The sequence below is a fragment of the Globicephala melas genome, chromosome 14 (genome assembly GCF_963455315.2).
Source record: "Globicephala melas chromosome 14, mGloMel1.2, whole genome shotgun sequence".
NCBI classification, from domain to species: Eukaryota; Metazoa; Chordata; class Mammalia; order Artiodactyla; family Delphinidae; genus Globicephala; species Globicephala melas.
The window spans coordinates 8,959,642-10,103,821 of NC_083327.1; the positions used below are offsets into that span (position 1 = coordinate 8,959,642).

General features: G+C 42.3%; 9 protein-coding genes, 1 long non-coding RNA gene and 1 pseudogene across 64 annotated transcripts in view; 6 read left to right on the top strand and 5 right to left on the bottom strand.

Annotated features, from left to right (window-relative positions):
- The window catches only part of RIMS1 (regulating synaptic membrane exocytosis 1), a 474,220-nt gene extending 430,734 nt beyond the window's left edge, over positions 1–43,486 (top strand). For 49 of the 50 annotated variants that reach the window (XM_060283406.1, XM_060283407.1, XM_060283403.1 and 46 more), the window contains 5 exons: positions 32,364–32,502; positions 34,924–35,036; positions 38,920–39,021; positions 39,753–39,892; positions 41,148–43,486. In XM_060283406.1, coding sequence (XP_060139389.1) covers positions 32,364–32,502; positions 34,924–35,036; positions 38,920–39,021; positions 39,753–39,892; positions 41,148–41,366 — 713 coding nt within the window. In that variant the 3' untranslated portion in view covers positions 41,367–43,486. Of the gene's footprint in view, positions 1–8,893; positions 9,009–32,363; positions 32,503–34,923; positions 35,037–38,919; positions 39,022–39,752; positions 39,893–41,147 lie in introns of those variants that run through there. The other variant, XM_060283428.1, reaches the window with a different exon arrangement.
- Positions 43,487–201,636: 158,150 nt separating this feature from the next.
- Positions 201,637–288,461, bottom strand: LOC138842312 (uncharacterized). Its single transcript, XR_011376688.1, has 3 exons — positions 288,322–288,461; positions 265,153–265,251; positions 201,637–201,844 (listed from the first exon to the last, which is right to left on the bottom strand). It is a non-coding gene; the product is annotated as an uncharacterized lncRNA (long non-coding RNA).
- On the top strand, positions 287,977–867,793 carry KCNQ5 (potassium voltage-gated channel subfamily Q member 5). Its single transcript, XM_060283602.1, has 14 exons — positions 287,977–288,377; positions 665,394–665,484; positions 716,905–717,031; positions 759,559–759,734; positions 760,000–760,125; positions 770,588–770,698; positions 776,399–776,494; positions 785,871–785,965; positions 790,328–790,354; positions 806,168–806,388; positions 842,503–842,611; positions 858,513–858,644; positions 860,997–861,123; positions 863,607–867,793. Exons 1-14 carry the CDS (start codon positions 287,977–287,979, stop codon positions 864,435–864,437), a joined length of 2,670 nt encoding a protein of 889 aa, XP_060139585.1. The 3' UTR covers positions 864,438–867,793.
- A 37,009-nt stretch (positions 867,794–904,802) lies between these two features.
- DPPA5 (developmental pluripotency associated 5) lies at positions 904,803–905,142 on the bottom strand. Its single transcript, XM_030859515.2, has 2 exons — positions 905,031–905,142; positions 904,803–904,957 (listed from the first exon to the last, which is right to left on the bottom strand). Exons 1-2 carry the CDS (start codon positions 905,140–905,142, stop codon positions 904,803–904,805), a joined length of 267 nt encoding a protein of 88 aa, XP_030715375.1.
- An 18,159-nt stretch (positions 905,143–923,301) lies between these two features.
- On the top strand, positions 923,302–924,875 carry KHDC3L (KH domain containing 3 like, subcortical maternal complex member). The gene is made up of 3 exons (XM_060283965.1): positions 923,302–923,511; positions 923,663–923,842; positions 924,112–924,875. The coding sequence occupies exons 1-3, from the start codon at positions 923,343–923,345 to the stop codon at positions 924,873–924,875; spliced, it is 1,113 nt and encodes a 370-aa protein (XP_060139948.1). The 5' UTR covers positions 923,302–923,342.
- An 8,996-nt stretch (positions 924,876–933,871) lies between these two features.
- On the bottom strand, positions 933,872–934,823 carry OOEP (oocyte expressed protein). Its single transcript, XM_030859289.2, has 3 exons — positions 934,661–934,823; positions 934,287–934,466; positions 933,872–933,951 (listed from the first exon to the last, which is right to left on the bottom strand). The coding sequence occupies exons 1-3, from the start codon at positions 934,821–934,823 to the stop codon at positions 933,872–933,874; spliced, it is 423 nt and encodes a 140-aa protein (XP_030715149.2).
- A 27,409-nt stretch (positions 934,824–962,232) lies between these two features.
- DDX43 (DEAD-box helicase 43) lies at positions 962,233–977,189 on the top strand. 5 transcript variants are annotated; one of them, XM_030859292.2, is made up of 17 exons: positions 962,233–962,695; positions 964,550–964,605; positions 964,895–965,021; positions 965,829–965,954; positions 967,315–967,396; positions 968,352–968,508; positions 968,737–968,855; positions 969,453–969,554; positions 969,931–970,072; positions 970,620–970,720; positions 971,798–971,885; positions 972,546–972,673; positions 972,875–972,984; positions 973,672–973,810; positions 975,182–975,269; positions 975,797–975,952; positions 976,878–977,189. In XM_030859292.2, exons 1-16 carry the CDS (start codon positions 962,233–962,235, stop codon positions 975,911–975,913), a joined length of 2,145 nt encoding a protein of 714 aa, XP_030715152.1. In that variant the 3' UTR covers positions 975,914–975,952; positions 976,878–977,189. The 5 variants fall into 5 exon arrangements, with proteins under 5 accessions (XP_030715152.1, XP_060139803.1, XP_060139804.1 ...); XM_060283820.1 differs by lacking the exons at positions 971,798–971,885; positions 972,875–972,984; positions 973,672–973,810; ... (1 more) ...; positions 975,797–975,952; positions 976,878–977,189 and adding an exon at positions 971,269–971,343 and having other exon boundaries at positions 972,546–972,620; XM_060283821.1 differs by lacking the exons at positions 971,798–971,885; positions 972,546–972,673; positions 972,875–972,984; ... (2 more) ...; positions 975,797–975,952; positions 976,878–977,189 and adding an exon at positions 970,960–971,747.
- Positions 977,190–1,009,918: 32,729 nt separating this feature from the next.
- CGAS (cyclic GMP-AMP synthase) lies at positions 1,009,919–1,034,511 on the bottom strand. 2 transcript variants are annotated; one of them, XR_011376689.1, is made up of 6 exons: positions 1,033,849–1,034,500; positions 1,029,507–1,029,726; positions 1,028,066–1,028,308; positions 1,020,879–1,020,981; positions 1,017,309–1,017,990; positions 1,009,919–1,010,009 (listed from the first exon to the last, which is right to left on the bottom strand). XR_011376689.1 is itself a non-coding variant. In XM_030859303.3 (5 exons), exons 1-5 carry the CDS (start codon positions 1,034,470–1,034,472, stop codon positions 1,017,639–1,017,641), a joined length of 1,542 nt encoding a protein of 513 aa, XP_030715163.1. In that variant the 5' UTR covers positions 1,034,473–1,034,511; the 3' UTR covers positions 1,016,739–1,017,638. The 2 variants fall into 2 exon arrangements, 1 of the variants encoding a protein (XP_030715163.1); XM_030859303.3 differs by lacking the exon at positions 1,009,919–1,010,009 and having other exon boundaries at positions 1,016,739–1,017,990; positions 1,033,849–1,034,511.
- A 6,041-nt stretch (positions 1,034,512–1,040,552) lies between these two features.
- On the top strand, positions 1,040,553–1,061,952 carry MTO1 (mitochondrial tRNA translation optimization 1). The gene is made up of 12 exons (XM_030859299.2): positions 1,040,553–1,040,860; positions 1,043,725–1,043,924; positions 1,044,005–1,044,122; positions 1,047,951–1,048,240; positions 1,050,839–1,050,951; positions 1,051,050–1,051,240; positions 1,051,473–1,051,603; positions 1,052,460–1,052,664; positions 1,052,746–1,052,917; positions 1,056,062–1,056,180; positions 1,059,371–1,059,531; positions 1,061,160–1,061,952. Exons 1-12 carry the CDS (start codon positions 1,040,644–1,040,646, stop codon positions 1,061,319–1,061,321), a joined length of 2,079 nt encoding a protein of 692 aa, XP_030715159.2. The 5' UTR covers positions 1,040,553–1,040,643; the 3' UTR covers positions 1,061,322–1,061,952.
- On the top strand, positions 1,044,174–1,046,614 carry LOC115854767 (cyclin-dependent kinase 2-associated protein 1 pseudogene; annotated as a pseudogene).
- A 22,421-nt stretch (positions 1,061,953–1,084,373) lies between the features above and the next one.
- EEF1A1 (eukaryotic translation elongation factor 1 alpha 1) lies at positions 1,084,374–1,087,825 on the bottom strand. The gene is made up of 8 exons (XM_030859305.2): positions 1,087,670–1,087,825; positions 1,086,644–1,086,821; positions 1,086,180–1,086,359; positions 1,085,763–1,086,059; positions 1,085,535–1,085,685; positions 1,085,190–1,085,446; positions 1,084,870–1,085,104; positions 1,084,374–1,084,782 (listed from the first exon to the last, which is right to left on the bottom strand). Exons 2-8 carry the CDS (start codon positions 1,086,785–1,086,787, stop codon positions 1,084,658–1,084,660), a joined length of 1,389 nt encoding a protein of 462 aa, XP_030715165.1. The 5' UTR covers positions 1,086,788–1,086,821; positions 1,087,670–1,087,825; the 3' UTR covers positions 1,084,374–1,084,657.
- Between the last annotated feature and the right edge of the window lie 56,355 nt (positions 1,087,826–1,144,180).

Here is a 1,144,180-nt window from a genome sequence, read left to right on the forward strand (position 1 = left end):
AAGAGCATTCTTCTCTAAATTCCATGCTTATTCCCTGCCTTCAGATATCCTCTAAAACACTGCTTACATTCCCCGGGATCACTAGCCAGGATCTGAAGGCCAGATGTCCATACCTGGGTGTTAAACAGCAGAGGTTTTCAGTGCAGTCCATGGCTGCAGAGCAAAGCACAACTAACTGGACAGCAGGGGTGACAAGCTGGAGACCTCATCTAGCACCGCAATCTGACGGTCAGAGCTAACAGTAATTCACCCTGAGCCAGTTTGGCCTGTAGCCTAAGGACTACAGATCTTTTCCACAGATCTTCCTGAGAAAAGACTTCTATTTGCCCTCCTGGTTCTAAGCAAGTCTCAAAGACTTTCATCCAAACCTCCTTTACTTGAGTTTTAAGCGTATGTACTATTCAACACTTAGCATTTCCGTAAACCTGGAACTAAATATGCTAATAACTGTCCCAGGTATAATGCCACGGAATCCCACAGTCATTCCGCTAAAGGTTTTGTTGATTTTTTTCCTAAGCACAAAAATATATTGAGTCAGATTATTTGCAGAGATTGGGAAAAGAAAAAAGCAAACCGTTAGTGGTTTTTTTCCCTTCGTGGCTCACTCTTGTGCAGCCCTAACCTTCACACATCATTCATTGACTCCCCCAAATGCAGCCACTTCTGGTTGGAGAGATGCATTTGCAAGGGGTCACCCCCTTGGGTAACAGCACAGCAAGTTACCAAAGCGGGAGCTGGATCTGCGCAACTACAGGAACGTAATTTGTCCTTCATAGAAATGAGTGAAGTTAGGGCTAGGGTTAGGAAAAAAAGTGCTAATACTGATGAAAAGAAGCATAGGCTTCAGAAAATATAATAATTCAACACAGTATAATTAAAGACGGTGTCTGATGGGTGAGGTGGATTGATGAAAGTGATGGAGAGATGTTTACAGTTCTGGGGCAACCGTCATTGTCTCACAAACACTCCACTGAGTGTTTCTAATGCAAAGTAACATTGTATGTTGGCATGAGAACTGAAAGAAATACTTAGAAGGGGCTGCTGAGATCCCACAATTTCTGATTAGCCCAGGCTGCTTTGCTAAATTCAGGAGAAATTCTTGTTTGCAAAATATTAAACTTACCTAGAGATTATATGGGGACAGATAAAGGAAACATTATTTAAATGTAATTTCCTGCTATATGAACACAGAAGAAGGGGCCGTTAAGTTTGCGAGGGAAAAGTATAGGTTTGGGGCTTCCCTGGTGGTGCAGTGGTTGAGAGTCCGCCTGCCAATGCAGGGTACACGGGTTTGTGCCCCGGTCCGGGAAGATCCCACATGCTGCGGAGCGGCTGGGCCCGTGAGCCATGGCTGCTGAGCCTGCGCGTCCGGAGCCTGTGCTCCGCAACAGGAGAGGCCACAACAGTGAGAGGCCCGCATACCGCAAAAAAAAGAAAGGAAAAGCATAGGTTTTGAAATACTTAAGTTCTAATGAAAGGAAAATGTTAGGATAAAAAGATGGAGAGGGAATGTCCTTAATAGAGCTTGGTTCTGGCAGGAGGGGGCAGCGTCTAATCGGACAAGAGGAGAGACCCTTTGCCTTGTGGGAGGAGAGAAGGAGGGAAAAGGTAGATGTGGAGGTTGAGAGGCCCGTGACCTTCTGGTCCATCATGCTTCTCGTACACACCTGCCTGTGTGCTGTCTACATAGATGTCTTCAGATAACACGATAACTGCCTCTCAGGGTGGATAACCCAGCCTCGGCCATTAATACCAGACCAGATGGTACATCTTCAGTGTAATATGTCACTTAAGGCATTTAAGAAGCCACCTAAGTCAGGATCCCCACCTCCCATTCATCTGTGTTCTGTGAGCCTCGTCTCAGTAGAAAACAATTCACCTTATTTTTGTAAATAATGACCTTTCCAAATATTACCTGGACAGTTAGGCACATCTTCAATGGCCCTCCTTAATACTGAGCGTTTCAAGTAGTAACATAAATGGCAAAGTGTATTAAATTAACGTTTAGCACCCATGGAGTCACCAAAACCTTTCGAGGACACGGAAGTTAATCATTATATTTTGACTTGCATTTCTTCTAATTCATGTGTAAAATAACAAAGGTTACCCGTCTAGGTGACAAGAATTTTCCTTCAAGGGTCATGTGAAATACATAATGCTCATGAGACATTAATTACAAAGGCAAAGTACTGCCCAAGGTTGGGTTTCAAATATATGTTCTTGTGTTTTTAAAGTAATCTTTTTCCCACAGGTACATATCTGAAAAATTATTGTTAAAAATCATGAAAATGACCAAACATTAAAAAAAAAAATAATTAGTTTTACCCAACTTTCTGGAAGCATCTTGTATTTTCTGTATTCAGCCTTACATGAGAGACTTTTAATGTGCAATCATTTTCATGGACTTTTAACAGAAGTTGTATAAAATTTATCGGGTAGGCATGTTAGCTTTAATGGGGGTGACTTGGTTGGCGAAAACAGAAAAATCTACACATCAGAGTTTTGTTGACTCTTCAAATTCAAATGTTACAGTCCTTCCAGATTCCTAAGCAGTGGGTTAGCAGTTCCTGCTCACTCACTGACCTGCTCTCCTGCATTTCACCCCGCCCCTCACCACACCTTCAAAGCAGCAAGTAACATCTAGCCTTCCTCCTATTCTAATTGTTGTCAAATAATGGGTTAGAAACACCCTTTCAATAATCGCAATTAATGCTAATTTGAAGTTGCCTTTTGTGTAAGCTTCATTTATGTTATATTTTATCACCTAGCTTCTGACCAGAGCACTGTCTTTATCTTCCTGATGAAATAGGCTTCCTGTTAAAAACTGTTCTCAAGCATATACGGAAATGTTACTAGTCAAAGTCCTTATTTGTGAGAAAACACAGAGGGTTGGCAGTACAATGTTATTCCATGTAAAAATCCATAAATACCAAGTTATTATTAATATAATAGCTACTTGCCTTTTAGGTATCAGATCCTGCCCTAGGTAGTTTACATATATCATTTCTACTTCTTCCAGAAAACCAAGCTGTTTCCGCTTTACACAAGAGAAAACTTAAACAACTTAGCAAAAATTATAGCAGTGGTAGTGTTAGGATTTAAATGTAGGTTTGTGTAGTCTTAAGAAGAAAATGTGTGTGTGTGTGTGTGTGTATCTAAAGATACGAGAAAAGGCAGTGTTTTTTTGTGTGTGTACAGTTTTTCTTAGGTACTGAATAAACCCATAAAATGGGTTCTAATCACAAATGACTCTATTTCCTGTAGGTGTGAACTTAATAGCATTTATAGTAGATTATGTTTCCTGGCCTTAGAAATCCTCATCAATGGTAGTTTTTTTCAAAATTATTTGGAAACCTCCTATAATTATTCTCAGGATTTGGATCATGAGATCATCTTATAAATGAAAGAAAAATTTAGGGAGGTCTCTTTTGCAGAGTAATAACTTTTTGAGTAGTCTACTGGTAGGGGCAGTGTATTCGTTTCTTTTTGCTGCTGTAACAAATGACCACAGATTCGTGGCTTAAAACAACAGAAGTATATTATCTTGCGGTTCTGGAGGTCAGAAGTCCAAAATGAGTCAAGATGTGGGCAGGGCTGGGTTCCTTGTGGAGGCTCCAGGGGAGAATCCACTTCCTTGCCACCCAGAACCAGAGGGCTGCTGTCACTCCTTCACTCGCAGCCCTCTTCCATCTTTAAAGTCATCACGTCACTCTTACTCTGACCTGCATCTCTCTTCCTCTCCTAAGGACCCTTAGGATTATACTCCCCTCCACCCTGAAGATCCAGGATAAACTCCTTATTTTAAGGTCAGTTGATTAGCAAACAATTCTATCTGCAACCATAATTCCTCCTTGCCAGGTAGTGTAGCATATGTTCTAGAGATTAGGACGCAAACATCTTTTGGGGGATGAGGGGAGCATTATTCTGCTTACCATAGGCATATTTAGATTTTGTAGGGTCTGAAGATAATGGAAAGCCTTTTTAAGAAAAAAAATGAGCAAACAAAATTACAAATGCAAATTGGACACTAAAGCACCTACTTATGTATAATGAGAAAAAAAAGTGACGCCACATACAGACTTTTTAAAAAAGCAAACGGCATAAATATGTACCAAATTTAACCCACACTAATTTTATCCTCAGTTATGTTATATATCCATATATCAAACAAAACAGCTGCATGATAAAAATTCCTCATTCAAAACTTCCATTTGTTTGGGGTAAATTAAAAATAAATAGGTAGTTGCCAAATTTATGTCTTCCAAGTTGGGTTTCTAACCAATTTTTTATTCATTTTTATTCGTGTCATTTTTTTTCCCATCAGTTTAATTGTCCAATTCCTCATGTTCTGAGAGAGATGACACAAAGAATATGGAATTTGGGGCCAGAAGACCTTGCATCACTGGTTTGTTTATTCGTTCGTTCAGAATATATTTATTCAGCATCTAGCGTGTGGCAGGCACTGTGCTGAACTCAGAGAATGCATCATAAGCAGAATAGATCCCTCGGGATCTTACAGTGTAACAGAGAGACAGACACAGAAGGTCATCTCAAGCACGTTAGGTGTTAGGAAGGGTTGTAGGGCCCCGGGAGAGCCCTGCAAGGGGGGCTGACCTGGGCTGGAGGCAGTGAGGTTTCCTCCAGGACCTGAGGGACGAGATGGGTGGTCCAGGCGGTGGGGGGGGGGGGGGGCGGGGGCGGGCAGAGCAGAGGAAGGAGATTTCAGAAAAAGAAATATTATGGGTAAAGACCTGCGATGGGAAAGCTGATGGGGATTTTGAGGAGGTGAAAAGTCAGGAGCCTATAGTCTAGGGAGAAAGGGAGAGAGTGGTGTGAGACCCTTCCTGAGAGCAGGTTGGGGCCAGGTCCGATGGGGCCTCGGGACCACGCTTACGATCTTGGTTTCGTCTTAAATGCAGCAGGATACCATGGAAGGGTTTTAAACAAAGATGGGGAACGATCTGATTAGCGGATTGAAAGCTTTTCCTGTTTATTTGGAGCATGGGACCAGGAAGGGGGAAAAGGCAAGGGTAGATGCAAGAATATGAGTTAAGATAAAGGCAAGTATTTGGATTTGAAATAAAAACTTATTAACTAGCCCCTCCTCTTCGAAAGGATTCTGATATATATATGCCTTTTCATCGACAGTGACTCCCTCTTTTAAGAAGTTACTCATTAAGCACTATTTAAGACACACAAAAAAGGTAGAAAGCGTATGATTGGTTGCTTTTATGCTGAGAGACACATTTACAGTTGCTTTCTTTGACCAGGTGTTTGCATTTGATTTCTAATTGTATAATGAACACAGTTTCCTTAAATACAGGCATTTGAGGCATCAAGGAACTGGTTAAGGGGATAACTGGGGAGTTAGAAAGTTCCTTAAATGGCGCTAGGCCTTCTTTAGCTGATTGTGAAGGTTATCTGATTTAGGGCTTGCTGTCGGTGTGGGGCGGAGCCTCGTCATACAGCCCTCCCCCGCCCCACCCCCGCGTTGCGGTGAGACTTGCGGTCACAGGGGCTCCCGGCACCTCCGCACCAGCTTCCAAGGAAACGCACCCTCTCATCAGGCGTTGACTTCTCCCCTCCAGGCGTCTCCCCTCCTGGTTGCAGCCTGGCTGCAGGCCAACCCCTGTCCCTGTTCCTACGAATATACCTCAATTCTGGAGCCCCTATTTTTTTGCCCTAAGATTGCCAGAGCCATCGTTTATGTTTTCTGTGTGGTCTGTGCATATCTTTAACTTTGTCTCACTCTAGTTTCCCTTCTGATCTAGTTTCTACTTCTGTTTGCTAACATTAGGACAAGGAAACAGACCATGGGCATATAGTTCTCGGTTGACGGAAGTATACTTATACCTTTAGAAACAGTCAGGATGGACAGCCGTACAAGAACGTCCACGCTGTGAAAGAGGATGAATACCTGAAGGAAACTGCACCATATGTGCATTTGTCACACGCTGTCTGTGGAAGGCTGGTCTTTCATGGTTTACGTCAAGTAAAACTTACGTTATTCTAATGGTTATAAAATACTGATCAGTCGGCTAAGAAAAAAATTTCCACATTTTTCAAACATCGGCTAAACCACATATCTCTCCGGCCTTGAAAAATAAAGTAAGCTTGTCTTTGTCAGCCGTGCAGGTTGGGCTTCCCTGAAGGCGGACCCTGATACAAAGGTTTGAGTGCAGGTAGTTTATTGAGGTGATCCCAGGGCAACGAGACAGGAAAAGGAAGTCAGTATAAGGTGTGTTATTTGGTAGATGAGTGCCCTAAGCAACGGGGGCTCCATCCCATTGGGATTCTATGGGAGACAGCATAGCGGCGTCTCCCCGAGGGAGAAGCTGGCATTTATCCAGCAAGTCCCACTCAACATCAACAGGGCGCTGCTTCCAGGGTCCTCAGCTTCCTGGCACTTGAGGCCTCTTTTCCACATGGGGGTCCCACAGTCAGAGCCCCTGCAGAGAGTCACGGGTCCTGCAGGGAGAAGGCATCCTTGCAGACGGGAACAGGGAGGGCCAAGGGGCCGGAGGCAAGGCTCCCACAGCACCTGCTCCTGTGGCTTCCTCCCGGGGTCTCCCCTCAGGGTTGCAGGAAGGGCGCCCGGCCTGTGGGTTCCTGCGGCACCAGCACAGGCAGAGGTGGGCAGCTGTACCAGCCGCAAGCTCGGTGAGGTCACCTCCCCTGGTCCTGGTTCGCCCAGACATGCAGGTCTGCTCCTGGAGGCCCCTCCTCTTCCTCCGCTCTCCGTGCCTTCCGTTCTCCGTTGGGGCTCAGGCCCGACTTCACTCTTGACCTTCCGGCTTTGTCCAGAACATTCCACACAGGCAAGCCTCCCCCTCTGTCGGCCCCCTCCACGTGCCGCCGTGATGCATGCTGAGTTTTCAGTAAGGCTCTTGCCCACCCATTTCCAAACCCCTTTGGTTACTTTTCTCTGTAGTCCTCATGTTGGCTCTCACGGGGAACGCATCTTATTAAAGAGATCCTCCAAACAGACGCATTGTGCTGTCAAAAGTCAAATGACTTCCTATCATTCCTTTGAGGGCAGCTGCACTTGATCAGAGGGATCGAGGTCTCATGGCGGGATCTCAGGGGGTCACGCGGGGGCTGCCATCCCCACCCCGTTAAGAACATCCAAAGGAAAGAAAATAGCAGCCTGAGGGCTTCCACGCTGGTTGTGAAAGACTGCCCACGTGCCATTTTATATGTGAAAGCACGCTTATAATCTTGTCCCTTTTCCGTTACTCTGGCCCCGAGACAACTGCTTCGGTTGTGCCGACAGAAGTGCACAAATGTTTCCTCGTGCAAGAGACCCAGGTACATACCTCAGGGCCCGGGAGGCAGATGCACAGAGCCGTCAGGCTAGACTCTTGAGTTCCGCGGGCTTCCCTTCTTCGCCGTTTCCACCCCTTGTAACTTGAACAACCGTGTGAATGAAATTCCAAAATATCACGTGGAACTGGTTTCAGGCAGGGTTAGTTGAATTTAACTTGTTATTGCTCTGCTTCTTACATATGTTTGTGGACTATGTAATTTATCATCCAGGCTGAATATCTTTGAGAGTGAAAAGGGAACGTTATTAATAATACGCCACAACAGCAGGTGCAAACCAGGACTGTCCTGAGTTACCGGCAAGTATGATCACCCGACGACCTCTCACCTATTCATGCTCATTTTGGAAGCAAGGAGGGACCATAGGAAGAAACACGGTCGGGGTGAAATACAAAACAGGCAGCTACATACAGTCCATTTCGTATTTATTACTCATAAAATACAATAAACTTTTTGCCTACTAAGTAGTGTTAAGATATTATAGGAATTATATAATTGGGGCCACTGCCTGTAACAACAGTATTTTTAAAATGTTTTTGTTTGGTTATTTTTGACAACTTACTCCTCACTCCGAAATGGTTCTGCTAAAAAAAAAAAAAAATCATATTTTTCAAATAAAGGTTTTTTTCCTACCCCAAGAAACCAAACATGATGGTGGTAAAATGGTTCTGTTCCTGCCATTTTTCCTTCCTCATGAACAGGGCTTAAGGAGCCACTTAGGTTTAAAGCATGGGAGGCTTAGTTGGAATTTGCTTTTGTTTGGAGGTTTGGTTTCGCCGGTGGTGGTAGTTTTCCCATATACTAACTGCTACCGAAGTCCAGAGCCCGAGTTCTCATACTTGTAAAATACAGCAACCCCAGCAATACCGGCCAGTTATGACGAGGGTTAATGCAAATGTGTGTAAAGCACTGAGCCTCGGGCCCCGTGTGTAAAAAAATGCTCGGCAGAAGTCGGGCCCTTTTCCTTTTCTGAGCTTTACCGTCTCCCTTGCCCTGGCGCAGTCTCCTGGCAGGGGGATGGGCTGCAGAGGAAGCAAAGGAAACCTCTGAGTGCGTCTGGAAGGGGATGATTTTGACAGCTTTAGTGTATTACACATGTATTACAAGTGCGGGAACAGGGCAAGACACCCATGTGAGACCTTCCTCTTGCCCCTGCAAAAGCGCTTTCAAGAGGTCTACCCTGGAAATCATCTGTTAGCCCTGAGCTTAACTTCTCCAGTATTTCTTACATAACCAGGGAAGCGACACGCTATTTCATAAAGTAAGCAACAGCTCTTCATTTCATTTGACTTAAATATGTCTTCATTATATAGTTTGCTTAAAATTTTGTGACTGTGAGGCAGCTTTCCCGTTGTGACAATTTAGCAGTTTTTCAAATTTATGAGATGACGCAGAGCAAGTTTACTGAGTGATTTTTCACTTCGTGGTCGTATAATATAATAGGTTCTGGAAAAAACACTCTTGGCAGAAGCAATTTAATCATCCTGTGTGTGTGTGAGCGGGAGGGGCGGGGGTGGGGAAGGAGAGACAGAGAGAGAGACAGAGAGAAAGTAGAGCTTCCCAGAGCTCCGATCTTCCTTCCCAAGGCAGCACAAGTTACTTAAACGAAGTCAGAGCTTCTTTGGCTTCAGTTTTCCTCTGAGAACAACTTAATGCTGATTCTTCATTTTTTCAAGATACACGAGGTAAGTGTGTGTTCTGTATCTGAATTTACTAAGTCCTAAGAGGAGTTTGTTAGTTAATGTACAGCGTCTCAGAAAACTAAAACCAAAAGCCAAATTCCTGTTTGTCTGAAGCTTTCAAAACCGTGTGAACAGTTTGCAAACAAAGGTAGTATTATACTTGAGATTACTAACAATTGAATGAAAAAGAAAAAACGTGAAAATGATGTGGCGGATGAAGTACTTATAGAAGGATGTTGCTACTATAGGTATATGTATAAAATTCTAAGGTCCAAATATGATAAACTTTAAACCTAGGCTTACAGGATTTTAAAGCTGGATTTAAAATTGGGCGGTGCTTCAACTCAAACATACCTCTTCGTGTTATCACAAAATTATCTTTTTCTTTAAAGCAATTTCATTTGTGTTTAAAATTGCATCAGCTGTTCTGCATATCACAGAACCCTTTTACACACAATGAAATACTACTTTTATATGGACATTTATTTTTGGAAATGTACAAGTATATTTTCATTACCTTTTGAAATTATATATCATATAAGGCTCCAAAAATTTTGCCTTTCATGTGTTCTAGTCAGGCAAGGACCAGAGAAATGTAACTTGTTTGTGGGAATAACTTCTGATGACTCTTACCAACTGTGTTATTTAAGATAGTTTGTACTTTTTGTCCTAAGACTACCTATTTATGAAGTTCGTTCTCAGCAGTATTTCAGAGAAACTAATTAAATTCTCAAATAATAAGTATGTTTTAACTATCTTTAGATTAGAAGAAAACATACATGTTGAGAATGTAAGGAAATTTCAAAAATAGCCTCATTTTGTGCTTTCAGATAATTCACGTGGAGAATTATAGTATGGTAATTTTTTTTCCTAATTCATTTTCTTATTCACTCATATGCTGATGTCACAAAAGGTCTGGCTGAAATTGCAAGTATAGTATTGTCATCATGAGAGCTGCGTCAAAGCCATTCTGAGAACCCTCTGGAAAAGAGCAGTCTTATTTATATATATTCAAAAACAGTCCTGTTCTCCAAAGACTAAGCGTATAATCTGTGTGGTGAAATCAACACTTGGAACTTTCTTTCTTCCTTCTTTCTAAAAAAAAAAACAAAAGAAAACATAAAAAATCATAATCTGATGGAGGACGCTTGCATATGAAGGGTTTTATACCTTAGCAAAGAAAAGTCTTCGCCACAGTGTTTCTGTTTTGTTTACATGTTTATTTTATATTCTGAGTAACACATGGGACTAATTCCTAATTTTAGTTCCAATTAACACTTAACTTCAGAAGCATGGCTTGTCCATGGAAAGAAGGCATAAATATGCTTAGGATGGCTGTAATACGTCGTAATTTATATCTTTCCCTCCCCTAATTCCCAATTTAGTTGAAGTCATTTGTCTCAAAAGCAATCTTAGCATCTGTTTGATTTCACATCATCCTCACCTTCAAGCAACTGAGTGAAACATCTTCTTGTTTCTTATCTCTGCTTATTATTAATGGGCAGCAAGACATTATTTTTCTACCCAAGTAAAAAAGTGTATTTGTTTTCTTCACACTTTAAACTTGGTGTAAGACCAACAGTACAGGATCAGTGTGGTCTGGAATATTTCTTTATCTGATTGGCCAATTATTAGGAACCGCTCTGGGCTTCTGTGAAGGTGTGTAGTCAATGCTCTGAGCTTTAGTTTCTAAGATTCAGTCAGCAATTCACTCGTTAAACATTTTTGCAAGAAAGCCGTGTCTCACAAAGCACTCTGACCAGGAGAATGCTGAGGGGAGAGATTCGGATAAAAAATGACCTGTAAATGAAGGATTTTATTAAAAGTCCATCACATTCATCTAAGTGTTTTCATAGAGCAATTCATAGTCAATTACCAATTAACTTCTAAGGAACCCATTAATCCAGGAATCGAAAGAGCAGTGTCACTGCAACTTAGGCTGGTCTGACCTGGTTGTAGACGGAGATGCTTGAGGCTGAATTAAAGGGCTGGCAGGGGAAGCCGGCAGGGCGAGGGGTGTACCCCAGGTAGGTGGGGCTGTGAGAAGCTTGGAGGCAGGAAATGTCAGCTCATAAATCAGGAACAGGCTGGAAGCCTGGCTGGAGCAGAAGGTTGCCATCAGGGAATCAAGAGAGGCAAATACGGCAGAGCTGGTGGGGATAAAACATGGGAACACGGGCCAGTAACATGGGAGCCGGAGACTGACATCTTTATGAAAGTTAGTCTGCTGTGGTTGTACAAACCCAACTGAAATGACAAGAATCTCAACATGACGAGATTAACTGAAGCAAGATGGAAGGAACAGGTAGGGGTGATAGAAGGTAACACTAGCAAAGATAACCACGTTGGATCTTGGAAAAACGGCAGTCCCTTTAGCAGAAATGGGAAATCAGTAGAGAAGACCACTGGGGATCTGTAAACTTCTACCAGTCAGGGTTGAACCGGAGCAGCAAAATCTGTTGGAGACATATATTAAGAGATTTATTACCAGGAGTTGGTATATAGTATGTGATCGTGGGGCACGTCTGAAATCCACAGGGCAGCCCCAGGAAGGGCAGGGTGGCCGCGAGCCCTGGCTGAAGCTACGGCCCACACATGGGGCATCTCCATCAGGGCAGCCTCACTTCTGCTCTCAAAGCCTTTAAATCACCCAGATTATCTGAAATGGTCTCCCTTATACAAGTCAACTGATTATGGACTCTAATCACACCTACGAGATACCTTCACAGCAACACCTACATGTGTGTTGGATTGAACGACCAGGGACTATAGCCTAGCCAAGGTGACACATCATAAAAGCAACAGAAACTTCCAACATGTTATGAACTCCAAGAGGCTGGTAGGATTCCTTAGGTGAAAATGGGCAGAAATATATTGGAAATTCAGGAGAGATGCTGAGATTGGAGAAATCACGACAGGAGTTACCCACATAGGGATGATATATCCATGTCAGTCAAGAGAGTTTGGGAGCTCCTTGGAGGAGGCTGGAAACTTCCACATCAAAGATGAATTCTTGGGAGAAACCATTTTTAAGGGGCAAAAGAAAGAAGAGATGACTAAAAGATACAAAGAAAAAAAAAAAAAGGTGAGATTAAGAGCTAGGAAGAGAACCATAGTAGCACATGGCCTTGGCTGTCCATCTCTTTGCTATACTTTATTACTAATTTCCCAAGGTTTCCAGTGAGTCAGGGAACACTGTAGTTCCCTGATTTCGGCCTGTATTGGGGGATCTTGCTGCCAGAGATCCAAACAGAATTTGCACTGAGAAAAGGCCAGTGTTTTTTACTGTGAACTTTGAAAGTACAGTTTTGAAATAAGATAAAACATTCCGGATGGTAGGTATTACAGACATAACGAATCAGGTGCATATTCCAGACAATGAAGAATTAGAGGCACAGCTGTTCTGATACTTAGTGGAGAGGCTTCCGGGGGACCCTCACCCCACAGTCCTGAATACCTTGTGCCTTGCTGATCTGTCCAGCAGTTTCTTTAACCTTCAATGTACAGCTCAGGCATCTCCTCCTCTGTGGGAAGTTCCTTAACTCACCTCGAAAGGGATGTTAAGTCTGTCCTTTGTCCTGTCACTCACGTGGGCATAATTACACTTCTTATCCTGCTGAATTAGAATCGCTGGTATGTCTTCCTCCCCCACCAGATGGCAAGCTCCTTTCAATTTTGAGTCCACAGTCCGCTAAGGATGCCATTTAAGTGTCAACATATATTTGGGAAATGAAGTGTGGCCAGGTATGCACGTATGTGAGAGAACAGTGTGTAGAAGGCAGACAGTTCGTGGAAGGAGAAACTTTGAGAGTCCCATGGTTTAAAGAGCAAAATTAAAGAGAAGAAGAGGAGAGAAAGTGAAAGGCAGGGATGCTGCCAAGGTGAGGGAGGGGCACCATGGTCCCCAGAAGAGGAGGACAAGGGCGTTGGCAGAGATCAGGATGGAGTCGGAAGAGAGGAAGGGTAGGAGAAATCGGTCTTCCCAGGAAAGTGGAAGACAAATGGATGTGAGGGAAAATGTGCCTTCTTCTAACTAAGAAGAGGGCATTTTTCCTGATGTGAAAAACTTGAAATTTTTAAGCTATATTGGTCAATTTAACTTTGATCTAAAACAGTTAAAGAGCTTGTAACAATGAAAGCTGCTGGTCCTTTCCTTTGTCTTTTCCTGTGTGTGTGTGTGTGTGTGTGTGTGTGTGTGTGTGTGTGTGCGTGATCTGAGGGTCTAGTAGTTCTTACACATTTTGTTTAATTGATATTTCACCTGCGTTTCCCCCCAGCCATATGCTCTCCTACTGTCGGTTACAAATCCTAGTAAGTCAAAACATGGTTCCCTCATCAACAAATTGAAAATATTTTGCAAATAGTGGAATTCTTTGTGAATATAATTATTATGCCCTAGGTTGCAAGAAAACCAGAAAAATGGCTTTCCGTTTCAACATTGTATTGCAGTGCCCTTGGAGGAAAATATAAAGGTTGAAGAGAAGTATCTCATTCAACAATTGAAATTGCTGGTCTCTGTTTCCACGGTATTTAACTTTTACAAAATCAGACGTCATTTCTCATCAGAATTGTTTGTTTATTTGTGAGATAATTGTCTTCACCGCTGCCTTCCAAAGTTTCATCTTTTTCAATTTTTTTTGTTTTTGCCTTTAACTTAGCAAAAAGTAGATGAAGTTTTCAAATCTATAAAAGTGGTGTTTTTCTCAGATTGATTTAGAACTTGACTTCTTATTCTGTTTCAAAAAATGTGAATTTGCTGGTTTGCAGAGAAATACAGCTGAAATCAACTTACCAAGCATTTAGGGTACCAGGGACATACAGTACTTCTCTCCTTTTGTACTTCTTTAGAGGTAATTTCAAGAAGCATTATTGAGAGCCTTTTACTATAGTATTTCAGAATTAGATTTGCAAGCAAAATCCTCTCAGAACTGCAGAACGGAGAGCCATCTCTCTGGACCTTGTCTAATCTGCAGTGATTGGGTTCCTGTTCACTATATATGGCTGCACCCAGGTGGCACCATCTGTTAGGTAACAATTTATTGTAGCACAGATGTTGAAGTCTCTGGAGGTTGGACTTGGCCTGTTAAAGGGTGAATAAATGGAGTGTGACAGTGTCTGCTCTTTCTGAAACAAACAATCCACTCATTGTCTCACTGCTTTCATGATGAAACTTTTTCTTTCTTTGCAAAATGGGAATTGAAGTTTTATCTACAGTAAAGGCCAGACAGAGAGAGTTTGCAGCAGAAGATTCAGGCTCTAATCTTCACTGTGGCATTAGAAGCTGTGTGACCCCAGCGAAGGATTACTTACCGTACCTTGGATTCTTTGAACAAAGAGTTTAGATGAGATCACGTATTTTTAAAGTGCCGGTGCTAAGTTTCAGGTCTATTCTGTTCTAAAATGGACCAGTTTAATCCACCTGTCGTACCCATTTCAGGATTTCAGCTCAGTGTTTATTTTTAGTATTCTTTTAATCCTCATTTCTGTGGACTGAAAATAAATAAGTATTGCCAAAAAGAAATTATTGTACTGCTTTCATATCACATAAGCCTCAAGATATATTAAGAAAAATATTTAATATTCTTATAAATTTACTTCTGCTCTAGTGAAAAAATGTCAGGTTTGCTTTCAGTTACATCAGGGTGTTTTCCTTCTGGAAAAGAGTTACAGCTCTACAATCTTGGCCATGTCTATCTGCTCCCACCTGACGAGGTGTAATGTCTCAGTCGATTTGAGCTACTATAATAAAAACACTGTAGGGGCTTCCCTGGTGGCGCAGTGGTTGAGAGTCCGCCTGCCGATGCAGGGGACACGGGTTCGTGCCCCAGTCCGGGAAGATCCCACATGCCGCGAAGCGGCTGGTCCCGTGAGCCATGGCCGCTGAGCCTGCACGTCCGGAGCCTATGCTCTGCAACGGGAGAGGCCACAACAGTGAGAGGCCCACGTACTGCAAAAAAAAAAAAAAAAACACTGTAGACTGGGTGGCTTGCAAACGACAGAAACTTACTTCTCACAGCTCTGGAGGCTGGAAGTCCATGGTCAGGGCACCAGCATTGTCTGCTTCCTGGTTCATAGATGGCCATCTTTTTGCTGTAACCTCACACGGTAGAAGGAGCAATCAGGCATTTGGGGGGCTCTGTTGTAAGGGCACTGACCCCATTCATGAGGGCTGCACCTTCATGACCTAATCCCCCCCCAAAAGCCCCATCTTCAAGTCCCACCACACTGTAGGTTTCAATATATGAACTGGGGAGCTGGGAGACACTTTCAGTCTATATATGCAGCTAAACCAAAATCAAACGTTTTTGTCGTTACCACCTAATGCTTCTCTAACTCGTTAAACTATCAGGACCGTCATCATTTTACAACCAAGTTAAGGACAATGCTTTGAGAATAATAAGCAATATCAGGAAACATGAGAGGCAAATAGGAATTGACTTTGTTAAGGATGTCAAATTAGTGTCAATAGTATGTGTGTAACTCCTATCCCTCATTTGGTTAACATTTTCACTCAACGCTTAGATGTCCGCTGAGGCACATTTGTTATTTGCCCACAGAATCTTTTTTTTTTAAGATTTATTTTTTTATTTTTATTCTTATTTTTTTATTCTTGGCTGCATCAGGTCTTATTTGCGGCACGCGGGCTTCTCTCTAATGGTGGCGCACAGGCTCCAGAGCACACGGGCTCTGCAGTTGGCGGCTCGCAGGCTCTCTAGTGGAGGCGCACGAGCTCAGTAGTTGTGGCGCACAGGCTCTCTAGTTGAGGTGCGCAGAGTCGGTAGTTGCGGCACGCGTGCCTAGTTGCTCTGCGGCACGTGGGATCTTAGTTCCCTGACCAGGGTTCAAACCCGCGTCCCCTGCGCTGCGAGGTGGATTCTTTACCACTGGACCACCGGGGAAGTCCCACCCACAGAATCTTTAAATACTGCTTGACAGAGTTCAGTTAACTCCTTATATGCCTTAAGAGATAGGCAACACCATAGTGTAGATTGCTGAGCCTTGGTCACCAGAGTTTCCCGTCATCAGCACACATTTTAGGCTTTTATCCTATTGTATGTTTCAAGTTCTTGTTCACCTAATTTTCTAAAGATGGATGGTAGAAGGGTAAAAATTAAAGACCCCAAATTTTTAATATTCTGATTTACCAATTTTTCTATCCAACAGGCATTTTCCTTTTATTTCCTAAGGGTTTTCTCTTGCTCTTTGGATGTACAACTTTATGTTTTATTTAACACTTATACTTTTTTTTAATTGAAGTATAGTTGATTTACAGTGTTGTGTTAATTTCTGCTGTACAGCAAAGTGATTCGGTTATACACATATATTATACATTCTTTTCCATGTTCTTTTCCATTATGGTTTATCACAGGCTATTGAATATAGTTCCCTGTGCTATACAGTAGGACCTTGTTGTTTATCCATCCTATACGTAATGGTTTGCATCTGCTAATCCCAACCTCCCAATCCATCCCTCCCCCACCCCCCTCCCCCTTGGCAACCACAAGTCTGTTCTCTACATCTGTGAGTCTGTTTCTGTTTTGTAGATAGGTTCATTTGTGTCGTATTTTAGATTCCACACATAAGTGATATCATATGGTATTTATTTAACACATTTTAACCACAGTCAGGAGAGAAGCCGCCAGCCAGCAGGTTCTCAAACGGCCCACGTTGACCCTTTTGTACATAAGCGATGTCCCTGTCACTCGTGGACTCTCTCCATCACTGGGGCACAGCCAGCCCCCAGATTACTCCCAAGACCTGTGTGGCCAGGCCTCCAATTACCACTGTTTACTTAACTTGCCCATTTTGCCGCTTGTTTTGTTCATCCTCTTGGGCATGGTTTGATCTCCGTGCCAGCCTGAAATGAAATTGTCAGAGCGCTTTGCTTTACAGAGACCAGCTGCTCAGAATCCGCCGTGCTGATGGCCACCCTCACTCTTGTGGTCTCTTTTGCCCCAGGAAAAGTGGTCTCTCTTCTCTGTCTCCCTCTGCCCTCTCCCACTCAACAATGCACTCTCCTCTTTCCACTCAGAATCTGCAATTGTTCTCTTGAATCAACTTAACTCCTTCTATGCCTACTAGTAATCTTGATATATTTTACTTCCTCTTAAAGCATAAATTACCTTTCTGATCACTCAGTAAATAGATATAACTACTTTTTAAAAAAATGTTATGCCCATCCTCTAGAACAGGCGTTAGAAATTAAGCTGATGAACTAATTTGTACAGTCAGATATAGTTAGTAAACAGAAATCCAAATAAGCCTCCAATTATGATATAACAAACTGAAGTGAAACATTTCCAGATGATAATATTTGGGGAGATTACAGCCACCTTCAGCAGTTCTTACTTTCTCCAGCTGATTTTGCTTCTCCTGCAATGGCACACACAATCTCCATTGTTTGTATGCAGGTCTCCGTGGTAGTGGGATAACGTCTGGGTAGGATAGGGCAGTGAGTACGGGTCGTTTTATAGCTAAGTTACCACCTGTGTGAGATTTCTGCACCGTTTTCTGTCTGCTGACACCCTGGAAGTTTGCCAGTGAACATGTTTGTAATCTTTGCTACTGAATTGAAAGTATCCCATGGACCAGTGAAGTTCTGAATGTCCTTATTAACAAAACGAAAACTGGATTATTTTTAAAAGCTACCAATAGGAAAGAGGTCTCTCTGACAACCTGTGTTTCTTACCTCTTAATTTTATAAATGCGAAAGAAAAGAGAGGGCTGTTAGCGCCTCTGAATTAACTTTCTCCTGAAAATTTTAGGGTTAAAATAAAAGACAACAATTTCCAAATTTATAGCTTCAAGAAGATTGATCCCAGTGCCTCCGTTTTCTTTGGACTCTCTGCTTAATCAGATCTTAGCAAATAACGCTTTCACATACTATTAAAACTCTGTAGAGAAATAGCCAAGTATATGAGGATCGTAAACCAGACATCACAGTATGTGCCAGCACATCCCGTTTTATTCTGCGAAGTGTAAATTCTGCTGCCCTGCTCTTACGCCACCCGTTTCCGTGAGGAATGTTCCCTCTGGGTCTATAGTGTCCCAACATTGTGGAGATCACCAACCAGAGGGACAGAGCAGCGAGTCTTCAGAGAGATGCACACCCAGTGATTACTATCTGTAGTAACTGTTGTGATGCACCTCTCCTCCTTACTTCCCCCCTCCTAAGGTTCCTGAACTGATGGGATGGAAAACCTCGAAAGAGAACAGGATGCTGTGACTCCCACAGACCTCCCCTGGGGGTTTATCATCAAAATTTATCGGAAGTGTTCCAGAGTCTGATCAAAACTCTGTATAAAAATACCCAGCAGGGGCTTCCCTGGTGGCGCAGTGGTTGAGAATCTGCCTGCCAATGCAGGGGACATGGGTTCGAGCCCTGGTCTGGGAAGATCCCACATGCTGCGGAGCAACTGGGCCCATGAGCCACAACTGCTGAGCCTGCGCGTCTGGAGCCTGTGCTCTGCAACAAAAGAAGCCGTGATAGTGAGAGGCCCGCGCACCGCGATGAAGAGTGGCCCCCGCTTGCCACAACTAGAGAAAGCCCTCGCACAGAAACGAAGACCCAACACAGCCAAAACTAAATTAATTAATTAATTAATTAAAAAAAAACTCACTCACTTTAAAAAAGAAAAAAAATACCCAGCAGATTTTTTTCTAATAATAATCCTTCACATGAATCAAAGAAAGGTTTTCCTTGTATTATGAAGTGTGAGACGGTTTTATCCGTGAGAGACTCTAGGCTTGGGCCTGATCAAGAAACAGAAGCCCACATACCCTAAGTCACTTAAAAATTGTAAACAAAGCTAACAAAGTGCTCAATAAAAGGTCTTTTAGTTTCCTACTGACAAAAAGATCTTTGTAATGACCAAGGAGGTCAAGTTTCAATTTAGAATTCTGACTGTGCAGAGTTCTGGGCTTGGCGGTGGCTCATCTCCTGCTGGGACCTCCACCCACCCCTTCTGTTCCCACCCGTTGGCCCTGCCCTGCACCCACCTGGACTTTGGGGCATCCACATTGGTGGTGCTGTCCATCCTTAGGAGGCTGGACCCCAGAAAGATACATGGGCTGGCCCCGGATGTGGGCTCGGGGCCATCTGGGTAGGAAATTCTAGGCTCCCAAGGATCTGGAGGCTTAGTGTGGAAGGGGGCACGTGGGCAGGTGGGTGGGCACATCCTCTTGATCCCCGAGGAGGGAAAGACTCCATCCTCTGTGAAGGAGCAGGGCCATAGGAGGGACTGAGCGGGACCCTGGAAAGCACAAATGGAGGATTTAAGGGTCCTACTGAGATGACCTTTTCTTAGTGCCTAGAATATCATAGGTTGCACTTAACTGTACTGATTAACTCATTTTGTAATTTGATCTTTGTCAAAGTTTGTTGGATATGCAGACCCTTTATATCCATCCCATCTGGTAGGAAATCACGGCTTGTGCCCCTGCGATAAATGTGCATAACTAAGAAGGTGGGAGGGAACCACAGACTCCTCTTCACGTGAACTTTGCCTTTAAGAGCTAGTTAAACCCATTTTATTCTGTCCCGTTTCTCTGGACAGTATTCATTCCTTCCTTTCAGTAATTGTCTTGTAAGTTGTTCTGAGTTTATATGTCCCTCCCTCTGTACAGAGATGCACAGACACATGTGCTGCCTGATTTTCCGCTGTGGGTTGGGAAGGTCGTAAGCCTGAACACAATTAATTCCTGCTCTGTGGCCGGTTCAAGCTACACTGAGTCCCCAGATAAGAAACTACCCAATTGGCCCATCACCCACTATTTAGGGTGCCTGATGCTCCGACCTTGAGTCAACCTGGGGCCCTCTCCATCAGTGGTGCCTGGTTACATAGGACAAGTCTCCCCGAGATCAGCTGTACCCCTGGCTCCGACTCTCTCAAGAATTCCCACCTGTCTCTTTAAGTTGCCCCGCTGGGTCTCTGAAATTCCTGAAAAGAATCTCAAATGTGCCACGTAGCCCATATTTCAAATCAGACTATCCCGATGTTGATGAAAATCCATCCAATTGGTTGGAAGGAACGTGGTGAAAGCTGGGAACCTACTTTGTTTTATACAATATAGAAAAAAATTTACTCATGTCCTTTGTGATCTCAAACTCTCTTTTCTGCCCATAGTAACTAGTGCAGTGAGGTCATTGCCACACTATAATTAGGAACTTCGAATATTAAGCTACTAGGAAAGGACCCCTCTATGTATTGTATCCTGCAGAGTACCTGACACAATGATGATATTAACATTATGTATTGCTAGATTCTCCCCCTCTAACCCCACATTCTCTGAAACAACACAGAGAAGAAAATTCCCTACTAACTCTCTTGTTAGAAGAGGAGCCTTATTTGTCTAAATAGGAGACTGTCAAGGGTCGATTCAGTAATTCAAGTCTCAGATCTAAAGTTAGAGAATTGAGCATACTCTTCACAAAACTACTGTTTTATCTTTTTTCAAATCCACACTGATTTTATTTAGAATACTATGTACTATGGTACAGGATAGGCTGCTGTAATAAGACACCTACAAATAGAGTGGCTTAATCAAGACCCTCATGTAATAGTGCCGGTGCACCATCCCATCTGGGGCTGGCCCAGGCTCTGCCAGCTTCAACACGTGCTCCCATACTGACTTTCAAAGTGGCTGCTGCAGCTCCTACCATCATATCCCCATGGAGAAGGGAGAAGGGAAGGGAAATGCGGCCAGGCCTTACCTGGGAGGACGGGGGAAGTTCTATCACTGGAGAGAAGGGTAAGGATGGATACTTGGGGCATGAAGAGTCTCTGTGACATGTTGCCACTTACTTATGCTTCATTCTAAAGAGCATTTTGAGTTAAATATGTGAAAGATACAGAAAGCTGTGCTTTGAGTTGAACACGGGGAATTAGAGTCATTCAGCTTGGAGACCTAATCTATGCCAAATACCTTGAGGTCTTACAGGGTAAGAGTAAGTAACTTCAATAGTGCTGGGAACCGACCCTAGAGCTTTACCTGATCGTCTCATTTACTGCCCAAGACAATCCCCCCATTTCATAGAGGAGGAAAGGGAGACACCGAGAGACTAAGTAAGCCGCCTACAGGCTCAGAACTAATACGGGGTGGGGCTGGGACCTGAATCCAGATGGTCTGACTCCAGAGCTGCCCCTCAAACCATTTCCGATCCAACCAACGTGGAGTGTATTAGGCTGCCTTTGGAAACTGGAAGAGAGGAAAGATTCCCTAAATAGTAGTACCTTGAGTTTAAACTTCTGTTTTTTTGAGGAAAAACCTGAAACATGCAATAAAACATTTGCTTTTTAGTAGGTTTCAGCCTGAAGTATTGTTGTATTTTTACAGTCAGGATGGCAGACAGTTAAGTAGCTATTCTAGGTTTACACTCAATAAGTAAAATCCAGCTTCAATTAAAGTGTTAATTTAGAACAAAGAAGAGTTAAAAAATGGATTTGATCTAAATGTGATGTATTTTACTCCTGGGCAAATAAATCTGAGGCTTTATTTTCTAAGCATCAAATTGGTTTTTTTGGGGTTTGGTTTGGTTTTGGTATTTTTTGTCTAGGAGGACTTTTACTGTATTTGCTCATTCTTTGTTTTTAATTTTTATTTTATATTGGAGTATAGTTGATTTATGTTGTGTTATTTCAGGTGTAGAGCGAATTGATTCAGTTATACGTATACATATATCTCTATTCTGTTTCAGATTCTTTTCCCATTTAGGTTGTTACAGAATATTGAGTAGAGTTCCCTGTGCTATACAGTAGGTCCTTGTTGGTTATCTATTTTATACACAGTAGTGTGTACAAGTCCATCCCAACCTCCTAATTTATCGCTCCCCACCTTTCCCCTTTGGTAACCATAAGTTTGCTTTCTATGACTGTGGGTCTATTTCTGTTTTGTATATAAGTTCATTTGTATCGTTTTTTTAGATTCCACGCTTAAGTGATACCATATGGTACTTGTCTTTCTCTGTCTGACTTATTCACTTAATATGATCATCTCTAGGTCCATCCGTGTCGCTGCAAATGGCATTATTTCATTCTTTTGTATGGCTGAGTAGTATTCCATTGTGTACATGTGCCACATCTGCTTTATCCATTCATCTGTCGATGGACATTTAGATTGTTTCCATGTCTTGGCTATTGTACATAGTTCTGCAATGAACATAGGGTTGCATGTATCTTTCTAAATTATAGTTTTATCTGAATATATGCCCAGGAGTGAGATTGCTGGATCATATGGTAGCTCTATTTTCAGTTTTTTAAGGAACCTCCAGAATGTTCTCCATAGGGGCTATAGCAATTTACCTTCCCACCAACAGTGTAGGAGGGTTCCCTTTTCTCCACATCCTCTCCAGCGTTTATTGTTTATAGACTTTTTGATGATGACCATTCTGACTGGTGTGAGGTGATACCTCATTGTAGTTTTGTTTTTTTTGTGTTTTTTTTGCGGTACACGGGCCTCTCACTGCTGTGGCCTCTCCTGTTGCGGAGCACAGGCTCCGGACGTGCAGGCTCAGCGGCCATGGCTCACGGGCCCAGCCGCTCTGCGGCATGTGGGATCCTCCCAGACCGGGGCACGAACCCGTGTCCCCTGCATCGGCAAGTGGACTCTCAACCACTGTGCCACCAGGGAAGCCCCTCAGTGTAGTTTTGATTTGCATTTCTCTAATAACTAGTGAGTGATGTTGAGCATCTTTTCAGGTGCTTCTTGGCCATCTGTATGTCTCCTTTGGAGAAATGTCTATTTAGATCTTCTGCCCATTTTTTGGTTGGGTTGTTTGTTTGATGTTGAGCTGCATGACCTGTTGGTATATTTTGGAGATTAATCCCTCGTCAGTCGCAAATAAATTTGAGGCCTTATTTTCTGAACATTGAGTTGTTAATAAACAATTTAGGCATATCCATGTAATACTTCAGACCAGGGGCCCCCAAGCCCCGGGCCACGGACCAGTACCGGTCCACGGCCTGGTAGGAACCGGGCCGCACAGCAGGAGTTCAGCAGCGGGCAGGCGAGAGAAGCTTCATCTGCTGCTCCCCATGGCTCCCCATTGCTGCCAGTACCGCCTGAACCGACCCCAACCCCCGTGGAAAAATTGTCTTCCATGAAACCGGTCCCTGGTGCCGAAAAGGTCAGGGACCGCTGCTTCAGATCACTTTTTAATCAAGACAAGCTGCAGTAAGTCCATCCCGGTACTGGGGGCTTAATCTCATCCTCAGACAAATTAGGTGATTATGTATCCCCAGGCGCTTTAACTTGTATTTAAATCATCACATTTATCGAACAAGAAGATGACCTTATACAGTATCCACTCCCTAGATGTATTGGTTTGCTCGGGCTGCCATAATGAAATATCACAGACTGGGTGGTTCAAATAACAGAAATTTATACTCTCACGGTTCTAGGGGCTGGACGTCCAGGATCAAGGTGCGGTGTCCCCTGAGGCCTCTCTCCTCAGTTTGCAGGTGGCCGCCGTCTTGCTGCCTTTGGGCGTCGTGGCCTCTCTGTGCGTCCTGATCTCTCCTTGTAAGGACACCAGTCACGTGGGATTACGGCCTCCTTAGGGGGCTGATTTTAACTTAATCACCTCTTTGAAGGTCGTATCTCCAAACACAGTCGTCCTGTAAGGAGCTGAGGGTTAGGACTTCAACCTATGAATTGGGGGCAGGGGGTGGGAAGTGGGATGCAGTTCAGTCCAGGCCACGGACACACTTTGGGAAAATGGAGGCTGTAACACCAAGCGGTTTGCAGCAGTGAGGTGTCCAGCACGTGAATGCTCCTCCCTGACGCTTCTGGCCAGAACAGGATGGGGGGCAGGTGGTGTGTTTCTGTGACTGTCCACCTCTTTACCTAAATATTTGGGGGCAGCCTTATTAAATTTAATATGCAGATTATTTAAAAGCCCATCTTGGACTTGGTGTTGCTCACGTTTTCACCAGCTGAGCAAGAGGAAAGGCTGAGGTCGCAGTAGCGAATGTTTTCCTGGAAAGCTCAGTATGGTGAGTGGAGTAAGCAGGTCTGACGGCAGGTGTTCTGGGCAGTCAGAACGATGCGGGCTTCTCACCAGAGAACAGCTGTTAGCCACAGATGGGCTGGAAAGCAAAGGTCAGTGATCAGCACGGACCAGCCCCTTTTCTAAAGCCATATCTGCAGAGAACTTAAGGTGTGTGGCGGCAAAGGAAACACCTTGCCTCTTTCGGGTTATGGGAATGGAATAAGGGAGCTTGGCTACATCACTGGGAAAGACTGGAAGAATTCTGAAAATCTCATCAAGGGCACTTATTCCATCCATCTCACAAAAAGATTCTGAACCATCCTATTTTTAGCTTTTTGAGCACTGTGTATCTTTCATTATAAACCTCTTTGGAAAATGGGAAGAGGAAAGAGAAACAGTAGACGTTATGGCTTGTAGCATTAAACGGGAGAATGAATGAGGGAAACCATAAAAGTCCAAGAACCCTCATGCGATGTTCTAAAAATATTCTTCAGACCTATGAAACTTTTACAAGTTGTACTTATCTTGCGTGGGATGAAATATAATCAAGAACCTTGGCCCAGCACAAAAGGAACATTTTTGTTTGTTTGTTTAAAAATTACCCAAAAACCCTACTATGGCACTGTTGGAACCGACTGCCTAATAAAACTTTCCGACTATGTGGACACTGAAAGCATCTGACACCAACAGAATTGCTGGGTCTTTTCTTGTAAAGAATGGTCTCTGGAGATCTGTGGTGTGTTGTACATAATACAAAGTACACACAGCTGTGTGTGGTTAATGCTGGCACTGGGAGGACCAAGACCTCGAGGTCAATAAGAATCCGTACGAATATAACATCAATACTCATATAACAGCCGCCCCAATGGTACCTAACCATGCATCCTGAGAGCATCAGGTCGGAGGCCACGTGAGGGCCTCCCGGACTGCACCCACCACTCACTGAACTCGGGTCAACCTGAAAATGCATCCCTCTCAAGGACCTTTACATATGCTGCTCTCTTGGCCTGAAATATAAATCCCCCTTCACCATCGGCATGGAGTTAAAATTTCCGTTGAAAATCCCTTGGATTCCAACCTGCAGTGTCTCAGGGAGTCCAGTCCTGTCAGTCGGATTGTTTTGCTGCTGCTTTGTCTGCACAGCAGATGAAGTAGTTGGTTTGTGTTTAGGCAGCCGATTTTAGAGCTCATCATAAACTCTGGAATTCTCCCCAGGAACTGAAATAAAGTGAAGGAAGAGAACGTCTGCATTTCTCACCTCCTGATTCTGCTAGGTTATGTGCTCATCCAGTGGCAGAGCAAGCCGCAGACACCCCTCACAGTTTAGACTGTTCTCTTTCTTGCCCTCTCCTCCTCTCTCTGTATTATTGGGTTTACGTAAGGTAAATACCTAAAGCCAAATAGATACAAAATAAATCCTCCGTGTTGCACTTACACTGAATCACAATTAAACATGTACTTGCCAGTCGCTCCTACGAGGCCGCGAGCTGCTTGGAATCAGGGCCTCTTTCCTCTCCACGTTTATATACACAGCACTGGCCCGAAGCGCTCAGGAAACGGTTCCTTGAATCAGTCAATAAAGGAGTGAATGAACAAAACATATCAGATTATCCACAACAACTTTTCTGTTAAAAATAACTGAATTTTGTCACTGTACGTATAAAAAAGTAAATCTTATCTCTGATCTCATTTGTTACTTTCAGGGTCACCAGAAGGTGACACTTACTCTGTAGGTTTCTCTGTGTGACTTGACAGAACATTATTACTTTTACCTTTTGGACTCCAGTTGTTTAATCCATTAGGTGGTATTCTTTTACTGATTCTTCCAGTTGATGGATGGAATTGACTATTCGTTTGGCATTAGAGACCGCTCTGACTGAAAGATGATTTATCGGACATGATCTATCTTTATCCACCTCTCCAACCAATAATATTAGACCCGGAACTGTTGTGTTTCATCCTGGGCATTTGTCGATTCCCCCCTGCATAGAAACAAGCTCTGATACCACACGACTTACAAAATGGACAACCTGCTCTCATCCTATGTGACTCTCCAGATACTGTCTCTCAATGACTGCAAACCTTTTGGAAACGGGCCAGGCACTGCTCTGCAGTCTCATCTCTCGCCCTGTCTTCTAATTGATGCTTCCCCTCAGGCCCCCAGGCCCCCTCGAAATCAGCGATACCCATGGAGGCAGGCACCGCCATCGTGTCTGTGTGTCTGCTCCGTACTGAAGTTCTAAGTAGTAATCGAGCCTTAATGATTTTACTTCCTGTAACATTTCACTCTTCTAATTTGCGCACCGCGACACGTACCTCTTTTTCTCCGAACCTTAAAAGGTCTTCCCTTGGAGACCCCTTAGCAGCCTTGATTTTCTTCTAGACCTTTAAATGTGGATGTACCCCGGGCTCCGCTGTGCTGCCTCCCTGTTAAACACTGGCGCCTCAGGTCTTTATCCCACCTGCATGCCCATGCCGGTGCGTCCTGTCTGTCTGCTGCCTCCCAACCTCTCCAGCCTTGAGCTGACTCTTGTGCCTGGACTTGCACATCTTCTTCCTGCTTTACTGTCCGCGCCGCTATCTCGGGGACCCCCCATCCCGCGAACGTCCACCAGAGAACTCAGAATTTCGACCCCCTACAACGAGTTCCTCTCCCTTTCCAGTAAGTGGCACCGTCATCCAACTAGTTATCCTAACCGAAAACCTAGACGCTCGTGATTGTTCCAGTTTTCCTGGACCAAAGCGCGCTCGGGCTGTCAGCTCCACCGCAGGACAAGCTCAAAGCCCCTCCCCGCGTATCACTGCGGCTCCCCCAGCCGCGACCGCGACCGCCGTGTTCTCTCTCCTTAGGTAGGAAAGCTTCCCCGTCCCCTGCTTCTTCCACTCCTACTCTTGCAGTTCATTCCCACACAGCAGCTCGAGCGGCCCTTGGAGAAGGGAGATCAGACCGTGACCCTCGCCTTGGTTTCGCGTCACGGTCAGCGCAGAGTCCCCGCGGCCGCCCACGGGGCTGCTCCGCCAGCCTCTTCCCCGCCAGCCTCTCCCCGCGCACGTCTCAGACCCGCCAGGGGAGGTCAGGCCCTCCTCAGGGTCCGCCTCTTACTCCTCTGCCTGGAATATCCTTCCTTCAGACCCTTGCACGGCGGCCTCCTTTTCTACAAGTGGCCTCCCCCGCCCAGCTGATCAAAAGGAATTCACTGGACTGAGACCGGCTCTTCTTTATTTTTTTATGATGATTACCAGTATCTAAAATTATCATTTTTAAAACGATAATTTATATTATTAAGTTATATTAATTTATGCTATCTTTATTTTTTAATTGAAGTATAGTTGATTTACAATATCATGTCAGTTTCAGGTGTACAGCAGAGTGATTCAGTTATACATATACCTATCTATCTATATACCTATTTATTCTTTTTCAGATTCTTTTCCATGATAGGTTATTACAAGATACTGAGTAGAGTTCCCTGTGCTATACAGTAGGTCCTTGGTGTTTATCTATTTTATATATAGTAGTGTGTATATGTTACTCCCAAACTCCTGATTTATCCCTCCCCCTTCCCCCTTTGGCAACCCTAAGTTTGCTTTCTATGTCTGTGAGTCTATTTTTGTTTTGTAAATGAGTTCATTTGTATCTTTTTTGTCAGAGTCCACATGTAAGTGATGTCATGTGATATTTGTCGAAAATTATCATGTTACCCGACCTGTTTCAGTTATTTATGGTATGTGATATCCTGTCTTATTACTGGCGTAGCTCCAACACCTAGAACGATGCCTGTTAGATTATAGGCCCTTGGTGCTTAATGAGCATTTATAGAATGAATTAATAAGTCAATAAGTTGTTTCTAAATGTAGCATCTCTAAATATGAAAAGGGAGAGTTCATATATAAATAGGACACATTTTGGAACACTCTGTGAGAGAAAATCTGCTCTTCTAAAGCATGTGTAAAATACTTACCCCCAATAATTGGATTTTACTAATTTTTGTGTGTTTGTGAATGTACAAGTTTTCTAATCCTTTTGTTCTTTGTATAGTACTTAGGACAGAAGTTTCAGGTCAAAGGTTTCATGACATCATTTGAGAGCAAACTTCATGTCTTTATCTGGTTAATGATTCTTCAGTGGATACAAGTAATTATTAAATACTGGTGGTATCTTGAACAGACATAACAGTATTTTCTAATATTTAATGGTTTAATACATTATATTGGTATTATATTATAATTATATATTATATTTATAATATAATATAATATATATATATAAAATACATATAATATAATATTATATATTATATTATAATACATTATATTGGTATTAAAAATGACATATGTAACATATTTAATGGTTTAATACATTATATTGGTATTAAAAATGACATATGTAACATATTATATATGCTATAATTATAGGGAGATGAATACAAATAATTATATACACTTGTATAGAATATATGTGATTCTAACAATGTTTTCAGATGAACTTGTAAGCCCTTATGAAAATGTATACATGAAAATATCTGTGTAGCTAAACTATTGCTCTGTTTGTAAAATGAATCAGATCAGACGCTGTGTTATCCTAAACTGTGGTATAATGGAATGATCACAAGACTGTGGTTCAGAACATCAGGTTTCTCATCCAGCTTCTGGGCTAACGAGGGGCATGCTGAACAAGCCTTTGTTCCCACTAGAATGTAAGCTCCATCAGGCAGAGGTTCGTGTCGGTTGTGATCACTGCTGTATCACCAGCGTCCAGAAAAGGCAAGGACCAGTGCAAGTGCTGGACAGATATTTGCTGCATGAATTATACTTCTCCAAACGTACAGTTTCCACATCTATATAACAATGTTCCTTCCAGCCCTTACATTCCGGATAATAAGAGAGCCCTTGGAATATAAATCAGACAGATTCATGGCTGGAATTGTTTCCCCAGCTGTTACCCGGGCCTTCTACAATTGTCTAGTGCATCAGAGCTCTTGTGATGCATATCTATTAACATGAGTAAGACGAGAGGTAACGGCCCATGATTGCCATCTTCAGAAGGACTAAAACAAAAACGTTAAAATGAAAAACTATTACTCAAATCCACAAAATTAAATAAGTATAAAAGAAAGTGCAGTAACCGACCTCTTAAATGATGGTTTTGCAAAGTGTGTAGCACTTACATTTTGAAAGCTAGGAAGGTTTAAAACTGCTGTAAGGATTCGGGAACACCCTGTAGATACACCTTTCTTTGAGAAAACTTGATATCGCCATTAAAAATACAAATTGATAAAGAACTCTTCACTTTTAAATTTTTTCTTTTCATTCATTGAACACGTATGTCATGACAACCACGTGTAACAGGTGCTAGGAAATGCAGGAGAGGCCAGGCTCTGACAGCCTCTCCCCACCATCTGGATGGCCAGGCACACAGAGCCTCCTGGCCGGACTCAGAACCAGCACCAGAAACACTGCAGAGGAAACCTGAGGACTGGGGGCTGCTGACCAGACAGCGGCCCCTCCTGACCATCGTCACTCAGCCTCCCCAGTACAGCCACCAGGACCAACCCAGCCGTGGGGGCCACCATCCAGTCCCTTCACGTCCTCCAGACCGATGCTTGATGAGACCTTGACCCCCTTTTTAATAAAACCATTGCTGCTCTGCCCCCGACACTCTCCATCCCCCTTCTCCTGCCTATTTTTATCTGTAGCACAGATTACCAGGCTTATTACGTATATTTGTTGATTTGATCATTGCCTTGCTTGTATACACACACATATGTAAGCTCCATGACGGCAGAAAACCTGTCACTCATCAGTATATACCCAGCACCTAGAACAGTGTGGGACACCTGGTTGGTGCTTAGTAAATATTTGTTGGATGGATGGATGCATGGATGGGTAAATAAATGAACAACTGAATGAACAGATACTCTAACCTGAACCCCTTGCAGCTGATTCTCTTAACTGTTTCTCTCCAGTTTTCAGTATTCCCCCACCATATAGATTTAAAATTTGCCCTCATTTTTCTAGCTGTCAACCTCATGATTTTCCATAGAATTTGGTGTTCTGCCCTCGTTTATTGCCTCAGGCTGCCTGGGGTAAACATTTTTCACGATTCTAGTTGGCTCACTTGGGTCGTACGCCCTGGGAGCTTGCCCCTTCCCCTCAGGTGGGGTGCGGCCAATATGCACGCAGGGATGGAATATTGCTCTACACGGTGACTTCATACAGGAGCTACATGTAAGAAGGAGGCACAGGATACACATAAATAAACACGCAAACTAAGCTAAACAGCACCCAGAGTGGCCAAAGGTGAAGTCCCTGCCTCGAGGAAGTGTACAGATTCTACAGTGACACGTCCAGTGAGCAACACAGAGACCAGAAAGAGGACAGGTGGAGAGTCCAGAGCCATAGGCGAGAAAATGGGTACGTCCATGGGAAGGTTGCTGCAAGGTTTCTAAACGGCAAGTTAGAAACAGTTAATAAGATCAAACAGATTCCTACCCATTCACTAGCATTTCGATTTCTAAAAATGTACTCTATAAAGACTCCTGTAACCACTGGAAACATCCCAAATGCTCATCAGTAAAGAGATGGTTTAATTGTGATGCCACATAACCATACAATGAAACAGTACCATCTTTAAAAGAATATAGACCTGTTCGTATTGTATAATTGTGTTTAGTGGGATGAGAAAATGCACTTTCTTGTGAGAGCTGTGACTCATACCACTGTTCGAGATACTAAGGATAACGGTGAGGGATATTCCCCACGTCCCCCTCCTTGTAGAAATTAATTTCAAATTGGTGAAACAACAACAAACAAACAAATGAAGCTTTACTAGCAGACGGAGCAGCGTCATGAAGAAATATAAAGTGTGGCAAGGGGATAAAGGGGATGAGGATAAGAAAAAGTCTCCCTGAGGAGGTGATGTTGGAGCAGAGCCCTGAATAAACAAGAAAATCAGAAGGACAGACTCGGGGCAAAGCACCCAGAAGCAGCATGCTTGGGGTGTCCAAGCAAATGCAAGGAAGGCAGCGTTGAGGAAAGGACAGTGACCACGTGGGATGGGGGAGGGAAGGTCTGAGAGGCAACCAGGGACCCGATCATATGCATTTTGGAGCCATGATAACAGTTTGGACTTTCTTTTAATTTTGATTGATAAACCATCAGAAGATCTTGAGAAGGGAGTGACATGTTCCAATTTACGCAGCATGGCTGTTATATAGAGAATATTCCACATTGAGTCCATAGGATATAAGCCACGACATCTTTTGTTAGACAATTTACAAAAGTGTTGCAGTGACCCAAAATGAGAGGAAAACGTTCAGTTTTCATACAGTTTATTTAGGAATGTTTTTAGGCATCTTCTTCACAGGGGTTTTATGAGGACTGAAAAGGTTATATGTATACACATATGTATGTATTTTATGGATGTGGTTATGTACATAGAGCATGTTTCATATATCATTCATGGGTATTAAATGATACTATGTGAAAATAAAATGGAAAGAAAACGAGAAATGCATATAGAATGTGTAGGTAGAAAAAGCATGGCAGGTTGTAAAAGTCTAACGGTTTGTCTAACCTTTCGATATTGCTCTAATCAAATAAATGTTTTAGAATTCCATATCCTTGCTATGAATAGTATACTGGCTCGTGCATTTCAAAGGGGCTCAAGAAAGTTGCTCTGAACTTAGAGTTTATCAAGGAAATAATCAGCCAGTATGATTCACAGTGCAAAAAGAGAGACAGCCCAAAACTGCTGTCAGAAGGCTACAGCTGGGTCGAAAGGCCACGCATAGCTGCGAAGCCTGGAATTAAGATAGTACCTGTTCTGCCTACATAGGTTACCTCTGTGTCATGTCAGATGAGATCGTCTATGTTACGGTGTTGCAAAAATCTTTAAATAAAGTGCTGCTTTTTTTTTCTTTGTGAGGACTGGCAGTACCAACACAGCGGTATTTTTCACGCTGAGTTCCAAGTGCCTCTTCTCTTTTAAAGGACATGGTCCATTCATTTAGGTTTGTCGCTATGCAGTTGGAGCATCCCTGATTAGGAGAAACGTGTTAGGTTCCACAGAACAGTTCGTGCAAAATCCAGTTTTTCACTGAAGTTGACAACTTCAGCAGCAGTAGTACAAGGAGTGCATTTTGCCTCATTGGGATACAGACAGCTGGTCTGCCTTCCACTGCTCCCCCCTTGTCCAAAGCATCCTTTGGCAAAGAGATTTAATTAATCAGAGTATTCTCTTGGACACTACTTTTCTGCGTAGATTTTTAATTATATGCATAATTAACTATCGTACTTGCGGAATCAATCGATATTCAGGGGGAATCGTCTAAAACAAACTTAGAGTTTCTTTTACTCTCTCCTGTCAGAGTCAGGCCACAAGAAGTTAAAAAGCACCATCCAGAGAAGCACAGAGACGGGCATGGCAGTCGAGATGAGAAAGATGGTGAGGCAGCCGAGCCGGGAGTCTACGGACGGCAGCATCAACAGTTACAGCTCCGAGGGAAAGTAAGAGACTTCTGCACACCCACGTGGCCCGGGGCCAAGGGTCCTGCAGTCACAGGGCAGTCAACAAGGCCGCCAGGGTGATCCTGCAGCTTCCTTATACAGCCAGGAGGTCAACCATCCATTTGAAAACAGCCTGACCTCTTTGGATAATACACACACACACACACACACACACACACACACACACACACACACACGGACACACCTCTGCCCCTGGTCACACAGACATTTCAAAGGGATGAAGAAATGGGCGGGTGAACGTGAATAAACTGACCATGACCGGATGTTTATTGTAGAAATGCCACATTGAATGGATTCTTTCATATGGGAAATTCATTGTCTGGCCCAGTTACCAAAATCTGAATTAAAACTTAGAGGTGTGGAACTAATTGCCCGTATTCCTACTTTTCTCCAGACTATTTTGGGCTCTAAGTTGTTGTAAGTCTAACGTTCTCATAATAGCAACTTCAAACTTCTTGTTTTTAAAACATCACAAATTCATTTTTACCTTAGGAAAAAAGGCCCAGGAGCTATCTGCTTCATTATTTTTCTGATTAAAGAATTTTAGTTAATCCTGAAATTAATTAATTTTGAAAAAATATAACTAGAATTTTGTTTTGGTTACTTGACATGATTTTTACCATTTCATCTAGATCTTGCACAAAACCTGCATTTTCCGGTGCTTGAGAATTTTTCTGGTAAAATTGAACTTTTACTAAGATGATAGATAACAAGTAATTAGTATCCTACGGTGGGTTACTTGGGGATTGACCATGTACAAGTTTTCCGTAATTATTTATTACCATTCAAATATCTTTTACTAATTAATATTAACGATTTATTTTACTTTACTGGCATTTTTCTATTCTGTTCAGAAAATGAAGCACATTCTGCCAAGTTAATGTTCATGCTAGGCTTTCCCATTCCTAAAACTAGTGAATCCCTTTATCTGCTCCAATGAGTGATATGCGTCCTCCCAGCAAGATACAGCCAAGAACAAAAATCAGCAGGCATGATGTTATGTAGTTAAACTTGCTGACAAAGTACCAATATTTGCTGAAGTATTATGAAGCAATCTACAACTAGAAAACTAGAGACACTATTTTCGGATATAAAAATTAACGAATCTAGATTGGGATTGACATATACACACTACTGTATATGCAATAGATAACTAATAAGGACCTACTGTATAGCACAGGGAACTCTACTCAATACTCTGTAATGGCCTATATGGGAAAAGAATCTTAAAAAGAGTGGATATACGTGTATGTATAACTGATCCACTTTGCTGTACACCTGAAACTAACACAACATTGTAAATCAACTCTACTCCAATAAAAATTTTAAAAAAGTAAAAATTAACAAACCTAATAATATTTACCATGAATAAGCCACTTAACCTCTCATAGATTTATTTTATAGTCTCTAGATGGGATAATAATTAATACCCTAATTCCTTTGATTGTGAAGAAATAATATGTGTGAAAGCACACTGGAAACAATCAATCCTTATAGAAACCTGTTTATTCAAAAAAATACTTATTGAAGTCCAACTATGTAACAAGCCTGGTTCTTGTTACCCAGGAGATGTCAGTAAACAAGAGCACAGTCACTACTCTGGGAGAGCCTGTAGCCTGGGGCTCCAAGCAGTCCTGGTGTTGTGAGAAATAGACCTACGTTAACCAATTCATTTCCATTTGAATTAAATAAAAATCTCAGGTAATATGAAATTTTAATTCTTTCAAAAATGAAGAAATTAAACATTTTGATTTGTAAATAAGAATTTGTACTATGCTATATTCAAGAAATTATTAGCCATTTCTTAACATTTAGCATTAATGTTACTTAATGCTCATGAGCAATTATTTATGTATTAGTTCATGACATAAAATTTTGCACCTCGTATCTTACGTCAGTGATACATTTACATAGGGATTTGTATTTGTAAAGTGTGCAGAAAAATTACTACATTAAAAACTATGACTGAGCTCTCCTGAATAGAACATCAGGTCTTTTTTTAAACTTTTTATTTTTTATTGGAGTATAGTTGATTAACAATGTTGTGTTAGTTTCAGGTGAACTTAGGGAGGGAGGCAGGGGAGGGATAACTGGTAATTTGGGATTGACACGTACACACTGCTATATTTAAAATGGATAACCAGCAAGGACCTACTATATAGCACAGGGAACTCTGCTCAATACTATGTAACGACATCAGGTCTTAAATTGATAGTTTAGACCTTTTCGCAATCAGTGCTGGGCTTCGTGGGCTTGGTTCAGAGGAAATACAAAGAATCAGTAAGTAAACCGATTGCCTAAGTACTGTTTGATTCATGACCAGAACTCGTCATCTAATGGAAGCTAATGAAAAGAATTCTAGAAGATCTAATGTCTTGATTTTTGTCCTTTTGGTAATAGCTTAATATTTCCTGGAGTGAGACTAGGAGCGGATAGTCAATTCAGTGATTTTCTCGATGGACTGGGACCCGCCCAGCTTGTTGGCCGCCAAACCCTCGCCACCCCTGCAATGGGTAAGAATAATTTTTTTCTGTAGTTAAACTGATGTTTCATGCTTGATAAGATCATCTAAAGTAACATAATAAAAAATAATAATAATATAATAAAGTAGCATAATAGTAATACAAGAGAGAAGCAACATTTTAGCTCAGGTGTTGCTGGTTTCAAATGACTATTCTAATTTCTAATGCATTTTTCTAACTTGAGATATGCAAAGTGAATAAAGTTAGTCATTAATCTCTGAATTATCAAAATTCTTTTAAGACAGAGAGTCTACAGTAAGTCCAAATGTAGGAGAAGGGTAGAATTTTATAGCACGGAAAAAACGATGGATTATTCAATCAAGGAGATTGGCATAAGTGTCTAGCTATGCAAAAAAATATTAATGAAATTACCTCCCTACTTCAGAACTTAAAAAAAATAATGCTTGGGGGGCTTCCCTGGTGGCGCGGTGGTTGAGAATCTGCCTGCCAGTGTAGGGGACACAGGTTCGAGCCCTGGTCCGGGAAGATTCCACATGCCGCAGAGCAGCTAAGCCCATGCGCCACAACTACTGAGCCTGCGCTCTACAGCCCGCAAGCCACAACTACCGAAACCTGCGTGCCTATAGCCCGTGCTCTGCAACAAGAGAAGCCACCGCAATGAGAAGCCCGCGCACCGCAACGGGGAGTAGCCCCTGCTCGCCGCAACTAGAGAAAGCCCGCGCGCAGCAACGAAGACCCAACGCAGCCGAAAACAAATTAATTAATTTTTTAAAAAATTTGGACTCAATTGTAAAGGAGAAACGGGGTGTAGAAAGACACTGGAAAATACTGAAAATCGCTTAAATTAATGTTTCTATACTCTTGGAGTGGGAAAGAACTTCCAGACCAAAGCCAGATAAACGTCTACGAGCAAAATATGCCATATGTAAAGTTTAAAAAGATGATAAATGGAGAAAATTGTATGCAACATGTGAGATAGGTATTTCCTGAAGAACATGAGATTCCAGCTTGAAAGAACCCATAGAGTAGTCAGCAAAACGCATGAGAATAGGCCAACACAAAGACATCATCGAGAGATTTTACAGCACCAGAGGTTGATACAACACCCCAAACACCCCACAAGTTTCCTAAGAGGAAAAATAATTTTATGCGGACTATCAAAGCTCTGCTTCTCATTGGACTCTTCAATAATAATACTGGGGGCTTCCCTGGTGGCGCAGTGGTTGAGAGTCCAACCTGCCGATGCAGGGGACACGGTTCGTGCCCCGGTCTGGGAAGATCCCACATGCCGTGGAGCGGCTGGGCCCGTGAGCCATGGCCGCTGAGCCTGCGCGTCCGGAGCCTGTGCTCCTCAACAGGAGAGGCCACAGCTGTGAGAGGCCCACGTACCGCAAAAAAAATAAATTAATAATAATAATAATAATAATACTGGAATCCAGAAGATGAGCATGGCCTTCGAAATTCTGGGTAACAATTGATTTCCAATGGAGACTAAAATTGCCAGTCAAATCATCAAGTAAGTATGAGGCTAGAATAAACACATATTCAGACAGGAATGGCCTCAAAACATTTTCCTTATACCCAACATTGCTCGGAAAGCTATTGGAGGATATACTTCAACAACATGAACTAAGTGAATGTACAAATTGTGAACGAAAAAAGAGGAATATGACATCCAGTAAATAAATGCTTCCACACAAGAGAGCAATGGGTGGGATACCCAGGACGGTAGTGAAGGAAAATGTAATAAAACAGCTGCAACGGGCTTTATAAGCAACCTGTCCAAGCTGTATCGATAGCATGTCAGATTCATAAGACAGAATCTATAGAACATCTGATATACTTGATTTTATGGAAGAGATAAACAACCAGGAGAGAGTAAGGGGTTGAATCAGTGATACATCCATAAAAATGTCAGCAAGGGCTTTTTAAAAGACACTTAGTGGGTGTAGGAAAGAAGAAGAGAGTCTAAGAAATGAGAAGTAATCATGGTACTCCAGTTCACTCGGCTACAAATAATGTTGCCTAATCATAATATAAATATTAATATTGGGAGAAGAGGATGACAGAAAATGTCAAGTATATGGTGGGGGTAGGAAGCAGTGAGAGAGAGCAAAATTGGGGGTCAATAATGATATCTAAAACTGAAGAAAAAAGGAAAATATATGTACGGTATTTAGAGATAGGGATGCAAATGCCAAAAAGTAAAAAATAAATCAGTTAAAATACTGAGAATTTTGAAAACAGTGACCTTTGGAAGGCAAGAGGTTGAGAGAAAGGCCGGGAATATTTTATACTAATAACAAGTCTTAGAGAACAGTTTGACTCTTTAAACTATGTGTGTATGTGATTAAAACAAAAACAAAAACCCAAGAGTCCAGGAGCTAAGGTCTGAAACAGAATTATTATAAACAATAAACGATAAGCTGATAAACAATTCAGAACCACAGCATTGATCAATGGACCAGGCAAGTAAAAGGAGTTCACAACTGAGAAAGTAGAGATGATTCAACCAACTAAAAACAATTTAGAGGGCTTCCCTGGTGGCGCAGTCGTTGAGAGTCCGCCTGCCAATGCAGCGGACGCGGGTTCGTGCCCCGGTCCGCGAAGATCCCACATGCCACGGAGCGGCTGGGCCCGTGAGCCATGGCCGCTGAGCCTGCGCGTCAGGAGCCTGTGCTCCGCAACGGGAGAGGCCACAACAGTGAGAGGTCCGCGCAAAAAGCAAAAACAAAAAAAACAACAACTTAGAAATAATTATATTTAACGTTTTCGGGGATAAAGTATCGTATCGTTCAGAAAAAGTTGAGCATCTTATAAAAATAGGTAAAGGACATAAACAGGCAATACAAAAGAAGGAATAAAAATTGAAAATATTTAGAAATATGTTCAACCTCCCTAATAATCAAAGAAATTCTACTTATAACTTTTTGAATGTCAGATTGGCAAAAAGTAGGCATGTTGCTCATAACAGTATTAGTGGGCTGTGGGAAATGGGAAAGACAGATTCTTCTGGTCACAGTACAAACTGGCACAACCTTTCTAAAGGATGTTGGCAGTATACATGGCATTTTTAAATGTCCATTCAATTAGACCTAACAATTTAAAATCTGGGAATTTATGCTCAAGAAATGCAAAAATGCTCAAGGGTGCAAAAATTCTTTATAAAGCTGTTCATTCTAATGCTGCTTATGATGACAGCAATGTAGATAACCTGTATTTCCATCCAGAGGGATCTGGTTAAATAGGTAATGACATGCCCATTCAGTGGTTCATACAGTCAATAAATTGAGGCTATATGGTCATGGTGGATAGATAGATAGATATATAGATAGATACATAGATACATAGATGCATAGATAGATACATAGATACACGTATAGTTAGAGAGATAGAGATGGTTAGATTGACACATAGATATAGTGATAGAGAGATAAAGAAAGAAGGAAGGGAGGGAGGGAGGGAGGGAGGGAGGAAAGGAAGGGAAGAAGGAGGAAAGAATGAATGAACTTGTGAAATTGCTATGATATTTACCAAAACATTAATGGAGGTTTTCTCTAGATAATGGAAACACAGATAATTGTACTTCTTATTAAGAAGTATTATATAATAGATGACATAAAGGATAAGAAATCTTATTAGAGTACAAGAATCACTTAAATGCTTCAGTATTGTTGCAGTTAAGTAATTTGTAAACCAGTATGAGACTCCCGTAAGTTAGATCAGCACCAGAAAAATGAAGAGAAACATTTCAAAACCTGATTTGGAGGTAGGGAAAGAAAATGGTATAGGGGAGCTCAAAATATTAGTTATTTATGAAGATCATGAAATTTGGAGTCTCTTATGGACCTCTATTTTTTTAACTGCATGTGACTGCAAAGAAGCTGAAACATTTTGCTCCCTCCACTCACAGGTGATATACAAATTGGAATGGAGGATAAAAAAGGCCAATTAGAAGTTGAAGTGATTAGAGCACGAAGCCTCACGCAAAAGCCTGGATCCAAATCCACACCTGGTAAGGAGCGGTGTTGCCGTTTGGACAAGAGAGTCTCACATGGGCAAAAACTCAAAACGTTGGCTGCATTTGAATTTCACATGCTCTATTTTTTCATTATCTGATTGATTAACAAGGCAGCTTTTCTATGTTCTTTCATGTGGATCGAAAAAAGCGGATCTCCGGAGCCTGTGCTCCGCGGCGGGAGGGGCCACAGCGGTGAGAGGCCCGCATACCGCAAAAAAAAAGGAACAACAAAGAAAAGCGGATCATAAAAGTGGATCTGGGCTTTCCTTGCACAGTTACTCTGTCAGGAAATATTAGGAAGAGTCTTGTTGTATTAAGACAAAGTTTAGTTATGATGGCTTCTTAGCTGTGTCAGTTTTATTTTTTTTCTGCCCATTTATAAATGCGGGATAAAAATTCAGTTCTAATCACAGAAAGGATGAGCTTTTAGATATAAAATGTGCTTTAAGATATAAACCTGTTTTGTATTGCCAGCCATAAACCAAGTCAGTCAGAATCTTAGGATAACTTTGCATGCATTTACTTCAAAAGAGGAAAATGGCGTTAGTGGTAACATATGGGTTTTAAGGGATAGAATTTATGGAACACTGAAAATTTTAAATGGTTTAAACAATCAATGGGAAACTTTCAACAAGCATCTCTATTTGTCTAAGGAAGCATTCTCTAATAAAAACAATTTAACTTGAAGGATTAACTTCTTATCTGTTAATGTTACCTTTGTTCAGCTCCATACGTCAAAGTGTATCTTTTGGAGAACGGGGCCTGCATAGCCAAAAAGAAGACAAGAATTGCACGAAAGACCCTTGACCCCTTGTATCAACAGTCCCTGGTTTTTGACGAAAGTCCACAGGGTAAAGTCCTTCAGGTCAGTCATAGCTGGTTTGACTTTTTGCACTGTAACAGGCCCATTATCCATATCAACATTGAAGAGCTGGTCCAACAGGAAGAGAATAAAGTCCAAATTGTTCATTTACAATATAAGTAATATATACTATCAAAAATATCTTTTGGTTCTAATGGAAAACAAGATTTTAGTTTTCACTCTCCTTTTCTTCCTTCTCTCCATCCTCTCCTTTTACTTCTGCTCTATTTCCCATCCATTTCCTCTCCTAGGTAGATAGATAAATAGATGATAGATAGATAGATAGATAATTGATAGATAGATAATCAGGACAACCAATGCCAATACTAGTTCATTGAGTGAGACATGGGATTCAAAGAGGAAGAAAGGAAAGGACCAGAAAACATTCAGGACGGGTTGAATGTCAGGTACATTGTTAGGTGCTTCCTTTTCTAAATGTTCTGACTCCAATTATTCCCATTTTAACGATTATGTCTGAGGGTCACAGAGATTAAATAACTTGGCAAGGTTACTCAGTAAATTGTAAAGGGAAGATTCACCATCCCTGCCTGTGGAAAGCAGTTGAGTGAGTTCATTTGGGAACCTCCACTGGGGATTAAAGGGTTGGAAACAGAACCTGGAGCAAGTGTAATGGAAATCTTACCTGACACCAAAAGGAGACAGAAGGTGGTAATTGTCAGTGAGATCACTGACTTATTAACCTTCTGATCAAGTCAGCATTGTCAGGCAAGTCCTCAAGGGCACCAGCTTACAATTATTGTTCAACTTGCCCCTTCACTAACAAGTCCATAATCTAAAAGAAATTTAACGAATATTCTCATCCTTTGCTCATACTCCACCACCCACGCACCCCATGGTACAGGGAGTTGGGTTGTTTCGCCCTCCTAGCTTGCACACATGTTCATTTGTATATCTGTGTGACCCTGCACTTTGCTTACTAGATCGTAGTTGCTAAAGACGGTTTTGAATTTATATATACATAAACTTGCGTATTTATTTTTAACATGGTTTATGTAGACAATACCCTCACTGACCAGGGAAACGTGATTTGCGTTCCATCACATCTAAAAATCCTGGTGAAGTGTCTCTCGGAGTACCTGAAGGATAGTACCTTTTCATTACTATACCTCCTTGGTCTTAGTTATATTCACTTCCCCCGCTTCCCTCACTGGCTCACTTTTACAGAATAGTTTGCTTTAAACTGTTCACACATGAAGGAGAGAAGCTCAGGCTTTACTGCAGTTGTCTGTCTCTGCAGGTGATTGTCTGGGGAGACTACGGCAGGATGGATCACAAATGCTTTATGGGCGTGGCCCAGATCTTGTTGGAGGAACTGGATCTTTCCAGCATGGTCATCGGCTGGTACAAGCTCTTCCCCCCGTCATCACTGGTTGAACCCACGCTCACCCCCCTGACCCGCCGGGCTTCCCAATCATCTCTGGAAAGTTCCACCGGCCCCCCCTGCATCCGGTCCTAATGAACTCACACCAGTAAGACTCTACCTTCAGGTTAATAATCTGAACCAAGATATTTCATGATCGAAAGAATGGTTGGAGACAGACAATCAACTTGTGTTTTGCTGGTAGTCGTGTTTCAATAATACGTCCCTATCGTTGTTTAAAACCTGGCTTCACATGACAGAACAGGGCAGTTATCAAATACAGGAAGTCAACGTGCTAGTGAGAATCACTGATGCTTCTGACAAATGAGAGAGGGGAAACTGCAAATTCACACACACACACACACACACACACACACACACACACATACATCCCAAATTGAACTGGAAACTCTCACTCTGTGAAAAGCTGTATTGTACCGGTTTTTTGCACAAACCACAAGCAGTGTTATTTCCCTGGGGTTGACAAGTTTTGTTTATTTGTGTGTTGTTTGTTGATTTCGTTTTCTTGATTTGTTTCGGTTTGGTTTTCACTGTATTTGTTATTTCCACTCGTGTTTGGCTGTGTCACGACAGACAGGCCTAGTGATATTTACAGAGACCCTTCCTTTCTTTTTCCAAAAGCACCAAAAAAAAAGGGCTGAAGCAGTCTCTGTGGCATCTCCTCAGAGTGTGTACAACAAGACAAGATGAGGCCAATGCAGGGTTTCACTAGCTTTCGCTTTATGATCCTTCAAGGTTTTATGTGTAGAAACCCAGAAAACAAAACGTTATCTTCCAAAAACAAACAACCACAGCATCACTTTTTTTGAATGAAGCGCATATCTGTTTGCATTCTAAAACATTAATTTATGTTTTCCACTGTTTTGCATGGAATACTTTTACAGAACCGAGCCTGCAGCTAGTGCTAGGAGCTAAACTAACAGCATCAGGGTACCTTGGAAACACTCCTGGTAATGCCTTTTCCTTCCTGACATCCAAAAAAAAAAAAAAAAAAACAAGACAAGTGTATGCTCATGTGTACAAACCATATGTTTGACTTCCCAAAATGGTGACTAGAAATGGACTTGAGCCTCAGACACTTTAAGCAATGCCCGGGCTCCTCAGCCATGTCTCAGTGTAGACATACCACCTGTCCCGGAAAGAGCATGATATGGGCTGTTGATATTCCACTGGAAATTCCAGTCAAAATATTCTGCACTAAACGAATGTTTTTTATCCAATTTTAATTTACATTTCTTTGAGATCGATGCAAGCACAAAGCTTGATTTTTTTAATGCAAAGTATCTTACTTTTGGGGGGGCGGCGGGAAATGAAACAAAGTCCAATTTCAATTTGCATTTTCTTCATCTGAGTTTTTCTCGGCCTTGAATTCCCTTGTGACCTTCTGTATATGTGCTACCAACTGCAGGCTCTGCAGGTGCGTTGAGATCTTCTCCCTCCTTTTATGGGTCCCTCCACTTTTGTGATTTCACAGATAGAGCAGCATGACTTGGAACTGTTCAAAGCTGCATGCACGTTTTGTAAAAAAAAAAAAAAAAAAGAAAAGAAAAGAAAGAAAGAAAAAGCGGAGAAAAGAAACAAAAGGTTATTTAATAATGTATGTTAGTTCCACATAGGCCAGCTTGTATGTTGCATGTACTTGTACAGTTTGCTTGTTAATTACTCTACTGAAATAACCAAGAAATCTAAGCCATCCATTTTTTGTTATAGACATTTTACAGGTTTCAGCCAGACTCAGTATGTGAGTCGGGAGTGAAATGTCTATAGATGGACTTTATTTTTTACCCTCTGGAAAACGTGATGTAGTATGGACCAAATTCCTTCTAATAAATATTTTGGTGTAGACTCCTCCTGTGGGGCTGTAACACATGTAGACACTGTGTACACATAGATTTTAATCCATAGACATACTGCCTGCACCAAGTGAATTATTTATTATTTACACACGCCAGAACGACCTGCCCATCGTTCCCAGGGCACAGATTGACCACTGGTCACCATGCTGAGCAGGAAGGACTGAAGCATTGGTGTACTTCTACTAGATTCCGTTCTGTCTTAGTGGCCAACAATCAACTGATTCTAATTGGGTAGTATCTTTCTATTTTGACCACTTGTCTTAACACTCCCCTGTGCTTTTAAATGAACTTCCAACTCATGTATGTAAACATGTTTAATAAAATTTACTTTTCATGTCAGTCGGCAGCCATCTGTGTTCTGTGTTTTGCCAGATATTCATTGTGGGTTCTACGGGGCAAGACGGGGCGCCAGATCGCAGGAAGGGAGGTGGGGTTTGTCATCTGCTGGGGACACTTGACTTGTCACCACACCGTTTGTGTCTTAATCTCCGGCTCAATGGGTACTTTGCATCACGTACAAGTTTTCACTTTGTCAGCTTGTCTAAGTGAGCACGTGACTATACTTCTGAAAAGTGGCATTATTAAAAACAATAAATCTCAGTAAGAATCAAATGGAAGGTCGTTTTTCTGCTGCTGTTTAAGTGTGCTGTTGTCCAATTGCCAAATCATTTCAAGTACGATGCAACACATCAAAAGCATTAATTCCTGCATCTCTCGTGGAAGTGTCTGGTTCCTCTTTCCGTCGGTTCCATCTGGACCCCTGACCGATTTGTAGAACTTTGCCTTAGAGTTGGTCAACTTAACCAACCAAGCAATTCGTTAAATCGTCTTCAACAGAATCTTAGGGAAAAAAATATATCTTCAAAGATAATAGGTGAGTCTCCAGAAGTAATATGTTAAAGAAAAATTATTGACTTTCTTAATTTAATTTCATGATATTTTCTTTTCTTCCCCCAAAATGTGTTCCTATATGATGCTAAACCTGGCCTCTGTATACCTACACCTAATTAAATCTCAGAGACAGAGTTTTGAGTGAAAGAGGAAAGAATAGCTTTATTGCTTTGCCAGGCAAAGGGGGGCCACAGTGTGCTAATGCCCTCAAAACTGTGTGTCCTGCCCTGGAGTGGGTAGTGAGTGCTCAAGGAGCAGGGCGTGGTCAGCTCATGGACATTCTTTTGATTGGTTGGTGGTGAGGTAATCGGGAGTCGGCATCATTAACCTTCTGGTTCCAACTGGTCTGGGGTCTACGTGCTTATGGGCAGGGTACAGTTAACTTCTCCCATCTGTTGGGGGTTTTGGTATCTGCAAAACAGCATAAAGACATTGTTATGTGTATCCCTTGAGGGGAACCAGGACCCTGCCCCAAGGCTGCACTATTGTTTCCTGACTACTCCTCCTGTGTCTCTGCATCCCCTCCCTTCCCTGATTAGCAACTGTTTGAACCTGCCCGTTGGAACTCAGGGAAGGTTCTGGAGGCTGAATGAAGCCTATTTCCTGTAATCAAGAAACGGGGGACACAGGAAGGCTTGTGTGCCCGGAAAGGCTTTTGTGCCTAGGGTCCTGCTCAGTCTCATATATTTCATCACCATCACCATCACCCTCACAACACTTGGTGCTCACTGATTTCATGTTGCATTCCTGTAAAATAACTGTTGTGATCTAGTCGACACATTCTAGGAGACCTTAAATTTTTATAGACCACATGGGCTTTACCTTTGTAAAGCAGAGTAAACACAACTAAATCGAAATCAAATTTGAGGCAATCAGCTGCTTAAAGTTTTTTAAACAGTTGACTGAATTTTACCCTTTCAAGTCCGCCATTTGCTTGGTCTAAAAGTCGTGGAGTTATCTGTGAGGCTGGGTCAACAGGAGACAAAAACAGCTTATCAGTTCATTGTACAACACACTGTCAGAGTGGAGCTGTTGAACGCACCAGCAGTCAGACGGCACAGGCTGGAGGCCGGCAGGGGCTGCCACCGAAAGAGAAGGCAGCTGAAGGTGGCTCGAGAATTCTTCTGTCTAGACAAGCACAGAAACAGAAACTGCTCTTCACGTCACACAGGTTTGCACGGCGTTATGATTTCAGGGCCTGCATGATGGAGAGGAAGTAACCGGAAGGACAGTCATTTTGCTAACTCCTCAGGGTTTCTTGCCGACTCTGACAACTTAATTTCTGGAAATCCCAGCCCGAGATATGTGATCTGATTTTACTTAACCAACAGTATTAATGACTTTGTTGTGTGCTAGATATTAAGTAAGTACTTGGGATATAAAACTAAAAACAAAATGGATCCTGTCTTAAAGGACCCCCCTGTCTACTAAGAGTGATCATTACCTAAAGAAATAATTACAATGACATATATTTGATTTGCATACAAAGGGCTACGGGATTCCAGTTAATTCTCACAATAGCCCTATGAGTTAAGTATTCTTATGACCCCTATGTCACATAAAGGATCTGCAGCGTGGACCTGTAGCTAAGGTGCAGGTCCAAGTTTGCAGTGCGGGTCAAGTGATGGAGCTGGAATAGGCACCATGGTCTGCTGACTCAACACTCGGCATCCTGCCTATGTGCTCACAGCTGAGCTCGACCTTCAAGAGCAGAGAGTCCACTAGATGGGAAAGGACGGCAACCCAAAGCATTCTCCCACCTCAAGGCGGGAGTAAAGGAATGAACAGAGGTGTCTTTGGCTGAGTCCCAGACCCATCCTTGGGTTCCAAGGCAACATTGTCTTGGGGACCCTCCCCAACTGTCCTCAGGCCCAGTGCAGCGACTGTACCCCTCAGTTCTGCATCAGTCACAAAAATCTGCATCTTGGGGTTGAATTCGGGCCCATGGAGCTGTCGAGTCCTCCCAGACTCAGTCCACACACCCTCTAAGTTATTTGCTTCCAAAGGAGATTCCATGGTCATCCGCTACATGTAGAGTGCCCTCTCTTCAGAGGCAGCCAGTGGTCATCTGTCTGCTCTGCAGCCCCCATGCCCAACCTGTGCTGCCACCCCGAGTCTCCTCGGGAACCTCTCAACAGGGCACAACAGACAAGTCTTCACATCTGTGAAAACCAGAGGAGAGCAAGTCCAGGCCACCATGTAATGACATTTTTAGTAATTGGTCCCATGCAGGTTACTCTAAGCTCATAGCTTGGGACAAAGTCTTAGGAGTCGTGTGTGCTTTGGTTTTAATTGCCACAAAGAGATGCTCTGGGGTCACTGGATCCAATTACTGCTCAAATTTTTTCCTTCATCCCATCAGCTCCCAAAATGTGAAATGTTAGCCCACACACACCCACCATGGGTGTATGTCAGACGATCTCTGATAACATGGGTTAGTTCTTCGCTACTAAGAGAACCCTTCACTACTATATAGACCCTCCAGTTTATCCCACCCTCCCTCCATCACCAGACTTCAAAAATGGTCTTTTCGGTCCTTCTTCCAATACCTCACCTTCTGCTCATTCATGACCCCAATGTAAGGCTGTCAGATCAAAATACAAGGTACCTACGTTAATTTGAATTTCATACAAACAATGACTAATTAGAGCTAAATATCATTTTAAAATTAGTTTTTGTTTATCAGAAACTCAACGTCAACTCGGGGGGCTTCCCTGGTGGCGCAGTGGTTAAGAATCCGCCTGCCAATTCAGGGGACACGGGTTCGAGCCCTGGTCTGGGAAGATCCCACATGCTGCGGAGCAACTAAGCCTGTGCACCACAACTACAGAACCTGCGCCCTAGAGCCCGCGAGCCACAACTACTGAACCCACATGCCACAACTACTGAAGCCTGCGCGCCTAGAGCCCATGCTCCACAACAAGAGAAGCCACCACGATAAGAAGCCCGTGCACTGCAACAAAGAGTAGCCCCCGCTCACCGCAACTAGAGAAAGCCCACGCACAGCAACAAAGACCCAACACAGCCATAAATAAATAAATAAGTTTATTTTTAAAAAGTCGACTTGGCATCCTATATTTTTTATTTGCTAAATCTGGCAAGTCTACCTCTATTGCTGGGTGGTTTGTGCCCCCACCACTTTGCTGAAATGCTCTCCTAAATGTTACCTAACCACAAACACATCCAACAGCCTTTCCTCAGGGTAGGTATTGACCCTCTCTGCATCTACTATTGAACACCTCCTTCTTGGAAGGAAGTCTCATTGTCCTAGTTCTCCAACTTGAAGACTGGATTTTCTGTCCTATTTCTCCCTCCTCCTGAAAGGATCACACACTCAGACCTGCCACCGTGTTTTTTCCAGCCCCTCACAGTAGAGAAGGATGAGAAGAAACATCTTTGGGCCACTGACTTGGGCTTGGCCAGATGACTTGCTTCTTTTTATAAAATTTATTTTATTGAAGTATAGTTGATTTACACTGATGTGTTAATTTCTGCTGTATAACAAAGTGATATATATATGTATATATATACACACATACATAGTAGTTGTGGCTCACGGGCTCGGTAGTTGTGGTGCACGGGCTTAGTTGCTCTGCGGCATGTGGGATCTTCCCAGACCAGGGATCAAACCCGTGTCCCCTTCATTGGCAGGAGGATTCTTAACCAGTGTGCCACCAGGGAAATATATATATATATATAACTGAATATATATATGTATATATGTATATGTATATATGCATTCTTTATTCTTTTCCAATATGGTTTGTCACAGGATATTGAATAGATTTCCCTGTGCTATACAGTAGGACCTTGTTGTTTATCTATTCCCTGTATAATAGTTTGCATCTGCTAATCCCAAACTCCCAATCCTTCCCTCCCCCGCTCCCCTCCCCACTGGAAACCACAAGTCTCTTCAATATGTCTGTAACTCTATTTCTGTTTTGTAAATAAGTTCATTTGCGTCATTTGTTAGATTCCACATATAAGTGATATCATATGATATTTGTCTTTCTCTGTCTGACTTACTTCACCTAGTATGATCATCTCTAGGTCCATCCATGTTGCTGCAAATGGCATTATTTCATTATTTTTTATGGCTAAGCAATAGTCCATTGTATACATATATAACACATCTTCTTTATCCATTCTTCTGTTGAAGGACATGTAGGTTGCTTCTATGCAGATGACTTGCTCCTGTGTTAGTCGGTGAGTTAGTTGGTTAGTTCCCTAACAGGGAATGTTAGTGAGTGTGACACAGCTGAGGCCATTCTCCAAGGGAGGGGCTTTCTGCAAGTGGGCACTGCTCGTTCAACCTGGTCCTTGAATGAAAGTCACGTGGAGCAGACCTGCACCCACCTCCCAGACTGAAACAGAGCTGCTCCCAGATCTGTGCACAATAAAAAGTGTTCTTGTCAGCCACAAAGATTTAGAGGTTGCTTGTTATGCAGCATTGTTACAGGAAAATCCATTACAGCATCCTTTACTGGGTCCTCTTCATCAGCATTCACTATGTATAGCTATTGTGTTGGACGCTGAGTACGGCACAGAGTTGAACAAGACACAGATTCCGTAACAATCCTTGATGTTGTTTATTCCACAATTGTATGACTTTTTTTCTCTATTTCTGCCCTCTTTCCAGGATCTAATATACTCCCAGATTTCAGTTACTGCCTCTGTGTTCATCTTAGCACAGCCGTTTCTACAGTTCACAGGTCTGACTTCCAGACTGTTTGCAGGATATCTTTTTTATTTTTTGGCTGCATTGGGTCTTCATTGCTGTGCGCGGGCTTTCTCTAGTTGTGGTGAGCAGGGGCTACTCTTCGTTGCGGTGCATGGGCTTCTCACTGCGGTGGCTTCTCTTGTTGGGGAGCATAGGCTCTAGGTGTGTGGGCTTCAGTAGTTGTAGCACGTGGGCTCAGTAGTTGTGGCATGCAGTCTCAGTAGTTGTGGCACACGGGCTTAGTTGCTCTGCAGCATGTGGGATCTTCCCGGACCAGGGATAGAACCCGTGTCCCCTGCATTGGCAGGCACATTTTAACCGCTATGACACCAGGGAAATCCCAGGGTATCTCCTAATGACTCAGTATCACAAACTGAACACATCTCAAGCAAAAATGTGATCACATACCCCTAAAGCCATGTGATTTCTGTTGGCATCACCTTTCCCAGGTTTCTGATATTAGATTTAGTATTGATATTGATGGTACAGGGAGTGAGAAATAGTTAATGAATAAAGTTCATGAGGAGTTGGAAGAGGATGGGGTTCATGTACACCTTATACGTTCAACAAATTTTTACTGAGCATTTTCCACCAGGTACCTTTCCAAGTAACCAACCACATGATGTTAAAGAAAATGAAACAGAGCCCTGACCTAAAGGAACCTATAGTCTAGGAGGGAACTAAGATAGTAATCAAATGATAGCTCACGTATAAAATGGCAAATTATAATTAATGCTATAAAGGAAAACTATATAAATATAAAAAACATAGGGCTTCCCTGGTGGCGCAGTGGTTGAGAGTCCGCCTGCCGATGCAGGGGACGCGGGTTCGTGCCCCGGTCCGGGAAGATCCCACATGCCGCAGAGCGGCTGGGCCCGTGAGCCATGGCGGCTGAGCCTGCGCGTCCGGAGCCTGTGCTCCACAACGGGAGAGGCCACAGCAGTGAGAGGCCCGCGTACTGCAAAAAAAATAAAATAAAATAAAATAAAATGGTATAAAAATATGAAATGGGTATCTTGCCCGTTCTTGTGGCTGAACTGTGAAGGTTTTCAAGGAGAAGCAAAGTTTCAGTTGAGACCCACACAGAGGGAGGAATGAGATGTTCTAGGCAGAGGACATGTGTGCAGAAGTCAGAGACAGGAGAGAACCTGGCACATTCTGCGAATGGAAGGAGGCCCCTGTGAGTGAAATGCAGAGAAGAAGAAGCTGCCAGGTGGGCAGGGCAGGTCATGCAGAGTTCCCTTCAGCCTCATGGAAAACCCAGAGGGGTTTATAAGGCTTACCACAGAGCTGCCTTCATTAACAGCGTACGCTATCTGACCTCCTCCTTGGTGCTCGACACATTTAGGTAAATGTGTTAGTTGGGGGAGGGTAACTATGGTAAAGAGTGGACCCCAAATGTACAACAGAAATTGACCCCTTCCTGGGCAGAAATACTGGGAGAGTGAGCAGGTGACCACAGGATTTGGGGACCCAGGTTGGTGGATGCCCAGGAATTGTGCACACGGGACCTTGAAGGCTCCCTGGAAATTGGCCCACTGCACAATGTGAGTGGGAAAAGCCATGGGAGAGTGCATGAAGGTCCGAAGGGGCACATGGCTTCCAATTCTATTCCATCCGCTAGAATTCGGTCACACGGCCTCTCCCAATTGCAGGAGAGGCTGTGAGTGATGGGAAATAGAAGAGCAAGGGCTTTGATGAGCAGCTCAAGGGCTCTGTCCCAGGGAATGAGTGAATACACGGAGGTCAAAGCAGACTCTGTACCCACACTAGAGTCTGTGGGTTTGAGCTCTTTCCTTTTGGTTTCAGCAGCATGACTGGCCCACTTGACACAGTTGGAAGACATCCTGAGGACAGGACGACCATCCTATGACACATACGTCATCTGTTTGAGAAACACCCAGCTTGGGAATTACTGGTCCCAAGACATTCTCTCTTTCCTTCAACAGGATCCAAGCAACGGGATCCACATTTAACCAGGTGGTCAGTATTTTCAGCTGTTCTGGTAAGTTCTGTTCTTTAGGAATAAGCTTTCTTGGGCAAAGGCAGGTTGCTTGGGCCCAGTGGGTACTGGGCCAAGCAGCACGTGAGGATGACCTAACCCACTGTAGACGGACCACTGCCCGGAACCAGCAGTCGGCTTGCTACCCTTCATGCAAACACCATCCCAGTTGCCTCCTAACTGAGATGTCAAACGGGCTAAGGTCCTGGGTCAGAATGCTTTGGGATGGAATGATTGATAGAAAGCTGAAAAGGCACATACCAAAAAAGGGGATCTGCAGACTCACATGAGTGAAAAGTCTACAGGTTGACCTGGTTTCCGGGACAGGCTGGAGTTAGTGTATAAGAGATACACCAGAACCTGGTCTCCATCTTCTAATGGTGATTCCTCTCTGCTGGCCTCGTGCTCACATAGGCACTTCCAAGGTACAGCAGCTGCTGGCGGTCCCAGACTCACAAATCATAACTTAGCAACCTCAGAGGATAAAGCACATGGGATGGGATGTCTCCCCATCCTCCCAGCAAAATGCCAGGCTTGACCCTTGTGGACCAGCTTGAGCCATTGCCTGACACTGAGCCAATATCTCTGGCCAAGGAGATGAAACACAGATGGACAGGCTTGCATCAGGAGTCCCACCCAGAATCCAGAGACTCTGACAGTCCAACCAACTACACGGTGCCCCGAGACCAATCCAGATACTATTTGAAGGAGAAAGATGCTGGGAAGTTCTGTCTGCTCTAGACCCGTTTTCCTCTTCTCTCAAAACCTGGGGCAGTTGGGACAAGAGTTCTCAAGGCCAACCACACCCAGTCACACCCACCTCTCTCCAAGGACACCCATCTTTCCCCATCTTCCAAATTAAGGAGTCCTTCTCTGGTACCTTGAATATTCTAAGATGCCCGGCTAGAATTTTGATGGATATGCTATTGTAAAAATATCAATAGCAATTGATTTATTTTTATTTATACAAGAACTTCTAAGACTAAGTTAATAATTTCCTTTGTCCCCACATCTGGGAATGCCTGAAACTGGGGAAGCTGCCCTCACCACCAAGTTGTATTAAGAGTGGAATAAATAAACATGCTATAAAGAACATATCTGTTCAATGGAATAATGACACCACCTGGAATGACACCACCAATTTCCAGGTTCATAGCATTATTTTGGAGATTGAGGTAAGTAGTAAATATTAAATTCTTAGGGCCAAATCTGAATTCATAGTAAATAGCCAATAAATTTTAGCAGTTATAATTATTATGCATCCTTTCACCAAAGTCACCACTGTTTTCTTTCCCCAACCCTGGACCAGGCCGAGTCTGGACTTCTTTGAGATGCTGGATCTTGTTTCCTCTTTCTCTCCAGGTGCTTTATTCCTGCACTGATTTCCCAATCATATGTCTCCACAAGACACGGCCACAGCCTTTCTGACCAGCTTGTGTTTCATTATCTCTTCATTCCTCTAGATTTTCAAGTTCTATCAACACATAAAGTAAAATCCCAAGAAACTGCACGCCCAGATCACACGAACTTGTTCCTGCCATCGTGTTCACTCCACCATAAATTCACTAAGTTTTTCCCTAATGCTTTGCCTTTAGTTTTTATTAAATGTTAATTAAAAATTCTTCTCACATTGACTGTGCATTTTTGTCGAAATATTTTCCAATACGTCACTCCGTATCTTTCTTTGGCAAATAGATGCGCAGGATATTTTTGTTTGTGTGTTCTACACTTTATCATCTTGTGTCTGCAGATTTTTCTTCTGTGGATTACGCTTCTTTCTACCACAGGTTTCTTAACCATGTGTATGCGTTGGACCCCTGCGGTGGCTGGTGAAGCTTAGTGATTGCCTCAGAATTATGTTAAACACATTTAAAAAATACATAGACAATTAGAGGCAGGAAAAAAAAAGTAGAGGCACAGTATTTTCTCACCCAGGTTCACAGACCTCCTGATTTCCTTCTGGGACACTGGGGGCATCATATAACCCATCATCGGGTCCCCGTTCGCCCCAGTGACCCAGAGCACCACAGGACAACTACACTCTCACATCACATAGTACAGCTCATGGCTAATATGTTGATTTTTTCTTTCTCTTTAGGCCTTATTCCAATAACGTTATAATGAAATGGCTGGTAAAACTCTTTGTAAATTCTCTTGCAATTACTCAAGGATAAAAACAATGACATGAACTAGTCCTTCAGCGACGGGCGCATTGAAAGTTCACAAAACCGAGATGGCAGAAGGAATGGGTGCAGGACGGCCAAGAATCACATGTTCTCCTGGGTCACTGTTTCTCGGGCTGTGAAAACACCATCTCCCTTTTGATAAGCGAAACGTTCTCCTCCAACACTGCTGCAGTCACAACACTCCAGGGGCAGTAGACCCCGACAGAGCTCTTTCTTCAGTTGAGATAGTAAATTCTATACTTTTTTGTTGCCTCTAGCCAAGAGTTTTATTGCCTGCTGTTCTCTACCTTGTATTCCAAAAACAATACTTCTGCTTTGTTTGGTTTGCTTTTGCTTTTCCTTTATCTAATTGCATCGCCACATCAAAGACGCTGCTTTAATTTCTCAAATGATGCATACCAGTAGGGAGATTTCTACACTGGAAATGGAACAATCGGCTCATTAAAACTGCAGGGACAACCAAGATGAACCAATATTCCTATTTAAACATCGTCTGTAATTATTACAAGTGTATAATTTTAGATTATAAACCGATTTAAACTCTATAAACCCACCACCACTATTTCTAGCAGGTGGCCTATTGGAGCCTTCTCCTGGGAGATTTCGTGTTCTTCGGATGCAGTGAAGCCTGTGGTCAAATTCTCTCCCAATCTGTTCTTCTGTAACTGTGGAAATTCCCTGATGATGTAAAGCAACGTGTACCTGTCCAGAGAGAAAGAGGAGCTTTGAGAGCTAAAAGGGAAATTGAGGGGGAATTTCCTAGAAAGAGTGAGGATACAAAGAGGAACTTGCCCCTAGTAGCAGGGATTCCTGAACAATTCCAGGAGAGAGCAGTAGCTCATCAGCGGTCAGACTAGGCCCCAGAGTCAAAGGCGGGGCCCTTTCACTGTTCAGTTCTCCTTTTCTCCTCTAATCTTAGAATTGAGTTGCTCAAAATCTTCTGACGGGTCACTGAGATTTAAAGGAAATGGTTCTGAAGAGGCTGTTCCCTGGATTATACAATACTTTCCCTTACTCTCCTTCTCTCTCCTCCAGTTTAATCATCTCCCAACTTCAGATTCAACTTTTAGAAGTCTGAGGTGGGACCTCAGATTATGGATGTCTAACAAACTCCCAGGCAGGACCTGCTGGGTCATTTGAAAGGCTCAGTGCAAAATAAAAATGCAGGGACCCTTGTTAAAAAATCATTGAGAATTTCAAGATGGCGTCAGCAGTGGACTATGCCAATCACCAGGCCCTTCCAAGTGCAGCGCCCACGTGACTGCCCAGGTCCACGCCCTCCTGCGAGGCCAGCCCCAACTCTCGATGTTGCAGGGGTAGGTGGAGCTCACTCTGAGGAGAAAGGTGTGAGAAAGCAGAACCTTGTGGTTGGCCTTCCTTTCCACGGGTAAAACTGGTCATGACTTTTCAGCCATTTAGATCTCTGATTCATTTGATTGAAATTGGTAAATAGATATCCCTGGAGCAATGCTGTAGGAATTCTCCCCCCCCCCACCCACTTTGGATCTCTCTCTCTCTCTCTCTCTCTCTCTCTCTCTCTTTTGCTGAAGTATAGTTGATTTTCAATTTTGTGTTAATTACTGCTGTACAGCAAAGTGATTCAGTTATACATAGACACTGTTTTCTTTATATTTTTTCCATTATGGTTTATCCCAGGATATTGAATATAATTCCCTGTGCTGTACAGTAGGACCTTGTCGTTTATCCAGTCTACATATAATAGTTTACATCTGCTAATCCCAACCTCCCGATTCATCCCTCCCCCAACCCTTGGCAACCATAAGTCTGTTCTCTATGTCCGTGGAACACTTTCTCTTGACAAGAGCTTTTCGTGTGATGTTCTAGAGTACGAAGGAACAGTCTCTGAGCTTGTCTGCAGGTATTGGTGGAAAAGGTAGAAGGCCCCAAAGCTTCACCCTTGCTCCAGCCGGAGCTCTGAGCTTTCACCTGCCCGGGAATCTCACTGTAGGCTGGAGGGGGAACTGGCACAGGTCCGTCAGGAAAGTTCCACTGTTGTGAAGTGAGGTGGGGGCCGAGAGAGAGAGAGAGAGAGAGAGAGAGAGATTCTTTTAATCTAATGGCAGCCACGCAGCAAATATTTCTGAGCCAGGTAGATTCCATTTCCAAGGAAATCAGGCCATCAAAGCCCTAGCTGTTGGAGTGTTAAACAAGCACTCAAAAGTTCCAGCCGTTTAGGGAGAGGTGACTCTCAGTGCCAAATGTCACAGAAGACACAGAGCAGGCAGAGGAGGTATTAGCGAGGCTCTGACCCTCATCCTCTCCCCAGCCCAGGTGCCTGCCTGCTGGCTACCACTGCAGCAGAGGGCTGGTAAAGGATTGGAAAGGTAAACTAGCACCTCCAGGGGTATGTTTCACCTCCGGGGAGGCCGCGCGGTGTTTGTGAATTTCCACAGCCTTAATAACAGGCAAACAGACGTCGTATTATATAGTTCTTCTCAGTATTCAGTTTCAGATAGCACCCTGTCCTCCTGGCTAAAAGCTCAAGGTTATAAACAAGGATTTCAGTCTCCAGTCCAGAGCCTGCATCCCTGCCCCTGGATCAGAGCCAGAGCCAGCCCAGTGGGTGTGCTGGAGCATCCCAGCCACACGATGGCAGTGGTACTGCACAGCTCAGGGAGGTCTCCAGGTTGGAGGACCGCCTACGGTTACTTAAGACGCTGCGCGGGTCTCAGGAAGATTCGGACCAGGGCGAGCTAGATCTTAAGGTTAAGGACAAAACCTGTGGGGAAACAGCCTTTTTGAAAGTAAAAAAATATTTGAGAGTAAAAACATTTGCTGACGATAAACAGGCCCAAAGCTTTTCCCTGTTCATCTCCATCAAGAAGTAATCAAGACGCTGCACTCTTGAAACAAACACAATATTGTAAATCAACTACACTTCAATTCTTAAAAATTATTGAAATAAAAGAGCCATGTTGCAATGGAACCAATTTAAAAAAAAAAAAAAACAGAAGAAGTAATCAAGAGGTCCTATTTTGTTGAATGAATTCTGGGTTGTGAGTCCCCTTCCCTGAGGGTACGGCAAGCTCGTTTTATATCTGCAAACGTGTCTGGACAGAGAATATCATTTCCATGTATTGAATTGTTAAGTTGTCCTGTCCCCAGGGTTGGGCCCACCATGGTCCCCGAGGTCACCATGTGGACCTCCAAGCTGAGGCCCAGAGCCTGGGACACCAGGACGGGGCAGCCCGGGGACAGGTCCCCAAGGCTGGACCACTTTGACCCTGGGGCTGTGCATCGGCTTCCCAGGGAGACCCCAGCAGATTGCCACCACCTCCGTGGCTCAAAGTAACAAAAATGTATTGTTCTACAGTCCTGGAGGCCAGAACTCTGAAATCACAGTGTGGGCAGGGCCACGCTCCCCGCAAAGGCTCTAGGGGAGGCTCCGTCCTGCCCCTTCCTAATCCTGTGGCCTCTGGGCCCCCTTGACTCCTGAGAGCATCACCCCGTCCTCTGCTTCCGTCTTCATGTGCCTTTCCTCCCAGGGTCCCTCTGCATCTTCTCCTTTTCTGTATCTTAGAAGGACACTCGTCACTAGACTTAGGGCCCACCCTAATCAGGATGGACCTCATCTGGAGACCCTGACCCCAATTAAACCTACAAAAACTCTTCTCTTCTGAATCAGATCACCTTCTGAGGTTCCGGGTGGGCTTTTATGTTGGGAGAAGGGTACAGCTTGCAACTCACTACAGCCTGGAGGCGGGTTATTCCCTGACATCTCTCTACCCTCACTAGAATTATGGAATTTCAGTCAAGCTGGACAGCAGCCAGTAAATACTGGGCCAAGGCAACAAACTTGACTGTGAGTTTGGGACTTTGAGGGATAAAGAAACCCCCCTCCCCAGAGACGTCTCTATGACCCCCCACTGTGATGTATGAAATACCTTCCTGGTAACCTAAGCCCACTTAGGTTTAGAGCATCTCAATATTGTGTGTGTGTGTGTGTGTGTGTGTGTGTGTGTGTTTAATAGCAGCCATAATACTGATCTTCTCATTTATATACAAATACTATAATAATGACCAACATAATAGCGACAAAAATATCCTATTTGGATTAGTCTTTTGTGGCAAAAAGGTGTGAACATTTGTATCTGGAATCTCATTGGTTATGTGTCCCTGGGCAGAACAATTGGACTAATTCCACCTACGCTGCTACCTAAGAGGCACATACGTGAAAACGCTTTTTTGACAACACTGCAGGATGAAAGGCGAGCTTTCCTTTCTCGTCCACTTTCGCAGCGTGAACAGGAACAGGTGTGGTCATGTGTACGCAGACACGGAGGCTGAACTCTGGCTCCTGTGAGTCCGGCATCACCGGAGAACTTGCCAGAGACGCAGATCCTCCGGTGCCACCCCAGACTGATGACACCAGCACCGGCTGTTTAACAAGCTCCCTGGGCGATTCCTACAGACACGAGGGCTTTGGGAAGTCCTGCTCTAGATGGTCCCTGTGTGGTAAGTTGCATATACTACGACAGGGACCCTCAATCTTTTTCTCGCCATTAGGGGCTGGCTCTTTAAGGACACCCCAGTCATGAGCAGTGATGGGGGTCACCCTTGTCACTGACAATCCCCCTCAGCCAGAGCATGAACCGCAGCCGTGACACCTGGCTTGGACATCAGTGCTTGGGTTCAGCTTTGATTACTGTGGAAGACCGATGGGGTACTGATGGAGAAACACAGAATATTCTATGATCTTCACCCCAGCACTTTAGTGTGACATTTTCACAGGCAACTGAAAGAGTAACTGCCAGGGTGTGTCAAGGGCATTGCTTGGTGTGCAAGGTGTGTCAAGGGCATTGATTAAAATTAAAAAAAAGGAGAGAAAATGAAAGAAAGAAAGAGAAAAAGAAAAAAGGAGAGAAAACGAAAGAAAGAAAGAGAAAAAGAAAAAGAAAGGAAAGAAAAAGAAAGAAAGAAAGAAAGAAAGAAAAAGAAAGAAAGAAAGGAAGGAAGAAAGAAAGGGAGGGAGGGAGAAGGAAAGGAAGGAGGAAGCAAAGAAAAGAAAAGGGAAGAGAAGAAAAGAAGAGGCCAAAAGAGCCCTTTGGAGAAGCCCTTATGGAACAATGTGAATAACCATGCTGTTCCTTTCAATAGCGTGAGGCCGGGCTCTGAAAGCATTCCTGCTCTGATGTGCTCAGATGGAAGGGGCTCTACAGACACAAAGTGCTGGCAGCTGCGCTGGCAGTGTTGCAGGAGAACGTGTCTCCAGGGTGGTCTCTTAGTCTCTCAAAGCAGAAAGCAAGCTGACACTCCCGCAGGGTTTCACTTGGTCCCACTGTGGCTTGGCGAGCTCTATGGCTGGACCCTGGTTGCCAAGGAAACTGCTGCAAGCGAGATGGGGCAGCCCAGGTTCTTGGTTGATGGGTTGAGCTGAGAACAGATTTCACGTAAAAGACATGTATTTCGAGTGACCCAGGGTGATAGCAAATTATGGCCAATGAAAGGGAATCGTGCCCATCTTCTGTCCCAGCAGACCTCATTAGGACAGGGAGGGAAGTAGCCTTCTCAGGAGCCATAAACAGGACAGAGAATCCTCAGGTCTGGACATACGTGCTCCATGGGGAGCCACCGTCTTAGCCAGACGTGAAGTCTTCCCATTCTTCCGCAGGCAAACCTGGGAACACACAGACGAGAGTAGCCTCAGATCACATCTTTGCCTTGTCTTGGCATGATGCTCATGAAGGACCACAGAGACACTGTCTTGCCGTCTTCTTCTTTTGGAGGGGCTCAGGATTTGGATCCGCTTTTTTTTTTTTTTTTTGGTGGTACACGGGCCCTCACTGTTGTGGCCTCTCCCGTTGCGGAGCACGGGCTCCGGACGCACAGGCTCAGTGGCCATGGCTCACGGGCCCAGCCGCTCCGCGGCACGTGGGATCCTCCCGGACCGGGGCACGAACCCGCGTCCCCTGCATCGGCAGGCGGGCTCTCAACCACTGCGCCACCAGGGAAGCCCTGGATCCGCTCTTTATTTGTCTTGCTGACCGCACATCTGTGAGCTCTTCTTGACTGCCCCCAAATATAATTAGTTTTCCCTCTGTGCTCCCAAGTACAATATTCCAGCCTTCATGATCACATTTCACTGTAACTATTTTGGGTCGACTCCTTTGACCAGTCAAGTAATTTCCTGAAGGTCAAGGAGGATGCTTATTTCTCTATTCTGAGTGTCTGGCAGAGTGAGTTCTCAATCTTTATATGAATGAATTACCCTCTCTCAGTTTAGGCTGAGAATAGGGCCAGCAAGCACAGCTAAACAATGATGAGTTTTTCAGAAAACCTCAGTGAAGCAGGAACAAAACAATCATCATATGGAAGGCTTACTAGTTGCCAGGACTTTATATCATTATTGCGTTGAATATTCATGTCCCCACCGATCCTGTAAGGTAGGTGTGGCTGCCTACACTTTTCGAAAAGGAAACAACCTCTGCGACTAAACAAGTAACTTAGATGTACATCCCAACTAGGCAATTCCTGAGCTGGGTTTGTACCCAGGTCCACCTGATGTAAAGCAGTATTCTCAGCCATTATGCCAGACTGTTCAGGGTCTCATGACAAGTCATTTGGGGCCTCTCAGATGGCCTTCTCCAGAGGGCAAGATGCAGACCGCGGGTGGTGGTGAAACCATCCTGGGTGAGAGGGCATGAGCTCAGACTCAACTGAGAACAGGTGATGTGTGATCACTAACCCAGCACCGTTACAGACAAGGCACAGTGGAGGGAAATCCACACTGCAGGAATCACTAACTTTGGAGTTATTGCAAGTGAACACTGTTCTTTAGATCCCCCACACCCAAACTGAGGGACCCAATATTCCTTTCCTAAAAGGATTACGGTGAGAATTACATTAGACGATACATGCAGATATGCTTAGTACAATTTACAACATATAATAGGTGCTCAACGAGTTATTTTTATCATCTTTATTATCAACACATCATACTAATTCTTGAGCTTACTTTTATTATAAAAAGTGGGGATTTTTAAAGGCTTAAAGCAATGGTCCCCAACCTTTTTGGCACCAGGGACCGGTTTCATGGAAAACAATTTTTCCACAGACTGGGGCGGGGGGTGCTTTCGGGATGATTCAAGTGCATTACATTTACTGTGCACCTTATTTCTATTATTATTACATTGTAATATATAATTAAATCATTATACAACTCGCCCTAATGCAGACAGGAGGCGGAGCTCAGGCGGAAATGCGAGCTATAGGGAGCGGCTGTAAATACAGATGACGCTTCGCTGGCTCGCCTGTCCACCACTCACCTCCTGCCAAGTGGCCCGGACCCCTGGCTTAAAGAGCTGCTCAATTTTGAGTGTCACTGGAGTATCATTTCAAAATCACCCCTCCTTTAAAATCTTACAGAAGCTGGAAAGGTGCTCCCCGAGAGAAGAGGAAGGGTTCTGCCTGGTGAGCCAGCATTCTCATCACAGCCTGCCAACAAATCATTGTGGGATTTGCATCAGTCCTTCAACATCCTTTCCACATCTGTAAAAGGAAGTGGTCAGTGGGAAGAATGATTTGAGGAAGTGCTCTGAAAACTAAGAAGTACCGGGCTTCCTTGGTGGCGCAGTGGTTGAGAGTCCGCCTGCCGTTGCAGGGGACACGGGTTCGTGCCCCGGTCCGGGAAGATCCCACATGCCGCGGAGCGGCTGGGCCCGTGAGCCATGGCCGCTGAGCCTGCGCGTCCGGAGTCTGTGCTCCACAACGGGAGAGGCCACAACAGTGAGGGGCCCGCGCACCGCGATGAAGAGTGGCCCCCACTTGCCGCAACTAGAGAAAGCCCTCGCACAGAAACAAAGACCCAACACAGACAAAAAATTAATTAATTAATTATTTTTTAAAAAGCTTTAAAAACAAACAAACAAAACAAAACAAAACAAAAACTAAGAAGTACCACACAGAGGCTTTTAGTCCCTGTTCACCAGCTCAAATTCACAAAAAAAAATTTCCGTTTTTCTTCCCTATTTAATGTGGACAGGTGGGAAAACCTGTCGGATCTCCTCACCCTTCCACGTGCACCACCCCAGCTTGTCAGGGCCAGGAGAGGAGGAAAGCGCGCTTTCTTTGCACAAAACTCATTAAATAACAGCTTTTTTAAAGGACGCGGTCTTTGCTTTATATGTCTTGGTGGATTTGCTATTTCTGTAAATTCATTGTCACACACTAATCCATGTACCCCGTAAGTAGAAGACTCTGCACCAGGGAGAAGCCCTCTAAGTAATTTGATGGTCCAGACGCAGCCTCACCGGTCACTAGGCAACCACCAGCTGCCAATCAGCAGCCCCGCCGACTCCCGCGTCCCCGCCTCCTCCTTGGAGAAGGAGCCGCTTTGGTCCTTAGGACTTACGTGCTCACCGATGATGGACAGCTCCCCTTGCTAGCGTTCTTCAGCACCATCACTGTGCACTTTAATCGGGCGTATTGGTGACATCCCCAGAAAGCTAGTATTTTCTCCAACCCAGCGGTGGCCTCCTAGGGGCTTCTTTTTTTTTTTTTTTTTTTTTGCGGTACGCGGGCCTCTCACTTTTGTGGCCTCTCCCGTTGCGGAGCACAGGCTCCGGACGCACAGGCTCAGTGGCCATGGCTCATGGGCCCAGCCGCTCCGCGGCATGTGGGATCTTCCCGGACCGGGGCACGAACCCGTGTCCCCTGCATTGGCAGGCGGACTCTCAACCACTGCGCCACCAGGGAAGCCCCATCCTGGGGGCTTCTTGACTACCGCGGTTCCAGAGCTGGCAGGCCTGCACCCTATAGACTTTATGCGATTACGTTTGCTTTGCTCCCAATTTTGCTTGTTTGTTTGTTTGTTGCACACTGCAAAAAGATAATCTACTTACGGAAGAGTGATTTAAAGATATTACATTTTCTTTACAAACAGATGTAAGAACAGGGATTGTCCGCATTTAAAAAACTCTACACTTCAACTCTCCACTATTATTATTATCCATTGAATTTCCTGTATCAAAGGCAGGTCCCCCTTCTCCGCAGCCTGCATTTGACTCTGCAAACAAATTTCCATCCTTTCACCATCATCCCTGGTCGAGGCTCTCCTGAAAAGTCTCTGGGCACAAGCCATAGAGGGCAGGTTTTCGGCCTGCAATTAAAACCAGAACTAGAGATACCTCCCCGCATCCTGGCCCCACCAGGACCCCCTCCCTGTGCAGCTGGAGCACCACCATGCCACAGCACGTCCTGCTGTGGTGACAGCAGTGGGGTTCCCGAGCCCAGACCCTGTTCCTCGGTGAGGGGCTGCTTGTCCGCAGAAGAGGGAGCACCTCACAGCCTGAGGGTTGTGAGGAAACCAGTGGAGCCTTCCGAGGCCCACGTGGGCATCTGCCTGTGTGCCTCCCACCCTCTGAAGGTACAGAGGAGACCCGAGAGGGCCAGTCGGTTCCTAGGTGGCCTGGCCCAGAGATGGAGGTGGGGATTTCCTGCTGGTTGGTTGATGGGACCTTGGTAAATAGATGCATTTCAGCCCCAATATTCACTCACTTCACTCAGTTAATAACAGCCCTTTTCTTTGCAGTTTAGCTGGTTATTCAGACTATAGCCCCGCTTGAGATTCCTGCTGCTTTTCCATGGACAATTCCAGCAAGGCTGCCGTTACAGGCAGTGCAGTTTGAACGTGCTCAGCGCACCCGGCTGTCTAGCTTTGAACCAAACAAGCTCATCTTGGCTTAGTCAAAGGAGCCATAAGCGGAGACAGAGATGCAGTTGGAACTTTATATTTAGCATCGCATATGCTTAGGTCAAAAGCAGCCTTACAGAAAGCAGTGCCAGGAATCTGATTTAACTCCCTAAATGTGACTGAATCTGAAATTGCTAAAACTGGCAGGAACTCCTCGTTTTCTAGAGGAAGGAACGAGGGCTGGACAGGTGAAGTGATCTTCTCGAGCTCCTTGTTGGAGAAAGAGCCAGGACTATAGGACCAGCCATCCTGAAGCCCAGGGACAGCCTCCCTCCACTAGATCTCCCGGTTCAGACTCTTCACAGACCTTATCTCGTTTGAGCACATGCATGTTGTATTGATGTCTACACAGCAGTCTTAAGTGAAGATGGAAGCTTCCTGAACTGACTTTTTGATTCCCTTCCTCTGCCTCTGGAGAGATTCCATTTGGGGACCATTCTGGGAACGTGGAAATGCCAGGAGTCACATCTCCGTGTGCACAGAGGTAGCTTGGCTGCCTTCCTTCTCCTCAGTACGGGCTCAGGGATTTAGAGTGTTGTGAGCCAGCTCCGGGACCATTATTCAGTGACAGCCACACAGAGGAAAAAGACAAAAAGGACAGCGCATGAGAGAGGTTCGTTTTGGAAGTCTTTGTTGCACATTCCTGGCTTTTGTTGACACGCAGAGGGATGAAGACGGAATGATAGAAACATGACTAAGCCGGAAGCCTGCTGACCTTCACGGGTGCAGTTCCTGCGGGTCCCTGCGTCTCAGGGTGGGTCGGAAGTGGGCGGGACCCCCGGGGAGGCAGCCAGGCCAGCATACCAGCACAGACCTGCGCCCAGCGTGGTAGGAGCATTGGAGCTCTGCACAGCCCGTGCCACGCTTGCGCAAGTCACCCACTCCCTCGGAACTCCTCTCCCAGGACGTGGGAGAGCTGAACCACATCAGGTTTTAAAACTTTATGATTACTGTTGTTACTATTATTATTATTACTCTTTGTAGAAGCAGCAGCCTGTCTTCCAAGGAAAGCAAAAGCCTCATCTGTAAAAGGGATCTTGTCAGAGGAGTGACTTTCTGGCTGTGGGTCCTCCCTGCTAGTCCCTGGAGCAGCCCCGCCCGCTCTGCGGGGCAGAGCCTGAGCAAAGGGCTGTCCTCTGAGGGGCTCCCGTTCCTCACCTTATTATTTCTGCTTCTGCGTAAATCTGTTCTCTGTGCCAAGTACCTTCTGACACGTCACCAGGAGGGCATCCAGACGGTCCCCAGAGTCAAAGTGAGCATTGCCATCCAGATGCCACTGAAAAGAAGACTCCCTGCCCCCAACCCAACTGGATGGTTTAAGAGCCATGGCTGAGAGGAAGAACTTAAGAAGATTTTGCTGTTGTTAGGTATAAAACGCCTCGGGATTTCTAAACAGCCATTTGCTGAAAGGCTACCCCTCTTAGTGACTACAAGATAGGAGGCACATGTAAGTTGACGTGACAGTCCCTTTTTTGTTTCTTTTGCGGTACGCGGGCCTCTCACTTTTGTGGCCCCTCCCGTTGCGGAGCACAGGCTCCGGACGCGCAGGCTCAGCGGCCATGGCTCACGGGCCCAGCCGCTCCGCGGCATGTGGGATCCTCCTGGACCGGGGCACGAACCCGCGTTCCCTGCATCGGCAGGCGGACTCCCAACCACTGCACCACCAGGGAAGCCCGACAGTCCCTTTTTTAATAAGAGTGATGTCGAATACCTCAGTTCATCTCTGGTCATTCCTGGTACCCGAGTTTCCCTAGGTCCTGTATCTTCTGTTGGGACCTGAAATTTCCCTGGTAGATGCCAGTCCCCGGCATCTTCCCCTCCAGCCTTTTTATTCTTGTCTTCTTTTTCTGCATCCGGTATGAAAAAAGTGGGGTCCTATATCATGAATATCATGATTTAATGTGACAAAGATTTTTCTCAGTTGTAATTGGTGGGGTAGTAACAGTGAGACTTCCCCAACCTCCATGGATTTCTCCCCATCTCAGTCTTTAAAATCTCAAATCCAGTAACTTGTCGATGCAAATTGTCAGCCATTTTCTGTAAACGCCCCCATCTTCCTCTCAGTGTCCTGCACCTCTGATGTTTATTACCCAAAATATGATTTTCACTGAATCCTAAGAGGCTTTACAAAACTACCACACATCACACTGTGTAATACATTTGTATTTTTTTCCTGAAATGTCTTGGGTACCATTGCCTTAAAATAATCTCAAACGCAAGCCAGGAGGGCGCTATGTGTGATTTCCCTGTTGTTTTAGAATCTTGGCTGAGTTTTCAGAAGGAAGCTGATAGGAGGGGTGTTAATTGCCTGCATATTCTAAGAGGAGATGCCAGAGCATTTAGGCAAAATTTGCAAAGTGGTAATTCAAAACACAGTTTGGCCACCTTTAACCCAACACTCCGCTTGTAGGGTATTTACCAAAAAAAAAAAAGAGACTGTGAGAAGGTTAGGAGTGAAGATTTTCTCTGGGGAGAGTAAGTAGAGTGCAGAGTGTCTCCTTTTGGGGTAAGAAAAGAGAGTTGGGTAGAGAGCTCCCAGGACCCGGTCCTGGGAGAAGCTGCCCCCCGGGCCCCAGGCTGGTTTGTAAGAAGCAAAAAAATGCAGGCCCTCAGTCTCCAGTTCTTACAGATGCTGCCATGCTTAGCTGGAGTGAGGGCCCAAAGGATGGGCATTTGACTCCTAGCTGAGGGGTCTGGGGTCTAGATCCCCTCCAGGCAGGGAGAACAGTGCCCTTGCAGAGTGAGCACTGGTCCTATTCTGGGTTTCTCTCCAGCCCAGCGAATGAATAAAAATTAACTGATCCTGAGTCACATTGACAAAGACTCTGCTCTGAGGTTCCCTCCAGGACTGAGGCATCCCTGGCAGAAGGAGACTTGGGGCACAGAGTTAGAGGGGCTTGAAGGTGGGAAGGGTGTTGTAAAGGGCCAACCAGAAATGGACCGCATCACTCGTCTGGGAATTAGGGCTGAGGGGGCAGGTGGGCAGGGAGGATTGGGATACACCCACCCTGTGGAGGGCACAACACTGGGTCACCACCCTCTCAGGTCCCTCAGCCTCTCACCAGCTCTCAGCACAGCCCTGGAACAGCGGGGAGCCACAGAAGGGAGGATTTAATGGAAACGGGAGAGAAACTGATCATGCCCCACTCTGCACCACAGATTTCTGAGCAAAAGTGAGAAGTTTTAATTGGGTGAGAGGTTGAAGTTTTGATATTAGACTGGACCAGAAGACTTTTTTAAAACTTATGGAATGCTCAACTTCACTAATTATTAGAGAAATGCAAATGAAAACTACAGTGAGGTATCACCTCACACCAGTCAGAATGGCCACCATCAAAAAGCCTATGAACAACAAATGCTGGAGAGGGTGTGGAGAAAAGGGAACCCTCTTGCATTGTTGGTGGGAATGTAAATTGATACAGTCACTATGGAGGACAGTATGGAGGTTCCTTAAAAAGCTAAAAATAAAAATAGCATAAGATCCAACAATCCCACGCCTGGACGTATATCCAGAAAAAAACATAGTTCGAAAAGATACATGCACCCCAATGTTCATTGCAGCACTATTTACCATAGCCAAGACATGGAAGCAACCTGAATGCCCATCCATCGACAGATGAATGGATAAAGAAGATGTGGTACATATATACAACGGAATATTACTCAGCCATAGAAAAGAATGAAATAATGCCATTTGCAGCAACATGGATGGATTTAGAGATTATCATACTAAGTGAAGTGAATCAGACAGAGAAAGGGAAATATCATATGATATAGCTTATATGTGGAATCTAAAAGGAAATGATACAAATGAACTTATTTACAAAACAGAAATAGACCCACAGACAGAAAACAAACTTATGGTTACCAAAGGGGAAACAGAGGGGAGGAATAAATTAGGAGTTTGGGATTAACATATACACACTACCATATATAAAATAGATAAACAACAAGAACCTACTGTACAGCACAGGGAACTCTACTCAATATTCTGTAATAACCTGTAAGGAAAAAGAATAGATACATATATACGTATAACTGAATCACTTTGCTGTACACCTGAAAATAACACAATATTGTAAATCAACTAGACTGCAATACAAATAATAAAAAGTAAAATAAAACTTATAGCAAATTTCAAACATACCCAAACAGAAAAGTATAATAAACTTTCACCCAGCACAAACGGTCATCATCTATTTATACCCGACCCACACCTGTCTGCATATTAAGTTGAGCCAAACCGTGCGTGACTATTTTCACACCTAAACGCAGTGACTCCATTCTGATGTTTGACCCCTGGTGGCTCCCAGGCCCACTCTTCCCTACCCAGCTTGTGCCCCAGCAGAAGCCAGTAAGGAAGCCTGGGTGCACATGTGTGATTGGACAGCCTCCGTAGATCTTCTGGTCTCTTTCAGGTATTAATCAGCAGTCTTAGATTTAGTGCTCTGTGGCCATCCCATTAAGGGAGGGATTGATCCCACACTCAACATTGGTTTGGGTGTCAAGACCGATGGTGCCACACTGGCACCCATGACCTTGGGTGACCTCGGCCTGCAGCGGCTTGAAGCAGGGTTTCAGTTCCCGGCCAGTGATTGAGGTCGGGTCGCAGCAGTGAGAGCACCGAATCCTAGCCACTAGACCTGTGGTCAGTGACAAGGCCCTGGCCCTATGGCTTTGCCAAAAAAGAATCTCCACAAAGACGGAAAGTAGTGAAACAAGAAAAAGAAGTACAGTACGTGTGGACAGACACACAGGCAGGTTCAGAGAGAGAGTCGCGACCTCGTGGCAGTTTGAATCACTTTTATGGAGCATTTCTTCCAGGTTTCCTTCGGCCAATCATTTTGATTTGTCTGGTTCTGAGTCCGTATTTGGTATAACTCAGGATCCTCCCATACGTGTGTGAGCCTCTCTTAGCCAAGACGGAGTCTACTGAAGAGGCCTATGGGTAGCTTAGCATCACTCCCCTTTTGACCTCCAAGAAGCCTTTCTGCGCATGTGCACTCGGGGAGGTCTCCTGACTTCGAGAATGAGGAATACGTGGTCTCTTATCTTCTATCTGGGCAGGGCCCAGCCTCCGCTCTCCATCAGTCCCTGGCAACAAAATCCAACCATTTGCCCCAGGGGCCCATCTGTGTCCTGCCTCACCCCGAGGCTGTGAAGAGGTTTATTTCTCACACGCTCACTCTGGGGAGAGCGTGGCAGCATCTGCTGTCCTGGAAGCGCCCAGCTACCTGAGGAACAAGTGTTTGGGTTTTGGCTGTAGCAGAGGTAGAGCCTGGGTGCGTGTCCCGCAGCCCACAGAGGCACCACACACCCAGGTATCACCTGGGGGTGTGCAGGGTTCCTGTGCTTCTCCTCCTGGCCGGCTGGGTCCTGAGCATGTGATCGGAGAGCTGAGAGTTGCTGCAGAAAGCGGTTCCTTCCAGCCCGCAGGGCTGTGCCAGGATGCAGAGGCCAGCAGTGGGATGGCATCTGGCCCAGGGCCGCTCTCACTGGGAATGTTAAATATACATCACAAGTTATAGCCCTTCACAGACGAGTTTCTAGGAATATTTTTGTTTTCTACTTTCATGACCGGTTCCTCCCTATGAACAGATGCTAGCCCTAACTGGCCCACAGGAGAATTAATTCAGCAAATCACCCAGCAACAATGTCAGACGTCTACCTCTGGCTTCTGCAGCTGGATAGGATCATTGTTTGCAATCCTAGGACTTTGGAATCAGCGCATCACCTGAGAAACTACTCAAAGTCCTGCTAGGTTTTGAAAGGAATACCACAAAATCTACTGAGGGAAATTGCTTCTCTCTGGATACTCAATGTACCGAAAATATCATAGGGCATAAACCTCTCAACCCCCAGTTTCCTTGTGGAATTTATCAGTTCTCAACGACTAAGTGCCCGTTCTGATGGGGTAAAAACAATGGTGTCGGAGCCAGGTTATAAGAACGAATGGTGTGTATGACTCCCCAGCTCTGTGTTCAGTTAGATCACATTGGAAGCTTGAAATCAGCTGTGGTGGGAGTGTTTACACCACGGAAATTGGCAAATGCTATAAGTCGGGGCTTTTTATAGAGCATACCGTCAGTTAAAGTAGAATGAAGATGGGGAAGGAAAGGAAACTTTGAAGATTTTCCTAATATGTGGCAAAACTGTATAACTTTTCAAGTAGAATGATTTGATTCTCCTCTCTCTTTCCTTAGCTCTCACTCGACTTATTTCCCTGCTTCTTCCATTTATGAGAACAAAGTTATGCATTGCAAAGCAGCTTCCTAATTCCAGGTTGGTGGAGGCAGTATGACCTCTGTTTTAAGAGCTTGGGCTCTGATCAGAATTCTAGCTCTGCATCTCTCTAACTGTCTGACAGTGGGAAATTTCATTAAGCTCGAAAACCTCAGGCTGCTTGTCAGAAAATATGGATAATAAGAGCTCTTATTTTATGGAGTTAGGATGAGAATTCAATAAGATAATGCCTGGTATATAGTGGGCATACATTAGATGTTTCTTTCGTAAATGTTGTATAAATGCCTGTAAATCATTTTGTCAGTCCCTGGCATAAACTAAATGCTTCATAAATGTTAAATAATATAAAATTAATTTCAATAACTTAGAATTACTCTCATTATTCATTCATTCATTTTCTTAATCTTTTTTCATATACATACCGGCCTCTCAAAATGTTATGGCAAGATCCATTTTTGAAAATATTTTGACTAGTCATTCAAAGATGAAACAATAGACATTTATTTCCCACCCAAACAAAAGTCCATTCACTGCTCAGACAAGCTGGAGGAATGGAGAGGCGAGCTTAGGGGTGGCAGGTGAGAGTTGGTGCACCCACCCAGGGCGGCTTGATATTCTGGGCGTACTGAGCATATTCTCAGGCAATAGTCATCAACCATCCCTTGGGCCTACAGCTTTATATATTTGGCAACATGACCTCTGAGCATGCTCATTGCAACACCCATTTTTATATTTGAATTTTAATTGTATCCAGACAAGCCACTAACAACTTTAGATCTTAAGGTATTGGATTATCTTAGAGATTAAAAAAAAAAAAAGATTTAACTAAAGACTACAACCCATTGCATATAAAATAACATTTTAAAAACCATGTTCTTATCTTTTGTTTTTCTAATAGACTTTGTTTTTCTGAGCAATTTTAGGCATACAGAAAAATTGAGCAGGTGTACAGAAAGTTCTCATGTGCCCCCTACCCCCTCACCTTTCCCAGGCTCAACTATTGGTAACGTCTTGCATTAGTGTGGTACGTTTGTTACAAGTGATGAGCCAATATTGATACATTATTATTAAGTAAAGTCTGTAGTTTACATTAGGGTTCATTTTTTGTGTTGTACATTCTACGGGTTCTGACAAAAGTACAATGACATGTACCTACCTTTACAGTATCACACAAAAGAGTTTCACTGCCCTAAAAATGGTCTTTGCTTCACCTATTCATCCCTCCCTCCCTCCCTCCTTCCCTGTGAAGCCCTGGCAGTCAGTGGTCTTTTTACTGTCTCCACAGTTTTGCCTTTTCCAGAATGTCACAGAGCCGGAATCATACAGAATGCAGCCTTTTCAAACTGGCTTCTTTCACTTAACAATACGCATTTAAGGTTCCTCCTTGCCCTTTGGCGGTGTGATTGCTAGTTTTTTAAAAATAGCTGAAAAAAAAAAAAAGAAAAAAATAGCTGAATAACATTCCATCATTCGAATGGACCCATGTGTTTATCCATTTACCTACTGAAACGCATATACCCATTGAAAGGCGTCTTTCAAATTTTGCCATGCTCATCTTTTAGAACTGAAATGCTAGGGTAAATGAAATGTCCTAAATTTCATTTGTTTACCTAATAGAACAGATTATTTGTTATTTCTTAATGTACAGGAGTGTGTAAAAGGAGTCATGAGTAGTCAAATAAACTGATATACAACTTTTCAGAAAAGAATGCAATCCGGCTTAAAATTGCATCATTTTAAATTTAAGTATCTATATATTTCCTTGAGTGTCTATCTTATCTGGTATTGAGGGTGGATTTATGCCTCCCTGTAAAACTTATTGGAGAGATTAATGGTAGCAATATCTGTTACAGAAAATAGAGACAATAACAGCTATTTGCTTTGGCTAAAAAGAAGGAATAATAGAAAGAAATTGCAAATTTACTGCACTAGCAGGCAGCTGTCAGAAGAAGCTATGCTTTCACATAGCAGTGAGTCTTTAGAAGCTGATAAATCATATTTAGGGCAGAGAGCATTTTCATAAGGAAAAGTCACCAGAATGAATGAGAGTCTATCCACATTTTCTTTATCTATTCATCTGTCGATGAACATTTAGTTTGCTTCCATGACCTGGCTATTGCAAATAGTGCTGCAATGAACATTGGGGTGCATGTGTCTTTTTCAATTATGGTTTTCTTTGGCTATTTGCCCAGTAGTGGGATTGCTGGGTCATACGGTAATTCTATTTTTAGTTTTTTAAAGAACCACCTTACTGTTCTCCATAGTGGCTGTATCAATTTACATTCCCACCAAAAGTGCAAGAGGGTTTCCTTTTCTCCACACCCTCCCCAGCATTTATTTTTTGTAGATTTTTTGTTGATGGCCATTCTGACTGGTGTGAGATGATATCACATTGCAGTTTTGATTTGCATTTCTCTAATGATTAATGATGTTGAGCATTCTTTCATGTGTTTATTGGCAATCTGTATATCTTCTTTGGAGAAATGTCTGTTTAGGTCTTCTGCCCACTTTTGGATTGGGTTGTTTGTTTTTTTGACATTGAGCTGCATGACCTGCTTGTAAATTTTGGAGATTAATCCTTTGTCACTTGTTTCATTTGCAAATACTTTATCCCATTCTGAGGACTGTCTTTTCATCTTGTTTATGGTTTCCTTTGCTGTGCAAAAGCTTTTAAGTTTCATTAGGTGCCATTTGTTTATTTTTGTTTTTATTTCCATTTCTCTAGAAGATGGGTCAAAAAGGATCCTGTTCTGATTTATGTCATAGACTGTTCTGCCTATGTTTTCCTATAAGAGTTTTATAGTGTCTGGCCTTACATTTAGGGATTTAATCCATTTTGAGCTTATTTTTATGTGTGGTGTTAGGGAGTGTTCTAATTTCATTCTTTTACATGTAGCTGTCCAGTTTCCCCAGCACCACTTATTGAAGAGGTTGTCTTTTCTCCATTGTATATTCTTACCTCCTTTATCAAAAATACAGTGACCATATGTGCATGGGCTTATCTCTGGGCTTTCTTTCCTGTTCCATTGATCTATATTTCTGCTTTTGTGCCATTACCATACCATCTTGATTACTGTAGCTTTGTAGTATAGTCTGAAGTCCAGGAGCCTGATTCCTCCAGCTCTGTATTTCTTTCTCAAGATTGCTTTGGCTATTCGGGATCTTTTGTGTTTCCATAAAAATTGTGAAATTTTTTGTTCTAGTACTCTGAAAAATGCCAGTGGTAGTTTGATAGGGATTGCATTGGATCTGTAGATTGCCTTGGGTAGTATAGGCATTTTCACAATGTTGATTCTTCCAATCCAAGAACATGGTATATCTCTCCATCTGTTTGTATCATCTTTAATTTCTTTCATCAGTGTCATAGTTTTCTGCATACAGGTCTTTTGTCTCGTTAGGAAGGTTTATTCCTAGGTATTTTATTCTTTTTGTTGCAATGGTAAATGAGAGTGTCTCCTTAATTTCTCTTTCAGAGTTTTCACCATTAGTGTATAGGAATGCAAGAGATTTCTATGCATTAATTTTGTATCCTACTACTTTACCAAATTCATTGATTAGCTCCAGTAGTTTTCTGGTAGCATCTTAAGGATTCTGTATGTATATTATCATGTCATCTGCAAACAGTGTGAGCTTTACTTATTCTTTTCCTATTGGGATTCCTTTCATTTCTTTTCCTTCTCTGATTGCTGTGGCTAAAACTTCCAAAAGTATGTTGAAAAATAGTGGTGAGAGTGGATATCCTTGTCTTGTTCCTGATCTTAGAGGAATTGGTTTCAGTTTTTCACCATTGAGTATGATGTTGGCTGTGGAGTTGTCACATGTGGCCTTTATTATGTTGAGGTAGGTCCACTCTATGACCACTTTCTGGAGAGTTTTTTTCATAAATGGGTGTTGAATTTTGTCAAAAGCTTTTTCTGCATCTATTGAGATGATCACATGGTTTTTCTCCTTCAATTTGTTAATATGGTGTATCACATTGATTGATTTGTGTATATTGAAGAATCCTTGCATTACTGGGATAAACCCCTCTTGATCATGGTGTATGATCCTTTCAATCTGTTGTTGGATTCTGTTTGCTAGTATTTTGTTGAGGGTTTTTGCATCTGTATTCATCCTTGATATTGGTCTGTAATTTTCTTTTTTTGTAGTATCTTTTTCTGGTTTGGTGTCAGGATGATGGTGGACTCTGAGAATGATTTTGGGAGTGTTCCCTCCTCTGCAATTTTTGGGAAGAGTTTGAGAAGGATGGGTGTTAGCTCTTCTCTAAATGTTTTATAGAATTCACCTGTGAAGCCATCTGGTCCTGGACTTCTGTTTTTTGGAAGATTTTTAATCACAGTTTCAATTTCATTACTTGTGATTGGTCTGTTCCTATTTTCTATTTCTTCCTAGTTCAGTCTTGGAAGGTTATACCTTTCTAAGAATTTGTCCATTTTTTCCAGGTTGTCCATCTTATTGGCATAGAATTGCTTGTAGTAGTCCCTTAGGATGCTTTGTATTTCTGCGCTGTCTGTTTTAACTTCTCCTTTTTCATTTCTAATTTTATTGATTTGAGTCCTCTCCCTCTTTTTCTTCATGAGTCTGGCTAAAGATTTATTGATCTTGTTTATCTTCTCAAAGGACCAGCTTTTAGTTTTATTGATCTTTGTTGTTATTTTCTTTGTTTCTATTTTATTTATTTCTGGTCTGATCTTTATGATTTCTTTCCTTCTACTAACTTTGGGTTTTTTTGTTCTTCTTTCTCTAATTGCTTTAGGTGTAAGGTTAGGTTGTTTATCTGAGATTTTTCTTGTTTGTTGAGGTAGGATTTTATTGCTATAAACTTCCCTCTTAGAACTGCTTTTGCTGCATCCCATAGGTTTTGGATCATCATGTTTTCATTGTCATTTGTCTCTAGGTATATTTTGATTTCCTCTTTGATTTCTTCAGTGATCTCTTGGTAATTTAGTAATGTATTGTTTAGCTTGCATGTGTTTGTGTTTTTTACGTTTTTTTCCCTGTAATTAATTTCTAATCTCACAGCGTTGTGGTCAGAAAAGATGCTTGATATGATTTCAATATCTTTAAATTTACCAAGGTTTGAATTGTGACCCAGGATGTGATCTATCCTGGAGAATGTTCCACGTGCACTTGTGAAGAAAGTGTAATCTGCTGTTATTGGATGGAATGTCCTATAAATGTCATTTAAACTATCTGGTCTACTGTGTCATTTAAAGCTTGTGTTTCCTTATTAATTTTCTGTTTCAATGATCTGTCCATTGGTGTAAGTGAGGTGTTAAAGTCCCCCACTATTATTTTGTTACTGTCGATTTCCTCTTTTATAGCTGTTAGCAGTTGCCTTATGTATTGAGGTGCTCCTATGTTGGGTGCATATATATTTATAATTGTTATATCTTCTTCTTGGATTGATCCCTTGATCATCATGTAGTGTCCTTCCTTGTCTCTTGTAACATTCTTTATTTTAAAGTCTATTTTATGTGATATGAGTATTGCTACTCCAGCTTTCTTTTGATTTCCATTTGCATGGAATATCTTTTTCTATCCCCTCACTTTCAGTCTGTATGTGTTCCTAGGTCTGAAGTGACTCTCTTATAGACAGCATATATATGGGTCTTCCTTTTGTATCCATTTAGTGAGCCTGTGTCTTTTGGTTGGAGCATTTAATCCATTCACATTTAAGGTCATTATCGGTATGTATGTTCCTAGTACCATTTTCTTTATTGTTTTGGGTTCGTTTTTGTAGGTTCTTTTCTTCTCTTGTGTTTCCCACTTAGAGAAGTTCCATTAGCATTTGCTTTAGAGCTGGTTTGGTGGTGCTGAATTCTCTTAGCTTTTGCTTGTCTGCAAAGCTTTTGATTTCTCTGTCGAATCTGAATGAGAGCCTTTCTGGGTAGAGTAATCTTGGTGTAGGTTTTTCCCTTTCATCACTTTAAATATATCATGCCACTCCCTTCTGGCATGTAGAGTTTCTGCTGAGAAATCAGCTGTTAACCTTACAGGAGTTCTCTTGTATGTTATTTGTTGTTTTTACTTTGTTGTTTTTAATAATTTTTCTTTGTCTTTACTATTTGTCAGTTTGATTACTCTGTGTCTTGGTGTGGTTTTCCTGGTGTTTATCCTGCCTGGGACACTCCACGCTTCCTAGACTTGGGTGGCTATTTCCTTTCCCATGTTAGGGAAGTTTTCGACTATAATCTCTTCATATATTTTTTCTGGTCCTTCCTCTCTCTCTTCTCCTTCTGGGATCCTTATAATGTGAATGTTGGTGCATTTAATGTTGTCCCAGAGGCCTCTTAGGCTGTTTTCATTTCTTTTCATTCTTTTTTCTTTATTCTGTTCCATGACAGTGAATTCCACCATTCTATCTTCAGGTCACTTATCTGTTCTGCCTCAGTTATTCTGCTATTGATTCCTTCTAGTGTATTTTTCATTTCATTTATTGTATTGTTCATGTCTGTTGTTTGTTCTTTAATTCTTCTAGGTGTTTATTCTTTAATACTTCCAAATCTCTTTTAAACATTTCTTGCTTCTTCTTGATCTTTGCCTCTATTCTTTTTATGAGGTCCTGGATCATCTTCACTATCATTATTCTGAATTCTTTTTCTGGAAGGTTGCCTATCTCCACTTCATTTAGTTGGTTTTCTGGGGTTTTATCCTGTTCCTTCATCTGGTACATAGCCCTCTGCCTTTTCATTTTGTCTGTCTTTCTGTGAATGTGGTTTTCATTCCACAGGCTGCAGGACTGTAATTCTTCTTGCTTCTGCTGTCTTCCCTCTGGTGGATGAGGCTATCTAAGAGTCTTGTGCAAGCTTCCTGATGGGAAGAACTGGTGGTGGGTAGAGCTGTGTGTTGCTCTGGTGGGCAGAGCTCAATAAAACTTTAATCTGCTTGTATGCTGATGGGTGGAGCTGAGTTCCCTCCCTGTTGCTTGTTTGGTCTGAGGTGACCCAGCACTGGAGCCTACCTGGCTCTTTGGTGGGGTTAATGGCAGACTCTGGGAGGGCTCATGGCAAGGAATACTTCCCAGAACTTCTTCTGCCAGTTTCCTTGTCCCCACGGTGAGCCACAGCTGGCCCCCAGCTCTGAAAGAGATCCTCCAACACTAACAGGTAGGTCGGTTTCAGTCTCCTATGGGGTCACTGCTCCTTCGCCCTGGGTCCTTATGTGCACACTACTTTGTGTGTGTCCTCCAAGAATGGAGTCTCTGTTTCCCCCAGTCCTGTCAAAGTCCTGCAATCCAATCCTGCTAACCTTCAAAGTCTGATTCTCTGGGAGTTCCTCCTCCCGTTGCCGGACTCCCAGGTTGGGAAGCCTGACGTGGGGCTCAGAACCTTCATTCCAGTGAGTGGACTTCTGTGGTATAATTGTTCTCTAGTCTGTGAGTCACCCACCCTTCGGTTATGGGATTTGATTTTATTGTGATTGCAACCCTCCTACCATCTAATTGTGGCTTCTCCATTGTCTTTGGATGTGGGGTATCTTTTTTGTTGAGTTCCAGTGTCTTCCTGTCAAAGATTGTTCAGCAGTTAGCTGTGATTCTGGTCGTCTCGCAAGAGGGAGTTGAATGGCATCATTCTTTCAAGAAATTTGTCCAAGAAGGACAGAGGTAGAATGGACTATATTACCTTGGTTTGTTTTTGCAACTAGTGAAAAAAGCAATACAAAAAAAAATTAGGAAAATACAGGGACGTATTAAAAGAATAGATTAGCTACAGACTTCAGAAGACATGGACATGACCATTTCACTGGTGAGGAAGAGATCTTCATAAAAAACTAAAAAAGAAAATAATTGATGGCAAGTCTTTGAAGAAACCAGTAGTCATAGTGAGGGATTTGTTCTAGAAAGAAAGAAAACACCCCTTTCTGTGACATGGGAAATGAGCAAGAAGGAAGTTGAGGGAACTTAGTTACTTTCACTAGCAAGTGGGTCCCAGGCCACCTTCCAGGAAAGACCAGGTGGGGGTTTGGAGAGAGTGGTAGGAAAAGGGAAAGTGATCTTTCTAAGGACAAGGAATCCAAAGCTACACAAAAGGCTCAGCTGAGATTGTAAATCATACATTTGTTGAAACTTTAATCTGAAAAGTTTTGAGATTTATTTTTTCTTATCTTCAGCAGGCTTCCCAAGCCTTCAAGCAGGAGGAGAAAAAGTAGATGGATGATTAATTCAGAACTGTGGCTTCACTTACGTGAGATAATAGAAAAAAAAAAAAATATATATATATATATATATATAATATCTGCCCCTTGTTCCTGACACAGAGATCCTGAGACCCTTGTAAATTCCTAACTGATAAGAACACTAAGAACATCTTTTGTTGCAATATTTGGTCTCCCCGGTTCCTGAGGTAGGGTTCCCAAATCCTCTCTAATTTCTTGGGAGATACGAGTGTCTTTTATTCTAACGAGGTGAATCTGGGTGGGCTCCTAGATGGCTCCTGGACGGTGATCTGTCATCAGAAAGACCAAAGCCACGATTAGAAGCTTGGAAATTTTAGCCGCACCCCCCATCCTCCAGAGACAGGAGGGGGGGCTGGAAGTAGAGTTAATAACTGATCATACCTCCATGAGGAAGCCTCTGTAAAATCCCAATAAAATGGGGTGTTGGGAGCTTCCAAGTTGGCGACCAAACCCCTGTACCAGGAGGGTGATGCATCCCATCTCCACGGGGACAGAAGCTCCTGCACTGGGGACCATCCCAGACCTGGCCCTTTGTATCACTTCATTGGGCTGTTCAATTTTATCACGTCCTTTAAACTGGTAGATGTAAGTAAGTGTTTCCCTGAGTTCTGTGAGCTCTTCTAGCAAATAATCTAATCCAAGGGGGAGGAGGTCATAGGAATCTCCAGTTTGTAGGGAAGTCGCAGTGGTGGGTAATCTGGGGACCTACTACTTGGGACTGGCATCTGAAGGGGGGCAGTGTTGAGGGACAGAGCTGTAACCGGTAGGACCTGCTGCTGCCTCCAGGTAGATGGTGTCAGGATTGAGTGAGATTTTTGGATACCCAGCTGGTGCCCCAACATCGCTAGGTGCACAGAAAAGACCCTACACTACACACCTAGCATCAGAAGTGCCGAGTGTGGCTGTCAGGAAGAAACACAACAGTAGTGGGGTTTCCTACACAACACACCGGGCAGACAGAAGCACACGTTGGTAAGACCTTGAGTCATTAGAAAGGACTCTTGAAATGGTCTGACCATAGTATATAAGCCATAAAGCGAAACCAATAAGGAATTGATCAATCAGAATTAGAGAGCAAACAAAGACCTAGAGGTTTAGTCAGTCAAAGAGCAGACATGGTGAAAGTAAATGAGACTGGGAGACAAGGAGGGTGTGGTTGCAGAGAGGAAGGTCACAGTTACTGTTTTTCATTTAATAATTCAAAGAAAATATTGATTCATAAGATAAAAGTAATTTGACTGAAAATGATCGTGTAACAGCTTCATCTATGGGATGGGTTTTTTCCTTTGGAAATTGAATTCTTCCAGGTTAGGGCAGGAGTTGGGGGCGAAGATGTGAAAATCCTTGCAGTGTGTGTAGTCAAGTGATTACAGTGTCTCTGACCAGGGAGGTGGAGCTGCACAAAGTGAGCCTGGATATAATTCATTTTTTTTAGAGCCATGTGGGAAAGCATGGATTCCAAAGAGGCAACTGAGAATAGCATAAATATCTTCAAGATGCTTTTAGGAGTGGGACAAGAAGAATACTGTTAAGAATACTGCTAAGTCAAAATACCCTCCTAATAAATATAATACTTTCAAATATGCTACTTTTTATAACTCAGAAGTTTCATCTTTAAGATACTGTCAACATTTGGAAAACAGAATAATAAGTAAAACAAGTCCTTAAATTTAACTATGAGGGTAATGGAAGGCTTACTATCTTGTGAGGAATCAGACCTATTTGGTGCTAAATTAGGAGGCCATCCTCTTTGTGGACAGAAAAGTCATCAGTTCCTGTATTGTTAACATTTTACGTTAACAATAGAAAAAATACCCTTAAAACTCCAGAAGGGTTGCCACCTAAGACTAGTGTACCTTTCCAAGTGACCTGGGGTTAGAGGCTGTTAAAAAAAACAAAAAGTAATGGAAGGCCCTCCAGAAACTATTAGTAAGAGCAGGTGGCTTTTTGCTTCCAGGAAGTCATCATTTCACTTGTCAGTGTCCTTGACATGCTTCTGTGAGCAGGGGCTTCGGGAAAGAATGACATTCTGGGCTTACAGGGCCAGCTCAAAACAGAACTTTTCTGGCCTCTGTTTCCAGTCAGGGAACAATTAACTAATGATTGCATTTATGAATGGTTATGTGTCATTATAAAATGTTCAAAATATTAGAGAATCCCTTGATAAATTGTCAAAATATTAGGAAGTCATTCTTCAGGAAAAAATTTAAAAACAGAAAATAACACCAAAATGCAAACAGAGGTTATCTCTGGGTTGAGGGGTTGCAGGTGCTCTTTTCTGTAGCTTCTAAATTCTCTCTCTTGTATAGAGGTAATGAACCCCAATCAACAGGTTCACTTCTGATGATTGACAACTTCTGATGCTAAATGTGGAGCATTCCTTTCGTAATCAGAAGGAAGCAATAAATGCTACTGAAATAAATAATAAAAATAAAAGATGAATTATGTACACAGAAAGTTGTTTCTAAGTTGCTAGATACAAAATTTGGAAAAATGCCCAAAAGAGAAAAATTTCTAATATTGGCGTTTTTCATCGGATTTGGAAAAATGAAATTATGTTAAAGAGAGCTCAAGGTTAGGTGTTTGGTCACCCCCTTACGGTCCCTCCTTCTCCCCCCAGGACCAACCCCAGTTGCTCCCATCCTCCAGCCACCTAGACCCCTGCAGCACTTAACTTAGCACTTAAGAATTCTGTGATATTAAAGATAAAGTGCTAATAAATCCACACTTTCCTTTACAAAATACACACACAGATGTGCACGCAGTACCAAGGCTCTAGGTTCTTCTTGCTAATTGCCTGCTGACAGTTGTCTCCAGAACCCTGGCCAGTTTAGGGTTCTCTCTGGGTTGAGAAGAAACTGAAGTCTGGGTACATCAAAGGCTGACTGAACACCTGCCCCTGAGGAGTCACCCATCAGCAGAGTCAACTCACTCAAGAGTGGGGAAAAGCATCCTTTTTGAGAGAAGCCTGAAGACGTGCCACTCTTTCTGCCTGGAGATTGTGGCATTAAGATATTTAGAAAAAGAAAACTCTGGCTTTGACAGCACCAATTAGAACGTTTCAAGAGCTTGCTCGGAGAGTAGCCAATTTGTAGGATGGGGTCACTCTTCCCAGGGGACTTGCTGAAATGCTTCCTCTGCCCTGGGCCACCCAAATACTAATCCTGTATAGACATACTTTTAACAATTTGACGTAAGAATTCATAGCTTTTTTTCATTCCAGAAGAACAGAGTGCCTTGCTGTTGTGTGCATATGTGTGTATGTTGTAAAGGAAAATTGTGGATTTGTTAAGCTTTCATCTTTAAAATCACTTTCCAACGCAGCAAGCAAGCCCTCATTGCTTGACAGGGACTCGGTATTTGGTTTTGTTGACCCAGGCAATGCGCAGAAAGGAGAATTAAAAACACTCTGAAGGTCTCGATTAATCTAGATCACCATGAAAGAAGAATATTTGATGGACAGTTTAAGAGAACAAAAGATGGTAGAAGGTACTTGACCTAAGAGGAACTTAGTTTGGAGACAGTGTTGTAGGGTAGAGAAGAGAAATTTCCCAACAGCTTGTTGGATCATAGGAGAGAGATGGGGAAAGAGACTTTGAGGTTATTTCCTGTGCGATATGAACAAAAACCCCTTGTGACAGTGGGTTCAGCCTCGGCAGTAGAGATGCACATTGCTTTTCAACTATTCTGGACTTCATACTTGTGTTTCTGTGACTGACACAGCATTGAACCTGTTGAACCTGGCTTTAAGGCTGCCTGTCTTTGTGCAGCTGACACCAAACCATCCACTGGGAAAGGCCTCCCAATAATCTGAATTACTACCCGAGCGAAGGTGTCACCCTACAGATAACGAGTGTCCTCACTTCCACTGAGAAGCAATTTTCCAACCGGGAGTTTCACCACGTGTGAATTTCCAGGGCAAATGCAACGGTGGAGATTCCTAAGCAAACGGAAGGGATGACATAGAGGTGGAGGCATCCTGACAGAAGGAGACAGAGGGGAGAGCTCCTCCCTGCCTCATAGGCAACTGAGTGTTCCTGAAAAGAGCAACTGCTTCCGAAGGCGCAGAAGGATGGAAAACAGGGAAAGTGCCGGCTTTCTGGGAAGGGACCAGGTTCTGCCTTGGTACAGTGAGTTCCACCCCTTAATTGTGCTTAATTGATCTTGATTCTCTCCTGCTGTCCCGCTGGCATCTTTCAATACTAACAGATAGTTAATTTCCACCTTTCATTTGGCTTTGTCCTTGGAAAAACTAGTTCACCCTTTCCCCTCATCTTTACTGGTGACCACTCAAGCCACGAGTGACACCGTCAGGTGCCCTCGTTCCTTGGCCCTGAGGGATGCGGTTCAGGAAGCAGCCCTTACAGTCTCCAACCCTGACCCCTAAATTACGTCCCTTCTTGCCCAGTCCCCCTACCACACAAAAGAAATCTGTGAATTTTTTACCTAAGTTAATTATTGACGTCCTGACCACAGATGAAGAGAGGATTCTTTTATTTCTCTACATCCAAATAAGTTATATAAAATTTTTTTCCTAAACTTCACCAACAGGGTTATACTTCTGTTTTTTTTCCCAGAAGATATACTGTTCTGATAAGAGTACCAGGGAATCACCAAAGGTAAGTACTAGCAAGAAGGGAATTTGGGCAAAAGACCCTTCCTCGAGGCCCTCAGCCCTGTCTGACAGAGAGAGAAGATAAATATTTCTAAATGAGGGATAAAATCCAATGAAAGTCATTCCGGAAGAGCCCCATATGGTGCACAAGACAGAAGGCTTGTGTGCTGAGCGAAGCACATAGATTCTGGAAATCAAACATGAAAGCCCCACAAAACAGGTCATCCCTCATAATCAGACTCCAAGACCACACTTCAATAAGCATGTCTGTTAAAAGCGAATTCAATTCTCACCTCAGCATGGATCATATTTGTGCTGTAGCTAAACGGCTTGGTCTGAAGAGTGATGTCATGGAGCATATGTTATTCAATTATAACAGCATCTTCTGATCTGAGCAAGAAATGAGATAGAGATGCACGTCTGAACTCACTTGGGAAGCATTTATATGCAACATTACTGCCCTGTACAAAGGCAGCTAGCATTGTCACAGGGTTGTAAACAATAGGTTCAGAAGTAGGAAAATAAATTTTCTTGCTTCTTCCAGGGTACGGTTTTTCTAACTTGGTCCTATTGACATATGGGGCTAGATAATTCTCTTTTTTTAAAAAAAAAAGACTTGATTTTTTAGAGCAGTTTTGAGTTCACAGCAAAACTGATCAGAAAGTACAAAGAGTTCCCATTTACCCCTTCCCTGCCATAATTCTTTTTCTGTAGGGAGCTGATGTATGCATTGTAAAATGTTTAGCATGGTCCCTGGCCTCTGGCCTCTAGATGCCCGTAGTATCCCCCAAATGTGAACAACACAAATGTCACTGGACATTGCCAAAGGTCTCCTGGTGGACAAATTCATCCTTGGTTGAAAACTACCGTTTCAGAGTTTGACCTTCCCCCTACAGGACAAATAGAAGCTAGATTCTGTCTTCAAGTGTCTTAAGAGGCATCATTTGAGCCCTGGTTGACTAAAACAGAAGAACGTGGCTAGATGTTTTATATTTATTTAATCTCTTCAGACGAAACAAACTGATTATAAATATTAGAGAAAGACAAGACAATTGGGTCGGGGAGAAATTATCGCAGGGAGGAGACCAGAGATGAGACTGCCTGCAGGAGTCATCGTGCGTTTCTCCAGCCTTGCATATTCACATGTGTGATACACTTAAAAGAATTCTTAAAGAATTAATTGGACTCGGGGTTCCAATTCACAGGAACAGAGCTCACAAGAGATTAGTAAACAGAGCAACCAGAACTATTTGTTAATTGGCAATGAGAAACATTCTGAAAAGAACGGAACATCACATTGGCTGTATCAGTCCCCTCCAGTAGCTTAGCTACAGTGGAAACTGAATTCCAGAGGGTGCCCAGTGAGCATGGAACCGAGACATGTAATCTGACAGTTTGAAGCCTCCGATGCCCATCTCCACACGGGGACCCTCCCCTTGCCCGGGCAGCTCTGGGCAGGGGCACGTCTGAGTCAGTGCTCCCAAGGCTGATGGGCCAAGGAAACGTCAGAGAAACGTGCTAAAACTCAGATCCATGGCTCCACTGCTAGAGATTATGATTTAGTGACACTGAGGTGGGGCCTGGTCACCAACGTTTTTAACAAGCACCCCAGGTGCTTGAGAAACACTGAACTGTGGTCACCTTTGTAACTGCCCTTCTGTCTCTGCTTCCGTAGGATTCTGCCCAGTCGTGCCCTGGTCAGCACAGTCTTTCACCCTGTTGACACCTTCACAGGTTGCAGTAAAGACGGCCAGCCTGGAAAACTCTCTCTCTGTAGGTGACAATCAAAATTTCAGTACAAATCCCTTATTTCCTTACCGGTAACAGAGAGCAGCAGGTGGGGACAGCACAGCCTCAGCCCCAGGTGACACCTCACGAACTAAAAATTGTTCTCCATAAAATATTGTGTTTTTGTTTGTTTGTTTTGCGGTACGCGGGCCTCTCACTGCTGTGGCCTCTCCCGTTGCGGAGCACAGGCTCCGGACGTACAGGCTCAGCGGCCATGGCTCACGGGCCCAGCCGCTCCGCGGCATGTGGGATCTTCCCGGACCGCGGCACGAACCCGTGTCCCCTGCATCGGCAGGCGGACTCTCAACCACTGCGCCACCAGGGAAGCCCCATAAAATATTGTTGAAGGCAATTCACTTGAAGGAAGGACATTCCTCTCTCTTAAGCAGATTGAGACTTTTCTGTTGTTGGTTTCAGGTTATTGGTTTTAGTGATATTACAAACGGGAGAGCAGATCTTCCATGCTGGGTCGCGGGCATCTCCACTTCTCTCCCAGGCCCCCAGTTACTAAACAAAAAGCTCTGTTTCTCATATTAAAAACCCATCTGTTCATTCGCTCTAGAAACATTTATTGAATGTTTATGGCGGGGCAGCGGCAATTTTCAGGTTTCGAGACATAAAATGAGTTGTAGGCCTAGGACCAGGAGGGAGCAGAGAAGTGAGCACAGGGTCTCTGGGTGCCAGGAGGGAGTAAGACGTGGGTTAGGAGGTGGGGGGAGGGGCAGGGCTACTCAGAGCACGTGACAGCTGAGCCGAACGGAGTGGTGGAGAGACGCTCACAGCAGAGCAGGGAAAGACAGCACGCCAAGGAAGGAGAGGCCCCTGCGAGGACAAAGCTGAGTGAGGGAGCCCGGTGCTTCCTGAGACCCCCAGGTACTGGTTTGGCTGGAGCGTGGATGCACCAGGGATGTGGGATAGAATGGCGTGGGTAAGCAGAAGCCACCCATCAAGGATCTTGTACAGAATACTGAGGACGTTTGACTCTGTGTGACAGTGAGGACGTGAGTCCTTAGGTGCTTTTAAGCAGAGGAAGAGGACATGATCCAGTTCATGTTTCAGAGCACTCTCCCTGTGGCCAGGAAGAGGTTTCGGAGTGAGAGACTTGAGCAGGGTTGAAAGTTTGTCATGTGTCGGAGAGCACAGGCAAGGGGAAGACACAGGATCACCTAGGGGTGTTGAAACTATTGCTGCAGGTTTTTAAAAGTTTAAATGCTTTGAACAATCCATTTGTTTGGGGGACTTTTTCTGGCAGTGTGCAGAAGTCCAGCTGTATAGCACAGAAAGATGGTGGGTGAATTAATTCACGGTTGTCACACGTAACTTTTGTTTAAATCGTGGCGGTGAGAATTTGTAGGTTTAAAGAAGAGATGTGGTAGAAGAGGTGATGGAAGGAAAGAAGGGGGAGGGTCTGATCTACGAGGGCTTCATGAATTTGAAGTTAAAGTGCTGGGGAAATAGGCTGTGATAGAGGAGTACTGAAGAGCAACTCTGTACAGGCAGAACAATTCCAGCTGACAAGTCAAAACTGTGTATGACCTTCACGGGAAATCCACGCGGTAGGGACATTTTTGGGTAACTTCCTAATCCACTACTCACCGCCTTCCTTCTCCTACCCCTGAAGCTACAGTGAATAGGATGCAGGACCCTGTTTTCACAGTGCTCATACTGTGGAACCATCGACTAACTGGACCCATCAGTGTCTCACTCCTGAAGACGTAAAATCAGAGTGTCACAGTTTCGCTTGCACTGCGGTGCTGTGGTGTGTCGTCATCTTTGCCAGTATCATCTAGTTCAGCAGAGAGAGCTGATTGAGAGAGAGACAGAGAGAGTGAAAACAGAACTGACAGCCCTTATCGCCACGAGACGGAAACTCCGTTTTTCCCAATGGCCCTCCAGTTCTCAGCCTATTTCCTTGGATGTCTTTTTTACAATTGGTTTTGTGAGCTGGTCCTGAATAATATCATTCCTTAAGAAAAAAAAGGCTCACCCACACTCATAAATTAAGCAGTTCATATCTAAACATTATTCACTCATGGGATTGGCTGAAGTGTTACCATTCAGTACAGGTTCAAGGGTCTGGGAATTCAGTCCCCCTCTGGACAGTCCCTTCCTAACAATTTTACCCTTTATGTAAAGGGCAGAGTGAAGCTTTAGCTGTCTATGTCACAGCCATCTACATCGTCTGCTCCAGGACGTGGAGAAAAAAATGAAAGAAAAGGTACAGAAAATAGAGAAAAAGTAGTCTCATATTCATTTAGAAAGGAATAGGAATTGGAACCATCTTTTTGAAGGACAGTTTGGCAACATCTTATAAACATTTCTTTTTTATTCTTTATTTTTTTATTTTAATTTTTTGGGGGTTTGGGGGCCTCTCACTGTTGCGGTCTCTCCCATTGCGGAGCACAGGCTCTGGACGCGCAGGCTCAGCGGCCATGGCTCACGGGCCCAGCCGCCTCGCGGCACGTGGGATCTTTCCGGACCCAGGCACGAACCCCTGTCCCCTGCATCGGCAGGCAGACTCTCAACCACTGTGCCACCAGGGAAGCCCAGATGTGTGACTCTTTTATTTTGCAATGAGAAGCTTGTACATCTCAATCTCCTCACCTAATTCTTTCCTCTCCCTACCTGCATCCTTTCCGGCAAAAAACTTTTGGTTCTCTGTATCTATAAATGTTTCTGTTTTGTTATATTTGTTCATTTGTTTTGTATTTTAGATTCCACAGATAAGTGAAATAATACAGTGTTTGTCTTTCTCTGTCTGACTTATTTCACTTAGTATAATACCCTCTAGGTTCATCCATGTTTCCAAAGATAGCAAGATTTCATTCTATTTTTATGGCTGAATAATATTCCATTTTATATGTATATGTATAACTTCTTTATCTGTACATATCTGTTGATGGCCATTTAGGTTGCTTCTATATCTTGGCTATTTTAAAGAATGCTGCAATGAACATAGAGGTGCATCTATCTCTTCTAATTAATGTTTTCCTTCTCTTTGGATAAATACTCAGGATTGGAATTGCTGGACCTTGAGGTCATTCTTTTATAATTTTTGAGGACCCCCCCCATACTATTCTCCATAGTGGCTGAACCAATTTACATTCCCACCAACAGGGCACAGGGCTCCCTTTTCTCCACATCCTCACCAACACTTGTTATCTCTTGTCTTTTTGGTAATAGTCCTACTGACAGTGGTGAGGTGATATCTCATTGTGGTTTTGATTTGCATTTCCCTGATGACTGGCAATGTTGAACATCTTTTCATGTGCCTGTTGGCCATCTGTATGTCATCTTTGTAAAAACGTCTATTCAGGGGCTTCCCTGGTGGCGCAGTGGTTGAGAGTCCGCCTGCCGATGCAGGGGCCACGGGTTTGTGCCCCGGTCCGGGAGGATCCCACATGCCGCGGAGCGGCTGGGCCTGTGAGCCATAGCCACTGAGCCTGTGCGTCCGGAGCCTGTGCTCCGCAACGGGAGAGGCCACAACAGTGAGAGGCCCGCGTACCGCAAAAAAAAAAGAAGAAAAAGAAAAACGTCTATTCAGATCCTGTACCCATTTTTTAATCAGGTTTTTTGTTTTCTTGATGTTGAGCTTGCATGAATTCTTTGTATAACTTGGATATTAACCCTTTATCAGGTATACTGTTTACAAATATCTTCTCTCAGTAAGTGGCTTTTTCAGTTTGTTGATACTATCCTTTGCTGCACAAAAGCTTTCTAGGTTGATGTAGTCCTTTTTTCTTTTTTTTTGCTTTTGCTTCCCTTGCCTGAGGAGACACATGCAAAAAAATATTACTAAGATGAATGTCAAAGAGCTTACTACCAATGTTTTCTTCTACGAATTTTATGGTTTGGGGTCTTACATTTAAGTCTTTAACTCACTTTGAATTTGTTTTTGTGCATGGTATGAGAGAGTAATCCAGTTTGGTTCTTCTGCACTTAGCTCTTCACTTTTCCCAATAGTATTTATTGAAGAGACTGTCTTCCCCATTATATATTCTTGCCTCCTTTGTCATAGATTAATTCTCATATAAGTGTGGATTCATTTCTGGAATCTCTATTCTGTTCCATTGATCTATGTGTCTCTTAGTGCAAGTACCATACGGTTTTGATTGCTGTATTTTGAAGTCATGGAGTGTGATACCTCCAGCTTTGTTCTTTTTCAAGATTGTTTTGGCTAACTGAGTCTTTTTGTATTTCCTCAGCAAATTTGTTTTCTATTTAAATTTTAGAATTATTTGTTCTAGTTCTGCGGAAAACATCATTGATGTACTGATGGGGATTGCCTTTGGCAGTACGATCATTTTAACAATATTGATTCTTCCCATCCATGAGCATGATATATCTTTCCAAATCTTTCTTTTGTCTTCAATTTCTTTCATAAGTGTCTTATAGTTTTCCAATTATATGTCTTTGCCTCCTTATTTAGAGTTACTCCTAGGTATTGTATTCTATTTGATGCAATTGAAAATGGGATTGCTTCCTTAATTTCTCTTCCTGATAGTTGTTTGTTAGTGTATAGGAATACAACAGATTTCTGTATATTAATTTTGTATCCTTAAAATTCACTGATGAATTCTAATACTTTTTTGATGGTGCCTTTAGAATCTGTGTATAGTATCATGTAATATGCAAATAGTGACAATTTTACTCCTGCTTTCCAATTTGGATTCCTTTTATTTCTTATTCTTGTCTGATTGCTGTGGTTAGGACTTCCAACACTACGTCAGTCTCCAAAGACTGAACCAGGAAGAAATAAAAAATATAAATGGATAAATTACCAGTAATAAAATTGAATCAGTAATAAAACAACTACCAATAAACAATTGTCCAGTACCAGGTGGCTTCACAGGTGAATTGTACCAAATATTTAGAGAAGAGTTAACACCTATCCTTTTCAAACTATTCCAAAATATTTCAGAGAAAAGAATGCTTCCAAACTCATTCTAAGATGCCAGAATCACCCTGATACCAAAACAAGACAATGATATCACAGAAAAAGAAAATTACAAGACAATATCACTGATGAACATAGATGTAAAAATCCTCAGCAAAATATTAGCAAACTAAATTCAACAATACATTAAAAGGATCATACACCACGTGTGGACACAGGTGGGGAAGGGAAGGGTGGGATGAATTGGGAGATTAAGTTTGACATAAATAAACTACTATGTGTAAAATAGGAAAAAAAAAAAAAAAGGATCATACACCATGATCAAGTGGGATTTATACCAGGGATGCAACAATGGTTCAATAGCCACACTCGATCAATGTGACACACAACGTTATCAAATTGAAGAATAAAAACCATATGGTCATCTCAGTAGATGCAGAAAAAGCTTTTGACAAAATTCAACATCTTTTTATGGTAAAAACTCTTCAGAAAGTGGGTATAGAGGGAACATACCTCAACATAATAAAGGTCATGTATGACAAACCCACAGCTAACATCATACTCAATGGTGAAAAGCTGAAGGCATTTTCTCTAAGATCAGGAACAAGACAAGGATGTCCACTCTTGCCACTTTTATTCAACATAGTTTTGGAAGTCCTAGCCTCAGCAATCAGACAAGAAAAAGAGATAAAAACAATCTAAATTGGAAAAGAAGAAGTAAAACTGTCCCTGTTTGCAGATGATGATACTATACATAGAAAATCTTAAAGATGCCACCAGGAGACTACTAGAACTCATCAATGGATTCAAGAAATTTGCAGGATACAAAATTAATATACAGAAAACTGTTGCATTTCTATATACTAACAACAAACTATCAGAAAGAGAAATTAAGGAAACAATCCCATTTACCATTTCATCAAAAAGAATAAAACACATAGGAATAAACCTACCTAAAGAGGTAAAAGACCTGTACTCTGAAAACTATAAGATAGTAATGAAAGAAATTGAAGACAACACAAACATTTGGAAAGGTATACTGTGTTCTTGGATTGGAAGAATCAATATTGTTAAAGGGACCATATTGCCTAAGGCAATCTACAGATTCAATGCAATCCCTGACAAATTACCAATGGCATTTTTCACAGAACCAGAAAAAAATAATTTTAAAATTTTTATAGAAACACAAAAGACCCTGAATATCCAAAATGATATTAAGAAAGAAGAACAGAGCTGGAGGAATCATGTTCCCTGACTTCAGATTATACTACAAAGCTACAGTCATCAAAACATAGAGTACTGGCACAAAAACAGAAATATAGATCAATGGGACAGGATAGAATGCCCAGAAATAAATTCACATACTTATGGTAAATTAATCTATGACAAAGGAGGCAAGAATATACAATAGAAAAAAAGACAGTCTCATCAATAAATGGCGCTGGGAAAACTGGACAGCTACATGTAAAAGAATGAAATTAGGACATTCTCTAATACCATATACAAAAATAAACTCAAAATGGATTAAAGAACTAAATGTAAGACTGGAAACCATAAAACTCCTAGAGGAAACACAGTTAAGACACCATTTGACATATATCATAGAAATATTTTTTGGGGATCTGTCTCCTAAAGCAAAGGAAATAAAAGCAAAAACAAACAAATGAGACCTAATTAAACTTAAAAGCTTTTGTACAGCAAAGGAAACCATCAACAAAATGAAAGACAATCTACTGAATGGGAGAAAATATTTACAAATGACATGATTGTTAAGGGGTTAATATCCCAAATAAATAGCTAGTACAACTCATCATCTAAAAAACCAAAAACCCAATTTAAAGAACAGGCAGAAGAACTTTATAGACATTTTTCCAAAAAGGACATGCAGATGGCCAACAGGCACATGAAAATATGCTCAACCTCACTAATCACCAGGGAAATGCAAATCAAAACAACAGTGTCACACCTGTCACAATGACTATTATCAAAAAGAACACAAATAACCATAATTGGCAAGGATGGAGAGAAAAGGGAACTCTTGTACACTGGCGGTGGGAATGTAAACTGGTGCAGACACTGTGGAAAACAGTATGGAGGTCTCTCAGAAAACTAAAAATAGAGCTACCATATGACCCAGCAATTCCATTTCAGGACATACATCTGAAAAAAGCAATAACTCTAATTCAAAAAGATACATGCACCCCAATGTTCACAGAGGCACTATTTAAAATAGCCAAGATGTAGAAGCAACCCAAGTATCCACTGACAGATGAATGGATAAAGGAGATGTGGTACATATATACAATGGAATACTACTCAGCCATAAAAAGGATAAAATTTTGCCATTTACAACAATGTGGACGGACCCGGGGGGTATTATGCTTAGTGAAATAAGTCAAACAGAGATAGATAAATACTGTATGTTGTCACTTATGAATGGAATCTAAAAAATAAAACAAATGAATGGGTATAACAAAACAGAAACAGAATCACAGACATAGAAAACAAACTAGTGGTTACCAGTGGTGAGAGGGATGGGGGTGGGGCAAGATAGGGGTAGGGATTAAGAGGTACAAACTAGTATGTATAAAATAAATAAGCTATAAAGAGATACTGTACAACACAGAGAATGTAGCCAATATTTTATAATAAATTTAAATGGAGTATAATCTATAAAAATATTGAATCACTCTGTTGCACACCTGAAACTAATATAACTAATATAATATCAACTGTACTGCAATTAAAAAAAAAGATTTTAAAAAAAGAAGTCTACAGTTTCTTTAGGTAGACCTGACTTAGGGCCACTAAATTTGATTTTTGACCAGCAGATACAGAGGGGTTAGTTCCCATGTTTTTCTCCCACAGACATCTCTTGCAGGAAACAACTGGTAATTTGTTTTAAAAAATAATTTTCAGCTTTCTTATGTTGCATCTCATTTAGCACTAGTCTCACCTTGTACCTTCATTCTGACTTTACGCAAAACATACTGGACTTTACAATGAATGTGCTTGTCTAACCTGCACTGAATTTTTCACCATGTGGCCCTTTTCCAATCACGGCTTCACAATAAGAAGTCCTCAAAGCTTTTGCTTGAACAATGGCCAAACTCAAATCACTGATTTTCATCCTGAAACCATACACTAAACATCCTTCCTTCTTGGGCCCATATTTACAAAGAAATACAAATGTGTGAAGATCAATAGTTGTAATTCAGTTATTGTCAAAGATCAGTTCTTTTGTACTATTTTAAAGCACTGAGAATAGTTTTCTTTAATTTACTTTCCTGTCCAGATGAGTATTGCCTTTGTAAGTGGTCTCATAGGAAATGCATTTAGACTTAGTTCAAAGATGCATCCAATGATCAATAAGAACGTCAGTCCACAACTTTATAGTATAGATAAACTCCCTCAGTAAAACGTATTTCCTCCTCTTTCATTCACTTTGCTCCTTCCCTGCTCTGCATTTCCAGGGCCCCCCTGGTGGCACTAGAAGGGAGCTGTTGACCAGGCAGAGGTCAGGTCATCAGGTAAGTCTGGGGAAAGGGCCCTCTGAGGAGGTTTGACTACATCTCTGCTGGTTGCTAGCCTGAGACTAAAATGTTAATTGTGATTTGGGGAAGGAGGCTTAGTTCACACTAATCCTTCCTGGATTTTCCAATTTCTCCACGTTCACAAAAATTAGTGTTTAAATTGTCTTTTCTAAGAGAACTCAAATTTTGTTAAAAATTTAAAGAAATCAGAGGCTTCTGGGTAAGGCAAGATCCAGAAAAATCAGACTATTTTAGCCAATAGCTCATACATTTTCATGATGTAACAAGATCATGAAAGTTCAGTGTTCCTACCCTAGGTTACCATTTTTTCTTTTTTTTTAACAGCAGGAAGTACTCATCAGCTAAGGAAGATGCGATTCTTATTTTCTCAGTTGGCCTTTGTACGAATCCATAAAAATGTACCCCGTTTCTATGGTTCCCATCTTATTCCCAACTCTTGCTTCTCCCTCTGTCTCTGTTCTCTATTCCCTCTGCCTGATCTTACTTAAACTGATATTATAGGCCTGCAGCCCCACACATCAAACTTGTTTATTCTAATGGAAACTTGAATTGGTGACTGTCATTTGCTCTCAGTCTTATTATAAGTGAAATTGATTCTGGATTTCTAAATTTCTCCTCCTACAAAGGGCGATCTTAGATCTCTAGTCTTTTATATGTTATTGCTCTGTCCGATGGCCTTTTTAAAGATTTGTAGACTTTTACAGTAAATCTCTTACTGCTCACTTAAATGTGATGGTTATGTGTTTAATCATTAATGGTTATACCAAGCAATCTCATGTGTATGTAAGATACGTATGTCTTATATACATATTTAAAACAAACAAACAAGCCGTTCCACCCATGTTTGACTGTGTAGCTTAGAGGGTTTGTGTTTAGAGTTCAATCTCCCAGCATCAAGCTAAACTGGAAATTCACAATCCTACTACTCTTCCTCCCTCTTCTATTAACTTGTGCTGCTTTTTAATTTTTTTTAATTTCTCTGAGTTTCAGTTTCTCCCTCTGGGAAATCAAGGATATTCAACTAACTAGTTCACAATGTTCCTTCTAACTCCAAAATTCTTCTTACTTTGTTAATAAATCGGCGTATTTTCCTTGATACAAACATCTTTAGAATCCCCACAGAGAACTAATCCAGAGGATGTGCTAATATTGTGATTCATTACCCAAGTCATTTCTCTAAGCACTGGTTTTCACATAGGCAGAATGAGATGATTTTTAGACCCATTTAAGGCCCATGATGCTGCTACACACATGACAGATTCTTGTTGCCATTTCCATTTAGGATTTTTTTTTACTAGAGACAAATTTATATGTTTTCTGTTGTCAGAAACTGAAAACTCCAGAACCCTAGCACACTTCTTGGCTATAAGAAAGCTTACACTCAGATTCATTGTCCAAATGTCACAATATGCTCAATGCTGTGTCCAAAGAAAGCATCTATTCCCTTTCAAATGGATTTGTTCTCTGTTGTCCTCAAATGCCTTACTTGGATAGTTGTAATTCGAAGGTGTGAGCAGAACGCAAGACTTCAATTCACAGTAGAATCTTCAATTTCGTGCTGATACATTTTCAGGTTCTTGGTTACAAATTAACCGACTCTCTTCCCAGTCTCTTGGGACATTGGAAAAGCGGACAAATTATCCAGAGACTGTAGTGGTTTATGCAAGAATCACCTGCTCACCTGTGCACTAATGGAACTGCTTTGCATAAGCAGATCCTGTTCCCTGAGGCTACACAGTTTCCAATCTTCTATACCCCAGGGGACATTACCAGCGCTGCAGAAGTGCCTCTGTTCTCAGGCTGAGAACTACAGGTACTTGGTTCCTTTCTATCTCAGAGGACTTCCTTCTGGGCACAGGATTATGGTGTTTTCTCATCAAGCCATAGCAGCCACATACAAGGTTAATAGTGCCCTGAAGATGTACAGTGCACAACCTGTACAACTGTCAACAGCTGCCTTGTGGAGTTGTTGGGGAGAAAATATTTTCCTCTAACTCTAGGTCTGGCTGGTCTGAGGATTAATTTACATGAGATAGATTAACATATGTGTACATGGGAGAGACTCAGGAAGACTGAGCAACTGGCTAAAAAGTCTGAAACCCTCCCCTTAAATACCATCTTCAGCTAAAGACAAAAGAGGATGTTGCCGGGAGGGGTTTGGAATTTCAGAGGCAATTCACATGGAGATGGAAAAGCACATGTTTGCTGGGACAGCAGAGACCCTGGGACACAGAGTGGCCTCTGATCGCTAAGCCCCTCTGGTCCCCCCCACACACCCTATTCTTTGATGGCATCTCCATCCCAGGTGATGGTACCTCCATCCCAGGTGATAGCACTATTCCTTTATCCAAATTCTTCCTGTAGCTAAGGGGTAGGTAAAGAGAGATTTACTGAGTCTTCCGTTTCTTAAAAATAATCAGCCTAAATTAATCCTCATGCCCAAAAGACACATTTTGGGCTGCCAGATTCTGCTCCTCCACGGTCCTGCCTTTGAAACTTCTCCAAGAAGTCTCACAGTCCAGAAGCTGAGTTGGTAGATTGTTCCAGCTCATTAAACCAGTCTCATAGTCCTGACAATGAGTCAGCCCTGTTAAGTTCATTTCAGGAGGCTGTGAGGCAGGTGGTCTTCCAAAGTTTGGCCTGTGAGGTGCAAGCAATTAAGTTTTAATATGAGCCATTTCTATGGAGATGAAAGAAAAACAACAGTTATTGATCGGAGCAAATTATAACGCAGTGTCTGAGAGCTGCCAGTTGAGAACGTTTCTAGGTGTCAGCCTTGAAGCATCTTGAGATGGAGCGAGGACAGAAAGTGACAATCTGACAGATTTTCTTGGTTTGTAGTTTTAATGTCTCTGACGATGTCATCAGTGTGGAGGTAAGCTTTCTGAGTGGCTTACACAGCAATAGGCCCAAAGACTGTCTAACGTGGGCTATTGTGGTGATCCCTCTTAAGTTTGTATCAAGTTGTTCAGCTCCAGTTTTGAGGGCTTCAGGGGAAGGAAGCTTTAGTTTTCAACGATTCCAAATCGAAAGTGGGAGAAAAGTTGGAAACGTTGGTTTGGAGAGCTATAGCTAAATATTTTAGGAAAATAGAAAAATTCAGGGTTCAGTGCAGTTTACAGGTGGAAAAGCAAAACCTCAAAGAAAATTAACAGAACTAAAATCTAGTATCTATGATTGTGTATTATAGTTTCCACTGAAACACAATTTTTCCCTCTAAAAGTACACTTATTTTTACCAAAGATAGCCAAATTAAGGCTAATTTGTTTGCCAAATAAGTGTAGTTTCAGTAAAATTGGCCTGATTATTTGCATAAGGCCAGCAAGAATAGTGATTGACCTTAAAGGCTTTTTAAAATCTGCTTTGCTGGAACTTTTCATAAGGAACCTCCAGATTGAATTTTAAAAGTCTCTTGAGGCCAGGAAGCCAAAGCAAAGACTTACCATCAGACTTGCCTGTAATAACTATAGATTTAGGTGAATTCCTCTCCTCTTGAGATCCTCCCAAATATCCTGAGGTTTCTGCACCTACCAGGAAGTGACCTTCCTTACTCACCTGGTAGGGCTGCTGGGAACCCTGTAAGCAATGTACCTGCCTGTTTTTCCAAGGGGCAATATTGCTGCATAAGGTCAATCTTATTTCCTTAAAGCTGTCTGGTCATATCTGAGTCTATGCACATCCTCAAATATGACATTCCAGTCAAAGCCTTGGTAATGTAACCAATGTTTGCAACTGTGTTCTGTTACAAGAACAAATTCTTAGCGAACTTATGTAAATAGCTATATGGCCATGAAAATAATAATACATACTAAGAGTTTCCAAATACTGGAGGGATCAGGTAGGGAGAAAAAGATAAATGTTTCAGTTCTGCTTACAAAGGTATAATTTACCAAATTGCTGTAGGTCATAGTCTAAGAGGAAAGATTTCCTTATATCTGGAAAATAAGGATTAAAAAGTAATATTTCAGCCAAAAGTCATAAAAATTAATATCATATTCATCAATTCATTCAGTCCCATGTACAATAATTAATTCTTGTTGATCTTGATTTTTTTTTCTTGGCTGGACCACGTGGCTTGTGGGATCTTGGTTCCCTGACCAGGGATGGAACCCAAGCCCTCAGCAGTGAAAGTGCAGAGCATTAGCTACTGGACTGCCAGGGAATTTCTGATCTTCATCTTTTGTTAGCAGTTTATGAAGCCAACAGTTTTTTCATTAGAGTTCTGTAATTTCTTACCCAGTTCAGTGGTATAATCTGAAAGTTATCAGAAACCTATATTTATCAAAAAGTCTTTTCTGTGAATCTTCTTGAAGGTAAACATTTTTGCAAAAGCATGAGATTAAAACAGTAACTGTCTATAAATGACAAAGACTTAAAATGGCCTGGTTAAAGATCTGATTCATTATAATACAATTGACCTGGAAATTTTGTTATTTCCGTGACACACAGCATTATAAGATAATAACTAGAATTATGACTGATAACATTATACTAAGACATACCCGCATTTTATGAATTTTATATAATTTCCAGAGCATTTATATTAAAAACATTTACCCATACAATATAGCCCAGGAAGGTTTATCATTATTCATTTGACAATGCTTACCATGTAATTTAATACACCAAATAAACCTAATTTGATTAATAATGCTCTCTTATAAGGAAAGAAAACATATCTTTTCAAGTGTTCTAGGGGCTGTCTGGAAAATCCCAAACTTAGTTCCAGGTCAATAAGACTTCATTTAAAATTTGATTTGGGGGAAGTTTGTCAAAAATACCAAAAAGGTCTTAAAACACTTGGTCAAATAAGAACATAGGTCACTGAAAAACAATTTACCCAAAACGTCAAAGACTTCACAGGCAAATACAGAAGGTTTAATAGTTGTAAAAAGCCACAGCTCTTTCAATATTGAAAAGGTTCTGTTTAAGCATTCAAAGACCGATAAAAACAACATAGGAAATTATTTTGATCGAACATAATCGCTCCCTGATGTTTTTAGGCAGACTACTAAAGGTAGAGAAAAACCTTTTACTATTTCTTTACAAGCACAGATTTCTGTCTTTTTAACAGAGAGAAAACCAAATTCTAATTTTGCACCAACTTACTTTGATATTAAAATTCATTCACTTAAATTCCTTTCGATCTTAACCAGCTTAAGCATGCATAAAACACTTTTCTCAAGGTTTCTTTTTGACGAAACTTCTACAACATTCTATTTCCATTTCAGTGTATCCCTTGTCCTTTTCTTTTTTTCCCATTCTTGAAATAACCAGCCTTATTTTAGGCAAGATCATTTTCATTTCCCTCAACAAAATTGTATCTCCATTTCTCATATCTTTCTTACCCAAAAATACAACTTACTTTTCTTACATACAGAGATGTCTTTCATATAATTTTCAGTAGCTTTAATCACATATATTAATTATAAATCTTAACCCCTAGAAACCTTAACTAAGAAGTAAACAACTGTGAAATGTCTTTTACTTTAGCATTTTATGGCTTGGCAAATTTACAAATACATTTTATAATTCTAGAGACATACACTACTTCCTACTATAATCTTTCAATAAAGCACAAGACATATTTACTAATAAACCCAAATTTACCTTTACTTTGTAATAGGAAGCTAAAAGCAGATATACCTGTGTTTAGTAATTAATCTTTCACCATTATGTTTTATTTGGAAATCATCTAGACATTCAATAAATTTACTTTATAATTTAACTCATCTTAGCAAAACTTTAAGGTTTCTAGTAACCAAAAATATTTCGACAGCTATTTTTAAGAACACATAAACCATAACACATAATAAACATTTGTAAGTTTACCTAAAACCCTTTTATCGTATATCTATTTGCTCTTAACAATTGTTTATATAACCTATGAAAACTTCATGAGACATTAGACAAAGTCAACCATCATCTCCAGCTATTTCTTCTTCTTTTGTTGGCAAATTTTTGTAACAGATTACATGACTTCTAGTAAACTTAGATAGAATAAAAGTATTATACTTAATGCCGATAATTAAAGACTTTGTTTTAATTAAACTGAAAACCTTAAACTTGCTATTATTTATTAAAGATCACTCCTAGACCACATGGACTTGAAAAACATTTGGGTTACTGTCTATGATACTTCTGAGACTTAGAAATATTTATTTCATAAGCACTCTTTTTAAGCCAATTAAATTGAGTTACTTTACAAAGTGATTTTTATCAGTTCTGTCTGAAGGTAGAAAAAGGCCCTATGCGTAATGTACACAGACATACATACAGATGCAATCAGAGGTTTCATAGCTTTCATTTTAAGACCTTAGTCATGAATCAGGTATAAATATAACACCTATGTTATATAAAAGTCACTAGTTTATAAATAGTGGTTGGAATAAATTTAGTTTATCTGCTCAGATGGCCAAGGCTCTTTACTTTTGTGGAAAAAACCTTTTAAGATTTGTATTTGTCCTTGACAAATAATCTTAAGGAAGCTGTAGGCTAGATTTTGGGCAAGGGAGATTTTCCAGTAGTCTGTCCTGTTTTTAAAGGCATCTTTCCCTCCAATTTTTTCCCCCTGGTGTCAGGTTCTCCCAATTGTGTTAACTGGGCTCAGTCTCAGGAGACAGTGGGCTGTGTTTACATTTCTGATTTTGTAGATATTTGCAAGACAAAGACAGTTGTTTTTAATTCCCCAAAGAACTGGGCTGCTGCCTAAGCGATATCAAAAGTCTGTTTGCCCATCCAACTACATTTCCTTTAATATGCTTCTTTGTATCAGGGAGAAAGATTTCCAACTAAAATTGCAAACTGAAAGATTTCTATGTTCTAGAACTTCAGGGTTCAATTATCACACCTAAAAAAAATCTGCACGAGGCATTCAACAATGGCCCTTTGTTCAAGAGCACAATTCAATAGACCAATTCCCCCCAGGGGGCGAAAAGCCTCCGCCATCTCCCCTATTAGGCCTTGACTATCTGTCCCACATTCCGGGGGCTCAGGCAACCCTACTGGCTCCCCTTGGCAAGTTCAGTTAACATTGCCTGAAGGGCAGACTCCTGCACCCTGTTTGACAATTCCAGGAAGGGGGAACATTCCCAGTGACACACAATGTCCAATCCCTACAGTACAGTCAGGCAAAAGAGACACAACCACTTTACAAAAAGCGTGTTCAAATCCACCAGATGTCCTCCAAGCTTGCACCTCTAACCAGGACCCTAGGAACAAGCCTCCGTCTTACATACTGAGAAGGGGGAGCATTCCCAGCCAGACACAACCCCTAGGCCCACAAAATACTCAGGCAACACTGACCTAACCTTTTCACACAACACCTGCACAAACATTCCAACCTCTGTCATCCTCTCAACTTGCACTTTTCATTTTCTCAATCTAACTGCAGCCCAAGTCAGGGCCCCGCCAGTGGATTTTGGTACCACAGCTCATGCGGCTTCTGCCTCAAGCACTCCTGGAAATTCCTCCTCTTTACCCTTCAGCCATTTAACCCGCTCCTGTGAGAGAGGGCTTGGGTCCCCAGGGAGGGGTGGGGCCAAGGGACCCTTCTGTCAACTTTATCGTAATCCATTGGTCTCACTGCTGCTTCAAGTAAATTCCGGCCATGTTTCTCATTGCAATTTTTGCCTTCAGGCTTTTAAAATTTCTCCAAACTGGGGTAAATAGAGTGGACATTTTAGGGGCCCTTTCATGTTGGGGGACCACTGGGGCCCTTTCGGCCCACCCAAACTTAGGTAGTACTCTATTAAAACCTTTGTTTTTACCCCATCAGTGTCCATTTCATTCATCCCATGTCTTATTAACCAACTAGATATTTCCACCTGTAGAGATGAGTCCTGTGGCTCTTCCTTTCCTGATTCCTCTTTGTTCCACCTTTCAATACTCGCTTTATTTACCTTATTTCTTAATAAATTTTAAATTTCTTTAAAAATTTCCACCTGTTGGGAAGAGTCCCTTGACTTTCCCCTTGGCTTCTCCCCATTCTCTTGTTAGTTAACCTTTATTAGCATCTGTAAGACCCATGAGGGGAAGCAAACTTGATAATGTTCCCCATGTGGGACTCGAGGGACATTGTTCCAGCTAATGATTAAGAACTCTCCAGACAATAGGGGCTTCTTAGACAATGGGTGAATTTCCAGGATGTCCGGCCCCCTTCCGAGAAGGAGGGAGATAACAAAATGTAAAAAAGGTGTCTGTCAAAGACCAATCAGACAGCTGGGGAGAAGGAGGGAGATAACAAAATGTAAAAAAGGTGTCTGTCAAAGACCAATCAGGCAGCTGGGGACAAGTTCCCTCTCTGGTCCGAGCCTAAGCCGGGACCAATCAGCAGGAGAACACAACCAAATCTATAATTTACATACGGGGAAGTGGGAACCTATAAAACTGACATATTCGCGCCCAAAAGGGTTCCTTCTTCGACCTCCTGCATGAGGACCAAGGAACCCCGGTGCACCGGCCTTCAATAAACCTCTTGCGTTTTGCATTGACTTCCGATTCTTGTTGTTTCCTGGGCGAGTCGAAACTCCTAGGAGACCGCGCAGGTCTAACACCCAAACCATTCTTTAAACTAAGCAAGTTCTTCAGACTAGCTGTTATATTTCTTTGTATCCACCTTTTAATTTAGTCTTTCCATAAGTACCAATAAAACAGCTGTTGAGCCTGAGAGTTCTCTAAAAATTTACCAATTTAGAAGTTTTTCCAATTCAAAGGACCCATTATCTGGCCATTGGTGAGGATGGTAATAGTGAATCAAACCAATAAGCTTTTTTATGGCTTAACCAAGGATGCAAGAGGTATTTCACAAGAGAGTGCAAGGGATGCAGCCCTCACAAGATCCAGAAAGGTAACTCCCCCAAATAGCCTAAGAAAGCAAAGACCCTTGTTGCCCAGGCGTTAAGGATGGTGTAGTGCCAGCACTAACAATGCAAGGAAGGTTGAGATGACAAAGGCCCTTTATGGGACCGCTTATGACAAACTACGCCGAGCGTCGGCACAGCTCAGGTTGTTACCTGTGTTTCAGACCGACTGGCTACAGCTGCTTAGACTCCCAGCCTACTTGACTGACTGCCAAGTGCCCGCTGGAACACACACCTTTCTGATGGCAGAGACCACAGAGAATATCCTCCCTGGCCACAGAGTCAAGCTCTCGGGACGTAAGACAAGACAAATGACACAACAGACAGAGACAAAGAAAAACAGTGACCATCTCTGGGAGTAAAGGGATCACTAAGTCCACCAAATTTACCAGAGTTGCTAAGTCCAAGGAACCACCTTCAAAAATACTTTCTCCTGCTAAATCTAAATTTAGAAAAGAGAAGAGAAGGGAGGCTTTTGTAGGTCGTCCCAGGATCTCTGAGCCGCAGCAGCTTCAGGGTGAATACTGTGCAGCCAGGAAAGTTGAATTCTGCCAGCTGTGCCAACTGTTGGGGATGAAGACTTTCCCTCTGCCCTTCTGGGTTCTTCTCTCTGGTCTAAGAATTAAATTGACATGAGACAGATGAACAGGAGAAAATCAAACAAGAGTTTGATAACAGGTATACACGGGAGAATCCCAGGAAAACTGAGTAATCCCTCCAAATGGGCGAAGCCCTCTCGTTAAACACCGTCTTCAGCTAAAGACAAAGGAGGATGTTGCGGGTGCTAGTTTGGGACTCAGAGGGGAGAAGGGCAGTTCACACGGGGATGAGGAAGCGGGTGTTTCCTGGGCCAGAAGAGAAAAGGGACAGAGTGGACTCTGGTCTTCAGGTCTACTGAGTCTGTCTCCCGACGCCTGGCCCTTATTCCTTGGAGACATTTCTGATGACAGCTCTATTCTGGGAACAGAGCCTTTATGTAAATTCTTTGAGGCAATTAAGGTGTAGATTATAAAAAAGCAAAACCACAACTTCCTGAGTCTTCTGGTTCTTAAAGATGATCAGCCTAAATTACTCCTCACGCTAAAGAGACGCTTCGGGGGGCAGATTTTGCACTCTAGAGGTTGCTTCTCATAATCTGCTTCAGGAGAGCTCTTTTTGCTTCCCTCTTGTAGCTTTGATCAGTCCTGCACTAGTCAGACTCCAATAAATGTTCAGAAGTCTGTCTGTAACTAAGGAAACTCTTGATGTCTTTCAAAAATCACACAACAGATACCATTCCCTGAAAATAGTAACCACTTCATTTAGAACTACTGTCATTCCTGTATCTCTTATGAACACAGCAGCTAAAGAGAACAGCAACAATAAACTAGTGATGGTGACTTTTGAGAAACAGTTAAGAAAAAAAGAGATGTGTCAGCTTAAACTCAAGAATGTATTCAGGCACTGTTTATTTTTAAAATAGTTGTCTAAAATAAGTGTTATTCATTAAGTACTAGAAAAGTAGATATGGGTCCATTTTTTTCTACTGGAATTTCATTTAGTTTAGACTTCTAATTAAGCTGTGGAAAAGTCTCCAAGAAAGACGTAGGGATATCCATCTGATGCTTGCTAAAAAAGCAAATGAGACCTAAGAAGTTTTCAGACTCATAGGTGCTTCACCTCCAAGTCCTACAACAAGGGCTAAACTCACGGGCTGTAAATAACATTTGCTCAAATCTTTCAGGTTTCGAAAGTGCTTTTATTCTCTGCATTTATTTGTTTATATTTGCTATGTTCCAGTTTTAGGGAGAAGGGGTGCCCTATCACAGATCATGTTGACACTCGTCGGAGGTGGTCCCAGGCTGTACACATCTACTTTCCTTCTCTACTGCATCCAAACCTAAAGATGGTCAGCTGCTGTTGAAAACAGTGTCACAGCATACGAGGGTATCAAACAACCACACATCATTTAATCGTCTGGATTTAATAATTCTTTAACAGGCAGCAGTTTAAAAAAATAATTGCACGATTTAGAAAGAATTTCAATAGTAAGAGAATAAAAGAAGTTTTTAGCTGACCCCTGAGTTATTCATTACTTCCCAACTTCTTTCCTTAGAAAATAAAAATCTCGTAATGTTGTGTGAATATAAGCAAAGAGACCCACAACCTCTTATTGAAACTAGTTCACAGAAAGCCTGAATTGAAAAAGGTGGATGAGGTACTAACTTATTTCTTGAAGTTTGTCTGAGAATCTCATAGAAATTTTCCCCATACACAGAGTTTGTAGCTTTCCCATTCCTGAAGAATACCCAGTGTCGACTAAAAAATTGTTCACAAACTAAGTTGAGAGTAACGTTTTATTGGGCGGGAATTCCTAGGACTTCAAGCCTGGGAGGCAGCATCTCAAGTGACCCTGAGAGAACTGCCCCAAGGAGGTAAGGGAGTCAGAGCATCAGAAGATCACTGTTAATTAAAGAAAACCAGACCTCTCAAGTTAAGGAATTTAGGGGTTTTCCGTGTAAGGGAAGATGCAAGAGTCAGGGCTCACTGAAATTATTCCCTTGATATGCACCTCAGCTACCTGGGGCCAGTATCCTGTGCTTTCACATCCTGAGTTTCCTCAGGGCTCACCGTTGGGAGTGGCTGCAGTCTGATGGCTGCTAGATGGCAGGTATGCTTTCCTTCCTGAGTTTCTTTAGGTCTCACACATTCACGTCGGGGGGCTGCAATCGCTGATGACCCTGACGTCCTTGGTTTACTGATATGGCAGGAAATATTCCACTCCTCCCCAGCCTTCTCTACTCCTGGAGACACTCCCAGCATGCAAAATACATCTGCTTTCTGAGGAATTGCCCTATCCCCCTCACAAGAAGACCCACATTCGGCATTGCACCCTGCCTGGGTTTGTATCCTCACCCTCTCTCTGCCCTTCCATCTGCTTTAGTTGTCTTTACAGCACTTATCACTGCCTGACAAGATTTTAACTATTTCTTTCTTACCTGTCTTCCAAAGGAGAATGCAGACTCCAAGAGAGCATGGATTTTTGACTGCTTGGTCTGTTGCCATAAACTGCACACTTAGAGCAGTGCGGGGTACAGAGAAGTCACTCGATAAATACTTTTGGAATAAATGTATCAATACATTTTGGCAAATTCCACTAGTGAATTGTCTCTTATTCCGTTTTATTATATATCTAGGAAGAATCAGAATGCTAGCTGAGATTGGGACTGACATACATACACTAATATGTATAAAATGGATAACTAATAAGAACCTTAATCATAGGTAAGTATGTATAGGAAAAAGCATAGAGTATATGGGGTTCAGTACTGTCTGTGGTTTCAGACATCCACTGGGGGTCTAGGAACGTACGCCCCCGAGGATAAGGGGGACGACTGTATGCCTGCTATACACATGGGAAATACTCAGGAGAACCAAGTAACTCTGAAATGGCCCAAGCCCTCAATTAAATAGCACCACTAGCTAAAGACCAAAGGAGATGTGCAATGGGGGGCAGTTATGGGAGGTAACCAGGGAAAATGCTGTAAACAAGAGTGCGGTTGTTATGGGGATTTCCTTGCCTTCTCTCTTGATAAAAGTTTCTAGAGCCAACCTTCTCTTCCTGGTACAGAGAGAGAGACACCCTTACAAAGAGAGATTTCCCTTACCAATGTGAATGCCTCTTACAAAAGGGTAACTTTTACTTAGTTGTCAGAACTTCTCCTGTGTCTGCAGTTTCTTAAAAAATAACCAGCTTAAAATAATCCTAACGTGAAAGAGACACAACTGAGTGACATATTCTGCTCCCGTTCAAGGTTAAATTTGTCTATATACATATATATATATTTTTTATTGAACTATATTTGATTTGTAATGTGTTAGTTTCTAGTGTACAGCAAAGTGATTCTGTATTATATATACATATATATACTTTTTCATATTCTTTTCCATTATAGTTCATTATAAGATATTGATTATAGTTCCCTGTGCTATACAGTAGGACCTTGTTTTTTATCTATTTTATGTATAGTGATTTGTATCTGCTAATCCCAAACTCTTAATTTACCCCTCCTCCCCCTTTCCTCTTTGGTAACCATAAGTTTGTTTTCTATGTCTGTGGGTCTGTTTCTGTTTTGTAAATAACTTCATTTGTATCATTTTTTTTTTAGATTCCACATATAAGTGATCTACTGTGATATTTGTCTTTCTCTGTCTTACTTCATTTAGTATGATAATCTCTAGGTCCATCCATGTTTGCTGCAAATGGCATTATTTCATTCCTTTTTATGGCTGAGTAGTATTCTGTTGTCTATATGTACCACATCTTCTTTATCCATTCATCTGTCAGTGGACATTTAGGTTGTTTCCATGTCTTGGCTATTGTAAGCAGTGCTGCCTAGGGGTGCATGTGTCATCTTGAATTAAGGTTTTCACCAGATATACGCCCAGGAGTGGGATTGCTGGATCATATGGTAGCTCTATTTTTAGTTTTTTGAGGAACCTCCGTACTGTTTTCCACAGTGGCTGCACCAATTTACATTCCCACCAACAGTGTAGAAGGGTTCCATTTTCTCCACACCCTCTCCAGTGTTCACTGTTTGTAGACCTTTTGATCATGGCCATTCTATGCCCAGCTCTTGTTTTGTAAGGTTTTATAGGAACATATCCATGCCCATCACTTAGAAGGGGGTAGATAAAATTGTCATTATATGCAGATAACATGATATTATAGATAGAAAACCCCAAAGACTCCACACAAAAATTACAAGAACTGATAAACGAATTCAGCAAGGTAGCAGGATACAAGATTAACATACGAAAATCTGTTGCATTTCATTACACTAACAATAAAATATCAGAAAGAGAAAGTAAGAAAAAAATGCCTTTTAAAATCACATCTAAAAATATAAAATATTTAGGAATAAACTTGACCAATGAGCTGAAAGACTTATACACTGAGAACTATAAAACATCGATAAAGGGAATTGAAGATAATTTAAAGAAGTGGAAAGATATCCCATGCTCTTGGATTGGAAGAATTAATACTGTTAAAACGGCCATACTACCAAAAGCAATCTACAGAGTTAATGCAATCCCTATCAAATTACCCATGACATTTTTCACAGAACTAGAACAAATAATCCTAAAATTTATATGGAGCCATAAAATACCCAGAATTGCCAAAGCAATCCTGAGGAAAAAGAACAAAACTGAAAGCGTAACCTTCTCAGACTACAGTCATTAAAACAGTGTAGTACTGGAACAAAAACAGACATATGGATCAATGCAACAGAATAGAGAACACAGAAATAAACCCACCCACCTATGGTCAATTAATCTTTGACAAAGGAGGCAAGAATATACACTGGACAAAAGACAGTGTCTTCAGCAAGTGGTGCTGGAAAAGCTGGACAGCCGCATGTAAGTCAATGAAATTAGAACACTCCCTAACACCATACACAAAAACAAACTCCAAATGGCTTAAAGACTTAAACATAAGATATGATACCATAAAAGTCCTGGAAGAGAACATAGGCAAAACATTCTCTGATATAAATCGTACCAATGTTTTCTTAGGTCAGTCTCCCAAGGCAATAGAAATAAAACCAAAAAAAACATGGGACCTAATCAAACTTACAAGCTTTTACACAGCAAAGGAAACCAAAAACAAAATGAAAATACAACCTATCTATCTATCTATCTATACTTTTAAGGATAGTGCTTTTTGTATTTTCTTTAAGAAATTATTCTCTAAAGTCATGAAGATATTCTATATTATTTTGGGAAAGCTATTTTGTTTTGATTTTCATATTTATCATATATCATATATCTACATATCATATATCTATAGATAGATCTATCATATATCTACAATTTTTTGTGAATAATATAAGGTAGAAGGTCCAATATTTTTCCCATATAAACCCAATTGTTCTGACACCACTTATTGAAAATGTTGTCATTTCCAAGTGCTCTGAAGTGCCACTTTTATCATAAATCACGTGATCATATGTTTATGGGTCTGTTTCCAGGCTCTTTATTATATTCCATTCCTCTTTTATCTATCCTTATGCCAATTCCACACTTTTTTAATTGCTCTAGTTACTTAGTTCTGAATTGCTAGAACTGGGGTGGGGAGGGCATGTCTAAGCATTGAGAAGCCTGAAGCTTATACAGTTTTCTGCTCTTCTACTAGAAAAAAATCTAAAATTAGGCACGGAAGTAAATGAGAAAATAAACCACAACAAATTATAAACTTTTAATAGCTGGCAAATACCATAAACATCATGAAATCCAAAACCACTTAAGAGGTTTTTGTCTATATTTTTGGCTCTATATTCTTTTTTTGTGTGTGTGTGGTACGCGGGCCTCTCACTGTTGTGGCCTCTTCCGTCGCGGAGCACAGGCTCCGGACGCGCAGGCTCAGCGGCCATGGCTCACGGGCTCAGCCGCTCCGCGGCATGTGGGATCTTCCCGGACCGGGGCACGAACCCGTGTCCCCTGCATCGTCAGGCAGACTCTCAACCACTGCACCACCAAGGAAGCCCCAAAATTTATTTTTTATTTTCATGAATTTAGGAAAGTTTTCAACTCATTGTTACTTAAAAAGTAAATATTTTAGAATTTTTGTCAAATTTCAAAAACGTCCACCAAAATTTTTACATCTGGGTTACAGATATACTCACCATTTGTATACTGCTACAAGTTTGTGCCCTACAAGTGGAGGAACTTTGGTCATTTCTGCTTTGCGTGGTCCCCATAAAAAATGTATAGTGAACTTATGATTATACCCTGCATTGTCAGGTATATGCCTGAAACAAAAGAACTTCCGTTTCGATTTAATCATCAACGAGAACTGAATTCTCTTCTTCATGTTTTACACGTGTGTCATTGGGAAACTTTCCCACAGAGTAGCTTCAGGCACCAATTTTTCCATCTGATTTCTCCTCCTCCACCCACCAGGTATCACGAGACAAACCATGCTGTGATGTAGCCCCCAGTCTCACGCCTTCAGATCACATCACTGACCAGTTAGCACAGGGGCCTTCAGTGCATTCCTAGAAGCCGTTCTCCAGCTGAAGGCTAGCCCTTAAGTAACTACATATGGAAGTCACAGAGAGGTTCATACATATGCCACTACACTAATTTTAAATAGATCCCCAGCTTAACTCTTCTCATTCAAACCCCTCAAATGCCACAGCAATTCCAAAGCCAGCCCACATGAGTAGGTGTATAATGGAGGTTAATCTAGAGAGAAAAGACCTAGCAGTTAACCGTCTCTGGTTAAGTTACCTTACTTATGCATTTGACAGAGACATATAATCATGTGCACACAGTGTTAGGACAGCTCCAGGGGTCCTTCCACTTTGTTCTGCAGAATCTTTGTGTTACCCTTGACCTCTGCATTTTTGTATGAATTTAAATTCACTTTCTCTTGTTCCACAGAGATCTGTGTTGGGATTTGGATGAAGATTGCACTGAATTTATAAATCAATGTTGGAAGAGCTGACATCTTTACAATATTAAGCTCCCTGATCGATGCACATAATATATATCTCCATTTATTTCAGTCTTAAAATTTCACTAAAGTGTGTATGAATTTCTACAAAGAGGTCTTACACATAGCTTCCTAATTTCATTAATAGTTCATAATATTTTTATTAGAGCCATTTGGGCTTGAAGTTTTCTTTAAGGTAAAAAAAATTTTTATTACTATTTCTTTAATAGTTGTAGGGTTTTGGTTTTTCGGGTTTTGTTTTTTTGTGTGTGTCAGTTTTGGCAAGTTATATAAATTTTATTATCTTTTAACAGGACCAACTTTCGTCTCTCTTGATTCCCTCCGTTGTATGATTAGTTTATATTTCATGAATTTCCGCTCTTATCTTTTTTTCCCTCTTTTACTTTCCTTGGTTTAATTTGCTTTTCTTTCGACAACGTCTTGAGATGGTTGCTTACTTCACCTATTTTCATCATTTCTTTTCTAATAAATGTATTTTAAATAAAATATCCTCTAGGTAATGATTTACCAGGATTTCACAGGCTATGAAATCTTATATTTTCATCGTTCAATTTGAAATATGATTTAATCTATTCTGCTTTCTTCTTTGAACCATACATTATTTTCATGATTATTTCTTGAATTTCTAAGCATACGGATATGTCCTAGTTTCATGGTTGTTTTCCATTTCTAACATAATTGCCTTATGATGAGAAAACATAGTCTGTAATATTTCAATACTTTAAATGTGTTGAGACATACTTATAGCTAATATATGGTTAATTTTAGAGCCAATATATGGCTAATTTTTCTAAATATCAGTACGTGCTAGAAAAGACTGTGATTTCTGCAGTTAGTCATATAAAGTACCATGTAATACTAGCAAAGCAAAAAAAATCAAGTTACCCAAACAGAATTAGCAATTTCTCTTGTTCTTCCTTTGCTCTCTACATTCCTAGAATTTTTTAAAGCAGCTGTCGTGAGATAGCATAGAAATGGCCAATTGTGTTTGCATATGAGTTTTCCAGCATTGCTCTGCTGAGAGACACACAGCAGTGTGGTTATGCACAATTTTTGTTTTATTTTTTTTCCCATAAGCCAAGAGACAGCATATTTTTAGAGTTTCAATGTCAGTAAATAAATGATGCACCTGGGAAAGAAAAGTTTGCTGTTAGTAACACACCTACTAATCTAAAATGAATAACTTACACGTTCAATGCGGTTCCTTAGAAAGAAATCTCAAAGGGTAATATTTGAGATCACTAATTTTTTTAACCCGGGAATTCGTTTTTAGCTTAACACTCTTGTGAACAGAGTCAGTTTTACTTTTCACCTAACGTTCTAAAGAATCTTTTATAGGAAAAGTCATTTCATTGTGTATTAATAACATACATAGAATACAGTATCATCTAAACACTGGGGATGCCATATTAAAGGCAAGAAAATGAGACACCAAAGCACCCAAACACTGAATTTCCTGTGAATTTACGTAACCAGAAATGCCTAAGACCAGTTCCCATGACGGTGATTGATGTCCAGAGAGCAACAAGCATAGTGACAGGATATGTCTTGTGCATCTTGTTTTATGTTGCCCAAGCTCAGGTAGGAATCCCTGAAAGCAGCGGCTCCATTTTTTATTGTTTTCTATTATTTTGAATGAAAGGGCTGGAACAATATCCCCTGAGGATGGTGGTAGTAATCGGAGAGTGGGAACAAGGAAGCTGAGTGGAAATGACTCTTCCTATCCCTTCCCCGGTGGCTGTGCGACCTTGAACAGGAGACAACTTTTGTAGCCTCGTGTTTCTCATCTGTAAAGTTGGAAAAATCAGACAAACGTTCCAAGGTTCTGCTGAGAGTTATGTGTGAGCACTCCCGCACGTGACTATACAATGTACGCAGTCCTGTGTGCGTAGCGCTCTGAAGATGGGATCGTTTCTGTGATTATTAGATTCGTATTAGCTTCTGGGTGGGGCGCAGAACCTGACACATACGGGAGGACTTACTGGTATTAGGAGACAAATGGATCGAGGCTGTCAAATGCAGGCCTGAATCCTTAGGGCTGTTTCCCAAAAGCAACAATTTCCACTTAAATCTTTGGAAATGCGACTAGATGAAGCGCTTTTCAGACGACCAGGTCCACTCCAAGACACGAGTGGCTTTTACACAGAAAATAACAGGATAAGGAAAACAATATCCAAAGCCTCCTGGCAGATATCATCCTTTTCCGCTATGATTCATTTTACTGCAGGTACAGACGTCTCGGTGTCATTGTGTGGTCTGGTTCCTTTTAGACATCCTTTCCGATGGAAAGGAAAATGATCGTTTAGGTCTTCTCGGACAGAAAAATGCAGCTAACTTATTTATGAGTCTATTTTGTTCAACTCTTTTATTTATGATTCTATTTTGTAAGTGTATTTTTTTAAACTTTGTTCCGGAAAAATTAAAATATGGTTCTCCTTAACAGAAGGATTTGAGAAGGGAGTGCTTTCTGAATGCCACGAAGTAATTAATCGTGTTACTTAGGAAAAACCACCAAGTTGCCTCTCTCTGACATTCTACCATAGAAAAATGATTCATTTCATTGGCATATAGAAAGACATTGAATGCTAGAGCTGAACACATTTTACATGTATAACAACAGTTAATAAAATTGATTAAATTTTCAAAAATTAAATATAAAAAAGAAAAATGGATAACAATAATTTGTTTCTTCTTGAGGCAAAAAGAGGCAAAAAGACAAGGTTAATACAGTCATAATAGTAGCTGATAATTATTGATCACTACCTACGAGCCAATTACTAATCCAAGTACCCCACATGTAATTAATTATGTTTAACCCTCATTATAACCTCATATAGAATGGTCCCCATTGTCAGATGAGGAAAGGGGGGCACAGAGAGGTTAAGTAACTTGCCTAAAGTCACAGAACTGGTAAGTGGGATATTCAAACGCACACAGCCTGTCTCCGGAGCCCAGAGAACTTTGCTGCTTTTCTGGTGAAATGACAGCTCATCAGTTCTAATGCCCAATACCAGACAATTAGTGCATCCGCAGAGATGCAAAACTTTCAGTGTTGGAATCTCTCTGCTAAAGTTTGTTTAAGTATGGTCTGCTCCTCATGGCTTGGCTAAAGCTAGGTGTAGGCTTACTTTTCTCTTCTGACAAGTAAACCTGGCTCTTGGTAAACATCGTGACGCAGAGGGTAAACTTCAGTGTGGTCCATCCTCTGAGTTCTAAGGCTTTATTTCACATACTTTCTCGTAAGCTTTTTTCCTGCACGTTTTGGTTCAGACTGACTTGCCCACCTCTCAGCCCCCTGTCCACGTACCTGGAATCACCACAAAGCCAGGGCCCGCTGGGCTTCTGTTACTGAAGCCGGTTTGTCTTACGTGAAAACGCTGAGATGCTGAGGTTTGCAACAGAGAGAGGGTTTATTCACAAGGTCGCCGGGGGAAGGAGACAGGAGAACAAGTCTCAGGGTAGCCTCCCCAAGGCAAGGGGCTGGGGCATTTACGGGGTAACCAATAAAGAAGCAGGGCCTCCCGGGCGTGGGGAGCACGGGGGGGGGGGGGAAGGGGATTGGAAAAAGGTGCAGTAATCATCGTTCTGCCTCAGGCGTTAACTAAGCTACAGGCCTCTCCACGATCAAAAAGGCAGGTGCTTAGCGTGATCTGCAGGGGGCTTTCCGGCCCTCAGACGTCAAAGGGCCACCGCAGCAGACACTCACGCCGGCCCGATCGCAGGGTCGGTGGTCCCATCCAGTCGTAACCAGCTCAGCTTGAACTGGGCGTCCCTAACTCCAAGCTCCTAGAAAACACCTGGGGCTAACATCTTATTATTTAGGGTCCATGCCCCTTGGAGGACACGCAGATCCTAAAGCCGCCCGGATCAGTGATCTCACTAATCTTTACGCAGGGATTCCCCACGCCCACAGAAGCATCGCGCTTCAGCTGAAAACGGCGGGCACACGCGCCCGCCAAGCCGGGCAGAGGTGAAATGGATGCCACCTCACTTGAGTTTCGCTTCTGTCCCATCTCACATTCTGCTGTCAGCGTGACCTCTCTTGAGAAACAGGCAGCTTTATCGATTTCCATTTTCCTATCACAGAAAAGGAATGTATCCCTTCCTTCCCGGACCTCCTTTAGCGGATTCTGCCCTGACCTGCAACCTTGGCCTTGCATCTCTAGTTGGGCTAGGGTACCGCCCAGCACAGTTTTGCCTTTGCTTGTGCATTTATTTCAGTAAATATTTCATGAGCAGCTACTACGTACCAGGTGTAGAGCAAGCCCCTTGTCAGGAATGACTACCTCTCCGGGTCTATCCTCACCCATACTTCAAACTCCACTTATTCCATCCTTCCCACTAACGCTGCCTGGATTTTCCAGGACTCACGCTTCTTTATGAATTTAACTGTCTCCTCGATTAGGAAATAGCTAGATGCTCATAGGCTTTAGACCTCTGCATCCTTCCAAAGGACTTAACATGGTGCTAGGTAGATGCTAAGTGAGCAAAAAGTGCTTGTTAACAGAGGAACTTCAGTGCAGCCTTAGCCTTATAACAACTTCAATCCAGTGAAGGTCTCCAGCCGTTGCTTAGAGCATGCCGGTGGCTTGTTCGGAAACGGATGAATTATTGTTCCATCCGTGCAGATGTAAGTGGGAGACGTGAAGTCTCTTTGCTCTTTAAAAACGTATGGTGTTGACGTGTGTCTGAGGACAGCGGTGGTGGGATGAGGGGAGAGAAAGAATGTACTTTTCATCTTACACAGCCCGGTCCAAATCCCTTGGTTTTCTACCTTAGCATCTTTCCACCAGCACGAAACGGTTTCAACACATCCTGGTTTCCATTTCCCTGCGTTTTCTAATCACGGTTTTGCGTGTTCTTTATGTCAGAGCTAGGAATTAACCCAGCCCTCTGACCCTTGCCTTATACCTCGAGATCGACTTTCTACAATTCTTATTTTATGCTGGCCCAATCTAGCACTGTCCACACAGCGTTTCCTTCACCTATTTTGCAACCTCTTTAGCCATTTCCAGCACATGATCATCGTGAAAGGAGCCTGGCTTAACTCATTTAGTCAAAAGCCCACTTTATTCTTTTTACTTTGTAATTCAGTCCTCCGTGTGTCTTTTGCAGTACAATTGTGATGAATTTTCAATTGATTTTATATCTAATTTTATAACTGCCACTTCTACAACGTGGCAAGCTTTTTTCCCTTAACGTTAAAAACATCATTTCCGAAAGCAAGCTGTTCTGAAATCTGGCTTTTTCAGCAAACCGAACACCCACACGATAAAGACAGAATGACAGGAGTTAGAGGTGGAAAAGATGAATAAGGTCACCTTGCCTCATTTTTTAGCAAATACAGAGATGCGTGCACGGTGGTGCTTGAGTCTACATAACCTAGCATTTTAACTTTAGAAAATATTGCTGACGACCCTGCAGCCCCCCGCCCTTATACAGTCTCTTATCTATGGGTTTTGCTATTAGTTCACATTTTCTTTGAAATCAATTTTTATCTTTGTGATAGAATGTAAGTCTGATCGAGTCCAAGTTTATTTTGCCTTTTAAATGATAATAATAACTTTATTTTTACCCCCTCCCCCATTTTCAGGAGTAGCATCCTCCTCACCTATGGAAACAGACCACCTCAAAACCTTAATCATTTAAAATCACAGCAATCTCTTCTTCTTATTTCTCATTGTTTGTCAGGGAAACTGGGCTCAGCTAGGGGGTCCTTGTCCCAGGAACGGTATGCAGAAGCAAACACTTGGTGGTGGCAGCCGGCATCGTCTTAAAGGCTTTCTCACACACCTGGCTGTTGGCTGGAACCTTCGCTGGGCCTCCAGCCGGAATACCTACCTACACACGGTCCTATGGGGCGGCCTGGGCTTCCCTCCCAGTAGAGGCTGATCCCAAGGCAAACAGCCCAACACAACGGGGAGGCTGACTGCCCTTTATGGCTCAGCCTGTGAAGCATCATCTCACCAAACAGTCACAGAGGAGCGCCCAGGTGTAAGGACAGGGTGAAGAGTGGAGCACGTGCAGAAATCAACCTGCCTCTGGATGAGGACGACGGGATGAGAGGTTTGGGTACCACCATCTCCTTCCATGAGCAGTTACACAATCAACTGCTAATTCTAAATACAAAGTGGATCTGAAACTGCGAAGGACCCTGGGGGGCTCCTGGGCACGGAAACCTTTCAAACAGTTGCTAATCAGCAAAGGGAAGGGATGCAGAGACAAAGGAGGAGCCGCCAAGAAACAATAGTGCAGCCTTGGGGCAGGGTCCTGGTTCCCCAGCAAAGGATACACATAACAGTATCTTTGAGCTCTTCACAGACCTAAAACCCTCAGCAAACGGAAGATGAGCTACTTGATGAAGCATTCTTCATTCCAGAGAGAAGGTCATGGCTTGATAGACTCAAGACAGCAGCCCCACCCTTGAACCACTGCTGTAAAACTCCTCACCAAATCCCCCCAGGTTGGGACACAGTTCTTCAGTGCACAAGCCTGCTCTGTCCCCCTCTGCTTGGCAAAGCAATAAAATTATTCTTTTCTACTTCACCCAAAACTCTGTCTCTGAGATTCGATTCAGCACCGGTGCACAGAGGCCAAATTTTCGGCATCAGAGCGAGAATGAAAGATTTTGGCTTAGATACCAATTTCAGCTTCTTTTCACACCAAACCACACGCAGTGCTTGTAACAGATCTTGCAATGAGCAGGGTGCTTCACTCACTCTGTCTCAGTGTCCCCTGATCTCTGCCCCTAAGATAGTGGAAAAGATGAGAAGGAAGGGCTTGCTGTTTCCTAATCTGTACACCTGTCTCTGGTCAGTTGGTTCTCATCATATCTTCAGTGAGTCTGGGCTATTTCTCAACTCACTGTGTGACCTTGAGGGACAGCTCACTTCCCTGGTTAAATTGCCCCCAAGTTCTCTTTCAATTCTAATGTTTGGGAATTCTAACTTATATTTGCAGGTCAAAATCTATTTTCATCTGCTAATTAAATATCATTACCAGTATCACCAGATAATTATCTTAATTCACGTGCATGTGCTTAGTTTCTACCTTGAACCCCACGGAAAACCATGAAATCAATTCCTATCACATGCTCCCTTTTCACAAATAAAAGGATTATGTTTCTACTTGGAGTAGAGTTTATCTAAATGACACACATTATTTTTCCTCTCCCGTTATCCTAGAATAATGTATCAAGCCTCAGAAGTTTCTTTCCCGTGAAAATAATAATACTGCGCAAAGTGTCCTTACTAGGCTTGTTGAGAACCTCTTTCTTCATCGAACATGAATCTGTGGACATGACGAAGTGAAAAATCTGACACCCGTCAGAAGCATGGAACTCACTTGGGGATCTAGTGATGGGTGTGCAGGGTTTCTCACAGCACAGCAATCACCCTGTGGCTTTACAGGGAAACTCACAGCACAGCAGTCACCCTGTGGCTTTACAGCGAAACGTGAAACCCTAATCTCCAGAACGGCCGCTCAAGCTATTTGAACCAATGTCTGGCAGAGATGGCAAAGCACTGGTCTCCAGTGTCACTCATGGCTAATCTTTCATTACCTGGTGCAGTCACTCTGAATAAACTACATTGTTAAGTGTGGAGAAGATCTTCTCTTCCCCCAACAATCACAGGTTTCAGAGCTTAATTCACACGTTCCTCCATTTGCTTCAAACATTTCTTTATCCTCCCGATCAAGTGATTTACTCTATCTTGCTCTTAAGGAGATGATGCGCGGCCACAATTTTCCCTTTACCGTTTGGCTTGAAACCACCAAGGCCTTCTCCCAACTTTTCCACCATAAACTCTTCCCTCTAACAAATTTTTCTATTTACTCCTATGTCTGAATCCAAATTACAGTCATAGGTCAGTTCCTCTGTGAATGCCTCTGCTTGCATGCAGGGCTCTACTTAGAAGCCATGGACCAACATGGAACTAGATGTTGGGGACACGGCTCATCTTCCTTATCTCTGTTCTAGCAACAGTCTTGACTGTGCCCTCACTGACTCACGGGAGCCCCGCCACGGCTGGCTGAGGAGCTGTGCAGCCCGGGTTGAGGCCCAGGGCACTGTAGGGGCATCACCAGGAGACTGGAGAATGCAGACTGTCAAGTCTCTCCCTGAGCCACCCTGAGTCCGCTTCCGAGAGGGGGAACGTCAAGGGCTGTGCTGGCATCTCTCTCCATACACCAGCACTCCCGGTGAGGACAACATTTCTAAAGGCAGCTTGAAATTAGGGGACAGAAATGATCGCCACAGCCTCTTGTCCACGTCAGTGTTTGGAAAATGGTGGAACCATCACCCCATCAGCAAATCCTGTTTACTTAATGACTCATCCGGAAATATCTGGCCAAGGAAAGAAGGGGAAGGGATACAGCTGTCCTGACCTGATCAACGAGCTGTACAGGGAGGCCCCCCCAGGGCAGGCGGACCCCCGGGTCCCCCCACTGCAGCCCTAATGCTACTCTTCCCCTTGCTGGAAAAAGTCCTTATTGAGCAGCCCGTTAGGGAATATACGGAGGTTCCTCTCTTCTTACCTATCTCTTAAAGCAAAAATGCTATTTTCAACATAGAGAAAAAAAAGATCAAAAATTCATAAAAATCAGCTTGTTCTTATGCTTCTTTTCTGCCATCCCCTCAAAACCGTCTTTTTAAAAATAGCCAGTGAGAATCCATAAATGTAACTGGATTAAAGATATGTTCTTAAAATGTGCAGAGAATACTTAGAGTGTGAGGATATGCTGTCAAAAAGAAAAGAAATAGGCATGATTTCCCTAAGACACATGGTTAAAATAAAAACATGGAAAGAAAATTAGAGGAAAGACATACACACAGCCTATATTGATGCTAATAAAAACGAAAATCAAAAGCATATTGGAATACACAGATAGGTCTGGCGGATAGAGAATGGAAATGAAAGAGTATTTGAGCCTTGGGAGTTTGCATTGTTTCTTAGATGTGTGTGTATGTCAATACATATATGTATTGATACACATATATGTGTGAGCATCTGTGTGTGAATATAAATATATAATACATGTATAATTTTAAAATATTGAAATTGCGATCAATTGAAATCTAAAAAACAATGATACAAATGAACTTATTTACAAAACAGACTCACAGACATGGAAAACAAACTTACGGTTACCAAAGGGGAAAGGTGGTGGGGAGGGATAAATGAGGAGTTTGGGTTTAACATATACGCACTGCTATATATAAAATAGCTAATCAACAAGGACCTACTGCACCGCACAGGGAACTCTACTCAGTACTCTGTAATAACCTATGTGGGAAAAGAGTCTAAGAAGGAATAAATACATGTGTATGTATAACAGAATCTCTTTGCTGTACACCTGAAACTAACACAACATTGTAAAGCAACTCTACTCCAATATTAAATAAAAATTTTAAAACATATTGAAATTGAGTTGAAATTCTGATGTCTCTAATGTGACCTGAATTTTAAAGAACGGATATGGCATTGAGGTGGGACCGAAGCCAGTGACCTCCTCCTCTTGGAGCTCTGGGGTGAAGCAGCCTACCTCTCACCACCCTGAGAGACCCACCCAGGGTAACCTGCACCGGGGCTAATGAACACCTGTTCCTCAGGACCACAGATCCGGACTTGGCTTAGCTGGTGAGAGGCAGCCATGCTCGTGGCCAAACACACACACTCACAGACTGGAGCACACAAGCCAGTGATGTTGGTGGGTGATTCGGGGGGAGAGGATAAACCCACACATCATAAAAAGTCACAGAGCACTACTCTTCCTGGTACTAAGAACATGTTGGGCAAGCTACAAGATGACGTGATTAAGTACGGTATACCTTTTACTCTTTATATATATATATATTTATTTATTTTATTTATTTACTTTTGGCTGCATCGGGTCTTCATTGCTACACGCAGGCGTTCTCTAGCTGTGGCGAGCGGGGGGCTACTCTCCGTTGCAGTGCGCGGGCTTCTCATTGTGGTGGCTTCTCTTGTTGCAGAGCACGGGCTCTCAGCACGTGGGCCTCAGTAGTTGTGGTTCACAGGCTCGGTAGTTGTAGCACGTGGGCTCAGTAGTTGTGGCTCGTGAGCTCTAGAGCGCAGGCTCAGTAGTTGTGGCACACGGGCTTAGTTGCTCTGCGGCATGTGGGATCTTCCCGGACCAGGGCTCGAACCCGCATCCCCTGCATTGACAGGCGGATTCTTAACCACTGCGCCACCTGGGAGCCCTACCCTTTACCCTTAAAATGTCAAATTTGCCCAAGTCTGTGTTCTTGAATGGGTCTGCATATTTCTGTTTGGATGTAAAACAGTGGGCTACTGGATGTCTCAATGCTTATGTTAGGGTGTGGGGTGGAGAGCTTCTGACACGAGGTGATTAACCCAGAATGACAATTCTGATCACCCAGAAGTCAAATCAAAATTGACAAGATTTTATTAAATTTACTAAATAGCTGTACGTTTTGACCTCTGTCTACAAAATGACGTCCCATCAATTTTAAGATCCCAGCATCCTCTCTCGTGATGGCACACCGTCAGCCTCTTCAGAGGGTCCAACAGTGAGTCGTCAGCGTCTCCAGAAGGAGCCTGGCAGGAAAACAGCACTGGTCAGTTGGCTGCAGCTCTGGGTCAGCGGCTTCCAGCTGGTTCTCTGGCCCCAGCGCCCACACGTCCATCATTTTTGTCCATGAATTGTCCTGGAGACCCATAGGCATTGCTGACTGTGCTCGTGGTGAGGACACCATTGTACACACCAAAGCCCGATCTCTCTCCAGTTTCCCGAAGCTGCCGGTCTTGGGGTGTCGGAGTCACCTAGTTCTGTGAGGGAGGTGGACAAGAATGTGCTCACCTACCGTCTATCTTCCCATCCGCTGAGACGCAGCTCCCTGGAAACAGTTTCTGTCTGATGCCATTCTTTTCCCTCTGAAGAAAATGAATGTTTTTCTGCTCAGAGCCACAAAAGCAGTGCAATTTCCATTTCAGCTGTCGGCTTTCCCTTACCTTGGCCAAAACAAAACAAAGCAGCCTGACCCGCTCCACATCAAAAATTAAATAATAATAAAAAAAAGACAGCACTCTTTGATCTAAAAAAGTCTGGAGCAAAAGAGATTTCCAGTCTCTAGCTCCGATACAAAGTAACTGGAAGTTTTGAAATTACAGGGTTTGGGAATTTTTTTTTGTTTCATTTTCTACCAACCACCCACCTCCCCCACCAGAAGGTTCTTGGTTTAATTAAAGCTACTTACAAGGTAACGTGTACTTCTCTCCTCAGCAGCCTCTGATAACACATGGTCTTAAATGAAGACCTCAACCTTGGCAATGATGACGGTGAATTCTCAAATGATGATCCTTCCAAGGCTCTAGAAATCATGGCCCTTTGTTCTTACGTATGCTAAGTACCATGCCTGATGCTCTGAAACATGCAGACACCTATTCTCCATGGGCTTATAGCCTAGAAGAAAAGGGGGATGTATATTCACACGTGTGTGTATATGTGTGTGTGTGTGTGTCTGTGTGTGTGTAATTCCAAGACAATCTGTGAATAACCATGATTATCTAAGGTAAGAAGAGCTCACCTTTGAGTTTTTAAGACAAATTCTTGGAAGAGTTGAGTTTCGACTTAGGAGTTGAAAGATGATGACGCATTGCCGGGCAGCTGTATAGGGGACCGGCGCTGTGGGCAGCCCCGCGTCCGTCGATGGTCAGAGGCACGGATGCAGCCAGGGTGAAAGGATGGAGAGAAGGAATGTGGTGAAGGTCAAAGGCAGGTAACTGGGGTCATCAAATTATGAGACATTGAGCATCTGACTGAGATGTTTGAACTTTGTTCCTATTTAAGTGAATGCTGTTGAATTTTTGGAGTAAAGGAATAATAGATAATACAATAAAGATTTGAGTTTTAAGGAAAATATAAAACCTATGAGCTTCAAAAGTAACTGGCAACCTTAAAGTAGAGAAAATGGGACAGGACAACAGTATAGCATTTATTCCAATGTTAAAAACAAGGGATCCGTACCAGAGACACACAGCCTCTGGGGATTGCCACACAACACCCAACAGTAATGAGTATTGATAGGAAATGTGGACCCAACCTCGCTTAGCTCAGGGTCAAATATCAATTTATTGCATTCTTGGGAAGAAAGCAAAGATGAATGTTGTGTTGAATTACAGGAAGTTCAATGAATCACACTCAGAAAACAACTGCCTTGTTTTCTCCAAACAGTCTCATTGTTTATACTATAATAATAACAATCATGAACTGTGCTTGTAGGCTTCCGTATGGAATTGTCTTTAGATACCATTACCTTGAACCATACTATGGCAGTCTGGAAATATTTTCAAAATTGTTATCCCCTGGAATCTAGAAATATGCCTGATGACCGTTAACTGTGAGACCAGCTGAAGATGAAATGCATATTATTTTTTGCAGGGACGATTAGGCTAGCCATGCTGTAATCAAACTATCAGTCTTATATAGAGCCGCTCCTTTTCTGTGATGGTTTCATTACACGGCTAAGTCAGAAGGAAGATGCTATCAGTAAAAGGAAGAATCACTTCCCTTAAAATCAAAACCACTGGATGTGGGGATGCAGGAAGGGAGAAGTAGCTGATATATCCATAAGGAAAATGTCACTTCCTTACTGAATTATCAGGGCTATACTTAACTTCAGAAAGTTTAATTCCAAAGCCTCTTCATGATATTAATCTCTGGTTATAATCAGTAAACGTTGCTTAATGATAATTCAAGCAGTGGGCACTAGACATTCACATAGTTCAAGAGGTTGAAATGATTAAGGGTAGTTTCTTGATATTTTGCTGTTAGCACTCAGGGTTTTACTCGGTGTTCTTACAGCTTTTCCATGGGAAACAAACACATAGAGCTACAATGTTGTTTCACTGATGTCTCTGTAGAGCACACACTTTCTCTAATTGAAAGAAAGGTATTAGTAGCAGAGGTCAGCAAACTACAGCTCATGGACCAAAATTGGCCCGCTGCTGCCTGCTTATGTAAGGCCTACAACTAAGAATGGTTTTTATATTTTTTAAATGGTTGGTAAAAAATCAAAAGAAGAATAATATTCCATGACACGTAAAAATCATAAAACACTCAAATTTCAGTGTCCATAACTAAGGATTATTGGAACATAATCATGCCCGTTCATTTATGTGGCTGTTTTTAAGCTACAACAGCTGAGTTGAGAAGTTGAAACAGAGACCCAATGACCCACAATGGCAAAAATATTTATTATTTAGCCCTTTACAGAAAGAGTTAGCCGAACTCCAGTTTACGGCATTCCTGGAACAAAAATTTATATAAGAAAAATGGAAAGTCACTTTTTTGAAAGCCAACAAGTTTTTTTAAAAAAAATTGTAAGTATTTAACAAGAGAGTAAAAGTTGCCTTTAACAAGGTTTTGGTTTGTGGGACATCAGTGAGTTCTCACTCGAAGCTGAAAGTATGTGATTTTGAACCATGTGGAAAAATCCGGGGGGGGGGGGGCCAGTAAAATGATGCATGAAAGCACACAGTGTAGGCTTGAATCCCAGGGAGACTTGAGAAAACACAGCGAGCTACAGGAGGCTGGCCTGTTTGTGTTTCTTGCTGGCAGGCACGTGAAACCGAGTTATATATAGTGTCAGGCAGTGGCTAAATGCATGTTAGCTGCACAACCACCTTAGGAAAGAACCCGAACAGTTCTTAGGGGAAGGGAAGGGGGACAGAAAAGTCTCCCTTAAATGACCCAGAAGAGAAAAAAGCCAAAGTAGAAGGAGAACGTGATACATATTTGGAAACATGAGAGGGCGTGGCCGGCATCTAAGGGGAAAATTAACCAATTCTGAGGACCTAGCTGTCCCTCCAGAGGGTCACCGGCACAGCCAGGAGATGTTTAGGGGTTCCATCCTCTGATGGGGCACCTAGGCCCTCTCCAGCACACACAGCTTGTGTTTCCAGGGCCTGTTCAAGGCATTTCTCTGACAGAACTGGGAGCGCTCCATCCAGATAAGGACCAATTAACCACTGGAGCTCAGCTGACAGCACCCACCCCCGCTTAGGAAGCAGGAGAGGAGAGAGAAGCAACCTTCTGAGGTGTCTGTGTTTATCTTCTGTTTCCTACAGATCAAGAAAACAGAACCAGGCTAAATGGCTTCAGGCCTCCACGGCAGGTTGTGGGATTTACTGACATCACAGCTCGAATCAAATGAGAAAATCCGGACGCAGGGCCTCCTGGGGCATCTAGAGCCGAGGACCTTCACTGTGAGCACATTTTAATAGACGTCACTAGGATGCATCTTCTTTAGGTCACAGGACCAGCTCCGTGCGTCTGGACTCAGGCCGCGGACGTCCGGACCACGCGTCCGAGCATCGCAGCTGGCGGCACAGAATCAGAACGCGCCACTTTGGGGGACAACTGTTGCTCTGGGGCAGGCATCATCTTATTACATCCTCGGCATGGCCACTGGCTGTGTAACCACCTTAGCTTTGTGGCTGTTTTGATTTGATTGCCCTAATTTTTCCTTCAGTTCATCGAATTTGAGCAGCTGCTCCAAGGTCCACTCAGCCTTTTCCTGCTTTCAGCTCTCTTTGCATAAAGCTCCTTGTTTCCCAAGCATTGAAATAAGAAGTCTTTTCCTTTTGCTAAAAGAAGTAAATCGTTCTTAACTAACTGGGTGGGTTGAATCTGATAGATTTGATCCTACACTTGCCCTGGGTTGATTCTACCGTTATTCTGAGGTCTTGCGCTAGTTTTGCTGCCGTTTCCGGTAATGGAACAGGCAACATAGCGTAATTCAGCAATTTGCTTTTAGCTGCCGGTTACCTTTTCTCCAAGTGTAACCCCTCAAGTCTTCATCTCTCGCACACAGGCTCAGTTAGGACCTTCACTTCAACTCAGAACGTCATTGCATGAAGCAGTAATATTTTTAGCACTGTTGGAAAATTGACAATCACCACCTACAATGCTTTGAAGATGAAGAAGAAAGCGATAATGGGAAATGAAGTAAGTGCTTTTCATTGCAATCAATGAAAAGTACTGAGAACGCCAGTGTGTCTGACACTTGCAAACGTGAAGTTTGCAGGGAATACAGAGGAAGATTCTTTATCTACTGGGAACATTATATGAAGTGTACACGTATAAAGTGCTGGAGATGTATCAACTTTATTTTAGAAACAACACATAGAGAAGAGAATTTTAAAATTATTCCTCATTCTATTGCCTTGTGAACTCTAAAATAACACTTATCTAGAATCTACCACTTTAGCCAATGGATCAATACTGTGCTGACGGCTAAAAATGGAAGTACCTCTTTGTGGAACAAGGAAATACGAGGTATTCAGAAGGAGTCATTACCAAATCTCTTCAACTAATCAACTGGAAGTGGCAGACAGTGAGACTGTGTGACGGTTCCAACAAAGACAGAAGCAATGTCTAATGCGTGCTAATTGGTCTGTAAAATTATGACGGCTGACTTGTTATACGCAAGAACCCACAGGATTTGGACTAAAAGGGCCTGTGTGGTTTTGGACAAGTCACCTAAATTTCCCAAATCTTAGTTTACTAGGTTTTAAAAGCAGGTATAGAAATACTGGCCTCCGGAGTTTGAAAATGAGATAAATATGTACAAGGTATTTACATAAGGTCAATTTGTAAACTGGGGAGCAATTACATGAAAGAGATTTTTGTTCAACGGACTTTCTTCTGTCTGATGCCAATGTTACTGACATTGGCAACACTTTTTGTTTCTTGAGCACCTGTTATATGCTAGGCCCTCTGCTAAGGGCTCATAGCACACTTTTTCTAATCTTTAAGACAACCTTGAAAAATTAAATATTATTATTACTACTCTGACTATAGGACACATTTTCTAGGACCTTAGTTTCCATTTGTTGTACACATATACCTTCTTCACCTGCTGGGTTTAGATAAAGACCTAAATACTGAACCACCTCTTATTAAAAATCTTTTTATTTTTTAATTGAAGTATAGTTGAATTACAACGTTGTGTTAATTCATGCTCATCTTTTAAAAACTAGCTTCCGTGTCATCATGCCCCCCACGATGGGCCTAAGACCCATCCTCTTCACTCCTTTAGTGGCAATTCTTCTCTCTGTGAAAGTTTCGACAATTTTACAGACAACGAACGTGAGGTACATAAGGGCTTCTGGGAGGGAGAAAGAGAAAATCTTCTCAGTTTATACATATGACAAAAAAGCAGTGATCTGGGCTTCCCTGGTGGCGCAGTGGTTGAGCAGTACGCCTGCCGATGCAGGGGACGCGGGCTTGTGCCCCAGTCCGGGAAGGTCCCACATGCCGCGGAGCGGCTGGGCCCGTGAGCCATGGCCGCTGAGCCTGTGCATACGGAGCCTGTGCTCCGCAACGGGAGAGGCCACAACAGTGAGATGCCCGCGTACCTCGAAAAACAAACAAAAAAAAAGCAGTGATCTGAGGCTGGGTTAATGGTTAATTGTGGGTGTGAGGCTGAAAGAGGTTAATGTTACTATTCATTAAGGGGAAAACACCTGTCCCTTTAAAACTTTACCTCTTCCACTGTATTTTCTATTTGCTTTAGAATTGCAAGCGCAAGTGCTTCCCTCAGTGCTTTGCAGACTTAACTGTATAATTTTCTAGGTGAAAGGGACTCTTGCTGAATGACGGTGGAGGGATGGATGGAAGGAACGAGAGACAGTGACGCATCCCCTGTAGTGGTTCGGAAGCTGGGCTCAGGGCCCAGCTCCCAGGCCTGGCTTTGCCTCCACCCCCGGCCCAGATGTCACACTGGCTCTGGGGCAAGCCTACCTGTGCCTCACACTGCAGGCTTGTTCGGGAATCAAGCAGATGCTTAGTGGCTCTGGATTAAAACCCTTGTGCGTGTGTGTTTCTTCTTAAGTTGTCAGCCTTCAAAGACACTATGAGATATGTGGGGAAAATAGGAAATTAGTGAATGAGAAAATGAATCTCAACACAGATGCTCTTATTCTCATGCTGATAAATTACAGAGAAATTTCCCTGGCACGGTTCTGCTAAGCCCAGATCAGCTATTGTCATCAAGCCATCATTGAAGTAAGCAAGGCCCACTATGACCTTCATGGCCCCCAATAGCTTCTGCCTTTGCCTTTGACGGCCCCTTGTTCCATGATATACAATGTAAATATACATATAATTTTAGAACTGTGTCAGTATAGAGGTAAATATGTTAATGCTATGTACTGAACATTTTACTGGAAATAAAAAGTCATTTTTCCTTCTGATTTTAAAAGAAATAAAAACACTTTCATGGTCTCTTAAAGGTCTGGTGGGCTCTAGGCACTGTCTGCTGTGCATAATGGGTAAGTTGGTCCTGATATAATTTCCTTTTTAAATGATGAATTTCTATAACAGTGATCATAAATGATAATTCTCTCTTTCTCTCTCTCTTTCTCTGTCTCTCTCTCTCAAGCTGCTTTTATCACATTTTGACGTCAGGGTTACAATACCTTAATAAAAGTAATAGAGAATTTTCTTTCTATTTCTATGTTTGGGAATGAATTAAAGGTTGTAGGAATCATCTTTTCTTCAAATTAAAACCTGTCTATAAAATTGAGCCTAAATGTTTGAAGAAGAGGACGTTATTAAGCAATTTATTTTTGATCCTTTTTTGTTTACTAGTCTATTCTGTGTTTTTTCTTCTATGTAAGCCAATTTTCCTAGAAATTTTATCCATTGTACCAGTTTTTTTTTTAACATTCATCAGTCATTTATATATTTTATGTTCCCAAAACTTTTATCTGCTCTCAATCTGTGGTATTTGATAATTTTTATCCTTAAAGTTCATATGGTTTTCTTTCTCTTTTTCTTGATTTTCTGTGCCAAACAGCTGGCTATTTTAATCACTCTTTGAAGTGAAACCTTTGGGGTTTATTGATTAAATCTACAATTATGCCTTTTCCTAATTTTTATTTCTGCTTTTATCCTTAATATCCCTTTCCTCCCACTTTCCTTTGCTTTTATAAAAATAGTATCTTGGATTGAATACTTAGTTCATTTATTTTTATTCTTTATAAATTAATAATGAAATAATTTAAGTGATATATTTTCTTCTGATTTTAGTTTTGGCTACATGCTATAAGCTTTTTTTTTTAAATTTATTTTGTTTATTTATTTTTGGCTGCATTGGGTCTTCGTTGCTTCACGCAGGCTTTCTCTAGTTGCAGTGAGCTGGGGCTACTCTTCGTTGCGGTGCGCAGTCTTCTCATTGCGGTGGCTTCTCTTGTTGCGGAGCACGGGCTACAGGCATGAGGGCTTCAGTAGTTGTGGTGCATGGGCTCAGTAGTTGTGGCTTGCAGGGTCTAGAGTACAGCCTCAGTAGCTGTGGCACACGGGCTTCATTGCTCCATGGCATGTGGGATCTTCCTGGACCAGGGTTCGAACCTGTGTCCCCTGCAATGGAAGGTGGATTCTTAACCACTATGCCACTAGGGAAGCCCATGCTATAAGCTTTTGTACACAGTTTTTTCTTTGGTGATTTCTAAAAGGTCTTCTTCATTTTAATTTCCTCACAATCCAAGAATCGCTTAGCAGAATTCTTTTTAAAAAAAAAATTCTAGCTGACTGTTTTTGTCATAGTTAAATCTTTAAAAAAAAAAATTTCTTTTTCAAAGAAGACATAAATATGGCCAACCAGCATATGAAAAGATGCTCAACATCATTAATCATCAGGGAAATACAAGTCAAAACCACAGTGAGATATTACTTCTCACCAAACAGAATGGCCATTATCAAAAGGACAAGAAATAACAAGTGTCCACGACGATGTGGAGAAAAGGGAACCCTCCTGCATTGTTTATGGGAATGTAAATTGATTGCTGCCCCTATAGAAAACAGTATAGAGATTCTTCAAAAAATTAAAAATAAAACTACCATACGACCCAGCAATTCCACTCCTGGCTGTATTTCCAAAGAAAAGGAAAACACTAGTTCAAAAAGATACATGCACCCACTACGTTCACGGCAGCATTATTTACAATTGCCAAGATATGGAAACAACCTAAATGTCCATCAAAAGATGAGTGGATAAAAAAGATGTGGTATTTATGTACATTTACAATGGAATACTAGTCAGCCATAAAAGAAGAATGAAATCTTGCCATTTACAGCAACATGGATGGACCTTGAAGGTATTATGCTAAGTTAAGTAAGTCAGATAGAGAAAGATAAATACTGTATGATTTCACTTATATGTGGAATCTAAAAAACAAAACAAATGAAACTCACAGATACAGAGAACAGATTGGTGGTTGCTGGCCAAGGGTGAGGGTGGGCGTTGGGGGATGGGTGAAATGGGTGAAGGAGATCAAAAGACACAAACTTCCAGATATAAAATACACGGGAATGTAACGTACAGTGTGGTGACCATGGTCAATCATACTGTTGTACATATAATATTTGAAAGTTGCTCGGAGAGTAAGTATTAAATGTTTTGGCTTCCCTGGTGGTGCAGGGGTCAGGAATCCACCTGCCAATGCAGGGAACATGGGTTCAAGCCCTGGTCCAGGAAGATCCCACATGCAGCGGAGCAACTAAGCCCATGCACCACAACTACTGAGCCCATGAGCCACAACTACCTAGCCTGTGCTTTAGAGCCCATGAGCCACAACTACTGAGCCCATGAGCCACAACTACTGAGCCTGTGCCCTAGAGCCATGAGTCACAACTACTGACCCTGCATGCCACAAATACTGAGCCCATGTGTCACAGCTGCTGAGACTGAGTGCTGCAACTACTGAGCCCACCAGCCACAACTACTAAGCCTGTGTGCCACAACTACTGAGCCTGTGCTTTGGAGCCCATGAGCCACAACTACTGAGCCTGCACTCTAGAGCCCACCTGCCACAACTCCTGAAGCCCACAAGCTACAACTACTGAGCCCACATGCGACAACTACAGAGCTTGCACCCTAGAGCCCATGAGCCACAACTACTGACCCCACCTGCCACAACTACTGAGCCTGTGAGCCACAATTACTGAGCCTGCACACCTATAGTCTGTGCTCTGCAACAAGAGACGCCACCATAATGAGAAACCCATGCACCGCAACAAAGAGTAGCCCCCACTCGCTGCAGCTAGAGAAAGCCCGGGCACAGCAGCGAAGACCCAACACAGCCAAAAATAAATAGATAAATAAATGATTTTATTAAAAATAAAGTTCTTGAGCTTCTCTGGTGGCGCAGTGATTGAGAGTCTGCCTGCCGATGCAGGGGACACGGGTTCGTGCCCTGGTCCGGGAGGATCCCACATGCCGCGGAGCGGCTGGGCCCGTGAGCCATGGCCGATGAGCCTGCACATCTGGAGCCTGTGCTCCACAATGGGAGAGACCGCAGCAGTGAGAGGCCTGTGTACTGCAAAAAAAACCAAAAAACAAAAATAAATTTCTCATCACAAGAAAGTAATATTTTTGTAACTTCGTATAATGACAGATGAAAACTAGACTTACTGTAGCAATCATATATACAAATGTCAAATCATTATGCTGTGCACTTGAAACTAATATAATGTTGTATGTCAGTTATGCTTCAATAAGTAAATTAATCAATAAATTTCCATTTTCATTTCACCATGCTACAAATGTGGCCTGTACATTTTCTGCTTTGGAATTTACTCAGATTTTCTTCTGGACTAAGATTTTTTTTTTCTTTTTTTTTCTTTTTTTCTTTTACTACCTCATTGTAGTTTTGGTTTGCATTTCTCTAATGATTAGTGATGTTGAGCATCCTTTCATACGTTTGTTGGCAATCTGTATATCTTCTTTGGAGAAATATCTGTTTAGATCTTCTGCCCATTATTGGATTGGGTTGTTTGTTTTTTTGATATTGAGCTGCATGAGCTGCTTGTATATTTTGGAGATTAATCCTTTGTCAGTTGCTTTGTTTGCAAATATTTTCTCCCATTCTGAGGGTTGTTTTTTCATCTTATTTATGGTTTCCTTTGCTGTGCAAAATCTTTGAAGTTTCATTAGGTCACATTTGTTTATTTTTGTTTTTATTTCCATTTCTCTAGGTAGGCAGAAGACTCTATGACATAAATTACAGCAAGATCCTCTTTGACCCACCTCCTAGAGAAGTGGAGATACACTAATTTTAATTTGCTAAAATAATGCACAAAAATGTTATCTTGATTCCTGAATTATTTTGGTGCTCCCTAAATTTTGCATCACTCTAATCCCGGCCCTAGCCAAACGAGTAAAATGCAAACTTCCTGGCATAAGTTACTAAGCTTCTCAAAGCTGGCCCCAATTTACCTTTCTTGTTCTCCCTTTTGTGACTCTTCCTTAATCTTTCAAAATTCTGCTGAAGCTAAACAGCTATTAGTTTTATAAATTTATTTTTAATTGAGGTATGATTAACGTACCATCAAATTAATCCTTTAAAAGTATAAATCAGATTTTTAGCGTCTTCACAGATTTTTGCAACCATCACCACTCTACAATTCCAGACCATTTTCAGCACCCCAAAGAGAAACCCGAGAGCCATTAGCAGTCACTTTTCTTGGCAACCACTAATCTTCTTTCTGTGCTATAGATTTGCCTATTAAACAGTTTTTCTTTTGGCAAGATAAGTTCATCCTTGCCTCTGCCTTCAGCTGGAATGTTCTTCCCCTTTGCTTCTTTTTTTTCCCCTAATTTGTGGAACCAAATCTTACTCATCTCTTAAGACCCATATTAGATCTTACTAACTACCATTCTCTCTATCCTTGCACGCACGGCCCTTTTCATGCATCGCTACCAGGACACCTGTAACATTGTTCCACCATCTGTCTTTACTCAGTGGGGAGTTCTTTGAAAGTAGACTTAAAATGTAAGAACAATTTGTTCAGTTTTGTGTTTTCATATTCCCAGCATCCGCTCTCCTATTAAAATATGCTCATTTTATTTTACTCCTTTGGAAAACTACTTCTCCCACTCAAATTATTTGCCTCTGACAGAGCTCTCTCCTCGGTACTTTTCTGCCCACTCATGTTGGATGTGCATGAATCATAGTGCCCTATTGTCTTGGCTTCTGTTATGGGTTCAGACTTTGGCTACATGACCTAGTCAGAGCCAATCAGAACACTTCGTGGGAACTTTTCCATATTGGTAAGAAATAAGTCCTTTCTTTCCTCTTGGGTCAGATGCTATAGGGATGTGGCTTAGATGGTCCCTGAGTGTAGAGGTAATGAGACTAGCTTAACCAAGAGAAGCTGAGATAAGAGATAGAGGGAAAGGAGAGCCCTGAAAGCATCATCCAAGTCCCTAGAGAGAGAGATTAATGTCCAAGGCCAGCTCCCCCTCTTTCCTTATATCATGTGAACTATTCAACTCCTTTAGATAAACACGGTATTATGCTAGTTAACTACACTATTTTCTTATTCGTTTTCTAGGTACTTAGTATAGGTTGGCTTCCACATGACAGATACTCAATAGGTGATTGTTAATCCAATAGTTGATAATTGTACAGCTTCTTCTCTATAGTTGTATCCATCTTACCTAGCTTGAGGCTCCAGCGTCCGACAATTGATCCATTTCATACATTTTCCCCCTGTCTTCCCAAACCACAAATGTTTGGAGTCACCACTGGAAATGTGGCCCAAGATGGTACTTCTCCTACAAGTTCATTCCCAGACTAGTTTACTGGGATTAAATTAGGGGGGACAAAATCATATATCTGGGGCCTATTCAAGATTTACCACCTGTCTGACGTTTGGCATCTATCCTATCCTTTTCAACTATCCTTTGCTCAACTCATAACTTGAAAAGATAAGAAATGTCCTGGTGTGGAGATCAAGTATAACAGCCAGGAGCTAAATCAGACTCCACAATGGATCTGTTTCTTTGACTTTAACCTTTGCTTTTCGTTGCTTTTGTTATTATAATCATACCTAATGGCCTGCCTCAGGGAACCCTGCCTGCCTGTGAATGGCTGCAAGAAAAAAGAAACTAACACATCCCCTCCCCGAGGCTGGCCATTCAGGAGATGTTTTGCAAGACTGATGGCCCTTTTATTTTACTTCCTCACCACCTCTCCCTCTCTGATTCTGTAACAGAAACTGGCGTCCAGACCCCATAAGATGGTTTTTCAGAGACACGAGTCTGCCATCTTCTGGGTCTGCCGGCTTTCCAAATCAAGTGGTATTCCTTGTTTCAACACCTTGTCTCTGATTCACTGGCCTGTCATGCGGCGAGCAGGGTGAGCTTGGACTCGGTAACAAATCTGGCTTAGCCAGCCAGGAGTCTTGCTGTCGTGGCTAGCTGGCCCTGGTCAGGGAATATTGAACTAGTTCATTGAATTTGGTCTTGGTTTTGCGTGAGTCGATGCTAGAATTTGTTTGTGCCTTTTGTGTTGGAATTTCTCTGCATCTTTTGTATTTTGGTGTTATCAAACTTATAAAAACAGGAAATACTCCATCTATCCCGAAGGAGAGCCCTTTGCAGTGTATATTAAATGAGCAAAACATAGCTGTGAGCCTATGACTAAGAAAGACATGATATACTATTATAATAGCGTGTGGACCCAATATACGTTAGGATCAGAAGAACAATGGCCCCTGAATGGCTCACTCAATTATTATACGCCCTCGCAGTTAGAAGTGTTCTACTAAAGAGCAGAGAAAATAGATGAGATTCCATATGTGGGAGCATTTTACGCTATTGCATCAGGAGAAAAAGGAGTCGGAGGGCTGCCCCCTTACGGTGCAGCGGTCTGAAAGGAAACCCAAGGTGGAATCTGTTCTACAAGGGAAGAGGGAAAAAATGAGAGTAGGGACATGTTATTTGAAAACGTAACTCCCCTCCAACCTCTCCAGCTCCCCCAGTGGCCGAGCAGGCTGCCCCGGCAGCTGTTCCAACTGAGCCCCCCATGCGGCCATCATATTCATTGCTTCCTGTTTCCCCTACCCAAGGGGATCAAATAGAAGTTTCTATGGTAACCCCCGAGGCACAGGGACCTGGTTTAGTATCACCATCTAAGACCTGACAGGGCACCCAATTTGGACAGGAGTCACTTCTGAAGCAGGGCAATTTCCCTTGCCTCGATATCCTGTAAGAAGCCAGGGGACTCCCTTGGACTTGAGGCGTCTGATTCTGATTTCCCCACAGGAGCCCTGGGTAACATTGACTGAGGAACAAGTGGACTGATTTTCTAATAGATACGGGTAATCTTAAGAGGTTTGTAAATATTAAACAAAAGGGAGACAAAGTCATCCTAGGAGAAGCTTGCCCGTATCTTTTTTTTTTTTTTTTTTTGCGGTACGCGGGCCTCTCACTGCTGTGGCCTCTCCCGTTGCGGAGCATAGGCTCCGGACGCGCAGGCTCAGCGGCCATGGCTCACGGGCCCAGCCGCTCCGCGGCATGTGGGATCTTCCTGGACCGGGGCACGAACCCGTGTCCCCTGCATCGGCAGGCGGACTCTCAACCACTGCGCCACCAGGGAAGCCCCTTGCCCGTATCTTTGAGATACAAATGTCCTATCTGGTCTTCTCAGAAACCCTTACCTCTGCCATCTCTTTAAAACGCAAATTTTGAAAAAGGGAGTACAGTAATTTAAAACTTGACTTGTTTTCCATAATATTAGTAGAAAGGGTTTAGCCATCTAGACAAGTGAGCTTGATTTGTTCCATCTGCCAGAAACCCAACTTTAATCCAACCTCTTTTGTAAACGGATGGGTTTTTACATTGCTGTACCTGACTCAGGGCTGAAATTTTGAAATGAGAACTATAATGTCCCTCTGTGTGTTTGTATGTGTCTTTATCTTTGGATAACTTTGCAGAGGTTAATCTGTAAATGAGCTCTATTTCATTGGCTTAAAGAAAAGTAAGCACTTACTAACCAAACAATTCTAAATACACGAGAAATTAAGCTAAATGAGTTTCAGGTTCACGTGAACTGGGAAATATTTAATATTAAATTAATACCTGGTATTACTGTTTATGTTTGTTGCTCTAATTAATATAGACATGTCTTTAGAGCCATCAACATCTAGTACTTTCACTGCACCTAGGTTTAATAGAAGTTACATGAAATCTTGTTATATCTGTTGCAAACTTGTCAGCAAGAAAAATAACTTGATATGATGGAACTTTAAAGAAAATATAAATGAGATAAGAGTTTTTAGGTAAACTGTAAGAATAATTATGTTTTAAAAATCATCTAAAATAGTTTCTCCAGATTTTGGTAACTATTACTTGCCTCTTGGTTGTCACTAGAAATTAAGGTTTTTAAGAGTCGGGGATTCTAATTTAAATATATAATTAAAGCTACTGAAAATAATAAAACATTTCAGTATGGTAGAACGTGTGTTTTCAGTTAAGAAGGTATAAGGAATGAAATTACATTTTACTGAGAAAGTTTTGTATATGGTCAGGATTAACTAAATTTAGATTGAAGTTAACTAAGTAAATGGGTTTTGTTAAGTAAGCTAATAGGAGACTGGAATTTGATCTCTCTCTCTGTTAGAAGTGCTCCTTTTGATAACAGATTATATGAATTTCTGTGCCCTTAGGTGATCCGTATTTGTTTTCTTTTAACCATTTTGTGACTTTGGTTAAATGAATAAGTACTGTTTCACAGTGACCTATGATCCTGTTGTGTTTTAAAACCTTCTTGATAATTTTAACAAACTTCCCAAATATCAAAACCTGACTAGACCTTTTTAGCCTCCAGCTGATTCTGGGATGCTTGGAAGGAATATCTCTGAGACATCTCAGAGAGAGATGTCAAACTAAGTTTATCTGGTATGTTGAATTACTTCAAAAACATTGTCAAATAATTGGAGATGAAACTTAGATTATAGTGTATGGATAAATGTCATTTATATCGACATTCCAAAATTTATATGGAATCCCTAACATCTGATACGTCCTGATATGTTATCAATCATTATACTAGTTATTCTAAAATGTTATATTCAAGTTTCCTGCTAATTGCATTGTACTCAAATCTTTAAACATGCTATTTTAAGTTTCTTGTCCTGATGCTTTTACAAAATGAAGTCTTTTTCAAGAAGACTGATAAAAAGGAAATTTTTTAACAAATGTAAGTTTCTGATAGCCTTTAGGTGATATCACTGGAGTGGGTAACAAATGACAAAACTAATGGGAAATGTGATTATTTCATCCAGATCAACGGGAATTAATTACATGGGACTGAATGAACTGGTAAATATGATTTATAACTTAATGACTTTGGGAAATATATTAGCTTTAATCTTTGTTTTCCAGAAAAACCTTTTCTCTTACGCTATAATCTGCAATAAGTTGATAAAGTATGCCTTTGTAAACAAAGATGAAACATCTATCTTTTTCTCTCTACTTCATCCTGCCAGAATTTGTTGTCTCCAGCTGGCTCTCCTGTGGACTTGATATTATTCTAATCATTGTTTTAGTTTGTTCTTTATTTCCAAATTGTTTGTGCTCTGTGTCTCCCTGCTGCACTATGTCTTTGTCAGTGTTAACTAGCTACCTTACTTATATCCTGTATATTTTATAAGACTGTTGTCTCTTGCAGTACCCAGTGTGTAACCAGGCCTACAATAAAACTTCTATGGCTAAACATCTTAAAGAAATAGATCACATTTATAACATAAAATCATCGTAATAATGTGATTCTAGGTATGGGAAGAAGCAACAAGGGAAAATGTCTCCTGGATCATAATTAGACAGAGGATCCAGAGAATCTTTAATTATCAATAGGGCTTAATATGAAAATTAGCACCTCGAGTGGCATGTCAAGAATTTTCGCGTGAACTGGTATGAGCCTCCCAGCGCCGTGGGACAAAATTTGGTCATGAATTGTCTCCCAAATATTGGTGAAATTCCTGACCAAGAGGAGAGTCATCAGGGATTGCAGCCCTCCAGTGTGAGCTGGTGAACCCTGAGGAAACTCAGGAAGGAGAAGAATACCTGCCATCTAGCAGCCATCAGACTGCAGCCACTCCCTATGGCAAGCCCTGAGGAAACTCAGGATGTGAAAATACAGGATACAGGCCCCAGATAGCTGAGGTGCCTATCAAAGGAATGATTGCAGTGAGCCCAGACTCTCGCATCTTCCCATACATGGAAAATCGCTAAATTCCTTAACTTGAGATGTGGTCTTCTGGGCTTGAAGCCCTCAAAATTCCTGATAACTCTCAACTTTTAGGTTGTGAATATGTTTAAGTCTACAGGTGTAAAGCAGACACTTCCAAAGAGGAACAAAAGACAAATCTCAACGTTTGGGACACTGACACCGACGGCAGACACTCCCAGAAGGATCCCTCTGATGGAGCAGTTAGAACATTGTCACCCCTCTTTCCACATGATTGTGGAATGGGCATTGACAGTGGGGAAGTGTAAGAGGGAAGCGCCAATTTTCATTGCTTTTGTTATTATAATCATACATAATGGCCTGCCTCAGGGAACCCTGTCCACCTGTGAATGGCTGCAAGAAAGAAGAAATTAACACCGCCCCTCCCTGAGGCTGGTCATTCCAGGTGATATTTGCAAGACTGATGGCCCTTTTACATTACTTCCTTACCACCTCTTCCTCTCTGATTCTGTAAAAGAAACTGGCATCCAGACCCTGATAAGATGGTTTTTCGGAGACACTCGTCTGCCATCTTCTTGGTCTGCTGGCTTTCCAAATAAAGTCGTATTCCTTGCCCCAACACCTTGTCTCCGAGATTCATTGGCCTGTCTTGCGGCGAGCAGAGCGAGCTTGGACTCGGTGACACAACCTCTGGAAAGACTTTCCTTCACATGCCTCCTGCATCAGCCTCGGGGGCTGTCGGATGCCCCATGGTGGATGTCAAGTTCCATGACAGTCCGGACTCTTCACCCAAGTTATTATGTGGCTGGCACACTTCATTTTGCCTTTTGAGACTTTCAACTTGTTCACTTGAAAAATCAGCGTTCTGATCAAATAAGGCCTAAGACGTCTTCTATCACTGGCATGCCATGATTGCATGAATCTTTGCCATTAAAGATGTTTCCTCAAAAGGAGTTTGGTTGTGTGACAGCTATAAGACTCCAGCATTTCCAGTATCTGCAGATAAGGCCTGGTAATCATATTTGATGTTACAACATAGAGCATACACTCTGTCAGCACGTACCTCTTAAGAATTGTACTTTGTGTATCTTAAATATTACAACTAAGATACATTTCCAGATATAAAGATGTATATGTGGGTTGTGGCCCTAGACTTTGTTGTGGTCTAACTTTCATTTTTTTGGATGAAATTAAAAACACTTTGAATGGATAAAAGAAACTCTTGTGTACATTATAGTAAAACAATATTGACTAGAAAAGAAATCTCCTTTTCCTATAAATCTCCAGTTTGATATAAATAATTTGACCTCAAGAAAAATATTACTCAGTAAGTTGACGGGAATATTTTTGACAAATAAGAGGTTAAAATGGTGTATAAGGCACACATCAGCCTAGAATCATAATACTGGTGAATATTTTTGTTGTGCTTTGTGGATTTCAACTTCCTCTCTCTACTGTTAATATTACAACTGTGCCTTGAGAGTTTCTCGCATCTCTGGAAGCAGAATTCACTTTTTCTCCTTCTTCTGATTATGATGGAAGAGTGATTTATGAAGAAATATATAAAAAGAAGAAAAAATTTGTCCAAGTGTGATGTCCCAGGCATTCTCTTATCAATCACCTCATCTCATTTTCACACAGTCTTTCTATCCGTATTATTATATAATGAAAGAAACTGAAGCTCGGAAAAGATAACAGGCTGATAAATGGAAGAGAAAAAACTGAACTCTAGGTGTGTCTGACTTTACTGTATGTAACATATAATAAGATTCTAGAAGGAAATAGTAAAATGTCCTTTCCTTGTAATTAGGAAAGTGTGAACAGTTTGTAATATGATTTATAGAACATTTAGAAACCAATACCAGCTTCAAAATTGATTGCAAATCAATTTTTGTTTTTGTTTTTGCTTTTCACCCATAGTAACAGCTGCCATGCACTTACTGAGCTTCAGGCATTGTATAAAACATTATATGTGTATGACCTCATTCAATCCTTACAGAAACCCTGTGTAATAAGAACTATAATTATCACCGTTTCATAGATTTATATTTTAAGATTCTGAGAGGTTAAGTAATTTAATGTGCCCAAAGTGCCCTGTTAGTAAGTGAAAGAAGTGAACTTGAACCTCAAGGGCTTCCTGACGTAAAATTCTAAGCTTAATCACTGGACTATAAAGTCAGGTACTAGGCCAAATGGAGAACTACTTCTATGCTGGCCTTCTGCTAATGCATTGAGTAACTTCTTGTAATGATTTTATCTTCTCTTGGCCTTGGTTTTCTCCTCTGTAAGATTAGAAGGTAGAATGAGAACATTTTTTAAAAAAATAAATTTATTTTTGGATGTGTTGAGTCTTCGTTACTATGCATGGGCTCTCTCTAGTTGCGGCGATTGGGGGCTACTCTTTGTTGCAGTGGGCGGGCTCAGTAGTTGTGGCTCATGGGCTCTAGAGTGCAGGCTCAGTAGTTGTGGTGCACGGGCTTAGTTGCTCCACGGCATGTTGGATCTTCCCGGACCAGGGCTCGAACCCGTGTCCCCTGCATTGGCAGGCAGATTCTTAACCACTGTGCCACAAGGGAAGTCCCTAGAATGAGAACATTTTAAGAATTTCTTCCTCTTTTCAACATACAATGAGTTTCCTTGGCCCAAAACAATTCTCAAATGTACAGAAATCAAGTTATCCAGGCTTCTTCCATCTGACTTTTTTTTTAATTAAAAAAAAAAAAAAAAGACGCAGCCTACCATCTCTGAACTTGAGCCCCACGTGAACTTTTGATTTGGGAAACACCATTGGTTTCACTCTACCTACAAAATAAATGCTGATAGAATACTTTTCTCTCTCTATGAGCTATCCTCCTGAGCACATTTAAGGTGGGGTGGGGCTGGTCGTGTGATGAATTGGGAGATTGGGATTGACATATATACACTAATATGTGTAAAATAGGTAACTAATAAGAACCTGCTGTATAAAAAAATAAACAAAATTAAATTTTAATAAAAAGGATTAGTATGAGAGAGTGTAATGGTTTCTAGAAGAAGGACTTTGTTTTTTTTTTAATTAATTAATTTATTTTTGTAGTAGTATTCCATGGTATTAAATATACTACAATTTATTTACCTGTTCTACTGTTAATGAGTCTGTAGCTTATTTTTGGTTTTGTTTTGCTATTATGAATATACATTTATCTGTTCCCTGGCACACACATGCCACATTTTCTCTAGCATTTATACACGGAAGTGGGATCATTGGATTTTAGGACATGTGCGTTTCAACTCTACTAAGCTAGTTTGGTACCATTGATAGCTTAAATTTTTAAAATTAATTTATTATAAATATTTAACATCCTGGAGCATGAAAGAAGTCATAATCCTGTTGGACTGTAAAGTCTGGCTTACTGGCTGTACTTCCAACACAGCAAAAGAATACTGTGCTCAGTTAGACTTAAATGGCTTTAACCAAGATATTAGTAAAACCTACTCAAAGAGCAGGTTGTTACCTTCAGCTGGGCTACTGAAATAAGGAGAAATCGTCATTGCATAAAGACTAAAAGAAAATCAGCAGAGGAATCGATAAATGAAGAATACAGGAGACCATTCTGTTTCCAAAAAAATAACTTAGAAAGATGGGCAGTCTTGCTTCTTCTCTGTTACTATTGAGATATTTATGCTATTTCAGCCCCCTGAAGATGGTCAGCGTCCAGTGAATTCTAGATCAAGGAACGCAAGCTTACAAACCGGGAACAGCAAGTAAAGCATCTACACTGAGTCTGCTTCCCCATCCTTCTTGCCTGTGCCTCAGCCTTCCCCTCCCCTGCCACTTCCTTCTATTCCCCTGTAGTCGTCATGGATTCCAGGGATAACTCGCGTCACGCTCCTGGTGAAACTCCCTGAGAATTACAGTGCACAAGGGAAATACCGCAGAAGTTTCTAAGAAATTGACATCTTAAGGAGTATGTTCTTAGACATGTAAAAGGTAATACAGAGTTCACGTTCACTTCATGAGTTTAAACTTTTTTCCATTATGGAATCTCTTGGAAGTCATCCCAATGGCCCTCAGAAAGAAATGCCTGCGTGTCTCTCTTCAGTAAGTCTTTCCGTCCTGGACGGATGCCATGAACCTTGGTGGGCACTGAGCTATTCCTAGTGAGTGGTGACTCATGTGCACAAATACCATTGTCGTGGGCTAAATAAAGGGTAAAGAGCATCTCACACACCTATGGACAGTGGCTAATCCAAGTATGTAGATAACATTGTGATGAATGAAGGACAAAGGTATTTAACATCATACATTAATCCTACGTGGCTTTTTATCCTCTCAATCAATGGATATATAGATTTCAGCTATTATGGAAATGAGAAGACATTTTTGATATTAAAATTGTTTTTGAGATCTAAAAGTCTGGGAACTACTGCTGTGTAACATACATCTGCACCTCTAACATTATGTGTGCGTGTGTGTGTGTGTGTGTGTGTGTGTGTGTGCACATGCAAACTCACATGTACATATCTCTAGATATATTTTATAAAAATCCACATTGCCAGAGGATGGGAGGACATTAAGAAAAATTTTTCTGCAGAGATGTACCTTCCAGCCTTCTCTGAGACAGCATTTTAAATTATTAAACAGAATACTTAACATTTGTACTTGAATCTTGTTTGTAAACAGAAACATTAGAGTACGTCATCATTTAACAAGATTTCTCACACTGCAGATGGAACATAGCATCCATTTGAGTTGCATCTTTGTAAACATTATTTGTAAATCACTAAATACTTAATAGAAAGAGGACCAAAAAGCTGATTTGCTTAAATATGAATCAGAAAATAAAATGAAGCAACAATTGAATAGCAGTAAGTATCTTTCCTTATTTATTGTCCAGGTTTTGAAAAACTGAGGTTCATTTTTTTTTTTAATTTTGCCAATTCAGTTTTGTTTTTCAAAGACACACAATTTCTTCCAGACCAGAGAGTAATTATTAGCAGCCCTGAATATACATGTGGGTGCATTGATTTTCTCTTGATTTGAGAAAAAATTTCCTTGAGTGGAAGAGACTGATCTTTCCTACTTAGCGTAAAAATGACACCCCTCCTTACAATTCAATTTTATAATTAAACTCTCTGAAGAAAATAAAAATAAAAAGAATGATTCCTCACATAGCTAAGATTCAGCATAAGGATTTCTCTTGCTAACACCCCTCAAAGAACTAAATCACTAAACCGGCTTCTGACAGTGTTTTCATATTTAAAACAAAACATAAATGACAGTATTTTCATTACTGCTAATAATGCAACTATTGATGTCTAAATGTTTATACTCTGGAAAAATGTGAGACGAGAGCTTGACTGAATAAAACATGTGTTGATCACTGAAATAGATTTTTTTTTTAACTTATGAAACAATCAGCATCTAATATCTTATGTGGGGTTGCGTCTTCTCCCCTGATGATGCTTAGGAGAGAGAGAAAGAGTAAAAAACAATGTGAAGCAAATACAACAAGGAAAATGATAAAAAATGATAAATTAAAAACTCATAATTAGATGACCACGAGGTGCCTACTCTTGCTTGTATTTCTTCCCCCACAGGTGATTCAATAAATAGCGTCCCTGAGAGCATTCATGTAAGCAGTGTCTTGGCACCAGGGAATGGTAAATTTGGAACTGACCCCTGCAGTCGGTCCTGGCAGCCTTGCTAAACTGAGCAGTTCTTTGGTGTGAGTTGATGCACAGGAGATCGTGCTCAGGACAGATCATCCTTCATATCTGCTGTGCTTACAGATGTGAAAATATAGATACTGTAGCACATGAAGATGAATAACCCATGTGAAGTTCAAATCTATTCCTCCTTGAACAGAATTATTCCTTGCTTTTGCCCTTTGGTAGAAACTTTTCTCTTCCCACATGCAAACAAAATGTCGCCACGCAAAGACCTTGCTAATGAGAGTGAGTGCTTGCCGATGCTTGTTTGGAGAATGAGGGTGGTTTTTGTGGAAATGTCTGGAGTCCCTGGCAAGCCCTATCTGCTCATAAACAAGAGGCATCTACAAAGTCTGGTTCCTTGTAAAAGGATGGAACTGAGTCTTAGAGGGAACCACCCCAGAGGAGTTCATCTACTAGGAAAGACACAATTTCCTTTAGAGCAGACAGTTCCAGACAGTTAGCAATTATTTCTCATTTTGAGAGGACGATGGAAATCCATCTTTTCCTTCTAATGCTTGCACATTGCTTCCACGTTGCAGCAGGATCCCCTTGGCTACCAGATACCTACCTCACAAGAATTTTAGTCTTTCATCCACTAGAGTAAACCATTTTCTCCCCCAAAGCAAGAGGGTGTGTCTTTTTACACTTTCAAACTTTGCTTCTACCTTAAAGATCAACTTACTCAACCTGGATTTGATTAGGCATAAAACAGACTGAGAATGACAACGCTTTGCTTCTATTTCCCAAAAAAATGCATAAACAAGCAAGCACAGGCCACTAGCAAACCATTCCTAATATTCCTTGGCATTTGAGGTGTTTTCATTGTTTTTTTAAAATTAATTAATTAATTTATTTTTTGGCTGCATTTGGTCTTTGTTGCTGTGCGTGGGCCTTTTCTAGTTGCAGCGAGTGGAGTTCACTCCTCGTTGCGGTGTGTGGGGTTCTCACTGCAGTGGCCTCTCTCGCTGCAGAGCACGGGCTCCAGGTGCACAGGCTTCAGTAGTTGTGGCACACAGGCTCCATAGTTGTGGCTTACGGGCTCCAGAGTGCAGGCTCAGTAGTTGTGGTGCACAGGCTTAGTTGCTCCGTGGCATGTGGGATCTTCCCACACCAGGGCTCGAACCCATGCCCCCTGCACTGGCAGGCGGATTCCCTACCACTGCGCTGCTAGGGAAGTCCGAGGTGTTTTAGTTTTGACTTCTTTAAATGCATGTGGATTCATGGCATTGTAATTTAGGATTTGTCTGAATGTAGTGTTGAATTGCGCCATCTGCACGGCTAATTTTAGGTACAAGTCACTTGGTTCAGCTGAATGGTCTGGAGTAAAGAATTCTCTAATTAAAATTGACTCATGCTATAGAGTACATAACTCTCATGCAATGATAAAAACTATTTTTTCTTGGAAAAATAATTCTCCAAAGAAGCTATACCTAAAGTTACAGAAATTCTCCAAACCAAGGATGTGAAAGATCCAAGAAGTACCTTGCAAATATCAGAGGTCTCCTGAATGAATGAATATTTCATGTTTTCATGGTATAAATTCAGCTCCTGGTAGAAATTCTTGAAAGCACCAGTATTAGCACTCTGAGTTACAAGTGACAAAAAAACAAACAAACAAACAAACCACTTCATAAAGGATAAAAAAAACAAAGGGAATCCAATTCTTCACATGACTGAAGAGGTCGGGGAACAGGACGGTTTCAGGAATGTCTTGATGCCAACAAGACTCTTCCCTAGGTTCTTCCTCCCTGTGGATTCTTCCTCCATGTGGATTCTTCTTCCATGTGGATTCCTCTTCCATGTGGATTCCTCTTCCATGTGGATTCCCCTTCCATGTGGATTCTTCTTCCATGTGGATTCCTCTTCCATGTGGATTCTTCTTCCATGTGGATTCCTCTTCCACGTGGATTCTTCTTCCAGGTGGATACCTTTTCCATGGAAGTAAGATGTCTGCAGCATCTACAGCCTCATATCCTTCCAGCCTCAGGTCTAATGGAAAGATGACCTGTCCCTGTCTCAATATCCCAACTGAAAGTTACACTCTGTCTCATCACTGCCCATCCCTCTATCAATTACTGTGAGCAGGGGATTATGAGAACACAATGCACTGTTAGACTTGGGGCTCTGTCACCCTATGTTCCACTTTAGAGCTGAGGATGGAGGCCCATCTGGCCTAAAAGAATGAGGATGGGGGAAGAACCTTAAACTAAAACTAAAATTGGAGGCCCCTGTCATGAGGAGGATGGCCAATGGGGATACAAGCCCCACCCTCCCAGAACCCTTTGCCATCAGCTCATCTCCTACTGTTCCTTACGTGTCAAGGATGTTTAAAAACGCAGGGACTTCCCTAGCAGTCCAGTGGTTAAGACTCTGAGCTCCCAATGTAGGGGGTGTGGGTTCCATCCCTGGTCAGGGAACTAGGGTCCCACATGCCACACAGCCAAAAATTAAAAAAAAAAAAAATCATAAGTGGGGGGATAATTTTATAAGCTTAATAATTAGTACTCTAACACAATGTTTAAATTTTTAATATAATTATTAATTATATTGTACTCAGTATTAGCTATTTCTTAAGTGGGTTCTTTATATTAACATGCACAAGTTCTTGCAATTTTCATCCAGAATGCAGAATTCAGATTTCATTTTAGTCAATCTGAGGCAAAGGGTACTGTTAGGACATTTTACACGTGCATAGATGTAAACTAAGTCATTAAGCTCCTCCCTCCCTGTCAGGAAAGCATTTTCTGGTCCCGTGTTTAATTTGTTTTATTAAAGACCCCTCCAAAAAATAGGAAAAGCAAGCATTGATTAAAAACAACATGGCCTAGTAGTAGAGAATGCAGAAAAAGCATATTACTTGGTACAAACACTCCAAATAAAGTATAAAGACACTCATATTTAATATCATATTAAGTAGTAATTTTTCATGGCTGGAAGGACCACAGAGATCATTCAACCCTAAAACTTCTTAGTAAAGATGCTTTCTCAGTAAGCTAGTTGTCATTATTTTTCCCAGTTGGCAGGATGGCCAGGGAACATTCACATCAGCATATCCTGGGGCTGGTTCCATGAAGAACTCTCTGCTCCTCCAAGAGGACACCTGTGACCCCAGCTCAGCTGATTCCTTCCCAGGCTCCATTCATTCCAAGTGGCTTTGAGACCCTCCATGTTCCTAGCTCTGTGCCAGGTGCCGGGATACAAAGATGAATAGGATGACAGTGGCCCCTGACCACCTGGTGCTTCCAGCCCAGTGCAGGCGACAGACATCACTCATGTTATCACTCAAGTACATTCGTCAGTACAAAGTGTACTTCGTGTGGTAAAGGGAAGTTTCAGCATCCTGTGATAGGGTCTCAGGGCCTGTCCAGCCCAGCCCAGAGACTTAGGGAAGTTGCCTTTGAGCTGAGAGTAAGACAAGGATGAAAGTCTGGGCTGTACCACACGTTGAAGGCCCTCCCGTCTGGAACCCAGAGCACAGGGAAGGAAGTTCTGTAGGACCACATCATGCAGCAACGTGTAGACGGCAAGAATTTGTCTTTTTTTTTTTTTTTAAAGAGAAAGGATATGTTTTATTTAAAACACCAACGATTTACAGCCAAATAAATAGCTGAAGGAAAATTATGAAATACACTGCATATTATATTTAGCAATTTAGATTTAAAAATTTAAGATAATTAGAAGGATTTGAGTCTTTATTCTGAAGTTTTAAGCAAAGGGTGACAGAATCAGATTTGCATTTGGAAAATCACCCTGGCTAGTGTGCAGGGAACAGATTGGTGTCAAAATGATGGAGAACAGCGAGGAAGGTAGTAGGTCAGTCCAGGTGAGGGAGGACGATGGGGTGGTGGCCTGTTCTACTGGAGAGGAGAGGTCAGACAGATTTGAGAGAGATTTTGAATATAAAATTAAAAATACATGTTGGTTCTCACAGTTTGAAGAGTCACCGAATGCTGGGACGGTTTTTTTGCAGTGTGCTTTCTGAGAGGTCCAAAAACCGAACCCAGTTTCCCTAATGAGACTGAGTGAAGATGGCCACATCCCTGAAGTTCTTCACCATGTGTGGACGCTCCAGGAGCAGAGGTGCTCACACTCTGTAACTTTCTGGTCACTGCAAAAGCCTTTGGATTCCCAGCCCTGTTCATTCAAGTCACTTTGCTGCTGATTAACTCATAGACGTCTTCAAAATGTGAAAGCATCCAAAAACCCAGGGTGCCTGTGTGTCTGAAGATCTTTTGAGTCATATCGTAGTTTTTAAATATCCGTTCCTTAAATCCTTGCACCAGCCTGGTCTGGAGGACTTTACAGCTGAGCAAAGATAGCTGACCTCACATAACACGCTGTATGAGTATCGTTCCTTAAGTGGATACTGGGTCTTGAAATTAAACATTCACATTTAGACCAAAGTGATGCAGGCCTTCCATTCTTCCTCCACTTTCCCTTCCCCTCCCTGCTTCCAATGGTACCGGTGCTGCCAGGAATCTTCCTGCAGGCTGTTTTCTCTTTTTCCAAAGCAGAGGTTCCCAAACCACTGATGCCGGTCCTGAAATTTCCACCTTCAGGTCCAGATGCTCATATACTCGTTCAGCCAGGACATGTTCATCAGAGCCTATTCTATGCCAGCCCCTATTAAATATCTCCAAGAGAAGGTCCTCCAACAACTCTAATCCACATATCAGAAGTTAAATTGATCATCAGGCCGTGCCAAATATACCCCTTACTTGTGTTCACTGTCTCAGCGAAGGTTAACATAACCCACTTTGCTTTAGCTCCGCCAACGCCTACCCCCATCCCTCCCGCCCTTCACAGCCCAGTCACCAAGTACTCTTTCACATCCATCCCCTTTCCTGCCATCCTTCCCTGTCAGGACCTCTGTCCCTACCCTTGTCATTCCTAGTATAATAAGCTCACACCAAATCTCCCACTGCCAATCAATGTTTCCAATGCAAGCCGTCTATTATAAAGACTGATCCTGTCACTTCTGTGCCTGAAAGTCTCCAGGGCGATGTTTCCTCGTCTCCTTAGGATAAAATCCTGGCATCCCCGTATAGCAAACAGGACCCTTAGGACTGTGCTCCTTCGCCCTTTGGCTGCATCCCAGCATCCCCCCGGCAGAGCAGTCATGACTGATTCCTCATTCTGCAGTTTTACAACAAGGTCGAGTCCATGTACATGCTCTCTGTGCCTCCTGCTACTGCCCGTCACCCTCGTGGTCCTGTTCTAATATTACTTCTCTGCACAGAATCCTCGGGGTCAGGTCCACGTGTGCCCCTGTCATTCTACTTTGTCCATCAATTTACTAAGACATTCGGATCACCACTTGCTCTGATCCTGTGTCCTGTCTCTCTCTGTTTCCCACTCAACCCAACCTTCTGGAGCACAGACCTCTGATCCCCTAGGACGGACCACCATACGGGCAACGCAGTAAGTGACCAACCAGCACTTGCTGAACCAGGACTGGCGATTGTAATAAACTTAAAAATGATCAAGTGCTTTTGTGTGCTCAGTGCTTTAGCAAGTTCAGGAGAAATGCACACACACGCGCTAAGGAAAACAGAATTAGATCCTGAGTGAGACAAAGAACAGGTAAGTGTAAAAAGCTCAACTATGGGACGCCCTGAACAAAATGACTTTCAAGATATCTTTTTACACAATCAATAGTAAAAATACATTTTATATCACAAATTCTCCCCATCCAATCATGCTTAATAAAGAAATTTAAAATTTTACAAATATAATACTTCCTCTCACTATATAAGATGCCTTCTGACATTTTTTCTGTAACTCTTTCATTTTGTAAGTGTTGGCTCTAAGCCACTCCATTTATTTTATGACTCATTTTGGAAAATACTGCTTAGTATATTTACCATGTTTGATTTACACAGATTTTTATTCACCCAACTTCTGTAAATAATTAAGGCTGTATGTAAAAAGTAAATAAGTAATTTCTCTAATTTTTAGGGCTGCTTGAAACTCATCAATTTCCTTAACAGGAGATCCTCACTGCCAAAGCCACACTACTTCTTTTCTTTTTTTCATGAGATTCATATTTGTTTGTTTATTTATTTTTGGCTGTATTAGGTCTTCGTTGCTGTGCGTGGGCTTTCTCTAGCTGTGGTGAGCGGGGGCTACTCTTTGTTGCGGTGTGTGGGCTTCTCACTGCGGTGGCTTCTCTTGTTGTGGAGCACGGGCTCTAGACACGAGGGCTTCAGTAGTTGTGGCTCGCGGGCTAAGAGCACAGGCTCAGTAGTTGTGGCGCGTGAGCTTAGTTGCTCTGCGTTATGTGGGATCTTCCCGGACCAGCGCTCGAACCCATGTCCCCTGCATTGGCAAGTGGTTTCTCAACCACTGTGCCACCAGGGAAGTCCTACACTACTTTTTAGTGACGGCAAATAGCTTGTGATGAGAATATTTGGAGATATTTCACACACATTGAACTCAATGGAAGCGGGCTGAGACTTGAAGCAGGATTTGCCATCACCAGGTTGACATTTTCTGTCTTCTAGGTGGATTATAAACATTTTGAACCGTATTTCCTATTGTGAAAAGCTCTCTGATTGTTCTCCTTTTCTATTAGTGTGATTTATTTTTTTATTTGTTTCTTAACATGATACTTTAATGTAAAATACGATTATGGAAGTTTTCTTGAAATGAAGATAGTGATAGGAATCAATTCAACATTGATAGGAAGAATCATTCCAGAATATTATTCTGTTTTTTTCCTATTTTTAGACAACACTATTACTCGGAATAAATGACATATAGCTCTCCTATCAGCATGGTATTTGGTGAGGAAAGTTGCAATGTTTCTTCTTTAATCTTAAGAAACACGTATCTGCCAACCATTATGTTGCCTTGTGAAAACTAATAAATGTTACACTTCATATGTCAGCATTTCAGTTCCCAGTAAAGGAGAGTGTTCATTGTTTTCTAAATGAAAGAGCAAAAAATTGAGAAAGATAAAAAGATTTTGCCAGTGTTTCACTGTAGAAACCTTTTTCTCTTAAAAAAAACAACCTGTTACAAGAATTGTACCTGAAATGAGGATACGTGTCATTCTATATATGCCTTCATGACTAAATTGTGAATATTTTAAATTGAACGTTTGAAAAGCACACTTACATAAATAATTGTTTTGTTTTTAAATAACTTATATTTCAAAACAAGATTTAAGCTCTGTTGAGAAATTTGTCAAAATTAAATTTCTACCCTATCTTCCTGCTAAGTATAGTAGCACAGCTGCCATGAATTCAAAATCTGAATACAAAACTTTTTTTTTTTTTTTGCGGTACGCGGTCTCTCACTGTTGTGGCCTCTCCTGCTGCGGAGCACAGGTCCCGGACGCGCAGGCTCAGCAGCCATGGCTCCCGGGCCCAGCCACTCTGCGGCATGAACCCGTGTCCCCTGCATCGGCAGGCAGACTCTCAACCACTGCGCCACCAGGGTAGCCCTGAGTACACAACTTTTATAAGTGAGACTTAGAACACCATTTTCAACATATAGTATGGGGACCTCTTGATGTTTCGAGGCCATGCGTTTCCTCACTACATTTAGTGGTGATGCTATACCTCTGAAGGCTTGAGAGGAGGATAAAGAAGGAGGCTATGCGATTCCATATTCATGTAGGTATTGTTCTCTTTCAGGTGAATTAGAATTGTTTGCACAAAAAAATGTCAAAACTGTTTATTGGGAATTTTCCATATTGTTTTGTGGACCATAGGAGGGCAGCCCCCTGCCCAGGGTGGGCAGCGTCCAAGCAGGGGTGGAGCCTGCACAGGCCACTGTCCAATGAGGTGTAGTACCCGAGTGGGGGCGGGGATGTCTGGAGTGCAGTGACGAGGATGCTGCCGCGGCACTGGGACCTGTGAGTGGCTGGGCAGGGGACGGCGGTGCTGACAGCCCGGGCAGAGTAAGGAGGGCACCGGTGCAGGGAGATGGGGTGGCAGCGGTGATGATCACGGGTCACACAGAGGAGTCTGATCCAGTGGAGACTATGTCAGGGCTGGTGAGAGCCAGGTTTCTCCCTGTCAGAGGAGGGGGCACAAATATGGATAGGGAGAAGACGAGAATGAATCTTGCGGTGTGGCATCCAAATTGGAGATCTCGGCGTGAAGTCATATTTTCCAACATAGGTGACATAGAAATAGATGCAGAGGTAAATGTGTGTGTATCAGGGTTCTCCAGAGAAACAGAAGCAGTAAGATGTTCGTGTGTGTGTGCATGTGTGTGTGTGCATGCGTGTGTGTGTGTGTGTGTGGTTTACAGTAAGAAATCGGCTCAGGTGATTATGGAGGCTGGCAGGTCTCAGGACCAGCAGTTGGCCAGCTAGACCCTGGGAGAGCTGATGGTGTACTTCCCGTCTGGACATAGCAGGCTCAAGACTCAGGAAGAGCCGGGGTTTAGGTCTGAGTCCAAAGGCAGGAGAAACGGATGTCCCAGTTCAAAGGCAGTCAGACAGGAGGAGTTTCCCCTTGTTTGTGGGAAGGTTAGGGTTGTTCTATTCAGGTCTTCAACTGATTAGACGAGGCACCCACATTGCAGAGGGCAACCTGCTTTCCTCAGGGCACTGCTTCACGGGTTAATCTCACCTGAAACACCCAACACCTTCACAGACACACCCAGAATAATGTGTGACCAAGTGTCTGGGCACCCCATGGCCCGATCTCATTCACACATGGAATTAACCATCACAGTGTGTGTGTGCTTGTGTGTCTGTGTTTAAAATACCTACCACCCAGATCTTGGTTACTAAATAGTATTCTCCCTTGAAAGAGCTCCTTGGAGAAATGACTGAATCCATGGCTGGGCAGGGAAAGCATAAGATAATCCTGGACCATCTTGCTGTGCTGTAAACAAGTGCTGGAAGAATAGCGAAGGCACGTCAAAGGACACAGGGGCCAGCCTGAAAAGGCTCCCACTGGCCAAAACCAGGACGAAATAAGTAATAATAGCAACAGGCTATAACATCAAATAGAATAAGAATCCATGAGCCCATACTTACATAAATTAATTGAAAGTTTGTTGAGGCCACTCTCATACTTACATAATCTCAAAGTACATACACACTAAAGATGTAGTAATTACAAAGGGAAAATTGGTAATTTCTCATGGCGAATCCTGGCAGACAGCACTTTATACAAATGACTCACATTAATAGTCAATAGGACAAGTCAACTCAAGGACGCAACGAGACAAATGTAGCGCCACTTCTGGGGTGCTCCTGCAAGGCATAAAATGCGTATTCTGAATCTAATTATGAGGAAACACAAGACAACCCAAAATTCAGGGACATTCTACAAAATAGCTGACCTTTATCTTTGAAAGTGCCAAGGTCATGAGGTCAAGGAAATACCGAGGATCTGTCCCAAATTGAAGGAGAGTAAAGGGATATGACAACTAGATGCAACATGTGATTCTGACCTGAATCCTTTTCTCGTAAAAGACATGGTTTGATAAAATGTAAATGAGACCTGAGATTATACAGGAGTGGTATATTTATATTAATTTCCTGATGTGGGCGGTCTGTAGTAACGTAAGGTAATGTCTTCATTCGTAAGACACACTCATTGAAATACTTGGGGTGATGGAACCCCAGGTCATCAACTTACTCTTTGCTCTGTTCTTGCAGCTTTTCCCCATGTTTGAAATTGTTTCAAAATTTTATATATATATATATATATATATATATATATATATATATAATGGAACATTTTATTCCACCGGCAATCTGAAATATTGCTGGTTTCTTCGAGAATACAGTTCTTTGGCTATACTCCCTTAACCATTATGTCTGTTTACTTTGGAGCGAAAAGGCAGTAATTACTACAGTCTCACCTTATAAATTACTAGTTATTATTTTTTAAATCTGAAACAAATTCTTGGGTTTGGATTTTCATTATGCAAAACCTTATCGAGCTAGTCGTGGTACTTGAATACATGTAGTTGTGAGGGGACGGTCTCATCATTTTCCTCCTTGTGTTACCGAAAGTGGGGTCCAGCTGCTCGCCGCTCAAAAGCCAATAAAGAGGTAAAGTTGGTGGAAAGGAAAGTTTGCTTTATTTTGGATAACAGCAACCGGGGGGAGGGCAGGGCGGCGCAGGGCAGATGCCCGTCCAAAGGCCGACTCCCCTCACTGACAGCCAGTGGTCAAGAGCTTTTATAGGCGGAGGGAGGGGGCCGCATGCAGAAACAGCACAGGCAGCTCTGACCATCACCTTGAAATTGGTCATCGGTGGTCTGACCAGCGTCATCTTGATTGTTTTAAGCACAGTTAATCTTCAGTTCCAGGGTCAGTTTGTTCCCTTTCCTTGAGGCCAGTTCTCGGAATTGTGGCAGCTTGTGTCATGGCTCCAGTCTGGTCATCATGCAGTTAACTTCTTCCACCCAGTGGGGCTTCCAGTATCCATAAGACAGTTCCCAGGATATGGCTCAGAATATTCTCGATAGCCCTTGAGAAGGAACTAAAGGTCCTTGATTTTGCTTAATGACTAAACTTTATTATTTAGTCTTGTTGGACTGTTTCCCTTTGTTTCTGCACTTTCTCACTTCTCTGATTAAACTTATTCTTTGGCTAAAGTTTTTCCACAGAAAAAAGGCAGGCTGAGGGCATGGGAGGCAAGGACCATCGGGTCCTTCTCTGTTTCACTTGGATATCCCTCTTCTTTTTAGAAACTTTCCCACTGCCATTTCAGTGAAATTGCTTTAGCAGTTGTTCTCACCTATCTCTTTCTTTATTATTAAACTCTGAGGACACATCAGTCCTTGCTTGATGTCTCTGAAACTTTTATACCCTTGACCTCCATTTCCCTGAAACTCTCTTGTCACTGGCCTCTGTGACAGACCTCCTCAGCGCTGGCCTCTCCAGGAATTGCTTCTCCGTGGCATCCTTAGACTCCGTCCCTCCGATAGGCCCTGAAACGTCCATGCTCCTGAGACCTGTTCTCCTGTGTCATCTCATCCCGTAATGCACACCTTTCCTGACTGCCCCTTCAGTCTTGGTCACCACTGGCTTGCTGATGGGCTCGAGTCTCTCCTGAGGCCAGAGACCACGCCTGAGGACGACCTGAACGGCCCGCTGCCTGCTGGACACGCCCACATTCTGTCCCGCGAGCATCTCACAGTCTTTACATCATTAACGCCATCTCCCATCCCCCCGCTTAAATCCCCTCCACCAGGCTTGCTGCTCTGTTTATCCCTCCTGCAGTCAATCACATCACCATCTACCTAGGGGCCGATCGGCCAAGAGGATCTTTTGTAACTTTCTTATTATTTATCAAATCCATCCGTTTCTTTCTCTCCCCTCCCACCATCTCAGTTCAGACCACCGCTATCTCTTCTCTGGATTACAGCCTGAGTTGGTGTCCTGCACAGAAGGTTGGTTTTTGCCCTCCTCCAATGTGCCTACATGGTGATGCCATGTATGCAAGTGACAGTACCATCCTGCCAGGAAAATCCTCTGATCACAATATCCTCTGTTGTCTTGCCATTGTCTTTGGGCAGAAATGTGAACTTCTTAGCGGGATGTGAGCGGTCCTTCCCAATCCAGTCACCACTCACCCCTTCAGCTTCATCCTTCCTCACCCTCACCCTCTCATCAACGTTGTGCCCCTTGCTGCCCCATGACAAAGCCATACTTTACCCAACTACTGACTGGAACACGCTTCATGCCCCATTTCTTTTCTCTCATCGTCTGGTTAATTGTTGACCGTAACCAAGAGGCCCCAGGTGCTTCCCAACAGCCCCTCAGCCACTGGTTCCATCCTCAGAGTCCCGTGATTGTCCCGTCTTTCGATCAAAACACTTATCGCGCTGTATTCCTATGTTCTGTCTTTACCCTCGTAACCACAGTCAAGCTTCAAATCCTTCCGTACCTTCGCACAACTCTCAGAGTGAAATCCACTTCTTTCCTCTGGTTCTCGTAACTTCCCATTATCTGGCCCCTCTGCAAATGTCCCACGTCCCCAGTCCACTCCCTACCCACCCTCCCCCCCCAGTGTCCTCACGTGCCGCTGGCCCATGTTCACTTGGAGGTTGGCTTGCGTCATTTGTACCGACCTTAAATGTCATCTCAGCAGAGAGGCTCCCCAGACCACCGTACCTGCAGCAGCCCCTGCATCATCCTCTGCCCCATTTCAACTCTCGGCCTTGTACCCATCACTGCTGTTTATTTATCTTCTTTATTAATCTGTTTATTTCTTACCTGTGTGCCCCCGGCCAGAAGGTCAACTCCATGAGAGTACACACCTTGTCTGCTTTGTTTCTGTACATGTTCCTAATGCCAAGAAAAATGCCTCGATAGATAATTAGTGGAACGAATGACTCCCCTATAGGACTACAGGCTTCTTGACGACAGACTCTATCATCAGTCTCTGTTTATGTGACACCGTCCTTGGCGTATCAAAGGCAGGACTCTCCCTAATTCATTCAACAGATACTTGGGTTACCTGTGGATCCAAGCTCTGTGCAACCGATGCAAGTGGGCAAAACACAGTCCAGTGACAAAAACTCATCGTCTGACGGGAGAGACCCCAATTATGCAAATGCAGCCCAGTTTTCCCAAGTTGTCCAGCCTTCCAGAATCACCCTTCACTTTGATCACATGATATAAAATCATTCAAAAGCCCATGCCAAGTGAAATCCAGCAAGCACGCTGGTGTTGCTCAAAATCCACCAGGGGACAGGAGTGATTGGTTTCAGCAGTGCTTGGTCACCTCTTTGCTCTAATCCCTGCCCCACGTTCCACTCTCCACTTCCTACGGCTGCTGCCCTCTGTTCCCCGCAAGAGAATTTCCCTTCTTTCTTCCACCAAACACAAGCCTGCTGTACATTACTGATCTGTAATGAAGATTTGGGGATTTAAGTGGAAATTATAATTCAGAACAGAAAACGATCTACTATTAAATAGCAATTCCGAAACCTCACAGGCTTTTTTCCAACGACAAAGCTCTCACTCATCTTGGTCTTTTTTTCCCTTAATTCCCAGCCTGCCACTGTATTGCTAGACCCTATGTCCACCTACAAAGACCTTTCTCCCAGAAAATTCCCATTACTTTATTATCCAGAGCACTTAGCTTCCCCAGCATCTCACTTTTTCTCCTAAATAAGTCACCTAGGCCATCCACAGGGGGCCACGAATAGGTTTTCTTGAAGGAAAGAGCTGCCCACTCCCCTTGATGGGGGGTTGGCTCTGTTTAAACAGAGCGGAGCTATTACCTCCCACATTTTAGATAATGGACTTCTCTCAAAAATGCTTAAAATTACATTTAATTTGGGGTTAAACGTACTGCACGACTGACTCACTGACACTGTTCGGAATGAAGTCTTTAAGTCTTTCGGAAGAGTTGCCTTTCACGCGAATCTCTGCCACTTTGTACTCGTTGACTTGGAATTCTGACCAAAGTACAGACGTTTATCCCTATTCAGTTTCGTCTTATTATATTTGGCCCGTCGTTTCAAGCTGTCAGGATCTTCCAGGAGCTTGGTTCTGGCACGCAGCAAACTCACTCCCCTGCCAACTTTGTGTCAAATGCAACTTGCTGAACTGCGTTCTCTATCCTCTCAGAAGCCACCAGAAACGGCTGGTAGGCATGTGCTGTTCTGTTACAGGATTCCAAGAGCTAAAGAAGATGAAAATCACCAAATGAGTGAGACACATAAGGACAAATATCTTTAGGTGGAGAGTGAAGATCTCACGTTCAGGCGTGTGTCTCCCATTTCTCTAGATAATCCCATCACTACTCATCTTGAGGTGTAGGTTGTTCTGGGGGAGGGGACGAGACCGGGAGAGGGCAGCTGCCCTAAAACACGCTTTACTGCGGCAGGCAGGGCAGGGTGGTCTTGCATGGCTCTGGGGGGGAGCAGCCCCTGAAATTGTGCAGACTAGACTTCCCACCTGTCATCCCAGCCAAGGTCCCAGAGTGCGGAGAAACATTTAATTTACAGAAGGTGTCTTTACCAAAGTTTACCCCATCTGCCCGAGCTTGAGCTGTCAGATTACCACCTTCTTTTCTCTGCTGGCTGAAACCCCACCATTAAGCTCATTTCTCTAGGGATCCAAGACCACAGTTATTGAGGGAGAGTTCCAGGCACCAGAAATGATAATAGGGTCAACACACCTTCTTATTAAGAACCTAAACCAAAAAGGCCAGTTTATTCAATGCATTTTGCAATCTCCTGTGTCAGCCTCTGTATTATTTTCTTTGTTCTGCTTTTCCCATTTCCTTGCAGCTGGGTCCGTCAATACCATCATTGCCAAAAAAGCCAGGTTTGAAACCAATTCTGGCTTAGTTAGGTGTGTTGGGATCCTCTTGGCCACCCTGTATTCATGCATGCAATTAACTTGCTCTGTCCAAACCCGCTGGGCCGTGCTTTCTGGGGGTCTGGGTCGCTACCCTGTGTCAAAATCTCTGTTTCCCTGGACAGACGCCTAGGTGACCCCATAGCTGCAAGCCACAGTGCCCCCTCTCCTTCCCCACACCCATCGCTGTGACACCAGTGCTACTGAGCCTTGGAGGTTGTGTTCTCGGCTACAAAATTGTGTCTCTTCACCCATGCTGTTCTTATATAGATGTTTACTGGGTTGAATACACACAAATTCTCTTTTACATTTTAAATAGTAGGTAATTCATAGTTATTTGATGAATGAGTGAAAGAGCAGTAGCCACTGGGGGTTCAACACTCAGGAAGCCGTGATTAAATTAACTGAGCGGTTAATGGTCCTCACAGTGTGTGAATACTTGGGAGCTGGACAGAGGACAGCTCTGCTGGCCGGGGATCTGCAGTTCAGTTATGCCTCACCAGCTCTAAGCATTGCTTCACTTAACAGTCTAGTTGGCAAAATCATGGTTGACAAGTTCAGTGCCTAGTGAATACAGGGAATTCAAAGAAAAATAACAAAAGCGAGTTTTGGATTGACATGTACACACTGCTATATTTAAAATGCATAACCAACAAGGACTTACTGTATAGCACAGGGAACTCTGCTCAATATTATGTAACAAACTAAATGGGAAAAGCCTATGAAAAAGAATAGATACATGTGTATGTATAACTGGATCACTTTGCTGTCCGTCTGAAACTGTCACAACATTGTCAATCAACTATACTCCAATATAAAATTAAAAGTTTAAAAAATTCTTAAAATTAACAAAAATGTATTGTGTGTAGAAAACAAACTTATGGTTACCAAAGGGGATAGTGGAGGTTGGGTCTGAGGGAGGGGAGAGATAAATTAGGAGTTTGAGATTAGCCGCTACTCACTACTGTATATAAAATACATAAACAACAAGGTCCTACTGTATAGCACAGGGAACTATACCCAATATCTTGTAATAACCTATAATGGAAAAGAATCTGAAAAAATATACATATGTATAACTGAATCACTTTGCTGTATTCTTGAAAGTAACACAACATTGTAAATTAACTATACCTCAATTTTAAAAATTTTAAATTAAAAAAAAAAAAACCAATAGGGCTTCCCTGGTGGCGCAGTAGTTGAGAGTCCACCTACTGATGCAGGGGACACGGGTTCGTGCCCCGGTCCGGGAGGATCCCACATGCCGCGGAGCGGCTGGGCCCGTGAGCCATGGCCGCTGAGCCTGTGCATCCGGAGCCTGTGCTCCGCAACGGGAGAGGCCACAGCAGTGAGAGACCCACGTACCACAAAAAAAGAAAAACAAATACAATAAATAAATATGACATCCCACTGGGGGAAAAAATGTACCATGCGTGCATTTGCACGCACACACACACACACACACGTAAATTCTTAAAGGGCAGTAGCTCCAGAACACGCCAAGTTCTTTGCCACTCCTCTTGCTCCAGTATCGCTCTTTTCAGTATACAGAAACAAGCAGCTAAGGTCAACTCTTATGTTAACTTTATGCAAGGCAGGTTGTATCCCTTCTTAATGTTTTAAAATTTGACGCAACGACTTAAAATGTTTTAAAATGTCTAAGATGTGATTAAAAACAGTGGTTTTATTTTTGCATTGGCACTTTCCCTGAAGATGTTTTCACAAGTCCTATCTGCTCTTTCAATAACTGTATTTTTTAAATTAATTAATTAATTTATTTATTTTTGGCTGAGTTTGGTCTTTGTTGCTGGGGGCGGGCTTTCTCTAGTTAAGGTGCGCGGGCTTCTCACTGCGGTGGCTTCTCTTGTTGCAGAGCACTGGCTCTAGGCGCGCGGGCTCAGTAGTTGTGGCGCATGGGCTTCAGTAGTTGTATCATGTGGGCTCCAGAGCGCAAGCTCAGTAGTTGTGGCACACAGGCTTAGTTGCTCTGCAGCATGTGGGATCTTCCCAGACCAGGGCTCGAACCCGTGTCCTCTGCATTGGCAGGCAGATTCTTAACCACTGCATCACCAGGGAAGCCCCAATAAATGTATTTTAAGATGTTATTTGACATTACTATAGGCATTAGGAATACAGTAGTGAAAACATCCATAATTCCTACCTTCATACAGGTTATAAACTAGAGGGACAGGCAGAATAAACCTGCACCTAGGAAACATGTAGTTAAAGATACATTATATCTTATATCCAACAACCCCATTAAAATTTTATGAACCTGCTATTTAGAAAAAGAACAGGGGATGGGTCATAAAGAGATGAGAGATTTTAGCAAATTTATGGAATTGATAAAAGAGGTGGAGAACTATTAACTGGGAATTAGGTCAGAGGAACTCTCAAGCCTGGGATACACAGAGAAGCTTATAGCCTAAACTCATCTGTAATGCAGAATTCAGGTGATGCTTAGGACTGAAAAATGCTACTTTAAAAGCATTTGAAAGTAAAGCAAAGTGAGCAAAGTTAGGCATGAGGCTAAAACCAGGAGGGAGAATAGAAAGTCTGTATGTGGACCAGGGACTGCACCACACACCCATCTCCCCAGCCTCCACATGAAGTACACTCAGAAGCAGGCTTCTATCCACTGAGCAAAAGGGAATTTCTCTAAAGAGCTGAACAATACTATTAAAAACAGCTTATTTAAAAGAAACTTAGGGACTTCCCTGGTGGCGCAGTGGTTAAGAATCCGCCTGCCAATGCAGGGGACATGGGTTCCAGCCCTGGGCCGGGAAGATCCCACATGCCACGGAGCAACTAAGTCCGTGCGCCACAATTACTGAGCCTGTGCTCTAGAACCTGTGAGCCACAACTACTGAGTCCACATGCCAAACTATTGAAGCCCATGCACCTAAAGCCCATGCTCCGCAACAAGAGAAGCCACCACAATGAGATGCCCACTCGCCTCAACTAGAGAAAGCCTGCGCTCAGCAACAAAGACCCAACTCAGCCAAAAATAAATAAAACAAAAAAGAAAAGAAAAGAAACTTAATGTTGGGTTCCCACTCCCCTCTCCTGTCCCCTGCTCCATTACTCTAAAGTGATTGCCTGTCCACTAGCCCTGTCCACATACAGAGAGCTACCAATGAGCATTTTTACCAGCTTATTTGTAAAAAATAAACAACCAAGATGCACCAGAAGCCTGAAGAAAGCCTTCAATGTAAAAGAGGGACCAAAATAAACTAACATAAAAACCAACTTCAAAAAAAAGAGAAAACAACAAAATGCTGCTAACTGTTATTCTGAGAGATGCATAAAGAAATCACATCCACAAAACAAGAACAGGAAGTTACAAAAGGAGCAACCAGAGAATTAAAATGAGCTCTCACCTAGGAAATACTTTGCTGCTCACAATGTCACAGGTGGATTGAAAGGTAAAGATGAGGAATTCTCCCAGAACATACAGCAAACAAACAAACAAACAAAAACCCTAAATACCTAAAACCAAAATAAAAACAAAAAGACATGGGACTGAAGATGTGAGAGACAACAGAAGCATGGAGAAACAATCAAGACAGTTCAAACACCTGATTAATAGAATAGAATCTCTAGAGATAAAGAGCAAACTAGACAAGAGAAACTACCAAATAAACACTGAAGACAAACTTCCAGGGTTAAAAGATGCAAAGTCTCCAGGTGAAAGAAGCCACTGAATAACCAGAGCCGTGAATTAAAATAGACTACATCGGGATTCCTCCATTCTCACGTTTTGGAGCACCAATTACAAGGTTTTAAAACCCTCCAGAAAGAAAAAGTCTGCCCACGTTCAAAAGAGAGAAACGTGAACATGAGCTTTTTTTGTTTAGTTTTGTTCTTTTTCGTCAGCAACAGTGGCTACTGGAAGATATGGAAGCAATGTCCTGGGCACTCTGGGAGACAATTATTTTCAGCCTAGAGCTCTATAATATACAAGTCATATCAGACAGAATTTTTGTAAAATGTCAGGCATGTGAACAACAAGGAAAAGTCACCCTCCTAAACTGGCAGGTGAAGGAAGTCTGCAGACACCAGTTGTACTCAGGATCAGAGGACAAGTGCAGAGAGAATCAGAAGGTGTAGGGTGAGCATGTAGGTCTGTGTGAAGATAACTCTGAGATGTCCAACCGTGTGGAAGAGTTAAATCGCCACAGCGCATCCAGAGAGCCTGCTCAGCTTGTAAATGTCAGGCAGGACTGTTTGCTGGCTTGTGCATGAAATCTTAAGTAATAAAAACAGATTAGGCAGTAATTTGCCAAAAACATATACCATATGTATACACCATACACATAAATATGTATATATTTATACACATCATTTATTTGTACATCATTTTTATATATATGAACCATTTATAATATATATATTATAAATGTATGTATTATATATTTATAAGATATATACCCCATATAGATGTATTATATATGTATATAATATATGTATAATATATAATATATATGTACAGTATATATGTATAATATATGTGTATATATGTATATATATAATATATATATACCCTATATATATATCATATTTTTTTCATGCATAGGAAAATTCTGGAAGGTTATACACTAAAATTTAAATATTAGTGTTCCTCTCTGGAGTGCTTTTTTTAACATCTGAATTTCTCCCCTCCCCCCCAAAATGAACATATATTATTTTATGATAAAAATATAAAGAAGCATTTGGTTGTTGTCGTTTGATTTAAGTAACCTAAACCTGCTGTCTTTACTTCCTCATTTTTTTTTTTATTTACTCCTAAACCCTCTGTAATCTAGCTTCTATCCCCAAGTCTTCATAGGAGTTACTGTCCACTGAGGAGAAAAATGTCTTCTGAGTAGCAAAGGATGCCTTTCTCATTATTATTCCACCTTGCTGTGCTATTTGATATTATTAATTCCTCTCCTTGTCTTTAACCTCTCTCTCCGTCTCCTTTTGATGTGGCATCAAAAGCCTGATATCAAGCTGCCAACCTCATGTGTCTACATGGATGTGTGGAACTGGATTTATCTCGGTTTTATATACCACTTTCCCAGCCCAGAAATCTTCTCTTCATTTCTCCCTTGACTCATGCTATGTGAGTTCCATCTAGGATTCCTGACTCCCTGGGGTTGGCGTCCTCTCATCATTTCTACCCCTGTTGCTCGTATAGATCCTTTGATCAGTTACATCTCACTCACGTTATGCAATAAGTTCTATGTGATCTCCCAGCCTCCTGTCTTGGGTCTCTCCCCACAAACACACACACTGCCACCAGAGGGATCTTCCTAAAATGCCAACCTTCCCCTTTCATTCCCCTGCCTGCACTCATTTAATGTTTTCCAGTTGCCCTCAGTAAAAATCTTATCACATCAGAGGCTTTGGGGTTTGATCCTTTCTCTCCAGCAGAGACTCATAATTTTCCCCATTGCCTCCTAGACCCTAGATTTCTCTGTGAACACTTCTCCCCCAGAAAAGACCTCCTTCACCCGCTCCTTTATTCATCCTTCTGGAATTAGCTTGAGCACTTCCTCACGGAAGACTTCCAGAATCCCCTCAGCTTGTAATCTTGTGTACTCCTAAGTTTCTTGCATTAAATTGTGAAGTCTTAATAGAAGGAACTACATTTTTCATTTCTATTAGATTGTAAGAAATTGTTGTATTTAGGTCATATATTTTCTAGGTCATATATTAACAATTTCATGTAGCGATACATTCTAGCCCTTAACTTAATACCTGGCACTTAATGAATGTTAAATAATTTTTCTTTAAAATAATTTTTTGTTGAAAGAAAGAACGTATTTTACCAAGATTGTGTGTGGAGGAATTACTCTTGATGTCTGGGTTTGAGATTTATCCGCACAGTTTAGAAATTAAAAATAAAGGTTTCATTGGTATAGTATAAGATCAAATATTTCCTATTTTAAGACCAGAAACTAAACTGTCATTATTTAAGTCAGAAAAGTATATTACATTAATGATTCCAGCTCTGCTATTGTCTTTGAAACCCTATCACAAAATCCCCCTGACCCAAGAAAGAAATCAGTAGTTGGAACATGGGACATACTAAAAACCAAACTAAAATGCACTTAAGCTCTTAATATATAAATTACAAAGTATTTTTAAAGCATGAGTCACATGAAAAGACTTTTCATATGGAAAAGAGAAGTAGATTTACTGTTGAATATTCTGACATTTGCCTCCCCGTGGGTAATTTTCAGTTAACAGTATGTGGTAGAATCAAACACTTTTTCAGACGTTCTTGGCTTACATGGATGTTTAAAAGAAGGCTTCCTGCTGAATTGGAAATGACAAAAATATTGATTGAACACAGTGAAATCAACTGGACCTTTTAGTGTTTTATCTGTTTGTTTCCTACTAACTTTTGAATGCGTTGACTGATTTTGATCAAATTTGCTGCAATTCAATTTTTTATTGTTAATTTACAACGTTGTGTTTGTTTCAGATATACAGCGAAGTGATTCAGCTATACATACACACACACATATATATATATATATTCTTTTTCAGATTCTCTTCCATTATAGGTTATTACAAGTTATTGAATATAGTTCCTTGTGCTGTACAGTGAGCCCTTGTTGTTTACCTATTTCATATAGTAGTGTGTGTATGTTAATCCCAAACTCCTAATTTATCTTTCCTCTTTCCCCTTTGGTAACCATAAATTTGTTTTCTATGTCTGTGAGTCTGTTTCTGTTTTGTAAATAAGTTCATTTGTATCATCTTTTAGATTCCACATATAAGTGATATATGATATTTGTCTTTCTCTGTCTGACTTACTTCACTTAGTATGATCATCTGTAGGTCCATCCATGTCACAGCAAATGGCATTATTTTATTCTTTTTAATGGATGAGTAATATCCCATTATATATATACCACATCTTCTTAGACAAATCATCTGTTTCTATGTCTTGGCTATTGTAAATAGTGCTGTTATGAACATTGGGGGACATGTACCTTTTTGAATTAGAGTTTTCTCCAGATTTATGCCCAGGAGTGGGCTTGCTAGATCATATGATAGCTCTATTTTTAGGGGGGTTTTTTTAAAGGAAATTCCATACTGTTTTCCACAGTGGCTGCACTAATTTACATTCACACCAACAGCGTAGGAGGGTTCCCTTTTCTCCATACCCTCTCCAGCATTTATGATTTGTAGACTTTTTGATGATGGATATTCTGACTGGTGTGAGGTGATACCTCATTGTAGTTTTGATCTGAGTTTCTCTAATAATTAGTGATGTGGAGCATCTTTTCACGTGCCTGTTGGCCATCTGTATGTTTTCTTTGGAGAAGTGTCTATTTAGGTCTTCTGCTCATTTTTTGATTGGGTTGTTTTAACCAATTGTAATGAAATTTGAGTTGTTTCAAGATTTTGGCTACTAGAAATAAAGCTGCTGTAAACATTTGTTTAGAACTAAAGTTTTTTTGTGAACATAAGTTCTCAGTTCTCTGGGATAAATGCTCAAGAGTGCAATTATTAGATCATAAAGTATATGCATGTTTAGTTTTGTAAGAAATTTGTCAAATTATTTTCCAAAATAGTTGTACCATTTTTAATTCCCTCCAGCAATATATGAGTAATCCAGTTTCTCTACATCCTCATCCATATTTGGTGTTTTCACAGTACTATATTTTAGCCATTCTAATATTATATCTCATTATGGTTTTATCCATTAGGTGCCTGCAGGGTCTGAAGTGATATTGGTTTCATATCATGATATTGGTAATTTGTGTCCTTTTTGAAATATTTTTCTGGCTTGTTAATTTTATTGGTCTTTTCAGAGAATTGGCTTTCTGTTTCATCAATTTTCTGAATTGTTTTTTTGACTTTTAATTCCTTGGGAAGTCTGTTCTTGTTTAATTATTTCCTTCCTTATTCTTGCTTTGTGCTTATTTTTCTCTTATTTTTCTAGCTTCTTAATATAAAAACTTAAATTATTTATTTGAGACTGTTCTTATTTTCTAATGTAAGCATTTAATACTAGAAATTTGCATCTCAGCACTGTTTTAGCTGTGTCCCACAAATTCTGATATGTTAGGTTTTTCTCATTTTTATTCAGGTCAGTGTATTTTTATTTCCTTTGGGACTTCCTCTTTGACCCAGGAATCATTTAGAAGTGTGCTGCTTAGTTTCTAAGAGTTTAGATACATTTCTGTTATATGTTATTGATTCTATTTTTATTTCATTGTGGTCAGAGAATACATTTTGAATGTTTTTACTACTTTTAAATTTGATGAAGTTCATTTTATTACTCAGGATATGATGTATCATGGTAAATCTTCTGTGGGTTCTTGAAAGAATGTGAAATCTGCTGTTAGTGAAGTGTCTATAAATGTCAATTAAATTCTGTTGGATCATGGTGTTGTTGAGTTCTATATCCTTACTGATTTTCTCTCTAGTTATTCTACCAATTGTTAAAAAGGGGGTGCTGAAGTCTCTAACTATAATTACAGATTTTTTCTTTTATTTCTATTATTTTTTGCTTCACATATTTTTCAGCTCTGCTGTATGGTATATACACATTTAGGATTGCCAAGACTTTTTGGTAGATTTACACTTTATTATGTAATGATTGTCTCTGTCCCCGGTGATTTTCATTGCTCTAAATTATACTTTATCTGATATTTATATAGCCATTTACACTTTATTTTGATTGATGTTTGTGTATATCTTTTTCTGTTCTTTTACTTCCAACTTACTCATATTATTATATTTGAAGTGACTTTCTTGTAGATTGCATATAATTGTCATATTTTTCAATCCACTCTATCAACCTCTGTCTTTTAATTGATATATTTGTGTCCTTTACATTTAATATGATTATTGATATTTTAGAACTGGAGTCTGGCATTTTCTTTTTTGTATTCTATTTTTTCTCTCTGTTTTTCATTTTTCTGTTTTTCTTTTGCTGCCTTCCTAAGGGCTATTTTGAACATTCTTCAGATTATAATTTATCTATAGTATTTTGGAGTGTATTTATTTCTATATATTTCCTAGTGATTTATGTAGATAATAAACCATGCATGCATAACTTATCAGTCTATTAGTGTCATCATTTTACCAGTTCTAATAAAGTACAAAAATCTTACCTCCCTTCTGTCCCTTTATCTTCCCCCATTTATAAAATATTTGTCTTAAATATTTTCTTTTTGTACATTATATACATGCAATGTTATAAGCTTTGCTTCAATCATAAAATATAATTTAGAAAGAGAAAAAGAGAAAAAGAAAGGTCTATTGGATTTTTACTCTTTCTGGTTTTCTTTTTTCCTTTGTTCCAAGATTCCTTCTTTTATCATTTCCTTTCTGTTTAGAAAAATATCATTTAACCCTTCTTTTAGATTAGGTTTGTTGGCAACAAATTCTGTTAGCTTTTATTCATCTGAGAATATCTTGATTTCCCTTTCATTCTTTTTTTTTTTTTTTTTGCGGTACGCGGGCCTCTCACTGTTGTGACCTCTCCCGTTGTGGAGCACAGGCTCCGGATGCACAGGCTCAGAGGCCATGGCTCACGGGCCCAGCTGCTCTGTGGCATGTGGGATCTTCCCGGACCGAGGCATGAACCTGTGTCCCCTGCATCGGCAGGCAGACTCTCAAACACTGCGCCACCAAGGAAGCCCTCCCTTTCATTCTTGAAGGTTATTTTCACTGGATATATAATTCTGTGTTCCCATTTCTTTCTTTTAACAGTTGAGAAATATTGTCTCTCTTCCTATGGCTCCAAGGTTTCTGATGAGAAATTCACTGTTATTCAAATTGTTTTTTGCTTATAGGAAGTTTATTGTTTCTCTCTTGATGTTTTCTGGATTTTTTTTTCTTTGTCTTTAGTTTTCAGTAGTTTGATTATGTGTCTTGGCATGGGTTTCATTGAGTTTGTCCTGTTTGGCATTTTCTCAGCTTCTTGAATCTGTGAGTTTATGTCATTTGTCCAATTTGAGGTCATTTCATCCATTATTTATTTGAATACTTATAAATCCCACTCTCTTTGTCCTCTCCTTCTGGGACTCTGAGAGTACAAATGTCAGATCTTTTGTTACAGTTCCCACACATTTCTGAGATTTAGTTCATTTTTTTTCAGTCCATTTTCTCTCTGTTTCATGTATCAGGAAATCTATGTTGTTCTGTGTTCAAGTTATTTCCCCTGTCATCTCCTTTCAGCTGTAAGCCCATCAACTTATATTTATTTGGTTACTGTACCTTACAATTCTAAAATTTCTTTCTTTCTTTTTTTTTTTTGCAGTACACAGGCCTCTCACTGTTGTGGCCTCTCCCGTTGTGGAGCACAGCCTCCGGATGTGCAGGCTCAGCGGCCATGGCTCACAGGCCCAGACGCTCTGCAGCATGTGGGATCCTCCTGGACCAGGGCACGAACCTGTGTCCCCTGCATCGGCAGGCAGAGTCTCAACCACTGCACCACCAGGGAAGCCCTAAAATTTCTATTTGGTTCTTTTTTATATCTTTTTTTTTGTATGATTCCATTTATATGAAATATCCAAAATAGGCAAATTCATAGAGACAGAAAGTAGCTTAAATGTTGCCAAGGGCTGGGAAAAGGGGGAAATAGGTGTGACTAGAAATAGGTATTTTGGGGTGGTGAAAATGTTCCAGAATTAGTGATGAAGGTTGTACTACTTTGTGAATACCACTGAAGTATATAATTTATAAGGGTGAATTTTATGTGAATTATATCTCAATTAAAATTTTTTTCAAAGAATGTGATTTTAACAATAATTAAATTATCTCCACTGAAGACAGAAAGGCAGCACAATGGAAAAAGCATTGAATCAGATACCACATTTCTGCTACCAAGATCACTATGATGGCGAGTCAATCACTTAACATCTCTGGTCTTTACTGAGAACTTGTTAAATAAGGAGTTGGATTCATAGATGATCTCTAAAGTCTCCTTCAGTTCCACAGCTCATTGTTTATAAGTCTACACAAAAACTTAGAATTTGTACAAAACCACAACAGAGATAAGATACATACTCGTATGCTCCTTATTATACTTCCAGTATGGATAATGCCCTACAGCCTGAGGGGTGAGAGCACATCTTTGGAGCAACCAGATGTCCAAGCTGAAAGCCCTGCCTGGCATCTTTTTTATATCTTGTATTTAATTTTTTTTTGCAGAGTCTATTTGTTGAGACTTCCTATTTTTCAGTTATTTCAAGCTTGTTGAAATATTTTTAGGATGGCTGGTTTAAAATCCTTGTCATACAGTTCCAACCGTTGTTTCATCATCTTGGTGTTTTCATCTGTTGATTGTCTTTTCTCATTCAAGATAGGAATTTTCTATATCTAAGTATTACAGGTGATTTTGTATTGTATCTAGATACTTTGGTTACTATGTTATGAGACTCTGTAGATTATTTAAACCATCTGTTTTAGCAGGCCTCCTTTGACATCATGCCAATGGAAAAACGGAGGCACAGTTTCATTACCGCCAACCGGGATTGTGTTTCCCACTTAGCCGCCACAGTTGACCCTCCAGGGAAGGATGCCTTGTTGTTATTGGGTGAGTGTGGGACTGCAGGCTCACCACTAGCTTCTACTGACATCAGCCTAACCTGGGGGAGGAATGTCTCCCCCTGACATGGCCTCCACTGACACCGTGAGCATGGGGTGGGGTGGGCTTGTTAGCTTTGGGAAGGGAGGAAAGTTCTGGCTTCCCACTGCACCTTCACTGATTCTACCACAGAGGTGAAGGTGGTACAGCTTCACCAGGGTGGACATTTAGGCTCACCACTCTGTCTTTACTGTCAGGGGGCGGTTCAGTCACAGTTTTGTCCATGGTGTTTGGCTGCACTAAGGACAGAGGTTATTGTCTGAAAGTTTTCTGTGTTTCTAGGCTTCCCCTTTTCTTATCCTTTGGCTTGAGAGAGTAGGGTTTTCTTAGGACTTTTTTTTTTGTCTGCACCCATTGGTGTTCCCAGCACACAGTTAGGGTCGTGAGACAAAAAGAAAAGCCAGGGAACCTACTTGGCTTCTCTCCACCTTTCAGATTCATCCAGTGTTTGTTCAGTACATAATGTTAGGGTTTTAAACTTGACTTAGCAGAAGCAATATGGAGAAGTGTATTTACTTCACCTTGTCTTCAGAACTGGACCGAGTTTCTCTCAATATGGTTTTAAGTTGCATTTCTCTAATTGCTAATTATGTGTCTTACTTGACAGCTGCATATCCTCTTTGGTGAAATATCTGGTCATGTCTGCCATCCATTTTCTAATTGAATTATTTAGTTTTTTTTACTGTTAAATCCAGAGAGTTCTTTGCATAATCTAGACACAAGTCCTTTGTAGATATGTGGTTTGAAAATATTATTTCCCAGCCTGTAACTTGACTTTTTAACCTCTTAACAGACTCTTTCACAGAGCAAAAGTTTTAAAATTTGATGAAGGTAATTTTTTTTTACCAGCTTTGAATACGGAGACTTTGTTCCTGCAGCCACTTCTCTGAGAGCACTGCAACAATTGGAGGACTGTTAGCACCAGCGTGGGGCTCAGCCAGGGACCTCCAGTGCATTAGGCCATAAGTCTTTCCCTGTGGTTCCTGTGTACATGCTCTTGAAACACTTGCTCATAAAAGAATGAAGTAATGCCATTTGCAGTGATGTGGCTGGACCTAGAGATCGTCATACTGAGTGAAGTAAGTCAGACAGAGAAAGACAAATATCATATGATATCACTCGTATGTGGAACCTAAAAAAGAATATGATATGGATGAACTTATTTACAAACAGATATAGAGTCACAGGTGTAGAAAACAAACGTATGGGAAATGGGGGGAGGAATAAATTGGGAGACTGTGATTGACATATACACACGACTATATATAAAATAGATAACTAATAAGGACCTACTGTATAGCACAGGGAACTCTGCTCAATACTCTGTAATGGTCTATATGGGAAAAGAATCTAAAAAAGAGTGGATATGTGTATATGTACAACTGATTCACTTTGCTATACACCTGAAACTAACACAACATTGTAAATCAACTATACTCCAATAAAAATTGAAAAAGAAATAGTTGCTCATATTAATATTTAATTATTTTATGTGCAAGATCATGAGCATGGGACTACAAGGGCAATATTTATTGAATAATCTATTATAGAAAAATTAAGAATTTTTAAATTATTCAATAGTTGATTGTCAAGTAATCCTTCTTTTCTCTACTGAATAATAGGTACTATCTACTGATAAATAATATAATCTCTTTTGGGGGTTGTCTACCCTCTCTTGATAAGTGTAATTACACATTTTCTAGTAGTCACTTAAAAAAGTTTTTTTAAGGTGAAATTAATTTTTAAGATATGTTTTACTTACCCATTTTAGGTTCCCAAGAGAGAATAACAAGTTTGGTCTCATTTGTCCCAGTCTGAGTAAAATTTTTCATGCCATTTAGAATTGTTCATGTCATTTAGCAGGCAACTGCTCCTCTACGAGGTATCTGTCCTTAGGTCAGCTGCTACCTTTCAATCCAGCCACTGGAGAGGAAAATTTATTTCTGGGAAGGCTACACATTGCAAGATGTGTGACTCAGAACATATGCTTTTTTAAACCTAATGATACTTTCCATTGGAAATGGAGTTGTTAAGCTCAGATAAAGGGGAAATAAATCCATACGAATAGCTGTTATCTTTCAGGGTTCTACGTTCCATCACTGAGGGAACGAATTGATAAGGACTGTGATGTCCACCCTGCCAATTGCTTTATTTTATCGGATCGTTATACTCCCAATGGATGGAGAAAGAAGGCATTGATGGATTTGAGAATATGATTGATCTTTATCTTTAGTTTCCAGTAGATGCATATTTTTTACTAATTGCTTTTCATGAGACTTCAAGCAAGGTATTTCCCATCACCAACTCTCCTTCTGTCATTATTATCGTGCTCTTTTGTGTTGCTGTTTTACTGGTGAATCCAGCATCTCTCTGTATCCCAGCGTTGAACAACAACAAAATCTGTATGCAAGATTCTACACGAAATAAATTTGCCTCCACAAGCCAAGATCAAACTGGCCTATCAGAACAATAACCATAAAGTTTTCTTCATTTTACATCAGAAATTAAATTAGGACAAAAACCTAGAGGATGCTACCAAATTAAAATAGATTTGATTAATGGAAGTGTTTTATGGGGTTACAAAATCTATTTTATCCATTTTATGGAATTTGAAAATGAAACACAAGGTACAGTAGTGTCTCTGGGGATTATCATTGCTGTTTGTCTGCAGGGCTTCCTATTCATACTGGGTTTCTTCATCCCCAATGTCTGCAGACTAAGGTAGTCCACGTATATAACTGTCACACTTAAATATCAAATTTATTTAAGAATGATAATGAGATTAAGGCAATTATAAGAAATGTAACTTCTAAATACATGAATTTTAAACTTCGTAGAAACATTTTGCTACTTATAATTAATTAGCTTATTTAGAAGGAAAGAAGTAGGTGAGGGAGATTAAGAGGTCCAAACTTCCAGTTGCAAAACAAATAAGTGATGGGTATGAAATGTTCAGTGTGGGGAATATACTCAGTAACTATGTAATTTCTTTGTATGGTGACATATTGTAACTAAATTTATTGTGGTGATCATGTTGAAATGTATAGAAATACCAAATCACTATGTTATGTAAAAGGAACTAACACAATGTTCTAGGTCAATTATACTTCAAAAACAAACAAATACACTCATAGAAAAAGAGTTCAGATGTATAGTTACCAGAGGTGGGAGGTGACGGTGGGGGGGGAATTGGATGAAGGCATCAAAAGGTACAAACTTCCAGTTATAAGATGAATAAGTACTAGGGATGTAACGTACAACATAATAAAGATAATTAACACTGCTGTGTGTTATATATGAAAGTCATCAAGAGAGTAAACTCTAAGAGTTCTCAAAACAAGAAAAAAGGTTTTTCTATCTTGTTTCTTTAATGTTTTATCTGTATGACATGATGGATGTTTACTAAATTTACTGCGATAATCATTTCATGTTGTATGTAAGTCATCATTCTCTTAAATGTATACAGTATTGTACATCAATTATACCTTAATAAAACTAGAAGAAAAAAATTAATTAGCTTATTTTAAAATAAGATCCTGTTTTAGAGAACAATAGGTTGATAAAAAGCATCTAACAATATTACCCCATATTTGGCAGGATAAATACATCAAGAAATTGTTCTTATAAAGGCTAAAGTGGGGGACACAGCCAAGATGGTGGCGTGGGAAGACCCAGAGTTCACGTCTCCCCACAACTGGGGCACCTGCCAGGTGCTGGTAGGGGACCTCAATGCCCAAGGAGATGGGAGGAACCCCCAAGAGAACTGGTAGGACGTGGGGGAACTGAGAGGGAAGGAGAAGTTGAGGCCAGACAGGACCAGCACACCTGAGGGGTGGCTGGGAGGCGGGAGGGGTTCCCACACCTGAGGGACCCGCGGGGGAGCGTGCCCAGCGTTTCCCCTGGCCAGTCGGCCTGGAAACCTGCCCAGCTCTCAGGCTGGGTCCTATGCCCTCAGAAGCCCCCTCCAGCCGCATTGGTCCTGGTGGTGTAGGAGGGAGGGCAGGGGGAGAACAGGAGAGGCAGGTGGGAGGGGCCCTCTAGGACTGGAGGAGTGGGAGAGGAGCAGAAGGCATTTGCCCACCCACTCGGGGCCAGGAAGCCTGCTGGGCTCCCAGGCTGGGGCCCCCACCCTCTGAGACCAGGGGCATGCCTGGGGCCCTTCTATTCTGTTGAGCCTAAGTCCCACCCTCAACAACCCACCCCCCAGAGCCTTTTCCAGCCCTGTGTGTCTTACGCATAGTACCCGCCCACTGCCTAAACTGTGCCCCTGCTTAAGCCCCGCCCTTCTCAGCCAAAGTTTTTCCTGCCTTTTTTCTTCTTTTTTACTATTGTTGTTCTGTTTTAACTTCCAGTTGTTGTTTCACCTATATTTTTATATTTTCATCTATATTTTATAGGGGTTGGGCTGAAACTTCTACAGTGGGAGCTCCAAGTCAAAACCACTGGACTAACAGAGAACCTCAGACCCCAGGAAATATTCATCGGAGTGAGGTCTCATGGAGGTCCTCATCTCAGCACCAAGACCCAGCTCTACCCAACAGCCTACAAACTCCAGTGTTGGAAGCCTCAGGCCAAACAACCAGTAAGACAGGAACACAATCCCACTCATTAAAAAAAAAAAATGAGATGGCAAAAAAAATGTCACAGATGAAGGAGCAAGGTAAAAACCTACAAGACCAATTAAATGAAGAGGAAATAGGCAATCTACCTGAAAAAGAATTCAGAGTAATGATAGTAAAGATGATCCAGAATCTCAGAAATAGAATGGAGGCACAGATTGAGAAAATAAAAGAAATGCTTAACAAAGATCTAGAAATGAAAAATACACTAGAAGGAATCAATAACAGAATAACTAAGGCAGAAGAAATAGTAAGTAAGCTGGAAGACAGAATGGTGGAAATAACTGCCAAGGAGCAGAATAAAGAAAAAAGAATGAAAAGAATTGAAGACAATATTAGAGACTTCTGGGACAACACTAAATGCACCAACATTCGAATTATATTGTCCCAGAAGAAGAAGAGAAAAAGAAAGGGATTGAGAAAATATTTGAAGACTTTATAGTGGAAAACTTCCCAAACATGGGAAAGGAAATAGTCACCCAAGTCTAGGAAAGGGCAGAGAGTCCCATACAGGATGAACCCTAGGAGAAACACAAGACACATATTAATCAAAAGAATATAACTTAAATTCAAAGAAAAAGTATTAAAAGCAGCAAGGGAAAGCAAAATATAACATACAGAGGAATTCCCATAAGATTATCAGCTGATTTTTCAGCAGAAACTCTGCAGGTGGACTTCCCTGGAGGTGCAGTGGTTAAGAATGCACCTGCCAATGCAGGGGACACGAGTTTGAGCCCTGGTCTGGGAAGATCCCACATGCCATGGAGCAACTAAGCCCGTGTGCCACAACTAGTGGGCCTGTGCTCTAGAGTCCATGAGCCACAACTACTGAGCACGTGTGCCACAACTATTGAAGGCTGCACGCTCTAGGGCCCTTGCTCTGCAACAAGAGAAGCAACTGCAATGAGAAGCTCAAGCACCACAATGAAGAGTAGCCCCAGCTCACCACAACTAGAAAACGCCCGCGCACAGCAACGAAGACCCAACACAGCCAAAAATAAATAAATTAATTAATTAAAAAAATAAAACCAAAATGTTAAAAACAAAAAAAAAGAAAGAAACTCTGCAGGCCAGAAAGGAGTGGCAGGATATACTTAAAGTGATGAAAGAGAAAAGCCTACAACCAAGATTACTCTACACAGCAAGGACCTCATTCAGATTTTATGGAGAAATCAAAAGCTTTTCAGACAAGCAAAAGCTAAGAAAATTCAACACCACCAAACCAGCTACAACAAATGCTAAAGAAACTTCTCTAGGAGGGAAACACAAGAGAGGAAAGATCCACAAAAACAAACTCAATAACAATAACCTTGAATATAAATAGATTAAATGTCCCAACCAAAAGACACAGACTGGCTGAATGGATACAAAAATAAGATCCATATATATGCTGTCTACAAGAGACCCACTTCAGACCTAGGGACACATATAGACTGAAAGTGAGGGGTTGGAAAAAGATATTCCATGCAAATGGAAATCAAAAGAAAGCTGGAGTAGCAATACTCATATCAGATAAAATAGACTTTAAAATAAAGGATGTTACAAGAGACAAGGAAGGACACTACATAATGATCAAGGGAACAATCCAAGAAGAAGATATAACAATTATAAATATATATGCACCCAGCATAGGAACACCTCAATACATAAGGCAAATGCTAACAGCTATAAAAGAGGAAATTGACAATAACACGATAATAGTGGGGGGTCTTTAACACCTCACTTACACCAATGGACAGATCATCCAGACAGCAGATTAATAAGGAAACACAAGCTTTAAATGACACAATAGACCAGATAGATTTAATTGATATTTATAGGACATGACATATGAAAACAGCAGATTACACTTTCTTCTCAAGTGCACATGGAACATTCTCCAGGATAGATCACCTCTTGGGTCACAAATCAAGCCTTGTATCAAGCATCTTTTATGACCACAATGCTATGAGATTGGAAATCAATGACAGGAAGAAAACTGTAAAAAACACAAATACATGAAGGCTAAACAGTGTGCTACTAAATTACCAAGGAATCACTGAAGAAATCAAAGAAGAAATTAAAAAAATACATAGAAACAAATGATAATGACAACACCATGACCCAAAACCTATGGAATGCAGCAAAAGCAGTTCTAAGAGGGAAGTTCATAGCAATTCAATCTCACCTCAGGAAACAAGAAAAATCTCAAATAAACAATCTAACCCTACACCTAAAGCAACTAGAGAAAGAAGAGCAAAGAAAATCCAAAGTCAGTAGAAGGAAAGATATTGTAAGTATCAGAGCAGAAATAAATGAAATAGAAATGAAGACAACAATAGCAAAGATCAGTAAAACTAAAAGTTGGTTCTTTGAGAAGATAAAAAAAATTGATAAACCCTTAGCCAGTCTCATCAGAAAAAGAGGGAGAGGATGCAAATCAATAAAATTAGAAATGAAAAAGGACAAATCACAACTGACATTGCAGAAATACAAAGGATTATAAGACACTACTACAAACAACTATAAGCCAATAAAATGGACAACAATGAAGACATGGACAAATTCTTGGAAAGTTACAATTTTCCAAGACAGTATCAGGAAGAATTCGAAAATATAAACAGACCTATCACAAGAAATGAAATTGAAACTGTAATTAAAAATCTTCCAACAAATAAAATTCCAGGACCAGATGGCTTTACAGGTGAATTTTACCAAACATTTAGTGAAGAGCTAACACCCATCCTTCTCAAACTCTTCCAAAGAATTGCAGAGGGAGGAACACTCCCAAATTTGTTCTACGAAGCCACCATCACACTGATACCAAAACCAGAAAAAGATATCACAAAAAAAGAAAATCACAGTCCAATAACACTGATAAACATAGATGCAAAAATCCTAAACAAAATAGTAGCAAAAAGAAACCAACAACATATTCAAAGGATCATACACCATAATCAAGTGGGATTTACCCCAGGAATGCAAGGACTCTTCAATATACGCAAATCAATCAATGTATACAGCATATTAACAAATTAAGGAATAAAAACCATACGATCATCTTAATAGATGCAGAAAAAGCTTCTGACAAAATTCAACACCCATTTATGATAAAGCCTCTCCAGAAAGTGGGCATAGAGGGGACCTACCTCAACATAATAAGGCCATATATGACAAACCCACAGCCAACATCATACTCAATGGTGAAAAACTGAAAGCATTTCCTCTAAGATCAGGAACAAGACAAGGATGCCCACTCTCACCACTATTATTCAACATAGTTTTGGAAGTCCTAGCCACGGCAATGAAAGAAGAAAAAGAAATAAAAGGAATCCAAATTGGAAAAGAAGAAGTAAAACTGTCACTGTTTCCAGATGACATGATACTATACATAGAGAATCCTAAAGATGCCACCAGAAAACTACTAGAGCTAATCAATGAATTTGGTAAAGTTGCAGGATACAAAATTAATGCATAGAAATCTCTTGCATTCCAATACACCAATGATCAAAAATCTGAAAGAGAAATTAAGGAAACACTCCCATTTACCATTGCAACAAAAAGAATAAAATACCTAGGAATAAACCCACCTAGGGAGACAAAAGACCTGTATGCAGAAAACTATAAGACACTGATGAAAGAAATTAAAGATGATACCAACAGATGGAGAGATATACCATGTTCTTGGATTGGAAGAATCAATATTGTGAAAATGACTATACTACCCAAAGCACTCTACAGATTCAGTGCAATCCCTACCGAACTACCAATGGCATTCTTCACAGAATTAGAACAAAGATTTTTACAATTTGTATGGAAACACAAAAGATCCCGAATAGCCAAAGCAATCTTGAGACAGAAATACGGAGCTGGAGGAATCAGGCTTCCTGACCTCAGACTATACTACAAAGCTACAGTAATCAAGACAATATGGTACTGACACAAAAACAGAAATATAGATCATTAGTACAGGATAAAAAGCCCAGAAATAAACCCACGCACATATGGTCACCTAATTTACGACAAAGGAGGCAAGAACATACAATGGAGAAAAGACAGCTTCTTCAATAAGGGGTGCTGGGAAAACTGGACAGCTACATTTAAAAGAATGAAATTAGAACACTACCTATCACCATACACAAAAATACTCTTGGGGCTTCCCTGTTGGCGCAGCGGTTGAGAGTCTGCCTGCCGATGCAGCGGACACAGGTTCGTGCCCTGGTCCGGGAAGATCCCACATGCCGCGGAGCGGCTGGGCCCGTGAGCCATGGCCACTGAACCTGCACGTCCGGAGCCTGTGCTCTGCAATGGGAGAGGCCACAACAGTGGGAGGCCCACGTACTGCAAAAAAAAAAAAAAAAAAAAAAAACTCTTAAAATAGATTAAAGACTTAACTGTAAGACCAGACTATAAAACTCTTAGAGGAAAACATAGGAGAAACACTCTTTGACATAAACCACAGGAAGGTCTTTTTGGACCCACCTCCTATAGTAATGAAAATAAAAACAAAAATAAACCAATGGGATCTAATTAAACTTAAAAGCTTTTGCACAGCAAGGAAACCATAAACAAGACAAAAAGACAACCCTCAGAATGGGAGAAAATATTTGCAAATGAAACAATGGACAATGGATTAATCTCCAAAATATACAAACAACTCATGGAGCTCAATATCAAAACAACAAACAACCCAATTAAAAAGTGGGTGGAAGACCTAAATAGACATTTCACCAAAGAAGACATAGAAATGGCCAAGAGGCACATGAAAAGCTGCTCAACATCACTAATCATTAGAGAAATGCAGATCAAAACTGCAATGAGGTATCACCTCACATCGGTCAGAATGGCCATTATCAAAAAATCTACAAACAATAAATGCTGGAGATGGTGTGGAGTAAAGGGAACCCTCTTGCACTGTTGGTGGTAGTGTAAGTTGCTACAGCCACTATGGAGAACAGTATGGAGGTTCCTTAAAAAACTAAAAATAGAACTACCATATGACCCAGCATTCCCACTACTGGGCATATACCCTGAGAAAACCACAATTCAAAAAGATACATGCAACCCAATGTTCACTGCAATAGTATTTACAATAGCTAGGACATGGAAGCAACCTAAATGTCCATCAACAGATGAATGGATAAAGAAGATGTGGCACATATGTACAATGGAATATTACTCAGCCATCAAAAGGAATGAAATTGAGTTATTTGTAGTGAGGTAGATGGACTTAGATTCTTTCATACAGAGTGAAGAAAGTAGGAAAGAGAAAAACAAATACTGTATGCTAACACATATATATGGAATCAAAAAAAAAAAAGAAAGAAAAAGGTAATGATAATCCTAGTGGCAGGACAGGAATAAAGCCACAGATGTAGAGAATGGACTTAAGGAAATGGGGGACAGGGGAGGGGGAAGCTGGGGAGAAGTGAGTGTAGTATAGACATATATACACCACCAAATGTAAAATAGATAGCTAGTGGGAAGCAGCCTCATAGCACAGGGAGATCAGCTCAGTGCTTTGTGTCCACCTAGAGGGGCAGGAGAGGGAGGGTGGGAGGGAGGCTCAAGAGGGAGGGGATATGGGGATATGTGTATGCATATGGCTGATACACTTTGTTGTATGACAGAAACTAACATACTATTATGAAGCAATTATACTCCAATAAAGATGTATATAAAAAAAAAGAATGGAGTAAAAAAATTTTTTTAAGTAAAACAAGTTAGGAACCAATTACTATTCTTAGTATTCCATGAAAACAACAACAAAAAATATTTTTTAAAAAATTTGGATGGATGGATATCAAGCTCCAAAGTAATATTCTGTGTGTAACTTAAATACAAATGCTTTTAAAACTTGCAGTTTTACTGTAAAAAAAAAAAGTGAATAAATACCAAAGTAACAAATAAACCCATTGGATAGACTGTCTCAAAAGCTACAAGTGGGAGACAGAATTTAATGAAGTGATGAAAATGACTTCATAAGAGGGGGTATCAAAGAGTAAGAGGGATGCTCTTTCTTTTTAAAGAAATAATCTATGATTCTGAATTTACAAATAAGATGGTTAAAATTAAATCATAATTCATAATAATTAAGAATTAAACCATACCAGGAATACCCATCATCTTTAAATCAAATTATCAGCATTTGTAGGGGCAAATGAAAACTTAAATTGTAATGGGAAATAGAGATTCTTCTTAAGATACTGATGATTATTATAGTCTGCAATCTTCTCTAAAATACTACATTTTTTTCTTAAACTAAGGCAATAAAAATTTCTTCCAAACTGCTTTTAAAATTAAAATACACTGTCAAGTTCTAATATAAGACCTGGCTGGCTTTGGAGTCCAAGGGGCATCACCATCATTGACCTTCTTCTTTGAGCCAAGGGCACAGTGCCAGAAAAAATTCATAAAGGAGACATTTTTGAACAGAAGGCAAAGAAGGCACAACACATAAAAGAATGTGGAAATGTGATGGCTAATTTTATGTGTCAACATGACTTGGCCAGACAGCTGTTTTAACATGATTTCTGAGTATATCCATGATGGTATTAGCATTTGAATCAGTAACTGAGTAAAGCAGAGTGCCCCCTCCAATGTGGGTGGGCATCCTCCAGTCTGTTGAGGACCTGAATAGAACAGAAGGCGGAAGGAAGGAAATCCTTTCTCTCCTCCTGACCGCTGGAGCTGGGACCTCAATCTTCTCCTGCCCTTGGACCAGAAAGTATACCATTGGCTCTCCTCATTCTCAGACCGCAGACTCACACTGGAAATACCCACCACTGGCTTTCTGGGGTCTCCAGCTTGCAGACAGAAGACTGTGGGACTTGTCAGCTTCCATAATGGCAAATGCCAGTTCATTATAATAAATCAGTATCTCTTTCTCTCCTCTCTCTCTCTCTCTCTCTCTTTTCACACACACACTCACACATATATATCCTATTGGTTCTCTGGAGGACCCTGACTAATAAAATATCTATATAGCTTATAAAAAATTAATAACGACTATAATTAATGGTAACCATTAATATGGGACTTTTAGCTTCAAGGTCATTTCACAAAATCATTATATCTAAAGGATAATTTGATTCCTAAAGTAAAATCTTCTTTCTGTGAAATAATTTTCAACATACCCTCCAACGTCTAATATATCTACTGAGCATGATTTTGGGGGCAGATTGTACCTCTGGTAATTCAAATGTTTCTCTCTCTGGTTGTGGCTTCAAACTGTGTCTGCTGAGCTGTTCCTAATGCTTTCTCCAAATTACTAGCAAGAGTTAGAAAAAGACAACAATCACCATGGATAGCGGGACTGACAGGACTTTCAGATTAAGATGGTTGAGTAAAGGCCCCTTTTCTTTAAAAATCACCCCAAAACAACATAAGGTGGCCACCGTGCTGGTTTGTCCAGGACTGAAAGGTCTCCTGAGGCACTGAACTCTTCGTTGCTGAATCTGGGGCAGCGAGAGCAAAGCAGAACGACTGATTAAAGCAATTATACTCCAATAAAGATGTTAAAAAAAAAAAAAAAAGAAAGCAACAACTGTCACCACTACTCCCTCTGTGTGACGGGAGAAAGGAGGGAGAGACGGGGATGGACTCACAATGAGGAGACTGCTCAGACCCAGGTGGCTGCAGTGAGGTCATGGGAGAAGCAGGCTTCCCAGCAGAACCCCAGAAAGTGTCAGAATAAGGAACACCTGCGTCCCCAGAAAGCAGGTGTGGGAAAGGGGTTGAAAGCGCGAAAGAGCTGCCGTGTGTCCCCCGTCTCCTCCCGGCCATCAGACACTTCTTGTGACACTTGAACCGCTCTGAGCATCACGCACCTCCTTGCTCCAGCCGCTGTGAGGCATCGTCCACTCTACGTCAGCTCTGACCCACTTCAGGTGAGGGCAACCTCCCCGCGTCTCACCTTGTGCCAAAGCTCACATCCCTCACCTGCTGCCCTGGAGCCTCTCTGTGGACTCAGGGATGCAGGATGCTATGGGGGCTTGCTTGGTGCCCCCAACCTACGCAGACAGCCCAAACGGCAGGAAGGTTAAAAGAGTCAGGGAGGGGTAGAGATTGGGGTCACTTCTTTAATCAATAGGAGATTGAATAGGAAGCGGGGGTAAAGTCTCCCACCCGTCTCCACCTTGCCTGGATGGATGGCACTGAATCACAGTTTATGCAGCTGCAGACCCTGAACCAGAGGCTGGTCCCAGGAGACAGAGCATCAGTGGGTCACACGTCCTGTGGTCAGGTCACGGCAGCCCTCAAGCCCTGCCTTAAGCTCTGCTTTCTGGGCCCCCAAGCTTGCAGGCCACCCCAGCAGGAGGCAATGTTTCATTTTCTGGAGACAGTGAATCGAGAGGCTCTGGACCTGGAACCTTGAGGAACTGGGACAGAACCCGACCTCCAACTCACTGAAAGGAATATGGATCAAAAAGAATACAGAGTCGGGTCTGTTTTTTCAATGGGGACATCTCCAGTCTAAGTATGGAAGTGTTTCTAGTCTGGGAGCCAGTGACAGCAGAGGTCTGGGCCTCTCCCTACAGATGGGGGAGGGAGGGTCAACTCTTTCTAACTCAACGTCAAGGTCATCACCGGTAATTCTGGAAAGAGTTCTCTCAAGCTTCCCAGAGCTGAGATCATCTCTGCCGAAGTCTGGAGGGAAATCTGACAGACCTTCATTTGAAAGACGTGTTAAAGCTTGTCCGTCTCACCCGTGGTCAGAGAAAATGGTGACTTTCCAGAAAGTGAAATTTCTTATGTCCTGGTTTTTAAAAGGTGAACTAGAAATAAATGCCATAACGTATTTAAAAATAAAATAAACAGCGGCATGCAGGCCCCCCTGGATGCAACAGGTTGAGAGAATGAGGAACAAGGGGTCGGGACCGCGCAGCCCGGGCCACTGTGTCCCTAGGGGATCGTTTGGCCGCCAAGGGCCCGACCTCCCGCCTGAAGGACAGGACAGGACGGGCCGGGCCGCCCTTGGTGGGGAGCACAGCCTGCCCTCCGCCCTCCGCTGCTGCACATCTCAGAGCGCATCCCCCGGGGCCGGGGCCAGGTAGGGGTGGGAGAACTCCGGCTGCAAGAGGATGCTCACAGGCTCCCACTTCCACACACCTGGGAGCCCGGGGTCGGGGCTGATCAGGAGGCGGCATCCCCCCGAAGGCCCTCGGGGAGCGTTTCCGTCAGCTCTGGACCCGTCGCCAGGGCAGCCCGCACGAGGTGGTGATGTGCATTAGCCAGGACCGCCCAGCTTCTCCGTCTTCACACACGAAGGTGTGCCCGGACCTCAGGACCAGGAGCCACTTCTGAGTTGCTTCAAGACCTGAGCCCCCGCGAGGGCAGGGGGCAGGGGGCAGGGGGCGTGGAGCGTGGGAAATTAGGGAAGAATGGATAAATAAGGCCAGGCCTTTTGATAAAAGTAACCTGTCTCCCTCCGTATCCCATCCAGCGGAAGTGAGTAAAGTAGACGGTGGTCATCGGTTCATACTTTTTGTTCGACACTCTTTCATCCCGCACGGGAGGTGCGTGCTGGCTTAGGAGGCCCGGAGTGTTCAGGGACCCGGTACCATCCGCTGCTTCGGTGGCTCCGAAGTAGATGTACAGGGACTCGACTGCCCGCCCTACATGTGGCAGGAAGCCCAGGGTCTCTCCAGTCTCAGCCAAAGGTCTCTACTCCCTGAACTGTCCCCAGATCCGGCGGCCTACCCAGACCAGAAGGAGGTCTGTCCAGCATCCTTCCTCAAGGATGTCCTCAAGACAAGAGCCCTCTAGACTTTCAGGTGGCTGCTGCCCAGCCCTGTTGCTGCCACATACTGCATCAAACCCCTAAAACCCAAAAGATGCCCCTCCCCCTCGCCACGGAGCTTACTGTCTGGGGAGACACGTTCATTCTCCCTGAGGTAAGAAGGGAAAACCTTCCATACCTAAGAGACAGTCTCTAGGGAGTCACGAGTCCCAGGGGACTTCCCAGCTCGAAGCTGAGAAAAGCAACCCATGCCCCAGCAGTGAAAAAACAAACCCACGTTCAATCTTTTATCAGGTGATAAGTTACTTTTGTCTTTGCCTGGACTGCCGGCTACAGGCATTTTCCCCAGTGAATTTAACCAAAGACTTTATTTTCGGGCAAAACTGTGAATGTGAACGAGTTGTCCTGGCAATAGGCTTTTATCTTCCTAGGAATAGGTCAACAGAAGCATTTTGTGAGGGTGCATGTGCGTGCGGGGCACCGAAGGAGGTGCTGTGCGATGAGGAGATGGCAATGACTAACAGCAGCTAGAAAATATTTATGCAGAGGAATCTCGAGTCCTTGCGTCCTCTCCCCGGCACTTTCTTTAGCCTCTTGAAACAGTGGTAAAGGCAGTTAGGAAGAGGAAGCTATTGGTAACTAGGATATTGGAGAGCAGAACATGATGGAACGTGGCTTCTCAGAGGAATTGATTACTAACAAGCTTTAAGTTCTGTGTATTTCCGATAAGACTCCTAACACCCAAGCTTCTGTTCCACGTTATACGTAAGACATCTTGTGACGGCTTCACTTACCTCAGCAACCATACTTCACAAGAACCAGACAAGCTTTGGACTCAAAATATATCCCCCCTCTTAGAAGGGAGATTGCAAAGCTTGAATCATTTCCTATTAGATCATTTCTGTCTCACTAAGTATTTCTCACTTATTCAGCTCTCTAAGTTCTCAAGAAGCATTTTTATTTTTCCTCCCTCCTTTGGCTTTTCTTCCCATGTCAGTAGGAAATCCCACTCCCACACTTGTTCCCTTCTTTTCTGCGGGAGTAGAGAGCTCTAAAATTATTGCGTTGTGGCCGGCGGTGAGGTCTCTTCAACTTCTGATGAAACGCTGTTCGCAGAACTTAAGCCAGGGTCACAAAACATATAGTTTACAGACTCTTCCCTCATTTGTAAAGTTAACTTTTTACCTTTCAATACTCTGTTCCAAGTTGACCGTAGCTACCAAGAGTCAAAGAATGTGTGGAGAGTGAGGGGAGAGCTCTGAGGTCTGGCCCAGAAAAGTATAGGAGTGTTTCACATGCTAAAATATCTGTATGTATTTAGAGAGATGTAACTGTGCATTGCAAATGTCAAAGAAAGTTTATTTACACAGAAGGATTGTGGTCACTCACTAGATCAAAATTAGGAGAATGATCATTGGCAAAATTACATGAAAGGGGCTCTTTCACCTCAAACAGAGTTTAGCAATTACCTTTTTGCAGGCTCTCCACTTGAAGGATCTCCCAGAAATTCAGGATGGGAGGGCTTAAACGGTCCCCAGATATAACCACATCCCTGAAAATTAGATCTTTCGGCCTATTTCTAACCACCTCTAACAATGGAAAACGCCATTGCCAAACACTGCTTTTTTCCTTGGATTTGTGGGTTTCCTGGAGTAACTCAGTGCCTTTAAGTATAAACATATCAAATAAACACTACCCCCTCCTCATTATCTATAACGTTCCTCATAGTGAGCCAGTATTTTTATCCCTAAAACTTGGACCCGTGGGTTCCCGCTTTTCCTTCTTACATCACCCGGAAGAAATGGAATCCATCTCCTGTGTGCAAACAGTGTCCGCAAGGGCCACCCATCGTGGGTCCTCCCTCAAAGTCTTCATCTTGTTCTCCTACAACACGGGTTCTGATTTCTAGACGACTCGCTATTCCAGACACCTCCCACTGGACACCCTTCAGGAGGCTCTTGACCTCTCCTTGAACAGATGATTCCTGGTGAGGTCTAATCAACACAAAATCCAGCAAGACCACTTAGACACTTTCTGTAAACCCGGCCTAAACCCCCAGAGCTTTCTTAGCAAACACATCTGCTCGTCGTTCATTGAGCTCACAGTGGCTAAGCCATGTGCCCTCTAACCTAGAAACGTGTTACTTGACTTCCGAACCCGAGCACATAACTTTGCATTTAGACCTCTTACATGTCTTTACGTTCTATTTAAACGTTCTAGCCTTTAAAGTTATTTTTGATTCCTGCTTCTTTAGCCAATGCGTTATTTATTCTTCCTAATTTTTTAAATTTCTGAATTTGATTAATATGCCATCAGAAGATGCGTTTTTCTAAATCCATTTATTTAAACTGTTCCATAGAACAGGATGAAACAGAGTCTTTTGTCATGTCTCTACAGTAAACCTGGATTGAGATCAGTCCAGTAAACTTTCCATTCTCTTTTGGACATAGCCACTCTGGCCTCACCATTCCAGCCTGGGCTTCTGAAATAACCACCCCTCTCCACCGTTTCCTTGAAACATGGGAAGAAATAGGAACTTTTATCAACGCTACCGAGTTTTTATAGACACATCATCTCTTCTCCCGGGCCCTCAAAGCCATACAGACCTACACCCTGCAGGACACAGCCAGGATGTTTATTAATTACGAGTAGCTGGATGCATACCTATGGGCATTCTTTTTGTTCCGGCATCCTTTGCATCCTGTATATATATCATCCCAGCTGCCCTATACTCTGTACAGAAACAAAAACAGATGCTACATGTGTTTGACCCTAAACCAAATTCTGTGTGGTCTAAAGGGACAAAGTTAGAATCAATGAGTCCAAGTTTCAGGGAGAAAGATATTGGCTCACTATGGGGAATGATCACAGATCAGTTTCCTGGCTGAGGGGAGTGGCTATTTGACATATTCCTATTAAAAGGCACTGAGTTACCGCAGGGAAAGCACGGTTAAGCATCATCGCATTTCCTGTCTGCACCGTATCACTCCTAGCATCTACACCCTGTCCACGAAAACAAGCAAGGGTCTTCATCCCAGGTATTACCCTTCAAGCTGAGTGTGCAACCTGAATCCTTCAACACCAGGAATGCCCTCATACTCCAGAACTTTCTTTACTCCACACATCTCCGAACTGAGAGGATACAGCCCATGTCAAGTGTTCTGCTAAAAGCTGAGCCCAGTACTAAGTCGACCTTATATATGCACTTGAGTTAAGGGGCGAATGTCGACAGTAATGAAAACATCAGCTTGCCAATTAACATCTGCACTTTAACAAAAGGTGTCAATGCCTTAAACCGTATGGTATATGTTGTGGGTCTTTGGCAACCCTGTCAAGAAAGCAGCCGTGTTCCTCCACTGACATGCAAATCAGCCCCTAAATCATTACCGTCCCTGTGAAGCTGGAAGTGCTGACCCACATGTGCACGCTCCTCGCAAGTACGATTGATTACTATCTTTATTTCTATTTTACGTATTAACGATAAGCCCCATTAACCTCCCCTAGTTAGAATTAAATAGATGATTTTATTTTAAAAGGGGGAGGGGGAAATTGGGAGATTGGGATTGACACATACACACTACTATATATAAAATAGTTAACTAATAAGGACGTACTGTATAGCACAGGGAATTCTACTCAATACTCTGTAATGGTCTATATGGGAAAAGAATCTAAAAAAGAGTGGATATATGTATATGTATAACTGATTCGTTTTGCTGTACAACAGAAACTAACACAACATTGTCAATCAACTCTACTCCAGTAAAAATTAGTTTAAAAAAATAAAATAAGTTAGAAAATTTAAAAAATTAAAAATAAAGCCTGCCTGGTTAGTAAAGAGCTTTTACTCCAAAGTTCGGTTTTCTATATATTTAAAACATCTTCACAGTGAGAGGCCCGTGTACCGAAAAAAAAAAAAGAAAAAGAAAACAAAAAATCTCAGAAAGATTTCAGAAGCAATACCCCAAAACCAAGTATACACAAAAACAATAGTAACAATACCAATGTCACCAAGGCATCGCAACAAGCGGACCAGAATGTCAGCTTTCGTTATAAAAGATCGCAAACATCCCCACCCCCGAAAGCTGTAGCCCATCTTCACATTCAAATGTAATCACGTTTTTAAAACTGTCACAACAACATCTGTTCCCACAAAACAATTTACCAGATCTTGAGTGTTTTAGGATACTTTTCACCCATTTGAATCGGAATTAAGCTGGTTCCTACGTACGTAAACACAAATGCACATTTTTGGATTGCTTACAAGAGATTTCAGTCAAAAGTCCATTAATCTTTAAAAATTTTCTGGTGATCCCAGCAAGTTTAATAATAAAAGGGCTTGTTTTCAAGGGCTTATTAAAGAAAAATTATCATGAAACGTGGATAGCATCACAGTGTCGTAAGGATTTAGAAGGGATTTTGAAAGTCATCTTGCACTGTTAACCCCATAGGTTTAAGCCAGAGCTAATCTCAGAGAGATGAGAAGTCTTCCCTTCTGTGGAGGCTGACAGGAAAGATTTCATAAGCAAGAGCTTCCGTGGTGTGACATAATCTCCGTTATTTAATAAAGGTCCTAGTCACTGACCTGGATCGTAGCAACACTTCCTTTCTGCCACCCCTCGTGCTGGCTGTCCTAGTGCCAGGGGCACGTGGGGAAGCGGCTCCCTCCACCCTCCAGGGTGCACTGGAGGCTCCCCTTGCCTGAGCGTGGATTCAGCAGGGACCCCAGGGAAAGACAGAAGGGATCGGTACAGCTTTGTGTCCCAGAAGATTGTATGCGGGAGCTCCGTAGTCTCAGATGAGCCCCTGAGTGTGTCTCGGGGTGCTGACCTCTGCTCCCGCAGCCATCTTGTGGGAGGACAGAGCACGGATCATAGAATCGGACCCTGTGGGTTCCAATTATTAACTGGTTCCAATACCGGTTAACTCAGCGAGTCATATAAACTCTGTAAGTTTCTGTGTCCTCATTCAGAAACCGAGGATGATAAGCAGGTTGATGTGAGGCGTGAATCACAAGATGGATAAGACTTAACCCTTGAGTCACAGACTAGGGGTTTAAGCTGGACCCTCGGACTCTAAATCCCAGGCTTTCCCCCCTACCATGCAATCTCCGTTACGTGTAACCTTGAACAGCGCCAGGACGGGACAGAAGATAAAATAAATGGAGCGTCCCCGAGGAACCTTTAAACTAGTAGGTGAAATGCACCACTTATCAAGAACCAGCTTGGTCTAGTTCAGTCATTCTAGTGTAACGCGGGCAAAGCATCACCTCACCCACCACATAGGAGGGGAGCCTAAACCTCCAATGATGTGACTTCTCTCCTGACCCGCACAGTCACCGGTGGGTCAGACAGGACAGGCCACTGTATCCTGGACACGGGTCCAGAGAAGATCCCCGAGCTACTAAACATGAAACTGGGACCCCACCTCAAGTCTCTGGCTTCCAGGCTTCGAGCTCTTACAACTGCCTATTACCCACATTTCTTACCACAAATGATTTGCTTGAAGACTCACTTTACTTTCGTCGTAGCCACAGGGATCTGTACAGAGTGGGCTGACCTCGCTCAGTAAAATGGGTTCCTTGTGTTTCCCAGAGAGAGCATCCCTGGGGAAAATCATTTCTCCATCCCAAAGGGAGGAAAGCCTGCTGCTTTTCACGCCACCCAGGAGTTTCCGCAGGTCCTGACTTGACTCAATTAACATTGGCCTTTGTGTTGACGGCCATGGATTTGGCTGACAGTTTCCCAGCTGTGCAGCGCCAGCATCATCTGAGTCAGCATCCCGTACCACTGCGGTCTTGGCCCCAGCTAAGAATTACTGAAATAGTAATTATTCGGCTATGAGGCTTTCAGTATAGTTGGTGGAGTCTAGATCGCGCTGATCAATCTTTTTGCTTCTCTGTCTGTAGCTATTTGTCTTTACAGTACTGTGCCACCCTCAGGACTTTTTTTTATTACAAAAGAGTTGCCTATATAAAGATGTTGTAGGGCCTCCCTGGTGGCGCAGTGGTTGAGAGTCTGCCTGCCGGTGCAGGGGACGCGGTTCGTACCCCGGTCCGGGAAGATCCCACGTGCCGCTGAGCGGCTGGGCCCGTGAGCCATGGCCGCTGAGCCTGCGCGTCCGGAGCCTGTGCTCCGCAAAGGGAGAGGCCACAACAGTGAGAGGCCCGTGTACCGCAAAAAATAAAAAAAAAAAAAAAGATTTTGTAAACCTTGTAGAGGTGAATTTTGGTACAAAATCAGATTATCTTAGAGACATATGTTAAGAACATTCACAAGTGCATTTATTAATATTTGATGCACTTAAAAAACCAGAGTGAGGGTGGGTGGAAGCATCTGTGGTGAGATGAACATATGTAGCAACTTTGTTCATTGCTTGTTTGAGACTGTTGATCTGTCAATATATACACGGGGTAATTACTCAACTTGCAAGTGTTCAATCTGAGGGATCTGCTAAGAGAACTACAGTAAAGCAGAATAAGTTAGCTAGTATCCAATAAGAGAAACTATGAAAATGTATGGAGAAAGATGTTCCCAACTCCGTTTATAGTTACCCTTGTTCAACCGTGGAAGAAACCATGGATGTAAATTATTTTAGTCAACACGTAAGAAGTAGCAACAAGGGCATAAGGGAGAGATGATGTTTTCATTTCTTATGAAAAAGCCTTCTGATAAACTTTGATGCTAACCTCTAAATATTCCGTACACTGTGATGAGTTCTGCAAAGAAATGGAAAAAGCCATGAGAGTGCATTAAAAGCAGAATGAATGAGATATGGAAGCAAATGTTAGAAAGCAATCTGGGGCTTTTTTGGGGGAGGAAAAGCGATGTGTGTTTACTTAACATCACCTTTGCTTAACAAAACGCTGATATTGCAGCTGGCCTGAGGAATGCGCCTCCCTTGAAAGGCTGCATTTGGACTACAAGCTACCCAAGGTTTGGTTTTCAAATACAAACATAAACATACATGGCAACAATCCATATTCCGCCAACATTATTATATCAAGTTTCACTTTACGCCTAGATATTTTTAGAAAAAACCTATTTCTTTTGCCAAAACAGTATGGAGCGATTAGTTAATTACTTTTAAGCTTTATGTGTTCACCCAAAATGTGTCCCTTGTGCAAAGTATGTAATTTTCTAATAGAATGTGTGGCTACTTTTCAAGGTGCTCTATTAAGACAATTGCTCATGAAAACCCTTATTGGCTCTTTCCTCTTCACAAGGGGGAGGCAGTTAGAAGTTTACCACCACCAGATGGCGTGGGAAATGTATGCCCAGGCTGGGTAATGCTACTCTGACATCAAAGGAAAGAAGAGTTTCTAGAAGACTCTCTGAAAGTGGAGGAAGTGCTCATTCCACTTGTTTTGTTTCTTTTTTGCTGTTGTTGTTCCTTCCCTTGCTGTTTTTAAATTGGAGTATAGGGGCTTCCCTGGCGCCGTGGTTGAGAGCCTGCCTGACGATGCAGGGGACACGGGTTCGTGCCCCGGTCTGGGAAGATCCCGCGTGCCGCGGAGCGGCTGGGCCCGTGAGCCATGGCCGCTGAGCCTGCACGTCCGGAGCCCGTGCTCCACAACGGGAGAGGCCACAACAGTGAGAGGCCCGCGTACCACACACACACATAAACACACACACACACACACACACACACACACAAATATATATATATATATAAATTGGAGTATAGATGATTTACAATGTTGTGTTCGTTTCTGCTGTATAGCAAAGTGAATCAGTTAGACACATACATATATCCGCTCTTTTCTAGATTCTTTTCTGAGTGAAGTAAGTCAGACAGAGAAGGACAAATATTGTATTATATCACTTATATGTGGAATCTAAAAAAATGGTACAAATGAACTTATTTACAAAACAGAAATAGAGTCACAGGTGTAGAAAACAATCTTATCATAGAAAACCTGGGGGGAAAGGATAAACTGGGAGATTGGAATTGACATATACACACTACTATATATAATATAGATAATAAGGGCCTACTGTACAGCACAGGGAACTCTACTCAATACTCTGTAATGGCCTATATGGGAAAAGAATCTAAAAAAGAGTGGATATACGTATATGTATAATTGATTCACTTTGCCGTACACCTGAAACGAACACAACATTGTAAATCAACTATACTCCAATAAAAAAAAATTTTTAAGACATTTTAAGACATATCTGCACCCCCATAGTCATAGCAGTATATATATATATGTATATATATATGTGTATATACACACACATATATATATGTATATATATATATGTATATATATATGTGTATATACACACACACACACACACACTCACACACAAAATGAAATTTTATTCAGCCATAAAAAACTGAGAAACCATTTGTGACATGGATGGACCTTAAAGGCTTACGCTAAGTGAAACAAGTCAGACAGAGAAAGAGAAATACTGTATGATCTCATTTACATATGAAATCTAAAACAAACAAAAACCTCTCTGATATGGGTCTTATACAGGACAGCGTGCGGAAGCCACGTTTACCAGATTACCGCCCCTAAGTGAGGGCGGCAGCCGTGGCTTTTCAGCGGCACGCATCCGCGCCACGCCATCTGTCCTCCACGTGGAGGGTCCCACGGCAGCTCACAGCCGTGCCCTACTTGCTGTTGAACCTGCTGACCTCCTGTGCCACAGCCAGAAGTGAGGGAGGCTCCCCACTTCCGCTCCCAGCCGCGGGGCTTCTCTCCTCTGCAGCAGTGCTGTTCTGGCTCCCATGGTGGCCACAATGAGAGGCTCTGGGGACGCGACCCTGTGCCCCCCTGCCAGGGCTCTGCGGAGGCCCCTCCATCTCCACGTGTCACACTGCTGAGCGCTGGCTGCGTGCGGCCAGGCTGTCTTCCTCGGGTCGCTGACAGCTTGTGTGTGTCCCACGGGCAGGACCAGTGCTCTGGGGTAGAGTGTGGGCTTTGTCCCGGGGCTGCTCTGCTTCTCCTGGACGTAGGTTCCCATGCAATGCCTCCCCTCACGCTGTGGGAGTCATACCTCCTCTCTATTCCCAGGAGCTGGGGGGGACCCTCCTTCAACTCCGCCCTCGAAGTCTGAAGTTCTCATCCTGCCCCTGGAGATGATTTTCCATTACTCTAGGACTTCTTCCTACAGCTCAGCAGCATCATAATCTTAATTGTTTTTTATGTTTTTCTTGTGAATTTCTCTCTTTCATTGGAAACCTAACTAAGAGCCAGAAAGAAAAGTGAAGTTGATTCAGCACCCAAAGTATATAATACAGAAACAGAGCAGGACCCAATAATGGTCCTTGCCTCCCATGCCCTCCGCCTGCCTTTTGTCTGTGGAAAAACTTAAGCCAAAGAATAAGTGTAATCAGAGAAGTGAGAAAATGCAGAAGAAAAGGAAAACAGTCAAACCGGACAAAATAATGATAGTTTAGTCATTAAGCAAAGTCTGTGACCTTTAGTTCCTTCTCAAGGGCTATCGAGAATATTCTGAGCCATATCCTGGGAGCTGTCTTATGGATACTGGAAGCCCCAGGTGGAAGAAGTTAACTACATGAAGACCAGACTGGAGCCATGACACAAGCTGCCACAATTCCGAGAACTGGCCTCAAGGAAAGGGAACAAACTGACCCTGGAACTGAAGACTAACTGTGCTTAAAACAATCAAGATGACGCTGGTCAGACCACCGATGACCAATTTCAAGATGACTGTCAGAGCTGCCTGTGCTGTTTCTGCATGTGGCCCCCTCCCTCTGCCTGTGCACCCCTGAAACTCCCTTTTAAAAGCTCTTGCCCACTGCTTGTCAAGGGGGGTGCGAGTCGGCCTCTGGACATGAGTCCACCCTCTCCCCCAGTTGCCGGCCTCCAAAATAAAACAAACTTTCTTTTCCACCGACCTTGCCTCTCGAGCACCGGCATTAGAGCAGGGCGCAGCCCGGCGGGAAAGGAGCGAGGCCTGGGGATGAGTGGCACGGCGGTGCTTTCTTTAGTGTTGACAGCAAAGGCTCCAGAGCCCAGCTTAGAAGTGCTGTCTCAGATTCGCTTGGGCCCCAGAACTCATGTCTATCTTCCCTCTGCTCCCACGTTCAACCGAGTGACTCAAAAATCCTCCGGAAGCTGCAGCACAGACATCCCCCTCTATATTATAAGTGTGAAGCAATTACTTCTCTTGATCTTGCTGAAACCTCCCGTTGGTAGCCTGTGAGTGACTCAGTGTCCCTCAACATTCTGAATTTTAATGCTGTAGACAAGAGGAAGTTTCGTCAAGGTTCCTGAGTCTTCATCAGCTCTACTGCAGTGTACTGTGCTGACTTCGCTTATCGGCATGATCGGAGTTTGGGGTCCCTAGAGACTACGTCCCATGAAAATCACAATCGCCCTTTTCACCGCAGAATCACTGGTATGTTAGCTTAGCACCTGGCACCTAAGAGGCACTCGGTAAGTACTGAATGAATAAATGAAAGAATGCTTTTATTTGAAAAACCTGTATGTGTGAGTGAAGAAGGATGTAAAAGTACAATAAAATATTAAATATACTACAATGATGATCTCTGCTGAGACCTGACTACACAGTAATGTGCACGCCAGACACCTCAGTTTATCGTGTTTCCCCCAATACCGATCCACTTCTGAGTCACACTTCCCTGAATGTCATCATGTTCCCCTGTCCTGACTCACTTAGGCTCTCTCCTTCGTGCTCCCTCAGTACCTTGGTCTTAAGGCTTATAGTACCCAGCATGTACTCTATTCACCCATTTACTTACCTGAATCCCTCACTGGTCTGTATCCTTCTAGAGGGCAGGGTGTCCTACCTGTGTCGTATTCATCACTGTATTTGCAGCCCCCAGAAGACTGCCTCACTGCCTAGTATCTTGCAGGCTCTCAATTAATATTTGTTGACTGACTAAATGAACACTTGATCGACTCAAGTCTTTCAGGGTTTTAGCCCCCATTGAATTTTCTTGACGTTTATACCTTATACTGAGAGAGATTAGTCAAAATCACATGTAAACAAAAATGTGTGAGGAAAAAGGTCTATCTTTCCAGTAGTTTTAGACTCTTTAAATCACCCCTAAAGCAGTGGGCGGTGGAGTTGAGCACGTGTGTTTGTGTGTGAAAAGGGAGGAGAGCAGGACAGAGAACCGGCCTGAGCACAGGGACTGCACTTTGCTCCCGGACTGCAGGTTGTCTCTCAGGGGTGACAGCTCAGCTTCTGCCCAGTGAGATGTCAGGTCCTGTCAAGTGAGAGGTAGACCAGAGTGTCCCCTGCTTTAATGACAGCCCGCACTCTCCCTCGGGAAGCGTGTCCCCCGGACGAGCCCTGGGTAAGACGGCTCTCCAGCTCTTCAAGTGTGCTCACAGGGTTTAGCTATGTATGTTCTGAAAGAAAAATTCTCAATCCCCATAAAACTTACAAAGCAGCACTTCGATAGGAATTCTTTTTTTTAACTCTAACAGATTTTGTTTTCTACTACTTTATCACCTTTGTATTTTGCCTATGTGTTTGGAATCCCAGATGTCCTTTTGAGTTTAAAGACCATCCTTGGGAAAAAAGCTGATATCTCCATATGCCTCATGCCCTAAAAACCCTGCTGCTTGCAACTCAGCCAAACCATAGTCTGAAGCTTCTCCCAGAAGAGCTGCTAGGGCAGACTCAAAGAGAGCTCTGGAGAGCTGTCAAAATAGTGCAGTCATCTCATCTTGAGGTTCACTGAGGTGGTAAGCAAAAAAAAAAAGAAAAAAAGAAAAACCTGGACATGAAATTGCAAGGATGCCCCGTAATACCATGTTACAGAACAAGAAAGAGGATGGATAGACAAGAAGATGGAAGAAAGCAGGAGTTGGCCATTTTCTAAGTGAAGCAGCAGGTAGTTAAAGCTGAGGCTATAGAAATGGAGAGATCTCTGGAGGAGGATTTTGCTGTTTTCACTAACCACTAACATAGCTCAGGGCTTCATTACCCATCTCCAGCACCAGCTTGTGAACCCGGAGATCCACATGGCTCCGTCTCAGAGCAATGGTTTTTTTGGGGTTTTTTTGCGGTACGTGGGCCTCTCACTGTTGTGGCCTCTCCCGTTGCGGAGCACAGGCTGCGGACGCGCAGGCTCAGCGGCCATGGCTCACGGGCCCAGCCGCTCCGCAGCACGTGGGATCTTCCCGGACCAGAGCACGAACCCGAGTCCCCTGCATCGGCAGGCGGACTCTCAACCACTGCGCCACCAGGGAAGCCCTAATTTTAATTTTTATCCAAAGTCTTTACTCACATTTTTCTAAGACAATGAAAAGGATCCAGATATATAGGGTTAAAGTAGCATGCAGATCTTCCCCAGCTTGTGATGGGGTTATATCCTGATAAACCCATTGTAAGTTGAAAATATCATAAATTGAAATGCGTGCAATACATCTAACCTACTGAAGATCAGAGCTTAGCCTAGACTAGCTTAAATGTGCTCAGAACACCTACGTTAGCCTACAGTTGTGCAAAGATCATCTAACACAAAGCCCATTTTATAATGAACTGTTGAATATCTCATGTAATTTATTGAAGACCGTACTGAAAGTGAAAAACAGAATGGTTGTCTGGGTCTAGAATGGTTCTAAGTGTCTCAGTCATTTACCCTGTGACCACGTGGCTGATGGGAAGCTGCCCGGCATCACTAGAGAGTATGCACCACAAGCGCTGGCCCAGGAAAAGATCAAAATTCAAAGCTCGAAGTATGGTTTCCACTGAATGTGTATCGCTGTTGCACCATCATGAAGTCGAAAAATCGTAAGTCAAACCGTGGTTAAGCAGGGACCGTCCGTATTTAGATCCCACGTGTCCCCTGTGCTCTCCCGCACACCCTGCTGCACTGCTCCAGCTTCCCTCTTTAAATCCCCCCCAAATCCCTTTCCCTTTCCCTCTGTTCCCAGCCCCAGCCCACCTCTTGATCTTTGTAACCCTCTACTTTTCTTATCTCTCTATCTTCCCCTCCCTGTTAACTTTGTTATTTGTCACGTGATTCCAAAAAGCTGCCTGGGCATCTTCATATCATTTCTCAGGGACTGGAGGAAGGAGAGTCACTGGGGGGCAAAGCCAAAACTTCCCTTTGCAGGGAGATTGAAAAAGCAAGACTGGATTCAGAATTTTTGTCCTGTCATGACAACCCATCTCCCTGCCTTCAGTTTCTTCAGGGTTACGTGGTGCAGAAGGGGGAAGGGTGGTCAGGGAGAGGCAAGCTGAGGATTCCTCAGATGGCAGAGTAACCAAGCAGATGATGCTAACAGATGATGTAAGCATGGCCCCTGGTTCTCCAGTTCCCACCTGGGAGTGTAGACTAGAAGGATCCTGAGTGCTTGGCTCTCGGTCCTGGAACTATTGGAACCCAACACACTTCCTTTGTCTTTGCAAGTGTGAGCTTACATACTTTCTTTAGTAACCATCGCATTTCCTTCACAGTGGGTGATGGGTAGACTTTCCTGGTTTGCTTTCCAACATCATTAGGTAAAGTACTCCTAGATACTCTGAATCCAGCCTTGGATTTTCACTGCCTGGGTTGTTGGTAAGAGTGAGACTAGTCCACGATGTTGGTACCTTTCTCCCTATTTTTGCCTTAACTTGAATCTGCATAGTGGTATGGTCATCTATACCTTTGCATGTTGATCGTGTGTTGTGTATACGTGTGTGTGCATGTTTTAATCAGCATAAGAGTCTTGTAAATGTTTGCCTCAACAGTTTTTGATGATCACAGAACACTTCTGACTTGAACCTCTCTCTTCGGAGACCAGCACATTTGAACTTCAAAGCTGTAACTAGGCTTGCACCGCTCTCCAGCATGGGAGATTTGAAATCCTTGGACCCCTCGTTATCATTTCCAATGTCAAGTAAAAGTCTACACAGATACTTTAGACACATTCCCTGTACTCCTGAACATGTTATTAAGTTTTCTAAAGGTTGCAGACAGTTTTCTTTATGACCACCATGGTTTTTCACTGCAATCCTGGCATGTTTGTCAATAGGACACCAATTATTTTGGTGATTCCTATATTTTCAAAAACATCTTCTCTTCTATAAGGAAAACTTCTTCCCTCTGTGATGGTGTCTAAAATTTATGCTGTTCCCAACTTGTCAACTTCAGGACTACACATCAGGTTGGGTTTGATGTGATGATCACTTTAGATTTTTCACCCTACCATGTTCACACAAGGTCTCTCTTATTAATTAACCCCAAATCTCAATCCAGGATTCTATGTACGGATTATTTGTAATAAACTTACCCCACATCAAATATTAAGTATTCATTAGTTTTGTGAAGGCAATTGCTATGAAATGATATGTTTCTACAATTTGGGGGTAACACATACGCAACTGTGGAAAACAAGAAACCAAAAAAAATCACGTTAGAAAAAAAAGTCATCCTTAATAACACTAAGAACTTAAATAATGCTTATTATGCACCAGGGATGTATTTATCAACTTACTTAGCTCTCACAAATATCCTAGGAAATAGATGTAGGCATTTGTATGGTCCTAAAAGAAAAACAGAAAAACAAAACAACTTATGTTTTGAGGAATCACACACTAAACATAACAGAATTTATTGGAAAAACAGTGTTAGGACAGTCAAAATTCATGTACCATAGCACTATGTACCATAACACATAAGAGAAACATTAATTGGTATGCTCAGCGATGACTCTGACAGCTGGAAAGGCAGTTTGGAGTGGCTGGAGGCTCTCTCTGAGGTGGGAAATGCTGATGTGTGGGCACTGGCCATGCAGGTGAGCCTGTGGCCTTTAGAGTAGGCACAGGGGAAAGTGAAACCCACCAAGGGCCAAAGCCCATGCAAGACTGGAGCTGTACTGATGGCGTCAGCCTGGTGTTTTCTTTGTGAGTAGTTTTTTGGTTACTAATTCAATCTCTCTACTTTTTGTAGATTTATCCAATTTTTCTATTTCATTTGACTTAGAGATAGTTAGTGTCTTTTTGAATTTGTCTATTCCACTGAGGATGTCTAATTTTCTGCCATACAATTGTTCATACACTTGTATTCCTTTATCATCCCTTTTATTCTGGAAGATTAGTAGTAAATTCCCTAGCTCATTCCTGATTTTAGTAATTTGATCTCTTTTTTCTTTGTCATCTTAGCTAAAGATGTGTTAATTTTTATGATCTTTTAAAAAACACAAGTTTTGGTTTTATTGATTTTGTCTATCTCGATTTCATTTATTTTCACTCTAATCTTTATTATTTTCTTCTTTGGGTTTGTTTGGGTTTAATTTGCTTTTCATTTTCTAGTTTCTTTCAGGAGAAAATTGTTATTGATTTGAGTTCTTTCTTCCTTTTAATATAGAGATATATAGCTATTAATTTACCTCTGCACACTGCTTTTTCTGCATCTCATAAGTTTTGAAGCCAATCCATTAAAAGTGTTCTTTTTGTCCAGTACCTCTACTTGTCCAACCAAAAGAGTAGCAGCTGGTATTTATCTTTTCCTTTAAAGGCTCAGGAGTTAGCAGCTTTATAGATGAGGGCAGTCCTGACCATAAACCTGACTGCATTTTCACAGGACAGTAGAGTTAGGCTATCCCGTCCTGCCTTATATTCTGGCGCTTGCTTCTCTTCCTTACTAATAAATGCCCTTATGACACTTTTTTTCCAGAATAGGGCACTTTTGTCTGTATTAAAAACCTGTCAGGCAGATGTCCTTTCTCCTCAATGACTTTCTTATGTGTCTGGGAGCTCGTCTGCTGCCTCTTGGTCAGCAGAAGATGCTTCTCATGTTCTCTTGACATTTTTTAAACCAAACCTCTTCCTAAGATCATCAAACCATTCCCTGCTGACATTAAATCTCCAGCTTTAGTTCCTTCACCTTCCTTTTGCTTTAAGTTGTCATATAATGACCATGCTTTTTCTCAAATCATATTAGAGTCTACAGGTATGTCTTTCTTGTAGCAATTCTGCACTCACAGAAAAGCTGCATTTTCAATGAGAGATAAAAAGGTATTTGAAAAGAAGTGCAAACTTTTCACACCTGCCGGCATAGCTGCAGTGACAGCTTCATGAATTTCCTTTTCTTTTTTACACTGGTCCCTATGCTGAATTCATTTATTTTGAAATGGTGGCAACTGCGGCTGCAGACCTCAATCTACAGTCCATGTCAAGCAGTTCAACTTTTTCTTGTAATGTCGTGACTTTGCTTCTTGGGAGCCTGTCCAGCATCACTAGCAGCATTTCATATGGTCCCACGGTGTTATACCAGGTTCACGGTATTGCAATAAACACGATGAAAAATATGTAAGAACCATGAGAGATCACTTTTTATAGCAATACGCAGTTTACCGGAGAGAGGAGCTGCTCAAGTTGAGATGACGAGCGTCACGTGGTGTTTTAAGCAGGAACTCGAAACACCTGAGCTCAGCACAACAGCAACAGGAGAGGTCAAGAAATCCAGTGAAGTAAACAGTCACGGAAGCCATGGATGCTCTGAGCATTTTTCAACCCTCAGTGACCTAGAAGTGAGCCCCACACGTGGTGCTGGTGGCGAGGGGGGTGAACTTACGAGGCAACACTTAGCGTGGGTGTAAGAGGGACATTGGGGTTAGACAGCCTGTTACAGAGCCAGCAACACCTAGGCTTACAGGGTGAGCTACGTAAATAAACTTGCCTCCCAGAGATCTGGCTCTTGGTAGACAGGGGAAAAACTCCTTATGTGGGTTTGAAGACAAAATTCTCACTACTTATTTGTTTGAAAAAAAAAAAGAATTTAGTTTGAAGTGATCCTGAATTGGAGGATCCTTTTCATGTTTAACAAAAACAAACAAACCAAAAACTGAAAGTAAAAGAAAAGTAAACCGAAACTTTCCAGGAAAGAAAAACATTAAATGCAGACCTCAATGGATAAAAAAAAGTACCAACAAATAAGAACCCATGTTAAGAAAAAATGTACAAATAGATAAACAACAAAAACCAACTTAGGAGAAAAAAGAAATAATGGAACTATAAAATCAAGAATCAGAATGATTAGACACAAAAGATAAAATGAGCTTGTTTAGTATGTTTAGGGAAATTACATTTTCCAATAAAAGGATCCAGGATTCTATGGAGAAACTGCTGATTCTAGGACTAGGGCAGGGAATATACATATGATCCTGAAGTATCTTATAATGTCAGAATGTTAGGAAGTCCTCAAAAAAAAAAAAAAAAAAAATAGGGGGACTACCCTTGTGGTCCAGTCATTAAGACTACATGCTTCCACTGCAGGGGGTGTGGGTTCGATCCCTGGTTGGGGAACTAAGATCCTGCATGCCATGCAGCATGACCAAAAAAACCAAAATCCACCAAGATGATGGTGTCATGAGTTAAATAGTGTTCCTCTAAAATTCATGCTCACACAAGACCTAAGAATGTAACCTAATTTGTAATCCAAAAATACTTAAGAAGGTCATACTGGAATAGTTTGGGCCCTAAGTACAATGACTGGTGTCCTTACAAGAACAAAAGGTACAAAGAGACACGGAGAAGAAAAAGTTATATAAAGACAGAGACAAAATCGGGAGTGATGAGTCGACAAGCCAAGGCATGCCAAGGATTGCCAGCAACCATCAGTAGCTGGAAGAAACGAGGAGGATTGTTCCTTGCAGCCTTCAGAGGGAGCATGACCGTGCCGAAGCCTTAATTTCAAACCTCTTGCTTCCAGACCGTGAGAGAATACACTCTGTAGTTTCAAGCTCCCAAGTTTTTAGAACTTTCTTACAGCAGCTCTAGGAAACTAACACAAAAAGGACATCAAAGAGGCACAGAGAACTGAAAGAAACCCAACGGCCTAAACTAGAATATTTACACAATGAAACAGTATTGGATTATAACACAAAGTATAAAATATTCACAAGTCCACGCTAACATAAATAAGTGACTTAATAAATAAATACATGGGGAAAAGAGGCAAATCTTCCATGCAGAAGAATGTCAAACACTTTACCAGGAGCTGGAGCATGAGTCTCAATCCTTAATTAAATGCAAGCTATGCATAATGGTCTTATTTCAAAGAGTACAGTACGAGGGAGTATAACTTTACAGTGGAAAATCTGATAAACACTGCTTCAGCCAAGTAATCAAGCTCAACATTAACAATCATTAGTCGTGTTTATAGCATGTACCCTTGATATGGTGTGAAGAAAATGATGTTTTAATTCTGTGGTCTTCCTCTCAAGAACACATAGATCCAAGTCAAATCACGAGGAAAACATCAGACATATCCCAGTTGAGAGACGTTCCGCAAAATACCTGATCAGTACAGCTCAAAACTTTCACGGTCATCAAAAACAAGGAAAGTCTGAGAAAGAGTGATTTTTGTGCTTTATTACCTCCCCTTCCTTTGGGACTCTACTAGCGTGTGCATTAAAGCTACGTGATATTATTGCATAGGTCATTTTTCCTCTAATTTCTGCTCTGTGTCTCAGACTGTCATTTCTACTGCTCTAACTTCCAGTTTACTAACCCTATTTCTGCCATCTCTAATATGTTGTTACGCTCAACAGTGAACCTTTTCTCCTATGTTGAACTTTTCAGGTAGTGAATTTGCATTTGCTTCCTTTCTGTTTCCATCTCTCTGTGGAGATTTATTGTCTGTTCACTAGATTCCTCAGGGCTCTATTTTTCCTTTTGGTTCTTGAATAAGATTATTTTAAGTTCTTTAAAGTCGTCATCTCTAATTCTAACATCTGCACCATATTCGTCTTTTTCTATTGACTCCTTTCTCCCTTGACGATGAGCACATCTTCCTATTTCTTCACATACCTAATAATTTAAAAATTTTATACTGAACTTTGTGAAATACCTGTTGTAGAGACTGAATTCTATCGTTGGCTTCTGAAGAGTGTGGATTTTTTGTTTTAGGAGGCAGTTCACTCATCTGGACTCACACTGCAGCTATCTGGAGTAGCTGAAATTGCAGCTTCTGGCTCTTTAGTTTCCTTGTAATCGCTCTCATGCTTGCCTAATTCAGGTTCAGCCAAGGACTTGTATATGGCATCTTGTAGACTTTAGGGCTTCCACTCTGTAGACCCCTCCTTCCCAGCATGCACCCCACCCCCTCACTCTTCAATCATTATGGCAGAACCTCACTTCATCCATTGATTCTTCAGGTCAGCAAGACAGTGGTTTCAGTTCTAACTCCCTATCACTGTAGACTAGAAAAAAGCCATAAAAATGGGAATCTTTCCCAGATCTCTTTTTTTCAAAGATGATTCCCCTCAAGTTTCTACCTCCTAGTATCCTACTCCTGTGCCTTCAAATAATTGCTCTGTAAAGTAGCGTTTTGTACAGAGCTTATAATTGTGATCTGCAGTAGTGTCAGCCCAAATCACGATAATCCACCATTACCAGAAGCAGTACCTCTGCCTATTCATTTGTGATTATTTCTTTCTTTCTTTTTTTCTTTTTTGCGGTATGCGGGCCTCTCACTGTTGTGGCCTCTCCTGTTGTGGAGCACAGGCTCCGGACGTGCAGGCTCATAGGCCATGGCTCATGTGCCCAGCCGCTCCGCAGCATGTGAGATCTTCCCGGACCGGGGCACGAACCCGCGTCCCCTGCATTGGCAGGCGGACTCTCAACCACTGCACCACCAGGGAAGCCCTGTGATGATTTCTAAAGGACATTTTTTCTATTTTTATTTCCCTAAACATATTAAACAAACTCATTTTATCTTTTGTGCCTAATCATTCTGATTCTTGATTTTATAGTTCCATTATTTCTTTTTTCTCCTAAGTTGGTTTTTGTTGTTTATCTATTTGTACATTTTCTCTTAACATGGGTTCTTATTTGTTGGTACTTTTTTATCCATTGAGGTCTGCATTTCATGTTTTTCTTTCCTGGAAAGTTTCAGTTTACTTTTCTTTTACTTTCAGTTTTTGGTTTGTTTTTGTTAAACATGAAAAGGATCCTCCAATTCAGGATCACTTCAAACTAAATTCTTTTTTTTTTTCAAACAAATAAGTAGTGAGAATTTTGTCTTCAAACACACATAAAGAGTTTTTTCCCTGTCTACCAAGATCCAGATATCTGGGAGGCAAGTTTATTTACGTAGCTCACCCTGTAAGCCTGGGTGTCACACTTTAGGGATTCTGGCTCTGTAACAGGCTGTCTAACCCAAATGTCCCTCTTATACATGTGCTAAGCGTTGCCTCGTAAGTTCACCCCCCTCACCACCAGCACCATGTGTGGGGCTCACTTCTAGGTCGCTGAGGGTTGAAAGATGCTCGGAGCATCCATGGCTTCTGTGACTGCTTACCTCACTGGCTTTCTGCTTTACCATTTTTCTGTTTTTACTTTTCCTTTACTTTCTGGCTCATTCAGCTGAGAGTTTAGAATGATGTATTTTTTTAAACCCAGAATTTCAAGTGTTTGGTAGCTGAAGGATTATTTTAGGATAATTAATATACAGGGATGTCAGAAAGAGAGGTTTTTATTCTAATTTTACTTTATTTTCTTTTTTTTACAGTAGGTTTTTGTTAGTTAACTATTTAAAATACAGCAGTGGGTACATGTCAATCCCAAACTCCATGGCAGTCCAGTGGTTAGGATTCCATGCTTCCACTGCAAGGGGGCACAGGTTAAATCCCTGGTCAGGGAGCTAAGATCCTACAGCCAAAAAGAAAAAAATAAAGAAAAAACACAATCCATAATACAAAACATCGACAGTTTAGACTTTATTCTAATTTTAAATACATGCTATTTTGGAGTGCTTTATTTACATTTAATTTATTTACTTTTATCTTTAATCCATGTGTTGACAATGCTGTGAAAGAAAAATTGATTCTGCACATCAGGTGGGTCTTTTGGGGACTTTTTCAGTCTAGTGGCTTGTACACCACATAGAGCAGAAATTTTGCACTTTTGATGATACATTTCTATAGTTTCCCAGGCTGATGCTGGGTTTCATGGGTTTTTTTCTTAAGTGATAAAATGTGGTTGTCACCTATAATCATGTTACTGACTTTCTTAGAACTATGTTGGTAATACTACCTATCCACAAAAATTGATAAAATTAAGTAAGACTGTTAAGGGATTGAATTGTGTCTCATGAGCACTTCTGTTTCTAAGAATTTGTGAGTTTAGAGAGAGTTATGATCAGAAAACCATGATTCTCCTGCTTCACTTAAATGAAATTTTAGTAGTCATCTAATCCATTCATTTCAGTCAAGCAAAATGATAATAAAATTGTTTTTGTAGATTAGAATATATTCTGTTTAAAGGTTTCCAAAGAAAACCACAATTTCTTAAATTTTGTTACAGTATTTATCATCTCTAACTCTAAAAGAAAGCTTCTTTCTTCTACAAGCATGGCCTCAATCCCCTCTGTCCTAGCCTAGTCTGCTCCTTGGTTACCAAAGTTTTCTTCTGTCCTACCTGAAGAAAAATGCCAAAGGTATTTGTAAATATTTAGGAAAAAGTGAGAATAATTCCCTTTCCTATCTTTGACCATTAAAAATCAAAGTCACTGTAACTTTACAAGATAAGGATGGCACAGCTCTCTTGCTTCCTGCCACTCTCACAGAGGTTCCTCGTCACAGCAAAACCACCACATCTGCCCCACCTGGTCTTCCACATTTTTGAAGTAGCTTACTAAAATGTCTCTGAGAAAGAAAACAAGATAATCAAAATCCAACATTTTCTCTAGCCTGTAAATGCTACGGCGTTCTTTTATTTCCCCGGGTGGTTATGTTTAACACAGTACTTGATTCCAGCTATTAAATCACTTTTCAGTTCATTCTCCACTAGGCAAGTTGATCCTGTTCTTTTCATCTCTTCTCACAGATTCAACTTTCTTATCCTTTAATCATGTCATTTGTTTTTCTCTGAAATCTCTTCAAGATATGATCTTCATGCTCATCTCAAGATGAGTCATCATCACTGTCGCTTTGCATCTCAAGAAATAATACACCCACCCACCCCTCCCCCCCCCACATCTGCGTGGAAACATCCCAGTTGATATAGACTGAAGTTGTAGATGTTGCTAGACCTTTTAATTGTAGGTTCACTTACATATTTATAAATGTTCCAAAACCAAAGTTTTTCTGATACCCAAAGCCTTGATGTTTAAGATAACACTAAAGTGGAAATAGAATCATAGGTTGAATCTAGAAATTTACAGTTGATATATATATATATATATAAATATAATTTTTCTAAGTTGTGCCATATACTTTTTTGGTGGTTAAATACACACCACATAAAATTTGCCATTTTAAGAGTAAAATTCAATGGTATTTAGTACATTCAAAATGTTGTACAACCGTTACCGCTATATAGTTCCAGATATTTTTATCACCCCCAAAGGAAACCTGGTACCAATTCAGCAGTCTCTCCCTTCTCCCAGCCCCTGGCTACCACTAATCTGCTTTCTGTCTCTACAAATTTGCCTTTTCTGGGTATCTCATATAAGTAAAATCATATGTCCAGAATATGTAGCATTTTGTGTCTGGCTTCTTTCATTCAGCATCATGTTTTCAAGCTTCATTCATGTTGCAGAATGTATTAGTATTCCACTCCTTTTATGACTGAATAATACTTCACTGTATGGATTCAACACAGTTTTTCATCAATTCATTACTTGTTGACATTGTTGACATTTAGGTTTTTTCCACTTTTTGGCTATTACAAATAGTGCTGCCTTGAACATCCTTGTACAAGTGTTTGACCACATGTTCACATGTTTTAAACTCTTTGGGGAACTGCTGGGTCATATGGCAATTCTCTGTTTAAGTTATTGAGGAACTTCCAAACTTCCAGAGCAGCTGCCCATTTTACATTCCCACAAGAAATCCACAAGTGTTTCAATTTCTCCTCATATGCATCACCACTTCTTATTTTCCATTTTTTAATCATGGCTAGCTTAGTAGATCTAAAATGCTTTCTCATTGGGAATTGGATTTGCATTTACCTAATGACAATTGATGTAGAGCATCTTTCCAAATGTTGGCCATTCGTATATCCCTGTTAGAGGAATGTCTATTCAAGTCCTTGGTCCATTTTTAAATTGGGTTCTTTGTCCTTTGTTATTGGGTTGTAGGAGATCTTTACATGTACTAGACACCAGACACTCATCAGATATATGATTTGCAAATATTTTCTGTCACACTGTGAGTTGCCTTTTCACCCTCTTCACAGTGTATTTTGATGCACAAAATGTTTTCTTTTTGATAAAGTCCAATTTCTCCATTTTGCTATTGTTATTGCTACTGCTTTGGATGTCATATCTAAACATCTGTTACCAAGTCCAACATCACGATCAAGTCCTATTTTTCATTCTAAGAGTTTTATAGTGTTAGATCTTACACTTATAATTTTGATCCATCTCCTCCCTCTTGCATCTCCCTCCCACCCTCCCTATCCCAGACCTGTAGGTGGTCACATAGCACCGAGCTGATCTCCATGTGCTATGTGCTGATCTCCCTGTGCTATGCGACTGCTTCCCACTAGCTATCTATTTTACATTTGGTAGTGTATATATGTCCATGCCACTACCTCACATCATTCCCACTTACGCTTCCCCTCCCCAAGTCCTCAACTCCATTATCTATGTCTGCCTCTTTATTCCTGTCCTATACCTAGGTTCGTCAGCAACATTTTTTTTTTTTTTTAGATTCCATATATATGTGTTAGCATACGGTATTTGTTTTTCATTTTCTGACTTACTTCACTCTGTACGACAGACTCTAGGTCCATCCACCTCACTACAAATAACTCAATTTCGTTTCTTTTTATGGCTGAGTAATATTCCATTGTACATATGTGCCACATCTGCTTTATCCATTCCTCTGTCGAGACACTTAGGATGCTACAATGTCCTGGCTATTGTAAATACTACTGCAGTGAACATTGGGGTGCATGTATCTTTTTGAATTATGGTTTTCTCAGGATACATGTCCTACATGTCCAGTAGTGGGATTGCTGGGTCATATGGTAGCTCTATTTTTATTTTTTTAAGGAATCTTCATACTGTTGTCCATAGTGGCTGTATCAATTTACTTTCCCACAAAAAGTGCAAGAGGGTTCCCTTTCTCCACATTTTCGCCAGCATTTATTGTTTGTAGATTTTTTGATGATGGCCATTCTGACTGGTGTGAGGTGATACCTCATTGTAGTTTTGATTTGCATTTCTCTAATGATTAATGATGTTGAGCACTCTTTCATGTGTTTGTTGGCATTCTGTATATCTTCTTTGGAGAAATGTCTATTTAGGTCTTCTGCCCATTTTTGGATTAGCTGGTTTGTTTTTTTGATATTGAGCTGCATGAGTGGCTTGTAAATTTTGGAGATTACTCCTTTGTCAGTTTCATCACTTGCAAATATTTTCTCCCATTCTGAGGGCTGTCTTTTCATCTTGTTTATGGTTTCCTTTGCTGTGCAAAAGGTTTTAAGCTTCATTAGGTCCCATTGGTTTATTTTTGTTTTTAATTCCATTTCTCTAGGAGGTGGATCAAAAAGGATCTTGCTGTGATTTATGTCATAGAGTGTTCTGCCTATGTTTTCTTTTAAGAGTTTTATAGTGTCTGGCCTTACATTTAACTCTTTAATCCATTTTTAGTTTATTTTTGTGTATGGTGTTAGGGAGTGTTCTAATTTCATTCTTTTACATGTAGTTGTCCAGTTTTCCCAGCACCAATTACTGAAGAGGCTGTCTTTTCTCCATTGTCTATTCTTGCATCCTTTATCAAAAATAAGGTGACCATATGTGCGTGGATTTATCTCTGGGCTTTATATCTTGTTCCATTGATCTATATTTCTGTTTTTGTGCCAGTACCATACTGTCTTGATTACTGTAATTCTATAGTATAGTCTGAAGTCCGAGAGCCTCATTCCTCCAGCTCCGTATTTCTTTCCCAAGATTTAGCTATTTGGGGTCTTTTGTGTTTCCATACAAATTGTGAAATTTTTTGCCCTAGTTCTGTGAAAACTCCCATTGATAGTTTGATAGGTATTGCATTGAATCTGTAGACCACTTTGGATAGAATAGTCATTTTCACAATGTTGATTCTTCCAATCCAAGAACATGGTATATCTCTCCATCTGTTTGTATCATCTTTCATTTCTTTCATCAGTGTCTTATAGTTTTCCGCATACAGGACTTTTGTCTCGTTAGGTAAGTTTATTCCTAGGTATTTTATTCTTCTGTTGCAGTGGTAAATGGGAGTGTTTCCTTAATTTCTTTTTCAGATTTTTCATTATTAGTGCATAGGAATGCAAGAGATTTATGTGCATTCATTTTGTATCCTGCTACTTTACCAAATTCATTAAATAGCTCTAGTAGTTTTCTGGTAGCATCTTTAGGATTCTCTATCTATAGTATCCCATCATCTGCAAACACTGACAGCTTTACTCCTTCTTTTCTGATTTGGATTCCTTTTATTTTTCTTTCTTCTCTGATTGCTGTGGCTAAAACTTAGAAAACTATGTTGAATAATAGTGGTGAGAGTGGGCAACCTTGTCTTGTTCCTGATCTTAGTGGAAATGGTTTCAGTTTTTCACCATTGAGAACGATGTTGGCTGTGCGTTTGTCATATATGGCCTTTATTATGTTGAGGTAAGTTCCCTCTATGCCTACTTTCTGGAGGGATTTTATCATAAATGGGTGTTGAATTTTGTCAAAAGCTTTTTCTGCATCTATTGAGATGATCATGTGGTTTTTCTCCTTCAATTTGTTAATATGGTTCATCACATTGACTGATTTGCGTATATTGAAGAATCTTTGCATTCCTGGGATAAATCCCACTTCATCATGGTGTATGATCTTTTTAATGTGCTGTTGGCTTCTGTTTGCTGGTATTTTGTTGAGGATTTCTGCATCTATGTTCATCAGTAATATTGGTCTGTAGTTTTCTTTCCTTGTGACATCTCTGTCTCTTTTTGTTATCAGGGTGATGGTGGCCTCGTACAATGAGTTGGGGAGTGTTCCTCCCTCTGCTATATTTTGGAAGAGTTTGAGAAGGATTGGTGTTAGCTCTTTTCTAAACGTCTGATAGAATTCGACTGTGAAGCCATTTTGTCCTGGACTTTTGTTTGTTGGAAGATTTTTAATCACAGTCACAATTTCAGTGCTTGTGATTGGTCTGTTTATATTTTCTATTTCTTCCTGGTTCAGTCTTGGAAGTTTATGCTTTGGTAAGAATTTGTGCAGTTCTTCCTGGTTGTCCATTGTATTGGCATATAGTTGTTTGTAGTAATCTCTCATGATCCTTTGTATTTCTGCGGTGTCAGTTGTTACTTCTCTTTCTTCATTTCTAATTCTACTGATTTGAGTCTTCACCCTTCTTGATGAGTCTGACTAATGGTTTATCAATTTTGTTTATCTTCTCAAAGAACCAGCTTTTAGTTTTATTGATCTTTGCTATTGTTTCCTTCATTTCTTTTTCATTTATTTCTGATCTGATTTTTATGATTTCTTTCCGTCTGCTAACTTTGGGGTTTTTTTGTTCTTCTTTCTCTAATTGCTTTAGGTATAAGGTTAGGTTGTTTATTTGAGGTGTTTCTTGTTTCTTGAAATAGGATTGTATTGCTAAAAACTTCACACTTAGGACTGCTTTTGCTGCATCCCACATGTTTTGGGTCATCATGTTTTCATTGCCACTTATTTCTAGATAATTTTTTATTTCATTTTTGATTTCCTCAGTGATCGCTTGCTTATTAAGTTGTGTATTGTTTAGTCTCCATGTGTTAGTATTTTTTACAGATTTTTTTCCTGTAATTGATATCTAGTCTCATAGCATTGTGGTCGGAAAAGATACTTGATACGATTTCAATTTTCTTAAATTTACCAAGGCTTGATTTGTGACCCAAGATATGATCTATCCTGGAGAATGTTCCATGAGCACTTGAGAAGAAAGTGTATCCTGTTGTTTTGGGGTAGAATGTCCTATAAATGTCAATTAAGTCTATCTTGTTTAATGTATCATTTAAAGCTTGTGTTTCCTTATTTATTTTCATTTTGGATGATCTGTCCATTGGTGAAAGTGGGGTGTTAAAGTCCCCTACTATGAATGTGTTACTGTCGATTTCCCCTTTTATGGCTGTTACTATTTGCCTTATGTATTGAGGTGCTCCTATGTTGGGTGCATAAATAATTACAGTAGTTATATCTTCTTCTTGGATTGATCCCTTGATTATTATGTAGTGTCCTTCTTTGTCTCATGTAATAGTCTTTATTTTAAAGTCTATTTTGTCTGATATGAGCGTTGCTACTCCAGCATTCTTTTGATTTCCATTTGCATGTAATATCTTTTTCCATCTGTATGTGTCCCTAGGTCTGAAGTGGGTTTCTTGTAGACAGCATATATATGGTCTTTGTTTTGTATCCATTCAGCCAGTCTATGTCTTTTGGTTGGAGCATTTAATCCATTTACATTTGAGGTAATTATTGATATGTATGTTCCTATTACCATTTTCTTAATTGTTTTGGGTTTGTTATTGTAGGTCTTTTCCTTCTCTTGTGTTTCCTGCCTAGAGAAGTTCCTTTAGCATTTGTTGTAATGCTGGTTTGGTGGTGCTGAATCCTCTTAGCTTTTACTTGTCTGTAAAGGTTTTAATTTCTCTGTTGAATCTGAATGAAATCCTTGCTGAGTAATCTTGGTTGTAGGTTTTTCCCATTCATAACTTTAAATATGTCCTGCCACTCCCTTCTGGCTTGCAGAGTTTCTGCTGAAAGATCAGCTGTTAACCTTAAGGGGATTCCCTTCTATGTTATTTGTTGTTTTTCCTTTGCTGTTTTTAATATTTTTCTCTGTATTTAATTTTCTATAGTTTGATTAATATCTGTCTTGTCATGTTTCTCCTTGTATTTATCCTATCTGGGACTCTCTTTGCTTTCTGGACTTGATTAACTATTTCCTTTCTCATATTAGGGAAGTTTAAAACTATAATCTCTTCAAATACTTCCTCAGACACTTTCTTTTTCTCTTCTTCTTCTGGGACCCCTATAATTCAAATGTTCATGCATTTAATGTTGTCCCAGAAGTCTCTGAGACTGTCCTCAATTCTTTCCATTCTTTTTTTCTTTATTCTGCTCTGCGGTAGTTATTTCCACTATTAAATTCCAGGTCACTTATCCGTTCTTCTGCCTCAGTTATTCTGCTATTGATCCCTTCTAGAGTATTTTTAATTTCATTTATTGTGTTGTTCATCATTGTTTACTTGCTCTTTAGTTCTTCTCGTCCTTGTTAAACGTTTCTTGTATTTTCTCCATTCTATTTCCAAGATTTTGGATCATCTTTAGTATCATTATTCTGAATTCTTTTTCAGGTAGACTGCCTATTTCCTCTTCATTTGTTTAGTCTGGTGGGTTTTTACCTTACTCCTTCATCTGCTGCGTGTTTCTCTGTCTTCTCATTTTGCTTAACTTACTGTGTTTGGGGTCTCCTTTTCACAGGCTGCACGTTCGTAGTTCCTGTTGTTTTTGGTGTCTGCTCCCAGTGGCTAAGTTTGGTTCAGTGGGTTGTGTAGGCTTCCTGGTGGAGGCAACTAGTGCCTGTGTTCTGGTGGATGAGGCTGGATCCTGTCTCTCTGGTGGGCAGGTTCACGTCTGGTGGTGTGTTTTGGGGTGTCTGTGAGCTTATTATGATTTCAGGCAGCCTCTCTGTTAATGAGTGGGTTTGTGTTCCTGTCTTGCTAGTTTTTTGGCATAGGGTGTCCAGGACTGGAACTTGCTGGTCACTGAGTGGAGCTGGGTCTTAGCATTGAGATGGAAATCTCTGGGAGAGTTTTTGCTGTTTGATATTACATGGAGCTGGAAGGTTTCTGGTGGACCAATGTCCTGAACTCAGCTCTCCCACCTCAGAGGCACAGGCCTGATACCAAGCCAAGCACCAAGACCCTGTCAGCCACACAGCTCAGAAGAAAAGGTAGAAAAAGAGAAAGAAAGAAAAAAAGAGAAAGAAAGAAAGAAAGAAAGAAAGGAAGAAAAGACAGAAGGAAGGAAGGAAGGAAGGAAGGAAAAAAGAAAGAAAGAAAGAAAGAAAGAAAGAAAGAAAGAAAGAAAGAAAGAAAGAAAGAAAAAAGAAAGAAAAAAACAAGAAACATAGACAAGAAAGTTATTAAAATAAAAATAAATATAAAACATTAAAAAGTAATAAAGAAAGAAGAGGAAAAAAAAGGAAAGAATGAAGAGAGCAGCCAAAGTAAAAAACAAATCCATCAATGATAACAAGTGCTAAAAACTATACTAAAAATAAAGAAGAAAAACGTCCTAAACTCAGTTCTCCCACCTCAGAGGCACTGGCCTGTCACCTGGCTGGAGCACCAAGACCCTGTCAGCCACACAGCTCAGAAGAAAGGGAGAAAAAAGAGAAAGAAGGAAATAAAATAAAATAAAATAAAGATATTAAAATAAAAATAATTATTAAAAATAAAAATGTTAAAAATTTAAAAAAAGAAAAAAAAAAGAAAGCAACCAAACCAAAAAACAAATCTGCCAATGATAACAAGCGCTAAAACTATATAAAAGAAACAAACAAAAAAAACGGACAGACAGAACCTTAGGACAAATGTAAAAGCAAAGTTGTACATACAAAATCACACAAAGAAGGATACACATACACACTCACCAAAAGAGAAAAAGGAAATATATATATCAATATATCTATATAAAAAAAGGAAGGGAGCAATAAAATCAATAAACAAATCTACAAATGATAATAAACTCTAAATACTAAACTAAGATAAACAGAAAACCAGAAACAAATTAGATGCAGAAAGCAAACCCCAAGTCTAAAGTTGCTCCCAAAGTCCACCGCCTCAATTTTGGGATTAATTGTTGTCTACTCAGGTATTCCACAGATGCAGGGTTCATCATGTTGACTATGGAGATTCAATCCACTGCTCCTGAGGCTTCTGGGAGAGATTTCCCTTTCTCTTCTTTGTTCACACAGCTCCTGGGGTTCAGCTTTGGATTTGGCCCCGCCTCTGTGCGTATGTCTCCTGAGGGCGTCTGTTCTTCGCTCAGACAGGTCAGGGTTAAAGAAGTGGCTGATTAGGGGGCTCTGGCTCACTCAGGCCATAGGAAGAGAGGGGTACGGAATGTGGGGCGATACTGCAGTGGCAGTGGCTGGGTTGACATTGCATCAGCCTGATGCATGCTGTGTGTTCTTCCGGGGAAGTTGTCCCTGGATCATGGGACCCTGGCAGTGACGAGCTGCACAGGCTCCTGAGAGGGGAGGTGTGGATGTGACCTGTGCTTGCACACAGGCTTCTTGGTGGCCGCAGCTGCAGCCTTAGCATTTCATGCCCGTCTCTGGGGTCCACGCTGATAGCTGCGATTTGCGCCCGTCTGTGGAGCTCGTTTAGGCGGTGTTCTGAATCTCCTCTCCTTGCCCACCCCAAAACAATGGTCTCTTGTCTCTTAAGCAGGTCCAGACATTTTCCTGACTCCCTCGCAGCTAGCCATGGCGCACTAGCCCCGTTCAGGCTGTGTTCACACAGCCAACCCCAGTCCTGGGATCTTGGATCTGACCTCCGAAGCCCAAGCCTCAGCTCCAGCCACCGCCTGCCCCAGTGGGTGAGCAGACAAGGCTCTCAGGCTGGTGAGTCCTGGTTGGCAGCGATGCTCTGTGCGGGAATTTCTCCGCTTTACCCTCTGCACCCCTATTGCTACGCTCTCCTCCGTGGCTGGAAGCTTCCCCCCCGCCACCCCCATCTCAACCAGTGAAGGGGATTCCTAGTGTGTGGAAACTTTTCCTCCTTCACAGCTCCCTCCCAGAGGTGCAGGTCCCTTCCCTATTCTTTTGGCTCTATTTTTTCTTTTTTCTTTTGCCCTACCCAGGTATGTGGGGAGTTTCTTGCCTTTTGGGAGGTCTGAGGTCTTCTGCCAGTGTTCAGTAGGTGTTCTGTAGGAGTTGTTCCACATGTAGATGTATTTCTGATGCATTTGTGGGGAGGAAGGTCATCTCCACGTCTTACTCCTCCGCCATCTTGAAGGTCTCTCTGTTAATTTTTTATACGATGGGAGGTTCAGATCCAATTTCATTCTTTTCCATGTGAATATCCAGTTTTCAAAAAATCAAGTCTATTCCCTCCCTCACTGAAAGATGTTTGCACCACTGGCCAAAGATATGAGTGCTGATTTCTGAACTCTATTCTATTCCATTGATCCATATGTCTATCTTTATGCCAATACCAAACTCTTCTGATTACTGTAGTTTGTAATAAATATGGAAGTTGAGAAGTGTGAGCCTTCCAACTTTATTTTTTTTTTCGAGATTCATGTTCTCTGTGAAAAATTATAGTTTTACCTCTTCCTCTCTGAGCTGGATGCCTTTTATTTCTTTTTATTGCCTAATTGTTTGGGCTAGAACTTGCAGTATACTGTTGAATAGAAGTAGTAAAATCAGGCATTCTTGTCTTATTCTTGATTCTATAGGGAATGCCATCAATCTTTCATCATTGAGTATGATGTTAGCTGCTTTTTCCAAAAATTCTCTTTATTATTTGAATGTCTTTCTATTTTTGTTTGTGGTATATTTTACACATGAAATATTATTGGATTTTATCAAATGCTTTTCCGCAGCAATTAACAGTATCATGGGGTTTTTTTCTTCATTCTATTAACATGATACATCCCATCTATTGGTTTTCATATGTTGAAGCATCTTCGCATTCCTGGGATAAATCTCATATGGACTTTGTATATAATACTTTCAATACACTGCTGAATTCAGGATGCTAGTATTGTGTGGAGGATTGTGCATGTATATTTGTAAGAGATATTTGTCTATAGCTTTCTTTTCTTGTAACGTTTTTGGCTTTGTTGTCAAAGGAATGCTGTCCTCATAGAATGATTTACAAAGTGTTCCCTCCTCTTCTATTGTTTGGTGTCATTTCCTTTGTTCTTTTTTTTTTACCCCCTGATCCTCAGACCAGATCATTTCAATTGTCCTATCTTCAAGTTCAGAGGTTCTTTCTTCTGCCTACTCAAATCTGGTGTTGATATTCTCCAGTGAATTTTTCATTTTAGCTCTTATACTTTTGGTTCCTGGGTTTACATTTGTTTTTTTTTTAATAATTTCTCTTTATTGGTATTCTCTATTTGATGGTACATCATTCTCTTGTTTTCCTTTAGGTTTTTTTTTTTTTTTTTTTGCCCGTTGTTACATTTAGCTCTTTGTCTAGTAAGTCGTCCAATGTGTGGGCTTCCTCCAGGACAGTTTTTATTCATTTCATTGCTTGTGTGTGTGTGTGTGTGTGTGTGTGTGTAAATAGACCACACTTTCCTTTCTTGCCTCATAACTTTTGCTAACACCTTGACATTTTAAATATTATTATGTGGTAACTTTGGAATTCAGATTCCCCCTGCTTCCCAGATTTTCTTGTTGCAGTTTGTTGTGGGTTATAGTTGTTTGTTTAGTGACTTTTATAAACTATTTTTAGGAGACTAAATGCTTTGTTGAATGATCATTGGAGTCTCTAGATGCCTGGAGCAAAAAAAAAAAAAAAAAAATTCCCAGTCTCAGCAGCTGGGCTCTATGAGTTTGTTGGGACATGTCTTCAATACTTAGTCAAGCTGTTTACAATTCTGCCTTGCCCTTATTTTCCTACTTGTATCGTCTTGACTGCCAGCCACAGGTAAAATCTTATGGTCTGCTCAAGTTTTTTCCAAGGTTTCCAACCCTGAGCATAAGCATGGTCCATTGATCTCAATGTGGCAAAGAAATTTCTGAAGACAAAAGAGAAATGCCATAAGGGAAATATTGATAAATCTACTTCCAACTAACTATATCTATAATTTAGCCTTTGTGTATGAGTCTGAGATTTTTAACATAGATTGCACATCTCTCTATTATTAAACTTTCCATACAAATGAAAACTTATGGCCTGTACTGAAAATTATGGCCTGAAATAAAAAATAAAATTGCAGCATCAGAAAGGATAAATTCTAAATTTCCAGTGCAGGCTTGGCCTAAGGTGAAGAAGAGTTGTACGTATCAAGCCAAAGAATGATATTATACACTTTCATAATGATTATTTTAGAAGCATAGCAATTTGGCACCAGACTAGACATTGACTGATGTACTAAATTTTAAAAGCAATTAAGTGGATGAAACTAGAGTCTGTCATACACAGTGAAGTAAGTCAGAAAGAGAAAAACAAATATCATATATTAAGCCATATATATGGAATCTAGAAAAATGATAGTGATGAACATATTTGCAGGGCAGAAAAAGAGGCACAGACATAGAGAACGGACTTGTGGACATGGGGGGGAAGGTGAGGGTGGAACAAACTAAGAGTAGCATTGACATATACACTACCATATGTAAAAGAGATAGCTAGTGAGAAGTTGCTGAACAGGGAGCTCAGCTCAGTGCTCTGTGATGACCTAGAGGGGTGGTATGGGGGGTGGGATGGAGGTTCAAGAGGGAGGGGATATATGTACACATACAGCTGATTCACTTTGTTGTATAGCAGAAACTAACAATACATTGTAAAGCAAATATACTCAATTAAAAATAAATAAATAAATAAAATAGGAGGTAGAATGAAAAAAATAAAATAAAATAGATAACCAACAGGGACCTACTGTATAGCACAGGGAATTCTACTCGATATTTGTAATAACCTATATGAGAAAAGAATCTGAAAAAAAATGTGTATATGTATAACTGAATCACTATGCTGTACACCTGAAACCAACACAACATTATAAATCAACTATACTCCAATAAAATTAAAAATAAATAAATATATGAAACACTTGGAAAAAAAAAAAAAGAGCAAGTATGTCCACCCAGAGACACAAGGAAACTGGTGAGGATTATCTTGCTGACTTCAAGAAGGAAAAGAATTAGGCTTATATGTCACTAGCACAGTTTACTGCACAAAGGACACACTTTTGTGCATCAGAAAGAAGAAATGAATATTATAATAGCCCCAGTGCAGAAGTGGGACCAAAGAAACAGAAAATGAGTACCATCAACATTCTAACTATAACTCTCTTCAGCACACCTCTGATCACAGGGGTTTTTGTTTTTGTTTTGTTTGTTTTGTTTTGTTTCTGGCTTCTGGGCACAAAATTTAGAAATAAACATGATTTCTTTGCATCCTTGAGAACTAAGATCAGCACTGGATAGTTTTCTAGAAAGTGTTTAAACTCACTTCCGTAAAATCTGAAACAATTACGTAAAAATATATTTCTATACATTGCCACAAACTTCTAGAAGCATCGCTGGCTTGTAAAAAGGCATAAAAAATAAGCTTTTTATTATCTTTCTTAATCTTAAATGAATTACTGGTTTAATTAAAACAAAATTTTTAGAGCAAGACTCAAATCATCTATATAAAGCAATGTATTTCATGACCCCTAAGGATACCACATTACATTTGTGGTATTAACGTAACACTGTAAGAATGGTAATTAATATCAAATTAAATCCAAGATGGACACAGTAAATTCCCATTGACTTGAACTATTTCTTTAGATGTTTTTGAATGTGTCACCGCTGGAGATTTTCTGGCAATTACTGAAGAGTGCTGACACCTTGGAAGTTGAATCTCTTCCTCACATGTCTATACTGCTTTCCAATGATCTGAGAGTGATACAATTTTAACTGGAAGTCACAGGTGACAATGGAACAGAGCAGGACCCTATGGTCTTTGCCATCCATGTCCTCTGCCTGCCTTTTGTCTGTGGAAAAATTTTAGCCAAAGAATAAATTTAATCAGAGAAGTGAGAAAATACAGAAATAAAGGGAAACAGTCCAACAAGCCCAAATAATAATATTTTAGTCATTAAGCCAAGTCAAGGACCTTTAGTTCTACTCAAGAGCTATAGAGAATATTCTGAGCCACATCCTGTGAGCTATCATATGGATACTGAAACCCCCACCAGGAGGAAGAAGTTAACTACATGATGACCAGACTGTAGCCATGACATAAGCTGCCACAATTCCAAGAATTGGCCTCGAGGAAATGGGAAGAAACCAACCTTGGAACTAAAAACTAACTGTACTTAAAACAATCAAGATGACGGTGGTCAAACCACCGATGACCAATTTCAAGATGACTGTCAGAGCTGCCTGTGCTGTTTCTGCATGTGGCCCCCTCCCTCTTCCTATAAAAGCTCTTGCACACTGGTTGTCAGTGGGGGGAAGTTGGCCTTTGGACAGGAGTCTGCCCTGCCCCTGACCCTGGTTGCTGGCATCCAAAATAAAGCAAACTTTCCTTTCCACCAGCCTTGCCTCTTTATTGCCTTTAGAGCGGTGAGCAGCCAGACCCCTACTTCCAATAACAACGAGACTGAGGAGGAAGCTGGCTGAAGCAAACCAGACACCAACAGCTGTAAAATCAGAAACAAGATACCTTCACAAAGTGGCAACTGTCAGTGTACACAGGAATGCCACTTTTAAGGTGGAATTTTATTCAGGCCTAGTTTGAAAACCTCAGATTATTTAGCTATTCAACTGCTCAAGATGGTTAGTAACAAAGATAAAATTACAAAGAGGTTACAACTTTGCAAAAGGTATTTTCCATTTGTTTTGTTTGTATATGTTTTCAACAAATTTATTTTTGTTTGTTTTGCATTTGTCCTACAGCATTGAAAACAACAAGGGGCTCTTAAAACACTGTCACCCTGTGCTCAGCTCTCTGCAGGAAGCCGTCTCTTCTCTCTGCCTGGACTCTAGTTTTCACCAGGCTTCATTTGATGTGAGGAGGACCAGCAACTCTGGCTGAGGAGGGAGACTTCAAGAGTATTAGAAAACAACAACAGCAACAACATCCTAATGTCACAGATGCAGGATCAGGATGCGGAGCTTATAAAGGAACACCAGTACCCAGATAATACTGTGATCATCTATTTGATAGAGAAAGAAAATTAGTTCATTCAAATTCACTTTCACATAATCATAGAAGTCAGAGATCACTGAAGAATTCAAAGAGGAAATCAAAAAATACACAGAAACAAATGACAATGAAAACTTATTGACGAAGAAACCTATGGGATGCAGCAAAAGCAGTCCTAAGAGGGAAGTTTATAGCAATTCAATCCTACCTCAAGAAACAAGAAAAATCTCAAATAAACCACCTAACCGTACACCTAAAGCAATTAGAGGCAGAAGAACAAACAAAACCAAAAGTTAGTAGAAGGAAAGAAATCATAAAGATCAGAGCAAAAATAAATGAAATAGAAATGAAGAAAACAACAGCAAAGATCAATAAAACAAAATACTGGTTCTTTGAGAAAATAAACAAAATTGATAAACCTTTATCCAGAATCATCAAGAAAAATAAAAAGGGAGAGGACTCAAATCAATAAAATTAGAAATGAAAAAGGAGAAATTACAAATGACAGTGCAGAAATACAAAGGATTATAAGAGAGTACTACAAGAAACTATATGCCAATAAAATGGATAACCTGGAGGAAATGGACAAATTCTTAGAAAGGTATCATCTTCCAAGATTGAACCAGGAAGAAATAGAAAATAAGAACAGACCAATCACAAGTAATGAAATTGAAACTGTGATTAAAAATCTTCCAACAAACAAAAGTCCAGGACCAGATGGCTTCACAGGTGAATCTATCACACATTTAGAGAACAGCTAACACCCATCCTTCTCAAACTCTTCCAAAAATTTGCAGAGGAAGGACTACTTCTGGACTCATTCTTTGAGGCCACCATCACCCTGATACCAAAGCCAGACAAAGATATCACACAAAAAAATAAAATTACAGACCAATATCACTGATGAACATAGATGCAAAAATCCTCAGCAAAATACTAGCAAACAGAATACAGCAACACATTAAAAGGATCATACACAATGGTCAAGTGGGATTTATCCCAGGGATTCAAGGATTCTTCAACATAAGCAAATCAATCAATGTGATACACCATATTGACAAATTAAAAATAAAAATCATATAATCATCTCAATAGATGCAGAAAAAGCTTTTTACAAAATTCAACACCCATTTATGATAAAAGCTCTCCAGAACATGGGCATAGAGGGAACCTAATTCAGCATAATAAAGGCCATATATAACAAACCCACAGCAAACATCATTCTCAGTGGTGGAAAACTGAAAGCATTTCCTCTAAGATCAGGAACAAGACAAGGATGTCCACTCTTGCCACTATTATTCAACATAGATTTGGAAGTCCTAGCCACAGCAATCAGAAAAGGAAAAGAAATAAAAAGAATTGAAATTGGAAAAGAAGAAATAAAACTGTCACTGTTTGCAGATGACATGATACTATGATACATATGCATCCTAAAGATGCCACCAGAAAACTACTAGAGGTAATCAGTGAATTTGGTAAAGTTGCAGAATACAAAATTAATGCACAGCATTCTCTTGCATTCCTATATACTAACAACGAAAGATCAGAAAGAGAAATTAAGGAAACAATCCCATTTACCATTACAACAAAAAGAATAAAATACCTAGGACTAAACCTATCCAGTGAGGTAAACGACCTGTACACAGAAGCTATAAGACACTCTTGAAAGAAATCAAAGATGACACAAAGAGATCGAGAAATATACCATGATCTTGGATTGGAAGAATCAATATTGTGAAAATGACTATACTACCCAAAGCAATCTATGGATTTAATGCAATCTCTATCAAATTACCAATGGCATTTTTCACAGATTTAGAACAAAAATTTTACAATTTGTATGCAAACACAAAAGAACCCAAATAGCCAAAGCAATCTTGAGAAAGAAAAACGGAGCTGAAGGAATCAGGCTCCCTGACTTCAGACAATACTACAAAGCTACAGTAATCAAGACAATATGGTACTGGCACAAAAACAGAAATATAGATCAATGGAACAGGATAGAAAGCCCAGAGATAAACCCACACACCTATGGTCACCTAATCTATGACAAAGGAGGTAAGAATATACAATGGAGAAAAGACAGCCTCTTCAGTAAGTGGTGCTGGGAAAACTGGATAACTACATGTAAAAGAATGAAATTAGAACACTCCCTAACACCATACACAAAAATAAACTAAAAATGGATTAAAGAGTTAAATGTAAGGCCAGACACTATAAAACTCTTAGAGGAAAACATAGGCAGAACACTCTATGACATAAATCACAGCAAGATCCTTTTTGACCCACCTCCTAGAGAAATGGAAATAAAAACAAAAATTAAAAAATGGGACGTATTGAAACTTAAAAGCTTTTGCACAGCAAAGGAAACCATAAACAAGACAAAAAGACAACCCTCAGAATTGGAGAAAATATTTGCAAACAAAGCAATGGGCAAGGGATTAATCTCCAAAATATGCAAACAGCTCATGCAGCTAAATATCAAAAAAACAAACAACCCAATCAAAAAATGGGCAGAAGATCTAAATAGAAATTTCTTCAAAGAACACATACAGATGGCCAAGAGGCACATGAAAATCTGCTCAACATTGCTAATTACTAGAGAAATGCAGATGAAAATGCAGATGAAAAATGCAATGAGGTATCACCTCACACCAGTTAGAATGGGCCTCATCAAACCATCTACAAACAATAAATGCTGGAGAGGGTGTGGAGAAAAGGGAACCCTCGAACTGTTGGCAGGAATGTAAATTGATACAACCACTATAGAAAACTGTACGGAGGTTCCTTAAAAAACTAAAAATAGAACTACCATATGACCCAGGAATCCCACTACTGGGCATATACCCTGAGAATACCATAATTCAAAAAGACAAGTACACCCCAATGTTCACTGCAACACTATTTACAATAGCCAGGTCACGGAAACAAACTAAATGTCCATCGACAGATGAATGGATAAAGAAGTTTCAGTACATCTATACAATGGAACATTACTCAGCCATAAAAAAGAACGAAACTGTGTCCTTTGTAGAGGTGTGGATGGACCTAGAGTCTGTCATACAGAGTGAAATAAGTCAGAAAGAGAAAAACAAATATCGTATATTAACGCATATATGTGAAATCTAGAAAAATGGTACAGATGAACGTATTTGCAGGGCAGGAATAGAGACACAGATGGAGAAAATGGATGTATGGACACAGTGGCAGAAGAGGGGGTGGGATGAATTGGGAGATTGGGATTGACATATATATACTAGCATGTGTAAAACAGATCACTAGTGGGAACCTGCTGTATAGCGCAGGGAGCTCAGTTTGGCGCTTTGTGATGACTAGATGCATGGGATGGGGGGTTAAGAGGTTCAAGAAGGCGGGGATATATGTATACATATAGCTGATCACTTTGGCGTATAGCAGAAACTAACACAACATTGGAAAGCAACTATAACCCAATAATAATAATAAACCAGATCTGGTACTGTCAAGAAAAAAATCTATTTTTTGATGTTTTAGTACAAGTAGCAGGGATTTTTCCCAATGTTTTAAGTTTAAGTATAGTTGATTTCCAATGTTGTGTTAGTTTCAGGTGTACAGCAAAGTGATTCAGATGCATATACATATATCTATATATTCTTTTCCAGATTCTTTTCCCTTATACATTATTATAGGATACTGAGTATAGTTCCCTGTGCTATACAGTGGGTCCTTGTTGTTTATCTGTTTCATGTATAGTAGTGTGTATATTTTAATCCCAAACTCCTATTCTATCCCTCCCCCCACCTTTCCCTTTGGTTACCACAGATCTGTCCTCTCTCTGTGCATCGGTTTTTTTTTGTTAATAAGTTCATTTTTATAATTTTTTTTAGATTCCATGTATGTGATATCATATTATATTTGTCTTTGTCTGACTTACTTCACTTAATATAATAATCTCTAGGTCCATCCATGTTGCTGCAAATGGCATTATTTCACTCATTTTTTATGGCTGAGTGGTATTCCACTGTATGTATACCACATCTTCTTTATCTGTTCATCTGTTGATGGACATTTAGGTTGTTTCCATGTCTTGGCCATTGTATGTAGTGATTCTGTGAGCATAGCAGTGCGTATATCTTTTCGAATTTCTAATTTCGGTTTTGAGAAAGAAAGAGAAAGTGAGCACCTTAGAAAGACTCACAGAAGCTAAGCTTAATTTTTGGCTCTGAAACAAGGGGTTGCAGGATATCACATGTGAGCTGGCAGCATTGCTCACTAGGTTTGGTGTGATGAGGGATTAGAGTGATACCCGGAACAACTATGAGAGGGTAAATTTAGTGGGATTAACTCCAAATGAGTTGGACAAAACTCATAAGAAATGACCATGAGATGCTGTTAAAGGATGACCAACATCACTGGACCTTTCCTCCTGGTCTGTGGGAACAGAAATGAGTTGGATCTACTTAGAGCAAATGAGTATGTATCCAGCTTTTGCAAACAATATTAGATGCCATAAACAGAAACTATAACTAAACACCATGGGGAAAGAACAGAAGTCCTATCACATAGCCATCTTTTCAGCTATGTTAGCACCCGGAATAAGAGACCAGAGAAACCAAGAGCTGAATGAACCTTAGTGAGGTTCTGGATCATCACATTCTGGGTTACAGATAAGGAAACCGAGGTGCAGAGTGGCTGGTGAACCAAATTTATATGTGTGTGTGTGTACGCATGACAGCATATGCACGCACGCACACACACACACACACACACACACACACACACTCCTTGCCCTGATGCGAGCCCACAGTGTAGCCATCTTCAATCTGATAATCAAGCCCAGTGCAAAAGGTCTTTCAGCAGCAGCATTGTTTTCCCATCCAACACTGACAAACACAGCAGGCTGGGCTTATTAACACATACAGAAAACAGCAAAGTCAAATCTCTGTGAGAAAATGCATTGAAAATCCCCTGAAACGACCCACACAAAAACAACAGTGGTACTTACCTCAAAAGGGGTGGGGGTGAAGGGAGAAGAATCAGGGTGGTGGGCAGAGGCAATTTTAGCCTCATCTATAATGTTTTAAATTTAAAATCAAGTTTTAGAAATGGTGTTTTAGCAGACATATAAGTTAATCTTAGCATACCTACATATTCTTTTCGCTCTCTTAGATCTGTATTTTTTTAAATACTTAACATGGAGAACACACACCAGCATCTCCCCAATTCTAGTTGTATTATCCCAAATAACTATTTCTGAATAAGCATATCGAGTCAGTTATTCCCCCTGAAACTTTTCCCATAACCTCATGTGTATTTTTTTCTATCGAACTGATGGATTACTACATCACAAACCCCACAGAAGACTTTCTATGGTACCTACTTTCAAACCGGGCACCATATAATGGAAGTTACTGTCAATTAAAATTTTCTCTGAAACTTTTACGAACCACCAGGAAACTAAAATATTTATGAAGAAAGAGAGGAACAGAATTTCAGACATACAAAAATTTCATGAACATGTGCTAGAAGTAGACAAACCTAAGATATTAAACCATTGCTCCATCTAATTTAAACAGGCCTGTTCTAATTTGATGGGAATCAGTCTCGTCTATAGAGGCTAGCTTCCAATGCTGTCATGTTTCCCAAATTTGGGGCTCGAGTTCACATTTACATTTGATAATTTTGATATTTTGGACATACTGTAGACATCACAATCTAATCTAACGTGCATAGGCATGTAACAGAAGTCAAGGTTTAGACCTGGTAAGAAGCTTCAAAATCTTCTAACATAGCTTCTTCAGATGAGAAATAGAGAACCAGAATCGTGTGGTTATTGACTTATAATCGCTCAGCAAAGCACTCCCCTGGTGGTGCAGTGGTTAAGAATCTGCCTGCCAATGCAGGGGACACGGGTTCGAGCCCTGGTCCGGGGAGATCCCACATGCCACAGAGCAACTAAGCCCCTGCACCACAACTACTAAGCCACATACCACAACTACTGAAGCCTGCATGCCTAGAGCCCGTGCTCCGCAACATGAGAAGCCACCGCAATGAGAAGCCCGTGCACCCGCAATGAAGAGTAGCCCCTGCTCGCCGCGACTAGAGAAAGCCTTCCCAGGAGTCCATTAAGTGGTCTAAGGCACAGCTAAGCAGAAGCTTGCCTCTAATATAGAAATTTTAATATATTATTTTTCTGTTTAACTCACCTTGCTTTCTCTCAGTTAATATTCTGCATTGCTCAATGTTTCCAAACTACAGTTAAATCCCTAACACTGTTCCTTACAGATAGAGCAATATTAGAACAATTGGACTCTTGCCAATTCTCCCAACCACTTGTTTTGTAAAACTTTCTACTTTTTGCTCTCCTCCTGTGATTAAATCAAACCTAGGAAGTCCTACTGTGTAATTCCCCTTCATCTTGTATTGAAAAGTGCTCTCCCTCCTGAAATCTGATGGGCAACTGAAATTTTCAAACTGCCAAGAAACAGCATGGATTCCGGGGTTGGAAAGCAGACCACCTGTGTGCCAAACACCTGGGTGTAAAGACTGAAGTCTCAGGGCTTACCTGGTGGCGCAGTGGATGAGAGTCCACCTGCCAATGCAGGGGACATGGGTTCGTGCCCCAGTTCGGGAAGATCCCACATGCCACGGAGCGGCTGGGCCCGTGAGCCATGGCCGCTGAGCCTGTGCATCCGGAGCCTGTGCTCCGCAACAGGAGAGGCCACAACAGTGAGAGGCCTGCGTACCGCAAAAAAAAAAAAAGAATGAAGTCTCTCATTATTGATTCAAAGCATGCATATAAACTGGAGAACTCTGGAATGTGACCAGACAATACATCAGAAGGTGCTAATAAACTAGAGACTTCTCACGGTGAAGCAGACGTTGCTTCAGATTCTCTTCATTGCCCTTCTTTTCATCCTCTTATAGAGAGGGCTGTCAGATTTAGCAAATAAAAGCCCAAGATGTCCAGTCAAATTTGAATTTCAGAAAACTAAATAAATTTTTAGCGTATGTCACATGCAATATTTGGAACATACATATATCAAAAAAATCTTTGCAGTTCTTCTGAAATTCAAATTTAACTTAGTGTCCTGTGTCTTTTATCTGGCAACCCTGTTCGTATGCAAAATACCTTTGTGGTATCTCTGAAAATAATCTGGCCTTTCCTATGAGTTAATATGTGATTTTCACCAATTGGGGGAAAAGAGATTTTCAGATATCAGGCTGAACTTCTGATAAACTTTGCCTCGAGACATAACCAGGGACATTTTCCAGGCCCGGTGTGTGGGGTAGTCCACGAGTGCACAAACGTTTTCTTCTAGTGTCAGACAGCAAATATTTTAGGCTTTACAGGACATAGTCTCTGTAGTGTGAAAGCAGTCACAGACAACACATAAACAAGTGAGTATGGCTGTGTGTCAATAAGACTATTTACAAAACAGGTGTCAGGCCAGATCTGACCCACAAGATTCAGTTTTCCAACGCATGTCACATTTGAACTGGCCCTTCGCCAATATTCCAGAGACGTTCAATTTAACTTACTGGAAAATCAGTCCCACTAATTGGATATAGCTAGACTCTCCCAAATCAGAAAAATAGCATGATTGTTAAGAGAAATGGAAATCAAACTTGTGCACATACACTCCGAAAATCTGTACTATATCCCACTGCTATTGGAGGGAGAGAAGAATGATCACAGGACCAGCTGGGTTTGAAATACTAATTAGAACTAATTAAGGTTAGCACCTTATACCATTACCCAGGTCATAATTGAAAGAGACACTGTCATTTAGCCAAAGTACTACTTTTTTAAAATGAAATTAAAGAAAATATTTAAAAATGGGGGTGATGGCTGGTAATTCAAAGACAGAAAATTTAAACAAGAGAAGTAGCACTGAAGAAGGCATCTTGTTCCAAGGGCAGCTGAAAGACAGACACATAACAGGATACGGCTGCAGGACAAACCAGGAGACATGGGTCTTGAGTAGTTTCCATGACTCACTGCTCAGCCACAGAAACCAGAGAGGGGCAGACGGGTGCAAAGTGTAGACAAGGAAAGTGAATATGGCTGGGAGGAGGGGGACTGAAAGAGTCAAGGGGCAAGAGAGAGTGACGTGGAGTAATGGCTCAGAGAGATACCTTTCCTGGCGAGACTTGTGGAAAACAGAGACTCAGAGACTGGTTTTACTTGTGATCTCTTGCCAGCCGCTGCTTGTTTACAATCCAAGGGTTAAGTCAGACATGACGGTGTACCTGCCAATGACAGGAAAGCCTTTTTTCCAGTGTTTTGCTGTCCTAGGGTTCAGTCTTGTAAGAAAGACTCAGGCGTACGTTTAGAATCAATCATGCATGTGACAGCCAACCCTGTATTTCAGATCATCCCTGGGAACAAACGTTTCACTTGCTAAATTTGAGGCACAAAGAGATGCAAAGCAAATTGAGCGGAAAAGAGTCACTTTATTAAAAAAGTTTCTCTTTTCCTTTTCATCAGCATCAAAGCCCGAATCAACCTGTCACCACAGTAACTGTGGAAATGACTGAAACAAAGTAAAGAGGTTATTGTCATTGAATCGCTATTCTCATAGCAATAGGAATAGATCGTGTACAACAGAGAGCAAAGAACAGAATGAATTATGCATAAACACAGCACGTATTCCGAGAGAACTCTGAGTCCAGCTGATGCGTGTGCAGGCCTGCCAACAAAAATACCCAGGAGTCAGGATATCAGAAGTGACAAATATTTTCACTTTGTTAAAACTGGCTAATCTGTGAAATGAAACTGTCCCTCAGTGAGAATGCTAAGTTAGAGGAAATGGTCTAGGATGGCTTCATGCTGCTGCCTGGTTATTATCACAAAAACAGCAAACTAATTTTAACAAGATACAGTAAGTCCCCTACGTGTGAACCTTCAAGTTGCGAACTTTCAAAGATGTAAACGTGCATTGGCATGTCCAATCATGTAAGTTAGTTCATGTGTCTGGTGTACATTGGCACGTGCCTGCGTCCTCTACAAATGGTTGTGCTTTTGTGTACTTTACTGTACTGTACAGTAGTACGGTATCTTTACTTCAAGCCCAGGATGTCCGGAAAGAAGTGTCAAAGCAGCGGTGATGTAGCTGGTACTGCTAAGGAGCATTAGGAATTGGAGGCCCACAGAAAGGACAAAGAGAGACAAGAGGAAGAAGAAACTGAAGAACCAAAGTGATTCACAACGCAGGAAATGGCAGGGGATTTTCTTTATTTAAGGAGGCACTGCTAGTTTTTGAGGCACAGGACCCAAACATAGAACGGTACACGAAGGTTGCAGCAGCCGTTCAGAATGCAATCCAGTGCTACCATGTCATCTATGATGAGAAAAAAAGAGCTGCTACCCAGACATCACTGGATCATTTTTTTGAGAGGGTAGATAGAATTGAATCCAGCAAGGAACCAGAGCCTGTGCCATCCGTGAAAGTGAAAGTGCAGCTTGCCCTCCATCTCCTGTTGCTGACAACACTTCAGCTCTACCATCTCCCACCTCCTCTCCCTCCTCCAGTCAGTAACTCTTCTTGCCTGTTCACTCGATGCCAGCCCCTGTACGCCAGCTGGTGTACCGGACTACTGTACTTTTCAAGGGACTGTACTGTAAGATTAAAAATGTTTTCTTTATTTTTTGTTTGTTTTCTTATGTATTACTTATGTGAAAAGCATTATAAACCTATTAGAGTACAGTACTATCTAGCCGATTGTGCTAGTTTGGTACCTACGCTAACTTCGCTGGACTTACGAACACATTGGACTTGTGAATGTGCTCTGGGAACAGAACTCGTTCGTTTGTAGGGGACTTGCTGTAACGTACATACTCCCATCAAGTGAACTCAAAAAAAAAATTCAGCTCCTATGTGAGTATTTTGCATTTGTCACAATAAGGTGTATAAGAAAGTCTTTATTCTGATAAAGTCGCTAGATATCATCAAAGGCAAAATTTATCTTGCTGGAAGCATAATAAGTAATTTTTACTGAGCATTTTTAAATGCCAGGCACGGTGATAAGTGTTTTTATGTGTCTCACAACAACCCCGGGAAGAAGGCACTTTAGTATCTCTAGTTACATACGGAAAATTATGAGGGCCCGAAAGGCTAAGGAACTTCCTAAGGGACGCAGCTAAGACATGACAGGGCAGGTCCTGCACCCAGGCTGCCCACCGGAGGCCGGGGTCTTGGTCACTTCTCTGCCCTGATGGGTCCTCTGCATCCCCGGACGAATAGCAGGTCATCACCACAGTTGGCACAGCCAGGGTGGCCCTCATTCATTGCCATTGGTATCACCCAGGTTCTGTGCTAGGTGTTTCCCATTCGGGGTCACAAACATCGCTCATCTATTTGCTCAGGATGCTGGTTCCTGGACGGAGAGGTGATCTGCTCTGTCATCGACCACACTGGATTCCAGAGTCAATTTTGCTGATCTTACTGGCTGGGCAGAGGTGCCTTTGGTCCCTCTCCAGCCTGTGGGCAGCCTTCCAGAAGCCTGTTCTTTGGTTGTGAATATTCATTGAAGCCATTCTTGTTTCCTGATGGAATTAATCGTGGTGCAGGGACTCCTTAGGGCTGTTCCATTTAAAGTCTAGACCGCAAAGTAACAGCAGTGACACCTGGGAGCTTGCTGGAAAGGCAGCTTCTCGGTGCCCTCCCATCCCCCGCCTCAATCTATCAGTAGCTCTGGAATCTGCATTTTACCAAGATCCCCAGGGGAGTCGTAAGCACATGAAAACTGGAGAAACACCAGCTTTGGGGGCTTCCTCTGGCCATCAATTTTCCTTCTATTCAGAAGATTCACGGCTCTGTGTCGGGAGATCTTCCAGGACCCCAGGCGCAGGGCAGCCACTCTCCATCCCAGTGAACCAGAGTTTCCCTGGCTAGAGAGAGTAGAGAACAGTAGTAGCCACACTTGAAAATGCCTCTTCGTCACAGAAGTGTGTAAACTGTATGTTCTTCTGGGAGTCTCAGTTCTCCTCAGATTCCCAACAAAATCAATGACACAGAAGCTTCCCCCTGGGATCAGACCTGTCACAGCTCCATGTTACTTCTTGGCTCTAATGTGCTTCCTGCATAAAAGAACTCAAAGCTTTGCAAACAATTTCATTTGTACTCTTTTTTTCATTAATTAATTTATTTATTTTTGCTGTGTTGGGTCTTCGTTTCTGTGCGAGGGCTTTCTCTAGTTGTGGCGAGCCGGGGCCACTCTTCATTGCGGTGCACGGGCCTCTCACTATCGCGGCCTCTCTTGTTGCGGAGCACAGGCTCCAGATGCGCAGGCTCAGTAGTTGTGGCGCATGGGCCCAATTGCTCCATGGCATGTGGGATCCTCCCAGACCGGGGCTCGAACCTGTGTCCCCTGCATTAGCAGGCAGGTTCTCAACCACTGTGCCCCCAGGGAAGCCCCTGTACTTTTTTTTTTAGATTCCACATATAAGCAAAGCAAAGCAAAGCAAAGCAGGAACAGAGTCACAGATGTAGAAAACAAACATATGGTTACCAGGGGGTAAAGCAGGGGAGGGATAACTGGGAAGAATGGGATTGACATAAACACACTACTGTATACAAAATAGATAACTAAGTAAGAACCTACTGTAGCACAGGGAATTCTACTCAATACTCTCTAATGACCTATATGGGAAAAGAATCTAAAAGTGAGTGGATATATGTATATGTACAACTGATTCACTTTGCTGTACAGCAGAGACTAACCCAACATTGTAAATCAACTATACGCCAATCAAAAATAAAAATGAATACATTTTAAAAAATAAAATTAAAAAAAGGACTCAAAGCTGAGCCTGAAAGACCACGTAGAATTCAGTTCAGTGTAAGAGGGTGGGAGCCCTGGCAGCCAACACTGAGATTTCAGTGTCAGATCTCCCACCCATCCCTTTGCTTTATTCCTCACTGCCTCAGGGATCACCTTTCCTGGATGTTTATTTAATATCCAAGAGATTAATTGTGACTAAGTGCCTAGCAGCAGAGTCTTATCCTGTCAAAAAGAATTTATTGTCTGCTTAAAGGGATGCCTTGAGTGCATAGATTGCAGAAGGATAATACAAACAGAATCACCAATTAATTGTATTACAAGCTAGATGCAAGTTCTATTGAAACAGTCTGGAGGCCTTATTTATGAGGAAGCCCCAGCAAACAGCCCATGATAAAATACGAAAACTAAAGTTGAGTTTAATTGTCTAGAACAATGAAAATTGTTAGTGTAGATTTCCTTTAAAATTAATTTTCTTTCTATTTTTCATCTTGTACTAAAATTTTACCCCCATCCATCTATCTCCACATCTCACCTTCTCCTTGTCTATCTTCATATCTGCCACCCTATCCTTGAAGTTTTTACATCTCTCTCCCTGTGATCAAACAACTTATTTTAGATCTGGCCAGAGTCCCTTCAGAAGGTTTCAATCTGCACTCCAATCACCCAGAATTTAAATTCATTCTGCATCCGGGACAAAGCAAGAGTGAGAGACTTGTAGAGACAGACATGACATGATGTGAAGACAGATGTCAACCAAGTGTGGGTTAAGGAAAGACACATGTTGAGAGAGGGCAAAATTCAAGTGGGAGGGAGGTGAACCAATAAATACGTGAGCAGCCAATGGGTGATCAAGGAGAATAAAGACCTGCAAAAAGGACCACAGGGCTTTACAAGATCCAGATGGGAGACCCTCAACTAACAGTCTCGGTACCTGAAATTTAGCACTTATACTTACAGTCAACTTAATCATGTTATAAGTTAAATAGCATAATTATTTCACTTGTGAAAGCACTTGACTATTCCTTCAGGTAGAATGGTCAAAGTCATTGTTATGTCAAATTTTGAATTTAATATGTTTTTATTTTCTAATATGCTATTAACACCAGCAAAATTATTGCATATACTACACGTAGCTTTTCAAACAGCAAAAGTAAAGAAGTACTTTGGCAAATGGGGAGTATAGGATACATGGTCCATATGTAGTTTTCAGAAGCATCTTCTTCTTTTTTTTTTTTTTTTGCCATACGTGGGCCTCTCACTGTTGTGGCCTCTTCCGTTGCGGAGCACAGGCTCCGGACGCGCAGGCTCAGCGGCCATGGCTCACGGGCCCAGCCGCTCTGTGGCATGTGGGATCCTCCTGGACCGGGGCACGAACCCGTGTCCGCTGCATTGGCAGGCGAACTCTCAACCACTGCACCACCAGGGAAGCCCCAGAAGCATCTTCTTAACGGATGGGGGATCCAAACAGAAGCAGACCGTCCAGGGTGCAGTCGGCTCACTTGCTTAAAGGAATTTGCCATGGAAATCTCCATTTTGGCCACTGTGGGTATCTAAGCTTTTCTGATGTTTACCTCATTTTTTGAAAATGAAAATATACAAAGAAGCATAATTAATCTATTATTTAGGGATACTTACATACGTGGTAATAATATTCTTTAAAGGAAATATTTAATATTCTTTAAAGGAAATAAATAATATTCTTTAAAGGAAATAAATAATATTCTTTAAAGGAATTTTATGCTAAACATAAAATTCGGGATGAAAATTGCCTCCCAAAAAGGAAGGCAGTGGAAGGTCACTAAGGAAAACCACGGTGACCTTGGTAATGTTCTTGTTCTTAAACTGAGCGGTGAGTGTTCCTTGTACTACTAGCATCATACTTTATATGCTACATGTCTTCATATGCAGAGAACGTGGCATAATAAAAATTTTAAAGATCATCCAGAAATTTTGTTTTGCTGCCTCATAAATCCATAGAACGTGAATTCAGAAACACCCCAGTTATGAAAATTCACGTTTGAACACTAATTATGTGAGGGATTAAAGAAGGCTCACACCTTGATATGTTTTCCTAACTGAGTTGAAAGCGGAGAAGACATCCCTCAGACAAAGACACCAAGCAAGGGACACCCGGCCCTTCTGTCTCCTGGCTGTTCGTGAGCGTAAAAATGACAGTTTTGGTCCCAGGAATAATTCTAGCAATTTTTTCCTAGAGAAACTATAAGCTTTTCAGATAGGTCGCATGGGTTTTCTTAAATACTACTCCAGCTATGTGTTTTGGTCGGAATCAATGCCCAGATATGCCACAAGGGAGTTGAAGAACAAACTGAAATAAAGAATCTACTATAATTGTTTTTTAAATCTTTTGCCTTTTAAAAACTAAGCTTATGAGAATAATCAGGAAGTAATAAAGACTTGCTGAAGAGCACATTAGGTGTCTTAGGAAGCAAGATCCGGAAGGAGGAGGCGAATGTTTACCTCCCTGAATGACCAAGTCCTCTGAGCGCAGGCTCACTGTTAAGTCCTGGGCAATGGCTCTTCTCAGACTCTGCTGATGAATCAGAAGTAAACTTCATCAGTGTAGCAGATTAAATGAAAATGGAAAAACTAGCTAAGGGAATGTAGGATACAACCAGTATTCCAATGGTGGACCAAATCCAACACAGTATATTCAGTAAGAGTCTACGTAAAGTCCAACACTTACGTTTTAAACATATAGTAAGAAAGTACATGTGGAAAGTTACCAAAAATGATTTTGATCTCTGTCTCCATTAATGGAATTAAAGTGTCCAAAGGAAATGGGGTGATCATTTCCTACTCTGAATGGGTCATTCGGAAATTTTGCATTCATTGCTGAGTGCTGCATCTTAATGTTGAAAAAAACAACCAGGGTAATGAGCTGCCTTGAACCAACCTTGTAAACAGAACAATGGCTATCCACACCAAAGATGAGAAGACACGGGAAGGGAAGGCCAAAGTTCAACCATGTTTATATTTACTACAGGGACCCTCTTGAGAGTGAGAGTTACATTTGCACATTTTTATCTTTGAGGGCGAGGGCGGGGCCAAAGAAAGGAAGAATTATCTAATACTTATCTTCCCCAGAGATAATTAAACTGGGGCAGAATGCTATCAAGGAGACTCAAATATCTGATGTGGGATTATGTTAGATTGTTACTGAGTCCAAGCTCGCTCCTCTCACCACAGGACAGGCCAATGAATCGCAGACGAGGTGTTGACTTTATTCGGAAAGCCAGCAGACTGAGAAGATGGCAGACTAGTGTCTCTGATACACAATCTTATCGGGGGTTTGGATGTCAGTTTCTTTTATCTCCTCCCCCCATCCCACAGAGAGGGGGGAGGAGATGAGGAAGTAAAGTAAAAGGGCCTTCAGTCTTGCAAATGATCACCTGGAATTATTTGGGGGAGGGGATGTGTTAGTTTCTTCTTTCTTGCAGCCATCCGCAGGCGGGCTGGGTTCCCTGAGGCAGGGGATTAGGTGTGATTATAATAACAAAAGCAACAAAAAGCAAAGGCTAAAGTCAAAGAAACAGATGCAACACGGAATCAACCTGTTACAAGATTAATTTTAAGATTGCTTCCAAATCTAAAGACTGTGTGTGTATGTGATTTTAAATTTATGTATTTTCCCAATTAATACAATTTTTCAAAGATTTAAAAAAATGTATTAGTACAATAAAAATTTGACTTAAACCATAGCATAAAGGCAGAACTAAAGCCAGAATCAAGAGAGTCTAGAGGAACTGATGTTAAGAAAAAGATTAAACCAAGGAAACTTCAAGCACGGTGACCAAGACAGCCTTCACGTTCCCCTCAGCTTGGAAATTCAGAGCAGGCATCTTCCTGACTCTAGGCCTTGACCTCCTTTTCTGAGAGCATTTATTTTAGAAAACTTGTAGTCCTGAATTCTTTCTCTGCCCCTTTGAGATGTAAATCTCCTCCCAACCTCTCCCCAGGTTTACTCCCTCAGAATGTAGGTAGTAAAGGACCTGGGAGTCACCCCTTTGAAATGTACTCATTAGGAAAGAGCCCTGACTGATTTCCCAGTCTCTATGGGAAAAAAGGAGCCTGACTTGAGGGGCACCAATTAGCAAATGCAGATGCCATAGTCACAGAGATGAACACTTGCAAACTCAGGAATAACTCAATGTTACACACACCCCATTACTCAACCTCCCCCCTAACATCTTCCAGTGCTTTTCTACCAGCTCACCTGGCACTTAAAAAACACTCCTATGATATCACTTATGTGTGGAATCTAAAAAATAATAATAATACAAATGAACTTATTTACAAAACAGGAGTCACAGATGTAGAAAAAAACCTTAATGTTACCAGGGGATAAGGGGCAGGGGGATAAGTTAGGAGTTTGGGATTAACATATACACACTACTTTATATAAAATAGATAACCAACAAGGACCTACTGTACAGCACAGAGAACTTTACTCAGCATCTTGTAATAACCTGTAGGGGAAAAGAATCTAATAAAGAATATGTGTGGGGGGTGTGTGTGTGTGTGTATGAAACTGAATTACTTGGCTGTACACCTGAAACTAATACAACATTGTAAATCAACTATTTCAACAAAAAAAAAAGAGAAAATGAGTACCAAATATCTCAGTCTAAATAAAAAAAATTTTTTAAAAAAGAAAAAAAACCTCCTGCCTTTTGTTTCAGCAGAAATTAGTTCAGACTGAGTCTCCGCCACACTGAAATAGCCTTGAATAAAATCTTCCTTACCTGTTTCACTTGCTCCAGGACAAGTTTTGCTTTGACAATGGCAGCCAAGGTAAGACCCAAGAGTAGGAAGCCAGGAAAGAAACCAGGGGCTGTGCAGGTACCATCATCTGGTGAACGTTTCCAAATGCCTATCCACCCGTTGCCATGGCAAAGAATATAGTATTTATGGTCTCCCAGCACATACGGTGTGACCACAGGTGACTTTAATGCAGGGTAGAAAATGAACAGTGGCTTGAGATCCTATCAAGTTCTCTGAGGGAATCATAAATTTCTATGATTGGCACTGGAGACAAAAGGCCCAAGATGCATATGTAAAACTCCAACAAGAACAAGAACAAAGCAAAAAGCCTTTGACCCAGCTAACGCTGGGGCAACAGCCAATGACCAGGCTTAAGCAGGAGCAGGGTTGCTGAGTAGATGATGTGCAAAGAATGGGAGAGCCTGCCTCTCCTCATGTCTTGGTTATCATGGGGTCGCCAAGGGCTGTACTTTCTCTCTCTCTCTGCCTCTCGCATAAAGAGAAGAGCCTATATTTTGCGCATTGGTCAGTCATTCCATCGCTTAGACAAGCACACATCTGCTCTGGACTGGGCTCTACAGGAGGTCACAGAAGTAGTCCAGGTCCTGGCCTGGCCCCCAGAAGGACACCCAACATCCAGCTCCCTGGCCGGTTCCAGCCACAGTAGCAAGGACTTCAGAGTCGGGAAGAAGATGCCGTGGCACCCTCCACAGCTGTTCTTGTACTCAAATGCTCAGCAGCCTGGCTGCACTACACGAGATGATGTAAATACCGTGGAGAGAGAGAGAGCTGTCCCAGAGGGCCAGAGGAACCAGCGAGGTCAGCTGTGTGTGTTAAAGATACAACAAGAGCCGGTAATAGTACGGCATGTCACTGCACCCTTCTTATACGCCAATGAGGAGGATACTATTGCTATTTCCACTTCTCTAAGGAAACTGAAGTTCCCACATTTAGTGAGGCTGACATTTAAACTAACGCTGGTTCTAGAACCCATATTCTTATTAATGAATCCACTGGTTGTCAATTTTAGCTGAACATCAAAATCACCTGGAGTGCTATTTAAAATATCAATATCAAGGTCCCATTCCCAGAGATTCAGATTTAACTGGTTTGGCCTTAATTACTATTAAAAAATTTTAAATAAATCCTTCTGAAGGTGACTGCAATGCTGAGAACTCTGTCACTGAGCTATTCTGTTTCTCCTCCCGCCATTTCTGCGGTGGAAATAACAGCAGACCTCGATGCCAGCAGAGACAACGCTGGCTTTTCACCACGTCCCCGCTCTAACTCACCTCAGACAGTGGGAATCCGGCCTCCACACTCGTGGTCCACCCAGACTGCACCTGCTAAGGTCACCTGTTAACTCCTACCTGACACATCCACAGTCTTTTTTTTTTTTTTTTTTTTGCGGTACGCTCCGGACGCGCAGGCTCAACGGCCATGGCTCAAGGGCCCAGCCGCTCCGCGGCATGTGAGATCTTCCCGGACCGGGGCACGAACCCGTGTCCCCTGCATCGGCAGGCAGACTCTCAACCCCTGCGCCACCAGGGAAGCCCATCCACAGTCCTTTTAATGCTCATCTTCCTGCATCATTTGACACTGTGATTGGAGCATCGTGCTTGAAACTAGACCTCTTCCCCGTTTTGTAAAGCATGCTCTCTAACTGTCCTGCAGTGTCAGTGGATTTCCTTCTGCGGCTCACCCCTGTCCCCTTGGTGTTTCCCAGGGTCCCGTCTGGACCCTCTACCTTTCTCATGCGGCGGCTTTGCACTCTGCAGAGCTAGCTCGCCAACCCCGCCCCCGACATTATCAGCTATACCCCACCACCACCACCAAGAAAAACAAACTCATCCTTCCTGTCTCCATACGGTCTGTGTCCTGGGCCTCAGTTCCCTACGTCCAGCTGCGCGTTCCAAACGTCTCCGCATGCTTCATTGCAGATCCAGGATGCTGGACCGTGGGGGGGTTACAGCCCAGGGGCCTGGGGTCTTTCATGTCGCACAGGGCCTGTTGTATGCCTCGTGCAGGGGCTGGGTGGGCACTCAGTCCGCAGCTCCGAGGGGGAGATAAACCCATCATGCCTTCCAAGCACACCTCTTTAGATCTGAGGGCATTGTTCTGCTGATAGTGAGGAAAGCTTACCAAGAATAGCATTTTAATAGAATGTTAAGGGAACAGAAATCAAGAGAAGTGTATTCTGTCGGGTGTTTGCCTATTTCCAGGTACCAGGACTCAAGCCAAAGGAGAAATTGTTCAGACTCATGGTGATTTGCTATTTCTCACGTTTCTTTATCCTGACTCTTTGTACTGCTGGCTAGAACAAGTATACTCAGGTTTTCATCCTTTTTTTTCACTTCCAATATTTAAGTAAAGAAGTATAATTTGTCTCCCAGTTACTTAATTATATAAAGTTGATGTATTTTTCTGTTTTTTCTCATTTCTGAGATCACTTTTGTTAAAACACGCTGCCTCGATAAAGACAAATTGTTAGTTCTATGTCTCAGTGTTTGATAAAGTAATGTTCATTCATTTTACCCTGTAAGGTAATAATACTCTGAAGAAATCACTTTATTACTGGTTATTTTAAAATTGTATAGCATTATTCTGAATAGTTATGATACTGGCAATACTAGCAATAACAGTTAAGCTATTTTCTTTAATGAAATTTTTTATAATTTATAATGCCTATTACTATAGTGCCCATTTAAAATTTTTATCTCTAATACATGAGAACAGAAGAATATTATAGCATCCCATCCTTTATTTTACAAGAGTTACGATAGAGTAATAACTTAGAGGTACATACCTTGAGCCCCTGGTTCAATAGTCAAAGTCCAAATTTATATGAGTTACGAACCCAGAGGTGCTTGCTCCAAGTTAAGTGATAATTATCTGGGCAATGCTCCATTTCATTTGTAATAAAGTGCAAGTGCTATAAAGTCAAAAATCCAATTAGAAGGTTTGCATGTGTCGTCATTGCACTGCTGAACATATTAACTTTGTCAAATTAAAATAATCTCCCCAGTATTACACCTTTAAATCAATTTCTGTTATAATTTCCCTTTGCTCTCAGTTAATATGCATACTGTGAATACTGGACCCAAAAGCATTCCATAGATTCTCCCTTTTTGCTTCATGGATGTAACATAAAAAACATTATTTTCTCTGTGCTCCACATAAGACTTGGGGAAACTTGCCCATGAACACAGAGATCTTCAGGAATTATAATTTTTCATCTCTCACTTCAAGCATATCTCTAAACTGAAAACTTTAGATAAGATGGTTTTAGTCTAACTTGCATAGGAAAGTGTGAATCAAGAATTGGAACCTATTGCCTTTTTTCATACTAATCTTTTTTATAGACAATTGACAGGAATAAAAAGTCAAGCAGTTTCCACATACCACTCATGATATTCAGCTGGGTATGAAATAGATGAATTAAGGATGGATTTCACTTTCCTTCCAACATGGAACTAGGACCTACTCTGTAAAATAAAAAGCCTCATGAGAACTGTGACTGGCTGGTGTATTTCTGAGTAATAGTTTTAGGGAGGAACAGGATTTACCTATGAAAGAGTAGCTTTGGTCAATCCCAGGAGTCAGGCATTTGACGGATGCCCACGTGGCCTTCCATGACAAAAAATTTGCACTGACCACCAGGGAGTCAGCCAGACACTTTTTCCTGCAGCCTGTGGACCACAGACATGCAGATTGAGACAGAAACGCCCTGGCTGCCGGCACATGTTCTCTTAGTTATCCAGCAGGAATACTCAGCCAGAATCGACAGTTTCTGACCTCCATTCCCCATCTCACATTTCCCCAGCAGGGCAATTCGCAGTTATTAACAGTGGAGAAATCTTAGTTTGATAGAGACTCCAAAAATTAAAAACAAGAAAATAACTTAATCAGTGGGATCTTAAGGGTAGAGACCAGGAGTGTTTGTTTCTATGTGTGTAGGTTAGGATTTTGTAGTCACATGCCAAGAAAATGGGAAGTTGGAAGACAATCCTAGCAACTTCCCTGGTGGTCCAGGGGTAAAGAGTCCACCTTTCAATGCAGGGGACGCTGGTTCGATCCCTGGTTGGGGAACTAGGATCGCACATGCGGCTGGGGGGGGGGCGGGGGGACTAAGCCCGGGCACCACAACTACCGAGCCACGTACAGCAAACTACGGAGCCCACGCACCCCAGAGCCCATGCGCCACAACTAGAGAGAAGCCTGCATGCCACAACTAAGACCAAATGCAGCCAATATATACATAAATAAATAAATAAAGTCAACATTTAAAAAACAAAAACAAACAAAAAAAGACTATCCTATAGCTCTAAGCTAAAGGAGTGAGATGCTCCTGGATTATGAAACTGAATTTCAGGGATTGCTAGCATCTTACTTTTCACTGAGGGAAAAGAGGTATCTGGTGGTCTCCATCAGTTAAAAACACAGCAGCAAAGTAAGCACTCTGGAACCAGGTCTCTGCAGAGAGAGACGGAGCTTCCATGCTAAGCCCCTCCCTGTGTGCTTCCTTCTGGAAGTCAGGAACCAGGTAGGTCCGGGTGTCTTGATATTCTTTCTAGCACATCTCTTGTTCAAGGGAGACAGCATGCTGCAGTGGCTAAGAGCATGGATGAACTTTGGAATCAGACAGCATGGATCCCTTTCATAGCACATACTAACCAGGTGACCTCAGGATACTAACCAGGTGACCTCAGGAAGTTTATCCAACTTTACTAATCTTAATTGTTTTCCAACTATACAATGGAAATGATAATACCTAACTGTAAGAGCTGTTGACAGAACCAACTGGGATGTCCCGTGCAAAGGAAATATCGCCATGCTTACACTTAAGAAATACTCAAATGGCTGCTAGAGTGCAAGCATTTTTATATTCTCTGATGATTTTTGTACTCATTAGAAAGGGAGAGAAGAAATGAGTCCTTCTACCTGAACGTCCTGAGTTGTAGCTCCCTTTCTTCCAGTGCCAAGCATCTTTCTTGATTTATTTCTAATAATCAATTATACCATCTTGCAAGCTTGCAGATTTTTGTGAGTTGGCTCTCTTCATTTTTTCCCATTTCTTTCTGATATATTTTCTGTGGAATGAATTCCGTGGTCAAGGACCGCATCTGTAAAAGGTTTTCTAATTCTTTCAGAAGAACGACTAGCTTCCTCCCCTGTGTTCCCACTAAGAGCAGGGTATTTACTTGACTGTGTTTGGTTGGTGGTCCGTCTCTCTCCCTTGATACACAGAAGCTCCTCGAGGGCAGAGGCCGTGGCTACTTGTCCTTATTGAACTCAAGAGTGTGAAAAACAGCTTTAAAGTTCATGCTTTGGGAAAACAAATACTGAGAATCATTCTGGCCAGCAATGTCATTTGGCATTTGAAGAGCCACTGGGGATGGGACAGCACAGTCAGACATTCTGTGAGATTTTCTACCATAAATGCCACCGTGAAAAGTGACCAGGCATTTGGGAGCCCCCGAGAGCATCATATTTGAAGCTATTTGAAGCAACAGCTTAGGAGTGCTCTTTTAGGACTCATATCTGTTCTTGATACTTTGTTGTTCAAAGACTATGCACAGCAGAATGTAAAATATCAGGAAACGGTCTCTTAATCCTTTGCGCTCTTACTCTTTTCTCTTAAAAAATAAGATTAAAATATCTTTACTCTTTAAATATAATTAACTACTTAAGACTTCAATGATAATGGCAATATGTTCTTTGTTCATTTATAAAATTCTCAAGACACAGATATAAGTTAATCCAAAACTCAGCTTATATTTCTAAAATATAAGAAATAGGAAAACTGAATAATCACGTGAGGTCAGTGCCATTAGTGATAGCAAGTTGAGTATTAATTCACACTTGCAGGATGTGTAAAAAAATGTAACAAACTTTATCTTTTGTAAAACTCATTTTTAAAAAATTATTGGTGACCTTGCCACTCAATCTAATAAACACTTTGTTTACATAAATGGGATTTGGGGGGAAATGTTAAGAAAATAAAATACAATTAAGCAAATCAAATAACTATTTCAGGAAAGGTATATGTCATCTCTTCAGGTTTAGAGAGGAAAGATCACTCTACTCTCAAATGCAGCCTCTTACCAATACAAAAGCAACATAATCATACTAATAGAGCAGGTAAATAGTTGAAAAAGGAGAAGTTAGGGGAGCCACTGATTTCTCCATCTTATCCAACTACAACTTTCATACAAAACTTTAAATGAACCTACAAAGCACATTCCAGATTAAAATAAAAACTGAATTTTTACCAAAATGTATTCCACTATGACATAACAGAGGTGGAGCAAAATGTATCATTTGTCATTCTGAAGACTAATGACTTCCAAGTACGTGAATGTTTAAATACATTTTAACAGAAATAAAATTTCTGAAAATTATCATAAATTTTACTGTATTTAGAAGTACCTAACCAAGCCTCCTGTTAAAAACAAATAAATCAGTTGAAATATTTAGAGTGGAAATTTATACCCATTTCAGAGAAAATATCCTTATCTGCAATTCCTTGACCTGTGATTTCTTTCAAATTTATTGCAGGAAATTACATGCTTATCAGTCTAGTTTTTCTTCTTGAAAACAAAGACTGACTTTGGAACATTTAGAAAAATTAATTCTAAGTATTTCCATGGTATCTAAAATTCAACTATGAAGCTATATTTCAAACTAGCTTATAACACAATGCCTTCAACAACATTTCAAAAAGTATAACTTTATATTAAAAGTGTTATTTTGGCAACTTAAAAAATCTTTACAAGAACAAGAACAATGAATAGGAAACAGTAACAAATATGGTAGACATTAATCCAAGGGTATCAATAATCACTTTAAAAGTCAATGATCTAAATACAGCAATTAAAAGGCAGAAATTATCAGAGTGAATAAAAAAATAAAACTCAACAATATGTTGTCTACAAGAAACCAAATTTAAGTATAAAGACACATATAAATTAAAAGGAAAGAGATAGAGAAAGATATACCATGCAAACAGTAATCAAAAGAAAGTGAGAGTACCCATATGAATTTCAGGCAGAGCAGACTTCATAACAGGGAAAGTCATCAAGGATAAAGAGAGCATTACATAATGATAAAGAGTGAATACTTCAAGAAAACGTAACAATCCTTTGTGTATATGCACTTACCAACAAAGCATCAAAATACATGAGGCAAAACTGCAAGGAGATAGACGAATCCACTGTTACAGCTAGAGACTTTTAACACTCCTCTCTCAGAAATGGATGGATTCAGAGGGCATAAAATCAGAAATAACAGTTAACAGAACTATCAAGCAATCAGATAGCATAGACATCTATAGACAACTTCACCCAACAGCAGAATACATTCTTCTCAAGCTCACATAGAATATTTATCAAGATAGACCACATTCTGGGCCATAAATCACACCTTACACACCTAAAAGAATGAAATTCTACAACATTTCAGACCACAGTAAATTAAGCTAGAAATCAATAACAGAAAGATAGCTGGAGAATCCCCAAATACTTAGAGATTAAAAACATATTTAAGGGCTTCCCTGGTGGCACAGTGGTTGAGAGTCCGCCTGCCAATGCAGGGTACACGGGTTCATGCCCCGGTCCGGGAAGATCCCACATGCCGTGGAGCGGCTGGGCCCGTGAGCCATGGCCGCTGAGCCTGTGCTCTGCAACGGGAGAGGCCACAGCAGTGAGAGGCCCACGTACCGCAAAATAAATAAATAAATAAAATAAAATAAAAAACATACTTAAAAATAACACATGGTTCAAAGGAGAAATATCAAGAGAAATTTAAAAATATCTTGAGCAAAATGAAAGTAAAAATCAACTTACCAAATTTGTTAAATGAAGTGAAGCACTTACTTCAGAGGGAAATTTATAGCATTGAATACATGCAATAGGAAAAAAGAAAGACCTAAAATCAATAATCCAAGGTTCTACCTTAGGAAACTAGAAAAAGAAGAAATTAAATCCAAATTAAGCAAAAAAACAAAACAAAACAAAATAGTGCAGAAATCAATGAAATTGAAAACAAACAAATCGTTACATAAAATGAACAACAAAAAAGCTAGTTCTTTGGAAAGAGCAATAAAATTGATAAGCCTATAGCCAGACTGAGAAAAAAGAAGACAGAAATCATTTATATCAGACGTGAAAGAGTGAACAGCACTACAGATACCCTTGGCTTTAAAAAGATAACAAAGAGATGCTATGACCAACTCTATGCCCACAAATTTTACAACCTAGATGAAATGGAGCAATTCCTTGAATGACACAATCTGCTAAAACACACAAGAAGAAACAGACAACCTAAATATACCTATTAAAAAAATTGGATCAATAATTAATAATCTTCTGAAACAAAAAGCACCAGGCCAAGAAGGGTTGAATGCTACTGCTGAATTCTACCAAACATTTCAGGAAGAAATTATACCAATTTTCTTCAATCTCTTCCAGAAGATAGAAGCAGAGGGAATACTTCTTAACTCATTTCATAAAACCAGCATTACCCTAATACCAAAAGCAGACAAAGACATTGCAAGTAAACTACAGACAAATCTCTCTCATGAACATAGATGTAAAAACTTCAACAAAATATTAGAAAATCAAATCCAACAATGTATTAAAAAAATGATACACCACAAGAAAGTGAGATTTATTCCAGGTATGCAAGGCTGGTTCAACATTCAAAAATCAGTTAATGTAACATGTAACGTCAACAGGCTAAAGAAGAAAAATTACATCATCATATTAATAGATGCAGAAAAAAACATTTGACAAAATCCAACACCCACCCATGAGAAAAAGTCTCAGCAAATTAGGAATAGGGTGGAACCTCCTCAACTTGATAAAGAATATCTACAAAAAAACATCTACAAAAACCAGCTAACATTATGCTTATGATGAGAAACCCAAAGCTTCCTCACTAAGGTCAGGGACATAGAAGGGATGTCCTCTCTCACCACTGCTTTTCAACATCATACTGAAAGTCCTAGCTAATATAGTAGGACAAGAAAAGGAAATAAAAAGTACATAGATTGGGAAGGAAGAAATAAAACCCTTTTTTTAAAAATGCAGATGGTATAACCATCCATGTACAACATCTGAAAGAATCAATGACAACAACAAAATCATGGAACTAATAAGCAATTATAGCAAGGTGGCAAGATACAAAGCAAATATACAAAAGTCAATCACTTTCCTGTCTACCTCTAACGAACAGGGGGAATTTGAAATTAAAACACATTGCTATTTATATTAGCACTCAAAAAAATACCGAGGTATATTTCTAAAATATACAAGATCTATGTGAGGCAAACTACAAGGCTTAGAAGAAAGATGTCCAGGAAGAACTAAATAAATGGAGAGATACTCCATGTTCAGGGATAGAAAGTGAATGTTGTCAAGATGTCAGTTCTTCCCATCTTGATCTGTAGATGCACCAGAATCCCAGTCAAAATTCCAGCAAGTTATTTTGTGGATATTGACAAACTGATTCTAAAGTGTATATGGAGAATCAAAAGACAAACAATTGCCAACTCAGTACTGAAGGAGAAGAATCAGAGAACTGACACTACCCAACTTGAAGACTTGCTATAAAGCTACAAAGATCATTAGCAAAAGAATAGACAAACAGATCAATGGAACAGAATGTAAAGCCCAGAATAGACTACCATAAATATAGTCAACTGATCTTTGACAAAGGAGCAAGGATGGTCTTTTCAACAAATGTATGTTGGAACAGCTGGACAACCACATGCAAAAAAAAAAAAAAGAATCCAGACACAGATGTTACATCTTTCACAAAAATTAACTCAAAATGAATAATAAATCTAAATTTAAAATGTACAACTTTAAAACTCTTAGAAGATAATATAAAAGAAAATTGAGGTGACCTTGAGTATGGCAATGAGTTATTACAGATAAAACAGCAAACGCACAATCCATGAGAGAAGAAACTGGTAAGTTAAACTTCATTAAAATTCAAACCAAAAACAACCACACAAGACATTTTTCAGTAAGTGACTGGATAAGTAAACTGTGGTACATATAGACAATGAAATATTACTTAGTACTAAAAAGTAATGAGTTATCAAGCCAAGAAAAGACACAGGGGAAACCTCAATGCATATATTAAGTGAAAGAAATCAATCTGAAAAGACTACATTCTGTAGGATTCTAAATAACATTCTGGAAAAGGCAAAATGATGGAGACAGCAAAAGGATTAGTGGCTGTGGAGGGATAAATGGGGGGAGAGAGGAATGAACAGGTAGAGTACAGAGGAATTTTAGGCAGTGAAACAATTCTGTATGACAGTGGATACATGTCATTATACGTTTGTCAAAACCCACAGAATGCACACCACCAAGAGTGAATCTAATATATACTATAAACTTTGGGTGATAATGAGGTGCCAGTGTAGGTTCATCAATTGTGACAAGGGTACCACTGTGGTTCAGGATGTTGACAGTGGGGGCAGAGGGTATAAGGGACCTCTATGTACTTTCTGTTCATTTTGCTTTACCTTAAAACTGGACTAAAACACAAAGTTTATTAATTCAAAAAAATCTTTAAGTAATAATACCACTTATTCTCTGTAGACTAGTACTTAAGAATTGGAAATGTTATCAAAACAACTGTGGCAAAATTGAAAATAATGACTTTATTATATGTATACAAAATTGCTACTTATCATATAAGATGTGAACATTTTTTGTTCATGTTTCTCTTCCTTTAAATAATGTGCAGATTTTGTTATTCATGGACCATTGATAACTGTAAAATTGCTCTCTAGAGCTGCATATCTCACACTTATTTGAGCCCAAAACTATTTTTAAATTATGATGTATTGTCAGAACCCCAACAGGAACTCATTAATCTGTGAGCATTTCATATGTCTTCAGCACTGAAAATGTCACCATCATGTGGTAAAGGTCCAAGACTGGAAGGTGCTGCACAAGCAGAAGGTCAAGATTGGTCTTCCAGCACCAGAAATATGTGGATGCTGCCTCTGCTTTAACACACTGGTCAAACAGCCTGTGTCAGGCGCTTTCTTTTTGACTTCTTAATACTCTTGTGAATTCTTCTTAGAGTTAGATTCCAGAATAATGATAAAACAAATATATAAATATTTTAAAATTTTTCTAACATTTAAAAAAATGCAGCCAACACCAGCCCCAGGAAGACTGCAGTCCTGAAGCTTGCCATACCAGGACCCAGCCCACTGACCAGCAGGCCGGCACCAGCCACAGGAATGCCTGGGCCCCAGCCCTGCCCACCAGTGGACCAACACCAGCTTTGGGACACCCCAGACCTGGCAGCCAGCCATGTCAGGAACTGGCCCAATCCACCAGCAGGCTGACATTAGATCCATGACCCCCAGTCCACAAACCACCCACTCCAGAAACTGGCTCTGCCCACCAGTGGGCCAGCACTAGTCCTGGGACCCCCCTGGTTTCCCACAGCTAGTATCTTCATGACCCGGCCCCACCCACCAGTGGCCAGCAGCCTCCTCACAAGGCAGGGCCTGGCAACCAACTGGACTGGGGGACAGCCACACCTACCGGACCACCCACATAGTCAGCCCACCACACAGAAGGACCCACAGAGCTCACATAGGGGGCATCCCTGGAGCATACAGCTCTGGTGACCAGAGGGGAGTGCACTGCTGGGACATACAGGATGTCTCCTACATAAGGCCACTTCATCAAAGTAACCAAACTACCAGATACATAGAAATAAAAATTAGACAACAGAGGAATACGTTCAAAACTAAAGAATAAGATAAAACCCCAGATGAACTAAGTGAAGTGGATCTACCCAACAGAGAGTTCAAAGTAATGATCATAAAGATGTTCAAAGAACTTGGGAGAAGTATGAAGGAAGAGAGTGAGAAGTTATAAGTCTTCAACAAAGAGTTAGAAAATTTAAAAAAACAACCAAGCAAAGATGAAGAATACAATAACTGAAATGAAAAATACACTAGAAAGAATCAACAGTCAACTAAATGATACTGTGTTCCAGTGAGCTGGAAAACAGAGTAGTGGAAATCACTACTGCAGAACAGAAAAAAGAATGAAAAAAAAATGAGGACTGTTTAAGACACCTCTGGGACAACATCAAGCACACCAATATTCACATTATAGTGGTCCCAGAAGGAGAAGAGAGAGAGAAAGGGGCAGAGAACATATTTGAAGACATAACAGCTGAAAACTTCCTTAACCTGGAAGAGGAAACAGTCACCTAAGTCCAGGAAGCACAGAGAATCCCAAACAGGATCAACCCAAAGAGGATCACACTAAGACATATTATATTTAACATGGCAAAAATTAACGATAAAGAGAGAATATTAAAAGCAGCAAGGGAGAAGTAACACAGTATGTACAAAGGGAACTTCCATAAGGTTATCACCTGAATTTTCAGCAGAAACCGTGCAGGCCAGAAGGGAGTGGCATGATATATTGATATTTAAAGTGATGAAAGGAAAAACCTACAACCAAGAATACTCTACCCGGCAAGGCTCTCATTCAGATTGGATGGAGAGATCAAAAGTTTTACAGACAAGCAAAAGCTAAAAGAGTTCAGCACCACCAAATCAGCTTTACAACAAATGCTAAAGGAACTTATCTAAGTGAAAAAGAGAAGTTCACAACTAGAAACATGAAAATTACAAAAGTAAAAATCTCATTGGTAAAGGCAAATATACAGTAAAGGTAGTAAGTCAACCACATATAAAGCTAGTAGGGAGGTTAGAAGACAAAAGTGGTAAAATCATCTATATCCATAATATGTAGTTAAGGGATACAAAATCACAAAGATGTAAAATATGATGTCCAAAACATTAAACATGGGGTAGGGGAGTAGAAACGCAGGGTTATTAAAATCCATTCAAACTTAGACATCAGCAACTTAAAATAATCATAGATAGATATATACAGAGAGAAATAGATAGCCATGTACAGTGTGGGGAATATAGTCAATAACTATGTACTTTCATTGTATGGTGGTATATTGTAACTAGACTTCTCTTGGCGATTATTTTGAAATGTTATAGAAATATCAAATCACTGTGCTGTACCAATAACTAACATAGTGCTGTAGGTCAATTAGACTTCAAAAGCAAAGAAACAAGCAAACTCATAGAAAAAGAGATCAGACTTGTCTGCCCCAGAGGAAGAGAGTGGAGGTGGGGGAATTGGATGAAGGTGGTCAAAAGGTACAAACTTCCAGTTATAAGATAAATAAGTACTAGAAATGTAATGTACAACAAAATAAATATAATTAACACTGCTGTATGTTATATATGAAAGTTGTTAGGATAGTAAATCCTAAGAGCTCTCATCACAAGAAAAGTGCTTTTCCTATTTCTTTAATTTTGTATCTATGTGAGATGATAGATGTTCACTAAACTTACTGTGATAATCATTTCATGATGTATGTAAGTCAAATCATTATGCTGTACATCTTGAACTTACACAATGAATACTGACAGCATGTCAATTATACCTCAAAAAAAGTGAAAGGAAAAAAAACTGAATGCCTAGTGTATGAGAGGCCCTGTGTCCTGGGGTGTTCCAAGGAAAAAAATACATCTAAAAGGAAAGGTACTGTTAATATTTTTCCATAGAACACATAGAACTAGTTTTCTATGGAACAGGATTTGGAAAACTCTGTACTAGAAAATTATAACCTTCGGCACAAAGAAGAAATATTCTGTTGAAAGACCCTGAGTGAACAAACAGTATCTTCTTTCATCCTGACAAATGTCCGCAAGCATGTCTACAGAGGAGATTGCTAAGCTATAGGTTCATTTCTTCTTTTAACAGACACTGCTGGAAACAGGATGTATTATATTCCTTCAAAAGCAGGTGGTCTCCTGATAAACATATGCATGTTAGGGCTGGCAGAAACTATTAAACCTGTTGTTATGTAGGAAGCTTTCGGGCAGGAAAGAGCTCTCTTCAGCAGGCTCCCTTGTCTTGTCACTAACTTTAACCAGGCACCCCCATGCTCTACTCATCTCCTGCCCTAGTACACCTTTCAAATCTTTTGATCACACAATACCTTACCTAACCTGTTGGTTCTTTCAGTAGAACAAAGAAGTAGAAATGAAGAATAAGTAATTAACAGGTGACCAGATCTCTTCCTTAGCTTCCTGTTCAGTAATCTTGGGAACAAACTGTGTGATCGAGATAGAATCTAAAGAAAGAGCACAAGGAATCGACAAGCCTGTACACAAGCCTGAACACAGTGGTAGATGGCAACAACTCTGACCCCCCATCTCCATGATTAACTGAGATTACTTCCCCTTTTTTCCCTTTAAAAATCTTCATAGCTGAGCAGAATTTTCAGAGTTGGTCTTGCGACATGAGTCCACCTTCTCCCCAGATTGCCAGCATTCTGATTAAAAGCAACATTCCATTCTACCAACATCTGCCTCTCTCTTGGGTATTGATTTTCGAGCAGTGAGCAGCCGGACCTGAGTTCAGTAACACTTAAAGATAGAGAACCTTCAAGAAATGATGAGTATTAAATTCCGTTTGTGCTACAGTCTGATAAATGGCACTCTCAGGGAACTACAACCTGATCAACCAATGATTTCCTTCCTCCCTCTATACAATCATCCTGGAGGGAGTAGTTTCTCCACAAAGAAATGAGACAAGAACGACTTCCCATCTCTCCTTTACAGAAGGTGTCATATTTATTTTCATCTGTATTATATGTAAAATTAATTTGATTAAAATTTTCAATCAGCAGCAAAAAAGCACAAAAAGGTTTCATGACTGCTAGTTTTAGAAGGTATGGATGACAGAAGCCAAGGGGAATAACTAAGTACCACGACCACAGGTCATCCATAGAGACAGGGTGTAGGTTCACCAAAATGACCAGCTTTGTCTATCCATACCGCTGAAGTGTTGATTTTCTTAAGATGAAGTTTCAATTACTGAAAGAGAAGGACTAAAAAGTGATTTTCTTCCCATTGTATAATAAATACATTTCAAAACCCATTGCACCTTATGATTTTGGTATACATATGTGCTATTGATATAAAAAAAGTTTATATAAAAGTTACTTGTGGACAAAAAAAATAAAGTAATTTGCACTGTGGATACAAAAGAAATTACTCTGTAATAGAGGTTATTTTAAAAAGCAAAACACTGACTCAGAAACTTGCTTGGTTTTTATTTTCCATTGAAGACATTAGCTTAGTTCAGTTTTAACCTATGGCTTAGCTGTGCATTACCGGGCATCTAAAGATATCATAACTTAATCCAATTCTTCAATAAATATCAGTTTGCTAAAGAAAAGTACGAGGTAGAGAATAAGCATATAATTGCGACCAAAAAAAATTCCGCAGCACTACTTCGGAGGAAATCAGAGAAGGAAGGAACAAAATGAAATCATGGACAACAGATATTGCTTTGCCATCTATTGTATGAATCACCCTTTTTCTTGGAATATAAAAATTACACACATTGTAGTTTACGTTTACAAAGTGAAAACAAATGAATGTGTTTCATCTGACAATTAAAAAGTAATGGCTATGAGGGCTCACATGTCAGAAAGTATCACAATATTCTGATTCATGAAGAGGTTCCATATGGCATTACTTCTGTGTTTATTTTGAATCCTGTAATTTCTTCTGAACGGAGAGGACAGTGTTTGGAACTTGCAGATCTAGTGTGTAACTTTCTCGGGAAGGGCTCTGTTCAGTTAGTTAGCGTATCTTACTTTTCAGGCAATTCTGTGACCCTGAAGAGCAATTTAAGGAAGACCTCTGCTTTGCTAAGTGTTCTTAGTGCCATCTGCTGCATGCTCCCGGCTACTGTAGGGCGGCCACTCAGGTTAATAGGAGTTAATGAATCTACAAAGTGCCGACATCATATTTATCAATTTACAATCCACGTGTGGAAAGAAAACACAAGCTAACAGCATTCTGACATGGAAAATTCTTCTGAAACTGTCTTAGAAATAGTTAACAACAATGATTAGCTTTGTGATTCTTACACTAAAACTATGGCTTTAATGTACTCTATGTTTTAGACTTTAATGTACTCCTCTGTTTCAAAAGTTTAGGTATAATAATTTCACCTAATACTTATCAGTAGTATCAGCTTCAGCTCTTCTAAAGTGATGCTATTATTCACAGGGAACTATACTCAATATCTTATAATAACCTGTAATGGAAAAGAATTTTTAAAAGAATATATAGAGAGATAGATAAATATATGTATAAAACGGAATCACTTTGCTGTACATCTTAAATTAACACAACACTGTAGATCAACTATATTTCAATACAATTTCTAAGAAAATAAAGTGAAGCTATTATTATCTTTCAGCTTGCTCCTAGAAAGGTAAAAAATCTATTGTATTTGGAAGCAGCAAAGATCACTTAATGGCACTAATAATACAGTTTAGTGGGAAATGTTTGTATTGTTTGTTTTTAATTAAAGGGCTTAGTTTTTAGCTAAAAAATAAAATAGGACAGATATAGAGAGACATAAAAAAATAGTTGAGCCCATTATTCTGAAGAGTATTGCCAAAGATCCGTATTGATAGCTAATGGCTATCTAAGTGGAGGGAAGAGTCGGCTCGTGATCAGATCACCTTGTATACAACAGGGAAAGTCACACCCAAGTCACAGCCCTGAGACTCCTTAACCAACAACCCATTTGGAAGCGCGGTCTGTAACTCCTCTGAAAACTGGTACATACCACGTCACTAATTATAAACCTTTGATATTTTATTTTCTTACTTAGGTTGCCTTTTCCTGAACAAAATTCATCACCATGAGACATGCTGTGTGCTAGGGAGACTGCCAGGTAAGCCTGAGCTCCTGCAACAACTCCGGTTCCAGTCTGTCCCCTTCTTCTGACACCAGGGGTCCTGATGTCCTTCAGGTCCAGGGACATCTGCTGCCTGGAGCGGCTCCTTGATTTGGGGAATTCTTTTCCAGCCTCATCTTGCCTGGGGGGGCCTTCTTTGCATCACTTGCGATGGGCTTAGTAAGTGGTACATTTCAACCAGATTTTCACACTTGCTGTAAAGAGCATCATGAAACACCCCCTGTTGAGATAATGGCATAGCTCAACCTGCAGTCTTCGAGTTTATTACCTAAATTTGTGGGTTTAAAATGCCCAGAGAGGATTGCAACAGTCTTTGTCTCTCAAACTAACTGTCCTCAACAGTTACGCTGTTACAATCCCTTGAGTTCATCTTTCCTTTTATTCCAGAGAATTATGCCTTTCCTCCACTCTGTCTAAAGACTGTCCTCAGCTGGTGAATAATGAATCCAAGGATCCTGTTTCCTGGAGTGTTGTAAGATCATAGCCTCCTAAAATGTACACAAGCCACTTCCTCTGCGTTGGAAATGAGGCAGACTGTGTGCGAATGCAAAGTGTTTAATTATGTATAAAACAAATCACAGTTGCAAAATAATAAAGAAATTAGAAGCATTAGGGTAAAAGGCTGCAAGGACAAATATGATCAAAAGCTTGGCAGGCAATAACAAATATATCACAAAAGTACTTAGATTGTGAGGACTCTTGAAAGAAAGTGTCAGTTTATTATTTCTAAAAGCCAGTAGACTGGGATTGATTGAAGTCTTCCTTAATCACTATGAAAATAAAGTAATACAGTACTTCGATTTTCTTTTTTAGTCCCTGAGAATTTTAAACGTTATTCTGTGTACAGTAGAGACGGAAGGTCACAATGTTTAAAGTGAGCCTAGGTGTATCCTTCCTAGGAATCTTTCTCACATGCACCCCAAGATGATTAGGAAAAGAGCACTTCTTGGCCTAGAACACCTAGAAGATCTGCTCTAAGACTCCCCGTTTAATAGTGAATAAAACCATGAGATAGGTACTGTTGTTCTGTCCGTCATAAATCTCCCTTTTTCGTGGTTCGTCCAGTACCCAAATTTTTGTGCTCTCCTGACACCTCTTCTGGATCTAAGGGATCTGAGAAACCCATTCTCTCTACACTATAGTGCCTTGATGTGTTTCCTTTCATGGGAGGTTATACATTATAAGAACCCACCATGCAGGCAGGCTAATTAACCTGCAAAATCCCCGCATGCACAGAGTGAGACCGACCCCGACCGTAGCTGTGTGATGGGCCGGTTAGCTTATCTGTTATGGTTGGAAAGTGTTTGCTGCCCCTACGATTCATTCAGGTCTTTATTTGACATTATTTAACCCAGAATTGCTCAAGAGACAATAGTAGTGAAAATGGTGTTTGAACCCAAGTCCACTGGGGCTCCGAAATATATTCATTTTTCAGAGAACTACACCTACAAATATCAAGAGAGCTACGTAAAAATCAGGGTTAGACCCAGGGCATCTCGTGGGTTTCTGCCAATGACCTAGACTAACCAAGAATAAAACCCCAATATTTAGGTTTATATTTCCACCTTCAGTTTGATTTAATTCTTTAAAAATATCCCTTAACTCAGTCACCTGCCTTCTGTCCTGACATACTTACTTTCAGTCTGAATCAGGGTATATGTTATCCTAAAGCATTTTCTGTCAGCCTGTCTGGGCCGCAGTTTTACACGAAATTCAGTCTTTCCTTCCTGCTTCTCCCCATTTGCCTTCCCTCTTGGACTAACAACCCACATCGTCCTCCACGCCAACTTCTCCCTCGTATTTCTTTTCTACCTTTCAGAAGAGAGACGTCTGAAGACATTCCACAGAAGACAGAAAAGGTCGAGAAATAAATGTAGTTAAACCAATGAAGTGAATATAAGATGACATTTGCAGGGGAATAGGTTGGGACAATGAAACGGAAAAGAAATTCAGGATTTCCTGTGTTGGAGGAATGGAGCTGAGCATCTCTAGGCAATAGTGACTCAAAACAAAAAGCCTCCTGAAAACCAAACTGCTTCTGAGAGAGCCTTTCTTAGTGTTTTATCAAGCATAAAATGTCCAATAGCTATCAGTAGAAATGTGGAAAGGCACTCCTGCAGCCTTCTTGAATCCATGCTGTGTTCAAAGCCTAGGAATTAAATGTCAGATCTACCCCATAACAAAAGCAGACCCTCAGGGGTCTCCAGGAATGAGACTCGAGCCCTCAGAAGACAGGTGGGCAACCTCGTCCAGCTCCGCCATGAGTCTGCCACGGGGTAAACACCCTTCCCACTGAAGAACGTTCACACAGTCCTGTGCCTTGGGTGAGATCATCTGCGTGCTTTTTCTCCTCTCTGTTGTACTGGATCTTACTTTAGGATGGTATAACTGCTTTGCTTTCCTTTACCATTCATTTTTCTGATCGTAATGTTCCCTCTCTATGTTACAGAATACATTGGATCAGATTAATTTTCATCGTGTAAGAAGTAGCGTAGAAATATTCTTTCTGTTTTGTTTCATAATAACATTACACAATACAGTAGAACCACTTAAAAATGTAAGGAATGTTTCCCGATGTGCATGGCTGTAAAAGTCAGCATTCCTCCTCCTTCTACTGGAAAACGTAGAAAAGCAACCAAAACGTGAATCTATTTGTTAGTGAAACTAGGAGACAGATAAATTTCAGGCTCAACATACAAGTAAGGCTACAGAAAATTATTTCTACCAGCAGTGTATGAGAGCTCCAGTCCTTCTACCTGCGCAGCAACACCTGGCATCTTGGTGTGGTCAGGTTTTGTAATTTTCTCTCTCTGGATAGGTGTGTGGTTGTATTTTGCTGTGATCTTAATTTGTACATATCTAATGACCTGTGATGTTGAGCACCTTTTTATGTGCTTATTTGTCACCTGAATATTTTTGGTGAAGTGTCTGTTAAAAGATTCTACCCATTTTAAAATTGAGTTGTTTTTCTTTTATTGGGTTTTGAGAATTCAAACCTTGCCAATCTGTTGGTGAGCCCTGCGGGGGTAGTACTGTTATCTCATTATGATTTTAACCTACATTTCCCTGGTTGTAAATGAAGCCCAGCACTTTTTACAAAAGTTTATCGGCCTTTTGGACGACTTGTTTGGGCAAGTGCCTATTCATGTACTTCGCCCATTTTTTTTCTATTGGATCTTCTCCCTTTTATTGATTTGTATGAGCTCGTTGTATGTTATGAAGATGAGTCCTTTACCTGTCAGCAAATATTTCTTCCACTCTGGCTTGTCTTTTAGTCATTTTTATGGTACCTTTTGATGAGAAAATTTTGTAATTCTAAGATAGTCCTATTTTTTTATTTTTTCCATTTTGGCTGTGCTCTTTGTGTCTCATTTGAGAAACATTTCCCTTCCCAGATGCCATGAATATGTTATGCAAACATTTCCATCAACTTTATCATTGTGCCTCATCCACCTGTGAATGGTGTAAGTAGGGACCCACTTGCATATTTTCCCACCTAGATACCTATTACCACTTCCTGTACTGTTTATTTAAAAGATATGCTTTTGGAACTTCCCTAGTGGTACAGTGGTTAAGAATCCGCCGCCAATGCAGGGGACACGGGTTCGGACCCTGGTCCAGGATGATCCCACAGGCCACAGAGCAACTAAGCCCATGAGCCACTACTACTGAGCCTGCACTCTAGAGCCTGCGAGCCACAAATACTGAAGCCCGTGCACCTAGAGCCTATGCTCCACAACAAAAGAAGCCACCGCAGTGAGAAGCATGTGCACCGCAACAAAGAGTAGCCCCTGCTCGCCGCAACTAGAGAAAGCCTGCACGCAGCAACGAAGACCCAACGCAGCCATAAATTAATTAATTAATTAATTAATTAATTAAATTAAATAAAAAATAAAAGATATGCTTTCCCACTGCTCTGCACTGCTTAATCCTGTTTCCAGCCTCTCTCTTCTGTCCCACTGGGCTATCTTAATTATTCCACACAGTCTTAATGTTACTAAGTCTTGATATCCCATTGAGATATCTGATACCTTGTCATGTTTCACAAACTATCACTTACCATTTTGACTGCTTTTTATTCCCTTGTGTATCTCAAATCTTTCACCCAGGGTCATTTTTATTCTTATGAAATACATCCTTTAGAATTTAGTATAGCCTTGTGGGTGTTGACCACTTCCAAATTTTGTTTATCTAAAAATGTCTCTATTTTATTTCACCTTCATTTCAGAGGATAACTTCACCAGCTGTCTATCTATCTTAAAATGTTGACGATATTATTCTACTGACCCCTAGCATCCTTGGTTGCATTAAGGAGTGAGCTGGTGGTCAAGCTGCTGGGCTCTTTCTCGGAGGTAATCTACCTTTTCTTTCTCCTGTTGTGTTTGCCTTAGGTATTCTGCATTTTCATGATCATGTATCCAGGTGTGTGCTTCCTTTTTTATTCAAATTTTATTGAGATAATTGTAGATTCACGTGCAGTTGTAAGAAATAATACAGAGAGATCTCACTGTGCACTTTTCCTAGTTTTCCCCAATGTTAAAATTTTATAAAACTATAGTATAACAACAAGCAAATTAACGTTTGTACAATCCTCTGATCATATTCATATCTCTCCAGTTTTACCTGTACTTGTTTGCATATGTGTGTGTGTTTAGTTTTATATAGTGGTATCACATACACAAGTCTGTGTTTCCCTTACCCTAGCCAAGGTAAAGAATAGTCCCAATACCGAAAGGATCCTTCATGTTGCCTTTTTATAACCACTCCCACCTCCCTCCACAGCCTCCTGGGTCTAGAGGGAAAAACTACAAAAATCAATTCCAACCCGAGTTATTTGAGATCTTCTCCATCTATGTTCTGTGTTTCTTAGTGTGTCCTATGCATTCTCCATCTCCTTGTTTCTTCATGCTGCAATCCGGATAATTTATTCCTAACCGGTCTTCTAGCACACTAATTTTCTTTTCAGCTATTTCTATTCAGTTGTGAAATCTTTCCACTGAATTCTTAATTTTAGTTACAGTTTTAGGATGAGAAGATTGATTTGGGTTTTATAAAATCAGTGTCTTTCTTAAAATAATTTTTATTTCTTCTGCCCGTTGTTTTTCTATAGTGTTAGTTTGTAACCATAAGTTGTTTTATAATACATGTCTGTTCATCTAAATATCTGAATTCATTATAATCTCTTTCTAACGTCTACTTTATTTTGCTGGTTCGAATTTACGATATTTTCTTTTCGGGGTGTCTGATCATTGTATCTGAAAAAAAAATAATTGCAGGAATAATTCAAGGTCTCAAAAGATTTCACTCACTTTCATCAGGGTGTTGGGGGCTTTACGAAAGTGTCCTCTGCAGAGCCTGCGGGTTCTGGTAAGGGCTCCTTTCTTTCTGGGTCACACTTCCTCAGAGGGGATAGCTGTTTTCAGACTCTGCAGTTGGGTAGGAATTGATTTCTGAAGCCTGTCCTTTTGCCTCAGGAGGCTGCCAAAACCACAGCTCAGTTCCACAGCTGTTTCTTTCAATAGACAAATACCATCTGGGCAAAAGCAGCTTTTAGTTTTGAGCTTAACCCTCTGAATTTTCAGTTTCTCCTAGAGTTTGCCCAGGTAATTCTTCAATATCTTGTTAGCACTTTTATGCTTTTAGAAAAATTTTAAACATTTTACCCAGCTTTTTTTAGTTACCATTTCAGGATTTTGAGGGCCACCAGATATCATTAAAAGAATTTTTTTTTGAAATTTTGAGTCATGTTAATGTAATACCAATGTAGAAATTACACACGGGTGCACACACACACGCGCGTGTGCACACACACACGCATTATGGAAAGATTCCAAAGATGCACTTGTAGGGGTAGAAAGCTTTGGGAGAACTTTATCACAGCTCTCCATGCCGTAATACTCTGTAAAATCAGCCACACAACCATGGAGTCTGTGTTTTGTTATTTACTTTTGAGGTTTTTTAAAAAAAGATGTACAGATTGCCAAAACATCTTGGCACAAATACAACTAAAACACAGAATGGAGCATGGGGGTAGGGGAGAGCAGACTTATTTTCCATATTAATCATAAAAGTTCGTTTACTACTGAAAGTTTTTCAGGCAGTCGAATTTAAAATAGTGTATCAGTTGTCTTATCTTTAGTTTAAAAACTGTGCCTTCCAGTTAACTAAGAGGAAAGTATCATGACTGGTACTGCTATATTCAGTTGGCTTCAGTTGCCTGGTGAGCTCTGGAAAAGTCACTATGAATATAAGAAAGTATGTATAAGAATATAAGCAAGAAAGCTTGTACCTTGATCTACGATTAAGTGAAGGCACATCTCTACAAGGCGGCAGCAACTTCAAAAAGCAATAGCTTAGTGCCTCTCAGGTATGGCTCCTTGGTGAGCCATTATGCCTTAAGCAAAGGGTTATAGATTATAAGCTCCCTGAAGACAGAAACAATTAAAATAACACAAATAGAGACATAAGGACCTACATAAAACTGAAATTAAAACACCCAAGAGTTCCTCTTTAATAACCTGTAAAATAAAACAACAGTGGTGGGTAGTTCATAATATTGACAGAAAACAGTAAGATGTTTCTCACGTAAAAAGAATTATAGTTTAAATTAAGACAAAAGATGATATGGAATGTCTGTAAGTCAATCCCATTTCAGATTGTCTATAAGTGCAGCCCCAGACAGCAAATTCACTTAGTGATTGAGCTGTGCTTTATCCTCCAGGTATTTTAACCCTCTTCTTACAGCAATCTGAAGAAGGCAGAGAACAGTGATGATTTGCGTGCTGTCATTGCCCTGCTGTTCATCCCTTCTCCTGCCAAAATGGTTCTACACTGAGAAAACAAAGTTGAGAAGTTGCACCAGGGTTGACTTACTTAGAATCACATCTGCTCTGATAGGCCCTGGGATGTTCTCAGGTAACGTGAATGCCTTACAGGGAATGATTAGAAGAAGGTCTGCAGTTATCACATTACGAATGTGAGTTTGATGCACAGCACTTATTGAAGGTAGTCTTTTTCACGTATTTTCATTAAATATTGTGTAGATACCAAAAAAGAATAAAATACGTGTAAAGTACAAAAATAGCAATGCAACACTTGGACAAACACCTGTTTACCTGATATCGCTTTCTAGGTCTAAATGCTGGTCTCCAATCTCATCCCGTCTCCCGACCTCTCCGCTCTATCCCAAGTAACCATCACCATATTTTCTGCATCCTTCCTTTGCTTTTTAAAGTTGTCACCAAGTATATATATGCAAACGGCATACTGTTTACTTTAGTATCAATACTTCATATAAATGGAATTATCGAGTGTCTTGTTGAATTTGGCTTTTTTTGTTCCTGAGATTCATCCACGTCGGATATGGTTGTCAATTCACTTGTTTTCCTGTAGTTTACTAGTCCCTTGTACGAATATTCCACAATTTATTGATTCAGTCTACTATTGGGTTGTTTCCAGCTTTTTGCTGGTAACAAGCAGTGCTTCTAATAACGTTCTTGCCCACATTTCCTGGTAATCCGTGTGCACGTGGTTTTCAGGAATAGAGACGAGGGTGGAATGTATAGGTCCTGGGTATGGTGTATCTTCAACTCAGTTGGAAAACATCAAATAGTTTTGGTTTCAATGCACACCTCCTTCTACCACAGGGTCCTGCTGGCGCCATACTCAAGACCAAACATCGTGGTCTCACATTACAATTTTTTGCCAATCTAGTGGGTATGAATTGACTTCTCATTACAGTCTTAACTTCCATTTGCCTGAGTCTTAGTGAGGTTGAACATCTTATATTTTCTGGCTGCCTGTTTTTCTCAAGTGAAATGACTGTACTTTTTTCCCCTTTTTTTTCTTTTTGGCCCATTTTATTGGATTGTTTGTCTTTTTCCTGTTGATTTTTGTGGTTTCTTTATACGTCCTGAACTCTAATTCTTTGTCAGTTATATATATTGCAAGTATCTTCTGAATTTGGTTTGTCTTTTTAGTTAACTTATGGATATTTTGAGCAGAAGTTATTTAATGTATCCATTAATGCATTTGGGGCCTTGTTTTAGGAAGCCTTCCCTATTCTGTAAACGTAAAGATATTCTCCATCAGTACGACAACTGGAAATTATTTACGTGTTTCTGTTTAGGCCCAATTTTATTTTCACCATAGTTATCCCAATGCCTTTTCATTAAAAATCCATTTGTCTCCATTAATATAAAATGCCAACTTACCATCAATCAAGTTTATATATGTTTTATTTCTGTTTCTGGGCCCTCTCCTATTTTGTTCACTGGCTTGATTATTATAGTTTTATAATTATTCTTAACAATTTATCTCAGTAAGGCAAGTTTATTCTTTTCAGGAGTGTCTTAGCTATTTTGGACTTTTTGCCCTTCAATACAAATTTTAGAATCAGTTGGTTTGTTAAGTTCTATAACAATAAAATATACACAAACACAAACCAAAATTCGTCAGACGTTTTATTAGAATTGCGTTGAATTTACAGATTCACTAAAGGGAAAGTTTATTTTTTATGATGTTATATCTTCCACCCTATAAATATGGTGTTTCTTTCCATTTACTTAGGTCTTGCTTAATGCTGTTTGATTAGATTTTATAATTTTCTCAATGAATCTTTTGCACATTTTTTGATAATTCAGCCTTAAGTACTTAATTTTTATAATGTCACGGTAAAGGTTATATTTGTTTGATTCCATTTTCTAACTCTTTGTTGCTAATGTTTAGAGGTATGACTGAAGGTTTTCATTGCTATGTGTGTCCAGCAATCTTGCTAAATTTACTCAGTGATTCTTTAGAGGATTCTAAACACACACACACACACACACACACCCCCCAAACAAAAAACAAACAAAAAAATTATACCATCTGTGAAAAGCAAGAGATCCATTTTTTCTTTTTAAATTTTACATATTTTCTTGTCTTCCTTTGCTGTCCTGATAAAATGTAACTGTGGTGATAGAAGGAACCCTTTTCTCTGTCTTATCTTAAAAAGAATGCTTTCAAAGTTTTATCATTAGGTATTCTCTCCCCTGCTTTTGACAATACATCAAATTAGGAAAGTGTTTTGCTTTCACGTCTCAGTTCGATAAGCATTTTAACACAAAGCAATGTTTATCAAGTCCTTTATATCTTCAACCATTTATATCATTTTACATTTCTCCTTAATTTGTTAATATGGTATATTATTGAAGTTTATCTTCTGTTAAACCACCTTATATTTCTGAATCAACATAAATTTGTCAGATGTTAAGGTTTTAAAATCTATGTTCACAAGTTAGTTTGACCCATACTTTTCTTATAACGTCCAGGTTTTGAACTCAAGATCAGGAGAGCCACATGAAATGAACAGGGGATATTTCCTCTACTTCTATGCTTTAGAATAGTTTGTGTAAAGCTGGAATGAATTCAGCTGTTGAATGTTTGATGGAAATTAGAAATAAAATATTTGAGCCTTTTTGGGAAGGTACAGGGGAGGGGAGAGTTTTTAACTACTGATTCAATTTCTTAAGAGTGAAAATTCTATTTAGTTTTTGTCTCCCTATTTCTCTATAAGTTAAATTTATACTTTGAGAATTTGTTCACTTTATGTAATGTTTTACATTCATTAGAATAATATTTGAATATTAACTTATCATTCAAACTATACAGAGTATCTTGCTATACCCTTCCCCCCTTTTCATTGCTAATATTATTTTTTCACTTTTTTCTCCTTGCTTGTCAATTTTGTTATCTATTTCAAATAATCAATTTTGGGCTTTATTGATTCCCTCTATTGTATGTCTGTTTTCTTTCCATTGGTCCTCTATTATTTCCTGCCTATTTTTAGGAGGTGAATGCAGATTGTCTAATTTCTTAAGTTCATTTACTTTGAGGCTTTTCTATTTTCTAACATAATGACTTAAAGCTCTGTATGTCCTTCTAAGAACCACATCAGCTTCATCACGTTAGTTTGATATGCAGCATTTTCATTACCATTCAGTTCTCAGGACTTCCTAATTTTCATTATGAGCTCTTATTTGACCTATGATTTTTTAGAAATGTTAAATTTCCAGAAGTATGACTTTTGTCTTATCTTTTTGTTAATTATTTCTAACGTAGTCCCACTGTGGTCAGAGTATGTGTCCTGCGTAACCCCAGCCGTTTAAAGTTTGGTGAGTCTGGCTTTACAGCACAGTATGTGGTTAGTTTTGTGAAGGTTCTAAGTGCCCTTGAACAGATGAGCGTTTTGCAATTCACCCGTTAAGCTAAACCTGTTAATCATGTTATTCAGATCTTCTGTACACTCACTGATTTTATGTGCCTCATCTTTCAGTTACCAGATGAATGTGTTAAAATTTTCCAGTTCTGATAGTTGTATGTCTTTTCATCCTTTTCAGTTCATGCATATATAAAGACTGTATTATTAAGCAGATGTATACAGATTAAAATTCTTAAATCTTGCTGGTAAATTGAAACATTTCTCCACTTATAATTACCCTTTCATCTCTACTAGTGTTTTTTGTCCTAAAATCTATTTTGTCTGACGTTTAAAGAGTTATAGCTTTCTTTCAACTACTGCTTGCCCAATGTATCTTTATCCTACCCTGCATTTTCAGACTGTATCCTGAAGTTTCAGGTGTGTCTTTTATTTTTTAATCAAGAGTAAAAATTCTTGTCTTTTAAATGGATCTTTAATTTTTTTATACTGTTATATTCCTGCAAATAAAATTAGGCAAAAGTAATAATACAAAAACTGATGTCAATTTCCCCAGGCATCACTGAAACACTCTGAAACTCACTGTAACAAAGCACCAAAGATTTCTGCATTGTACAGAACATTTTAAACCCAATTTATCTAATTATTTAGTGCTTAATGATGTTAGTGAGTATGTTGTGTCTGCCGTGTGTTTATTCTGTGGAGTAGTGACGGCAAATTAACTTGACTTTCTATGCTTAATAATAAACATGCACTGTTACATAACTAAACAAAGAAATCATATGTTAAATATGGTAGGGATACTATCTAAATTGGATCTAGGTATTAGTGCCCCTAGGTAACCTACAGAAAGAAACAGAAGCTAAACCCTCAGGAAAATAACATTAGCAAGAGATTAGACATTATCAGGAAAACAGCTGAGATACTTCTGCAAGAACAGAAAAGCCTCTTTCCTGAACATACGCAGAACTTAACATTTTTGCTGATACATATGTGGCTATATCTTAGTTGGTTTTCATTTCAGATAGTACATTTTTGATAAAATATATGCAAGTCATTATTGCAAATACCGAACTACTGAGAGCTCAGACGTAAGGGATATTGATTTGTATTACTTCTACTGTCTTGTTTGGGTGCTTTCTATTTGTCCCATCTTATCTGTTTCTTTTTTGTTTGTTCGTTTTACCTTTTAAAAATATTGACTGGATGGTTTTCCTCACTCATTTTCCTCGCTGCAGATTTGAAAGTTAAACCTTCTACATCCATTCTTTTGTTGGTTATCTTAGCATTTCCAACCTGCCTACTTATCAAAATCTGAAATTATAATTTTCACTCTTTCTAAACAATGACCTTAATTAAGCCTTTAAATCTAATGATGTCTTTCTGACTTACATGTAATTATTATTGAATATCATAGCTCTACCGTTTTGAACCACAAAAGAAGTATTGTTTTGTGTTGTCTATGTTTATCCACATATTTACTACTTTCTTTGTCCTTTATTCCTCTTTACATCTTCCACGTGAAATTGGTTTCCTTTTGCCTGGAAGCCATCTTTTGAATTTCTTAAAGAATGTATCTTTTGTGACAAACTCTCTCACTTTTCTTCATCTGGCAATACTTTTTTCTTTCTTCAAAGTGATGTTAGCTCAGTATACAGTTCTAGATTGACAGATATTTTCTCTCATTCCACTGTTTTCTGGCTTCCACTGTTGTTGCTGAGAGGTCAGTTTTCAGCCTGATTATACTTTCCTTTTCTCTGGTAGTTTTTAAGATTTTTCTTTTAGTCTATGGCCTTCTGTGCTTTGAGCTAGATAATCTATGTGTTCATTTATTTTGTATTTACCTTGGATTCATGACCCTATAGATTGCTATTTTTCATCAGACTGGCAAATCCCTCAGTCTTTTTCTTTCTAAATGTTACCAGTACCTCATTCTTTGTCCTCTATTTCTAGAACTCCAAATATTTGAATTGTATTGGCATTTTTCACTCTATTCTGCCTGTCTCTTTTTTGTGTTATCTCTTCTCTTTTTCTCACTGTCCTACCGTAAGGATAAATTCCTCAGATCTATCACCTAGTTCATCATCATCTAGATAATCTCATAAAGTCTAATTTTCCATCAAACCTAGCCACTGGTTTATTTCAATATATATTTTTTTATGTCTGAAAGTTCTATGTATTCTTCTTCAAGTCTGCTTATTTAATTTTATAGCACTTTATATTTTAATCACCTTTTTTTAAATGTCTTTACTGGAGTATAATTGCTTTTTCATGTTGTGTTAGTTTCTACTGTATAATAAAGTGAATCAGCTATACGTATACATATATCCCCATATCTCCTCCCTCTTGAGTCTCCCTCCCACCCTCCCTATCCCACCCCTCTAGGTGGTCACAAAGCACCGAGCTGATCTCCCTGTGCTATGCAGCTACTTCCCACTAGCTATCTATTTTACATTTGGTAGTGTATATATGTCCATGCCACTCTCTCACTTTGTCCCAGCCTCCCCTTCCCTCGCTGTGTCCTCAAGTCCGCTTTCTACATCTGTGTCTTTATTCCTGCCCTCCGACTAGGTTCATCAGTACTGTTTTTTTAGATTCCATATATTTACTTTAGCATACGGTATTTTTCTCTTTCTGACTTACCTCATTCTGTATGACAGACTCTAGGTCCATCCACCTCATTACAAATAACTCAATTTCGTTTCTTTTTATGGCTGAGTAATATTCCATTGTATATATGTGCCATATCTTCTTTATCCATTCATTGGTCCATGGACACTTAGGTTGCTTCCATGTCCTGGCTATTGTAAATAGAGCTGCAGTGAACATTGTGGTACATGACTCTTTTTGAATTATGGTTTTCTCAGGGTATATGCCCAGGAGTGGGATTGCTGGGTCATATGGTAGTTCTATTTTTAGATTTTTAAGGAACCTCCATACTGTTCTCCATAGTGGCTGTATCAATTTACATTCCCACCAACAGTGCAGGAGGGTTCCCTTTTCTCCACACCCTCTCCAGCATTTATTCTTTGTAGATTTTTGATGATGGCCACTCTGACCGGTGTGAGGTGATACCTCACTGTGGTTTTGATTTGCATTTCCCTAATGATTAGTGATGTTGAGCATCTTTTCATGTATTTGTTGGCAATCTGTATATCTTCTTTGGAGAAATGTCTATTTAGGTCTTCTGCCCATCTTTGGATTGGGCTGTTTGCTTTTTTGATATTGAGCTATTTTACATTTTGGAGATTAATCCTTTGTCAGTTGCTTCATTTGCAAATATTTTTTCCCATTCTGAAGGTTGTCTTTTCATCTTGCTTATGGTTTCCTTTGTTGTTAATCACCTCTTTTTAAAAGCAAATATTCTAAGAATGCTAAACACAGCCATTTTATGGTCTGTCTGATACATTCAATATCTCGATGTTTTGTCCGTTTGATTCAGCTGTTTGTTTACTCTTTTTTTTTAAATTACTTTATTTATTTTTGGCTGTGTTGGGTCTTCGTTTCTGTGCGAGGGCTTTCTCTAGTTGCGGCTAGTGGGGGCCGCTCTTCATTGCGGTGCGCGGGCCTCTCACTGTCGCGGCCTCTCTTGTTGCGGAGCACAGGCTCCAGACGTGCAGGCTCAGTAGTTGTGGCTCACAGGCCCAGTTGCTCTGTGGCATGTGGGATCTTCCCGGGCCAGGGCTCAAACCCATGTCCCCTGCATTGGTAGGCAGATTCTCAACCACTGCGCCACCAGGGAAGCCCTGTTTGTTTACTCTTATGGTGCTTGTCTGTGTTGTCCCCTTTTCTTGTGTGTCTGCAGTTTTGACGATAAGCCCTGTTTTTCGACATGACATCTGCAAGTATTCCTTGAGGCCTTGGTGGTGGGTAGTATGTTTGCATTCGGTTCTTCTAGACTCACGAGGCCACCTTTATACTGAAATACTGCTGACAGCCATTTTGAACCACCCAGATGACAGGACTGCGGTCTGAAATGCTGTGTACTGGTTTGTTAAGAATTAATGGGAAAATCTTCTTTCCCACAAACCTAATGCCAGTTTCAAGACAGGTAATTTTCCTTCAATGTTCTTCCAATTCGCTTTGTAATTGAGGACTTAATGTGCTGCGGTTCTATGCAAGGAGAATCACCTAGGAGACCCCAACCTTGAGTAGGTTTGCTTCCTGACTTGACCTTCCCCCAACCTGACACCCTGTGAAACCTGAATTTCAAGTTCATTTAAATTTTACAAATATCTTCAGGGTGGTAGCTCCACTTACCTGTCAGAGTACACACTGTCATCAGGCTTTGGCCCTTGAGGGAGGCTGGATCAGGGTATATCTTCTTTCACCATGTCAGACACAGACATCAATAGCACATTTCCTTATTAGTCCCGTTAGTGTACATATGAGTGTGTGTGTAAAAATATCTGCTCTCTACTGTTCATTAAAAAGCCAGTAATTATCTAACACCTATGTCCGAGGGTAAGAGTAAGGTATTTTTATTTATTTAACTAACATTTTTGATCACCTACCATTTTCATTTTGTGTTGTTTCCGTTTTCATTGTCTCTCAAGAATATCTTTTCTGTGGAGCCTGGGACCCCTGACAGCACCATGTGGTGGTTTTTCCTTCTGGAAAGAAGATGAAATAAAACTCAGTTTCTTGTGACCTTTCCCAGAAGACAGAGAATATAAAATGTCATCAAATTCTCTGTTAAGTCTTCCTTTCTCTCTGTTTTTTGTTTGCTTATCTTTGAAATTATGTTTGCTCGTGATTTATGTTTCTATAAAATACTAGAGACAAACAAGCACCTCAGTGTCCCAAAGGAGATAAGAAACTTGTGTTTAGCTGTGACTAAAAGTGATAAAGGGAATGTGAAAACCCACCATTTTGGACCAATACCTCATTCTGGCTATGGAAACACAGCCCATGGGGGTTTAGAATAAAAAGTTTAAAAAGAAAAAAGAAAGAACATAGAGCAGGAGGGAGAGACTAAGCCTGTTTAGATCCATGTACTTGAACGTTTTCATATATTTACTTCAGTTTGGGAGCAGCTAAAAAACATATGAATCTGTATGACTGAGCAATGTTGGATTTGCTGGTTAACCACGTTCCTTTACAAGCAAAAAGTTTTTAATGAACAGATAAACATTTCAACATGTTGTAACTCTTAATATTTTTTCCTAAAGTACCTACTTTATTTCCCCTTAACAAACTAGAAGCACCCATAAGCTATCTAACATTGTCAGAGCACCAACAGGGTGCAGGGAAATTTGCATACGTTATATAATTTAATTCATCTACCAGCAACTCTTGTCTCCCATTTCGAAAGTGAGAAAAATGAGGAATGAAGAGATTAAATAATGTATCTAAGTTTACTTGTATGTTAAATAAAGTATGATTTAAGCTAATCCAGTAAACCTCTGACTTTTCCAGTTTAATTCATAACAGAAAAAAATCTAGCACAAGTTAAATCATTTGTATTTAAACCAAATATTGGAACACCGTTCAAGGAGTGTTAAAGAAATAGGAATACTTTATAATTCAAATTTGAGGAAGTTTTATTTTTCTTAAAGGAATTACTTGCTCTTCCACAGTGAGGAAACGTAAGGAGCTTAGTAGATCAGTGAAGGTGGAAATAAAGCTAATCTTTTAAAGGATCTATGTACCCATGTGTTTGTAACCAACTTGTATATGCATATGTGTATACATAAAAAAATAACTGCTACTTATAGAAAACATGTCTTTGATTAAGAAACGAGAGCCTAGAAACAAGCTTTGCCATAAAAAACAGGTACATTTATTCATGAATAACATGACAGTAAGAAAAGGCATTGTCACTTCATTCCTTCTGATATTTTCCCATCTGACAGATTTCTTTCTAACCCAGAGACCACTGTTATGCAAGAAAATTATTAGCCACTATAATACATTCATATATTATTAACTGAAGTAAAGAAATATTGTCAATTTGATGTAGCTTTTCTAAGGCTATGATTACCACAAGCAATGTAAATGTTTTTATTAAATTTCTCAAAAAAAAAGATGCCGTAACCCACAATGGAAATACTTGCTTTAAAATGGCACTTAGACCAAATGTCCGTGCTTGAATCGCTCATAAAATATCTCCAGGAAAGTGGTGAATGGTTAGCTGTAAACCATAGTTATTTTAATCTGCTTGTTCGCATTTTATCACCATGCTAACCTAAAGGGCTCTTGTGTAAATTTATGTGAAATTAGAGAAATCTTGAATAAATCTGTGGCATCATTTGAATGATCTATACTCAAATGCAACCAAGAAAGAACGTCTCACAGGGTCCGCAAAACCCTGAACCAATTGGCCATTCGTTTGTTCCACGGCTCTTTTTCTGTCTGTGGTAGAGGCAGAAAGATATGCTAATTTTTAGGTAAAAAGATAACTGTTGTTGCTCTAACCTTCTAGAATATTACTGAGCTAGACATGCTTATTTACCTATTGACTTTCTCTGGTATTGTAGACACTGAAATATTTTATTTTAAATGAGAAAATAGTTTTCCTGTGAATGTCTAGCATCATTTCCTCAGGTGCATACTAAAAACTAAAATTCTAAATATAGAACTATATGGTGCATAGAGCAACATATATTACCAGATGACAGCAAGAAAACCCCCCTTCCTCAGTGCCTTCAAAGGCTGGCTTAAAGGGTTTCTCTACAGTGAGGTTTCTCAACCTCAGCACTCTTGGCATTTGGGGAAGAATAACTCTGCTGTGGGGACTGTCCTGTGTGTTGTAGGTTATTTATCAGCATCCCTGGCCTCTACCCCCTGAACACCATAGCAACACCTCCCCACTGCCTCTCTCACCTGCCCTGTGCCCACCAAAAGTGTCTCTAGGTCTTGCAAATCCCCCTCAGGGGCAAAGTCACCACTGGTGTAAAAAATGCATAGAGGGGCTTCCCTGGTGGCGCAATGGTTCAGAATCCGCCTGCCAAGGCAGGGAACACGGGTTTGAGCCCTAGTCCGGGAAGATCCCACATGCCGCAGAGCAGCGAAGCCTATGCGCCACATGACTGAACCTCTGTTCTAGAGCCCACCAGCCACAACTACTGAGCCCGTGAGCCACAAGTACTGAAGCCTGTGCACCTAGAGCCCGTGCTCCGCAACAAGAGAAGCCACCACAATGAGAAGCTCACACACCGCAACCAAGAGCAGCCCCTGCTCGCCGCAACTAGAGAAAGCCCGTGCGCAGCAACGAAGACCCAGCGCAGCCAAAAATAAGTAAATAAATAAATGAGTAAAATTTAAAAAAAAGAGAATGCAAAGATGAATGCATAATTAAAGAGCATATTCGTTGGTCTTGGATTATCAAGTTCAGATAATTTTTCTATCATTCTATGTTATATACAGTTTTAGATCATCTTTCTATCATTCCATGTTATGTATAAAACTCTGGCCTAAAAAAGGTTTAAAGCTTTTGAAAAATTACAGTACACTGAAGGCTGCATTACACAGAGATAATAAGTGTTCTAGTGTTTTCACACATGTAGGCACTCAGTTAAGAGTTGTTGCATGAACTGATGCGTGGATGAGTGAATAAATTCTCACTAAGAGAATGAGATGGGGGTCTTCTCTAAACTCAGGTATTACTAGTCATAACCCAGCTGACCAAGGCCATGCTGAACACTGAGAGGCCCACCTAGGGGCCCTGGTGAGGAATTGTTCATTTAAGTCTCATGCCGTAGAGACACACAGTAGCAGACTATCATGTGTGTGTGTATATATATGTATATATATATATGTATACATATATATATATGTATTTGCTGCTATAGGTTCATTTTCAAAAGCTTAATCTGGACATTTGTGGGACAAGTTGCAGAGTAGAGGAACCTGAGCTCACCTCCTTTCATGAAAACACCAAAATCACACCTAACTGCTGAACAGCCATCGACAAAATAGACTAGAACCTACCCAAAAAATCTTCTACTTCCAAAGACAAAGAAAAAGTCAAGGAGACAGTAGGAGGGGTGCATTCATGATACAAAAGTCTAAACTGATTAAGGAGGTTGCTTATGTTTACTACCTTGCTAAAAATTTTTTTGTACTCATCAATGCATAGATGTTGAATTTTACTAAATTTTTAAAACATTTATTCTAGATGATATTATGATCTTTTTCTTTTTTTTTTTCTTTTTGCTGATGGAATAATTTACATGATCTACTTTTTTTTTTTTTTTTTTTTTTTTTTTTTTGCGGTACGCGGGCCTCTCACTGTTGTGGCCTCTCCCGTTGCGGAGCACAGGCTCCGGATGCACAGGCTCCAGACGCGCAGGCTCAGCGGCCGTGGTCCATGGGCCCAGCCGCTCCGCAGCATGTGGGATCTTCCCGGATCGGGGCACGAACCCGTGTCCCCTGCCTCGGCAGGCGGACTCTCAACCACTGTGCCACCAGGGAAGCCCCCAGAGGTTTTTTTTTGGTTTTATTTTTACATGATCTACTTTTTTTTTTAACCTTTTTTAATTGAAGTATAGTTGATGTACAATATTGTATGTTACAGGTGTACAATATAGTGATTCATAATTTTTAAAGTTTATACTCCATTTATAGTTATTATAAAATATTTGCTATATTCCCTGTGTTGTACAACATATCCTTGTAGCTTATTTATTTATTTAAATTTATTCATTTACTTATTTATTTGGCTGTTGGGTCTTCATTGCTGTGTGCAGGCTTTCTCTAGTTGTGGCAAGTGAGGGCTACTCTTGTTGCAGTGTGTGGGCTTCTTATTGCAGTGGCTTCTCTTACTATGGAGCACAGGCTCTAGGCACACGGGCTGCAGTAGTTGTGGCTCGTGGACTCTAGAGCGCAGGCTCAGTAGTTGCGGCACACGGGCTTAGTTGCTCCGCAGCATGTGGGATCTTCCTGGACCAGGGCTGGAACCTGTGTCCCCTGCATTGGCAGGTGGATTCTTAACGGCTGTGCCACCAGGGAAGTCCCTGTAGCTTATTTATTTTATACATAGTAGTTTGTATCTCTTAATCTCCTACCCCTATCTTGCCCCTCCCCACTGATAACCATTAGTTGTTCTCTATATCTGTGAGTCTGTTTCTTTTTTGTTATATTCACTAGTTTATTTTTTAGACTCTACATATAAGTGAGAGCATACAGTATTTGTCTTTCTCTGTCTGACTTATTTCATTTAGCATAATACCATCTAAGTCCATCCATGTTGCTGCAAATGGCAAAATTTCATTCTTTTTTATGGCTGAATAGTATTTCATTACAAATATATACATGTATATATATATAGTGTATATATATATATACACATATATATACTATTTATATAGTGTGTGTATATATATATATATATATATATATATATATACACAATTGTAAATGGTGCTGCAATGAACATTGGGATTCATGTATCTTTTTGAATTAGTGTTTTCATTCTTTTCTGTTATATACCCAGGAGTGGAATTGCTGGATCATATGGCAGTTCTATTTTTAGTTTTGTGAGAAACCTCCATATTGTTCTCCATAGTGGCTGCACCAATTTACATTCCCACCAACAGTGTATGAGGGTTCCCTTTTCTCCATATCTTCGCCAACATTTATTTGTGTTCTCTTTTTTGATGGCCATTCTGATAGGTATGAGGTGATATCTCATTGTGGTTTTGATTTGCATTTCCCTGATGATTAGCAATGTTGAGCTACTTTCAATGTGTCTGTTGGCCATGTGCATGGAGTCCTTGGAAAAATGTCTATTCATGTCTTCTGCCCATTTTTAATTGGGGTGTTTGTTTTTCTGATGCTGAGTTGTATGAGTTGTTTATATATGTTGGATATTTAGCCCTTATCAGTCATATCATTTGCAAATACTTTCTCCCATTCAGTAGGTTGTCTTTTCATTTTGCCGATGGTTTCCTTTGCTGTGCAAAAGCTTTTAAGTTTAATTAGGTCCCATTTGTTTATCTTTGCTTTTATTTCCTTTGCTTTAGGAGAAAGATCTGACTTAATTTTGAAGGCTAATACACCCTTGCATTTTTTAGTTTATCCCACTTGGTACTAATGTATGTATTTTTATATATGGCCATATTCATATAATAATATTTTTCTTAGAACATGTATATCTGTTTATGAAAGGGATGGTCTAAAATTTTATTTTAATAATCTGATGCAACTACGGTGTCGATTTTACACTGGATTCATAAAATAAATTGCAAAGTATTTTTTTAAAAATATGCCTTAAAGGAATGCTGTAGCCAAGACGACCCACAGGTTCCAGTGGGTGAGTGGGCAGGCAGCTGGCAATGCGGAGGTGGTAAACCGGTGACGGGATGCTTTTGAGACACAATGTCAAGACTTCAATTCCTGGAGAACAAAGCTGAGGTTTTCCCATGTCAGGATATTAATCAAGAGTGAAAGGAATTTAAGTATAGAAATGACTATGATCCACTTATCAGAGTTGAAGCCCTGGGTGGGCCCATAATCTTCCCTGTATTGCATAAGCAGATGGTTCTTGGTGGATTTATGTGCTGGTGGGCAATATTTTAAAGCACTGGATTGCAATTATATGAATACATATTTATATGTGTTTATATATACATACACTAAGCTACACACACACACACACAGAGTGATACTGTTGAATTTATAATATCCAAACTCAACACTCTGTGTCATCAGGGTATTCCTAACTACAGCTTGAGAAATAAAATTGGTTGTTCCAGGGAAGACGAGGGACTTTCTGCTGCTCCCGTTACCCTCATACACTCAATACAAAACATCCTGAAGACAGGCTCCAGAGAACCCTTGTAAAATGCATTCCTTTAAGAATACAGTGCAGGGACTCACAATCTGGAATCCATAAACTCCAGGTTTTATGAATTGTTTCAGAGAGTCTGTGAACCGTAGAGGTTGTAAGCAAAATTATAGGTATGCTTTTCAGGCTTTTTCTGAGACTTCCACCAAATTCTCAAACCTCTCTCATCCAGAAAAACTTCAGAATCATAAATTCACAGATATTCTAGAGTGATGAATTCAACAGCTATCATCAGACATCTAAAATGTCACATATTTTGTAGAGTGAAAGAATTAAACACCCATCACCACTTGAATATTGCTGTCAGAAGTATAATGATAGCCAAAGCTAAGTATGTTAAAAGTTTCCTTTGTTTAATTATATCTAGTCACCTTTAATAAAGTATTATTAAATAAAAAAAATGAATGCATAACCTGGTATATTATCAGATGTGGCTGCTTTCATTTGCTTTTTTTTTTTTTGGCAGTACGCGGGCCTCTCACTGCTCTGGCCTCTCCTGTTGCAGAGCACAGGCTCCGGACGCACAGGCTCAGCGGCCATGGCTCACGGGACCAGCCACTCCACGGCATGTGGGATCTTCCCGGACCGGGGCACGAACCCGTGTCCCCCGCATCAGCAGGCGGACCTCCAACCACTGTGCCACCAGGGAAGCCCTCATTTGCTTTTAAACTTCACAAACAGTTCACTGAAAGCTGTCATCTGCAAAACTTAAAAGTTTCACTTCTGGGTTATCTCAAGTTTTACCCAGAAAAACGGTATTTTTTTACAAGTTCATGTTTCTATTATGTTTATGTGTCTGTTAAATTTCAGTTAATGTTTAAAATTTCAGAAGCTAATGTTTCAGAAAATTCATTAGCTATTACTTTCAAATTGCAGGGTGAATCACGAACTGAACCTGAGGTAAGTCTTGCAGTGCACGATCATTAAGAGCAGTGGTCAGATTTACTGTCAGAGCCATGCTAAGGCCTTACATCAACTCTTTCATTTAACCCTCTCAAAAGCCCTGTGATGAGGATACAATTATCTCCACTTTCAACACGAAAGAAATGAAGACAGAGAAATTCAGTAACTCAGCCAAGAACCAGGATCCCATAACTTAGAAGTTTTTTCTGACTCCCAAATCCTAACCAGTTTAAAAGTAACTTATTGGCCATACAACTAGATACAAAATAGATAAGCAACAAGGACCTACTGCATAGCACAGGGAACTATACTTGGTATTCTGTAATAACTATAATGGAAGAGAATCTGAAATGGAATATATATATGACTGAGTCACTGTGCTGTACACTTGAAACTAACAAGACATTTAAATCAACTACACTTCAATTTTAAAAATTCAAATAAACAAACAAATAAAAGTCCTTCCAGCCTCTCACCCTCCAAAAAGTAATTTATTGCTAATTATTGGTCCACTTCTGATTCTCATCACCCAAAACAACATTGGGTCTTGTGGCCCCCAGTTTCTTCCTCATTTTAATCTTCTTATACAAATCAGGAAATATCTTCTTCCTTAAAACGATTGTCAACTTTGTCCCTCTTTTTCTCAAAATGCCTCAGTCTCACATAAATAACAAAACCAAAAATTTTGAAAAGGCACAAAGTAATAGTCCCTCTATTTCATTGACCTTTTATTGTATCTCATCAAAATTTTACACCATAGTAGCAAAAAACATTCAAAAAAAAAAAAAAAAAACTAAAACAACTTGGTTCCAATCCCACTTTCCCTTCTGTTTCGCAGGACACTTGCCTCTCACACGAATTAGCTCTTTTTACTTTCAAGATTCCTACACAAGGTCCAGTCTCTTCGTACACTTGGATCCTAACCCTCTCCACAATCCAGAGCATCCCAGCCACTAAGCTGCAGAATTCAGGATAGGTGGAACCTCAGGCCATCAGCTCTGGCTGTCCTTAGCCTCCCCCTACATCCCAGTGGGCAGTGACTCTTCCCATTTTGTAGCCACGACACAAAAAGTCAGCAAGCATGACCCTAAGTAGCCCAACAAACAGGAATTATCTTTAAAAATAATTTTAACAGCCTTTCTGTTAGTATAATTTTATCCAGAGGCCTCATATTAAAAAAGGGGAAAACAGGAGAGAGGGGGAAGATGGCAGAAGAGTAAGACGCGGAGATCACCTTCCTCCCCACAGATACACCAGAAATACAGCTACACGTGGAACAACTCCTACAGAACACCTACTGAACGCTGGCAGAAGACCTCAGACCTCCCAAAAGGCAAGAACCCCCCCCCCCCTCAGTACCTGGGTAGGGCAAAATAAAAAAGAATAAACAGAGACAAAAGAATAGGGACTGTACCTGCACCAGTGGGAGGGAGCCGTGAAGGAGGAAAGGTTTCCACACACTAGGAGCCCTTTTGCGGGCGGAGACAGTGGGTGGCGGAGGGGGGAAGCTTCGGAGCCACGGAGGAGAGCACAGCAACCGGGGTGCAAAGCGGAGAGATTCCCGCACAAAGGATCAGGGCCGACCGCCACTCACCAGCCCGAGAGGCTTGTCTGCTCACCCGCCGGGGCGGGAGGGGCTGGGAGCTGAGGCTCGGGCTTCGGTCGGAGCGCAGGGAGAGGACGGGTTGGCGGCATGAACACAGTCTGCAGGGGGTTAGTGCACCACGGCTGGCCGGGAGGGAGTCCGAGGAAAAGTCTGGAGCTGCCGAAGAGGCAAGAGGCTTTTTCTTCACTGTTTGTTTCCTGGTGCGCGAGGAGAGGGGATTAAGAACGCTGCTTAAAGGAGCTTCACAGACGGGCGCGAGCTGCGGCTAACAGCGTGGACCCCAGACACGGGCATGAGACGCTAAGGCTGCTGCTGCTGCCAACAAGAAGCCTGTGTGTGAGCACAGGTCACTCTCCACATCTCCCCTCCCGGGAGCCTGTGCAGCCCGCCACTGCCAGGGTCCCGGGATCCAGGGACAACTTCCCCAGGAGAACGCACGGTGCGCCTCAGGCTGGTACAACGTCATGCTGGCCTCTGCCGCCGCAGGCCCACCCCGCACTCCGTGCCCCTCCCTCTCCCCGGCCTGAGTGCGCCAGAGCCCCCGAATCAGCGGCGCCTTTAACCCCATCCTGTCTGAGCGAAGAACAGACGCCCTCCGGCGACCTACACGCAGAGGCGGGGCCAAATCCAAAGCTGAGCCCCGGGAGCTGTGAGAACAAAGAACAGAAAGGGAAATCTCTTCCAGCAGCCTCAGAAGCAGCGGATTAAAGCTCCACAATCAACTTGATGTACCTGCATCTGTGGAATACATGAATAGACAACGAATCATCCCAAATTGAGGAGGTGGACTTTGAGAGCAAGATTTATGATTTTTTCCCCTTTTCCTCTTTTTCTGAGTGTGTATGTGTATGCTTCTGTGTGAGATTTTGTCTGTATAGCTTTGCTTTCACCATGTGTCCTAGGGTTCTGTCCATCCATTGTTTTTTTTTTTTACTTAAAAATTTTTTTCTTAATAATTATTTTTTATTTTAATAACTATTTTATCTTACTTTCTTTTCTTTTCTTGTATCCTTTTTCTTTCTACTTTTTCTCCCTTTTATTCTGAGCCGTGTGGATGAAAGGTTCTTGGTGCTGCAGCCAGGAGTCAGTGCTGTGCCTCTGAGGTGGGAGAGCCAACTTCAGGACACTGGTACACAAGAGACCTCCCAGCTCCATGTAATATCAAATGGTGAAAATCTCCCAGAGATCTCCATCTCAACACGAACACCCAGCTTCACTCAATGACTAGCAAACTACAGTGCTGGACACCCTATGCCAAACAACTAGCAAGAAAGGAACATAACCCCACCTATAAGCAGAGAGGCTGCCTAAAATCATGATAAGTCCACAGACACCCCAAAACACACCACCAGATGTGGACCTGCCCAGCAGAAAGACAAGATCCAGCCTCATCCACCAGAACACAGGCACTAGTCCCCTCCACCAGGAAGCCTACACAACCCACTGAACCAACCGTAGCCACTGGGGGCAGATACCAAAAATAACGGGAACTAAGAACCTGCAGCCTGCAAAAAGGTGACCCCAAACACAGTAAGATAAGTAAAATGAGAAGACAGAAAAACACACAGCAGATGAAGGAGCAAGATAAAAACTCACCAGACCTAACAAATGAAGAGGAAATAGGCAGTCTACCTGAAAAAGAATTCAGAATAATAATAGTAAAGATGATCCAAAATCTTGGAAATAGAATAGAGAAAATGCAAGAAACATTTAATAAGAACCTCGAAGAACTAAAGAGGAAACAAGCAATGATGAACAACACAATAAATGAAATTAAAAATACTCTAGAAGGGATCAATAGCAGAATAACTGAGGCAGAAGAACGAATAAGTGACCTGGAAGATAAAATAGTGGAAATTACTACTGCAGAGCAGAATAAAGAAAAAAGAATGAAAGGAACTGAGGACAGTCTCAGAGACCTCTGGGACAACATTAAACGCACCAACATTCGAATTATAGGGGTTCCAGAAGAAGAAGAGAAAAAGAAAGGGACTGAGAAAATATTTGAAGAGATTATAGTTGAAAACATCCCTAATATGGGAAAGGAAATAGTTAATCAAGTCCAGGAAACACAGAGAGTCCCATACAGGATAAATCCAAGGAGAAACACGCAAAGACACATATTAATCAACCTATCAAAAATTAAATACAAAGAAAACATATTAAAAGCAGCAAGGGGAAAACAACAAATAACACACAAGGGAATCCCCATAAGGTTAACAGCTGATCTTTCAGCAGAAACTCTGCAATCCAGAAGGGAGTTGCAGGACATATTTAAAATGATGAAGGAGAAAAACCTACAACCAAGATTACTCTACCCAGCAAGGATCTCATTCAGATTTGATGGAGAAATTAAAACCTTTACAGACAAGGAGAAGCTGAGAGAGTTCACCACCACCAAACCAGCTTTACAACAAATGCTAAAGTAACTTCTCTAGGAAAGAAACACAAGAGAAGGAAAAGACCTACAATAACAAACCCGAAACAATTAAGAAAATGGGAATAGGAACACACATATCGATAATTACCTTAAATGTAAATGGATTAATTGCTCCCACCAAAAGACACAGAGTGGCTGAATGGATACAAAAACAAGACCCATATATATGCTGTCTACAAGAAACCCACTTCAGACCTAGGGACACATACAGACTGAAAGTGAGGGGATGGAAAAAGATATTACATGCAAATGGAAATCAAAAGAAAGCTGGAGTAGCAATTCTCATATCAGACAAAATAGACTTTAAAATAAAGACTATTACAAGAGACAAAGAAGGACAGTACAGGATGATCAAGGGATTGATCCAAGAAGAAGATATAACAATTGTAAATATTTATGTACCCAACATAGGAGCACCTCAATACATAAGGCAAATACTAACAGCCATAAAAGGGGAAATTGACAGTAACACATTCATAGTAGGGGACTTTAACACCCCACTTTCACCAATGGACAGATCATCCAAAATGAAAATAAATAAGGAAACACAAGCTTTAAATGATACATTAAACAAGATGGACTTAATTTTTATAGGACATTCCATCCAAAAACAACAGAATACAAATTTTTCTCAAGTACTCATGGAACATTCTCCAGGATAGATCATATCTTGGGTCACAAATCAAGCCTTGGTAAGTTTAAGAAAATTGAAATCGTATCAAGTATCTTTTCCAACCACAACGCTATGAGACTAGATAGCAATTACAGGAAGAGATCTGTAAAAAATACAAACAAATGGAGGCTAAACAATACACTACTTAATAACCAAGTGATCACTGAAGAAATCAAAGAGGAAATCAAAAAATACTTAGAAACAAATGACAATGGAGACACGATGACCCAAAACCTATGGGATGCAGCAAAAGCAGTTCTAAGAGGGAAGTTTATAGCAATACAATCCTACCTTAAGAAAGAGGAAACATCTCAAATAAACAACCTAACCTTGCACCTAAAGCAGTTAGAGAAAGAAGAACAAAATAACCCCAAAGTTAGCAGAAGGAAAGAAATCATAAAGATCAGATCAGAAATAAATGATAGAGAAATGAAGGAAACGATAGCAAAGATCAATAAAACTAAAAGCTGGTTCTTTGAGAAGATAAACAAAATTGATAAACCATTAGCCAGACTCATCAGAAAGAAAGGAGAAGACTCAAATTAATAGAAATAGAAATGAAAAAGGAGAAGTAACAACTGACACTGCAGAAATAAAAAAGATCATGAGAGATTACTATAAGCAACTCTATGCCAATAAAATGGACAACCTGGAAGAAATGGACACATTCTTAGAAAAACACAACCTTCTGAGGCTGAACCAGGAAGAAATAGAAAATATAAACAGACCAATCACAAGCACTGAAATTGAGACTGTGATTAAAATTCTTCCAACAAAAAAATCCAGGACCAGATGGCTTCACAGGTGAATTCTATCAAACATTTAGGGAAGAGCTAACACCTATCCTTCCCAAACTCTTCCAAAATATAACAGAGGGAGGAACACTCCCAAACTCATTCTACAAGGCCACCATCACCCTGATACCAAAACCAGACAAAGATGTCACAAAGAAAGAAAGCTCCAGGCCAATATCACTGATGAACATAGATGCAAAAATCCTTAAAAAAATACTAGGAAACAGAATCCAACTGCACATTAAAAGGATCATACACCATGATCAAGTGAGGTTTATCCCAGGAATGCAAGTATTTTTCAATATATGCAAATCAATCAACGTGATACACCATATTAACAAATTGAAGGAGAAAAACCATATGATCATCTTAACAGATGCAGAGAAAGCTTTCGACAAAATTCAACACCCATTTATGATAAAAACCCTCCAGAAAGTAGGCATAGAGGGAACTTACCTCAACATAATAAAGGCCATATATGACAAACCCACAGTCAGCATCATTCTCAATGGTGAAAAACTGAAACCATTTCAAAGATTAGGAACAAGACAAGGCTGTCCACTCTCACCACTATTATTCAACATACTTTTGGAAGTTTTAGCCACAGCAATCAGAGAAGAAAGAGAAATAAAAGGAATCCAAATCAGAAAAGAAGAAGTAAAATTGTCACTGTTTGCAGATGACATGATATTATACATACAGAATCCTAAACATGTTACCAGAAAACTACTAGAGCTAATCAACGAAGTTTGTAAAGTGACAGGATACAAAATTAATGCACAGAAATCTCTTGCATTCCTTTACACTAATGATGAAAAATCTGAAAGAGAAATTAAGGAAACACTCCCATTTACCACTGCAACAAAAAGAATAAAATACCTAGCAATAAATCTACGTAAGGAGACAAAAGACCTGTATGCAGAAAACTATAAAACACTGATGAAAGATGATACAAACAGATGGAGAGATATACCATGTTCTTGGATTGGAAGAATCAACATTGTGAAAATGTCTATACTACCCAAAGCAATCTACAAACTCAATGCAATCCCTATCAAACTACCACTGGCATTTTTCACAGAACTAGAACAAAAAATTTCACAATTTGTATGGAAACACAAAAGACCCCAAATAGTGAAAGCAATCTTGAGAAAGAAAAACAGAGCCGGAGGAATCAGGCTCCCTGACTTCAGGCTATACTACAAAGCTACAGTAACCAAGACAGTATGGTACTGGCACAAAAACAGAGACATAGATCAATGGAACCAGATATAATGCCCAGAGATAAACCTACGCACATACAGTCACCTCATTTTTTTTTTTTTTTTTTGTGGTACGTGGGCCTCTCACTGCTGTGGCCTCTCCCATTGCGGAGCACAGGCTCCAGACGCGCAGGCTCAGAGGCCATGGCTCACAGGCCCAGCTGCTCCGCGGCATGCGGGATCTTCCCGGACCAGGGCACGAACCCATGTCCCCTGCATCGGCAGGCGGACTCTCAACCACTGCGCCACCAGGGAAGCCCCAGTCACCTCATTTTTGATAAAGGAGACAAGAATATACAATGGAAAAAAGACAGCTTCTCCAATAAGTTGTGCTGGGAAAACTGGACAGCTACATGTAAAAGAATGAAATTAGAACACTCCCTAACACCATACACAAAAATAAACTCAAAATGGATTAAAGACCCAAATGTAAGGCCAGACACTATAAAACTCTTAGAGGAAAATATAGGCAGAACACTCTATGACATAAATCAGAGCAAGATGCTTTTTGACCCACGTCTTAGATAAACAGAAATAAAAACAAAAATAAACAAATGGAACCTAATGAAACTTAAAAGCTTTTGCCCAGCAAAGGAAACCCTCAAGAAGACAAAAAAAACAACCCTCAGAATGAGAGAAAATATTTGCAAATGAAGAAACTGACAAAGGATTCAGCTCCAAAATTTACAAGCAGCTCATGCAACTCAATATCAAAAACCAAACAACCCAATCCAAAAATGGTCAGAAGACCTAAATAGACATTTCTACAAAGAACATATACAGATTGCCAATAAACACATGAAAGGATGCTCAACATCACTAATCATTAGAGAAATGCAAATGAAAACTGCAATGAGGTATCACCTCACACCAGTCAGAATGGCCATCTTCAAAAACATCTACAAACAATAAATGCTGGAGAGGGTGTGGAGAAAAGGGAACCCTCCTGCACTTTTGGTGGGAATGTAAATTGATACAGCCACTATGGAGAACAGTATGGAGGTTCCTTAAAAATCTAAAAATAGAACTACCATATGACCCAGCAATCTCACTCCTGGGCATATACCCTGAGAAAACCATAATCCAAAAAGATATATGCAACCCAATGTTCACTGCAGTAGTATTTACAATAAACAGGACATGGAAGCAGCCTAAGTGTCCATCGATAGACGATTTGATAAAGAAGATGTGGCACATATGTACAATGGAATATTACTCAGCCATAAAAAGAAACGAAATTGAGTCATTTGTAGTGAGGTGGATAGACCTAGAGCCTGTCATATAGAGTAAAGTAAGTCAGAAAGAGAAAAACAAATACCGTATGCTAACACATATATATGGAATCTAAAAAAAAAAAAATTGGTTCTGAAGAACCCAGGGGCGGGACAGAGATAAAGACGCAGACGTAGAGAATGGACTTGAGGACACGGGGAGGGGGAAGGGGAAGCTGGAACGAAGTGATAGAGTGCCATGGACATATATACATTACCAAATGTAAAACAGATAGCTAGTGGGAAGCAGCCGCATAGCACAGGGAGATCAGCTGAGTGTTTTATGACCACCTAGAGGGGTGGGAGAGGGAGGGTGGGAGGGAGACGCAGGAGGGAGGAGATATGGGGATATAAATATACGTATAGCTGATTCACTTTGTTAGAAAGCAGGAACTGACCCACCATTGTAAAGCAATTTTATTCCAATAAATATGTTTAAAAAAATAGAAGAGGTCTTCCCTCGTGGCACAGTGGTTGAGAGTCCTCCTGCCGATACAGGGGACATGGGTTTGTGCCCCAGTCCGGGAAGATCCCACATGCCGCAGAGTAGCTGGGCCCGTGAGCCATGGCCGCTGGGCCTGCGCGTCCGGAGCCTGTGCTCCGCAACGGGAGAGGCCACAGCAGTGAGAGGCCCGCGTAACGCAAAAAAAAAAAAAAATAGAAGAAAAAAAAAGGGAGAAAAACAAATGTCTGGTTAAAACTCAAGGAACTTGGATGCCTGGACCCCTGCCATTTCCTGAGCTGTCTGAGAGATCCCAGGCATTCCCCATGGCCCTCGGCAGCACTGCCTGAAAACTGTGTTGAATATTTCACTGATATTAGAGATGCATGCATAGTTTTTCCTGAATGATCTGGTCAGTTCCACAGCCTTTCATTATAAATAAAATCAAAGAATAATGTATCATTTATCCAACATGCATCTTCCTTCCAGATAAAACTAAACATGAAAAATGTGTATGTGTTAAATTCAACTTTGGGGAAAATGTTAGAAATGAAAACGTGATAGTTTTTTTTTAAATTAAAAATGCTATAAAAGTACTGAGCAAAATCTGATGTTGTCCAAGTTGTCTGAGATCTCGCAGCTGGCAGTGAAATATTGTCAGTGTAATTGCAGCTCAGACTCAGACAGGGGACCTGTGAGCCTGGCTGCGACGGCCAGCCACTCAAGTGTCCTGAGTCAGCATCGTGTTATGTTATGTTCAGAACCTTCATCAAACCCAGAGCCTCTGCCTGCAGCGCCCTCTCTCCTCCCCTCCAGAATCATCGTCTTCACTACCTCACCTTTGAATTCCTTCCTGCCCACTCTGACTTGATTTTTCTTTCTACAGGAAATTCTGCAAGAAAGCAAAACCCAGTAACAACTTCTTCCAATGGCCTCCTGTGGCCAAATCCCAAATTCTTATTTCAACTGATCTCTGTTCAGCAGTTCCTTGTTGAAGCTTCTTTTGTGGCTGTCGAGGCAGTGGTCCTCGGTGGTCCTCAGTAATCATTCAGCCTCCTCTTCTCCTTCCTCCTTCCCAATCCTCAATGCTCAGGCTCCCACCTTCAGGCTGGGTCCTCATGCCTCTTCTTTTTTAAGCCAATCTATGTATTTTCCCAGGCAATCTGACCCCAAACCATCACTTCCATCATATATATGAAAGCATATATATATATATATATACACACACACACATATATATGCTGGTGGTTATATCTTTTATATGTGTATATACATATATATGCAGTTGATTCTCAAATTTGAATCCTAGCTCCCCCTTGAGCCGAGAGCCGTATACCCACTGGACGTTTCCACTGGGCTGTCTCAGCAGGCCGGCCATGCTCAACGTGAAGTTGAACTCACCATCTTCCCTTCCCCAGATGGCCGCGCCAGAGGGTCTCTCCTAGTTTACTCAGAGACTCAGGCCTGAAAACGGGAGGTTTTGCTCGACACCTGCCCAAGGATTGGCAGTCATCACCACTCTCCACAGACACATCATCTCTGAATCCCAGCCTGGAACAGTGTGTGCCCCGGATGGGTACTCAAGCCACGCTTTTTCTTTTTCTTTTTTTTTTCATTAAGCTGAACTAATATCAAGTGCTTTTCTGCAAGTGGAAATAGGAGCAAGTAGAGTTTCTTGCTTTACATTCTTCAGTGGCTCCCTGCTCAAGTCAGAACAAAAGCCTGAATTCTTGCTGAGACCCTCAGCCATGAAGCCATAGTCCCACCTTCAGAAGTGCCCTGGGCTCCTTGAGAATCCAACCACTTGCCATTCTCAATGTATGATCAGCTCTCAAGCCTTCACAGTTTTTCAAGTATTTTTTCTTTGAACACCCCACCCTGATGTCACCGAAATCCAGCTTTTCCTTAAGACTTAGCACAGCATTACATTCCTCAGGAAACGCTCTGCAGCTTCCCATAACGTCCTGTGCAAACCTCTGGGAACTCACCACGTCAGCATTACTTATTCATCTATCTCTCCCCCACCAGCCCAGGAACATAAGAATCGAGACATTTTTTCCTCTCTGTACCCACTCCAACTAGCACAGCACTAATGATTAATGATTGCTTGCTGCAGAGATGAATAGGTTTAGGGAGATTCATAAAGGATGCTTTCTTATTTCCTCTTTGAAAAACGTGATGGTAAAACGTGAGTGCCACTAGGGGGCACAGAATTATAACAGAATTTTCCCGTCCACTTGCTCAAAGGAGAGGTTTGCCTTCTGTATCAACCTCTTCACACAGTTTCTAAGTATATGTATCTGTAACTGTATTCAAATTATTTCCAGAAAGAAGTGTTTAAGCAATTGGCTTAAAGAAAAACAGTAGCGCTGCCGTACTAACGTCAGAAAAAAAAAAAAAAAAAAAGAACTCAGGCATAGCCAAGCACGATAAACAGGGTTTTGTGAATAAAACTGAAGGTAATGTTAGGAAAAAACTAAACATGTAAATACAGTTCCAAGACATTGATACTACACGATTTGGGACTGTTTTAAAATGTTGAATCCAAAAAAAGACTGTCTATGCGGGGAAGCCCTATTTCTGCAGGAAAAGTGAACAGGAATATTAAGTCTATTTCTGTGTTTAGAATAAAACCCCGAGTCCTGTTGTACAACAGCTACTAGAAACTTTCCAACACTTCTCTTCTGGTAAGAAAAACAGTCAAAATTATTAAGACAATAATAGGCTAAAGCTTTGTATTTCAAAAGTTAATATAGTTTCGTAGTTAAAAATCTGTTTTTTTTGTTTTTGTTTCTGTGGGTTTTGTTTGGTCCTGTTTTTGCATTAAATACCTGTAAGTTTGAATCCAGACTCAACTGCTTATTAGTTCTTAAAAATTATTAACTTGTTCACACCTCAGTTTTTTCCCTGTAAACTGGATATGACTGCAGTGCTCACCTAAGGGGCTGTTGTCAGAATCAAGTGAAATAATTCTTGGAAATCACAGGGCCTCGTGCACAGTAACCACGTGCTAAATATTTGCTATTATTTTGTTTTGACAATGGTGATTGACACATTATTTTAGTAATTCCTAGGAAAGTAAATTTTGATAGTTCCTGGGATGAAAATGGTGAGAATTTTTGAGCCCTTCCCACACTGTCTGGTCCCCGAGCAGCTTCTCTTCACACCTGCATCCACTCACACCTGTACCTTTTCTGCATCCCTGGGCAGAGGCTGTTCTGAAGGGGCCATCCCTCATCCACTGAAGGCAGGGCTGCTGTGTTAGAACCCTCACGTAGTCTGGCCAGGCTCTTACGATCTCTAATGTTGCCCTGTGTTCTCTAATTTCTACCTGTTGGTGAAACACATGGAGAATCTCAGCATCATGTCTCCTAGATGAGAATCCTCGATGGACTAAAAATGATATCCGTGGTACACAATGCTGATACATTTAAAATAATAAGAGGAAGTAAATGTATGTAGTGTATCAATGGTTATAATAAGATACCTGAGAAACACAATTATAGTCGCTATGCTTGTGGGTTTGGTGATGATCTGATAGGAGGGAAATAAAAGCTAAGGGAAAGGGTGGCATGGCTTAAAGGGCATTCCACTCAAGAGTTAGGGGACTTCGGTCCTTCCTCCAAAGGCCAACAGCCGAGTCTTGGACAAGTCGCTGAACAGCAGCCTACAGTGGGTTTCCATTTCTTCATCAGCTAATGTCCCTTTTGCTCTAAGCTTTGAGGATTCTATTGGTCATTACCATCTGGTTGATCCAGCAACTCACAGTGGGTGAAAGTGCATTCATATCTCTAAAAAGTAGCACTTCCATCAGTCACTAGATGATCAGAACCATGACAATGACTTGATGGGAGGTGTGTTGAAGTGGTAGCGCTGTGGCAGAGGGGGAACTGGCGGGGGGGGGCCCAGACAAGAAGGAAAGGGAGAGAGTCATGGGGTCACTGACATTCTGTGAAACCAGCTCTGCCTTAAAAGTCTTCCCTGGGCACGTCTAGCTCTTGTATAGAATTTTCCGTGTTACTATTTTAGAGTACCCTTCAGATGAAAAATATAATGGGATAGAAAACACATTGAAGTAAAATATTTCTAGGAACTATTTTCAGTTGAAACTATCTCCAGGTAGACTTCAGAGAATAAAAGTTTCCATGGTCATAAATTTCAGGCAGGCATCTTACAATGCGCTGAAAGCACTCCCATCTTCAAAGAATGGGGAGTGGACATCATTTCACATGCTCTATACTAGAAATAAACATTTGCTTTGAAAACGGTGGTCATCTTTTCCCCTTAACCTCTTTATAATGTTTTAATGTAATTATTATGGTTATGATATACACTACTATATTGTTTTACTCTTTGAGCTATATGCCACCCTCTCTTGTGATATTAGGTTTTAATATTTCAACAAAAAGAATGAAAGGCAGTTTCCTAGCAACATCTGTATTCAAAGGCACAAATAGAGAAAAAGCATGATCACAACACTCTGTTTTCCCCACAGTTAATTCTTGCCTTTTGAGGGGAGTTAGCTGGCAGTGAAGAAGCCAGGTCCACACAAAGAATCTGGGGTGAGAGGCCGTGCAGCCTCACGTGGCCTTTCCTTCCGAGCACGCGCAGGCCGGGTGTTAGGGTTTGTGGCTGAACCCCTCTTTCCCAAGGTAGCAAGCAGAGTCAGTGAAATACAACCGTATGCTCTTTTGTACATGTTCTATTAAAGATGCGGAACCAGCACTGGGGTGGGGCGGGGAAGAAGGGATACTAAACTGGGAAGCGGGGTTGTTGGGTTCCTAGTAACCCTCACACCAACCACCTGTGAGCGCTTGGTCCGGTCGACTCTGGGGTGTCTGGTCCTTCCCACCTCTAAACCGCTGCCGATGACCACCTTTGATGCTGTTTTAAAGTTTCATGCATTTCCTTCATCAACACCACGGCTTCACTAATATCATTGCCGCACCCCCGTCACCCCGCATCCCTGGGAGATCAGGCAACTGGCTCTTTTCCGCGAAACGTGTCCCGCCTTCCCGAACCTTCCTGCCTGCACGGTGGGCCCGGTGCACCCGTGAGATGGAAGGGACCTGACCTTCGTGGTGGGGCGGGGCAAAGTCTGCAAGAAGGAAAACCCGCTTGGTCAAGAGGACATGGTTTTCGTTCTCCTGCCTGCAGAAAAGCCAAGATGTTCGCGTTTAAAGCGTGCACACGACTCCTTTTACGCCTCTAGGGCTTTGACCCCGAAAGTCCCCGCGCAGAAACTCCGGGGAGGGGGGTGGTGTGGTGTGTCTAAATATAGCGACGGCCAACTCCCCGCCCTCGGCCGGGTCCTCGCGCGGCTCGGGGACGACAGCCTTCGCTCCAGGATGCGCTCTGCCTCGACCTGAACATCGGGCCACCGGGCGTCCCCCTCGCCCCTCCACGCGCGCGGGTGGGAAGTGAATTAGGGGACCGGAGAGCGACTCCGGGGGCCGGAGCTCAGCAGTCAAGTGGCGCCGCCGCCAGCTGCACGGAGCGCCGCGGGGAAGTGTCCGCCGCCGCCGCCAGGCTTGGGGACAAGGCGGGATGGAAGCGGGGTCCCGCCGGCGGCGTGGAGCCGGCGAGAGGGCCGCGCGAGCCTCACAGCGACAATAAAAGGAAGGGCAAAGCGTAGAGGTGCCGCGGCTGCCGAAGGCAGACGGGAGCTGCCGTGGGTGTGCGCCCAGAGCGGGGCCGGCAGAGCATCTCCCTCCGAGGGGCGGCGACAGCCGCCACCGGACTCGCGCCTCGACTTTAGGCTTCTGAAAGGGAGAGGCACTTGGACGCACTACCTCGGAAGCGTCTGCTCTGGCTTTGTGGTGGAACCCCAGTTCTTCCTTCAGTTTAACTTGTGATCCTTTCCTTCCTATTTGGGGGGCGGGGGGGAGGGATTCCTCTCTGTTGGAAGAAGTTCCCAAGCCCGGCTTCCTTTCGGCGTCCCCAGCTGACTGCGAGGTTGAGCGGCTTACGGTTTTTGACGCGGGCTCGCTGAAGGCCAGAGGCGCAGCCAGGGACCCCGCGGCCTCCCTCCTCCCCGCGGGCTGGGGGCTTGGGGGCGGCAGGAGATCCAGCCACTCGTCCCTCGCGACGCGTCTCTCACCGCGTAAGTGGCGGCAGACCGGGGTGGGGAGGGGACCCCGCGAAGCCGGTGTCCTGAGGCTCTCCATCCTCCAGGATTTTCCCCCCAACCTCTGGGGCCGCCGCCGCCACTGCCGAGACTCGGCCGTTGTATGACTATCTCGGACATAAATGAAAATTTCTTGACGGAGGGACCCGGTTTGTCCTCCCCTGCTTCGCGCGGCTGCCAGGCGCAGCTCGGGGCCGCTAGTTCACCGCGGAGGAGCCACTTTGGAGTTTTGACGCCCTCCCCACACTCCACCCCCGGGCTGGGAGGGATGTCCGGCTACTCTGGTCTGATGCCGGGATGGACAGTCACAGCCCGCCAGCCGGAGTGAGCGGCGGGGAGATGCCCGGTGGCCACCTCGCCGGCTCGGCGGCCGTGTCCTGCGGGTCAGCACCCTGAACGCGGGGACCCGAGCGCCCCCGCCCGGAGCCTCGGCCCGCGCGCCCGGGGACTGGCTGGTACCTGGAGGGAAGGGCCGGGCAGTTCCCGCGCACACCCCTCGCGGAAGGACGGCGGGACCAGCCCGCGCGGCGGCGTAGCGGCGGGAGGGAACGGCGCCTGCCTCTCCCGTCCCTCCTCCGGGCACAAGGCAGGCCGCACCTTCCGGACACCTCCAAAGCGCCGGGGAGAACACGCCGAACTCGGCCTCCGAGAGGGGCTTCGGGGCCCGGCCCCCTCTGGCGTGGGGAGCCCGGGGCCGGGCGTGCGCGCGGGGGAGCTCCCGTTCCAGCCCCGGGGGCGCTTCACCAGGAGGGAGTATCCGCCACGGGAACTGAGGGGCCGGAGAAGCCCTCTTGGAGTGACGCCCCCGACACGTCCTGATTACGCATTCGAAGCTATAGGCTGCTCGACCCCGGGACTCCTCCGTCTCGTCCGCGCGCCTTTCCGCCCCCGCTGCTTCCCCTCCCCCGGCGCGCAGGTCGAGGGCCGCCGGGCGCCCCGTCCGCCGCCGCCGCCTCCTCGAAAGCGGCCGGCGCGCATGAGGCCGCGGCCCCCGCCGGCGGCGCCCCCCTCGCGGTGCCCGCGGTGATGCCATGCCCCGCCAGCACGCGGGCGGAGAGGAGGGCGGCGCCGCCGGGCTCTGGGTGAGGAGCGGTGCGGCGGCGGCGGCGGCGGCGGGCTGGGGGCGCGCGGGCTGCGGCATGAAGGATGTGGAGTCGGGCCGGGCCAGGGCGCTGCTGAACTCGGCGGCCGCCGGGGGCGACGGGCTGCTGCTGCTGGGCACCCGCGCGGCCGCGCTGGGCGGCGGCGGCGGCGGCCTGCGGGAGAGCCGGCGGGGCAAGCAGGGCGCCCGGATGAGCCTGCTGGGGAAGCCGCTCTCCTACAGCAGCGGCCAGAGCTGCCGGCGTAACGTCAAGTACCGGCGGCTGCAGAACTACCTGTACAACGTGCTGGAGAGACCCCGCGGCTGGGCGTTCGTCTACCACGCTTTCGTGTGAGTACCCGCGCCCCCCGCCACCGCGGCGGCGGGGGCCCTCTTGCCTGGTCCCCCGGACGCCCGGCGCAGACGCCCTGGCCGGGCGCGCGCATGCACACACACACACGTACACACGCGCGCACACACGCGCACACACACTCGCGTGCGCACACGTGGTAGCTTTTATTTCTTTGCACGTGTTTAGGGTCTTCCTCCTAGAGCCTGCCAGCTCCCTGAGCCCCACCTCTCTCGCCTCTGCGGACGGAGCCTTCCCGTCGGCGCTCCTGCTGAGCCACCCGGCCGCTCTGGGCGCCCGGGGGTAGAGCCGGGCAGGCGCGGGACCCCGGCTGCGCGGATAATTGGGAGAGATTAGGTCCCGAAATACGTCCACTCCAACCGTGGGGGCGCCCGGGAGCTGGGCAAGGCTCAGGGAGGCGGAGCGCCCGCGTGAGGCTCGGGAGAGTGTGTTGGAAAGGTTAGGAGGTGATGGCGGGGTAGAGGCGGCGGGGAGAGGAGAGACGCAGGCCCGGGTCCTGGTCCCCGGGGCGGAGCTGGGGTGGGGGGGCTGCCGCTCGCGGCGGGGTGGTGGTGGGGAACAGCAGCTAGGTTTCCAGCGCGCCCGGAAACACGCCTCGCAGCTACCTCAACCGCCACTAACGGAAAGTCTGTCAGTGCACGTAGTCCTTCCTGCCACAGTGGTGGCCGAGGCCCAGAGGGGGCGAGCAGGGCCGGGCGAGGGGATGCTTCGCTCGGGCGTAGTAGCCGAGGCTGGCGGGGAGCCCGGCGCGCAGGGGCGCGGGCCGAGGTGCAGGGCCGGCGCGCCGCGCGGGACGGGCTCAGGCAGTGGGTGAAGCAGGCAGTGGTGGCTTGGAGTCAGAGCGTGTGTGTTAAGGCTTCACCATCTAGCAGAGGATGCTTAATGAGAAAATGATTGGAAGCAAATGTTTATTTTTCCCTTAGGCATTTGAAATCTTTCAGTGCGTTTGAAGTTTACTACTATTTTTCCCACAATGACCATTCATTCAGTCTCCTGTTAGACTTAGGTTTATGTGGACATTTTAAGGTAGTTTTTATGCCGTTACGCCATCATCTTTTCTTCTTCTTTTTCTCCTCTCTTTTTAGTTCCCCTTTTTTGCTTTTTTATGTTAAAATGAAATATAAAGACAGCAGCCATAGGAGGCCAGTGGAGAAAGTTTAAGGCACTCACTGACAGGTTCCTTGTTTCCTAGTAAAAAGATTTGCAACACGTGAATTAGGTATCTTTTAGAAATGAGGCGTGTCATCCAAACATAGCTCTCACCTGGGATGGAGGATTGGCTCCAGAAACATTTTTTGAAATAACGTGGATGAAGTGGCTGGTTTGGTAAATAGGTGAGCCTGGAATTTGACCACGTAGGAGTCAGGAAATTGGTGGAGTCTACAATCTGTGTGACTCTGGTGTCTGGAAAATTTTACCAGATTGATGTGAACTTGTAGCATGAGGTGGAATATTCCAGCCAACTTTCCATCTTACAGTGTACACAAGGAGGACGTTGTGTGGCATCATGATTACATCAAAAGGTATAATGTGTGTAAGATTCATGTTGCCTCAGATGTGGTTATTGCAGTAAATGCTAGGCTTAGAGAAACGCTACTGATACTTTTCACGTTCATGCCCTCTGAGTTGATATATAATGAATCCTATTACCTAATGAGCCTGAAAAATTATTCTGACCTGTCAGGATCCACTAAAACATTTAGCAATATGATTTGTGCTCAATTTGGCAGCAGAATATATACTGGATGGAAATTGGTTTCTTGTTTTTTTACACAAGAGTTTGCTCAGAACATTCATAGCTTTGATTTTACAATACGATGCTATTTAGCGGACTTAAATTTTGGTAATTTATGTATTGTATATTCAGAAAGGGTGAGAGACAACTTTGGTTGGTGTGTGTGCTTTGTATCTCCTAAGTGTTGCCCTTGAACATGAATGAGGACTTCTTGTAATGCAACGTGCTCTTTTCAATATGTTGGGGTCTAATAGGTTTTTCTGGCCTTACAGAATCTTAAATTTTTGACAAATCATTTTTGAAGAGGTTCAAGTTCGAATAATTCTCTACTCACCGGGCTTTATTGGTCAATCATTGTCTTTAGTGGTGGATACAAAATAAATTATGTGCTTGTCAATGCCACGTGCTGCTGTGAAGTTTTGCGTTACTGATTTCTAGAGCCTGAAACTGTAATGCTTGAGCGATCCGGTAGGGGTGCTAGACCCACATTAGCACAAAGACAGGAGCATCGGCACAACTACAGCTGATGCAGTAGCGGGGGACAGGCCATCTTTGGCAATTGCTACTTATGATTTTAAATAAGCTTTAGAGTAGCTGGATTTCACACGTTAGATTAATAAAGGAAAGTTACTTTGAGCTGTAAGTCTAACCAGACCATTAATAATAAAGGAAGTTATAAGAAAACCATTTCTAAAGCAGTGTAACTAACTCATTCTTTGCCAGCCTGGGAATCCCCAAATCTTACTTTAATAACAGGTTTTGTAGCACATTAAGGCTCTTGCCAAGAACAAGTGCACTGTGATTAATGAGGTACTTCAGGGACGGATTTACTTGGTCGACCCATGTTTCCTTGCCAAGAAGCAAGAAAAGTATGTTTAAAGTTATGTTTCAGGTGACGAAACATTTCTGTTAAATATGCAAACCCCATGATTATAATGGTATTTTAATGGTATACAATGTGGTTTCAAGTGTTTGTGTCCCAGCCCACTGATGAGATGGCTGGCAAGAACAAGAGATGGCCTGCTGCAAATCCTTTCTTCCAATCTTTATAAATCGGTGGAAATTAGGAGAGTCTGTTCTCCTCCCATTCTTTAGGATGTTCCCTGTTTTCAGCTGTCCTTCAGTTTAACGGAGGAGCTATTCACATATGAGGTGACATACTTCTTTGAATGTTGTTTGTCCATTTTTAATCCCTCATCTTTTTCGGGAAAAGCGTAGAGTAAATGGTGGTAATAGAAAAACACACGATGGGCTCCATATATAAATTCGCGCCGACGGAACAAATGTGTTTCCGAGAAACAGCAAAGGCAACAGTGTGGCAGACACACGTAACTCGCCACTGTGTCCGGTGCACCTCTGCCAGGCATAATGCCATGGAGCAGAATGTATATATGTTTTAAAGTAGAAGAAATCCTCCAGTCATCCAGGTTAGCAGCCCGGCAGTCATCCTCGATCCCTTCATTTTTCTCAGACTCGCTCCCGCTGTCCACCCAAACGATCGTTGAAGTCTGTGTGTTCATGCTATAAATATTTTTCAAATCCATTCCCTTCTCTCCTTTGCTACTGCTACCCTCTCTCTCTGTTTCTCCATCCATCCCCACTGGATTATTTATAATGGTCTCCGGCTTCTGTTCTCAGCCTTCCAGCTCTTTGCTCTGACACCACAGTGTTTTTCCCCAAATGCACATCTTATCATATCCCCTTGCCTCTAATCTTTCCATGACTCTCTACCATCTACTCATCTGTTTACTCATCCATCCATCTGCAAACATGTGAGTGTTCACGTGTGCTAATTCACAAATTCATAAGGCGAAGGCCTCCACTCTCAAGAAGGGAAAAGACTCCAGTGCAAGCCTGTGAACAGGACTGAAACGCTGCTGTTATAGACGTGAGTACAGAGTCATGTGGGAAAAGAGAAGGAAGTGGAGGTGAGAGCACAAACGTCGGCACAGGCTTTCGAGAGGAAGAGAGGTATGAGCTGAGCTTTGACAAATGACTAAATTTTCAAGTGTAAAAGCAAGGAGGGGATGAGCAACCTTGGTGGAGAAAATAGCTTAGGTAAAGACACTGGCACTGGAATCAACATGGTAATTCTGGGTACTGTGAGTATCTGCAGTATGGGCACGACCTCAGGAAAAGAGGGTAGAGCAAAAGGCACATGTGCCTGACCTTGGGTGGCTTCAGACGCCGGCCATGGAATCTAGTCTTTATCCTGTAGCTGGTACTGGTCAGTGAATGGTGATAATCAAGAGGGATGATGTCATCAGACGCGTATTTTGGGTAGACGTGTCTTTCCTTAGTTCGGTGAATGGATTGAAGGGTGCCAGATGGGACCAGTGTGGCCTGTGAGGAGATGACAGCAACTGTCCAAGTTTTCCACTCCTTCTTGTATTCTTTTATCCATAAATTCGTGCCACGATGTCTGTCGACTGTCTCCTTTGTGCCATGGACTGTTCTGGAAAGGTGAGAGACGATTGCCTGAGGAGCTTAGGCAGTAACCGTAGGGATGAGACGGAGGGATTTAGTTAGAGAGCAGTTACGTAGGTACATGCAGATTGTTTTCACCAGTCCCACGTGCGGTGTGAGAGAGACGACCCTGAGCTGGGTGATTTGGGGAATGGAAGTACCATTCACTAACATACGGCACAAAGGGCGAGTGGCATGCTTTCAGGGAACATAATGAGTTCCGACTTGCACTTGTTCAGTTTGAAACATTTGTCAGATGTTCAGGGAGAGAGCGTACGTGGTAAACACACAATAGTGAACCAGGTACGCACGGTCTCTCTCCATCGGGTCTTGGATCGGCAGCTAAAACGATGTCTGTTGCAAAGAGAGCAAAAATAAATAAAATGTATTTCAAAGAATGACTGCCTTTACAGATCGAGAGCAAAATCTAGATGTCTCGATTAGAGGTTCAGATTTGGAGGCTGCCAGCAGTTTTGTGCTGCTGAAAGCAATGAGTGGGACAAGTGAGGTAGCCCAGAGGTGCAGGGTGGGGTGAGAACGTGGCAGAGGACAGAGTGGGGACGCAGCTCTGTAAGAGATCACAGAAGGACCTGGGAAACCTCGACAGTGACCACAAGGCCACAGGGAAAAGCCAGGAGGCCTTCTCTTTATAAAAGCGAAGGCAGGAAGACGTGTGCAGGAAGGAGCTGCCGTCGGCATTTCCGGTGCTGCAGAAAGAACTAGAAGCGGTGTGTTAGGATTTCATTGGTTGGTGACGAAGGAGGTTCCCTGATGGCCTCTGCCGAAGCAGCAGCAGTGGGATGGTGTCATGACTGGGATTTCAGTGGGTTGAGGATGGCTGAGAGCTGGGACGGAGGGGACAGGAGTATAGATTAACTCCAGATTCCTTGGACCGGCTCAAAAGACCCCTCGTGACGTGGCCTCTGCCATGTTTCCTGTCTCATCTCTAATACACTCCTGAGCCCCAGCCTTGCTGAGCCCCCCATCCTGTATCTGCCGCCGGACACAGTATTTGCACACGCTCTTCTCTGGGGCTTTTCCCACCCCTTGCATTCTAGCTGCACAACTCCTACTGTCTCTTCAAAACACAATTCAAGGGTCGCCTCCTTTTGGGCACATCTCCCGCTGCCAGGATAATTTAGGTGCCTCTCATGTCCTCTCCCATAGGCCCCCGGGAACGACATTACCCTGGTGCTTGCCCCGCCTTACGGTCCTCGTGAGCCACTTGGTCTGTCTCTCCCACAGGAGGGTGAACTTCCTGTACAGAAATCCTCCTATTCATCTCTGAATCCCAAGCACCTAGCAAGGTGCCCTGTATGGAGCAGACCCTCCGTACATGCCTGCTGCACGAGTAGGTAAATCATTTTCCTTGGAAACCTTCCACACAGGAGTTGCAGAGTGAAGCAAAGCTGAAGGAATTACTGTCTTTTTGATTTGCTTAGAAGTAAGATACTGATGATTCATTTAGAAGAGGAGGGTATGGGCCCAGAAGCAGGAGATCTTTGCTTCCAACTTGCCCACTAATCCGCTTTGTGACTTGGAATAAGTTACTTCCCCCTCCTGGGTCTCCAAATCTTATCTGTGAAACAGGCACAGAGGTGTTTGTGATGCAGCCACAGTGATGGAGGCTACTGTGAAGGGTCTGAAATGTAATCGGAAGGGGAAGGAGTATTTGTAATTAGTGACCTGATCTCTTAATCCTTTCCCTTCCTCCGCCCCGAGCTGCAGGCCCACCTCCTAATTGTTCGCGTTAACTCCAAACTCCTGGGGGGGGGGGGTCAGTGGGCCACACATTAGCCAAGGGGGTCTTTCTAAGGAGTTAACCAGAGCACAGCACTCCCCTGTTGGACGAAGGATCTGCTGATTGCCGTCTCTACCCAGCTTCCTAGGGGCAGGGGCTGTCGTCTGGTTCTCTGCTGTATCACCAGCACCCAGCCCAGGGTCTGGCGTGTAGAAGATGTTCCATGCGTGCAAACTGATTCACACCCCTCATCCCCCCAAATACACTGCTGGTTTCCTGGTGGAAGATGGAATGAGACCCTCTTGGCCATTTCCTGTGTCAGCACTCAAACAGATGTGATGACCAACCTTATTATTTACATATATATTCTGTTCAGAGCTAAATCTCTGTCTATAGAAAGTGATGTCTGCATTTTATTTTCACTCCTTCAAAACCAATGATTTCCCTTAAATACAGACAGGCCTTCTACAAATTATACTGCTTTTTGCCCTGCTAGTCTAGGAACATAAAATGCTCCATATAAAATGCTCAAATCAATCTGTTTTCAGAAATTGAAGCAATGCTGTAGTATTTGAGGATCATATTCCAATTAGAGATGTTGAAAGTGTTAAAATCTTAGCACTGGGAACATTACGGCCTAAGAGAAATGACACATAAGAAAAAGATATTTCAAAATGGCATGAAGTCTTGATACAAGAACCACTATAAACAAGGAAGGTAGCCAGACGTCTTTTGATAATAGCTTGTGAAGAAGAGGTGTCCGTTTTAATTTTTAATTGCAAATGGCTATTTTGGCGACTGAGAGCACCAGCAGAGCGAGTCTTCGCCCAGCCCACTGCTGTGAAAGTGCTTGAAACGGCCCAATTGCTGGGCCGCCATAGCTTCTAGTTGTGTTTAACGACGGGTAGGTGTTTTCACTTCGATTTCCTTTTCCTTCAACCATTTCAAGGATGCTCTTTGAAGTTTTATTTGGTTTCAACCTGGTAGACAGATTGGCTACACGACTGCATTGTTTCATAATTTTTAAAATTCTTTGATGGCTCTCAGAGTTTTAGGTGATCCTTTTGATACTTTGTTATCAGTCTGTGGAAATAGTGAGTTTCCGAAATGTTACTGAGGTCATCTATGGATAAACTGAAAAATACTTTGGCTTTTTCCATTTTATATATCTGTAGTTCTCTCTCTATATATGCACACATGTATTCCGTACCTACTGTGTCCTAGCACAGAACTTGTTAGTGCAAATATTTATGTTTACCTTATTTTTGCTCCTCTAAAAGTAAATAAGACATTTGACTAGAATGCAATTGAAAATAAAAAGATCATATGGAGATTATATCATAACTTGAAAGATATTTAAATTTAACTGTGTATGAAGAAAACACTTTTGACAAACTTACTCATAGTCTTTGTTGCTTCCTTTTATAGTACCTGTGAGGTAATTCTAGAAACTCAGTTCCATCTTCAGTCAGTGGCAGGATCATCTTTTATAATTATCATGTTATAATTTCTCTCTTTTTTTCTCAACCATCAATTCAGATGAATACTTGACAGTCATTGTGTGTACCACTGAATGTTCTAGGTGCTGGTGGTGCAAAATGGGGAACCATGCTGGACCATGACCTCAGGAAAGGGCAACATGATTAGATTCGGATTCAGGTATCAACTTTACTGATTTCGTGACTGTGAGCAAGTTGCTTCCAATACCATCAACTTAACCTGTAAAACAGGAACAATAATATTACATCAGTGTATTGCGATATTTTATATGTATCTAATATATATGCTTATAATCCCAGTGAGCACATGGTCATTATTGAAACAGGAGAGAGATACAGAGGCAATGTGATGGAGGGAGGGACAGCTCTGTCCAGGTCCAGGATACTCTCCTGTAGGTGCTGGGCAGTTTTTGAATTTGGTGGGTTTAGGCAGGTGGTAATGTCATTGAATTTACATTGTAGATTGTCCAGTCTGCCAGCTTTAGGAATGATGGCTTAAAGGGGACAAAGGAGGTGGGAGATCCATTTCAAAACTGTGATTTCAACTGAGGCAAGAAATAATTAGGACTAGGACAGGGGGCAGTGGTAGCAAAGATGGAGAAGAAAATATGGCCCTGGTGGTGCAGTGGTTAAGAATCCGCCTGCCAATGCAGGGGACACGGGTTCGAGCCCTGGTCCGGGAAGATCCCACATGCCGCGGAGCAACTAAGCCCGTGCGCCACAACTACTGAGCCTGCGCTCTGGAGCCCGTGAGCCACAACTACTGAAGCCCCGGCGCCTAGAGCCCATGCTCTGCAACAAGAGAAGCCCGCGCACCACAACAAAGAGTAGCCCCCACTCGCCGCAACTAGAGGAAGCCCACGTGCAGCAACGAAGACCCAACACAGCCAAAAATGAATAAATTAAATAAATAAATTTAAAAAAAAGAGAAAATATGGTGATAGAGTTGCAATGTATTAGAGGGGTCAACGTGGAATCTGAAGCAGAAGGATGGATTTGCTGTTTCCTGGTTCCTGGTTTGGGTGGTGGGCTATGTAGTGGGGGCCATTAAATGAGATTGAGAATACAGGGGGGACAGCAGGCTGCAGGGGATGTTGGGGTGATAGATGAGTTTAGTCTGAAGATGCTGAGCCTTCGGTAACTGTGGGCTCCTCGCTATACACGTCTGGCAGTTGTGGATGAAGGTTTAAGAGACACGGAGGTACCGACAGCGCTTAAAATCACAAGGAGTGTGTGTAAAAGAGAGAGGGATGGAAACCTGGAGAATACTGACACGTAAGGGTGAGCAGAGAAAGGGGAATAAAATGGAGCAGACAGCGAGATGGAAGGAAACACTGGACAGAAGGATGGCCAGGAGGTCGTGGAAACCAAGGGTACTGAGAGAGTTTCAAGAAATAGTCCACTGTGAAATATAGGCAGTGGTTACCACTGGATCTGACGGCAGCATGGGAGGCGGCAGTGAAGGAAGCACTTAGGGCAGAAGCCAGGATGCTGTTCGCTGGGAAATGAATCGGAAGTGACGGGAGGAATCGGTGCGCGTGAGCCCTGTATTCAGTTAGTTTAGCGGGAATATTAACAAGAGAGACTGAACTCTAGCTTGAAGGAAACACAAGACTAAAGGGCAGAACAAGGGAGGGGAACTGGTAGGAAAGATGATTTATCATCAACGGTAGTCATTGTAATTATTGATTATATGCTGGACGTTGTTCTTGATGCGTTACACACGCTCAGTCTTTTAATCTCAGAACAGCCCTAAGAGGTGCTATTTAGGATCATCATCTCCTGTGGACAGACCAGGATGCTGAGGCAGGGTGAGGGTCAGTGATCTGGCCATGGTCAGCCAGCCACCGACTTAATGGCAGAACAGGGCTTTGAACCGGGCAGGTTGGCTGGCAGCCCGCGTTCTTAACCACTGTAATCACCACTATTGTGGACGATGCCTGTGGGCCCAGGGCCCCTCCAATTACATGGATGGCATCATTTAAAAACGGCTTTGGGGGTGTGGGGTGGGATGAATTGGGAGATTGGAATTGCCGTATATACACTTGATACTATGTATAAAATAGATAACTAATAAGAAACTATGGAATTGACGTATATACACTATTGATACTATGTATAAAATAGATAACTAATAAGAAACTACTATACAGCACAGGGAACTCTACTCAGTGCTCTGTGGTGACCTAAATGAGAAGGAAATCCAAAAAAGAGGAGATATATGTGTATGTACAGCTGATTCACTTTGTTGTACAGCAGAAACAAACACAACATTGTAAAGCAACTGTACGCCAATAAAAGTTAATTTAAAAACATAAATAAAAATTTTAAAATGCTTTAGGGTGTGGTATAGCTCTTAGCAAAATAGCATATGCACAATAAATATTGTTGAAAAAAATGAATGATGGTTAAAACCCCTTATAACTTAGTATCAGAGAATTACATGTAACTTAACAGTGTTAAGTACTATTAACAGTTTCTGTCTCCAAATTCTAACCAGCTCAAGTTTTAATTTTTCCATAAAGTTTCTCTTGATAGCGCTGGGTTATTTCCTTACTTTTATTTACCTCACAGAGCTTTTATTATTTGGACCATGTATTTTAGCCCTTAATTACATTCTTGCATTGCTTTCTAATTGGATCGTTTAACTAATTCTTCAAAAATAATTTGTGTCTAAAGAAACCAAAGCACCCTTTTTATTTGTATCTCCTATGGCATCAAGCCCAGATTTTTATCCTTTGTTTTTAATCAAAATTTACGTAGTCTATCGCTACCAGGGGGACTATTTGAATGCTATAACTTTTTAATTTTTTTCAAACAGGAATTTCCTTAAGTTCTACTAGTTTAAATTGTGGAGCAACTTATATTGAGGACCCAGATTGCTATAATAACTTCTTAATAACATTGCCTATAAACATTAAATTTTGAATTTATACTTTCACTGCAGAATGCCTAAGATTCATTTAAAATAGTTGCAGTTGCTTCATTTATGTTTCACAATGGCTGAATGTACCATAGAACCATTTGCTCCAAACTGATTTTACCGGATTTTCTTTCTTTAAACTAATAGAATACTCATGTTTTCTTCACACTAATATAAATATCTTCCATTTAGTCTCCATGCTTCCTTCTCTCCTCCCCCATACACATTTTTCCTGGATGTTTCTTCCTTACTTTCTCTCAATTGTCCCATCATCTTTCCCCCTAACTAAACTATTCCTAGTTTTTTTTTCCTTCCTCTCTGGGCATGTATATTTCTGAAATGAGTTTTCTCTTTATTTCTTTTTACCAGGTTGTGTAATTTGATTTCTCTTCCTCTTAAAGCTGTCTGCTCTTAATCAGGAGATGGGCTGACCCTGTAATTGCTTACAGGCTGCAAGAGTGTCCTGCATCAGCAGACCGGGCCACCTAATGTACACATTGCTCTGCAGTAATTCACTGAGGCCTCCAGAAAGATGCGGGGGTTAGAGAACCCTACTTTTCTGGGAGTTGTAGTTAGGCTCAGGTTTCTTAGGAGAAAAGAGAGTGAAGCCTTACAATTTCTCTGATGCTTTCTAATATCTACCTATTATTTCTGAAACCTGGCAGTACTCAGATATTCTGTGAATAACTTTTAAAAGATCATACTTTCCATTTTGGAAGTTGACTACTCTATATAGCTGAGAAAGAAATTATTTTTATTCCTGATGGAATTATTGTAGAAAAAAGCACAGTAGAGAAGTCAATATGTCTGTTGCGTAGAGTTAAATAGCAGGTAACTTAAAGTCATTCATCGCATGTCCATCAATAGATGGATGAAGGAGATGTGATACAAATATACGATGGAATATTACTCAGCCATAAAAAAGAACGAAATCTTGCCAGTTGTGACAACAAGGATGGACCTTGAGGACATTGTGTTGAGTGAAATAAGTCAGACAGAGAAAGACAAATACCACATGATCTCACTTATATGTGGAATCTAAACAGCAAAACAAGTGAACAAACAAAACAAAATAGAAACAGAATTATAGATACAGAGAGCAAACTGGTGGTTGCCAGAGGGAGTAGGGGGTTGGGTAAAATAGATGGGGGGGGTTAAAAGGGCACAAACCTTCAGTTATAAAATAAATCAGTCACAGGAATGTAATGTATGGGATGGAGAATATAGTCAATATATAGTCTATAACATGGTAATAATTCTGTCTGGTGACAGTTTCTAGACTCATCATGGTGCTTATTTCGTAATGTATTTGATTGTCAAATCGCCCTGCTTTACACCTGAAACTAACATAATATTGGATGTCAACTATACTTCCATAAAAAAATATTTATCATGTAGACTGTTTACAGTCGTTAGCAGATTCTTTTCTCAGTGAGCCAGGAAATAGATCTATAATTTGGCAACAGAGAGCTGCAGTTCTCCTGTTTAATTGGAGGTTAAAGCATGGACTCAAACTGCAAGTTGTCAGGGGAGTGCATAGGAGAGAGAAAACCACCTGTATTTTTTCCTAGTTGGAAATTTTTCCAAAGCGTAGGCTTTGGGAAAGCTATTCCCACAATCTTTTATGGAATAGGTACCAAGTTTAGGGCTCCCTTTTCTCTAAACCTGTTTCCCCTCATACCTGAACGAATCTGGGACTGGATGGGATTGAGAATTTGGGTTCTTCTCCCATGTTTGGGTCATCGAATACATTTCCCAGCTTTCTGAGTTGTACAGTTAAGACATAATTCTTCACTGTTTGTTCAATAACGTGACCTCATGCTATGTATAAGGACCTGAACTACACCAGAACTACAGAAACGGAACGGAAATAAGACACAGCCTATTCCTTCAAGGAATTTTTACTCCAGAAGGGTATGAGTTTACTGTTTACTGAGTTACAAAAACTACCTCTCTGAGTTGACAGGATGAAAGCAAAGGTTGGCCTTTCTCCAGAGACATTTAGCTACTGCTCCTATTAAAGGGATTTTCAGGGTAAAGTCTGATTACCGCATTACAGAGAACTGCTGACTGTCAGCTCTCTTGACCCCTTGGGAAACATGGAAGCTGGGTGCCCAGCTGCCCATGCAGGTGGGCATTCAGTTCAGTGCCTCCCACACAGAGACCAAACCCAGGAGTTCCCACTGATCACAGTAATTTCCAAAGAGCAGTAATTAAACTAGTTAAACTAAATGTTCTAGTTAATACAACATTCTGAGTATGTTTAATTTGCTCTCAAGTGTGTTTAAAAATAGAAAAGAAACCAGTGCTGCTTCATAGTACTTTGTTTGAGGATGTTATTTTTTTTCTCCCCAAAATGACTTACAAAAAATAATGCAAACCAAAAGTTTTTTTTTTTTTTAAATCAAATGAAATGCCTGTTTATCTTCAGTATATATGCTAAATTTATACTCTTGTTAACTTTATTTTAGTACATGGGGGAAGATATTACCATGGGGCCTGGAATTCATTCATTATTTCATTCATTCACTATTTGAGTGCCCACCTCATGTCATGTCCTTGGAACCCTTTGGAAACACTCTTTCCCATTTGATCGACTTTCTCCAGGCATGTGGGAAATGGCTCTTTTTCTTCAACCAGAGAGTGGCTCTTCAGAGTGAAGATAAAACCATTGAGTGTAAGAATGTATGTTCACTGCAGTCCTAAGGGTGCACTTGGCTATCTCCTTAAGACTACAGCCTAACCTTCAGATGTATTTCTGAACTAGATGGGCAGTCAGGTGACAGAATTACACGGTGACATTAAACTGGTTTTAAATTGACCGGAGCCAGATTATTAGATCCTCTAGTTCTGCTCTGCTCCATCAAATGGAAAAGGCGAGGAAGTTGGATTCAATACAAATGACTTTGGGGGAACTCATTTATAACCTTCAAGATAAGATCACGTGGACCTTGACGTCTGGAAGAAATGACAGTCAATCTGTTTAGGGGCAACATTATCTCCAAGCTTGAACATTCACATTGGCACCCAAGTTTTTTTCCGTAGAAGAAAATCAGATAAGTCCTTTAGATTCAGATCCACCAGAGAATAAATAGAAAGAGATTGTTGACAGTCAGCACAAAGGGACCAGCTAGGCACTGAGATGGCCCTGCAGACCTTCCAAAGGTAGGACAGGAGACACACGAGGAAAGGAAAAAGTAGGCAGGTCACATTTATGCCCATGGTGTTAACTTCTGCACGGTCACTCGGGCCACCAGTTTGGTGGGACCACGTTTCAGTTATTCTGTCTCTCAGTGGAAGGGACCGTAGTCAATCCACTGAAAGTGGAAGGTATCTTTAGCAGGAAAGATTCCCTTACATGGATCCAGAGCTTTTCCTCTAATGTTGGACCTGATGAGTTACTTTACAAATGACTGTTCCCAAACTAGTTGGGTCATGCTGTGGAGAGCTGTTTTTCAGAGCTCGTGGGTATGGAGTTTTATTCCAGGCTTTGGGGCAGGAAGTGGATAATACAGATAAATTTATAGGTGGCACCAAAGGAAGTGGCTTAGACAACCATAAACAAGAATAGTTAAGAAACTATCACATTGTGCCGGAGAAAACAGAATACTCATCTAATTCAAGGGTAGGTACCATAATTCACAATTGTCATTAATGAGGGAGCATTCTTTTTTCCTCCAAAAAAGGTGAAAGGCAATTACCCGAATTTTTTTCTGTTTGTCATTGGTCCAAAGTCCCTTTCCATGTTGCAGCCTTAATATAGATTTCCAAAGCGCGTGACAATACACTGGAGAGACCTAGTCACGTTAAATCTATCGTGTGTGTGTTTTTCATACTTGCTCGCAGAGCCGCATATGAAGCTGGTGGTTACGCCAGAGTTAGTGTCTGGGGGGTGGGGTGCAGGGGGGTGCAGCGACACAGCACCATGAGGGCCTGGCCTGGAGCATCAGCCATGGGACGGTGAAGGAGGGGAGGACAGCAGAGAGTTCAGAGGGAGAACCAGAGTTCCTAGCCCTGGATCGGCGTTTGATAGACAGAGAGATGAAAGAATCAGAGTTTTCATGGTTTCAAGCAAATGTGACTGTGACTAAGCAAAGATGCTCGATTCTGTTTTAGGGAGAGACGAGATGCACAGGTGAGCATATAACCTATTTGAGCTTTGGGAGAGGGAGGAGAGGGTCATTAGTTAGTGATGTAGAGGTGCTGGTGACAAAAAACCTGTTGGAGAAGAATGTAGGGAGAGAGGTTTAGGGAATACTGGCATTTGGGGAGAAAAGAGGAGAAAAGGGGCTTGTGAAAGAGACAGAGAAGGACTCGATACAGGGTAACACAGCATCCACAGGGGGACCAAGTCTCAAAGAAGGAGTGCAATGGGCTGAGAGTATTATAAAGAAAAGAAATGAAGCTCTGAACATTGGGGTGTATATGTCTTGTCTTTTTTCCCTCCTTTTTTTTCAAATTAATTAATTAATTAACGTATTTATTTTTGGCTGCGTTGGGTCTTCGTTGCTGCGCGCGGGCTTTCTCTAGTTGCAGCGAGCAGGGGCTACTCTTCGTTGCGGTGCGTGGGCTTCTCATTGTGGTGGCTTCTCTTGTTGTGGAACATGGACTCTAGATGCATGGGCTTCAGTAGTTGTGGCACGCGGGCTCAGTAGTTGTGGTTCGCGGGCTCTAGAGCGCAGGCTTAGTAGTTGTGGTGCACGGGCTTAGTTGCTCCTTGGCATGTGGGATCTTCCCGGACCAGGGCTCGAACCCGTGTACCCTACACTGGCAGGCGGATTCTTAACCACCGCGCCACCAGGGAAGCCCCGTATATGTCTTTTCTAATTAGTGATTTCCTTTCCTTTGGATATACGCCCAGGAGTGGAATTGCTGGATCATATGGTAGCTCTATTTTTAGTTTTTTGAGGACCCTCCCTACTGTTCTCCATAGTGGCTGCACCAATTTACGTTCCCAGCAACAGTGTAGGAGAGTTCCCTTTTCTCCACACCCTTGCCAACATTTATTATTTTGCTTGTCTTTTTGATGATGGCCGTTCTGACGGGTGTGAGGTGATATCTCGTGGTGGTTTCAGTTTGCATTTCTCTGATGGTTAGTGATGCTGAGCGTGTTTTCATGTGTCTGTTGGCCATCTGTATGTCTTCTTAGGAAACCTGTGTATTCAGGTCATCTGCCCATGTTTTAATTGGACTGTTTGTTTTTAGATATTGAATTATGTGAGCTCAGTATATACTTGGAATATTAACCCCTTATGAGACATATCATTTACAAATATCTTCTCCCGTTCAGTAGGTTGTCTTTTTGTTTTGTTGATGGTTTCCTTCACTATGCAAAAGCTTTTAAGTTTAATAGGTCCCATTTGGGTTGTTTTTTTTTTTTTTTTGCTTTTTTGCTTTTGTTTCCCTTGCCTGAGGAGACAAATCCAAAAAAATATTGCTAAGACTTATGTCAAAGAGTGTACTGCCTATGTTTTCTTCTAGGAGTTTTATTGTTTCCTGTGTTACATTTAGAGAGGCATGGACATACATACACTACCAAACGTAAGGTAGATAGCTAGTGGGAAGCAGCCGCATAGCACAGGGAGATCAGCTCCGTGCTTTGTGACCGCCTGGAGGGGTGGGATAGGGAGGGTGGGAGGGAGGGAGACGCAAGAGGGAAGAGATATGGGGACATATGTATATGTATAACTGCTTCACTTTGTTATAAAGCAGAAACTAACACACCATTGTAAAGCAATTATACTCCAATAAAGATGTAAAAAAGAAAATAACCTAAGTGTTCATGAACAGGTGAATGGATAAAGAAAATGTGATACACACCCACACACCCACACACACTGGAATATTACTCAGCCATAAAAAAGAATGAAATTTTGCCATTTGCAACAACATGGATTGATATGGAGGGTATTATGCTTAGTGAACTAAGTCCAAGAAAGACAAATACATTGTTTTGACTTTCATGTGGTATCTAAAAAAAAAGAATGAATATAACAAAACAGAAACAAACTCATTGATATGAGAACAAATTAGTGGTTACCAGTGGGGAGAGGGCCAGGGGGTGGGGGAAGGGCAAGAGATGGGCAAGAGATTAAGAGGTACAAACTACTGGGTATACAATAAGATTCAAAGATGTAACCTGCAGCACAGGGAATAGAGCCAATAGTTTACAATAACTTTACATTGAGTGTCATCTATAAAAATATTGAATCACTGTGTTGCACACCTGAAACCATTGATAATTAACATTGTAAATCAACTATGCTTCAATCTAATTACAAAATGCTGCTGACAAAAGTGTCTTAATTTCTTGAGGAAAAAAAGAGTAGCAATGAAGATGTAGATGTAAAAAGAGGCAGTGATGTAGACAAGCAGCATAGAGCAGGGGCGGCCAGAACCTGGAAAGGGGGGGCCCCCTAGGAGGGGACAGGTCTGCAGCCCCATGTGCTCCGAGGACATCTGCGTCACAGGGAAGAAATTGCGTCCTGGGAAAAGGGCCAAAGTAACCCAGCAACCAGGCAATGTGGAGCACAGCAGTCAGCATTCAGAAGGCATCCCGCAGGTGTAAGGGATGTCCTGAAGGTGTATCCTGAGAGATGGGGGTGCCCAGAGAGCCTCTGTGAGCAGACAGGGAAGTCTGGTGTGGGAGCAGCCTTGCAGTCCAAAGAGAGACACGGGTAAGTGCAAGGCAGTTCCAAAGAGTCTGTGATACAGCGCCGGCGCTGGGAGAGGAAGGAGAAGACAGACTGGACTGCGTAACTGACAATCAAATTGCTGCAGAGAGCGGGGGAACAGGAGATTAGGGAGCGACAGAGTACAACCAAGCGCTTCTTTATTTCTCCAGGCAGTTGGAGGACTGCACAAATATAAAAGCCTAGGGAAGGGCCCCCCAGGTGGAGAAAGGTGAAGGTGATTGAGAGGACCAAGACGCTGGAGGAAGAGAGCTAGGGATAGATGGTAAGTGAAGGTCTGGGATGGCGGCTTTGGGTGTGAGAAGCAAGCCCCAGGAGGTAGGTTAACAAGGTTTCTGGACAGCGACAAACGCCCTGATGCAGGTAGAAGGCTCTGCAGGTGACATTCTGAGGTCTCCCCGATGGTGGTACACAGGCGAGATTTAAAAGGCGTAGGGACCCTGACTCAGATCTGACAGCTGCCTCCCAGGTAAAGGGAAGGAGGGATGCTCTGGAAGTGACATGGTGACCTTGGGCAAGTCCCCGGCTTCTTGGGGCCGAAACACCTGGTAAATGTGGAAATGTGCAGGTGTGAAAGCACCTTGCTGTAACAGTAGGCACATGTAAAAACGTGTTTAATGAATAAATCAATGAACACATTACTTATTTTAAAGTAGCATTGTATTTGGTGCTAGGATTCCATACCAAGAGATTTACTGTTGTCTCTAGAAGCTCTCTGCATTGGAACAAAAAGATTTTTCTATAATCTCTCTCTTTTTGAATCTACAGAGAAAAGCACATTCTTAAAGCTTAAAGTTGGAAAGATTGTCAGGGACTACCGCTTTGACACATTGAGTAACAGGTTCACAGAGCTGCAAGGACCTTTGGTGACCTATTCCTACACTGTCCTTTCTTGGCTGGGAAAACTGTGGCTACAGAAAAGTCAAGTGACTTGTTCCACATCAAACACTGCCAGGGGCAGCCCCGGTGGCCGGGCCTCCCATCAGCCTTACTGAGATGACTTCGCGATCTGCCCTACGCTCCCTCTAGTGAAGGTTCTCTGAGGTTTTCATACGATGAGAAGTGGGGAGCGACAAATTAGGAGTGTGGGATTAACAGGTACACACCACTATATATAAAACAGATAACCAACAAGGACCTACTGTACAGCACAGAGAACTTTACTCAGCATCTTGTAATAACCTGTAGGGGAAAAGAATCTAATAAAGAATATGTGTGGGGGGTGAGTGTGTGTGTATGAAACTGAATTACTTGGCTGTACACCTGAAACTAACACAACATTGTAAAATCAAACATCAATAAAACGAAAACAAAAAAATAAGTAGTGACATTTCACATCCTATTGTTTGTTCAACACTTATATGAAGCAGATTCTTTTTTCCTTTAATACATTTATCTATTTTATTTTTGGCTGCGATGGGTCTTTGTTGCTGCACGTGGGCTTTCTCTGGTTGTGTGAAGCATATTCTTTTTTTTTAAACAGAGAACAGGAGTATTTATTTATTTTTAAATTTATTTATTTATTTTGGGCTGTGTTGGGCCTTCGTTTCTGTGCGAGGGCTTTCTCTAGTTGTGGCAAGCGGGGGCCAGTCTTCATCGCGGTGCGCGGGCCTCTCACTATCACGGCTTCTTTTGTTACGGAGCACAGGCTTCAGACGCGCAGGCTCAGTAATTGTGGCTCACGGGCCCAGCCGCTCCGCGGCACGCGGGATCTTCTCAGACCAGGGCTCGAACCCGTGTGCCCTGCATTAGCAGGCAGATTCTCAACCACTGCGCCACCAGGGAAGCTCGAAGCATATTCTTTTAAAAAGCAGTCTAGAACCTTTTCTCTCTGTATGTTAACAGAGAAAACATTCCTCTCTGTTACAAATTCCTAAAAGCCAGCAAAAGACATTATTTTGTGTGACTTTTCTTTCTTCTGAAGGAGTCAAATTCTGAAGCAGGGGTCTCTTTAGGGGTTAAAACATATATTGACTTGCTTTTCAAAGGCTCCAATGAATGGAGAGAGCAAATAAGAAACGAAGTAGTATTTAGCACCTTAGTATTAATATTCAGTAAACCACAGTTGCAACACTGTGGTTTCTTTCCAGATAGGAAGATTTTGTGAGAGAGAGCCCCAGAATTCGAGAGAGTGGGAGAAAGTACATGTAAACATTAGATGAGGACCCAAAAGCCCCTCTTTCATTCTGTGTCTCTGTCTCTCTGTCTGTCTGTCTCTGTCTCTCTCTCACAGACACAGACACACACACAGACAATCTAATTACACTTGATAAATTCATGAGGGGAAAGCAGATGTGTTCATCCAGAAATTCAGATGAGCTCACACATCTGCACATAGGTGCACCCAGCGCCCTGCTTGTATGCCCAGGAGGGCCTGGACCCGGACAGCCAGACCCAGGCAGGAGTAGCAGGGTGAGGTCACTCTCCTGAGGTCTGGAAATCCTTGCCCTGTCCATGGGGCGAGGCACATCTCCAGCTTTGCAAGCACCGTGTCTTCTTTTTTAATGTGAGTGGGTAAGATTAAGTTAAACTTGGTTTCCACCCTCCTGGTGTTTCTTGGTCCGTATCTAATATGCTTTTTATAGTTCATATTGTCATTAGAAAACGAATGGTTTCATTAGCGAATTCTGAGGGAGAGGAATTTGGGTGGGGTTTAAATCGCTGGCTTAAAGATAGCCATCTTTGCATGAGTCACATACCTACCTACCCTCACTGCAAGGTTGACGTGTCCTATTGGTGCTTCTTCAGACATCTTTTTAGCTAAGAGAATTCTGAGGCAGAGAAGTGACTTGGAGAAAATGAAGGGCTCTCATTTAATTTTACGAACAATTCTTTATGCCCTAAGTTACTCCCGTGATCTTTGAATACCTAGGACATCCTTTCTCGGGCGTCAGACCCCCTCCCTAGTGGTCCTGATGCAGAGCTGCTTCATGGACCGCCCAGCACAGCCAGCGGGGCATGGGGGGTGGGGACAGATGGAGAGGAGGGGCCATTCTCCTTGACACATGGCTGTTGCTTTTTTCCTTAGAGAAGAGGGTTGCTTTGCCGCCACAAAGCAAAGAGCACTTTACAAAGGCCTCCATTTGTACACAAATGCAAAGCACTTACCCTGGCCCTCAAATAAAGGGACCCTGCAGTTAATAAACTCTGACCGTCTGTATGAAAGAAAGTCTGATCCTGTGACATTTGTGAGACATCCTCACTCGTCAAGCCCACAGGCCACATCCACACCCCAGGTAGTGTTGTCAGTCTTTTAAAAAACTTTGATGGCTCCTAAATACGGCCCCAGTAGTTACGCGCTTGTTACAGAGGCCAGAATTTTCTTTCATTCAGAGATCTGTTCCTTTGCAAAGGTGTATGCGTAAGAATTTTCCCTGAAGCATTGTTTTGTTTTCCAAAAAGTACAGAAACAACTAGATAATCAATGATGGTAAACTTGTCCAAGGGAAAACTGTGCATCCTTTGAGGAGAAAGAAGGAAGTATGCATGACGTGGTTTCTAAAGTGAATTATTAGGTGAAAAAGAATCAAGGTATAACACACCATATGTAGTGTACACAAGATCCACTTTTGTAAATTAAACACACACACACACACACAGTAGATTCTCATTTTCCATGCTAGTTAGGGCCTATGAATTCGCTGCGAACACTGAATTAGCAAATACAGAATCATTGCTCCTAGCAGGAACAGGGGGATAGGCTCCTTGGAGTTTTTGGTCACATTTCCATCAACCGATCGATACATAACCTTGTTTTATGTGTGTTTCTGTTTAAAGACACATTATTTAAGATCCAGTGCATTCATTAACATTGATCTCATAGCCAATAGCACTGTAACTCCATCTGAATGAAGCTTACCTTACGTGTCTTTTCCCCTGGGAGTCACGTCACAGCTTTTTTGCACTTAACGCTGGACAGTGCTTCAGCGCTACAGTGGACCCATTTTAAACAGCAAAATCACACAAAGCACACAAATGCAAAAAATCATGACATTAAATAGACCCTGAGATGGACACTTGTTTACAATCTGAGCTGAAATCACAACGCGTACAATCGCCTTGTTCAGTGGCAGCTGGGAGCGTGGGCATTGGGAGGGAGACTAAATTTTTGGCCCCCATGTGCATGTCCGCAAATGACCGTGAATGCCCAGTGAGCATTGATGCTGGAGTTACAAATAACTTTCAGGGGCAGGCAGATCTGCAAACACAGAAAGTGTGAGTCATGAGAATCGGCAATATATGTATGCATACACACACCCCCATTTATGCGTGCGTACAAATAAAAGGATGAGAGCAGCTGCTCCCAGGAAGTGATCTGTTGAACAGCACGGGAGGTGCACCTTCTAGGGTCACACTCTCTGGCCCACGTGATTTTTTACTGTGTCCGTAACCCATACCTCCTTCTTCTGTGTCTTCTTCCCTGCTGTCCCACTTCCGCCACCCCGTTCTCTCAACGAGAAGTGTGTATTTTCTGAGGAGATCTACGGACAAGATCTTATTGGAGCTAAATTTATCATAATGAATACCCACTGAATCAGGCTCTTTGCAAAGTTGGTCAATATAATTTTGCAAATGAAGAGCGTTTTACAAATGCTGAGTGTGACACTCTGAATATGAGTCCTCTGGGTAATTTGTGTTACAGAATATTACCCATCTCCCTGCACCTTGGGAAGACTAGACTTCAGGGCACTTGAACTCGGCAAATACTCTTGCTTAAATTCTTACCTGGTTCTCATAATGGACGCTTAATAAGTAGGAAACAACTTGACTAATATTAAGGATGTAATGGCAGCTATCAAGTTGTATGTGACACACATGTGGAAATTCCCTTCAAGTAGATTCCAGTTTCTGTCTCTCCCCCCAACCTCGTTGGTGGCAGAAGAGGTGACAAGTCCCCAGGTTTGGTCTCCACCTTCCCCAGGATGTCCAGAACTCAAGAGCATCCTTTTCTGGCTTGTCCCAGCTCCTGTGCTTGGTTTCTTGGATTATTTTTGAAGGCTTGCCATTCATAACTTGTAACTTTAGAAAAGAGAGAAAAGCTTTAATTTTGTCTAATGTTTCCTTCCTTGCATATATCACAGTGTTCTTTTCTTTTACCACCTATGGAAAGCCTGACTAGAAAGTAACCTCCCTGAAAGACTTTCTTCCTAATTAATAAGGAGATTTTCACTTTCCCCCAGGTACTTCCTGTGATTTATTGTAACACTGGTTAAAAGCATGCTGAAGCTGAGCTGACAATGGGTAAAGAAAAAGATGTATAAGGCATGCACACATCCAATTATATTTGGGGTTCATTAGTATTAATGGTCTCCCGTGGGCTGTTACCCTCTGTCCATCGTTAGTTTGTAACCTAAAGTCATTCAAATTTCTGTGTAATTGGATTTCTGCCAGATGGATCGATTCCATCCATCACTGTATTTCTTCTCAAACATTGAGAATACTATCTTTTAAAAATGTTTGTATGCCTACACACGTATATAATCAAAATGTATAAAAACACCCCTCTGTTTGAAAAAAAAAGTTAACAGCCTTGTAAAGAACAACTTTGGCAACAAATGGTGAAGTTTATTTTAGAATAAACTTTGTTCATATGTGGACCTCTGAAAATCAAAATAGGAAGATTTATCCAGTGTTTATTTTTCTTACCAAATATGACAGTTACCCACAAGTAGAACAGGTTGTCGTTACTGCAGATCCTGTGTCTGTAAAACCACAGGTTTTTAGGAAGAAGCATTTGGGCACCTCGTGGTCTGCATCGTTTACAGCTGCATCTGTACCTAGGAGCCTTTGGTAAAATGAAATGGACCTTTTTGGATCAGAACCAGTGTGCTCCACTGGCCAAGGCTTTCTGGAGTTACTGAGGATGCTTCTGGCTGGGAACTCGCCGGGATCAAGTTCTCTGTGGTTGGTTTAGTGTCTTTGTCCTGTGAGTGTACATCGCAAGGTGATGCTGCCGTCCACGGTGAAGCGCGCACCCTCGGTGCTTTGCCCCATTTCCATATCACCATCCAGCCATGTCGGTGAGCACTGATGTATGAGCCGCCATGACCTTGTACACCTGAGTCACATTTGAAGGGGTTCTTCTTGTTTACTAGCCCTATAGATCTATAAATGACTACAGATAAATGACTTAGACTCCTCCAATGCACACAACCACCCAATTCTCTTCCTAAAAGCAGAGACCAGGTGCAGCACCAAAGCATCATCAGATGATGCCTTGGTGAGCATAGGCACAGGACAGTCAGATGCTGGTCCTGTCCTGTGGATCCAGGGACCATTGCCTGTTCCTATTCTGATTCTATATAAGGGATGTGGAGAGATGCCTCCCTCCTGAGACCACCATTCCTTAGGCCAGGGGTAGCACACCACAGGCCACATCCAGCCTGCTACCTGAATTTGTTTGTTTGTTTGTTTTTTTGTGGTACGCGGGCCTCTCACTGTTGTGGCCTCTCCCGTGGTGGAGCACAGGCTCCGGACGTGCAGGCTCAGCGGCCATGGCTCACGGGCCCAGCCGCTCCGTGGCATGTGGGATCTTCCTGGACCGGGGCACGAACCAGTGTACCCTGCATCGGCAGGCGGACTCTCAACCACTGTGCCGCCAGGGAAGCCCCTGAATTTTTTTTTTTATTGGAGTATAATTGATTTACAATGTTGTGTTAATTACAGATGTACAGCAAAGTGATTCAGTTATACATGCATATATATCTATTTTTTTCAGATTCTTTTCCCTTATAGGTTATTACAAAATATTGAGTTTTCTGTGCTATACAATAGGTCCTTGTTGGTTATCTGTTTTATATACAGTAGTGTGTACATGTCAATCCCAAACTTCTAATTTATCTTTCCCCTTTCCCCTTTGGTAACCATAAGTTTGTTTTCTATGTCTGTGGGTTTAGTTCTGTTTTGTACCGTAAGTTCATTTGTATCTTTTTTTGTTCAGATTCCACCTATGAGTGATATTGTATGATATTTGCCTTTCTCTGTCTGGCTTACTTTACTTAGTATGATAATCTCTAGGTCCATTCACGTTGCTGCACGTGGCATTATTTCACTGTTTTTATTGCTGAGTAATATTCCATTGTGTATATGTACCACATCTTCTTTATCCATTCATCTGTCAATGGACATTTATTTTTAAATTTTTTTCTATAAGTGAATTATAAGTGATTTTGTCTTTTTTAAAATTTATTTTATTTTTTAAAATTTATTTTGGGCTGTGTTGGGTCTTTGTTGCTGCACGCGGGCTTTCTCTAGTTGCAGTGAGCAGGGGCTACTCTTCGTTGCAGTACGCGGGCTTCTCATTGCGGTGGCTTCTCTTGTTGTGGAGCACAGGCTATTTGCACGTGGGCTTCAGTAGTTGTGGCACTGGGCCTCAGTAGTTGTGGCTCGCCGATTCGAGAGCGCAGGCTCAGTAGTTGTGGCACACGGGCTTAGTTGCTCTGTGGCATGTGGCATCTTCCCTGACCAGGGCTCGAACCCGTGTCCCCTGCATTGGCAGGTGGATTCTTAACCACTGCGCCACCAGGGAAGCCCCTGTCAGTGGACATTTAGGTGGCTTCCATGTCCTGGCTATTGTAAATAGTGCTGCAGTGAATACTGGGGTGCACGTATCTTTTCAAATTATGGTTTTCTCCAGATATATGCCCAGGAGAGGGATCGCAGGATCATACGGTAGCTCTATTTTTAGTTTTTTAAGGAACCTCCATACTGTTCTTCATAGTGGCTGCACCAGTTTACATTCCCACCAACAGTGTAGGAGGGTTCCCTTTTCTCTGCACCTTCTCCAGCATTTATTATTTATAGACTTTTTGGTGATGGCCATTCTGACTGGTGTGAGATCTGACCTGCGACCCATCTTTACAAACAAAGTCTTATCGGGGCACCGTCGTGCACATTTGCCTGTGTATTGTCCATGACTGTTTTCACTCTACATCAGCTGAGTTGAGTAGTCACAACAGTGACCTTATGGCCCACGAAACTGAAAACGTTTACACTCTGGCTTAGGCCAGAAAACCCTGTTTTCTATCACGTGTCCTTGCCTTGTTGTCAGGTGACTATGGAGACGGGGGATGAAAACAGACACATGGTGAGTCAGTTGTGAGTAGAGTTGAAATTGAAAGAATGCTCTTAGCTGGAGTTCAGGTCACAGCCAGGGGGAGTGCAAGGTGAAGGTATGGGGAAGCAGAAACCATGGGTTAAGGAAAAGAACATGGTCAGGAAACAGAGGGGCGTAGAACTGAGCCAGAGAAGGCAGAGATGCCAGGAGATGAGAGAGAGAATGACTATAGATCCCCGAGGCCGAGATTAGGTTGTTCTTCAAGCTCCCAGCGTCTCTGACAACTGTCCAGCCCATGTGTACAGGCACATAAGCCTCTTTGTCTCTGTATAAAGTCAAGGAGCTCTCCTTCCATTAAGAGAGGGACTAAAAGAGACCATTATGTGCTCATACAGCTCAACATAATAAAAACCCCAAATAACCCCATTAAAAAGTAGGCAGAAAAACTGAATAGACATTTTTCCAAATCGGGAATGCAGGTGGCCAGCAGGCAAAGGAAAAGATGCTCAGCATCACTAATCATTAGAGAAATGCAAATCAAAACTACCATGAGGTATCATCTCATACCTGTTAGAATGGCCATCATCAAAAAGTCTACAAATTACAAATGCTGGAGAGGGTGTGGAGAAAAGGGAACCCTCCTACACTGTTGATGGGAATGTAAACTGGTGCAGCCACTATGGAGAACAGCATGGAGGTTTCTCAAAAACTGAAAATAGAACTACCATATGACCCAGCAATTCTACTCCTGGGTATATATCCAAAAAAAAAAAAAAATCACACTAATTGGAAAAGGTACATGCACCCCAATGTTCAGAGCAACATTATTTACAATAGCCAAGACATGGAAACGACCTAAGTGGCCATCCACAGATGAATGGATAAAGAAGACATGAGATATATGTATGTGTGTGTGTGTGTATATATGTGTGTATATATATATATATATATATAAATGGAATACTACTCAGCCATAAAAAAGAAAGCGATTTTGCCATTTGCAGCAATATGGATGGACTTGGAGGACACTGTACTTAGTGAAATAAGTCAGACAAAGACAAATACTGTGCGATATCACTTATATATGGAATCTAAAAAATTCAGCAAGCAAACTAGAGAATATAATAAATGGAAGCAGGTTCACAGACGTCGAGAACAAACTAATGGTCACCAGTGGGGGGGTGGGCAATATAGGGGTGGGGAGGGGCAAGTACAAACCACTGGGTGTAAGACAGGCTCAAGGATGTATTGTACAACATGGGGAATAGAGCCAGTGTTTTAAAATAGCTATAAATGAAGTATAACCTTTGAAAATTGTTTGAGAATAAAAAATTTAGAAAAAGAGAGACCAGTGTGTGCTTGTCCATCATGAGGCAAATTTAATTCCCTTATTTCTCAGTTCCTATGCTGATAGATCCCCCCTTTAGGTCCCAGTATTGACAATAAGCACCAGTAAATTCGCTTGGGTGGAACAGTCGTGCGATGTAGTGGACGAGAACCGTGTTCACAGAAAACTGAAATGTAACGTCGTCTGCAGTGAAGATACCTCACACCTCATGACATTAACATTTCCCCTTTCATTTCATCAGTTTAGTCATTCTGTAAATATTGAGGACCTACTAAATATAAAGAACCTGTGAATGACAGTTTGATGGTTGAGAACCTGATGTAACAAGACCCACTCCCAGGGAACGTAATTACACAACCCTGTAAGCAGATTGGGCTGGGTACACCGACAACCGCCATATGGGGAGATCAGTGGTGATTAAAGTGATTGAGTCAGTATGTGTAGCAGACTCAGGACGCACTGACGCATGTGCCAGGCACCACAGGTACTGACCTGGGGGAGGCTGAGCCTTTGGCTTTGGAAAAACGGTCCTGCTGCCCGCAAGGAGGAGGAGTTGCTCCCTGCTTTAGAGACAGGGAAGCCGTCCTGCGGGTGAGCGTCCCTGGTGAGTCCGTAAAGGGAGGAGAGGGTAAATCGTACAATAGGCTTCCATCCAGTAGCTGAAAGAAGTGAACTAGAGCTACATGGGTCAGTACTGATGGATCTCAAATCTAATGAGCCAAAAATAAGGTGCAAAACATTCTTACAGTATGAGACCAACTCTATGGTATTTGAAAATATGGAGAGATAAATTAGGAGTTTAGGATTAACGTACACACACTACTGAACATAAAGTAGATGACCAACAAGGACCTGCTGTATAGCACAGGGAACTAGAGTCAGTATTTTGTAATAACCATAAGGGAAAAGAATCAGAAAAAAAAAACCCATGAAACCAATACTTATATATTGCTTAGCCTAGCATGCATATGTGGTGTGAATATATTTTTTAATGTTTAGAATTGATAGCTACCTGGATAGCTTGTAAATCTGGGGAAGGACGGAGGGAAATGGCATTGAAGAGGCATATGCTGGGTTTCAACTATACCTGAACATTTTAATTCTCCTTTAAAAAATCAAACAAACAAAAAGAACAAGTCCTAACCATGAAGGAAATACAGTAAAATGGATGTTGGGAACATGCACATTTATTTTATTAGTCTCAGACCTTTTCTTTTTGAAACATCTCAGAAGAGAAAAGGAGAAAAGCCCGAGTGTGTTTATAGCGAAAACGATTCCAAAGAAAGGAAGCCCGGATGGTTGCACTCAGGGCATCTCCCAGGCCGGGTGATGTAGATTAGGACCCAGTTTGAGCTGAGTTCCTCAGTTTTCTTATGTGCTGAATCGTACTAGTCGAGCGAGTGAAATTCGCTTTGTGATGGCGTGACAGCACCACGTCCTGTGGTCAGAGTTCATAAGTGAAGCCTGGAGGCGGCCGTATTTGAGCCCAGGCCCTGTGCAGCCCACAGGTGGGCAGCTGAGCACAGGCGGGCAGGGCACAGGGCTTCTGGGGACTCTGGCATGTACTAAGAGGCTAAGGTTCCAAACGTTTTGGGGCCAAGGCCTCTTCCAGATTATGAAAAAACTTATGAGGCATCTCCTTAGACAAACATGCACACGTGTGTACGTCCATAAACACATGATTGCATCCATTTCCAGACGCTCAGAGACCATGGCATCTGAGAACCTTGGTTAAGGACCTCATGGGTAGACACATTGCCTTGGATAAATTTGGTCAAATTCTCCAGCGAACACAACTGTGCTGCAGCTTCTGTAACGACACGGGACTCTGGACTGCAGACTCAGGAAAGGGTTTGTGCCACTAGGCGTTGACCTCGACACCCTGCTAACCGCCTTGGAGCACAAATGACCCATGCTCTGATTGTTCTGTGATGATTCTTGAACGGTTCTTTAAAGAATGAAGCTACCAGGCATAGGAAATTCCTCAGCTTGTCTGTCACCTCGTGTGCCACCTTGTGTGCAGTCATCTGGGTGGTATCATCCGGCTGAAGGATTGCATGGGAAAGCTAATTCAGATGACAAGCGCATTCTTGGCATCTAACTCTGACCACCAATGAAGAATGTGACTAAGGAATGACATTTTTAGTAAAAGGTCACAGACAGCGTGAACTTAACACATTTTTATTCACTAGGTGGCAAACAGAAATAAAATCTCAGAAACTGGGTTCATTGAATAAATATTGCAAGTGACGGATATATCCAAATATGATTAATACAAACAGTCTCTCATCCCAAGGGCTATGTTTTTTTTTCTGACTGTTACACATTTTAATTCATGATTTAAATACTTAATGACTCTTTTATAACATCCATTTCTCATTCTTCTGAAATAATATTTACATGATTGTTAGTTTGATTGGACAATTAAAATGCACTTAAGTGAGATATAAACTAAGTTTCTTTTTCTTGTCTTCTTTCTTAGACAATTCATCTAGTCATTGTTGTTCAAATACTTTAACCATTGTTTTCCTCTGAACTGGCTGACCAGCTACAGTATATAAAACCAGTGACTCAAGTCATCTATTTTGAAATAACCAGTATAAACAGGTGCAGTCTGGCTACACCACATTTTAAGCAACTGTCCAGCCAAATGAAATGCAAAAAGGAAAAAGAAAGGACTGCAAATACCTTGAAATGTGCGCTTCCAGCTGACTTTCAGAACAGGTCCACATTTATGTAGCTGTGTAAAAAGCAAGGAAAAGAAACCAGAAATTCCAGAATATTTTCAAACTGCCTTAGACATTTTGACACTGTACTATTTTTCTCTGCCAAGAGAATAAATGAGTGGTTTGCCCTCTGGGGGAAAAATCTATTTAGAAGAGAAAATATTTTAAATTCTTACTGTTACAGGGGAAAAAAACAGGAGTTCTTCGTAGTGGGGGGATGTTATATATGTGTTTGGGGGCACAGTGACATGTATTAATGTGGGGTCTTGTTTGCTTGTAGTTATTTTCTTTCTTCTTCCATTGATCACACATTTCTGTGATGAGTACTGGTCATAGGAATGTTCTGCCTTCACGTAGTTACGGTTTTAAGGAGGAACCCGAGGGAACAGCAGTGTGTTATGAGGGTGAAATAATCCCTCATAATCCCATGAGGAACAGAGGCCAAAGGCAGGACAGATTACGTTGTGAAGCATAGATTGTCCCTGGCGCGTGGAGGTGAAGGAAGAGGTGAGGCTTCTGCCTTCACAGAGCCTGTTTTCACACCTTTTGTCCGTATAGGTAATGGAGCTGCCCCCTCGCTGTGCTATAATTACCTGATTACCCTTTAATCTGCTCTGTAAAGTTCTCCAGAGTTGGAACAGTATTAATTCATCTCTGTTTCCTAGTGATTAGCACAGGGCCAGGTGCCTGGTGGGTACAAAATGCATGCTTTTTGTTTAATTGAATGAATGAAAGGATGGATGGATGTGTGCATGCATGGAAGGATGCTTTGTATTTAGAAAGAAATGTACTTGGGCTATGATTACTTCAGTGGAAAAGACAACACAGAAGAAAAAAATGCAATACATTGGGTGTGGTAGTACATAAAAATATTTTGACTTGGATTTTACAAATTATAAATTATTTCCCCCTATGCCTGGCCCTTCCAAAATTTCACACTCATACATACACCAGTATGCTTGTTAAATTGTTGGACTAAACTCTCCTTTGATTTTGAAGTATATTCCTTCATTGAGATGACAGTTTTTAACTAGTAAAGAAAGTTTTCCAATTAAAACCTGAATTTTGCCATGTGTACCTCAGTTATGTGAAAATAAACTGCTTAGTACATTGGAAAAAATCTTAATTCTGTTAAACTCTTTCAAATGGTATTACATACCAAAGCAGACACCTTTAAACTACCCATGGAGGAAAAATAAAATAGCTCTGGAGAAACAAGGACAGCAAGCAGACAGCTGGAATTTTGGGGAAATGTCTGCGGTATTTGGGTTTATTTTTAAGGGAAAGAAAAATTTTCCATCAAATTTTATAAGACAATAACATTAAAAAAAACTCATGCTCAATAAGAATCTTCATAATACTGGTGTAGAACTCAGATTATATTTTATTCATGAATTATAGGTTTTTTGGATGGAGGTGGATAGGGTAAGAAACAGGTTTTTATAAGCTTCTTCCATCCCCTTTAATTACCTTCTCATCCTACCTCAATGCATACACTCACATGGACACTCACATCATTTTGTTTTCATTTTTCATGGGACCCATGTGTCCACACCACCACACCAGACATAAATCGGGCAGCATTCCAGATTTTCACCAGGACATGAAAGGGAGATCACACAGAAAACATTCAGGAACGTAGGCAACTTGAAAAGTGCTTGAGACAGAAGCAAAAAACAAAGAAGGGACAAAGAGGCTTTCGAGTCTTGGGTCTTTTTTAGCTGATGTTTCAGAAGGTGAAGAAGTTTTAATGATGTGCTTCCTCAGCAGAGGGGGAGAATAACCCCTCTGAACCATTCTCTGTGCCTCGGAGCCCCGCTCTGTTTTTCTCTGTCCTTCTCCTCTAACCGCCCACCACTCCCTCCTGCACATCCCCACCGCTGCCAGCTCCAGAGCTCGTGGTCCCCTCAGCTGGAGCAGGATGGAGCTGAGCCCTGCCCTCTCCCCACCGGGTCTCAAGCGCGGCTTCAGGACGGGAAGAGGACTTGTCTACACTTGGGTCCTTCAGGCTTTCACCGATCCTGTCACAGCTCACCTCTCCCCTCACCCTGCCCATGGGAAGGCATGCTGATTAACATCAAAATTGCTGTATTCTATTACTCAGCCATAAAAAAGAATGAAATAATGCCATTTGCAGCAACATGGCTGGACCTAGAGATTATCATACTAAGTCAGACAGACATCACATGTTATCACTTGTATGTGGAATCTAAAATAGGACACAGGGCTTCCCTGGTGGCACAGTGGTTGAGAGTCCACCTGCCGATGCAGGGGACACGGGTTCATGACCCGGTCCGGGAGGATCCCACATGCCACGGAGCGGCTGGGCCCGTGAGCCACGGCCACTGAGCCGGCACGTCCGGAGCCTGTCCTCCGCAATGGGAGAGGCCACAGCAGTGAGAGGCCCGCGTAATGAAAAATAAATAAATAAGTAAAAATAAAAATAAAATAGGACACAAATGAACTTATCCATGAAACAGAAACAGACTCACTGACAGAGAACAGACTTGTGGTTGCCAAGGGGGTGGAGCTGGGGGAGGGATAGACAGGGAGTTTGGGGTTAGCAGATGCAAACTATTCTATAGAATGGATAAACAACAAGGTCATACTATACAGCACAAGGGAACTATTGGGTTGACTCAAAGGTTCATTTGGGTTTTCCTATAAGATGTTATGAAAACCCAAACGAACTTTTTGGCCAACCCAATATACTCAATATCCTGTGATAAACCATAATGGAAAAGAACATGAAAAAGAATGAATGAATGAATAAATAAATAATTGCTGTATTCTGTTTCAACCCTGAAAAGAGGCTCTATGCTAGGGATAAAAGAGCACAGTCCTAGTCAGAAAGCAGAGTTCAGTTCCGCTTCCCAGGATACTCTGAGTAGATCTTAAAGGGGGAGACCTCCAGCCCCGGTTCCCTCATCTGTGAGTTGAGGATGGTCAGGAGGACCTCGCCCAGTGTCTTGTGGCTCCAGGAACCAGTGCCTGGTCCCGGTGTCCCTCCCTCTGTGCTGGTACCCAGAGCTCCCAGCCCCCTGGCACCAGTCACAGGCATCACAGGTGATAAGAATCAGGGCAGTAAGTGCCCACTGGCATTTGTTTATTCCACGGGAGTAGTTTTAATTCGCTTCAAAAGAGAACCTCTCCCTTGGGTTTTCTTTGGCGGCCACACTTTCTGAAATATCCACGTCTTCAAGCCTTTGTGTCAGTATTTGGTAACCAGCCTGCAGGTTGTCAGAATCACTGGGAAAAGCCATTTACTGTGTCTCTTAGATACACTGAATGAGTCTCCTGCTGCTTCAGTTGTTGCTTTAAGGGACTCCCTTGGTTTGAGTATATTATCAGTGTCTGTTTACATAATTTCATCTTCATCTCTAACCGTGAATTTGTTTCATAGATGTTCATTTCTTTCAGTACTGTTTAGCGAGGAGAAGATAGTGGATGGTACCCAAAAGAGGAGCTTAAAAAAATGCCTTTTTTGCATTTTTACTGTATTTTGGCAAGCTTTATCAACTCTATTATTTTATAGCTGTGGTCATTATACTGCTTATTAAAAATAGTTATTTGGAATTACTGCATTAATGTCAATCTCTGAATAACATATTTGCAAATATGGCATTTTATTTTGCCAGTGCAAATATGTATAAATAACAATTCCTGTTGCTAAGTGTGCATATGAAAAGGGTAAGCTGGGACAAAGTGAGAGAGTGGCATGGACATATATACACTACCAAAACAAAATAGATAGCTAGTGGGAAGCAGCGGCATAGCACAGAGAGATCAGCCACCTAGAGGGGTGGGGTGGTGGGGGGAGGAAGATGCAGAGGGAGGGGATATGGGGATATGTGTATGTGTATAGCTGACTCACTTTGTTATACAGCAGAAGCTAACGCACCACTGTAAAGCAATTATAGTCCAATAAAGAAAGATATTAAAAAAAAAGTAAAAAAAAAAAACCCAGTTGGTTCTCTTGCTAAAGATAATTATTTATCCAAGTCAAGTGACATTATCTTAATAATTTTTTCAAGACAACTATTTCCAAATGTTTATTAGAGAAAATGTTCTAGGAAAAATAAAATTATAGATATGAACATATTTAACCATGTGTTGGAAACTTATATATACCTGGAAATCAGACGGTTTCATATACAATTACATGCACTTGTACTCGGTAAATATTTGAAAGACTGTTTTCTCATCTGTAAAATAGAACTAATAGTAGCATCTTCTCATTGAGCAACTTTGAAAATGAATAAAAAGACTGTATATAGAGCTCCACTCAGTGCGAGGCAGGTGGTAAGTATTTAGTCAATGGTAGATATTACGATTGAATTCATGCCATAAACAAAGCCTAGAATAATGCCTTAGGGATACAACAATAGGAATAATCAATATTTTAGATAGGGGGAGAAAGGAAGACAATAAACAGAGATGACTCCATGTTTTGGGACCATGTAATATAAAAATAGGGATAGAAGGAAATGAGGGTCTGGGACTGGGAGAGAAGAGGAAATACTGAGTTGTGTTTGGGATCTGTTGAGTTGGAAGTGATAGAAGGTCACTGCGGTGAAGATGCACTGTCACCGTCTCACGGATTGGACCAGAACTTTTAGGTTGTTGTCATTTACTTGTTTTTCCAAGAGTTGTATATTGGGAGCCAACTGTGTACTAGAGGCTGCACTTACAGGAGAAACCCGGGAGGGAAGTGTGTGAGTCTGTGAGTCAGTTTTCTGTGGGAGTGAGGGGTGAGGATGACTGTGCCAGGCGTGAAGAGTTGCTGGATGACAAACAGGGGAGCAGAAGTAAGTGGAGGGAACCTCCAAGGAAGCAGCGCAAGAGGCTGAAGATGCGTCGCGAGCACTGGGTGAGGGGAGGAGAGGGCTTCCAAGAACGACGTGTTCAGGAGCCTTACTTCTATTGGCATCGAATATGGTTTTTAGAGTTTAGGATCATCCTTGTAAGTTACAGTGATAGAAAGTGAAGCTGAAGATAGACTATTCTTGGCTTGTATCTACCATATTTACAGATGAAGAGGATTGCACGTGTCTACGTTCTGTAGTATGAAATCATTGTTTTCATGAAAGTGAAGGTATTGAAGCAGCTGTTCAGCGAACAGTGAAGGATGTGCTTTTGCCTGAATCCTGAACGTGCGTTGCTCAAAGGCTCGAAAATGCTCAGTTCTGCAATCTTCTGCGTCGTTTGTAGTAAACCAGATCTGTTTCCGTTAAATAATGCTTTCCATCTTTTGTTACGTGTCATAGCACAGGTTTTCTTTTAAAGGAAAAAAAAAAAGAAACCCAGATGTTCTGTCTCAGTGGCTGTGTGCAAACAGAAGAAGAAAGTGGGGGAAAGGTCTTCAGAATCCACTGTGAGGGACTATGTCTGATGTCTACAGGCCAACACCCCATCACCAAAGGAGCACTCTGATCCTGCTGGGTTCAGCTCAAAGCAACAAATCTGTACTGACCGCCCATTTCTGAGCAAACCACAAGCTCACAATCTTCAAGGGTGAGGAGACAATTATGTAAATAACCTTGACACATAGGAGAGCGTGTGGGTCACTATGAGACGTTTCCAAAGGACTGCAGGTTCTAAGGAGAAAAAGCCCACCTGGTTGAGGGCGAGGAAGAAAAGCCTCCTGGAGAAGGTGAATTCGAGGGAAGTGAAGAGCCAGGAACCATGTAAACAAGGAGTGGAGACAGGCTCGGTGCCCTGTGCTCCTGGGCGATGAGCGTCCTGTTGGCTGGAGGAGAACGGACATAAAAGTGGCAGCGCTAGGAGATTGGGTTGAACAGACGACGGGGGGCACTCCAAGTGCCAGTGTGCAGTGTGGGGAATTCCTGGCCCATTGTGGGGCAGTGAGGAGGCCTTGCTGGATCCTGAGCGGGGGAATGACGTTGCTGGAGCAGAGGTTTAAAGACTGACAGGTTGCAGTGCGTGCTGTGCTCTGCAGTGAAGACAGAGGGGCTGAAGGCAGCAGCTGGAACCTATGGTTGTAGCCTCACCGTCCGCAGAAGCCTGAACAGGAGGGAAGGAAAAGGGAAGGCCCTCCACGGGGTATTCCGAGATGCAGGCCGCTGGGAACATTTCCTGTGGGATTCCACAGAGCACACGTCTGCAGGGTTGTCTTCATTTTCCACTTTGCCCCCGGTTATTTGGTGCAGACAGAGCTGTGCTCTGATTTTGCACAGGGGAACCTTGGCTGTTGAAGACCTCTTTTGTTCTATATCAATGGGCTCTTCTCACCTTCTTGGGCCAGGAAAGTGGATCCTTAAGTTAAGTCAGTGGCTGCCTCTCGTCTGTGTGTCCTGGGTCCTCACATGGCCAAATTCCAGCAGGGGTTCAGGACCATAGAAGACAGTATGGTTGCCCCAGGAGCTTTAGAGATGCTTCTTCATTACCCTAGAAAGACAGCTGCTTCCCCTCGTCCACTGTGGCTTGGACATCGCATGTCTGCCCTCTGGGTTCAAGCCTCAGATACAGCTCTACCTGGTACTCCATCAGGAGCAACTGGTGTGCTTGAAAATGTATTGCTGTATTTATTTTTCATGAATCTCAGTCTCCTACTCAGTGAAGAGAATAATCTCTCTCAAAGAGCATTTTAGTTAGTGATATCCTATTATTTATTCACCTATTATATCTTTGCAATATTGAGATGTGTTTAATGCTACTTAAACTTTTAACACAAATAACTGTAAAACAAGAACCAGTGTGTAACCGAACCCATGTTTGGCTGCTTGCCACTCATAAGCCAACAGTTCAAGAGGCAAGTGTCAGTAGAGATGAAAGGTGCTTTAATCAGAAAAGCCGGCAGCCTGGGAGAAGGTGGACTCATGTCCTGAGACCAACTTTGAAGATTCTGCTCAGCAGTGACAGTTTGTAAAGGGAAAATGGGGGAAGAATTTCAATGAATCATGGAGGCAAGGGGTTGGGTTCTGCATTACTCTCCATTGTGTGCAGACTGGCTGACTCTTTTTCAGATGTTATCTTATCTGCGTGATCTGCCTGCAGGATTGCTAAGGGGGCTGTTAGGGGGTAGAGAACTAGCCATTCTTTAACTGCTTAATTCTTCATTCTTTCTTCTTTCAATCTTGAAAAAGAATCAACAGGTTAGACAAGGCATGGTGTACATTCAGGGGAGCGCAAGTCAGGAGTTAGTTTCAATCGCTTAGTGAGCTCATTCCTATAATTAGGTTCTTTTAAGGTTAGAGGGGAACGGAAATGAGCAAACAGAAAAGGGGCAAAAGAGCTGCTTTCAAACGATTAGGCAATTGTACTTGGCCTTGCTTTTCTCATCCTTTCACCTAATGAAAAGCAAATTTAGTTTTCTTCATTTATGAATCAAATGAACATCCTAGACTCATCTTCCTGACCTTCGTGCCCCATGAGGGATTCGCCACCATGCACGGTGGAGAGCACGGGATTTCTCCTCACTGGGCTCCTCGCAGCTCCAGCTTTGACTTGTCATCGTTATTCCCAGTGACTGACTGGCTGAATGAATAATTGCTATAAGTTCTTAGGGACGACAGCCAGCTGCCCATTTGAATTGTGGAGAGTTATTTTGGTGTTTCAATCTTGTAACTAAGCCATGATTAGTGTTCCTTGGGTGAACAGTTGAGATCTGGTGACTGAACTCTTTTTCCTGAGTATCGGCCACTTCCTGTGTTCTTACTCAAATATGCACGTTTCCTGATAGATGTTTCTTAGAATTGTGATTTTTTTTTTTTTTTACAGCCGTCTGTGGCTTTGAAAGAGTGTGAGATTTCCAGACATATTTAACACCATCCAGACAATGCCACAGTGTGTCATGCACACAGCTTAGTGATTATTCAGATCATTTAAGGGTTAAAAAAAAAATTCCTATTGAGGGAAAAATTAGTTTACCTTGTGGTTAACTGTCCACTTGGGATTGCCTTCTTTCTACTTGCCATCTCACATTTGAGTCTCAGTCCTAACAATATAATTTAATCAGCGGTGACTCCACATTGGAATCTTCAGCCCAGACCTCTTCTCCTGTTTATGTCGCTGTCTCCTTGGCCTCTCCACGTGGATGTGTGATGGGCATCGCTCCCTGAACATGTGCAAACCAGATTTCTGGTGGTCCTCATCCCAACCTGCACCTGCTGCATAAGCATTCCCATCCAGGTATCTCGCCACTTCAGACTCCGTCCTCATAATCACTCAGACAAAAGCAAAGAAGGACCCTCAGCAAACAAGCAAATAACCGCCTCCACGAAAAACAAAACCCCAAATCAACAATTTTAACTCTCGTGACTCTTCTTTTCCTCAAGCCCCAGGCCCTGTCGATGAGACAGTCCTTCCCAGTGTCTCTGGTGCCACTTGGTGCCACGGGCTTCATCCTCGAGCTGGGAGTTAATGCAGTGGCTGTTGGGGTACATTTTCCTCCTTCTGCTCCCGTCCCCTCCAGTCTGTTCTCAGCACTGGAGCTCAGGTGAACCTTTTAAAACCTGAGTTAGAGCGTGTGCTTCCTCTGTTGAAAACCCTCCAGTGACATCACTGCCACGTTGTGCACACGATTGTAATAACCGAAGCTAATCTGTGTTGATCACGTACTGTGTAGCCGGACCTGTGCGAAAGCATGCATGCCTGTTCTCACTTTATCCTGACCTCAATCTCTTATTATCACCACTGTCTTACCCGTGAGAAAACCGAGCTAAAGCAGGATGGAACCACTCTCTGAAGATCACTCGGATAGCGAGGGGGCGGAGCTCTGCTTTGCACTGAAGCAGTCAGATTCGGAGCACGGACACTAGAAAACAAAGCTCAGTCCTCTCATTCCTGGTAACCTCTTCGCGTGGCGTGTTTGTTATAAACAAGACTTATCTGATAATCCATTCTTATTGATGAAAAGCGCCAGCGATAACATGTGACACATTTTGAAGGGTAACTTTGTGATGAAGTTTCTTATCTTAGCACCCTGTTTATTTAAGAAGTACTCAGTGGCACTCTCAGTCACCACTCCGTGTTTCTCTTGACACTGATGGTGCCGGTGGTGTTGGTGTTTTGGTCTCTTGCTGAGCTACCCCTGCTGAGTTCTAACCTTTATATTGCAGTTTAGTCCTCATTGAAATTCTGCTATTAAGTTTGACTTTTTCACCATCCCTGTGTTTTTAAAATCATTGTTCATTAAGGTGAGAAGTGAGTGCAAGTGATGAATGCTGTTCTCAGAAAAACGCATGAATAAATTCCATTCTTTAATGGGTACTAGCAGGAACTAAAAGAAATGTAATTGTAGATAAAGAAGAATTTTAGTTCAGTTGGGTAGTGTTAGTGTTACTGTATCTTATCGGACTAATAATGATTGGAACCAAAATCATTATAACCTAAATATTGGCATATAATAAAAATCACCGTTAAAAATGTATTGGAGAGTCATTTCTTTGTGTGGGTGACAAAATTTTAGAATCACATCTGAATTTTTCCATGAAGTTTAAGCAAATGTAAATATCATCCACTACCCAGTTCTAATATATTTCTTCTTTTCCAGTATTTGTTAATGTAGCCATGTCTAAATGACCGTCCAAAGGAAGCTCATAATATGTAGTGAGACCTAACTCTCTTGCCAAGAACTAAGCCGCTAATATGTTCTTCAGTCCCTATAGTTTTAGAAACGCTTAAAATTCTGCATAATTAATATTTCTATTTAAATTATAATAGTCCCACATTGTGAATTTACTGAATTGAGTACAACATAAAATTGACATGATTATCCATCCTAATATACTTTCAAAACTTAATTTTCTTTAGTCTTACCGTGCAGGCTTATCAACTCATGTCGCATGATCACTGGTGCTCAATTATAAAATCAAAATAATACACAGTGAATGCTTGCCTTGAGCTACTATTCCTAAATTGAGAGTTACTCTTGGAAAAATACAAGTTAACCCACCAACCGTAATATTATCAAATTACCCTAACATAGTTCAAAGCACATGGATGATTTTTTTCCCATAGGAGTCAGTTTTTCTTTACATTCATTTCCCCTTTGTTTGGCTTTACGCTTTTGTTTTGATTCAGGCTGGGAAATCATTTTAATATTGTTCTGTATTCTTGATGACACATATACCATTTTGGATCACTAGTGTAGTGATCAGATGAGCTCTAGGGACAGAAAGGCTTGGGCTTAAAGTCTGGCCTGGTACTTAACGAGCTGTGTAGACTTTGGTATTTGGTCAAGTTATTTAATCTTCCTACTAGTACTCTTCATGGCTTCATGTCTGTAAGGCATGTAACAGACTGCTTGACACATACTCAGCCATTGTTTCTGGATTTCTCTCATTGTGGGCTAGAATAAGCTTCATGAGATGAAGGGTGGGCTGCTCCTACATCATGGGTTTATTTGTAGCCATCACATCACAGCACCTAACCCTGTAGAAGGGCCACATTCAGACCTGTCTTCCAATTTCTCTCCTATTTTGCGAGCAACGTTTATTATCACTTCTTTCCTCTCGGCACGTTGACATCTTGAACCTTGTGGTGCAGCAGAGAAGAATTATAACCAATAGGCACACTTGCTTTACTTGCAATTACTGTTTAATACTTTTCAATGATTAAAAGTGCCCCCCCCATGAAAAATAGATATTTATATTCCGGGAATAAGAGGAAAAGTCAATGAAATCATGTCCCCGCCCTGTGTAGAAATGTATCTGTAGTTTCTATTTTGTTCTTTATAGCCATTCAAGAAGGGTGGTGGCCATGTGATGACATAAGTAACTTTCATCTGGAATGTTTTTATTTATTGAAAGGCAGGTGTGGAGCAGCTACCAGGTAGATAACATTACACTAAGCCCATGAGAGACAAAAAAGAAATTAAAAATTAAATAATGTTCACAAATAATCACACTGATACAAGTGAGTGATCAAAAACTGAGGTTACCTCCTGGGAAAGGAGGTTTTTTTATACATATACCTAACGGGGTATTTTTCTCTTACCCATAGAAAGGGCTCATGGTGTCATTTAGCAAACACAGTGTTTTGGGCAACTTAAGAACTGGCATATGCTTCATCCTTTTAGATTGCCTTTTTATTGTTACTGTTTTGTCCAAACCACCCTAATGATTGGTACAAGAAAAGTAAACAAGGCTGCTTTGACAGCTAAAACCCATAAAAGTGATGATCTAGAATCATTGCCAAACTTCCTCTGAACTTGTAAAGGCATAGAGAGTAATACTGGTGAGTTTTCGTGTTGCTCTTTTATGAACCTGCCAAGAGGAAAGATGAGATATTTTAAAGGTCTTCCGGGAACTCATGCAGGTACAGTAGAGTTGCCTGATCATTAAAAGTCATGTTTCCAAGGAGGCTTAAAGTTTCATTTCATTAAGGTTTGTCATAAGATGTGAAGATCACCTACCGCGGTTATCGTCATACTTGGTATTTAGCGTAACGCACTTCTGGAGGGACGTGCTTTCGGGTCAGGGGTTTCAAACTATTCTTTCTTCTGTGTAGAAATGAGGGCTCTGGGCGGTGCTGAGGCTTCCCACCCGGAGCCTCTCTCCCCCTTCCTCTGCCCTCGTCCCCCCGTTCCCCATTCCAGGGTTTCTCGTCCACCCTCCTGGGCTGTCCCTTCTTCCGCAGTGGCTGCTCCGAGCGTGGAGGGGACTTTGACCCCCACCCAGAAAGTAGGGGACAGTTTTAGGAAGGCGAATCCATGGCCTTCAGGACCAGACACTTTGCTGACTTCAGTTCAAGCCCCACTCGTCCTATGCTCCTCCCTTCAGGCTGGCCCTGAAGCTCCTGCCCAAACTCCTTCTCCTCCAAGCAGGTCCTTGGAGGGCCCTCAGTAGTGAATAAGGCGGTGCAGTTTCTGTAGAATTCACTCTGTGGACATTTCTCCTCTGGTTTCAAAAGATCTAAGAGCACCCTCCTAGGAGGTCAGCCTTACATCATCACACCACAAAGTGGAATGAGAAGAAAGCCTCGTGCGTCGTCACCGCCCCTGACATTGGGGAAGCAGGGCAGGTGAGGGGTTGATCCAACAACGAGAAGCACATGGCAAGTAATGTTACACTTGTCCTCGTGTTACCTTGTATGGAGCTGACACAAAAGACCCAAATATATGTTGGTCTGTTACCTCGCACTCTAGAATTCATGGAAGAACACTTCTGATGTGGGGAAAAAAAAAGACAAAATGTCTACATTTTCCAAAGGGGTGTGTGTGTGTGTGTGTATATATATATATATATATAGAGAGAGAGAGAGAGAGAGAGAGAGAGAGAGAGAGAGAGAGGCGAGTTTATTGCAAAGCAAATGAACCTTGTTTCACAGTCCCTCACTCGCCCAGCCCCTTGCAAGCGTCTGAATTTAATTTCCCAATTTTATATTTATAATTTTGCATTCCTTTTCTCTCAAAGAGAGATCTATCTTTGGACCCACCTTATGGTCCTGTGATAAATTCTACCTCGTTCTTTAACGCAACCCTAGTCCAATGTGAAGAAACTCATTAAGAAATAAGCTCTGTGATTTGCTGAACAGCACAGGCTTGTCTCTGACACTCATAATCAGTGTCCTGAAACTGATGAAGTCTGGGGTTACCCTCCAGCAGCAGACTGAGCCGTCGGGCTCCCCCATCTCCGACGCCTTCAGCCACCTGCAGTGTTGGCCAGGGCTGGGAGTGGGACAGGAGTGCACGCTCTGAGGTCACACCCCTAGTTCCCTTACCCAACCTGAAGTTCTTAGGATGTCACACGTGTCTAAAATTAAGTGGAATTTCCTCAAAGTAATGTTCAGATTTGGGTTCTAAGGATGTAAGCCAAGAATAAGTCTGAAACCGGCCTACCATGTCAAAAAGATCTCAGATATAAGTTGCCGTGAAGAAATGAGAGTTCAGAGAAGTGAACTAATTCTGGGACTTTCCCACTAAGGTGCGGTGCTTTTAAAATGCATACTTCAGTTCGAAAATCAGGTTTTCTTGGGAATTCCCTAGCAGTACAGCGGTTAGGACTCAGCACCGAGTGTGTGGGTTCGATCTCTGGTCGGGAAACTAAGATCCCGCAAGCTGCCCGGCGTGGCCAAAAATAAAAAGAAAAGAAAATAAAGCCTTCTTTCAAAGGTACATCTTTTTCAGCTTTTATGGGGTGAAATACAAAATGTATCCTATAAAAATACAGCTCATATTCATGAAATGCAGTGTTAGTAGCTGTGTGGAAATCTGTGTGAGAGGCAAGGAGAATAAAATTAGAACTCAGGAATTGACAGGCTGAGAAAATAAAGGGATCACACCTTTGATTTAAGGCCATGAATCAAAATTGGAATACTGTGAATTAAGTAACTAAAAAAGAAATGAGGCTTGTTATTTAAAACTGTTACTTTCACTGTTACCATTAAATCTGTTTGTCGTTAATCTCATGAACCTCCCCTGAATTGCTAAAAGCGTGAAGTGGTTAGCAACATAGATATTTTATCAGTTAGGTAGACAGACTGTCGCTTACTCTATGCAAATATATTTTAGGATAAAAGCATCGTTTTTGAGAATAAAACAGAGCCTTTTAAAATATACAGCGAAGTCTTACCTATACATTTAAAAATGTTCCCCTTTTCACAAGATAGTATTCATATAGTACCTATTGCAACCATTAAAATGTTCAATTCTAAGATTGTAATTTGGGGACAGAATCCACTTGTGTAGTCTAATGTTTGCAAATTACCAGAGTCTAAGGCTGTGTTGTCATCATTTAGATCCACCCAAGAATTGCCAAGAATTTCTGGAAGGAGAGTCAGTAGCATCTTCGTAAGCCTGGAATTAGCTCAGTGTGGATTATTCATTCACATTGTAGATTGGCCATTACACAAGAATCCACCTTCAGAATCAGAGCTCCTCTGAGGCCTTTAGAAGCATGGTAACTCTGCCCAAAGCCATCGGGCGACCTCCTTCCTTTCCATTTCACTGTAGTTTTCATGGATAGCCCACCTTTTCAAATTTCCCCTTGTTTACCCTCATTGGTGCACATTATCAAGAGCTGTTTGTGGGAGGGTGGATACACTGAGCCAGGGCTTATGTATCCCCACCCCGTTGTCCTTGGGGTGACATCCCCAGGAGGCCATACCACTGGTGGATTATATCACAGGGAGCTATTTTCAGCCTGGCTGGAATTGTCTTCAGTCACTTAGTGAACCACATAAAGATTTCAGTCATCATTTGGCTTCTGGTCATGAATGAAACCCCAAACCTGCCACCCACCTTCCAAATTCCTCACTGCTCTTGGCTTCTAATGACTTCATCTTTGTTTCCGTAATCAAAATAAGAGGAAACAATTCCAAACCAGGAGTTCCGTAAACGGGGTCAGCCGTAGGAGTACAATAAACAATTTTACAGCTTCTGAGATGATTGCACCTCATATACGTGAGAATCTTCAATGATTTGATGAGATTATTTCCATGCTTTAAAAAATAAAATTAAATATCATTCATTTTTCAGAAGTTAATAAGGAAATAGAGCCATATATTATGAATCAAAGGCCTTTAATGTCATTATTTAAAAATTCCACCTCTAAACTTGTATTTATTAATTTGATCAGTCTATAAAGAGAGTATAACAAATGAAATAAATTTACTTATTGATTTGTGGGGAAGCCAAGCCTTAACTTCTTGATATTATCAAGTCATGAGTGTCAATGTTGTAAAACAGAATCATTTAAAAATGAAGGAGAATTTAATATTTTTCACCAAATTTAATAGGCTGATAAGTGATTTACTCTTATTTGGAATCAATTTAGATACATAAGTTTAAATTTTATTTATGCCTTTAAAAGTTATTTAATTTCTTTTTTTTTTACATCTTTATTAGAGTATAATTGCTTTACAATGGTGTGTTAGTTTCTGCTGTATAACAAAGTGAATCAGCTATACATATACATACATCCCCATATCTCTTCCCTCTTGCGTCTACCTCCCTCCCACCCTCCCTATCCCGCCCCTCCAGGTGGTCACAAAGCACCGAGCTGATCTCCCTGTGCTATGCGGCTGCTTCCCACCAGCTATCTACCTTACATTTGGTAGTGTATATATGTTCATGCCTCTCTCTCGCTTTGTCACAGCTTACCCTTCCCCCTCCCCATATCCTCAAGTCCATTCTCTAGTAGGTCTGTGTCTTTATTCCTGTCTTACCCCTATGTTCTTCATGACATTTTTTTTCTAAAATTCCATATATATGTGTTAGCATACGGTATTTGTCTTTCTCTTTCTGACTTACTTCACTCTGTGTTACAGACTCTAGGTCTATCCACCTCATTACAAATAGCTCAATTTTGTTTCTTATAATATTCCATTGTATATATGTGCCACATCTTCTTTATCCATTCATCTGATGATGGACACTTATGTTGTTTCCATCTCTGGGCTATTGTAAATAGAGCTGCAATGAACATTTTGGTACATTTTGGTACATGACTCTTTTTGAATTATGGTTTTCTCAGGGTATATGCCCAGCAGTGGGATTGCTGGGTCATATGGTAGTTCTATTTGTAGTTTTTTAAGGAACTTCCATACTGTTCTCCATAGTGGCTGTACCAATTCACATTCCCACCAGCAGTGCAAGAGTGTTCCCTTTTCTCCACACCCTCTCCAGCAGTTACTGTTTCTAGATTTTTTGATGATGGCCATTCTGACCGGTGTGAGATGATATCACATTGTAGTTTTGATTTGCATTTCTCTAATGATTAATGATGTTGAGCATTCTTTCATGTGTTTGTTGGCATTCTGTATATCTTCTTTGGAGAAATGTCTGTTTAGGTCTTCTGCCCATTTTTGGATTGGGTTGTTTGTTTTTTTGTTATTGAGCTGCATGAGCTGCTTATAAATTTTGGAGCTTAATCCTTTGTCCTTTGCTTCATTTGCAAATATTTTCTCCCATTCTGAGGGTTGTCTTTTGGTCTTGTTTATGGTTTCCTTTGCTGTGCAAAATCTTTGAAGTTTCATTAGGTCCCATTTGTTTATTTTTGTTTTTATTTCCATTTCTCTAGGAGGTGGGTCAAAAAGGATCTTGCTGTGATTTATGTCATAGAGTGTTCTACCTATGTTTTCCTCTAAGAGTTTGATAGTTTCTGGCCTTACATTTAGGTCTTTAATCCATGTTGAGCTTATTTTTGTGTATGGTGTTAGGGAGTGATCTAATCTCATACTTTTACATGTACCTGTCCAGTTTTCCCAGCACAACTTATTGAAGAGGCTGTCCTTTCTCCACTGTACATTCCTGCCTCCTTTATCAAAGATAAGTTGACCATATGTGTGTGGGTTTATCTCTGGGCTTTCTATCCTGTTCCATTAATCTATCTTTCTGTTTTTGTGCCAGTATCATACTGACTTGATTACTGTAGCTTTGTAGTATAGTCTGAAGTCAGGGAGCCTGATTCCTCCAGCTTCGTTTTTCATTCTCAAGATTGCTTTGGCTATTCGGGGTCTTTTGTGTTTCCATATAAATTGTGAAATTTTTTGTTCTAGTTCTGTGAAAAATGCCAGTGGTAGTTTGATAAGGATTGCATTGAATCTGTAGATTGCTTTGGGTAGTAGAGTCATTTTCACAATGTTGATTCTTCCAATCCAAGAACATGGCATATCTCTCCATCTGTTTGTATCATCTTTCATCAGTGTCTTATAGCTGCATACAGGTCTTTTGTCTCCCTAGGTAGGTTTATTCCTAGATATTTTATTTTTGTTGCAATGGTAAATGCGAGTGTTATCTTGATTTCGCTTTCAGATTTTTCATCATTAGTGTATAGGAATGCCAGAGATTTCTGTGCATTAATTTTGTATCCTGCTACTTTACCAAATTCATTGATTAGCTCTAGTAGTTTTCTGGTGGCATCTTTAAGATTCTCTATGTATAGTATCATGTCATCTGCAAACAGTGACAGCTTTACTCTTCTTTTCCGATTTGGATTCCTTTTATTTCCTTTTCTTCTCTGATTGCTGTGGCTAAAACTTCCAAAACTATGTTGAATAAGAGTGGTGTGAGTGGGCAACCTTGTCTTGTTCCTGATCTTAGTGGAAATGCTTTCAGTTTTTCACCATTGAGGACGATGTTGGCTGTGGGTTTGTCATATATGGCCTAAAATTATTTAATTTCTTTTACATAACAAAGTACTGAAATTATATGTGTGTATGAAATTGTTCTAAATATTTACAAAATATACTAGAAGGTGATCTGAAATATAGTTTATTAAATGTTAACATGAAAACATGAGACATACTTATTTTAATAATTAACTACAATAACTTCCTTATAATTATTTTATTATGAAATTTATGCTTAAACTTTTAAAATGCATTATTGTAAAATTCACAATAAAATAGCAGAAAGTCCAAAAAGAAAAGTATCAAGTAAAGTCGTAATATGATGGTGAACTAAATGTACAATTTTTAGGTTACTGTTTTCATCTTCCACAATTTTATGTTTCATTGTTTATAGATACACCACGATAAACATTTCTAAAATATTGACCAAGATCAATCACCAAACAGATCAATTAATAAAACTTTAAAAAGATGTGTGCTACCATAACATTAGCAAATATTCATTAAGAAACTAATGAAATACTGGTTTTTTTCAAAGAGGAAACAGCTAGTGGTGAGAAAGATGTCTGATGCCTTTTCTCCCCCTCTCCCTCCACCTGTTTTCAGTTGCGTTCACAACAAGCCTTCAGGCTAACTCAGCTCAAAAATGAGGTCCTACCATGAAACGGAGAGGAAAGGGGTGTGATGGGCTTGATCTATCAAATTAAAGCAGCCACCAAAGCTACTTACTCCTGGTATCTTTCCTCGCTCTGGACGTGGATGCCCATAAGCCCCTATTGTACTTGTGTTGAGCCCTTAGACCTTTTATTTGACTTGATCCCTTACTTCCATATGCAGGGAAACTCAGGCCTTTGCCTTTTGCGCCTCTGCAGAGGAATGCATTTGATCAGTTTGTTTTGAAGCTTGACAGATCAAAAGAATGAGGAAGATTTTGAATTACCATTAGGTGAACGCTACAGAAACAATTGTTTCTAGCAGGATCTGCCAATGGATGCTAAAAGGAGTAAATGAAAGTTGGAGGAGAAGCAGGATGTTTGAATAGTCTCAAAGTATTCCCCCCCCAAAAGGTATTAAAACGTAGTCACTTTATAGTGGAGAAACCCAGAAGACAGCACTTTAACCAAATGATCAAAGCTAACATCAGCAGTAATAAGATATATGTGTCATGTTTCCCAAAAGGATGCTAATCGGTCAGACTAAAATCACATATACTTGTATGATGGCTTTCCTGTTAATAATGCATAACTTCAATCTAACAAAAAGAAAGTATCGTAAAAACCCAACTCGAGGAATAGTCTACAAAAGAACTGACCAATAATCTTCAGAAGTTCCAAGGTCATGAAAGGGAAGGAAGAACTGTCCCAGCTTGAAGGGGGCTAGGAAGATAGAACAAGTAAATGCAATGTGGGATCTTCGTTTGGACCTGAAAAAGAATTAAGACATTAGAGGAAAAACTGGTGAAATTAAAAACAAAGAATCAAACAACTGCAGTTAATTTATACGAATGTACTAATATTAATTTCTTGGTTTTGATAAATGTGCTGTTTACATGGGACGCTGCCACTGAGGAGGCCGGGTGAAGGGTATAGAGGAACTCTGTGTACTATTTTTGCTTCTTCGTAAGTCTAGAACGAATGCAAAATCTTATAAGTTATTTTTTAAAAAGGAAACCTGACAGTTCACGTGAGTACAATTCAGTTGCAGGGACTAAACATAAGTACTGAGCACCCACTTTGTGCTGAGCACTGCAGAAGATAGGGTGATGGGTAAACACAGTTTCTTGGCTCAAGGAGTTATAGTTTGGTGAGAGCAATAAAGTAAATTAAGCAAGTGGCTTGAGAGCTGATACGGAAGAGGCAGAGATGATGGCCTTTTGGGGCTGCGTGTGTACGTGTGTGGGCGCAAGCGTGCGTGTGTGTGTGTGTGTGTGTGCGTGCGTGCACGCACGTGTGTTTGTCTGTTGGGCATGGTAGGTTTAGAAAAGCTTTCTGTAATAACATTTAGAACTTGAAGAGTAGGTTGAATATTGACAGAAGATAGAGAAGAAGGATTCCAGGCTCAGAGACCAGCATAAAGAATGGCAAGGAAGTGCAGGTACTTGGGACTAAGAGACGCCCCACTTGTGGAAGCAGAGAGTGTTCCTTGCGTTACTCCAGGCAGTTCCTGGCTGTGTTCATCAGCTCGGAAATCCCATAGGGTGAATAAAACCATAGAAATGAATTTTCTCACGGTTCTGGGGGCTGGAACTCCCAGATCAGGTGCTGGCCAGTCGGGTTCCTGGTGGGAGCCCTCTTCCTGGTTGGAGCTGGCCGTCTTCTCACTGAATTCTCAGGGCAGAGACCAGGGACTCCCTCCTGTCTCTTTTTTGGGGGAGAGGAGGAGAAGTAAAATTATCTTTATTTGCAGATGATATGATCTTTATTTTTAATTGAAGTATAGTAGATTTACAATGTTGTGTTAGTTTCAGGTATACAGCACAGTGATTCAGTTATACATACATATATATCCAGCTACACATACATATAATATATATGTTCTTTTTCAGATTATTTTCCCTTATAGGTTGTTACAAAATATTGAGTAGAGTTCCCTGTGCTCTACAGTAGGTCCTTGTTATTCATGTCTTTTATATATAGCAGTGTGTACAGGTTAATCCCAAACTCTTAATTTATCCCCCCTTTCCCCCTTGGTAATCATAAGTTTGTTTTCTATGTCTGTGGGTCTATGTCCATTTTGTAAATAAGTTCATTTGTATCATTTTTTTAGATTCCATATATAAGCGATAAACCATACGATATTTGTCTTTCTCTTTCTGACTTACTGCACTTAGTATGATAATCTCTAGGTCCATCCATGTTGCTACAAATGACATTATTTCATTCTTTTTTATGGCTGAGTAGTATTCCGTTGTATATACATACTGCATCTTCTTTATCCATTCATCTGTCGATGGACACTTAGGTTGCTTCCAAGTCTTCACTATTGTAACTGGTGCTGCAATAAAGACTTTAACTCTGCCAGATCAGGGCTGTACCTTTATGACCTTGTTTAACATTACTACCTCCATAGAGGCCCTGTCTTCAGATACAATCTGGGAGCTGGGGCTTCAACTTATGAATTTGGGGGGACACAAACATTCAGTCCATAACATTCCACCCCTGGCCCTCCCAAATTCATGTCCTTCTCTTATACAAAATACATTCATTCTGTCCCAACAGTCTCAAAAGTCTTCACTTGGACCGGAACCAACTTTTAAGTCTGAAATCCAAAGTCCCATCTATGTGTCGTCTAAGTCAGATGCGGGTAGGATTCAAAGTACAGTTCATCTGGAGGCAAAATTCCTCTCCAGCTGGAAACCTATCTGTCTCCCAACAGACACACCAGAAGTGCCACACCTCTAGTGTTTCCTTGGATAGGCTGAGAATTTTCCAAACCTCCAGATCTTTCTTTCCACCTAGCAGTTCTTTCTTCGGGTTCATCTCTCCTCTCACATTTTGCTATAAGTAATCAGAAGGATTCAAGCCACACCTTCAATACTTTGCGTAAAAATCTCTTCTGTTGGGCTTCCTTGGTGGCACAGTGGTTAAGAATCTGCCTGCCAATGCAGGGGTCACGGGTTCGAGCCCTGGTCCGGGAAGATCCCACGTGCCGCGGAGCAGCTAAGCCCGTGCGCCACAAGTACTGAAGCCCGTGCGCTAGAGCCTGTGCTCTGCAATGAGGGAAGCCACCGCAATGAGAAGCCCAAGCACAACAACGAAGAGTAGCCCCCGCTCGCCGCAACTAGAGAAAGTCCGAGCGCAGCAACAAAGACCCAACACAGCCAAAAATAAATAAATAAATATATAAAAAGAAAAAATCTCTTCTGTTAACTATCCAGCCTCATGAATCACAAATTCTACCTTTTCACAAAACACTAGTTTGTAGTTCAGCCGTGTTCTCTGCCGCTTTATAACAAGAGTGCCGTTTTTCTAGTTTCCAATAACCTGTCCCTCATTTCTGTCTGAGCTCTCACCACAGTGGCCTTTAACATCCAAATCTCCACCAACATTCTGTTCGTGATGATATGTATCCCCTAAGAAGATGAAAGCTTTCCTTCTAGCTCTCCTCTTTTCTTTCCGAGCTCCCACCAGAATTACCTTTAACACCACCGTTGTACCAACGGTCCATTGATGGCCATCATGAATTTCTCTAGCCTGCACTCAAAAACTCTTCCAGCCTCTACCTGTCACCCAGGTCCAAAGCTGCTTCCACATTTTTAGGTATTTGTTACAGTAGTACCCACTTCTGGGTCCAGGAATCTGTCTTAACAGATGTAAAGACCCTGTCTCCAAATACAGTCACGTTGGGGATGGGGTCTTCAGCAGATGAATTTAAGGGAGACACAATATTCAGTCCGCACAAGCGGACCATGTTTACGCTGAGAAAGCTGAGTGAGTCAGTGCTGAGAGGAGGAGGGATGCTGTGGAGTTTCAAGTGGAATCCACAGTGAGGTCCTGCAGGGCTGAGGCTTAGATGTGTTTACTGTCAGAATAGCCACAAGGGTTTCTCATAGTTTTGTCACCAGTGTTTAGATAGTCTCCGTAGCTGGGATTACTCGGCTGGTCTTGAACCTTATCTCCAGACCTCATACCTCTGTGTTCTTGAATTTTGTTTTCTGGAGAGACAAGATAATGACAGTGAACACATTTTTATTCATCCGTTTAGAATTGGGCTGCCTCTTGGGTTTAAATTTTCTAATATTATTTACTCAAGATATAGCATCAATTTCATACAATATGTAGTAATTTCCCCTTTCTACATAACAAAGTGTATGGGGATTATCAAAGTCACCATGACAACAAGCTTCCTCACAACCCCATCCATGCTGGCAGAGCATGTGGGCGCTCAGATCCTTAGCAGGAAATATTTCTTTGTGGTGATATATAAATATATAGATACAGACATATTTAGAGATATATACATTATAAACAGTATCAATATACGTATGTATACCTGTATAGTAGTAATTTTTTTAACAAAAGAAAGACCAGAGATTCCCTAAGAGTGTATCACAGGCTTTGGCATGAATAGGCAACCTAGCATTTTTAGAAATATAAAGTATAAGAGTTTAGGTGTCAGAAGTCCCATGTTTTAGGTCAGTCTTTGGCACTACGTGGCTGCACATTCTTTGGAAAGTGACAACCACCTGGGGCTTCGGTTTCCTCATCTGAGGAAAACAGGAGCAATACACCGTGCAAGACCTACCCTGCAGATTTGTCAGGGTCGGAACACATCCGGCCCAAGAGAGGGCTTTGCAAAGCATTACATTTATTTCCCTCACTATTTTATTTCTATAATAGGGATTATTTTCTGATATGTATTACTTTTTTGTTTCATAGTTAAAGGTAGTGAAAGTCTAGAGGTATTAGTATTACAGTCAAAAAGTCATAGGAGGGACTTCCCTGGTGGCGCAGTGGTTAAGAATCCACCTGCCAGTTCAGAGGACACGGGTTTGAGCCCTGGTCCGAGAAGATCCCACATGCCGCAGAGCAACTAAGCCCGTGTGCTGCAACTACTGAGCCTGCGCTCTAGAGCCCGTGAGCCACAACTACTGAGCCCACGTGCCGCAACTACTGAAGCCCGTGCACCTGGAGCCCGTGCTCCGTAACAAGAGAAGCCATCGCAGTGAGAAGCCCGCGCACCGCAACGAAGAGTAGCCCCCACTCACCACAACTAGAGAAAGCCTGTGTGCAGCAATGAAGACCCAACGCAGCCAAAAATAAATAATTTTTTTTAAAAAGTCATAGGAGTAAGAAAAAGCACTTGTGAAAAGGTTCAGTGATTTGTAGAGATTGTGCAGGAGGAAGGGAAGGCCAGTAGATAATCCAATAGTTGTCTCCAAGCAACAGTGAAAACTCCTCCAGGGCGTGGGTAACGGTGAGAATGGGGAAGTTAGGCATGAGTTATTTAGGCGAATTAAACAAAACAACCATGCAACAGTGAGAGTCACTGCAAAGTAGAACCAGCTTCCGGGAGGCTGTGGGACCGCTTTCGTGGCAGCTGTCCCATTGGCTGGGGACCCCTGACCTTGCCTTGGAGTCGGGGACCCAGATGCCCAGACCCAGGTCTCCCTTTGAGCTCGGGTTCTGTGTGCCTCCCTGTGAATCTCGGGTGTTGGGATAGTGAGCAAGGGGACTTCTGATTGTCCTGGTAAAGGTTGTTGACCTATAGAAAAATAAACCAACACGGAAAGTCACACGTTGAATACACAACACAGCAAGTGTATTTCCCTCCTTGAAAAATCAAATGTTCCGTTTTTCTTGTAAAATATTGGAAAGAATGTATTCAATGATGACAGTAAATAGTAAAACATACTTCTTTCCAAGGGAAGTTGTATTCATTTAAAGTGGTGGAGTTAGGGGAGAAGATGAGAAAAAGGGGCGGAGTGGGGCGGGGAGGGAGCCTGGAGGGGGCGGGGCTCAGGCAGAGGAGGGTCCAGCCTCGGGGAGGAGGGGTGGGTGAGGCTACTGTAGGCTTAGCGAAGGGCACACCTGCTGTCCATTTAGACTGTGGAAGTCAGCATTGCTAGCCTTTATCTTCTGCCTTTGAAAGCCGGTTAGCTGGTTAACGACTTCGTCCAGATGTTCAGCCCTCTGATTCCTTTATTTTGGGGCAATAACTCGAGAGGGCCACCTGAGTAGCCACTGGACATTATTTTCTGGACGGCAGAAGCAGTGACAAAGCAGTTTCATCTGCATGAGATCAAACCAGATGTTCACAAACCGGTTCTCCTCTTCAGCTGTAGGAAGAGCTTAACGTGAATCAGCTTTTTGTTTCTAGAATTTCTACCAGTCTTCATACAATATGTGACATGACAGGGATTGACCAATTATTTATTGTATTCTAATGAAACATTATCATATAAGCTAACTTTGAAGATGTGAACATTGACATGATGCAATGAATAGTAAGTGTCACTCCAGATCCTTTTTGGAAACAAGAGAAGGAAAATCTGTCTATCCATCTATGTATCTATGTAGCTGTATTTTCATATTTATATCTATCTATCTATCTATGTCTGCCTATCTATATTTATGTATCTATCCATCTATCTACCATCTCCAGTGTTTTCTTTTGTTTTTTAGGAGAGATTATTTTTTACCTATAATAATTAGAGTTAAATTTCTTAACTAGATGGGTTGAAGAATGGATTCATTCAAGAGATGCTAAACAGGGATCCTTAACAAGGTAGGAAGGAGGTGTGGCCAATTGTCTTTTGACAATCTAAGTAAGGCTTTGCTATCAACTAATTCCGGTCCTCCGCTTCACAGCATAGCACTATGTTTTTTATTGATCAGTGAGTAAATATGTGTGTGACTGTAGCCGCATGGATGCTTCTAGAGTTCTTTCTTTAAGTGATTGTTACATAAGGACTATTTTGTAGAACGTTCTCTCTGTGTTGCACTTTATATTGTTCACTGTGTAACACACCGTAGTTCAATCCTTAAAAAATCCAGTAATAATTTTTTGCTTTGCTCAGGTCTTTCTGAGACAAAAACCCAAACCCAAACTGAACAAACCTTTTAAAAGACTGTTAAGGACACATAAAGCTTGGTCATGAACTTATTTGTTAAATTTTCAAGTTAATTATACTTCTTATCCAAGGGCATTAAAAGAAATGATTAAATTGTCATCTGGTACACATATAAGCTTGAAAGTTTAATTCCCAGGGAGAATTGGAGAAAGAGATCTAAGTTGTATGAACTTATCTTGGAATTGAAGTAATATCTAGGTTAAAGCACTGTGCCTTTGATTCTGCCGTGGAAAGTCAGTCTTAGTCTGTGGTCCACTGATTCAATTCTCAGTTCAGGCCCTCGTGTCTGCTCCCACTTGGTCCTGCAGCTTTGCTTTCTACTCAGACAGACAGCGGCCATCTGACATTGACCATCGGTGGTTCAGATTGAGTGACTGGACAATGGAGAGAATTCCCAGTGAGGTAATGACTGTGAACTTTCCTGGCAGCTTCTGAAGGTCTGTGTCATACTTTTCTGGAATGACCCTCGGTGACATGCTGCCTTTGTGGAATTCATCTCCCTTGTTCCACCATAGATTCTTTAAAACCAAGCCGTAGGGTTTTATATTCCTGTAGCCTTATATTATCAATTTTCAGGGTGGTGATGTTATGAGATGATATCCGTGGCTTCAAATAATTGATCCACTTTAGAATTGAGGGAGTGAATCGCTGGACATTCTAACCTAGTTTACTAGGACAGTCTTTCCTTTGTTTTTAAAATATATCCAGTCTGAGCCTCTTATTGATTTTGAAACTGTGTTGCTCCTTATGTAACTGTTTACATAAATGGGAGCTACTATTATAGGATCTGATTTCATTAAACCTTAACAAAGACCCTCTGACTTTGGAGGTTACTGATGGGACCTGACTAACCTGCCTTGCTTTAGTCTATCCCATTTAGACTCCATGGAAAGGACTAGTTATTCCCTGCTCTTCTCTTGAGCCCAGAGACACCTCCGAGCCTATGAGCTAGAGATAGGAGAAGAGGGTCAGGGTGCAATACGTCCAAAATATGGAAAAGTGCCTCTCCCTCTTTTTTCCTGGATGGTTTAAATGTTGTTTTTCTCTCTCATGAATAATAGAATAAAAGTCCCATTATAAAGTATTTCACTCCATTATAAAATCAATTACACTGAGTCAGAGCACAGTCACAGATGATGTAGGAGGGACCAGCATATTTCTGTTTTATGTCAAGTCCAGGAAGCAGGTGGTTAACCATGTCCCTACTTTGCAAAGTGAATTTTGGAGTAAGCATCTCAGACTTTCCCAGATTAAAAAATAATATAAAGATGTCTGTGTGGCCGTGATAGAAAATAAGACTCTGGTAATTAGAAAGAAGCTTTGCTATTTCTTTCTTTATATTGCAGTTGTGATATTAATGGACCAGCATGACTTTTAAAAAAATTCTATCACTCAACTTAATATCCTGTTTTTGCGTCTTCCCATAAATTTGACATTTTCTGTAACATCTGAGTGAAATCTTTGTTATGCTAAATTTATCCCGATTCTTTATAAAATTCTGACTTTCCAAACCTCTTTATTTGGAGATGAAATTGATGTGTCTAAATCTTTCACTTTGTTTTCATTCAAAAGCCTGATGGAGAATCACATAGGACCACATGTGATTTAGGAGTTTATTTAGGAGTGACTAGGAGTTCTTGTTGGCCTAAATCCAAAGCAGTTATTGGATACCAGGGAGGGCTTAGGTCTTGGGTACAATTGCTTTTTGGTTAATTTGCGTGTGTGTGTGTGTGTGTGTCTGTGTCAGTGTGTCTGTGTTTCCATAACAAGCTTTGATATGTTTAAGGCTTCTCTCCTTGGGCTACCAAATCAAATTAGTTCAGTAACTGTAGTCTCGTTTGGTTTTGTCTCCCTAACAACGGGCCAGCCAAAACCTGGTTTTCGGGATCAAGTGCACACACGTCACACTAGACTCTGAAGCCTCCATGGCCCTGCTCCCCAGCTGTGGCGTGTGACAGGCCAGTGGGGTTCCTCACATCAGACGCATCAGTACCTGGTTTCCCATTCAGATGCTGCCCTCCAGAATCACCAGCACCAGCCTTCTGCTTTAAGATCCCCTGATAAGAGGCTCTCCAGGAATGGTACAGGTGGGATAGTCTCCAGAGAACTGGGGAGCCTCGGGAATGAGGATGTTTCTATTAGGATAACATCAAATAATTTTTTGGCACGGAGGCATTTTGTGGTAAAGATTCCTTGCTGTTTCTCACACCATGAACTTTTCTAAACGACTTGAATTTATATTGGACTGGGATCCGTGTCTGATGTCACAGAGGATCAATGTATCCAGCTGGAACGTTTTACTGATGCCTGTCTTGCCTTGACTAAACCTTACCTTGTCATTGAAACGCTTTCCTATTTTTTGTTCTGAAGACACAGCACGTTTCAGAATAAGGTTTAGAGGAGGGACCGGGTTTTAACCGTCGTTTGTATCTATGACACCCGGCACAGTACAAGGGAATTCAAGTGAAGAAGAAATTTATTCTGGGCACCTACCGTGTTGAAAACACAGTGGGTACCTAAGAGTGACTTGTAGACTTGCTATAAGGCTGCTGAACTGTAAGTCAGACACGGACACAGAAAGTGGGACGAGCAGCCTTGTTTGCCTCTTTCGTTTTTCATTACACGGATGGAGACCCATGTCTTCCTTAGGTGTTTTTTTTTTTTCTGGGTGGTTAGTAATTACTGCCATTGTCATGTGTGATGAGGCAGTGCTCAGGTAACAGCTATTCTGCGTAGAATCAGATGAACAAGATATTATGTTTGGCTTTGTTTATGGAAAAAAAAAGACCTTTTATGAAATTGTGTTAGCAAAAAGGATGAGTGGTTTCTTGGAATTACAATTTGAATTTTTGAGGGAAACAGAGGAAAGTGTCTCCCTGTAGGGCTGAATGGGTGGGTGTCCTTGCTTCTCTGGCTGAAATCTGGGGATTCTATCAGAAATGTCACTGGAATAAGAAATGGCCCTATAAAAGGGCATTAAGCAATGCTGAAAGCAAGATGAGGACGATGACGACAACACGTCAGCTCAGCCTGAACCCAGCACCATGTTAAGCGCTTTGAAGGTATCGTCACATTGAATTCTCTCAACCCTCTATCCCCATCCTCATTTCAGATGGAGAAACTGCGGACGAGAGAAATTAAGAGACTTTCTCAAGGGCATAAGTTGGGGCATCAGGATTCAAATCAGCCTGACGCCAGGGCTTGTCCTCTTAACACCAAGTCCCTGCACATTATATGTGAAACCTTGTGTTAGTGGTACCTCTAAACGCATTACAGTAAGAGCTAAAGGAAAAGGTGGGGGAGGGACGGAGTGGGAGTCTGGGGTTAGCAGATGCAAACTAGTATATAGAGAATGGATAAACAACAAGGTCCTACTGTACAGCACAGGGAACTCTATTCAATATCCTGGGATAAACCGTACTGGAAAAGAATATGAAAAAGAATGTGTGTATATGTATAACTGAATCACTTTGTGTACAGCAGAAATTAACACATTGTAAATCAACTATACTTCAAAAAAAAAAAAGAAAGAAAAAGGAGCAGCGATCATAATGTATGTGTACATTTTTAATGAAAATTACCTTTTTCTTCCTGTTTATCTGGAAATTTTCGTTGCATTAAGTTGCTAGAAGACTAAAATATAAAACTTGGCTTTTTCTCCACATGTGTGTGTGTGTGTGATGCTCCAGGAAGTGTTTAAGATGTCTTTGGAACAACATTTAATTTGTGAGATCTTTTTTATTATGTGCTCTATTAAGGAATTATTTCTCTCCCACTTTGGGTATGTTCCATATTTGATCTTCTGCTGTTTTCAGGGAGCTGCACAATATAATTCTTACTTAATTCCATCTTGACTCCACTTCATTCCAAAAACAACAACAAACAAAAAAGAAATGCAAGCACTTCTTTTATCCTATGAGAAGAGCCAATAAAAGGAAAGAATCGCCCAAGGCAATTTTTTTCAACATTTAAAATTGGCAGGAAATTTTGTTTATAAAACTATGGAGGCGAACTTGAGATTTACATACAAGGATTTCTAAACTTGTGTTGCTAATGCAATGTCACTGCAGAATTCACCGAACCTCACAAGGTAAGCTTGCAGTGAACATTTGCTTTGGAATATGACGACGATGACAGGGAAGAATTTTCTACGTAGAGTACTGAGATATAATTCACACACCACACGATTCATCCCTTTAAAGTATAAAATTCACTGGTTTTTAGTATATGCACGGAGTCGTACAACCATCATCACTATGTAATTCCAAAACATTTCTGTCATTCCAAAAAGAAACCTCACACACATTAGCAGTCACTCCCCACCCCTTCCACAACCACTGCAGCCCTGGGCCACCTCCAATCCACTTTCTCTCTCTGTGGGTTTGCTTATTCTAGACACTTAGCATAAATGGAATTATACAATATGTGGCCTTTTGTGCCTGCCTTCTTTTATTTGATACTGTTTTCAAGGTCCATCCGTGGTACGGCATGGTTAGTGCTTGATTCCTTTTTGTTGCCGAATAATATTCCACTGTATGGATAGACGTTTTATTGATCTATCAGTCAGTTGATGGATGTTTGCATCATATATGTCTTTCATACTTAAAATCTGAAGACTGGAGCCGGAATGCAATCCATGCTAGTTTCCAACTGGACAAGAATTAACACTCTTGTAACCAAATCACAGTCTAGGACAAGAAGATACCTTTAGAAAGAAAAACGCTGACTTCCATTATTCAGGCAGTAGAGAACAGGAGAATTTGTTCTCTTACGAAAACACCTCAGTAGGCTAATTTTGCTTTTCCTTACTTTGTCTGATGTTTGGTAGTATAAATTCGTTGGCTGGAACCCCCCCGAAAATCCACATTAACAAAAATATAGAGGAAATATATCTTTTAATTGTTGCGTACCAAATTAAGTCTGAAAATAATCAGTGTAGTATTATGAAACCAAGAGTAGAAATTAGCGTTATGTTCTCTTCATTGTCTCTGTTGGATTATTCCCAGATAACCCAAAAGGAAACATAAATTTCAATTTGTAGTGAGTTTCGTGATCCGATACTTTAAGTGGGTGTTTAGCAAGTGGCAATAGAAGAAAGAGCTCTAGACTACAATTACTTATTGCCAATCACAAGCTTCTAGAAATACCACTGACTAATTGTGTACCAAGGAGCTTGAATAAAAAAATGTGGACTGGCGGTGAAGCTTTGCTCATCCCGTTACTTGCTTCTGCGAAGCACGATGCGTGTGGAGTGAGCTGTGCAGTTATCACAGGTCTTCCAGGGAACACGCAGGTCCTGCGTGTTTGGGAATCCCCAGCATGAGGGGTGAGAAGCAGGCGTGAGGGCTTACTGGGTGACGGCACTTGTCTGTGACTAATACAACGATAAAATCACAAGGATGAGTCGTGATCACGGCAGCAGATACTTACGATCTGCTGGGTACTTCGCATCTATATTTGACCTCTCAACTTCCCAACCTCCAGAGTAGGTTTTAGGATCACCAATTTACAGGTGAGGAAGTGTGACACTGAAGAGTGGGGTGACTGTCCCTGTGTCCCGTGACTAATAAGTGATGGAGGCGGAATTCAGACACAGGCTGGACCAAATCCAAAGCCTGCCTCTTTGAACTGGTCAAAGAGGGGTAATTAATGTTTGATATTAAGACTATGTCACACACCCGTAATGTTGACGATAACATGGATCCCGTGGCCCAAGAGCTCCAGACATTGCATGTGTGCCGCAAATAAACCCGTCTCACCTGCTTGTGCCCTGGACCCTACACTCCTCTCTGTCATTCCTCCTGCTGTGACCTTAGGGTTTTCAGGACAAGGTTCAATAGACTTTTAATGAGATCAGCCTGTGAACCTTCCCCTTTCGATAACTTCAGTGCCCGCTTCTGACTTATATGAGTATCACCCTAAAATGCTTTCATTTTCCTCCGAGGAGTCTCTAAATGTACTCAGGACTTGCTCCTGGGTTGTCTTGGAGGAGGAAAGGAGTTTTCACCTGAAGGGAGAACTGAGAAACTCCTGGGGTTCTCCTGGGTTTGAGGGTTTCCTGGAGTAGCGGAAACTAATCCACTTCTTATGAGATCTTCAAATCTGACCCAACTTTCAAGTCCTTGGAGAAAAGAGCCTGATGGAGCTATTTCTGTACAAGGTCACATCCTAAAATATTTCTTTATATATATTTTCATGCTTAGCAATTCCGTTGGTAACATTGAAGGGGCTGGACCGATCCCTCCACAGCCAAGTCCTTTTGTCCAGCTCAGCGTTACTACTATTGTTAATTACATTGTCTCTAGGAAAGCCACACTTGCTGGCTCTCCACAGTTCCCTCTGGTGGCTGTTATGTCACATCCATCCCATTTCCTTGATTGATATTCTCTGCCTGAGCCTTGCAGACATTCCTTTCTGAAGGCCCCCAGAAGACCCAGTCTTCCAAACTTCTGGCTCTGCTATCTCTGATTCTCTGATCATTTCCAGTTTACAAAACAAGACTCGCCTTCTTTTTCTTTTGACACCAATATGCGACCCTCCTGGCTTCCTCCACCCTGCTCACCGCCCTTCCCTTCAGTGCCCCTGACGCTCTTGGCTGGGACAGTCCCTCCCTGGTACCTTGCCGCAGCCCCCAAAGTACTGCTCATAGACGGCCCCCTCCCCACTTTACTCTGTTCATTAAATTGTCTGTCTCTTTAAGGAACCATGAAAATAAGCTGTTTGAACTGATTCACACTGAGAGTGAATGACCCCTGGTACCTCTTACCTTGCTATTAGGAAAGGGGTGGGCTGGGAAGTACTTATGAATGCGGGTGATTCTTTAACTGGTGGGATGCCAGGGTGGTGAGGGCAAAGGGACTGTTGCGGGGATACTTCTGCTTATTTTTCACCCTTGGCAAAGAGAACAGAGTGGGAGGGAGAGGCCGTGGCCCCAGCTCCAGGAGGCTGTCGTTTCTGTGCTGCAGAAGGAGCTGACGGCTGCCCCACATCCACATGGCCCGCTCCGCCCCTCCTGAGTGTGCAGCCCCTCTAGGGACTGCTCTGCCCCCAACCGTATCTGACCCGGGACCTCACAGTGTCCACCTCGACCTGACGCAGCGGATGGAAGACGCTTGATTCTCTATGTTTGATGTGATTTGCATTCCAGTCTACAACCAGTTCCGTGGGGCGTCTTTCTCACAGCCTTGTAAGTGGGGAAATGAAGGGCAACTCGAGGTCGCACAGATGGAAAGTGCTAAAAGTGGTCCTCGCGCCGAAGCCAAGCCTTTGCCTCCAGACCTCCTCGGGCGTTCGGTACCCGCATCGTCAGAGAACTGTGGACAGAGGAATGGGAAATCCCCACACATCCCTTCCACTCCTGGACGCTGGTCTCCAGGGGAACCTTGACACAAGCTCCAGTGGGACGGGTACCCCTTTCCTCTCGCCCGGCTCATCTTAACAGGGCTTGGCTGTCTCTTAACTGCCCCCGGTTAGGCCGCCTGTGTACCTGCTTACCAGTTAACTTACCTAATTATGATGAGTAGAGTGACTATGTCAAAACATTCAGATTCACAGTGCCTGGAGTTTAGTTTTATAATTGTTCTTGACAACTAGCTTTTTGCTTTAAATTTTCTTTTACACATCCACATAAATCATCACTTTCATCCTCAGAGGAAACCTCACCAGTAAGATAGCTTTTAGTACTTTTATTTTACCAGTAATGCAACTGAGACTTAGGGAGTTTATGTCAACACACAGACTATGCAGATCTCAACTCCCGCAAGGCGGCTCCGCTCACGTGGTTCTCCCAGCCCCCGACCTCCAGCCCGTTGTGGACAAGTCTCACTCCTTGGTCAGGTCCAGGAGCTCTTGTTTTGTATCAGCAGAGACCACATCCCCCGCTCCCCCGACACCTGGAGTCCCTGACAGAGGAGACCCTGGCCCTTGCCCACGTTAAAGCACATCCACACAGTGGGCTGAGAGGCTGCGGTGACAAAGCATTTAGGTTTCTGCCCAACGTGTTACTTAATTCACCATGTTGCCTGGGAAACTCTGTCCGCTCTGACAGACAGTAAAAGCTTCCGGAAACTTTCATCGGGGTCTTTTTGAGCAGACCTGCCTCTGCCCCGGGCATCATTATCAGACTCCAGGCACCGTCTGTTCCTCGTCAACGTGGTGCTTTAAAACATTTCCCTCTGGGCTGCATTTCTTGGCATAGGACATTGTTCCTCCTCCATTCTGGTTGTTTATACATCAGGCCCAAACCAAATAAACACATAGAATGAAAAAGAAAACAGGGCAATAAAAAAGGATCGCAGAAATACCATCAAGAATGTCTTTTGCACAGCACAGAACCTTTCTGGAGCCATTTGGGACCTCCCGGGTGACTTGGGTCACGAAGGTCACTCTTTTAAGTTTTCTGTCTTCTCCATTGTCCAAGTCCGGATTGGGATCTGAGGGTCAACTCCAGCACGTTTTCTCTCTGCCCCTTCTCATCTGCTCTCCTTCCCATGTCTGGTTTGGGAACACAGGTGAAGATGCTGGTCAGAATTACACCTGAAAGAAGTGACAGGAGCCCTGTAACAGTGTGATGTTCCTCCTACATCTGTCATCCAATCTGTTATGAAAATTATGGTTAATTTTCGGCAACATTCAATACACTTGAAGTTTCTAGATAAGTTATCTGGGGATAAGTGAGGTATCATCACACATAACAAGTAAAGTACAAAAGTTTTCCAGAACACATTTAACGACATGCTTTCAAACCCTTTCTTAAAATTGCATTATACTTGTCTATTAAAATATTTACATTTTATTATATTTATCCATCTAACTTGTTTCAATGGTATACAACAGTGAAACTTACCTATGATTGAAAACAGGTGAGTTTTTAAAAATTTCAGCCTCTTGGCATATTTTCTCACTGTCCCTGAATTGCCAAAAATAGGAGCTTAGTAAATACTTATCACCTGCAGAAATATTTCATGTCAAAATAGATCACATGTAAAATGAAGACAATTCTTTAGAATGAGAGAAGCATTGCAGCAATAAAAAACAATGGAAGGGTTTTGACTATTAAAAATGTCACATTGAGTCATTAAACATCTTTTGCTCCTTCGAGGTTCTGGAAATTGGGAACTGAATTTTCTGACGGTCTCTTATACAGTTGGTTTTGCGGTTTAAAGTAAGCTTCACAGAGACAGCCCCTGGAGTCCCCTGGTTGGGATACAAACTTTGCAAATGTGTGGAGGTGTCTGATGTCAGCCATCGGGACAGAATGAGTGACAAGGAAGCAGTGGCCAGTGGGCCTCAAGTCAGGAGGCCGCTCCCCCGCCGATGGAGTTGGCCTTCACGCAGGAACAGCAGGACAGCGCGAAGAGATGCGCTTCAGTCTCAGACAACATCCCCGGGCTCCTCCAGGGCTCTCACAGACGTCACCGTTTATCACAAGGGAGGCCGGGTGAGGGCTCTGAGCGTCCACTCAGAAAGACCGCGAGCATCCTGGTGGGTGGAGGGCCGGTAGCAGCATCCTTGACCACAGAGTAAAACGCACTGCTATAGGTCCACACCATGAGACCGCGGTCTCCTTGGAGAGAGACACTTCAGAGGTGGCCAACTTTGCGGTAGCTCAGAAGTGGTGTTCAAATAAGAATTCAAAACCATATATGTACTCACGCTTACGAAGTATTGAGCAAACTGTGTGAATTATGTTAAGTTTTTTGTTATTGTTATTGAGGAAAAGTTCACATACGAGAAATGCACTACAATTCAGACATTACGTGGATTTTTTAAGTAGTTTAATTATATTTAGCTTTTTTAGTTGAAAACAACCATTTTTGCTCTATGAATACTGTTTTATTCTTTTTAAAATTTTTTTAAATTTTATTTTATTAAATAAAATAAATTTTTATTTAATAAAAATAAATTTTAAATTTTTTAATTTAAATTTTTTTTTAATTTTTAAAATTTTTTTAAATTTTATTTTATATTGGAGTATAGTTGATTTACCATAAAATTTTTTTAAATTTTATTTTATATTGGAGTATAGTTGATTTACCGTGTTGTCTTAGTTTCAGGTGTACAGCAATGTGATTCAGTTATACATGTACATATATCCACTCTTTTTCAGATTCTTTTCCCTCATAGGCCACTACAGAGTACTGAGGAGAGTTCCCTGTGCTATGCAGTAGGTCCTTGTTGATTATCTATTTCATGTATAGTAGTGTGTATATGTTAATCCCAAACTCCTAATTTATTCCTCCCCCCACCTTTCCCCTTTGGTAACCCTAAGTTTGGAAAACAACCATTTTTGATTCATCCTCGATGCTGAAGGAGAAATGAGAAACAAAACCAAACTCAATAGTAAGTTGACAGTATCTGCTTCAGTAACTGATTTAGCTTCTATTTCAAGGGTTATTAAGAGTTAAAAAGTACAAGATTAAATTTGCAGCATGTGAATTTCAGAATTTAGCTGGAAAAGCTTGCAAAAGTGGGAAAACCTGCTGTTTCTATGGAATCCTTTTGCCGTACAGAAATACACACTCTTAGGCTGATTAGTATAACTTCATCATGATAATCATGTTTACAAGTCGCTTCCCTAAATTTTGGACCTGCTTCCAATTCTATGCGCCTTAGTTCCCATTTGCTCCTTGCCTTATCTCCCTGCTAAACTGTGTTTCATAAAATATGCTTGCATCCTATTAAGGCTGTGAACAGACCACTAGTAAAATTTCTTGTCATACGTAGTTGCATTGAATCCACTTAAACAGTGTAAAACATTGATGTTAGCAATGACCAGGCGTCTTCCTCTTGCTAAAAAAGCCAAACAGCCTGAGGGTTTAGATTTCTTAAGCCACAATAATGGAAGTGTATTATTATTATTTTGCATGAAAATACAATTTTTTATCTTTTCATTCTTTGACTCATAAGAAGGATATATATTAACTATCATTTAGAGTACTATACATGAATTAGATATAAGGGGGCTTCAAAGAGTGAAAATTACATTTATCCCTTATTTTTCCTTAGTAGTAGGTAAACAGTTGTCATATATCAAATAGTGATTTGATAGTGATATCCAAAATCACTAGCTGTTCTATCATCGAATTTATTAGCCTAAACTAATAACAGAGAGCAAATTGGCTTTGCTTCTTAGCATAGGTTCTTGGAAGCTTGAACTCAATTTTAAAAGATCAGTAAATTCAACAGGAGTGTAGTTTCAGAGTACTTGACATACTATATCTGAAATGAATATGTATTCCTTTTACCTATCTCTCTGTTTGCCTTAGACTTGTGTCAATTATACGGTTTCTCTCCGTAATCTCAATAATAGTGAGATTTCAGGTTGGACTGTATAGTTCTATTTTTATAAGTATTGTTTAGAAACCAATGTCTAAACCCTGTGATTTATGAAATATTTGTGAACAAAACCCTCAGTGTCTTTGGAATGATCCAGATGAAAGAGGGGCTTGTACTGAGCGATTTGCCAGTTTGAGACCTGCCTTTCACAGTTGCTCTGCAGTTGACCCTTCAGTCTTATTTCGAGTCACCAGATGAAAATAAGGTTTCCCTTCAAGTGGTGGTTACTAAGGGCAACCGATACTGACGCGAAAAGATGAATACTCTACCTCCTTAGTATAAAGCCTACTTTGTGAGCTAAATAAAGACCTAAATTGCAAGGAAAGCACTCGCATAAATGTGAAATATCGGGGAAGGGATATAAAAGAGGAATTTGAGAGAGGTGAAAATCAGAAAGCGAATTCCTATCAGCACTTTCTTGGGCACCACCTGGCATTTTGGACAGATGTCCTCCCCTCCTGCGGGCTCTGCATTTCCTCCTTTATATCTAGAGAATCAGCATCGTTTGCTGGGGCAAGACTTCCGTTTGTAAGACAAACGTATGTCATTGGTTCTTAGTGGATTTTGAAAGAATGCAAAAGAGCTTCTGATGGAATTGCATAGGGCAGTATTTGTCAAGTTTTTTTTTAACATCTTTATTGGAGTATAATTGCTTTACAGTGGTGTGTCAGTTTCTGCAGTATAACAAAGTGAATCAGCTATACATATACATATATCCCCATATCCCCTCCCTCTTTCATCTCCCTCCCACCCTCCCTATCCCACCCCTCTAGGTGGTCACAAAGCACAGAGCTGATCTCCCTGTGCTATGCGGCTGCTTCTCACTAGCTATCTATTTTACATTTGGTAGTGTATATATGTCCATGCCACTCTCTCGCTTGGTCACAGCTTTTCCTTCCCTTCCCCATGTCCCCAAGTCCATTCTCTACATCTGTGTCTTTATTCCTGTCCTGCCCCTAGGTTTGTCAGAACGATTTTTTTTTTTAGATTCCATGTGTATGTGTTAGCATATGGTATTTGTTTTTCTCTTTCTGACTTACTTCACTCTGTATGACAGACTCTAGGTCCATCCACCTTGCTACAGATGACTCAATTTCGTTTCTTTTTATGGCTGAGTAATATTTCATTGTACATATGTGCCACATCTTCTTTATCCATTCATCTGTCGATGGACACTTAGGTTGCTTCCATGTCCTGGCTATTGTAAATAGTGCTGCAATGAACATTGTGGTACATGACTCTTTTTGAATTATGGTTTTCTCAGGGTATATGCCCAGTAGTGGGATTGCTGGGTCATATGGTAGTTCTATTTTTAGATTTTTAAGGAACCTCCATACTGTTCTCCATAGTGGTTGTATCAATTTACATTCCCACCAACAGTTGAAGAGGGTTCCCTTTTCTCCACACCCTCTCCAGCATTTATCGTTTGTAGATTTGTTTGATGATGGTCATTCTGATCAAGTTTTTAATCTTGTATCTTTGAGCACAAATAGCTTGCACCATTACAGTTGCTTTAAGTTATTTGGAAAATTGTTTCTGGAACATATTGGTTTAATGAGAGAGACTTCACAGGATATGTCTATAGCAGCATTCATAATTTCTTTGACCAGATTGTACTGGTTTAATATAGCCATTGCTATGATTGCAGAGAATCTTAAAGATGCCTCTTCATTGTATCCAAGGCATTGCTCGTCTTGAAGGATGCGTTTGTTACTCTATCAGCATCTGCTCCGTGCTAGGGGTCACAGATGGATTGGCAAAATGGACATAGAATCAAGAAGCGACAGATTAGTATACTATGAGCTATAATCAAGGCATGAACTAGATGCTGTAGGAATGCAGAAGGACTATTCACTGATTAAGTCGGATTTATCTTGTGGACGTGTGAGAAGCATCTTCCGGCTGCAGGTCACTTCCTTGATTATCAAGGCTCAACCAAGTGGTCTGTTTGTTTCTCTGCCTGTCTCTTTCCTTCCTCTCCACTTCTGGAACTAATTTGTTGGTTAAAGAAGATAACTAGGGAAGATTCTTCCTCCCAGAGTGGAGAGTCTAGAATTTGGGTTCCTCGACCCAAGATTCTGCAAATACATTCTACGTGAGCATGATGTTGTTGACATTTTCTAAGATGACAGATGAAGAGGGGACAGAGCTCTGTAGGCACAGCCAGGAACAGTCTCTGTTTCCTAAGACAGTCTGAACTTCAGATGAGTCTTTTTACCTGGGTAAGAACCTGCTTATCAGGCTTTATACCCTGACACAGTTGATCCTGTAAATATGGTCAACGTAGCAAAGACACAGAGGAATGAAGGAGCGCTGCTGAGTCCCTGCTGCAGTGTGGGGCAAGCTTTAGGGTGAGTGTCAGTAAGGATGGAGACTAGGAAGGAACATAAGGACACACTGTAGTGGCTTTGTCTGTGGGACTAGGATATTTGGACTTCGTCCACCAGGCAGAGGAGTCATCATATGTTTCAAGAGAAGAGGTGTGATCATTTTTTTAAAAGAGAATAATTCCAGTAGCAAGATGGGGAATGTATCGAGTTTGGGTTTTCAGGAGACAGACTGACTTGGAGGAATAAATGTACGTATTGCTAACTGACAGACAATAAAGCCGTGGATGGGAGGACAGAGGAAAAGCTGGTAGAATAGGAAGACGAATGGGAAGGAAGGAAGGAAGGAAGGACTCTTTAGAAGTGTCTGTGATTGGAGGTAAAGGAGGAACCTTGGGAAGGAGCGATGGGGAAGCTGAGAACCACGATGCTGTCTGGGAGCCGAGCGAGTAGACCGTTGAAGACAGAGGAGCCTCGAAGGGCACCAGATGCCGCCGAGAGCCAAGCAGGATGAAATTGCAGAAGTTCCAGTGGATTTGGCAACTGGAGGTCGTTTGAACCTTAGGGACGTTGGGTTCACTTCAAAAGGTCTCGTTTGTTAGAAACAAAACCTCGTTAGTAATGGAGAAAAGGATTTTCTGGGGGGGCAAGAGAGGGAACCTAACGGAGTAGAAGTTTTTCTCTGGAGGAAAAAAAGGAAGGATTCCAGGAAAATGAAACTGAACTGATGCCCGTCGAGGAAGCCCTCGTCATAGAATCATCACAGGATGCAGGTGCACTGGTGTTTACACTGCACGCCCTGGGCCAGGACACCACCTAACGAATTTCAGAGAGCTGAATATTTTAATTCCTTACATGGAATCCAAATTCTGAGCTAATAAGCAGGGGTTTTAAAACTAGGACCCCACAGATTTGCTTTGGAGAGAGACATTTATATTCACTGTTTGTAAGACTTTTCTTTCAACCTTTCTCAAAACCATAGTTATTCCATGATTGGTCCTTAATCTTGTGGGTGTCAGCTGGTGAGACCCAGGCCTCTGGTACCTCTGGCAGCCTGTCAGGGGCATTGTGGATGTCTCCACCTGCGATCTGAATATTGGCATCGCGGTTAGCAAAACCCGTGGCCTTCAGATGCCCCAATTCTTGCTGTGGTGGCCTTCAGTGAGGAAGGCTGAGCATAGGAGGAGTAGTCCAGTGCTTTTCTGCAGTGCCAGGGGGCAAAGCTTTATACTGTCTCTCTGCTGGATACTGTATACTCTATGCTATTAGTGCATCACAGTCAAAGAAGTCCTTTACAGTAGTCTTATTTAGGGTTCTCTGCTCTAAGAAATCTGGCATATTAAAACATGGGCTTGGACTTCCCTGGTGGTGCACTGGTTCAGAATCCGCCTGCCAATGCAGGGGACATGGGTTCGAGCCCTGGTCCGGGAAGATCCCACATGCCGTGGAGTAAATAAGCTCGTGCGCCACAACTACTGAGCCTGCGCTCTAGAGCCTGCGGGCTACGACTACTGAGCCCTAGCGCCACAACTACTGAGCCTAGAGCCCGTGCTCCACAGCAAGAGAAGCCACTGCAGTGAGAAGCCCGCGCACCGCAACAAAGAGTAGCCCCCGCCCGCCGCAAGTAGAGAAAAGCCCGCGCACAGCAACAAAGACCCAACTCAGCCAATAATAAATAAATGAATTAATTAATTAATTGAAAACAAAAAACAAAAAAAACCCATGGGCTTAAAAGAGAAGGATACCAGGATTTACAGTTATAAACATCTTTGCATAGGGACACTCATGGGATCTTAAGTATGATTCGATGTACCAACCTTATTTTCAATGCTTCAGTAACACATCTATTGCACAAGGAAGAAACGTACATCCATAGTTTGGAAGGTAGTAGTTTTAGCACTAATCAATTATTGACACTTCGGTCCACACATTAGTAACTGTGGTGATAAACTCCATTGAGGAAGAGCATAAGCAGGTTCCTACAGCCCCTTCCAAGCCGCAGAGTTGCATCAATCGTGGTTTCATTCTTCATTTTCACGTCTTGTCATATTCATCACTGGGAAGCTGATAGAATATTCTCTTCATTTTTCATTCTGTAAAATGAAAATGTTATAAATGTGGTGATCAAGCAGGGTTTAGTTGTGTGCGTTTAGTCCACTCAAGGACCACCGAGTGACCTTTTCCTTGTGAAACGGTATTTCAGAGTATTGATTCAGCAGCTCTATTAGGATGGTTGTTTTTACCGGCCGCACAGATATTCCCTCATTCCCTGGCTCTTGCCATTGAAGTGAAGAGGGAGCCAGTGGGATGCAGGGGGGTTGGGGAGGAAGGGCCATGTAGAGTAGTTAGCAGATCCAGTATAATTCATGAGGGTCACAGCTGTGTTTATTTCGGCGGCTTCTGCTGCTGAAATTTGGAATACAGATTCAAGGCTTATTCCTGGAAGAACATTTTTCTCTACACTATATGCAAAGAAAGCAGGTGAGGGCAGCAAAGCAAACTGTAATCCAAGATGAATTTCAGAATTGGAAAATTGAGAGGAAATTAGGAAGTGAGAAAGTTTTGCTCTAGTCTTCTTTGTGGTATGAAGTATTATCTATCAGATGACTGTGTCAGATTGAAACTAACAATGTCTGAAAATGAGGTCAGTGGTGAAATGCTAACAAACTGCTATTCAGAGTTTTGCAAATTGCTCCACTGGCCAAAAAGGCATCGAAACGATTCCTTTATTCATGATAGCTGAGGAAGACTTTGCTTAGCTCTTCTCTTGACCTCTCAAATGAATGATTTAGCTCAAATTTTTTCTTACTATGAGAGTTAAATTATCCTCCTCGGCTGCCTGTATCATCAAGGTCATTAGAAGACTGCCAAACCCCCGACTTCATTGTGAGCTGTATAAATATTACACTTGAAGAACAAATGATGATTTTGTTAATCTTGAGAATTTACAACTTGATGAGTTGAAGTTTTATTTAATATAAGAACCCTTTAGCCACTTAACTTTCATTCTCAGCCACTTAGTTTGGTTTATGTTGAGATGAAATGACTAATTTGACCTTTGGTTAATTTGAAAACTTAATGTAGAGTAGACTTGAGTACTCTCATACTGGGGTGCTCCTTGTTTCTTACACTGTTAGATTAAACTTCTGTGAGCAAAACAGTTAACATTTTTGAACCTGTGTTTCAGGCATCGTACTTTCTGTGCATCACACCTGATTTTTCATGCATCATTGATTATTCCTTATTCTGCTTCTTCATCTGTAAAGTGGAGGTAATAACTAGACCCATCTCAAAGCCTTGTTTGAGAATTAAGTAAGCTCATTTACATAAAGCACTTAGAACAGTAGAGTAAGCACTTGGTCAGTGTAAGATATTAAAATCAGCTATTTTGATAACCAAAACAGGCATATGAGATAAGCAGTATTATTACTGACATTTTTAAATGTGCTGGTCGCTCACACAGCAAGGAGCTGGCGAAGCTGAGAAGCAAACCCAGTCCCTTATCTGCATTCAAAGAGCTAAACAGCTACCGAATTCTTTTTTTACTGTAACATACTCCAAATTCTTCACACAAATCCTGCCTTGAATAACCTCATCACCGTCGTCACAGTCCTAGCTCTGCTCAGACCCATTCAGCCCTCTCCCATTCAAGTTTTTGTTTTCTTATTTTTTTAAATATTTATCTGATTTAGATGGAGTTTCTACTTTTAGAAGACAATATCTAATTCTGTGGTTCTCAACCACAGCTGTGTCATAGGTAATTTCACTCATTATAGTAAAAGAGTACAATAAAGAACTAAAGTTTACAAAACCCCAACTTTAGACCCTCTGATACAAACTCGGCTTGGTATAACCTCAAAAGATGCTACTCTAGGCCCACCCTTTTTTTTTTTACTTCTGAAAAGCAAATACCAAATATTTTGATATCAGTTTTGCAAATAAATATTATCCAGGAATTAATTTAACATGTGGTAGTTTTATAAATAGACAGTATTATAAATTCTATAGCTAAGAATTATTTTGTGTTTCATGCATACAGAAGGAAAAAAAGAGTATTATGGACTGGGTTTTTGATGTAGTCAACAAACTCTGGGTTACATCACTGTACATGAGTACTAAGAGAATGTTCAACTGTGTTAAATTATTCCTAGAGTAATTTAGAGCGTTAGAATTATAGACTCATTCAAAGCACATACAGTATTATTTTCTTGGCCGCTTTTCTTAATTTGTAGAACACTCTTCCGGAGAAAAGCCAATAATCACAAACTAATGCCTTTTCAATGAAGACACATTATGAGAGTGAGAGTGGGGTTGAGCAAAGGTAACATACTGGAATCTACGTAGCAGTGTGAAGCACCACTTGGACAAAAGGTAGAAGCCAAACGCAATCACCCGTTCATGTGGCTCAAGGAAAATAAAGGTGGGCATTCCTGAAGTACTGGCCAAGCTCACAGAAATACAGATTTCCTTTTTGCTTTTTAAAGGAGTACATAACAGGGTTTAGGAAACAGGTAGTTTCTGCAGGTGATAATAAAAAAGTATTAAGTTCCTGGAATGTTGCAATAGATAGCCATGGTTCACGTAGAGAAAGATGCGTTTTTGAATTTCAGGGAACAAAATCTCCCTTTGTTTTATCCCACCCTCTGTGGAAATACTTTAAGACTCAGTCCCAGGGCGGGGTGCAGTGTCAGGTAAGTTTGGCTGTCGTGGTCCCATGTCCTCAGCAAGTTACCCCTTCACGCAGAACACTGACTCCCGTCGTCAAGACTTCCTTGCCATTGAAAACAAAAATGGTGACTTTCCAGTAAGATTTCACTTCGTAAAGCTGTACTTTGGACAGATCCAAGTGAAAAACAATCATTCTTATTTATTATTGTTCCAAGTGTTCAGCCTTTTCATCTCCTTGGAATCAGTCTTGATTCCTTTCAGCGTACTGATGAGTCTTCCTGCCCCTCTGATCCCTGTCACCCCTGACCTGCCGCAGGTCAGTGCTCTCCAGCCCGGCTCCCAGCTGGATGGCTTGTCCTCCCAAAAGCTTCAGAGTGGTCTGTCTACTTAGGGTGCAGCTCCACTGCTGTCACGCCCTGCCGGCACCCTGCAGTGGCCCCGACCCTAACCCCCAGGACCAGCAGACAGAGGACAAGCTCTAATGAGCTTGACCCTTTACCATCCTCCACATTGTTTTGTCATTATTCGTAAGTCGGCCTCCCCCATAGGTTAACTTTGGGGGGATAAGAACGGTGTCACAAAACCCAGCAAAACCAGAAGTGCTGAAAACGCGGAGTTAAACCATTTCTTAAAAAGTATTTTATTTGGCCAGAACCAGGGTACACAGCCTTATATTCTTGCAAAGAAGCATTTGCAAAGAAGCCGACTCAGTCTACAAACTAGCAGGTTCAGGTGGTCAGTGTCTTTAAGTATTTCTTCATTGGTTCTGATATTTTTTTTCAGCATTTTTTTCCATTTAACCAGTTCTGTTTGTAATGTTTGCCTTAATTTTCAGCTACATTGCAAGAATGTACACAGCCCTGCGAAGGAAGTAATTACCCAGAATGAGAATATCTGACATGTTTGCTCTTCTTGTGAAACTTATAAAACTACTCATTCTGAGAGATTTTCTCTTAAAGAAGTTTTAAAACAGGGCAAATCCAATAAATGGTGTAATTGTAGCTGTTTTTAAATACCAATATTTAGTACCACATTTTTGTGTGCCTTACAAAATATGGCCAACCCATACTATTCTGAGAAAATAAAAGTGAATCCTATCTTACTTCTCTCTGAATACTGATAACTGCAACATAGCACATTAATTGTGTTTCTAAAATTCTGTCAATAGTTTCTATTCTAGGGTTGAGCTTCGCATTTTTAGATATGTTTTTGGTATATCATAATTAGTTTTGGGGAAAGATTATTTCCTATTTTCTTTTATGTATCCATCATAAATCTTTCAAAAATATTTCTTCCTATATTTATGGAATGATTAGAATCATGTTAAGCATATAAAAGATATTGTTTTCTAATACCCATAAAGTCCAAACTGAAGTATTTGCAAGTCTATTACTTAAGTCTTTATTTTTTTCTTTTTCTGTTTTGATTGAAGTATAGTTGACATACAATATTATTTTAGTTTCAGGTGTACAACGTAGTGATTCATTATTTAAGTCTTTAAATGGTACATTAACAGCATGCATGTTCTCCTGTGTCTTTATAAATTGCCCTGTTTCTCATTTCTCGGAGATTATCTGTTGAGAAGCCTGGAGAGGTGTCTGTAAGAGATGCTCAATCAATTATTTTAGGCAATTGCAACAATGACTTTCTTTACTTAGTATGATATATTTAATATTTTTCTAAAAAATAAAGTCACATATGGAATGATATGCCAATAGCAACTTTAGAGTTTAAGAAGCTCCTTCCTAAGAAAAAGGAAACATAAGTTTAAATTTTTCATACATCTTATTCTTGCTTTTAAAAAAGGGAATCTTGGTTTTTCTGAAAAATAATTGTTACAAGTGTTGAAAAGTTATTTACATTCATATAAAAATTTTTCCTGTTTGTTTAGAATTATAATTTCAGTAACTAGCAGTCTTTTTAAACATGGAAGGCTGTTATTTGATCTTTGTGTCTCCTACTTCCGGCTCTAGTCCATTACAAAGCTTTCAATTTGGTGATACTGTGTAAGACATGCTTTTTCTTTCCCTTTTTCTTCCTCTACTCCATTAAGTTTATTGCATTTAAAAGATGATTATGGACTTCCCTGGTGGCGCAGTGGTTGAGAGTCCACCTACCGATGCAGGGGACGCGGGGAGGCCCACGTACCGCAAATAAATAAGTAAAAGATGATTACGTGCTATTGCATTGAATGTAAAAGTTTTTTACAGAGAAGATGTGACAGTTGTCGATTTTGTTATGACCCCTCGGTTCAGAAACAAAGAGAGGCCTCCATTGCCTACACAACGGCTGAGGGCTTTCAAGTTATTTCTGACTTCACTCTTGGTGTCATGGCTCCAAATGAACTGAATTAGTCAGCGTTTCTCCGATGATTTCTTTCCTTTTCTGTTTCCCTGCCTTTGCCCAATCTACTTCTTTTACGTGATGCGCTTTCTTCTGTTTTGAGTCCATTTAAATCCCATCCACATCAGTTCCCTTGACCACACAGGTGGTGAGTTTCTTATTACTTGCACCCTGGGGTGTCCTAAAGAACTAATTATCCACCTTGATTTCAATGGTTAAGTTGGAAGGATGTCTCCTGGGTCATTAGAATTCACTGCATGTCTATCAATCATCAGTAAAGTTAAACAGTAGAAGCTCAAGCTAGCCTGTGTCTTCATATTGAATCCATTTACTACTTTTATCAGTGTTTAATAAGTATGAATAGGACAGACATACTTGGTCGAGAGATAGATGGTAGAATTGCCTCGATACAGTAAGAGAGATGCCAGTTGCTTCTCTGTGGGAACTTCGTGTTTTCCTAAAAGTAACAGTTTGAGTAGGTGCAGTTTGAAATGTTGAAGTGCTTTTAATTGTGCAACTATTCTTTAAAATATGCCCACAGGTTTTACTGTCAAAGTATTTTTTAGATAAAGCACAGCCAATAAGAGAATTGAAAATTTGTAAAACTCGATTTCTCCTCCTGCAGGATTTCGTGGTCCCTTTAAAAAGTAAGGGGGTATTTTCAAAGCAATTATCGTTTCTAATTTTTAACGTGAAAAGAGCTGTCAGATTTTATGCCTTAATTACTTCAGTTTGAGAGCTAATTTGTTATATTGTTACAATGTTGACAGGCTCAAATTCCCTGAAATAAATGATCAAAATAAGAAGTCTAGTATAAGATAAATTTTTTTTTCTTTTTGATACTGCTGTCCTACTAAAAAAAAATGAGGATTTTGTGGGAAAAGTTAAACAAAACAAAAAAAATAGCAAACTGACTATGAAAATGGGGTGTTACATTTGCATAAATTATTTTGCAGTATTTGACAAATGTTAACTGCACAAAAGGCTTGGTTAATTAACCTTGGAATTTTGATAAAATGAGGCAGCAGAAATCAGAAATATTAAACATTATAAAATTAAATTTGGTAAAATGCCACTCAAAGTGTAGTTGTATTTTCTTTTTAGAATGAGTTATTGAGTGGTTCAAAAAAGAGGGCTTCCCTGGTGGCGCAGTGGTTGAGAGTCCGCCTGCCGATGCAGGGGACACGGGTTCGTGCCCCAGTCCGGGAAGATCCCACATGCCGCGGAGCAGCTAGGCCCGTGAGCCATGGCCGCTGAGCCTGCGCGTCTGGAGCCTGTGCTCCGCAACGGGAGAGGCCCCAACAGTGAGAGGCCCGCGTACCGCAAAAAACAAAACAAAACAAAAAAGAAGCATCTTATTGGCCACTGTAAATCTGGTGATTATTCTCCTTCCTTTTATTAAAGCAGAAGCATTAAGGTATTCTGAGTACAAACTGTGAAATGGAAAGAATGTTTCTGTATAAGCTGAGAAATTCTGAAAAATTTAGTATTTAAAAAGTCTTGTTATAATTGAGATTTAAAAGATATTTCTAAGGTAAGAATTAAAAAAAAGGCAAATTCATTCATCCATTAGGCATTTCCTGGGGCTTTCTCTTTGCCAGACACAGTGGTAGACACTCGGGATAAAGAGATGAATTATAACTATCATTCCTCAGAGATTTTCAAAAGAGGGAGGGTAACAGACTTGTAACCAAACACATACAACAGAAATAATAACTGTTATGTAGATGATTGTATGGGATATAATAGAATCACAAGGGTAGTGACCTTTTTGGCCCATGGCCTTGTGGGGCAGTTCCAAAGTATTGATTGTATATGCTATAATATATTCACATATATGCATATATCTATAATTGCAAAAATCTGAGCATCTGTGTGAATGTGTGTGCATGGGTGTGTAATATACACATATTCATGTTTTTAATCAGTTTATGAATAAGTCACTTCTTGCTATTAGAGTAAGTAAATAAGAAAGCACGTCAACTCCATAAGGCAACAGATTCTTTATTTTAGCTGATTCCTAATGTGACATTCTAAATTGGTGTCACGATGGCCTTGAAAGCATCAAGGTGCCTTCCTAAAATATCTAAATTGAAACCAAGGCAAAATTTAACCAAAAAAGTAGAATGTGACTACTGCAAATGTTCAGAAAAAGAAAAGCACAGAATAGTTTTTCTAGAGTAATCCACACCGTTAGTGATGATAAAGTGTCATCTTTATCTGTTCCCTTCTTGTCAAAAGAACAGGAATTAGAACCACATGCACTAATTTTCACTCATATTCATAAACATGAAGACTCCCACGTTTACATAATCATTCTACCTGTATTATACTTAAGGTATTTGGGGGGAAAATTTGTTATCTTAGCTGTTTCTTGGTTTCCACATTAGGGACAGAGATGTCTAAGTATCACGGTCACGCAGACCATGAGTGTGTGTGCATGTAGGTACACCCGCTTAGACATGTGTACCAACTAGGGTTTCCAGCTAGGGATGGCAACTAGCTACTTCATACGTGGTTTTTAGATTTGGGTGTATATTCACAAAGCCACCTGATTTTTTAAAAGTATTGACCGTTTCTGTTACAAAATGTGAACTGTGGAATCTCACAGATGTTGCCTATCTCACTAGGGAACCGGTGTTGAAACATTGTAAAATATCAAGGCAGAAAGCCCTAATTAAATTAGAAGTGTCCTGTATGTGATCATTCTTCCTTCCCCAGCAGGCATTATCTAGCCTTTGATGTGTGTGTATGTGTGTGTACACGTGTGTGTGCATTTCAGATTTTTGAATAAATGACATTATTACATTGTATATCTGGATTCAGTAGGAAATGAAATAAAGTTTGTATTTGTCAATTGAAATGAATAATATTGAAAAAACAGCCATAATAGTGCTTGAGATAAATTACAGCTAAGATAAAGTGCTTGAGAATGTTCAATTTATTCCATGATCCTGAAATCTCCTGGAATTTAAATTAGTCATTAACCTGATAATAGTTAATTTAAGACAGAATAGAAACTAGATACAAATTATCATTTTTAGATGAACATGTTTAATCGTTCAGCAGCCGTAGAACTTCTTAATAAAATCTGAATCAAAAAGATTTTTTCCTAAGAGCTGTCCAGAGCAAGTGGACAAGGGTTCAGGGTCCACAGCGACATGCTGGCATTTACTTAATCAGCCAGGACAGTCAGAGTGTGATTCTTACCTGGCCTTTTCCTAAACTCAGCTCCCAAACTGTAGTTCTTCCCAGTTTAAGCTTCAGACCTTCCCCTCTACCTCGTTGATCAGTCCTAAAGCTGCAGTCCCATACTGCTCAGCCAGGACTTTAGACCAGGTTTGAGGAAATCACATCACTTCCTCAAATTCCAGCCACACTTTTTAAGAAACCCACCTCCTTTGCAGCCAGACCTTCCATTTTCCCTCCATTGACATCCTATCGTATTTCCAAAGGAACTGCCTTCTGTCAGCTCTTAGGGAATTCTCTTCACCCTTTATTTCACTGGTTTCTCTCACACTCACCTCACCCAGTTCTGCATTAGGCCCTTGCAAATACGTGTTTTCCATGACACCCGTGAAATGTACTTTCCTCTTAATTCTGTCTTCCACATCCCATCCAGTCTTCAGAGCCCATGCCCAGGAATGCCTTCCAGAATCTTCCCCCATCACTCTCCACTACTTTGCATAGTCTCTAAATCACTGAAATATTTATTGCCAGTACAAGCCATCTAGACCTCAGTGATTAGTGTTTTCTATTTTACTCCAATGATTTTGTCTCTTTAACGTGGACTCAGCTTTTTAAGAGAAGGAGCTGGGTCTTATTCTTCCATTAATCCCCAGTGGAACACAAAAACCTTATCAGGCACTCAGTGAATGCTCATTTATTGAGTAGATTACCAAGATCATTATGAAACTTTAAGTCAGTGGTTTTCAACCAGGAACAGCAGGAGACGTTCAGCAATGTCTGAAGACATTTCTGGTTGTCACAATTAGGAGGGAGGTCCTATGGCATCTAAGGGGCAGAAGCCAGGGATGCTACTAAACATCCTACAGTGCAGGGGACAGCCGCACAACAATGAGTTATCCCCACCTCCTAGTGTCAGTGGTGCTGAAGTTAAGAAATCCTGCTTAACTAGATGTTACATCTGACTGTAAATAATCAAGGATTTTATGTATTTCCTCAAAAGAAAGAGCCTCTAGGGATTCAGTCATGGGACACAATTATATGCAGTTCTCCTTTTTCTTCCCACTGTTTATGGAAGATCAAATAAATACTATAGAGATATCCAGAGGTGACTTAGAAACTTAGTTCTTAAAATCCTCATATGGCTACCATGCAATAAAATCAAAGATAAACTGAGTCTACATTGTATTTATCAAAATATGGTGGGGACCACCTTCATCCTTTGATATCAGCTTTCTTCTTCCTAAATTTATTCTTTGTGCTATTCAGTGGCTTTTACCCTTTATTTTTGTTTCACTGAAGTGTAATTGACATACAGTATTATATTAGTGTCAGTGTATAACATAGTGATTTGATATTTTTATACATTACAAATTGACCACCTCAGTAAGTTTAGTTACCATTTGTTAACATACAGTTATTACAGTATTATTGGCTATGTTCCCTACATTGTATAGTACATCCTCATGACTTAGTTACCTTATAGCTGGAAGTTTGTACCTCTTAATCCCCTTCACCCACTTCACCTGTCCACCCCCCTCAGCACACTCCCCCTGCAGGCAACCAGCAGTTTGTTCTCTGTATCTATGAGTCTGTTTCTTTTTTGTTTTGTTTGTTCATTTGTTTTGTTTTTTAGATTCCACATATAAGTGAAATCATATAGTATTTGTCTTTCTCTGTTTGACTTATTTCACTTAGTCCTCAAGGTCCATACATGTTGTTGGAAATGGCATGATTTCATTACTTGTTATGGCTGAGCAATATTTCATTGTGTATATATACCACACTTCATTATACATTCATCTGTCAATGGACACTTAGGTTGCTTCCATATCTTGGCTATTATAAATAAAGAACATAGGAGCACATATATCTTTTCAAATTAGTGTGTTCATTTTCTTCATATAAATACCCAGAGGGGAATTGCTGGATCACATGTTAGGCCACAAAACAAGTCTCAATAAATTTAAGAATATTGAAATTATATCTATCATGTTTTCCAACCACAAGGGTATGAAACTAAAAATCAATTACAAGAAAATTGGAAAAAACACGTGAAGACTAAACAACACACTACTAAACAACGAATGGGTCACTGAAGTAATAAAAGAGGAAATAAAAAAAAACCTAGAGACAAATGAAAATAGAAACAAAAATCTCCAAAATCTATTGAATGCAGCCAAGGCAGTTGTAAGAGGGAAGTTCATAGCATACAGGCCTACAAGAAACAAGTAAAATTTTAAATAAGCAATCTAACTTTACATTTAAAGGAACTAGAAAAAGAAAAACAAAGCTTTAAGTTAGAAGGAAGGAAATAATAAAGATCAGAGTGGAAATCAATGGAATAGAAACTGAAAAAGCAATAGAAAAGATCAATAAAACTAAGAGCTGGTTCTTTGAAAAGATAAACAAAAATTGACAAACCTTTAGCCAGGCTCATCAGAAAAACAGAGAGAGGACCCAAATCAATAAAATCAGAAATAAAAGAGGAGAAATTATAAGCAATACCACAGAAATAGAAAGGATCACAAGAGACTAATATGAAAAATTATATGCCAACAAATTAGACAATCTAGAAAAAAATGGATAAATTCCTACACATACATACGATCTTCCAAGACTGAATCATGAAGAAATAGAAAATCTGAATAGACTGATTACTAATAATGAAATTGAAACAATAATAAAAAAAAAAGTCCCAACAAACAAATGTCCTTGTCCAGATGGCTTTCCAGGTGAAGTCTACCAAACACTAAAAGAAGAGTTCACACCTGTCCTTCTCAAATTATTCCAGAAAATTGAAGAGGAAGAAACACTTCCGAACTCATTTTATGAATCTACCCTGATACCAAAACCAGACAAAGACATTACAAAAAGGAAAATTACAGGTCAATATCCCTAAGGAACATAAATGTAAAAATCCTCAGCAAAATATTAGCAGATGGAATTCAAAAATACATTAAAAGAATTATGCATTATGATCAAGTAGGGTTCATTCCAGGGATGCAAGGACGCTTCACCCTTTCTTACTCATATTATCTCCTGCAATAAGGTTTTTTGTCGTTGTTGTTGTTGTCAACGTATGTTTTATTGAATTATAATTGACTTACAATATTATCAATATATTAGTTTCAGATGTACAACATAGTGACTTGATATTTTTTATAAATTACAAAATGATCACCATGATAAGTAGTTATCTCCTATCAGCATATAAAGTTATTACAGTATTATTGACTATATTTACTATGCTGCACATCACATCCTTGTGACTTATTTTATAATTAGAAGTTTGTACCTCTTAATCCCTTTCCCTTATTTTGCTCATCCTCCACCCCCCCCAAAATATTGTTTTTTGATATTTAAATTTTGATTACGACTTAGTGTCAGTGCATTCAAAAGTTTGATTTTTTCCAACTGTGCATATCAGTACATATTTCATATGTATTAAGATATGAAATTAAAGGGAGTGAGGGCATAAAAAAATTTAGGAAAAATTTTTGAAATATAAAAGGGAGATTCTTTAAGATGTTAATAAAAACATGACATTTTTTGGAATTTTACCCTATTGTAAAGGGATTAAAAAGTTATTTTTGAGCTTATTAAACAAATACTGTTTTCAAACTTTCCTCTAGATGGAGGGACAAATCAAAATGATGATAAATATAGTTCCTTTTTTGGTTCATATTCTTTTCAATGAGGAATCAGTTTCCTCCTACCAGGGTACTTTGGAGGAGAAAGAACACAGTTCTCTAAGAAATTGCAAATATTATGTATATAGCTTTTATTAAGTTACACCTACTTTTGACAAACTCCAAAGTAATATACTGTCTAAATATTAATCTGGTTTTCTTCCTCTTAAGATTCTCTAAAAATAAAACAGGCATAAAGAACATATTCACTTTAAAAATAATTACTCGGTTTGTAGTAGGAGTCATTTGAAATGAGTATTGCCTTGTTTTTAAGACCTGTATTTCAATCCGTACAAAATATCCAAATAATTTGGTCCTGGAATCACATTCATTGGTGAACAAAAAGACCATCCAAGTAAATAATAATCTTGGATTATGCTTGGTCCTTGGAAAGGAAATATTTCTAGGAATAAAAATACTGTTATTCTCTTTCTGCTGTAATTTTCATAGCACTCTGATGGCAGTTTCATGGCCCCTCACAGAGATTTGGCCCAGAAAGGCCATGTGTAAACTGAGGGTGCACCTCTGATGAATCAAAATGAATTGTGAACTAGCCAGAAATGCCACAACTTCTCTTCATGTTCTGCAGATTGTTTCAAGATGTTTTCCATAAACTTTTGCTACTTTTGCTTTTATTTTTTTATTCATTCATTTGGCAAGTATTTGCTAAGAACGTACCATGTTCCAGCCACTAGTCTTGAGTGCCCAGCCACTGGTAAGCATAGCAGAATTCTTCCCGTTTGACAGAGATTACAGTCTGATGGGGTAAACAGAGAAGAATCAAAGAATCATATTAATAAACACACTCATTTTTTCACTCAAAAAATGTGTCTTGGGTGCCTCCAGTGTTCCAGACCTGTTCTAGACTTGGAGGATACAGTACCCAAACCTAGTTAGCCTATATTCTGGCAGGCAAATAAGATAGTAAGTGAATGAAAAAATAGGTATTATCATGGCTGGGCACAGGAATTGGGAGTTGGGGTAATATGTTTAGAGACACAGGGGTCAGGGACGGCCCCTCCAGGACTGTTAGAGACCAGGATGAAGAGGGGGAAAGAGCCATGGGAGGAGGATTCCAGGCAGGAAGTGTCTGACATCCTAGAGGACCAGTGGTGGGAGCAGAGGGGATGAGGTGGGAGAGGCAGGAAGGGGCCGGATCTCATGCATGGCGAACAGGTTCAGTTATTACAAACTGAGGAAAGTGCTTTGTAACAAACGAAAGGCATTACAGGTTCAGATAAGTGGGAGCCTGTCCTGACTTGGGGATTTAGGGGAGGCTTCTATTGGATACTGGATTGTGTCCCCAAATTCACATGTTGAAGCCATAACCCCCTGTTTGACTCTATTTAGAGATAAGGCCTTGAAAGAGGTAATTAAAGTTGAATGAGGTCAGAAGGATGGGGCCCTAATCCAGTAGGACTGGTGTCCTTAAAGAAGAGGAAGAGAAACGAGGGATCCTTGCACCTAGAGAATGGGCCATGTGATGATGCAGCAGGAAGGTGGCCAAGGAGAGGCCTCGGGTGAAGCCAAACCTGCCTTCACCTGGATTTGGACATCCAGCCTCCACAGCTGTGAGAAAGCATTTCTCTTGTTTAAGCCACCCAGTCCTTAGCATTTTGCTATGGAAGCAAGAGCAGAGTCATACAGCTTCTCTGAGGATGCGAACTTTGGGCTGAAAGCTGAAGGATGAGTAGGAGTTAACCACTTGAATGAAGCATAAGGGGACAGTGTGTGCAGAGACTCTGAAACCAAGCAGGACCCCATGGGGCCCTCCAGGGTACAAAAGCCCTTCTGGGTCCCATTTCCTTATTTGCAAAACAAAGTCTTCAGCCTCCTGGACCTTCCTGAATAATAAAGAGCAAAATCAAGCAGTTGCTAATCAGGGAAGTGATGTGATACAGAAAAAAAGGAGAGGCAGTCAAGATATGAGAGTGCAGTCTTGGGGCAGGGTCCTGGTTCCTCCTCAAGGGATACACCTAACAATATCTTTGAGTTCTTCTGCAGAACTCAGGCCCCCACCCAGGTGGAGGATGGTAACTTCAGGCTGAGTGCAAGATTTCCAGAACACTGCCCTGTTACCTCGCCATCAACCAATCGGAAGAAAATCACACACCCTGAAGTCCTCACCCTCAATTTTGCCAAAACAAACTTCTCCCCGCCAAACCATCGGTGAGTTCAGGGGTTTGGGGGCAGGAGCCACCCGGTCTCCTTGCTTGGCCCTGCAATAAACATTTCTCTGCTCCAAACTCCCAGGTTTTGGTTCATTTGGACTCACTGTGCATAGGGCACACAGACTTGTGTTCAGTAACCACTCTACCTTTGGAAGCATGTAGCATGTTTGGGAACCTGAAAGAAAGCCCCGTGGCTGGAGCTCTGAGAGCAAAGATGCTGGTGGGGACATGAAAGAGGCCGAGGGGGTCACATCAGACAGGGCCTGGTAGGCTTTGGCAAGGATTCTGGCCTCTGTCTTGAAGGGACTGACATGATCAGGGAAACAGTGGGGTCAGAGAGACCCACTGCAGAGGCCCCTGAGAAATGAAGTAGCTGGACTGGAATGGTGGCAGTGATAATGCAGAAAAGGGGACTGATATTTATGGACAGAGTCGACAGGGCAGGGGTTGCTCCCACATTTCTGGGTTTTGCAGATGGAAGGAAGTTGATGCAATTCTTGAGGTGGGAAACACTGGACTCATAATTTGATCCCCAAACCTGACCAGTTACCATTCTGGACATGTTGAATTTGCGATGCTTCTAAAATATCCAAGTGGAGAATCGGTCAGTGGATGAATCTGGAGCTCAGAGAACGGATGGAAGCTGGAGATATAAACTCAGGTGTCACCAGCCTATACAAAGAGCAACTGAAACCTGCTGCAATGTAAGTTCTCAGTGGACAGGGAGGGATCTTCTTTGTTTTGTTCACTGATGTGTCCCAGGTGCATGGAACATTGCCGACATACAGGAGACACTCAGTCCACATTCGCTGAGTGAATGAATGAATGAATGAATAGATTACCTAAGGAGAAAATTTAACACGAAAAGAGAAACAGGTCTAGAATGGAAACTTGAGGAATGCCAACACTTTACAGGTGGGGTAGAAGAGGATGAACTTACAGAGAAGCAGCAAAGGAACAGGGAGGGAGAGGAAGAAATCAGCACAGTCTGAAGTTCAAGAAGCCAGGGAAGAGGGTTTTCCTAGGAGAGGGCAGGTCTGTCTCCGCAGTGAGTGGCATGCAGCAGCAAGTCCAGCACATGAATGCACACTTCTCAACCTTAACAGCTGCACAGGCTTTCAAATTCTTGAACGTATTTTTCATTGTTGTCAATCTTTGAATCCGAGAAGATCTGACTTCTTAGGTGTAAGATTTACCTTAGATAATGGTCTTCTGGAACCACTTTTTTGTTTTTCGAATTTTAGTTTTATTTATTTATTTATTTACTTTAAACTTTATTTATTTTTGGCTGCGTTGGGTCTCCGTTGCTGCACACGGGCTTCCTCTAGTTCGGGCGAGCAGGGGCTACTCTTTGTTGTGGTTTGCGGTCTTCTCAGTGCAGTGACTTCTCTTGTTGCGGAGCATGGGCTCTAGGCACGGGCTCAGTAGTCATGGCACGTGGGCTCAGTAGTTGTGGCTCGCAGGCTGTAGAGCGCAGGCTCAGTAGTTGTGGCGCACAGGCTTAGTTGCTCCGCGGCATGTGGGGTCTTCCCAGACCAGGGCCCGAACCCGTGTCCCCTGCATTGGCAGGCAGATTCTTAACCACTGCGCCACCAGGGAAGTCCCTGGAACCACCTTTGAAGCCTCATGTCTGACACATTCCCAGCCTGGGCAGGTATGATTTCATCATCATTCTTTGCATTAAACTATGATTATAGAGACAGTTGCAAAAAGATGTATTCAAGTCATAGAATTCCAGTAGCTTTTCTTGACAAGTTCACGTGGCGTCTCCTCTGTGATGAAACCTCCATGTGCCTTGTTTCCTCTTCCCCTCCCCTGTGATTTCACTCTGCTTCCCTCCACTTCTGCACCAGAAGACTCTATTAGCTTCACGCAAAACCCACGATGAGTCACGATTAAGATTTGGATGAGCGGTGAAAAAGTAATTTTATTTCACCACCTGTATACCTTCTAGAAAAGAAAAGGTAGACTGATTCAGAGAAAAAAAAATGATATTTTGGTACCTTTTGTACTTAATTCCCAGGGTTGTGAGGATACTTCAAATCCTAGTTACTGTCACACAGATTCCCTTCCTTGAAGCAGCACCGTGGAGCCCTCGGGACCATCTAAGTTGGGGTCAAGGTCTCCACCTAGCGATCCGGGATATTCAGCAGAAATGCAGCTTTCCTTCGCACCTGAATGGCCTTTTCCTTGAGGCAGGTAATCCACTTGACTTTTACATGTTCTTATCGGCAGTGGAAAGAATAAGGTGAAAAGTCATTCGTTAGTCCTTGGTTTAAATCTCAACCTTAGACTGTAAATATTTAGTTTAGCAAGTACTTCTCCCTCTTCCTCCCTGCTTTGTTTTCCTTCAACACACTTCTCCTACTTGAAACGTTATTATATGTTTATTACTTTATTTGGTCTCGGGTCACTCTTCCCTTGAAAGATAATCTGCCTGAGGACAGGACCATTGGCTCCGCCCCCAGCTCCCAAACTCCGCCTCCACATTGTAGGTGCTCCGTAATTTAGAGAGTGAATAGATGCTTAAACCTAACGGCAGGGGGTAGGTATACAACTGTTGATTGAGTTTCCAGTTTAGTCTGAAGAGAAATGCCAGAGATTAAGTCATACATTTAAAATCCAGGCAGAGTTTGGCTTGTTCACGCCTCCAGCTGACTCCTGCTAAGCTCCAGCCCCACGGTGGATGTTTCCACCTGAAGATCCAGCAGGTACTTTGGACTCAAGGTGTCTCCACCATCCAACCCTCCCATCTTCTCCTCCTCAAGGCCTTTCTTCTCTTTGAAAGAAACATCACCATCTGCCTGCTCATTTGAGTTATAAACTCGTCTCTCTCTCATTCAGATACCCAACCCAGTCCTGTTCATTCTGCTCTACCGGCCTCTTATATCCACCTTCCAAGCTACACGGCCCCTGCCCTGGTTCATGGGATAAGTCCCCTCTCCCAGCAGTGCGGTGGCCCGCTGAGGTCCCCGGGGGCCTTAGTCTTGTCCGATCTTTATTACATACTGTCAGCCGAGGTCTGTTAAAATAAGGTAACAAGGAACTGATGTGAACATGAATTCATCAATAAACAAACATTGGGGCTTCCCTGGTGGTGCAGTGTTTGAGAGTCCGCCTGCCGATGCAGGGGACACGGGTTCGTGCCCCGGACCGGGAGGATCCCACATGCCGCGGAGCGGCTGGGCCCGTGAGCCATGGCCGCTGAGCCTGCGCGTCCGGAGCCTGTGCTCTGCAACGGGAGAGGCCGCAACAGTGAGAGGCCCGCGTACCGCAAATAAATAAATAAATAAACATTGAATTCCTTTCCCGTGTCTGTTCAAGGCTCAAGGACTTGTCCACGCCCCCCACGGGGCCCTTCGTCTTATAGAAAGAAGGACGTGGAGACCAGAGATCTCACGCCACTGCCCTTCACAAAAACGTTCAGCCTTGTTGTTTATGGGAGACTAACACGTAAGATGGTCTCCCCAAACTCTATTGCCTTTCTGGCTCCCTTGCAGACTATTCCCAAGACCCTAACCACAGACGCTCCAGGTCGCTCCTCGTGTTGTTTTGAAGGGGTGTGAACTTGCATCCTGGGTTTGCCTTTTATCGTCTTAATCCTCTAACTGGAGTGAATGCCTCTCTCCTCTTGCAATGTCATAAAATCCCATTCATTTGTAGAAGCCCTACTCAAGTGTCAGCTCACCGTCAGGCCACACGTGCCACCCCTGGCCGGGACTCGGCCTTTTCCGTTTGCTCACAGGCTCGGTTCATCCCTCTGTAGACGCACTTAACACTTGCTGAGGAGTTGATTCTGAGCATCTTAGAAACATAGTGCTTGGTAAGTCCTGTTTTTTCTGTTTAAGGCCTCTTGTTACTAAGGCTTAATTTCTACCTGATCACCTATGTGAGATTTCAATTTCATATCCTAGTGTATTTCTGGGGCATCCCCAGATTCCCTCAGTGTGCTCTGGGGGTGCTCACCTCGGCTTACAGCAACACTGACTGCTGTGCTCTGTTTCCCTGGCACTCTGCGTCTCTGAGCAGTAGCCACAGAGGAGCTTTTCCAGCCCATTTTCTAGGAAGCCTCATACTGTGTTCAGAGTCACAATGGAGATGGACCCTCCACTGGTCTGAAAAAGAGCCTTCATGCAATGTTCTAGGCCACATGGCTGTTACTTCCCTTCGTTCTCTGATGGAGCCCAGGAGCAGTTGCTGTGCCTTCATGCCTAATACTGTGTGGTGACAAAAGGACATAAAAATCTCTTTATGATCCATATGGGTAGTGGTAGCCTCGGGTGTTATCTGATAGCTGCTGTGCTTTCACTAATGACCGTCAGATTCAGAGCTTAATTGTCGACTGATACACGTCAGAGCTCCTTCATGTACTGGCTGATTTCCGTTGGTTCCTAAATGAATCCGCTAATGCCAAGGCAGTTCGGAAATAGCAAAGATGTGATTTCCCCTAATGTCCTAAGGATCGTATTCATGGGCACCAAAGGAGTCTGGGCTATAAATCTGATGGCTTTTTGCCTTTATATTTAGAATAAACAAATTAATGCTAGAAACAGTTTTCTAATGGAAGATAATACAGGAAATGGACAAAAAAATACACGTTACAAAGGAAAAATATAGTCTCGGTGAACAGATTAATTGCTTTTGGAAACTATTAATACATGGATCTTTATAAATGTAGGCAAGAGTTTTAAAATTATACACTTCAGCTAAATAACATAGTATTTGCTCCTATCATTAAATAAGTTGTCTTTCTATTGGGACCAAAACTGAGGTTTAAACATTTTATGACCAAGAAGCACTTGGCAAATAATTTACTAGTGAATAGTTTTTTTAATTGGATTGAGGTAAGTGAGAATGTGATTCGTCCCTAACGTGGTCAGTTTTAGGCAGGTCATCGCAGGGTGGGTGTGAAGATTAACTCCATTCCCCTATCTACCTACCTACTCACTCCACCTACCTACTGCCCTACCCACCTACCCACCTACTACCTACCTACTCACCTACCTACCCACCTACCTACCTACCTACCCACTCACCTACACTACCTCTCTACCTGCCTACCTACCTACCTACCACCTACCCACCTGCCTACCACCTACCCACCTGCCTACCCACCTACTCACTTACCTACCCACCTACCTACACTACCTCTCTACCCACCCACCTACCTACCTACCCACCTACCTACTCACCCACCTACCTACCTACCTACCCACTTACCTACCTACCCACTTCCCTCCCTACTTACCTATCCACCTGCCTACCTCCCTACCCACCTACCCACCTACCCACTTCCCTCCCTACTTACCTATCCACCTACCTACCTCCCTACCCACCTAAAGGATGCACTCACACCCTCAGGGTGTTCAAGTACAATCGAATTCCCCCAAGCCATCCCAAATCCCCAGGCCAAGCCCCCAGGGCTCTGGCTTTCACTTGCAAACCATGACTGTTAATCCCAGTCTTGTACCTCTAGGCTTCCAGTAAGTGTTTGCCCTTTGATTATTACGAAAGCTTACTTGGTACAGAGGTTTCAGACAAGACCCTGAAGCATAGGATGAAAAGAGGGCCAAGCAGAAGAAGCTAATTCTCAATTGGTCCCTCCCTAATAGGTAAACAGGATGGACCCTCCCCCCAGCTGAGGCCGTGAACCAACATAATAACATGCAATTTACTTTGTTGTTGTTTTTAAAATAAAAGTCTTATATATTTAAGGCTATCACATGATGTTTTGGTATACATACACAGTCAGTCCTCTTTATTCACGTGTTTCCCATCTACAGATTCAATCCACCGGTGAAGAAAAATTCCAGAAAGTTTCAAAAAGCAAAACTTGAATCTGCTGTGCACCAGCAGCTATTTACATAGCATTTACATTGTATTAGGTGTTATAAGTCACCTAGAGATGAATTAAAGTATACGAGAGGATATACATGGGTTATATGCAAATACTATGCCATTTGATATAAGGGATTTTATATAAGTGTCTGTGGATTTGGGTATCTGTGTGGGGTCCTGAAACCAATTCCCTGTGGATACCAAGGAACAACCATACAGAGTGAAAGGAATACTGTAGTCAAACTAACCAGCATGTACTACACATCGTCACATAGTTCCCTGTGCGTGTGTGTATTGAAAACACCTGAGATCTACTGTCTTAGCAGATTTTCAGTGTGCAATAGAGTACAGATGGTCCCTGGTTTACAATGGTTCAACGCTTTGACCTCACAGTGGTGCAAAAGCAATGTGCATTCAGTAGAAACCGTACTTCGAATTTTGAACTTTGATCTTTTCCCAGGCTAGCGATACGCGGTCCAATACTGTCTCGCGATGCTGGTCAGGGGCAGAGATCCACAGCTCCCCATCAGCCCCAGGATCACAGGGTGAACCACCCATACGCTGACAACCATCCTTTCAGTCCAGTCTTCAATAAATTACATGAGATAGTCAACACTCTGTTATAAAATAGGTTTTGTACTGATGATTTTGCCCAACTGTAGGCATATGTAAGTGTTCTGGGAACATTCAAGGTAGGCTGGGCTAAGTATGATGCTGAGTAGGTGAGGCATATTCAATGCATTTTTGATGCAGTATTTTCAACTTACAAGGGGTTTATTGGGACGGACCCCAGCATAAGTCAGGGAAGACCCGTATTATTAGTTATAGTCACCATGCTGTACATTAAGTCTCTAGAACTTATTCATCCTAACTGCTTACTTTGATGTGTAGACACATCTAAATTAAAAAAGGAAAATTATTTATAAGATGACATTCATAAAATATCTTAAAAATAATATTTGGTTTGGGTTATGGCATTTTAATGGTAATTAGATAATAAAATATTATGAAATTATAATGATATTCTCATAGTGAGTTCTTAAGGATAGTTATTTCACGGTATCTGAATATTCTAGTATTGTCTCAGTTTTTCATCTGCCTTGTGAAATCGTACATCTACTAAAATAATCTTCCCCCATGACATATATCAAAATTTAAAAGTTCATGACTGATGTTTATGGTATAATTACTTTTATGTCATTACATGTAAAATCATAAAAATATATTTGAGATTATAATTGTGCCCCATTTTAAGGCAAAGAGAACTCTTGTACAGTTTGTTAAGGATGAAATAAATGAAATACAAATGTGAGAGAATATTTGCCTCATAACACTAGAGTCTGCTTCCAGAAACATGATATTTATGTATATCAGACAAAATAATGCAGTGGATTTTATGGGAGGGTCTTTTGTTTTGAAAAATAGACAGTTTCAAATAGAACACGTTTAGTTCATGTGATTTATAACAAATTAAAAGATAGCTGATAAGTTTATTTTAATCTTCTCACACATTAGTTCTCAAGCATAAAATTTTTGCACTCTTTAACTTTTCATATCCCTTCTGATCTTTCATTTAATACATTTTATAACTTATGTACACCTATTTAAAGAAAATTCACTACCATACTATAATAACTTATGACAATAATTTTATGAATGTCATTTAATGAATCGTTTATTCTAAAGAACTTCTAAATGATAATAAAACACCAAGAAACCTTACTTTCTGGGATTTGACATAAACAGATAACAAACTATATATGTCTGTTTGGAAGAAAGGCCTAAAACTTAAAGGAAATGATATAAAGAACTGGTTGTGGGAAAAAAATCCTAAATTGAATTAAAAATACCAGATCAGATCAAACACAGGCCAAATCTTCATTTCCTATAGACCCTCTTGGGGACATAGTTTCCATTATATTTTAAATTTTAATACATTTTCTCTGCTTATGGGTTATTTTAGCCCTATTATTAAATTTATCTTTCACTTTTAAGTATGAAATTTTGAAAGGTTTGCAGCAATGTCCTATGTGTGATTTCTTTAGAGGAAAAAAAAATAATAGGATGAATAAATAATTATTCTTTTAGGAACACATCTTTAAAGGTAAGTATAAAATACTGAGATTCAATCTAAAATATGACACAAATGAACTTATCTGCGAAACAGAAACAGACTCACAGACAGAGAACAGACTTGTGGTTGCCAAGGGGGAGGGGGTGTGAGGGAGGGATGGATTGGGAGGTTGGGATTAGCAGATGCAAACTATTATATATGGGATGGATAAACAACAAGGTCCTACTGTATAGCCCAGGGAACTCTATTCAATATCCTGTGATAAACCATAATGGGAAAAACACTTTAAAAGAATATATAGATATAGATATAGATATAGATATAGATATAGATATAGATAGATAGGTAGATAGATAGATATAGATAGATATAGATATATAGATAGATATAGATAGATATATAGATATATATGACTGAATCAATTTGCTATACAGCAGAAATTCACACAACATTGTACATCAATAAAAAACATACTGAGATTCAAGAACACATACATTTAAATAAGACAATGGGAGCTGATCTTAACAATAGTCACCATAATAAACTTTCCACGTACTCCAATGATATTGCTATTGTTCAAAATTATTTTAGAACTCCTCTTCTGGATTTGCCTTTATGACTAGCTTATTAACTATATAAAAAGGTCCCTAATATGTTATAGTTGCATCTTGTTCCCAAATGTCATTACCCACCTTGATTATTTATATTGTTTGTCACAGGAAACTCCAAGTGACCTTATACAGGCTCCCCAAATAAAATTTATAATTTTTGTATTTTAAAGAATGGGACATAGTTCCAAAGAAACTTAAAAAGTGACTTTGACATACTTAACTGGCTGTTCATGGAAATAAACCTGTGTCTCACGCGGTAACTGTTTTATAAAGGAAAGCAATTATTTGGGTATGTAAGATAAGGTATGTGCAGTCATATGTTTTTATTCATTTACTTACTTATGAATGCATTACCATAATAGCACAAAAAACCATTCTTAGCATTAAGGAGGCTTTTAAAACCTTTCTAATTTTGTTTTAGGGTTTTTTGCTTCATTGAATATTCATTCCGGTTTTGCAATGAGGGAGGTGAGACCTTCCATCAGAGACGCTTCCGTGGTCTTTAACTGTTACTTTTAAAATTTTATTTTATTTTATTATTTTTAAAAATTGAAGTATAGTTGATTTACAATGTTGTGTTAGTTTTGGGTGTATATCACAGTGATTCAGTTACAGTTGATAGATAGATAGATAAATAGTTTCGGGAGTATATCACAGTGATTCAGTTACAGATAGATAGATAGGTAGACAGACAGATAGATAGATAGATAGATACACAGATAGATAGATAGATAGATAGATATAGATATATTCTTTTTCAGATTCTTTTCCCTTATCGGTTATTACAAAATATTGAGTATAGTTCCCTGTGCTATATAGTACGTCCTTGTTGGTTATCTATTTTATATGTAGTTTTAATTGTTAGTTTCAGCAGAAGATTTACTTTCTAATCCTGGGCACCACATTTTGTAAAATCTGGTTCAATACCACAAGATTAAATTTACTTTCACGTTCTTATGACATGAATAAGCCCACATCTGTTTGGTTCACTGGTGTGTGGCTGTCAGAGTACCCAGGATACAGTAAGCGTTCAGTTACTGTCTGTGGGGTGAATGTCTGCTGTCAGACACGTACCTTGTCATGCTTAGGTTTCCTGGCATTTGAGAGAAGTGTTCAACTTTGGAGAGACAAGAGAGAAAATTGTGTTTTCACAAAAGCAGTCTTTCAAGAGGAGATTTCAGGGATACTTATTCATAAAGTGACATATAAACCTCTTATTTTCTTTAGCCGCTGTTTCCCCTGTGCCATTTGAAAGAAGCAATTTAAATTCATTTATGCATTTGATCAACACCATGTTTATTAAGCACCTACTATGTGCCAAAGGGTGTTGTAGGGACTGGGAAAATAGCCTTAAAGAAAACACAGCTCCCGAGGAGTCTGTATTCTAGTGGAAGATGGGGATTCTAAAGGATATTGTAAGTTATTTGTGAGCACTGTTTCTGATTATTTGCACAATGTGAGTAAGGAACCCAGTGCAGTGGGGTCTCATGGGCATAATTTGATGAGCTTCATAAACTACATCACAGAAGGGAGCTCTGAACAAATCCAGACAGTCCAGATGCCTGACACTCATCCTTCTTTCCCCGGTGCCGTAAATGGCCTGTTGTAATCCCATGGTTGCCCGCCTTGGATTTGCCGGGAGTTACCAAACCGTGTGTTACGGGAGAGGGATCTTGGGTGACAGAGACTTTCAGAAAATACACGTGTGAAGGGTCAGTGTCGGAACCCGTTTCTGGTACAATCTTTAATGAGGGCTGGGCTCTTTGTCTCAGCATCACCCACATGTTGAAAGGCCGATGGGCACAGCATCACTAAGGCAGCCTCCACAAGGATGCCTCTGGATTTTGTAACATCTATCTAAGCCACAGAAATAAAAACTGGGTGAATACTTTTGTTTATGTGTTCACGTATAAGCTTCCCTAAAAGCATGAACAATATCCCTGACATTAAGGAGGCGTTTGAAACATTCCTTTATTTTTTCAAGTCCATTTGTTGAGTCGATCTTTCGCTCAGCTTGGACCGCACAGTAGCACCAGCAGAAGCTGGAGCCCTGCCCTGGAGCCTTTCCCTGCACGACTTAATGACTCTCTCCACCAAACACCACGCGGCCAGTCCTGAGCCCTAAGACTCTGGAGGGCAAAGCTTGTGTTTCATGCACCCCCGCTACTCACCACAGCCACCCCAGGGCACACACGCGCCTCGTGCATGGAGTAGCCTTAGGTTTTTACAAACTGGCTTTGGGGAAGAGCTGTGAAGAGCAGCTAACAATTTCCCTTGGGAGGCTTTCCTGAGAAACTGAGGTTGCCCTGGCAGCCGGCATTTACTTTTTCTCAATTCCTTTTGAGATCCGTGGTCTTATAAAGGAGTTCCTCGGAAGTGATCTCTGAGAGGGTTTGAATAGTTAATTATGTTACAGAGGTAGGCCTCCTTTGCTGGTCTGCCTGCTTTGCTCGCCAGTTTTCTATCAGCAGTTGGTGGCATTATGCAGCAGCTGCCTTATCTGTGTCTTGTCTTTTTTTTCACTTGGAGATTCGGGAGCTAAGCCAGGCCTTGAGACTCTTTCCTTCTGCTCTTTCTTATTTGAAATTCTTTCACATTTTTGAGGGGGTACCCAGGCAAGGAAGGACAAAAAACAAACGACAGTTTGCTCCCTGCCGCCCAGTAGAAGTCCCATTGTAGGCCTGCTTTTGTATGTGCTTGTATTTTATCGGTTGCTCCTTTTGTGTTGAAATGTAAAAATATTCTAGCTTTGTTTTCTAAAAATGGCTCCTGAGAAATAGCTCAAACGTGGATGTAAATTACAGTCAATGGGGGAAAAAAAGGTGCTACTGGCATCAGAGGAGAGAGTGCTCATCCAGTATTCATTCATTCATTCATTCCTTCTTTCAAAGACTATTTGTTGAGCATCTGCTGTTTGTTAGGATCTGTGGGGCATACAGAGATGAACAAAACATAACTGGACTCCCCTAAAACATGCAGCCTGGATGGAAGATCTGTAATCTTGCCCCAAACCAGCAGGAATCTGAACTCCCACTCGGATTTTCACACCCACACTCTGCTAGGTTTTCGGATAGAAAGTGTTATTCTTTCTTCGCTCTGAGAAGTATTTTAAAAGCCTCAAGATGAATTGTCCTGTGTGGACGGCAGAGGCGGGGGTCCCTGCAGACGTGCGGTGCCCCTCCGGGCCCTGGGCTCTGAGGGACGTGGGTTCCTCAGCGTGCACCCCGAGCTTCTCAAGTAGTGATGCGAGCTGAAGATGGGGCAGCTCTCGTAGGTTCCTCTTCTCTGTCTGGTTCCTCCCCTCACCTCCTCCAAGGTCCTCAGGATGGACGGTGCAAGGGGCCTCTGCACGTCCCCAGGGCCCTCTCGTGCCGGGAGCCGTCTAGACCTCTCCCAAGGCTCCTCCTAAAGGGCATCTGGACTCAGGCCTCCTGGCGAACACCCGGGAGCCTGAAGGACCGGGCAAGAATCTCATATTCCCCCTCATGCCCATCCTTCCTGGCCTCCTGTAAACCAGACTCCGGGGATGACTCAATGCAGTTGAGTCAGCATTAGACACGAGATCCCAAGCCATCTGTCTGTCTGGCTTCTGAGACAGTGCCGGTCATCATTCTACCACTGCCCTCTGCAGTGACCTTTGTCCCACAGTCACTCAGGGGCTTTGGACCCTTTGAGTCACTGTGTCAGCCTTTTATAGGTTTCCTTTCCCCTCCATTGCTTTTTCTGCTGTATTTGCCCAGGCTCGTGTCAGGTTTGCTGCTTTTAATCGGCAGTGGAACTCACGCTTTTTCACACTGTATCTAAGAAGAGAGATGACAGGACTCCCAGGGAAGGGCTTCTCTGCGTTTGCTTAGGTTTCTGAATCTACCGGGTTCATTGTCGCCTGTTCCGAGGGAGGGGCTGCCTCTGAGGCTCTCAGCTGTATTCTATTATTTGTGTTGCTGCACCCTTGGAATAAGTATGTGGTAAAGGATATTTTCTTTTCCCTTTGTTCCCACCAATTCTAGGCAAGGTTGAGCATGGAATTTTCTTCCATTTCTTTCTTATTTAGTCATTTTTCAGCCAGAGAGGTTTCTGCTAATACATAGAAGTCTTTCTTCGAGGAAACCATGATGGAATCAGTGTGGAGCGATGGGTGATGTTTGATGTGATTCGTAATTGTTACCATCATAAAACTCCTGGACATGTCAAGTAGGAAGGGATTTTAGAGATTGCTTTGTCTGGTCCTCTCATTTTCAGTTTGCGAAGACACAGACCACAGAGATGAAGGGCTTTGCTCACGGCCCAGGGATGGTGGCCCAGCACCAGTATGAGACCCTAACCTCTGCTTCTTAGTCACTGCTTCCGCCTCTTTCCACTCTTCTATCTCCCCCTTCTTAAAAAGAATCAGGGATATCTACTAAGTGATTTGCAGATTTATATTTGCATTTGTGAGTGGAGTAGTTAATCTCCAGTGAGGTAGCATCCTTCAGAAAACAAAGGAGCAGAGCAAGGAGTGTATGAATTTAGAAGCCACACAGCCAATGACAAAACAGTAATTCCGTCATTTTTCTAGCTGTGTGATATTGGACCAGCTATTCAGAACCGCTAAACTTCCGTTTTCTTGTCCGTGACATGACGTAAATACTAACCATGAAGAGAGAAGTAAATGACTGGACACTGTGTAATGCTTAGAATAGTACCCGACCCATAGTAAGCGAGACACAAAATAATTCTAAGATGTCCTCTTCCCCTTTATCAGAAACAGGTAACTTTTTTCCCCCTTTATGCTTAAAATAGTGACTTTTTATTGTATTGCTATGATTTTAGGTTTTTGATAAATCTTACAAATAAATTTGTAAATAGGTTAAAATATGCATTTGATTTTTGTGGCTTACATGTTTTTCTAATCCTGATCTGATCCCTGCATGGAGTGACGGAGTGGGTGTAGATTTATGAAGGTGTGTAAGTGTCATAGACCAGCATCTCTCAAAGCATCTCTTAGATCACCTGCATCAGAATCACCTGTGGGGTTTCTTTTTTTCAAAGGAAGATTCCTGGGTTGCACAGCCCACTTAATAAATAGGAATCTCTAGCAGTGAGGGAACCTAGAAATCTCTATTTTATGACAAACTCAAAATGTGATTTTTATGCACTCTAATTTTTGAGAACCACTGCTATAGATGAATCAATCTAAATGCCAGATTCCTAGACCTAAGCTATTGCTTTAATCATGTTACTTCCTTGTTTAAATAACCTTCAACAATTCTCACTAATCTCCAGTTTGGCCGAGAGGGTCATCCACTATCAGGTTGTGTGAACCTGACTGTATAGTTGTGGGATAGGCTGAAAAATGTCCCCTCAAAGATGCCCATGTCCTACAGATGGCCAACAGGCACATGAAAAGATGCTCAACGTCACTAATTATTAGAGAAATGCAAAGCAAAGTATCACCTCACACCGGTCAGAATGGCCATCATCAAAAATCTACAAACAATAAATGCTGGAGAGGGTGTGGAGAAAAGGGAGCCCTCCTGCACTGTTGGTGGGAATGTAAATTGATACAGCCACTATGGAGAACAGTATGGAGGTTCCTTAAAAAACTACAAAAAGAATTACCATATGACCCAGCAGTCCCACTCCTGGGCATATATCTGGAGAAAACCATAATTCAAAAAGAGTCATGTACCACAATGTTCATTGCAGCACTGTTTACAATAGCCAGGACATGGAAGCGACCTAAATGTCCATCAGCAGATGAATGGATAAAGAAGATGTGGTACTCTCACTTCGCCCCAGCTTCCCCCTCCCCCATGTCCTCAAGTCCATTCTCTATGTCCGTGTCTTTATCGACATATATACACTACCGAATGTAAAATAGTTAGCTAGTGGGAAGCAGCCGCATAGCACAGGGAGATCAGCTCGGTGCTTTGTGACCACCTACAGGGATGGGATAGGGAGGGTGGGAGGGAGGGAGACGCAAGAGAGAGGGGATATGGGGATATATGTACGTATAGCTGATTCACTTTGTTATACAGCAGAAACTAACACAATATTGTAAAGCAATTATACTCAATAAAGATCTATTTAAAAAAGAAGAAAAATGAACAAAGAGAATAAAAAATCATTCACAAAATAAGGAAAAAAAGGATATGGTATATATATACAACAGAATACTACTTAGCCATTAAAAAAAATGAAATATTGCCATTTGCAGCACAGTAGATGGACCTACAGATTATGATACTAAGTGAAGTAAGTCAGAGAAAGACATATTCTATGATATCACTTGCCTGTGGGGTCTAAAAAATTGATACAAATGAACTAATTTAGAAAACAGAAACATACAGACATAGAAAACAAACTTATGGTTGCCAAAGGGCAATAGTGGCGGGAAGGGGGAGGTAAATTAGGAGTTTGGTATTAACAGACACACACGACTATATATAAAATAGGTAAACAACAAGGACCTACTGTACAGCACAGGGAATTATACTCAGTATTCTGTAATAACCTATAATGGAAAAGAATCTGAAAAAAGAAAGAGAACATATATATATATATATATATACACATATATATATATATGTATATATATAACTTATTCACTGTGCTGTGCACCTGAAACTAACACAACGTTGTAAATCAACTATACTCCAATTAAAAACAGATGTCCATGTCCTCATATCCAGAGACTGGAAATAGGGTACTTTACATGGCAAAGGGACTTTGCAGGTGTGCTTATATGAGGGACCTTGCGATGGGGAGGTTGTCCGGTCGTCCGCGTGGCCTGTGTAATCACGAGGGTCTTTACCTGGGAGAGGCAGGGGGACCAGTGAGTATGTCAGGACAGAAGCAGGAGACGGGAGTGGTGGCAGGAAGGGGTCCTGAGCCGAGGAAGACATGCAGCTTATAGTAGCTGAAAAAGCAGAGGAAACAATTCTCCCGTCCAAGTCCCAGAGGGAACCAGCCCTGCTGACACCTCGACTTCAGCCCAGCGAGACTGATTTTGACTTCTGACCTCCAGCACTATAAAACACAGATTTGTGCTGTTTTAAGCCAGTAAGTTTGTGGTAATTTGTTATAGCAGCAATAGAAAACCAATCCTTTTATTTTTCCAAGTGCCTCTCTTTTCATGCCCTCGCTCCTCTGTCTCTGGTCCCTGCACTTTCCCTGGACTGGCCTGTGCTCTCGCATCTCTGAGCTCTACTCACTTTCCTCCTCCAGGCACACCCTTTTTCTTTGTTCTCCTTCATCTGTCAGTTCAGCTAATTTTTCAAAACTCTGAATAAATCCTTTCTCCTATTTGTTCAACAGCCTTCCTCTATCCTCCCATCCAAGAGAGACTTTCCCTTCTCTGGAGTCCTAAGGCATTTGGGATCTGTGTGTCCAGTTATGAAAATCTCCACCCAGGAGTGGTTAGTGCAAAAATCTCTCAAATCAGAGAACCTGGGTTTAAATCCTGATTCTAACCTTGGAGAAGTTTCTTAACTCTCTATCTCAGTGTCTTTGTTGTAATCAACCTTGTAGGGCTGTGAAGTTGAGAGATGCTCCACGTAGAAGTGAACTGGCTGAATCAGAATAAGGACCCCGCATGTGCTGGGGACCCTGTGAATTACCTCTCAGTAGATCTCTGACTGTTGCCTTGAAGAGCTACTCAACCACGTTGTTTATATTTTAATGTGTTTGTGTTTTTGTTTCTCTACCTGTTAACTCCATGAAAGTGAGCGTGATGACCAATCATTCAATCAATCAACAACAACAACAACAACAACAATAATAATAGCAAAGTGATACAAAGAAAGGAGCGTCAGACTGTTTCAGTTCTAGCGCCACAACTTACTGGCTGTCTCAAAAGAAAAGAAATAGACTTTTGGTTACCAAAGGGGAAAGGTGGAGGGAGGGATAAATTAGGAGTTTGGGATTAACATATACACACTGCTATACATAAAATAGATAAACACCAAGGACCTGCTGTGTAGCACAGAGAACTCTACTCAGTACACTGTAATAACCTACAATGGAAAAGAATCTGAAAAAGAATAGATAAATATGTATATGTATAACTGAATCACTTTGCTGTACACCTGAAACTAACACAACATTGTAAATTAACTATACTCCAATATAAAATAAAAATTTAAGAAAAAGGAATTGAGTGTTTTCATCTGTACAATGGGAATGATAATGGTATTTACCTCTTAAAACTGGTTTTCAGGAATAAGTAAGATGATGAATTTAAAGTCTTAGCACAGCACCTGGAATATAGTAAGAGTTGAGTACATGGTGACCATGTTAATCAGTATTTAATTTTCTTTTTACTTCTTACTCCATAATATAAATCTTGATATCCCTGTTACTTTATATGGCAATAATATGAGACGCGGGAGGAAGAAACCTGAGAATCTATCTAATACCTGATGCCGTGCTTTGCAACCACGTGCGTTATGGAGCACAGAGCGATGTCCAACCACAGTGAGCCTGCCTCTCTCCGTCCTCTTCTGGCTTCTTTCCTTTCTTCCTTCCTTCTCTTTCTTTTATCTCAGGTGATCATATGAATCCTTTGGTATTTTAAGTACTTTGAATACATTCGATTTTAGAATCATTTTAGAAAAAAAAAAAGAAAAAATCTGTGATTCAGTACATTGCCATTCATCATTACCTTCCTGTTACAGCCCTTCCTGTTATTTTGGTAGGGATGAGAGCTCTCCTATCCCAGCTCATTTGAATTCATGTTTCAAATGCAAGTTCCCGAGCTCCTATGCTGAAATCAAGGTCTATTACATCTTCTGCACTTCCTTTGTCTGCTAATGTTGTAATATGATTTTTAAGTAATTGAGTTTCTTTTGATGTGATTTCTTATTTAGAAACTCAGGCTTATTTGCAAGTCTTTTGTCTCTATACATGTGTATATAATTTGTATAGATATTTTCTCCTTTGGTTGCCCTCTAATTGTTTTAGAGACTTGGAATTAGTCATTTTTATTTATTTTATAAATAGCTCCATATCACCAAGGAAATTTGATACAAGAATGCTAGGGAAAATGAAACTAATTTTTATAAAGGAAAAGAATAAGTATACTCAAATGTACTAAGTAGATGTCTCAGAACTCAACCCTTGTCATTTGTTATTTTTAAAGCAAAGAAAGATTAACTCTCTTCTTTTTCCTTTGGCCTCTATTATTCAAAGAAAGACTTAATTTTGTAAATAATGTAGGGGATTAAATTTACCTAAAAGGCAACTGGGAATTTCCCCTAAAACCTGTGGGACAGTCTGTCTTTGTGTGTTCTTGCTAGAATACAAAAGAGGCTGCAGGCTTTCCCTGGAAGCCTTGCCTGGTAGCCCAGTGTCTTGGAGAACTGTTCCTTTTGCTCTAGGGAGGCAGTCTGAGCCTGGACTCACTCACACGCCCCAGAGGTGGATGTAAAATGAGAAATGGAGAAGTCATTTGATAAAGTGGAAAACGTTTGCTGAGTTGAGAGATGTATAACTGCATCTTCCTGTTTGACCACCAGGCATGAGAGAAGTGAGAGGCGGGGCTGAACAAAGCCCCTGTTACTTTATGGACTTGATGACCTGTGGTTTATGAATAGGCAACAGCTCATGTTTGCACAGAATGTCTGTCTGTGCCCACTCAGTGTAGGTCCTTCAGTTAAAAAGAGGCATTTGACGTCAAGTAGAAAATATATAGTTTAACTTACCATAGACTTCAGAGCAGAAATACAAGCTGTTCTACTTAAGACAGGGTTGTATTAGGACACAACAAATTTAAACAACTCAGTATAATCCTAATAATATGTTAGTTCACCCATGAAGAAATTAACAAACTATCCTAAAGAATATGTTAAAAATTGATTTGTATACTAAAATAGTGATTTTTCCCCCCAGACATGATTTATTTAAAAAATCAGCTAATAGAGGAACCATGTTATCCTTTCAAATAGTCTTTTTAATGAGGTGTCAAATTATATGATAATCTAATTGATGACAAAATAACACTGAGTTGCATTCAACTCTTAATATATAAACATATATTCTAAAAATGTATAAATCCTTAATATATTTAATGAAAGTCAAGTAGCAATCATTTTTCCTATGCTTACACAAGTTTCCCCAAAACTGATGGATCATATTGATTGCTAGTTCAGGGAAGGAATTTCACTGATTAATTTAAAAGTAGTATATGTGGTGAGACATGACTTTTCTTTAATAAGTATAGTAGGAAAAGTAATTCCTATAAGAATTATTTTTAATCACTAAAGATAGTATAACCTAGTTATTTTTATTCTTAGCAAGAATCCATTTTGGTTTAAAGTACTTGAATTTTCCAGTGAAAATAATTTATAAAATCAGACATACATTCATCAGATAACTTATTTAAAAACAAAAATGTATGCTGCATCATCATGTCTTAGATAGTACAGTTTCCCAAAATGCCTTACTCCCAAAGTCAGTTACATGCAGACCACATGGATTTCATTGTACATAAAAGTTCTCATTTCACGTAGTCTAAAATAAGCAGAAATTTGATAAGAAAATGTTTGCTTAATAATAATAGCATGATCCCTTACATTTATCCCGGAATTTTTCAATATTATCACCTTCTCACAACAAATGACTCCTTTTCATAAATTTCAATGTTAAAAATAAAGAGGGCACCTTTTATTATTATTATTTTTTTAACATCTTTATTGGGGTATAATTGCTTTACAATGGTGTGTTAGTTTCTGCTTTATAACAAAGTGAATCAGTCATACATAAACATAGGAGGGCACCTTTTAAATTCTTGTCAAAGGTGACTGGCCAACGCAGGGGTTGCAACCATGGGGAGATGATAAGGTGATTAGAAAGCAAAGTTAAGTGGAGAATAGATTATGAAATGTTATTGAATAAACACAGAAAATAGATAATACCCTTTTAAAGTCTGTGCTGTGGTTGAAGGAAAGGAAGAACAGTGAGGAATGAAAGTTAGAGAATGTTGTAGGTGGAATGCCTGTGTCTTCCCCAAATACATAAGTTGCAATCCTAGCCCCCCACGTGGTGGTACAGGGTGGAGGTGGGGAGATCAGGTCATGTGGGTGAGGCACTCGGAATGGAATCAGTGCCCTCGGAGAGTGGACAGAGGGTGGTCCCTGGCCTCCTGCCCCCCACCCTATGAGGAAACGTGAGAGGACGACCATCTGAGGGCCAGGAGGCAGGCCCTCTAGACTTACGCACCTTGATCTTGGACTTCCAGCCTCCAAACCGTGAGAAACAAACATCTGTGTGTGACCCACCCCGTCCTTGGTGACTCGTTATGGCAGCCGGAGCTGACGGAGACGGAGAAAGAGGGATTAACATCAGGGAGACAGAAGGCAGGCTGGAGCTCTGGGGTGTGAGCTCACACTGAGGCACGCAGGAAAAGTGACTCTTCTCAGAATAGTCATCAGCTGGTTAACTGCCACAGCAATGCAGTTCTCACAGATGGAAACGTTTTCTTGAAGTCGGCAGATGAAACCCTCGGTCCCCATGTAGCACAGCAGCGTCCTTGTCCTGAGGGCAGTTGGATGAGCCCAGAGCCGTTCTGAGAAGCAGCTCTTCGCAGAGTCACTTTTAGCTCCTGGGCTGGAGATTTCTACTTTTCATCTGGATCAAAATTCATAATAAGTGCAGAAAATGTCAACTGCATCTCTGAGATCATGATTTCCAGTTTCCATTTAAGACTTTTATTTCATAATAAACATTGTTCTTCATATTAAATGAAAATGTTTTCATGTTTCAATTCAGTTACAGCATTTATGTCCTCAGTGCCCCTCCCTCTCAGAGACTATCTCCATTATTTTCTGAGAAGCAGCCACTTGGTTTCATAATGTTCTGGATCTTTCTGGACTTCTGTAGACATATTCCAGATAGCGATGACTTAACAACAGTTGCCCCTGAAATAAGTTGGAATCAATATCAAACAACTGTTACTCCTTCGATAATTCTTCCGATTCCTGCTGGGTGTATTAGCTAGCAGTTACGACAGTAATACTGGATCGTAGATGATGTAAACCCAGGGGCGTTCAAGAAACATTTATTTCTTCTTTGCACGAGTGTTGGGCGGGTTGAAATTTGGCTGATCTAGGCTGCCTCGGCTGTACTCGGCTTTAGATTGCAAGTTTGTTCCAGGTTGGCTGCACCTGTCTTTCATCCTCCTTGGACCAGAAGCCACATGAAGCCTAGTCTTCTCACGTGCCAGAGGCCAACGAAGAAGAACATTTAACCCTCTGCTTGTGTACGTCTGTCCACGGTTCACTGCCAGAGCAAGTCACGTGGCTGCGCATCAGTGAGAAAAGAAAATGTGCTTTGATTCTGTATCTGCACAGTCAACGCAGCACATGACGCAGCTCTGGAAAAGCAGGCAGCATAGGGAACAGCAGTGCAGTCCACTTTCTAGATCACAGTTAGTCACAAGCCTTCCACACACGAAACACCTTAATTCTAATAATCTGCTTTCCGCCAGATCCCAGAATTATCATTAACTTATGGAATCAGGTTCAAAGTCCAGAACTGTATAATTTAGATCAGTTCTCGATGCAGCTCCTCCTCCACCCCCCTGACCCCTCCACTCCCAGCACACAATTGTGAAACACAGACAGGACAGTCACAGTGACACTGCATTCACAAGGAGACAGTGAGAGGCATGGAGTAGTCACTGGTCCCTAGCAGTTCTGAAATCCTTCTGGACCAGTGTGACTGGGTCTCCCTACCCTGGAGGAAGGGAATATCCCTTGACCCCTTGAGGTACTGATGCTGCTCCCTGGGGAGTAGCCAGGTAAGAAAGGAGGTTGTATCAGCTATTGTCTTGGTGAACGTATTCAGAAGCCATCAGGATTTTCAAGACAAGGAAAGAAAAAAGTTTTCCTTTCGATTTATTTTGGACATTTTTTATGCTTCTTTAATATGACAGCACATAGGTCTCCAGATTTGTAAAGTTCTCAGTAATATGTACACTTATTCTTTCCTTTATTTTATGAGAAAAAATTATTTTATTATTTTTTAATTGAAGTACAGTTGATGTACAATATTATGTAAGTTACAGGTGTGCAATATAGTGATTCACAATTTTTAAAGGTTATACTCCATTTAGAGTTATTATAAAATATTGACTGTATTCCCTGTGTTGTACAATATGTCCTTGTAGCTTATTTTATACCCAATAGTTTGTACCTCTTAGTTTCCCCACCTGTATACTGCCCCTCCCCCGTTCCCTCTCCCAACTGGTAACCACCAGTTTCCTCTCTATATCTGTGAGTCTGCTTCTTTTTTTGTTATATTCACTTGTTTGTTGTATTATTTAGCTCTTTGACTAGGTGATATATTTTAATGGCCCAAACATCAAAAAGTATACAAAGATGTATACACAACAAGGTCCTACTGTTTAGCACAGGGAACTATATTCAATATCCTGTGATAAACCATAATGGAAAAGAATATGAAAAAGAATGTATATATGTATAACTGAATCACTTGGTTGTACAGCAGAAATTAACACAACCTTGTAAATCAACTATACTTCAATAAAAGTAATAAAAAAGTATACAAAGATGTAACGTGAACAATCTACTTCCCAATATATTTCCATTTTTCCTCTCTTTATTTTAAACAGAAAATAGTATTGTGTTATACTAAAGGTGTTTTGCAATGTTCTTTTTTCCGGTTAACATATCTTACAGATTTTTCCATATCAGTACACAAAGAGCTCCCTTATTGTTTTTTAGAGCTGTGTATTATTCCATTGAAAGAATATACATAATTTTATTTGTTTACTTATTTATTTATTTTTTAACCGTAATTTTAAATCAGTCCCGCATTAAAGGACAGTTAGTGTGTTCTGAGTGTTTTGCTGTGACAGATAATGTGGCAATGAATAATCATATATAAGTCTTTTTACACACTGGTGAGCATATTTGCAGGAAAAAAAATCCAAAAGTGGAAATGTTGAGTCAAAGTGTTTATGAGTTTATAATTTTGAAAGAAACTACCAAATTGCCTTTGATGGTATTTCTAACAATATTACTCCCACCAACAATATAGGGAGAGCCTCTGTATTTACAGCCTTTCTGGAAACGTGGCCAATTTCCTAACTGAAAAATGAATTTGCGTTTCTTTTATTATAAATGAGGAAGAATTTATTTCATGTATTTAAGAGCTATTTATATCTTTTAAAACATATTACCTGTTCTTAGACTGAGACCAAATTCCACTGAGCTGTTGGATTTTTTCTAACTGCCTTCGGTAGATATTGACTAAGGAGCTGCATATATATCAAGGAAATTAGTCCTTTTTCAGTTATTGGAATTGCAAATATTCTTCATAAGTTATTATAGTTTTTTTTTTAAAAGACTATTTAGAATTTTATTTGTTTTTCTTTAATATGTGGCCTAATTTATCAATTTTTCTTTTGTGCCTTCTAGGTTTTGTGTCATAGAAAAACCTTTCTCTAAGTTGATAAAAAGAATTCTCATGTACATTTCTTCTTGTAATTTTATTGTTTCGTTTGTTTTGTTACATTTAGTCTCTGCTCCTTTTAGAACTTGTTCTGGTGTATGTGTGAGATAGAGGCCCAGCTCTTTTCTATATGGCTACCCAGTTGTCTACACCGCTTGTTGTATAGTCCATTTTTTCTCCACAGATATGAAATGCTACTTTTTTTTTTATCGGTATGCGGGCCTCTCACTGTTGTGGCCTCTCCCTTTGCAGAGCACAGGCTCTGGACGCGCAAGCTCAGCGGCCATGGCTCACGGGCCCAGCCGCTCCGCGGCATGTGGGATCTTCCCGGACCAGGGCACGAACCTGTGTCCCCTGCATCGGCAGGCAGACTCTCAACCACTGCGCCACCAGGGAAGCCCTGAAATGCTACTTTTATCGTATACCAAAATTCTATATATTTTGGTGTCTACTTCTGAACCTTTTTTAAAATTTTCAATCTCGACTCAGGCATACCATCTTTCCATGTTGGTTTAATGACTGAGGCTTTAAGGTGTGTCTTATGTGGTAGAGTTACTTATTCCTCATTGCTCGTTTCCTAAATTTTCCTGGATGTTCTTGTTTATTTATTTTTCTATATAAACCTTATAATGAACTTACTGTGTTCTAGGGGAAAAAAATACTGACTTCTTTTGGGTGCAGTTACATTTACAAATTAGCTTTGAGAAGACAAATGTCTTTAGAGTGAGTTTTTCTATCCAAGAACATAGTATATGTCTCTGATTGTTCAGGTTGTCTTTTATGTCCTTTAGGAGCCTTTTTAAAGAAAGTTTCCTTCATATGGTTCTTGCATATTTCTCATTAAGTACTTTTCTTTCAGATTCTTCTTATGGCTTAGCGTATGTGACACTGAGAAGGAAGGGAGCTGTTTTAACCCTGGCTCTACATCCAGATTCCTGAAGGATTAGTACAAACAGACAGATAACGTTGTAAGAAAGCAGACAAAAGTTTTAAGTGCAGATGAGGGACAGTTGGGAAGGTATGGCATACTGGGTGTTAACTAGCTGTTGTCATCCTATGCAGCAAAAGCCACCAGGCAAAGCACAATGTACATAGAAAGGCCCTGGAAGACAGAATAGTTGTCATTGAGGAGCAAAAAGGAAATGGATTTAAGAATTTGTGTCAATTAGTCTGGGCTGCATATAACAGCACTCCCAAATAGCTGTGAGTTTCAACAAGATAGAGGTTTATTTCTCTCTCTTGTACATACGTTCTGGGTGTTGGCACTCCAACATTGGTGGGATAATTCCACAAACATCAGTGATCCAGGGTCCTTATTGCTTTTTCTGCTACTATTCGTAGTGTGTGATTTCCATCGTCAAGTTGGCCTCGTGGTTCAAGATGGCGGCCAAAGCTCCTGCCAACGTGCACTTTTCAGGCATGAGGACAAAGAAAAGGGCAAAAGTGTGTGCCCCCAAGCTGATCCAACCCTCTTCTAAGACCTTTCAGAAGCCCTACTCTTTTTCACTTCATCCCATCCTTATCTGTACAAGGGGCTGCTCTCAAGAAAACAGAGATTCTGTTACTAAGGAGGCTGGGAGAATGGAGTCCAGGGAGGCAACTTCTGGTCCCTGACAGGACCAGTAAACACTCTTGTAAAAATTTCCTCCTCTAAGTGTATGGAGAGGGGGCGAGGAAAACACCTAGGGGGATAATAAGTGAATAAAGTGAGTACAGTCTGATTATTTTTTCACCTTTTAGGATCACTTTAGGCAACTTAGTGTTGAGCAAGGTCTGAGCTGGGAATCACTGCTTTGGGCTTGCAGTTGTAACTCTAAAATGTTTTCAGGAGGAATTGAACCTCATGTTCTCTTTTTCTTCTGTAGAACTGAAGCACCTCAGTGATTAGTTAAAATATAAGGGCACAGTTTGTACAAGGCTCACAAAGAGGGTTAAGACGTAGTCTCTGCCTTTGGATTCAAAGGGCTTCCAGAAAATACAGGTGATGGTGTTTTCTCTTCGGAAGCCACCAGACTGGCCACAGTTGGGAGCCGCTTCCTGCTGGGGAGCTTGGCTGGGCTCTGGAGGGGTTTCATCCTGTGGCTCTTGTAGCCGGGATTGCTGTAGATTTAGTGCATAAACAGCAGCATGATTGTTTCTGCTTGTTTGTTTTTGTATTATTGAACTGGGGCCCTTTTTCTCTTTTATTTAAATAGGAATGAAATCACATTTAATATTGACTTTATTAAGTTTTTACTTTATCACAATACCTATAGGTAACTATTGTTTCAAGAAACTTGTCTCAGTTTTGTGCTGGGGGGTGGAGATGGAGAATATTAAGTGTACTACTTACAATCTGGGTGAAAAACATTTGAAAAATGCTGCCTTAGAGGGCAAACATAATCTGTCGACGAGCGAGGTCTAAGGACACTGACGTCTAGGTCCCTCGGACTCCAAAGAGCCCTCCCCTCGCCTGGAGGAGGGACCAGAGCCTGCTTTCACTTCTCAGAGACTCCATCCAGGATCCAGATATTCTGGTGTGTGAAATAATGTTATTCTGTAAATAACTATAAATATACCAGAATATTACATTACATTTCAGGTTCTCAACTGTAGCTATTCAATATTTCTCATCCCAAACTATATACAAATAAACTAGTAAGACTTTCAATTCACATAGTCCAGGGACAACCTTACTTTTCTTAATGATTTTTGGTTCTGCTGTTGTATTGACTTTATTATATTACTTTCCATGGTAAATTACAAGAAATTGCATGGTAGCACAGAAGAAAAAAGAGTTTTAAAAGGAATTAGGGCAACCAAGATGTCTTTCAGTGGGAGGATGGAGAAATAAACGATGGTACGTGCAGACACTGGAATATTATGCAGCACTGAAAAGAAATGAGCTATCAAGCAACAGAAAAACATGGAGGAAACTGCAGGGCCTATTACCAAGTAAAAGAAGCTAATCTGAAAAGGCTACATACTGTATGATTCCAACTATATGACATTTTGGAAAAGGCAAAACTATGGAGGCAGTAAAGAGGTCAGTGGTGTCAGAGGCTGGTGGAGCCCAGAGCATCTTTAGGGCAGTGAAACAACTTTGTATGATGCTATAATGGTGGATACAAGTCACTAAACATTTGTCCAAACCCACAGAATGCACAACACCAAGGGTGAATTCTGATGTAAACTATGGACTTTAGGTGACCATGACATGTCAGTGTAGGTCCATCAGTTGTAACAAATGGGCCACCTGGTGGGGATGGTGACAGTGGAGAAGGCTGTCCATGGGTGAGAGCAAAGCTACATGGGAAATCTCTACTTTTCTACTCAACTTTGCTGTGAACCTAAAACAGCTCTAAAAATAAAGTCTATTTAAAACACTTTTTCAAAAAGAAATTAGGGATTAATATAAGAATTGTGAGAAGGGTGCAGTTGTGGGGAATTGTAGAAATCTGTTCTCCAGTGGGTGCTTCCGTGGAGTAACTGCTGAAAAATGCTGAGAATAATGCTGTATCCGAAGGACAGATGCCACCGTTTGTGATGTGTTACATGGGACCAATAAATAAGACAGAAGGAAAAGTTTAAATCTTACCACAACCTGTTCAATGACCTTTCCACTCACAGCTCGTTTGGTGTTCCTCTATTTGGTCTCTATTGATTCTGAACTTCTTTCATTTCCTAACGGCAACTCGGAGCTTTTGCGCTCCACTAAATTTCATTTTAAAACCTATTCTTCCTTAGAAATGATAATAAAGATGCCACTCTTACAAGCACAACATTTAAAGAACATCAAATCCCCTAAATAATTTGTCCCTCTCTCAGAGGAGGCAATGGAGCTGCAGATGGTGTGCTCAGTGAGCCGAGAACTTGGACCTGAGAAGCTATTAATTCTCACAGCAGCTCTTCTGCTATTTTATGGTCCCAGGAATTGATGTCATTCTGAGTCAGCTTCATACACTATAAATCTATAAAATGAGAAAATAAAATTCTCTTGCATTTTAAGAATACGTACAGTGCTATAAGCTTAGGCTATTGTATTAGTTATCTATTGCTGTGTAACAAATTACCCCAAACATAGGGGCTCAAGGCAATGTGAGTTCATGATCTCAGTTTCTGTGGGTCACGAGGCGTCTGTGCACAGCTTCTCTGGGTTCTCAGATCCGGGTCTCACCAGACTGAAAGGCAGTCGTGGGCCACCAAAAAACTGAAGTACTTACCAAAGAAATAGCTTTTCGCAATGTTTATTACAGTAATCCCATAGCCTTCTCAAAAAGTTTGAATTTCTGCCCTGGATAGAGTAGCATCTACAGAGACCCACTCTAGTTTTTCCATTCCAATTGCCTTCGGTTCACAAATATTTACTGAGTGCCTCTTATTTGCCAGTTCAAGGCACTGGACACATGAGATGAATAAGAGGACCTGATCATAGGGAATGAGTGGTCTTGTAGTGAAGCAGGTTGTGGGAGGGACATTAAGGGAGGCCAAGTCTGAATCGTTTTGAGAGGTGGAAAGAGACTCAGCGTGGTTGCCAGGATCAGTTTGTCTTGAGCGAAACTTCCCTACTAGTGAATAACTGGGCATCCTCTGCTAAGGATAGATTTGCCATGGGCAGCTGCTGTATCCAGAGACTACAAAGCAGCCTGCCAAGGTCATCTGAGTCGACAAGGACCGTTCCAAGGCTGAAGGGCTCAGATGAGATTCTCAGTGAAAGACCCAGTGCAAGGAGCAGCTTCATGACAATGTTATCGTTGGAACGTACTCATGTTTCCCAGCCCACGAGGGGGAGGATATTCTGCATAGAGGATCGAAGGTGAATGAAGACTTTTCCGAGCACAGTTACACAGATGGAAGGAAAGTCTTAGGAAGGAGAACTGTATGCTGAAAGTATCAACAAAGTAGTGGTCCCATCTGGTACCTTGGACTCTCCTAGAACCCTGGGATCTTAACTGCTGCATCCTGTCAGCTCTCACGTCCTCCTCCAGCCCTTTCCCCTGTCCTCTAAGCACGACTTGATGGTTGCCAGAATTGGGCATCTCTGGGGAGGCAGACCTGGGAATTGTTCTGGAATGATGTTATGTTGGAGATTATGTTCCTGACTGAGGAACTTGCATTCCCAGGCTTGCAGTGTGATGAACCCTGTAGCAGGAGCAACAGGTAGAGGTGCTTCCTTCCAGAAGGGCTTGAAAATGTGAAGCTGGCATTGGATCTTCTATCGGTTAGGGAAGAGGGTCTGTGATGGGAGTTTGGGTGGAGCAGTTGATGCGCTCGTCCTTTCCTTAAGGGGATGTCGGAGAACGTTGAATTGGGAATGAATTGAACTTTAGCTGCCGCTTGAATGTAACATTGCCCAGTAAACGGGCTCCCAGAGGGAGCTCCAAGGCTAAGGTCTCGAGTGTCACAGGAGATCCCGCAATGTTTCCTTTTCTGTTGCCTTTCTAACAGTGATGGGTCACCAGGAAGACTGATTTCATTGAAAGGATGGCGCCCTTCAACTTTCTATCCCTTTTACGAGGCAGCCTGTAAGAAAGAGCCTCCAGGGTGAATGACACTCAGCCTCTCAGATGGGGAAGCAAGAGTCCAGATGTCTCTTAGGGCATCATTTCTCAAGTCTATATGCTCATATACATCCCCTGGGCATCTTGTTAAAATGCAGATCCTGATGTAGTCGGAGAGGCGGGTGGAGTGGTGAGAATTTGCATTTCTAACACGTTCCCAGGTGATCTGCAGACCTCACTTGAAGTAGCAAACCTTGGGAGCTATAGAATAGGGAAAACGTACCTTAGAAGACATGATTAGGGTCTACATACACTATAAAGCCACAGAATTAGAGGAGACTTGGCTTACCCATGCAGCTGAAGTGAGAATTTAAGAACTCTTCCGGAAGACTCACAGATCAGCAAGGAAAAGACAAAACCCAAGCAAATATAGTTTGCTGAAGCGAGTCTCTAGAGAGGGCATCGGCAAAGGACAAGACTTCTGGCAGTGGCTGGAGAGGTAGAGAAATTAAACTCCACTATCCGCTGACTCTGAAGGATATGATCTTCTGGCTGAAATTTTAGGGGCCACTTCATTCCAGCTCCACGCCCCCCTTGACCCATCCTGTTCCCACGTACTGGCTCTCAGTTGCTTCCACAGAGTAGGGAAGCAACTGAAGGTTCCTGGCTTGTGGATGAATTTTAAATTGTCAAATATTCATAGAGCGATTTGGTGGAGGCAAGGTGGTGAGTGTAAAATCTCCCTGGGGGAGAAAAGTGATGGAAGGCTGGTTAGAAAATAGCTTGAGTATCCTTTCTTGTAAGAGGTCATTTGAATATTAATGTAATGCAACTCAAAGGTCACCAAAGAATTTGTGTTTCTCTTAAAACGTAATGTGGCAAAACTTCCCTTGTGTAACAGACGCCGTCGTAATACTGTCGTAGAAATAGTTTTCAGAGTTCGTAAGGGCTGCAGAAGTTCTACTTGATCTGCTCACGGATACAAATGTGACTTGTCCGGCTTTTCTTTCTACTGCTATTTATATCAGCTGTCCTCCGGGAGATCAGCTTTCTTCACAGCATCGGATATAAATAACCACAGTTCTCTTAAGTATGATCTGCTCAAGATTGCCAGGTAACATAACTGATATCTGCTTACTTAGCTTCATGATTTGTCAGTGATATGCTTTGTTACTTATATAAGTTAATACTTTTCATATACAATTCAATAACCATTATGCCTTACCGCAATGATTTTATTAAAAACTTTACTATTCTCAGTGAGCAGGTAAGCTGAGTGTAAACACTACAGGGACATTCAGAAACAAGCCCAGTGGAGGTCTTTTGAGTCCATGCCCTTGAGCTGGAATTTCTGTGAGAGACTTCGGTCAAGTACAGATGCAGAAGTGAGCATACGTACCCAATAGGTGCAGCTGTCTGATGTGCCTCAAGTCTGCTCTTATGTCTTTCAAAACTAGGGAGTGTGGGCTTCTGCTTCTTTTCATGCCCCTTACACTGTGACTAAAAGAAAGCTGAAGTATTCTGCTTCTGTGAGAAAAATCTCAGTCAACAAAAGCTGGGATAGAAAACGCTTTCACGGGGAAAACCAACCTGTAACATTTTCATCTTAAAATTGTTCACGTTGAAGGCTACTCTGTCTAGCTTCTGCATAAGACTCTTCAAAAACCTTTGATCATTTAGACCACTTTAGGTGTAACTTGATCTAAAATGCAGTCTCGACCTCAGGTCATGTAGCAGCAATCATTAAATACTTAGAAAAATTAAAGATCAACGTATGAAGTAGCAGTAGCAATGTAGCTATATACATAAAAGCATTAATAAATAAGCTATAGTTTTTCTCTACTGGTGATGAGTCCAAATGTTATTAAATCTAATTAATGAACTCCTTCGTAAGATAAATAATGTATTTCATTAAGTATCTTCATGATTTTAGTCATTAAAATGTAATTTAATTATGTTATAGAATTTTAATGGAATTTAATTTAACATTACCACGCAGCTTCATAATTTGAATTTTAAAATAAATTTGTTGTAAATACAGCCCATTTTATTTTCATTTTTCATTATAGAATATAATGGATGAAAACAGAGCATAATGACAATTTCATGAATTCAATGTATTAACGTCTCTAGCAGTGACCGTACCAATGTTAGGCTGCAATAAACATGTGCCCTTTTAAAATCCAGATACCATTAGGGATCTATTAGGACTGTGCTTGTGTTCACTCTGTATCTAATACAAGCAGCTTAGAAAGGAGAGAAGGCTGGAGCTGGACGCAGCTTCCTGCTTTGTATTCTTACCAGGGCTGGAGTCTTAACCTTCTATCTAGTGAACCCTGCCCATCTCATGGACAAGTCCTAACAGAAATGAAAATAAAATATTGGATGTAGTATGAATTGTTGTTATTGCTGCCCTCGTGATAAGCCAGGTTTTGCTGCAGTAACAAAAGAAAACGAAAGCCCCATATCTCAGTGGCCTGAAGAGCAGATGTCTGTTTCCCTCTCTCCTGCTGGTCTGCAGGAGCTTGGTCGGCTCCTTATGCCCTGCGAGGCCCAGGCCAACGGATGCTCCAGCCAACCTGTGCTTCCACAACCACCAACCGAGGGGAGGCTGCCAGCAGTTATGTCCTGGCGATTAAGCCTCCCTGCCAGACAGGACACACCACCGACTCTGCTCACGTTCATTGGCCAAAGCAAGTCCAAGGCCACATCGCACTTTACGGGGAGTGGAGAAGTCCGTTCCACCGGAGGCCTGGAAGGAGGGGGTCAGGCACACCTGTGACCAGTGATGGGCCCTAATGATTATCACAGGTATTTTATCCTGGAACTGGAGCTTGTTCATCCTGACATGGATTGAGTGAAGAAATTAGGTTTGTCTTGCAATGGTAGGGAGGACCATTATGTAACTTTCTACTCTGAATTGTGTATATGGGCACCCAAGATTTGAGAAGAGGAGATGCTCTCATATAAAATAAATAAAGATCAGGATACATTTTTTGAGGCATATACACACAGTTATTAGGAACATTATATGTATGTTATATATATAAAATATACTAGAAATATATATTAATATATAAGGAATGTTTATATACTAAAAAATATATATATACACTAGAAACATATTATTTATATTAGGAACATTTTGTATATATATACACTAGATATATATATATATATTATATATCTAGTGCATATATAAAAAAATATATACTATATATATTAATATATATACTAGAAATATATATATTATAGATATACTAGAAATAAATATTGAAAATATATTTTATATATAATATACATTAATGTATATTATATACATATATTAATGTATATTATATATACTAGAAATGTGTTATAATATATATGTTATATATATACTAGAAATATATATACGTATATATTAGAAAAAATAGTAAGAAAGACAGAGGGTCACCGTACTTGCTAAGGCATCCTATAGCGAGACTGGGGAAGATTTTTCAGAGAAGCACCAGTTAAGAACTGGATATTGAAAAATGGGAGGGATATGGATTTACAGAGAGGAAAGGATGCACTATAATACAGAGAAGAAAAATTCAATACAGAAATTCTGATTTCTGGGCTATTCTTAATGAGCACACTTATGTTGTTTTTGCTAAAATATCAGTACCCTTTACTCTAGTGACTCAGCTTTTCTGTCTCCATTTCTCTTGCACTTTGCCTTATTGCTTTGCCATTTAAAAGGCTAGCAGGGAGAGGGATTTTGGAAAGTGTGTCTATTTCTATGTGCGCAGTGGCTCCTTAAAGCTGGAAAGATCCAGTGAGGAATCATTGGCTCCTTCATACTTTTGTCGCCTCTGATCTTTTTATTTTTAAATAAATTTATTGTATTTATTTTATTTTTGTCTGCATCAGGTCTTCGTTGCTGCGTTGGGCTTTCTCTAGTTGCGGCAAGCGTGGGCTACTCTTCGTTGTGGTGCGCGGGCTTCTCATTGCGGTGGCTTCTCTTGTTGCGGAGCACGGGCTCTAGGCCCGCAGGCTCCAGTAGTTGTGGCTTGCGGGCTCTAGAGCGCAGTCTCAGTAGTTGTGGCACATGGGCTTAGTTGCTCTGCAGCATGTGGGATCTTCCCGGACCAGGGCTCGAACCTGTGTCCCCTGCATTGGCAGGCGGATTCTTAACCACTGGCACCACCAGGGAAGCCCCTGTTGCCTCTGATCTTAATTGCTTGAATTGCGCTGTCTAAACTTAGCAATACATCATAGTATCAGATCAACAAAAGACTAGACTGAGTGTTTCAGTCAACTTGGTGTAACTGTCACACTCTACCGTCTCAGGACACTCCCCCCAGGGTTCAGCGATCAAGGCCAGGATTGGTCAGGATACTTGCAACTTTTCCTTAGTTTTACTACATTTTAGCCTCTATTAATGGCAGAATTGCAGCCGTGCTCTCTTTAAACTGAGTTAATACTTTGCTATTTGGAGATAAAAACTAGGTGCTGACTTGATGCTTGTCATAGTGAATGTCCAACTCTTCTTAAAGGATGTGGCTGTGTTTGTTCTCTCCAGGGGACCCGTGTCCCCTGCATCGGCAGGCGGACTCTCAACCACTACGCCACCATAACAAATTACCACAAATTGGGTGGCTTAGAACAACAGAATTGTATTCCCTCACAGTTCTGAGGGGCCAGAATTCTGAAGTCAACATGTGGGAAGGTCATGTTTCCTCTGAAGGCTCCAGAGAAGAATCTTTCCTTGCCTCTGCCCAGCTTCTGGGGATTCCCATCAATCCTCAGCGTTCCTTGGCTTGTAGCACATCACTCCAGTCTCTGCCTCTGTCATCACATGGCTCTTCTCCCTCTGTCTCCCCTGTGTATCTCTGTGTCTCTGTCTTTAAGTTTTTTCTCTTCCTCTGAGGACACCAGCCATTGGACTGAAAGCCCACTGTGACCTCATCTGAACTATATTACATCTGCAAAGACTATTTCCAAGCAAGATCACATTGACAGGTACCAAAGGTTAGCATTTCAACATCTTTTGGAGGGACACAGTTCAACGCACAACAATGGCATTATTGAAACTTTCTGTAATCTGTGGCACACTGCTTACCCTGTGGAATGCCCCCTCTCCCAGCCCCGAAATCCATGACTTAGACTAATTTCATTAAGGAGATTCCCCGTGCTTCTGATTGCCACTTTATTTAAAATTCTGCAGCATTGTTTAGTTGCCCTAAGACCCAGTTCCTTGGTAGCCGTTCTTCTCTTTCTCCTGATTTTCTCGGTGAGACTTGTCAAACTTTCACCTTCCTTTTTGAAAGCATCGGAGGCAGTTCAAATGAACCAGAGGAGACATGCCAGTGATAAAGGGTGAGTCATTCTTCCCCGCCGACCTCCATTTCTGGGATCTGCTGACAGATACTAAGGGTAGCTGTCATTGAATAAATCTGAAGCAGTGGTAAAGGAAAATAAGACTTACACTGCATTGAGTGAAGATACTTCGAATTGCTTTTCCCTCTTGCTTTTCAACTTTTATTGGATACAGTTAGCTAAACACTTCTTTTTTAAAATCTAAGCGAAATCTTGGAGCACTATCTTTTCATTCAAAGTAACATTAATATAATTTTGCATATAGGAATCAGGAAAGTAGTTAGAAAATTCCGTTTAGGATAATAAATTGAGACTCAGTAGATCCGGATAATGCAGTACTTCCCCCTTATCCACAGTTTCCCTTTCTTCAGTTTCAGTTACCTAAGGTAAACTGTGGTTCGAAAATATTAATTGGAAAATTCCAGAAATAAACAATTCATAATCTTAAGTTGCACCCCAGTTCTAAGTAGCGTGAGGAAATCTCATCCCGTCGCGCCCGGGATCTGCAACCGTCGGCATCGTCCTGGCTCCCTGGTCCAGCATCACCTGAAGCAGATGGTCCTTCTGGCTTCTCATCAGAAGGTCAGCAGTAGCCTAACACTAGGTCACAATGCCGACGTCATTCACTCACTTCACCTCAACATGCAGGCATTTTATCCTCTCGCATCAGCACAGGAAGGCTGAGTACAGTACAATAAGATATTTTGTATCTTTTGTGCATAACTTTTGTTTTTAACATCTTTATTGGGGTATAATTGCTTTACAATGGTGTGTTAGTTTCTGCTTTATAGCAAAGTGAATTAGTCATACATATACATATGTTCCCATATCTCTTCCCTCTTGCATCTTCCTCCCTCCCGCCCTCCCTATCCCACCCCTCCAGGCGGTCACAAAGCACCAAGCTGATCTCCCTGTGCTATGCGCCTGCTTCCCACTAGCTACCTTCCCACTACCTTACGTTCGGTAGTGTATATATGTCCATGCCTCTCTCTCGCTTTGTCACAGCTCACCCTTCCCCCTCCCCATATCCTCAAGTCCATTCTCCAGTAGGTCTGTGTCTTTATTCCTGTCTTACCCCTAGGTTCTTCATGACATTTTTTTTCTTAAATTCCATATATATGTGTTAGCATACTGTATTTGTCTTTCTCTTTCTGACTTACTTCACTCTGTATGACAGACTCTAGGTCTATCCACCTCATTACAAATAGCTCAATTTCGTTTCTTTCTATGGCTGAGTAACATTCCATTGTATATATGTGCCACATCTTTTTTATCCATTCATCCGATGATGGACACTTAGGTTGTTTCCATCTCCAGGCTATTGTAAACAGAGCTGCAATGAACATTTTGGTACATGACTCTTTTTGAATTATGGTTTTCTCAGGGTATATGCCCAGTAGTGGGACTGCTGGGTCATATGGTAGTTCTATTTGTAGTTTTTTAAGGAACCTCCATACTGTTCTCCATAGTGGCTGTACCAATTCACATTCTCACCAGCAGTGCAGGAGTGTTCCCTTTTCTCCACACCCTCTCCAGCATTTATTGTTTGTAGATTTTTTGATAATGGCCATTCTGACTGGTGTGAGATGACATCTCATTGTAGTTTTGATTTGCATTTCCCTAATGATTAATGATGTTGAGCATTCTTTCATGTGTTTGTTGGCAGTCTGTATATCTTCTTTGGAGAAATGTCTATTTAGGTCTTCTGCCCATTTTTGGATTGGGTTGTTTGTTTTTTTGTTATTGAGCTGCATGAGCTGCTTGTAAATTTTGGAGATTAATCCTTTGTCAGTTGCTTCATTTGCAAATATTTTCTCCCATTCTGAGTGTGTGCATAACTTTTATTACCGTTTATTGTTATAATTATTCTATTATGTTATTAGCTATTGTTGTTTATCTTCATCTGCCTAATTTATAAGTTAAACTTTACCATAGGTATGTATTTATAGGAAAAAACATAGTACATATAGGGTTCAGTACTATCCATGGTTTCAGCCATCCGTTGGGGGTCTTGGAAAGTATCCTTTGAGGATGAGAGGGGATGACTGTAAACTGAGACCCAAGAGCATCCTTTTGTATTAAACTATGTTACTATGTTAAAGTGATATATGCCGTACATTGTATATACTAATGTAGTGATTGCCCACAGGAGTGAAATGGCTTGATTCTATCTAGCAGAACTGCAAACCCTTTCAATTATAGTAATGAAATACGATGTGTTGTAATGTAATCCTGCCTAGGAGGAGACAAGGATAGGAATTTTGACGTCTCTTAAGGGTTATATTACTGTATAATTCTTTTTTTTTTTTTTTTTTTTTTGCGGTACGCGGGCCTCTCACTGTTGGGGCCTCTTCCATTGCGGAGCACAGGCTCCGGACGCGCAGGCTCAGCGGCCATGGCTCACGGGTGCAGCCGCTCCGCGGCATGTGGGATCTTCCCGGACCGGGGCCCGAACCTGCGTCCCCTGCATCGGCAGGCGGACTCTCAACCACTGCGCCACCAGGGAAGCCCACTGTATAATTCTTATATTTACCTGTCCCTAGTTCAGGGAGCTTTACTTGGCAGCCTGTTATAAATGAGGATCTTGAGCCCATCCCGGATCTACTGAATCAGAATCTGCATTTTAAGCAAACTGTTATATAGAGAATGGATAAACAACAAGGTCCTACTGTAGAGCACAGGGAACTCTATTCAATATCCTGCGATAAACCATAATGGAAAAGAATATGAAAAAGAATATATAGTTATGTATAAGTGAATCACCTTGGTGTACAGCAGAAATTAACACATTGTGAATCAACTGTACTTCAGTACATTTTAAATAATAAAAATTTAAAAAAAGAATCTACATTTTCACAAGATCCTTAAGTGGTCTGAATGCACGTTAAATTTTGAGAAGTATTGATGACTTGACTATACCTGAGACATGACTAAATTCCTACACTTTCTCTTCAATCTTTTTTTTTTTTTTTTTAGCTACTGTTTATACCTTCGTCAAGAGATAGGAGGCCCCTGACTAATAAAAATGCTTTTACTAATTTCTTTGGGTGAAAATCTCATTAAGTCAGGCAAAAGTTCTAGAAGAGCCTGTAAACAGATTTTCATAATGGAGAGCACAGTGGATTAGAGAAACCAACCCCTGTCAACACCACAGACTTGCCAGGAGAGCTCAGTGGGAACAAGTGGGCCCCAGTGTTGCACTGAAGCAAATCAGAAGTGTCTAGTGTGCCAGAGAAAACTCATGCTTTTCCCGCACCAGCTCTGACATGTTCACACATGAATGTATTTCATTCAGAAAAAGTCAGAGCTCCAGAGTGGCACAGTCTGGCTCTATGAGAAACAGATGTGTCATGGTTCAGCCACCCCCTGACCACCTGTGGTTTGCCCATGACTCAACTCTCTTGAATAAAAGGGAGTTAACTCTTGGATCTAGAACAGATTCTCAATTACGGATTTATTTTCTTCCTCCTCATATTTCTCCTCCTTGCTCCTTGCCATGACAGAACCTTACAATTCAGAGAAGTTTGAATGAACTACAAAAGGAATTCTCAGTGCTCCAAAGTGTTTTCTTTCAAAGGCAGGTCCTGGCTCTGCTATTTAGGTTGAGGTTTTGTGAAAAGTTCAAACAGAATGCCAACTTCTCCAGCCAATTAGAGAGATGGATTTTTGTTTATACCCTAAAGCCACCTGGCTGTGAGGTGTTTTCACTTATTTTTTTAGTCGAGGGAAGGCATTATTCTCATTCAGAAATATTCTTTAGATGCCATTGGTCATTCACTTAATCTTCAGCTACCCCCGTTCATGGAATGGTGTGGACAAATTAAAACCATTAATATTCCGCAAACTTTAGTCCCTGCTGTTAAAACTCGCCCTCAGCCACTTCCTCCAGCTGCTTACAAGTAGCCAAAAGGAAGGATTTGAACGTCATTACGATTTATTTCTCCTGCCATGCTCTGCTTTCCATTCCGCAGAAAATGGGCAGGGAAATGGTCCCAACATAGGTTGGTGGATGGAAAACTACAAGGCACAAAAGCCCACACAGAGAATAATCAAGCCCTCAAGAGTCACTGACAGTTTTTCAAAATATTTTCATTTCCATTTATGTAATCAACTTAGGGTTGTTTTGACATACCATCGAGGCCTTTGGTTTTTCTTTTCAGAGAATATTTCTTTATTTGTTTCTTCAGAAAGCATTATCTAATTAAAAGTGAACATATAAATTAATATAGCCTGTCAAGGAAGTACTCGCCATTCATGGTCCGGTTATAATTACAATGACAATACTATCCAAAAAAACAAAACCTTTTTTAAAACCCATAATTACTTCATTATTCATAATTTTTAAATTGAAATGCAAATAACATGGAATTTAAATTCCATAAAACCTTGGTCTGTATATCTTGCTATCAAAATGCTATTCAGAATAACACATGGCAAATTCTACATGCTTTTTATAAATGGGGACACTTAAGTGACAAAGAAGGAAATAGCCTGGCCTCAATGTGAGTCATTCACAAACGTTGGAAAGAAACTCCCAAATGCATCTCCTAAAAGAGTGTTTTGTGGGTTCACATGCACTACGTATATCCAGAGTGAAAGAAAGTCCTGGAAATAAATAATCTATGAAGTCTGATGATTAAGTATTCATTATTTAATGATAAAGATTTACTAGAAACCAAGTGCAGTGTCATTTTAGATTTAGCTTTCAAAAGAGAAAATATTCCATTTCAACACACAAGTTTGGAAACAGCACAACTTAAAGTTTACTCAGGTCAGATAACCCTCAGTGAATTATCAATGTACTTTGGGAATATTTTATGAACAATAAAACCAGATGATGGCAGATTTTAGTCACAGGCTGAGCTATAGAAAAGCAATGAGCTTTTTTTTTTAGTTGAAGTGATTTTTCATATTGCCACAATACAGTGCTTTCTAAGTCCACTTGGTTCAAAAAGCCACAACACCAGTAATTCAGAATGTAAAGCCACGCTAGGATCAAGTATACATTTGCTACATTAAAATCACTGAATTTGAAATTAAAAAGCTCTGAATTAAATAGATACATAGTTCTTAAAAGCCTGAGCCACTGGTCACACTTAGACTGAACTTGTATCTTGTAAGCAAAGCGACAATGATGCCAAGTGCAATGTGCCCGAGATCAGTCCTTTCACCTGATTATAATATCCTAAAACAGACTGTACTGTTACAGCCTCCCACTTCCATCCCTTCAACATGTATTTAGTGACTTGCACCAATTTGTGTCACTCAAAAATATACACCTTCAGAGTATGCTGGTTGACCAAAGATATTATTCTAGATGTTCATTTGGACAGAGATGGCAGTGAGCGCCAAAAACTGGCTGACATGTTGTTCCTACCATTAAGAAGCCCACAATTTGGCTCAATAAAAAACCTGTCCAAAATTAGCTTTAAAACCAGAAGGGTAAAAAAATAAAAAATAAACTCCACTTAAAAAAAAACAAACAAACAAAAAACCAGAAGGTTTATCCAAGGCAGTGGTGGGGAAGGGAAAGGCATAGACGAGGAGTAAGGAACATTTGAACTGGATCTTAAGGGATAGACAGTGTTTTTGATAGAAATGTTGGAAGACACTTCCAAGAAGTGGGTCCGTGTGAGCCAAGGCACAGACTCAGGAAAGTCCAGGGTGCATTCAGGTAATGAATCATCTGGTAGGGTTTGGGCTCAGAGTGGAAAAGGGGACTAGAAAATATGTATGAAACTGTAGGTTGAAGCCAGATTTGAGACAGCTTAACAACACGCTATGGGGTTAAGACTATTCCTATTGGTAATGGGGGACCACGAAAGTATGTTTGGTGAGTTTTTCTGTCACCATATCCTATTCACATTGGTTATAACAAGGATAAATGTAGAGAAAATATGCATATTTGGAATACAAAATCATCAAATAGCTTGGATCACTTGAAGTTACCAGTTTTGAAAATCAGTAATTGTCAAATATCATTAGTTTTCACCTTATAAATTCATCCTTGAATCAGAAATGTGTATTTTGTCTTTAACTGGTTTCATGAAAAGACGTTCTTAAAATGTAATGTAATCAAGATTGAGTGAGGCATCACTGTGCTTTAGTGAAAAGCGCTGGATTGATTCTACACTTTTTTTGACCACCTTCTATGTCCTAAGCACACCTATTACATACCTCTATTCATTACCTGGTGCTAGATTCCTATAAAGGATTAATTATGGTCAGAATGTTTTTTAAGTTTCCCCAAATCATTAGCGAGTAAGTGATAGTGTTCGATTTCAGGGTTACATCTTTCGCTTTTTGTTTGGGACTTGGGCTTTGATTTTTGCTGCGTACGGGGGCTAAGCTATTTCTGCAGCATGGCCAGCGATTCCTTAGTGAAAAATCATAGGTGTGTTGAGCGAATGTCCTGAATTACACACGAATCAGGTCCTGGGTGAACAGCGGTCACCAAGAAAGACATTGTCCCTTTACTTGTGGAGTTTATATTTGAGTTGGGAAACAGATTTTAAATTATTTGTACTGGGAGACAGATTTTTAAAGAGACACTAATTACAAACGAATTGCTTCTCTCAAATCAAGCTGTGTGCTACAATTCAGAGTACAGGTGAGTATAAAGTGCGTAAGAGGAGGATCTTGATGCCAGGGCAGGAAGAATGGCCTCGGGCGTTTAAGCTAAGACCTGAGGATGAGTAGGCGTTAACAAGTAAAAAAGATAAGAGGGGCTTTCCTGGTGGCGCAGTGGTTGAGAGTCCGCCTGCCGATGCAGGGGACACGGGTTCATGCCCTGGTCCGGGAAGATCCCACATGCCGCGGAGCGGCTGGGCCCGTGAGCCATGGCCGCTGAGCCTGCGCGTCTGGAGCCTGTGCTCCGCAACGGGAGGGGCCACAACAGTGAGGGGCCCGTGTACCGCCAAAAAAAGAAAAAAAGATCAGAGGATTTTAGGCAAAGAAAATAGCTTTTTCCTATTTTTACCTTCTTCAAAAAATAGCTCTATCTCAAGGCAGATGAGCTGGGCAGTAAAAGCCAGGGTGTTAAGAACATATTAGTTTCACCCTGGCCCCGCCTCACCCACTGACATGGGCGCCATCGTCAACCTCAGCACCACCGCGGTCCATCACGCAAACAGGATCGCCACACCCGCTGGAATTTTCTCCCTCCTGCTAGGCACACAGTTTATACTGACAAACTGGGACAGCCAGTACGTGTCAAGTAGGAAACTAGATGAGATTATTCCGAAGCTCTGTTTCTGTCCTAGTAATCTGTGACACTGTGTTTCTGGTCCTTACACTGCTGTCATTTGAATAAGTGGTTTTATCAGAAACAGGGCACAGCATGCCGTGACAAAGGGCAGGAAGGGAAGAATCAATTGCTATAGATTCTTCTAGATTCTAGAAGAAGGGTTTTTTAAGAGACAGGAAAACTGTGCCCACTGTGAATGTTGGAATGTTATTTATAAATTAATAATTAAAATACAATGCAATCCCTTACTTGCTAAGAAGATGGAAAATTTGCTTTCATATAAGAAAACTTTTAATTTATTTGTTATTAAAACAGACAAAAGATGTCAAATACTAACTTAAAATATGTAGGCTAATAGGAGAAAACTGTGAGATGTAGGGGAAGAAATTGTGGAGTCAATCTGGTTTTTTGTTACTTTTCAATCCTTTCTTTATTCTGGTACTGAATTCCTGAACAGAGCAGAATTCATACTCCAGCCCCTTTATATACTGTTGGCTTCATTTAGAGACCTTTTCCCTCTGAATGTTCCACAAAACACAAGTCCAATACTAATGTATTTCTAGGTTTTGGTGACTATGAATAAAACTGCTATAAACATTCTCAGAGAGGTCTTTGTGGGGTATTTTTTGTGGCTAAGTATGTAGAAGAGATAATCCTGGGTTGTATGGTAACTTTATAGGAAATTGCGAACTATTTTTCCAAAGTGGCTCTATCACTCTGCATTGCAGTCATCGGGGTGAGAGTTTCAGTCACTCAGTATCTAGACCAGCACAAGGCAGAGGCAGTTTCTGAAATCGTAGTCCTTCAAGTTGTCTTATAGTGGTGTCTTATTGTAGCGTTAATTTGCATTTCCCTAATACCTGCTGGTGGTGAGCATCTTTGCATGTTACTTGCCACCCATTTCTCTGCTTAAGTGAAGTATCTTTTAAAATATTTCGCCCATTTTTTAAATGGGTTCTTTGTTTTTCATTATTGATTGTAAGAGTTCTTTATAAAGTTGGAATAGAAGAGTTTTTAATTAAATGTGTTTTGCAAATTTTTTCTCGGAATCTATGGCTTCTCATTTTCTTAGCAGTCTATTTTTAAATTATGTAGATTCTTTGAGCTTTCCTACATAGACGTCATGTGGTCTGCAACTAAAAGACAGTTTTATTTATTCCTTTCTGATCCATGTACCTCTTACTCCTTTTTTATACTTTATTGCATTGGCTAAGATCTCTACTATGAGGCTGAATAGGAGGAGTGGAAGCAGTCTTGCCATGTTCCTGATCTTAGGTGAAAGCCTTCATGCTTCCATCGTTAAGTGTGGTGTTAATTGTGGGTTTGTTGCGGGTGCCCTTTATCGAGTTGAGGAAGTTCCTTTCTACTCCTAGTTTCCTGAGAGTTTTTATTATAAAGGATCCTGAATTTTGTCAAATGCTGTTTCCATATCCACTGAGATGATTATATTATTATTAGCGCAGCTGTTGTCAGTCGCCAAATATTGACTCAATCCTGCATTTCTAGGAGAAAAGCACTTTGGCATAATATATTATCTTTTTTCTGTACCACTGGATTTTTGTTGTGTTTTGAGAACATCTTTTACATCAGCGATTCTTAACTGGGGACACTTTTGCTTCCCAGGGGACATTTGACAATGTCTGCAGACGTGTTTGGTTGTCACAACTAGGAAGAGGGGGACGATTTGCTACTGACATCTAGTGAGTAGAGGCTGGGGATACTGCTAAACCCTCTAAATTGAACAGGAAAGCTCCCAATAACAAAAAAATTATCTGGCCCCAAATGTCAATGGTGACAAGTTCGAGACATAGCGCCTTACAGTATTCTAAATCTTTAAAATTTGTCCACATATGTTTTATGGCCCAGAATATGACTATCTTAGTGAAAGTTCAGTGTACATGTGAAAAGAATGTGCATTCTCTTGATGTCAAGGGGCTGTTGTTAAATGTCAGTTCCATCAGGTTGGTTGATGGTGTTGTTAAAGCCTCCACAGCGTGGCTGAATCTTTCCCCTCCTTGCTCTGTGGATGGCTGAGCAAAGGGTGCTGCTGTCTCCACCTGCAGCTGTGAGCCTGTCACCTCCCCTTTCAGCTCTGTCAGCTTTGCTTCACAGATTCTGAAGCTCGATTGTTGGGTACTTTCAGGCTTTTATAAATTCTTGAAAAATTGACCTCTTTATCATTGCATAATGTCCCACTTAGTAATATTCCTTGTTCCAGAGTCTACTTTCTTTTATATAGTCATCCAGCTTTCTTTCTTTTTTTTTTTGCGGTATGCAGGCCTCTCACTGTTGTAACCTCTCCCGTTGCAGAGCACAGGCTCCTGACGGGCAGGCTCAGCGGCCATGGCTCACGGGCCCAGCCGCTCCACGGCATGTGGGATCCTCCCGGACCGGGGCACGAACGCGTGTCCCCTGCATCAGCAGGCAGGCTCTCAACCACTGCACCACCAGGGAAGCCCCAGCTTTCTTTTGATTAGTGTTTATGTGGCATATTTTTCATCCTTTGATTGTTAACCTATCCATGTCTCTATAAAGTGTGCTTCTGCACACATCCTCTAGGTGAGACCTTCTTTAATCCAAGTTGACAGTCTCTGTCTCCGAATTACAGTGTTTAGAGCATTTACATTTTTTAACGTCTTTTTTTTTAACATCTTTATTGGAGTATAATTGCTTTACAATGATGTGTTAGTTTCTACTGTATAACAAAGTGAATCAGCTATACATATACATATACATATATCCCCACATCCCCTCCCTCTTGTGTCTCCCTCCCACCCTCCCTATCCCACCCCTCTAGGTGGTCACAAAGCACCGAGCTGATCTCCCTGTGCTATGCGGCTGCTTCCCGCTAGCTATCTGTTTTACATTTGGTAGTGTATATATGTCCATGCCACTCTCTCACTTTGTCCCAGCTTACCCTTCCCCCTCCCCATGTCCTCAAGTCCATTCTCTATGTCTGCGTCTTTATTCCTGTCTTGCCCCTAGGTTCTTCAGAACCATTTTTTTGTTAGTTTTTTTTTTGTAGATAACATTTATATGTGTTAGCATACGGTATTTGCTTTTCTCTTTCTGACTTATTTCACTCTGTATGACAGACTCTGGGTCCATCCACCTCACTACAAATAACCCAGTTTTGTTTATTTTTATGGTGGAGTAAAAAATCTATTGTACATATGTGCCACATCTCCTTTATCCATTCATCTGTCGATGGATACTTAGGTTGCTTCCATGTTCTGGCTACTGTAAATAGAGCTGCAATGAACATTGTGGTACATGACTCTTTTTGAATTATGGTTTTCTCAGGGTATATGCCCAGTAGTGGGATTTCTGGGTCATATGGTAGTTCTAGTATTAGTTTTTTAAGGAACCTCCATAGTGTTCTCCACAGTGGCTGTATCAGTTTACATTCCCACCAACAGTGCAAGAGGGTTCCCTTTCCTCCACACGCTCTCCAGCATTTACTGTTTGTAGATATTTTGATGATGGCCATTCTGACTGGTGTGAGGTGATACCTCATTGTAGTTTTGATTTGCATTTCTCTAATTAGTGATGTTGAGCAACTTTTCATGTGTTTGTTGTCAATATGTATATCTTCTTTGGAGAAATGTCTGTTTAGGTCTTCTGCCCATTATTGGGTTGGGCTGTTTGTTTTTTTGAAATTGAGCTGCATGAGCTGCTTGTATATTTTGGAGATTAATCCTTTGTCAGTCACTTCATTTTCAAATATTTTCTCCCATTCTGAGGGTTGTCTTTTCATCTTGTTTATGGTTTCCTTTGCTGTGCAAAAGCTTTGAAGATTCATTAGGTCCCATTTGTTTATTTTTGTATTTATTTCCATTTCTCTAGGAGGTGGGTCAAAAAGGATCTTGCTGTGATTTATGTCACAGAATGTTCTGTCTATGCTTTCCTCTAAGAGTTTCATAGTGTCTGGCCTTACATTGTGGTCTTTAATCCATTTTGAGTTTATTTTTGTGTATGGTGTTAGGGAGTGTTCTAATTTCATTCTTTTACCTGTAGCTGTCCAGTTTTCCCAGCACCACTTATTGAAGAGGCTGTCTTTTCTCCATTGTATATTCTTGCCTCCTTTATCAAAAGTAAGGTGAACATATGTGCATGGGTTTGTCTCTGGGTTTTCTATGCTGTTCCATTGATCTATATTTCTGTTTTTGTGCCACTACCATACTGTCTTGATTACTGTAGCTTTGTAGTATGGTCTGAAGTCCAGGAGGCTGATTCCTCCAGCTCCATTTATCTTTCTCAAGATTGCTTTGGCTATTTGGGGTCTTTTGTGTTTCCATACAAATTGTGAAATTTTTTGGTCTAGTTCTGTGAAAAATGCCAGTGGTAGTTTGATAGGGATTGCATTGAATCTGTAGATTGCTTTGGGTGGTATAGTAATTTTCACAATGTTGATTCTTCTAATCCAAGAACATGGTATATCTGTCCATCTGTTTGTATCATCTTTACTTTCTTTCATCAATGTCTTATACTTTTCTGCATACAGGTCTTTTGTCTCCTTAGGTAGGTTTATTCCTAGGTATTTTATTCTTTTTGTTGCAGTGGTAAATGGGAGTGTTTCCTTAATTTCTCTTTCAGATTTTTCATCATTAGTGTATAGGAATGCAAGAGATTTCTGTGCATTAATTTTGTATCCTGCTCCTTTATATTTAATGTGATTGTTGGTATAGTGGACTTAAATCTACCACGTTGCTAGTAGTTTTCTATCAATTCCACGTGCTCTTTCTTCCTTTTTCTTCTTTTCCTATCTTTGAATTAAATGTTTTTTTATTCTTCTGTTTTATCTCCATTATTGGCCTATGAGTAGTTGTTCTTTTAAAATTTTTTACTTGTTCTAGATTTTATAGTATACCTCTTTAACTTATCACAGTCTACCTTCAAATAGCTTTATAGTATTTCACCTGTAATTTGAGAACCTTCACCACATACTCCATTTACTCCTTCCCATCCTTTGTGCTATTCTTATCACCCGTTTCACTTCTCTAGACAAGCCTCACAATACATTGTTACTATTTTTGCTTTAGGCAATCATATTATCTTTAAAAGTGAGAAAAGATATCTTTCATATGGACTTTCTTTTTGCCATCTCCAGTGCTATTTATTTCTTTGGATAGCTCCAGGTTGCCATCTGGTATCACGTGCGCTCTGTCTGAAGAACTTCCTTTAACTTTTCTTGTGCCACAGGGCTGCTAAGTCCATGCCTGTCCCCCAGCTGGTCACCTGCAAGCTTCTGCCTAGACAGGGACCTCTCTCTCATTCCTGCTTCCCACCTTTCCATGGGCACCGGGTGGGGGCCCAGGGACAAGAGTTGATGAGCCAGTGTGGACTCCCTGTGTGTGGAGTCCCCGGCTATTTCAAACTGACGTATTAGTCCATGCTTCTTCCCTACAAATTCACTAGAATATTATCTGATTTCTTCTTGCCCCTCTGTAGGAAGGCCCCCTCTTCTCACGCTTTTCCAAAGATGAGACACTTGTGCGCTCCCCTTAGGTGGGCCTGTCACTTTTTGGAGTTCAGTCTGCTTGGTTGCCTTGCACCTCAGGGGCTCCAGAGAAGTTGAAATTTTGTGCATCTTCTGGCTTTGGTCTTTGAAGAAGGGGAGCTTCATCTTGTGGTTTTCGGCGTCCTCTACCTCCTCTGTTGAGGTGGACCTCCCCTTTCCGCCTCTTAGACAAGCACAAGTGTTAACGGATTCTGGGTGTGAAATGGCTCAAAGCATTTTGGAACTCCATTTTACATGTGTTTTAGAATGGAGCCTATATTGCCGGGAGCATCTTTTCTTATCTTAGTTGTTAATTATTCAGAAGTATATTATTAGTTCCTTGTGGGGGTTTTGATTTTAGAGATTATTTATCATGACCCCAAAGGATATAGTTCTACATAAGCATTAGAATCATTTCCCCAAAAGCAGTAATTGTGAAAGTGCTATAAATTCCATGGCTCAAGGTGGAGGAGCATTTGGGGGTGACGGCTGTGATGAGATTCACCTTGTGATCTGCCTAAATTCCTATTTATTACATTGTACTTATTTTAATTCCTATAAATTTTATTAGCATTCCCTGTTCATATGTACTCAAATAATTTAAATATACATACTTGAGAAAAGTAAATTAAATCTATTAAGAAAACTATAGTTATTTTTAATTCCTTTGAATCTGGACTGCATACAAGAAAACAAAGTTTCATGATTCTCTTGAAATGCTTATATGTTATTATATCAGAAGCAACACCAGCTTCTGCATAGTGAAAGCCGCCTACGAGGTGTGTGGAATTAATATAGCAATTCAAATATAAAGAATAATGTGAATGTCCATGAAATAATATTATTTTCATTTATGCTGGGATGTTGTGAAGAAATTTAACATTATTATACAAATTGAGGTTTTCATGCAGCATGCTTCTACGCTAGCCCTTTAGAAAATGCGATCAGATTAAATCATAGCAGGAGGGAGAGATAAAGCAAATTTCGTTGAGTAAGGCACCCTAGGCAAACGCTATTCACGTGACATTGCCTGGTCAGTGTGCACCGAAGGCGTCTTTTAAGGGAAATATATGCATCTTTTGTGCACATACCTTTGTTGGTTTCCTTTTTAGAATTCTCCACCATGAAAAATTAATGTAATTGGGTAATTAACACTTGTTTAAATCCATTTCTAAGAATAAAAGAAAATGAACAAAGTTAATTATGACATTACAAGGCATGTCAATTAGCTCTTTTTGGACTTTGAGGGGCTTAGCTTTTGATTCAGAGTAAATCAAGAAATATTTATTTGCCAGGCACAGACCAGGTCGTTCATCCACTGCGGTAGCGTAGTCTCTGCTCTCAAGTGGCTTCTGGTCTGGTCAGCGGGTGAAGGAAGCTCAGCACAGACCGAGCCCCAAGGACTGCGCGAGCCTCACACCGAGTCAGGATGCCCAGAGGCCCCCATGCAGCCCAGGGAGGAAAGCAGGATGCAGACACTGCAGGATGGCGATGCTGCAGGAAGAACATAATCCCCGCTTCTCAGCCCAGGACACTGTTCAGAGGATTATGCCCTCAAAGCTGAGCTTCCTAAGTTTTCCATAAGAACGTGGAATTCTACGTGTGACCCACATGCGTCACCCCAGCCCTCGTTTCTCCCATCAGCAATGACCTTTCTGTTTTGCTGTTCATGTGAGGGCACTTGAAAGCTATGCTATTTTAGAAGTATTGTTTTTTTTTAAATTTTTCCTGTGTCTTTATTTTATATCACTTTTCAGGATCTTAAGACATTTTTACTAGACAATTTTATTAATTTGTGTGAAAAAGCATGCTTTATCAAATCTGTAGCCAAAGATAACCCAGAAGGGTTCAGGAGGACAGGTGAAAATGTACCCTTTGTGTCTGCACCAGCTACCCAACTACAAGGAGCTTAGGTCAAAGCAGACTTCTAGGCAGAGCTGCAGCCTGAACTGACGGCCAGGATGTAGCAAGACGCCTTTGACTTGCCCAGTTGGCAGTTATTTGCAGTGCACCCTCTGTGCTGCATATTTACTTACATTTTAATTTTTCCGTTAGCTTACCATTATAAAAAAAAAAATAGGAAGCTACGCATCTGTAAGAAGGCGTGTCAGAGCAAGGCCCTGTTGACCTCAAGGTACAACCAAAGGAATGAAAGTGTGTTAAGAAGAGGTTACTAACATTGCCCAGAATGGCCAGAAATTTCACCATGAATAATTATGAGAGAGAATCTATTGAAACTGGAGGTTGAATAAGTGGGGAAGGGATATCTTTGACCTTCAAGAAGCTTCTGTCAGACAAAACACTTTAAAGCCAAAAGACAGTCAAAGGCACCATGTGATGCTTCTTGTTTCAGGTGAACCTGGCTGTCCGGCCCCAAACCACTGCTGGGCAGTGATCAGAAGTGCATCAAATCCTTAGGAGAGACGTGATCTCCTCATTACGATTCCTCTCTAAGAAGGAAGAGATGTGGAGATGTGTCTCAGTCCCAGAACTGATCCATACATTTTGGTGCTGTGAGTCTGAGGTCAAAAGACATAAATCTTAGCACACAAAGTCCCTTTTCTCCTAGGCTTTCCGTCGCTTTCCCATTTCAGTTATAAGCGCAGAAAAAATATTACAGCAGAAGGAAGAGAGATCAGTTCAAGCTGATCTTGGCTGACGTTGAAGGAGGAGCGTATCTAATCTCGGCTTCATGTGAGAATAGTCTGCCTCTTCCCACCTCTATGCTGCCCCAGAGAATGGTGATCCGGCAGCTGAGGATTTGGGAACAATTGTTTCCGGTGAAGGCATCGCCCAGGTCTTAACCTGTACATAAACAGGACTGTTTCCCCGTGGGTAGGTAACCGTGCCTCCCAGTTTACCTGGAACAGTCCCAGTTTATGCCTCTTCCATTCTCAAAATATGGTTTGGATGAAAATATAAAACTGCAGGTCACCCTGCTAACAGGCGTTCCCTCCAGAGAAAGCCCCTCCCTAGAGGGGAAACTACCAGCTAAACACACCCACAGAGATACTGCTAAATACTGCTGAAAGGTAAACGTCGTACATTTAATAGTCACATTAAAAAAAGTTAAATTTAAATAAATAAACTAAAGTAAAAGACGCACAATACAAACAAAGGGACAAAGCTTCACACACACACACACACACACACACACACACACACACACTCCAGTCTTTTTTTAATCCAAGTGCCTGTGAGACTTAAAAGCATGGTGAGAAGAAAAGGAAGAAAGAAAAGATGTGCAGATGAGAGGGCCCTCACTGCAAGGGTTGGGGGCCCCTGTTTCTGGGCAGAGCAGACGATGACCCTGGGCTCCTGGAGCAGACAATCATGGGGGAAAGGAGCCCCTTTCCGGGTGACAGGCCTTCCCTTCATCCTGTTGGGCTTCGTCCGCAGTCAGTAACTTTCATTGATCAACCAGGTCCGTCAGTCCGGCTGCACCGGTCAAGGGCCTGTTGCGAGTGCAGCGCTGGCCTCCAGATTTGGGTCTAATCTCCGAGGCCTCCGGCTCCTGGGTAAATCTTGAGGAGCAATTAGAGCTAATTAAAAAGGCAGGCTTGTCAGCCCCTGAAGGATGTGGAAAAAGAGACCAAGTGACTGGCTTTGGATTTCAAGCTGCACCCAAGTTCAAATTGAATACAATCACTTTTTTCAGGAGTGTGTGTGTGTGTGTGTGTGTGTGTGTGTGTGTGTGTGTGTGTGTGTGTGTGTGTGTGTGTGTGTGTGTGTGTGTGTGTGTGTGTGTGTGTGTGTGTGTGTGGTATGTGCATGCGGGCTGAGGGTTCACAATCGTAGATACCAGATCAGCTTTGGAATAAAAGTGAAAGGCATTCTTAGTTGCTTTCAAATCCTCTAAAAATAGCCGCTCCTCTCTGCCAAAGCTAATATAGACAGGATTCCCATGGAAACCCTCCGGGCTACAAGGGGCGGGTGTTATTTCTTCACCAGTTATTGGTTGGATACTTCTGCCCATTTACACATCACTCTTCTTCATAACATAAGACTCTACCTATTGTCAGAACTGATGAACCAAACCCTAAAGGCACTTGCATATCTGGTCTGCTCATCTGAAGGGAAGAAAAGTACAGCAGTGACTCTACTTAACAGAAGATGTTCACAAAGGCAGCTCAACAGAAGAAAAAGAAACATATCTGCCTTGTTTCACATTCTGTGTTTATACTTTTAGTTTTTGTAACTAATTTCTAATTCCTAGTTTGAGTCCATGGCTGTGGCCAGATTTTATTATATTATTTGTTCCATATATTTATCAAAAATGATAGTAGTCACCCTTCTGTACGTTGTCACATTCTGTCGGGGGGTGGTCCTGTTTTTGGATGCCTTTGTTGATTCCTAGGAAATAAAAGAATTAAAGTATATAAGGTCTGTGTGGAATATGACATTGTTACATTGGCCCTTGGGCAGTCTTACTTTGTTCACTTTCAGATGGAAAATAAAAATTGCAAAAAAATATTAAGAGCCAGGAATGGTCAATTTATTTGTCTCTTTCCTCTTGGAATTATAGCCCTTTTGGGAAAAGAGCTTTAACAAAATAACTAGCTGTAATCGCTATCATTTTACAGATTCTGAGATAAGAAGAACTTAAATATTTTTAAAGATTACAAAACACAAGAGTACATAAAATTATACGGTCGTTTCCACATAAGTTTCAGTAGATAAAAATCATGACTAATTTTATGACTAACTGACAGTCTCTAAAATTTTTTTACAGCTTTATTCTCTCCTTTTATCTTTCCCTCTTTAGCCTTCTGTCTCTTTTTTTTTAAAGCATCTTTATTGGAGTATAATTGCTTTACAATGGTGTGTTAGTTTCTGCTGTATAACAAAGTGAATCAACTATACATAAACATATATCCCCGTATCTCTTAGCCTTCTTCCTAATAATGTGTTTTCTAAGCTGCACTATAAATAAAAATTAACATATGTACGTGTTTCTTAATAACCTACCAAAACACAGCCATATAAGTATGATTTAATCATCACAAATATAAACATGAAAGGTTATAAGGTCCTAATGTTCCACAATGCTTCCAGGATTATTAAATAATATACATATTCTCCAAATGTCACTTCATTTCTTTGCGTGGCTAATTTGACCTCTGGTTCTCAGAGACCCCTCTGCAGTACTGCAATGTGCGTATTTTCTTGTTTAGTATTTACATCTTTGACTAAGGACTGGGGAGAGGGGACAGTAATCTAAAATGTGACAGCTAGCTCTCCCCAAGTGTGCGGTGGGGTTACACTTAAGATATTCTTACCCCGATAGCAGCAGGATCGGTTGGATACCTTTGATACGCAGGAGGCCTCAAGATTCCGAGACGGTATCTGGAGTGTCCAAAGCCAGGCTCTGGAAGGGCCTTTTCCTCCCCGCCACAGTGGCCGCGAGGCCCACACATCCCCTTCATCGCTAGAGCCGGGTCAGGGCCGTGATCGGGAAACATGTTCCTTCTTCCCAGCCCCACCTGCAGGAGGTATTCGCTCTTAGCCAGAGGCACCCCATGAGAGGGGCCAATCAAACGTATCAAATATGAAGAGTTCATAAAATCACATTAAATGCTGGGGGGAAACAAAGAATAGGGTAACACAATCAGGAAGAAGGCTTTTCTTTGTAACGTGACAGAGGTAAAGGTATCAGTGTGTAAGGTTCAATTCAGTGAGGAAGTGCAGGGAAGAGAGGAGGAGAAGACTTGGCCCCTGACTAGCTGGGTAACCTTAGAGTGTTTTTGTCAATATGTTTTTAATTCAGAGGCTCCACGTCTCTTGACCGAAGATGACACATTTAATGATGTGACATCAGATCGTTCATCATTTTAATCAGACATGAGCTTTCACGGTGGTCAGCCAGTGCTTGACACTGGTGGATTTGGAGAATGTCAGGAACAAGAGGCAGTGCAGTACGGCCAGAAATGTGAAACTGTTGGAATCCTCCAGGAATCCAATTTAGATTAGCATCCAAAGCTGGGCGAATTTTCCTAGATCCTAGAATAAACACAACCTATTGTCCAAACAGGAAGAGGATGGCCCTCTGTGGTGATGAAATGAGTAAGTAAGTAATCCTACACATGGTTTGCTGCTGTTTGAACACATTACATTCACTGCTGTGTCTCGAGAATTACTTAAGTTAGTATATCACGCTCATCCATTTGAGTGAAATTTGCCTTTTATGCTTTCTGCTAAATTGGCTTCTCATTGTTATTTGAATCTGATTTAAACATTTAATGTCATCTTCCCAAGATATAAAGCTAATTGAGTAGCAGTGAACCATTTTAGTTGTGCTTGTAGTAAACACACAAAACAACCCTACACAATTAGATCGATGAGCTATTATCCAGAATCAGACCCGTTTTCATATAACAGCAATAAAAATTCATTCCATAAATGGTAGATTTTCGTTACCTATGAACTGCGAACAATGCAATATCATGTATTACAAACATTAAAATTTTCCTTCCTATACAGAAATATCTTCTTATTTATTTTTCTGGAAAAGTGCTAGTGTCCTGGTCCCTGGATGTGTCACTTCCACAGCACGTTGAAAAATATCAACAAACTTACCTTAATTATTTTTTAAACAGGTGTCATTAGCCCCCCAGGCAGGCTGTGCCGGCTTGAAAGGGATGAGTTATGATAAACAGTATCTGTGGAGACGTATGGGAGAAACAGAGTGGGAGTTTAAATTACAGGTTCAAGAACCTATTTTTCGTCTTTCTCCCACACGTTTACTCATCTCCTGTCATATTCTTTCCCCAAAGTTTGCAAATTTCCAGTGTTTTGCAGTAAATCCTTCTTTTAAATAAATAAATAAAGTGTCAGTTTCAAGTCATGTTTGGTGCCCTTTCTTGTCTTGTGTCAAGATTCTTCGTATTGGAAAGCCTAAAATATAAATTATTTTTTATCGAAGTATAGTTGATTTACAGTATCATGTAGTTTCAGGTGTACAGTGTAGTGATCCAGTATTTTTGCAGATTATATTCCATTATAGGTTATTACAAGATAACGGCAATAATCCCCTGTGCTGTACACTACATCCTTGTTACTTGTGTTTTATACATAGTAGTTTGTAATTGTTAATCCCATGCCCCTAATTTGTCGGTTTGCCCTCCCTCCCCTTTGATAACCACGAGTTTGTTTCCTATGTCTGTGAGTCTGTTTCTGTCTTGCATATATATTCATTTGTACTATTTTTTAGATTCTACGTATATGTGAGATCATACAGTATTTGTCTTTCTCTGTCTGACTCATTTCACTAAGCGTAATATTCTCTAGGTCCATCCATGTTGCTGCAAATGGCAGAATTTCATTCCCTTTTACGGCTGAGTAATTAAGATATAAATTCTTGTAATTCTAATATTTTAGTACCAGAACAAATTATGTTATCAGAGGAGAGGTGTTCATTTCAGGTCCATGACTTCTATGGTAATTTCTGTCACAAAAGGAAAGGTCCAGCCAGCGCTTTCTCTGAATTCCATAGTATTCTTTTTCATTTATTAAAAAAATATTTTTAATGAATTCCATAGTATCCTAGTAAAGGTTTTGCAAGTAAGGAGAGAGAAAACCTGAAGAGGGGGAAGATGCATTTTTAACATTCCATGTTTCCAAGAAGTCCCTTGACAGGTGATCATGTGCTATTGTGGACAGAGCAAGACGTGGGGAGAGAAGAGAAACCTGGACAGAGCTCCTTGCCCTGTGTCCTTGGGAAAGTCATTCATCTCTTTGCACTTTCTCTCCATCTCAGTATACAACCCTAATGAATGCAGGGTTGGGGGCAGATCAAGAGCTTGCTTTTGTAAGTGACTCTGTGACTCCAAGTTACTGTACAACTAGAAGGTCTTATGATCATTATGTGGGTAATAGCCCCCCAGAAGAGGAAGAGAAACTTTAGGTGACCCAAGTCACTAGAAAGGTCGACTCAGAACACTAAGCAGATGTTGTCGATCTGTGACTCTTAATCCTGAGGAAACACCCACTAGTTTAATTAGAAAATTTGTCCCGATTCAAAATTGTGCTCATTTGGAATGAATGGCAAAAAAAGCAAACAAACAAACAAACAACTGTATCAGGATTTACCAGAATATACTCCTCTAACCAGAAAAGGTGTGTGCAATCAGATAATATTAAAAACTACAAACTATTTGATGCAAGAAATAAATATTAAGCATCAAGTGTGTGCCGATGACCGTAGTAGGTGCTGGGGATACTGTGTCAAACAAGGGAAACACAATCATCCCTCATCTCTTGGAGCTTATATTCTAGTTGGGACTGGGAGGGGGCAAGGCGGACAATCATCAGTAAGAGAGAAGAACATTAGGTCAAGATAAGGACTGTGGAAACCATGTTTGTTTTCTATGTCTGTGGATCTATTTCTGTTTTGTATATAAATTCATTCAAAGGGGAACGGTTGGGGGGAAGGACAAATTAGGAGGTTGGGATTAACATACACACACTACTATATGTAAAATAGGGAAACAACAAGGACCTGCTGTAGAGCACAGGGAACTCTTGTAATAACCCATAAGGGAAAAGAATCTGAAAAAGGATATGTATAACTGAATCACTTTGCCGTACACCTGAAACTAACACGACATTGTAAATCAACTACCCTTCAACAAAAAATTAAGTTAAAAGAAAATAAGAGCTATGGAGAGAGCAGTGAGTCAGAGCGACTGGTGTTTGCATTGCAGTAGGTGTCAGGAAAGTCCCTTCTGATGAGGTGATATTTAAACTGAAGTCTCAGTGACCAAAAACAAGCCAGCCCTGTGAAGCCTGGGGTATGAGTATTCCATGAAGAAGGACAAGTTAGCACAAAAGAAGGCCCTGAGAGGGAAGCGAGCTGGGGGTGTTTGAGGGTCCGTCTGACTGGAGTTACTACTGATCAAGGTGGAAGTGTGGACTTGAATGATGACACTTGGGCAGGAGACAGCTCCTGTGTGCCTCCTATGCTACGTGGAAGGGGTCTGGATGTAGTGCACAAGTGCAGTGGATGGATTGTGTTGTATTGGGACTGCATTGTGTGATGGCTTGGACCAAGAGAGGCAAAGTGGAAGCCGGAAGACCCGTTAGGCAATTACTGAATTGTCAGGCAGAGACCACAGTGGCTTAAACCGGGAAGGTCGTAATAAAGACGTTGGTTTATTCATTCTTTCGTTCAACAGTATTTATTGATAGCCCAATATTGGATGCCCAATCCTGTTCTGGGCATTGGACATGCAGTAAGGATCAAATGCAAAGAAGCTGTCCTCATGTAGTCTGTATTCAGTGGAGAATATTACCAGTGGAGGGGACCGATGGGAGGTGGGCCTGTATCAGGTGGGCTGGTGAAGGAAGCCCTCCGATCTGACATAAGTGAAGTGAGGGCCCAGCACTGCGCTGTCTGGAAAAGGAGGACACGGGCACAGGGCCAGCCAGAGGACCCCGTGGTGGGGTGTGCTCGAGAGTGACCACAGCAGCAAACTGGGAGGAGGCGAGGGCAGGATGGTGCACAGCCAGGTAGGCCACAGTGAGGACTGTGGATCTTGTTCTGAATTGTATGAAAAGCCATTGGAAGCTTCTGGAGAGAGAGTCTATATTTTAAAAGAATCGCTCTGGTGGCTGTATAAAAAAAAAGGCAATGGGTGTGGGGAGGTAGAAAAGAAGCAGAGGGACTGTTTGGAGACTAAAAGATGATGGCGGCTTGGCCAATGTTGGTAGCGTTGTAAGTAGTAAGAAGTGGTCATGTTCTGGATGTAATTCGAAGGGAGAGCCTGCAGGATTTGCTAAACAATTGGATATTGGATGTGATAGCAAAGGAGCCAAGAAAATGCCAAGGCTTTTATCCTGAACAAATAGGTGAATGGTGGTACCATTTGCTGGAGATGGGAGCGAGAAAATATGGAATGTATGGAGCAGTGGTGGTGGTGGGGTGGGAACCAAGTGCTTTCTTTTGGACATGTTAAGTTCAAGATGCCTGTTATATATCCACGTGGAGTTGTCTGCTGGACAGTTGTATATATATAAGACTAAAGTTCAGAGTAGGAGATGAAGCTAGGGATAGGAATTTGCGTTATCACAGTGTGTATAGCATATAGATGGTATTTAAGCCATGGAACTAGGTGAAATCACCTGGAAAGTGAAGATAGATAGAAAAGAGAAGAGATGATCAAGAGAATGGATTTAATATGTGTTTTGAAGATAGCGCTAAGAGAACTTGCTGATGGATCAGGTAAAGAAGACAAGGATAAATTATTGGCTTGAACAAGTGTCTGTAATGATATCATTCACTGAGTTGGGGAAGACTGGAGAAGGAGCAGTGATAAGTTAGTAAGGAAAACTCGAGAATTCTCTTCTTGCGTGTTAAATCGGAGATACCTGCTACGCATGTGGATGGACCTGTTAATATGCAATAGGTATTTAAAACAAGGAGGCGGTGACATCAGCCAGTGGTGCTAGGACAACTTGATAGCCACACGCAAAAGAATGAAGTTGAGCCCTGATCTCACACCATATACAAAATAACTCAAAAACTTTAGGATCAAGACCTAAAGGTAAGAGCTAAAACTATAAAGTTCTTAAAAGAAAACTTAGGGGTAAATCATCAAGATTTGGGATTTGGCAAAGGATTCTTAGATATGACACCAAAATCATGAACAGCAGAAGAAAAAATAAATTAATTGGACTGCATCAAAATTTAAAACTTTTGTACTTCAAAAGGTACCATCAATAAAATAAAAAGAAAACCCATAGAAAAGGAGAAAGTATTTGCAAATCATATATTCGATAAGGGTCTAGGGCCCAGAATATATAAAGAACTCTTACAACTGAGTAATAAAAGGACAAATAACCCAATTTTAAAAATGAATAAAGGATCTGAATAGACATTTCTCCAAAGAAGATATATAAATGACCAATTAGTACATGAAATGTACTAGTAATGGTTTGACACCATTAGCCATCAGGGAAATGCAAACCAAACAAAAATAAGATACCACTTCACTTCAACTAGGATGGCTATAATAAAAAAGGTGGTTGACAGTAAGTGCTGGGGAGGATATGGAGAAATTGGAACCGTCATACACTGCTAATGGGAATATAAAATGGTGCACTGACTCCGGAAAACAGTCTTGCAGTTCCTCAGAGGGTTAAACATAGATTCACCATATAACCCAGTAATTCCACTTCTAGATATATACCCCAGAAAAATGAAAATGTATGTCCACACAAAAACTTGAATATGAATGTTCATAGTAGCGTTATTCATAATAGTCCTAAAGCAGAGGCAACCCAAATGTCCACCAGCTAATGCATGGCTAAATCAAAGGTGGTGTAAAATGTGGCATAATTCAGCAATTCAAAAGGAATGAAGTACTAATACATGCTACAACATGGATGAACTGTGAAAATGGGATCACAATGATTTCATTTCTATAAAATATCCGGAATAGGCAAATCTAGAGGAACAGAATGGAAATTAGAGAAGACAAGGAATAATATGAATTAGAGCAGAAATCAATAGAGAAAATCAATGAAACCAAAAACTGGTTATTTAAAACAGTCAAAATCTGTAAGAGAAAAAATGAGAGGACACAATTACAAATATCAGAAGTGAAAGAGAGACATCACTACAGATCCCATGAACATTGCAGGATAATAACAGAATATTATGAACGGCCCCATGTCCATAAATTTGTTAAAGTAGGAGAAATGGACCAATTCCTTGAAAGACACATCTGCCAAAACTCACACAAGAAGAAATAGTGAATGTGAATAGGCCCATATCTATTAATGAAATCAACAATTACTAACCTTAAAACAGAAAGCACCAGGCATAGATGGGTTCACTGGTGAATTCCAGTATTTCAGAAAGAAGTTATAGCAATTATCTACCATCTTTTTCAGAGGAGAGAAGCAGGAGGGATACTTCCTAACTCATTCTATGAGGCCATCATTACCCTAATACCAAAACCAGACAAAAATATTGCAAGAAAAGAGAACTGCAGACCAATATCTCTCATGAACACAGATGCAAAATTCTCCAATAAAATATTAGCAAGGCCAGTCCTATAATGGGTAAAAAGAATTATACACCACAACCAGGCATCCCAGATATACAAAGCTGCTTCAACATTCAAAAATCAGTTAATGCAATTCATCACATCAATAGGCTTAAAGAAGAAAAAAAATCCCATGATTATATCATAAGTAGAAAAAGAACTTGACAAAATCCAATACCTGTTCCTGCAGGTAGGTTAGTGATTGCCAAAGGCTGGTGGGAGGGAGATGATTAAAAGGAAATGAAGAATGACTGCTAAAAGGTATAAGGTTTCATTTTGAAGTGATGAAATGTTCTAAAATTGATTGTAGCGAAGCTTGCACAACTCTGAATACACACACAAAAAAACATTGAATTATCCACTTGAAATGAGTGACTATATGGTATGTGACTGATATCTCGGTAAAACTGTTACCAAAATATTAGTTAATTAAAAGAGAAAAGGCAGAGCAGCAAAGCAGCAGGCAGTGTCCTGGAAGGAGAGCTAGTGAAATGCATTGTCACAGGAGCTGGAAAGAATGAGTTTCTAGAAAGAGGGGATGGTCAGCTGGGCCAGATGCTGCAAAGAGGATGAATTCAGAGAGACCAGAGAATGGACTGTTGTGTTTGCCAACATGACAGCAGGTGGTGAAGAGCCTTCCTGGTGGAGTTGAGGGGGAAGGACCAGCTGGGGAAGAGAAAAGGAGGTGAGGGGGGGAAGATAACGACTTATAGCTTCTGCAAGAAATTTTGCTTTGAACGTGGGTGGAGAGATGGGACTGGAGTTGGGTTTAGGCTGGGTGATTTTGCTGCTTTTTGTTTTGCTTTGTTTTCTTTTATTTTAAAGCAACTTTGCTCTCTGATGCGATTCTTCTAGTACAGAAGGAGAAATTGATGCTACGAGAGATACAGGATAATTATGAGAGAAAGTCTCTGAGAGAAGATGGGATTTGTAGCCCATGAAAAGGGATGCACCCTGGATAAGGGTTGGAATACTTTATCCAACATGATTGGAAGGAAGGCAGATAGAGTGGGTACAAATGAGTGGTCCCAGTAAGCATACCACAGTCTAGTTCATGAGGTTTGTGGGCTTCTTTGTAGCTGCCTTGTTTTAAAAACATTGTGTGTGTGTGTGTGTGTGTGTGTGTGTGTGTATGTGTGTGAAATTTATTTCAGTTGTAAAACCCAATTTGGGGTTCCCTTTCATCATGTCCCAATCTGGGGCCATCTCACAAGGTTTACAGGCATAAATATTTCACTGGCCGATTCACTCCTGGAGCTCTCTATTGGGCGTCAGCCAACAATTCTTTCCGTGGAGGAGCGGAGAGCATTTCACCATGTGCAGAAGGATAGCTCCCCAGATAGCAGGTCTCCCTAAACCTGACCCCAGCCAGGAACTCCCCAAATTGTCCTCTTTCCCCAAATTCTCCTCTTTTCCCAAATTCTCCTCTTCTCCTATTTTCATTCATGCAGTGATCAGAAAAGGATGAACTACCAGTAGAAGAACAGAGCAGAATAATTTTAAAGTAAAACAAAAATACTTGACATACCAACACATGAGCAAAGAACAAGTGCATGTATTCTCTGTTTTGTTCATCTTTTCAGAAGTGATCTGGGATTTTTGAAAGTAAGATGGGAATAAAATCAATGTTATAATGTTTAATGCTGTGTGCATAATAAAAATACAGCCTTTAAGGTAACAGTTGTGTTTGGGGTTGTTTGATGGAATTTTGAAGTATCAAAGTATATCTAAGCACAATCAAATGCAAATTCATACACCATGAATTGTAAAAAGCTATCTGTATTTTTCAATCTTTAGAATCATCCGGTGGGGTTTTGAAATACAATACCAATGCCTAAGTTTCACCACAGATCAGTTAAATCAGAATTCTGGATGGAGATCTAAGCATCAATTTTTTTAAATTTTTATATAATTTTTAAAGGTTGCTTTCCATTTACAGTTATTACAAATTACTGGCTCTATTCCCCATGTTGCACAATACATCCTTGAGCCTGTCTTACACCCAGTGGTTTGTACCTGCCCCTCCCCCGGCACTGATAACCACTGGTTGCTTCTCTGTATCTGTGAGTCTTAAGCACTAATTTTTTTTAAAGCTCTCCAGATGATTCCATGTAGGGGAGAGTTGAGGACCATTGTACTGAACATTGAGAATGCCTACTAGAAATGCACAGTGTTTATCATGAACTGTGTCCTGGTCGCTGCAAACTGCCTATTAAGACATATGGAAGCGGGGAAAAAAACCCACTAAAATGCAGTCCTACACCTTCAGCAACTTCTTACTTCATAGCTTTGTCTGAAAGCAGTGTGTATAAAGGACAAGAAGCTAACTGTTGGGGTTTTCTCTTGGTTTGTTTCAAGATGGGGAAATAGAAGAAAAAGTTCAGCAGACTTGGGAGATGCAAAGGACTCAACAGCTGTTAATTAGACTGAAGCGGGAAGTCAGCAGATTATTTAACAACTATTTTAGGCACTGTGCTGACAGGTGACCTCTTTTGTCACACCCTGCTGGAGAGGGCTTGCCTAGAGTACGTACAAGTTTTTAAATCACGTTCAATAAAAGAAACAGAATCCTGTAAATCTGTGAACAGACCCAGAAGTGCAGAAACCCTCGCAGGACCATCTTGAGCAACTGGATGAGGAAGGGCAAATGGAGGATATGGTTTAAAGATCGATTTTACTGGCTGATTTGATTGCAAAAATTTTTTTTCAGAAGAAATAAATTCTAGACAATGTTAGTTATATCAGGTGAAATTATTCTATTATCAATAGTTCCCAGAAGAGAAGCAATGAGAGGAGAGGAAAGAGGCAGGATGGCTGGGTCTTGTTCTCCAGGTGACCGGCAGGTATTAGCACAGAGGACTCGGCAGGCTTCTCACCTGTTCTTCTGCTTTTGTGCTGAAGACACAAAAGCATCAGCAGACACTTGAGAGAAGTTTCTATGATGACTTGGAGTCTAAGGAAGAAGTTTGAAAGGAAAGAAATACAATTAAACTAAATATTACTGTCTTTGAAAGGAATAAAATGCACTAATTACAATCTGAAAAAAAAAGTTTTGTTTTTAACACCTGTGAGATGACCTGAATTATATTTAAATCAAGAACATTCCAGGGGCTTCCCTGGTGGCGCAGTGGTTGAGAGTCCGCCTGCCAATGCAGCGGACACGGGTTCGTGCCGCGGTCCGGGAAGATCCCACATGCCGCAGAGCGGCTGGGCCCGTGAGCCATGGCCGCTGAGCCTGTGCATCCGGAGCCTGTGCTCCGCAACGGGAGAGGCCACAACAGTGAGAGGCCCTCGTACCGCAAAAAAAAGAAAAGAAAAGAAAAAAAAGAATATTCCAGTGTGAAATCAATAATTATCCCAAGTAGAAAGGAACCATAAATCATATATGTGGGTCCACTTCATTTTCCATGCCTTTGGGGTGCTCTGTTGCACGCAGACTTAAATATTACAGTTCTTTGTCTATTACTGCGATTCATTCAGTCCTTCCATGTAAATATCATAGAATAAACTGAAAACAAGTACTTGAGGGCTCCTTTGTGCTTACAATCATAAATTAGCAAAGGTTAGCCCCTGAGGGAGCTTTGTGCCTGTAGTTCCCAATACCCTATTGTGTAGAGAGTAGATCCCCATGCTGTGTTCTTATCACACTAAAAAAAATATTTTAGGTAAATGTACAAAGACAGAAAAGCTTCCTTCCTTCATGTATTCATCCACAAACTTTTATTGTTTGTGCGAATAAACGTGCTAAATGCTGTCTCAGGCATTCAGATGTATATAAAGAAACATGAAATCTCAGCCTTCACGGGACCCTCGGTCCAGAGATGAGAGACGGGAGAGGGATTACATCCAAGAAAGGCAAGGACTGCGAGGCACTGAAAGAAGTTCTTGGGCACCTAGAGGAGGAGCAGGTAAAGGAGAAGGCAGCCTTCCTGGGAAGGTGAGTGGGGAGTGGAAGCGAGAAGAGGCGGAGGGATACAGGCTGCGCGCCGGAAAGGAGTTCTTGGGTGGGGGATGCGGAAGCAGGTCTCAACGTTCCGGTGGGATGCGCATGCGTTCATTTATTCCAACGCAAGAAATTAACACTGTACTTCTTTCAATTCAATCAAACTTACTTTTTGGAATAAAGGGCTTGAAGAATGCGATGTTTAAACCATTAGGAGACCCAACTAGTTTACAGTAGTTGATAAATGGCTGTTGATGGTGGTATGATTCATAATTAGGAACTTTTGTTCAGCCTTCATTAAACAGACTTCTGTGGTTTTGATAACAGATTTATGTAACCGTTCTTGTGGTCTGAGAAACTGGGGAGGCAGGTACAAGGGAGCAGAGGATGGGATCTACCGGCAGGGAATTTATGGATAAGGAACAGTGTCCCTGAGAGTTCCTGAACTGTTGCATACAAATAATTTGCGTGTGTGTGTGTGTGTGTGTGTGTGTGTGTGTTTTCTGGGGAGATAGTCTGTAGTTTTCAACAAATTCTAAAATTGTTAATATCTCCAAAAAGGCTAAGATCTACAGGAACTTATTTTACATAACTTATGATACAGATGTTTCACTAATTCATATCCTTATTATTCCAAGTCTGTCAAATATACTGCACTCTAAAATTTGGCCCTAAATTAGTGAATGATATATCTTGAGATAGTTTACCCCATGAACTTCCTTTTTATCCTAGTAAAATAAATGGGCTTTGTAGAAGTGAAAATTCTTAAACATATTAACTGTTGCTTTTGGGATAAGAAGACAATACTACTTTTAAAGCAAACTTCACTGAACTGCAGCATTCAGAAAAAAAAAAAAATGCACTCCAACCGCCCCCCTGCCAAAAAAAACCGCTGAGAAATGTTCAGGTAGAGCTTTTCTCCTGAGAATACTGAAGATACCCCAAAAGTGGTCTTTATTGAAAATATAAGGTCTGCACACCCACCACACCTGAATAGTGATGGTTACCTTACAGGTCTCAAACAGGACATTTTAAAATTGAACTAAATTGCCAAGGATATCTTTAATTTCAGTATCACAGATAATCTAGATTTTAGCTTCTCAATATTACTTTTTTAAATGCACACTATCGAATGTATCAATAAACAAAAGTAATAACATATAGAAACTATTCACTAGTCTCAGTATTTTTAAATTTCAAATTCACGTCTGTTTGAAGCTTCCTTTTCATATCCGAAAGTTATATTTTTAAAAGGGAAACCTTTTTTTCCACTTCCTCAGCAATCAAAATATATGGCAAAAATCAATATCAAACTTTCTAAAATGCACGTGAAACTGCAAAGGACCAAAATAGCCAAGGTCTTTTGGGGGATTTGCATTACAAAGTATAAGACCTGTTATAAAACCATAGCATTTAAGATAGCGCAGTATTAGTGTAAGGACAGACAGCAATAAATCAATGGAACAGAATAGAGTCCAGAAACATACTCACACATACAGGTCCCCTGATTTATGACAAAAACAACTTTGTGGTACAGTGGGAAAAGGATTGTTTTTCCTAATAAGATCTGCAAGGTGAATTGGATAGCCTTATGGAAAAAAAGAAAACAACCAATCTTTACCCCTTATCACAACATACATAGAAATCAAATCTAGATAAATTGCATATCTAAATGTAAAGTCAAAAAAAAAAAAAGCTTCTAGAATAAGGGTTGGCAAACTCTTCTTAAAGGGCCAGATAGTACATATTTTAGGCTTCACAGACAGATTATACAGTCTGTGTTGCGACTACTCAGCTTTCTGTCGTTGAAGAGAGAAAGCTGCCGTGAATCACACAGAAGTGAATGAGCCTGTTTGTGCGCCAATAAAACTTTATTTACAAAAACAGATTTGGCTTGCAGGCCATGGTTTCCCAACGTCTGTTCTAAACATCTTTCTGACCTGGAGTAAGCAAAGATTTCTTAAACTGAACACAAAAGGTGGTAACAAAAAATAAAAATTTGATAAATAAGACTACATTTAAATTTTTAAATCCAGTCATCAAAAGTCACAGTTAAGATGGGGAAAGGCATCCCACAGAGTAGAAGAAAATATTCAAAATACATATATTCAACAAAGGATTCATATCCAGAATATATACATGCACATGCCCACACACACCCACACACCCCAATAAATAGATTCTTTTAAAAAAAGACAACCCAATAGAAAAAAAGGCAAGAAATTCTTGAATGAAAGTTTTACAAAAGGAATGCCACAAAAGTTAATATACAAATGGCCAATAAACATATGAAAATTTCTCAGCCTCATTAGTTATCAGGAAAATAAAAAAATAAAGCTTCAATAATATCCTACTATGTAGACACAGATTTAAAAGGTGGGCAACCCTAAGTGTTGTCAAGGACGCAGGACGGATGGGCCTCTCACATCCTCTGGGGAGAGTGTAAATGGGGTGTGATCCCTTTGGAAAACTGGACTATCTACTTTATGTAATCATAGGTACATCCTGTGACCCAACAATTCTATTCTTTGCTATAAAATCAACGTAAACCCGCCCAATATGTTCAACTAAAAGACGCGTACCTGAATGTCCCCAGTGACACTCTCCTTAACCGTCACAAGCTGGAAACTACCCAAACCACATCAACCAAAGAACTTAAATACATGTGGTTTAGTCACACTATGGTTACAGCATTGAGAAAGCTCTACAACTACACACAAGGAACTGCGTCGTGGTGTACTCACCCAATATATTTTCCTAGTAAGTAGCAATACGAATAATCTACAACTATATGCAGAACATGGGTGAACGTCTCCCCAGCGCCACCCTCCAAAAAAATATTGAGTGAAAAAAGCCAGACACCAATAGAATACATGTGATATGATTCCATTTGTATGACGTTCAGAAACAGGCAGAACTGATATGTGCTGTTGGAACTGAAGTTCCTGGTTATCCTGGGGTGGAGAACACAGTGAATGAGGGGATTGAGCACGTGGAGGGGCCTGGGGGCTGGTGACGTTCTGTTTCTTGAACAAGGGACCAGTGTCATCCATTTGTCCAGTTTGTGGGGATTAATTGCGACGTGCGTGTAGGTGTGCACTCTGCTGTGGTGTGCTGTACAGGCTTGACTCAGTTGCAGAGCATTAGATTAGTCTAAGGATAACGGAAGGCGATGCCCCAGGGCTCTCTGTCCCCTTCCTTGCTTCGTGTTTATTTTGTTCTCCTTTTACTTCTATTTAATGTAAATCTGATGTTCCAAAAATAACCCACAATCTATAAGTCCATGATGATAAGAATAAATGTTGAATAAATTCATAGATGGGGGAGAAGAGACACAGCTCCCCTGCAGAAGAATTCCAATGATCTGTGTAGATATTCCGCCCTCAAGGAGGCGGACCAGGACCCGCCCCCCTCCAAGGGTAGGCTGAGCACAGTGATTTCCTTCCAGAGTGCTGTATGGAAAGGAAGGAAAAGTGTGACCTCACAGTGTGGAAACCTGACGAACTCTGCCTTAGCAGGTGATCAAGGTCAACGTCATCACCGATACTCATATTGACAGTGTGTACGCATAATACGATGAGATAAGAATAATGCTTTACCTCTGTGGTCCTCCTCCAAAAGCCTATAACCCCACTCTAATCACGAAAAAACACAAAACAAGCCCAAATTGAGGGTCATTCCACAAAACAGCCGACCAGGACTCCTCAAAACTGTCAAAGTCATCAAAAACAAGGCAAGTCTGAGAAAATATCAGAGCCAGGAAGAGCCTAGGAGATGTAATGTCTAAACATCATGTGGTACCTGGATGAAAAGAAGGATACGAGGTAAAAACTATGGAAATGTGAATAAAGTATGGGCTTTAATAACAGTCTATGAATATTCATTCATTAATTATGACAAACATACTCTACTACTGTAACATGTTAAAAATAAAGGAAACGGGACTCTATGTACTATCTTGGTAGCTTTCCTGTAAATCTAAAATTATTACATGGAAACAACCTAAATGTCCATCAACAGGTGTATGAATAAAGAAGATGTGGTGTGTTTATATATAAATACACACAATGGAATATTACCCAGCCTTAAAAAAGAATGAAATAATGCGATTTGCAGCAACAAGGGTAGACCTAGAGATTATCATACTAAGTGAAGTAGCTCAGACTGAGAAACACAAATATTGTATGTTATTACATGTATGTGGAATCTAAAATAGGACACAAATGAACTTATCTGTGAAACAGAAACAGAATCACGGACATAGAGAACAGACTTGTGGCTGCCAAGGGGGAGGGAGTTGAGGGAGGGATGAAGTGGGAGTTTGGGATTAGCAGATGCAAACTATTGTATATATGATGGATAAACAACAAGGTTCTACTGTAAAGCACAGAGAACTATATTTAATATCCTGTGATAAACCATAATGGAAAAGAATCTGAAAAAGGATATATATATAAAACTGAATCACTTTACTGTACAGCAAAAATTAACACAACATTGTAAATCAACTATACTTGAACTTAAAAAAAGAGAAAAGAAAATGATTACAAAATAAAAAGTTTATTTAAAAGAAAAATAACCCACATAAGAAGCACTGGATCCTAAACTAGGAAGCATACCCTGCGGAATCAAGTTATTAACAAAAAGGAAATACAAAAGTAGGCAACAATGACTAATTTTATAACCCAGTACCAAGTTGCCTTCTCTCCGAGTCTGAAGGCATTTCTAGTGATTGAACTTTATGAATGTGAATTTCTTTTGTTTACTTCAACACATGAAGGTGGGAGCTTTCTGTGCTATAACTCACTCAGAGATATTTTCAGTTGAACGCTTCAAGTGTTAAACTTCATGCAAAAGAACAGAGTGATGAAAGAGGAAACGTTTTTGACATTTAATGACAGACTATTAAAAATAAGTTTTCACTCCAGTACACTCTTTCAACAAACATAATAGTAGCATCATAGAACATTGGAATGAAAGGGACGTTTAAGAGATTAGCTCAGCTCCTTCACGTTACATGAAATAACTGAGTGCCAGAGAGTTTGGACTTGCCCAAGGTCATCATAGGTTGGCAGGAGAGCTGGAATTTACTTGTTCACTTGAACAAGTATTTACTGAGTGTTTATTATGTTTCAAGTGCTGTGATGGGTGCTAGGGATATACAAATGAGTAAGACTTTCTCCCTCAGGAGGACGAGGCAGGGGCAGGGGCGGCAGCCAGCGGGTGGACGGGAGTACAGGTACCATGACAACGGAGGAGCAGGTCACCTGACACAGCGGGGCATCACTTGAGCCTTGGGAAGGTGGCAGGATGAGACAGGTGAGGAGGCCGGGGACAGGTATTCTGAGCAGAGCTGATTACATGAGCCAAATGCAAAGAGGTGAGTAAGGTGTCATACAGGAAACTCTGTGCTTCCTGCTGTTACTGACTAGTGCAGGCAAGAAGCAGAGGCAAACTGTGAATTCTAGGCTGGGGGAAGGTTCGTGCCATTTAATGAGCTGAGTCTTTATCCTACAAGAAGTGGAAAGTTATTGAACGAGTTTGAATTTGGGGCCGCTCGGATGGCTTTGTGGAGAACAGATCTGAGGACAAGACTAATTACTGGGAACTCTCTCCGAGAGGTGACTACAGAACTCAAGAGACAGACGGCAAAGGGCTGGTTTAGGAAGACGGTGAGTGTGGAGAGAAGGGGGTGCATTCAGTATGTGCACACACTGCTGTATTTGCAATGCATAACCAACAAGGACCTACTCTGTAGCACAGGGAACTCTGCTCGATATCATGTAACAACCTAAATGGGAAAAGAATTTGGAAAAGAATAGATACACGTGTAGGTAAAACTGGATCCCTTTGATGTGCAACTGAAACAAACACAACATCGTTAACTATACTCCAGTATAAAATTAAACGTTAAAAAAAACAAACCACACAAAAAAGAAATGTTGAAGAAAAGTGATTGATGATTAATTGGGTGGTGGGGTGAGTGGGAGGGGGATGGATGAAGGTGCTGGCCGACCCTCATTGTCTCTGGAAGATGTCAAGGAGCACAGACAATCCCCAGGGCCCTTGGGCCACTTGTCCACCTCTGGCCAGGAAACAGCTCTGAAGACCAGCAAGAGGAGCAGTTTGACAGACATTTGAAAGAAAACAAACAGCAACAACCAAAAACTCATCCTGGGACGAGAGGGGCCTTCTTGCCCTGTATTCACAGAATCAAGAGAAAACATCAAGGTGATTCTCTGCAGACCCAAGAGGATTTGCTTCCAAGGCTTTTGTCTTCACTCCGAGGCTACAGAGAGCCCACCCTAAATTTGAAGTGTACCCCAAAAGAAGCACTGCCTTGAATCCCTGCCCTGATGTATCCTGTGTTAGGCTGTGGTGACCAGATGACCGACCTGCCTGTAAAGACAGAAAATGGAAAGAGGATTAGGAGAAAAGATAATGACTTTAGCTTTAAACAAGCAAAATTTAAAATGCCTGAGAGCATTCAGTTAGAGAAATTCAAAAAGGAAATTCAAAATTCAAAAGAAATTCAAAAATTCAAAAAGGAAAATCATGTCTGAAATCCAGGGAAGACATACCCATGTGAGAGTCATAAGTTACGGTGAGGAAAAATAACCCATGAAAGTGATGCCATTTCTCGTGGAGAAGAGCTGTGGAAAGAAGGGCAGGCCAAGGAGGCCAGTGTCCAGGTCACAGCATTTGGAACAGAAGAGAAGTCTTCAGTGGAAGGTTCAAAGGAAATAGTAAAAAGTCTACTGGGAAAACTAGAAGAGAGTTGTATCCCAGAGCGTAGAAGTTCGATAGTTTTCAGCAGAGAGTGATCGACGGAGGCTGTTAAGATGGGAGACTCAATGTCTGACACAATGATCTGCAAGCTTGTATGATTTTTTTCACTTGTACCAAGCTAACAGAATTTTTTAAAAGGCTTTTATTAAGTATCCCTTAATAAATTATTGGCTTTATGCATTGCAAACATTACCTAAACCCCAGTAGGTGGGTATATTTATTACCCAGATTTACGAGTTAAGAAACTTCTCCAAGTTTGCACAGCTGGTAAAAAGGTGGAGCATCAACACCAAACCCTGTGCTGTTCACCAAAACACTCTACTTCCTCGCAAGGAGTCAGAATCGATCTTTAAGAATCTTTAAGAATCGATATGACATTTTGCCTAGCCTCAGGGAACTGCTAGTCCACAACAGAAGTTATGTCAAATGGAAACAACCTAAATGTCCATCGACAGGTGAATGGGTAAAGAAGATGTGGTACATATATACACTGGAATATTACTCAGCCATGAAAAAGAATGGAATAATGCCATTTGCAGCAACATGGATGAACCTAGAGGTTGTCATACTAAGTGAAGTAAGTCAGAGAAAGACAAATATCATATGATATCACTTATATGTGGAATCTAAAATATGACACAAATGAACTTATCTACAAAACAGAAACAGACTCACAGACATAAAGAACACACTTGTGGTTGCCAAGGGGGAGGGATGGATTGGGAGTTTGGGGTTAGCAGATGCAAACCATTACACATAGAATGGATAAACAACAAGGTCCTACTGTATAGCACAGAGAACTATATTCAATATCCTGTGATAAACCATAACGGAAAAGAATATGAAAAAGAATATATGTATGTATAACTGAATCACTTTACTGTATAGCAGAAATTAACCCACATTGTAAACCAACTATATGTCAATAAAATACATTTTTAAAAAATAGCAAGAAGTGTTAGGTAAAAACAGGTAGAAATGGAAAAAAAAAAAAACAGGCATGAAAAGGAACCAATTGGGGGTTGAAAGAAAAATAAAAACCAATAAGAACTTAGGGAAAAAAAAGAAGTTATGTCAATAAATTATCTCAAGCGAATGTGAGGGACTGCCGTGCCCAGCGTGGAAGAGGGACCTATCACTGCGCTTCAAGGAAGGGTCCTCCCTCCAGGCTGATATCTGAGCCACGCGGGCAGTGGTCACCGGGTGGATGCGGAGGGGTGTGTTCCACGCTCGGGGGCTGTGAGTGCCAAAGCAAGAAGCCATAAGGAGGGGACTGATTTTTGCTCAGTGCTTCTGGGAAACAGGGCAACTGTGGAGTGTGGGGTGGGAGGGTTGGGTGAGATATGGGACCGATATTACAGGCGTTGAGTGGACTGAGAACTTCCTTTATCTGGGAATCAGCCGGAGAACATGTAAGGTCTTACAGAAGAGATGATATCAGATTTCAGTTTTAGAAACATGACCCTGCCAGGAACAGGCGAGATGGATTATACAACGGAGAGACTGATAACTATTAGAATGATAAGCTGTCACTTACTCCGGGTCAGGCACTGTGTGAGTGATGGACACAGATTCTGTGATGAGATCATCCTAGAAACCTCATGAGTGAGTATAATTATTCCCATCTCACCGGTGAGGAAACCAAGGCACTCATGGGTTAAGTAACTTGCCAGGGTCTCAAAGCTAAAATGTAGTAGAGGCAGAACCTGGACACAGGCGGGTTGGCTGAGGCAGGAATCTTGCTGGGGGGGCCTGATGCAGTGACCTTAGATAAAAGACACAGCAATGGGGGTGGGGAAGCGAGGACCAGCCCCGGGTCCTAGATCTGAGCCAGGGTTTCCTGATTTTTCAGTTTCCCTGTTGATATCTAAACATGGATCTCATGATGCCTGTCGTGAGCTGACTGGTGTCCCCCATAACCTTTACATCTATCTAGAGCCTCAGAATGTGATCCTACTTGGAACCAGGGTCTTTGCAGATGTAATCAGTGGTTAAGCATGACCTCACCTAACTCTGGTGACCGGTGTCCTTGTAAGGAGAGGAAAGGACATGCGGAGAAGAATGAGAATGGAAACGGCTTGGGATGACTCGGCTCAAAGCCGGGGACGAAGAGGGATTGCCAGCCCCACAGACGCCAGGGAGCAACACGGACGAGTCGATTCCTAGAACCTTCCGTGGTAGCGTCTCCCTGCTGACAGGCGGGTTTCAACCTTCTAGCTCCAGACTGTGAAAGTCTAAATTTCTGTTGTTTTAAGCCTAAACGTTAGTGGTAATTTGTTACAGCAGCCCTAGGAAACAAGCACGACACCTTTCTGTGCTCAAGTTAAAGTTCTGCTTACAGCTACATTCTCATATATATATATATATATATATATATATATATATATGCACTTATTTGGGCACAATTATATACATAATATTATAATATAATCATAACATATTATTAATATAATTAATTATATTAATATAAGTATATAGCAACATATAATTATAGTATATATTTATATATACATACATATACACATATATATGTATATTAAAATATATTAAAATCATAATTATTATATAAAACATAATTAATTATAATATATAATATAACGATATATATGTATATTATTGTGTCCAATTAAGTGCATGGTTTCGGAAGGAAAAATCCTTCGTGACCGAGGCTCTCCTCAGGCCGCCATCTTTATTACGTCTCCTGCCATTTGCCCAATAGACTAACCTCATTTGGATTCCCTGGGACGAGTCATGCTTTCACCTTCTCTTGTTGCCACACGTTAAATATTTGGGGCTCCAAAGACAGAATTCTTTCTTTACCCTAGCCTGGCAATAACACGAAGTTAGGGTTTACTTTATACCCAAAACATCAACCTCTGGTGCTTGTAACAGGGTATGAAAGTGCTCAAGCCTGCTTCAGGCTTGACTTTTGCCTCAACCCAGGAGTTGACCGCAGCCTGGTCTTCTTCAAGACTGGAAGTATCAGGAGCTGTTTCCCAAGCCCCTGATAAGCAATGGTAAGCAATCAAACACAAAGGGAGTCTTTTCACATCGTATTTGAAAGACCGAGTTTCTGCAACGTGCATCATAGAATTTCAGAGCTGGCCAGACAGAAGTGGCATGTCACTCCTATGTAACAAAAGGAGTTAAAATCGTTTTAATTTCTACGAATACCGTGGCATGGACTTAACTTTAACATCGTTTATCTTTTTCTCTGCAAGCCATTTTCATGTTGACGTGTCGCCTATATTGGTTACCTGTTTCATAGATGCTCTGGGATTGGTTCTGTTTACCATTCATTTTTCACAGAGAAAAGCTGGATGCAAGTGTATTTGAGGTTTTCTGGAGCCGCCTACGCAGACGCATCTGTCACAGAGACACCTACACACACACACATACACGTGCGCGCAACACACATACGTGCACGCACGTGTGCGCACACACGCATACACACATACGTGCACACGCACACACACACACACACTCCCAGAAGAGCTGGAGGTGCAGCCTGATGGTACTGAGAGAGACGTGGTGACTTGAGCAGTTGTGCTCGGAGCATCTTCTCTTCTCTGCACCTGCTACCCTGACTCCAGACGATACTGTTCATTTCATGCTTTCCAGTGAGCGAGAGTATTGTGAGCTGTGTGTACATATGGAGGTTAACAACAGCCCTGTTCTCCAGAAACCAAATACACAGTAACAGAGCAGGTACCACTTCCCTGTTCAAACCCATTCTTGCAAGGTTTTTGCAGTTGTGGTTTTGATGAATTAGTAATATCACAGCACAGACTGCAGATCCTAAGTTCAGTACTGAGCAGGTTCTTCTTGACCTTCAGATCCCAGCTGAAATATCTGCTCCTTGGGGAGCTCTGTTTATTTGATCATAACACTCACCTGAGTTTTCTCGTTCCTTAATTTATTCGTTGGTCTATTATCCGTCCGTCCGGACTTACAGACTCTGACTCATCTTCCTCGGTGCATCCTCTACGGAGCCGAGCACTGTGCCTGGTGCCGCTCGAGGATCTGCTCAGTGACTGAGTCCCTGCTGCAGGGCAGGCTCCCGGGAACCACAGGGCAAGGATGGAGAGAGCGAAGCCGGCTCATTGAAGACAGAGGCGTAGAAGCAGGGTCTCTAGTGGGGACCTGGGCAGAATCTTGCGTCGTGTTGGGAAGGGCTTGGCTTCAGGATCTGTAGAGACACAGGAGGGAGGCACCCTGAGCCGGGGCCCAAGGCAGCAGTGAGCCAGGGACAACAGGGCACGTCCTAAATCAGTGTCCTTTGGGCAGGTGTATGGAGGGGTGGGGAACGGGGTTGGAAGCTGAGCATTTCTAACGCTGGCCTATAAAATGTGACAAGTAAATGAGACTCTCACAAAGAACTGCTGGATTCCCAAGTACCATTTCCTGGGGCTTTATAAAAAAATATGCACTTTGAAATCCTATGTGTATGTATACACTTCATGTATAATGGCATCATAACATAGGAGTGGTGCACAGTGAAATAACAGGCTGGAAAAAAGCTATTTGGACTTTGAAATAAAATAACTGAGCTGAAATGTGCAAAACACTTTCAGGCAAGTATTCGGGTCAAGGCACCTGGCTTGGGGATATGCCTTTGCCTTTCTCTCTCCATCTGATCCCATGTGGCTTTTTATAGGAAACAAGAGAGGCTTGTTTCACCAGAAACAACCTAGGTATGTATTGCCAGGTGAAGAAATTGGGGAAAGAAAGCAGAGGATGTCACCGTGTAGAAGGAAAAGTGGAGACCATAGCTGTATCAACATTACCCAGTGTCACCTGGTTACGTTAGAAAGCTCTGAATAAACAGCTCCAGGGGAAGAAGACATTTTCCTGTTCTGAGTTCATATGTCTCCGTGCTGTTGTCTGGGCATCTTTTCAATTTTCCTTTGTTGACTTGGCTGTTTTTGGATTCGAGACTCCTTTTCCTTATCTGTGGGAAGGAATGCTTTTCTAACTGGAGCCTCATGGCTTTGCGGGGCTGACAGGGCTCGAGTGGGTTTACCACAGAACACAAAAGCCTGTGTCGCCGTGAAGAACTGAAATGTGTTGAAGTCTGTCCTGTAGTGCCCGAGGGCTCACCAGATGGGGAAATACGATGAGCATGCCAACCGGGCAGCTGCCACCACCACCCTCCCTGCGTCTCTAGCGCTGGTGGTAACTTCACCCTCCGTCCAAGGCCCCAACTCATAAGTGTTCTGATGGACACTTTGCTTCGGGTGGGGTGTGGAGGAGAGCATTGGGGGCCGGGGGCTTGGTGTCTCATGTGTTGTGTCGCGTGTGATACAGTTCAGGGCACTGTGTTTCTCCTTTGTGCTACATTTCCTGGGAGGTTGGAACCTGCTGAGGCAAGACGTGATAGGGAGGAGAGAGGCAAAGGGGTGGAAGTTGTGAGAGAGGCACAGTCATTGAGAGACTTGCAGGAAACAAATGAACAAAAAGAAGACTTATTATGATATCGCTATAAATAATCGTTACTGTGTTAGTTAAGATTGTATTATCTGCAGGTAATAGAAATTGGACTAACAGTGGCCTATCAGGTTCAGGATTTGTTTTTCTCACACAACAAGAAGTCTGGAGGAAGTCAAGCCTCCACAGTGCCATTAAGGACTGGGCTCTGTCTGCCCCACCATCCTCAGTCTGTCAGCCTCATGTTTGTCCTCTCATGGTCGCAAGATGGCTGCTTCACCTCCAACCTCACAGCTGCATTCCAGTCAAGTGGCAAAGAGCCCTAGGGCCTCCTAACAAGGTTTGACCTTTTAAAGGGAAAAGATCCTTCTCCAGGGATTTCTACCCATGTGCCTTTGGCCAGAACTGAGTTTCATGGTAACCCTTATGTGCAAGGGAGACGGAGAGCTTGGGGACTTAGTTTTCCAACATCTAGGGCAGACAGAAGTGGGTGGTAATAGGTGTTGAATCAACCACAGTGGATCAAGGCCAAACTAGCAAACACTACAAGGAAAATAATTCAGCAGACCTTGTTTTATTGCACTTCTTTTTATTGCGTTTTTTGCAAAGTGAAGATTGTTGGCAACCCTACCTTCAGCAAGTCTATTAGTGCCATTTTTCCAATAGCGTTGGCTCACTTCGTGTCTCTGCATCACAGTTTGATCTCAATATTTGAAACTTTCTCATTATTATTATATTTGTTATAGTGATCTGTGATCAGTGACCTTTTTATTGAAGTATAGTTACTTTACAATGTTGTGTTAGTTTCTGCTGTACAGCAAAGTGATTCAGTTATATGCATATATATATTCATTTTCAAATTATTTTCCATTATAGCTTATTACAAGATATTGAATATAGTTCCATGTGCTATGCAGTAGGACCTTGTTGTTTGTGATCAGTGGTCTTTGACGTTACTACCATGACTGGCTGAAGGCTCAGATGATGGTTAGTATTTTTTACCAATAAAATATTTTTAAATTAAGGTTATACATTGTTTTTTTTAACATCTTTATTGGAATATAATTGCTTTACAATGATGTGTTAGTGGCTGCTGTATAACAAACTGAATCAGCTGTACGTATACATATATCCCCACATCTCCTCTCTCTTGCGTCTCCCTCCCACCCTCCCTATCCCACCCCTCTAGGTGGTCACAGAGCACTGAGCTGATCTCCCTATGCTATGCAGCTGCTTCCTACTAGCTATCTATTTGACATTTGGTAGTGTATATTTGTCCATGCCACTATCTCACTTCGTCCCAGCTTACCCTTACCCTTCCCTGTGTCCTCAAGTCCATTCTGTACATATGCATCTTTATTCCTGTCCTGTCCCTAGGTTCTTCAGAAACTTTTTTTTTTAGAGTCCATATATATGTATTAGCATACAGTATTTGTTTTTTTCTTTCTGACTTATTTCACTCTGTATGACAGACTCTAGGTCCATCCACCTCACTACAAATAACTTAATTTTGTTTCTTTTTATAGCTGAGTAATATTCCATTGTATATATGTGCCACATCTTCTTTATCCATTCATCTGTCCATGGACACTTAGCTTGCTTCCATGTCCTGGTTGTTGTACATAGAGCTGCAATGAACATAGTGGTACATGACTCTTTTTGAATTATGGTTTTTCTCAGGGTATATGCCCAGCAGTGGGATTTCTGGGTCATATGGTAGGTCTATCCATAGTTTTTCAAAGAACCTCCATAGTGTTCTCCATAGTGGCTATATCAAATTACATTCCCACCAACAGTGCAAGAGGGTTCCCTTTTCTCCACACCCTCTCCAGCATTTATTGTTTGTAGATATTTTGATGATGGCCATTCTGACTGGTGTGAGGTGATACCTCATTGTAGTTTTGATTTGCATTTCTCTAATGATTAGTGATGTTGAGCATCCTTTCATGTGTTTGTTGGCAATCTGTACATCTTCTTTGGAGAAATATCTATTTAGGTCTTCTGCCCATTATTGGGTTGGGTTGTTTGTTTTTTTGATATTGAGCTGCATGAGCTGCTTGTATATTTTGGATATTAATCCTTTGTCAGTTGCTTCATTTTCAAATATTTTCTCCCATTCTGAGGGTTGTCTTTTCGTCTTGTTTATGGTTTCCTTTGCTGTGAAAAATCTTTTAAGTTTCATTAGGTCCCATTTGATTATTTTTGTTTTTATTTCCATTACTCTAGGAGGTAGGTCAAAAAGGATCTTGCTGTGATTTATTTCATGGAGTGTTCTGCCTATTATTTCCTCTATGAGTTTTATAGTGTCTGGCATTACATTTAGGTTGTTAATCCATTTTGAGTTTATTCTTGTGTACGGGGTTAGGGAGTGTTCTAATTTCATTCTTTTATATGTAGCTGTACAGTTTTCCCAGCACCACTTATTGAAGAGGCTGTCTTTTCTCCATTGTATATCCTTGCCTCCTTTATCAAAAATAAAGTGACCATATGTGCATGGGTTTACCTCTGGGTTTTCTATCCTGTTCCATTGATCTATATTTCTGTTTTTGTGCCACTACCATACTGTCTTGATTACTGTAGCTTTGTAGTATAGTCTGAAGTTGAGGAGCCTGATTCCTCCAGCTCCATTCTTCTTTCTCAAGATTGCTTTGGCTATTTGGAGTCTTTTGTGTTTCCATACAAATTGTGAAATTTTTTGTTCTAGTCTGTGAAATATGCCATTGGTAGTTTGACAGGGATTGCACTGAATCTGTAGATTGCTTCGGGTAGTAGAGTCATTTTCACAATGTTGATTTTTCCAATCCAAGAGCATGGTTTATCTCTCCATCTATTTGTATCATCTTTAATTTCTTTCATCAGTGTCTTATAGTTTTCTGCATACAGGTCTTTTGTCTCCTTAGGTAGGCTTATTCCTAGGTATTTTATTCCTTTTGTTGCAGTGGTAAATGGGAGTGTTTCCTTAATTTCTCTTTCAGATTTTTCATCATCAGTGTATAAGAATGCAAGAGACTTCTGTGTATTAATTTTGTATCCTGCTACTTTTCCAAATTTATTGATTAGCTCTAGTAGTTTTCTGGTAGTATCTTTAGGATTCTCTATGTATGGTATCATGTCATCTGCAAACAGTGACAGTTTTACTTCTTTTCCGATTTGGATTCCTTTTTCTTCTCTGATTGCTGTGGCTAAAACTTCCAAAACTATGTTGAATAACAGTGATGACAGTGGACAACCTTGTCTTGTTCCTGATCTTAGAGGAAATGGTTTCAGTTTTTCACCCTTGAGAACGATGTTGGCTGTGGGTTTATCATATATGGCTTTTATTATGTTGAGCTAAGTTCCCTCTATGCCTACTTTCTGGAGGGTTTTTGTCATAAATGCATGTTGAATTTTGTGGAAAGCTTTTTCTGCATCTATTGAGATGATCATATGGTTTTTCTCCTTCAATTTGTTAATATGGTGTATCACGTTGATTGATTTGCGTATATTGAAGAATCCTTGAATTCCTGGAATAAACCCCACTTGATCATGGTGTATGATCCTTTTAATGTGCTGTTGGATTCTGTTTGCTAGTATTTTGTTGAGGATTTTTGCATCTATGCTCATCAGTGATATTGGCCTGTAGTTTTCTTTTTTTGTGGCAACTTTGTCTGCTTTTGGTATCAGGGTGACAGTGGCCTCATAGAATCGGTTTGGGAGTGTTCCTTCCTCTGCTATATTTTGGAAGAGATTGAGAAGGATAGGTGTTAGCTCTTCCGTAAATGTTTGATAGAATTCACCTGTGAAGCCATCTGGTCCTGGACTTTTGTTTGTTGGAAGATTTTTAATCACAGTTTCAATTTCAGTGCTTGTGATTGGTCTGTTTATGTTTTCTATTTCTTCCTGGTTCAGTCTCAGAAGGTTGTGCTTTTCTAAGAATTTGTCCATTTCTTCCAGGTTGTCCATTGTATTGGCATATAGTTGCTTGTAGTAATCTCTCATGATCCTTTGTATTTCTGCAGTGTCAGTTGTTACTTCTCCTTTTTCATTTCTAATTCTATTGATTTGAGTCTTCTCCCTGTTTTTCTTGATGAGTCTGGCTAATGGTTTATCTATTTTGTTCATCTTCTCAAAGAACCAGCTTTTAGGTTTATTGATCTTTGCTATCACTTCTTTCATTTCTTTTTCATTTATTTCTGATCTGATCCTTATGATTTCTTTCCTTCTGCTAACTTTGGGGGGTTTTTGTTCTTCTTTCTCTTAATTGCTTTAGGTGTAAGGTTAGGTAGTTTACTTGAGATTTTTCTTGTTTCTTGAGGTAGGCTTGTATTGCTATAAACTTCTCACTTAGAACTGCTTTTGCTGCATCCCATAGGTTTTGAGTCGTCATGTTTTCATTGTCACTTGTTTTATGTATTTTTTGATTTCCTCTTTGATTTCTTCAGTGATCTCTTGGTTATTTAGTAGAGTTTATCCTCCATGTGTTTGTATTTTTTACAGTTTTTTTTCCTGTAATTGATATCTAGTCTCACAGCGCTGTGGTCAGAAAAGATACTTGATACAACTTCAATTTTCTTGAATTTACCAAGGCTTGATTTGTGACCCAAGATATGATCTATCCTGCAGAATGTTCCATGAGCACCTAAGAAGAATGTGTAATCTGCTGTTTTTGGATGGAATGTCTTATAAATATCAATTAACTCCATCTTGTTTAATGTATTGTTTACAGCTTGTTTTTCCTTTATTTTCATTTTGGATGATCTGTCCATTGGTGAAAGTGAGGTGTTAAAGTCCTCTACTGTGATTGTGTTACTATCAATTTCCTCTTTTATAGCTGTTAGCATTTGCCTTATGTATTCAGGTGCTCCTATGTTGGCTGCATAAATATTTACAATTGTTATATCTTCTTCTTGGATTGATCCCTTGATCATTATGTAGTGTCCTTCTTTTTCTCTTGTAATAGTCTTTATTTTAAAGTCTATTTTATTTGATATGAGAATTGCTACTCCAGCTCTCTTTTGATTTCCATTTGCAGGGAATATCCTTTTCCATCTCCTCACTTTCAGTCTGTGTATGTCCCTTGGTCTGTAGTGGGTCTGTTGTATACAGCGTATGTACAGGTCTTGTTTTTGTATCCATTCACCCAGTCTGTGTCTTTTGGTGGGAGCATTTAAACCATTTACATTTAAGGTAATTATCGATATGGATGTTCCTATTACCATTTGCTTAATTGTTTGGGGTGTGTTATTGTAAGTGTTTTCCTTCTCTTGTGTTTCCTGCCTAGAGAAGTTCCTTTAGCATTTTCTGTAGAGCTGGTTTGGTGGTGCTGAATTCTCTTATCTTTTGCTTGTCTGTAAAGGTTTTAATTTCTCCATCGAATCTGAATGAGATCCTTGCTCAGTAGAGTAATCTTGGTTGTAGGTTTTTCCCTTTCTCACTTTAAATCTGTCCTGCCACCCCATTCTGGCTTGCAGAGTTTTTGCTGAAAGATCAGCTGTTAACCTTATGGGGATTCCCTTGTATGTTATTTGTTGCTTTCCCTTGCTGCTTTTAATATTTTTTCTTTGTATTTAATTTTTGATAGTTTGATTAATATGTGTCTTTGCGTGTTTCTCCTTGGGTTTATCCTGTATGGGACTCTCTGGGCTTCCTGGACTTGATTAACTATTTCCTTACCCATATTAGGGATGTTTTCAACTATAGTCTCTTCAAATATTTTCTCAGTCCCTTTTTTCCCCTCTTTTTCTTCTGGGACCCTTATAATACAAATGTTGGTGCGTTTAATGTCCCAGAGGTCTCTGAGATTGTCCTTAATTATTTTCATTCTTTTTTCTATATTCCGCTCCGCAGTAGTTATTTCCACTCTTTTATCTTCCAGGTCACTTATCCGTTCTTCTGCCTCACTTATTCTGCTATTGATTCCTTCTAGAGAATTTTTAATTTCATTTATTGTGTTGTTCATCATTGTTTACTTGCTCTTTAGTTCTTCCAGGTCCTTGTTAAACATTTCTTGTATTTTCTCCATTCTATTTCCAAGATTTTGGATCACCTTTACTATCATTACTCTGAATTCTTTTTCAGGTAGACTGCCTATTTCCTCTTCATTTGTTTGGTCTGGTGGGTTTTTATCTTGCTCCTTCATCTGCTGTGTATTTCTCTGTCTTCTCATTTTGCTTAACTTACTGTGTTTGGGGTCTCTGTTTCACAGTCTGCAAGTTCGTAGTTCCCATTGTTTTTGATGTCTGCTTCCAGTGGGTAAGGTTGGTTCAATGGGTTGTGTAGGCTTCCTGGTGGAGGGATCTGGTGCCTGTGTTCTGGTGGATCAGGCTGGATTTTGTCTTTCTGGTCAGCAGAACCATGTCCTGTCATGTGTTTTGGGGTGTCTGTGAACTTATTATGATTTTAGGCAGCCTCTGTGCTAATGGGTGGATTTGTATTCCTGTCCTGCTAGTTGTTTGGCATAGGGTGTCCAGCACTGTAGCTTGCTGGTCGTTGAGTGGATCTGTGTCTTAGCATTGAGATGGAGATCTCTGGGAGAACTTTCGCTGTTTGATATTACATGAGGCTGGGAGGTCTCTGGTAGACCAAGGTCCTGAACTCGGCTCTCCCACCTCAGAGACTCAGGCCTGACATCTGTCCAGAGCACCAAGATCCTGTCAGCCACACGGCTCAGAAGAAAAGAAGGAAAGAAAGAAAAAAATAAATAAATAAAATAAAGTTATTAAAATAGAAAAAAATATTAAAAATAAAAAAGTAATAAAAAAAAGAAAGAAAGAAGAAAGCAAGCAAACCAAAAAACAAATCCACGAATGCTAACAAGTGCTAAACACTATACTAAGAAAAAAAAAAAAGGACAGTCAGAACCCTAGGATAAATGGCAAAAGCAAAGCTATACAGACAATATCACACAGAGGAGCATACACATACACACTCACAGAAAATGGAAATATATATATATGAAAAATGTAAAAAGGAAGAGAGCAACCAAATCAATAAACAAATCTACCAATGATAATAAGCTCTAAATATTGAACTAAGATAAACATAAAACCGGAAACAAATTAGATGCAGGAAGCAAACCCCAAGTCTTCAGTTGCTTCCAAAGTCCACCGCCTCCATTTGGGATGATTCGTTGTCTCTTCAGGTATTCCAGAGATGCAGGTACATCAGGTTGACTGTGGAGCTTTAATCCTCTGCTTCTGAGGCTGCTAGGAGACATTTCCCTTTCTCTTCTTTGTTCGCACAGCTCCCAGGGGCTCAGCTTTGGATTTGGCCCCGCCTCTGCGTGTAGGTTGCCGGAGGGCGTCTGTTCTTCGCTCAGACAGGACGAGGTTAAAGGAGCCGCTGATTCGGGGGCTCTGGCTCACTCAGGCTGGGGGGGAGGGAGGGGCACGGAGGGCGGGACGGGCCTGCGGCGGCAGAGGCCAGCGTGACGTTGCACCAGCCCGAGGCGCGCCGTGCGTTCTCCCGGGGAAGTTGTCCCTGGATCCCGGGACCCTGGCAGTGGCGGGCTGCACAGGCTCCTGGGAGGGGAGGTGTGGAGAGTGACCTGTGCTCGCACACAGGCTTCTTGGTGGCGGCAGCAGCAGCCTTAGCGTCTCTTGCCCGTCTCTGGGGTCCGCGCTGTTAGCCGCGGCTCGTGCCCATCTCTGGAGCTCCTTTAAGCAGCGCTCTGAATCCCCTCTCCTCGCGCACCCTGAAACAATGGTCTCTTGTCTCTTCGGCAGCTCCACACTTTTTCCCGGACCACCCCCCCCGCCCCCGCCGCCGCTAGCCATGGTGCACCAACCCCTGCAGGCTGTGTTCATGCTGCCAACCCGTCCTCTCCCTGCGCTCCGCGACCGAAGCCCGAGCCTCAGCTCCCAGCCCCGCCCGCCCCGGCGGGTGAGCAGACAAGCCTCTCGGGCTGGCGAGTGCCGGTCGGCCCTGATCCTCTGTGCGGGAATCTCTCCGCTTTGCACTCTGCACCCCAGCTGTTGCTGCGCTCTCCTCCGCGGCGCCGAAGCTTCCCCCCCACACCCCCCATCTCCACCAATGAAGGGGCTCCTAGTGTGTGGAAACCTTTCCTCCTTCACGGCTCCCTCCCACTGGTGCAGGTCCCGTCCCTATTCTTTTGTCTCTGTTTATTCTTTTTTCTTTTGCCCTACCCAGGTACGTGGGGAGTTTCTTGCCTTTTGGGAGGTCTGAGGTCTTTTGCCAGCGTTCAGTATGTGTTCTGTAGGAGTTGTTCCACGTGTAGATGTATTTCTGATGTATCTGTGGGGAGGAAGGTGATCTCCACGTCTTACTCCTCCACCATCTTGAAGGTCTCCTACGTTGTTTTTTAGACATAATGCTACTGCACAACCGATAGACCACAGAACAGTATAAACATAACTTTTATTTGCACACAGAAACAGAGTATTCAGCTGACATGCTTTATTGCGGTTGTCTGGGACCAAACCTGCACTGTTTCTGAAGTGCACCTGTATCTCTGAGTGCCAAACTGTGCAAAGTGAAGCAGGAGTTCTAACGATCAAAGGCCATCAGACAGAGAGGTGCACGTCATCCAGGAAAGAGGACAGCAAGCAAAGGCCATTGACCAAGTGCTCTAGAGTTTCTCTGCTTCATGTTTCCATCTTGTAAAATGTTTCTATTCTCACACTGCTAAAGGACAAACAGGATGACAATGTTTTATAACTTACAAAGGCAATGTTCTCTCCCGGAAGGTTGGGGCCAAGTCCCCGTACACTGCGTGCTCCTTTGGTCTAGGTCAGAGTTGCTGGTGGCAGAGGCTGGAGATGCTGTAGAGCTAATCCAGTGAGCAGAAACCATGGCAGGGCTAGGGAGTGAGTAAAACAACTGGGGCAGGGAATCTTTTTCTTCTGCTTTTTCTCATCTCTCTTCCTCTTCAGCCCCTGATTAATTTAGCCTTCCAGTGCATTACCCCCCTCCTCGGGGTCTGCTTGCATCTCTCCTCCATGGCTGTCTGAGTCGCTCCCCTGTGCACCCGTGACAGCTGGTGTCCCCCCAGTTCAGGGCAGCATCCTTCCCCAGCAGGCTGCGATGTGGAGTCCATCATGCTCTGAGCTCTACCAAAGCTCTGGGTTTAGTGCAGTTCAGCCCCTGCTCTAATGCAGCACTACCCAACTGAAGGGAGCCCCACAGGTACTTTTAAATTTTCCAGTAATCACATTCAAAAAGGTAAAAAAAAAAAGGTGAAATTAATTTTAACAATATATTTCATTTAAACTAATATCTCAAAAAATTATTGGTCTAAATATTATTTATGAAATTTTATCTCAATATCATATTGACATAATATTATTTGACATGATCATTATTGTTCCATATAAAATTATTAATGAGATATTTTACGTTCTTTTTTGCACACTGAACCTTCAGAGTCCCATGTGTATTTCATGCTTATGGCATATCTGAGTTCAGAACAGCCACCAGAGCTACATGTGGCCAATGGCTGCCACGTGAGACAGTGCTGCCCTAGAGCATAAATAATGATTTATTATAAAACTTGCAAATTATGCCTGATAAGGGTCTGATATACAAGTTTGTGGCATGAGATAATGAGGGAAAGCCCCCGGCCCCCCTAGTCTGTTCCCCAAAAGTAGACGCTTATCTAAGTGACTTTACCATCCCCCAGTCTAGATCTCAGCCTCATAGATTCAGAAAAACCTGATTTGTTCCAAGTCCTAAAGTTGATTTACTTCAGAATCCTGATACTAGTGACAAGATTCTGAGACCGGTGGAGAAAACTGAGAATCCCAGTGCATTTGCCATGAGGCATGCCAGGTGCCCTGGTGTCACCTCCAGGGACTGGGGTCTGGCCCCTGACCTGTTTCTGTACAGCTGTGTCGTAATCACCTGAGGAGATGCTTTAGAATCCCAGTGCCCGGCCCTGCCCGGCCCCAGATCTGAGGGTGGAGTCGGGCATCACCCGTTTTCAATCTTCCAGATGACAGCAGGGTGCGGCCAGGCTCAGGAGCCACTGATCTGCCCCACCCTCTGTGTATACACATGAGGGGAGATGTAGCCCAGAGGTTAAATGATTGGCCCAGTGCCCCCTGGCTGAACTGGAGCTGAATCCCAGTTTTTTCTCCTCCAGACCAGTACCCAAGCTATTCCCAAACCCAGAACTTAGGATATGCAGTTTTCTTGATGCGTGCAAAAACCTCACTATACGGGATAATGCTTAAATTAACTGAAATGTATGGATATCAAGAGAGGAACAGTGATACAAGCATTAAGGTATATATGTTCCATTCATTTCTTAGTTCAGTTAAGCACCGTTTATGTATTTTGTGTGGTGACTCTGTAGTCATTGGGTCTGTTTTGTGAGGTGACTACTACTGCTCCCATTTTTAAAATGAGGAAATTGATACACAGGAACGTCAATAGACTTGCCTGAGGTCTCACAGATGGTGAATGGACAAGTCAGGAAACAAACCCAAATCAGAGGACGCAGTCCTGTCTTTCTGTTCTTTTTCCAAAAATAGAATCTTATATTTGTACAATTCTTCAACTTTGGGTTTTTTTTTTCCCAGCAGGCATTATTATCTCAATTTATTTGGTCATTTCATTAACTGTATGGCAAAATTCTCTTTAGTTAGAAAACTAGAGAAAGATGCATGAAAGGGTGAACTTATAAATTTTACAGGCTATGTCTAATCATTCCAGGTTGTACTCAGAAATCATGTAAGGCATCTCAGGACGATTTTATAGGGCTATTTCTCTGATAAATTAAGTATGTGGGCGTCTTTTTCTTCTGTTTCCTTTTGGGGCACTGGATGGAAACGCCCCATGGAAAACGGGTGTGAGCAAGTTGTGCTTACATTTCACAAAAGCCATGTTAACAATGAACTTGGATGGGTCCCAGTCCAGGAGAACAGACTTGTATGGCTTTGAGGGGATCTTGGTGTCCCAATAGAATCAGATCTAGACTCAACTTGTCAAGATAAATGTTGAACCTGCTTGTCTCATTAAAATGTTGATTTAAACGTTAACAGTTTCTGAAAGCAATACCTTTAGTGCTTAAAAAGTTATACTAACGAGCTTTTCTTTATGCTTCCTTCAAGTCTAGATCTTTTGCTCTCTATAGAATGAGAGTTGTCACAAGAAATGACAAGTCCCAGGGTAGGACAGGTCCTCTGTGTACATGAGACGGTGTGTCTAGTGGCTCCTGCATCAGTTTGAGCCACAGATTAAATATACAAAAATAACTTGTTTAGTTATTTATCTCTGTGGAGGTTAAACCTATTTGGGAAAACTAAAGTGAAGGTAAAGGACAGAACTTTTAGATCTAAAGAATTATATTCAATGTTTGCGTATTCAACAAAGATTTTTTTGAGTATCTTCGAAATGCTGGGAATTGTTTTAGGTCTGAAAGTAAGAACGGTAAACAAAACAGACAGGGACCTTGCCCGCCAGCATCTTACATTCCAGTAGGGGGAAATGATCAGTGAACAGACAGTACCAAGAGCAGTGCAGCCTTTTTAAAAAATTCTTTTCTATGATGGTTTATCTCAGGATACTGAATATAGTTCCCAGTGCTATCCAGTAAGACCTTGTTGTTTATCCATGCTGTATATAATAGTTTGCATCTACTAATCCCAAACTCCCAATTCACCCCTCCCCCAGCCCCGCACAAGTCTGTTCTCTATGTCTGTGAGTGTTTCCGTTTTGTAGATAAGTTCATCTGTGTCATATTTTTGATTCCACATGTAAGTGATATCATATGGTGTTTGTCTTTCTCTGTCTGACTTACTTCACTTAGTCTGATCGTCTCTAGGTCCATCCACGTGCATTGAGGCTTTTTAAATGCCATAAAGGAAAATGACTGGTGGTGGGTGAGAATGGCGTCTTTACGTAGAGAGTCAGGGAGGGTTTCTCTGAAGAGGTGACATCTGAGGGCTGAGAACCACCCACCTGACAAGTTGGTGGCCGAGCGTTTTGGGCAGAGGAAGTGGTTTATGTAAATGCCCCATGTGACCACTTTACATACAAGAGGAAGGAGGGGGCACCACCATTCCTAATAGTGTGTGTGTGTCTGTGTGTGTGCGTGTGCACAAGCGCTAGTGTGTGCACACACACACACACACTCTGAATTATGACAGTGTGACATCAGCCAGACTACTCTCTAGAAATCAGGATGGAAAAATTCCCTTGATGTCGTACTTTGAGGTGTTCTAAGTCCCACCATTCTCTCCCTCCACCTCAAACGCACACATGTAACTTGCGAAAAGAGTTAAAATATCGACGTCCAGAAAGGTGCGTCGCTGTCTCTAGTTCAGAAAATCGGAGCAAACGACGCCTGTCTATGCTTGGTTGAGGGGGCAGCTTCTGTAAGTTCAACGATTTGGAAGTCATTCATTTTCAAAGGCTAGCATCCAGCAAAAGAAGGTCTCTATATTTTCATGGGACAAAGGAACTAATATGATATACTGTCTATATTAAGACTTCTGCAAATAAGCTTTTTGGATACATGAGTATTAAACCCTGTTTTGACTTTCATTTCTTAGTCCTGGTGGCAAGTCAAATTGTTGAATACGTTTGTGACTCTATGGAAAAAGCTAGTGTTTTACATTCGAAAGGTCTTTAAATTTTGTTTCTTTTGTTCTTTTTTTAATGTCTCAGAGCCCTTTTTTTTTGCCATTTCCACTTATTTCCCAAAATCACTGTTCACGAAACCTTTGCAAAATCTCATTTTAAATTCGAGTTTCTTTTGGCCGTTTTTTCTGCTTTGATGGGGAAAATCTTGCCATGTTTTTCTTTTGAAGCACAATAAAATAAACATTCGAGATATTTTCTTGTACCAGTATTTTGGAATCAATGTTTTTCTAGGTGCCTTGCAAGTAAATCAGCTCTTGAATGAAATAGATCTTTAAATAAACATGGCTCTTAAAATGGCTCTGTTCTGGTAATCACAGAGTCATGAATCAGAGCATTTCGGTGACTGGTCATGTAGGTTTTTTTATCTTAATTTAGAATTTTTTTCACTTGACTTTGAGATGCTGTTACAATTCAACCTGCCTCTGGTGTTTTATGTGCCTAAAAACTTGTTGCTACTGTATAATAACCGGAAAACATAACTGCAGGGTTCCAATTACTCTGGCAAAGGAAGTTTATTACATTGTCTCCAACTAAGCATGTAATTCATGTCTCTATTTCAAGACCATTTCAGCAAACTCAAAACCCAGAGACTCTCCGTACATATACAGGAATGCAGAGGAAGCACCAGTGATGTCTTCATTGCAATGGACAACAACACCAGAAAACTTTATCATGTGTTGCAAATATTTTATTATAATTAAAGATGTGGTTTGAAATAAAATGTGTCACTCTAAAAAGTCTCAACGGGGTTAGAATCGCCGCCTTAAGGAGAGTTTTTTAAATGGGTGAGATGCTTTTGGGTTGTCACAATGTCTCGGCAGAGATCTGAAATGCTGCGTGTCTGCAATGCAGAGGGCATTTGCACTTTGAAATCCTGATGGACATTTATGGAGGTAAGAAGCCTGTTTATAGTTGTCTGAACTATATTCAGAGCCTACTTGCATTTTGCACAATTTTATCACCAGATTTTGCAGGAATTCAACTACTGTGTAAATCAAGAGACGACTGTCGTTAGTTTTGTTTGGAACTTTACAAAGAGGTGGTTATTATTTCCAAAAAAGAAAAGAGGTGGTTATTATTTCCAAAAAAAAAAAAATGCCATAGATGGCAGCACACCTTGGGGCACTGGAGTTGCCAACAAAACATTCCTGAATGGTTATACATTTACAACAGCTGCCGTCATGAGGGTTCTGTGTGTAGGTGCCACCACCCAACATTTAATGGTGTCTTCTAATCAAGTGTGTCATGCCCAAACATTTACCTATGGAAATATATTTTTATTATGAATTCCTTTCCTTACGTGTTTCCTTTATGTTAGGGTTTGGGGGTTATTCTGTGTTTAGGCAAATTATTTTATCTGTGATTTTCATTTCAAGGTATTAGCAGGGCCTTATAAAGTAATTATGTCTTTAAAGGAGAGTTAGGTGAGATAAAGTTGAGGACAATTCCTCTAAAACACATCGCTCCTTCCGGAGAAGGGGGATGCCTCACGCCTGCACTTTAGTGCAAAGGAAGAAAAGGCAGGAAAAACAGGTGGGGGAGTTGGCCTTGATTTCGGCTCCTACTGTGTGTCAGGCACTGCACCCAGCCCGTCAGATGCGTGATCTCGTTTCTGTGCCCGATGCTGAGAACTGCCAGGTGTGCTTTGGGTCTTCTGGCCCCGGCATGGCCTGTTTGGAGCTGTCTGCTTGGCATGTGGAGAGCAGAGAATGGGAGGAACTGAATAGATGACTCTTCTTGACATCGCTGGGGCGTTCAAATTATTTAAATAAGTGACAGTCTCAGTGCCTGATTTATGGTAGCTAATGCAATTTTCACCAAGGAGTCTCCTCATAAAATTTGAAAAAAGATCTTAGTAGACGCAGGCAGGAATTCACATGCATATGAATGTCAGTGCACACCCAGTGCCGCGCTCCCTATTTATAGCTTCCGGGACACATCCACCCGTGATAAATGAACACTGAAATGCTACACATATGTTTATACCTACTTTTAGCTGTGGAGTTGTTTCAAGAGTGGTGTCTCCACTAAGCCAACTCCCAGGCATTTAGAAAGTACAAAAAAATTTAAATTTCTAAAGTGAACCAGAAAGTGAAAAAAAAAGAGAGAGAGAGAGAGAGAGAGAAAAGAGGCTGAGACCGGGAGAAATGGCAGTCATAAATCTGACAAAATTATTTTTTAAAAGCACTGTATGAAACTTAAACCTTATCAGAATTCAGTACTTATCCTCCTTTGTTGGTTGATATAGTTTTGAAAGACTGACGAAAGAGGACCTTTCTGCTACATAGAGATTGCCTAGGCATTTCTGAGCATCGAAGATTACTTTAGTATATAACATTTCAGAGATGTCAACTTAAACGTATTATAATTTTGAGTAGGTGACAGGTTGCTTCCTTCTAAAAATGCGAAGGTAAGGCTAGAGGTTGGTGCTTAATGAGGTGTGTGTATCTGTGCATCTTGTTTTTTACGGACCAGAGTATTGTCTTAAGAAGGAATAAAACAGCGTAGGAAGGGCTGACTTCGAGACAGAGGATACCTATGCTGAAAAGGTGTCACGTGGCAGCCACTGCGATGAAAACGAAGACGCCCAGCGTCAATCTTTATAAACCCCTCTTTCTTAGGTTCCCTTTGGTGAGAAGTTGTAGAAACCCAAACAAAACTGGTTTAAGCACAAAGGAGCATGCGCTAGCTTGCTTAACTGAAAAGTCCTAGGGTCTTCCTTGCTTCCAGCATAGCTGGATACAAGGACTCAAATGCTATTGGCTTGGTGTCTGTCTGTCTTTGCATTTCTGGACTCTGCTGTGCTTCCTCCGAACTGACTTCACTCCAGAGTAGACTTTTTCAACATGTCATTGACAGAATCATCCTGCCTAAATTTTCCTTATCCAAGCAGAGTGAAATGTCCTTTTTCCAAAAACTTTTAAAAAAAAGTGTGTGTCTTATTGAACGAATTCAGGCAGCATTCCCATGAAACAAATACTGTGCACCGGGGGTGGAGGGAAGATGCTGGCTGCCGGGCCAAGGTTATGTGCCTTCAGAGAAGGAGGGGTGTCAGCTCCAGCAGAACTTGTGCCAAGTGCACCGAAATCTGAGGAGATGAGATTGCATGTCCTCCAACGGCTGACAGCCCAACCCCGGAGGAAGAGCCAGATATTGAGAAAATCTGTTTTACTTATATGACAGTTACATAAATCCTAATTTTGTTCATCCTCCTTTTGAGATGTAAGAATGCATAGTTAGGGAATGACAGAATTTTAGAACTGAAAGAGACTTGTAAATTATGTAGTTAAAAACCATCAATTTAAGTAATTTTTGAGAATTCGCTCATCTTTAAATCGAGTCTTGCTAATTGCGAGAACTGGTTACCTTCCAGCAGTGCAAAGCGCTTGAGAGGAGTCATGTAAAATATGAATCAGAATTTTATTAAAAGCATTCAGTGTATATCCCAAAGATATTTCAGGAATGGCACCTAAGTAGACTACAGGGATTATTACCAAAAGCTTGCATAAAATAATTTTTTAAAAATCCCATCGTTTTCACTTCCCAGCTATGTTTATCATTTCTAAAGTTTTATTATTATCATAACTTGTTAGTCAGTCTAAGATGTTTATTGAAGAGTAATTCTGACTTTTTCTTCTTTATATCCTTGCTCCCTCTGACCACTATCTCTCCTCATTATTGCAGATAAGCACCGCTGGTATGCCCTCTTTGTTAGCAGAAATAATCATTCTGTAACTGTATATATGTTCATTTCAGAAAACGTACACCTTTAAAAGAATAGAAAATGAACCCCCAATGGACAAATTCTTCCAACTCTAATGTGAAGCGGGTGTCATATTTCAAAGCTAGCCAGGACCGCAGGGAGCAAAAGGCACCGTTTGTGTCTGCAGCTGGTCCCTCAGTTCATTAGAGCTTGTGGAGGTCAGGGTTCCTACCTCTGGAATACCTGGAGCACCCTGGATCTGAGACCACAGACTGGCACTGTCGTTGTCATTAGGGGGAACCGGGCTTGAAGGATGTGGAGAGAGTAACAGAGCATCCAGCCCTTTTAAGCACGTCTGCACACCCTCCCTTCTGAGCCGGCAGACTCTTCATTCCAGGGGCGTTTCCCTCTCACGTGGAAATTCTGAAAGGATGGGGAAGGTATCCAACTGATTTTTGCTGACCCGCGAAAGTTTATTTAAGGTTTCAACATAATTAGGTGTCTTCATCATATTAAAAACAGTAATATTAGATTTTGCAGGAAATACTGATTTTACATTTTGCAAAGGTCAAAAATTGAAACGCAGACAGAAACTGTAATAGGATTAGAGGGCAAGAAGAGCCAGTGGTGAATCTGTTCATTGACTGTAATGAGATTATTCTCAGGCAGATGTGTCCTTAGCTTAAACAGGAAAATGAAGAGACAGAGCAGACGTGATAGTGTTGATATAGTTTAATCCTGATTTTGCTTTTGACAACAGAAACATTTATCATAGAATCTCAGCAAAGCTTCATGGAAGTAACTCAATTTGTATTTAATCCTAAGTTTACCTTTATTAACTATGTATTAGCTATTCTAGTTCATCAGAATAGCATATCAAATAAAACTCATAATGACTCTGAACTATGTCAGTGTTTTTATTTATTGAAATCTTAAGCATAGGGACTTCCCTGGTGGCGCAGTGGTAGAGAATCCGCCTGCCAGTGCAGGGGACACAGGTTCGAGCCCTGGTCTGGGAAGATCCTACATGCCGCGGAGCAACTAAGCCCATGCGCCACAACTACTGAGCCTGCGGGCCGCAACTACTGAGCCTGCGGGCCGCAACTACTGAAGCCCGCGCACCTAGAGCCCGTGCTCCGCAACAAGAGAAGCCACCGCAATGAGAAGCACGCACACGGCAACGAAGAGTAGCCCCCGCTCGCCGCAACTAGAGAAAGCCCGCGCGCAGCAACGAAGACCCAACGCAGCCAAAAATAATTAATTAATTAATTTAAAAAATCTTAAGCACAGATACTATTTGTTATAGTTACATCGGCAAATATCCCAATATGCTGTCAGAGGTTAGCCAATTAAATTAATGATATGTTTAATAGGTTATTATAATGGTATTATTTAGTTCAGTTGAGATTTTAATTGTGTGAATCTGCTTTATTACATATTAAGAAATTTTGTTAAAGTTTTATAGAATCGGGACTTACTTCATTAGCTACAACATAGATTTATGGTGTAAATAAATAATAAAATAAAAATCAAAGTTTGGCTCGTATTTTTGGCAGGAAAAAAATCAACATATTAAGTTATTAGGATTCTATTTATAATTTTTAAAACTCTTATTAATTCTTTCTTAGAATTATACTTCCTATCTTCATTATTAGTTACTGCCTATCTTCATTATTAGTTACCATGAATCAGTTCTTGAGTACCTAAAATAAGAATGTCACCATGTGCAAGACATTAAACCAGTCACTATGGGGAAACAAATAAATATAAACATCATTGATCTTAAGGAATTCACAGGCTAGATGGGATGCAAGTCATGAAATTCTTAAAATAACAACAGTGTAAATCATTCTGTGATACCCAATGAGTGATTTGGAGGGTGAATGCTCTATTCATCGAAAAACAGAGCAGGACTGTTACGGGACTTGAGCCTTGAGAGATGAATAGAATTCATATTAGTGGAATGTCTTTGAAAGTTCACAATTATGTCCGGATACCTCTTATCCTAATAGTTCCTTAGATGTAATCAGTCTACATTTTTGAAAATATCTTTTAAGCTGATATTTCAGTTTCGGGCATGAGGTTTCATTAAGACATGATATTACACACAGCGTGATTTATAAATGTGAATATTCTCAGGCGGGCACAGAAAGGGACTATTGAAGCCCTCAGTTTGTGGTACGCTGGTATTGTTAGTCCAAAGACTGCCTTTCTTTAATATAGAATACTCAATTTTTTCATTGTGTTTTTCTACTTCATCTCCTGTTTTCAATCCCATTTTCCCACATAGGCCCCTCTTTGTGGATATTTAATGTAAGACTTTCATATTTATGTACCTATATACACAAACATGTGTACATATGTACACACAACATATAATAATGTGTGGGATGTGTTTTTAAACTTACAAACAGTTATTTACACAAATGGAAGGGCATGGTGTATTAGTTGGGGTTCTCCAGAGAAACAGAACCCACAGGATATTTAGAGAGAGAGAGAGATTCATTTCAAAGAACTGGGTTGTATGAACTGACAGGTCTAAAGTCTGCAGGCCAAGCTGGACAGGCTGGACACCCCCAACAGGAGCCGATGCTGCAGTCTTGAGGGAGAATTTCTTCTTCCTCAGGGAAGTCTCAGCTTTGTTCTTCAGGCCTTTCAACTGATAAGATGAGGCCCACCCATCTCATCAAGATAATCTCCTTTCCTTAAAGTCAGCCAATTGTAGATGTTAAGCATGTCTACAAAATACCTTCACAGCAGTGCCTGGACTAGTGTTTGATTGATAACTGAGTCCTATAGTTTAGGCAAGTCAACACATAAAGCTAGCCTTCACACCTGGCTTTCTGGTGTCCTGTTCTGCTGAGGAAGATCTCTCTCACCCTGTCAAGTAACTTTACTTTGTATTCACTTTTTATTTTTTAACTGAAGTATAGTTGATTTACAATGTTTCAAGTGAACAGCAAAATGATTCCATTATATATATGTGTATATATATATATATATACTTTTTCAGATTCTTTTCTGTTATAAGTTATTACAAGACATTAAGTACAGTTCCCTGTGCTATATAGTAGGTTCTTGTTTATCTATTTTATATATAGTAGTGTGTATATGTTAATCCTAAAGTCCTAATTTATCCCTCCCCCACTTCCCCTTTGGTAACCATAAATTTGTTTTCTATGTCTGTGAGTTTGTTTCTTTTTTGTAAATAAGTTCATTTGTATTGTTTTTCTTAGATTCCACATATAGGTAATATCATATGATATTTGTCTTTCTCTGTCTGGCTTACTTCACTTAGTATGATAATCTCTAGGTCCACCCATGTTGTTGCAAATGGCATTATTTCATTCCTTTTTATGGCTGAGTAACATTCCATTGTATATATGTGCCACGTCTTCTTTATCCATTCATCTGACGATGGACATCTAGGCTGCTTCCATGTCCTGGCTATTGTAAATAGTGCTGCTGTGAACATTGGGGTGCATGAATCTTTTCAAATTAGCGTTTTCATCTTCTCTGGATGTATGCCCAGGAGTGGGATTGCTGGATCATATGGTAGCTCTATTTTTAGTATTTTAAGGAACCTCCATACTGTGTTCCATAGTGGCTGCACCAGTAACTTTATTAACTTAAATTACGTGCCTAGCTTCAACAAGAAAATAGACTGGTGCATTTAACTAAGTTAACCATTTCGACTCACGAAGAAAGCAGAGTCTGTGTTCTGTACAGCGCGGTCTGGTGACGTCGTCCAGAGATCACATGTACCGGCTCCAGGACTGGAGGCAGAAATAAATGGCTGTGAGGCAGGCACGGCCCTGCCTGAGAATCGGTGGCGTGAGAGTCCTGACTCGGGTCTGCCCAGCATCCTGCTCTTGAATGAGAATGAAAACCAGCCTTCCCTGAGCAGGTCCCCACTCACCTCTCGGCAGCCTTGTCAGACTCGCCCACTAGGCGGAACCGAGATTTAGGTTGTGGCCCCCAGGTGATGTTGAAGAAGTGTCAAGTCTGCTTTGAAAAAATGTATTTCTGCTTTTATTTATCTATACTTGTTATATCCAAACTTCCTAATTACTGCATTTTAGGGCCATTCAGAATAATTCAGATTAAAGCTGGGGGAGGGAGGTGAACAACGATTTACTTTGATTATTAGCACCTTAGCATGAGCGCTTTAGATCACGAGATCTTAATAACCAGACTAACAAGTCATTACCAGAGACAGCCCGCCTTCAGTCCCACCCCCAGCTACACTCCCCGAGTTACAGTTGGAGTTTCAACAAGTAAAGCCACACACTTTTTATTTTTTTAAGCTTTAGTGCATTTAATTTTATTTATTTGTTTGTTTATTTTTGGCCACGCCCTGTGGTATGCAGGATCTTAGTGCCCCGACCAGGGATGGAACCTGGGCCCCAGCAGTGGAAGTGCAGCGTCTTAACCACTGGACCGCCAGGGAAGTCCCAAGCCATAAGCTTCTTAATAAAATCTTATTTAATCTCTTTATCCCATACTCAAGCATTTTATTCAACAAAATAAATCATCCTCTTCAAACTTAACGTGCTGATGAAGTGAACCACGGGTCCCTCAGGCAGGCAAAGCAAAACTCGAGCTCATCACATTATTTTAACTTATAAATTCTATTGATACTACCTATAGTTTCAGTCATGAAGATCAATAAAGACATACTTCTGAAGATGGGCTTTTTGTGTACTTCTGAAACGAAGTATTTGGTTTATGTTGATTAGATAATTTTTAAATCTTCCTTTCTTCACCATTGAACAAGCTACTTGTAATAAATGTATTAGTTTATGGTTTTGTTTTGTTTTAAAAAAGTATTTGGTCTAGAAAGAGCCTCAGGGTTCCTAGAGCAGGCTCCTGTTAATAAGGTCCAAGGGCCCACTTCCCACGCTGCTTAGAAATAGGGCACGGACGGATTCAGAGCCCCGGCTGCAGCCCAGCCAGTGACACTGCCCTCTGCCCCCTCTTAGAGCTCAGTCCGGTGAAAGCCCTCCTCCTTGTAAGCTCCTTCCCTGAATGTGCATCTCTGCGCTAACCCTGAGGACCCCACCAGGACGCTGTATGAGTCAATGACCCTGTTTCCTCAGGTGTCTGCCCCAGCTCTGTCACCCTCCAGACTGCACCAGCATTCAGTTCCCCAGAGACAATCAGGGAGCGGTTCTGAGGGATTTCCCCAGGGCATCTGCTCTGCCTCTAACAGCAGAACCTGGCCTTCTTCTCCTTTTTTTCTTTTCTTTTCTTTAATTTTGGCTGCATGGCCTGCAGGATCTTAGCTCCCTAATGACCAGGGGTGGAACCAAGTTTGGAGTCCCAACCCCTGGACCACCCGGGAAGTCCCCTGACCATCTCCTTGAGGCCAGTCTCAGGCCAGTGACCCTCCATATTTGTCTTGGGCATACTCTGTTCCTATGTTTCTGCTCCCACTGACCCCTCTGCTTCAAAAGAAACTTCATGTCCGACGTGGAGGGGGTGGAGACTGGCATTACGCACAGGTTTGTTCTCAACACTTCAACGTTTGCGTATCCAAATCCATGCAGTGGACCGAAGATAAAATTGGGGCAAGGAACAGACGCGTCCTGGGGGAAGAGCCCCCATACTGCCTCCTCGCTGCTTTCATGCCCCCCACGTCTGGGGTGGGAACTGCCAAGCTTGTGCATTTCTGCAAGGATCTAACTGTCATAGGCTTTTCCAAGAGTTTATGCTTAACGGTTTCAGTTTCCAAAAGTAGAGCTTGTTATCTGTACCAACTGAGGTCTGACCCATGTATCCACAACAGAAAGTCCCTACAGGCATTCCATCTGCCCTATAAATTAGTCTCATACCATATTCCCCTCCCGAATTCTGGAGCTTTGGCTGCATTGTGTTAACACTCTAAATGTTTTATATGCTTGCGAAAAAGAAAAAGGAAAAGATATTCCTAATATGTTCACAGACAGTAGTCACTGGCAAGTATTGGTTCTACTTGTTGTCAACAGACAATTTTATTTAATTGATTCCTTGACCCAATGCTTGATTCTGCAGTCCTTCCCATCTTCTGTATTCTCCTGAAGTGGTTTTTCAGAGATCCCTGAAGAAAGAGTCTTCTTTATTCTCAGAAATAATACTTTTGTTTGTGAGAAATGCAAGCAGTAATCATTCCTTGATAACTTTCTCAGCTCTAAGTAGACGCGTTTTAGGAGATGAGAAAAGCATAGCATTTATAAAACTTAGACTCTTGAATAAAAGCAAAAGCATTTATTAGTCACATTCATAGGACCGTACGTGTCACTGCTCTGGATTTTTGAGAAATGCTTCATAGGGCACATTACTTCTTGCTGGTGCCTAAAACCTACTGCGAGGCAGCTGGCGACCTGAAGCAGAAATCAGGGCAGAAGTGGAGCCCAGAAATATCTTGGGCTGTGATTTCGACTCTTTCTTTGACAGTATGCTGTAGTTTGCACTTACCGACTTTCGTGATGGTAAACAATTCCATGTGCCTAGACACACTGAAGCTTCCAAGACTGTTTTGTCTTTTTTTTTTCTTGGCATTGACTGGGATCCTTGCCAGATAGTGCTAATTTCTTAACTATCTTTTTAATCATAAAAGGAGACACAGTCATCATTCCCAACAATGTTCGTGGAGCCAGTTAACGAAAGAAATAAAACAGGCAAAAGTGCAAAAGGAGATACAACCTTCACCCATGAGGAAAAGAGTTGGTCACCATCTGTGTAATGCCCTTAAAAATAAGGCTGCTGCCTTATCTTACTGGCTGAAAAAGTGATATACATTTACTGGGTAAAATTAGAAAACTAGGAAAAATAGAAGGAATAAAATTTGCTAATAATCCCACTATACTGAGTACCACTACTTCTAACATGCTGCTATATTTTCTTCTGATCTTTTTAGAATGTATGTGTTTGGACCATTTTGGGTCATACTATATATTCTACTCATATTCACTTAACTTTGCAACATAATCATTTATCTGTTTTCTTGAAAAATGCTTCACAAAACTCATTTTAATGGCTTGGTAATAATTCATCATGTGGAATTTCCCTATTGATTAACATTTTGTTTATTTCCAATTTTTCACCATTACAAGTTTACAATGGTGAACACCTTTGTATTAATACCATAGTGTGTGTGTGTGTGTGTGTGTGTGTGTGTGTGTGTGTGTATCTCAGATTATTTCTTTGGGATAGATTTCTAGAAGAGGTATTAATGGTTCATAAGACTATCTCCACACACGTTAAAAAAACAAAGGGTTGTAAGCAATGTATAATTTACCCTTTCGCCACTCCTTTTATCAAAGTCTTAATTATGAAATCCATTTGTGCAGCAGACGAGGGGTAGGTTTTCAAGTACAAATGTAAATGTGAATTTTGAAAAGCATTTACATAAGAGCTCTTTGGTAACATGGTATGTGGTGTGCCCTTTCACGGTGACACGAGATTAAATATGGAAATGTTAATATTAAAAGAGGACTTAATTGTCAGGTACCACTGATTATCATTACTGAATTACATCATTTTTATTCTTGGATATAAGCACTCAGAAATGGAAAGAATTCAGTACAGACTAATGAGAAGTAGCCCTTTTTCATCTTGTTTGCTGTCGGTTGTTTGTTTCCTCTTAATGAGTGTGTGGCTTTTCTAAGACTCTTAAAGCGCAGGACAGAGTATATGTTTGGTTTTTTTTTCTCCTTTTATTTTCATCCATAGCTAGTCATCATGTTTCGCATGCTGCTTTTGCCCTTAAATGCTTTGGATGAACTTGGAGGAAGATCTTGTGAGCTCCAGTGCAGTGGTTTTTAGTGCAGGGAGCAAACATGGGACTGTTTTGAGGAAATAGTAGCGGGAACCCAGTAATAAACTTACTGGCCAGATTAACAGTATGGGAAATGAAGGACAAACATTTAATTCCCTAGTTATAGAGGCATCGGCCAGATAGCTTGGAGTCTTGGAATTTTCAGACAAAGTTTTTTTCTCATACAGGTCATGGCCAGATGACCTCTTGAGGATGCTTAAGCGTTATGAGCTTAGTGCTTTACTTTCTCTGTTGCTATGTTTTTCCTCCGGTTTTGGTCCTTAAGGCTTTTGTTGAATTGACTCTAACGCCTTACCTCATCTTTCTGAGGGTGAATCATTTTCTTCTTTTTAATTGTATTTGTTAATTTTTATTTCCCATTGTATGGGAATAAATCTATAGATGGCTTTACAGTTTGAAAATCTCTTCTCTACACAAAGTAAATATTCCACACCATAAGTAGCATTTTCTTTCTTCTTATTCATTATAGGTGTGTCTCATTTCTCAGGAGATTTGCCAGTGAGAATTATCTCAGTCCGTGTGGTACAGTGCTTTGATCCCAATTATTTATTTTTCTGTGTGTTTGTTTATATTTGATATTGGGAAATCCTACAGTTGAATTCTTTAAATCAGTCAACACAGTAAGTGTTGAAACATTGCAGGTTTTGATGTCAGAATGTCTGGGTTCAGGTACCAGCTACCTCTTTCTACTACATACGATATTTATACTATAGGACTTGGTTCGTAATAAGCACTCAACAAATTTTCATTATTACCTCATCATGTTTATTTACTATTTACTATGTATTGTCATATATAGCAATAGAATAGATGTTTCAAAGGTATAATTGATTTACACAGTAGTCATTCTCTCTCTCAAGGGGAGACAAAATCTATTAAATTATAATCTATAAATTATCATCTAAGATCAACATCTTTTGTACTTTGAGATGATTTTTCTCTACGTATTATCTTCTACCCTGATGACTTTTGAGCTGAAGCACTGCTCCTTGAAGTTTGGCGTGAAACACAGCCACCTGGGGGAGTTTGTCAAATTGATGTCCAGGACACACCCCAAACCTACTGCCCGTGGGGCTCAGGCAATTGCGAGGCCCCCTAGAGCTTACAGACCACGGAGGTACATTGTTACGCTTCACGCTCCTACGTGGCTTAGCGGGCTGTGCAGCCAACATACCCCTCCCTTGGCCCCCACCAAAACCAGCCCCTCAGGAGAAGTGACATGTGGGGTGAGACCTGCAGGATGGGAGGAGTTACTCTGAGCAGTAGGGCATTCCAGGCAGAGGAAGCCGCAAGTGCAAAGGCCAGTGCAAGTTCTTTGGGGGTAAGTGGAAGAAGTTCCCTATGGAAAAAGGGAAGTAGGGAGGGAGTAGGAAGTAAGAGTGTTGAGGGCTTCCCTGGTGGCGCAGTGGTTGAGAGTCCAGGGGACGCGGGTTCGTGCCCTGGTCTGGGAAGATCCCACATGCCGCAGAGCAGCTGGGCGCGTGAGCCATGGCCGCTGAGCCTGCGTGTCCGGAGCCTGTGCTCCGCAACGGGAGAGACCACAACAGTGAGAGGTCCGTGTACCGCAAAAAAAAAAGAGTGTTGATACTTTGGGCTTTATCCTGACAGTAATAAGTTGGTAAAGAAGAGCTAGCGGGAGATTCATGTAACCAAATGCTTGTCTTACAAAGATCCTTCTTCTGGCAGCAATAAGAAGAGTTTACCAGGGAAGAAATTGGAGGAGAGTCGATGGTAACCTTATCTGGGCTAGTGGACAGAAGTGGGCTGATTTGAGAGATTCTTAGGAAAATCTAAGGAAGAAGTGGTTGCATGGAATTTTGAATTTTCGACTTCAAACGACCGAATGCACGGGTAAGGCAGGAGACAGGAAGAGCATCCACCCTGGGGTGGGCAAAGGCGGCCGAACCACGTAAAGAAGCAACAGCTAAATTGATGTCTCTTTGTCTGGTCTGGAATATTCAGGGAAGGCATCTACATCCTCCAAATAAAACACACACTTGTTAGGCCTCCGCGTCACTGGGGGAGGGGTGACGGTCACCAAAACCACGTGACCTTTGGGTTAGCTGTCACTTTATTTCTTGCGTTAGTCATCCCGATGGTCCACTGTGTCCACCTAAAATAAATCAGTTTAAAGCTAGAAAAACCAAATACCCTTTTTGTCTGCTATTGTCATGTCTTGTGCCTTGGAATGACAGAGGAGCCTTTCCCAAGCCGGTGGGGAGCGAAAATGACCGCAAAAGCGACACCACATGTCTTGAGTCACAGCCGTGTGGACCGGGCAAAACCTTGCACACAGAAGAGCACATGTGAAAACAGTAACCCGCGTGGGCTGGAGGCGAACCGCGTTGGATGCAAATTTGCACGTGGATCACTTCCCTACCCTTTAATCCTTATTGTGTCAAGACAAAAGGAGCTATTTAGTGACGGTCAATCTGCCCCATAGGAGATACGCGGGTTTCTAATGCTTCCCGGGACTTTCACTTTTTTCTGGAGTTCACAGACGTGCCCTTGATGTGGTCCGGGTATTTTTGTGAACTGCTGGAAAATTTCACTCACACACTTATGCTTCCAATGAACACAAAATACCTCTTCCAGGGAGCAGTTGCCAATAAGCAGTATTTTTAGAGGCACATGTCACAGTTTCTGTTTGCCTCTGTTGTGACTGTTAATGGGCCCCGAATGATTAAGAAACATCTGATAAAAGGCATTGCCCACCGCTTCATTATATACTCTGGGCAGTGAACGTTCACTATACTTTAGGCTCGAGCTAACATGTCATTAAACAAGCTCCCAGCTCGTAGCTGTTACTCCCTGCACCACGTTCCCCTGGGTCTGAAATAGCGAATCAGTCCTCTGGGTTTCTACAGCTAGCTGTCCCTTCACAAGGACGCCACATCATTCATGCCTGCTTCCTCCAGAAGTATTTTAGTTTGCTTTCTGAATTCTTTAGTAAACGTTGCCAACCATATCCTTTGACCTGGTGAGTAAAGGAGTCCTTTTCAGAGAAGTAGGAGGTGAGAACCACCCAGCACACGGGTCTAAGCCCTGACCTGCTGTGGTATCTTATGTCACAGAATGCACAGTCTAGGATATTCTGGTTTGCTGGGCATAGAGCTCCTCTGGGAATTGGAGAACCAAGATTTCTAGTTATCTGACCAGACTAGAAATCTCTTTTCCTTTCCTATCGTAGGAGCGGTGAGAGTACCAAACTTTCTCACCGTCCAGCTCTGCAGGGAAGCTTTTTTTTTTTTTTTTTTGCTGTGCTTGAAATGAAAAAGGAAGTGCTTTGCTATTGCAGACAGCCCCAGCTACTACAACGTGCTAGAAATTACGGCCGTAAGCAATTAGAGGGGAGAAGTCATCCAGGTGCTGTTGGCTTTCTGTAAGCACGGCTATAAAAATGAAGTGCTTCTTTGAGCATGCTTAGGCATTATTTGGGGGTGAAGACTGGAGACGGGGGAAAAAAATATCTGAAACGTAAACACGTGTTTTTCATCCTAACATGTAGAGTTAATATTATTTTCCACAGCTACAGTTCGGAAGGGTTAGTGTCTTTTCATCTATTTTCTAAAGCAACACAGTAACATTTTTACGCCAGCTAACCTGGACGTCTGGCTGTCCTTGGTACAGAGTATTCACTTGCATAAGTGGATGAGGTTCGTTTCCACGCGTGTATTCAAGGACCAGAAAACCACTTCTTGCCTAAAGGTCAGGCCGGGCATCACTGCGCATGGCTTTGCTCAAGCCCAGACCTCGCCAGGTTGTTTCAGAGTGCAGGGTTGGAGCCCAAGGGCAAAATAAGCTGCCACCGTTGGCACCAAACTTCCACGATGCTTCCCTGGGCTAAGTCTGAAGCAAAGGAAAATTCTGCAGATGGTCAATTCTGGAAAGCGTACTTCTGGTAGAAAGGAATACTCACGGAGGGAGATTTTCTTTTCTTTCCTCCTCTTCTCAGAAGAATCCTGTGCTCATGCTTCCTGAATCCAAGAAAGTCTAATAAATTCTGAATACTAGAGAATCTCATGAAGGCTCATTTGAATGTCATCAACCACTCAGATTCTATGCATCCTCTTTTAGGAAAGGATCATAATTTATTTTTCCTGCATTTGTGCATAAATATACTGTAAATGATAGATGTGGGTATCTCTTTCCTACTAAAAAAGGACACTCTCTTCCACCAGCAGTTTTCTTAAGGATTTCTCAGAATTACTCTTCTGCATTCCCACGGCACGTCCTGTGGTCGGCATGTAGTAGGGTTATTGAAGGGATAAGTCCTTCTCTGCTGGATGATAAGCCTGTGGCCGCTAAGTTCCAGGGCCCCTCACCCCTGGAACCCCCTCCCCGGACTCCCCCTACGATGCACAGAGCACATTGCCCGTAGGAGGTGCTGAAGTCTTGTTTACTGAATGAGATCACATTGAAAAGGGACCCCACGGCAGCATCATTCATACTCTGCTGAAAAACATTTGCTGTCAGAATTCTTTTTTCTTTTTCACATCTTTATTGCAGTATAATTGCTTTACAATGGTGTGTTAGTTTCTGCTTTATAACAAAGTGAATCAGTTATACATATACATATATCCCTATACCTCTTCCCTCTTGCATCTCCCTCCTTCCCACCCTCCCTATCCCACCCCTCTAGGTGGTCACAGAGCACCGAGCTCATCTCCCTGTGCTATGCGGCTGCTTCCCACTAGCTAACCATTTTACATTTGGTGGTGTATATATGTCCATGCCACCGTCTCACTTTGTCACAGCTCACCCTTCCCCCTCCCCGTGTCCTCAAGTCCATTCTCTAGTAGGTCTGTGTCTTTATTCATGTCCTGCCCCTAGGTTCTTCATGACCTTTTTTTTTTTTAGATTCCATATATATGTGTTAGCATATGGTATTTGTTTTCCTCTTTCTGACTTACTTCACTCTGTATGACAGCCTCTAGGTCCATCCACCTCACTACAAATAACTCAGTTTCGTTTCTTTTTATGGCTGAGTAATATTTCATTATATATATGTGCCACGTCTTCTTTACCCATTGTCAGAATTCATTTAATGACAAAACCCCTTCATACTCTGTCACGGGCCTGCTGCTTAAATTGTGTACAGAGTTAACTTGGAACTGTCGTGATAAAAATCATGAGGAAGAGCTAAAAAGCCACTTTGCATGAGGAATGTCACTCCTGGCCCGGGATGGAGGCTGGGAGGCAGGTTAGCTTCGCACAGAATGGAGTGAGGCTGCTTGGACTGGCTTCCGGGGCACGACTACCAAGAATGGCACAGTACGTGTACCCAAGCTTCACTTCTAACTGCACAGAAACATTGCACAGGTTTCAGGAACAAGCGAGAGCAAATCACAAAATAAGCCGCAGGCCAGGGCTGAGCCCAGAACCTTTGTCATGAGAATTGCTGGGTCAAGGAGTGGCATTTTTAATTAGAAAATTTGTTTTTATTTAAATTAACCGAAATGCATCTTTCCCTAGGTGACTTAAAGCATATTGAGAATTTACTTCTAAGCTAGTGTTACAATATAGTGAAACTTCTGGAAACATTCTAAATGTGATCCCTTTCCTGGTGAAAGCAAGCATTCTGGGGTTTGTCTGTCTTTTTCTCTTGTATTTCTTACCTAGAGATGCTATTTTTTTTTATATTGAAGTAGAGTTGATTTGCAATGTTGTGTTAGTTTCTGCTGTACAGCAAAGTGATTCCGTTATACACATAGATATACATTCTTTTTCATATTCGTTTCCATTATGGTTTATCCCAGGATATCGAATATAGTTCCCTGTGCTGTAAAGTAGGCCCTTGTTGTTTATCCACCCTATATATAATAGTTTGCATAAAAATGCTATTAATTCATCAGAAAGGAGCTGTGACATTTCATTTACTTAATTTTTGCGGTTCATTGTATCTGTTTTTATCAGCTACCTTCGACTAAAGTGAGCGGTCTGAGCGATATATATTTAAACCAAATAAAACTTTTAAATAGGCTTCTTTGCAGAGACTTGCTTCCAGGACTCCCTCGCCTCCGCTCCAGCATGAAGCTCTCACCCTGAGAATGAGGTCGGCCCCCTGGGGAGACAGTGATGTTTGAAGGCTGCTTAGTGCTAGGTAACAGTCATGGGCGGTTACAAGGTTTTCCAGTGGTTTACTTGCACGTCCTTGTACCTGGGAAGAGAGAAATAACCTTTATCCACGTGAGCCTCTGCTTCTCACAATTACGGACGTTACTGTATCTCACGGCACCTCACATACCACCTTTTTAAGGGAAGGCTCTCATTAAATCACCAACCTGTGTCCCTTGGGTCAGGCGTTTAGCAGTGGGCGCTGGGCTGGGGATGGGATCCCGGGACCACTGACTGTCCTGAGCCCGGGCTTGTGCCGCGGTCACCCAGGGCTCATGGGGCCAGGCAGGATGAGGGCAGGAAAGAGGGCACCAGGGCTGCTGCTCCCTGGCCAGCCCCATGCCCGGCCCAGGGCCACTGATGCACAGCGGCGCGGGGACCCGAATGGAAGGAAAGCACGGGGGGTGGACCACAAAGCGTCGTACAGCAAAAGGGGCAGGAAAGGGCCAGTTCCCGGCGGAGGATGGCAGAGCCACGCTGCCACCAGGAAGAGCCTGCCCGTGGGGAACGTGGACCCTCTGAGAATAGGGCGGACTGGCGACATCCCACCGCAGCCCTCGGTTCTCGGCTGCGGGGCCGTTCACCCCTCAACCTGTGCTCGGGCTGCCTGGCTTCAGACCCCCCACTCTGCAACCTACCGATGGTGCCACCTTACGAGGATGCCTCAAGCTCTCCTCGCCCCTGTGTCTTCCTTATAAAATAGATGTAAAATCATTACCAACCTCAGAGATTCCTGAAAAGGTTACTTAGAGCTTAGAAAATGCCCTGGCTCTCCCCTGTGAAGAGCAACACCTGAGCCGGAGACAGCATTTTGGCGTCGTGTTGTCTGTTGAACTCCAAGGACCTGCTGTTGAACCCTTTACCTTCTTTCTATGTGGCTTTCTTCCACCAATAGCATTTGCGAGGGTCTTTGTTTCCTTACCAAACCCTTTGGAGTAAATTGATTTTAAAATCTAAATCCAGAGGTATCCTTATGTGGAACGCCTCAAAGTGGAGGTGTCCCTTCCTTTATCTTGTAAGTTGGCAAAGGTACAAGGATGCTACCAGTCAAGGCCCCAGTGACAACAAGAAGTGCAACTTTTCCTTGGCTGGTTTTGTATGCATTTCCTGTAAAGCAGAATAGAACCCTTTTTTAGAGTTTTAAGCAGAAAACAATTTGGTACGATATTCATAATTTTGCATGGATTTTCACATAGACCTTGTCAACTGAATTCTGAAATCCAAGAGCAGATATCAAGCAGAGAAGTGCACGGGACGGAGGTGGGAGAGGGGACCATGGTCAGGAAGCTTGGGACTCAGTGTTTGATCATCCATTTAAATGATGTGTGCGTGGGTGGCGTTCCACTGCTCGATGTTTCAGAAGATGCAGAAAAGAATCACAGTTTTCACTCTCGAGAAGCTTCTAGAGTCAGGTAGGTGACACATGACACGTACATGGGAACTTCACATGCCCAGAACCTAACATGTACTTGGGACATGGGAACTCTGAATTGCTCACTTTTTATCCCCAGAACACAGCAAGATGAGAAAATGTAGTAAAAAGTTACAACCAAGTTTTTATAGTGACCTGAGAGAGATGTAAAATTCTACAGAGAGAAGAGGTAAAGTCGTGGGGGGTGAGCACCTGGGCCAGGTCCTCACTGCACAGCCTTGTGGGCGGAGGACACACCAGCAAAGGCAGTGAGGTGGAAAGATTCAGGACACGTGGGCGTAACTGTAGGCAGTTTTCTTTGAGGAAAGGGAAGTGGTGAGAAAGGAGGTCGAAAAGTAGTTTGGCTCCTGGCCAATCAGGACCTTGAAAGTTAAGCTTGGAAACTTAGATCTGATTCTCTAGGCAATGAGGACCCAGGGGAGACGTCAGAGCAGGGTAATGGCCGGATCAGAGCTGGGCTTCGGGAGGACGAGTTATTTAAATGAATCAGTAGGTTTCCAGTGTTGAATACAATAGGGATGAGAGTTGAAGCATCTGGCAATGAGCATAGGAAGGAGGGGACAAGTGCATTTGGAAGATGACACTGATATGATTCATTTTGAGCTCCTAGTGACTGACGATAGTGCCATTAGCAGAGCCGGACAGCCCAAGAAGGAAGAGCTGGCTTGACAGGGGAGAGGGTGAGTTTAACCAAGGTGCTGGCAGGATATTCATGAGAGAGACTTTCAGTGGGCATATCATTCACAGACAGAAGATAACTGAAGCCTTAGAATTAACTGCCAAGGGAGAAAGTGCCTGAGAACAGGAGACTAAGGGCAATTCCTTGACGGACACTCCAATACAGAGCAAGGACACACAAAAACGCAATGGCAAAATGATGGCTTGAAGACTTTGGCGTGTCGAGGAAGCTGCAAGGGGAGAAAGTGTCAGAAAGAAAAGTGCCGACAAGAATTTTAGTGTCGCGAATAAATACGGGACCTGAGAATAGACGCTGAGTTTGGTGACCAAGAGGAAAGTGGTGACCTTTCATGAGGGCAGAAGAGCCATGATGGCCAAAGCCACACGGCAGGGTTAAGGAGGGGTGTGTGGTGAGGAAGTGGAAGCAATGAGCGTGGAAGATTTTATCAGGATGTTACGAGGAAAGTGATAGAATTATTTAACTCCACTCCCTTGGAAGTCACCAACCTCGCCTGGCAATCGAGGGCAATTGTAAAATGAGAGTAACTTTGTAAGGACAGGAGGACGGCAACAGATCTGTAAACTGAAAGAAAGTCCCCCATACACCGTAAGGGATTCATTTTGAAAACTAATGATGAGGAGTGAAAGATCTCAAAGCAAGAGGTAACATATGAGACCAAGGACGTGACTGATAGGTTCCAATTTTACGAGCTCCACATTGCGCATGTAGATTACTGTTCACAGGTTACGGATGAATGTGTCTCCCCAGCTGCTCGGAGCTGGCTGTGAGAACAGCCCCAGGGCTGGAGGGGCCGTGTTTGGGTCCCGCCCTGCGCTTGCCCGAGGAAGGTGGCTGGTCTTCCCGTGGACGAATGACCTTATCTCTTTGTTACCGTCCTCCTTCCATGGCCGTTTCTTAGAAACATCAGAGAAACAGACTGAGTATCTCTTCACAGGGGCTCCTCGAGATGGAAGAAGAACCCAGACTCAGTACTGCCTTCAGCAAGGGGCCGGGAGCAACAGTCCTCCTAAAACCTGCCTTGTGTCTAAAAGATAGGAGTCTACACAAGTATGTCACGGATTTGAGAAGTACAGAAGGATATTTGGGATATCGTCCAGGAGCTGCTAGGATGTGTTTATTGCCGATGCTGAGTTAGAATTGCTTCAGAGTAAAATATTAGGGAAGATATAATAAAGATTTGTCTACTTCTACAACCAAGAAGGGATTTAGAGAAGCCTCTATCTTGAAATCACATTCAAATGCTATAATCAATGTGGTTATTATTATATTTTTTTTGAAGTACAGTTTACAGTGTTAAGATTTACACTGTTATCTTACTTTTGCTGTACGGAAAACTGATTCAGTTATGCATATATGTACTTTCTTTTTTTTATTCTTTTCCATTATGGTTTATCACAGGATATTGAGTAGAGTTCACTACGCTATACAGTAAGACCTTGTTGTTTATCCACCCCATATATAATCATTTGCATCTGCTAATCCCAAACTCCCACTCCATCCCTCCCCCTGCTCCCCTCCCCCTTGGCAACCACAAGTCTGTTCTCTAGGTCTGTGAGTCTGTTTCTGGTTCATAGATAAGTTCATTTGTATCATAGTTTAGATTCCACACGAGTGATATCCTATGATATTTGTGTTTCCCTATCTGACTTACCTCACTTAGTATGATAATCTCTAGGTCCATCCATGTTGCTGCAAATGGCATTATTACATTCTTTTTTATAGCTCAGTAATATTCCATTGTGTGTGTGTGTGTGTGCGTATCTATCTATCTATATGTATATATAAAATGTGGTTATTATTACTAATGTTGTCAGCTTTAATAGAAATGGTGACAACGTATCTTCCCACTTGCCACTGTATATCTAATCGAGAAATAGTAGGGATAAGGTACCATTTATCCTAGCTTAACAATGACTCAATTCATGACAAAAAGTGGTCATAGTAGGTTCATTTTAAATACCTAAACCCCCCAAATTCAAGGATTTACTTAGGTGTACATTGCTCAAAATTAGATTCTAAAAAATATGAAACATGTGGCTAGAGCACAAGTGCAAAGGCAGCTAAAAATATAGCATAAAAATAGAGATAATACTTCACAAAAATGCATCAAAATCGAGCACAAGTTGAACAAAGTCCCACTCAGCCCAAACATGGAGCCATGATTAAAGCTGGACGGGAGCTTGGAGGCTCCTCTGCCAGCGTCCTGGCTTTATAATTGAGGAAAGAGAGGCCTGAGGGCCTGAGACCCCATTAAATGATGCAGATAATAAATCAGTAGGGTACGTTAAATTGACACATTTTATAGTTTTACATTCATCAGTTAATTTCTGAAAAGATATCTAAGCTCAGTCTGAATGAAGCTTGACTCACAAGCAATAGAATTAGCCCATTGCATCACAAAAGTTAGAAGAATTTGTGAATAAACCTTCACACAGACTTATTTAAACTTGTACTGAGTGTGGAGAAATGCTGATTAATGAAAATAAATCCCTTGAGAAATTGTTATTTTCAGCATGCTTTTAAAAATTAACTTGCTTTCTGTTTACTAAAATTGTCATCTCATAGTTCAATAAATTTTATGGACACTAATTAATGCAGACTGCATTATTTTTGGTACTGTTAAGAGATTTTTAGAATTTTAAGAATCTATATTTGTTTATTATTCAAGGTGAGCATATTGCAAGGAGAAAACAGCTAGGAAGGGTATTTTTCTTAGTTATATACACTTTAGTTGTGTTCACAGTGCATATGTGACTGTTTTGAATATTGGTTTTATGAAAGCTAAGATCAGCGAATTTGAAATTTACGTGAACATTTCCATTAATATTTAACTAAAATCTATGCATTACTTATAATGAGTGTGTTATATTTGAGTTGTATTTTACAGAAGTATAAATATTGGGTTGGCCAAAAAGTGTCTCCAGTTTTTAAGTAAAAATAAAAGACACATTTTTCGTTTTCACCAAGAACCGTATTGGACAACATATTCACCCTTTTGTTCCACTACCTTCTGCCATTTTTCAGGCAACTTCATAATTCCATCTTGAGCGAAGAACTGTTCCAGGTGCCTTTTACAGTCTTCCAGGGAATTGAATTTTTTTCCATTAAGAGAATTCTGTAAAGACCGAAATAAATGTAAATACAAAGGTGCAATGTCTGGTGACTACAGCGGATGAATCAGAACTTCCCAGCCAGGCTGCAACAGCTTTTGCCTGGTCATCAGAGGAACATGCGGTCCTGCGTTATCCTGATGGAAGATTATGCGTCTTCTGTTGACTAATTCTGGACGCTTTTCATCGAGTGCTGCTTTCAGTTGGTCTAGCTGGGAGCAGTACTTGTTAGAATGAATCGTTTGGTTTTCCGGAAGGCGCTCATAATAGAGGACTCCCAATCCCACAATATACACACCATCACCTTCTTTGGATGAAGACTGGCCTTTGGTGTGGTTGGTGGTGGTTCATTTCGCTTGCCCCACGATCTCTTCCGTTCCGCATTATTGTACAGTATCCACTTTTCACAGCTCGTCACAATTTGTTTTAAAAATGGAACATTTTCATTATGTTTAAGTAGAGAATCGCATGCAGAAATACAGTCAAGAAGGGTTTTTTTGCTTAACTCAGGTGGAACCCAAACATCAAAGTGATGAACGTAACCAAGCTGGTGCAAATGATTTTCAATACTTGATTTGAATATTTTGAGTATGTCGGCTATCTCCCGCGTGGTAGAACGTTGATTGTTCTCAATTAATGTCTCAATTTGATCGCTATCAACTTCAACTGGTCTACCCGACCGTGGAGCATCGTCCAGCAAGAAATCTCCAGCATGAAACTTTGCAAACCACTTTTGACATGTTCGATCAGTCACAGCACCTTCTCCATACACTGCACAAATCTTTTTTTGCATTTTGGTTGCGTTTTTACCTTTCTTGAGATAATAGAGCATAATATGCTGAAAATGATGCTTTTTTCTTCCATCTTCAATATTAAAATGGTTCCACAAAATTCATCAATTTTGATAAGTCTTTTTTTAAACACATGCTGATATGACAGCTGTCACATACAGTCTAACAAAATTGTTTCGAATGAAGTTAAAGACAACTGAGTGCTACTAGAACCAAAAAAATGAATGAACCTTTTGGCCAAACCAATATTACACCGTGTGGGTGAGTCTCTTGACCCTGATGTGTTAGCAGTTATTTTAGAGGTATTTTGGAATCTTTAATAACAGAATTAGTTGACTTGTTCCCTATTTCACAGTAATACTCCAGTTGGATATGTGTGTGTGCTTAGATATGACATACGCTCTGAAGAGAGTTAATGTCTCTTCATTCATTCATTTTGCAGCAAAAAGCTCTTCTGACAAGTGATGTCCAATATTTCATGATTTGAAAACTTGAGAAGTTAGTAACATGTGCAATAGATACAAGGAATTAATATTCATCTGGTGATAAAGCTGCTAAAAAAAAACCCCCAGTAAATCTGTTAGTAAAAATACCAAGACCTAAAATGAAATCATGATATTGCATCACTGGGTTCATATTTCCTCATAGTTTGAAGTTCTTTTTTATAAAATCATTTCGAAAATCAAAGCTGTTTGGTGTTTCTTCCAAGAGTATTTAAAAGTAAGAATTATCTAATATTCCAAAAGCAACCCCAGTGAGGACCAGCACAGACGAATACTCAGTAAAACTGCTGGGGTCCTGTGGACGGTCCTGTTGCTCCAGGAAAGACTGTCCGCCTTGTCACCCCCCCCCCCCGCCCCAGCCCAATGCCCAGGCCTCTGTGGTGGATTCGCTGGGTGAACCATCACTTGTCTGGAGAGTTTACTTGGCGGACTGACTTCTCGCCTGTTGGGTTTCGCCAGCTCAGCTCTGGCCTAGCGCCTCTGGGGCTTCTCTGAAGGTGACCTGTGCTTACCCTCTGCCTGTTGCAGTGGCTCCTGATTTTGGACCCCTGGGCAGCTGCTGCCAGGGAGGCGGGCAGCCCCACACTTGGGTCCTGCTCCTGGGCCCCCTGTCTGCTTCCTCTCTGGTACCTCTGCTCCCACCCTGTCCTCTGCCCTGTGCTTTACAGAGGCCCTTTACAGAGGCCCCTGCAGCCGGCACTGCACCCCTCCCTCACCCCTACTCTGCACATCCGAGGCCCCAGGGCCCCTCCCCTTATACCAACAAAGGCCCATTGGGTCACCTCGTAATCGAGTCTCCCTTTAGGTTTTGCGGGGGGACACCTGTCAACTCCCTGTATTGTAGTGTGTGGAAGTTCAGGTTGACCAAATAGAGGAGGTCATGGTTCCCATTTGAGGACCAAAATACAGTTCTCGTTACCTGTATATGTGGGAAGAGATGAGCTCCTTGTCTGACTTCTCTGCCATTTTGATCGCCTCCCCCCCATTACCTGGAGAGATGGGGACAATCGAGGTGTAGGGAGGGTAAGACAGGCCACTGGGTGGTGAGAAGTAGGGCTGAGATTCGAACGCAGAGGGCCAGAAGGTCCAAGTGCGGGCCCTTAAGCCCTTACCTTACCCTTTGAGGGTAAGTGGGAGGGGTGGAATACTGAGGAGACCACTAACTAACTACTAACCCATTACAAATCACCAGCAGGGCCTTCCCTTCCCTTTTTTAAGTAGTTTTCGTAGGTTGTGAACTTATGCATACGTTCCAAAAAGTAGGTGTGTTCTGTAAGAAGTCGTATGTTTGAATATCTCATTTCCCTATAGTAGGGAGAATGAAGTGCATTGCAAACAGAAAGACAGAACAGGCCTGGGGAAAACATTCAGAGAAAATGGCAGTTTTGATCTTTCTGGCAGCAAATCAAAGACAGACTCACAAAGAAGACATAGGCCGCCCTGGAGATATCGCCGAGCTGTACCCTTTCCTCTGTCCCGAGGACCTACCAGGGGAGCCTCAGAGCTGGACACTAGTGTTTATGAAGGTAGCGTTTTATGGAAGTGGTGTAAGAATCCTCGTTTTCCAAGTAGCGTCTGGCCTGTGCATCTTGTGACTGCTGGGGTAAGGCATGAGCACGTTCGTACATGTGCAGAAGCTGCATTAAATTACATCACTGGACTTTTAGCCGGACAACTGGGGTAGAGAAGCTGCTAGACAGTGAATGTGCACGTTGTGACAGCACTAGGGCAGCTAAAGAACAGCGACGGGTCCCACCAGTGCTTGTGTGGATGGCTGTGCTGTGATGAGGATGCGAGGATGTTGAGATGAAGAGACGGAGAAGCTTCTAGTAACGCTGGGACCCGTGTCAGCAGCGTGGCAGGCTTGCAGCTGCATTTTGTAAATGGTGGTGGAAATATTCCACAGAGTTACGGAACATGCGTGTTCCAGACAGTTCATAATCTGTCCACAAAAGGTGCTCTTTACCACAGTTTCTGTTCCACACACCCTCCCAGCTCCAACCCACCCCTTACAGCCACGCCAGGAAGAAACACCAGGGCTCAGTCTTGGGTTCTAATTCTCTTCTCTGACATTTGCACACTTAGACACATTGCCCTTACCCTTGTGCCCGACTGCAGCATGAGTATAAATGAGAGACAGATGTACTTGTCTTCCTCTCCAATTGCCTTCCACTGAGTTTCATAGATTATGTCCTGTCACCGTGAGAGACATTTGGAGCTAAATCTTCCATCGCAACTGAAATGCCACAGCCATTTATCTCTCCTGGTGAAGGGTGTTTATTGCAGCGTCTCCACTCATGAAGTTTCAAGGGATTTTAAAAAATGTATTACAGTCTCCTCCACGTCTCCAGTCGGCTGCTGAGTTCTGACATCATGCTTCTCTCAAATCATCCCTCCATCTGCTTTGCTTCTACTTTTATTAAAAAACGGTTATTTCCTACCTGGACATCATCCTGTTACTGTGTTTCTCGGGGTCTGGGACGCTCGTACCCGTGCTGCCGAAACTGCACTCACGCAACTCTGATGGTTTCTAGTTTTTCCCTCCACACCTCTTGCAATGCTTCTTATTGCCTAATAAACCAAGACCGAGAACTCAGTCCCCGCATCCAGGCTCTCATCACACCTGAGCTGCCCCACTGTATGACTTCCGCCTTTTCTCTGCTAGTCTCAGGAAGGCTGTTGATTTCCTGATCAGTCTCATCGCCTAGGACCGAGGCAGAGAGCATGCTCTACGCCACCCTCCTGCAAAATATATCTCCTGCGTACACCATTTCCTGACCAACTTGGGGAGACTGTCAAATTCCCGAAGTGACTAAGGATGCAGCTTCCTGAGCCTTCACATCCTTCAGCGCCAGTTTGAACTTTCCTCATAGGAAACGTTGTTATTGCTCAGATGCTATAACAAGGTACCATAGACTGGGTGGCTGGAACAACAGAAACTGATTTCTCTAGAAGTCAACGATCAAGGTGCCAGCTGAGTCTTCCTGGCTTGCAGACAGTGCCTTTTCACTGTGTTCTCACACAGCAGAGACAGCTCTGCTCTCTTTGCCTCTTCTTGAGAAGACACGAATCCAATCATGGGGGCCTCACTCTCATGATCTTATTGAAGCCTAATTACCCTCCCATAGCCCCGCCTCCAAACACCATTACATTGCGGTTAGGGCTTCTGAGTACGTCTGAAGGGACACACAGTCAGTCCATATCACCTGGTCAGCTCCGGCTGGGATGCATGGTCATCTGGGTGACTGCACATCTGCAGACTCTCAAGGAGCCACAAAGGATGTTCATAAGAGCTACGTAGGGTTTTACTGCTTGATAAAGTTGTAGGCTCATGTGCTGAGGCGCTTCTGAGGCTGCTGCACCTTGAAGGCTGCACCCTGTGGACCGAACCACATGCTGGCTCAAGGCCTGAAAAATAGAGAACACGGGAACGAAAAAACCTTTAATTAACTTTTTTTTTTTTTTTTTTTTTGCAGCTGCATTGGGTCTTCGCTACAGCACGCGGGCTTTCTCTAGTTGCGGCGAGCGGGGGCTACTCTTTGTTGCGGTGTACGGGCTTCTCATTGCAGTAGCTTCTCTTGTTGTGGAGCACAGGCTCTAGGCCTGCAGGCTCAGTAGCTGCAGCACGTGGGCTCAGTTGCTCCGCGGCAGATGGGATCTTCCCAGGCCAGGGATCAAACCCGTGGCCCCTGCATTGGCAGGCTGATTCTTAACCACTGCGCCACCGGGGAAGTCCCAAAACCTCTAATTAACTTTGTAAACCAAATATAATTGGTAGACTGTGGATGGTGAGGACAATATATCCAAATACATTTCATCTGGTGAAGCCTGGCCACCTTCCGATCAATTGCTTTGATCTGCCTCATCCACATTTGTCTATGATTAATTTTCTTTTTTAAAAATGTTTATTTAAATACAGTTGATTTACAATGTTACATTTCAGGTGTACAGCACAGTAATTCAGTTATATACATATATATATACATACATATATATATTTCCCTTATAGGCTATTACAAGATATTGAGTATAGGTCCCTGTGCTCTACAGTAGGTCCTTGTTGTTCACCTATTTTATATATAGTAGTGTGTATCTATTAATCCCAAACTCCTAATTTATCTCCCCCTGCCACCCCTCACCCTCCTCGATCCCCTTTGGTAACCATAAGTTTGTTTTCTATGTCTATGAATCTATTTCTGTTTTGTAAATAAGTTCATTTGTATCGTTTTTTAGATTAGACAGATAAGTGATATCGTATGACATTTGTCTTTCTCTGTCTGATTTACTTCATGTAGTTTGATAATCTCTAGGTCCATCCATGTTGCTGTAAATGGCAATATTTCATTCTTTTTTATGGCTGAGTAGTATTCCAGTGTGTGTGTGTGTGTGTGTGTGTGTGTGTGTGTACATCTCCTTTATCCATTCATCTGTTGATGGACACTTATGATTACTTTTCCTCCATCGTACGCAATACATAGAATACTTTCATGTGTTTTTGTTAGATTCATTTTAATTTTTCCAAATTAGTTCTATTAATAAGTACCATGTTTAACTTTCTTATCTGTAATTCTTACTTAAAAAAGGATCACTGTATTCCAATGAGATAAAAATTTAAACATTAGAGGTTTGTCTCCCATGTTGTTTCAGAAAATTAGTATTTGAAGATTATGAGTCATAAACGAATTGCAAGCTCCCTACCTACTATTTTAGAAGTATTTGCACAACACAAATGGTGTTCAAATTTATCAACTCTTGATCTCATGAATTCAGAGGGGAGTCTATGAAATAGGAAAAATTTGATTTTTTAAAAAGAGAACAGAAGTGGTAACTAAGAAATTATTAGTTTTGTTTCTTGTATCAAGTTATTAATTAATCTCGATGTTCGCTGTGTGTTCTTAAAAGACATCTTTTTCTCATCTGTGTTCCTCTTTTCTCGTTGGCAGTGGTAATTTTCTATTGCCTGAGTCAGTTGAGACGTGGCAAAGTTAGCCTGCCTTTCAGTTTACACATTTACTTAATAGGGTAAAGTCAATATTTTTGTCCTAGAATGGAGCATGGGCTTTGCAGTCAAATGGCCAGGAGCCAATTATTCAAGAAGAAGCGAGCTGTGCTCTGCAGGGGTGGGTGGAGAAAGTCAGCTGACAGCTTGGTACTCAGGTCAGGAGGGACCGAGCCCGTGTTTCATCTCTCCATCTCTGTCTCTCATCTTTCTGCTGCAGTGAGTAATGTTCGGATCCAGGCACCATCACCCCACTCATTTCTACCACGAGTCTGCAGTAATGTTCCCTTGCCGGTGTGGAGAGCGTGCCTTGTTTTCAAAGCTCCTTTGCAGCCCTCTCTCCTTTGATCCTCACAGCATCCCTGAGAGGCAGGCGGGAGGGACAGGGATAGCCCCATCTTGACACATGAGGATCCCTCTCCAAGCTGCAGCGTCTCGGAGGACGCCTAGGCAATGTTGTCTTGTAACTGCCAGGTGAGCTTTGTTTTAAGAGCAGCCTGGGGAGAAACAAAAAGCAAAACACCCACGCTGGCCTGGCGCACCCCGGTGCTCCCTGACGTGCTTTTCCCTTTTTCTCCTGCTGTAATGTTCGCCCCCCACCTTCAAAAGTTCCAGGCCTTCAGGCTGTTTCTCCCCTTCCCCCTCCACATCTGCTCTGCAAAGAAAAGATGACTTCGCCCCTACGCCCGACACTCTGCCCCCCTCTCCTGCTCGGTGCTTTTCCCACCACGCCGACCACTTTGGGACGTACTATACATGTCACGTGTCTGTCGCCTGGCTGCCCCGCCGGAATGTCCGATCCTTGAGGGTCAGGCTTTCTGTCTGTTTTGTACGTGTCTCCCCAGCAACCGGAATTGTGCTAGCAAAGGTCACGGTCGAGGCCGGCAGGAGTGGCCGGGTGCAGTCTGGGGGCAGGAGCATCAGCGGGGGGCTCCCCTGGGCGGCGGCGGGGGTGGGTCTCTCCTTCTCAGAGGCCAGAGGGAGGCGTCTGATGAGCCAGGCAAATACAGCTTGAGTTAGAGTCACCAACAGTCTGGCCGCAGGGATCAGCCCTTTACGGAAGTCCATGGGGCCCCGTAGCGTAACATGTGGACCCTCGGGGCCCATGATCAGCTGAGTCTGGGGCAGCCCCTCAGCCCAGGCTCCTCCTTCCCGGGTGACCTGAAGAAAGTTGTGAGGGTCACTCCTGTCTGTCTACCCACACCGGCACACGCGGGGCACCGCCTTTGTCCAGTGAATGAAGGAAAGTTCGAACGAATGAATAATAGATGGATGACACCAGCCACTTTTACGTTAAAGTCCATCGATGTTGTGGAAAAGCTTTATCCTTAATTGTGGAGGGAAAGCCTCCATCAGGCCAAGTCAGTAAGTAAAGGAGGGCTGTTTGGAGTCTGGGAGGCCCCAGCTCAGGTGTCCGATCACACCTGCCTTCACGGGGTCAAACGTGTTGCTGTGCGGGTGCGCGTCACAAGCTCCCGGGCTGAAGAGCCCGTCTGATCCTGGGGCGCTGCTCCCCTCTCTTTGCTGTCATAGCCCCACCCCGGCCAGGAGCTCCTGCTCTGGGGCTGTAATTTACACACAGCAGTTCAGGGTGTGCCTGCAGAACTGCTCACCTGCAGGGTCAAGATGCGAGTTTAATCTGCTCTAACCATCAGAAGAGACATATATACTCGTATATGACACTGGGAATGCATTAGTCACCAGCCGTCCTTCTTCTGAGATCAGTCATTAGACCCCCTGGTTAGCCTAATCAGGTGAAGCAGGCAGGTTTGGGGAAAAACCAGATAATTATAATGAGCTAAATTTAGAAACAAGTCATTTTCTGTAGCTTAGAAATAGTGAAAGTTGGTGTCTGTCTACCAGCCTTTCGCCTCAGAAGCTACAAGGACATCATAAGAAATAATGAATAGAAAGAAATATATCCTGCTTCTAATTGGGAAAAAATGACTTTTATTTCAGCTCTCTTGCATGCCTATCTGCCTAAATATAAGCATATTTATCTTTCATATTATCTCTTCAGTGTCCCCACTATGATCTTAAATTAAAATATATATATATATATTCCTGATTTTAATCCAACCCACAAAATAAATGTGGGTTGTATAATATGTAATAAGGTACATATACACACATACACGTATATGTATGCATTTCTAGGTATATATTTGTACACACAAGTATGTTGGCATATATATATATATATGATGCACTCATGGTAAACCAGTTCGGCTGTGATGTGTCCTGCATCCGCTGTCGCTGGCTCATTTATCCTCCCCCTGAACCATGGCTCTCATCCCCAGGGACCCAAAAACAGTCTGCAACAGGACCTCTTACGGAGAGATCCTTATCCGCTAGCCTCTGCTGATTTCCATACATTCTTAAAATCTGAAAAAAAACCTCAAGACAACAAAGGAATTTATTTTGAAAGTGGAATTTCATGCAGCAATTAGATAGATGAGTTGTTTTGGGCCCAAGGCGTTTTTGCAGCACACACCAGGCAAAGGAGCCTTCTTGATTCCGCTTGCAAATGACTTGACAATAGTCATGAAGGCCTTGCTCTTCCTCTCCCTTTTAACGCCTTCTTCCATCCATCCAACATGCACATTCTACGTGGAAGGCCCGGTGCTAGGAACTGCGGGACACGCTTCAAGGCATAAGCCACATATCCCAAATTCTGCAGTATGGATTTGCCACGTGAATAGTTTAGGCCACTCTGAAGATGCCATGGGGTTCCAGGAGAAAGGATGCTCTGGTCCAAAGGATCAGGGGAGCATTCTGGAAGGAGGTGGCATCTATCTGAACCAGCAGCGAGGTCATCAAAGATAAGTAGAAGCCCAGTCGCGGGAGGGGAAGGTGTGGGAATTCTAGGAAAAGGGAAGACGTGATGAAAAGCACACAAGTGAGAGAGTGAATAGGTGTTTGAGACAAGGCAAGTTTTCACGTTTACGTGAGATCTAGGAAGATTGGTGGACAGATTGCGGACAGCCCCAGATGTGGGTTGGGGGACTTACGATTCGTGTATCGACTGATGAGGCGCTATTTGAAAGAATGAGAGCAAAGAGAATAACTGAACAGCATCTTGATAGCTTTTACCCACATTTTAATGACCAGCCCTAGATTTTACTATTGTTTCTGTTTTAGGTGACTCTACACCAGCAATTCTCAACCAGGTCGAGGATTTTGTTAAAAGCTCAGGGGCGGGGCGGTGTGTGATGCTCCTGGGCGAGCCCAGGGAAGCTGGTGAGCATCCTGCAGCACACAGGACGACCCCACAGCAGAGTTATCTGGACCAAAATGTCAGTAGTGGAGAGGTTGAAGAACCCTGCTCTGTGTTTGCCAAGGGAAAATCCCTTCAACATCTTGTCTAGTCAGACAAACACTGTCTCTCAAAGGCTCTCATCTCCTACAAGAAGTGAAAAATAGAAATCCTTTCAGAAGCAAACAAACTCTCCTACCAGGGCCTCCAACTCTTCCCTCATTTTTTCTCTGAAAAAAAAAAAAACTAAATACTCAATGTAAGAATGCCAGTTTTATATAGACCATTTAGAATTACTTGATTTTTTTCTTTTTCTTTTGATGACAATATATGACATAAAGTTTGTCATTCTAAGTGTACAATTCAGTGGCATTAAGTGCATTCACAGTGTTGGACAACTATCACCACTGTCCAGTTCTAGAACCTCTTCATCACCCCAAGCTGGAATTCTGTACCCATTACTTAGTAACTCCCATTGTTCCCTTCTCCACCTCCCTGCTACTCATTGTTCTACTTTCTTTTATTTTTAATTTATTTTTTGTTGAAGTATAGTTGATAGTAATGTTGTCATTGTTCTACTTTCTGTCACTATAAACTTGGCTATTCCAGGGACCTCATATAAGTGGAATCATACAGCATTTGTCCTATTGTCCTGGCTTGTTTCACTTGGCATATGTTTTCAGGGTTCATCCATTTGCAGCATGTATCAGAATCTCGTTATTTTTTGTGTCTGAATACTGTTCCGTTGTAGGTATATTCCACATTTTGTGTGTATATTCATCTGTCAATAGACTTCTGGGCTATTTCCACTTTGGGATAATTGTGAATAATGGTGCTATGATTGTGAATAATGCTTCTGCTTCATTTTATTTTGATTCTTAGGAGTTATTAATAGCAAATTATATAAATACCGGTGTATAAAAGTAAAAAAAAATGAATGCCAGTTTTGTACCAAATAGTTTACACAAAAGCAAGCAAACACCCATCTTTTTTCAAGTAATTCCAGTTTAACGCGTGTATGTAAAACTACCGAGGGAGACCAGGAAGGAGTTCACACGTGGTCACATTCGTCCAGGGTGTTCACAGATGCACAAGGTAAATGAAGAGCACATCTGTGTGCTTCCTGCTGAAGATCCCCTTGCCTGATCACCAGTGCATTGCCCAGGCTGCTAGTGATTCTGCACTTGGAAATAAGATTTTATTTTGGTAACTTTCCTCAATAGATGCCTTCTTAATTCATTGTGATCAAATTAGGATAAGGAAATGTGAAAGAGTCAAAATATTCATGAACCTCTTGACAACTAGCCTGTATACTGGGATGTCATTTTTGTAAATGTGTCTCCTTGTTGATTATCTATTTTATATATAGTACTGTATACATGATTTTTATGTTGATTCCAAGTCCCATTTGCTTTATATCATTTTCCAGCTGCCCCTCTCCCCAAAAAACTGTTGAACTGAGCCAGTTTTGTCCTCTTGCTCTATGAAGAGACCATCTTTCCTCCATTGTATATTCTTGCCTCCTTTGTCATAGATTAATTGATCATAGGTATATGGGTTTATTTCTGGGCTGTCTATCCTGTTTCATTGCTATATGTGTCTGTTTTTGTGCCAGTACCATACTCTTTTTATTACTGTAGCTTCTTAGTATAGTTTGAAGTCAGGAAGCCTGATTCCTCCAACTCCATTCTTCTTTATCAAGATTGTTTTGGCTATTTAGGGTCTTTTGTGTTTCCATACAATTTTTAGGATTTTTGTTCTATTTCTGTAAAAAATACCATTGGTATTATGATAAGGATTGCATTGAATCTATAGATTGCCTTGGGTAGTATGGTCATTTTAACTATATTGATTCTGCCAATCCAAGAACACAGAATATCTTTCCATCTGTTTGTGTCATCTTTGATTTCTTTCATCAGTGTCTTTTAGTTTTCAGAGTACAGGTCTTTTACTTCCTTAGGTGGGTTTATTCCTAGTTATTTTATTCTTTTGATGCAATGGTAAACGGGATTGTTTCCTCAATTTCTCTTTTTGATCTTTCACTGTTAGTGTATAGGAGTGCAAAAGATTTCTGTGTATTAATTTTGTCATGTCACCTGCAATGAGTGACAGTTTCACTTCTTCTTTTCCAGTTCAGATACATTTCATTTCTTTTTCTTGTCTGATAGCTGTGGCTAGGACTTCCAAAACTGTGTTGTGTAAAAGTAGTGAGAGTGGGCATCCTTGTCTTGTTCCTAGGATAAAAGACTTGTTTTTTCAAAGTAGAGATTCTAAAGAGAATGCTCTGGAAGATGTTTGGAGGACCTAGGCATTGATGCTTATGATTTGAAGAACCTGGTTCTGGGTAACATGGTACCTGTCAAGGGTTCTACACAAAATCACTCCACAGAACATAAACTACCTCTTGGTAAAATGGCCAAGACACAATTAAATTCTACCCTCTTCACTTAAGGAAAGTTTGGAATTGACCTTCTGCTGCAAGACCCCACTGTCCTTGCTCTTTTTATGTGGAAATAGGATTGTCCTACTGTGTGGAAAGCCAAAGCAAACCCTATAATCTTTTCTTGAAATGCATGTATAACTTCCATTAACACATTTCCCCAATAATACTTCAGCATCACTATTTTTTGTGAATGGCTCTCGAATGGAATGAAGAAAAATGTTGAGTTTTCTGTTGATTCCAAATCCCATTTGCTTTATATCATTTTCCAGCTGCCCCTCTCCCCAAAAACTGTTGAACTGAGCCAGTTTTGTCTTTTTGCTCTATGACCATAAATTGTGTAAATTTTTTATAAAGTCATCACCGTATTTCAGTCAACCTCAATTTCCAATATGTAAATATCCCCCAAACTCAGGAACATGTTAAATGTTTTTTTTCTTTTCCTTTCTTTTGCAAGTAGCATGCAATATAAATTTTCTACAAGCATTGTAGGCATGGACATAGGTCAAGGGTGTTAACGTACATGTTGTGGTTTCTTTCCACTCCATCATTAACTACAATGACTATTGTTTGTTTATATATTAAAATGCTCTCTCCAGCAAGCATGGAGGCAACCTCGGAATCCTCCCAACATTCAACTTTAGTCTGATGCTCAGTTAACCAGAATTATTACATGAGATGAAACCTCTTACTGCAGGTGTAACGATTCCAGAATGTAGGGAATCCCTTTCTGCTTCACCATCCAGCTTATAAAGCACTGCTTCAATCGTATTGGTTGAGACTTTCTTTTCCCCTTTCAGTTTCTAGTAGCAGATTACCATCTGCTGTCTAGGAAGCAAAACTGCTGTCTCTTCATAGATCACAAAATAAGAAATATATTTTCTCATCAATAAAATTTCAGTGTTTTTTTCCAGTGTGAACAGAGTAATTTTACCAACAATATATTGTGGTAGTAACGATTTATAACAATACACTGAGTGAATTATTATTATGTTTCTGACATTGTGCTAAGTGTCATACAGGTATTTCCTCACTTTATCTTTGCAACATCTCTGTGAAGTAAGTACTGTAACTACACAGATGAGAACACTGAGGTTTAGGGAGGTTAGGTTATTTGACCAGTAATGCCTGGAGGTCCAGCCTCAGTCTGTGTGCCCTGCATTTGAACAACTTTTGAACAACTGCACTGCACTCGAACAACTGCACTGCACTCAGGGTGTGCTGCCTTCTCGTATTAGCTCACAAGAGCCCACCAAAGAATTTTCAGGAATTTTGTACTTTGGCCACTATTAAAAATTAAATTATTTAAAAGTAAGTAAATTACATTAAAAATAAAGGCAGTAAATACTCAGAGTCCACCACGTCCTAATTACTATTATAATTCTCGATGTTATTTACATCCGTCGTGCCTTTCTGGTGGACAGACAGTATAACAGTGTATTGCTGCAGTTTTCTCCCCAGCTCTGCTTTCAGGGGCATTACACAGGTAGCTTGCAGTCAGCCATGGATGGAGAGTTTACGCCACGGAAAATGGCAAATGCTACCAAGCAGGGTTCTGTTTAGTTGTGTTTTGTCTGAGAGCCAGTTGTTAAACACGCACCACTGACCACACTGGTGGGCGTGTTCATGTTGTGTTTGTTGTTGTTTTGGGCTCCATTGGGTTCCTCACTATTCACATAATTTGGAGTGAGTTGAGATTTGGGTGGATGTGTCTAATCGGAAAGTGAGAAGAGTGATGGGTCTCATTGCAATGTTACTAACGAAACGACCCTGAATTTTAATAACAGAATACGCATTAGATGACAAATAGGAAAATAGAAAATGGGTCTTCTGGATATAAACTGATGATTATATGACTCTCAGGTAAGTATCTGAAATTTAGAGTGTATTTATTAGAGCAAAACTAGAGGAGACTTGCACTTTTTTGTGTGTGTATCTATATATACATTTTTATGTATATATCCATTTTTATACAAGCATGATGATGTATTTTATAATCTCTAGCTACCCCCAGTGTCTGGGACCACTGTCCATACCAGATAATCTATTGTTTCAATTACTAAGTGAAAGTTTTTCAAAACAGGGCCATGTCTTTTTTAAAAAAATATTTATTGGAGTATAGTTGCTTTACAATATTGTGTTAGTTTATACTGTACAGCAAAGTGAATCAGCTATACGTACACACATATCCCCTCTTTTATGGATTTCCTTCCCATTTAGGTCACCACAGTGCATTAAGTAGAATTCCCTGTGCTATACAGTAGGTTCTCATTAGTTACCTATTTTATACACAGTATTAATAGTGGATATATGTCAATCCCAATCTCCCAATTCATCCCACCCAGGGCCATGTCTTTTTATCTTTATATTTCCATCCTCCTATTCTACCCTTTTGTCTTGGGATAATGTGTTGAAGTTTGTAGGTGCTGATAAATAATTGTGAAATTTATCTGGTCTTAAGATTCATAGCAGGTATTCTCTTTATAAATTCTGTTATATATTCTATTTCCTGGAAGTCTGCTAGAATATGGAACTAAGTGGAAAATTTGCATATTTTATTTCTTACCTAGGGTTGCCAAATAGTGTTTTAGTTCACTTTTTTTTTTTTTTTTTTTGGTACGCGGGCCTCTCACTGTAGTGGCCTCTCCCGTTGCAGAGCACAGGCTCTGGACGCGCAGGCCCAGCGGCCATGGCTCATGGGCCCAGCCGCTCCGTGGCATGCGGGATCCTCCCGGGCCAGGGCACGAACCCGCATCCCCCGCATCGGCAGGCGGACTCTCAACCACTGCGCCACCAGGGACGCCCCCCTAGTTCACTTTTTATGTGAACTTTCAAATGAACAATGTAGCACTTCTTGGATGTCAATATAAGACAAAATTTTCAAATTATTCATTAATTTGTTCATTCAAATTATTCATTAATTTGTTCATTCGTTCAATGAATTTTTTACCAAGAATAATAAAAATATAAACATAATAATGACCTCTTACTATATTTCAGGTCCTAATATATGCACTTTACCTGCTCTGTCTTATACAAAATGTGCAACAACTTTATGAAGTAGATGTGATTATTCTCATTTAAAAGATGAGAAAACTCTTGTTTGGACAGTTCAAGTTACTTGTCCAGATCTAATTCCAGATAAATGTTTCTTAATTCTAAGCTTTTGTATTTAACACCTGTGCTAGAGGCAACGTGGAACGTCAGAGACACATGTAACACAGTTATGAATGCTGAAGAACTTTCAACCTCATTGGAGAAAAGACCCATGGGAATGGTTACACTAAAAAATGGGTATATATCCATTGAACCCTCCAAAGACACCACATATAAAATGCAGAAATAAAGAGCTTGCCTCTCAGTTTATATTACTGGCTTTCCTTTACAATACAATTTCCTGTTGCCAGTCTAAAACATTCATGTTTATTATCCTGACAAAGCAAATGTAAGAAGTCATCATATAAGTTTTGTTGCTACCCGTAATATTTGGAGAATACACTACAGATTGGATTAATGTGCTAAGTAGAAACTGATCATACCTATCACAGACAGCAAGTTCTCTGAGAGCTCCGGACCATTTCTGCAAACACCAGTTCTCTGAATAAGGCATCAGTATCGAACACCCCATTAACTCTTCTCCCGTGGACACGACTGATTGAACTCCTTTGTTTCTAATGCTTCTTATGCAGTATACTAGAAGGTTCTCATCAAATCAGTTCACAACATAGACCTCTGTATTCCCTGCAGAAATAAACAAAACAATACTCTGTAAGAGGAAATCAGTGAATAAATTCTGTAATCATTCAGAAATATTCTCTACCACCTTTGCTGTGACTAAAGACACAAAGCATAACTTAATAACATAACTTATAATAATATTGCACACAAATTATATCACTTTCATTTTTCATGAATTATACTTTTTTAGTGTATATTTTTATTTTACAACCTAAGAAAAAACACCAACATTTGAAAAAGGATAGTTATAGACCAAAAATTTGTGAGAAATTAACTTCATACCACTTTATATAGCTGGTATTCTCTTTATAAATGTTGTTCTATAGTCTATGTATTGGAAGTCTGTTAGAATATGAAACTGACTGGAAAGTTTGCATGTTTTAGTTCTCACCTAGCATTGCTAAATTATGTTTTAGCTCACTTTTTATATGAGGCTGATTCCAAGGACTGAAAAGTAATTTTTCTGGGTGAGTTTTAACTATTTTATGGCCTTCCAAGAGGAGCAAGCTTTAGGTATTTTCCAGGAAGATGGGTTTGATGGGTCGTCCACCCAATGCCTTGTGCAATAAAAGACACACTTTCCTCCAGATACTTTTTCCCCATGTTTCGAAATCATTGTAATATACTGGTTTTCTTTTTAAATTTTCCCTACTGAGATTTTATATCATTTTTTTCTTTACAGGCATATTTTGTTTTGTCACTGAGTGCTTTATAATAACTGCTTTAAAATCCTTGTCTTACAATCTCAACATTTCGGTCATCTCGGGGTTGACATCTCTTGACTATTGTCCCCTTGGAAATGGGTCGTGCTTTCCTTGCTTCTTCTCACATAATTTTGAGTTGTATCTGGGACCTCGTGAGTATTATGCTGCAGAGGCTCCGGATTCCATCATGTTCCTCCAAAGGGCGTTTTGTGTCAGCAGGTGATTCTCTGGGTTAGCCACACACTGCCAGCTGTCTCGCCTACAGTCCTGGCAGCCCACTTTGCTCCGAGTGTGTCCTGCACACGCAGCTTCAGGGCTTAGGAAGGGTCTGGGAAGAATCTGCACACACCTTGGGGTCCCCTTCTCAGACCCTCACTTTGTCTCCAGTGGCTCCTTCCACCAGTGGCCCCAGTGACACTCAGAGTAAAACCTCGGGGCTTCCCTGGTGGCGCAGTGGTTGAGAGTCCGCCTGCCGATGCAGGGGACACGGGTTCGTGCCCCGGTCCGGGAAGATCCCACGTGCCGCGGAGCAGCTGGGCCCGTGTGCCATGGCCACTGAGCCTGCGCGTCCAGAGCCTGTGCTCCGCAACGGGAGAGGCCACAACAGTGAGAGGCCCGTGTACCAAAAAAAAAAAAAAAAAGTAAAACCTCAAAAACCTGAAACTCAGCCCATCCTAGTTGCTTCCTCCAAGTCTTTACTCCCTTCAAAAGATTCTTACTTTCGTTCACTCTTCAGGGTCTGCAGGTAGTTGTTCTTTTTGTATTTTGATCAGAATTTATAGTTATTTGTAAAAGGTTCAATTAGGACCTTGTTCCTCCTACGAGAAGGGGAAACGCCTATATTGACTTTATGGAACAAAACATTTTACTGCCATTTACCAGAAGCATTGCCATAACATGTAAATTCAGGAAGGCTGTGATTCACATGCCTCCCTGAGGGTCACACAGTTACAGCCGTCTGTCTGTAGCAACCCTGAGAGTACAAGCATATTATGTCGCAAGCACAAGGTTACTTTGACACCGTCATACCAGTGAGCGTATAGGTGACATTTTACACAAACTCTAAGGCTAGGTCTTACTTTTGTCCCTGGTCCTTACCTTCACTGAAATACTTACCTAAAGCACCCAGACGGCTGGGAAATCAACTGCGATCCCAAGTAACTGCAGAGAGAGTTTTTCCATCACTTTCCAAATAATCCATCGCAATGCTTACTATAGGATTGCTGAGAAAATCTAACTTAAACTGGCTGGCTGCGTGTCCCAGCATAGTGTTCACTGATTAATTTCTATAAAAGTATCATAATTCCCATTCGTTTTGTAAAAACAGTCTTGTGATTGTGAACGTCTGATGATGAAGACCAGCCAGGTACTTATCACTTGAATCAAAACTTCTATCTATCTTGAAAAGACCCTCTTAAACTGCATTTATCCATTCTTCCAACTTTCTTTACTACTATGTTATGAACAGGCCCTCATCCTTATTCTGTCATAGATACACCATGTCACTCTCTATCCAGATCTTTGTAACAAAACACTTGGGCTATTGAAAGAAATACCTCTAGATTTCTACATTCTTTCTGTTTATTTGTTTTGTTTTTTTTATCACTTTATATCATATTCTTTACTTTTTTAAATTCATTTTTATTGGAGTATAGTTCCTTTACAATATTGTGTTAGTTTCTGCTGTACAGAGAAGTGAATCAGCTATATGTATACATGTATTCTCTCTTTTTTGCATTTCCTTCCCATTTAGGGCACCACAGAGTACTGAGTAGAGTTCCCTGTGCTATACAGTAGGTTCTTATTTGTTATCTATTTTATACATAGTAGTGTATATATGTCAGTCCCAATCTCCCAATTCATCCAACCCACCCCCTCCTAGGTGTCCATACGTTTGTTCTCTACATGTGTCTCTATTTCTGCTTCTCAAATTAGTTCATCTGTATCATTTTTCTAGATTCCACATATAAACGATATTATACGATATTTGTTTTTCTCTTTCTGCTGGAGAGGGTGTGGAGAAAAGGGAACCCTCTTGCACTGTTGGTGGGAATGTAAATTGGTGCAGCCACTATGGAGAACTGTATGGAGGTTCCTTAAAAAACTAAAAATAGAACTATCATAAGACCCAGCAATCCCACTACTGGGCATATACATACCCTGAGAAAACCATAATTCAAAAAGAGTCATGTACCACAATGTTCATTGCAACACTATTTACAATAGCCAGGACATGGAACCAACCTAAGTGTCCATCAACAGACGAATGGATAAAGAAGATGTGGCGCATATGTACAATGGAATATTACTCAGCCATAAAAGGGAACGAAACTGTGCCATTTGCGGAGACATGGATGGACCTAGAGACTGTTTTACAGAGTGAAGTGAGTCTACATTCTTCCTTAGTTTTATTCCTCCCAGAACTGTAGTGCCATATTTCTTACATGTGGTCTTTATTCACCATAAACCCGTAGCTCTTTCTCTGCCAATATTACACCTGACTATTCCTTCAAAGCCACATAAGTATGAAAATGCTCCTTCTTTCATTTATATACTGGATGTTAATTAAACACTGAATCCCAGGACTTAGTTCCTAAATGATGTAGAACTCATATGCCCACTTGTTTTGATAACAGGTTAACTCTATACATTACTGCAATTACTATGAAACATTTAAGGGATATTCAAATTAATTACAGCATAAAGTAAATGTATTAAAAAGATGCTGAAATTAAATACTTTTAGAAGATTGTTTTTGGCTCTTGGTTGTCAAGAGGTCCCTACTTGCTATCATATTGCCTCTTTTTTTTTTTTTTTTTTGCGGTACGCGGGCCTCTCGCTGTTCTGGCTGTTCTGGCCTCTCGCTGTTCTCCCGTTGCGGAGCACAGGCTCCGGACGTGCAGGCTCAGCGGCCATGGCTCACGGGCCCAGCCGCTCCGCGGCATGTGGGATCTTCCCGGACCGGGGCACGAACCCGCGTCCCCTGCATCGGCAGGCGGACTCTCAACCACTGTGCCACCAGGGAAGCCCGTAGCTTATTAATTTTATACCCAATAGTTTGTATCTCTTAATCCTCAACTACTATAATGCCCCTCCCCTACCCTCCCCCGGTAACCTAGTTTGTTCTCCGTATCTGTGAGTCTGCTTCTTTTTTATTATATTCACTAGTTTGTTGTATTTTTTAGATTCCACGTATAAGTGATAATATACAGTATTTGTCTTTCTCTGACTTATTTCACTTAGCATAATGCCCTCCAACTCCATCCATGTTGCAGCAAATGGCATTATTTCATTCTTTTTATGGCTGAGTAATATTCCATTATATATATGTATATATATATATACATCTTTTTTATCCATTCATCTGTTGATGGACACTTAGGCTGCTCCCATATCTCAGCTATTGTAAATAGGGCTGCTATGAGTATTGGGCTACCTGTATCTTTTCAACTTGGTGGTTTTGGTTTTTGTATATATACCCAGGAGTGGAATTGCTGGGTCTTTTGGTATTTCTATTTTTAGTTTTTTGAGTACAAAAATAATTTTAATCACAACTAACTCAAGAATAGAATAAATTAGATTCCATGAACTGGAGATTACCACACATCATAAAGCAAGGGCTCATTAGAGATCAGGCTGAAAAGTTTCCTGAGCGGGAGGGTCACCTCTAAGAGATGACACCTGGAAGTTACTGGGGTGTAGAATGGAGCCTGACATGAGGCGTGGACATCACCTATTGAAGGGATTTCCAGAAAGAGAGTGAAACAGCTTTCTCTCTTTGTAAGTTCATTGACAGGATAGCTGGAAAGTATTCCCTCTGCCTTTGGGGCTAGGTAGCAATAGCCATGATCACAGGAAGAATTAACAACTGTGATCCATTGAGTGGGTGCCCCATGCAGACACCGGCCCATTTGTGTGGCTGGGCAACCTGTAAACAGTTATCATCATCCGCATTTTCAGAGGAAGAACCCGACCCTCAGAGACATTGTGTAGTTCATCCAAGGCCACGCTGACGGAGGTGGCAGAGCTGGGATGACAGCGTACAGCCACCTGAGTCTCAGGCGTGGATGTGACTCAGGCCCCTACACTTTGGGGGGATGAGCTCATCCAATGAGAACAGACCTTGTGAGCTCTCCCTGGAAAGATTGCATCATGGATGTGAAAAGCCTTCCAGAGAATCCTGTGGAGGCGCAAAGCATCGTTCCTTCTTGTTTGCTTATTTGTCTTTGCTTTTCCCCTTTTCTCTCCTCGCACTTGGTAAATAGGTTAGTCATCCTGAAAATGTGCACTTTTCTTCAGTTTATTCATCTCTAAATCTATTCCAAAATGAAACATACTCTTCGAAAACTGAAGACAGTATAAAAATAGTAGAACTCAGATAAAATAAACCTTTATAATTCACACACTACGTATTAGTCTATATTTTCTATTATTCTAACTTTCTGTGATGATTCACTGTAACAGAAAACATGGGAATCAACTGATAAACTTTCCTCAAGTCGCCACTTTCAAGGGATGCAAAATTGTAAGGATAGAAGTAAAGGTCCTCAACATAGAAAACAAACTTATGGTTACCAAAGGGGAAGGGGGGAAGGGATAAATTAGGAGTTTGGGATTAGCAGATACATACTACTATATATAAAATAGATACACAGCAACCTCCTACTGTATTGCACAGGGAACTATACTCAATATCTTGTAATAACCTATAATGGAAAAGAATCTGTAAAAGAATAGATATATATGTATAACTGAATCACTTTGCTGAAACCAACACAACATTGTTAATCAACCATATTTCAAAAAAAAAAAAAGATGTAAGGTCCTACAAAAAAAATCCTGCCAAGTACATACTTAAAAAAGTAAAACAAATTGTGAAGCAATCAGTTGTATAGAAATAATGTCCCTAACCTTTCCTTAAATTACATGAAGGTTGTGACATTTCATGGCCACTGGCACAGCTAAATATAAACAGACTATGCTGGGCTGCCCCCTGTGCTTTTGCTGACTGACACGACAATTAAGGGAACAAGTTTCCTTTGTAAATTACAGCTCCACACAGCTTTGAATAAGCAGAGAGTGTACATTAGAAATATTTTTAACTTGACATGAAACTTTCCAAAGGCTCCTAATTAAGCGTTTAAGCCCAAGGAACTATAATTGCAACTGCCAAAATAACTGGGAAATCATACCTTTGGTGGGATCAATCTTAAGCTAAAACTATTGTTTGGAAAGCCTTATGGAAAGGCTTTATTATTCTTCAACATCCTCTTAAGCAGAAGGCCACTTCTAACACTGCCCACTTGGTGAGCAATGCGGACGCACTGTTTATATGCAGGGAGTGTATGCAATAAATGTAGAAGCACATACAAGGGAAAAGAATGGCTGTGAACATCCCTCTGTAACTAAAGAGAAAGACTCCAGTCTTGTCCTACTGAATTCCACAATGGAGCATCCCATTTCCATGAGTCAGATGTGGTTCTGGCTGTGGCAGTTCAGCTCTCAGCATCACTGGGAGAGGCCTTATTAGAATATTGTCTCACTTACTATCTGATCCCCAAACTCTTGCATCTTTGTGAATGTGCGATATCGCTAGAAGAAGAATACCGTAATGGGGTTTTATGCAGAACATTTCTCTACAGCTCATACTTCAGATATCGTTATACGAAGGTAAATTCTTTGTCCAGTTTAAATGCTAAGAGCTTTCAGATGAAAACATCAGTTGCTTTTAATGAGGATTTTTCAGGGCCATTTGCGTATATGAATTTAAAATAACTATCATCTAGCTACCATTGTCATAACAAGTCATGTTTTGGTCACTGGTGCAATTACCCAGATCAATCTTCTGGAAGTATCTTTAGAGAATTTTGTATTTGTGCAATTTTAAATAAATAATCAGATGAAAGTGATGTTGTTTATTTCAATATTATTTTATTGGCATGTATTTAAGTTCTCAATTATTGTTATGATTCATTTCAATCCCAAACCAAGAGTTTCAGCAGCACAGCGAGTGGCACCGTGAGTTTTCAGTAAAACTTTGTTGATGACTGTCACGTACGCGTCATGCCCGTGGGCGTCAGGCAGTGTGTGCCTTGATCGCTGAGTCACCAACAGCGCTAATAACATCATACCCATTCTGCCCAGATGAGGAGACTGACGGTCAGTGAGGTTAGGTAACCTATAGCCCAAGGTGACACAGTACAAAGTATCCGAGTTGTATCTGGAGCCAGCCAGTCTGCCTCTGGGCCCTTCTCTTAACACCAACACGACGTGGATGAATACATCCTTGTTCAATGAGCAAATAAATCAATGAGTGATCCTCCAGTGCTTAGAGGAAGACATCAAACTGCAGTAGAATATGTATGACAGTAAAGTAATGAGGCTTGTTGTCCAACAAATGCTACAGCCCGTTGGTTTCATTTGCATACAGGTTCAGAATAGGCCCCTGGGATTCTCATCTTGTACTAACAGCACCACCAATTCTCCAGACAGTTGCGGCACTCTCCTTGGAGGCTGACTTCAGACTCGGTGTATAAGCCACAAATGCACACGACTTAGCCTAATGGCTTTATTTCCCCCCTTATGTCTTAACCAGAGAGGCTCAGCCTGCATGGTCATGCACATTCCTCACCAGAGCTGGCTCTGGATGACATTTGGCTGCAAAAAGAGTCAAATCCATCTTCCAAGGGTGAAAACATGCCAAGAGGCAAAGTATTCCTAGGGATTCTGTCGTAGTTTATTTTAATCACTTCCCAAGTCGTTCTGAGTAACACAGGCATTGCTCTAAAGGTTCAGTCCGCTACGTTGGAAGCCCTGATGGGGATCCTACCTATCTGGATAAATGAGTTATTCAAGAAGAGCAGAAATGGGCCTCATTCTTTGAAAATCCAAGTTGAAAACCTCTAGAAAACAAGAGATGGAGTAGAGAGAGAGGAGGATAGCGACTCATTTTTTTCCTTCCAGGATGTTACAAGATTGAGGTCCCTGGGAAAATTCCTTGCCCTCCGTCTGAGTCTTAATGGTGATGGTAGGAGGGCAGGAGACAACAATTCAGTAAAAAAAAGTGGGAGTGAAGGATTTTACCAGCAATAGGGAATGGGTCTTAGGCAAAACTTAGAAGTAGAAAGTTTGATTTTTGAACCCCTACGAGGTGCCCCCACCAGGCTCCCCTGATTTCACCTCCCAATGAGACGGCATCCCCATGTCTCCCCGCATCTCAATCCTTGTTTACGCCGGACGTCAGAAAGGTACTAGCTAATGGCAGTTTGCCATGTGATTATCCGCTAGTATTTGCATCACGCAGAAACTTTTATTAGAGAAGGTGAAAGCAGCCGAATTCTGCCACCGAGGAACGCCTCTATCCTCTGTACCTACTTTCTGCACCAGTGAATCAACGGAGACTTGTGAGCCACCTCTGAACTGCAGAGCTCCTTCCTTAGAGAGAGAAATAGCTTAGAAATAGCTATAGAACTTTAAATTAAACTTGCTTGTATAACCAGAATAATACATCACAAGCAGCCACTATCTGAAGAGAACCATGAATTTCTGGCGCTGTATCTCTATCCAGAAAAGGCAGCAAAGACAACCCCTGGTGAAAATCATCTGGTTTCAAAGGAAGTATCTGAAAGTAGTCTAGCCCGTGCCCGGAAGGGGCCAAGGATACTGGGGCTGTGACATTTGCTGAGCACTTGAAGCGCCAGTGTGGCCTCCCGGTATAATGTCTTCATGAAAAGCTCTCAGGACGGCCTTTTAATATTGATAAGATTTACTAGTGAAAAAGATTGTAATACTGATAAACATTTACATGGATTAATGCTGATTCATTCATCACAAATGTACTTAGTTAACAAGATTAAAATTAATGTTTTCTTGTGCAATTTAGAATGAAGAAAACGGTATTGTGATCTGGCTTTGTAACTCAAATAACCCTTCACCCATCCCTCAAAGTCGATCTAACCCCAGAGGAAAATGGTTGGCAGGCAGCTTATAAAAACATCCTTTCTGACTTCAGATACCTGGTAGACAAGGTTAAACATGTTTATGTGGGTCTGCTCCGCTGTAAGACAGCCAACCATGTGTTGACTGAAAGAAAAAAGAAGGGTAGTCCAGTTTAGCCACATATCCAACAGAATTTGAAATTTGAATTATGAAATCTAAATGTTCCCAAAGCAATCATTAAATACTCAAGTAAATGGAAAAGCAATGATCCAGGATCAGTGTTGTTAAAATGCGTAAGAAGATGAGGCAGACGCTTCCAGGTTCCTCCAGAGTCAGTGTCCGTAAACACGTCTGTGGGAAATACAGGTGAGTCATGAGCTGGTGCCGTGAGGCTCCGTACTGGCGTGTGAACAGGAGTTTACACCGAATGCCACCAGACAGGTTCTGAGGAAAGGCGCTGAGGAGAGAGAGTGCGAAGATTCCAGCAATTCCAAACTCAAAGGGTGCAACCACGCTTCCATGGCTGTTGAGAGAGCCCTTCTTCAGCAGTGGGAGAATCCAGAGACCTACCGCTGACCCCGCCGTGTCCTCCCTGCCCACTCAGGAATTTCCCCATCCCCGCCCATGGGAGATTTACTTCCAGTGAGTTACAAACAACCCCAGAGCCTCTACATCCCGGAATTTATAATAAACCCTCAGAATTTTAAACACTCTGATGTTTAAGAACATTTTTCTGCATCTTAATGTATTGGTTTACTGAGTATGTTTTTTGAAGATACGAACTTTTGCTGGTTTCCTCACAGAATCAAAGGCCACACTTGGTTTAATGCTTGCAATAGCCATTGAACAAATAAAATTAACTATCATCGTGTGAAAATAAGAAAAAGGGAGGGAGAAGAGGCAGACTACTTAGCTCAGGCTGTGATTCAGCTCTGTTACTGGTATTTATTGAGCACCTACTTCATGCATGGCAGAATCGCTCTATCCATTGTGACTCCTGGCAAACTCATCTCCTGTACGGCCCTTGCCCCCAACTCTCCTGTGAGAAAAATCATCTTTTACACTGTCTGGTTCCTGGAGACGCTGTGAAAATTGACAAGTGCGTGTTTGTGAAGTACGCGAAATCCTCAGACTAACGGGTTATGTAAACACAGAAGTGTGCAGCCTTTCCAGGCCACAGCCCGCGTCTGTAGCTTCTCTAATAAGCCAAGTTTTCCTGGTTGGGTGCTGTTTCATTCTCAGATAGCTGATGTGCGTTTTATTAATACATGTCCAATGACTCATTGCCCAATAGAAGATATGGCTACAAAGATCAAATTGTATTTTACATGGACTAAGAGTCTCCTAATCTCTTTTGTTCCAGTAAAGTGCCTCAAATTTTCATGATTCATTATACATTAGAAAAAAAAAAAACCACTTTCTTCTTGGCTAACAGATATTCCTTATGTTCCTGAAGATATTTTCAAAGATATTCAAAACCCAAAAGTAATCGATTGCTTAGAAATTGGTCCATATATAATTAATGTTTAAATAATTAATGTTTATAATTAATGTTTAAAGTCCTATTGAATTCCATAACAATTGAAGAAGTTATAGCATTAAAATGATGCCTTATCAGATTAAAGACCATATTGTTATCACCTTTTCAAGTAGTTCAAACATTAGAAAACAATTCATATGCAGGTTTTTTAATAGACTTGCTGAATATTTTGCAAATGCATTTTTTAAGTTGCCAAAAACCTCTGCTATTTAAAATTGTCAGCACCCATCTGAAATTATTAGCTCAATGACACTTTTTGAAAAATACAGTTTTGTGCCCCTTGTAATGAGTGTCGACAGTGAGCGGTATTAATTAGCACGCAGCAGTCATGGACCCAGCTCGTTTCCAGCTGTTAATCTGGGACCAACTCAACAAAGACTCCTATAAGCTAATCAAGTCTGGCTACTGGTTCTTCAATTCACAGTACGTCATATTTCTCTGGGTAAAGCTTTATTCCCATTTGCTTTCTTCACTTCTACGTCAGTATTGCCATTGCTTGCAATTTACTGAAAAGCTCACCTTTTGAGGAAATTGGCATGTACATGACAAAATATAAACTCTTACCTAAGGTAGATGGCAGGTTATTTAGATTTTTGATACATACTCTATCAATTCGAGTTCACTAATTTTTTTCCACCCACCATAGTTGTTTGCATAAAATAGAAATTATTCTGTAAATACTGTAGGGGAAAATTAATACTTTTTAAAAGGTATCTATACATGTTAATAAACTTAAGAATATTTATGAATAGTTTTGTAAAATCATATTTTGTAGAGTTATTTTTCTTGGAAATAATTGAGATGCTTTTTCCAGAGCATAGTTTATATTCATATGTAGATCAATAGAGATAGATCTCTCACGATATTAATCTATGTATCTCAGTAGTAGATAAATGATAGACTATAGCTATAGTGAGATGGAGGTATTTCACTACATATATAAATAGACATATACGTAGTATTTGTGGATAATAAACTATCCCTTTCATTTCCCGTTTTTCTTCAAGAACAGTTAATTAGCAAACAGCAAGTTTCTTTGTGGCCTTTCTAATAATGTTTAAAATTAACTCTGTAACAAAACTAAAGAGAACACAAACAATAATTTAAGCATAAGTAGGACATGCTTCACTATATTCGTAAAAAATAAAATGATAAAAGTCTCCCTACCCAGCAATGTGCTAAGCGTGGCTCACAGCAGCTTGTAGGAGCTGAATGTTAAATTTTCAGGAATTTTGGGAACCCGTTGGCAAACACGTATTATTAAATTTTAACTACATGAATTTATACATAAATAAAGTACATTTAAACCAAAATTAATAAATACTCAAACCTCATCCAACCCTAATTTTCTTGTGTGTGGTCTAAGTTCCTTATTGTGTCCCTGTGAAGGGGTTTTGGTCCTGAGCTAATCTGTTCCTGACTTCACATCCAGTGACATCAAGGTGGTAGCTTGAAAGTGTCCAGGGTGGGGTATTTACACGTCGGAAATCAGCACATCCTATAGATCAGGGTTTCTTTCACTAGAGAGTTGGTTAATAAAACATTTACTAGCTTGCCCTTGGCCTATCCTAACTAAATTACTGGGTGAATGTCTAATTCTAATGATTCTTCATATCATTTTATCCTTCTCCTTCTCATAGACTTTAGTGAAAATGAGGAAACAACAATATTGTGTCTTCCAATCTGTCAAAAGTGCTCTGAGATTTGATGATTCTAAGCCCTCTTTCTAACTTGAAAATCAGATAGGATCTTAGGCAACACTGAAAAATGTACTTCAGGTGTAGGTTGGCGGATCATTTTTGCACCCTTCAGTGGGGCAGCCCTGGCTGACGTGCAAGCTGGTCAGACAGCTTGCCCTTGTGTCCAGTGGCAGAAATGAAGATTGGTCAACATTCACTGAAAAGAGCAACCTTGGGAGGTTCTCGATCTAGATGTAGCTCTTCGAAGTGACACATGAGTAGCCCTTTCCAGCAGTGCCCTGAGCCGTCACAACTCAGTTTCTATTCATTTTTATTTTGTAGCATATCATCCTGTTTCTTGTAAAACAGAGATAGACATTTCGAGAAACGTGTAGCTGCGTGATTAATACATACACTGAAATCTTAAAGCCAAACTACACGCACGACTTACTGTACACTTCCTGGATGGAATCGGTTTGTCTTTTGTGTAACCCACTTCCAGCAGGGATCACACAGACCTGATCATGCCAGTGCCTACTTTGTAGTGAGCTGTCTGTGCAGTGAGGTTTCAATGACCTGATAAAGAGAAACACAACAAGAGTGCTTTTTAAAAATCTGAATGCAACATTACATTCAGGATTTAAATTGGGTTCTTTTTGTATTGAAGTAGAGTTGATTTACAATGTTGTGTTAATTTCTGCTGTACAGCAGCGTGACTCAGTTATACACATATAGACATTCTTTCTCTATATTCTTTTCCGTTATGGTTTATCACAGGATATTGAATGTAGTTCTCTGTGCTATACGGTAAGACCTTGTTGTTTATCCATCCCATATATAATTGTTTGCATCTGCTAAACCCAGCCTGCCACTCCATCCCTCCCCCACCCCCCTCCCCCTTGGCAACCACAAGTCTGTTCTCTATGTGTTTCTGTTTTGTAGATATGTTCATTTGTGCCATATCTTAGATTCCACATATAAGTGATATCATGTGGTTTTTATCTTCCTCTTTCTGACTTACTTCACTTAGTATAATAATCTCTAGTTGCATCCATATTGCCGCAAATGGCATAATTTCATTCTTTTCTTATGGCTGAGTAATATTCCATTGTATGTGTGTACCACATCTTCTTTATTCATTCATCTGTTGGTAGACATTTAGGTCGTGTCCTTAAATTGGATTCTTAAATGAGTTCTCCTTCTAAAATATAATACAGATTTTTTACAGTGTAGTAGAAAAACATTCCTGTCCCAACTAGTAAAGTTAGAAAAAGAGGGGGAAAAAGGTGTATGAATGTCACTAAATCATGTCTTTCAATCTGGTGGTATTGAAATTTCAAATTAACCAACTAATGTTACATTCAGAATATTTATAATCACACTTTACTGAGACAACGCTAACTATGGGATGATCAGAATATTGTTCATGGTGGCAAAACCCTTACAAGATTACTCAGCTTTAATTGATGGAAATGTTTCTTTTTACTATTAATATATGTTCATACATGTAAAAAACATTCAATAGTACTCTAAAATTCTGTCAAAGTCTTTTTTCAAGTAATCCAAAGAAGTTTCCAATATCTGTCATTAATTTTTTTTTTTTTTTTTTTTTTTTTTGCGGTACACGGGCCTTTCACTGTTGTGGCCTCTCCCGTTGCGGAGCACAGGCTCCGGACACGCAGGCTCCGGACACGCAGGCTCAGCGGCCATGGCTCACGGGCCCAGCCGCTCCGCGGCATGTGGGATCTTCCCGGACCGGGGCACGAACCCGTGTCCCCTGCATCGGCAGGCGGACTCTCAACCACTGCGCCACCAGGGAAGCCCTGTCATTAATTCTTTAAAGAGAGAAGAATTGTGTGAATAAAAATTAGAGGATTCTTTTATCGTACTTCGGTCCTCTACAGGAATGTATTTTCTATCCAAACTTTTCATAGTGTCAAAGCATGCAGAAATGCTATCTAAATGACTTGAGAAGAAGTTGGTAACAGAAAGAATACATATGTGTGTATATCTATATAGATCTAGAAATATATACATACAAAAAACCATGTTACATGGATGATCAGAGCAAGGAGATTAATTTTCTCATGCCAGATGAGAAGTGTCATATACGGATTCACAATTTTCCTATTATAATTACATGGCCTTGTGGAAGAAAAGACATAATTATCATTTTCAACGTCCCTGGCCTGGCCTCACTGAGCAAACGGCTCTCGATATTGACATTTTGTCCCGTGGATAATGATACTCTTCCTTCATTCAGAGGAACGGGAAGTGCTATACAAGCACTCACTCATCCATGGCCATTGTTTTATCATCAATTTTCACACATTAGAAAAGAAACAGCACCCAGCCTCATCCAGTGCAAATTATTAGCTTCTCACTAAGCCTCACCAGGATTAAACATTCAAATTAAATTCATGCTTTGGAGAGGAAGATAAGAAACTATGCCATGGGATATGCCAAATTATCTTCTAACAGATCTAGCATTTTAAGATAAATTAAGACTATTTGAAATTTAAAAGTTTATTTTTAAGGAACCTAAAATGGCCGATATAAATTCGCTAGAAACTAGAAAAATGCTCGTCAAGTCATTGAATGCATTATTTTACTAAAATACTGGGGTTTAGAAGTAAAGACTTATTAAAACAAATAGCAATTCAAATAAGGACAGGTAATCTTTGTTTCTGACTTTATGAGTGTAAACGCATACACACAAAATTCATGCAAAAGTAAGTAGGTGTTAATTTTATACACCATGGTCTAGACGCGGTAAGAATACAAACATGTTATTCATTTTTTTTAAGTATTTTCAGTTATTCCAACAAGGCACCAAGGAAATGATATTCATATGGCTAATGTGGTTTGGAAAGGCACTCTGGTGAAATTTTAGCTAATGTTAGACTGGGGCAAATAAGCACTATTATGGAAACCAAGGACTTGAAAGTAAGTGGTTTATGAGTCAGGAGCATATTAAGCTGTAGAAATAATGAGCCCTACCATCTGAGAGATAAAATTCACCATGCAGAGTTCAGCCTCTGGTATAGATGAGAAATTAAATTAAATTTGAGCTAAAAACCTATCTTCTGAAAATCTTAACTTAAAATGTTTCTTTGAATTTGTCAGTGTATCTGAGTTTACCTTGAGATTTGATTAACCAAGAAGTAAAGATAGGATCCTGTTTAAAGTATGTAATTCATATCTATCCCTCCCAAGAGAAGCTAAAATGAGGGATCTTGTTCTTTATGAATTGAGGAACGTATACATTCCTACTGTTTAGATTTTGAATGAGCATCTTTAAATACGTTTATTAGATACAGTTGCATACAAATGGTGTTTCTATTTTTTTTTTTTTTTTTTTTTTTTGCGGTACGCGGGCCTCTTACTGTTGTGGCCTCTCCCGTTGCGGAGCACAGGCTCTGGACGCGCAGGCTCAGCGGCCATGGCTCACGGGCCCAGCCTCTCTGCGGCATGTGAATCTTCCCGGACCGGGGCACGAACCCGTGTCCCCTGCATCGGCAGGCGGACTCTCAACCACTGCGCCACCAGGGATGCCCTGGTCTTTCTGTTTTGGCTCTTTTCTGTTACAGATTCTATCATTTCTGTCTTTGACTTTTTCCCTCATCTTCAGGGATTCCAAAGAGAGGTCTTCTGAAAAGCCAGCACACACGTGGAACTTTGGCTTAGATCACAGCCTGCCTGACGTGTATTTACTTGCTGATTTGTTTGTTTGTTTTTTACAATAATGCTTGCAGTCGACAGTGACATCATTTGGGGGAGCGTCTTCCCTTAAAACAGCGGTCCCTTTTTGGCACCAGGGACTGGTTTCATGGAAGACAGTTTTCCCACAGACGAGGTGTGGGGGGGATGGTCAGGCGGTGATGCGAGCGTTGCGGAGCGACGGGAACGCAGATGAAGCTTCAGTCGCCCCCCCCCCCGCTCACCTCCTGCTGTGCGGCCGGGGTACTTGTCCGTGGCCCGGGGTTGAGGACCCCTGCCTTAAAAGGTTCAAAGATTCCCCACCTGGAGTTTAGTCTCTTAGACAAAGGTTCTTACATAGTTGGAAGATGTATGATTTAAGAAAAATTAATAATAAAAGTAGGCCAATTGTAATTTCACCAAATCCTTGACAACAAAACATTTACTATATATACATATGTGCTGTGTGCATATATTCACAAAACTGAACAATGAAAATGCCAACAAAAATGAAAATGCGGCAAAGAAACAAAAAGTAATAACGCCAGAAGTGAAATCTAAATCAAATGTAAATGGAAGTATGGAAGAAGTAGCTGACTGTGGAAATGCTGACACCTCCGCATTCCTTGGGAACTTCAGGGAAGCAAACCTAGTGACATACGCGAGGAAGGTGGGGCAGAGGGATGGAAAGGATGAAGACGTCCCAGAGAAAGTGACAAAAAAATTCACATTAAAGGAATTCTCAGAGATATTTCATCCCATAAAAGTGCAAAGGACAAAATGTTGGCAGCTAATCCAAACCTAGGAAGCAGGGTGGCAATTTTCCAAGCCATGGAGATGCCTCTTCCATATCACACATGTTTCACCATCCACTGGGTGGCCAGGCTGTGTGGCCAAGGTTAAAAGGCAGGTAAGTGCCACCCAGGGAAGGACTGGTGCAGGTTTCAAGGTCCCTGAGAACAGACAAGGCACACACCAGGTGTAAGTGGCACAGCATTTACTTGCAGCAAGAGGAGAGAACGTGCACAAGGCCCAGCCCCTTGTGATGCATCAGTTCCCACAGGCGGTGCCCATGCTGCCTAAGGCGGTGGGGCTGACACACCCCACTTCGAGCTGGAGTAAAAAGGGACCAGGGAAAGATGCTCCCTCCAAAGGCCTGGGGGGCTCTTCATCTCCCAGTGAGGAGGTGTCGGGGTCTCTGGCCACTCTATGATTTTTTTCACTTTTTTTTTCACACACACACACACACACACACACACACACACACACGCCACCCTGTTACCTCTGTAAGGTGATGGATGTGTTCATTGCCAAGGCCACTCCTATTAAGAGCCCATGTACCAATCAGAAGCTGGCGTGACGGTGTTTCCCAACAGAAACAGGAAGAAAGCACTATTCAAACTGCTCACGTTCTTTTTACAATGAAGTAAAACACTTTAATTCATGTTTCTAAGGTTTTAAGTTATACTAAAAAAGTATATTTGTTTCACCCTTTTTTCTTTCCCTATACATTTATAACCAACAATCAGAGAATTTTGAATGTTTTGACAAAAATGTTGCAATATCATGGTCAGTCGTAGTTTTCCCTTGGTTATTCAGGTCACTTTGCATGGCTTCAGCTGTGATTCCACAGCCTGCAGTGAGGCTGGCAGCTTCCACTGTAAGTACCGAGCAAGTTTACAAGATGAAGCCTTTGCAATTGTCCCCATTAATCTACCTTTTGGTTTAAGCATAAAACCAAATGACTTTAGAGTATAAATGAGCATTTTCCCAGTGAAATAATTTGTGGTTATTGCATATTTACAAGTCCAGAGAGAGAAAACAATGGTGGCTTTGTTGACCTAGGACACTGACCTGTGACCTGAAATAATGAGAATTCTCTTGACATGTTTTACATCATCCAACCTGTTTATTAACAATTATTTCTTCAGAGCCCACTATGTATGCAGGAGGCGATACAGAATGACATGGACCCTACTCTCAAAGAGTTTGCAGTTTAGAGGGTAAACTATATTCCTTAATGTATTCAATAAACATCTGGAAGCTGACTGTGGGCCTGGCACTGGGCAGATTCTTGGGCTCCATAGAGGACAAAATGCACAAAACTCTGCCTCAGAGAACTTGCATCCCGCACCAATGCGTGAGGAAAGTGTAGTTAAGTGGACAATAATGTGGATCCAGAAGGGAGACCAGACAGTAAGGACCTGAGAGGCTGGGGAAAGTCATTGCAGAAAGAAGACTGAGCTGATCATGACCAGTAGAACTATGTATGGAGGAGACATTGGAACAAAATTATTCTAGGTTTTTCCTATGGTACTTAACTTTAAAATATTCTTTGGCTTTGAAAAATTATTTATGAATAGAGAAATCTTTCAGATACTGATCTGTAGTTTACGATTTTCTATATTTCTGCTAAACTATACAAGAGCAGCTTTGCCAGGGAGGCAGCTGTCGTGAAATTCTCTCTGCTTATTTGGTGCACGATAGCCAGTGGAGAAAGTGATTTCTGTTGGATGAGTCCTTCCCTTCCTACAGGCGTCATCTAAGGTTAATGGCTTAAACCATCCTTTCTCAATACATTCAACTTCTTTCGCAAATGAGTGCAAACTTTTGGTAACTGAGACAATGGCATTCCTGGAGAGAAATATCATTGCTCATCCAAATGTAGTGATTTTCCTACATTTAAAGAATTTCCTGTCCTCTTTTTCTCCTTTTGGGGGAGAGGAGACATCACAAACCCACATAATATGGTTGTTTCTTATAGACGTGTAGCATACGGACCGAATCATTCATAACCATAAAGCCAGAAAATGGCCTTTGTCTTGCCAGGCAATCTCATACTTCCAGGTTCTATGGTTGAAAAATATATTTAGCCATTGAATATATTTACAAAGGAACAGTCTTCAGATGCACATTTACATTATTCTTTTTTAGTATTTCAGTTCCCTTTTCATATCTGCCTTCACCACCAGCACCCCCAAAATCATAAATTCCTTGGTGTAAAAAAACAAAGCTTTCTTATGGATTCTTTTCCATCTCCAAATGGATGGGCTATTCGTTGGCCCATTCTGGGCTCTCAGTCATTTACAGTCCATGTATTCATAGGTAATCTGTTGGAGGCGATATTGAATAAAGGACGTAGTGTCGTGTTGGCACATGTTAAAGTGTTTAGTAAGTGACTGCGGCATTTCCGCTGGATCTTAGTGACTGAATCAGTCAGGGTGCTTTGGCCTCAAGTACGAGTCTGGCCATACTTGACCAAAACAATAGGGTTTTCTTTGATCAAATAAAAAGAAGGCCAGAGACAGACTATAGCCAGAGTTAGTTCAGTAGACAGAACCATGGTTCAGCTTCTCTGGGACTCTCCTGTCCTCACCTCATGGTTGCAAGATGGCTGCAGCAGATCCATCTTGTCCTCATAGAACATCAACAGCGGGAAGGGAGAGAGGGCTTCTTATCTCTTTTTCCTGTTTCTCAGTCTCTTTCTCTCCTTTTTTAATCCAGGAAGAAATTCTTTCCTGGAATGTTCTCTAGCACACTTTCCTTTCACTTCTGTCAGCCAGAATTGGATTGTATGTCCGTGGACCAGCTGCAAAGAAGGTTGAGGAAGCAAGTTTAGCTTGTGGACACTGTTTGCAGCTTGGTGTACACATTTTAAAATTTATTTTATTGAAGTATATTTGATTTACAATGTGTTAATTTCTACTGTACAGCAAAGTGACTCAGTTGTACATATATATTCTTTTTCATATTCTTTTCCATTATGGTTTATCCCAGGATATTGAATATAGTTCCCTGTGCTATACAGTAGGGCCTTGCTGTTTATGCATACACGTTTTTAACAACTACGAAAATGTATGATTCTGTGAGCCTTTTAAAAATTCTCATTTTATAGCTGTAGTCTGTATCACCCATTTGTTTTGAGTAATGATCTTATTGACAACATTTTTTTCTTAATATCTATATCTCTTTGTCCATAGAAATTTGTTTCAAAAATTAATTTGCATTTCCTCAATAAGATCAGATGTTCCTATGTTTCTGTCACTTCACGCCCTTTTTTCAAGAAAAAAGGCTGTTTTCCTGACATGTTAAATTTTTATTGGGTTTGACCCCTTCGTTGTGCAATGTGTCTCATATATGTTTATATTTCCCAGGTCTTCTGAAGGTAGTAACCTTCAAAATGTGATTTTTACATCATTGCACCCCAACCTTTATATTTTCAGTTTTTTATATTTTTTCTTTTATATTTAATTTTTCCAATTTTTTCCTTTTAATATTTCTGGCCTGTTATCCCATTGATTTGTCTTTCTTAGAATAGCTTTCTTATATGAGGCATCTCTCTATTATCTGATCTCTCATTTTAAAAGGTGTTCTCCAGTTCTCCATCTTGACTGCGGTGTTAGTGGCACACATCTATGCATGTAATACAATTTCATAAAATTATACACACAGATTCAAAACAGCATGAAAACTGGTGAAGTCCGAGAAAGGTCTTAGTTTAGTTATTTGCATTGTGTCAATGCCAATTTAGTTTTGATAAAGTATCATAGTTACTTAAGACATTACCATTGGGAGAAGCTTAGTGAAGGGTACCCGGGACCTCTCAATACTATTTCTTCAAATTCTGTAAGTCTATACTTATTTCAAAATTTTTAAAATTTTAAGGTGTTGTCTCATTCCCATCTTTCTTCAGACTGGGCACATTTGTACCATGTAAGTTTAAGAGGTTTATGTACTCAAAGAGTGTATAAACTTTCTCATTAAAAAATTTCAAGGCTCTCTTATGATAATAAAGTTTTATTGTAATGGAGTCCTATAATAATAATAATAATAAAGTGTCCCTTTTAACTACAAGAAGAAAATCCCATCAATGGCATTTTAAAAATCTAATGGTAGAAATAATACTGGGTTTTTTTAAACATGGGTATAATTAACTTTAATCCAACGTGTAGAAATCACTGACAAATAATTTATAATTGTTTTCCCCACATTTTAAAATTTTTCTTTCAAGTTTACCTCATCATTCATCACTTCTTCCAATATGATTTTATCGTTGCTTCTCCTAAAATATCTAAGCTCTGTGCTCATTTTATTTTTGTATCTTTGTGGCTGTCTCCTTTACTTACTCCTGATTTTTAAATACCTGTTTGTCCTCCTCTTCTGTTATTTCATTATAATTTTGTAATCTTACTGGTCAAAAAAAATCTCTTTTTTCCTCTTGTAATCTCTGCCCTCAGAAAGTGATTATTGACCTTCTTCTCTGTGTCAGAGACTGGACAGGACACCAGAGGGAAGACGGTGCCCTTTTCTGAAAAGCCAAAGCCCAGGGGAGAGAGAAGAAAGACAAGTCCTCAGATAAAATGATTCGAGGTTTACCATGCTATGTGTCACACACACGGTGACACTTCCCCAGGCCCACCCCCATTTCTGTTCTCTCTTGTCTCCCTCTGAAGTGCTACTGCAAGGTAGCAGAATGTCACAAATATTATACCTGAGACCCAGTCGTCTTCAAACTTCAGTCCTGGCTGATCATTTAGACAAGAACTTTGCAAAGTGCTTGGTCTTTCTTGGGGGAAAATGGTTTTTAAAAGCCCTGGCATGGAGAATCAGTTTATTCATTCTCTACTGTCAGAAAGTTAATCAAGCAGTATCCACTTTCCCTGTAAAACCCATTCATTCCAAGTAGAGTTCTCCCTTCAAAACATGACAGTATTGTGTTTCACACATTGGGGTATGGATTTAATTCCCGTGATCTTTATTTCTTTTTTGTCTTAGTGTTAATGTATTTCTCGCTCACTGCTGCCCTTTAGGGCTCTAAAATCTGGATGTGTGTGCGTGTGCACGTGTGTGTGTGTGTATTTTGGGGGGACAGAGGGAGGGAAGAGGGATCACCGTCCATTCTGAGTGGTTTTCCCTTTGGTTGTATTTTCTGTACATTTCGTGGAGCTTGGTATTGACGTACACAACATTAGAAGCTTTATCTGAAGCATCCTGTGTAGCTTGATGTAAAGAGCTCACCTTTTCAAACAGCAGCATAAGTGTTACTACCCAGTCTCCTAAAGTATTCCCAGGCTCACAGGATGAAAAGAGTGGCCCCAAAGCCATTTGAAGTCTTCCTAGGATGTGCCCAGATGGAGAAGTCCAGCCAAACAGGGACACAGCATGTACCTCATAAACGTTCCCTTTTTCTTAATAATGACTCCAGAAGAAAACACGTGGTTTTAACTATGCGGACCAACCAGCGAAATTCCAAATACAGTAAATAAACATCAGAGACCCCTTTAAAGGATAATTTAAAACACAAGTAAATTCCCAGAGGGCTAGCAGCAAAATTGAAATAGTCAGAGGACCAGAGATATGTGTGTGTGTGGGGTGGGCAAAGATGAATTAGTGGGTGTCGCCGTCGGGGTCCCGGGAGCACACAAGGCTTCCACATTTGGAGTGGCCAAAGTAAGGGACTTGCACTGATTCCCCCTGGGCCCTTGGTGTGGTCCTGGCTGCCTTGGTCAGAAACCTCTCGATCATAAAGCCAGGGTACCTGTAGGATAACTGGGCTTGAGCTCTGGGGCCCTGCGCCGAGTTTTGTATGGTGACTGTGAAATCTTCTGAAAGAAGGCTCCCCAAATGGTGCTATGTTTCAGGACCCACAAAACACAGATCCACTCCCACCCCCGTTGTCAAGTCGAGAAACTCAGTTAAACCAACTCGAGGGGCTCATCTCTCGTGGGGTCTTTATTCTGTGTCCCCCCCACCATTCCTCCCTCCCTCTGCAGCCCTGTCCTGCTGCTCTGGCCTCCCCAGCCACCATGCGATCCTGGCCTGGGCTGGCCTGTGGGCTACACTGGTGGGAAGTTCGGCTTCTACTCTGCAGGTACTTTCAAAGCAAACCCCTGCAGGCAAATAACTGACGCCTGTCCGTAGGCTTCGATTCCAGATTCCTCAGAGAGGGGCCGACAGTCCAGCCCTGGCCACTGGTCACCCGGATCCCATCAGCTGAGACTGGGCGGCAGGGGCCTGTCCTGGAGGAGGGGCACCTATCTTGGGGGAGGGAAGGCGATGTCTCTAAGGAGGAGCCGGTGGGTTGGCAGGAATGTCACGTATACCGTATCTAAAAAGGAAGTTGACTCAGCGTACTGAATCTGCTTAGGACACCTTGATGGCTGGATGAGGAAGCCCAGTAGCGCGTGGCCGGCTTTCTCCCTGTTATTCACCTCTGCTTTCCTGCAGTCTCTCTGTTTAGATTTTTAATCATTTTCCAGACTCTCAGCAAACAGCTTTCAAAAAACGTTTGTGCTAATTTGCAGAGTATCTCATGAGCTCATTCCAGTGTTAGAGCAGCCTTCCAGCAACTGTTACACTAGGGAAAAACTCAACCAATGTCTTTTTATATCTAAAGATAGTAACACTTGTTTGTTTTTCTCTCGGCGAAATACCTTTGCCCTGTTATTCATAGGCACACGGCCAAAAAAGAGAAATGGTGTTATTTTCTGGAGAACACAGGCTGAAAAACTGCACGTGGCTTACGGCAGCTCATGGACTCACTTGATTTTGTGTGTGTGAACACGCTCTATCATGTGTCATGTGCAGAGAATGCATTTCTCAGCAAGCAGGCGTGTCTGAAATGTGGTGGATGGGGATATAGCACAGGCACGATCCCAGACTTCTAGAAAAATCAGACTTTCCTGGTCTCTCTGTGTGCGCGCCCGTATTGTTTACCCACAGAGAGACTACAGGTTTTCCAGCCCCTCATTTATATATTAATCCTTACAAAAAAGTCACAGAGAGCTCAACACAAACCGGGTCAAACAAGTCTGTCCTCAGGAGGTGAGACTTGTCAGCCTATCACCAAAAGTCATACCCTCTTTAGAAATAAATATTTCTTTGTGTTTTCTCAATAATGCAGTTCCTGAAACTTACATTTGTAGGTTACTGTTTTTGCATATGACTGCACAATATTTTTCTCGTTAAACCCAACGCATTTTATTGAAAAGACTCTAAAGGACTTAGGGAAGGGCAAATTTCTCCGCTAAGACAGCCAGCTGCACAACCATTCTGAGGACCAATAAAAACTAATATTTGGGGCTTCCCTGGTGGCGCAGTGGTTAAGAATCCGCCTGCCAATGCAGGGGACACGAGTTCGATCCCTGGTCCGGGAAGATCCCACATGCCATGGAACAACTAAGCCCGTGTGCCACAACTACTGAGCCTGCGCTCTAGAGCCTGTGAGGCACAACTGCTGAGCCCGCGTGCTCCACCTACCGAAGCCCACGTGCCTGGAGCCTGTGTTCCGCAACGGGGGAGGCCACTGCAGTGAGAGGCCCGTGCGCCACGGCAAAGAGTAGCCCCCAGTCACCGCAACTAGAGAAAGCCCGCGCACAGCAACGAAGACCCAATGCAGCCAAAAATAAATAAATAAAATAAAAAATTTTTTAAAAACCCTAATATTTGAAAATAGCTCAATGGTAGGTAAGGGGGACTAGGCAGACCCAAAGAAGACTGGTTAAATTCTATCTGAACAACAAAGTAGGCCATTAGTTTCATCAGATACAGGTATTTCTGTAACAAATACTTCTTTAAGGTATTATTTTTTAAATTTTGTTAGGGTGTTTTGTTTATTCAAAAATTAAATTTCTTTCAAACTATGGCTGAATATGGTAGTGTAAAAATTACAGCTGGAAATATCAAATATTTAAATTCATATTGCACAAACATAAGTATTGTGTGTTGTAAGTGTAAAGTGTGAATTTCTTTTGATCACCACTTTCTCCTACCAGGGGACTGACTGTTTCTCTGTCCACTGCAGAGGGATTGCACCCAATAAAACACTCAGATATCAAAAGTGGGTCCACACGCTGCTGCCCAGGTGCATAAATGCTCGTATCTCAACATACCACTCTCATCCCACATGCTTTATTGTTTTTGATTTTCCAGTTTTTCCGCTTGAGTTTTTTTTTTTTTTAATGGGGTAAAATCGCTTTACAATCTTGTGTTAGGTTCTGCTGTACAATGAAGTGAATCAGCTATATGTGTTCAAATATCCCCTCCCTCTTAGACCTCCCTCCCACCCCCCACCACACCCATCTAGGTCATCATAGAGCACCGAGCTGATCTCCCTGTGCTATACAGCAGATTCCCACTAGCTATCAGTTTTACACATGGTAGTGTATTTACATCAATCCTAATCTTCCAATTCATCCCACCCTCCCCTTCCCCACCTGTGTCCACATGTCCGTTCTCTACGTCTGTGTCTCCATTCCTGCCCTACAAATAGGTTCATCTGTACCATTTTTCCAGATTCCACATATATGCATTAGTATATGATTTTTGTTTTTCTCTTTCTGGCTTACTTCACACTGTATGGACTCTGTGTGGAGTCTACTGTGTGGACCCTAGCTCCAGCCACACCTCTACAAATGACCTAATTTCGTTCCTTTTTTATGGCTGAGTAATATTCCATTGCACATATGTACCACATCTTCTTTAACCATTTGTCTGTCAATGGGCATTTAGGTTGCTTCCATGACCTGGCTATTGTAAACAGTGCTGCAGTGAACATTGGGATACATGTGTCCTTTTGAATTATGGTTTTCTCAGGGTATATGCCCAGTAGTGAGATTGCTGGGTTGTATGATAGTTCTGTTTTTAATTTTTTAAGGAACCTCCATACTGTTCTCCATAGTGGCTGTATCAATTTACATTCCCACCAACAGTGCAAGAGGGTTCCCTTTTCTCCACACCCTCTCCAGCATTTATTGTTTGTACATTTTTGATGATGGCCATTCCAACAGGGTGTGAGGTGATACCTCATTGTAGTTTTGATTTGCATATCTCTAATAATTAGTGATGTTGAGCATCTCTTCATGTGCCTCTTGGCCATCTGTATGTCTTCTTTGGAGAAATGTCTATTTAGGTCTTCTGCCCATTTTTTAATTTGCTTTCTTGTTGTTTTGATATTGAGCTGCATGAGCTGCTTGTATATTTTGGAGATTACTCCTTTGTGCATTGCTTCATTTGCACATATTTTCTCCCATTCTGAGGCCTGCTTTTTGTCTTGTTTACAGTTTCCTTTGTGTGCAAAAGCTTTTAATTTTAATTAGGTCCCATTGCTTTATTTTTGTTTCTATTTTCATTACTCTAGGAGGTGGGTCAAAAAAGATCTTGTGGTGTTTTATGTCAAAGAGTGTTTTTCCTATGTTTTCCTCTAAGAGTTTTATAGTGTCTGGTCTTACATTTAGGCCTTAATCCATTTTCAGTTTATTTTTGTGTATGGTGTTAGGTAGTGATCTAATTTCATTCTTTTACAAGTAGCTGTCCAGTTTTCCCAGCACCACTTATTGAAGAGATTGTCTTTTCTTCATTGTATGTTCTTGCTTCCTTTGTCATAATTTAGTGGACCATATGTGTGTGGGTTTATCTCTGGGCTTTCTATCCTGTTCCATTGATCTATATTTCTGTTTTGTGCCAGTACCATACTGTCTTGATTACTGTAGCTTTGTAGCATTATTTGAAGTCAGGGAGTCTGATTCCTCCAGCTCCGTTTTTCTTTCTGAAGATTGCTTTGGCTAATCAGCGTCTTTTGTGTTTCCATACAAATTGTAAAATTTTTTGTTCAAATTCTGTGAAGAATGCCATTGGTAGTTTGATAGGGATTGAATTGAATCTGTAGATGTCTTTGGGTAATATAGTCATTTTCACAATATTGATTCTTCCAATCCAAGAACATGGTACATCTCTCCATCTGTTTATGTCATCTTTGATTTCTTTCACCAGTGTTTTATAGTTTTCTGAGTACAAGTATTTTGCTTCCTTAGGTAGGTTTGTTCCTAAGTATTTTATTCTTTTTTCTGCAATGGTAAATGGGATTGATTCTTTAATTTCTCTTTATGATTTTTTGTTGTTGTATAGGAATGCCAGAGATTTCTGTGCATTAATTTTGTATCCTGCAACCTTACCAAATTCATTGATTAGTTCTAGTAGATTTCTGGTGGCATGTATAGCATCATGTCATCTGAAAACAGTGACAGTTTTATTGTCTTTTCTAATTTGGATTCCTTTTATTTCTTTTCCTTTACTGATTGCAATGACTAGGACTTCCAAAACTGTTGAATAAGTGTGGCGAGAATGGACATCCTTGTCTTGTTCCTGATCTTAGAGGAAATGCTTCCAGTTTTTCACAATCGAGTATGATGTTTGCTGTGGGTTTGTCATATATGACCTTTATTATGTTGAGGTAGCTTCCCTCTATACCCATTTTCTGGAGAGTTTTTATCATAAATGGGTGTTGAATTTTGTCAAAAGCTTTTTCTGCATCTATTGAGATGATCATATGGTTCTTATTCCTTAATTTGTTAATATGGCGTATCACATTGATTGATTTGCACATATTGAAGAATCATTGCATTCCTGGGATAAATCCCACTTGATCGTGGTGTGTGATCCTTTCAATGTGTTGTTGGATTCTGTTTGCTACTATTTTGTTGAGGATTTTTGCATCTATGTTCATCAGTGATATTGGCCTCTAGTTTGTTTTTCTTTTTGTGACAACTTTGTCTGATTTTGGTATCAGGGTGATGGTGGCCTCTTAGAATGAGTTTGGGAGTGTTCTTCCCTCTGCAATTTTTTGCAAGAGTTTGAGAAGGATTGGTGTTAACTGTTCTCTAAATGTTTGATAGAGTTCACCCGTGAAGCCATCTGATCCTGACTTTTGTTTGTTGAAACTTTTTTTTTTAACATCTTTTTTTTTTAACATCTTTATTAACATCTTTAATCGCTTTACAATGGTGTGTTAGTTTCTGCTTTATAACAAAGTGAATCAGTTATACATATAAATATGTTCCCATATCTCTTCCCTCTTGTGTCTCCCTCCCTCCTACCCTCCCTATCCCACCCCTCCAGGCGGTCACAAGGCACCGAGCTGATCTCCCTGTGCTATGCGCCTGCTTCCCACTAGCTATCTACCTTATGTTTTGGTAGTGTATATATGTCCATGCCTCTCTCTCATTTTGTCACAGCTCACCCTTCCCCCTCCCCATATCCTCAAGTCCATTCTCTAGTAGGTCTGTGTCTTTATTCCAGTCTTACCCCTAGGTTCTTCGTGACATTTTTTTGTCTTAAATTCCATATATATGTGTTAGCATATGGTATTTGTCTTTCTCTTTCTGACTTACTTCACTCTGTATGACAGACTCTAGGTCTATCCACCTCATTACAAATAGCTCAATTTCGTTTCTTTCTATGGCTGAGTAATATTCCATTGTATATATGTGCCACATCTTTTTTATCCATTCATCCGATGATGGACACTTAGGTTGTTTCCATCTCTGGGCTATTGTAAATAGAGCTGGAATGAATATTTTGGTACATGACTCTTTTTGAATTATGGTTTTCTTAGGGTATATGCCCAGTAGTGGGATTGCTGGGTCATATGGTAGTTCTATTTGTAGTTTTTTAAGGAACCTCCATACTGTTCTCCATAGTGGCTGAACCAATTCACATTCCCACCAGCAGTGCAAGAGTGTTCCCTTTGCTCCACACCCTCTCCAGCATTTATTGTTTCTAGATTTTTTGATGATGGCCATTCTGACTGGTGTGAGATGATATCTCATTGTAGTTTTGATTTGCATTTCTCAAATGATTAATGATGTTGAGCATTCTTTCATGTGTTTGTTGGCAGTCTGTATATCTTTTTTGGAGGAATGTCTATTTAGGTCTTCTGCCCATTTTTGGATTGGATTGTTTGTTTTTTTGTTATTGAGCTGCATGAGCTGCTTATAAATTTTGGAAATGAATCCTTTGTCAGTTGCTTCATTTGCAAATATTTTCTCCCAATCTGTGGGTTGTTTTTTGGTCTTGTTTATGGTTTCCTTTGCTGTGCAAAAGCTTTGAAGTTTCATTAGGTCCCATTTGTTTATTTTTGTTTTTATTTCCATTTCTCTAAGAGGTGGGTCAAAAAGGACGTTGCTGTGATTTATGTCATAGAGTGTTCTGCCTATGTTTTCCTCTAATAGTTTGATAGTTTCTGGCCTTACATTTAGGTCTTTAATCCATTTTGAGCTTATTTTTGTGTATGGTGTTAGGGAGTGATCTAATCTCATACTTTGACATGTACCTGTCCACATTTTTAATTACAGTTTCAATTTCATTACTTGTGATAGGTCTGTTTATATTTTCTAATTCTTCCTGGTTCAGTCTTGGAAAATTGTACCTTTCCAAGAATTTGTCCATTTCTTCGTCATTGTCCGTTATATTGGCATATAGTTGTTTGTAGTAATCTCTTATACTCCTTTGTATTTCTGTGGTGTCAGTTGTGATTTCTCCTTTTTCATCTCTAATTTTATAGATTTGCATCCTCTCCTGTTTTTTCTTGATGAGTCTGGCTAAGTGTTTATCAATTTTGTTTATCTTCTCGAAGAACCAACTTTTAGCTTTATTGATCTTTGCTATTGTTTTCTTCATTTCTATTTCATTTATTTCTCCTCTGATCTTTGATTTCTTTCTTTCTACTGACTTTGTTTTCTTTTTTCTTCTTTCTCTAGTTGCTTTAGGTGTAAGGTTGGATTCTTTATTTGAGATTTTTCTTTATTTGAGATTTTTCTTGTTGAGGTGAGATTGAATTGCTATAGAACTCTTTTGATGTGTCCCATAGGTTGTGGGTTGTCGTTTTTTCCCACTTAGAACTGCTTTTGCTGTGTCCCATAGGTTGTGGGTTGTCGTGGTTTTTTGTTTGTTTGTTTGTTTGTTTGTTTTGGTACGCGGGCCTTTCACTGTTGTGGCCTCTCCTGTTGTGGAGCAGAGGCTCCAGACACACAGGTTCAGCGGCCATGGCTCACGGGCCCAGCTGCTCCGTGGCATGTGGGATCGACCGGGCCTCAAACCCATGTCCCCTGCATCAGCAGGCGGACTCTCAACCACTGCACCACCAGGGAAGCCCGGGTTGTCGTGTTTTCATTGTCATTTGTTTCTATGTATTTTTGTCTTTGATTTCTTCAGTGATCTCTTGGTTATTTAGTAGTGCACTGTTTAGCCTCCATGTATTTGTGGTTTTTACAGTTTTTTTCCTGTAATTGATTTCCAACCTCATAGTGTTGTGGTCAGAAAAGATGCTTGATACGATTTCAATTTTCTTAAATTTTCCAGGGCTTGATTTGTGGCCCAAGATGTGATCTATCCCGGAGAATGTTCCATGTGCACTTGAGAAGAAAGTGTATTCTGCCACTTTTGGGTGGAATGTCCTATAAATATCAATTAAATCTATCTGGTCTATTGTGTCATTTAAGCTTGTGTTTCCTTATTTATTTTCTGTTTGGATGATCTGTCCATTGGTGTAAGTGGGGTGTTAAAGTCACCTACTATTATTGTGTTACTGTCAATTCCCCTTTTCATGGTTGTTAGCATTTGCCTTGTGTATTGAGGTACTCCTATGTTGGGTGCATAAACATTTATAATTGTTATATCTTCTTTTTGGATTAATCCCTTGATCATTATGTAGTGCCCTTCCTTATCTCTTGCAATAGTCTTTATTTTAAAGTCCATTTTATCTGATATGAGTATTGCTACTCCATCTTTCGATTTCCATTCGCATGGAATATCTTTTTCCATCCCTTCACTTTCAGTCTGTATGTGTCCCTAGGGCTGAAGTGTGTCTCTTTTTATATGGGTGTTGTTTCTGTATCCAGTCAGTCAGTCTGTGTGTTTTGGTTGGAGCATTTAATCCATTTACATTCAAGGTTATTATTGATATGTATTTTCCTATTACCATTTTCTTAATTGTTTTGGGTTTGTTTTTGTGGGTCTTTTTCTTCTCATGTTTCGCACCTAGAGAAGTTCCTTTAGCATTTGTTGTAAAGCTGGTTTGGTGATGCTGAATTCTCTTAGCTTTTCCTTGTCTGTAAAGCTTTTGATTTCTTTTTTGAATTTGAATGAGATCCTTGCTGGGTAGAGTAATCTTGGTTGTAGATTTTTCTCTTTCATCACGTTAAATATGTCCTATCAATCCCTTCTGGCTTGCAGAGTTTCTGCTGAAAAGTCAGCTGACAACCTTATGGGGATTTCTTTGTATGTTATTTTTTGCTTTTCCCTTGCTGCTTTTAATATTTTTCTTTGAATTTAAAATTTGTTAGTTTGATTAGTATGTGTCTTGGTGTGTTTCTCCTAGGGTTTATCTTGTATGGGACTCTCTGCGCTTCCCGACTTGAGTGACTGATTCCTTTCCCATGTTAGGGAAGTTTCCCACTATAATCTCTTCAAATATTTTCTCTGACCGTTTGTTTTTCTCTTCTTCTTCTGGGACCCCTATAATTCGAATGTTGGTGCATTGAATGTTGTCCCAGAGGTCTCTGAGATTATCTTCAATTCTTTTCATTCTTTTTTCTTTATTCTTCTCCTCAGCAGTTATTTCCACCATTCTGTTTTCCAGCTCACTTATTCGTTCTTCTGCCTCAGTTATTCTGTTATTGACTCCTTCTAGTGTATTCTTCTTTTCAGTTATTGTGTTGTTCATCTCTGTTTGTTTTTTCTTTAATTCTTCTGGGTCTTTGTTAAACATTTCTTGTATTTTCTCAATCCGTGCCTCCATTCTATTTCTGAGATTCTGGATCATCTTTACTATCATTACTCTGAATTCTTTTTCTGGTAGGTTGCCTATTTCCTCTTCATTTATTTGGTCTTGTAGGTTTTTACCTGCTCCTTCATCTGTGACATATTTTTTTGTTGTCTCATTTTCTTTTTTGATGGGTGGGATTGTGCTTCTGTCTTACTTGTTCTTAGGTCTGAGGCTTCCAGCACTGGAGTTTGTAGGCTGCTGGGTAGAGCTGGGTCTTGGTGCCGAGATGAGGACCTCTGGGAGACCTCACTCTGATGAATATTTCCTGTGGTCTGAGGTTCTCTGTCAGTCCAGTGTTTCAGACTCGGAGCTCCCACCGCAGGACCTCTGGCCCAACTCCTGGCTTGTGAACCAAGATCCCGCAAGCTGTACGGCGTGGCAAAAAAAAGAAAAAAGGAGCAGATCTATAACAAAGAGTAAAAAATAAAATAAGATTAGAAAACTAACAGATATGTTAGAAAGAATAACAAAAAATATATATAGATGAAACAATAACTGGAAGGTAAAACAGAACCACAAATAAAAAAAGAGGAGGAAAAAAAAAACCCAGAAAAGGCGTTGGCTGTGGGGTGTGGGGCTTAGGCAGGGGCCGGGTTTAGGCAGTAGGTGGGGCTTATGCTTAGGACCAACTGGGCCAGAAAAGACCCTGGGGAGTGGGGGGTGGGGCTTAGGCTAAGGGGGAGGGGCCCGGGAGTGCCTCTGGCCTTGGAGGACGAGGACCAGGTCCAGGACCGCAACAGGCTCACTGGGCCCGATGGGCAGGGGAAAACACTAGGCTCGTTGCCCCTGATCCTCTGATTCCAGAGGGCCCCTCCCTGTTGGCCTCTCTTCTTCTTCCCCACTCCATGCTCCTAGGACCCACGCAGCCAGTGGGGGCCCCTGAAGGCAGGGTACCAGACCCGAAGCCCAGTAGGCTTCCCGGGGCCAAGTGGGTGGGGGAAACGCCTGCCGCCCCTCCCCTGATCCTCCGATCCCTCTCCATTTACCTCTCCTCTTCTCCCCCCGCCTCCCTCTTACGCCCTAGGACCAACGCGGCCCAGAGGGTCCTTGGAGAGTGAGGGACCTGGCCAGGGAGCCCTGCAGGCTTCCTGGGCCCCGATTGGGTTGGGAAATGCTAGGCACACTCCCCCCCGATCCTCCGAGCCCCCAAGGGTCCCTCCAGGCATGGGAAACCTTCCCCCCTCCCAGCCCCTTTGGGGGGCGCCAGTCCTATCCAGCCTCTACTTCTCCTCCCCCCTCACTCCCCCTACGTCCTACCCAGTCCCTCGGGGGTTCCTTCCATCTCCTTGGGTGTCAAGGTCCCCCCACCAGTGTCCACAGGCGCCCTAGCTGAGGGGAGAGGCAAACGCTACATCCTCCCCCACCACCATGTTGCCTCTACCCCCCCATATGCTTTACTTTTACTTACACTTTCCTTGTTCCTGTGCCCTTTCCCTTGTACTTGAAACCGGCGTGTGGTGCAGTGCGTGCTTTGGCCACATCTGTGTCCCGTGAGGGCTGCTTCCAGGGCTACCTGCCTCTTTGTGCTGCTTTCTATAATCCATAAGGTATTAATAGACCATCAGTACTACTCAGGACACAAAGCTACTTAGTACACGTATATAATAAACTACAAAGTACTGTCCTAGTAAGTATTATCCTAGTAGCTGTAGTAACTTAATGCCAATTCCAAAATACCAAACTCTTTCCCCGGAAGCAATGTTTGCTCACTAAGAAAATCTAGGTCAGAACCTGACCATAATTAAGCCACTTGTCTTTCCTTTATCTGTTTTTTTTTTCTTTTCCTGAGGTGTTAGCCTGTTTATTTGCAAAATAACCTGATAGTCTCATAAAGTAACATTTATTAAACAAAAATGTTGGCAGTAGCCAAAGCTTGAATGAATTTGACTTTAGGAAGCCATGCAGAATTATCTGAAAATACTATTTTCTATCAGTAATAACAACTGTACGTAAATTAGCTTCACACACACACAGGGTGCCATTCTCATGACTTTTAGGCTTCATTAACTTAGAAATATAAATGCTACAAAGTTACAGAAAACATCTTTTGAAAGTTTAATTACTTAGGTTTCATTTATGTATTTTTATAAATTTTGAATAAGTTCTAGTTTTGATTTTTTTTTTTGTTTCAGATGCTTGACACCTTCAGTCAGAGGATCTGATAGGTATTCCATGTAAATGAAAAAACTGGAATCCTAAGGGTCACACAGGGCTTTTCACATCTGAAGCAATATTTGAACATTGTTTCAATTAACAGCTTATACAGTTTCTGCTATTTGGAGAACCACCCATGAGAAATATTTCATGCCTTTGATCCAGGAAACACTTGTTGAGAACGTTCTACCTTTACGGTCTCCGTTACATTACTTATATTCCTTTGTGTGACCCTTACAGCATCTTTGGAGGTGGATATTGTAACCCCTTCTCTGTCGATGAGGAATCTGAAGGCTAAAGTAGGGAAGTGACTTTGCCTTGAAACCTACAAATTCTCTATGCAAACCTAACCTGAACCCCACTGGGTCTGACTCCAAGTTCTTTCATGCCATTGTGTTGTCACTCCTTTCTGTGTTGTCATTCAAGTGCAGGTATGTCTAAAAGTCATCGTGAAAAAGTATGCTGAAAGACAGTCTCGACCAAAATACAGAAAATTAATAGGCAAACTATCTCATAGATATAATCTCCCTCATCCACCATAATTAAAGGAATCAAGTGGAATTAGTGGATTCAATACAAAGTACTGACCCCGTCTCAGAGTCACACAATGGTCCTGTCACAACCCTACTCCATGTAGAATTCAGTGCATTATCTCTTTGACAGGCTAATCCTCATGCTGAGTTCTTTTGATCATAAGGGGTCCTGGACAGGATGTTTTCCCAACCAGAAAACCAGCACTACTGGGATGCCAGCTGGAGACATGACATGAAAACTTGGCCCCGATTCCAAAGCCAACAGTGTGTTGAAATTAGGACATATCATTTACTTGGTTCCTGGCTACAGCCTTCACAACTGACAACTGGAGATCACTAATACTTCTGCTCGTACAGAACCTCATCCAGGAGGGTTCCAAGTCATCAGCTCAGTCTTTAGAAGTCATTTAACTCCTGATTTTAAGGAGCTTTTAGGTCCCCAGAATCTTTAAAGTGGGGCAATGGGGAAAGAAATACTGGTTTTCTGCAGAGAAGGGCGGCTGTACACAGCTCTTCTGTGTGTGCTAATGGAAACTGCACAGCACATTCCTTTAAAGTGAAAGAATAAAACCCAGGTTTCTAAACAGCATTGGAACCAAACAAAAATTATGAATTAAATATCTAAACCCAGCTAGCCCCTCCTTTAGACAGCTCCTGGTACCATATTGCCTGTGTCAACTTTCCTGGGAGATAAACATTTTATTGAACATATCAGTATATCCTGGTATATTGAACATATTAAAATGTTAGCATATTGAACATATTAGTATATCTCGGGAGCTTTATATAATATATGTATATATATTTACATAATAAAATCTTAATGCTTCCAAAAGTGCTTCAAAATAGCTATTATTAACCCTGTTTCGCAAATACAAATACTAGGATTCAGATATATTAGGTAATGTGGCCAGATGTCACACGGTATAAAATGACAGAACTATAAATATGTTTACAGCTTTGTTATGCCACCTCGGAATCTCCCCGTCATGCCCATTTCCTTTCCCGTCACCCTCTTTATTTCATGCATCTCCCTCTCGGGCCTCTTCTGTGAGGATCTTAGTCTGATCTCCAGGAAAAGCCCCAAAAGGTGATGCACATGTGTGTCAACAACTGGACACATAGGTCTGCCTATGAACCACATTTTTGTTAGACCATTTAGGTAGTTCAACCATTGCCATGCATCCAACAATCAGTCGATGACTTTAAAAGCGTGAAAACAGTTTCAGGATTCAGACAGCACTGTGATTTAATACACTGCCTACAGACCTTGAACTTCATGACCTCTATCATTAACACTTCAATACCACTAAATTAGAAGATCCTTTCTTAATATGGAAAACTACAAAAATCTCTTCATTTTTTCCATTTCCCCTTTTTCTGAATGAAATATACTCCCAAAATACGTTTAATTTTTTTGTCTAGTCTTTTTTTTTTTGAAAACAGTATTTTTTACTTGAATGGTAAAAGGGGTCTTTTAACAATATTGCTCATCTAACTGGATATAACGTATAGAAAAAAATTAAACCATGACCCATACTACACCATACAGAACAATTAACTTTACATGGATTACAGAACTAAATGTAAGAGCTAAAATTGTAAAGATTTCCTAGAACACAGAGTACTAACCATTTAAAAAATCAATAAATTGTATATATCAAAATTGAAATATTTTCCTCAAAAAGATATTAAGAAAATGATAAGGAAGCCACAGACTAGAAGAAAATATTTGAAAGCATATATCTGATAAAGGACTTATAAATATAGTTCATATAAAGAAATTCTACAAATTAATAATAAACTGACAATACAATTGAAAATGGGCAAAAGACTTTGAAAGACATAATTCACCAAAGAAGCTGTGAGACTGATCAATAAATACATGAAAAGGTGCTCAATATTGTTAATGTTAAGGGACCTGCAAATTAAAACCACAATGGATAACAACACACATATTCTTAAACAGATAAAAATTTTAAAACTAAAATATCAAACATTGGAGAGGATACAGAATGACTGTAAATCTCTTACATTGTTAATGGGAGTGAAAATGATACAACCACGTTGGAGAACTATTTGGAGGAATCTCAAAAAAGTTTAAGCATACATCTACCCTATTACTCAGCAGTTCCATTCCTAAGAATTTAAATAAGAGAAATTAAATCATCTCTCTAGAAAGGGTGTCATAGCAGTTTTATTCATACTAGCTCAAAACTTGTATGTAACTTGTTGCTTTTCCCTTGCTGCTTTTAAGAACCTCTCTTTATTTAATTTTTGCCATCCTAATTACATTGTGTCTTGGTGTGGATCTCTTTGGGTTGATCCTGTTTGGGACGGTCTGTTCTTCCTGTACCTGGATGTCTGTTTCCTTTCATAGGTTAGGGAAATTTCCAGCTATTGTGTCTTCACATATGTTCTCTGCCCCCTTTTTCTTCTGTCTAGTCTTTATGAAATTATTCTAACCCGTTAAGCTCTGACAGTGTGACCACTGATACGAAGCACAGACTGCATATTATTTTAATAATTGATAAATATATGTGTGTACATGGACTTGAAGGAAGAGAGTTTGAAACTGTGTACATAAATCAGTATTTGCTTTATGGAGGGAAATAAGCTGCTAAACCTTAACCTAATCAGATTTCTCACATGAAACCAGACGAGCTCTTGCTTTCTCAGAGTAACTCACAACTTCCTTTATATTCCTTTTTGAGAAATGATCTTAAGAAAATATAACTTTGGTTTTGTTCTGTTCATTACTTATTTACCTTAGAATACTTGGTATTTAAAGGTCAGAGTCTCTCTTGCCAGCCTCTTCCAACTTGCTGCCATCTTAGGCTGATTTCAGAGAAACAGAGAACACTGTAGAACAAGAGGAATTAGAACCCCACTCCACTCCATTTTGGTGAAACCAACCTGCAGTCCTGTTGTGTTTGGTTTATAGTGCACTTGAAGAAAAATACAGGTAAATGGAAGCATGTTCCAAACAAAGCCAACAGCGAGGTGAAGGGATTTGAAACATTTGGAAGAGGAATAATTGAAGGAAGTAGAGATGTTTAACCCAAAGAAGAGAAGTAGCTGTTTCCCAATAATTGGAGAATTCTTGTATGAAAGAGCCATTTATTTTTATTTTTTTTATTTATTTTTATTTTTTTAAATTTTTTTTTTTTGCGGTAGGCGGGCCTCTCACCGCTGTGGCCTCTCCCGTTGCAGAGCACAGGCTGTGGACGCGCAGGCTCAGCGGCCATGGCTCATGGGCCCAGCCGCTCCGCGGCATGTGGGATCTTCCCGGACCGGGGCACGAACCCGCGTCCCCTGCATCGGCAGGCGGACTCTCAACCACTGCGCCACCAGGGAAGCCCCTATTTTTATTTTTTTTATTTATTTTTAATTTATTTTTTTTATATCTTTATTAGAGTGTAATAGCTTTACAGTGGTGTGTTAGTTTCTGCTTTATAACAAAGTGAATCAGTTATACATATGTTCCCCTATCTCTTCCCTGAAAGAGCCATTTAAACCTGTTATTTGAGACTCAGAGAGGCAGAACCAGGACCAATCCACAGACCACCGTGTAGCATTGCCTGGGCTTGTTTTACTCAAGGGCACCCAGCCAAGGGGTCAGGACTGAAATTCTGTGCACACTCATGGCTCAGCCCTATGGCCTGGATTAGGCTGTGGGATGCAGAGGCCTTTTTTGAAATTGGTGTGTCTGGAGAGGGAACTTCTTCCACTTTGCACAAAATCGCTGTGTGTGTTATGTAGGCCCTGATTTCAAGTTCATACAATAAGAACACTTCTGTTAGTCATTGGTTTTTGTAAGATAAAATGTACTTCCTCAAAAACTAGTGCGTCCTCAGACCTCGCAGACTCTGGGAATTGAATGACCACTTAGTAGAAACTACGTTCTAGTTGAGATGCTGAGAGATGCGTGCACCAAGACCATCTGGGAAACCCAGGACCTGAGCCTCCCTTCCGACACTGGCAGTGGCTGTTGAGAGAGTGGGCCTCACTGCACAGGAGGGAACAGATTCAGGCAGGTGCCAGGCTGCATTCAGTGAGCCCTGTAACAGGCAGCAGGTGGCCTGCCCTGCACAGGTGACAGACAGCTGCAGCATGGTCCCCGGAGAGACAGGAGCCAGGAAGCTCCAGAGATACAGCCGAATGGATGTACATCGACATGAGAAAGATGACGTTTGGAGTTGGCAAATCTCCCATAGAGCTTTCTAGTGCCGGTGAGGGTGTGGAGAAAAGGGAGCCCTTGTGCGTGGAACGTAAACTGGTGCAACCACTATGGAAAACAGTATGAAGGTTCCTCAGGAAATTAAAGATAGAACTCCCGTAAGACCCAGCCATTCCACTTCTGGGCATATAGCCAGAGGAAATGAAATCAGAATCTTGAAGCAGTCTCTGTCCTCCTTCATTCATCGCCGCACTATTCACAATTGCCAAGACACGAAAACAACCTAAGTGTCTATCTACAGATCAGCGGCTAGAGTAGCTGTGGTAAAGGAATACAATGGAATATTACTCAGCCATACAAACAAGGAAATGCTGCCATTTACAACAGCATGTATGAACCTTGAGGGCGTTATACTAAGTGAAATGAGCCAGACAGAGAAAGACAGAAACCGCGTGATGGCACTTGTACGTGCGATCTGAAAAAGCTGAACCCGTGGGTGCAGAGTAGAACTGTGGTTTCTGCGGGTTGGGGGCTGGGGGCTGAGGGCCGTGTTGGTCAAATGGCACAAACTTCCAGCTGTGACGGGACAAAGTTATGGGATCTAATATACAACACAGTGTGGTGTACTTGAAAGCCCCTGAGAGAGTAAATCATAAATATTTTCACCATGACAACAATAACAGCAAGAGAATTACGTGAGATGAAGGATGAGCTAACTAACAAAGTAAATACATAAAATATAAAAATAAATTTTTAAATTAAAAACTGTACCAAGGTGGTGTTAGGAGGCACATGGGGAGAGGGGGACAGCCCCCATTTCCTAAGAAAATGACGAAAATAGAGATTCAAGCACAAGAAACTGTGTCAGGAACAAGTTTCTGGCCAGGACTTAGTCTCGGCTGTAGGAAAATGCCCAGTTTAGCATTCGTGCTCACAGTGGAACAGGATTTGTGATGGGGGAGCGTCAGGGACTCTTATCTGGAGTGGGAGCACCCTTGGGAGCCCATGGACCAGGCCACCTGTGGGTAACTCAGGTGTGGGGTCACTGTCCAGACTGCAGGATCTCCAGGTATTTCCCAGTCCTGAAGCCCTCTGATTCTATAATAATATATGGACTCGCCTGCACTTCGTTTTTCCATTTTTGCAGGTACTTTAGGTAAATTCACGAGGGCCTTTTCTTCTGCAGGTTTCCTCTCTCATCTTTGACGAGCATACCACTTCTGAAGACAGAACCTTTTGGCACAGTCTTTTTGACAGTCATTTCAAGATGTAAGATTTTTTTAAAAAAATACGGAGGGGGGTGATGTTTTCAAGTGGGCATAAGACGTGCATCCTTCACGATACCCTCCACGGGGTGAGTGAGGCCCAAGGTCAAGGTGAGGCTGGACATGGGCTCCATGTGCCTCCACACAGTTCAAGCGCCAGGGATGTGATGAGAATCAGGGAAGAATGCAGATGACTTTTGTGCAAAGAACTTGGCATTTCAAGAGGATGAGAATTTAATGGTTTGCTGTTTAGGGCATGTCAAATGTTCCCTTACCAAAACTGCTGCATTGAAAAGTCCACAGGGAGACCTTCAAGATGATGGAGGAGTAAGAGCTGGAGATCACCTTCCTCCCTACAAATACATCAGAAATACATCTACACGTGGAACAACTCCTACAGAACACCAACTGGATGCTGGCAGAAGACCTCAGACCTCCCAAAGGCAAGAAACTCCCCACGTACCTGGGTAGGGCAATAAAAACCAGAGACACAGAATAGGGACGGGACCTGCACCAGTGGGAGGGAGCCGTGAAGGAGGAAAGGCTTCCACACACTAGGAGCCCCTTTGCAGGCGGAGACTGCGGGTAGCAGAGCGGGGGGAAGCTTTGGAGCCACGGAGAAGAGCACAGCAACAGGGGTGCGGAGGGCAAAGTGGAGAGATTCCCGCACAGAGGATCGGTGCCGACCGGCACTCACCAGCCCGAGAGGCTTGTCTGCTCACCCGCCGGGGCGGGCGGGGCTGGGAGCTGAGGCTCGGGATTCGGTCGGAGCGCAGGGAGAGGACTGGGTTTGGCGATGTGAACACAGCCTGAAGGGGTTAGTGCGTCACGGCTGGCCGGGAGGGAGTCCGGGGAAAAGTCTGGAGCTGCCGAACAGACAAGAGACCATTGTTGTGGAGTGCGCAAGGAGAGGAGATTCAGAGCGCCGCCTAAACAATCTCCAGAGACGGGTGCAAGCCGCGTCGATCAGCGCGGACCTCAGAGACGGGCATGAGACGCTAAGGCTGCTACTGCCACCACCAAGAAGCCTGTGTGTGAGCACAGGTCACTCTCCACACCTCCCCTCCCGGGAGCCTGTGCAGCCCGCCACTGCCAGGGTCCCGGGATCCAGGGACAACTTCCCCGGGAGAACGCACGGTGCGCCTCAGGCTGGTGCAACGTCACGCCGGCCTCTGCCGCCGCAGGCTCGCCGCGCACTCCGTGCCCCTCCCTCCCCCGCCCCCGGCCTGAGTGCGCCAGAGCCCCCGAATCAGCGGCTCCTTTAACCCCGTCCTGTCTGAGGGAAGAACAGACGCCCTCCGGCGACCTACACACAGAGGCAGGGCCAAATCCAAAGCTGAGCCCCGGGAGCTGTGCGAACAAAGAAGAGAAAGGGAAATCTCTCCAACAGCCTCAGGAGCAGCAGATTAAATCTCCACAATCAACGTGATGTACCCTTCTTCTGTGGAATACCTGAAGAGACGATGAATCATCCCAAAATTCAGACAGGGGACTTTGGGGAAAATGATATACATATGTTTTTCCATTTTCTCTTTTGCTGTGTGGCTGACAGAGTCTTGGTTATCCGGCCGGGTATCAGGCCTGTGCCTCTGAGGTGGGACAGCCAAGTTCAGGACATTGGTCCACCCGAGACCTCCCAGCTCCACGTAATATCAAATGGCAAAAGCTCTCCCAGAGATCTCCATCTCAATGCTAAGACCCAGATCCACTCAATGACCAGCAAGTTCCAGTGCTGGACACCCTATGCCAAACAACTAGCAAGACAGGAACACAACCTCACCCATTAGCAGAGAGGCTGCCTAAAATCATAATAAGTCCACAGACACCCAAAAACACACCACCAGACGTGGACCTGCCCAGCCAAAAAACAAGATCCAGCCTCATCCACCAGAACACAGGCACCAGACCCCTCCACCAGGAAGCCTACACAACCCACTGAACTAAACTTAGCCACTGGGGGCAGACACCAAAAAGAATGGGAACTACAAACCTGCAGCCTGTGAAAAGGAGACCCCAAACACAGTAAGATAAGCAAAATGAGAAGACAGAGAAACACACAGCAGATGAAGGAGCAAGATAAATATCCACCAGACCTAACAAATGAAGAGGAAATAGGCAGTCTACCTGAAAAAGAATTCAGAGTAATGATAGTAAAGGTGATCCAAAATCTTGGAAATAGAATGGAGAAAATACAAGAAATGTTTAACAAGGACCTAGAAGAACTAAAGAGCAAACAAACAATGATGAACAACACAATAAATGAAATTAAAAATTCTCTAGAAGGAATCAATAGCAGAATAACTGAGTCAGAAGAACAGATAAATGACCTGGAAGATAAAATAGTGGAAATAACTACTGCAGAGCAGAAAAAAGAATGAAAAGAATTGAGGACAGTCTCAGAGACCTCTGAGACAATATTGAACGTACCAACATACGAATTACAGGGGTCCCAGAAGAAGAAGAGAAAAAGAAAGGGACTGAGAAAACTTTGAAGACATTATAGTTGAAAACTTCCCTAATATGGGAAAGGAAATAGTTAACCAAGTCCAGGAAGCCCAGAGAGTCCCATACAAGATAAACCCAAGGAGAGGCACACCAAGACACATATTAATCAAACTATCAAAAATTAAATACAAAGAAAAAATATTAAAAGCATCAAGAGAAAAACCACAAATAACATATAAGTGAATCCCCATAAGAATAACGGCTGATCTTTCAGCAGAAACTCTGCAAGCCAGAAGGTAGTGGGAGTACATATTTCAAGTGATGAAAGGGAAAAGCCTACAACCAAGACTACTTTACTCGGCAAGGATCTCATTCAGATTCAACAGAGAAATTAGAAACTTTACACACAAGCAAAAGCTAAGAGAATTCAGCACCACCAGACCAGCTTTACAACAAATGCTAAAGGAAATTCTCTAGGCAAGAAACTCAAGAGAAGGGAAAGACCTACAATAACAAACCCAAAACAATTAAGAAAATGATAATAGGAACATACACATCGATAATTACCTCAAATGCAAATGGATTAAATGCTCCAACCAAAAGACATAGACTGGCTGAATGGATACAAAAAGAAGACCATTATATGCTATCTATAAGAGACTCACTTCAGACCTAGGGATACATACAGACTGAAGGTGAGGGGATGGAAAAAGATATTCCATGCAAATGGAAATCAAAAGAAAGGTAGAGTAACAATTCTCATATCAGACAAAATAGACTTTAAAATAAGGACTATTACAAAAGACGAGGAGGGACACTACAAAATGATCAAAGGAGCAATCCACAAAGAAGATATAACAATTGTAAATATTTATGCACCCAACATAGGAGCACGTCAATACATAAGGCAAATGCTAACAGCCATAAATGGGGAAATCAACAATAACACAATCACAGTAGCATCCTGTGGGATGCAGCAAAAGCAGTTCTAAGAGGGAAGTTTATAGCAATACAATCCTACCTCAAGAAAAAAGAAATATCTCAAATAAACAACCTAACTGTAAACCTAAAGCAATTAGACAATTAAGAAAAAAAAACCCCAAAGTTAGCAGAAGGAAAGAAATCATAAAGATCAGATCAGAAATAAATGAAAAAGAAATGAAGGAAACGATAGCAAAGATCAATATAACTAAAAGCTGGTTCTTTGAGAAGATAAACAAAATTGATAAACCATTAGCCAGACTCATCAAGAAAAAAAGGGAGAAGACTCAAATCAATAGACTTAGAAATGAAAAAGGAGAAGTAACAACTGACACTGCAGAAATACAAAGAATCATGAGAGATTAATATAAGCAACTATATGCTAACAACATGGACAACCTGGAAGAAATGGACAAGTTCTTAGAAGAGCACAACGTTCTGAGACTGAACCAGGAAGAAATAGAGATTATAAACAGACCAATCACAAGCACTGAAATTGAGAGTGTGATTAAAAATCTTCCAACAAACAAAAGCCCAGGACCAAATGGCTTCACAGGTGAATTCTATCAGACATTTAGAGACGAGCTAAATCCTTCCTTCTCAAACTCTTCCAAAATATAGCAGAGGGAGGAACACTCCCAAACTCATTCTATGAGGCCACCATCACCCTGATACCGAAAACAGAAAAAGATGGCACAAAGAAAGAAAACTACAGGCCAGTGTCACTGATGAACATAGATGCAAAAAAAATCAACAAAATACTAGGAAACAGAATCCAACAGCACATTAAAAGGATCATACACCATGATCAAGTGGGGTTTATCCCAGGGATGCAAGGATTCTTCAATATATGCAAATCAATCAATGTGATAAACCATATTAACAAATTGAAGGAGAAAAACTGTATGATCATCTCAATAGATGCAGAAAAAGCTTTCGACAAAATTCAACATCCATTTATGACAAAAACCCTCCAGAAAGTAGGCATAGAGGGAGCTTACCTCAACATAATAAAGACCATGTATGACAAACCCACAGCCAACATCATTCTCAATGGGGAAAAACTGAAACCATTTCCTCTAAGATCAGGAACAAGACAAGGTTGTCCACTCTCACTACTATTATTCCACTTAGTTTTGGAAGTTTTACCTCAGCAATCAGGGAAGAAAAAGAAATAAAAGGAATCCAAATAGGAAAAGAAGAAGTAAAGCTGTCACTGTTTGCAGATGACGTGATAGTATACAAACAGAATCCTATGGATGCTACCAAAAAACTACTAGAGCTAATCAATGAATTTGGTAAATTAGCAGGATACAAAATTAATGCACAGAAGCCTCTTGCATTCCTATACACTAATGATGAAAAATCTGAAAGAGAAATTAAAGAAACACTACCACTTACCATTGCAACAAAAAGAATAAAATACCTAGGAATAAACCTACCTAAGGAGGCAAAAGACCTGTATGCAGAAAACTATAAGACACTGCTGGAATTACCTAAAGATGATACAAACAGATGGAGAGATATACCCTGTTCTTGGATTGGAAGAATCAACATTGTGAAAATGACTATACTATCCAAAGGAATCTACAAATTCAGTGCAAACCCTATCAAACTACCAATGGCATTTTTCAGAGAACTAGAAAAAAAAATTTCACAATTTGTATGGAAACACAAAAGACCCCGAAATACTATACAAAGGAATCTACAGATGCAATCTCTATCAAACTACCAATGGCATTTTTCACAGAACTAGAACAAAATAATTCACAATTTGGAAACACAAAAGAACCTGAATAGCCAAAGCAATTTTGGGAAAGAAAAACGGAGCTGGTGGAATCAGGCTCCCTGACTTCAGACTATACTACAAAGCTACAGTAAGGAAGACAGTATGGTACTGGCACAAAAACAGAAATACAGATCAATGGAACAGGATAGAAAGCCCAGAGATAAACCCACGCACATACAATCACCTTATCTTTGATAAAGGAGGCATGAGTATACAATGGAGAAAAGCCAGCCTCTTCAATAAGTGGTGCTGTGAAAACTGGACAGCTGCATGTAAAAGAATGAAATTAGAACACTCCCTAACACCATACACAAAAATAAACTCAAAATGGATTAAAGACCTAAATGTAAGGCCAGACACTATAAAATTCTTAGAGGAAAACATAGGCAAAACACTCTATGACATAAATCACAGCAAGATCCCTTTTGACCCACCACCTAGAGAAATGGAAATAAAAACAAAAATAATCAAATGGGACCTAATGAAAATTAAAACCTTTTGCACAGCAAAGGAAACCATAAACAAGACAAAAAGACAACCCTCAGAATGCGAGAAAATATTTGCAAACGAAGCAACTGACAAAGGATTAATCTCCAAAATATACAAGCAGCTCATGCAGCTCAATTTCAAAAAAACAAACAACCCAATCCAAAAATGGGCAGAAGACCTAAATAGATATTTCTCCAAAGAAGATATACAGACTACCAACAAACACATGAAAGGATTCTCAACATAGCTAATCATTAGAGAAATGTAAATCAAAACTACAATGAGGTATCACCTCACACCAGTCAGAATGACCATCATCAAAAAATCTACAAACAATAAATGCTGGAGACGGTGTGGATAAAAAGGAACCCTCTTGCAGTGTTGGTGGGAATGTAAATTGATACAACCACTATGGAGAACATTATGGAGGTTCCTTAAAAACTAAAAATAGAACTACCATACCACCCAGCAATCCCACTACTGGGCATATACCCTGAGAAAACCATAATTCAAAAAGAGTCATGTACCACAATGTTCATTGCAGCTCTATTTACAATAGCCAGGACATGGAAGCAACCTAAGTGTCCATCGAGAGATGGATGGATAAAGAAGATGTGGCACACATATACAATGGAATATTACTCAGCCATAAAAAGAAACGAAATTGAGTTATTTGTAGTGAGGTGGATGGACCTAGAGTCTGTCATACAGGGTGAAGTAAATCAGAAAAAGTAAATACCATATGCTAACACATATATATGGAATCAAAATAATAATAATAATGGTTCTGAAGAACCTTGGGGCAGGACAGGAATAAAGACACAGGTGGAGAGAATGGACTTGAGGACACGGGGAGGGGGAAGGGGAAGCTGGGATGAAGTGAGAGAGTGGCATGGACATATACACACTACCAAATGTAAAACTGATAGCTAGTGGGAAGCAGCTACATAACACAGGGAGATCAGCTCGGTGCTTTGTGACCACCTAGAGGGATGGGATAGGGAGGGTGGGAGGGAGATGCAAGAGGGAGGAGATATGGGGATATATGTATATGTATAACTGATTCACTTTGTTATAAAGCAGAAACTAACACACGATTGTAAAGCAATTATACTCTAATAAAGATGTTAAGAAAAAAAATAGTCCACAGCATCAAACTGTCCACATCAAAATTTCACCTGCACATGCTCCTTCTGGAAAGTACAACTATTTCTGAGTTGCTGGCATTTTGTTTATAGCTTTCTCGACTACTTTTTTTAAAATGTTGAAATTTGGAATCCTGGTGTAATTATTACATTATAGAGTCAGATAACTGGATTTCTGTTGTGACCACCATGACATCAGGATAAGCCTGCTAGTCCATGCTCATATGCCCTGGAAGCCTGGCAAAAAATATAATAAATTCCTCATTGTTATTAAAATGCATCCAAATATTTATTAGACCAACTAATCATCATTTTATTGTCTTGAAAATATTATATTATTTCTCTGAATGCCCTTTTATCTAAGATGTAAGCAGGTGAAAATTGTATACCTGGGGGAAAAAGTTATACATTACACAAATAATCCAGTAACGCACACTTGTTGTGTATATCATCATAATGATTATGATTCATTTTATTTGTATTACACAGATTTTTTAAAGTCAAATACTCAACAGAAGAGGATGATGGTTATTTCTCTGCTGCTTCCATTTTCTTTTGTGTTTATTTTTCCTTTTCTATGTTAACCACTTGAGATCTATACTGTTGAAAAGAACAGGTTTCCTAGTTTCCAAGTGGATGCCTGAGAACTCACACACATCGGCCCCAGGTTGGTCTGCCTGCTGCCTTTACAAGCCGTCACAGCTACGGTCACTGAGGGTCTCCTGTACCAAGAGCAGCGTCCTAGGTACCCGACCCCTGTCTTCCTAATCATCACCACACATTTTAAAGAAAATGTATGGGTAATTTCAGTATGTATCACTTCTGTGGTTTAACTTCTAACTTTTTTGCTTGACCATGTAACGTACTGTTACTGATTATGGAAAACCTGGTAGGAAACTCTGGGCAACAAAGAGAGATAGGTTCTTAACTTTTTCCTTTTTCTTCTATCCCCCTCTTTGTGGTATATTTACATCTGTATGTAGGAAATACTGTGAGGATATGGCCGCCAGCTTCTTCATCCTTTAACGTGTTAAATAAACAATCGTGTGCCAGAACCAATCGCTAAAGAAGTAGCTACCCACTGAAGTTAAAGGTTGATTTTACTTTGAGTATAACTCCCTTGTAGCAGTAACAAGCTAAATTAAACAAACAATATTCTAAATTATACTTGCCATATTAATCCACAAAGAATGATATTTAACCTAAATGTAAACCAAAACTACCTTGTTGGTTCACTAAATACAGAATAATAAAAGCTGGAAGAAAACCAAAGACACTGCCCTAAGTACCATGTAAGGTACTCTGGTTCTGTAGTAAAGATGCCTCTTCCTTTCCCTCCCATTGCTCTGAATGTCTGCTCAAGAATACTTTCCATCTAGCAGACTCTGGGATTGGGCTGGCATTCATCTGCAGCGTCAGATTTTTTTTCTCAGACAGAGCCTTGAATTTAGTGCTCTAAGTGATAAGAATTTAAAACAGCTGTTAGGAAGAAATTCAACACGCTACAAGAAAACTCAGAAAGATAATTCATTTTGAGCCTTTTAGGAGAAATTTTACTCTCCTTCCTTCTGCCAAATAGGTAGTCCCCCCTAAAGGGTAAAAAACAAAACCAAAAATCAACCAAGAACAACAGCAAAGCAAAGAAACCTAGAACTCCAGGGAGCATACAAGCTTCTAGACAAAGTTTCTTCAGTATTTTCAGCCCCATGTTGATTTTCTGTAAATATTTGATGGATAGAAGAATGGTTGGGTAGATGGATGGATGGATGGAGAGACAGGTGGATAGATGGACAGATGGAAAAGAAACTGATCATAATTAATGATCACTGAATGGCTTTATCCAAAATCATGACCTCAGGACCTCTCCCTTCCCTTTATTTCCTAAAAGAAATGTTCTCAGAAGAACTAACTGTGTCCTAGTCTACTGGGACATGTGTTCTTATTAGCCTGTTACTAAAATCAAGTGCTGAGGTTTTAAAATTATTTCTTAAAGTTAGAACAGATTCAGGGTTATCTCTGTAATGATGTAACTCTTGCTTATTTGCATTCCAATACGATATTTGCCATGAGAGAGTGAGGAAGGCTGCTTTGTAGAAGTTGGACCCGCAGGGTGTGTGACATCTGTGAACATTCTCTGTCTTGTGCGTCTCAGCAAAAACAAAATGTTAGGGGTTACTGCTCTGAAATAGCAATCATAACTGATGTTTATTGAGTTCTCTGTGCCAGCCAGTTTTCCAAGGGCTTAGCATGAATTATTTCACTTACTACTCTTGAGAACTTTCTTAGGCAGGTATTATTACCCCTATCTTACAGCCCAGTGTGGTTGAGTAACTAGACCAAGGTCACGCAGTTAGGAATTGGTAGAGTCACGACCTGAACCCAAGCTGTCCAGCACCAGAGACTTTGCTTTTCTGGGGAGTCTGCATTCAAAGCTCCCCTAATGAATGCTCTTCATTGCTACCACCTTGGGCAAGTATTCAAAGTGCGTATCATGTGACCAAAATTGAAAAAAAAAATCTTGAAATTGGTGTCCTTATTTTACATTAAATCATTTTGATATGGAATCAGTCATTCATTCATATCGGTTTTGGAAAGCCTATGTAATCCTTGTAGACAACAAATAGCTGTTCTACTAAAACAAAATCGGAAAGATATGCATGACTCTTCTGCTTTAAGTCTCCAGAAATGACAGTACTCACGTTTTTATTGAGACCCTTACATGCTTAGAGGAAGAATCTCCTTTCCTTTTAATCTAAACCTTCCTAGAACTAGTATAGCTTTCAATTTCTCTTCAGTCAAAGAGATCAGATTTTCATTCTCTCTGATAGTTTATATTCAGATAATTATTCTATTCATCTTTTCTCTCTGGCATTAATATTACTAAACCTAAAATAAAATGTACCAATTGGAGGTGATATTTAAATTTAACGGCGTTTTTGTTGTTGTTTGCTGCACTTACTTATTGGAACTTGTAAGTTATGCTCTTCAGCTCAGGCAATTTAACAATGATTGTAGTCCATGGTTCTCTGTTATATCCACCAGAAACATGATGTGCCCTCCCTAAAGTATAGCATCAATTTTGCAAAACAATCTAAAACTCCCCTAAAGAAAGCAGTTCCGCAGGTACCTGCACAATCTGGGTGAGACTTCATTTGACTCCATCAGAAATCTTATTCTAATACAATCTTCCAACCTTTTATGGACAGGACAAGAACAGAAATGCTTACCTGGTATTTCTGCTTCCAGATATCAGATGTGATTTGTTACTGAGTAAGCAGCAGGCCCAATGGCTTTAACTGGCTTAGAAAAGCCTAGCTGTTCTTTCGCCTTAATCACATTAGTAGTCATCTTGGTATTTAACTGCATTCCCAAAGTATCTCAATAAGAGTAGTGTTTTCAGTATATTATGAATAATCTTAGACAGTGAGATGAGCTGAGGTCCCTCCACCAGAAACAGTCTAAGTAGTCATTTTAACAGGCACACGTGTATATTTTGAAGTGCTTCCCCAAATCACGTACGTGTATATCCTTCACGAAACTCTGATGACGTCAGTGAGTATACTGATAGCACGAGGTGGGAGAAGACTGTATAAAGCATGATACTCGGTGATGAACAGACTCTGAAAATGTATATTTCGACTAAAGCTCCACATTTTACATGTGAGTAAACCTAAAAGCAGCAGATATTATACTTAGTGTCTTAATTATAATATCACTGAAGCATTAAAAATCATAGTTATTTAACCCAAATGAGAATGCGTCCTCCAACCTAGTAGGAGAAATATCTTAATAACATAAAACTTATGGTTACCAAAGCAGAAGGGGGGCAGATAAATTAGGAGTTTGGGATGAACACATGGAAACTACTATATATAAAATAGGTAAACAACACGCACCTACTGTAGAGCACAGGGAACTCTACTCAGTATTTTGTAATAACCTATAAGGGAAAAGAATCTGAAAAAGAATAGATATATATATACACATATACACATGTATACACACACACACACGCACACACACACACACATATATATATATGGACAAAATCACTGTGCTGTGCACCTGAAACTAACACAACATTGTAAATCAACGATCCTTCAATTTAAAGATTCCTTAAAAATAACATAAAACATAATTCATCTTTGCTATATTCAGAAAAGGAAAATAAAGGAGGATCATAGTTTTTTAGTTTTCTGGAAAATGGTATCATTAATTTAACCAAATTAGATAAGCTAAATACAGGTTTGATTGTTGTTGTTTTAGAAAAAAAAATAAGTGAACACATTCATTCACCTGGAAGAATTCGATTTCAACATCACATTGAGTATCTTTGACTAAGTAGAGTGATTGTGTTGTATATAGAAATGGTGGGGAATATAATTCTGGGACTTAGTAATCATACGATGAGATTTTTCAGGGAAATGTATTTTTACTTCAATCACTAAAATAACCCAACTCAAGACAGAAAAGTATATCATTTCTCAAGTCTAATGGGAGTAAGTTAATGAGAAGAAAGAAGTTGACAGGCTTTTTGTCAAATGAATACTGTCATAAAAAATAGCCATTGTAATCATAATAGCTACCTCTGAGCGTCTGCCACAAACCAGACACTGATGGATCCTGCCTCACCTCCCACTGAGGTCCGCTCATCCCCGCTGCAGACGCAGAAACTAAGTCTCATATACCACTTAGTGGGCAGAACACGAATTCAACCCCTAGCTGAATTCATAGCCCAGGTGCTTCATTAAGTTATATACTCTCCTGAAATATTTGTCTTTAAAAATGTAGCAAAAAGGGGACTTCCCTGGTGGTCCAGTGGGTAAGACTCCACGCTTCCACTGCAGGGGGCTCGGGTTCCATCCCTGGTTGGGGAACTAAGCTCCCACATGCAGCAAGGCAGGGCCAAAAGAAATAAAATAAAAATACAAAAAGAAGTGTGTCAGTATCAAAACAAATAAGGATGTAAAATAGTTCTAGAGCAATCTTTAAAAAAAAAAAGTTTACCAAAAGAAAACATCATATCATATTTGTGCAAAACGGAATCACAAATTTCTCAAAAACACATAGCAGGGCTTACAGTCAATTTGTATTTTCTTTAAATAGTGCTATGTATAGGTCTTCCAATAATGCTGCCATCTGTGAAAGTCCTGGGGGACCTGGCGCTGGAATTGCACATTCCCTTGACAGTCTTCATTGATGGAAAGTCCTTGTCCATTAGAGATGGATTTCACGTTTAGAAGCAGCCTTGAAAGCTTTCAGAACCTTGTTTTATGCATAAGGTGGGAGATTAAGGCAGATACTACAACATTTGCACAGAAACTCTTTTACCAAAAGCCCATAGGACAACGTCAGCGTAGTGAAGGCAGACACACACACACACACACACACCCCGCAATCCCCTGGTTTTGTTTTACACAGAATCTTTCAGATGCATCATGATTTCTCATCACAATGAATTTAATTGAGTATTTTACCCAATACTATGAATTCTCCATGAATAATGTCATCGATATCCCAGAAATACATCAACAACCATTTCACTTAGATTTTGGCAAATAAACGTTTCTCCTTGTTGGAGTTTCTACTGCAGACTTTTATGATTTATTTCCAGGTTTTATTGGAAACATATTCCATCACCAACTATTATTCTCCTCAAATGCACATTATTTTGTCTACTTTACTTGAAAGAACACAACAAATCTCAGGTTGTTTGTTCAGATCAGTCACAATGTGTGAGACAGCTTGGCAGAAACTTCATTCTTTTCTCTTTTTTTTCATTCAAATTTTGCTTCTTTCAGCCTTAAGTTGTTTTGTTTTAAATGCAAATGTTTTCTTTTATAATTTTAATTATTCAGTCATTATCCTCACAATTAATCTACTTAAATAGCCCAAGTTTCTGTCCAATTCACTATATTATTTGTCCCTTGGGTTCTTAGTGTAATATGACTTGAATCTTTACATTAGAGATATTTTAATTGAGAAAAATTAAAAACACAATGGATAGTAAAATAATTACCAACATAAATGCCACAAATAAATAAATATTAACATGTTGTTATGATCATCTTAGATTTTTTGACAATTTAAATCTCACTAAAATTTGATGTCTGCTGTATTCCACTCTTCTGTTCACATTTTCATACTTTTTATTGCTCTCTATATGGTAATCCATACATAATACATGAAATTTAAAATTTTTCTTCATTTATAAAAATTACATCATAAGGTATATTATTTTCTATAACTTGCTTTTTTCATTTAACCTAGTCAATTGCCTTTTTAATATCTTGTGGGGAAGTGGCTTTTGTACACAGACTTTAAAATAATATCCTGTTTAATAGAGTTAATTTTAAAGCCTAGCTTTTCATAAGATTACAAAGTAAATATATAAATCTATTTTCTAAAACCAGCAATTTTGTGAATAAATTAAAATACTAGCCTGTATTTGGTCCTGAATTCATATTCAATTTATTTATGCATTTGGTACAGTAAATACTTTAAAATATTTACAGAAAATTTAAGCAAACTGTCCTAAATGTTTTTAAATAAAACCACAAATATGATATAGCTGATTCTTTCTAGCACTTTAAAACATCCAGGAAGTCAGACTTTCAAATACTCATAAGGATTCCAAACAAAAAAACTCTTCCCAAGCACTCAAATGCTGCTTATACGTGCAATAAATCTAAATGGATGGTTGGAAGAAGTCAGATTGCCTTGAGCGTCTAAATATTGATCATAAAGTTAAGTTAAAAATTCCTGAGGATTTCAATTAAAATCTCAAATCCTTTTTGTCAGATTCCTTTACATCAGCGGTCCCCAACCTTTTTGTCACCAGGAACCAATTTCTTGGAAGACAACTTTTCCACAGACCTGGGGAGGGTGGTGTGGTTAGGGTGGTAATGTGAGCAATGGGGAGCGGCAGATGAAGCTTCGCTTGCTCACCTGCTGCTCACCTCCCGCTGTTCGGCCTGGCTCCTAACAGGCCACCAGCTGGTACCAGTTCGAGACCAGGGGGTTGGGGACCCCTGCTTTACATGCTACCCTTTAAAAAGCAGCACAAATACAAGTTAACAAAGTGATTACAAGTCGTTACTACACTTGCACTGAATATAAAATTGATGCTGAATTTGGTTTTTTTTTTTTTTTTTGGCCGTGTTGGGTCTTCATTGCTGCGTGTGGGCTTTTCTCTGGTTGCGGTGAGCAGGGGCTACTCTTCGTTGTGGCGCTCAGGCTTCTCATTGCAGTAGGCATGCAGTCTTCAGTAGTTGTGGCACACAGACTCAGTAGTTATGGCTCATGGGCTGTAGAGTGCAGACCCAATAGTTGTGGCTCACAGGCTTAGTTGTTCTGCGTCATGTGGGATCTTCCCAGGTCAGGGCTTGAACCCCTGTCCCCTGCATTGGCAGACGGATTCTTAACCACCGTGCCACCAGGGAAGCCCTGGTTTGTTTCTTTATCATCTGCATAATTTATTTGTCAAGGAAACAAAATGACCATCTCAAGGTGGCTATTTGGTTAGAGATTAAGTTTACAGATTGTACCAATAGAATTAGGACCTCAATATATTTATAGATTTAGATTATTAGCCAGAAATTTGAGACCAAAACATAGGAACTTAAATGTTCCTTCTTATATGGTCCCACAGAGCCAGTGATTATTGGGATGGGGTCTGCTCCTAGGTGTCAATTGGCCTGTTACTGAGAAAAGCTTTCTCACAATGCATCCCATGGGTATTTTTTTTTTTTTTTTCAGTACGCGGCTTCTCACTGCTGTGGCCTCTCCCGTTGCGGAGCACAGGCTCTGGACACGCAGGCTCAGCGGCCATGGCTCACAGGCCCAGCCGCTCCACGGCATGTGGGATCTTCCCAGACCGGGGCACGAACCCACGTCCCCTGCATCAGCAGGCGGACTCTCAACCGCTGCGCCACCAGGGAAGCCCCCATGGGCATTTCTTAATGGTCACCCTTACCCATTTTTTTCTTAGCATCTCATACTCAACTTTTTGACAAAACTTCCTCCTTAAATTTTTACCCTCTGATTTTTCCTAGTGGGACCGATGAAAATAAAATACAATATACTTACATAGTTTCTGTTGATATACCTATTTTCTGTAGACATTGTTGGAAACCCATAGATGCCTCTGTTTCTATATACTTTTGTCTATTTTGAGTAATTATATTATAAACTTGCGCCTTTCTTTTCTTTTCTTGTCCTCTGATTGTCACAACCCCTGAAGGCACTTTCCTCCATAGTACCGTCTGCAGACATCTTTGAAAGCATTCTCACTCTCTGGTAAGAGCTACATATTTCAAGTACAACTTTGTCTTCCCTACCCTGTCACAGGGAATCAGTTACTCTTCAAGGAGCCCTGGTTCCTTTTATGGAAAAAAGAGGCCAAAATCTGGGTATCAGGGGTGCACATCAGATTGCGATTTGTGAGGACTGGAGGAAGACACGGTGGCATTTTAACAGAGCTGGCAGAGACATTTTTTGAAGTTTATGTGAACTGCATGAAATTCATTTCACCTTTAAATTCAATTTTACTAAGGTCTGTTTAATATCTGTGTTCTGAGGTAAAACGCCTTGTCTCTTTTTTCCCTTTCATACTACCATTATTTCACCAGTTTGAAAATGTCATATAAGCTATGTCAGATTATATGATTAAGTTATGAGCATATCTAACCTTTGTCTAACTAGATGTGATTTGCTAGCTCCTGTATCCATCTCAGCTGCAACTGGGTCTTCTCTGTCTTTAGATAAAGCATTAGTTTACAGTCACTTTTGGATAAATATGTTTTTGAGGTCTTTCCATATATATCTACACTATATGTATTTATACAGTATAAATAGATAGGTATCTTACATACAGAGTGGTTCCTAATATGACTATACCATTATTTATCCATGAGATTTAGTGTTTCTAATTTTTTCACTACTAGAGACAATGCTGTAAACAAATATTCTTAAACATGTCTCTGCTACCAGGTGCTGGAGTTTCTCTAGGGTCTCTATCTAGAAGTGTAATTATTAGGTTATTCACGCTTCACTTTTAACTTTACTAGATATTGATAAAATGCACTTCAAACTGTGTTGACAATTTTCACTTCCACGAGGGACATATAAGATTTTCAATTTCCTCTCATTCTTACCAACACTTGATGTTGTCAAATGTTTTAATTTTTTTCCACTTCTGATCACAGGAAATGGCTCTGCTTCCTTGTTTTGCTTCACTGCCTTGATTACAAGTTTGAGCAACTTTTCATAAGCATCATTAATTGCCATTCAGGGTTCCTGCTTAGGGAATTTCCTGTCCTCATCCTTACCCATTTCTCGTTTTTTTTTTTTTCTAAATGATGTTATATATTCTAAATATTTACCACATTATATATGCTAACATATATATGTTTCAGATACTTTACTTTTAGCATTTTGATGTCTTTTATTGTAAAGAAGTTTCATATTTTGATATAGTGAATTCATTAATTTTTTATCATCTATGTTCTGTGTCTTATACAAAAAACCCTTCCTTGCTCTGATATAATAAGGATACTCTACATTTTCAAGTAATTTTATTTTGTTTTTATCTGCAAAGGAAGTTGTCCCAATACTCCCAATATCATCACTGTCCATTTTCCTATTTTCCTTGCTAATTTGTAATGCCTCCTCATGACGTAACAAGATCCGTGTGTGTACATACCTATGAGTAGGCTTCTGGGCTCTCTGTGCTTTTGTACAGATCTACTTTTTGTCTATCCCTGTGCCCACCAATACTCTTGATTACTGTATACTTAAAACATCTGGTAAGGCAACTCTCCCCTCCTTTGTTTTCTTTTTTCTAGTAGTCTTGTCACTGGTACTCTTCTATAAAATAATTAAATCACTCTCTTAATCTACCCCCTCTCCAATAAAAACCACTTATAGTTTGCTTGGAAATTAACAAAATTTATTTTAAAATTTGAAAGAACTATTATCTGAATAATACTGTGTTTTCCTATCCATGCATTTGACCTAACTTGCCATTCATTCTGGTCTCCTGAGAATAACAATAAATATCACAGACACCTGCATGTTTTGTTATATTTATGCCTGGAAACTTAAATGTTTTGTTGCCATAGTGTCTTTTTTCTATTTCATTTTGTATTTAGCTATTGCTGCTGAATAGAAACACTACTAGTTTTTATATATTGGTCTTATATCTTGCCACCTTGCTGAATTTCCTAATTAGTTTTAATAGATAGTTTTATATTATCTTGGATTTATTGTTTATAGATGATCAAATCCATCAGTCATGTCAACTTTTTTCCCTGCCTTTCCAACTCAATTTCTTGCCTTATTGCTTTGGCTACCACCTCCAGTACAATGTTAAATGGTAGGATTAATAGCATTCAAAGGGCAAATGACAAGAACAAAACAAAAAAATGGACAGTTGGTTTGATTCAAGGTTAACGGAACAGAAAGGAATTAAGGAATTAAATATTATATTTGAAACTATTGATTGTGGTAATCCAGTTTGATGGTAATGATGATGATAATGATGATGGTAATGATGATAGCCAACAATTAATGAGTGAGTGTTACTACATCTCAAACACTGCTAAATATTTTGTATTTGCATCATATTCAATCATTAGGAAAACATATGAGGAAGGTAACTGTTATTATCACCATCTTAGGGGTACAAAAAATGGGTCCTAGAGAAGTTTAGTGACTTGTTCATGGTGGGACAGCTAGGGATTGGTGGATACAGGACACAAATCCAGGCTTAGAATCCTCAACACCAGAGCATCAGCTAATTTCTTTAGTTCTAAGAAGGACAGGAATAGAGGTAATGGACAACTCCAGCATAAATCACTTTAAAATCATTTTCACTCCTTTCTTGGGTTTGTTTCTGATTATTTTCTCTGGAAGTTTTTAAAAAACAGGATCGAAACCGATGTTCCTTAGATTTCACTTGACAAATAATTCTTGAGCATCAATTATGTGCTAAGCATGAGAAGACATTCAAAAACAGCTAAAAACCCAATTTCCTCAATGAGATTTCAGTATACTGAAGCAGATAAATGAGGATGAGACTAACCATAATTTCAGGCAGAATAAAAGAATTGTTACAAATAAAAATGTAAGCAAAATGCAACTTGGGATAAAAGCCAGGAATAAATTCAGTTACCTTTAAGACACGTTCCAGCTGGTGATTCTGCAATTCATTCTTTACTTTTCAGCTTTTTGATTGTATGGTCACTGATAAAAGAGGGAAAAGGATAGAGACAGGTGAATTTCTATGGAGGCTTGCCCATGCACTTAATATTTTTAATGAACAGAATAGGAAAATAAAAGACAGTATACCATCCCACTAAGTAATACTTTTATAAAACATATGATTGCCACTTCAAAAGCCAAAATATCCCAATTTAAATTTTAAAAGTCCAGCACTAGTACAGATATATTTAATCTCTGAATTTTAGTCCTACTGTACAGAGAGAGTTTCATGTTAGAAGTAGATGTGGGTGGTTCTAAAGTTCATTTGCATAATTATTACTAATGCAGAGCAGTGCACAGGCAGTAACTAGGACATACTCTTTTTCAAGAGGCCTGAATTTGCACAAGGAAATCTTTGGCGAACTTCTTTTAAATACATAGGACATCATAAAAATAAAGAAAAATGCTGTCAGAGGTTGTGGAGTGAAATGAGAGAATCCATCAGTAATGTCTTCAAGGAAAGCAAAAGGCACTGATATTGCATAAAGTTGTCAAAAGAATCAGATTTAAATACTCAGAAATGTTGATACTTTTTATGTGGCTTGTCTTTAACTTTCAGGTATTCATGTTTCTAAAGTTCAGTACTTTTAAAATTCACTTTGACAGTATTGGAGTAATCGTGCATATTGGGCATATTCCTATTATTCTTTTCTTCTCTCTTCAGCACACACTGCACATATCCTAGGGATGGTTTAACTCATTTCTCTGCATTCTGTTGGCTTTACATTGATTGTGAGATGTTTTTCTGAAGAATTGAGAGAAGCCTGACAACAGCCTATGCATCATTGTAGGAGCTATATGGTCGTTAATGTTGGAAACCACTTTTACTTTTTCATTGGGGAAAATAGAGCTTTGTTTTATTTTCAACTTGACTTAGATGGAGTTTTAATGTGACTAAGAAGTTATGACTCATGCAGTTGTCAGTCTGTAATTATCACAAGCCTAAGATCCATCCAGAACCCACTCTTCTGTGAGATTTCCAGCAGTTATGAGCCTTGGGCACACCAGGCTTCCTTCTCTGCCATCAAGGTGTGCGGGAATCACTGTCTGATCAGAGATGATGAAAGTCAGAACAGCACCTGTGCTCTCTGCACTCCTCAAAATGTTCCTCAGGGTGACTTTTCCTCTGACATTCTTTTTGTCTATTTACTTGTACCATAATTTCCTTCTAGAACAGCTGATGGCTCCGTTTGCAAATGAACAATGTGTTTTTTCCTGGGTGTACTGTCTTTCTAAAACAAAGTGAGAAATTATAACATGAAACATCCTGATAAGATTACTTTTCCTGCTGAGCTCATGCTCTACTAAAAATCCCTGAAGCATCCATTGTTGGGTTTTATAGACTACTCTTGAAAATTCACAGCCAAAACTTTTTAAAGTGTTTAGTAAAAGAAAGAAAAAGAAAAAAGAAGGAGGAATCCAATATGAAACAAATACACTTGGGATGGAACTGACTCAGAAAAAAAAAAGAAATCATCAGAATAGAGCATTTACAAGCAACAGGGAAGGATAACGTCAGAAAGAGAGTGTTGTGTATGCCTAGAGGCCACGGGTGCAGGAAAATGGAATGGAAAAGTTCCCATTGCTACCCCCAGGAACTTCTCATGCTGCAGCTCATCACAGAGCAGGCCATGAGTGAGAATAACAGGCGGCCAGGTAGTTGCCTCGGCTGCCAAGAATGATAAGCCAGTGCAAAAAACAAAGGATGAAAGAGGTTAGAACCTAAAATAAGGTAGACTAAGAGGAGTGGGAGGCCTTTAAATGTGAACCACAAGTGAGGCTGAACAAAGTACAAGTTGCTGCTGAAAGGATGTTGTTAATAAAATTACATGCAACTACATACTGCATAGAGATTTATTGTCACTGCATGGTATGTATGAAGAACCCATACCATTAAGGGCATAACCAATATGTCTTCTTCATTTTCTCAGAATTTATATGATGAGGTAAATCAAGTAGGTGTCCAAAGATATGACTCAGTTAAAAATTCTGATACATGTAAAATAACCGAGGTTTGATCCTTTTAGCAAAAGGTTTCATGCTATGATTGGAATGGTGCTCTTGCCTGGAGTTACTTACTCTTTGATCCAGGATATAATCTAGAGCCTATGACTGGGTCCACCTCAAGGATGCCTCCGCACTTTACATGAGTTAAAGTGAACCTCTGAAACTGTGTATAATGGTGAGTCTCCAGCACCAGGCAAACATTAAAAGAATTCAATAGAAAGATTATTTTAAATTTTAAAAACTGTGGCATGACCAGCTTATCTAATAATCAGCACTCTCTTATTATATTCAAGTCTCTTCTAACCCTCCATTTTCTCGTCTTTGGAAGGAAATATTCAATAGCAATAATGGCAAACTCATTGGGTAATTGTGAAGATTAATATGAGACAATAAACATAAAACACTTATCAGAAAAACTGGCCATTTGTTGAACTAGAAACGATTCAACAAACATTAGCTTTTATTATTTTTATATTGTCAGACCATTTCAATTTAGACCACCTTTTTATATACAACAACTAACAACACATCAGTGCAGAGTTACTAATAGAAACTGAATAATACTTCCTGACTGGATAAATTAGTACATGGAAAGAAACCGTTCCTGCCCCCAGGATGAGCTTGATCAACTGCGATAGAAAAAACAGTTAATTGACATTTATAAAAGAATGTACTAGATGCTATCAAATGAGCAATTCAGAGTACTGAAAGGGGGACTTACCTTTCTAACAATATAATGGAACATGTACCCTGAAATCCTCTTAAAATATCACTTAAAGAGCCCATAACTGAACGGGCAAGAAAGTAAGGGAGCTCCTCAAAGGCCAAGATTAAGGGGAAATCATGCCTACAGAGAGAAGGTCGTTGGCATCTGCCATGTGCTTCTGCCAATGCTCAGAGGCCTAGAGCTTAGATCACACATACGTGGGGGAAAGGACGCAGATCCCAGGGGTGTGGTAGGAGTGTCCCGAGTAAAGAAAGAACTCTGTGAGGACAACCACCACAGAGAAACAGTAGACTGGGGTGGGACAGCTACTCTGCAAAGTGAGACACTAAAGAAATTAATTTCTTTCAGCAATGGGTCTCACTTGAGGGAGGAAAAAGTCTGTGCTGAGAATGACAAGCCAGCCTTTATGGGAAGTGTGGACTTGATGTCATGTTACTCGTGTGTTCTCCCAAAACCTAAATACTCACCTAACATAAGCAAAAGAAAACCTCTGTTCAGAACTCCAAGAATTCTCACATTATATACCCAGTGAATGTGAGCTGACACTAGTGAGGGTCAGCAAGAGAAACAGATGTCAGAATCAGACCCTCAAAGATTGCAGATACTGTATTAAGAAATAAGAGGATTACACAGATATTACTAAGGAACATTAGAGATAACCAGTCATCATATTTCAAAGAAGAATGAATAGAATTTCTGGATATGTATGGTGTGCCTGCATGTGAGTGTGTGTGTGTGTGTGTGTGTAATAACCATGAGATAGCATTTTAGATACAGCTGAAGAGAGAATTAGTGAAGTACAATATAAATATGAAGAAATTACCAAGAATGCAATACAAAGGAGAAAAGTGTGAACAATTTAGAAAGAAGGGTTGAGGTACATTTCATCAGAATTCCATAAAGAATAAAAAATAATGGGGAAGAGGGAATATTCCCGAACATGATTGTTAAGAAATTTCTAGAATTAAAGATGCCAATTTTCTGATTTAGGTAGCCACATTTATCCCAAAGTGGATAAACACAAAGAAATACATACACATCATAGGCAAACTGTACAACACAGAAGATTCTTATAAGAAGCCCAAACCAAGAGGAAAGTAAATAACCGAAGAAAGAATGACACTTAGAATATAACTTCTCAATGACAACAATGCAATACAGAAGGCAGTAGAATAATGATTTTAAAGTTCCAAGGGATAAATTACTGACAAGTATAATTGTATGTCTTTTAAGAACAAAGGCAAAACAAATTTATTATTAGTCATTCCAAAAAATAAATGCAAAAAACTAAAACAGGGCTTCCCTGGTGGCGCAGTGGTTGAGAGTCTGCCTGCCGATGCAGGGGACATGGATTCGTGCCCCGGTCCAGGAAGATTCCCACATGCCATGAAGCGGCTGGGCGTGTGAGCCATGGCCACTGAGCCTGCGCATCCGGAGCCTGTGCTCTGCAACGGGAGAGGCCACAACAGTGAGAGGCCCGCGTACCGCAAAAAAAAAAAAACAAAAAACCTAAAACAAAAGAATTTCTTAAAAGACACACTCACACATGTATTTGTCTAAAAGTATTAAGTGTTAAGTATTTGTACTTAAATAAAAAGGCAAATGATCCCAGAAGAAATACCTTGCCTGAAAGAAAAGAAAGAATGGTGAGCATAATTAGGCAAAGATAAGCAAATAAATGCAAAAAAAGGTAATTTTAATAGTGTTAAAAACTCTTGAAAACAGCTCTACCCACCACCAGTCACTCCCATCAGGAAACTTGCTCAAGCCTCTTAGATAGCCTCATCCATCAGAGGGCAGACAGCAGAGGCAAGAAAAACTACAGTCCTGCAGCCTGTGGAACAAAAACCACATTCACAGAAAGATAGGCAAGATGAAAAGGCAGAGGGCTATGTACCAGATGAAGGAACAAGTTAAAACCACAGAAAAACAACTAAATGGAGATAGGCAACCTTCCAGAAAAAAAATTCAGAATAATGATATTGAAGATGATCCAGGACCTTGGAAAAAGAATGGAGGCAAGGATTGAGAAGATGCGAGAAATGTTTAACAAAGACCTAGAAGAAGTAAAGAACAAACAAACAGAGAAGAAGATTACAATAATGAAATGAAAACTACACTAGAAGGAATCAATAGCAGACTAACTGAGGCAGAAGAACGGAAAAGTGACCTGGAAGACACAATGGTGGAATTCATTGCTGCAGAACAGAATAAAGAAAATAGAATGAAAAGAAATGAAGACAGCCTAAGAGACCTCTGGGACAACATTAAATGCAACAACATTCGCATTATAAGGGTCCCAGAAGGAGAATAGAGAGAAAAAGGACCCGAGAAAATATTTGAAGAGATTATAATCGGAAAGGTCCCTAACATGGGAAAGGAAATAGCCACCCAAATCCAGTAAGCGCAGAGAGCCCAATACAGGATAAACCCAAGAAGAAACACACCAAGACACATATTAATCAAATTGGCAAAAAGAAAAATTATTAAAAGCAGCAAGGGAAAAACAACAAATAACATACAAGGGAACTTCCATAAGGTTAAGAGCTGATATCTCAGCAGAAACTCTACAATCCAGAAGGGAGTGGCGTGACATATTTAAAGAGATGAAAGGGAAGAACCTACAACCAAGATTACTCTACCCGGCAAGGATCTCATTCAGATTCCATGGAGAAATCAAAAGCTTTACAGACAAGCAAAAGCTAAAAGAATTCAGCACCAACAAACCAGCTCTACAACAAATGCTAAAGGAAGTTCTCTAAGTGGGAAACACAAGAGAAGAAAAAGACCTACAGAGACAAACCCAAAGCAATTAAGAAAATGGTAACAGGAATTTACATATTGATAATTACCTTAAATATGAATGGATTAAATGCTCCCACCAAAAGACACAGGCTCACTGAATGGATACACAAACAAGACCCATGTATATGCTGTCTACAAGAGACCCACTTCAGACCTAGGGACACATACAGACTGAAAGTGAGGGCATGGAAAAAGATATTCCATGCAAATGGAAATCAAAAGAAAGCTGGAGTAGCTATACTCATATCAGATAAAACAGACTTTAAAATAAAGACTGTTACAAGAGACAAGGAAGGACACTACATAATGATCAAGAGATCAATCCAAGAAGAAGATATAACAATTATAAACATATATGCTCCCAACATAGGAGCACCTCAATACATAAGGCAACTGCTAACAGCTATAAAAGAGGAAATCGACAGTAACACAATAATAGTGAGGGACTTTAACACCTCACTTACACCAATGGACAGATCATCTAAACAGAAAATTAATAAGGAAACACAAGCTTTAAATGACACAATAGACCAGAAAGATTTAATTGATATTTATAGGACATTCCATCCAAAAACAGCAGATTACACTTTCTTCTCAAGTGCGCATGGCACATTCTCCAGGATAGATCACATCTGGGGTCACAAATCAAGCCTCAGTAAATTTAAGAAAATTGAAATCATATCAAGCATCTTTTCAGACCACAATGCTATGAGATTAGAAATCAATTACAGGAGGAAAAAATTAAAAAACAGAAACACATGGAGGCTAAACAATACCTTACTAAATAAACAATTGATCACTGAAGAAATCAAAGAGCAAATCAAAAAATACCTAGAGACAAATGACAATGAAAACACGATGATCCAAAACCTATGGAATGCAGCAAAAGCAGTTCTAAGAGGGAAATTTATAGCTATACAAGCTATACCTCAAGAAACAAGAAAGATCTCAAATAAACAATCTAACCTTACACCTAAAGGAACTAGAGAAAGAAGAACAAACAAAACCCAAAGTTAACAGAAGGAAAGAAATCATAAAGATCAGAGTAGAAATAAATGAAATAGAAACAAAGAAACAACAGCAAATATCAATAAAACTAAAAGCTGGTTTGTTGAGAAGATAAACAAAATTGATAAAATGTTAGCCAGACTCATCAAGAAAGAGAGGGAGAGGACTCAAATCAATAAAACTAGAAATGAAAAAAGGAGAAGTTACAACAGACACCGCAGAAATACAAAGCATCCTAGTAGACTACTACAAGCAACTCTATGCCAATAAAATGCACAACCTGGAAGAAATGGACAAATTCTTAGAAAGGTATAAGCTTCCAAGACTGAACCAGGAAGAACTAGAAAATATGAACAGACCAATCACAAGTAATGAAATTGACACTGTGATTAAACATCTTCCAGTAAACAAAAGTCCAGGACCAGATGGCTTCACAGGTGAATTTTTTCAAACATTTAGAGAAGAGCTAACATCCAACCTTCTCAAACTCTTCCAAAACATTGCAGAAGAAGGAACACTCCAAAACTCATTCTATGAGGCCACCATCACCCTGATACCAAAACCAGACAAAGATACTACAAAAAAAGAAAATTACACACCAATATCCCTGATGAATATAGTTGCAAATATCCTCAACAAAATACTAGCAAACAGAATCCAACAACACATTAAAAGCATCATACACCATGATCAAGTGGGATTTATCCCAAGGATGCAAGGATTCTTCAATATACGCAAATCAATCAATGTCATACACCGTATTAACAAACTGAAGAATAAAAACCATATGATCATCTCAATAGATGCAGATAAAGCTTTTTTTTTTCCCCCTCAGTACGTGGGCCACTCACTGCTGTGGCCTCTCCCATTGCGGAGCACAGGTTCCAGACGCACAGGCTCAGCAGCCATGGCTCACGGGCCCAGCTGCTCCACGGCATGTGGTATCTTCCTGGACCAGGGCACGAACCCGTGTCCCCTGCACCGGCAGGCAGACTCTCAACCACTGCGCCACCAGGGAAGCCCAGAAAAAGCTTTTGACAAAATTCAACACCATTTATGATGAAAACTCTCCAGAAACTGGGCATAGAGGGAACCTACGTCAACACAATAAAGGCCATATATGACAAACCCACAGCCAACATCATTCTCAATGGTGGAAATCTGAAAGCATTTCCTCAAAGATCAGGAACAAGACAAGTGAACTCTCACCACTATTTTTCAACATAGTTTTGGAAGTCCTAACCACAGCAATCAGAGAAGAAAAAGAAATAAAAGGAATACAAATTGGAAAAGAAGAAGTAAAACTGTCACTATTTGCAGATGATATGATACTGTACATAGAGAATCCTAAAGATGCCACCAGAAAACTACTAGAGCTAATCTATGAATTTGGTAAAGTTGCAGGATCCAAAATGAATGCACAGAAATCTCTTGCATTTCTGTACACTAATGATGAAAAATATGAAAGAGGAATTAAGGAAACACTCCCATTTACCACTGCAACAAAAAGAATAAAATACCTAGGAATAAAGCTACCTAGGGAGACAAAAGACCTGTATGCAGAAAAGTATAAGACACTGATGAAAGTGATTAAAGGTGATACAAACAGATGAAGAGATATACCGTGTTCTTGGATTGGAAGTATCAATATTGTGAAAATGACTATACTACCCAAAGCAACCTACAGATTCAATGCAATCCCTATCAAATTACCAATGGCATTTTTTACAGAACTAGAAAAAAAATCTTAACATTTGTTTGGGGACACAAAAGGCCCCAAATAGCCTAAACAGTTTTGAGGGAGAAAAACAGAGCTGGAGGAATCAGACTCCCTGACTTCAGACTATACCACAAAGCTACAGTAATCAAGACAATATGGTACTGGCACAAAAACAGAGATATAGATCAATGGAACAGGATAGAAAGCCCAGAGATAAACCCACACACCTATGGTCAACTAATATATGACAAAGGAGGCAAGGATATACAATGGAGAAAAGACATTCTCTTCAATAAGTGGTGCTGGGAAAACTGGACAGCTACATGTAAAAGAATGAAATTAGAACACCCCCTAACACCATACACAAAAATAAACTCAAAATGGATTAGAGACCTAAATGTAAGACCGGACACTATAAAACTATTAGAGGAAAACATAGGAAGAACACTCTTTGACATAAATCACAGCAGGATCTTTTTTGACCCACCTCCTAGAGAAATGGAAATAAAAATAAACAAATGGGACCTAATGAAACTTAAAAGCTTTTGCAAAGCAAAGGAAACCACAAACAAGACAAAAAGACAACCCTCCGAATGGGAGGAAATATTTCCAAATGAATCAATGGACAAAGGATTAATGTCCAAAATATATAAACAGCTCATGCAGCTCAATATTAAAAAAACAAACAACCCAATCAATACATAGGCAGAAGACCTAAATAGACATTTCTCCAAAGAAGACATACAGATGGCCAAGAAGCACATGAAAAGCTACTCAACATCACTAATCATTAGAGAAATACAAATCAAAACCACAATGAGGTATCACCTCACACCAGTTAGAATGGGCATCATCAGAAAATCTACCAACAACAAATGCTGGAGAGGGTGTGGAGAAAAGGGAACCCTCTTGCACTGTTGGTGGGAATGTAAATTGATACAGTCACTATGGAGAACAATATGGAGGTTCCTTAAAAAACTAAAAATAGGATTTCTATATGACCCAGCATCTAACTACTAGGCATATACCCAGAGAAAACCATAATTGAAAAAGACACATGTACCCCAATGTTCATTGCAGCACTATTTACAATAGCCAGGTCATGGAAGCAACCTAAATGCCCATTGACAGACGAATGGATAAAGAAGATGTGGTACATATATACAATGGAATATTACTCAGCCATAAAAAGGAATGAAATTGGGTCATTTGTAGAGATGTGGATGGATCTAGAGACTGTCATACAGAGTGAAGTCAGAAAGAGAAAAACAAATATCGTATATTAACGCACATATGTGGAACCTAGAAAAATGGTACAGATGAACCGTTTTGCAGGGCAGAAATAGAGACACAGATGCAGAGAACAAACGTATGGACACCAAGGGGGGAAATTGGGGGATGGTGGTGGGATGAATTGGGGGATTGGGATTGACATTTATACACTAATGTGTATAAAATGGATAAATAATAAGAACCTGCTGTATAAAAAATAACAAAAAAATTTTAAAAAATACTACTGAAAGACAACAGCAAATACATTTTGATGGTATATCAAAATAAAGTTGTTTCAAAGAAATGGGAAAATTTTCTTCAAAGGAACATCTGGGATGCAAGAAAGAATGGTTAGCAAAGAAGAGTAAACATGTAGATAAATCTAAACAAACTTCGACTACAAATGATTGAACATACTATTTAATTTGCATGTTAAATAAAATCACTTAAAACCTGGGCAACAACATATCAGTTGCTGTTGGTGGTGGTGGTGATCAGCGGTAAGGTGCTCAAAGGTCCTTGTATGATTCCAAAGGAGGGTAAATATATTGATTAAATTTAAACTTTAAGTTAAATACACATAGCAGAAGTTAATGTAAGCACCAGAATAAAAGAATTCAAGAGTACAATTCCAAAGCTAGTAGACAAGAAAAATAATCTAATTAATTCAAAAAGTCTGAAAGTAGAAACATTAGAAGAAACAAAATAAAACAACTAAGTTGCTAACCTAATAATTTGCAAACAGGCTACATGCTCCAATTAAAAGACAAATATTGACAGATTTTTTTAATTCACTATAAGTATAAGAAACCCAGTTAGAAATGTAACACAGTAATATTGAGAAGAAAATTATGAGAAAATATATACCAAGAAAACTAAACAGAAGGAGGTTGTTGTAATTATATTAAAGGCAGTCAAAATAGATTTTAAAACAAAAAAGGTTGTGAGAGATAAAGAGGGTTGATGCACAAAATAAAACATTGAAAATTTTTTTCAGAACTACAAGAAGAAATGGACAAATCCAAAATGCTAAGAAGTCAAGGGTAACAATGCATCCTCAGCAATTCTGGGAAGCTTTAGGGAAGGAAGGAAGATTCTGTGCTGGGCCTCAAAGGATCCCAGGTGTTGGCCAGATAAGTAGGATAAAACTGATAACAGAAAACAACTGCACAGACACAGAGAACATAGCATTTTTGAAAAACTGCAAGTACCTGGGTGTGACTCAGTGCACACAGGGCAGGCTGTATCAAGGAGAAAGCGAAGGACCACAAGTAGCAGTTTTATGTGCTCTGTTAGACTTTATCCTGAAACAAGTGAGACCAGTGAAGGATGTTAAGCAGATGAGTGTCATGATCAGATTTTGATTTGAGGTCAGTCACGCTCAGGTGGCCTGAGCGTGGTGCCCTAGGCTGGATTGATGATGAACCATAAGTGTTTGTGGTCTCAGGAGTGGGGGACGCTGACTTAGTGACAGCAAACCCAAAAACCACTGTCAGTCCACGTAACATGGCATTAGTTCTCTCAGGTGTTCCCAGATGATAACAGTTTCCTGCTCAACCTAGCCTTGGCAATGTCCATGGTCTGGCCATTTACAGGGATGCTCTGCTTTCCTGCCACATTGCATTCCTAGAGCATCCTTCATTCACCCATCTATCACCTATCATTCAATATTTGTTGAGCAAACTACTGCAAGACACCCTTTTGCAGGCATTGGGGATACAGCAGTGGGCAAAAGGAGGAAAATCCCTGCCTGCGTGGAGCCACATTCTTTGTGTCTGTGCATATGTCTGCATGTGTGTAGGAGGATACAGACAACGAACACAATACACAAGTGACTTCTAAAGGACATTAGAAAGTGGTAAGTACTGTGGAAATATTTTAAAAGGCTAGAGAGTTGGAAAGTCCCTGAGCAAACAAGGGATTACAGTTTTAAGTAGGAGATCACAGCAAGCTGTCTTGCTGAAATGGAGATATCTGAACTAAGACTTGAAAAAGCAGTGAGGAAGGAAGCCATGCAAATATTAATATCTGAAGGAAGAGTTTCCAGGCAGAAGCAGGGTTGCTTGAACATTTGTATTCTCTTGACTCAAATGAGTCAAAACAATTATTCTGACACTTGAAATTTTGCCTTTGATGCTTCCTAGGAAACATGTATGTTTTACATGCCTCTCCCTCCCGTAGGATCAATATATCACATTTAAAGAGGAAGTGATTTAGAAAACAGCCATGAGGACGCAGTTACCCAGCGCCTTGATGTTTTCCTGTTTCTCTGCTAGCATTCAGCCCAAGAGCTGTCACCCTTACCTCTGATAATTTGGGTCCTGCGCAGCAGTTTGAGTGGCACTGAGCTTTGAGAGATGGTCATAACATCTTTGTTAGAAACGATATGCAAATTACTCCAAGAGATTACGTCTCAAGGTTTTTTTCTGAAAGCAAGAAAAGACAAATTTCTTTATAAATCAAATGTTAAGAGTTGGTGAAATGAATTTCCCTCCAGCCTTGTCTTGGTTGACAATTCTTCTGGGATAACGTGGATTGTTTTTATGATTTTTCATGGAGACTGTCAGATCTGTCAGATGAAGTGAAAACTAGCAAAACGATATAAAGAATATTATTCACACAAAATAATTCCTGTTAGATGCTAAAGAAGAAAAAATTTGTTTTACATAGAAGGAAATTCAGGTACTTTAGGTTGGTTGTCTTATATTGATTACCAAAAATAATGTTTTGAATACGGTATGATAACCTCAGAGGAGGAATTAATCTCGGAGAGTAAATAACATGGTCACACAACTATCATGTGTTCAGATAGGGATTTCAATTGGATCTTCCCCTGGAAACTAAAGCCCAAACTCTAAAGCCATCAGATACTGTCAGCTAAGCCACACTCATAGCCATCAGCGGTTTCCTTCTTCATGAAGAAGGGCAGGCAGTACTCATCACCTGGGGTGCCCATGAGAACACACACATGTAGCCCTCAGTAGGTTTATGGTAGGGTCCAGAGTTTTTGTTTTTTTCTAATTTATGTAATTAATGTATTTTTTAAATTGAAGTATAGTTGATTCACAATGTTGTGTTAGTTTCAGGTATACAGCAAAGTGATTCAGTTATATATATGTATTCTTTTTATATATAAAAATAATCGTTTTCAGATTCTTTTCCCTTATAGGTTATTCAAAAATATTGAGTACAGTTCCCTGTGTTTTACAGGAGGTCTTTGTTGTTTATTTTATAAATATATAGTAGTTTGTATATGTTAATACCAAATTCTGGACTTATCCCTCCCCCACTCTTTCCGCTTTGGTAAGCATAAGTTTGTTTTCTACGTCTGTGGGTCTATTTCTCTTTTGTAAATAAGTTCACTTGTATGTTTGTTTGTTTTTTTTCAGATTCCACATACAAGGGATATCATATGATATTTGTCTTTGGCTTACTTTACTTAGCATGATAATCTCTAGGTCCATCCATGTTGCTGCAAATGGCATTATTTCATTCCTTCTTATGGCTGAGTAGTATTCCATTGTATATATGCACCACATCTTTATCCATTCATCTGTCAATGGACATTTAGGTTGCTTCCATGTCTTGGCTATTGTAAATTGTGCTGCTGTGAACATAGGGGTGCATGTATCTTTTTGAATTATGTTTTTTTCTGGATGTATGCCCAGGGTGGGATTGCTGGATCATATGGTAGCTCTATTTTTAGTTTTTTAAGGAACCTCCGTACTGTTCTCCACAGTGGCTACACCAACTTACATTCCTACCAACAGTGTAGGAGGTTCCCTTTTCTCCACACCCTCTCCAGAGTTTATATTTTTAAACTCTACAGTGATGTGGATGCTCAGTCCGGGTTAAGGAACCACCACAGAACATGCTGCTTAAACCTCAGCTGGGCTGCAAAATGACAGGGTTGCTGCCTGTGCTTCTTATGAGCTGTTCAGATGCATGCCATCGAGAGCCTGCTTTTTTGTGGGGGGTAGCAGGGGGAGAGCAGGACTTTTTGAAGAGGAAAAAGACAGCATGCACTTATGAAGGTTCTCTAAGCAAATACAAAACCAAAGGCAGTTGGGACAGTAACTGATACTTTGCATTATTAATTACATGTACAATAAAACGCACTTAATTTACATGTTATTCAACCACTGATGATGTATTTATAACCTACCTGTAATAGGTCTAACGCATTTATTTAATGTTTAACTATGTATATTGAAATTGTTAGTCTTTTTAAAAAGTGGAAAAAAAGACTTTAAAGGCTGTTCTCTTACATCCAAAACAATCCTTCATTCTCAAAGGATTTATAAAGTGTTACAACTCAAAGTTTTTGTATCTACTCCAGAAAACTACTTACTTACTAGAAAATTCAGTAAGATCTTTACTAGGTGAGTTGGACAAATTCCAAACTCCAAAGAGTTGGACAATGCAGAAATTTTTCTTTTATTTTCAAACAGTGTGCTTGAGTTACAAAACTTAATGGTCTCAATATAGACATGAGTTGAGTTCTAAAGGTTCGTTTCTTACCAAGCCTATTAAACTGTAACGATGTTATTTGTAAGTTACAATAACATACCCAATAAGAATTTTAAAGATCACATTGTAATTGAAATGTAATATAATTGCCCTGAAAGATAGTAGAAAACAATACTTGTATAATTCTAGTATTTAAATCAAGCTTTTAAATTGAATACCTATAGTGGGTATAAAAGCATTATTGGAAATACCAGACTGAAAGCCAGTTTTAAGTTTGTCTGTGTACTGTACCCTAAAGGCACTCTGTACAGAGCACTTACTCAATAAAATGTGTTGATGATGATCTCCATTATATGTTAGAGGAAGATTCTTGAAGACGGTCACAAAGAAATACCCAGGTATTGGAGGAACAAAAAAAACCTTTAGAGTAGCGGTTCTCAAATATAAATTAATAAGCAACTAAGGAGCCTTTTTTAAATGCAGATTATGAGACTCATACTCAGAACGTCAGAAATCCAGGAGCCTATATTTTTAACAAATACACAGTAAGAGGCAGTAAAAGTTTGTCCAAAACCGTTCTGCTTTTCCCTTGTTATCCTTGTATAATTTTTAATAACACCCACTTCTATTCTCAGTGTGCTAGTTTGAATGCTAAATTATGGTCAGCTGGAGTTTAGAGTGCCCGAAATTTCCTAAACTCTCCAAGAGGTAAAAAGTGACGCTGCTAGAATTCTTAGGCATGTCCCCGCCCCACCCCAATAGTCACTGGTACCCTCAGCTGTGTGCTGGTCACTGAGGCACCGCTCAGAAATGTACAGAAAGTACTGTAGCATTTCAGAAGTTCTGCAGAAGCCACTCTGAAGGAAGGCCCATTTGGTGTTCTGTTGCTGAGCAATTCTGAGTCCTTTTTTTTCCAGTAATTTCTTTTCTTTTTCTTTCGGTACGCGGGCCTCTCACTTCTGTGGCCTCTCCGTTGCGGAGCACAGGCTCCGGACGCGCAGGCTCAGCGGCCATGGCTCACGGGCCCAGCCGCTCCGCAGCATGTGGGATCTTCCCGGACCGGGGCACGAACCCGTGTCCCCTGCATCGGCAGGCGGACTCTCAACCACTGCGCCACCAGGGAAGCCCTCCAGTAATTTCTTAACCCCCATATTCTGGTATGACAGTCATCTTAGAAGGTCATTCCGAGTAAAATGGAAGGAAGAATAAGACACCCAATGCAGAAAGCAGAACACAGTTGGGTAACAGTGAGAAAAGCAAACTCTTCCAGGAGGAGAAGAAGATAATGGGGAAAAGAATTGGAATTTCACTGTACCTGTCATGGGAGTTATTGCAGATTTTTGTAAGAAAATGAGGGCCAGTGAGAGCTGAAAGCATTAGTTTCTTTTTTCTTGGTTAACTAAGAGAATATGTATGAGATACTTGGTAAACAAGGAAGGCTGGGAAGCATTTTGAGAGTTATGGGGTCCAACAAACATAGAACCAAGAGAAGGAAAAAGGAAGAGAGGAAGAACTAAATGGTTGAGAGCCAGCTGGGGCTGCAGCAGGACAGGCCCTGGAAGCGTGAGGAGGTCCAGGATCACAGCGGAATGTTCATGCGGGCAGCAGGGGTTGGGTGGGAACTTTTCGAAGACTAATTTTAAGATTAAATGACCTTCCTAGGCAATGTTTTTACCTGATAACACCTTTATTTAAAGACTGAGGCTGTGTCTGTCCTATCTACACTTCAAAAACCCTGTTTCTCCTGACCATACTACCAGTATAGGGCAAGGTAGGAATATTTTCCTGGAATATTTTGTTCTTCTTCAATGATAAATTAAAAAGTACTAAGAATTTGCTATTTAATTTAAAATGTGTGCCAAGTATGGTTTTGTGCATTAATGAATAATGACAATGAGGGGAAATGTCTGTCTCCTTATGTATGTGTTATTGAGCAAATAATTTTGTGTCCTGATTTTTCACTTACATTCTAACAAAAGCATTTTCTCCTGATAGTTCATGTTTCTCTCAAAAGTTATTTTTAAGGGCTTCCCTGGTGGTGCAGTGGTTGAGAGTCCGCCTGCCGATGCAGGGGACGCGGGTTCGTGCCCCGGTCCGGGAAGATCCCACATGCCGCGGAGAGGCTGGGCCCGTGAGCCATGGCTGCTGGGCCTGCGTGTCCCAAGCCTGTGCTCCGCAACGGGAGAGGCCACAACAGTGAGAGGCCCGCGTACCGAAAAAAAAAAAAAAAAAAAGTTAGTTTTAATAACCATATACTATTTCAACTTAACCTGTCCCGAAATTTCTCAGCAACCATCATTCTTCCTTGAGACACTTAAGATTCTTTTTCTCTTATACATAATATTGAAATGAATATTGCCGTGCATAAGGCTTTTCCTTATTCCAATTGTTTGCTGAGGCTCCATTCATAATAGTAAATTACTGGGTCAAGCGGCAGGAGTATTTTTGAGGCAACATGATACATATTTCCAAATTACTTTGAAAATAGACTTGTACTCTTTATACATATTCTGCAGAGTGTAAAATTGTTTATCCTGTTGTATTATTTTGATAACAAAATACATTATTTTTCTTAATTTACATCACTGATTACTAGTCGAGTCAAACTTATTTACCTGTCATTTTCCTTCTTTGTAAGTTTGTTATTTGTGTTACTGCCTCTTTACTAATTGGGATCATAATGTTTTTCTTAAAGGTTTGAAAGAGTTTTTTTGTTGTTTTTTTTTTTGAAAGAGTTTTGTAGTCTATGGCTGTCACATATTATTAACAGTACTATATATTTTCCAGCCTGATTGTGATCTACCTTTTTGATTTCAATGTACTCTTTTGGATCACACAGAAATTTAACGTTTTTTATTGAAGTATATAGTTGATTTGCAACATTGTGTTAGTTTCAGGTGTACAGCATAGTGATTTGGTTTTATGCAGATTCTTTTCCATTATAGGTTATTGCAAGATATTGGGTATAATTCCTCACTGTGCTATACAGTAAATCCTTGTTGTTTATGCTGTGTAGAGTCATTTGTATTTGTTAATCCTATAATCCTAATTTGTGCCCCCTCCTTCTCCTTTGGAAACCATAAATTTGTCTTCTATGTTTGTGAGTCTATTTCTACTTTGTATATAGATTCATTTGTATTATTTTTTAGATTCCACATATAAGTGATATATAGTATTTGTCTTTCTCTGTTTGACTTATTTCACTAAGCATAATATTCTCTAGGTCCATCCTCATTGCTGCAAATGGCATTATTTCATTCTTTTTTATGGCTGAGTAGTATTCTGTTGTATATATGTACCACATCTTCTTGTTTCCATGTATTGGCTACTGTGAATAGTGCTGCTATGGACATAGGGGTGCATGTACCTTTTCAAATTAGAGTTTTCTCTGGATATATGCCCAGGAGTGGGATTGCTGGGTCATATGGCAATTCTATTTTTAGTTATTTGAGGAACCTCCATACCGTTCCCAGTGGCTCTACAAATTTACATTCCCAGCAACAGTGTTGGAGGCTTTCTTTTTCTCCACACCCTCTCCGGCATTTATTATTTCTAGACTTTTTGGTGATGACCATTCTACTGTGTTATTTTGTACATGCTTTTAAAAGTGCACCCTCATATTGATTTTCTATATTAATAATTGCTATTTTTATGTATTTTAGAATGTTTTGGGCTTTACTATTTACAGCTAGCCCCAATATATATGGAATTTCCTTTTGTTGGTGAACGGTGTGAGACAAAGATTTAAGATTATTTTTTCTTCGTAAATAACCACTTATCCTACAATTTATTAATCTTTCCCTTCTCCAGTATATTTCCTTCATTATAAGTAAAATGACCTTTGTGTATATTTCATTCTGGGCTATTTCTTTTACTTCTTTGATATGTGTATGTATTCTCATGACGTTGCAGACCATCTTATACTTTATATTTTGATAAAAATATAAACGTTCAGAGCAGTTTGTGGCAAGTCAGGTTAAATTATTCTGCTTCACTTGGAGTAGAGATTCTGAGCTTCAACCTTTATATACAAAATAGGTTAGTTCAGGGCTCTGAGCAATCAAGTGAAAACTTTTCATAAAAAGTGAGTTTTAAGAGGAAGTCACTTAAAAGACGTAGTGCTTGAAACCCACATCATTAGAGAATAAAGGCTTAGTGGTGCCTCTCTTCTTTAGTTATTTCTAAGCACCTTTCACGCTGTGACACCAGTGGAGATGGAGGCTTTTCTTTTCCTAAGTGATTAGTATATACAGTGAACCACGACAAGTAATTATCGTGACCCTTGAAATTTTAATATGTAGGAACATTGCCACTGTATTATTTTTAGACAGGTCTCCTAAATTGCTTTCTACTTAATCTTTTCAATAACACATATCGTGAAAATTGTTAGCCTTCAGATTAGCTCTAAAGCTGCCTGAGAGCCGACCTTGCATCTTACCGCTGGAGGGTGAGGATGGAGAATTCCGGTGAGAGACCAGCTCAGACAGCCGGAGCCACCGCTGGCAAAGCCAGAGCTTGAGTCCACGCCTCCTGAACACCATTAATTACCCTCTCAACACTGCCCTCACAGCTTTTGTACGTTTCCATGCCATTGTTCCCTTGGCTCATTGAGACAGAGTCATAGTAGCTCTTCATCCTCATTCAGCATAGATACGTGTATTTTCTTGTATTGGAAACAAAAGTACCACACAGCCCAGTCTGAGCCAGCAATGTTAATAGAAATGTGATGACAAGCAAAGACATTTTCTTCCACAAGTGCCTTTACCTAGTATATACATTTGTTCAACTTTTCTATCATCTTTATTTTCCCCTAGACATTTAAAAATATGTGAAGGAATATAGTTTATCTGCAGCAGATTTTTCATATCCATTTCCATTTAACCATGTCTCCAGAAAGCACTTATCAACAGAAGCTAAGCATATGGACTTTCTAAAATTAAGAAAAGCTTTTTGGAACTTGAAGAGACTTTTTCTAGCACTGAATGCAGCAAGCCATAGGGAATTATTCAAAAACAGGAGATCAAAGGAGTGGAGGAAACAATTTCATGCTTTAGAACCAAAATTCTATAAGTTAACATACGATGATATTAAAGATTATTTAATTTGGGGGCATGGATGAGAATCAGTGAATTGAAGAAATTCTTACAAATCTTTCTATCTTCCTTTTTAAAATTAAAACGTATCTGCTAATTTGAATATAGCACCTGTGCTCTACTCTGATGTTCAACATTCTTTTTATAAGTTTAGAAAAATGCATCTAACTTCACAAATATTCCTCACGGTCTGCAATTTAAATTATACACATATAATTTAACATTCTTATGGAATTGAATATATAAAATAGAAAAATCCTAAGCAGACCTGACCTGCAAGCATCTTTGTGATATTTTAAATTTGTGCATATTTTAAAATTAAAGCTATAATGTTTCAGTGGGGAGGTTTTCAAAAAAAAGGCAAAACTATTGAGGCATAGTCAGATCTTAAATCACTTGAAAGAAAAGCGTAGGTGTAAGGGAGAAAGTTACAGGTCATAAGATTTAATGGTTGTGAGAAATAGACAAAAACTGATAGTGTTCTCTAGAGAAAATGGCTTTGGGGCAGACAGAAGAGAAATGAGATGTGATACAGAGTGAGGTTTTAGAAATAAATAAAGGAACAGAAACAGTAACAGCAGAGAAAGAACAAAATTAAAGAGAAGATTAAACCAGAGGAGAGTATGTAAGGGATGCCAAGCTTTTTCCTTGATCAATCTGGTAGAACATTAAAGCACTCAGTGTAAATTTTTCCAAAGTGTGAATGGTGATCTTTGGCCACCAGCAGATTGTTTTCGTGAATAGGGGCTGAGACACCTTAGGTGGGTAGACAACCAGCCTGCACTGTGACTAATCCAGGTCTGGGGTCCTTAGGACCATGGCAAGAGCCAGCACTCCTATGTGAAGGTCACACGTATTTGGAGGTTTCTTAGCTTCCCCAGTATAGAAGACAGACAATTTAAAGCTAAGATACCTACAGAAATATCTGGGATTTTCTAAGTAGACTTACTGTGGGTAATACAGAAAATAAAAAGTTCCGAACTGAACAACTGCCATTCAGTAAGATCAAAGATTTAAGACATCCCCTCAGAACTTCAAACATCAAGCTCATATTCAGTGGATACAGTAAAAGGTGATCATCAGTGAGAACAATCCCAGGTTGTTCCATAGTGTTAAATGTTACTGAATTTCTTTAATGCAGAGTTATATCTTTGATAATAAAATGTAAGAAAATATATGAATCCCTTTATCAAATACAAATCAGTTTTTTAAATACTTGAATTGCATGATACAGCACATTACTGCCACCTAATGGAAATACACCTGAATTGCAGGAATAGTAGTTAACAATAAAGCTAATCTGATCACTGTTTATGACATTAAGCGCTAGGAATCATTATGGCTTTTCTTTTTTAAACACATGTGCTTTGGGGTTTTTTTGGTTTTTTTCTTTGCTTAGATGCTATTTATTTTTTTATATACATCTTTATTGGAGTATAATTTCTTCACAATGCTGTACTAGTTATGTTATACAACAAAGTGAATCAGCCATATGCATACATATATATCCATATATCCTCCCTCTTGTGTCTCCCTCTCACCCTCCCATTCCCACCCCTCTAGGTCTTTGCAAAGCACCGAGCTAATCTCCCTGTGCTATGCTGCTGCTTCGCCCTAGCTATCTATTTTACATTTGGTAGTGTATATATGTCAGTGCTACTCTTACTTCGCCCCAGCTTTCCCTTCCCTACCCCATGTCCTCAAGTCCATTCTCTGTGTTTGCATCTTTATTCCTTCCCTGCCATTAGGTTCATCAATACCATTGTTTTTAGATTCCATATATATGTGTTAGCATATGGTATTTGTTTTTCTCTTTCTGACTTACTTCACTCTGTATGACAGACTCTAGGTCCATCCACCTCACTACAAGTAACTCAATTTCATTTCTTTTTATGGCTGAGTAACATTCCATAGTATATATGTGCCACATCTTCTTTATCCATTCATCTGTTGGTGGACACTTAGGTTGCTTCCATGTCCTGGCTATTGTAAAATAGAGCTGCAGTGAACATTTTGGTACATGACTCTTTTTGAATTATAGTTTTCTCAGGGTATATGCCAAGTAGTGGGTTGCTGGGTCATATGGTAGTTCTATTTTTAGTTTTTTAAGAAACCTCCATACTGTTCTCCATAGTGGCTGTATCAATTTACATTCCCACCAACAGTGTAGGAGGGTTCCCTTTTCTCCACACCCTCTACAGCATTTATTGTTTGAAGATTTTTTGATAATGGCCATTTTCTGACTGGCGTGAGGTGATATCTCATTGTTTTGATTTTCATTTCTCTAATAGTGATTTTGAGCAGCTTTTCATGTGCTTCTTGGCCACCTGTATGTCTTTGGTGAAATGTCTGTTTAGGTCTTCAACCCATTTTTTAATTGGGTTGTTTCTTTCTTTGATATTGAGCTCCATGTGTTGTTTTTATATTTTGGAGATTAATCCTTTGTCCGTTGTTTCATTTGCAAATATTTTCTCCCATTCTGAGGGTTGTCTTTTCATCTTGCTTATGGTTTCGTTTGCTGTGCAAAAGCTTTTAAATTTAATTAGGTCCCATTTGTTTATCTTTGTTTTTATTTTCTTTGGGAGGTGGGTCATAAAAGATCTTGCAGTGGTTTATGTCAAAGAGTGTTTTTCCTATGTTTTCCTCTAAAGTTTTATAGTGTCTGGTCTTACATTTAGGTCTTTAATCCATTTGGAGTTTATTTGTATGTATGGTGTTAGGGAGTGTTCTAATTTCATTCTTTTACATGTAGCTGTCCAGTTTTCCCAGCACAACTTATTGAAGTGGCTGTCTTTTCTCCATTGTATGTTCTTGCCTCCTTTGTTTTGAATTAGGTGACCATGTGTGCATGGGTTTATCTTTGGGCTTTTTATCCTGTACCATTGATCTATATTTCTATTTTTGTGCCAGTACCATACTGTCTTGATAACTGTAGCTTTATACTATAGTGTGAAGTCAGGGAGCCTGATTCCTCCAGCTCCATTTTTCTTTCTCAAGATCGCTTTGGCTATTTGGGATCTTTTGTGTTGTCATACAAATTGTAAAAATTTTTGCTCTAAATCTGTGAAAAATGCCATTGGTAGTTTGATAGGGATTGCATTGAATCTGTAGATTGCTTTGGGTGGTATAGTCATTTTCACAATATTGATTCTTCCAATCCAAGAATATTGTATATTTCTCCAACTGTTTATGTCATCTTTGATTTCTTTCATCAGTCTTTTATAGTTTTCTGAGTACAAGTCTTACGCCTCCTTAGGTAGGTTTATTCCTACGTATTTTATTCTTTTTTTTTTTGCGATGGTAAATGAGATTGTTTTCTTAATTTCTCTTTCTGATTTTTCATTCTTAGTGTATAGTAATGCAAGAGATTTCTGTGCATTAACTTTGTATCCTGCAACCTTACCAAATTTATTGATTAGCTATGGTAGTTTTCTGGTGGCACCTTTAGGATTTTCTATGAATAGCAACATCTCATCTGCAAACAGTGACAGTTTTACTTCTTCTTTTCCAATTTGTATCCCTTTTATTTCTTTTTCTTCTCTGATTGCCATGGCTAGGACTTCCAGAACTATGTTGAATAAGAGGGGTGAGAGTGGACATCCTTGTCTTGTTCCTGATCATTTGTAGTTCTGCAGTGTCAGCTGTGATTTCTCCTTTTTCATCTCTAATTTTATTGATTTGCGTCATCTCCCTTTTTTTCTTGATGAGTCTGCTAAGGTTTTATCAATTTTGTTTATCTTCTCAAAGAATGACCTTTTAGTTTTATTGATCTTTGCTATTGTTTTCTTCATTTCTGTTTCATTTATTTCTGCTCTGATCTTTATGATTTCTTTCCTTCTACTGACATTGGGTTTTCTTTCTTCTTCTATCTCTGGTTGCTTTAGGTGTATGGTTAGATTGTTTATTTGAGATTTGTCTTGTTTCTTGAGGTGAGATTGAATTGCTATAAACTTCCCTCTTAGAACTGCTTTTGCTGTGTTCCATAGGTTTTGGGTCATCATGTTTTTGCTGTCATTTGTTTCTATGTATTTTTTATTTCTTCTTTGATTTCTTCAGTGATTTCTTGATTATTTAGTAGTGCACTGTTTACCCTCCATGTATTTGTGTTTTTTAGGGTTTTTTTTCATGTAATTAATTTCCAATCTCATAGCACTGTGGTCAGAAAAGATGTATGATATGATTTCAATTTTCTTAAATTTTCCACGGCTTGATTTTTGACCCAAGATGTGATCTATCCTGAAAAATGTTCCATGTGCACTTGAGAAGAAAGTGTATTCTGCCACTTTCAGGTGGAATGTCCTATAAATATCAATTAAATCTCTCTGGTCTATTGTGTCATTTTAAGCCTTGTGTCTCCTTATCTATTTTCTGTTTGGATGATCTGTCCATTGGTGTAAGTGGGTGTTAAAGTCCCCTACTATTATTGTGTTACTGTCAATTTCCCCTTTCATGGTTGTTAACGTTTGCCTTGTGTATTGAGGTGCTTCTATGTTGGGTGCATAAACACTTATAATTGTTATATCTTCTTCTTGGATTGATCCCTTGATCATTATGTAGTGTCCTTCCTTATCTCTTGTAACAGTCTTTATTTTAAAGTCCATTTTATCTAATACGAGTATTACTACTCCGGCTTCCTTTTGATTTCCATTGGCATGGAATATGTTTTTCTATCCCTTCACTTTCAGTCTGTATGTGTCACTAGGTCTGAAGTGGGTCTCTTATACACAGCATATATATGGGTTTTGTTTTTGTATCCATTCAGCCAGTCTGTGTCTTTTGGTTGGGGCATTTAATCCATTTACATTCAAGGTTATTATTGACATGTATGCTCTTATTACCATTTTCTAATTTGTTTTGGGTTGGTTTTTGTGGATGTTTTTCTTCTCTTGTTTTTCCCGCCTAGAGAAGTTCCTTTAACATTTGTTGTAAAGCTGATTTGATGGTGCTGAATTCTCTTAGCTTTTGCTTGTCTGAAAACTTCTGATTTCTCCGTAAAATCTGAATGAGATTCTACATGCGTAGAATCTTGGTTGTAGGTTTTTCCCTTTCTTCACTTTAAATATGTCCTGCCACTCCCTTCTGGCTTGCAGAGTTTCTGCTGAAAAATCAGCTGATAACCTTAAGGGGATTTCTTTGTATGTTATTTTTTGCTTTTCTCTTGCTGCTTTTAATATTTTTCTTTGAATTTAATTTTTGTTAGTTTGATTAATATGTGTCTTGGTGTGTTTCTCCTAGGTTTTATCCTGTATGGGACTCTCTGCACTTCCTGGACTTGAGTGACTATTTCCTTTCCCATGTTAGGGAAATTTTCCACTATAATCTCTTCAAATATTTCCTCAGACCCTTTCTTTTTCTCTTCTTCTTCTGGGACCCCTACAATTCGAATGTTGGTGCATTTAGTGGTGTCCCGGAAGTCTCTGAGATTATCTTCAATTCTTTTCATTCTTTTTTCTTTATTCTGCTCCTCAGCAGTTATTTCCACCATTCTGTTTTCCAGCTCACTTATTCGTTCTTCTGCCTCAGTTATTCTGTTATTGACTCCTTCTAGTGTATTTTTCTTTTCAGTTATTGTGTTGTTCATCTCTGTTTGTTCTTTAGTTCTTCTAGATCTCTGTTAAACATTTCTTGTATTTTCTCAATCTGTGCCTCCATTCTATTTCCGAGATTCTGGATTATCTTTACTATCATTATTCTGAATTCTTTTTCAGGTAGGTTGCCTTTGTCCTCTTCATTAATTTGGTCTTGTAGGTTTTTACCTTGCTCCTTCATCTGTGACATATTTTTTTGCCATCTTTTTTTTTTTTTTTTTTTTTTTGATGGGTGGGATTGTGTTCCTATCTTACTTGTTGTTAGGCCTGGGGCTTCCAGCACTGGAGTTGGTAGGCTGTTGGGTAGAACTGGGTCTTGGTGCCAAGATGAAGACCTCTGGGAGACCTCACCCCAATGAATATTCCCTGGGGTCTGAGGTTCTCTGTTAGTTCAGTTGTTCAGACTCAGAGCTCCCACTGTAGGAGATTTGGCCTGACCCCCAGCTCATGAACCAAGATTCCATAAGCTGTGTAGGGTGGCAGAAAAAAAAAAAAAAAGATAAAAAGGAGCAGAACAATAACAGAGTAAAAAATATAATTAAACTAGGAAACTAACAGATATGTTAGAAAGAATATAAAAATAAAAGTATAGATGAAACAACAACCCGAAGGGAAAACAGAACAACAATAGTAAAAAGGAGGAGAAAAAAATAAAATAACATAAAATAATTTTTAAAAAGGCAGAAAAGTCCTTGGCTTTGGTGGTGAGGCTTAGGCTAGGGCAGAGTTTAGTCGGTGGACGGGGCCTATGCTTAGGACCCACAGGGCTGGAAAAGGCCCTGGGTGCGGTGGGCATGGGGCTTAGGTTCAATGCAACAGAAGGGGCCCAGGCGTGTCTCTGTTCTTAGAGGGCAGGGGCCCCAGCCTGGGAGCTTAGCAGGCTTCCAGGGCCTGAGTGGGTGGGGCCAACGCCCTCCACGCTCTCCTGCTCCTGTGGTCCTGGAGGGCCCCTCCTGCCTGCCTCTCCTGTTCTCCCCCAGCCTCCTTCCTCTCCATTATATTTTTATTTCTTACACAGTTCTAAGAAAATGCCAATGAAAGTATTGAATGAGCTGGACATGACATTAAAGTTCACTTCTTTTAAGCTTCTCATCTTACAGTTGGGGAAATAAAACCATAAAGGTTAAGTTTGCACTCAGTGTTACAGAGTGACAGAGGTAGAAAAAGAAACCATCTGCCAGTAAACACAGTGCTTATATATTGAGTATCGAATTTTATTACTATCACCCGTGAAGCATTGTCTCACCTATCATTCTTCAGCTGATTAGCTGATTCATGTGTAGACATCCTTAAGTTGAAACGCTTTCCTTGGCAATCACTTTTATAGAATGGAAAGCATCCTTTTGTCTCTTTGAGGCTGGTAAGTCATTATTCCCTGTGTCCTGTTCCCCCATGCATGCTCCTCCACCTTCTCCCTGGTCCTACTAGTTTTCTTACTCAAACACCCTTGATCTCTAAATTTGAATGTTCTGAGTCTCCGGATAGCTTCCTACAGGAGAAGCTGATTAACGTGAGTAAAACACATACAGAGTGGTGAACCTGAGTGTGAATTAGCGCTCACCGCATGACGGAGACTGACGCAGGTATGGAGATCCATCAACTTCATATCACCTGATCCCCTCAAGAAGCCGAAGATGGAAGGTACACATTGTCTTAGACGTTTGCAGGGGGACCGTGTGGGAGAGGCCTGAGGAGGGAAGACCTGCACCTGTGACTCTAGATGGGGCCAAGTTCAGGTGTGAATAGTGTTGTTAGCTACACTGACTAAGGAGGTTTGAACTTTATCCTGAGGGCAAAGGAAAGCCCAGGAAGCGTGTACAGCAGGAAAATGACCAGATTTAGGTTTTAGAAAACTCATTCCGGCTTTAACGTGAAGGATGGAGAAAGACAGGTTCAAGGTATGAGTGGTGAGTCAGACAGGTGCCTAGAATGGTGCGTGGCCAATAAGAGGGGATCCATCAATGAGTCCTGAGTGTGTGGTGGTGGAGAGAACAGCCCTGGTGCTGATTCAGAAATCCAGGCGAGAGAGGGGTTTACCAGCCAGCATGGTGGCTGGTCGTCGAGTCTGCCTTAGGATGAAGTGTGTGATACAAGTCTGCAAACCTAAGAACCTCCTATGTGTTTATGTTGCGTGCTGAATCCAGGGCAAAGGAAGTTTTCTATTTTGTTTGACGGAAAAGCATTTCCTTTCTGGCAGTTTCCTTTCCTTAGAGAGGTTGCACTCTTTTACCACTAAAGTTGCATTACTTCTGAGCTGGCAGTGTTGCTGACGGCGTCTGTGCTTTGGAAAGCTCGCCCATGCATTTCTTCTTCCCATTTGGAAATGCACATTTTGTCTTTCTTTCTTCACAGCAAGGTTCAAACACATAAGATTTCTAGTTATTATCGTCTAGGAGAGGGAGAGACTGGAGAACAAACATGAGAGAGTAAGCGGATGCACACCTGGCAGTTCTCGCAGAGTATTTTTATTCATCGGTGGCATTCGCATCCCGAATGTCGATAGATTAAGTTTGGATAAGATCCAAAATATTCATCATCACTGAAAATCATGACTTGGGGGAATTCCGTGTTGCTGGCAACACAGGGCTATGCACATAGAAGGCAAATGAAAAAGATTTGATGGGTTTATTAATGCATAACTTTTTTATAATGAGCATAAATGGATTAGATCTGTTTACTAAGTTTATAGATATTCCACTAGGAAATAGAGATTTCTGCCTCCTTGTTAATCCAGGGTCCCTCTTGCTTAGTTTCAGAGCTGTCTGTGATTTCCCAGACTGGCAACAAGTGTTTCCTTTATGCTGAATTTATTGGAGACGTTTGTAGCCTCATGTGATGCAAAATGCTTGGGCTTCGTCATTACACTGATTCGGGTGTACATTCAAATCATGGGACCTTCAGCTTGGCAACCACGCACCAGTTGTCAAACTTCTCTGAATCTGCTGTTCTATTTCTGCATTCTTCATTTATGATCTAGACTTCAAACTTAATTTGATTTGGATGAAATACTAATGGAAATGTTTGGGATGTAAGCTGCACTCTGAAATTCCATGTGTCGTTTTCCACTTTCTCTTTTCTCCCCACCAGTAGATTCCAGTTAGACCTTGATCAGTGGTGGTGTTGATGCCTGACAAACTTGGGAAACTCTTACTTCATTCCCTGCAGTGAAAGTATAGAAATTCAGACTTGAACTTTATCTCAAGGTCACCAGAGCATCATGAGAGCTGAGGAATATATGCCAACTTGACTATTTCCTGGAGCAGGGCCCCCACTGTATGTGCAAGAAGTGTGTGTGCCCACGGGTCTAAGTGCTGTGGCTGGAAAATCAATATTAGGTATCCCATGTATGTCTACAGATGTTTTTCAAAGGCGTCCAGATGCTATTGTGATTAGAAAAACTCATTCAAAAGCCGTACTGAATGTGAGTAGTTTTGTCCTGTGTTTTCTCAACTCACAGCTGCATAAAGTACAGCTGCCTTCCTATAGAGCCTTTTAAATGGGGTCCTTGTACCTGAAGGTCAAGGACTTGGAATATAGCAACTTGGAACAGAGAAACTATAGCCTGTCCAGGTGGCATCTGGAGAGGTTACTCACCAACTCCAAGCTGGGGAAGGTGGCAATGAGGAACTTTATAAAATAGAATAATAAACATACTAGAACACGGCTATATTTAAACTAAATAACCAACAAGGACCTACTGTATAGCACAGGGAACTCTGCTCAATGTTCTGTAGTAACCTAAATGGGAAAAGAATCTGAGAAAAAATGGATACATGTATATGTAATATAGCTGAATCACCTTGTTGTACACCTGAAACTAACACAACATGGTTAATCAACTATGCTCCAATATAAAATAAAAATTTAAAAAAATAAAATAAACGTACTAGAGAAAACCTAGGAAGGATCCATGGGCTTGTTTTCTTGGTAAGGGAAAGTGAAAGAGGGTAATTTTTTAGCCTACAAATGTGTTCATTTGTTTTATCACCACAAGCAGGTGCTTCAGGGATGGCATTGTCAAGGCTCAGCAGAGGGGCCATGTTCCAGGGCCAGGTCACCTGTGTGACTCCACCTGCCAGTGCTGATGGGGGGAGAAGGGGGGCGCACAGCGGGTCTCACGTTTTGAGACCCCAGCTTCCCACTGACACATCTGCTAGCCCACAGGGCTCTCTTTTCCCCATTTGAAGGATGAAAATACAAATATAAAGCACAGTAAAAGCAGGTTTCAAAAAACTAAAATAAAACAGGAAAAATTCCGATGCAATGATAAAAGAAAGCCCGAAAGAGCTGAGGGCTCAATCTCGGTTTCTTGACGGAGGAGAGGGTTTTATGAGGCTACGTCGTGGAGGTGAGGGCAGCTGTGACTCCACAAGAGCCCGGCTGACTCCCTGCCCTGACCTGGGCAGCTCTGGATTTCTTGTACCTTCACAGGGAGGGGAACCTCTGGAGGGTGCAAGCTCAGCAGGTCTCGTGGTCAAAGGAAACATGCAAAACCCAAACCAAATCAACCCTCCTGGCCGGCTGTCCCTGGCTTACTCGCCCCACTCGGTGGAGAACGTTGCCTTTTCCACGGCTCTGCCTTTTCACAGGAAGATGTGGGAAGGAAACTTACAAGGATAGCACAAGAACCAGAAAATAGAACCTATTAATTTAGAAAAGGTAGAGGAGCTGAGGTTACTTAGTCAAGACAGGAGATGCCAAAGGAATGACTTAGTAAAGGCTTTGCCTTTAGTAAAATATATATATATATATATATATATATATATATATATGTAGCAGCAAAAATGCAGATCTGTTTTTTTTACCGACATATATTTAGGTTAGACACGAGGAGGAACTTCTAGGCTTACAGGGGTGTCTGTTCTAATTAAAAGGGGTATAGAGCTTGCCTGATGATGATACAGTCTGGCTTCAAAGATGTTTTGCCTCTTACTTTAAAAAGATTAAATAACCATTGCTTCTTTGCTCGCAAATAAAAAGGTCCTAATTTTTTGCTTTTGTTTGTCTAAAAAAATGACCAAATTGATCAAATGGCCTCCATATTGAGTAATTTTCCTGAATTCCCCTAAACTAAATATTCCTTAAATCTCCCTGAAAATAGGAGAGTCTATCTTACGTATTTAATTTTTAGAAAACCTTATTTCTTTAAAATAAGAGACGTATGTGTCTGTGCTAAGGGCTTGAAGATTGAAAGGGTAAAGAAGATGAACAGCAGAACTTTTTCTGTGTGATGTGCTTCACTGGTACACACACACATACACATACACACACACACACATAATCTCACACACACCCATAATCACACACACACACACAACACATACTACACACACACCACACACACAACCATAACCACACACACACAACACACACACACCCATAATCACACACACACACAAACAAACACACACACCCATAATCACACACAGGCACACTGACTAAATTTTAAGTGCTTTAAAAGTTCTCTAACCATTAGAAAAATGACAAATTCATTCATTGTACTTCTGCTTTCCTATCTAACCTTGTATAATTATTTATGTAAGATCTTGCTTGGCTATTAACACATAGACATGAATCTGGCTTGAAATGTAAGACCTATGAAATGCATAGACACTACTAAAAATCATAGTCAGTACCAGGGTTCTCACCTAAGCCTGAACTTGTACAGAAATTTGAGGCAAACAGAGCCCCACACACGAATTAGCTAATTGAACCACTCCTTAGACTGTGGCTATTAAGTGACTTTGGTTTTATCCCTGAGAGATAATCTTGGGGAACTGAGGCACAGCTATGGAATCAGTTGTTTGAAGGCAAGTCATTTGTTTTTTAATGTTAAATTATTAAACCTGAGCTCTTTCACACAACTCCAAAGACTACAGTGACAAAACAGAATAGTTGGCAGTTTCTATGGTAGCAGTTTCTCATTTTATATCTTTTTTCCAGCCACTTTATTATTTACACAGGATTAGTAATGGGTATTAATTCCTAATACAAAGCAAACACAATTCAGGTTTCGCCCTGAGCATTACACGGCTATAACCCAATAACTTCTAGATATTGTGCCTGCCTGGAAATACTTAAGAGGAAACTGATATTAGCACACGCTGGGCTAGACCTTCCAGGGGGGACCTCAGTGAGCCAGCGGGGACACAGGATAGGGGCTGCAGGATGATTTGGGGGAGGGGATGGCTACTCGGGGGCCAAGGCACAGGGTCCCCTCCGCCTCCGTAGGACAGCTCTGTGGACCCACTGCTTCCCTAGCACTCGGGGACAGGAACGAGCCCGCGTCCAGCTTTCGTTCTCCAGCTGTCGGTCTTAGCTGTCAGCCTTCTCCAGTCTGAAAGGGAAACCATGTTCCTGTGGTCAGTTCCTCTGTGATGGAAGTGGAGTCTTCCCTTTAGTACCTTACCGTTCCATAAATCAGAAGTTTTCCTACATGACTACAGTCTTCTGCAAGATTTGATTGAATAATTTTGCTTTTATTTACCGAAAAGATTGACCTTAATACAAAATTGTATTAACAATGGCCTATTAAGAAGCAGATTGGAGAGCTTTATTTCATTTAAGCTTGAAGAAAATGGGAGAAATATCTAATGCTTAATACCTCTCAAGCGCCGTCTGAGCTGTGGGAACACAGCTTTTCTGTACACAGCTGGCCAGCTCCAGTGGTCAGCCAGAGAAAGCAACTATCTCCCTGCAAAGGGCTGGGAGAGATGGGCAGGGGTTACACTGGCCCCATGAGGATGCCTTTCCCAGGCATCTCAGGATTCTTAGGGTGCCACCCCCCCCAGGACACACTGGGGACCTCCACGGTGCTCAGGGAGACATGGTAGAGAGGGCGCAGGGCGAGTGTCCCGAGGGCGCTCAGATGGGCCGTTTCTGCCTTTGGTGATGACGTTTCCTTATGATGAATGATACCTCTGAAAGGCACCCTAAAATGTCAGAAGTTTCAAGTTCTCCAGTCACCTACAGGACAGACTTGGGAGGCACTCCGCAGACCCTTCACAGAAGTACAGACGCCAAGTGCTTTCGCTGGAATGATCATTCCCTCGTCTCTCTGCACCAGGAACAGATGCCCCCGGCATGGAGCGGTCACACGCTCATGCCCTTACATGCTCACATGAACGGGTTCCTGTCTGGGAAGAGAGGCAGGGTGACCCCAGAGGGGCCCAGGGCACTGAGGCAAGAGTGGGCCCAGGAAGACGGTGAGGAGGGGACAGTCCTCAAAATCTCCTGGCAGGGGTCACCAGCGACGCCTCTGCCACTCATCGCCCAGGGCACGCTGCAGAAGTAAATTAGACTGAGCAAACCTTGAGAAAGCATGAGGCCAGGAAAAAACCGCCAATACTGGTTTCACCCTTACTTTCCCTCTTACGTTGTAAATTTGAAATATTTTTAAAAGAGTGAATAGAATAGGACTGAGAGACATGAGAAGGCTCTTTGTTGAACTGGGGACATTGGGGACCTGCAGAGAACTTACTCTGGTACAACTTCAGGGAGACTGGAGAGCTTTTCACAAGGTGTTCTTCCCAGGGAAGGAAGGCTGTGGGCAGGTGAGGCCACCCCTCAAGTCGCTGCTAATGCTACCAGATCAAGTTACTCCGATCTAGACCGGGATTTCTCCATCTCAGTGCTATTGACATTGGGGGGCAGATATTCTTTGTCGTAGGTGCCTGCCCTGCGCTTTGTAGCACGTTGAGCAGCGTCGCTGGCCTTTGCCCACTCGATGCAATAATAACGTCCCCACTCCCCAAGTCGTGACAACCAAAAATGTCTCCAGGCATTGCCAGATGTCCCCAGGGAGGGTGGGAGACGTGGGTGGACAAAATGATCTCCGATTGAGCACCATTGGTCTAGATTCAACTTTCCAAACCGGGTTCCTGTGTCACCATCACGCATGAAAAAAGGACGTCTTAAAGATTCCTAGAGCACGGTAGCATCCTAAAATCTCTCGGTCCTGCTTGGCTTTGTTTAAACCCAAGCCAAATCTAGTTAAGGATGGGACCGCTGTTTTCCACTAATATCTGTCAGTATTTTGTGAAGTTGCTCATCCTTGAAAGGCATTTTGGATGGGCTTTGACTGACAGACCCTAGTAGAGAGGACAATTTCTGTTATTATTTTAATGGTTCCTGTGATCAAAAATCTCTGAACATGAAATGAACCATTTTTATGAATATGTTTCAGAGTCATGAGACAGAGGTCATTTTATGAGGAGAGGCAAATTCTATTCCTCCCAGAGCCTTGAGAACTGGCGGGGGGCGGTCAGAGCAACGGAGAAGAGGAGAAGACCATCTGTCAAGTTCCCGATCAGAGCTTCCGAGGACACCGGATGCTGGCTGCCCTACATTCCCTTCTCCGCAAGCATCCAACCAAACAAATGAAGGCAATGAGAGGGGGATACAGGACAGTACCTGGTCCAAACAGCTACCAAGGAAAACTTGGGGGTCCTGTCTATTCATTGGGGCATTGTAGTAGGTTACAGGGAAAGAACAAAACTCACGTTGACAGGCTCAAGTTGACACTCCGCAATCATTGAAAAGAAAAGATGCATGAGGTCCAGAAAGAATTCCTGGAGCCCAGAGCTGGGGTCTGGGAACACCTCAAGGTCTGCAGTCCCCTCTTCCCTGCTTGTCTCTTGTCTTGGCTTCCCTTCCTTCCCCCGTATTCTCCCTCCCCGCGATTTGTCAAGATGGCTCCTCCATCTTCCTCTCCATGGACAGGCTTCTGCTTCCTCACTGTTTCCATTCCTACAACTTCAGTTGGCACGAGACTTTGGCCTGATGTCGGCCCTAATTCTATAAGACCTTTTCCCAAATGACTTGAGTATCCACAGTCACCCAATGGAATAGTTGGCCCTGGATCGGGTGTTTGCCCTTGGTCTAGTGACCTCACAGCCAGGGGAAGAGAGGGCAGGCACAGAATATTTATAGGGTCACCTCAACCTGCCCCTTCTGCAGGCTCTAAGGGCCAAGACAGCTCTTAAAGAGAGAGGTTATGGGTGACACAGGAACCCCAAAACATAGCTCTTACAACCCATTGTTGTGCTTAGTTTCCAACGGTACCAACGTAAATCTTCATCACAATAACAGCTAGCATGTGTTGAGTGGTCGTGCTAATAACTCTATATGTCTGATGTTTTTCCAAATGCTTTTTGGTCACTTGCTCATTTTATTTTCATAACAAACCTGTGAGGTAGATATCTTTATTCTTCCCATTTTACAGGTGAGGAAACAGGGAACCAGAGAAGAAGTTCCCAAAACCAAGCAGCTAATAAATGATGGAACCAGGAATCCAGCCCAGGCATCTGACTCGGTCTTTTAGTTACTCTGCTGAGCTCCCTCTCTGGGGAAAAAAAAAAAATCAGAAAGTGAACTAATAACTTCAGGCAGTTAGATGCCTAGAATTTGTCAAACTGTTCTGGGTAGGCTGGTTTTTCATAAGAAGCGTCAGCCGGTATTAAAAGAGACCTGCCCGTGGTGGCAGATCCGCCCTGTAGCTTGTGTTGGAATTTCCATGCCCAGGATGGGTGTGCTCACTGGTCATTTCCAGCACTCAGCTTGGGTCCAGTGCATGGGGACCAGTCGTCACCATCCTGTCTGCCTGTGTCGTGACCCATGTCTCCCTTATCCATTTATTAATCAAAGGAAAGTCAGATCCCTTTAAGTATAACGGGTGTGACACCCCACACCTCAGACCAGCTGTGATTTGTGCAGGTAGTTTACACCACCACCCTCCCTCACTTGTTCCGTTGCTGATTCGGTGGCCAAGAGAGCTGCTTCCTGATGACTTTTCTGCCCCTCGGGTGTTATTTCAGAATCCAGAAACCCTAACTGTTAACATTTCCCTGACGTTCGTTTCAGCGAAGAAACAGCCCCCCGGATGCCCTTTCCTTTTTCTACTTTCTACATTTTTGCTCAGAATAATGTTAATGGCTCCAATCCCTTACCCAATTCCAGTCTGTCTTCTAGAAATACTTTTCTTACTAAATCTTAGCCAATCCTTTTTATGTTTACATTTAGTTTGATTTTTTTTAAACGTAGTGGTTTTGCTACACACGAAAATTTGGATCAAGCATCTCCTTTAACCAGAGGTCAAACGTAGGAGCCAAGACGCGTATGGAGCACGTTTAGAAAGTGGTGTGATTGGGGTCGAAAGCACGTTAGGTGTGGAGGACGTGCCGGAAATAGGGGGCTGGGGCGTTTCTAGAGGTCCGGGTGTGCAGTGAGTGGTAAAGAGCAGGACAGTGCAGCTGGGGTCAGGGTTTGAGTCCTGGTTCCGCTTCTTTTTTTTTTTTTTTGGCGGTACGCGGGCTCCTCACTGCTGTGGCCTCTCCCGTCGCGGAGCACAGGCTCCGGATGCACAGGCTCAGCGGCCATGGCTCACGGGCCCAGTCGCTCTGCGGCATGTGGGATCCTCCCGGACTGGGGCACGAACCCGTGTCCCCCACCTCGGCAGGCGGACTCTCAACCACTGCGCCACCAGGGAAGCCCCCCTGGCTCCGCTTCTTGCTGAACACACAACCTCACTGGATCACGAGAATCTCTTCGCGCTTCCGTTTCTTCGTCTGCAAAATGGGAAACATAAGAGACTCTTTCACTGGGTTGTACTGAGAATTACTTGAGCTAAACCACGTTAAATTCTTAATAAGTACTTAGTAAGTACTTATTACTAATACTCAAAATCTGTTAGCTTATCTTTCATCCTAGGGAGCCTTGAATTGAACATCCTCATTGACAGTTTCCCGGTGGAGCAAATCAGAACTGGGAATCAATGATTCAGAACTCATTGACTCACTGAGCCTAAGTTGGCTTTGTGACCCTTATACGTGTATGTCAGTTAAGGATGTAAAGAAAAGTTTAAGACATATGGCTCCTCAGCTTGAAATTCTTGATACTGTCAGAGGATGTTCCTCCAAAAGGGGCTAGGTTGGGGAGAGTTTGCAGGGAAAAATGCCAGAAAAATCCAACTACTTACAGCTTACAAAACAGTGGCAATGGTTTAGTAATTCACTCAGAAGATATCAGAGGTGCCAACCCCAATTCTGTATTACGACTGACTTTATTTTGGTGGCCTTATTTTATGTATAAACTTCCTAAGTATTCTAAGCATATAGCAAATGCTGTCAACACTAGTAGGTTACTTAACAGAAGAGCACCATTTTGTACGTGTGCTTTAGTTACCTAGTATTTACTATTCTACTTCTTTATATGATCTTCAAATAAAAGAGACCTGGAAACACAGTTTTCGTCTTTGGGGATGATTTTGAACACAACAGTTTCCTTTTCAGGTCAAGATGAGTTTGGAAAAAGATATTAAAATAATTCAATCTCAGTTTACTAAATTAGAACAATTTTTAATACTTCACAGGTAACATCAATAACATTCAACTTGGGAAATATTTATACTGTTTTCTATTTTCATTCCTTTTTCTAAAGAAGTTTGGCTTTTTCTTTTTCTTGTAGCTCATCTTCTAATTATTACGTGCCGTATCATGCTCTTCTGAGACTTACCAATCATTTTCAAAACAACTTCCGATGTAGCTGAGATATGAATTCATGACAGGTTTTTTTTGAAACCATAAATTAGAATTAGCAATTGTTTCTGAGCAGCAGTTAATACTGGAAATGTGGAGTCAGTAATTATATAAAAGTCAAAGCTTTTAGTGAGGTCTTCCAAGTGAGATAAATTGTCTTTTGGGGTGAGTCCTGTAGGGGAGAGAAAAGTTTTCATCAGTCCTCTTAGAGTCCCCAGCTGGGTCCGAAAAAGAAACTGACAAAGACTGATTAACAGGACAAAAGCATGCAAATTTCTTTAATATAAATTTTACGGGACCCGGGACCCTTCATAAGGAAATGAAGACTCCAGGAAGCAGTTGTTCATGTGTCTTGTCCTGCTGGGGTTGATAAGGAGAGGACAGTCATGGAGGACAGTGACAGGCTAAGGGGTGCAAGGTCATCACAGTGAACGGCTGTTGGTTTGGACTCTTCTTGGTCCCTTTGTCCTCAGGGGTAAAGGAGAGGAGAGGAGGAATCCTCTCCTCCTGGTACAAAGAGGACACCTCCCACAGGTGGGCTTTATGACCTGTTTTAGGGAAGAAGTTGGAATGGCCTTCCTGCTTCTGCTGTTGTCTCAAACTCCTTCAGCTTAAACTCTTCAGTATACCAGGTGCCATAGTCTGGGGTAGCATGTCCTCAACCCCATCAGTCCCCATCCCCACCTTGGTTATGGGTATCATCCTGTCCTTCCAGACCCCCTGACCCCGGTCTGATCGCCACCCACAGTACCTCACCAGCTCCGTGATGAGCTCGGTGGGTTCTTTGGAAACCGACTCTTCAAGCTCAAAGCCTTCCTCGGGGGACAGGTGCCTCCCTGCCTCCACCCCACACACACCGTCACCCCGTTGACCTCCCTTGTAGGGTGAGCAACTGCTATCCCAGTTTGCCTGCAACTGAAGGGTGTCCTGGGATGTGGAATTTCCAGCTAAAACCAGGATGGCTGGTCATATAGGCGAGGGGCGGTAAGGAGAGAAGTGGGGAGTGTCCCTGAGGAAAGTCCCTCACTTTCTTCTTTTAATTCTTTTTCTTCCCTCAAGTACATGAAAAAGGAAGAGAGGGTGCTTTTAGTGTTCATTTATTCTCATAATGTATCGTTTTGGGGAATGATCCTCTGAACCCATTTTATAAACCATGGAAGTGTTTATTTTCATTTGATAGTATGTAGCAGAAATGGATGAAACTACCATTGAAAATTATCTTTTAGTGAAGCATTAGCAACTCTTAATAAAGGGAGTAATTTAATGATTTTTTTTCCAGAAAAGTGTCTACATAAGTATGCCCCACATCATGGATAAGGAGGTCATGTAGCTTCCTGGGAAAAGGTGAGAAGGGAAAAGTGGCAAACTATCAACATATGTGGAGCTTTGGACATCTCCATGAGATCTCCCCAAATGGAGATCTTCAGTCCAAGTCTGTCAACTCAGTAAAGATGTTTACAAAAATCACTCGAGGGCTTCTCTGATGGTGCAGTGGTTGAGAGTCCGCCTGCCGATGCAGGGGACGCGGGTTCGTGCCCCGGTCCAGGAAGATCCCACATGCCGCGGAGCGGCTGGGCCCGTGAGCCATGGTCGCTGAGTCTGCGCATCCGGAGCCTGTGCTCCGCAACGGAAGAGGCCACAACAGTGAGAGGCCCGCGTACCTCAAAAAAAAAAAAATCACTCGAAACAGCTGTCTCGTATCTGAATAAATTAATTAAATGCTTTATAACACAGATAGTTCTTTTGTATACTGCAGTTACATTCCTAAGAGACCAACATCCATCAGAATAATCATCCAACAAATAAATAATCATCCCCTTATGCACCCAACCATTTTTTTAATTGAGCACCTACTGTGTGCCAGTTGCTCTTCCGGCATGTTCCAGCCAAAACAGCCTTGGTACTTGGCCTCATGGAGTTTATATGACACTAGGGTATAGAACAAAAAACAAATACCCAATAGATATATAATTAGAGCTCACAATACGGACTTTGGAGGAAAATAAACGGGAACGACAACAGGGAGAAAAAAACAGGTGGCCTTGTTGAAATCTGAAGGTGGCATCATCCAGGCAGGGGTGAAGGAGGATTCTGGGCAGAGAGCAGTTTGTGGGAGGGAGGAGCTTGCTCAGTAGTTCAAGGAACCCATGGGGGAAGCTCCAGCCCGAGCCTTGCAGACGAAGGCAAGACTCTGCTGCAGGTGACAGCCGTGGACCACACAGAGCCTTGTGAGCTGAGGCAGAGACTTTACATTTTATATGAAATGTAGTGAGAAGCCAGCTATGGATTTGACAGTTTGATGCTTAGATATGTGGTTCCCTGGATGTTGGATAAAGATTACGCCATCTCTCATGGTGAAAAGAGACATGGAAAGGCAAGAGAAACGGCAGGAAGCCAAAAGAGGCTGCATCTCGGCCACGTGGTGGACCCAGGAGCGGTCCTGCAGGGTTCCCTTCAGGCAGGAGAGAATGCACAGATGGAGCACAGACGGAGTGTCTCCTTGCTCACTGCTTTGCCTTCGGGAATCCACCTTCATTCATTCCATTAACTGCGGGGGAGGATGATAAACCGCTCTGCCCCACAGAATTGTATTGGTTTGGGACCCAGAACTGGATAGAAAAAGATTAATTAATATTACTGCTGCAAGAAATTATCAGCTCGTGAAAAGCGACACTGAATTAAAAACATGCTTGCATTGTTTATGGGAAACATCTGTCCACAGTGTCTGCTGAGGCATGATTTCTTCCCTTTCTCTCCTTTCTCTTTGGCATCGTATCCTGGTTTTTGGAAGTCAGTATATTTTTAACTACAATGATTACTTCTGGTCATGTAGGTAGTTATGTAAGCAATGGTATCTAAGGACTCCCTAAGCCCCAAATTATATTAAAAGACAATGAGAAATATATAAGCTGCTAACAGCCCTAATGGTCCTTAGAATTTTCCATTCAATTCTTTGGGAAGGGTTGGGGGACACTTCTCCTTGTGCAAATTCAAAATCCTCTTCATATAGCATCTTTAAGGGAAATATTTTTATTGAAAATATTTAGGGACAAATGATGTGCTCCAACAAGTTTCCGTGACCATAGCCACTTCTTATTTCTTAAGTTCAACAGATCATTTTTACTACTTGGTAAACGTTAAGACAGAGTCAAGCCTCCGAGGTTTCGTTTAAAAAATAAAAATCTAGGGCTTCCCTGGTGGCGCAGTGGTTGAGACTCCGCCTGCCGATGCAGGGGACACGGGTTCGTGCCCCGGTCTGGGATGATCCCATATGCCACGGAGCGGCTGGGCCCGTGAGCCATGGCCGCTGAGCCTGCGCGTCCAGAGCCTGTGCTCCGCAAAGGGAGAGGCTGCAACAGTGAGAGGCCCGTGTACCTTCAAAAATAAAATAAAATAAATAAAATTTAAAAATAAAATAAAATAAATAAAAATCTAAGCCTCAGAAAACACTGACACAAGGAATTAAAATCTACAAAACTGGCTAACTTTGGTCTCACAGCAGGACATTTTGTAGTAGTTTCAGTAGTACTTAGTGGTTCTTTATTAGCCATGTAGAAATGCTAAAACTTTTACAACCCAGAATTCTGTAGTTTTAATGTGTCAGATATACCTGAATTCAGTCCCACTGAGATCCTCAGATATGTCAACTATGACAAGCTTAAATTTGTTTCAGAAAATACGATTTGTTCGTATCTCACTCTGGAAAACGTTTAATTTGTTTATACTAGAAATCAGAGAAGCGAGTGATCTCTTATTTTATAATGACTTGTTTTTCCATGTGTCCTCCTTTGACCCCGGTGAGCTTAGAGGTTTCCACAAACAAAGACTTTTAGCCCAATGTAGCTGACAATGAGACTAACTCAGTAAGCATTTCAAATAAATTCAGTGTCTCAAAAAATACGATCATTTCAGTCTAGAGAAATGATAAAATGACCTGGGAGGGAGGGAGGAGAATCTGGTTAGTTTGTACCTATTAGCAAAGAAAATATTTAAAGATCATGGTGCAAATATTGTGATTACCAACCCAGCCATGCCCTGTACCTGTCATTAATATTGCATACATTATTGCTTTCCTTAATTGAATTTTCTATGTAGGATTGCACTGCATTTATCAATTTATTACTCTAAAGCTCAACCTTTTACTCCTTCTAGCACATCTTATGTTTTTAATGTCACATTTTACATCTTCTTGTTTCATATATATCCCTTAACTAATTATTATAACCCCAGTTATTTTTATTACTTTTGTCTATTAACATTCATACTAGCTTTTAAGTGACTAATCCGCTACTTTATTACTGTATATTTACCTTTGCAGTGTTTTCTTGTTCCTAATTAGCACCCTTGCCTTTCAGCTAAAAAAAGTCCCTTTAATATTTCTTGTAAGGCTAATTCACTGGCAGTGAACTCCTTTAGCTTTTGCTTGTCTGGAAAACTCTTTATCTCTCCTTCAATTCTGAATGATCAGTTTGCTGGGTAGAGTATTCTTGGTTGGAAGGTTTTGATTTTTTTTTCTTTCAACACTTTGAATATATCATGCCTCTCTTCTGGACTGCAAAGTTTCTGCTGAAGAACCGCTGACAGTCTTATGGGGGTTCCTTTGTACATAAGGAGTTGTTTTTCTCTTGCTGCTTTTAATAGTCCCTCCTCGTCTTTAACTTTTGAATTTTTGATTGCAATGTGTCTTGCTGTGGGTCTCTTTGGGTTCATATTATCAACAACTTTCTGGACTTCCTGTATCTGGATGTCTGTTTCCTTCCCCAGGTTAAGGAAGTTTTCAGCATTCCTTCCTCACATAAAATTTCTGTTCCTTTCTCCCTCTGTTCATCTGGGAGCCCCATGATATGAATGTCCATTTGATGCTGCACCATAAGTCTCCGAATCTAACTTCACGTTTTTTCATTCTTTTTTTCTTTCTGCTGCTCTGATTGAATGAGTTCCACTGCCTTGTCTTCTAGTTGACTGATCCTTTCCTCTGCTGCATCTGGTCTGCTATTAAATCTTTCTGGTGTATTTTTCAGTTCAATTATTGTATTCTTTAGCTCTGGGACTTCCATTTGGTACTTACATATATTTTCCATCTTTTGTTGAAGTTCATCCATTCTTCTCCCCAGATTGGCGAGCATCTTTCTGACCATTACCTTGAATTCTTTTTTAGGTAAATTACCTATCACTTTCATTAAGGTATTCTCTTGAGGTTTTATATTATTCTTTCATTGGGAACATATTTCTCTGTTTCTTCATTGTACTTGGGCCTTTGTGTTGGTTTCCATACAGTAGTTGAGACAGCCACCTCTTCCAGTCTTGCAGCAGTGGCCTCGTGTAGGAGATGAACCTTGTCACTCAATCCTGCCTCAGCTGTTTGTTTTCTCTCAAACCTCTGTGATTTTCCAAGAGCCTATTACATTCTCAATCGTTCACAGTGGTTGAGGGTGTAGCAAGACCTGTCAGGTCCCTAAGGAGAGGATCTCAGCACCTAGATGCAGGCTGATTGGAAGTCAGACCCTCAGGCAGCAACTTTTTAAAGTGTGCACATATATACAGTCCTGTGGGACTGCAAGTATACTGGCCACCAGAGCCAGGAGATATGCAGGTGTCCCTGGCTGGCAATTGCAAAAACCTGGGGCTCCAGAGGGGTGCGTAAGCTCTCTTCTGATAGATACCAGCAGTCTGAAGCAAGGCAGAGGGAGGGCGGCCAGGTAACATGCACAGCCTGCCTTCCTGAGATCCACTCTGTCAGCCACCAGATGTGCACCAAACCTGAAGCCTGCCCCTCAGGCCAAAGCACCAGGATGCCAAAGAGGCCTCCTTCACAGAAAGACTGGTGGGGGGCGGGGGCTCAGTCTGCTGTCTGTGCAGTGGCCTGCCGGGGGGTGGGGGAATGGGGAACCTGTCGAGAAACATCTCTGATGGCCACAGTTCCGTGGGACCAGGAGATGCAAGCACCCCAGCCACGAAAGCTGGGTGACCAAAGGGCATCCCATGGGTGCAGCCACAAAAACTGGGGCACCATATGTAAAAACCAGGGCCCGAGATACCGGAAAAGCTTCCCCCCAGGAGACACTGGGGCCCAGCAGAGGGAGAGGGTGAAGGTAGCACCCACCTTCTGATGTCTCAGGAAGGGACTACAGTCAGCCCCAGATGGTGTTTAATTAGAAGCCTGCCCCTCAGGCCACAGGCATGACGATTAACAAATAGGCCTCCGTGACTGGAAGACCAAGCTCCTGCGTCTGTTTCCTCCTGCTGTGCTCTGGGGGCGATAGCCATTTAAGAAACCTTGCCATTGCTTGCAGTCCTGCAGGACCCTGCTGGCTGCCAGGGCCAGGCAGTGTAGAGGTGTCTCCTGGCAGCAGCCGCAGAACTCAGGGCACCAGAGAGGAGTACGCACGCCTTTCCGGGAGCCACCAACTATGAGAGTCCCACGGGAGCAGGAAGGCAAGATCCCCTGGCCCGCAGGGCCAGACAGTCGAGAGGTGTCCCCTGGGTGGTGGCCACAACCATCAGGGCACCAGGCATGTGGACGCTCTCTCGGGAGCACAGCGAAGGGACAGCAGGGGGCTGGCGCCCTCCTGTCTCCATCCCGGAGAGCGGCCGGCAGCCTCCTGCGTGTGTGCTGGGTCAGGTGCCGGCCCCGGGCCTTTTTAACTATCAGCACCTGAGCCTCCTTCACTCTGAGCCCGGGCGTGATCACCTTTGAGCTGGGCCCTGGGGCCGCTGAGTCCAAGCACACAAGCCCTTTCAAAGCTGTTTTTCAAATCATTTGTCTCGTGGGTCTCAGGAGCGAAGCCTCGTAGGCTTTCAGAGTTAGATGTTTTGGGGGCTCATCTCTCAGGCACAGGTCTTAAAAGCCAAGATGCCCGATCTGGGGCTCCAACGCTTCACCCCCCTGGGAGAAGCTCCGGTCCTCAAGCCAGAGGTGTGGTTTATGGCAAAACTGTGCCCCAGTCTCTCCTACAGCCGATGTGGTTTTCTTGTCTATCGCCCCATGTGTAGTCGTCACTCAACCAGAAGTTAGTTTTTTTAAGGAGGAAACCGTTCCATGTGTAGGTATAGGTTTCAGCACGTCCATGAGAAGAGGTGAGTTCAGGATCTCCCTACCTGCCATCTTGAACTGGAACCTGGTGAATTTGTCTTATTTTAATTAAACATATTGATATTAATTTACAGTCATTTATAGGTGACCAATGCAGGTGTGTTTTTCCACCTGTTTTTGCACTGGTTAATTCTGGACTCACAGACCTCTAGGCACTGTTCCTGATCATAACAGTTGTTCAACAAACCTTTGTTCCCATTCCTGTACCTGAGCACTTCAAAGCACCAAAGGAAGAAAAATATAACCTTGAAAATTTTAGTTCAGGGAATAAATACATGAAAAGGAGGAAGAATACAAAAATTACATGGTAAAAAATGTATACTGCTTAGAACTCTTTAAGCCACAAAATTCTTTCTATTAAATGTATATTTGAAAGGTGCTAAGAGAGTAGATCTTAAAAGTTCTCATAATAAGAAAAAAAATTGTTATGATGTGAGGTGATGGATGTTAACTAAACTTACTGCGGGGATCATTTTGCAATATATATGTATATCACATCATTATGTTGTATACCTTAAACTAATGCAATGTTTTACGTCAGTGGTATCTCAGTATAACTGAGGAAAAATGCAGGTAGGTAAGGTTACCTGAGAAGAAACTAAAGCTTTCATGTCAATCTTTCTAACATGCATCAAGTCCTTAGATACACAAAAGATTGCAAAATTCTTGGTTTGAGATATTCTCATTTAACCGGCTAAATCGGAAATACAACCGTGCTTTTAGGCAGTTTGCTTGGGCAAATATTTTATTGGCTGTTTCACTGAATTTAGGGAAGAAGATGATCTAAAATGTGCCCAAACATTCAATGTTATGAGAACTATATACAGTTGAAAGAACCCATGCCAAAAAAACTCGGAGAAACCTTGGCGATTCCACAGAGTATGCTTTATAACTGCTCTGTGAGTTACATTTATATTCATATCTTCTCTCCATAGGAAGAATCTTAGCATTCAGTAATTTTCTGTTATCCTTTAACCACCTCATTCTATAAAATTTTGAAGAAACTTCACTTAAATTAATTTTAATATCAGAGACAATAAACCGAAGGCCTGATATGTTTTAGATCTGTGGTAGCATGAGAAGCCTTCATTTTATTTTCAAATAAGCCTTAATTTAGAAAAAAGAAATTCCTAGATAGACATAGAATAGAGGTAGAGAGTAAACCCTAATGTCTGTCTACACGTGTATCAGCGAAGAAATTTAGTCTAATTGCCGTGGAAATTAGACATTAGGATGAACTGGTAATACCCCCAACAAAGTTCCCTACTCGGCAGGTTCCAATAAGGTTTTGATTTTTCATTTATTAATTTCTTAATCAACCAACATTTACTGAACGTGCTGTGCCAGGCACTTTCACTCAGTTCTGGAGAGAAGTGAGACTTGGTTGCTGCATTCAGAGGCTCACAGAGCATCCTAAGGTGAGCTCCCGATTCTCAGTCCTGCGTATGGGACTATAGGAGGGGCACGTGTATGTGAGTTTAGGAGGGCCGTTATGATTACATAATTCATCAGTTACGGAAGTGATTTTTTTTTTTTTTTTTTTTTTTTTTTGCGCGTTACGCGGGCCTCTCACTGCTGTGGCCTCTCCTGTTGCAGAGCACAGGCTGCGGACCCGCAGGCTCAGAGGCCATGGCTCACGGGCCCAGCCGCTCCGCGGCATGTGGGATCTTCCCGGACCGGGGCACGAACCCGTGTCCCCTTCATCGACAGGCGGACCCTCAACCACTGCGCCATCAGGAAAGCCCAGAAGTGATATTTTAAAACCCTAATTTCATAAATGCTGACTCATAACTGAGGCTGTTTAAGTAGTTGTAAAGCAATAAACAGGTCCTTTCTCCTCCCAATGACCTGAGAAGTTTGAAGTGTAGAATGTGATGCTGAAACTGAGGTACCTTCTGTGTGTATAGGATGTAGCTGAGGATGATGGTTGATCGAATGCCACATTGATGTGGATGCAGAGAGGAGGGATAGAAGCTTGTGTCAGTTAATCAAAGGAAAGAGAACATAAATATTCAGTGGGAGAAGACCGAAGGCACAGCGTGAACGGCCCACCCTCTCAAGCCGCCCACCTGCACAGAAAGTCACCGCCACGAAAGGCACTCTCATTTGTCTGGGTGTGAGGAAGTCTCTGGCAGAGTGTCTTGTTTATTAAAATCTGGAGTATACGAGTTAAGAAACTTATCTTTTGGAGTTACGAAACCAACTCCTTGTGTTTCATGAGATTTTAAACCGCAAAGCTGTCCATTTACAAACGCTGGGTTGTGCTGAATGTATATAGGATGCATTAGATTAAAACAGACATTTAATAGGACATAGGAAAATGGCTCAGGATAAGAATATGCAAAATCCGGACTTCCCTGGTGGCGCAGTGGTTGAGAGTCTGCCTGCCGATGCAGGGGACACGGGTTCGTGCCCCGGTCCGGGAAGATCCCACATGCCACGGAGCGGCTGGGCCTATGAGCCATGGCCGCTGAGCCTGCACGTCCGGAGCCTGTGCTCCGCAACGGGAGAGGCCACAACAGTGAGAGGCCCGCGTACCACAAAAAAAAAAAAAAAAAAAAGAAAGAATATGCAAAATCCAAAGCGTCAAAAATGTTCATTTCATCTAGGATAATTCAGAGTGTGCACCATTTGTTAAATATAATTTTTGACAAAGTATGAACATTGACAAAACTGTTGAGAAATGACATGAAGAAAACATTTGGTAGATATGCATATTGGACACAGCCTTGTGACAGGAAATACCAAGGGCAAGAACCACATCTGATTCTTTTAATCAACTTTTTTGTTTTTGTTTTTGTGGGTGGGGGGGGTTCCCTGAATGTCAAGAAGTTTAGTGTAAAATTTGATGCATGGTCGTAGCAGCTGGTGAACATTTGTGCTGTTCTCCTGTGCTTGCATCTGATTTTCTTATTCTGCGCTGAACTCATTTGAAAGTGTGGCCATTTTTATAAGCTGTCTTAAATCATCTTTGCAAAAAGGTGTACACGATAAAAAATACGTACCTACGTATCACAGAGTTGACAGAGTTCTTTACGTATAGTAGCATAACACATCTTTGCCACATTAAGTATTAATTTATTGGTGGAGTCATATAAAGTAAATAAAGAGAAAGAGACATCAAACAATGTACTTAAAGCAATTCAAGTTCATCTGGGAGAAGCAATAATGGTATATTTTATAACCTTACAATTTACAAAGGGAAGTTTTTCTTTAAATAGAAAATATATCCGTTATTTCCAGAAAGACTGATCCCTTGATTTGGCTTTTATGTATTTTATCTAGTCTTGGCTTTCGGAATCATCTTGAAAACAAACAGAGCATTTGAGCCATGTTTGCTGCTAACTAAGGAATGAACCATGAGGCTTTGGCTAATTTTTGGAGGTCATTACTAAAATGCAGTTAATCACCTTAGTTAAGATATACGGGCATTTTACCAAAAAAAACCTGTGCCAATGGTCCTTGAAATAAGGTTAAGTAGATCTAATTTATGTTAAACTGTAATTAACCATATGCACTACCGCATGAGAATGTTCATGCATATGTTGCTTACATTAATTGCTTTCATACGTTAATTTCTGCCGCACACTTTTGGCTTCTGTTCGTTTGTAACTTAACAAACGTTCATATCAGCTGTGGAAGTGATTGCAGACAATAAAGTAAACACTGGTTTACTTGTTTAAATTAAATCTGCCGTCTCAGGCTGTCCTGTGTCTTAATACATTAGAAAAGATACTCGGCAAGCAATGCTCTTGTTAATCCAGTTGTAATCACTGTTTAGTCATACCTGCTTAAGTAATAGAGTCATGAAGCTCTACATTTGTTTGCTATCTTTTTCTCTCTGTAGTTAACTGGGTGATCATTGACTGCGGTTTACTATTATTGTGGCAGAATTGATCTGTACTTTTCATACAGTCAGACATACACCTGGTCCTTATACAGAAATAGACAAACTATGTCATGCCTAATATTCTTTATTTTTATTGAAGTATAATTGATTTACAATGTTGTGTTAGTTTCAGGTGTACAGCAAAGTGATTCAGTTATACATATATACATATACTTTTTCAGATTCTTTTCCCATATAGGTTATTACAAAATATTGAGTATAGTTCTCTGTGCTGTGCAGTAGGTCCTTGCTCTTTATCTATTTTATATATAGTAGCATGTACATGTTAATCCCAAACTCCTAATTTATCCCTCCCCTGCCTTTCCCCTTTGGTAACCGTAAGTTTGTTTTCTATGTCTGTGAGTCTGTTTCTGTTTTGTAAATAAGTTCATTTGTATCACTTTTTTAGATTCCACATATAAGCGATATCATGTGATATTTGTCTTTCTCTGTCTGACTTACTTCACTTAGTATGATCATCTCTAGGTCCATCCATGTTGCTGCAAATGGCATTATTTTATTCTTTTTTATGGCTGAGTAGTATTCCATTGTATATATATGTACCACATCTTCTTTATCCATTCATCTGTCAATGGACATTTAGGTTGTTTCCATGTCTTGGCTACTGTATATAGTGCTGCTATGAACATAAGGGTGCATGTATCTTTTCGAAGTATGGTTTTCTCCAGATATATGCCCAGGAGTGGGATTGCTGGATCATATGGTAGTTCTATTTTTAGTTTTTTAAGGAACTTCCATACTGTTCTCCATAGTGGCTGCCCCAATTTATATTTGGCCCACTTTTTTTTATATTGAAGTATAGTTAATTTACAATGTCGTATTATTTTCAGGTGTACAGCAAAGTGATTCAGTTATACATACATATATCTATTCTTTTTCAGACTCTTTTCCATTACAAGATATTGAATATAGTTCCCATGGCCCAGTTTTAATTGGATACTACAGTTTGGGCTTAGAGAGGTGATTCCTATAGACAAATGACATTTTTTAAATAATAGAACTCATCTTTTATTAAAGCAAAAGTTGACTATTTTATTCCATCAGTTTGTTCCCCACAGTCTGCATCATGTTGGCTAATATACTGTGCTAATACCCTCCTACTGTAATATCTCATATAAAAACCTATGTTTTTCTTAAATGCTGTTTAAATCACCTTTGTGAAGAATCAAACTTCAGGATGTTTGGATAAAGATGGTGGATTGAATATGTGCATTTGCCTCTGATCCCTTTCTGAAATCCCAATAAAATGAGTGTAAAGAGGTTTTTAAAAGGTCCTAACTCACTAGGACACAGGAAATAAAAGAATGAATACAACACGGCTGGAAAGCATATAGGGCAGGTGGGAAATGACTGAACAGAACATAGAGGGTGAAATCCTGAACCAGCAGTAGGGTGATTATACTATGTCGCCGAGGAAAGGTCTCCTGGAAGAGGAAGGGAGGGGCTAAAACAAAAGGCTTCTTGTAAGTTTGTTAAAGAGGCCCTTAGACCCCAGAGACACCCCCAACTCCACACGTCGGGTAGCTCACCCTCCCTCAGCCTGACAGACACTGGAGAGATGCAGACCATGGTGCCAGCGCCACGGGGGACGGGGGTGGGTGGATACTGTGCTGAGAACAGGCAGGGAAGGCGATTAGCACATCCAAAACCATTTCCAAGAGGACTGCACCTCCCATCCCAACACTGCGGACGCCTTCCCTGGGGAATTTCCATAGCCTGGGAAGGAAAATTCGACTCCATAGAGGTGATGGATAGGGAAGCAGTGCCCACGGACAGGCCCACCAGCCCACGGAGCTCCTGTCAGCTCGTAGGCTCCCTCCAGAGGATGGGACAGTGTGGGTGGAATAGGCTCTCTAAACACGGATCCTACCAAATGTGTCCCAACTCTGTTGGCAGAGGGAGAGCTGGGGCACAGAAAATGTGTGTGTGTGTGTGTGTGTGTGTGTGTGAGTGTGTGTGTGGTGAGAGTGCAGGGAAATGAGGAGAAAGGGAGCTACTTCCTCATCCTAGTGAGAGAAAGTCAATAGATAACGTCTGAAAAGCCAAGAAGCAGCAAAGGAGCATCTTATTTAGATTATTTTTTATCAGACTTGAAAGCAGTTGGTTTGGGAGCAGGAAATTACCTGAATCTCTCAATCGCATGCATGTATCACCTTGATTTCTTTTAAAGAAGCCTAAATTTAAAATTATAAGAGGTGCTTATATAGTTCTCATTTTAAAAGCAAACATTAAAGAAAGTAAGAAAAAGCCACTATTCTTTCTTTACCAATTCCCAGTTTGTCCTTTATAGCTCATTTTCATATATAGCCTCTCGATTCTCATCTTAAGATCCACGTAGCACTAGGAGTTACTATGTAGAGAAGCCCCATCCTTTGTCATATCAAATATCCTACATTAAATATAAATTATATGTGGTATAAATTTTAAGAGAATTTTTATAAATTTGCATTTTAAATTATTATTGCTTCAAGGAATTCATTTCCTATATGGTTTATTTGTTAGCATTACAGGTTTTTTGTACTTTATTTTACACTAAAACTTCTTTGTAAAATGCCTAGGAAATGTGTTTTTTTAATTCTCATGAACCAATGTATAACATTGTTTTTCCTAAGAATGTGTCTGTCAGTTGACTATGATTTATATGAAACACAAATTAATTATATTGCTTTAAAACATGTTTGATCATGAAAAAACAAACACAGTGCTACTCTGGAGTAACCATCCTCAATAAAGCAGCAAGAAGCGAAAAACCTGACTTTTTATGAGCCAATATATTTAGGAGTATGTTAAATGAAAGCCACCTTCAGATGCTCAGACTGGAAAGAATTCTGCACTGAATTTACTATGTTAAGAATTCTAAGAATTTAAGGTAAAAGGCTTAATTAGATTAGTGTTTACCTTGTGAGGTATTATGAAAACTATAAATGAGAGTCAAAGGAAGTTAGGAGATTAACCTTTCCTGGCCAGAATGTTTGATCTCTATGTCAGGTAAGTTTCTGTCATCTGTTGAAGGATGATGCCTTTGCTACTGGTCCAGGGTACTTCTAGGATGATCGTCCCAGTTTGTGGGAGTGGGTGTCGGAGGGGGAATGGCAGCAGCACGCTTATCCTTCTGGAGATTCTACCTTGCCTCTGACCACATTAATGATCTTCTGTCTTGGGTCACAGGTAATTGACTCTACTTGATTATTTCAGTCTAGGTCTGATAAGTTGACCAGTACTTGTCTTCTACTCCATAACTCTTAAGTGTTGAAAGTTTTCTCAAAAATAAATATATACGAAACATGCTTCAAAATCACAATGTCTAAATCAAGTGCGTTCTCTTTGTGTTACAAACTATTTCTTTCTTTAAACTGGTTGTACTGAGGTCGCACATCTCCTCCCAATAATAACAATAACTGTAGAGGATTTTACAATTTACCTTTTCATTCACTGTTACTATAAATAAGGCATTGCTGTAATCTTTAGGCAATGTGTCTGATCTCATAGAAATTTTTCTTGAAAGAGGCAATACAAACAGTAAATTAGTAAACAAGTAAATGTATTAGATCTCCCATTAAAAAGATAATTGCAGGTAGTCATAAATACCATAAGGAATAAAGCGGGGTGTTTAGGAATAGAGTGTCAGAAGGTCCTCCTTTAGTTTGAGTGATTGGGATTCCCTGAGGAGGTGACATTTGGGGACAGAGTATTCCATGCAGAGCCAGTGGAAAGGCCCTAAATAAATGATAGCAACATGTATACAGGCAATAATGATAATGATGATAATGGTGATGGTGATGTCAGTGATATTGGTGAGGAGGAGGAGAAGGTGAAGGACGATGATGATGGTGATGATGATGACAATGGTGAGGATGATGATGATGATGATAATGGTGAGGATGATGCAGTGGTGATGATGATGGTGGTGATGACGATGATAATGGTGAGGTTGATGTGGTGGTGATGATGATGATGGTGATGGTGAGGATGATGTGCTGGTGAGGATGATGATGGTGATGATGATGATGATGGTGAGGATGATGTGATGGTGATGATGATGGTGATGACGATGATGATGGTGAGTTTGATGTGCTGGTGATGATGATGGTGGTGATGATGATGGTGAGGATGATGTGGTGGTGATGAAGATGGTGGTGATGACGATGATAATGGTGAGGATGATGTGATGATGGTGGTGATGACGATGATAATGGTGAGGATGATGTGGTGATGATGGTGGTGATGACGATGATAATGGTGAGGATGATGTGGTGGTGATGGTGGTGATGACGATGATAATGGTGAGGATGATGTGGTGGTGATGATGGTGGTGATGATGATGATAATGGTGAGGATGATGTGGTGGTGATGATGGTGGTGATGACGATGATAATGGTGAGGATGATGTGACGATGATGATGGTGATGACTATGATAATGGTGAGGATGATGTGGTGGTGGTGATGATGATGGTGATGATGATGATAATGGTGAGGATGATGTGGTGGTGGTGATGATGATGATAATAGTGAGGATGATGTGGTGATGAGGATGGTGGTGATGACGATAATGGTGAGGATGATGTGGTGGTGATGATGATATGGTGATGACGATGATAATAGTGAGGATGATGTGGAGGTGATGATGATGGTGGTGATGATGATAATCGTGAGGATGATGTGGTGATGATGGTGGTGGTGATGACGATGATAATAGTGAGGATGATGTGGTGGTGATGATGATGGTGAGGAGGAGGATGGTGATGACGGTGATGGTGATAATGACAATGATAATGGTGAAGATAATGACAGTGATGATGATGATGGTGATGACAATGACAATGGTGAAGATAATGATGATGATGATAATAGTGGTGGTGGTGGTGGTGGTGATGGTGATGAGCTTCTTTTATAAAAGAAGCTCAACAGAACTAAATTAAATGCCATGGTCACACCATTAGTGGATGATACACGCCCAAACCACAATATTTAATAAGGATGAGATTTAGAAGGTGACCTGAATTTTGGCCTTCGGGCTGTTATTTTAGAGGAGCTCCTAGAGAATTGGCATGTCTTTACAGGGATCCCCTGTAAAGCACTCTGTCAGTACTTGCAGGAGTCAGGGAACCCATCATCTGTTGAAGGACCCTCGACTTCAGTTTGATGACCAGAACCCAGCCCCTTCCGTCTGGGTTCTCATCACCTGCCTAGCTCAGCTGTATCATCTCACTCCACCAATCAACAGGGTCACCAACTCTGAAAACTTGATTCCAAGGATCTCACTTCCTACCTTTGCAGCACTTATTTTCTTTTCCCCAATGCCATAAATCTCCGGCCCACTGGAACCTCCAATCCAGTGACCCTGACACTTTTCACTACCATCTGCACCCTTGTGTGCTCACTTCCTTCTTTTAACTAATGTAAATTCCATGTATCTTCACTATGACATTCCCTTGCAAGCCCCTCTCTCCAGAAAACCCCAAGCTTTGACTAAACCCAAATATTGGCCTCCTCTTATCCCATGTCTGAGGAACTAAACTGCCCTTGAGAAAGTCCCACAAGTTTCTGCTGGCCATTTGTCTCAACCGGGTCCTCACAACCCTGCTACGGAGACAGCGGCATCAAACTTTCTCTCCTTTGCATGTTTAGTTGTTTCCTTTCTATTGCAACATTCTTATCAGCAGTAAAGCACGATTAATATCTCCTGTTAAAAATAAGAACAAAAGCAAAACAAAATAAACACCTTCGATCCCCTGCCCCTGTTCACTTTCGCTTCCTTGTCTGTTCCTCTTCACAGCAAAACTCCCCAAGGGAATGGTCTGCACGTGCTGCCTCCTCTCCTTAGCCTCCATTCACTCTAGTTCATTGCAGATGAGCTTCTGCCTCTGCTTTTGCCAAATTCAGAATCCTCTGTGCCCCCTGCTCTCGCCTCAGGGCAGGATTCCATGCAGATGACCAGCCTCCTAGAAACCGTCCTCTCCTGCATTCTGACATTCCACACTCTCCTGGTTTTCTCCTCCCTCCTGGAAGGACCCTCTCAGCCTCTTCAGTGGCTTCTCTTCTCTAACTGTCTTCTACACTTGGGATTGTCCCAGGACTCTGCATGGGGCCACTTTTAGTTTCAAATTTCCCATGGATGCTGTGTCTTCAAATCCCATCTCTAGGAGGATAACGCCCGTCTTTTATTGGCTGCCGTATCTCTCGCCTGATCTCCAGGCTCACACAACTAGAAGGCTCCTTGACATTTCCACTTATGTGTCTGAGGGTCACCTTGAACTTAGCGCAGGCACAGAACTCTTGGTGTCACCCCCAAAACGGTGATGTCTCTTCTAGAGATGCACGTCTCAGTAACTGGCGCTTTCCACTCAGTTGCTTATACTAACAGCAAGCATTCCTGATTCTTCCCGTTTCCTTGTTTCACAACCAGTTTATCAGCAAGTCTTGTCCATTCTCCTCAGATATTTCGCATCTGTCCCTTTCTCCAACTCTCTTACTTCTCCCCTCCCCCACTGCCATTACAAGCTCCCATCTTGTTAGCCTGGGTTATATTTTTTCATTTATTTTATTGAAGTAGAGTAGATTCACAATATTGTGTTAATTTCTGCTGTACAGCAAAGTGGCTCAGTTATACCTATATACATTCTTTTCCATATGCTTTTCCACTATGGTTTATTATAGGATATTGAATATAGTTCCCTGTGCTACAGAGTAGGACCTTGCTGTTTATCCATCCTATACATACTAGTTCGCATCTGCTAATCCCAAACTCCCACTCCATCCCTTCCCCACCCACCTTCCCCTTGGCAACCCAAAGTCTGTTCTCTATGTCTGAGTCTCTTTCTGTTTAGTATCTAGAATCACTTGTATTATTTTTTAAATTCCATATATTAAGTGATATCATGTGATATTTATCTTTCTCTGTCTGACTCACTTCATTCTTTTTTATGCCTGAGTAACACCCCATTGTATGTATGTACCACATCTTCTTTATCTATTCATCTGTCAATGGACACTTAGGTTATTTCCATGTCTTGTTAGCCTGGGTTTTTGCAATAGCTTACTAATGACTCCCCTGCTTCCAAGGCTGCACCCTATAATCCAGTCTCCAAACGGCAGTCAAAATAACCTGTGTTAAAAGTGTAAATCAGATTATGGCTCTGTTTTGTTTAAAACCCTCCTTAATTTCTTTTGCCCTTAAAATAAAATTCCAGCTTCTCAGCGTGGTGGCCGCTGACTATTTCTTCATATTCCTCCACCACTTTTCCTCCCCTCACTGCTTTCCGGCTGCCTCATCTTCCTGTTCCTCAAACACATTAAGTTTGTTTCTGCCCCAGGGCCTTTGCACTTGCTGATCCCTCCACAGGGAGGGCCCTTCCCTCCTTGCTGCTCTTAGAACCGTCTTCTCCATTCAGGTCTTAACTCAAATATCCCCTCCATACAGAGGATTCCCCTGACGGTCTGATCTAAAATAACTTCCCCAGGCACTCTCTGTCCCGTTGCCCTTTTTTCCCCCTCAGTTGTGCATGTCGCTACTCAGGAATTCTCACTCACTCATTGATTTTCTGGTGCATGATTTGCCTCCTCACTAAAACGTAAGCTCCAAAAGGCCGGGGAACCTGTCTGACTTATTCTGGCTTTAGTCCCAGAGCACGGAGAAATGCTGGGTTCATAGCTGACATTCAGTGAATATTTTTTGTAAAATGAATCAATGAATGAAAGAGTAGACATTTCAACTTTAACCATAAATTTAACTCAGAAATCTACCTGAGGGGTTTTCCTAGAATAAGAGAAAGTACCATGTTGTACGAAATGAGTCACGTGCACAATTTTGAACTGATAAATGTATCATTTTTCCAACCTCTCACAACTGATATTTCAACCATGGAAAATATTATATTTTTATTATAATTTATAAAATATATAAAGTATATGTAATTCAGTCAAATATATAATCTGGTTTTTAATTAATAAATCTACATAACTCATTAAATTATAAATTCTGTAGCAAATTCTTAGCTTTGGTCAAAACCGCCTTCTTGCCTCTCGGCTGCTGGACTTCAACTCCTACATGTTATTTAATCTCTCTAGACCTTAGTTTCCTCATCCTTGGACTTGGTGACTTCCAGCTTTCAAATTCTCTGACTCTGTCTTAACATTACCATCCTACAAATGTGTTCACACGTTTGCTTGTCTCCGTAATTTCGCCACATTTTCTTTTTTTTTTTTTTGAAGTTTTGAATTTTATTTTATTTATTTTTTTATACAGCAGGTTCTTATTAATTATCCATTTTATACATATTAGTGTATACATATCAATCCCAATCTCCCAATTCATCCCACCACACCACACTCCCCGGCCACTTTCCCCCCTCAGTGTCCATATGTTTGTTCTCTACATCTGTGTCTCTATTTCTGCCCTGCAAACCGGTTCATCTATACCATTTTTCTAGGTTCCACATATATGCATTAATATACGATATTTGTTTTTCTCCTTCTGACTTACTTCACTCTGTATGACAGTCTCTAGATCCATCCACGTCTCTGCAAATGACCCAATTTCGTTCCTTTTTATGGCTGAGTAAAACTTCATTGTATATGTGTACCACATCTTCTTTATCCATTCGTCTCTCCATGGGCATTTAGGTTGCTTCCATGACCTGGCTATTGTAAATAGTGCTGCAATAAACATTGGGGTGCATGTGTCTTTTTGAATTATGGTTTTATCTGGGTATATGCCCAGCAGTGGGATTGCTGGGTCATATGGTAATTCTATTTTTAGTTTTTTAAGGAAGCCCCGTATTGTTCTCCATAGTGGCTGTACCAAATTACATTCCCACCAACAGTGCAAGAGGGTTCCCTTTTCTCCACACCGTCTCCAGCATTTGTTGTTCGTAGATTTTCTGATGATGCCCATTCTAACTGGTGTGAGGTGATAACTCACTGTAGTTTTGATTTGCATATCTCTAATGATTAGTGATGTTGAGCAGCTTTTCATGTGCTTCTTGGCCATCTGTATGTCTTCTTTGGAGAAATGTCTATTTAGGTCTTCTGCCCATTTTTTGATTGGGTTGTTTGTTTTTGTAATATTGAGCTGCATAAGCTGTTTATATATTCTGGAAATTAATCATTTTTCCGTTGATTCATTTGCAAATATTTTCTCCCATTCTGAGGGTTGTCTTTTCATCTTGTTTTTTTCCATTGCTTTGCAAAAGCTTTTAAGTTTCATTAGGTCCCATTTGTTTATTTTCATTTTTATTTCCATTACTCTAGGAGGTGGATCAAAAAAGATCTTGCTGTGATTTATGTCAAAGAGTGTTCTTCCTATGTTTTCCTCTAGGAGTTTTATAGTGTCCAGTCTTACATTTAAGTCTCTAATCCATTTTGAGTTTATTTTTGTATATGGTGTTAGGGAGTGTTCTAATTTCATTCTTTTACATGTAGCTGTCCAGTTTTCCCAGCACCACTTATTGAAGACACTGTCTTTTCTCCATTGTATATCCTGGCCTCTTTGGTCATAGATTAGTTGACCATCGGTGTGTGGGTTTATCTCTGGGCTTTCTCTCCTGTTCCATTGATCTATACTTCTATTTTTGTGCCAGTACCATATTGTCTTGATTGCTGTAGCTTTGTAGTATAGTCTGAAGTCAGGGAATCTGACTCCTCCAGCTCCATTTTTATCCCTCACGACTGCCTTGGCTATTCGGGGTCTTTTGTGTCTCCATACAAATCTTAAGTTTTTTTTCTAGTTCTGTAAAAAATGCCATTGGTAATTTGATAGGGATTGCATTGAATCTGTAGATTGCTCTGGGTAGTATAGTCATTTTCACAGTATTGATTCTTCCAATCCAAGAACATGGTATCTCTCTCCATCTGTTTATGTCATCTTTAATTACTTTCATCAGTGTCTTATAGTTTTCTGCATGCAGGTCTTTTGTCTCCCTAGGTAGGTTTATTCCTAGGTATTTTATTCTTTTTGTTGCAAAGGTAAATGGCAGTGTTTCCTTAATTTCTCTTTCAGATTTTTCATTGTTAATGTATAGGAATGCAAGAGATTTCTGTGCATTAATCTTGTATCCTGCAACTTTACCAAATTCATTGATTAGCTCTAGTAGTTTTCTGGTGACATCTTTAGGACTCTATGTATACTATCATGTCATCTGCAAACAGTGAAGGCTTCACTTCTTCTTTTCTAATTTGTATTCCCTTTATTTCTTTTTCTTCTCCGACTGCCATGGCTAGGACTTCCAAAAATATGTTGAATAATAGTGGTGAGAGTGGACATCCTTGTCTTGTTCCTGATCTTTGAGGAAATGCTTTCAGTTTTTCACCATTGAGAATGATGCTTGCTGTGGGTTTGTCATATATGGCCTTTATTATGTTGAGGTAGGTTCCCTCTTTGCCCACTTTCTGGAGAGCTTTTATCATAAATGGGTGTTGAATTTTGTCAAAAGCTTTTTCTGCATTTATTGAGATGATCATATAGTTTTTATTCTTCAGTTTGTTAATATGGTGTATCACATTGACTGATTTGTGTATATTGAAGAATCCTTGCATCCCTGGGGTAAATCCCACTTGATCATGGTGTATGATCCTTTTAATGTGTTGTTGGATTCTGTTTGCTAGTGTTTTGTTGAGGATATTTGCAACTATATTCATCTGTGATATTGGTGTGTAATTTTCTTTCTTTGTAGTATCTTTGTCTGGTTTTGGTGTCAGGGTGATGGTGGCCTCATAGAATGAGTTTGGGAGTGTTCCTTCCTCTGCAGTTTTTGGAAGAGTTTGAGAAGGATGGGTGTTAGCTCTTCTCTAAATGTTTGATAGAATTCACCTGTGACGCCATCGGGTCCTGGACTTCTGTTTGTTGGAAGATTTTTAATCACAGTTTCAATTTCATTACTTGTGATTGGTCTATTCATATTTTCTAGTTCTTCCTGGTTCAGTCTTGGAAGCTTATACCTTTCTAAGAATTTGTCCATTTCTTCCAGGTTGTCCATTTTATTGGCATAGAGTTGCTTGTAGTAGTCTCTTAGAATGCTTTGTATTTCTGCGGTGTCTGTTGTAACTTCTCCTTTTTCATTTCTAATTTTATTGATTTGAGTCCTCTCTCTCTTTTTCTTGATGAGTCGGGTAATGATTTATCAATATTGTTTATCTTCTCAAAGAACCAGCTTTTAGTTTTCTTCTCTACACTTTCAAGTGTGCATTTTGCATAATTAGGATAAAACTGTAGCTGTAACTGGGGCTGTGAAATGTCCTCCGAGGAGCTGAGAGCACACACAAAATCAGCCAGCTCATAAGAATAACTATGCATATTAGTAAAGTATACAGATAAGCTGGGATTTTAAGAGAGCAAGGTAAAATTTTATTGTAGTAATTTGTCATAATGCTCTACAATGGGGGATATAGGGGTTCAGGTGTCCAGAGAAGCTCACCCTCCCCTCGTTTTGGGGGATATTCAGGCAGCAGGACTTGAAGGTCCTGGGAGATCATCTGTGAGCCCAGGAGACATTCAGCCGTCATGTGAAGCCTGAGGCTCTTGGGGCAAGGAGCTATGTCATCCTTTGCTTGAATCACCTAGGATCTGCCCTGAGGGACAGGAGAGCAAACCTCTACAGGCAGGCAGCAGGCAGACCACATTGAAAGGAAGTTATGCTTGTTTCTGGCACAGAATCATACATCTGTATAATACAGCGTGCAGGAAAAGAAGATAATTTTGATCAAGTTTAAAAAGTATGTTTTAACGAAAAGCAATTTCCTTTTCTTTTGTACACCATTTCATAATTCTTTCCCACATCACTGTGGTGGTAAAGGCAGAGGTGAGCCTCTTTGCCCAAAATGAAGGGCAAGGTTGGACTGCCAGCCACCCAAAGGGTCCCAGGGGCATGGGGTGAAGAGGGGGGCTGTGCACGCTTGAATTAGCCAAATGACAGAAGACATGTGTGTTGTTAGAAACCCTAAATAATTTCTTCCATTCTCCATGTTATTTTGCCCTTGTAAACCTCATTTTAAGGTACAAATATTTTTTGCTGTTGTACTACTTCAAACAAATTCAAGGTTAAAAATAGTGAGAGTTTTTCTTTTAAGTAAAATTCCCGATATATTTATGTAGAAGCCAAGTTTTCTCAATATTCTGTCACCTCTTTTGACGGGGATGGAGTGAACACTGGCTGTGGAGTCAAAGGCACAGCATTGTCACCTGCAGCGGGTGATGGGACCACACCACTCATCCTCTCTAGATCTGTCTATCGTCCTCAGAAAGCACCACCCTGCGCTGACCACTTCCCGAGTTGTTCTGATAAAGTGTGAGTCCATATTCAAGTACTTGGTAGACAAACGAAAAGTTCGATTTCCTTGGCAAAAAGTGCCCTGTCCCGAGGACCCTGATGATAAGTTCATAAGACCTTGATCGAACAAACTTTTATTGAGCTCCTAGTAGGCGCCCAGCGTTTCCTCAGGCACTGGACTTTAAGAACGAACTGGGCAGAGAGAGGATTCGTGGTTGTGGGACAGTGGGTGGGGTGGGCGTGAAGACCCTTGAGTGTGATGGAAGTGATCTGAAATAAGATTGTGATGATGGTTACACAATGCTGTAAAGGTGCTAATCATTGTAGAATTGCATTTACAACATCACAGAACAGGCGGAACAGAAGGGCCTGGGCGAGTGGCAACCCCAGACGCACCCCGGCCAGGAGCTCTGCTGCACTTGGAAGGAGGAGGCGGGATTCCAGGCGGCACTGTCTGTATCCAGAGACACTTTTCTGCCTTAGGAATATGGAAAGGACTCCCTTGCTCTGGGTTTGAAGTTGGATCCCAGGTCTTCCAAGTTTTCTTGTATTTCCAACAGTTGTCCTAGTTTAACTCCTTTGCCCCCGATCTCCTTTTCCACTTAGATGAGTGCCCCTTAGAGAGAGAGCTCTCTGCAGTGTCCGCTCCTGAACAGCCCCCGGGCGTCATGTCCTTCCAGCCTGAGCCGCCCACGCCATGCGGAGGAGGCCCACAGGTGCTCGCTGACCAGGTCGTGTGTTCCCTCATCTGCCCAACAAGCATTTACTAGGCTTTCTTACCCAGTGAAAGTTGATGAAATCCTATACAGTCAGGTGATGACTCTGGCACTAAACCATATGAGCCCGTGGACATCTCCCAGCTGAGCCCCTTGTGCTTGGGCCCCAGCAACTCCGTCAGCACAAGCTCCCTTAGCAGAGAGAGGTGGGCCTTTCTTTATACTCACTTCTGCAGAAATGACTAAAAAGCGTAAAAGCAACAGTCATTTACTTACTGGTTTTCTCAAGTTTGTAACTAAATGTGAGGGCGGTTCATGAAAAATGTTTATCGTCCGTGGTGTCTTTCTCTCTGGGTCATTTTAAGGTTTGAAAGAAGTATTCATTCTTCTTAAACTGTCCTCTGGGCCTCAGTTTTCTCTATTATAAAATCAGGGGGGTGGATTCATGACCTCCTTGGATTTAAATCCTCTTTCAGCTTAAACACTCTTTGACACTGTGAAACATACCCCAAGATTCAGCCCTTAGCTTCGTGAGGAGAAGTGCAGGTTTGAAGAAGAACCATGTGGGCCTGACTTTCCCCCAAAACAAGGCTTAACAACTCCCTCACCTAGCAGAAGACCCCTGTTATCCGGCGGAAGTATTTGCGCATTATTATTGAAATGGTTATCATTTCAGTCAAATTATTCAAGTTTCAGCAAGAACGATTTCTTTGCCCAGCTCTGTCTGTTTCCTTGTCCAGGAGGGGGTCATGCAGTCTGGCCGGAATCTCGTCTGACCACAGCGTGTGTCCATCCCTCGCCGACCCCTGGGGCCGTAGTGTTCACGTCCACTCCTTGGTGGCATGGTCCTTGGGCCACTGGGAAGACAGGCCAGGCGTGACCAGGTGTGACCAGGACTCTGTGACACTTCCATCTGTCAGGCGGCACCCACAGAGGGGGGCAGTGTGGACGTCCAGCTAAACCCTTTGGGCCAGAGACATAGACACTGAGACAAGTCACGCGTCTGCTGCACACGAAGGGGCAGTCGGAGACCGTGATCAGCACATGCGCTCTGAGTCTGTTCTTCCAGGGTTGGAGTCGTGGCTTCTGTGACTCTCAGCCTTGGTAAATGGGAATAATAACAGGGCTGTTTGTAGGATGAAAGGAGGTAGTCTGTGCAAAGTTTTCAGAAAAGTACCTGGCACGTGATAAACACTCTGTGATAGTTATCTGTGTTGTACCTGCATGTGGAGAAAACTTAAAATCAAGCCACAAAGAAAAGGACATTTTGATGGGCAAAGAAAACGCGGTCTTACGCGAAGGGCAGTGGCGTTGGATGGGGTCTTACAGAGCGAGATTCTGTTTTGTATGGTTGTCATGAGGCCAAACTGAGATGCTTCTCAAGTGACTAGACTAAGGTAGGTCTCCTAAGTACTGGTTCCTGTCCCCTACCCTATATCTTTAATTGCATTCCCTTTACTTTCTTTTCTTTCTTTGTATTTCCTTTCTTTGTGTCCTGTCTCCCTCCCTTCATTTGTTCTCTTCTCTTTCCAGTGATGCACTGGAAAGATTTGGGGGAAAATATCACAGTATCTAGCAAAAAGTCACTTTGCTTTGCTGATAACCAAACAGTATCTTGTGACTTATTTCTAAATAAGTTTCTTTTCCACTTACAGAATCATTCATTTTAAAATATGTATATTCATTCACTAATTGACCTGAAGTATTAAAATTAAACTTATTTCTCTTGTTCTACATAAACCTGTGCTAATATAATTATCAATAATTACCCCCCACATCGCCAAATATTCATCGAGGATTTTACAGTTATAAAAATCGAGACATGGAGCCTGTCTTGACACCTCAGCTCCGTAGCTGTCAGGTAGACATCCAGAAGAGGCTGAAAAATCTATTTCACAGATAAAAAAATTAAAGAGATTGACAGATAATAGAGTTAAAGAAATCATAACCTCAGTTGCAGAGAGATTCTGCTTTCGGTATACTAATTGGCTTCTAACTTTTCAGATTATCGGGGGAAATTTTGAATAGAGATTTGAAGCTTCAGAAGTACCCCTGAGTTTTCCAAGTAGAAAGACAGTTTCTTTAATTTTTCCTCGAATGTTCACTGTGCTTCTGCAGGGGCTCCCAGGTGACGTGGAACATGCACAGCAGAGGCAGCATGTAGCCCTGAAACGACCACTTAAATCAGCCAAAAAGCTCATCACTTCGGCCTTGGCCTGCATTGCTGTGTGGATGCGTATCTGGCTGATTTCAGGAAGGAAAATCGTTGTCATTTTTAATGAAAAATAACCTTTTTGAAGCTCCAGTCTTTCTCTTTATAAATAATGTGTTTGATGCCAGGTTTCACAGGCTGCTTAAACTTACAAGGTTAAACTACTCTAAAAGGAGATTTGGCAATTAGATCATCTATATTTTTTATCTTTTTCATAATCATACCATGGGTGCAACCCAAGAGGCAACACGACATTTAGACAAACACAATATCTTCTCCTTCAATCTTAAATATACTCTGCATTGTTAGTAATGTATGTTACTGTTCCACATTTTTTTTTTTTAGTAAAACTGGGGTTCAGTTGTTTTCAAAAGCACCAGTCCCTTACACAGCCACTGAAAGATAACCTGCCCCTCCTTGTGTCGTATGGAATCTGCCTGAATACAACCTAAACTACAGTAGAGACGTGGATGGATCTAGAGAGTGTCATACAGAGTGAAGTAAGTCAGAAAGAGTAAAACAAATATCGTATATTAACGCATGTATGTGGAACGTAGAAAAATGGTACAGATGAACCGGTTTGCAGGGCAGAAGTTGAGACACAGATGTAGAGAACAAACGTATGGACACCAAAGGGGGAAAGCGGTGGGGGTGGGGTGGGGATGGTGGTGTGCTGAAGTGGGCGATTGGGATTGACATGTATACACTGATGTGTATAAAATGGATGACCAATAAGAAGCTGCAGTATAAAAATACAAACAAACAAAGAAAAAACCAACTAATACTAAACTTTCTTTGGGTTATTTGTATGGAAATATGTTAATATAAATGTTTCAGACATTACATGAAATTTCTAAAAATCTTATATGTTCTGGTATAATGTAATAAGTCATAATTCTAGTTATTACTTTAAAATGTATATCTCAGAAATAACTAAATTTCCTTGTCAATTGCATTATTATGAACTTTCATCAAATCTTTAACCATGGTCATTAAAAAAAAAAAAGTGTGGTTCAGTTGTTTTCAAAAGCACCAGTCCCTTACACAGTCACTGAACGATAACCTGCCCCTCCTTGTGCCATGTGGAATCTGCCTGAATACGACCTAAACTACAGTTCTTGTGGGGAATCCATCACCTCAGGTGGGAATGAACATTGAGGGATTTTTAGTGTCAAGTGAATACAAAGCTGGTCTCACCGAGATAAGGTTTATTTTCAGTTACTGCCAATTTTTGAAGACTAAATTACAGAAAACAGCAATCATTTCCTAGTGTGCTGGCTCTTAAGTTAATCAGGCAACTGTTAACACTAACATGTTTTTATTAATAACCTACAGAAACACTTGTACTTATTTATCAGAAATCTTCAGAATGATATGCTAGTCAAGGAGTGTCAAAGTATCATTTGAAAATTATTGAATAAATTCTAGGAACAGTTTACTACTCAGAATGAACTTACTACATTTTCAGTACATTCATTTGGGGCGATGCTTTAGCATAAAGGTTAAGGGCACAAGCTCTAGCATGAGACAAGCTGCTTCCAATGTTCGTTTCTATACCTACCAGCTCTGTGATCCTGAGCAAGGTACTTCTCCGTGCCTCCGTTTCCTCCTTTGTAAAATGGGGCTGCTAACAATACACAATGATTGCTAACATTTACACAGTTCCTTCTTTGTGCCAGGCACTGTTCTGTGCAAGTGAGAGAGACAGACAGACAGACAGACAGGAAAAGAGAGAGAGGCAGAGAGAGACAGAGAGCTGGTGGATACGTATCACATGCCTCATACTGACCTGGGATCAGTCATGCACATAATCTTCACAACAACCATATGAAGTAAGCGCTATTATTTTCTTCTTTTCACAGCTAAGAAAACTGAGAAACCAAGAAGTAATGCAATTTGCCCAGAGGCAGCTTAGTACCAGGGTCTGGACTTAGACCCAGGCTGTCTACCCTCGAAGTCTGTCCTCAGCCACTACCCTACAATGCCTGATGCACACATCAGTATAGGGCTATTACTTCATGAGATGACATACATTATATAAACCACTTAGACTGGTGTGGTTCTAGTAAACATTAAGTGAGCACTAATTACTATTATTGGTTTCTAAAAATTATAAACCTTATTTTACTATATGTAGTCTCTTTTATTGCATTAAATATATCAAAGTCCACTCAAATTTTATTTTTTTTACACCGTAGTTAGCTATGTTTTGTAGGATTTGGTAAGGTTATCTTGAGGTCAACATATACTAAAAGGCATCAAACATTTCTTGTTTCTATAATTTCATACATCAAAGTGTGAAACAGTCAAGGTCAATTTTTTAAAATCATTCATTCATTTTTTTTCTACAAATAATTGTTTGTGCAATAAGGCACCTACTATATGCCTGGCAATATTCCGGTACCTATTTTAGGGCATTCAGCAGAGAACAAGACAGTGAGGGTCCTGGCTGTCACAGAGCTTACCTCACTTTGTCCTTGACTCAATTCCAACTAGAACCTTTAATTCTGGGAAGCAGCACCTCAACTAAAACTGAAATCTTCCATGGTTAAGCATTTGGGACTTTAGCAGAGTAATGCATCACACAGGCCACAGGCCGCTGTGTCACAGGCTTTTCCCCCATGCACTTAAGAAAAGGCATTAAAGATTCCACCTATAAGTGATATCATATGATATTTGTCCTTCTCTGTCTGACTTACATCACTCAGTATGACAATCTCTAGGTCCGTCCATGTTGCTGCAAATAGCATTATTTCATTCTTTTTTATGGCTGAGTAATATTCCATTGTGTATATTACCACATCTTCTTTATCCATTCCTCTGTAGATGAACACTTAGGTTGCTTCCATGTCCTGGCTATTGTAAATACTGCTACAATGAACATTGGGGTGCCTGTATCTTTTCAAATTATGGATTCCTCTGGGTATATGCCCAGGAGTGGGATTGCCGGATCATACAGTAGTTCTATTTTTAGTTTTTTAAGGAGCGTCCATACTGTTCTCTATAGTGACTGTATCTATTTACATTCCTACCAACAGTGCAAGAGGGTTCCCTTTTCTCCACACCCTCTCCAGCATTTATTGTTTGTAGATTTTTTGATGATGGCCATTCTGCCCTGTGTGAGGTGATACTTCATTGCAGTTTTGATTTCGCTTATATGTGCAATCTAAACAAATGGTATAAATGAACTTAGTTACAAAACAGAAATAGAGTCACAGATATAGAAAACAAACTTACAATTACCAGGGGCAGGGTGGGGAGTGAGGGAACACTGCTCAATACTCTGTAATGACCTCAAGAATCTAAAAAAGAGTGAATGTATGTACATGTGTAACTGAATCATTCTGCTGTACATCTGAAACTAACACAACATTGTAAATCTACTGTACTCCAGTAAAATTTTTCTTAAGAAAAGGAAAGAAAAGGCATTTCAGGATCTCTGAGAACCGCATGCACAGGGGGAGAACGCACTGGCCGTGTTTCTCTCCGGCAGCCATGAGTGGGTGGCTCACAGGTTGGCCCTTTCTTCCCATCACTGCTGGAGAAAAGCCATCGGAGCTCGAAAACAGAAGCTGAGGGTTTCAAAGTCCTGAGAACAGAATTTGAGGCTCATCTTGTTCCCTTATGTTGTTTCCCTCCTGCACTTAGTTTTTTTGTTTTTTATTTTTCCATATTCTGCTACCATCAATTTCATGTGAAATGATTACTTATATTAGTGAAGTAGTGAAGGCTTATCATATCAGATGATGTCCTTTGACTATACAAGGAAAAACAACTCATTATTATAACAATATTATTATTCAGGGTACTTCTTTAGTCATTTTATATTTGGAGGGAAATTAATGAGCTTATAGGAAATTTAATCCCCTAAAAATTTAAGGGAGGAACATGAGTGTTTCTTTATTCTGAAGTTCTGACGATCTATTCTTAAGATATGACAGGGGAGAAAGGAAGCTTATGTACATTGAGTACTCAGAAATTCAACATAACACATAATAATCTCCTTTAACTGTCACAACAACTCTGGAAGTAAGTACATTTAATCCTCATTTAACCACATGAAAATAGAGATTCAGGAAAGCCGTGGATCTGTCCAAGTTCACTGCAGTAGCAGAATCAGGCTTAGACCCACGGTATCCAAAGGCCAGGTCTCTTCTGTGAAATCACAGTATTTCACTTGAGCAGAGATCATACCTATGATTACAAGACCAGTGCCGTGCAAAGGAGAAAGAGGTTCTGAACTGTCTTTTATGGTGTCACATATATCACATCAATATTAGCAGGAAGAATCATCTCTACATGCTTGCATGTGATCCCTCAAAACAACTCTGAGTTAATAGCTATCCACAACCATTTTAAGTCAGTTAATGAAGTGCTACCTTTTTAACAAATCACCTGATGATCCATTAAAAGGAATACAAGTAATGTAATTGGCATAGATGAGACTAGCACGTTTCCCGTTCATGTTCTGATGCACCTTTTAAAGTCAACATCATCATCATCAAATAATATTTCACTGTAATTCCTAGAAGAGCAGAGTTTGGACTGGAAAACATAACTGAGATACAAGCAAAGCAAGACTTGTTGCTTATTTAATAGGTCATGAGCCATTTTAACTTCAATAGAAATGTACTGATTTGGAACATTTTTGTCTCCATTTGTAGAAGGAGTTGGAAACACATCAAAAGGCTACAGAGATCTTGTATGGCTTTGAATTTAGCTAGTCCTTCTAAGAAACCAAACACATTTGTTTTTTCCTTACCTAAATGTCTATAAAATTTAATTGGCAAAGCAAGGAGAAAAGGAAATAAGTATGGACTTGTTGATTGGCAAAGTGTTTGATCTTGCTGTTAATTATATTTCAATTCTAGAACTACTTGCGTATGGAAATCTTAAAGTATCTAAAATTTATTTGTCTCACTTACAACATATGGAGGAGGAAGTTTCCCTTCTCTTTTTCTCCACGTGAACATGAAGCACGGCCAGGTTTATCCAGAGCCCCGTGGTGAGCTGTGTCACCACGCCCAGTGTCTAGACTTGGAGCCTGGTGTGGCCTGGTGGCCTCCGTCAGGCAGGGTTTCATGACCCTTCGTATCCCTGGGTTATGCACTTTGCTTTCCCACCAGTGATTATTTTAACAATATTCCCAGATGACAAACATCCACAATAGCCTTTGAACCTCAGTAACTGCAACATATCAGTGAGCTGCCAGGGCCTTGTCCATAGGTCCTCATGGATCCTAATTGAAAATGATGATGTCCAGAGAAAAAAGGTAAAATTTTGAAACTAATAAATATACTCCATTGGATAAGTATTTCTCCTGAGCTTTGAACGTGAACTATGAGTAGTTTCACACTGCAAATCTGAGGTCAGGCACTTTTTAATTTACTCTTTTGACCCTAAGTTGGGAGGGAAAGTTTGGAGCATCTAAAGCTGTCATCATCATCAAATAATATTTATTACACACTGTGTTTCATAGTAGAACTGCAGGGTTTGGCCTGGTAAACGTAACTGAGATACAAGACTTCTTGTGTGTTTAATAGGTCATGAACCTATTCTGTACTGATTTGGGGTGTCCAAGGTCAGGGGAGTGTCTCTAATGAAACACCAATGAAAGTACTAAAGAGTTTCTCAGTCTTAGTATAAAATCCTAATAGATACAATTGCGCCTCATCCAGAAACGTTATCTGTTTATCTGTCTGTACTTCTAAAAGCAAAAAATGTGATGTATCTTGTAAAGAGGCCACCTGGCATAGGTCTCTATCAGTCTATCAGTCTGTCTATCTGTAATAGCCACATTTGTTTGTCAAATATTAAATAACGAGATTTCTCATTGGACCTTCAGAGGACAGGTCTACTTGGAAAGTTAGACAGATAAGTCACAGGGAGATAGTTTGTAGTTAATTTTGTCTCACAGTATAATTCTTTAACTAGAACTTTGGCTTCTTTACAATTTAGATACGGTAAAAATATAAACAACCGGTTTTTAAAAGCTTCATAAAAGTCCTGAGGGTCCAATTATATGATGTTATAAAGAGGTACCAACATGCTGGGGTTTTCCCAGAACACCAAAAAAATCAACTAATTTCAAATCATTAGTTTAAAAAGCAATGATCAACTTTCCCCTCTATATCAGGGTCAAATCTCATGGTGATCAGATCCTTAATTTAAAAAAATTGTTGGACTGAACTTCGATTGCCAATACCACACATTTGAAGGAAACTTGTTAAGGTTCCTTGAGGTCATTCTTATGAGATTAAAAAGACAAAAATGGATTGACTTCCCAAACAGCCAGGACCTTTCTAAAACCAGCTGGCTTATGAATTCAACTGACCTGTCGTTACCATACTTCACAGTCAAGAGTCATGAGAACAGCTTGTTCTGAATCCGCTGGCTGCCTACCCACAGGGCAAGAGCAGAGAGCGGCTTCTCTGATTAGCATATAAATGGTGTTTGATTAGGTTTTGGCTTCCTTTCTGACGCGGAAGGAAAAACCCTTTTTTCTCTTTAATGGATTTATAGTCAGTACCAATTTTTCCTCTCAAGGTATGTATTAGGAGAAAAGAGAAAGCGGAGATTAATTTTATATTTTCCTTATACCCTTGCCAGTTACTAAGATTCTCAGTTATCTTAAGGCTGCATCTACCCCCAAGTAATGTATGTTTTTATATTTATGAAAAATATTCCCTTAAGTTATTGTCTATATATGTTTCAGTATTTAGGTTACTTACACTAATAGATGAACACATGCTAACAGTTCATTTTAGTTTTCTTTAAATAGATTCAGAAAAGACCTGAAAGGGCCTAAGTTTTATCAAGAGAAGATGAAGACTCTATATGCAGTTACTGTAATAATCAATGTTAACAATGTTATCTTCTTGAAATTCCGTAGGAGGGAATGATAGCAGATATGTGGACCTAAGGAAGTTTTCAACAGCAAACAAATGCACGTACACAGTCTCATTCAAATCACTACCCCCCTCACCACTTTTCTATTTTACTACTTTTTTACTCTTTTCTCGTTCGTGTTGCTAAACGGATCAGAATTGCTCCTTGGCAGTGTTTGTATTTACTTATATTGACTCAGGAAAAAGCAGAAAGGAACACATATTTTTAACTCAGGACAATTAAGATAAAATGCAGACACGGGTCTTGGCCCTCTCAAAAGGGCACTCCAGTTTGGAGAGTTAAGCCCTAGCTGGCATTTACTATTAATTCTCTACAACATTATACAAGTCATCTGCCTGTGCTGTCTCTCAGGAAATATGAAGGGTAGAAGTATTGTTTCCTCTCTTGGAGATACCGTGGCACTTGTTTTTCATGGTCTGGAGTCCAATGATGCAGAATCGAATGACATGTGGCAAATAGTATTTCCAACCTTGCCAAGTGGAGCAGAGCCTCCCGGGTGTCTTGATGGGCAAGGGCAGCTGTAAACACCCTTGTGCTTTTATGTCTCTCTCGTTTCCTTAAAACTGATAATGAAGCGTCAATATTAGGCAATGTGAGATTTTCCTGAGTTTATATGCCATGTGCTTTTATAGTGTCAGTATTACAAACTGTACAGAAGAAATTTAACTACTGATACACTGGTATAGCTTTAAAAGTATTCATATTGTACTCATTTTCACCTATGCTTCAAGTCAATACTTTATCGTATCTGATTTTGGCACTTTTGTTCAGTGGACTGTAAAATGGACATTTCGGCAGTGATCCTTGCCATTTTTTCATAAATCATAATTGGAATAAGTCTACCTGCTACTCTCACCAAAGTTACCCTGGGAAGCAAGGGTGATATTTGCCTTGTCCCGCCCCCTCCCCAATAAACTAAATTTATTTTGAAAAATGATTACCAAATTAATGCTATATTTAATCGTAAGGGAGGAACAAGACTTCTTTCTCTTTTTTCAGAAAGCTCTTATCCTCTCAGATTGCTTTTTATTCAAAACTGTCATGAACAATCTTCGTATGCAAAACGTCTCCCTTTTTAAAATTCCCAAAGGAGATGCAAGAAATTTGCTTTTGTTCTTTCAGGAGCAGAATTGGTATAAGAATAACACAGATATTTCTCCTGAATTTTTTCAACAACTATCCTGGTAAGTCAGATTACTAAAAATCAAGAATAGCTAAGAAAAACTAAAAATTGTTCCCTCAAAGGCTCTACAAATTTGTTCCCTTATGGCTGTTATTCAAAGTCTGTCTTGATAGTCACTTGTATTCAATAGAGTATCCAATATCACTTTTTCATGAAATGCCACTAGCAGCCAATTTTAGTAAACAAACTGATTAAAAGATGATCTGTCACCCAGCACGTCATCATCCTCTCCACGGATTCACTTGTTTGGAGTCAGGGCACCGTTGGTGTCACTGAGTGGAGTTGATGAGGCTATAGATTTGCAAGAAAGAAAACTAAAATCGTTATCCAAAAATCGGGCAGAAATTCCTCAACGATTATTGCCAACCTGTGAGATGCATGAAAGAAAAGCCCACTGGATGGTGAGAGGCTCTAAGTGTCTGGTCTCCGTCTGTGAGTCACAGGAACCAAGGTGGCACCAGGTCCTTCCTGTCCCAGGGCTGAGCCAGCTACGTGCCCTGTATCACCTACTGGCGGTGATAACTAAGACGATACCCATGCCTGTGGCAGCGCTCACCACACCAAGTGGGCAGTCGGTCCACAGCTGTGTGTGCTTCAGAGCCCATCGAGGGAGAGAGAATTCCAAGGGCTGGGGCGGTAGAGCGATCCCAGGCTGGCATGGTCCGTCTTGAATTCTAAAACTATGTTGGAGCTTGGAGGAAGGCCATATCGTGGAAGGGGAAACTTACATATTGACTCTTTCTGCCTGTGATGATGTCATCAGGATTAATCATCCACATGTAACTATTTGTGCTCTACAAAAGGTCATGTGAAATCAAGTTCTATTACTGATTAGATTAGATATCCAATCCCAAGACCTTAAAACAATCTTCTCTAGCCTGTTCTGTGGCTGCTTCTTAGATCTGAGAATGTAGATTGCTTTTCTGAAAACTTTGAGCCTGGTTTCCAGGTCCTGAAACATGCTGCTCCCCACATTCTGAAAACCAGTCTTGAGAATTTGAGTATTTTCATGAGCAGAAGAAGCATTTGAACTTGGAGCAAGAGAGGGACATTCTCCCCATGATCTGAAGTTTCAGCTCTCTCGTTCTTCTGATATCCTCTTTTCTTAATTCTTCTTTAATTTAATCCCTCAGCCTTCTCAAATAGAAACCTATCCTCCTCTAAGACATGTAACCTGTCGGTAATCAGGAAAAGATATAACTGTGCTCACTTTTTAGCTGGTGATGGTGTTTTGATTTTATCCTAATCCACAGCCATTTCCCGTAGAACATCCCGGGCAGCAAATACCTCTTAGGGAAGGGGACAATGCACCTAGAACAAAGGGCAAAGTTTAGTTCTTAACACATGACAAGGCTGATCTCATTTCTGAAGAGTGTAGAGGAATGTACTTTTAGGACTTCATATTCTATCCAAATCCATTAAATTAAAAGAGAGATTGAAGGAACTGGTTGGAAAAGTAGTTAACATTTCACCAAATAAAATGCTGGCCATATCTCTGGAATTAAGTGGTTTGGCTTGTGTAACTGGGGCTAGATACGAAAAGATAGTGTCGGTGCGTGACAACCGAAGTCATTACCTAGGAGAAATTTGTCCGTGTGGAAAAGAAAATGGCCATTGTAAGTCTGCCAAGTTGAAGTAAGTTAGAAGGGTGGGCGGTGAAATGCAGGCAAAGAGGAAGGATTCAGTGAGATTAGGAAAGTATTTTTGAATAAGGACAGTTGCTATGTTACATGAAGGCGTCAACTTGAAAGTTTGACTCCAAAGGAAACCTTCCAAGAAAACATGCACGTGCATGTACGCAGATACACACAAAGCCAACGCAAACACCAAGTACAGGTGCATCGTTGGAAAGAAACTCTATTGGACGTGATGCTAGATGCAGCCTAAGACCTTGCATTGTATACTTCTTTTAACGTACATAGAACTTCTCCTTCTAGAACTCAGTATTCTAGAATCTGTGTCTTGCAACTGCAAAATTTTAGAAAGAACATACTTTTATAGTGATGTGAAATCCCCTTAATAAAGTTGGAAATTTGATAAAAATATATTAACCCCTTACAACAATGCTGAGTTCTAAACCTAAGTCCATTTTGTAAATTACTTTCCAGCTTGAACTGGAGTCAGACATTGTGAGACTCAAAGCCAGATTATCAGATTTCACCTTCTTTGAAATTCTCTTTTCCACTTGATGGTAATTCCTTCCTTCTCAGTAATTTTCTAATTAGCAAAGCTCTTGGAGCACTGTCTCAGGAATTTTCTCTACCATTCATTCCCTTTTTATCATCCTGACAAATTGTTCCTTAACTGAGGCTTTTTTTTTTCTTAAAATAGCCCAATTTTATTGTTTTAAGTCAAAAGTCATAAACTCACATGCTACATCTAGATTGTAAATTCCAGAAATGGGCATCTGTTCTCTTACCTGCTTTTTCTCTTTCTTCCGGGGACCCAGGAATGTGCTCCCAAATGGATAATTGCTTAGGGACCGCCCTGCAGGGGGCTGGTCCACAAGATCCTGTCATTCATTCACTCAGTGGCTGTGTGTTGAGAGCTAGTGTGTGCCAGGCGAAGTCTGGACTTGGAATGACCGGGTGAGGGAAACCTGCCCCCACAGGTCTTCCAGTCCAGTGATGAGATTTCATAATGAGAACCCCTGACACACCTTTATCCAGTAGAGACACATACATTTGTATTAAAACTTTGATCGGTTAACATTTTCCTAAGTGGACTTCAGCCTGACTTGCAGCCAACTGGCTATAATCCAAGATTTCTTTCTTATGAAAGTGTATCCACTTAAAGAAGCGTTATTCATGCAGTTATACTTTTGTGAACAAGGAAGTAGGGTCTAATTGTATTCTCAGAAGATTTTTCAAGACTGTGTGTGTGTATGTGTGTGTGTTGAGAAAACTCTCACTTCTGGTAAACTTAGAATAAGCTTTGTTTGTTAATCTGTCATTGGTTATAGAAAATATTCCTCTATAGTAAAGGGTAGCAGGAATTTAAGCTGAAAGTATGACATGGTGACAAAATGTGCTTTTCTAGAAATGCAGCCCTTCCCTCCCCAGAAAAACTTAGCACAGTAAGTTGGTGTGAATGGTTGGTTTCACAAGTGTGGTGAGATGGTGTCTGACGTCTGTTTAATGAACACAGTGCTTGGAAGGAAGGGCAAAGCTTGGTGTTGAACGTGAGGGAATCTGGGGCCATGACGCCGTGTGTGTGTGTGTGTGTGTGTGTGTGTGTGTGTGTGTGTGTGTGCACGCAATTACATCATCTCACACGCTTTCCCAGTCTTGTCAGCTGTTACAACCTTGTTATCTGGATGCTGTTAACTTGAGATTTGTTCTGAGCTCATGGAAAAGTCTCCCTTTGTTTTCTTCCTCCAGATAGGAGAAGCCTCTTGGCAGAGTTCCTCAAAGGCAGTGAAGAAGTTAGTAGCATCATGGAAATTTGGCCGCCAGTCGCGGACTAGGGCAGATCTAAACATTAGTTTAGGTTATTTTCACAGGCAGCTGTTCCACAATTTTTTCATCCCTTTATTTTAGCGCTGAGCAGAGTCACTCACTCTGCTCAGAGGCGTCACTCCTCAACGGAGCCCCTTGTCCATTCTTATCATTGTGTAGTCTGAGCAGTGGTGAACTTTAAATTTAAATTGGAAACATAAATATGATGACAGAACATGAATAGATCATCCAAAGTCCTTCTGAATTGTTCGGTTTACACTTCTTTAAAGTTAATACAAAAAGTCAAATGGAGGCCATTGATTAAATAAAATACTGAACAACTAGATTACTTTGATGTATTTCATGTCAGGTAATTTGGTCCTTTTGCCTTTTAAATCATTTTTAATTGCTTTGAGTGTTGCCAAAATTCATGCTTACTGTAATCTGTTATAACTACAAGTAAGAAATGTGTGCCTATAATGAAACAAAGGCAACATATATCATAGGTGATTTAATCCACCTTAGGTGGTTGGGTTCCTTGGGGAGTGGCATGGACTGATGGAGAAGAAATTAGGACTTGGTTCTTGAATAACATCTCAGATAGCATTGGTCTTGAAACTGAATTATTTTGCTTTTTGTAATTTGGAAGCACTGTGATACACCAAAGTACCATAAAAATGGGTCTTCTTAAGCTTATATTTTCTAAAGATACTATGCAAAAACAATAGTTATCAAAATAAGGCCACCCTTAAAATTTTTTATGTGCTAAGTTCTTTAACCATTATCCTATGTTACCACTTAACAGAAACTTTTCCTTTGCTGTCAACTACAAGAGCAGAGAAGGAAATGAAGCTGATAAAGGTTGAACGCTCACTTCATGGGGGTTTTTTTGTTTGTTTTTTAATTAAAATAGAGTTGATTTACAATGTTGTATTAGTTTCCCGTTCTTTTTCATATTCTTTTCCATTATGGTTTATTACAAGATATTGAATATAGTTCCCTGTGCTATACAGTAGGACCTTGCTGTTTATTTACTTTATATGTAGTAGTTTGTATCTGCTAATCCCAAACTCCTAATCTATCCTTCCCGCTCTTTCCCTTTGGTAACCACAAATCTGTTTTTTATGTCTGTGAGTCCATTTCTGTTTTCTTTTTTTTTAACATCTTTATTGGGGTATAATTGCTTTACAATGGTGTGTTAGTTTCTGCTTTATAACAAAGTGAATCAGTTATACATATACATATGTTCCCATATCTCTTTCCTCTTGCGTCTCCCTCCCTCCCACCCTCCCTATCCCACCCCTCCAGGCGGTTACAAAGCACCGAGCTGATATCCCTGTGCTATGCGCCTGCTTCCCACTAGCTATCTACCTTACGTTTGTTAGTGTATATATGTCCATGCCTCTCTCTCGCTTTGTCACAGCTCACCCTTCCCCCTCCCCATATCCTCAAGTCCGTTCTCCAGTAGGTCTGTGTCTTTATTCCTGTCTTACTCCTAGGTTCTTCATGACATTTTTTTTTCTTAAATTCCATATATATGTGTTAGCATATGGTATTTGTCTTTCTCTTTCTGACTTACTTCACTCTGTATGACAGACTCTAGGTCTATCCACCTCATTACAAATAGCTCAATTTCGTTTCTTTTTATGGCTGAGTAATATTCCATTGTATATATGTGCCACATCTTCTTTATCCATTCATCCGATGATGGGCTCTTAGGTTGTTTCCATCTCTGGGCTATTGTAAATAGAGCTGCAATGAACATTTTGGTACATGACTCTTTTTGAATTATGGTTTTCTTAGGGTATATGCCCAGTAGTGGGATTGCTGGGTCATATGGTAGTTCTATTTGTAGCTTTTTAAGGAACCTCTATACTGTTCTCCATAGTGGCTGAACCAATTCACATTCCCACCAGCAGTGCAGGAGTGTTCCCTTTGCTCCACACCCTCTCCAGCATTTATTGTTTCTAGATTTTTTGATGACGGCCATTCTGACTGGTGTGAGATGATATCTCATTGTAGTTTTGATTTGCATTTCTCTAATCATTTCTGTTTTTTAAATAAGTTCATTTGTATCATTTTCTTTTAGATTCCACATATAAGTGATATCATATGGTATTTGTCCTTCTCTGTCTTATTTACTTCGCTTAGTATGTTAATCTCTAGGTCCATCCATGTTGCTGCTAATAGCATTATTTCATTCTCTTTTATGGCTGAGTAATATTCCATTGTGTATATGTACCACATCTTCTTTATCCATTCATCTGTCAGTGGACATTTAGGTTGCTTCCGTGTCTTGGCTATTGTAAATAGAGCTGCAGTGAACATTGGGGTGCATGCATCTTTTCAAATTAGTTTTCTCTGGATATATGCCCAGGAGTGGGATTGCTGGGTCGTATGGTAGTTCTATTTCTACTTTTTTAAGGAACCTCCATACTGTTGTCCATAGTGGCTCCACCAATTTACATTCCCACCTACAGTGTAGGAGGGTTCCCTTTTCTCCACACCCTCTGCAGCATTTATGTTGAATGTGACATTCTGTGCTTTACTATGGTTTTTTTGTGCTAAATCCTTTACTGCATTTAGCATTTCATGTAATACTTGGCAATAACCCAGTAACAATATCTTTATTTTACATACGAAACAACACCGTGGCTCAGAGAGGTTGCTCAAATCCACACAGCAAGTCAATCATCAGAGAAGAGTTCCAAACCAGGGCCAAACTATTTAACAACCTCGTAATTATATTATCTTTAACGTCTAGCCCTCCCGCATGTATAAATACTCTTTCAAGGATAGTGGGCATAATTTAAACAATATCTAAACATGAACACAAGTTATCGTATTCCTGGAGGTTATGGAGGAGACTTTGGTGTTTCTTTAAGGTCCTTTTTAGCTTTTTTCTTGACATGAAAGCTTACAGGGAAAACCTGTATATTAAACAGATAAAAACTGAGATACTCTGACTGGAGGAGGGGCAGGGCAGGCTGGACCCCTAAAAGTCTGGCTTTCCCCCCTCCTGCCAAGGTGAGCTTTTGACATCTCAACACTTTAAGGGATGTCAGACGTTTTGAATGTGTAATAGAATTACTGTTGGTAGACCACCTGAAGTTTCCTCAACAGTCAGCGTGGGCAAAAGCAGAGGTTTGGAACATGCAGTGTTCAAACCCCTTGCATCACAGCATCCAGAAATGAGTGTGAGGCTCCGCTCTGCCTCTGCTCAACAGTGTGATCTCAAGCACCTCACTTAGCCTCGGGCACCTGGGTTTCCTAAGCTTGGAGGTGAGTGAAGGCTGACCTAGAGCAGTGGATCTCTATCCCGGCTGCCCGTGTGTATGAAGTGCTTTACAAACTTCAATACCCAGGCCCCACCCACAGGGAGTCCAGTCTGCTTTCATCTTTGGATGAAGCCTGAACGTGAATGCGTTTAAACACTCCCCAGATGATTCTAATGTGCGGCCCCAATGATCTTGATTTCTAAACCCATTGAAATGCTAATGAGGACATTCTTTTTTTCCGCAATTAAAAAAATGTTATTTTACATTGGGGTATAGTTGATGTACAATGCTGTGTTAGTTTCAGGTGTACAGCAAAGCGATTTAGTTATACTTATACATGTACCTCTTCTTTTTCAGATTCTTTTCCCATATAAGTTGTTACAGAATATTGAGTAGAGTTCCCTGTGCTATACAGTAGGTCCTTGTTGATTATCTATTTTATATACTAGTGTGTATATGTTAATCCCAAACTCCTAATTTATCCCTTGCCCCTTGCCCCTTTGGTAACCATAATTTGATTTCTGTATCGAGGACCTTTACTTCTATCCTTATGATTTTGCTTCCCTTGAGAGTGAAGGCTTAAGGAAGGTATGTCATTTGATTCCCATGTTTTGTGTTACAGTGAATCATCACAGAAAGTAAGATTAATAGAAAATATAGACTAATACTTAGCATGTGAATTATAGAGGTTTATTGGAATTCTACTATTTAATGTGCAGCCCAGCTATAGAACCACCAGCGCCTTGACCTTCCATGTCTAGATCCACGGTTGTCTTGTTACCGAGAGCTAACTAGCACGTTCTGAACTGTCTCAGCCATCCTGTTCCAGAGCATCGGGAACTGAAGGAAGGTTCATTTTTAAAACTTTCACTCTCCTAGTGTCCACATTACTCAATCGCATAATGGGCCTTTCCCACAGAAAACCTGCAAGAAAGGCTGACAGCCTAAGGGGCTCCCCAGAAAAATACTGCATTCTTGTCCTCATCTTCCTTTTCCAGGTCATTTCAATGTTTTCTATCAATCATTCTTTTTTTTTTTTTCTGCAGTACGTGGGCCTCTCCCGTTGCAGAGCACAGGCTCCGGACGTGCAGGCTCAGCGACCATGGCTCACGGGCCCAGCCGCTCTGCGGCATGTGGGATCTTCCCAGACCGGGGCACGAACCTGGGTCCCCTGCATCGGCAGGCGGACTCTCAACCACTGCGCCACCAGGGAAGCCCCTATCAATCATTCTTAAATGCTAAGTCTCACAGACTGTGAAAAAGAAAAATTCTGAGTCCCCTTTCAGAATGACTACAGTATTTTACTAGATTCCTGAGGGCCTTATATGCCATCTGAGCTGATAGGTACCCAGGGCCTAACACAGAGTACTTGACACCTAAGGAGTGCTCCATATTTTTTCTTCATAAATGAAAGCCTTCCAGTTTAGCCAATGGAATCTTGAGTTCTGAATAGTGTTACATGAATATGGTTCCCTCATGAAGCCTCCACTGCCCACGATCAGAGAACAGTCTGAACGGAACATAAAACAAACGGTCCATTGAGGGACTCAGAGCTAGGCTTTCCCCACCGTCATCTCAAGTTTACCAGTTGGGAAGATGAGTGGTTGATTTGATGGAATCATAGTATCAAGGATAGACATTGTCTCAAATATCCTATTCATAACAGAGATTTAGTAGAAACACAAAACCGTCGTTGTGTTCCATTTATGCACACTTTTCATGCGAGGTCTAACCCCAGAAATCTACACTTTCTCCCAACACATCCAGGGGCACAGCAAAACACTCTCCTCTATTAAAACGTCCTCACTTTCTTTCTTTTTGTTTTTTTAAAGGTACATTTTATTTATTTTATTTTTTTAATTTTTTTTCTGTGCTGCACCGTGCAGCAGCCAGGATGTTAGGTCCCCGACCAGGGATCGAACCCGCGCCCCTGGCAGTGGAAATGCAAAGTCTAAACTGCTGGACCGCCAGGGAAGTCCCCCAAATGTGCTCACTTTCAGTTGTTTGTCAGCCGTTAAGCCAAACACTGCCTCTTTATTAAACAGCATGGTAAGGGAATTTAGCTATTTTTACGCTGATATATTAAGGTACAACAAAATACGAAAACCATATTATGTGAGGACACATAATAAAGACGTGTTAGACTGGTGTTATAGGCCTTACATTACAGTCAAGAATAGGTAACAATTCCATTGCCATTACGGAAGTAGCACTATTGAAACGTGATTTCTGACATTTTTAAAGTGTAATAAAATGTTATCTGAAAACAGGAAAACATGTGGCATCAGTACCACATTAGATAGATATGTTAACGTTCCTGAATCACAGCTGGGACCCGTTTTACTAATAACAACAAACAGATAACAAACTTCATGGAAGCCTGTTTACTGCAGGAAAAGTGAAGAGCTGGGTTTAGAACGTGCTTCTCCTCCTCTTTTCTCCTATATAGTCCTGAGTTATATGGTAACACTTAGGATGTTGCCGGCCAGGTAGTACTCTTTGCTTTCCCATTTGAAAATGTGAACTTGAAATCAGGTTTTTTGCAGGAGAAAATGAATTTAGAAATCTCTGATGTTGTTATGAGGCAGAGCCTGCATGGATAAGCAAAATAAAATGCATTTAACTTTCAGGTGAGGTCTGGGCAGTAATGATCCTGCAAATAAATCAGAGGCAGAATTCTAGATTCTCTGCCTGGGAACCTTGCCCAGGGCCTTCTGGCTCTCATTTTTGCTGTCTCATATTTGCTATTTAATTTATATGCATCAAACTCACACTCACTTTCCTATTTGGGCAAGAAAAGGAAGATGCTTACAAATTGCTGGAGTTGAGGAACAAAGCTCCCAATCAAGTTTCAGGTTTCCGTATTTTTAGAAAACATGCATATATACGGATTACTACAAAGACATTCAACACGGATCCTTAATTCTAGAATTGTGCTACCAATTAAGGATGCCATGAAAATATTTTGGGAGACAAGATTTAATTAGCACAGCATATCTGAATCTAAAGAGCAACGAGCAACTTTATTTTGGTTATATAATATTCTGGGCAGCCCTGAAATTCAGAAATGTGAAGGAAAACAAGAATACTTCCCCATAAATGAGGGGAAATGAATAAATCACGCTTTCTCATTTCAGAGTTTATAATACAAGCAATAGTTTTATCATTTTTCCATTGCTTTGGGAGAAAACTCAGACTGAAATTGTTGGTGAATTAAAGTTTAGTTATAAACTTGAGGATCTAGGAGACTCCCAATACAATTCAAATCTAATTACGGGAGTGACATCCCAGAACACAAAACTATGGGAAGTGCCTTGAGTGTGTTTAATTTTTTAACTAAACTTTCAGCAGTAGCTCTTTTCATCTAACATCCTAAAACCAATAAATGTAATATAGAGTGATTTTGTGCTGGTGAGGATTTTTGAAAGCCTGCCAACCATAGACCAGAGTGAAAAGGAATGCTTTGATGCACATGATTTTGTGTGCACTGAGTTTCCATCTGTGATAGATGGGATCACAATGAAAGAAGCCTGACAACACGGGGAGGGGGGGTGACAAATGGACCTACAGAAGGATCTGATAGTAGGCCGTGAAGACAATCTTTACCTATGACATCAATTTATAAAAATATTTCTTTGGGAATTCCCTGGCGGTCCAGTGGTTAGGACCCCGCGCTTCCACTGCAGGGGGCACAGGTTCGATCCCTGGTCAGGGAACTAAGATCTCACATGCCATGGGGCACGACCCCCCAAAAATTTATTTATCAACTACTTCTCTATTTTTTTACTTTCTAAACTTTTTAATAAATATTTAAGTGTTTCCCCAATAGTCTATGTTTCAATGCCCCCAGATAAGTTATTTTTATACAGAAGCATTATTTGAAACAAAAAAGTGACTATCCTTATTAATTTAAGTAATAATTTAGCTAATTCACTTCTAAAGCTGATACAATTTGGTGAACCAAAAAGTATTGAACATGGTGATGCTGACCCTCATCACCTACTTGTGGACAAGAATGATCTAAATGAAAAGTTAGATGACAACACACACGCATATACAATCACGTGTCAAACTGGGCAAGACCACGGGCATTATAGCAGGTGATTTGATGTCGGGGAAAATGGAGTGGGGTGGGCTGAGATGACGGGATAAAGTGTTTCAGGTATGAACTTGAGAAAAGACGCCAAAAGAGCACGAAACTGGGGAGACCAGCCCAGAGCATCGTGCACGTGGAGGACAGTGGTTGACAGAGAACGGAAGGACCAAGTCCGGTCACTTATGATGACCTTGGGAGGCGGGCAGAACCTTGTTGGGTTCAAGACCAACGGGAGCCCCTGAAGGCTGTTGGAAGGAAGGGGAGAGTGAACTGATCGGAGGAGGATTTGTAGACTGCATGGCAGCAGAGGAAATGTGGAGCCCAAGAGACTAATAAGAAGCTGGTGGCAGCAGTTGTGAGGGTCTGGGAGCCAATTCTGTTGCTTCTTGGGGCCACACACTGTCCCCTGCAAGGGACTGTAGCTGTGTAACTATGTAGTGCCCAACTACGTTCAACAACTGTCCTGCATTTACAAATTTTGTCACCTGAGTAATTAGATTCACTGTAAAGATATTATTTTTTTCCTCTAAAGTGATGAGATTTACAGCTTACACTTTTCTGAGGAAGAAAGAGTTTCAGCCAAGTTCTAACATTTACAAGCTAAAACATTACACACATTAATCACAAATAAAGGTTAACTTACCTGTTTGCAAAAGAAAAGCATTCTGTAGCTGGTTGAGTTTCAGTGACTGGAGATATTTTCAGACATTTTGGAGTCAGTCTCCTTTGGAGGCAGTGACATTGGTTTAAACTGCAGAGCTAAAGTAAAATATTTTAGAAAGGCTTCTTACCTTTGTTTATTAAAAGGTGGAAAGTTATCCTGTGGAGATGGGGAAAAAACCTGTTTGCTGGACCACAATGCAATACATGGGCTACATACATGGAATTCATATTTGTGAACGATCAATTTAAAGCCTGAGTGAAAATATGACTTAACTAATATATTTTAACTCCTGTTTTTCACAGAAAAAACTGTAGTCTTAACTGGAACTAAACTTATTATTTATTTTAATATGATTATTCTTTCCTACTAAATGCCACAGAAAACCAGTTAACATCTGCATTTTTAATAGCATGAAAATGCCTAAAATCTAAAAGGAATCTTGATTAACAAATACACATCACTTAAATGAGAGTAGAAAGCACTCAGGCTAAAGACTGAGTTTGAAACCTCCAATTAGACTGCAGTAGCTATTCATCACAGCTCTTATTTTTAAGATGGCAAGCTTATATTCCTTGTCGAGTCGGTCATGATGAGTTTCAGTGCCATGTTTTGGTTCCCACAATTATCTATTGTTTGGGAAAATTAAAAAGAAGGGACATCCACTTAAATAGATTACAGTGATGTTGTCCTGGCCCTTTTACCACTTTCATTCTCAAGTCAGAGTGACTGCCTTGGCAGCTCTGCACTTCAATGAATGGACTCAGTCCTTGTAATTGTGCCCTGATAGACTTTTAAGTGTAAACTGTGAAACATTAAGAACAACTGCATCATCTAAGCTGCTCATTTTACGCCTCTCTCTGCCCTTTACAACTCTAGGTGGATTATTGTAAGCACGTGGCCAAATGATTCGTGTCAGTAGTGAGAGGAAGCCTAATTACTCTCCAGTTCCTGAGTCTTTGCAGCTGCCACAGTGTTTCATGTAACTTCTGTTTAGTTGTTCATTCTAAAACCTTCATCCACAGTGAAAATAGGCTTTAGGGTACAGAAAGATTTGATTTCTATGTGAACTATAAGCATTTTATTGATTTCGTATACTCTATATTTATAAGACAGTATTCTTTTAAGCTCATTTTACGAGTTGATAACAATAATACCGTTATTTGCTTGTTAAATAAGGGAAGTTATATTTAGATATTTACATATTTTGAATTTCTATGCAGCTTACCCAATCAATCCTCATTATTCATGAGGTCCCTATTTACAGATTTGCTAACCAACATTTATTTGTGAGACAAAAGTCAATCCCTGTGGCCCTTCTGTATTCACTGGTTGAGCAGGAAGGATTTTAGTCTCCGATGTGTGTGTTTCCAGCTGAGATTGGATGTGGCTCTGCTCTGCCTTGTTTCAACTTCCATATTGTAAACAAGTATTCTTTTCATGGTCTATTTACTGTCACATTTTCATGCCTTTTGTTGATGATTTCACTATTTAAAATGGTCCCCAAGCTGGTGCTGAAGTGCTGTCTAGTGTCCTAAAACAAGAGAGCTGTGATGTGCCTTCTGGAGAAAGGGCGTGAGTGAGATAAGCTTCTTTCAGGCATCAGTTACGCTGCTACTGGCCCGGAGTTCAATGTTAACGAATAAACAAGACACATTAAGTAGGATGTCTTGAAACAGAAACACACATAAAACAACGGTATGTATTGAATGGTAGAAAAGACTCGTGTGACCACAGCTCCAGGAGTCTCACTCTACTTTCCCTGGTTCAGGACTCACTAACCCAGAGTTCAAAGCAACTTTACAGAACGTACCACAAACAACAGGAGTCGACCATCCTGTTTTTTTCTTTCCTAGAAGCGACCTCCCAGGCATTTCTTCAAGAGCCATTATGGGAGATTGTGAATGTCAGGTGTCTCATTGGAGCCTTTTTTTTTTTTTTCGGTACGCGGGCCTCTCACCGCTGTGGCCTCTCCCGTTGCAGAGCACAGGCTCCGGACGCGCAGGCTCAGCAGCCATGGCTCACGGGCCCAGCCGCTCCACGGCATGTGGGATCTTCCCGGACCGGGGCACGAACCCGAGTCCCCTGCATCGGCAGGCGGACTCAGCCACTGCGCCACCAGGGAAGCCCTCTCATATATTTTTAAACCCAAATTTCAACAATCAGGCTGCTATTGAACTTTAACTTATTAGGTGTAGACACCACTGATGTCAAAAACTCAGCCTCTGTTCACTGGTGCCGAATCAAATCTCAGAGACAGAGTTTTGGGTGAAGTAGAAACGAATAGCTTTATTGCTTTACCAGGCAAAGGGAGACACAGTGGGGTAATGCCCTCAAAACTGTGTGTCCCAACTGGGTAGGATTTGGTGAGGAATTTTTTTTTTTTTTTTTTTTTTTTTTGGTACGCGGGCCTTTCACTGCTGTGGCCTCTCCCGTTGTGGAGCGCAGGCTCAGCGGCCATGGCTCACGGGTCCAGCCGCTCCGCAGCATGTGGGATCTTCCCAGACCAGGGCACGAACCCGTGTCCCCTGCATCGGCAGGCGGACTCTCAACCACTGCGCCACCAGGGAAGCCCTGGTGAGGAATTTTATAGTCATAGGTCAGGGTAGGGTTGCTGGTAAGATTAGGGCGTGTGCAGGGCCTGTGCTCCTTCAATCTGGCCTCAGGTGGTTTCTTGACAACTCCTCCCTTGTCTCTGCATCCCTTCCCTTCCCTGATTAGCAAATGTTTGAATCTGCCCTTTGGGACTCATGGAAGGTCATGGAGGCTGGAGTCTGTTCCCTACAAATAAGGAATGGGGGACACAAAGTCTTCTGTACCCAGGAGCTCCACAGGGTCCTGCTTGGTTTCATCATCATTTAAATTTTTAGAAAATGCTCATAAATGGGGTCAGTACGGTAGAGTCGTATGGCAACACCTAGCAGAGTGCCTTATGTAAAGAGATAGTAACTCTCTTTATATCTGAGAGGGGCAAGAGCATGCTTTCTCATGGAGTAATAGTGTCATGGATTTGTTTTTAGCTGACAGTGATGCTTGAGCTTATGCAGATCATCCTCTGGTTTCACAGAAGGGAAGTGCCAAGCCCAAGGAGGTTAGGGTGTCTGCCCAAAGCCACATTCTGGGGCAGAGCTGGGAATCCTGTGAGTACGTCCGCGCCATCAGATCACCCTTCCTGTGAGTCCTGAGGCCAACTACACAAGAGAGAAGACATTTTTACTACTTTGAGGTGTCATCCTAAGCCCCAAGGGAACTTCCTGTTGTTAGCTCCTAAACATATTACTTTTCTTCCTCATTATTTTAAGCACATTTTGTGATTAGAAGTCAGGTATTCCCAATTAACTTAGATCAGAATGTTATCTTTTCATTTTAAGAAAGCAAGCAATATTTTGAAAGGTACCCTTCTATTAGTTTGTGATGACACTCAAATACTCATACCAAAGCTGAACTTTCATTAGGAAAACAGAAACTCAGCTGTGTTCAGTTTGAAACCCATGACTGGATGCCGAGCGGGTCAAGCTGGGAGGCATCATGGACAACACTGCAAAGAAATGTTTTGAGAAGAATTTACTCAGTACAGACGGTGTTTGGAAGCCCAGAGCTCCCGCGCTGCGACTCAGTAACCAGCACAGGTGATTGGCACGGTCTGGTGATTGGCATGGTCTACTAACAGCTGATTTCAATAAAACCCATTTGATTATGCCTTGAAGAATTGTTTTTGGAAGGAGTTGAAGAAAGTAAAGAATGAGAACGGATTTGTTTTATGCCTTGTAGCAGTGAGAGGAAGATATACAAGGACAGGGATATACTTAAGATACAATATGTCCTCCTACTGTACATTTTATTGCATGGAGCAAAATTTCAGCCCTGGCTCCCTTCAGCAGTGACAAGGGAGAAAGTCCACAGTTAAGATGAAAGTCTCCTTTCACACATAGGAAATGAAATGCCATAAACCTAATGATACTAATTTTAGGGTTTTATTTCCTCCTTTTTATTACCCTCTTTAGGATAGAAACACATTCCTAGCCCCGTAAAAATTTTAGTCAATACATTTTTCAAGTTCTCTAAGAGATCATAGCCAGTCCTTGTCCCCTTCCTCTGTGGTGACTTTTGGTCAGCACAGTGAAAGGTAATGGCGTTATGGAATCTTAAGAGGTACGTCTAAAACAGAAGGCATCCCTTTAATTAAAAATAAGTCAATAAGAAAAAAAGTATGGTGAAAGCCTTTAGCACATATTTATCTTTTTTTTTTTTTTTTTTTTTTTTTCGGTTCGCGGGCCTCTCACTGTTGTGGCCTCTCCCGTTGCGGAGCACAGGCTCCGGACGCGCAGGCTCAGCGGGCACGGCTCACGGGCCCAGCCACTCCACGGCATGTGGGATCCTCCCGGACCGGCGCACGAACCCGTGTCCCCTGCATCAGCAGGCGGACTCTCAACCACTGCGCCACCAGGGAAGCCCCATATTTATCTTTTGATATATTTTTCATTCCTTTCTTCTTATTTTCCTTCATCCCTATGAAGCAATCAACAAATAATTTGGGGGTACTTTGATATCTTCAGGCCATGCTATGCACTATAAGGTGTAGAAAGGAAAAAAGAACATATTCCCTGCTGTCAAGAATGTGATGTTTGCCACACCAGGTTCTACGAGATACAAGCGTCACTTAGGATATCAACAGGAGGATGGGTAACACGGGGTTCGTTGATCAGTTTTAGACACAGGGACACTGAAAGCTTCCCCTAGCCGCACCATTCACGCTACATGTTAAACGGTCCCAAGTCTCGAGGTAGAGAACCCCGGGTGCTGCCGCTGGACCCAGCGTTGCCCCAAGTCTCGCGATAAAAACCTCAGGTGCTGCCGCTGGGCTCAGCATTCCCCCAAGTCTCGCGATAAAGAACCCCAGGTGCTGCCGCTAGACCCAGCATTCCCCCAAGTCTCGCGATAAAGAACTCCGGTGCTGCCCTGGGGGTCAGCTTTCCCCCGTGTCTTCACAGAGGAGCGGTTTCCACGGTAAGGCCAGTGGGAGTCTCTTGGGACAGTGGTGTTTTGTGGGAAAAGGTTTGGGAAATTCCGAATTCGGGAGCCTCCGAAAACATTTTACAGGTAACGTGTGAGTGCGAACTCAGCCCTGTAAGTGTGGAGAAGGGAAAGGTCAGTGTACTGTAGGCTGCTGAAGAGAAGAACCTTAGGAGGTTGGACTTTAAAAGAAAAGTGTGGCTGGAAAAAAAAAGCGGAATACTGAGGCGAGGAAGGTAAAACTCAGGTTCTAGCTCCCGAAGTGGTGACGTTGCTCATTTGCGGGGTGGGGGGGGGGGGGGGCAATGGGCAAATGTGCGGACAGTGATTATTACTAGGAACTTGGTCTACGTTACACATTTCTGTGTTATTTGTGTGCTTGTTTTTTTTTTTTTCCTTCGGTACGCGGGCCTCTCACTGCTGCGGCCTCTCCCGTTGCGGAGCACAGGCTCCGGACGCGCAGGCTCAGCAGCCATGGCTCACGGGCCCAGCTGCTCCGCGGCATGTGGGATCTTCCCGGACCGGGGCATGAACCCGTGTACCCTGCATCGGCAGGCGGACTCTTAACCACTGCGCCACCAGGGAAGCCCTGTGTGCTTGTTTTTAACAGTGTTTATTCCATGAGACAATGATTTGTTCTTATAATCAGATGTTTTCCTAAACTCACTAAGGCTTACCTATCAGAAGAACTAATAATGTGAATAGAACTTTACTTACATGATTTTATATGTGTGTGTGTGTGTGCAGTATTTACAAGCAGGTGTGCAAATACACTATCTTGGCCCAAAAAAGAAGTTGAGACACCAAGGTCAACCTGTGTTGCAAGCATAGGTGGCACCTGTTCATTCCTCCCGCAAGTGTGCTGGCTCCAGGGATGAGAATAAACAGTGTGGACTCCTAACTAAGGTTCCCTTTTGGCTGCCTGTCCAATCATGAACTAATCAACCTGATACTAATCAACTGAGGAGCAAGCTAAAAATAGCCAACTTGAACTTTGTCCTTGTGCCTTAATTTCAGCGTATCTTTTTTTAAGTATATCTCATTTTAAAGTATCCTTTAATATTTAATTAGCTATTTATGCCTATGTGTTTTTGATCTGAAAACACAACCAAGTTTGAAAGTAACTGAAGAGAAAACCCTCAAGACACAGGAAGTATTTTATAAATATTGTCTGCTTGGAAAGCCATTTTTCCCTTCGTCGCCCTAAGATATTGTTAAGGGGATTTTTTAAATCTGGGAAAATGATATATATGAACTTATGTGTTGAGTGTATATAAATGTATATACATATATATGCAGCAAAGTATAAGGATAATAGGAATAACATGTAAGATTGGACCATGTAAAACTGCTGAAATTGGACTGTTTCTGAAGTCAAATAATGGCAATTTCTCTGTAAATCTGTAAATTTAAACCTAATAGTTTTGCTCACTCCATACCCATCTCCTCACTTGGGTAGACAGTTTGCCAGTTGTGTTTGGAGGGTGGAGGGCATTTTGACTCCTGTCACATTCCCAGTTTGGGTCAGAACTTTTCTGGCCTCCTCCACTTCCAGGTCATTCTACTCTGTATTGTGCTGTCTCCTAAATATTTATCAGGCTGATTACTTATAGCCATCCTTAAATGCGGAGCCATTTCCTGTGTTGAGTTCAGTATCACAGACACAGACTGAGTCAACTATTGTTGCTCTTCTCTGTCATCTGTCCCTGTTTCTATGCCTGTTGTTGTTCTCTAAGAGCATCTAGAAGATCGCAGAAATCAGATACCTGAGAGGACTCTGCCCAGATATGACAGCCTCTGGTTACCTAATGTCTCTACCGAATTGCTTGGCAGGAGTTCTAAAGGCCTGAGTAGACGACTGGCTCTAGGACAGATGCTCTCAAGAAAATATTCACCCCCAATTCAAGCACACCTATTTCTATTTTGTCCCCTATATGTCATTCTCCATTGGCCCCCACTTTGATTATAAATCAGGATAACTACCAGCTTCCATGGATTACCACCATGTGTGTAATACATATGCACATGTATACAATATCGACACTATGATCTGAAAATAGAAAATGGCAGTGGGTTTTCTCCACATGTGGTTTCAGTAATATCAAATCTAATTACCCAGTTGAGGAGAATTAGACTTTATAGGAGGTGCTAAATATAATCTAATGAGGTTTGTGACAGACATTTTTTCATAGAAACAGGAACAGTTGTTTGCCGTGGCTTTTGCCTGTCGTCAAAAGCTGCAGTGCCTTCCTAGCTACTGGTAAAGAAATTCTCTAACCATAACTATTTGTCACAGCTTCTACCTCGGCTAACCACTGTCAATTTGAATGCAAGCTGCTGTGCCAGAGCTGGTTTTCAGATCCCCCCTTTCAGAAATCTAATGTAGTCTTAGAAGGACCTTTGTTTTCTTCAGTAGTGAATAGGTTAATCTCTCTTTGCTGTTACATATAGCATTTAACTAGTACAAGTCAATGAATTTTTGAGTGGCTTCTTTGTATAAGGCTGTGGTGGTTAATGCTGGTGCCTAGTAGGTGTTCAGTGAATTTTTCTTAAACTCCAAGAAGTAAGACAGAGGCTTGCTTTCAAAGACCTCATAATCCTCTCACAAGAGTACCATGCGTTTGTGTAATACTTTCATTTCATCACACATATAATCAGATCCTACCCACGTGTGGCAGATATTAGACTTCTCATTTTACAAATGAGGAAACCAAAGCACAAAGGAAATGAGATTTGGCCAAGAGTTCTGTGTTAGGGGCGATCAGCTCGGTGCTTTGTGACCACCTAGAGGGGTGGGATAGGGAGGGAGGGAGGGAGGGAGACGCAAGAGGGAAGAGATATGGGATATATGTTTATGTATAGCTGATTCACTTTGTTATAAAGCAGAAACTAACACACCATTGTAAAGCAATTATACTCCAATAAAGATTTAAAAAAAAAAAAAAAAGAGTTCTGTGTTAGGGCTATCCAGAGAAACAGACCAAGAGGAGATATATATATATATAAAGGATATTTACTATGAGGAATTGGCTCATGTGAATATGGAGGCTGAGAAGTCCCACAGTCTGCCATCTGCAAGCTGGAGACCCAGGAAAGCCAGTGGTGTGGTTCAGTCCTAAGGCCTGAGAACCAGGGGAGCTGATGGCATAAACCCCAGCACAGGGGGAGGAGAAGATGAGCTGAGATGTATTGTCCTAGCTCAAGCAGTGAGGCAGGAAGAGAGGGTGAATTCCTCCTTTCCGCACGTTTTGTTCTGTTTAGGCCATCATCAGATTGGATGGTGCCCACCCACAGTGGAGAGGGCCGTCTACTTTACTGGTCCACCAGTTCAAATGCTAATCTCACCTGGAGACAGGCTCACAGACACACCCAGATATGTTTTCAACCTGGACACCCAGTGACCAGTCAAGTTGACACATAAAATTAACCATCACAGGTTCCAAGCTAGGAAGTAGTGAAGCTAAACTAAAATCCAGGCTTTCTAATGCCTAATCCAACGCTAGTTCCACCAAACCTCCCTGGCTCACAAAATCAAACTGAAAAGGAAACATCTCGGCAAAAGGAAGAAAGCAGTATCCACTTATTCATTCACTGATGCCCCAAACGAGTAGAAAAAAGTGTCCCACTTTCAACAACATGTGGCCCTCAGTTAATATTTTGTGGCCACAGATTATTGTTTATCACAGTCATACCATATTTATAGGACTATAAACTTTTTAGTTATAAAAAGAAAATCCATGTTTGAAAATTTTTTACTTTACTCAGTGCAAAGAAAATGTTAAAACCTTGGGGTCCACAGTAATTTTGGGAGATGCCATGGATTTTTTCAAGAATTTAATGTTGGAGAGTTATTCTCAGATTCTTTTTTAAAGTATGTGTGTATGTATGTGCATTCAAGCATTTGCTTTTTTTTTATTGGAGGGTAAGGTTTTTGTAGAAATCCTTTAAAAGACTGAATTATTATGGAAAATCATTTTGAAATTTGAGAATGTTAACTAACTTTTTATTTCCCAAAGCTTCGTGGCAGAGATAGATGCTCTGGAAAACTTTTCAAGCTCTTAAAATTTTACAGTGATGGAAAAGTTGCCTGAAACCTATTACAGATCATAGTACCTGGTTAATTTCCTATTGCTTTTCTCTCAGTTACGGTTTTCCACCAAGCAGTATTAAACAGAGAAGACAAAGAACCCATACTTTTCTGATTGGCTGGTACTCATCTTAACTAATAGAAATGGCAAAACAGGAATAATAAAGAAGGGAAATTGCTTTTCTCTTACTTCTGTCAATCACAAAATAGTATTGAATTTAGTTCTGCCAAAATAATTTCAAGGTATGTGACATCATTTTGCTTTCATCTATTTTTATTTTGGTTATTCTTGTATTTAATGAGGCAAAAAGCATTTAATACTGTACATAAAATTTTCCCTATATTTTAAATTTATTTTGAATGATAACCTTTAAATCTGAAACAGATTCTGAGCCACTCATGATTGCCCTTTATCACAAGGACTTGAGTAGCAGGAGACAAACTGAAAACCTTTCTGGGGGACAAACTCCAGGGCAGGAGAATTATACTAGTCAAGCCAACTGAGAGCGGAAATCACACTGTTGCCCCTCAGCTCTAAATCAAGGAACTACAGTCTGTGGATCAAATCTGGTCCACTGCCTGTTTTTGTAAACAAAATTTTATTAGAACACAGCCACACCATTCATTTAGCTACAACTGCAGACCTGAGTAACTCCAAGAGAGACTATATGGCTCACGTAGTCTAAAATATTTATGATCTGGCCTTTTACAGGAAAAGTTTGCCAATCTCTACTGTAAATCTTTGTCCTTTCCCTTCCTCTCCTGCAGAAGGCAATAACTAGTGGGAAAAGACATGGCCTAGACTCTCATACGGCAAGAAGGGAAAATAATGCATTTTCTCGCTAGACAGTGCAGGTGATACTTCTGGGTCCCTGCCGGCCTCGTGCCTTCTGAAGGGCCCAGGAATCAGAAGCCAGTTCTGGCTCTTCAGTAACACAGCCTTGCTGCCACTGCTGTCCGGTCAGAAGCAGAAACTTCAGAGTACCCAGAAACAACTGAATTTTTAATTGATGGGGATGCTAGGGTTTATTTAGTGCATCCCTGTCACTTTACTAGTGAGAAAACAGATATTTTTAGAGGATTGGGTGCCTATAAAAACCGAAGATCTGGAGCAAAACTCAACTATTACCACTTTCAACTTTTATGTTTTCCATCACCGCTTAATATGTTTTAGTTTCAATTATGTACCTGAAACAACAACAGAATTTAAGTAAACATCTCTAAAATTGTCAGCGAAGGGTATAATATTAGATTAAATACAGCCACATTTTGCCTCACTCCTTTTGTTCGTTTATGGGTTTTTTGGGTTTCTTTTCATTGGACTATAATTGCCTTACAATATTATATTAGTTTCAGGTGTACAACCTAGTGATTCAGTATTTTATACATTGCAAAATGATCACCGTGATAAGTCTAGTTACCATTTGTCACCATACAAAGTTATTACAGTATTATCAACTATATTCCATATGTTGTACATTACATCCCCATGATTTATTTCATAACTGGAAGCTTGTACCTCTTAATCTCCCTCATCTATTTCACTCATTGCCCCACTCCCTCCCCTCTGACAACCACCAGTTTTTCCTCTGTATCTATGAGTCTATTTCTGTTCTATTATGTTTGTTTGTATCATTTTTTAGATTCCAAATATAAATGAAATTATACAGTACTTATCTTTCTCCATCCCACTTACTTCACTTAGCATGATATCTTCTAGGTCCATCCATGATGTCAAAATGGCACGACTGCATTCTTTTTTATGGCTGAGTAATATTCCATTGTATATGTCTACCACATCTTATTTATCCATTCTTCTGTCAGTGGACACTGAGGTTGCTTCCATATCATTCCGATTGTAAATAGCACTGCATGAAAATAGGGGTGTATATCTTTTCAAATTAGTGGGTTTTTTCTTTGAAAAGTATCAAGAAGTGGCATTGCTGAATCATATGGTAGCTTATTTTTGATTTTTTAAGGAGTCTCCGTACTGGTTTTTATAGTAGTTCAACCAATTTACATTCCCACCAACAGTGCACAAGGGTTCCCTTTGCTCCACATCCTTGCCGACACTTATTTGTCATTTTCTTGATGATAGCCATTCTGACGGGTGTGAGGTAATATCTCACTGTGGTTTTGAATTTCATTTCCCTGATGATTAGTAATGTTGAGTATCTTTTCATGTTGGCCATCTGTTTGTCTTCTTTGAAAAATTTCTATTCAGGTCCTCTGCCCATCTTTAATAGGGTTGTTTGGGATTTTTTTTTTATGTTGTATGAGTTTTTTTTTTTAATATTTTTGGATATTAACCCCTTATCAGGTATACCATTTGTAAATATCTTCTTTCATTCAGTAGGCTGCCTTTTTGTTTTGTTGATAGTTTTCTTCACTGTTTGATGTAGTCCCAGTATTTATCTTTGTTCGGGTTTCCCTTGCTGGAGGAAACATTCAAAAAGTGTTGCTGAGACCAATGTCAAAGAGCTTCCTGCCTATATTTTCTTCTAGGAGTTTTACGGTTTCAGGTCTGACATTTAAGTCTTTAATCCATTTCGAGTTTACTTTTTTTTTTATGGTGTGAGGAAATGTTCTAATCTCATTGTTTTATACGTAGCTGTCCAGTTTTCCCTGCACCACTTACTGAAGAGAATGTCTTTTCTCCACTGTATATTCTTGCCTCCTTTGTCATGGATTAATTGACCATACGTGCGTGGGTTTATTTTCAGGCTCTCTATTCTGTTCCATTGATCTATGTGTCTGTTTTTGTGCCAGTACCATTCTGTTTTGATTACTATAGCTTTGTAGTATAGTCTGAAGTCTAGGAGAGTGATACCTCTAGCTTTGTTCTTTTTTCTCAAGGTTGCTTTGGAATTTCAGGGTCTTTTGTTGTTCCATAGGATTGTTTGTTCTAGTTCTATGAAGAATATCACGGGTATTCTGATAGGGATTGCATCAAATCTGTAGAGCACTTTCGATATTATGGACATTTTAACAACATTAATTCTTCCAGTCCAAGAGCGTGAGATATCTTTCCATTTTGTTGTATTATCCTCTACTTCCTTCATCAGTGTTTTATAGTTTTCAGAGTACAGGTCTGTCACCTTGCTTAAGTTTATTCCTAGGTATTTTATTCTTTTTGATGAGATTTTAAATGGAATTTTTTTTTTTACTTTCTATTTCTGATATTTCACTATTAGTGGATAGGAACACAACAGATTTCTGTATATTAATCTTGTATCCTGCAACTTTGCTGAATTCATTTATAATTTCTAACAGTTTTTGGGTGGAGACTTTAGGGTTTTCTAAATAAAATATTATATTATGTGCAAACAGTGCCAGTTTTACTTCTTCCCTTCCAGTTAGGGTGCCTTTTATTTCTTTTTCTTACCTGATTGATGTGGCTAAGACTTCCAGTACTATGTTAAATAGAAGCGGCAAGAGTGGGCATCACTGTTTTGTTCCTGATGTTAAAGGAAATGCTTCCGGCTTTTCACTGTTGAGTGTGATGTTGGTTGTAGGCTTGTCACATACGACGCTTACTATGTTGAGGTATGTTTTTCATACTCACTGTTAAGGGTCTTTATCGTGAAAGTATGTTGAATTTTGTCAAAAGCATTTTCTGCATCTATTGAGATGATATGATTTCTGTTCTTCAGGTTGTTAGTGTGGTGTATTATGTCAATTGATTTATGGATATTTAGTCATGCATCCCTAGGATAAATCCCACTTGATCGTGGTATATAATCCTTTTAGTGTATTGTTGAATTTGGCTTTTCAATATTATGTTAAGGATTTTTGCATCTATGTTTATCAGTGATATTGACCCGTAATTTTCTTTTTCTGTGGTGTCTTTGGTCTTGGTATCCTTTATTCTCTACTCTTGTGATTTGGTGACTGTCTTTATTGTTAGGTTTGGATTCCTTTCTGTTTTTTGTGTGTGTATTTGTTATGGATTTTTGGTTTGTGATTACCATGAAGTTCATATATTAGTATGTATATATATATATATATATATACCCCACACACACACACACACATATATAAAGTTGAGATTATTTTAAGTTGATGATTTCTTAAGTTTGAATGTATTCTAACAACTCTGCATTTTCCTCCTCCCCTTGCATATTTAATGTTTTTAACATCATATTTTATAAATTTTTATTCTGTGTATCCCTTAACTACTTATTGTGGATATAGATGATTTTACTACTTTGTCTTTCAACCCTCCTACTAGCTTTATAAGTGGTTGATCTACTACCTTTACTGTGTGTTTGCCTTTACCAGTGAGATTTTTCCTTTCAAAATGTTCATATTTCTAGTTGTGATCTGGGTTTTTTTTTTTTTTTCAGCTTAAAGAAGTCCCTTTAACAATTTTGCTGGTTTAGTGGTGCTGGACTCTTCTAGCTTTTGCTTGTCTTTAAAGCTTTTGAGATCTCCATCAAATCTGAATGAGAGCCTTACTGGGTAGAATATTCTTTTTTTTTTTTTAAACGCTTTTTATCAGAGTATAATTGCTTTACAGTGGTGTGGTAGTTTCTGCTTCATAACAAAGTGAATCAGCTATACATATACATAATCCCCATATCTCCTTCCTGTTGTGTCTCCCTCCCACCCTCCCTATCCCACCCCTCTAGGTGGTCACAAAACACTGAATTGATCTCCCTGTGCTATGAGGCTGCTTCCCACTAGCTATCTGTTTTACATTTAGTAGTATATATAAGTCCATGCCACTCTCTCACTTCGTCCCAGTTTACCCTTCCCCCTCCCTGTGTCCTCAAGTCCATTCTCTTCATCTTCATCTTTATTCCTGTCCTGCCCCTAGGTTCTTCATATTGTAGGTTTTTCCTCTCATCATTTTGAATATATCATGCCACTCCCTTCTGGCCTTGAAGTTTCTGCTGAAAGATCAGTTGATTGTCATATGGGAGTTCCCTTGTATGTAAGTAGTTGCTTTTCTCTTGTTGCTTTTAAGAGTCTCTCTTTAACTTTACTTTTTGCCATTTTAATTATAGTATGTCTTGGTGTGGACCTCTTTGGGTTCATTTTGTTTAGGACTCTCTGTGTTTCATGTACCTGGATGTCTGTTTCCTTCCCCAGGTAAGGAAAGTTTTCAGCTATATTTCTTCAAATAAGTTCTCTGTCCCTTTCTCTTTCTCTTCTCCTTCTGGGACTGCTATAACATTGATGTTCTCTCAGAAGTCTCTTAAACTATCCTCTTTTTTTTCATTCTGTTTTCTATTTTCTGTTGAGCTTGGATGATTTCCACTATTCTGTCTTCCAGCTTGCTGATCTGTTCCTCTGTATCATCTAATCTAATGTTGATTTCTTCTAGTTTTTAAAAAAATTTCAGTTACTGTATTCTTCAGCTCTGTTTTTTTCTTTATATTTCTAACTCTTTCTTAAACTTCACACTGTGTTCCTCCATTCTTCTCCCAAGTTCATTGAGCATCTTTTTGATCATTACCTTGAACTCTTTATTGGCTATGTTGCTCATCTCTACTTTGCTTAGTTCTTTTTCTGGGGTTTTATCTTGTTCCTTGTTTGGAACATATTCCCTTGTCTCCTTATTTTGCCAAGTTCTCTGTGCTTATTTCTATGTATTAGGTGGGTTGGTTCCATTTCCCATCTTGGAGAAGTGGTCTTATGTAGGAGATGTCCTCTGGGACCCAACAGCACACTCTCCACCTGTCACCTGAGCTATATGCTCTAGGGGTGCCCTCTGTGTGGGCTCTGTGGGCCCTTCTCTTGTGGCGGGCTGACTATTGTGGATGTGCTGGTAGACAGGTTGGCCCCCGTCCCAGTTGGCTACCAGGTCCTGCCTTGTGCAGCGGCTGCTGGTATGCTGGTTTGCAGGGCCAGATCCCAGTGGCTGGCTGTGGGGCCCAGGGAGCCCAGGTTTGCCACTGACGTGCTGATAGGCAGGTAAGCCCCCAGCGCTACTAGGCTGGAAGAAGAACCCCAAGCTGGTGCTTGACTGCACCAATGTCCTCCTGATAAAAGGAGCCCCCAGATGGCTGCTTCCAGCATCTGTGTCCCCAGCGGAAGTCCCCGTTGCCTCCTGCCTCTCTGGGCGTCTTTCTGAGATCAGCAAGTAGGTCTGACTCAGGCTTCTTTCAGATTACTGCCTCTGCACTCGGAGCTTGTGAGACTTTGTGCACTCCCTTTCAGAGTGGAGTCTCTGTTTCCCCCAGTCCTCTGGCTCTTGTACGTAAGCCCTGCTGGCCTTTACTGCCAGCTGCTCTGGGGTGGGGGCTCATGTTTCCAGTGCAAGACCCCTGTGATTGGGAGCCCAGTGTGGGACTCAGAACCTCTGCAGTTGTGGTTTTCCTCCTGTTCGTTGGTCACGTCCCTGGAGATGTGGGTCTTGACTAAACCATGGCTCTGCCCCTCCTACCCATCTCGTTGTGGTTTTTTCTTTATATCTTTAGTTGTGGGAAATCTTTTCTGCTAGTCTGCAGGGGGTTCCTGTAGACGGTTGCTGTGTAGGTAGCTGTAATTTTGGTGTACCCATGGGAGGGAGTGAGCTCAGCCTCTTCCTGCCCCACCACGATAGCCACGCCCACCTCAGTTGTGTTTATTATATACATGGAATCACCAACCTCACTGTTTTGGAAACAAACACAAAATATTCTTGATATCTATCTACATAGCAGCAGCAAGAGAAAGCAGACCCTTTTACTTACTTACCGGGCCCTGGAGGAGTGTCTACAGTTTCTTAAACTGACTACAGTATATTTTTAGAGGTGGGAAATACGTTCTGTCTAGTGTCTGTCTGTGCTTGCCAGCTTTGCTGGTCCAGAAGCTACTCAGTGGCTCCACTCAGTGTGATGCCGGCTTTCAGCTTCCATTCAGCTCAGGTCACCAAGAGCAACAAGTGCCATTGTAGGTCAGTCCCCAAAAGAACCATGCATCTTCCTTTTATCCCTTGGGCAGGTACTTACATGTGTAGTAGTTTCCGAGTTTATGGTTATTACTATCTGGAGACATCTGTTTTCTGGGTTTATTTTTTTCTGATGTTGTACCACATCATAAAGTCTACTGCCAAGAGTACTTTACTTGCAAAGATTTTGTTTTCTGCTGTTTTAGTCACTTTACTACTTTATTTCTGTTGGCCAAATAGAGAAAATCAGTAGCAGTTACCCACTCCATAGCCCCCATAGCATAACTTGACTCCATTGGGTTGAAAGTTTTTATTCTGTGAGACTTAAAAGTCTCATTTCACGAGAAGTGATGGGTCCTCCTGGCATATGTGTAACAAAGAGCTGCACCGAGATTTCCCATGTAGTGCGACTGCTCTCAGGAAACCTTTTAAGGAAAACCTATTTTTAAAGTAAGTGGATCATATGGGTCCACTTATGAAACAAATTCATAATTGATTTTTTATTACCAAATATAGGACTTTCAAATAGCTTTTTGCTTAAAACTTTAAGCCTACTTTTATCCCCTTTTACTTTTCTTCCAATAAAACTATTTAAATAAATTACTTCAGAATTTCTGTTATTCATTTTCAGATAATGTAATGGTTATTATCATATATTCATAGAAACTAGCAATGATTAAGTTATTATTTGCCTAATAAATTGACCATCTTTTATGGAAAAATCATTCAGGCCAGACAACTATTGTCAAACGTCTTTTAACATATGTTTTCAACCTTTGCCATAGCTCACTTTCTTGAATAAACAGACCTTTTGAAACAAAGCATGGAAAACTTAATCCACATGGGTTCATATTATCAAAACTATTAGACTGGATTATTTTTCATGGTGTCAGCACCAAAATTACCTCTTGAAAAGATGCCTTTAAAAGGAACATTCACATAGATTGTACAATGTTGTCTCTTCCTCAGCCTTTGCAGACAGCTTTTATTTCATTCATGGCTGTGGTTAGCACGCTTTTCGGCTGGGGCCCCTTTCTCAGTCCGGGAACTGCATGTGGCCTGTTGATCAGCAAGGCAGCCTTGGTCAGCAGTCCTTAGTGCTCATTTTAAGGGTGAGTCTCTGCCTGGTCACTTCAACCGAGACTCCTTTCCACGTACAGACTGCAGCCCGGCAGCTTCTCGGTGCTGCCACCTATTAATTCAGAGCAGCCTCGAGTCCTTTCCAGAAGCTGGAGTAGCAAGGGACTGGACGCTGAGGTCCAGCAGACCAAGGCTGCTGTGGGTCGGGAATGCACTGCAACTAGTCAGCCTGGGGAACGTGGTCACACCTTCCAACCCAACTGTCTTACCACGTTGTCGTTCACGTGGGTTTGCCTAGACACACCATGAAGTTACGTGAGCACCTCAGACCCTGCTGGGCACTGTCCCATGTTTTACATTTTCAGATGTCCTGCTTTATAAGCAGAGGTTTTAGATTATAAGTCACTTTAATTCTTTCATGATTTTATCCTTGTTAAAACTTGTAGAAATTATGTAGCAATTATGTGTCAGTGTGATGCTCAGTTGGCATTTTTAACTCAATTTGGTATTTATATACTTATTTGTTATGTTAAAACGCAAATTCTGAGTTTGATGCTGCCTCATTTAGTCTTTAAAACAGCTCTAGGGGAGAGGCAGTGAGGTATGTGGACAGGGGGCTGGATGGGCCAGAAAGCAGGAGTGTGGGTACCAGCTGCCATATGACTTACTGGCTCAGAGGAGCAGCACATGGAAGGGTGAAGTTCCATTATTATATCCCGTTATCATGTCACACATGGTATTGTGCAGAAAATAGAGCAGATGGGGCTGCCCGGAGGGTCTCTCTGGGAGAATGGAAGAATTAATGTTCCGGTGGGGATCTTAAAACCCAGGCCAAGGAGTTTGGATGTGACAGCAAAAGAAAGGAACCATAACTTTTAAAACAGGGAATTGGCATGCTAAAAGCAGTGCTTTAGGGAGCAGAGCCGGGAAAGCCTGTGCCAGCTGAATCCCAAATGCACCATTGCTTTGGCTTGATAGGTCATGGGATTTCACTTCTGCAATTCAAAATTCAACAGATGTCACCTTCTTAGTAAGACCTTCCCGGACACTCTGTCCAAACTTTCAAATCCCTGAATGTCTGCATCCTGTCCTTTATTTAGCAGTTATCTCTCTGTAACGTTGTATACATTTTATTTATTTACATTGCTTATGTCCCAACTCTCCTACTAGAATGTAAGGCACAGATTTTTGTCTGTCTTGTTCACTACTATGCCTTCAGCACCAAGAACAGTGCCTGGTACGTGGCAGGCCCTGAGTAATACATGTTACATGAATAAATGAATTTGCTAGTACAAGGCCTGATTCTGGTTACTGGTAACAAAGTGGCAAACGAGAAATAATCTGTTCCTGTCCTCATGGAGCTTACATTCTAACAGAAGAGACCAAAATAAACAAGCAAATAAGAATCCCAGATGACGCTGTTTGCTCAGAGGAAAATATAACAGGGTAACAAAGATATAAAATATCAAATAGAAAGCTCTCCTGTTGCATACATTGACCATAGGACAGTAGGAAAACTGGTTTTGTTTTTTATTTTAAACTTGTTGTCTCTGAACCATATACACTGGTTTTCAGTCTCAGTGGTGTTTCCTGGAAAGGACACAGAAACAGCTTGCTGAGTCAAGGACCTGACTGGTGGGTTTCTGAATTGCAGACCTCGGGCCCTTTAGGAAATAGTGTTCTGTTGCCTCTGAAGACAAGCACAGAACATCTGGGGACTCTTGGAGTAGGGAGTTGGTAGTTCATGCTAGGAATAAATGAATCAAGATTAACATCATAAAATGTAAAAGCAACAAATGTAAACAGGTTTTCAGAAACTTAAGTGAGAGAAGTTTAGGTTTAGTTTACATTGTTAAATTTGACCCAATGGTGTCATTTGCTTCTTTAAAAGAGTGCAACTTTAGGCTGCATTAATACTCCTACTTCAAGGAAAGAGGAGTTACAGACAAAATCAGGCCTTCATCAGGTATACCCCAGATACCCTGTATCATTCAGAAAGGACTTGAGGCTGCTAACAGAGGGATCTGCACTGTTATAAACGAGTCACAAATTCACTGCCGAGCTTCCTAGCAGCCAAGGCAAGGAGACAGCTATGTTAAAAGATCGCTGCCTCCATAAAGTAAAACACCATCATTTTTCCCAGAAGCAACGGATAGTGCTTTGGCTTGATGGATCATAGGATTTCACCTGTGTTCAAGACACAAGTGTTCAGAGTTTTCTTACAAACCCCGTGGCTCAGCTCTCCAGACCTCTCACCAGGTACATGTCCTCCCAAGAGTTGTAGCGTCTGTCCTGCCTGAATTTCCACTTCTTTTCTTCAAGGATATTATAAACCACTTACCAGTGCTTTGCTGAAATCAAGACTTTTTATCTATACTCTATGCCCCGATATAGCAAGCTGGGAAACCAATCAAAACAGGAAATAAGCACAGCTTAGTGTTTCTTACTGTTGGTGAGCCTGTGTTGCTTTCTGGTAATCATAGCTGTTCTCTTGAATTTATTAAAATTCATTTGCTTATATTCTATCTGGGATATTTCTAGGAGTTGTGATTGAGATTATCAATATACAAAGTCCAAGGTGCCCTACTTTACTCTTTTTTTTGACACTCAGAATATTTTCCTCTCTTTAGTCATTTAGGATCTATTACATTTTTTAAGATTTATTAACGTTTATCCATAAAAGTTTTTCAGTTTCATCCACAAACACTTTGATGCCTTATAACATAATAAATCTGGACCCAGCAACATAAAATCATTAAAAATGGCCAACAGTTTGCCCATCATTTTGCAAGAAGATGTTTCTTGTGATAAAATCCTGAGAAATTTCTTACCTGATACCTCATTGAACAAATACAAGGTGAAGTACAGAGGAACTCTTAAAATATAGTAAATTGATTAAAGGCTTTTTACTCCTCAAGAAAACAGCAAAAAAGCAAACATAGTTTCGTGAAAATAGTTCTATGAGCAATCAAGGTAATGAGGTCCGAGTACACAGGTTGTCAGTGGCCACGTTTGCTCCATGCCCTGTGACGTGGCAGGAAAAATACAGGAAAATGAGCAAGTGCGTATCTTCAAGACAGTCTTTTTTGAAAGCAGACTTTTGCTGATAGCTGGGCAGTGGAAAGTTTGGATTTGGACTCCCTGGCAAGAACTGAGAGTGCAGATATTTCATGCTGATGACTAAATGCTCCATCTTTTGCTGAGACTGGAGGATAATGATGGGCCTGAGTCAAACTTGAGGGATGCGGGAATGAACGGGATGTGCTTTTAAACAGCAGTGACTAGGAGACAGACATGGGCGCTGCTTCACACGCGGGGTGTGTGTGATCTGAGGGCTGACGGGGAGTCGTGGTAAAGCCGCCTACAGTGTCTGCAGAACAAGCATGGAGGGAGGGGCGCGTCCTCGGGGTCCAGATCCTGGAGAGGAGGGTGAGGTGAGGAGGGGCCCTGGAGCAGGACACCTGGCTCCAGCAGGAGTGTCTGTCACAGGCCTGTGCTTCTCTAAGTGCCGGGGGCTCAGGAGCTGGGCCTGCACAGTCGTCCACCAGAGACGTCTTTACAACAGCCTCTGGCTCGAGAGGGAGCACAGTCAGATCCCTTCTCGCCACTGGGATTCCTGCTCCTGGGTGAGAAGCAGGCCCGTTGCTTCCGCTCTGAGGGGGGCTCTTGTACCGCTCTGGGTCTCTTTCTTGTTTTCACTCGCTGGCATCAGCCTGGCCGTCTGTGGAAACTCGCCGTGCAAGCAGAAACCGCCCTTTTCTGGATCCTCTGATCTCCTTTTCACCCCACACAGGTGTAAAAGGCAGCGTTTCTCTTTTTGAAACTCTTAGCTGATGACCTAGTTTTGCAACTTCACAGAGGTTACGGTGCTAGTATTTATTTCTCAGGGTCTTTATTAATGTGTAGGGCTCATTGCACCTGAAAAGCAATATTGTGCAGTGTTTTTAATCAAATATTCCAGCTCACCTTTAAAGACACCAAAAATGTATTTAATTTTTGCTGCTTTGCAGTGGAAGCTAGGGCATGCGGTGGATAGATTTCATGTGCAAAATGCCCTTTTATGGAAAAATTATGCAGAAAGGACATTTTGCAAAGTGCCAAGTTTAGAAATAAAGGCAAATTTAGGATGCTGGAAGAAAAAAAATGGTCTCCAGCCATTTCTCTTGTGGTGAGGTTTTGATTTCTTAGGGAGCATGTCCTCAGGCAAGTGCGGGGGCAGCCGGTGGGTCGTCTGTGGGTCATCATTCACAATGCACCTGTGAGGTCTTGCCTCAAATATGCACTCTATTAAGATTTCTCTGGTGGTCCAGTGGTTAGGACTGTGCGCTTTCACTGCCAAGGGCCCGGGTTCAATCCCTGGTTGGGGAACCAAGATCCCGCAAGCCACAGGCTCAGCCAAAAACAAAAAACAAAAACAAAAAAATACACACTCTATCAAAGCAATACTGAAAAATGTATGAGAAGTCAGAGCTGGGGTTGAATTTCCTTGCGAAGTTATTTCTGAAGAGTTGTTTTCTTTAAAAACTTCCTATCTACTTCCTGTTAGTCTTCTTTATTTTAATCCCATGATTCCAATCCATTTAAGACATTTGAGATCTCCCCTCCCCCAGAGTTTTCCGACCAGTTGACTCCCGTGGACAGTTACACATGGAAAGCGCATTGTCCCCCAAAAGACTCGCCAAGAGCACCTTCTACGTGGGACTGTGTGGTTACGGCAGCCCACAAAGCCTGTGCTGTGAGTCTGCCTGCCAGCTGAGCTCAGCTCGCTGAGAGCCCACGGGCGGCATCAGCCCTGCGTCTCCCTTCTCCACGGCATAGTTCACAGTGGCCCCTGCAGGGCGGGGTGCGTGTGTGTGTGTGAGAATGACGTTGCGTAACTTGCTTTATTTTCATATCACTTTAATTCTTGCAAAATGAACCCCTGCTCGAAGCATGACCTTGGCTTCCCAAGTCATGGACATCATCTGTTGCACAAGCCCCCATGATATTTCCAAGTAGAGCTTTCTACCAAAGTAAATCTGGCAAATTGGTTCTTAATTAGCCCACAAAAGCTGATGGTAGTTTTGTTTGTTTGTTTGTTTTTGCGGTACGCGGGCCTCTCACCGTTGTGGCCTCTCCTGTTGCGGAGCACAGGCTCCGGACGCGCAGGCTCAGCGGCCATGGCTCACGGGCCCAGCCGCTCCGCGGCATGTGGGATCTTCCCGGACCGGGGCACGAACCAGTGTACCCTGCATCGGCAGGCGGACTGTCAACCACTGCGCCACCAGGGAAGCCCTGATGGTAGTTTTCTGGAATAAACATAGAAGGTTTTGAACTGATAGTATTTTGCATCATAAATGCCCTTCTTCTCCTCTTAGAATAATCTCTGCTTTCTAAAGGACGAAAGGTCTACATCAAAGTGAATTTCCTCAGAAATGAAATATAAATGATTGCTTCAGGCAAAATAAAAGCCAGTAGCTGTTACAGAATAATTTTGCAGGAATATAGATTTTATGATATCTCAGGATTAATGTATAAAAGAAAGAATATTCATATTTTTTCAAAATTATTTTAAAACCTACCTCTAGGGGGAAGATAAACAATTAGGATTAAATATACGGAAATAAATATCTAAAATGCTCTAGGATCGGAAAAAAAAAAAAAAAAAAAACCTTACCTAAGTTGGTGACCTCCACCAAATGGGCCATTTTGCAGCTCCCAGCCCCTGGCCTCCTCAGATATCTCCCACCACAGGCTTCTAATTTTTTGTGAGCAATGGACCCATCATCAGTCTAGTAAAGCCTGTGAACCATTCCTCTGCATAATGTTTTTAAATGCATAAAATACAGGAGATTACAAAAGAAAAAAATTATATTGAAATGCTATTGTTAAAATATTTTAAAAGTTTCTGATATAGTAATACATGTGCTTCTTTATTAATGCGTTAAAAAAACAACTCCCAGCAGTGGGTCTAAGAACTACCATAATCTTGCAACAGTGATGTGGCAAAATCAATATTTAAGATGAAACAAACTGTTTCATCTACAGCTGTAAAATGGTATATGAAAATATCGGTGATTTCTCAGAGTGACAGAGTCATGCGTCCTGCTGACGCCATCGTGGTTTTTGCCATGGTTCGTGACAAAGACGTAATTTTTCCCGATCCACTTTCACAGTCCCTCAAAATTCTATCCGCAGACCTCTTGGAGGCCCGTGGGCCCTGGATTAAGACACCCCTTGTCCAGTGATTGTTGCCTCTGCTCCCACTTCTGTTCAGCCCACAGACAGGTGGAGAGGGGGCATTGAGAGCATGCACACAGGTGTGGGCCCCTCAGGAGCAGGGAGATCAGCAGAGCCACACTCAGACCCAGCGGTGCAGGCTGTCCCCTCAGAGATGACGCTGTCAGCCAAGTGCTTCTCCAGCCAGGGAGTCTGTCTCTGACAGGGCCACCAAGAGCCACTTCACAGCAGCGTGAGTCCGTCCTTCTCCATGGTGTCACTCTCCAAGATGAGGAAATGTCCCCAGATATCCTTTGTGCCACTTACCCAAACCTTCTGTGCTCCGTCTGCACTTTCTTCTATGTTCGGTCTACACATTCACTTCCTCCAGGAGAAAAGCACTTCCATATTCCAGCCAGACTGTGCGCCCAAGTTTCAGACGCACAATTCCACGTGGGTGTCCAAGACTGGATTTGTCCTCTTCTCCTCAAAATAGGTTTTTCCTCCTCACTCTCCTGACTTTTCCTCTCCTGACTTGTTAAGAGCATCACCAATAACTATGGACAGACACCTCAGACTTCTCAGCACCCCCTCCCTTCCCAGCCTCTACCGCTGAGCCCAAGAGTTACCAAGTCAGGAAGCTCCTGTGTTCACAGCATCCAGTCTGCCTCTCTGTCCTACCCTCATTTCTGCCAGTGAGTTCACAACGTAACCTGGTCACCATCACTCCCAACCCTGCTTCTCAGGTACTCAAGAGACATCCTAACACACATGCCTGCCGACTTATTTTCCCGCAGAGCAACTCTGATGACATTAGCTTCCTGTTCAAAAATGTTCAGTGGTTCCCACTGTCTCCTGAACTAAGGACAGACCCTGACTTACCCACCATGGCCCCAGACTCCCAATTCAGCCACCTGTCTCATCCTGTGCTACAGTTAAGCTCGATAACTTTTTGTTCCATGAAACAGGGAGCAAATACTTTATCTCATTCATATTCTGCCGTGTTGCCTTTCTCCTGTGATACCCTCTTTCTGGAATGTGTTTCTCCAGAAACTTCTCTTGTTGAAACCCAACCGTTCCTTCAAAGACCAGCTCCAGCAACACCCATATTTGGAGATTGTCTTGATGTGCTTCCATAATTCCCAACTGGAGAGAACCCCTCCCCACTTTCAGGCACTGGGGCATTTCTCCTAGCACGTCTGTCTCTACCCTTTGTGATGACCCTGTGTGTTCACCTCACACACGGCACTGGTTCCTTACAGGTAGGGGCTGCTTTGATTTACGCTCATCCCTCGGTTGTGCTTGGCATGACATCTTTTGCGGACATGTTTTCAGTGGAACCAAGATGATTCCTATGCAAAAAATGAACTTACAGGAATGACCTGCCTTACGTTTTTCATGAACCACCAGAGGATAAGCTAGCTAGCAGGTGTTCACTCACTCTACCCTGTTGATTACTTAATGAATTTTGGTGACACTGTACTTGCACCTGGCCTTCACCCACACGGGTGAATGGCCTAGAGTGTCCTTCTCCCCAGCCACCCAGCCGTTGTGCTGACCAACTCCTCCTGGGCCTTCAGGGCTCATTTTGGTCCATACGTGCTTCAGGAAGTCTTCCCAAACCCCAAGTTGGGCTTCGTGGACATTCCACCTGTGCAGTCCTATGGAACCCAGAACTTTGAAAGGTGCCACACTTGGTGTCATGCTCTGCTGTCACCATCTTGAAATTCATAATACTTTTTAAACAAAGGGCCCTCACGTTTTCACTTTGCACTCAACTCCACAAGCGAAGTAACCAGTCCTGCCTAATCCCTCCCCTCTTGTGTGCTCCTGGCGTCCCCTGTACCTTCCCTGTCCTTGGAATCATCACGCAGAACTTTAATTTTCTTTTTACATCTGTTTACTACCCTGTATGCCTCAACAGATCCTGAACTCTGAGAAGGCAAGAAAAGAAAATCTTATTTATTGTTATATCCCTGTGGCTCAGCCTGGTATTATATGCTTAATCAATATTTGCTGATTGGACAAGTGGATGAATGGTTGAGGAAAGGAAGGAATTCATTAATGAATGTATTTGTTCATCAAAGCCCCTCAGGCAGCCAGGGCAGTGCAGATATTTGGCTTGCTGTAGTCAGGTGGGTCCTCATAGAAATAACAGAATTCTAGCACAGAAACTACTCTTACCAGAAAGGGGAGGGTAAGATCAGCTCAAGGAAGAAAATGGGCAAAGTAGTGACATGAAGGGAAAAGATTAAGCAACACCCAGCTGTTAATGAAGAAGCCACTAGCAAAAGGGCTCGTGATGTAGGTCTTTTTGGGTTATTTTGTTTTTGCTTTTTGTTTTTAAATAGGATTTACTTTTTTTTAATTTATTTATTTATTTAGGGCTGTGTTGGGTCTTCGTTTCTGTGCGAGGGCTTTCTCCAATTGTGGCGAGCAGGGGCCACTCTTCATCGCGGTGCACAGGCCTCTCACCATCGCAGCCTCTCTTGTTGCGGAGCACAGGCTCCAGACGTGCAGGCTCAGTAGTTGTGGCTCACGGGCCCAGTTGCTCCACGGCATGTGGGATCCTCCCAGACTAGGGCTTGAACCCGTGTCCCCTACGTTAGCAGGCAGACTCTCAATCACTGTGCCACCAGGGAAGCCCCTGTAGGTCTGTTTTGAACAAACACGGAGATCATGAGGCTGCCGTTGGGATGCCCTTGGAAGAAGGTGTCTTAGTGACTGAGTCATCCCCTGCTTGCTTCTCTGAATGTTTTCTGCTGAACCTGGACTCAGGAGGCATCTGCAGATAACAGCCCCTCACTGGAGGCAAACATCTGTCACTCTTTACTTAATGCCACGTCATCCTCCAAACTCCCTCAGTGATCCCTGGATTTCACTTTCTCGTGAGTAGTTCGGGGGTCTGTAGGTGCGCTGGAATTTGATGTCTAGTTTACAATTCCCAGTCTGCTAGGGCCAATTTAAAATATAGTCCAAACAATCCTGAATCATCAGGTACATGAGACAAAAGTATGATGAGTTGTTATTAACTCACGTACCAGGTTTTCTCCCTAGTAGAGTCCTTCCTCCTGAAGGCTTCTGCTGTTCAGAATAACTACCTCCCTCTCAGTTGGAAGAGATAGAGAAGTACCCCCAGAAGTCTTGCTGAGCCAAGAACATCACTGCCATCCTCCTCTGTGCTCCTCAGCGACACCATGTGGCAACTCAAGGACAACAGTGCTTGAACCCCTCTTCGTGCCAAGCAGCCAGGGATGAGTCACAATATGTTCTTAATTCTCAGTTTCCATATCTGCAAAATGGGAACAATGAGATTTCTACTGCATACATTTGAGAGGATAATGTGGATAGTGCATGTGAAAGGGGCTTAGCTCAGTATCTCGCTTATACGAAACCTCCGAATGTGAGTAATTATCAGCATACCCACTTTGGGTTCTGTGCTGAAATAGATATAAAGAAATAAGGAATACATGGTATCAATCAGGAGTCAGCAAACTTTCCTCTAAAGGCCAGAGAGTAAATATTTCAGTCTTGTGCTTAGAACACAAGTCTCAGTTCTGCAGTTCTTGTGTGAGTGCAGCCATAGGGAATACACGGGTGAATGGGTGTGGCTGTGTGCCAATAAAACTTTATTGGCCTTGGGCTTCCCTGGTGGCGCAGTGGTTGAGAGTCCGCCTGCCGATGCAGGGGACGCGGGTTCGTGCCCCGGTCCGGGAAGATCCCACATGCCGCGGAGCGGCTGGGCCCGTGAGCCATGGCCAATGAGCCTGCGCGTCCGGAGCCTATGCTCCGCAATGCGAGAGGCCACAACGGTGAGAGGCCCGCGTACCGGAAAAAAAAAAAAAAAAAAACCCACTTTATTGGCCAGATTTGTCCCCAGGCCATAAGTCACCAATCCCTGGCTATCAGCCCTTGGTGGTAGAAAGACGTGCAGATTCATCAGGGCAGGTCAAGAGGAGGCAGAGGCCAGCTGTACTAAAGAACACAGAGCTGATGTTTTACAGGAGATTGTGGAGTAAGAGGTGAGATGGGTACGATGTGAGTAAAAGTAAGAAATGTGACTTTTAGGGAAAATAGCTCAGATATTGGGTTTTTTTTTTTTTTTTTGAATTCCAGGATAAGTAACTTCAACTTTAAAACTGAGCCTGCCCTTTTTATTAGACATTTACTTTGGGAACTCGGCTCCACGCCCCCCCCCACCGGACTCCAGAAGTTCCGTATTTCTAGAAATAAAAATGTCTGTAGATGGAGTAGTAGAAAATGCTCTCTGTCACTGCAGCACAAGTAGGGCTGGGGGCATTTCTCTAGGGGTTTGACCGGAAGGGAATGGAAAGCACATGGGTAGCAGAGGAAGTCATTTTCTATTCTTATTATTACTATAAAGAAATGGCAGATGAGAAACCAGGAACAACATTAGACTCTGAAAAGGAGCCAGTGGCTTAGTAAGCACTTAGAACCCTTGACAGTTCACCAAAGCTGCCGAACGGGGGCATGAGTCTGCTCCTTTGACAGGAGAGCAGCTACCACTTATGGTCCCGAACAGGAGAACAAAACACATCTGGGCCTTTCAGGACCCCTGCTTGGGAAAGCCCTTTATAGGAAATTTGCAGATTCTTAGCTGTGGACATTTAAGTACAGCTCGCAACACACACACGCATACATACACATGCACACACACGTTCATCCTTCTCATCAGTAAAGTTGCAAAGGAGCCCCATTTGCACTGGACATCACATTGTATTTTGATATTCAAAATGGCTAGTCCCTTTTAGGGCTGTTATGATTTAATCAGTGCCAATTCAAATGGATCTGGTGCTTTAGCCATTAGAAATAAGAACTTAAGTCTGTCATGCTAAGGCAAGTTTCTCATCAAATTTCTCTTTTTCTGTTGTTTTACAGTTTTCTCCTTGTCTTTGGTTGCTTGATTTTGTCAGTGTTTTCCACCATCCCCGAGCACACAAAGTTGGCCTCGAGTTGCCTCTTGATTCTGGTAAGTGAAACATATGAACAAAAATGTACATAAAGTTTACATAATACAAGAATTGTCTATAATATTTATGCAATGCATTTTGTCCCACGAAAAGTTATCTCTAGAAAAAAGAGAGTTTCTGTGAAGTGTAAAAGTTTCAAAGGTCACTGAAACATTTGCCTGCCGTTTTAACCTTTAGTCAATCCCCAAGAATACATAGAAATATTCTAGATTGCTATTACTTAGCAGTATCATGTGTTATAGTTGCATCGTAAGTAGAAGGCAATACTTGGAAGCAGGTTTAATTATGTTTCTCTATGGTAATAAATTACAAGAAGAATCAGCATCTCTGAGGTCTCTTACGATATTGCTAAAAGTTACAGGGTAGAGAGTGTTTTCCAATAACCACAATTTAGCAGTAACTATGTATAGTCGGCCAAGAACCATGAGCATATGGCAGGCACCTCCTAAGAAAACAGAAGGCTTCATGCTCTTTTCAGCCAGCAGACTGCATTATGAATTTTGCTGCTAATGAAGTTACCTGGTGAGAAGTTCTGCAGTTTGCTCTGTTTCCATTATGCTGTCAATCCTCAACCACAGAGAATTGCTCAGTTCATTTTAAAATGGAAAAATACCCCAAGATATTTTAGTCTGAGTTATTCTGGGCCTTTTAAACTCTTATACTTTCTATTACAACTGAACTATAGCGCTGTATACTCAAATCACATCTGATTGAAAGTTTGGTTCATTTACATCCATTTTGACCCACTCACTCGGTCCCAAAAATCAAACTTGACAGTCTCAGGACTGTCTGAATGAACTATAAATTGGAACAACTCACTTTTTTCCATAAAACCTGCTTGACTAGAGAGGAAAAGAGAGAACGAGTGGGTGGGGTAAGATGGCCATGTGCCTTAATAAATAGAAATTGGTTATGCACAGCAGCGAGCATTTAATACAAGAAAAGTATTCTTACCTTGAAGGTGGGAAGTGAAGGATATGAGCCCGTACAACCTGGGCAGCTGCTCTTTCCTCTGTGCTCGCAGAGGCTGGTTTGTGCTTAGAGTGCCAAGACTTCATCAAGTCTCTTCCCTGTGACAGGGAGAAATCACTTTTGAACCTGGAACAAATCTGTCCCAATTCCTCTCCATACAAATCTTGCTCAGCGGTATATTGCTAATGTCAAGGTTACTCTGTTGAAACCCAAGATAGAAAACAGATAGACCGAAGAGCCCACTGGGGATTTGTTCCATTTACAAGGTTCCATTCGGGTAGCAAGTGGGCTTTTAGCCTCTTGCACCCCTTTGATAACAACAAATGGTCTGAGCCAAGGTCTAAGGCAGAGCTGGCTTTGGGGTACATATACAGAACTACAGCTAGGAATTTTAGATCGAAAATATAAATCTGATTTTTAGACCTGGGAGCATGAAAAACTGGATTTACTGCATGACCAATGGTATATATTATGAGTAAATCAAGCATTAAGAATCTTGTAAAAAGGTTTCTTTTATAACCAGGTCAAGAATCCAAAATATGAGGTTTACATCCTCCAAATCTCTGAAATATAAATTCAGTCACTGCTAATGAGTTTCTAAATAATCCAGAGAAACTCACATTATTCAAAAGCCAAAAGCTGGTTAATATCATGATTTTTAAAACTTCCTGAGCAGTGGACAACTGACCAGAGTTCAGTAACTAGAGTGCATGTGAGCAGATAAAAATGTAGACGTTTTACACATCGCTCATCTTTTTTATTTTGCCATCTTTATTGAGATATAATTGACATACGATATTGTGAAATTTAAAGTGTGTAACGTGACAATTTTATATACATACGTATTGCAAAATGACTACCACAGTGAAGTTAGTTAACAGTTCATCACCTACATGGTTGCCATTGTGTGTGTGGTGTGTGTGTGCGCATGTGTGTGTGGTGTGTGTGCGTGTGTGTGGTGAGAACTCCTAAGATCTACTCTTTTAGCAAAATGGTCAAGTGGTCGGTTCAGTACTGTTAGCTATAGGCACCATGCTGCACATTAGATCCTCAGAACTCATTTGTCTTATAACTGGGAGCTTGTACACTTTGACCACCTTCACCCATTTCCTCCACCCACACCTGCACAACCACCAATCTACTGTGTTTCTGCGAGTTCAGGGGTCCCACATAAGTGAAATCATACAGTATTTGTCTTTCGCTGTCTCACTTATTTCACTAAACATAATGCCCTCAAGAGCCATCCATGTTGTCACAAATGGCTAGATTTTGTTCTTTTTATGGCTGAATATTATTCCAATGTGTGTGTGATATATATATCACATCACATCTTCTTTACCCCTTCATCTGTCAGTGGATGCTTAGATTGTCTCCATGTCTTATCTACTGTAAATAGTGCTGCTGTGAACATCAGCATGCGTGCAGCTTTTCGAATTATAGTTTTCTAGGGATGTTTGCCCAGGAGTGGGATCGCAGGATCATATGGTAGTTTTATTTTTTATATTTTGAGGAACCTCCATACTGTTCTCCATAGTGGCTGCACCAATTTACATTCCCACGAACAGTTTGGGAGGGTTCCCTTTTCTTCACATTCTGGCCAACACTTCTCTCTCACTTTTTAATAATAGCCATTCTAACAGGTGTGAGGTGATATCTTATTGTGGTGCTGATTTGCGTTTCCCTGATGATTAGTGATGTTGAGTTCTTTTCATATACCTGTTGGCCATCTGTAAGTCTTCTTTTACCCCTCAGTCTTTTTTTTTCCTCTAATGCCCTTGTTTTTAATCAGGTCTATTGAGATACAATTTACATAGAACAAGCATCATCCATTTTAAGTGTATAGTTTCATGAGTTTTGAGAAACACATATTGTCATGTGTATTAGTTTCTTAGGGCTACTGAAACAAAAGTACCACTGTATATATCATATATATTTCATATATGTCATATATATGATAATTATGTACATCATTATGTTGAGTGAAAGAATTAGATATCATAGAGATAGTCTTGTGTTTGGCTTCTTTTACTCAACATAATAATTTTGATATTTATTTGTATATTTTTTTAATTGAAGTATAGTTGATTTGCAATGTTGTGTTAGTTTCAGGTGTGCAGCAAAATGATTCAGAGATATATATATATGTATATACTTTTTCATTATGGTTTATTATAGGATATTGAGTATAGTTCCCTGTGCTATACAGTAGGACCTTGTTGTTTATCTATTTTATATATAGTAGTATGTATGGGTTAATCTCAAACTCCTAATTTATCCCTCACCCCTCCTTCCCCGTTGGTAACCATCAGTTTGTTTTTCTGTGTCTGTGAGTTTGTTTCTGTTTTGTAAATAAGTTCATTTGTATCATTTCTTAGATTTCACATATAAGTGCTATCATATGTTTCTTGTCTTTTTCTGGTTTACTTCACTTAATATGATAATCTCTAGGTCCATCCATGTTGCTGCTAATGGCATTATTTCATTCTTTTTTATGGCTGAGTAATATCCCATTGTATATATGTACCACATCTTCTTTATCCATTCATCTGTTGATGGACATTTAGGTTGCTTCCATGTCTTGGCTATTGTGTATAGTGCTGCTGTGAACATTGGGTGCATGTGTCTTTTCAAAATAGAGTTTTCTCCGGATATATGCCTAGGAGTGGGATTGCTGGATCATATGGTAGCTCTATTTTTAGTTTTTTAAGGAACCTCCATAAATTGGCAGTACCAATTTACATTCCTACCAACAATGTAGGAGTATCCCTCGTCTTGAATGCCTTTAGATTTAGCAAAGTAGAAACCAGTCCTTTTATGCAAGTGAGGCCTTTGTATTAAGCAGTGTAGTAAGTGCTGCAGATGGATGGTCTCTGAAAGCCGTTGCTACATGGCTTTCTGTAGGGGGAGAGTTTGCGTATCCTCCTATTTTTGTGCTATAGTGATAAATTGTCGAGGTGTATGTTTTAAACCAAAGTGTAATCTTAAAACCTACCTAAAAATATTTGGACTGTGTTGCGGGTCTAAGGTTTTACTGATGTTACTCTTTTCATCAGTGTTTTCTCCAAAGACTGTTGTGTTTTATTTGGACAAAAAAAGATCAAGTATAGCCTTTGTTTTTTTTCTTTTTCTTATTTAGTAATAAACTGGAAAAGCATGTGTATTTTAATTCTTTTCACTATCAGTTCATATAGTTAATTATAAAAGTTCAATCAGTTGTAGAATACTGGAAAAAGCCAAGAGAAATCTTAATTATTTAGGGACTGTTGTATTTATTCTTTTACCATGTGTTTTTGAAACAGTTAATCTGATTTCAAAGTCTGTCTATCCTCTGAATTTAACCAAACAGAATACATAGAACACAATTCTGACCCTCATTGTCTTTAGTTCCCAAGATGAAGCATATCTAAAGAATTGCCATCCAATAGTAATAGGAATGGCTTTTAAATGTCTGCAGCAATTTACAGTAAAGTCACTTTTGGTCACAAATACAGCACAGGTGTAAATTTTGAAGACTTATGTGTAAATCACATATCACAGTTGCATATGTTTTCATAAGTCTGTCCATTTGGGGTTTTTTTTAAACATTTTAAAAGATATTCCCACATTCTAACTCATTCTGTTTCTGGCAAGTAGAAGACACCCACGCTTCCGACAGGGAGCGCCTTTAGGCAGACCAGCCCCTGGACAAGCTTCCAGGGTACTCACCTCCTTGACACTCGCGCTTTCCACTTGTTTCCTTGAGCGCACCAGCATGTTAGGGGCAGGTGCCTCCTCACTTCCTGGGGTCCCCACGGAGTCCTCCGCTTTCTGTCCCCCACCCCAAGGGGAGACTCTCATCGTTCTCATCCAGAACTGCACTCCCCCTGCTAGTGAGTTCAGGAAACCACTTCTCTGTGTCTTGGTTTTCTCATCTGTTAAAAGTGGGTAGTAATATCTGCTACTTCATAAAGTTGTGAGGATTAAATCCCAGTGCTTAGCCCTGGGCTCAGCACAGAGAATGCATCAAATATTACAGTCACTGGCTCTTCCATATACAGTGGAACCTAATGGGGGCACAAGGGCAGTGAACCGGGGGTATTTGAAAAGGCTGCATTTGAGATCATATCGTACTTTTGTAATAGAAAACAAGTATCTCACCACAAACACTGTAAATTACGGCAGCTCTTCACACAGGCGTGTCCATCTAACCAGAAGTGACTCATTGGCACGCATTCAGTGCATGGCTCATGTGCACAATAACCTCTTATGTTGGGTGAATAAGGAAACAGATTTCTACTCTTGTAGTTTTCTGGTAAATGCATCTGATGACCATGCTCATGGCTTTCAAAGCTCTTCCCTCAGTGTCAGCTGGCTGGGTGGAGCCCTGCTGAGGGATAGCCCAGGATCTAACAGAGCGGCTTGCTCAGCTCACTCTGGGCACAGAATTTATGAACTCGAGAGGACAATGCAAAGCCGTGTGCCCAAGTGCCAGGGACAGTGAAAAGCTGGTGTTGATTTCCTAGGTTTTGTAAATTCTTCAGAACTGTAAGGGAACTAGCATTTTTTTAAGTACCTTTCACGTATCAGACTCCTTGATTTCTTTTTTTTTTTTTTAAACATCTTTATTGGAGTATAATTGCTTTACAATGGTATGTTAGTTTCAGCTTCACAACAAAATGAATCAGTTATATATATACATATGTTCCCATATCTCTTCCCGCTTGCGTCTCCCTCCCTCCCACCCTCCCTATCCCACCCCTCCAGGCGGTCACAAAGCACGGAGCTGATCTCCCTGTGCTATGCGGCTGCTTCCCACTAGCTATCTACCTTACGTTTGGTAGTGTATATATGTCCATGCCTCTTTATCGCTTTGTCACTGTTTACCCTTCCCCCTCCCCATAGCCTCAAGTCCATTCTCTAGTAAGTCTGTGCCAACAAACACATGAAAGAATGCTCAACATCACTAATCATTAGAGAAATGCAAATCAAAACTACAATGAGATATCATCTCACACCAGTCAGAATGGCCATCATCAAAAAATCTAGAAACAATAAATGCTGAAGAGGGTGTGGAGAAAAGGGAACCCTCTTACACTGTTGGTGGGAATGTAAATTGATACAACCACTGTGGAGAACAGTATGGAGGTTCCTTAAAAAGCTACAAATAGAAGTACCATATGACCCAGCAATCCCACTACTGGGCATATACCCTGAGAAAACCATAACTCCTTGATTTCTTATTAAAACAAAAGAAACCAAAAAAACCTTGCTATGTAAGTATTATTCCTCCCATTTTACCGAACCACGTTGTACAAGAGCCAGGCTGCGTCCCAGGCCTGGCTGCCGCCTCGCACCCTCCTGTGCCTCAGTGGAGACCGATGGGTCTCCCCAGTGTGTTTCCAGGGCTCAGGGAAGCTCTGCCGGCTGAGGCTTCCTTGTGGTTCTGTATATGCCAAGTGATGCCCGCGACCCTCTCATTTAGATTGTTAGTTTCTTTTTTTTTCGGTACGCGGGCCTCTCACCGTTGTGGCCTCTCCCGTTGCGGAGCACAGGCTCCAGACGCACAGGCTTAGCGGCCATGGCTCACGGGCCCAGCCGCTCCACGGCATGTGGGATCCTCCCGGACCGGGGCACGAACCCGTGTCCCCTGCATCGGCAGGCGGACACTCAACCACTGCGCCACCAGGGAAGCCCCGATTGTTAGTTTCTTTTTTCTTACAGAGTCCATCTACAAAGTTATCACAAATGGGTGTATCCCTTCACACCACTAGCAGTTCTTTGTATCAACAATTCCAGGCCTTCCCTGGTGGCGCAGTGGTTGGGAATCCGCCTGCCGATGCAGGGGACACGAGTTCGTGCCCCGGTCCGGGAAGATCCCACATGCCGCCGGAGCGGCTGGGCCCGTGAGCCATGGCCGCTGAGCCTGCGCGTCCAGAGCCTGTGCTCCGCAGCGGGAGAGGCCACAACAGTGAGAGGCCCGCGTACCCGCCCCTGCAAAAAAAAAAATTCCAAATCTGATTTTGTAAACAATCAACAGCCCGATCTGTGGGGTAAACAGTCCCAGCTTGCTTTGTGCAGGTGAGCTGAGCACCGTGCTGGTGAAGGGAGCGCTCCTAGCTCCAGTTAAACTATTGTGGAAAGTTTTGTTTTGGTTTGTTTTGATTTCATGAGCCTGAGGTTGTATGTTTCTGCATTTCATATCCCACCTTCTTAACAGCAGTGCTGTTTTGGAGTGCATTTCCTTTGTATTGGATATCTTCTTGTCTTCCAGATTAATTTTAAAGTATTCATTTTGGCCTTTAAATGTAGATTGTCCAACATGATGATTTGTACGTATTTCCAGTGACAAATCTTCACCTGATGACTTCTCCTCTTAATGAAAATGATGTATAGCATTTGCAAAATTTTCACTGAAGGTGGTCATTTCTAAAATTGCCCGCCCACAAGAAATAAAAGGAATGTCGTTATCAGTTTTAGCAAGAAGAGAGTATCGCAGCGTGTTTGCTCCCCTGCCCTGCTGTGTTAGAAGGGCTCCCAACCACAAGTGGATTGTGCTAAACATCTGGACGAGACTCAAACACATGGTCAGAGATCCAGGTTTTCCCAAACATCTTAGCTGTTTGGCACCTTCTGAATAGAGTTTATGCATATTTGCTGGTTTTGCTTCGTGTAGCAAAGCAAACATGGGTTTGCTGTTTCTGTGCACAATGAATCAGTTCCTGAAATGTGTACAAATCCAACTTAGGCAGATGTAATTATATCTTCAGTGCACTAGTGTAGCTTGCTATTTAACGAAAATCTGTAGTGCATTCTTTTGTTAAGTGTAGAGTCCCCCCTGAAAAGCTAATAACTACATAATTAATATGTGTTCCATGTTTGTTTTCTTTTTCTAATGTGCTTACACACGGGGTTTTGTGTTGTTGTTGTTTTTTTAATTGCTGTACACTACCTATTATGTCACACGGTATTGAAGAATTAGACAGGTTGTTAACCATTTCCCATCTGTCAGTATTGGCAGAGTGGGGAATCAGCCACAGACACATTTACCCATCCTTGCAAAGTAGAAAGGCTTGCGCATAAAATTATATGGATTTGATGTAGAAGGTTACATGAGATCTTTACGTTTAAAGCTCTGGCATGAACATCGTAAGACAGGATAACAGAATGTCAGGACAAGGTTCCGTTCGAGGGTCTTCAGTCTTCCATGGGTAGGAGATGTGAAGTGATCAGAACTGAGGAATGAGCAGTGCTCCTGTCTCTTCATCACACCCCTGTAATTTCCTGCAGAAAGCGCTCATAATATCCCAACCAACACTGAAAACTGCCGTTATTTTCCTTTGCTTGTCTTTCATCAAGGCTAATGCAAATAAACTTTAAAATGATTCATGGAGGCTAACGACCCTCATCAATCTGCTGATGACTGAAAAGAAGATGCAGGAGCAGTTTGCACCTACACTGAATCTTAACCGAGGGATAATAATATAGTAGGGGAGTTGCTCTGTGAAAAGTACTTCAGATTCAGAGGGAAGAGTTGTTCAAGTTGAAGATAATGGAATTATGCCTGAACAAGACCATGTCTCTATCCACAAGTAAGGAAGCGAAGAACTTCCGCACTTCTGACGTGAGCACCGGTGTCTCACCAGGTGGTCCAGTGTGTGTCACAGAACCGCTCTGCACGGTTCTGTGTCAGGACATGATGAGCAGCCCTCAGCCAGGCCCACACTGACGCTGACCCACTGTGCCCTTTGACGCCACAAAGGCATATTCAGCCGAGAGGGAAAGAGAGCGACAAGGTGGTGGTAGAGGGTTGCTAGAAAATGATAGAGTCCAAGAGGGGTTGCAGCAGAAGGAAGAACGCCCTTCCCTTACCACCTTTCCAGGTTTAAGTAACTTCCACCGTTTGAAACCTGCTCAGACACCTGCTTCTGCCTGGAATGAACTGGCTCTTCCCTTGGCTTCCCTCAGCAGCAGCCGCTTGACGGTGAATCTCCTCCCTTCTTCATTTACTCCACAGCATTTTGGTGGCTCCCAGTGTCCGTGAGGCTTTTGGGGGGAAGCTGAGGATACGGCAATGAGCAAAGCAGGCAAAACTCTGTCGTGGTGGAATGCACATTTGTGTTGGGAAGACATAGAGTAAACAAATGAACCAGTCAAGTGTTAAAAATAAAAGTAAAGCAGGAAGGGGCTTCCCTGGTGGCGCAGTAGTTGGGAGTCCGCCTGCCGATGCAGGGGACGCAGGTTTGTGCCCCGGTCTGGGAAGATCCCACATGCTGCGGAGCGGCTGGGCCCGTGAGCCATGGCCACTGAGCCTGCGCGTCCAGAGCCTGTGCTCCGCAACGGAAGAGGCCACAACGGTGAGAGGCCCGCGTACCGCAAAAAAAAAAAAAAAAAAAAAAAAAAAAAGTAAAACAGGAAAAAGGAATAGATAACTGGGTGTTTCCATCGTGTGTTCAGAGAGGTCCACCGGATAGCGTAGCTCCTAGCAGAGACTTCAGTGAGGTGGGGCAAACCGCCGTGCAGCGATTAGAGGAAAGAACGTACCAGGCAGATGGAGCATGCAGGGTAAAAGCCTCGGAAGGGCCAGAGGACCAGGATGATGGAGGGAGAGGAAGCCAGAGGGGGCGGAGGAAAGCGAGGCATGGCTCGGACTGTATAGCCCTGGAGCACAGGATCCAAAGCTGACTCAGCAACAGCACTTCGAACAGTGGGAGCTGATGGCAAATTAGCAAGAAATTTGATGAAAGAAGACGGCAAGACGGCCAGTGGTTTAATTGCACAGCATTAGTATTGAAATGTTCACAGTATCACAGATATGGCACTAAAATTAAGCCCCAATGCAGTGCCTGACTTAGAATGGACCGGAGTAGGGAGTCACTGGTGCAGCCCTCAGGGGGCAGTCAATGTCATTCCCCCCTCTCCTAATTCCCCGGGCTCCAGACCTTAATTCGCTGCAGTTTTAACTCAATTTATGTGAAGTGCCTCCTACCTTCCAGCCCCTGTGCCGGGGACTGGAGCCCCAGGTATGAGTAAGGCACTGTCCTGCCCTGGAAGCAGATCTAGAGCACATTCCTGTCTACAGGCTCTGACACAGAAAAAAATGAAAAGCCTTGAAATCATGCGTTTATAGAGAATAAGTTATGAAATTAGGAGACGAAAGAAAAATGGGTTAGTTTGACATTTTAATTCCCACTTTAACATATATGGACAGAGAGAATAAACCTACCTCAAGTCATTGATTTCTCATGAAAACTATGGATAAGATTACCAAAATCTATTTTCAATATAGGTACTACTGATCATGCTTATATAGGGAATTTGGGGTTGGAACTATATAAAGGCAAAGCTGGAAGTGATGGGTGGCCCCCTGTTCCTGTGCAGGCCTGTGCATCACCCTCAGATGTCAAATACTGGGTTGGAATATGGGGGTCCCTGTTCCCCTGCAGGCCTACCCCATGCTCAGATATTGAATATTGGGTTGGAATATGGGGGGCCCTGTTCCCCTGCAGGCCTACCTCATGCTCAGATATTGAATATTGGGTTGGAATGTGGGGGTCCCTGTTCCCCATGCAGGCCTATATCAGGGGTCACGATTAAGGTGAAAAGACACATCATACTTCTGCAAAGTAGAGAAAAAATTGCCAAGCTGTAAATGGCAGCTTGACAAACAACATTACAGGCTGGATTCCAGGAGAGTGCTGCAGGCCTGGCTTCCTCTGGGGCTGGAAATCATAGTGAACCCACAGAACACACTGGAAAATGGAGAACAGAATGGAGACTTGCGAGTGTGGCCGGCCCTCCAGCTGCGGCTACTGGAGACCACAGGCGTGTCGGTGCTGCAAGACCTGCGCATCCGGAGAAACCCTGGACAGCCCCCTCCGGAAACAGAGCAGCATCAACCGAGACACCCTAGGGTGAGGCCGGGAGTGGAGGAGCGCCAGCCCCGAGTGTGCAGGCAGGAGGGGGGACTCACTCTGGCCCCCACTGCCCACCCCTAACTCTCCTGAACTTCACTTCCTTAATTCACTTCCTTAAATCAAGTACAAATCGACATCAAGTGCAGCCTTCAAAGAAAAGAACAATCCCAGCCTGGCCAGAGGGCGTCCTGCACGGTGCGGGGAGTGGGGGGAGGGGGGGCGTCCTGCCTCTTTGGCCTCTTTGACTTCATGGATGGTGCTAATAATGGGCGAACATGTGACCTGATGACACACCTGTGAATCTGATGGGGGCTGCAGGGTTCTGCCCCACTTGGCCAACCCATCTGTGTGTCTCCTGCAAGCTGCTTCCTGGGTCACTCGCTGGCTTTGCCCTGGGGTCCCCCACAGTGGAGCTTGCATGCTCAGGGTCACTGTAGCCGGGCAGGGATGGGCATCCCATCGCTCAGGCAGGCAAGTGTGTGACCAGGTTGGGAAGCTTGTCTGCTTGTAGAGCCCAGGAAAGAGCTCCGGGCTGCGGTCAGAAAGGGGAAACATCAGAGGGGACGTTCAGAGGACAAGTGCTTCCTCGAGTCCCCTCTGCAGCCTGAAGGAGATCTTTTACCTTGAGCTGCTCATAGATTCATTCATTCATTTATTCACTCATCGAATATTCGCTAAGCACCTATCAGGGATGCTGTGAGCCAGAGGCCCTGCCCACAATACACACCAGCTGTACACTGACACTCATACCTTCCCTATCCCTGTCTGTCATAGTTCCTCAAAACCATTTTTCTACTTAAGTCAGGTGGAGAATTTCTGAGTATTATGCAAATGCAATTTGTTCTCTTTCTTCACAATTCTGTAATGCAAATTGCCTCATATGTGATGCTCAATTGGGTAATGATGTCAACGTAACAGGGAAGTGAAAGATGATTTTTCCCAAACGGCAGCGACTGAGCGTAAAGTACATCCGCCTGGCTGAACGCAGCAAGCCTGAAGGTGCGCACACCGCCATGGCGCCTTCTTTATTTTGGAAACTCACTCTGCCTTGCAAGTGCCTATGGGACGATTCTTCCCAACCTGTGCAAACGACACAAATGTAAAGCGATACATCTTTAGCACCACTGTATTTTGTGCAAACTGCTCCTCTCTACCTGTGACGTGTGATGTGGGGCCCTTGTCTCCAAACCCAGTGGCCTGCACCCTCCCGACACACCCCATCAGGCTCTCTCCACATTGATGTAGGTGACGGCCAAGATTGCTGAAGCAGCTCCCTGTTAGAACTCAACATCTCTTTTTAACTGTACTAATATCTTATTAGGATTGTTGTTTATGTTTGGTTTCTGTTTAGAAAGTTCCATAGGCTCAGAGTGGTTTGCCCTAACTCTATTTCTCTATTTTTATCATAAGCCCTGATCTTTTTACTGAGCAATCTTACCTAAAACCTGGCTTTTTATCGATGCATTTATTTATTTATTTTTAATTGAAGTAGAGTTGATTTACAATGTTGTGTTAGTTTCAAGTGTACAGCAAAGTGATTCAGATAGATAGATATTCTTCATATTCTTTTCCATTATGGTTTATTATAGGATATTGAATATAGTTCCTTGTGCTATACAGTAGGAACTTGATATTTATCTATTTTATATATAGTAGTTTGTGTCTGTTAATCCCAAATTCCCAATTTATCCCTTGCCCCTTTTCCCCTTTGTAACCATAAGTTTGTTTTCTGTCTGTGAGTCTGTTTCTGTTTTGTAAATAAGTTCATTTGTATCATTTTTCACATTCCACATATAAGTGATATCATATGGTATTTGTCTTTCTCTTTCTGACTTACTTCACCTAGTATGTTAATCTCTAGGTCCACCCATGTTGCTGCAAATGGCATTATTTCATTCTTTTTATGGCTGAGTAATACTCCATTGTATATATGTACTACATCTTCTTTATCCATTCATCTGTTGATGGACATTTAGGTTGTTTCCATGTCTTGGCTATTGTATGTAAACAGTGCTGCTATAAACATTGGGATGCATGTATCTTTTTGAATTATAGTTTTCTCCAAATATAGGCCCAGAGTGGGATTGCAAGATCATATGGTAACTCTACTTTTTAGTCTTTTTAAGGAACCTTCATACTGTTTCCACAGTAGCTGCACTAATTTACATTCTCACCAACAGTGTAGGGGGGTTGCCTTTTCTCCACACCCTCTCCAGCATTTCATCAATGCATTTCTTGCACTGTGGTAGGAAAGCTGGTATAAGTGGGTTCGAGTTTATCCATTCTGCCAGTTCAGAAGCACATGCTGCATTCTGCTCGATAATATGGGCTTTTCAAGTGAAAGGCATCAGAGCATCCTTAGGTCATAAGGATGACATGGGAGGTGTCATTCTTAGGTCAAATAAATCAGGGATAAAAACCTGTGTCAGATGATGGTTTAGTGTATTCTTCATCCAAATTTTTCTACTCTCCTTTTTATCAAGCTATGTTAAAGAAATCTTTAAGCCTTACAAACCTATTCATCAAAGGTTCAAAATTTTTTTAATTAGCCAAAATTTTAATAAAGGAAACTTTTATGCAGTTTAGATAGAAAAATAATGTTGCTGCAGGTTGAAACAAATTTTAAGACTGTTATAATAGAGCAAATTGAGAATATTTTATTAAAATATAAGTTGATTTAATAATCGTAAACTTCATTTTTCACCTTAACTCTGTGAATTTTGACATCTTCTCAGTACATAAAATCTGTAACATTTGGATTACTCTGTCTTTTCCTGCTTTTAACTTAAAGTAAAATTCCAAATAATTTTCAGACTTAAAAGATGCAGTTCTTAACCTTGCCGCACACAGCCTTCTCACATCTCTCTGGTGCTTCCTGTTTCTCTAGGCTTATTTCTGCACCAGTTTCCCTTAAAGGTGCCCACACAGGTAGCAATGGGTGTATGCATACCTGTGTGCACATGTGTACACACACACTCACATACTCACAGTCACACTTTACACTACAGCAGTAGCAAACCATTCACACTTTCCAGGAACACTGCCTCTGTGTTTTCACAAATGGTAATTCTTCTATTTGAAAGCGTGGCGCTACCACTTCCCTTCACCACCGTGGTAATTCTTACTCGTTTGTTAAGTCTCATGCCCCCTCTCCCTGGAAGTTTTCACCGACCCCCCAAGAGCTGTTACACTCCCTTCCTCTGTGTTCTGGGGTCCAGCACAGCTCCCAGGGGGTGGTCTGTAGCAATGGGTGGTTGATAACAGTGTTCACTGTGTTCCAGTATGATCGTTGATTTCCAAACATTTTATTTCTGCTAGACTGAAAACTATCTAAGAATCGGAACTACATGTTAGTGGTCTCTGTATTTCCTAGTTTGTACCACACTGCCTAGCAAGCAGTGGATGCTCAAAAGACGTGCAAATAAACTAAATGACCCAGCCCCCCAATCCAAAGTAACCCAATCCAGTTACGTACTCCACATGCAGTCTTGTTTTTTCAGCTCTGTGGCATTATCACGATTTTATTTATTTTTTTGCATACTTGTGACTTTTTCATTATTGGTTTCTGTCCCCAGTATGCAAACTCCTTAAGAGTGGGCCTTGTTCTATTCACCACTCCCACCCCAATGTCTGGAACAAAACAGGTACTCAATGCCTGGGAGAACAGAGGTGCAAAATAAAGCTATCAACTGTGCAAAACGAATGACTAGATGCAGATATTAGCGTATAAATTCAGTGCTTGCATAGAGACATTAAAGTACTCTGGCTCCAATCAATCTTTTAATTTTAGCAGTATAAAATTCCAAAAACAATTTTTCATCCTTTGGAAGATCTGTAAAGGCAAGTATAATCAAGTGGTGTCGAGGCCAAGTTTCAAGATCTAAAATAAAATGACTATTTGCTAACTTTTGCCTCTTTTTTTCCCCCACTCGTCCTCGTTTTCTCCTGAGCTTCAACTACCCTTCTGAATCTGGGATCATCAAATATTTATGTTATTAAAGCAAATACTCTTACCTAATATCAAAGCAGGCTGATCATTAACATAAAACGTGAGTTTGTAGCCAACATTAAAAATGAATAGGATCATAAAACGAGAGAGGGGCTTCTCTGGTGGCGCAATGGTTAAGAGTCTGCCTGCTGATGCAGGGGACGCGGGTTCTTGCCCCGGTCCGGGAAGATCCCACATGCCGCGGAGCAGCTGGGCCCGTGAGCCATGGCCGCTGAGCCTGCGTGTCCGGAGCCTGTGCTCCGCGGCGGGAGAGGCCACAACAATGAGAGGCCCGCGTACCACCCCCCGCAAAAAAAAAAAAAAAACGAGAGTTACTGCAGTGACCAGTTATTCAACACTAACATATTTTAATTACGAAGTCATTTAGCAATGACTGACTCCTTCACTAATGATCTCTAGAGGAAAAGCAGTAGGGACTAATGCCTTCAAACAGCTTCCTATGGTAGTGTTTTAGGTCAACTGCACCTAACCTAAGATGTAGTCATCACTGTCTCCTAGATCTCACGCAATCCGTTATCTATATTTCACTTTGACACAAAATTTTGCTTTAAACCCCTAACTAAACCAGCATTTCTTTAGTACCTATTATGTTCTAGGCTGCACGCCCTAGCCTCCTCCCTCATCTCATTTGGATTATTCTAACTATCTTTTCCCATTTTTAACCTAAAGTAAAATTTCAAATAATTTTCTGAATTAAAAGACCAAGTTTCTTGCCTGGAGAGAGAAAGAACCAAAAGTGAGTGAGAGAACCAAAAGTAAGTAGAATTAGAAATTATGTGATCCATCAATATGATGGTAAAATAGAAATGGGTAAAAAGAACAATTGGTTACAACAGAGGAAGTGACTGATTCTCCACTGCAAAATGAGGAAGGCTCCAGATGTGGGGACCTTTGAGCAGGGTCTAGAGTCACAAAGGTCTAGGTCAGTCTGGCTCAACTGTAGGGGATTCAGGTTGACAGAGGCTCAGAGGAGGGTTGGAACCAAACAGAGAAGAGCCTGGTTTTCTAAAGTAAAGTCATTTGGATGTTATGCTGTAAGTGATGAAAATCATAAGAGGCCTTTAAGCAGCACAATGACCTGATCAGATTTGGTTTTGAGAAAGCTAATTCGTACTGCACCTTGGAGGATAACTGGAATAGGGAAGGAGTTATTAAAAAGTTTAGGGATAAACTTATTAAAGAGTTTAGGGATAAAATAATGCTATCAACCCCATCTCTCAACCAAATGCTGAGTGCTCCAGATGTTAATAAAAGTATATGTTGATACTGTGACTTAAATGTTGAAATCTTTGAGCATCGAGGAGACTGTTTTAAGCAGTGCTGAGCTGTGCAGAGGAGGTGGTGGGTGACACCTGGGTATGCAGGGTGCTTCTACCATCTTAGCATCCTCAGGCTGGGGCATGCTTCACACAAGTTGAGTGTGGTTATTTGCTTTGATGATTTTTCCTGTCTGATGGAAAGAGAACCTATTTAAATAATGGTTTTGTTCATCTGAAATACCAGTCTCATAAAAAGTGCCTAGTCACCACAGTTGTTAGAAATTTCCATCTTACAATTTTTTAAAAATTGTTGGCCATCAATGGAAACATAAAAATGAATTCTGGCTCTGGCTAGGGTCAAATCATGTTGAAATTTTATTTCATGCCCCTATATTTCTGAATATTACTGAGTCAAGAGAAAAAGTAATCCCTCATTTCAGATGGATTTTTCTTGGAGATTTTCCCAGGCAATTACTTCTTCTCTTTGGCTTTCCTGATCTCACCACCAGACAATCCCAAAATTTGGTTTTTATAATCCCCAACTATCATTTGATGACAAAATGGAAGCACACATATTTAGGTAACCTAAAACTTTAAACTATTTTTAAAATAATTATTTTCCTCTGAAATTACTCTGTCCTAATGATGTAAATGTTGATGCCAGTGACTGAACTCTTATATTGATATTTGCTGCTCAGGTATTTGAACAGATCTGATGTCAGAGGCTTAAGGCAGGAGGCAGGGCCTTGCAGCCAGAAGGGATGAGAACGAGCCCCTGCACACCAGCATACCCACAGCAGTTGATCGGCAACAAAAGAAAGGTCCATGCAGCCCACAGAGGGGGGTAAAATTGCAGGGTTTTAGAAAGCATTCGAACTTAAGAGATCACCCACATAATCATATATGTCTATATAGATATAGATGTAGTTACATATGAACCCCACAGTAACCACAAACCAATAGTCTATAACTGATACACATGCAAAAAAGAGAGAGAGAGAAAGGAATCCAAACATAACTAAAGGTAGTCATTAAATCACAAGAGAGCAAAAGAAGAAGAAAGGAAAAAAACAAGAACTACGAAACAACCAAAAGACCATGAACAAAATGGAAATAAGTACATAGCTATCAGTAATTACTTTAAATGTAAATGGACTAAATGCTACAATCAGAAGACAAAGAGTGACTGAATGGATACAAAACAAGACCCATATATATGCTGCCTTCAGGAGACTCACATCAGCTCTAAAGATGCACACAGACTGAAAGTGAAGGGGATGGAAAAATGTACTCCATGCAAATGGAAACAAAAAGAAAGCAATACTCATATCAGACAAAATAGACTTTAAAATAAAGACTGTAACAAGAGACAAAGACGGACATTACATAATGATAGAGGGATCAATCCAACAAGAAGCTGTAACAAATTATAAATATATATGCACCCAAGAAAGGAGCGACTGATTACATAAAGCAAATATCAACAAACATAAAGGGAGAAATTGACAGTAACACAATAATAGTAGGGGACATTAACACCCTACTTACATCAATGGACAGATCATTCAGACAGAAAATTAATAAGGAAACGTTGACCTTTAATGACACATTAGGCCACACAGGCTTAATAGATATATATGTAGAACATTTGACCAAAAGCAGCAAAATACACATTGTTTTCAAGTGCATATGGAACATTCTCCAAGATAGATCACAAGCTAGGCATGTCTCAGTAAATTTAGGAAAACTGAAATCATATCAAGCATCTTTCCCAACCACAATGGTACGAGAATAGAAATCAACTACAAGAAAAAGCAAAAAATACAAACACATGGATGCTAAACAATACTACTGAACAACTAATGTGTCACTGAAGAAATCAAAGAGGAAATCAGAAAATACCTGGAGACAAAGGAAAATGGTAACACAGTGATTCAAAATCTATAGGATACAGCAAAAGCAGTTTTAAGAGGGAATTTTATACAAACCTACCTCACGAAACAAGAAGCAATGTACCTCAACATAATAAAGGCCATGTAAACCAGCATCAAACCCACAGCTTTCAGCATGCTAAAAGCATTTCCTCTATGATCGGGAACAAGACAAGGATGCCCACTCTCACACTTTTATTCAACATATTATTGGCACTCCAAGCCACAACAATCTGGCAAGAAAAAGAAATAAAAGGAATCCAAATTAGAAGGAAAAGCAAAACTGTCACTGTTTAGAGATGACATGATACTATAATTAGAATATTCTAAAGAGGCCATCAAAAAAACTATTAAAATTACTTAGTGAGTTCAGTAAAGTTGCAGGATACAAATTAAGGTACAGAAATCTTTTGTATTTCTATACACTAGCAATGAACTATCAGAAAGAACAACTAAGAAAACAATCCCATTTACGATAGCATCTAAAATAATAAAATACCTGGAATAAATCTAACCAAGGAGATAACAGACCTGTACTAGGAAACTATAAGAATTGATGGAAGAAACTTCAGATGACAGAAACAAATGGAAACATACACCTTGCTCATGGATTGGAAGAATTAATTTGTTAAAATGACCAAACTACACAAGGCAATCTACACATTCAGTGAAATCACTATCAAAATTCCAATGGCATGTTTCACAGAATTACAGCAGATAATTCTAAAATTTGTATGAAAACACAAAAGACTCTGAGTAGCCAAAACAATTTTGAGAAAGAAAAACAAAGTTGGAGGTATCATGCTCCCTCATTTCAAACTATACTGCAAAGCTACAGTAAGCAAACAGTATGGTACCAGCACAGAAACAGACACATAGATCAATGGAACAGAATAGAGAGCCCAGAAATGAACCCACACTTATGGGGTCAATTAATCTACAATAAAAAACCCAAGAATATACAATGGGAAGAAGACAGCATCTTCAGTAAATGGTGTTGGGAAAACTGGACAGCTACATGCATAAGAATCAGACTGAACTACTTTCTCACACCATGTGGAAAAATAAACTCAAAATGGATGAAAGACGTAAATGTCAGACCTGAAACCATAAAACTCCTAGAAGAAAACATATGCAGTGCACTCTTTGACATTCATATTAGCAATGTTTATTTGGATGTGTCTCCTCTGGCAAGGGAAATAAAAACAAAAATAAACAAGTGCTACATCAGACTAAAAAGCTTCTGCACAGTGAAGGAAACAATCAACAGAATGAAAGTGCAGGATTGGTTCAAGATGGCAGAGTGGAAGGACATGCACTCCCTCTTGCAAGAACACCGGTATCACAACTAACTGCTGAACAATCATCAACAGGAAGACACTGGAACTCACCAAAAAAACATACCCCACATCCAAGGACAAAAGAGAAGTCACAAAGAGATGGTAGGAGGGGTGCAATCACAATAAAATCAAATCCCATAACTCCTGGGTGGGTGACTCACAAACTGGAGAACACTTATACCACAGAAGACCACCCACTGGAGTGAAGGTTCTGAGCCCCACATCAAGGCTTCCCAAACTGGGGGTCTGGCAACGGGAGGAGGAATTCCTAGAGAATCAGACTTTGAAGGCTGGTGGGATTTGATTGCAGGACTTCGACAGGACTGGGGGAAACAGAGACTCCACTCATGGAGGGCACACACAAAGTAGTGTGCACATCAGGACCCAGGGGAAGGAGCAGTGACCCCAGGGGAGACTGAACCAGACCAACCTGCTAGTGTTGGAGGGTCTCCTGCAGAGGCGGGGGAAGGCTGTAGCTCACCACGGGGACAAGGACACTGACAGCAGAAGTTCTGAAAACTACTCCTTGGTGTGAGCCTTCCCAGAGTCCGCCATTAGCCCCACCAAAGAGCCGGTAGGATCCAGTGTTGGGTTGCCTCAGGCCAAACAACCAACAGGGAGGGAACCCAGCCCCACCCATCAGCAGTCAAACAGATTAAAGTTTACTGAGCTCTGCCCTACAGAGCAACACCCAGCTCTACCCACCACCAGTCCCTCCCATCAGGAAACTTGCACAAGCCTCTTAGATAGCCTCATCCACCAGAGGGCAGACAGCAGAAGCAAGAAGAACTACAGTTCTGCAGCCTGTGGAATGAACACCACATTCACAGAAAGACAAGATGAAAAGTCAGAGGGCTATGTACCAGATGAAGGAACAAGATAAAACCCCACAAAAACAACTAAATGAAGTGGAGATAGGAAACCTTCCAGAAAAAGAATTCAGAATAATGATATTGAAGATGATCCAGGACCTTGGAAACAGAATGGAGGCAAAGATTGAGAAGATGCAAGAAATGTTTAACAAAGACCTAGAAGAATTAAAGAACAAACAAACAGAGATGAACAATACAATAACTGATATGAAAGCTACACTAGAAGGAATCAATAGCAGACTAACTGAGGCAGAAGAACGGATAAGTGACCTGGAAGACAGAATGGTGGAATTCACTGCTGCGGAACAGAATAAAGAAAAAAGAATGAAAAGAAATGAAGACAGCCTAAGAGACCTCTGGGACAACCTTAAATGCAACAAATTTCGCATTATAGGGGTTCCAGAAGGAGAAGAGAGAGAGAACGGACCTGAGAAAATATTGGAAGACATTATAGTCGAAAACTTCCCTAAATGGGAAAGGAAATAGCCACCCAAGTCCAGGAAGCACGGAAAGTCCCGTGCAGGATAAACCCAAGGAGAAACATGCCAAGACACATAGTAATCAAATTGACAAAAATTAAAGACAAAGAAAAATTATTGAAAGAAACAAGGGAAAAACAACAAATAACATACAAGGGAACTCCCATAAGGTTAACAGCTGATTTCTAAGCAGAAACTCTACAAGCCGGAAGGGAGTGGCATGACATATTTAGTGATGAAAGGGAAGAACCTACAACCAAGATTACCCTACCTGGCAAGGATCTCATTCAGATTTGATGGAGAAATCAAAAGCTTTACAGACAAGCAAAAGCTAAGAGAATTCAGCACCACCAAACCACCTCTACAACAAATGCTAAAGGAACTTCTCTAAGTGGGAAACACAAGAGAAGAAAAGGACCTACAAAAACAAACCCATAACAATTGAGAAAATGGTAATAGGAACATACATATTGATAATTACCTTAAACGTGAATAGATTAAATGCTCCAACCAAAAGACACAGACTCACTGAATGGATGCAACAATAAGACCCATATATATGCTGTCTACAATAGACCCACCTCAGACCTACGGACACATATAGACTGAAAGTGAGGGGATGGAAAAAGATATTCCATGCAAATGGAAATCAAAAGAAAGCTGGAGTAGCAATACTCATATCAGATAAAATAGACTTTAAAATAAAGAATGTTACAAGAGACAAGGAAGGACACTACATAATGATCAAGGGATCAATCCAAGAAGAATATATGACAATTATAAATATATATGCACCCAACATAGGAGCACCTCAATACATAAGGCAACTGTGAACAGCTGTAAAAGGAAACCAACAATAACACAGTAATAGTGGGGGACTTTAACACCTCACTTACACCAATGGACAGATCATCCAAAATGAAAATTAATAAGGAAACACAAGCTTTAAATGACACAATAGACCAAAAAGATTTAATTGATATTTATAGGACATTCCATCCCAAAACAGCGTATTACACTTTCTTCTCAAGTGTACATGGAACATTCTCCAGGATAGATCACATCTTGGGTCACAAATCAAGCCTCAGTAAATCTAAGAAAATTGAACTTATATCAAGTATCTTTTCTGACCACAACACTATGAGATCAGAAATCAGTTACAGGGAAAAAAATATAAAAAACACAAACACATAGAGGCTAAACAATACATTACTAAATAATGAAGAGATCACTGAAGAAATAGAAGAGGATATCAAAAATTACCTAGAGACAAATGACAACAGAAACATGATGATCCTAACCTATGTGGTGCAGCAAAAGCACTTCTAAGAGGGAAGTTTATAGCAATACAAGCTTACCTCAAGAAACAAGAAACATCTCAAATAAACAATCTAACCTTATGCCTAAAGGAACTAGAGAAAGAAGAACAAACAAAACACAAAGTTAGCAGAAGGAAAGAAATCATAAAGATCAGAGCAGAAATAAATGAAATAGAAAAAAAAGAAAACAATACCAAAGATCAATAAAACCAAAAGGTGGTTCTTTGAGAAGATAAACAAAATTGATAAACCTTTAGCCAGACTCATCAAGGAAAAGAGGGAGAGGACTCAAATCAAGATCATTGGAAATGAAAAAGGAGAAGTTACAACAGACATGGCAGAAATACAAAGCATCCTAAGAGACTACTACAAGCAACTCTATGCCAATAAAATGGACAACCTGGAAGAAATGGACAAATTCTTAGAAAGGTATAAGCTTCCAAGACTGAACTAGGAAGAAATAGAAAATATGAACAGACCAATCACAAGTAATGAAATTGACACTGTGATTAAAAATCTTCCAACAAACAGAAGTCCAGGATCAGATGGCTTCACAGGTGAATTCTATCAAACATTTAGAGAAGAGCTAACACCCATCCTTCTCAAACTCTTCCAAAAAATTGCAGAGGAAAGAACACTCCCAAACTCATTCTATGAGGCCACCATCACCCTGATACGAAACCCAAACAAAGATACTACAAAAAAAGAAAATTACAGACCAATATCACTAATTAATATAGATGCAAAAATCCTCAACAAAATACTAGCAAACAGAATCCAACAGCACATTAAAAGGATCATACACCATGATCAAGTGGGATTTATCCCAGGGATGCAAGGATTCTTCAATATATGCAAATCAATCAATGTGATACACCATATTAACAAACTGAAGAATAAAAACCATATGATCATCTCAATAGATGCAGAAAAAGCTTTTGACAAAATTCAACATCCATTTATGATCAAAGCTCTCCAGAAAGTGGGCATAGAGGGAACCTACCTCAACATAATAAAGGCCATATATGACAAACCCACAGCCAACATCATTCTCAATGGTGAAAAACTGAAAGCATTCCCTCTAAGATTAGGAGCAAGACAAGGATGTCCACTTTCACCACTCTTATTCAACATAGATTTGGAAGTCCTAGCCACAGCAATCAGAGAAGAAAAAGAATAAAAGGAATACGAATTGGAAAAGAAGAAGTAAAACTGTCACTGTTTGCAGATGACATGATATTATACATGGAGAATCCTAAAGATGCCACCAGGAAACTACTAGAGCTAATCAATGAATTTGGTAAAGTTGCAGGATACAAAATGAATTCACAGAAATCTCTTGCATTTCTATACACTAATGATGAAAAATCTGAAAGAGAAATTAAGGAAACACTTCCATTTACCTTTGCAACAAAAAGAATAAAATACTTAGGAATAAACCTACCCAGGGAGACAAAAGACTTGTATGCAGAAAACTGTAAGACAGTGATGGAAGAAAGTAAAGATGATACAAACCAATGGAGATATATACCATGTTCTTGGACTGGAAGAATCAAAATTGTGAAAATGACTATACTACCCAAAGCAATGTACAGATTCAATGCAATCCCTATGAAATTACTAATGGCATTTTTTTACAGAACTAGAAAAAAAATCTCAAAATTTGTATGGAGACACAAAAGACCCCGAACAGCCAAAGCAGTCATGAGGGAAAAAATCGGAGCTGGAGGAATCAGACTCCCTGACTTCAGACTATACTACAAAGCTACAGTAATCAAGACAGTATGGTAGTGGCACAAAAACAGAAATATAGATCAATGGAATGGGATAGAAAGCCCAGAGATAAACCCACACACCTATGGTCAACTAATCTATGACAAAGGAGACAAGGATATACAATGGAGAAAAGACAGTCTCTTCAATAAGTGGTGCTGGGAAAACTGGACAGCTACATGTAAAAGAATGAAATTAGAACACTCCCTAACACCATACAGAAAAATAAATTCAAAATGGATTAGAAACCTAAGGGTAAGACCAGACACTTATAAAACTCTTAGAGGAAAGCATAGGAAGAACACTCTTTGACATAAATCACAGCAAGATCTTTCTTGATCCACCTCCTAGAGTAATGGGAATAAAAACAAAAATAAACCAGCTGGACCTAATGAAGCTTAAAATCTTTCGGAAAGCAAAGGAAACTACAAACAAGATGAAAAGACAACCCTCAGAATGGGAGAAAATATTTGCAAATGAATCAACGGACAAAGGATTAATTTCCAAAATATATAAACAGCTCATGCAGCTCAATATTAAAAAAACAACCCAATCCAAAAATGGGCAGAAGACCTAAATAGACATTCTCCAAAGAAGATAGATGGCCAAGAAGCACATGAAAAGCTGCTCACCGTCACTAATTATTAGAGAAATGCAAATCAAAACTACAATGAGGTTTTCACCTCAAACCGGTTAGAATGGGCATCATCAGAAAATCTACAAGCAACAAATGCTGGAGCGGGTGTGGAGAAAAGGGAACCCTCTTGCACTGTTGGTGGGAATGTTAATTGGTGCAGCCACTGTGGAGAACAGTATTTTTTTCTTCAAAAAATTGAAAAATAGAGCTACCATGCAATCAAGCAATTCCATTTCTGCATATTTTTCCAAAGGGGGGGAAAAAACAACCCACTAATTCAAAAATATATATGCATCCCTACATTCATTGTTAATTGCAGCATTGTTTACAATAGCCAAGATATGGAAGCAACCAAACATTCACTGATAGATGAATGGATACATATGTGAGATAGATAGATAAATATGTAGGTAAACACACACAATGGAATATTACTTAGCCTTTAAAAGGAATGAAACTCTGCTGTTTGCAACAACGTGGATGGACCTAGAGGGTATTATGCTAAGTGAAATAAGTCACACAGAAAGATAAATACCATATGATTTCACTTATACGTGGAATCTAAAAACAAAACAAAGATGAATAAACATGACAAAACAGAAACAGACTCATAGATGCAGGGGATAAACTGGGGAGGGAGTTGGGGGATGAGTGAAATAGGTGAGGGAGATTAAGAGGTACAGAGTTCCAGTTATAAAATAAGTCACAGAGATGTAAAGTACAGCATAGGGTATAGAGTCAATAATACTGTAATAACTTTGTATGGTGACAGTGGTCATTTCATAATGTGTAAAATATCAAATCACTATGTTGTAACCTCAAACTAATATAATATTGTAAGCTAGTTATACTTCAATTAAAATATTAAGTAAATAACCGAATAATTAATTAATTAAAACATTTCATGTGTTTTGAATTTCTATTTAAATTTCCCTTTGAAAGTATAAAACTCAAATAGAAGATGATTCTTTCTTCCTGCTGTTTTTCTTTCCTTTACTGCCAGTAAATGTCAAATCTCACATTGTTTCTCACCACCTGAGAGCCGCCCTTGGAAGCTTTTCAGTTCAGGGCCACAGTGAACACTAAGAGTGAGGAAGTGTGGGCAGAACAGCATCCCCTTGGAGATTCTGATCATTGTGAGAAACCGCCTCTGAGGACGTGACATGTTTGCAGCTTCAGGCTTCCACTTCAGCAGGTGTCAGGGAGAGCCTTCTTCTTGGCCTGGCGTCTCATTCCTCTCCTCTTGCCTGGAAGAGACACACGTGGGTCCTGCCCCAGTGTTCATTCCCGCTCCTGGACCCTCTGCGGGTGCCCGGTTCCTCTCAGGGAGCCCTCCCATCCCTCCCAAACCCAGCGCATGGCCCGAGCAGCTGTGTGAGGGGACACGCGGCTCGGCCCGTTCTTCCTGAGGCCCTCGTTCTGGAGCAGACCCCCTTCTCCGAGTAAAGCCAGGGTTCTTGCAGTGCCCTGAAGGGCCCTCCGCAATCCCGCCCTCGGTTCCCACCTGTCAGCCCCGTATCTCCGGCTCCCCATCCACACCTCAGCTGAGCTCACTGCCTGGCAGTCCCTCTGAAAGGCACACGGGCTCTCCTGCTCAGGGCTGGGTGCCTGCGCAGCCTCCCGGCACTGTCGTCCTCCTTTCCTGGTCTCTGCCGCTCTCGCCTCCGCGCGGAGATAAAGAGCTCTTATTTATCAGGGTTACTGTCTGCCTTTGTCACTGGAAGCTTGAAGCGGGCAGGGATTTTTGAGTCTTGGGTCACTTCTGTATGTCCAGCATCTAGAAAACCGCCTGGCACATAGAAAGCACTCAATAAATATTGAATGAATGCATTATTTTACTTAGTAGTTATAAGAGGGATTTCTCTGTATCAGACACTGTCCTAAGCACTGTACAAGTATTAAGTCATTTAAACCCTGTTAACAACCCTTTAAAGAAGGAGTTTTATCTCCATTTTACAGAAAAGAAAAGTGAGATTCAGTGAGGTTAAGTTAAATTGTCCAAAGTCACACAGCTGGCACATGGCAGGGCCCCTCCATGCTTCTAACCCACGCTCTCTGCCAAATGAATGAATGAAGCATGGTGGAATCTCCATTTTCTAAACTTTGTCCTAATCGTCCTCCTGTGGCCACATGAGTGATCCCAGTGTTTGACAGTGACCTAGTCAAGGCACCGTGCTGCTTCCCTGGAAGGGGAGCGTGCAGCCCACTGGGTTTCCAGGGCCTGGTGATCAGGGAGAGAAAGGCAGTAGGCCGTCTACTGGGGCGGGTCACGGAGAGATACGAAAGGATCAGAGCAGAGCACGCAGATGCAGAACAAGGAGGGGGGGACACAGGGCTGGGGAAATGGGTCTCAAGCCCTGGGGTCAACCGTAGACCCTCCTTCTGACCCTCCTGGTCCTGCCTCTCCTGGGCTGGGGGCTGCTTCCAGCCACCACAGGGACCCAGAGCACGTGTGGGACAGGTGACACGCGTTCGCACGCTGATGTACGCAGCTGGCTGTCGCTGGTTGGAGTGATCGCCTCCGTGTTTGGGAAACAGTCACGATGATTGAAAGGGGGTGATTAGAATTGGGAGCAGGCATATTTCCTACCGCTCACCATCGAGTCGATTCTGACCAACAGAGAATCTCTGCTGACAAACTGTTGCCAAATAAAGGTCCTGCTGGGTTTTCTTTAATTAATGACATGGCTTGCTTGTAACTATTCCATTAATTGTTTAAATACAAGTAAGTGTTACTAAGGATCTTGAAAACTATTTCCCCTTAAATATGTTAAACCTTGTCTCTTATCCTCTCATTTCTCTTCTTAATTTGCCTAGTAAATCCCCTTTTAAAAATGGTACCCACACTCTAGCAGAAGTCTCACAAGTTTTGAATTAGTGGAGTGTGAATGGAAGTGATGAACTGTATTTATGCTCTTGAGGAAGGTAAGATTCCACTGGATCTGCATTTACTGTGCAAACAAGCAGTAAATGAAGTGGAAGAAGTGAAGATAGGAACTCTCAACAGTATAAACAGTTTACGCTCTCTGATAAGGTACTAATTTGGGGTACAGCACCTAGTCCTTGAAACCTGTGCCTTTGGTGACTCTTCGATAGTCTTCATTATGGGGCAGGGGAGTGCGAATCCCCTGCGGAATGCAGCTCTACCCGCTGCCTGTCGAGATGGGGGAGCAGCAGGTCAGTCCTCCACATCCACACCTGCAGACGGCGCCCGTGCGGCTTCAGCCGTGACCAGGGCTGCCCAGTGAGGCTGCCTTGAGGGGCCAGATGGCCCTTCCTCTCTGGAGGCTTCGTGGGCCTACCTGGAGGGTGAGCAAGGATGAAAAGGGGACGCAGACCAGAGGAGGAGAGAGCTGTTTCCATGGCAGCCAGGGAACCGGCAGGTCCTCCTTGCTTCAGCCCTCCCCTCCAGCCAAGCCCCCAGACCCCAGCCCTCACTCTGAGTAAACGTGCTCTCACACTCCTTGCTGCTCGACTTCTGTCTGGGTTCTATGGAGGACTCACGGACAACTGAGTAACGTTCCCTCTCTTCAGGCTTCCATGCTGCCCAGGAAGTGGCAAGGAGGGCGTTTTCTCCAGACCATTCTTTTCGGGGCAGAGCCTTAACTTCCGAATGGACAGTTATTTTTGCTCAGAGCCAACTTTTTGTTAATGTCCTGCCAAGTCAGTGGGTCTGTATTTCCGCAGCTTTGGTCCCTAATTGTGTGCAGGATGCTTTATTAGTTCAAATTGTGAATCGGTCCTCTCATATGTGGTTCAATTACTACCGTAGTCTCCCATCAAGTGTCATGTGGCCAGGGAGGAATGAGTCTACAACCAAAGAAAAGAGCAAGAGAGCAGAGCAAGGTTTCAAGTTACTATGACAGATCAGGTCCCTCCTACACTAAGTGATTTTCCAGATCAGTCTGAGTGATAGCCATGTGTCCTGTGAATGGAGGGCATCGCCTGTCAGAGGTTGTGTAGCAGGTGTGCGTGACAGGGGACCAGCAGGCAGTGGTGTGTTAATCAAGATACATTGATGACCGGAACAGAGACATTCAGCAAAAATAACATTATGGGCAAGTAAGAGTGATGGCTTTTGTACAGTAGGAGCTGTCTCTGTCTAAGAAGAATGTTAGACACAGCAAGAGGAGGCGTTTTCTCTCTGGCAGGGAGACTTCAGAAGAACAAATTGGGATCAGAACATGGCCTGATGAATGACACAGCAGAGAAATGAACTGTGATAGAAACAGGGGAGACCCCCAAGGATTCCTTGGAATCAGCTGTCAGGGTAACTTGCCATTAAATCAAATCGATAAGTATTTGCCCTGTGCCATGGCGTGTGCTTAGGAATCATAAAAGTTGGTGTTCTGAAACAGTTGGAAATCTCCCAAGTACTTTTCTTGTTTTTATCCTCATCTCAGTTTTTCTTAGGCCAGGGGTATAGAAGACATATTCATTCTTACTCTATTGTTCAATGATTCAAATAAACAACAGGCAGAGGAGCTCATTAAATTAATTCAGGTTGATCAATGAACAGGCCCTTCACCTTCCCAGTTTAAGAATATCCTGATCTACAGCATGACTGGTCTTGAATGATTCTGATGGACAGTAGAGATGTAAATAAACATCCCAGAATCATGACAGGTTTTTTAAAGGATACAGTGTGAAGATTCACATGGTTAATAAAATTGAAACTAGTAAAATAAATGATCTTGCATAGGTTTGATTTTTCTTGATTATCTAAACGTTCAAAAGGGCCGAAAGCTTCAAATTTTTCTTCAATTCAGGAAGTGTTACAATGCCACTGATTTACGTATTAATACTTTGGGGATAGCTAACATTTTGCGTTTATTGGACATTGCACAGAAAGCTGGTACACACCTTCTGTTAGTGGCGGCATGTGGAAGGAAAGCGGTTTCTGATTCCTGCTGGACTCCCATTGCCCTGACCCGTTCTCACAACACACTGACAGCCGAGCAGTGTCCCCACCCCGGACAGCTCGCCTGCGAGGGTCTCAGGGCTCCTCCTTCCATCAGCACAGTCTCTGCCATCACTGAGTAAATAAAACCCTGGCTGCTTCTCCTGGGCTTTCGGGAGACACTTCAGCTCCACCCTGAAGTTCCACGTCTTTCAAAGACCAAAACCTTTGGGGAGTCTGCCTAAAACATGCTCAGATAAAAGGAATAAACTGTCCCTTTTTCTTTCTTTTCCCAGCCTGTCTTAAGAACCTTTCTTAACCAATGGAGGAAAGTCCTATTGTTCCAGTGAAATAGTAAAAGAGGAGAGATCTCATCACATGATCCCCAATGAAAACAAGATTGTTCTAAGTCATAGGAGTGAAATTGGTAATTACTGTTACTGTCCTCTAGCGTAGATTCATCAAAACAAGCACACTGACACCAGACATCTTGTTCACCAATCGCAATTAGTGTCAACAATGCTGAATAGGCAGCTTAGGAAAAACACTATTGGCCAATTAGCTCACTCCAGTTTTTCTTCTTTCAGCTAGCTCTTTTTCAGAACTTTGATTTTAATGGATTGACAAAGCAGTATGCTAATTAGTTCTCGCTGAACCTGAAGTTTTGAACTGAAGAATACTTCAAGGAGCATTTAGTGAGGGAGTTACCACAGTGGGTCAGGAGCTTCTCAAGGGACCTCACGGCACCTCACTGTGTGAGTTCTCTAGTGCATGTGCCTTATCTTCCCAAACAGACGGTCACCTCCTCCTCCGGGGGGGGGGGGCAGACACACTGCTCCCCTTGACGTCCTGCCCCACCACGGTCTTCAGTATACGTTTGTCAAGTGACTCATGAAATGTACAAATGAAGTAGGTGTCACAGAGCAGTTATTGTACTAAACAACGCAAATACCCCCAAAAAAGAGGGAAGGGGAAGAGCTTCTGGAAGGCAGGGGATCTCCCAGTGCAAGAGCAGTTTCTTTGGTCCAAGCCCAGGCATGTGTAAGGCAGAGATATAACTCCTCAGTAAGAAAAGCAAAATCCTGAAAGCTCTCCGAGAGCCCACGTGCTTGGTCCTGCCTGACCCCCAGCCTCTCAGTAGCACAGAAACCGGCCGCTCAGTCAGCCCTGCTGTTAGAACAAAATACCGCAGGCTGGGTGTGTTTGCCTCTCAGTTCTGGGGGCTGGAAGTCCAAGATCAATCTGCTGGCTGATTCAGGCCCCCGGCGAGAGCCTTCTTCCTCGCTTGTAGATGGCAGGCAGCCTTCTCACTGTGTCCCCCGGTCTCTCTTCCTCTCCCTTTGAGGGCGCTAATCCCATCCGGGAGACCCACACCCATGACCTCAACTGCGCCTCCCCACCTCCTCACACCACCACACGGGGCTCAGGGCTTCCGCACAGGGGCGTTCAGTCCATCACACTGCTTCCCAATGGCTGCCTTGTCACGGGCATCACTCCACCCACAGGAGAAATGCCACCAAGGGCAACGTAACATTTGCTGTATGGTCAGCTTGGCTGACGTTTACCCGCTTCTTAGGGCAGGGCTCTCTCTTCACTGAAATCCATTGTTCCTTTGTTTTGCGGAATTTTATTTAAAATTTTATAAGTATTTTAAATTTTTATAAGTAAGAAAAACCCATTGCCCTTGCATATTTTCTTATTATAAAACTAATAGAATGGCCCCATTTTATTTCCAGTAGCAGTGTTCACTTTTACAAAAATTTTATTGGAGTATAGTTGATTTGCAATGTTGTGTTAGTTTCAGGTGTACAGCAAAGTGAATCAGTTTTATGTATACATACATCCACTCTTTTTTAGATTCTTTTCCCATAGAGGTCATTACAGAGGATTGAGTAGAGTTCCCTGTGCTATACATCAGGTCCTTGTTGTTTGTCTGTTTTATATATAGTGGTGTGTATATGTCAATCCCAATCTCCCAATTTATCCCTCCCCCCCTCCCCTGGTAACCATAAGTTTGTTTTCTACATCTGTGACTCTATTTCTGTTTTGTAGATAAGTTCGTTTGTACCCCCTTTTTTTAGATTCCTCATGTAAGCGATATCACATGATATTTGTCTTTCTCTGTCTGACTTACTTCACTCAGTATGACAATCTCTAGGTCCATCCATGTTGCTGTATATGGCATTATTTCATTCCTTTAACATTTAGGTTGCTTCTATGTCCTGGCTATTGTAAATAGTGCTGCAATGAACATTGGGGTGCATATGTCTTTTCAAATTATGGTTTTCTCCAGATATATGCCCAGGAGTGGGATTGCTGGATCATATGGTAGCTCAATTTTTACTTTTTTAAGGAAGCTCCATACTGTGCTCCATAATGGTTGTACCAATTTACATTGCTGCCAACAGTGTAGGAGGGTTCCCTTTTCTCTACTCCTTCTCCAGCATTTATTGTTTGTAGGTTTTCTGATGATGCCCATTCTAACTGGTGTGAGGTGATACCTCATTGTAGTTTTGATTTGCATTTCTCTAACAATTAGTGATGCTGAGCATCTTTTCAAGTGTTTGTTGGCCATCTGTATGTCTTCTTTGGAGAAATGTCTATTTAGATCTTCCACCCATTTTTTGATTGGGTTAATTGTTTTTTATGATATTGAGCTGCATAAGCTGTTTGTATATTTTGGAGATTAATCCCTTGTCAGTTCCTTCATTAGCAAATATTTTCTCCCCTTCTGAAGGTTGTCTTTTCATCTTGTTTATATTCCCTTTGCTGTGCAAAAGCTCTTAAGTTTAATTAGGTCCCATTTGTTTATTTTTATTTTCATTACTCTAGGAGGTGGGTCAAAAAAGATCTTGCTGCAATTTATGTCAAAGAGCGTTCTGCCTATGTTTTCTTCTAAGACTTTTATAGTATCCGGCCTTACATTTAGATCTTTAATCCATTGAGGTTATTTTTGTGTATGGTATTAGAGAGTGTTCTAATTTCATTCTTTTACATGTAGCTGTTTAGTTTTCCCAGCGCCACTTATTGAAGAGACTGTCTTTTCTCCATTGTATATTCTTGTCTCTTTTGTCATAGATTAGGTGACCGTAGGTGTGTGGGTTTATCTCTGGACTTTCTATCCTGTTCCATTGATCTATAGTTCTGTTTTTGTGCCAGTACCATACTGTTTTGATTGCTGTAGCTTTGTAGTATAGTCTGAACTCAGGGAGCCTGAGTCCTCTAGCTCTGTTTTTCTTTCTCAAGATGGCTTTGGCTGTCTGTGGACTTTTGTGTTTCCAAATTGTAAAATTTTTTGTTCTAATTCTGTGAAAAATGCCATTGTAATTTGATAGGGATTGTATTGAATCTGTAGATTGCTTTGGGTAGTATAGTCCTTTTGAAAATATTGATTCTTCCAATCCAAGACCATGGTATATCTCTCCATCTTTCTGTGTCATCTTTTGTTTCTTTCATCAGTATCTTATAGTTTTCTGAGTATAGGTCTTTTGCCTCCTTAGGTAGGTTTATTCCTAGGTATTTTATTCTTTTTGATGCGATGGTACATGGGATTGTTTCTTTAATTTCTCTTTCCAGTTTTTCATTATTAGTGTATAGGAATGCAAGAGATTTCTGTGCATTAATTTTGTATCCTGCAATTTTACCAAATTCCTTGATGAGCTCTAGTAGTTTTCTGGTAGCATCTTTAGGGTTTTCTATGTATAGTATCATGTTATCTGCAGACAGTGACAGTTTAACTTCTTCTTTTCCAATTTGTATTCCTTTTATTTCTTTTTCTTCTCTGATTGCCATGGCTAGGACTTCCAAAACTGTTGAATAATAGAGGCAAGAGTGGACACTCTTGTTGTGTTCCTGATCTTAGAGGAAATGCTTTCAGTTTTTCACCATTGAGAACGATGTTTGCTGTGGGTTTGTCATATATGGCCTTTATTATGTTGAGGTAGGTTTCCTCTATGCTCACTTTCTGGAGAGTTTTCATCATATATGGGTGTTGAATTAAGGTTCATTTTAAATTTAAATTTTAAATTCTTTGGGAACAAACTACTATAGTTCTTGAGAGAAAGAAAAGCCTGTAGGGTGATGAGAAATTGACAAATTAGCAACCCTAATCAAATGAAAACTTGGTTTGATTTCACTCATTTGGAAGACTCTCTTGGTGTTCCCACTTCGATCTGATTTGGGACTTCTAGCTTCAGTTCCAAGTTGCACTGGTTCTTTTGTGATTATTTGGCAAAACCTTAACAGAATGAGTATCAGGTTCAGCTCAAGGTGTGGCAAGCTGTTTTTTATTTTTCTGGCTTGGAGTTAATGCCTCAGTGTTTTTGTTCTATCCCCAGCTATACACCCACATGGCTGCATGCAGACACACCTGTACACAAACCTTAAACCAATGAAGGTGTAATTTGGTTACGGGTGGGGGACCAAGAGGCACTTGGTGAGCCTGCCTTCTGTTCCTGCCAGGTGCACCGACAACCTGGGCGCCTCATCAGAGAGCACTGCTGCTTTGGGTCCTGCGGACCGACCCCACCCTCCTTCCCGGGCTGGCAGAGGGAAAGGTCTAAGCCATCCTTTGACCTGATGTCAATGCGACTTTAAGGTGACACATGAACACAGAGGGATCGTCTGGTGGCTCCCTCACATCAGGTGATCATGACAGCACTTGACAACAACCAACCCATACCTCAGTGTCTAAATTCACTACTGGGGCCTCCCCCCAGCAACTAGGACATATGGGATCCCCTAGGCTGCACTGTGGGGAAGCCAGGAACATCCTCCGGTCCTGTCTACCTGCCAAGGGGTCACCTACCTCCTGCCCCTGTGGCCCCAACACCTGATGAAAACCTTCCCCTAGTCCTTCTTAGGTAACAAAGTGTGACTCAGTCATTCGGGATGGGACATTTTCAAACCACTCCCTTCCCTGTGCCCCTCTGAGAAACCTCTGGATAAATGAACCTCATAATATAAATGTGGTTAAATGAATTATTTTTCAGAGGGAGATTTACATTTTAATGGTGTGTAAAACTTGAAAGGACAAATTATTTATAGAGATATTTGGGGAATCAACCAACCAGTAAGCGGGAAATCTAAATTTTCCTGGTGCTCCTGAGACGAATTCTTCTACCAGTGTCTTCCTAAGCCTTCCGGCCAGTGGGGCAACCCAGTTACTGGCTTCAGAACCATCTCAACCATGGTTTACGAAGGTGGGAGCACTGGTGCCCCATCTCACCCCACTTCCACGCCCCACCCTCTGATCACCCCACTCAGTGTCCACTTAGTAAATGCTGTCACACCCTCACCACCACCCTCAGTACCAGCATGATCCTGTCCTCGACTCCATCCCTTTGGTGAAAACATTCATTTCCTCAAATTCTCTTCCAATTCGCTAACAGTTAATATACCATCCCCTCAAATAAAAAGAATGTGAAGTCAAGCCAGATTGATGATGGTGTGTTATGGCCTCTAGGTAACAGTTAGTAAGCATGTGTTGGGGTCTTTTCCTGTCCTTCGAAAAGACAAAAATCAAATGATTTACTTTTGTATTTTTATTTCCACATTCTGATTTAAGCGTTGTGCCATTTCTAGATCTTAACTTCATTTCCTCAGTATGTATTATACTAATAGAATTTTCCAAATTACGAAGAATTATAACTGCAACCCCTGTGACTGATGCCTTTCTTTGTGATTCACGGCTCAGTTTACGTCACAAATCCTTTCCCGGCAGGGGTTATGCGAGGAGGCATGCTGGCCTGCTACCCCTGTGGTACTTTAAGTATACATACAAAAAAAGGAGCAAAGATAGCTGGAAACTGATTATGCTGATTTTCTGAGTAAGGACAGTACTTCCAATTTTGTATGTTTAATTAGCCACAGCTCTTCAAGAATTGGTGCAAATGTCATGGGGTTTACAATGTCAGCATCTCATCTTCACAAAAATGCTATTTGCTGGCATGAAAACAGAAAAAATTAATGGTCACAGTAGACAGCTTGTAGATTAGACAAAGGTCACTGTGTTTTAATGAACAGTGCTGTTAATTAATGAGAAAACAACCAGAACATGAGCTGTTAGGCTTGTGAATTTGTACCAAAAAAGTCAGTCTGTGCCTAAAACCTCTTTGAGTAGCTCAAAAACAAGATGACTGCAAGAATAGAGTTTAAATCTGAAGTTATACAGCAAAGTTATACATATCAATGAAATAGCATCATATGAAGATTCTTCCTTAATAGCTAGAAAAGAGGGTTAATGCTGGTTAGTATTCTCAATGGATATTCAAAATAGAACAGAGGACTAGCTCTCCCCTGCCTCTTTTTCTTTCTTTCTTTTTTTTTGGCTGCGTTGGGTCTTCGTTGCTGCGTGCGGGCTTTCTTTTTAGTTGCGGCGAGTGGGGCTACTCTTCGTTGCGGTGCGCGGGCTTGTAATTGCGGTCGCTTCTCTTGTTTCAGAGCACGGGCTCTAGACGCATGGGCTTCAGTAGTTGCAGCGTGTGGCTTAGTAGTTGTGGCTCGCGCGCTCTAGAGCACAGGCTCAGTGGTTGTGGCACACGGGCTTAGTTGCTCTGCAGCATGTGGGATCCTCCCAGACCAAGGCTCGAAACCATGTCCTCTGCATTGGCAGGTGGATTCTTAACCACTGTGCCACCAGGGAAGTCCACCTCTTTGGTTTCTTAATTTCTATATGCACTTCCTAAGTCTTTAGGAAGAATAGGAAAGGTACGCTATGTTTTACCAAAGTTCTATGAGGACAAGTGAGGAAACACTACAATTCCTTCAAGACAGGTGATTAAAATAATAAACATTGCCTTTAGTTCTGTGGAGAGATGTCAAAGCCAAGCTTCCAGGATCTTAAAAGAAGAAATACAGAACCATAGTTAATAACACCAGCTTTACGTTACAGCTTTCCTCCTAGTAGGTCAAGTACTCTGATTATTATTCACTAATCTCTTTAGCAACCATTTGAATAAATAAAGAGCATTAGAATGGGAGAAAATATTTGCAAACAGAGCAGCTGACAAAGGATTAATCTCCAAAATATACAAGCAGCTCATGCAGCTCAATATCAAAAAAACAAACAACCCAATCCAAAAATGGGCAGAAGATCTAAACAGATATTTCTCCAAAGAAGATATACAGATTGCCAACAAACACATGAAAGGATGCTCAACATCACTAATCATTAGAGAAATGCAAATAAAAACTACAATGAGGTATCACCTCACACCAGTCAGAATGGCCAACATCAAAAAATGTACAAACAGGGGCTTCCCTGGTGGCGCAGTGGTTGAGAGTCTGCCTGCCAATGCAGGGGACGCGAGTTCGTGCCCCAGTCCAGGAAGATCCCACATGCTGCGGAGCGGCTGGGCCCGTGAGCCATGGCCGCTGAGCCTGCGCGTCTGGAGCCTGTGCTCCACAATGGAAGAGGCCACAACAGTGAGAGGCCTGCATACCGAAAAAAAAAAAAAAAAAACTAAAAATAGAACTACCATACAACCCAGCAATCCCACTACTGGACATATACCCTGAGAAAACCGTAATTCAAAAAGAGTCATGTACCACAATGTTCATTGCAGCTCTATTTACAATAGCCAGAACATGGAAGCAACCTAAGTGTCCATCGACAGATGGATTGGTAAAGAAGATGTGGCACATATATACAATGGAATATTAGCCATAAAAAGAAACGAAATTGAGTTATATGTAGTGAGGTGGATTCACCTAGAGACCGTCATCCTTAGTGAAGTAAGTCAGAAAGAGAAAAACAAATACCGTATGCCAACACGTATATATGTAATCTTAAAAAAAAAAAAAAAAAGGTTCTGACAAGACAGGAATAAGGATGCAGACGTAGAGAATGGACTTGAGGACACGGGGAGGGGAAAGGGTAATCTGGGACGAAGTGAGAGAGTGGCATGGACATACATGCACTACCAAATGTAAGATAGATAGCTAGTGGGAAGCAGGTGCATAGCACAGGGAGATCAGCTCGGTGCTTTGTGACCACCTAGAGGGGTGGGATAGGGAGGGTGGGAGGGAGACGCAAGAGGGAGGAGATATGGGGATGTATGTATACATATAGCTGATTCCCTTTGTTATATAGCAGAAACTAACACACCAGTGTAAAGCAGTTATACTCCAATAAAGATGTTAAAAAAAAAAAAAAGCGAGAGAAAATGAGCTGATTGATCCTGAGGTACAGCAGCAAAGGCAGCAGAACCTGTGTCTCGGCTGCCCAGGAAAGGTCAGGAGAACTTCTTCCCAAATAGAAGTCATTTCAAATGAGCATAACAGATGTTTGTATTTTTAGCTGATTGGAAGGTAAAATAAGGAGACCCATCCAAAGGGTCATTTGGAGCCATGAAACCAAAACACACTGAGCTCAGATCCAGTAACTGGACATGAAGAAGAATGTTTCCTCTTTGGAGGTGGCCCCACTGGGCTAGATGATGGGGAATGACTTTTTTTAATTGCATTTTTTGTGAGGTAATTGTAGGCCCACATGTAGTTGTAAGAAATAATATGAAGATATGCTATGTACACTTTACCCAGTTTCCCCAAATGATAACATTTTGTGAAACTATAGTGTAATATCATGACCAGGATAATAACACTGATACAATCCACAGATCTTATTCAGATTTCCCCAGTTTTGCGTGGGGTATTTATATGTGGACATGTATGTGTTTGTATGTTGGTATTTAGTTCTATACAATTTTAACACCTGTGGAGGCTCATATATCTCTGGTCACAGTTGACACCAAACAGTTCCATCACCACAGGATTTCTCAGGTCGTCCTTCAATAACTGCACCCACATGCTCCTTAGGGTGTCAGGATGGCCGGGTGGTCTAAGGCGCCAGACTCAAGCGAAGCTTCCCACATGCTCCTCTCACCCAAACACCCCTCCTCCCTCCGTCCCCGACTTCCAGCAACCTCTAAGCTGTTCTGCATTTCTAAAATTTTTCAGTTTAAAAATATTTTGTAGATGGAATAACATGGTATGTAACCTTTGGGATTGCCTTTTTCCCCTCAGCATAATGCCCCAGAGATTCATCCAGATAGTTGTGTGTGTCAATAGTTTGTTCATTTTAACTGTTGAGTAGTAGTCCACGATATGGATGAACCACAGCTTGTTTAACCATTCACGTGGTCAGGACATCTGGGCTGTTTCCGGGTTTTGGTCATTATGAATAAATCCACTATGAGCATTCGTGTACAGGTGTTTGTATAAACATAAGTTTTCATTTCTCTGGCATGAATGCCCAAGATTACAATTATTGAGTCATATAGTAACTGCATATTTAATTTTATAAGAAACTATCAAGCTGTTTTCCAGAGTGGCTACATCATTTTACATTCTCACCAACAATGCACAAGAAATCTAGTTTCTGCACATTCTCTCCAGCATTTTGTGTTGGCACTATTTTTAATTTTAGCTATTCTGATAGGTATATGGTGTTGTGTTTTAATTTGCATTTCCTACATGGCTGATGATGTTGAATATTTTTTCATGGGCTTGTTTCCCATCCATTTTCCTCTTTAGTGAAATGGCTGTTCATGTCTTTTGCTCATTTTCTAGTTGAATTGTTTTTTACTGTTGAGTTTTGAGAGTTTTAATATTTTCTAGATACTAGTACGTTGTCATATCTGTGCTTTGAGAATATTTTCTCTCAGTCTATAGTTTGTCTTTTCATCCTCTCTACTTTTTTTTTATTCTTATTAGTCATCCATTTTATACCCATCAGTGTATACATGTCAATCCCAATCACCCAATTCATCCCCCCCCACCCCCACCCCCACCACTTCCCCCCCTTGGTGTCCATACGTTTATTCTATACATCTGTGTCTCAATTTCTGCCCTGCGAACCAGTTCATCTGTACCATTTTCCTGGGTTCCACATATTTGCGTTAATATACGATATTTGTTTTTCTCTTTCTGACTTACTTCATTCTGTATAACAGTCTCTAGGTCCATTCACGTCTCTACAAATGACCCAATTTCGTTCCTTTTCATTGCTGAGTAATATTCCATTGTATATATGTGCCACAACTTCTTTATCCATTCGTCTGTTGATGGGCATTTAGGTTGCTTCCATGACCTGGCTGTTGTAAATACTGCTGCAGTGAACATTGAGGTGCATGTGTCTTTTTGAATTATGGTTTTCTCTGGGTATATGCTCAGTAGTGGGATTGCTGGGTCATATGGTAGTTCTATTTTTAGTTTTTTAAGGAAGCTCCATACTGTTCTCCATAGTGGCTGTATCAATTTACATTCCAACCAACAGTGCAAGAGGGTTCCCTTTTCTCCACACCCTCTCCAGCATTTGTTGCTGGTAGATTTTCTGATGATGCCCATTGTAACTGGTGTGAGGTGATACCTCATTGTAGTTTTGATTCACATTTCTCTAATAATTAGTGATGTTAAGCAGCTTTTCATGTGCTTCTTGGCCATCTGTATGTCTTCTTTGGAGAAATGTCTATTTAGGTCTTCTGCCCATTTTTGGATTGCGTTGTTTGTTTTTTTAATATTGAGCTACATGAGCTGTTTATATATTTTGAAGATTAATCCTTTGTCCATTGATTCGTTTGCAAATATTTTCTCCCATTCTGAGAGGTGTCTTTTCATCTTGTTTATGGTTTCCTTTGCTGTGCAAAAGCTTTTAAGTTTCATTAGGTCCCATTTGTTTATTTTTGTTTTTATTTCCATTATTCTAGGAGGTGGATCAAAAAAGATCTTGCTGTGATTTATGTCAAAGAGTGTTCTTCCTATGTTTTCCTCTAAGAGTTTTATAGTGTCCGGTCTTACCCTTAGGTCTCTAATCCATTTTGAGTTTATTTTTGTGTATAGTGTTAGGCAGTGTTCTAATTTCATTCTTTTACATGTAGCTGTCCAGTTTTCCCAGCACCACTTATTGAAGAGACTGTCTTTTCTCCATTGTATATCCTGCCTCCTTTGTAATAGATTAGTTGACCACAGGTGCATGAGTTTATTTCTGGGCTCTTTATCTTGTTCCATTGATCTGTATTTCTGTTTTGTGCCAGTACCATATTGTGTTGATTACTGTAGCTTTGTAGTATTGTCTGAAGTCTGGGAGCCTGATTCCTCCAGCTCCGCTTTTCTCCCTCAGGACTGCTTTGGCTAGTTGGAGTCTTTTGTGTCTCCATACAGATTTTAAGATTTTTTTGTTCTAGTTCTGTAAAAAATGCCATTGGTAATTTGATAGGGATTCCATTGAATCTGTAGATTGCTTTGGGTAGTATAGTCATTTTCACAATATTGATTCTTCCAATCTAAGACCATGGTATATCTCTCCATCTGTTCGTATCATCCTTACTTTCTTTCATCAGTGTCTTATAGTTTTCTGCATACAGGTGTTTTGTCTCCCTAGGTAGGTTTATTCCTAGGTATTTTATTCTTATTTTTGCAATGGTAAATGGGAGGGTTTCCTTAATTTCTCTTTCAGATTTTTCATCGTTAGTATATACGAATGCAAGGGATTTCTGTGCATTAATTTTATACCCTGCAACTTTACCAAATTCATTGTAGTTTCATGGTATTTTCTGGTACCATCTTTAGGATTATCTATGTATGGTATCATGTCATCTGCAAACGGTGACAGTTTTACTTCTTTTCCAATTTGTATTGCTTTTATTTCTCTTTCTTCTCTGCTTGCCATGGCTAGGGCTTCCAAAACTATGTTGAATAATAGTGGTGATAGTGGACATCCTTGGCTTGTTCCTGATCTTAGAGGAAATGCTTTCAGTTTTTCACCATTGGGAATGATGTTTGCTGTGGGTTTGTCATATATGGCCTTTATTATGTTGAGGTAGGTTCCCTCTTTGCCCACTTTCTGGAGAGCTTTTATCATAAATGGGTGTTGAATTTTGTCAAAAGCTTTTTCTGCATCTATTGATATGATCATATGGTTTTTATTTTTCAATTAGTTAATATGGCTTATCATATTGATTGATTTGCATATATTGAAGAATCCTTGATCAAGTGGGGTAAGTCCCACTTGATCATGGTGTATGATGCTTTTAATGTGTTGTTGGATTTTCTTAGTATTTTGTTGAGGATTTTTGTATGTATATTCATCAGTGATATTGATCTGTAATTTTCTTTTTTTGAAGTATCTTTGTCTGGTTTTGATATCAGAGTGATGGTGGCCTCATAGAATGAGTTCGGGAGTGTTCTTTCCTCTGCAATTTTTTTGGAAGAGTTTGAGAAGGATGGGTGTTAGCTCTTCTCTAAATGTTTAATAGAATTCACCTGTGAAGCCATCTGGTCCTGGACTTTTGTTTGTTGGAAGATTTTTAATCACAGTTTCAATTTCATTACTTATGATTGGTCTGTTCATATTTTCTATTTCTTCCTAGTTCAGTCTTGGAAACTTATACCTTTCAAGAATTTGTCCATTTCTTCCAGGTTGTCCATTTTATTGGCATAGAGTTGCCTGTAGTAGTCTCTTAGGATGCTTTGTATTTCTGTGGTGTCTGTTGTAACTTCTCCTTTTTCATTTCCAATTTTATTGATTCGAGTTCTCTCCCACTTTTTCTTGATGAGTCTGACTAAAGGTTTATCAATTTTGTTTATCGTCTCAAAGGACCAACTTTTAGTTTTACTGATCTTTGCTATTGTTTTCTTTGTTTCTATTTCATTTATTTCTGCTCTGATCTTTATGATTTCTTTTCTTCTACTAACTTTATGTTGTTTGTTCTTCTTTCTCTAGTTCCTTTAGGTGTAAGGTTAGATTGTTTATTTGAGATGTTTCTTGTTTCTTGAGGTAGGCTTGTATAGCTATAAACTTCCCTCTTAGAACTGCTTTTGCTGCATCCCATACGTTTTGGCTTGTCCTGTTTTCATTGTCATTTGTCTCTAGGTATTTTTTGATTTCCTCTTTGATTTCTTCAGTGATCTCTTGGTTATTTAGTTACGTATTGTTTACCCTCCATTTGTTTGTGTTTTTTATGTTTATTCCCTGTAATTCATTTCTAATCTCGTAGCATTGTGGTCAGAGAAGATGCTTGATATGATTTCAATTTTCTTAAATTTACTGAGGCTTGATTTGTGACCCAAGATGTGATCTATCCTGGAGAATGTTCCATGTACACTTGAGAAGAAAGTGTAATCTGCTGTTTTGGGATGGAATGTCCTATAAATATCAATTAAATCTTTTTGGTCTATTGTGTCATTTAAAGCTTGTGTTTCCTTATTAATTTTCATTTTGGATGATCTGTCCATTGCTGTAAGTGAGGTGTTAAAGTCCCCCACTATTACTGTGTTATTGTTGGTTTCCTCTTTTATAGCTGTTAGCAGTTGCCTTATGTATTGAGGTGCTCCTCCGTTGGGTGCATATATTTATAATTGTTATACCTTCTTCTTGGATTGATCCCTTGATCATTATGTAGTGTCCTTCCTTGTCTCTTGTAAAATTCTTTATTTTGAAGTCTGTTTTATCTGATGTGAGTATTGCTACTCCAGCTTTCTTTTGATTTCCATTTGCGTGGAATATCTTTTTCCATCCCTTTACTTTCAGTTTGTTTGTGTCCCTAGGTCTGAAGTGGGTCTCTTGTAGACAGCATATATATGTGTCTTGTTTTTGTATCCATTCAGCAAGCCTGTGTCTTTTGGTTGGAGCATTTCCTCCATTCACGTTTAAGGTAATTATCGATATGTATGTTCCTATGACCATTTTCTCAATTATGGGTTTGTTTTTGTAGGTCCTTTTCTTCTGTTGTGTTTCCCACTTAGAGAAGTTCCTTTAGCATTTGTTGTAGAGCTGGTTTGGTGGTGCTGAATTCTCTTAGCTTTTGCTTGTCTGTAAAGCTTTTGATTTCTCCATGGAACCTGAATGAGACCCTCGCCGGGTAGAGTAATCTTGGTTGTAGGTTCTTCCCTTTCCCCACTTGAAGTATATCATGCCACTCCCTTCTGGCTTGTAGAGTTTCTGCTGAGAAATCAGCTGTTAACCTTATGGGAGTTCCCTTCTATGCTATTTGTCATTTCTCTCTTGCTGCTTTCAATAATGTTTCTTTGTCTTTAATTTTTGCCAATTTGATTACTATGTGTTTCGGCGTGTTTCTCCTTGGGTTTATCCTGCCTGGGACTCTCTGCACTTCCTGGCTATTTCCTTTCCCATGTTAGGGAAGGTTTCAACTGTAATCTCTTCAAGTATTTTCTCAGGTCCTTTCTCTCTCTCTTCTCCTTCTGGGACCCCTATAATGCGAATGTTTTTGCGTTTAATGTTGTCCCAGAGGTCTCTTAGGCTGTCTTCATTTCTTTTCATTCTTTTTTTTTTTTCTTTTTGCAGCAGTGAATTCCACCATTCTGTCTTCCAGGTCACTTATCCGTTCTTCTGCCTCAGGTATTCTGCTATTGATTTCTTCTAGTGTAGTTTTCATTTCAGTTGTTGTATTGTTCATCTCTCTTTGTTTGTTCTTTAATTCTTCTAGGTCTTTGTTAAACATTTCTTGCATCTATTCCATCTTTGCCTCCATTCTTTTTCCAAGGTCCTGGAACATCTTCACTATCATTATTCTGAATTCTTTTTCTGGAAGGTTGCCTATCTCCACTTCATTTAGTTGTTTTTGTGGGGTTTTATCTTGTTCCTTCATCTGATACATAGCCCTCTGCCTTGTCATTCCTGTCTGTCTTTCTGTGAATGTGGTTTTTGTTCCACAGGCTGCAGGATTGTAGTTCTTCTTGCTCCTGCTGTCTGCCCTCTGGTGGATGAGGCTATCTATGGGGCTTGTGCAAGTTTCCTGATGGGAGGGACTGGTAGAGTCCCTGGGTAGAGCTGGGTGTTGCTCTGGTGGGCACAGCTCAGTAAAACTTTAATCTGTTTGACTGCTGATGGGTGGGGCTGAGTTCCCTCCCTGTGGGTTGTTTGGTCTGAGGCGACCCAACACTGGAGCCTACCCAGGCTCTTTGGTGGGGCTAATGGCGGACTCTGGGAGGGCTCATGCCAAGTACTTCCCAGAACTTCTGCTGCCAGTGTTCTTGTCCTCATGGTGAGACAGAGCCACCCCCCACCTCTGCAGGAGACCCTCCAACACTAGCAGGTACGTCTGGTTCAGTCTCCCCTGGGGTCACTGCTCCTTCCCCTGGGTCCCGACACGCACACTACTTTGTGTGTGCCCTCCATGAGTGGAGTCTCTGTTTCCCACAGTCCCGTCGAAGTCCTGCAATCAAATCCCATCAGCCTTCAAAGTCTGATTCTCTAGGAATTCCTCCTCCCATTGCTGGACCCCCAGGTTTGGAAGCCTGACATGGGGCTCAGAACCCTCGCTCCTGGGGGTGGACTTCTGTGGTATAAGTGTTCTCCAGTCTGTGAGTCACCCAGCCAGCAGTTGTGAGATTTGATTTTATTGTGATTGCACCGCTCCTACCATCTCATAGTGGCTTCTCCTTTGTCTTTGGATGTGGGGTGTCTTTTTTGGTGAGTTCCAGTGTCTTCCTGTCAATGATTGTTCAGCAGTTAGTTGTGATTCTTGTGCTCTCGCAAGAGGGAGTAATCCTCTCTAATTTTGATGAAGTTCAATTTATCAATTTTTCCTTTCCTTACTTATGCTTTTGGTGTAAAGTCAAAGAACTCTTAGCTCAATTCCTAAAATTTTTCTCTTATGTTTTTTACTAAAAGTTGTATAGTTTTAACACTTAAGCCCATGATCCATTTTGAATCAATTTTTGTATAAAGTGTGAGATATAGATAGAGGTTCATTTTATTGTATATGGATGTCCAGTTGTCCCAGCACTGATTATTGAAGGGCTATTTCTTCTTCCTTTGAATTACTTATGTACCTTTATCAAATAATCCATTGAGCATGTTTGTCTGAGTGTATTTCTAGGTTCTCTGTTGTGCTCCATCATTCTCTATGTGTCTGTCCCTCTGCCAAGACCACACAGTCCTGATTATTAGAGCTACATAGTGGGCCTTAATATCAGATACAGTGATTCCTCCCACTTCATTCTCTTTTTTCAGGATTATTTTTAGCTATTCTAGGGTCTGTGCCTTTCCACATCAACTTTAGAATAAGTTTCTTTATGTCTACAAAAAAAAAGAAAAAACTTGCTAGGAGTTTGATAGGAATTTCATTAAACCTACACATCAATTTGGGAAGAGCTGACATCCTTATTATGTTGAATCTTCCAATTCATGAACACGGTATTTCCATTTACTTAGGTCTCGTCTGCTTTCTTTAACCAACATTTTATAATTTTCAGCCTGCGTACCCTGTACAGGTTTGTTAAGTGCATAGCTAAACATTTAATTTCTTTGGAATGATCGTAAATAATTTTGTGCTTTTAATTTTGGCTTCCACATCCTTACTGTTAGTATGCAGACATCTGATTGGTTTTTGTATATTGATCTTGTATCTTGCAACCTTACTGAACTCACTGATTATTTCTAAGAGTCTTTTGGTAGATTCCTTGAGATTTTCTCTGTAGACAATCATGCATCTGCAAATATAGACTATTTTATGTCTGTCTTTCCAGTTGTATGCCTTTTATTTCTTTTACTTGCCTTATTGCAGTGACTATATTACACAACTATGTTGAATAAGAGTGATGAAGCTAACATCTTTCTGTGTTCTTGATTTTTGGAGAAAAGCTTTCAGTCTTTCATCATTACGTGTGACATTAGCTCTAAGGGTTTTGTAGATTCTATTTATCACTTTGAGATAGTAAACCTCTATTTCTGACTTTCTGAGAGTTTTTATCATGAATGGGAAAATTGAATATCCATATGCAGAAGAATGAAATTGGACCCTTATCTCACACCACATACAAAAGTCAACTCAAAATGGACGAAAGACTTAAACGTAAGGCCTGAAACTATAATACTATTAGAAGGAAATATAGGGAAGGAGCTTCTTTTTTTTTTAAATTTTTATTGAGTATAGTTGATTTACAACATTGTGTTAGTTTTAAGTGTACGGCAAAGTGAATCTATTATACATATACATATATCCACTCTTTTTAAGGCTCTTTTCCCATATAGGCCATTACAGAGTACTGAGTAGAGTTCCCTGTGCTATACAGTAGGTCCTTGTTGGTTATCTTATATATAGTAGTATGTATATGTCAATCCCAATTCTTCCAGTTTATCCCTCCCCACCCCCTTACCCCTGGGTAACCATAAGTTTATTTTCTACATCTGTAGCTCTATTTCTGTTCTAAGATAAGTTCATTTGTACCCTTTTTTTAGAGTCCACATATAAGTGATATCATGATACTTGTCTTTCTCTGTCTGACATAGAGAAGAAGCTTCTTGACATTGGTCTGGGCAATGGTTTTTTTTTGTGTTTTAATTAAGGTACAGTTGATGTACAATATTATATAAATTTCAGGTGTACAACATAATGATTCACAGTTTTGAAGGTTATATTCCCTTTATAGTTATTATAAAATATTGGCTCTATTCCCTGTGTTGTACTATATATCCTGGTAGCTTATTTATTTTATACTTAGTAGTTTGTGCCTCTTAATCCCCTACCCCTATCTTGTCCCTCCCCGCATCCCTCTCCTCATTGGTAACCACTAGTTTGTTCTCTATATTGGTGAGTCTGTTTATTTTTATATCCACTAGTTAGTTTTATTTTTCAGATTCCACTCATAAGTGATATCATACAGGATTTGTCTTTTGGGTTTTTTTATATGACTCCAAAATCACCAAAAACAAAAATAAATACGTGGGATTGCATCTAACTTAAAATCTTCTGTACATAAAAGGAAATGATCAACAGAGTGAAGACACAACCTCTGGGATGGGAGAAGACATTTTCACACCAAACTTCTGATAAGAAGTTAATATCCAAACATATACGGACCTTCCATAACTCAATAGCAAAAAATAAAATAAAATAACCTGATTTAAAAATGGGCAACAGGTATTATGAAAAGGTGTCCAACATCACTAATCATCAGAAATGTAAATCAAAACCATGAAGATTGGGATTGACATATACACACTACTATGTGTAAAATAGATAACTAATAAGAACCTACTGTGTAGCACAGGCAGCTCTATTCAAAACTCTGTAATGACCTATACGGGAAAAGAATCTGAAAGAGTGGATATATGTACATGTATAACTGATTCACTTTGCTGTACACCTGAAACTAACACAACATTGTAAAGCAACTAAAAATTAATTAAGAAAAAAAAGCACAATGAGGTATCACCTCATATGTGTTAGAATGGCTGTTATCAAAAAGATAACAAGTGCTGGAGAGGGTGTGGAGAAAAGGGAACCCTCGTGCACTGTTGGTGGGAATGTAAATTGATGCAGCCACTACAAAGAACAGTAGGGAGGTTCCTCAGGAAATTAAAAATAGAGCTACCAGCAACCCACTTCTGGTCCTATATCCAAAGGAAGTGAGGTCAGGATCTCAAAGAGATATCTGCACCCTCATGTTCATTGCAGCATTATTCACAATAGCCAAGATGTGGAAACAACCTTAGTGTCCATCAGTGGACAAACGAATAAAGGAGATGTGAGATAGATAGATAGGTAGACAGACAGAGACGGGAGTATTAGTCAGCCTTAAAAAAGAAATCCTGCCATTTGCAATAACATGGATGAATTGGGAGGACTTTATGCTAAGTGAAATAAGTCTGACAGAGAAACACAAATACTGCATGTTCTCACTTACATGTGGAATCTAAAAAGTCAAACTCATAAAAACAGAAAGTAGAATGATTGCCAGGGACTGGAAGGCGGGCAGGAAGGAGAGATACTGGACAAAGGGCACCAAGATTCAATTATGCGGGATGAATAAGTCCTGGAGACCTAACATACAGCCTGGTGACTATAGTTAACAGTAGTGTTAGCGTGTCCTGGAAATTTGCTAAGCGATTAAATTTTAAGTGTTCTCACCAAAAAAAAAAAAAAAAAAAAAAGTTACCTATGTGAGGTGATGGATATGTTAATTAGCTTGATTATGGTAAACATTTCACAATGTCTATGTACATCAAAACATCGCATGGTACAGCTCACATATACAGAACTTTTATTTGTCAATTATATCTCAACAAAGTGGGGAAATGAAAAAAGAGAAAAGGTGCTCTTCTCACAATTCCATTCCCCACCAGTTCTGACTGTCAGATTTGGAATCCTTTCCCCCCTCTTTCTCAATAGCACTTTGTTCCTTTTAATTGAAATAAGATGGAAATTTCAGGAAACAAAGAGACAGAATCTGGTCAAAGTGGTTTTCATGCTTTTGCTCCCAATCGAATCAGCTCAAGTCTTGGGAGGGAGCATCCCCACGTCCTATAGCTCTGGGCCTGAGGGAAATGCTGCACAGACACCTCCCTGCTGCTCACTCGGTGACCAGAGAGTTTGAGGTTATCGCTCACTAAGTCTAAAACCAGGCCCTCATAAAGAATACTAAGGAATGCTCTAGTAGGAGAGAATTCTGACCCTAGTCTTACTTCTCCGAGGCAGAAACTGTGACCCTGTAGTGAAATCCAATTACAACTTCCTCTTGCTTTATTTGGAAATGAAGGATTTTTCCAACATAATTAAAAAAAAAAATTGAAGAGGCAATATTCCTGAACAAGGGACCCTGAATAAAGAATTTGTAGATGTAATTTATCTGCCTCAGGATATGACATAGAAATGATGCAGTGAGGGCCTACCTTCCTAAAGTAATAGGACGTTACTTTATTCTAATATGCTTTATTCAGTATCTAAAGATTATTGGCCATACATTGGCTGGTAGCAGCTATTCCCATGAAAAAGTAAAATCATTCTACTGTAGTGCCAGTTGCTCAGGCCACATTTGGGATTTTCTTAGCTATCCCTGATGATAGGACCCCACAAGTGGAGTGCCAGACTTCCTGGCTCAAGTAGGAGGTGGCGGCCGGGATAAAATGGCCCTGCCATTAAATGTGCACTGGACACACGGCTGCTGGGCACCTGGGGCCTCAGCTCTGTATGAGGAAAGAGAAGGATTAAAACAAGCCTGGCCTCCCCAGGGTTCACTCCCAGCTCTTCCTAACGTGGCACTTCAGCCACCTTAATGAATGAATAAACTCAACTACCTAGATATATACTCAAAACTAAAAGCAAAACAAAACAAAACCCTGATATCATGAATGAGTGTGCGTTGACCATGGCTTTAGTTATCTGCATAAAGTCATCTGCGGAGATTGAGCCCACGGGTAGTTTTAAGTCACTGTAAGTAAGCAGCCATGATATTGGAGATTTATTTCCCATGATGAGAAATATTTGTGGGTTACTTAGTGCAAAATAACAGAAGGAGAGAATGACGTATCTCTACTAGGCATTTCAAAAGTGCAATATATCATCACATGCTCTAACTGAAGAAACAGACATTTGCCTGAAACTTGCAACAAAAATGCCATTTTTCTAAATTTGATAACAGTTTTTATCTTGGGACGTGGGAGGATGGGGAGTGGCTTAGGACTACTTTGTACACTCAACACGTCTGTGATGTTTAGAGACTTTAATAAAAACCATGTATCACTTTTATAATTAAGCAGTTATAACAAAAATCAAGTAATAAATATTGTTGTACATCATAAATGCTGACTCAACCGTTGTTTAAAAACAAGAGAGAGATTTTAAAAAAAACAAAACAAGAGAGGGAATTTTTTTTTTCTTTTTTTTTGTGATACACGGGCCTCTCACTGCTGTGGCCTCTCCCGTTGCGGAGCACAGTCTCTGGACGCGCAGGCTCAGTGGCCATGGCTCACGGGCCCAGCCGCTCCGCAGCATGTGGGATCTTCCCGGACCGGGGCACGAACCCGTGTCCCCTGCATCGGCAGGCGGACTCCCAACCACTGCGCCACCAGGAAAGCCCAAGAGAGGGAAATATGTTTAAAGGAAAACAAATCAAATGTGATAAACTCAGTGCCTGCCCCTATAGAGGGGCAACAAGGTGACTGTGACAGGTCTGCTCCAGAGGTGCTTTCTTCTGACAGAGTCCGGTGGTTTCTCAGTCTGTGACCCACATTTAATGAGCCTCTTTAGTTGGCCTTCTCCAGGGTTCACTCACAACTCTTACTAGATAATCTCAAAGCCCTCCTGCTGGAGCAAGTGTTATTTTCAAGGCAGCTGTCACCAAAGGGCAGCCTAATAATTAACAAGCATCAGATCCAGAGGCTTCAGGGTCTCATTTCTGGCAAAGGATGTATGTGCCACACACAATAACACTGTCAAAACTTGCTGTCTTATAAGGAGATTTTGACGTCGTAACAAAAGAACTCAGTATCCTCCTAAATACTAACTTCTCTGGGAACAACTCTTAAGGGCTCAGGGATTATGTCACTCCTTGCAGCAAAATGAGGGTCTGTTTTCTGTAAAACTGTGAAGCTGTGTTTTCAGGGTTTGCTCTTTCATTTCAGATATTTCACGTTACCAGGTTCTAAGGTCAATTGCACTATACAGTCAGCTCTCCTTACCTGCAGGTTCCACATCCACAGATGCAACCAACCGTAGATCGAAATATTTGAAAAAAAATTCCAGAAAGTTCCAAGAAACAAAACTCGAACTGCATGCCAGCAACTATTTGCAAATCATTTACATTGTATTAGGTATTATAAGTAATCTAGAAATGACTTAAAGTATATGGAAGGATGTGTGTAGGTTTTATGTAAACACTACTCCATTTTATATAAGGGGCTTGAACATCTAAGGATTTTGGTGTCCATGGGGTCCTGGAACCAGTCTCAAGGGACTGTGTATTCCAGACAAGGGGATCCGTAATTCAGCCTGCATATTTAGAATTAAAACAGACTCCTAAACTTGCAAAACTTTAGAGACTTGAAGAGGAATAGCATTCCATGATAGGAAATACAATGTCCATGATAGGAAATACAATGTGCATGATAGGAAATACAATTCCGACGTTCTCCGGGTTTAGCTTGATTTGGAGAAAAGGCGATGTTAACTTCAGCCTTTTACAACCAGATATTTTAGATGAAGTGCCTGCATGTCCGGAAATATCCACAGAGCTTGCTGCTGTGGTTTGATCCGTAATACCTCTCTCTGACATGTGCCTCATTTGATGTTTTAGGAGTTTGTGATGATCGTTGTCTTTGGTTTGGAGTTCATCATTCGAATCTGGTCTGCAGGCTGCTGTTGCCGGTACAGAGGATGGCAAGGAAGACTGAGATTTGCCCGGAAGCCCTTCTGTGTTATAGGTGAATATCAAAGTCCTGGATACCTAGATTTATGCCACCGCATCCTTTTCTTCATCTGTTTCCGGTATCGCAGCATTTAGTTAATGTTAAAAGCTAACATTCATGGATTATTCACCATGGGCCAGCAATCTCGTGTTTTGAAAATGCTGACTCATTTAATCCTCTTCATAACATGATGAGGTAGGTATTTTTATTATCCCCATTTTAAGATGAAGAAATTGGGGCACAGAGAGGTGAAGTGAGTTGCTAAAAGTCATGGAGGTGGTTAGTGGTGGAGCTGGGATTTGAGCCAGATGGTCTGGCTCTAAAATACGCACTTGTGTCAGGTTAAGTTATGATGAAATACATGGTTCTCGAGTGTCGCCCTGAGTTTGGGAGCATTGGTTTCACTAAGTGTAAAGACCCCTTTTTGCTCTACAGTGTAAGCAGCACCCCTTCTATGCTCTTGCTCTGCTGGGGCGTGTAAGTGTAGTTGTCCGGGTAAAGCCTGTTAATGAGCATGCCTCAAGAATAATTACAAGTATGTGTATGCACTGTAACTGTTAGACCTGATAAAGTGTTTATCCTCTGAAATGTGAGTCCCCACCCTACAGTCCCCGAATCAATATCACATCCCTGCAGCTCCCTGGCTGCTGTCCTTTCAAAGAGATTCCATTCACCTGGGTACCAGCCTGAAATTATAAAACATCCCAGAGTTAAGATCTGGCACCTCCAAGTAATAGACTTAAAAGTGGATCATAAAATTGAAAACCTTAGTCAATTATATCTCAATTTTCAATTAATCGATTAAGTTTTTAAGTAAGTTGTCTACATCATGGCCCTTTATCCCTAAATATTTCAGTGTGGGTTTTCCAAAATAAGGACATTCTTTTACCTAACCTTCCATAAATTGGACATTAACACAATACCTTAACTAATCTGCTGGTTGTATCGCGGTTTTGCCAGTTGACCCAATAATGTCATTTGTAGCATTTTCCCTCCAGGGTGGGACCCAGGCTGGGTCACAACTGTGTCTGGTCATCACGCTTCCTTGGTCTCATTCGTCTAGAACCGTTCGTCAGCCTTTCTCTGTCTTTCCCAACACTGACATTTTTGAAGAATTTGGCCTGTTTTTAAGAAATACAATGTTATTCCTTCGGGGAAAGGAAAAGAAAACCCTGTATACAAAAGCTTGTCATTGTTGTTGATGTTGTAGTTGCTGCTGTTATTCAGCAGCTACGTTTGGTTTTCTTGCTCTTTTTTCCTTCCCACTTCTTTGGTAGCCATTCAAATCCAAATGCTGAAAGTTCTCGGTGAGGTTTACTTATTTCAACTATTTCCAATCTGAGAAAGTGGGGTTTTTATTTACAAGCTAGTTTAGACTGAGCTCTTCATCAGCAGCTGGTTTGCCATTTTGTTTCAGGAGTTGGGAATTGTTGAGCACCTTTAGTTTCCTCCCTAACCCCTGTTCCTTAAGGAAGAAGTAGAGAAACCCCCTCCACGGGGACTGTAAGAGGAACCCTTTGGCCCATCTTTCTTCCCAGTGCGGTGTGAGTGGCGCACGTCCTGGGCACAGGGAAGCGGGAGGGCTCCCCACACGCATGCATGTTTCCGGAGCCACCATTCCTTCAACCAGACGTTATGGACATGGGGCTGTGCGTGAAGCCCTGCGGTTACCACAGTGAATCTAGTGCAATTCTAAGTTACATCAACCTTGAAACATCTTGTTTGGCCTTCACTAACGCAGTCTGTTTGTCCGGCTGCCCCTCTTCTGCCAGAGAGGCATGGAGGAAAGTGGGCGCCAACGCCCAGCCTTGCGGGTCCACCCAGCCCCTCGGGTGCATCAGTGAAGGCACTTGATTTTCCTCTGGAGGTTTTTCCTCTTTTTTAATTCCCTGCTCAAGCTACACCACAAAACACTGTAACTCGATGTGGAATTACGGCACAAGAACTTCCTATCCTATGAGGGACCCAAACAAAACCATTCACAAGGCAGATGGTTTGGCCAGGGCTCACTCAGCTTCTACAGGATAAGGTTGGTTCACGGATGACTGCAGGAACGTTCCATTCCAGGCTTTAAAACCAATTTAAAATTGGTTTTATTCCAATTCCAGAGGCAATGCCAATGTATTTCTGGCTTCTAAGCTAAAAAGCAGATTCTTTCCCAGACGCCTGCTGCCCTTTGATAGCTGTTCTCAGCTACAGATACATCAGCATAACTTAGTCCTTTAATCTTTCTCTTCCTGTCTCGGATCCGTTCAGGCCTTGGTGTAACGCATGGTTCTGAAGACTACGTTGTCGTCGTCGTCTGTAACTTAGCCACCTTTGAGCCTGTCAACTGTGACCTTACAGATTTAGTGTGACATGGTTTAGGTGTGGCTGGAGTTTAGTTACCTCTTCAGGCCTTTTCTTTGTTTGGATATTTGACCTCTAGTGAATCTATTGCTTTGAAAGAAAATTTCACGGATAAATATATCATGAATCCCCATTAGAACAAAAACAAGATTTGTACTTACATTTAGGATAACTATGCACTTTTCAGTGTTTTGTTTGAGGTGCATGTAATGGTTTGATTCATGGTCCAGACGAAGCAATGAAATAGTGAAACGTGTTCAAACGTGGGTCTTGAGGATGAGGTCAGTAAGATGTAACCTACACAGAGGAACCGAGGTCACCTGCCTGACGGCGGCAGGCTGTAGCACGTGGCTGCTGGGGCCCTTTCTAGGCCTGCTTAATAGGCCCATAAAAACATGATTGATGTCAGGGGTTAAATGATAAAGCAAAATGTAAAGTGAACCCTGGATTTCCCTTGTTTTGCCTAATTTACCGTGGCAAAGTGGACAAAGAAGTAGCATTTCCCTCATCTGTCCATGACAACTGTTGTGAGTTTGGAAATGTAGCTAACCTCTCTCAAGACTCCATGCATCTGTAAGATTTGGTTACTCTGAACATGCCAAATACACACCGAACACTTTTAGAAGGCTTGAGCATTCAGGAAAGGATCCAGAGAAGACTGGTAGCCTGGCTGTGCCTGCAGCACAGGGAGTGCTTTCTGGAAGCACCCCTGTGTTGCTCTCTCCAGCTGAAACAGACCAAAGCTTCTACAGCCGTCACCTAGCGAGCCCTGCAGACCAACTGTTAGTATTTGGACACAAGGTGATAGAGGCCCACGAGCTGATTCCCAAAGACTGCAGAACTTCCCCTCCTGACCTGCCCACCCCTCCACCCCTGCACTGGAGCCAGAACCAGGGCATTTCCAAATATTGTTGATTTGAGAAATCATAAAATCATTATATTCTTAGGTTTGAAAAACATATTTTAAACAACTGTAACCTAAGGGAAGAAAAAAAAAATCTATTCAATTGTTTTTTAATTAGATGCTCTCTTTCATTACCATGTTGATTTATTTCTGCTTGATTTGAGGAGTTTGCTTTGAAAATTGGTAAAAGCTTATCTTGAATTACAAAATTCTTCCTTATACCTATGCATTCAATTTACATCTCTCCCCTAAGACGCTGTTGAAATAACATTTCTACATACGTCTGGGGGCCATAATCGCTGCCCTACGACTGGGAGAGTCAAGTACATTTGGAGATATCTAACGAGCTGCCCTCATTTACCTGGACTGGCTGCTTTCTGATTTCTCTACATTCAAACACAACTCATTCACTCGTGACCTCAGTATTGAGAACGTGTGAAATAACCTCGAAGACTGAGTTCACAGTCACTCCTTTTCTAACTTCCATAAATGACCTACCTGAAAGTTGCAAACCGTACCAAAGGCTGGTGCCTAGATCACGATGATGAGCCTGATCTGTCAGGAGGCCAACCAATTTCCTGTAGCTGCGGCTTTTCTGGATGCCCCAGTGACTCTGTCTAGAGACATATGTAACAGGGCCGTACTTCCTCAGTCTTGCAGTGCATTTCAGGGAAGCAGAAAACACCAGCCTGTGGTTAATCGTGGATCTGTATTTGATGCTAAATATAAGTCGGTTTTTAATTGCTATTTTAGCAGTTCTCCTTCAGTGTAATATTTCCCCAAGAGGACGAAAGAGGCAAACCTCAGCACGGATATTTCGCCCTGAATGGAGCATATATGCCTTTGACATGAGATAACAGTCACTCCTGAAAATGCCAACAAGTGTATTTTTTTAATGAGAAGAAAATAACCAGTGTCTTCTTTGGCTAAAACAAAATTGCAGCCTTTATTAAAATCAACCACACAGCCAAGGCCACTCTCATATATCTGTGAGTTCATCCTGTTAAAAGGCAGCTTCAGCTGCTAATGTGTTGGAAAGCTGTATCAGAGACTCTCAGACTGCCACTGGCTCTGAACTGAAGATTGAGACACCATTTTTCTACCTCTCCAGGTTCTCCCTCTTTGGTTCCAAGAGACATACTCTTCAACCGTGTCATTTTCTACACCTTCTAATCTCCTCTGCCCTTTAGTAGAAGTTATATTCTCTTGGGTTATTTCCTGTCAGTCATATACTCTTCTGCTGTTTCTCTTTCCATCTAAGTGTTCAAACTCCAGTGCATGTGGTCACCTCCATGTGGTTAACTGGACCATCTGAGGACCATTGAACCCTGTTGGGTTGATTGACCACAGAACATTAGAGCCATTTCAATCCTTCTAATTAATAAGAGCTGATATTTATTGAGACTTGCTACGTGATGGGTACTGCTCTTGAACTCTATAAATATTGTCTTATTTAATCCTACATGAGTTTTATAATATCCTTCTTAAGGATGAGGAAGTAAGCTAAGGCTTAAGAAACTTGTCCAAAGTTAGAAAGATGGTGAATGAAAGAACCAGGATTTCAGTCTAGGAAAATATACCTACCTGATGAGCTGTTTTCACTCACAACACTTCTGACACTTAACGTGTGGCGGTTTTTCCTCACACCAGCCAATTGGCCAACTTTCCGGACACCAACTTGGTGTTCAACAACTCAATACAATCCTGACACTAACAACTGGTATTAGCACAGACCCCACAGGTTCAGGGTTTAATCCCACAGGACTTTCCCTCCTCGACATCAGATGCCAGCCACAGGGAGGTGCTCAGGCTAACACACTTCTGCCTGGCTGACTACAGTTGGGGGGCTCCAGTAACTCCCCACCTCACTAGAATGACACAGAACTCAAGAAAGTGCTGTAGCTTATATGATATTATATTATATTATATTAATATTATAGCTATAATCCAAGAACAGCAGCCAAATGGAAGAGGCACACAGGGCAGGTATTTGGGGCCAAGGACTGGGTAACATGCAGTTTCCATGCCCTCACCAGGCGCCCCGCCTCCCAGCACCCATATGTTTACCAACCCAGACACTCTCCAGTACCCATGGTTTAGAGATTTTCATGGAGCTTTTACTCCAAAGACACAAGTGATTAAATCATTGGCTACTGGTGATGGAACTCCATCTCCAGGCTCCTTTCCCTCCCCAGAGGTGCAGGGTGGGGCTGGCCCTCTCATCACGCCTTTGTCTTTCTGGTCACCAGCCCCCATCTTGAAGCTCTCTAGGGACCCCCAGCTACCTCGTTATTGTACAAAAGGCACTTGTCATGCCAGAGATTCCAAGGTTCAGGAGTGTGTGCAAGGAACCCAGAACAATGAGCAAGTATATACTTTCCAGAGTACCACACTACCCAACTGTGAGAAGATTGCGCTTACTGTTCATTAGTACTTTTCAATTAAATTTAGTTAACCTTGTCCATTGTCATCAACTTTACATTTGTAATATTCATTATTTGTATATAAATATTATCATTTCTAATCTGAAATCTTCGAATGAGAAGCCAGACTTCACAAAATGACATTAATTGCAGTATCAGCCTTAAATATTAGCCTTATTATTTCAACTAGATCAGGTTACCTGTGCTGCTCTCCAACCTAAAGAAGAAATTAAGCCCTAAAGTAGACTTACTTGCCTCATATAAGACTGTATACCCTTTTGAACAATGTTATCATGAGGTCCTTGGGTATTTCCTAATTGGAGGCATCTCCGGATAAGTGATATCACTCCCAGAAATGCCTTCGCATGTTTGTTCACGTTAGTAGACCCTTGGAGACCTATTTAGATCACTGTTGACCTGGTGCACAAATTTGAACTTATAGTTTGATCAGCTGGTATGACTTGACCATATAGAGAATACGCTTAGAGGAAATGGATAGCTAAGGATTATTTCCCACTCCTTCTATAAACTTCAGTGACGTACTACGATATATTGTACTAATATTCTGTACTTTCAAATGTTATGTGAGAAAATTCATTCACAGACAGAGCACTTATTATGTGCCAAACATGACCTTAGGTGCAAAGGACCCCAAGATGGATAAAACATGATCCTTGCCTGTAAGAGTATGGTCTCCCATGCCCGTGGAGAAGGAGGGACACTAATTATGTTGATTCAGAGCAAACGTGATGGAGGTAGAAGTAGTCTGGACAGAAAGGTGTAGAACATCATGACCGACTGAGCAGAGGAGTGAAAGATCCCCTGCATTCTGAGCTCAGTCACCCAGCAAACGTCTACACAGTGTCCACCATGTCCAAGCGCAGTTCTAGATGCCAGGGATGCTGTGTGGCTCTAAATGGGCAGTGTCCTCCTTCCTGTTAAGCTAATATTCCAGTGGACAGAGAAAAATAATATGCAAACATATTTTTTAGAAACAAGATAATGTCAACTAGAGATAGCGTTATGAAGGATATAAACAGAGAGACTGGGGGCTTCTTTAGATCGGGTGGCCCAAGGGGGTCTTTCTAAGGAGTGGGACACTCAAGTCAACCTGAGTATTAGAGAAGCCACAATGAGAAGATGTAGGCACAGATCTCTCCAGGCCAGGGAGCAGGCATTGCAAAGGTTCTTGAGACCCAGTGAGCTTGGTTGGTACCAGGAAGAGACACATGGCCATTGCGGCTGGAGCTCAGTAAGAAGTGGGAGGTGATGGACGGACAGCCACCCCTGGGGGCCATGGGGGCCGCGTGAGGGCATATAGTTGCCTGAGACAAGGCAGCATCTAGGATGGGCCACCAGGCAAAGGTCCAATAGATTGCTGGTGGGCCTGATGCTAAATATTTGGGTTAAAAAATTTTTTGATCAGGCAACAAAAAGTATGGCTACATAAGGCTCTGGGTCTCTTGGTCATCTGTCTATACCTGTCTGAACTTCATATCGGAATATACAAATCATTACCCATCCAGAAAAATATAAACCTGTCCCTCAGACTTTTCCACTCATCTATATATATCTACCCTTAGAAACATGAAATGTCCAAACTGAAAACTGAAAAGAAATGTGTTATTTCCCGTGAGCAGCAGGAATTAGGAGAAGGTGATGAGAGCTCTCCCATTCCCCTTGGAAACTATCACCAGGAAGCAATTCCCAAGGGCCTCTTAGCAAAGGACTCTGCGGCATATACTTAGTTATGGCTGTGACACAGATTTGTTTCATTAAAGGTTATTTACTTCCTTTGAGAAATTGTCCCTTTCTGCCTTGAGATGTTCTCTGAAGACTCGCGATCAGTAGGAAGCATTAAGCTGTCTCTCGGGGGTCATTCTTCCGAGTGGTGCTTGGAATTTGCCAGTAGGAGCCCCCATAGCCTCAGTGGAAGTCAAGCAGTTCAGCACCTGTATGCGCTGTGGAGATATTCCCGGCACCTCTTTGCAGTGTTTGTGTCTTATTTTTAATAAATACCACAGAGCGCTCCATGCACAACTGTGTGCAGCATTTGAGAGCTGGATAATGTGCTGTGCAGTGGGAGTCTTTTAAAATTAGATCTTAAAGCTTCTTTCATTCCTGCTAAGAATCTCAACAACAGTATAAATGCGTCTTTAATTCATCAAAGAATACCTTTCTGTAACGGAATTTGGAGCTCAGTTAGAACATAGAGCTTGTAAAGCAGCACCGTGTCCCTCTGAGACGTTGCTTCTCTCACTCTGTAGACAGAAAAATTGAGGCCTGGCACAGGGTGGGTGCTCCGTGCTCAGCCCCCAAGTCAGCAGTGGAGCTGGAGCAGAAAGCCAGCCTACTGTGGCTCACGACTCTAAAGCACTACCTCTTGAGAGTCAAATTTAATTACCATATAGTCCATTTAATCACCACACACAAGAATAACGAGGGAGCAGGAAAAAGGAATTTATTAACAGGTTAGTGGGAGACCATGTGACATAGATTAGCAACTTTCTTGTCAGCATGTTCTAGGTGGTATCCGTTGCCGTGAGAGATTATCCTGATTCCACGGGCCGCAACTGGCAAAGGACTGCTTGATTTTTCTCACTTTGAAATATAAGTAAATGTTCCACTGGAAAATGCTGCAGAACCACCGTTTTTTCAGAAATAAAACTCCCTAACTTTTAAAAAATAACAATAATAATAATAAGAGAAAAAAGAGTGCGTAGTTCCCCTCTGCACTCCTTCTGGGTAAAAAGAAAGAACCACATTGAATTAAATGCTCAACTCACAGCCTTCCTTGAAACAAAAGGTGAGTGAGCCTTTGCTTCATTTTTGAATTTTGATTACTTTTCTACTAATCCACAGTGACTGTGAACTTGCTGGACCATCTATGGCTTCTTTACTTCACACGTATTAGAAAATGGACAACAGTTTAGGGCTATATTTAGATAAGAAATCTTCCTTTGATGCTGAATGTAACAGGAGGTTAGGATTTGGGCACTGGGTGTTACACGAACAGGAATAAAATTTCACGATTTAAAGTATAAATCGTATTTACAAACTATCCCATGTAACCCCCATAGCAAATCTTACTGAAACTGAAAAAGATGAGGATTCCCATTTTGTATATTGAAAAACTGAGACTTAGATTAAGGGCCTTATCGAGGGTCACACTGAATAAGCAAAAGACTCAACAAAAACAGAGAGATGTGTTCACGTCAAGTCCCAACACCCTTCTATGACACTACGTCATCTCCCTGCATCACTCATGTATGGCACCGCAGGAGCAAATCAGTAAACCATGTGACAGTCTGAGTCCCATCCCAAGATCTTTCCCACCCCACAAGAGACACTGGCTAATGTGAAGTCTGAGAGAAAATAGATGTTTGTTCCTTTTCCCAACAGTCATCTTCCTAAGATCTGGCCCTTCGTTACAACTTTTAATTTTGAAGTAACTTTAGACTTACTTAAAAGTTGCAAAAAGAATAGAGAGGCACATTCACAGAAAGATAGACAAGATGAAAAGGCAGAGGGCTATGTACCAGATGAAGGAACAAGATAAAACCCCAGAAAAACAACTAAATGAAGTGGAGATAGGCAACCTTCCAGAAAAAGAATTCAGAATAATGATAGTGAAGATGATCCAGGACCTCGGAAAATGAATGGAGGCAAAGATTGAGAAGATGCAAGAAATGTTTAACAAAGACCTAGAAGAATTAAAGAACAAACAAACAGAGATGAACAATATAGTAACTGAAATGAAAACTACACTAGAAGGTATCAATAGCAGAATACCTGAGCCAGAAGAACGGATAAGTGACCTGGAAGACAGAATGGTGGAATTCACTGCTGCGGAACAGAATAAAGAAAAAAGAATGAAAAGAAATGAAGACAGCCCAAGAGACCTCTGGGACAACATTAAACACAACAAGATTTGCATTATAGGGGTCCCAGAGGAAAAGAAAGAGAGAAAGGACCAGAGAAAATATTTGAAGAGATGATAGGCGAAAACTTCCCTAACATGGGAAAGGAAATAGCCACCCAAGTCCAGGAAGCACAGTGAGTCCCATACAGGATAAACCCAAGAAGAAACATGCCGAGACACATAGTAATAATCAAATTGGCAAAAATTAAAGACAAAGAAAAATTATTGAAAGCAGCAAGAGAGAAATGACAAATAGCATAGAAGGGAACTCCCATAAGGTTAACAGCTGATTTCTCAGCAGAAACTCTACAAGCCAGAAAGGAGTCGCATGATATACTTAAAGTGATGAAAGGGAAGAACCTACAACCAAGATTACTCTACCTGGCAAGGATCTCATTCAGATTCCATGGAGAAATCAAAAGCTTTACAGACAAGCAAAAGCTAAGAGAACTCAGCACCACCAAACCAGCTCTACAACAAATGCTAAAGGAACGTCTCTAAGTGGGAAACACAAGAGAAGAAAAGGACCTACAAAAACACACCCAAAACAATTAAGAAAATGGTCATAGGAACATACATATTGATAATTACCTTAAACGTGAATGGTTTAAAGGCTCCAACCAAAAGACACAGGCTTGCTGAATGGATACAAAAACAAGACACATATACATGCTGTCTACAAGAGACCCACTTCAGACCTAGGGGCACACACAGACTGAAAGTGAGGGGATGGAGAAAGATATTCCATGCAAATGGAAATCAGAAGAAAGCTGGAGTAGCAATACTCATATCAGATAAAATAGACTTTAAAATAAAGAATGTTAAAAGAGACAAGGAAGAACACTACATAATGATCAAGGGATCAATCCAAGAAGAAGATATGACAATTATAAATATATATGCACCCAACATAGGACCACCTCAGTATATAAGGCAACTGCTAACAGCCATAAAAGGGGAAATCGACAGTAACACAATAATAGTGGGGGACTTTAACACCTCACTTACACCAATGGACAGATCATCCAAAATGAAAATTAATAAGGAAACAGAAGCTTTAAATGACACAATAGACCAGAAAGATTTAATTGATATTTATAGGACATTCCATCCCAAAACAGCAGATTACACTTTCTTCTCAAGTGTACATGGAACATTCTCCAGGATAGATCACGTCTTGGGTCACAAATCAAGCCTCAGTAAATTTAAGAAAATTGAAATCATATCAAGCATCTTCTCTGACCACAATGCTACGAGATTAGAAATTAATTACAGGAAAAAAACCCCGTAAAAAACACAAACACATGGAGGGTAAACAATACGTTACTAATTAACCAAGAAATCACTGAAGAAATCAAAGAGGAAATCAAAAAATACCTAGAGACAAATGACAATAAAAACAGGATGAGCCAAAACCTATGGGATGCAGCAAAAGCAGTTTTAAAAGGGAAGTTTACAGCTATACAAGCCTACCTCAAGAAACCAGACAAATCAAATCAAACAATCAAAACAAACAAAACAATCAAAATCAAATAAACAATCTAACCTTACACCTAAAGGAACCAGAGAAAGAAGAACAAACGAAACCCAAAGTTAGCAGAAGGAAAGAAATCATAAAGATAAGAGCAGAAATAAATGAAATACAAACAAAGAAAACAATAGCAAAGATCAATAAAACTAAAAGCTGGTTCTTTGAGAGGATAAACAAAAGTGATAAACCATTAGCCAGACTCATCAAGAAAAGAGGGAGAGGACTCGAATCAATAAAATTAGAAATGAAAAAGGAGAAGTTACAACAGACACCGCAGAAATACAAAGCATCCTAAGAGACTACTGCAAGCAACTCTATGCCAATAAAATGGACAACCTGGAAGAAATGGACAAATTCTTAGAAAGGTATAAGCTTCCAAGACTGAACTAGGAAGAAATAGAAAATATGAACAGACAAATTACAAGTAATGAAATTGACACTGTGATTAAAAATCTTCCAACAAACAAAAGTCCGGGACCAGATGGCTTCACAGGTGAATTTTTTCAGACATTTAGAGAAGAGCTAACACCCATCGTTCTCAAACTCTTCCAAAAAATTGCAGAGGAAGGAACACCCCCAAACTCATTCTATGAGGCCACCATCACCCTGATACCAAAACCAGACAAAGATACTACAAAAAAAGAAAATTACACACCAATATCACTGATAAATATAGATGCAAAAATCCTCAACAAAACACTAGCAAACCAAATCCAACAACACATTAAAAGGATCATACACCATGATCAAGTGAGATTTATCCCGGGGATGCAACGATTCTTCAATTTACGCAAATCAATCAATGTGATACACCATATTAACAAAATGAAGGAAAATAACCATATGGTCATCTCAATAGATGCAGAAAAAGCATTTGACAAAATTCAACACCCATTTATGATAAAAACTATCCAGAAAGTGGGAATAGAGGGAACCTACCTCAAAATAATAAAGGCCATATATGACAAACACACAGCAAACATCATTCTCAATGGTGAAAACTGAAAGCATTTCCTCTAAGATCGGGAACAAGACAAGGATGCCCACTCTCACCACTGTTATTCAACATAGTTTTGGAAGTCCTAGCCACGGCAATCAGAGAAGAAAAAGAAATAAAAGCAATACAAATTGGAAAAGAAGAAGTAAAACTGTCACTGTTTGCAGATGACATGGTAGTATACATAGAGAATCCTAAAGATGCCACTAGAAACTACTAGAGCTAATCAATGAATTTGGTAACATTGCAGGATACAAAATGAATGCACAGAAATCTCTTGCGTTCTTATACACTAATGATGAAAAATCTGAAAGAGAAATTAAGGAAACACTCCCATTTACCATTGCAACAAAAAGAATAAAATACCTAGGAATAAACCTACCTAGGGAGACAAAGACCTGTATGCAGAAAAGTATAAGACACTGATGAAAGAAAGTAAAGATGATACCAGCAGATGGAGAGATACACCATGTTCTTTGATTGGAAGAATCAACATTGTGAAAATGACTATACTACCCAAAGCAATCTACAGATTCAATGGAATCCCTATCAAATTACCAATGGCATGTTTTACGGAACTAGAGCAAAAAATCTTAAAGTTTGTATGGAGTCACAAAAGACCGCAAATAGCCAAAACAGTCATGAGGGAAAAAAACGGAGCTGGAGGAATCAGACTCCTTGACTTCAGACTTTACTACAAAGCTACAGTAATCAAGACAGTATGGTACTCGCACAAAAACAGAAACGTAGATCAATGGAACAACATAGAAAGCCCAGAGATCAACCCACGCACCTATGGTCAACTAATCTATGACAAAGGAGGCAAGGATATACAATGGAGAAAAGACAGTCTCTTCAATAAGTGGTGCTGGGAAAACTGGACATCTACATGTAAAAGAATGCAATTTAACACTCCTAACACCATACACAAAAATAAACTCAAAATGGATTAGAGACCTAAATGTAAGACCGGACACTATAAAACTCTTAGAGGAAAACATAGGAAGAACACTCTTTGACATAAATCACAACAAAATATTTTTTGATCCACCTCCTAGAGTAATGGAAATAAAAACAAAAATAAACAAATGGGACCTAATGAAACCTCAAAGCTTTTGCACAGCAAAGGAAACCATAAAGAAGACGAAAAGACTACCCTCGGAATGGGAGAAAATATTTGCAAACCAATCAACAGACAAACGATTAATCTCCAAAATATATAGACAGCTCATGCAGTTCAATATTTAAAAAAACAAACAACCCAATCAAAAAATGGACAGAAGACCTAAATAGACATTTCTCCAAAGAAGACATACAGATGGCCAAGAAGCACATGGAAAGCTGCTCAGCATCACTAATCATTAGAGAAATGCAAATGAAAACTACAATGAAGTATCACCTCACACCAGTTAGAATGGGCATCATCAGAAAATCTACAAACAACAAATGCTGGAGAGGGTGTGGAGAAAAGGGAACCCTCCTGCACTGTTGGTGGGAACGTAAATTGATACAGCCACTATGGAAAACAGTATGGAGGTTCCTTAAAAAACTAAAAATAGAATTACCATATGATCCAGCAATCCCACTACTGGGCATATACCCAGAGAAAACCATAATTCAAAAAGACACACACACACCCCAATGTTCATTGCAGCACTATTTACAACAGCCAGGTCATGGAAGCAACCTAAATGCCCATCAACAGACAAATGGATAAAGAAGATGTGGGACATATATACAATGGAATATTACTCAGCCATAAAAAGGAATGAAATTGGGTCGTTTGTTGAAACGTGGATGGATCTAGAGACTGTCATACAGAGTGCAGTAAGTCAGAAAGAGAAAAACAAATATCGTATATTAACGCATGTATGTGGAACCTAGAAAAATGGTACAGATGAACCAGTTTGCAGGGCAGAAGTTGAGACACAGATGTAGAAAACAAACGTATGGATACCAAGGGGGGAAAGCCGCAGGGTGGTGGTGGTGGTGGTGGTGGTGTGATGAATTGTGTGATAGGGATTGACATGTATACACTGATGTGCATAAAATGGATGACTAATAAGAACCTTCTGTATAAAAAAATAAATTAAATTAAAATTTTTTTTTAAAAAGAATAGAGAGAGTTGCCTTGTACCCAAGTATCCTTCACCCAATGATAACATCTCTCATGAGTTTAGTGCAGTTATCAAAACCAGGAAGTTGATTGCCTGTGTTACTAAATTGCAAACCTTATTCAGATTTCACCAGTTTTTGCTTGCACTCAATGAAATTTTATCACATGTACAGGCTAATTTAACCATCACCACCATCAAGATACAGAACCTTCGCATCCCCCTAAAGAAACTTGGGGTGCTATCCCTTTAGAGTCAGTCCCAGCCCCAATCCTAACTCCTGAGAGTCATTAATATGTTCTCCATCACTGTAATTTGGTCATTTTTAGAGTGTTCTGTAAATGCAATCACATAGTCATAAATTCAGTCTTTTGAAGTTGTCCGGTTTTTTTCACTCAGCATAATGCTCTTGAGATCCAGCCAAGTCATTGCATGTAAAAGTAGTTCAGTCCTTTTTATTTCTGACTAGTATTCCATGATACGGATTATACAGTTTGTTTATCTGTTTACCTGTTAAAGATCATTTGGGTAGTTTCTATTATAAATCACGCTGCTATGAACATTTATGTAGAGGTTTTGTATGAACCTAAGTTTTTATTTCTTTAGGGTAAATACCCAGAAGTGGGGTTACTGGGTCATATGATGTTTGTTTAACTTTATCAGAAGTTGCCAAACTGTTCCCAGAGTTTGACTATTCCTTTTAAAATATAGACATGCCTAAAATACTTCATGGCAGTAAATTACATCCATGTTGACTTCAATGACATTTATTACTTTCATAGAAAATGTGTTTCTGCTTCTCTGTTTTTCTATGAAAATTATTTTAATAAGCAGAAGTTTCTGAAATTCATATTTAACTACTTGGGTCAAGAAACAAATGAAAATATAGCCCAATAAGGAGCAGTTCTTCATGCTCTGGTAAATGAATGTAAATTTGATGTTTACATAGATGAAGTGTTGAGAGACTAATTAATGTAAAAAGCCAATACCACAACTTCCTGAAGGACCATTACTTAAATCTAACTTTACTTTGTAGGAAGTCTTTATTCAAGCACACTTTACTGAGACCAATACTAATTACACCTGCCAGCTAAAGGATACATATAATCACATCAGAGCCTCAAAGGTCAACTCCCACAGAACACAATGTTTAAAATTGTCACCAAGCCCCAATGGTGCTTTATAGCAAGTTGGACCCAATAATCATAGTCCTGATGTGCTCTAAAAAGAAGTCATTTGTTCTCCCTAATCCCCCACCTTTCAAAAATCTCCCCTCTTCTTCTTTTTTAACCATTTTTATTGAAGTATATTTAATTTACAATGTTGTGTTTCAGGTGTACAGCAAAGTGATTCAATTTATATATATTCAATTTACATATATATATGTAGTTTTTCAGATTCTTTTCCATTATAGGTTATTATGAGATATTGAATATAGTTCCCTATGCTATACAGTAGATCATTGTTGTTTATTTTATATATACTGGTGTGTATATGTTAATCCCAAATTCCTAATTTATCCCTCCTCCCTTTCCCCTTTGGTAACCATAAGTTTGTTTTCTATGACTGTGAGTCTATTTCTGTTTTATAAATAAGTCTATTTCTGTTTTATATCATTTTTTCAGATTCCACATATAAGTAGTATCATATGATTTTTGTCTTTGTCTGACTTCACTTCATATGATAATCTCTAGGTCCATCCATGTTGCTGCAAATGGTATTATTTTATTCTATTTTATGGCTGAGTAATATTCCACTGTATATATTTCCCACATCTTCTTATCTATTCATCTGTTGATAGACACTTAGGTTGCTTCCATGTCTTGGCTATTGTAAACAGTGCTGCAGTGAACACTGGGGTACATGTATCTTTTTGAATTAGAGTTTTCTCCAGATATTTGCCCAGGAGTGAGATTTCAGGATCTTATGGTAGCTCTAAAAATCCCCCTATTCTTAAAATCTTCAAAACTCCCTCAATATCTTCCAATGAATCTTCCATCATAATCAACAAGAAAAGTCATTTTCTCAAAAGTTAGTAACAACCCCACAAGTTCATGAATTTCAACTCCATCGTCACGGTTTTAAGCAATGTTAGAACAACTAATTACTCATTTGGGAGAAGATCAGGTTGGATCCATATCTATCTTACCATATTTCAAGATAAACTACAAATAAATCAAAGATTTAAATTAAATAAAACCCATAAATACTGGATGGCAGAAATGAGTAAATTCTCTTGTAACCTTGGAACCAGGAAGGCCTTTTTAACTATAAAGAAAAATACAGAAACCATAGAAGAAAATATTGATAAATTTAGGCTACGTAAGATTTTTTAAATATATGATTAGGTTGTATAAAGTCAAAGAATACCACATGATAAAACAAAACAAGCAAAAAGACAAATGTAGGAAAATATTTACAACATCTCTTAGAGACAGAAAGTTAACCATCTTAAACTATAAGGAGCTCTAGAAATCTGGAAGAAAAATCCAACAACCCAGTGGAAAATAAAAGATAGGAAATGAACATGAACAGACAGTTCACAGCAAAAGAAATACATATGCATCTCTTAAACACACTCAATCTCACTCATAAGAAAGATACACAAAAGGCAGCATTTTCTCACCTGTCAGATGGGCAAATTCCAAAGTCTGATCACTTACTTTTTTACTGAGACTGTGAGGAAACAGGAGTGCAAAATGGTGTCACCCTTATGGAAAAGTGTCACTACTACCAAAATTACACAGCATTTACTCTCCTTCCTGATAGTTGCATCAATTTGTAGTAAGCAGTAAATACAGCTGAATAAACTGTGAACACAATGAAGAAGACCTTTTGGTTAGATACAGAAGGATCCAAGATGTATTAAATAAAAGAAAAAGGATGCTGCAATACTACATATATAGTGTGCTACTTTTTGTGTAAGAAAAGACAAAAATAAGAGTATATATTCACATTGCTTTTATTTGTAAAAAAAAAAAATTGGAAGAATTTTTTTAAGAATAAAATGTTCACGTGAAGATAAGTAGGAACGAAGTGAACAATCCTAGAATCAACAAATACAATCAGAAAAGGGTTATCAACTCAGTAAGACCTCTTGGTATGTTTTCTTAAATTATCTCCCTCAGTACTAAATTCCTTGAATTTAAGAGTCCATGTGTCTTAAATAAGAATACATTTTATTTTAAAAGAGGAGGAGTGGAGAAAGGAACCACCCAAGGTACTTTCTGAGTCTAGAGCTCTTTAGATGTGGTCATTTCAGAAATGGTTGTGTTATGGTCCCTAACGTATGTGCAGAGGGGTTTTGTAGCTTTGTTTTTGACTGGCTGTTCACTATGGCTTAACCCACGTTTCTCCCAGAGGGGCTTCCTTGGCCCTTAACCAGGTTACCTGGGCCTGCCCTGCTCCTCGATTCTGCCATCTGAACAGGTATCACTCCCTTCAGTCCATCTTGCCAGCCGTCCTTTCACCTCTGCGTGGGTATCGGACTCATCCACCCATCCATGCCCTGTCCATGCCCTTTACTCTTAAAAGCCCAGGTCCTAGCAATTTCTGGCCACAATAAATGTGTATTGAGTGAAAAAAAATTCAAAAAATATGGCAAGCTAGTAGGCATTCACCTGCAGAACCTCACCCCTGCATTGCACCCTCTACGTACACAAGGTAAACACAATATGAAGAAATGAAGAAAAATGTGGCAATTATCCAAGCAATGCAAGATAAAAAGTAACACCTTAACCTCAGTTATCAGGAGTTTTCAGAAGAATAATTTTTGCCTGAATTTTTTTAATCCAATTGCTTCTGTTCCCTACTTTAATTTGGTCATGTGAATGTGATGATCTTGTTAAATAAAGTATCAGTACTTATTTGCATGCTGGTAATTGCAGACTCTTTTACAGGACGCTCTTCTGCTACTTTTTTCTCAATTTTTTTACTTCTGCCTTTTGCAAAATGTTTTAAATAGTTGATTTTAGCTCCTACCACAGACTCCAAATCTGTATTTGGAATGTGGAGATCAAAGTAGTGTAGCTAATCCTCAGGACGTTTGCCATCATGTGACTTCAGAATCCATCTCTTATCAAGTTTCTGTGGTTCTCTGGAATATTTACTGATCATAACATTAAAACTGAAACTGTTTTGAATTATGCTTTCTTGCTGCCTCTCCACACTTGGTTTGTGGGGACATACCCTGCCCCGATGGGGCTGCCCTGAGGGGCAGTCTCCAGCTCTTTGCAAAGCGTCCCCAGGTTGTATCACCACATGCTTCCAATAAACCTTGTTTTTTTGTTCTCCTCTAAACAGAGCATGTCTTATTCAAAAATCTTGTGACAGTAGGAAAGGGATTGATAATGAAAAGAAAGTGAGCCCAGAGTGGGATCTGTCATCATGGCTTTAGGATTTGTCGTGAGACATCCCACAGTCTGAGCTGCAGGCTCATGTTGGTTCCCGTGAGTTCTAATGCTGTCTCTGGAAGTAACTTATTCTATCATCTTGTACAAGCCTCTCTGGGACTCTATTTCTTTCCTTGTAAGCACAGATAAGAACAGCAATATACTTTGTAGAGGTCGACAACAGCAACACATAAAAGCAAAATTGAAATTAGAAAGCTCTAAAAACTGCCCTTTATCTAGTGCCAAGGAGGACGAATTTTGCCACGGATGTGATTATTAAAGGTGGAGCTTAGGTGTGTAATTAATCGTGATCTGTTTGATTAATAATCCCCCAAAAAGTATAGATAGAAGGATATAATAGATCTGCACATGGCAACAAGTAGGAATTTCAAAATTATAATGAGTGTCAGGTATTCATTTGTGGCTTGTATTTACTCAAATTCCCTCTTTTAAAGCACTATCTTTTCATTCTTCACAGAAGGAAAAGTCTGTTTTCACACCCCAGGGTTTATCCCTAAGGATTATCCAGAAGCCTAAACTGTATCTATTTCTTATTTCTAAAAATAAGAAATTGTGTCTTGAAAAAGACTGAGAACCAGGTGTACCAGGTAATTCTCAAAATCCCCAAATGACAGAGTCAATTCCCACCCACAGGTGTCCTTTGGTTACTGACATTTTAGCTGAAAAGGCGTCTCCACCTGCAAAATGCAAATAGCACAGTCTATTCAAAGAACTTCTGAAGATACCCTTTCAAAAGCTTTTAGTAGTAGGCGATGATTAATCAAAACCTTCATGTCATCTGAAAATAAGTATCAAGTTTCTCAAAGAGAAAGTACCTACCCCAATACTAGTAAACACAACTGCCCGCCAAGATTCAAAGAATCAGTGTCAAGTAACTACTTGGAGTAAGTACCAAAAAGTAGTATCGAAAGCTAGATATTTTGTTTTTACTCTGTAAAGTTATACCTGTAATGACATCACTGTTTCACTCTTGGTGAATAAGCACTCAGGTCAGCGCACTGAACAAGACATCTAAGCATTAGATTTCATCGTAGGATGTTAGGGGATTTCCAGTGGAAGTTGTGAGCATTCGCTGGTGGGAATCCAAATCTTTTTTTAGCCGTGTAGTCAAATACTGATGTGGGGCTCTGCTGAGTTGAAAGTGACTGCAGGTTTGCCGTTTGGTGTGTATGAAAATAGGCGCTAGGTGAAAATTTTAAACATCTTCCTCAGATGTGTGCAAAACGGCTGCTTCTCAAAGCCATTCTTGTACTTTCTATATAAAGAAACATAATATAAAGCCAACTTGTCATGGCCCTAAAACATGTTTTGAATCATCCAGAAATGCCCCTGTCTTTCCATCCTTTTGATTTATCGAGGACTGATGGGGTTACACCTAGGTAATTCACTCAGGGTACCAGGGTGTGCCTTAAATAGGATGTGTTTGCCTCCCACTCGTTCACCACGGCTCTCAGAGGACAAATGCCTCCTCGCTGTTTCACAAGGAAAGAAACAGCTTCCTCACATCCTGCAGCCTGTACCGCATCTGAAGTTAAAGGTCTGTAATCACACCCAGAAGCAAAACTTTTAGTGTGTTACTGATACTGGAGATTAGTCCTGTGGCACCACATGCACACGCGCGTGCACCAGACGTGCACGCACACCGCACACGCACACACTCCACACACGCACACCTGCTGCCTGACTCTGCAACCCTGACCTCTTCCCGAACTTCAGCCTTACCCACTGTCTCCCAGATGTCGAGAGGGCGTCTCAAACTTGATACGGCCAAAACCGAACTGCTGCTTTTACCCCTCAAACAGCCCTCCTTTCTGCCCCCCCAAGCGCACTAGTCCCGCATCTCAACAGACAGCCTTTATTCACCGAATTGCTCAGGCCAGAAGTCCTGAAGCCACCCTTCGAGCCCCTTCTTTGTGTCGCACCCCACCATCAAACCTTCAGCGAGCCTTGACACCTTCCCCTCACGTGTCCCCAGTGCACCCCCTCCCTGCGTCCTCCTCACTTCGACCTAGCTCCGCTGAAGCTTCTCTCACTCTCGGTCCAGACGCCGGCAGTAGCTTCTTCCTTGGCCTGTGACCTCCGCTCATGTTTTCCATCCCCTCCTGATCTGGTTCCCAAAGGCAACCAAAATGACCTTGGAAAACACAAATCTGATCCTGCACTCTTCTGCCCCAAACCCACCACGCCTGGAAGGACAGCTGAAGCTCTTCCCAGAGCCGCCATGGTGGGGCCCGAGTCCCCACTGCTCCTCTCAAGCTACACTGGCCTCCTCACCTGCCCTTGTACACACAACCTGCTCCGCCTCAGGGTCTTCACACCTCCTGCCTGGGACAGCTCCCCCAGATGGGGCCACGGTCACCCCATCACCTCACTAGACCTGGGCTCCTGCATCATCGCCTCTGGACGTCCTCCCAGACCACCTGCCCCAAGAGCACCTCCTGTTACCCTGTGGCCCCACCCCTTGCCCTGCTTGTTATTTCTCAAGAGTCTGTGTCACTACCTGACCTTGAATTCTGTACTTACTCATTTGTGTAACATCAGTCTACAATACACTGTGTTATAGAACGTTAGCTCCTTGAGGGCAGAAAAGCTTCTGTTTTCTTCACTGCTCTCTCCACTGTGCTCAGTACACAGCAGACGTGCACTGAAAGCATTTGTTGAGTGAACTACTGCATGAATGAATGAATTGCCTTAACACTTAACACGAGAAAAATCATTTCCAAAAACTCCTGCTGATGGCTTGTCATTGAACCACTTAGTCTCCAAATAAAGAATGTACCACTTAGAATTCTAGGAACAGAGTCAGGAAGCATCTTGGACCCTTTCCAGTTTAGTCCACCTCACTCTTGAAGATACGGAAACCAGCCCTAAGGGAACTGATGGTTGGACCAGGACAGCTCAAGCTCCTTCTTCCACACTTTGTATCTCTGTTCTTTTTGAGAGGTTAGAATTTTGTATTTGTAGGAAAATACAGTGGGACCACAAAATTGCAATTCCTCCTGTCTTGCTGTTCTGCTGGCACTAAAGCATCTGGCACGTGACATACGTGGTACACTGAAAATTCACCAATTCATGCAGAAATGGTCCCACGTAGACAAGACAGGCTGACCACTACACTGTCATAGGCTGCATCCCATTGAGACAACCTAAAATGTAAAAATTGGGTAGTTACAAGATTTCTGCTAAATTTCCCTGAATGTAGACCATTTGCAAGTCGTTGTATTCCCTGTCCTTAATAATCCTTTACTCCGTGGAGATTTATATTTCAGCATGTAAGACTTGCCTACATCCCTGTTTACTGGTCTTTTTACAAAAGAAACGTTATCAAAAAAGAAGTATGGAATAAAATGAAAGCACTTTAGAACCAGGCAGATATGGACTTGATAGTTGGCCCCATTTACTAGCTAAAAGACCTTGGATAAGATTCCTGAAATTCCTTGGTATCAATTTACTGATCTGTAAAAGTGTGTGTGTGTAAAATATTTTTTTAAGCAGAGATGTTAACATCATGACAGCCACAGTGAGGCAGACTAAGGGCTTTCTGTGTATTATCTCACTGAATCCTCACAACAGCCCTTTGAGGAATGGTTCTGTCTCCTTACAAGAGAACACTCCAAGACTCATCTAGATTAGTAGGCCTGAGGTTCCACAGCTAGGAGGACCTGGGCTCTCTCGCAGTAGGTCCACACTCACAGCCCTGTGCCTCCTCAGAGGGCCGGTATGGAGAAGCGCTGGAATAGAGCCTGTGTGCTGAGCACCTGGCATAGCCCCATACACCAGGGACACTCAGTGAATGCCTTTTCCCTTCTCTTTCCCACCACTGACTCGATAAACTTCCTTGGCCAACGTGCTAGCCTCCCTGGGCCATAGCTTCTTATTTTAAGTAAATAATAATGCTCCCTTTTCTCATTACAGAAGGAACACAGGCTTATTATAGATCATTTGGACAAAAGAGATGTGCATAAAGAAACTAAACTTTACACACAATCCCACCACCCAAAGAGAGTCACTGTTAGCGTGCAGCATAGGTACTTATAGTATTTAGTTTTATGTGTACTATAACAACACGTAATTCTTTGGGGGCAATGTTGGTATCAACCTTTGAATCCTGCTGTGTAAGCAGTTCTTTACATAATGATGTATTGGAGTAGTATTATCCATGGTACTATTACTACTAATGATAATAAATTAGATAAAATTTATTATGGGCCAGCACTGTACTAAGATCTTTCGAATGTGTTAACTTATTTAGTTATCACAACGTCTCTATGATAGAGACACTTGTATGATTCTCATTTTACAGATAAAGAAATAGAAGCACAGGGAGGTTCACTAACTTAACCCGGGTAACGCAGCTAATAAGAGGCAGAGCCAGGGTTGGAACTCAGGCAGATGGATTCCATAGTCCATGCTCCAGAATAGATGGACTGGATTGTTTTTGATGAATCCATTTTTGTTAGAGATTTGAATTAGATCTTTTTTTTTAATTAATTTATTCATTCATTCATTCATTGATGGCTGTGTTGGGTCTTCATTGCCACGCTCAGGCTTTCTCTAGTTGCGGTGAGCGGGGTCTAGTCTTCGTTGCAGTGCACGGGCTTCTCCTCTCCGTGGCTTCTCTTGTTGCAGAGCATGGGCTCTAGGGGCACGGGCTTCAGTAGTTGTGGCTCGCGGGCTCTAGAGCGCAGGCTCAGTAATTGTGGTGCACGGGCTTAGTTGCTCCGCGTCACGTGGGATCTTCCCAGACCAGGGCTCGAACCCGTGTCCCCTTCCTTGACAGGCAGATTCTTAACCAGTGTGCCACCAGGGAAGTCCCTAGATCTAATTTTTATATTATTTAATAATAGTATAATAAGCCTTCTTCTGCAAACCTTTATTGACATTACAATTTTTTCACTAGGTTAAATTCCTAGAAGTAAAATTACTTAAATAATAGGTTTCAAATAGTTAATACTTTTGGCCTATGATGCAAAAGGCCCCTCCTCCCAAAATTAAACCATTTTATTGTTAAATAAAACCTTCATGAAAGACCTTTTTCTCCTCCTCCTTGGCAATATTCACTATTTGTTTTTTAAACTTTGTTAGTTTGATAGATTAAAATGGTACCTTGCTACTATCTTAAATTTAAAAACTAGAAATTATAAAGAACTTCTTTCCATATACTTATTGGCCATATTTACTTCTTCTTAGGGTTAAATTTATATTTATGCCTTCTGTCCAATTTTCTACCAGCATGCTTTCGTATTAGTTTATTTTTATATATTAATGATATTAATCCTTTGTCCATGATCATATGTGTTGCGGATATTTCTTTGAAATGTTTTTTTGCGTTTCAATCTATGTGGTTTCTTTTTTTTTTTTTTTTTGCGGTACGCGGGCCTCTCACTGTTGTGGCCTCTCCCTTTGCGGAGCACAGGCTCCGGACGCGCAGGCTCAGCGGCCATGGCTCACGGGCCCAGCCGCTCCGCGGCATATGGGATCTTCCCAGACCGGGGCACGAACCCGTGTCCCCTGCATTGGCAGGCGGACTCTCAACTACTGCGCCACCAGGGAAGCCCTCTGTGTGGTTTTTTAACATATTTTTTTAACATCTTTATTCGAGTATAATTGCTTTACAATGTTGTGTTAGTTTCTGCTGCATAACAAAGTGAATCAGCTATACATATACATATATCCCCATATCTCGTCCCTCCCACCCTCCCTATCCCACCCCTCTAGGTGGTCACAAAGCACCGAGCTGATCTCCCTGTGCTATGCCACTGCTTCCCACTAGCTATCTATTTTACATTTGGTAGTGTATGTATATATGTCCATGCCACTCTCTCACTTTGTTCCAGCTTATTACCCTTCCCCCTCCCTGTGTCCTCAAGTCCATTCTCTAGGTCTGCATCTTTATTCCTGTCCTGCCCCTAGGTTCTTCAGAAACTTTTTTATATATATATATATATATGTTAGCATACGGTATTTGTTTTTCTCTTTCTGACTTACTTCACTCTGTGTGACAGACTCTAGGTCCATCCACCTCACTACAAATAACTCAATTTTGTTTCTTTTTATGGCTGAGTAATATTCCATTGTATATATGTGCCACATCTTCTTTATCCATCTGTCAGTGGACACTTAGGTTGCTTCCATGCTCTGGCTGGCTATTGTAAATAGAGCTGCAGTGAACATTGTGGTACATGACTCTTTTTGAATTATGGTTTCCTCAGGGTACATGGCAAGTAGTGGACTGCTAGGTCGTATGGTAGTTCTATTATTAGTTTTTTAAGGAACCTCCATACTGTTCTCCATAGTGGCTGTATCAATTTACATTCCCACCAACAGTGCAAGAGGGTTCGCTTTTCTCCACAACCTCTCCAGCATTTATTGTTTGTAGATTTTCTGATCATGGCCATTCTGACTTGTGTGAGGTGATACCTCATTGTAGTTTTGATTTGCATTTCTCTAATGATTAGTGATGTTGAGCATCCTTTCATGTGTTTGTTGGCAATCTGTATATCTTCCTTGGAGAAATGTCTATTTAGGTCTTCTGCCCATTATTGGACTGGGTTCTTTGTTTTTTTGATATTGAGCTGCATGAGCTGCTTGTAAATTTTGGAGATTAATCCTTTGTCAGTTGCTTCATTTGCAAATATTTTCTCTGATTCTGATGGTTGTTGTTTCATTTTGTTTATGTTTTCCTTTGCTGTGCAAAAGCTTTTAAGTTTCATTAGGTCCCATTTGTTTATTTTTGTTTTTATTTCCATTTCTCTAGGAGGTGGGTCAAAAAGCATCTTGCTCTGATTTATGTCATGGAGTGTTCTGCCTATGTTTTCCTCTAAGAGTTTTATAGTGTCTGGCCTTACATTTAGGTCTTTAATCCATTTTGAGTTTATTTTTGTGTATGGTGTTAGGGAGTGTTCTAATTTCATTCTTTTACATGTAGCTGACCAGTTTCCCAGCACCACTTATTGAAGAGGCTGTCTTTTCTCCATTGTATATTATTGACTCCTTTATCAAAAATAAGGTGACCATATGTGCGTGGGTTTACCTCTGGGCTTTCTATCCTGTTCCATTGATCTGTATTTCTGTTTTGTGCCACTACCATACTGTCATAATTACTGTAGCTTTGTAGTATAGTCTGGAGTCCAGGCGCCTGATTCGTCCACCTCCATTTTTCTCTCTCATGATTGCTTTAGCTATTCAGGGTCTTTTGTGTTGCCATACAAATTGTGAAAGTTTTTGGTCTAGTTCTGTGAAGTATGCCACTGGTAGTTTGATAGGGATTGCATTGAATCTGTAGATTGTTTTGGGTAGTATAGTCATTTTCACAATGTTCATTCTTCCAATCCAAGAATGTCGTTTACTGCTCCATCTGTTTGTATCATCTTTAATTTCTTTCATCAGTGTCTTATAGTTTTCTGCATACAGGTCTTTTGTCTCCATAGGTAGGTTTATTCCTAGGTATTTTATTCTTTTTGTTGCAGTGGTAAATGGGAGTGTTTACTTAATTTCTCTTTCAGATTTTTCATCATTAGTGTATAGGAATGCCAGAGATTTCTGTGCCTTAATTTTGTATCCTGCTACTTTACCAGATTCATTGATTAGCTCTAGTAGTTTTCTAGTAGTATCTTTAGGATTCTCTAAGTATAGTTATCATGTCATCTGCAAACAGTGACAGCTTTACTTCTTCTTTTCCTATTTGTATTGCTTTTATTTCTTTTTCTTCTCTGATTGCTGTGCCTAAAACTTCCAAAACTATGTTGAATAATAGTGGTGAGAGTGGACAACCTTGTCTTGTGCCTGATCTTAGTGAAAATGGTTTCAGTTTTTCACCATTGAGAACGATGTTGGCTGTGGGTTTGTCATATATGGCCTCTATTATGTTGAGGTAAGTTCCCTCTGTGCCTACTTTCTGGAGGGTTTTTATCATAAATGGGTGTTGAATTTTGTCAAAAGCTTTTTCTGCATCTATTGAGATGATCGTACAGTTTTTCTCCTTCAATTTGTTAATATGGTTTATCACATTGATTGACTTGTGTATATTGAAGAATCCTTGTATTCCTGGGATAAACCCCACTTGATCATGGTGTATGATCCTTTTTGTGTGCTCTTGGATTCTGTTTGCTAATATTTTGTTGAGCATTTTTGCATCTATGTTCATCAGTGATATTGGCCTGTAGTTTTCTTTCTTTGTGACATCTTCATCTGGTTTTGGTGTCAGGGTGATGATGGCCTCGTAGAATGAGTTTGGGAGTGTTCCTCCCTCTGCTATATTTTGGAAGAGTTTGAGAAGGATGGGTGTTAGCTCTTCTCTAAATGTTTGATACAATTCGCCTGTGGAGCCATCTGGTCCTTGGCTTTTGTTTGTTGGAAGATTTTTAATCAGTTTCAATTTCAGTGCTTGTGATTGGTCTGTTTATATTTTCTGTTTCTTTCTGGTTCAGTCTCATAATGTTGTGCTTTTCTAAGAATTTGTCCATTTCTTCCAGGTTGTCCATTGTATTGGCATATAGTTGCTTGTAGTAATGTCTCATGATTCTTTGTATTTCTGCAGTGTCAGTTGTTACTTCTTTTCCATTTCTAATTCCATTGATTTGAGTCTTCTCCCTTTTTTTTCTTGATGAGTCTGGCTAATGGTTTATCAACTTTATCTTCTCAAAGAACAAGCTTTTAGTTTTATTGATCTTTGCTATTGTTCCCTTCATTTCTTTTTCATTTTTTTCTGATCGATCTTTATGATTTCTTCCCTTCTGCTAACTTTGGGGGGTTTTTTGTTCTTCTTTCTCTAATAGCTTTAGGTGTAAGGTTAGGTTGTTTATTTGAGATGTTTCTTGTTTCTTGAGGTAGGATTGTATTGCTATAAACTTTCCTCTTAGAACCTCTTTTGCTGCATCCCATAGGTTTTGGGTCGTCGTGTTTTCGTTATCATTTGTTTCTAGGTATTTTTTGTTTTCCTCTTTGATTTCTTCAGTGATCTCTTGGTTATTTAGTAGTGTACTGTTTAACCTTCATGTGCTTTTATTTTTGACAGATTTTTTTCCTGTAATTGATATCTAGTCTCATAGCGTTGTGCTCGGAAAAGATACTCGATACAATTTCAATTTTCTTCAATTTACCAAGGCTTGATTTGTGACCCAAGATATGATCTATCCTGGAGAATGTTCCAGGAGCACTTGAGAAGAAAGTGTATTCTATTTTTTTTGGATGGAATGTCCTATAAATATCAATTAAGTCTATCTTGTTTAATGTATCATTTAAAGCTTGTGTTTCCTTATTTATTTTCATTTTGGATGATCTCTCCATTGGTGAAAATAAGGTCTTAATGTCCCCTACTATGACTGTGTTACTGTCAATTTCCCCTTTTATGGCTGTTAGCATTTGCCTTATGTATTGAGGTGCTCCTGTTTTGGGTGCATAAATATTTACAGTTGTTATATCTTCTTCTTGGATTGATCCCTTGATCATTATGTGTCCTTCTTTCTCTCTTGTAATAGTCTTTATTTTAAAGTCTATTTTGTCTGATATGAGAATTGCTACTCCAGCTTTCTTTTGATTTCCATTTGCATGGAACATCTTTTTCCATCCCCTCACTTTCAGTCTGTATATGTCCCTAGGTCTGAAGTGGTTCTCTTGTAGACAGCATATATACGGATCTTTTTGTTCTATCAGTTCACCCAGTCTATGTCTTTTGGTTGGAGCATTTAATCCATTTACATTTAAGGTAGTTATCGATATGTATGTTCCTATTACCATTTTCTTAATTGTTTTGGTTTGTTATTGTAGGTCTTTTCCTTCTCTTGTATTTCCTGCCTAGAGAAATTCCTTTAGCATTTGTTGTTAAGCTGGTTTGGTGGTGCTGAATTCTCTTATCTTTTGCTTGTCTGTAAAGGTTTTAATTTCTCTGCCGAATCTGAATGAGATGCTAGCTGGGTGGAGTAATCTTGGTTGTAGGTTTTACTCTTTCATCACTTTAAATATGTCCTGCCACTGCCTTCTGGCTTGCAGAGTTTCTGCTGAAAGATCAGCTGTTAACCTTATGGCGATTCCTTTGTATGTTGTTTCTTTTCCCTTACTGCTTTTAATATGTTTTCTTTGTATTTAACTTTTGATAGTTTGATTAATATGTATCTTGGCATGTTTCTCCTTGGATTTATCCTGTATGGGACTCTCTGCACTTCTTGGACTTGACTGACTAATCCTTTCCCATATTAGGGAAGTTTTCAACTATAATCTCTTCAAATGTTTTCTCAGTCCCTGTCTTTTTCTCTTCTGCTTCTGGGACCCCTATAATTCGAATATTGGTGCGTTTAATGTTGTCCTAGATGTCTCTGAGAGTATCCTCAATTCTTTTCATTCTTTTTTCTTTATTCTGCTCTGTGGCAGTTACTTCCACTCTTTTTCTTCCAGGTCACTTACCTTTTCTTCTACCTCAGTTATTCTGCTATTGATTCCTACTAGAGAATTTTTAATTTAATTTATTGTGTTGTTCATCATTGTTTGCTTGCTCTTTAGTTCTTCTAGGTCCTTGTTAAATGTTTATTTTCTCCATTCTATTTCCAAGATTTTGGATCACCTTTACTATCATTACTCTGAATTCTTTTTCAGGTAGACTGCCTATTTCCTCTTCATTTGTTTGGTCTGGTGGGTTTTTTATCTTGCTCCTTCATCTGCTGTGTGTTTCTCTGTGTTCTCATTTTGCTTAACTTACTGTGTTTGGTGTCTCCTTTTTGCAGGCTGCAGGTTCGTAGTTCCCGTTGTTTTTGGTGTCTTCCCCCAGTAGCTAAGGTTGGTTCAGTGGGTTGTGTAGACTTCCTGGTGGAGGGGACTAGTGCCTACTTTCTGGTAGATGAGGCTGGATCTCATCTTTCTGGTGGGCAGGACCGCATCCCGTGGTGTGTTTTGGGGTGTCTGTGACCTTATTATGATTTTAGGCAGCCTCTCTACTAATGGATGGGGCTGTGTTCCTATCTTGCTAGTTGTTTCGCATAGGGTGTCCAACACTGGAGTTTGCTGATCATTGAGTGGAGCTGGTCTTAGCATTGAGATGGAGATCTCTGGGAGAGCTTTCGCCATTTGCTATTTTGTGGAGCTTGGGAGGTTTCTGGTGGACCAGTGTCCTGAACTCGGCTCACCCACCTCAGAGGCATTGGCCTGACACCCGGCCGGAGCACCAAGACCCTGTCAGCCACACAGTTCAGAAGAAAAGAGAGAAAAAAAGAAAGGAAGAAAGAAAGAAGGGAGGAAGGAAGGAAAGAAGGAAGGAAGGAAAATAAAGTTACTAAAATAAAAAAATTATTAAAAATTTAAAAAGTAAAAAGTAATAAAAAACAGAATAAAAAAGGGACAGACAGAACTCTGGGACAAATGGTAAAAGCAAAGCTAAACAGACAAAATCATACAAAAAAGGATACACATACCCTGATGAAAAGAGAAAAAGGAAAAAAAATATATGTATATCTATAAATAAAGAAAAAAGGAAGAGAGCAACCAAATCAATAAACAAATCTACCAATGATAATAAACTCTAGATACTAAACTAAGATAAACATAAAACCAGGAACAAATTAGATGCAGAAAGCAAACCCCAAGTCTACAGTTGCTCCCAAAGTCCACGGCCTCAATTTTCGGATGATTCGTTGTCTATGCAGGTATTCCACAGATGCGGGCACATCAAGTTGATTGTGGAGATTTAATGCACTCCTCCTGAGGCTGCTGGGAGAGATTTCCCTTTCTCTTCTTTGTTTGCACAGCTCCCGGGTCTCAGCTTTGGATTTGGCCCTGCCTCTGCGTGTAGGTCACCTGAGGGCGTCTGTTCTTCACTCAGACAGGATGGGGTTAAAGGAGCCGCTGATTCGGGGGCTGTGGCTCACTCAGGGCGGGGGACGGGGAGGGAGGGGCACGGAGTGCGGGGCGAGCCTGCAGTGGCAGAGGCCGGCGTGACGTTGCACCAGCCTGAGGTGCGCCGTGCATTCTCCCGGGTAAGTTGTCCCTGGATCCCGGGACCCTGGCAGTGGCGGGCTGCACAGGCTCCCGGGAGGGGAGGTGTGGACAGTGACCTGTGCTCGCACACAGGCTTCTTGGTGGCAGCAGCAGCAGCCTTAGCGCCTCATGCCCGTCTCTGGGGTCCGCGCTGATAGGCGCAGCTCGCGCCCGTCTCTCGGGTCCGTGCTGATGGCCGCGGCTCGTGCCCGTTTCTGGTGTCCGCGCTTTTAGCCGCGGCTCATGCCCGTCTCTGGAGCTCCTTTGAGCGGCGCTGTTAAGCCCCTCTCCTTGCACACCAGGAAACAAAGGGAAGAAAAAGTCTCTTGCCTCTTTGGCAGGTCCAGACTTTTCCCCAGACTCCCTCCCGGCCAGCCGTGGCGTACTAACCCCCTGCAGGCTCTGTTCACACAGCCAACCCTAGTCCTCTCCCTGCGCTCCGACCGAAGCCCGAGTCTCAGCTCGCAGCCCCACCCGCCCCAGCGGGTGAGCACACAAGCCTCTCAGACTGGTGAGAGCTGGTCGGCCCTGATCCTCTGTGCGGGAATCTCTCCACTTTGCCCTCTGCACCCCTGTTGCTGCGCTCTCCTCTGCGGCTGCGAAGCTTCCCCCCTCCGCCACCCGCAGTCTCCGCCCGCGAAGGGGCTCCTAGTGTGTGGAAACTTTTCCTCCTTCACGGCTCCTTCCCTCTGGTGCAGGTCCCGGCCCTATCCTTTTGTCTCTGTTTATTCTTTTTTCTTTTGCCCTACCTAGGTACGTGGGGAGTTTCTTGACTTTTGGGAGGTCTGAGGCTTTCTGCCAGCGTTCAGTAGGTGTTCTGTAGGAGTCGTTCCACATGTAGATGTATTTCTGGTGTATCTGTGGGGAGGAAGGTTATCTCCACGTTTTACCCCTCCGCCATCTTGAAGGTCTTTTTTAACATTTTTTTACTTGTATATATTTTGTATATTCGTGCTTCCCAACTGCAGAATGATGGCTCTTTAACTGTATTGTTTCTAAGACCCTTGAAATTATAAAATGTTATTCTATTTCTGTGCTCACTATAAGCAAATAACCCATCAGATCAGTATTGAACATCTTACTATGGCAGGTACTGAGCAGGCACTGAGGTTACAAGGAAAAATAAGTGCTTTGACTGCCTTCAGTGTCTTACAGTTCCTGGGAGAGACCGGCAGGCAAGCAGATGGTACTGACAGTGGTCGTAAGAGTGACAGGAGTGCACCCAGAGCCCCGGGCACCAGTGCGTGAGGGCAGCCTCCTTGACAAGTTGGCACCTGGGCTGAGCCCTAGCAGCAGCTGCGAGGTGGCCACACGGGGAAGCGGAAGGGCTTTCCAGAAAGAGCAGCATTCTGTAGAGCACTTTGAAGCTGGGAAGCAGAATTTTATCTTTGTTCTAAGTAATGGAAAAGAAAAACAAACTTTTTTTGATCAGAGAAGTAATGTCATCACTTTAACATTTTAATCTGGCAAAAAAATACACAAGAGTTTAGAGAAAGCAAAGACAGGAGTGAGAAGAGCTGTTTAGAGTCTGTGGCGTGGCCGGGAGAGAGGGAGCCTCGCCCTGAGCCGGGAGACACAGGACCAGTGGGAGGAGGGAGAGAGGGGAGATATTTGGAGCAGAAGCAGCAGAAGTACACAGCTCACTGGATGTGAGATGAAGGAAGCAGTAGAGAAGATGCTCACCTAAAATCAAACGTGCAGTCTGTATCAGGATGCTGGGGTTTTAACGGGTACATTTATTCTGAAATTTACCTGGAGAAATAAATAGGTTTAGAATAATTCATAAGCTTTTTTTACAAAGGAGTAACATTGAAGGGATATTACCCTGTCTAATATCTAGTGTCATACTGATGACGCATAGGCAATAGAACAGAAAGAATCTAGAAATAGACCTCTCCATGAGTATATGGAGACATTTGGAAAAGAATAGGCTTTTTATTTAGGTGGTATTGGAAAAACTGGCTATCACATAGGATAAAAAGAAAGATTAGTTCTCTACTTCACCAGAGAGACAAACATAAATTTCATAAAAGTTAAAGATGTCTCAGTTAGAGTAATGCTAATTGTTATAACATACAAATTCTCAAATTCCAGTAACTTCTCAAATTAGAAGTTCATTTCTTCCTTGCGTGAGAGTCCAATGAAGGTGCTTCTCGCTGGGGCTGGGGTGTGTGGTAGAAGCCCTGCTGCATGCGGTCACTCAGGACCTGGCTGACAAGGCCCCGCCATCTTCAGCATCTGGCCCCTAAGGACATCCTGAAGGCCCACATGAGCTGGCAGACGGGAAAAGACAGCCCCTAAGGCCATCTGCTTCCCCTCAGCCCGGAAGAGGCACACACCATCTCCACTCACCTTCCATCGGCTAGGATGGGTCACATCCCCCCACCCAGAGGCGAGCGGACCTGGGAAATGACGTCCCTGGTAGGCAGCCGCTTCCCAGGTGTAGTTCTGTGCCTCAGAAGATAAGCATGTATCTGTGGAGGACAGCTAGCTACCGTTGCCACAAAGAACATGCCAAACAGAGTACATATGTTAACTAAATGAGCAGCTAAATACACCAGACAGAATCTAGGAAAGTAGTTTCATAATCTTGGGCAAAGGCCTTCTTGATGACTTGTCTTCTATGACTTCTTCATGACATGAATCTGTTAAAAAAAAAAAAAAGGTGATGTTTTATCTATCATATTAGCAAAGATTACAAATTTATAATATTCCACGTAATACTTGAAAATGCTTAGAACAGTATTACACAGTAAACAGTAAATTTTAGCTATTATTATTACTATCGTCATTTTTTTAGCAAGGAGAGATAAATACTTTCATACATTGTTAGTGATCATTGGTACCACCATTTGGAGGGCACTTTGGTATCAAAACTCAAAATGTGCCAGCCTTCAACCCAGCAATCCAATCTCCAGGAATGTATCCTTAAAGAGAATGCCTACAAAAATTTGTGTACAAGGCTATTCATTTCAGCATCATTTTAATAGCAAAAATTAAAGAACTTACAGCTCCTTAGTAAAGAATTAGCTAATTAAATAAATTTACTTCTTATACATATGTCTAAGGTTTTGACATTTTATAGCAGCTATTACTTTTATAATTTTAAAACAGATATTTCATTAAAATTATCCAAATTTTAGCTTATAGTGAAGTCACTGAAAAGAGCTCAAGGAATTAGAACAAAAATGGAGGTGGGAGAGGGTAGAATCACCGGGAATGTAGTAATTGTTGCACTTCTGTTTTGCCCAGAGGCAAGAAGATGAAATGACCTTAAAGTGCAAGAGGGAAATTTATGTTAGCTATTAGGGGAATCTTTCTGAGACTCTAACATAATTTACAAAAATTCTTAAAACCTGAAGTCTCCAGACAGTTTCTAGATGTCAAGATGTACCCCCTTTGTGGTTCACCTCTAGAAAACGTATCTCTCCTAACAATTACTAGTATAAAAGTGTTCAACTGTGCTTTGTTTAATCCATGTGATTTAGTTCTTCCCTTTATGATTTTAAATTAGGCCAAGCATACTAAAATATACTTTCTGATAGATGCATTGCGTCACGTAATTGTAGCAACAAACACCGCCCGCCAAGTTCAGATATACAATTGACCCTGCTTTAACCCAATCTTAGGTCCGTGATAGGGTCACCTTGGATGTGAATCCACCTTATAATGAGGGCTTTTCAGTATTTCAGTGACTAATCCCTTTTACTCAGCATCCGGGGTGATCGATTTGTATTGATTTTGCTGACTAATCCTGGAGCAAAGTTCCAGAGGGGTCTAATTATAACCTCATACACACCCTGCGTGTCTTAAATATCACAGTATTTACTTCATTCAAATCTTTGCAGTCTCCTCAAGTCTCAAGAATTCATCCATAAAACATTCTAAGTGACTCAGTGGATATGTGAGCCTACTTCCTAATAGCTTATAAGCCTATATTCCACATCCCTAATGGGCTGCCTGTAATCAGTAACTGTTTCTTCACTGCTTCCTGACTTGTTCCCCACTGTTTCCGTTGGGAGGGGCATTTAAGAGCTCCAGATTACACTTTTTTTTTTCTTCATGCAGCTTGGAGCTCCTCCTTGTTTATTAGCAGTTCTGTTTCTTTCTCTAACCCCACTGTCTCTGGATGTATCCGTAAAGGTACCATCTGTTTTAGTGCCATTTTATTTCTGCTTTATTCTCCCTGCACTTCTTTCTTTCGTCAATGCTTTATCGTAACAATTTATTCTTGCTTTAGTTTCCACCTGCTTTTGCAGCCTACCCCTTTCACCCTCCCCGCCACCACTACCCCCCAGCCCATGTCACTCTAGATTTCCTTTATCCAAGGAATGGGGTACCATGACTCTTAAGGGCACAGCTTTGGAGTCAGGTAAGGGCCAGCTCAGCCGCTTGTAGGTATTGTGCTTGGCTAGTTGACCCCCGCAAGCCTCAGTTCTTCATTTGTAAGGAGGAGAAAGGAATGATACTGTCTCCCTCATAGGGCTGTTGGGAGGACTAAATGAAATGATGGACTTCAGGGTTTCCCAGTCTTGGCACTGCTAACACTGGGACTGGTAATTCTTTTTTCAGAGGGCTGTTCTCGGCATTGTAGGATGTTTTGAAGCAACCCTGGCCTCCACCACTAGATGCCAGCAGCAACCCCCTTCCCAGTTATGACAACCAAATATGTCTCCAGACGTTGCCAAATGCCCCCGGGAGGCAAAATTGTCCCTACTGACAACCACTGGTGCACATAAAGCATTTGGCACAATGCCTGGTACACAGTAGGGACTTGCTAAACATTTGCAGTAGATTGATGATCAGATTGATGAGTGAATATTCATTTCTAATGCAAGTGTCTAATACAATGCTTGACCCTCAATTAACTTCTTCATATGCGAACAGATGAACAAATGAATCTGAAGCCAATGAGCCTTGAGGGCTACCTGTAATTCCTACATTGTACTGAAAGGTGCTGTCTTCACTTAAAACAAATGCTCCTATGTTGCAAACACATTTTGGACAAATAACTAATTGTTATTAGTTAAATTGTTATTAGAGCAGTTTAAGCTGTTCGACCCAGTTTTTCCCCCGCTTTATTGAAATGTACTTGACAAAAACATGGTGTAAGTTTGTGTACAATCTATCGATTTGATACACTTACATACTGCACAACGATTGTGAGATAACAACTCCATCACGTCGCATAATTACCATTTCATTTTTGTGGTGAAAATATTTAAGATTCACTCTCGTAGCAACTTTCAAATATATAATACAGTATTATTAACTATAATCACCATGCTGTACATTAGGTTCCCCAGAACTTATTCGTCTTATAACTGGAAGTTTGCAACCTTTCACCAACATCTCCCCACCCCCTACACCCTGGTAAACATTCTAGTCTCTGTTTCTATGAGTTTTACTTTTTTAGATTCCACATATGAGTGATATACAGTATCTGTCTTTCTCTATCTGGCTTATTTCACTTAGCTTAATGCCCTTGAGGTCCATCCATGTTTTTTCAGACATTAGGATTTCCTTCTTTCTCATGGATGTACAATATTTCGATAGATAGATAGGTAGGTAGATAGATAGATAGCTCTTCTTTACCCATTCATCCATTCATTGATGGACACTTAGGTTGTTTCCATATCTTGCCTATTGAGAATAATGCTGCAGTGAACACGGATGTGCAGACATCTTTCAAGATCCTGTTTTAATTATCTTTGGATATACACCCAGAAATAGGATTGCTGGGTCCTGTGATAGTTCTATTTTTAATTTTTTGAGGAACCTCCATACTGATTTCCATAGTGGCTGCACCAATTTACATTCCCACCAACAGTGCAAGAGGGTTCCCATTTCTCCACATCCTCTCCAACATTTATCTCCTGCCTTTCTGATATAGCATGTTAACAGGTATGAGGTTTTGATTTGCATTCCCTAATGATTAGTGATATTGAGCACCTTTTCAGTACATGTTGGCCATTTGTATGTCGTCTTTGGGAAAATGTCTGTTCAGATCCACTGCCTGATTTTTAATTTGATTGTTTGGGGGTTTGGGTTTCTTTTTCTTATTTACTATTGAATTGTATTAGTTATTTGTATATTTTGGATATTAACTCCTTATCAGCTATGTGATTTGAAAATATTTTCTCTCTTTCATTGCCTTTTCATTTTGTTGATGGTTTCCTTTGCTGTACAGAAGCTTTTCAGTTGTAGTTTTGCTTGTTAATTTTTGCTTTTCTTGCCTTTGCTTTTGGTGTCAAATCCAAAAAATCATTGCCAAGGCAAATGTCAAGAAGCTTACCCCCATGTTCTTCTAGGAGTTTTATAGTTTCAGGTGTTACATTTGTCTTTAATCCATTTTGAGTTAATTATTGTAAGTGGTGTAAGATAATGGTCCAGTTTCATTCTTTTGCATGTGACTATCCAGTTTTCCCAACACCGTTTATTGAAGAGACTGTCCTTTCCCCATTGTATATTCTTGCTCCTTTGTCGTTAATTAACTCACCATATATGTGTGGGTTTATTTCTGGGCTCTCTATTCTGTTCCATTGACCTATGTGTCTGTTTTTATGCCAATATCATACTGTTTTGATTACTATAACTTTGTAATATAATTTGAAATGAGAATGTGTGATGTTTCTAGTTTTGTTCTTCCTTCTCAAGATTGTTTTGGCTATTCAGGGTCTTTGTGATTCCATACGAGTTTGGGACTGTTTGTTCTATTTCTGTGAAAAACAGCACTGGAATTTGATAGAGATTGCACTGAATCTGTAGATTGCTTTGGGTAGTATGGACATTTTAACAATACAAATTCTTCCAATCCATCAGCATAGAATATCTTTCCATTTATTAGTGTCTTCTTCACTTTCTTTCATCAATGTTTTATAGTTTTCACCAAACAGATCTTTCACCTCCTTGATCAAACTCCTTCCTAAATATTTTAATCTTTTTGGTGCTGTTGTAAATGGGATTTTTTCCTTAATATCTCTTTCTGATAGATTGTTGTTAGTATATAGAAACACAACTGATTTTTGAATATTTATTTTGTGTCCTGCAACTTTGCTTAATTCATTTATTATTTCCAACAGTTTTTTGGTGGAGTCTTTAGGGGTTTCTATATATAATATGTCATCTGCAAATAGTGACAGTTTTACTTCTTCATTTCTGATTTGGATGACTTTTATTTCTCTTTCTTGCCTAATTGCTCTGGCTAGGACTTCCAATACTAAGGTGAATAAAACTGGCAAGAGTGGGCATCATAATTTGTTCCTATCTTAAAGGGAAAATTTTCAGTTTTTTACCACTGAGTATGATGTTACCTATGGGCTTGTTTTGTGGCTTTTATTACGTTGAGGTGCATTCCCTCTATATCCACTTTGTTGAGAGTTGTTATCATGAAAGTGTGTGTATTTTGTCAAGTGCTTTTTCTACATCTATTGAGATGATCGTATAATTTTTACCCTTCCTTTTGTTAATGTGGTGTATCACATTGATTGATTTGCAGGTGTTGAACCATCCTTGCATCCCTGGAATAAATCCTACTTGATCATGGTGTATGATCCTTTTAATGTACTGTTGAATTCAGTTTGCTAGGATTTCATTAAGGACTTTTACATCTACATTCATCAGGCATATGTACTTTTATTTTCTTGTGGTGTCCTTATCTGGTTTTGATAACAGGGTAATGCTGACCTCATAAAATGAGTTTGGAAGTGTTTCCTCCTCTTCTGTTCTTTTTATGGAAGAGTTTGAGAAGGATTGGCACTTATTCTTTAAATGTTGATGTAAGTCACCAGTGAAGCCTTCTGGTCCTGGACTTTTTTGTTTGTTAGGAGGTTTTTGATTACTGATTCTATCTCTTCATTAGTAATTGGTCTGTTCAGCTTTTCTATTTCTTCCTGATTTAGCCTTGGTAGGTTGTATGTTTCTAGTAATCTAACTATTTCTTCTAGGTTGTCTGTTTCATTAAGATCTGTTTCTGGTAGTTTATCTTGTTCTTTTGTTTGGAACATATTATTTTGTTTCTTCATTTTCCTTGACTCTTTGTGTGGATTTCTGTGTGTTAGATGAACAGCCTCCTACCCTATTCTTGACAGACTGATCTTGTGTGGGAGATGAACGTCATCAATCAGCCCAGCCTTGGCTTCTGGTTGTCTCTAAAACCTATGTGATTGTCTAATCACTTTCCCTGTTTTTAGTGGCACCCAGTGGTTGAATATGTGCCCAGACTGATCAGTGTCCCAGGGGGAGGGTCACAGTCAGCTCCTAGATACAGGGTCCAGTTTAGGAGCAGTGGGGAAAGTGTGTCATTAGACCCCATCCAAGGAGAAACTGGGAGGTGGGCATTTCACCTGTCCCCTCTGTACTGGGCCCAGTTATACAGCCATGGAGTGGGGGAGGGGGCTATGGGGTCCGGAACCCATTATGAACTTCTTTCTTTGCTACAGGCCTGTGGGACTCCTATATGAAAGCCCCACTGGCTGTCAGAGCCAGGTGATCCAGGGGTTCTTCTGTCAAGCAGCAGCCTCAAAAGCTGGGGCACCAGATGTGTATAAAAGCTTCCTGAGGGAGATACTGGCAAACTGGAGCAGGCCAGAGGGAAAGGCCAGGGGAGGCGTCCACCGGCTTCTGTGGTCTCAGGAGAGAACTGCAGCCACTCCCTAGTTGGATGCTAAAAATTAGAGGCCTGACTGGCAGGCGGCAGCTTTTAAAGTACGCAAGTAGAACCCTTTCAGGAAAGGTCGGGGAGACTGACGTTTCTGCCTGGACACGGGTGGTGCGTGAGCGGAGGCCCAGTACTCACGCCCGCTGATACCTGCTTCTGTGTTTGCTGTAGTGTGTGGGGCTCACGGATGCAAGCCCCGCGGCTTTCAGAGCTAGGTGTTCGGGGAGGGGCATCACTCTGGTGGGAGTCTTAAAAATTGGGGCGCTAAAAATGGGGTTCAAACCCTTAGCCTCCCAGGGAAAAGCTGGGAGTTGGAGGTCCCTGCTGCTAGGACTGGGGTTTATGGTGAGTGCGTCTCAGCCTCTCCTGCCGTTTTGATGTGAGCGTTTTCTCATTCTCCCAGTGCATAGGAGCCCCTTGGCTAGTTTCTGGATTTCCTGCAGAGGGAATTACTACGTGTGTAGCTGTTCATTTGGTGTGTCTGTGGGAGGGCGACGGTTCAGGGGTCTCCTATGATGCCATCTTTAAAGACCACGCTGCCCACTGTCATAAAAGATAAATCTTAGAGAGATTTCCTTTTTATAAACATCAGTGGCTGACGGCTGTGAATTATTATATTGCTGTAGAATTCTGTGCTGGTTTGATTAACTTACAGGTATTTTAGATTGATGTTCCAGTTATTAAGCCACTGATGTGGTAAGAGAACAAAGCTCAAGCTACTTTTAAATGTTTATTAACCTAAGTTTATTCTATAAACATTTATTGAGTGCCTACCATGTTTCAGGCACTGTTCTAGATACTTCGGATACAAGTATCCAACCTTGTGGATCCTCCATTCTGCTAAGTAATGGTCTACAAAAATAATAAATACATGAATAAAAATGAAAGTCAAGAGTACTCATAACTTCTAAAATATTAAGCTGGGAAATATCTAGGTGGTACTGACAGCAAAATTCCAGTGGATGACTGTAATCCAACAAGAAACATTTTTGTGGGTGCATTCATTGTGTGCCATGTGGTTGCTCATTTATGACTTCATTTCATTGAACTCTGACTTTCTGATCTGAATTAAAATGAGCGTATTAAATCTAATCTGTGGTTACCTTTACATATTATGTGACTTAAAATCTTTAGATGATTCACTGTGCATAATTTTTGAAATTGTCTCAAACCTACAGGGTTCCTTTTTCTAGGTCTTCTCTAATGAACTGTAACTTTATAGCATACTTTTTGTGCTGTAGTGTAACAGGCCTATAGCTGATTTTTTAAAACTAATACAATATATGTTTTTTGTGTCTCGCTTTTTTCATCTGTGGAATACCTAACCAACACGGGGTGTTATAAGAATTAAAATAATATAACATTTGTAAAAAACCTAGAACTAAAGGAAGTGCCTGGCACAAAGTAAATCTTAAGTCTGTGCTTTCTGCACCCCTACTGGTCATTCACTTCTTTCAATTTTTTCTAATATTGTACCTTTTTCTTTCCTTTGTACCCTTGTGAGGAAGCAGGCCTACAATGAGAAATAGAAGCAAAATATATATCCGTCAGGGCCATATAAGGAGTGTCCCTTTGTCTGCAGACCACTTGTCTTGGAAGTAAGTCCCTCCAAATGATGAAAACCAAGAGATGTTTTCACATTTAACTCTTTTTTAAAGTTTTTTCCTGATTTCAAAAGACATTTTCATTGTTATAAAACTCCAACATTACCAAAATTAATAACTTAGAAAGTCCCTTTATCCACATACTCACCACAACTCTCTACCCCAGAGAGAATTCATAGTAATATTCTGTGTCTATTCTCACATGTCTTTCCTAGGTGTATAATATATGTGTTATTAAATAAGAGTACATTGTACATACTGCTTTGCGACTGACTTTACTCGCTTAACGTCTTTGATGTCCGTATCAACGTAGGTAGTTCCTTCTCATCTCCGACAGCTATGGAGCGAGAGAAAACGATGCATTTGTGGCTGGCTGTGCACCCAGCCACAAGCTCCCGCAGCGGGCAGATGCGACTGGAGGAATCCCTTTGGCTCACCCACGTCCTGCCAACCCCTGACCCTCTCCAAGTCCTGACCCAAAAGGGCACCAGGAGAGTGAGTCCAAGGATGCTGTTAGTGCACACCAGGGGCCAGGCCTTCCTGAATGCAGGCACGACTGGGCTGGGCAGAGGATACACATTCACACAGCAGTTACCCCTGAGGCTCCCAGAAACATCAGTAACTGCGACCCCCTGAGGTGGAGCTCTTCTTTGGAGTGTGGCCACCTGGTCATGCACAGCCCACTTGCAGCAGGAAGGACATCTTACTGAGGATGATCAGGTCAAGCTAACCTACTGTAAAATCTCCATTGGAAGCCATTCATCCCACTTCACCTCTCCCACTTCAAAGCCTACCTTCCCTCGCTCAGATGTTTACCCTTGGAGCGATTAAGTCATTCATCTTTTCTATGCTCTCCTTGGCTGCTCTTTTTCTTTTTTTAGCTGGCAAAAGGGCAGATATGATTTAGGCCAAACGTCAATATGTCAAACATTAAATATCCGTTCCCATGCAGTGCGTGGTATGCATGATCACCTCCTCTATTGTAACAAATGGAATGTTAATTAACTTGTGCACAGAACTCACCCAGAACTGACTGGCGCCGTACAGAGCACGCAGAGCAGAACGCTTAGAGCGGTCTGCTCAGTTGGGGCCTTTGTCTGAGAGGCTGCAAAGGTGCAGACTCCACAACACAAGTGAATTTCTGCAGAACAGAGCTGCCAGCTTCTTCGGCAAGAAAACAGGAGACGTGATTATGCGAAGCAGCCCTTTCGCATCTGGAAAGGCTGTGTAGTCTCTGTGGCGTCAGCCAGCAGGCCGCGGTGCTGCGGCAGGGGCAGAGGCGGAAGCCCCTTCCTGCAGGCAGGACCACCCGTGCCGCCAGGACTGCCGTGGGGACGCTGCGCCAGCCCGAAGCCCTCCAAGCACCGGCCCTTCCGAAGGCGGTGTCCAGGCCTTTGAAGGTTAAACGGCGAGTGGTCCAAACCTGCGTGGCTAAAGCAGAGAACGGCCGAGGGTCAGACCGGGGCAGCAGGCGCAGGAGGCCACATCCTCCGCCTTCCACTCCTCGGCGATCACAGAGCCCGCGTGGCGCGTGCCGGCCTGGGGCTCAAGAGCAGTTCCCTGGGCCCCAAACAGGTCAAAAGGACCCTTTCTGAAATCCTGTTTTGGAAACTAAAACCTCCCGGTCGTGCTACTTACGGCTGCTTCACCCTCTTTCTTTCAGATACCATCGTTCTCATCGCCTCCATAGCGGTAGTTTCTGCCAAAACTCAGGGTAACATCTTCGCCACGTCGGCGCTGCGCAGCCTGCGCTTCCTGCAGATCCTGCGCATGGTGCGCATGGACAGGCGCGGCGGCACCTGGAAGCTGCTGGGCTCCGTGGTCTACGCGCACAGCAAGGTGGGGCGGCCCTCGCCCAGGTGCGGGCAGGGTGTTCTTAACTTCTTCCCTTGCTGCCATGATATTTACTAAACCCATCGAAAGCAAACTTAATCTTTTCAGTAATTGGTTAAAGCAATGTGGGACACAAGGTGTAGTGGATTATGTGAAAGTCATCATAAATATCCAAGCAGTAGTCAAACGCATGGAATCATGCTTGTATTTTTTTTTTTCCTTTTTCAAAGATTTTTCACCTCTAAAAATCTCTCATTCCTTTTATATCCAGGAATTAATCACAGCTTGGTACATAGGATTTTTGGTTCTGATTTTTTCGTCTTTCCTTGTCTACCTGGTGGAAAAGGACGCCAATAAGGAATTCTCCACCTACGCGGACGCACTCTGGTGGGGCACGGTGAGTGTGAGCACCTGCTTGTGTTTATTGGATGCTGTGAGATGTTTCCTTTGAATGTAGTGTAGGGATTCCCATGGGTGGTCCCAATAAAACGATGAACTTCCAAAAGGGAGTTAAGTGAAAATATACAGCGCTTATAATTATCTAAAGAGTTTCCCCTGTTAAGTCCAACAAAGTTAAGTTCTCTAACAAATCATCAGTAGTATTTCTTGCATGCTACACTGTTGCCACAATAAAGACAAGTAATTTTTTAACCGTGATTAAAATGTTCATGGGCTTGTTCATTTTAACTGTGGAGCACAGCTTTAAAGTACAAGTGGTTGCATTGTTTGGCCACTTGTTAAAAAGTTTATCTGAGGTTTAAAAAAAAAAAAGAAAAAAGGAGTACTAGCTGAATGAAAGAAAAGTAAAATTATGGTACAAAAAGGGAAAAAGAGAAGAGTGGTAACCATCTCTGAGATCAGAGACTATAGATCCTGAATTTCAAAACTTTCCACTCATAAAACTCTTTTTCCTTTATATTGTTGTTAAAGGATAGTTTTCCAAACAAATAAAAGTAAAATCACGACTCTCATACAGGTAGAAAATAAACATGTCCTCAAGATTTTATTTAAACTTTTAAGTATTCAAATGAATGTGCAAACAGAGGCACACCTGGCTTCTTCCACAGTGAAAGAGGAAAGTCAGAGGAACCCGCACCAGACAGAATGTACTTACACGTCCGTAAACAAGAATTATTTTGCATTGCTGCTACAACTTATGTAGTCCTAAAATAGCTCAAAGGCCTGAAAGGTGCAGAGCCCACCCCATAAAAGCAGGAACTGAGAACCTGGAAGAGTGTACTCTAAACAACACATAGTTTTCTGCGGCGAGCCGCCTCCGACCAGCAGAATGACGAGTCGCCACACGCAAGATTCTTCTCGTATCACACTTTATTGGAGCACAGCTTGGTTAAAGAAAAGATGGAAGGAAGACCCCGCAATCCTATAGCAGTCTGCTTATATAGGGATTAAGAACATGTGTCGCTCTGTGATTGGCTTTCGCTGATGGTGCGACTTGTGAGCCAGCATCGGATAGGTCGCTACTTTAAAACCTCATTAGTATACTTAGCGCAAGCGCAGTGGCCACAGGAAGGATGATTCAGCTTGCTTCAGCTTCCTGCTGCGTGGCAGTTAGCTGACCGCGCCCTACAGTTTTCCATCAAAGCAAAAATTGTCTTTACAGTGTAAAGAATCTATAAAACAGTCGATGAAACGTGTACCCTATTAAGAATGTCATAGGATAAAGGAGTGCTTTATGCAATGTGTAAACTACATTTTTTAAAATTCTATTCCTTAAGACATTCCAAAAGGGTGAAAATACAAGAGCAGTTATAGTTGTTTGAAGACTTCCCTGTCTCTTTGGTCCAACAAATTTGTTCTCTTCTAAATCATCGGCAATAATTCTTGAGTGCTAGATTGTCGCCAAAATAAAAATCTGTCATCTTCTTAAACAGTGATTAAAACATTGGTAAGTTTGTTTGCCAGTTTGCTTTGTGGAGCACAGATTTTTAAGTTCCCAGTTGTTGCATTGTTCCACTATTTGTCAGAAGCTCCTCAGCGAGAACTAGATCTCTTGTCAAGGACGTGGATAACTCGGCAAGGCCTGTAGTAAGCAGAACTTGGAATATTTGTGGGTTGCATAGCAGCAGTAATATGAATAAAAATCAAAAATATATTCATCTGAAGATTAAGATTTTTTTTCCTTAAATTATCAGAGTTAAATGTCTCCAAGATTGTGCCACTGATAACAAAGCATTCTGTTGGTTTAACAATTTGGTTTCCAACTCCTTCCCCTACCCCACAAACAATAATGGCCACTTTAAAAGGAGGAAAGTGGAAAACCCGGAAGAGAGCAGTCATCTGACTTTCTTAAAACACTTCTTATGTGTAGAGAACAAATGAATATCTATGACTCGCGGTGGGATAAACTGTGTAAACTGAGCAAACAGGAGGCTTTTCTAGCCAGCAAGGGGAAGACAACTGATTATCCCAGGCTTCAAAGCAGCGATTTGAATTGCAAGTTTAGATTTTGCGCCTCTGTGATAATTCTAACGTGCGTGAGTGACGGGACACTCAGAAGCCCCTTCTCTGAGGTGCATCTGTTGGTGGGTCCACCTGGCAGCTCTCTGGCCTTCTGGCCTTCCATCTTCCTTTCTCCTTCCTACTAATCAGAATCGCTGCACTGTGTGTTGAACAGTGTGTGGGAAGCTCTGAATGTGCCTCTCACTTAGTCACCAGCTTGTTTCTTTTGCCAGAACAACCCATGTAGCAGGTTTCCAAAGTTTCATCTCTGTTCGTTTCAGGGAAAAGCAACATCTATTCATTGATTTCATTCCAGTAGTGCTATTTGACTGAAGTTTAACCTGTACTTAACAGGATCTTTGAATGGCCTAATTATGTCTCTTTAAAGAAAAAAAAAATATAGCCTTGAATACAAGAGTAAAAATTTTCTAAGGTGTTGAGCTTCTAGGAATAAAAAAGGCCTTGTTGGTCCACAGTGGGTTTGTTGATATTAACTGACTCATTCATGAAATCGTCTGAAGCCACAAAAAGCAAACAAGAGAACTTATTAGTTCTATTCCTTATAAGAACATACTAGGTCTCCAGTGTGAAGTAAAACAAATTTAAAATACTGACTGTACCTTTTATTATATGTTAATGAAGACCTTAATGAAATCTATTTCTGGTTACTTTTTAGTTAACATTGTCCATGTTTGAAGTGAGAGAGTGGCATGGACATAAATACACTACCAAATGTAAACTAGATAGCTAGTGGGAAGCAGGTGCATCGCACAGGGAGATCAGCTTGGTGCTTTGTGACCGCCTGGAGGCATGGGATAGGGAGGATGGGAGGGAGGGAAACGCAAGAGGGAAGAGCTATGAGGATATATGTATTTGTATAACTGATTCACCTTGTTATAAAGCAGAAACTATCACACCATTGCCAACAACTATACTCCAATAAAGATGTAAAAAAAATAGAAATAAAGATAAAATTGTCCATGTTGCATGTAATGGACACCTTGCTAACTAAGGAAGTATCCAGAATACATAGGGAAATGAAAGCATCCTGCACTGGAGTGTTTCTTAGTGCTAGGCTTTGGTGAAAAAACAAAAAAAAAAGGAAATCCTCATTTCTTAAAAAAAAAAAAATGCCCGAAGTATCGACATTAAAATGCCATTTGTAGGCTATGGATCCAGTGTCCCAGTGAATTCTAAATATTAAATACGAAAGCCCTTCCATTAAGAAGGTGCTGAGGGCTGTACCCAAACCAACTGCAGGAGGAACACGTAGTGCCATCAGCAGAGCCAGTAAAAACACGGAGAACTTTGATACCTGAAAACAGTTCCATACTAGCGAACAACAGTACTCAGCCCACTGAGTAAGTGGGATAATCGATACAAAGGGCTGGTCCTAAGCGCATGGCAGGTACCCAACCACAGATGCAGCTGCCGTGGATGGTGAGGTGGGAGAACCGCTACAGCCAAGGAGCACAGAGCGGTACCTTCCTGGCACACCCACAGCTTAAGCGCAGAAGGGGCGTGGGAACTGGGGTTTCGATGAAAAGATTTTCTGGCTTCTGAAGGAGCAACTGAAGAGGCGTTGATGACAGTGGACGTGCCGGGGGAGAGGAGAGGCTGAGGCCTCAGCTGCGGCTCCGGGACAAGAGGACCTTCTGGTTGCTGGGCGGAGTTCCATTTAATGTTATTTCCTATTATTATTATCCTCCTTTCCAGTTGCTTTAGGTTTATTCTGAAGTAATTTAAAAACAGGTTTTCCCGCAGTTATGTTTTATTATGATCTCCTTCTTTCCTGTTATTATTTTCTTCCTTTTGATTGGCTGAAACAACTTAAGATCCCATCCTCCTGAAGTAATTTTTCCTGGTAATGACCTATTCTTGAAGACCAGCTTGTCCTCTTCCTATTTACCACTATTCCCGTGACGAAGACAGTGTTACGGGTTTTTTTAAAGACGCAAACAACAGCAGGTGGTATAAATCTGCTCTTGAGAAAGCATCTGAAAAGTACAGCCTCCACCTGAGACCTGTGCCTGAGATGATTCCTTCAGACATGTAGAGGATTTGATGTCGGCCAGAGTTAGTCCCAGAATTCATGCTAAAAACCAGACAATCTTCCTCCAAGCATTAGTATAGGAGGCTCTGCATTCAACAGGTTGTACAGCCCAAATATATGCCATGAGTTTCATCCCCCTGCAAAGTCTAAGAATAGGAAATGGTGCACATTTGTGGAAAGAGCTAAGATACCCTTGTCATTGATAACATCTGTTACCCTTCCGAGAATCAACCCTCCTCCCATCAGGTTCACCAGGACAAAATGTTTTCTTCCACCTCCTATAAGCTGTTGCTTTCTGACTTATCTGAGTCGGATAATTAACTGTATGTATCTGCTGGTACAGTTAGTTAAAGTTGTGTTTCTTACCAATGCATTACCTGATGGTATCCAAGCCTTACTTTACTTCTAACCATTCAAGATTATTAACGACCAAGTGAAAACTGAGACACACATACCCCAGCCATTACCCCCCAAAACAGCCGAGTGGTTAATAACCTCTCCAAGTGCCACGCCTACCTTAAGGGCATTTATGGGCTATACTGGTTATAAGTCTCTGTGGGGAACTCTTTCCTAAGATGTCTGTTCCTTGAAAATTGTCACCGCACATGCGACTCTGGACACTTTTGCTCAGTATTTCTCCATAAGCACTGAGCACGTGCTGTATTGAAAAAAAATGTATTATAGTCAGGAGACCAGGGTTCCAGCCCCATTGTTAGTGGAGGTGTGATATTAAGCAATTATTTATTATCTCTGTAAAACTGAGAAAAGAATAGTACCCAAACACAAAGTTGCTGTGTGTATTAAATGAGATTAGGCCATGTAGATGTACTTTATCAAGCACTAGACAGATGTTAGTCACCACTATTACTACATATTTGACCACATTCCTGGAAGACCAGTATGGAATGCTAATGCCCTGAGCTCCCTGCCACAGCAGAGCCCAAATTTTATGATGCCACCAACACAGGAGTTTCTGATGTTTGGAGATCAAAAATCTTTCTGATGTGCTAGTTCAAGGTGACCAAATTTCAAAATTGACTGTGCAGATTCTGTGACTACCCACTATCTGAAACCGTATGCTCAGGAAGTGGCCCAAAGAGAAGAGAAGGGAAGAAAAGAGACTCGAAAGACGAGAAAAAGAGCAAAGAGGAGGGAAGGGGAAGGGGAGGGGAGGGGGGAAGGGGAAGGGGAGGGGAGGGGGGAAGGGGAAGGGGAGGGGAGAGGGGAAGGAGATTGTTGACAACTGTCAACATGAATCTTCTTCCCTTAAAGGACCCCCTTAGGAACCTTCATGCACTGTTGGTGGGAAGGTAAATTGGTGAAGTCACTATGGAAACCAGTATAGAGGTTCCTCAAAAACATTAAGACTGGGCTTCCCTGGTGGCGCAGTGGTTGAGAGCCCGCCTGCCGATGCAGGGGACACGGGTTCGTGCCCCGGTCCAGGAAGATCCCACATGCCGCGGAGCGGCTGGGCCCGTGAGCCATGGCCGCTGAGCCTGTGCGTCCGGAGCCTGTGCTCCGCAACGGGAGAGACCACAACAGTGAGAGGCCCACGTACCGCCAAAAAAAAAAAAAAAAAACCACTCTGAGCACTGAGCCACAAGGAGAACAGCTCAGACGTGTGATCGGAATGGAAAGCAGACGGAGAAGTGCAAAGTTATTGCTGTGACCAAACCATGACATTTCTCCTTCCCTTTATTATTATTAATAAACTACTGGAAAGGATTAAGCTATCTTAATTAAGATTAATCTTAATTAAGATTAAGCAGAACAGGTATAATAGATTAAAATCTTTCCCACGTATTTAAAATTAGGAACCTGTAATAAAATGGAGCCAGGAATGCTGCTTCTGCAATCTCAAGGAATTCCTTTGAGAATCCTCTACCCATACTGCTGGTGGCATCTGATTCACTTGGCTGCTGGGTTCTACTGCCAGTTCCCTCTCACAGCCTCACAGCCTGGGCCTTTCCTGTTCCAGGCCCTTTGCTCCGCACAGGTGACCCTCCTTTGTCCTTCACTGTTGACGGGAACTGGCCTGAGCTTCCCAGCCCTGCCCTCCTCTCACACGGCCAAGGCCAACCCTCCACCATGTCCTTCACCCTATGTCCCTCCTCCTTGGGTACCCCCCCATCATAAAGCTGCCACCCTCCCCTCCTCAGCCTCGGCCTCTCTGCAGACAGGCACAAGCACATCCTAGAAAGCACCCACTCACATCAGAGATTTCCAGGAGTTCTGGCCCCATGTTTCTCACTCTGTCGCCAATGTTCTGGAAAGAATTCTTTATTTATTTACTAAATATTTATTGAGTTCCTCTTACTCTGGAGGCAAACATCATGCTGGATGTTAGAGAGACAACAAAGAGTAAAGACACGGTCCCTCCTTCTAGTAGAGGAAATAAGGACCCCTCCCCAGAGGAAAGTAGAGCAGTAGTACACTACCCCTCATGATAAGTGCTGACAGGAAACGAGCAGGACAGGGAGACCAGAGGCCGCCTGTGGACAGTGGCCAGGGGAGGCCTCTCTGAGGACAGAGTGTTTTGGATAACACCTGAAGGATGAGAAGGAGCCCCGGGAAGACTGGGGGCTGAGGGAGCAGAGTGTGCAAAGGCCCTGTGGCAGGATAGCCTGGCCCATCGGAGGAGCTGAAAGGACACTGTAGTTAAAGTGCAGTGAGCAGGGGGGGACCAGGGAGACCTCGGAGACTTGGGCAGAGACCAGGTCACGAGGTCCGTAGCTAGGAGCTTAGAATTTATTCTGAATTTGGTGAATAGCCATTGCAGGGTTTTTAGAGAGGAGTAAGAAAATAATAGCCCTTGCAGGTGTGCAGAGAAGGAACTGAGAGAGGCCAGAGCAAAAGTAGAAAGAGCAACTGAGAGACGGCGGCTCGTGATGCACAGGAGCCAGGACAGGGGCAGCCTCAGGGTGCACGGTGACGAGTGTGCAGGCAGGTGTGGTGTATACACGACGGTGCTACTCAGCCACGAAAACGAGGAAACCCTGTCATCCGCGACCACGTGCATGGACCTTGAGCGCTAAGTGAAACAAGGCAGACAAAGACAGACGCTGTGTGATCTCACTTATATGTGGAAGCTTACCAAAAAAAACCACGGAAAGAGATGATATTTGTGGCTACGAGAGGGGCGGGGAGTAGAGGAAGGTGGTCGAAAGGCACCAACTTCTAGTTATAAGATAAACTAGTACCAGGGATGTTAGTACCACATGGTGACTGTAGTTGACATTCCCATGTGATATACAGGAAAGCTCAGAGAGTAAAGCCTAAAAGTTCTCATCACTCTTTTCTTTCTCTGCATCTCTATGAGATGATGGATGTTCACCAACCCTGCTGTGGTCATCATTTCACAGTACGTGTCAATCACACCGTCATGCCGTACACCTAAACAGTGATGTATGTCAACCATTCCTTAATAAAACTGGAATAATTATCGTCTAAGAAAAAAAAGAGGCTGCTCTAGCAGCCCAGTCTTCAGTGGTGGCCGTGATGACAGAGAGAAGGCAGTGAGATTGGGGAGATCAAAGCAGCGGAACCTGCTGAGGTATTCAGAGAGACACCTGTGGGGAGGGAGAGGCAGCAGTGCCCCAAGGCTTCTGATTGAGCAGCACGGTGGTCAGTGGGGCTCTCGACCAGGAGGGGGTGTCATCGGGGGAGCGACGGGTTTAGGATGATACAATTTCCGTTTTAAACATGTTCAGTTTATTTTTTTTATTTGTTTCACATTCTTTAATTCACAACACCTGCTTTTATTTTATTTTACTTTATTTATTTTTTTGGCCATGCAGCATGCGGGATCCTAGTTCCCCGACCAGGGATCCAACCCGCGCCCCCTGCAGCAGAAGCGTGGAGTCTTAACCACTGGACCACCAGGGAAGTCCCTAGACATGTTCAATTTAAATGACTGTGCAGCATCCCAACAGAATACCCGCTGCAGATGTGTGAATCCAGAGCTCAGAAGAGTGGTCTGGCCTGGAGGTAGAAACTCAGTGTGTTCAGCATAAAAATGGTATTTATACCCATGAGAGTGTTTCACGTCACTGGGGAAGAGAAAGAAAGGAGGGGAGAGGGGGAAAGGAAAGTTACAGAAGAATAGAATTTTTTTATATATATAGTTATTTCATTTACTTATTTTTGGCTGCGTTGGGTCTTCGTTGCAGTGTGCGGGCTTCTCGTTGCAGTGGCTTCTCGTTGCGGAGCACGGGCTCTAGGTGCACAGGCTGCAGTACTTGCAGCACGCAGGCTTCAGTAGTTGTGGCACACGGGCTCAGTAGTTGTGGCTCACGGGCTCAGTAGTTGTGGCTCGCAGGCTCCAGAGCACAGGCTCAGTAGTTGCGGCGCACAGGCTTAGTTGCTCCGCAGCAGGTGGGATCTTCCCGGACCAGGGCTCGAACCCGTGTCCCCTGCATCGGCAGGCGGATTCTCAACCACTGCGCCACCAGGGAAGTCTCGAGAAGAACAGAATTTTTAAAAGAGAAAAAGACCCAGAAGTAAAGCTTAAGAATCCAGTATTTGGAGGTGGTCTGGGGTAGGAGGAACCACATAAAAGGAGCCGCCAAAGATGTAAAAGGAGAAGCACAGAAGCGAGGAGAGAGGAGAGGGTCTAGGGAGCGGTGGCCAGCTGAGCCGAGCGCTCTGGAGGATCTCCATCACAGAGCGCCTCTTCTTCCACCATTTCTGCCTCTCAACTAATTGGCCCTCCTTTAGAGCCCGGGGAGGACAGCCTGCCCCAAACTGCCGCTGTTAGACATCAACAGTGACTCCTGTCTCTGTGTCCACATCTTTTCTCAGTCCTCATTCTCCTTGTTCTCCCTGAGCCTGTGGCATCAGGGCTCACCTGGTCCTCTGTGAAACTCTCTTCATTGAGTTTCCGTTTCTGTAACCCATTCCCAGTCTTCCTACTTTTGAAAAACTGTATTCTCCTCTGACTTTCCTTTCCCCTCCATCCCTTACATGTCTGTCTCCTGAGGAAGTGCCCTCGGCCCCTCCTTTGCACCCTTTGCAACCTCATTTCTTCACAGAGCTTAGAGTCACTCGGCGCCCTATTCCAAAACCCAGATTTCATGCCAACCTCAGTCTCTCTCAAGACTCAAGCTCTCCTTCTTAATTCGTTGCTCAGACATTTCTAGATCAGCGTCATACTGATAGTTTAAAAACCCTCATTTGAAAGCTACTCGTCTTCTTTGCTCCAAACCCTCCTCTTTCTCATTATCATATTTCTATTTATGGGGCAATCATCTTCCCAGCTGAAACTTTCCAGTCATGTAGATTTCGTCTTCGCCTTCCTCTCAGACATGCTTCTAGTGAACTTCCTCAGCTCATCTCTTTACTCTCCACCCCGTATTGTCCCACTCCCGCTGTTCCGGTTCAGTTGCCCCATCATTCTGCCACATCAGGCAGAACCTCGTCGGTCCTGGAGCGGAGCCAGGGTTTTGTTCTAAGGCACATGGGCAGCCCCTGGAGCACTTGACCATTGGGGAGACACGACCCAGGGATCATTTTTCAAAGACACTCCCTGGTCCAGCTTCAGCATAGCTGGTTAGCCTCCTCTTCAGACCCACCGTGCTCCGGCCCAACTGAACACACGTTCCAGAACCCACGCTGTTTATTTCACTGCTGTGCAGCTGGTCACCTGTTTCCCCTCCCTAGATCACTCTATCATTTCTGCCTCTCAAAATATGACCCCTCCTTCAAAGCCTGGGTATGATGACATCTTCCCAACAAAGCTGCTTCAACACTCCCAAGCTGGTAATAATCTCTTCTTTGAATTTGAGCAGCAAATTATTTTGTGCATTCATCATAATACCTGTCTTGCCCTATTTTGCGTTTTAATTTGTGTGTGACATATCTCCCCTCTTCTGCCATAAATATCTCAGGACAGGAACTATGTACCTCTCATTTTTGTTCCACTACAAATCAAAACACATACCTTGCACACACCAGACCTTCAGGAAATGCCCGCCAAGGAAATAAATGGACAGCCTGAATTAACATAAACTATTGTTTTGTGTACTGATCCAGTCCCAAATCCATAGTGCTGTCGTTTCTGTATCGTTGATGGTTATCCACTTACTATATAATATAGCCTTTCTTTGAATGCACTTAGAAAAGATGGAAAACTGTGTTATAAGGGAGGAACAAGTATGTAGGCTATTCCCTTCCTTAAACAACGAGAAGTTCTGTTATGCGTCATGGAAAATTAAAGCACAGTAATAAAATGCACCAACCAGACTGGTTGAATGATGATTCAGTGGAAACGTTGCTTTGCCTCCTGTTCATGGGTCCTGACTTTCCTCTCAAGTACTTAAGCTGCACGTCCTATTTATTTTGTTTTTAGATAACATTGACCACAATCGGCTATGGAGACAAAACCCCCCTGACCTGGCTGGGAAGGCTGCTCTCTGCGGGCTTTGCACTCCTGGGCATTTCTTTCTTTGCACTTCCTGCTGTGAGTATCTTTGCAAAACTTAAGCACTTTCAGTTGGATCTTGGAGGTTTATTAGCACGAGCTTTCACAAAACCGTATGCCCTAGAACATAGCTCTATCGTTTACTAATATCATTTTTCTGATGTAATGTTGACTTTTCTATATGTATCTAGTTGGATAATTTACAAAATACAGTCTTTCCTCGGAGTCGCTTAACCCGAGAGTCTTACACCAGCTGAGGCTTTAGGACCAAATGATAATTCAGGCAACACCACCTCTCAGTCAACAGGCTACTAGTACATTGAAACTATGTGTGAAGACTTAAAGATATCCTCCTCTTAAACTGACGGCTCCCATTAGGTGCATAAGACGTGCACTCCTGAAGAGATGCACGTGCCCACGTGGAGTAGCTACCTCTCAGGGCTACTTGAGTGAAAAGCGTACGAATTTAAAGGGTTTTTATTAATGTGTCAGATGATTTATTCCTTGTGTCATCATTGACTTTTGCTAACAACCAGTTTCCTATCAGAATGAAGAACACACTTCCCTTCTCTTAAGCTTCTGATTATTTTCTCCATACTGGATGAAGCCTTCCTTTCTGATTGTTTTATCCTCTTGTGTCTTCAAAGGCACTTGGTCAGAGTACTACCACTTGCCCCCCTCCCCAAGAGCTCGCATTTGGCTTCCCCTTGTTGGAGAGGAGCCAACAAGCAGGACTGTGAGAGCCATGGCTGCTGGCCCGCTTAGGGAACAGCAGCCTCAGTCTTGCTCCAGACACAGGCTGGCTCATGTCACAGCCTCTGCTGCAGAGGCCCCGGGGCAGCCCTCCCAGGAGCCAAGGGGGTGGGGCCTTCAGCACCACAGCCTGTAGCTGCCGGGGCTCCCCCTCTGCCTGGGACCCCTTGTCCTTCCTGTGGCCAGAGCTCCGCTCCAGACTGACCAGCTGGTTGCACCCCGGACCAACCAAGGTCAGAGAAGGGTCCCAAGAGACCACGCGAGAGCATGGGCATCAGACCCCACTTTGAATCCGGGTTTGTCATGTGCTGCCCACATGTGACTGTGTTGGTTTGCTAGGGCTGCTGTAACAAGGCATCACGGACTGGTTGGCTTGACTTAAACAACAGAACTTTATTGTCTCATAGTTCTGGAGGCTGGAAGTCCAGGATCACGGAGCTGGCAGGGCCGGTTCTTCCTGAGGGCTGCAAGGGAGGATGTGGCCAGGCCTCTTCCAGGGCTCATAGACGGCCATCTGAGCACTGTGTCTTCACATCGTCTTCCCTCTGCCCATGTTTGTGTCCAGGTTTCCTTTTAAAAGGACACCAGGGGGGCTCTCCTGGTGGCTCAGGAGTTAAGAATCCGCCTGCCAGTGCAGGGAACACAGGTTCGAGCCCTGGTCCGGGAAGATCCCACATGCTGCGGGGCAACTAAGCCCATGCGCCGCAACTACTGAGCCCACGTGCCACAACCGCTGAAGCCTAGAGCCCGTGCTCCACAACAAGAGAAGCCACCGCAATGAGAAGCCCGCACACCGCAAGGAGGAGTAGCCCCCCCTTGCCGCAACTAGAGAAAGCCCACATGCAGCAAGGAAGACCCAACGCAGCCAAAAATAAACTAATTAATTAATTAATTTTATAAAAAGGACACCAGACATACTAGGTTAGGGCCCACCCTAATGAGCTCACTGTAACTTGATCACCTTCGTAAAGACCTTTTCTCCAAATAAGGTTACATCTGAGGTCCTGGTGATTAGGACTACAGCCTATGAATTTTGGACACAAGTCAGCCCGTAAGAGAAACCCTGAGTACACTTCTTTATCAGTATCAGGTAGGAAAAATTATAACACCCAGAGAAAATCTGTTAAGACCAATGACGTAAGTCAGGTGCTTGTCACAAAGAAGATTTTCGTGATGTGTGTGTTTCCTGCTGTGACAAAACGAAGCAGAGTCCAAAAAGCGCCTCACTTGTCCAGAGTCAGCGGAATCTGGCAACCTCAGCAATTCAGACCAGAATTCAATTCTCTGCCCAGCAATTCAGTGGGCAGAGACCCACTCAATAACCAGATTCCCTACAGGAGAATACCTTTAGAAACAGTAAAATGTAGTCTTGCGCTCTTTTCCCAAAATAATGGCACAAAAGATCTGCCTCTGTTGTGTTTATACTTATCCTGAGGCCACAAGTATGACAACCCGTGTGATCCCTCGAAGAACTACAGGCAGGGAAGGAGGCCCCCTTCTGGGCTGTTCCCTGCTCTGGGCTGTTCCCATGGGCACCCGTGTATGTGCCATCCTCCCTGGAGAGCCTCGAGGCTCGTTCATAACCTTTGCTTAATTTAGAGAAAAGTCTGGTAAACTGAGCTCTGTGCTTTCACACCTCTGAGGATTATAGACAGCAATGTAGAAGTACGGTGATAGAACACACATTAGACCAGGAAGAGGTAACAGCAAGAGAGGGAAAAGAAAAGGGTAAGAAGTGAGCAGACATAAGTGTTCAAAGGTGAAAAGACCTGGGCCACTTGGCCTGAAGGTCAGCCAACCTCAGTGAGACCCCCTGACTCCATCCTGAGACCATGGACCATCACAGGAGGTTCAGCTGTGTGGCTCTTAGGTTAAGGGTCAGAGACTAAGTGGCCATTCTTGTAAAGGTTTCCCAATAAAGTGATTACAATTTTATATGCAAATTAAATTAATACATGTTGGAGATCTGAACATCTTGCTTGCATAGAACACGCCCTAACAGTGCCAAGCAAAGTAGACTTCACCATGGATCTTTTTACTGCAGCCTCACGTTAGGTACTGAGTTCTTACTTGAATGAAAGACTCAGTGGCTCCCGCATACTTTTAAATAAAACAAGGTGGCTGGAAATGCCATTATGTCTTGTGCACCCGCGGGCTGGCAGGGGTGTCGGATTGAAATTAGGAGAACATGTTGGCATTTTGCTAAGAAAAGTCAGAGGTGGATTGTGGCCCATCCCTGTTTGAGGTCCTTCTACCCAGGAAACCGAGGACCAAGAAAGAGAAGCTCCTTTCCCCATCTTTTCCTCAGAGCAGAAGGACTCTCGCACACATCACAGAGTCACACAGACCAGCAACTCCACCAGGGGTCCCCTTCCCTGAGACCCCTGCCCAACCTCGCCCTGCGGGGCAGGCCTTTCTCCACCTGCGGAAGCCCCTTACCTCCTGCTGAGAGGATCTTTCTGTCTAGCCTGTTCACCAAGTGCAGGACTGGAGGGTAGAGATAGGCTCTTCTAATCTGGAAGGGAGTATGTTTTAACTATAATTAAACAAGGGATAAATATTTTAAATACTGACCAATACGTGTTTCCTTTTTATTTGGTGTTTATGTAGCACTTCTAAAACTTAAAACCTCAAAATTTAAGTTATCTGATCTTAGGAAATGAATTAAGACAAAAATCAATTTCTGAGACTTTGTATCTATCAGTATGGATACTGGAAGGAATAGCACATAAGTTATATTTACATGTATATACTTACATAACTTACAGGATATATTTATACGTAGCATAACAGGCTTTATTTTACTAGCCTCGTGTTTCTGTTTCTGAGCTGGGAACGGAGGGAGGTGGGACAGGATTGGACAGCAGCCGTAAGAAGACGACGAGCAGAGCTAGTGCAGTGACTGCTGTAATGGACAGTCTGGCTCAGGAGACATGCAGCCGACATTTGCCATCTCCTAGCGAATGTTTCTAAGCACTGCCAACGTGATTTTCACCACATTTTAGTTTGTTTGGCAGGTGCTAAGTCTGTGCTATGTAGGGCCTGGCCTGTCTTCATTTTCCAAAAGGGATCTAACTCTGAACTTCATATTTACATAATGAATGCTCAAAAATGGTAGCTATTGCTGCTAATTCAATGCCTACAAAATCTAAATTATGCTTCCTGTGAGTGGATTATACACATCTATGCATATAATATGAATACATAATATACATAATATAAATATATGCTATAAATTCTGCTGTTTCATAGTCTCTTGCATGTTTAAACTTCATGAAAAATGACATTAAAAGGAAAATACTTAAACTTTTCCTTAATGCTGTTAAGGAGCAGCAAGAAATTTGGGAGTTATACGTAACTAAGTGTTGATTTGGATTTGCAGACAGAAGGCCATTTTTATAACCTCTGAATGGAGGGAGATGTTGTCTAAATCTACAAATAAGATCCTATAGACCAGGTTTTCGTAGAGCTTGGTATGTTCAGTCACAGCCTGGATGAGGTGAGGACCTCAGGCTGCACAGCACAGTCACTAAGGGAGTGAGATGGAACAGACCTCAGACGCCATCCCTCATCTCACAGCGCAGCCCCTCATCCTGACCGATGGGGGAGTCGGTCACTGCTCATTAATAACAAGACTGTCGTCGTGTAACTGCATTTTAAACAGAATTGTGTTATTTATTATCTGGTCATTGTCACAGAGGTACTCAGAATTGTGGAATCTCAGGATGAGAAGGAAGGTTAAAGGTTACCTAGAGCCCCAAAATGTCCTCGCCAGGTTTTCATCCACTGAGACCTAACACCTCTCAAGGACTAGCCTGTACTATCTTTGAGTGACTTCAAACATGTGAAGAAAAGGAAAATAGGCGATCCTTCCCTGTGGCAAATACTGACTTAGAGCTTATAAAATGCCCGGCTGTATGTAACCTAAGGGTTAGACTCCTTGAAGTTTAATAAGAAGCTAATAATTTATAGCTAGCAACTAAAATCCCAGACTTGAAAGCAGAGGGGCTCCGCGTCCCACACCAATAAAGTGGAGGCTTAGAGACAAAGCCCAGAGACTGAACTGAGCAAACTCCAAAGCCAGCCTCAACTCAAGGGTGAGACGAAGCATCTTGATTCCACACATTTAGACCAAAGCAAACTGAAAAAAGGGGCCATATTTCGGCAGATGGAGACAGCAGAAGGAAGCAAACCAGCAAAAGCTAGCATAAACCCAGAAGGGACTGCTCACCTACCAACCCCCAGATCTGACAGGTGAGCCAGGGCCAGGAAGGCAAGCCAGGCTCAGAGTGTGCCGTTAAGACTCAGGTAGACAAGAAGGTGCTTTGCATCGACCTGTGCTCTTGTCTTTACTGGACAGACACGCAAAATGGCAAGGCTTCGACGTCTCCAAAACTGAGTGTGTGTCTCATCTGAACAGCTGTCCTTCCCCACTGTTACTTTCCTGTGGTAGGTGTAGAATTATAGCATCGCTGAGGATTAACCTCGAACACTCCATCCCCCACCATTTCATGAATGGAAAGTATAAAATCAGGTACTGTCGTCAAAGTGCTAGGAAAGCTCCCCTGTCCACATCCGCGAGACAGTAACAGCCCCAAGTTCTAATCCCCCTCTGTCCACCACTGGATAGGACCATTCTTTCTGACTTAGGCGTAAAGAAATGCCACAGAGAAGGCCACGCAAAAACATTTTTTAAAATAGTGATTTTTATTTGGAATTGTGGTGACTCCTCTTACCCCGTGAGAGACCGTAGGGCCTGGTGACTTCCGGAAGGGCAGACGTCCTTCTGCTTCCTGCCCAGCGGCTTGCCGTTGGCCGATGTGTTATAGTAGAGAAAATCGTGTTTGTTTTAATGAGTTTAGGGACAGGTTGCCTACTGTTCGCCTTTTCACAGACTCTTCTTAGAGGGTTTTTTTAAATACTTGTATTATTTAATGATGTTTGGGGGAAAGAAGTTTTCAGCGCTATTTCCATATTTTGTTGCAGGGCATTCTTGGCTCAGGTTTTGCATTAAAAGTACAAGAACAGCATCGCCAGAAGCACTTTGAGAAAAGAAGGAACCCAGCTGCCAGCCTCATCCAGGTAAACGTCATTGTACCGGGAAGCCGGCAACACCTGTTTCTGCAGGCGCCGGGTCGTGGGCCGGCCCCTCTGTGCCCTTGCTTAGGGGAGCTGCTCTTTGGTTTTGTTTTTAAAAGCGAAGCTGGAACTTAATGTACAGTCTTAGATTTGGTCAAGTGCTCCCCACTCCCAAACAGAAAAAAATACTATGTATTTTCAGCCAGTGGTCCACACTTTGTTTGGATTAACTAACGGCAGCAGCAGAGCCATGCCGGGGTCAGCAGTCGCGTCGCTCCTGGGATGACCTAGTATGTGTCATGCATTACTTGGTGAAAGATCATTGCTCATTCAGTGATGGAGCAGAACACAGTATCGGTGCCTGCCTTGCAGTTACCGTCTGCTGCCCGATGTGTGCTGCCGTTCTGAGGAACAACGTATTTGTTTAGAATGTCAGGGTTTAGTACTCGTGGAATCACTTTTAATGCCACCTAGAGCAATAACTGGAAATTCTTATTTTAAGAGCTGGAATTATGGAATATATCGATGTTTGAGCATATGAAGTAGTAAGCATATTGTTTGAAGCTAACTCATAATACATAGGTTGTTCAGCATTTAATCTTTGTTTCAGTAACTCAGGATTTGCTTCAGCAGTAAAAGGAACGCTTCTCCTTCTGTCATCCATACCTTTTGGGGGTAGAGCCACCCTAGAATCACAAAATATGTTTTCCTCTAGATCCATGCTGTGAGTTCGTATTTAATTATAGACAAGATGATTATGTAACATCCCTCCATGCCAGGCAGCGGATGCCCCAGACCTGCAGAACCAGAGGGCTCAGGGCGGTGACTGAGGTTCCTGCTACAGTAGCAGGCCCGTTGTTCCCACGCACCTTGCAGGTTCCAGTCGGGGGTGGAGGGCAGCAACCACGACACAAGACTCCGCAGCCTCTGCCTGTGGCCACAGGGTGGGGGGAGGCAGGGAGGGGCTACATCGGGAAGGAGACCCCTTTGTATCTGTGACTAAATGACGGTGTTAGTGTTTAGAGCAAACTGTTCTGTGACTCCTGACCATTGCGCATCACGTGTAATGCACACCACTGAGAGGCTCTTGTTTTAAAATTTCCGGGTTTTAAAGGGGCGCCAAAGATAAAGTAAACTTTGTTTTCCTGAAGGAAAGATCCCTGAGTCGTAGGAGTTTAAGATCTGAGGCCGAATGACAGGGCCATGACAGGGACGTCACGCACGCCGGGGTGCACACAAAATGCCCCAACAGAGAGCCTCCACCCTTTGGCGCTTCTTAACTGCTTATGAGGTGTCCCCACACTTCTGTTTTTATCTTTCAGTTGCTCTTTAACGTATTCATCTTTCAGTTCTGGAAGAATGCTTTCCAGCCTGTGAATGCAGAGCTACTCCCTGGGTTCCTTGCGTGCATTCGGGCGGCAAGCCCTGTCCACACAGGGAACCAGTGGTACACCTTACACATACCCAGGCTGCCTGCTCTCAGGAGCGTGACCGTGCTGTTGGCATGGATAAAGTTCAAACTTATTTAATATCCTCGCAAAATTGTTTACTAGCTTTTTGTACTGTATGTTTTCTCAATCAGCATGTACTCAAAGTACAGCCACTTCTGTGTACAGATCCTTGATATTTCTGGGTATAAAAGGGGACTGCATCAAAAAAATCTTAGACCATCGGCCATCCTGTTGGAAAGTGAGCCCTTTGAGGAATTTCTGAGGCGTGGATTCCTTGTGATGACACAGAGCTTCCAGCTCTGCTGCCCAGAACAGTTGCCAAGAGCTGCAGGTGGCTGTTTACCTTTAGAAATTCAGTTCCTGGGAGGCACCAGCCACGTCTCAGGTGTTCAGTAGCTATACACGGCTACTGGCTATCATACTGCACAGGACAGATACAGAGAATAATAGGAGGGACTTTCTGATCTATCTCATCATTATTAAGTACCAAATTGTGCCAAAAAAAAAAAAATTTCCAATTGAATGTGAAAACAGATTACCATTCCTCCAGGCAGTCTTTGGACCAGAGGCATTATACCAACAGCCTTTGGCCAACAGCCAAAGCAAGGCAAGGCCTTCCTGAGCCGTAAAAAGTGAAGAAGCTGATTGTAAAGTTTACTTAAAGATCTAGATTTTTATTTTATAGAACTGAGTTATGTAATATATATTGTGATCAATAATTGAACTTGTACCAAGGTAGGTAACTGTGGAGTGAAATCATTATTTTTTTTTTTTTACTTAAAACTCTAACTTATGTGTTGTTCTGAACAAAAAAGAATATAAAATGAAAGGCTTGAAACGTTCAAGAATACCTTTAAATCTAATCATAGTTTCATTAATTACCAATTTAAAAAGTGATTGTTCCTCTGTCCAAATGCAATTTATTAGACATAAGAATAATGATATAGTTATTAAATGTATTCATTGTTTTTCCTTGCTGTAACCCATAGCCAGAAGTCAGGACTTTAAGCTTTAGATTATAGATGTTTATTTCAAGGATGCTTTAGATTAAACAACAAGCCTCATTTGCTGATCCATGCATTTTCTTACCCAATAAAACTGCCTTGGTTTGCTGATCACACAAAGCATCAAGACCAAGACCAGTCTTGTTTGTTTGGAGCCAGAGCCGCTGTCTTTGTAAAGGGCGCTGGAGATGCCCAGATTGCTTTGTCGTTCAGTCGGTGAGACAACTAAATTAACCAGCATTTCAGGGTTTTAGGGAAAAGTTTGAAACCCCAGCAGCTTGCAGTAAACTCAGTTGTGTCAACATCTTTGCATGATTCATTTACATTAACTTTTCCTTTCAAGCGGAGCAGTCTAGGAAAAGAAAGCAGCCCTCAGTAACGTTGTGGATACGTGCCCCAGTGTCACCACTTTTATTAATAATGCCTAAGACTTGCGAAGTGCTTCTATTCACAAGTGTGCAGAGTGTTTCTGCTACATTATGTCCCTTGATCCCTAGGACAAGCCTAGGGACTTGGCAAGAGGTAGGACTCAGGTCCCTGGTGTCGGAATCTGAATCCAGCACTCGAAGCCTCATATATACATCACTGAAGCCTGGGGATTAGCATTTCAAGCTCCTTCAGAAGTTCTGTGTGAGCGGTTTCCTTCTAGAGAGGCTGGTCCAGTTCAGGGTGGAGCCAGGGTGCTTTATTGGAAACAGAAACAGGGGAATTAAGTACAAGTGTGTGAAATGAGTGCTGACAGGTGGGCTTATTTTCCTGAGGGAAGAGAGTAGAAGATGCTGCTCTGGGGAAATTAGTTGGCCCAAAAGAAAAACAAATTATGGGGCTTCTCTGGTGGCGCAGTGGTTGAGAGTCCGCCTGCCGATGCAGGGGACACGGGTTTGTGTCCTGGTCTGGGAAGATCCCACATGCCGCGGAGTGGCTGGGCCCGTGAGCCGTGGCCGCTGAGCCTGTGCGTCCGGAGCCTGTGCTCCGCGACGCGAGAGGCCACAACAGTGAGAGGCCCGCATACCGCAAAAAAAAAAAAACAAAACAAATTATGTATTGAAACTTCGGCTTCCTCTAGTGAAAGAACTGAGCCTTCCAAAGTGAGGCCACTAAAATAAACTCAAGCCACATATACAGAGCTTATACAGCCTTTGTAGTAATGCTTTAATCATGAATAAGGACAGATTCAGAAAAAAAAAAATTCCTAGATGTGGAAAACATGAGAGCAGAAAAAGAAGAAAACAAAAAAGGAGATAAAACTGTGAAAATCTCCCCCAAAATAGAATAAAAAGGCAGAGATGGAAAATAAAACAAAAAACAGTAGGAAAGTTGGATGACACTTCCAGGAGATCAAATATTCAGCCAACAGAAGTACCTCAAAAAGAATACAGGGAAACTAAGTGTGGAATTTTATCAAATAAGTATTATATTCCGGTTCCCCAAAAATGAAGGGCAGGAGGGGCCACAGTAAAAGGCCCCCCAAGGACCCAGCACTGTGAACAAAAAGCTTCACACTGAGGACGCCCTTGTGAAATATGAGAACTCCTGAAAGAAGGGATCCTAAATGCTTTCTGAGCAGAACATACCCAAAGGGTCCAGAATCTGGATTGCATGGATTTCTCATTAGTAACCTTAAAATTAGAAGAAGACAGTGGAACAATACTTTCAAAATTATGGAGGAAAATTATCTCCAACCTAGAATTCTATATTCAGCCAAATTATTCATGGCGTATGGGAGTAACATGAAGACTCTTTCAGATATGCAAAACCTCAAAACTTACCTACCATTTCCCCATACTCAGGAAGCTAATATCACATCTTCTTTATCAATGCATCTACCGATGGACACTTGGGTTGCTTCCGTATCTTGGCTGTTGTGAATCATGCTGCAGTGGCCATGGGGGTGCAGATATCTTGTTTTCATTTCCTTTGGATATATACGCAGAAGTGGGACTGCTGGATTATATGGCTGTTCTATTTGTAATTTTCTGAGGAGCCTCCATGCTGTTTTCCTTTGCACTATATATACACAGTGGAATATTATTCAACCATGAGAAAGAAAAAGTTGCTATTTGCAACACACGGATGGACCTTGTTATTATGCAGAGTGAGAGAACCAGACAGAGACAGACAACTATTGCATGGTCTCACTTAATGTAGAATCTAAAAAAATTTTTTAAGTCAACCTCCTAGAAACAGAAGCAAAAAGTGTTTGCCAGGAGCTGGAAGGTGGGAGAAATAGGGTAAAAGGGTACAAACTTTCACTATGAGATGAATACGCCCTGAGGCTGTAATGTGAAACGTGGTGACTATAGTTGATAACAGTGTTGTATAATGGAAATCTGCTAAGACTGTAGAACTTAAATGTGCTCACACCAAGAATAGGTACATGTATATGTATAACTGAATCACTTTGCTGTACACCTGACACTATCACAACATTGTTAATCAACTATACTCCAATATAGCAATAAAATAAAAAGTCTTTAACAATGCATTTCAAAAAATAACCCAAAACAAACAAGCAAAATGTTCTCACACCAAAAAACAAACAAGCAAATAAATACGTGAGATGATGGATGTGTTAATTACCTAGATGGGGGGAACCCTTTCATAATGTGTACATATATTAAATCACCATGATGTAAGCTTAGAAGATCTCACAACTGTATATAGGTCAGTTATACCTCAATAAAGCTGAAATGGAAAAAAAGGAAAAGAAAAACAGGAGAAGCTACTTGGGTAGAATTAATCCTCCAAAACAAAGAGATGAACCCAGAAAGGAAGGAGACGTGGTGTCCCGGGAACAAGAGATCCCACCCAAGGAGGAGTGAGGGGACCTCCAGGCTGTTGCTGAGGGGCAGTCCCAGGGCCAGAGATGCAGGCCGGAGAGCAGAGAGCCGGAGGGAGGGTGGCAAGGAGACACAGCTTTCGTGATGTATCTGACAAGTGGGATTTTAGAGTTCTGTTGGAGAGTTCAGGCATGTTTTCCTCCTAGGTACATAAAGGCAAATCAAGACATTAAAATAGGGCAATACTAGCTCCAAGAAAAACCAAAATAAATTACACGGGAAAGAAAAAGGTAGTCAGTGGTACATCACATTGCTGAGCTGGGAACAGTAGTTATGGGGTCAAAGTAATGCAAACACTAAGTAGTGTTCACTAACTAAACACTTAACTAAAAGTTAACTAAAATTTACTAAAAACTGTTGGTAGGATGAGATCAGGGGAAGGTGTGTACATGGCTATGTCACTATCTTCCATGGTAAGAAAATGAAAAACCCCAAAGAAATATGAGAACAATCCTTAAAAATAAGGATTCTTAAAATTAGAAACAGAAGCTATAAAAGTTGAAGGGGTTGCCACTGAGGAACAAAAATGAGTGAGAAGTAAAGTGGGGAAAGCGATATTACTGGTTTTCACCCTAAACCTTTTCATTCTCCAGCTTCTTAAATTCTGTACCTTGAAAAACATCATTCCATGTTGGTTCTACCTTTGGATGCTCAGCTGGAATTAAGGTTTCCAGAAAGGGTCAAATGCGCCATAGCTGTAACGCTCCAGACAAGGCAGACTAAATACTCCCTGAAGTCACTATACTGACATTGCGCTTATAGCTCTAGACCAAAGTGTGAACTTGTTCGGCTACCTTGAGCACCAGGGTCGCAGAGTAAGTGGTGAATTCGGCTTTCCTGTTGCTTTTTGGTGACTTTTCCTTGGGAGTGTGTGTGCCATGTAAATGAAATCCCTCTGGGCACTTTCTCTCGCCAACCACTGTGTGATTTTAGCTTCAAGTAGAGGAACGTTGGCTCCTCGATCACATGGTTGTGGCCTTGGATTCAGCTTCCAGAAGCTGAGGGAGAACTGAGGCCAGGACAGAGTGATTAGAGGGTGAGAATAATAGGTACCCGCTCCACTGCCACTCGACTGCGGACTGGTATCAGCCCTGAGGGAGATGCCACTTGCCCTCTGCTCCTAACGAAGGGAATAAGAGCTTAGCTGTTGAGATCAATGTGATTGAAAAAGAGCAAGAAGCCAGATCTCATTGTTAAGAAAATTTTCAATTTTCTAAGCATGGCCACTTCTGCCCCCCGTTCTTTATAACTTTGGCAGGTAATGTCTTGGTCCCATTTTTGTCGTATTGTTGTTTGGGATTTTTTTCCCCTGATATCCAATAATGCCCAGGCCTGCTGTGTGCTGCTCACTTCTACGTGAGTCCTGCCTCCACAGTACCCAAGTCCACATATATCTGGTGCCTTCTATTAAAGTTGTTTAATTAAAGCAGCACTGGCGGGGCTCTGGCCTTCACTACAAAAGGAGCTGCGATAATAAACCCATGTGTCTTTATTGATTACTCTGAATCACTCTGTAGATTGTGAGTGCACAGCACTTGCCAAAACTAACATTTCAGGATGATACGATGACAACTGCTTTGTTCTCTGTAAGACGCCAAGATGCTTAGCGTACGTTCTGAGGGATTTGTAGGTTCAGCCAACGTGAGCCGTGTGATGAAGGCTCCAGGCAAGGAAGCTGGCTTCAATTATTTAAACCTTCCTTAATAATATAAAAACCCTCAGGTCCTACCATATATCTTCCTAGTTTTTTATATCACTTCTTGAACATCTTATTGAAGTATAAGGTGCGTAGGGAATGCAGCACAGACCCTAGAAAACTGCGCTGCAGTTGTCACCAGCAGCCGGTGGTCAGCACCCCATGCACCCTCGCTCCACCTCTGCCCCTGGGGGAGCCGCCCCGCTGCCTTCTAACTGCGGGGATTGGTTTCCCTGCTTTTGTCCTTTATGGAAGTGGCGTCACACCACAGGCACTCTTTTGTGTCTTGTCCCTCTCACGCAGCAGTATTCGTGTAAAGCTCGTCCACACTGTTGGGTGTAGTTACAGTGGACTGTTCCTGTGTGCTGATCCACTGTGCTAGCAGTCCACAGCTCACCCATGTATGGGCCTGCGGACGGCTGCTTGAGCATTTCCAACTTTGGTTTATCAGGAGTACTGCTGTTTAGACACAGAAAACAAACCTATGGTTACCAAAGGGGAAAGGTACGGGGAGGGATAAATTAGGAGTCTGGCATTAACATGTACACACTACTATATATAAAATAACCAACAAGGACCTACTGTATAGCACAGGGAACTCTACTCAATACTCTGTAATTGTCTATAAGGGAAAAGAATCTGAAAAAGAATAGATATATGTATATGTATAATGGAATCACTTTGCTGTACACCTGAAACTAACACAACATTGTAAATCAACTATACTCCAATATTTAAAAAAAGGGTAGCGCTGTTTAGACTCACAGATGGAGAGAACAACTTAGTGGTTACCAGTGGGGAGAGGGAAGAGGAAGGGGCAAGGTAGGGGTCGGGGATTAAGAGGTGCAAACTATTATGTATAAAATAAATAAGCTACAAAAATATATTGTACAACATGGGGATTACAGCCAATATAACTATAAATGGAGTATAACCTTTAAAAATTGTGACTTTATTGTATACCTGTAACTTATATTGTACACCAACTATACTTCAGTAAGTAAACAAATAAGAAAATTCATATTAAGATTTTAAAAACAGAGTAGTGCTGTTTTGAACATTATAGTACACATCTTTTGATGCGCTTGTGTAAGCATATTTGTTGAGTATACATGCAGGAGTGTGTAGCTGTATCATAGGGTATATATACTTCAGCTCTAATAGATACAGCCAAAGTTTTCCAAATTAGTTATGTCAATTTTTAACTCTTTTTTCTGCACGCGCGTATTCAATGTATTGTCAGGGAAAGGAATATTATTAGGTCACTGTTTTCTTCATTGTAGCTTTCAAAATCATGAATGATGGTAAGACAGCAGGGGCATGACCTGTTTGTATGAATTAATCACACAAAATAGAATGTTTTGATTTATGAATTATAGTAAAAATGTTCCTCTCAGGAGAGTGGCGTAAACACTTGGTCACTAGAGATGTTTGCAGACCTATTGCAAAGGAAGAGATTCACCAAAATCTCTATGGAAAGTAAGTTCAGGCAACCTCTGAAATGGACAGTTGAGAGGGACGCTGCTCCAACAACGGTCACCCAGCAAAGGACCGTGGAGGGATTCTAAGACCAAGAGCCAGGCAACCTGAGGCGGGGTCTCACCTCTGCCAGCCTTGTGTTAACCTCCTAATGTATCTGAGCCTTCAGTTTCTCTTCTACACAATAAGGGTCATAAGGGTCTTCATCCACACCGTGGGGATTACATGAAAACACTTTGTGTTATATATATATCAGGTATAATTATATGACGTACACAGAGCTTGTGTTTGACATCCAAGAGCTACAAACGTGTCCTTAGACCCTAGCATTAACTTCTTACATGCTTTCGGATCGTATTCCTGAGAATACGTTTCCCCACCTTGTTTTAGGCCTGCCTCTTATCTCCACCTTCATGGTTAGCCTTAGGAGTACCACATGGTTCAACCGCAGGGGATCTCACTACATCATTAACATGCCCTGGTGGTCATCAGTTTACTAGCTCATTTACTAGTTGCCTTATGGATTTCCAGGGTCCTTTGCCTCTATCTTACAAGTGGTGATTAAGGGCACGCAGTGGCTCCCGGGATGCACAGTCAGTCCCACTCGGGTAGCTCACCTCCGACGTCTCTCCCTAACCAATCCCAAAACTCCTCTGTGTTATGCTTTGTGGTACTTCTGCTTCTGATGTGAGTTATTTTGAAAAGCAGTTCTATGGATGTGGTGGAGCGTATTTCACAGCCCGGCGAAAACACCCAAGCCTCTTCACCCTTCGGACATTTATCAGGGCTGAACATGGCAAGGAAAAGATGCTTAATCTGTATTAATTTACTAATCTCCCTTTTCATTGCATTCTCTCTCCTCCTCTCTTTTGTTTTTCTTTCTTATGTCCCCGCGTATGCCGCGTGCAGTGCGTTTGGCGTAGTTATGCAGCCGACGAGAAATCTGTCTCCATTGCAACCTGGAAGCCGCACCTGAAGGCCTTGCACACCTGCAGCCCCACCAAGTAGGTGTCAGTGCGACAGTCGGGGCTGTAGTCGCGTTTCCTTAAGTTTGTAAAGCAAACCACACATGCGCACACACACACACACACACACACACACACACACACACACACGAACAGGTGTCGATTCGGGGCTTGTCTTATTCTCTGTTGCTCTTTGAAAGATTCAAAGCTGTTTGGTAACAGCTCAGGTGCAAAACTAAATGGATTCTGTATCATTCCTCACCATCCACAGACTGGGCTTAAATATGAAAAGAATCTGAACTCTATAGAGATTTATTTTTACTATTTCATGCTTATTTTCTAATATGTCATTTCGTAAAGCCCACCAGAATTCCTCAGGTAAGTGCCTTGGTTCTTGAAAAACAATGACTGTTTAAAACTCCCCGCCATCCCCTGACCCCAGGCGGGGCTGCTTGGGGAGCATCACGTCTGCACATTTAAGTCCCTTAAGGTCATTTCTCCTCGGGATCCCCTTACAGGATGGGCCTTGAGCTTTCATTTGCAGATTAAACCAACATCAGCAGCGAAAGGAGAGACGAGGTGGAGTACAGTGAGGTGACAGGGACCACTCAGAGTACAGCTTGGAATTAACATTCCAAATTTTAAAGAGATGTTACTTCCATTCACATTTCATTGGCCGAAGCAGGTCACCCAGCTGTGCTTCAGCTCGGGGGGAGTGGGGGGGGACCAGGAGGGAGGTGCAGCCCCCCTGTGCCTAGAGGGGAGGGGGCTGGAAAGGTCATGCACAGGCCTGACGATTCCCGCAGCATCTTTAATTCCCAAACAGTCCTTAGTCCCAGAAGCCTGGACTCCAGTTCAGCTCGCAGACTAAACCGTAATCACCATTTAATGAAAGAAATCCTCAGTAAAACACAAAAAGCAAGTAAGCCAGGGGCAGCCCCCCGTGAGTCATCCGCTGGACCAGTAGTCGGTCCCCCAGGTTGTGCAGAGTTCTCGGATGGCTCAGCTGACTTCATGCGTTTGAGCACCTGCTCTTTCCTTTCAGGGCCCATCAAGGCCTTAGTCCCAGTGGCTTCACGGGATTGGAGGCAGCTGACTAGTGTGACTCAGAGAAACCTCTTCTTACCAAAGTGCAAGAGAACCAGCCGGGGAGGCCCTCACGGCCGGTTCTCCGGAGCCGCCGCCTCCAAGGAGGTCTGCGGGGCCATTGTGAACTCACAGGATCTGTCATTTTGCTTCCCTGCCCAGCCCTGGGGCTTGGCTTCCCATCCACAAGGCGAAGGACCAGAGCTGGCCAAGGTCACTTCTGACCCTATGGGACACACCTCCTAGAGGTCAGGGTCAAACCTGTGCCAGCACCTGCGACAGAGATTCATTGACCCCAGGGTGTTAGAGCGGGTGCGGCCTAGTGTACATATGGATGAGAAGTCGCTTTGCATTTAGATCTTATAATGTAGGGAAATTCCCTTTTTGAGAATTAGACTCTAAGGTGTAGTATTTTAAAACAAAAAGGGAATATAACTCGTGTGCCATCTGTTCCTTGAGGGTATGAATCAAAAACAGGAACTGTATGGAAATTGTACGTCTCGTCTTTATGAAGGTTGCTAGGTAATGTGTAAAAAGGCTAGTGGGAAAAAAAACAAACAAAGAAAGTTCCCAAGTGACAGGAGAGCGTGGGCTATTATTTTATTATATGTGATTATTTGGCTTCCCACTTCCTGCAGTTTTTGGATTAAAAGTCATCCTGCAGCCTGGAAAAACTATTCAATAATGAGTCAGATTCTCCCAGTGCATAAACTATTCTTTTACTCCCGTAATTCTCTCTTTTCTCTGTTGTTTTCCCTGTTTCTACTGGGGACGGGGGTGGAGGAACCTGTATGCGGACACCTGCCTCCATCCTGTCCCTCTGTAGCTACCAGGCCTCAGCCCCACTCCCCTCTCCCTGCGCCCTGCTTAGCCTCTGGGTCTCGGCCTTGTTTACTGAGGAACACGGCTGTTTGCCCAGGAGTGACAAGCAGTGTCCCTGCACCTCTCCCTTCAGCCATAGTTTGCTGTTCCAAACCGCAGTGATTCTTAATCTTCGTTGTTCTTTGTTAAACCATTAAGAACATGGTGGTAATTATGGACTCTTTCCCAAGAAAAATATTCAACGCATAAAAAATCAAAACTCTGCCTACAAATTTTAATGTATTCACAAACTCCCTGAAGCCAAGTTCAGAACCTTTGCTCTGGAAGCAATCCCGCTTTAATCAAATGTGTAGGTTTGTGAGGAGAATAATTTACAGTGACTTAGAGGGTTCGTTTTACATTTATAACTAACTGGCTTAGCGAGTGCAGGGTGATACAGTAAGAAATAGACCAAAACTTCTTCCTTACATCGTGTATTTCCTGTAACGTTCAGGGTTGAAGAACTTCTGAAGGGAAAGATCGTTCACTCATCCGTGCGTTCGTGCAGTCAGTGCTCATTGAGCACAGTCAGAGAGGAAAACTTTCCCTCTGCCCTTCTGGGTTCTTCTCTCTGGTCTAAGAATTAAATTGACATGAGACAGATGAACAGGAGAAAATCAAACAAGAGTTTGATAACAGGTATACACGGGAGAATCCCAGGAAGACTGAGTAATCCCCCCAAATGGGCAAAACCCTCCCGTTAAACACCATCTTCAGCTAAAGACAAAGGAGGATGTTGCGGGTGCTAGTTTGGGACTCAGAGGGGAGAAGGGCAGTTCACACGGGGATGAGGAAGCGGGTGTTTCCTGGGCCAGAAGAGAAAAGGGACAGAGTCCCTCCGATGGAGACACTCTCAACCTCCAGGCCCTGCTGAGTCCCCACCACGCCTGGCCCGTATTCTTTACAGACCTCTCTGGTGACAGCTCTATTCAGGGGCAACAGGCACTTTACCTCAATTCTTTTAGGCAGTTAAGGGAGAGAGAAGAAAAACTTCCTGAGACTTCTGTCTCTTAAAAATAATTAGCCTGAATTTATTCTCATGCCAAAGAGACACACTTTGGGGTGCCAGATTTTTGGGGTGCCACATTCTGCTCCCCTACAGCACCGACTGTGTGCACAGCACTGTTCCAGGCACAGGGAATGCAGCAGTAGAGGAGAAAAACCAACAGAATCCCAGGCCTCGGGGAGTGTATATTCAAGAGATAATAGGAAGAGACAGTAAAAATAAATAAGCAAAATATATAATAGAATAGATGATGGTAAGTGCTAAAGAGAAAAATAAAGTAGGGAAGGAATTGGGGGAGCGTTCGGGGCTGCAATTTTAAACAGCTGGTCAGGGAAGAGATTGTATTACCAAAAGCAGCAGCAGCATCGATGACATTATCAGTAAAAACACCCACCCGTGCTCTCGTCCCCCCAGTTTAGAGATACAGTGGGGTGCACTGACTGCACGTGCTCATCCCAGGGAATAGGGTGGTGTGACAGCCGTGCGGGGTGCGAGAGGCCGTGCTGCTCAGACCTGCTGGACACTCTCCTTTCTGGTCCAGTTCGTCTCTCACGTGCACTTTGGAGGTCTTAGCAGTTGCTATTTCCAAGTTTTGTTTTAACAGCAGAAGGATTTAGAGAAGGAACTCACTTCTTGATTTTCATCTCAGAGGGAGTGAAGGCTATGCAGGGGTGAAGCACAGGTAAATGTGCTATTCTGGGAAATGAGTCAGATCGTCTGTGAAGCTTCAGGGAGTCGTCAGGCTCCTAGGGTGCCACGTGGTACCTTAGGGTTAGAATTCAGAGATTACCAACTCCAGCGCCTTCAGTTTATTCATAAGAGCACCGAGACCCACAAGAAAGCAAGACTCCTGCCCAAGGACACAGCGTATTTGCCAAGAGCGGGGACCCCATGCCATGTTGCATAGACCTGAACGTGCCCAGGTGGCTTATTAGACAGACCACCCAACACTGAGCTAGGTTGTCTGTGTGCCTGATGTCCTGCAAGGGCATTCAGACTTTGTACAGCACAAAAACAAAATCTGCCCCAACAAGTGATGGAGACACAAGACCACGGTCACAGATGAACTAACCCAGATTGAGTCTGCCTGAACCACAGGGACTCCAGCTTCAGCACAACCTGCACAGCCCTTCTAACGGTCTCTGCTGATGCCAGTTAGACCAGAACCACTTTGCCTAAACCATGGATAACTTAGGCTGATGAAGAGTCTATAGTTTTTGGTCACATGCGGGCAGTATTGGTGCTGTGCTGTCTCGGGTCTGTACCACCAAGGATATATGTCAGAAAGTTGGGTACGTCCATGATAAAGTGTCTTGCTTGTATGGCTCTTGCTCAGAAAGGATTAATTAAGGTACTTCATTCCCCAGTCTCCAATTTGGTCATTATCAAGCGCTATAAATGTATTCACCATTTCTCGTCATTTTTCTTCTGTCTGCACGCACCTGGAGGAAAGAACAAGGGGAAGCATCAAGCAGGTTTGTGATTTCTGTTCTGCTTCGTGTTTGTTGATAAATCTGATGCCTAACATGTTTTAACTGCGTATCGTGTGAGCAAAATCAACAAATACAAGGCGGTTAAAAGGGACCTTTCACAAGATTGCCTGCAAAGGTTGCTGTTTTGTTGATTTTTTTTCCCCCCTTGGGAGCATAAGTGTCTTTCCCTAACTCACTCACTGCTTTTTACAATCTGCAGAGCATGGGATGTTTGGGGTAAAAATAATAATTATGGTCTTTGGTTGTTCCTTGCTACCGTTTTCCCAGACAGGAGTCTTACCCAAGTATTCAAATCCCATGAAGCAGGATAAGATATACTCCCCTTCACCAGGGTCCTTCTTTTAAAGTGAGAAACAGTATGGTATGGGGAGGGGGTAGGAGTGAGGGACAAAATGAACACTGTGTCCAGGAGGTAAGAACACTCTCTGTGCAACATCTCCCGCTCATTCAGAGCTGAGGTCTACTCAGGTGACCTGATCCAAACGAATAGTCTCCCTTCCTTTAGGAAGAAGGTAATCCTCCTGGACACTTCACCAGATCAGCTACGCTGTGTGGTCATTCTTTCGTGCCTTAGAAGGAAATAAATGCTGTATCAGACTGAATAGCAGAAAACTAGACCCAGAGGGAAAAGGAGCTGAAAGAGAACATTTTAATCTGGGTTCCTGAGTGCCAGGGAAGGTCTGGGTTTGGGAGCAGAGCCCTGGAGGACAGAGCAGGCGGGTCCCAGCACAGGTGGGGTGACGGGGGACAGAGGCAGAAGCAACGGGGAGTCCCAGACACCTGGAATTCCTCTCCACAAGGGACACAAGGCTTTTCCTGTCATTGACACCCGTTCTAGTAATGAGGAAACACAGGCAACCCCTGGCCAGCCCTGGGCAGGGGTTGTTCCTTTAGCTCGGTACTGATATACTAATGACACGTTTCTTCATGTCCTGAAATCAGTTTTGAGAGTTCTCTTGAGGTGATGAGTCTCTGGGTCATCCATTTCTGCATTATCTCAGTTAACACTTACAACGCTTATGAACCGAAACATAAACGCATTCGTTTACGATGGGAGGCGGGCATGGTCAGACGCACCCACTCCTCCAGGGTAGGGAAGCCTACACAGGAGGTGGTGGTAGAGACCCTTCTCTTATGTGGCAGATAGAGAGCAGAAGGCATGGGCTATTCCTGGGTGGTATTTCCAGAAAGTTTTAATAGCTTGAAGAGTTGCTCTTCTCCATTTTAGAGAGATTTGTGCCCAAAAAGAGGTTCTGGGCATTAGACCCTGGAAGAGGCAGGCTGAATAGCCCTGATTCTCTGGTCCTCCTTTGTGTAGACTCCACGCAAACCCCACCCTCCTTCTGTGTGGAAACTACTCAAAGAAAGTTAAACAAAATGAATTATAGCCATTATAAGCTCTTTTAGTCTCTTTGGGGACATTTGAAGTCTTCCTTGTCTTGGGAGCTATCCATTTACAGACTATCTCAAAGAGGAACCTATCAATTTACAGTTAATGTTAAAAAAATAAATAAAAAAGAAAGAGGAACCTATCTCCAAGTCCTAAGGGCAGAGACCCTCTTTGGCAGGGACTCTGCAGCTACCTGAGAATCAGGTCACCTGTCTCGGTTTCATCCTCCAAAGGGGACATTTGCAAATGGTGTGGAGGTGTTTGCTTCAGCACAGCTTCCATGGCGGCACTGAGTGAGGGGCCACCTTGGGCTGGCGGTGATGCTGCACTTCTTCCTAGGTCACCCAAGCAGAGAGCACAGGCAGAACCCAGGCGGTCTAGCTGCCGCCCCTCGGGCCAAACACGAACCAAAAAGACTACAACCAAACGTTTTAAATGTCATGATGTTAAAATCTGTTCTGCATGCTTGGGACTGAGTCTGTCAAAGCTCACTCCCCTGTCGTCAGGTATACATGGAATATACATGGAACCACTGAGCTGGGCTATTGACTCAGAGAATCATACAGAGATTTCTGGCTTCTCTGTGGTCATTGGCCATTTGGTAGAAATCACCACGAACACACGGTGTGTTCGTGCGTGGCATGCGTGCCTTACTTCACGCTTCACCCACACACACTCGGGTCTGCTGCCTTCCGGTTACACATCACGTCACCGTGTGTGAAGCTATGACAGGGCATGTGCTCAATAAATACCCCTTGGATGGAGTAATAAAATGCCCCTGACCTCCAGTACTTTATGCGAAGAGAGATAAAACACCAACAGAAGAGGTAAAGAGGAGGAATATAGAAAGAGAAAATGAAAAATTAAAAACATGTCAATAATCTGAAGGAAATAAGCTGCAGCCCCGCTTGAATATTACCTTTTCTTCCCCCTGCTGTGGCCCTGAAATGAACAAGACTGCCTAATGGATGCAGTATGTTGTAACAACAATAGCAACATCTCAGGAAATAACAAAGTTGCTGGCACTCCAGCAAATCCGCTCAAAGGAAGTGCATCCTAATGAGAATTCCCCCTTGGAGGAAGCAGCTCTGGGTCCAGAATATTGCCGGTGGGCGCTGGACCCAAGTTCAGATGGACTGACCAGCACAGCCCAAGTGCAGCGCCTTTACTGCTTGGGCCAAGGCTGTATTGATGTGATTCAGATAGACCAGCGTAGATGCGCTGCAGCCAACTCTGTTGTCCTCCAGAGCCTGCAATCTCATAAATACTTCCTCGGGAGGTGGCGTTGGGGGGGGTGGGGCGGGCAGCCGGTTTCTCTGTTCTGAGAGCTTGGAGGGTCCCAGATGTAGAAGAGTCTAATACAGCGGCCAGCGCCCCTCCGGCACTGGCACCCTCCGACTGAGGGGCCAGGATTGTAGATCAGGCCTCTCTCTGCAGAATGGAGTGGGCACTGCACAAGCTCACGTATACCCCTGGGGTACTGGGTTCCCTGCTTCGGGACATTCTTGTTAGATTTTGTCTTTCTACACTGAGGTTAGGATATGTTTTCTAAAAATTCATGTACAGCATCTTGGGCTAAGGAAAGACACGCAGCCCCAAGCTGGTTACATGTTGTTTGTGACAGATCCAGAATTTTTCTTTAAAAATACAACTCGTCAGGGAATTCCCTGGCGGTCCAGTGGTTAGGACTTCCACTGCAGGGGCAGGGGTTCAATCCCTGGTCATGGAGCTAAGATACCGAATGCCACGCAGTGCGGCCAAGAAAGAAAAAAATCCAACTCATCAGTCTCCAAAAGAGCTTTTTAATCTAGCTCAGCTGAACAGGAGTGAACATCCGTACAGGGTCAGGTGTGAATCCCCGTTCATCTCAACTGAGCCTGCTTTGTTCCTCAGCTGAAGCCGTAAACACAGCTTCTTGGGCATCATTTCACCATTCACTTGTTTCCCTCTATCTTCCCACTAAAACAGTTCTAATCTCATATGTGGTGGTAAATGGTGTCTATTGATTTATTTTAATTAATCATTCCATTAAGTAATTTTTCCAACTCATTTTTTAAGCTAGATGGTTCTCTGTTTGGGTATAAATTGTCACTTTCTGAGAAAAGAATCTACCTGTAAACCCATCCAGCTGGATTCAGCCGGTATCCTCACCTTTTTCTCTTCCTCCTTGACAAGGTTGATTAGGTTGTTAGTCATCACGATGGTACAAGAAAGCTTTTACTTCTTCCTACCTGTTAAGTTTTTATTGCTGCAGGTATAGATCATACATCAGAGATTTGGGGATTATCTGTAAATCTCATTGCTTCTGCTTTACTCTGTCTCCTTAATCAACACTTGGTGGCTATGTGCCTGCTTTGTAGTTAAACTGCCTTAAGGCACTTTATGAGGCACTAAGGGAACCCTGCTGGACTTCCTAGTAGGACTCTCTGAAGTTGCTTTAACAGGTACTTGTGAGGCTGTTATGAAGATGGGTATCTTAAAAGTTAAAGCATAAGTGATACTCTTTTATTACATTTCATCCTGTGCTGTGATCCACCAGGTGCTTTGCCGGAACTGCTCCTGAGTGCTTGCCTTTATTAGGTTCTGAGAAGTGTGAGTCTTGGGAGAGAATCTAGAACACTGATGGAAAACATTGTGTGCTATATTTCTTCTGCATTTATTTTCCACTGTTTACATTTTCTTTCTTCTGTGTACAGTGAATGATCTACATGTGTTGTTAAACTAAACTCAGTAAGACAAGACCGTTTTTCTTTTCTCAGTGTAGTCAGCTTGTATCCTTATTGGCAAAAGGCTAGGTTGTTTCAAAAACATTTTTTTTAAATGGTCTCTCCTTCTGTTCACCTTTATTGATAGAGGGAAAGGATTTAGTCTTTTAAAAACACATAGTAAGACTTAATACAAGAAAAATGCTTTTCTTCTTATATCCAACCTAGAATATTTTCTTCTGTCTTTTGGCACATGCGTTCTTACAACCGGTTATGAATCTTAACTACAAGTGCAGGCTTCATACAAATCAAGAATTTTTTTAATTTCAAAGCAATTAATGTTATTTATTTCATTGATTCCTATAAGTATTTATCTTCAAAAGTTCTGGAATATTTCACTCCTCCATCATTTATACTATGTTGCATTGTTATTTACTACAAAGGTTGCTATATCCTAAAATATTTATGTTCTTATTTTTGTGTGAAACAGATGCTAAGACATAGACTACCATCGTTTGGAATGCCTATGTCAAATCTGATTATTTCTACTTAACCATTAAGAGCACTGGATCTGTTTTGAGCAGCACAATTAAACTACACAGTTTGTCCTTAGTGTTTAACTAGTCCTTGTACTAACATATGAGAAACAATGAAGCCAAATGGCTTTGTTTTTCAAGAAAGACCACAAACCCCTGAGCACTTCCCTGGTGGTGACCACCTAGTAACTGCTGCTGTGTCTCCTCACTCCTAGTAAGGTCTGTAGTCATAAGCAGAAGCTCTTCAGAATACACACCTCATGGAAGCAGAGGTACCAGCATCCCGGCTACTGACATGAGATCTGAGAATGCCAACTAACCTCAGGTGCATGACCAGGTTACTCTGCCACCCTACTGAGCCCTGCTCAGACTCACTCTTCTAAGGACTCTTGAATGAGGTTTCCAACGCGCTCGTAATTCCCCTGCTGCCTGTTGCCTGCTTGGACCCTCTCAGCCCTGGGGACAAACAGGCAGGTGCGCGCAGCGCCTCCTGGTGGTGGGACGATGCTGCGCTGTGCACGCACTGGGTTGTCCTGGTTCCATAGGCATATTGTGCCAGAGGCGAGAATTTGTAGGATGCTAATCCTGTGAAGGGCTAAAGCCCTAATTAAGCGTACCAGTAACTCCAGGGTTCTGAGTCCGAGAGGATTCCCATGAGGATGTCATGATGCCGCCCAGTCCCTGGCAGGGATCATCCCGTGGTCGGCTGCTTCCCAGCCATTTGAAGTTGACAAGGGGCTGCACACCATCAATGACCACAGCAACCTTTTGGTTACTTTCTCCAAAGAGAGACCTCTTTGTTGTCTCTTGGGGATAATCTTTGGCAATCTACCTAAAAACACTGTTACGTAAACCTTCCTCAAAAATCACGTTCATAGGTATCACAGAAAAAAGCCAAAAAATAATGAAAACTTCAGTGGACTCGTGAAGAGTCTATATTTGTAATCAATGTGTGTTTTCAGTAACAGCCACCTAGTCCGTTTAATAGTCATCTAATCAAGATACTCTGTTGATTTCCAAAGGGGAAGCGAACTAGAAACATAAATGAAAGTGATGTTTTTGTAGGAGGACACAAGAACAGATCTTTGCCTTGGAAAAGGAAATTTTGTTTGGCTAAAAAGTTCTGGATTAGGATGTTATTCTTAACTGTCATACAATTATGTCAGAACAAAGACTGAAAACATTACATCTTTTTTTTTTCTAATTTAGTGTGTACTATGTTGAGTTCACTTTAAAATAGTTCTAGAGAATTTTTTTAACATTAGACATTGGCAAACATTCATGTACTTTAGAAGGACAAAAGGGGAAGAGGCACCTGGAACTCAAATATCAACTTAAGTGCCTTAAATTGTACTAATATTCAGAAAATAATATTATTTTCACTTTCCATTAATTCTTAAAGACAATATTAAATGTTTTATAGGGGCAATTTTTAAAAATATTCTTATAGGAGCAATTGTTTTTAAATATTTTGTTACTGTAAATAAACCATGGTGGATTTAATGCTGATACCTATTTTAGATTTTTTTACTTTTTTAGCAATTGAAATTTTTAAAAGAGCGAAAACTAAATTTCATGTTAAATGGTTTTATGATGTTTTTATCAGTTTCCTCTTCATTCAGTTGGCAAAGGAAAGAGAGATATCTTGAAAGCTTGAGAAATAATTTGATATTAACTAAACCCAACCTTCTATAGTAATTAGCATCTGTTAGTTCCAGAAAAGGTAATGGATTAGATAAAGTATAGTGAGAACACTTGTAATGGCAGCTCTGTTGACGAGCCATTCGTTATTCTAAATAAAGGTGCAGTGGTGTGTTCCTGAACCAGATCATCATAAATTTAAATGATGGAACAGATTGGCCGAAACTGAAAAGAGGTTTGAAATTTTTACTATTAAAAAAACAAGCTTGAAAAGAGTAGACACTTTGAGCACCATCCCTTTGAGGATTTGTTTAGATGTTGTGAGTTTTGGATGACATGGAGAACCTAGCCTGGGAATAAGAAGATGCAGCATTACGATGTTATTATTGCTATTGCTGAGTGAATCCACCATGTAATCACACATTGGTCAAGTACAGAGAGAGCCTTGCCTGATGGGATTGTCTTAAGAGCCCTGAACTGCTGACTCCTGTGTCAACCCGCCTGCCTGCTCTCTGCATGTGCCTTCAGTCCGGCCGCTCAGCTGTGTCTGCCCTTCGGATCGGAGCTGTCAGCTGCATGGCCAGAGTGTTTATATCATTACCAGGACTTGCTGACCAGCACAGTTCATTGTTTGATGTGTTTTCACGTAAACACACACACAACGTGGTGTCTTTTTAGAACATCATTTGTTAAGCAACTAGGCATGGAAGAATCAGCGTTACTGTTCTTGTTACCTGCACAGCACAGATCCACTCAACACATCTGCTGTTTGCACACTGCAGTTGGGGACAGTGGACGTGGCGGAAAGTGGAAGAGAAAGGGCCTCCACTTGGTCTCGGATAATCCGTATCTGTGAGAATGCTGCCTCTACGTCCCACAAAGGCTGCAGCCAGACTGTGGGCCTCAGACCCTTCCTGTCCACTGCTTCAGGCCTGGAGAACCCTGTGTCCCTCACTCTGTAGCAGCATCACTATTTTTTTAGCATAAAAATGGAAGTGGATTTTTTTAATATTTTTATTGGAGTAGAGTTGATTTACGGTGTTGTGTTAGTTTCAGGTGTACAGCAAAGTGAATCAGTTATACCTATACATATATCCACTCTTTTAGATTCTTTTCCGATATAGGTTATTACAGAATATTGAGTAGAGTTCCCTGTGCTGTACAGCAGGTTCTTATTAGCTGTCTATTTCATGTATAGTGTTGTGGTCCGAGCACGGGTTGGAAAAAGAATTTCCAGACATGAGGTATTTTAGAAGAGAGTGAGTTTATTGAGAACAAACAACAGAGATGGTGAGGGGCGCTGCGAATCCAGTGGGCCCACTTCCTGAGAGACCAGGGAGAGCCGACCCCCTTTGTGGGCTAGTAGCCAACCTTTATAGCCTCAGGACAAAGAAAATTCCTGCTGGCAGGATGGCATTAGGTGATTGGTCAGGAGGATACAAGGTTACTACATGGTGAATATTTTGCCTAGTATGGAGTCGGGGTGGGGTGGGTGCTGTCCAGTTTAGATTAGGAGAGACTGTGGCAACAGTTGCTATGGGGGCTCGGTTAATTCTGGAGTTTTTGTCCTGTGTCCTTGATGTAGGGTGTCCTTGATGCAGGGCTCTACATTCTCCCATCTTTTTATTTGTGGGCCAAATCTTTGGCCCCTTAACACCCTGCTCATGAGTAACTATCTGCCTATCCCCATCTTGGGCCATAGGAGCCCAGGTCACTGGGGAAAGGGGCGATGACCGTTCCTAGCTTCTTCCTGCTGGCCCGGGCGTCATGGGGCCCTGAGGCCCAGTGCCCGCTCTCTGTCAGGGTGTATTTACGGAGGGAGATGAGAGTCCGTGGAATGATAAGGCGGCTTGTCCCAACGTAGTCCTTGTGCCAACTGGCTGGTATCCTTGTTGTAGCACCACCTGGAATTGAATCTTTTGAACCTGTCGGGAGACGAACTTAGATAATGTGTTAATAATACAGGGGCCAAGCAACAAAACAGAGGATATCAGGATTAATGGTCCCAACAAGGGCAATAGCCACGTCCATATCTGGATCCCCAGAGAGGAGAGGAGGCTGGAAAGCCAGCTGGGGCCCTGTCCTGCTCTCTCTTTTAAATCTTCTATTAATTTGATGTTTTTCTTTAGAATCTGAAGGTCCTCTTCAGCCTGGCCGGAGGTATTAATATAGAAGCAGCCTGTCTGGTTTAGTAGGGCACAGACACCCCCCGCCTCAGCTGTTATAACACTAAGGGCCCGCCTGCTTTGTAAAACCCCCTCGGACGGAGAGCCTGGGGCTGACTGCTGTTCCTTAGTACCTCAGCCTTCCAAGGTTCCTGGACCGTGATGGTGAGATGGAGAACACTCCTCTCTAAGAGGGGTACGCCTGCAAACCAGGAGAGCCCTCTACAGATGCTACATATTATTTCGGGCTGATCAAGAATTGGGTTATCATAAGCATTCCCCTCCCCCCAAACCCGTGGCTCGTTTTTGTCTCTCTGGGACAGGTCTTAAGGCCTCCTCCAGGAAGGACCCAAGTTGGGAGCCCCTCCTGAGGAAGCTAAATCCTTTGTAGTCATAATGGTCGCCTCTGGGACCACAGCAGTCATTGTGCAGGGGCCCCTCCAAAGTGTGGGAAGATCCAGATAGACCCCGTTACTGCATAGAGATGAAAATCCGGTGCCCCTCAAGGATACCCCCGTGTGGGTCCCCAGAGCCAGGCCCTGACCTTTTGGGAGTTTTCCTCTGGAAATAGACTGGGGTCCCACGGCCTAGGATTAGATTGGGAAGGCCAAACTCCAAGGAAGTAATCATCTATACATAAAGGGGAGAATCCGGGCTCTGACTGATTATGAGTGTGACCGGGCGATTGGCATAACAAATTCCTGAATGTTAGTTGAATTATGTTATATTTTGGAGGAGAGTCTTGTCGGGAGGTTAAACTAAGTAAGCGTCTGGTGGTCACACCAATCCCCACATATTTAGTTCCCAATGCCAAGCTATTTATGGGGATATGGTCTTCATTAATATATTTCTTAGTCGCATTTTTCCTTGAATTTCCCCAACATAAAGTGAAATTACCTTCATGCAATACATCATATTCATCCTCCTCTGACCAGGGACCCCACTCCAGGCTAGTCTGATTAAAATTGAGGGTATAGTTACAAAGAAAGCCGTTTAGCCAGCCCAAAACGGGTCCCCATCCATCCAGCTTGCAGACAGTCCTTTAAATTATGTCTTTTCCAGTATGCATAATCCCCTGATTGTAGGTCTGGGGCATCTGATCTTCATCCGAAAACAGATTACTGAGATAAGCTTTAGAAACAAACTAGAGTGTCCTTTAATAATTCAATTAAACTTTTTAGCAATATAACATAACATCAAGGAACTATCTGAGAAGTGAGTCTCAGTAACACAGACCTTAATTAACAAAACTAGAATTTAATATTCAGTGAAACGTAATTTTTTTTTCTCATTGTGAGGGCATTAACCCTGCAGCCAGAGAAGGCTTTACCCCATCAAATGAAAAACGAGGTTTGTCAGGGAGCTGGAAAAAGCCAAGCAGCCCTCTTGGATTTTCCATAGCCCTGACTGATTGACAGCTATTGTTTACCCATTTTAAATTCCCTGATTTAGGAATAGACTGTTGCCATGTTTTAAGGACATCAGGATGGCAAAAGTCTGGCAGTGAGGGGTTGATTTTTGTAGAAGCAGAATGAACTTTATCTATGTGTGCCAAGATCTTCATAGATCATTGTGAAATAATATTTATTTACCAAAGTAACAAAAGATTTTAAAAGTAAATACAAATTGCTTAAAGGCAAAGAAATTTACATAGTCTGTTATTAAAAGCAACATTCCAAGAAAACTTTGTTCTCTTAACAGAGAGAGAACGATATTTCAGCCTGGTCTCACTAAGCTTGGCCTGATGATTTATATAACTGATCATATAGGCTTTCTGCATGCAGAAATTTTTATAAGGAGTCTCAGACTGAACTTTTAAAAGACCTCTCAGGGCTAGGAAATTCACACCAAGGGCCTGTCACAGATTTCGCTTACCAGATCTAGGGGAATAACTCCCTTTTCAAGGTTCCCAAAATACCTTGAGATCTCTGTACCTGTTAGTGAGGTAGCCTTCCTAATTTATCTGATAAAGCTGCTGGGAACCTAAGAGTTTCCCATCTCTGGAGGAAGCAGACAGAGGCAAGAGGTAAATGTTTCAATTTTGCTCACAAAGGTATAATTTACCAAATTACCGTAAGTCAAAATTTGTTTGAGGGGAAGGTTTTCCTTACACCTGGAAAACAGAGATTCAAACCAGTAATTTTTCAGATAGAATGCAAATTTTCTATAATTATAGAAAATTATAACCACATTTACCAGTTCATTCAGTCCTTGCTAATTAATCCTTTTTGTTAACAGCTTTATGAAGCCATCAGGTTTTTCATTCGAATTCTTCAGTTTCTTACCAAGTTTGGCATTATAGTCTGAAAGTCAGAAACTTGTATTTATTCAAAAGTCCTTTTTATAAATCTTCTTGAAGAGGAAGCATTTTTGCAAAGGCATTAGAGTGAAACTGTAAGTGTCTATAATGACAAAAGACTTATGAAGGCATGGTAAGAAGGCACGTTTAAAATCTGATCACAATAAAATTAACAAAGTAACTTGGTTACTGTTGTGGAACACAGCACTTAAGGAAGCAATAGTTATTTACTTAGCCAAGGTAACAATAAAAGATTTCAAAGGCAAGTACAGAACAGATCACATAAGAGGTAAAGAAATTTAAAATCTGTTATCAGAGGCAGTTCAACATTTTAAGAAAACTTGTCCTCTTAACAGAAAGAAAAGCCGAATTCAAGTTTTGCACCAGCTTACTTCTAAAATTCATTTACTTAAATAAATTCATTATAAACTTAGTCCTGACCATGCATAAAACTCTTTCCTCAGGGGCCACTTTTCACAAAACTTTCTATCACTTTCTGTATCTCTCACTTTATTTTTCCATTCAGGAGCAGTCAACTCTAAATTAGACCTACTTCCTTTTTGCTTAATAAAATGTAATTCCATTCCTCATACCTTTTTTTACTAAAAACATACATCCTACTTTCCTTAAGCAACCATGAACTGTCCTTTATGTCAGCACTCTGTAGATTGGTAAACATACATCCAAATAATAATTTTTTAAGAATGTGCTTTCTTATAGAAAATATCTCAGTGTGGCACCAAACACATTTTTTAATAGTTCCAAACCTTTTGTTTCTCTGTAAAAGGAAGCCAATGTTCAGTAATTAATGTTTCAGTATCTTATTTTATTTGGAAATGGCCTAGTTATTTAATAAACTTCCATCCTTTCACTTAATTTAGCACAACTCTAAATGTTTTAAGTTGTCGAATATCTGGAGAGATTATTCTTAAGTAGACATTTCTAAAACATAATTATTCCTAAAAGGTTCACCCAAAACTCTTATCTCATTTGTATTTTCTTTTCTTAAAAGTTTCTTCACATTGGGCTTCCCTGGTGGCGCAGTGGTTGAGAGTCCACCTGCCGATGCAGGGGACACGGGTTCGTGCCCCGGTCCAGGAAGATCCCACATGCCACGGAGTGGCTGGGCCCGTGAGCCATGGCCACTGAGCCTGCACGTCCGGAGCCTGTGCTCCGCAATGGGAGAGGCCACAACAGTGAGAGGCCCGCATACTGCAAAAAAAAAAAGAAAAAAAGTTTCTTCACATTGAGTTATTTTCATTGCTGACAAATTTGCAACAGATATAATAAGATCTTATTTAGTTTATATTAAACCTAGTCACAATAAAAGTATTATACTTAATGTTGATGGCTCAAGACATGTCTATATTAATTAGATCAACAAACAAAAACATTAACACCAGGTATTAATTTAATATTGACTGTTTCCCAGTTCACGTGAACCTGAAATTTAGCTTAATTTTTCTTGTTTTAGAATTGTTTTATTTGTAAGTGCTTACTTTTCTTTTAAGCCAATTAAATGGAGCTCATTTACAAATTAACCTCAGCAATGTTATCCAAAGACACAGACACATACTGAGACATAAACATATATCCAGGCCGTCAGAGATCTCATAGTTTCCACTTGAGATTTAAAATGTCTCTTTGCCTCTTTTTTTTTTTTCTCCCCTTGGCTTGAAGTTCTACTAATTAACCCAAGGCTGAAGTCTCAGGCAAAGTGGGCTGTGTTTATAGCTCAAGGACATGATAAGAGTTAACTTCAGACTTTTTCCTAGGCATATTTTTGTTCTCTCAGGGTCAGGATTCTGAAAAAACTATTTGTGGTATGCGGGCCTCTCACTGTTGTGGCCTCTCCCATTGCGGAGCACAGGCTCCGGACGTGCAGGCTCAGCGGCCATGGCTCACGGGTCCAGCCGCTCCGCGGCATGTGGGATCTTCCCAGACCGGGGCACGAACCCGTCTGCCCTGCATTGGCAGGCGAACTCTCAACCACTGCGCCACCAGGGAAGCCCCAGACTAGCTTTTCTAACTGCACATGCAAAAAGAAACCCCTTTTGCAATCTCAAAAAATTTTTATCTTAACCAGTTTTCTCTGGAGTCTAAAGAATATTGTGGCCATCCTGACTGAAGGAACCTAACTTGTTTTGAATTTGGGAAATGTCAGAGATGGGAAAGGGAACATGGACTCTAATAGTGCCCATGTCTCCATTTGCTACTTCCTGGCGTTGGGCAGGCCTGGATCTTGTGTGGGGAGGGGAGAGGGGCTTTCGCCCTGATAAGGGGATGGCTGATGGGGAGCTGTGGGTTGAGATGGAGTCGGGGGCTGAAGCAGGGGGTTCATGGGGCGGGGGACAGGAGAGGTCGAGTAGAGGGTCATCTAAGAGTTCTGCTGGAGAGGGAGACAGGGGGGGCCGGGGGGATAAGGCAGCAACAGAAAGACACATGCGGCATGAGTCCCTAGGCTCCGGATGCTGACTACGGGCCATAAAGGTCTGGACGTAAGGAACCTCTGAGTCCTCTCCTTGTTTCCGCCAAAAGAGATCAAGTTGGAGGATCGTGTTATAATTTAGTGTGCCATTAGGAGGCCACTGTTCTTGGTCCCCCAGTTTATACTGGGGCCAAGCCGTGTTACAAAAGAAAATGAGCCTCTTCTATTTGAGATTTTCAGGGTCAAAATTTTCCCGTTTCTGAGGATACAGCCGACGGGTGAGTCTGAGGGAGGCTCCCGAGACATAGCAGAACCCATCCTTAGCCTGTACGCCGTAGAAAGGGGGTACTGAGAGTCACCAGCTGACAGGCGTCCCCTTTGTCCCGGTGATCTCTCCATGTGACTAAGGCACAGAATGGGCCGACTGTCCCAACAATCGCATCTGACCGTGAGAGGTGACCCCTGAGCGTGCGACTGAGGCACCATGCGACTCGGGCAGGGAAGAAAGAAAAGAGAGATTCCCGGGACCCACCGGGTGACTCACCGCTTGGCGATGCCCTGAAATGTGAAAAGCACTCCCGGGATGGCTCAGAGGCAACACTTAGGCTCCTGTAAGTCAATCTGGACGGAGAAAAAGGTGAAAGCGTAACAGAGAAGACAGGCTGAGGACTCGGCCTTGTAGTCCTGCCGGGAAGGCAGCGGCCAAGGGGAGGGGGCTCAGTGTTCTGTTTGAACCAATACGTGCCTCACGGTGCACGGAAGTTGTCTTGCTGGGGACAGATGCGCTAACAGCCTGGTCTGTTCCCTGACCCCCTTATCCTTTCACGGGAGTCTTAAAGCGGCAAGCGCCCTAATGGCTTTTAAATGCCTGACCTGTGCCCACATAATATCAATCGACCTAGTCCGCAGTCAGGAGGAAGACAGAGGGACCCTCACCCGTTCTGGGCGGCAGTTACTGGGGCAAAGCGAGCCGTGGAGCCTTCGGAACACACCAGGGTGTGGCCCTGGCCAGAGTTCCTCTGTTGCTTTCACGGAAGCTTGCCTGTTCACAGAGGTCCCAAGGAATGAGGAGAGGAGGTGGGGGAGGAGATGTCCCCGTACAGGCCACCAAAATGTCGTGGTCCGAGCGCGGGTTGGAAGAAGAATGTCCAGACCTGAAGAATTTTAGAAAAGAGTGAGTTTATTGAGAACAAACAGCAGAGATGGTGAGGGGCGCTGCGAATCCCGCGGGCCCACTCCCTGATAGACCAGGGAGAGCCGACCCCCTTTGTGGGCTAGTAGCCAACCTTTATAGCCTCAAGACAAAGAAAATTCCTGCTGTCAGGATGGCATTAGGTGATTGGTCAGGAGGATACAAGGTTACTACATGGTGAATATTTTGCCTAGTATGGAGTCGGGGTGGGGTGGGTGCTGTCCAGTTTAGATTAGGAGAGACCGTGGCAAGAGTTGCTATGGGGGCTCGGTTAATTCCATCGTTTTTGTCCTGTATCCTTGATGTAGGGTGTCCTTGACGTAGGGCTCCACATATAGTAGTGTGTGTATGTTAGTATCCCAATTTATCCCTCCCCCCATGGCATCACTTTCTAATGAATAGCACAGTAGTTTATAAAAGAACAAGAACACAAACAAACTGGGTCCACAAAGCTTCATACAGTTCATCTGATGCCCACAGAAGTCCCTCAGCTATGTTGCTATTTTTATCTCCAAGCTAGAGGCGAGGCCTCCAATCCAGGTCTCTGATTGCAGTCTGCCCTTCCCGGCCCTTCACGCCCGACCCGTGCTCAGGAGGGCCCGGAGGTGCACGCTGTGTTTTGCTGCCTTGTTAACACTTCCTTTATCAACCGACCTCAGTTCAGGCCTAGCTGGTGTCTGAGAACTGAACGTGAACAAATATAATTTACCAGGAGCTGCCAAGCAAATCAATAACCTGTCGAATATCAGGAAACTGCTGGTGAACACAGCATCTCATTCCATCAGTCAGTCATCTCGTTCATTATAAGCTGTGTTCGTTCTACCTTGTGTGGTTTTTGTCTCACCAGAATGAACGTGGTGTTAAGTGTCGTATGTTTAATATTGTTTGCAGTGCCGCCAGCCGCTCTGAGACTGCATGGATGTGGAAATCGTAATCTTGCCTGGAGTATAAAATGCATGCAGCCTGTAGATACATGTGCATGTGTAACTGTCATCCCCATTTTCCCGTACAAATGTTTTAGAAATTACAAAGAGATATGCTCCCCGCCCCCCGCAGAAAAAAACAAAAAACAAAACCTTTTTTTTTAGGTCTCAAAAGTTGAGGTTAAATCTAAAATCTGTTTCTAAGGCGAACACCAAACCAGATCTCTGGTCTTTCCAGTGTCATTGTGCACAAACCGCTGTGCTTGGTCTCAGGCTTCGTTGAATCCAGGAAGGGTGTGCAAAACTATGGAATGAGACGGATTTGAATGCAAACAGAGAGGTTCAATAAAGCTTAAATTTGCAATAAGGGAAAACTGTATCGCTGTGCCCCTACTTGCTAAGAACATTCTGTGTATTGAAGTACATGGTCGTATGCAGTTTCATCCGAGCATTTACCCACGTGGGTGGACGGCACTGCCCAAAACGTGCTAACGCTGCCCTGTGCTCCGCCCGCAGCCAGAAGCTCAGCTTCAAGGAGCGCGTACGCATGGCGAGCCCGCGGGGCCAGAGCGTCAAGAGCAGGCAGGCCTCGCTGGGCGACAGGCGGTCCCCCAGCACGGACATCACCACCGAGGGCAGCCCCACCAAAGTGCAGAAGAGCTGGAGCTTCAACGACCGCACCCGCTTCCGGCCCTCGCTGCGGCTCAAGAGCTCCCAGCCCAAGCCGGTGGCAGATGGTAAGCCCGTCCCTTTTCTCCGTAACCGTTTCACTGTACGCTCGAGATGATGAGTGGTTAATTCTCTCCGGTGCCAATCGCAGAAGGAAGGAGTCAACCCCAGGGGAAGAACTGTTTGTTTTCTTGGAAATTTATTCCCTGCTTTGGGCGAGTGTACAGAAGTTTACTTTTGGAAGCAACTTTGACAGCTAAGTCTATGTTTCAGGGAAGTCAGACACAGTGTTGTTAATTCTTCACTCATATCTCCAGCATATCGTTATTTCTCAGGCGAGGTGCGTATCAGGTCAACAGGACTGTGCTTCAGATGCACAGGACATGTCTGACCTGCAAAGGCCCGAAGATGGCCAGATGCTCAGGAACCTTGAGACACAGGGAGAAGGGGCCGGAGCCTTTCTGGACCCAGTGAGGATGCGGTTCCTTTTCTGCTAGGCTCTGTTCTCCCCTAAATCAGAGACCATTGCTCATCTTTGTTAGAGAGGTTCTCACTGAAAGTTCTATCTAATGATAAGTGGAATTCAGGTTCTTCTCCTGAGAGGCATTAACCTATTTTATTTATCAGATTTTGTGGCAGAAGCTTACTTGCCAACACGTTTTATTGAGTGCCATATAATTTCAAGGTTTATGAAGTAAAACATTTTGTTCTTCATTTAAGATTAGCTTGGCTTTCCTTTTAAGAACGCCCCCCAGGATCTCTTATCCTGGGCAAAGAACCAAAGTCAAATCGCATCTTCCATTAACACGGAAAAGCCCGCAAAGGCCGTCAGCCCCGCTGTGTGCACTCCCGAGCAGAACCTGCGTGCTCCCAGGCAGCGGGATAAAAGTAACAACCCGGGCCCACAGTGACCTCAGGCGCCCTCGGCCCCCGGCCCTCCCAGCCCATTCAGAGCTCGTGGGGCCGCCCTCCACTCTCAGGGATGCCCCCGGAGTTCCCTCCTCACACTTCACACCCGGGAACGTCAGGCTCTCCCAGCAGCGCCCAGTGGCTGATCCGGCACAGGCCCTCCTGGCGGAGCTCGCAGCTGCCATCTGGGCTGCACACTTGACCCATCAGGTGCCCTCCTCCTGCCGCTGTGCTAAAGTGGGAAGTGCTCCCCCCAGCACCGGACACCCCTCCCAGCCCTACACCAAGCCCCCAGTGTCCCGAGTCACTGGCGGCACAGATCTCAGTGTCCTCTGGTCTCCGCACTCTCCTCCCTAGGAATTGGCTGAAAGCCCATGAACAGCTGAGTCAAGAGTTAGCAGTTACAAGGCTTGTGTAGCACTCAAAATAGACTTGCCAGATATAAATGGACACATGATTTCTGGAAGGCAAGTTGGCAACAGATATCAAGAGGCCTTTACATCTGCCTAAGCTTGGACGCCTCCCACCCACCAATGCCATTTCTAGGATACCGTCGATATAATGAAGTAGCAGACGTTAGAAAAGATGCTATAAGTCTAAAATTATTGAAATAGATAAAGGATCACAAAAAGTGAATTATTCCATCTTGGCTGTGTGTGGATGTGTGTGTAAATTCATATATTTATAGTAAAAGTTCTGGAAAGATTTATAACAATGAATGAACAGTTACCTCCAAGAGGTAAGATCAGAGTTATGTTTTGTTTCTTCATGTTGTTCATCTGTATTTCCTATTACTTCTACAATGAACATGTAAAGCTTTTGTGATAAAAAGGCAGAAGAGGATTTTCTATTAAAAAGTCAGGTCCTCCTCTCAGACACTACCCTTTTCCTCTCCCTCACTCTGGGGGCCCTTGGTCTAACTGGTGGCCACCAAACCCCTCTCCTTAGGTGGCGTTCCTCCTGGTCTCGGTGCCGGGGACTAGCCTTCACCGAGGGTAGACGTGGACTGTCTAATGAGGTTTGACAGCTCCTACTACGAATAGAACTGTATTAGGCTCCAGGGCTGCCGTAACAAAGTACCACAGACTGGGTGGCTTAAACAACAGAAACTTATTTTCTCACAGTTCCGGAGGCTACAAGTCTGAGATCTCCTTGGGTCACAGACGGCCACCTTCTCCCTGTGTCTCCACTTCTTCCCTCTGTGCATGTCTGTGTCCAGATTTCCTCCTCTTATAAGGACACCAGTCATATTGGATTAGAACCCACTCAGATGACCTCATTTTAACTTCATTATCTCTTTCAAGACCCTGTCTCTGAATTCTCAGGGACTGAGGGCCGGGACTTCAGCCCATGGAATTTGTCGGGATGCCATTCAGCCCATACAGGAGCCCCTGCAAACTCACAGCACAGCATCCCCGGGGGTGCACACAGCTCCAACCGTCGCCCTGGGTCCACACGCACTGGAAACGCATGTATTGCCACAGCGGGTCCTTACCCTTCCAACGTGGGCTTCAGAAAGCATCGCTTCCGTGCTGTGAGGTCCTTACTGTTGGCTGAGCACATCTAAATATAAAAGTCAGACAATCCAGATTCTGAATATGGAAAATGAATTCTACTTGTATGTTTGGCCAGAGGGGAAGCATTTTTCAAAGACTCCTAGAGTCAGCACTATCCATCACACTCTTTTCAGTTACTGCAAAGATGTCTCAGAGGTCAGACAAATAGAAACAGAAGTCCTGTTCTCTTCCAAACCACAAATTGGAAAGGTCTCCCACCATGCATTTTCTACCTCATCTCGTACAAGTGCAGTTCTCTTTGGTTAGAAGGGAATTGCTTTTCCCTGGTTGATACCTGTCTGAATTGGTTCTGAGTCCCCCAAGTGACAGGAGGCCGACTGCTGTCCTGTTGAGGTAGCTTTGTTGGCTGCCCACCCGCAAGAGACCATGACTCCTGACTCCTTGCTCCAGTAGCCCAGAACCTTGACCTCTGATTTACCTCATGGTTAGATGTTGGGAAAACAGAAATTCACTTTTTATAGAAAAAGAAAACTGAAGTAGCTATCAAATAAATGTAGACTTCAATTTATACATTTTTACATATAGTGCCTCTATATGTTTTAAGTATTTCTAAAATCCACTTATTACCCATAGAAAATAATATATAATACTGCATCCAGCTCCCAATTATTCTGGATCTATTTGCTCATTCGCTTCTGGGGCTCTTTTTTTGCTACTTCTGTTTTCCCTTTACATATTTTAGGCATTTCAATGCCCATTAACAGCTCAGGGAGAGTGGATGAATAGCAGAGAGAAAAATAGAAATTCAGACTGGCCTTGAGGTTAATAACTAACTTACATTTGGAAAATAATGAGCCTGTTAACTAAAAGACACCATAATAGGAAAACTAAAGAAATTTAAGGTTAATCTGTAAATTTTAATGATTCTTCCCAAATCTGATAGCCTTTACTACAGATGGTATTATTGTTATAATTTAATGACTCTTACAAAAGGTTATTAAGTATTGCATGTTGTTTTTATTTGCTAGCATTTTTGATGAAATTTACATGTTACATTTTAAAGGACACAATTTTAAATTCCACATCCATGTGTACCAGAGAAGTGGACAGTAACAGGCAGATGCTGTCACCAGAAATTTACAAAGAGCAAAAGGAAGAAAGTAAACTGTAAGGGACTAGGGTGGTGTTGCCTGCCATAGCAAACTGATTTTGACCAATATGATATGAATAGTAGTTTTAGTTTATAAATCTAATAATAAGAGATAGAAATGTTCCACTAGTCAATCAATAGTATTTAAGCCTCTTCATACAATCTCAGAATTTAGGTAGGATATGACTTTTTTAGATTCCATATATAATGAGTGTGTGATCTTGCATTTTGTAGCCTTCTGTGTGGCTCATTTCAATTGGCATAATGGCCTCCACGTTCATCCATCTTGTTGCAAATGGCAGGATATCTTCCTTTTTCAAGGATGAGTAATACTCCATTGTATAATTTATACCACAATTTCATTTCACTGTATGTATATGTATATCAAGTCATCATGGTGTACACTTTAAATGTGTACAATTTTCATTTTAAAAATAAATTAGGTGGCTTAAAAATATTTGTATTTTAATATACAAGAATAATAATGATGAAAGTAACACTTATTGGCTGGCACTGTTTTGAATGCTTTACTTCGATGATTTCATTTAATTCTTCCAATAACCCTATGAGGGAGGAAAGTCGTGATCCCCATCTTGTGAACGAGGGAGCTGAGAGCTGCCCAGATCTAAGGCGTGAGCAGGGCAGCCTTGGTGCACACCCAGACCATCTGATTTCCCAGCCCTCCTGGAGGACACGTTTAAAGCTGCGCCCTCAGCTGTCGTATCGATTTCCCTTTAAGCATCTTTCATTTCTCCTTTTTCGCACTGTTGCTCTTCCATCTTCAGTTGGCCAGATCCCCCTCCCTTAGAAACCATTCGACTTTGCCACTGGCCCACCCCTCCTTCTCCCAACCTCAGCTGCCAAACCTCTGAACTGCATCGTCTTCAAAGAGTGGAAGATTCGGGGCTTCCCTGGTGGCACAGTGGTTGAGAGTCCGCCTGCCAATGCAGGGGACACGGGTTCGTGCCCCAGTCTGGGAAGATCCCACATGCCGCGGAGTGGCTGGGCCCGTGAGCCATGGCCACTGAGCCTGCGCGTCCGGAGCCTGTGCTCCACAATGGGAGAGGCCACAACAGTGAGAGGCCCACGTAACGCAAAAAAAAAAAAGAGAGTGGAAGATTCAGCAAATTGGGAAACGGCCTTTAGATTACCCGTCTCTGTGTCAATCAAGCACCCGGCAGAGGCTCAGGATCACAGCCATCTGGCCTGCATCTGTCACCCAAGGAGGGAGGCAAACCGTGAGGCCATCTGAGGTCTGTTTCCAGATACAGAAGGTGGTATCAGGAGATGGACAGCCATCAGCACAGACGAGCACATGGAACGTGGCGGAAGCAAGTCCAAGGAATGCCAGGCAGCAGAGCCCAAAGGATGAAATTAGGGAGAGCTAGGGGCAAGCCGAGGTTTCTGGTGACTAGTTAGGTTGCTATCAAAGAGGCTGTCGTGACGGACCCTGCTGTACTGGGAATGCCTTTCAGAGTTGCATCAAAGAGCACGAAAATCTCGACAGAGATAAGGCAGTAGCTGGAGGTGGCTCCACCCTGTAGAGCGTGGAAAAAAAAAAATCTGTCTCAAATACTGCATGTAACATGCATGTCTTAACATGTGTAACATTGTTGCTGCTCAAGGAAACGCATCAGTTCTTGTGGGAAGCCCTCAGGGCTCGTGCTGGCTGCTCTAGTTCATGATAAAGACTAGCAGCCTTGGATGCAGGGGTCCCCGAGCAGAGGCTGGGGGGCAAAGAGGCAAAATGCCTGCCGATCATGGGGGTCTCTGAGGCCCGTTCCCTTGTTCCAGGCACTGCAAGGAGCTCTTCTCTCTTCACTTCTCTTCTTTGCCTTTCTCCTCCAGCCAGGGTACCCGCTAGGGTGCCTTTGGCTGCGGGGCACAGAGAAGCAGGCTCCACTACCTTAACCAGTAGTGAAATGTATCATCAACACTACGTGAAGAGAAGGTCAGAGGCGGCACAGCTCCCAGCCAGGAGGCAGGCGCCCTGGCTCCCCTGCTCTCGGCTCTCTCCTTCCGCTCTGCCCAGCTGTGGTCTGTGTGCTGCTTCCTCCAGGCTGGCAGCCGGATGGCTACGAGCATCTTCCCCACACACGGCGCTTTGACAGGCAAAGGGGGGACCGCCCTAGGTTGTGAGGAGAACGGTCCAGTCACGTCTTATGTGGCAAAACTGGGTCTCACGCCTGAAATGACCACTGGTGAGGAGAGCAGGCGCTGGAGTTGCCAGTCGGCATCCAGCACCTGGTCTGCGGCCAGACTCCTCCACGGCGAGTAGGTCAGGGGACGGGGCAGGGGGTGTGACTGGAGAGATGTGAGGGTTTCTGTTTGGGGATCAGCTCTTGGGAGAAAACCTCCAGTGGTGTCTGACACAACCAAGAAATCTTCCCTGCTTCGTCGTGAAGGTGGCAGGGAAGAATGCCCCTAAACATGCTTCCTCCCCAGTATTCTGTCCACACGTCATTTCTGTTCCTCTGAGTGTCTGAAAGCGAGATTGGGACATGTTTTTGGTTTATTTCTTGTTTATCATTATCTTTTTTTTTTTCCTCCTTTCTTTCATCATCTAATCTCCATGAGACCGTGACCGCAGACTGGCCCAACTCCTTGTATTTCAAAAGAAGGACAAAGTGGGTAAAGCAAAACCTAGGGAAAAATAAATGAATTCGGATTGAGATAATACAATCTGTCCCCACGTGCAGTCGGCCCAGATTGTGGGCTTCCTATCACCACGGCCACCAGGGGAAAACTGGGGCAGCCGCCTTCCTCAGCACCTCCTCACGGCCCCAGACGCCCCGTGCCTCAGGCTGCTTGCCTGGTACCCCGTCTTCCCTTCGGGTGAATGACAGCCGACTGGGTCTCACCTGAAATGAGCAAAAGAGAAGGAATGCACAGCCCAGGATGCCGGAGCCCTCAACTCCTCCAGAAGGCAGAACGCCACCTCTGTCCCCTGGGTCCCCGGCCCGCCGTCTCGTAAACATCTTGTTTGAGATTGTCAGTAGATCAACGGGAACAATGGCAAAAGGGAAGCATTTTAGTGCAGTGGTTTTGCAACCAGCCTCAACTAACAGACTCCTGTACCCACAACGGGGTGTTCTCCTCCAGGCAGCATACACCACAAGCGGCCAGCGTTTCACATTTCACCCGGCCGCACACGCGGCCCTTTCATCTGGTGCTGGGCCTCTTCTGCGCTTCTTTTCCAATGGCATCTGCTCCCCTCGTGTTCTTCTCAGTCTCCCCAGTTGACATTTTTGGTGTTTCCACAAAATGCCACGCACAGCACTGCACTTAGCGTTTTTCCTGACTTCCTGCACTGTTGATCCGGCTTCAACCAGACTCTGATTATCGTTTTCCACAATACATGATACCTCCTGGCACTTCATGAAATTACCCTGTTGATGACTCTGCCTCGTGTTGACAGATTTAGTTCTTGTGAAGGCCGTCTTCCCTCAGGGCTTCAGCTGGACCCCGGAAGGGACCCCTGACTGGGGAGCTCACCCACTCCTCTGAGCTCCACCTGGAACAAAGCCTGAGGGTTTTCTTTCACACCAGAACAAAAGGATTTCCTGAGAATGACTGGGTCGAAAGTCTGGAAATTAAAAGTCCAGTCTATGCCCACCTTAACTGTTGGCATGATTCTGTGCAAAAGCCTGGAGGGTATTTAGTAGGAATCTGAAACACACTTTCCATCCCTCACCAAGGTAACTGGTGAAAAGCATTACCTGGAGGAATCACCTCAATTCCTATCCACGGGTTTCTTTTCTCCTTAGTTGTCCGGGTTCCCCATTTATTCAGCCAGGAACGGGTCCTGCTCCTCTCCTGGGTGTCCTGCACCCTCCCTGTCCCCCAGCATCTGCTCTTGTGTCCCAGGGTTCTTATCCCTATGGGAGGTTGGGGAGAAGAGACCTTTCAATCTCTGGTTATAGACTCTAAGAGACTAAGTATTTATCGTATTTCCGGTAAATGGTTGCTTTTTCCAATACTTTTTGTGAAGTGCCTGTTCCTCGTGTTTAATTACTGGGGAAATGCGTTTCTACTTTGATTGAACTGGAGATTGCCATGACTTTCTATTCTAATCCAAGTACTCTGTATCACAGAACAAGATTTCTGTCCAGATTTCTCTAGGTTCTTCCCCAATGTTTGTTGTCACCCTACAGTGATAGGGAAAACTATGTTTGGTTTCTCGTGGTGGGGAAAAAATAGCTCCCTGCTTTAGATCTGAGTTTTGAATGGATTCTACCTCCTTTCTTCTGGCAGAATCTAAGATGCCAGGTGACCTCTGAGTACAGCCTTACTCCATGTCTTTCCACCTTCTGCGGATCCAGGTTTTATTGAGAATTGCAGGGTTGTGTAAATTGGCGCTCTGAATTTTGTTTCTCCAGCACAGCAAAGTGCGTGTGCATGTGTACGTGGGTGCTTTAAAATGAATTAGAATGCTGTATTCGTTATCTGTTACTTATGGACACTTACACTCTCACAGTCTCTGAGGTCAGGAGTCCTGCAGTGACTCGGCTGGGTGATTCTGGCTCAGAGTCAGGCTCTTGCTGGGCCCAATGTCATCTCAAGGCTCAGCGGGGGGTAGGGGGTGGGGGGTCCATTCTCAGCTCACTGCAGCACTTGCTGGCAGGTCTCCTTCCCTCCTCACATCGGCCCCTTCATTCGTTGCCTGGACGTCCTCATGTGGTTCAGCCGCAGAGACAGTACACGCTCAAGAGAAGATAAGAGTACCCAAGACAGAGGCTGCCGTCTTTTCAAAGAACCAGCTTTTACTTTCGTTGATCTTTTCTGTTGTTTGCTTCATCTCTGTTTCATTTATTTCTGCTCTGATCTTTATGATTTCTTTCCTTCTACTAACTTGGGGTTTTGTTCCTGTTTCTCTAGTTGCTTTAGGTGTAAGTTTAGGTTGTTTCTTTGAGATTTTTCTTCTTTCCTGAGGTAAGATTGTTTGCTATAAACTTCCCTGTTAGACCTGTTTCTGCTGTGTCCCGTAGGTCTTGGATCATCGTGCTTTCATTTTCGTTTCTCTCTGGGTGATTTTGATTTCCTCTTTGTTTTCATCAGCAATCCATTCGCTGTTTAGCAGCATATTGTTTAGCCTCCACGTGTCTGTGTTTTTGACAGTTTTTTTCTTGTAGCTGATTTCTCATCTCATAGTGTTGTGGTCAGAAAAAATGCTTGATATGACTTGTTTTCTTAAATTTACTGAGGCTCACTTTGTGGCCTAGCATGTGATCCATCCTGGAGAATGTTCCATGTGCACTTGAGAAGAATGTGGATTCTGCTTTTAGATGGAATGCTCTATAAATATCAGTTAAGTCCATCTGGTCTAATGGGTCATTTAAGGCCTGTGTTTCCTTGTTGATTTTCTGTCTGGATGATCTGTCCATTGGTGTAAATGGGGTGTTAAAGTCCCCCACTGTTATTGTGTTACTGTCGATTTCCCCTTTCATGGCTGCTAGTATTTGCCTTATGTATTGAGGTGCTCCTACGCTGGGTGCATATATATTTAAACTTGTTATATCTTCTTCTTGGATTGATCCCTTGATCATTATGTATTATCCTTCTTTGTCTCTGTGGCAGTCTTTAAAGTCTACTTTGCCTGATACGAGTATTGCTACTCCAGCTTTCTTTTGATTTCCATTTGCATGGAATACCTTTTTCCATCCCCTCACTTTCAGTCTGTGTGTGTCTCTAGATCTGAAGTGGTTCTCTTGTAGACAGCATATATACGGGTCTTGTTTTTGTATCCATTCAGCCAGTCTACATCTTTTGGTTGGGGTATTTAATCCATTTACATTTAAGGTAATTATCAATATGTATGTTCTTATTGCCATTTTTTTAATTGTTTTGGATTTGTTTTTGTAGGTCTTTTTTCTTCCATTCCTCTTTTGTTCCCTTCTCTTGTGATTTGCTGACTAACTTTAGAATGGTATTTGGATTGCTTTTTCTTTCTGTGTGTATGTATCTATTGTAGATTTTTGGTTTGCGGCTACCATGAGGTTTTGATGTAGCAGTCTATATATAAACAAGGTTGTTTTGAGTCGCTGGTCTTTTAATTTCAAATACATTTCCAATATCCTGCATTTGTACTTCCCTCTTCTCATGATTGCTGGTTTTGATATCGTATTTGTGTGTGGATGATTTCCTACCTTTATTGTATGTTTGCCTTTACCAGTGAGCATTTCCATTTGTAATTTTCTTGTTTCTAGTTGTGGCCTTTTCTTTTCTGCCTAGAGAAGTTTCTTTACCATTTGTTGCAAAGCTGGTTCGGTGATGCTGAATTCTTTTAGCTTTTGCTTGTCTGTAAAGCTTTTGATTTCTCCATCGAATCTGAATGAGATCCTTGCCGGGTAGAGTAATCTTGGTTGTAGGTTTTTCCCTTTCATCACTTTAAATATATCCTGCCACTCCCTTCTGGCCTGCAGAGTTTCTGCTGAGAAATCAGCTGATAACCTTATGGAAATTCCCTTGTATGTTATTTGTTGCTTTTCCCTTGTTGCTCTTAATATTTTTATTTTGTGTTTAATTTTTGTCAATTTGATTACTATGTGTCTCAGTGTGTTCTTCCTTCGCTTTATCCTGCCTGGGACTCTCTGTACTTCCTGGACTTGGGTGACTACTTCCTTTCCCATGTTAGGGAATTTTTCAGCTATTATCTCTTCAAATATTTTCTCTGGTCCTTTCTCTCTCTCTTCTCCCTCTGGGGCCCCTATAATGCAAATGTTGGTGCATTTAATGTTGTCCCAGAGGTCTTTTAGACCTCATTTCTTTTCATTCTTTTTTCTTTGCCCTGTTCCATGGCAAATGATTTCCACCATTCTGTCTTCCAGCTCACTTATGCATTCGTCTGCCTCAGTTACTCTGCTACTGATTCCTTCTCATGTATTTTTCATTTAAGTTATTGTACTGTTCATCTCTGTTTGTTTGTTCTTTAGTTCTTCTAGGTCTTTGTTAAACATTTCTTGTATCTTCTCGATCTGTGTGTGCCTCCCTTCTTTTTCCAAGACATTGATCATCTTTACCATCATTACTGTGAATTCTTTTTTGGGAAGATTGCCTATATCCACTTCACTTAATTGTTCTTCTGGGGTTTTATCTTGTTCCTTCATCTGGGAAATATTCCTCTGCCATCTCATTTTGGCTAACTTTCTGTGATTGCAGTTTCCCTTCCACAGGCTGCAGGGTTGTAGTTCTTCCTTCTGCTGTCTGCTCCCTGGTGAGTGAGGCTGTCTAAGAGGCTTGTGCAGGCTTCCTGGTGGAAGGGACTGGCTTCTGCCCACTGGTGGTTGGAGCTGGGTCTTGTCCCTCTGGCAGGCACGGCCGTGTCAAGGGGTTTGTTTAGCAGGCTGCTGTGGGCTCAGGAAGACTTTAAGCAGCCCATCTGCTGTTGGGTGGGGCTGTGTTCCTGCCCTGTTGGTTGTTTGGCCCAAGACATCCCAGCACTGGAGCCTACAGGCTGTTGGGTGGGGCCAGGTCTTGGGGAGAAAATGGTGGCCTCCAGGAGGGCTCACGCCAGTGAGTACTTCCCAGAATTGCTGCTGCCAGTGTCTTTGTCCCCACAGTGAGCCACAGCTGCCCCCAGCCTCTGCAGGAGACCCTCTAATACCAATAGGTAGGTCTTTCCCAGGCCCTTATGAGATCACCACTTTTTTTCCCTGGGTCCTGGTGCACACGTGACCTTGTATGTGCCCTCCAAGGGTGGAGTTCCTGTTTCCCCCAGTCCTGTGGAATTCCTGCTGTCAAACCCCACTGGCCTTCAAACCCAGATTCTCTGGGGGCTCCTCCTCCCATTGCCAGACCCCCAGGCTAGGGGCTCAGAACTTTCACTCTTGTGGGAGAACTTCTGTGGTATAATTACTTTCCAGTTTGTGGGTTGCCCACCCAGAGGATATGTGATTTGATTTTACTGTGACTGCGCCCCTCCTGCTGTCTCGTTGTGGCTTCTTCTTTGTCATTGGATGCAGGATATCTCTTTTAGTATGTTCCAGCAGTTTTCCTGGCGATGGCTGTCCAGCAGTTGGTTGTGATTTTGGTGTTTTCGTAAGAGGTGAGGTCATGTCCTTGTCTCTACCTCTGCTGCAGTCCTTTATAGCCTAACATCTCATCACCTCCTCCACCTCAGGGTCACACAGACCAACCCTGGAACAATGTAAAGGGGACTGCACAGAGGGTGGGTACCTGGAAGTGGACTCACTGGGGACCGTCTCAATGGCTAGCTACACGGATGCCATTGCACTGGCGGGTCTTTTAAGTGACAGGTTTCCACCACTGCCTGTTGTCTTTCCAGGAACCCCAACCACCAGCTTCCCATCCCTTTCAATTGTCTCCATTACCTGCCTCCCTCTAGAGGCATTTGGGCTTGGGGTCTCCAGTCTAACCATGTCACGTCCAGAATCCTACGTATTGTATTTCAGAAAAACCCCGGCACATCCTGGTCAGCCTTGATCACATGACAGCTAGTCTTTTGTGTTCCAGTCTTAGTGCAGCCTTTCAAAAGTCATATGGAGCATTTGATTAGTGTACAAGAAATAAAAGAACATGAGGAAGCAGGAAGCCAGCTAGTCAGGAGCAAAGCCAAAGTGTGCTAACCTCTACCCCAGAGCTCTTTCTGTTATAATGTGTGGCCCACCTTTAGCTGCTTCAAGAGGTTGAAGGGATGTTCTTGGTCACTTCAAAGAGCAGCACGAGAACCCAGTGTGAATACCAGCTTTTAGCTCAGTATCAGGACAGTCTAGCAATGAGAGACCCCGCACCAATGGAAGAGCCCATCCCTGGATGCCTTCACCCCGAACCTGGATCATCAACACTCAGGGGCTCCAGGCCCTGAGGAGGTCAAGCCAGACAGCCCCAGAGAGATCTTTTCACCCCGCGTTCTGCAACTCTTCTTCTGGCTCCTCCTCAACCATCACCTCTTATGCCCCCTGAAAAGCAGAGGACGAGGGGAGGACCGGCTGAGGGATGCTGCTCTGACCTGCCCTCACCTCCTCGGATGCAGAGAAAAGTGCTTTGCGTGGCCTCTTACTTCTCATGAGCCCCACTCTTCCTCCTCCCTTCCACTGTCGGCTGCAGCCCTGAATCTCCTGAGAAGTGTGTCCTCTGTGCCCCGCCTACCCTGACGTGTGTGCCTGTGCGTGTGCATGTGTGTGTGTGCGCGTGCGCACGTGAGCTCTCCAGAGTGGAGCCTTCACAGGACGATGAATTCCCTTCAACTGGTGGGTTCCCATTCAAGTCACCGAATGTGGGGGGACTGCCCAGAGCCAGCATTTTTCTGGCACTAGAGGGGCCAGGTGAGTAGACATGACCCGTTTGTCTGTAAGCTTTACCACCAGCCCCACCCCGGTGACCGTGTTGACTGGCCCTGGGGAGTGGGGACGCATCTTCCTCACTGTGCAGCCTTCACACTTTCCACAAAGTAAGCACAAAGTCAGCTGTTACACAGATCACAGAATTTAGCCACTATATAAGGGGAGCACTTTTCAGCTGCATGGTGATTTTTCATTCATATATTTCAAGCTATTTCCTTCAAAGGCACACTTAGTTCTCTGTTCCACAAAGAGAAACCAGTAGGACACAATTTTTAAGTTATATTTAATTGCTCTCATGGAGTGTTCTACTGGGTAAAAAAGAAAGAAAGAAAGAAGGAAGAAAAAAAGGCCAGGATCCTTTCAATGGCTGACCCAGGAAAAAGCCAAGTTACCCAGGCTTTGCTTTCTGTTATCTGCAGTATGAAGCTCAAATTGTTCTAAATTCCTTTTATTTTCAACGTCTGATTTTTCCCAGCTTTTCTTCTCTTGCCATCTCTTTCGTCTGTTGCCACATACAATGCATAACAACAGTTCCTAAACTCTGAAAATATAGAAAGCTCAGAAGAATATTGCCTGGGGAAAATTAATCCCTGTACCTCTAGTCACAAAGATTCATTTGCACATGAAACCCTGAATTCCCCCTGGTGAGAGATTTCCATCTTTCATTAGTCTTATGCAGTAGCAACTGGTGTACTACATCATGATGTCAGAGCCAGTGAGTAAGCTTTCCCCAAACTGAACCTGTGTTCCCATGATTTTGTGTTTTGGTTGAAAAAAGTCATGACCTCACGTTGTCTTGTATTTGTATCAGTTACCTGTTCAGACAAAGCTGTCCCCTCCCCCCAGATTTAGTGGCTTAAAACAGCAACCCTTTTTCAGCCTGCACTTCTGTTGGCAGTTCTTCGGGCCTTGGCTGGACTCACCTGTACACCTGTGACCAGCTGCTGGGCAAACCCATCTCCGCTCAGTGCAGTCTCCCAGACTCCAGCAGGTCGGGCAGATTCTCATGGTGGTAGGTTCCTAAGAGAGTGTTACCAAATGCAAGTCCGTGTGCCTGATGCACAGTGAGGCCAAACAATACCGAAACGTCGGCGTTTGGACCAGAGAAAGGTTTATGGCAGGGCCGAGCAAGAAGAACAGGTGGCTCGGGCCCCAAAAACCCCCGAACTCCCTGCAGGTTTCAGCAACAGCATCTTTAAAGACCAGATGAGGGAAGGGCTGGTTACTTGTTGCAAACTTCTTTGTGTAGCATCCTTTGCTCTTGCGGCTGTCCGCGGTTGGGTCACAATGTTCTTGTAAACCTCCAACAAGACAAATGTCATTCTCTGTTCTGCAACTTTGTTATCTCTATATGAATGTAAACGGTGCTGTACCCTTAAAGGTCAGAGCCTTGAGAATGGGCTGTTCTGTATATTTCAGGCTAGAGGCAACATTCTTAACTGGAAGCAAAGGTAGTAGAATACGAAGGTTAAAGTAAAAGAAGCAGATCCAGTATGGAGTCAAGCTTGTTCTTCTCTGTTAAAAGAGTAGAAGCGGAACCTGCAAGGTCTCTGAGGCCTCGGCTCAAGTGCTCACAGAGTGACAGTCACTGCATCCTGAGGGTCACAGCAAATCATGGGGATGGCCCAACGTGAAGTGGGGACTCCACTGTCCCAACCCACACCCGCCACTTTAGCTTACTCACTCTCATTACGTGCAGTTGGTTCTGCGGACACAGTGTCGACGGATGATCGCTTTGTGTTTCTCCCCATGGTTTCTTTCACTTCCAGAGCCTCAGAGGGAAAGGGAGGGAAGACAACGTTGTTAGCACCTAATATACGACAGGAGTTGACTAGGCATTTTCTTTTTTATTTTATTTTATTTTTGTAACATCGTTATTGGAGTATAATTGCTTTACAATGGTGTGTTAGTTTCTGCTATATAACAAAGTGAATCCGCTATACATATACATATATCCCCATAGCACCTCCCTCTAGTGTCTCCCTCCCACCCTCCCTATCCCACCCCTCTAGGTGGTCACAAAGCACCGAGCTGATCTCCCTGTGCTATGAGGCTGCTTCCCACTAGCTATCTATTTTACATTTGGTAGTGTATATAAGTCCATGCCACTCTCTCACTTCATCCCAGCTTACCCTTTCCCCTCCCTGTGTCCTCAATTACATTTTCTATGTCTGCTTTTTTATTCCTGTCTTACCCCTAGGTTCTTCATAAACTTTTTTTGTTTTGTTTTTAGATTCCATATATATGTGTTAGCATACGGTATTTGTTTTTCTCTTTCTAACTTACTTCACTCTGTGTGACAGACTCTAGGTCCATCCACCTCACTACAAATAACTCAATTTCGTTTCTTTTTATGGCTGAGTAATATTCCATTGTACATATGTGCCACATCTTCTTTATCCATTCATCTGTTGATGGGCACTTGGGTTGCTTCCATGTCCTGGCTATTGTAAATAGAGCTGCAATGAACATTGTGGTACATGACTCTTTTTGAATTATGGTTTTCTCAGGGTATATGCCCAGTAGTGGGATTGCTGGGTCGTATAGTAGTTCTATTATTAGTTTTTTAAGGAACCACCATACTGTTCTCCATAGTGGCTATATCAATTTACATTCCCGCCAACAGTGCAAGAGGGTTCGCTTTTCTCCACACGCTCTCCAGCATTTATTGTTTGTAGATTTTCTGATGATGGCCATTCTGACTGGTGTGAGGTGATACCTCATTGTAGTTTTGACTTGCATTTCTCTAATGATTAGTGATGTTGAGTTTATTTTTGTGTATGGTGTTAGGGAGTGTTCATTCTTTTACATGTAGCTGTCCAGTTTTCCCAGCACCACTTATTGAAGAGGCTGTCTTTTCTCCATTGTATATTCTTGCCTCTTTTATCAAAAATAAGGTGACCGTATGTGCATGGGTTTACCTCTGGGCTTTCTATTCTGTTCCATTGATCTATATTTCTGTTTTTCTGCCACTACCATACTGTCTTAATTACTGTAGCTTTGTAGTGTACTCTGAAGTCCAGGAGCCTGATTCCTCCAGCTCCGTTTTTCTTTCTCAAGATTGCTTTGGCTATTTGGGGTCCTTTGTGTTTCCATACAAATTGTGAAATGTTTTGGTCTAGTTCTGTGAAATATACCATTGGTAGTTTGATAGGGATTGCATTTGAATCTGTAGATTGCTTTGGGTAGTAGAATCATTTTCACAGTGTTGATTCTTCCAATCCAAGAACATGGTTTACCTCTCCATCTGTTTGTATCATCTTTAATTTATTTCATCAGTTTCTTATAGTTTTCTGCATACAGGTCTTCTGTCTCCATAGGTAGGTTTATTCCTAGATATTTTATTCTTTTTGTTGCAATGGTAAATGGGAATGTTTCCTTAATTTCTCTTTCAGATTTTTCATCATTAGTGTATAGGAACGCAAGAGATTTCTGTGCATTCATTTTGTATCCTGCTACTTTACCAAATTCATTGATTAGCTCTAGTAGTTTTCTGGTACCATCTTTAGGATTCTCTGTGTATAGTACCATGTCATCTGCAAACACTGACATCTTTACTTCTTCTTTTCCAATTTGTATTGCTTTTATTTCTTTTTCTTCTCTGATTGCTGTGGCTAAAACTTCCAAAACTATGTTGAATAATAGTGGTGAGTGTGGACAACCTTGTCTTGTTCCTGATCTTAGTGAAAATGGTTTCAGTTTTTCACCATTGAGAACGATGTTGGCTGTGGCTTTGTCATATATGGCCTTTATTATGTTGAGGTAAGTTCCCTCTATGCCTACTTTCTGGAGGGTTTTTATCATAAATGGGTGTTGTATTTTGTCAGAAGCTTTTTCTGCATCTATTGAGTTGATCATATGGTTTTTCTCCTTCAGTTTGTTACTATGGTTTATCACATTGATTGACTTGTTTATACTGAAGAATCCTTGTATTCCTGAGATAAACCCCACTTGATCATGGTGTTTGATCCTTTTAATGTGTTGTTGGATTCTGTTTGCTAGTATTTTGTTGAGGATTTTTGCATCTATGTTAGTCAGTGATATTGGCCTGTAGTTCTCTTTCTTTGTGACATCTTCCTCTGGTTTTGGTATCAGGGTGATGGTGGCCTCGTAGAATGAGTTTGGGAGTGTTCCTGCCTCTGCTATATTTTGGAAGAGTTTGAGAAGGATAGGTGTTAGCTCTTCTCTAAATGTTTGATAGAATTCACCTGTGAAGCCATCTGGTCCTCAGCTTTTGTTTGTTGGAAGATTTTTTTTTTTTTTTTTTTTTGCGGTACGCAGGCCTCTCACTGTTGTGGCCTCTCCTGTTGTGGAGCACAGGCTCCGGACGCACAGGCTCAGCGGCCATGGCTCACGGGCCCAGCCGCTCCGCGGCATGTGGCATCCTCCCAGACCAGGGCACGAACCTGTGTCCCCTGCATCGGCAGGCAGACTCTCAACCACTGCACCACCAGGGAAGCCCTGTTGGAAGATTTTTAATCACAGTTTCAATTTCAGGGCTTGTGATTGGTCTGTTTATATTTTGTACTTCTTTCTGGTTCAGTCTCGGAAGATTGTGCACTTCTAAGAATTTGTCCATTTCTTCCAGGTTGTCCATTGTATTGGCATATAGTTGCTTGTAGTAATCTCTCATGATCCTTTGTATTTCTGCAGTGTCAGTTGTTACTTCTCTGTTTTCATTTCTAATTCTATTGATTTGAGTCTTCTTTTTTTTCTTGATGAATCTGGCTAATGGTTTATCAATTTTGTTTATCTTCTCAAAGAACCAGCTTTTAGTTTTATTGATCTTTGCTATTGTTTCCTTCATTTCTTTTTCATTTATTTCTGATCTGTTCTTAATGATTTCTTTCCTTCTGCTAATTTTGGGGGTTTTTTTGTTCTTCTTTCTCTAATTGCTTTACGTGTAACGTTAGGTTGTTTATTTGAGTTGTTTCTTGTTTCTTGAGGTAGAATTGTATTGCTATAAACTTCCCTCTTAGAACTGCTTTCACTGTATCCCACAGGTTTTGCATCATCTTGTTTTCATTGTCAGTTGTTTCTAGGTATTTTTTGATTTCCTCTTTGATTTCTTCAGTGATCTCTTGGTTATTAAGTAGTGTATTATTTAGCCTCCATGTGTTTGTATTTTTTACAGATTTTTTTCCTGTAATTGATATCTAGTCTCATAGTGTTGTGGTCAGAAAAGATACTCGATATGATTTCAATTATCTTAAATTTACCAAGTCTTGATTTGTGACCCAAGATATGATCTATCCTGGAGAATGTTCCAGGAGCACTTGAGAAGAAAGTGTGTTCTGTTGTTTTTGGATGGAATGTCCTATAAATATCAGTTAAGTCCATCTTGTTTCATGTATCATTTAAAGCTTGTGTTTCCTTATTTATTTTCATTTTGGATGATCTGTCCATTGGTGAAAGTGGGGTGTTAAAGTCCCCTACTATGATTGTGTTACTGTCAATTTCCCCTTTTATGGCTGTTAGCATTTGTGTTATGTATTCAGGTGCTCCTATGTTGGGTGCATAAATATTTACAACTGTTATATCTTCTTCTTGGATTGATCCCTCAATCATTATGTAGTGTCCTTCTTTGTCTCTTGTAATAGTCTTTATTTTAAAGTCTTTTTTGTCTGATATGAGAATTGCTACTCCAGCTTTCTTTTGATTTTCATTTGCATAGAATATCTTTTTCCATCCCCTCACTTTCAGTCTGTATGTGTCCCTAGGTCTGAAGTGGGTCTCTTGTAGACAGCCTATATACGGGTCTTGTTTTTGTATCCATCAGCCAGTCTATGTCTTTTGGTGGGAGGATTTAATGCATTTACATTTAAGGTAGTTATCGATATGTGTGTTCCTATTACCATTTTCTTAGTTGTTTTGGGTTTGTTATTGTAGGTCTTTTCCTTCTCTTGTGTTTCCTGCTTAGAGAAGTTCCTTTAGCATTTGTTGTAAAGCTGATTTGGTGGTACTGAATTCTCTTAGCTTTTGCTTGTCTGTAAAGGTTTTAATTGCTCCATCGAATCTGAATGAGATCCTTGCTGGGTAGAATAATCTTGGTTGTAGGTTTTTCCCTTTCATCACGTTAAATATGTCCTGCCACTCCCTTCTGGCTTTCAGAGTTTCTGCTGAAATATCAGCTGTTAACCTTATGGGGATTCCCTTGTATGTTATTTGTTGTTTTTCCCTTGCTGATTTTAATATTTTTTCTTTGTATTTAATTTTTGATAGTTTGATTAATATGTGACTTGGCGTGTTTCTCCTTGGATTTATCCTGTATGGGACTTTCTGCACTTCCTGGACTTGGTTAACTATTTCCTTTCCCATATTAGGGATGTTTTCAACTATAATCTCTTCAAATATTTTCTCAGTCCCTTTCTTTCTCTCTTCTTCTTCTGGGACCCCTATAATTTGAATGTTGGTGCATTTAATGTTATCCCAGAGGTCTCTGAGACTGTTCTCAATTCTTTTCATTCTTGTTTCTTTTTTCTGCTCTGCAGTAGTTATTTCCACTATTTTATCTTCCAGGTCACTTATCCATTCTTCTGCCTCAGTTATTCTGTTATTGATTCCTTCTAGAGAATTTTTAATTTCATTTATTGTGTTGTTCATCATTGTTTGTTTGCTCTTTAGTTCTTCTAGGTCCTTGTTAAATGTTTCTTGAATTTTCTCCATTCTATTTCCAAGATTTTGGATCATCTTTACTATCATTACTCTGAATTCTTTTTCAGGTAGACTGCCTATTTCCTCTTCACTTGTTTGGTCTGGAGGGTTTTTACCTTGCTCCTTCATCTGCTGTGTGTTTCTCTGTCTTCTCACTTGGCTTAACTTACTGTGGTTGGGGTCTCCTTTTTGCAGGCTGCAGGTTCGTAGTTCCTGTTGTTTTTGGTGTTTGCCCCCAGTGGCTAAGGTTGGTTCAGTGGGTTGTGTAGGCTTCCTGGTGCAGGGGACTAGTGCCTGCTTTCTGGTGGATGAGGCTGGATCTTGTCTTTCTGGTGGGCAGGACCACGTCCGGTGGTGTGTTTGGGGTGTCTGTGATCTTATTATGATTTTAGGCAGCCTCTCTGCTAATGGGTGGGGTTGTGTTCCTGTCTTGCTAGTTGTTTGGCATAGGGTGTCCAGCACTGTAGCTTTCTGGTCGTTGAGTGGAGCTGTGTCTTAGCGTCGAGATGGAGATCTCTGGGAGAGCTTTCACCGTTTGACATTATGTGGAGCCAGGAGGTCTCTGGTGAACCAATGTCCAGAACTCGGCTCTCCGACCTCAGAGGCACAGTCCTGACACCCAGCTGGAGCACCAAGACCCTATCAGCCACATGGCTCTTTTCCACCAACTGCCATCGTTAAAATCACTGCAGAAGATGCAGGGGGAGGCATGCAACCTACTGTCTGCAACCCTTTAAAAAGCATTCATTAATGGGTGTGATTGACAAAAGCTGAAGAAAAAGCCATGTTGCTCCTGGGAAGAATGCAAGTGTAAAGATCTGAATAAAGAGAGGTAGTTTTCTGTGCACCAAAGCACTTGTCAGCTCCTCTGTAGGTAATGATAGTCCTCTGTTAAAGAATATTGTTGCAACAGCAGTGTAGGAGACTGTTATTTCTGGCGTCAGCGGTCCCCCATTCACCCCTATGGACGGCTCCAGCTTTGTTCCAGTGATCGGCAATACTATTCCAATCATCTAGGCATTTTCCATCTGTTAGCTCCTTCAACACCCACACAGCTGTTTTGCAGATAAAAAAATTGAGACCCAGAAAATGTAAATAACTTGCCCACGTACCTCAATCTAAATACAGAGCTGGGGTTTGGAATCGCGCTTAGGCATGATTCCAAAGCTCTTCTTGTCCTGCCATGCTGCTTAGCAGATGTCTTTCACATACATCACATCACGAATGAGTGAATGCATGAAATGTGGAATAAATCAGCTATAAGTGTAGTGTTAGTCAAACGATTTGATATCTTCTTTTCCAATTAATATGGCCTGTCTGCTCAAGCCATGTTCCCTTAGTCATTACATAATCTATAAGTATTGTTTCCCACCCCTTCAAGCATCAAGGTAACACATCAGTAATTCCCATTATTTTTTGAAAGGCCACTCTTAAACGTTGCCATCTCTGGCCAAGCTCACCCAAATGGTACCAATGTCAACACGTTGTCATTTCCTGGCAGTATCGCTGCTAGCCTAATAAGAATTGAAAGTTGGGGAATAGCTTACCAGATCTCTTTTGAACTCCCCAACAGAATTGTTTAATGAATAGTGCAGATTTGTAATTCTGCAGTTTGTTGGGCCACTGCAAATCCTGACTGTTTGACTGTGGTCAGATGTCTCTGAATATGGTTCAAAGGAGACAGAGCTCATCTTTTTGGAGATAAGATTCAGTAAGTTCTTTTAAGTCACTTTGCCATGTTTCAGAATGTTTCTCCCTAAGGTGACGTACTGTCTGTCTTAGTCTATAATAGCAGGAGCCATCCATCAGCCTCTTCCAATTTGACCTGGTTCAGTTATTTTACTGTACGAGGAGGCCAACTGGGGTGGTGCCGGCAGGCTGGACCCGCGATTGTCTCAGTGGTTGGCCTTTGCTTTCTTATAATCACTTGGCTGTGCTAGGATTACCGGAACGTTCGTTCTAATAAAGGCAGTCCTGCTGGACTATGAATTTGCCTTGCTTTTATTGCACACACTGAGATCACTTACCGGCAGAACTATGAAAGTCTACAAAAGTCGATCTCTGTGTCTATGAGTGAAAAAAAAATGTTTTCACAAAGCTGTGACTATTTATGTATTTGTTTTCAATTCAGTATGGTGAGTTCTCAAGAAATTTTTTATGAAAATTAAATTAATCCAACACAGTGGTTAAAAACACAGTTTGGGAATAAAAGGGAGCTTGTTTCAAATCCCACTTCCCCCACAAGGTAGTTGGGGAGGAGGCAAGTGACCTAACCTCATTGTGCTTGAGTTCCTTCTCTCTTCCTAAAGCAGCAGGAGGGAATTCCCTGGCGGTCCAGTGCTTGGGACTCGACTCCGCGCTTTCACTGCTGAGGGCCCCTGGTTAGGGGACTACGATCCCACAAGCCTTGCCATGCGGCCAAAGAAATGAAATAGAATAAAGTAGCAGGAATAAAACCTCCCTAATAGGATTGTTTGTGCACTAGTGAGATGTAATGTGTGTAATATTCTTGCCTGGCACAGAACAGGTACTCAGTACATTGAATGTATTGTTATTATTTGTTAATTTATTAATGCTAATTTCTGCATTGATTTTAATGAGTTCAAGTCCTGGGCTTGATTAATTTGCATGTTTTCATCTTCCTTTCTTCCAGCACCCGATGGCAATTTCTGTCAACGGTAAATGGAAGTTTAAAAGCTATATGTTCACACAAACTTTCTTTCTTTATTCCTTAGAGTGAGTTTTAGGAGTCTTCCTGGTAAATAATTTATATAATCACAGAAAGAATGAAGTTATCCTTATTATATCTCAGACTATTTTTTATCATGGATCATTGCCTTTATTAAAGGTGACAGAAATAATGCATTTGTTCTGGAAGAGAGTCATTGATTTACTATATGACAGCACAGTACATGGCACATAATAGTTGCTGAGAAAATATTTATCGCGAATGGATAATTAACAGATAATGACCAAATAAATGATTTAATATTTATTTAGTCAGGAGACAGTTCATTGCACCTCTTTATAGAAATTGCTTTGGTGTTGTAAAAAGCCCCCCACACAAATGAGATGCATCACTGAAGCCCAGAGTGTGATATTATTAAACGTGTTTATTGCTGAATCACTGAATGTTGAGATAGTCGATAAACTAGATATTTGAGTGGTTTTTAAGAAGATAATTAAACTCCTGTATTGCCTTATTGTTGCAATAATCTTAAAAGAAGTATAAAACATACTCCAGTGTTCCCTTTTGAATAAAGATGGTGAATATATCAATAGTAACCTGTGCGATTCAAAATAATTTTTTAAGTACTTTACTGGGCAGTTACTAGGCATTGTTGTGGTGTGATCAGCAATTTTAGCCTAGAGACCATGTCAGTTATTTTTGAACACTCTCCAATGCTTCATATCATCACTCAAAACAGAAAGACTCCTTTTAATTAAGTGTCAGGAACCATCCATGAATTTTTGCCAGCATTTCTGCTAGCCAGTAAGTAAGGTTAATTGACAATCCCTAATAGAGAATCTTAGAGAAATTCACACCATAATTAACATAAGTTAAGATGCTGATAGTGCATGAATTATCTACTCAGTCAGCGTGAGTGGGGTCTTTGGTCTTACAGAGAAAGTGCTCAAGTGCAGTAGTGTCTTACATAATAGATCCCTCATTAGTGTGAATTAGTATTTCTGAATGTTGCTAATTAGCAAGACTGAGAACAAAAAAAATAAAATTCTGGTTTTCCAAATTGCGAGGGTGCTGGTTAGTGTGTTTGCTAAACACGGTTAGATTACCATTTTGACTGAATTCCAACAACCAGGTTTCCCGTGGTCGGCAGGCACTGTGTGTGGTATGTTTTACCTGCCTGGGAGTAATCAGCCGTGTGCTACGTTTGCACTGAAATTTGAGATAAATCATATTTTAGGAAGTTATCAAGGATATAGTTTGGTGAAGAATACGGATGCAGTGTTCTATTTCTGAGGTGACTTAGAAACTTCAAAGAGAAAGCGATGAGAGTAACCCTCGTTTTCCCAGGCTGTAACTTATCCCAGCCGGTGTGGAGCCCACCCACTGCCCGCCCTTATGAGACGTGGGCTGCAGACTACGCGCATTTCTGTGTGCCACCTGGCGGGGAAGGGCGTGAAAGGGACAAAAAAAGAGTTTTTATCTTTCGTGCCAAAGAGCAGTGGGTGATTTTTTTAAACATCTGAGAGAGAACTGATGATGGAGAAGTTAGAAAAGAAGAAATAATGAAGAGAAGTAAAAATGGGGGTTGCACCAGGCAGAAGAGACTGTCTATAGTCCTTTTCAATCTACAGTGAGTGTCGTGAAATCAAACTCACAAGGTGGGAGGTGTGGGGTAGATGGGATGAGGCAGGACAGAATAGGAAACAGACTGCATCACAAGTAGTGGGAGTCAGGATTATTTCATGAGCCTTTTAGATTTTTTTCAAAGAATTCGTATTTTACCAAAGTAATACATTTGCCTAGTTTTAAAAGTCAAATAATAAAGATGAACACACAATGAATCATAGACGTAAAAACATAAAGCTACAAAACTTTTAGAAAAAACGTAAGAGAAAATCTTCAGGATCCGGAGCTAAGCAAAAAGTTCTTAGATTCAGCACCAAGAGCACGGTCCATGAAAGGAAAATTGACAAAGTGGACTTCATGAAAATTTAAAACGTCTGCTCTGCAAAGCACCTTGTTAAGAGGATGAAAAGACAAGTTGCAGGCTGAGGGAAAAGGTCTGCAAACCACATGTCCAACAAAGATAAGACTCAAGAGTTAAAAAAAAAAAAATTTGAATTAGAAAATGGTCAAAAGATAAAAACAGACCTTTCACTGGAGAGGGTACACAGATGTCAAATAAGCACATGAAAAGATGTTTAAATTCATTTGCTATTAGGAAAATGCCAACTGATACCACAGGAGATATCACTACACACCTATCAGAATAACCAAAATAAAAAGCAATGGCAACACAAAATGCTGGGGAGAATGCAGAGAAACGATTTCTTATCCGTTGCTGGTGGGAATGTAGAATAATACAGTCGGTCGGGAAAACAGTTTGGTGGTTTCTTATAAAACTAAGCATGACTAAGAAATCGTATTCTTGGGCATTTATCCCAGAGAAATGAAAATTTTCGTTCATAGAAAACCTGTACACAAGTGTTCATAGCATCTTTTATTCATAATAACTAGAAACTGGAAACAACCCAGATGTCATTCAGTTGGTGAATTGGTTAGACAGACTCTGGTACACATGTACCAGGGGTACTATTCAGCAGCAAAGGTGAACAAGCTATTGATATGCACAGCTTGGTTGAATCTTGAGGGAATTATGCTGAGTGGAAAAGAAGCCAATTTGAAAAGGTTGCATACTATATGATTCCATTTATATAACGTTCTCCAAATGACAAAATTATAGAAATGGAAATGAGATTAGTGGTTGCCAGGAGTCATGGCGGGTAGGGGATGGGAGGAAGGAGTGTGGCTGTAAAAGGACAACATGGGAACTCCTGGTGGTGATGGAAACATTCCGTATCTGGACTGTATCAGTGTTAACACCCTGGCCGTGACACTGTGCTGTAGCTTTGCAAGGTATTATCACTGGGGGAAACTGAATAAAGGGTACACAGGACCTCGGTATTATTTCTTGCAACTGCATATGATTCCGCAATTACAAATTTGAATTTGTAGTTACAACTAACAAAACTGAAAGTTTAATTTAAAATAATAAATAAAAAGTGAAATAATATGAACTCTTTATATCAGAATATGATGTTTCCCTGCCTCAGCCCTCCCACTCCACCTCCCAGGATTTCTTTCCAGAAGCAACCATTTCTGTTTTTCTGTTGTTTCTTCTAATACTTAACCAATGTCTGTATTTTTTCAATAGTATGTGCATACAGCTAACTTCTGATTAATCAATTCTGAACATTTTCTATTAACTTAAAATTCTAGTAAATGAAGATTTAGCTCTTTTTTCACTGTTTACCTTCTGCAGACCCCCCCATCCTTCCAATCTAGGTTTTGTAATTTTTTGATAAGTCAGAATTCAGGGTCTACATTATACCTATACGTATTATATTGTACTACTACTGTTTGTTTTTCCGATAGTAAATAAATGCCTATTTCTCGCTGTTGTTGCTTTCATAGTTCTTCCCACATCTTGCAATAATCTGTCAGTAAAACTGTTCACAAGGTCAGTTGTGTCAGTTCAATGATCCAGTTCCATGGTGGTGTTTCTTGGAGACGCCGCCCTCCTCTCAGCCGGGCCGGCTGCTCAGCAAGCCTGCTGCACAGACATCAGCTTCTGGCTTCGTTTTGATGTTCTAGATTGCCTTCCCAGCCTACAGGGGCGTATGGTTTTGTCTTTCTTGATTTAGCCCCTGTGATGGAAGGCATATTGCTGACCTCCAACAACCTGCCTGCGCATGGGTCACGCCAGTCCTACGTGGACGGAAGCGTCTCCGCCTGGCGCACGGCGACCACCCAGGGTTTCCTTCACCCTCATCCTGAGCCGTGTCTCCTGCGCCGGCTCGTCCTCTGTCTTGATTTACATCCCCATTTTGATGGGGTGCGTCCTCCAGAACACTCCTGAGGAAGAGTACAAGGAAAGCAAATTTTTTTGGAGATCTTGCATGTCAGAAAATGGCTTTTTTCCATCTTCATGTTGCTTGATAGGTTGGCTTGGTATACAATTTTAGGCCAGAAATCACGTCACTTTGGAATTTTGAAAGCATTGTACCCTGGTGTGCTTGTTTTCAGGATTGTTAAGTCCAAAGCCATCCTGATGTTTGTACGTAACCAACGGTGTGATGTTGCCTGTCCTACATTTGGAACTTTGTACGATCCACTTTTGTCCCCAGTGTTGTGAATTTTCATAATGATTTTCCTGGGCACAGATGTATTTTTATCTACTATAGTGGGGACTCAAGGGGTCATTTCAAACTGGTAATTTGTGACCTTCTGTTCTAGAATGTTTTGTTGCTTTTTTTTTTTAAATGACCTCCTCCCTTCATTTTCTCTGTTGTCTCATGGAAATTCATTATTTAGAGGCAGGGCTTGGGGACCGGCCATCTGACTTTCTTCTTTTTTCTCCCATTTTCTACCTCTTTGTCTTTTTGTTCTGTTTTTGGGGAGTTCTGGCCAACTTTATCCTCCAAACCTATCATTTCTAAGGTTCTTTATTGTCGTTGTGATTGTTTACTGTGTCCCTCTATTTTAGCTTCCTGTTTTTGCTGCACAGATGTAGGACCTGGCTTTATCTCTGTGAAGATGTTAATAACAGTGTTTTCTTTTGCTTCGTTTTGGGTTGCTCTTGATCTCTTTGTACTGGATGATTTCCTCAGGCATTTAGTAAACTTTGGGTGTCTCCTCGCAGAGAAGTGTGGGATCCGACAAGGGTGACTGGAACTTCTGAGCATGTGGCCGGGGGCGGTCAGCTTGACCTTCCCCATGGGTGGATCTGGGTCAGCTGTTTCCTGGGACACCTCTGGACCTTCAGCTGTTTCTTCTTGGGCCGATCAGACTCCCAGAGAGGTCTTCTCCAGACTCCTACCTGGAGGTACAGGTCCTGCTGCCATTGTTGAGATGGTGACCGGGCGCTAGTGGGTTCTCAGCATTCAAGCTGTATATGGTCACTTGGAACCCATGCCTGAGGACCCCTCGTCCGAAGCCCCCCAGCCAGAACCCTGCTGGAAAAGGAGCGGAGTCCTGCCCAAGGCTGCAGGCAGGGTGCACACAACCTCCCTCCAGTGAGTCGCCCCGCAGGGACCGAGTGCTGCCCTGACTTGTCTGAAGTGTGAATTTTGTTTCTCGGCTTTTCCCAGCCTTGGCTTGGGGTTTTCTCTCTGGTGCCAGCCAGTCGGCTACCTCACTTGCCCAGCTGCTTTCCTACTTTCAAGATTATGTTGTTGCTGCCTCCCCTCCTGTTCTATCCTTTTATGTGTTTAAGTCTTTTTAAAACGTATCATCACTATAGTTTTAGTGAGCTTTTCAGAGGTATCAAGATTAGATGTGTATGTTCATTCTACCGTCTTAACCTACAGGGCAGCTTCTATCGTGTGTGTGTGTGTGTGTGTGTGTGCGCGCGCGCGCGCGCACGCTAGATCGCAACAGCAAGTGTATTTCTCATTGTGTCTAAAAGTCAAGCAGATTTGGAAACTGATGCTAGGCCATGCCAACAGCAAAGTTGTCAAGTCCAGTCAAAGGCCAGTTGTATTTTCTCTTTACTGTGAAAGTCTTCTAAGGAGCTGAGGGAGTTTTCATGGTATATAGAGCCACTTTTTTAGAATGTGGTAGTCACAGGATAATCTAGATCTAACTCTTTATTGGCAAAAAAAAAAAAAAGGTCAGCTGCACTTCCCCTGATAGTGTATTTGATTGTACCTCTTCATTTCTGTTATGGGTACCACAACTGTATTTTGAGTCCCAAATTTCCTGCTCCACATAGAGAATGTCACAACACCAAAAAATAAAATAAACAGCAAGCACAGCTGAGTTATGCAGTCTCTATCAATCTATAATCTTCAGTTGTGCTAACATTTACACCTACTTTGGTAAAAAATACACCGGAAAATGCAATTACCCGTTCAAAATATTAAAAGTAGCTCTTTAACTAGAATATTGCTTTAAAAACTCAAAAGGATGTTTTATTTTGAAACCAGTAGAGGCCACAGATATGAATACTGGGACTTCTTTTCAATAAAAACAAATATTTATTTTTCAGAATTTTTTCCCTAGTACTATAGCATTTTAATTCTACAGCCTAGAAAAAAAATTCATGAGAAAATGTTCACAGATGGATCAAAAATTTCCTTATAGCATTCTATTTTATTTTTATCAGAATTCAGTGAGATGGTTTCCTAATTCTTAATGAGAACTCACTTTTAAGCTGTTTCCTCCAAACCTTCTAAGATTCAGAACTGAGTGAACAATGGTCACATGACTGAAATCTCACCCTTTGTCCCTGCTGTGCTAACACTGGAAAGCACTGGATTAAAGGTCACATTTGGAAACGCACAGGGGAGTGAGTATCCAAAAGTGATTTATGAAGTTACACTGTATCTCACTGTAATATATTGACATTTCCATTAGTATACATTGTTCCTGAAGAGGAAAGTAAGTCAGGATGGGTTTTATTATATTTATACGGAGGATGTGGGTAGAGGGCCCTCCTGCTCTTGTACTGATGTTAAAATTCTTCTCTTATTTACTAATTGTAAACTTACAGACTCAAGAATTTAAAGTGGACCTACAGGTTGCGTGTCAACCTAAAAGTAAAGTGCAGTGTACCATATTTATTCAACAAGTATTTCCTGAGTTCTACTATAGAAGTTATTCATGCTTTTACTTTAAACTTATTTTGCCTCTTAAATATTTTCATGGACCACTGGGGGGAAATCCTATTTTTAAATCCTATAAAAATTAAACACTTTGAGGAAAAATTGGATCTTTTTTCCACAGTAAGATCTCAAAGTATATATCTGGTCATGAAAGATCACCAAAACATACAAACAACAACAACAACAAAAAAAAAAAACAGTAAAAGAGAAACCGATAAGGCCAAATCCAGAGGTTAGCTAGTGCATTAAACTTTGTGATCGATCAGAGAGATGGAGCAGACGGGTATCACTCACCCTGACTGGTTCCCTGAGTAAATACTAGTTTGCTTACCCTGTTCCAGGCACTCTGTTCCAGGCGCTTGAGATACATCAGAGAACAAGATGACACTCTTGGCCTTGGGTAAGGGAGTCCTGGTCGTTCTCTTGGAGAACAGACACTGAGCAGAGGCCTCAGCTGCTACGGAGCCCACAGGCCATCTGGAAGGGAGCATCCCCAGAGGGAGCCCTAGGGAGAGAGGTGCACGGCGCGCAGAGCAGCCGGGAGGCCTGGAGGGAACAGAGAGAGGGGAGCCCTGATGGGAAGGTGGGAGAAGGGGCGGCACACAGTGCCCTGCAGGCCTTCTGAAGACTCAAGCTTCTACTCTGCAAAACACGGGGAGATTTGTGCACAGGGAGGCGCGATCTCAGTGTTCAAAGGACTGCTGTACCCTAATAACCTGTATCTTGGGCAGGTCATCTAAGCTCACTGATATCAACCTAAAAAAAACAGGAAACCAATTCAAGAGGCAAAAGCATTTATTTGGGATCAAAGAATTGCAATTTGGGGTACATGTATTGGGGTAGAAACACAAATAGTGTCCCTATTACAGGAGAGGGAATCAGGGTTTTTAATGAAACAAGTAAGAGGAAGATGAGACAGGTTGCTCTTAAGAGTCCACTGGTGCTGATAAGTAAAGCTATTGGATTTGCACTTCACTGATGAGTCCAGCAAAGTGGTCACCAGGTAGAGGTTCATTTTCATCAGTCCCTTCAACACGGTCTTCTCATTCTTGCTGACTTCTTGGGATGTTGGCAGTTTGGCCCAGTTCACAGGGTCAGAAAACAGGACGCAAGGCAGCTCCTCCAGGATGGCTGCTCTGGCCCCATTTTAAAAGCCCCACTTACGTCATTTTTCACTCCGAGCTGCAGCTCCTTCATTTGTGTAAAATGAGCACAATATTTCCAGTCTGGCAGTGTAATATTTTAAATTACAGCTCATCTTTGTAAGCCATCTCACACACAAGGGCTGAATGAACGAAGGTCCTACATCCAGTCCTAAAATCCTACATCCAGACTTTATTGAAGTCAAGGGGAAATGCTTCACTCACGAAGCAAACGTGCACCATCAGGGCTCTGGGGGTGGTAGGTCCATGCATGAGGAGATACAGGGGAGATGGATACGTGGATGAAGGAGGTGGTCCCTGCCCTCGCAGCTCGCTGTCTGCCAAGGAAAGGGGTTGTAAACAACAAATATAAGAGATACGTATGCAGAACAGGAGGACAGGGCTGAGTCAGTCTTGGGGGTTAGGCTGCATTTTCCGGAGGCCACAGACTCAAAAGGCTTGTGTCTGGAAAGCTGGATCTGAGGCTCTGAACTCTGTCCTACTGCCCTCATGCTCTTGGCTTTGGATAACTCAAAATCAACAGGAATTGCTAAACCGCAAAATAAAATTCTAGTTTTCATCACGGCGCAAGAGTTATACACATGCTGAAATGGAGGTGATTTGTTGTAAAGATTCCGATGTTCTTCTCATTTTGGGGTGCTCTTGCTTTTGTGGTGCTCTATGCATATAATCATCTGTCTACTGCAAATTCAGCACCCGCGGATTGCCAGCCAAAAAGAAAGGAAAAAAAAAATGGAAAGGGGATGTGTAGAGTGTAGCCCTTGGGAGAGTAGCCAAAGGTAATAATGCTTAGACAGCACCTTGAGGAACTGTTCATCGTCCGGTGTAGCTGGAGCATGAGATGAAACAGCCATATAATAAGATGAGGCTGAATAAGGGCTTTTCAGCTATCCAAGCAAAGTCCCCCCCATGGCAACCAGAGATGTACAACTTCTAATCAGTGTTGAGAACTTGACTTTGACGTTAAACATCAGTTGATGCAAAGAAAGATACTGGAAGGGAAGAGGCCTAAATTTAATAGGATTTGCCTGAGTGTTAGAAGTACAAAAACCTTTACTCATTCTCCATGATTTAATTTAAAATTCGACTTTTCAAAATTTCTAGGAGAAGCATGCATTACTGTCATAATGAGAGAAAAACAAAGTTAAATAAAAGCTATTTGAAAAGGCAAAAGTCTAGAACAAAAAATATATTATCTGGAGTATTTTTCTGGGTTTCTTATTAGTGTCTTGAGGACACAGCAGCACCCAGCACAGAACAGAAGGAAAGTCCCCAAACAAGGACGTAGCAAAATAATATCGTGCTGCTGCATCAGGACCCAGGCAGTTATTGTAAACTCAGCTGGATTAAAGGAGATGCCTTTGAACTAGCACATGGCTGAAGTGGAGACTGTAAATTTAAGATGATATTTAAGGTATCGGAAATGATAGTGGGGAAAAGGTAATTGAAAGACAAGCAGCAGCAGAATTGGAAAATCAATTATACTTCATAACAGGTTGTAATAAATTAGTTATCACCACCATTGATAGTTGACGTTTTAATGTGTGCTCCTTATAGCACAGTGGAATAGAATCATTACGTGGTCCATTTAAATGCCTAAAATGTATTGCGAACTTGTAGCTTTCACATTTTTACTATAAGAAACATATTACAGTACTTTAAGTTGTGCAACTTGGGAAGATTTTATTTTCTTCTAATTGTTTTCCTATTTTTCAAATACTCTATTTCAAAAAACGTATTTTTTTGTGATGGAAAAAAATCTTTAAATTCCTTAAGGAACATCTTACGGAAAAACCTGAACGAACTTTTCGGCCAACCCAATAAAAGTAATGTAAATCATCTATAGGCTCATGCCCTGATACAGCTAATTTCATTTTTATATATTCACTTCTAGCTGGTTTTCTACTTCTAGCTGCTTTTCTTTTTATATATCATGGTATATAGTTCTAATCAACGTGAGTATTTGGTTTCATATTTTAATTTTACTGAACACTTAAAAATACTTTCATACTACCATGTACTCTTCATAATTATCATTTTTGTAGCTGTGTAGTACATCAGCATGGTCAAATACTATAATTTACAGTTTCCTACTTTGGGACATTGAAATTTATATAACTATCTCTGTACAATAAGCAATGATGCAATAAAAATTATTACATTAAGCTATCTTTATTTTCTTTTTGAAATTATTTTCCAAAGATAACTTTTCTGGTATAAAATTATAAGATTGTTGATTTTAAATTTTTTTAAACTTTTTCTTGCCATAAAACTTTGTTCTGATTTACATTGTCACTAGCAATGTCAAAGTATACCAGAGTCACCTCAATTTTGTTAGTATTAGTTATTATTCTTCTGCTACCAAATAAGTATAAGTCCATACTTTCAAATAATTTTAATTTTTTTTTTAATTTCTAGTTAAGTTGAAAAGTTTTCTATCATTTTTTGCTACTGGTGGTCTTTCCTGACTGACTTATTTGTATAATACATTCATATTTTGGATTGTGATCCATTCAAGTAAGCTTCTTATACATTATAAATATTAAGCTTTTTTATACCTTTCAGTTTTTTCCTAATCAGGACTTTTCTTTGCATTATAATTTGGTCATTTCATGTGGTAACATTTTCTGTCTTCATGACCAAAGCGGTCAGCTGTCTCCTTTATAATTCCTCTTAGTGACCAAACATCAGGCCATTACCGTTTCCTCCACAGACAAACAAATGTTTTCTGCTAGGTTTTGACAGTTTGATTTTATTTCTGTCTCTGAACGTGTGAGTCTCTTGTGTGTAAGAACAGTAGTGACTCCGTTGAAAGAGAACAGGGTCACGGCCTGCAGAGCGGGTCTCAGGTGGCCGAGGGGTGGAAAACAGTGGCTGGAATTCAGAAAGCCGAGGCCTCCAGGCTGAACAATAAGATGATGAAACCTGTTCCCAGGTCACCAGCTTGTAAGGGATTTCTTTTTCTGTTTTTTATGATGTGATTATTTCCTTTTGTCTTGGGAAGCACCTATATTGTCTCAAACTGTGCAAAATACACTGGTGATGCGAGGGGAAACACGGGGATGAGCCCAAGTCCGATGGCAGACTGGTCACACACACACACGCCTCGGCTCCAACTGGGGGAAACCAGGGGCACCGTTTTCCACTTGCAGTCAGTGGTCCTTCTTGGCTGCACGTGGACACCTCTGGGGAGCTTTTATAAATACTCTGAGGCCTGGGTTCCAGCCCATCCTGAGTACTGAGGTGTGATTCTAACATGCAGCCAAGGTTGAAAACCATTGTAATCATTTCGTCAAGAAATCTAATCTGTAAGAGCAGGTGACAGAGAGAAAGAACCAGAAACTACCTGTCATTTTTCTCGAAAACACCTGCATCTTGATGGCAAAATTTATAGTGGGAACAGGAAGACGGTCTTTGGACATAGCAGAAGTTTCCAGAATCTTCTCTTTACCTCCTCTCTATCATGTAAGGTCCAGGTGGTTCTTTGCAAAAACCATGGAATACAGTTTCCAAAACCTGGGGGAACAAAGTATTTGAAAGCAAATCTTGAACACAGCTAATTACTAGGAGACAGAGAGGCTTGGGGGAGACAGAGGGCTGTATTTTCAGCTTCCTTTCTTCCCAGCACAGACGGGGCGCGCACAGGGCAAGCCTACCAGACACAGAGGCTCGCCCACACGGAGCACGGCTTGGGGAGCACTGCACGCCACTGGCACGCAGCCCTTCAGGACTGGGTTTTTGCAGATTGGTGCTCACGTGAGCTCCTGTTCCCATGACCCACATTCTCCAAATGCCAGGGCAGAGGGCCAGCAGTGTGATCAGAGAGCGGAGAGCACAGAGCCAGCCTTGACTGGAAGCTCAGCCCCGCCCAGGTGCCTCAGAGGTTTTAAGCCTCTAGGAATCATGAGAAGAACGTTTCATTGTCATTAAGCCTCTAGGAATCATGAGAAGAACGTTTCATTGTCATTAACCTCACTGGAAAGAATATGGACATCTCAAGATACTTACAAAACAGAAAGATGGCATTTACCCCATTTTTGTGGCTTTGGAATAAGGGGGAAAATTCTCTAACTCAGCCCTTCAACACATGGCAGCAAAAAATGTATTTCCTATTAGTTTGCCCTGACCAAACTTACAAAAAGAAAAAACTTTTTTTAAAGACTGAGAGCTTGATTTATGCCTTGAATAATCAAGTTATAAGTGGTATAATGAAAGTTCCTAATAAAATGGCTTTGGATACAATGTCTCCCATCCTCTGCCCAGCCTAATGCTAACCACGACAGAGAGACAGAAGGTCTTACTGGGGAGCAGGACGGGGGCAGGGAGAAAACTGTCTTGTTGCCGTTTGGGACGTTCCCCGCTCCACTTGCGAACATTATAGTTTCACTATCTTTACTTTTGTGCTTATCGTGACAGCACCTACCTGCGGAAAAAGTTTTCCACTAACCTCACAACCATAAAAGGACCCTGACTTTTATGCTGTTTAATTATTACGCTTACCTTCTCGGAGCCTCGATATCAGCGTCTAAAAACCAGGCATAGCATCACCAACCTGTACAGTTGCTGTAAATAAGAAAACTAGTACGTGCAGAAGCTTTGTCTAAGCGCCTGGGACACATTTCAGCGAGTGGTTGCTGTTATGATTGTTATTGTGAGTTGGTGGTTCTCGAGAACCCACTTAGGAGGCTTGGGGTCAGAAGGCCAGAGCGACCATGACAGAGAGCTGTGAAGACCCATCTGTATCTCTTCCCCACACCACCCCTGTTCCCAGCACACCATAAACCGAGTAAACACACAGTGAATCGTTGAACTGAGCGATGCCCCAACTGCATCCCGGATGTGAGCCCTGCTCCGGTGCACGGGCCTCCTACAGCGTTTCAGGACCTGTAACCCAACCAGGACAGCCCATGGCAAAGTCTCCTTCGTTTATGACGTAGTAGATGATCACTAATCAGGGCAGGAGACAGAAAGTAGTTTTAGTCCCTTCGTTACGTCAACATTTAAAGAGGCTCAAATAGGGGAGTTCCCAGGTGGCCTACTGGTTAGGATTCCGGCAGGGAACTGAGATCCCGCAAGCTGTGCGGCCAAAATAAAAAATAAAAATAATAAATAAAGAGGTTCCAGTAGTATTTGAGGCTACATAAGTCTTTTCTCCTGAGTACGCTTTTGTTACTTTATTACCAGGATCATACATGTTCATTGCAGAGATTTTAGAAAATATAGCCAAGCAGAAAAAAATAAAATCATTCTTAATCCCAGATATAGATTGTTTCTTTAATAATATATTGTGACAGTTTTCCAGTCATTAGTCATCATTTTTAACAGATTCTCAATATTCCATTAAATAAACCTACCAGTACTTATTTAACCTTTTCCTCGTTACAGGAATTTTAACCTGCTTTCAGTATTCTGTTACTGAAAACCAAGTTGCAATGATATACTTATTCCTTATTAATTTTATAAATTCTTAGTAATTTGGTGTTTATTGTAACCCTGCCTTTTTGTCAAACTTTGCAGTTAAGCCGAAAGTTATTTTGCTCGATTTATGGGAAACTGATTTTCTTATCCAGTCTGAGAATCTGCCCTCGGCCTTGGCAGTGCTGTCATCAGCAAGCTCTGTCCTGGGCTGCCCATGTCCAGTAACCGACAGGGAGTCCGTGTACTTGGATCCGAACGCTTAGCACACTCGTTCAGGGTGTGGGACGACTGGGGTCAGTGCCATGGGCTCCAAGCTCTCTATATACAGGCCAGTTCATTAAATGTCCAAACACTGCTTTCCTAACTCCAAACAGCTGTTATTTAAACCCTCGCTGTCAGTTTCAAAAGAACTGGGCAAAAGAGCATGAGTGAATCGACACAAATCTATCACCTCTACCGGGAAGAAAGTGTGTCAGCAGCCCCATTTCCCCATGGAAAACAGCTCAGAAAGGCAGTCATGTCAAACCACGTGAAATCGGTTAGGTTGTAGGAAAAGGAGAAAGAATAATACTGGGAAAAACAATTGGCCGACCTTATACGTGTTGATTTATAAGCCGAGTCTGTGAATTCCCCGCCATCCCTACGTAAGACCAATTCGGTAACAAGTTTTAAATTGCCGCCATGCTGCTACCTAACTGGCCCTTTTCTCTTGCAGCTGACACGGCGCTTGGCACCGACGACGTGTATGATGACAAAGGATGCCAGTGTGACGTGTCCGTGGAGGACCTCACCCCACCACTGAAAACTGTCATTCGGGCGATCAGGTTGGTGAAAACCTCTGACAAAACGATTCTGAAACCTCCCCCTGATTATCTGAATCACAGTGTTGCTAAATTCTCTTTCCTGCAGGTAAATCTCCCGCATTAATTCCTTTCTCTTTTCCTATTCATCCACACGCCTATTAAATTTTGAAGTATTTTTTTTAATACAAAACTTGACTGTGTTCAACACGAGATGGGTTATAAAAGGTGGGTGGGATTGGAAAAGCCAGGCCATACCGGACAGATTACATGAGAATTGGCTTGTTGTGTGAATCTGTTGCTTTAAGGACCTCTGCGTATAGATACAACTGTATTTTTTAAATTATTTGTACGTCTTGGTGCTTCAATCCATGTTCTGTATTTCGTGTCGAAGAAGAGTCCGTCTTTGCTATTTCAAAGCAGGTTGACTTCTGACCATGGGAAGCCTGTGTGTTCTGCAGGGGGTTGCTGAAATATAATTGTAAAGTCTGACTGTAATACACTTCCTCTGCTGATGGCAGAAAACTGAGAGGGTCCCAGCAACTTGTATTTCCAGGATCCACTCCCCCAAACAATCCAGAATCCGGACTAAATGAACTGCTGCTGTTCAGCCTGCCCTGTGTCATCCCTTTGGGAGAATGCGTATCTGTCAGGGAATGCAGAGCGACTGCAAAGAAATGCCTCTGCTCTTTTTGGCTTTTCCTGCCTCTTACCAGAAAGCCTGAGGAAAGCTGAAAATATCCGACCCAGTTTAGCTACCCAGATACTCAGTCTAAGCTCAGACATCAGTATAATGGATTATGTACTTCTGGTCTGAGCATCCTGTTAGACATTGCTGTATTCTGTGGTCGGGGGTCACTGGGAGAGTAGAGATGCGTTATAAAGACTTTGGTAAATGTTTACAGGGGCAAAGAAAATCATGATATGATGAAAATGTGTGCCCAGAAGGTACTTAAACATTATCTGTAGCAGCCACCTAAACAGAAGTGAAGTCAAGCCTAGTTACTTCCCTCTAGAACCTACGAGCAACAACCCTGTGGATGGGGGAGCGTCCTGTCCCGTCCTGTGTGTCCTGGGCCTCTCGTCTCATCATGACTGTTACTGACACTCCACGTCCTTCTCAAAGTCTCCCAGTTTGGACAATGATATGATCGCCCTGCCCCGGGGGATCCCAGAAGCCTTGGGTAATATTTAATCCCAGAAAACCCAAGGATACGTAGTAAAATGAGGTCTACAGCCTTCAGTTAAAGGGATGGAAAGGATCTGTCCTGCGCCGTCCAACACTGTAGCCACTGGTCACACCAGGCGATTCAAATTTGAATTAATTAAAACGGAATAAAATGTAAAGTTCAGTTCATCAGTGGCACGGCCACATTTAAAGTGCTCGGTGGTCACGCATAGCCAGTGACTTCTGTGTTGGGCAGAGAAGACATCGTACACTTCCATCAGGGCAGGAAGCTCTATGGGGCATTGCTGGCCCCGAAGTGACCTCAACATTCTCTCCATCCGTTCCTTACAGCCAGCAGAGACCCCTGGTCTAATTTGCAGCAAGTACAGTAAAATCTTATCTAAGGGACCAGATTAAGTTTCCTAAAAGTCATACTTAACCCAATTTGTGTCCTTTCCCGAGACCTTCTGAAGCTTTCTGCTTTTGCCTCACAACCTGCACAAAGAATCCTGAGCTGCAAAAAGGGAAATGAAATAGGTTTATTCTGCCAGCTCAGCGCTCGAGCAGCAGCTTGCGCTTTACTTTGCTATTATCCCTTCCTCTGGAAACTTGACTGGTTTTTGTAAAGTCCCTTGCAGAATTCCCTTGCTCTTCAGAATTCTTTCTTGCTTCTTATTTTTAACAGGAACTTTATTATTTACACGTCTCTCCTTTTTGTGGATTTTGGAAGCTTTCTGCTTGCTACTTCCTAACTCTTGATGGGGTGCTTTTCTTCCCTGTATCCTGATTCTGCTTGGTGCGGTTTTTTTTTTTTAATCACTTCTAAGCTTCCTTTAAAATTGTTGGATTCTGTAAAAACATAATAGCTACACTCAGTAGTTAATAACTTAATTGGAAATCTTTGACTCATGATAGAACTTAATGTCTAAACATTAAAGGACCAAGCACCTCAGTTAGCACTTCTGAAAAGGATTTGCAGGTATAAGTTCCTAAGTCATATGCAAAAGTGCCCTTTTCATGAGTTTAATTACATAACAAACTGAACATCAGTTGACTAGAGTGCTTTTGCCAGAACGTGCCCACCACCCGCAGCGCACCTTAAACAGGGTTTTCTGTGTGTGTCACTGACGGCAAGTGTGAACCATCTATTACTGAACTCTAAAATGGCGACTTTGTTTTTGGCATTTTCCTCGTTCTCTTCTGGTTGTTTGATGATTTAATATGACTACCTGAACATGTCTTTTGTCTTCCAGTAGCGCTGACAATAATAATAGTTTTCTCCTAAGAGGCAAATTAAAATTAAAATGTGTAACAGAAACTATGTATGAGATGACAGCATGGAAAATAATATGATTACATTCACAAGAGCAAAGTAGGAATTCTTATTTTCAATTATTAATATTTATTCAGCATCTGACATTTTCTAGTTATTTTTGAGAATAAATATTTTCGGGCAATAAGATGATTAAGGTCATTCTCTGAATTCATCTGGATTCTATTACCCAAATTCACCAAGACTGGTTTTTTTAATGAATGACATCACTTTTTATAGTAGTGAACAACAGCTATTCTTAGATATTTCCAAACTATGCCTTAAAAGACAGAAGAATACTGAGTTTTGTATAGTTCCTCCAGGGTTACCACAGATTTTTTTCAAAATATTATTTAATTGGAGTGTGTGAAGTTGTTGAAAATGTGTTTTCAAACTCATCTCTGGGGGTGAAAATTGAACTTATTTTTTAACAAGAGTTCTATCTATCTTGTTAATGATTTAATTCAAACAATGTTAAATTTCTTTTCATCCATTCATACAAATTAATTTCTAAATAGAAAAATGAAATTAGCAGGGAAGTAAACAGATTGACAAGCAAACTGATAAACTCTTGAACATTCTACACACCCAACTCCAACTATACAGTTGACCCTTGACCAATGCAGGAGTTAGGGGCCCCGACCCTCCATGCAGTAGAAAATCTGCATGTAACTTATGACTTCCCCCAAACGTAACTACCAATAGCCTACTGTTGACCAGAGCCTTCCCGATAACATAAACAGTCAATTAACACATATTTTATATGTTATATGTAGTATATACTGTATTCTTACCAAAAATGAGGCTAGAGAAAAGAAAATGTTATTAAGAAAATCACAAGGAAGAGAAAATACATTTACAGTATTGTACTGTGTTTATTGATACAGAAGTATGCTTACAAGATGAATCATCTATCAGTACCTACATCAAAATTGTCTTATACAATACAAAACGCTATAGATGTTATATGTGTTCCTAACACTAGACATCAAAAACGAAAAGATAACATGAAAAAGAAGTACATATTTATTTACAGGTATAACGATTCATGCACTGATAATGAAGAAGCAGCAGTATGATTGCTTCATGGTAGCTTAGCTTGTACACTAATGAATGAATTGTTATTAAAAATTTTACTGCACACAGTATCACAGTTACATCCATAATACAGTATTGAAACAGTGTTAGATTTTTTAAAAAAACACTTCCCTGTGATGATAGGCTGATATGCAGTTTCTCCCATTATGAGAGAGAGAGAGGCATGCTGTACAGTAATGAAATTCTTTGAAAGTAAAGTCATAAAACAGTAAGAAAACTAACACATTATTAATTTTATATTAAATATCAGTCATGCTTAGGTAAAGATCAACTAGTATCTACATATTTTATGTATGACACACCTAACTTTTTCTTAACTTTTTCAGCATCTCTAGCTACACAGTTCGTCTTTTCAAATTGTCACAAATCTCCAACAAATTTCCCAATATATTTATTGAAAAAAATGCACATATAAACGGACTCAAGCAGTTGAAACCCGTGTTGTTCCAGGGTCCCCTGTATTATGGTGAATTCACTTGCTCGGGCTGCCATAACAAAATACCACCAACTGGTTTAACCTTAACCACCAAAGGTTTATTTTCTCACAGTTCTGGAGGCTCAAAGTCAAAGATCAAGGTGTTCACAGGGCTGGTTCCTTCTGAGGCCTCTCTCCTCGGCCTGCAGACAGCCACCTTCTCACTGTGTCCTCACGTGGTCCTTCCTCTGTATGTGTCTATGTCCAAATTTCCCTTCTTATAAAGACAGCAGTCAGAGTGGGTTAGGGTCTGTGCCAACATCTCACATTAACTTATTCTCCTCTTTGAAGGCCCCATCTCCAAAGCCAGTAACATTCTGAGGTCCTGGGGCTTCAACATATGAACTGGGGGGGGGGGACACAATTCAGCCCATAACACATGGCAAGACACCAATTTTTCTATCACTGTTCGAAAAATATTTTCCCAGGCACAATATCAAAATTTTCAGATTAAAACTAAGCCCATCAGCTACCCGGATAATCCTTCGCAGTATCAGACATCCGGGAATATCTGAAGAGGCTGACTGGCTTGCCTTTCAGGCTTGCACTTGGCACTGTGGAACACTACGTAAGTGTGAGTCTTGGGCAAATTTTCACGCAAAAATTAAGACATGCTCATGTATTTGAAATAATAAATTTTAAAGGTCACAGTCAATACAACTCTACGTTTATAAAAGGGTCTTGGAATAATCATTTTTTTAAATACAAAAGAGATGTTTGTATTTGTTTTCCCACCGCACGACAAGGGCTGGATAAGTTCTCAGCAGTGCACAGCAGGACAGCACACGAGGGCTGTGTACAGGCCTGGGCGGCTGGGGAAACAGCTTGGTCTGTGGGAACCTTGTGGGCGAAGCTTGCCTGCTTCTCACCAGTATTTTTTCATAAAATCGCTACATCTAGGGTCAGGGCCACTCCTAACGAGGTCCTCAGCAACAGTGGGTCTCCTTAACGTAACTGTGTTTTCTGTCAGTTGGCAAGAAATGAATCAGAATACGGTGCAACCTGTTCTCCTTGTGAGGAGAACCGAAACCAGGCGGTGGAGATTACTCAGTATGTGGAGGAGAGCTGGCCCAGAAGCTGTGGGGTGTATCCTGTTCCTTACATCTCCTGGTAGCCCTGCGCTATAATCTCCGCATTCCCTTGCTGTGTCTCCCTGGACGCGACCTCTTATCCCCCGGGGCAGACCCAGCCTTCCAGGGAATCAGATGAATAAATGAGGTCTGGGGTGAAAACTCAGAGAATCTTATTTTCTAATGTTCATTTTTTTTTTTATTGAAGTATAGTTGATTTACAATGTTGTGTTAATTTCTGTTTTACAGCACAGTGACTCAGTTATACACATATATATATTCTTTTCCATTGTGGTTTATCACAGGATACTGAATATAGTTCCCTCTGACTCAGTTATACACATATATATATTCTTTTTCATATTCTTTTCCACTGTGGTTTATCACAGGATACTGAATATAGTTCCCTGTGCTCTACAGTAGGACCTGTTGTTTATCCATTCTATAGGTAACAGTTTGCACCTGCTAACCCCAGACTCCCAATCCTTCCTTGAAGCTGCAGCCTGACTTGACAAGGCCTCACTGGCTAATTTTTCCTGCCCCCCTGCCCCCCAGGGCTGCTAAGGAAGGTGGTCCAAGAAACCCAACGTGCCGCTGTGCGACCTGGGGCAACTCACATCGCCTCTCTGTGGCGTTTCCTCATCGTGAGGTGGGGACGGGGATGGCGCTGACCTTTGCTGCGGTGAGGATTTCACGGGTTACCGTGTGCAGAGCGCCGAGTGCGGGGCAGCATGGGAACCCAGAGCTCTGGGCCCCCTCCTGCCCATCCTCCGCTCAGGCCAGACCCCTCCTCTCTGAGCTCCCCCTGCCGTCGCGGCCCACGTGAAAGGAACGCTCCTTTTTCGCACCTGGGGGCGCCTGCCTGCCTGCACCCGCCCCCTCCCCCAGGAAGCGCCCGCAGTTTCCTCCTCACCAGGCCCTGCGCTGAGCGCTCGCCCAGAGCACCGCCGCCATTAGGGGCTGGAAGGGCAGTTTCTTCACCCAGCACGAGGTAGTGTCCCCATAGCCCCTGTGGGTGACTCGCTGCCGCGCAGGGACGTCCCACGAAGTCCAGTGGGCCTGAGAGGTGGGCGTGACTCTCCTCTGCCGCCCCCATCCACACAGGCCTCAGGACGCCCTTTAAAGACCCTCCCGGGGGGTCGGATCCTGCGCTGAAACAAGATGTATCACTTCTCCCGCTCGCTGGGCACAGGGGCAAACAGTAAGGAGGAGGGGGCCCCTGCTTGGAGCCGGGAGGGGCCGTCGTGGGGGCCCCGCGTGCGTGTCTAGGCAGCTGCAGTGACCTAGAGCCAGCGGGCGGGGAGGGGACGGGAGAGGAGAGGCCAGGCCGAGGGCAGCCGGCGCCGGGCCGGAAAGCTGGAGGGCGCACGTGCGGAAGTCACTCCTACAGGCTGGCGCTGCGCTCCCGCACTCAGGACCGTGACTCTGACTGCAGCGCGGGAGCGGGCTGGGAAGAGGGGACACTCGTTGTAACAAGCCCTGGATCTGCGGGGGCTGAGGCCACGCAGTCACGGTGAAGGGAAGCAGGGATGACGCCAGGGTTTGGATTTCAATGGTTGGAGAGGATGGAGCGGAGGAATTGAGGGTGAGACAGGCGCCTGGGCGCTGGGGCAAGGGGACGGGTAGGAACGGCGCACTGTTGTGAGTGCCATTGGAGGGGCCGCCCAGCAGGCAGGTGGAGCCCTGGATCTGAAGGCCAGGAGAGACGCCTGGAACCAGGACAGCCTTGGTGGTCGTCAGCACAGACGTGGATGGTTTCCAGAAGCGTCCCCTGCAGAGAGTGGAGGCAAGAGAGACGGTGGTCCTCACAGAATCTCCGGCTCAGGAACCGTGAGGAGCTGCGGAAGAGAGAAGGCGCTGATCCAGAGGGACCCGGGGCAGCCAGACAGAAGGAACCAGGAGACGGAGCGGAGGACGAGCCGGGCCAGCGTTGGAAGCGGAAGGCGGCGGGTCCACCGTATGAAAGGCTGCTGGAGGTCAAGAAGAGAAAGGGGACCTACTCCTTTCCAGGAGGTCCCTGGGAAGCGGCACCAAGGAAGTCACCGGGAGCTTTGGAGAAAAACTCAGTAGAGGCAAAAAATGTTGAAGCCAGGGGGCTTCCCTGGTGGCGCAGTGGTTGAGAGTCCGCCTGCCAATGCAGGGGACACGGGGTCGAGCCCTGGTCTGGGAGGATCCCACATGCCGCGGAGCAGCTGGGCCCGTGAGCCATGGCCGCTGAGCCTGCGCGTCCGGAGCCTGTGCTCTGCAACAAGAGAGGCCACAGCAGTGACAGGCCCGCGCACCGCGATGAAGAGTGGCCCCCGCTCGCCGCACTAGAGAAAGCCCTCGCACAGAAACGAAGACCCAACACAGCCAAACATAAATAAATAAATTTAAAAGAAAAAATGGTTGACGCCAGATTGTAAAGCCATTTTTTCAAATTACCTATGAGAATCTTTCACGCTAATAGGAACATAGGTGAGGCGTCAAGAATTTCTTTGTAACTAGCAAAGACTCAACATGGGCTCTTCTGAAATCGCTCGGGTCTGATCAGCCAAGCGAAGAGCCACCGATGACTTGTCAGCTTCTGAGGGTGTGCAAAGCGGGCCTTGCTGTCACCCGGCGCGAGTGCTGAGGTTTTCGGGTTTTCTCACCTGTGCTGCACCTACTCCAGGAGGCGTGCACGTTCTCCTCTAGAATGTATTTTCAGCTCTGCATCCTTCTTAAACCTCACTTCAGGCAAGAATACCCCGCAAATAGAGAAGAAGAGGCACATGTTTGCCACTGTGGGTTTTTGTTAAATCCGCAAGCTGTTTAATCATCACCAGTCCCTAACTTTGCTGATGGCGTCTCTGCTGTTTTAGCAGAGATGGTGAGTTTGCAAGTCGCTATGAAGTCATTCTGGACAGCCAAGTCTGTGACACGTGACAGTACAGGACGCTGCTGGGGAATATTTTATGGATCATTTATGAGATTTTTTTAATCAGCGAATATACTCCCTGGAATATTCTTTTTATATATATAAATTTATTTAGTTAGTTTTGTCTGCATTGGGTCTTCGTTGCTGCACGCGGGCTTTCTCTAGTTGCGGTGAGCGGGGGCTACTCTTGGTTGCGGTGCGCAGGCTTCTCATTGCGGAGCACGGGCTCTAGGCACGCGGGCTCAGTAGTTGTGACACGTGGGTTCAGTAGTTGTGGCTCCCAGGCTTAGTTGTTCTTCAGCACGTAGGATCTTCCAAGACCAGGGATCGAACCTGTGTCTGCTGCATTGGCAGGCAGATTCCCAACCACTGCGCCACCAGGGAAGCCCTGGAATATTCTTTTTGTTTGTTTCTGTTTTGAAGATAATTGCTTGTGACCGCATTTTGCCCTGAGGCTGCATTAAACCAGTGTGTTCACCGAAAACGCACTTACTTTGCAGCATCTAATTTTTAACCTTTTATTTGGCTATAATTTAAACTGAATCTCCTATTCATTGCTGAGACAAAAACTGTTCAGGAGCAATCAGCATGTGTGGGCACTTTGTTTATTTACTTATTTGTTCCACACTTTAAAATTTACACAGGATTTTAGACTCCTAGGAAATTAAAATGCCCAAATGTAGTTACCGTATTAGTGCTCACAAAAATCCTAGGAAGGCAAGTTACCCATTTGTAGACTTGCTTGTGTCCAGAAGTTCTTACTTGCATTTTACTACTCTTATCTCTTTAAAAGAAGGCCAAACAGAATGAACAGAAGAACTTACTAAATCCTGAATCTAAAACAATATTAAGCATTAGAAGAAAAACCCTACTCCCAGTGATGGGAACAATATGACCAGAGAACTTTCCCGACCCCTAAGTCAGCCAAGGGAGGTATCTGCCTGCCCCTTTAGTGAGGACATCTGGTAGATTGTATACAGTGGGGCTAATTTACGTCTCTATCAAGAGCTGAAAGCAAGAAAATGAGACTGGCCAGCGCATCCGGGCAACCCTGGGGTTCCTTAGTCGCTGGCTAGTAGCCCAGTCTGAGATGACAGGATGGTCAAGGAGTCTCGGTATGCGATTCTATAACTAGTTTTGAAGAGTCTCAAAGTCTAGATACCGTATACACAAATGCAGACCTGTATTACTGGGTCATGATTATGTATTAACAGGAAAATAACATTAATGAATCCCGCAACTAGTGATCCGCACGCCTTCGGTGGTGACCCACATTATCAAGTTCTGAGCCTGGTTGGCTGCCGAATCTGCCCCGTGATCAGCAGCGCCCCTTGACTGGACCCTAAAAGGCTCGAGAGGGCTGCCTCGGGAGAGGGTCAGCGACCAGAGGCCCTGGGTCACTTGCAGGACGAGCCCCAGGCCCCTCCTCTTCAGGCGGACAGATGCTGTATCTCTCCTGGGGAGTCAGAATCAGGGGATTGAATTTGCTGAACAGCGAAAGAGGTGGGTATGGAACGCTCCTCAGTAGAGGTGACGGACACGACGCAGCGACATGAAGTGGGGTGCATCCACACCAAAAACATGAGGTCTGGGACATCAGGCGGCCATTTCTGAGCCCTGAGGAATTTGGTCATCTCTCCCGAGATGGGGGTGCATGCGGGAGAAGTCTGGGGTACACACTCCTCTCCTGCTTGTCTGCCTGCCCTCCTGACCGATCCCCGGCCTCCAGCACCGAGCCTGGCACGTCGTAGGCGCTCAGTGAATGTGTGATGAGTGACTGATTCGGTCCCTCTTTCCAGCGTCACGCAGGGAAGCAACCACCCTGAGCTCGTCCAGGGCCCCAGGCTCTGGGCACATGGGCTCTCGAGTCCTGTTAGAGCTCCTGGCTAGGGGACTGTTCCTCCCACCAGGACGCCACAGAGGGACGGACGGCTGCCACGTGGTCCCTGGAGGCTTCTTCAGCTCCTTCCCAGCACGGCCAGGGCCCACACACACAGGAGGAGGAGCTCGATGACTATTTATTGAGAGAACGAATGGACCCGTCACCCGGCATTTGCTTCCCCGTCCAAGGCAGTCCTTGAGAAGCTAACGGGAGTCGTTAGCTGGCTCTCGCGTGGACCTTCGGGTCTTACTCCGGAAGCGGGGGCGGAAAGCACTGGGCTGTGTGTGACTGGGGGTCTGACACCCAGGCACACGGACGCGCTGCCTCGTGGGCACGATTTGTGTGACTCAGAAGATGACACGGACCCGCCGTCACTCTTTCGTGTGGAGGCCATCCTAACCCAGCCCAGTCCCACCACCTGTCAGTCGTTCTCAGCCTGGGCTGCAGGTTCCAATCACCCGAGGAGGTTTATAAAGCCTCTGGATCAATTAAATGACGTTTCTGGAGGCGGGACCCAGGCATCGGCGTGTTTTAGGCTCCCTGGCTGATGGCAAGGGGCAGCGGGGGCTTGGGGACTCTGCTGCCTTTACGTAAAGCCCATCAAGCTGCCTCCCTGGTCCAGTCGGCTGAGCCCTCCGCCCTCACGAGGTCTGGCTGTCGGCCGCCTGCCCATCTGTCTGGTGGTGGCACAGTCACCGTCGCTTCTGTTTTCTAGTCGTTCTTATCTCTGCATATTCGTATGCAGGGTTTTTACCCTGACTCAGAGGCCTGGGACAAGACTTTTGCAAGATTCTGTAACTCGTGGCAGCACAACAAATGCACCTACACTTCCTTATAAGTGCACGTGTTGTGTGTATATAGAGCCTATATTCCACCCGGGGCTTAACTTCGCTGTGGTTATTTCTTCGCGCTCAGAAAATTGCTTGAGCAGATTTCTTCCGTTTCAAGCCAGTTGCCAGTTGAGGTTTGTGGCGAGTCTCTGGCCCCCTCTAGTGGTCACAGCGGAGCATGTCTGTTTCGAGCGTAGGTCTCCTCCGGGATTCCTAGCCTCTTAGGTACCCGCAGCATCGGAGGAGACTGGCTTCAGGGTCTTTTGCCCTTTGCTGCTGTATGAGCTCCAGGGGTGCAGTTTGCCCTCATGAGGAAAAGACAGTGAGAGTGCAACCTACTGCCCCGCCTTCTGTCCTCCTCCGAAGGCCCTTCCAACAGCACCAGTAAGGACAAGCCATCCACTATGTGCCAGGCGCGTGAGCAAAAAGAGCCCTTTCATACCAAAGTATCTCTTCTGTGCTGTTATTTTGTGTTAAAAGATCAACATCTTAGCATTAAGACAATAGTCAACGTTGTGACTAAGAGCTCAGCACTGGAGCCACCCTGGCTCAGATCCCACGCTTACCAGCTGTGTAACCTCAGGCGACTCACTTAACCGTTCTTGGCCTCAGTTTCCTTATCTGCAGATTGGGGCCGACAGGAGTCCCCATCTCGCAGACTATACTGCCAAGTGCCGCCTGGCAGTGTTGTCATTTTAATCACTAAACGTACTCTAAAGGTCTGAATTTTACTCCGGAATGATTTGCCCAAACACTCCTTTCTACCAGGCAATACATAGATCATATTAAACTTCTTTTATAAGCGTCCATTAAAGTTTTCTGCCTCTTTTTCTGCCTGGCCTCAAGGCATTTCCTTGTGTCTACACCAGAGGTCAGCAAACGACAGGGTGGCGCCGAAGCCAACCCAATGCTGTGTTTGTAAGTAAAGTTTTCCTGGAACACATCTACATGCTCTCGTGTACGTACTGCCTGTGGCTGCTCTCATGCTACAGTGCAGACACGGGTGGCTTCAGCAGAGATCATGTGACCTACAGCCTGGCCCTTTACACAAAGAACTTCCAACCCCTTGTCTAGACTTTGGGTCCCTCTGATTTCCATCCAGCTGCGTTAGGAGGGCAGAGATACATAACATTCAGGATTGCCTGTGTGAACCAAGCTTCCTCCCAACTCGGGGCTCTCCAACCCCAGCTCTCACCTTTTCCCTTCACCGCACAGTCAGAAGGCTTAGTACCTGACATGGAATGGTCTGGGAGAGAAAAAAAAAGTCGAAGAATTAACAGGCCTTTCAAATTCATAGTCTAATCGCCACTTTGGACATTTTCCTCAATTGTCATCATCTTCATGTCTTTCCTGAAATCTAGAATTATTGAACCCTGGGCTTCATTTCTTCCTGCAGATAAGCAGAAAATGGCCTACTCACTCCACTTCGCAGAAGCTAAGTGCATCATGGGCAGCTGGTAGCTGGGAAACGTACACAGTAAAGCAAACCGATGACCAGTGAGACCAATGTGTATATCCTACAACTTGGGTAAAGTAAGCAGAGGACCCCTAGAATTTGCGACAAAAGGGGAAACATTACAGTTATTAGGGGTGGGGAACCCACATTGGCCCAGCCTGATTCTTGGGAGGGGCCTTGGAGGGAAGGAAGGGGGCCAGTTCAAGGGCAGAGTGCACTGGACCCCCTGGGAAGACAGAGCTGGCGGTGAGATGAATAGACTAACGTGGCCTCGGGTTTACTTGTGTGAGGGTCAGAGGGCACACAGAGGAGACAGGAGGAGGTCAGTGGACAGCTGGACATTCCCCTGAACCTTTACAAGTGTGCCTGCCCAAGAGCTGCCCTGTGGTGTGAGCTTAGTGGGGTATCAGCAACACGGGCCTCGTACTAGCTGTGTGACCTTGGACAGGTTACCTGACCTCCAGAGCCCTCGCTAGACCCAGATATCAAAGGTGGAAAACTCTTAGGGCTTCACGTTGACATAATGGAGGCAAAGGGCTCAGGGCAGGGCCAGCCGTTCAGCAAGGGCACAGCGATGGGAGACCCACCCCAAGGCAGGCGGTGAGGTGGGAGGACGAGGCCTTCACTTCCCACTGTCCAGCTCCGTGTCCAGGACAAGGACCCTGAGTACTCGGGTCAAGCTCGTTGTGGGCAGAGACAGAAGCCATTCTAGACATCCAGCGGGACCAGGGAAGTGAGGGGGCTTAGCTTAGTCTCCCAGATCTTCCACTCTACCGTCTGATTTCAACCATGAAAACCGAGTGCAGTCCCTGGAAAGGCGAGGGGATTGGGTGGAGGGAGGGAAGCGCAGGTGACTGGATGGTATAACCATCTCGAATCGCCCGGCCCTGATGACCGGGGTCTTGGCTCAGAAGGGTCATCATACAGTGGCCAAGATGGGCAGGGAGCACGCCTCCCATCCTTGCCCTCCTGGAGCAGGCCTGGCACGCAGGAGTTTTGGAAGCATCTACAGCAGTCTCTTAGGAACAGAAAACTAAGCTTATACTCTATTTAGACTTTAACCACATGTGTTCATCCCTGTGTTCTTGATGGTCCTGTGATATATAAAACTCATTCAGCAGCTGTATTACCTTCCTACCAGGCCCTCCTCTCCCCACCTTGGACGGTTTCGTTTTGCGGTTAGCACTGTCTTTACAGTTGGTACTTACTGGGTTATGGTGTCATTTATTCCTTGACTTTCAATGTTTTTTCCTTTCTCCTTACTTTCTCATAATGATATCTTACCATTTGTGATTTAGTTGTTCTGTGAAATCCTAATTATGTTAGTAATTTGAGGGAAAAGAATACTATATTTTCATGGTTTTCAGAAGCATCTCTATTTAACGGATTCTTTTCTGAATCAGGCAGGGTCCTAATCATTTATGAATACACAAATTTGTTTTACTTTAGAAAGTTTTTGGTATTCACGAAAGAGAGTCAGAGTCTTATGGTCTCCCTGAAATGCGCCTCGAAGAGCTCAGCTCTGTTCGGTTCAGAAGGTGTCAGGAGTCTGCCTCGGCACGGAACAGCAAGAACAGCTTTGGGCGACCAGAGAGGAGCTCGTTCACATCCGTTTCTTCAGCGAGCGTGTACTGAATCGCTGATCCTTGCCAGGGAGCTTATGAGCTGCTGGGATGAAAAACACAGCTTCTGACCTCAGTGAATCTCCTCGAGAGGTCCGTGCTTGAGCTGAACCTGAACAGTTAGCATTTTGGGTAGCGTGCCAAGACAGACCGCTGAGAAATGAGCACTTTGATGACGAGAGAATCTGGAAGGGCTGGTGTGGGGCTGCAGGCAGAAGAGCAGGTGGAGATGGGCGAACGTCTGGGGAGAAGAGGGGCTCTGCCTCCGCCCGTCAGCCCCTTCCCTAGCCAGGCGGAGCCTCCAGACAGACAGAGACAGCCCTGCAGTCTGGACCTCCTACAGCCTGGTGGAGGCCGTATGTAAACAAGTAATCACAGTGTGGCATGTTAGTTACTAAAACGAAGGCTAATAGACAAGTGACTAACTGCTTGGAAAGAATTGCAGAAATTTCCATTAAAACAGCGACGTTAGAACCGAGTCTTAAGTATCCTGTAGGACTTCAGGAAGAGGAAAGTCCTCGAGTTCCAAGGAGGAAGTGAACGAGGATGAGGTGAGAGGGGTGGGCAGAGGCCAGGCCACCCACGGCCTTGCAGGATGTGCTAGGGAATGTGATGCTCACCCAGTAGGCCAGGGAAAACCAATGTGGTAGAGAAAGGGGGTAAGAATATTAAGGACAAATGATTCAGGCATGATTAGGAGACAGTCAGATTGAAGTTAACAATACAATTCCAGGATCGAGTTTGGGGCTTTATAACCAGTTGCAATCAGCTATCGCTTAGGATAGGTAATTTTCCACTTAGACGCTACTTTTGTCCCTAATCTTCCCACTTTCCTCCAAGGAACAATAAGTTTTGGTTCCTAGAGCCTAGCTGACTGATCTGCAGCCTGGGACCCATGAGCGTGATAATCAGAGTCTACGAGCCAATTAATAGTTGAATAAACACCAACAAGTTTAACATTTACCTGCAGTAAGGCTGCACAGATTCATTAAAATGCTGTGCTGCTTTGCTTTCCCCAGGAATTATATCAAGTTATTGCAGTAACTGGTTATCTCAAGCAGCTTCGCTCTTCATGACATCATGAAATTTATTGACGAAATATTGTTTTAAAACACGGAGTCCATGTTGGGGGAGACATTGTAATTAAAAAGACCTCTGGTGGGCAAAGGAGGGACTTCCCTGGCGGTCCAGTGGTTAAGACTCCATGCTTCCACGTCAGGGGACATGGGTTCGATCCCTGGTCGGGGAACTAAGATCCCATATGCCACTCGGTGCGGCCAAATAAATAAATAAAACCTCTGGCTCTGAAGAGTTTAGACATCCAGCTTAGTTGATGAGTGTGTTATGTTTGAAAAAAAACAAAAAAACAAAAATAAACCCTTGGGTATCTAATTGAGCAGTATTCTGCAGAAATAATTTATGAAATTTTTCATAAATTTCTATACAAATGTACGTTTCCCTAAAGAGAGTTTTGTAGCACATCTGCGTCTCAAAAATGTATATAGTTACATAAAAGACCATTTTAACAACTTTTTTTTTTTTGCGTACGCGGGCCTCTCACCGCTGGGGCCTCTCCCGTTGCGGAGCACAGGCTCCGGACGCGCAGGCTCAGCGTCCATGGCTCACAGGCCCAGCCGCTCCGCGGCATGTGGGATCTTCCCAGACCGGTGCATGAACCCGTATCCCCTGCATCGGCAGGCGGACTCTCAACCACTGCGCCACCAGGGAAGCCCAACTTTTATATTTTTATAGGGATGCGTTCACTGGGTGTTGATCTTGGACTTCTTGGGGTTACATGGAAAAGGTAGAATCGCATTTTGACTTTGATTTTAATTCAGGGTTTCAATGGACATTAAAAAGGTGCAAGACTTAAGTATTAATGTTTAGTCTCTTTTTTAGTGTGTTTTTCTACATTCAAGCTGTGCCTCACAGGCGATATTCTTAAATTGTCCACTGTAACCTCGGGCTTTTCTGTTGCATTTCTGCAGGAGCTTAAAATAATTTGCTGCATGATGTTTTTCCCCCAGAGTTTCCTCTATATACTAGTGAGCCATTTGGGTGACTTGTGTTAGTGAAGTTATGAAGATTCATATGTAGTATGTTGCTCTTACAGAATTATGAAGTTTCACGTCGCAAAACGGAAGTTTAAGGAAACATTACGCCCATATGACGTAAAAGACGTCATTGAACAGTATTCTGCTGGTCACCTGGACATGCTGTGCAGAATTAAAAGCCTGCAAACACGGTGAGCAACGCGAGGGTTACTTGTTCTACAGGAACAGGCACAGAAACTGTCTGGGAGGAACGTCTCCCTAGTAGAGAAAACTCTTGAATTCCATGTTTCTAACTCTTTTTTTAGTGAACAGCTGGACTTTTGCGTTGAAACGTAGATTTTATTTAAAAGTCGATCAGTCATTAAAAGCCTCAGTGTATCGGCAGTGTCTCAGCGTCTCACCTGTGAAAATGGGGTAATGTCAGTGTCTGCCTAGGGTCGTGGTGAGGATTGAATGAGTTAATGCAGGGTCACCGAGTGCTCGGGGAATGTTAATGGTTGGTGCTGCTGTCATTTCCGTTATCGCCTGAATCCTAACCATCCTTCAGAGGAAAGCTAGTCTTTCTCCTTCGTTAAACTTGACCCACCATCCAGCCCACAAAGACAGACCTGTCCCTCCTCTGACCCCCTAAAGCGAGTAGAGTCCACTGCAGGGAGTAGAAGCGCAGCTCACCTTAGAATACTGTGCCGGAGAGTCAAACTGAGGACCCAGGGTTGACTCTCATACTGCTTCCCTGTGGGAAGCTTGTTCCCCGGGCCCTGGACCCAGTCTGGGCCCTTCCCTTCATGCCTGTCCTGCACGGGGCTAGATACACACCGTCTTGCCAGGGAGCATCTTCTCTAGTGGTTGAAAGAAATGAGTTCAGTATGTTATTTCAAACATGTAGTTTGATTGTGTCATCTTGAAGCCAAAATATTTAGTCAGTTTCATTTTTTTTAACAGCCTTGCTTCACTATCAGGCCCCAACTACCAGCATTCGATTGAACAGTTCTTAAAACACAAGGACTGAGTCTTCAATGTTTCTCTATGCCCAGAGCACACTTAGCCCAGGGTGAGGCATACACTAGGCCCTTGGTAAAACACCTGTTGATTTCTATAACATTAGTTACAGAAATCACAGTTTTTTTGTTCATTTCATTCAGCAGGTAAGTATTGAACCTGCAATGTGTACTGGGCACCCTGGGCACCCAGAGATGAACAAATGACCCAGTCCTTGTAGAGCGGCAGTTGAATGGATTAGATGTCATGACTGCCTGTACTCCTGTGCACACAAAGTAAACTGGAAAGTTGAGTCAATATTCCTTATAATTCAGTTCTAAAACACACAAAAAGGAAGAAAGTAAGTGTCCAATTTAGGCTGACTAGGTCTCCTTGGAAATTGTTTTAAATCACCTGTGATCCTGTTACAGTCTCTGCGCAGGTAGCCAAGGTTTTCCAAGTCCTTTCACAGAACTACCTAAGGCTCCCAACGTTTTTGTTTGCTTGTTTGTTTATTACAAATGTAATTGGTTTTCTTTTATTTTTCTTCATAGTGATAGGGTCACTAGTTAAAATACACTGTAAAATCTGCAATTTAAATTTTATTTCATGCTGCATTGTAGAAATAGTTTACATAAATAGCGTCCATTTAATCATTTAAAACAAAGGTTAAATGTAAATTAGGATCCTGTATTTATACCTATGATTATTTATGATTTTCTGGTAAAGTTTTATTTTTCTGAGGGTGAAGGAATTAATGTTTTTGAAAGTAAGATATCTTTAAACTAATTTGATAATTTCCAGAAATCAATTGACCTGGAGAGAATGCCATAACATTACAAACAGGATTTTTTCATTTAACATGTTTGTTCAACTGGTTTTGTTGTTTCTTTGTTTTTATTGACGTATAGTTGATTTACAATGTTGTGTTAGTTTCAGGTGTACAGCAAAGTGATTCAGTTATACATGCATTTATACCTTTTTTCTTTCAGATTCTTTCCCCTTATAGGTTATTGCAAAATATTGAGTATAGTTCCCTCCCAATGTTTCTATAAAGTTCAACTGCAGCAGAGTTTGCAGAACTAATCTGGAGCTTCTTGCTTATGTGACGTGTGTACACCGTCCAACCAGAAATCCTGAGATGGAGACTACAGGTTTCTTACCTGCTTATCTTCCATACGTCAGATGTATGATAAATGGTCACTGAAAAATCTGTTCTATTATTAACAGGAAATAGTCATAATTATGATTTTGTCATTTTTAAGTGGTTGAATTCAAGAAACACCTGGTCCGGGGTGGAAACAGACAAATTACTTGGTAGTTTAGGACATTTTTTGCCTCCAGAAGATCAGCCATAAGTGATTTCATCATGGACTAGAATAATGAGAAAATTAACCTCGTGTAATTTTCATGTGAAGAAAATAAGCACGTCAACTGGAAGAAGTTCATTTTTATTTCCTCTTACGTAAATAGAGATAATTGTATTTTTCTTTTCAAAACCCTTCCTTCCAGCCTAGGGCAGTGTCCACCTTCAGCACTCATAATCAGATCTCTTTCTCTGCTAGTGTGGATCAAATTCTTGGAAAAGGGCAAATCACATCAGATAAGAAGAGCAGAGAGAAAATAACCGCAGAACATGAGACCACAGATGACCTCAGCATGCTCGGCCGAGTGGTCAAGGTTGAAAAGCAGGTACAGCTCAACTAAACTGCTTAACTTTTTAGCCAGATTTGTTTCCAGTTTTATTGAGATATAATTGACGCATATCGCCGTATAAGTTTAAGGCGTACGACGTAATGGTCTGACCTCCATATACTGTGAATGATCTTAGCCTCCATCATCTCATAGAGACACAATAAAAAGGAAAGCACAGGGCTTCCCTGGTGGCGCAGTGGTTGAGGGTCCGCCTGCCGATGCGGGGGACACGGGTTCGTGCCCCGGTCCGGGAGGATCCCACATGCCGCGGAGCGGCTGGGCCCGTGAGCAATGGCCGCTGGGCCTGCGCGTCCGGAGCCTGTACTCCACAACGGGAGAGGCCACAACAGTGAGGGGCCTGCGTACCGCAAAAAAAAAAAAAAAAAAAAAAAAGGAAAGCACAGAAAGAAAATAACTTGTTTTCCTTGTGATGAGAACCCTTAGGATCTACTCTGTTAACACCTTCCTGGGTACCACACGGCAGTATTAGCTATAGTCATCCCCTTTTGCATCGCACCCCCAGCACTTGTTTATCTATAACTAGGAATCGGTACCTTCCAGCCACCTGCCTCCGGTCCCCTCCCTCCACCCGCTGCCTCTGGTCACCATGAATCTGATCCTTTTTCTATGTGTTTGGGAAGGGGGTTGTTTTTTGTCGTAAATTCCACGTAAGTGAGATCATACAGTATTCGTGTTTCTCTGCCTGACCTATTTGACTTAGCAATATGCTCTCCAGGTCCATCCCTGCTGTTGCAAATAGCTGGATTTCCTCTTTTTTTATGGCTGAGTAATATTCCATTGTGTATATTTATATATACACACACCACAACTTATTTATCCATTGATCTGCAGTGGACACTTGTCTCTGAGTCTTGGCTATGAACATGGGGGTGCAGACATCTTTTTGAGTTAATTTTTGTTTCCTCTGGATATAGTCCCAACAGTGGAATTGCTGGATCATGTGGTAGCTCTATTTTTAATTTCCTGAGGAACCTCCATACTGTTCTCCACAGTGGCTGCACCAGTTGACATTCCCACCAACAGTGCAGGAGGGCTCCCTTTTCTCCACACCCACATCAGCATTTGTTATCGCTTATCTTTTTGATGACGGCCCTTCTAACAGGAGTGAAGTAGCCAGAATTTTTTTTTAATCAAAACTGATTATAGGCAGTTGGATGTATTTTAGTGAGTAATAGATTTTAAAAGGAATAAAATCAAGAAAGAGCAAATAAATTAAATTTTCTTTATGCATAGACAGTGTTTCTCTAAAACACCTGGATTTCCATATAAGAAATAGAAAATTTCCTTTCATCAATTAATACTCGAACTACAAACAACTGTAGATTTCCAACAGTAGAATAACAAAGATCTAGTTTTTATTTGTGTTTTGGTTATTTTCATTGTCTCTCTTATGTCAAAAAAAAAAAAACCATAATAACTATGGTAGTGCACTGAATGTTTGTTGACCCTGAGAGTGTACCATCTCATACAAAGACAGTTTTTAGAAATCAAAATGCTCCCCCAATTTGATTATAAATATTCCAAGCATTTTATACCTTTATTTTTAAATTTAGAATCGCCTAGATTGATATCTAGGGTCTCTTTTTTGTTTTTTTGTCTGTACCGCACAGCTTGTGGGATCTAGTTCCCTGACCAGGGATGGAACCCGGGCCTCCTGTGGTGGAAGCGCAGAGTCTTAACCACTGGACCATCAGGGAAGTCCCAGTATCTAGGGTCTTGATTTCTTACAGAATCAGTTCCCTGCTAGGCAGCAGTAAAGTCCCAGAATGTCTTCAGGGAAGTGGCTGAGGAAGGGCAACCTGATCGGGGAGGAGGGTCTGGAAGTTGCTTTGTACAGCGCTTATATGGTTTTTGAAACATCAATTTTATCTTATTTTTTTTATAATTTATTTTATTTTATCTTTGTGTTGGGTCTTCATTGCTGTGCGCGGGCCCTTCTCTAGTTGTGTCGAGCGGGGGCTACTCTTCGTTGCAGTGCGAGGGCTTATTGCGGTGGCTTCTCTTGTTGCGGAGCACGGGCTCTAGGTGCGCAGGCTTCAGTAGTTGTGGTTCACAGGCTTCAGTAGTTGTGACTTGTGGGCTCTAGAGCGCAGGCTCAGTAGTTGTGGCGCACGGGCTTAGCTGCTCTGTGGCATGTGGGATCCTCCCGGACCAGGGCTCGAACCCATGTCCCCTGCATTGGCAGGCGGATTCTTAACCACTGCCCCACCAGGGAAGCCCCTGAAAATCAATTTTAAAGGCTGGGGAGGCAGAAGGGCGCCAGTGGAGACCAGGCGGACGGACGGCGGAGCGTCCTGCCTCTCAGCCGTCCGTTCCCGCCCTCACGGCTGGAAGGGGCATCCTGAGCTGGTGCCCAGTCAGGACTGCGTACGACTTGCCTCTCCGGACTTCACTGTGCAGGCACAGCCGGACTTCTTTCTACATTCTTATCAACAGGTGTACGTTTTCCCCTCTTTCAGGTCCAGTCCATCGAGGCCAAGCTGGACTGCCTGCTGGACATCTACCAGCAGGCCCTGCGGAAAGGCTCCGCGTCGGCCCTCGCACTGGCCCCCCTGCAGACCCCACCTTTCGACTGTCAGCAGACCTCGGACTATCAGAGCCTGGCCCCGCCCGGCGGCCGCCTGCCCCGCTCGGCCAGCGCGGGCCTGGCTCGGGGCCTGCAGCTCATCCTCACGCCTGGCGAGCTGGGGGCGCAGACCTTGTACGCGCTGAGCCCCCCGGCGGCCCAGGGGCCCGGGAGCCCGGGGGACGGCCCGGTGGCGGCGGGGGTGGGCGCGGCCCGGCCGGCGGCTCCTGCCACCCTGCAGATCCCGGCCCCGCTGCCCGCCCTGGGGGCCCTGGCCCCCGGCCCCGCGGGCCCGCACGAAGGCCTCCCCGACGTCTCCGCCCGCCTCGAGGCCGCCAAGGAGCGCGCGCTGCGCCAGAGCCTCGACCTGGACGGCGCGGCCCTGCTATCTGTCCGGCCTGCGGCGGCCCAGGACCGGGGCAAGTCGGCGTCGGTGCAGAACCTGATCCGGTCCACGGAGGACCTGGACGTGCCGCTGTCGGGGAGCGAGTCCAGCGGCTCCAGGGGCAGCCAAGATTTTTACCCCAAATGGAGGGAATCCAAATTGTTTATAACTGATGAAGAGGCGGGCCAGGAGGAGACCGGGTCGGACGCCTTGCACGCGGGGCCGCCGGCCCGGGAACCCGCCCTGGCGTCGGACTGTCTCAGGACTGGACGGTCCCGATCATCTCGGAGCGCAGGAGCCACGGAGGCCCTCGGCCGGGCCCATGCCAGGCTGAAATGAGGCCCTCGCTCGCTTCCCTTGCCCCGCAGCCTCTCAGCCAAACACGTCGCTGCATGAACTCTTCGGGAAGCCCTTCTCAAAAGTTGAATGCCCAAGAATCAGGAAGAGCAGGAAAGGCAGTGTCCAAGCCCGTTACCTTTTAATTGCATGACAATGCATGTTCAGGGGACGGCTGAACTTCCCAGGTAGGACAACATTACCCCTCATTCAGGAAGGTACCTCGCGTTAAAACTCCTGAGAAATCAACACTGCTGGTGCTGTGGTGTGTGTGACAATGTCAAGGTCAGGTCGTTTACAAGATTCGACTCTGTCTTTTGAAATGATGGGAGTAAGCGCCTTCAGAGTTCAGGCATTTCTGCTTTGTGGTAAAACACAGAGTACAGTTTCAGAATTAGGCCATGACGTGCGTACACGTAAACATAGTATCAGCTGCTGATAGGGTGTCCAGTAAAGCAGAATTGGGGAATCACAGAAACGGCTGCCTGTCCAAGACGTACTTGCCAACCCGTTCCTATTCAGGCATTTTATTATTAATGTAATTTGAATGTCAATTCGTGTGCTTTTGGTGACTTCTTAACGCTGTGGCCAGCAACTTTGCACGTCATTTTCATGTTCTTTATGACGAGAATGTTCTTCGGTTAGAAAATGTGCAAACAGTGAAAGTCAAGGCCAGTGGGGCAAATAGGCTGACTCTGACACATCTGACTTCAGTGGAAACGTACTCCCTGATGGCTCGCTCCATCAGCTGCTACACAAGCAAACCAAGTCCTGAGAAGCGGACAGCCGGCCGGGCAGGGCTGATCCGTGTGTCCTGCAGCGCTCTCCACTAAAGGCAAGTGCGAGAGGCTCTTCCCACGGCTGATACACACGCAGGATCCTGGGAGCAGACGTGTGAGTGAGACGGGGATGGAAAAGGCTTGAAAAGAATCCAGACACGACACCGGGAAACAAGTGAGCTCAAGAAAACGACCTCCCCCTCCAGGGCCGTGAGAGGGAGGGAAGCAAACCAAAAGGAAAGACCTTGATTTTTTAGAAAACGAATATTGCTAAGGAATTCAACTACCTAAACATCCCTTCTTCTTATATATAAGCAGAGAATTTTGAAAGGCATTTATTTTTTAATATGCCCTGAACGTCTTTTGCTATTAGGTAGTACATTTTGCATATGGAAGGCTAAAACTAAACGTCCTTTACTTTTTATACTGTAGTGCACATTTTCTATTCTTCCCAAGAATGTTGCCCCCAATCTGAAATTACTGGCTCAGTTTCCTGGTACAAACATTTTATGGTTCAAAGTCAGGTAACACTGGCGGGCTCTGCGAATCAAAGCACTTAATAATATAGCATGGCAGCAAAAAGACCAAGGGACACCAAAAGAGAAATGTATGTACCAGATAGCAAGCTAAGTTGACCGCTTGTTAGAAACCAGCCTCGCTAGCCCAGACCGTCAGAACTTCTGCCAAGGTAACGGCACCCAAAGGGCCAGGAGAAGCGAGAGAACACTGGTTAAACTCTCACCACAGAAGGACTTAAAAAGAAGAGTTTTTTCCTTGGCGGTAGTGCTGCCTCCAGGAAAACTTTCCCAGCGGCCAGGAGGACCAAGCAGGGCTGTCGCCGGCCACCCAGAGGCCAGAAGATGCCCTGACACCCGCCAAGTCCCTCCCAACTCCCTCCCCAGCCGGGTTTCTCCACCCCAGACTCCCCCCGCGACTTTTCTTCTCCACAGGCTTATGGACTCCCTGCCACAAGTTCCCTTCTGGACTTCACCAGCCGACATCCCCAAGTAAACCGCTTCTCCACTCACCCAAAATGCGCTTCTCAGCCTTTTAACACCCTGTCGTTTTTGATAAACACTGAAATTTGGCAAGATTCCTCTTCTCGCCCCACCGGGATCCTAGCACACTCCCCCGGAGCATGTCATTCAGAGTGTGCTTGGGTGCTGGAGATATGCAGAAGAGAGTCTAAATTTGACACTCCAGTTAAGAAGAGGTTCTCAAGCTTTCGAAGCCATTATTTTCATTTTCGAAACGTAGAGTGTTAGTAAAGTATTAAATGCAATGTTTCATCTACCCACGTATCCACTCAAAGTTGTGATCCATCCTCCCAAGGAGGTTGTACACAAGAACACACACTCACACACCCCTACCCCTCCACTGACCCGAAGCCAGACCCCCGCCGTGCACGGCAGGCCTCTCCAGGTGTCAGCCGAGGAAGAGGCAGGAGATAGCAGCTTTCAGGTAGCACTGAGTCTTGGACACACTGTCCGGGTCAAACCCCACTGGCAGCAGGAACTCTGAATGTACGGGGGACCCTTCTGGCCCCTTTAGGCCTCAGACACAGCACAGTTCATCCGGCGTTGCTGAAGACGGAAGATTCAGAAACAAACCTAAGCCCATCACTGAGGGTTACCCACAGCCCCGCGTGGTAAATCATGTTAGGAAAACCTTTATACATCCAAGCCATGACCATTTTGTGTCTGTCTTACTCTATAGCGCAAAAAGTCCTGGATGTCGAAAGCCGGTTGTCTTGTGTGAAAACTGGAGGGTTGTGTCTGCTCTGTTCCTCTCGGCAGAGCCGAGAGGGGCCTCCCACTTACACTTAGCAAAGTCCCTTCGGTCAACCCCAGACGGCGTCTCGAAGCACAATTCAGCTGAGCGCTGATCAGCCACCGGCTTTCTCGGTCCGTGTTCGTCTGCCTTCTGCAGTTCGTGGGGCTGATCAAGCTACCGCTTCCTGGCAAACATCCCTTCTAGGAGGTGAACTGAGAAACTTTGCTCTGTCTGATCTAAATGTTTGCATTGTGTTCAACTAAATTAACACGTGTAGATTGCAAGTTTCGTTTAAAGAAGACACTTGACTGAGTTTTTAAGTCTTTATCTCCTGTTCTAAGGTGCCTTTCTTGCCTCCCCTTGGCTCAGTGATTCTGAACATTCTTAATTTGCCAGTAAAACAAGTCTAACAGAGAGGAGGAAATCAGGCACAAAGTGACTAATTCTCATGCCTGTTTGCAAAGCAAACTATAAGGAAGGATGCAAGTGAGCAACTAAGTGAATAGGTCACTTCATCCAGATTGAGAAAATATCATAAATGTTAACTTATCTCCCCAGAAGCTATTTTTTGCCTTAAAATGACATGGTTGTGTTTTTGTAAGAGAAACTTAATTTAATATAATTATGTGCATTTAAGTGAGCAGTTCTGGAAGTCGTGTATGACAATGCAGTTGTCTGTTTCCTGAAAATAAATCAGGAATATCATATCCATTTCAAGCTACCATTCAAATGTAATTTCCTTTGCTCTCTTTTACTGGGATTATTTGTTTTAAAGTAAAACATTAAAAAGATGTCTATAAACAGCTAGTGTGCTTTCATCTCGTACTAACTGGTTTGTTCTGAACTGAGTCCTAGTCGATGAAACTGATCGTATACAGATTTGGGGTTGAAATTAAAAATTACCTTTTTCCAGTGTTGCTGAAGAAACCATTGGTAACTGGGGAAGAGGAGAGATTTGCAAATGTTGTTGAGGGTATCGTAAGAAAAATTAACTGGATATTATACTGAATATTTATTTTTATGTTTTTAATTTGATATATCAAAACAGATGCCAGCCCATATGAGCCTTGTGTCAGCTATAATAAAAGGGTTTGCTAAACGAGTGATAAGAAGTGGGGACCAGTAGGTCCCCAAATGCTGGAACCCCTGGCTGCTCAGAATGACCATTTGTAGCACCTACCCAGCGCTGCCCAACCAGGGGGCTTCTGCTCCAGAAGGGATCTTCCCCTTCTGCCCTAGAACCCCCCCTCCTTCTGGTCCACTAGCAGTTTTGCACAGTCTGCATCATTAAGTGCAGTGGAATTATTTGAAAGGAGGCTCAGAATGTTAGAGCTCTGGAATGCAAAGCAACAAAGCCCCAAGAGAGCCGCCTTAGACGCAGGAGGAAGGGTGAGGGGCTGTCGCGTGAGGGGCCTCCCCCCATGTCTCTGAGAAGCGCACGCAGGTCTCCCTGCCTGTCCTGTCACCTTCCGGAGACGAGTGAAAATAATCAGCAAACTTGGAACGTGCTTGCTTTGACCAACTCAAAAACGTAAACAGCTTCCAAACGCTTTCGCTTTCGCACCTACCTGACAGCCTCTCTCAGTCCCGCCTTTAAAAGCAAAATATACGGACAATTATTCTACCCTCATCATGGGTACAAGTAGGTTCCCAGACCTTGAAATGCCCACTTTCATCACCCTGCTTTCGACTACTTCAAGCACCTGGTACAAGTAAAAACTGCTTCTTTAATTTTTAAAAATTTTTAATTAGTTACAATAAGACTTCACCCTCTGGCCTACCTAACTCCAGGTTATTGAGGTTTTTACTACATTTCCAAGCAGAAATTTATCAGATACACTACGTGCAAACTACAGATTATGCACTGCCCTGAAATCACAGCACCACAAGACTGGTGAAGGGCAACTTTTCTGTTCCAATAAATAAATAGAAAACCCGAAGGCACATTGGTGTGATATATTTCTTTGCCCGTTCCCATGGCCCATTCATTCCCATCATGATTTTGTTGCCTAGTTCAAGTCCAGTGCGCTCCGGGCTAAGCATCGGGGTCCAGGCTTCCCACACACTGTCACCGAATTTCTCAACTTCTCACCTGCTTGCAATTTTTTTTTTTTTTAGCGAGGCCCATCTCTTTCCATTACTTGCTTCTACTTCCCCTTTCCTTTGCCTACAGTGGTGTGCCTACCTTCCAGCACCGCCAAACCCTGCCCTGCCCGTGACCCCAGGAGCTAGGTACCCGCACCTTCCCCTGGGGGCAGCCCCCGTGCTCAAGGCAGCACATCACACGCAGCCCAGGTCAACAGATGCTTCTGCGTATCTGCATCTCCTCGCCGAGGCCTCCGGACCACATGCAACACCACCTCCTGCTTCCAGGACTCGGGGGAGGAAATGCGTCAGCCCCTCCCCAGGGGAGCTCTTCCCTTAGGGACGACTAATTCTCCTGCTCTGGATCCCAACCCCCTCCTTCCCCGTATCTGCGGCATCTCCCACTCAGTAACAGAAGTGAGCCTCTCCCATGACCAGCACGGCAAGAGCTCACCTTCCTCTTTCTTTCTCTCCACATCGCACCTTCTTTAGAACCAACGATTTATAGCGTGCGTTGTATAAGGTACTTCTGTTTCCCCAGCATCCATCCACCAGCCAGCAAGACAGTCAGGCCCACGCCTGCCCACCCCCCAGACAACCAGCTCCAGCCCTTCAGCATGACCTCCTGGAAGCACATGCTGACCTCCCGGACACACATGCAGTCAGCATCCCTCTTGGCTTCTCTGGGGCCGCCAACGCTGTGAACAGCCTGCCTTCCTTTTAAAACTGCCCCCCACCCCCGTTTGTCCCTGCTTCTCTGGAACAGTCCTCTCTATTCACTGTCCCAAGCTCCTTACTTTCCTTGCTTTGCGGTCAGTGCTCCAGATCCCACCCTTCTCTCCTCCCCTCACACCCTCCCCTGGTGGCCCCACCCGTGACCTCAGCTACTAACGCTGGGGTCCCATGCAGTCAGGGGTCTCCAGCCCTGAGCATCAGCTCTGAATGTCTCCCTTGGGCCCGAAGTCACCTCGGTCGGACGTCCCAGACAAACTTCTTGAGGGGGACATGTCACAATATCCCCCAAGCGTCTCCCGCCAGGCCACGCAGGCAGAAGGCGCTCAAGAACCCTGAATGGGTGAAAGGGTCCTGGTCTCTCTGGCCTTTTACTCAGTTTCAGCAGCTTCCAACCCCTAACTTCAGAGGTCTTTCTCTCAAGGAGGATGTGACCCTCAGCCTCGTCCACACTGTGTCACAGATTTGATCGGCTACTTCTCCCAAAGGTCTCTGGGCTTTTCCAAAGGGAAAGAAATTAATGGAATTAATGAATGCCAAATAGTGAGTAATCGTGTTTCTGCAGGACTGGGAGAAGAAGCCCCCTCACCCCCCGCCCCAGGCCTCAGCATCCTTCGCCTCTGTCCCTCCTCCATTGACGAATACACTGCCTCAGACCCCACGGATGGTACCCAGGCCTAGATTCTGCCCATTCACCAGGAGGCCTGATTACTCACACTTCCCTGGAGCTCCAAGGAGAAAAGGGGGTTTCGTCTCCCTTCCCTGCTCCCTGAGCCCCATGAAACCACATTCCAGCTCCCCAGCCCTCTTTATACCCTACCAATGCCAAGCCCATAGCCAGAGCTGGCCTACAGTCTGTGGATCCCAGACTTTAAAATAACTCATGAACACACTACTATATATAAAACAGGTAACCAACAAGGACCTACGATAGAGCACAGGGAACTCTACTCAATGTTTGTACTAACCTATAGGGGAAAAGAATCTGAAAAAGAATACATATATATGTGTAACTGAATCACTCTGCTGTGCACCTGAAACTAACACAACCTGGTAAATCACGTAAACTTCCAAAACAAGCTTAAAAAGTAGCAACTCATGCTGAGTGACTGCCCAGTGTTGAGCCAATAAGGGCTTTCCCAGGTGTTACCGAATTTAATCCTCACCACCTGACCACAGGTAACCTATCGGTTAGGATGGATTTGGCTGCGGGTATAAGAAAACCCGAGAACAGGGGCTTCCCTGGTGGCACAGTGGTTGAGAGTCCTCCTGCCGATGCAGGGATACGGGTTCGTGCCCCGGTCCGGGAAGATCCCACATGCTGCGGAGCGGCTGGGCCCGTGAGCCATGGCCGCTGAGTCTGCGCGTCCGGAGCCTGTGCTCCGCAACGGGAGAGGCCACAACAGTGAGAGGCCCGTGTATCGCAAAAAAAAAAAAAAAAAAAAAAAACCCGAGGACGTTGTATTATCCAGCATAACTGAAGATCAGGGTGGCTCCAGACAGAGCCGTTTGTTCAGTGACGTCGGGGTTCCGTCCTGCCTGCTTTCCCCCTGGTCTGGAGGAAAGTACTGGCGGATCCTCTCGCTGTCCACAAGGTGCCACCACAAGCGCCTTGATTACCTCTGGGGGGGGGAGGGGCGCCAGCCCAGCGGGAGGTAAATCCTTTGCCGGCCCCTGATTAGACTAACGCAGGTCACACGCTCACTCCGGAACCTGGTAGCAGTCGCACCATGATTGGCTTAAACCATTCACACCCCCCTCTCTGGAGTCTATCCTCCCGGGTAGAGGATCTGGCAGCCAGGGAGGTTCTGGAATGGAGGGTTAAGAGCCTTACTAGTCAAGTTATTCATGACTTGAGAGACCTCAGGACCCTTTGCTCCCAGAAACACCCACCACGACCAATCCCAGCCCCTACGGCTGGCAATCTGGGGACAAGGCCCGAGCGCCCACCTCCCAGGCCGCTGGCGGGGGACCACTTTCTGCCTCCACCTGGACTCCCACCTTTCTCCTCTTGTCTGCCCTTTAAGGTCCAAGGGGACCCTGGGCTTCTAGGAGAGGACCTTTCCTAGAAGCCCCTGTTTTCATTCAACCCAGAGCAGCCTGAGGAAGTTCCAGGTCTAAGAGAAGCAGCTGTCTTTCCCGTTTGCTTCTCCTTCGCTGGCCCAGAAGCCCCTCGTGGGCCAGAGTTCATCCGAAGGAAGGAGCAGGGCACCAAAGTCTTTGCACACTGGGCCACTTGTTCTAGCGGATCTTTGCTGGTGGACCACTTTCTTACACCCCGGGGGACTTATGGCCTTTGAGGGATAAGACCGGGCCACAAATGCCACCTCGTGTCAATGCCCTTCAGGTCTTTTTACCGATGTGGGCCCAAAACTCCCCTCACGTCTCGACTGCCCTGGGAGAGCAAAATCCTTTTACTGCCAGAGCGAAACCTAAAGCGCCTAGAGCCAAACATTTCCTAAGTGGAAGCCTGAGAAGGCCGAAGGGAGACGGTGGCTCCCTCTCCGGCGGGACGAAAACAGGCCCGGCGGGTCCAGCGCGATGGGCGGCGGGGCGGCCAGGTCGGGCGGGCTCAGGGGCAGCTTCTGCGCAAACCGCAGCATCTCGCGTCTTCAGGGAGAGGGCGGGGGGACACTGGGACCCCAGGGCAGTCACCGCAGCCCGGGCCTCCCCTGCCCCAAACGCGTCTCCCGGGGTCTCCCCTCACTCCCCGAGGGCGCCCCCTTCTCCAGAGCTGGGGGAGCCCCCGGACGCCCAGCCAGGCTGGTGATCCTCCAGGAAGCCGAGATGCCAGCGACTCTACCATCAAGTCCTCTGAGGTCGCCCACCTCGGGCCCGGCTTTGGGGGTCCCAGCTCCCAAGCCTCCAGATCCTAAGGAACAACCACTGCCTGGACTCAGCCGGCCCCACGACGAGGACGTGCGTCAGGCCCGTGGCCGTGAAGCGCGCCTCCAGCCGGATGAGGGTCTGGCTGTGCGCCTCGATGATGCGGGCCAGGTCCGGGCCAGGTGGCCTGCGAGGCGGGCCAGGAGGACCAGTGCGGGGAGGTGAGGGGCGGGGAATGGGCTGGGACCACTCACCGAACATGAGCTTCCCCTGGCCCTCTTCTATGTAAAATTCCAGAGGAAAGGTACAGTTTTCGGGCACCATCCACCACGGCTTGATCTCCGTGTCCAGCTGCTCCCAGCCGATTCTGAAGAGGGCCAAGTCCAGGAACTTATCCCAGCAGGACTTAGGGAAACCTGCAAAGGCCCAGGGTCTGCCTAAATACTGCCTCTACACAACCCACCCTAGGGAGGGGTGACCTGGCCCTGCAGCTGCTCTCAAGAAAATCCACTCCAACTAATTATCTGCTCTTCACCAATCCCTTCATCCAAATTGGATTATCTGATCCGTGTTTGCCTCCCTGATGCCCAGGAATTCAAAAGTATCTTCATTCTAGGCACTTCCCTGGCGATCCAGTGGTTAAGAATCCGCCTTCCAATGCAAGGGATGCAGGTTCGATCCCTGGTGGGGGAACTAAGATCCCACATGCTGCAGGGCAGATAAGCCCGTGCGCCACAACTAGAGGTGCAAACTACAGAGCAATCCGCAACTAAGACCGGATGCAGCCAAAAATTAAATAAATAAATAAAAAGAAGAAGAAAAACAAATTTTAAAAAAAAATATCTTCATTCTAGTCTGAACAGATCTTGGAGCAGATCTGCTGGGCGTGAACCAGGCCTGGGGTTGTGGGGTGGAAGGTTCTGGAATAGGGGTTTCCAAGTGGCCTCGCTGGGTCAGACAGACACTGCCGTAACAAAATCCCACGGGCTGTGGGCTTTCTCACAGTCCTGGAGGCGGAAAGTCCAAGACCAAGGCACCAGCAGATCTGGCGTCTGGTGAGACCTCCCTGGTTCGCAGGCAGCCTCCTTTCGGCTGTGTCCTGACGTGGCTAAAGGGGAGCACAAGCTCTCCAGGGCCTCTTTTAGGAGGACACTCATCACCTTCATGATGAGGCTCCCTCCCAAAGCTTCACCTCTGAGACCATCGCCTCGGGGGTTTGGAACTCAGCGTATGCCTTGTGGGTGCACAAACCTTCAGACCGTAGGGTGCCACCTGCGGACCACACAGTAGCCTCATTTATTCTCCTGCATCAAGAGAGAGGAACACAGAGCCTCTTTATGGGATGGGTGGGAGGGAGCCTATCACAGGACTTGGCTGTATGAGTCTAAGGAGTGTTTAGAGAAGCAGAGGCCAGTTTTGTAAAAATGGGGCAATTTGTGGGACTTCCTGGTGGTCCAGTGGGTAAGACTCCACGCTCCCAGTGCTGGGGGCTCAGGTTCCATCCCTGGTCGGGGAACTAGATCCCACACGCATGCCTCAACTAAGAGTCCGCGTGGTGTAACTAAGAGCCCACATGCCGCAACTAAGACCCAGCGCAGCCAAAATAAATAATTTTTTTTTTTTTTTTTTTTTTTTTGCTGTATGCGGGCCCCTCACTGCTGTGGCCTCTCCCGTTGCGGAGCACAGGCTCTGGACACGCAGGGTCAGCGGCCATGGCTCACGGGCCCAGCCGCTCCGCGGCACGTGGGATCTTCCCGGACCAGGGCACGAACCCACGTCCCCTGCACCGGCAGGTGGACTCTCAACCACTGCGCCACCAGGGAAGCCCAATAAATAATTTTTTTTAAAAAAATGGGATAATTTGTGGTTATCTTGGCAATTCTTAGGAGGCAAGGATATCAATTGGTCTTTTTTTTTTTTTTTTTTTTTAGCCCTGCCACATGGCTAGTGGGATCGTAGTTCCCCAACCAGAGACTGAACCCAGGACCTTGGCAGTAAAAACCCTAACCACTGGGCCACCAGGGAATTCCCAGATTAATTCGTCTTGTTTGAAGGGTGTCGTTGTCTCTGCCTGGTTTCAAACCTAGTTACAGAGTAAGTGCTCTTTCCCCATCTGTTCCATCTCAATCACTGAGTGGTCTTGACTAGTGAAAATGTTCTGCAAGAGATGTTTATGTTTGGCAAGAAATGTTTGTTAGAGTTTATCTGCCAGCTTCCTGCTGCAACTTGTGGGTCTGTGTTTTCACTTTTCAGTCTCCCTTTTCGGCCTAAGGCAAAAAGACAGAAGACAAAGGACATTCATCTACAGGGTTCAGACCCACCATCCCATCATCAAAATCCATCCATCACACGGTTATTTGGAGAACATGGTCTGCGTCTCCACTACAGTTAGTTCCATGTGCCTTTGGTTGCAAGATGAGGTGATGAATCATTTAAAAAGATCATGAGGGAATTCCCTGGCAGTCCAGTGGTTAGGGCTCCACGCTTCCACTGCAGGGGGCACGGGTTCAATCCCCGGTTGGGGAACTAAGAGCCCACAAAGCCGCACAGCACAGCCAAAATAATAATAATAATTAAAATTTAAAAAGATCATGACTGCACAGTAGCACTTAAGACTGGACAGGATACAGATAATTACTAGAAACAAAGTGATTATCAATCCTATTCATAGGCTACCAAGGGAAGAGCCTAGATTTCAAAACCAGGCCATGAAATCGGGTCCTATTCCATCTGAATCTGTTCTAGAAAGCCAGGTCATCTTTCCTTTTAACCAACCACAAATGATTCTCCCTGACCAATAGTGAACCAGGGTAGCAAGCAGTGTTTGCTAACAAACGAAGCTCCTAGCTGGCCAAGAAGGAAACAAAGGCTGCGTAATTATCCATAACCAGAGACAAAGTGTGGACCACCTTTTCTACCACTGGAATGGGAGCACCCAGAACGGAGGTGAAGAGGGACTTGGTTATCTGGACAGGTCTGCTGCAAGCTCTGCTGAAGAGTCCATTCTTCCCTTGTTTTGCGTCTCTGAGTATCTATCTCAGAGAAGCAGTTTTCTGTAGGAGTAGGTGTTTTAAAATTGGAAAGTTTCTAAACGTTACTCTATATACGCAAGATAGGTTTTGGTAATAATCAGGTGAAGTCCTGGGGGCTTCCCTGGTGGCGCACTGGTTGGGAGTCCGCCTGCCGATGCAGGGGACACCGGTTCGTGCCCCGGTCCGGGAAGATCCCACGTGCCGTGGAGCGGCTGGGCCCGTGAGCCATGGCCGCTGAGCCTGCGCGTCCGGAGCCTGTGCTCCGCAACGGGAGAGGACGCAATAGTGAGAGGCCCACGCACCACAGTGAAGAGTGGCCCCTGCTCGCCGCAACTAGAGAGGGCCCTCGCACAGAAACGAAGACCCAACACACCCCAAAATAAATAAATAAATAAATAAATTTATTTTTTAAAAAAATAATAATAATCAGGTGAAGTCCTGTTGTCCACATAAGAAGAGTACCTTATGCAGCCACCACGGAGAACAGGATGGAGGTTTCTTAAAAAACTAAAAATAGAGCTACCATACGATCCAGGATTCAGTTATACATATATACATTATTTTCTTTCATAATTGAGATTTTATTGATCAGTACACAGACATTTCAATTTGTTGGGTTTTTTGTTTGTTTTGTTTTGTTTTTAATTTTTTGGCCATGCTGCGTGGCATGCAGGATCTTAGTTCCCTGACAAGGGATGAAACCCATGCCCCCTGCAGTGGAAGCGTAGAGTCTTAACCACTGGACCACCAGGGAAGTCCCAGACATTTCAATCTGTAGACAATACTTAACATAGGTATGAAAAATCTAAAAAATCATGTAGTTGTGATTCTTTTCTGAACAGTTATTCCAGTGACTTTCCAGCTTAAAATTTGGAAGCAAATTTTCCTTAACAGGATATCAAGTACCAATATCTTCAAATATGGATACACCGTTACATCATAAATCTCACTAATACACAAGTTAATATCATACACACTGCATACTCAACGTGTCAATTGTTCGCAGCACATTAACAAAGTTACTAGGAAAGGTGGACTACCAGGACCAAAGATGTTACAGAGTGCACAGAATTCTGCCCAGGAGGGCCAAAGTCAAGGAGTGAGCGGTTTGCTTTAGGAAACAATTCTACCAAAAACAACACGGGAAGCGAAGCAATATAAAGTGTCCAAGACATTAAATGCATAACTGACTCCACACTGCCGTTTAGTGTGCTTTGTATTATAGGATATAAAAGCTACCACCCATCTATGGAATGTTAGGCTGACACCCAAGACAATCAAAGCCTCCCGTATTAAATATCCCACTATTTTCTGGTTGTACCAAAAAACAAACAACCAGCAAATGATTTCACCTCGTTAAGAAAAGCATTTACACTTAAAAAAATGGGATGAGGTGGGATAGCCTCCTTTTCAAAAACGTTTCTAGAGCTCCTAATAAGCTTGCATTTACAAAATCGTTGCTAAAAATCTTCCTCTGGATCGTGCAAGAAGGGAGACAGGGACCGCTGATAGGACCGGGTGTGTGGTATTAATCAGACTCGGCTTCTTTCCCTCGTGCTTCGTCAGAGGCCGGGCTGTAATCGTTTTTAGTTCCAAAGTTTTCTGCAGGTAAGTCTTCTTTAGTCTCCTGGTTAGCCACTTCGGCCTGTTTTCCCTTTGCTCCCCTTTTCCCTTTTGTTTGCCCTTCCTTGTCTGAAGATTTATCCTCTTGCGCCGCCCTTTTTGGCTTTGGTTCCACTTTTGCAGGAGCCGGTTTAGCTGACCACCTCACCGATCTCCTTCGCCGCCCCCTGGGGGAGCTGACCCTGCTCTTGGGCGTCCTGGTGGGGGGCGGGGGGCGGGGGGCGGGCGCCTGCGGGGTGCCCGCTGGCAGGCGTGGCGCCCGGGCTGCTGGCCGCTGCCACTCCTCCTACGCCCCAACCCCAGCTGCTGGGACCTGCCTATACATTCTTTTTCACATGCTTTTCCCTTATGGTTTATCACAGGGTATTGAATAGAGTTCCCTGTGCTCCACAGCAGGACCTTGTTGTTGATCCATCCTACGTATGATACTTTGCATCTGCTAACCCCAGACTCCCACTCCATCCCCCCTCCCCCCTCCCCCTTGGCAACCACATGTCAGTTCTCTATGTCTGGAAGTCTGTTTCTGTTTCATAGATAAGTTCATTTGTGTCATATTTTCGATTCCTCATATAAGTGATGTCATATGATATTTGTCTTTCTCTGTCTGACTTACTTCACTTAGTATGAGCATCTCCAGGTCCATCCATGTTGCTGCAAATGGCATTATTTCATTCTTTTTTACGGCTGAGTAATATTCCATTGTACATATATGTACCCCATCTTTATCCACTCATCTGTCGATGGACGTTTAGGTTGCTTCCATGTCCTGGCTATTGTAAATAGTGCTGCTATGAACATAGGGGTGCACGTATCTTTTCAAATTAGAGTTTTCTCCAGATATATGCCTAGGAGTGGGATTGCTGGGTCATATGACAGCTCTGTTTTTAGTTTTCTGAGGAACCTCCATCCTGTTCTCCATACTGGATGCACCAATTTGCATTCCCACCAACAGTGCAGAAGGGCTCCCTTTTCTCCACACCCTACAGAGGATTCAGTTTAAATGTGTATAGGTGACCCCGCTTCATGACACTTCACTTTATTGAGCTTCACAGGTATTGCATTTTCTACAAATTGAAGGTCTGTGGCAACTCTGCGTGGGTCAAGTCTGCCGGCACCATTCTTCCAACAGCATTTGCTCACTTTGTGTCTTTGTGTCACTCTTCAGCAATCTTCACAGCACTCCAAATTTTTTCATTACTATTATATTTGTTGCAGTGACCTCTAATCTATCATTATTTGGGGGCTCCAAGAACTGCACTCATACGAGCTGGCAAACTTAATAAATGTTGTGTGTGTGTGTTCTGACTGCTCCGTCGACCGGCCGTTCCTACATCTCCCTCCCTCTCCTCGGGCCTCCCTGTTCCCTGAGAGACACGATATTGAAATTAGGCCCATTAACCTCCCTACAATGGCTTCCAAGTGTTCAAGTGAATGGAAGAGCTGCACGTCTCTCAGTATACATCAAGAGCTAGAAATGATGAGGCTTAGTGAGGAAAGCCGAGACAGGCTGAAAGCTGGGCCTTTTGCACCGAACAGCCACGTTGTGAATGCAAAGGACAAGTTCCTGAAGGAAATGAAAAATGCTGCTCCAGTGAACACACGGATGATAAGGAAGAGAAACAGCCTTAGGGCTGATATGGAGGAAGTTTTAGTGTCTGGACAGAAGATCAAACCAGCCACAACATTCCCTTAAGCCAAAGCCTAATCCAGAGCAAGGCTCTAACTCCCTTTAACTCCCTAAAGGCTGAGAGAGATGAGGAAGCTGCAGAAGCAAAGTCTGAAGCCAGCAGAGGCTGGTCCATGAGGCTGAAGGAAAGGAGCCGTCTCCATAACAACGAAGTGCAAGGGGAAGCAGCACGTGCTGATGCAGAAGCTGCAGCAAGTTATCCAGAAGATCCGGCTGAGATAATTCGTGAGGGTGAACAGATTTTCAAGGTAGACGAAACAGCCTTCTATTGGAAGAAGATGCCATCTAGGACTTTCATAGCTGGAGAGGAGAAGTCACTGCCAGGCTGTGAAGCTTCAAAGGGCAGGCTGACTCTCCTGTTAGGAGCTAATGCAGCTGGCGACTTTAGGTGGAAGCCAATGCTCATCTACCGTTCCAAAAATCCTAGGGCCCTTAAGAATTATGCTAAATCTCCTCTGCCTGTGCTCTATAAATGGGACAAAAAAGCCTGCATGACAGCACATCTGTTTACAATATGATTTACTAAATATTGTAAGCTCACTGTTGAGACCTACTGCTCAGAAAAAAAAGATTCCTTTCAATGTATTACTGCTCGTTGACAGTGCACCTGATCACCCCAGAGCTCTGATGGAGACGGACAACGAGATTCATGTCGTTTTCATGCCAGGTAATATAACATGCATTCTGCAGCCCGCAGATCAAGGAGTCATTTGATTTTAAGTCTCATTATTTAAGAAATACATTTCACTGGGCTTCCCTGGTGGCGCAGTGGTTAAGAATCCACCTGCCAATGCAGGGGACACGGGTTTGAGCCCTGGTCCAGGAAGATCCCACAGGCCGTGGAGCAACTAAGCCCGTGCGCCACAACTACTGAGCCCACGAGCCGCAACTACTGAAGCCCGCGTGCCTAGAGCCCGTGCTCCGCAACAAGAGAAGCCACCGCAATGAGAAGCCCCACACCACAACGAAGAGTAGCCCCCGCTCGCCGCAACTAGAGAAAGCCCACACACAGCGACGAAGACCCAACGCAGCCAAAAAATAATTAATTAATTTAAAAAAAGAAAAGAAATACCTTTCGCAAGGCTACAGATGCCATAGATAGTGATTCCTCTGATGAATCTGAACAAAGTCAATTGAAAACCTTCTGGAAAGTATTCTCCATCCTAGATGCCATTAAGAACAGAACATTTGTGATTCATGGGAAGAATCACACTAATCAACATTAACAAGAGTTTGGAAGAAGTTGATTCCATCCCTCATGGATGACATGGAAGGGTTCAGACTCCAGTGGAGGAAGGAACTACAGATGTGGTGGAAACAGCAGGAGAGCTAGAATCAGAAGTGGAGACTGAAGATGTGACCGAATTGCTGCAGTCTCAGGATAAAACCTGAATGGATGCGGAGTTGCTTCTGCGGATGAGCAGAGAAAGTGGTTTCTTGAGATGGAATCTACTCCTGGTGAAGATGCTGTGAAGATCGCTGAAATGACAACAAAATACAAAATGACAACAAAATATTTCAAACGAGATTTTTTTATGCTTTATCAACATAAACTGTGTTGATAAAGCAGTGGTAGAACTTGAGAGAAACGACTCCAATTTTGAAAGAAGTTCTACTATGGGTGAGATGCTATCAAACTGCGCTGCATGCTACAAAGAAACTGTTCCTGAAAGGAAGAGTCAATCCATGTGGCAAACGTCACCGTGGTCTTATTTTAGAAACTGCCCCAGCTGCCCCGACCTTTGGCAACCATCACCCTGATCAGTCAGCAGCCACCAGCATGGAGGCAGGACCTTCTACCAGCAAAAAGATTAAGACTCATTGAAGGCTGGGATGATGTTAGCAGTTTTTAGCAATTTAGTATTTTTAATTAAGGGATGTACATTTTTTTAGATATAATGCTATTGCACACTTAATAGACTACAGTGTAGTCTAAACATAACTTTTATATGCACTGGGAAACGAAAATATTCATGTGACGTTTTATTGCGATATTCACTTTATTGCAGTGGTCTGGACCCAAACCCCCAATATCTCGGAGGTGTGCCTGTAGATCTGTGAAAGAGTCGTGAAACCTTTCCGTTCACCACTAGGGGGCACCAAAGGGCAATGACAATAGCACAGAATGAAAAAGGCTGGCGCTGTTACCAAAGATGTATCTTGTTTTCTTGTCTGGAGTTGAAGTTAACTACTTCATGTCATTGTTGGGTTCAGGGCGGGACAAAATATGCCATCATGCCATGTTGACTGTTTTGAATTAAAGTAATTTAAGAAAGAGCTGAGGCAAGAGGGAAATTTTGACCCTCCTGTCTCCCTGGAAGCAGAAAACAAATCTCCCCTGTGAGAGGTGGATTCCTTGCCTGCGGGGTAGAAGGGCACCCTTATCACCAGCGATGGGGAACTGGGGTTCGAGAAACCTGTATAAACACACCTTGTTGCTCCTTTACTACCCAAACCCAAACTCTGTTTAGATTCTTCACTAACTGAGCACCAAAAGCTTTCTTTTCGCTGTCAATTTCTCACAGAGTTATTGTTTCTTTGTCTAAAAATTATAAAAGCTGCCTCTCTGGCCACTGCCGAGGTCCCGTTTCTACGAGACCTCAGTGGCACAATTAAAATGTGTTTCTTTTTCTTCTGTTATTATGTCTTGTGTCGATTTTATTATTAGTCCAGCCACAAGAACTCAAGAGGGATAGAAGGGGAAATCTCCCCTCTCTAGCATCATCATTGGCTTGATCTGAAGCTCTTGGGCTGGTAGGTCTCCTCCAAAGGTCATTTACTTCTGGACAATACATAAGGATGCTGTAACGTTTCCCAATAAAATCCTTTCAATCAAGGCAATGATAGTTTTTCTCCTGATTTTTAAAAGTTCAGTCTCTTTCAAAAGAGTAAATTTCCAAGTTTCCAATCATGTGGAGGCTGAATAGGTGGATATTTGGGGAAGCTTGCTTATACCTATTGATGATAAAACTGGACACATCATAGAAGTCCTCTGTAATACCTAGAACTGTAAGCGTGCAATGTGGCAGGGTCCACAGTCAGAAGTGGTTTCCTAAATGCATGGGTTACTCTATGTGATAGGGACAGAGTAAAGGGACAAAGTAGTTGATTAAGTAGTTAATCCCACTAGGGGACTGCAGATAAAGAAAGAAGTATGGGACACCCCTGTAAGTTAATGATTACTCAAGAAAGCAGGTTTTGGAAGAAACAGACAAATTCTTAGAAAGGTATAACCTTCCAAGACTGAACCAGGAAGAAATAGAAAATATTAACAGACCAATCGCAAGTAATGAAATTGAAACTGTGATTAAAAATCTTCCAACAAACAAAAGTCCAGGACCAGATGGCTTCACAGGTGAATTCTAACAAACATTTAGAGAAGAGCTAACACCCATCCTTCTCAAACTCTTCCAAAAAATTGCAGAGGAAGGAACACTCCCAAACTCGTTCTATGAAGCCACCATCACCCTGATACCAAAACCAACAAAGATACTACAAAAAAAGAAAATTACAGACCAGTATCACTGATGAATATAGATGCAAAAATCCTCAACAAAATACCAGCAACCAGAATCCAACAACACATTAAAAGGATCATACACCCTGATAAAGCGGGGTTTATCCCAGGAATGCAAGGATTCTTCAGTATACACAAAGCAAATTTTAGGATTACTTGTTCTAGTTCTGTGAAAAAAGTGCTGGGTACTTTGATAGGAATTGTATTAAATCTGTAGATTGCCTTGGGTTAGTATTTTAACGATATTAATTCTTCCACACCACGAACACGGTATATTTTTCCATCTGTTCGTGTCATCTTCAATGTCATCAGGGTATTATAGATTTCCAAGTACGGGTCTTTTATCTCCTTAGGTAGGGTTATTCCTAGGTATTTTATTCTTTTCAATGCGATAGTGAGATTGTTTCTTTAATTCCTCTTTTGGATAGTTTGTTGTTAGTGTCAGTTCATCTTTTAACACATTGATGAACCAACATCTATAATTACTAGGAACTAAAGTCCACACTTTATTCGGATTTCCTTAGTTTTCACCTACTGTTCTTTTCCTGTTCTGGGGTCCTGTATTATGTTTAATCACGTCACCGTAGGCTCCTCTTGGCTGTTGTAGTTCCTTAGACTTTCCTTGTTTTTTACCTTGACAGTTTTAAGGAGCACTGGTCAGGTATGTTATGAGATGCCCCTCTATTGACATGCGTCTGATTCTTTCCTCATGATTAGACTGGAGTTTTGAGTTTGGGGAAAGAAGCTGGAGAGGTGATGTACCATCCCATCATATCAAAGGTGTGTACAATCAACCTGACTTCACTCTCCGTGGTGACCTTGATCACTGTAGCCAACGTAGGCTTGTCAGGTTTCTGCACTGGAAAGCTACACTCAAACACCCTTCCAGACCCACAGTCTTGGAAGTCAGTCACTCTGTGCAGCCCACACCTAATTAAACACAAGGAGTCAGGTTCCACCTCCTGGAGGGCAGAGTATCTGCATGAATTACTTAGAATTTTTCTGCATGGGAAGTTTGTCTATTCTCCCTGGCTTATTTATTCAGTCATTTATTTGTATCAATATGGACTCATGTCTCACTAATATTTTTAAAGAACCAGGTTCTGGCTTTGCTTTTCCTAGTGTTTTGTATTCCACGGGCTTCTGCTCTAACCGCTTTATTTCCTTAGCTGTTGTTTCCTTAAGATGATACTGTTTTCTCTAATTTTGGGAGTTGAACATTTACCTCATTTGTTTCATTCTTTCCGATAACTGTAGTATGAGAAGGGGTCAGCAAGTTTCCTCCCCAGCTCCCTCCACCCACCCAGGCATCCTCTCCAGGGCTCTGGAAACACTGCTAGGCTTGGGTGTGAGACTCCAAGTCTGCTCCCATGGCTGCCGTTTCTCTAGGGATGTGAGCTGCTCCACCCTCCTGACCGACCTCTTCAAGGATGCTTTGCATTATATAAACATCCCACTCCCTTCAAATGTCCATGGGGCTTGCTTTGCCATAGAAAGACAACGAGTTACTTGCGCAGGCCCAGCGGCCATGGCTCACGGGCCCAGCTGCTCTACGGCACGTGGGATCTTCCCGGACTGGGGTACGAACCCGCGTCCCCTGCATCGGCAGGCGGACTCTCAACCACTGAGCCACCAGGGAAGCCCCCCCACCCCCCTATTATTTTTAAGAGAAGTATGGCATTTCCAAATGTGGTCAATTCCTAGTCCCGAGAGCTGATCCCAGAGGTAGCCACCAGATGGAGGGCCATCTTATCAATTACACATCCGGCTAGTTCTGTAAAAGTAACACAAAAGGCCTCTTGCCTCAGAGTTTTACGTTTCCCAGAGCACTCTAAATGTTTAAATTTCCTGCACATAACCATATTTATAAAGGGAATAGGTAAAAGGAAAAATAAATAAGCTTATTTATCCACATCATTCAGCAAAACCATCTATTCAAGACTTGGGACTTCCCTGGTGGTTCAGTGTGTAAGACCAGGCTCCTGATGAAGGGGGCCCTGGTTCGATCCCTGGTCAGGGAACTAGATCCCATATGCTGTGTGCATGCCACAACTAACAGTCCGCGTGCTGCAACTAGAAAGATCACATGCCACAACTAAGACCCAGGGCAGCCTAAATAAATAAATATTAAAAAAAAAAAAAAAAGAAGCTGGGACTTACAACCCCCGTGAGTAGCCGGTGAGAATTCCACACCTGCCCCCAGCCTTGCCCCGAAGCCAGAGCCCCCAGAATGTCTCCTGAGGGAGACCCTGGTCCTTGTTTAGTCCTAAATGGATTTGTTAGTTCGTTTGTTATTCAGCGAAGGAAAAATTCAGAACTCTGACAGAAATATATCAAAAGGGATGTCCAGAAGAGTCCTCGGAAGAGTCGATATGAGAGGACATTGGCGAGGACTGGGTAATAACCCACCCTCCGCTCTTGAGAATGTCTTTCCTTGGACAACATGGAAACTCAGAACGAGGAAGGGAAAGAGGCCGATGATGAAGACACCTTCCTGCCTCACCTGACCCTGCGATGCACAGTCACTCTCCAGACCACCTCTTCATTTATCAGTCAAGGCACGGAGAGCCGCGCTCGTCTACCTGCTGAGGAAGCGGTGCACACACGAGCGGCCGCATGCACACATCACGGGACACACGGGCTTCCTCCTGCACCCAACCTCCGCCTCGGCCCCGCACATGCCCGACTCGCTAGGCTCCCTTAACGCCAGCTCACCAGGCCCGGCTTCGTCCTCGTGAAGGCAGGAACCTCGGTGGGCGCTGAGCTCCGGGCGTGTCAGCCCACCCGGCCTTCCAGAACGACCCCGGCTGCGGGGGAGGGAGAGGCACAAAGGCCTCGCCTGTCAGCACCCAGGCCAGACCTCAGCTGAACAGAGGCGCCCTGCGGGCATCCTCACCTCCCACGGTGTCCCCCTCCTGCGGCCCTGCCCCCGCCCCCCAGGCGTCCCCGTCCCCGCCCCGCGTGGTTTCCCACATCCGGACGCCTGACCAGGTGGAGGTGGAAGGCTGGGGCCGCCTAACACCTGTCCTGGCACCTGTCCTGCGTCTGAGGCCCACGTCCCCCTCTGCCGGGTCCGCTTCCCTCCTCTCCCCTCCGCACATGCCAGACCCAAGAGCGCTCCCTAAGGAGCATCTGCACATATTACCATCTCAAAATCTGCTTCCCGGGCTTCCCTGGTGGCTCAGTGGTTGGGAGTCCGCCTGCCGATGCAGGGGACGCGGGTTCGTGCCCCGGTCCGGGAGGATCCCACATGCCACGGAGCGGCTGGGCCCGTGAGCCATGGCCGCTGAGCCTGCGCATCCGGAGCTTGTGCCCCGCAATGGGAGGGGCCACGGCAGAGAGAGGCCTGCGTACCGCAAAAAAAAAAAAAAAAAAAACTGCTTCCCGAAAAACTAAACGCGATAATTACGTCAGGAGTGGTCCCCCCCAAAACGGGCAAAAAGGTGGGTTTTGGTGCTGGAGCCCACACAAGTGTCTGCTGGAGCACAGACAGCCTCGGGCACAAGATCACGATCCACGTGGGAACTTCCATCACTAGTCAACTTAGTGTATAATGTCAAGGAAATGGGACAACAGAGGAATCAGGCGGCTTTGTTAAGCTTGACTGAAGTTCTGAAGGAGAACAGTAATTCTCGAGTTGAGAAGGCATGAGTCACCCCGCGGGCTGGTTAGAACAGATCGTTGCACCCCAAGCCCAGATTTTCTGGTCACTCCGGGGCGAGTTCTGAGAATTTACATCTCTCACAAGTTCCCAGGTGATGCTGATACTGCTTTGGGGGACCACACCTTGAGAACCACTGCCTAGAAAATCTCAATGAAAGGCTGAGTGCGGTTAACACAATGATAGACAAGTGTGAAAGCCAGAACCTCCTTGCTAGAAAAGAAGTTCTCACTTCCTGCAGGAGAGCAGAGAATGCTGAGGCCCAGGCCTTCACCCACAGAGAGTAGTGAGCTCCAGGGTGAAGCTTCCGTTGAAAGAAGGACGGCTCTGACAAGATTGGAAAAGGTTGGGACCCTGCTATCTGGGTTGATGCCCCTGAAAATCTTTGTTCCCAAATCCCTCCAAGCCTGCAGGAGTGGCCCAGACCTCCCTGTTAAAAGCTAACATCCCGGGGCTTCCCGGGTGGCGCGGTGGTTAAGAATACGCCTGCTAGTGCAGGGGGACACAGTTCAAGCCCTGGTCCAGGAAGATCCCACATGCCGCAGAGCAACTAAACCCATGAGCCACAACTACTAAGCCCGCGCGCCACAACTACTGAAGCCCACGCACCTAGAGCCCGTGTTCCGCAACAAGAGAAGCCACCGCAATGAGAAGCCCATGCACCACAATGAAGAGTAGCCCCCTCTCGCCGCAACTAGAGAAAGCCTGTGCACAGCAACAAAGACCCAACGCAGCCAATAAATAAATAAGTAAAATAATTAAAAAAAAAAAAAAAAACTAACATCCCCTGCTTGCTTGAAGACAATACAGACACAACATGTGCCTCCCCTAAACCCCCCAGGATCTGCTCCACAGGCTTTTAGGCCAATAACTAACCACAGGCTGGGTGTGTGCTGCCCTGTTACGTTGCTGCAGAAGCTAGCCAGCTGGTGCCAGCAGGAACCTGGAGAGGATGCAAGGACCAGATGCTGGTGGTACTTGATGAAGAGCAGGCAGAACATAAGGTTGGACAAGGGGGAGGTTATCCATCTTGTGAGCACTTTCGACAGACAGAGAGTTTAATACCTGACAAGGATCCCGAGATGAGGCAATCTCACTACTAGGATGGCTCCCAGAAACAGAGAAAACCGTAGCCCACACGAGTGAAGCAGAAATGTCGGCACGTAGCAAAAGGTGGAAGAATGCATTTAAAGGCTCCAAGTCAGACGGCGGAATGTTATTCAGCCTTTAAAAAGAACACAGTCCTTTCAGAGAGACAGCTACACTCCCATGTCTGTTGCAGCATTATTCACAACAGCCAAGATATGGAAGCAGCCACACTGCCCATCAACGGATGAGGACAAAGAAGCTAAGGTGTGTATACACACAGTGGAATATTATTCAGCCAGAGAAGGGAGGGCATCCTGCCACTGGCAGCAACATGGATGGACCCTGAGTACACAGTGCTAAGTCAGACAGAGAAAGACAAGTCAAGTATGGTATCACTTACACGTGGAATTTTAAAAAGCCAAACTCGTACAAACAGAGTGAAATGGTGGTTACCAGAGGCCAGGGGGTTGGGGGATAAGAGAGATGTAGTTTAACGGCACAAACTTACAATAAGTAGTCAATAAGCTATAGCGATCTAACGCATAGTATAATGAATATAGACAACAATACTGTACTATAATCAAATTTTCTAAGAGACTAGAACTTTAAAAAGAAAGGATTGGGGCTTCCCTGGTGGCGCAGTGGTTGGCAGTCCCCCTGCCGATGCAGGGGACGTGGGTTCGTGCCCCAGTCTGGGAAGATCCCACATGCCGCGGAGTGGCTGGGTCCATGAGCCATGGCCGCTGAGCCTGCGCGTCTGGAACCTGTGCTCCGCAACGGGAGAGGCCACGGCGGTGAGAGGCCCGCGTACCACAAAAAAAAAAAAAAGAAGAAAGAAAGAAAGGATTGGTAAAAAGAAAGGATTAGGAGTGGCCCAGGTTCAATCCCTGGTCAGGGAACAGAGATCCCACGAGCCGTGTGGCTCAGTCAAAAAAAAAAAAAAAAAAAGGATAATTGCGTAATGTGATGGAGGTGCTAACTATCACTACAGTGGCACAGGTTGCATGCTAAACTAGGGTCTCTGAGAGCAGTCGGGGTGATGACCACCCTTCTCCAAACAAGAGGCCCAGTGTTGCCACCGAACCCTCCAAAGCCAGGAAGATGCAATCGCGAGTGGCCAGGTGCAAGGGCCAGTTTCACAGGGGTTAATGGAACATGGCATCTCTAGGGGAAAGATATCTGGGTAGCCAATAGGGGTACTACTTAGTCTGTACATAAAAAATCAAGCTGGATGGTCAGGAGGCTGAGGGCAGCAGCCACAGTAAAAAGTTCTGCTGTTGCCCAGCCTCCAGACGGAGGCCAGTTTCCAAACCTGAAACTCAGTGACCTGCAGGAGGAAGGAGCTGGCAGTATTGTGGCAACTGTACATGGTAATGATTCCGGAGTCCTTCACATCCAGGAACCTAGAGTCACTTACGCAGGTAATGTACACTGGAAAACGAGAATACCCAAGTATCGTAGGCAACTGGACACGAGGTCCTAGCTGACGGGGATTCCTATGGGCTTAGGGCATCATCGGGGCCCCCTGCTGGAGTGCGACCTGTGGCAGTCAGGTGATAAATGGCGTCCTGGCCCCCCGGGGTCCACTGGATCCATACCCACTTGGTGGTCATCTCCCAGCTCCCACTTCCCAGCGTATGATTGGAATGTTCATACTTGAGGCTGGCACGACCCCAGCACCAGAGCTGGACCCCAAGAAGGTTAAAACTCAGATGAATGCACCTGACCCCCAGACGTCAGTAGGTCTGGGGTGCGTTCTGAGAACGTGCATCTCTAACAGGCTTTAGTGGACTTGGGAGCAGAAAAGAACACTGGCGGGTCCAGGCTGTGCCGACGGCAAGCCCCGTCTTTTGGGCTAAGTGATCCTGCACATCCTATAGTCTGAGGGGTATCAGTGGTGGGGAAAATAATGCCATGTGGAATTTATAGCAAGCCCCCATGGGAGAGTCGTAATGCAGACCCTGAGGCCCTGGAGGAAGGCCACAGTCGTCTGCAATGGAGATTCGCACACCTTTGGAAAAGCACCCCTGCCACGCTGGCCCTGGTGATGGCCATAGGGCACCACGTGACTGTACAGCCACCTCCAGAATCCCTGAGCTGGGTCCTGTCAGAACCACCAAGTCGCTAGATCAGGTGGGCCAAGCAGCAGTCCGTCATGAGACGGAAGTGGTACAGCCGGGGCGTCACCAAAGCAGGACCCAAGGGCACAAGGAGCTGCATGAAGAGACCCCATCACCCACCACTGCTGCACCAGCCCTGCCCTCAGCTCACACCTCTGGCTGCATGGTGGTGGCTGGGAAAGACAGTGGGGGTGGGGAATCCCCCCATGGGAAGGGCTTCAGATGGTGCCCCTGGTCATCCGCTGTGTGGAGAGGGACCCGAAGTTAAAACACATACAGCCGCATGCGCAGAGGCAGCGTACTCCCTATTAACTGCGAGAGTCCGTCCCACCACCAAAGGGCAACAAGAAACTAGGAGGTCTGGGTAGAGGCAGGTGTTTGGATCCATTCAGGTGTAGGCATGAGGTCCGAGTGTTTTTCTGGTGTGAGTTAACCACCCAGCAGGCCAGGTAGACTAACCGACTTGGGAGCCGATGTCGGCCGGTCTCTGTCATTGGCCACCACAGCGTGCACCATGCACCTGGGCACGTGAAGGCATCAGCCGCGGTGAAGGGAGGGATCCTGTGTGTGGACCCGTGGCCTCGGCTCTCAGTCACCCAGGCTGGTCTAGCGCCTGCCACTGCTGAGCACCAGTCCTGCCAGCCGCAGAGCAAAACTAGGTCCCCGCTATGGCGCTGTCCCCTAGAAGACCACCCAGTCACTTAGCGGAAACCTGAGTACCTTGGACCCCCCTCTCCTCTGAAAGGGGCAGCAAGTGATTTTGACAGGAAGAGACACATTTTCCATACACGAGTTTGTCCACGGGACCTCGGCCAGCATCACCAATACAGGATCCCACATAATATCACCTCAGACTCAGGGACCCACTTTATAGCACAGGAGGAGCAGAAGGCACACATGGCCAGGGATCTCCAGTCCCACCAGATGCCACAGCACCAGGGAGCTGCCAGACACACAGTGACAGCATGATCACAGCCCAAGTGCCGGCTCAGAGACAGCCTACGAGATGACATGCCTTCCTCCAGGAAGCTGTCTATACCCACCGCTATGGCATTTATGCGGTGCTCTGTCACCAGCAGGTAGAACATAGGGTTGTGGAGCAAAGAGGGGAAGGTGACATGCCCTGTCCAAGTGACCCACATGGGTAATTGGTGCTTCCTCTCCCTGCAAGCCTGGGAAAAATTGTACGAAGACCCTTTCTGTATTACTCTTAAAGGTGCATGAGCGGGCTTCCCTGGTGGCGCAGTGGTTGAGAGTCCGCCTGCCGATTCAGGGGACGCGGGTTCGTGCCCCGGTCCGGGAGGATCCCACATGCCGCGGAGCCGCTGGGGCCGTGAGTCATGGCCGCTGAGCCTGCGCGTCCGGAGCCTGTGCTCCGCAACAGGAGAGGCCACAGCAGTGAGAGGCCCATGTACCGCAAAAAAAAAAAAAAAAAAGTGCATGAGAATCTATAATTAAAACAATAAAATTTTCTATTAAATTCTAGGTACAAGTAGACCTCAGAACTATTGTGAGCTCAGTTCCAGACCACTGTAATAAAGCAAATACCACCATAAATCAAGTGATGCAAATTTTTTTTTTTTTTGGTTTCCCAGTGCATGTAAAAGTTCTGTTTATACTTCACTATAGTCTGAAAGTGTGCACTAGCAATGTCTAAAAAAATGTACATACCTTAATTTAAAAATGCTTTCTTGCTAAAAAATGCTAATCATCACCTGACAAGGCGGCGTTGCCCCAAACCTTCAGTTTTGCAAAGAAACACAGTATCTTCGAAGCGCAATAAAGCGAAGCGCAATAAAACAAGGTATTCCTGTTAATTTTATACTAAAGGCAAAAGTCAAAACACCTCATGGGTGTACTGGGAGACTGTTCTGGAATGAACTGTGTCCCTCCCAAAGGTTCCTATGTGGAAGGCCCACCCTCAATGTGACTCCATCTAGAGATAAGTGGAGTCATAAGGGTGGAGCCCTAATCTGATAAGACTGGCATCCTTATAGGAAGAGACACCAGCGTGCTTTCATTCCCCTCCCCTGTCCTCTCCCCTCTCCCAGCTCATCCAAGGAAAGACCATTTGGATCCAGAGACAAAGCAGCCATCCAGGCCAAGGGCACTTTGGAACTTGGACTTCTAGACTCCAGAATTGTGAGAAAATGAATTTGTTGTTTAAATACCCAGACTGTGCTATTTTGTTATGGTAGCCTGAGCTGATAAGTACAGACACATATACAAGAATATGCACTCTAGCCTTCATTATAATAGCCAAAAACTGGGGGAAAAAAAAGTTCATCAATATTAGAATGGATAAATGACTTGTGGTATATATTTATACAATGAAATACTATACAACAAGGAAAATGAATGAAACATAGCTACAGGCAACAAAATGGATAAATCTCACAAACAATGCTGAACCAATAATGCTGGACATCTAATCACACAATATGTATTTTTCTACTTTTTCATAAATGAAGTAAAACTTACACATAGTGTTTAGGAATGAATGCTTAGATGATAAATACAAATGAAAACAAGGAAGTGATTACCATAAGAGAAATTTTGTTAAAGAAGGAGCAACTGCGAAGGGCACAAGGGGGGCCCCAGGTGCCTGTGGACAATAGCATTTTTTTTTAAACCTCGATGGTTGTTACATGGATAATCATATTGTGATATTTACTGACCTCTACATTCATGTTTTGTGTACTTTTCTACTTGTGTATTACATTTCACAATTTAAAAAAATTGTGATATTTCCAGGAATGACCAAGAATAAAAAAAAAAGCAAACAAACATTTTGCTAGGAAGGAATTCATCCTACAAATATTCTCTCACATACATTGCTTATCGTAGCAAAAGATTAAAAGTTGTGACTTCCCTAGTGGCGCAGTGGTTAAGAATACGCCTGCCAATGCAGGGAACACGGGTTCAATCCCCGGTCCGGGAAGATCCTACATGCCGCGGAGCAACTAAGCCCGGGCATCACAACTACTGAGCCTGCACTCTAGAGCCCACAAGCCACAACTACTAAGCTATATGCCGCAACTACTGAAGGCCGCATGCCTAGAACCCGTGCTCCGCAACAAGTGAAACCACGCGCTGCAACGCGAAGAGTAGTCCCCACTGGCCACAACTAGAGAAAGTTCACACGCGGCAACAAAAACCCAATGCAGCCAAAAAAATAATAAATTAAAAAAAAATTAAAGTAAATAAATGCCTGCGACCTTTAAAAAAAGAATTAAAAGTTGCTTAAATGCCCATCAACGAAGACCAGTAAAATAGGCCATACAACATCTATAAACTGGAACACTAGTTAGCATTTTTAAATGGTTTATTTGTATATGTACTGATACGGAATAATCTCCAAGACAAAATTAGGTTTAAAATAAACAGACCAATGTGTGAAATATGTTGCCACCTATTAAAAGAAATATACATATGCATAAATAAAATATGCATATATAAACATGTATTTGGATGTTTTAGCATCTCGTGGTACCAAAAAGTAAGGAAGTGCTCACAGATTTTTAAAGGATATATATGTTTGAAAGGACACACCGAAGGATCCAACCTGGAAGGACTCTATCTTGTATTTAATAATTACAAGGGGGAAAATAGTAAGCACACAGTGGAGAATCGAGGCAAATGATTACTTAGCCAAGCGGTCAAGGTTACGATCACCACCAGCAGCTCAGACGGATGGCCTGCATCCCCTGATATGATGTAATGAGGACACATGATCACATCACTGTGGCCTCCTTCTCAACGCTGCATTGCCATCTCATCATGAAAACACATCAGACAAGTCCCAACTGAGGGATACTCTACAAAATGATTCACCAAAGTCAAGGTCATAAAAGAGAAGGAAAGACTGGAGAACCATCAAAGGTGGGAAGAAACTAAGGAGGCACGATGACTAAACATGAGGAAACCCAGAACTGGATCCTCGAACAGGAAAACGACGTTACTGGAAAACCCGGTACAATCCAAACGACTTTGTAGTTTTCAACTATGTCCTGTGGTTACATACGATGGTAACATAAGCGGGAGTTGAGGGAAAAGTATATTGGCCCAGTACTATTTTCGCAATGCTTTTGTAAGTCTAAAATTAGTTCGAAATAAAAAACAAAGGTATAGAACAATGTATGAAATATCCTGCCACACATTACAATTCATCCATATACGTACATATAAAATATATACATATAGACAAAGATAAAATCTGAATAGAGGCTGGATGACTGAGGCTTACCTTTCTCCACGTACACTTTTGCATCTTCTGAATTTTCAACCATGGACATGTGTTCTACATTTCCCAAACTAAACTTTTAAGTACAGTCTCTGTGAAGTTGAAGACCCCATAAGCAGCTTTTGCTAGTCTTCGGTATAAAAAGGCACTCAGCCTAATGACTGGCTGAGGTTTCACAGAATTGTGAAAGGAGGTCCAGTTTCCTTCCAGAATCCATCTGCCACAAATATCTGTGGTCTGGGATAGTTTGTTTTTTTTTTTTTTTTCAGGTCATAAAAATGACTGAAATCCAACGAAAGCATGAATGTATTTCCTGATGATATTATGGCAACTCTGGGAATATATATAATAAATTGTTTCCCACTAGGGTTTTTAAAAAAAAAAAGTTTAGAAGTAATGAAGAAACTAATTTTAAAGTCATAATATTAGCATTTCTCTAACCAGTTTTAATGAAACTGTTATCGTCTATTTTGTGGTCACCATAATGATAAAGGGGCAGGTGGCATGAGAGCCTAGATTCCAATCCCAGCTCTGCCACTCACTGCCTGTGTGACCATGAACAGGCTGCTTGGTTCTGAGTTTCAAGAAAATAAGTTTCTGAGTCTGAGTTTGAGTTTGTGTCTGAGTTTCAAGAAAATAATCAGAAGACCTATCTTATGTCATTGTTTTGAATACTGATAATATCACACATCTCAAGCAGAACAGGACCTGGCCCTTAAGCTCTCAGATGTTAGCAAATCTATTTTTTAAATGTTCTAGCTACGTTCAAACGTTTTTGGCATCTAAGAGAATCTAATATATTAAATTTGTCATTTAATTAAACATTACAAGTTTCATTCACATATTCAATCACTTAAAAATATAAGCTAATGGACTTCCCTGGTGGTGCAGTGGTTGGGAGTCCGCCTGCAGATTCAGGGGACACGGGTTCGTGCCCTGGTCCAGGAGGATCCCACGTGCCGCGGAGCGGCTGGGCCCGTGAGCCATGGCCGCTGAGCCTGCGCGTCCGGAGCCTGTGCTCCGCAATGGGAGAGGCCACAGCGGTGAGAGGCCCGCGTACCGCAAAAAAAAAAAAAAAAAAGAGCTAATGACATTTGTTAAAGCATAAGTGTGGGCTTATTAGTTATGAAAGTAGAAACAAGAATTTAGTGTTTTTTATTAGAGAAGCGTTGGTTAATGGCCATAGATTAAGTAGTCAGATCAAAGGAGGTACGAGTAAGAGTAGGTATTCTATCTCTTCAGGCAGAAGCAACCTCTCCACAAAGCTCCCTGAGGTCTCCTGCCCACACACCCCTCCTCCCAGAAGCTGGTCCCCCTCCAGGGCTCTGGGTTGCATCCCTCCGGCTTTCACAAGGGCTTGAAGGCCTCTATACCCCCACCTGGCCCTAGGAGGGGTAGCCTGTCCCTCCCCAGCCTCAACCCCAGCCCGCCATCTGGCCCTTTCCTACAGCAGGCCGTAAACTCACTCTTGACCCAACGCACTCCCCGTTGCCAAGTATTTCTGTGTTCCCACCTCAACAAAAATTGCCCAGGTTTAACCATCCAGGAGCATGGGTCCTGCTTACCAAACAATCTACCAGACAGACTCCAGACGCGTTTCAATCCACGCCATACCTGCTTCTAAGACCTCGCAGCTCCTGCAAAAGCTAGCCGAGAGCCTGAGGTACACAAGCCAAGGAACAGTTGATTGTCTCACCTGCCTGGGCTGCCGGGCAGCATTCCCACAGCAGGCCCTCCCTCCCTGAAGCTCCCCACTCTTCCCGGTAAGGACCCCGGCAGGAAAGGATTCCAGAGCCGGGAAGGGGGCGGGGGAGGGGCTGGGGACTCCTCCAGAAATCCCACACAGGCCCCCCCATCACAGCGAGGAGCTGAAAACACTTTCTGAAATTGTTTTCCCTCCCCCATCATAACCTGGAAAGAACACTGATCAAGGCAAAACCAATAAGGATCATTTTGTTATAAAACCACGGAAACTTTCCTTCCGAGGTCGAGCTCGCAGTCACTTGAACGTGAAAGAATTGAGAAGAGCTGCCCCACTTCCATCCTCACCTTTCACGGCACAAACACAGCTGGACGGAGCCTTAGCCTCCCGACCTCCAGGTCAGCACCCGCCACAAGCAACGCCATCCCCGTCCTGGGCCCGCCAGGAGCGGTCATCTGGATGAGGGATTCCGGACGACCCCAGCCTGAAACCGAGCGCCTCCAGGCCCACGCGGAATTTAGCAGCCGCTGGGTCTGAGCTCTGGATAAAAAGAAAGCAGCTGGTCAGGTGGCGGCTTTGTGGAGATGCATCAGAATCACCTGAAGGGCTTGTTAAAACCGAAATCTCCGCGCCCCACCCCCAGGGTTTCCGGTTCTCCGGGTCTGAGTGGGCGCCAGTTTGCATTTCAAGAAAGTTCCCAGGTGAAGCTGATTCTGCTGCTCCGGGGCCATGCTTTGAAATCCCCTGTCCTAGGATATCTAAGCGATAGGCAGGGCCACAGAAGGGATTCGGCGGAAGACGTCCCCTCACGATGCTGCTTCCCGGGGACCCTCATCTGGAGTCACGGATACGCTAGATTTTCCCCTGTGGGTCTCGCCAAGACTCCTTCCCAAACTCAGGAGCCGGGACCCACAGCGGGGGTTTTTAGACTGAGTGGTTGTTTTCAGAACTGTTCCAGGACCTCAGACTAAGGAACTGGAGTGAACCAGAAAGATGCAGAGACCCAAGCCCGCCTTCCCGGACCCCTGGGCCAAGGACGGGTTCCCCGCCAGGGCCCATGAAACCCCTCACTCACCTCGATCCTGGTGGACCCGAAGCTGGGAAGACATTGCCACAATGAAGAGCGTCCTCACATCCTGGCAAAAGGGCGATCCGATAAGGAAGATCCAGACTCCGCATCCTGGGACCGCGCTGACCACGAGTGAGACCCTGAACGAACTGCAGAAGGCCGCCAGCATCTCGCTGCCCTGGCCTGGGAGGGAAGGGGCGCTGAGCCGCGGGAGGGGAAGCGAGGCTCCTGTCACGGAGCAAAGGGGCCCTCGGGGTCAGTGGCCCCTGGATGGTCTAGGATTCCAGGAAACCTCAGGGCACCTGGATCCGGGCCCCATCCCCGAGGAGGCCGCGGACGAGCTGCGCCACCAGGGAAGCCCGAGCTTGGCTTTTGTGATTTGTTTTTTTTTTTTTTTTTCAGATTCCACATATGAGTGGATCATATGGTATTTGTCTTAGTCTCACTTATTTCACTCAGCATGATGTCCTCAAGGGCCATCTGTATTGTCATAATTGGCAAGCTTCCATTATGTTTTATGGCTGACAGTATTTCATTGTATGGATTGATGATGACTTTCTAGATGCAACACCAACGGCACGATACGTGAAAGAAAGAGTTGATAAGCTGAACTCCATTAAAATTTTAAATTTCTGCTCTGTGAAAGACACCGTGAAGGAAATGAGAAGAAAAGCTACAGACGAGAAGAAAACATTTGCAGAAGACATATCTGATAGAGGACTGTTATCCAAAACATACAAGTAACTCCTAAAATGCAACAACAAGAAAACAGATTTTAAAAATAGAAAAAAGATCTGAATAGACATCTCACCAAAGGAGATATAAAGATGGCAAATAAGCATATGAAAATATGCTTCATATGTCACTCCACATCATATGTCATTAGGGAAATGCAAATTAAAACAGCAGCGAGATACCACCACACACCTACTAGAATGACCAAAATCTAAACGTTGGTGATGCCAAACGCTAGCGAGGATGTGGGGCAGCAGAAACTCTCATTCACTGCTGATGGAAATAGAAAGGGGTCCAGCCACTTTGAAAGACAGTTTGACAGTTCTTTACAAAACTAAACATACTCTTACCCCACAATTTAAGAGTTTCATTCCTTAGTATTTTCCCCAAAGGACTTGAAAACACATGTCCACACAAAAGCCTGCACACAGATATTTATAGCAACTTTATTCATAATTCCCCAAACTTGAAAGCAACCAAGTTGTCCTTCAGTAGGTGAACAGATAAATAAACAGTGGTCCATCTAGATCATGGAAATGAGCTATCAAGCCACAAAAAGACATGGAGGTGTCGACAGAAAAAAATGCACAACCTAAAGGTTGAGAATTATGTTTTATTCAGCAGACTTACTGAGGACTTGAGCCCAAGATACAGCTTCTCAGATGGCTCTGAGGGACTATTCTGAAAACTTAAGGAGGAGTCAGGATATATCAGAGTTTTTGCAAAAAAACCCCCAAACAACAAAAAATCCCCACCTCCCCCCCGCCAAAAAAAACCACAAAAAACCAGGCAGTGGAACATCAGAAGATTACTGGTAATTAAAGGAAAACCAGGTATCTCAAATTAATGAATTTAGCACTTTTCTATGTATGGGAAAATGCAAGAGCCGCTGTCTGCCCCGCAGTGGGGGTAGGTTTGGGTGCTTTAGAGTGGTGGTCCCTCCCTGTGTACTGTGTCATTTGACTGACAATTTGATTGACAGCTTTAGGCTGTATAACTGTTTTCCTAGTGTGCAGGCACTTACCCATAAGCACCCAGGTGATACCCATGGTGGGGGGGGCAAAAACCTCAATGCTAATTTATTACCAATACAGTATAATGGACCCAGGGTTACTTTGAGCCACTGTTTAGGTGTTGGTGTGCCTGAGCCAACCTGTGCTGGCAGATTTATCTTGCCTGGTCCTAATAAGGCTAGAAACTTAGCAGTCCTTGACCACAAAAGGGATGATCTTTTCTGATCACCACTGTCTGGGTGGGGGAGGGAAAGATGACCCTGTCCAGGGTGGGGCAAGGACGCACTCATATCTGACTAACTACCTAGTAGGGCCAGTGTGCTGTCTCTTTAACCCCTTCAGGGTGTGTCTTCAGGGCAGCTGCAGTGGCCAATAGCTTGACGGCCACTGCATCCTTTGTTTACTGAAATGACATTCTTTGTCAAGAGAGGAAACTTAAATGCATTTACTAAGTAAAAGAAGCCAATCTGGAAAGGTTACGTAGTATATGATTCCAACCATACGACGTTCTGGAAAGGGCAAAACTACGAGAGAGTAGAAAGATCAGTGGTGGCCAGGGGTTAAGGGTGAGGGAGGGACGAGTAGGCTGAGCTCAGAGATGTTTAGGGCAGTGAAGCTGTTCTGTATGACACTATAAGGGTGGATCCCTGTCACTATACATTTGTCAAAACACCAAGAGTGAACGCTGATGTAAACTATGGACTTTCTCAGTGCTAATTATATGTCAATGTAGACTCATCTCTTTCTAACAGATTACCTCTCTGGTTGACTGAAAAAAAAAAAAAAGCACAACGTGAGAGGTGTGAGTGAAGTTTTCTTCAGGGCAAATGAGAACTACAGCCCGGGAGACAGCCTCCCGGGTAGCTCTGAGGAACCGCTCGCAGGAGCTGGGGGGAAGGGCAGTATGTATGTGATTTTAATGAAGGGGGCACGTGCAGTCAGGCACACATTGAGGCAGAGGCTGGCTGCTGGCCCCGAGGAGCAGACGTCACCGTTAATGATTTCAGTGCTTTTCTAGATATGAAGAGATGCAAGAACTGGGCTCATGAAATCTTCTCCTAAAAATATCTAACCATCTGAAGACCTGTTCTGCACATTTTTTCCCAGAGCACAGAGGGCTTCACCCCTGATCTCCACCCTGAACTCCTTTCAGGGGGTGTTGAAGGTCGGTGGCTGCAGTGGCTCGTGACTGCAGAGGCAGACGGCAGTGCCAGTTGGTAGCTGGCACTCTGGGAAAGGATGTTTGTAGTTAGGGAGGCTGGGCAAGTGTGTGGCAGGGGGATTATGGGAACTCTCTGTACTTTGTGCTCAATTTATCTGTGAACCTAAACTCTTCTAAAAAATAAAGAGTCTTAGGAGCGGGGGTGGGAGTGAGGCAACTCTCAGCCCACTGCCCACCTTGAAGTTCTAGAAGAGAAGCTTGACCTTTGATAGAGATTTGATGGAGACGTCTCCTGAAAAAAAAAAAAAAAAGCACAACCTAAAAGTTAAGACTTATGTTTTATTTGGGGCATTGCTGAGGACTGTAGCCCAGAAACAGCCTCTCAGAGAGCTGTGAGGAACTTCTCCAAAGAGGTATTGGAGGAGACAGGATATATAGGAGTTTTTGCTGAAAAAAAAAATGTAGTTGAGCATCAGAAGACTACCACTAATAACAAAAAACAGACATCTCGGACTTCCCTGGTGGCGCAGTGGTTGAGAGTCCGCCTGCCGATGCAGGAGACACGGGTTCGTACCCCGGTCTGGGAAGATCCCACATGGCCGCGGAGCGGCTGGGCCCGTGAGCCATGGCCGCTGAGCCTGTGCATCCGGAGCCTGTGCTCCGCAACGGGAGAGGCCACAACAGTGAGGGGCCCACGTACCGCAAAAAAAACCAAAAAAAACCAGACATCTCAAGTTAACGATATTAGTGCTTTTCTCTGAATGGGAAGATGCAAGAGTCTGGGCTCACTGGAATTATTGCGTTGATATGCACCTTAACTGCTGTGAAATGAAATTTGCATTTCATTGCAAGACAAGAGCAATTTAAACACAAAAACATTTTCTGTGCCCTTTGGCCTCCTCTCTCCCTTCTGCTGTGCATCGTGTATCAGCAATATGCATCAGTGAAGCTCCCCCATCGGCAGAGCAACATTCTCCCAAGATTACTGGGACGACTCTTCAGAAGATAACATTCCTTCTTGATCTCCGTAAGGGAGTCACATGGCCTTCAGATCTGGATTGTGTAAACTCTCGATAATACTCTCATTTGATGTACAGCCCTGTGTCAAAAAAAACAACAACATATAACTGTGGCTTGACTTGCTTTTTCCTTTTAGTTTTATTTTTTTGGCTGCACCATGCAACATGTGAGGTCTTACTTCCCCCACCAGGGATCGAACTCACACCCACTGCAGTGGTTGTGTTGCCCTTTCGCTTACCCTTGGCGGAAAATTGATCAAGAGCTTCAAACTCAAAAAAAACAAAGGACCACCACAAGACAACCATTTTTTTTTAACCTTCTGTTTACTATTTCCAAAACTGTTCTATGTATTTGCTCAAAGTCTTGTGTTGCTTAGGATTTTTTTTTTTAGTGCTGAAAAATCTTCAGTCCAGGGCATGCATGGAATTTATAGCACAGTCTTAAATTTCCAAGCTTGATACTTTTGACACAGATTAACTAACGAAACGCTGTTTTCTACGTTTAGAAGCACTGCCCTTAGGGAATTTCTAGGCTTAGGGTCAAGGGCAGTTTTTTATGCCCCCTCTACACTGCAAAATTGGGGTTCATAACTCTGCAGTTTATATGCCCACACACCATCATTCACTGCCAACTGATTCTTTAAAGGGTGCACTGGCTGAGGCTAATTTGGGGGCCACAACTGTTGGTCCATAAGGAGACTCAAGCAAGAAGTACAAAAGGGAGACTGTTCACCTAAGAGATCAGAAAAAAAAAGTTTGCAGGTGTCCCTGGGTGAGATTGTAGGGAACTGTTGCAACTGTTAACAGGTATCCAGAAGTATCTTGCCAATGCCCTTGCATTCAAAATGTGCCCGAAGCCACAAGGGACCCCCTTGAGGTGACCAGGATCAGAGGCGGTCTCTTCCCTGGAAAGCGAGATGCCCCCCGCCCAGACCCCACCTGATCCCAACACGAGCCCCTCCCTGATCTGTAGAATCTTGGGCCCTGCAATAGCCTCCGATCCTGACACCCAATGATTGTCCCATGAGAGCCTATCAGCTCTTCTTACCGGGAAGGAACAAATCTGCCAGGCAGGTCAACCTTTGTAGATACTCTTGGCCTCCTTCCACACGGAGTTGAGCCAACTGTCCCTCCTGACCCTCCAAACAGGAGGAAAGTCATTTATGTGTGTCTAGTTCTTCAAAATCAGAGGGCCAACGCTTTTAACAATCATCAGTTTCTTGGGGATGTGGGAAAGGTGGGACTGATTTCTCCTCCAAAATCCTGGGCAGGAGCTGTGCTGAGTGGTCCATGACTTCCAGGCCAGAGTACTGGTGCAATTCTCAAAGGCTGGAAGGGAGGGTGTCAGGATGCCCATAGGGTACCTGCCTAGTCTCTTCCTCTCCTCAAAATGAACTTCAATAGCATGCCAAAACATACCTTTGCTTCCTGGTGACCTAAAGGCTGTATGGCCTCCAGAGACCCCAGGAAACACACACACCATCCTGCATTTCCAGGAGGCGGGACAGTGCCCTTGACAAAGGACTTCCCAGCTCCCCTCACTGAGCCTTCAGTGTGAGAACAGGGGCTGGAGGCTGGAGTCCCTCCTCCATAAGCCTGGGAGGGAGCAATCCAGCTCCAGTCCTGCAGCCTGTCCTTCATACATTCAAGAAATCATGTCTGACTGCCCATGGTGTCAGACATTGTCCTAAGACTTGATATCCTCACTACAACCCATGCGACGGATCTTACCCTATTACAGAGGGGGACCCAAAGCACAAGGCTCACGGTTCCGTCGCTAAAGAGGATCCAAACCCAAGCAGCCAAGCTGGTGTCCTTGTCTTAGAAAACTCTCCTCAACAGTTAATATTACATACTGTCTTTTTTTTTTTTTTTTTGCAGTACGCGGGCCTCTCACTGTTGTGGCCTCTCCCATCGCGGAGCACAGGCTCCGGACGCGCAGGCTCAGCGGCCATGGCTCACGGCCCCAGCCGCTCCGCGGCATGTGGAATATTCCCGGACCGGGGCACGAACCCGTGTCCCCTGATCGGCAGGCGGACTCTCAACCACTGCGCCACCAGGGAAGCCCCATACTGTCTATTCTTTTAAAATCTCAACTTTTCTAGAGTTTACATTCCAGTGGGGCAGTGGAGGAAAACGAACGGTTAGCTTGTCAGTCGTGTTGAAAATGCCATGAACAAAACTAAAGTAGGTCAAGCAGAGACAGTGGAGGAGGAGAGGACCCCTGGAGGGAACATGGACCACCGGGAAGAAGGGAACAGAATCACTCAAAAAAATGAGAGGGAATTCCCTGGTGTTCCAGTGGTTAGGACTCCACACTTCCACTGCAGGGGGCACGGGTTCAATCCCTGGTTGGGGAACTAAGATCCTGCAAGCCACCTGGTGTGGCCAAAAAAATTAATAAAAACAAGTGAGAGGTGTTCTTGGCAGGAGAGCAAAAATAAAAGCCCTGAAGTGGTAACAAGACGGTTTGTTTGAGGGGCAGCAAAAGGATACGGATCTGCAGCAGAGATGCAGGCAGGTGGCACGTTACACAGGGCGTTCTAGGTCAGGGCCAGGAGCTTGGGTTAGGTTGGCTGGAAAACTTTGGAGAATTTTGGAGTTCCCTTTGGAGGAGGGGCCATCTGATTAACGTTGTAAGAATTAAGTCTGACAGAGGAGCGGACTGTGAGATGCCGAAAAGAGAACCCCCTGAGACCTGATAGGAGGCTCTTTCAGTAGTTCTGGCAAGGCAGGTTGGCGCCGGGGTGGGGTGGGCAGCAGGACCGGGTACAGGTGCAGGAAGGGCTCAGGTTGGAAGTCAAGGTGACTGGGCTCGAGCAGGGAGTCCTTTTGGGTGGTCAGGCATCAAGGACGGCTTCTAGTTTGGGGCCTGAACCACTGGCCCAAAATGCTGGTGCCATTCATTTACTGAGTGAGAACGAGAACAGCTGTCTGATGGACAGGCCACGTGCCTCTTGCAGAAAATGGCTCCTTGCTTGTTTTTCTCCCCCATTTTTGTTCAGTTGCTCCAAAAGATAGTCAACGCTTGTTTCTGATGTGATGCTTGCCCTACGTAAATCTCACAACTTCGCCTGAGGTCAGAGGCTATTATCTTCAATTTAGAACCTGAGCAGGGAGAGGGGGTAGGAGGGTGAATGTGGCTAAGGTCAAAGGGTCAGAAAGCTCCCTGAGGGGATTCATTCCGGCCTGTGAACTACCAGGCTGGTCTCTACGAGGGAAAACTGTAGCCCCCGTTCTGATGGCCCCTCTACCCTCAGGAGTGAGCCCCACCTACGGTAATGCTTCATCCACCCTAATCCCACTTACCCTTCGGAGGCCAGGGCCTCCTGTAAGTGTGGTGAATTCCAGAGACCATTTCAAGGGGTCTGTGTGAGGTTCTCCTTTCCTGTATACCTATCTGTAAGGCTGAATTTTCTTCACACTCCAACCTAAATAATGTGTAGCAGTAGGCTGAATGCAAATGAGAACCCAGACAGCGGTCTCCAATTTAGTTTACAAGGATATGAAACTCTCAATGCCAGGATATCACATCTCTCCTAGGTTGTCTGATTTTTTGGTCAGAGCTGCATCTCAGAACTTGACTCCCAGACTCTTTTCCTTTTCTCTCCAGACCCTTTCCTTTTCCTTTTCCTTTTCTCTCCAGACCCTTTCCTTTTCCTTTTCCTTTTCTCTCCGGACCCTTTTCCCCCGTGCTCTGGGACCTCTTTCTAGCCTTAGGGGTTTCACTAAGAGTTTAGCTCCCAGGGCCACCTCACCTGTGATGTTATCTCCAACATCTCAACTACACAACAAGACACATCAAGAAACCTTTTAAAATTTTATTGTGTAATTAGCAACCTTGGGGGGAAGGACAGGAGGACTTAAAGGCAGAGACCAGAAGCCAGCTGGGTGTTCCTTGTCAGGCTGGAGCAGAGTCTAAACCAGACCCCGGGCAGCCCCGGCTGCAGCCTCCGCTCTACCTGGCCGTCCCAGGTTGGTCTGGCTGCAAACTGGCTTCCCTTCATCCGAGGAGCTAGGTCGAGCGAATTCATGGCTTCCTCAGGTTGCAGCATCCCTGCACCAGAAAGCCACAGCAGGCAAGTGTGAGGGGAGAGGGTAAGAGCCTGAACAGTTCTCTGCCTCTTTCCAAGGTTCCTCTCTAGGACTTCCCAGCTAGACGTCCTGGCCTGGGATTCTCGGGAACCTCAGAACCTGGGGCCAACTGGGCTCATTCCAACATGGCGGGTGGGGAGGCCCCGCCCCAGGAGGCCAGCCCCGGCCACCTCTCACAGCCTTACTCCAGGGTCCCTAGGGCCAAGGGCCGGCACTGCCAAGGAGTCTGGGGCACAGCCTGGACACAGAGGCCTCCCCGGGTGGGTGCTGTTGGTGTTTGCCCGGAGGGGATAGTTAGGGAGGGGTGAGGAGGGCTGGAGGGGCGCGAGCCAGGCCGCCTGCACAGGCAGGTCCAGGGCACCTGGTCATGAGGCCTCTCAACCTGTTTGTGCCGCTGGCGGTGCCGCTAGGCCACGGGCTGGAGCATCCACTTGGTCTGAAACTTGAACAAGTAAGAGCCGGAAACCATGACTTCGGCGAGGTCCGAAGCTTCCAGACCCTTCATCTGGAGCATGACTTTGCTCACCTCCTCGACGAATGGGATTCGAGATCCGTCGGGGCCTGTTTAGGGAAGAAGATGAGCGCTCGGGCCCAGGAGGGCCGGGGCACCCGGGTTAGGACTGGGCTCACTCACCGAACACGGCTTCCAACAGCCCCGTCTGGACCTGGAACACCCTGGGCTCCGTCAAGACTTCGGGAGTCCCCACCCAAGGTGGGATGTCGTTCCGCTCGGGCAGCTTCCCCATCTTCTGGATGTCTATACCAGCCCTGCTGGGAGCTCGGACCTAGACTGGGCAGGATGACGCCTCCGGCGGAAAGTTAAGCACCTGGGCCAGCCACGCCACGAGCCCCTGGCCAACCCCCATCCAGGCCACGCCCCCGCCCCATCCAGGCCACGCCCCCGGTCCGCCCCCGGCCCGGCAGCGCAATTCCGCACTCGCCACGCCCCGCACGCCCGGGCCGCCTTGGTCTCAGGTTGACCGTCTAGGCTCCCGAGTGCGGGTGGGCCCAGCTGTCTCCGAGTTGACTCGGGCTTCCACCTGCTTTGACTCGTTTCCTCTGCACCAAAATCCCTTCACCTTGGGAGTGAGTGGGGAGACGGCGCTAGAAACCCTTGTTATTCTAGAAACAGTGGCTGGGCCTGAACCAAGGAAAGCAGTACAGGTTTGGGGGTGCGACGGCCACCCAGCTGCCAAATCGAGTCCCTGCCTTCCACGTTCCAAAGGAGGGTGTGTCTGCGCTTGGCCTAAGGGAGCCGGACCCCGGGACTTCACTGCAGGGCGACTTCTGCAACTTCAAGGGACTGAGGGGTCACTCCTGCCACTTAACAAAGAGGAAAACGAGATTCCGATATTCATTTTCTTCCAGGGTCCTGATGGGGGCTCTGAAGTGCCCCACGGTTCACGTTCCTTGAAGCCGCTGAGTCTGGAACTTTTGAATCTACCCGGATTTCGAAGCTCACGTGGCCTAAACTATGTGGTCCGGCCTTCAGGCCCTAAACAAACTTGTTTTATTCATTTAAAAAACAGATTGCTCTAAACACTGCACTAGATCTATCCGATGGGGGTGTGTTTCAATGTTTAGGGGTTCACAGACAGAGATGAAGCTGGCTTTTCCCAAGGTCATGTTCTGATAACATCTAATGTCCCCTCAGCAGCCTTCATGGCCACTTATTAGGGCAGACCTCTTCACCTGCAATCAAAGCCTGTGGGTTGCCTGTTCTTTTGCAGCCACCAGTGTAATCAATTCAGATAATAATCAATGGCTAACTATCAAATGAAAGGTTATTAACTGGATATTGAAGAGTTCTGGAAAGCCTAGCCCATAGATTACGAATTACAAAGGAGAAAATATTCCTTCACAATAGCGACTTGGAGGGCAGATGCCACTTTAACCAAAGACCGCAATTAGCATCACCAACAATGGGACCAATGGACTACTGGTTTGTCAAAGCCATGAAAACAAAAAAGCAGAAGATCATCTTATTAATCAAGAGACACCCAAGTGCTACGCATGATTCAAACCCTGAATCTAAGACAGAGAGAGACCATTTCAGGACAGTGGAGGAAGTTTTAACATGGGCTATATTGTAAAATAGTATTTGATTGTATGTTCTATAATATACAATTTCTAGAGTGTGGTGCCTTTATTACATAAGAAAAGGTCCTTGTTCTAACACGAAACATGTTGAAATATGTAAAGTGTTGATATCTACAATTCACTTACAAATAGTTCAGCACCGCCCAAAAATGAGCCCCCAAATTATATATATACATATATATACATAGAGAGAGAGAGAGAGAGAGGGAGGGAGGGAATCAATGTGACAAATATCAACAGTTGGTTCTCAGTGAAGGATATACAGAATTCTTTCTACTCTTCCGTAGTTCTCAATTTCAATGAAAGGGAAATAAAGTACTAATGTGTCAGGTAGCTAATAAAAAGTAACTCTTCTGTGGGAAAAATAAAGTGTAAACCATCCCCTAGTGAGGACTTCCTTTATCATGGTTTCTAAATACCCCCATCCCCCATATACACACCATTTCTTTGGCTGGAAGTTCAACATGGTATTTATTTATTTATTTTTGGCTGTCTTGGGTCTTCATTGCTGTGCACGGGCTTTCTCTAGTTATGGCGAGCCGGAGCTACTCTTCCTTGCTGTGCACTTGCTTCTCGTTGCGGTGGCTTCTCTTGTTGCGGAGCACGGGCTCTAGGCGCGCGGGCTTCAGTAGTTGTGGCTCACAGGCTCTAGAGCACAGGCTCAGTAGTTGTGACACACGGGCATAGCTGCTTGTTAGCATGCGGAATCTTCCCAGACCACGGATCGAACTCATGTCCCCTGCGCTGGCAGGCAGATTCTTAACCACTGCACCACCAAGGAAGTCCCTCGATATGGTATTTAAAGAAGCAGATAGATGAGCACAGGAACTGCGTCCACCTTAAGAGTATTAGAGAGGAGCCTGCGTAATTATACACACTTATTTCAAACTTGTAACACTGTACAAACTTATACAATAAACAACCAGGACTTAAATCACAGGCTCAAAAAGTATGACTATCAAACAAATTTGTATACTAATGACTAACACCCTTTCTAAGGAGTTTGTGTGCGCTTACAATCAGCACAGGTGTGGCACATGCGCAGTTTATAAGCACCCATTTCCCCACCCCTATCAAGGATTCTCAGCTGTTTGCCTTGCCACTGGAAGAAGTGACTCTGGATTGATTTTTCATTAACAGATGTTGAACCTAGAATTGCAGATTCAAGTTGCTGGTAGGAGAGTAGTGTGATTTACTAAGAGAAGTTAGAGTCCCCTCCCTGAACCCTCCTCAGAAAGGTGCCACCAGCTCCTTCCTGCTTGGGGGATAGGGATTCCTATCTTAATTGTTTTATCCCCAGGAAGCAGTTGTTTCTGTGTCTCCAGGCCCACCTTCAGCTTCCGAGCCTGGCTCTGTGAATACACATGAGGCGAAACCGCTTAAAATTCACTCTCAATCCCAAATATTACCTGCCAGCAGCTTTTCATTTGAAGCAGGTGGGAACCTCAGGTTCAGCCAGAGGGAGGGGATGCCCCCTCTCTCCCACTCTGAGTACATAGACTGCTGGGCAGGGAACACGGAAAGTGGGCAGTTGGCAGGGAGCTCACGATGTCCCCCATCACGGAACTCAAGGTCAGGCAGGTAAGTGCCAGGTGCACTGAACCAGAGGTGCCAGAGGCAGCCAGGGCTCTTCCTCTGGGTCTTCTGGAAAACTCAGGGCACCTCCTGGTCAGCCACACCTGGAGTTCCAGCCATCCACCCCTTGGCGTGTCAGTGTGAGCCCGAGGGGACCTCCGAGCGCATGGCTGGGCACGGTCCCCAGAGGGTCACGCCTTGCAGCCCGAGGACACGCAGCGGCCTTTCATCTGGACCATCACTCAGAAACTGACCCAGGGCCCCTGGGGCAGGGCCAAACTGAGAGAAGGCTGCAGAATCCCAGGAACGCTGCCCCAGTAAAGGCAGTCCCGGCGACACCCATTCCTCCCTCCTCTTTCTGAGGAAAAGGCCACCAAGAAGGCCAGCATCTCTTTGGCCAGCGACCCTCCGCCCTGCCACGGGCGCGGGATTTTACCGGAGTTTCCAGGAAGTGCTCCCCCAGGCCCAGAGCAGTCACCGCAGCCCAGATCCCCATGAGCAGTCCGTCTTCCCCCTCCTTCGCCCCTGTGCGAAGATTCTAGCCCATCACTTGGGTCCGATCCAAGGTTTGCGCGGGGTGAGCGGGCACGACCCCCACGAGCTTCGCGCTTGGGTCTGGAAACACACCCACCGCCGGCACTCGAGCGGCCCCGGCTTCTCCAGTCTCCGGACGCGACCCGCCCAGCGCCTGCACCTCGTCTCCCGAGAGCCCAGCACCGGGAACGCCCAGGCCTCCAGCGCCCGGTTCCCGCGACGCCGCCCGTGGAGACACGTCCGGGGACGTGCTTCCCGGCTCCGGCTCTGGCTCCGGAGCTCCCGAAGACTGCGGCAGTGCCTGAGCCGAGAGTCCGGGGGAGACGGAGCGGCGGGGCCGGGGGTGGAGGAGCCTCGGAAGCGACTGTGAGGGCGCCTGCGGCTGGAACCTGCGGACCCTTGGCCCGCGCCCTTCCTTCCACGGACGCCGAGGATCGCCACCTCGCGTCGCCCAGCGCGTGGGGCACTGCCGAGTCCAGAAGTCCCTGGTTCCCCCTCGGGAGGAGCCTGAGGAGAGGACAGCGGGCGCGGAGCCGCGCCCCGCAAAGCGCCGTCGGAGGGAGGGTGGCGAGTGGGGGTCACGCCGGGCGGAGTGAAGCCCGCAAGCGCGGCCCTAAGCGCAGCGCAGACTCCAGCAAGGACGGCGACCAGGGACCCAGGCGCGAGGCCCACCGCCTGGAAAGTCCCCGGCCCGACTCTCTCCGAAGACGGGTCCAAGCAGCGACACCCCGACGTGCGTCCCCGGCGGCCCCGCGAGCCTGCGGGCTCCGGCCACCACCCGCGCCTGCCAGGCCTCCGCGGCAGTGGGAGCCAGGGAGGCCGACGCACTCTTCCATTTCCACTTGCTCCGCCTCGGCTTGGGCCACGTGCAGGCCGCGGTGGGCGGAAAGGATGAGCTCTTTCCACGGGGCTCTGGGGATTCCCAAGGGCCGATGAGCGAGCCTGGCGCACAGTCTCAGCGCGACTCCGCCCTTCCTGGACGCCTAGCCAGGCAGCTGATCTCAGGCTGGCTTAGGGCCAAGAGCAATGAGCAGGGACACTCACTGAGCCACCCTTTTGCCACAGCGGCCTCTCGCGGCCGCTTCCAGCCCTGCACGACTGTGGGGACTTCCCATTTCCTAGGTCTCAGTGTAACCCGCGAGGGAGGGGGCACCGTGCGTCTGAATCCTGAAGCCTGAGGGAGGGGACGACCTGAGAACAAGTATAGTGAGAACTCTCCAGCAGAATATGTCGAACTCTGTATCTTATTTACAAACGATTTTAAGTTGCTTCTATTACGGCTCTATCTATGATACTCAGTCCAAATTTACTATCTGATTTTGTTGGCTTCCATTTATCTACTGCCCTGAACAAATCAGAATAAACCATTAGGCTCATTAAACCTATTTGCGAGTGCTTCCTTTATAGATAAAAGGACACAGAAAGAATTAGAGATAAAAGGACAGGAGAATTTTTAATACTCTATTTACTGACCTACTGCTTTTCAAAAAATGTCCCTTGAACACCTGAAAAAAAAATCACTTGATTAAAATAAAAATAGTTCCCAATTGCAGCATCCAGATTTCAGTTGTTACTTTATTGCAAAACACTGTATTTCAAAGTTAAATGTTTTTTAATGAGTACACCAACCAAATAGGATCTGTTGTTCCCTGGATGTTTAGGTAACAACACACCCTGTGGTACTAAGAGATGCGCTGCTCAAGCTTGAATGTACAGAAGAGGCACTTGGGAGTCTTGTCAAAATGCAGGTTCAGTAGGTCTGGGGCAGGCCTAAGATCCCTCATTTTTCAGTTTCTTGGGTACTGCTCGTGCTGCTAGTTAATGGATCACATTTTGAGTAGCAAGGTTATTGATACCTCCACGATCTACCTAAAACCACGTCTAGAACGTAAAAACCAGCAGATAGAAAAGTGTGAGGTAATTAGCAGGTCATCTAGTGCACGCTCTCTCAAGCTCTGTATAACAGCATGTGCTGGCCGCCATCCATTTTCAACAGGAGGGAATCCCTTAAACAGCCTGCCTTACCCTCCAGCCCCCCACCAGGTCCCTCCTCCAGGTCCCCAAGTAGAAAGGGGATTATCCATTGCCATTGGCCAATTGCCACGCCGGCACGTGAGCCCAGATATTCTGATTTTTATGTGAAATTTCCCAATTTTATAATGTTGGCACCTGATTCAAAAGGTAGAACCTGAAACTAACACAACGTTGTAAATCAAATATATTCCAATATAAAATAAATTTTTTTTTTAGGTAGAAGGAAAAAATGGTGTGGGTAAAACAAAATACCTGTAAGAATCACTAGGCCTGGGATTCCCTGGTGGCGCAGTGATTAAGAATCCGCTTGCCAAGGCAGGGGGTTCGAGCCCTGGTCCAGGAAGATCCCACATGCTGCGGAGCAACTAAGCCTGTGTGCCACAGCTACTGAGCCTGCGCTCTAGAGCCCTCAACACACAACTACTGAGCCCGCGTGTCACAGTTATTGAAGCCCAGGCACCTAGAGCCTGTGCTCTGCAAAAGGAGAAGCCACCGCAATGAGAAGCCCACGCACCGCAACGAAGAGTAGCCCCCGCTCGCCGCAACTAGAGAAAGCCCACATGCAGCAAGGAAGACCCAGTGCAGCCCCAAAAATAATAGTAATAAAAATAAAGAAAGAAATTTATAAAATATTCTTTAAAAAAAAAAAAAAGAAACACTAGGCCTGTGGAAACTGGTTAGCAGCCTCCAAAGTGTGCTGTTCCTTCCAGGTACACCTGTATCCTCAGCCTCTGAGAAACAGTGTGCTTCCAAACCTGTGTGACGCCTCAGGTCTAATCCCTCACTGCTTCCTCTCTATCCCAGATTCTCCCCAGCCTTCAGGGGCACAGAACCCGCTTTGCTTCCATCTTGTTCTGCATCAACTCTCTCCAAGTTGATATACAGGCTTAATGCAATTCCTATTAGAGTGCCAGCAAGGTTCTGTCATAGATATAGGCCAGATTATTTTAACATTTACATGAAAAAATAAAGGAACTTGAATAGCTAAAATAATTTTGAAAAAAAAAAAGATCAGTGTGCCTAAATTTAATTATTACTATATAGCTATAGTAATCAAGACTGTACAGTGTTGGCAGATTAAATGTAAAATGTATAGCTATAAAACCTTTACAGGAAAACATAGGAGTAAATCTTTGGGAACTAGGGTTAAGCTAAGAGTCCCTAGACTTGTCACCAAACGGTTGACCCATAAGAGAAAAAATCGATCAATTGGACCTCACCTAAAGGTTTTGTGGAAAAGCCTGTTAATAATATGAAAAGGCATGGGCATTTTCTGGTGGTTCAGTTGTTAGGACTCCATACTTTCACTGACGAGAGCACAGGTTCGATACCTCGTCAGGGAACTAACATCCCACGTGCAGCAAAAAAAGAAAAAAAAATAAAGGCAAACTACAATTGGGAGAGAATATTTCCGAATCCTATATTCAACAAAGGACTAATATCAAGAATATATAAAGAACTCTCAAAACTCAAGAGTGAAAAAAATCAATGCAATTAGAAAATAAGCAAAAGATACTTCAGTGAAGAGGATACACAGATGGCTAATAAACACATGAAAAAATATTCATCATTTGCTATTAGGGAAACATAAATTAAAACAGTATACAACTATCAGAGCGACTAAAATAAAAATCAGGGCCAACCCCAGAGCTGGTGAGGATTCAGAGAACTAGATCACTCATTCATACATTGCTGGTGGAAGGGAAAATGGTACAACAACTTTAGAGATAATCTGATAGTTTCTCCAATGATTAAACATATCATTACCACATGACCCTGCAATTCCTCCCCTAGCTATACACCCAAGAGAAATGAAAACGTATTTCCACACAAAACCCTGCACATGAATGTTCACAGCAGCTTTGCCTGTAATAGCCGAAAGCTGGAAACAACACATTCGCTTCAACAAGTGAACAGATAAACTGTGGTACATTTATACCATGGACTATTATTCAGCAAGAAAAAGAAACCACTGACAGAACAACCTGGGGACTTCCCTGGTGGCCCAGTGGTTAAGACTCTGTGCTTCCACTGCAGGGGGTGAGGGTTTGATCCCTGGTCAGGGGACTAAGAACCCACATGCCCCCTGGCACAGCCAAAAAAAACCCAGAAAAATAAATCCCCGTGTTCATAGTCTAGTGGTAGTAGCGCTGGTGATGAGGAAACAGACACGTAAGCCAGACTGAGTAAAATATATACCTGGTTGGATAAGGGTGTAATTTGGAAGAAATGAAAACAAGTCAGGAGGGTGAAGTTGTGAGTTCAAATTCGGAGCACATGGAAGGTCTCCCTGAGAACCAGGTACAAGTCATGAAGATACTAGTGGTGGTGTGGGGACTGGAAGGGGCCCGAGCTACACACTCATGAGGGAAGAGGGACAGTTCAAGGGCCCTGAAGCTAGAGCATGGGGCGGGGTAGGGGTACTGTCTAAGGAACTGGAGCTGGGACTAGAAAAAGTGGGGACACATCAAAGAGGGCGGGGATCCCGCTGTAGAACTTTCAGCCTGTACTCAGAGAAAAACAGGCAGCCTTTCAGTGTTTAAGGGACTCAGTTTAATTTCCCTTCGATGGAATTCCTCTGGCCCTTGTGTTGGAGAAGAGACCTAAGGGGGATGAGGGCAGACAGGAGGATGCTGCAGTGCCCAGAGGAGAGCTGGGAGCGGCTTGGACCACGTGGTAGCAGGGAGCTGGTGAGAAGTGACTAGACTTTGGATACACCCTGAAGTTCCACCTACGGGGATTTGTTGAAGGGTTGGGTTAAAAAAATAGAGAGAGAAAGAGAAATCTTAGAAGGACTCCAAGGTTTGGTGCTGGAAACTCTGAAAGACGGCATTGCTGTGAACTGATGCGGAGAAGACCACAGGAGTAGCAGGTGTGCTCACAGCGCGGTGAGGGCAACTTGATGATTAATTACAGGGAAGCCTGAGGGGCTGGGAAAGTGAGTCCGGCGTCGTTGGCATAGCCATGTGATTTAAAGCCAGGAGACTGCAGAGACCACCGAGGGGATAAGTGGTAGCGATTGCGAGAGAAGATGGGGAGCCTGTCCCTCGGGTCTTTGTAGGGGGTGCGGGGAGGTGACGGGGAGGGGAGGGCCTGGCCCCCGCGCTTCCTTTTTTCCTGCTCACACCAAGTAAGGCGACTTGCCCCAGCCCTCGTGGGACCGGATCCTGAACAGGACACCTCTCTGTCCCGCCCCAAGTCCCAGCCCAGTCCGGACCTTGAGAACCTGAGACCTGAGGGTAGGGTCGCGATTGCCACCCGGGAAGTCAGAGGTCCGGCCGCCAGGGCCGCCGCCCGCAGGGCGAGCCAGGTGACCCACAGGGTCCGAGCAGACACGGAGACGGAGAGGGAGACCCTGTGGGCCCTGACGCCCCTCCTCCCCTGCGTCCTTCCACGCTCTTAGCCGGTCACAGGGTGCGCTGGACGGCGCGCGACTCCGGCCCCCAGGAACTGGGCGCCAGGAACTGTCGGGGTCGGGGCGGTGTCTGCCCAGATCTAATCACTTTCTCTCCAAACTCCGGACCTTAGAAAGGAATCCTGAAACGCACACTCTTCCCGGAACAGAGCTGCTCAGGAGATCGCGTTTTAAATCGGATGAGGCTAGAAGCCTCATGTCCCTTCATAAGACGCCACTTCGGTTCCCGCCACTAGGACGATTCCGGGGAAGAGTCGCTGGTCTTCGGCGTCTTCACGGGGAAACACCCCGCCCAAGAGACACGTGGCCCCAGTTTTTCCTACAAACCACCTGCAGTCGAGAGCGAGCTCAGGTCCCAGGGGCGCCAGAGCACCGGCCCGGAGTCGCCCCCACCCAACCCTGGGGCGGCTCTGCGCGCGGTCGGGGACCCACGGGTTCCCGTCCCCTCGTTTCTCCAGGGTCTTGTCGCTGTCCCCGGGGACCTCCCAGTGGAGCCACTGGTAATGAAGCCCAGCCACGCGGCCCCTAGAAGCGAAGGAGATGTCAGCCTCAACTCAGCAATCCCTGGAACAAGCAGCAGCTACACGTTCTCCCCCTTCATTGAGCCCCTTTATGTTGCTGCATTCTGCCTTTTTAAAACCCTCCCCCGCTCCGTAAGGAACATAACAATATGTATTCACTAAGACAATTTGCCAAGTGCAGATTTCCCCCAAGGGAGGAACTTAGTCTCCTTGGAAGACTTCTAATAACCGGAGACACTCTTGCCAGAGGGAGTACGACTGTGCAGTCCTTGGTAAGCGCTGGTTGTGGAAGCCTGGCTCGAGCCTCCAGTTTTGTGCCCCCCGCGCGATCCCGGATAAAACCCAATCCTGCTCCACTCGGGGCTGAGTGTCTTCCTCTTCTCCAGCCGGGTACCACTCGGCGCCCCACAGATGCCGCCTTCCCACTGTCCACCTCTATGGTAGCATGATTTCTGCTTTTTTTTTTTTTTAATAAATTTATTTATTTATTTTTGGCTGGTTTGGGTCTTCGTTGCTGCGCGCAGGCTTTCTCTCGTTGTGGAGAGCAGGGGCTACTCTTCGTTGCGGTACGCAGGCTTCTCATTGCGGTGGCTTTTCTTGTTGTGGAGTACAGGTTCTAGGCGCGCAGGCTTCAGTAGTTGTGGCTCACGGGCTCAGTGGTTGTGGCGCACGGGCTCAGTTGCTCCACGGCATGTGGGATCTTCCCGCACCAGGGCTCGAACCCGGGTGCCCTGCATTGGCAGGCAGATTCTTAACCACTGCGCCACCAGGGAAGCTCGATTTCCGCTTCTTAAAGTGGCTACTTCTCCAACATTCCTCAATATCCTCTTGCAAAAGCGGATTTTTGTTAGGATATGAAGGGCAGAATTTCAGTGTTGGTTAAGTCAAACTCTGGAAGGTTAAAACCTTGAACACTTGAGTTATTTCAATACATCATTTTGAGAAAATCTTATAACCGAATGTTAAAGGTCATTGCTGCTGTAGGACTGGGTTGAAGCAAGCATCGTCCTACGTGATGTCCTAGGAAGTCTCACCATTTCACGTGCTCTGCTTCCCACCTCCACCCCATTCCCTGCATTTTCCATCAATGATTTTTTTAATTTTTATTTTATACTGTTGTAGAGTTGATTAACAATGTTGTGTTAGTTTCAGGTGTAAAGCAAAATGACTCAGCTATACACATACATGTATCTATTCTTTTGCAAATTCTTTTCCCATTTAGGTTATTACAGAGTATTGAGCAGAGTCCCTGTGCCATACAGTAGGTCCTTGTTGTCAATGATGTCTTTTGAAGAAGGAACACAATGTATATGTACTGGTTTTCTTTAAAAATAAGTTTCAATGGTATAATGCTGTAAAAATGGTTCAATCTCAGTGGGGCACCATTTGGCAACATCTTATCCATTGAAATGTTAAAACTCTTTAACCCAGCAGGTCTGCATTTAGAATTTTATCCTATAGATATACTCCCACATGTACAAGGATATATATTGCAACAGCATGTCTGATCAAAGCAAAACACAGAATACAAGGTAAAGATTCATGAACAAGATAAATACATATTTACAATGTAGGAAGCCCTAAAAAACAAAAAGCAGTGAAAAAGACAAAAGTCCTCATCCTCATGAAATTTCTATTGTAGCATGAGAAAGAAAAATAGAAGTAAATTTGTAGTATCTCAGGTGAAGTCAGGTTCAATATGCAACCATCCTCAAGATACATTGTTAAGTGAAAAGATACTGCAAACTGTGTACTGTATGCTACCATTTGTGTTTAAAAGCATATATGTACATATATCTTTGTATTTGCATAGAAGAGCTTTGAAAAGATAGAGTGTTTAAATGAGGAAAAGAGACTTCATTGTATAGCCTTTGGACCATGTATATTATCCATTCAAGATACTTTAAAAGGCATATGTTATATTAAGCATTGACAACCTGCAGAGTCTAAAATGAAGTCTTCCTTCCTTCCCCTTTTGGGTCTGATGAGATTATCATAGTGCTAGAAAGATAAATATCTCAAAAAAATACATACACAAGGAGTGTACAATAATTAATTTGGAATAAAATATAGATAAATAAGAAAGTTTAAATCCATGGTAATATCAGTTTTTGTACCCTATTTAAGTGTAGGGATAATAATTCTTATAACCATCCTGATTTGTTTGTAATTTGTTTTTTTAAGCATTGGAAGCAAATTTATGTTAAAATTGACATTTCAATGAAGAATCCATGAATATTTGAATACGTTTATCAATGTTAAGGCATTTAAAGGTTCAATAACACTTTGCTAAATTCATAAGTTCTATTTTAATAGCTATGGAAGCAGTTATTTAGTTTTCAAGGAATATTAAGACTTATATAAGTAGTATAATACCCTTGGCATTTAACCTAGTACAAATAGTTAGATTTCCTCTCCACTCACAGAAGTCCTGTTCATGATGGATGCTACAAACCAGATTCTGAGGAAGCTGCCAGTTATGATGGACGTTCTTTAACAAATATATACCGAGTGCCTCCTAGGTGCCGATGCTATTCTAGATGTTGAGGATGCACTGGGGAACAAACAAACAAAAATTCCTGTCTTCGTGGTGCTTGTATTTGAGTGCCTACTCTACGCTGGGGACACAGCAGGGACAAGAGAACCAAAATGTTCATTCCTGTGGAATTCAAGGTTTTAGTAGCAGTAAAGAGACAACAGATCACTAAATGTAGGGGGAAAATGGGGTAAAGGGGAACAGAGGAGTGAGAGTTACTCACTAATACTGTGTTCTGAGAATGCTTTACAGAGCCTTGCACTTGAAAGGAAACCAAAAGGAGGGGGGAAGCATTAGAGTTTGTTTTGGATTTTCTTAATTATCTGCATTAACTACGTCTATTTAACATCAGTAATAGTATACATTTTGTTTCACAGCTTCCTTTTTTCACTGAATAGACTGCGAACATACATTTTTACATAACCATAAATGTAGATCTATATCTACATTTACCAAGTCTCCTAAATGGTAAATATTTAGGTTCTTTGAAATATTCAAAGTATTCGGAGCTGTTTATCCGTGTCTTTCTCTTGAATTTTTCTTAGGACAAGCTGTCCCACTTGTAAATGAGTGGGCTAAAGGTATTGTGTATTTAAATATACAAGAATTGTAATACACATTGTACAGCAGAAAGCTTCTTTCAAATGATATCTCCCAAGTTCACTGAAAGTCCACCCTCCCTGCGACCTTGGACTGTGTGATGTCTCCACCCACTCAAGGCTGGTTCTCCTGCTAAGGTAAGAGAAAAATGCGTCCTGCCCAAGCAGTACAAAACTTAACAAAGAAGTGTTTCCTCCAGGCTCAGACAAGGAGGGAAATAAATGTATGTGCCTGAGGGCCCGTTTCCAGAGCTGGAGAAGCAGTGAGAATACTCACTGGCCACACTCCCGGGGCAGAAGCATCATGGGATCCAGGACCAGGCCCTCAGTCTTGTGTGCCCAGCGGTGTCCTACCCAGGGGACCATGTGGGACTCGGGGGACCCGCTTCTGGCCTTCGGTCTTGTGAGGGATTGGGGTGGGCTCCGGCTGGGGGGACGGGAGGCAAGGGGATCCAGGCTGGGGATCCATTCCTGGCCCCTCCCTCCCTTCGCCCAGCCCGCTCTGTGTGGGACGTTGGGGCTAGAGAGCCAGCCAAGCTAATGGTCATAAATACATAGGCCTGTCTTCACTCTCACCTGCAAAGTGGTCTGGGACACCAGCTCCAAGTGCAGGGACGAACTGTGGGCAGCAGGACAGCTGCAAGGAACGCAGTGATGGGCCTGCAACCTCTCCAGGGGCGGCCAACCCAGTGGAGAACCTGGCGGGAAAACCTGAGACTGCACACCGCCCTCAGCCCATGTCTGGTGCAGACAGACCCCCATGCTCCGGCTTCCACTTAGTTCCCAAGCTTTAGTGCTTCCCAGACAACCCCAAACAGCGTAAAGCAAAGAGGTGAAAAATTTTTAAAAAGGAAGAATATGGATGCAGAAGCCAACTTTTGAATAAACAGGAATTCTAGAAAGAGGTAAGACAAAACAGATGCGAAAAAATGATGAACAAACTAATTTTAGAACATTTCCCAGAGGTTAAAATCAGAAAGGCTTAAATTTCTCAAAAGCATCACTGGAAGCTAGGGGACACTGAAGCAAACCATGAAATTTTGAGGGGAAAATTATTTCTAGTCAAGAATCTATAGCCAAATGTCCAATTAGCTGTGCAAATAGAATGAAAATATTTTCAGACACGCATTCTTCCTTAGGAAATGACAGAGGACTGGCTTCATCAAAATGAAAGGAAGTCTCTCTCTGAAGAGAAGTAAAATAATGAAAGCATTGCCTCAAAAACCCTGAACTTGGTGTGGGAACCTCTGGGTTCTCAGGCTAAATGCTAAATGCAGCGCGGGTAAGCCCAGGGTAGACTAACACTCAGAGTCCAAATTCCATATCCTTACCGGACCTCCCCACCTTCCAAACCCACCCACTCTCTGGACACAGAAACACTCCCAAGCATTTGGCTAAGGCAGGTAGTGAAGTGCAAAGAAAAGGATTAATCCTTTTACCGCTGAAAATTCCGTTTTAAAGCTAATATTTTAACCCAAACTAGACTCCAAAACTGAGGAGATAACGAACGATGAAATAAATGCATATTTCACATATATGTACAATTTTCAAGTACTATAGAATGAAGCAATCTATTGTCAAATAATCAGACAGCCTTTGAAAATTACAGAGATACAATATTATACCTAGGAACATTATAGCTAGAAAACTGACAGCTATGAGGTTTCCAAGTGAACTTCTAAACTCTAAAGCACCTTTCCCTTGGTTCCATGAAATAAAACATTTTATTTCAAAAATTCACTTGCAACCTGTTTTTACATTTTTTTTTGTTGCCCACTGCTCTTAAGCTCCACCTGAAAAAATGTATTTCTCATTTTCATCAACCCGGCACAGTAGATACCAGCTTCTACTACCACAATTACCTTGAATGCTTCCACTTCATATTTCAGTCTGGTTATCAGCTTGCAAGTGTCTATTTCTTTCTTCAGCCTGTACCAATTTTTCCTGCAATTCTGCTTCTAATTCTCTGCTTCCTTCCTGGAATTCAGTTAGTTCATTCCCAGCTTCCTGGAAGCTAATCAGAAACAAAGCAGGAAAAAAAAAAGAAAAAAAGAAAGTAGGAAAGATAAGTTACACTAGGAACCACGAGGATCGTCTTGAAGATGATTATACCTGTATCAATTTAATAACTTTTGCCTGAATGCTATCACCACTACTCCAAAATATAAAAAACAAAACAAGCGGGCTTCCCTGGTGGCGCAGTGGTTAAGAATCCGCCTTCCAATGCAGGGGACGCAGGTTCGAGCCCTGGTCCGGGAAGATCCCACAGGCTGTGGAGCAACTAAGTCCGTGTGCCACAGCTACTGAAGCCCACGTACCTAGAGCCTGTGCTCCGCAACAAGGGAAGCCACTGCAATGAGAAGCTCATGCACCACATCAAAGAGTAGCCCCCGCTTGCCGCAACTAGAGGAAGCCTGTGCGCAGCAACGAAGACCCAACGCAGCCAAAAAAACTAAAAAATACAATAAATAAATTTAAAAAAAAAACAAGCAAGAATAAAAAGTAAGTCATGGCGTCCAGAAAGCCTTACTAGAAAAGGCTCTAGTAATCCACAGGGCGTGCCAGAGAGCAGCTGGCTTAGATAAAAGCAGTTACATCTGCAGAAGCTAGAGTATAACTTTAAAAATTGTGAATCACTATGTTGTACGCCTGGAATTTATATATTGTACCTCGACTATACTTCAATTAAGAAAAAAAAAAAAAAGACTGCAGGAGCAATACTGTGAGGATGAACTGATAAAGAGCCTGCTTTGCCACTGGAAGTCCTGGAGAGACATTTACACATTTGGGGAGAGTCTGGGAATGAAGGAGTACATAGACAAATAAGCATTTGAAAAAATAAAAAGCAGTATTTGGGGCTTCCCTGGTGGCGCAGTGGTTGGGATTCCGCCTGCCGACGCAGGGGACGCGGGTTCGTGCCCCGGTCTGGGAAGATCCCATATGCCGCGGAGCGGCTGGGCCCGTGAGCCATGGCCGCTGAGCCTGCGCGTCTGGATGACTGTGCTCTGCAACTGGAGAGGCCACAACAGTGAAAGGCCCGCATACCGCAAAAAAAAAAAAAAAAAAAAAAAAAAGCAGTATTTGAACAAAGAAGGAATTTATAACATCAAGAAAAACAAAAGTTTGTGCAAGAAATCATAGTAAACTATATGCAGCTATGAATATTGTTTACAAGACCACAATAGTATAAACTTGAATACTGTTCTAACAAAATTGTATAACTGAGCTGGGAGGATACCAGGTCTGATGAGTCTAGGTAAGCTGGAGGAAGACAGTGAAAGATGTTGAGAATGATTTCTGTGAGAGTGATTTCTGTGCACTCAAAAGAGTGTTTAGAGACTTCTTTGAAAATTAATATTTTATTTTCTCAAATTATAAAAACCAAACCACCAGTCCTCCCTTAAGCTTTCAAGTTTTACTTTCAAACCTTACTATGCTATTCATAAGCCTAGAAAGTTTTAACAATTATGTTTAATGGCCTCTGAATGGCACAAGGTCCCACTGACATATTTAATTAACTAAACATCCTCATACATGGCAAAAGGATTGCAAAGTACTTTAATCAAATAACAAATAAGAACTTCCCAATTACTAATACCTTCAAACCAAATAAATGAAACATTAATACGTTGAACCTGAAGTTCTCTTCAGTGATCCAATATTGAATATAAACTAGGATTTCATCTTAAAGTCACACATCTAAATCATTACTTAATTATGTATTTTAAATTGGAGTTGCAAAACTGTCTCTCTAATATGCTAAATTATCTAAAATATTACAGGAACCTAAAACACCATGTATATGGATTTCTTTCTTTTTTTAAACCACTTTGGAGAATATCTAAAGTACAATAAATTGCTTATACTAAAATGTGTACAATTTGACCAGTTTTGACATATAGACACATCCAGTGAAACCACCACTGTAATCAAGATAATGCACATTCCCATCATCCCCCGAGAGTATCCTAGTGCCTTTTTCCACTCCCTTCCTCTCTCCACCCCATCTCCAGACTATCACTCCCTGATTTCTGTCACTACAGATTAGTTTGCATATTCTAGGATTTTACATAAATGACAGATTCCTTTTTAACATAATTACTAATACTATGGTTTTAATTCTCTTAAGCATTTCTTTACCCAATTCTGAAACTTCACTGAAGTAAAGGATCTCTACACACACACACACACACACACACACACGACATTAACATGCATAGAACTGCCAGTATCCTCTTAGGCCAACCAAGGAACAAAAATATCATCGTCTAGGGAATTCCCTGGGTCCAGTGGTTAGGACTCTGTGCTTCCATTGCAGGGGGCAGGGGTTGATCCCTGGTGGGGGAACTAAGATCCAGCATGCTGTGTGGCCAAAGGAAAAAAAAAATCATCCTATATCATTTTGATATAAGAAACAGATTTCAGACTAGAGATTTTCATGGGGATGCTTCCTGAATTGGATTCTCGTTGGTGACACTGATGGGGCCTCACATGTCAATTTCTAGTTGCTATGTTAGTGGCCCCCAGAACCTACAGGGGAGGTGGTGACGGAGCCCAGATCCTTGGGTTTCAGTTATACACTCTCCTAATGGTTCTGTCTACCCACGGACGTTTATAAGTCTATCCCATCCGTGAGGCTTTGAATGGATCCTTTGAATGGAGCCCTTCTTTGGCTCCTAATTCATATTCTGCTTAGGTCTGAAGACTTTTAACCCTGTCAGACGCCTGCAAATTTCTCATGCACTTCTTTGGCCACAGAGCAAACAAGGAGCCTGACTGAATTCCGAGTCTCTCTGGACGCTGGATCTGGGCATGATACGCCAACCACTGGTGGGAGAGCTATGTACCTTCATCTTCCTGGGCAGCAGTTAATAGGCAATGCTTTCAGCTGGACAGAAAAATCAAGAAATGGAGCTATAATCGTGTTACTTTCAAGGGATTTCCCTCTGGGGTGCAAACCACACGGACCAGGCGCTGTTGGGTGTGCGCAGCCGTCTCTTAACAGGTTAAGGCCGAAGCGTGAAATGCAGTGGCATCTGGGGAGGGTGCTCAGTGGTCAGGGTTCAGGAGGAAGTGGGGAGGGGCTTACTTTGGCCTCCGAATACCTTTTTCTGCTCCTTGAGCGTTTGTTTTTCCGACGTACTTAATTAGGTTTTCCATTAAAATTTATTCCAACGCCTCGGGAACGCTAAACTGGTCCCATTAGAACTGTCTGAAAGGCACCCGGCTATCTGCAAATACCGATTCGCTCCTCTGAAAGCTGTCGGCCCGACGTTGGATCTTCCGTACGTCTCCGCGGCTGTCCTGGCCGCCCAGCGTCCACCGTTAAGGCTTCCGCAGCTTCCCGGTTGTGGCCTCCAGCCTGGCGCTCGGGGAAGCGGCAGGATCCAGATGCTACCGCCCAGCGAGAGCGCCCCGGGCGCGCGCCCCAGCGCAGCTGCGCCTTCCAGGGAAGAAGCCCCGGCTGCGGGCTTCGGAGGCGAGGCCTGGAGTCCAATGAGGAGGGCGCGGGTGGGGGAGGGGCTTGCCGAAAGCCCTGGATATAAGGCCGGTGGGCCCTTGCGGCGCCGTGTCTCACGCGCGGCCGGCGATTGGCAGCGGACCCACAGCCCCCTGCGAGGCTCGCCGTGGCATGGCCGCCCCCAAGAGGTTTCCGACGCTCGTTCAGCTGGAACAGCGAGAAGGGACGCTCTTCGAGGTGCTCGGTAACCTCACCAAGCGGCCCTACTGGTTTCACTCCGAGTACCTGAAGAGTCCGAGGGCAATTCACCTGGAGGCCTGGCTGGTGGAAGCAATCTTCGGTGAGCGGGCCCGAGCGGTGAGGCCTAGGCCGCCCCTCACCGCAGGCTGGCCGCGCCCAGGCAGCCTCTTCGCGGCTCTGGCTCGCATCCGGGCCCCCGCTGCCTCCCCTCCCAGGCCCCACTGCTCAGCACCTCGTTGCTTCCTGCGCAGGCCTGGGCGGAGAGCACATCCCGCATGTCGAGTGTGTGTCGCAGACCCTGCTTCACGTTAATCAGTGGGACCCGGACGGCGAGGCTGAGATCTTGATATTTGGACGGCCTTATTACCAGAAGGATGTATACACGATGATCATGAACTTGGCTGACTATCACCGCCAACTCCGGGCGCAAAGTACGGGGCCGGGAACAATGATAGGTACCCTAGGCAGGCCCCGGGTTCCTTGGGAGGGATTCTGGTGCGTCCTGGCTGTGCCGGGGCAGCGGTCTCATCCTCTTAATTCGACTGGAAGAAGGTTTCCTCTTTGCAAGGGATCCAGAGGAGCAAATTGACCTCGTTCTCTCAGATTCCGGGCTCCCAGCCCTGCAGCCCGAAGGGGTAACTCCTTATGTGGAGAGTATGTGGGACACAGGTGCGACCTCCTCTCTTTGCTCTTCTTCCAGGCTCTGAGAAGCCTCCTGCCCGGGAGGCGGCCACCCAGCGGTCCCCCAGTGCAGTCCGACAGGCGGCGACCCATCTGTGCCCCGGCGAAGCCCGGGAGGGCGGGACTCAGCGGTCCCCCGGCGCGGTCCGGCAGGCGGCCACCCAGCGGTCCCCCGGCGCGGTCCGGCAGGCGGCCACCCAGCGGTCCCCCGGCGCGGCCCGGGAGGCGGCCACCCAGCGGTCCCCCGGCGCGGCCCGGGAGGCGGCCACCCAGCGGTCCCCCGGCGCGGCCCGGGAGGCGGCCACCCAGCGGTCCCCCGGCGCGGCCCGGGAGGCGGCCACCCAGCGGTCCCCCGGCGCTGCCCGGGAGGCGGCCACCCAGCGGTCCCCCGGCGCGGCCCGGGAGGCGGCCACCCAGCGGTCCCCCGGCGCTGCCCGGGAGGCGGCCACCCAGCGGTCCCCCGGCGCTGCCCGGGAGGCGGCCACCCAGCGGTCCCCCGGCGCTGCCCGGGAGGCGGCCACCCAGCGGTCCCCCGGCGCTGCCCGGGAGGCGGCCACCCAGCGGTCCCCCGGCGCTGCCCGGGAGGCGGCCACCCAGCGGTCCCCCGGCGCGGCCCGGGAGGCGGCCACCCAGCGGTCCCCCGGCGCGGCCCGGGAGGCGGCCACCCAGCGGTCCCCCGGCGCTGCCCGGGAGGCGGCCACCCAGCGGTCCCCCGGCGCAGCCCGGGAGGCGGCCACCCAGAGCTTCCCCGAAGCTATCCAGGGTCCGGTTACCAGGTTCTGAACGCGTTTCGGGCCCAGGAGCAAGAGAGCCAGGCAAGGTCAAAGTGGAAGCCCCTCCTGGAACCCTATCCTGCTGCAGAAGCTGAGAAGAGAATGGTGTGGGTTGTTCTTGGCCTCCCCGCTCCCCGCCACTCCCTGTTAAATGTTTGCAAACACGAATCTAAAGAGTTCTAATAAAGCATCAAATTTCCCTAACGTCTGTTAATTGGCAGGGGGAAGGGGAGAGACAGGCACGTCGCTCCAGCAACCACTATCTGCTCCAGGTGGCTTTCTACCCAGAGGCAGGTGAGAGCTTTCTAGCCGCCCGGGGCCGCAGTCTCTCGCGCCTCGGGCAGGTGCTTCCCCTGTGCTCCTTCACCACGCGCATCTGGCTTTGCAAGGTGAGGGACCTCTCCGGCCGTGGAGTCTGTCCTCATGGGAAACCTTTCCAAGCCTGAGATATTTCTACTCAGAGACAAGGGATGCGAAAACTTGGTTTCAACGGGCCTCACGGGTGGGCACATCATAGCGCTGCAAGCAGAGACTTCCCAGCTCGGGCAACTGCTGGCGACTAGGGGAAAACTGAAATGGCCAGGACAGCGCAGCTGTCATCTCCAAGTCCTGCCCGGGTCACTCGACCTCCAGTGATGTTTGGAGCCAGCGAGACACAAGCAGTGCTGGTGACTCTTCCCTGCTAACTAGTAACCGCAGCAGTGGGGAGCCCTCCTTGTCACTTTTTAAAATTGAAATATATTTGACATATAATACAGTGTAAATTAAGATGTACAACATGTTAACTTTATACACTCACATGTTGTACTATGAGTACCACCGCAGAGAGAAGTAGCATCTCTATCAGTTTGGCTTCCTGTTCCTGGCTGCTGGCTGGGATGCTGGTGCCCTGGCTAGAAGTAAACTGTTGACAGCTGGGTGTTAGGATTTTTTTTTTAAATAGCACAAGTCAATTTAGTGCTATGAAAATTTTCATTTTAAAAATCCAAGGAAACCTAATTTTAAAGAGCAGGGAGTGGTATGTCTATTGTAGACCCTTTGGTCACCAGTAATGACGACTCCAATTTTGAATAAGCCTTTAGTTTATAACAAGGGAAATAAAGATGCAAAGCTGAATTTACAAATAGGCTATTAACTATTTTCAGAAGAGGCAAGGCTGAGTGAACCTTAAACATTTAGACTCAAAATCAATGCAGACTCAAAGTTTCAACTGAGGCTACATCAGAGTAGAATTAAGACTCAATCTTGATTTTTTCCCCCCTCTGGGTAGTACCCACATGACCAGAGCATCAAATTCTGTCCTTTACAAGAAAGATTACTGAACAGCAGGTAGCAAACCAATGGAACATTTAGGAGTCTGTGACTATCCCGAAACTAGGTTTAATATACCCTATATATACACACATAGACATGTCTGAGATGATTTTATGAAAGAAAATGGTAAGATACAGTAAACATCCTTGGTTGGAGATGAGCCAAGAAAAGGAGACTGAACTTTAAATAAAAGCATTTAGATGTGATGACACTTAGGTAAAATTCCTTATGCCTATAAAGTGTTGATTTAAAAAACAAAACAAAACAAAAAAACCTTACTGGTTTCCTCTCCAAGCAGGGCATGGACCAGTGACATCCAAGTTTTCACCCAGATCAAAGTCCCCAGACCTTCCTATCTGCCGTTTCAAGCTTACTGTCTTACGGAAGTAACAGTTTAACTTGCACTTTTACGTAATTGTACACACCTTTTTTCCCCTTCTTCTAGCAGCTTGATTTTTCTCAGGATGGGTACCGTTTGATTTAGCCCTTCCCTTAGTGGTTGATTAGTTTGTTTCTCCAATTACTCAATTACAAACTGCTGTCTTGAATTTCTACATGCATCCTTGAGTCCACGTTGGAATATTTCCCTAAGAGAACTTCCTAGAAGTGGAACTGCTGGTTAAAGAATAAGCCCCTTTCAGATTTTATATTGCCAAACTGCCCTACAAAATAGCCATGCCGATTATCTTCATACTACATGGTACAAAAGCTACTTTGGCTTTACTCACCCAAACTCAAGATTACCAGTCTATTTTACATCCATGTGTGTCATTTTTTCTATCTACCCCACTGTTTTAACTATGTATCTTTATACAGTGTTTTAATATCTGAGAGGGCTAACCTACTCACTGTTCAACTGGCAGTCTTGCAATTTATTAAAATGCATACAAAATTAGTTGAGGGAAAAGGTGTATACAGATGGCTTCCCAAAATATTGATCTTATTCTATTAAGGTATGCTGTAGTGCTCATTTTATTCCTTAAACGACATGGATACTATATACACAAAAGAATGTATTTTACCCATTAAAAGAAGATGGAGATTAGATAGGAAGATTCTGTTTGGGAACTGAGGCCCAAGGCCGTTCATGGAAGTTGTCAAGGAACGAAGGCAGAAACTACAGAAGTCTCCTATGGAAAAGATACATGCATCCCAATTCTCATACCAGCATTATTTACAATAGCCAAGATATGGAAGCAACCTTAAGTGTCCATCAACAGAAAAATGGATAAAGAAGATGTGGTGTGTATATATATATATATATATATATATGTATATATATGTGTGTATATATATATATGTATACACACACAATGATATATTACTTGGCCATAAGAATGAAATTCTGCCATTTGCAACAATGTGGATGGACCTAGAGAGTATTACGCTTAGTGAAATAGGTCAGAGAAAAACAAATACTGTTATCACTTATATGTAGAATCTAAAAGATAAAACAAACGAATGTATGTAACAAAACAGAAACAGACTCACAGATACAGAGAACAAACTAGTGGTTACCAGTTGGGACAAGGCAGTGGGAGGGGCAAGATGGGGGATGGGATTAAGGGATACAAACTACTATGTATAAAACTGGTAAGCGAGCTTCCTGGGCTTCCCTGGAGGCGCAGTGGTTAAGAACCCACCTGCCAATGCAGGGAACACAGGTTTGAGCCCTGGTCCGGGAAGATCCCACCTGATGTGGAGCAACTAAGCTCATGCTCCACAACTACTGAGCCTGAGCTCTAGAGCCTGTGAGCCACAACTACTGAGCCCACGTGCCACAGCTACTGAAGCCCGTGCGCCTAGAGCCCGTGCTCCACAACAAGAGAAGCCACGACAATGAGAAACCCGGGCACTGCAATGAAGAGTAGCCCCCACTCACCACAACTAGAGAAAGCCCACGCACAGCAACAAAAACCCAACACAGCCAAAAATAAATAAATATATTTTTAAAAAATTGATAAGCAATAAGGATCTCTTGTGCAGCACAGAGAAATATAGCCATTATTTTGTAATAACTTTAAATGGAGTATAAGCTATAAAAATATTGAATCACTATGTTGTACACCTGAAACTAATAATAATATTATAAATAACTATACTTCAATTATTTAAAGTTAAAAAAACTAAAGAATTCTGGAAACAGTGACTCTTATTTGTACATTTTTGCAGGTAAAATGTATGAGGGCTAGTAAAGAGGTCAGTCTGAACAGTTTTTTTTTTTTAATTAATTTATTTATTTTTGGCTGTGTTGGGTCTTTGTTGCTGCGCAAGGGCTTTCTCTAGTTGTGCGAGCAGGGGCTACTCTTCGTTGCGGTGTGCGGGCTTCTCATTGCGGTGGCTTCTCTTGTTGAGGAGCACGGGCTCTAGGTGCACAGGCTTCGGTACTCGCGGCATGTGGGCTTCAGTAGTTGTGTCTCACGGGCTCTAGAGTGCAGGCTCAGTAGTTGCCGCGCACGCACTTAGTTGCTCTGCGGCATGTGGGATCTTCCCGGACCAGGGCTCGAACCCGTGTCCCCTGCATTGGCAGGCGGATTCTTAACTACTGCGCCACCAGGGAAGCCCCAGTCTGAACAGTTTTTGAATAGGCTGACTAGAGGCACCAAAGAAAAAGGTTCACTGTTGACAGACTGTGTGGAAAACGTCTGGGCTCAGCTGTGGAGCACACGCTGACAGTCTGCCCCAGGTCCTCCTGCCACTCCACTGTAGTTACACCAGGTTGGCACTATTTCCCTCATCAGAATTTCTCAACTCCACACTTCTAACCAAAACATGGCCTTTTAAAATATCACTAAGAGTGGGGAAAAAACAAAACAAACCATGTGCCTCCTGATGTGATGCTCTGAGAAAGACACAATATGATTTACCCAGTATTTTTGCCAAAAATATATAACCTAGATCTAACCATGAGGAAACATCAAAAAATAAGAGCAGGATTTGTAAGCAAGAAAGAAGTCCGCAGGCAGTTTGAGAAGAGTGAATCCTGTCTACACGTTTTGGGGGCAGGGTAAACTGGTTGGTAGCAAATAATTTAGTGTGGACAGTGTCTTTGAGTGTGCTCACTAAAGGTATCAAAGAATACAATTTCAGCTGTTTATGGGTTCTCTGGAAATCTTGGGAACATAGCTGTGGAGCATAAGTGACAGGCTATTTCTGTTATGTCCACCTGCGTACTTCGGTTTAGTTAATACACATCTGCCCTATTTACCTAATCAGAATATTTTACTAGACCCTAGTTAAAACCTTATTATAGAACTTCCCTGGTGGCGCAGTGGTTTAGAATCCGCCTGCCAATGCTGGGGACACGGGCTCGAGCCCTGTCCAGGAAGATCCCACATGCCACCGAGCAACGAAGCCCATGCTCCACAACTACTGGAGCTTGCGCTCCTAGAGCCCACGAGCCACAACTACTGAGCCCGCGTGCCTAGAGCCTGTGCTCCACAACAAGAGAAGTCACTGAAATGAGAAGCCCGTGCACCGCAATAAACAGTAGACCCTGCTTGCTGCAACTGGAGAAAGCCCGCACACAGCAACAAAGACCCAACGCAGCCAAAAATAAATAAATTTATTTTTAAAAAAACCCCAAAAAACCCTTATTATAGCCTTTTTGGGTCCCTCTGAATCACATGTAAAATCAGACTTTAAGGACTCTCATCCTACAGCCTCAGCCCCTAAAAACTGGTTGTGACTATAATTGGAATTGCACTGAGTTCTGGGAAGAACAGACCACAAACATGCAACACTTGACTTTGCTATCTAAGAACATAGTGTCTCCACTTATTCAACTGTTTTTCCTTCCTCCTTCCCTCCTTTTCACTAATCTGAAGCAGAATGTAATGAGTTTTTTATTAATCCCTAAGGCAAAACAAAGGCGGAAAAAAAATCACTTTAAAAGTGTACACAGGGACTTCCCTGGTGACGCAGTGGATAAGAATCTGCCCACCAACACAGGGGACATGGGCTCGAGCCCTGGTCCGGGAAGATCCCACATGCCACGGAGCAACTAAGCCCCTGTGCCACAACTATTAAGCCTGTGCTCTACAGCCCATGCTCCACAAGAGAAGCCCCCGCAATGAGAAGCCCACGCTCTGCAACTAAGAGTAGCCCCCGCTCGCCATAACTAGAGAAAGCCCATGCGCAGCAACAAAGACCCAATGCAGTCAAAAACAAATAACATTAAATCTTAAAAAAAAAGTGTATAAAAATTTATCTAACATAAAATGGAGGAAAAAAAAAGACATGATGGGAAACAAAGCAAAATGGCAGACAGAAATCCAATCATACTGATGATTACATTAAATTAGAATGCATTAAATCCCCCAATCAAAAAGCAGAGACAGTCCAACTAGATAGAGAAGTCAGAGGTAGAAGACTACATTGAATATTATTCTACCTATCTCAAATGTTCAGAAAAGGCAACTTTGTGGAGACAGCCAGCAGACTGTCTGCAAACAGGCATAAGGGAACTTTGTGAAGTGATGGAAATGTTCCCAAACTGGTCTCTGCTGATGGTGGCACAACTCGTAAGTTTACTAAAAAAGAAAGCGAACTGTACACTCACAATTTTATATTATGGAACCAATTAAGTGATTAGATTTTTTAAAACTGCAGTGCAATAGCACTAATACTTAAATTCTCCAAAATAAAAATCGACTGTTGACAGATGTAGAGCAACTCGACGTCCCATACACTGCTGAAAGTCAACTGGTTCAATCACCTTAGCAACCTGAACTTATGCACGTCCTATAATCCAGCAATTCCAATCCCAGACATATACTCAAGAGAAATGCACACATGCATGCACCAAGTCATGTACAACAATTTTCATAGTACCCCTATTCATTATAAGTCCAAATAGGAAACAACCAAAATGCACATCAACAGGATGGAAAACTAAATTAAGGTTTATTCATACAATGGAACGACACCTGCTGGCAACATGGACAAATCTTAGATTGAGTCCATTTATAGTTAAGTCACAACAGTAGTTATCCTTGGGGACGATGCAAAAATGGGGGCTTCTGGAGTCCTGGTAATATCTTTTCTTCTCTGGCTGCTGGCTACATGCATGTGTCCCCTTTGTATTGTTTGATGAATCTTTTCACACTGCGGATGTACATGGTTTTGGTATGAATGGAATGCTATACATAAATAAGATGTTTACTAAAATTATAGAGAAATATTTGGAGTAATGGAAAGTTACTTGAAAGGACCATATGAGCAGTGAGATTTTTTGAGTAATTACTTTAATACTTTTTATCTTGCCTTATTTAAAAATATTGAGGATGTAAGTATGTTTATCATCAGAAAAATCAACGATGCTATTTTTCAGTGTGGTACTAGTAGATACTTCTACCTTAGCAACTTGTTAGGAAAAAAAAACATTGTCTTGTCCCTCAATAGAATAACAAATACTGTGGAGTCTTAACAAATTAAGTGTATTCTAATTCCTCTTACACACACTTACACACACACACACACACACACACACACACACACACACACAAAGAGAATGAGCTGAAATTCAGCTGTGGAGAAAAATAAAAGCACATGGGAAAGTATATTATAGAGGTAAGATCCTAGACTCAACGTTTTGGTTCTCACCCACCCCCAAGTCCTAGCTCTGTGATGTCACCAATTACCTAGGCTCTAAGAATCCTACTTTGGTGCTTAGCTCAAGGGCCTGGTATGTGATACAAGCTCTTATCAATAAATATATAGCTAATATTACTCCCAAATTCTGAAAGTTAGAATGACAGAGCAACTACCCTTTTTAGATATTAAATGTTGCATTAGTTTGCTAGGGCTACTGTAACAAAATAACTAACTGGGTGGCTTAAACAACAGATATTTATTTTCTAAAAGTTCTGGAGGCTAGAAGTCCAAGATCAAGGTGTCAGCAGGTTTGGTTTCTTCTGAGGCCTCTCTCTTTGGCTTGCAGAGGTAGCCGTATTCTTGCTGTGTCCTCACCTGGTCTTTCCTCTGTGTATGCACATACCTGTGTCTGTATTTCCTCTTCTTATTAAAAAAAGTCATACTGGCCCACCCACATGACCTCATTTTACCTTAATTACCTCTTTAAAGACCCTATTTCCAAATACAGTCACATTCTGAGGTACTGGGGGTTAAGACTTCAATATGTTAACGTGTATAAAGGACAGAGAACAGGATCATTTACTAACTTAGTTTTGAATAATTTTTGGAAAACTGGACAAGTATTAAGCATAATCCTCTTCCTCCAAATGTTGAACAGTCAAAAATATTTCATGATTTTGTAAAAATCCCACCAGGAAAAACCTGTAGTAATATTCATCAAATTTCTACAAAAGGAGAAAAAGTAGGCACTCTAAGCTTAAATGTAAAACGGAAGATGAGGGGAAAAAAATCACACAGAAAACAGAAATTGGTTTAACTACATACAATAAAAATTTTTTGTATGCAAAAAATTTGAGAAGCAAAGGGGTAGACAGTATTGGGTGTAACGGACCATTATTTGTTACAAAAGCTTTTACAGATAATAAAAATCCTTATCTTCAGAGTTGAAAGAAGTAATGACAGAAATGAATAAAGAAAAAGGTATAAAAGCGTTTAACAGAAATGTGAAGTAGAATAACGTTCAATAACCCTTGTAATCAAAGATTTGTGTATCTGTGTGTTTAAAATCCTTGCAAACGGCTAGAATCCATTACTGCTAAGGGGTGAAGAAACTGTATGAGTTAAATCAACTCCAACTTTGTGTCTAACGCCACAGAGCTCTTGGCAATCATTCCTCCAAGAATTCTGCTTCCTGAAAGTGGAAGCACCATGGGATTGGAACTGTTTTGCACAGATTGGTCATAGCATTGTAAAGGGTAATGGAAAAACAACCCAGCCCATGCAGGACACCTGCTTGGGGAGGGGGGCAGAGGAGACAGCCGGCTGGAAGGCCACCTGCCAATGCACAAGCTGCCCATTACCATGGCTCCTTCTGGTAAATCACAGCACCAGCAGAATGAATGCTGATCGCCTCAGCTTGCATGTTGGAATGCCCACCCACGTGCATGGTCAGAGACTCCACTCCAAGGAAACACACGGGCCCACTGGTTGCTACTCAGGAACCAAACACCTGCTTAAAAATGAGAGGCTGAGAGAAGAAGCGCTGGCATTACCTAACAGCTTGTTAGAAATGCATATTCATGGGCTCAACGTACTGAATCAGAATCAGTGGAAAAGGGGCTAAGAAACTGTGTTTTAGCAAGCTCTCGAGGTGATCCTTACACACATTAAAGTTTGAGAACAAATGATGCAAAAGAAACCCAAAGCAGACTGACCCTGCATTTCTGCCCCCTGTGCATGAGGGCCTGACTCTGACCATAAAATCATAAAAGGGTTAGTAGTTTCAAAACGATAGAAACTAAGAAAAAAACAAAAATAAACCCTCCACCTATCAGCCTCTCACATCAAGATATGAATGAACAGAGTCAATCTTTTATAAATTTGCTTAATTTTGAGTGAGCCAAGATCTTTATGCCATTGGAAAAAGGAAATTCATTTATTTACTAGAATGGCACTACAAACTCACGTTTGCAGCAAAAGAATGAAACCACTGTCCATCAAGATACAGGAAAAAAATAAATGCACGGATTTAAGGATATTTGCTTCTCCTGAACTTTAGTAGCAGAAGGAGGACTGTTCTCGTGCCCCGGAGAGCACTTATGCAACAGGACTCTGGGGGACCTGGGGACCTGGTGCCTGGGCCTTCAAGAACTCCTCGAGTTGTTCCATCTTCTCAGCTGGAGAAGGAAAAATGCTCACTGCTTCAAACTACTCCTTCACGGGGGTGGATGTGTGCTGGCAGCATCATTTTTCGGGGTGGAAGCTCTGAACCTAGGACCTGGAAACAGCGGCGCGACCAAGCGGAGGCTGGCACGGGCAGTGAGGGGCCTGAATGCATCCCATCTCAGCCTACCTTCCCAGGGTCCTGCTTGGACTCCACTCACAAGGGATGCCCAGGGACCACGTGTAGCATACTGGGAGTTTTGGCAAGACGGAGGCTGCGAGCAGACCAGGCATGGCCAGGTGGCTCCCCCGTGGCTCCCTCCCCACGCACGTTTTCCATGCCCCTCACCTCGGGCGCGCTGCTCCCGGTGACTCGACGCCAGGCTCAGGAGCACGCTCTTCACCCGGCGCTGGACAGCTGGCCGCCCGAAGACGGTGATTTCCACCAACTTCCCGGCGTGAACTGCGTCCACCGTCAGCAGGGCCTGGCTCATCCACTCCATTTCCGGAACCACGGCTCGGTCCGGGCCTGAACACGAAAGGAGAGACTGAGCGGGGCACGGCGAAGGGCAGGAGGAGCTGGCCCGAAGGGGACGGGACGGGCAGGGCAGGAAGCCAGGCACAGCGCATCACACGCGGCCCGCGCGTCCGGAAAGGGCTGCGGAGCGCGGCTCGGCGGCCTCTCCCGACTGTGGGGCCACCACCACGCCCCGGGTCGCGCACCGAAGATCGAGTCGGCCAGCCACGCCTCCAAAGAAAACACCAGCGGGTTCCTCAGCTCCTGCACAGGAAACCACCACGGCCGGGAGCGAATCCGTGGCGGCGTAAATGGGAACCCCAGCAGCCCGTCCCCCCGGGCCTCGGCGGCGCCCGCGTCGTCGACCATGCTCGAACCGGCAGCCAGCGGGTAAGGGGCAAGCAGCTCTCGCGGGATTTGTGGAGGCGCGAAGTTGGGCCCTTTACGGCTTGCGGCCGGCTCCGCCCCCTCCGGTGCACCTGCGCCCTGCTCCCGGGCGGCCCTGTGGGCGAGGGCTCCGGGGGCTCTTCGTACCGCCACCCGTGGCGTCGCCCCGCTTTCTCCTCCGCCCGGAACCCCGGCGGCTCTCGGAGACGCCGCCCGGTCAGGTAACGCCCGGCCCCGAGGCGCCGGGGTTGATGGACGGTGTGGTTGGCTGGAGCGGGGTCCCATCCAGGCCCGGTCCAGGTTCAAAGGTTGCGCCCGAGGAGGGTAAGGCCGAGGGCGGGCTCGTGGAATGTGCATCTTCTCTTTCATCTGCCTCTGGTTCGTTACCGCTTCAGAATCATTCAAACAAGTGCGTCGTGTTTAAAATACAGACGTCAGACGTGGGCATTCTAGAAACGTAGCAAGTGGAGACAAATCTCGTTTATTTCCAAAATTAAGAGACGACGAGTGTTGATGCACATTTCTTCCCAATGTTCTTAATTTTAGTTAAAAGTTTAAATTGTGAAAGATTTCACACATTTAAAAAAGTTGTATAACAAACACTCATGTACCCCCCTACCCCCCATTTAACAAGATGTTAATATTTCCCACATTTGCCCCGCTCTCTCACCTTTCAAACAGATGTCGGTGAAGACCTTTCCTTCCCTCGCCGCAGGAAATCATGTCCTGAAATCGGTGTGTCACCCGTGCGTGTTCTTATACTTCTCCTAGTGCATTTCTACAAGTTTGGTAGTTGTTTTAGAATAGACAGCGTCTGCTGTACAAACGACTTTGTTCTTACAATTAGTTACGAAGTGTTTGTTTTTTAAATATTTTTCACGGAAAGTGTCGATTATTTACATAAGGGGGATGGTACTAATGTACTGAATTCCCTCATCTGCATCATCTAGGCCTCAGCAGTTGTCTGAGAGGAGATATTGAATCTAACTTGTGGATATTTTTATTCAATTTAATTTAAAAAGTCAACATAATAATACATGCATATTGTAAAAAAAAAAGTCTTGAGGATATAAGGTAGTGTATGAAAGTTCTCTCATATATTCTCCCTTAATCTCTTACTAATTCTTTTTCAATGGTGTATACTGTGAATATCTTTTTAGTTTAAATTGTCTTTTCGCCTTCTTTAAGGTTTCTTTTGATGAATACAATTCTTAATTTTAGTATAGTCAGATTTATCAGTCTTTAGGGTAAGTACATTCTGTGTCTGGCTTAAGAAATCCTTTCCCGCCCTGAGGTCTAAAGACATTCACTATACTTTTGAAGTTTCCATCATAACGTTTGAATTCTTGAACCACCTGGGGTTAATTTTTTAAATCGGGCATAATGTAGGGATATGATTTCATCCTTTTATAAACTGATAATTTTTTCCTTGAGCCATTCTCTTCAGGATACATCCAACTTGAGGCCTCTTCAAATTACATCCTTGAAAAATTTCAGACTCCTGCATGTAGCATGAGTTGGCCACAAGGCTGGTTTGTGGTAGTTCATCATTAGATCAAGACATATGTGAGAAAGGGAAGGTCAAGAAAATTTCCTTTGGCATTCTCATCTGGATGGCAAAGTTTATTTCCGATTCAGTTTTGTTTTGGAAGTGTAGTCATTTGGGGTCTTATGCAGAGACCCCCATGTTAAGTTTCCTACACTTGGCAAGCCTTGAGTTGTATTAGCTGACCCATGCCAGCTTCAAAACAGAATTGTAAGGTTTTTAGGCTTTAGCAGAATCTGCCAAGATGAATCACTTTTGTCACTCTGTACCTCCAAGGCTTCCTGCTTTGACTCTGATTGGTGGGACAGAGGCATGATCTGAATACTGGCTCCAGCATTTTCTAGTACCTTTCGTTTAGTTTCACCAGTTGTTAATGTTTTGCTTCGTTTATTTTCTCTACCTACACATCCTTTTTCATGAACTGTTTGTAAGTTGCAGGCATCATGACACTTTATCTCAAGTGTGTGACCGAATGCAAGTTATTTCTGCACCCCATAAAAAATTTTAAAATACTAGCAAGAAGACTTCCAGGGGATCGCTTGCTTTCATTTTATCTGCTTAGCCCTCGAAGAACCAGTCTGAGGGTATTTGGGTTCAGTCAATAGTATATGAGTGAACTGGTTTTGTAATTTCTCATTGAGAATCTTTGTTCTTCATCACTTCACTTCTTGTAATCTTCAGTTCCTAAGACGACGTCTCTATACAATGAAAAATGTTACAAAGTATAATGAACCCAGTTGTTTTGTACCAAAGAATAACATCAAAGAGTACGTCACAGATAGTTAGAGAAAAGTGGTCAAAATGAGGAAAATAAACTAGTAAGGAGATATTAAATCACTGTCAGACGAGGAGCAATTATGCAGAAAAAGAATACAATAAAAGCTGTATTCTGAACAATAGAGGACAATCTTGTAATGTTTAGGTGCATTTACAAACAGTAACTGTATACCAATTCCCCTGGGTGGATGGATGGATGGGTAAACTAATAAATAAGGAGATATTATACCACACTACTAAATAATACTCAAGTAAAGCAAGAAATGAAAATCATCACTGACAGGCTATTTGGAATATAACAGTAATTTACAAAGTACCTTTTTAAAACATGGACAGTGTACATTCTGAAGAATCTAGTTTTCAATCCCCTCTCATCCATCCTGTCTGCTCCTCCCTGATATAGTTAACTATTATTAGTTTTTTTCAGTTATCCTTCCATTAAAAAAAATGTATAGATAAGGATCTGGGAGTTTTTGCTTTTATTTTTTTTGTAATATTATAGATATTTTATTGTGCTCTTTTTGCACCAACTTTTTTATTTTGAAAAACTCTAAACCAATGGAAAAATTGTAAGAACATTAAATTTACACTCAGTACCTTTCGTTTAGTTTCACCAGTTGTTAACGTTTTGCTTCGTTTATTTTCTCTACCTACACATCCTTTTTCATGAACTGTTTGTAAGTTGCAGGCATCATGACACTTTATCTCAAGTATTTCAACATTATCTCCTAAAAACAAGGACATTCTCCTCTATAACCATACGAAATTATTCACTCAGGAAATTTAACGTTGGTCTAATACGGTTGTCTAATATATGATCCAATTTCATTTTCCCCAATTTTTCCAATAATGTATAGCTAATATAGAGTCATTCTCTGTTGCTGTTATTATTGTTTAATGACATTGACATTTTTGAAATATTTTAAATTTTTTTATTGTGGAAAATTTCAAACATACAAAGGTAGAGAAGATAGTATAAATGAATGACCAATATACTCATCCTATATACAACTTCAAAAAGTATCAACTCATGGATTATCTTGTGTGGAAATAAACAAAGATCACCCAAGTGGGGACAAGCGAAGGCTCTTTATTCAGAGCTTGCTATAGTAAAAGGGAGTCAGCCACCATCACTTGTGTTTGGCGGAGTGTCAGAAGCAGGCAGAGGAGTGGGAAAACTTTCTATAAAGTGGAAAAAAGGTGTGCCTGAAGGGGTACGTGTCGCCCTGGGGAAACTGTAGGTGGGCTTACTAGAAGCGGGGCATCGTATGTGATTGGTTAGGGGGTGCGTATCTGGCTTTCCCAGTTGGTCCTCAGTTGACATCAAAGGCAAAAATTAGCAAAGCTGTCAGTTATTAATCAAGTCCTGGACATCTTGTGTTGCTGCCATAGGGGTTGTTTGGCTTCCTGGACTGCATGCTGAAGATGGTGGCTCAGAGTTCTATTTTTATGTTTAGTCTGGCCATTGTCTGTATATTCAGTTTCTTGGCCCCTGTTTTTGACAGTTCTCTCATTTGCTGGAGGTTGACGAATTCAGGGAAGGCCAAAGATCCAGGTCCTCACTGCTTGGAGATGGCTTAGCTGTCTGCATGGCCAACTGCATTGCAAGATCTTCTTGCCCTTTTTGTTGTATCATCATGGAGATAACTGATGAGAGAACGAATGTAGAAGCATTTAAGACTCTGGATAGAATGTGTCAAAAGAAAATTCAGAGAGCTTTACTTGAGATGAATATTTTATTAAGTGAGAAACAAACCGTTCACAAACAGGGAGACTTCCAAACCAAAAGTGGCTTAAAGCTCCACTCTGAGCACTTACAGCTCAGCTTATAAAGCATGAGGAGGTACATTGTTTTGTATTGTGATTCTAATTGGCTGCCAGAAACTTACGTTCCTTTTAGAGCGGTAGTATTACGTACGTAAGCTTACTTTTTTACTGTAGCTGATTTGCTAGGTTATGCTGACATGAAGAAAGCTTAAGTTTTGTTTAAGGTCAGAGTCATCATTTCAGGGAAATCAGGACAGCTTTAAGTTTTGATTAGATGACTCTTAAGTGTTTGGTCTAGGTCTGTATTCAAACTGTGGTTTCCATTTTGGTTTCTCTTTAACTATGACAAAAACAAGAATTAATAATCCCTGTAAAATGCTTTGGAACCAGTTATCCTAACTGCTCCACCTAGGCCAAGAGAACAAATCCAATAGAACATGAGAGTCATGTGCCTTTTCCTTAAGGTGATACATAGCTTGTTCCACTTTGCCTGTTTCATTGATCCAAGTACAACAAGAAGTATAAGCAATGACACAGACAGCACCATGGCTAGCCAATAAGGAATCTACAGCAATGCAATTGTCCATTGTTACTCATGCCAATGTGTTGAGACTGATCTCTGTTCCATCTGGTATCATTAATAACTTCTGCCAAAGTTTGTGATAGGTTTCTTCCCATCTTTTTTATTTGTATGGTTCCTACCGATGGGGACACTGCTTTGACTGTTCTCATAAATAATCAGTCAGTAATTCCCCTAGGTTGTGTGCCTGAATAATCAAGAATGGCCTCATTTTGGCACCCATGTCTGGGTCAGGATTTCCAGCCTTGGTGATTTATAGAATTAGGGTCTCTGTATACAGACAAGTCTCATAATACTGTTCCTGAAGTGCATGAAATGTTAGTCTGAGGCAAACAGGACCAGGCAATATGGCCACAAAGGAAGCAGTATCCAGTAGGGATGTGGAAATCCAGGAAAAAAGGGAGTTCATGACGTGAAGTTGGAGCCAGGGCCTTACATTAGCTGGGTGACATATCTGGATCTCTCTTAGTCTCTTCCAAGTGATATTTGGCCCATCGTGCTGTGAAGATCATTGAATCTAAATTTAGAATTACCTTGGGTCAATCAGTAGCTTGTAATAATTGGTTCTTCTTCTGGGAGAGAGGGACACTAGCAGAGTCACAGATTGATTTAAGGTCAGTTGTCCACATAGGCGCAAATGGAAACACCGTCAGCTGTAATTCTGATGTCTTTATCATGGGGGTCGGTGATGGACAGCATATCCAGCAGTCAGTAAGACTGAGGGCAGCGGTTACTGTTCAGGATAATCTGAGGATAGCATTAGAATGAGTGTGTTCTGACCTATTGAACAGTTACAATAAGGAGGGAAAAGAGAAAAGCGTCCATTACGGGTGGATGACAACAAGGGGTCTTTAGAAAATGAGAAGAATGATTATAAACAAGCAGACAAAACAGAAAACAGCAATTAGATAGGTCTCTTAGTCTGACAGCAGACCAAGATCTATCTGTGGCCCTCTATTTGTTCCAGAGGTCTGGGCTAGCTGTCTGCTTCCCGAGATTGGCTTCTGGAAGATCTCCGAGAGTACTGAGTTTGAGGTCCCATATTGGAGTAGTTTTCCAATTGTGTGCAATGGTGAATTGCCTTTTTAGTTGAGAGGCATGAACCCGAATATTGACTGCCTGGGGTTTCACTGTTTCCCTGGTGTTAACAGTACCTGATAAAGGCCCTTCCAGCGAGATTCAAGAGCGGTTTTCCTCTGAGATCTCTTCCTGTTACTGGAATCTCCTGGCTGAGGATCATGAAGAGGCTGTTTAGGAAGGCTCCGTGGGAGGGTGGTCTTGATTGACCTCTTGTGATAGGACTGGGCACAGTACGTGAGTCCCTTGCCGCATTTTGCCCTGTCTGCGTGCAGTCGGCAGAGTCTAGTGTCAGAAATGCAGTCTCTAAATACGTGCCTCCCAGGTACCAGCTCATTGGAGGATAAGCGGTACGTGCCTGAGGGAGAGGACAGCATGGCCATAAGGGCTAGTGGGAGTACCTCTGGCCAAGTGAACTCGAACAGTTTGTGAAGGTTGTGCTAATTTTAATTTAAGGATGTTAATTCCTCCTTTTGACCTTTCCAGAAACTGTAGTTTTTGAATAAGAGATGACACCTTACAAAGTTCTTTTATAAAGGTTTCTGTAAAGTGTGTGCCTCAATCACTTGATATAAAGGTTGGGATGCCCTGGGTTGGAAACACAAAATCAAGCAGCTTTCTAGTGACTAGAAAGGGTGTAGCTTTTCAGCAAGAAAATGCTTCAACTCATTCTGGAAATAGACATACAATAACTAAACATACTCAAGTCCCATGAAGGGTGAAAGCTGGATAGCCCATCTGAAGGTCTTCTTAGGGCCCTTGAGGCTTTGCTTCCTGGCAATGTCCCACCTTTATGTTTTTTTCAGTCTTATGGTGTTGACAGGTGGCACGTAATCTGAAAACAGCCTTAGTTTTCTTTCTAAAGTTTCTCCATCAATGTTGATTTACGATAATAACCAATTTGTCTTTTCCATGATGGGTAGTTTCATGGAGAAATTTAGCAAATAGCCATTTGAAATCATCTGGAGCCACCAGGTGCCATGTTGAGAGGGCCAGAGATTACCTGAGCAGAGGGTACAACCAGCTTTTCCCGTTCTCCCTTTTCAAAATTGGGGGCTAAATGTTGATATTTTATAACATTCTTTTAATAATTTATCATTTGGAGGCTTAGATAGGATCATAACTTTGGTTAAAATGGTTTGTTTGGGGCTTCCCTGGTGGCTCAGTGGTTGAGAGTCTGCCTGCCGATGCAGGGGACGCGGGTTCGTGCCCCGGTCTGGGAAGATCCCACATGCCGCGGAGCGGCTGGGCCCGTGAGCCATGGCCGCTAAGCCTGCGCGTCCGGAGCCTGTGCCCCGCAACGGGAGAGGCCACAACAGTGAGAGGCCCGCGTACCGCAAAAAAAACAAAACAAAACAAAAAAAACTCAAGAGCTTGTCTAGATCACTCATGCAAAATTACATGAAATGGCTTTTGCAGTTAGGGATGTCGTGGAAAGGAGGCTGTCGGGCTCAGCTGAGCTGGGACAGAGAATGGGGCTGCCAAGAGTCAGGGTAGCTGATTAAAGCAACAAGCTAAGAGGCTAAACCTGAGGAAGTGTTGCCCCCTGTTCCATCTTCCCTCACGGAACAAGGTTGGGTAGATCAGCACAGAGGTGTCTCACAATCGAGGGAAAACAAAAGGCTCTGGCAGTTTTACGATCCTGGGATGAGTGGGGGGCAGAGGAGGAGGGAAAGAGGAAGGTCTCGGAGTGGAAAAGTACCAGATACTGAGCCAGAGTGGGGAGGTGTCTTCCCGGTTCCCCCTTCTCCCCACCCCATGAGGATGCCTCCGCAGGGGCTCCTGAGCTCCTGGAGAAGAGCTCTTCCCCAAGGCCTCTGACAGAGACCTAGGAATGTAAATATTCAAAAGCGCTTGACATGGGGGCTGGGGGCTCAGCCTCAATGCTCCCTGCAGAGACTAGGTGCTTTGCTTGCGTGTCCTCTGAATGGAGTCTGTCATCAATTGACTGCTTTGGGTAGGATACATTCTCCTGTTCTTGGCTGAGAAGTGCCTTGATGTTGACACTTGGATGTCTGAAAATGTTTTAAATTCTCCATCTGTCCATAATTTGGCTGGGTTACATTATCCTCGTCTTAAGTGATTTTCCTTCAGAATCTTTACAGCAATTCTCCACTGTCTTCTGGCCTCTAACATTGCTAGAGAACCGAGATGCCATTCTGATTCCTATTCCTTTTTTTTTTTAACACTTTATTTTTTAGGACTTCCATGGTGGCGCAGTGGTTGAGAATCCACCTGCCAACGCAAGGGACGTGGGTTCAAGCCCTGGTCCGGGAAGATCCCACATGCCGCGGAGCAACTAAGCCCGTGCGCCACAACCACTGAGCCTGTGCTCTGGAGCCCGCAAGCCACAGCTACTGAGGCCCACGCACCTAGAGCCCGTGCTCTGCAACAGGAGAAGCCACCACAATGAGAAGCCTGTGCACTGCAATGAAGAGTAGACCCGCTGGCCGCAGCTAGAGAAAGCCCATGCACAGCAATAAGGACCCAACGCAGCCAAAAATAAATAAATAAAATAAATAAATTTATTTAAAAAAATAATAATAAATAGACTTTTTTAGAGCAGTTTTAGGATCACAGCAAAACTGAGCTCTGAGTTCCTATCTCACACCGTCTTCCCCCTCACACATCACAGCCCCCCCTGCTGTCCACATCCCACCAGAGTGGGGCATTTGTACACAATCAGTGAACCTACCCTGACTCATCATTGTCACCCAAAGTCCATACTTAATACATTACCCTTCACTCTTGATGTTGACCATTCTATGGATTTTAGCAAATGTGTAATATCCACTGTTACAGGGTCATCCCATTCCTTTTCTGTGTCATTTTCTTCTGTCTCTGTCTGTAGGTGAGAGGCAGGAAATAGCTGGGCCCCAGGCTGAGCAGCTAGAACTTGTCTTCTGCTGACACTCTGAGACAAGGATAAAGGCAGGAACAGAGAGGAGCTGTCCCCTGCCTGAGCAAGAGATAAGGCAGACACATCTTTCTCATTCTTGTGGCCAAGGAGGCCTACCAGACCACACACATGCATGGAAGTCTCTTCAGAGGTCAAAGAAGGGAAGGGGCGCCAGCACATAATATGTCCTGTCAACCTCCCAGAAACCCTCGCATGAAATCCATCTTGTCTGAAAGATGCACATCCACGTGGGGAGGGCCCTGAGTCACACCAAACATGGACACAAGTATGGCAACTGGCCAGGGAACCCGGAAAACTGCCGCCTTGTAAGTGACTGAAGCTCCCCCTTTGGGGCGCATCCCACTCTGAGCCTGCACATTAACCTCGCACAGTACTTCGCTTTCTAATAAACACTCTATCTGCTTTACAATCGGTCTCTCTGTTGAATTCTTTCTTCAAAGAAGACGAGGACCGAGGTCCTGCTTCAAGCCACCCCACCCCAATGGCCCCCCAAAATCATGTGTTTTGGATCTTCTGTGTGTCCTTTAGTGTCCTGATGATGTGCTGGTGTAATTTTCTGTTACTCAGTCAGTGTGCCTTCTCTATCTGAAAACACAGGCCATTTCAATTGTGAGAAATTTCTCAAACTATTTCTTAATTCCCTCCCCAACATTTTCTCTGCTTTTATTTTCTGAAATCTCTGTTAGTTGCTATGATGGATCTTCTAGACTGTTCTTATATTTTTCTTTCCTATTTTATGAAACTTTTAGTTTTTTAATATAATCTGTTCTTATTTCATGAATGTAATATCTTCCAGAAGATATGGGAATTAGCCTTTTTTTTTTTGGCTACACTGGGCCTTCATTTTTGCACGTGGTCTTTCTCTAGTTGCAGTGAGCAGGGGCTACTCTTGGTTGCAGTGCGCGGGCTTCTCATTGCGGTGGCATCTCTTGTTGCAGAGCACAGGCTCTAGGCGTGTGGGCTTCAGTAGTTGCAGCATGCGGACTCAGTAGTTGTGGCACGTGGGCTTAGTTGCTCCATGGCATGTGGAATCTTCCCAGACCAGGGATTGAACCTGTGTCCCCCACATTGGCAGATGGATTCTTAACCACTGCACCACCAAGGAAGTCCCCCGAATTAGCCTTTTGAATTCTTCTTCTGTTTACTACATTGTATCTGCTTTCACAGATTTTTTTTCTTCTCTTTTGTCTCTTCTCTGTTAGAGGTTTCCTTGGAGAATCTGCTCATTATATATGCCTGTTCCTGTTGAAGAGTTGATCTCAAGCTCTTGATTAGCAGTTTTGTAAGGAGAGGGTTAGTCTTGTTGATTCAAGGGTTTCATTGTAAAATAACATATCTCAATAGTTTGTAAACTTGAGCTACAACAAAATTACCTGGAGGGCAAGTTAAGACATAGACTTAACATAGAGCAGGACCTTGTTCCTAAGGGTTGCTGATGTCGACTGAAAAAAATGCACCCCCTAAAAGTTGAGAATTACGTTTTATCTGGCAGACTTTCTGAGGACTTCAAGCCTGGGAGGCAGCATCTCAGATGGCTCTGAGGGACTGCTCTGAAGAGGTTAGGGACGAGCCAGGATATATAGGAATTTTTGCAACAAAGACTAAGTAGTCAGAGCATCAAAAGATTACTGTTAATTAAAGAAAACCAGACATCTCAAGTTAAGGAATTTAGCACTTTTCTGTGTACGGGAAGATGCAAGAGTCTGGGCTTGCTGAAATCGTTCCTTTGATACGCACCTCAGCTATCTGGGGCCAGTATCCTGTGTTTTCCCACCCTGAGTCCTTCAGGGTGCACCACTGGATGTGGCTGCAGTGGCTACGAGTTTGATGGTGGGCATCCTGTTTCCATCCTGAGTCCCCTCAGGGCTCACCATCCAGGCGGTCCAGGCAGCTGTAATGTGATGGACTGATGACTGCAATATCCTTTGTTTACTGGTAGGGCAGCAATATTTTTCATTCACACGATTCTTGAACCCTCATCCCCACTTTCAGAGGAACTTGATGCCTCTCATTTCTGAAGCAGATTGGGATTCTACAGAACAAATCAGCCTTCTTCAAGGCTTAGTTTTCCATTTTCTCTGGTCTAAACCAAATATCACATTCTCATCTGCTTTCTAGCTTGCAGTATGTGTCAGTGTGTGTGTGTGTGTGTGTGTGTGTGTGTGTACACACCCATCCTTTACCCTTGTGCATTTATGTCTTTTAATAATCTCTTTTTTAGAGGGATTTTGGCAGGGTGTTTGATGAATACCGTGTGTTTAAATCTGCCATGTTTTTAAAGTTTTTCATGTTTAATTTTTTTTTTTTTTTTTTTTTTTTTTTTTTTGCGGTACGCGGGCCTCTCACTGTTGTGGCCTCTCCCGTTGCGGAGCACAGACTCTGGACACGCAGGCTCAGCGGCCATGGCTCACAGGCCTAGCCGCTCCGTGGCATATGGGATCTTCCCGGACCGGGGCATGAACCCGTGTCCCCTGCATCGGCAGGCGGACTCCCAATCACTGCACCACCAGGGAAGCCCCATGTTTAATATTTTTAACTTTCCCTTATAGTTGATGAATAGTTTGGGTATAGAATTTAAAGTTTAAATAATATTTAAATTATATTTTACATATAAAGCTAACGAGGGACTTTCCTGGTGGTCCAGTGGTAAAGAATCTGCCTTCCAATGCAGGGGACGCAGGTTCGATCCCTGGTGGGGAAACTAAGCCCACGCCCCACAATTACTGAGCTGGCAAGAGAGCCTTCGTGCTGCAATCTACAGAGTCCATGCACTCTGGAGCCCAAGCGCCACAACTAGAGAGAGAAAACCCACACACCACAACTAGAGACAAGCCAGCACCACAATGAAAGATCCCCGGCACCTCAACTGAAGACGCCACGTCATGCAACAACTAAGACCCAATGCAGCCAAAATAAATAAATAAATAAATATTATTAAAATAAATAAAAGTAAATAAAACATAAATCACACTAATTCTGTTTTTTTTTAAAAAGCTAATGACCTATATCCAATGGTATATCTTGCACTCTAGAGTTCTATGTTAAATGCTTTCAGTCTTTAAAAATTGGAGGAAATAAAGGAACCATGAAGTGAACACATGCTGTTAGGAAAAGAGCAACTCCCAACTCCAAGACAAGGTAAAATAGGGCATAAATAATTTCTGTAAATTAAACGTTAAATAGTCGAACATTTGTATTACACCAAGAGCTGATGACTAAGGAAAAGTAAAATAAAATGAATATTGGGCAAGAGAATTAAACATGAGGTAGGAAAAAGCCCCGAATAGTGGAAAGCATGTTGCCAAGTCCTCCAGGGTCACCTGGGACTGGGGTTTCAGAGAAGCTCTGTCAACTCTCTGCCCTGGCAAGAGTTACACACTTCCACTGAATTCTTCTCGTGGGTGTGGTCTCAACGACAGGCAGCTCTCTGTTGACTAACTTCTCCCCATTCAGTGTCCTGGTGAGCTGTTGCATGGGCAGTCCTCAGCGACGAGGCCCCAGGTAATCTGCGCGCGCTGGACCCGCAGCCGTCTCCCGCGCAGGCCACCTGCTCCGCTCGCTGCTGCCCTCGGCCGCTGTTCTCCCGACGGGACCGCCCCTGGGCCGTGAGGGACCGGAATCATGCTTGGAGAGGCCTTGATTGCCTCCCAGGTCTGAGGGAGGCCCGCTGTGTCTTCGTTTCCCCCCTCCCCAAACGCTGGCAGCTTTTGCGGGGCGGTGACTCGGAGGGACCCGCGGCCTCGGGAGGGTGGGCAGTTTCTGCCGAGCCTGGAGGTGGAGGCTGGGCGCCGCCGAACACCTGGCCTCCCGTCCGGTTGCTTCTCCGAGTCGCAGGGGTCGTGCGGCGGGAGCGCAGAGGGAGCAGAGAGATACGCCGCAGAGCTCTTTCGAGCCGGAAGACTTAAGACCAAGTTTCCGGTCCACGTCTGAGCCAAGAGGCTGAGCTGGTGGATGCGGTACTTGGTGAGTGAGCCGCGTGCGTGCCCAGGGCGTGAGCACTCCAGGCTGGCAGCATGCTCCCTCCGGGCCGCAGCCCCTCCCGCGGCTGGGGACTCCTCCGAGCGCCGCTGGCTCCTGCCTCTGCTGGGGAAGGTAATAGTCTTGTACTATGTAGGTCAGCAGAAACAGCGATAGCAAGCCTGAGAACCAACAGATAAGGAAGGGAATAAGTCAGGAAGCTTCCTGAGCCTTGGGAATCTGGCCGCTTCCCAGGGATCAGCGAATATCCTGAGACTTAACGACTAGAGAGCAAAGCATTTCTGATAATAGCCAGAGCTGCACATTTGCGCGTAAGCTGGTGACTGTCGGCTTGCGGCTTGGCATTAAAAGCAGGACTCCTTTGAGCAGTACTCTTTAGTCTCAGCCGTGGGGTGGACGCACCGCCCGAGACCTTCCAATCGGGACTCCAGGTCGCCGTTCCAGGGACTTCCCAGCGCTGCTTGGATCTGGATGTAGGTGCTTCCCCAATTCGGTGATGTATAAACCTCTGTCTTTACTATTCTTTCTGTTAGTTATACTGTTCTCTTCTTAATTAGTATACTGTAATCATTGTTAATCCAACAAACTCTGGCTAGATTCTTGTTTAACTGAGTGTAGAGGGGTTATTTTGCCAGCGAGTCCTACGAACCTTGCAACCGAAAGTAAGGCTTTCGGCAAAACAGCCTCCCGGCCTCGCAGGCACGGGGACCCAGCTCTCCGGACCTGAGCACCCTCTCCCCATGCAGGCCGGCGTGTGGATCTCCTCCCCCAAACAGAACGCTGGTTCAACACTGACCCGAGGAGATCCAAGGTGCTTCGAAGACCCCTTGGAGATCACAGTCTACGGACGATGCTACTCGAGGGAAGGACACAGTGGATTTATCCAGGTGTTGGTCGAGTGGCACCGATGCCGCCAGGACCCAAGAGAGAGGCTTGGGCGGGCGGGGCCCTCTGCGCAAGTATGTTTGTGTGGGAAGGGAGGTTTGTCCATCCCCTTCCCGTCCCTTCGGGAAAGCCCCTAAACCTGACTCCTGAGCCTCTAAATCTTCGGGACGATCATTCAGCGTCAGTACATCCAGAGTGTGGACTGAGTTCCGCAGGTGGGGGGAGCCGGGCCTCGCCAGCTTGAGGGCCGCGGTGGTCACGTGCCTATTTTAAAATCCTTGTCACACGCTTCTGATTCTAATTTGGCGGCTTTTCTCTCCTGTGCGGGTAGCTCAGACCTGAGGCCAGGAAAGCCCTCGAGACTGGCGCTGGGACGAACTGAATCCAGTTGCTGACGCACCGGCAAAACCGCCGGCCCCCTGCCAGGTGAAACTGGGCTGGGGGCTGCAAGTCCAAGGTCGAACTGTTCAGGCCCAGTGAGTTGGAGAGAAGTGTTCGCAGGCCCCCTCCTTGCTTTGGCTTTCCTTGTTTCTTGATACAAATCGATTTACTCCACGGATCCCCACTAATCTGGAGAGCTAAAACAAAGAAGCGCACTTCACGTGTTGATGGGCTGGAGGGAAAGCCGTTTCCCTAGAGGTTGTGGGCAGGGTGGAGAGAGATGGTAGACTTGCCCAGTCACCACGACCCGGGTTTAATGGGTTCCTCATTTTACACACCGGCTCCAAGTGGCGGGGTGGTGGGGATGCCACTCCTGGCCCTAGATTGACGCCGTGTTCACACCCCCCCCCCCCAGCATCCCGCAGCGGCCCTGAGGCATCACTGGGGCACACGACCACGGGCAGATATCCTCTGTGTTGAGACCCTTCGGAGGCTCGGGACTACTTCGGCTGGACTGGGGCCGCTCCCAGACCACGATCGGGAATTTCTCCAGATGCCCTGTAGCTGGAAGTGCAAGTTGTAACCTCGGCTCTGCGGGCTCTGGCGACCCGCCACGGCCCCAGAACCCGGCCTTGCCCGAAGTGGTCCGGGCCTCTCTTGAAACCCGGAGGCCTCACAGGCACCGGATTCTGTCTGCATAGCCGGAAAACTCCTGGACGCGAACCGGAAGTTTGGAAAACACACCGACCGCAGACGGATGGGAGGATCGGGCAGGGCCAGCGCTCCTCCCCCGCCTCCTTCCAGCCGCGAGACAGGTTGAGCCCTCTGCCCTCGCCGCCCGGAGGAGGGGGTCCAGGAGCAACTGGGACACCAGGCTCACAGAGGAACAAGACAGACAAGTCGTTCCCTTAAATCTCCACAATCTCGTATAAAGAGGGTGGGAGGGGGTTAGAGGGACACACCGATCTCTCCCCTTCCCTCTCACCTCGCTGCTAGGTCTTCAGGGCCCTTGTGGAGGTGGTCTCGCCCGGCAGAGCAGGCTGCATTCGCGGGCTCCGGAAAGCTCCCGAGACCTTGCGGAGAGGCAAACAACGCTCTCCAACCCAGGCCGCAGCCCCGGTCTGTCTCCACCCCACCCGCTGTCATCCTCGGACCCGCCCGGCGGCCCGGAGCACGCAGCGGGCATTCCCACTTTCCGGCGACTCGCAGACGAGCAGTTGCCGCCTAATGCAAAGGACGATGGACTGAGCCTGTTCTTCTCTAGGGGCCGGAAAACCAAGATCCTGGGCAGGCCTTTCGGGTCGAGAGTTTGCACTTGCAGCAGGATCTTGGTCAGTTGCTTGAAGTGCACGATTTGGTGCCTGGGTTGTGAGCGCGGCGGGAAAGGGGAGCCGGAGGGGCAGGCCGGGCTGCTCCGGGCGCAGGGGCAAGACTGTACCCCGGCCGCGCGCGCACACGCGCGGGAGAAGGAGCTCACCCGAGCCGGCGGGTGGAGCGCGCCCCCGCCAAGCACTCACCTAGGATCTTTTCCACATGCTCTGCGGGTTTGCAGGTGCTCCCCTTGGAACCAGTAGAGAAGGATGCGCAGGTCGATGAGTGCCCGTCGCGGGAATACAGACAAATCCTCCCCTCTTTCTCCTCCCGGGGCGAGGCCCCCTCAGTGTCCTGGTAGAAGCTGGACGCCACAGCCCGTCGAAGCCCGGGAAGCCCTCGGGCAGCCCCTGGGTTTTTTGGTCCAGGGCTTGAGCCGCGCTGCGGGGTGGCCCAACCCCGAAGCCCAGTATCGGGTCAGACCCAGGCCCAGGCGGCCGGGACTCGCGGAGGGGCACTCCTGCTGCGGGCGGCGCGAGGTACCGAAGGCCTCTCGGAGGGCAGGCAGCGCTCTTCCAGCGCCGGGCGGCTTTCCAGCTACTGGTGTCCTCTCAGCCCACAGGTCAGCGTCTGTGCATGTTATGAACATTTCCGTTAGAAATGGAAGAACCCCAGATGTGGAATCACTAGTTCAACGATCACAAACACATTCTATTCTCTTTAGAGACTGCTTTTTTTCTTTTGCAGCTTTATTTGTATCAAACTACAGAGAATCATAGGGAAGTCAAACATTTACTAAATCCAACTCTCTACCTGGCACCTGCACTATAACAGGTATTTCTCATTTAACCTGCTCCCAACACCTGCCCTTCCCTAGTTTTCTCCCTTCCAGTAAAGGCCACTATCTTTCACCGGGTTGAATCCTCCCTTTCTGTCACATTTCACACCTATAAACAAATCCTGTCAGCTCTGCTTTCAAAATAAACCTCAAATAGGACTGCTTCTCACGACCTCCATTGCTAAGAAACCAGTCTGTGCTATCACCATCCTTTGCCTCTGTAAGAGCTTCCTTGTAGCCTTACAGAAGCTTAAGTTACAACTTTCCCATCAGATCAAAATCTTTTCTCCCTTAGGGACTGCCCTGGTGGTCCAGTGGTTCAGACTCTGCCTCCCAATGCAGGGGGCCTGGGTTCGAATCCTGGTCAGGAAACTAGAGCCTGCATGCTGCAACTGAAGATCCCGTGTGCCGCAACTAAGACCCAGCGCAGCCAAATAAATAAATAAATATATATATTAAAAAAAACTTTTCCCCCTTAAAGTATATTCTCCATATAGCAGCCAAAGTCATCCTTTGAAAATACAGTTCATGTCAGTGTCCTTGCCCTTGTGGAACAGAATAGGAAGCACAGAAATACAGAAACATGTATGTGTGTGTATATGGCATATAATGAAACTGTTATTTCAAAAACAGTGCTGGGACATTTTGAAAATAAATGTGGATGCCTATCTGATATACACATAAGGTTTTTTCCAGAAAGAGCGTAAACATTTTGCCTCTTTGGAAAAGCAGTGCAGGAGTCTGTTTCTGTTTTGTAAATACGTTCATTTGTATAATTTTTTAGATTCCACAAATAAGTGACATCACATGATATTTGTCTTTCTCTGTCTGACTTCACTTTGTATGATAATCTCTAGGTCCATCCATGTTGCTGCAAATGGCATTATTTCATTCTTTTTTATGGCTGAGTAACATTCCATTGTATATATGTACCACATCTTCTTTATCCATTCCTCTGTCGATGGCCATTTAGGTTGCTTCCATGTCTTGGCTATTGTAAATAGTGCTGCAGTGAACATTGGGGTGCATGTATCTTTTTGAAGTATGGTTTTCTGCAGATATATGCCCAGAGGAAGTATGTATAAGTATGTATATACTTATTTACAAAACAGAAACAGACTCACAGACTTAGAAAAAAGCTTATGGTTACCAAAGGGGAAAGGTGCAGGGGTGGGGGGGAGGGATAAATTAGGAAGTTGGTATTAACATATACACACTGCTATATATAGAATAGATAATCAACAAGGACAGAGAACTCTGCGAAAACCTATATGGGAAAAGAATCTGAAAAAGAATATTTATATATATGTATCTGAATCACTTTGCTGTGCACCTGAAACTAACACAACATTGTACATCAACTTACTCCAATTTAAAATAAATTTTTTTTTAAAAAGCAGTGTTGGAAGAATATATAGATCAATGTTTATATAATTTGAGGGTAAAGAGAAACTTCCAGATCATGGCTCCAAAAGCTGTCACTATAAAAGAACAGTAATAGTTTTTACTAAATTAGAATTAAAACTTCTTTAATTGGGAAAAAAAATTCCCCTATGCCCCATCTCTAAAATATGAAGTCAAAAGACAAATTATAAACAGAGAAGTTGGTTGGTTATTGCAAAAGTGTTAGTGTCACAGATGGGGCAGGGATGCATTTTGCTCTATTTTATGAATAATTTAAAATACAAGTACAAGAAGAAGACAAGGATTCATATTACCTGGAATTAGCATGTTAGATGTGTCTTTCTTCATCACCTCTCCACTTAAAACTGCTCTATAATGTCTTTTTTTTTTTTTTTTACGTGAACAGCAAAATTGAGCAGCAAGTGCAGAGGCTTCCTATATACTCCTCATTATCCCCTACCATCCACCCCCAACACAGGACCTCCCTCACCATCAATATCCCTCACCATACTGCTGCGTTTGTTATTACGATGAACACACATCTGCACATCATTACCACTCAAAGTCCATAGTTTATCTTAGTGTTCACTATATTGGTGTAAGGGTAATTTTGGCCTCACAGAAAAAGTTAGGAAGTATTCCCCCTCCTTCTATTTTCTGGAAGAGATGTTAGAGCATTGATACAATTTCTTTTTTAAATGTTTGGTAGAATTCATCTTTATATGCCAGAATAAAGTAAAGGAAAGAAATCCTTCAGAAAGTAGAACAATCATTAATCAAAATTAAAAGCTTCTGGGAATTCCCTGGCAGTCCAGTGGTTAGGCCTTGGCGCTTTCACCACTGGGGCCCAGGTTCGATCCCTGGGGAACTAAGATCCTGCAAGCTGCCTGGAACAGCAAAAAAAAAAAAAAAAAAAAAAAAATTAAAAACTTCTGCTTTGTGAAAGACACTGTTAAAAGAATAAAAAGACAAGCCACAGACTTGAAGAAACTATTTGCAAAACACACTTCTAATAAAGGATTTGTATACAAATATACAATGAATGCTTAAAACTGAATAATAAAATAACCAATTAAGAAATAAGCAAAATAGGGACTTCCCTGGTGGCGCAGTGGATAAGACTCCAGGTTCCCAATGAAGGGGGCCCAGGTTCGATCCCTGGTCAGGGAACTAGATCCCACATGCCTGCCACAACTAAGAGTTCACATGCCACAACTAAGGAGCCTGTGTGCCACAACTAAGGAACCTGTGTGCCACAACTAAGGAGCCTGCCTGCCGCAACTAAGGCCTGGTGCAATCAAATAAATAAATAAATATTTAAAAAAATAAGCAAGATAATTGTTATACTAAGATAGGAGAGGAAATAGAATCAATTTGTACAATTAAAACCACAAAAGGTTGAAAAGAGTGAAAGACAAAAGCAGGAGTAAAGAACAGGGGCAACAAATAGAAAACAGTAACAAATACGGAAGATATTAACCAACTATTTCCGTAATCACTTTAATGTTAATGGGGTCAAAGTATACCATTTAAAAGTGAGAGATTGTCAGAGTGGATCAAGAAACAAGACCCAACAATATATTGTCTACAAGAAGCCTATTTTAAATTTAAAGGCATACGTAAGTTGCCAAATCCAAGTTTGTGTGCCCAACGCACAGAAAGGCCAAACAAACCAAAATGTCAGTTTGGAGCAAAGAAAGCTTTATTGCAACGGCCAAGCAAGAAGAATGGGTGGCTTGTGCTCAAAACACCCAAACTCCTCCCATGGTTTTGGGGAAAGGTTTTAAAGGCAAAATTTGGAGTGAGGATTGCAGGGTGTGTGACTTTCTTCTGATTTGTTGGTGGTAAGTTATCAGGGTGGTGCTCCAGGAATCTAGTGCTCATCCTGAAGTTACCATCCTCCACCTGGGTGGGGGCCTTAGTCCCTCCAGAAGAACTCAAAGGTGTATTGTTATGTTCCTTGAGGAGGAACCAGGACCTTGGTTAAGCAAGACCCGAACCGGAAGTTAAGCAAAATAGCCTGAACAATTGTTCAGCCATAAAACAGTCCTATTTCCTCCTCAAGGGATATACATAACAGTCTGAAACGTATCTTTGGGTTGTTATGCAGAAACCAAGACCCCCACCCAGGTGGAGGATGGTGATGATATGCTGAACACATATAGATCCTGGACTGGTTGGAACAAGGTTATGACTAAGATTCCCAAAACACCCTGTTACCTCACCACCAACCAGAAATGTCACAAGTTGCAGCCCTCACCCCAAATATTGCCTTTAAAAACTCTGCCCTGAAAGTCATCAGGGAGTTCAGGTCTTTTGAGCATGAGCTGCCTGTTCTCCTTACTTGGTGCCCCACAAAAAAACACTGTAATTTCCTCCACCATAACCTGGTGTAAACAGATTGGCTTTGCTGTGTGGCAGGAGAGTGGGCCCAAGTTTGGTTTCATAACAATAGTTTGAACTAAATGAAAATGAAAACACAACCTAATATTTGTGGAATACAGTGGAAACTGCTTAGAGGGAAGTATTGATATAGAGCCTTGAATGCATATATTAGAAAAGAAGAAAGACCTAGAATCAGTCATCTAAGTCTCCACCTTAGGAAATTAGAAAAAGAGGAGCAACTTAAATCCACAGTAAGCAAAAGAAAAGAAATAATAAACATTAGAGCAGAAATCAATGAAATTGAAAACAAGAAATCAATAGAGAAAATCAATGAAACCAAAAGCTGGTTCTTTGGGAAAAAAACAATAAAATCAATAAACCTCTAGTCAAGGTAACTAGGAAAAAAAAAGAGAGAAGATACAAATTACTAATATCAGAAATGAAAGACGGGACATCACTACAGATCCCATGGATTTTAAAAAGACAATAAAGGAATACTATGAATAAGTCTATGTCCACAAGTTTGAAAATTTAGGTGAAATGGACCAATTCCTTGAAAGACACAATCTGGCAAAACTCACATAAAAATAAATAGACAGAGGGCAGACTGCAGAAGCAAGAAGAACTACAATTCTGCAGCCTGTGGAAGGAAAACCACATTCACAGAAAGACAGACAAAATGAAAAGGTAGAGGAATTTGTACCAGATGAAGGAACAAGATAAAACCCCAGAAAAACAACTAAATAAAGTGGAGCTAGGCAATCTTCCAGAAAAAAAATTCAGAATAATGAGAGTGAAGATGATCCAGGACCTCGGAAAAAGAAAGGAGGCAAAGATCGAGAAGATGCAAGAAATGTTTAACAAAGACCTAGGAGAATTAAAGAACAAACAAACAGAGATGAACAATACAATAACTGAAATGAAAAATACACTAGAAGGAATCAATAGCAGAATAACTGAGGCAGAAAAATGGATAAGTAACCTGGAAGACAGAATGGTGGAATTCACTGCTGCAGAACAGAATAAAGAAAAAAGAATGAAAGGAAACGAAGACAGCCTAAGAGACCTCTGGGACAACATTAAACGCAACACCATTTTGCATTATAGGGGTCCCAGAAGGAGAAGAGAGAGGGAAATGACCCGAGAAAAATATTTGAAGAGATTATAGTTGAAAACTTCCCTAACATGGGAAAGGAAATAGCTACCCAAGTCCAGGATGCACAGAGAGTCCCAGGCAGGATAAACCCAAGGAGAAACACGCAGAGACACATAGTAATCAAACTGACAAAAATTAAAGACAAAGAAAAATTATTGAAAGCAACAAGGGAAAAATGACAAATAACTTACAACGGAACTCCCATAAGGTTAACAGCTGATTTCTCAGCAGAAACTCTACAAGCCAGAAGGGAGTGGCACGATATATTTAAAGTGATGAAAGGGAAGTACCTACAACCAAGATTACTCTACCCAGCAAGGATCTCATTCAGATTCGACAGAGAAATCAAAAGCTTTACAGACAAGCAAAAGCTAAGAGAATTCAGCACCACCAAACCAGCTCTACAACAAATGCTAAAGGAACATCTCTAAGTGAGAAACACAAGAGAAGGAAAGGACCTACAAAAACAAACCCAAAACAATTAAGAAAATGGTAACAGGAACATACATCTCGATAATTGCTTTAAACGTGAATGGAGTAGATGCTCCAACCAAAAGACACAGGCTCGCTGAATGGATTCAAAAACAATACCCATATATATGCTGTCTACAAGAGACCCACTTCAGACCTAGGGACACACACAGACTGAAAGTAAGGGGATGGAAATAGATATTCGATGCAAGTGGAAATCAAAAGAAAGCTGGAGTAGCAATACTCATATCAGATAAAATAGACTTTAAAATAAAGAATGTTACAAGAGACAAGGAAGGACACTACATAATGATCAAGGGATCAATCCAAGAAGAAGATATAACAATTATAAATATATATGCAGCCAACAGAGGAGCAACTCAATACATAAGGCAACTGCTAACAGCTATAAAAGAGGAAACCGACAGTAACACAATAATAGTGGGGGACTTTAACACCTCACTTACACCAATGGACAGATCATCCAAACAGAAAATTAATGAGGAAACAGAAGCTTTAAATAACACAACAGACCAGATAGATTTAACTGATATTTATAGGACATTCCATCCAAAAACAGCAGATTACAGTTTCTTCTCAAGTGCGCATGGAACATTCTCCAGGATAGATCACATCTTGGGTCACAAATCAAGCCTCAGTAAATTAAAAAAAATTGAAATCATAACAAGCACCTTTTCTGACCACAACACTATGAGATTAGAAATCAGTTACAGGGAAAAAATGTAAAAAGACACAAACACATGGAGGCTAAACAATACATTACTAAATAACCAAGAGATCACCAAAGAAATCAAAGAGGAAATCAAAAAATACCTAGAGACAAATTACAACGAAAACACGATGATCCTAAACCTATGGGACACAGCAAAAGCACTTCTAAGAGGGAAGTTTATAGCAATACAAACCTACCTCAAGAAACAAGAAAAATCTCAAATAAACAATCTAACCTTACACCTAAAGGAACTAGAGAATGAAGAACAAACAAAACCCAAAGTTAGTAGAAGGAAAGAAATCATAAAGATCAGAGCAGAAATAAATGAAATAGAAACAAAAAAATAGCTAAGATCAATAAAAGTAAAAGCTGGTTCTTTCAGAAGATAAACAAAATTGTTAAACTTTTAGCCAGACTCATCAAGAAAAAGAGGGAGAGGACTCAAATCAATAAAATTAGAAATGAAAGAGGAGAAATGAGGAGAAGTTACAATGGACACCACAGAAATACAAAGCATCCTAAGAGACTGCTACAAGCAACTCTATGCCAATAAAATGGACAACCTGGAAGAAATGGACAAATTCTTAGAAAGGTATAACCTTCCAAGACTGAGCCAGGAAGAAACAGAAAATATGAACAGACCAATCACAAGTAATGAAATTGAAACTGTGATTAAAAATCTTCCAACAAACTAAAGTCTAGGACCAGATGGCTTCACAAGTGAATTCTATCAAACATTTAGAGAAGAGCTAACACCTATCCTTCTCAAACTCTTCCAAAAAACTGCAGAGGAAGGAACACTCCCAAACTCATGCTATGAGGCCACCATCACCCTGATACTAAAACCAGACAAAGATACTACAAAAAAAGAAAATTACAGACCAATATCACTCATGAATATAGATGCAAAAATCCTCACCAAAATACTAGCAAACAGAATCCAGCAACACATTAAAAGGATCATACACCATGATAAAGTGGGATTTATCCCAGGGATGCAAGGATTCTTCAATATATGCAAATCAATCAATGTGATACACCATATTAACAAACTGAAGAATAAAAACCATATGATCATCTCAATAGATGCAGAAAAAGCTTTTGACAAAATTCAACACCCATTTATGACAAAACTCTCCAGAAAGTGGGCATAAAGGGAACTTACCTCAACATAATAAAGGCCATATACGACAAACCCACTGCAAACATCATTCTCAATGGTGAAAAACTGTAAGCATTTCCTCTAAGATCAGGAACAAGACAAGGATGTCCACTCTCGCCACTATTATTCAACATAGTTTTGGAAGTCCTAGCCACGGCAATCAGAGAGGAAAAAGAGGTAAAAGGAATACAAATTGGAAAAGAAGAAGTAAAACTGTCACTGTTTGCAGATAACATGATACTATAAATAGAGAATCCCAAAGATGCTACCAGAAAACTACTAGAGCTAAACAATGAATTTGGCAAAGTTGCAGGATGCAAAATTAATGCACAGAAATCTCTTGCATTCCTATACACTAACAACGAAAGACCAGAAAGAGAAATTAAGGAAACAATCCCATTCATGATGGCAACAAAAAGAATAAAATACCTAGGAATAAACCTACCTAGGGAGACAAAAAACCTGTATGCAGAAAACTATAAGACACTGATGAAAGAAATCAAAGATGACACAAACAGATGGAGAGATATACCATGTTCTTGGATTGGAAGAATCAGTATTGTGAAAATGACTCTACTACCCAAAGCAATCTACAGATTCAATGCAATCCCTATCAAATTACCAGTGGCATTTTTTATAGAACTAGAACAAAAAAATCTTAAAATGTTTATGGAGACACAAAAGACCCCAAATAGCCAGAGCAATCTTGAGGGAAAACAATGGAGCTGGAGGAATCAGACTTCCTGAGTTCAGACTATACTACAAAGCTACAGCAATCAAGACAGTATGGTACTGGCACAAAAACAGAAATATAGATCAATGGAACAGGGTAGAACGCCCAGAGATAAACCCACACACCTATGGTCAACTAATCTATGACAAAGGAGGCAAGGATATACAATGGAGAAAAGACAACTTCTTCAATAAGTGCTGCTGGGGAAACTGGACAGCTACATGTAAAAGAATGAAATTAGAACACTCCCTAACACCATACACAAAAATACACTCAAAATGGATTAGAGACCTAAATGCAAGTCTGGACACTATAAAACTCTTAGAGGAAAACATAGGAAGAACACTCTTTGACATAAATCACAGCAAGATCTTATTTGACTCACCTCCTAGAGTAATGGAAATAAAAACAAAAATAAGGGCTTCCCTGGTGGCGCAGTGGTTAAGAATCTGCCTCCCAATGCAGGAGACATGGGTTTGAGCCCTGGTCCGGGAAGATTCCACATGCTGCAGAACAACTAAGCCTGCGCACCACAACTACTGAGCCTGTGTGCCACAACTACTGAAGCCTGCATGCCTAGAGCTAGTGCTCCCAACAAGAGAAGCCACCACAATGAGAAGCCTGCACACCACAACGAAGAGTAGCCCCCGCTCACTGCAACCAGAGAAAAGCCCACATGCAGCAACGAAGACCCAACGCAGCCAAAAATAAAATAAAATAACTTTATTAAAAAATAATAATAAAATAAATAAACAATGGGACGTAATGAAACTTAAAAGCTTTTGCAAAGCAAAGGAAACTCTAAACAAGATGAAAAGACAACCCTCAGAATGGGAGAAAATACTTGCAAACGAATCAACAGACAAATGATTAATTTCCAAAATATATAAACAGCTCATGCAGCTCAATATTAAAAAAAAAAAAACCCAATCAAAAAATGTGCAAAGACCTAAATAGACGTTTCTCCAAAGAAGACATACAGATGGCCAAGAAGCACATGAAAAGCTGCTCAAAATCACTAATTATTAGAGAAATGCAAATCAAAACTACAATGAGGTATCACCTCACACCAGTTAGAATGGGCATCATCAGAAAATCTACAAACAACAAATGTTGGAGAGTGTGTAGAGAAAAGGGAATCCTCTTGCACTGTTGGTGGGAATGTAAATTGATACAGTCACTATGGAGAACAGTATGGAGGTTTCTTAAAAAACTAAAAATAGAACTACCATATGACCCAGCAATCCCACTACTGGGTATATACCCAGATAAAACCATAATTCAAAAAACACATGCACCCTAATGTTCATTGCAGCACTATTTACAGTAGCCAGGTCATGGAAACAACCTAAATGCCCATAGACAGATGAATGGATAAAGAAGTTGTGGTACATATATACAATGGAATATTACTCAGCCATAAAAAGGAATGAAATTGGGTCATCTGTAGAGACGTGGATGGATCTAGAGACTGTCATACAGAGTGAAGTAAGTCAGAAAGAGAAAAACAAATATTGTGTATTAATGTATATATGAGGAACCTAGAAAAATGGTACAGATGAACCGGTTTGCAGGGCAGAAATAGAGACACAGATGTAGAGAACAAACATATGGACACCAAGAGGGGTAAGTGGCGGGGTGGGGGTGGTGGTGGGATAAACTGGGAGATTGGGATTGACGTGTATACACTAATATGGATAAAATGGATGACTAATGAGAACCTGCTATATAAAAAATAAATAAAATAAAGTTCAAAAATTCAAAAAAAAAGAAGAAAAAGATAAATTGAATAGGCCTACATTTATTAAATAAATTAAATCAATAATTAATAGCTTGTGAAACAGAAAGCACCAGGTCCAGATGTGTTCACTGATGACTTCTAACACACAGTTAAGAAAGAAATTATACTAACTTTGTACAAAATCTTCCAGAAAATAGAAGAAGAGGGAAAACTTCCTAACTCATTCTGTGAGGCCAGCATGGCCCTAATACCAAAACCAGACAAAGACATTGCCAGAAAGGCACAGAGCTATTTCTCATGAACACAGATGCAAATGCCCTCAACAAAATATTAGCAAGTCTAATCCATCAAAACTTCTTTTTAAAGATCATTAATACAACCCACTTCAGAGTAAGGATTAGAGAAAGGAAACTAAATACATAAAACATTAATCTTTTTATGTGTTTCCTGGGTGCTGCAATAACATTGTAATCCGATTAAGTCCAGGGTTTATTGCATTAAGAGTTATAGTTAATTTCATGTTAACCCATTCAACCCAGGATGGAATGTGAGTAGTACTTTTTTTTTTTTCAATACTGGGCACAGACCACAGTACCCAGCATTATAATAGATGTGTACTATGTTTGATTAACACATGATCAAACAGAGATCTCTTCAGAGAATTTGAAGATCCTAATCAAAGTAGGGGCACTCCCATCTGGATTGCATCCTTGGAATAATATGTCCAGCCACAGAGCCAGCCTGCAAAAATGGGAGTGCTTCGGGCATTTATTCAATTTATTTCATTAGCCCTTGAATTACAGCAAGCATTTGGGTCAAGTGTTGAGTATAGTTCCCTGTGCTATACAGTAGTTTGTTGTTATCTATTTTACAAATGGCAGTGTATATAGTTTAGTCCCAAACTCCTAATTTATTCCTCCCTCTGCTTCCCCTTTCGTAACTATAAGTTTCTTTTCTATGTCTGTGAGCCTATTTTGTTTTGGAAATAAGTTCATTGGTATCTTTTTTTTTTTTTTAGATTCCACATATAAGCAATATCGTATGATATTTATCTTTGTCTGGCTTACTTCACTTAGTATGATAATCTCTAGGTCAAATCATGTTGCTGCAAATGGCATTATTTCATTCTTTTTTTATGTCTTAGTAGTATTCCATTGTGTATACATATCACATCTTCTTTAACCATTCATCTGTGGATGAACACCTAGGTTGCTTCCATGTCTTGGCTATTACAATAGTGCTGCTATGAATGTTGGGGTACATGTATCTTTTCCAGTTATGACAACCACCATTTTAAAACCTAACATATGCTTAACTATATCAAAGTGTTGCTCACACAGCAATGGTGAATGCTACTGTCAACCTTTTGTTTCAAATTTTTAACGACTGTATCGGGTCCGGCTGTTAAACGTGACTGCGCTTTCTGCGCCCCTGAGATGCGGGTCCCAGGAGCGGGTGTGTAGCCGGAAAGCACAGAGAGGCCCGGACAGCCCACAGCAGAGAAGGACGAGGCCCGCGCAAGGACTCACTCAAGCGCGCGGGCAGGATGCAGGGAGTGCAGGATGGAGGCAGCCCATTGGACCAGCCCCTCTCACAGCGCCGCGTCCGCCAATGGGCAGCGGCCTGGGCGGGGCGTCGGCGCGCGGGCGCCTTGAGCAGCGGCTGCGTGGCCGCCCTCGTGGACCAGCCTTCGACGGCGTCTCGTGTGTGCAGGGCCTGCCGGAAGACGTCGGAGGTGCCGGATCCTGTTCGTGGAGCCATGTCTCGGCCGGAAGCCGGCGCCAACGCCTCCTCCTGGGTCGTTGCTTCTCGGCGGGGCGCGGCGCTGCTTCGGGCTCCGGAAAGGAGCCCGGAGAAGGAGCCGAGCCAAGGCGGTCGCGGAGGCCAGAAGGCCGGCGGAGGTGGCGGCTGGAGGGGCCACTCCGGCGTCCAGCAGCCCGTGGGCGCTGGTTTCCAGGAGCCGCCGCTCTCCTTCAGCCTGAAGAACGACTGGGTGGGCGCGGTGATCGGTGAGAGCGGAGAGCCTGCGCGGGCGGGCCGGGGTGGGCGAGGCGGGGCGGGGCCTGTGGCATCCCCGCCCCGCCCGCCTCGCCTCCAATCAGCGGCCACTGGGGCGGCTCGGGTCCCCACCGGACCTTTCTGATACGCTTTGGTGCTAGAGTGATGGTGTTTAATGCATCTCTGTATAGTTTACAGAGACGATGTTTTGGGAGAGCGAGCTCTTAGACTTAAGAAATCTTTGGGATGAAAGGTTAGAGCTTTGGCAGCTTACCCCAAAATGAACAACAAAGGAGTCAGTCCGTTTGAGCACCGGGGAGAGCCATTAACCCAAGATAAGAAGGCGTAGGGTATTAAAGGGCTGCTCGGAACATTAACCATACCTTGCACTTAGTTTCTGTTACTTGAATATGATTAATCTGCCGAAAAAAGTGTTCTTTTTCTTAGTATAGCGTGAGTCTTACAAATTCGTTTTTGAAAATCATTTTGGAAATGATTGGAAGTAAGGTTTGCCCCCCTTTTAAAATTGTGGTAAACAACATACATTTACAGGGTTGTTGACCCTAAGAACAACGTTGTGTGGTAGATCTGCAGAAGGTTTTCATATTGCACGACTGAATCTACCTCTCAACAACTCATTTCCCCATTCCCCCATCCCTGGCAGCCAACAGACACCTCATAGAAGTGGAATCTGCAGTTTTTTGTGATTGGCTTATCTCAGTGTAATGTCCTCAGGGTTTATATGTGTTGTCACAAATGGCAGAATTTCCTTTTAAGGCTGAAAACTTGCACTGTATGCATATGCCATATTTTTTTCATCCAGTCATCTGTTGACAGATATTTAGGTGATTTCCACCTCTTAGCTATTGTGAATAATGATGAATATGGGAATGCAGATATCTTTCTGAGATCCTAGTTTCAATTCTGTGTGTAAGTTCCCAGAAGTGGGATTGCTGGATCACATGGTAGTTCTATTTTTAGTTTTTAAAGGACGCTGCATACTGTTTCCATAGTGACTGCACCAATTTACATTCCTGCTCACAGTGCATAAGGGTTCCCTTTCTCCACATCCTCGCCAACTTGTTATCCCTTGTCTTTTTTTTTTAATAAATTTATTTATTTATTTGTTTTTATTTTTGGCTGTATTGGGTCTTCGTTGCTGTGCCCGGGCTTTCTCTAATTGTGGTGAGTGGGTACTACTCTTTGTTGCAGTGCGTGGGCTTCTCATTGTCGTGTGCGGGCTCTAGAGCACAGGCTCAGTAGTTGTGGTGCACGGGCTTAGTTGCCCTGCGGCATGTGGGATCTTCCCGGACCAGGGCTCGAACCCGTGTTCTCTGCATTGGCAGGCGGATTCTTAACCACTGCACCACTAGGGAAGCCCCATATCCCTTGTCTTTTTGATGAGAGCCATTCTAACAGGTGATATCTCATTGTGGTTTTGATTTGCATATCTCTGATGATTTCATCATCTTTTCATATACACCTGTTGGTCATAAACATGTCTTCGAAGAAAGGTCTATTCAAGACCTTTGGCCATTTTTTAATTGGACTTTTTTGGTTGAGTTGTGTGTAAGGGTTCCAGTTTCTTCACATCCTTGCCAACACTTTGGATCCAATTAGTCTCTCCTTGGTCTGGTGGTGAATCCTTAGTATCTACCTCTGGGAAAGGAACCTCCTACCACCCACCACAATTTGGAATAGAAAGCGCCTGCTTCCCTTTTTCCAAACTGAAAGTGATTACTGAACCCTAGGAGCCTTTGTTTAGATGATTTGGGAAGAACTAGAGAAGGCTTTGAGCAAAGTCGGTAGTAGGTTCCCCATAATTGATTTCAATTTTTTTTTAATTCCTTTATTTTTAAAAACAGGGCGTGGTGGGTCAAAAATAAAAGAGATCCAGAGCTCAACATACACCAAAATACAGGTAAATTATTCGGGTTCTTAAATCCTTAAAGAGGATGAACTGTGGTTCATTCCTAACTCTAATTTCTCTTCAATTATTAACATACTGTTGTAACTTAGGTAAGTTGCCAAAGCGCTTCATACTTCTTTTTAAGAACTCACCTAAGCTGTAGTCCATTCATTATATCTTAGATGCTGATTGATAGCAGTCCTGTATTTCCTTTACACTTGTATTCTATTTGAGGTTGAGGGCGGGGGGGAGGGGGGACGGTGAAGGGTCTTATCTCACCTATTTCCCCCCTTGTATCTAGATAATAAAAGGGTACCCTGAAGCGGAAGTAAGAATTTTTGGCACCAAGGCAATGCAGAGCAAAGCGAAAACAGTGATAGATAATCTTGTTCAAGAACAAGAAGACTACAAAACGGAACCCAAAGTTGGTAAGTAATTTTTGCCCACTAAAGCCCTGTACAATTTTAAATGTTTTATTCAGTGTGATAAGCCATATTATAACTGCTTTTCCTGATAACAAAGCTTTGGCTTGCCATCATTAAATCTAGTCTGTTACAGAATTTTCTTCTATGAAATCCAGGATACTTTTCCTCAAACTAAGACACTTAATATCTGCTGTTAAGCCTAGCAGTTTTACTTTTGAGTAAAAACAAAATAACCTTTTAATACACTTCACTATTGATGGTACAGCAAGGGTTAGTCCTGGCCTCCTGTCTATGGTCCCTTCCCTGGAATGTGACTGATTTTGAAAACTGCCTAATTATTTGGATATTTTAAAAAATCTCAGATCTACTTGGACTAGAGAAAAAGCCATTATTGAACTATTTCCAGAAGCAACAAGGAGAAGAGTCTTGGGTTCAGATGGCAGCATTTCCTCTTAGCGTTTCTTGGGAAAGAACCTCCAAAAAGCCTCTAAGACACTTTCTTCTGTTTACCTGGGGTAACATCTGCCACACAGAATTATTGTAATGATAAGTGATGTGTTATTTATTATCAGACACTAGTCTCTCATGCTTTTTAGCTGCTCCAGTAATTTTTTTTTGCATTTCCGAAATCTGAAGTAAATAACTAGCAAACCGTGACCAGAACTGTCATGGCACTGTTGTACTAAATTCCTAAATTTAATGTTTCAAGCATTATTGTTGTTGGATTATTAAAACAGAAAATAATAAAATTGTTTTGGATTTTATACTGGTAGGATTTGTTTGGAAACTAATTTGGAATATTTTTAACAGATGTTGCTGTTGTCCAACCTTCGGATGGAAAAGATGCAAGGAAAGATGTTTCAGGAAATCAGAAATCGGTTGATTGGGATAAGTGCCGAGAAAATATTTTGAAATGGAGCAAAAAAAAGTGGGCAGGTTAGTGCTGGATCCCAACACTTATATGTGGTATTGTTGTTCCTAGTAATTGAGGTTTTAGCCTCTATAAAAAATGTGTTGCTCTTAGTAACGAAATCTATATGCAAAATGACAGTAGAATTTGAAATGCTGCAATTAGTCTCTAGGACATGATATTTCTATGTCTGTGTTGCAGTTTACGTTACAAATGGAAAGTTAAAACTTATTTATACCTTGTCTTATTCGAGGTAACTCGCTGCACAAATTTACTAAAAATAGAAAATTGGGCCAAAAGGGAAATTGATGATGGTACAGTGAGTAAACATGCCAACCAGGAGTTAACATTTTGCTATGACTGAGCAAAAATTGATCTTGGAGTGTCCTGGCCAAGAAGGGCAAAATAAAAAGGGAAAAACATTTAATAAGACCATACAGTTCTTGAAGAAATGGGTTTTTTAAATTTTCACTTGGAATTATATATGGAGTATAATGTTCCACATTATTCACTGAATTTCAGAGTAAATTCAGGCATTAATTTGATCAGAATGAGGCAGTGAGACAACATCATTTATTTAAAGTTAAACAGTGAACACTACCATGTGACAACTATTAACAAGGGTTCATTCCACTCTGGTGGTGAGCCTATCCCATGCCATCTCAACAACATGTGTTGGGAGATTTGGGTGGAGGTGGGGAACAGAAAAAGGGTTTAAGTTTGGTGGAAGTATGATAAGTGTTTAAAAAAGAAAACAGGGCTTCCCTGGTGGCACAGTGGTTGAGAGTCACCTGCCAATGCAGGGGACACGGGTTCGTGCCCCGGTCCAGGAGGATCCCACATGCCGCGGAGCGGCTGGGTCCGTGAGCCATGGCTACTGAGCCTGCGCATCCGGAGCCTGTGCTCCGCAACGGGAGAGGCCACAGCAGTGAGAGGCCCGCGTACCACAAAAAAAAAAAAAAGAAAAGAAAAGAAAAGAAAACAAAGTAGCTTCAAAGTAGAGGATAGAATAAGGATAAATATTTTATTCCTAAACAGTAATGCGATGGACCCTCAAAGAAAAGAAAGTTAGCTTACTATGAGAGAAGATTCGTCACTTGTGATGGCTGTGTGTCTTGTGAAGCATGGTTTCTTTATTTCATATTTAATTATTAAAGATCTCTTTCTTGGGTGAAAAATGTAATTGAAAGACAAGGCAAAAATGGAGATCTCTTAGAGGCTGGCAGAAGCTTGGCTGGCAAAGTGTGGGACAGCTGTCTAGAACTATTATCTGTGCAAGGTGAACCTGATACATATTTTAGTTTGATTTCTGTTGCTTTGAATAAATGTCAGTGAAATGTAAGTGCTCATTAATCACCCAAGTTAAAATTTTGGTTTTTGTCCCAGGTTTACCTCCAATTAAGAAAAACTTTTACGTGGAGTCAGAAACAACAAGTTCAATGTCACAAGACCAAGCAGACAATTGGAGGTGAATAGTTTTACTACTTTTTATTGAGTATTTGTAGAGTTTTGCTGGTAAATTAACCCATTAGGAAAAGATCTGAAATGATTGCATTTGAAACTGTAGCTTCCTATTCAAAAGAAAACTTGGTTGCCCTCTACATCACATACATGAGAGCATTGCTGTCCAATAAAACTTTTGGCGAAGAGGGAAATGGGCTATATTTGTGTCTAGAGTAGTTACTATACATATGTGGCTATTAAACACTTAAAATGTAGCTAATATAATTGAGGAACTGAATTTGAAATTTTAAATTTAAAGAGACACGTGGTTGGTGCCTGCTGTATTAGCAGTTTTTGAGAATTATTTCTACAAGTGTTGAAAATCATGAGAAATTGATCTGATATCTGAATATTAGAAAAATTTCTTACTCTTTGGTCCTTATTATCTGGAATTACAGGTCATAATGGCAACATTTTTTCTATTAACATCTGTTATAAAACTAAGGTAGTATGGTATAACAGACAGAGCAGTTATTCTAGGATTGGGGTAGGGCCCTGAGCATGGACAAGTGACTAAAGATCACCTGTCGAATGAGAATAATTCCCACTTCAAAGTATTGTTGAGGATTAATTAAGGAAATGTGTGTGAAACATTATAGGCCCTCAGGCATTTGCCAAATCTGACTTTGATTCATGAAGCGTATAATTTTCAGGCTCTATTCTTAACCTTTCCATGAAGTTTTCATTGGCCCATTCATGCATACAGTGTAATTTTTTTCCTTCTCTGGAACTATTCTGGTAAAAAAAGATGGGCTTGCTTCTGTTTCTTATTACGTTTTACTGTAACTTAACCAGCAGTCTAATTTTAATCAGTTGCAGTTGAATTTCTAGATGTGACCTGAACTAATGTTGGAAAAAATTTCTTGCTTGGGGAGTAAAGTGACCAAATCCACTAATCCTTGTTCTGTTTTTCCTTAAAGGAGGGAAAATTATAATATAATGTGTGATGACTTGAAAGGTGGTGAGAAACGTCCTCTTCCCAACCCTATTGGTAATTTTGAGGATGCATTTCACTGTTATCCTGAAGTTATGAGAAACCTTCAAAAGGCAGGTTTTCAAAGGCCCACACCAATTCAGGTATGCTTTCTTTAATTCTAACATTTCATCGACTTTCTCCCCTCAATTTCTGGTCGTTAGAAGTTATAACACCAGGGAGCAGCTGTCTCTTATAAGTGTCCCCCCGCCAGCACCTCCACCACTGCCTAGCACTCAAAATGCTGAGAAGTTTGGGGCTGGGAGAGGAGGAAGGAATACTTGACAGAGAGAAATGCACTTTTTATTTTGATATTTCTCGTTCTGTTTCAGTCACAGGCATGGCCAATCATTCTACAAGGAGTAGATCTTATAGGAGTAGCTCAGACTGGAACGGGGAAGACATTGACGTACTTAGTGCCTGGATTTATTCATATTGACTCACAACCTCTGTAAGAATGATTACATCTGGGTTCCCTTTAGGGGTCTAACAGATATGGATTCCAAAAATGCACTGAAAGTTTCTTCGATTGCCTTGGTCGAAAGGTAACGCCTAGTCTCGGGCGAATGCACTTGTGTTGTCCTGGTAAGCTATAAATGGACAGAACATTTTTAGGAAGCAATAGGTAGTATCCACCAAAAGTCTTAACAGTGAAACACTGGAAACAAATTGTTTAAATTACCGTGTCCAGTACAATTCTGTGAGAATATCTGACACAGGAAAGCTCTGGCCCTGTTTAATGAAAAGGCTGGTGTCTGGACCCTAGGATTTTTTGGTTAGGCTGTTTTTCTTTATTTCTCCACTTTTTATGTGTGGTGCTTGTTTGTGGCTTTGACACTCATTGCTGCCTTTTTTTTTTTTTTTTTGGCCGTACCTCGAGGCTTATGGGATCTTAGTTCCCTGACCAGGGATTGAACCCAGGCCCTCAGCAGATGAAAGCTCGGAGTCCTAATCAGTGGACCGCCAGGCAATTCCCTCATTGCAGGCACTGAATGAAGGTCCTATGTATCTGAGATGGGTACTTTACTAACGCGTTTTCTCTCCAAAGAGCCAGGAATGGGCCGGGCATGTTAATCCTCACCCCGACTCGAGAACTAGCTCTGCAAGTGGAAGCCGAGTGCCGTAAATATTCATATAAAGGTCTTAAAAGGTGAGTCTTTTCTTTGACCATTCCTGCATCAGCCTTCTAACCATTTGTAGCTGTCGACATCCTCCCCATTATTTTCACACATCCTGAGAAGCTGATTGGCTCAGCGTGGGTCAGGCTTACTTACCCCTGATCCACATCGACTGTAACCTGGGTGGTGGGGTCAGATAAAAAGGATGCGAATGTGGCTCTCACAGGACAGGTCCCTGTGGATTGGTGGGTGTGGATGGTTCTCAGAAAGGGGCCAATACTGTACTACCCGAGACTTCTGATTGATGTACTTTTTATTTTATACCCCAAATGCTTAGGTTGGTTGGGATTTTGAATTGTGATGGGATATTCCCCACGTGAACATGAACCTCCGTATTTTTTTTTTAAGTGTTTGTATATATGGTGGTGGCGATAGAGATGGACAAATAAAAGACTTAGCGAAAGGTGTCGATATCATTATTGCCACTCCCGGAAGACTCCACGATCTACAAATGAATAACTTTGTGCACCTGAAGAGCGTAACCTACCTGGTAATCGTGGAGCAGGGGTTCAGGGTCCTGGGAGGAAGAAGTGAACTCTTTATCAAACCCTTTAGAATGGCTCTCCATTTCATAATGGTTTTAAATCCTAGGAATGTTTCTCATTCTCTCTAGTTTGTTAAAATACAGATTTTAAGATCATTCCATGTTAGTATTATATAAATATTAGAAAATGTAGGTAAGTACAAAAGAATTCCACGTGAATGTTTTAGACACTTAAATTGGTTTTTTTCATTAAATAGATTTAGAAACTGTTAGTTGGCAAACTTAACTCAGTCTGTGTTGCAACTACAGATAGCTTAGGTAATGGAGGAAGTGAAAAAATTACCTTAGTATTCATAAAGGCAGAGCATACATATTAGCTACCTTCCATACCTAATCTAGCCATCTTTTTTTTTTTTTTTTGGCCGTACTGCACGGCTCGCGGGATCTTAGTTCCCTGACCAGGGATGGAACCCGGGCCCTCAGCAGTGAAAGCGCGGAGTCCTAACCACTGGACCACCAGGGAATTCTCCTAATCTAATCATTTTTAATTCAGGTATTAGATGAAGCTGACAAGATGCTGGATATGGGATTTGAACCCCAGATCATGAAGATTTTATTAGATGTACGCCCAGACAGGCAGACAGTTATGACAAGGTAGGTATATGTTTAATTTGCTAGTCTGCAAAGTAGAAATCAGTGGAACCAAATCCATTTGATTTTAGAGCCTTTCTTAAAAGTATTTTGAGATCCTTTGGTGAAAGATATGTCATCACTTAGTATAGCAACTCAGTGTAACAGTTTAGCAATGACTATTGGGTTTCCTGAATTAAAAACAAGATTTCTAGGGACTTCCCTGGTGGTACAGCAGTTAAGACTCCACATTCCCAATACAGGGGGCCCGGGTTCGATCCCTAGTCAGAGAACTAGATCCCACATGCCGCAAAGAAGATCCCACGTGCTGCAACTAAGACCTGACACAGCCTAAGTAAATAAATAAATGTTTGAAAAAGAATAAGATTTCTATAAAAAAATGCAGGGGAGACTGTTTCACGGGAGGGGTCTCAGATTGGAAAAAGTAATCACCTGTCCAGAATACTTTCTGGCAAAGATAAAGCTGAGGCAGCGGAAGAGTATGTGATTGGGGAAGTAGACTAGATTTATTCATTTTGTTTTCTTACTAAACTTCCCATCTTTGTAATTAGTGTGAAAGTACAGAAGGTGGCTACTTTCATAATATATGGTTGAAGAAACAACTGAATTTACATATCCAATCATCGGTACAGTTAAAATGTTTTTATTTGGCATGAGCATTTGGTTTTGCCTGCTAACAATGCATGAAAAATACTGGGGTTTTTTGCCTTATTTATAAAGGCCGAGAGAAAACTAACACCTGAATTCATTGAGAGAAATGAATTGAGAGAAACTAAATTGAGAGAAAATGAAATTGAGAGAAACTCATTGAGAGAAAACTAACACCTTTTCATAGATTCGAAAGGTATAGCTCTTCTTCACCTTTTGCTTACAAACCTATTAAACTTATTTAAAGGTTTAATCTAGTAGCTTCGTTGAGCAATTCATTGTGAAGCAAATGTTTTCTGTGAAACTGGCCTTATTAAAAAGTACTAAGTTTGTCTTTCATGAGTAATTTTGTTCATAGCATTCTTAGGGAAATTTAGTAATGTTTGCTTTATAATAAATGTTTAATGTTTGTGTATTACGTTTTATCTCCAGTGCAACGTGGCCATGTGCTGTCCGTAGACTCGCACAATCTTACTTGAAAGAGCCCATGATTGTGTATGTTGGTACTTTGGATCTAGTTGTAAGCTTGTTTTTAATTACTATTTATATCTTATTAATTATGGAAATGTTTTGCCATTGACAGCTCTCTGGCCTTTCACTTCATAATTGAGATTGGCCTTTCAACTAATCATTAATGAAAATTGACGTTTTACTTAAATCACTGGTAATTAATAATGGGTCATTGCCCTAGGCTCATTTCATGAGATTTCACGAAAGACAGGATAAATGCTTCAGAATCTATTTCATCTCTGGGTCAATAAAATGGTACCAGCGATACTTTGAAATTTTGTGTTGTCAAAATACTTATTGAACGGAAACTCTTTGTGTCATCAGCTGAACATCTTTATTGCAAAGGCTATATCCAAATTCATGGTGATAGTTTTGTAAGCTTGGCCTCAAACTGTGGTTATTCCTTTTTCAACAATAGTAACCAGCTGCTTTCAACACACTACCACGTATTCAAGAGTTCCCAGCTTAGCATAGGTGACTCACTGGTAAAAAGTGAAAGACTGAGCCATAAATCCTTGGGTAGGAACCGGTGATTTTGCAAGGACCTGCCATTTTTCCTGCTAGCAGTTTATTAGAACATTTAACCAATGATAGAAATAAGATGGATTTCGAGCCAATATATGGGGTTTGCCCATTAATATTGATGAACTATGATCTCTGAGTCCTTTAGGCTGTAAGTACCGTGAAACAAAATATAATTGTCACCACAGAAGACGAGAAACAATCGCATATCCAAACTTTCATCGAGAGCCTGTCTCCCAAAGACAAAGTCATAATATTTGTTAGCCGGAAAGCTGTGTGAGTATGTTTTTTTTACATTCAAATCATCAGTCATGGTTTGTTGTGGCCTTGTTTCTATGTGTATACGCATTTCATGTGGGGGTGTGTGTCTTACAATATGCACATTACTTCAGACTCTTGCCAGTGGAAGTAACAGTAATGAATTGATGGTGGTATGAGAATAAGCACTTAGACCCCTGACTTTATCTTTTGCTTCAGGGCTGATCATTTAGCAAGTGACCTGAGTATCCGGCATATATCAGTAGAGTCTCTGCATGGCAACAGAGAACAGAGTGATCGAGAGAGAGCATTAAAAAACTTTAGAACAGGTACATTTATACAATTAGTATTGCAGTTTAAAAGTGTCTAGTGCCTGGGGCTTCCCTGGTGGCACAGTGGTTGAGAGCCCGCCTGCCGATGCAGGGGACACGGGTTCGTGCCCCGGTCCGGGAAGATCCCACATGCCGCGGAGCGGCTGGGCCCGTGAGCCATGGCCGCTGAGCCTGCGCGTCCGGAGCCTGTGCTCCGCAACGGGAGAGGCCACAGCAGTGAGAGGCCCGCGTACCACAAAACAAAACAAAAAAGTGTCCAGTGCCTGGACTTACTTGAGTGTTGGCACCTTTTCATGGAACCCATGTCTAAGATCTGCCCTCAGCTTGCAGATCCCAGAACTATACTTGTTCTAAATATTCATCAGATTCTCAGAACTATCTCAAGCTAATGTTTAAAACCTGGATATCAAGGCAGTAATTTGCAGTGAGGGTGTTATCTTAATTTACTTGCGAGGCATATATCTCTGCCATGGTTCATGGACCCTTTGAATTTTGGAATCTATTGTGTTGTAACTTGCCAGCAGTTAAAAAAGGCTAAGTAACCCTTTCCCGTCTTCACTGTCCTTAAAAGAGTTTTAACATTAAAAGCAAGGATAGTTCACCTGATCAGATATTAGGGGACAGATATGTCTTGGGTTGATTTGTACCAGCATGTGTCTGTATTCTTTTGGCTTTACTCTTTAGGGGAAGTGCGAATACTGATTGCTACCGATTTAGCATCTCGTGGTCTCGATGTCCATGATGTCACACACGTCTATAATTACGATTTTCCCCGGAACATCGAAGAATATGTGCACAGAGTAGGGCGCACCGGGAGAGCAGGGTAAGTCGGTCCATCCAGCCTGGCTCCCCATTCTCACAAAAAGGACCTTTTTCCCCTCTGAGAGCACTATCATAAAATCCCCATAACATGCTGTTTAAACAACTGCAGATTAGGTTCCAAATTGCTGTTTGAATGGCTAAATCTCTTTTTTTAATCGAAGTATAGTTGATTTACAGTGTTGTGTTAATTACTGCTGTACAGCAAAGTGATTCAGTTATATATATATATATACACATATATGTATACATTCTATTTTTTTAATATTCTTTCCCATTATGGTTTTTCAAAGGGTATTGAATATAGTTCCTTGTGCTATACAGGAGGACCTTGTTGTCTTTCCATTCTATATATAAAAGTTTACATCTGCTCACCCCAACTTCCTACTCCATCCCTTCCCCAACCCCTTCCCCGTTGGCAACCACAGGCCTGTTCTCTATGTCCGTGATTCTGTTTCTGTTCCATAGATAGGTTCATTTGTGTCATATTTTATTTACTTTTTATTTTTTAGATTTTTTTTTTTTGATGTGGACCATTTTTAAAGTCTTTATTGAATTTGTTACAGTATTGCTTCTGTTTTGGTTTTTTGGCCATGAGGCATGTGGGATCTTAGCTCCCCAACCAGGGATGGAACCCTCACCCCCTGTATTGGAAGGCAAAGTCTTAACCACTGGACCGCCAGGGAAGTCCCTTGTGTCATATTTTAGATTCCACATATAAATGGTATCATATGATATTTGTCTTTCTCTGTCTGGCTTACTTCACTTAGTATGATAATCTCTGGTGGCATCCATGTTGCTACAAACAGCATTATTTTGTTCTTTTTTATGGCTGAGTAGTATTCCATTGTGTATATGTACCACATCTTCCTTATATGAATGGCTAAATCTTAATTAATTAATTTTTTGGCTGCGTTGGGTCTTCGTTGCTGCGTGCAGGCTTTCTCTAGTTGTGGCGAGCAGGGGCTACTCTTCGTTGTGGTGCGCGGGCTTCTCATTGCGGTGGCTTCTCTTGTTGCGGAGCACAGGCTCTAGGCGCGCAGGCTCAGTAGCTGTGGCATGCGGTCTCAGTAGCTGTGGCTCGCAGGCTCCAGAGCACAGGCTTAGTAGTTGTGGCGCATGGGCTTCGTTGCTCCGCGGCATGTGGGATCTTCCCGGACCAGGGCTCGAACCTGTGTCCCCTGCATTGGCAGGTGGATTCTTAACCACTGCGCCACCAGAGAAGTCCCTGAATGGCTAAATCGTAACGTATCATACGTAGTTGGGCTTGTGAAAGAGTTGAGGTTTTGCTGCTGCTGTTTTTGTTCTATTTTGCTAGCTGAATCATGAATATAAATTACAAATCAAATTAAACTGACTTTTTTCCCCCTTGAAGGAGGACTGGGGTATGTGTTACCCTCATCACTAGAAATGATTGGAAGATTGCTGGTGAATTAATTAATATTCTGGAAAGAGCAAATCAGGTGAGAATATGCAGCTCTGTTTTCTAAGGTTCAAATTTCATTTATTCCAAGTACTGGGGCTTTACTGCCTGTCAGGAAATACAGATATTAAACAAGCAATTAAGCGTGTTATGAGGGCTGTAGCATGGCAAAGATGAGCACTATAATATATAAGTGGGGAACCTGATCTAATGGTGAGCGTCACTGAACCCTGCTGAGGAAGAGCCCAGTGGGGTGGAGGTTGCAGAGAACAGAGGAAGCAGAGGACACACTCAGGCCTCGAGGTGAGAAAGTGACACCAGGCAAAGGCACCAGGAAGCAACTGAAAGGCCACGCTAGCAGGAGGGCCACGTATTTACTGACGGGGTTTTTTAAGACTAGGCTGGTTTTTATACCTTGAAGATTCGGTGTTGCATATGCAGAAGGACACATTCCATTCTGTTTGGATGATGTCACGTAATCAGTTGTGGAGATTCTCTGAAGATTGTAGAAAAGCTGTTACATAATGAGAATCACCTCAATCCTAATAACACGTTTAATGGCTTCAGAGTGTCCCAGAGGATCTTGTGGTGATGGCTGAGAGATATAAAGCAAATAAACTGAAAAAAGAAATGGAAAATAAATGGGAAAGACCCCAAGGAAAACCCAAGATGTTTTATTATTAACGTCTATATTGAAAAGTGGTACCAGCCTACTTAAAAGAGGTAAAATTTGAATAACACATGAACTTTCAAACACCTGGTTTCCTTAACTAGGCTTTGTTAGTGTGTTTATTACAATCAGCATTATCTCTAAGAGTCACACAATAAATGAGATCTTATTCTTTATCTGTTACCTAAATTCTAGTTAATATATCTTAGAACTGATTCACTTTGTTATAAAGCAGAAACGAACACACCATTGTAAAGCAATTATACTCCAATAAAGATGTTTAAAATATATATATATATATATCTTAGAAGTATTAATTCAGAGATGAGAAAAAACTTTAAGTTGTACAGTCGTAAGAGTATAATGGAATACAATAGAATTGGTGTAGGTGTAAATTGGTATAACCTCTTCTGAGCAATCAGGTGGTAATGTATCAATTGTAAATACATATACCTTTTTTTTTTTTTTTTTTTTCGGTACACGGGCCTCTCACTGTTGTGGCCTCTCTTGTTGCGGAGCACAGGCTCCAGACGCGCAGGCTCAGCGGCCATGGCTCACGGGCCCAGCCGCTCCACGGCATGTGGGATCTTCCCGGACTGGGGCACGAACCCGTGTCCCCTGCATCGGCAGGCGGACTCCCAACCACTGCGCCACCAGGGAAGCCCACGTATACCTTTTGATCCAGCAATTCCTCTGGACATAAATGTCCAGTAGGGAGCCATATGAATAAACTATGGAGAAAATCATATCATATAAGGGCCTAATGCCTATGACATAGGAAACTCCTAACACTGAACAAAAACAACCTGGTTAGAAAATGGTTAAAGGACTTGAATAGACATTTCTCCAAAGACATATAAGTGTCCAACAAGTTAAAGATGCTCAGCTCCACTAATCACTAGGGGATTCAAAGATCACCTCACCCCCGTTAGAATGGCACAGTACATCAATTGATGGTTTTTCCTGCTTATTTTTCAGAATTCAAGATTTTTTTTGAGATATATTTATTTAAGATACTGTGGAAGTATTGGAAGCACGCTGGCAGTATGAAGAGATGACTGAGTCTTAAAATAATAGTGTTTAAAATGTAGAATTCAGTATTTTATACTTGAATAAGATCAAAAGTATTTAAACTTGAGTTGAACATTTTTTATTGATATTAAGGAATGTAGCATTAAAATTTCACTTTTTGCTATCTTTATTTTAAAAAAAGAAATAAATGTAAATTTTGTCTCCTATAATGTTGCTGTATTAAGGTCAATCTTTAAAGGGTTTCAAGCTTGTTCAGATGTTGTCATAGCAGTGAAAATGCTGTTAACACAATAAATTATTTTCTGTGATAAAAAGACAAGCTGATCCGTCTTTCCCAATAGCCCTTTAATTTTGTGTTTACCACATAGTGTTTTATTTGCTGGTACTTTTCTTACTACTTTATCTACTTTGAAATGAAACAGTAAAAAGATTTCATGGGGCCAAACTATGCAACAGCTGTTTGTTAAATTTTAGCCTAGTGCTCGAGGATCAAGTAAATCCTGGGTAAATTCATTTCCCCGAAAGCTTCTTTGACTAATCATGGCCCCTACTTTCCCTTATAGTTTTGTGTAGTTTTCTGTTCCCTGCATGATAATCACTTATACCATGTTATCATCTGTCGGAAGTTGAATAGTAGTGAGGAAATACGTTCATGATACAAGAACCACAAACACCCACCAAAAGGTGTATGTAATGAGAATAAATTTTTGTAATAAGTTTCATTACGTGAAAATGCATTAAAATTAGTGAAATACTAACATTAATTTGGGCTACTGACAGGTTTTCAGCGAAGCTGGGCTAGGCTAACAGCTAGGAGCCCATCTTTCCCTAAAAGTGCAGAATGAAACGTAAAAAGAATACACAGTGGGGACAAAAGACAGTCTCTTCAGTAAGTGGTGCTGGGAAAACTGGACATCTGGTTATAAAAGACCACAATCAGAACATGCTGGGGAGTGTGGGGAGGGCAGCCCCGGGGCTGAGGGGCTCGGGATGCAGCCAGGGGCTACCGGGTCCTGTGGGCTGGTTGCTGCCGGTTCAAGGCCCGCCCCGCTGCTGCTCCGGCCCATGGGCATCACATCTTTCAGCAAGAGGGTCCAGAAGAGCATCTCGCAGAAGAAGGTCCAGCTGCACGTGGACAGGAGCCTCAGATGAACACTGTCCGACGTTACGGAGGACACTACAAACTGCAGAGCAGGCCAGGCTTCAGTAAGCCCCAGTGAGCAGAAGCCAAGGCTTCAGGCACAGACCTGTGAGTGAAAACGAGACCCTCCTTACTTTTCTACCCGGTGAAGAGTGACCACAGCGCACAAACCGGACCAGAAATGAGGGGCGGCAAGCGGCTCCAGTGAGGCTGGAGCACGTCTTCAGTGGGTAAGTGCAGTGCTTAATGCACAGTGATGTCGGCTGCATTTAAGCCCGTGAAGGCTGTTCAGTTTTACTGTAAATAAAAAGCTTGATGAATACGGTAAATCTTTTAGGTCAGGAGGATTACATCCTCCTGATGCAGCATGTTTACATGCAGACTTTTAAGCCAACTACTGGACTAAAAAAAAAAAAAAAGAAAAAGCATGATCAGAAAAAGAATGAAAGGAAAACAATGTATGGCCTCATCAGCGAAGCATGAAGTCAGTTCTCCTGCAAATGTGGGTGACAGCAATCTTGGCAGTCACTGTGATCCCACGCTGCCTCACGCGAGGTGTAGCCCTGCGCCAGCAGCCTGCGGCTGGAGGCGGACCAGCGTGAGCAGACCCGTCTGCTGGGGACACAGACCCCCGCTTTGCTGCCAGCTTTGTCGCTTGTCAGCAAGTCCCTTTGACGCGGATTCCTCGCCGGCCCTGTGCCTGGCACACAGTAGGCACTCAGGCGGCATCTGCTGGCTGATCGAGCTGTCACTACAGTGCCAGACTTGTCACATCTGGTCCCCAGCTCCAGGCGCCGAGACCCCTGCCGTTTCTGTTGCTCAGCACACGTAGTAGAGGAAACCCTGATGCACCAACAGGAGGTTTCAGGTCAGGCGAGGTTTCAGGCAGTCCCATGCGCCCAGCCGTATTGTGGAGGGTCCAGAACCACACATGCAGAGCCCCTCCCGGGAGCCGCGGCCCCTGGTCCTCCCATCCACACTTCATTCTGCGGGCAGAGTTACGTGTTACGACCTCAGCCGTTCTCCTGGGCCAGAAATGCTTTGACAGATGGATGCATGTAGTGGTTTGGGGCTCATGTTTTCAGAAGTACTAATCCTTAATGGAGAGCCACAAGAAAGCCGCCAAGGACCGTGTGGTTCCTGCCCCCGAGTCCAGCCCTGGGGTGGAAGTTCTGACCAGCCTTGACCTTCTGCACTGGGGGGTCGGCGACGAAGCACGGCTTTGAGCAGCGCAGGCCGGTACCCTCTGATGCTCGTTCTTGTGAGCACCTTGCCTGTCTTTCAGGGGGAACGATTGCTAACACAACTTCTTTAACTATTAACAATTACCTGATTTTTTCTTTATGCTCAAAAACCCAGATCCCTATATCTAATTCTATCAGAACCAAAGTATCCTTTGAAAATAAAGCTTTATATCCAAAAGCAAGCTTTTGCAACATTTTCTAGTCAGTGTGTTGGGGGAGCAGAGAGTGTGAACAGGGAGTAGGAAGGAAAGAGAAGAAAGGACTTGAATTCTAATTTCTGACCATCTTGACATATATTGTGTTCAAAGGTATCACCTTCTTACTCAGTTTTAATTCTGAGTTCTTTCTTAAGCCTCAAAGAATAAAAGCAGCAGTGGACAGCCTGGCCTGGTGGAGCGTTTTAGTGTCTCACGGATGGATTCACCTGAGCGCCACCCAGAGAAGTCAGAACAGACCCCCCGCAAGCGGGGAGGCGGAGGGGCCAAAGTTCTCGGTTCCATGGAGCGTGCTTTCCGTGGACAAGGACGCCACTCTCACTAAATAAAACGTGGTGTGTCCGTGGCAGCCACGCTTTCGCCAGTGCTCACGATGCATGTCTAGCGGATTGCAGCCTTTCAAAATATGCATAATTGAATGTACAGAGAGCATCCTCTAGACTCTGAGGGGGTCGTATTTTCATACACCTGACCGTGGTTGGCACGTCGGGGTGCTCTCTGTGTTTGCAGTCGTGCAGGTTCAGTGCGTATTCAGAGAGCGTCTCACTGCCCACAGCTGAAGGCTGTTGATATGGAGGCGCCAAGAAGGCTCTAAAGTATGTGGCTTATGGAGGTTTTTCCTAAGAAGCTGAGTTTAGAAAGGGTTTGAAGGAATCAAACACCGAACCCCCTTTGTCAAGGGGAATGTTTTGTTATCAGGCTGGAGTTTGGGGGCAGATGGGGTTAAGGCATTGGTAACCTGCTCCCTGGAAATATCCACATACTATTGAGGGAAAAAAAAATGTAGCCGTCAGATGTTTGAGCCACAGTTGTGGATGTGTAGGTCACGTCACCGTCTCTTCAACAGCAGATCTGTGTTCCCAGTTGAGAGACTCTGGACAAGAAGCTGTGGTGTTAGGCTCTATCTGTTCAGCTGTGTCTGGAAGAGCGCTTTCATTCCCACGGGAAGCCTGGGACGCTTTCCACCCTCAGCCAGATGCTGTGCGCACGCAGTCCCATGCTGTTTTTCCTCTAAGGAGAGGTCCTTTGGAAAGCGGAGGTTGTGTGTGTCTTTTCAACCTCTGAAAGCATGTCGGGTGAGAGGAGAGACAGAGCTCTCTGAACTCATGCTTTTCTTGGGTGCAGAAATCTGTTCTTTCATCAGACCACTAAGCCACGTGCCTTAGCCTCTCCTGCAGCTTCCCACAGCTGGGTCTGGGGCAGGAGGCTTCTGCCTCTTAGAGGTGGCCGACCCTCTAAAGCAACCCCGTCTGGCTTTGGGGAGCAGTGGTGCTTGGGGAAAGCAGCCCTCACCGTGGCTGTCTGCATTTTTAAACCACCTGTCAAGGACTTGCGCTTGTCTCCACCTGTAAGGTTGCAACACGGCCTTCTCTCCGCTTGGTGCTTCTGGGCTAAACTGGCATGTGCCGTCCAGAACTGGCGTCGTCTTCTTAGAGAGCACGGCTCCTGCCTCGGTTCCGGCCTGCTGTGCTTCTTGCATTCGCCCTGAAGGGTGTCACATCTTGCCATTCGTGTGGCTTCGTTTTAAGGTTTTTTTAAAAAACAAACGGACAGACTTCTTATTTCAATGAACAAACTCTTAGGTTGGCAACAGCATGTGAGAAAGGTCATAGCTGAACCCCTTGAAAGATTGCAGCCAAGGGATTCAAGACCAGTGGTGTAAAAGGAAGAGGAATTTCACTTATGTGGTACAGCTGCCAAGTTGTTAGATGTTCCTGACTCCGCTAAATAGGCACAGCGAGTCTTCCAGGGAGCAGATGTTAATAATTGTTTGCAGTTAGAACGCTGCATCTAACCTTGGCATTTCAGCTGTTTATTTTGTGGGAATTTTTGCTGCTTTCTTGCAGGGCACCTGCCTGTTAGAAAGGAGGAAGTAGGGGAGGGAACTAACTCAGGGGCCCGACCGTGGATCCCAGAGTTGTTGCTGCATGGAAATCACCTGAAGGCTCTCAGGCATTACAATGACAAGATGCAACAGTTGAGAAGGGGCCTTTTAGCCACCTGGTCCAGACATTCTGCCCGCAACCTGCCACCCGGGGTTTGAGCAGCCTGGGCTTAAACACCTCTGAGGACAGAGAACTTACATGCCTCCTAGGGAAGCCTGTTCTATCTTTGTTTTTGGTTTTTTTCAATAGAATGTTATTTATTTATTTTTGGCTGTGTTGGGTCTTCGTTGCTGCGCGTGGGGTTTCTCTAGTTGCGGCGAGCAGGGGCTTCTCATCGCGGTGGCTTCTCTTGTTGTGGAGCGTGGACTCTAGGTGCGCAGGCTTCAGTAGTTGTGGCATGTGGGCTCAGTAGTTGTGGAGCACAGGCTTACTTGCTCCGCGGCATGTGGGATCTTCCCGGACCAGGGCACGAACCCGTGTCCCCTGCATTGGCAGGTGGACTCTTAACCACTGCACCACCAGGGAAGTCCCTTGTTCTATCTTTGTAAACCTCTGGCTTTTCTATGTTCTCTGTAATTTCCGTCTTAGTCTCTGGCCAGTGGGGGCCAGGTTAATTGCTGGCACTGCTCCAGGGCATGGTGTTGGTCTTTAGAAGGAGCAGCTAGCAAATAGACACTTTGGTGTCCTGGCTGTCCTTCCCCCTGAGTATTGGTCCACTTGGTTCCTTGTTGGAGATGTTGAGGAAACCCCGTCAGCCTGGTTATACTCCCTAGCTGTTGCTGAAGCTGATGGAGGAGGGAGTGCTATCAGGCTGCTAAGAAAGACCTCAAGACAGATGAGGCCTCAGTGCTCTACCTGCATCACAAAAACTGAGGCTCACTTCACATAAGAAAAGCTTTAGCGAGAAGATTTTAAAATATGATCTGTGTGGAGTTTAAAGGTTACGTGGCCCCTGAAGGCTTGTACCTTAATGTTCCTGCAAGTACTTCACACGTCGTTTTTATGGAGAAAACAAAGCTTAGGAACTTGGGGAGACCACATGTCTCAGTGTTAGAGAAGGACCATATTTTCAAGCTGGAAAGTCCTTTAAGGTTGCCGTTGCCCAGTCATTGATTTTTAGAGATGGGGAAACTGAAATTCGGAAAGACTTGCCCGAGCACCGTGGCATCATCTGGACCAGCCTCTCGCCCTCCTGACCCGCCTGGTGCCCGTTCACTTTCCGCAGAGCGGGAGCCCAGCCTGCAGGGGGCTGCCCTCACATCCTCAAGACCTTGACCCTGAGCAGAGGTTCCCAAGGCCAGCCTGGCTCTCAGGGACAGAGACCCAACCTGCAGGACTCCAGGTTGCAAGTAACGGCTGGGAAGGCAGTCAGTTGAGTTTTGCAAAATGAATGGGAGGGGAGAACAGAAGGAGCCTATCATTGAAGACCAAGGTTCCAAAGTCCTGGTGGGAAATGTGATGTTGTCTTAGAATCTAAATGCTCACGAAACACACTTGCTCTGTGGTCTGTGGGTCAGACTTCAGCCTTCCACACGGGTCATTCAGGTGACCCTAACTTGAACAGACACAGCTCTGTGGACCTGCCATTCGCAGCCCTGTCCCTGTTAACGAGCGAGGTGGCTGAACTGAAGCACAGGTGGCTCAAGGTCATGCCCGGGGACGCATGGTGCTTCAGGGTGCCTCTGAGTTCCTTTCATTTTATTACAAACTGTTGCCAAGTTTATGGTTAGGAGGGGTAAAGTGAACCCCATTTTTTAAATTAATTAATTTATTAATTTATTTTTTGGCTGTGTTGGGTCTTCGTTGCTGCACGCGGGCTTTCTCTAGTTGCGGTGAGCGGGGGCTACTCTTCGTTGCGGTGCGTGGGCTTCTCATTGGGGTGGCTTCTCTTGTCGTGGAGCGTGAGCTCTAGGTGCGTGGGCTTCAGTAGTTGCGGCTCACGGGCTCAGTAGTTGTGGCTTGCGGGCTCTAGAGTGCAGGCTCAGTAGTTGTGGCGCACGGGCTTAGTTGCTCCGTGGCATGTGGGATCTTCCCCGACCAGGGCTCGAACTTGTGTCCCCTGCATTGGCAGGCGGGTTCTTAACCACTGTGCCACCAGGGAAGCCCCTGACCCCATTCTTTGAGGTGGAATCCAGCTGGGGGCAAGGTGGGACCTTTTCTTAGGGTAGGAATGTCTACACGTTCCTTCGCCCCCTAGGTGCGAAGGCATCTCTCAGCCAAGATGGACACATGCCATGACTGCTGTCTTAAAATGTCCTCAGGAGACAAAGCTTGACTATTTACCCTGTGTCTGTTGTTACTTCGTTTTGGAGAGCAAACAGGAGGCTGACTGTAAATGCCTAACCTGGAGCCCACCTACCTCCTGTCTCAGGAAATGCAAACAAGAGGCTAGTGGTAAGCGTCCGGCCTGAAGCCCACTTTTTTCTGCTCCAAGAAATGTAAACAGGAGGCCAGTTGTAAGTGCCTAACCTGGAGCCCATCTACCTCCAGCCTCACCAAAACCAGGAGCCTGGCGCCCACCATGTGCCATTTATCTATGTGCAGAGGTTTCAGAATTGTTAACGACGACACCCCGGAAAGAACTCCATAAAATAAAGCCCACTGTTTATGTATGGTCCATTTTGCCTTTAGTCTACAGATTCCATTCATTTCCAAAGTTAACTTAGGTCAGCACCTTCCATACATTTCTAATATAGTTGGATTCTGTCGCATTGTGTATTCCATCCTGCAGCACTCCTACATCCTAAATAACTAAATTTGAGTAGATTATGATTGAACCCTTGGGCTATACACATCTGTGGGCTTAGACAAATGCATAGTGACAGGTATCCTTCCTAAAATATCACGTGGAATACTTCAAACCCGCCCCACCCCATGATCTGCTTATCATCTATAGTTAAATGTAGGGGGGTTTTTTTTTTTGTTTGTTTTTTTGTTTTTTTTTGCGGTACGCGGGCCTCTCACTGTTGTGGCCCTCTCCCGTTGCGGAGCACAGGCTCCGGATGCGCAGGCTCAGCGGCCATGGCTCACCAGCCCAGCCGCTCGGCGGCATGTGGGATCTTCCCAGACCAGGGCATGAACCCGTGTCCCCTGCATCGGCAGGCGGACTCTCAACCACTGCGCCACCACTGAAGCCCTGTAAAGGTAGTTTTGTCTTTTCCAGAATGTCATACAAATGAGGTCATACTGTGTGCAGCCTCCTCAGACTGGACTCTTCTGCTCAGCAATATGCACCTAAGATTCATCCATGTCTTCCCATGGGTTGATGGCTCATTTCTTTCTGTTGCTGAGTAGTATTCCATTGCCTGTGTATCGGAGGAAAACCAGTTTTCCCTCTACCCTTATAGGCTCTTGACTGAGATTCCCCTGTAAGAATTTTAATAGCATGCGTACCTCCTGAATATATGAGAGATACCCAGGAAAACTGAGTCACTCCCTGAAATGGCCAAAGCCATCACCTTACATACCATCTTCGGCTAAAAACAAATGAAGGACCTTGGGGGAGGGGAGAAGCCAGTGATGGCAGGTTATCACACAAAGCACAGTAAACAAGAGTATGGTTGTTATGTGGATTTAAGTCAAGACTTCTCCACTGGTAAGAGTCTCTTGAGATTTAATCATCCTTCTGTTTCCAGTACAAAGAGGGACACACCCTTACACATGGAGATTTCCCTAATAAATATAAATGTACTTCACAAAAGGGAAACCTCTACTCAGTTTTTCTTTTCTTTTTTTAAAAATTTTATTTATTTATTTTGTTGCGCTGGCACTTGGTTGCGGCCGGCGGGCTCCTTAGTTGTGGCTCGCGGGCTCCTTAGTTGCAGCATGTGAACTCTTAGTTGTGGCATGCATGTGGGATGATCTAGTTCCCTGACCAGGGATTGAACCCAGGCCCCCTGCACTGGGGACTCGGGGTCTTAACCGCTGCACCACCAGGGAAGTCCCAGTTTTTCTTTTTTTATTTTAATCAGACCAAAATAATCCTTATGCCAAAGGGACATATTTTGGGGTGGCATAATCTGCTCCCCTTGACAAGGATGTACCCCAATTTGCTTATGCATTCATCTGTTGAAGGACATCTTCATTTTTTTCAAGTTTTAAGCCATTATGAGCAGCGCTGCTGTGTATAATTGCATCCTTGTTTGCACTTGGACATAGATCTTCAAAGCAGTTGCCTAAATCCTGGAAGCACGATTGTTGGATCCCAAGGTGAGACCTGTTTAGCTTTGGGAAAAACTGCCAAACTGTCTCACAAAGTGGCTGTAGATGCATCCCACCAGCAATGAGGGCGAGCCCCTGTTGTTCCTCATTCTCCAGCAATGGATATATTTGGAGTTTCGCAGTCCTAATAGGTGTGGTGTGATACCTCATGATTTTATTTTAGTTTATTACATCTTTATTGGAGTATAATTGCTTTACAATGGTGTGCTAGTTTCTGCTTTATAACAAAGTGAATCATTTATACATATACATATGTTCCCATATCTCTTCCCTCTTGTGTCTCCCTCCCTCCCACCCTCCCTATCCCACCCCTCTAGGTGGTCACAAAGCACCGAGCTCATCTCCCTGTGCTATATGGCTGCTTCCCACTAGCTATCTATTTTAAGTTTGGTAGTGCGTATATGTCCATGCCACTCTCTCGCTTTGTCACAGCTTACCCTTCCCCCTCCCCATATCCTCAAGTCCATTCTCTAGTAGGTCTGTGTCTTTATCATGATTTTAATTTGTAATTCCCTGATCATATATGATGTTGAGCATATATGATATTATTAAACGTCGTATATAATGTTTACCCATTTTTTATGGAGTTGTTTTATAGTTCTTTGTATTGAGTATATTTTAAGTCCAAATCCTTTATCAGATATGTGTTTTGCAAATATTTTTCCTCCAGTTTGTGGCTTGTCTTTTCGTTTTCTGAATAAGATTTTTCAGAGTAGAAATCTTTAATTTTATGAAGTTTACAATACTACATTTTTTCTTTTCTGGGTTGACTTTGTGTGCTGTGTGCTAAAACTCAAAGCTCATGATCTATAGACCTAACCCAAGGTCATGTAGATTTTCCTCCCTATTTATCTCTATAATTTTGAGAGTTTTGCATTTTAAATGTTTGTTAATAAATTTGAGTGAATTTGGTGTACTTTTTATTTATTTATTATTATTATTTTTTGGCCGCGTTGGGTCTTCGTTGCTGTGCGCGGGCTTTCTCTAGTTGCAGCAAGCGGGGGCTACTCTTCGTTGTGGTGCGTGGGCTTCTCATTGCAATGGCTTCTCTTGTTGCGGAGCACGGGCTCTAGGCGCGTGGGCTTTGGTAGTTGTGGCACGTGGCCTCAGTAGTTGTGGCTTGCGGGCTCTAGAGCACAGGCAGTAGTTGTGGCGCACGGGCTTAGCTGCTCCGCGGCATGTGGGATCTTCCTGGACCAGGGCTCCAACCTGTGTTCCCTGCATTAGCAGGCGGATTCTTAACCACTGCGCCACCAGGGAAGCCCCTGGTGTAAGTTTTAAAGTTTGAGTCTATGTTTATTTTATTCCATATGGTATACTCTGGTTTCTCTTCAGATTGTATAAATCTTTTGGTGTTTTTTTTTTAATTCCATATGGTTTCCAATGAATTGTTCCTTAACTATTTAGGAGAAGTCATGGAATATTTGGCTCTATTTCAATTTGAATTTCTGCAGTTTAATGGATTCAGCAGAACTGCCCTCAGGGGCGGGGCCTCCACTGAACTGTGAGGGCAGCTTGGTCTGCACGTTCCCATTGGCTGGCAGGGAACGTGAGCCCGCCTCCCTGACCCGCCCCGGGAACGCGGGTTCTGCCCGCCTACTTGGCTCCACTCACCCCTGATGGGAGCCCCGTTTCCTCAGAACCCACTGGGGCTTTGGCTTCTGGAACATGCGGGGCTGAGTCCATACTGAATGCCGGGGCTTCGGGACAAGCCGGGGTCGAGTCCACACTAACGGAAGCCGGGTCTCATCAGGAACCGCTGGGGCTTCAGCTTTGGGACACTGTGGGGTCCAGTTCATGCTGAGAGGAGCCGGGTCTCCTCAGGACCTGCCGGGAAGTGATGCCGCTGAGGGAAAAGGTGAAGAAGAGTGGGGAGAAGGTTCCTGTGCGTGGCTGACCGCTGAGGGTGTCTGTCTTCAGAGGACCCAGGAGAGGAAGGGCTTAATATGGAAAGTTGTGGGGTTTTATTCACTATTGTGTGTGGTGCAGACAGAGTGCAGTGTTGTTCTTTGGCGTGTGGCGTCCGGTTTTCCCAGCACCGTATATTGAGAGGACTGTCCTTTCCCTGGTGTATGTTCTCGGCTCCTTTCTTGTCAGTTAACTGACCACACACCTGTAGGTTGATTCCTGAGCTCTCTGCTCTGTTCCTCTGGTCTGTGTGCCTGTTTTTGTGCCAATTTCACACTTTTTTGGTGACTGTAGCTTCGTAACATAGTGTGAAATCAGGGAGCGAGATGCCTCCAGCCTGTTCTCCTTCCTCAGGGTCGCTTTGGCTATTTGGGGTACCTTGTGGCTCCACGCAAGTGTTAGGATTGTTCTGTTTCTGTGAAAAGTGTCATTGGAATCTTGGTAGTGACTGCATGAATGTGTACATTGCTCTGGGTAGAATGGACGTTTTAACAATATTCTTTTCACCCATGAGCACAGGGTATCTTTCTATTTATTTGTGTCTGTTCAGTTTCTTTCATCAGCATCTTACAGTTTTCAGTGTGCAGGTCCTTCACATCCGAGGTTAAAGTTATTCCTAGTTATTTTTTTGGATGCAATTGGAAATGGGATCGTTTTCCTAATTTCTCTCTTTGATGATTCGTTAGTGTATAGAATCACAACTGATTTTTGTGTGTTGATTTTTGTATCCTGCAGCTTTACTGAATTCATTTATTAGTTCTAACAGTTTTTTGGTGGTTGGATGTGGAAAACTAGAATTCAGATATCCCGCTGTTTCGACTACATCCAGGCATAGTGGCTCTTAGTAACATGTGGATGCCTCCAAGGGCGATTAGTCTCATCACTTGTAGGTGAACTGGATCTGGGTAGGGCTTGGCCTCTATGACAAACTTTGATGTCTTTTCTGTTTTTCTGGCGTGGTACTGACATGGTTGTTTTGAAAAATAATTTTCTAGTAAATTTCAAAAGTATAAAAAACTTTAAACAGCAGCAGTACAAAGTTTTCCACATTCATACGAAATACTGCAGCGTGTTTCACCCCAAACTGGGATACCCTCCCAGGGAACCAGCACATAACCCCAAAATGAGGAATCATTATGGTTTCCACGTCATAATCCAATCCACAGGCCCACCTCAACTTTCACCAGCTGCCTCAGCTGTGTGGAAATGACTTTTTCCATCCTGATCCAGTTTTTTGTTTTTGGTTTTGGTTTCGTTTGGAACAGTTACCGAGACTTTCCCTCATTTTCAAAACCTTCATGGATTTAAAGCACACAGCATGAGTCCAATCTGGGTGGTCTTTTCTGTAGGGCTTCTTTCACTTAGGATGTTTTCAATGTATATCCGTGTTGTAACATGTAACAGTTCATTTTTTTCATGGTTATTAGAAACAGATGACATTTACCATTTAAGCCATTTTAAGTACACAGTGCTATGGCATTAACTACATTCACATTGTTGTAACAATATCCTCACCATCCATCTCCAGACCCTTTTCATTTTCCCCAAGTGAGACTGTAACCATTAAACACGAACCGCCCTCAACCCCTGGCAATCATTCTACTTTGTCTTTGAATTTGACTTATCTGGACACCTCATAGAACGTTTGTCCTCTTGTGTCTGGCTTGTTTCACTGCGCATAATGACTTCAAAGTTTACCCACTTTGTAGCAGTGTCAGAATTTCCTTAGTTTTTAAGGCTGAATCATGTTCCATTGTGTAGGTACCACATTTTGTTTATCTATTCATCTGCCAAAGGACACTTTTGTTGCTTCAACTTTTTGGCTGTTGCGAATAATGCTGCTATGAATACGAGTGTACAAATATCTCTTCCAGTCCCTGCTTTGAAATATTTTGGATATAGACTGTGGAAAGGAACTGACAGATTATTCATTAATTCTAGGTTTAAGTTTCTGAGGATCTGCCCTACTGTTTTCCACAGTGGCTGCACCATCTTGCTTTATTCCTTTATGTGGCAGAATAATGCAGCTTATGGGTCTACCCTATTTTGCTTATCTCACTGATGGACATTTTAATTGTTTCTACCTTGGGCTATTGTGAACAGTGCTGCTATGAATATTGGTGTACAAGTTTTTGTTTGAACACTTGTTTTTTTCCATTTTGTGGGTATTTACCTAGGAGTGGAGTTGTTGAACCATATGGTAATTGCATGTTTATATTTTTGAGAAAATGCCAAGGTATTGTACACATAGATTGCACCATTTTACATTTACACAAGTAATGTTGAAGTTTTCTAATTTCTTTACATTGTTGCCAACATCTGTTATTTTTAGTTTTTTTCTCATGTAAGCATTCTAGTGTGTATGAAGGGGTATCACATTGTAGTTTTAATTTGCATTTCCATCTTGACTACTGATGTTTGACGTCTTTTCATGTACTTGTTGACCACCTGTATGTCTTGTCTGGAGAATGTGTGCATGCAAGTCTTTTCCATTTAAAAAATTGGGTTGTTTGTCTTTTTGTCGATAGGCGGTAAAAGTTCTGGATATATTTTGAAGAACAGACTCTTACCGGGTATAAAATGTAGACACATTTTCTTCCATTCTGTGGGCTCTTTATTTTCTGGATAGCATCTTTGGAGGCTCAAAGGTTGCAATTTAGAGGACTTAAAAGTACACTTAAAAAATGTTTACCATGGGGCTTCCCTGGTGGCGCAGTGGTTGAGAGTCCACCTGCCGATGCAGGGGATGCGGGTTCGTGCCCCGGTCCGGGAAGATCCCACATACCGCGGAGCGGCTGCGCCCGTGAGCCATGGCCGCTGAGCCTGTGCGTTCCGAGCCTGTGCTCCGCAACGGGAGAGGCCACAGCAGTGAGAGGCCCGCGTACCGCAAAAAAAAAAAAAATTAAGATATGTACTTTTTTTTAGACATAATACTATTGCACATTTAATAGACTACAGTATAATCTAAACATAACTTTTATATGCACTGGGAAACCAAAAACTTTGTGTGACTCGCTTTATTTTTTGCTTTATTCATGTGGTCTGGAACGGAATCCACAGTATCTCCAGGGTACGCCTGTGTTTGCCTCTGGCTAGTCCTGGGTTGAAAGGCAAAACAGATGAGCAGGAAGAGGGAAGCTGCCGTCACCGACCACTGACAAGTCCTGACTGTTCTGGGCCAATTGTGCAGAGGTTGTGGGTCAGAGACTGTTGTCAAATATGATCTGGCCATTGTCTGTGTATTCAGTATCTCATGAAAAATTCTGATAATTCCCAAGACTGAGCAGTAAATTCCACTGCAAGTTGGGTAATTTCTACTTCTTTACTTTCAACAGAATAGCAGGGGCAATCTAGATTACTAAATATTTTTGGTTTTTTTTTTTTTTGGCCGTGCAGCACGTGGGATCTTAGTTCCCCGACCAGGGATCAAACCCGCGTCCCTTGCATTGGAAGTGTGGAGTCTTAACCACTGGACCACCAGGGAAGTCCCTAGATTACTAAACATTTTTATGATGGGTGATTCTATAATATTTTGGCATATATCCTAGGAGTTCAGAGAATTAGGTAGAATTGCTATAATAAAACTTTCATTCCCTCTACTTATTATATGAGCAGGGTGTTTGGTTGTTTTTTTTTTTAATTTGAATTATAAAAAGAAAAATATGAATAGAACTGATGCTGAAGCTTGTCTTATTTTATTAATATGTAATATTTATCCACAGACACGTGAATTAAATTTTAAAAGCCCTACTCATCTTATTAGGAGATATATTTCAATAATATTTTACTTTTGGGAGGGGGCGAGGAAAAAAAAATTTTACTTTTTATGTTTAATAGTTATTATCAAAATTATAAAAGTTATGCTATTTTATCAATTATATACTAAAATAATTATATCTAAATTGAGTATGAATATTTTATTACATTCATATTTTTGTTGCAAATAAGTATGGTGGGTTAATAGAATACAGTATAAAATTCAGTTATGGAAATTAAAAGGATGTGAATGTTCAAGGAATGAAGGGACATTTTGGAATTGCTAAACTGTTAAAAAAAAAAGAGCTTGTTTATCTTCTCAGTGTGCAATGGTGGGTACCAAATTGCTAGAGTATTTTGATTTCATGGACTGTATTTAAAAGGCACAGTATTTTTTAATATGCTAGAAATTACATCCTTTGCAACTGTTTATATGTAAAAATAAAATGTTTGGATGTCAAATTTAAAACGTGTGAATTGTACATATTTTTTCAAACATATTTTAGGGTCCTGAGCAAAACAGTTGGACGACCCACGAGCTAAAGCATTGGTTTACAAGCTTAAGTACGCTCCAGAATCCCTGGAAGGTGGTTAAAACGCAGGTCGCCGGTCTCCTCCGCGGAGATTTCTCACTCACTGGGTCCGGGGTGGAGCTGGGGAATTTGCATTTTTCATCAGTTCTCGGGTGGTGCGAGCGCTGCTGGCCCACATCCTGAGGACCGCAGTCCTGCTCTAGAGTCACTAGCCTACGTGCCGCTGACTAACCTGGAAACATGGGTATCCTCCTGCCTTTCCTCCTTCTCCCACAGCCTCCAGAACAATCACCACCTAGTCTTTCCCATTTACTCCACCTGCAAATCGGAAGCCAGTGTAACCCCTCCGCATCCCCCGCCCCGGTCCAGCGCAGCCCCGCCCTCGCCCGGATCCCTGCCGCAGCCCCGCCCTCACCGGATCCGCCACAGCCCAGCTCTCACCTGGATCTCCGCCGCAGCCCCCCTCCCGCCATCTCTCCGCAGCGCAGCCAGAAAGACCTTCCCGAAGAACAGCCACCACCAGTCACACGCTCGCTCAGCACCTTCCCCAGACCTCCGTTACCCTGAAGATGCAAGACCAAATATCCTCCTGTGTCTCTTGGTCTCGGCTCATTTTTAGAGCTTCATCTTCCATCTCCAATCCTCACCACGACTGTAAACTCCAAGTCTACTGATGCATTTCTTGCCCTTTAATGTGCTCTGCTCTTTCTCACCTCTGGGATGCAATTTAAACTGCGGAAAACTCCTCAGCTCCCTCAACCCTTGTTCACTGTGCTGAGTCCTACGCACCTCCAGATTGGTTGTTAGAAGTCACTTCGTCCAGAGCTCATCCTGGACTCTTTACAACCAGCTCGAATCCCGCCAAATGTGCTCTCATGTCCCCACTGCTGGCTTCAAGTACCACGCATCACATTTGATGGTACCTGCCTGTTTGCTTGCCTGTCTCTCTCCCTCGAGATTTCAGTTCTCTGCAATCTCTTTACTCGTTTACCATTGTATCTCCAGTTACAGTGCCTGGAGCATGGTAGATATGCAGCAGATGTTTGTTGAATGAATTCATGTTCCTCCCGTTCACATCGCACCAAGAGTTGAAAAGGAAAGCAAAGAGAGTGTAGTCTATGGTCCCTGCCGCTAGCAATAACATAGGAGACTGTGGCAGGAAGACAAACACAGAGAAAGGAAAGACGGTATGGTTTACTGTGAGAGTGAGTGACACAGTGTAAGTGCAACAGAAGTTTCGAGAGAAGGGAGATTGTGCTTGATGGGTTGTTTGGGGGAAACTAGATGAAGACCTTGAGTCTTCACATTTTCTTTCCATGACTTTTATAGTTAAGGACAAAGGGCATTTTGTGAGCCTTTGGGCAAACCAGTGAACAATTTATTTAGCATCGACCTTTTCCAAGACTGGGAGCTATCCCATGAAGAGAGGCTGGGCAGCCTGCCCTACGAACTTAGTGCAGTGACTTCAAAGCTTGTTATCGCTATTGATGATTATTATTTTTGTATCAGTTCATATCTGGTCACAGGGAATGTAGACAGATACAGAATTTCAGTTTTTGGAAACTGCATGAAGTTTTATTGCAGCAAGGAGATGACAAAATGATTCCTCCAAAAGCTAGTTTAGTAAAGCACTCTAGTTGAAAAAGACATAATATTAGTGTTTTCTTTCAAAGATATTTAGAGGCACACATTTTCATTCAATTCAAGCCTTCTATACTATACAGAGAGAAACTACTCAAAGATTCTGAGAATCATGCATTCTTACATCTACAATAAAGGCAGTTTTAAAAAGCCTTTTTAACAAACATTAAACATTTTAACAAACATTCTAAATGTTGACCTGGCATTTTTATTTAAAAGTTCAAAATTCCTGAAAGTAGTGGTTATTAAAATACTATATAGCAAAGGTGTAAGTGTCTCATGTGTGAGAAGCAATTTTTGTTCTGCCCTCACTGGTCCGTAAGACTGTCAGGCAATAGAATTGCTCCTGCCATGTGTTTGTGTAACAGGGAAGAGCCAACTCTGACCCCACATTAGATCTGTTTCTTTGACTTTAACCTTTGCTTTTCATTGCTTTTGTTATTATAATTGTACACAATGGCCTGCCTCAGGGAACCCTGCCCCTCTACATGAATGTTAAACTAAAGTGCCTTTGTTCAGTTCACCCGGAGACAATCTGACCCTGCCCACCTGTGAATGGCTGCAGAAAAGAAGAAATTAACACATCCCCTCCCCGACGCTGGCCAAGCCAGGCAAAACTAAAGGCCTTTTTACTTTACTTCCTCGCCTCCTCCCCCTCTCTGTTCTATACAGGAAACTGGCATCCAGACCCCGGTAAGATGTTTTTTTGGGGACCCTAGTCCACCATCTTCTCGGTCTGCCGGCTTTCAGAATAAAGTCTCTTCCTTGCGTCAACACCTCGTCTCCCGATTTATTGGCCTGTCTTGTGGGGAGCAGAGCGAGCTTGGACTCAGTAACATTTGCATAACTTACTTAAAAATAAGTATTATGGGGCTTCCCCGGTGGCGCAGTGGTTGGGGGTCCGCCTGCCGATGCAGGGGACACGGGTTCGTGCCCTGGTCCGGGAAGATCCCACACGCCGCGGAACGGCTGGGCCCGTGAGCCATGGCCGCTGGGCCTGCGCGTCCGGAGCCTGTGCTCCGCGGCGGGAGAGGCCACGGCAGTGAGAGGCCCGCGTACCGCAAAAAAAAAAAAAGTATTATGTATGTTTAACATATACTACTGCAGTTTCCCTGATTATTTCTGTAAAGAAAATGTCCAGAAAAAAATTAAGGCTCCAAATAAAACCTTTCAGGGAGAAAAGTAAATTGCTAAAAAATAGGGCAGGAACAGCTGAGAGTGACTTGCAGACACAGGAGCGGGTACGCTTGCAGACTAGGAAGCCCTTCTGGAGAAATGATCTGGGGCAGCATAGTAAGGAGATGTATGAATGTTGCTGGGTGTGGGATTTTTAGTTGCGGCATGTGGGATCTAGTTCCCTGACCAGGGATCCAACCCGGGCCACCTGCATTGAGAGCGCAGAGTCTTAGCCACGACTTAGTTTTTAAATTTTATGTCAGGCAAGATTCCACCATCATTCAGACACTCATAATTTTATGTGTCTGTATGTGTAAGGAGGGGCACCGCCCATTCAGTGCATTACCTTTAGTTGTTATTTGTAAGGAGTTTTCATTAGATTCAAAAAGATTGAAGAATAAAAGGAAATTAAATAATTCTTAAAGAAATCCTCTAAGGATATAAAACATGTTCTGAGGAAGATTAACTAGGGACTGTGTGTTTGTCACAAATAGCCACACACTGCCCTCTGATGGTCACATGAGAAATGGCAGGAGTGCTCAGGGTTTCCTGGTTCTGTGGCAAAAGAAGCCACATCTAAACTCAGACATCTTCACAGGATTGCAGGTAGATAAAACCAAATTTGTAAGATTCAGTGTTTTCGGGGGATCTTCTAGTGGAAGCAATTGTCTTGTTATTTCACACTATGGAAAAATAGGCTTCTTCCCAAGTGCAGTATATCAGGGAGCATTTAGAGAGCCCCTGAGTCAGGCAGTGGGCTCCAGGACAGAAAGTCAATGCCTCTCAGGACCCACAGCGGGTGGGGTTGGAGGGTTGGTAATACCTGGTCTGCATCACAGCTCTGTGTGTCTGGTTGAAAGAAAACAGAATAGCAAACCAAAGTATATTTATGGAATCCTTCCGATTATATTAACACTAAACCATTTTTTAAAATTTGAAAACTGTCACTCAACATATCTATACTTTCATCTAAACTAGATGGGATCATCCTATATTCCTGGTTCCTTTTTCACTTTATATTAGTACTTATCCATGTCATTAAAACTTTTTGAAAATATGATTTTATTTTATTTTATTTATTTATTTTTTTTTTGCGGTACGCTGGCCTCTCACTGCTGTGGCCTCTCCCATTGCAGAGCACAGGCTCCGGATGCACAGGCTCAGCGGTCATGGCTCACGGGCCTAGCTGCTCCGCGGCATGTGGGATCTTCCCAGACCAGGGCACGAACCCGTGTACCCTGCATCGGCAGGCAGACTCTCAACCACTGCGCCACCAGGGAAGCCCTGAAAATATGATTTTAATAGCTGCATAGTATTCCTTAATATCTTATACATAAATGACATGTTTCAGTCTCACCATAGAAATATAGTGCCAAAAAAAGTTTTAAATTTTAACCTAAAGCGTGCCTTTTAAATTTATTTTAATGAGAATTCCTCTGGAGAGCTAACATTCTTATGAAAAGTAAGTTATTTGGAGTCCTTGTTCCTTTCATCTGTTATGCCTTATTACCATTTACTTCTAAGGACTTTCACTTTCTTGATATTTTTGCATTTAACTGTAATTTTTCACTGAGACAACATTTTACATTTGGATTTTAAGAATGTCAAGAAGGACCCTGATGTACATGGACGCAAAAACCCTCAACAGAATATTAGCAAACCAAATTCAAGCATACATTAAAAGAATCATACACCATGATCAAGTGGAATTTATTCTAGGGATGCAAGAATGATTTAATATCTGCAAATCAATCAATGTGATACACCACATGAACAAAATGAAGGATAAAAATCATATGATCATCTCCATAGATGCAGAAAAAACTTTTGACAAAATGCAACATCTATTTATGAAGTCAACTCTCAACAAAGTGGTTATACATGGAATATACTAAAGGCCATATAAGACAAGCCCACAGCTAACATCATACTCAGTGGTGAAAAGCTGAAAGTTCTTCCTGAACAATCAGGACTAAGACAAGGATGCCCACTCTCACCAATTTTATTCAACATAGTATTGGAAGTCCTACCCAGAGTAGTTAGGCAAGAAAAGGAAATAAAAGGCATCCAAATTGGAACAGAAATAAGTAAAACTGTCACTGATTATGACACGATATTATATGAAACCCTAAAAACTCCCCCTCAAAATAACTATTAGAACTAATAAACAAATTCAACAAGGTTGCAGGATATGAACTCAGTATACAAAAATCTGTCGCAATTCTCTACACTAATAATAAGCCATTAGAAAGAGAAACAAAGAAAATAATCCCATTTACGACTGCATGAAAAATAATAAAATACCTTGAAATAAATTTAACCGAGGAGCTGAAAGACCTGTGCACTGAGTCATGGAGTCTGAGACATGGATTCCGGGGCCACACAGCCTGGGCTCAGATGCCAGCTCACTCACTCACCTGCTGAGTGACCCTGGGCAAATCACATAATGGCCCTGAGCCTCATCTTTCTTAACTGGAAAATGGGCACAAAACCAGTATCTCCTCACAGGGTTGTGAGGCTCCAAGGAAAGACTTATTTAGACCAGGGGGTGGGAGGGCCTCCAATAGCCTCTGCTGGTGTAAAACTGTCCTGGAACTGGGTCCTGCTGACCCTGTGGGCAGGGGTCAAGGGTGGAGCCTGGGAGCCAGATGAGGCTGGACGAGAAGCAGGGCAGAAAAGCCAGGGGGCTGGACCAAGTGCTCGCTATTGGTTGTGGGTCAGGGAGGGGAAGCCACCTCCTTTCTAGACCTCAGAGTGGGGCCTGTGCCAAGGGCCCAGGGGGATGCATGATCAGAAGCCATAACTCCAAACCCCCATAGCAGGGATGGAGGCTTCCTGGCGAGAACGTGTCTCTCTGGTCCAGGCTCAAGTGTGATGGGGTGCTTCTCTGAGAGCTCTCCATCTCCCTACAAGGCAAGGAGCTGGCAGGAGTGAGAGGGGGGGAGTCTGCTAAACCACAGATGCCTTATTGTCAAAATGACACAAGGACTAACACAACATTGAAAATCAACTATATTCAAAAAAATAAAAATAAAGACACAAGGAGAGACAAAGCAGCGAGCACCTCTCAGGCCTTTAGGAAAAATGTGTCCGAAGTGTCTCCACACCAGCTCAGTAGAGCCCACAGGAGGGAAATGAATGGAAAAGCAGACGATGGGGTCTAATCTCTCCACTGCTGGCCCCAGAGACCCAGGTCCCAATCCACCATCCCTATGGTGCACAGCCAGACACCAAGAGGAAGAAACGCAGACCCTGCCTTAGGAAGTCCCAGCCAGACTCCATGTTGGGGTCGCTCAGCACGGTCACATGGTCATTATGGACTGAGCCCCTCGTCCATGCTCACATCCCCTGTCCTCACAGAAGCATCCATGGGCTTTCTGGGGCACTTGTGCCTACCAGGAATTGCAACAGTAAAAAGAGGGGAGAGGGCTTCCCTGGTGGCGCAGTGGTTGAGGGTCCCCCTGCCGATGCAGGGTACACGGGTTCATGCCCCGGTCCGGGAAGATCCCACATGCCACGGAGCGGCTGGGCCCGTGAGCCATGACCGCTGCGCCTGCGCGTCCGGAGCCTGTGCTCCGCAACGGAAGAGGCCACAACAGTGAGAAGCCCGTGTACCGCAAAAAAAAAAAAGAGGGGAGAAGACACAGACAGGAAGCATGACTTCAAGTGCTCTACAAATTACCAAAGACCTGAGGTCCTTAATACTTAGGATTTTTAAAAAGGCTTCTTCATATGTAAATGGAGAAAGGAGGCCCACTTAGCAAATGGTGCCGGGACAATTTGGTATCCATATGGGAAACACCACCAAGCCAATTACAGACACATTAAGAATCTACGTTTGAAACGGAAAACTTTACAACTTTCAGAACAATTTTCAATGACAGACTATCTTTTTTCTTAAATTGAGGTAGAGTTGATTTACAATGTTGTGTTAGTTTCAGGTGTATAGCAAAGTGATTCAGTGAATCAGTATCCCAGGTGCTTCCTCAGACTAAATTCACTCCCTTTGCGAGGCCCCTGGGCGATGCCCAGTACTCAGAACAGCTAACAGTCCTGAGAACCCACAGCAGCGCGGGGGTGGCGCTCAGTGGATGTTTGTTGACTGAATAAACGACTGTAATCAGACACTAAAAGCCAGCCGTGAGCCTGGGAGGGGTCCCCCATCCTGTCTTCAGAGAGGAGGTCTTGCTCCTTTTTGGTGTGGGTGGGTGAAACGGGGCTTGGGAAGTGAAGAGGTGGGTCCTGAGTTCTTTTGTAAACAGAGGGCGATGCGGTTGTGGGAAGAGGATGTGAGAAGGCACATCCCAAGAAACGAGGCACAGAGGACGCAGCGGCTGGACCCTCATGCCTGCTCTCCGCGACGGTGACCCGCTCACGAGTTTCCTGGAGAGGATGGTCCCATGACTTCCACATGGCCAATCAGCATGTTCCATCCTCCCTGGACACCGTTATTGGCTCAGGGCTGGGCTAGTAGCCAATCAGGACCGAGGGTGGGGCCTCCTGCTGAAATCCTGGGGAAGAGAAGCTCTCAGTTGGGAGTGGAGGGGAAGTGACGTCAGCCTGTGGCCGTTGGTGGCCGCCTTGCTCCCATCAGGGCAGGGCTACCTGCGTGAGGAGGACGCCAGTAAGCGGAGCCCAGAGGTCGGGAGAGATGGACCCTGCTGACGTCCCTGAGCTCCAGGTGCAGCCCTGCCGTAAGCCCGCTGCCTGTGGACTTAGGTACGTAAGTCATTCTCTCCCGTCTTGTTTGTTAGCCTGTTTGAGCCACTTTGGGTTTTCTGTCCAGCTGGCTAAGTGGAGACCCTGGAACTACAACTGTGTGGGTTTTGGCTAGCTTCAGGGAAGAAATTCCAGATAACACCGCGAGACTCTTGTTTAATCTGGAGATCCGAATGGGTTCAAGCGGTATCTCTTAGGGCCAGCTGTTAATTCTGGGATTACCCAAATCAGTCCTCACGGAATTAGTCCTATTAAGGTAGCAATCGATGTCCCCATTTTAGAGGATAAGACTGCGGCTCAGAGAAGGGAGGTGACTGAGCTACGGTGAGGAAGTGTGGAGCCAGACAGAACCCCCAGATCCTGCTGCTTGAACTCTGGGAAGCCACAGGTGTGGCCTGTTCTTGTGACAGGGCTGAAGCACCCAGCACTGCTTGGGCCAAAGTGACTCCACAGGCGTTTTGATGGCTGGAGGCTTCTGGCCATGGTGGGGTGGGGTGAGGTCCCTGAGGCTCTGAAAGCCCACTGTGTGCAGGCTCAGGGTGCACAGAGAAGAGAAGGCAGAGGCCTGCCCCGGAGGCGTTCACAGACCACATATGGGTGAGCCAGACAGGCAGACAGGGCACCTTAGCGCCTGAGCTACTTTCGCGGGTGAAGGGTGTGGGGACAGAGGCAGAGACCCAAGTCTGCTGGGGAACTGGCTAAGGACAGAGAATTTTCAACTGAGACTTGAAGGCTGTATCGGTTAGTTGTGTGTTTGGCTGAAGTGACAGAAATCCCTACCGAGAGTGACTTAAACTACATAGGCGTCTAACATTTAATGTTTAAAGACAGTGTGAGAGATGGGACGTCCAGAGATGGGTCTGGTGGCCCAACAGTGTCATCAGATGCCACTCACCCTTCTACTCCACCATCACTGGAATGTTGGCATCATCCCTCGTGGATGCAGGGTGGCTGCCTCCACTCCAGCCATCACCTCTGCATAGTTAACCCTCCACCCACAAGCAAGGGGCACCTTCTTCCCTGCCCATCTCTTTCTTTTCAGGAAGGAAAATCTCTCCCAGAAGCCTCTGTAGACTTCCTCTAGGATCTCACTGGCCAGAACTGGGCCATGAGCCCTTGTCCTGACCAATCACTAGCCGGGAAGTGGTTGCCATTGACAGAGTTGGACCAACCGTGATTCCTCCACACTGAGCATCCACAGGAAGAGGGCTGGGTGGGCTGGGCAAAGGCCCCTGGATGAGCAACCAACGTCGTCCTGCCATAAAGGAGAAATGGACAAGGGAGCTGAGGGCTGAAAGACAGGAAAAGGGGACAGGAGAGCAGAGGAGCAGTACAGCCAGAGGTGCAGGGCACGACCTGGGGACTCAGATCCCCGGGGGTTCATTGCTGCAGGAACACAGCACAGGTGGGGAGGGTGGGCAGGGCCTCATATGACCTTTTACACCTGGAGCAGGGCAGGCCGTGGGCAACGGAGAGCTGCTGAGAGGCGCTGAGCACGAGAGCGAAGACAGGAACACATGGGAAATCGCGGTGTGTGGAGGCCCCTGTGCTTAGGAGCTGAGCAGAGCCATTCTGTGACGGGCAGTGATGTCGCTAACAGACTCCAGAGGCCTCTGTTCAAACAGACGATTGTAACTGACAAGAGAGTAAACGTGGCCTTAATGAATGGGTTTGTGAGTGGCAGCTGCCTGTTTCTGGATGTCAGAGCACACACACTCAGCCGGTTCTTAGACAGCTCTGTTGTCACACCTGCTGCACCCACACCTCTCCTCTCCTCTCTTCTCCCACCTGCCCCCTGCCCGGCCTCGGGGCCCCTACACCCCAGGACGCCTGAAATACACAGGGTGCCCCCATGTCTGAGGACGAGGGTGACTGGGTTCTGGTTTACAGAGGAGAAAACCGAGGCTAGACGTGAGGGGCTCGCCGGTGAGTTGGGGGGGCGCGTGGGATCCCAACCCATCATCCCCTTTATAACTTCAGAGGGGGGCGCCTCCCCCCGTCCCCCGCCAGGATGCCTGCCAGGAGCCCGAGGGACGGGGATGGAGGGGGACCGGCAGGGCTCTTCTCTACACACGCAATGCTCATCCCTGCAGAGGGTACACAGGTGACCCCACAGACGTGTCATTCCTTCCTTATGACCTGAGCCTCCAGTGCCTGGCATCAGGAGTGCCCTGACCCCTAGGGACCACAGTCCATGGGCGCACATGTGTACAGATGCGCCCATGACTGAGAGGACAGCAGGCCCAGGTAAGGCCCCCCGGTGCCCAGACGATCACGTCCCGGAATCGAGGGGGGCCCAGGGGTCAGGTGGCCAATTCTGGCCTTAAAGGGCAAATTGTTATCATCCAGGGCACTGATTTTTTTTTTTATTACGCATTTGCAATGCAATGGAAAGCACCTTTCTCAGCAGCCTTGTAGCCCTCAGCCTGTCAGCTTTTATTTCTCTCTGGCACCAAGCTCTTAGCTTCACGTTGAGTCCCATTATGGACATAAATAGTGTCTCAGGTTGCGTACCTTCCCCCAGTCCTGCAGAGTCAAGTTGGTTGCTGAGATCTTCACTGGCTGCTGAGGTTCATGTACCGTCTGTGGGAGTGTGTGGGGCACCATCTTCGGGGCATTGTTGCTTTGGGGGTGTATATGGTGGTTGCTATGAGCCTCCACCGTTTTCTTTGTTCTTAGCTCTCCCAGACAATCCAGCCATACCCAGAAGCCCCTGCAGACTAACCCTAGGATCTCACTGGCCAGAACTGGGCCACGAGCCCTTGTCCTGACCAGTCACTAGCCAGGAAGTGGTTGCCATGACAGAGCCATACTGACGTCTTCAATGTTGCGGATGCGTCGAGATAAGCAGAGCTTTCAGGCATTGCCCCAGAGGGCTGGGCAGCAAGACCCTCCCCTGTTCTCTCTTTATCCTGTGGGAGAAATCGTGGGCTGGGGGATCTCTCTTCATTCTGAGTTTTGTCAGCCTGGGAGAGGGGTGATGACACTGCGTTTTCTACCCTTACAGTATGGCTGACCTTGCATTTTGTGGTCCACTGGGGTGCTCGAACCTCTCAGCTGGACTTCAGAGCCCTCACACAGGTATTTTTGTCTGTAGATGGTTGTCAGACCATCAGTGTTTCTGCGGGGGAATGAGGGCCGGACCCACCTATTCTGCCATCTTACGGTATCACTCCCCCTCTCCACGCACTCTTGTAACACTCAGCCCTTAGAACAAAACCCAAACTTCACTCACAGCCCAGGAGGCCTGAGGGGTCTGGCCCTGCTCACCTCTTCAGCCTCCTCAGCTTCCAGCTTCCTCTGGCATCCTGCTCCAGCCACACACCTTCATTACTTCCCTCTCACAGCCAAGCTCCCCCATCCCAGCATCATGGTAGTTCCTGTTCCCTTTGCCTGGAAAGTCTTTGCTTGGCTGTTCAGTTGGCTGGCTCCGTCTCAACTTTTGGATTTCATTTTAAATGCCAGCTCCTAGAACATGCTTTCCCTGTTTCCCCATCTAAGTAACCTCCCCAACCCACCCATGGTTCTCTATCACATTACCCCTTCTTCCTTCTGTGTACTTGTCACATTTGTCCACTTGCTTATTGTCTGCCTTCCACCATAGAATGTCAACTCCAAGAGGGCAGACACTGGGTCTGTCTTGTTTATCACTATATTCCTTGCCTATTCCCTATAGATTACTTTTAAAACAATATTTCAAGTGGTAACATAACAGTCAATGTGGGTAAGGTGCCATACTTGACTTCATTCTTTTCTGTTTGTGCATATGCAATAGTTTCTGATTATAAATAATACTGCAGTGAACATCTCCGTGCATAACATCCTTTGTCCCTGCCTCTGGTGATTTTGTTCAGTAATGTCTCAGAAGTAGAAATATTGGCTCTATGATAGAGCATGAGTATGTTTAAGGCTTCTTCATAAATACGGCCACATTGCACTCCAGAAAGTGACTGAAGACCTAACATAAGTCCCACCACCCCTGACTGTGAGGGCTATGAGACAAGAGGTGAGACTTTAGATGAGCAGTGCACATGAATCATCTGGGGATCTGATTATAATTCAGATTCTGATACGGGAGGTCTGGCGTGGGGCCTGAGTTGCTGCATTCCTAACAAGCTCCCTGGAGAACTCCCCCAGAGCACCTCATCCTGCCTGCTCTTTCCCCTCGGTGTCTGGGCCCCGTACTGACCCAGCCCCTGGGCACCTGTGTCTCTGGCCAGACCTCAGCCTCCCAGGCAGCATCCCCAGTAGCACAGCCTGGGCTTGTTTCCGCTCTGCTTGTCTCCGGCCCTGTCTCCATCTGGCTGTCAACTCCAGGCTCTGTAACTCCTGATGCATGTGTGGCTCTTGGGGTTTCTGAGTTGGGTTTTCCACTAGGTGTGGGGTGAACTCATCCCTTCAGACCCCAGGATGCTCCACTGCCCTGCATGGGGTAGTGGGTATCTGTGACTACATTTCCTGCCAGCTCTATCTCTCCTCATCATATGGCAATAGTACCTCCTTTTTCCGTGAAGACCCCCCCTCACCACCACCAGCCTTTCCTGGTCCATGCGGTTTGGGGAAGTTAACTCTCTATAATACCAAAATCAAAAGGTGAGCATATAACCTAAATCTGGCCAATCAACAGATTTCATCTCCTTTGTTTCAGTAATCTGTTTGAGGGTGGGCATATGACCTGGTCCCAGGAAACCTGTGCCAGGACTTACCACAGAACTATTGTGAATGAGAAGCTCTCTCCCCTCTGGGGGGCTGCCAGGGCCACTACATGTTGCTAACAGGCCAGAGAGTAAGGCCAGCATGGAAACCAGAGATAAGGTAACTCCTGATGTCATAATTTGATGCCTTGGGTCAAGCTGGACCTGAAGCTGACTTGATTTTGATGGGGGTGGGCCACAGTGGAGCTGGGACCAAAGCCATCACGGCAAGGCACCAGCTTGGGCAGCGAGGCTTATGTGTGTGTCCGTGTGTTCAGCACAAACTAAGGAGGGCAGAGGGCTCCAGAAAGAGAAACCCCAAGAGTGTGCCTGCCCACCCCGGCACACATGCACTCACGGGCACGTGGGCACACACAGTCCAGGCCAGAATAGTGGGGATCATGATGGGGATGGGGGGACTGCAGCCAACAGAGAGGAGGGCTGCTGCCATCAGATGGGAGGTTTTCCCATGTTACTGGTATCTTTGCATGATACACAATGAGCTTTGAAACAAAAATAAGAGACACATTGGGCGGGTAAGAAGTAGCTTAATGCGAGTGTGAGTCACAGCAGCATTTAAATCTGGTATAGCCTCTAGACAGCCTCATGCCTTTCATCTCTCCCTGGAGAGGAAGTCCTCAGTGCTGTCGCTGTCTTGTTCTTACACATGTACAGGGCCTTCAAATGCCCCATCGTTGGGCAGGGTTGGGGGCGGGGGAAAGGCAAGAGAGGAGAGGTGGCCAGGTCAAGGTCATACAGCCCATTGTGTCCAATGCACCATCTGAGGGAGACGTTCCGAGTCAAGGTCACACAGTCTACTGGGGCAGAGCAGACACGCGGGCAGTTTTCTTACCAAATCCCTGGGTTTGACTCATCACCAGAGGCAGGTTTCCTGGGAAGCTGTGGAGGCTGAAACCACAGGGTCCTCACTTGTTCAGCCCCTTCTTTGATCCCAACGTAATTCTGGGTTCTTTCTCTTAAAAAACATCGCTCAAAACTGTATAGTTCTACGTTTTAGGCCCCCCAAGGTGTGGATCAGCCCCAAACCCCAGCTGACCCAAGGCTGTTTCCCACTTCCTTCCCCATCACCTTTCAAGAACCCCAAACTCAAGGGCATTGTCATAAACCTGAAATACGTGCTGAAAGGCCTTTGCTTCTGGGGTACCTCTGCTTGTCCTCAAGTGTAGTTATTTTCCCTAGTTTTGATGATTTAGGCCCTTGTTATGCAAACGACATCTACAGAGGTCCATCCTGTGAAATGCCTACACGCCTCTTTCAATGTCTTCTAATTCATCTTAAACATAAAACCAAATCTTCTCGCTTCTCCCTGGGCCAGTGCTCAGGGGTCTCAGCCTGCAGAAGGGGAGAAGCCAGTGAGAAGCTCCCTGGCCATCCACCCAGTGACTCATGAGAGCAACTGCCACCCCCTGGCCAGTCAGTGCCAGTCAGCTGAGAGTGGACTGTGTTTCATGGGTAAAATAGCTCCACGTCGTCACATGTGCTCCTGTCTGTCGGTGCCCGTCCCTTCACAGGAAGCATCTGCAAAGCCCAGCTTGGTGCGTGGTCCTGGGATGGATGCTGACGAAACTCAGCAGGGAGCCACCTGCTCAGGGCTGGGTGTGCTCGAGGCTCCCGGAGGGGACACAGGTGCAGGCAAATGTCCCAGAGCAAAGGGTCGGGGGGCAACGAGAGGCTTCTGGGAGGAGACCTGGGGGCAGCCACCTCCTGGAGGAGAGCATGAAACGTGTCTGCGCTCGTCCAGAGCCTGTGGAGGGATGCAGGCCCCACCCCACATTAGCTCACGTGCAGGATGCACTTTACAGAAGCAGTGTCTGCAGGTAGGACATATCCTTCCTGTCCAAATCACATTTTGCAAAAAATAAAATGTTTGACACTTTCTTCCCCCTTTCCCCAGCCGAGTCCTCCAAGGACAGTGGGGACCCAGCCTCCAGCCTGCTGACCACTGGTGGACAGGGCTGGGTCTGGGACAACTGACAGTAGTTTTGCTTTTCTATAAAACTTTAGATCTCTCCAGCAAATCTGAAGGAGAGCCTTGCTGGGTAGAGTAAATTTGGTTATAGGATTTTCCCTTTTATCACTTTAAACATACCATGCCATTCCTTCTGGCCTGCAGAGTTTATCCTGAAAAGCCAGGTGATAACCTTATGCAAGCTCCCACGTATGCAACTGACTGCTTTTCCTTTGCGCCTACGAGTCTCGGTGTGGTCCTCTTTGGGTTGATCCTGTTTGGGGCTTACTGTGTTTACTGGACTTGGATGTCTGTTTTCTGAGCTGATGTTTTCAGCTTTTATGCCTTTAAGTATGTTCTCTGCCCCTTTCTCTTTCCCTTTTCCTTCTGGGACCACAAATGTTAGTACGCTTGATGTTGTTTCAGACAAACTGTCCTCATTTCTTTTTATCCTGTTTTTTCTGTTCATCTTCAGTGATTTCCAGTACTCTGTCCTCCAGGTTTCTGATTTGTTCCTCTTATCATTTCATCTGCAGTTGTTTCCTTTTAGTGTATTTTTCACTTCAGTTACTGTATTCCTCATCTCTGTTTGGTTGTCCTTTAAGATCACCTTTTTTATAAATTTATTTACTTTTGGCTGCGTTGCTGCGTGCCGGCTTTCTCTAGTTGCGGCAAGCGGGGCCTACTCTTTGTTGCAGTGCGTGGGCTTCTCATTGTGGTGGCTTCTCTTGCTGCCAAGCATGGGCTCTAGGCGTGCGGGCTTCAGTAGTTGTGGCACACAGGCTCAGTAGTTGTGGCTCGTGGGCTCTAGAGTGCAGGCTCAGTAGTTGTGGCACACGGGCTTAGTTGCTCCGAGGCATGCAGGATCTTCCCGGACCAGGGCTTGAACCCATGTCCCCTGCATTGGCAGGCGGATTCTTTTCATTCATTCATTTATGGCCGCGTTGGGTCTTTGTTGCTGCGTGGGCTTTCTCTAGTTGCGGCGAGCGGGATCTACTCTTCGCTGCGGTGTGCCAGCTTCTCATTGCGGTGGCTTCTCTTGTTGCAGAGCACGGGCTCTAGGCGTGCGGGCTTCAGTAGTTGTGGCACGCAGGCTTCAGTTGTGGCTCATGGGCTCTAGAGCGCAGGCGCAGTAGTTGTGGCGCATGGGCTTAGTTGTTCCGTGGCATTTGGGATCTTCCCGGGCCAGGGCTCGAACCCGTGTCACCTGCAGCATTGGCAGGTGGATTCTTAACCACTGCACCACCAGGGAAGTCCCGGCAGGCAGATTCTTAACCACTGTGGCACCAGGGAAGCCCATAGATCACCTTTTTAAAAAACTTCTAAGGGACTTCCCTCATGGTCCAGTGGTTAAGACTTTGCCTTCCAATGCAGGGGGTGCGCATTCAATCCCTGGTCAGGGAGCTAAGATCCCACATGCCTCACGGCCAAAAAACCAAAACACAAAATAGAAGCCATATTGTACCAAATTCAATAAAAGACTTAAAAACCCCACAAACTTCTCACGTCTTGCTCTGGTCGTCCATTTTTCTCCTGAGTTCTCTGATTATCTTTACAGTCATGACCTTGAACTCTTTCTTGAATAGATTGGCTATTTCCACTTCATTTAGATTTTCTTCTTCTGGGTTATGTTGTTCCTTCATTTGGACAGGGTTTCTCTGTCACCTCCTTTTTCTTAACTGTTTTTATTGCTGTGTATCTGGTAGGTTAGTTACATTTCCTGACCTTGGAGAAGTGGCCTTTTGTAGGAGATGTCCTGTGTGTCCCAGCTGCCCACTCTCCCCTGGTCACTAGAACTACGTGCTCTAGGTGTACCCCCTATGTGGGCTGCCTGGGCTCTTCTGCTGCGGCGGGCTGACTACTGTAGGTGGTCTAGTAGGCTTGGCTGCCCCCAGTCTGCTTGTTTGCCAGGCTCTGCCTTGCTTGGAGGCTGTCAGTGCTGCTTGATGGGAGAGAATAATGAGGCAGCTGGCTGGACAACCGTGGGTGACATCGAGACTAGCACTGGCTCGCTTGTGGGTGAAGTTGGGGTCCAGGAGATGCCAGGGCTGGTGCCCAACCACTGGCGTGTAAAGCCAAGTCCCGGGGCTCTCCTGGCCCACAGGCAGGCAGAGCCAGGTCCTGGGTTCTGCTTGCAGGGACCAGGGGAACCAGAGCTGGTATCACACCACTGTTCTGGGCACAGCTGGCTGCGGGGTCCTGGGTGTCCCGAATCTTGTGCCCGCATCCTGATGTGCAGGGTCAGGACCCAGCCGAGTCCATAGTTCGTCCTTGCCTGCTGGTGTTTGGGCTGGGTCCGTGGACTGCTGGGCTGTGCTAGTCCTCGGACTGCTGTCTGTCCACTGGTGGGTGAGGCTGGTGTGCAGCTCGAGCAGGCTCAGTGGTGGTTAGCTCCAGGGCCCAGCCAGTCTTAGGACTTGTTCTGGCCTTCTAGCGAGTGGGCGGGTTCCACAGGCTGTTAGACAGCGGTGTACCTGGGACTGGTGTCTGCCTCTTGGTCTGTGAGGCTGGTCCCAAGGCTAGAGCAGGTTTGCTGTTGAGTAGGGCCAAGCTCCAGCCCATCCCTGGGTGGTGACCACGTGCCAATGGGTGAGTCTGTTCCCGAGGCTGGAGCGGTCTCACTTGTGCGAGAGGCCAGGGATTCTGGGGCTGGGGCCTGCCCACTGGTGGGTGGAGCTGGGAACCAGGGTCTCTGGCTGGAGGGTCCTGGGGGCCGTGGATCTAGTTCCTGTGCACTGGTGTGTGGAGCCTGGTCCTGGGGCTTCTGGTGGTTGGGAGCCAAGTCCAGGCGCAGCTGTGGGCTTAGAGGGTCTGAAGGCAGCTGATGTCCGATGGATGGGGCTGTGTCCCTGCTCAGCTTCGTGCTTGGCCTGCGGCATTCTAGTACTTGGACTAAGGGTACCTCTGGGTAGATTTCTAAGGGTGACCCCTCACACAACCCTGAGCCCACCATGCGATTTCCACCAAGCCAGCAGCATCTACCCTAGGCGACGACAAGGCCGCACCTATTCCAGGAGGAACTCAGCCCCTAGGGAATTAGGCCCAGGGAATCTGCACTTCTGGAAGTTGTTACCTGAAACCTTCACGCAGCTCACTGGTGGCAGGTGTGCTATGCCTAATATGCCTATAGAGAATAAAACATAAGTTTCAGGAAATTGGATTAGGTATTCAGTAATATGTTCAATACACCAAAAAGTTAATAACAGATTATACGTTTTAAATGTGATATGATTTGTTCTCATTGTTAAAATGTATAATTCTGGCCAAAGTGGTTAGTTGACACTTGAACACATAATATATTGTAGCAAATTCTGGATTAATAAGATAGCATCTTTTATATATATATATATAAATTTATTATTTTTGTCTGTGTTGGGCCTTCGTTGCTGCGTGCAGGCTTCCTCCAGTTGTGGCGAGCAGGGGCTGCTCTTCATTGCAGTGTGTGGGCTTCTCGTTGCAGTGGCTTCTCTTGTTGTGGAGCACGGGTTCTAGGCGTGCGGGCTTCAGTAGTTGTGGCACAGGGGCTCAGTAGTTGTGGCTCGTGGGCTCTAGAGTGCAGGCTCAGTAGTTGTGGTGCATGGGCTTAGTTGCTCCGCGGCATGTGGGATCTTCCCGGGCCAGGACTTGAACCCATGTCCCCTGCATTACCAGGCGGATTCTTAATCACTGCGCCACCAGGGAAGTTCCCTACCATCTTTTTTTGTATTACCTTTTAAATATATTGAATAAATCTCTCTTATACAACTTTTGAGATTGGGGCATTTTCACTAACCATATTATAATGCCTGATTTATTATTAGCTTAAACTTTTCTAAAAACATTCTGTTGAAAGATGGAACATTCTGCTAAACTAAATAAAAATTTTACTGAAAAAGCATTAGAGGGCGTTTCCTGGCAATCCAGTGGTTAGGATTCAGGGATTTCACTGCTGGGCCCAAGGTTCGGTCCCTGGTCAGTGAATTAAGAGCCCTTAAGCTGCATGGAGAGGCAAAAAAAAAAAAAAAAGGCATTAGAAATTTATAGAGCGGTCCAACAAAACAATTTTTTTCCATCATCATACCTGACATTTTATTTTATTATTTTTTATACAGCAGATTCTTATTAGTTATCTATTTTATACATATTAGTATATACATGTCAATCCCAATCTCCCAGTTCATCCCACCACCCACCCACCCCGCCTTGGAGTCCATACGTTTGTTCTCTACATCTGTGTCTCTATTTCTGCCCTGCAAACCGGTTCATCTGTACCATTTTTCTAGATTCCACATATATGTGTTAATATACAATATTTGTTTTTCTCTTTCTGACTTACTTCACTCTGTATGACACTCTCTAGATCCATCCACATCTCTACAAATGACCCAATTTTGTTTCTTTTTATGGCTGAGTAACATTCCACTGTATATCTGTACCACATCTTGTTTATCCATTTGTCTGTTGATGGGCATTTAGGTTGCTTCCATGACCTGGCTATTGTAAATAGTGCTGCAATGAACATTGGGGTGCATGTATCTTTTTGAATTATGGTTTTCTCTCGGTATATGCCCAGTAGAGGGCATTGCTGGGTCATATGGTAATTCTATTTTTAGTATTTTAAGGAACCTCCATCCTGTTCTCCATAGTGGCTGTATCAATTTACATTCCCATCAACAGTGCAAGGGGGTCCCCTATCTCCACACCCTCTCCAGCATTTGTTGTTGGTAGATTTTCTGATGATGCCCATTCTAACTGGTGTGAGGTGATACCTCATTGTAGTCTTGATGTGCATTTCTCTAATAATTAGTGATGTTGAGCATCTTTTCATGGGCCTCTTGGCCATCTGTATGTCTTTCTTGGAGAAATGTCTACTTAGGTCTTCTGCCCATGTTTTGATTGGGTTTTTTTTTATTATTGAGCTGCATGAGCTGTTTATATATTCTGGAGATTAATCCTTTGTCTGTTGAGTTGTTTGCAAATATTTTCTCCCACTCTGAGGGTTGTCTTTTCGTCTTGTTTGTGGTTTCCTTTGCTGTGCAAAAGCTTTCAAGTTTTCATTAGGTCCCATTTGTTTATTTTTGTTTTTATTTCCATTACTCTACAAGGTGGGTCAAAAAAGATCTTGCTGTGATTTATGTCAGAGTGTTCTTCCTATGTTTTCCTCTAAAAGTTTTATAGTGTCCGGTCTTACATTTAGGTCTTTAATCCATTTGGAGTTTATTTTTGTGTATGGTATTAGGGAGTGTTCTAATTTCATTCTTTTACATGTAGCTGTCCAGTTTCCCAGCACCACTCACTGAAAAGACTGTCTTTTCTCCATTGTATATTCTTGCCTCCTTTGTCATAGATTAGTTGACCGTAGGTGCTTGGTTTTATCTCTGGGCTTTCTATCCTGTTCCATTGATCTGTATTTCCGTTTTTGTGCCAGTACCATATTGTCTTGATTACTGTAGCCTTGTAGCACAGTCTGAAGTCAGGGAGTCTGATTCCTCTACCTCCCTTTTTTTCTCCTCAAGATTGCTTTGGCTATTCAGGGTCTTTTGTGTCTCTATACAAATTTTAAGATTTTTTGTTCTACTTCTGTAAAAAATGCCGTTGGTAATTTGATAGGGATTGCATTGAATTTGTAGATTGCTCTGGGTAGTATAGTCATTTTCCCAATACTTATTCTCCCTATCCAACAACGTGGTATATCTCTCCAGCTGTTTGTGTCATCTTTGATTTCTTTCATCAGTGTCTTATAGTTTTCTGAGTACAAGTCTTTTACCTCCTTAGGTAAGTTTATTCCTAGGTATTTTATTCTTTTTGTTGCCATGGTGAATGGGATTGTTTCCTTAATTTCTCTTTCTGATCTTTCCTTGTTAGTGTACAGGAATGCAAGAGATTTCTGTGCATTAATTTTTTTTGTTGTGTGTGTTATGTGGGCCTCTCACTGTTGTGGCCTCTCCCGTTGCGGGGCACAGGCTCCAGACACGCAGGCTCAGCGGCCATGGCTCATGGGCCTAGCTGCTCCGCGGCATGTGGGATCTTCCCGGACCGGGGCACGAACCCGCGTCCCCTGCATCGGCAGGCGGACTCTCAACCACTGTGCCACCAGGGAAGCCCTGTGCATTAATTTTGTATCCTGCAAATTTACCAAATTCATTGATTAGCTGTAGTAGTTTTCTGGTGGCATCTTTAGGATTCTCTATGCATAGTGTCATGTCATCTGCAAACAGTGACATTTTTACTTCTTCTTTTCCAATTTGTATTCCTTTTATTTCTTTTTCTTCTCTGATTGCTGTGGCTAGGAAACTATGCTGAATATGTTGAATATGCAACTATGGTGAATAATAGTGGTGAGAGTGGACATCCTTGTCTTCTTCTTGATCTTAGAGGAAATGCTTTCAGTTTTTCACCATTAAGAATAATGTTTGCTGTGGGTTTGTCATATATGGCCTTTATTATGTTGAGGTAGGTTCCCTCTGTGCCCACTCTCTGGACAGTGTTAATCACAAATGGGTGTTGAATTTTTTCAAAAGCTTTTTCTGGATCTACTGAGATGATCATATGGTTTTTCTCCTTCAGTTTGTTAATATGGTGTATCACATTGATTGATTTGCATATATGGCAGAATCCTTGCATCCTTGGGATAAATCCCACTTGATCATGGAGTATGATCCTTTTAATGTCTTGCTGGATTCTGTTTGCTAGTATTTTGTTGAGGATTTTTTGTTTTTAAATATTTATTTATTTTTGGCTGGGTTGGGTCTTCGTTTCTGTGCGAGGGCTTTCTCTAGTTGCGGCGAGCAGGGGCCACTCTTCATCGCGGTGCGCGGGCCTCTCACTGTTGTGGCCTCTCTTGTTGCAGAGCACAGGCTCCAGACGCGCAGGCTCAGTAGCTGTGGCTCACGGGCCTAGTTGCTCCGCGGCATGTGGGATCTTCCCAGGCCAGGGCTCGAACCCATGTCCCGTGCATTGGCAGGCAGATTCTCAACCACTCCGTGACCAGGGAAACCCCTGTTGAGGATTTTTGCATCTATATTCATCAGTGATATTGGTCTGTAATTTTCTTTTTTTGTAGTATCTTTGTCTGGTTTTGGTATCAGGGTGATGGTAGCCTCATAGAATGAGTTTGGGAGTGTTCCTTCCTCTGCAATTTTTGGGAAGAGTTTGAGAAGGATGGGTGTTAGCTCTTCTCTAAATGTTTGATAGAATTCACCTGTGAAGCCATCTGGTCCTGGACTTTTGTTTGTTGGAAGATTTTTAATCACAGTTTCAATTTCATTACTTGTGATTGGTCTGTTCATATTTTCTACTTCTTCCTGGTTCAGTCTTGGAAGGTTATACCTTTCTAAGAATTTGTCCATTTCTTCCAAGTTGTTCATTTTATTGGCATAGAGTTGCTTGTAGTAGTCTCTTAGGATGCTTTGTATTTCTGCAGTGTCTGTTGTAACTTCTCCTTTTTCATTACTATGGAGGTTCCCTAAAAAACTAAAAATAGAACTACCATTTGACCCAGCAATCCCAATACTGGGCATATACCCTGAAAAAACCATAATTTAAAAAGAGTCATGTAACACAATGTTCATTGCAGCTCTATACACAATTGCCAGGACATGGAAGCCACCTAAGTGCACATCGACAGATGAATGGATAAAGATGTGGCACATATATACAATGGAATATTACTCAGCCATAAAAAGAAACGAAATTTTTATTTGTAGTGAGGTGGATGGACCTAGAGTCTGTCATACAGAGTGAAGTAAGTCAGAAAGAGAAAAAGAATACCGTATGCTAACACATATATATGGAATCTTAAAAAAAAAAAAAGGTTCTGAAGAACCTAGGGGCAGAACACGAATAAAGATGCAGACATAGAGAATGGCTTGAGGACATGGGGAGGCAGAAGTGTAAGGTGGGACAAAGTGAGAGAGTAGCATGGACATATATACACTACCAAATGTAAAATAGATAGCTAGTGGGAAGCAGCTGCATGGCACAGGGAGATCAGCTCAGTGCTTTGTGTCCACCTAGAGGGGTCGGATAGGGAGGGTGGGAGGCAGACACAAGAGGGAGGAGATATGGGGACATATGTATACGTATAGCTGATTCACTTTTGTTATACAGCAGAAACTAACACAACATTGTAAAGCAATTATACTCCAATAAAGATGTTAAAAAAATTTTTTTAATGTAGAATTCAATATTTTATACTTTCATAAAATCAAATATAACCTTGAGTTGAAAATTTTGTATGGATCTTAAGGACTGTAGCATTAAAATTTCACTTTTTACTATCTTTATTTAAAGAAATAAAAATAAATTTTGTCTCCTGTAATGTTGCTATATTAAGGTCAGTCTTTAAAGCATTTAAAGCTTGTTCAGATGTTGTCATAGTAGTGAAAAAGATGCTGTTAACACAGTAAATTTGTTTCTATGATAAAAGACAAGCTGATGTGTCTTTCTCAGTAGCCCTTTAAGTTTGTGGTTATCAAATAGTTTTTTACTTGGTACTTTTAAAAATATTTATCTATTTTATTTATTTATTTTTGGCTGCATCGGGTCTCAGTTGCGGCCCACGCGATCTTCGTTGCGGCATGCAGGCTCTTGTGGTGAGCAGGCTCTTGTTGTGAGCAGGGTCTTTGTTGTGGTGCACGGGCCTCTCTCTAGTTATGGCGTGGGCTCCAGAGCACGAGGGGTCTTCGTTGCAGTGCGTGGGCTCCAGAGCGCATGGGCTCTGTAGTTTGTGGCATACAGGCTCTCTAGTTGAGGCCCACAGGCTCAGTAGTTGCGGCGTACAGGCTTAGTTGCCCTGTATATGGGACCCCAGTTCCCCAACCAGGGATTGAAGCCGCATCCTGTGCATTGGAAGGCAGATTCTTAACCACCGAACTACCAGGGAAGTCCCTTGTACTTTTCTTATACTTAACCTACTTTGAAATGAAACAGTAAAAGGAATTCATGGGACAAAAATACACGACAGCTGTTTCTTACATTTTAGCGTAGTGCTCCATGCTAAAATAAATCCTAGGTAAACTGATTTCCATGAAAGCTTCTTTGACTAATCATGCTCCCCTACCTCCCCTTATAGTTTTGTGTACAGTTTTCTGTTCCCTATATGATAATTACTCATATTAACATTTATTATTTATATTTGTGTATAATTAGTTATAATTATCACCTAATCCTACGTTATTCATTTATGCACTAATAATTTCCTGGTGTTACTGATAGGAAGACTGATAGGAGAAAAGGAAGGAAGAAAGGTAAAACCAGAAATTAACAATTAGAAAATACAGTGTTCAATGAAAACCAACAGCTGATTCTTTAGTAAGAACACTGTAATGTCAAATATGAATTCACAAGTGTGACTATATTTTCCTAAATTAGTAAAATTAACTCAGGTAGTTAAGCTGAATAGATAAAACAGAAGAAACAGGAAAAGTAATCAAGGGCTTTCAAGAGGGTAAATCTGGCATACCCTCTGGAAATAAAAGATGAAAAGTTGAAAAACTCTTCAACTCATAAAGCTAAGATAACTGATACCAAAACTGAAAAACAGCATTAAATCAAGCCAACCACTGAGCTCCAATAAAAACTGTGAACACTGCAGCTTAGGTGAGCTTCCCTGGTCGGCAGTATTCCATGTGTATTGTTATACATTGATGCCAAGAGATAAAACGTATCCATGGCTCCCCAGGGAAAAAAGAATAGAACGCCTGTGTTTGGTACCCTCATGGACTATGCTTTATGTGCTTTTTCCCTTAGCTAATTTTAACCTATAGCCTTACCCTGTAATAAACTGTAACCATGACTATACTGGTTTCAGTTGAGTTCTTTCTAGTGAATTATCAAACCTGAGAATGATTTGGAGAATCTCCTGAAACTGCAACTGATGTCAGAAGTGAGAGTAGTCTTGTGGGTAGTGTTTTCCCCCAACTATACAGTTGTTTACACTGACATAACACTCTTAAGTGATTCCCCTCCCCTTGAGCATGGGGGGGACCAATCACTTGCTTCCAACCAACTATGTGGTAAAGGTTATGGGATGTACATGATCATGTGTATGTAATTATGTTAAATAAGACTGTTGCACCCTCTTGCTGAAGTCTCTCCCTCTCCCCCAGCTTTGAAGTGCTGCCATGTTATGGGCTGCCAATGCTGGGAGTTCACATGGCAGGGAACTGAAAGCAGTTTCTAGCAGCTGAGGGCAATCTCTGGCCAACAGTAACCGAAGTTCTCAGTCTTAAAACTGTAAGAAACTGAATACTGCCAATAAAAGTGGATCTTTCTCCAGTCAAGCCTCAGATAAGACTGCAGCCCCAACTGACACCTTGACTGAAGCCCTGTGAGACCCTGTGCAGAACCATGCCCGGAATCCTGATCCACAGAAACTGTGAGATAATAAGTGTGTACTGTTTTAAGCCACGAAGTTTGTGGTGAGTTGTTATACAGCAGTAGGAAACGAATATAGTCCAACCCCCTCTACCACCGTCACTCACAAGCACTCAGGCCCTATCCTCTCCATGTAACTATTCATAATCCTGATAAGGTTAATAGTCAATAGTTATAATATTACTTTGAATTCACAAATACTTACAGTTGAGTAATATTCTCAAATTAGACTATGATTAGTTTTCTTGCACACATTCATTTTTTCCTGGAGTTAAAAGTAGCTTGGATTTTTTTGTTTGCCTAAGTTTCTATTTATTTATCATACACTGTCCCCAAAACTCTCCTCCAAATGTCCAACTTTTAGTACATTCAAACACATTAGCTTGTTGAAGATAACAAAAAATGCACAAGCATAAAGAAGACTGATACATTCAATATTTTAATTTTAAAACCTTTCGCACTAGAAGACATAAAAATTGGTGTAGACAGTCTACACAGAAGTTATTCATGATATGAGAATGACAACAAAATGACAATGAGAAAACAATTAAAAAAAGCCAGTAAGAAAATGTGCAAAATATCTGAATAGGAAAAAGTTAACAGACAGCAACTGCCTCAAGTTGAATGCTGCCTAAGTGCAAAGGAGAGAGGATGGCATTTTATCCCATACCCTTTTCTTTGAGTTTTGTACCATGTGTGTATTGCCTTTTCAGAAGTACATATAAAAGTATTACTTAAAAGAAAGTAAGTTATGTTTTATATTTAGCCATGTGTAGAAAAGTATCCTATATTTTTCTATGAAAGATTAAGAATTTCCCAGGACACACAGAACCTATTTTTTCATTTCCTTCTTACCTATCCTAACACATAGGACAGGACATGGCTTCCAAACATATTTGTAAGTTAAACAAAACCTACCAGTTCGTGGAGGCAATGACCTTGCCTCCTTCCACACATCTGTGCTAGGTGAGAGGTGGTGTTCAGTCAGTGCTTGATGAATTTAATTCAGGTGATATGTATTTTGTCCTTCTTTTCATGCCACTCTGGTAAAGCTTTTATATTTTAAATACTCCTTTGCTTCTTATTCCTTGAATAATCTGTTTCCTAGGATAATCCATCCTTTTATATTGATTAGAGTTTATGAAGAGAAACGGAGAGCTGAATAATCATTTTAGTCAATCATTGCTGTGATGCATTTCAATGATTATAAAGTCACTCTAATTCTTGATTCTTTTTAAAAATATAATTTCAAAATTCACCAAAAACTGGAAATCCATTGTTTCTTTCATATTCAATTTGCTTTGACAGAAATTCTTTACTTAGCTTGTCAATATGGTCTCGAGAGAAGAGATTGACTTCAGGAATGAAATAATGCTCAAGTTGTTCTGTCTTGAGGCACTGAAGAAAGTATGTCACACAGTTATCAAAGCAGAGCTCCAAATCCTTGGAGTGCCACTGACTGTCATCTGGGTCCTGGGTACAGACGTGAAAGAAGGCAGTTTTCACATGATAAGAACAGAACTTATCCAGTTCCTTTCGGTTTCCAAACTTTTTTTTCAGTTGTTCTAAAAGATATTTCATTAGTTTTAAACACTCTTTCCTGTTGAATAAAAAAGAAAACGATTTATTTTTACTTCTTTACAACCTGTTTCATTCCACAAAGAACTTTAGGTATCTTACAGGAAAAACATAAGAGATATAGCAAACAATACAGATATTATAATACATATAGATACAGAAAACAATAAAGATGTTGGGTTGGCCAAAAAGTTCCTTTGGTTTTTAAGTAAAAGACACATTTTTCGTTTTCACCAAGAACTTTATTGAACAACGTATTCACTGTTTTGCTCCACTACCTTCTGCCATTTTTCAGGCAACTTCGTAATTCCATCTTCCCAAAACTTTTTATCTTTTTGAGCAGAGAACTGTTCCAGGTCCCAGAACTGTCACAGTCTTCCAGGGAATCGAAATTTTTTCCATTAAGAGAATTTTGTAAAGACCGAAATAAATGGAAATCCGCAGGTGCAATGTCTGCTGAATACGGCGGATGAATCAGAACTTCCCAGCCAAGCCGTAACAGTTTTCGCCTCAAAGAAATATGAGGTCTTGGGCTTCCCTGGTGGCGCAGTGGTTGAGAGTCCGCCTGCTGATGCAGGGGACACAGGTTCGTGCCCCGGTCCGGGAGGATCCCACGTGCCGCGGAGCAGCTGGGCCCGTGGGCCATGGCCGCTGAGCCTGTGCGTCTGGAGCCTGTGCTCCGCAGCGGGAGAGGCCACAACAGTGAGAGGCCCGCGTACCGCAAAAAAAAAAAAAAAAAAAAGAAAAAAAGAAAAATGAGGTCTTGCATTATCCTGATGGAAGATTATGCATTTTCTGTTGACTAATTCTGGACGCTTTTCGTCAGTGCTGCTTTCAGTTGGTGTAATTGGGAGCTGTACTGTTGGAATTGTTTGGTTTTCCAGAAGGAGCTCATAATAGGGGACTCTGTTCCAATCCCACCATATACACAACATCACCTTCTTTGGATGAAGACCAGCCTTTGGTGTGGTTGGTGGTGGTTCACTTTGCTTGCCCCACGATCTCCTCCATTCCACATTATTGTACAGTATCCACTTTTCATCACCCGTCACAAATTTGTTTTAAAAACGGAACGTTTTCGTTACATTTCAATAGAGAATCGCATGCGGAAATATGGTCAAGAAGGTTTTTTCACTTAACTTATGTGGAACCCATAAGTTAAACACCAAAGCAGTGAACATAACCAAGCTGGTGCAAATGATTTTCAATGTTTGATTTGGATATTTTGAGCATGTCGGCTATCTCCTGCGTGGTATAACGTTCATTGTTCTCAATTAATGTCTCGATTTGATCGCTATCAACTTCAACTAGTCTACCCAACTGTGGAGCATTGTCCAGCGAGAAATCTCCAGCATGAAACTTCGCAAACCACTACTGACATGTTCGATCAGTCACAGCACCTTCTCCACACACTGCACAAATCTTCTTTTGCGTTTCACAGTTGCGTTTTTACCTTTCTTGAAATAATAAAGCATGATATGCCAAAAATGTTGCTTTTTTCCTTCCATCTTCAATATTAAAATGGATACACAAAAATTCACCGACTTTGATAAGCTTTCTTTTATATGCACATTGATATGACAGCTGTCAATACAATCTAACAAAATTGTTTCAAATGATGTTAAAGACAACTAAGTGCTACCAGAGCCATCTTACGGAAAAAACTGAACGAACCTTTTGGCCAACCCAATATATATAAATAATATAATTACAGAGTCATTCTAAAACTTAATTATTTTTTCAAATACATGCTTTAAAGTTTCAAGAACCTATTTTTTCCTTTCCTCTTCCCCGTTCCTGGCTTAAATGTTTTATTCTATCAGGATTAATTCAACTGCATGAAACCGGCAGATATTTATATTATCCAGTTATTTAGTACCTAGAAAAATCTTGTTTTAATTTTTATAAAATGATTTTGTCTTATTTTGGTTTACATTAATCATCCAGTTGTTTAGCAGTTGACAAAATTTAACGTTTATAAAATTACTAAGCCTAATCAACAATATATTTTTCTTAATGCTTGCTTCAAAGCCTGCATATGAAGCCTTAAAGAACTTCCTGTGCCTGCACATTGGGCATTCTTGTTTTAACCTTTTAACTTTTGTGATCCTTATTCCAGACAACTTTAGGAACTCAAATGAATGATTCCTTTTCAAGCTCAGTTCTTTATGGTGCCTATGCTACCAAGAAAAATAATTACCCATCTCTCAGTGTTGTTTCAAATTTACCTGGTCAGTCCCTGGCCTTCAACACAGCCAAACCACCTCAAAGCAAGCACCAGCATCCAATAAGAGTGGTCCTTTGGTCTCCTCCCATTATGCAACATTAATATTCATTACCTTGAAGCAACCAGAACACTAAGACAAATCCAATTGTCACAGCTCGTCATGACTAGTGTTCACACCCTTCGCTCTGTCCTACTTTCATACATCTACATCCATATAATCCAGGCTCAGGACTATGCTCCCCAGCACTGCCTTCTTTTTTTTTTTAATTTTAATTATTTATTTGTTTGGCTGTGCTGGGTCTTAGTTGTGGCACGCACGCGGGATCTTCGTTGCCGCGTGCGGGATCCTTTAGTTGTGGCATGCAGGCTCTTAGTTGTGGCATGCAGGATCTAGTTCCCTGACCAGGGATCAAACCCGGGCCCCCTGTGTTGGCAGCTTAGAGTCTTAACCACTGGACCACCAGGGAAGTCCCATCATTGCCTTCTAACAACACTCTTCCTTAGTCCCTTGGACCTGGCTTCCTTGGTTTCATTCTTACACTCTAATACTCCAGGTCAATCCAGCCATGCACTGCCCCCAGGACTCAAGCCAGCAATGATCATCTTCAGGTTTAAACTATGGAGTCAACAAAGAACTAAGCATTCTATTGATAATCTGTCATTTCACAAAATAAGGAGGTTACCTGCAACATTTCACTCCATCAATTTCACAGCATGTTTTAGATTGTCCGTGATTTTTCAAAATTTCCTTTTCAATGTGAGAGAAGGACAGACGCCATGTTTCTTCTTAATTTCCAAAAGAAAAATAGAAAAGCACTTTACCAAAAACAAACAATATAAACAACACAATATTTAAATGATTTCCATCAGTAAAATATCATCCTGAAAAATTTCTAGAGGGAGATAGACCAAAAGAAGTGAACAGATAAATAATGTGATTACATATTAAAACAAGTGATTTGAACAAGCAAACAATGTGCCAAGATAGAAAAAAAACTGGGGGGAGAACTCAGGGCTTAATACATTTAGCCATGGTGAGACGTATTACCTTTCATATATTGCTAAATACAGTCTGTTGACGTTTTGTTTCAATAATAATTTGAATTGATTGATTGAAGTTTTTTGTTTATCCTTTTATACCATCCTTGCAAGTTTGGGTATTCACGTAAAATGAACCAGGGAACGTTTCCTTTTTTTCTATTTTTTGCGAGTTTATGTAAGAATAGAATGATCTCCCCCTTCTCCCCAAGTTTTAACCATGGATAGCTCTTTTAAGCTCTGACCATCCTATCACTATCTTGTTTTAATCAGAAATTGGTTTATAATTTTAAAAATCAATCAATATAATCTGTCACATTAACAGAATAGGGGAAAAACATATGATCAACTCAACAGAAGCAGAAAGTACAGCTAATAAAATTTAACATTCATTCATCATTAAAAGAAAACACCTCTCAGTAAGTTAAATGTGGATGGAAACCTGATCTAATAACAGGCAGATTATAAAAAAAAACCCATAGCAACATGATAATCTAATGTAAAATGTAGAAGTTTTTTCTTTGAAATCAGGAAGGCAGGCTGTGTGCTATCCCTATTTCTGTTCAACATGCATTGGCTACCCTAGCAAGCACAGTAAGAGAAGGAAAAATGAAAGCTATCATTACTGATAGATGATATAACTGTATATGTAGAAAATACAAAAGAAGCTGGGTGACAGGTATGCATGAGTTCAATATATTCTTCAGTCTACTTTTCTATTGGTTTAAAATTTTTCATAATAAAAAGTTACAATTGCCTATGAGTAAATCTAACAAAAGACATATAAACTTTCTGTGGAGAAAATTCAAAAACTTCACGGATGGGCTTCCCTGGTGGTGCAGTGGTTGAGAGTCTGCCTGCCGATGCAGGGGACACGGGTTCGTGACCCGGTCCAGGAAGATCCCACATGCCGCGGAGCGGCTGGGCCCGTGAGCCATGGCCGCGGAGCCTGCGCGTCCGGAGCCTGTGCTCCACAACGGGAGAGGCCACAACAGTGAGAGGCCCGCGTACTGCAAAAAAAAACCCCACAAAACCCACAAAAAACTTCACTGGAAAGTATTAGAGGAAATCTAAATAAATGGAGATGTGCACCTGCACATGAATTAGAAGACTCATTATTGTAAATATATCAAGTCTCCCCAAATTCATCTATAGAGTCAACACACTCACAATCAAAACTCCAAAAACAATGTTTCCGTAGACCTTGACAAGATGATACCAGCATTTTTATGAAAATAAAAGGGTCAAGAATATCTAAATCACTCTTTAAGAAGGACAAAGTGGGAGAGCAGATATCAAGGCTTATAAAGTCATATTATATATGACAATATGGCATAGCTCAAGGACAGACAAAGATTTTGGGGGGACAGAATAAATAGTATACTAAAGCCTACACAATATACAGACAATAAATATATGGGGAAGGTGGCACAGAGATAGGTGTGCTCATAGCTGCTGTATAAATCCATGTACAACATCCATTTATGCCATTCTGAAAAAGGCAAACTATAGAGATGGTAAACAGGTCAGCGGTTGCCAGAGGTTTGGGATGCAGAGGGTTGAATAAGTGAAGCACAGGGACTTTTTAGGGAAGTGAAACTATTGGTATCATGTAACGGTAGATACACGATGCAATGCATTTGTCAAAACCAACAGAACTTCATGGCACAGAGAGTGAACCTTAACATACACAAAAGAAGTAACGCAGACTGCGAAAAGGGACTCTAACTGTATTACGAATGTATGACACAAACTCCCTGAACGGCATGGGGGCAAAAGGTGTTGACCTAAGTTACTTTGGAAATGGGGTCTGTAAGACTGAAGGCAAAAGGAACTGTACACACGCACTGTGCACACAGGGGAATAGATTTACAATTCCGAACCATCCATACATGTGGATTGGAACTGAACAAGGAACAATGGAGTAGGTGGGTGGCAGATGGTGGGAGCCAGGTTTCTCGCTGTTGGGATGAGAGGTTACAGAGAGCAAGGAGAGAAGGTAGAATGATCCACGTGATAACGGATTACAGTTCGAGACATCAGTGTGAATTCATGTACCACTTAAAACAGATACAGGTGGTGACACACGGAAATACCTACAGAGCTGTGCATATGCTGCGGTTAGTAATCATACATGTAGTTCCTCTGCTACTCCAGCAGAGCACACATAGCACCCAGGTCATGGCTCTAGTACACTCTCCAATAAAAGGATACAGGGTTCCTTGGAGAAATGGCTGATTCTAGGACTGAAGCAAGAAATACACAAGATGAGCCTGGAGCATCTTGTGGTACCAGAAAGTGAGTTAGTGCTGAAAACAAAACAAAACCCACAATTATGGGACGTTTGTCAAAAGGACACAGGAGCCAAATGAAAGAGCTCCTCAAGGCCAAAGCTGGAACAATTTAAGCAACAAAATGAAAGCAGTATTGAATTATAGCCCGAAATACGAGACAAATATCCATGAGTCCATACTGATATGATTTTAGTAAATAAATAAATGGGAGAGAAGAGGGCTTCCCTGGTGGCGCAGTGGTTGAGAGTCCGCCTGCCGATGCAGGGGCATCGTGCCCCGGTCCGGGAGGATCCCACATGCCGCGGAGCGGCTGGGCCCGTGAGCCATGGCCGCTGAGCCTGCGCGTCTGGAGCCTGTGCTCCGCAACGGGAGAGGCCACAGCAGTGAGAGGCCCGCGTACCGAAAAAAAAATGGGAGAGAAGAGATAAATCTCCAATGCAGAATATCAAATAATTTGTGTAAATACTCTGCTCTTGAAGAGGTGAGCTTAGGGACTTCCCTGGTGGTACAGTGGTTAAGACTCCACACTCCCAATGCAGGGGGCCTGGGTTTGATCCCTGCTCAGGGAACTAGATCCCACATGCATGCCGCAACTAAGAGTTCGCATGCCGCAACTAAGGAGCACATGAGCCACAACTAAGACCCGGCACAAACGAATAAAAATAAATAATTTAAAAAAAATAAAGAGGTGAGCTTAAGTGTGAGCTGTGCACAGTGACTTCCTTCCAAATAACACAGTATGAAAAGGGGGAAAGAGAGGATATTAACAGTCGAGAAACCTGGCAAACACTCCCTCAGCCAGGTGATCGAGGTCCACACCAGCAGTGCTAAGTCATACTCACGATGTACCCTTGATGTAATAGGATGAGAATGGCATTTCAACTCTGCGGTCCTCCTCCACCAAACTCAGAACTCCAGTCTAACCCACAAGAAAAGCATGAGACACATGCCAAACGAGGGACGTTCCACAGAATATCTGACTGGTACTCCTCAAAACTGTCAAGGTCATCAAATACAAGGCAAGACTGTGAAACTGTCACAGTCAAGAGGAGGCTAAGGAGACGTGACAACTAAATGCAATGTGTTATCCTAGATGGGATCTTGGAACAGAAAAAGGACATTAGGTAAAAATCAAGGAAATCTGAGTAAAGTATGGACTTTAATTAACAAGACTATACCAATATTGGTTCATTAATTATGACAAATGTGTCATATTAATGTAAGATGCTAATAATGGGAAATCGGTATGCGGTATACAGCAACTCTCTATATCATCTTTGTACTTTTTCTGCAAATCTTACACTATTCTAAAATTAAAAGTTTATTTTAAACAACCATGTTGAAGTATCATTTCTCTCTTTTTGGATTATTGGCAAAAATTCCAAAGGGTTTAATGAGTTCTGTTGTTAAAGCTGAGGGTGAAATGGGAACTCTCATACACTTCTGTGGGAATGCAAATTGGTGAATTCTGCACGGAGGTGATTTTGGCAATACCAGCAAAATTAGATATGGATTTACTATTCCTTGACCAGCTGTGAAAACAGACTATAAAAAGGAATGGGTGCTCAAAAAAAACAAAAACACTAATTCGAAAAGATACATGCACCTCAATGTTCACAGCAGCATTATTCACAATTGCCAAGATACAGAAGCAACCTAAGTGTCCATCAACAGATGAATGGATAAAGAAGACGCGGTATATATATACAGTGCAATACTACTCAGCCATAAAAAAGAACGAAAGTTTGCCATTTGCAGCAACATGGATGGACTTGGAGGGCATTATGCTAAGTGAAATAAGTCAGACAGAGAAAGACTAATACTGTATGAGGTAATTTACATGTAGAATCTAAAAAATAAAACAAACTAGTGAAGATAACAAAAAAGAAGACGACTCACAGATAGAGAACAAATGAGTGGTAATCAGTGGGGGGGGAGGGGCAGATACAAACTACTGGATATAAGATAGGCTACAAGGGTGTAGTGTACAACACGGGAAGTACAGCTAATATTTTGTAGTAACTGTAAATGGAAAGTAACCTTTAAAAACAGTATAGAATTTTTTTTAAAAAAGGAACGAGTGCTATCTCTACACAGAGCTATGGAGTGATAACCTAGATATCTTATTAAGTGAAAATAGAAAAGTACTTTTTAAAGAGGGGGTGTTGCATATGAATATATATACATATATATATATATGTATTTACTTGTACTTTTTAAAAATGAAAGGTGAACTGAAAACAATTATAGGGCTTCCAATCAGAGAAGGAGAGAAGAGTGTAGAGGAAACATAAAGGGAAGCTATGTTTCCCTAAGAATACTTTTTTCTGTAGCTTTGACTTTGGAACCATGTGAATGCTTTATAAATTTATGAAACAAAGCTAAATTAAAATTTAATTCCAATACCTAAAATTAGAAACAATAATGAAAACAATGAATTTAAGCATACTGAGTTGGGTAGCTTAACCACCTGGAGGAATTTTTTCAAGTGGGTTTAAACTTAGTATTTTGAAATCCTTCAAAAATATACAGAAAAAGTTGAAAGAATTTTATAGTAAACATTCACATGCCTACCACCTACATTCTACAATTAATGTTTTGCTATACTTGCTTTATCACATATTTATCTATCCATCCATAAATTCTTTTTTTTTAAGAAAACTGTTATTTTGAAACAAGTTGTGGATGGGGACTTCCCCGGTGGTCCAGTGGTTAAGAATCCACCGTCCAATGCAGCGGATGCGGGTTCGATCCCTGGTCGGGGAGTTAAGATCCCACATGCCGCCAGGCAACTAAGCCCACACACCACAACTACTGAGCCCGTGTGCTCTGGAGCCTGCGCACCACAGCCAAAGATCCTGCATGCCACAACAAAGATTCTGTGAAGACCTGATGCAGCCAAATAAATAAATATTTGTTTAAAAAATTTAAAAAATAAAACAAGTTGTGGAACTAAGTAGAATACTTTACCCATAAACACTTCAGCATGAATATTATGAACTGGAGTTCAATATTTATTTGCGTGTGTGATTTTTTAGGTAAGATTTGCAAACAGAGAAATGCACACACCTTAAATGTAGCATTTGATGAGTTTTGACAAATGACTACACCCGTGTCATTTGTTTTTCGTTTTCTTTCATTTATTTATTTGGTTGTGTTGGGTCTTAGTTGTGGCACGTGGGTTCTTTGCTGCCACACATGTGTTCTTTGTTGCCGCGTGCGGGATCTTCCTTGAGGCAAGCAGGATTTTTAGTTGCGGCGTGTGGGATCTTTTTAAACCCCCATCAAAAAGTTATCATCACCCCAGAAAGTTCTCTCCTGTCCCTTCCTAATCAACCCCCAGCACCTCAGGCAACCTCTGCTCTAATTTTTTAAAAAACCATAGATAAATTCTGCTTGTTCTAGAACTTACTATAATTGAGATCATACAGTATGGACCCTTTGTTTCTGTTTTCTTTCACCTGTCTTAATGTTTTTAGTATTCATCCATCCTCTTATCAGTGGTTCATTGTTTTTTGTTGTTGCGTAGTATTCCATTTTACGAATATACTACAGTTTGGTTATCCATTATCTTTTGATGGACTTCTGGGCTATTTCCAGATTTGGGCTAGTACATATATTCTTATATAAATGTGTTATGGACTTAATGCTGGATTAGGGAAGATATATGTTTAACCTTTTAAGAAACTGCCAGACCTTTTCTCAAAGGGATTGTACCGTATTACACTTCCATCAACAGTGTACGAATTATTTTTTTTTAAATAAAGCTTTGCATGTTCATTGATTGGAATGTCAAAATTGAAATTGATGAATAACTTTTTAAAATATTTAAATAAATTTAAAATGCTGGGTAGATAGTTTAGATATCTGGGAATATTGTAGTTTTATTGATTTTTTTTCTATTTTAGCACTTACTGCATCTATGCTTTGACATGAGGTATTGAGAAATATGATGATATGTGTATACAGTCCCTGCCATGCTCATGAAGTATCATTCTGAAAATGAACTTCAATGCAAAGACATACCTTCTAGGTTTATTTTGTGTGTAACGATACTTGTACTTAGTTGACATTCAATCTCCTATGTTAGATAAAGTAAACTATGGATGATTACAAGTTTGAAGGAATCTGTATATTTTTTAGTGTAATAAAAACATATACAGATGAGCAAACAGGTTTAGCAGGGCTCGATAACTAGCCCCAGATCACACAGCTAGTAAGGGAAGAAGCCTCAGGATGCAGATCCAGGGCAGTCTGACTCCAAGGCCAGTACTTGCTTTTCTTTATTAAAAACAAACAAACAAAAACAACATTCAAACATGGGCTAGTAGACATTTTAAAGCTGAGTACTTGACATTACCATTACAATTATGCCCTTTTCAATTCCATCTATCACCAAACTCCCATCTTGTAGCCTGTTTAGCCTAATGGCTCTTGAAATGCCAATAGCACGAGTTGATCTTTCACTGCCCTAGTATGTAACATTAACGACTCTTTTATATGGACGTCTTTTAAGTTAACCTTCATGGTCAAGATACCTTGAAAACCACTTCCTTCCTTTGCATGCTTGGGTACCAGGTAAAATGGCTGTCGTCTTAAACTGTTCCTGACTTTTGCTCCAAGCCAGTTACTGATGGGCAGGCCTTCCATGGTGCTAGCAGGCCAGCTGCTTTTGGATTCCAAAGCCAGGATTATATCGACAGATATTTCTTTAGGTTTTCTAACCAGAAGTGTTACTGCAGGGCTCCCTCTTCTCTTCCTCTCCACCATGACATCTGTATCTGTTTAAACATATTAATAAAGAAGAAAGGGCTTATCAATCCACTTTTCTCTAAAAACACAGGGAAAATAACATAGCTATAATTGGAGATCCATAAGTACTAAGTGTAAGATGAAAATTAGTTCTAAAGAAGAAAATGACCCCACAAGGCAGTGTTTTACTCATTGAGCCAGTATTTATTGATGATACCCATTATGGGGTATATTATCAAGATTCTGTCTGGTATATAAAACGAGTAGCCCCCAAAGACTTTGGGGTTTGGGAGTGCTGTGATTAAATTTTCATTTAAATTTGTGTATGGGGGTTTGGAGGGAAGCCTACATAAGAGGCCAGATGAGCAGCAGGGAGGAGAGGGGTAATTCAGAAGACCTCAGCGGGAATTCCCTGGCGGTCCAGTGGTTAGGACTCCACGCTTTTGCTGCCGAGGGCACAGGTTCAAGCCCTCGTCGGGGAACTAAGAACCTGCAAGCTGTGTGGCACGGCCAAACTGAAAAAAACAAAACAGCAACAGCCCAGCCCGGAGGGTGGAGGCGTGTCATACAGAGAGGCAGTGAGCACCAGGACCCAGGGAGCAAGCACTGCTCACTGCAGCATTATTCACAACAGCCAAGATGCTTGAGACAACCTAGGTGTCCTCTGATGGATGAATGGGTAAAGAGGTTGTGGCATATATAGACAATGGAATATTATTCAGCCTTAACAAGGAAGGAAATCCTGCCATTTGTGACAATATGGATGAACCGGGAGGTCGTTGTGCTAAGCAAAGTGCATGACCTCATTTATATGGAGAAGCTAAGAAAGTCAAACACAGAGAAGCAGACTGTAGAATGGAGGTTACCAGGGGCGGGGAGGTGGGAGAAGTGGGAAGATGTTCATCAAAGAGTACAGAGTTAGGGCTTCCCTGGTGGCGCAGTGGTTGAGAGTCCGCCTGCCAATGCGGGGGACATGGGTTCGTGTCCCCAACTGCTACCACTTCTCCCAGTTCACTCCCTTCAAAGCATGCATTGCAAAAAAAAAAAATGGAGTCAATCAACATTTAGGAAGAATACCAAGAAAATATAGTAGACTAAAATCAAGAGCAAAGAGTTGTTTCTAGGAGGTAGTAGTCAACAGTCTGCTGCAGGGAGATCAAGAAAGATCAGGAGAGGCAATTAGTAGATATGATTAGATCTTTAAGAATCAAAAGTCAAAGATCTTACCTTCAATATTTTTAATTTCTTCCTTAATGATTTTCCTAAACTTGGACAGCATCTTAGAAGCTGATAATATTTCCCCTTCTAAAAACTGACCCAGAGGATTTCCTTTGGGATTTCTTTTGAACTTCACAAAGTAATGAGCACCACTGTTGTAATATTCTTCTAGCTGAATTCGGGGGACCTCCAGTTTGAACATAACGTCAAATTCATTAGGAGCAGAAATCTAAGAAACAGTAAAAATAGCACCAATGTGTATGCTTGTGAATATTTTCCAACCAACTACAATTTTTTTCCTTAAAATTTCCACTTAAAATCCTACCATGAAAAGCAAGATTTCTAATATTTATACCCTCTGGGAGTGAGACTAGGGGAGCTAGGTGAAGAGTATTGGCTTCAGTTTGTAGGTTCTATACGCATTTTCTTAAAAACAATTAAAAATAATATGCAAGCTTTAAAAATCTGTACCAGTTTTTTCCTGAGATTAAAGCTTGATAAAATTAAAGAAATTTAAGGTGCTACCTTTTAAGTTACAAGCTACACACTGAGCCAGCCCCCTGTCACTGGTCTCAAAAATATGTGTAGTTACCTCCTGGCTAGTTGAGCAAGGGCCCTCTCCTTACAGCTAACAGTCAGCCAAATGAGTATGAGCTCCAAGTCATACACTAACTACATTAATGTCTTTGAACCACAGCATTTTAAGAGCTTCAGGGAATTCCCTGGCGGTCCAGTGGTTAGGACTCCATGCTTTCACTGCCAAGGGCATGGGTTCCATCCCTGGTCAGGGAGCTAAGATCCCACGAGCCGTGCAGCGTGGCCAAAAATAAATAAATAAATAAGAACTTCAAAGAATCTTCTTCATCACCACAATAATAATTACAGCAATTATAATAAATGATTATTTTCCTATATTAAAAATGCACAAGTGTTTTACTCATTAGGAGTATGCTTCAAGTACAGCTATTGGACTGTACTATTCAACACAGTATCTGGTAGCCCTATGTCTTTTTTTTTAAAAATTATTTATTTATTTATTTTTGGCTGCGTTGGGTCTTTGTTGCTGCACGCGGGCGTTCTCTAGTTGCAGTGAGCGGGAGCTACTCTTCGTTGTGGTACGCGGGTTTCTCATTGTGGTGGCTTCTCTTGTTGTGGAGCACGGGCTCTAGGCCCGCAGGCTTCAGTAGTTGTGGCTCTCGGGCTCTAGAGCGCAGACTCAGTAGTTGTGGCGCGCGGGTTTAGTTGCTCCGTGGCATGTGGGATCTTCCCAGACCAGGGCTTGAACCCGTGTCCCCTGCATTGGCAGGCGGATTCTTAACCACTGCGCCACCGGGGAAGCCCTGCCCTATGTCTTTTGACCATGTGAACGTGGCTAGTCCAAACTGAGATGTACCGTGCTGTGCAGTGAACCGTGTCCTCTCAAAATTCATATATTGAAGCCCTAACCCCCAACGTAACTGTACCTGGAGACAGGGCTTTTAGGAAATAATGAAGGTTAAATGAGATCATGAGGGTAGGGTCCTAGTTGATAGGACTGGTGGACTTAGATGAAGTGAGATTGGTTGCTATGTCTCTGCACACATGCTCTGAGAAACACAGCGAGGACCCAGGGAGAAGGCGGCTATCTGCAAACCAGGACGACAGCCCTCACCAGAACCTAACCGTTCTGGCACCCTGATCATGGACTTCCAGCCTCCAGAACCATGAGAAAATAAATGTCTGTTGTTTAAGCCACTCAGTCGATGATATTTTACTATGGCAGCCCAAGCTGACTAGGACATACTATGGGGGTGAAACAAACACGTGAAGTGCCATCAGTGGGATGAAGTAAAAGCCTCTGAAAATCCACTTTTCCATAAAAGTAACAAGAACGTGGGCAGAAAAGGTCAAATTCAACTTTTTCAGGTCTTTGTAAATTAACCAAAGGCTTGCAACAATCCAAGGAGGATTTATTCAAGAAAAATGGTCGAGGGCTTCCCTGGTGGCGCAGTGGTTGAGAGTCCACCTGCCGATGCAGCGGACACGGGTTCTTGCCCCAGTCCGGGAAGATCCCACATGCCGCGGAGCGGCTGGGCCCATGAGCCATGGCTGCTGAGCCTGCGCGTCCGGAGCCTGTGCTCCGCAATGGGAGAGGCCACAACAGTGAGAGGCCTGCGTACCGCAAAAAAAAAAAAAAAAAGGTTGAATCCCAGTAAGGACAGTGAGCCTTGAGGGCACCCTAAATTGCCCTTTTCCCATCCCCAGCAGCATTCCCACTCCTGCCCAGAAACCCTCCACCAAGAGCAGCCAGAACTCCGACTTCTAATACCATAGGTTAGGTTTGCCTGTTTGGGAACATCATATAAACTGAATCATATAGTAGGTACCCTTTATACCTGACTTCTTTCATTTAACGCTGTGAGATTCATCTATATCGTTCTGTCTATAGTGGTAGTTTGTTCTTTTTCATTCTGTGTAGTATTCCACTGAATTAATGGAATATACCAAAATAGATTTACTTATTCTGTTGTTGAGTATTTGGGTTGTTTCCAGTTTTTAACTACTACAGATAGTTCTGAGTTTAACTGTTACAAAGTTGTTCTGAGCATTCTTACATATGCCTTTGGGCGGCCATGAGCACCCGTTGCTATTGTATATGTGCCCAGGAGTGGGGCTGTTGGACCACAGGACAGGCAAATCTTGAACTTTAGAAAAAAATGTCAGTTTTCAAGAGGTAGTAACAATTTATCCTCCCAGAATTAATGCAAGGGAGTTTCAGTTGCTCCACATCTCCTCCAAACTTGGAATTGTCAAGTCTTTCAAAATTTTAGCTCAAGAAACAAAAATCAGTCCATGTGGACAAGGGGAAGAGTGACATGAAATGAAGTTGAAGCGGAGGCCGGGGCTCAGATTCTGCGAGGACCTGTAGATCCTGGAAAGGAGTTCAGATTTTATTCCATCATGTTCATTGAGAAGCCAGGTTTTAGCTTTGTATTTTTAAAAATTTACTCTGGCCTCTGTGGAGATATTATAAGAAGGCAAATAAGGAGATTGGAAAGGCAAAATTCAGGTGAAAGATGATGGTGGCTTAGAGGGAGGCGGGAGTGAGCTGCTGGGGATGGACAAAAAGAACATTATAAACTGGAAATCCCACGGGGAATTTCTACAAGAAAACTTCCAGATTTTCACCTAGAATTTGATAATATTACAATAAAATACATGAATGGAAATGCGCCAATATGAATCCAAGTAAAAGAGTTAATGAGAAGTGTCTTTTGTCGATCCCTTTACCAATTATAAAGTTTGGAATCCAACTTTGAAATTTAAGTGTATGCATAACAGAAGAAAATACACCAAAATAACGGTGAATAAAACAAACAGGAATAATACTGTTCTTCTATATGCTTTTCTGAAATTTCCAGGGACATCAACACAGAACAGGGGCAAATACGGGAGAGGCTGAGGAAAGAGGTATGGAGCAGGGGTACTGTTGTGCTGTGGGAACCTACTGAGAGCAGGCAGTGGGTCAACTCTACAATGAACACGTATATACCTTTTATAACCAGTTTTTTAAAAGCAATACATGTTTTAGATAAAACAAATTTCACTGAATTTCCTTCCATCAGCTTGATTTTCAAAAGGAGAGGGGTACTGCTATATTTAAAGTGGATAACCAACAAGGACCTACTGTATAGCACAGGGAACTCTGCTCAATATAAAGTAACAACCTAAACAGGAAAAGAATTTGAAAAAGAATAGATACATGTATATGTATAACTGAATCACTTTTCTGTACTCCCGAAACTAACACAACATTGTTAATCAACTATACTCCAAAACGAAATAAAAAGTTTTAAAAAATAAATAAATAAAAAGGAGAGTGGTTCTGATGGGAGACCGTTCTCTGTCTTTTCGTTCTCTAGTTCTAACTAATAACTTTCTCTTCCCTTTGGACCCTCCACATAATAGAACTGATCGACATTTATGTAGTAAGAATCATGCTCCAGGCAGATTAGTCTGATGCAAGTTTTGCTCACTTGGCTTTCAAGAAGCTTTAGATGGAATTATATGAGTGGTCTTCAGTGCTAAAAGAGTTTTAAGATCCAAAGACCGATACATACACCATCTTTCTGCGCTAAACAAGTATCACTGAGTCCATAGCAATAAAATGAGCAGCCGTATAAGGGTTCAAAGTTGTGCAAAACGTTCTGTGACAATGGAGCTTGCAATCTATATGGGAAGCCGAAACAAAACAGCTATGTCACAGACCACAAAAGAACACGAGTCTGAGTTACTTCCGAAGGGAAGTGAGGGGCGCGTAGGAGGTGGATATGAGCCGCGGGAACTGCAGCGGAGGCGCGGCGCAGCTCACCTTCACGCGCTCGTAGTAGCTCCCGGTGCGCAGCAGCGCGACGCCTTTGAACTCGGACTCACAGCTCTGCAGTCTCCGCAGCAGGTGGTCCGTGAGCCTGTTCACTACCTCCGCCGCCTCAGAGATTTCCTGGCGGCTCAGCCTCAACTTGTCCAATACCGCCCGGGGCTTCCAGGCGCCGGGCGCCTCCTTCCCGCGCCCGAGACTGGAGACTGGGACCAGCGGGCCGGGGACCTCCGTGGGCCCGGGCTGAGGTCTCCGCTCCCGAGCGGAGTGCGCGGTGCCCTCGCGGCGAGATGCACGCCTGGGAAGGGGCGGCCCCGGGGCCGCGGGAGGCATCACCCCTTCGGTCCGAGCAGGCGGACCTTCCACTCGGTCCTCGGCGCGGGCAGCCCGCGCGCGTACCTGCCGCTTCTCCTGGGGTTCCGGGCCGCTCTTCTCCCTCCGGGATCCCGACGGCCTGGCGGGGCCGCACCTCCGCGCGCTGGGCCGGGCGGCCTCAGGGACGGCTGGGGACTCTCTAGGCTCGGTCGGGGCGCCCTTCACACGCGGCGCCGAGACCCTGGGGGCGGCGGCTTCCGCCTCCGAAGCTGCTCCCGTCGCCTTTCTGCGCCGCGGGGCCATTGCTGGCGCTCTCGTCTCCCCAGAGGGAGAAGACTCGGCTTCGGAAAAAGGCCTTGGGAGGAGGAGCCAGCAGTGGCGATTGGAAGTGAAACTTCAACATCTGGCGGGAACTCACCAAACGCTTCGCGGAAGAAGAGCCCAGAGCCAGGTGGCCACGGGAAGCCACGCCCCCGCCGCGGAGGGGCGGGCCCACGGCGCTCCCGCAGTCGCCCACTTTCTCGCCTTCGCGTGGAGCGGTACCGGCGGCTTGGGAACCGCAAAAACCCAACCCAGGGCAGCGCACAACACCTTCGCGAGCTTTGAAAGCCAGACGCATTTGCCGGCGTAGCGCCTACAAAATTTGGGGGAAACTATAACACCTTCTCGCACATTGAAGTTGACAGAGAAACTTTTTCAGTGTAAGTTTAAATAAAGCATTTTTTTTTATTAAAGGGAAATAGAAAATAAAATTTTTACTAGATGGAATGAGATGTGGATTGACTATAATTGGAATAAATATTTCATATTATTTGATTTTGTAAAAGCACGCACAATCTTAAACTGTGAAGTTCCTATTGGTGAGTTTTAGACACTGGTTCTCAAAAGCCCATCAAAAAATGGCACGTGCATTTTAAATAATCCATACTGCTTTGGCGTTGTGATTCAAGAGTATCTTAATACAGGCTTTCAAGTATCGCTGTCTAAAGCCAAATCGTTTACAGAAATACGTATTTGACAGGAAGCCCCTAGGTTTAACGTGCCTGGTAGTTTTCTTTTTAACCATCCTAACCATTTTTAAGTGTACAGTTCTGTGTGAAACCATCTCCACTATCCATCTCAGAACTCTTCATCTTGAAAAACAGAAACTCTACCCACTAAGCCATAACACCCCATTCCCCCTGCTCTCTCCGGCTTCTGGTAAGAGCCCTTCTATTTTCTGTCTCTGAATTTGACACTCTGGGTACCTCATGTAAGTGGAGTCATACAGTATTTGTCCTTTTGTGATGGGCTTATTCACTTAATATAAAGTCCTCAAGGTTTATCTATGTTGGAGCAGGTGTCAGCCTTCCTTTTTAAGGCTGAATAATTTCATTGTACGTATGTACCACATTTTGTTTTCCATTCATCTGTCAATGGACAAAAATGCCTTGATTACCTTTTCAAAAGTTTTCTTTGAAACCAGTATTTTCCTATGTCCTTCTCTTTGAACTGTGATGTAAGAGATGTTTTTCTTTTGTAAAATGGAAGGAGGACTATTGTGTAATCAGACTTGTTGTCAAGCAGACCAATTTCAGGGAAATGTAAGTTGAAATGTGGAAAGCTGTTTCCTTAAAACTGCAGGTGTACTTGGGCTGTCTTCCAGGATGTGCAGGAGTATGCCTGCTCCAGACTGAAGACCTCTGCTCTACGGGTCTATTTTTGCTCTCCAAGGGCTCCGTGCTTGTCATGGAATCCTGTAAATGCCTCTATAGCTGGCTTAATGCTGTCTTCCAGCTGTTTCCAAAGTCTTCTAAAGTGCACTGGTGTTAGCTTAACCGAAAACGTGCAGGCAGCAATCAACCAGACCAGAATCAAATACCTCTTCTGCTGACCCGTCAAAGGAGGAAAACTTGTTTCTTGCTCAATCTTGCAGCAGCAATCAGTGTCCAAATTATAGAAGGAATGACTTTTTAGTTGAATCTTGATAACGAGTTTGGATTTTATCTAGTAGGGAAAAACAAGAGATGTGGGTATATATTTTAACTAGATGATTTTATATCTTCCCCTTTATATCTCATGTTTGTCTCAGTAATTCACTCAGTCACTCAACAAATATTTGGCACAAATACTATGTGCCAAGCTCAGTTCTAGGCTCTTGGGAGATATTGATAAACAAAGATCCTTGTCTTCCTGGAGCTTGCATTCTGTCAGGGAGAAACAGACAATAAACATAATACATATGTAAATTATCCCATATAGTAAAAAAGGATGAGCTATATTGAAAAAGGAAAAAATAGTGCAGGAATAATCAGGAGTGAGGAATGGTACAATACTAAAATAGTGAGAGAGTGACATTTGAGCAAAGATTTAAAGGAGGGGATACCCAGGGGAAGAGTGTTCCAGAAGAAGGAAAAGTTAATGCAAAGGACGTAAAGTGGGACTATGCCTAGTTGTTCAAACAACAACCAGTGTGGCTGGAGCTTATGAACTTTGAGGTGATGTGTGGGTTATCAACTTACTGCCTCTCAGCTCCAAACAAACCCTTCAATAAATGCTTTCTGATAAACAACAGAATTCCTTTAAGCATTTCTCTTTTAAAGTGCCCACTATGTTAACTTTTCTCAGTAGAAGTTGCTGGAGGAACATTGCAGGAGAAAGAGGTTTCCTGCAATCTCCAACGTAACAGAGGGAGTGGAAGGGGATTGACAGGGTGAAGGTCAGACTTGTGGGTGTGAGAACATCTGGTAAAGCCTGCAAAATGATCCCTCTGGGACCTTGCAGCCTTGGCCTGGCCATAACCTATCTAAAGCATACTAGGCAGGGAAACCAAGATTCCTGCCTGACCTACATACAGCTGCCTGTTATCCACAGGGTCCCATACCAGGCATTTGATCCTTCTGCAAGACCCCTATGTTATGTAGCCCATGCTCTCTAAAGGCCTCCTGCCCTTGAGATCTGAATCCCTTCTTTTTTTTTTTTTTTTGCGGTACTGGGGCCTCTCACTGCTGTGGCCTCTCCCGTTGCGGAGCACAGGCTCTGGAAGCGTAGGCTCAGCGGCCATGACTCACGGTCCCAGCAGCTCCGCGGCATGTGGGATCTTCCCGGACCGGGGCACGAACCCGTGTCCCCTGCATCGGCAGGCGGACTCTCAACCACTGCGCCACCAGGGATGCCCTGAATCCCTTCTTAGTTTATTCTTCCTTGGGTACTCTCCCTCAGCCCTAGGGTACCATATATAGTTTCCTTATATATATAGTTATTCTTTTATTATAGTTAATTATTATTATATTAAACATCTCCTGTTTAATCTACTGAGTGACTTCTATCTCCTGATAGGACCCAGACTGCTACAGAATTGGAACTGGGAGTGGTCCCAGGAGATAAAACCCTAAAGATGGGATTTGGGGATTGGTTTGGTTGTGCCCTTGGGCTAGATTGCAGTGCTCAAGGAGGAAGAACCAGCAAAATGAGAAGGAGAGACCAGAAAAATAGGAGGAAAACCAGAAAATATTGATGTCTTAGAAGATAAGAAAGTGAATCAAGAAATGGCTGTGAACAAGACATGGAAGCAACCGAGATGTCCATCAACAGATGAATGGATAAAGAACATGTGGTATATATATACACAATGGAATATCGCTCAGCCATAAAAAAAAGAATGAGGGCTTCCCTGGTGGCGCAGTGGTTGAGAGTCCGCCTGCCGATGCAGGGGACACGGGTTCGTGCCCCGGTCCGGGAAGATCCCACGTGCCGCGGAGCGGCTGGGCCCATGAGCCATGGTCGCTGAGCCTGCGTGTCCAGAGCCTGTGCTCCACAACGGGAGAGGCCACAGAAGTGAGAGGCCCGCGTACCGAGAAAAAAAAAAAAAGACATAAACCTGTATTTGTTAGCATAGAAAAATGTCCATGATAATCTATTATGTAAAAAGCAGATCACAATACAATGTATATAGGTCATAGATAGTATGATCACATTTTCATTAAAAAATAATGAAAATATATTTAAAATGAAAACTTAAAATCCAGTGCTGGCTACAGTGTGATGAAATAATCTTACACAGTTCGTACAACCTGATACAAAGTTTTTAGAAAGTTAATTTAGCAGTTATCAAAAATTTAAACATTGAAGAGTCGGTACTTCCCTGGTGGCACAGTGGTTAAGAATCCGCCTGGCAATGCAGGGGACACGGGTTCGAGCCCTGGTCTGGGAAGATCCCACATGCAGCGGAGCAACTAAGCCCGTGAGCCACAACTACCGAGCCTGCGCTCTAGAGCCCACGAGCCACAACTACTGAAGCCCGTGCGCCTAGAGACCGTGCCCTGCAGTAAGAGAAACCACCGCAATGAGAAGCCCGCACACCGCAACGAAGAGTAGCCCCCGCTCGCCGCAACTAGGGAAAGCCCGCACACAGCAACGAAGACCCAACGCAGCCAAAAATAAAAATAAATAAAGAGTTCCATAATTTTAAAAAGATATATGTACAAGGATGATCATAATATCAAAAAATTAGAAACGTGAACTAAGAATGCTGCCTGCCATGTTGGTAAACAAAGGATGTTGCAGCCATCAAGCCCACAAGCCCAGACAGTGAGCCCTGAGGGAACTCAGGATGGAAACCAGGAATGCCCATAACCTAGCAATCAACTGCTGCAGCCACCCACCCCCCAACGGTGCACCCTGAGGAGACTCAGGATGAGAGAACACAGGATACTGGCCCCAGATAGCTGAGGTGAATATCTAAGGAATGATTTCAGTGATCCAAGACTTTGCATCTTCCCATACATAGAAAAGTGCTAATTTTAGTAACCTGAGATGTCTGGCTTTCTTTAATTAACAATAATCTTTTGATGTTCCAACTTGTACCTGCCCTTGGTTGCAAAAACTCCTATATATCCTGGCTTCCCCCACGCCCACCTCTATGGAACAGTCTCTCAGAGTTATCTGAGATGCTGTCTCCCAGGCTTGAAGTCCTCAGAATGTCTGCTAAATAAAACATAACTCTCAACTTTTGGATTGTGCATTTTTTTTCAGTCAACAGAAACAATCCAAATGCTCAGTAATTGGAGTTGATTAAATAAACTATGGTTCACATAAACAACTGACTATAATACTAAAAAGTGAGATAGATTCATATATACTGGCATAGAGATAGTAAAAAAATACATCGTTTAAAAAAGAAGCAAACTGAAAAGCAATATAATCAGTATTATACATGCAAAATAATAGTAGCATTAGTATAAGTATGAAACACTAGGAGGCATTAGCAACAAAATGCTGACAATTATTATGGAGATGAGGGCCGGAAGGCCTGATGGAAGTTACGGGTTCCTTAACTCTCAAAGTTTTGTATTTCTGGAAGCTTTAAATTGTGCATAAAGAATGATTATTAGTAATGTAATAAGAAAAAAATTATGCATTCGATAGATGTTAATAATCAGAACAATTAAACTGCCACATGGGCTGTTTCACTATCTAACTAGTCAAAAGTTTCCTCTCTAAGAAAGATGTTTGTCTGCTCCCCCATGCCTTCAAGGCCTCTACTTGCCCAGCTTCAAGACCGAAGAAAGAGCCCGGAGTCAGCAACAGAGACATCAATGGTTTAATGGATAGGGGGAGCTTACCTGTCTGAATCAAGGTCCTAGAGTGACACCGCACTGTGTACGGCGGAGGGCGGGCAGGACACAGGGCAGTCTTTGCTCCCAGGGGCAGAGGGAGGTTAGCAATTATAGGGGTAAGTAACTACAGGTCTACTCATTACCAGGGAAACCAGCCGAGGGGCACGCCCCCTCGCCAGCCCTTTGCTAACCTATCACTAGCTAGGGCCTGGGGCAAGTATGTAGGAAGGTCAGTCATGTGAGTCGGGTGTAGGTGAGGCAGGAACCGGTTAAGCAGGGGATGTATAGAGAGCAAGAGAACAGCTACCTCCAGCGGCCTAACCATACAGAAGGTTTTAAAAATACCAACTGCAAAAGGCTGGACATTTAACCTTCAACCCTTCCATTCACCTAATTAGCCATCATGAATCTTTCATCCACAAATACATTTGAAGGCCTTTGAAATCGATTCCTATTCAGACTCTAGTCTTCATAAACAGAAGTCAAGGTGATAGCCGCACCAGAAAGTTCAAAGAATCTGATAAAGCAGTCATTCAAATTCTTGTTTGTAGGTGGCCACCTGGTGATCAGGGCAGCAATTCGCTGAAAAGGGCAAAAGATGACGGAGTAGGAGTCCCCCCAATCCAGAACCATATGGAATCAAACAGCGTGCGCCAACCAAGAAAGGAGGCACACACCTCGCTGGCCACCTGCACAGCTGCCGGGTCTTGTTTCATCAGTAAAGTTTCGCCAAATTGCCAATCAGCGGCGACGCTGGACGTAGACGCGCTACGCTGTGACATCAGAACAAGATGGCTGCTCCCTGAAGACGTTCATCGAAATGTTGACCCCTCGCTCGTGTCAGGCTCAGAGTTAAAGACTCGGCCTTTCTCCAACCATGTTCTCCTTCCGAGGCTGTGGTCGCTGGGTCGCGGCTTCACTCACCAAACAGCACCATCCGTCTTCCCGGTTCAGCGGTGACAGCGCGGCGCCCTGGACTCCGCACTTCGACGTGGTAGTCATCGGCGGAGGACATGCTGGGACCGAAGCCGCTGCCGCCGCCGCTCGGTGCGGCTCCCGGACTCTGCTGCTCACGCACCGAGTGGACACCATCGGTGAGTAGCGCGGTGTGGGGCTTGCCTAGGACGCAAGAAGCCAGTGTCCTCCTCCGCCCCCTCCCAGTGCCTGGGATGTGGGCAACCTTTTCCCTCCCTTAAGGCTGGTGAGAATCCTGCCGACTGTGGTTGTAGCCTGATTTGTGTTTCGCAGATCAAGCGGGCCCGGGCCAGAGCTCTAAGACTAGGGGCCATTCTGTGGACCGTGGATTGTGCTGCTGCCGAAAAGTAATTAGTGGGGAGGGTGCGGGGGCCTGGGGGTTGGTGAGAGGGGGTGCCTTGAGAAAAGGGCAAACTGTAGGAACACTGGCTGATGCCTTATTTCATTGTTGCCATTTGCCCTTCACTAGCTTGTTGCTTTGGTTAAAGACTGAATTAGGACTTCCCTGGTGGCGCCGTGGTTAAAAATCTGCCTGCCCACGCAGGGGACACTGTTGGATCCCTGGTCTGGGAAGATCCCACATGCCGCGGAGCAACTAAGCCCGTGAGCCACAACTACTGAGCCCAAGTGCCACTGAGCCTGCGCTCTGGAGCCCGTGAGCCACAACTACTGAAGCCCCCGCGCCTAGAGCCCGTGCTCCGCAACAAGAGAAGCCACCGCAGTGAGAAGCCCGCGCACCGCAACTAGAGAAAGCCCGTCCACGCGCAGCAACCAAGACCCAACGCAGCCAAAAATAAAAATATATAAATAAATAAATTAATTTTTTTAAGTGAATTAACATTATTAGTACTCGTTTATTAAATGACCATTGTGTTTTTCTCGAGATTTTGTGAAGCCCTTTTGAAGAACGAGGGTACTTTTTTATTGCATTCTGTATTCCTACTGAATGTTTATTCCCCAGTTTTGTGCTTAGGACGACCCGACAGTACTTTTTTGCACTTACAGGCTGTGGTTGGACGGCCATAATTTAAACAAGACTCCTCTCTAGCATCATCTTAGATACTAGCTAGGACATTATCCTGTAAATTATGCATGCCTGTGTCTTTCCTCTTGCATTTTGCTTAAGAGTGAATAGTAACTGAAATGTTAACTGTGCTTTGTGTAGTGAAATACTTTTTAAAACGACCATTCAGCTCGTAACTGGAGAAATATGCACTGTTAACAGCGACTCTTCTGGAGCGAGGCTGTATGATTACCCGAGGAAAAACCAGGAATAACAATTTAAAAAATCTAATGAGCAAAGAAGTATTGAACTAAGATGATCATTAAATAGTATAAGTAATGTACTTCTGTCAAGGATAAAGGAATTCCCATCAAAACCCATATTCATTAAGTAGTCATTAATAGCCTATAAAAATACCCATTGTATTTATACCAATATAATATGACCAAAAGTTTCTTTTTAAATAAATAGATTTCAGAGATATTTTAATAACTCTTATATTAATAGATGAGCTTAATAAATGACAGTTCTATCTTAAAGTCAAAGTCTCATTTTTTTAAGGTAATTGGATGTAGTAGAGTATCAAGTATTTCTGTCCTCAGAAAGATAGCTTTGGCTGAGAAAGTTGAACTTCCGTAAGAATACGGAATGCAGGAATTGTCCTCTTTCAATTCAGTCATATCATCTGCAAATAATGAAGTCAGAGACAGAAAATCTTTTTTACTAACCTGGAAAATAATGCTTTTCGACAAACTATTTTTTGGCATTCACGACAAAAGAGAAAAGTCTTCTGACACTAAATCAGACACTGGCAAGTAGGATTACCATGATTACTTTAGATCAATAAAGGTTTACCCCTAAACTGAATTTAGGTCATACTCCCCAAACAATGCCTCATAGGGAATAGTGTTTACCTAAGTAAATAGTGATTCTGTGTCAAAGGAAGGAGGGAAATAATCTACTGCAGCTGTCATCCCTGTTTTTAGAGTAGGGACGCTGAGGTGCAGAATATTAGATAACTTGCCAAGATCACATGGAGCTTATGAGTGGTAAATCTAGGAACTGAGCCAGATCTCTTGCTCACTCCTAACCCATGCTCCTAATCACAGCACGATTCAGCCTCCCTCAGGAGACCATGAAAACTTTTGGAGGGCTTGTAGCTGGCCACAGCGGATCAGCAGATTGTTGACATAGTTTTCCCACTCTGTACCTCCCATAAGACTTGGGGGATTTAAGGAGAAGGTATAAAATGTGAATTCTACTTTCAGGAAGCTTATAATTTAATTATTTCTGCAAAATAAGCATAAAGAAAACAGCAGATGGCATTTATGGAAGACATACTTGATTATAACTGTGAACCAGTGCAAAGGGACTTCTTAAAATTATGCTTGATTTTGGAAGGTTTCATGAGGTAAGAATTTCAAGGTCACATTGAAAAGGAAGAAGAAAAGGCAACATAATGAATGTGTACAAGGGAAAGATTCAAAAGAAACTTTCAGCAATGGTTTGTCTTCCAGGATGCCCTGCATAACTTTTTCTCTTTTTAAAATTTTATTTATTTTTGGCTGTGCAATTGGGTCTTTGTTGCTGCGTGCAGGCCTTCTCCAGTTGCAGAGAGCGGGGGATACTCTTCGTTGCGGTGCGCGGGCTTCTCATTGTGGTGGCTTCTCTTGTTGCAGAGCACGGGCTCTAGGCGCGCGGGCTTCAGTAGTTGTGCCTTGCAGGCCCTAGAGCGCAGGCTCAGTAGTTGTGGTGCACGGACTTAGTTGCTCTGCGGCATGTGGGATCTTCCCAGACCAGGGCTCGAATGCAGGGGGATTCTTAACCACTGTGCCACCAGGAAGTCCCACCCTGAATAACTCTTGCATCCTGTTGGAACTCCAGCATTTTTAGTGTTTGCTTCAAGTTCTTTTATTTTATCAAGACTCACTATATGCAGGATACTAATATATTTATTTTGTTTATGTCTGTTCTCTTTAGGTCAGATGTCCTGCAATCCTTCCTTTGGTGGCATTGGAAAGGGGCATTTAATGAGAGAAGTTGATGCCTTGGATGGCCTGTGTTCTCGAATCTGTGACCAGTCTGGTGTACATTACAAAGTATTAAACCGGCGCAAGGGACCAGCTGTTTGGGGTCTGAGAGCTCAAATTGATAGGAAGCTTTATAAACAGAACATGCAGGTAAGAACAGGGCATGAAAACAGGAAAGATTGTAGTGATTGTTTAACTGTTATGTTTCAGCTTGCTTTCTGTTTTGATAGAAGGAAATCCTAAATACACCGCTGCTTACTGTTCAGGAGGGAGCGGTAGAAGATCTCATTCTTACAGAACCAGAGCCTGAGCACACTGGGAAATATCGCGTCAGTGGTGTTGTTTTGGGTATGTACTGCCTACAGATGATAATAATAGTATCAAACTCCATGTGAGAAATTGATTTTGAGCAGAGTATGGAGATGTTTTGCTAATTCTAGGAAACTGTGTTTTCCGTTCATACATGAGGAAAACTGTATAAAAAAATCATACTTCTCCTTTCATTTTGACAACGAAGCTCACATTCTGTACCATCTTATTTTGGGACTCTGTAGCCTGCATAATTGTGTATTTTCCTCCTGGTATTTCTTATTTCTGATTTTAAATATTTTTAATTTATATTTTACAGGATTATTGTATGTTTTTTATTTGAGTTTTATATTAATTTTTAAATTAAAATAACGCATGTAATTTTTACAAAAATCAAATAGAATTTAAATTTGTATGTAAAAACAATTTCTCTCTATTATCTCCCTCTACAGACTTAACCACTTAAACAGTGATGGGAAGATTTGTGTGTGCACAGTTAATTTTATTGCTTGGGCAACCGTATAGTCTGGTGATTAGGATTGAACTGGCCTTTTTGTTGGGAACTCCCAAACATCTGTGTCTCTTAGTCCTCAGGCAAAGAATCCATCTTCTGCCAGGGGACTGGACTGTTGGCGCCTGCTAGCATTCTAGGAACAAAATGGTAGGAGGGGCTGTGCTGAAGAATCTCAATCATTTAAAATACAGAGATTAACTTATTTTCCCTATTTTAAAATTAATTTTTATTATACGTTTATTAGTTTTTTTTGAATGGGGAGTACATATAATGGTAAACGGTTTAAAGGAGATGAAAGAAGGTAGAATGAAAAGGTGGACTCTCATCTTGTGCCCCAGGCAGCCAGTTTCCTGCCTCGGGAGTATTGCTCGTCTCTGGTGTGATCTTTCTGTGTGTGTGTTTATATTTCCCCCCAACACACATAGCAGTAGCATATTGTACACACTATTCTGTCCTTTTTTTTTTTTTTCAACCACTTAATCTGTGTTTGGTTTTCTTTGCTTTAGGGAGCTATGTTTCTTTCTTAAAAGTTCATGTTTTTGTCCTGTATATTACCTTAGTAACTATGATTTTGTATAATATACTTAATCTTCTCTTTCTTCTGTCAGTGTTTACTGACTTCCCTCTGTTGAACAGTTACTAGTTTTATTTTCATTTCCCTTTCTCTCCCCTGCGTCCTTTCCCCTCCAGATTTGATGATTATATTTTTTGATTAGTGTAAGGTAGATCTGTCTGCAGGCAAACCTTCATACGCAGATTTCAACTCTTTCTCTCATTTTCAGCCCCCTAGCTTCATTCCTACAGTTCTTATATTCAGTCCTCCAGTTTCTGAGCCTTGGCACGGCAAGTTGCTTCATTGTCATCAGTATGTTCTCTTGAGGTTCTTGAGTTAAGGCCTTCTCCCCTCTGCTAAATCAGTTATCACTCTTCCAACCACTTTTTTAAAATTTAATTTTATATTGGAGTATAGTTGATTTACAATATTGTGTTAGTTTTAGGAGTACAGCAAAGTGATTCAGTTATACATATACATATATCATTTCTTTTTCAGATTCTTTTCCCCTGTAGGTTATTACAGAATATTGAGTAGAGTTCCATGTGCTATACTATACAGTAGGTCCTTGTTGATTATCTAGTTTATATGTAGTGTGAATATGTTAATCCCAAACTCCCTCCCCACTGCAACCACTTACTATCTTCTGAAAATATTTTGAAATTTCTCATCTTTTGACAAATTCTTTCCCATTACTTGTCCTGTGGTTTTATATCTTTTTTGCCCCTTTATTTCATTTTCTTGGAGTTTCAAGAGGAAGAAGAAATCATGTGAGGTGGTCTGTCATATTTAACCAGAAGTCTAAAATTAATTAATTTAAAAAATTAACTGAGAACAACAAAAAGTGCGCGGGAGCTGGGCGGGTGCGCGGACGCCGGGGCCGGGCCCCGCTGCGCCCCGCCGCGCCCCGCTGCTCGGGGGGCATGTCTCACAGCCCGAACTTGACCGCGCACATGCCCGCCACCTCCCTCAGCGCCTCTGGGAGCGTCCACCCGCCCTCCACCAGTATGGCGACGTCTTCCCAGTACCGCCAGCTGCTGAGTGACTACGGGCCGCTATCTCTGGGCTATGCCCAGGAAACTGAGAAGAGCCAGGTGCCCCAGAGCAAATACGCGGAGCTGCTGGCCATCATCGCAGAGCTGGGGAGAGAGGTCAGACCCCTCTCCGCGGGCAGCTGGAGCGCGATGGGGAGCCTGAAACGCGGCATCATCCACGCACGAGGGTTGGTGCGGGAGTGCTTGGCAGAAACGGAACGGAAGGCCGGGTCCTAGCTGCCTAGTGAGCCTGGAAGGTTTTCTGTCTTCTTCCGAGAGGAGAAGTTACAGTAGTTCATCTCTCCTGTTAGGATGAAACTTTGTTTTCAAAATGGTAACAGTTTTGTTTCTCCTCCCCCCCGCCCCTCCCGTGGTTCACCAGGCTCCGAATCTACAGCCTGTAAGATTGAGGAAAGATTTTGTGGTTGATGGGGAGTTACATTTTAACTTTTTTTTTTTTTTTTTTGGTGGTACGCGGGCCGCTCACTGCTGTGGCCTCTCCCGTTGCGGAGCACAGCCTCCGGATGTGCAGACTCAGCGGCCATGGCTCACGGGCCCAGCCGCTCCGCGGCATGTGGGATCTTCCCAGACCGGGGCACGAAGCCGTGTCCCGAACCCGTGTCCCCTGCATCGGCAGGCGACTCTCAACCACGGCACCACCAGGGAAGCCCAATGGAGAGTTACATTTTAAATAGTGAGGAACTACCCAGGTGGTGGTGTTGTTGTTTTTCAAAGCATTGATTCAAAAGAGGCACGTAAAAATTACCTGTCTTACAGCACACTAGTTTGCCTCCAAGATACCAGTGTCTCATTCTCCTCTTTTGAATACATTTATGTTACCCGCATTGTTCTTTGTTCCTTTTCGTAAGCTGATACAACTTGAAGGGGTTTTTTTTGTAGTGCGGACTTGACAGCACACTTAACTAGTAGCTGGTCCCCTCGTTTCCCATACACTATAGATTCTGCTTAATGTAATTTCTTTTTTGCTTAAGCATTTGCATGACTATTAGTGCTTTGAAGTCAATTTTAAAACCCAATTTTAGAACCCAGAACCACCTAAATGGTCTTGTCAAAAGACTGAACCTGAGGGCTTCCCTGGTGGCGCAGTGGTTGAGAGTCCGCCTGCCGATTCTAGGGGACGTGGGTTCGTGCCCCGGTCCGGGAAGATCCCACATGCCGCGGAGCGGCTGGGCCCGTGAGCCATGGCCGCTGAGTCTGCACATCCGGAGGCTGTGCTCCGCAACGGGAGAGGCCACAACAGTGAGAGGCCCGCGTACCAAAAAAAAAAAAAAAAAAAGCACAAGTTATAAATACAGAAGAAAGAGCCACCTCCCAAACCAAACCTAACAAGGATCCCGAAATTTTTTCTGAGACTGTATGTAGATTTCAGTTCTGCCTTTCCTGTAAGTTGATCCAAACATCTGGAAGAAAATGGAACTGTTTGCATCTTTTTATTTATTACTCGATGTAATAAGGCTTATTTTCATTAACAGCTTGTAACAAAAAAAAAAGAAAAATCACCTGAGACTATTCAGTGCTGACAAGGTTTTAGGAGCATGTGTGTCGGTGAGAATACATCATGCGCTCCATCCCAGCTTCCTTGGATTCTTGAGATTGATAACATATAGGCTTCTCACTGATTTAAAATCGTTTTCAAGTTTCTAAAGACAAAATTTTTCCGTAGTTTTACTACAAAATAGTCACGTTCCAATTTGATCCATGGTAACAATTAGAACCTGAGTTTTATTTTGTTTCCTATCCTTTAGTGGATGGAAGTACAGTGTATGCGGAGAGTGTGGTTCTAACTACTGGGACGTTTCTGAGAGGCATGATTGTAATTGGATTGGAGATGCATCCAGCAGGACGTTTAGGGGATCAGCCTTCCATAGGGTTGGCTCAGACTCTGGAGAAGTTGGGGTTTGTGGTGGGAAGATTGAAGACTGGGACTCCGCCCCGGATCGCCAAAGAATCCATTAATTTCAGCATTCTAAACAAGCAGACACCAGATAATCCATCCATACCGTTCAGCTTTATCAATGAGACAGTGTGGATCAAGGTGAGATCATTTGTGAAAATCTGGCTTTAAACAGAGGATATAGACTAACCATTTTTTTTTTTTTTTTGGTAGCAATTCACTTTTCTTCACTATTAGCGTGCAAAAAAAAGGATCTTTAAAAGGATTAGCTGATTTGGCTACTTGGGTATTTCCCCGTAAATTCTTAAATTTCATTACTTTGATAACTTTGCCTATTTAAACTTTTTGAAATAGTTTCAGAAAAGTTGTAAGACTGTGAAACTCCTATAAACCATTGAAATTCACCCATTGTTAATATTTTGCCCTCTCTCCATATATAGAGAATAGATACATGTATATATTTAATGTATAAAACAGTAATATACACATTTATTTATTTTAAATTTATTTATTTTTGGTTGCGTTGGGTCTTTGTTGCTGCGCACGGGCTTTCTCTAGTTGCGGTGAGCGGGGGCTACTCTTTGTTGAGGTGTGCGAGTTTCTCATTGCGGTGGCTTCTCGTTGCAGAGCATGGGCTCTAGGGTGCGCGAGCTCAGTAGTTGTGGCGCACGGGCTGAGTTGCTCCGCGGCATGTGGGATCTTCCTGGACCAGGGCTTGAACCCTGTCCCCTGCATTGGCAGGCGGATTCTTAACCACTGTGCCACCAGGGGAGCCCCCCACATTTATTTTTACTCTTTTTTCTTTTCCAGAAACATTTAAAAGTTACAGAGATTATGACCCTTTACCTCGAAATACTTCTGTCTGCATCTCAACTAAGCTCAAAGACATCCTCTTTTTTTTTTTATAGACATCCTCTTTTATAACCTCAATGCAGTGATGAAATTTGGGGAATTTAACATTGACACAGTGCTGTTATCTAATACAAAATCCATAGATTTTGTTGATTGTCCCAATACTTTTTTTGTCCCAACATTTTTTTTTTCCAATCTAGGATCACATATTGCATTTAATTTCATTTCTCTTTAATCTGCAACAGTTCCTCAGTCTTTTTTTTTTTTTAAATAAATTTATTTATTCATTTATTTTTGTCTGCGTTGGGTCTTCGTTGCTGCACACAGGTTTTCTTTAGTTGCGGCGAGCAAGGGCTACTCTTCGTTGCAGTGCACGGGCTTCACATTGTGGTGGCTTCTCTTGTGGAGCACGGGCTCTTGGCATGCAGGCTTCAGTAGTTGTGGCTCGCGGGCTCTAGAGCGCAGGTTCAATAGTGGCGCACGGACTTAGTTGCTCCGCGGCATGTGGGATCTTCCCGGAACAGGGCTCGAACCCATGTCCCCTGCACTGGCAGGCGGATTCTTAACCACTGCGCCGCCAGGGAAGTCCCAGTTCCTCAGTCTTTAATGGCACTGATACTTTTGAAGATACAGGCAACTTCTACCTATCCTTTGAATTTAAAACACAAAAAACTATATTGTGTGTTTAGAATTAAGGGCTAATATTTGATGGTCCTAGTTTCTGGTGAGTGTTACCCTGATGAGTGGCTCCAAGTGTTGTTATTTTGAGCAAGTGACTTTTATATTTTCACTTGGGTAAAATGTAAATCATGATGATACTTTCCTAGTGTGTATATTTTTAAACTTTTTTTTGTTTGTTTGTTTTTGTTTTTGCATTACGTGGGCCTCTCACTGTTGTGGCCTCTCCCGTTGCGGAGCACAGGCTCCGGACGCGCAGGCTCAGCGGCCATGGCTCACGGGCCTAGCCTAGCTGCTCCGCGGCATGTGGGATCTTCCCGGACCAGGGCACAAACCCGTGTCCCCTGCATCGGCAGGCAGACTCTCAACTACTGCGCCACCAGGGAAGCCCAAACTTTTTGTTTTTTAGTTTTATATTTTATTTTTGGCCACGCCACACAGCTTGTGGGATCTCAGTTCCCTGACCGGGGATTGAACCCGTGCCTCCTGCAGCGGCAGTGTGGAGTCCTAACCACTGGACCACTAAGGAATTCCCTGTTTTGACATTCCTGGTTCACCTTCCTCAATACTTTGTTCTTGCTTAGTTTTAAAGCAACAATCCCAGACATCACATCATTTCACTCAGATACACTTTGGTACATGTCTTTAACAAATAAGGACTTTCTAAAAATCGACACAGTACTATTATCACACATAGCAGAACATAATTTTTTAACATCATCTGATATTCAGTGCTCAATTTTCCCTAGTTTTTATAGTTGTTTTTAAATGTTTATTTAAAATGTTTTTTTTTACAGTTGTTTTATTTGAACGAAGAACCAAATGAGGTCCATACATGACTTTGGACTTTGGATAATATGTCTTATAATAGTTCCCCTTTTTTTTTTACACTTACATGTGGAAGAAACCGAGCCATTTCTTTTCTGAAGTTTCCTACATTCTAGATTTGTCTGATTTCAACCCTCTGGTGCCTTAAACATGTTCCTGCATCCTCTGTATTTCCCGTAAACTGTTGATCTGGAGGCTTGCGTAAATTTAGGTTCATCTTTTGGGTTGTTTTTAACAAGCATACTTCACCATTAGCATTTGGCATTATGCATAGATTTAATATCTATAAAAGTAAGTGCATATCATGTGTGGCATTTATTTGAATAATAGGCAAACTAATAGAGAGGCAAAACAATGTTGTAACTAGTTCCTGTGTTTTAGCCAGAAGATCAGCTGCCATGTTACTTGACTCACACCAACCCTCAAGTGGATGAGATTGTCCTTGAGAACCTTCACCTTAACTGTCACGTTAAGGAAACTACAAAAGGACCCCGGTAAGGACAAAATATCAGTGCTCAATTACTGTAAGGAACAATGTCAACCCTCTTTTGTTTGTTTCATTAAATTTTTAAATTTCAATGTCTTTTTCTAGATACTGTCCCTCCATTGAATCAAAGGTTTTGCGTTTTCCAAACCGTCTGCATCAGGTTTGGTTGGAACCTGAAGGATTGGATTCTGACCTCATCTACCCGCAAGGGTTATCTGTGACACTGCCAGCTGAATTACAAGAGAAAATGATCACATGCATCAGAGGCTTGGAGAAAGCTAAAATGATTCAGCCAGGTAAAGAGAATGCCAGCTGCCCTTCAGTCTGAGCTCAGCACTGCTTAGCAGATGGTGAGGAGATCTTAGCCACAGTCATGATTGCTTAGAGCCTCAGAACACAAAGCCCAACATCTGTGCGTTTAAAATAGTCTTCGCTTTTAAAGAGCATTTAATGATAATCTTTGCATCTCTACCTTGAGGCCAATCCAGCACTGTTTTTATTATTTTTTACCATTTATTCTTTGGCCAGGCTATGGTGTTCAGTATGATTACTTGGACCCCCGTCAGATCACTCCTTCTCTCGAGACTCATTTGGTGCAGCGGCTCTTCTTTGCTGGACAGATAAATGGCACTACTGGTTATGAGGAAGCTGCAGCTCAAGTAAGAGGTTGTTCAGGTGTTACTGAACAGAAAAGGACTATTTAACTGGTGTTCCTCCTCTTGATGTCTGTTATGATAGCTGTATAGAGCTTAGATATAACTCAGAACTACAATAGAAGACTTATTCTGTTTCAGAGTATACAACAGGATTTTAAAACCACTGTGCCTTTATTACTCTTTTCTGAGCTCCTAGATCCAATAGCATATTTTGATTAGATTTATTATATTGCTTTTGAAATTTAAAAAAAAGAAAATTTAGTTCTTTTAAACTAACTTTTTTGAAAATTACCCTATTATTATTCCTTTTTTTTTTTTTTTTTTTTTTGCGGTGCACGGGCCTCTCACTGTTGTGGCTTCTCCCGTTGTGGAGCACAGGCTCTGGACGCGCAGGCTCAGCGGCCATGACTCACGGGCCCAGCCGCTCCGCGGCACGTGGGATCTTCCTGGACCGGGGCACGAACCCGTGTGCCCTGCATCGGCAGGCGGACTCTCAACCACTGCACCACCAGGGAAGCCCTATTATTCCTTTTTAAGCAGAAAGTTATGTCATTGTTACTTGTAAGTAGGAAAAGGCTAAAAAAAGTCTTACAAGTGGATTTTTTTAAAAAAAATTAGCCCACCTAGGTTTATTAGGAATATTAGATATTTTTTAAAACAATGAATCATAGCATTCTGAACTGGTACATTACCCATATTCTGTTTCCGAATATGGACCACATTTTCTGTCTTTGTTCTATTCCTGCTGGGCAGGGCCTGCTTTCTCACTTCCTGAGCCATTTCTTCCAGGTAGTATCTGAATAGGATAGCTCTTTGTTCAGTTCATAATGGCCTTTTAAACATTTCAGTCCTCTTGTAGGGTGTGATAGCTGGAATCAATGCAAGTCTTCGGGTCAGACACAAGCCTCCTTTTGTCATTAGCCGAACAGAAGGCTACATAGGAGTCTTGATTGATGACCTCACCACGCTGGGTACCAACGAACCATACCGCATGTTTACCAGCCGAGCTGAGTTCCGCTTGTCACTGCGTCCTGATAACGCCGACAGCAGGCTCACGTTCCGAGGTAACTCTTCACTGAGTCTTGCAACCAGATTTCCTCTCCTTTAAGACCTCTTTCATTATAGTCTCTCCCTCCCTCTTCTAGGGTACAAGGAAGCTGGTTGTGTGTCCCAACAACGATATGAAAGAGCTACTTGGATGAAGTCTTCTTTAGAAGGCGGCATTTCTGTGCTAAAATCCATTGAGTTTCCAAGTTCTAAATGGAAAAACTTAATCCCAGAGGCTTCTATAAGTATTGGTAAAAGTCTACCTCTCAGGTATGCATTTTTAATGTAGACCTTTCTTACTTTTTTTTTTTTTTTTTTTTTGCGGTATGCGGGCCTCTCAGTGTTGTGGCCTCTCCCGTTGCGGAGCACAGGCTCAGCGGCCATGGCTCACGGGCCCAGCTGCTCCGCGGCATGTGGGATCTTCCCGGACTGGGGCACGAACCCGCGTCCCCTGCATCGGCAGGCGGACTCTCAACCACTGCACCACCAGGGAAGCACCTTTCTTACTTTTTAAAGAAAAATGAAATCATTTCAGAGAGAGAGTACCTATAAATTCCCTACCTGCACGTTTTAAATGAATGCAGCGATTACATTTGCTTCTTTTCAGGATCCTTTAGATGTAACTTATCTCTTTATTCATTAATGACAATATATACGATTCTAAATTATTTTCATTTTTTATTTAATTTCTCTGTGGCTCCCACTGAGTTCTTCTGGCTTGCCTAAGATTTAGGGGGTACAAACCAAGAAATAGAGTGATCTGCTTTCTTTTTTAGGCAGGGAGCAATTGGAGTGGTCTCATCTTGCCTGTGAGGTATAGCAGGGAAACTTTGATTAAGCATAGTGTTATAAATTCTTTGGGCTTAATTGAAGAGTCCCTTGCTACATTTTAGGGGTTTGTCCTTGTTTTTACCATTCTGGTTATATGGACTCTAAGTCTAAAGGGCATTAATATAGAGCTTTTTTGCTTCAGAGGTATGTTCCTAAAAACCTTGCATAATTCAAAATCTGCATCTTTCACCACTGCTTTTTCCCATTTAAAAAATGTAAGCTAATCGGGGGTGTGGGATGCTCAGAAGGCATAAATCTACAATCATCGTATCTTAGAAGCACACATGCTGGCTTGATCTTGCAACTGTGTCTCCAGTATGTTCTTCCTTTATAGTTTTCCTTTATTTCCAACCCCTGCTTTCCTTGTGAGGGATTCTGTGGACTTAAAGGTATACCCATTTTAATGCTACTTTTTATTATCTCTAATCTTTTCAAGTGCTCTCCCCTTAACTAACAGCCAGACATAGCATGTCTTTGTTTGGCTTTCATGTCATCACAGTGTTTTATCGTTTACAATTTCTGTTCCCAGATTTTCATTTTCACGGGAATTTCGCAAAGCACTGGCACCATGGTTAGAGGATAGTAAGCAGGTTTTTAGTTATAGTAACAGTAAGTAATAAATAACCTGTATAGTAGTCACCCAAACCAGGGGATCTCATTCACAGGAAAGACAGCCTGGTTCACAAATAAGGGTGCTGGAGGTATTTGTTTACCAGCTAAGTGGTACCGGGAGATGGTAGTAGTATAAACATAGTTTTATAATTCGCTCAGCTGTCCAGCTATTTGTTTGTGTAAATTTAAGAGGGTTCACATTATTTCAAACTTTGCAAAAGAATTTATAACATTATGCTTTGTTTAGATCAAATATTGCACTATTTCAAATTTTGTATAATTAGAATTTACATTCAACGTGACTAACGTGGATTGAGGTCATAGTGAGAGCATGGGAAGTGATTTTTTTCAACACAGTTTAAAATGCGAACTGATGAATAAAAATATGAAAAAGGAGGCTGTCAGTTTTATGTTTTTACCTAACTAATCACATGAGTAGCCATTTTGTTAAGGTGATTTCTTTAAAAACCAGTAATTTGGCCAAATGCTTTCCTTGTTTATTCAGGTGTCTTTCATTTCAGAAGGAAGCGGTGACAGTGACCGGGCCTCATTTGATTTCAGCAGAATATTTATAGTCTAGGGTTCAGCCTCCCTAAAAGAACCCACTTTATCAGTTCCTAGATATGTAAAGCTAAAAAGATAGAAACTTGGGCAAAGGACATGTGTTGCGTCTACGGCACACGTGGTGGGCTCTGTGCTGGCCTGAGAAGTTGAACTGGACTTCGAGCTGGCATTTTGACAGAAGAGATCCACAGGTGCATGTGCACACACATCTCCTGTCATGATTACAGGGAAACGCATTGACCTGCCAGGTAGCGCAGAAGCTGTCTCTTGTGTTCTGTGGAAGTGTGCTAGCTTGTCCTTCTGGGCCAGACCTCTGCACTCTGAGGCTTAGGCTTCATTCAAAGCTGGTCTTGAAGTTTGGGCCTGCAAACAGCTCCAAGCCTTATAAACAAATTATTTAAAACCTTTTTAGAAGTTAAATGGTCACAGGCTTTTCTTTGAGGTCACTATCCTGCAAGATTCCATGGTAGCTGTTTTTTTGGTTAGTCGTTAGGAGGTGTGTTCCAGCATGTTCTATCATTTCTGAAAGGACAACCCCTTTCCTTTTGGAGTTTAGGGTTATTTGGTTTCATTCTAGCTTATCTGATGAGGCCTCTGAAATGAGTTGACATAATTCATCTCGTGGAGCACAACAAAGTCGACAGCTCCTTGTGGAGAGAGGGTGTCTAGCCTTTCCTAGGCCGTCTGAGGAAGAGATGAGTCAGGCATCTGTAGAGGGTGGTGACGCATGACCCTGGTGATAGGATGAGCTGTAAAGAAGGCATCTGGGAGGCCTGGAAGAACTTGGGACCCCAGGATGGGCAGAGCTGACTTTCTGTTGCCTAATTAATTGGTTTAATTGGTTTTGGGTGGACAGAGTTGATCAAAAAAGCAATCTATTAAAAGAGGGAAAGATCAACATAAACAAAAATAAAATTAAGGGAAACTGTACAGATCAGTGAGGCCTTGTGAGAACCAAACAAAATGAGAAGGAAACTGCGGATATTTTGCAGTCCTGGAGAGCAAGCCAGGAGATCTTCAGCTGGTTCCAAGCACACGTGCAAACACACTCACAGGACATGGGCTTAATGTGACTTAGATGTAAATTCTTATGGAGTTCAATCAAACCCTTGTTATCAGAGGATATTCTGTCCTTACAAGAAAGGGAGGACAAGTAGATTATTGCAGTGCTACCAGCAACTTATCCCTCATGATAAAGGAAGGGAGTTGAGGAGAATCACATGCTAATCTTCTTGAGGTCCTACTGTGTTGCAGTTGCTGCTGCGTTTGCTCACTGTACTTGGGAAGAATTAGAAATATATTGATATTATTTATTCTGAGATTTGTATTATTTTCAGGGTATCTTGCTCTTAATCTGCTTGATATAATATGGACCCCTGTGTTAATGAAACTTTTATGTATTTGTAGAGCTCTCGATGTTCTGAAGTATGAGGAAGTTGACATAGAGTTGTTGGCCAAGGCTGTTCCAGAGCCCTTGAGGAAGTACACCAAATGTAGAGAACTAGCCGAAAGACTGAAAATAGAAGGTAGAAAATATTTTTTTACTTAGGATGTCTGTATGTTCTCCTTCCCTTGCGTGCAAATTGTGAATGGATGGCAGATCCACAAAGAGCTCTCTGTCAAGAGGAGCCATTATTACCATAGGACCAGCATCATCTTAGGCTCTAACCACTCAGAGTGGGGTTCCCAGATAGCATTGCAACATGTGGGGGCATGCTAGGGAGGCAAAATCTCAGGCTCCACCCCAGACCCACTGAGTGAGCATCTGCTTTTTAACAAGATCCCTACATGATTTGTGTGTATATTTCATGTTTGGGAAGTGCTACTGTAGAGCTCTCCTTTAAAAAAAACAACAAAACCCCCCTTTTTTTTTCTTTTCAACTTTTTTTTAACATTCCCCCCACCCTTTTTCTTTAGATTTTTTTTTTCCCTCCTCCACCCTGCTGCTAAATTATAAGATCTAATGCAAACATGATCAAGGTGTGTTCCAGACTTGTAAACTTGCCTGTTGTAAGAAAGTAATCTTTATTATTTTTTTATATTTATTAATTAATTTATTATTAATTCACTTACTTTGGCTGCACCAGGTCTTAGTTGTGGCATGCGGGATCTCTAGTTGCAGCATGTGGAATTCTTTAGTTGCAGCATGCGAACTCTAAGTTGCGGCATGCATGCGGGATCTAGTTCCCCAACCAGGGATCGAACCCGGGCCCCCTGCATTGGGAGTGCAGTGTCTTACCCACTGGACCACCAGGGTAGTCCCTACATTTTCCCCATTTTAATGTTCTAATAATGAGAAAAATAATGCTATCTTTGGCTTTGACAGTATATTGAAATACTCTTCCAGTAACAAATACTTACTTTGTATCAGGCAAAGAAATCCACAGTCTGCCCTTGTACATTATTATAACATTTGGTGTGCTCTCATACTCTTCGTCGATATATTGACCATCAAGGTCACATGTGACTTTTGGAGTTGCACTGAATTCTTTTAAAGTTTTTCTCTATTTAAAAAAATTTCAAAGATAAATACTGAGAATAACATTAGCTTCTGCATTGTGATAGATTTTTTTCCTCCAGTGGAAAATTATGTGGAGAAAAAGGCAGGGAACAGAATGAGATGGGGGAGAAGGGTAGGAAAAGCAGGATAATGATGGATTGTTCAAACAGGAAAGGACTTTAAGCTCCTTGGGGACCAGCGAAGGTGGTAAGAATGCTGCATTCCTTCTAGCAGTGATAATTTTCTTTCAGTTCCAGAGAGGTCACCTTGCTATACTTTGGCTGCATATATAGGATAACCCAAGTGCTACCTATCATTCTTCCAAATGACCAGACCCTAGTCATTTGCTAATGTGTAAGAAATATTGTTAACCTTTTATCTCAACACCATGACCTTTCTATTGAGTAAAAATTACTTTATTGAACATTTAGGCTGTTAGCATCTAGCTGTTATACTTTAAACTTGGTTTGCAGTTTTGTTTTGTCCAATAAATTATCCAGAATAATTATCTTTAACTTGTTTATAGGAAACCCTGACTTCAGCCACGGAGTAGCTACTGTTTTGCCTTGTTCTTTAAAGAACAAGGAACTCTGGCATATATAAAGACTCTAATTTCTATCCATGGCTTAAAAGAAACTACACTAAGTTAAAAAGTAACACATATCAGTGGTTTTCAAATCACTGCCTGGATCCTCCACTAGACAAGTTTCTTCAAGAAACTGCGAGGCAGAAATTAGTTTCAGATTCTTTTTTATAGTTATCTCTCATGTTTTGCTGTATACATATTTGAAAGATTAAATATATCTTTAACATATACATTACCTCTTCATTTATATTCTGTGATCCTATAAAGAGTCTATTCATGAGTCATAAAATTTCATTCCAATTTGTTGTACTAATTTGTTATATATTGTATTAATCACATGCATTATTTCATTTGATACTTGAAAGTGTCCTATGAAGGACAGCTATTAGCATTATGTCTTAATTTTAGAGATAAGTAAGTGATAACTTGCCCAGCAGCACACAATTGGTGAGTGGCAGAGCTGGGATTTGAACCTAGCATGTCTGACTATGAGGCCTGTGCACCTCGCAACTATCCTTTGTTGTCATAAAGACCATCATAAGTCCTCCGGGTCATCCCTTAACATTTCTAGATAAAGCAGCTGAGGCCCAGAAGGATAATGATGTGTCCATAGTTAGAGGGTAGTTTACTGGCAGAGCCAGGCTCAGAGCTGAGATTTTCTGGCTGCCAGTCGAGTGATGGAAGCAGATACTGCCAGAACCTTTAGGGAAGACTTGCTTTCTTAAACAGGACAGAATGACCACCTCAATTTAGGTTTTAAAACAGGTTTTGGATTTACTTTTCTAAGAACAGAATGCTTTAATTACAAAATAATTGCTGAATTATCTTCCTGACTTCTGAATAACACCTTAAATTATTTAAATTACGTTATCACCTAAGAAGATCTACTTTTTTAAATTATAGCTTTATATGGACATAATTTAGAAAACCATCTTCTTGGAGAAACATCTTTTTAAAAAATATTTATTTATTTATTTATGGCTGTGTTGGGTCTTTGTTGCTGCGTGCGGGCTTTCTCTAGTTGTGGCGAGCGGGGGCTACTCTTAGTTGCGGTGCGCGGGCTTCTCATTGCGGTGGCTCCTCTTGTTGCGGAGCACGGGCTGTAGGCGCATGGGCTTCAGTAGTTGTGGCTCGCGGGCTCTAGAGCGCAGGCTCAGTAGTTGTGGCTCATGGGCTTAGTTGCTCCACGACATGTGGGATCTTCCCAGACCAGGGCTCGAACCCATGTCCCCTGCATTGGCAGGCGGATTCGTAACCACTGCGCCACCAGGGAAGCCCTTGGAGAAACATCTTTAGGACTTAAAATTCAAACCTACGGCCTATTGAAGGAAACGTTCCACCAAAATTTGTACTGAGAAGGAAAGCAATTTCTTTTTTTACTTTTAATTTTCTAGATTTTTGAAATGAAAAGGACATGGAATAAACTACCATACAGAATGTTGTAGTTAATATGCAAGATACGCCCTCTCTTTATTTTAGCCTCAGTGTCCTCATCTATGAAAGGGAACACCTACCCCACCTGTCTCATGGTACTGAGATCATGTATGCAAAAGCTCTCTGTAAATTGTAAAAAACTAAAAATGTAAGTTGTTAATGTAATCTGCATATCATAATTAATTTTGTTCACCAGCCACATATGAATCAGTATTGTTCCATCAGCAACAAGAAATAAAGGAAGTTCAGCGAGATGAAGCTCTCCAACTGCCAAAAGACCTAGATTATTTGACTCTCAGGGATGTGTCTTTGTCCCATGAAGTTCGAGAGAAGCTACATTTCAGTCGCCCACAGACGGTAAGAAAACAGGCAGTGGATAGGAACGGTTTATAAAGAGCCAGAGCTCTAATTTTTAAAACCTGGATTTACAGTGGCCACATAACTAATTTTTATTTCATCATAAAAAGCTTAATCTCTTATTTTCATATTCTCTTTGTATGACAGATGTCAGTATGTTTTTATGAGATGAAAAAGCTTAGTCTAAATAAGTAACTGGAAGTCAAGAATTGGCTTGATTATAATTATCCTCTAGTCCCAACCTTGCGCTAAACTGTCAGTGCAAACTTGTATATGTGCATGACTTAAAAGAAACTACTTTAGGTTAAAATAGAATATATATCAGTAGTTTTCAAATCACTACTTGGATCCCCGCCCTAGGGATTCCATAGTGGTGTGTTGGGAGCCACTAGGAGGAATAAGGGGGCCAAAGAGGCCCCCCACCCCATGCTCCTGCTTGTGTGCGTGTGTGTGTCTATGTGTGTTTTGCATTTGCGTGAGTACACGTGCACCCAGCTGTAAACATCTGGTAAAAACTTTATAGTATATAATATTGGACTTGTAATAACAAATATTTAGACTGGTAGGCTGTATTTATTGATTCTGAGACACATGTTAACATCTCTGAAACTGGGTTGTATCTTAAAAATTGATGATGTATCATAGTTTAATGGGAAGTGGGTTGTGTTTGTTTTGGTTTTGGTTTTGGTAATGGTTCATAAAAATAAAGGGGCACTTAACAAAACCATAGTCTGCAAAAAATTTTTAAAAAAATAGTTTTTAAAGGGAGGAGTGATTTCATGGTGTTCATGAACTTAACATGGTGTTCTTAGTAAAAGTCATTGTGGAAAGTGGGCAAAGAGGCTCTAAGTTTTATAACTGTATCCTATTCATATTGGGTTATGTTTCTGTGGATACTCACGGGCTGCACTGCCCAGTATGATAGCCGTTAGCCAAATGCGACCATTGACATTAATTAAAATTAAATTAAAAATTCAACTCTTCAGTCATACTAGCCACATTTCAAGTGCTCAGTAGCTACAGTAGGCTATTGGCTACCATATTGGACAGTGCATTTTTACTGTGCAAATGTTATAGAAAATTTACATTATCACAGAAAATTGGATTGCACAGAACTGGTCATTGGAGTTCACCTCTTATCCAAAATTCTAAAATACAAAAAGCTCTGACAAATGCCTGCTACAGACTCATTTGGTGGCAAAACAGACCTGAACTGATATGAGGTCTTTATACCACTTGGAGTGAATAATTCATACATTTCACTGTAAAAATATACCACAGAAATATTACTGAGATTAATTATAGAGTGCTGCCCAACACACTGCTAGTGACGTTAGATTAGTTTAATGAAGAGAAAAGGTTAGGTACTCTAACATCTGTTAGTTACAAGATCTTGGACAACTCATTTTAATGTCTGTGAGCCTCAGTTTCCCGTTAGGAAAATGCAGATATTAATAGTAACCACATTTCTTTTATCTACTTTCTGAGTTATTTTGAAGATACATTAAGATAATAGTTTTAAAAATATTTCATAAACTGTAACATACAGATTGTTAGCAGGAGGAAAATAGATTTGCTTATAATTGACATAGCTTATTTATGTTTCTCTCGTGGTTTTTAATTCCTAGATTGGGGCTGCCAGTCGTATACCTGGAGTGACACCTGCTGCCATCATCAATCTGCTCAGATTTGTGAAGACCACTCAGCAAAGACAGGCAGCTATGGACAGATTGCCCAAAACTGATCAACATTTATGTAACACAGACAAACTTGAAGATAGGCAGTTATAGCTTTCTATTCATAGAAGACTTTTAATCAATACAAGAGTATAGATAGGAGATAAGATGTATTTTTTTTAGCTTACTATTAGTAACAAAGTTTATTTAGCTAATTAAATCCAATCTAATCTTAATCGCTCCTGACAATGTACAAAATTCTTTTCTCAAAGTTTCCTTTTTTCACAAACGTTTTATCACTTTTTATATCCATATGATTTGTCCCTTAGTTTGCCCCATCCAGAAACAAACAGCTCTAGGACAAAATTATTACCATCATTTTTCCTCAACAAAAATATCTCCATTCTTGGGCTTCCTTGGTGGCGCAGTGGCTAAGAATCCGCCTGCCAATGCAGGGGACACAGGTTCAAGCCCTGGTCTGGGAAGATCCCACATGCCGCGGAGCAACTAAGCCCGTACGCCACAACTACTGAGCCTGCACTCTAGAGCCCACGAGCCACAACTACTGAGCCCGTGTGCCACAACTACTGAAGCCCGTGTACCTAGAGCCCGTGCTCTGCAACAAGAGAAACCACCACAATGAGAAGCCCGCACACCGCAACCAAGAGTAGCCCCCGCTCGTGGCAACTAGAGAAAGCCCATGCACAGTAAGAAAGACACAATGCAGCCAAAAATAAAAATAAGTAAAATAAATAAATTAAAAAAAAAAAAAAAACTCCATTCTTTTTTTTTTTTTTTTTTTTGCGGTACGTGGGTCTCTCACTGTTGTAGCCTCTCCCGTTGCAGAGCACAGGCTCTGGACGCACAGGCTCAGCAGCCATGGCTCATGGGCCCAGCTGCTCCACGGCATGTGGGATCCTCCCGGACCGGGGCACGAACCCGTGTCCCCTGCATTGGCAGGCAGACTCTCAACCACTGCGCCACCGGGGAAGCCCCAACTCCATTCTTTATACCTTCCCTTGCCGACGACACATATCTTACTTGCTTTACACAGTGAAATGCTTCCCTTATCATTTTTAGTAGCTTTAATTACATATTACAATTTTTAACCCTTAAAAGCCTTAACAAAATAAAGAAACAAGTAATTGAACTGTTATACCAGCATTTACTGACTGGCAAACTTATGAACATATTCCATAACCTCTAAAAACTTAACATCTTTCTCATAGCATAATTTCTCTTTAATGTGGTACAAGATACGTGTTTAATAAACCCAAACATCTTCTGAAGTTCCACTAATTAACCCAAGGCTGAAGTCTCAGGCAAAGTGGGCTTTGTATTTTCAGGACATGGTAAGAGTTAACTTCAAGCTTTCTCCTAGGCATATTTTTGTTCTCTCAGGGTCAGAATTCTGAAAACAGTTATTTCATCAAGCTAGCTTCCTCTAAGTGCACTTCCCAACACAAACGGTCCTCAATGTCAGACACATGTCAGAACCAATTGGCAAAATGCCCAAATAGCACTTCATGCTCAAAAAAGTAGTTTGCCGGGCGCACACCGGTGGACTCGGTCTTGGAGCTCGTCAGCTCGTTTGGAGGCATCTTTCCGTTCCACCAAGGAAAAGCGTACATTGGCAGCCAGTGCCGAGCAGGGGACAAACAGGGAGGAGCCCCGAAACAAATGGTTTCGACAGCTGCTAGGAACGTCCCCCCAAATCCCCCTCCTGGGGCCACCGAGCCACGAGCAGCGGGGTCCTCGCAGCCATCCCAGCACGTCGTCAAGGCAGCGGCTCTGCTCCAAGATGTATTTCTATTTAGCACCTGTTAATCTTATTAGGTTATTATAGCTTTGTCATTAATTTATGAATAGGAGAGAGATTATAACTGCTTTTTGTGGATCTGAAAAAATAGTTATAAACTCTTGATTTATACTCTTTCAGGTGCTCTAATACTATTAATGTACGTTTGGGCAGTGTTCATCAAAGAGAGATATGGTGGAACTAAAACTAAACCTGAGAAAAAAATCTCAGCCTGCAGCTAAGGACTCTGTCGGGAATTCCCTGGCGGTCCCGCGGTTGGGACTCTGCACTTCCACTGCAGTGGGCCTGGGTTGGAGCTCTGGTCAGGGAACTAAGATCCCGCAAGCCGCGCAGTGCGGCCAACTGAATTAAATTATTTAAAAAATAAGGACTATACAAAATTATCTCACTTAAAGGAATATTTCAAAACAGCCTACCTCCTGGTGCTGCCAGCCAGAAGCACTACAGACTATGACACCCTAGGAAAAATCAGCTAAAAATGTAACCTTACTCAGTACAGTTACTTCATAGAAATCCCCCAACAATGATAATAGCCTCCAACAGCGGTTGGCCTTGTGATTTCCAACACCCACCACAGACCACATTGCCTGGTAGTTTGAAAAGCTGGGCATATACTAAAGTTCATTTCAACAGGAACACAAAAATTAAAAAGAGGAAATGACAAACACTAAGCATCTGTCAAATCATTGATTGAGGGGGGAGGGAGGGAAGATGAAGATAGAGACCTATGCTAAATTAAACCATCACGGCCTTGAATTATGAAGTTACCTAATAGCCAACCAAGAGTTTTAATTTTATTACTGATTGTTTTCAAATATTTTGTCAGGGACTTCCCTAACGGTCCAGTTGTTAACACTTCGCCTTCCAATGCAGGGGGTGCGGGTTTGATGCCTGGTCGGGGAGCTAAGATCCCACATGCCTTGAGGCCAAAAAAACATAAAACAGAAGCAATATTGTAACAAAGACTTTTAAAATGATCCACATCAAAAAAAAAAAAAACTTTAAAATAAAAAAATAAAACAGGGCTTCCCTGGTGGTGCAGTGGTTGAGAGTCCGCCTGCCGATGCAGGGGACACGGGTTCGTGCCCCGGTCTGGGAAGATCCCACATGCCGCAGAGCGGCTGGGCCCGTGAGCCATGGCCGCCGAGTCTGCGCGTCCGGAGCCTGTGCTCCGCAACGGGAGAGGCCACAGCAGTGAGAGACCTGCGTACCGCAAAATATATATATATATATATATATATATATATATATATATATATATATAGTCATTTTTGAATTTCAGCCTCGATTGGAATAGCCATGGCTTTTCCCCTTCAGAGATTTCAACTCCTAGGACTTCCCTGGTGGCACAGTGGTTAAGAATCTGCCTGCCAATGCACGGGACACGGGTTCAAGCCCTGGTCCAGGAAGATCCCACGTGCTGCGGAGCAACGAAGCCCTTGCACCACAACTACTGAGCCCGTGCTTTGGAGCTCGTGAGCCACAGTTACTGAGCCCACGTGCCACAACTACTGAAGCCCACGTGCCTAGAGCCCGTGCTCCGCAACAAGAGAAGCCACCGCAATGAGAAGCCCGTACACCACAATGAAGAGTAGCCCCCACTCGCCGCAACTAGAGAAAGCCCGCATGCAGCAACAAAGACCCAACGCAGCCATAAATTAATTAATTAATTTTTTTAAAAAAAGAGAGAGAAATTTCAACTCCTAGAAGAATACCCCGTTCAGGAGAAGTGGTCAGAGTTCATTCAGAGCTGGCAGAGCCGTGTGCTGGAAGGCTCACAGTGACAACAAACTTTCCCAGGCTCCCTCTTCACAATCTTCTGTTGCTCCACCTTAGTTTTTAGTATCTGTCTTACCTTAACCTCTTATCACCATATAAACCTCTTCAATGCAGGCAACACCAAAGTTACAGACACTCAGGACATAACTTTTTTGAATGACTGAATGAATATTACTAAAGGCAAGAGATGGCAAAGCTAAAACTTAACTGAATAATTAAATGGGATAAAAAGATTAGATCCGTGGTCGGGGAACTAAGATCCCACATTGCTGCAGGGCAACTAAGCCTGCGTGCCACAACTACTGAGCTCATGCGCCTCAACAAGAGAGCCCGTGTGCTACAAGCTACAGAGCCCAAGCACTCTGGAGCCCGCGCACCACAACCAGAGAGAGAAAAAAACCCACACACCACAACTAGAGAGAAGCCCGTGCACTGCAACAAAAGATCCTGCGTGCTGCAACTAAGACCCCGACGCAGGGCTTCCCTGGTGGCGCAGTGGTTAAGAATCCGCCTGCCAATGCAGGGGACACGGGTTCAAGCCCTGGTCCAGGAAGATCCCACATGCCACAGAGCAACTAAGCCCATGCACCACAGCTACTGAGCCTGTGCTCTAGAGCCCGCAAGCCACAACTACTGAAGCCCACATGCCTAGAGCCCGTGCTCCGCAACAAGAGAAGCCACTGCAATGAGAAGCCCGTGTACCACAACGAAGAGTAGCCCCTGCTCGCTGCAACTAGAGAAAGCCCGCGTGCAGCAACAAAGACCCAACACAGCCAAAAAATAAATTAATTAATTAATTAAAAAGAAGACCCAACACAGCCAAAAAAATAAATATATATAAAAAAGATTTGACACAAACTAAGAAATGCATACTTTTGTGTTTGCAATTCTGTCTCCCTCACTCTTCTTTCTTCACATTCTCTTCAGCTTCATTTCCTCTCTTTCTGTACCGTTATTCCTGCTTTTCACTGCTCCTAATATGATATTAAAGCTTATTTTTTACATTCATTTTATTTATTAAGCAGAAATTTAGTATTTCCTACTTTAAAAGCCAGATTAAAGACACAATCGAGGGAATTCCCTGACAGTCCAGTGGTTAGGGCTCAGCGCTTTCGTTGCCAGGGCCTGGGTTCGATCCTTGGTCCTGAAAGCCACTGGATGTAGAAAAAAAATAATGACAATTTAAAAGTAAAATGGGCAAAAGACTTGAATAGACATTGCTCCAAAGAAGATATGCAAATGGCCAGTAACCACGTGAAAAGGTGCTCAACATCAGTAGTCATTAGGAAATTGCAAATCAAAACCACAATGAGGGACTTCCCTGGCAGTCCAGTGGTTAGGGCACCATGCTTCCACTGCAGGGGGCACGAGTTCAATCCCTGGTCGGGGAACTAAGATCTCACATGCGGCACAGTGTGGCCAAAAAACGAAACAAAACAAAAAACACAATGAGATACCATCTCACACCTGTTAGGATGGCTGTTAACAAATGATCAGAAAATAGCAAATGTTGAGAGCGCTGTGGAGAAATTAGAACACTTAGAACTGCTGGTGGAAACGTAAAATAGTGTAGCCACTTTGGAAAACAGTATGACAGTTCCCCCCAAAATAAAAAGTAGAGTTACCATATGATCCAGAAATTCCACGCCTAGGTATATATTCAAAAGAACTGAAAGCAGGGTTGAAGACAAGTTCAAGGGTCATGTTCACAGTAGCATTATTCACAACAGCCAAAGGTGGAAGCAACCTAAGTGTCCATCAACAGATGTATGGATAAACAATGTACATAAATACAATGGAATATTTTTCAGCCTTTAAAAGGAAGCAAATCCTGACACACTCCAACTTGGACGAACTTTGAGGACATTATGCTAAGTGTATGATTCCACTCTACTACTGGTCAAATTTACAGAGACAAACTAGAAAGGAAGTTGCCAGAAGTTGGGGGGACGTAGGAATGGGGAGTTATTGTTTGATAGGCAGTTTCAGTTTTGCAAAATGAAACACAGTTCTGGAGGAGGATGGTGTTAATGGTTGCACAACAATGTGAGTGTATTTAATGCCACTTTACACTTAAAAATGGTTAAGATGTTAAATTTTATAACAATTTATTATTTATTTTTGGCTGCATTGGGTCTTCATTGCTGCATTCCGGCTTTCTCTAGTTGCGGCGAGCGGGGGCTACTCTTTGTTGCGGTGCACAGGCTTCTCATTGCAGTGGCTTCTCTTGTTGTGGAGCACAGGCTCTAGGTGCGTGAGCTTCCATAGTTGTGGCACATGGGCTCAGTAGTTGTGGCGCACGGGCTTAGTTGCTCCGCGGAATGTGGATCTTCCCGGACCAGGGCTTGAACCCATACCCTCTGCATTAGCAGGTAGATTTTTTTTTTTAATTTATTTTATTTATTTATTTTTGGCTACGTTGGGTCTTCATTGCTGCGCTCGGGCTTTCTCTAGTTGCGTCGAGTGGGGGCTACTCTTCATGGTGGTGCGCGGGCTTCTCATTGTGGTGGCTTCTTTTGTTGCGGAGCACAGGCTCTAGGCGCGCGGGCTTCAGCAGTTGTGGCTCGCGGGCTCTAGAGCGCAGGCTCAGTAGCTGTGGCGCACGGGCTTAGTTGCTCCGCGGCATGTGGGATCTTTCTGGACCAGGGCTCGAACCCTTGTCCCCTGCATTGGCAGGCGGATTCTTAACCACTGCGCCACCAGGGAAGCCCGGCAGGTGGATTCTTAACCATTGCACCACCAGGGAAGTCCCTGAACAGTGATTCTTAAACCTAGTTGGACATCAGAATTCCCAGTAGAGCTTGTAAAAGCCAAGCTTTATGACAAGCAATTCTGATTCAGTTGCCCTGGAAATGTCTTGGCATCTATGTTTAACAAGCTCTGTAGGTTATTCTGATGCTCAGCCAGCTGAGCTTGCCTTGCCTTCATAAATATCCTTCATAAATATCCATTGTCTCAGTGGCTTGTGGCAGAAACAAAGCTGTAATTAATTTTACAGTGTGTGCTGGCTCAGGAACCTAGAACACAAAAAATTTGTATTGTTGAAGATTGAAGTACTAGAGCAGTTCAGTTGTGCAGAAAAGTGAACTCATTCTGTTACGGAAATTCAAGTCTAAAAGCGATTCCAACTTCCAATGAGAGGTGAACTATGACGATTCGTGGGCAAGACCAAATGCTTTTCAAATGTAAACTTTGGGCCTACGTGAATGCCTGTGACAAGTATATAGATTGAGATCCTATACTTTTATGCCATAGAGAAAGAATGCAACTCTTGGGGCTTCCCTGGTGGTGCAGTGGTTAAGAATCCGCCTGCCAATGCAGGGGACACGGGTTCAAGCCCTGGTCCGGGAAGATCCCACATGCCACAGAACAACTAAGCCTGCGCGCCACAACTACTGAGCCTGCGCTCTACAGCCTGCGAGCCACAACGACTGAGCCCGTGTGCCACAACTACTGAAGGCTGCGCACCTAGAGCCCGTGCTCCGCAACAAGAGAAGCCACCGCAATGAGTAGCCCGGGCACCGCAACAAAGAGTAGCCCCTGCTTGCCACAGCTAGAGAAAGCCCGCGTGCAGCAACGAAGACCCAATGCAGCCAAAAAATAAATAAATTTATTTAAAAAAAGAAAAGAATGCAACTCTTTTGATCTAGAACATCGCTTTTTTTGGCCGTGCCACGCAGCATGCAGGATCTTCCTTGACCAGGGTTCGAACCCGTGCCCCCTGAGCTGGGAGTGCGGAGTCTTAACCACTGAACCACCACCAGGGAAGTCCTAGAACCTCACTTTTGACTGTTTCTGACCTAGATCAACATTTTTCAAACTGCTGGTTGCAATTCATTATCAGGTCATGAAATTAATTTTTTGTCATACATAGTACTATTCTCTGAAACTTTTGTTTCAGTAATTCATATACACATTATATTTCATCAATTTTAAGATGTATATTTTTTCTATATTTATCATCTCTAAATTGGTGTGTCCTATAATCAATAATATCTTACAGTCATAATTGGCAGCATTTGTGACTTCCAATTTAAAACATCTTAGGTGCAATGAAATGCGATGTGTGTTTGTACTGTATTACAACAGAAAATATATTTCTTACTGTGGATCCTAACCAAAAAAGTTTGGAAAAGACCAATCTGTTTGAATAGCACTACTCCCTGATGGGAAAGCCGCCAATACTTTAGGATTCTTTTACATCTGTGTATTCCTCAAAGTAAATTTTCTAAAAAGCTTTTAAAAACAAGTCTTATTGGTCTCTTCCTATGCTGTAACTTAAGTGATGTGATTAAAATGTAATTCCAAGTTGCTGTTCAGCATGGCTCTCAGGTATTCTGACTTCCCAATGCCTTTCTGTCAAGTGGGTTTTTTCCTCCTAAGGAAAGGTCCTCCTTTCCTTACCCAGAGGTCCTACACGGGATAAAAAGTGTCTCCATCCCTTCTAAACAATGTTTCTTTTGGCTTAACCTTCAGTTCCCACTCCCACCCTTTGTTGACCGTTTCATGCTAAGCATTTATGGAGTTGCTATGCTTTTCAAGTGTTTGCTAGACTAAACAACTCTTTTTTAAAATCCAGTGCCTCATAATTAATTCATTTTTAGTCTTTTGTTGGTTGCTCTTTGAATTCTCTTTTAGAGTTGGTCTGTACCCTGTTAATACATGGCCAATTGAAATTTTAAAATGCATAAATATACATAAAAAACACACTGCCTAACTTTAAAAGGAAACATTTCTAGATTATACTGTATTTAATACAAGATCAGACTGTGTGCGTGTGCAGGCATGCAGTGTTTCAAACAATGAAAAGAAACTTACAGATGTTATTTCCAATTTCACACAGAACCACCTCAAGCGGAGGGGGGGCAGTTTAACACACTTCAGAGACAGTTATCAGAGCTTTGAAGAACACCCATAAGGAGTTATATAAAATATGAGAAACTGAGTTCCAAGAGATGCATTCCCTAACCTCAACATAAAGACAGTATGAGAAAATGTTTTCTACACCCAACCATGACTGAATAAAAACTACATCATTTATCATTAGACGTTATACTGAGTTGCCAGTTTCTACACAGAATCCTGTAGGAGGCTAAACAGAGAAGTCCAAAGGGTCAATCAGGAAGGTAGGACAATAGCTAAAGTGAGGGGCTACAGGTCAAGTCTGGGTCAGGCCCTTGCTTTGTTGCCATGACATAGCTGCACCCCTTACATCTAAATGGTTACAACCTAGGCCTCATAAAATGTTGCAGATGCCCTCACCAGCGGGCTGAGAGGACCACATCCTCAGCTTGGGTGGCTCCAGACAGCACTGACTGGAACTCAAACTCAGACTGCTTATGTGGTAACCCTACTAGTGCAACACCAACTAGGGTATTCTTGCAACCACAGGATTTTATTGAAAATTTAACCAAGTGGATTTTTTTTTTTTTAAGTAGCCATCCATTGCTTAACCTATGGAAACCACAGTTGCAGGATCATACTACGCTTGTAGTATGGAAAGCCTTGTCTTGGCTTTTGCTACCAGTTACTCTCACTAGAATAAACAAAACTACCTACTTTTGACAAAGTCTATTTTAAAATCTATTTGGCTTTACACAAGCAATAACCTACACTTTACACAATGTCTCAAAAGAGACTGTGCCAAAGGCAGTATCCAAACTGTGTATGTTGTAAAGTTTGACAAAAAGCCAAAAGTACCTGAACTCTCTTAGGGAAACGATGATTGGTTAAAATAGAAAATGTAAATTCCTTACACAAAGACTTTACTCCCACCGTGACTTTATTAAGTGGCAGAGCAAATTTTTTGTGTGCTCAAAAAGGGTAAGTAAATTTAAAGCTATCACCTACTTCACCTTGCTTTAACCAAGCATTTGATAACAATTTTCATTATGACTACCTTGTGATTAAAATGGTAAAGGATGGCATAGGTTATAGTATTAATTAAGTGAATGTGCAATTGGCGAGACCATCAAAATTAAACAGCAGTTCTCTAGTGCAATACCACAGTCCCCTGTTTTGGGACCTGGTTTGTTTAGTACGTATCAATAATTTAAGTAAAACTACAGAAACATAAAATATTAGATGTGTAAATGACAAAGTCCACACTTTTATTTAACATGCTAGGTAGCAGCCTCCAAATTCAGAATTATCTCAACAAAATGATGAAGTATACCAGAGATGTAAATATAAACTCCCAACAACTGAGTGTTTAAAATTAATCACACAGCGGTGTCTTGGATTGGGTCCTGGGACAGAAAAAAGGCCATTAGTAGAAAAAACTGGCGAAATCTGAATAAAGTCTGGAGATTAACCGTAACAACCAATGTTGGCTTCTTAGTTTTGATAAATGTTCTGTGGTAATGCAGGATGATAACATCACGGGAAACAAACTAGGTGAGGCATAGATGGGAAATCTTACCTATCTTCACAACTTTTCTATAAATCTAAAGTTATTCCAAAATAAAGATTTGTAAAAAAAGAAAAAATAACGATGCAATACTGTTTAAAGGAGATCTTCCTAAAATATATTTTATATTAAAAAAATCAGGTAATGACTCAGTTCTCATGGCTGGTCAGTGAGAGTGAGGGCAGGGGTGTCCCACCGCTGTGCCCAGGCATGGAGGGCTGAGGATGGTGCCTAGTAACAGTGACTCTGGCTGTCACTCCTGTTTTCTGCCATTTTATATATTCACATATATATGTACATATATATACACGTTTTCTTTTTCATGATATAATTTACCCTTTTAATATGTACAATTCAGTGGTTTTTAGTAAATTCACAAGGTTGCACAACTATCATCACTATTTAATTCTGGAACATTATCATCACCGCCCCCCCAAAAAAAGCCCATACCCCTTAATTAAAGGTTACTCCCTATTCCCCCCTCTGCCAGCCTCTGGCAAATACCAATCAACTTTGTCTCTATGGATCTGCCTATTCTAGACATATCATATAAATGGAATCATACCAAAAATATGTATATATATTTATCAGGTAATGCTTGTTTACCATAATCCACAAGTACAATGCAGTTGCTGAAAGTAACTGTGATCTTCCAAACAACTGTAATAATAAAAGTTTCCTTTTGGGACTTCCCAAAGTGATGCAGTGGATAAGAATCTGCCTGCCAAAGCAGAGGACATGGCTTGGAGCCCTGCTCCTGGAATATCCCACATGCCATGGAGCAACTAAGCCCGTGAACCACAACTACTGAGCCCCCGTGCCACAACTGCGGAAGCACACATGCCTAGAGCCTGTGTTCTGCAACGAGAAGCCACCCCAACGAGAAGCCTGTGCACACTGCAATGAAGAGTAGCCCCCGCTCACCGCAACTAGAGAAAGACTGTACACGGCAACGAAGACCCAATGCAGCCAAAAATAAATACATTAAAAATAATAAATAATTTTAAAATTACCTTTTATTGGCTACTTACAGTAGGCCAATCCACTAACTCGCTGCATCCTCACAACAATCTTACGAGATAGATAGTATCGTGCCCACTGGCTAGATGAAGACAGGGACATTTGCCCATTTGCAGCACTCTGATCATCTAGTCCAAATGTATCAATTAAGGAAACTAGGAAATTTAGGAAACAAGGTGACTTTATCTCTTGGGTCACATTAATAAAGGTACACTCTAGGTTAAGAAACCAGTCTTTTACGCATCCGCAGCCATAATATGTTTAATTTTGGTGAAAACACTTTAAAGCTATAAACTGTGAGGGAGAACGGCATGGGAAGAATCTACGTCAAGAAACAGCTGTAGCCTACGACCAGTCCCTCCCATCAGGAAACCTGCACAAGCCTCTTAGAAAGCTTCATCCACCAGAGGACAGACAGCAGAAGCAAGAGGAACTACAATCCTGCAGCCTGTGGAACAAAAACCACATTCACAGAAAGACAGACAAGATGAAAAGGCAGAGGGCTATGTACCAGATGAAGGAACAAGATAAAACCCCAGAAAAACAACTAAATGAAGTGGAGACAGACAAACTTCCAGAAAAAGAATTCAGAATGATGATAGTGAAGATGATCCAGGACCTCAGAAAAAAACGGAGGCAAAGATCAAGAAGATGCAAGAAATGTTTAACAAAGACGTAGAAGAATTAAAGAACAAACAAACAGAGATGAACAATACAATAACTGAAATGAAAACTACACTAGAAGAAATCAATAGCAGAATAACTGAGGCAGAAGAACGGATAAGTGACCTGGAAGACAGAATGGTGGAATTCACTGCTGCAGAACAGAATAAAGAAAAAAGAATGAAAAGAAATGAAGACAGCCTAAGAGACCTCTGGGACAACATTAAACGCAACAACATTCACATTATAGGGGTCCCAGAAGGAGAAGAGAGAGAGAAAGGACCAGAGAAAATATTTGAAGAGATTATAGTCGAAAACTTCCCTAACATGGGAAAGGAAATAGCTACCCAAGTCCAGGAAGCACAGCGAGTCCCATACCGGATAGTTTCCAAGGAGAAACACGCCGAGACACATAGTAATCAAACTGGCAAAAATTAAAGACAAAGAAAAATTATTGAAAGCAGCAAGGGAAAAATGACAAATAACATACAAGGGAACTCCCATAAGGTTAACAGCTGATTTCTCAGCAGAAACTCTACAAGCCAGAAGGGAGTGGCATGATACACTTTAAGTGATGGACGGGAAGAACCCACAACCAAGATTACTCTACCCGGCAAGGATCTCATTCAGATTCGATGGAGAGATCAAAAGCTTTACAGACAAGCAAAAGCTACAAGAATTCAGCACCAACAAACCAGCTCTACAACAAATGCTAAAGGAACTTCTCTAAGTGGGAAACACAAGAGAAGGAAAGGACCTACAAAAGCAAACCCAAAACAATTAAGAAAATGGTCACAGGAACATACATATCGATAACTACCTTCAACGTGAATGGATTCAGTGCTCCAATCAAAAGACACAGGCTTACTGAATGGATACAAAAGAAGACCCATATATAAGCTGTCTACAAGAGACCCACCTCAGACCTAGGGACTGAAAGTGAGGGGATGGAAAAAGATATTCCATGCAAATGGAAATCAAAAGAAAGCTGGAGTAGCAATACTCAGATAAAATAGCCTTCAAAATAAAGAATGTTACAAGAGACAAGGAAGGACACTACATAATGATCAAGGGATCAATCCAAGAGGAAGATATAACAATTATAAATATATATGCACCCAACATAGGAACACCTCAATACATAAGGCAACTGCTAACAGCTGTAAAAGAGGAAATCGACAGTAACACAATAGTGGTGGACTTGAACATCTCACTTACACCAAGGGACAGATCATCCAAAATGAAAATAAATAAGGAAACAGAAGCTTTAAATGACACAACAGACCAGACAGACTTGATATTTGTAGGACATTCCATCCAAAAACAGCAGATTACACCTTCTCCTCAAGTGCGCATGGAACATTCTCCAGGATAGATCACATCTTGGGTCACAAATCAAGGCTCAGTAAATTTAAGAAAATTGAAATCATATCAAGCATCTTTTCTGACCACAATGCTATGAGATTAGAAATGAATTACAGGGGAAAAAAACGTAAAAAACACAAACACGTGGAGGCTAAACAATACGTTACTAAATAAACAAGAGATCACTGAAGAAATCAAAGAGGAAATCAAAAAATACCTAGAGACAAATGACAATGAAAACAGGATGATTCAAAACCTATGGGATGCAGCAAAAGCAGTTCTAAGAGGGAAGTTTATAGCTATACAAGACTACCTCAAGAAACAAGAAAAATCTCAAATAAACAATCTAACCTTACACCTAAAGGAACTAGAGAAAGAAAAACAAAACCCAAAGTTAGCAGAAGGAAAGAAATCATAAAGATCAGAGCAGAAATAAATGAAATAGAAACAAAGAAAACAATAGCAAGGATCAATAAAACTAAAAGCTGGTTCTTTGAGAAGATAAACAAAATTGATAAACCATTAGCCAGACTCATCAAGTAAAAGAGGGAGAAGACTCAAATCAATAAAATCAGAAACGAAAAAGGAGACGTTACAACAGACACTGCAGAAATACAAAGCAACCTAAGAGACTACTACAAGCAACTCTATGCCAATAAATTGGACAACCTGGAAGAAATGGACAAATTCTTAGAAAGGTATAACCTTCCAAGACTGAGCCAGGAAGAAAGAGAAAATATGAACAGACCAATCACATGTAATGAAATTGAAACTGTGATTAAAAATCTTCCAACAAACAAAAGTCCAGGACCAGATGGCTTCACAGGTGAATTCTATCAAACATTTAGAGAAGAGCTAACACCCATCCTTCTCAAACTCTTCCCAAAAATTGCAGAGGAAGGAACACTCCCAAACTCATTCTATGAAGCCACCATCACCCTGATACCAAAACCACACAAAGATACTACAAAAAAAGAAAATTACAGACCAATATCACTCATGAATATAGATGCAAAAATCCTCAACAAAATACTAGCAAACAGAATCCAACAGCACATTAAAAGGATCATACACCATGATCAAGTGGGATTTATCCCAGGGATGCAAGGATTCTTCAATATATGCAAATCAATGTGATACACCATATTAACAAGTTGAAGAATAAAAACCATATGATCATCTCAATAGATGCAGAAAAAGCTTTTGACAAAATTCAACACCCATTTACGATTAAAACTCTCCAGAAAGTGGGCATAGAGAGTACCTACCTCAACATAATAAAGGCCATATATGACAAACCCACAGCAAACATTATTCTTAATGGTGAAAAACTGAAAGCATTTCCTCTAAGATCAGGAGCAAGACAAGGATGTCCACTCTCACCACTATTATTCAACATAGCTGAATATTCAACCTATTCAACATAGTTTCCTAACCACAGCAATCAGAGAAAAAAATAAAAGGAATACAAACTGGAAAAGAAGTAATGCTGTCTCTGTTTGCAGATGACATGATCCTCTACATAAAGAATCCTAAAGATGCCACCAGAAAACTACTAAAGCTCATCAAATTTGGTAAAGTTCAAGGATACAAAATTAATGCACAGAAATCTCTTGCATTCCTATACATTAATGATGAAAAATCTGAAAGAGAAATTAAGGAAACACTCCCATTTACCACTGCAACAAAAAGAATAAAATACCTAGGTATAAACCCACCTAGGGAGACAAAAGACCTGTATGCAGAAAACTAAGACACTGATGAAAGAAATTAAAGATGATACCAACAGATGGAGAGATATACCACGTTCTTGGATTGGAAGAATCAATATTGTGAAAATGACTGTACTACCCAAAGCAATGTACAGATTCAATGGAATCCCTATCAAATTACCAATGGCATTTTTTACAGAACTAGAACAAAAAAATCTTAAAATTTGTATGGAGACACAAATGACCTCGAATAGCCAAAGCAGTCTTGAGGGAACAAAACGGAGCTGGAGGAATCAGACTCCCTGACTCCAGGTTATACTACAAAGCTACAGTAATCAAGATAATATGGTAGTGGCACAAAAACAGAAACATAGATCAATGGAACAACATAGAAAGCCCAGAGATAAACCCACGCACCTATGGTCAACTAATCTACGACAAAGGAGGCAAGGACATACAATGGAGAAAAGACAGTCTCTTCAATAAGTGGTGCTGGGAAAACTGGACAGCTACATGTAAAAGAATGAAATTAGGGTGTTACACTCCCTAACACCATACACAAAAATCAACTCAAAATGGGTTCGAGACCTAAATGTAAGACCGGACACTATAAAACTCTTAGAGGGAAACATAGGAAGAACACTCTTTGACATAAATCACAGCAAGATCTTTTTTGATCCACCTCCTAGAGTAATGGAAATGTAAACAAACAAATGGGACCTAATGAAACTTAAAAGCTTTTGCACAGCAAAGGAAACCATAAACAAGACGAAAAGACAACCCTCAGAATCGGAGAAAATATTTGCAAACGAATCAACGGACAAAGGATTAATCTCCAAAATATATAAACAGCTCATGCAGCTCAATATTAAAGAAACAACCCAATCCAAAAATGGGCAGCAGACCTAAATAGACATTTCTCCAAAGAAGACATACAGATGGCCAAGAGGCACATGAAAAGCTGCTCAACATCACTAATTATTAGAGAAATGCAAATCAAAACTACAATGAGGTGTCACCTCACACCAGTTAGAATGGGCATCTTCAGAAAATCTACAAACAACAAATGCTGGAGAGGGTGTGGAGAAAAGGGAACCCTCTTGCACTGCTGGTGGGAATGTAAATTGATACAGCCACTATGGAGAACAGTATGGAGGTTCCTCAAAAAACTAAAAAGAGAGCTGTCATATGACCCAGCAATCCCACTACTGCGCATATATCTGGAGGAAACTATAATTCAAAAAGATATATGCACCCCTATGTTCATAACAGCACTACTTACAACAGTCAAGACATGGAAGCAACCTAAATGTCCTTCAGCAGATGACTGGAGAAAGAAGATAATGGTATATATACACAATGGACTACTACTCAGACATTAAAAAAAAACAAACCTATTTGCAGCAACATGGATGGACCTAGAGATTACCATATAAGTCAGTCAAAGACAAGTATCATGATATCCCTCATATGTGGAATCTAAAAAAAAAATGATACCAATGAACCTATGTACAAAACAGAAATAAGACCCACAGATAGAAAACAAGCGTATGGTTCACAGGGGTAGGAGGTAGGGGGATGTTAGGAGTTTGGTGTTAACATACACACACTTTTACATAAAAAATAGGGTATTTTCCAAACATGGTCACCATAACATCTCCCCTCCCACATGCTCTTACTACAACATGATGGTGACACTCCTCTTACCTAGAGTTGGGGGTCTATGGCATGAGCCAGTGACTACAGCAGAAGTGACGTTATATGAATTCCAAGGCCGAGTCCTATAAATGGTAATAAGGCTACTACCTGGTTCCCTTGGGATACTCACTCTTGGAACCTAGCCGCCATGCTACAAAGAAGCCCAGGCCACATGGAACGGTCAGGGGTAGGTATTCCAGCTGACAGTTCCAGCTGAGGTCCCAGCCAGCATCGATTGCCAGACAAATGTGTGAGAAAGCCTTCTAGATAGCTCCAGGCCCTATCATGGTTGGACTGCAACTGAGAAATCCTGAGGAAGAACTGGTCTAGCTGAGCCCAGGGGACCCCCCCCGAACCATGAGAGGATAATTCTTGGGGTGATTAAGAGGCATTTAGCATAGAAAACTGGGACACCTTCCATCCTGTCCCTGCTCACACACACCTGAAGCCAGCCAGGGCCTGGTACACAGGTGATGCTACTCCAAGTCACTTTTGTTCACAAGCCATATTCCCACACACACAACTGCACTCCCCCACCAGTATCAGCCTATTCAGGGGAATTGAGGCCTCCCAACTGCACAGAGAGGTCTCTATCACGGCCAGGAAAGACTTCAACATTTTGTAGCAACAGCCTTGTATAGTGTGTTGATCAAAGACAAGACAGCAAAATCAACCCATGATGGACACTTGCCCACAGGACACAGGGCTCTCCTGATCCCTAACATTTTTAAAAGTTTTTTTTGAGATATAATTCATATACTGTAACATTCACCTCTTTTAAAAAAAAAATTTTTTTTTTGGCTGCATTGGGTCTTCGTCGCTGCACACGGGCTTTCTCTAGTTGCGGCAAGCGGGGGCTACTCTTTGTTGCGGTGTGCGGGCTTCTCATTATGGTGGCGTCTCTTGTTGTAGAGCACAGGCTCCAGGCACATGGGCTCAGTAGTTGTGGCTCATGGGCTCAGTAGTTGTGGTGCACAGGCTTAGCTGCTCCGCAGCATGTGGGATCTCTGGCTCGAACCCGTGTCCCCTGCATTGGCAGGCAGATTCTTAACCACTGTGCCACTATGGAAGCCCAACATTCATTCACCTCTTTAAAGTATACAAGTCAATGTTTTTGAGTACATCCACAGTTGTGTAACCATCACTAAATTTTAGAACATTTTTAATCACTGCTTTCTCTATGGCTCTGTTTTAGTCTAGACGTTTCATATAAATGGGATCATACAAAAAAAGAAAAATAGATACCCAGGGACTCCCCTGGTAGTCCAGTGGTTAAGACTCCGCGCTTCCACCGCAGGGGGCGTGCAGGTTCAATCCCTCGTCAGGGAATTAAGATCCCGCATGCTGCGTGGTGAGGCCAAAAACAAAAAGAAACAAAAAAACAGATAACCAACAAGGACCTACTGTATAGCACAGGGAACTAACCTCAATATTTTTAACAACCTATAAGGAAAAAGAGTCTAAAAAAGAATAGCTATAACTGAATCACTTTGCTGTACACCTGAAACTCACACAACAGTTGTAAATCAACTACAATTAAAAAAAAGAAACAGCTGTAGGAACTGCAAATGTTTAGCTCAGATGTGACTAAGTATTCATTGGTGTCCTCAAGTAAATTAGTGGTTCTTACAGAAAAGGGAATGACATTGTTTAATTATTCCAAAAGAATAGCCTAGGTATGATTTTTTTTGGCTGCTTCGGGTCTTATAGGTATGATTTTTAATTACCAGCAGTCAAGTTTAAGTAAATATCAAGAAAAAATGTCATCCAGCAATGGGATGATTTAGGAGCCTCTCCATCCCTCAGTCTGTCATCTGTAATAGGAGTATAGTATCTGCCCCTACAAAGAATGTTGTGAGGATTCAATGAGATGTCTCTGCCCTCCAATATGACCACCACACACACTGATGAAGTAATCAAGCAAAAATTTCAATGAATATATTCAGTTAATCCGAGTAGTTTACATTAAAAGGCTTTTAGGTTTTCTTAGACTTTTCTGATTCTATGTAATTGTTACGAGGCCAAGGTAAGCCTCATATATGGAGATGTCTAAGAAGTAATGCAATGTTTTCACATCCTCTAATTCAGTAACTTCTACTTATCCTTCAGATCTCAGCTATTTCTGACAAATACCGTCTCTAGCCAACCTAAATTATGTCCCTTTCACTCTCCTCCCTCATAGTATCCTCTTTCCCTTCAGAGCATCACCAGAACTCAAAATTATCTACTTATTCAGTTAGTACCCAGCTCCCCCAGTATATTATATAAACTCAAAGGGCAAGAACTGTGTCCATTTTGTTCACAACACTAGGCACAAATGTCAGTGTAACACTCACTTAGTCAAATTAACTTTCTTCCTTGAAAAATTAGTATCAAAATAAAATTTAGGGGCTTCCCTGGTGGCACAATGGTTGAGAATCTGCCTGCCAATGCACGGGACACAGGTTCGAGCCCTGGTCTGGGAAGATCCCACATGCCGTGGAGCAACTAGGCCCGTGAGATACAATTAGTGAGCCTGCGCGTCTGGAGCCTGTGCTCCGCAACAAGAGAGGCCGCGACAGTGAGAGGCCCGTGCACCGCGATGAAGAGTGGCCCCCGCTTGCCGCAACTGGAGAAAGCCCTCGCACAGAAACGAAGACCCAACACAGCCAAAAATTTTAAAAAATAAAATTAAATAGTAAAAAAATAAAATTTCACTTAATCTATTACTAACAGTTCATCCACTTCGCAAAACAGTTCAGCAGTTTCTTAACAAAGGTAAGGTATATGCTTGCCAACAACTAAGCAATCCCACTCCTAAGTATTTAAACAAGTAAAATGAAAACCTTTGGTCACACACAAACCTATATGTGCATATTTATAGCAGTTTATTCGTAATTAATCCCAAACTGGAAACAACCAACATCCCTCAGCTGTAAACAAATTTACAATCATTAAAAAGGAACAGATTACTGATATATGCCAAACAGATTAATCTCAAATGCATCATGCTAAATGAAAGAAACCACTCAAAAGGCTACATACTGTATGAATCCAGGTATGTGACATGGCTGCAAAACAAAATTATAGGCACAGAATATGTCAGTGGTTACCAAGGGTTAGAGGAATAGGGGCTGACTACAAAGGGGCACAGAGGAATTTCGGGGAAGGGGAGGGGTGATGGAAGTACTCTATATACCTTGATTGTGAACTGCATTTATCAAAACTTGCAGAACTACATACTTTAAAAGGGTGAATTTTAGTGTTGTTACCTCAATTAAAAAATGGGGAAAACTTCTTAAATCTCTTGCTTACTAAGCTTCCTAATAACTCTTTGCTTACTTGTAATTATTGTGACATTAAGTTTTCTAATACTCTTGCTTACTTGTTATTGTAACATTAACAGTATCTTTGTTGTCGTTTTTCCCACGGAGACCACAAACTGAGCTCTAAATGCTTAAGAGATACACGGGCCTGCTGAGGGCTGTCCAAGGTAAATGATAATTTCACTACTTATTTCACTCATTTCTGATGACTGCAGGACTACAGCATAACCTTCTATTTAGAAAAGGACAAAGCCATATGACCTTTTCAAGGTTTCCACTGGATCAGAGGTCAGTGATCTTTCAGGAGCCATGTAGCAATTTCCTAACAAAGTTTTCTTTTTTCTAAATCACTATCAACTGAGCAAGCAATGTCAAACTTCAATTGTAGTCTTAACTAGTCATGGAAGTTCCCAGAGGCTGGCAAATAACAGAGGACTCCGATGAAGTGAAAAAAGAACACAAGTCATGAAATGTAAAACCAGATCAGGAAAAGAAAATTTCAGGAAGGTTAAAAAAAAAAAAAAAAGGAAAATACATCCTATTCTTCCCTGTCTCATGAAAGTGCATGTTCTCCCCCAATCACAGGATTGAGCACTCATGCTGTTCACTCCCTTCAAGACACAGTTCCTAACTGTAATGTAACTTTAATTCTCTACTATACTTATTTCTGCAGCATTTCACAATGACAAGCATCATCTATCAATGAATAACATGAAAGTGCATCTTGACACACAAGAAATTAGTTGTCACCCCTTTTCTACAGTTGCCCATTTCAGGAACTGTGAATATACAGCCAGGAACAGCTTCTTCTTGAGCTCAGTGCTCAACTCAGCGGAAAAGTTAACTAAGGTAAATACATTTTAATAAAAAGAAAACCCATAGTCCTGTCCTGATAATATTCAAGATTTTTACACCACATTCTGCAAATTACTGAAAATCAAGAACTCTTCACCACTTAGGCAGTTAGCCTTTGTTGGGCACATCAGACAGAACTCAAATAACCAGATGAATTGCTCTTGCTCTTGAAAAAGCTGCATCTTCAGAAACTGCATCTAACATCAGACCTCAAAGTCACTCTCCTAATTTGGCAATTTATTATTGACACTTTTCAACAAGATTTGTAAGGCGTAGTCAATTTACACTTTTGTCTAAAAAAGAACATTTAAAACAAATATTCAAAAAACTAAGGTGATTTCAGTTGTTTTGAGGGCCACGGGAATATTTACACATCAGTCTCCAGTTAAAACATTTTGAAATTACCACACTGAAACAGATTAATTAGTTCAGAGTAAGTTGTGTCATCCAGATAGCTGAGCTCTTGATGCATCTGAGATTTGAGATAAATTATCAATAATTAACTGTAGGAGAATTATAAGCATAAAATTATTGAGTTCTGATCTAGCCAAAACTCACTTATTCTAGACTATTCTGGGAATAAAGGGTGAGTATTCACAATACTTTTTTGAAAATGAGATACACATTACTGGCAATCTGTTAAACTCCTGAACCAAAATGCCTTTCTCACTTTTCATATTCTGAAATCACACCAGAATTCCTGGCAACAAATTTCAACAAGATTCCATCTGAGAGTGCTTACACTGTTATTTCAACAGCTGGCCAATGTAGAATGTGGTTTAGGGACTTCTCTGGTGGTCCAGTGGTTGAGACTCATGCGCTCCCAGCATAGGGGCGCAACGTGCCACAACCAAAGGTCCTGCATGCAGCAACTGAAGATCCTGCATGCCCCAACTAAGACCCAGAGCAGCCAAATATTTAAAAAAATAAAATGTGGTTTAAGGTCAAGCACCAGTTTGTTTTATAAATCTGCTGGTTAATCAGCTCATATACATGGAAAGGCAATTAGTGGAAAAAATTCAAGTGAGCAAAACACTCCTTCATCCAGAACCTAGAAATCCCAAGTTTCAAACTGTAGTTACCAGTAGGTGGTGCTCAAAGAAATTACATACAGACTAGAATCCATGTAGTATGCAAACTGCCCTACTCTCCCATTCCTACTCTTCCATTTAATGAAAAGCAATTTTCTGCAGTGAAACCTTCATTGTGGGGAAGTCAAATCCCTTGGTAAATCCTACAGCTGTGAGATATGCGTCTATCAGCTACCATTTATACTAGCCAGCAATGCTTAAAAATCCTATTCTTGCCTCTGATCTTCATAGTAAACACTATTACTTGTCAAAACATTAAGGGGCAAGCTGGGGACAAAATCTTTTAATCATTTAGAGCCCTTACCAAGGGCCTCATGTAGAAGTGAGAAAGCATTTTACCCAGGAAAATTCAAAAAGAAAAAAATGCTCCAATTGCAGTTAATTCACCTGTGTACACCCTACAGGATGCTTTCTATTAGCCAAGAAAGCCTATAGGATTAGGTATCTGTGATTTCACCAGTTCCAGCTACCTTAATTTCTCTTTCATATCCTAAAAGCAAAGATATCACAGAATTAGACCGTTTCCTCAAATGCACAAGTGTTTAGATTCACCAAATATCAAAACCAGGTATTTCCATCACAGTTGTCAGCTACACCCTAGATCAATTACTATTAACTGCGACCACCTGGTTTTTCCCCTTTGTGACCAGTCCCTTGCAATTTACAGGTTACCAATTATAGTTAAGAGCTGTTTTCACCCTGCCCAAATGTCAAATTTCAGCAACTTTCAAATTATAATCTTCCAATGTTCCTTTCCAGTAAGTACTTTTTAAAATGGAACTTCATAAACCATTTTCAAACTAGAATTTAAGCTTCGCCTACACTCAGTCCCAAACGGACCTTAGTATTTACGATCATACCTCTTTAAACTGTTTTAATCTCCTGGGTGGCAATGTTCTTCTCTTTACCCAACCTTGCTCATTAGATGAAAATTCCTATAGAAAGTGAATTTCTATTTAAGTGACAGGAAACACACTTAGCTTCCAACATCTTTTATTTTTTCCTAGAATCTGGATACAATAACTCTAGCAGGGCAGTGCTCAATACTACTTAGGCTTCCCATTTTAGGTTAATTACTTGAATATTGTAAATGTGAATGCACTTTCCCATAACTGGGAACTTAAGTTTGATGTAACTCGTTCACTCAATACTTATGTAACCATACAAAATTTTATATGCAACATGAGCTTTCATATTATAGAATTTGACCTTACAAACTAGCTTATGTAACAGTTACTTTGCTTATCCTGTGTTGTACCAACGCGTTTCTATGACTTACTTCAACAGGTGAATTCTCCTTACACAAGGGTAAGAAACCTGAAGCTCCAACCCATAAATACAAAATTCATTTTTTCAGCAGACTTAATACCAGAAATAGATTATGGACAACTCTTACCTAAGTAGTTAGTACTATAGGAAGTTACAGTGTTGACCAAAAGAAAACACAGGCTTCTCATTAAACTTTTTTAATGGGTCTCAAATTCTGTGACAGATTTTTGGTCAAGTTGTTTCCATTAAAAAGTACTGATTTTAAAAACTAATAACTTAAAACTGCCACACACAAAACAAATGGTCCACAACACATTCTCCTTTCCTTCTGAAGGTTTTACGATGCATTGTTATCATTAACCAGTCTTTTGCTATTAAACTTAAATGGCCAATTGAGACAAACAGTTCTGAGACCGTTCTTCCACCACTGATTAAGACTGGGGTGGCAGGTATTGGGGATAATATTCATTTAGCCCTCTGAGCTTTCTGGGCAGACTTGGTGACCTTGCCAGCTCCAGCTGCCTTCTTGTCCACTGCTTTGATGACACCCACAGCAACCGTCTGTCTCATGTCACGAACAGCAAAGCGGCCTATTAAAACAAATATTACCATTAGAAACACTTTTTCCCCCCAAACCTTTAGAAAACTTTTTAATTACACCAAAAAAGCATCCTTACCCAGAGGAGGATAGTCAGAGAAGCTCTCAACACACATGGGTTTGCCAGGAACCATATCAACGATGGCTGCATCACCAGATTTCAAGAATTTGGGGCCATCTTCCAGCTTTTTCCCAGAACGACGATCAATCTTCTCCTTCAGCTCAGCAAACTTGCAGGCAATGTGAGCCGTGTGACAATCCAGCACAGGTGCATAGCCAGCACTGATTTGGCCTGGATGGTTCAAGATAATCACCTGGAGAGAAGACTTGCATTTAATGAGTCTCAAAGACACTTAAAGACTTACAGCAGTAAATAAAAACCTGTCACTTCAGTGTTACCTGAGCTGTGAAGCCAGCTGCTTCCATCGGTGGGTCATTTTTGCTGTCACCAGCTACATTGCCACGACGAACATCTTTGACAGACACGTTCTTGACATTGAAGCCCACATTGTCCCCAGGAAGGGCTTCACTCAAAGCTTCATGATGCATTTCAACAGACTTCACTTCAGTTGTCACATTGACTGGAGCAAAGGTGACCACCATGCCAGGTTTGAGAACACCAGTCTCCACTCGACCCACAGGGACAGTGCCAATACCTAAAATGTTTACAAATAATAATAAATACCTCGTATGAAGAGACGTCATAGCAACCCAAACAGGTTCTAATCGTAACGTTCAACTTACCACCAATTTTGTAGACGTCCTGAAGGGGCAAACGCAAGGGTTTGTCAGTTGGGCGAGTTGGTGGCAGGATGCAATCCAGAGCTTCAAGCAGTGTGGTTCCACTGGCATTGCCATCTTTACGAGTGACTTTCCATCCCTTGAACCACGGCATCTAAAACACAAGACAATCAGTGCTACCATCAAACGCGCCTTTCTGGGACAATCCTAAAACTCTTGAAAATCACTTACGTTAGCACTTGGCTCCAGCATGTTGTCGCCATTCCAGCCAGAAATTGGCACAAATGCTACCGTGTCTGGGTTGTAGCCAATTTTCTTAATGTAGGTGCTGACTTCCTTTACAATTTCCTCGTATCTCTTCTGGCTGTATGGTGGCTCGGTGGAATCCATTTTGTTAACTCCAACAATTAGTTGTTTCACACCCAGAGTGTAGGCCAGAAGGGCATGCTCACGGGTCTGCCCATTCTTGGAAATACCTGCTTCAAATTCACCAACACCAGCAGCAACAATCAGGACAGCACAGTCAGCCTTTGAAAGAAAACAAGGCCACATCCTGTTAAACAAAAGCTCTTCAAATGGAGAAACTCATGGCTTTGCCAATGCAGAAGACAGCCCCAATTATTTTCAGAAGTTTTTAATCCTACAAACCTGGGATGTGCCTGTAATCATGTTTTTGATGAAGTCTCTGTGTCCTGGGGCATCAATGATGGTCACATAGTACTTGCTGGTCTCGAATTTCCATAGGGATATATCAATGGTGATACCACGCTCACGTTCAGCTTTCAGTTTGTCCAAGACCCAGGCATACTTAAAGGAGCCCTTCCCCATCTGAAAGGATTAAGGATGGTTACTTGGTAACTAAAACACGACCAAACTCCAGCATGAAATCCCTTCCCCCCACTTATTCCGAAGAAATGCTGCATTCCACTTAATATCGCTAAACTTGGGCGCATCCGCGTTTTTCTTGGAAGTTCGCGTTCCATGACTTGACCACAAACTCCGCGACGTACCTTAACTAGTGCAAGTCGGATCTAGACCAGGGGCCAGTTTCTGGAAAATTACTACATAACGTACTTGCAGACAAGCTCCTTACACCATCCTGTTTCACCTACCTCGGCAGCCTCCTTCTCGAACTTTTCAATGGTTCTCTTGTCGATCCCACCACATTTGTAGATCAGATGGCCAGTAGTGGTGGACTTCCCCGAGTCTACGTGTCCAATGACAACGATGTTGATGTGCGTCTTCTCCTTTCCCATTTTTGCTTAGGTTTAATGGTGGTTTTCACGACACCTAAATGGCGGGGGGACAAACCCTTCAGATCACTGTCCCGGAGGCTCGGGGAAAAGCCACGATGCCAATTGCAAGCAGGATTATAACCGGCGCCCAGCTGACCCAACTCTGGTCAACCATCGAACGTGGCGGGAACACTCCCCCATCGCGAGGAAGGGCGCCCCTGGAGCCGCGAGGAACCGCGGTGCCAGGACAGCGCCCGTCCGCCGCGAGTTCACAGGAAGCAGCGCCGGGCAGGCATCGGCCCGATGCCTTTGTGTGGTGACTCACCCGCCGCTCCCTCCCGGGCCGCCGCGTCCTCCATTTTGAGGCCGTGCAGCGGGGCCGGGGAGCGGCCATCTTTCCGCGCACGCAACTGGTGCCGGGCGGGGCGGCGCTCGGCTCGCCCTGCCGCCGCGGCTCACGGGCCCCGCCTCGCCCCAACGAGGCTGCGCCGGCATGTGCGCCGGCCAGGCGGGCCCGCTGCCCTCCGCGCCTCGCGGCGCTCCCCCCCGAAACCGACAAGCGCCGAAAAGCCTGTCCTGTCAGACCCCGGCCGGCCTCGGCTGAACCGCCCAGAACGGAAAAAATCCGCGGCCGCTTGAGTTAAATAGCGGGGGCGGACGAGGCAGGCGAGAAGGCGCGGCGGGATCCCCACACAGCGGCCACAACGTCCCTGCCAGGCCTCCACCGAAGCACGAGGCCAAGGGGTTTCGAAAAACCGCCAAGGCCTCGAACTCTACCCGCACCCAAAATTCGGCTTCAAGAACATGGGGAGGGGGCCCAAGGGCCCGGTGGGAGAAAAAGGCACGCAAAGGCCGCGGCCGCCCGCCGAGGCCAGGCCCACGGAAGCCACACCCGGAACTCACCTGTATCCTGGCGGCAAACCCGTTGCGAAAAAGAACGTTCACGGGGCCTACGGCACTTATATATGGTCCTCCCCCACCCTCGGGAAAAGGGCGGAGCCAGCACACGACACCACTTTCCCAGTTTACCCTGCGCCACCTCCACCAGGCACCCATTCGATCGCCGTCCCCTCCCCCCATCTCTCGGGGACCGTGGGCGATGTGCGCTCAGCCCACTGACGAGCACACGGTGTCTCGCGCATGCTCCTCTTGACCCAGAGGATGACGAGTGTGGGAGGGGGGCGGGGACGAGCGCTCCCTCGGCTCCAGGTTCGTGGGAGTTTATCGACGGTCCCTGGGATTCCCCCGGGCAGAGGCGAGTCCTCCTTTTGTATGAATTACTCTCAGCACAGCTGGGGGGGGGGGGGTGGAGCGGCTAGGAGGCACCCCGGCGGGCACGTCCAGAATCTTCCCTGTACCGTTCCTGGTTTAACTGGAAAGGCGGACCGAGGTTGGAGTATTCCTTCACCCCGCAGTTCATCTCTAGTCCTCAGACTTGCCGTCTCACAGGTCCGGGGCCAGCCCCTCGAGCCGCTTCCTCTGCCGGGGCTGGCTTCTCCCCCGCCCCTGCCCTCCGCGCCCCTTTCGGCTGGAGAGGAGTTCAAGGCCCGTCTTTGGCCCGGGAATCCGCGAGTGGTTCAGTTCCGAGACCAAGAGCCCGCCTAGTATGCTCCTGGGCTGTTCTCTTGGCTTTCTCCGTCCAAAGATTTTATTCGAAGTTCGTATCACACATTCATACCATATGGTACATCAGACGTCCAGTTTTTCAGTTTACAATAGACTTCACTGCTACAGTTTGCTTTACTTCTAACTCTAGTGTTATTATATTAACGAGACCCTGAGTGTGTGTCTACTCTCCTGGTATATTTTTTCCAGTGTACACTCATTTGATTGCAAGCATGAAAAACCTGAAAAGAATTTCTCAAATTCAGTCTTTCCACGTGATCTCATGTAGAGACAAAGATCCACAAGCATCAGCAAGCTTATCCAGACAGTTTACTATCCCCAACACTTGCTGTGAATCACTGCTTCTCAAAAATGGCCTACCCCATTCAAATAAATAGCTTCATTTTCCATCATCCTATTGATTATAACTGCATTTTAGGCATAAATCTAGGGTGAGACTGGATAAGGCCTTTTCGCTTTGGCAATCAGGGCAGACAGACTCAAATACTCCTGAGGGAAGAAGAACCTTTATTTTTAATGAGCTTAATTACTAAATAATTATGTCTCTTCTTCCACGTGTAGAACATCACGGCAACTTTTTGAGCCAATCTGTTAACAAATATTTGAGAACTTACTATGTGTCCAGGGCTAAGTGAAGAACCGTGGCTTGTGCAAAAGAAATACCACCTTTTGGACAGGAACCCACAATCAAACTGGAAGAGGAAAACTAATATATAAAAGAGTGGGAAGCAGTTAAATGCAAATTTGTATGGTGCTTACTTTCTATTTTATTGTAGAATATACTTCTTCCAGTCCTAGCTTTCAGTCACTTCTCACAGCCCAAATGCCCTTTTTTCTTTTTAAAAGAAATTCTTTTGTTATAGCCTTCCTATATCTTGTTTTACCATCCTTTGTAGATACAAACGTCTAAAATTAAGTTTTTCTTTCTTCATTAGGAGTTTGTAGCCTTTTTTTTTTTGGTAGCCTTGTTTTGAGATAGTTTTCATGAAAGAAACTAGGCTATATAAAGTTTCCATAGAAATACATATAACTAATCTTTTTCTAGCAACAAAAGCCTTTTCTTTTTAAATTAATTTATTTTTGGCTGTGTTGGGTCTTCGTTGCTGCACGCGGCTTTCTCTAGTTGCGGCGAGCGAGGGCTACTCTTCGTTGCGGTGCGCAGGCTTCTCACTGCGGTGGCTTCTCTTGTTGCGGAGCACGGGCTTCAGTAGTTGTGGCTCACGGGCTCTAGAGCGCAGGCTCAGTAGTTGTGGTGCATGGGCTTAGTTGCTTCACGGCATGTGGAATCTTCCCAGACCGGGGCTCGAACCCGTGTCTCCCGCACTGGCAGGCAGATTCTCAACCACTGCGCCACCAGGGAAGTCCAAGCCTTTTTTATAAGGTCTATATTTCTAGCTTGTCTCCTTTCACAAATTCTTTTTTCACAATGCATTTTCCTAGTGCCCTTACCCAGTCGTACACATGTGGAATGAGATTATCTTGATATGCAAGTCCATGTTTGTAATAAGATAAAGATGTAAGAAGTACCAGTGAAAATCAATCACTAGCAATAGAACAATACAAATTACCTCATCTCTTATTAACTTTGAAATATTAATTAGTGGCTAATCTCTTGGAACTAGATTCCCACAATCAGCCAAATCTGTATATCACAGTAATATTAACTGCATAGGGTGCCACACTAGTTTTATTATTTTCCATGCTTCTTTACCATGCTTTCTTTCCATACACCTCAAATGGTTTAGGTTTGTACATTATTGGAGATAATACTAACAGGACTGACAACATTTTGAAAACTGAACCAGTTATTTAGTGACAGGAGGGAAAGAAGCAAAACCCAAAGAAACCAAGAGTTGACTATTTCAAAGTTCGACATGAAATCCAGAATTGTAGTTAACACCTACCCTAAGAAAGAAAAAGTCAAAATGAAAACGGATGTTGGTAAGAGGAAAGCATCCCATGTTTAGAAGAAAGTGAGAGAAGTGATCTCTGTAAAATACACACAATTCATTGAACGTTGTCCCCAAGGCCCTCCGCCTGCAGATAAGCGTGTACACTTAAAATACCTTATGGAGAATCCTTTTTCCAAACAGCACCTACGGAAGAGCAAAATTCTACATCACTCCTTGATTCGTACGTAAGTAACCTCCTGAGCACCACTGACGGGGTGCTCTTACTCATGTTGCGATAACGGCCGAGACTCTTGGGGACTGGAGGGATCTCGAGCCATACAGTGCGTTAGGGTCAGCCGGTGGCCACAAGCCTTTTCCCCGAGCAATGTTCACATTTGTGCTCTCGGTGGGACGGGAGCGCGGCGGGAACGCGCGTCGCAGGGAAGCCCGGCGCGGCTCGGGGCGCACTCGCGTGGCGAGGAAAGACGGCAGCGGAGGAGCCTGCACTGCGGGCAGAGCCCGCGCCGTCCTTCCCCCGCGCCCGCGCCCGTGCCGTCCTTCCTCCGCGCGCGCTCGGACACCTGTGGGCCTGCCGGGCTGGCGGCGGCGGCGGCGGCGGCGGCGGCTGGCTCAGCTCACTGGGGGCCGAAGTCGCCCCGCCCCCGGCCACGCCCCGTCCTTGAGGTCACTCTCTTTGGTCCTCCGACTGCGGAAGGAAGCGCCCGAGAGGAGGCCGAAAACCCCACGTGGCTTGGGGTGGGGGATGGTTTTCGTCACCGTGGCGTGGCCTCTAAAAGGTTTCCCAGACCCTATGTTTGGAACGTAATCCTAGAGCATTTTTTTCCCATGACGTTACAGCAGTTACAGTGTGCTTTTTACTAACTTAGACGTTAAACCGGTAACAGTAACATTGTTGAGACTTGTAAATGTGTTTTGGGATCGTAATCTAAGGTCGTATTTTGTTTAAGATTTTCCTTAAAGTTGCTTGTGCCATTTAGAGTAGCAAACTGTTAAAACACATTGTAGTAAACATCTTCGCGACCCCTTTTAGGGGAAGAAAAAAAAAGATCTTGGTAATAACCAAATAAATTTACTTAGTAAAAGGGTGAACAGTGCTTTGGTATCTGTACAGTAATTGTGATTCACCGAGCATCTTTCAGCATTGGCTGATCTCTCTGCTTTGGGCCTAATTTAGAGCTGCTTTAAGTAATTAACATTTTGCTGTGGCTTGCCACATTTTCATCTTGCCTCTGCCAATTGAAGATGATTTTTAAAAGGGTATTTTAGAACATGATTTTGCCAGGGAATTATTTGGATTGAGAATCCAAGTAAAATGGTACTTAAGTGTGCCAGTGTTCTAATATTTGCAATAGTTAATGTAATCCCGGCACCCACATTTTACAGATGGAGAGCCCGTAGGCAACTGATAGTTTGTGTAATAAGCAAATGCAGACATAAATTCTTTTTTAAAGTTTCACTCTTTTTCCCACTAAAGTGGTGAAATACACCTTGCTTTTTTTCACTGAATACATATTGGAGATCTTTTCTGTGAGAACACTGGGGCCCGGCAGAGCAGCGTTGAAACCCACATGGTCCGACAGGAGAGCTAGTCCAAACTTTTACCAGCAGATCTAGGCAGCCCAGTCTAATGAAAATAGCAGTGGTAATTAGGTCGAGGGACTCAGTCCTCGATCTGCTGCTTACAGATCTGTGATAGGCAGCATTCTTGGCTTTTCAAGGCATCTGTTACAGTGGTCTGCTCATTACTCTTACTTAGTACCTACCTCACAACTCTGTTCACCTAATATGAAATGACGTGAAACGGTATCGCCACAGGCATTCAATTATCGCATTTCTACAGGCTTTTTGGAGAACACCTTCCCTCAGTTGGTATGCCTTGTGACACTAACTTGATTCAGTAGAGAAAAACTCATTGGTATCTTTTTATTTGTAAAAATTTTGAAATAGGTACATAGTAAAAAATTGTACAGAAGTTATATAGTGAAATGTTACTCATTTTTTTTTTGCGGTGCACGGGCCTCTCACTGCCGTGACCTCTCCCGTTGAGGAACACAGGCTCCGGATGCACAGGCTCAGCGGCTATGGCTCACGGGCTCAGCCGCTCCGCGGCATGTGGGATCTTCCCGGACCGGGGCACGAACCCGTGTCCCCTGAATCGGCAGGCGGACTCTCAACCACTGCGCCACCAGGGAAGCCCTGTTACTCTCTTTTTAGCGCTTTAGAGAAAGTGTAAAAAATATTCCAGGAAAATTAAGGAAACTAAGGATATTTCTGCTACTGCTCTCATGATTCCAAATACAATGCCTACCAGGATATATGCTTTCTCATTTGGTATGAAAGAAAGGATAAATAATCTTCCCTCACTACTTTTTGTGAATCCACATTTTATAGGCAATATTCGTTTTTAGTATTTCTATGTCTTCATAGATAACATGGAAAGAACACTGGATTAAGAGAAGAGCTGGAGCCTGTTCCCAGCAATTTTATTTATTAGCTGTGTAATCTTGGAAAGAATCACCCTTGAGCTCATTATCCTACTGTAAAATATCTAATAACACCTATTTTACAGAACTGATCATACGATTAAATGAGATAATGTACCTGAAGATGCAGACCATTTCTACAAACGTTAGTGCTCTTTATACTTAGAAAATAATTGTTAGCTCTTTCAAAAAGCAAGAAAAATCTGTTCAAAACATAGAGAAATTTACTCTACCAATTGTCATTATTCATCCTAGTAATGAGTACTTTAATCCATTTCTTGTAAGTATTAGAACTATAGATTCACCAATACATGTGACTGTGTGACTGTGCTTGTGCGTGTGCGTGTGTGTGTGTGTGTGTGTGTGTTCCATAAATGGCAGAGACTTTCAAATCATGGCATTCAGTATGATATACTAATTGTATAGGACCTCAGAGGTCAGTATTTATTCATCCATCCATCAGACATTAATTGAGGGAATTCTCTGGCAGTCCAGTACTTGGCACTCGGCACTTTCACTGCTGTGGCCCACGTTCGATCCCTCATCGGAGAACTAAAATCCCGCAAGCTCTGCACAGCCACAAACAAACAAACAAACAAAAAAACATTAATTGAGCATCTACTGTGTGCCAGATGCTTAGCTAGACACTGAGGAGACAAAAAACAATCACTGTTACATGGTGTCTGTGGCAGAGCCCTGGAGAGGTAGGGAGAAGGGACACAAACAGTAAGCAGATGCCTCCAGGGGGGCGTGAGTGCTGGAATCAGGTAAGCCTAGGGTTCTTTTGAGCAGTCAGGAGGGACCCAGACTGGGGGAGTGGATAAGGACAGCAGACCAGAGAGCTGCTCAGAGTAGAGAGGGTCTCACCTGGTTGGGTAAGAACTGTGGGAGTCGACCAGTGGAAGGAGACCATGGTGGGTGGGTGTTTTCGATGATTGCCCTAGAAAAGAAAGTGAGGAGAGTTTGCTCCTCCACAGATAGGAACAGAAAGCAAGATCTATCTGGGGTATTCACTGAGCCCCCCAAAGAACCTGTGAAGAACACCGGGGCTTCAGAAACAAACGGACCTGGGTCCAAGTCTCGCATCTATCACTTACCGGATGTGTGTCTCTGGGCAAGTTTTTTGGCCTCTAAGCTTCAGCTCCCTCCTCTATAAAAAGAGGATGCTAGTACCTACCGCATAAGGTTGCTATAGGAATTAGATAAGAATCTCTCAAGTCCTGAGTGTGGTTTTTTGCACCAAGTTAGAACAATAATTGGCAGGGAATTTTTTTTCCTTTTTGTTTTTACCTGGTGTGTGTATTGTATAGCCCTTTTAAAGTGAGGCAGCTCTGCTGTCAGAAAGCCTTCACTCAAATCCCTGTTGGTGCCACCACAGCTAGCGATGGGATGTTAGGCAAACGATTTAACCTATGTTAGACAAGGGATTTAACCTTTCTAAGCCTCAGTTTTCACATCTATAAAGTGCAGATAATAAATAATCTCTACCCTGGAGGATTGTGGTGAAGATTAAAGACAGTGAATGTAAAGTACTTAACCCAATGCCTGGCACCTGGTAAGCATCAACAAATGTAAATTGTTGTTTGTTACTCTGTTTTTTGTTATTTGAGAGTCCTCGTTAGCTGGAATCTTGTCACAGAATGAAGTTTCTTTACTAAGAAGATGCCACAGTGACCTTGCTTTGAGCTCTGTGCTTAACATCCTGCATTTTAGATTTGGTTATTAATTTCCCTATCAGATCCATTTTCAGAATCTTGAAGATGCTATGTTTTAAATATTGTAAAGTTAGAAATGTCAAAGAAAACAGTTTTTTTTTAACTAGGATTTTTAAAAATTAAAGGCAGCTTAAACAGTCACCCCTAATTCTAAAGTCCTGTCACATCCTTGTACTTTCTAAGATTAAATGCCCTGTATCTTTTTTAAAAAGTATTTTAGGGCTTCCCTGGTGGCGCAGTGGTTGAGAGTCCGCCTGCCGATGCAGGGGACACGGGTTCATGCCCGGGTCCGGGAAGATCCCACATGCCGCGGAGCGGCTGGGCCTGTGAGCCGTGGCCGCTGAGCCTGCGCGTCCGAAGCCTGTGCTCCGCAACGGGAGAGGCCACAACAGCGAGAGGCCCGCGTACCACAAAAAAAAAAAAAAAAAGTATTTTAATATAGTATCTTTTGAATTGCTGCTATGTCATCTCCTCTGTTTTTCCAGTACTTTCCATATATCTACTGGCAAGCTGTTTTTGCTGCAAAAAGAACTTTAGAGCCTTATTTTTTAAAAACACCCAACAATCTTACATGTAATGATTGTTTGGGAAACAGCATGTTACACAGTCATCACTGAAAAGGGAAAACCAAGTCTCAATAACTGGGGAACCACTATGGTAAGCTATTAGATCATCGGTTTTTTTAGAACACACTCATTCAAAATGAAAAAAGAATCTGAAAGCCATCGTGTGAATAGAGCTGTTAACAATCTCTCCATGAATTTGTTTTAATTAATTAATTTTTGGCTGCGTTGGATCTTCGTTGCTGCACGTGGGCTTTCTCTAGTTGTAGCGCGCGGGCTTCTCACTGCGGTGGCTTCTCTTGTTTCAGAGCATGGGCTCTAGGTGTGTGGGCTTCAGTAGTTGTGGCACCAGGGCTTAGTTGATCCACGGCACGTGAGATCTTCCTGGACCAGGGATCAAACCCATGTCCCCTGCATTGGCAGGCGGATTCCTAACCACTGCACCACCAGGGAAGTCCCTCTCCATGAATCTGTATATCTGCCACCTGTGGGTCCACAGCAGCATGACTACTACTGTCCTTTTTTGTATAGTACTGTGTTGTTTCCTCACTTGATTTCATTAATTCTGGCTAAGCTGTACTGGCCTTTGCTATCAAGGTCTACAATAATAAACTCTCCAAGCTGGAAGAGAGTTTCTCTTTTTTTTTCTTTTTTTTTTTTTGGCCACGCTGCACAGCCTGTGGGATTTTAGTGCCCCGACTAGGGGTTGAACATGGGCCCCTCAGCAGTGAGAGTGCAGAGCCCTAACCACTGGGCCACCAGGGAATTCCCAAGTGTTTACTCCTGATTTGCCTTGTGCTCACGAGGCTAAAGATAACGGCTGCCCATCTTTATGGCCTCCATTTTTTGCCTTCAGGGGTAAAGTGGCAGGGATTTAAAGGGCACATCCCAGAGCCAGACTAGTTAGGTTCAAAGTCCAGCTCGGATATTTATTTAGCTGTGTGACCTTTGACCTATTACTCAACCTCTTTTAGTCTGTTTCTTCATCTGTAAAATGGGGATAATGATGTCACTTATAGACTTGTTATGAGAATTAAATAAGTTAATGCTTTTTGTTCACTTGTTTTATTTGTTTGCTTGCTTGCTTGCTTGTCAAGCTGCGCGGCTGGTCGGGTCAACCAGGGATCGAACCCAGGTCCCCAGCAGTGAAAGCACTGGACCACCAGGGAGTTCCCAGTTAATGTATATTTTTAATGTTCCTTACATTCTCTAAGTGTTAACTATTATCATTTTGTCTGTTTTTTAAATTATTCTATCCTCAGCACCTAAAACAGTACCTGCTCAATAATTGTGTATTAACTGAGTCAGTGAATGGATAAAGGATGAGCTTTATCCCCATGCCATCATTGACTAACTTACTCTAAAAAGGTTTCTGTAAAAGATCTTTTTAGTTATAGGAAGTATGTAAAAGCTATAGGTAGAACTACTTAAAAATTTTTTTTTGGTCTACATTAATTAATATGATATGCAACAATAATGGCTGTACACTTTCCAAATTTGGTAAAGGACAGAGTCAATCTGTTCAGTGAAACACAAGGAAAACAATAAGACCCCTCTTAGGTACATCATAGTCAAACTGCTGAAAACCAAAGATAAAGGTAAAAACTGAATGTGCTCAGAGAGAAACAGGGGAGCACATATAGGGGAGCAACGATTGAAACGGCTGTGGACAAATCATGAGAAACATGGAGGCAAAGAGACAGATGAAATGTTGTTCATCTTAAAGTGCTGAGAAAAAAGAAATCAAACCTGTTAACCCAGAATTCTATATCTTGTGAAAATATCCTTCCTGAATGACGGTGATAAAATCACAATGAGATATTATCACACACCCACTAAAATGGCTAAAATTAAAAAGACTGACAGTACCAATTTTTTGGTGCTCTCACATAGCTGGTGAAAATGTAAAATGGTATAATCTTTTAGGGAAAATGTTTAGCAATTTCTTAAAAAGTTAAACTTGTACTACCATATGACTCCTTCTAGGTTTTTACTCAAGAGAAATGAAAGCATGTATCCAAAGACTGGAGGCCAAATTTTCGTAGCAGGTTTAATTGTAATCACCCAAAACTGAAAATAACCCAAATGTCCATCAACAGGTGACTGGATAAACTGATGATGGTATACCCATACAACAGAAAACTATTCAGCAATAAGAAGGAATAAACTATTGATAGATGCAACAACATGAATGACATTCAAAATGATTGTGCTGATTAAGGAAACTATACAAAAAAGAATACATATTGAATAATTCTTCATTGGTATAAAATTCTAGAAAATGAAAATTAATCTGTAGTGATAGCACACTAATGGTTGCTAGGGAATAGGGAGGGAGGTGGGGAGGAGAGAGAAGAGGGAATTACAAAGAGGTGTGAGGAAGCTTTTGCAAGTGATGAACATGTTCATTATTTTGATTGTGGTGATAGTTTCATGAGTGTATACATATATGAAAACTTATCAGATTGTATACTTTAAAGGTACGCAGTTTATCATATGACAATCATACCTGAATAAAATTAGGAAAAATAGAGAAAACAAAAAAAAATGAAAACAAAACAGATACATTTTTGGATGAAAGAAAACTAAGAGAATTTGTTGCCTGCGGACTTGCACTATAAGAAATGCTGCGAGTTACTCTCCGAGCTGAAGAGAAACAATACCAAATTGAAACTCAAATCTTCAGAATGGAGTAAACTAGAAATGATAAATATCTAGGTAAATATAAAAGGCTCACCTTTCTCCTAATTTCTTTAAATTTATGACTTTTTAAAGCAAAAATTGTCACATTGTCTTATAGGGTTCGTAATATATGTGGAGTGAATGCATATAACAATTATAGCTTAAAGGACAGGTGTGGAAGGTGAATGGGCCAATTGAGTTGCAAGGCTTCTATGTTGTACAAAAAGCCGATATCAGTTCTAAGTATTGATAGATTGTGAAAAGTTAAGGATGTATATTGTAAACCTTAGGGCAAACACTAAAAACATAAGGCAAAGAGATACAGCTAAAAAGCCATTAGATAAAATGGAATTCTAAAGAATGTCTAAACAATCCAAAAGAAGAGGAACAAAAAGCAGAAGGGACAAAAAAAAAAAAAAAACGAATAGTAAAACGGTAGACCTAAATCCAACTATTTCAATAATTACAATAGATGTTAATGGGGGAATTCCCTGGCAGTCCAGTGGTTAGGCCTCTGCGCTTCCACTGCAGGGGGTGCAGGTTCGATCCCTGGTGGGGAACTGAGATCCCACAAGCCGAGTGGCGCGACCAAAGGAAAAGACTTAACTGATTATAATGGACTTGGCAAATACTGTTTGGTGGAATTATCATTTCCTTATAACAATTACTTAATATGTACTTTACTCCAGTCATTCCATTGTTTCTTTCTGAACAGGCTCATCAATGTTTAATGTAAGCATTATCCCATTTACTAATATTACCCTACTTAATGATATATCGTTACCAATCAGCATGTTGAAATCTTAGTTTCAGAACCAAATATCCGTGAATTATTCTTTCCTCTGACATTTACGGTGTGTCCTTAGGCAAGTTTCTTAACTTTATTTATTGAGCTTCAGTTCCTTCACCTGCAACAGGAGTATAATACTTAATGGATTAAATAAAATAACATAATGTGAAATGCTTAGCACAGAGCCTGGCACACAGTGAAGGTCAAATAGATGGTAGTTATCATCATCATCATCATTAATGATGACAAAGGTTAATTCATATATCTTCTTAAAAATATCATATAGCGGTCTTCCCTGGTGGCACAGTGGTTGAGAGTCCGCCTGCCGGTGCAGGGGACATGGGTTTGTGCCCCGGTCCGGGAGGATCCCACATGCCGCGGAGCGGCTGGGCCCGTGAGCCAAGGCTGCTGAGCCTGCATGTCCGGAGCCTGTGCTCCGCGACGGGAGAGGCCACAGCAGTGAGAGGCCCGCGTACCGCAAAAAAAAAAAAAAAAAAAAAAAAAAAAAAAAAAAAACATATAACAACTAACTGATGAGAAAAGACTTTTAAAAATTTTACATTTCTGTTGGTACTAACAACAAATTCATAATTATCATTATATTTTAAGGAAATAAATGGGGAAAAAATCTGCAACAACCCAAAGGAAGCAAAAAATGCTCCCCTAAATAATTCTCTAAATAAACAACAAAGAAAAAAAAGTAGCATCTTCTACAAAATTAAGTTGGTCTCTAGTAAAGTCTTCCTATGTTCGAAAACATTTACTCTGATACTAAACTTTAACAATAAACGAAGCAAATGAGAGCCAGATGGCAGAAGGAACCTATTATTAGATTCTTAACTTGAAGCAAAAGTTGCCTAGAGAAACCCTCTTCAGATGTGGGCACATCCGTTATGTGACAGTAAGGTGGGAGAACATAAAAAATTGCTGCTATAAGAATGGAAATTGGGGGACTTCCCTGGTGTCACAGTGGTTAAGAATCTGCCTGCTAATGCAGGGGTCACTGGTTCGAGCCCTGTTCCAGGAAGATCCCACATACCGTGGAGCAACTAAGCCCATGCACCACAACTACTGAGCCTGCGCTCTAGAGCCCACAAGCCACAACTACTGAGCCTGCGCTCTAGAGCCCACGTGCCACAACTACTGAGCCCACGTACCACAACTACTGAAACCCGTGCACCTAGAGCCTATGCTCTGCAACAAGAGAAGCCACCGCAATGAGAAGCCCACGCACCGTAACGAAGAGTAGCCCCCGCTCGCCTCAACTAGAGAAAGCCCGTGTGCAGCAACGAAGACCCAACGTATCCAAAAATAAATAAATTAATTAATTAAAAAAATAAAAAAGAATCCTCCTGCCAGTGCAGGGGACACGGGTTCAAGGCCTGGTTTGGGAAGATCCCACATGCCGCGGAGCAACTAAGCCCAGACGCCACAACTACTGAGCCTGCGCTCTAGAGTTCGTGAGCTGCAACTACTGAGCCCATGTGCCGCAACTACTGAAGCCCACGAGCCTTGAGCCGTGCTCTGCAACAAGAGAAGCCACCACGATGAGAAGTCCGGGCACCACGATGAAGAGTAGCCCCTGCTCACCGCAGCTAGAGAAAGTCTTCACGCAGCAACAAAGACCCAATGAAACCAAAAAAAAAAAAAAACACCTGAGGTCCCATTTTCTTGCTGCCAGGGGCTGGTTGCTCTTAGCTCCCAGAGGCTGTCTGCATCCTTTGTTACATGGCCCCTTCTGTCTTCAAGTGTTTCCAATCCTTCTCATACTTCAGACCTCTCACTTCCTCTTCTGCCACAAGAAGAAAACTCTCTAATTTTAAAGGACTCCAGATTAGGTCAAACCCATCCCGACAGTCCATGTTAGGGTTGACAATGCCATGTAATGTAACCCAGTCACGAAAGTAACATTCACCACATTCACAGCCCCAGGGAGTCTGTAGACATGTACACCAAGGGAAGGGAAACCTCGGGGCCCATCTAAGCATTTTGACCCCGCAGGGATGGAGGTAAAGGCGGGGTCTTTTCATTTTGTGCTTTATACATATCTGTAATGTTTGAAATGTTTTGGAAAGACTGTATCACTTTTTGTAATGCAAAAGGTCTGGAAGAATATACTCTAATTTTTTTTTTTTTTTTTTTTTTTGCGGTACGCGGGCCTCTCACTGTTGCGGCCTCTCCCGTTGCGGAGCACAGGCTCCGGACGCGCAGGCTCAGCGGCCATGGCTCACGGGCCCAGCCGCTCTGCGGCATGTGGGAATCTTCCCAGACCGGGGCACGAACCCGTGTCCCCTGCATCGGCAGGTGGACTCTCAACCACTGCACCACCGGGGAAACCCAAGAATTTGTATTTTTAACAAGTTCCCAGATGATGCTGATGCTGGGGTCCGGGGACCATACTCTGAGAATCAGTGGAGTAGAGCGTGTTATATAGGATGTCCAGGGAATGCTTCTCTGATAATGTGACATGTAAACAGAGGCCTAAAGGATCAAGCCATGCAGGGAAGAGCAGTGCATCCCAGTCAGAGAACAGAAAGTGGGAGCCCTGAGGTAAGCATATACTTGGTGTGTTTGAAAAATGACAATGGGGCCAGAGTGGCTGGAATGGAGGGGAGGGGAGAAAAAGATCTTACAGGTTTTGATGGCTAAGGTAAGAACTTTGATTTTTACCCCAAATGAGGCAGAGAGCCAGGAAAGGATTTTGAGCAGAAGAGTGATGTGGTCTGTGTTAAAAGTGTTAGGCAGGGCTTCCCTGGTGGTGCAGCGGTTGAGAGTCCGCCTGCCGATACAGGGGACGTGGGTTTGTGCCCTGGTCTGGGAAGATCCCACATGCCACGGAGCGACTGGGCCCGTGAGCCATGGCCACTGAGCCTGCGCGTCCGGAGCCTGTGCTCCGCAACGGGAGAGGCCACAACAGTGAGAGGCCCGTGTACCGCAAAAAAAAAAAAAAAAAAATTTTAGGCAAATGTAAGGTATGGCTGCCCGTACTAATGACGATTTTTCAGCACACTGTAATAAGGTTCATATTTATTTCTTCTTGTGGATGGATAAATGGATGGAAAGAAAAGCCTGAAAATGTTTGACAACTACTATAGACTGAATGTTTGTGTGCCCCTAAAATTCGCATGCTGAAACCTAATCCCCAGTGTTATGGTATTTGGAGGTGGGACCTTTGGGAGGGGGTCGTGAGGGTGGAGCTCTCATGAATGGGATTAGTGACCTTACAAGAGACCCCAGAGAGCTCCCTCACTCCTTTGGTCTTGTGAGGACACAGACAGAAGACAGCCATCTATGAACCAGGAAGTGGGTCCTCACTAGTCTGCCAGCGCCTTGATCTTGGACTTCCCAGCCTCCAGAACTGTGAGAAATAAATTTCTGTTGTTTATACGCCACCTAATCTATGGTATTCTGTTATGGCAGCCTGACCTCACTAATATAAGAACTTACTGAGTTTCATATTTTGAATACTACTTATAGGCCATGTTTAACTGAATATTAATAAACCATTACCTCATCCCTTAAAATAGTTTACTTTCCTGTGCCCCAATAGATTATAAAATCTATGAGGTCCTATGTGTGAATGGTGTGTATTTTGTGTGCATGCTGTCTTCTATATGGTTGTTTCTGTACCCTCAGTGTCTCATATCCTATGAAGCATAGTAGGTCCCCAATTATTATTTTCTTTCCCAATTATTTTTTGAAAGATGAATGAATGAAATATTTGTTTCTGTATAGAATTTTACAACACCAGCAAGTAAGCCACAACATTCGTATGAAAAATGTTTCTTTTACCCATTTTCTCATGTGATCCTCAGAATATTCCCATTCGGTAAGATCATTCACTTTTTCAAGGGGAGACAGAGATGAAGTGATGACCCAATGCCTTGTGGCTCGTAAGGGGCTGAGGTGGGTCTGTAGCCAGAGTCTCACCTCCAGAGTGCAGGGCTTTCCACTCTATTATGATCTTCCAGCACTAAGTTCACTTGAGGGATAGTCTCTGATGGAAATGTTCTAAAATTGGACTATGGTGATGATCGCATAATTCAGCACATTTGCTGAAAGTCATTGAAACCTACCCTTAAAAATGAGTGAATTTTCAGACATATAAAACAAACTTATGCTTTACCAAAGGGGATAGCATGGGGGGTGGGGGAGGGATAAATTAGGAGTTTGGGATTAACAAATACACACTACTATATATAAAATAGGTAAACAGGGGCTTCCCTGGTGGCGCAGTGGTTGAGAATCCGCCTGCCAATGCAGGGGACACAGGTTCGAGCCCTGGTCTGGGAGGATCCCACATGCCACGGAGCAACTGGGCCTGTAAGCCATAACTACTGAGCCTGCGTGTCTGGAGCCTGTGTTCCACAGCAAGAGAGGCCGCGACAGTGAGAGGCCCGCGCACCGCGATGAAGAGTGGCCCCCGCTTGCCACAACTATAGAAAGCCCGTGCACAGAAACGAAGACCCAACACAGCAAAAATAAATAAATTTATTAAAAAAAAAAAAGAAGAGTCTAAATTAAAAAAAATAAATAAATAAAAAATAAAATAAAATAGGTAAACAAGGACCTACTGTATAGCACAGGCGACTCAATATCAATGGAAAAGAATCTGAAAAAGAATATATATAACTACGCATAACTGAATCACTTTTCAAGTATGCTTGAAACTAACACAACATTGTAAATTAACTATACTTCAGTTAAAAAATTGAGTAAATTTTAGGGAATTCCCTGGCAGTCCAGTTGTTACGACTCCAGGTTTCCACTGTAGGGGGCATGAGTTTGATCCCTGATCGGCAAGTGAACTGACATCCTGCATGCCGCACGGTGCGGCCAAAAAAAAGAAGTAAATTTTATGATATGTAAATTATTTATCAATAAAGGTGTTTTTTAAAATGCAATTGTCTCAACTACTCATCTCTCTTCCCAAATCCTTGTAATTTCTTTGGCAGGATACTGTTAAAATCTCAGATTCCGGGACTTCCCTGGTGGTCCAACGGTTAAGAATCCGCCTTCTAATGCAGGGGATGCGGGTTCAATCCCTAGAGTGGGAACTAAGATCCCACATGCTGCAGGGCAACTAAGCCCACTCGCTGCAACAACATAGCCCACGTGATCTGGAGCCCGTGGGCTGCAACTACTGAGCCCGTGCGCTCTAGAGCCTGCAGGCCACAAATAGAGAGAAGCCTGCGTGCTGCAGCGAAGAGCCCGCATGCAGCAACTAAGACTGACTCAGCCAAATAAATAAATAAATAACTGTTAAAAAAAAAAATCTCAAATTCCTTTCCAAAAGTCCCTCAGGTCACTAAGTTACCATGCATTTATACTGACTAAGATTCTTGACCACACTCTAGCCACTCTCATCTGGGCCCTCTTGTCAACTAGACCTCAACTGTGGCCTATAAAAACTTGAGCAAAACACTAATAAAATTATTTCTAACAGTTCAAGGCCGGTCTGTAGGATGACCCAATGACCCAATCTCCTCTTAAAGTGCCTGCCTGAGAAAACTCAAGGCTGCCAGAAGAATTTATGGTTGGTTTGTTCCAGCCCACACCTGGAGATAGGGCCCCTGTCTCCCAGCCTCTGTGGGAGGGGAGAAGCCTAACTTCCATAAGGGCCAGTTAACAAACACAGGTGGGTTTCACAGGGACCAACCTTTGCTTCCTACTTTTTGTGATTTTCACTTCCCTGGCTCTACTGAGCCCTCACTCACCTCCCTCTGTATTCCTTCATTTCCCCTTTGAAACCCCCAGTCACCTCTGTACAAATTGAAGCTGAGTTCAGTTCACACTGGGCTCTTCCTTATTGCAGTAGTATATTACTAATCAAAACCTGCCCTTACCACTTTAATTCGTGTCTGGCTTTGTTTATCTTTGACAATACGTGCACAAAACAAACTAACCACACATACACCCTTAATTTTATTTAACCCATTGGGTATCCAGTTGTGTTTTAGTGACATCTGAAATAATAACTATGTTGCTAGAAATCACATTATCAGTTTTCAAGCCCAAAAGATGAAACAACTTCTTTCTAATAACCTATGGTGGAAAAGAAGTTCTTGGAATCCAGTAGAAACAAGGAGGCATCATTCACATTCCTCTCATCACTACCTTACTTGTCCGAGTTCCTGATTTATTTACTGTGTGGTTTTTTTTTTTTGTCTTTGTACTGATTTGTTTTTGTGGTTTCGAAGTTTATTGGAGTTGATTACTATCTCAATATAGAGTAAGAATAACCTTAAAGAATGATCCTGAAGGTGCCAGATATCTTTTTTTCCTTCTGTTCTGTACACAAAGCATAGGGTCAGGTACTTTTCTTGTAGAAAATAATCAAATTATTTGAAGTAACCCAGAGAGAGCTTTTTTTGGGGGGGGGTGATATAGGGTTTACTGTGATAAAATATATATAACATCATATTTTTCATTTTAGCCATTCATAACTGCACAGTTCAGTGATATTAAATACATCCGCAGTGTTGGGTAACCATTATCCCTATCTGTACCTAAAAGTTTTTCGTTATTGGGGCTTCCCTGGTGGCGCAGTGGTTGAGAATCCGCCTGCCAATGCAGGGGACACGGGTTCGAGCCCTGGTCTGGGAAGATCCCACATGCCGCGGAGCAACTAGGCCCATGAGCCACACTACTGAGCCTGTGTGTCTGGAGCCTGTGCTCTGCAACAAGAGAGGCCACAACAGTGAGAGGCGCGGACACCGCGATGAAGAGGGGCCCCCGCTCGCCACAACTAGAGAAAGCCCACACACAGAAACGAAGACCCAACGCAGCCAAAAATAAATAAATTAATAAACTCCTACCCCCAACATCTTCTTAAAAAAAAAAAAAGTTTTTCATTATCCCCAACATCATCCTCTGTCCCCATTAAGCAATAATTCCCCTTTCTCCTCCTCTCCCTATGCCCTGGTAACCTCTACTTTTTCTACCAGAGAGAGCATTTTTAATACTACATGCTTAAACTAAAGTTAAATTTTAAAGCTGTTCAGAAAGGCATTTTAAGTTACTTTATCATTAGGGATAAATTGGACTCTCACCCAGCCTTTTATAAAGTATATTCTGATCTACATACTGGCGATATGACTGTGCACGAGATACACACTACATTGTAGGCCGCAGGATGGAGAGTTAATCACACGAGCATGTAAAGCGCTAATGGACAATACCAAGTGTGAAATAATAGAAAATCTCTGTATTGTTCTCTGCCCCCATTCCTGGCACAGGGCTCCTAAAACCCTTGTATTTCCTAAGTGATAAGAGCATTAGGAGGACCTTTTGTTCTAACATTTGGCCTTCAATCCTATTTCCTGACATAGCTCTTAAATCCTTTGGCATTTCTTGGGGGATAGGACTGTCTTTTGCTCTTTTTTTTCTTTTTAATCAATTTATTTATTTATTTAAATTTGGCTGCGTTGGGTCTTGGTTGCTGTGTGTGGGCTTCTCATTGCGGTGGCTTCTCCTGTAGCGGAGCACGGGCTCTAGGAGCATGGGCTTCCGTAGTTGTGGCACATGGGCTCAGTAGTTGTGGTTCATGGACTCTAGAGAACAGGCTCAGTAGTTGTGGCACATGGGCTTAGTTGCTCCGCGGCATGTGGGATCTTCCCAGACGGGGGCTCGAACCCATGTCCCCTGCACTGGCAGGTGGATTCTTAACCACTGCACCACCAGGGAAACCCTGTCTTTTGTCTAATGAGGTTACTTGCTAGGCTCCTGGATGGCTTCAGGGTGGGGCTGGTCACCAGAAAGACCAAACCATGTTTGGAAACTTGGAACTTTCAGCCCCTAACCCTCATCCTCCAGGAGGGGGAGAGGGGCTGGAGATTGAGTCAATGATCCATCATCCATTATCATGATCAATCTTCGTAAATATCCATGAAGAACTTGGTTTGGAGAGCTTCTGGGTTGCTGAACACTTGGAAGTGCTGGGAGGGTGGCAAGTCTGAGGAGGTTGGGAAGCTCCTTGCCCTTTCCCCAATACTGTGCTCTAAGCATCTCTTCATCTGGCTGTGCACCTGTATCCTTTATTATATTCTTGATAATAAACTAGTAAACATAAGTCAGTTCTGAGTTCTGTGAACCGTTCTAACAAATTATCAGACTAACGGAGGGGGTTATGGGAACCCTCCTGGCTGGCTGGTCAGAAGTGACAACCTGGACTTGTGATCGGCAACTGAGGTCGAGAGCAGTCTTGTGGGACTGAGCCCTTATCTTGTGGGATCTGACACTAACTCCAGTGTAGAGAGCGCCAGAACTGAATTGAATGGTAGGACACTCAGCTGGCGTCAGGAAAACCCACACATCTGGTGTCAGGAGTGAAAGAAATGTAGTGTGAGAGTAATGGAAAATGGGAGCTTGTCTTCAGACACCAAATCATATGAAAACAATGTGTCATACCGAAAACTTTTTTTCTTACATTAGGTGATCAGTGTCAAATAAAATATTAATTTTCATCATTTGCCTCTGTTCATATCTTCTTGACCAATTCTTCAAAACGTTGCATGCCACACTTGAGGCAGTAAAGAATTTGTTTTTGAAGCTAAATAGATATTTTAATATTAGACAAAATAGACTTTGAAGCAAAAACATTATTAGATATAAGTATGTCCAACACACGTGATAAATTGCACTAGGAAGATAACTTAAAATCTGTATGCACCTAATATAATTTCTTAAAATATACAAGGCAAACATTAGGGAACGAAAAACAATGAGGAAAAATTCAGCATCTTAAAGTGAGTTTGTAATACATCTTTCAGTTTGGTGTATCTAATTGGTAATTCGAGCAAACCCCAAATGAGAAAGTTACAGAATACTTGAATGAATAAATATATAAATAATAATAATCCTGTAATAATCATGTTTAGAATATCATACTTGGGACTTCCCTGGTGGTCCAGTGGCTCAGACTCTGCGCACAGAAGCAGTGAAGAATTTTTAAACACATAGCTCAGGACTTAAATATTCATCATGCAGCCGCTTATATGCTCGTTATGTACAACCGCTCTCACAGGAGGTTGTGCTCCCTGTGGTTTTTCACAGCCATACGACAACTTTTTGGAAAACACCTAATCAGTACGACCTTCTTCATATATCTCATAGGCCCTGTTGCACCTTGAAGAGCCCGGTGACAGGCTGCAGGTACCTCCTCCCTGACGGCCACGCAGGAAAACGCAGAATTCTTCTTGATATGATGAAATTTTTATGTAAGGTCATTTACTAAGGTCAGCTTAAACTTCTTTTGTAACCAATACCAGGCCTTGGCAATCTTTTCCTATAAAAGACCAGATAGTGAATATTTTCTCCTTTGCTGGTCACGTGGTGTCTGTCTAACTCCCGGTGTGGTCCCAGCGGCCATAGATGATACATAAATGATGGGTGTGGTTGTATCTCAATGTGACTTCATTTAAGGATACTGAAACTAGGTTTTCACATAATTTTCACAAGTCATGCAATTTTATTCTTCTTTTGATTTGTTTTCAACTCTTTAAAAATGTCAAAACTTTTCTCAGCTCTCAGGCCCAACAAAAACAGGCCTGCTGGACCAAAGTGGGATCACTACCTCTGCTCTCTATGAATATATTTGTTTGCACTGAGCCTTTATAGCTTATTGAGGTCCATTGAGTTTCACAGTGTGTGAAACATCTTAACATTTCTTTAAAGTGTCAAGTCCCACTCAGGTTTGAACAGTGAAAGTACTGATCAAAAAACAAGATCTTGGGAATTCCTTGGCGGTCCAGTGGTTAGGACTCCGTGCTTTCACTGCCGAGGGCCCAGGTTCGGGGAACTAAGATCCCTGCACTTGTGGTGCGGCCAATAATAATAATAATAATAATAATAATAATAAATATCTTACTCAGGCTAACAAGTTATTACTCTAAGATAGTACTACAGGACTCCCCTGGTGGTCCACTGGTTAAGAATCTGCCTGCCAGTGCAGGGGGCACAGGTTCGATCCCTGGTCTGGGAAGATCCCACATGCCCCAGGGAAACTAAGCCCTTGGGCCACAACTACTGAAGCCCGTGCACCTAGAGCTCATGCTCCGCAACAAGAGAAGCCACCACAATGAGAAGTCCGCGCACCGCAATGAAGAGTAGCCCCTGCTCAACGCAACCAGAGAAAGCCCGCGTGCAGCAATGAAAATCCAAGCCAAAAAAAAAAAGATAGTACTATAAGCTACACTTTGAATAACAACCTAGCTAGTTGCTAATTATTCCTTTCCAGTAGATTTTTTTTTTTTTTTTTTTTTTTTTGGCCACCACCTTGCGGCTTTCGGGATCACCAGGGATGTAACCCGGACCCACAGCAGTGAAAGCGTTGAGTCCTAACCACTGGGCCACCAGGGAATTCCCTCCAGCAGCTCTTTTTGAAGTTACCCACACTTTTGGTCACACGTTAGGCATGATCTCATCCACTATACCTCCCAAATTCATTCACAGTTCGTCCCACTTAATCACTTTTTTTTTTTTTTTTTGCGGTACGCGGGCCTCTCACCGTTGTGGCCCCTCCCGTTGCGGAGCACAGGCTCCAGACGCGCAGGCTCAGCGGCCATGGCTCACGGGCCCAGCCGCTCCGCGGCACGTGGGATCTTCCCGGACGGGGGCACGAAACCGTGTCCCCTGCATCGGCAGGCGGACTCTCAACCAGTGCGCCACCAGGGAAGCCCTTAATCACTTTCTAATGTTATCTTCATCCATGTTGAACTATTCCTGTTCAGGAAGAATAGTTTTGTAATAACCTCATTAAATAAGTAAGGTTTTTGTTGTTGCTTTTTTTTAAGCTGAAACATTACTCAATTTGCGTGGCTTATGTTGCAACTATAAGAGTTTGGTGAGTCAATATCACTTCATGTGTAGCTTTCATCAAAATTCAAACCAGTTGGTAGCCAGGAGGATGAGAACGTGTGTACCCCCTGTTGGTGCTGTGCTAGGTTCCGTGGAGACATAAAAGAACTCCCTACCTTTGAGGAGCTTACCATTCAGTGGGGAAGACAACATGAATGTACAAGAAACCATAATGAATTCATTAATTAGTTCACTGAGAACTCCCACTTGCTACGAGTCACTGTATTGTGTATTGTATCAGTTAGTCCTAATGCAGAAGAGGGAAAAATTCTTTTTCCTACTACCCTCCTAGGTTTTCAGGCTGGAGCCTCATCAGTTGGACTAACAAAAGGCAGATTAACAGGAGAAAAGTATTAGATTTATACAACATAATTTTATGTGACACAGGGACCTTCATAAGGAAATGAAGACGCGAAAAAACAGTTAAACCCAAGTGTGTTTATACTAGGTTTGATGAACGGTAGAAAGTCATGGGAAAACGTGGTAGGACCAAAGAGTATGAGCTAAAGGCAGCGAAGTGGGGAAGCTCAGGAGGCCTGTCCACTTGGATTCCTCTCAGCATCTCTCTGTCTTTGCAGATAAAGATGCTCCTTTCCTCCAAGTTTAGGGACCGCCCCTCTCACAAGAGGCTCTTATGACCTGCTTCAGGGGTGAAGGGGGAGATCAGAGAGTCCTTCCTGGACCTGCTTTTTCTCAAATTCCTTCAGTTTGAAATATTCCATATGCCAAAGTGCCATATTTTGTGGGTAGCGTGTTCTGAACCCTTCACTTACAGCTATTAAATAAGATACTGTAACCACTTCACGTGAGGAAACTGGGGCTATGAGAAATTAAGAAAGTTGCTCAAGGTGGCAATTCACAGGTATTTGTCTGACTCCAAGGCAAATTCTTTTCCCTCCTCTACCACTCAGATCATCTAGTCCAGTCTCCTCCTTTAAGGAAATAAAGAATTTACATGGGAAAAATAACTTTTTAACTTCCTAATTCAATGACCTATAATAGTGGTTATTGCTAGAATCAATATAGTGAGAATACTGTGCTTGGGCAAAAAGGCCATGCTGATGAGACAGCTCGATCCACAAGAGTGTGTTTTGTATGGGGCTAAATGCTGTAAAGGAAACATATTTAAACTCAAATTAAAAACACTTAATCTAAATTTAATTTCAGTTTTATATAGAGCTACAGTGCTAGAATCTATCAAGGGAGGTAGACATAGTGATATGATGCCTGTCCTGTTTGCAGACATCATTTAAGTCAGTCCCCAGAAGATGTGACAAAAGTTTTCTTTAAGGAAGAATGGGAAGAAACCAGAATGACTCCTGTTTAGATATTTTTTTAAAGAGTGTTAGCTCCTTTAATTGAGGCCATGCTGATCAGCGTTAATAGTGTCATCGAAGGGTCAAGGCCGAGCTTCCCCCAAGGTATTCAACCAGTGTGCCTTGTGCTTGGCGCCAAAGCTCCTAGGACTTAGAATGAAGGGTTTAGAGAACGTTACCATCCCCTGAAGAGCTTTGTCCTGAGGTATAGTGAGGTGGAACAGAAGCTAGCCTAGGGTGGCCAGCAAAACAGACAAGTCTTCAGGATTACGTTACCGGAGGTTGGGATGAATATTCATGTATAACAAAGTACTTAGGTTATTTTTTCAGATAACTCTTCTACTAAATGAGAGTATATGGGAACTCTCTGCACTACTTTGCAAATCTTCTGTAAATCTAAAATTATTCTAAAATACAGTTTAAAAATCTTTTAATGCCATCTTAACTATTCTTCCTCCTTTCCCCAGCAGTGCTTTTTGTAAGCCCCGTGAAATCCTACTAGCCTTTTGTTGTTAGAAGTAAAAACCTTGGAAGTTACCCCAAGAAGTTAACTACCCTATGTGTAAACCTAAATAATCAATATTTGTTCTCACGTGGAAATGAAAGTGAAACTCCTAAAATTGTAGTTTCAATTTTATTCACGGTGTGGCCAAAAAAAAAAAAAAAAAAATCCATTATTTACATTTTTAAACTACTGAGGCAGTATAATAATAAGAAAAGGAATAAAGTTATAGCAGAAACATTCTAATGTCATAAATATAAAACCCAAACATTCCCTCCCATCTCACTTCTCTTTTGATATCTCAACTTAAAAGAAAGAAAAGTTTAATCGCTGGGCTTCCCTGGTGGCGTAGCGGTTAAGAATCCGCCTTCCAATGCAGGGGACAAGGATTCGAGTCCTGGTCTGGGAAGATCCCACATGCCGCGGAGCAACGAAGCCCGTGCGCCACAACTACTGAGCCTGTGCTCTAGAGCCCGTGAGCCACAACTAGTGAGCCCACGAGCCACAACTACTGAAGCCTGCATGCCTAGAGCCCATGCTCTGCAGCAAGAGAAGCCACCGCAATGAGAAACCTGCTCATGGCAACCAAGAGTAGCCCCCACTCGCCTCAACCAGAGAAAAGCCTGTGCACAGCAGCGAAGACCCAACACAGCCAAAAATAAAATAAAATAAATAAATTTATTAGAAAAAAAAGTTTAATCACCAAAAAATAAAGTCCTTATTGTGGTACCTAACTTTTTCCTAACTTTTTTTAATTTGATAAATGGAAATTAACATTTATTTACTGTATCCCAGGTGCTTTACAAATGCTGTATCATTTAATCTTCACAAAAGCGCCTGGAAGCCTAATAGGTATTTTTATCTCCAGTTTGCCTGTGAAGACACAAAGATTAACTTTTTAGTGACCTACAGCTAGTTATGAAGGAGAGGCAAGTCTTGATCCAGATCTGACTGATTCCAAAGCCTTTTACCACCACATCATCATGTTTAGCAAGAAATGTGAAACCTCTTCCCCATTCATCTAAAATATATTCTTCCTCACACTTAAGTGATTGCTAAGTTTTCATGCCAGGCAGTGTTCCTCAAAGTGTGGTCCGTGACCAATTTGCATTAGAATGACCCAGGACCCAGGCTAACAATGCAAATGTGGTGACCCTGCCCAGCCTCGGATCAACTGGATCAAAATCTCTGGGGAGGGGCCTGGAAATCTGCCCATTTAACCAGCTCCTCAAGCAATTCTGTGTACCTTGAAGCATGAAAAAACAGTTGGTATTTTTCAATTCTCCGTCCACACTTCTTAAACTCTTGCTTTTCCAGCAGCGGCCGCCAAGAACCCTCAAAATCGATCGCTTCACTTTGATGGAGTTTTGTGGGCAGCCTTGAGCTCCAAATTGTCAGAGGCAGTCTCACCTGGAAACCGGGTTCCCCTCTTGGTGCGTGTCAAAAGACACAACCACGTCAAAAGTCAGGAGAAGGAAGGATTTATTAGTTCTAGCAAGTGAGGAGAAGACTGGGGGTGTTTCCCAAAGCCGCGTCTCCCTGAACAGCAAAGTTGGGAAAGTTTTAAGCTAAGAATACATGCATATTCATAAAGCGGCTTGAACAGGAGAATTCAGCAGAGAACTGGGGCAAAGGTTGACAGAGTCCAAGCTTTAGTAGATTGAAGTCATGAGGGTCAGAAAAGGTCAAAATCACCATCCCTTAGGTTTCAGTTGATCTGGAGGTTGAGCACTTGAGGGGGGTTTATTTTTATTTTTTTTGGCTGCAAGGCTTCAGGGATTGAACCCAGGCCCTCGTCAGTGAATGCGCAGCGTCCTAACCACAGGACCTTGAGAGAATTCCCAGAGGGGGGTTTAAATTCTGCAAAACAGCTCAAGAAAGCGCTTCAGGCTAGTCTTTACCTCTGAAACAGAACTGGGAGTCTTTACAACTGATTTATTTTCTTCGCTATTGTTACTTAACAGTCATTTGTTCTTTTGCTCCCTTTAGATCATTATTACTGAGACCTGTGCAAAGGCTAGCAGTGTGGCTGGGCTTAGATCACAAAATGGCTTCCGTGTAAAACGGCTTCTCTTGTGTCCAAAAGCTATATCTGGTTCTTTTCCTTTAGGGACCCCCTACCCTATTTGCTTACGGAAACAAGAGTTTCTAGGTTAGAAATGCAAGTAATATCAATCGCAGGAGTTAGGAATTAAGGTTCCTTTTTAAACACAAATAGACACAACTCCCTAGATTTCGCCTTCCATTGCTTCAGGTGGCTCCTCTGAGAGGTGAATGAACTTGGCCTTCCTACAAATATAGTGCAAGAAGCTTTCAGCACTGCATAGTGCTATCGATGATGTAAATGTTTTCCATCTCTCTCTCCCCTTTCTTTTTCTCTTATTTTCCTTTCTCTTTTGTATCTGTTTTTCCTCTCTAGTATGATAAATGCTAGAAACTAAATACACTAAAATGTTAACAGTGATTGTCTCTAGTTGATAGGGCTGTGAGTAGATGATTTTTGTCCTATTTTCCCCCTACTTTCTACTTTCAGGCTTGCCAGTGGTTAAGTCAGTCAGTAAACTTAAAACCTGTGTATGAGAATGGAGAAATCTGTGGAAGGAAGCACCCCATCCACTGGCTAACTTAGAAGGAGGGAGAGTAGGGCAAGACTCATTACTTTTTTAAAATTTTTATTGGAGTATAGTTGATTTACAATGTTGTGTTAGTTTCTGCTGTACAGCAAAGTGAATCAGTTATCCACATACATATATCCACTCTTTTTTAGCTTCTTTTCCCATATAGGTCATTACAGAGTATTGAGTAGAGTTCCCTGTGCTATACAGTAGGCTCTTATCAGTCATCTATTTTATATATAGTTGTGTGTATATGTCAATCCAATCTCCCAGTTTATCCCCCTGCTTCCACCTTGGTTACCATAAGTTTTCTACATCTGTGACTCTATTTCTGTTTTGGAAATGAGTTCATTTGTACCATTTTTTTTTTTTTTTTTTTAGATTCCACATATAAGCAATATCATATGATATTTGTCTTTCTCTGTCTGATTTACCTCGCTCAGTATGACAATCTCTAGGTCCATCCATGTTGCTGCAAATGGCATTATTTCATTCATTTTTATGGCTGAATAATATTCTTTGTCCATTTCTCTGTTGACGGGCATTTAGGTTGCTTCCATGACCTGGCTATTGTAAATAGTGCTGCAATGAACATTGGGGTGCATGTATCTTTTCGAATTATGGTTTCCTCTGGCTATTTGCCCAGGAGTGGGATTGCAGGGTCATATGGTAGCTCTATTTTTAGTTTTTTAAGGAACCTCCATACTGTTCTCCATAGTGGCTGCACCAACTTACATTCCCACCAAAAATGTAGAAGGGCTCCCTTTATTGTTTGTAGACTTTTCTTTTTTTTTTTAATTTAAAAAAATTTATTTATTTTTGGCTGCATTGGGTGTTCATTGCTGCGTGTGGGCTTTCTCTAGTTCTGGCAAGCGGGGGCTACTCTTCGTTGTGGCGCATAGGCTTCTCACTGCGGTGTCTTCTCATGTTGTGGAGCATGGGCTCCAGGTGCACGGGCTTCAGTAGTTGTGGCACGTGGGCTCAGTAGTTGTGGCTCACGGGCTCTAGAGCGCCGGATCAGTAGTTGTGGCGCATGGGCTTAGTTGCTCTGCAGCACGCGGGATCTTCCTGGACGAGGGCTTGAACCCGTGTCCCCTGCATTGGCAGGCAGATTCTTAACCATTGCTCCAGCAGGGAAGTCCTGTTTGTAGACTTTTCAATGATGGCCATTCTGACCTGTGTGAGGTGATACCTCATTTTAGTTTTGATTTGCATTTTTCTAATAATTAGTGATGTTGAGCGTCTTTTCATGTGCTTCTTGGCCATCTGCATGTCTTCTTTGGAGAAATGTCTATTTAGATCTTCTGCCCATTTTTTTTTTTGCTGTATGCTGGCCTCTCACTGTTGTGGCCTCTCCCGTTGCAGAGCACAGGCTCCGGACGCGCAGGCTCAGTGGCCATGGCTCACGGGCCTAGCCGCTCTGCGGCATGTGGGATCTTCCCGGACCGGGGCATGAACTTGTGTCCCCTGCATCGGCAGGTGGACTCTCAACCACTGCGCCACCAGGGAAGCCCCTGCCCATTTTTTGATTGCGTTGTTTGTGTTTTTTGATATTGAGCTGCATGAGCTGTTTGTATATTTTGGAGATTAATCCCTTGTCGATTGCTTCATTTGCAAATATTTTCTCCCATTCTGAAGTTTGTCTTTTCATTTTGTTTATGGTTTCCTTTGCTGTGCAAATCTTTTAAGTTCAGTTAGGTCCCATTTGTTTATTTTTGTTTTTATTTTCATTACTTTCGGAGGTGGATCAAAAAAAATCTTGCTGCAATTTATGTCAAAGAGTGTTCTGCCTATGTTTTCCAAGACTTATTACTTTATATCTGTGCTTCTTCACCTGTTAGGTGTACTTTTTGAAAATAGTAAAGGAAAATTAGAACCGTTTCTCTAGGGGTTTTTTCACCCCGTCTGCCCCAATTTTCTCTTTCTCTTGCTGATTCTATCTTCTCCCTCCAACTTTCAATTCTGTGTTAGGGAAGCAGTTGGATGACACTTGCTGGAATGAAAGAGCCACTGTCTGGTCTTGCTGTGTAAGTATAAACCACACTGCGTTCATGTATAGCCTCTTCCTCCTGGAGGGTTGAGATTCCTCTTCATAACTCCACTGCTATTTTTAACATCTCAGGAGGGCAAGGAGAAAGCCAGTCCCTTTATCTTTGAGCTGGTCACAAGTTTTCGAAATCTCTGTTTTCCCCCCTGAACAAATGATACAGAGGTGAAGAAATCATCCACAGACAGTTTAGAAAGTCTTTCCAGACTCCTAAAGAAACCAGACCACTTAGTTCTTAAAAGGCCACAGAGAAAGCCTGAACATGTGTACATTGACTTGTATTTGGGGAAGGAGCTTATCATCCTTTGTAACCTCTGCAGCATCACTGGGCTTTGTCCTCTGGGTGAGAATGGAGGAAGCCCCAGAGAACGAACAGCCTAGCACATTGGCAAAGGCAAAAGAAACTGGCGACAGGTGCTCCAGGCTTTCAATCCCCAGGCCAAGCGGCCTTGATCATTTCCCTCATTACTCTAGAGACTGTTAATTTCTCAGTCTGTACTTGAAACTATAATTGCCCTCTGAGTACAGAGGGAGAAGCTAAATCAGCCCCTGGAGAAGACTGGCTGAGCTGGGCCAGCTGCCACAGCTGCTTCCAGGAGGTTCCTGGCTGCCCTCGCTGCCGAGACCAGAGAGCTAAGAACTGAACACAAGTACAACAGCCTCGGCTGCGCCCTTCTCACTAATTGAAAAATTAATTTGAACTCCCAATGCAGCGCTCATTTTTAGGTATATGGGGATTGTTTTAGCTATCTCAAGCCTGAGTTTTTCTTAGAAGTGTGAAAGCCTCATTTAAATAGCTTAAACTAGTACTAACAGCAGAAGTCCCTTGACTCTGCAGAAAAATGGGAAAATAATTTTGGGTAATTTCACAACAGAAGTGGCACACTTACATCGTGGTACAATCACATTTATAGTTGTTATCAGTTTATAAAGGGCTCACCCTTTATAAAGCTACTAAGGGCCGACTTCAACCACACCTGCTCTCCACTTTCTTTTTTTTAAATATAAATTTATTTATTTTTCTTATTTTATTTTTGGCTGGGTTTGGGTTGGGTCTTTGTTGCTGTGACCGGGCTTTCTTTAGTTGCGGCGATCGGGGGCTACTCTTCGATGCGGTGCGCAGGCTTCTCATTGCAGTGGCTTCTCTTGTTGCGGAACACGGGCTCTAGGCACGCGGGCTTCAGTAGTTGTGGCATGTGAGCTCAGTAGTTGTGGCTCGTGGGCTCCAGAACACAGGATCAGTCGTTGTGGCTCACGGGCTTAGTTGCTCCGCGGCACGTGGGATCTTCCCGGATCAGGGCTCGAACCAGTGTCCCCTGCATTGGCAGGCAGATTCTTAACCACTGCACCACCAGGGAAGCCCCTCCACTTTCTTTTGATTTGGGGTTACTTTTTTACACTAGAGCCTAAAAATAGGCTAGTGGGTGAGATTTCAGTGAGACGTGGAAATTAAGAAGTTTTAAACAGGGTTTTAGGCTGACAGGAATCTTTTATCTTGAGTTGTCCAGTATAAATATAAACCAAAAGCAAACAGATTTGGAATCTCACTGATTGCTGCTACATTTATACCTGAGAAAAAACCTACATGAGACCAGAGTCTATAATCGACAGTAATATATATACTGACTTTTTCCAATTAGGAGAACTTAAAAAATAGCCCGTGAACGCTCCAGCGTTCCAATGAATGATTACCAACTACATTGAGCCACCCATGATGTCCCAAGCAGTGTTCTTAGCATTAGTGATCCTGAAACACAAAAGACCAGGTCTTTAACTTTCAGGAGTGCTGTGGGATCGGTTGAGGGCACTGGAGGTGACAAACATGGAAGTGGTAAGTATTTTAGTGTGGTATTAACAGACCCACTGCATGCTTCTGAAATAGGAGGGAAGGGGGCAGGGCACAACCTTTAAAAGAATAACATACAGGGCTTCCCTGGTGGCGCAGTGGTTGAGAGTCCGCCTGCTGATGCAGGGGACACGGGTTCGTGCCCTGGTCCGGGAAGATCCCACATGCCGCGGAGTGGGTGGGCCCGTGAGCCATGGCCGCTGAGCCTGTGCGTCCGGAGCCTGTGCTCCGCAACCGGAGAGGCCACAGCAATGAGAGGCCCGCGTACGGCAAAAGAAAAAAAAAAAAAAAAAAGAATGACATACATAGCTGTTCAGGATACGACAAAAACTGATTAGAACTGATTACATCCAAGATGGAGGAAGATTCGACTTCCAGTGGACCTTGAGCTTCATTATACTCTCATTGTAATAGATTAGCATATGCTAAATGATACATCCACAAGTGCCATGACAGTTCCAAGGCTGACCATAAAAGCCCAAAAAGTGGGCGGTGGCCCAATTCCTGGAAGTCTCCGCCCCTTCCCCAAAATAGTTGGAATAATCCTCCCACTCATTAGCCTATGAAATTACCCAGCCCATAAAAACTAACCACCTTGTATTTTGGGGCCCCTCACCTTCTGAGATGGCCCACACTCTGTCTGTAGAGTGTCTCTCCCGGGGCCGTTCTCACCTTTTGAGACGGACTGCATTCTGTCTATGGAAACTCTCTCTCTCAATCTACTTCTTACCTATCACTTTACCTCTCACTGAATTTCTTCTGCATTGAGACATAAAGAACCTGAACTTCAGCAAGTCCTGAGGCCAGGTGTGCAATCTCGGTTAAAAGACAGTGGGTTCAAGCCCCAATCTGAGGTGTGCGGTTTCACTTCCGCTCCCAAATAGGCGATTTCTGGGAACCTTAGGGAAGAGAGGTCACCCAGGACGGAGGATATCTAGTCCTGAGCCCAGTCATGGCCTAGCTTAGTGCTCTTGTTGCAGGAAAGAGAGTGGGGCTTGAGAGGATGGTCATGTCCCAGGTCTCAGGCGAGTCCTTGGGATGGCCGCCAAGTGTGGGTTCTTGGCTTCATGCAGGAAATAATTCAAGAGGGAGCCATTGTAAAGTGAAAGAAAGTTTATTCAAGGAGAAACACACTCCATAGACAGAGCTTGGAAAGCGAGAGAGGCACCAGGGTACGGGGTTGTTAATTTTTACAGAGGTGGGTAATTTCATAGGCTAATGAGTAGGAGTGTTCCAGCTATTTTGAGGAAGGGGTGGGGATTTCCAGGAATTGGGCCACCGCCCACTTTTTGACCTTTTGTGGTCGGCCTTGGAACTGTCTTGGCGCCTGTGGGCGTGTCTTTAGCTTGCTGATGTGTTACAGTGAGCGGATACTGAGGCTCAGGGTCTAGGGGAAGTTGACTTGTCCGCCATCTTGGACCCATTTGGTTCTAATCAGTTTATGTCATGTCCTCGAGCTATGTCATTCTTTCAAAGGTTGTGCCCTGCGCCCTTCCCTCCTGTTTCAGCTTCATCACAGAAAAAAGGGAAAGCCCACAAGAATCTTTAGAACTTCAAGGGTTTTTAAAAAAGCATTACCTGGTACTTGGTCTAGAAAATTCTGTGAGGTAGGTGCTATTGTTCCTCATTTTAAATACCAGGGAGCCAAGGCCCAGAGGGTTGAGGTGACTGCTCCGGATGCGCAGGCTCATCGGCCATGGCTCACGGGCCCAGCTGCTCCGCGGCCTGTGGGATCTTCCCGGACCGCGGCACGAACCCGTGTCCCCTGCATCGGCAGACGGACTCTCAACCACTGCGCCACCAGGGAATCCCCAGTGCAAGTCTTTGATTGTTAGTCCTGGACTCTTACCACTACAACAATGGCCAGGTTTGTTTAACAAAGAGGACCTGTGACAAAAATCCATCTATTTCTTTTTTTTTTTTTTGGCTGAGCCTTGTGGCTTGCGGGATCTCAGTTCCCCAGCCAGGGATGGAACCTGGGTCATTGGCAGTGAAAGCCCGGAATCCTAACCCCTGGGCCACCAGGGAACCCGCATCTGTTTCCTTTTGTTTTTAAATTGCTTAACCTTTAAATTATTCAATCTCTTGCCCTCTTTTGCTTTGTGTTTTCATACCATCCTGTCATCAAAGAGGGAGAATACTTCTTCCTTGAGTAACTCTTGTATCTAAGCACCCACATGAAATGCTTAGGGAGTTATTTTGACTTTAAGAAGAAAACTCGGATCATTGTGGGTGAGAGTGTGCTTTGTCAACAGACAGAAATGGAGAGAATCAGGCACCCAAAGGTGAAATGAGAGAGTGAACAGTTTCCAGAATTTTCTACCTCTTTTATAATTGCTAATCACCACTGCTATAACTGTAATAGAAACCACGGGACTTTCCTGGGGGTCCAGTGGTTAAGACATGCTTCCACTGCAGGGGGCACGGGTTCTTCGATCCCTCGTTGTTTTTTTTTGGGGGGGGTGCAGCCAAAAAAAAAAAAAAAAAGAAAAGCCAAATCCAAAGGACTCTCACTTCTCATTTCTATTCTTCTAATTCCCCTCCCAAATCCAGTTTCTGGGATACAAATTGTGGAGCAGCCCTCCCTCCTGCCACCCAGTTTCTAATCCTATTCCCCTCATTTAAATGAGCAAAGTAAAATTTTATATATGATAATTGTTGTTCTACAATTCCTTGTGCAAATTTAAAAATGCCTTACAGGAAACAAAAAGTCAAGTTCGAGTATGTAGGAATCAAAATTTTAGGAAATACCCTAATCCCATCACTCCATTATCTCCTTCTGTTGTGCTTCAGAGGGAAATGTTCAACAACTAAATATCAATGCTAATAGTTGAAGTTTTATCTGTAGGTTTAGAATTTCCTAAATCATGGAAGATTAATTTTTAACCATGACCCCATGTATTTGACAAATGCCCCTTCATAATTGGAAAACTATCATTGTTACTTAGAAAATAATGATACCCACAATATTGTTCACCTGCCAGTGGAAATTTTCAGAGGGATCATTTCAGTACCTAATAGTGCATGACTATCTAGGAAACAATTTGGACCTACATGGGAACACTTCAGGGTCAGCGGCCTTACTGATCTTACCAGAAGGTGGTTAGGGAATGGGCAAGCAAAGAATTTATCCTGTTCCCTTGCCATGGCCTGACTATTCCCCAAACAGAATGAACAGGATCTCATTCTCACTAGGATCTTTTCTTTTCTTTTTTTTTTGCAGTACGCGGGCCTCTCACTGTTGTGGCCTCTCCCGTTGAGGAGCACAGGCTCCGGATGCGCAGGCTCAGCGGCCATGGCTCACGGGCGCAGCAGCTCCGTGGCATGTGGGATCTTCCCAGACAGGGGCACGAACCCGTGTCCCCTGCATCGGCAGGCGGACTCTCAACCACTGCGCCAGCAGGGAAGTCCTTCTTTTCTTTTTTTGAGGGGATGTATAATGCAAGAAAGGACTTGGATTTCTGCTCCTGGACATTATAGTTGTGGGAATTTATTTATTTAAATTTATTTATTTTACTTATTTATTTTTGGCTGCGTTGGGCCTTCGTTGCTGGGTGCGGGCTTTTTCTAGTTGCGGCGAGCAGGGACTACTCTTCGTTGTGGTGCGCGGGCTTTTAATTGCGGTGGCTTCTCTTGTTGCAGAGAGCGGTCTCTAGGCGCACGGGCTTCAGTAGTTGTGGCTCGTGGGCTCAGTAGTTGTGGCTCGCGGTCTCTAGAGCGCAGGTTCAGTAGTTGTGGCGCACGGGCTTAGTTGCTCCGCGGCATGTGGGATCTTCCCAGACCAGGGATTGAACCCGTGTTCCCTGTACTGGCAGGCGGATTCTTAACCACTTGGCCCCCTGGGAAGTCCCTATAGTTATGGGAATTTAGTATCTATTCTCAAAAATTCATATCTATGATTATGTAAGCATCATCAGGTATTTTCTTATTTGTCCACAGAGTATGACTATAGAAGTATCATAAAACAGAATAAGTAAATCTTAGTTGGGACCTTAAATCTATTCAGTTAAATCAATACTATTCATCCACCTCCATCATCCTGGCCAGCTGACTGTCCAGCTTACTTTGGAATACCTCCATTAACAGGGAATCCACTCCCTTCTGGAGGAATCATCCTATTTTTCAAGAACATTGATCAATCTTTTGGGGCTTTTTACAACAAATGTATTCTTTTTTTTAAAAAAATTTATGTTTTAAATAAATAATTTTTAAAATAAATTTATTTTTGGCTGCGTTGGGTCTTTGTTGTGGCACGTGGGCTTTCTCTAGCTGTGGCGAGCGGGGGCTACTCTTCGTTGTGGTGCGCGGGCTTCTCATTGCGGTGGCTTCGCTTGTTGTGGAGCATGGGCTCTAAGCGCGTGAGCTTCAGTAGTTGTGGCACGTGGGCTCAGTAGTTGTGGCTCGCAGGCTTAGTTGCTCCGTGGCATGTGGGATCTTTTCGGACCAGGGCTTGAACCCGTGTCCCCTGCATTGGCAGGCGGATTCTTAACCACTGTGCCACCAGGGAAGTCCCCACAGGAGATTGTACAGGATGAATAACCTGAGGAAAATAATGTCTAAGGAAGTTAGCCTGGACGAGCCAATAGTAATACTGATTTCTTTCTATTGAAACCCTGATTTGTGCCAGGGACTTGACCAACAGCCCTAAGAGGACAAGAATTACTGCTTCCATTTAAAACTTTGTAAAATGAGACTCTGAGAGGTCAGGTGACTGAGTGAGCAGCAGAGTTAGTATAAGGCTGAGGTAGGGCCCACATTTGGGTCTGTGCCTCCAAAGTTTGCACTTTAGAGCAGAGGTTGACAAACTTTGGTGTACCAGCCAAGTCCAACCGGTTTTTGTACAGCCCTTGGGGTAAGAATGGCATTTACATTTTTAAAGGTTAGAAAAAAATCAAAAGAAAAATAAAATTTCCTAACTTGTGAAAATTCTATGAAATTCACATTTCAAGGCCCATAGATAAAGTTTTATTGGAGTTTAGCCACACCCCAAAACCCACATGTCATCTGCCTGATTTCATTCTACAATGGCAGAATCGAGTAGCTGGACAGGGGCCCTATTGCTCACGAAGCCTAAAATTTTACTCCCTGTCCCTTTACAAAAAGTCTTCTGACCCTGCTGCAGAGTTTGCAGCTCAAAATGTGGTCTGTAGACCAGGAGCAAGGAGTATTATCCGGGAATCTGTTAGAAAGGCGCAATCTCGGTCCCGACGCCAGAGCTGCTGAATCCAAATCTGCATTTTAGCAAGATTTCAAATGATTTGTTTGCACATTCAAGTATAAGAGGCGTGTGCTGTTATGCGTTAAGGCTTGGTGGAGGGCAAGTCTGGGGACCAGGACATTGGCTGGTTTAAGATTAGGAGACGGAGTGGGGAGGGACGGGGTCCGCAGACATGTAAAGAATGTTTGCCTTTTAACTGTGCACAGGCAGCCGCACATTCCTGACCCGGGTCTCTGGGATTCCTGCATATAAATATGTAGAGAATAGGACACCATACACGAGTTAACACGCAACTCTGCACTGGTTATTTTAAAGTGTGTTTTGCCATGGCTTTTTTTTGGGGGGGGGGTGCTGCATTGGGTCTTGGTTGCGGTGCATGGGCTTCTCTCTAGTTGCGGCGAGTGGGCTCTCTAGTTGTGGCACGTGGGCTCCAAAGCACAGGCTTAGTTGCATGTGGGATCTTAGTTCTCCTACCAGGGATCGAACCTGCGTCCCCTGCATTGGAAGGCGAATTCTTTTTTTTTTTTTTTGTGGTACGCGGGCCTCTCACTGCTGTGGTCTCTCCCGCTGCGGAGCACAGGCTCCGGACACGCAGGCTCAGCGGCCATGGCTCACGGGCCCAGCCGCTCCACGGCATGTGGGATCTTCCCGGACCGGAGCACGAACCCGTGTCCCCTGCATCGGCAGGCGGACTCTCAACCACTGAGCCACCAGGGAAGCCCAGGAAGGCGAATTCTTAACCACTGGACCACCGGGGAAGTCCCTGCCATAGCATTTTTAATAATTCTGATCAACAGGAGGATAATCGCATTAGCTAGTACCAACTTCACATCTCCAGCCTCCATTTTCAGATTTGCAGACAGGAAAAGGGGTTCCTGACAAGCAGGAATGTCTATGCTACTAGGAATTGGCCTGAAGCACTGCTGCTGGGAAGTTTTGAGAGATAGTAGCTCAGATATTTTGCTAAAGCATTTTTGCAAATGCTAGAATAGTTGTAAATAAGATGATGCGGCCTGCAGTCCTCCCCAAATATACTCTGCAAGGAAATGTGCCATTTGACTACTTTCTAATTTGCTTTTTAATCATTAGGCAAATTCAAGGAAGACTTTAATGCTCTCTAATTTGAAGACACTGGAGTTTGCAGCTATACACTCTTTTTTAAAAAAAAAATTATTTATTTTTGGCTGCATTGGGTCTTCGTTGCTGTGCGCGGGCTTTCTCTAGTTGCGGCGAGCGGAGGCTACTCTTCTTTGCAGTGTGCGGGCTTCTCATTGCGGTGGCTTCTCTTGTTGCAGAGCACGGGCTCTAGGCGTGAGGGCTTCAGTAGTTGTGGCTCGCGGGCTCTAGAGCGCAGGCTCAGTAGTTGTAGCGCACGGGCCTTAGTTGCTTCGTGGCATGCGGGATCTTCCCGGACCAGGGCTCGAACCCGTGTCCCCTGCACTGGCAGGCAGATTCTCAACCACGGCGCCACCAGGGAAGCCCCATTGAATTAGTTTGATGAACTGCGGACGTGGGTTGTTACATGATTAAATGTGTTTGTGGAGGATGCACTCAAACAGAAACAAATACATTATATCCAAAGGATGCCAAGTTCCCTCTGGGGATTGGTGCCCTAGGGCCTCAGCGACAACCATCCGATCTAACGCAGCTCCCTCTCAGCTAAGCCTGTGGAAATCATGAGACTCATCAAACCTTTATTTTTTAACTTTAAAAATAATGATAATTCCTGATTTTTCAAAACCTATTTCACAGCATCAACCTCAGGCTAAGGTAGTAAAAGAAAGCATGAAAAATATTTTAAAGCATGAGAAATATTTTAATTGTTGCAAAGGGCAATATTTTCATAAAATATTTTAAAACACAAGCTACGATTGCTTTGTGTAATTTGATTTCCTATTACCGCAAGGCAGCCAAGGATTCCTGGGATAGGGAGCTTCTTTAGGTGTCCCTGGCCTGTACTGGGCTCGCGGAAGGAGTCAGGTGTCCCGTGCTCACCCTGCTTGGTAGCAATTTGAGGTTGCATAAGAGAACAGGGTAATAAGTACACAAGTAATGCTTCAGTTTGCATCATTTATCTGTTACACGTATTATCTCGACATGGCTTAGAGGTTGGTGGCATGACGGTAAATGGGAAGATGAGCGAGTGAGTGAAGTGAAGCTGGGGAGAGGTGGGAAAGCGGGTGGGACTGGCAGCGTTTAGATTAAGGATTGTGCGCGGAGGAAGAAAGTGGGTTCTTGCAATGACTGGGAATGCAACAGGCCAGCTGGGCCTTCCTGGTTCCAAATTCTATGCAATCCAGGATGACCACGATATGGCTCAGGGTCTTTACCCTAGAGCTGCTGAGTAAATGCAGCTTCGTTGCATCATATGCATTCATTCATTCATCTGTTCAGTCTCAGCCATTCATTCACTAAACATTGATTCAGTGTCAGGTGCCACACTGGGCATTAGAACTACGAAGATGAGCAAGTGATCGTTTTAGACCACTAGAGGCATTCAGGGTACTAGAGGAGAAAGACAAGGAAGCAGGGGATTCCAGCAAGGATGTGAATATTGAAATAGAGGTCTGTATAATGGCTGGTGGAGTACAGAGTGCTTACAGCAGATCCCCAGAGGAGGTGGCAGTGGACCTGAGTCTTGGAGGATGAGTGGAGACATTCTAATTTATGCCAAAGAAACAGTACCTGTAAAGGCAAGGAGACCAGAAAGAGAATGAATTCGTATGGTTGCTTCCAGGGTGTGGCAAGGAAGTGGCAGCAGACGGGACGGAGAGATAAGCAAGGACATCAAAAAAAGCAATTGCGGGCTTCCCTGGTGGCACAGTGGTTGAGAGTCCGCCTGCCGATGCAGTGGACACAGGTTCGTGCCCCGGTCCGGGAAGATCCCACATGCCGCGGAGCTGCTGGGCCCATGAGCCGTGGCCGCTGAGCCTGCGTGTCCGGAGCCTGTGCTCCGCAACGGGAGAGGCCACAACAGTGAGAGGCCCGCGTACCGCAAAAAAAACCAAAAAAAAAAAAAAAAGCAATTGCACTTGTAACCAGTTATACCAGCTTTTGTTCTGGATAATAGCATTTGGAACAGATTGGTTAAATATAAAGTAGGAAAATTTCAGGAAGTGTGAGATAACTAATTGTGGAGTTTATAACATATCAATTTTAACCTTAAAGACAATTGTGTTTCTTTATAAGGAAACCGAGAAAAAGTATTCAGTTAAATGTGTATTAGGAAGGGCAGTTTAGGTGACCAAAAACACTCAATACTCGGGACTTCCCTGGTGGTCCAGTGGTTAAGACTCCGCGCTCCCAGTGCAGGGGGGCCCGGGTATGATCCCTGGTCAGGGAACTAGATCCCGTAGCGAAGATCCCAAGTGCCACAACTAAGACCCAGCACAGCCAAATAAATAAATAAATATGAAAAAAAAAACCCCACTCAGTACTCTGTAGGATGGTGGTAGATAAACTTTACTACCTTAGTTCAGTCATGCTATTTGAGTATTACGCATATAATGAGAAAAAGAAAAGAATCATCAAAACGAGTTCATTCCTATGGACCAAACAGTATAAAACTTCTCCAAGTCCGTACACATCTTGTCCTCTGAGCCGAGGAACCATGCCTTGGAACTGATTTGTTGGATTATCAACGTTAAGAAGTTCTCATATTTTTTAATTTGTATTTACAGCCTTGAACAGCTAGAGAAAGGGTGATGTTTAATTGTTTGCCTTTTCTTTTGCATTTTTGGTACATGTATCTTATCTACATTTGAGCTGCTATAATAGAATACCATAGACTGGATGGCTGCTAAACAACAATTATTTCTCACAGTTCTGGAGGCTGGGAAGTCCAAGTACAAGACTGGCTGATTTCGTGTCTGGTGAAAGCCTTTTTCCTGGTTCAGAGATAGCTGTCATGCCCCTGAGTCCTCCTACAGCAGCAGGGGCAAAGGAACTCTGCAGGGTCTCTTTTCTAAAGTCATTAATACCATTTATGGGCTCTTCCCTCATGACCTAGTCGCTTCCCAAAGGCCCACCTCCAAATGCCATCACACTGGGGATTAGGTTTCAACGTTTTGGGGGTACACAAACATTCAGTCTATAGCAATACCTAAATCAATTTTAACCAAAGCGTAGTGCTTCTCTGATACGTGGCTATGAGATTTTTCTTAAGACATGTGGTTACAACATTCAGAGAAACTTATGTCTGGTACCAAAGAGAAAGGGAGAGGAGAAATAGTCTTGCAGGAGAAAGAAGGTTCTGGTTGTTGGTGAAGACTTCGAGAGAAACCAGAGTCTTCCACTGATATTAACGTACTTAGTTAACATTTATGAGACATTTACTGAGCCCCACAATGTACCAGACATGAGTCTTGATGATGAAACAGAGATGAGGGCCTGGTCCTGCTCTCAAAGGGCTCAAAACCTGAGGTAATAAGAAGTTACAATGACGCGTGATAAGTGATTTAAACAGAAGTCACCTCAGAGAGTCCCAGAGAAACAACATCTAACTCAACATTGGGGATGGAGTGTATGGAGGGTTAGGAGGCAAAAAATGCATCCAAGAGAAGTTGCTGACACTTGACTTAGATCTTTTTGAAAATTTATTTTATTTTATTTATTTTTTGGCCATACCACAAGGCTTGGGAGATCTTAGCTCCCTGACCAGGGATTGAACCCAGGTCCCTGGCAGGGGAAGCGCGGAGTCCTAATTACTGGACCGCCAGGGAATTCCCTTGACTTAGGTCTTTTGAAAAATTATAATTTAAAAAGTTGTTTTATGAAATGTTTCAAACATTTAAAACATTTCAGGCAATAATATGACACCCGTATGACTATCATCCAGCTTTAACAGATGGTAATAAGGGTGTCATTTATTTTCTATACTTTTCAATGTCTGAAATGTTTCATAAAACTGGAGTTGGATTTTGCACACTGGCAAGCTCTTTTGCAATTAGATGCTGTAAATGTTTTGGGGGTGACACCTAATGTATAAGCTCTAAATCTCAGTAAATCTTTCAGATCTGTAATCTCATCTGGCCACCGCTCCAGTCCCCAGCAGGACAAGTATTTGAGGTCTCATTTTGTAAACCAGGAACCAGAGGCACAGAGAGAGTAAGCTGATAGGAATAAATGCTGTAAGAACATATGATTTTATGAAAAACACTTATATTTGTCATTTGTTCTTCAGAAGTAGCATTAATAAGTAGGTAGTGGATTCTGGGCATGAAAAATCCATCAGAGGTATTTTTTTTACCTTAAAAAGAAATCATAACAGTGACATATATAGCACGTATAGCTTACAAGGGGTTTCACATGCATTTAATTAAAAAAAATTTTTAGAGAATATTTATTTTCTTTACTTTTTTGGCTGCGTTGGGTCTTCGTTGTGGTGCACGGGCTTCTCTCTAGTTGTGACATGTGGGTTTCTCTTCTCTAGTTGTGGCATGTGGGCTCCAGAGTGCCTGGGCTCTGTAGTTGGCGGCACGCGGTCTCTCTCGTTGAGGCAAGCAAACTCACTAGTTGTGGCAGTCGGGCTTAGTTGCCCCTCGGCATGTGGGATCTTAGTTCCCCGACCAGGGATTGAACCTGAGTCCCCTGCACTGGAAGGCAGATTCTTTACCGCTGGACCACCAGAGAAGTCCTCTCATGTGCATTTTAGAACTTAAGCTTCTTAGAGCTGTGAGATTGAGATAATAATGTTCATTTTGGAGACTAGAAAATTGAACCTCATGGAGGCCTTGCCCACCGGTCACCACACTGAGTGGCAGTTCTCTAGTCCTGAAGCCACATTCTTCTCACTCTACAACGTTGCCGGTTTTTTACCAACTGGTGCCCAAAATGTGTTCTCCAAGACAAATGGGTGGAAGGCTGGGCAAACTCGTGGCTCTCTCTCCCCTAGTTTGGGGCTGTAAGACCTGTGCACTGCAGTGAACCCTAAAGTCTGTTTGCCTCGCAGCAGTTTCGTTCACACACTACTGCTGCTTGTCAACTATGTGCTTACGAGTAATTTTTTCTCCCTCCCATGCTGGCATTTTTTCTGCCCCTTTTTCTTATTGTTGCTACTCTTCAGTTTATGGCCCTGCAGCTGTCAGGGCTCTGTCCATCTTTCTGATCTTTCTTCTAAATTCCTTGCGCCAGCAGTTGGCCTAGGGCACCTGATCCTGTTTTCTGCACCCTGCCAGAAAACACTGCCATATCCCGGTGGAAAGTGTGGCTTCCTGAGCTGCCTCCTGGCAAAAGGCTCTTGCCTGTCCAGCTTTGGGCCAGCGCCAGGGTCTATGGGTTCCAAGAGAGGTGATGAAGTTCTGTGACAAATGCCTGCCCTGGCAGATGGAGCAAGCGCTGGCCAGCTTGAGAATGCAGTGTGTCAGCGGCTGCCCTGAGAAGGGACTCTGTGCTCCTGATGACGCTGTACATGCACTGACCCACCTGCTGGGTGAGGTCTTCACAAGCACCAGCATCTTTGGAGATCTTTACCTTCAAGCCATTGGCAGTTGCCACCAGCGGGCCATTGAAAGAATCTAAGTGGGATCCAGAAAAATGAGCTAAAAATCATTCTTTTTTTTTTTTTTTTTGTGGTACGCGGGCCTCTCACTGTCGTGGCCTCTCCCGTTGCGGAGCACAGGCTCCGGACGCGCAGGCTCAGCGGCCATGGCTCATGGGCCCAGCCGCTCCGCGGCATGTGGGATCTTCCCGTACCGGGGCACGAACCCGTGTCCCCTGCATCAGCAGGCGGACTCCAAACCACTGTGCCACCAGGAAAGCCCCTAAAAATCATTCTTGAAAAGCATCCTGATGGAGAAGCTTGGTCCCGGAGAAGTCTGCGGACCTGGATCTTAGGGTTGGCTCAGATGTTGGGATGTTACAGAAGACTCTGACTCAGTCTGGCTTAAAAAAAAAGGAAATTTATTATTTTTTATAACCAGAAGTAGGATGAGCTCCAGGCCTTGTGGGATCAGTGGCTCAGTGATGTCATTTTAGGAGCCAGGATTCTTTCTGTCTCCCCAATCCCTTTATGCTCAATGTTGGTGGCATGCTAACACCAGGCCTGCCAGTTCCCCTTCATGGTTCCAAGTTGATTCTCACTAAGACTGCCAGGCGAACAGAGCTAAAGGCTTCCCCAGTCACTACTAGCAGGCAGAAACCTCTCCCAAACATGGACTGTAAATCCTCTGCTTCAGTCTGATCAGCCCAACCTGGGTTTCCATTCTGGACCTAATATGGGTTGTCATGGGAATGCCCTGTTGATGGGCTCAGACCTGCCTTATCCAATATGGAAGCTACTAGCCACATGTGGCCATTGGGCACTTGAAATGTGTCCAGTCTGAACTAAGAGAGGCTCTAAGCATAAAATACTCATCAGATTCCCCAGACTTCTCTCTGTCTCTCCTCTCTCTGTCTCTGTCTCTTTCACGATCTCTCACACACAAGTAAAATATTGATTTAATGTTTTTTTATATTGATTACACGTTGAAATGTTAACATGTTTTGGGTTTATTGGGTTAAATGATATTTATTATTAAAATTAATTTCTCCTTTTTATTTTTACTTTCTTAATGTGGCTACTAGAAAATTTTAAATTACACATGTGAACTCACTTTCTATTTCTATTGGGTAGTACTGGCTTAGAAGAAACAAGGGTCTACTTTCAGAGCTGGAGATGGAAAGATACCTGAATAAAATCGTGGTTCTTTTAGAAGGAGGAGTCTTTTCCTTTTGCAACGATACATATGTATATATAAATCTATATAATTATATGTATATATTTGCCAACATTTAGCAGAGAGGATGAATGAAGGGCAAACAGTGTGGACTGTACATTCAGAGAATTACTTATGTGAAAATGTGCTGCGCTAAGGGCTGTGGGGAGAGAAAATGCTGACTCAGCAGGGGAGGTAAGATACGCAGGCATGTGAGTGGTGCAGATAATAGAGGTTGTGGGATTTCAGACTTTGGAGAGTTTCTGTCCAGTGTGACAATGGAATGCCAGTTTGATCTGGGCCTTGAAGTAGATGGGGCTGCAAAGAAAGAAGTCAACTGGGGAGAATTGCCTTGGGGGCCTTCTAGGTGGAGGGAAAAGCACAGAGACAATGCTGAGGCAGGAAAGTATGAATTGGAATTTTTGTCTAGCTGAAGCTGGGGGTTAAAGAGAAAAGACTGGGTCACACTGCTGAAGGCCTTACACCGCCGGGGTGAACCTTAGTAGCAGATTTAGTTTAGGATGGCTGATGGGAACACCTCTTAAAGAGGTATGGGCAGCAGCTGAACACAGTTTTGCTAACACATCTTTAGCAAATGCGCTTAATTAAGCCAGTTCACATGTCTACTGCCCTTATGAAGCATTCACAGGTCAGATTAGTGTCTGGATGTGTGAACTCTGGCATGGACTGCCTGGGTTCTAATCCTACCTGTGCAATTTATTAGAGATGAGATTTTGGACAATTTACTTAACCTCTCTTTGCCTCAGTTTCCCTATTTGTATAATGTGAATGATAGCAATATACTTCATAGCGTTATTGTGAGGATTAAATGAGTTCAAGTTCTTAGAGCACACAGCACGTGCACATAGTACGTGCTGTGAATTTGTTAAAAAGACGACTGGTTGGCTACTGCTGACTACACAGAGCTAGGATGCTAAAAAACCCTCTATTTTTTTATTGCTAAAAAAAAAATCTCTATTTTTTTCAAAATTTGTCTATAGGTAGGTAATTTTTTTTTTTTTTTTTTTTTTTTTTTTTTCTGGCTGCATTGGGTCTTTGTTGCTGCACCCAGGCTTTCTCTAGTTGCGGTGAGCAGGGAGCTACTCTTCGTTGCTGAGCAACGGGCTGTAGGCGCTTGGGCTTCAGTAGTTCCAGCACGTGGGCTCTAGAGCGCAGGCTCAGTAGTTGTGGCGCACGGGCATAGCTTCTCCGCGGCGTGTGGGATCTTCCCGGACCAGGGCTTGAACCCGTGTCCCCTGCATTGGCAGGCGGATTCTTAACCACTGCACCACCAGGGAAGTCCCTGTATATAGGTAAGTAATAATCATGTGTAGATAAAGAATCCCCAGGAAGAAATACCCTTGTCAGGTCAGCACAGTCAGGCTAGTTCCACATCCGCTTCCACATTTGCTAACCTTGCTTTGCTGATATCCACAGAAATTGTTGCAGAGTTCACAAATAAATCTCCAAGTATTTAACAAAAGCGGTGCAAAATACACGAACTAGGTCTAAGAGCTCTTTTTTTTTTTTTTTTTTTTTTTTTGCGGTACGCGGGCCTCTCACTGCTGTGGCCTCTCCCGTTGCGGAGCACGGGCTCCGGACGCGCAGGCTCAGCGGCCATGGCTCATGGGCCCAGCCGCTCCGCGGCATGTGGGATCTTCCCGGACCGGGGCAGGAACCCGCGTCCCCTGCATCGGCAGGCGGACTCTCAACCACTGCGTCACCAGGGAAGCCCAGATCTAAGAGTTCTTAACGAAATAGGATATTTTTCAAAATGCAGTGCTGAATTGGGCTTTCTTTTCTTTTTAAACTGCATCTCCACCTGCTTCCCTCCCTCCCTCCTTCCTTTTCACTGGGAGTGTGAGGGGTAAGGAGTGTTTTCTGAATTCAGATAAATTGCTCAAATCCCCCAAGGTGACCCTAGTATCCTGGTTTGCCCCAGACGGGTTTTCGGCCTTCGTCCATGTGACTCATTAACATATCCCTTTCCCTTTTAGAAGTCTTTTTTTGTTTGTTTGTTTCTGTATTGATTTTTATTTATTATTTAAAGAGAAAGTCTCTTTCTTCAGACAATTTAAAGAGAACACAAGAAATAAGTAGAAATCTGCTATTATTCAAATTGGTCAACCCAATATTGTATGTATTTATATTACTGTAATCTATCAAGCAATCTGGGTATCCTTAGAATGTTTGTTAAAAAGCACATTTTGATTTACCTATTTTTACCATATATATATATATATATATATAAAACAATTGGGGATTTAGCTCCATTCTATAAAAATTAAACAATGTATGATTCATGTCAGGTAGAATATGGATATTTCCCTTTTTATTTTTATAATTTTTTATTTTGTTGTTAACCATTTCCTAATCTCATGAGATTCTGAGATGACCTTGTTTTTCAAGCTTTATGGTAACTGCTAAAGTTCAGGTTTGAACTGATCCATAAAATTTAGCATTGTAGTTCTCTATGACTCTTGTCTGACAGAGTGTTGAGCAAATGAGATATTGACACCAGTGGAAAATTTCTGTGTGGGAGTATTGAATGACATTTGATCATTGGTTATCTTTTTAAAAAAATTTAATTTAATTTATTTTTTATTGAAGTATAGTTTATTTACAATTTGTATTAATTACCGCTGTACAGCAAAGTGACTCAGTTATACATCTATACACATTCTTTTTCATATTCTTTTCCATTATGGTTTATCACAGGATACTGAATATAGTTTCCTGTGCTATATGGAAGGACCTTGTTTATCCATTCTATATATACCAGTTTGCATCTGCTAATCCCAAACTCCCAATCCATCCCTCTCCCACGCCCCCATCCCTTGGCAACCACCAGTCTATTCCCTATGTCCCTGTTTCAAAAACAGGTTCATTTGTGTCATATTTTAGATTCCACATATAAGTGATATCATGTGGTATTTGTCCTTCTCTGACTTACTTCATTTAGTGTGATCATCTCTAGTTGCACCTCTTAGAAGTCTTGGTTTGGATAATAAACCATATGGTTAGCTCATCTACAGGAAAATGAGAGGGACTCTTCATGTGCTAGTGTATCAGGGATTGGGGGTATCAGAGTATGGGGATTCGTGTGTTCTTGGAGGCTGGGAGGGAGATCTGGGGGGCGGGGGCAGTGCATGGGTGGGGATGGCATCCTGGGCTTTTGGGCTGGCGGGAAGCTGTCCTGGGCAGAGCACAGGGGGCCAGCCAGCCTGAGTGGGACGCGGAGGCGATGCTTCTCCCCCAGCGCGGCGCGTCCTCCGCGACCTCACTCTGCTCCGGGGCTCGCCGAGCCAGGGCGCAGCGGGCAGGAGCCCCTTGGGCTGCACGGGCGGCTGGGTGTGGGGTGAGGCTGGGGGCGCGCCCGGCCAGCTAGGGGGCCCTGCTGGGGCTCCCCCCCTCCACCCCCCGGGACACTGAAGAGTGCCCGCCCCCGCCAGCACCGCTTTTCATCCTGCGCACCGGCAAACGGGCCGACGACATCAATCAGGGTATGAAACACATTCTATTGATTTTGGAATCTTGGCTGCAGCTGCCAGATTCCTCGAGAGACACTGAGTCCCGGACAAGAAACCCCAAGCTCAACACGTTTGTAGTAGACGATTGCTTTTTCCAGAAAAGAGCTCCTAACCACCAGGGCCTGGGCTAGCTTCTTCCCCCAGTGTCTGTTCCCGCCGAAGGGCGAGTTCGTCCCCCGCGAGAGGCAAGCCTTCACCCCTGGCCTGGAAGCCGAGGCTGGGCCCTTGCGCCTTTTTTCAGGATAGTTTTTGGTGAGTGAGGAGAACATGTACAGGGTCCTGCCCACCCCCGGCGTCGGCGTGGGAGTCGATTTGGGGTCTCCGGGCGTAAACGCCGCAGCGACCCTGGCCTCTGGGAATGAGATCCCACGACTCCTGTGAGTTTTACAAAATAACATCATTATATTGTAATCGTAAAAGCTAGTTCTGCATCTTAGGCAAAAAAGCAAGAAAAGAAGGTTAAGTAACAGTCACTTTTACTTTTTGGAAGCGTCCCTGGTGCCCGGAGCGGGTGTAGACGCCGCCGCGGCTGGCTGGGAGGCCCAGCTAGGAGGCCCCGCTGTGACTCTCCATTGTTCGCGCGGCCCGGGCTGACTCGTTCTAAATGCTTCTCTTTGTGTTTTCCCTCCGCGAGCGCGCACAGATGGTTGCTCTAAGAGGCATCTTCTTTCCTCAGACGAAAGAAATCTAGTCTTTGAGAGTTCCGCTGCACGAGTCAGCTAAACTATATGAGTTAAACTCCAGTTTCCTGAGAGCTAGAAATATCTGCTCCGCCCCACCCTGATGGGAAGTGCCAACAGTTCGTGTTTCGCCACCAAGTGGCTCAAATCTGGAGGATTTCTTTGGTGTCCAGGGCAAAACCGATCTGCGCGCCGTGAGTGGTTTTTAGGGCAGTGAAGCTGCAGTGTAGGCCGAGCTGCTGCAGAGGGAGGGGTGTGTGTGCGAGGAGGGGGCGCGTGCGCGCACACGCTCCTTAATCATCAGTTCTTTATGAAATTGTTACGGTGGAAACGGTGGACATTATACTGGGATATAGGAACGAAGAAGATAGCAGAACTGAATGGCATCCTCCACGGTATCTTGTGGGGTTTTTTTGGGGGCAAGTAAATACGGGTCGTTTGGCATGGCCTGTGGGCTGACAGGGATATCGACAGGGGCCACCTTTGTAGGCCACAGAAGCCACTTTACGCCCAGGGTGAGGTATAATTTTTGAAGGTGATGACGCCGGGGGGCGGCTCTTTCCAGTAAGAGCTCCAGGGCCAGAGACTCTGGGTTTGGTTTTGGAAATATAAGGGGACCAGTTCTGGGGCTGACCCTGAGTTTCTGGGATTTTTTTTTAAACGATGTGTTTTTTCCTGATTAAAAAAATCAATTTTTATTTTCGAAAATTGAAATTAAATAAAAAAGCTCAAAGGAGAAAAAAAATGAATTACCTATTATTCCACTGTCCAGAAATTAACATTTTGGTGTGTGTGTGTGTGTGTTTTTTTTTTTTTTTGTTGTTGTTGTTTTGCGGTACGCAGGCCTCTCACTGTTGTGGCCTCTCCCGTTGCGGAGCACAGGCTCCGGACGCGCAGGCTCAGTGGCCATGGCTCACGGGCCCAGCCGCTACGCGGCATGTGGGATCTTCCCGGACCGGGGCACAAACCCGTGGCCCCTGCATTGGCAGGCGGACTCTCAACCACTGCGCCACCAGGGAAGCCCTGTTTTTTCTTTTTAATGCATATTTTATTCAAACAAAAATGGAATCGCTGTATTCAAGAGAATTGAAAACATATGCCCACACAAAAGACACCTGTGCATGAATGTTCACAGCAGCATTATTCCTAACTGCCAAAAAGTGGAAACAATTCAGATATGTCCATCAGCTGATGAGTGGATCAACAAAAAGTGGTCTATCCATTTAATGGAATATTATTTGGGACTAAAAAGAATGAAATGCCGATACATGCGGCAACGTGGGTGAACTTTCAAAACATTACACTAAAAAGAAGCCAGACACACAGACAGCATGTTATGTGATTCCATTTTTATGAAACGTACAGAATAGGCATATATAGAGAGACAGGAACTAGATTAGCGGCTGGCAGGGGCTGGGGGAAATGAGGTTTCTTTCTGGGGTGATGAAATGTTCTGGAATTACATATGTGATCGTTGCACAACTCTGTGAATGTACTAAAAACTACTGGATTGTACACTTTAAAAAAGATGAATTTTATGGTACGTGAATTATATCTCAAAAAAGCTGTTATTAAAACAAAAGCAGATATAATCTCACTATACCCAGTAATATATTATGAACATTTCCCTAATATTCCTAATAACTACTCTTCTGTAATATTTCTGTTTTCAATTATCAAAGTAATGCACATTCATTCTAAAAAAAAATTAAATAATGCAGAAGAGCGAACAGAAGAAAGTGAAGTATTTCTCCCCCTGCCCAACTTCAACACCTTCCAAGTACCTGCTTAAAAATTATTTTTATCTCATACTCTTCTGTTCATAGAAACTTCAGTTTCAGTGAAAGCCCACTGTTTTGTTTTATTTTTAATTTTCCTCTTCCCCCCAACTCTGTTTTCATTCTTCCCTTTGTTGCCACTCACTCTAATGTGTTCGTTACATGTTCTAAATTATGCAAGTATCCCTGGAAAATATCATGTTTTTGTATGGGTTTTTAATTTTCGGAAGTGGTTATTGTGCTATTAATTCTTTTTACACAGCACATTCTGAGGCCTCTGCATGTTCTTGGGTGATACTATTCCATAATAAAATTCACCATATTTAGCTTATCTATTTCCCTAATGAGGGACACCTGGCTCGCCTCCAGCTCTGTCACAGTGAACAGTGTGGTGTATATGCTCCCTTAAGGACTTGAAGGTGGGATCTTCGGATCTATCATTCTGTGACAAATACCCAGGTATGGGGCGGTATACCGGGGCAAAGGACATATTCTTATTTAATTTAAATACAATCATTTGCTTTCTGGAATGGATATGCCAGTTTATATTCCCTTCTTCCCCCTGTGGACAATAATTTTCATCTCCCCACATCCTTTGTCAACACTTGGTAGCATCAAACTTTCTAATTTTTATTAATTTGATGGGTTGAAAGTAATATCTCGTTTGAGTTTTAGTTTGCGTTTCTTTTTGTTTCTATAATTACTAGGGAATTTAATCACTTCTTCATATGCTTGTTTGACATCTGGTGTTCTGTTAAGTGAACTGTTTATTCATTGCTCGTTTTTTCTGTTGGGTTTTCTCACTTTTTCTTGTTGATCTGTAGGAGCTCTGAAAAATCTAGATACTGAACCTCTTCTACTGACAAGATGTTGCAGTCTCCTCTAGTCTGACATCTGTTAACTTTGTTTGGTATGTTTTGCTGAATGGAAGTACTTAATTTAATGTAGTGAAATCCATTTAATTTTCCCCCTACTCCGAGGTGCTAAAGATATTTTCCAATGTTTTTTGCTATTCACTTTCTAATTTTACATTACTACTATTTTTTAAAAGTACTTATTTATTTATTTATGGCTGCATCGAGTCTTAGTTGCGGCACGCGGGCTCCAGAGAGCATGGGCTCTCTAGTTGCAGCACCTGGGCTTAGTTGCCCTGCGGCATGTGGGATCTTAGTTCCCCGACCAGGGATTGAACCCATGTTCCCTGCTTCGGAAGGTGGATTCTTAACCACTGGACCACCAGGGAAGTCCCTACATTGCTACTGTTAACAGAACCTTTTTCCATGTATGTATCAATACATCCATAATTTGTTTGTTAAAAATACGATAAAACAATGTATATTGTTAGGTAACTCTTTCATCCTCCAACAAATTGTATGGACATTCTCCTATGTGTCTATTTCAGATCTTCTTACTGTTTAATGGCTGCATAGTATTCTCCTCTGTGAATGCACCATAACTTCTTTAACAATTTCCTTACTCACAGAAAATTGACAATACTCTAATGCCTGGTGCTTGTTCAAGTATTTTTAGGCTGGATTACCATAGGCAGAATTGCTGGTTCAAGGACTGTATTTAATGTTGACTTACTGACAAATTACTCTCCAAAAATGTGGCAGTGATTTGTATTCCCATCAACAGTGTTCAAACATGATTTGCTGCTGTTGTAGTTGTTACATAAATTAACCCAATTATTATAGGCTAGCAATGTTTCCAATAGTGGTACTTCTACTGGTCTCTCAATTCCTTCAGTCTCTGATGGCGACTTCACTGTGAGGGTAGTGGTGGTGTGGCCCAGGCACCACCGGCCACCGTTTTGATGCATGAACTGCAGCTTGTCTCTTCATCTGGGTTTTGCCACAGAAGGAGTAGGTGTCCTTGGCGTGTGGGCTGATTTTCTTCATGATCTTCCTGTGGGAGGCACTATGTTGACATCTTCCTGTATTGACGATGGTTCTGACCTTCCGGGTGCATTTAGCCACATTGCCTCAAACTAGGTCCAAGCCCAGAGAGGAACCAAACATGGTTTGTATTTTTTTTGGTTTTTAATTTAATTTAATTTTAATTTTATATTGGAGTATAGTTGATTTACAAAGTTGTGTTAGTTTCAGGTGTACAGCAAAGTGATTCAGTTAAACATATATACATTCGTTTTCAGATTCTTTTCCAATATAGGTTATTATAGAATATCGAGTAGAGTTTCCTGTGCTATACAGTAGGTTCTTGGTTTTTAAAAATTAATTAATTAATTATTGGCTGCGTCGGGTCTTTGTTGCTGCACGTGGGCTTTCTCTAGTTGCAGCGAGCAGGGGCTACTCTTCGTTGCGGTGCACGGGCTTCTCACCGCGGTGGCTTCTCTTGTTGCGGCTCTAGGTGCACAGGCTTCCGTAGTTGTGGCATGGGGGCTCAGAAGTTGTGGCTCACGGGCTTAGTTGCTCTGCGGCATGTGGGATCGTCCCGGACCAGGGCTTGAACCCGTGCCCCCTGCATTGGCAGGCGGATTCTTAACCACTGTGCCACCAGGGAAGTCCCCAGGAGGTCCTTGTTTATTATCTATTTTACATATAGTAGTGTGTATGTGTTAATCCCAAACTCCTAATTTATCCCTCCCCCTCCACCTTTCCCCTTTGGTAACCATAAGTTTGTTTTCAAAGTCTGAGTCTCTTTCTATTTTGTAAATAAGTTCATTTGTATCATTTATTTTATGTTCCAAATATAAGCAATAACATATGAGATTTGTCTTTCTCTGTCTGACTTACTTCACTTAGTATGCTGCTCTCTAGATTCCTGCATGTTGCTGCAAATTGCATTAGTTCCTTCTTTTTATGGCTGAGTAAAGTTACATTGTATATATAGTACCACATCTTCTTTAACCATTCCTCTGTTGATGGACATTTAAGTTGCTTCTGTGTCTTGCCTACTGTAAATAGTGCTGCAATGAACACTGAGGTGTATATATATTTTCGAATTATGGTTTTCCCCACATATATGCCCAGGAGTGGGATTGCTGGATCATATGGTGGCTCTATTTTTAGTTTTTTAAAGGAACCTCTGTACTATTCTCCATAGTGGCTGTACCAACTTACATTCCCACCAACAGTGTAGACGGGTTCCCTTTTCTCCACACCCTCTCCAGCATTTATTGTTTGTAGACTTTTCAATGATGGCCATTCTGACTGGTGTGAGGTGATACCTCATTGTGGTTTTGATTTGCATTTCTCTAATAATTAGTGATGTTGAGGATGTTTTCATGTGCTTCTTGGCCATCTGTATGTCTTCTTTGGAGGAATGTCTATTTAGATTTTCTGCCCATTTTTTGATTGGGTTGTTTGTTTTTTTTGATATTGAGCTGCATGAGCTGTTTGTATATTTTGGAGATTAATCCCTTGTCAGTTGCTTCGTTTGCAAATATTTTCTCCTATTATGAGGGTTGTCTTTTCATTTTGTTTATGGTTTCCTTTGCTGTGCAAAATCTTTGAAGTTTAATTAGGTCCCATTTGTTTATTTTTATTTTCATTACTCTAGGAGGTGGATCCAAAAAGACATTGCTGTAATTTATGTCAGAGAGTGTTCTACCTATGTTTTCCTCTAAGAGTTTTATAGTCTCCAGTCTTACATTTAGGCCTTTAATTCATTTTGAGTTTATTTTTTTGTATGGTGTTAGAGAATGTTCTAATTTCATTCTTTTACCTGTAGTTGTTCAGTTTTCCCAGCACCACTTATTGAAGAGACTGTCTTTTCTCTATTGTATATTCTTGCCTCCTTTGTCATAGATTAGCTGAGGTGTGTGGATTTATTTCTGGACTTCCTAGCCTATTCCATTCATCTATAAATCTGTCTTTGTGCCAGTACCATACTGTTTTAATGACTATAGCTTTGTAGTATAGTCTGAAGTCAGGGAGCCTGATTCCTCCAGCTCTGTTTTTCTTTCTCAAGATTGCTTTGCTCTTTGAGGTCTTTTTTGGTCTCTATACAGATTTTAAGATTTTTTTGTTATGGTTCTTGAAAAATGCCATTGGTAAATTAATAGGGATTGCAATGACTCTGTAGATTGCCTTGAGTAGTACAGGCATTTTGACAATATTGATTCTTCCAATCCAAGAGCATGGTATATCTTTCCATCTTTTTTTGTCATCTTCAATTTCTTTCATCAGCATCTTATAATTTTCTGAGTACAGGTCTTTTGCCACCTTAGATAGGTTTATTCCTAGGTATTCTTTTTGATGAGATAGTAAATGAGATTGTTTCCTTAATTTCTCTTTCTAGTCTTTCCTTGTTAGTGTATAGGAATGCAAGAGATTTCTGTGCATTAATTTTGTATCCTGCAACTTTACTGAATTCATTGATGAGCTCTAGTAGTTTTCTGCTGCAGTCTTTAGGATTTTCTACATATAGAATCATGTCATCTGCAAACAGTGACAGTTTTACTTCTTCTTTTCCAATTTGGATCCCTTTTATTTCTTTTTCTTCTCTGATTGCCATGGCTAGGACTTCCAAAACTATGTTGAATAATAGTGGTGAGAGTGGACATCCTTGTCTTGTTCCTGATCTTAGAGGAAATGCTTTCAGCTTTTCACCATTGAGTATGATGTTAGCTGTGGGTTTGTCATATATGGCTTTTGTTATGTTGAGGTATGTTTCTTCTATGCCCACTTTCTGGAGGGTTTTTATCATAAATAGGTGCGAACCAAACATGATTTTTATTATTATTATTATTATTTTCAAACATGATTTTTAATGGAGACAGTATAGTTAGGACTAAGGAGATTCTGCTCTAACATCAGAGAGACCTGGTTTGAATCTTGCCTCTGCCTCTTAGTTGTGTGACTTTCTCAGTTTCCTCATCTGTAAAACGTGGGGTAGGGGTGTGGAGAGAATTAAATAAACATTAAATGTAGAGCCCTTGTACACTACCTGGCACTAACTCTCTACTCTGAGAAATTTATAAATATTGTTTTTAATTTTAATTTTTTTTTTTTTTGGCTGTGCCACATGGCTTGCAGGATCTTAGTTCCCTGACCAGGGATCGAACCCTGGCCACCGCAGTGAAGACGCCGAGTCCTAACCAATGGATGGCCAGGGAATTCCTATAAATGTTGTTATTTAGCACATAATAACTCTAGGTACCACTACATCCAATTCTGAACATGTCTTTGCTATTTCCTCGTCTGCTTTAGCTTTTGTTCCGTTGACAGCCTCAGATAGTCCTGGTTCCATTCCATCCCTTCCACCCTCTCCCTGTTCTTTCCAGCATCCTCAGGGTCATAGCGGAAGGATGGGGACTCAGAAGACTTAACAGCACTGTGCACCCCATGCCTGCCTGCACCTCTGCCAGTCTAAACCTGGTGAAGGAAATCAGCCTATTGGGCTCCATTTTACTTGTAAGTTAAAAAGAAAGGGCCGAAAGAGGGACTGGTGGCTGAGGAAGCCTCCTGGAAAGGACAGAAGAGCCAGGCACACCGACAGTGACTCTGCACTATCGTTCCTGCTATCAGCAAAGACGCGTGATGGTTAGAGCCTGCCATCTGTGAGGGGACCCTGTCAGAGGCCAGCAGTGAGGAAGATGTGGAAGGGGAAGTACGGAAAACACAGGCGGAGGCTTCTGGACTTGTTTTTCTCCTACATTCTGAACTTTCACTTCCCAGTGGGAACTGAGATCCTTGCCCCCCAAATCCTTGCTTCCCATCCCATGATTTGAACTAACAAAGTCCATGCACCAAGAATGGAATGTCTACAGCTCTCCTAGAGGGAGTTTATTTTTCAGGAACAGCACAGAGCGGGAGGGTTGGTCTTTTGCCCCACCCCATAGTGTCCTAAATTGTTGAAAATTTCAAACCGGTACAGTAATAGAAATAATGAGTTAAAGTTTTTTCCATAGAAGCAACTGAATCGTACTGGCATGCTTAGGTTTACAGAAAACGTTAAAAAGATTCACAGTACTATCGAATAAACATAGAATAAATATTCCCTAATATCATACATGGAGCTAAGCTAGTGATACAACAAATTCCCAACCAATGTCATAGTTTGAGTCAGTGGGTTTATTTGGTTGAAGTTGGCACTGGGAACCAAGATTGCTGGCGGGGTCCCTGGAAGGGCCGAAGACCACTCCTTTAACAGAGCGTGTATCTCTCATCCCAGCTTTAACTAGGTCTTGTTGCCTGCACATTCAGGGGTATTTATGAGTATGTAGTGAGGTAATCTATGTGACAGTGGTATAGACATGCTGTCACCTACCATATGCTTCTCTGTAGCTGATGATGATACAAAAGGGACCCCTGTGAATGCCCCAGGATAAACTTCCTGCCACTGATGACAGAACAAATCAAAGCACAGCAGACACCTGAAGTAGCTTCTTGGTGCGAAAAAAAAAAGCTGCATTATCATACATATTGTGTAGGTAATTTATACAATATACCCATTGGAATTTCCTCTGACAGCATCCCAATACTTCATGTAAAACAGTTCTTGAGCGTTAAAAGAAACAGACTATATATCCTAGCCCGATCACTTTCAATCCCAACCAAACTTCTGTGGGAAGCTCAAGTTTCAGGCTGTGGAGTGAGTGTGAAGTTGTGAAATGCTCAAAACGAGGGGCTATTTGTGGCTGTAATGCAAGATGAGGCCAGCATGCACTCTTGATCCCCGAGAGGCGGCGTCTGTCGGAAGGGCTAGCATATTTCAGTGGTTTCTGCTGAGGAGAGCACGCCAGGAAGAAAACTTAATACGGCTAGGCTGGAAGGGGGATCGCTGTGTCCCAGGTGCAGCCTATCATAGCAGGAAGGCTGTGTGAGGGAAACAGGTTGCTTAAATACTTTTCCAGCTCAGTTGTACAATCAGGGCTTCTCACTTAGAAGCACAGGACTGGCAGTGCCGGGCCGTCAAAGTTTCCTCCTTCCCAACATCAAGATAAAGTGAAAGCAAGCAGGCACTCGGAAAATTACTGGTGTTCTTCCTCATCAAGCCGCATGGCAGAAAATTGGTCACATTTCATTTGGGTTCAGTATTTCCTGTACTCAAAGCCATCCATAGCAGAGCCCCTAGAAAGTAGTTTCTTCTTAAAATAATTTTTTTTTAATTAATTTATTTTTTATTTTATTTATTTTTTGGGCTGCATTGGGTCTTCGTTGCTGCACGCAGGCTTTCGCTAGTTGTAGCAAGCGGGGACTACTTTTTTTTTTTTTTTTTCCGCTGTACGCGGGCCTCTCACTGTTGTGACCTCTCCCGTTGCGGAGCACAGGCTCCGGACGCACAGGCTCAGCAGCCATGGCTCACGGGCCCAGCCGCTCTGCGGCGTGTGGGATCTTCCCGGACCGGGGCACGAACCCGTGTCCCCTGCATCGGCAGGCGGACTCTCAACCACTGTGCCACCAGGGAAGCCCAGGGACTACTCTTCATCGCAGTGCGTGGGCTTCTTATTGCGGTGGCTTCTCTTGCTGCAGAGCACGGGCTCTAGGCACATGGGCTTCAGTAGTTGTGGCACGTGGGCTCAGTAGTTGCAGCATGCAGGTTCAGTAGTTGTGGCTCGTGGGCTCTAGAGTGCAGGCTCAGTAGCTGTGGCG

Excerpts from the sequence above, each read along its gene's own strand:
- KCNQ5 (XM_060283602.1), top strand. The coding sequence starts at position 287,977 with ATGCCCCGCCAGCACGCGGGCGGAGAGGAGGGCGGCGCCGCCGGGCTC. Across the intron at positions 759,735-759,999 it reads TGGTCTACGCGCACAGCAAG|GAATTAATCACAGCTTGGTA; the intron begins GTGGGGCGGCCC and ends TTTTATATCCAG. Across the intron at positions 790,355-806,167 it reads CAAGGGGAAGCATCAAGCAG|CCAGAAGCTCAGCTTCAAGG; the intron begins GTTTGTGATTTC and ends CTCCGCCCGCAG.
- DPPA5 (XM_030859515.2), bottom strand. The coding sequence starts at position 905,142 with ATGGGGAAGCTGCCCGAGCGGAACGACATCCCACCTTGGGTGGGGACT. Across the intron at positions 904,958-905,030 it reads GCTGTTGGAAGCCGTGTTCG|GCCCCGACGGATCTCGAATC; the intron begins GTGAGTGAGCCC and ends TTCCCTAAACAG.
- KHDC3L (XM_060283965.1), top strand. The coding sequence starts at position 923,343 with ATGGCCGCCCCCAAGAGGTTTCCGACGCTCGTTCAGCTGGAACAGCGA. Across the intron at positions 923,512-923,662 it reads GCTGGTGGAAGCAATCTTCG|GCCTGGGCGGAGAGCACATC; the intron begins GTGAGCGGGCCC and ends CTTCCTGCGCAG. Across the intron at positions 923,843-924,111 it reads CCGCCAACTCCGGGCGCAAA|GCTCTGAGAAGCCTCCTGCC; the intron begins GTACGGGGCCGG and ends CTCTTCTTCCAG.
- OOEP (XM_030859289.2), bottom strand. The coding sequence starts at position 934,823 with ATGGTCGACGACGCGGGCGCCGCCGAGGCCCGGGGGGACGGGCTGCTG. Across the intron at positions 934,467-934,660 it reads GCTGGCCGACTCGATCTTCG|GCCCGGACCGAGCCGTGGTT; the intron begins GTGCGCGACCCG and ends TTTCGTGTTCAG. Across the intron at positions 933,952-934,286 it reads CCGGGAGCAGCGCGCCCGAG|CTGAGAAGATGGAACAACTC; the intron begins GTGAGGGGCATG and ends TTCCTTCTCCAG.
- DDX43 (XM_030859292.2), top strand. The coding sequence starts at position 962,233 with ATGCAGGGAGTGCAGGATGGAGGCAGCCCATTGGACCAGCCCCTCTCA. Across the intron at positions 969,555-969,930 it reads TCATATAAAGGTCTTAAAAG|TGTTTGTATATATGGTGGTG; the intron begins GTGAGTCTTTTC and ends TTTTTTTTTAAG. Across the intron at positions 971,886-972,545 it reads TTGGTACTTTGGATCTAGTT|GCTGTAAGTACCGTGAAACA; the intron begins GTAAGCTTGTTT and ends TGAGTCCTTTAG.
- CGAS (XM_030859303.3), bottom strand. The coding sequence starts at position 1,034,472 with ATGGCCCCGCGGCGCAGAAAGGCGACGGGAGCAGCTTCGGAGGCGGAA. Across the intron at positions 1,029,727-1,033,848 it reads GCTACTACGAGCGCGTGAAG|ATTTCTGCTCCTAATGAATT; the intron begins GTGAGCTGCGCC and ends ACTGTTTCTTAG. Across the intron at positions 1,017,991-1,020,878 it reads GATGGAGTGAAATGTTGCAG|GAAAGAGTGTTTAAAACTAA; the intron begins GTAACCTCCTTA and ends TTTATTCAACAG.
- MTO1 (XM_030859299.2), top strand. The coding sequence starts at position 1,040,644 with ATGTTCTCCTTCCGAGGCTGTGGTCGCTGGGTCGCGGCTTCACTCACC. Across the intron at positions 1,043,925-1,044,004 it reads TTTATAAACAGAACATGCAG|AAGGAAATCCTAAATACACC; the intron begins GTAAGAACAGGG and ends CTGTTTTGATAG. Across the intron at positions 1,050,952-1,051,049 it reads GAAACTACAAAAGGACCCCG|ATACTGTCCCTCCATTGAAT; the intron begins GTAAGGACAAAA and ends GTCTTTTTCTAG.
- EEF1A1 (XM_030859305.2), bottom strand. The coding sequence starts at position 1,086,787 with ATGGGAAAGGAGAAGACGCACATCAACATCGTTGTCATTGGACACGTA. Across the intron at positions 1,085,447-1,085,534 it reads GGACGTCTACAAAATTGGTG|GTATTGGCACTGTCCCTGTG; the intron begins GTAAGTTGAACG and ends TAAACATTTTAG. Across the intron at positions 1,084,783-1,084,869 it reads CTCTGACTATCCTCCTCTGG|GCCGCTTTGCTGTTCGTGAC; the intron begins GTAAGGATGCTT and ends TTGTTTTAATAG.